Below are 958,256 nucleotides of genomic sequence, written 5' to 3'. Positions count from 1 at the left end.
GGTGCTGGCTGTCCTGCACAGGGCACCTTGCTGGGGGTGCACTGCTGACCCATCGTGGAGCATGTCCCCGGCAGCTCAGCACAGCTGAAATGCCCCCGGCTGTACACAGGACATTGCTAACTGGCCAATTAATTACACTGAGGTGGGGTCTGTTGGAAGGAAAGTAGTAGCAGCACACCAAAATTATCCTCTCTCTACTTTTCACGTATCCCAGTATCTTGGGAAGCAGATGAAACCTGGTCTGCTGCCGCCTCCTTCAACATTGACTGCTGTGGTAACCTATAAATCACCAGGGTTTATTTGCCCTAATTCCCCTGTCTACATGGTGACGTTCTTCAATAAAGACCATCATTTTACACTGTAAATTATTTGCCAGATCTGCTGAACTTTGCCTCCATAATCCCAGTCCAAATTCATATCCGCGGGATTGTAATATATGATGACATATCATCAGCTCATGAGGATAACTCTGGTTTATCCATGCATAATCCCAAATTGCTGTATTTCTTACTAACCCACAATCACCCTATGGCCTTTGGGGAGCAAAGGAGCAAGGGAAAACTAATTTATAGGCAAAGGCTGTTTTTCTCTTTGCCTCTTGGTTACTCTAGCTACTTTCTGCTACCCACAGGGAAAACAGACTCGTACGAGAAGAAATAAATTTGTTTCATTTGCAAAAGGAAATGAAAATACTAAAATAAAAATAAGATTTAAAAAATAAAATAAATTACAAAATGAAGTGGTCTTTAGGTCGGGGAAGTTGGCACCTTGGCTGGATCAGCGCTGAATGAGGTGACTGAAAGCATCTGGAACTTTCTAAAAGCACCTGGGAGTTTCATTCAGCAGCACACGGATCTGTGGGTGCTCTTCCAAAGTTTGGGAGGCCCGTTGCTCAGCAGTTGCATATTCCTTTGCAAGCAGCCCTTAGTTCCGGGTGAAACCTTCTAAGAGAATATCACAGGAATACAAAACTGAGTCTATCACAGAAATAGGTTAAGTGGGGTGGGAAGAGAAATCTCCTCTATTGTTCCACGATTGAAAAATGCATTGAAGAATTTCATATGCTTCAGGATCATCCCGTCTAATACCCCAGATAATCCGCAGATTAAGGATTCCTCTTTGCTTTCTCCTAAATGATTGCCACCGGTTGAGTTGTCTGTGGATGAGGACAGCTGTCCCACACAGCCAGCACAACACCAACATGCCTTTGGCTGCAAAAGGCAAAGCACCAGAATGACGCTGCGCCTCTCGCCGGCTTCCTGTTCCCCCGAGAGAGGTACAAGCCAATGATGAAGAGGTCCCAGACTGGAATAAGCCTTTCTGAGGGCCCACAAGTCTGGAACTTTCTAGAAAAAAAAGGTTTGGGGAAGTGACCTCCCAGGACAAGGCTGGGGGACACGGACAGGGGCGAAGGGGAATTGTGCAGCCACATCATGCAAAGTTTGAGATAAGGTGGTTAATGCAGCTTGGACACAATAAAGACTAAAAAGATAGGCAATGTAAAAGAGTAGGTGCTTTTTCGCATCTTGAAAGGAAATGGAGGAGGCTACAGCGCATTTTGTCATTGGTATGTGACGTTGCAGAATGTAGTTTGCTATTTAATACAACATAATTTACTACTAGCAAATTAATTTCCTCATGACTTTTTTTTACATAGCAGTCAGCATTGGCCAGATGGCAGATGTGTTAGGCCTGCTGCTTGTTATGCTAATTGTCAGCCGTAAAGGCCTCCCGGTTAACATTTCTTGTCCTCTGCCTGTTACAGCCCAGCATTGTGTGCAGCCTGCGTGTTCTTTCAGAAAAGAGGCACCCTGCGAGCGCCTGTTTTGAGCGGTTTTCTTATTACTGCTGGCTTCAGTTTTGGCCCCTCTTGGTACATTCCTGTCTAAAAAAAATATGGGTCAAAGTGGTTTCCAGTCTGGGGATGTGAGCATGCATCCCTGCGTTTCTCGGCCTTCGGTCTTTGCATGCCCCAGATGGCCGAGAGCCTCCCCTAGCCCCAGCCTGGGCACAAAGCCTCCCGCTCCTCCTCCCTCCACCACGTGCACCTCTGGATGATCGCAGGACGGGAGGCTGCTCCTTGCCTGCACAAACCTTTGTCCTTATATTTGTGCTGGTGTTCCAGTCTCACACCAGGGTGAAATGGGATTTGCCTGCAATCTCCCCAAAAGCTGTTTGGCCCCGCCTGGCAGAGCAGGGGCTGCTGCTCTCCTGGAAAGCACATTTCTCACCCTCGGTGAGCGTGCATCTCTTTCTGCCCTCCTGTCCCACTTCCCACTGGAGCTGCCGTGGGGCCCAGACTGGAGTTTCTTCTGGGTGGGATCCCTTGCTCAGGTCAAAAAGTTTCTTCTGCACATCCAAAAGACCATTTGGTTTCACTGAAAACGTTTGTACCCGCCTGCCCTACAGACCTGCCTCTCCTCCTGCACCGCTCGCTGTTGCCTAGTCCAATTACATGCCTTTTTTTTTTCTTTTTTGTTTTGTTGTTTTTTAAGGCCACTGACAGTAGCCTTAAATCTCCAGTGATGTTATGCACATAACACTGTAGCTATCAGGAGGAATCGGGTGCTTAGCAAGCCCTGAAGATCTACGCTTTCGTCTCCACGCTTCTTTTACATCTGCCATCATGTGAAATAGCAAGAGCTTACAAGCTCTGTAAGAAGCAGCTTTCATCACCATATATATTATATAGCTGCAACTAAACTTAGAAACCCCCAACAGACCTCAGCTCTGAAAAGCCACCCTATTCTCCTCTCTACAAGTAGTATTTTAGTATTTTTAGATGGCACTGCGTGCTCTCCAGAGCTGGTTTTACATTAGCTACCTATAACTGGGCGCTCGCTCCCAGCTGGTTTGCCCCTCGCAGTTCCCAGTCCCCCGGCAGACCGAAGGGCTTCAGCCCTGTTTGTTTCGGCTGAAAGGCTGATATCGGAGCTCTTGCAGATGGTAATTAGTACTTGAGGGAGCGCTGCTTCCAGGGAATCCTCTCATCACGCTTATTGGAGGACACTTCACCAGAAACATGTTTTCTGCTACGTTTTGGATCTAAGCTCTCACAAATCAATTGAGTTCATGTATAAATGCAAGAAGGAAGAATGCAGAACACTCTCCTAAGGTCATGGTTGTGAGAAATGTATGCAGAAAGACACCTATTTGCCAATTAAAAACTAGTTTTGTAGAGGTTATACAAAGTCTGCACAGCTCTAGCATTGGTGGTTTGACCAGCAAAGCGATAATCAACAGAAAAGTTGGGGTTACCTGAGGCTGATGGTGTCTGGAAGCAGAAAAATTAAACCGTGTTATGTTTAGTGGGGGATCCATCACTTGATCCAAAGGGAGCAAACCTGGAGGACTAAAACCAAATGAAAACCAGGTCACTGGTTAAGTAGCTATTTGGTGGCCAGCTACTGCTTTCCTTGGGAAGCAATTCGTTATTGCCCTTACGTGTTGCGCTGCTGGGAGCGATACATCTCATCTGCTTGGGTAACGCTGCCGAGTGGCAGGTGGTTTTCCTGCCGCGAGGACGCAGCAGGCTCGCTCCTGCCATGGCTGGGCCATTAGGTACAGCTGAGGTACAGCAGTCAGAAATTTGCCCTAATAGGTCTCTTGAGTTGATAGCAGGATTGCATCTGGTCAACCCTTTAATAAAATGTGATGAATAACCATGGGGTGTTTTCCCTGGCAGCTGAAACCTTTTCCAAGATGGGAATAATGTTCATGTCTTCAGCCACCTAACAGATGAGATAGAAAAGCTAGTGACCTTGTCCAGAAAGCACGAGCCAGCCTAATTCTGGGGTAAGGTTTCGCACCGAGCTGTGCGATAATTCAAAGAGCAAGAAGCCTTGTATCAGGTCCTTCCCCTATCCTTCACTATAGACTGGCTGTATAGTAATAATATTTATTGTCTCACCTCTGAATATAGAACTTGGCTAACACAACTGAAGCCAACACGTTAAAAAAAACCTGAGAAAGGCGAGGCTTGAGTTTTGTCGAGTATCTGCGTCATGCCCTGTTGCCTAGGTATCTACATTTAAAATTCAAGGGCTTGTTTCTAGGAGTTATGAGCTAGAGAAATAAACAAGCTCTTTTAAGGATGCAGAAGAGAAGAGGTCTCAAATTTGGTTTGCTATATTTACTTTGTTGTGCTGATTCGGGCATTCATTGTCTAACGATGGCCTAGAAATGTAGATACCCTGCAGAAGCGTTTCCCTTACTCACTTCAGCCAGCGTTATATGCCTAGCTCTGTATAATCCCTGGCACGGACAGACACACGCACACATACACCGATGAGTTTGTTCTTGTTACATTAAATAAGAAGCGACATTCCAGACTGCACGGGGTGAGTCAGATGTGGTGAGAGGTTGTTCTACCCGGTTTGCATGGATCGGGTAGTTCTCATTTTCACTGTACAAGAGGATGAACAGTCCCTCCCCCAGGCAAAGGTGAGAGCCGTGCTGCCCGTGTCCTCACGCCAGCCCCCAGGGTGGTGCTGGCTGTGCCTTGCCTGGGCTGGTACCCCCTGCAACCCAGGAATTGCCTTCCCTGGGCTCACAGCTCGGGCACCAGCTCTGCTTTTGTGGCACGTTGCAGCTGTGAGATCCCATTGGTGTGAGGGCTATGATTTTACTGCGCAGCGGCCGCCAAACCCTCTGGCCTTGGTTTTGTATCTTCGGAGCGTGCAGCTGCTGCGGTGGAAGTCATGGACCCACCACGCCAACCACAGGCGGGTGTCTCTCCTCCTCCAGAGGTGGGATGCTCCAGACTGAGGAAAAACATGTGAAGAAAGTGTAAAAAGAAGAGGTGTCAGGCGTGCTCACCTGCTAACATGAAGTATCAGTAGACATAACTGGTGGGTTTCAGGCCAATTTACTTTTAAGATGTGAATAGACAGTAGCTGTTTGGAGTATCGGCAAGATGCTCTTGCCCGTTAGCCTCGTCTGACTGAAGTGCAGCTCCCCTCATCAAGAAAGAACTTTTCTTGAAGGGCACAGTAGTAATGAAAATGTTTATTCTTTATGGCCTACGAATACATTTCATTACCATTTAGCAATACGACAGCTGTAACTCCAGAAAAGCCTATTTTCAATATACTGTACATCTACAGAGATATTCAGGCTTGCTGCAGAATTCCTGGGCTGAATTCTGGCAAGTTTAGCCCAACCCAGCACTTCCCTTCATCTAATTTCCCGCAGAGGCATGTGGACATGTCTTTAGCTGCATAAACCTAATTATGCTCCCGCAGCCCCAAAACTGACAGCTAAATTACTGTTCCAGAATACTTGCAGAACAGAGCTTAGCCAGAAGTGTTACAGATTGAAAAGAAAGATTGTTATGTAAATTTAATTTGGAAATTATTAGCAAGAGCGATGCTGTAGAAGAGAATCCTTTTATTTTCTAAAGGGATTCTACCTTATTATAACCACATTCTGTTTCTGGCTACATTAGCATAAATAAATTAGAGGTATATGAAGTGTTTTTGGTAGACTAGACAGGTTTTTGAAGGTGAAGTCTTTCTCATACAATGCAGTACTAAAAGAGGTCTTAAGTATTCTTAAAAATCCAGCATTGTTTGAAAGTGTGATTTCTTTCCCCTGTAAAGCTGCAAAATTTTTGTTCTGGAAGCATTTGTGTTCTGCAGAAAGTTGGCAGTGTTTGTCAATGAAGTCACACTGTGAAAATGAAAGATATCCACCCCGGCCAGTCCTAGTCCCTACCTTGCTGCCTCCAGTGCCTTTCCTTCTATATTTGCTGCCCGAAGTCAAAGTCGGGCAAGATCTGAAATCTCATAAAACCTACAATCCATGCAAATCTGTTGCTAAGTAAGGGTGATACAACATAATCACACAAGAAGTAATCTCTGTCATAGCTGAGACTTCATTTGTGTGCCTATCTTAGTTACAAGAATTGATATATCTTCAAACTATAGAAGGATAGATAAGTGTCTTGGAAACCAGGGCAAGGACCTGTTGGAGATGTAAGTCTTCTTTCCATTAGTTGTTGTATCTATCAACAGGGGTTAAAGTTTCTATATGAGTTGAAATTAACACTATTTATACTCTACTGATATTATTTATACTCGCTTACATGTGACGTATTAAGGCTTGGAAAAATAAATCAAGTCCAGTCCTCATAGAATAATATTGGCCTGATCCATTATCCACTGATCTAAAAGACAAAGCTCTTCCTTTTGGAAGCATGGGATCACGGCCAATACGATAGTCTGTCGAGTCGTAGAAGATGGAGAAATTTTCAGCTTTTCCTTACATTTCTAAAGAATCTAAAAAGTAGCATCCAACAGACATTAAAAGGGAAAAAAACAGTTGATTTTTTTTTAAAAGTGTAAACCTGCAGCCATGGAAGTTAGAGAGAGTGAATGCAAAATCCGTTCAAATAACTACAGAAAACACAGAGACAGAAGCGTGTATGTATTTCTTTACGGTAGTCATCGGCACATCTGTCTTCTGAAAAAGTCTGCTGCGTTTCTACTAACAGCTGTATCCTGGCTTTTTCTTGTAGTAAAGCAGAAATTAAGCAGCAAAGTTGTAAAGCTAGAAGAATTCAAGAAAAATAAACATGCAGTGAAGTAAACTCAAAAGGCTGGTGTTTATTTATTGCAGATAAGGAGTTTCCCGTAGGAAAAAAAAATGTAGGAATGGAAGAGTCATGTCACATTTTCTTCATGACAAACAAAAAAAAGCCAACAAGCATGGATTTTTGGCATGACGTTAGGCTTGAGATTTTGAACAGCCCTTTTCACTGTGTGTAGAGACAATAATCCTGGAGCAATTTGATCCCGGTCACTGGCGTGCAGAACGATTTTCAGACATCCTCTCCTTCCACCCAGCAACCCCAGCTACTGTAGGGCTTGGCGTGCAGTCTTGGTCCCGTGATTTGCCCTGTGTCCCTTCAGGTCTTTGGCGGAAACAGGGGAACTAATGAGCAGTGGCGAATGAGACCAGGAAAGAATAAAAATAACTTTGGAATGATTTTGAAGTATTTCCCTGAGTTTTTGTGGAAAAACAGTAAATTAAGACATAAGGGATATTTAAAACATTGTCCTTAAGCATAAAGTCATACCTAAAACCCCACTGTTGGCTTATATTTTAAATTTATGGCCAAAAAAGTGTCATTCTTGCTGCCATTGCTGCATTTCTCCTCCTCCTTCATTCTGCTAACCTAATGAGTTTTTTCATTTCCAATGACTCCAAGCACGGGTCCATCCCTGCTCCATGGTGTCCTCCTCCAGGCCCCCGTCAATCCACACGACCTGCATTTTGGCCTGGCTCATCTCACCGGTGGGACACGGTAGGGTCGGAGCTAGCCTCCTCACGCCCCGGGGACAGCAACCCTGGTCCTGCATGTCTGGCCCCACTTCCTCCCAGCAGCCAGGAGACTTGGTCTGCTCGTGTCTGTGCGCTGTCTTCAGCTTGAAGCTAAACACCTGCCTGAAGCACAGCCCTATGAGCTCTCCCAGGAGGACATTCTCCACTCCAGCTCTAGGAAACCTGGTCCTGACTCACAACTTTCCTCCCCACAGCAGGGTCTATTGCCTTCTGCGTCCCACAGTTTAACTTAACGCTGACATTCAGCAAGACTCACAAGACATTAACTGTGACCTCCAAAAGAGAAAAGATGAGTTGGTTTTTTCCTGTGCCCTTTGATCTTTGTGTGGTGCAGTGAAGGCCTTGACTTCCATGGCTTAGAAGTTTTTCTCCCTCAAGGGTGTCTTTGTTTTCTGCATAAGACATTTACCTCTTGCCTAGCCTTGAAAATTCAGGTGTCTGGAAAGTTGGAAAAATTACCACCTCAGAGGAGCCTCAAGACTGAGCAACGAAGAAGGTGAGGAGCTTCCGGACAGCCTGTAAATTCTTGGTACTGAGAATGTAAACTTCCCCAAGCTTACAGTCCCTTCCAGCACAAAACTGGTGTAAAAGAGCATAGGTTCAAATGTAAAAAAGCCTTTTGTTCATTTGTTTATTTTCTCAAATCTCTGCTTTAATGCAGTGATGGATTAATATTTTGTGGTGCCTCTGTTCAAGTGTATAGACCACAGCGCTTTCTGGCACTGGTGACAGCTGAGGTTCCCAGCGGGTCAGCACCTGCAAAAGGAGAACAGATCTGGCTTCACCACTGTGCTGAGGTCACAGGGAAGAAAATGTGGAGACCTTTTTTTTCTTTTTCAAAAAATTGCATTTGAGCTTTTAAAATGCACAAGAAAGAATGATTTCAAAGAGCCATAACACCACTGGAAAATATTTGGCATGGATGGTCACCATTAAAATCTCTTTGAATGGCACATATACTAACTCTGTTTGTCCTATTTTGCACAAAGTTTTAGTATGAGAAAGTTAGGAAAATTTTTTGTGTTATTTTATAGATTAAAAATTGATTCAGATTCAGTTGTAAGAGAAGATTTTCTTTTCAGAGAGACATTGGCATCACTAAAAGGGAAAAAAGATCCCCAGGAGCACATACACAATGTTGAAGAAAGCATTAACTCGTTCTAAAGTGAGAACTTTATGATTATATTATGTATTATATTTTTTTTAATAAACTGCATTTGGATAAGTACGATCAGTCCAAAACTGCGCTGACATCAGACTCAGGCAGGGGGACACTCATGTGCCTTCTGCGTTCCTGATTTATTTCGGCTTTAAAGAGAAAATTTTAATTAACAAAATTGAGCTGCTGCCAAGTGTGTTCTTTTCTGTCGGTTGCTATTTATAATTACCACAGGACAAAAATTAAGCAGAAACACAAATTGCAGAATACAAGACTCGGAATACATTAATCTAGCAGCTCTGGCTGCTCCACTGAAGAAGCCGTGTGAGAAGGCAGGGCAGGTGCCTCCTCCCTCTGCACGTACATCCATCCTTCTCCTGGCTTTCGGTTGCTTGGGAAGCAGGGTGTGGAGCTGCACGTGTGCTGTGCACCACAACCCGGAGCGATGCTGTTGCACAGATTTTCTAATTCCTGCAAGACAAGGTCAAGCAAATGCCAAGCTGTTCGGTGGTGTTCTACACATACGCTGCTGCTGAAGAGGGGGATTTCAGGAGATTGAGCAATGCTGGAAGATGTTAACAGACATGAGGTAACATGCTGACAGCATTTTTCCAGTCTGGTAGTAGCTGTACTAGCACTGGTGAAGCCATTGCAGTACACTTGCTAAACCTGCTTATTTTGTTTGTGCATCCGTCAGGACTTTATCCACTGTTTTGGAATAACATACCAATTGGTGAGTAAGCAAGTAAAACTTTAAGTTATGCGTGAGTAAATGGTTTTGTTTCTGCCACGAATCCTCCACGCAGGAGGTAATGTGCTGCCGTCACGCTTTGCAAAGCTCAGCCAAAGATCACAGTGCAGCTCCCTGGCCAGCTATGCCATCCTCTTACTTACTCGGCAAAATTGCTTTTATAGATCTGCTCTGGTCACATTTCTCCTTGCTTAGCTCATAAAGAAACCCCAATAAATCTCTCTTGCATCCAAATTCAGTTCCCAGAAATTGGTTCAGTCAGCAACATGCCCAAATTATCCACGTGCCTCCTGGCTCTGTACAGCCAGAAGCTGGGATACTTCATAGCCCCAACAACTAAATCCCATTGCACTCCTCACTTAGTCCTTTGCCACAGGCATTCCTCATCCCTTCCCCTGTGCAATGTCCTTGCACGGTGCTTCCTGGAAGAAATTGCCATAAAATGTGTTGATGAATTATGCACTGTGGCCCCAATGCTTCCAGGAGGAATAAAGAAGCTTTTTAATAACAACAGTTAATAACAACAAGCAAAACTTGTTTAATGGTATGGGAAGGCGGTATTAAGGAAATTTCTTGTTCATTGGTTGATTGAGAGCTGCAGGAACCATAGATCATACTGCTCTCACTGAGACTTAGCCAAAGGATGAGACAAAGACGGCAAAATCTCTACTACAAATAATTGATTTTGGTAGTAGTTAGATCATGCCTTGTACTACTGATGGAAAATAATTAAAATTGTTTATTAATAGGTGTAAATGCATGGGGTATCTGGTGATACCAAAATTAATAAGTGTTATCACCATATCATGAAACCAGATTCATGCCCCATTTTGCATGGCCCTTTCCTGGTGACATCACGATAGTCTTTCATAATACACAAAACAAAGGAAGTTCATCTTTACTCTTTGTCACAAAGATTAAGAGATTTTTCATTCACCTGTGGAGTCTAACGTCCCTTCCTTAGGGTGCCCGTAGCCAGGCATGCACCAGCCCTGCTGTGAGACCTCTCCCTTTGCCCCCACAGGCTCTCGGTGAATAAGGTGAGCAGAAAAGCCTTCAGGTCTCACATCAAACTGAATTTAGCCAAACAGCCCCAAAGCCTGATGTTTCTGTCCTCTCAACAGTCTCTTGAGACATACTCCCAGTGTATTTTTAGCAAGGCTAATGTGGTTGCCCTGCACCTAGTAATAATTTGTCACCCCATCAGATCCTGATTCCCCAGAATAAGGAGTAACAGGCAAAACCATTGTAGCAAAGGACAGCCGCTCGCTTTTGACTATTTTAAGGGTTAGTCATTTTCTCAGCCAGCCTACAATTTTCACTACCGGAAGCAAAGATTTCCATATTTCTTGTAGAATCACAGTAGAAGTGCTTCAGCCACTTGTATGATTTGAATAGTGATTTTTATCGAACGAGAGCACCATGCCACACCTCGCTGTATCAGCTGCCGTTACGACTGTTTTAAGGCTTCATTCCCCTGAGTGCTCACAAGGGAGCCTAGTTACCACCTGGACCCCATCATTACGGGTCCTAGGAGATGCCCTCAGCCCGAATCCAAGGCTCGGTGTGTATTCCCAGCTTCGCTGTCTTGACACGGCTCCATTTATTTCGCCCTTTGCACTCAGTCGTCTCTGCTGTGGTGACTTGGAGGCAGAAGGGTCAGTTTTGTACAACCAAAAGCTAATTAATTAGATCAATCTCTTGAGGCCTGTTCGTTAGGGAAAAATACCTCCTGGTATTAATTTGCTTCAGTAATGTAAATGATGTATTTCTGGCTCAGCTTCTCAGACACTGTTTCCACTATTTTCACACTTCTAAAAAGCGAGCGTACAGTGCACCAAACAGTCCGGGTTTAGCCTATGAGCTCCTGCTACATCATTAATCTTGCTGCCACAGCTCAAATCTAAACTCTTATCCTTTCCTATCTGCACTAAACACTACTTTTATTTTTTTATAAAAGTCCACTAATGCCAGGTAAAATTCCACATCATGGAGCCATTCAGGCTAATATATCATAAAAATCCTGCCATATCCACACATCTTTTTAAATCCTCCTTCTCTGTGGATCTTCTTTCTATGGCTGCTTGCGTCACAGTGGGATAATCAAGGCAGCGACCGCAGCCCTGTTGCACGTCCTCCCCCAGGACACTCCTTCTGCCCTCAAAGCTATGGAATAGCTCCTGGCCCTGCCCATGCCAGCAGGTTGAGGGAGGTTATCCTCCCCCTCTACTCCGCCCTGGTGAGGCCACATCTGGAATATTGTGTCCAGTTCTGGGCTCCCCAGTTCAAGAAAGACAGGGAACTACTGGAGAGAGTCCAGTGGAGGGCTACGAGGATGATGAGGGGACTGGAGCATCTCTCGTATGGGGAAAGGCTGAGAGAGCTGGGTCTGGTTAGCCTGGAGAAGAGAAGACTGAGAGGGGATCCATCAATGCTTATAAATATCTAAAGGGCGGATGTCAAGAGGATGGGCCCAGACTCTTCTCAATGGTGCCCAGTGACAGGACAAGGGGCAATGGGCACAAACTGGAACACAGGAAGTTCCATCTGAACATGAAGAAAAACTTTTTCGCTTTGAGGGTGACTGATCACTGAACAGGCTGCCCAGAGAGGTTGTGGAGTCTTCTGCTCTGGAGATATTCAAAACCTGCCTGGACACGATCCTGTGCAACCTGCTCTAGGTGATCCTGCTCTAGCAGGGGGGTTGGACTATATGATCTCCAGAGGTCCCTTCCAACCCCTACCGTTCTGCGATGCTGTGACTCTGTGATCCCAGACAGCAAGGGAGCTCCACCATGCCCCCAGCAGCAGGAAGGACCTCCCAGAAGCAGGGAGCACCAGCGGGGAGGTTTGCAGAGGTTCTGGGTGAAGGTGCTTTTGGAGGCGTCACCCAGACACTTGGCCACTGCCCCATGCACGCTGCTGCAGCAAGCGCCTGCCCAACACCTCTCGAGGAGGCACAGCTCCCTGCGACAGCACGTTACCACAGCTCCACTACCTACCAGGCCAACTAAGTTTAAGGCCACAGGTATCTCACCTTGTGCAAACTTACTTCAGGACAAGACTCATAGTAAAACTGAACTGGCAAGGAGGGAAAAAGGGAAGGTATGATTCCTGTTGAGTACAGACCGCATTTCGACATCTGCCAGTTTCTAACATGAAGGAAACGATGTCTTTTACACTCTGGTCATTCCCCTTCTTCTGCTTTCTGTCTTTTGGCCAGCAAATGCACTCAGTTTTGAACAGTCAATTTGCAAACTAAATGTGGTATGGAATAGGGCAAAAGCCAGGAGGTAATTTTTCTAGCTACTGACTTGCACCTAGTACACGCTCTAGGTTGTTTTTAATACCATTAGTACATAAATGTAAAGTCTAATGTAGTTCATAACTATAGGGAATAATGTCACTTAAAGAGAACACTTGGATTCTAGGAAAATGTTGGCTTTTTACTGCTTGTTAGCTGCTCTGATCTATCACATTTCAATGTCTGCTGAGACTATTGAATGCTAAACCCTTCCCTATCATTTGCAGTTCATCAAGTTCAAAGCCCTGCAGAAGGTGTGACGTGCAATAATACACGAGACTTTTGCCATGCAGAGCTTTGCTGTCTGTCAATTACCAATGTGCCAAAAAAAATCAAACGTAGTTTTATATCTAGAAGACAACTGCCAAACAGCTATGCTGCCTCATACACCCTGGTCTCTGGCTGACTGAGCCCCACAGAAAGTCTGTCTCCTGCGTCAATGAGAACGGAAGAGGTCAATATCGGTACCTCAAACAACTGTCAATTTATAGTAGGCAACATCCATCAGATAAAATGATTAAGAGATCAGCTTTCCAAACCATGACTCCAATTGGCCAACAAAGATGCAGAGTGCGAGCACTACGATGACTGCATCTGTCAGGACGTATTAGCTTTGAGAAATCATTACCCACCCTAGGGAGGAAAATTAGCAAAGAAAACCATCCGCCCCCTCCCCCAGCATTAGTCTGAACTGTGTGTAAATGGGACTTTCAACAAGCAGGAGAGGGAAACAGAGCGCAGCTTTTCCTTACTGCTGGGCAGCCATTAACTTTCCGGATCTGTTCCTGGAGAAACAAAAGGCAAATCAGTGAGAATAAAGTTTGGGAATGGTGATTTTTTTTTTGGAAGAGATTTCCTGGCCTCCCTATCCTGCCTTTTGTGAGAAGTGGGTTTGGCAAGACCTGGGAGTTACTGTTTTCTTTTGGTTTTGAGGTCATGTTCCCTGAATGCTGGCAGTTTTACATTCAAATGATGCAACAAAACACTATTAATTCATAAACTAAGAAGGGTTTTCCCTTTTTTGGGGTGTTTGTTGTTGTTGTTGTTTTCATGTAAAAGCACTTCACACACCAGCAGCTGCCCTGGAAAGACTAGCGTGTCCTTAAATGAATGCATAGATCAGTCTCTTAGAATCCATGATATCCGATCTAATCCTCGGCACTTGTTACTGCATGGTGTGCTCTACAGAGGTGAATGAATTGGCAGCGTTGGCTTTGTTCCACAGGTAAAGAAGTAGAGGTGCAAAACTGTCACTAATTCTAGATATCCAGTTCAAGGGAATTGTGGCCCTGGTTTTCAGAGAAGATGTGATCTCACTGAACCTCAACATCTCTTTTTTAGCCATTTCAACTTAAATTAATTTTTGTTCAGATTACCGTACTGCTCCTTAATATACAGTCCTAACTGTTGCGTATGATGCACAGAACGAAGTCAGCTGTGGTGAGGAGGATGGCTTCATTGTGCATTTCTAGGTCTGGTAACATTCTGAGCTTGTAGGAGGTGTAAAGTTTTTGGTAAAAAAGATGGAATTTTTGGCACATGAAGTTGACAGACAAATATATATTTTCTTTTGAAAGATTGTGTTAATGTCATTTTCTTTTTAAAAAGCAGTGTGCTCGTTTTGGAATGCTGCTTCCCCCCCCCCCCCCAAAGTACTACATTAGAATATAAGCAGTAAGGAAAAATGTATCCAGGTCATACAGTACAAAGAAGTATTCCTTCTACCTGGTGACAGAAAGCCACTGGTGATAGAAATAGATAAGAAGAGAAAAGTCTTTGAAGCTCAAACTTTATTTTTCTACCCTAGTTGTGTACCAGACTGCAGGCAGGAGAAATATGTACCTGTGAAAGCAAAGCACTCAAGAAAAATCTTGAGAAAACATCCTGGGAAAAATCTTATCTCTGCTGGATGAGTTTTACTGTCGACTTGGACAAGATGAGGCATTTGCCAGCTTGGCCCAAGCTGCTCTTCTGGTCCTGCAGCTGGTTACAGGGTACCCTGGGACCTAACTGGTCAGGAGTGGTGGCCCAGGGCAGAGCGGGGTCTGCCTTGTCAAATCTCTGCAAGCACATCTAGGCTCAAACGCTTAACACAAAGACTAGCACACCTAGACCTCTTTGCTTACTCTCCTTTCCACTACTAACTTAGCCAAGATCCTCAAAGATATTTACACTTTTTAATAGTTTTCAGAATCTCAGCCATACTGATGGACTCTACAGCCCTGGCAGGGCCGATCCAAACCCCCCGTCATATCCCCAGAGGATTGAAAAGGTGTATTAAGCAAGTTAAAAGCATTTGAACAGTCAAGGTCCTTACAGGCAAGGGTTATTCCAACATTTGCTGCAGGTTACTGGGTGGCTATGGGTATGTCACCAAATCTCCACGTGCACCAACTGCCCATCGCCAGGATGGAGCATTTCACTTTGTTTTCTCTTTTTACAATGTAATTCATGTATAATTAATACAGTGTAATATCTAAAGGCCCTCTGGCATCTTTGTTTTCCTCCTTTGCTCTTTTAATCTCTCAGTCCCTGTCCTTTTGTCAACTGTCCTACGCTTCAGTCTTTACATCATGGTGCTCAAAATAGGTTTTAAAAACAAACTCAAAACATACGTGATTTTTGCACATTACCACTGTGACCTCTGTTTGCGCACTTCTAGAAGTGGTTCTGGGTTCTGCAACAGAAATAAGTCCACCAGGGATTATCAGGGAAGACGTTCAAATCAAAAATGCTGAGTAAACCAGAAAATCCTCACATGCATACTTGCAAGGTACCTGTTAACAGTGGAAATCCAAGCTTGAATGAAAATTGGGGTTAAATCACAACGTGGGATTTTGATGAGAAAGCCAGACTGTGCCCACTTGCCCTCCCCATCCCGTCGGCGGCAAAGGAGAGCTAATCACTTCACTTTGAATATGGCCTTGTGCTAGGATCTAACCTAGAACATCTTTCCTTCAGAAACTGGGGATGGTTCTGCTGCTTTTATTTTTAGTTCATGCAAAATTCCCAGACAACAATAGTTCTGTGAGTGAAAGAGAATCAATGGAAATGCCTTGAATAAACACAAATCAGAAAATAGTCCTGGCATTGCTTCGTTTGGCCTCAGAGTGCTCTTCTAGTCATTCTTCCGAGAATGAGTAATGCTGGGTGTGGAAGCTCCCATTTGTCAGTGAGGCTGTGTTGACTGTGAAAAATCAGAACTGTGGGTTAATCTGAGGCACACAGCAAACTGAATAAACACAGCAGTGGTGGTAGATATCATGAGAATGTAAAGTGAAATTTCAAAGCAAGAGGGAAAAGTTCAGATCAAGGTGACTCAGTTGCTGAGTATTTACCTTGGCCCAACATGCAAGTCTGTAAATAATAGAGTATATTAACATACTGGCATACTTTCAGCCATCACTGTTTCAGCAAGAATTACAACCTGCCCAACATCCATGTGTTTCCAAAGGTGAGATGCCATAAGGTAATCTCAGATCCGGTGTCTCTCCAGGCCTGGTTCATGGATGACTGAAGACAGAGGAGGGTCCTCCACTGACTTCCACAAACATTAGCTCAAGACCTATGGGCATGAGAACAGGAAACAGCAAGCATCTGTCACCTCCAAAGCAGAAGTGTCAACGAGATTTCATTAGCTGTGTACAGGCAGGTGTTGGATTAACACAAGTCTGTGCTTTGGTTTAAAAAATATGCCTTTAGATGCCCCTGCAGCATCCTGGGACTGAAAATGTGCACAATCTTACACCTGTTTTTCAGTGGATCTCTTCCATTGCAGCATTTTTAGCTCTTTACTGTCTCCCACCAAATTGCATATCAAGAGGAACTGTCATCTCACTGCCAAAAAACATAAATCACAGGGCGTCTGGTCTTCTAGCTGCAGAGTGACTGCGAGATCACGCACAGGGCCATCCCAGCACAGGCACAGCTACGGACAAGCCCGCTTGCTGTGTGTCGTTGGCAGACATTTCTGTTCTTTAGAGAGGGAGGGGGAGAAACACAACACGAAAATGAAGGCACTAAGGTTGCTTTGGCTGCTAGCTGATTTTTGTTGGATGGGAACATGAAAACAAAGAGAAGGATCAGCTCAAGGCTGAGATCTTTGGACCAAATTCACCCTGACGCAAAGCGGTAGTGGGTCCCTTCAGGAGCTCTACCTGCTTACTCATCTGGAGCCTGCCCGTCCTGGAGGATTTGTTCACACATTTTCTTGTGTGCTGCTTTTCTGGTCTATTGGCATCACTTTGGGGATCAGGGAACGTGAAATCTTCTGACCTTCAGTACAAAGGAGCAAAATGAGCAAATGTATGCCTGCAAGTCAGAGAAAAGGGGTGAAGATGGTATCGCCTTCCCCGTTGCTGCATCTCCTCTGGCCAGTGCCTCTCATGCTCAGCAGCCTCCAGCGCCGAGGCCGGTGGGGCTGTGCCACAGACAGTGCCACGGAGGAGCAGCCGTGGTGCCGATGCTGCACGGCCCCGGGACGCAGCGGTGCAGGCGTGCGGCCATGCTGCTGAGCTGGCCGTGGCAGAGACACCGCCGGCTGCTTCTCGGCAGCCTTCACTGCTGATTTACGACTGTGCAGGGCACAGGTGGGGCTCAGGGACAGCACAAAAATAGGCTGTGCAGACAGGCTGACTTTCTGCAGCAGCAATAGAGGCTCTGTGGAGACAGGGCTTCCTACAGTTTGTCATGCTGCTTTCAATTAGAAGTCTGTCAGTCATAGAAACCAATCACAGCAAAAATCTGTAAGCATATGGAGGTGCTGACATAGGGGGTGATGTGGAAATGGAAATCCCCAAAGATGGCTTAGCAGTCCCAAAGGGAACAATGAATATTTTTCTTATAAAATAATACATAGGAATACCTTGAGCTATTTACAATGAAAAATTTATTGTAAATGTTTAACCCCTTTTCTCTCCATGATTTCTTTACAACTAGACTCAATTGTTTATGATTTCCCTTCTTAAAGTAGTCCATAAATGTTTTATATGAACACATTTCAGTCTATGCATGCTCTTGAATGATACATGACTTTAGCTTTGAGTGTTTGCTTATCCTGATTTGCTCCAAGTTCTCTCATTGCTCATCTAAACAACAGAAGTTATTTTTCTTCCGTACTATACAAGTGAGCCTGCACAGATGGGAAGATCATTTGTTATTACTTTGCTGAGAACTACAAGTGACCACGTAAGAGATCCATGTTTCAGATAAGAGGGAATACATTTATTTCCCCAACATATTTTTATGCTGTTATAAACCTGTTGCCCAAGGAAATCAAAGCACTCCCTATATTAAATTAATTCTCACAGAATTCTAGTATACTACTACCCACATTTTACAGATAAAAATGTGGAAGAAAGAGGACAACAGCGATGTGCCTTGGCTTGCACAGACAGAAATTGAAGGAAAAACAAAGAGCTGAAGATGTATTTGCAGGAACAAGGTCTTCTTTAGCAATGAAGCCACTCTTGATTTTTCCAAAATGTTGTCTTCTGATAATTAGTGAAAGAGCACAATCATAAATTGTGGATTTTCATTTTTGCTTTTCTATTTCAATAGTTGAATGTCTATAGTGAGATTTAGAAGTAGGTGAAGCAATGAACTCTTTGCTTGGTGAATGCATCCAGTGCTTACCCATCTGCTTTTCTGGAGTAAAAAAATTACACCTACCTGTCTGTCTGTGTGTCTGTCTGCTTGTGCTGGTATATGCTCTTAATTTTCACTTTCTTCAGAAGTAATTTCTTTGCTCATATTTCGCTAATCGAATATGTTCTATAGATCAATTTTCATTACATTGCATTTCTGCCTCACTGGTTATGAGGAATGAGCCATGAACTGTAGCCCATATCTCATCCTGGCCAGGGGAGATAATCAAAGAGATGGTTAAATCTGCTTCCTATATAGTCTGATAATTTTGAGCAATAATCTCTTTTTTTTCCTCTTTCTCCCTTCTGACCCCTGTGAATATGACTTACTAATCAGAGCTTCAAATGAAAGAGGATGGGAAAAATAAAACTACATACAGTACCATACTGTGGCTCAAATTAACAACTTCATTCAGTGATTCTCTCTTGGATTCAGAACTGCAGTAGAACAAATCACATTCTTAATCTTTTAATTAGAATTTTTTAATTTGAGTCATGCGAATTTACACTTGACAATACAAAACCACAAATGTGACACTGAGCAGAGGGAGGTCCTGAACAATTTCTAAAAAAACTGCCAAGGATCTTCAGTTGATTCTTGGTATTTTTGAAGAAAAATATGTGTGGAGAAAGGACTCGTGTTTTATAATGCTGCCAGAGTCTTATCTAAAAACCAGAGACTGCACCAAAACAATGGTGCAATCTATTGTACTTCAAGATTACCAGAAAACAGCTGTGAATATGTTTATTATCTATGCTCTATTTTGGAATCTTTTGGCATATCAAAGTTCTGGTTTACTATGCAATATAGCCCAGGTATTCATAAATCCCAAGTCACTCAAAAATCATTATATTGAGTTGATGTCCATAAGATTTAAGTTCTTTTTACTCATTTCTGGGAACTGAACATAGAGGCTTCAAAGTTTAAAAGTCCTGAGTACTAAAATGTCCCCTCTTTTTTCTCTTACTGAAAATTAATATAAGATCACAAGAACAGATACATTGGATCAGATTCAAGGTCCAGCTGGCTCAGGATCCTGTCTCTGGCAGTAACAAATATTACCTACTTTGGGAAGAACATAAAAATAGGCAGTAATGTAGTGACATTCTCTTAAAATAGTTACCAGCCTTCTGTGACGGCAGCTCAGGGAATGCCTGCACCAGAGATGGCATCTTGGTGTTCAACGGCCCCTGAGGATTTTTCTTCCACTAATGTATTCAATCCATTTTAACGCTTTTAGGCCTTTTAGATCCTTAACGTCCTGTGGCAATGAAATCCATAACTTAGATACCTGTTGTGCGAAGAACAGGTTTGTTCTCGCATCTCTTCTCAATCTGCCATCTAGAACCTGTATGTTTTACCCCAAATTCCTTTGTTCTGGAAAAGAGCAAATGATTACTCCCAAGTGACTTTTTCAGGTCCACTCAGGACTTCATAGAGATCTCTGTCATATCCTCTCACTTGCCCTTTCTCCTGGTTGCATTATTCGTCACTCTTTGAACAGGAGTGGTGCCGCATCTTTGGTCTGGCTGGTTGATTTTCTGCGTAGCTCCTCCTCTGCTGTTACATTTTTTTAGTAGCAAGTGAGAGAGAGAAACCAGATCCAGATGCACCATGGATTTATAGATATTATGGCATAATGATAAATAGCATAATATTGTGAAACACAAGAAAATAGCAAGAGTCAGCGACACATAGTGAAAGCAGCGCTGCTGACCTATTGACAATAGAGAACACAAAAAAAAATCTAGTTTCGATGGTGCTGTACAAGCATTTTAATCACAATTACAACTTCCCTTCCATGAGTTAAAAAAGATGCATCTGTTATCAAATCATTACATCTATTTTAGAAATTTCAAGTCTTATGGAAATGATGAAAATATTATAAACTCCAGTTTGACATGTAAATTTTAGGTCAACCTGTACTCATCATCCAGCGAGGGTTTCAGGGTTTTTGCTTTCAACTCCTCAAACTTTGGTAATATTTTCAAGCTTCTAAGTGAAATATTTCTGGTTTTACCTTGAAGTAGATCGTTTCAATTCAAATGTAAGACATAGGAAAAATGGAAAAATACAGACTTTTTTTTGGTTTGGTTTTTAGTAACTTTTCAGAATATCTCTACAGCTGAAGTTCTTCCATGCCAAAAGCTGCAATTTATCATGGAATAGCTCCAGTTACTGAAAAAGGCTTTCAGTGTTTTGGTAGAACTGATTGTGTGACTGATTTGAATGAACCTAGAGTCCTATCACTGCACAGGAGTGTTCATTCTGTACAGGCGGTGGGAAAGCCCAGGGCTAATTTAGCACCACAGAGAGGAGTGCGTTGAAGGGACACAGGAGAGAGCCTTGCAGAAATCTTTGATTGCGTGTCCACAGGTGCAATGCATGCAGGTGTTATCCAGAGCTGCTTCCTGCTTTGTAACTCACGGCTGATGTAGGACACGCTCCATGAGTTACACTTCGTGTATCCAGGAGCAGCGATCAGTCCTCAGGTCACTATGCCAGAGGTGCTCCCCATGGAAAGCAACCCGCAAACCCCTGAAATTGCACACAGTGTTTCCTTCTTCTTCCTCATCACCTCGTGTTGGCATAGGTGCTAACTTCCCTTCGGCTGGTTTCCAGTTCTCCTGGGTGTTTGTGGGATGGGTGAAGAACAGCTTTGCATGTACCGAAAGAGAGACTCAGAGCTCGGCGTTCGAGAATGTGACGAGCCGCAAGCTCACGTTGCTCCCTTACGTCCACGTTGGACCACAGAGGCAGCGAGCCAGAGTGCTGGCAGGGCTGGCGAGTGGCTGTCCCCGGGACATGGGGCCATCTGAGCTGCAGAGGGGAGGAGCCCAGCGCCGCAATGCAATCCCAGCCTACTCTTGCCTTCAGGGTCTTGCTGCTGTGTCAGCGACACTTCTTAATCACGAGGTGCATTGAGCAGCCTGATGATGATGGACATATATGCAACCCACACTTCTCTCCTGGGTTGTTGTCTATTTGAAACACGCAGAGAGCTGGAGGGCAAAGGGGGCACGACTGTGTGTGTGCAAAGGACAGATAGCCTGCTTCGGCCCAAACGCAGCGACTCGGGCCAGGACAAATCTTATCTTCCTGACAATATTTACTCTGCAACTCATGAAGCTGAAAGAAGCTTACTTTTGTGGACAGCTAATTTTTAAAACATAGTAATGTTGGATGGGGAGGAGTATTTGAGAGCTTTTTATTTTGGGGTTTTTTGTTGTTTGGTTTTGGTTTTTTTTTTTTAACATTTAATCCCCCCAAAGGACATGGAGCAGTAAAAAGCAATAGCTATCCTTATTGTGTATCTTTCCATGAAGCCTCATTAGTATCAGGGCATCTGTGGTGCAAAGAATTGTGAGCACTATTTGTTTAACTAAATCATTACAAGCAGCCACTTTCCGGACAATTTGTAACAAAAATATCTGTGTAGTTCTCTTCTTTCTTCCTCCTACCACTGCTACTCCTGGCGTTGCTCCCAGACAACTCTCCTCTTCAATGCAGAAAATGTCCTTTATTACAAGTCAAAAGCAACACATCCCAATAATTTAAAAAATGGTAATTTTTCTTTCTTCCTGCCTCGTTTGAGTCTACAATGTATATTCTGTGTCTACTACAGCAATGCTTGCTTTCAAATGTCCAGCCCAACAGGCAATACCATGAAAGAGTTATATTCCTTTGCCTGCAAATAAATAATTAAAACCAGAATGATGGTTCTACGAGACAAGACTAATATGACTTTCCTTATTATCATCATCAGAAATTGGAGGCTGTTTGAGAATACAGGCCAGTATACTTATGTGTGCCAAATGCTAACAAAATTCTGGAGTTATTTAGGTGTCTCCCTTGATTTCAGGATGTAAGACAACTAATTATTTTTGAAGTAAGCTTACGCAAGACTTTGGGAATTAAGTTCTTAGTTCTAGGAACTTAGTTCTTGTTGAAACTGCAGCTGCGGGGCACGGTGATTCTCCTTGGCTCATTTGAAAAGCCCTGCTCGTCTTTTGCTCTCAACAGAACTTGGGAACTCCAGCCCCAGTCAGTAAAAGACGTGTTGACGTGAAGGTTTTATTTCACATCAGAAGTGTTTTTTTACAGGGACTCACCTGATTGTCCCCACTGGGCTTTGTTTCACACGGTGCAGCAGGTGTAGAAGCCACAAAATGGATTCATTTTGGAAGAACTCAAACCAGATGATGCAATGCCTTTACAAATACAAACGCATTTAATGAACGTCAGGTGCTAAAGCTCTTCAGTCCACAGGACCAGCCCAGAGCTCATCCAGCGTAACCCCTCCCTAGCAAACATGTAATACAGCCCTCAGGTTCACCAGCATTTCCCTCTGCAAAGCCACTGCCTGCTCCTGTAAGCAGAGCCAAACCCATGCCAAGGATAATGCCCTTTGCTAAACTACTGCCAAAATATCAGGTCACTCCAAAATACGGTCCATGACAATTAAAATATGTTGTTGCTAGAGTTACTGAAGTGCTGTGCTACCCACAGCACCTACTCTTAGTGAAGTGCACATGGTGTGCAGAAGAGAAGGGAGTTAATGGGGCAGGGCAAGGATACAGGACATCTTTTCTTATCGTGACTGGTAGAGGAAGCCGCTCTTTTAGCATCAGCGGGGCACTGCAAAGCCAGATCCGCTGGAATCTGCCCTTTGTAACTCTCCAGACTTGTGCTTTTCTGCGTTTCTGACAGCATTTCAAAAGAACTCCTTTACATCCTGTAGAAACCGAACTGCATTTGCCATCTCGTACTAATCCATTTTTCTTCGGAGATCTCTACTACCTGTTTAAATGTGATCGCTTCCTCCCTGAAATCACTTTAACTGCACTGCTATGTGTGTTGTCAGCACTTCTACACCAGTTTCCATCCTATATAAACAGCATGCCTGGGTTCTCAATCAAACTCTGAAGCTATAACTCTGATCAGCAGTCATGATATGGACCTCTACTTCACTTCTTTCTTGTGCTATTAGGATGGTATGAATATTTATATTTTTATGTAAATGACAACCAGGGATCTTTTTAAATTCGACAACTGTATTTGCTCACGAGTCTGGTATTTCTTCCTTATTTTCTTTTATGAGTGTTCCTCACATATGACATTTAACTTAAAAAATTACTGTCTTTGTGGGGGAGAAAGTGGCTCGTGGAGGTAGGCATTGCTTATGCAAATTGTTCAGTCCTCTGGGAAAAGGTTTAGTCACTTGTCATTAGTTTCCTTATTACCCACTGTAATGGATGAACAGTCACTGGTTTGAATATACATTTTCAAAAGTAATATTTAATAAAAACTCACCTTTTATACAGAAAAATCATTTGTGAACCACTCGTAGAAATCTATGGCCTGACAGGAAAAATGTGTTAATTTTTGTTCTCTTACTGTTAGTCACTACTATGAGACAAAGCCAAATGTGGGTACACGGATAGCGCGCAGAATTAATTTCATCGAGAACAAAGAAACACATGGTGGCGGGGTGAACAATGTTAGGGATTTTCAATGCTCCGCTGGCTGGGATATTCAGTCCCCTGGACTCTTCCACCATTGTTAGTTTTATTCCTACAGATTCAATAAGACTTGATCCAGCTCTGTACACACAGTTCATTTACTTCTTACATGGCTTGTTTCTATGGTAATACTAAACCAGGAGATTTCTAATTACTCATGCTTCCTTATTTAGAAAAAAACAATGTCAGATGCCATAAACTGAATCATTTTAACCCATGATACTAGGTAAGTGCATTACTTTCAACTAGGTATGGCAATGCATCTTGGTGCTATGATTACCCAGACTGACCTCGGCTTTACAGGAAGAAAAAAATGGGGTTTTTTTCAGACGAGATGGTTCCTCACTTTACCCCTCATTTCATTGCTTCCGTTCCTGACAGTCACAGGAAGAATGGCATGGCTGTCTCCAGCATCTGTTACGGTGAGATATGCACAATGTTTTCAAAGAAGAATTACCCTCCAAGTTGCAAAGGACAGCCACTGTAAAAGGAAAGTGTGTTCAACATGAGTTTCAGCTCAGCTTCCTAATTATTCCCTCAGGGAGCAGAATTTCTTCCAGTTGTAATCAGGGTAAGTCTGGCCCTTCAAAGCAGAAGATTTCCTGAATTTTACACGGTTTGGGGGGCCACCTGTAGAGGTTGAGGAGACCTTGTGCAACGGCACATTGCGTCAGCAACCGTTTTGTCAGACCTTTGCTGCTTTCCCTGAGGCTGCTTAGGAACGGCACTTCCCACGGTGCCTCAGGGGTACGGGGACAAGCTTCACACTTGGTTAGGTACTATCCGTCTGCTCTGCTAGGTGCCACAGACGCTGTCTGCTCAGCCATCTGCTTCTGTCCCACAGACATCACTGCGATCCCACGTCCACGTAGGTGAAGTTTCCAAGGAAAGGAGATCTTCGGCCTCACTGCTCCTCACTTTCTCAGTGTATTTCCCCTGCTTATCATCTGGCAGGACCCAGCAGCTGGGGACTGTCCCCATCCTCAGTGGGGCTATAGTATCCTTTCACTAAAAAAAGGAGACCAACTTCCTTTTCACACTATAACTACCTTTTAAACAACAGTCTGTTCCCAGCCTGTTTGGACTGCTGGATAATATTTCTCTGCTGATGATGACAAAGATTAAATTAATCTTGAGGGGTTTGCTTCTTTCCCAACTTGTGCAATGACAATCCAATCCGGAAATCCCCCTGGCATCGGGAAAGCAGCCACCAGCCTCGTAAAGAGCTTTCACACTTCACAGACCCTGAAAGATTTAACATCAGAATTTCAGCAGAAAAGCAACTTAATTAGCCAGGCTCTCACTGATGAAAACTTCTTCCATCTAATGAAAGAGAATATTCCCAAATCCCATAACTTGAAGGTCAAAGGTGAATCAGAAGAGATTGCCTAAGATGGACTTGGGCATCCGATTGGAAATTAGGGACTTGGCATACATTCAAGAAAGCATCCTAGTCAGGAAAGCATTTAGATGTGGGCCCGTTTCGAGGCACATACTTAGGAGCTTTCCTGGAAAGGACCTGGGTTAACAGGTACCGTTGCATAACCCCTGGTAAAGAACTTGTAGGTAGCACCTATTTTTTTTTTTTCAAATGTTGCCAATTCCCTTTAAATGAATAAGTTTTTCACCACTATCTGAACATTTCAGTTAGAAAAAGTCCCCCCTGGAGAGAACCATTTTAAAAGGCCATACTTGGGTCTAACCTCATGATAGTACCCCTTAAATTAAATGCACTCTTAAAACTCATTCATTCATTCCAGTGACAGGGTATAGCAGGGCCACAGCAAGGTTAGATAAGAGGGATTGCTCTCCCGGGGTGCTGGTAGAGTGAGCAAATATGTAAATACAGCTAAGAACCTAATTTTTAATGCTGGGACCGGGCTGAGGCAATTACCACTTAACACTGTCCTTCCCTGAGGCAAGCGAGTTAGGTAAAATGAGCGAGGGGAGGACTGTGCCAAAAAATCTTGCTTTGGTCCTACTAGAAATAATGTATTAGAACAGCAACAGAAGTGAATTATCATATCATATATGAGTCAGGAATTGCTCTATTCAAGCCTGCCTTTGAGTGACAGAATATAGAAGGTGATGCCCTTGAGTAAGACTCTCCAGACTTACCCCCTGATGATTTATACATTTCATTATAAAATATTAAGAATGACAGTTGATATATCAGTTCTGTTCCACACACACCGTGTAAAATGGGCTGCGTGTATCCAACCGAACAATTTAATAACCCACTAATGAATTTGGAGGTTGTTTTCTCAAGGCTTTGGTGGGGAAAAGACCTTCCATAAGAGTACTGTACAACTTAGCTATCATCAGATTACCGTGTTGACAGAACACAAAGTATAGCTTTCTCAGCCTCCTCCCCTCCCCACGCTCACCGCAGCTACTGTAAGAAAGAGGTAGTAGAGGCACTGTGTACAAAAATGAGACCTCATGGTCTTCAATGTACTGTGCCCTATGGGACGCAGCGGCTCGTAAGGCTGCACACTCGTAGCGTGATGGTGGACTCTATGTTAAGCTGGAGTTGGTAATTTACCTTATTATTGGGTTTCAGATTAACCTTTGCAGGTGCTGGGCATAGTCACCTCCAGTTGACTGCATGGTGCCTCCTGGAATGGAAGGGGTATGAGGTCGGAGCTCCAAGCACATTGGGGGCACTCGCATTAAAAGGTAAATAAATAAATACATCAAAAAAGCAAGTAGAGAAATGAATAATAGTAAGAGAGTACAGTTTTCTGGGGATTTCCTCAAATGTTTCTGGATATCACATTGTAAGGTTTAACCAAATGCAATATTTTGTGGGAAACTTGTGGTTTGGGAGGTTGGGAGGACAGCTGGTCAGGGAAGAAAAAAAAAAGACACAAAAGCTTTATTTCAGCTAAGATGGATATTTTACACAAGGGAAAAAAAACCCACTTACTTCCAACAGGTTCTACAGAACAACAGTTTAACCAGTCTAATTGTGACATTTAGGAATTGCCATTACTTATCCTGAGACAAATTTGGTTTTTATGTGTTCTGTAAACAAAGGCTGCTGCTATGCATTATAATAGGGTCTGTTAATTTGAACTCTCTCCGTTTGTTTCAATGGGAAACATATCGCACATTTTTGGCTACTGTAAAAAGAAGTTCCTATTCAGGAATCCCTCTTGTAGTTAATGAAGTAGTAAATGAAGAAACAGAGGAGCATCTGCAAGTGGGAAAGCTAAGTTTTGTATTCAGACAGAGGTATTTATACGGATGCTTTAGTGTATGTCTTTGCTAGAAGACTCAGTCGCACACTTTGCTTTTCCTATGGGTTTGTGTAATGGGTAAGATCCAAATGCTGCCAGAAAAGCATCTAAATCAGTTATGCATTAGAGGGATGGACATCCCTTTTGTTCCTCCTTTCTTTAACTGCACTCACTGATGAAGATGATGCAGATAATTAATTACAGCTATGAAGAATGAAAGTGAAAGGGCCATATTCCCTCCTCAGCCGTGACCCTGCACTGGATTAACATTAAGCAGGTTGCAGGGTCAAAGGAGTTCAGGAAAAAGCCTTCGGTAATAAATTATACTGAGATTATGTCCTGTGACCTAACTGCAACTCTTTGAGCAGCGATTAAAGATCAAGCGTAAAGAGCTCTTAAAAAACCTAAAAGTCATCGTTTCTCCCTGCAAGGAAAGCGTGGCTGAAGATGGATGCGCCTCCCTAAGGCTCTGCAGGACAGATTATTCAGCAGCCTTTTCTGTACCGGGGCAGCCCTGACCGGGTCACAGCTGTGTCCTTAGGTGCTTCTCTTACCGTATTTGGGGGAAAGTTAGGACCCAAGTGTGTTGCTTAGCCCTTTGTCAGCTTTGAGTCATCAGCTGGTTTTTCACTTGCTAAACAGAAATCCCTGCATGAGCTGCAGAGCAAGTTTTGTTAAGAAATAACCAGCAAGCATCCAGTTTTAGAGGTGAGACAAATGTTCATTTTGAAACAGTTTTGGTAAAGTAAAGCCAGTTCACCAGCCCACCCCACCACCAGCTGCTACCTCCAGCATTGTTGGTGGAACATGGCAAATGAGTTATGCAAAACCAAACTGGCCCCAAACCAGTTAACCTGATCCAGGCACCCCATGACACCAGGGAATGTGTGTGACCCAAGTCCTCTCCACTGGGGGAAACAAAATCCACTGCAGAGGGACTATAGCAAAAAAGCGGCTGTTTCTACAACAATGGTCCTTACACTGATGTTGGGTAGAATGGAAACATGGGAAATGTCTGAGGGAGAGAAATGCATGTCAGGATGTCTACAGAGAGGACAGCTTCCATGTTCATGTAGCTGATTGATAAATCCCCAGCCCAGACCTTCCATGGACCTCGGTGTGAGTCTGTCTAGTTTTAAAAGCCCTTGTTTCTGGGCATTCAGTACCTGAAGGCTCTGGGCGATGATGTCCATCAGATTGGGCTGTTTCAGCTTAGGAAATCACAGGTGTGCAGTGCACAGGGTGAGCCACGCTGCCCACCATAACCAGTCGTGATGGACATGGGAGCACCTGGCTGTAGCTGAGACCCAACACAATTCTCACCTACAACACTGGGAGCCTCGAGCAGGAGAGAGGGACCAGCCAGCAGTGAGCTGCAGCTAAATCTCCAGACCACAGGTCTCCTGAGTCAGCAGGTCTCCTCAAGGGCCTTCAGACTGGACGTGCTCAAAAATGCAGGGATGTTTATTAGCTTGGCTCTGTCTCTCTGCTCTGCAGCTTCCCTTCTGTACAACGAAGATAACAATTCCTGCACCACTCAGGCACACGCTGATGACAAAATCATCCACCAGCACCTCAAACACTGCTGTGTGGAGTTCTAGAGAAGACCATACAAAAATAGCATATCTTTTGATCTTCAGACTCAGTTAAATGCAGCCTGCAGATGCAGTAAAATCCTCAAATTGTTCTGTGAGCACAAAAATAGCTTTCTTGTCACTATGACACGAAGCAACTGGGTTAAGAAGAAAATTGGCAGTTTTCAGACACTACCAAAAAAGTCAGAAAATTCCTTTGGTTTTGAGTGGCAGGTTTTTGAGGGGTTGGCCACTCTGCATTACCTGACAATGCTTACATTTGGGATTTTTTTCCCCCCTTGAGAGTTGCCTGTGACCTGTGGAAAGCAGCAAGGCTCACAAGTGTACTTGACCTGCAAGCCCAGTTTCACAGTTCTAGCACCATCTCATTGGCGTGCAGAGGGGTGTCAGAGGCGTGGCACTGTCATCACTCTTCTACCACAAAACATCAGAGCAGATGGCCCCGACCCACTTGGTGGTGGTGAACCCCTCTGCATTTCGGCTTCAGCCCTGACCTGCTCCCAAGGCAGAGGGTGATCTCTCTTCCTAGCAATGGGAAGGGTTGGAGACCCCATGGGTATCTCCCATCGCCATTTTCAGGCTGCCCCTTCCATCAGTTAATTGGGACAACACAGCTGCTGTGCCAGGTCTGTATGGGTTCTGTGCATCCCTAGGGACATGGGATCCCATAATCTACGCAGCAGGAGAGGTCCCATAAACATGGAGAAAAGAAGCTGGGTCTCAGCCCTGCTCCTTCACACAAAGCTGCTCAGAAGGGAACGGGCACTATTTCCTCTAACATGCATCATGCTTTCCCGTGTCTAAAATAATGGGGTTACAGCAAATTCAAGTTATTTATTTCATCGCTTTGGGGCTTTCCTCCTCCTATTTTTAATTTTCTCTTCATTTAAATGTGTCCTAACATAATGCCCGGGGGGAAATATCAGGTTGCATTAAAAAGGAGGGAAAGTTTCGCACCATTTCTCTTTTTCTCCAAGCCCTAGTTGATAGTTACCATTGCAAAAATAGGAAAAAACCATCCTACACAGAGATCACCTCCCCTCAGCATTTAGGGCTACATGACACAGAGCTTAAAAACATAGAACACTAGACTCCACGTGGGCAGGACTTGACTAACAATCCATCTGCGGAGCAAAGAACTAAAGATAGGGCCCTGACAGCTTCCTCAGGCTAGCTCAGTTTTCGTGAGCAGGTGGGATGATTTCGAAAAGGGGGGGGGGGGGGGAAGTGCTTCCGGGGGGGTGTGGTGGAGCAATTTCTGAGAGTCTGTGGAGATCAGTCTCCTTCTGCAGAGTGGGCTCTTGCTCTGTGCCCCTCAAGTGGGACCAACAGGGCTGCGGAGTCGAGGCGTGGGGATTCAGGGAGGAAGGCGGCCAAGAGGGGCGATGCTGGGAGTCGCTTCCCAGCCCCAGCGCCGCCAGACCCCCCTCGGGCGCCCGGGAACCGGCGGCTCCGGGGGAAGCCAGCCTGGGACCTTGCTGAGCCCGGGGCTGCCTGCGCTCCCTCAGAACAAAGAAAATTAAAAAAGGAAAAGGAAAAAAGGGAAAGGGAAAGGAAAAAAAGGAAAGGAAAAAGAAAAAGGGAAAAAGAAAAAGGGAAAAAGGGGAAAGAAAAATTATAAAAATTAAAACTAAAAATAAATAAAACTAATAATAATAATAATGATGATGATCATGATGCAGCCAGGCGTGGGTTGGGGTACTCTCTGCATCGTGCGTGGAAACGCCGCCGGGCGGGATGCTCTCACCGGAGCTGGGAAGGACACTGTCTCGGGGCGCTAGTGCCGTGCCGTGCCGTGCCCGGGGAGGTTCACGTGGCGCCTCCCGCGTGGGGCGGAGCGGAGCGGGGCGGGCGGACAAAGCCGGGCTGTCAGCGGGGCGGGCGGGAGAAAGGAAAAGCGGCGGCAGCGGAGCAGGTGAGGCGAGCAACGGGGGTTGTGCCACGCTGGCACCGGGAGTGGCACACCCGAGGGGAAGCCGTGCCACGCGTGGGCGGCATTGCGGGGCGTGGGCGGCTTTGTGCGCCGTGGGCGAACGGATCGCCCCGTGGACGATCCGTTCACCCGTGGGCAGCTCGGGGGGTTGCAACTAGCGGTGGGGGACGGACGGCGCTGCCTGATGCAGCCATTGCCTCTGGCCGTGGGTCGGAAAGTAGTTTGGGAAGGGAGCGAAGCGGTTATTGCTCACTCTTGGTGAAAAAGGAAGTGAAATTTTAGCGCTGTGACGGTGCTAAAACAATCTCTTGACTCGAAACGTGTCCGCTATCCTGTGGCAATTAAGCTAGAAAAATCTCAGGAGTATTCCGGTGAGCGGCATCGCTAGAGAGTAATGAGTATTTAGGGGGCTTAAGGACTGAGAAGCATGTTTATGTGTTTGTTTTGTTGACACGAATAGTTGAGAAGGAGAAGAGTTGTTGGCTGGCTCTGCAATGCGTTGTGTCAAAAGCAGGAAGGAGGTTACTACCGCATGAATTTAAAATCCTTTGGTACATAACCAGTTTGCACGTTGCTGCTGAGTTGGGAGCGTCCAAAACAGCTTCTGGCAACAGAGGCTTGAAAGGAGCTTTCCTTCTGAGTACTCCATGGTAGGGAAGCTCCGTGAAGAATAAATCCCATTCCAGAGAATGCACCTAAGAGCCTGATGATTCAGCATGCTGCATTCACTGACCAAGCGTGGCAGCTCCTGCGAGGAAGGATGCAGCACTACGGGCAGATATTAACTCTACCTGAAGCTGCAAGCTTCCTATGCAGTAGTGGCACACCTGAGATTGTGGAAAAAAATAAAATTACCATCAGTTTTTCATCTTAAACAGCTGCTTCTGATAATTCAAACAACCAACCCTCTGGTGCTTTCTATGATGAGGGAGTTATAGTCCTTTCTGTACTTTACTTATTTCCCAAAGGGATGTTTGCTTTTTATCTGTGGCCCCAAACTGTGTAGCAAATCAATTGAGGCTAATAATATAAGCTCATACCTTAACATAAAGAGAAATGTAAAGCGGTAAAGAAGGTGAAAAGTTTTTACAAGAAATACTGTAGCAATTTTGCTGTGTTTTAAGAGAAGATAAACATTGAGACAGAGATGACATTTTAGAAGTGGAATAGCAGAACAGTATTTCAAACAAAGCGTCATACAGCTTAAAGGTTATTTTGTAAGATGTGCTTGCTCTTTTAAAAGATACTGTCTTTTAAAGTCAAATGAACTGTTTGAAAACTTCTACAGGAGCACTATTGCAGGGTAAATCTTTTAGTCAGGGTTCTGATTGCTTCAATGAAGAGCTAAGTATTTAGAAGTACCATCTCAAGGGCCTGTTGAGATATTTATTATTCAACAGCTGTATGAGCAACTGTATGCACTGTCATGTCAGGATGCCCAGGTTGTGGGCCGAATGCTCTCCAAATCCTTGGTGTACACACACACACTCTTTTCCCTGAGATACAGGGGCTCCTGCTTTAATCCTTGTTTATGTCTTTACTCACACAACTGGATGTGTAGTGTGGGCCTTCACCCAACGAATGAGAAGATACAAAGTGCACAAAACGTCTTTGTCACACAGGGCTTGTCCGCAACTGTTGCTGAGACTCAATGGCTGCTTGTTAGTAAAGTCCTTGCAGTGAAAATCATCCACAAAGTGGAGGACAGGAGGGTTAAGACCCCTTAACTCACCTACTGCCATATCCCATGGGTGTAGTGTTTGAGTTACAGGAAGCTCTCAGTCTTCCTAAAGCACTCAAGATTTATGGTACTGCTGCTGCAATAGCGAAGTTTCCTAGCAGAGAAAGCTGACTGAGATGCTATATAATCTATTTAAATACAACCAAGGACTTCAGAAATGACTAGCAGTTGATAAATTTGACTTTTCCTGAGGGCAAGTGTGGTTTTCTTCAGTCTGTCTCAGATTCAGCCTACAGAATCCATGAACTACTTCAGCTTCATAAGGAGAGAAAAGAAGCAGCTTAGTAAGAGAGGGAAGGAGTCAGGGACAGCAGCATACGGAGCAGTTAATGTGTTGCGGGCTTGGTGTCTGTGAGATACCTACGCCTTCTGGAGATGTTTCAGAGACTGGAAAATATGGATATTTTTCTATGACCTCACTTTGTGGGGTGTGCCATGGCAGGTTGGTACAACTTGGCCAATTGCCCTATCGGACTGTATCAGAACGCCAGGTGCTGAATAGGGTTTGGTCATTTGGGGTGTCTTCTGCTTGTTTAAAACTTTTGGCAACTGGCCACTTACCAGGTACCTGTTCTTCAAGGTTAAGGCCTCCTGTAGCGTGCCTCTTCATCTGAGAAGCAACAGGGACTCTTATGCCATCACTTTTGCTCCTCAGGCAGGAGGCTCCTCAGGAGGACACAGAGCCTGTCTAAAGTGTGTTGGAAATAACCTCGACATTCATGATGCTGACTGGTAGTCTGGGGCTGGAATAGTTATTTCAGCCCTATGATTTCATTTGTAATGGCCTGATTTAGTTTTAGTCTGATATTCTAAATCTAAGGCTCCTCTCTGACAATAAAACTCTCAAATCAGGTTTCTTTCAGCTCTTACAAGTCCAAGTGTTCTCAACTGTTTATCATTGTTTCTTCTGGCTAGTTGGCATTTTTCTCTGTTATTTTTGATCATTCTTCCAAATGCCAGTGAAATATTTGGAGGCATTAAAAAACAAATGATACCCCCTCCACCCACCCCCCCACCCCCCTACACTCCCAAATAAATAATCACAAGATTTCATCCTTGGTTAATCTTTGAAAAAAAAATTTGGGGACCTTCAAAATTACTAAAATTTCTGTTAAAACGTGTCATTCAAATTTACCTTAAAGTAGCTTTTATCTTGCCCTTCTTCTCTTAAGCCTTGCAACATTGAAACCTTAATACAGTCAAGTTTTTAAAAAAATAGCTTAATTCCAGCAGAGGGACAAACATTAGACTAACACAATTAGGTGAGTGGAATGCGTTTTTTCCCTCAGGCACCTCTGGAGAGTGATACTATGTCATGTTAAAAACTGTAAGCTGATGTCTCAGACAGAGTTGGGCTGGGCTGGTGTTTGCGTGAGACGCGGGAGGGAGAACTGCAGCTGGTGCAGAAAGCCCCGACAGGGAGCGTGTCGATAGCTTTGCTCTGAGTCACTGGCGGCCCAAAGACCAACCATTGCGTGATGGCACACGTGGTGTTGTTGGGTGAGGTTTAAATGAGATCCTGGGCCTTTCAGCACCTTTATATACATTATTTATTTATTTTTATGCACTTATATGTGTGTGTGTATGTATATAAAAGCCAGTGTTTTGGCTTAGCTCCTTTGAGGATAGCTACAACTGCCATTGTGAAGTCCTTGCAGCTTCAGCGGGGCTTGATTTATCACTGTTGAAAAGGTAAGGTGATTTGGGGAAACCCACGTACAGCTTTCGTATCCTTTTTGTCATGGGGTGGCTGCGGATCCTCCCTGCTGACAGTCCCTACGATGCCCATCTCCAGGAGCAGCGAATTTAAAGACTGAACTCTGAGAGAGCAATGGGTGCTCTGAGGGCAGCAAGAGAAACTATGGGGTTTAGTCTGTCTGCAGGAAAGGAGGGTGGGGAAAGAGCTTCAGACAAGGTGTTTTTTTTCAAGGGATTTGAAAAGACACTTCATGAACTGTAAGGAAGCAGCAGTGACTCATCTTCTGCATTTGGCAAAGTCAGGTGAAGGAAAAGGGGACTGGCAGCAGGGCTCAGGAGAGGGGAGAGGAGAATGCAAAACCTGAACTGCAGGGAAAGCATCCCGAAATCAAGAATGCTCTAGGAAAGCTGTCAGGGCAACCATTTATCATACTGTTATCTAATTGGATCTCAGAGCAGTTTCACGTTGCATTTGTCCCCAATGAGCTGAAGTGTAGCCCCGGTGCGCAGTCGCAGGACAGGCAGGATTAAGGCACAGGCCTGTTCTGGGAGCACTGCCCAGAACAGGGCAGCAAGCAGCAGGGCTGCCCTGCGCTATTTTTGTTATGGCTGTGTCCAAAAAGTGTTTTAAAAAGGCTGAAGGAAAGCAACCCTGCTGTCTGACCGAGTCCCTATAGCAAGAACAGGGCTTCAGGAGGAGCAAGTATGCTCAAATCTGGTCAGCAACTGCTGCCGTGAAGAGGGGACAAGTCTTCGCAGTGGTCTGGTGAAGATGTCTGATGGTGGTGAAGAGGAGGAGGGGTGGTAGAGAAGATGAAAACATGACAAAGTTTGTGGGGAGAACCTTGATGATCCTGGTTGAACGCCTCCTCGGTCCCAGAAACTCCTGAATCTTGTGCTGAAGAGTTTTGCATTCATCCAGATTCATTCCACTGAACCTTCAATGACCCCAGATTTCAAATTGTCCTATTTAAAGTTTAGGAACGGTTCTAATGCTTTACAGGAGCCTAATCTTTAACCTGATCTCTTCTGAGAATGGCTCACCATGTTACTTTTCCACTTTCTAGGAAGAAGCCAGTAGTATTTCTTCAGCAAGGCAATTTCAGGTATTGAGTACAACATTTACTCATTTACTCTTTTTTTTTTTTAAGGGATAAAGTTAGTACGGTCCTAACACTGGATAATCTACCATACACATAAATGACAAACTTTCAAGTTGATCTAATTACCCATGCCAAACTACATAAAAACAACAAGTTTCCAGAAAATACAAATCCTGCATAGATTTGACAGGTGAGAAGGGAAGAAGGATGTAACATGCAGGTCTATCAGCTTCAGACACCTAAGTTGTTTTAATAAAGTAAATCTTGATAGAATTGTTAAAGTCTGCAGGGAAAAAATCTGTCTCTCATTTCACCGCATGGTTTAGTTGTGCAACATCTAATGTGAACTGGCCAAATATCTTTTCAGGCTGCTCCTTCCAAAGGAATTTTATTAAAATAGGCTTTGATCTGGTAACTGGTTTATGTCTCAATTAATACTGGGTTGAACGTATAGGAGTAACAATCTCTTCAGACAGTTTCAATCACACTGCAAGCAAAGCACGTCAAGTTTTATCAAAGGAAAACAATATGTTTTGTTTGGCTTTACAGTATTCAGAGTAAGTAGAAACGCTGTGAGTAAACTCGTTCTTGAAGCTTCATTGCAGTATGGCACTTGAAACTAACCTTGGATCTCATGACTCATCTCTGCTGGGAATGCGGCATCCCTTGACGAGCTCATGATTCTGAACCCAAGAATATTTGCAAACCAGGGGCAAAGACCCAGACTAAGAGGCAAAACTGAAGCAATAGATGAATGCCTCTCTTGATTTCCATCAGAGTCTTGAGTTCTTCATGCTTGATACTAGTTCAGAAGACATTGTCTTGCTGGAGTACCTGCAAATGCAAATATTGTTTGGCAAAGTTTAGGTCTCGTGGATTTAATGGCCAAATAAATACGTTTCCAAACACCTGCTTTGTCTGCTTTGCTTTGTAAAATTGGAAATAGCTCATTGGCAGATGGCATGAGCACATCGTTAGTATTAATAGGCCTATACACACAAAATGAGAACAGGTGACTTCTGTTTGTAATTAAGCTAATTACAGAGGCAGTAGAGAGTCTTATCAGGATTACTGCTTGAACTCCAACTACCAGACTGCACCAACAAAGCAAATACTTGCCTTGGCATTCAATACCCCATACGGTGTTGTGTGCTTTGGGGTTTCCCTGGAGCGGTTAGTGGCCAGGGTAGGAGACATCCCACTCAGGCAGCTCTGCTCTGCTCCAACAGGTTAGTCTGCAGGTCTGCCGTAAAGTTAATAATTTAGTTACTAGCAAACAATTGGATATTTAAAAACCCTGACATAAATAAAGTGTGGAACATATACAGACTAAGCCTTAAAACGGTTAATTTATTTTTTTCTACTAACTTTTACATCTCTTTCTTGCAGCTCAAGTCCTCAGCCATTATTAATTGCAGTAACTTTTCATAGTCAGTTCTATTCTACTACTTCTTTTGACTCCATTAACCCTTTAATTCCCTCATGAGCTTTGGCGTCAATCATAATCATGAGAAATATTTACCAAAAAAGCAGGAAGTTTGGAGATATAAGTGACTAGACATTGGCAATTGGTTGTGAAGGTCTTCACTCCTTGTCAGCAAGCCACAGGAAATTTGCTAGGAATATACATTTCTGTAGGGAAAGCAGGGGTTGCAAGGTGCAGCTGAAAACAATCTGGGGAATGTCAGAGGAAAACTGCATTTGCTGAAGGTTTGAACAGCAGCTCCAGGTTGGCGGTCTCTTGGAAGACTTTTGAAGTGCAGATTAAATAATTCCAGATGACAAAAATGATGCTGTTAAGAAAACAAAAGGTCTATGCTTTCAGCCACTTTGGGGTCTTTGTGCTTGGAAAGAACCCCACACACATTCGCCTCTTTGGCTGCTCCTCTGGAGTTGCTCCTGTCTTTCTCATACAGTCCCTCATGAGATTTTTCACATTCTTTATCTGTGTTGTGTCTCTTCCCATTAGCTGCATCCTGACTTCTCTACAAAATTGACAGTAATTCTGCCAATTTGCTTTTTTCCTTCCTCTGCCTTTACTCAGGGGACTGGATAGCCTCCTCCTTTCATGGGAATAGAAATAGAATAGAATCGCATAGCGATTTGGGTTGGAAACTCACTAGCCCTAAGCCCCCTGCCATGGGGGCAGAGAAGGGGGGAAGTCGTCCCTGGGTGGGCTCGAACCACCAACCTTTCGGTTAACAGCCGAACGCGCTAACCGATTGCGCCACAGAGACTCCCTTTTGCGTCTGCTGCGTACCTCGCTGCCGGGGGTTCCTGCCTGTGCTCTGACAGTGACTCTTCAAACCCTTCTTTCACCGGGCACAGTCTTGGCTGCTGTTTGACAACCGGCTCTTGTTTCCCGGTCTGCCTCGGGCTCGGTCGGAGGGGCAAGGCTCCTGGAAAGGGGCACAGCAGGGATTTCCAGGTTAGCCTTACCCCGCCGTGCAGCGGAGCCAGAAAATGCTGTGCCTTACCAACAGCAGGGGTGAACACGCTGCTTTATCAAACCCAGAGCTTTTGATCCCCTGTGAAGAGGGAGGGGACTGTGGAACAAAACGGGACTAAAACTCAGAAGTTTTCCCCTGAACCTGAAGTGTCAGCAGCCAGGCTAGTTCTGTACTTTAAACACTGATGCCTTGCTGAGTGTGAGCAGATTTAGAGGAGCTCTTGCAACCGTCCTTGCTCAGGAAAGCAAATGTGGTTTTAAGGCTTGCCTTTGCACGGTAGCAGCTGGCAAAAGCAAGATGACATCAGTAGAGATGGGTATGACTGAAGTGACTCCTCAGTGAGGACTAACCTACTAGCCCCTTGCTTGCAGCTGTGTACTCACCTCTCCTAGTTTTGGCTGCTAAAATATGATCTGGTCAACTAAGCTTTAGCAATTTCCTCTGGTTCTAATGGCAAAAAGTGTGATTGCTCTTACAGCTGCATAATGCTGTGTTTGCCATTAGGACAGCAGTAAAGTAGTTCTGGCGGGCAGTGCAGGTGTGCCCTCGTAGTTGTAAGAGGTGTTGGTGACATTCAGAAAATAAGATTTTTTTTTTTTCCCATGTGTGGGGTTTATTAGGAGTGAATCCCAGGCACTGAGCATTTTCTCCCTTTATTTTATTTGCTAGCTGCTACAGATGAGACCATACTCAGTTTCACCGTTTCGTATTTTAGTATTGGGGTATAGTTACTACCAGCTAAAACAGCAGATCTTTTAGAAGTTAAAGCATCATCTCTGGTATCTTCCCAGTCCTGAATTTCTAAACAAAGCATAGTTTCAAGCCCCAGCCTGGGAAGTGCATCAGTACAGAGTTGTCTGCAGTGAGCACAACACGCTGGTACTCGTATCCTGATTTCTGGTCTTGCCCATCTCCCACAATATTCCTCCTCCTTTCACCCACACCTGTGGATTCCCCCAGGACGCCTGGGGAACGTCAATTCAGAAGAAGTGGGAACTCAACTAAGGATGTCAGAGCTGACCTATTTTATCAGTCGTCGCTGAAGTGGATAAAGAGGAAGCCTGTCCACAGTGTGTACCTCTGCTAGAGGACCTCACAGTGCTAGGAAAGAAAATGAGCTCATCTCTATTTCTTCCAAGTCTGTATTTAAATAGAACTGCTCTCTTTACTCTTGCGTGCTATGTTTAATTTGTGAACTCGCCAAGATGTTATCTTTTTCCCAGAATCATTGGACTTTCTTTAAAGGGTGAAACGGTTTTATTGTCCTTGGAGAACACTGCAGAATTTTTACATTCATGTACGGTAGAGCATGAGATTACAGACTTTCAGCCACAGAAAGGGACATGGGTGTCTGTCCTTTAAATATGGATTTTAAAGTAAGTGATGCTTTATCTTGCCTGCAGAGGCGCAGAAGCAGTGAAAAGTGAATGCTGTAGTTTATTAAACAAAATTTCTTGTTGCAACGAAGGCAGCTTTTTTCCTCCATCTGACATTAAAGACTAGTTAGCATTTTCAGCAGAAATGGCCTGGCACTGTGCAAGGCGGTTAACGTTCTTCTTGGAATACTTTTTAAAGTTAAGATTTGGCCCAAATCACTAATTTTCAAGAAAATACCTCAGGTCTTCATATCAAGATGGAACAATCATTTCAGCTTAAATCCAGGAAATGTTGGGCATAATAGCCATTACTTGCACAGATCTTGTTAACAAGAACATAATTTCCTAATCACTCCCTTGAAAGCAAACCCAGATGATAGAAGCATAGTTGAGCTCCTGCCAAACACCTCAAGAACTCCGATTTCACACCCAAGCTCCTGCAGGAGTGCCAGGATAACCTCAACTATTCAGTGAAAAAAAACCCTTAAGCACTATGCCTATAGTTCCTTATACTTGTATTTTTAAATACAAAACCTATCAGTTGGGATAGTACAAAAACTTGAGTAAGAAACAAGAGTGCGGACATCTAGATGTGTTTGTATTACACACCAAGGCAATATATAACTCTGCAGGTAATATTGCCTTAGTGGCAACATCCTAGTCCATCTCCCCATCCTCTTGAATTAGGCCTCAAGAAAAGAGAAAGTTGACTTTTTTGTTTTTTTAAGATGTAAAGTAGTTAAGAGGACAAAAAAACAGATTCTGGTTTGTATTTGTGGTGGTCCCTCCACAGCAAAAACATGTGTGTGATTTAATGATGCATGCAAAGGGCTTTGATCTTGCATCATCTTCATGATGTAAGTGATGAAAACGGGAGCCTTCAGTGGTGGTGGAGGCTCTTGATAGGTTGCAGCAACATAGGTGGCAGTTGTTGCAAGTCCATAGATGCATTGGTTTTCAATGTAATACATCTCTAATACAAATACACTAAAAGCTGTTAGACAACCCTCAGGTTGTTACAGCAATGCTTTTAAAAAAGCAAACGACAGAACAAGCTCACCCACTAAATGTTTGTAGGCCATATTGCAGAAACTATAAGTATTAAAGACAAATTCAATTTTGTTCATCTGTATTTTTCCCATTAGCTTATGAAACTATCAACTAGCTATCTACTTCTGTTTAAACAGAGCACATGACAAGTTGACAAAATTACTATCTTGCTCCAGAGAAGGTTTTTATAGGCTCTGTGAGTTTCTGAGTGGGATGAAGGGTGGAGCTAGTCATTTAGCCCCACCTACGTGAGGTTTATTAAAGGAAGTTTTCTAGAGGAAGCTCTTTTCTACCAGACTATGACAACTGGTAGTTTTATTTGACAGAGTTTTATCTTTTAAAAAAAAGTTAAAGTTGCTACTATGTCAAGGCCTCATAAAGGTTCCTATGGTGGGGATGGTCCTCCAAATGTGTCCCTGAAACAGCGAGGTGTGGTAAGTCATGGAGTCTGCTTTACTATTTTAGTTCATTTTTATACTTAATGCTTGTGTGGCAGAGAGCTGAGTATTACTGTAATTTCAAAGGTCTGTGTTTTCTTTGCCTTGTATAATTGGAACTTTGTTCTCTCTAGCTTCGTATTCCTGTAACACTAACTCAAATGGAGAAAACCATCCCCAATCTTATTAGAGTTTGGAGAGATTGCTATTTGTCATAAGGTGGCCAGGCTTTGAAGACTGATGACTTTGAGGGCTAATTTGTACCACCTGTCCACTACACTGAGGTTAATGTGGTGGTTGTAATTGTGCTGCTGTTGGTAAGTCACACCAATATTACTTTCTGAAGCATACGAATAGAAGATATGCTATGCTTTATTGCACAATTGCTGTGACTTAGTCATGACTTTTTGATACACCCAGGAATCCTGCCATAATTTTCGATTTGTACTGTATCACGGTTTCCTTATGTATACGTGCACGTGATTGCTTATAAGTTACTCTGCTCAGCACAGGTCCCGTGAGTTACTGCGGATGTCTCTCAATGAGATTAGACACTATAAAAGTTTGTTTGCTATTGAACACAAGTGTTCATGTTGGCACACTAATTCTGTAGACAGGCTTGTATCGGTTTACAAGATGACTGGGTGAAGGAAATCTTTCATAATCATCAACTGAAGTCAAATGCAAAAAGCGATCACAATGTAAGGGTGTGTAGCATGGATGTGTCAAGAATGCTGGTCAGCATAAAAAAAATACTGATCTCATTACACTGGTTACCTAGCTCTGGGCTTGTTGCTGGTGTGATGGTAAAGCAGACTTGCAAGGAACTGGAGAGAGGGGAATGAACCTTGAAAATACTTTTAGGAGGTCCTTTCAGGCCTCCGGGAAAATGGAAGAAAGTCTGGACTCCTCTGAAAACTTAATAAGCAACTAGAGACAAGTGTCTTGAAAGTTAACTTTTTCCTCCAATTACTTTATCTGCACATAACTAAATTGGAGAAGAATAATAAGTTTTCTCTTGTGAGCCTTCAATTTAGAAGGGGTAGAAGTCACTAATTTTTTTGTTATTCATTGCACTCAAAGCACAGGAAGTATTTGAAGGTCACTATTTGTTGTTCTCTAGAGTATACTAGTATAACTACCACGTGCTACAAAAATAACCAAAGTTTAATGGTTTCCACAAAACTGGTGGCGTTGATGGGTTCCCTTTTTCAAGCTGTAAGCAAAACTTTGAATTAATGTAGCTGGCAAAAAGCTGACTGATGGCCTCTTGGGCAAAATGGTATGATGTAAGTTGGAGAGGCTGTCAGAGCATTTTGTCTTTGTGTCATTAGTAGACATGAGAAAATGCATCTTGCATTTGAATAGACACATTTTCCACCTTGATAATGCTGTGGCTTTTCTTTGGAGCTTTTGCTGTCAATATTAAACTTATAGGATGCTTAACTTGAGCAGTGTGGTCATTTCTGCCTTTTACCATATGTTTTTAGAGATATGTAACAAATTGTGGCTGGGCTGGGCTGTGGGGAGAGGAGTCTTGTTTGACAACATAGCCGTGTCCTGCAAGGGAGTCCCCTTGGCTTTATCTGCTGCCATTCTTCCGGGAGCTTGATGTGCTCCAGTTAGATTGTTCATAGGTATTTTTAAGTGCATGGCATTTATTTTAAATGCCTGATGTAGACCAAACTGTTAAAAAATATTTGCTGTTATCTTTTGTTGCATTAGTACAGTAAATGGGAGAGATGAAGGAACAGCAAAATAGTGTCAATACTGGCAGAGAATCTTAGATGCCTCTGCTCTTGGATACTCTTGGATGGGTTTTCTGAATCAGGGAGAAAGTTTGAGCTTTTTCAAGTGGGTAATGTAGAGTTACTTCTTAACATCACTGCATAGCTTAACATGTGTTTGTAAATTTGGTCACTCTGCTAAGCAGGGATTAAAGTGACTTCTGTCATTTTGTGACTTGAAAAGTATTTATGGAGTAAAATACTTAGGGTAGTTCTGACACTAACCTGCTATTCAACACAAATGAGTCAAGGGACATTGACTATCCTATAGCTGGTTACTGATTATATTTGATAAATTTAGATAAATCTTCAAAAGGCTAATTTTGAGTAGCCAAACTACAAGCCTTAGGGTGCCATCTTCCTCTCCTGATTTGATTTTTTTGGAGCCACATACATACTAAATGCAGAAAGTCCACAAAGATGACTTGGTGGCGAGATGAGTAATTAAGAGGCAGATGGCCAATGACAATCTCTTAGTAACTTATTTCTTTGAGGTGGTGTATGAAGACTGACCCTGACAGCTGGGTTACTCTGACGTGGTATTCTGTTAGTCCCTTCACATTTTGATACTTTTGCTATCAGAAGATTCAAGCACAAAACTTCAGCATATTTGGGTGGATGCTAAAATTAAACCTTGCTCTGGATTCTCCCTCTAATTCATGCATGGCAACACAAGTGTGTTCAGAGCCAAGCTGGGGGAGAGATGTGGGGCGGCTTGCAGGTTTGACTGGGGTGGGTGCAGGCGTGGTCATGGAGAAGGGGCTGGCATGGGTGGCCTGAGAGGGTCCAAGGAGAGGAGGGAGGTTGCCAGGAGGATGGGGAGGGCAGAGTGAAAGGAGGGAGGCTCTGTCACAACAGCAGCTTCTGAGTCTTGGCCGAGCCTTTAAACCTTGCTGGCCCTGCAGTGTCTCTCCTTGTTTCCTATCATCTCTTCTGCTACCACCAAGAAAGTGAGTTTTTTGACTCCTGGATGAGGATAGAAATGCATTTTTCTCTACATTCCAGGGCCAGCCAAAGTCAGTTTTATCTGTACTGCTGAGAAGACCCAAGCTGACCCTGGTTAGCTGGGTGCCTTACTGCTTTATGAATCAGCACACTGCTACGGATTCTCTTGTTCAGCTGTTGTTTATTTAGATTGTGGAATCCTGAAATCAGAAGGGTTTTACAGATCTGAAAATCACTGCAGTTTCTTTAACGTGACAGGATTTCATTGAATAATATTTTTTCTCAGGGCAATGCTGTCAGTCAGCTGGCTTTTGCTGCCCTAGTTTAGGTCAAGTCAAACCAACTTTAAACAATAAGTCTTATAGACTTGAATTTTTTCAGTTTTTGTCCATCTGACAACCACACATATAGGCAACAACTTCCATCACAAGGAAGAATCCTTAAATTCAGCTCCTTTGTGCAAGCTGGAAGGGGAGTTGCAAAGGATGCAGTGTACAATGAAAACTCTCCTTAGATAACGTTGATCTAAATAACAAACTGAGAAAGAAATATAGCTGCCAGTCAGATGTCACTTGGCCTGAGACAAAGTTTTTGAGGTGTGTTTGTAAGATGCTTGAAGGCCAGATTAGGTAAAGGATGTGATTAGCATCCTGCAGATGACTTCAGGATGATGTATCGTCTCTGCTGTAGCAGTGATCCTTCAATGCAACACAGGGGCTATGGGCAACATGTGATCATGTTAGAAAACCAGACAGAGAAATCCTACGATGGGCTTGTCAAATGACAGGGAACTTATTATGTAGCTGTGGAACGGACCAACAAGAAACGTTTGTCTGACTGATGGCAGCGATATCTCTTGTCTTCCTTTGAAAGGAACGCGTAGCTACTGGTACAGTTCTGTCCATTAAAACAATGTGGCACAGAGGAGTTGATGCTGCTTTGTTACAGCATTCACTGTGCACTACTGCAAGAAATTTGAAAGGTTGCCTTCCACTCTTTGACCGTGAAAATCTTATTCCAGGTTTTATTGAATTCAGTGATATGCAAGAAGACAAAAATAAAATGTGTATATTATGCAGTAGCCTAAATGTATCCATTTAAATCCACTAAGATTGGTGGTACAGGCTATAGGGCCTCTGAGTTATTTCCTGTATACGTCCTGCTGCGCAGTATGGTGTTTATCTACGTATTTTTTCATTATGATGTGTTTACATTTGATAACTCACTTCCAAAACTTGAAATTACAGGAAAAGGTTTGCTCAGACCAATGTTTGAGGTAAAACTGGATGGTGTTTCTGCCTTTCTCATAGCCCTACGCGTACAGGCTGGTCCTGGAAGGTGCTGGTGAGCCTGCTCAGAAGTAATCGATGGGAGCTGGGTATCAGCCTGTGTGCTTGCAGGGTGCTGCAGCGGGGCCTGGGGCTGGCCTCAGCTTTATGGGGGAACACCCACTCTTTTCTATTATATGAACATAAGTGAGGTGTTAGAGGCTTCCAGTCCACAAAGCTGGTTTTATTAGAACATAAAAATACATGTTAGCAGAAAAAAGCACTTACCAACAAGGGAGAGATCTAGTAGGTGAGATTAAAGCTCTTTAATAATAACCTTCCGTGCCTGACATATGCTGTGCAGTAGGGTTTTTTCTAGTTCTCTAATTTCCTGGCTTCCGAAGTCAAAGAAATTCTGCGCTGTCCCCAGGAGAGTTTATTTTCACTTCTTGCTGGGCTTGCCTTTTGGTTCAAGTCCCTGGCACGAGCCCAGTACTTTGCCCGGGCATCTCCTGTTGTCCACTTGTGTGTCACGTTGACCACAGAGCGGTTTCACTCCCACCTCACGGCATGCACCCACAGCTAAGCCCCACAACACTCCAACAAATAGTGCTCTGTGTGTCTACAAACATAAAAACTCTGAGTTGGATTCTCTCACCGTGCCACTAGATGCTTGGTATCAAGCAGAGACAGGCCCACCTCTTCTGGGATGTGGACTGCCAAAATGTGTGGCTTTATTCCAAATTAACAAATCGACTGTAAAAGAAGCAGCAACTTGCGTTCTCAAATTTATTGAGTTCTTGGTGTAAGAAAACTGTTACGTTGGCTTGCGCCATCCTATTTTCCTGAGTGGAATAGCAGGGGAAAACACAGCACTTTAAACAAGAAAAATTTGTAAGCATCTGTGCTGACTAAGGAAAGCAGGAGTCTTTCTGGGATTAAAAAATAGTGCACCTCCCAGTGTAACATCGTGTCACTTGGTTAGAGACAGCTTCAACTGTATTATTCTTTACACATCTTGTATGTCAAAATATATTATCTTGGTCATTTTCATATTCTTGAAATTAAACTTCAACATCAATTTGTCATCAAAAAGGAGTAGGAAAGCTGAACCCTGACAGTTTTCCCTGGGATACAGCAGTTTCTCAAAACCAACACATTACACTGAGGGAGAACAGAATAACACTGAGGTAAAATGATGGGCTCATGCTCTCGACAGGCAAAAGGCATTTAGTTTGATAAGCTGCCAAACAGTGTCATTTGAGAGCATTGCAAAGACTTCCAGCTGTCTTGCGTATGCTAACTAAATATCTGGGTGAATTAGAATTTGTCCCTGTGAACATTGCACCAGAAGTGACCTTGCCTGATCTGGTTAATTCAAGCTCAAGTGCAGCTTGTTGCAATCTCCTAATATTTTGACCTTGACTGCATTTCTCTGAGCATCCTACCCAATGCTGAAGTGAAGCGCTGTTTGCAGAAGCGTAGCAGAGCTCTCCTCTCGGCTGCTTCCGAGCTTGCTGCGGGAGATGTTGCCCTGCTCTGTTGACTCATGTGGAAGGTGTGGTGTGTTTTGACCAGGAATGGAAGGGTGTAAGAGAGTCGCAGCAGAGTGTAGCAGAGTCTGAGACAGGCCCTGCAGGGAAATCAATCTTATGGGAAAGCGTAGGTTGAATCTTGCATTTTTGTTACGTGAGTTAACAAGCAAGCTGACTACCAAAAAGGGAACACAATTGGACTTCTACCATGAGCACACGTAAACTGCTCATTGGATTGTGAGAAAGAGACCTGCTTTCAGCTGATGTTGGATGCTTCAGCTGTGGATGCTATCTGGCTGCTCATTTGTTCCACAAGTTACTACCTCGATTCACCTTGGGCATGTTCAGTTCAGTAATGTCTTGTTACAGGGAGTTCCAACAGCTGACTAATCTTACTGGAAAGAGAAGGGCTTTGTTAAACAAGTGCATGCTTGGGAAATAAGGATTTCATTTGCAGAAGTTTTTATTTAGAGCTCCAAAATGCACGTTCACCTTTTGCATGTGCATTTTATATCTAGTACTATTTATTAAAGCAGTTGTGCATGAGCATATCTGATAGTTGCCATCTTGGGAGCCCTGGATACAAAGAAGGTGAGTTTATGTGGGACAGGAGGCGTGCGAAGCACTCTTTCAGCTACTAGGAGGCTGCCACTACAGAAAATGCCACAGTTCAAAGAAAGCTTATCTAGAAACATTAACAGGGGCTAGGTTCTCTAGGGCAGATTGCATGCACCGGAGAAGAAACAGTAAGACTGGTTCTTGTGCACACAATTTGCTGTACTGGCAGGTTTATGAAAGAGGGAAAACAAACCCAAAAAACCACCAAAACTGCCAGATTTTTGCTCCCCAATTTAAGCTAACAGGCTTTGTCTTCTAGATGCGAAAAATTGGCCAGTATAGAAGTTTAGTCACCTATAAGGGAAATAGTGTTCATGTAAATGGCAAATCAATCCAAAGTATCTGTTTCTCCAGTTAAGTGGTGACTTTTCTTAGTTTGGACAGCAAACAGAAAACATAAGTGTCTGGGAAGGGCAGTGAGAGAAGTATCTACACTTAAATTGTGTATACTACTGAAATTAGTTTAGTGCTCCTCCAAATCAGTACTTACAGGCAGTGTGCTGAAGGAAAAACTTTCCAGAGCAGAATGTTGTGGAAGTTTAAATTCAATCTGATACTGTAGAATAACTTGGAAACTTCCCAATTAGCCTTTTTCTAATGAGCAGAAATTATGCGTGTGCCTTCAAGTTAACGGACTGGCCCACTGTGTTCGGTGGCTCTTGTCTGCAGAGCAATGTAAAGAAACAATAGTTCCTATGGGCTTTGCACTGCTGCCTCTTGGAGGAAATACTGCAGCTCAAAAATGCAGCCCAGAAACTTCTGATTTGGTAGACTTCAAATACAAACTGTCCTTTCAGAACAAAGCAATGTTAACTTGAGGGGTTGAAGTTTGACAGCCAACCTTTTCAACCCCTTCCCATATGACTTGCTTTAATTGTGTAGTATCATGGGGTACCTAAGTGAGATAACAGGCTGTCACTCTTATCTCACAGACTGGAATGTTTTCCTTCAACTTGAAGTTCACAAGCTGTGATCAGGTAGCAATGTTATTGTAACTGAAGGAGTAAAAGGTATTTATGCAGCTTTCAAATACAGTCCTGCTCTGAAGAACCCCTCAATGGCACTCTTTGTTTGCCTTGACATAAAGTAGAGACCCATTTCTATTTTCCAGCTCTATAAACACTCAAGATCCAAAAAGCTCCGTTGGCTCTGTGCTCCCTTTGTCAAATATACAGTTTTTGCAATCTTAGCTCTAATTGCTTGTGTGGGTACCACAATGCAAGTGTCCTCAAGCTCTTGCTCCTCCAGAGAGTTTCATGACCACCTGGCTGTGATTATGTCATTGGGACCACCTGACCACTTTTATCCACTGATTAAGTAATGTAAAAGATTAACATAGTCCTTTCAGCAGAGATTGGCACCCAGGGATGATTGTCACACTGTGGATCTATGGAAAAGTAGCTCTTACATGCCACGTAGGAAAACCGGAGGGTTGGGATTGATTAGGTGAAAATGAAAGAGGAAAACACTCAAACTTTTTTGGCTTTTGGTTTATGACTTGGAGCACATGTGGTGATCTGTGCAGTACAAATGAGGTGATGCTACACCCTTGAATGTATCTTCAGCTGTCATGTGAGCACCTTATCTAATCAGAGGTTCACAGGACATTTCCACAAACTATAGCCTTCATAGGTTTGTACCTCTGTAATTGACTGCAAGTAATCCATTCTGCTCACACAAGAGAGGAGTCCAAGAACTCTTCATTTGCTTCACTAGTGTTGTAAAGAGCAAAACTGTTGTTTAGATGTGTATATATTGGATATTATTTATTATAAATACATTTATGTATTGTATATTTAGATTCTTAAGGACTGAAATAAAAATCAAGATACAACACTTTAGCTGTTTTTATCATTGCCACAGATACTGGAATCTATCTTTACATCCTTCAGTTAATCCCATTTTTCTGTTCAGAAACTTGGGGCAGACTAAGACATGCCAGAATTGTTAAAAGGGCTGAGGTGGCAATCCAATACCCTAGCTAGGGCTGTTTCCTGGGTAAAGCAAGCAGGCAATGAGCAGCCTGCAGTTATGATCCTTTTACATGGAATCACTGGGTGATACAGGTTGAAAGAGATCATCTTGTCCAACCCCTGTTCAAAACCATCCCAAACAGATCAGGTTGCTCTGAACTTGTTGAGCTCTGAATATCTTTGAGACATTCAGACTTCCCAGCCTCATTGGACCCAATGTTCAACCATCCTCATGATGAAAACACTCTTCCTAACATATAATCAGGATTTGCCCTGTTGAAACTTGCCTGTTGACTCTTGCAATGTCAATGTGTGCCTTTGAGAAGATGCTGGCTCCATCTTCTCTACACCCTCCCCTTAGGTAGCTGTGGGCTGCAATGATACCTCCCCCCCCCACACACACCCTACATCTTCTCCAGGCAGGACAAACCCAGCTCTCTCTGCCTCTCCTGCATCATATGCTCCTGCTCCTTAACCATCTTGGTATAGTAGACTGGGCTCCAGTACATCTGTCACGGGTTTGTGGCTCCACAGTACACAGGTACTTCACTTTTGCAAGTGCTGAATACAGGGGAATAATTTCTGCCCTGGATCTGCAAACCCAGCCCAGCGTAGGGTGGTCCTTTTCTACTGCAAGGGCATACTGCTGAGTCTTTTCCAACTTCTTGTCCACCAAGACCGCCAGGTCTTTTTTTTTTTTTCCCTAAAGTTGGTCTCCAGCTAGCTGGCACCCAGCAAGGTCATCCCCTCCCAGGGGCAGGAATTTGCATACTTGCTTTGCAGGCCTGTCCTTGCCTCTTTCCTGGTCTGAAATAGGCATAGCTAGTAAATGTTGCACTGTGTAAGAGATTATTTTTACTTTTTAAAGCTACTGAATTCTGTAACTTAACAAAGATCACCCGCTGGCCAGTAAGCTAGACAACTTGCAGGCATGGCCGTGTGCTCATAGAGCATTGTGTTAGAACAGAGGGTTGGTAGGAGCATTTATTCCCTTCCGTGTGACCACCTAACTGATTTTTGCTGAATATTCTCTGATATGCTTAATTTTCTTCATTCACTGTAAAGAGAGATCTGAAAAACTAATCCCACAACAGAGGAGGATTCAGCCTATCTAGCCTCAGGCACCCTAACTGAGCTACCTGCATTTTTCTCAGGCATATCTAGAAGTGTAAGGATTACAGTGAAGGGTGCCACTTAAGTTTAAGTTGCTTCTTGAGTTTAAATGTTTGTCTTTTAAAGCTCTAAAATCAACTCGTTCTTCTAAATATGTTACTAATCCCAAAGCTAGTATGCTTTAGATCCCTGAAGCAGTTCTGAGAATCCTGTGGTTTGCTGCAGATGCCTGCATAACACTTCTATGGAAGTTATCTTTGGGCTCTTCCTACCATGCTTGTTCAGCAGGCTTGTTTTCAAAGAATGTCAGCCTGGGTAATTCAACATATTATTATGCCATCAGGACTCCTTGTGTTAAACTTCAGGTTTTCCTGTCCTAAAAGAACTTGAGAAAATATGTCTTGGGTCAAAACACAAACACAGATTTTGAGGTTTTAACATCTGAATGTATACCTTAATGTGTTTTTTTCTTGAATATTCTTTGTAATTATAAGTTGGTGATTGGCCTATAAAAATTCAGCCACAAAATGAAGCCTAAAGCTGGGCACAGGAAATGATAAATGTGCTGGAAACTTGCTTGACCTGGACCAAAGCAGTTGCTGCTAGCTGGCCTCCATGTGTCTCTTACTCCTTTCATATTAAAGCGGGAAAAGCTAATATGTGTTCTCCCATAGGTCTGCGTACCCACCAACCTCCAGGCCTTATTTGAAGAGGAGTTCATGTCAGCTTTTAAAGCTTAATATTCCAGCCCACTCTGTGGAGTTGTTCTCTGTACCTGTTTCTGGTCAGCAATACCAGCCAGAGTTCCTGCCCTCCCAGTTCACAGAACCACAGAGTGGTAGGGGTTGGAAGGGACCTCTGCAGATCATCTAGTCCAACCACCCTGCTTGAGCAGGTTGCACAGGATGGCGTCCAGGCAGGTTTTGAATATCTCCAGAGCAGGAGACTCCACAACCTCTCTGGGCAGCCTGTGCCAGTGCTATGTCACCCTCAAAGTGAAGAAGTTTTCCCTCATGTTCAGATGGAACTTCCTGTGTTCCAGTTTGTGCCCATTGCCCCTTGTCCTGTCACTGGGCACCACTGAGAAGAGTCTGGGCCCATCCTCTAGACATCCATCCTTTTGATATTTATGAGCATTGATGAGATCCCCTCTCAGTCTTCTCTTCTCCAGGCTAACCAGACCCAGCTCTCTCAGCCTTTCCCCATACAAGAGATGCTCCAGTCCCCTCATCATCCTCGTAGCCCTCCGCTGGACTCTCTCCAGTAGTTCCCTGTCTTTCTTGAACTGGGGAGCCCAGAACTGGACACAATATTCCAGATGTGGCATCGCCAGGGCGGAGTAGAGGGGGAGGATAACCTCCCTCGACCTGCTGGCCACACTCTTCTTAATGCACCCCAGGATGCCAGCTGTTGTGCCATCCCAGCTGCTGACGGGCCATGCTGTGTACTGAAACAGGGAACTGCCTCAGATTTATTTTTTTAAATCTGAAAAAAAAAGGTAACTTTAAAATTAGATCCCTTTCTGTGCCTGCTTCAGAGTGGATTGGATTCAGAGCTGTTCCAGAAAAACTGAGGTGCAGCCCAGAGATATAAATAAGGAGCAAACAGTTAAGGCTGGAATGCCTTAAGGCAATATTATTGCCAAATTCTTCATAATGTGAAACCTTAGTCAGTGCTGGCTTTTCTTACCTCACTATAAAACATATGCATCACCGCAGCATAACTTTATGTTTATCAAGAGGAAAGTATTAAAAAGAAATGTGTTAAGTGATTCTAGTGTTTGAAACAAAGCAGACACCTGATCAACTCTAGTTATTCTTAAACTAAGTGCATTCTGTAAGATGGTATAATGCCTAACAGAAAAACACATCAAAATGCACAACACATTAGTACATACAGAAGTGCATCAGTAGTAAACTGGAGTCAAATGTGCAAACCACAGATGGGTGCCAAACAAAAGTGGTGATTGTATTAGATGTGGAAGCCAACAGATGTAGGCACTGATAATACAAATAGAAGAGACTTTTAGTTAGTGTGATAGGAATTAAATGCGGACATCAGTGACTCTGAACTGAAATTTAAACAAAAGGATGCCTCAAACAATTGAAGGAAGATGGTTTTCCCAAAAAGGAGCAAAGAGAGAAACTTTTTTGGTTGAAATGGAGCAAAGTGTAATGTGGCAGCCTGCTTCTAAATACAAAGAATGATAAATACACATTCTTGTCTGTTCGCCCTATTAGATCTGCCACCTACTTGATGTACTGGTTTGGCATTGCTTGTTATGCCAAAAAAAAGTTTGCCAAATCTGTCACACTAACTAAAATCACATAAACTGTGCTCTGTTACACCCTTTTCAAGTTGGAAGGTAATTACTGCATCTCAGAGTTACTGGGCAGGAAGGCAGGGAAGGTATTCATTAATAGGAGGGCAGGTAGGCTGCTGCAGAAGGGTAGGTGTGACACTGTAGATGGCTGGAGCTTTGAACCCAGCATTGTCTCCAAGGCACTTGCATCTTGGAAACTCCAGTTTACAAAGTGTTGAGGAAGGATGGGAGAGGACAACAGAAGTGACAGAAGTCAATCTAGTGCTCTATGGGGAGAAAAATCTAGTGGCTTCCAAGTAGGGTTAGAAGACTTCCTGACAAAGGATGCAAGTTCTTTCCTACTGAGTTGTTAAGTACCAAGTAGGACGTACTTGGATTTATTTTATATGTAAATGACTAAAAAAAAAATTGATTGCTTTGTAAATGAGAGGGAGGGACAGAGTTTTATAAGAAGTCTCTAGGACCATTTTCATGCCAATAGATGACTTGAAATCAGAGCACTGGCAGAGAAGCAGAACCACTGGGACAAAGCCATGTTTGAAATGGCAAGAGCAAAAGAGGTAGGAAGCTCTGTCATGTTCTAGGTAGCATGATCTCGCACCTTCTGGGACTGCTTTTCTTGTGAAGCACTCCAGGTCAAACTAGGGCATTTCTCATGGTTTTGGAGTCAGAGGTAGTACTAAACTCAGCTCTGTTACTTGATTTCTTTGCCTTGAGTCCTTGTCTTTGTGCCTTCCATGCACTGCTGCAGAGCCCAGTCCTGAGTAGGTGCAGAGGACTTACCTGGGAACACTGAGACAGCATTGGGTTGGGCTGTTAAGTTAACAGTAAGTTGAGAAATCTGCCCAACTGTTAAGTGTATGGGGGTTTTTGTGATTCATGCACAGCTCATAAAAACAGCAGTTCTTTCCTTTGACGCTGGAAGCCTTTAAATTAATGTTTCGGTTCATCTTTTCAACAGGAAAGCATATGTAAATAGTGATATACACTGTTTTCTGATTTATGCTTCGAGTTTGTCCATTTCTGTAATTTGTCAAGCTATTCTCCACTCAGTAAATGCCTGGATAGCAGCCACAATGGGTTTGCTTGAATTCTTTCATTTGCTAAAAATAAGTTTGTTTTGAAGTTGTTTTCTGTAACCGCTGAGGATATGTGAGGCAATAATAGGTGACTGTCAGCCTATATTACAAATTGTTTTTATGCAACATCACGTTCCCAGCCCTTGGTGGGGGGAGGAAAAGATCTGTGCAGTATGGTAGAAAGCATCCAGTCCACTGGGACACAGTAGCAGAAGACAGGGCTCTGTAGCCACATGGGAAATACAGCTCCCTGCAACAAAGTTTTGAAAATATGTTGTCAAATGTACTAGAAGACATTTGATTTAAATCACCTTAATAACATTCTGTCCTAACTTTTCCTCCTTGGTCCACCAAGCTAACAGCTATGGGTACTACTTTGCATAATATGACAATATGGTATGCTTCTAGAAGCTGTTGCACCTTGTTTTCTGCAGATTGCCTTTACTGTTGTCTTTAACTTAGTTGCTTGGCTTTTGGTTTGCTTTCTCATATCCCTCTTGCCCATTCCTTGTTTTGTTTGGATTTTCTTTTTTTTTGGTCAGTATTGATTTAGAATTAAATTAATATTTTACAGCATTTCAAAGGATATTGCTATGGAAGTCCCTTCTATATCAATGGGTTCGATAGGTAGCTATGTTTATGGATGTAGCAATAGCTACCAGAAAACAAGGTCACAGCATGGAAAAGTAGGCACTCAGAGGGCAGGTGAAAACCTCCTGAGACCAGATAACCCCTGGAGAGCTGTGGTCCAATTGAATCTATTGAACTTCCCAAGATCCCGTAAACTCTGAACAGCAAGAGTCTGCCAAACCTGGCCAAGGCCACCACCAGCACACACTAGCATCAACAGCAGGTTGTGTAACTCAGCTGCACCTGAGAAAGCGGCAAGCGAAGGCGACAGGGCTGTATATACACCTGATGAGATGAGGAACCCCCTGAGGGACTTTCTGAATGCCTGCCTGGAAGCCAGTGGCCCACAGTCCAACCCCCCGGGGTTGGGCTTGGTCTCCCGAATGTTGCTTCAGCAGGGTGACGTGAGGGGGTGCGGGAGTGGACCCTGGGAGGGGGATAACTGAAGGCACTGTGGTGTGAATAGTCATTGGCTATTAATAAAATCTGCTAATTCTGTTAATAACATTTTCTAGTAAATATTGATCTGTTTCCCCCAACACAATCCCCCATCAGGGAAACAGATAGTATAACACAGGGAACTTGCAGCTATGTGTAACTTTAAAACATTGAACAAATAGTAAGTTCCTGTTCTGAAAAAATACATAATCCTATTTTCTTATCAGTTTCACTACACAGGATTTTCTGAGATCCCTCTTTACATTGTTAAAGAAATGTATTTTCCTGTTTTAAGATCTTTTCCATTTTCTAGATCCTCTAGGTCTTTATCCTCTTGCTTGTTACCCCTTGACCTTTGTTCCTATGTCCACCAGTGTGGAAGGAGTAATTTCTTTAGATGTCTTGGTAGGTAACTCTAGGAGATGGGAACCTATTTTAAAATCAGTGCAGGCTGTGTGTGTTGGGGAGTTTTGAGGAACTGAATTGTGCTTGCTGGTTTATGTAGAGCAGTGATATGATGCCAGCATCATCCCGTGTGGCATCCTTTCCTCCCCCTTGTTTTCATTGTGTGTCTTTATCCCTCCACCCTTCCAGAGAAGACTTCAGCTCCCCATCGTTACCTTCCTCACACCCATTAACTAGGACCTCTACTGCATTCCTTTGTCCACCTAAATTAAATTCCACCTTAATGATCCGGTGTTTCCTACCACTCCCTTGCCTGGATGCTGCTCTGGCATCTCAAGCCAGAAGTACAGGTCGAGGTGTTGGCATGGCTTACGGAGCAGGTGGAGACCTGGCAGTGCTACTGCACACAGCAGCAAATGCCAATTATCTCATCTGGCCGTAGCCATCGCACTGCTCCCTGTAGCTCAAGTACCTGTATGCAGGCAAAAAGTCAGGAGCTATTGCTGAGATATATGTACGGGTCAAACCAAAGAGGTACATCATCATCAGTTTTCAAGCTTTAAGAACCTCTGCCATGAAGACTTCTCTCTTTTTCCTTAAGACTATATGAATGAAGTTCATTGTGGTGGTGTTACTCAAATCCCTCTCAAACTGAGGTCTACATACTGAAGACAATTAAATAGTTATATCTGTCCTTAATATGCCACAAATATCACTCTCTTCAGAAAGTATAGTGTGGAAAATACTCCATGAGCAAATAGTGTCTCATATTTCTAAGGAAATCACCATGTCTCTCCACTGCTGTTGCCTGTTAGAAGTTCTGGTCAACACCTTCTAATGCAAGATTACTTCTAACCATTGTCTTAAGAATGTCTCATCCTTACAAGTTATTGGGGTAGTGCTGTTAGATCCCAGCTTAAGTTCGGGGGGTCTACTTGAGCAAAAGCCAGCATACCATGATGGATTTGCTGTTCCTTTGTCGATAGGATGCCTGAGGTTTGTCAGCTGTGCTGGGATCACTTTCCACATTAAACAAATGGAGGAAAAGAGTACATTGAAAAGCAAAGCTTAAGAGTCTTGGAGAGATTCAAAGAAATGAAACAATAACATGTTTAATAGCTAATTCCCATTCTGGTTTGGCTTTAAGGTAGTTTCAGCCTTCCAGGCTGCTAGCAGCCTTCCTAAGTTCTCTGCCAGGATGAGTCACAGCTCCTGGAGCTGGGATCCAGTCCTTTAGACAAGCCATCTTTAAAGGTCTGTTTACCTTTCCCAGATGATAATGAATTGGAGTGAGAATTGCTTTATGTTTTCCTTCTCTTAAAACAGGATTTATGATGAATATAAATTCACCTGTGGGAGCTTCTTGCATCCCTCAGTCCTGATGCAATCCGAGCACCCCCGGGATCCTGTTTGGTGTAGTTTCGTGCTGTTATGCAGAGATAGATGCCTTTGGAATACCCCTCCCTGTTGGGCTGTCTCAACTAGTTGACTAGGAATGCAAAACAAGCAATAACCAGAGCCCTGGTCTGACTGTAAACCATTATTTACTTGCTAAGGATGATATTTCCTGCTGACTGAGAAGGCGAATTAAGAAACTTAGCCACGTAACCCTAGTATGTAATTCATGGCACAAATTGAAACCCATATATGGTTGCTCCTGCTTATGTTTCTGTAGCCTGTAATGTAGCACTTGAGAGAATGGATGCGAGGACAAATCTGACAATTGCAGGCAGTCGCATCTAGGAACACAGAAGGGAATGGGCCTTAATGTGGCTGCCACAAGTGAGCAGTGTCATGACTTCATTGCCAAGTGAGACACTTCAAAGGATTGCCGGCGGTTTTGTGTTGTATTGGCAAAAACATAGGCTTTCCTGGCAATCAGTTCATGTGTTTCTCAATGGCAGTTTTTTGTTTTCCTCTGAAAAGCTGTTCAGACAAGTGTAGCAAGGCCCCAGTTGCATGACACAACGGTCATAACTGCTTGCCTGTGCTCAGAAGAAGCCCGGTCAGATGAAGAAACAGCAATGTGCCTGGCAATTATGAATAAACTCTGAATGTAGCACTGCATAAGGGAGCTCATAGATCTGCTACTATATCAGAGGGACATCTGATTGTTGTGCAGATGTGTTAGACACTGAACCATTTGTGAATGCAGCTGAATTAGGGTATTGTAATGAAGGACTTCTCGTTTCATTTTTAGTATACAGCTATTGCATCACTGCCCTACTGATACAAAGACCATTCAGTCTTTTTTTTTTTTTTTCCTGTTTGCTTGTTGAACTAAAGGTTTTCATGTTTTCTTTCCAGTACCAAATCACTGCAAGGAATAGTTCAAGCCTGCAACCAGGGAAAGTGTTTGGATGCTCAAAGTAAGTATGTTTGTGTGTTGTGTGTTTGTTACAGTGCTAGTGGTGGAGAAAGTACCCAAGAACTTGTATTTGATGTCTGTAAGGCAATAGATAGATAAGGCTGGTATCAATAATAAGTGCTATTCCTTTGCAACATTTTTGACTATGTACTTAATAGATTTGAGTCACCAGGAATTATTCATTCATGAAACAGAACCAATGTAAGCTAAACTACATGCCACAGACTTTTTTGGAAATAATTTTTTTTTTTGACAGGAGTAAGAAGGAAATGCAGACAAAAAGGAAAACTAAAGGTGGACAATGAATTTAACTTATCTCTCTCCCCTTCTGTTTGGGAGCTTTGAGAAATTGTATTCTTGCTTTTGTTTTGTTAAATGTTGGTTCTTCTGCACGCTATTAGTGCTGCCTTCGTAATATTAAGTGGAAAAAGAGAAAACTACATGAAACACCACTGTACAGGGTTAGTAATTAATGTCAGATAGAATTTGTAAGGTGCCGTTCCTTCTTTAATCCCCATTATGGGAATTTAAATCGCATCCCACCCGAGTTGGATGTTAATTGAAACTGTCCAGCCTCCAGCTTGGCGTCTGTGACGTCTGCACAGGGAGTCACCTGCGGAGAGCAGGGAGATGAATGATAGCAGGAGAGAGATAGGAGGCCCACAAGGTGGCAATGTTTAGAAAGCCTTCGGAAACCATCAGATCTGGGCTTCCTGCGGTTGCCATCACTTGCTCCCCTTGTGTCATTGCTGCTACATCTGTGCTATTAAGAAATCTTCACTGCTGCCAAAATGGAGCATAGGATACCAGGTAATAAACCTCCTGTTTGAACAGATTCACTATTGACAGTGCTCGCCGTCCTGTGCTGGATACCGTACGTGCCTCTTCCCTTGGCAAGGAATGTGCTGCAGCATTAACGGTTTGCAATACAGTGTGGGATTTCTTTATTCATAGCCAGTGCTGAAAACATGCGTAGCACTGAAACGATGCTAGGGCTGTGTGATGAAGAACTTTCATTTTAAAACACACCACCACATTTCTGCTAATGCTTAAAAATCTGTTACAGTGTTTACATGCTAACTTTGGATGCAGGAGGCATTTCAGTTTGCAATGATACTTTGTGCTTTGTAGCTAAAAGTAAAAAGGTTTGTCTGAGCTATTTTAAAGACTTGTTTAACAGTGAAACTAGGGATTTGCTCCAAGTTTTTTAATGCTCTGGAAAAAAAACCTTAAATATGTTTGCAGAAGGATTTCTCCAGATACATGATAGACATGAGAAATCATTCAGGATAAGTTCTATGGGAAATACAAGAATTGCCCGTGTTCACTGACATGGACACAGGTAAGGAGAAGAGACTGACACTGGGAGAGGGAGAGTTGAATGAGGAGCCACAGAGTTCAGATTCATCAGGTTGCAAGAGAAGAATTATTTTCACAGCAATTAGAAGATATGGAGTGCTGAAGTGTACCTGGAGATTCTCAGGAGAATAGTCTATATTTGAGCGAAAGAGGCTCGTGTGGCTCAAGAATGAAGCAATAACTCTAGACTACAGGAGGCATCTGAGAGCAAAAACTAGAAAATGTAAGGTCCTCCTCCTGTGGACACCTTCCTTCCTGTGAAGATGTGGCAGATGGAAGTGCGGTGGGGCCATGCCCCATGCTGAGCCACGGTGGGTTTCATCTATTGCTTTCTACTCTTGCACGGAGTAGGTGCCGCTGCTTAAAGTCAAGCTTCGCCGCTGTGGTTATATTGGCGTTGTCACAAGTACTTTGAAACAATGGGAAATCTAAAGAAAACTGTGAGTGTTGAGATAGTGCGCAGCCGCTGAACGGACATTTATAAAAGCAGACTGCATCCTACCTGTCTAATAGAAACTTATCTGACACGTGCAGATTTCCTGCAGTGAGTAACTTCCTCTGTGAAGCAACAGACAGCTTCCCAGAGTATTCCCTGTGGACTGCTGCTTACTGTGTAGCCTTTCCTCTCCAAATCCCTTAGTCCTTATGGCCTATTATACATCAAAATAAAGATCTAGCTATCAGCCTTCTAATACCAGAGATTCGTTATATTGCTAGAGAATTAGCTGAGATATTACAATTGCAAAAGCTATGTAACATGCTATTATGTACTAGTCTTTGCTCAGGAAACCTTCCGATTGGGTTTCAGTGCCTTTGAGCCTGACAAATAGGTGTATTTTTTCATGGAGTTAAGTTATACAGGCAACAACATGAGGGATGGGCTGTTGGAACACCAAGGAATTTTACATTTCTCGTATCAGGTGCTGTCGTGTGCAAGTTGCGGATAAGGGAGCTTTTGGCAGTTACAATTCCTTGCTTGATGTACTACCTCCAATACATTTACACCCTAACATTAGAAAGCAATTCTGCTTTCTGTTGGAACATTAGCTCAGGAACTAACTGTTCTATTTCAGTAATTTTGATAGGGGAAGAGAAAGCAAATATATTTAAAATACATATATACACATGTATATAAAGTATGTTTGTATGATGAACTACTAATTCATGAAGTGTTCGGGGGAGGTCTGAACGAAAAGGCCTTTATGAGCTTTTTTTCTTCCCTGTGCAGAAACAAATGTTCTCTGGTCACTCATGCTAAAGGTGCGTATAGTTACTGTGTTGGGTTTGCGTGGCAAGGTTTTGGTAGCGGGGGGGCTACAGGGGTGGCTTCTGTGAGAAGCTGCTAGAAGCTCCCCCTGTGTCTGATAGAGCCAATGCCAGCCGGCTCTAAGACGGGCCCGCCGCTGGCCAAGGCCAAGCCAGTCAGCGCCTCTGTGATAACATATTTAAGAAGAAGAAAAACACTTGGAGAGAGAGCTTTTGCAGCCGGAGAGAGGAGTGAGAAGATGTAAGAAACTCTGCAGACACCAAGGTCAGTGCAGAAGGAGGGGGAGGAGGTGCTCCAGGCGCCGGAGCAGAGATCCCCCTGCAGCCCGTGGTGAAGGCCATGGTGAAGCAGGCTGTCCCCCTGCAGCCCATGGAGGAAGGATGAGGGGGTGTAGCAATTCCACCTGCAGCCTGTGGAAGACCCCATGCCGGAGCAGGTGGAGGCACCTGAAGGAGGCTGTGGCCCGTGGGAAGCCCACGCTGGAGCAAGTTCCAGGCCGGACCGGTGGACCCGTGCAGAGGGGAGCCCACGCCAGGGCAGGTTTGCTGGCAGGACTTGTGACCCCGTGGGGGACCCCACGCTGGAGCAGTTTGCTCCTGAAGGTCTGCACCCCGTGAGAGGGACTCCATGCTGGAGCAGGGGAACGATGAGAGGAGTCCTCCCCCTGAGGATGAAGAAGCAGCAGAAACAACATGTGATGAACTGACCGTAACCCCCATTCCCCGTCCCCCTGTGCCGCTGAGGGGGGGAAGGCTGAAGCTGGGAGTGAAGTTGAGCCCGGGAAGATGGGAGGGGTGGGGGGAAGTGTTTTAAGAGTTGATTTCATTTCTCATTCCTCTACTCTGTTTTGCCTAGTAATAAATTAGATGAATTCCCTCTCTAAGTTTGGTCTGTTTTGCTCGTGACGATAATTAGTGAGTGATCTCTCCCTGTCCTTATCTCGACCCACAAGCGTTTCGTTATGCCTTTTCTCCCCTGTTTAGTGAATGAGGGGAGTGAGAGAGCGGCTCTGGTGGGCACCTGGCCTCCAGCCAGGGTCAACCCACCACAGTTACTTAAACCGGGCAGACTAAAGAAGGGTTGCCTCTCACTTCTTTCTCTCTACTTCCCAGCACCACTGCTGGTGCAGAATAAAATACTACTACTAGATAAGTGGACTTTGTTTCCCTCTCAGTTCCCCACTGCTTCTTTCCCCAAACCGGTCCTCATATGTCCACTGAAGAAGACCTGACTTCCCTAAGGGCTGCTTTGTACCTTCAGCCAAAAGACTGAAGAAGTATGTCTGGGCTGAGCGCAGTGCTTAGAAAGCATTTTCATTCTGTGGAAACACCACAAGGTCCCCCAAAATGTAGTGGAGGACATCTGTTTAGGAGTCAGTCCTGTATAAGACACAGCTGCTTTATAGCTGGTTTTGATCCAACGTGAGAAAACTGGAGAACTAAATCCTGAACCTAAGAGAACAAAGTTAACTGAAGTGGAATGTTTGTCTATGGCTGCGTGCTCACCAGCCCTGTTCCCTTCTTAACTTAGGAATTGGGTAGCTTGGATAGCCTTTTATGGTGCTGTCCGAAAATATTCTGAACTTTGGGGTGATATTTATTTTTTCAGTGCCCAGTACTAAAAATTATCCCACAGGAGCTCAGCAAAGTGGCTGACTCATCAGGACCGTAACTTTGCTTTTCAAAAAGATAACGTGTGGTTTTGTTCAGAGTTAATAATGAGATCCTTTCCAACGCAGAAGCTGTCAACAGCACTGACATACATTCACAGTTACAAAAACACATAGCCTTGTGGTTGGGGGTTTTATTAAATAGAAACCTCATTTTCTACTGTAATGAGGAAAAGACACTGTTTTCATGCCACTAAGTACCTTTTGTGCTCAAAAATGTTACAGAAGCCTTTTTTCATTTTACACACAATATGACTGTTCAGAGGTTACAAAATGTTGCTACTTTGTGCCATGACTGTTGAAGCCATGACAATAGACAGTAATATGAAAAAGGATACCCTTATTTCTAGTTGTCTTTTGTTGCCTTCTGCATTTTGCCTGTCAATGGTGCTTCATTTAGAAGTTGGAGAATGTTTATTAAAGGATGATTCAAGTCATGATTTGAGTTTTACTCCAGCAGCAGCAAAAAAAAAAAATTTTTTTTAGGACTTTAAAAAATATTAATCCTTGTCAGATGCATCAGGTATTTGTGGTGCGTCCAGATGCTATAAAAATAACTGTGTCATTTTTCAAAGCAGTTTCTAGATTTTATAAATATAATCTTGCAAATGTGAGCAGGACCTGATTCCGTGCAGTTGCCCTGAGTCTGCGGTCAGGCAGGATCTGTTAGGAAAACAGAGGATCTTTTTCTAGCAGTCTGTGTCTTGCTGGTCTGTTTGCAATACTGACTGCGAGTGTGATCACTTGCTGATCGTTTTAATGTCCAGAAGGTGCTGACAGCAAAGGGATCAGTAGCTTTAGATTTCATCTAGGGAAGGAAAGGCAAAGGCAGGAGAGATGGAGAAAGGAAGGCAGATGGAGCAGTGTGAAAGGAAGATGGAAGGAGAAGGTTGGGCTGGCACAGTGGTGACGGCACACAGTGGTGACCCTCAAGTGCTGCTGAGGAATATGACAAAGAGCTGCAACCAAAATGCTTTTGCAGGTGTGGTGGGAGGTGTGTGGAGCTCAGTGCCATGGCCGTGTTCCCATCTGTACTTTCTTCTCTGTGAAGAAGAAAGTGTCCCTGTTCTGTGGTGTGGTAGGCGCTACGTGGCTTACCTGGCCTCCTCTCCAATGCTGCTGCTAAAGCAGGTACCTGCGCATCAGGCACTGGGCTGCTCGGGGCCTCCAGCAGCAGGGTAAAATCCAGGGGGTGGACAGGCACCTAGAAACCCACCGTGCCTGCTAGCAACCCAAGAGTAAAGAAAGGCTTGAAAGAGCTAATTCAAATATTGCACTTTATTTTAAGGATGGGAGTTTGGGGTTTTTTTGGTTGTTATTGGCCTTTCTGGTTTTATTATTTGTTTATTTTCTTAATCCAAAAATCAGCATTTTCCAATAGTTCTCTGCAATCACTGGGGATGGAAACTTTGGTTTTCATTAGCTGACTACTGAGATTCTTATACAGTTAAGTTGCTCCATGATCTGCAGCTTCCAGAAAATCACCCTATACACTGAGTCACAGTAAAGCGTGAGTCGCTGGCAGCACACAGCACGCTGGTAAGGTCACGTGGGAGCAACACACATTTAATTTTACAAGTTCTCCTTACAGTAAAAATGTTGCTTATAATAATGGCTTCTTAGAGACTTGTTTAGCCTTAGGTAGAGTGTAGGAAGGCCGTTGTTGTCTGCACTGCTGTTGAGTTATAATGCAAGGTGGCAAAATTAGAGGTTTTCAGTGTCTTGGGACCTAGTAATTTGTTGTCTTTGATACATTTCCTGTGGTTAACTCAGGGCTTGCACTCAAGCCCAAATGTTGTAATCATCTCTATAGTCTTGCAGGTTTATTCCTACCTGAGCTTGGAGTAGGCACAGAAGCCGGGATGTGGTGGGAGGCGCTTACACAGGGGCAAAGTCGGGCTTGAGGCGGCTGCCATCAAAGAGGCTCAGCTGGAGATCCGCCACCAAAGTGTGCACAGCTTGCAGTCCCTGTTAAAAATCCTCTCTGAGTGATTAGATAGGGCCAGGACATGTCATGGGTACCAGGTAGTGTGGGGATCTGCAGTTTTACTTCTCCAGGAACACTCGTTCCTCGCTGAAGGAAGCTGGCAGTGCCCCCATGATAAGGTTTATGCAGTGGCTTCCATTAGAGCTTCATCCTCTTATACGAGGCCTGGATTTGGCTCACCGCTAATGACCTGAGCAGGCTGCATGGGATAAACGCCTTCTGAACAGCACTATAGGAAACACCCCTACATTATATTGTATGTTTTAAAAGTATAACCGGTCCTCATCTTGTGTCTGTATAAAAGAACAATACTGACTGCGCTCAAGTATTTTCAGGCTTGGTCTGATTTCATAGCTAGGATCTTTTTTTGTCTAATATAAGAGGCTTCGTGTAATCACTCTTTTAAATCTACAGCTTATGTTTGACAAGTGGGTCATTGGTTAATGGAAGCAAGTAAATCCAGCTGTTTATCTTTTCAGTAAGATCATGCACTTTCTGTATGCTCTTGTCTGCTCAGAATGGAGATGTGTACGTTTTTAATGGCACTCCCTCTATTTTAGAGTAGGGGTGTGAGCTTTATATTACATTTTGTCTGTTCTCTACGTTTAAATACACAGTAGTACTTCAGCTGGTATCACATCTGATCCACAAATTTATGGCAGCAGTTGTGGTACTATTAATTTAATTACTAGGTGTGATTTCAAAAAGCTGTTAATTTGACTTTTTATAAATAAAATTTACTGTTGCACATTGCTTGCAAGTTTTCTTGCTGCTTCATTTCTCCTCCCCAAGCCCTGGTATTTGTGTGTGTTGGTGTTAGCAGATGTACCTTCCACTAAAGCAGGCCAGCAGGAGCTTTCTCCCAGCTAGCTTTTCCTCTTAACAATGAAGCAAGGACATTTTTTGGCTAATTTGAAATTTCAGGGTTTCAGAAAATGCTTGGTAAGCTTTCTGTAGGGTGCTAGTAGCTAAATAAAGCACTTGCAGCAATAGGTTAATAAAGGGCTCAAAGCATTCATACAAACTTGGTCTAATATGTCAGGTTCCAAAAACCCTCTTAGGGAATACCTGTCAGTAAGAAGTTTCCTGACACAGTTTGCAAATCATTTTTTTATTTTTTTTTAATTCAGAATACTAACATAGATGTAGCATGGTTAAAGCTGTCTGTGAACATTATTTTTACTCTTCATTTGAAACCTATTTTATTAATAAAAGCTTTGGATAAACACTAAGATGATAATGAATATTGACTTGCCATTGGAAAAAAGTCTCTTTTCCATCAATAAGGAAACTAAAACTTTACAATTAGTAATGGTATTGTGTAAAGTAGCAATGAAATTGTACTTAGAAGACCAGTTTCTTGCTCCCAAATGCTCTAGCATTTGCAAACAGTAACTATTACTTACAAGCCTGTAACAGTTCTAAATACTTCACAGCAAGTTAAAAAGCATGTGTGTAAGGAATTATCAGACAGTAAAGAACAGGGTGCCTCAGATGCTTGCTTTTGGCCTGTAATGAGCATGAAATAACTAAGAGCAAGTCTGCTTGAATGGTAAGACCAATTTCTGTTAAAAAAATTGTGTGTAATACATATATTTGTTCTAGCCCAAAGAGGAAGCACTCCTTGATTTCTCTGTGACCTACTGATGGCTAGCAAATCCTTGCAACCTAGTTTTTCAGAGGTGCCGAGCTGCCTCAGGGTTTTCAGCTCTTTTGTATGTCAATGGCAGCAATGTGTCACAGGAGGTGTGCAAATCCTGGGTGTCATGCAGCCCTCAAATACAGGTGTCACTTCTTGGGATGGCTGCGTGTGAATGTGCATGCACCTTAGCAGGCAAGTACTGTACCACACACCTCTCAGTCTGGATAAAATGAGGCGTAATTAGCTAATGGCAGTATGTCAGCTGGACAATAGGCATGCTGGGGGCTTTGTCTGAGGGAAGGAAACAAATTTGACCCAGGTTCTCTGCAGGTGGCTGATGAAGGAAAGTGGAAATTGCCCAAGCCTACAAAGGATTATGCTTGACAAAGGAAGGGTGGGAAAGAATGGAAGAAAGAACAATGGGAAAACCTCAGGTATGGAAGAAATCCTGAGATAAAAGGGAGGAGCTCATCTAGTTGTAGCAATGAAGAAAAGGGATAGGATTTGTGTAACTGCAGAGCTGGAAGTACTGCATGGATCTGGAAGCAAACCGTGGAGGAAAGGATGGGGACCCACCATAGTGGCACTGAGGGTGAAGCAGGGGAAGCTTGCACAGACGTGTAACAGTGTTTTGAGGAAGCTGGTCGTAACAGTAGGGCCTGCTTGTGTGCTTGTAAAATGAGGAAAGCTGACAGAAATTAGATTTTGTAAAATGCTATGAATATCCTAGATAAAAAGCAGCTACCAAGAGAAGGGGCAGGCGGCGTACAAACAAAAAAGCACACCACTTTGTGTAACTTCTTGGCGCTCACCAATTTGATGGGCATGTGAGACACGTTCACTTTGCAAGAGAATAATGTGTAGCACACTGTAATGACGTGAGGAAACTATTTGTAGTGTATTTTGCAGCAAGGCACCGGATACTTGGGCCAGGGTTTGCAATCATGGAAACACTCACACACCACTGAATGACTTGGCAGTGCGATTTTGATCCTGGTCAGGCATGAATGCGTTCTGTATTTCTTTCACATTAGCTAGTATGTAATAATGTTTATGTTGGCTTTTTGCTGGGTGTGGGAGGACAGACATTTAATTAGCAGTTTCCTGGGACAGAGTAACCCATTCAAATCTTGATTTGTAATGATCCAGCCCTTTCTGTCAGCTGGTTGAAACATTTTTGATTCAGTAGTAAGTATCCAAAAACTGAATTTGCCATCTGCTGGAACCATTAGTTTCTTGTGCCAGCCTTCTCCCTTCCTCTTCAGCAGCGGTGAGTGTCTTGGACAGTCTGGTAAATGTTGACAAATGTAATGTTCCTTGTGATGGATTATAAACCCTGTGCAAGCTTCATGTGTTCCGTATCTGTAATGCTGATACTAGACAAGGTGCAATACTATATGCTGAACAGATCTTAGCCAATAATCATTCCAAAGCATTTAAACTTCTCCTTGTGTTATGTGTAGGTATCGGATAGTCATGTGGAGCGTTAAATTACTTGGATAACACATGCAAATCAAATGGCTATCAATCAGCTTCAAAATGCTTGTTGTACAATTTGAACAGAAATTCATCAATCCCAAGAGCCATTATTAACTATTCTTGAATTCTTAGTACGTAATATCAATGTCAAGTCCAGTCTTCAGCAGAGTAATGTGGCAAGTTATGTTGGAAGAAAACATCTGCCAATAAAAGTATTGCCTTAGTGTGGGATACAGCCATATCAGGTTTTCATGTTAGAAACTTCTGCCCTTGACAAATGGTATTGCAAAGCTGTTCACTTGTCCTCTCCCAGGCCCCAATGTTGCTTTTATGAAGTATATCATTAGACTTGAAACGCCTTCAAAGTGTATTGCTGATATTTTCAGTGTAGAACAGTAAGAAGGAACATCAGAGAAGCAGATTGTCCACTCCTCCCTGTCTGTGTCTTCTTTCTTCAGACACCTCTCTTTAGCCCCGAGAAAGCCAGTTTCCTCAACAGCTGAAAATATATAAATAAATATATAAATAGATTTTTCTTCCACTGTCTCACATTTTCAAACCCTTCCAGGTGTTAACCATTCATAACTTGTTTCATGGGTTTTGTTTAGGATATGAGTGTCTGAAGCCCTGACTTTTTCCAATACTAACAGTCATAAGCTGTACTGTAGGGAAACTTCAAAATCCCAAATCCCTCTCTTCTAAAACAGTAAGCTCACCTTTATTTAATTAAGGTTTTGTCATTCTCTGAAAAAAAAGTCTAGGAATCCAGATTACCTGAACATTTTGAATGGGTTTGGTTTGGATCTTCATAGTCTTTACATCTGAACTCTGACAAAACCAAGCCTGGAAAACTAGTTAACACCTTGGTGCAAATGGAAGTGGTGATGGTAAATCTAGAACGGCTCCGGCCAAAGAATTCCATGTAAATGCACGTGAATGAGCTGTGAGTCAGCCTCCTGCCTCGATTCCTTTCAATCAGTATTAAAGGCGAAGTGAGACGGAGTCTCAAGCATTTATTGATCACAGCCTCCGCTTACAGGGTTTCAGATGAAAGCAGCTCCCCAAGGTGTGCCTGAAACTCTGCTATAGCCCAATGGGTATCACTGAACACAAATGTGACAGACACTAAAGAATTCAAAATTTTGGTTTAGTCTGGAGTTAATAGAAGTAAAAACTTCTCTTTGGAACCATCCTTCACTGTTTCCTGCTCTCAGCAGAGCTTTTTGTTATGTAGGAAGTGTTGGATAAAAGTATTTTTGGATATTCGGTGTGAACTTTGTATGTTTTAAGTACAGAATCCTTTGATGTATATTAATGAGTATTCCTTTCTAAATAGGAATTGGGTTTTTTCTTTAAAGCAGCTGGATTTGGCTAAACCCTGGAATGCATAGATTTAATAAATGTTCACTAAACCTATTTATTAATTTTAATCTAACAATTAATATTAAAAGTATATAACTAGTCTTAAAATATCTCCTCTATTCAAGGGTTTCTGATATTTTGTTTCTGTGAACAAAAAAAACCCTGGTTTTGTAGACAGTATTTGAATCTTGAAATAATCCTCTGATTTCTATTTGATTTCCACAGTAACTATAAAAGGTAACTGCTGCCTCTTTGAAGGAAAAAACCCACAGGCTGTGGCTCTTCAAGACCTCTTTCTTTAGTGAGGAATTCATATGCTAGTGGTCAGATTGGATTTGCAGCTCACCAGGCTAAATTTTCAAGAATGCCTAGCTGACAAAGACCCGAACTTTTATTTTACTCTTCCTTACAGACACAGAACACTTCTTGAAATATGAAATGTGACCTCTGAAATATAAATATGTCCATATATTTAAAAATAGACTTGAATTACCTCATAGGGATGTGGTCCATGCACATTGTGTAATTGGGACAGCCCTCTCTTTCTTTCTCTTTCTCTGTCTCTCTCCAGGGAAGGCAAATAATCAAGACTTTGCTTAAAGTGGCAACACTATAATCCCCAAGGGTGGGAAGCTCATTCTTTATCTACAGGATGTCTGGAGTGATAAGTAGGTGTTTTATTAAAACTCATGCAGTGTTTCTTTGTCCTGACAAAATTATCATTTGCTGTTTGGTATGGTGAATTTAAATGCAATGCGCCCTGAAATTTAAGGCACAGAATGAAGTGACGGAATGGAGGTGGATGAATTTATTCAGTGCCATGTAAACAAAAATTCTGTAAAGTTCTAGTTTTGAATTTTCACTTGAAGTGATTTTTATCCCACAGTGGGAGTTTTCCTTTGGGCTGATCTGTGTGGTTGATGGTCTGTCAGTGAAATGGTAAATGTGAGCTGTTCTGCGTAACCCAGATCAGCTTGAAACTTATCATACACCACATCATATCTGATATATGTTCACTGTGTTAACATTGCTGTTGCTAATTTCTTTATGGATGTTTCTGTGTAATACATTATCATTGCAGGTTAGAACTGTGCACTAATTTAGGCTGGCGCAAGCCAGTGCTCTCTAATAGACATGCAGTTGCAGATACCTCATTTGTACTTCCTGAAGATAACATGCAAATCTGGATCTCCTAAGGCTTCTGATTTTAATTTATTAAATGAAACTTTTATTCAAGGTGTATGGTCTAGAAATTAGGATGATTCTGATGAAGCCTAAGTATGCTCCTGGTTATATACATCTTATTGAATCTACTCATGCTGGGAATACAGTGTGTCTATGTACCTTAATGAATTGGGGCTTCCTTGAACAAGCAAGATGGGCCCAAGACTTAACAGAGTAGCTTTTTTTTATCTCTTCCCAAACTTTCTTCCTGCTTTGTGTTGTTCACTTATTTTCAAGTCTAAATGCTGTTGGCCAACTCCTTCAGGGAGATCCCGCTTCTGCACAGGTTTCTGATAAACACACACACTTGAGAGCTAGAAATAACTTTGATTTTGCTCTACAGTGTGCAAATCTGTTGCTTTGCAGAATTTTTTAATCTTCATCCTGCTAAAGGAAGACTATGAGAATAGTTAAATTAGAATAGCAGACTACTTTGACCAGGACTGCTGCTTTACAAAAGGTGTTGCTACCTTACAGCTGTTTGCTTGCTTGCCTGAAATTAGCTTTTCTCATTCTTTCCCAGAGGAAAAACTGCACTTGTGACAGGAATGTTCATGAAACACCTCTGAAAAGTGAAGTACATGGGCCAAAATAATTATACTTGCATGGTGTTGCTACAGTTTGAAGTTGTAGTGGAGGTATATTCTAAGGGCAATGCAAGGAATATCACACCAATTCCTTTACAAACTTGAAAATGAACAGAGATGTCAGAGATGAGGGATGCTCATTGGCCACTATAGGGTTAAATGTGTTTTTCTTTTTCTCTGGTGGGGGAGTAGGAGGTGAGAAGTTATCCAAGCAGTGGGGAACTTCTGCAATCATTAATTATATTTATACTTTGGCTATGTCACATACAAAGCTCCCTAAAACTGTTTTTTATCTTCTGACAAATGTATCAGCAGAAGTCTTCAGCGTGGTCATCACCTCTGTTTTCAGAGGCTGTGCATTGGTCACTTATTATCAGCATTAAAATACTGATAATTTATTTCCGCATCAGCTGCCTAGTATAAAATTTGGGCTTGAGCATGCCTGAGGCCTTTCTAACACTGCATTTTGGGCTTTTAGGGGATTTCACTCTCAGGCATTAGAAATTATGCTGCATGGCCTTTTTACTGCAGTGAGCGAGGTCTAGAGCAAGTAAGGAGAGAGGAACTGAAAACGAAAGCTCTGAGGAGGAAGGAGCAAACAGATTTTGGAGAATCTCATTTAGGTCTGTTGCAGTGCTCACTAGTGCTCGTTCTACCTGGTTCACCAGAGCAGAAATCAAAGTATTGCAGCGCATGTGCTGGGGTAGGGTGGTGCCTTTTTCATCTTCAGCACAGCTGGGACTTGCTGTGTTCTCTGGGAAAGCGTGGGATCATCTTGTAGCCAAAGTCGGGTGGGAAATGGGAACAGCAGGCTAATGTGGCATGGGGGTGGGTTGCCCTGAGAGGATGTGACATCTCCATCCTCGGAGATTTTCAAGATTTGACTAGACTATGATCATGTCACTAAGCATGACCTGATCTCTTGTTGGTGATGATCCTGCAGGAGGCTGGACTGGATGACCTCCATCAGTCCCTTCCAGCCATTGCTTCTGTGGTTCTGAGTGCTTGAAAATCTATTACATCAGGTTTTGTAATTCCACACTTAGGCATTAATTGCTTTCCTGGCTCTTGGCTTTGCTTAGTCTGCATATCACTTGAGTACTAGATTTTGGTACTTTCAACATACCATAGGTGGGTGTTTTATCAACACCATGCTGACCTTTTATTCTTCAAGCTGCTTTTCTATTTGTATGCCTACTGCATGTAAAAGCTATAAAGGCAGCACACATATACAGGCACTCAAGAGCAGCAGGTTCCTCTTCCTTGTTCTGTGTCGCTGGATCCACGCCCGAGACCTCTTTGCTCGAAACGATGAAAGTGGGAAGAAGAGGCTGGTGGCTTCCTGCACATAGTCGTGTCTGCGGGCCATGCAGTGCTCAGAAACAGAGATGTAAGTGGAGCGAGTGCCATGCGTATGGAATCCATATTGCGCCCTGTGCCCCCCAGGCTGTGGCAGATCAACTGAAGAAGCATGCGCTTTCTGAAAACCAGCGCCAAACTTCTTTTGCTGAGGCCTGGGTCAGGCTGTGTAAAGGTAAGGTACTGCGTTGAAGCAGCGTGTGTTTTCTGACCTTAAATCCTAATGCAAAGGCAAGAAAAGGGGTCTGAAGCAAGGCTGCCGTGCTGTCCTCACCTGCACTTCTCTCCTGTAGCTTTGATGGTACATGTTTTAAACAGTTTTGGAGACTTCAATAAAGAAGCTTCTGTTCTTTGCCACTGGTGAAGAAATAAAAATATTTTTACAATTTAGGGTAGCAGAGTGTTTTACTGCTCACTGCCTAGCAGAGCAGGTAGGGTTATGTCTGGCAGCTAGAGACCTGCTATAGATTATTTTTATATTCTGTCACTATGCAGCATTTCTGGCTTCTCCGTGCTCTTGAGTGTTACTAAGACACTTATTGGCCTTTTTAGCAGAATGTATTTTGTTGCTTGTTTTGAAAAAGAGTCAAAGGCAACTTTCTCCAGTGGGTTTACTGTTGCCAGATGAATGGAACATTTTTCAATAAAGTATGTCAACTGTGAACAGCCATAGGTTGGTTACTGAAAGCAAAATTTGAGTATATTTGAAAACTTGGCAGAAACAATAAATAAAACCTCCTGTCTTGGTGTTCAGAGGACCATGGCGAATTGGCAGACTAATTTGAGTTTTGCTGGAGATTGCATTGTGTGTTTGTTAATGTATGCATCTGACTTAAATCCAAGTAGGTTTTCAGTGATCCAAGTGCTGTGCAGTTGATGTTTAGTTATTGATTGTATTCACCTTACAAACTCTCTGTGAATCCAGAGTCTATATCATGAGCATAATCATGTAAACTAAGCTTTCAGCAAAGTGTCATTTCAGTCTGAAAGGTTAGATAAAGACTATTTAAAATTCTGTAAAATCAGTTTCTTCATGCAGAAAAAAAATCTGATGTAAAACCTGATCAAACTCATACTTCAGAACTTTTGAATTTTATTAAAATGTCAGTATGTGCCTCTGAGAACATATTGGAAATACTCATATTGCTTCCATTTGACCTGTCACCTTAAAACTCATTTTAGGAGAGTTGGATTTGGGGGTGCTTTTTTTTTTTTTTTAAGATGTTGGTAGATCAGCCCAAATAATTTTTGCTCTTTTGCATCTAACAGCAGCATTAAGGTCATACAGAGCTGTTTAGAGACTGTGCCCATAGTCACTCTTGCTGGCTTCAGTTTCCTGTAGTCACTATTGTTGGCTTCAGTTTAGAGAAAACAATTTGTAAACAGTTGGATAGTTTGTTTTTCTAATGTGGTAAATGTTTGAGTTTTGATCCACTGTTGGGACATGAGGGTAGGTTTTACCGCAGTGAAGTTCAGATCTGCTTCTGAGGATGACCAGCATTGCTCTGTGGTTAACGTCAAACTTTGAAAGATGTTGCTATTTAGGCAAGGGGAGATATGCAGAAACCAGATATGCAGAGGGAAATGGACTGGGGGGGGGGGGGATAAGAAACCCCTTTAAATGAAGGAAGGAAGAGATGAGCGGTTGTGTGAATGGTGGTGCTAACAGAGCTAGATACAGTGCTACTGCCTTGGCAGGTTTTTTCCCTTTTTGTTTCCGACCCAAGCAAGATTTTAAAGGATGTGCCATCAAATGGTTTCTCTGTGTAAGCCTGAGACCAGGAAAAAGCTGGAAATGTGCAGTGCAGCTTGACAGGTGTTTTCCTGTGCTCTCCAGTGAAGCGGTGAGGGTGGGCAGAGAGCTGGGTAACTCGGACATCCTGGTGCTTGGGCTGGGAGGGGATGGAGGGTGGAAATCCAGGCGGAGCAGCAGATGTGGGAACAGGAGGGGAAAAAAAAATAGCATCAGTGAACTTAGACCTTCTTATGCTTTTTTTTATGGTTAGAACTCCATCCTTGTATTCTCCTACCGTTTAATATTTATGCACATTTTTGTTAATGAAGTGCCTACCGTACTAAACACACAACCTGCGTTTGTGAGCAGGCAGACAAGGGCAAGCTTTGTGCAGAGGAGATGGCCATTACCCCAGGCACGCCAAACCGGAGGGGAGATCCTACCGAGAGCTGGGCGGTGTGTGAATTGTGCTGCTGCCGTCTGGGCATTGTAACAGCAGCGTGTGGCGGGGCTTGGTTCGCGCTAATTGCGAGAGCTTGAGCCCGAGATAGCTCCGTAGTATCGGGGAAAAGGCGGGTGATATTGAGGTATCGGGGAAAGGAGGGTGATGATGGGGTATTGGTTGTTCTCTTAAAACCGAGGCGAAATCGTAGCTGCCGTTGTCACAGGGCAGGGCTCCGCTCCCCGTTCCTGGAGGGGAGAAGGACGCGTTTCTGTGCCGCCCATGAGTGCGGGGACACGCGCGGAGACGGCGGTGCCGCCTGTGCGGCGGGATAACGGTGTGGCCGCCGGGGGGGCTCTGCGTGGGGCCGTCCCTAGCGCTTTGTCCGCCTGCACCGGGAAGGACCACCTAACACCTCGGGCCGTCCCCGCCGAACCCCCCCACACACACACACATACGGGACGAGCGGCTCTTTGTGTGGGGGCGCGGGGCGGGGCGGAGCGGGCCCGGCGCGTCCCGCCCCCCCCCCTTCCCCCGGGCGCAGCGGGGCGGCCGCGGCGCGGAGGGAGGCGAGGCGCGGAGTCGGCCGGTTGCCATGGTGAGGGGCGGTCACGTGGGGCGGCGGCGGGGCTGACGTGCGGGGCGGGGCGGCGCGGCGCGGGCGGCGAGAGTCGGCTGCCGCCACCTTCCGCACACCAGCAGCGCGGGGCTCTGCGGAGCCGCGGGAGCGCCAATGCCCGGACCGACCCAAGCCCTGTCCCCAAATGGCGAGAACAATAACGACATCATCCAGGATAACGGGACCATCATCCCCTTCAGGAAGCACACGGTGCGGGGGGAGCGCTCCTACAGGTACTGCGGCGGCTAGCGGGGCGGCGGCGGCCGGGGGCGGGGGGGCTGCAGCGCGGGGGGCGGTTGCATAAGGCGAGCGGGCTGCAGCGCACACGCACCCCCCCACACACACACGCACCCCCCCACACACACCCCCGGCCCCGCCGGCGCGGGCGGACGGGGGCAGCGGCGGCGCTCGCATTGTCCGGCTGGAAAGCGTTTGGTGAATAGGCGGGATGTCGGCGGGGGCTCGACGCTCCCGGGCGGAAGAAAGGCGGTTAAAAATAATAAAATAAATAATAATAATAATTAAAAAAAAAAAAAACAAAAGAGGAGAGGGGGAAAAAAAAAAGGAAGGAAAGAACGAACCCCGCGCCGGCAGCCAGCTCCCCCTGGAAAGAGCCGCAGCACCTCGCTGCGGATCTCGGAGGCGGCGCCGTGCGGGAGGCGGCGGCCGGGGATGGCGGGGCGCGGGCAGCCCCTGCCCGGCCGGGACACCGCACCGGGCATCGGCACTGCCCTGTGGGGCGGCCGGGGACGGGCCCCCCTCCCCCAGCACACCGCTCCAGGGGTGACAGCGACCCCCCCCCCGCTCATCGGGGCGGGGGGTGACAGCCCCTCCCGGGGCTTGCGCGGAGGAGGGAGGGGGGGCGGCTCCATCCGGCACCCCCGCCCGCCGCGGCGGCCGGAGCCAGCCCCATTTTGTATTTATCGTTTTTCATATTGGGGGGGCACGTCCTTTGTCGCAGTTGTAGGCATTTTTGATGAATCGCTTGGCATGCGCTGCTGGCAGCGCTTCTGCATTAACATCTCTGACAATATGTTCCGGCAGATAAGCTCATTAAAATTGTTTGCATTGTTTGATAAGGGTCGTGGCTCGGCCCGGAACGCAACTGGTTTTATGTGCTCCTTGCTGCTGACTCGAAGGGTGATGATACGGCCAGTAGCTCCCCTTATGTTAATATACAGTTATTTTAAATACTGCCTGGATGACAGCAAGCAATGCCTCTGCAGAGAACACGCCCCTTAAAGCTGATTTTCAAACAGCAGGAAATGATGCTGCTTTCAAATGTCTGACTAAAGTGGCAAGTTGTATGCTCGATTAGATGAAAACAATTGTGGATGACTTGGCTTGTTTGTCTGAAGAAAATCACAGTGATTTTTCTTCTGCTGAGGAATAACAGAGCTGCTACCGGCAGAGCTGACCATTAGTAACCTTAACAGAGAATCTCATTGTTGATCACACACTGACGGGGGATCGTGAAACATGTTGGAGATCCAAGTGTGTCGTTTGTTTGAATACCACAAAATTTAGTCCGTCCTTCTCTTTGAATCCATTGACGCTTTCTGTAATAAAGCCCCGTGCACCCATTTAGCACAAACTAGCAAAATTGCTTTTGTAAAGACCTATTTCTACTCGCAGAACGATTGGAACTCTCACTTCCTATATCTGAATTTCAGCTGAGCAGTACGAGATTCTGCTTTAGAGGAAAGCTATATTTCCGTCATGCACCTAAGCAGAAATATGAAATAGACTTGAAATGAGTTATCATGCATCTATCTTTAGTTATTCTGACATGTCATAGGTGCTACTGACTGCTGTCTCACTGCTTTCCTTCAGAAGGGTTCTTTGGAAAACCTCTGTTGAATGGGGTTCTCCGTGATCCTTTTCTATTATGTTTGTATGTAATTTTCTGCAGCCATCAAGAAGTCAGTTTTCTTGTCCTTCTGCCTGTCATGTCATACATTGAACTATGTCTAGAAAAGACATTTTGCGAGGCTGCTGTGTTAAGCATGTGACAGAAATGATTATATCACTTGCCCAATTTTCCAGAAACTGTGAAGTTATTCTGCATCTGAATAGCTTTTCACCCAGAAGAGTCCTCCTTAGTCTTGTAGAGCTTTGTATCCATTTGTATCCATATCTAGAGCAATATAAAGGAGTGCAGAACTACTAATGCTAACGTTGCATGTTATTTTGGGGCAGTAAATAAATAATCAAGTTCAATATATTTCAGAAATAAACGTTTAATGCACAAATAAAAATTTCCACTGGGGAATCCTATTTAGGCTCTCTTTGCCTTGTGGAAACCTACCCTGATCTAGAGAGTCATGGTATAATCTGTTGATTTCCCCCTTTCTCCAGGGGGGAGGGAGAATGATACTTAATTCGTTTTCATCTGTAGCTCTAAGCACTTTGTGAAGTAAATGTTAACCATAACAAAAAGCAAATCTTAAAGAAAATACATGAAAACTGTGGTGAAACTTCTCCTTGATATTGGAAAACCTCTAGTAGCTAGACTTGTTTGATCCTTGCTAAGTTTGAGTTGCAGCAGCAGATCACTAAATATACCAGATGAATGCCATCAGTACTGTGCCCGTTGCCACGCTGGACTGTTGGTGCCATGCTGACTTTGGAGCAGACTTATGGAGCAGCCTGTACAACTTCACCATATGACACATCAAGTTGCTATGCTTCTGATTGTCGGGCTGGTTCGTTCCATCTGTATCTAGAAATATGGAATAAATATGTCATTAAACGCAGCCTGGAGCATGACATCAGATCAGCAGTTGTACAGTCTAGAAGTATGTACTTTGTTCGCAATACGCTTGTGCCTACTGCAGCTTTGCTTTGAAGTTAAAACTGCATCTGCCATATGTATAGAGGTTCGGTATTTGTCTTTCACTTCTTTCTCCTGTAATATCAGAAATGCTTTATTTTGCTTCTTTTAACATGCTCTGTTTCATAAATATTTTAAAACAGAAGTAGTGTTTGTTGATCAGAATAAATTTGTGTTTACCAGTCTAGATATTCTCAGACCTAAACAAAAAAAAAAAAAGCTTTACTGTTTCAAATACAAGCTCCTACCAAAGAGTTGATATCCAACTCCTGAAGCAGATTTTAAAAGAGCTGTAGTTTATACTGTTTTACAGACTAGGAAGCTGACATGGAAGGAGTTGCCCTAAGTTATCCACTGAGTTGAGGATGCAGCAGGGAATTGAACCTGTACCACATGAGTCCCAACCACGTGCTCCGTATGCAAAGCCACAAATAGTTTTACCAAGTCTTCCAAAGGACATATTATATTTTGCAGACTGCGACATACAGGCCCGAGGTGTTAAGTTTCTCATCCAGTGTCACTTAGCTGGTAAATGGAAACCAGGCACTTTGGCATAAAATGTAGTCATGGGGAGATGTTACCTTTCAGAGTAAATAACTGTAATTAATCTATATTTCTCTGGTGAAATGCTGTTTGAGGCGCCCTGGATCAGGAGACTGACTTTAAGATTTGGTTGGAACTGAGGTGTCGTTTTGTTGGCCCAAAATAGATTTGGGCTGATTTCTGAGAAAGGCATTACATTTAATTATAGTTTTTCTTGTATGTTCAAAGACAACTGAAAAAATTCAATGAGAAACCAAATCAACAGCTGTGTGGAGAATTTTTTTAAACAGGGCATGTCTGCAGTGTTTTTTTGCCAGACTCCAGGCATCTTGTGTGGCTGATAAACTCACTGTATTTTTAAAAGCTAGCTGTAGAAAGAGTTCAAATATTTCCAGGTTTGAATGGCACACCTAGCCTAAACCACTCCGGTCTAAAAGGGACAAACTGTTGTACCCTCCTTTGCAGGATACTATGCCTAACTTTTCGTTTATCTATGTGCTGCTAGAAAAATGATTTTCTGGTCCTTTGAACAGTGGCTATATTTAGTTTTATACCCAGAACTTTCACAAAGTGAGGGGAAAGGGGCTAATTTCCTGATTTCTTTTAGCCTAGTGATTTGAAGAAAAATAATGAAAACAAAAAACCTCTTTCCTATGTATGAGGATGTACCTTTCTAATGGTATCTGTTCTAAAGATTTGGTTTTCTTAAGTGTCACCTTCCTTTTAGAAATCATTAAGCTGCTGATGTGCAGTGCATAATAATGGCAGCGGTGATTTCATCACCTGCTGCTGAAATAAACTGTGGAATTTTAAAGAGCGTACCTGGCCATCTTGGTTTACTGCAGTGGGAGCTGATAACTTCCACACTGAAAGTCAAGATTTATGTTATAGCAAAACTCTGTTTTGCTCTTTGTCTTCCCAACTCCCGATGAATTGCCGGACGCAGGCTGGCCCCGCGTGGCGGAGAGCATCCTTCCCTCTGCGGGACGCGTCCCTGCCGCTGTCTCTGGCGACTCTGTGCCTTCCACACGTGTGCAGCTTTACTCAGGGTACTAAAGGGAGACTTAGGGCTTCGACGTAACTCTGGGCAGAAGGCATTTCTTGCTCTAAAATTAGGTTCTGTTGAATATGGTAAGCGGGTAATTCCACTGAAGTAAAAAAAAAAAAAAAAGACTATTTGTGTTGATAAAATTAGTACATTAAGGCCCAATCTTGCTGAGAACTGGGAAGATGATACAGAGTAAAAGCAGTAAGTTGTCTTCTCGCTTTATAGTACAGACAGGCATGATCGTTTTCATCCTCTGAAACTAAATGCTAGTCAAGGCAAATGCTACTAAATATATTAGTAACTGAAACATTATTTTTGGAGGTGTTTGGTCTTGGTCTAACTGCTCCTATTGCAGATTATGAGAATTTTGCCCAAGATTTCACTGGAAGCAATAATAAATGTTTGTTTAAAAAAAACCCAACATAAATCACACCCCATAAATTTAGCTTGAGCTTTTCTAAGAGTGATATTTGTGATAACCCCCTTGTCTGTCAAGCATCTGGATTGCAACAAGATAGTTACTAGCTATCCAAGAGAAGACCATTCCGGTGACTTAGAGCCAGCAGTTCCTAGCCAGCATAAGAGATACCATGCAAAAATCTTTCCTTGGTTCCTGTGAGCTTAGGTACCCTCTATTTTCTCTTCTTTCACTTTCATAAAGCTGGCTTCCTGCCGCTGCTGCTCTTCTTTAATCTCGTTTTCTGATTAGGGAGTTCTCTGCCTAGGGAGAGCTGTTTTGGTGACTATCTTCTGCTGGGCAGGTCCAGCTCTCAAAAAGTACAGGGTGAAACTGTGTGAAGACAACTGGGGATCACATGTTGAGTGCACGTAAATGTCTCGGAGGGTTACAAGGATGACTCGGCTCAATACCGCATCGGTAGTTTGAAGCCTAGATAGTCTGTGCCTGCATTACTGGGCTGCCTCTCTGGACCTGGATTTAGATCTTCCCTGAAGGAAGTATCTTCGCGATGTTTTGGGAGTTGAGGGTATTTGTTAAAATCAGGGGCTAAGAGAGAAGTAACTTTATGGAGGGGGGAAAAAGAAAGCAACAGTCTACAGGCAGCCCAGTTTGTGTAAGGAACTGAAAGTAACTTTCAGACAGCACCATCTTCTCAGCTTGCACCCAAGCGCCCTCACCAAAAATGTCTGAGTACACCTAATTTGCACCCAGCCTCTCTGTGTTTCGGAAACATCCTGTAGGTGGGAGGCTGCATTCTGGTTTTTGTTGCGTGGTGTGGGTTTTTTTTTAAACTACCTTGTTGAGCTGCATAGCAACAGCAGCGTGTTTCTGGCATACTAACAAAAAGAAAAGGAGGGAGTTTAGGATATGCGAGAACTGAACCTTATGCTGTCACTTTTAGAAATAGACATTTTGGCGTTTGCCTATTTTCTTCAATCTAGCCTCCCTGGAAAACAGGCACTGAAAAATATGCTGCAGTGTGAAAGAAAGGTGATTTGGAGGTGGGGCTGTGGACCCAGGGAGTCTGTTTAAAGCTGTTTCTTTTGAGTTTTTCCATTGCTGCACAAATGTCTAGTTTGAGGGAGATGCAGCTACCTCATCACAGGTAGGCTGGGACCACAGGAATGTTCTCCCAGGCGACGTACCTGGTCTAACCTTTTGAGATATAAAACTTGTTTTGGGAGGCAGTAAGAAAAAGTAAGTGTAGTAGGTCTACATTTCAAGCCTTGGCGTTTGAATGAGCGACTTATTTTTAAAAATATCTTCAGAGGTTTTGGGGCTTGGGGGGGGAGCCTAGTTTAATTTGACAGTCTTTTCTCCTTCCTCATGCCCAGAGCTAATTATAGCAAATGCTTGGTAAGGAAGAAGATAAATCGTGTGCCAGCTTTTCATTTTGGAGATGCAACTTTCAGCCTTTGTTTGATAATTGGAAACGAGTGGTCTCGCCACATCTGTTCTCAATCACGCAAACCACTGAGCGGGATGGCACGAAGGCTGTAGTGTGGAGTAAGTGTGGTGGCGGCGGCAGCGAGACTCATGCCGTACTGGGACAGCGTTGGGATACTTGCATCCTCCTCGCTGAATCCTGGCCTCCAGCTAGCGACACTGATTGCTCGCTTCTACTATCAGTGCTAGGGAACGTAAATGGAAAACATCCGTGTTTCTTCTGTGGATGGTATTAGCTGAGCGCTGCATAGCTGTTTGGATCTTGTGCAGATCTCTGCTGCCTGACTCACCGATGAAGCATCTTCTTCGTATTGTTTCATTATAATTAGGTGGGAGGGGAAGGGCAATATCAGCTATAAAAGTTTACTGAGCATGCATTTAACTGTTGGGGTTTAAAAGCGGTGGCTTTTTTATTTTTAATGCAAATCTGTTGTCTTCATGCTATTGCATATTTAATTTAAAATCTTGCCTCTGATATTTTGGCAGAAGTTTGTCTAGTTTTCTGGTGGTGTACTAAGTTATTAAATATTTGATAAGGCTCTATATACTGAAAGGACACCCATTAAATGGCTCAGCTTAACCATTCTGAAATAATTTCTGTTTCCCATAGAGCCCCATGCTTAATGAAGGGTGCTTTTTGTGTTAAATCTGCTTTTTTGCTATGCTATCCAAACAGGAAATGTAAACATTCATCAGTGAGTCGAGACTTAAGGATGTAGCTTCCGTAGGAAATCCTACAACTGTGCCAAATCATTCTGCCTGGAGAGGAATAGGCATTGCAAGTTGTGGTCTTGATCTTCTGGCCTTGTGTATGGCTGCCTTGCATTGCTTACTGGTGTTGACTGGGGAGGGGAAGGAGTTTGAAATATGCGTTGAGGTGGTGGAAGATGGAGCCTGTGAATCTGGGTCCTGCATGGAACAGAAATGGTGGTGTGAGCTCGTGTGAATTGAAGCAGAAACTTTGAGTGTTCTGGAACAATATTTAAACAAGCTATGCAAACTGAAAACTTCTCCGTTTGGAGTTTGGGATTTCTTCTGTGTAAAATGGGCCTTTCTCCAGTGTGGCAGTTGACAGAGTGAAGGAATAGATTATTTTGCTCTAATGGTATAGTGCAAAACAATGCTGTATGTGCCGTTTTTCCATATGGTCATATGTATTTTTTCAGAGGTTTACTTTTCAATATTATATTTCTTGGCAATTTGGAACCCTGAGAGCTAATTGGCGAGATCCGTGCACTTCAGTTTTATCTTTTAGGAGTAACTCAAGTGACTGTCCCCCCTACAGCAAGGTTCCTTAGTCCGGTACAGATCTCCTACCCAAGCAGCTGTAATTATTCAAAGATGGACATGAATGCAAATTCTTACCTGTCACTCTGGAATGCAGTGTTGATGCTCAGAAGGGCTTGCTCACAATATATATTAAACAGTTTGGGGGGAATGAAAATTCATTTTGGGCAAATTTTATATGGTTGTTATGCTTCGCTTCTTAAGGTTAATCTCTGTGGAGCTAGTCCAGTAATGTCATGAATAGGAAGCACTGAAATATTTGAAGTAGAATATGCATTTGCTTTACTTATGGATTCAGTGTTATACAAATCATAGCTTATTAAAATAACTGTAGAATCTGTGAGTAATTGTTTGTATGGAAGTGGAGTACATAACCCAGTGATATGGAAGTCCCACGGGAGCTTTTGTATACAGCAAGGCTATGGTGTGTAAGAGTGCTGAGAATATGGAGGCAGTGAAATGATAACTGGCTGGATAGGAGGGATACATTTTCCTAAAAGGACAGCATTCACATGAAAACAGCCGTTCTGCTGGAAACTTTGTTATGCAGAATATCGTTAATAATATTTTACTGAATTATTGTTTGGAGTCCATATCACTCATTGCCCATATTAATGTTTCAAAGTTATGCAAGATTATGAATCAGGATCTGAAAACACTGTTTTCAGTCAACACATTCACATTGTGCCAGTTGTCAGACTCAAGGAGGCATAAGGAATATTTTTTTTTTCCTTTAATATATATTTCTGCCTGCAGACATTTGCCTCTCCAATGTACACTTTTAATCTGTGGTCCCCAAGTGTGAAATGAGTGTCACAGCAACAGGGATGCTGTAGAACTGTCCTTGTCTCTTAAGCAGCTGTATTTTTAATATGGTGAGGTGTGGGGGTTTTTTCTACTACCACCTTAAGCACCCCTCCAGTCCCCAGTTGTTCCTGAAGTGCTGCACAATGTGGACCTGGTGGTGCTGGTGAACAAGATGAACGTGAGTCAGCAGCGCGCTCTTACAGGGAAGAAGGCCAAGCCCATGCTGGGCTGCATTAGTAGGCGTGTAGCCAGCAGCTCCGGGGAAGTGATTATTCCCCTCTGGTGCTTCCGAGACCACATCTCGCATACTGCGTCTGAATTTGGCCTCTCCAACTTGAGAAAGACAGTGACATACTGAAGCGAGTGGGGTGGAGGGCCACTGGAATGGTCAGGGGTCTGGAGCATGTGAGCTGGGTTTGGTCAGCTTGGAGAAGAGAGCTCGGGAGGGGGAAGATCTCATTGCAGTCTTTAGCTGTCATATGGGGGGGGGCAGGTAGAGAAGATGGAGCCAGGCTCTTCTCTGAGGTGCAGGGGGAGAGGATGAGGCATGATGGCAGTCAGCAGCTGCAACAGTAGAAATGGCTTTAGATACTGGGAGAAAAGTTTTCACAGTGGGGACGGACCTGGAAGAGGTGACATGGGGAGGCTCTGGAATATCTGTCCTCGGAGGGACTGGAAACTCAGCTAGTTTCAAGCTTCATCGGCAGCCTTCTCTTGCTGGCTCTGCCGTGAACAGGAGGTTGGAGCGGGTATCTCTGGAGTTCACCACCTACCTGGGTGACTTTATTCTGTAACTCTAATAGGCATAAACAGCCCTTGAGTTCAAAATACAGCACACAAAGTTACTAAATCAGGTGCTTTAAAAGTGAAAGGAAGATAATACGGCAACAAGTTTACTACTGCCACCAAGGTGATATCATCTTATCATCAAAGGTTTCAAATGGAAAAGAAAAACGTGTATGCAGTCTCAGTTAGACTTCATCAATTTCAACTGCTTTCTAGCTTAATTCTTGCAAAAGCTGTATTTCTGCTGCTGCAGTGTATTAATTACTTCATATTGCATTCTCTAAATCACTGTGAGCAACTTCTGCAGTTTAGTACCTAGGGATCATGAAAAGTTCGTAGACACACAGTAGAGCAAAGGGATAGTTTTGCTGTGTCATAAAATTAATTATGTACATTGCAATTAAAGATTATGTCTTGAAGTTAAAAGCTGGTAAATTACTCCCTCTGCTTTTAATGAATTGTGTATTTTTTCATGCAGAAAATATTAACATTATTGATAAGTTTAATCTGGAGAAAGTGTTTAATGATAAGCACAGCTCTTAAACTGTGTCAGATGTTGCTTAGTTTGACGTGCTTTTACAGGGAGTGGTGCAGAACTGTCTTGTCGCGTGACCTACAGCCACATTGAGAGGGTTGAAGAAACTAAATATTCACATTGCAGCATAGGTTATTACCTTCTTAACTGCACTTGTATGTGGTCAAAGGTAATTGAAGCAGTAAACTTTTTTTTTTGCCTTGTTTATTGTGGGAGCTGAACTTGGTAATGTCACCGTTTGCCAGCTGGAAGCAATACACTTTAGGAATTGACCTCAAGATATTCCACGAAAGGAGGCCAAATCCTATTAAACAGGACATCTATGGTTCTCTTAGCTTAAGGTACAAGGCTTTACTGGGACGCATAGATGAAAACTGTTGTAACTGCCAGTAATTCTGTACTTACAATCACAGTTGCGTCAAAGGAGTAAGCGCCATTAAGAAAGAACATTATTTGGGAAAACAAAGCTTCGGGGATTTCCCCCTTTAGATAGGCAGGAGATTTTAAAAGCTAAAACCCAAAAGAAGACGCTGACTTCACAGACCTTCAAAGACCAACATGGTTGAAAAAAAATCAGTTTTGGGAAAGCTTTACTTGATACTGGTAGTCTCAGCAATTGCGTTAGTAGTGCAACAATGGTAAAATAAGTTTGTGGTTACTGGCACACAGCAAGAATAATATATTACATAAATCACAGATGGTTGAGTTAGCATGTTCATAAAGGGCAATTTACTCTGTGAAGGATTAGTGAATTTTCGTTTTAGTTGCTCCAAAACTAATTTAGCAGTTAAGCAATTGCACTTAAAAGTTCAGCCCTATTCTAGATAGTCCTTGGTTGGATTAATTCTTAAGTGCAAGTCATTTGCTGGTAATATCTTGAGCACCAGAATAATTTCAGCGTGTCTCCTTGTCTGTTAGAGCATTAACTCATGAGAATGAGGGAAGAGGTCGAGTTACTTTGGTATCCAAACCCAAAATTAAGTGTTGTGGCTGGTAGTGTTAATGCTTGAAATCTTTATAATATTAATAATGATCTGTGGGGAGTTTGTACAAGCTGAAGACAGGAGTATTTATTTGGGCCTATTTCAACAAACTCAGCAACGTCAAAACTCTGAGATTTTGTATTATTGTTTTTGGTCTAGCTTTTACTAGCAGTGGAGGGAGAAGTGGGAGAGAGATTGAATGCAGAGCCTAGTAGAAGGCTATGCGGTGTGTTGGCCCAGCGGTCTGCAGAGGCAGTGCTGGCAGAGGATCTACACGTGGTTCAGGTCACAGAATCACAGGGTCGCAGATGTCTGCTGGAGCTTGGTCCTAGAAACCTGCCCGCCGAGCGCCCTGCATACCCAGCAGAAAGCCTGACGCTTGTCCTTTGAACTCCAAATGGCAGCAGAGCTGCAGTAGCAGCGGGAACCCTGAACAACCATGCTAGAGCTTAATATTTTGCATTACAAAAATACACAGCCATGTTTTAGGGAGTGATGCACCCGTGAAAGCAGCTAGCATGGTTGTCTGTTACTTCATCTTGTCACATGCTTGTTTACAACTGCAGGGTAAAGGTGGCTTAAAATAAATGTCGTCTTATACCCCTGCTCGGTGTCGTCACCTTCCTGCCACGACGGCTCGTTCGGGGACGGAGCGAGGCTGGCTGCCTGCCTGGCAGCTTGGCGGCTCTGTCGTGCAGGCTGTGCTCCTGCACCTTTTCCCATGGGTCCTGGGACGGTTGCACAGGCAGTCGCTGTGCTGTTTCTTGTCCTTTCCCAGGTGTCACTCCAGGCTCCTTCAAAGTGCCTACTTAGAAGGCCACTTTAAGGCCCTTGTTCCCTGCGGTAACAGGGAGTTGGACTCGACAGTCCTTGGTAAGCCTCTTCCAACTCAGGGTATTCGGTGATTCTAACATATGTGTATATTAAGGTTAGAATAAATGTTGCAATGCATAAACTGGTGTGTATCTACATTTGGTTTTAATGTAAAACAGAGAAAAGTTGATGTGTGACAAAGTCCTTGTTCTCTGTGTCATATGACATCATTTGCAAGCAGAAAAGGTGTATTGTAGTCCCTCTAGCTAGTGCAAGACCTTTCCCATGAGAGTGCTCTCCGGGTTAACTTCGCATGCCTTGGACAACCAGGCTTTAAGTGTGCTGCAGTCTCCGGTTAAGACACAGCAGCTACGTGTTAGGAGAAAGGTATTGCGTTTCCCATTGTTTAATCCTCCCGTTTTCCCTTCTTCCCAGGCTTGTCCGCCTCTGAATCCCGTGGATGCTCAGTGCCCGTCTCCTGCTGAGTCACTGCCCCGCTTGCCTGGCTCTGGGTGGGGGTGTGAGGCGCTTGGAGGCTGCTCAGGCCCCCCGTCAGGAGGGCTGTATAGTATTACAAAATCTCATTTGCTATTACGTTATGCTTGGAGTAAATCGGCGTGTTACTTTAGCCTTTCGCCTCCAAATGTACACATGTGAGGGGGGAGGAAGGGGGCGGTAAAACCCCGGATAGGTCAAAACTAAATTCATTTGGTGACTTCATCTGACTCTAGCTAGTTGGATCGCGTCCCTGCTGAACCTCCCAAGCCTGCCCACAGCGTTTTCTGGACTTAAAAGGCGGAAATGGCAGGAGTCGGGAGTAGCGGCTGCCTGCCCTGCCAGAGCTGCTGCCGGGCTGCAGCGTGGCTGCTGCGCCGGTGGGTTATGCCTCTGACATAGTGTCTCGGGTGCCTGGCAGCGTTGTTTTTTCTTAATCAGGGTTTCTGGTTATTTCTATCCCTTCCTAATCCGGGGCCGATGTTTCCCTGGCGTAGATGCAGGCGACTGCTCAGGTGCATAGGTGTAGCCACATCGTTTTGCGTGGGAGTTCATGTGCTGCATTCGGGTAGGGCAGTGGCTTTGGGGACAAGCTCTCCTTCGCCGCTGTCTTCATTTTCCAGTAAATCTGCATTTGCTAAAGCATGTGGAAATCTACCATCTATCATCCATCATCTAGTGGGAGCAAAAAGATAGGAGGTTCCCCTGTTATTTGCAGAATGCAAGGCAGGAACTGAGGCTTGCTAAAATGTTCTGCCTCTCAAGGCATCCTCTCTCCACCATAAGTGTACTCAGCACTGCTGTTACCTCGCTTTACAGCATGTTTTCAACCTCTTAGAAATCCTTTAGCGATGTCTGCATGTATGCTTAGTAATCTGTTATTTTCCATAAGAGAAAAAAATTAATAAAAGGAGAATTAAAGCTCCTATGTTTGTCTTGGTGAATTGAGACTTTGTTTCACAGAAGATTAGATGTTGGTTTATTCATCAGCTTTTTCAAGATTTTCTAGCTAAAAAATTGTCATAGATCCTCTTCTGTTTTCTAAAATGCAGGTGTTTCTAATTGACTTATATAGTAAACTCAAGTCTGAGAATTATTTTTCTCTGAAGCAACCTTTTCTTTTCTTTTTTTTTTTCCACAATCCCCATGTCTGTTGTGAAAGGTAGACTAGTTGCCAGTGTCTATTGTGAAAATTTTACAGGTTGAATGTCTTCCTTCAGGGCATCAGAGCAGCAATTCAAGCTTAAGATCTTGGAATTGAAAGCCTTGAGGGGAGGGTAATAACTGTAAGAAAAAGCAGTTTATTTTTGTAATATTGCAGCCTTGCCACACGTGTTCCTCTTGTTCAGCCCACTTCAAAGTTTTTGTGGTTCTCCATTAATAAAATGCCTTCTTAACTTGTAGTAAAATTCATTTTATACTGAAATTTGTGCATCCTTTCCCCATGTTAACGAGTACCTGTTCAGCACCAAGCACTGCTATTGTTTTGTTCGACTAAGGTGCAGTTTGAGGGTGCTGTGCACTGCTGTGGTTCTCTCCTCACCAGTCAGAGGGAGTATGCCTTTGGAAATGGCAGCGGCCAAAGAGTCTGAATTGCTTCCATGTTGTGTAAGCAGTTGATGTCTGCCTTTCTTGAGCCTCTATCCTTTGTCAAGAATGTATTTTTTTAGTTGAGATTTGTTTACTCATAGAAATTGATAAGGAGCCTTTCAGGATATGCAAATACTTTCAGCCACAATTAAGATATCATGTAGTTAAGTGTTAATATCACATTGTACTTTTGGAGGCAAAGGTGAACCCTGAATAGGAAGGAAAAAAAAAAAAGTGTTAGTATTGCTGTGGAGACATGCCATTCTGTATTACATTGTCATATGTTTCAGTGGCAGCAGGAGGAAAGCAGGAATGAGAAGGTAGTTGGAGAAATAAAAAAAATCTTACTTATGCTATGCAAATATGACTGGCCGATCAAAACAAATCAAATTCAAGCGAGTCAGTGAATGTGGCTTGTGGCTTGTCCTCCTCAGGTGCCCTAAAAATATTCCAAGCACTAAATAATTTTCTTGAAATCTGTAACTGTTCTTCTGATTTCAGAAGATCTACCTTAATTTAATAACTGGTTAGTGAATAAACTTAAAACTATTTTGTAAAAAGTATGCAGTAGACAGTGTAATGCATTGCTAGTTATTGGGCCATCTCAGAGGTTTTGGCTCAAACTGTGTATATTGTTTGAATACTTTTGATTGTGTTTTTCAGATTTGGGGGAACTGAATGTCTGGAAAAGAACCAGTATTTTCTGCCTCACAAATAATACATTTTTGGATTTTTTAATTTTTCTAAAGCTGTATGTACCACAAAACAGAATTACCACCAGTCTTTATAAGACTTACTCAGATTTGGGTCTACACCAGTCCTTGAGACCCATCATAAACATTAATGTAGGTCAGAACATCCCAGCCTTGGCAGGCAGCCTCTAATTTAAAACAACAAAACTTAAAACATGCCCTAATCCAATCAAAGTAAATCTCTCGTACTCTAACCTCACTTGCATTTAAACAGGGAACTGCAATGAGAACAACAGAAAATACGCTGTTTGCTGTGTTAAATGCAATATTCAAGCAATCAAACTGTACATGGATTGCCTCAGTCTTGTCTAGACTCTGTAGCAACTCATTTTAGGTCTTCAAGTCAGATCCATGTTGTGAAGCTAAAATGGCATTCAGAAGCAGATGAGATACATAGATAAAGAAGATTTTTAATATTTCAGGGCCATTTAGTAACATGAGAACAGTGCACAGGAGATTTGACATTCAGCATTTTAAAAGGTATGAATTTCTCCCAACATCACAACCAGAAGATTCTTTTCTCCTTTTCTTCTTTCCATGGCAATACCTCATTGTGATTAATCCTCAACCATTGTGAGGTTCTGACTAGATAGAGCCTTTATATTGCTTGCTGCAAATATTGCTTCAGTTGCAGTGCTCTGAGGGCTGTGGCCATGGAATTTGCTGCAGAAGTACAGCGCAAGTCAAAAGGGAGAGTAAGAGCAGTGTTGTCAGAACTGCGCTGGAGCTTTTTGTCTTATTTTTCTGTCCTTGGGACTGCTTTTGGTAAAGACAGCCTCGAGGATACCGGGCCTCTAATGGCTATGGCTAAGGCTGTATGCAGTGAATGTTAAAGAAGCAGGCAAGGTCCAGCTGCAAATCACCTGCCACTTCAGGATGATATGAAAGGATGAGTTTTCCTCCTACAAGGATGTGGCCACTGAGCCTGGCAGGTTTCTTCCTCCAGGCTTTTTTGTTTGGCAGTAGCTTTCATCTGGAAAGCCTTTCAACGGGAGCTACAGCAGTCTCACTCAGCTGCATCTTAGCCTTTCTGCTGTACCTTCTGCTGCAGTAATTTTTGGTGTGAGATCTTTTGTTTTACTGGCAGTATTTATCCTGATGCTATCAGGTGCCTGCTTCCGGAAGGCTCCTCTTTGTATTGTCACACAGGCTTTCTACTGCGTTTAAAAACTCCCCATCATACCCTCCCTAATTGTACAAAACAGGAAGGCCTTGCAGGTTCAGAGGTGATGGCATGTGTGATGAGTTTTTACACTGCAGATAGATTCATTGCTGTAATCCTCCCAGTCTTGCCGTTATTACTGGTTTGGCGTAATACAGCTTTTACTGTCAACAACTGTTAGTTTTTCCCCAGAAAAATAAATATGCCTCTTGCAAAACTGTCCTTAAACGCAGCTGGATAACACCTTGTAACAGCTGCAGTTATCTGTAGCAAGAGCAGTGGAAAATGCCTAATAGCTGAATGTTCAGTGCTGCATGTAATGCCTTAAAAAATTAACACTCCTTTGGGTGTAATGTTTACCATCGGGCATGCTGAGCCAGTGTATTTCTGATTGGGGAAACTGCTTAAGCACATAGATGATTTTCAGCACCTAAGTAATCCTCTGAACCCAGGTCTGTGGCGTGTAGCTGTGCAAGTGCGAAGTGCTTTTTCTGAAATGGCCTGGACTAATATATGAAGACTCTGCTATGGCTTGTGTATATTTATTGCGGATTCAAATTTCAGTTTCTTATAAGTAGAACAAGGCAGAGACCTTTGTGGTTAGGCAGTACTGTAACAGCCAGAGGTTTTTAATCTCCACCTGTGTGCTTTGAAGTGGGCAATGTGATGTGCTATCTTCAATCTGCTTTTAGTTGCTGCAGAATCACCAGGCATCTCTATGGAAGGTGGAAGCTTAAAGATCTCATTGAGGTAGATGCTGATTTCAGGTCTGTAAAAGCCTCATCGCAGCCTTATGCTTGAGAGCCTTCAGTCTAAACAAGGGAAAGCCTAACAAGTCGAAAATGTAAATAATGTTATTGGGAAGAAGTAGTGTATTAGTACATACAAGTAAGTTGTTAGCTACTTGGCTGTAGAGTACAGAGTACAGCCTGTGAGTCTCCACCTGTCCAGCTGTTCTCTTGTATCACCTTACAGATGTTTATTAATATGTGTTTTGAATCTGGATCACATTTTCCAAAGCAATTCAGCACATGGGGAACTGAATCCTGGAGAAAACCCGGGCCCAGCTGTGGATATTGAGCGCAGGAGTTCTTGTCTGTTCGCGAGCATGGCGGCTCTGCTACCTACGCCTGGTTGTTCTTTTTTCTTCTCTTGCCTTTTTTTTTTTTTTTTTCTTCCCCCCAAGGTCTGTCTGTGTGGCAAACAGGATATGTGTGTGTATCTGAGCACCAAATTAGAATGTGCTTACTGTAAAGGAAACCTTTCCCAGCTGAGTTTATTTCAAACGTAACCATTAGGAGGGTGGGGGACAGAAGAAGCAAAGACATGGTGAACTCTTTTGAGAGAAGAGGCTGTGGAAGATTCAGACATATGTTAACAAGTCACAGAATAAATGGCAATGGCATGTTGTTGTTTGGGTTTTTTTTTTTAACAGAAATTTTGATTCATTTTGCATACATTTGTTTAAAATTGTATCGCTATACCCTTGTGCTTATCTGTGCGTACGAATGTGAAGCTATTGTCTCTAACAAATAGCCTGAACTTTCATTTGACCCGTAGACCGTAACTCATTTGCAGACACAGCGTAAGTTACGTTAGTTACCCTTCAGGGTATCATTGTAAAACTCAAGGTTATTCATTTACTCGCTGTTTCCTGAAGTAGAGTTCTCCATCCCATGCACTGCAGCAAAAGAGGCTTTTGCTCTCCTGTCGCTTGCAGAAGGATAGGTATTTGTCTTTGCAGTTGCTTTTGGAAGAGGATGATGAGGGAATTTCTGCTTCCTTCCTGCGTGTGGATTTTCTTGATCTTTTTAACAGAGTAGACTTGCTGCTTTCACTACTGGTAGCAGATGGTTGTTCCAAGTTCTGCCTGGCCTCGAGAGGACGATTAAAATTTGGATGAAGTAGTGGCAACTGCAAATCAGAGTAGCTTTATTTCAAATGTTAGCACCTAAATAACTTTAGCTTCTTTAGAAATGAGTGGACTGTTCCATATTGATCTCTTGGTTTAATGTTAAACTCACTATTCTGAATCTTAAGTGAACATTAAAGTCACTATTAAGCTGTTACTTGAACTGATCTTACAAACGATACTGAACGTGTTTGTTTAATAGTGACAGTGGTAGTATCTTTCTGTTAGCTTCTTACCTATATAAAAAGACTAGGAATAATAAAGTAAAAACCATGCTAACAGTGACGGTTTAAACTTCAGATGCCATTAGTAACAAAGGTGCTGTTTGCCTTTGTGCTGTGCTCAGTCCTTTCCATCCTGATGTTGAAGCTAAGCTTTCATGGTTAGCCATTATGGTGTGGTTTCAAGAGTAAAAGGGCACTCCCTATTCCTAAAACTTTGTTCCTAGCGCTCGATTCAATCCAAGCACTTAGTGTGCGCCAAGAAAACGACCTTTGCTAACTGTTACAGTGAATACTGGGCTATGTTCGTACAATTAGCTGTGCTGCCTGGGAGCCTGCAGGAGGAACTGAGCAGACTGAGGACAGGCTGATTTCTTCCGTACTTCAGAGGTGCTCGTACAGAAGCGGGTAGAGGGGCAGCCTGGTTCTGAATGAATTGCTGGCAGTAGTAGCCGGACTATCAGAGCATGAATTTCTTGAGCCTACTTTCTCTTATGGGTCTGTCTTTTCTTCTTAATTTTAATTCCTTCCCCCCCCCATCAGGCAAATTTGGGGATTTTATGGTTTGGATCCTAATGTCAGTAGATAGGGACAATTTGAATGATGTTCTGTGTGAAATTTGTTTCATAGAAGGTGACCTATATTATGAACTCTGCCACCTTGTATTCTAAGTACATTCCCTGCTGTATGTACTTACACACTTATATGTTACTGTGTCAAGTTTCATGCTGGTGGTTTTTTTCCACTTTTTATCTGGGTTGCTCCAGCACACCTGAAAAATGGATGAAGTCAACCTGCAGTCTTAGTGTTCTCAGCAGAATTGTCTATCAAGCTTCCAACAGTTACATCTTTGCTAATCGTCAATGGAAATAGTCCATGCAGACCTCAGATCTCACAGAGGAGATCCTGCTCTCTTTCACTGAGGGCGAAGGTTGAGGTCCAAGGGTGAGGTGGCACCAAAGATAGCCAGTTAAGTGTTAGCTACAAGATGTCACTAGAGACAAGGTGTGCAGTCCCCACCAAATCCTTTCTTTCCAAGAATAATGGCACAACTTTGACTATTTGATCATTTCTGAGACATCTCGTGCTTGGATTGTTACTAGTGGACTTCAGGAAGTCCACTAGTCTTGGGAACATTATTTACTCTTTTCATGAATGATCTTGACTCTGCTCTTTGAAACTGTTGATGAGATAAACTTGAATATGCTCCTCTTTTCTCCTGTTGATATCTTGTAACAGAAGGATGTGACTAGTGTAGAATAACAGAGAATAAGAGCAACTAGTATGTGTTTCCAGTCTGTACAGTTGGGGACTGATGAGAAAAGCTACTATAAATTAGACCTACTTGCAGGAAAGGACCTTAGCTAACTAGAAAGGTCTATTTAAGATGATGTGGCTATGAAAATTTTCAGCGCAGTGTCGTTTTCCAAGCTTTTGGTGATTCAGTCTGAAGCTGTTTGTCTGTGTTCAAGGAGGACTTGCTGGCGTGACCAGTAAGTGAAGGTCTGACTTTATAAGAGACTCAGAGGACTGATTTGCTTAATCTAGCCTACCTGGGCACTGGGACAGACTCTTGAGTGCTGTCCCTAACGCATTATGATATCTGCTCTGGGAAAGAAAAAGCCGTTAGAGCTGGAGGATAATGTTGGCAGAAGAATAAATGGGTTTAAGCTGAGAGGAAGTGTTCCTAATGATTTAGAGGAATTGGGCTCTGCAGCAGCTTTCCAACAAGATGGTTGGGAGTGCAAGTCTCAGTAATTTTCATGATAGAGGTTGGTAAATTGCTAAAAAATATTATCTCGTATTCACTCTGTGACTGTTCAGAACTGAATTAGTGATCCAACAGCCCCCTGTCCCAGTAAGAAATCAGTATTTGAGTAAGAACAGCTACATCTTCTAGAAGTTATCTGAAAATTAAATACTGGTTTAGGCAGTAATTTAGGCACTCATCATCCTGCAGTGGCAAAACCCCTGACGGATAGATGTCAGATCACTAGATTTGTGCAGCAGTATGTGATGAAATCCCAGGTCTCTGATCCTGTATGTGTATCTTTAGGCTATGTCTGATTCTCTTTTTCCTACCTTATTAGTATTAAGCAGAATGGTTCAGGTTTGTATGTTCTTTAAGTTCACAATGACAGCCAGAGAAATATGTTCATAGATTCCAAGAGGACATTGAAGAGGTAATGTTTCATCAAAGAATAAAAATTAAGCCTTCTTTCTCATTAAATAAGAGAAGGTTGTGCAGTGATGCAGCTTTTCCTTCTATTTTTCAACAAGAAGTGTGAATTCATTGTATCCAGAAAACAATTATCAAAATGTCAAAAATATTTTTTGTCCTTTTTTTTCCTAGTTGGGGAATGGCGGTCAACGTGTACTCTACCTCTATTACCCAAGAGACTATGAGCAGACATGACATCATCGCATGGGTTAATGATATATTAGCTTTAAACTACACAAAAGTCGAACAACTCTGTTCAGGTAAGAAAGTGTGGTATGCTCTACAAATGTTTATTTTAAAACCACTTTAAAAGTCCAATTTGTTGAAAATAGATAACTCTTAACTTTGACGTAAAACAGTCACTCTGAGAAAAAAGACTAATGTATGTGCAAAGGAAGCATTTTTGTGTTCATGTTAATCATGGAAAGATAAGGTGCCTTGAGAAAGTGTAACAAAGGCAGAGGTGAATGGGACGAATGTAGCAGAAAATAAACAGAAGTAATAAAAAGGTTGACTGAGTAAGAAAAGAATACAGTGATAAGCTTTTGCGTTTTAAAGCTACCGGGGTGGTATCTTTTCAAGTGGAGAGTGGACATAGCTGAAAAAGAGACAAATAGAGAACCGACACCCCGTGTGAACAAAATTCTCCAGCACCTTTTCCTTCCTGGTAAGGGTCCTCAAATCCCTGCTGAGCTTTGCAGGAAAAGAGCGTAAGTGTGACTGTGAAGAAAAAGGAAATGAGGAATGAGCCTTGTAGCTGCTGTGAGGGCTTTAGAAGTTTGTCAAGAAAATCTGCCTGTTTCTCTTTAAATGTAACTGAACTCTTCTTGTAAGTAAATTTGGTAATAAGCCCTGAAAAAAAGGGTAATGGTTTGAATACTTTGGACATTTTGGTTAATCAGAGTGGCAACTACAAGATACTGTTAAACAACAGGGTCTGTAACCAGATGATGACTAGAAATGACACAGACAAAGGCTGATGTTTGAGAATACAGATGCCCCTGGGGAGTGATTCTTTCTGATTTCCTACTGTGATTTTTAAATTTGAAGATGTTTGTGTTGGAAGAGATCTAACTTAGATCGCTACTTCCAGACAACTGACATGCTGGGAATATCTTACTTTAAGAAGACAATGCTCTAAGTACATTGAACTGAAACCACATTACCACATTTCAGCTATTTACTAGCCCAGCTGAAATGCATAAACGGGGTCTTATATTCATATATTTGAATTTACCTACCATTCTGGGTAAATTTTCTGTCTCAGAAATGTTCTCTGAAAGGTACAGAAAATCCTTTGAGGATGATAGCCTCATAGCCTACTCTTCAAAATTTGATACCCAGATCTCAGCTGCAGAAGCAGGCTTGCACAATGGCTATAAAACTGAGGTTGAAAAAGCGCAGGTTAAAGTGCATGGAAGTAACTGATATAAACGACATAATTAAAGACATAGAACATGGGAAACAAACTTCTAACAGTTATTAAACTTGAAATTGAAATGTTATATTTAGCTGTTGTTATACTTGCGTGTCCGGAAGTCAGCCTAAGTATTTTCTTTTGGTGAATTATACATAAAGAAAATAATCACGTGGGCATGTGTGTGTACATGTGTGTAAATATGACTGTAGCTATATATAAATATATATATAGATACACACATGCACACACACTTATAAGGAGATAGAAAGATACAAGAAAATGGACATTTTCATCCCAAAATACCCAACCGTTGCCATTGTTTGAAACAGGAAGCATACTAGACAAGTTATTGACTTGTTCCTGCATAGCTATTTATATGCTCATAAATAGTTGAAAGGAAGCTTTTGAAGTTAATTCTCCATCAAGTTAAATGTGTGTGGGCTTACCAAAAAAAAAAAAAAACCCCAGACAAAAAAAATCCTTTCCCAAAATAGGAGAGAGGTGATCTAAGAAAAACTTTATTATGCAGAATACAATGAGTTAAAGATAGTTAAGAAGATCAGATTGAGAGACTTCAGCTGGGTGAGGCAGGCAGGATAAAAGCATGGAAATTGTCACAAACCCACCGTCCCATTTCATTATACAGCTTCTTATACAATCTTTTCTGTGACCTCCAGTGAGGATTTTGGGACGCACCACGAGGGAAAAACTGAAAAAGGGTCGTCTCATTAGAGCTCTTACTCCATGCTGTATAAAATTAACTCTTTTCTTCTTTTAGAACTTCCTGGATTGTATTGCTTGCTGTTCTTACCTGATGCTTTTACATTCATATCTTAACAGGTCAAAGATGTAAACTGAAATTTCCCCATTTGGTCTAATAGTCAAACTTGATACTTACACATTCTTGTTTTTGCGTTAATGTTCATTACTATCCCAGAAGGGTCTTTAATAGTTCCTTATCTGAAGAAGCATTCTAGCGCAGTCCTTCCCGTGGCCTGGGGGACTTCACTCTCTGAACTGATGAATCTAAACTCTGCTAGTTATTGCAGACACTAGAGCACAGTGGTCACCTTATGGACTAGGTCCTTTCCATTTGAGACCGCATAGTCCGTTTCTCACGTGCAAGACATGCACGTGTAGGGATTGTGGACAGATGGACAAGAAGCTTTGGGAATCTTTCTGTATTTAATATAGTTTACCATGTTAACTCCAAGTAGTTTATTTAATGTACGTATAGTTTATTTAGTGTACTTTTAGTGTAGTTTACAGGATGGAAACTAGGGGAACAGTAGCACAAATGACCAGTTAGCTAACAGTCAGAGCACCAGCAAGCATGGTATGGACTGTAGCTTAAGAACGGCCGATCTAACTCATTCATTCTGGCATTCCTTTGGCTGATGTTCCTTGAAGCATTGGCAGCTTTCACGCAGCTTAACAGTAGTTTCCATAAAATATGAGCATTTCTCCAGGACTTCAAAGAGAAGGAATATGTGGGAAACCCTTTACAACTATGAAGCATTTCACAGCATTAACAAGGAGCTGCAGGGCCACTGTAACTGAATTTTTATAACCTACTGTAAAACTGTATGGACATTTTCTACTTTTTGAGAATAAAGCATTAAGATTTGTCATGCTGTTATATGGCTATTCAGTTCTTGTTCATTTTTGTTAATAAGGAGCAATCGAAAGGCCAGAAAAAGCTAAATACGAGAGAACTGCATTTGGAGGGGAATGCTGAGTGTGAATGAAAAGCTCGAAGGCATTACTTTTAGGAGGTATGAGCTACCTAGATGTGGCATATGCTCCTGTTCAGCACCCGGCTGTGAGACCTCACGGGTGCCCACGATTTGCAGCCAACCTAGCAATAATTTTGGACATTCTGAGCTTAAGGAAGAAGAAATAATGTGATGTTCTGCGTTCAGTAAAGGCTTTATTCAGACTGTACCTCAAGCTTAACGTGACAGTTCGTAATAGAGACAGAACAACCAAACAGCCCTTCTTTTTCTCATTGCTGTGGAGAAGTAGCTCTGATAATACACATGCTGTAGCAATACCAGCCTGTTTCCCAACTGCCACTTACAGGAATGGAGCTGCTAGGATGAGAAGCAGCAAGGGAAGAGGCTGGCTTAGTCATAAAGTATTTGTATTCTTTGGGAGTTTTACATGTGTTTTTGTCTCTGCTAAGTAGGCCGAGCAAAGTGCAGTGTCCCCTGAGCTTTCTGAATGCCTGCTGTAGTAGTGATGTGCCAAAAGGGCCAGGTTATGGATGGATGCAGCCCTGTAGAGTCTAAATTTAGTCTGCAGCTCCTCTGGTAATTTAGTTTTGACAACTCAAGAGAGAAAAATCTCTCCGAGCATCTTAAAGCTATACAATGCTCTTTGCTTTAGGTGAGTGTCATTTTATCAGGTTTTGGGTTCCGTGTTTGACTTCCTGCAAAGTTGTTAACCTGAATATGAAATTTATAATCCATGGTTTTAATTGAAGGCATAGTGCATTGCCTTTAGATGGGCATTAGACTTGACAGCATTTAATTTGATACATGAATGAAAAATAATAGAGAACAACTGAGTGTATTTAATGTAGTAGGATCCCATGTGCAGCACCCATAGGCTTGGCGAATAGGAGTTTTTCAAATGAATTATGATACTAGTTGTTTCTTAGGAGTCATGCTATTTTTGTAATGAATACACAGTGGCTTCTTAAAAAGAATTCTGACTAAACAGCTTATAACTGAATTTTCTTCACTACGGCTGTTTTTCATCTATAGGGAATACCAAGTGAACAGTGTTACAGGGCTTTTCATGAGTGTTTGGCTGCTGCATGAGAGTATATTCAAAATAAGAGTCAGGCAGGAGACTATGGAGGGCTTGCATATGAATTAAAAAAGAAACAACACAAAGCGTACAAGCTATATAAATTATGAGCAAGGAAGCTAGAAATGGTAAATATATATAGAAAGGAAAATGCAGCCTGAAGTGAGGTATAATTTCTGGCTTAGCTATACTTGTGTGATCCTTTGAGGTTAAGGAGATACAGAATCTTCCCCCCCTTCCTGCATTTGAAAATTCTCAATAGAATTATAAACTTGCAAATTGTCTGGCCTCCAGTGCATACAGACCTTCTGTCTTTCGGGATTTGTATGCAAGGATCAAGGATTAAATGCGAGGTGGTTGGGGTTTTTTTCCTTGCTTTTAATAAATGACCGTATTATAAAGAGAGCATGTGGTTTGACATTTTCAAATTTTAGACTGTGATGCTTTCTCTGCTGATGTCCTGGGTGTTGCCACAGAGAATTTTTCATGTGGTGACTACTGTAGCCAGTACTGTATCTCAGTTGGCGTTCCTCCTGTGAAAATACATAGTCCCTTTATACATACATTTTGTTGATACTCCACATGCGCGTGCACACACACACACACACACACCCCCCTGATCTCGCAGGCAGGCAGTGTAAGGGTAGGGCAGATGTCGTTCTTTGTTTGACTTTGTGTTCCCTCTCCGGCTGGGGATTTGCGGGGGGAGCTCCATCACAGCCTCTGCGGCCTGCTGTCCCTTGCGACCGGTGCCGTGCAGGGAGGAGGGACGTTCCTGGCTTGTGGATGGTGTCGGAGGTGTTTGGCTTTCAGGGGGTGCATCGGCGTGGGGCTGTTCGCCAGCCCCTTGCATGGCGGCCATCGTGCTTCCGGTAGCACCCAGCCTCAGGCCCCTGGGCAGCAGCAGGGAGCGGGGTGCCAGGCATGCTGCCTCCCCAGCAGCGCTGCGTGAGAGCCCGCTCTTCTCTGCCGCACGCAGCAAAGATCCTTCTGAGCAGGGCTGAGGTGGCTGGAGAAGAAGGGTACTGGCCAGACAGATAGATGGTGAGAAGGGCTTTTTCTTCTGCGTGTCATTCGTGTGTATATACATGCAAACAGGCTGTATTCTGTGGCTTAACTGCATAGGATTTGTTTTTGCATGTCTCAAAAGGTGTGTTTTGCTCAGTGCCTACATTAACCCATAACTTCACACACATGTATGACTGAAATCTGCATTATAGGGCCCTGTTGGAGCATTTGGTGCCAGCATGATTTCTGTACAACCCGGTGTGCTAGTGCCTGCGAAACCGAAGCATGTTTCAACATCAGTGGTTTTGGGTTTTTTCCAGTTTGCAGCCTTGCAAAGGCTGGGTCTCTAAAGCAACTTGGAAACACGATTAAAACACGGCTTGATCCCATTTGCACTCTGTAACCAAGCCATGTTTCAAGGAACTGGCATGTTGTCCTGAGGTCATGCAACACAGAGGATGCTTAGTGTCAATGACTCTCTAATGTCTTCCATATGATGTTTAGGATTAGAGGGATACAATGGATGTTAATGATTGGATTTAAGATCATTTTTAAAACTTTGAGGAAGCTTGCAAAGCAGTATCGTGAGAGTTTCAGCCAATAATTTATATTTTTTTAATGTCGTTCATTAAGAATTCAGGAGGAATAGAACTAAAACAAGGTTTTTACTCTTTTAAATTATTATTTAATTACTCATAGCACTGACTTGCAGTCAATTGCTTGATCTTCCCCCCTTTTTGAAAGAGCTTGTTAGATTTTGCATGCTACTTTTTTTAGGCATGATGAGTTACACAGCTATTTTAAGTGGGAACTGTGTTTTCTGAAATTGTTCTGATCTTCCCGTTTAAAAATTAATGAATTCCAAAATAAATTATTGCTAAAAATTAAGTATTAAGACCTCTGCTGTGTATAATTTATGAGCAGATTAACAATTTACATATTTACGAAAAAGAGAATACAAGTTAACACAGGGGAAAACCTCCCTCCCACATGCATTATTTAAAACGATCACTGGATATTCTGGATTATGTCATACAAATGCCCCACCTGTGCAGAGTAGGACTTACTGAAGCAGATGTCCATTAGACGCACGTATCTCAAGGACCTTCGTTAAGGTTGTAGGAGGTACAGAGTTCTGTAGGCTGTTTCCTGGGGTGGCAGCGTTGCTTTCAGAAGCTCCCATCTGTATGCAGGTACTCGCTCTGCCCTCATTGAGGCAGCTGTGCTCATACAACTGTGCAGGAGTGCAGGGCTGGACTCTAATCTGCATCAATTTTAGTCATCGTCTGTCTTTTTGAAGTGTTCTCCCAAGACTGTTGCTTGGAAGGATGAAGATGCACAGCCCCACGAACGCTTTCTTCTCTACAGCTAAACAGACAGTAAATTGATGTGGGCTTGAACATTCGTCAGGAAATGGGCTGAAACCTCTTAAATCTTTTTCTTTTCTTTTTTTTTAATTGGAAAAGTAGAGTTGTGTTTACCTATATCTTAGGTCATATAGGTGCTGCTGGAAATGCAAATAGGAATTTGAAGACTGTGGTCTCCAATAGAGTGCTTAACGTGAATTGTGCTATTTCTTAAACGTGCGGCTATATGTAACACAAGTTTATGCTCACAGGCATGCCCAGTTTTAAAAAAGCCTTGAGTGGCATAACAGAACACCCATATTTGAAATAGAAATGAAAATCTATACTATATCTAAGTCAAAACCCCATCTTAACGTCACTCCCACGGAAGCAATTCTAGGCAGCCTGAGGTAAAAGTGCTCTGTACTGTAAACTGTTTACAGTACTGCTGTACTGTAAACAATGATTGCTGGCCTTCGTGGGTTTTTCCCCTTTCTTATCAAAACTATTAGGTCACACACGCTCCTTGCAAGTTACTGCCTTTTCTGTTGTTAGCCCAGCAATAGAAATACCGAGTTTGTGCAGCTTCCCATCAGTATTGGCAACCACTGCTCTAGTGAACTGAAGTGCTGATGACTATTACGCATACAAATCATCCTCTATTTTCCAAATGCGCGGTCAGGTTGTTGCAGCTTTGGAGGGAATGAATCACTTGAAGGAATTTGTATCTGACGTGACTGGATATATGTACTTAGATGATCTGAAAAATATTTCCTCAAAGCAAACAAACAAACAAAAAATTCTAATTACAGAAAAAGGTACGGTCAGCCTTTTTCCCGAAGGGAGTTTTCAAAAATGACTATGTGAAAATAAAACTGGTTAAAAGGTTTAAACTTGAATTGCATGCCATTTTAGAACAAAATTCTTACTAAGCATTTATAGCAAATTTCTAGTGTTGCCCTTAGCTCCTTTTGCTGTGGTTTGGACATCAGGATGAAAACAAAGCGCCCCCCCCCAGACAGGGCCTGTTTTTTCACGGGCCCTTTGCGTTCCCATGTTGGCTGGTGTGGTTCTCTGTGACTTTCTGGGATCTTGCTCCCGCGCACCGCAGGGATGAACTGGGAGGGACAGAGTCTTCTGATGATTGATGTGAAGGATCGACCTGACTCCTCCTATAGGCGAAAAATATTAACTTGGGCATACCTAAGCTTATAGTATAGTATTTCTACTAAATACTTTATTAGTATACTAAGTACTAAATACACTATATTTAAAGAAGTTAGTTTGCAAATAATATTTTCATTTTCCTTTATAAACATATAAACATAAATGCCAAAAATACCAAGGATGTAATCTTATTCTCCAGCTGAAAACTAGGAGGTTTACCAAGCGGTAAATCTTACAGGAAAACAGGATTCTCTTGTTTTCATTATCTCCTTCAATTTCCTTGTGCTTTAAATAGTCAGGAGCAGAAATGCGTTTGATTATCAAGAAAATACTTGTTTGCTTTTTTGGATTCATCAACCTCCAGATGGAAGAGGAGAAAGGAGAGAAACTGAAAATCTGTAATGATGCGGAGTGCATATGCTTCAGAGCAAACTGTAAGTCAGTATGGACAGTCTGGGAAGGAAACGTAGAAGCAGGGACAGTACAGGACAAAAGCTATAATGAGTTCAGCATTGTTGAGCAATGGGGGGACTAGCAAAAGATTATCTACAACTCTGAAAAACATTGTGATTTTCTAGATTGGGTAGAAGCTTCCAGCTTTACCACTGCGTGTGGCAAAACTCTTCACTTTGAATAGCTTTAAGCAACCACCTTTTCAATTCTTGGTTTGTTCTTTTGTGTCTTAATTCTTCCCCAGCATCCCTTCCCCTCCCGGGGCAGCTGCCTGCCTGCCTGGCCCCGTGGCGCAGTCCCCTCGCTGGCGTGTGCTGCCTGCTCTGCCCTGAGCCCGCTGCAGGAAGCCCAGCAAGCGCCTGCAAGCTCTGTAACGCTGCTGGGCTCTTCTCCGCTCGCTATCAGCCCAAAAGTAGCGGCTGGTGGGGGTGTAATCCAGCACAGCCATGCTTGCGGATTGGTTTTGGAGTCCGGCCTGTGAATAGGTTTTATAACTAATGGCTGCATCAATATTCTAGATCAAAACATGAAAGGACTTCTAGCTAGTGATTCTAAAATTGCTTGTTAGCTAATACAGGATAAGAGGTTTTTAATATTGATCCCTCTTCTGCAGTGCTACCAGCTGTAGTTTTCATCTTTTGAGTAGATTTCAAATGATTTCTTTTTTGTGTCTGTATGTGCATGTTTTCATGCATATAAAAGTTTTTTGGTCATAGAGACAGATTTATTGAGAGCCATTCTGGACAGGTAGTATGTTTTCAACTCCTATGTATAGATTTGTTAGATTTGGGGGTGGGGTGTTGGTATTGAGGATTTTTTTTTTTTTTCCAGAAAACGTAAAGAACTTTTAAAATCTTGAATAAAATATAATGGCATAAAAATCCTTTTGTTCATGTAAATTATGCAAGAGGTATGTCACAAGGCATCTTTATGTTCTGTTAAAAATATTCCTTTCCCATGCACCTGCATTGAAGCATCAGTTTTAAAGAGAACAGAATAGGCCTAAAGTGCTATCCAGTATGCTGAGGTGCAGAGAACCATGTGTCCGTATGCTGTCGCTGTGAGGTAAAGGCATTGCAATCTTGCATGACTTAAGTAGGGCTGCTCTTTGTGCTGCTTCCAGGAAATCTCAGCAATGGGCAGCGTAGAAAGTAGCATCCCCTTTCTGCTGCACTGATGTTTAGCACTCGAATGCAATGTGACAGCTACAAGCTTTAGGGGATAAAATTTTATAGTATAAAAAAATACCTGTATAATATTACATATATACATAACCTCGATGTCCATAATCAGGTAGTCCCAGTTGACTGTGATGATATTTTTACTTTCTCCCATTGCTGTGGTAGGCAGGTCTCTGCCTTTTGGGAGTCGAGAAGAGTTCTCTCTCTTTGTAGTTTACCGTGTTTAGTTCAGTCCATGTTTGTATGTTGCCTCTGTACTTCGGGAAGGAGCATTTTAATGAATTGTGTTTGCCAATGTAATAAAATCCTCCTGTTGGGGAAATGGCCTGGCAGCTGGCTTCGGTGGTGTATCAGAGACCAGGTTTGTGCTGTTGTGTGGATATGGTCCAGTGTTTTCTGCCCTCAAGTATCATGCAGACCCAGGACCACCTCCTGGCTGGCAAACTCACAGAAACAACTGCCAGCATGATGGGAAGAAAACACGAGGAAATACCCTAACTAGAGTCTTAAACCTAGTAAGACCCTATCTAAAGGCATGCAGAAGGAATTTGCGTTACCAGCAAAAGGAGAAAATCTCATGTGAACATTTTGGGTTTCTAGTTTTCTAAAAGGATCTAGATGAAAGGTTGCGCAGTGCATTTTCAAGGCCTTCAGGCAATTACTTAGATATCAGAGTAAAGCTTATAATTGGGGTATGGGGAGGATGAAAGGACAGAGTTAGGAACAAATTCAATTTATAACATGAAATGATTGCATAATAATCCTTTTGCATGAAATTAAATAGTAATAAATGTAGTCAAGCCATGCATTATCTGTATATCCATGCTTTTAATTGTAATGTCATTTTTCTGTTGCTACATATTTACCAGTTCCCTTGCTCAGGATGAGTTTTGAATAACTAATTGTGTTTATATAGCTTGCTATAAGAATATGCAAATTTGTCATCTGATGTTTGTAACTTGCCAGAAGGATCCTTTTCCTTTAGGGAATATTTTACTTTGATTCCTAATCATATCAAAACCATTGCAAACAGCTAAGCACAAGGTGTCCTTGGAAAATCAGATTTTTAAATAAGTTTTCCCCCACAAAGCCAGGCAACGTGAAGAGAAGTTTTTTTAAAAAATGGCAGTGGTTTTCAGCACTAAAGCCTGATCTTGGTAAGTCTCTTAGCAAAACTCGTATTGGTATTTTGGGAAACTGTTTGGGACTCCACTCTTAAACTCTGCTTCTCTTTTTGGGAAGTTATGAGCTCTGTAACCCTTCATGTGATGGTTGAGTGGATACAGAGAATGAGAACTATCTCATGCATAAAGTCAGCCCTGTCAAAACACATGCATACCCATGGAGAAAAATGCCTTAAACTTCGAGTTGTTGTTGCCCCTCCTGTAAAACTGGACAAGCCAGGTGTCTGTTAATTGGGTTTCTGTACGAGCATTCAGCAGAATTATTTTTCAATAAAAATAATCGTTGTTGATACTGAGCTGAACTGCTAGGTGAGATCTAGACACTTATTTGTCAAAACTGATCTGCACTAAATGTACAAAATTTTTGTGGAAGTGAAATTGAACTTGTCACGAGTAATCAGGCGATCATTTCCCTGCCCTGTGTGCTCAAGCGGAGGGGCTGCGTGCTCTACAGCCCTCTGCTCCAGAAATGGACTTCACTGTGTCTTTGCTGAGCATAAAGCATTTTGTAGAAGACTCTGTTCTGAAGAAGAACCGAAATTGGTTTTCCTCTGATTTCCTCAAATATTTTCAGCCTTAATTTCCAAACACTTGAGCGTGTCAACAGTAAAAACTTATTTTGCAAATGACCGTGACATGATAATGCTGTAGGAGGAAGCTCCCTGCATACGAGAAAAGGCTATCCCTATTAGCTGTGCTCAGTACAGTCTTTAGAATGTTTTCCACGTACTTGCAGCTCTGTGCTGGATTAGTTACACACACACACCCCTACCTACTAATATGTAAGTTCAGATAGCCCTCAAAGTTGAACTTAGAAACCTTATTGTTTTGAATGAGAACTAAAGCTGGCAGCCCAGCTTCTGAAATCTATAAGTGGACTATGCTAAAGTCTGCTTATTTAAATGCTTTTCTCAGGAGATGAAAATCAGTAAAGATGTTTGGTTTAGAGGGGTGGGAACTGGCTAGTATGTTTTAACAAGCTGGAGCTTTACAATTTATTTTAAGTTGTGGTTTGATATAATCTTAAATGATTGCCTTGGACTTGATCGGCATCGGCTACAAGTGCCAGAAGAAAGAACATGTTGGCATGGTTGTATTCAGGGTGCTGTGAAGATTGAGGGAGCTTATTAAGAGATTTCCATTTTGACTGTGATCTTCTCACTGTATGGACAGTCCTACTGTGTATAGGGACTCCAAGAACATCAGTTTTAAATAGAAGAAAGATTTACTTTGCATTAGTCATGGTGGTTCTTCAGATGCTACACAGCAGTGCATCATGCATCTAGACTGAATGGAAAAAGCCCATGTTAATATGTCACACTGCTCAATGTACATTAGACAAGTAGATCTTGGGTGCATAGCGTTAGGTTGAATTACAGCAGGGACTTATTCAGCACGGTTGCTTTCTGCTCATGCTTTCTGCTAATGACATTAAACGCCATTTGGTCTTAGCTGGGTGCATCTGGATTAATGTCAATACATTCTCTTGTTATAGGAGCAGCTTACTGCCAGTTCATGGACATGTTGTTCCCAGGGTGCATTAGCTTGAAGAAAGTAAAGTTTCAAGCAAAGCTGGAGCATGAGTACATTCACAACTTCAAACTTCTGCAAGCATCATTTAAAAGAATGAATGTGGATAAGGTAGGCATTCTGTATTTGTATTTCAATCACTACCAGTTTCAAAAGTTGTATAAACTGGGTGAAGTCAATGAATAGGGGAAATAAACTTTGGAATACTTAGTCTGCTTTTTCAACTTTAGTGCTGAGAACTGGAGTTACAAGTTGTATGTGAAGGTTCTTCTTGACCTGTTATTATCTGAAAAGGGTATTTAGGTACGAAGGAAGAAATTTGGCATGTTCCATTTAGGTACAAAGTAAAAATTGAGTCCATCTGTCCACTGAGGAATTGTGCAGTTTAACTCATTGTATCTTAATATCAGAGACCCTTTTGATAAAAAAAACATATGTTGGAAATTCCTTACCATCAGTGAACCTTAATTTTAGATATAGTAAAATTACTGGTGACCTGAATTTCCAACCAAATAACTTAGAAATATGCTGTTCTTATAAGTATTCCATGTTTCTTGTCCAAAATGGGGTTTAAGGAATTTAAGCTATTCAAGAGCTGGAATAATTTATCTAATTATTTGATCGGTTGGCCACCACATGTGATCTTGTAAAGTTAAGAATGGAGGGCTCTTAGAAAATGGCTTGTTCAGCCATAAGGTATTGGTTTATGCTTGAATGTGTGAGTTTGATGGACTCACCAATATAAATTACTGTGTTGATAAAAATGAATAATGAAAGTTATGTTGTCATACCTTTCGTTTTACACAGATGTATTACTTATATATCCTTTTAAGGTTCTGCTCTGGCTTTTAGTGTTGCCTTATTCTGAAATTTAAACAGTCTTCTAGAGTGTCCTGTAAGACTTTTTTTTAAAGCAGTGGAAACCCCTTATTATTTCCTGATATGTTCTATTTACAGTGTGAATTGTTGGTGAAACATTGGAAAGCCTAATAAAGTTAACATTGTCAATTTTTCTGCAGGGAGCAAACTTGCTATACTTTCTCAATGCAGAATTAAGATACAAAAGGAACAAGCTGGAAGGACATGCAAAATGCTACATTAATCCTTGTAGGAATATCACAAACTTATAAAATGCTGCACAGTTGGCTTAACCTTGAAGAAGAAGTTAAAATTGCAGTAGTTTTAGGTACCCTATTTCCAACTGAAAATTGAATGCATTCTGGAGGCATTAAGATCCATTTAACTTGGCTCTTTAATCAGCTGCATGAATTAAGCAAAGCAGGGCAGCCCTCCTTCCGCAGCATTCCCTTCGTAGTCCCTGTCTGCCCACAGCATCTGGGAAGCTTGAGCCTCCTGCAGAGTAATGCTGAACCACCTCCTTACACTGTAATATTGGCCCAAGGCACCTTTTGGAGGCTTCATTTCTGTGAAAAAAAATTGCAGGGTGTGGATATGGAGACATTCTCATCGCCTTTCTTTGTTTTACTAAAACTTTATAGGCATTTTAGTCAACTTCTGCATGTCCACAAACTGTTCTATGTATAGCTATATATGGAATGGAAAAAAATGACAAGGTTAAAACCTCAGGGTTAGTTCATGTGATGAACGTGTACTACCAAAATGTAAGTTGGTTTGAACCTCAGTGTGTCTTGGAAAAGCTGCTGCGTTTTTTTGTAGTTCAAACAGTAGGAAAGAGAGCAAGAAACTCCTGTCTGGACCTTTTGAAGAATTGTTCATTTTTAATATGCCTCACTGAGCATGTCCATTAAAAACAGAAATCCCTAGTTAGTTGAACGTAGTGTTACTCCCAGAACAGCTTCATTCATTATGGCTGTCACTGCAGTAAAAAAGGAGTAACTCTGTGGAAGAGCAGTTATAAAGGCTTACATACACCCACTATACAGCCACTTCAAAGGCTGGGTCTTCGTTTTATTTAAGTTTTATTTCTTAAGAGCTCTTCCAAATCTACCATAATTTCCTTTCTTTTAGGAAGAAAACAATGGCAGAGGAATATATGCCAATATAGTTAGTAGATTTTTTTTTTTCAGATAAGCATGTATATGTAATTTTTATATTTAAAAATAACAATTATATATTACTGGAACCTTTATTCTACCTTTCAGGTAATTCCCGTGGAAAAACTGGTCAAAGGGCGCTTCCAAGACAACTTAGATTTCATTCAATGGTTTAAGAAGTTCTTTGATGCTAACTACGATGGGAAGGAGTATGATCCCGTGGAAGCTCGACAAGGCCAAGATGCTCTTCCCCCACCAGATCCTGGTGAACAAATCTTCAACCTGCCCAAAAAGTCTCACCATGCAAACTCTCCGACTGCAGGTATTTTGCTTCTTCAAGAATTCCATTCCTATCTCTGAAGATGATTATGATTATAAACTGTGATCCATTTTACATAAATACCAGTTGAAAATTATTTCCTCGTCTGGGTGGGCCACTCTTTTTGCCTTGTCATAGACTTAGCATCTGAGACGGCAGCAGTTAACTTCTTGTGGTGCGCTCCAGTTTGGCTCAGCCCTATCGGGTGTAGGGTCTCTCCCGCTGAACCCTTGATGTAAATGATGTGGATTCTAGTGATGCCTGATTGTGGAGACGAAGGCATTTAACCTTCTTGTCGATGAATGTGATGTGAGTGTATTCAAGAACACTAAATGAAGTGTGTTTCTCTCTCACACTTCCACCCTTACAGGAAATCGCTAGCGCAGGCTGATTTCTATTTTATTATTTTTTATGGTGAGTGAAATGCTTCTAAATCTTAAGGGCTGGCCAGAAGGACAAAATGAATGGTGGTTTTAGATGTGCTTATTGGTCAGGTCCGCTAGTCCTCTTAAGTGAGCAACATAAAACTATTGCTCTTTCCCAAAGATACCTCTGTCTTCTAACTTTTTATTTTGTGTTTATACTGGGTTTTGCTGGCATAGAGTTAATTTTCTTCATAGGAGATTGTATAGTGCTATGTTTTGGATTTGTGCTGAAAACTGTGTTGACAACACAGGGATGTTTTCGTTGTTGCGGAACAGTGCTTGCACAGCGTCGAAGCCTTTCTTGGTTCTCAGACTGCCTTGCTAGTGAGGTAGGCTGGGGATGGTGGGAGGGGACACAGCTGGGACAGCTGACCCCGAAGGAATATTCCATACCATATGACGTCATGCTCAGCATATAAAGCTGGGGGAAGAAGAAGGAAGGGGGGGACGTTCAGAGTGATGGCATTTGTCTTCCCAAGTAACCGTTACTTGTGATGGAGCCCTGCTTTCTTGGAGATGGCTGAACACCTTGCTTGCCCATGGGAAGTGGTGAATGAATTCCTCGGTTTGCTTTGCTTGCGTGCGCAGCTTTTGCTTTACCTGTTAAACCATCCTATCTAAACCCACGAGTTTCCTCACTTTTGCCCTTCTGATACTCTGCCCCATCCCGCCGGGGAGGAGAGAGCGAAGGGCTGTGTGGGGCTTAGTTGCCGGCTGGGGCTAAACCACAACAGTGTTTCTAGAACAGGCCAAAGGACTAAGTCTGATCTTTGGTGTTTATGTAATATGGGCACGACTTGTCACTAAGCAGATGCCATTTTTTGATAGCTGAGAGTTAAGTGAACAAGAGAGCAGCTAACATTTTTTAAAAAATAATCACTGAAAGACTGTTACAGGGGTTGGTTACCTGTACGTGTATAGGTTTGTGCATACAGAAACACACATGCTCACACACTTAATGCCTTTATTTTTCTGTCCTGGGTTTACTTTATTCACACTAACCCAGTCCTCAAATAATGATTTTCAGTTGGCTTAATTCTGTGACCTGTCTTCTTAGGGGCTCAGATATGCACCGGTGCTGGCAAAGGGAAGGGGCAGGTATGAGGCACCCTCCGTTTTAGGCTGGCATACGCTCTGGATTCATACCCAGATTTCAGCGTTCTGCTCTGATCACTTCTGACGTCAAAGTGGGGCATACTTGGCCAGCTGCCTTCAGCTCATTAGTGCTTCCAGGAAATTGAGCACCTAATAGCAGGCCAGTGCTGCTCTGGACTTTTAAAGCTTGTTTACATCTCTGTTTTACACCATCTTGTGTCTAAACTTTTGAAATTCAGGGCCCTGGTATGCTATAATTTCCCATGTGATGTCTTGCACTTCCTTTGAAAACAAAAAAACCCAAGTGCTAATGTCATGGTGTTATCCAATTGACAAATTGAAAAAGACAATTTTATTAAATACAGACTTTACCCTGCTTGTTAATTCTTCTTGCAGCTGGTCTGTTTATACCAAAGTCACAAACGTGTCATCCAAATTAAAGTTGTGGAGGTGACAATCCTAGAGAAATAGAATAGCTACTGGAGTGGAACCAACCAGCTGATATGGAGGGTAATGGGGTGATTTGGTGTCGTGTTGCTGGTTGTATGACGTGTATGTCCCGTGCCTCCTCAGCCCCATATGGAATAGGATAACTGAGGTATAATATAATGATCTTTGGTAAGATTCTGTGGCTGTGGAAGCTAGCTTTTTCATGGAAAGCTTCCATCATTATTACCTTAAATATTGTCCAGAAGTATGACAGACAGGACACTAGTTTAATTTTTGTTGAGCTGGGGGTTGGTAGGAGGGTGGTGTGTAGACATTACATGATGCTAGGTGAAATGAGAGGTGCAGCTTGTATTGCTGCCTGCATTTTAGAACAGAAGTATTTCATTTAGGTGTCAGTCATTCTTAGGTTTATTCAACTTCTGGGTGAGCACGTTTTTATTTCCCTGATGTATTGTGCCTTTGTGCCTCACCTCCCCACATCGTGTAACCTGATTGCTTGAAGGATGGGAGCCCTTACTGGGTGCCTCTTGTTAGAGGACACCCTGGGAGGAGCACCGTAAGCATCTGCAAGCTTGTGTGTGCCTCATCTCCTGCTGTTTGGGAGTAAATTGGGATGATGTGGAAGCAAGTAGTTGGGAAATAACCGTGAAAGATGGGCTTCTGTACCTCTGTTGTGTGTGTGTCTGTGCATGCTCATGCACACTTAACTGGAAATGGAGGAGTATTCATTACAGTTGTTACAGGAACCATAATGTGAGTAAAACAAGCTTAGCCATTTGTACTAAGAAGGCAAAAAAGATAAGGTCTCATGAGTTTTCCTGCGGCAGATTAAGAATTCCCCACCCCATCTGGACTTTCACCTTCCTTGATGATACAAGCACAAAGAGGGAATACGTGGCCATGAGTAAGTGCAGCATCAGGTGGCATAGTTTAAACTGCAATCTATAAATTTTATGTTGATTATTTTGTTATTTTACGTTCTTGGATCTTCAGTGAAATGGCTGAGGTTTTGGGCACAGTTTTATTTCCACTGACTTTGTTGTGGGAGCAGTAAACATTGTGGGCTGCTTGATGCAATAACCTCTTAGGCCAGTGCAGTAGGCATTTGCCAGCATCTGCAGCAGTTTGCCACAGTAGCTTCTCTCTTTTTTGTACATTTTCTTCTTTTTTTTAATGTCACTTTTAATCTGTGTGATTTGCTCTCCACTGAAGCTTTGAAATTTTAGTATTGTCTTGTTTCAGTTCATTAATGAAACAAAAAGAAGCAACAGTGAGAGAAAATAAAGAACCCAGAAGATCTTTGAACATAATCCAAAAGTTTTTAAACAGCGTGCAGTGGGCATACATAAATGTATGCACTTATTGTTTAGTATCAGGAGCAAGTAGATATATGGGTACTCATTCACTATATTTTTGGTTTTGACAGACCTTTAAATATGCCTGTTCAAATTAATCAAATATATAAATTTCTAAAGGAACAATTTATTTAGCTATTAGTAATTTCATATGTGTTTCAGATGATTCCTGTTTTTCCATGGACTAACTCTTCCAGTGCCTTTTGCCAGAATTTTGTTTTTGAGTGATTTAGGAGGTGCTGATCTCTTTAATTATTCATAACCATTTTATAACACTCTGTTCTCACTCCATATTTACGGAGGCAGTCTAAGATACGTCTTTCAATTAACAAGAAAGGGGTCAAATCCCTAAAGCCTGCTCTGAAAGCTTACCCAAAAAGGTAGCTGCCATGAGTTAGAATTATTTTTGGTATTTTAATCTGATGCTAAAGCTTGACAAGATCTGTAGTCTCGGGTAGTTGCTTTCCGTACCTATACATGGGTATTTACCTATATCTCTGCAAATGCAGAGTGTGGCCTTTATTTCATTTTTTAAAAATGCCTTTAAAACCAACCAAAATGAGAAATCTGAAAATGCACCAGGTTTTGTGTTAATCGTGGAGCAGTCCGACAGCCACGGCCCTACCCCTCCCAAAGGCGATCCAACTGAGGAGTCAGCCAGGTCAAGGATAATGCAGCTCGGAAATGGAAGCATAAATAGGTCCCTACAACTAATCTGCTGTGCCACCCTCGCGTTGCCTCGTCTTCTCCTGGAGAGACAAGAGCCGATTTGTTGCCGAGCTGACGGCGGTACGGAGGATGGGTGGCTTCGGTAGCCCCTGTAAAAGGCTGCTTCTAGAAATAGTAGGAACAGCAAGGATTTGCCAGGTAAATGCAGCTCCCTGCTGGGGGAACAAGTATGTTTTCATCCTTCAAGGAGCGGAGCCAGCAGCGCAGCCCACCGCTGCAGGCTCTCTGCCAACGGCACCACAGCTGCTTTTAGATATAACGCCATCTGCCAGCCCTGAGCCGCCTCTCCATCTCCTGCAGCCTCCGCTCTTCTCTAACGCAGCCGTAAACAGCCTGCAGATGTAGAGTTGAAATTATGGTAAGGGATTAAAATATTAGGGCACTGCTGTTTGTGCCAGTTCTGATGCTCCCTGTGGAAAATAACAGAAAAAGCTTCATCTGATCAAATTGAAAATGGTGATCAGGTTGTCAGGATTTTAGCTTAGTGTCTTACTTACGTAAGTATTCCTGTGTGTCAGAGCAAATCTCCATGGAGCACTGCTTCGTGTACAGCCGTGGGGTGTCAAAAATACACCGGTAAAAGACACCTTAATAAAATTAGTTGTTTACATGTAAGCTGAAAATGCGAGAGATTCTTAGATCCGAAGGCTGTTTCAAATATTCAGTGAGAGCAGGATGACTAAAGCAGAGCTGGAAAATACTGGAGGATCACATGAGGGCTAAAAATACTCACGCTATGACAGGGAAAATAACCAGGGCAGAATAAACTGTTTGTGTGCGAATGCTTTATATATAATGCGTGTGCCGTCGAAGAGCCAATTATGCAAGAAAAATACTGATTTTCTTTAGGGAAATGGTATATCCTACTGTGGCAGATGTGCTATAAATTAATTTTGAGGGATAAAAATACTCAGCAAAACCAGTCTTTGTTTTAGCAGCTAGTGATACAATTAGGGACTCCTGAGGGACTAGAGAACTTCTAATGGTTGTTTGGTTGGGTTTTTTTTTTTCTTTGTTTTCCACCAAAACATGGCACCTTTTTCCCCAGGTTGGCAACCTCTGCTCCCCGTGGTGCGTTGCTCCAGGACAACGTGGCAGAGCTGGAGATAGGAAGAGCCACGGGGCAACAAACTGAAAATGCTTTTGTGCCTAGTTCATACGAGGCCAAGGAATTGTACCAGGCGATGGGAACAGCATGTGCAGTGACAGCGCTGGCCCGGGAGGTGGAGAGGAAAGTGGCTCAGCCTTAATACAGACACACCCCCTCTGCCAGCATGAGAGTTTAATTTTTAAACCCACTGAGCCTGAGAATTTAGACCGCAAAGCAATGGTGCTTGCAGTACAGGAGCCAGGGCCTTTTTTTCTAGAAAAAGACTGTGTTTGAAAAACAGTGGTGAAAATTGCTGTCTTAATTTTCAGTGTGCTATGGGTGTGGTTCAAATGTCTGTGTTGCTCAAATTTTTGCATGATCTTTTGTATTTCAGTATGCATTTCTTTACATATTTTCTTTCAGATTTTCCTTTTGAGACTGCTTTCTCCTTAAAGCTAAGCAGACAGTTGAATTTTAGAAAATGCATGTTTTTAAGAGCATTTCAAATTTTAAATTGTATTCTTCTGTTAAGTCTATGCGCAATAGTTTCATCCATTGAAAATGAATGCTTGCATGCTTGAAGATGTTTCTAGAGAAAATAGAGGTTTCAGTTGAGACCAATTAAGAGTTGCCATTAAAATGTTGGTTATTTTAAATTTAAACAAAAGCCTTCATTTATGATAGTGGAAAGGCTGGGGTTAGTTCACATCTATCAAATCTCCTTCTGTTAAAGATGAACTGAGGGAGTCATGCCATCAACAAAACTTTTTCGTCTGACAAGCAGACTCCATTGTATGTTCTTGCTTGGATTGCTCTGTTGAAATTTGTAAAAGGTGCTTCAGTTTCAAGTATTTGTACACACTTGTGTTTGTTTGCCGGCTGTCTGGCAGTGATGCTCAACATAGGGCTCATCAGGCTGTGCTGTAGCCAGCAGCAGTGGAGGTATGGAGAGCTGAGGGGACAGAGAGCTCCTGCCACCCAGGGGAAGTTAGTACCACAAAATAATTAGCATGTTGGGATGCTGAAAGTCAAGTCAGATTTTGTCTGAGGTCATTTCATTCCTGTTAAGCATCATTTGTCATCACTTATGCCATTAAGCATCCCTAAATTGAGCAGTTTCTTGCATCCCAGTGTAGCCGCAACAATAAGCATGTGTGAATATTAATTCATCTACTCATTTATTAATTCATCACTCATTTGTTTTAAGTGGGTGGAGAGTTTTTCTTTAGCTCCTGGAGAAATTGCTAGCTCTGTGGCCTCTTGGGGGGTTTGTTTTTTTCTTCTGTGGCATGAATCAGGAATATTCAGTTTATGAAATCCTTTAATTTGACTGAAGAGATACTGCGAGTGATTCCCAAATTCCACTGAAGCGGTGGTCGTGTGGGCTCAGCCAGGTCTCGTGCTTGCTCAGGGCTTCCATTGCTTTCTACGCCATCGTCATGCCCATCCACACTGTATTATCTGTTTTCTTGGAATTTTACATAAATATTTAACAGCATACTAATTACTCATGTAGCTTCAAGGAAGATTTCTCTCTAAACATTAAATAGGTCTCTTGCCTACAAGACTGTGCTTGTGATACAGAGTGACCTGGAATTCACAGCCTAGCTTTGCTGTACCCCAAACCTGCACAGTGCCAGCATCCACTGTTTTAAATTGCAGAAGTGTACATCTGTTTGTAAAACTTTTGTCTTTAACAAAAAGAATAGTGAGGCTGAAACTGGGCGGGGGGGGGATATATTTAATTATGATGAACTGACTAGTAATTGTTTCTGGAGCACCACAGATAGAAAACTGTAATGCATTTCAACCCTGGTTCATCTAACTTATTTCAGTACAAGAACAAAATAGTCTTTCAACTGTGAATTTATTTTTCCCATCTCTGCTAGTGTTATATGGGCAGGTACAAAAAGTTATCCAGGTGCTAATTGAAGCAGCTGCGATACTGTTTACAAAAAATTCTAATTGGACCCTGCATTGACCTAAAATCAGAGCATGTTCTCACAGAACAGTGGAGGCAGGAAGGCAGGCGCCTCTGAGGTCATCCAGTCCAACCCCTCTGCTCAAAGCAGGGTCACCTAGAGCCAGTTGCCCGCGACCATATCCAGTCCAGTTTTGAGTATCTCCAAGGGTGGAGACCTCCAGGCCTCTCTGGACAGCTTGTTCCAGTATTTGATCACTCTCAGAGCAAAATAGTTTTTTCTTATGTTTAAATGGAATTTCTTGTATTTCAATGTGTGCCTCTTGTCCTTTGACTGGGGACCACTGAAAAAAGCAGGTCTCCATTGTCTTTGCACCCTCCCTTCAGGTATGGATAAGATCCCTCTGAAGCTCCTCTTCTCCAGCCTGAGCAGTCCCAGCTCTCTCAGCCTTTCCTCATATGCGAGGTGCTCCAGCCCCTTAGTCATCTTCGTGGCTGGACTCTTTCCAGTATGCCCATGTCTCTCTTTACTGGGGAACCCTGAACTGGACCCAGCACTCCAGATATGCCTCATCAGTGCTGAGCAGAGGGGGGAGAATCACCTCCCTCAAGCTGCTGGCAGTGCTTTTCCCAGTGCAGCCCAGGAGGCTGTTGGCCTTCCTTGCTGTGAGGTGAGGGTGCCTTGCTGGCTCATGCTCATCCTGGTGTCCACCAGGACCCCCAAGTCCTTTTCTGCCATGCTGCTTTCCAGACTGTTGGCTGCCAGTACCTCCTGGGGCACGGGGCTGTTCCTCTCCAGGAGCAGGGCTTTGCGCTCCTTTTTGAACATCAGCAGTAAGCTTGAAAAGGAATTGGTAATGGGTAATGTTTATGGTGCAGGTTACAATGCAGTTCTCTCAGTGGCTGGTGAAAAGAGCTGGTTATCAGATATTTTGTATATAAAATATTTGTATAAAATTTTGTGCTTTCTCAGAATATGTAAATATGTTATATAAATATTTTCACAGAAGATATGATGTTGGACAGAATTTAAACTGCTTGGATTATATAGCCCCTCTGAGCAATGCATTAGCAATTCCACAATTGCACTAATTGACTGCAAAGCCATTGCGGTGCTCAATAGCAAAGTCATTAAGCCTACCAAGATCTTGCCGTCTCCATTTAGATATCTGGCTGTCTCAAGTACTTTGCACTACTCCACCAATCAGCGTCCTTTAATTCTTTCATGAAATTAAGCTTCTGTTAGAACTGGGAGGCTTACCTCTGAGCTGATTCCAAAACTGATGTTTCAGAATAAATATGCAGTAAAGCTTTTTTTTTTTTTTTTCCTCCAGGAAGTTTTAAATTAGAAATCCCTAGGCATTCTCTGTTGCAATTAAGTTCTATCCAGCTGTCGCTGATACCATCTGAAATATTCTGGTTATTTAGCTGGTTTTTATCTGCGTTACTGAAATTGGAATATCGTGTTCACTTAAGAGCTGATCCTGAGCAGCGAAGCAAAAGTCGATTTCTTTTGATTTGTCTGGACTTTATAAAGCTTAGTAACACTTTGCTGTAGAAATTCAGAAGGCTTTGTTGTTTTCAAAGGAGGGCAGAATATGATGCGGTGTACTGGTGCTATCCAGCCCTCTCTCTCTGCTGACGGTGGTGATGTGAGCTTGCTCGGCACGCTCTGGGAGGGCGCCTCAGCTGCAAATTAGAGAGAATACCTGGGGATTAAATGCTTGTGCTTGCTCTGCCCTTAACTCTCGCTGCAGGTTAGAAAGAGGTGTGTACTTAATGATTTGGCTTTCTGTGATCAGTACCCCGATCTACAAAGGAGGAGCTCGGTTTGCAGGGCTGTTGAGCGTGAAAGGGAGCAATACGCCGTGGCTGCACAACGTGCCTTGTTTAGGTCTTGCACCGTCACACCCCCCACCCCACCCCCCCCAAGGAGAAACGGTGAAGAGCTGATAGGCAAGGCGATGCTGCCCTAGAAAAGTGGAGCAGCTTCTCCTGTGCTTGTGTGCAGGTGTTTGCTGTCTAGGGAAAGTCCAGTGCTGCCTGCAAGTAGAAGAAGGGTAGTTGGTAGAGAGGGGGAGCCGCATCGACCAGCCGAGGTTTCACATCTGAAGGTCCTTAGCTTATTCTATAGCATTTAATTTTCAGTTGATATCCTGAACTGCTTTTTGCGGGTATAGAATACAGTAAGAAATAAATGTTGATACCTTAGTTTAGTATACATATCTATTATTTTAAGTGTTGTATAGGTAACTGTTGCAGTTGCATGCAATACAACTATTCATTAAATAATTTGAGGCCCAACTAAAATGCTGCAAAGTGATTATTTCCAGTGTGTGTTTATCTTGCATATTTTAACACCAATTTTCTTCTATTTCTCTGCAAATCCAAATGGAAATAAATTTCCTGGCTTTGAGAGCATCTTAATGATCCTGCTCTTAAGCAGGTGATTTTTGGTTAGTCAAAACATGGACTGAACCTGGAAAGCGTGTAATGAAGGCAGGGTGCTAAACTTTATGAAAGTGCCTAGAGAAAGAAATAGCAGCAAAAGATCTTGGCATTTTTAATGCTTTTCCACAAATGATTTATTATTTGCTGATCTAAGTATGGTGTGAAAAGAAGTTTAATTTTAGTATACAACATTGAATTTTCCCGACCTTAGTGAGTCTGTGTACTGTATCTGAAATCTGCTAGAGGTGAGTTTGTGTATGTAATTGTAAGGATTTAGGCATGGAAGTTACTGGACTGGAATCACTGATTTTAAAAAAAAATATTTTTTTTTTTCCTTATCTGTCTCGTTTTAAGGAGCATAGAAAAGAAGGCTGGACATCTTGCACAGAAATGCTTACACAAGTCGACTGAATTATCAAGTTGTTTATTTATGTTCTGTTGGCATTAGGTGACCCAGTTAATACAGAGTTATCCTTAGAGGTGGGAAGAGATGCTTGTTACAGACAGAGGCCTGTGACTAAATCAGAAAAGCCTAAGCTAGCTTGATTAAATAACCCATTGCTGCTCTCCTTTCCCATCGCTTTTCAGCTCCTCCAAGGGACCACTATACCCAGTTCTAGGTCAGTGAGACCTTGTGAGCTCCACGGTTTGATCACACGAGCAGCCTCCCAAGTCGTCTTTCTCCCCCTCCTGCCATTCCCTGCCTCCTTGCGATTTCTTCCTACTGACGCCTTTGTAAAACATTGTTTTTACAATGAATTGCTTTATTAAAGTGTTGTCTGAGACTGGGGATACGTTGTGGGAATGACAACTTAGAACGATTTGCGGTGTGCTGTAAACCAAGTCATCGTATGGGAGGAGCAGGTGTGGGGTGGAAGGTGGCTGCTGAGAAAGCTGGGGCAAATCCCTCCAGAATTGGTGAACTGCAGGCTCAGAGCTCAGCTGGGAGCTGGGTGCTTGCTGGATTTAGGCTTTCTCCTGCACCCTGCGTGGCCCAGGCTTCAGAGACAGCAGCGTTTGACGGTGGAGGATGGCCGTGGAGCCCATCCGCATGTCCAGACAACTGTGTTTTGCTGTTTGTAAGAAACAGTGATAAATGTGGGTGCTGCAGAGCAGGGCTTCTGATTCATGTGCCTGCTTAATAAATCAAATAAAATAGGTCAGAGAGAAGGCTGGGGTTCTGTTCTGTCATCTTAACCTGAGCAATTTTTGTACCAGATGTGCGTTCACTGCACCTGAAATGTATTCCTAGTCGGTGGGAATAAGGAAAAGGCTGAGAGTCAGAGGCCAGCGCTCGTGGGAGCCTAGGCAAGGCGGACTGCCGTGACCAGGCGCTTGTGTACTGGGGCTGAGAGCCTAAATCAAACAGCGACAGGGAGAGGAAAGATGGAGAGGCAGAGCAAGGTGTGAGAAGCTGGCTGTGAGGTTTTGTACGAAGGCACTGCAAACCCTTTCGCGCAAGCGTTCCTCTGCTTGGGCAAAAAAAGTACCTGTGAAAAAGGGTCTCTGTGCGCACTTGGGAGTGGCTGGTTTTGCTGGTAAAGACGTTGCTCTGTATTCTGGCAGATTTGCAGTGCAAGTAATTAAAAACAAATAGCAAAACCTAAACAGATCAAAACTCATCTCTTGGTCACTATGGCAACTGTGAGTTCAGTGATGGATTTAATTCTGCGTGCACTGTCTGAATTTCAATGCCCTTGTCTCAGGGATGGTTTACACTTGAAAATGAGGAAAGCGCAGTTTAGCTGAATTTCTCAAGTCTGTTTTTCTCCAAGGGAATTAAAGATAGATCTGTACACTAAATATTGGGCTGGAGGAGTAGTCTATTAATGGCACATTTTTTAAAGCTGAAAGCTGCTCACAGCTAAGAGAACTTTTTATTCTAGTTTGGTGTTTGTTTATTTTAGTTTCAGAGTTACTTCACTCTCAGTAGCAAACCCAAAGTAAAACTGCTAGGAAATGTGGGGTTTTTTCCTTTTCCAAGGTATAGCAGCACTGGAACTTCCTCCTTCACCTTGAAGTAACAGAGAGAATGGCTGTCTGTGGAACAAGTACTTTTGTTTCTGTACCAGGTTAATAGGAATGTATTTATCATGGGGATAAATCTTGATCATTATTTATTTATTGTACTTTTCAGGTGCTGCTAAATCCAGTCCAGCTTCTAAACCAGGATCAACACCTTCTCGCCCATCTTCAGCAAAAAAAGCTGCACCCAGCAGCTCAGCATCCAAATCAGATAAAGATTTGGAAACTCAAGTCATACAGCTCAGCGAACAGGTAAATTTGCTTTAGGCATAAAATTAGATGCATTCACTGTCACAGGCAGGCATGAAATCTAATATTGCCTTCTGTTGAATGGTGCTCTCCAGAATTATGAGGGGACAAAAGATTGAAATAGCTCAGCTGGGAAGAAAAAAGTGATTTGTTGTTAAAAACAACGTCTGACAGGGATGACTGGTGTTTGCCAGTATTTTTAAAAGGTGATCTTAGGAATGACAGGTGGTAAGACTTGCTGAAGTATGATAATTTTATTAGGTTTTTTTGAAATATATCTTTTATTTCACTTGGATAGGGAAAATCCCAAGAGTGTCTTTGCTCTTGTGTATTACAAATTTGAAATAAATCATTTTAATGTGTCGTTATGGAGAAAACATGCCTGTTTGTAATACCGAGGTGTTAGAGATTTGCAACTGAATGGAGACTAGCTCATTGCACTCTCCTTTCTGGAAGGAAGGTGTTAAGAAGGTAATATGCCTTTTTCATGTAAAAATGTGACCTACCTTCGTGAGAATACTTAGTTGTATTATAAATAATGTTCTGCAATATAATCAATAAAGCTTCAGAATTTCTTCAATGTTAGGAATGTAAGGGCTTAATTTTCATTTGTGCTATGGAGCTTTACATCACTCTGTCATTCCTGGACATGCAAGAGTGTCTGCACTGGGCATGAATAAATATCTGCATCTGGCTCAAGACTGTGCTGTCAGAATGGTGTAAATGCTACTAGTATAGTAGGAGGCCTGATCCCTGTATTTGTCCTGGACAAGGGAAAATGGAAAGGAAAAACCTCATAGAGTCTGAGCTGCCTGGCAGCTGCATTCAGGAGGAAGTCATTATTCTGGATCAAGTATAATTTTCCACAATTAAAGACATTTCAATTTCAGACTTTCATTGACCTGAATAACAAAGATTCCAGTTTGTTGGGGCACTGTTTGCAAATTCTTGGTTACTGTTATGCACTTAAAGGTGGTGAATGGGTAGCCACATCTCAAACATGGCATGCTGTGGATTCAGGGTATAATTCTGAGAAGCGGAGAGCACAACAGGGTCTGCCAGCCTTCCAAACAAGCTTTTGATTGTTACTGTGACAGAAAAGTTCTTAAATGTTGCACAAGGAATGGATATATGTATTTTTCATGGCATTTTTTTTTAATCATTGTAAAAGTGGAGTTCAAACGTCAGCTTAATGCAACTTAAACCATGACATTTGTACTCAGAAGTCAGAACATGTTCACTTCAGTAGGAAGAGTTGGTTAGGGTCTGAGCAACATAAAAATATTTGATCTTGACTAAAATAGGCAGTCACTGCTAATGTATTCCTAGCACGTTCCATGTGTGAAAACTTTTAAGCTTTATATACAAATAACCCTGAGGGGAAACTGATGATTTCCCCTATCACCAAAGAGGAGAAGAAATGTTGAGGATTTGAAAAGTTGGTGTTTTAACAGAGACACATCTTCTAGCTAGAATGGTCTGGAAGGCTTTTTTTTTTAATCCTGGCAGCGCTTGGTATTTTATTTCCCACTAATGGTTACTTGTGCACCCTGGGCATATAACATGAGCCAAAAAAGCTATGCTGGAAGCAGCTCTGAGCCAGGCTTTTCTGACCCCCAGTCTGAACATGCTGGAAGAGCCAAATTGCCTGTTTTTACCACTCTCCAGCAACCAGGGAGATGAGGGCAGCAGCCACTTTTACCCCTTTGTTGTCTTGATCATGAGTAAGAAATGTTGAGTGGTGTCTGTGGATATCAAATTCCTATGTGGCTGTAACAGATACTTTTTTCAGCCCTTTCATGGATGGCAGCTAAGGGAGATTGAAACATCTGAACTTCCATGCAATTTGTAGTGGAAAAAATTAAGTAGTGGGTCTGTCCATGCACTATATTTTACCACAGGGTTGCTTAATGAGCTATTTGCAATAATCATAAGCCATCCGTAATATTTGCTAGTTTGATGGCTCCCAATAATCTTAAAGTTTCTCTTAAAATGATCTTAGCTATTGCCTTGGTCTGTGCTAGTAAATTGAACACTTCCAAGGAATGTCACTGCGTGCTGGAACTCGATTACCCATAACATTAAAATGCTAGAGTGGTCCCTGCTGTGGTTTTGGTCTGTGCCAGCTAGCACTCTCCCAAAGAGCTTCTGAGTGCAGTTAAGGAGACAACACAGACCAGGGACCATTGGATATGGAGAACGGTCCCAGGAACCATTAACTGTATGCTAATATACACATAGTTTCTGCAAACAGCACCATCTTGGCTGCTTGTCTACTGTACATACTTAGTCTCCATCCTGGTTCTGCAGTCCCGTGGGTTTTCATACTACCAGTAAGTGCCATCAGAGAAAAGACCAGTTAGTAAGAACTGTTGCCCCTGCACCCGTTAACTGGATTGCAGAGGGTTACTTCTGGTGCAGGAACAGAGCACGGGAGTTAACATGTACCGTTGCCCATACAGGATCAGCCTTTTGGCGTGTTCGTAGCAGGGAAACTAGCACGTGAATGTGCTGATTACCTGAAGAAAAAACAAATTAATATGTCACAAGTAGCTGATATGTAACTGAAAAAAAGAAAGTATTTGGTTCCGTTATAACAGTGTTTACCGTATATTGTAGTTAATTAACTATGTGCATATATGCATAGTTTAATGATCCCGTTTCTTAAAATGGAGTGAATCTATAGAATGAAACCAGGCAAATGCCTTCATAGTAAATAGGTCAGAAGGGGAGACAGTCTGAGCTACCAGCTGCCAATATTTCAGCTGAAGTTCATTGTTTTTCCAAGCTCTAGCAAGCACGGAGCAAGAGATCTAGAAGCAGTTACGTTCTCGTTGTGTCGGGATGCAGGCGTTCCTCTCAAGGAATATGCTGCTGCAGATCCACAAGACACATCTTAAATATAAGGTCTTCATCTATAGACCAAAACATTGTAAACTCCTGTTCCATTTTGCTTATTCCTACTTTCATGAATAAACAGTTAATTTTACGGTGACCGGTCATTGTATCAATCATAGATTCAAACTGTCAAGGGAAGACTTGGGTGTCAAACTCAGGCTGCTGGTCAGAAACAGGTTAGTACATGAATGAGATGCTCTGAGATCCGGCCCTGGCAACCGGTCAGTTCTGCTGACTGACACCTCTGAGAGTGCAATCAAGGGTCAGAAAAAGGCTTTGCTAGCTCAACAGTTGCGGAAAAATGAGCTGATAGGATTTAGTAGGCTGTCAAAGCATTGTTTGAACTCTGCTGGTATTTTTACTAGTGGAGGGAACAAATAAGCTTGCAGCAGAACTGGCAACACAGAACTTTCTATTAAATTGTATCAGTTCACTGAAATGTAGTCTGATGCGATTTAATTTATTTAGCATGTTTTATTTAGAAAATCATTTGTATAATTGCAGGCCTTAAAATGTGGATGCTAATTTGGCTGTAATTTGGACGTGATTGGGGTCAGTGTGTTTACTGTAGGCTGCTTCATCTATGATTATTTCTGTTGGTTATTACACTGCTGTCTTCCAAATTTGAGAGCCACTTACACATTATCCTGATTGTGTATACCCCATTCGACAGTAGTTTATCTGTTATGCTCCCACAAAATTGTTCTTTTTTAAATATATATGTGTATGTGTGTATAAAAATATGTTGCAACATCTGTCATGATTTATATGAAGCCTAATCATTACCAGCTATGTTGCCCATAAATGATTTGCAGCAGTCCTGGTGGTGAAATTGAGACTGACAGTATAGCTTGAAGACTCTTGTGAACAAGGTTGCAAAGAGAAAGATACTTGGCATTTGAGAGAATTTGTTGATAGAAACAGCACATCAGTCAGAGCAGAAAGTCCGTGGCGCAGCCGGTCATGGTATCAGGGTGTCAAAACGCAGGTCTCTAATTGTATGGCAAGTGGGGAGGCAGAAAAGAGGAGAGGTGAAAAAACAACACAGCAGTCAGTACTCACCTTTGCAACTAGTGGACCTTTTAATTTCCTAACTAGACCGTTTCCCTCTGTGAGCTTTTCTGCTAGATCTACGGATTTTTAGAGCAAGGAGATATTGTAGGTTTCCCAAAAACTGCACATTAATCCAGGCATAATAATGCAAGTACTGAGCTTAAAGTTTTATTAATTACTATTACATGACACTTCTGGCAGCTTTGTTAGAAGCCAAGTCTTAATTAGCCCTGATTCCTGAACTGCTGCTTTGGGTTTCAATACAAAAGAGCACTGAGAAAACTGACCTTTAACGATCAAGGTTAAGATTCATCCAAGAGGTGTAATGGGGGAGCCTGATTTATTACTGTCTATTGTGTAAGATTCAGTCTAGCACGTAAAAAAAAAAAAAAGTGGGCTTCATTTTAAGCTGTAAAATTGAATATATATTTAAGATTGTTTAGCATGCATAATTTTAGACTGAGTTGTTCTGTCTGTAGTGCACCTCACAACTGATGCATCGTATCTTGGTTTATATGCAGGTACATTCATTAAAACTTGCACTTGAAGGCGTGGAGAAGGAAAGAGATTTCTACTTTGGCAAATTAAGGGAGATTGAACTTCTCTGCCAAGAACACGGGAGAGAGAATAATGACCTTGTCAATCGGCTAATGGAAGTCCTTTATGCTTCAGAAGAACACGTAAGTTGAAGCTTAATGTCTTTTATTTAGACAAAACAGCTTAATTTCATAAAAATTTATTGGTACAGTATTGGGTCATGTCCTATATTTAGGTCAGCAAAACTGTTGCAGCTAGGATTTCCATGCCTCCTCCCCCAAAAAGGAAGTTTGCATTTGCAAACAACAGACTTTTCAACTTGGGGAAGGGATTCAGGAGGCCAGTTGCTTTTCGCTGCTTCAGCATAGGTTTTGTAGTCTACGTTTGCTGAAGCTGATCTGAAAGGGGAGGGTGCGTGTCACAATTTTAAATTGATTTCATATGTTTCTGAGCCTTAGTTTTGTTTTTTCCTCTTCCGCCTTTCTGCATAAAGTCTTTTACTTGTGGTCCTTAACATGTTGAAAGTCACAGAAATTGACAGAGGTGCTGTTCAATGTCTACAGCTGTGAACCTTCTCTAGCCCATGTGGCAGCGTTGCAATAGGTACGGTGCAGGTTGCCAAATACATAATTATATCTGCAGAGATAATGCTCTTTAGCATTTTTTTATCCTGTTGCTATAGGCAAAATTCTTCCTTGTGCGAACCCAATAATCCTCTGTTACCAAAATTTCAGCAATGTATTGTCTGCAAGATTAAGCAAGAATCTCATTGCACCTTAGACTTAGCACTGTAGACACTGGACAAAGCAAGAGGTTGCAAAGGGTGCTGGTTAAATTCCTCAGATACATTCAGGGATAATGATTCAGTGGAGATTTAGCTGAACTACTCCCATTCATGTTAACTAAATCCCTGTATGCACTGCACTGATGATTGACCCGTCACTCTCCAGTGGACGACATGTATAAGCATCAACTTAATCTCTCGGCAGCACTGTGGTACCGTAGGCTCTTATATCTGTTCCCAGAAAGCTGTTGCAGCAGTTGTCAGCTGACTTAACATTTCATATCAAAAGTAGTGGCAAAGCAACTCGTAACTCACATGCTTTTCTAAAAAAAGACTAGTAGAGTGTAAATGAAAGTTAGGTGCAAGAGGGGCCTGAGTTTGCCGCTGACAGGGGCCACTGCTCAGATGAGAAGTGACAGGGGAAAGAGGATTTGTTCATCAGTGCGGGGTGAGTGCTAGAGAGGAAAAGGAGGAGGAAACCATTATTTTCACAGGAATAAACAATAAGACAAATTTGTGAGGCATGTGTTAACAGGCTAAAAGAATTACGTATATATGGCGGTCAGAGAAAACAGAACAGTGATTTATTTATAAAGCAAAGCCAGAAAAATCCCTCTTCTCCCCATACCCCCACCACATCTGTCTGTCTGTTGGCTTAACTAGCAAGTGATTCCCCGCCAAGGAATGCATTTGTTGCTTTTCTTCCTGCAGTTTTCCTTAACGGCAGAACACGTTATAAAATGTTATATTTAAGCCCACATCCCAGTGTTTTATCTGCTTCCTCTCTCCAAGCCTTTCTCTGTTGAAAGCATCATCCGTGCCTTGAACTACGTATGATGACCATCCCTTTATCAAAAACGTGTTCGGAATTGGAGGCCAGCTATGTCACTGCAGCAGGAGAGCACTTCTTCTGTACCTTTTAGTGGGAGACTTGATGATCTCATCTTCTGGGGTGCATTTCTTCCTCAGCAGATGGACAGTAATTTGCTGAGGAGAAACCCCAATGCATTAGCATTCAACCAAAGACTGTGGTTCCCTTACTGATTCAGATCCTGCCTACTTTTTGGTTTTGGACTTTGCTGTCTCATTGCCCTGCCTTCAGTTCTCTTTTTTTCTCTCTCTGTAATGAATTTGTCCCAATTTAAATTCTGTATCTTGCAGCTTTTTGCAGGTTAATCCCTCAGAGCAGTTTGGCTTTCCCAATCCCCAGATGGAAAATAGCCTCAATTCCCAAATCACAGGCAACCTCCAGCGTTCCTAGTTTCTTTCTAATGAGTTCATTGTAAATCCAGCTTAGATTTTTTTTTTTTTTTAATCTCTGTTTCAGAGTGTCTTAAGTATACAGAGGCGAAGTGGAAAAAAAAAAAGGGATTACATTAATTTTCAGGATTTAGCACATTTATAAATGATAAAGGCCATGAGGCTTTTCTTCAAGAAGGAGATGTGCAGTGATGCAGCTCACACATACAAGTGATCCCTGACCAAAGCCTTGTGCTTGAATATTGTGACTAACTTAAATTTGTTTTCAGTTCATACTTTCCATAACTGCTTGATAGCAATCTCGAACTCTTCCATCCTAGCTGTAATTTGACAGGCATCTACGGTATTCGACATGGCATAGAGATCATGTCCTATTTTTCATACCAACTGTTCTTATTCAGAAGGGACAAGTCTCCCTTTATACTTAATTTTCTGTTACGCTTAATTTAACCCTCCTAAAAGAAAAAATAAGAAAAGAAAAAAAAGTCTGGACAGCACTTTAAATGGTCACATGTCCCAGTAGCTCATAGGTCCCCCGTGAGCATTGTAGGCTGTCAGGTGAATTCTGTGTAGAACGATTCACAATCCAAGTATACAGTTAAGAAAAGCATTCTCCAGAGGTTTGATTATTGTAGTATTGCATTGAAGAGACTTTTATCGAGTTCATGTTGGGGGTGGTCAGAATTCCAAGTCATAGTGTAGTTTCAACCATGTCACTTCCTAAACTTCTCTTTTGTTTAATTCAATAAAGGCTGAATTTTTAAGGCTGATGATTATTATTATTATTTATTATTATTAATTTTGGTGAGCACAAATATCAATCCATTTGGGTTCCTTGTTTTTAGAGACTCCCTTTTCTCTTCCCTGTTACGGTTCTGTTTTAAACCTCATCATTATGTCTCTGCTTATGCAAGAGGGATGTTGTTTTATCTCTTGGCGTCACTTAATGTTTGGCTGATCAGTCTGTAATCCTTTGTCATTTTTAATTAGAAATTGCTCATTTGTAATCCTACTTCTTCATCAAAAACATCAAAGTTGACAGAGAACAGTGTTAAAAAAGGATACATTTGGGTGGTGGGGAGAAATGGCCCCTAGCACTCATGCTATGACTGCTATAGACACCACTGAGACCTCGGATAGTATGTAAAGCATTTGGCCGTGTGGTCTTACAGTAGGAGAGCTTCAGGCTGATGAACCAGAAGAGGCTATGTGTCTAGTTACGAAACCCGGAGCCGTGTAGGTCTTGGCATAAAGCAAAAATGTAGGAAAGGTTTTGCTTTCCTATGTAGGCTGTTCTGGTTCATGCAGAAGTTGGGTGCATTGCTGCTGTTTGATCTGTCAGTTGCTCAGCTCAAGTTTCCAAAGCAATTGCTTGAAATGCAGCTGGTTTTGTATCTCTCTGCTCTAGCAGCTAGTACGTCTGCTGCTGGTCTTGGAAAAGGCACCCCCAGCTGGTTTTCATAAAGGCTAGCTCTTCAGTCTACAGGCACACCTGAAAGGTTTGAGGCAGATGGATCAAAGGGTCAAAAGAGAGTACCTCTCATTGTGGGAGACAGAGATGATCATGGTTGTGTGATCTGAGCCAGAAATAAATGCTCTAAATAGATCTTCCACTACTTTCCTTATTCGGGGATGCTATTCAAGGAGATTCCACAGTCCCAAGGTAATTGGGCATAGTGACTCTTGTCTTTCCCATTTCACGTATTTATACAAGCTGTACATACTGAGAAGCACGTGTCCAAGTCTCGGAACAATTTCTGAGGTAGTCACATAAGATTTACCATTTCCATCAAAGGTAAGCCTGGCAAGAGAGGAGCCACCACTCTTCTTCAGAGCTGCAGAGTAGGTTCCCAAGCCACTCCCTGTGGTTAGAGGCTTTTCCTATTATATGCATGAAAGGATAGCATGTATGTGACCTATAAATCTGCATGAGTGGGCTTTCTCATAGGTGTATCTCATAAACTCTGCTTACATAGAGCCTATGGAACATGTGCATTCCAGAGCAGGTCACCTCAACACATCAGGAGGGTCAGGATAGATGGGGTTAAGGCAACATAGCTCACTGTGGCTAAAGAAGCTTCAGTTTTCTCACCCTGTAAGGCAGGGTCACATTCTCACAGCTGTCAGCTTCTCTCTGTGAAACTCCAGCTCTCTGCAAGTCTTGCACCCTTGCAGCCCATCGCAGAAGTTGTGATTTTTAAGTACTACGCAAAAAGCTGTTTTGACACCGTGTACCTACCGTGTGTAATAGGGGTGTCATTCCCCCCAGGGGGCCGTAAGGTGCTAAACTGCAGTTGTCCTGACTGACATGTGTGGCTGCTACCTGAAAATCTCACCTGAGTGATAGAAAGCTTGCTTTCCATTGGAATTTGTCTGTTTGTATATGTGGTAAACAGCTGAATATTTCCACTGTATCAGCAATGCTAGGAACCTTATTCTCCTGTTCTTGCCTTTTAGAAATACGGATATTTTATTGCCAGAAGGGAATTTTCTCATTGCATAAGCTACTCTGAACTATGCTGGGAAAACTCCAATGACGGCTTCCCTTTTCTTTTAAATTTTTGCCTCAAATTTGAAAACTTAGCAGTATCAGTTTGTTAAAAGTTCGTTGTTCAAGCCGCTCGCTTCTAACGAAACTTGCCAGGAGCCAGGCGAGTTGTGCGGAGGTACGCATCAGGGATGCTGCGTTTCAAATGGCAGCTCAGTGTCTTGGAAAAGTGTTTTCCTTTGGAGCTGCCTACAGCGGAGCGCTACTAATGCAGGGCAGAGAGTAGATATGTGGGATCTTTTCGGTAAACCGTGCTCCAGAAAGATGGAAGCCACTTGAGAGAGAAGCTGTAAATGCAGCTGCGCGTAATGGGAATACAGAAGTAATGCCCTAAGAGTCAGCCAACCTTCTTGAGCTCTGATAAATCCAGGCCAACACAAGATACCAGGTCTGTTGTCTCTAAATTGGAAATTGTTTAAAACTGGTATCACCTGCAGAGAGGATCCAGCCTTCCTTTCGGTCAGGGATTCTTCTCGCACCGGCAATGTATGTTCGGAGAGACAGCTCTGGAAAATACTGTGCATAATAACCGTTTGCAAAAGGGAAGTGTTTATTGGTAATCAGTGCTTTTAACAGTAGCTCTGTAAATCAATGAATACCGGGCTTAATTTTTTTTTTCCAGGAAAATATGTTTGCAAGTCTTTGGTTATATTTTCTGAATATTGCTAAAAATTGTTTTGGTAACCTATGAACTCTAGTCCAGCATCGGTATATTATTTTGGGAAATGAGTATATCTGACATCAAAAAGGAGGCCGAGTTTAATTTTTAAAGCAGATGATAGCTAAAGTGTCTTGTCCATTTAGTGATATAAACCTAGAGTGAAGATTGTGTGAAAACTGCAGCAGACAGGTTCAGAAATCCTTGGACAAACTGAAAATGCGAGGACATCAGGATGCAATGATACAGCATCTCTCTGTGGAGCATCTCACTGTCTGGCTATTCCAAGTGTTCACTTACTGGAAGAATTAACACTCAGTGATGTTGAAAACTGACACTTGTCCTGGAGAAGTATCAGTACTGCATATACATTGATTAAAAGCAAAGTAAATGCATTTTATTATAATACTACAAGATGCTGCTTTCCTCAGGTTACAGCTCATTTTGTACTTATGTGCATGAAAATTAGCAGTTAAGCTTTAGGCTGCGGCAAGCTGTGGGGCAGCAAGATTACATGAGAAATACTTTCTGCTGAAGAATATTTTGGGGTCTTTTTCTCCCTGCAGGAGAGCCACACAGAAGAGCATGAAGGTGAAGAGCAAGTCCATGAACAGCCCCAGCAGCAGGAGGAGTACTGACTCACCCAGCGTCTCTGACAATTTTCATTTTGTGTGAGAACTTTCTTCTGGAGAACGGAACATGTGTGGCCTCAAACTTGAAATCAGTTCACTCCCAGTCTGCCATTAACATTTATGTACCATAGTGAGTGCCAGCCAACCACTGCATTCTGTACCCATACTTTGCCAAGATGCATTTGCAGACGTCTTCTTTCAGTGTATCTTCCCAAGAGGCTGTAGGGCTACATCACCTACTGTACATCACTGCAACTTCACCACTTGGCTGCTTGAGATTTGTTCTGCTCTTTAAAAAAAAATATATATATTTATTTTTTTCTTTTTCGTCTTAAGTATGATACACTTGTAACTTGTTCTAACATATTTATATTGGCATTTTGTGTGGCAAGAAGTACCGTACCACTAGCTGTGTCTCTCACTTTGTGGTGCTTTCGCGTTTTCTAGTACATCTGCCTTGAGGCATAAATTCGGTCGAACAATTGGAATAAAGGGATACAGTGGAAGTCATACTCAAGCCATAACGATGAGGTGTGTTGTGGAGGAAAATGCTCGTGTTGCTCACGTTTATTCCTTTCCTGCCTTTACAAAATGGAAGGCAGAGCATCTGTTTCACTAGAGACATTTAAACCCCTGTGTTAGAGAGCTTGTTAGAAAGCTGCATGGTATGTTTTTTGGCTTATTTCTGGAGAAACAGACATCCACTTAAGTTTTTTTGAAAACCCTCCCAGTTTCCTGACTAGTCAATAGACATTTCCCAGCTTTTCTTCCTTCCTGAGGAATCCAGTCCCAGCCTCCAGCTTCAGCCCTGCCTCCACAGAGCTCAGTGCTAACGGAGGAGAGAAATCTCCTTGACACCAGTGTAGCTGCAGGACGCAATCTCTGCTGTCATACTTGGCTTCCCACCCCTCAGAAGAGGACAAAGTAGGCCAGCCATTTCTTTTCGCTATCCTTCCCCGCTCTGCTACCCCGGCCATACAAATATGGAAGACAGGAAATTTCCTTGCTAGTGCAAGGTGTGGGGGAAAAAGCAACAGCACTAGCCCTGACCCCCCCCTCAAACTCCCTTTAAGTGGGTGGTGGACACCTCATGGGTGTTGACGCTGCTTCCGAAGCACGGAGAGGCAGTGAGGAGTCCTTCTGGAGACAGAGCACACCTCAGAGAGGGACCGGCTGACCGAGGGGCACAGAGCTGGTTCTGGCTTGGCTGACCTTCCTTCGGCGAGGCCGGCGCGGTGCACGGGTCTGCCCTGGAGATGTCTGCAGTGAGAGCGTTCCCTTCCAGTGCGGTCCCATTGCCCTGCTCTAAGTGATGGCATTTTATAAACAGAAGCATCTTGAAGTGTATAAAGCATTCCTTATTTTTCTCGTAAAACTGCGCGTTGTAGTCTCTCTGAATATTTAATGCTTGGTATTCTTGGTCTCTCACTGGATTTTCTTAATTCTGGATTGTTACGCTGCTTTAGCAGGTACATGGAAGTCCCATCCCAATCAGCAGTCACTGAAAAACTCAAAAGCCTCTTGAACAGCTAAATCATATTAGACCGTGATGGGGTCCTTAAGCATAAGTTCCCAGCTTACGCTTCCATAGAAAGGTTTTCAATTAATCAACCCTCCAGCACACACACATGTATGCACGCGCAGTTTTCTGTTCCTAATCAATCTTTTGCAGCTAAGTGGCTCCTAGTTAAATGTGAGATCCCTGCTGTTGTGTTGCACCACAGACAATATATAAAATAATGTTAAGCGTTAGAACAGGTATTTCCAGTTCTTTGATCGCTTCCCCTGCTCAGCAGAAGAGTTTCTGGACCCTGCGGGCTGAAGGTTTTCCATCCCTGCCTCCAGCATTGACCTCACTTCTTACCTGATGATGAAGTGAAAGTGCTGCAACCTGCAGGCCGGCGTTTTCCTTTCCCATTTCGATTGGTTACAAATAAGGTCTGGTTTCTAAAAACGTGTATATTCCAAAATGAGTATATCTGAGAATCGCCACAAATGGGGGAATTGTCATTTTCGTTGTATTTGTGTTTATTAGAACATATGTACTTATTACAATTGTCATTGTAATAAACGGTAGTTCTTCATAATACTGTTGAACCGAAGAGCAGTTACTAATTTTTTCCAGTCTCCAGAATGTCCTTTAACCTGTACGGGATTTCTGATGGGGCAAGGAGTTTGGGATCAGGCTATAAACTTAATTTCTTTGGCACCAGTCTCTGCTTACTGCAGTTCATCCTTCCGTTAATACTCGAGCAGACGCATGGAGAGCACTTCAAGAGAAAACGTTTTTCCTAAAGGTGCAAACGGTTGGGTTGCTGAGCTCCCCGGAGGGTTTGTAGCCAGGCTGTTGCACCTTTCTCCTTTTCTTTCTTTGAGGCACATTTAAAAAAAAAAAAAAAAAAAAAAAAAGAAGCTGAACTTCATTTCCTGAAAATTCCTTATATCCTATTTCTGGTCGGAGGACCGCAGCCCTCTTGCTGCTTGTATCAAGGGAGAAGTGACTGACATAGGGAGCTGGGGCAGTAAGTACCTCGTGGGCACTGGAAATTTGGCTGTGCTGAGGGGAGAGTGATGCTCTAAAAGGGGAAAGAGTTGTCCTTCTCCCCCACCCCCTGTGAGTAACCCATTCTTCCGTTATGGTTTTAATATGCATTTGTAATTACCTTTACTAAATAGCACACCATAAAGCTTTGGTTATATATTAAATGTAAACTGAAAGGAATGTAAACATATGTATTGTTAATTATAAATAGATAAGTAATGGCATAATAGATACAAAAAGTCTTATTCAGATGTATCAGTCATTTTACATTATCCACAGATTGTCGCATGGTAGAGTAGATTTTTGTCTGAATATGTGAATAACTTGACTTGCGTTTATCTTTTTACATATTTAATAAAAAAATATATGTTAAAATCTGTCTAGCTCTAGAGACTATTCAAAACATTCTAAAATAATACTTTTCTGGTTTAAATACATATTTTTTGTTTCGTTAGTGACTGCATATGGGAGCAGGAAGGAAAAGGCAGCTGCTTTAAAAAAAAAAGTTCACTTATTCTGTGTGAGTAGGTAGAATCTGTTTCCCCAAGAGCTCAGCAATTGTATTGCCTTCTACAAATCACAAAGAAAATGCACGTATGCATGTGCATGTAAGCAGAACATTCTTCTTTATGGTAAATGCTTTCTGATTTCAGCGTACTAAATCTCTTGTTGTATCTCAGTTTTGGTACAGCAAAAGCAAAACTTGCAGGAGCCAGGAGGTGAAGTGAGTGCTATAGCAAAGGCACTGAAGCTCCCAGTTGACTTTTCTTGCAATGTCCAAGCATTCAGGGACGACTCTTCAGTGCAGTACCTAAAAGCCACCTACATTTTAGATTAAAATACTAGGATTTTGGAAGAAACGGGGAAACTTGGTTGTAATTCTCCCAGCTCTGATCTTTTGCAGCATGAGCAATGTTACTGCAGTGGTTCCTGTTAAATCTCCAGGGCTCTAAGCCTTAGGTCAGGACCTCTTTCTGCCATGGGTTGAAGGTACCTGGTTGTGTGCCACCATGCAGGGGTCAGCCCAAGCCCCCCCTGCTGCCTCCGGGTATCCCCGGGGCTGAGGCTGAGCCCAGCCCCGCTTAGGGAAGCTTTCTGGTAGAGGAGGGAGGGTGAAGCCAGGACCAGAGGAGCCCATTTCTGACCCAGGTGATCAAATCTGGGAGAGCTGTGCTAGTTTAGGTGCTTTTCCTAAGACTAGTGAGGAGGCATGTCTTTGGGCTACTGCGAATGCTCAACAGCATAAAAAAGAAGTGATATATTTTCCAGTTCAAATAGTTGAAAACTTTCTGCCATAATGTTGTGACCAAACCCAATTGTTGTTACGCTGTTGGGTCATCTACATACCGTTATCTGACTTTGCAAAATAAATCTATGACCATACTGCCCTATGAACAAAGCATTTTTATTCCCGTTCATTGAACCAGTTAGCATCTAAGATGGCTAACAATTTGATATATACACTGTGCAATACATGATCTGTTTTTATACTTGTCTTTACAAAGATTGTAGTGACAAGTTGCTTTAAAAAGGAAAAAGAAAGTTATTTGCTATGTCTTCATACAGAATGTGAAAAAGCTGGCCAGAACTTAATTTCTTTTAAAAGTGATACTCCATTTTTCTTCAGAAAGGTACAAGTGCAGGCAGGTTGTGGCAGTTCAAATTTAATAATTCCATTTAATGAAATATTTCAAAATACTCCATTACAGTGCATCAAATTGTGCAGCTTCTGTGATCCTTAATTCCAACCGTTTCATAAATAAGTGCAAGAGAGAGGGAAAAGGAAAGCCTGTCCGCAGAGTTCCTCCAGTACAATCACATTCAATCCAGAGGTATTTTTGTTTATTTTATTCTAATTCTTTTCTCGTGGGGACTTCCTCCAGATACTTTTGATGGATGGGTTAAATACAAACTGTTGAAATAGGTCAGACTTTTGTGGCAGTGTATCTGGTATCAGATGTAGTATTTAACTTCATCACACTGAGACTGCTGGGTGCACGCCTGCCTCAAACTCGTCATTCCCCTTCAAACACAGTCAGGATTCATTTTTAGCATCCCTCATTAAATAAACAGCTATCAACCTTACTCTAAGAAAGAGAGTCCTCGGGCAGTTAGGGAGCACCTCGGTGGAGACCCCACGCTCCAGGGCATCGTGCAGGACAGGGGCATGGCCACCCCACCGGCAGGGAGGAAGGCTGGAAGATGCCTCTCCTTGCTCCAGCTGCAGCCCCGGAGCTGGACCGCAGTGGTGCCAGAGGGCACAGGAGCCTCCCTTCCCTGTGAGGCTCTTGGCAAAATCTCCGAACCAGCATTAACATGATGACCTGTGTCCTCTGCCTAACTCACACCTTAAGCTGCTTGAACTGTCACTGTAGTATGATGTTCATTTGGTGGGTGGGACCCTCCACACACTCATTTGGTAGGTGGAACATACATACTTTCACACCGTAAGAAACTTTACAAGTCGGTGTGGTATTTCTGCTTTGTCATAAGGGGAAGCTGATGTGCAGGCTTGTCCCCTGGTACCTACAGTAAGGGCTGCCAGGAGAAATCAGCCCTACTGACGTTTTGGTAGGTCAGCTACTGTTAACAGGCGTTACAATCTTAAATTGAAGCTGTTCATGAAGATATGACTAGTCAGTGCTCAGCTGAAAATATTAACAGGAGCTACTGATGTAAGGGTGTGTTAAGTGGGGAAAAAATGATCAGGCCAGCGATAAAGCCAGAGAAATGGTCTAAGAACTGAAAAAGAAACAAAAACTTAAGGCTCAGCAGCCCAATGACTACACTTCTGCCCTGCTTCTGGCAAGCAAGATAGTTAACTAGTTCATAAACATGCCAGTCAGTCACATCCCTCTGTGCAAGAAGCGCAATATAAAGCTCACCTTGGGGAGAGCGGACAGATTGTTTCATTAGTGCTTCAAGGCCACAAAGTCCCTCTGGCTAGGGCAGCGTATGAAAAGAGATGAAACTCAAATTCTTACTCCTTCCCCCAAGGCATGCAGAAAACCAACATGTATTATAGATGGAGTGGTTTACATCCGCATGCAAACATGTAATGTCTAAAAAAAAAAGCTTTTCTTGTCTCAATTCTTTTTTTTCTTGTCATTATCTAAAACCACAGGAATTTGTTTCAAGCACACAGGCAAATAATTATTTGCTTAGCATTTTGCACTTATAGATGAGGTTTGCCTAACTAGTTTTGCAGTGAAATATGACAATCTTCAAAGGTTTGCTGACCAAATTTCTTCTCAGCTGGTTACCTTTGTAGGGTATATTGCTTGTTGTGACTGAAGTAATCAACAACATGCTTGAAAATTTTCAGCCTAAAAATCAGTATAAAGGCTGCATTTCTGACAGACACAGGTCAGCTGAGACCCATCTTAATGATGGGGGAAAAAAAATCATACATTTCAAAACCACTTTACTGTGCCCATAGTTTTCTGAACTCATTCTCTTTTCTTCACACATTAATTTGAGGTGAGGAAAAGACTGACTGTGCGTAAGCCCTTCAGGAGGTTGTATGGAAGAACTGAGTTGTGAGAAAATAAATATGGAAAATGAAGCAGGTGTGGGAAGGACATAGAAGGAAGGTTTGCATTGCCGGGGTCCCACTGGTGACTAGGCTGGTGGTTATAAACCATCAAGGATCTCATGTAACCTGGTATGGATTTATCCAGGACTTTGGACACAGTGGCAAGGAGGAGGAAGACAAGCTTCAGAGAGGGTGGTAACACGGCGTTAGTGAAGAGAATAAATATTAGCAGCAGAACAACTTCTCTGCTGGACGGGAATCTTCCCCTGAGATGAAGCATCTTGCTGCATAGCTCATTGTCGCAGTGGTTCGGATATCTGGACTGTTCTATTCTTTGGTTATTTTAATCAGATTAATTCCAACTATTTATCACATCGGAAGAGTTGCAAATCTCCATGTCAAGTGTTACAGTCTGATCATAGTGCAGGTGTTCACTCTTGGACACGTTTCTTCAGGGAAAAGATGTAAATGTTCAAGTGTTCACTCAGCTGCCTCCCCTAAGGAGAAATCACGGAGATTAGCACACAGTTTTGTACACGTTTCACAATTCACCGTCTCTCTTCTCCCTGTTAGAGTGGGGAGGACCCAGCCACAGTCCTCAAGTACTTGGGGACCTACGAGTACATGGGGACCTACAAGTACTGAAGCAAGAGAGCTGTGGTCTTTCCATTCCTCTTGCAGCACACTGATGGGAAGTTAAGTCTCTACAGACCTGATTCACAGATGACATAAACTCTGATGGAGCTGGGCCCCCTCGGTCAATAGTGAATTTTGACCAGGTATTTCCATTCTGACCTCCCCCGACTGGCCCTTATCGGTGCTGGGGTAAAAATCTACTACAACACCAATGTCTGCTGGCAAAAAGTCTCTTTCAAAGGCAGGAAGAAACATCCTTACATCCCAACGGTGTACCTTAAATAAATGAATGCGGATCAACTCCCTGTGAAATGAGATCTTTGCCGTGCAAGGTGTTTCATCTGAAAGCAAACCCCCATCAAGGCACTTTCCTAAAGATTATTCGCCAATGCTCTTTAGCAAAGAGTGCATTAACTGAGGAAAATTAATTTAAGCAGTAATTTAGATGACAATAAATGACAAAAATGCACTGGCAAGACTGAATGAACTGGAAAACCATTTGTGTCTCCAGCTTGAGAGACGCTAATAGGGGGCCAAGACAAGATTAGAAATTGTGACAGCTATTTTGCGTGCAGATTCAAAGCAAAGTTAACCTTATTTTATGAATTCTATTCATTTTACTTTGCATTTTACCTTCTTATCTTTTTCAGTCAAGTAACCTCAGGAAGAAGAAAGGGAAAAGGGGTGGGAGAACTCATGCCACATGCATCAACTGCTACCTAAACACAGTCCATACATGTTCTGATTGTGATGGGTGTAAAGCCGATACCAGTCGGCTGCATTGGAACAATTCAAGTCACTGAAGTTGCTGCATGTGCCTGCAGTAAACTTTTTTTCGTTTAAAACTTTAGACTAAACAAAACAATACACAGGAAAGAAAAAAAAACCAAACAAACCAAAACCAGAACACTCAGACTCCTGGACACTGCCCCAACTAGACAGCGCAGAAACCGTTCCCAGAGCCCATCTTCCTCCCCACCCCAGTGCAGCTCTCCCGTGGCCACTTTGGAGGTGCCACTCACCACGCAGACCCCGTAGTGCACATGGGCGGCCGTGACCAGCGCGGTGAACACGGCCAGCACTGCTTCTTCCGTCCAGCCCAGCAGCCCGGAGATGGCTGCGTAGACCACCAGTGCCAGCGGGAAGAGGAACCAGTGGAAAAGCTCCGGCCGGGTGCTGCTCATCTGGCAGATGATCACCTTGCACTGTCGAAGCAAAAGGCACCAGGTGAGAAGTGCTGGGTCAGCCTGGAGGTCCAAGCAAAAGTACGTCTATTTTCTCTGTGCGTTGCTTTTGATGAGGGGAAAACAAGGCTAGAGTTCAAAATGGGGCTTGTTTCTGGTGAGAAGACTACTACAGATACACCTTTCCGCCTCATTGTCTGTGAGTCTTAAAGGACTTTATTACAAGTAATTTAAAATATACACTTCTTTTCTGGAGACAGTGTTTTGACACACTTTATAAGCCAAAGGACATCTTCACAGAAGGGGAGTTTGCCCAACACCTCATGCTTTCACACAGGCTCGCAAAGTTGTGATCCCAAATCAAATGTGCCACCACTTAATCACTGGGAGAGCGTACTGGTATTTAATCACATGGTGTGACAGAAATATATCCTGGCTCATTGTATAGAAGGGAGGGAAGGTAATATATGCCACTTTCAAATCCTGTTTTTCTTTCCTAGCACTCCTTCATGTACTAAAACACCATTTTCTTGGCTTGATCATGGCAGTGGACTCCCCAGAGATGTAGCAGGGGGCCCAGAGAAAGGGATCCTACTCAGGATGGCAGAAAAAAATGAATATATGATGCATGGTTTAACTGAAAGCAGTTAGCTTAGTTTTACTGAGTTCTTGAAACACAGTGAGATGAACTCACTTGAAGTTCTGATTTTTAAAACCAGTTAAGGACACCTAAGTGTTTTACCTGGTTTAGACTCCTTAAGAAATGTGTCTCATATACACCATGCCCTTTAAAAAAAAAAGGTAATATAGGCACATCTGAAATATTTTACTGATTTAAGTTTCACTCAAATTTTAAATGTGGTTAAAAATAGATTTTATGTGTCCTGAAAACAGTAGAAAAATGAAAAATTCATTCCCTGTGCAGTGCTTGAAATCCTATGACAGTGGCAGTACTGGCTTTACTATCTGTGCTGTGGAGGCTGAAGAATGCAAAAACTATGAAAAAATAATTAACTTTCAATAATGCAAGAAGTAAGCATTTGTATCTAATGTAAATATTTTTGCTTACAATGCATTATCACTATTGATTATGAATGTTTTAAATAACACTAGTTTTATGAGTCCTTTGGGACTCATTCCAGTATGTATCAGAAATTGCTAAAGCAATCTATATGCTATAATTTTTCCAGCTGAATAATTGCACCTGTCCGGAGGTTGGATTTCACATTGTTTTAAACCATTATTACACCAGGTTGAAGTACAGCGCTCGATTTTTCGTAAAGATTGCTTATTAATATTTGGAGCAATTCACCTTCAGTGTATCACAGGACTGCAAAATGGACTATGCTCTGCACTCCTCCCTCCATTCCTTATTCCCCCTGGTCCTGAAGCACTGACACACTATGAGTGAGGCAAAACCAGCATTAGGAGAGGAAAACGCTGCAGTCTGGAGAGAAAAGGTGAGGCAATGGGACTACACCCCGTGCTTTTCCATTTCCCTCGCCTATGCCTTGCAATGCTACCCTGGTCCTCCTGAATGTAAACCTCAACAGCTGTAGTTTGTACCCCTGGGTACGTCCTTAGCGTCTTCTCTCTTACCATCTGCCCTGGGAGGTTCCTCACGAAGCATCTCCAAAGTCTGAGCTGCCCCTGCTCGCCAACCAGCCACCACGTCGGCCACTGCACTCCTTGCTTCTCGGCAAGAAGGGTGGTCAACCCATAGGCAGTCCTGCTGCCGGCCGTGGGGACTGGGAAAAGAAGTCCTCCTCTCACGGGTAAGCAGCTTCCTTTTTTAGGCCTCAGAGGCCTTTTTTCCCTAGTTTAGCCAAAAATGCTGGAAATGGCCCATCTTTCTGCCCGCTCCCTGGAGGGTGAGTAGCTTCCCTACTCATCCTGACGTCACTCGGCCACGAGGCCGGGTCTGAGACCAGGCGTTTAGCCCAAGGGATCTGCTGGGCAGCTAAATGTGTTGTCAAAAGCAGGAGAAGTTCAAGACAGTGGCAGGTAGAGAAACACGGGCTGCAGTTTGTGGCCTACAGAACAGCTAATGGAAACCCTGTGTGTCAGACTATCATGGAGAAGACAAGCATTGCCATGACAAGCCTTACGCTGATGCTGGAGGAAACTTGTGTATAAAGGACCAGAGGAGATGAAAGGAAATACAGGCTTGTTTTTCACTTTTAAAATGTTATAAATCCTAACTAACAGCCATACATTTTTAATGCCTGCTTTTAAAATGTTAAAAATTTCAACTAATGTGCATACATTTTTAATTCATGTGGGCCTCTAACAATGCAGTAGAAAAAACAAGTCCTGAAGAAAATGCATTGCACTCGATGTCTAATAAACTGCAGTCTAGAAAGAAACTTCTGGTTTGCCATACTATTTTTCTTCTGCAAGCATCCTACCATAATTGCTTTCGGTTGGTTAAGATGTATGTGCAGCACCCGGCGTCTGCCAAACTCTGAAAGCACTTTCCCTACTGGTATGAAATAATTGTATTTCTCATTTAGGAATCTACACTGTTCTCTTAAGAAAAAGGGGTAGATTAGATAATGAAAAATGCATACAAAAAAAAATCGAATGTCTGAAAATAACCTAACTTTTGTGAGATCAAGTCCTTACAATGGAACTGCGATTTGTGACTCTCAGAAACGTACATTTATAGGATCCATCTAACAAGCATCACAATTATGACTTCTTTTCCTTTCCTGAATACAAATTTCCAGCAGGGTTATGCTTTCTCTTTTAAAATCCTGCAAAGATCTCTCTCATAATGCAAAGCGCTTCGAGACTTTCACTTTTTAAATCGGATATAGCATTGCTCAGTGACATGATCTTAGATGGTGTTGGAGACTATCTTCCTAAAACGACGCTAGTCACTATCCTTCAGGGTACTGCAGCATTAACTGGAGGAACACCTTTCTACTTGGCTGCAGCTCCCTTGCCTTTCTCCTGGCACAAAGAGAGGCGAAGGCCCTTCTCCAGAGAAGCAAGCCCTGGGCTAACTGCAGTGTTCAGCATTACTGTCTGACGGCCCTTGTTATTACTTCACCAAGGTTTATGTTGCCTCACAGGCATTAGAAGGGGGAAATTGGTCACGACGACGTGGTATAGAAGAAACTAACCTGTAGGCAGAGAGCCATTGCAAGGTCCCTGCATGTCTTCACATCTTTCCCTAAAAAATTCTGTCAGGGGTCCGGCCTTATTCCGAACAGTGAAGGGAAAATGTGGGATCAGCTGAACTGCGGGATACAGGAATGCACGCACCACAGTAATGGGCACAACAGCAGGGAAAGGTTACAACCACTCTACTCTTGCTGGTAAACTGGTGCTTGTGTTGAGCGTTCTATTACTTTAGACTAGTCCTCAGTTCTGCCTGTGTGTTGGGGAATATCTGTTCTATTTCTGGAAGTAAGACCTCCCCAGGGCTGTTCACAAAACCCTGAAAAAAAAAGAACGCTCATAAAAACATTATGCTGTGGTAGAGTAGCTATTGCGGTACCATAAGTGTCCCTAGTACTGACAAGTGCTGTGGTGTATTTTTACACGAGAGAAAGTAACACAGAGGTAGACCAGCAGTGTGATTTTGCTGAGTTTTTACTACAGTTTCTGTTCCCTTCTGTTTGTTCACATAGAAATATAAAGCTCTCACTAAATAATACCACCACCACAAACATACTTACAATAACGTTTGAGAAAGTAACCCCAACCATCCATAAAAACAATCTTGGTTGCTTTGCTAATATGTTGCCTGGAGATAAAACCACCCAGACTGTAAGAAGAATGAACAGCAACAGAGGTGACACAAGAGGTAGGAGTCCTTCATACAAAGAATCATTCTTCAGTGTTTTCTTTAAATGTGCTCTGTAAATAAATACAATGATTTCACGGAGTGAGAAAATCTATCCGTTCTGTTTCTGCACAGCGACTTCAAACTCTAGCCTAAACTCCGCCCAAGAGTTCACTGTGCAACACAACTACCTGTGCAAATGTGCCAGATACCCAGACATTTTAATGAGAAATTGTAGGATACCCAAGTAACATTTATTTCTGGGATAAAATTACACTGGTTTGTTCACATAGCTTCTGGTCAGCTTCACCCGCTCATCGTTGCCTGGCAATGGAGCACTAAGCTTACACACAGTGAGCTGCAGTACTCTGTTGTAGTTGTCATCCAAATGCACAGCATGCAGGCTCGCTGTGAATACAAAATATGTATTTTTTAGAAGGTAAAACTTCTGACAGGAGACATGAAGTGACTTCAGCCAATGCGCCCCATATTTTCAGTGGCAACAGAGTCAAGCAGATGGCCGGCAGGCATTGCTGTTGTTTAGGTCTAGAGGTGATGCTGCTAGAAAATCCTGTACCGTTGCCAAAGTACAGCCTAAAGATGAAGCTTTTTTTTTGCTAGAGTAGAGGAAAATTACTGATGTATTGTGTTTGCTTGATATTTTAAACTTTTAAAAGTAGTACTATTAAAGGTAGTAAATGACTGTATTTTCTGTTAGCTAGGAAAAAGGTAACTAACTGTAAGATCAATAGCTTTGGCATCTATCTTGCATCTTTCATCAGGCAGAACTCATTGAGAGGTTATAAAAGAAGTAGGAGGTTTAATTTACTAAAGTTCACTACCATTAAACCATTTCTTTATACCAATAGTTCAGGAGAGCAATTCTATGTTTGAAGTGTACTGGGAAATGTCCTGTTTAAAAATCTCCGAACATTTGTATTTATAGAAACAGTTAGACAAAAATCCAATAAGTATCTTTCTCATTCCAAAAAAGAATATTCTTCTAATAATACAGCAACTGAGAACAGGCAGCAGGATGAAGAAAGAGAGGAGGCGACTGTAAAACTCAAATCCCTCATCACCAAATAGCTTGTGTGTGCATCCTTCAAGCAACCCTGACTGGATGTGTAAAATTACTGTGCTCTTCCGTTCAGAGGAATGATAAACCCACCGGAAGGCCTGAGAGAAACTATGATGTCGAATGATGACTTGAAAAGGAAAAACACTAAACAAAAGCCCTGGCATGAGAGGAAAGGCAGCAAAAACTGCCTTTGCATCAGGGCAAATGGTGCTACGGCCAGGGACTGACATGCCCAAGGTGCTGACCTCCTTCTCCCAGTCTTCCCCGAACGGAAGTCCCTTGCACCACTGGTCCCCAGCCCCCTCCCTGTGCTGCTCCCAGCACCCTGCCCCAAAGCCCAGCCTTTCTGCAGGTCCTCAGCCTTTCCTGCCCCACATCTCCTGACTCTCCACTCTTCCTGCCCCAAACTCGGGGCTAGTCGTGCTTTTATTAACTACACTGAGTACTACGACATGAAGAGGGCTGTGTAGGAGCAATGTGTTATTGTCTTATAGTCTCTCCAAAATTTAAATGTTAATATTAATTTCCACTAATTCCTGAAGACAGGCAGTGACAGTCCCTCCTCCAGGACACTTAGGATCGAGAGACCTGATGTGACAGATGAGTGAAATGAGCTAGCAAATACTGGAGGAAGGCAGGCAGCATTAATAAAAATAGGCCATTGGACTACAAACTAACCGTCTATAAAATTCCTAGGTGCAGCAAGCCAACTCTTAGATGTAATCACAGCTTGCCACCTGCCTAGCCTGTATCTGATGGCAATTATCTGCAGACTTCACACAGAGAAGTTTTACAGAAGGATCTGGAAGACAATGAAGTACTTCATGGAGTGCAGGATGATCAGCTACAGCATTTTACCTAGCACCGGTAGAAGTTACAAATCACATTTGAGTGCAAATAAAATGCAGTGTTTGTAACTACAGAGCTTTTGCTGGTTTACTATGCAAGAGCAGTGTGAGACTGCCTGGAGAACGGCAAGTGAAAGGAAGAGGAGAGGAGTTACAAACATGGAAAAGAAACCAGTCAGATTCTCAAAATTGATCAGAAAAACCTTTTACTACACTATCACGACAGTATCTGGCTGAAAGAAGCTAGGCTACTTCAAGCGTTACATTTATTTCTTAAGTGAAAAAAACATTAAATGTACAGAATTAAATGGGAAAGGATAGAACTTATTTAATGTTAATTAACTTACCTGTGAATGTTGTATAGTGTTTGTGGAAATGAAAGAAATAAACTGAAGCCTGGAAGAGAAAAAGATTCATATGTAATGATTTACAGTCCAGCTACACTGATGAGCTCAGAGCTTTCTCATAACAGACCTAGTGTGCTATTTTAAAAATTACTCGGTATTTCTGTACTCATGACAGGATATGAACTGAGTTTGGAGGCTTTAGGCAATAATAAAACCTCCCTTATTTTTCCAAAACTTAGCTGCTAGAAATAGGTGCTGATACAGATTTTCTTGTGTTAATGAGTGAGAAGGCCAGGAAGATTTTTAAAAAGGATGATGTAGTTAGCAGGTAGGATCAGTTATTTGCCATACAGGTTTCTCTACTGGACCCAAAAAAGATCATGACCCCATTTTTGCATGAGCTGCTTTCTGTTTATGTAGAAAAAAACCCCCAAGTCTGACGCCAAAAGCTTTGCAATGGAATATATAAAGACAATTAACCTCAAACAGTGCTGCCCACATTACTGGGGAAATAACAGGTTTATAGTTCAATATACTAAGGTCCAGCTAATGATCTGCTTTGCTGATAGAATGGCTGGAATTAATTAATTTTCATGCTATGGACATCATTTGAATGAGTGAGATTTTTACTTCTTTTTTTTTTTTAATACAGCTGTGACCTTTCTGACGCTCAGCTTTAACCCACAAAGGACAAGGAATTCGCCTTTGCTAACGCTGTGTCTCTCTGCATTGCTGCTGCTATTACAACACAGCTGCCAGCAGCCCCAGAGCTGCCTGAAGACCCGATTGTACCCCGTCTAACACCCACATCCAAAATACAATGGTCCACCCAGGGGTCAAAGAAGATCTCCAGCAAGAAATGGAAGTTCAAGGTTTAAACAAAACAGCAACAGCCTAACTGGTGAAAATATATATAATCCTTTTTTAATCTGTGACACTCATTTTCTATGTGTTTCCCTGCAGAGTTTGGTTTGGGTTTGGGTTTTTTCCCTGCTCTGTTTGCTGCTTGGAGATTGCTCTGGGTAACCTATTTCTTTGGGTTGTTTACAGCATGTAAATTCATATATAATTCCTATTTTGTTATGGGCAAGAACAGCAGTCTGATGGTGTAAACCTTCTGGTTTTACCTTCAAAAAGAACCTCATTTAAGAAGCACAGTGCACTGTTTGTACAGAAAAGTAGCAAACTTTTATCTCATTATTAGAAATAAGGAAAACTAAGAATGAAAAGAGGAAGGAACTGATTTCAGATTACTTTGTACTGGGGCTAATGTGGCATAGCAAACTCTCAAGAAATGTCAGTGTTTATGGTTCAGTCCTCATCAAAGACATACCCAAGTGTTTAGCACACTCTGGCCAGAGTGACAACTCAAGAGAAGGAAAACTAAAAAAAGCAGGAATAGTGGAGATCAGGATTGTTGGAAAACAGAAGCAGTAAAACAGGATGCAATAGATAATCTATTTCTCCAGTCTTTCTGGTTATCTTCTAAAGAGGAGGAAACAAAGAATTGGAAGAAAAGAATATCCAGCTTGTAAATAATTTCAGGTTTACTTCTTGGTTTTGCTTTTTAAAACAAGTAAGATAAAGAGTTCTGCTTCTTTACCATGGCAGGAACTCTGTATCAAACAGCTGAAGGATATGCAATTGAAGTAATATCCCAAATATTCTGTAAATATATTTCTAAAATTTGCAAGCTTAGTGCCTTCAGAATGATCCGTGTTTAATGTGCACTCCAGTTAGCTATGTTTTCTATTAGGCAGGGAGGGCTAGTTCAATAAAATCTTGAGTTACGTACAGCAGTTCCAACATCTGTATCACATTAGAGCAGACATGAGACAAAACATTGACTCTTGAGGTTAAATCTAAATTTCCTGCTGCAATCCTGAAGTTTGATTTGTTAGGAGAAAAGCAACCGGGAGGAACAGAAATAGAGACTAGAACTAGAAATAGAATTCAAAGAGCAATGGTTGCCAACAATTTGTTATTTTTATGAAGTGCCATTTCAGTTAGAAATAACACACTGACCACAAACAGTCCCCCAGCTAGCTAAAAGCCACTTTCCGAACGGGGCAGTTACACCAGTTACTCCTCTGTATTTGTACACAGCTTCCCTTTTAGCAGAGTGAGAGCTGAGGATGCGGTAGGGAAGACAAAGGGTGTTCCCCTGTTCCTTATGGGATTTTCAAAATTCCATCATTTCCTACAACATGTTGCTTTCCCCATTTTTTTTTTTTTTTTTTTTTTTAGCTAAGGAGGCCTGGCTTGGGGGCTGCTTTTGGTACTCATTAAATCTGCTTTTTAATTGGCATTAAGGATCCCTTTGTGCCCAGGAGCCAAACTGCTGCTTCCGCATTGCTGCCATTCCCTGCTGGGCTGGGGAACAAAAGGTGCAGCCTGGAAAGCAAACCCACTGCTGTCTCTCTGGCACTCAGCCACCCAGGCACTGCCCAAGTGATGATGATGGAGCTTTTTTTTTTTTTTTTAAAATGTCCTAAAAGCACATATTTTACTTTAAAATCATAAAAAAGTTTAGTGTATTAGATGTTTTTAGCACATTACAGAAAATAGAGCTCCTCAAGTGTTTATTGGAAGTATTACTGCTGTTCCAGTGGTTTTAATACTCTCCTTTAATATTTCCCCCCATTTTCCAGCTGATTTAAATTCTGAGACCCAACTCTAAGACCACAGGACTGTATTAAAGGCAGAAATTCTAAAGCACAGATGGGTGGCACAGATACACACAGGGAATTCTTGTATCACGCTAGGCTGAAGGTATCAAGCCCAAATCCTCGGATTTAGGTACAATCCTATGGTCAGTCCTCTGCCTTGCACTATCTTGACTCCCTTTTCAGAGAAATAAGCATTTGCAAAGCTCTTTATCAGGAATTAGTTTGTCCATATTAAAAACCAACCAAACAATAAACAATGCATTCAAGAATTCAGGATTAGAGACACATCAGAAATAATGGTATGTTTTGTTTTCCATATATATATACACACACACGCACATAAATAAACACATAGATACATATACACATGCATATATATATTTATATACACGTCTGTCAAAGAGACCAAAAAGAAATTCCCATGAATTCTAGTGACAACTTTAGATTTCATTTGGTGCTTTCAAATTCAGTTCCAAAACTCTAAGATGTTACTTGTGTGATATTGCTGAGTGAATTTCAAAAAAAAAAAAAAAAAGCTAGCAAGTGATGGATACCATGGTACATTTGTCCTCTATGTTAGTCTAGACCAACAGTAATATGTTTAGATTTATTTATGTGAGGGCATCTTAAACCATGCCTTAAAGACTACTGAAGACCTGCAGACGGCCAGGTTATGTTTCTGTGACACACTGCAGTTACTTAGTGTGGCCACTGTACCTGAGTTAATTTAGGCATTTCTGCAAAATGCAGACTTGCTTGTTGTAGAGAAAGAGAGGGTATGGCCAGAAACAAACTGCTGATGCTACTGTCAGTTCTGGAAAACGCTATTTTGGAAACCAACAGCAGACCCCCACGCTGGCATTCAGACAAAGCTGAAAAGCCTACTGCTGCAGGTAGCCACCAAACTTCACACGCTGTAAACACCTCTAAATAAACGACTCCAAGTAGGTAGCCAAGACACCTAAACCACTATTTTTTAACTAATTATACTGCTTCAAAGGAAGGGCAATGTTTATCTTGGCTGTTTATCTTCTCCTTACCTTTGCTATCATAAATCACATTTATTGGTAAGTTCCCGACAAGTGAACCATCCTAAGAAAAGCATTGAAAAATTATTTGTTAAGAATAGGCTCTTCCTGATAGTTACAAGTTCAAAAAATAAGACGGTGCAACACAGGGATGTAATTTTAGGTGAAGACTGCACTGGAAATTGCGGGAATTTGGTCAGGCAAGTACCCTTCCATCCCCCTGCACTCCTCCCTCACAAAAAAAGGAGCAGTGAAACATCCTCCCATTTGGGAGGCAAGGAAGGGGCCTTCTCCTGGGCATGTTACAGAAGGTGAGCTCAGTAAAAATCAATTCTTTAACATCAGGCAGTTGTAGTTGCCTTTCAGCCTACAAGTGATATATGATCACCCTTCTCTCTTACTCTTCAACCATCCACACATCCACATGTCCTTCAGTGTACTGCTTGGCCTTTCTGTCTCCAGGTTAATAATTCACCACAGTCAATGCTTGCTTTAAAGATGTCAAATACATCATTTATCTTTCTCAGCCACTAGACAAAAACATTAAGATTAAAAATATTTAGGCCTCAGTATTAGCTTGGAAAAAAAATCTTTACGTACTTTTTCCCTGTTTTTTCCAAATTTATTCCACATTTAGAGCAGCTGGACACATGATCTTAACACAGTGAATGCTTAGCACACTGATCAGTGTCTGAAAGCAAGCTTCATCAAAAGGTGAACATTTGGAAGCACTTGTAACTGAAACAGCAGCTTTTTATGGAAGTGTGATTTTCTCAGGCGTGTCTTAAGACAACTCTTTTAATGGGTTGTGCAAACAGATAATTGCATATTGAGCTGTCCATTAACTCTAAAATTACATTTTATTATTATATAAAATGGCAAACTTAGAACCACTTAGTAATGAAAAAAAAAAGCTTAGAAAATGAGTATGTAATTTTTAGACTTAATTAAGCTGGTAAAATCTGAATACATTAAGCAATTTAAGGACAGATGAAAAATACATCCAAACAGATCTACTCAGTATGAAATGATTTTACAGGGATTAAGAGCACAGTGCAAACATGAGCGCTGTCTTCATGCACAAAGTTGATCTGTTTTGGACGTTTAGCATCTAAGATATATCTTGAGTATAAAGATTGTAAAGGGATGCGTATATCATGCTTGTTGATTTTACACCTTATTTTCAGTGTCTAAGGAAGTACACACTGCATTTATCTCTCTCGAACTGAGCTGTAGGCTAACAATTAGCATTTGGAGAGATTTATTATAGACTGAGAAATTAGTTTACAGATGTAGATACTTCTTTGATGTACTCCTGTTCACACAGCATGTCCACATCATTCTCTGTTTCTGGGCACAGCAAGAATCGAGTGCCAGAGAAACGGTTCCTTTATGTGCAAAGCCCAGGCTGGCTTCCAAGAAGGACCCTGCCAGGTGAGGACCCTTGTTTGACTTTCTTCTGGGGCTCCCGCCACCCGTGACGTGACTCCTCAGAGCCAACACCACCGAACCCGCTCCCACTAGTGATTAGCATCCCATGACACTGCTCTGCCTCTGGCCTTCAGCGCTCTGGTTTTTTGGGTTATTGTTCTGACTGGTTCAGAGGAGTTACTCCAAACATGAACTCAGCTGCTTCTTATATATATCTTGAGTGACAGGTGAGTATTTCACACCCTTTACTTCAACAAAGTCTCATACAGTCTGTCACAACAATGCTTTAATAAATGTTAAATTGGTGACAGACATGTAGAAGCCAACTCATGTTAAGCACGCTTTTCAAACAAGGCTAGTCAAGGCCTGTTGGAGTGATAACATTTTGAAAACGTATCACTTAATGTTTCATCATTCAACTGCCCATCAGTCAGGCAGAACCATCAGCCGCTTTGCAATGGGAACTATAGGAAATCGCTACAGAATGACTTATCCATACGAGGCAGAAACTGTTTATAAGTAATATATGTAAAATAAGAAAAAGAAAAATTCCTTCCACTGTCAAAAATGCACTTACATTGACTTTGTGATTGCTGCTTTGCATTGCTGTGAAAAAACCCTTGAGATCTTGCTATGGAGGCTCACAGGATCACAAGTTTCCCAAGACCAGTCTGAGAGAGCAGGATGCCTCACGCAGCAGCTGGTCCCTGGAGCAGAGGTTGAGGACCACGTTCAGATTGCTCCAGCCAAAAGAAACCTGCCCGTCTGCTGTGATACAGATAAGCTGAATGGATTTATAGGACATAAATGTCCTGCTAAGGATTAGGCTTAAGGACTTCCAGAGATATTCAAACACATAAAATTATGGGTTCATTTCTACATTAACACTGATAGGGACAAAAAAAATAATTATTCTTAACCAAAGAAATGTGAATGTCGGAGCATTGCTGTTTGATCATGGCCTTCTAAACATTTTGTGACACTGAAAAAAGGGCAGACCGTTGTACAATTACCCATTGTGTGGACTTCTGTGTCCTCCTTTGATACACAGGATACAGGACACAGTTTAAGGACAAGGCAGTGTTTTAGATGGATAACTGTGCCTTCCCACTATGACAGAATTCAAATGCTTGGCACATTTCAAATGTTGTGGCTTGGTCTCATCATTAGTTTTTTGCTGCTATTATATTTTCATATATGTATTTATTCCCCGTTTTATATACTTTAATAGCTCAGAGAAGGAGTGAACCTCAAGGAACACGCACTCTGAAAAAGCCAACACAGAACTCAATCCAATATACCTCATAGGAAAAAATTCTGCATGCTTTGGCCCCATCTCTGAAAGAAAGTTCAAGTTTCAGATCTCTGACAGATGTTAGTACTCCATTCACATTTCATGTTCAAACCTGTACTTTGAAAATTTCTCTCAGCTTTGCCACAGGCCTCAGTAGCCAGATCTGGGCACTGCTGACCAGATAGAGCGGACTCTAAGTATGCCACCACGTCTGGATTACGGAACTGTCTGCCCCATGTGCCACACACCGATGAAGTACAGCACATCCACTCCATGCTTTAGTGGTCCTCTAACCACAAAGCCTTTTCTTGTGGTTGTAAGTAATACTGAGGAGGAGCAGGAAGCTTTCTGTGCATCCAGGAGTCATTTTTCCAACCTGGCTTCCTAGGGAATGAAGTTGATATGATAACACTTTGCCTGTTTTTGTACATCCCACCGTAACTTCTGAGCCCTCTGGTCAATTCTGAACAAATAGATTGAAAGAGATTTCCTGTAAGTTGCATGGAAATGAATAGTCAGGTAGAGGAAAACAGACATATAAATGTCTCCAGCGAAGAGAGGATTGCAGCCTGAACTCAAATTTTATTAGACATTACAAAATCAATCTGAGAGAGAGCAAGTATGAATGTCCCAAGAACGGGAAATGCTTCATTCAAACCATGAACTTATTAAAGGTCATTTAATTGCAATGTGAGACAGAAACCATCATCAATTAGTAATGGTGCTCCCTGAACCAGTGATGTTTACCTGTCAGTGAAAATCTTCTTATGAAGTCTATAGCATCATTTGTGGTACTAGACTTTATGTGGGGAATTGACTGTTTTAAAATGCTTTTTGTAAATGTTTTATATTGCTCTCGACGTGATAGCACAGTGACAGGGAATGCTAGACGTTTGGGGCATCCTGGAAGGGTGAAAATAAATGATAGCTCTCACTCCCAGAGCTGCCCTTTGAAGGGACCCTAGTTAGGTAGAAAATGCTATGGGACAATTGCGGTTAAATCCCAAGAGAGCTTTTGGAGTGTCACCCACAAGAGCCGGGCTGAGAGCAAAAGTAATTCATTCCAGCTGAGCACATAACTTTAGAAAGGTCTCCTACTTTCATGCTAGGAGTGAAAAGGCACTTCTGTCTAGAAGCCATGATAAGACACTCTGGAAACAGCAGAATGGCCACCTTCGTTTGTTTGGTCTGTGTTTCGGGGCTGCAGGATGGAATTGCATTCACTGCCTGTGAAAATTATGGGTTTCTGTTCGCTAGCTGGCTGAAAAATTCCCATAAAATACTATGCAGAAGTTTCTCTGCTTCATGGGGGAGTCCTCCGAGGTCACTGTTCAGCAGCCCAAGACTTGGCCTTCCTACAGGTGTTCACAGTGTGCTAGACAGTTCCCAGGGACATACGTAAACCTCTGTCTTGGGAGGTTTTCCTAAAACATCTAATCTAAACACCAGTATTGCTGCACTTTTATATATATCTTTGTGTGTTCTGGCACCTGATAAAAATTCCATTATTTTCAGCAAATGAGTGTCACCTGGTGATACCACAACTTCCTCTGAGGAGGTGCTTTTGCAGAGTTCATCCTTAGGTTATACGTGGGCTATTTTTTTTTTTTCCCAGAAACTCCAGGAAAGACATCTGAAAAACTCCACTCTTGTGCATCTCATTTGGATCTCTTCCCACTACAGAAGGTACTAGCTAAAGCCCAGCTGTTCTCAGAGAAGTGACGGCTCAGCAGCTGAACTGTTGTGTACAGAACACTAAAAGCACGAAACGACATGCAAAACCTCTGCCAAATATTGATGGAGCAGCTACACGTTCATTGTTAGAAGGACCACTAGTGACTACTAAATGCCATCAGATGGTTAAGGACAGCCAGTTATGGCTTAATGGCTCCTCTCGGGGTCCTGGGAAACTAACTCGTAAAAAGCATCAGAGGCCCACTACATCCCTTTGGTTTTAACTAGCCACAGAGGCATTTAACTGAGCATGCCAGAGAGTGGGCTCTCCGATACAAATGGATCTGGCTGAGCAAGACACAATTGCTGCAGCCTCTCTAAGGGAGAGAATAATTTAATCTTCCTGGCTGCTCAGCCCGTGGTGTAGGTTAGACTGATACTTTTTCTGCAATCACAGTGGGGTCCTGCAATTCACTGTATGCTTCTAGAAACTTTATATATCCATATTCACTGCACACAGGTTATCTAATGATAACCACCTTAATCACTATTGCTGAGCTGAGATTCAAAGCTGTGGTGAAATGGCAGTGCTTTCTGGATCAGCATGATCCTCAATGGAAGGGTTCTACTTCTTTAATATTTAAATATAGTGTCTGTTTTTAGGAGATTTACTAAGCACTGTGACAATTTTGTAACATAGAGTCAACCAAGATAATTTCCTGCATACTTTAAACCCATATTTAACTATAATTAAGCTGCGAAAGTTGCCCTGTTAATGGCATTGTGGACAGTGTGTGAGAGACGATGTTTTTAAAGAAATCTTTTGGCTCTTACTTATGCCTACTTTGCTTGGGACAATGATGGAAGAACTGCTCAATTCTCTGCTCACGGATCCATTTGTGCAAGTGTACCACATGAGACAGAAGCAATACTTCTTGCTAATGCTAATGGAATCGTCCATCAAACCTTGCTTTGCAGCTGGTTTTGGTAAAGTATGAAAAAGGATGCTTGCTTCTGCAGAGTTGATGACACTGCCATGCTTCCTTACCACAAACCTGCCTACTATGTTGAACAGTTTGAATTAAACCTTCATCCGTGGCTTCTCAAGCACAAGGGAAGCCATCAGTGTACTCACTGAACGGGCTGTTGTGTGCCTTAGCGACAGCGACAAAAGCAACAGCAATGCGCGTAGCACAGAACGAGCGTGTTCAATGGACTAGCCGGTGCTAGCACCTAATGCCAAGGCAGGCCTAACCTGCCGCTTCTGGGAGAGCCAGCGTCCACGTCCCCCGGAGCTGCGGTGCTCCTTCGGGAGCACAAATCGCTCCCTATCCCCCAGTGCCCTGCCAGACACCAGAGGACATTTAATAGCTACACCTCTGCCAAGCTGAATAATTCGCTGTCTGCTGAAAAGGCAACTGCTATTTTTAGGTCTTCCTTCCCTTCTTTTCCTCAGGGTGCCCAAAACAGGCCTGACAAGACAAAAGACCGTACAATCTTGGTCACACACGGTCAGCTTTACACTCTGGGTAAAGCACAAAGGACCGTCACAACCATGTCCTTGTACATGCTGCTCATAGAAAGCACAGCCTGAACGCAGGGTCCTTTCCAGTCCGGGAGTTCTGGGAAGCACGGCAGAGGCTGAAGACGGTACCTGCTCAAGACCTCTCCATGGGAAAGAGCCACGTGTGGTGAGAGCACATGTCAATGCAGTGGATTCAAGAGTCCCCCCTCGTACTGCTCAGCCAGCTCCTAGTTAGAGTCAGCGTTGGGTGAACACCTATATCCAAGCCCTCCATTTGGCACAAGAACCGAAGACGTTTCTTGGGATGTAAGTCTAGACCGTCTGTGTCAAACACTTTTTTTGGTGCCCTCTTCTCATCACTTGTACGCTCATCTAAAAATCCCTACAATCTATATGCTAATTTCTTCACCTTCTAAGCCATTTCACATACATGCGTTTTTAGCTACGACTACCGTGTTTTTAACTCATTAAAATGTAACTGGTCCTGTTCTCAGTCTAGCTATAGCCATTGGAAAATGTTCAGTGCTTATTTCAAGCTACACTGGCAGTATCAAATAGTGAGCAAATAGGCTATTGCTGGGTGTGAAAAATGCATCACTTCTCTTTGGAAAGTAATTCTAAAGAACAGCTTAGAAACCATGTGGCTTTTCAGATTTACAGTTGTGCCTCCTAAGATTATTTAAATAATGCCTTTATTCCTTCTATCCATTATGTTTCAGAGCACAGTGTGCTGCAGGCCAAAACATTAAACTTATAATATATGTAAATGTGAGTGACATTTCACCTGAGTGATATGAGGAGTTCCTCAGATTTTGAGAGCCAGACAGCCAGCATGCAGCACCGAACTGCACGTGCAGATAAGGAACATTTTCTGTATTATTTGTGTGCAATAGATAGTAATTCCCTGAGGAAAATTGTTTCTAAAATTACCTACTTTTTTAAAGGTTTCCGGTATTAGTCCTTTTAATTATTTCTATTCATGTATTTTTGGACTAGCCAACACTTACAAAAGGAAAAAAAATTATTAAGGAAATATAAAAAATATCTAATCAAAAGAATTATAAACCAGTACAGTTTTCCATGGATCTGGACACTTACCTATAAGCAAGATTACTAATGCATCTGTGATGTAATAACCAAACAGGAAAGGCTTCTGCCAGACTTCCACACCAACAGCACCGGTGAGCAGATATGCTGCAATTAATACCTATAGAAAAAGGATAAATTATTTTCAATCCTTTACTTCTAAAGGCACAGAATTTTGCTTATCATCTTAGTACAAATGCAAGAGTAAAAAAATCTGTTATTTTCCTCCCGTCTCCACTTTACAGAACCTTATGCTGCCATCCCAAAATAATTACTTCTAAGTGGTGCAGCAACTTCCAGGGTCACCAACAAAATTATTTAAAACGTATGAAATATAGTAAGCAAGCAACTTCCCTGCTCATGTGTGCATCTGTTTGCATGTGGTAAGTATTACTGACATACCTCTTCAAAACACCCAATTTCTAAATCTCTTCTTAAAGCCAGGTCTCCCCAGTGCAAATGCACTTTCTTGTATTTGCATACAGACTTCAGAATTAGCAATGTGCTTATTTTTGCAGTTCAGCCCCCTGAACTGATCATATCAGAATAACTGAGAGAGGAAAAAAAATCTAAGCTCAGCTGAAATAATAAAAAAATTCAATTGAATGTGAAGAAATAAAAAGAAGGGGAGGGAGCTGAAGTCGTCTGTGATTTTTAAGTTGTTTGTCAGGTAACATCATTACAGGACACAAAAAGGAACAAGTAGTCAAACTTCGTTAGGAGTGAAAGGACTCAAACAAATGACTCACAAGCAAGTTAGCATGCTGAAATGCCACCAGTTTCAGTAGTGTTGTAAATGTAGTTTCTACTTTGTCGTCAGAGTTAATTTTGTGACCCAGCTGAGGTCAGAAATCTTAATGCAATCAAAACCCTATAGCTCCTACAGCTATAACCCTCACACCCATTGCATTGCTCACAGCAGCACTGCCTACTGGCAGTTCATGGCGCAAATTGTTGAAGTTTTCCCATTTTAGGTGTGTAACGTGCAAGTGCAATACTGAACGTGATACAGCAGTTCCCAAGTCCTTGCGCCCTTGATCCCACCTCCTCAAGGGACCCCAGCCTCCCCTTGAAACACATCTCCTGGCTTAGCCCAGGCCACCCACCCCCTGCAGCCCCTTCTGCTGCGACTGCTGCTCCACTCTTTCTCTAGGCTGCTCTGTTTCCAGCTATTTCATTTTGCTGTGGGACTTCTAGTGGAGGGTGTCCCTGCCCACAGCAGGGGGGTTGGAACTAGATGGTCTCTGAGGTCCCTTCCAACCCAAACCATTCTGTGATTCTATAATTCTATGACTCATAAGGAGCTGTGTGCGTTATTTTACATGTCTCAACCTCCTGAACTATTCTAGACTTGAATTAACAACGAACTGCAAACATTTAATTCAGCTCTAAATTATTAACTATGTATGTTAATTATAATGCCATTTAGAAGACTGTATATTCATATATCTATTCCCAGGTAACAGTCAGTAACTTTTTTTTTTTCCGTTCAATACAGTTTCTCACTCTGGGATGACAGATAGTTTTACCCATATGATACATCTTACTAATTTTTGTTTAGGTTTTTTAAATACTCATTTTTTACTATATTCTTCATTCTTCTTCATTTTTAAGTTCAACAAACACATTTCTAGTCCAGTAATTTCTAGTAATTAAATTAATTAATTTAAAGGTACACTGAAGATCTTTTTTCTAGATAGCAGGCTGCTTAAGATCCCAGGTTAGTAGCAGAACACTAATGTCCATTAAACTCCCTATTACACTTAAACATCGCTCTATTTGAGCGATTTGAACTTCACTTAGTTCTCTGTATCTAAATTCAAGATTCTTTCCCTATCAGTACATAACTTTTAAGGGGTTTTGCTTGAATGAGGCATCGCAGAACTGGATGGTTGAATCGCCCCTGCAAGAACAAGCAGCACAACAGAAGGGCAGGCACTAGTATGACAGTTACATCTTGGGCCACTGAAGGCAGCCAGTCAAATTTTGGTCTAAATGAAGGACGTGTATAATGGGTTTTACAACTGACTACAACAGACCTAACATTTGGTTTTCTGAAGAAATTGCATTATGTTATCCATAAGACATGACGGATGGACTCCTGGCCCCCTCAGAGGTGATGGCAAAACTCCAACCGGCTTTGATGGAGCCTGAATTTACCCTCGCACGTTGAATTCTGAACAGACATTTTTGGCAAGTGATAAAAGAGGAACTTCAGTGTTATCTGTTATTACTGACAGTACTTTTGGCAGTGCAGTCATGAGTATCAGTGTCAGATGTCAGCACACCTCTAGGAACAGGAGCATCGGTGCAACGGGCTCTCTCGGGGGAATCCCCTGCCCTGGGATTGGTGATGCAGCACTCACAGGTTGAGATCTCCTCTTATTTAACAGATGTTGTGTATGAAAAAACACTCTGTGGCTTCAAATTTTTGGACTGTTGTTTTTTAAGGACTCGTAACTTCGACTTCACTAACGCAGTCTCAAAGACCTCCTTTAGAAAGTTAGAAGGACGAGAAAATGGCTGTGTCCCTTGAGCTAAGCTATGTTAGAAAAATTGAAAATTGTCAAAATTATTAGACAAAAGCTTAGTATGTTAATCAGCTGTATAAACTGATTTAAAGGCATTGCAGGTAAAAAAAAAGTTCAGAAAAAAAGGAAAAAAAAAGCAGTGTTCCTAAGTGCAACTGAATAGTTCTACTTAAGAAAAGATGGCCAGGTTTTTTACTCATCTCTCTGGCATCAATTGGCTTTAGTACTTTTCCGATATAAATGTCGTCTTTAGCAAGTAAAAATAATTGTAACCTTCTGTAAAATGAGAAGTCCAAATTAAATAACACAAGTAAGGATTGTATAGCAAGTTAGTGTCAGATATATACAATCTTGGATTCCAACTCACTGCAGCATCAGACCAGGCAAATTTTTGGCTTGCCAAGGCCTTATCTATGAGGAGGCAATAGTACTTAATGCAGACAAAAATCTAGAAATATATGGTGTTAATTTGCAGGCCCTTTGAACAGCAGGACAGCTGGCTTCTGAGCAGTGGCTCCCTATCTTGTCACATTTTTGTAAATCACAGCAACGTGGTCACCTTTCTCCACCTGTAAAATCAGAATATTACTTCTTTAATGTGGCATTGGGAGAATTCTATATAACCCTAAGGCAGTGTAACTCCTCAAAATCTCCTAGCTTCTAGTCTTTTAACTGTTCTCTAAAATACCTGATTTTTTAAAATCACCATCTCTTTCATGTCTTTCCACTACTGCAGGTCTAAGTATTGTGACTAAAATGTTCAAGATTGAGTGTGTATGTACATATATTTTTTTCTCCCTAATGATTTACCATTTCTGTTTTACACATAGACTCATTGAGTATGCTGTATGATGTACTACACAGGGAAAAAAATCAAACATTTTCTCATCTTTCTTTCTAAATATACTGGCTATGCTTTTCAATTTGTTAAGATTACACAAAAAATGACATTAATGTTACTGTAATATTCAATTTCACTAGCATATTCCAATAGCATTAATTGTTCATGTGTTGAAATACTTTCCATTAACACCGTGCTCAAACTGAACATCTAGAGAGCAAAGTCATTTAAAATACAAAGTTACTTTTTTTCCTCTGAAAATAAATGTGACACTTGCTTAAAAAAGTAAAAACTGACAATTTCCATAAAGTCCTTTCAATAGGAGCTAGCTTTAGCGTGATGTGTAATTTTTCCATTTTAATTTTTTTCTCAGTATTTTTTCTTTCAATAAATAGCTAAAGGGAAATTTTGCCTATAAATATAATTTTTATATGCCTTAAAAAAGTCATTTTGCATTTAGACATGCAGTATGTGATAGGTAAACAGCTCAAGGCACGTGGAAGATTAATTAACCAAGAAAGGTTTGAGTAGAATGTAGTTGAGTGGTTAAGAACAAAGCCAATCTGATGCAGAAAGAGCCTGTGCACCACAGGTTCCGCTGTTTAAATTTCACATCAATGCACTATGGGATGTCCCTCAAATAAGTGAGAACTGAGTTTCATGTCCAGCTGTTCAGGAGGCAGCTGGAAGGAGGCACCACGGCCTGGCCAGCACTCCTGCACCGCTATCGGTTCTTTTACTTCAATGATTCCAGTGCGCTCCTACCTTTGGAACTAAAGAATAATCAATATTATTTCTTCTCAAGAGAGGCCATGCTTTCCACAGCCATTTCAAATTCTCTCAGAAAAACTCTAAAAGTCATTTATTTTAACTAAAATAAAAAAAAATCTGAATTCTGATAATGTGGCCAAAGAATGACACATTTGAGTCTTCATTTTTCTCCTTAATAGAGACTTTTTTTTGGTTCCCTAGAAGAGACAGAAGTTTTAAAAGGTGTGATGTGCATTTGCATTGCTCGGGATTTCTCTGCCAGATCCTGAAACACTGGCTGCCACTGTACTTCCTGGGAAAAGGCCATATGAGACATATTTCAGCATGAGTTTTGTAAACTGCTTTTCAAAAGAAAACCTGGTATATGGCATCCAAAAAACCCCTTACCTTGTTTTGACTGAAAGGAAGGAGAAAAGTTAAGTTCTACAATGTTTACCTGCATCGTATACTTCATTTATTCAGAGTTTCAAGGCAAGCAGCATGTTCTCCTGAGAGCCTAGGTGGGACCATCCAAAGCCATCGGGCAGAACCAGCTGGGAAGGCATCTTAAACTGAAAACCTGGGGCTCATGGTCCCAGCACACACACCTGCAGGCAGGACTGTACAGAGGATTTCTGGTCATCCCCTCCTTACAGGGCTAGGGCAGGGCCAGAGCGAGCCTTCTGTTGCCTTTCACACTTGCTACTCGTGCTTTTTTCACGCTTGCCCGCTTGGCTGGGGAGAATGAGGGGAAGGAGCGTGGGATTGCCTGGGTCACACCAGCTCTCATGCAGCTCTTATCTTCACTTTTAAACTTTTATGTAAGAATATGAAGTGTACGTGTAAGGCAGCACAGATGTAGGCAGAGGTATCACTACATCATATTAAGGAAAAATGAATATTTTGTTCCCCTATGATGAACTCAACTACAGTGGCTTATGAAAAGCAACAGCAGGATTAGGGAACTACTTCATTAGGGGAATACTAAATTTTCAGGAGGAAAATAGACTTTTTTTAAAAAATCAAGAGGATGTCTATGAAATTTAACATATGGCAGGAAGCTTGAAACTTTAATTTCTCAGGAAAGCCCTGTCTTTTTTTCTCCAAGAAACTTAATTTGCAGGTATTAGCTTTCTTTGGTTGGGCTTGTGACAAAAATAAAAGTGTTTGTTTTCCCAAGATGTATCCAACAGAATTTCTCACAGAACATAGTAAAGGTTTCTTTTTTAGCCTTCTCTTCAGCCCATAACTTTTGGGGTTTCTAATAGGTGCACTCACTCAAAAGTGTATGAAAATTGTCTTAGATGCTATGGTGTAGAGAGGCTTCTCTCCCTGCATCTCTTCCTGCTCGCAGAGGACTCAGCACAAGATAGCTCCTTGTGCTGGAGGTGGGGGAGAGGGGAAGAGTTTTCACTCTGCAGACACCTCCTCCTTGATTCTGGATCCACAAACGTAACAGTCCTCTGACCAAGCATCTCTCAGACACGTTACAGCCATTTTTCAAGTTTACAAACCGCAGCTTCCTATAAATGGCTGTCTGCTGTAATCAAAGCTAATTGGAGTGCCAATTACAGCCCAGCTAGCATAATTAGGTTACCAATTCTGACGAGTCATCAAGTCGCAAAAAAATGTGATCTGCATAAGTCCCACAAATTTCTCTATTTATAATGAGGTATTTTTTCATGAGAAACAGCAATTCTCTTCACAGCACAGCTAAGGCAGAGCCAGCGAGCGGGCTGCCTGTGTTTATATACAGTGGAGCTGACTCAGCAGCAGTGTCCTGGGAGCTACGTGCCAGTTAAGCTTTCATTAAGGCCAACAGTTATCTATTTGCACACTTATACTAATTACTGTATTTCCTGAGCTTTGTGGTGATAATGAAGTCCTAAGTTCCTGGCTACCATCAAATTTAAAAGCAGAAGCAGGGGACTAGACCACCTGAATGTCTGACATGCCAATGCAATAGCATCATGCTGTCGGTGAAATGACTGAAGACAGAGCAGAGAGGCGCATCCGTGCAGCAATCCAGCTAGGAACGCCACATCCGAAAGCAGCCTGCGAGTGTTTCCTCACTCTCTGCCTCTGAATGTGAGAATAGCTGGCAGCAAAGCAGTGGGGAAAAAAACCCAGCAAGGGGAACATTACCTTTCTTATTCATCATCAGCCATTTGCTAATGTCCTCAGTATCTTCTCCTCCAAGTAGCTGGAGATGAAGAGCTAACTTTAATAGTGCACACATCATACAAAATTTGCGGAATGCGTTTACAGAACAAGAGCAAGGCAATGTTTGTAGGGGAATTAAGATGTTTTGCTAGACTAGTTAGTACAGCTTGGAAAAATTATGTTATATACTTTCTGGTGTGTGTGAAATGTAGTTTGGACAAATGGAAAAAATACGACCTTGATCTACAAATCCTGTCTGGTCTTTCTTCATAGGCAATCCCAACTACAAGAGCTAATTTTTATAGATGGGAAAACTGACATACAGACATTTCAATAGTACAATCTTCCACCACTGTTGATGATTGCACTATATAGCATCAAAAAATCCTTACATTTATTTGCTTATCATTTTGACTGTAGGCAAATCATCACAGAAGTTACTAGAAAGCAAGCACACAGGACAGCAATTCAGCATCAGAGGGGAACAGGAAATAGCACTTGTTAGCACCTTGCATCCAAGTTAATCAAAGCAGTTTACAAACTTTACTGAAATTCAGCCTCACCACAAATCTGTTAGGCAGGGAAATGTTATTACCGTTATTTCCCAGATGGGAAAGCAGTGACAGAGGCATAGGTCACTAAAAGGCACTGACAGAGTTAACAGTACTGCTCCGCTAGATGATAGCCACTCTCATATTTAACCACTAATACAGTTTGGATGCTGTAGCAATCCAGAAGAGCTTTCTAAACATTCACATGTATATCTACAGTGATCATCCGAGCAACAAGTGAAATTGGTTTGAACGTAGCTATTCCTCTCCTGCTGGAAGAACTTCACTAAGAAGCCTTACACAGACATGGCTGAAACTTGCAGACCAGCTGGCTGCCTAATGTCTTAGTCCTGAGCCAACTTCTTCTCCCAGAACCTATTTTCTAGGGGATGAAACAGATGCACCACAGCTGGACCACCATCTCTGAGTTGTTCTCAAACCACTGGATTCTGATTATGTTTACAGCAATACATCTGCAGCCATTAATTCAAATACTATATTTCCATTAAAACACATATTTGAATATTTGTCAAACTTCAATTATGTATATTTGGCTGTACCTTTCATCTCATGCCTGTGACAGGAAGCTCAGAAGATTGCTCTTCAGGCTGCAAGAACCTGGTTATCTAAGAAACGGATAAGCCAGCCCAGAGATCCCAGTGCTGGGCTCTTGGCAGCACAATGAGCTTGTTACTGCTCCTACTCATTTGTGCACTGAGGCCACCACTCACCGTGGTGCCCTGGGCATGTTTTGGAGGAGGTCCACCTCAAGGTAGGGCTGTAAGCCAGTCAAGAACTCAACTGGGGAACTAGGGCTGTGGGCTGATGCATAATCCACGTTACCGAATGCCATTCCCAGAGAGGAAACCTCTAATGGCATAACTTTGACTTTTTTTCAGGGGCACAACTTACTTGACAACCATTAATGCTCGCTGTATAGGTACAATGCTATTTCCATTACCACATTTGGTGTAAGAGGTGGTAGGATTGAGAAGCTCTAGCATTGTATAACTGTATAATTACCATCAATAAATACTACTTGGACTGATTTGCATCATGCCTCAGCACCTAGTGTTGGTGGGAAAATTGCTTATGGTTTCAGATAGCATAATAATTTTTGTTAATACCACAAATCAAATGCAGTTAAATGACATTCTCATGGGCACTGTCTGACTGCTAGGCTTGCTGCAAGCCTTTTTTTTTTCCTGCGAGGCAATGAATCTCTGATGCTGACAATTTGCTCTAGAGCATCCCTTCTTTACAAATATTTGCAGGAAATATTTCTGAATTACTTTTTTAGGGTTATGCTATTTCACATTCAAAATCTTGGCCAAATATATTTGCCTTGAGCTCTATTTTTCTATTTCTGTAATATTATGAAAACACTAACATAGTTAAAAAAAATAAAACCAAAACAGGAATGATAAATACTTACCACTTGGCTTATATCGTATCCCCAAGGAAGAAAAAGAACTCCTGTGTTATATTTCTCCCAGTGTGAACACATAAAGTTAAACAAGACAATGCTTAAATATATATACATTGTATATACAGAAACTCCAGTCTTCCCATTGTCACGGGAACAGACAGAAAAAAAAGAAAGCACAAAAATGGAGGTAGCCCAGCTATCCAGCCCATGGTCAAATAATTCTCCTAGAGGAGTACTGGACTGAGTCCTTCGAGCATGTTTCCCATCTATGGAGTCTGGAAAGATTGGGAAAGGAAAAGAAATAAAGAATTAGAGCATAACAAAAGAAGTAACTTTCTTCACATGCACTTCACTATTGCCATGTATAACACAGGAGAAAATACACCGATGACAGCAAACTGAAGCACAACAGTCCCTTCAATGCCAACATGTCAGGATTGCTCATAAAATATTTGCTTCAGTTATCAAGTAATTTTTCTGTCTTTACCTCAGCTCTTAAACTAAATGCCACCTTCCTCACAAGCTTTGGAAAGACATTCATAATTACTTGTCTTAAATACTTTTATGTCAGTCCCTGCAATCAGTTTCTTAAAGAGCTGAAAAGTGTCCATAGGGCTTCTCTGTCCATTGGTGGTGTGGACCCTCTGAGACTTCAGACCACTCGTGGGGTAGATTCACTAAGGCATTTAAGTTGCCTGATGCTAAATGCCTCAGTGACTAACAGTTACATGGCAGCCTCAAGGACAGAATTTCACAAAATTTATTTGTGTATGTGCCTACATAAGATATTTTACAGAGCCTTTTGGTTGGAATCTTAGGATACAAGAGCTGGCAGTGTGCCCAGGTGGCCAAGGGGGCCAACAGCATCCTGGCTTGTGTCAGCACTAGTGTGGCCAGCAGGACTAGGGAAGTGATCGTCCCCCCTGTACTCGGCACTGGTGAAGCTGCACCTCGAGTGCTGGGTTCAGTGTTGGGCCCCTCACTACAAGAAAGACATTGAGGGGCTGGAGCGTGTCCAGAGAAGGGCAATGAAGCTGGGGAAGGGTCTGGAGCACAAGTCTTATGAGGAGCAGCTGAGGGAACTGGGGTGGTTTAGCCTGGAGAAGAGGAGGCTGAGGGGAGAGATCATCGCTCTCTACAACTCCCTGAAAGGAGGTTGTAGCCAGGTGGGTGTTGGTCTCCTCCCAAGTAACAAGCGATAGGGCAAAAGGAAATGGCCTCAAGTTGCACCAGAGGAGGTTTAGATTGGATATTAGGAAAAATTTCTTCACCGAAAGGGTTGCCAATCATTGGAACAGGCTGCCCAGGGAAGTGGTTGAGTCACCACCCCTGGAGGTATTCAAAAGACTTGTAGATGTGGTGCTCAGGGACATGGTTTAGTGGTGGGCTTGGCAGCGCTGGGTTAACAGTTGGACTCACTGATATTAAGGGTCTTTTCCAACCTAAATAATTCTATGATTCTAAGAATACCTTACTGTTAAGGTGCATTACGTGTTGATCACTTTTAATACTTAAGTGCTTGGAAGACGCCCAAACACTGTACTGCGTCTCACTCTGAGGATGCAGTTGAACAATATAGTTTGAGTTGATCTGAGAGTTCACTGCTGTTGGACAGGGGAGGACCCGCAGCCTGCTCAGCTGGTGGAAACTCAGCAAACATGTTTTCTTCTGAACAGAATTGATGCTGTGAATGGTGCAAAAAACAAGGGAGATGGCACAAGGGAGGGACGGTGAATGCAGGGAGGAGGAGGAGGAGGAGGAAGGAGGGTCTAGCGGAGGCTCTAGCAGCTGTAACCTTTCTTAGTTGCATTGTCAAACCATACCCTTAGTCTCTTCTCTGAGACTGTGCTGGTAAGAAATAGAAATATTTTCTTCTTAAAGTTAAGTATAAATATGCAGGATGAACCTCTTAGGAAAAAGTACACAGAACAAACCTTGGAGATTACTTATTGTTATCCTGAATCTCAAAATAACATGGAGAATTTTTTTCTTTCTAATGTTACTTGGAAGTTACAGTTAACAATTATTAGCTATTGATAGCATTAGTAACCCAAAACTTACTAGAGATACAACTCAGCAGAGTGAGACCAAAGACTCCACAGCTGCTATAGATCATATGCTACTTACTTCTCCAGATTATTTGGCAGTGCTCTGAGCTTTGTTTAATGTAAATATACTTTAGGGATCTAAACCGGGAAAACATGAGATTTCATTTTGTACAGATTTTAGACTATCTCCCTATTGTAATACCTAACCAGCTGTGAGATATCCTCTGCACAAATACAAATCTCTTGAGACAGTTCTCACAACTCTAAAAATTAAAGATCTCACAGAGGATTTGAAATATGGCTCGTCCCCTTCTAAAGCCACATTCTCTCTCCATTAACATTACCATTGAGTTGCTGGCATCTTACTGAAATGTGCAGAAAGAAAACTGCATAAGCTTGAGGTTACTTGCTACAAATGTAGAAATTCTTTAGTCTGTTAAGGGATGCTTCTGAAACTTAACTAGCATCCCTAAACAGTTTATGGTCTTTTATATTTCAAGAACATCTATCCCATATCAGAGAGAATTCAGTTATAGGGGTAATACTTATTTTTAAAAATGAGAATGATAGAAAATTTTTCTGTTCATAGCTTGTTCTAGGTTGACAAAAAAGAATATTCACATTAGATACTATAATATGTACATCACAGTGAAAGAGTGGTTTTCATTTTGCAGGAATTTTAGTTTTACTGAAAAGAGGCTTATAATGGTGTCATGAAATACAGCACTTCTAATTAGAACGGGCATGGAGGAAAATACAGGAACTGTATAACACATATGTCAAAGTGGATTTTCACAAATCTTTACCCACATTTTCCATGTGGTTTCACTAGCTTTTTAAGAGACTGAAAATATTTTCTGGTTTAGGTTTCAGTTTGAAATCATTCACGCCAACAATGGTGTATGTTCAATAGTGGACATACACTATCCTACACTTCCATTACTTTAGAATTCTTATGATTTTGTCTCATAAGGGTTCATAAATCTTCAGTTTTATTAAAGTTTATATAACTTTTAAATAGCGGAATTCAAAATAACAGCAAAGAGCACTCCGTTATCTGGAAAGGGAAAAGATACCAAACCACCTTAACAAAGGAGGGAGGGGGGGGGAAGAGCAGCATGCTAGGGAATTTGGAGAGAGTAACTGTGTCATCAAAAAGAAGCTGAGAGAGATTAAAGCTGCATATTTGGTTAGTTATTATGGCTCTTCGCAGTCTTCCAAAGGGAAAGCTTTGGCCATGCAGAATTAAATCTGAGACTAAATATTTCATGAAGTGGCTTGGACAGCAGACATAAAAATCTACATATACATCAGTTCATTATAGCTTTGACTGTCAACATCATATTAGTTGTCTTCCAAGTATTAGGAACTATAGGCCTCACTGGCAAGTAACATCTACGTTAAGAATCTCAGAAGCTGAATTTCCAATGAGCTTTCTGGAGTGTCATCCACTAACAGCTCCAATATGTAATTCCTATTTATGAAACAATAGCCACTTCATTAAATTCCATACAATTACATAAAGAATGGTTTTCACAAAAGAAACTGCTGCTTCTGCTAATGATTATAGAGACCTGTTAGAGAAATCTGACTGGAAGTCAACTTCAAGGGACAGTAGTCCCAGTGATTTTTATGGTACAAATACAAACATACTCTGAACAAAATAATTTTGGCACAAACTCACCACTTGAATAGAAATGCCAAGGCATTTACAATGCAGAGGGAGATGTCTGCACAAGGGGATACCCCCAGGTTAATCAAGATGGCTCTACATGCATGGGTCTGATACCAAAAGTGGCCATCATCTTTACACAACACTGCAGTGTACATCTAGAACACATTTATATCTAGCCTGAGGATCTTAAGTATGGCCTGCAAATGGCTACACTCAGCAATGCAGGGTCTTAGAAGAACCAGTTCCAAAGAGAGGGTACATTTACACAGCACAGTGCAGTCCATGTAAATATACTACCTGGAGTCCCCCCAAAAAATGAACTGTTGCACCACGTTGTGGAATGAGTTAGCTTTGGAAGAGAAAGCCAAACAGTCATGCTAATGTGGATCTCACTCCCAGATCTGCATCCGTTCAGGTCTATGTCTTCACACCACTGCACAGCAAGGTGCAATGTACCTAACAATATAGCCATAGTATGATATAAAAAGTAAAAATGGAATATGAAACTGAAACTGAGGTGTAGGTGTTATGGGAGAAAAACAGCAACAGGACAGAAAAAAAATGATACTTCATCTGCATAAGAAGCTCAGGCCTGTCACCACATTCATACCATCTCTCCTGACACATGCCATAAGCACAGAAGTGCCTAACAGTTAAAAACACCATGTTACACTCATTTTCCTTTTTCTCTGCTTTGCACTTTTCCTCGGACTTTAAAAGCACCCTCTGCTAATGCCGGTGTCAGGGAGCTTCTCAGCATGTCACAACTGGGAGCCAAACATTTTTATGAAACCCAACAGCAATGGCTGCTGCTACGTAATGATTTCCATTGTTTCTCTAAAACAATTTCAACTTTTGAGAGGGATAAGAGCTACAGTCATAGAACCTCTAATATATAATTAAAAATGCTGTTGTTTGCAGGTTTTTTAAGTCTTACGGATGTATTTTGGTGTGGTTTTTTTTAATCTCGGAGAACTGTTTTGGAGAGAGATCAACAATTTATACACTATGTCTCTTCTTCTCAATATCAGCAGATAAAACTCTATGAAAACGTCAGATGTGTAAATTATTTCATTGTACTTTACCTAAAGCATAAGCACAAAAGGTGGTAAAAGCACTGAACAACCACACCCAGGTGGGAACAAGTCCAGGACTGGTACCTGAAATAAATCGGGTAGTGAGTCAGTGTAACAGTGGTTAACATCAAAGAAATCCACTGAGATATGCATATACATATGAACAAGCTGCCACTGATTAGCCCACTACATCAAACAGATTGAAATAGTTGGTTTTGACCTCAAGTCATCAGTGAGTTCTAGCAAAGAAGCAATGAGCAGGCTTGAATGTGTTTACACCATAAAGGAGAGAAGATAAGGTAGAGGCGTTTTGGTCCTGAAATGACTGTAGTATTGCACAAAATAACGATAGTAACTAGGCAAAAATTTTCACAGGTCATGTGAAGATTATCCATCTACAAATTAGTTATGTAATATCTAAAGACAAAAAAATGATGTTTTCAAGCATGATCATTATTATTAGCGCCATTATTGCGTAGCACTTTTACCATACAGACCTGAACAGGAAATTTTTGTCCTTAGGCTACGATAGATATTAGCACCTTTTTTTTTTTTTTTGCCTTGAAAAAAAGGAAGAGAAAGCTGAATTGGACAGAATCCAGGGTTCTGTTATTGCTCTGCTGATAGCAATAACCCAAGGTTATTGTTGCCCTTTAAAAGAAATCAATCTTTTTTCCAAAGAGCGTCCTATTTAACTTAAACCTAATCCAATCTGGCCTACACCAGCACTAAACAACTCTGAGTGCAAAGCCCTCTCAGGTTTCTGGCATTCGGCACCGAACACAGGGAATACTTGCACGCAGAGGTCTGTCCTTGCTGAACGGGGAGATGCCAGTACCTAAAGCAGTGCCCTCACCGCCTTTCTCCCAATGCCTCGTCTTGCCACTCTGAAAGAAAAGATGGCAATTCCTGACTCCTAGCTGCAAATTTTCAAACTGTAGAATGAAAACCAGCTGTCCAGGAAATTAAGTCTTTTATTTCTGATCCTAGGTATGGGATTGATATATGATACTCAAAAGGCTCATTAGGTTGCATGAACGTTTTCAATCAAGTGAGAAATGATGGGCACTGTTCTCGTGTGAAATCGAGGAGAGGTTTGCAAACCACGCATAGAGCTCTCAACTCCAACTGGCTTAATCTCCGTTTCAAATGTCTTCAAGTTCAATATGTATCTACTGGGAATTTGTCAAGATAAAATTATCCCATTAAAAGATCTGTGCTGGATGCTCTTTTATTACAGAACTTAGTAAATATCAGCTGCATTGATAAAAAAATCAAGTCTTTAAGGATGAGGCCAGGTAGCTACATAACATGCTGGTCCTGAAAACTTAATGCTCATACAGGATTATTCTGGAACCAAAACTGCTAACATGTATCCCTGCCTCTAGAATTGTTGTGATAAATGTACAAACAGCTCACGCCAAAGGGTACCTCCTGAACAGGCATAAGAAATGAAAGGCAGCAAAAAAACCCAAACATAATTGTTTCAGGGAAAAAAAGAGTTAAATCTTCTCCAAATTGTCTAGTTTAATGAAAAGCAAAGCTTTTAATATATCAGTCGCCTGGGAGATGCTTACTACTTACTGTAGGCTCCAACAGCTGGTCTGAGAAGTCCAGAACTGAATGTGCCCTACGCTCAGGAGCAATCAGCTCGAAAGCGCTTTTGACTTGGTCTGCCATGAGGAGCAAATATGGACTTGGACTTTGAAAATGATAATTTCAAGAGACATTTGTTTAAAGACTGTTACTTCTTTGTCTAGAATCAGCCTTGAATGGGGGGGTGGGGGTAGTTATGGAGTCATGAAAGGGAAATTAACTCATTCAGGCATCAATTTAGGTATTGGGAAATGTGAAACCAAAGCAAATTTTATGAAGAACATTAGGGTGGGTTTTGACTGTGTATTTAAATCCTGGCATACACTTTGCATAAAATGAGATATTATCATAGACTTCAAGCAGCACATGCTGAAACCGTATTTGGGGATGAAATGAAATACAGTTTTTCAATTAAATGATATAAATTCATAATGCCATGTGTGAGTTCAGATCCTCCTATATGCACATGGACCCTCATTAAGGGAATGAGTAGAAGAGTCAAGTATCTGATACCTCTCTGTATCATTCAGAAGTATGACATAAGCAGGTCACTGATTATGAAAAATTACAGCATGAGGATATTTACCTGAGGCAGTGTAGTCCCAGTCATAAAAAGATATTAGAAAATAATTAAATAAAATCATGACAAATCCAGAGAATGTTAACAGGTTGGGAGCAATCCACAAAGGCACTATCTGTTAAAAAAAAAAGAAAAAAAAATCTAAGAAAAACTATATTTCAAATTGTGAGTCTTATTTTAATTAAATATTTTATATTTTTTATCAGGAAAGGAGAAGGCTGTAAATGACATCAGCAATATTCAGATTTGTGCATATTTTCCCATTTTCAAATTAAAATACAGTTTTCATTTCTGAAATTTATTTTAAAATGTAATCCTTTTGCCTGATCCTTGTGATTGCAGTCAAAAATGTCATTTAAGAATGTTGTATTTCCTACGTTATACATTAGCCTTATTTTCCCAGCCACCAAGGAAAGCTTCTGGCGATTGTGCGTATCACAACTGAAAGAAGACTGCAGCACCCCAGTGTGGTAATGCAGCATCCACGTGGCAGGTTTTTTAAGCTTTCTATTCCCATGCTATAACAAGGAAATTTCCTCTTCTAAAATATGTTGATAATTTCCAACTCAAAACATCAACAAAATCAGACACCGAGTGCATTACTTTTTTAGATCCACAAGGATCTCCCTGTTACAAGCAGCTCCCTACTTCTCTAGGTAGGAACTTTCTGCAGGGTCTCCCTCTTTAGCCATAAATTATAAACGCTCCATTAATTCATTTTACTTTGTAGAGTCCTGAAAAGGACTCTCTGTCTTCACCTAAGCCTCTAATTCTTTGTCCCATTAACCACTCTCAGCTATTCATCCCCCATGGCTTTAAGGTATTCTTACACTGCAACAGGAATCCTTTTTGGTAACATGCTTCCCAAGTAACACAGTTTCTCGAGAAGATTTTCAGAAATAGCATACACAGCTTTCTACATGATTTTTAGACAGAACATATTTGCAGAAATATTAAGCATCAACCACTACTATCACTCAAACACAGAATCAATATATTCAAAATATAAAAATATTGGGAGGTTTATAATAAAATTCTTTCGAGCGTCTAAGGACTGAAAATGTACATAAGGTACTTTGACGCTATAAAATATCACAAAACAATGTTAAAGAAAAAGAAGTTAAATAATTTCAGATACTAATGATAGTTTTGAAATAAAATGTTTTGTTAATTTCTTCGGACTAGCTAGCTAGACAGATGAATACATATTAATTTATATACATCTTTACATTTCCTCTATCCCACTACCACATGAAAAATTTGCATATAAAACTGGAATGCTTTGTACTGATTAATTAGCCTGACAAGATCCTCTTTTTCTTCTATAGAACAATTAATAATATTCAGGAGACACTGTGCAACTGATGTACAGTGTACAGCGCAAAATTTCAAAAATCAGATTAAAATTTCTGAATATTTTTCAGATATATTTCTTAGATGTTTTCTTTAATAACATTGGGAAAAAAATGAATCTGATAGTTGCTTTCCTTATGACCAGGATTTTATCACTGATTTTAATATACTGTGTGTCAGCTCTTATAGTATTTAAAATACATCATGGAATGCATACAGCTACAATCAAAAATTTTAACGCATCTATCATTCTGAGTCCTCAAAAGCTCAGTTCTAATCCCTAGGAACAAGTGACAGCAAGTGTTCCCTGAAGCTCCTTTAGGAGAACACCTAAGGAGGAAGCAACCCTTCAGTGCACGGTCCCCTCTCCTTACACTGACTGCATGCTCAACGTGCAATGACAGCGGCACATTGCCCAGTTTTGCTACCTGGGGATGCAGAAATCTTGTAAGATGGAGGCTTGGTATGAATCGCCTGCTGTGGGATGTCTCTGATGCTTGTGACCTTACTTGAAATAAGGACAGACACTGGAGAAATTCTAGATTCGTCTCTAAAAATCTCAAACATAGATCAAAACAGTGCATGAAGACAACCTGTGGATGACCCATTTACATGGATGTACAGATGCCATCCAATGTATTGTTTTAAAATGACTGATTTCTCCTGTGTGATTCATAATGATTGTTGACTATTAAATAAAGTGGGGCGCCATAAATGTCTGCTTTCTAATTGGGCTCATCATTCTAAATAATCACAATGTCATTATTACATTATTACAGGAAATAATTTATGCTTACCCAGTGCAAACATGAAGACGTTATTTTAACCCACTTTCTTGCTAACATCATGTATTTTAAGAAGGAAGCCATCAAAGGATGTTGTTATACCTGCTGTCCCTTTGGCTAGTAGACATACCATGAAAAACAGTTAGAGGAGATCTATCCTCAGGAAAACAGACTCTCCTGCAGTTACACCCCTAAGCATACTCTTTTGATCCTTACCGAGCCTAATCTGTCTAGGTATTTGGAAAGTATTTCAGTTGCAAAATCCCTTTTGTTATATTTAATGCCCCTTATTCTTTTGCTTGGCATTACACTACCATCAACCTATTTCACAATTCAAAAATTACAGGGTGTTAAAGATTAACTTCTTACACATGTTGGAAAAACACGGCCTGACTTTACTAGTATCCTATAGAAGGGCACCTTACCATCTTTATTATCTAACTAACAGAGAGTATAAGTCTAATACATCAATGCACTACATGACTGATACAACTGGAGGTGCCACCGGGGCACAGGGTCTGCTGTCTGACGAAACCATTGTATGCTTAAACCTTTTAAAAAACTTCTAGTTCCACAGAATACTAACTGATTTCTGTTTTAACGGGTCTACAGCCATTCATGCTAAAAGCCTTAATACAAATAGCAAATCTTTTAATATATCAACTCTCTATTGGGGTAATAAATGGTAAAGTACACATATTTATAGAAAGCTCTGTTCAAACTTGAAATATTCCTTAACTAAGTCACTTGAGACCATGTTGTGGTTTAACCCGGCAGGCAGCTAAAACAAGCACACAGCCGTTCGCTCACTCCCTGCCCCGCAGTGGGATGGGGGAGAGAATTGGGAAAAAAAAGTAAAACTTGTGGGTTGAGATAAAGACAGTTTAATATGACAGAAAAGGATGATGATGATGTTGATGATAAAAAGCCCCAATAATAATAACAATTATTATTATTATAATAAAAGAATATACAAAACAAGTGATGCAAAGCTCACCACTTGCAGACCACAGATGCTCAGCCAGATCCCAAGCCACAGTCTAAACCCCCAGCCAGCTTCCCCCAAGTTATATACTGAGCATGACATCGTATGGTATGGAATATCGCTTCGGCTAGTTTGGGTCAGCTGTCCTGGCCATGTCCCCTCCCCGTTGCTTGTGCACCCCCTGCCTCCTCACTGGAGGGGCAGTATGAGAAGCTGAAAAGTCCTTGACTTGGTGTAAACATTGCCTAGCAACGACAAAAACATCAGTGTGTTATCAACATTATTCTGGTTCTAAATCCAAAACACAGCATTGTACCTGCTACTAGGAAGAAAATTAACTCTATCCCAGCTGAAACCAGGACAGACCACTAACATTCTATTCATGCCCAATTCTAGTGATAAAATCAAAGTTCATAAAGGCAACAGAGGAGCGTTAATTGACTTCAGTGAAGCTGGCACACACCTGTGTATCCCAGCAGGATTTCCTCCTTTTCCTCTCATTGTCCTGCACAAATGCGATTTCTCATGAATACAGAGGAGGAATATCCAGATTGTGTAGTAGCTACGTAATACTATCCATTGTTTGTCAGAGAGCACATGATTGTGCTTTTCAGTTCTTACGTATGTCAACATCCCAGCTCATAAATTCCCACATCTTCTCTAATGTCAGGCTCTTCTTAATTTCTCATAACATAGGAAATACATCTTACAATGAACTATTTGACAGTGTCCCGCACGACATCCTTGTCTCTAAATTGGAGAGACATGGATTTAATGGATGGGCCACTCGGTAGATAAGGAATTGCCTGGATGGTCGCACTCAAAGAGTTGTGGTCAATGGCTCAATGTCCAAGTGGAGAACAGCGACGAGTGGTGTTCCTCAGGGGTCGGTACTGGGACCGGCACTGTTCAACATCTTTGTTGGCAACATGGACAGCGGGATCGAGTGCACCCTCAGCAAGTTTGCCGATGACACCAAGTTGTGTGGTGTGGTCGACGCACTGGAGGGAAGGGATGCCATCCAGAGGGACCTTGACAGGCTGGAGAGGTGGGCCCGTGCGAACCGCATGAAGTTCAATAAGGCCAAGTGCAAGGTCCTGCATATGGGTCGGCGCAATCCCAAGCACGACTACAGGCTGGGCAGGGAATGGATTGAAAGCAGCCCCGAGGAGAAGGACTTGATGAGAAGCTCAACATGAGCCGGCAGTGTGTGCCTGCAGCCCAGAAAGCCAACCATGTCCTGGGCTGCATCAAAAGAGGCGTGACCAGCAGGTCGAGGGAGGTGATCCTGCCCCTCTACTCCGCTCTTGTGAGACCCCACCTGGAGTACTGCGTCCAGCTCTGGGGACCCCAGTACAGGAGAAACATCAAGCTGTTGGAGAGAGTCCAGAGGAGGGCCATGAACATGATCAGAGGGCTGGAGCACCTCTCCTATGAAGACAGGCTGAGAGAGTTGGGGTTGTTCAGCCTGGAGAAAAGAAGGCTCCAGGGAGATCTAATTGCAGCTTACCAGTACCTGAAAGGGCCTACAGGAAAGATGGTGAGGGACTGTTTATCAGGGAGTGTAGTGACAGGACAAGGGGTAATGGGTTTAAGCTGAAGGAGGGTTGATTTAGATTAGATGTTAGAAAGAAATTCTTTACTGTGAGGGTGGTGAGGCACTGGAACAGGTTGCCCAGAGAGGTTGTGGATGCCCCATCCCTGGAAGTGTTCAAGGCCCGGTTGGATGGGGCTTTGGGCAACGTGGTCTAGTGGAGGGTGTCCCTGCCCACAGCAGGGGGGTTGGAACTAGATGATCTTTGAGGTCCCTTCCAACCCAAACCATTCTATGATTCTATGATAACATAGGAAACACACCTTCCAATGAATTCTGTGTTAATGAATACAGAGAAACTTGTGTTGAAATTAGGACTAAATTGACATATGAAAGGCCAGACCCAAATACCAAGCCTCTGTTCTCCTAGATTTTAATTTTTTAAATTTTTTTTGCTTGGCTCTCTGAATTTCGGGTTGATTTTTGTAAGTCTTCTAGAATATGATAAAAATAGTCCCTGTGGAATGTTTATTTTCACCAGATTAGAAACTAAAAGATAATCGATTCATATCTGCAAATGGATGTATTAGGATGTCTGAACTGAGAGAAATTACTTCTCCCAGTCATCAAGAAGCACATTTGTACTGCTCAATTTTGAATGAACATATTAGATGCAATGTTTGTTCTTTAAAAATTATCCCAGCTTTACTATATCTCCCTATTGCAATGCACTGTTCTATTTAAATAGAAAGATGATGATATATTGTAAAATGTAAATTCAATATTATATTCTAGATTACAGAATGTTATAGTCTAGACCACGCTCATAGCCCAGTTGTAATGCTTACAACAGGTACAAGTACCAAAAAAATCAATGACAAGTAAATGCATTCAAAGCTTCTCTTTCTAAAAATAAGACTTGATCACATTTATTATGATACCACTGTTTTACTTACACTTCAAGAGCAAAAAAGTATTTTTTGGTGAATAGATGAGCAAAATTTTCTTGGAGTGCATTTGGGACAACACTTACTGTCACACCTGGTTTCAGTATCTAGCCAGGAACAAAACCATTCTAGGACTTCTGTTGCTACTAATATTTTACAAACAGTTACATTTTGGCCAGTAAGTTCTCATTTTTATCTCTAGGAGCAACCCAGATGACTCTACTGCAATCTGCATACTGCTTTCCCCTCTGCAGCCGTGCATTCCCAGCAACTCTGCAGGACTCTGATTGTACCTGGCAGTATCTTTCAACGTTAGAATGACTACTTCTACAAAAGCTGACAGCAATATAATTTCCCTTTAAATCCTTGTAATACATCACTGAGAATTATCCTGTAATGCTCTTGCACCAGAAGGCAAAGCAGAACATTGACTGCTCTATCTTCAGGGTTCAAACCAAACCAAATCCCAGAGTACAGACGGCACCTACTCTGGTCTTTGGTTGTGTACTCAGATCTCCCAGGTTTTGAAATAGGTCTTCAGTCCTGTGCTCTGGTTTGGGTTCTCATCCAGCAAGTACTGAACAAAATCATGCTCACCTAAAATTTAAGGAGGTTTAAAAAATCTAAAGAGGTCACCTTTTTTATAGGTTCTACCACATTATGCTACATGGGGACAGACAAGAATGTTGCTTCTCCACTGGGAAAACCCTGCAACCATTAGAACTTATCTCCAAAGGAGGTTTTTCGCTGATAATACTCCCCCTTCAATTTGATAGTAGATGAATACCCATGGATCTCCTAAACCAGAGTGCAAATGCACAGTAAAGCCTCTGCTCATCTCCTGTGCCAGACTCCAGAGTGGTGGTGGGGCTTTTCTGCCTCATTGTTTTCCTCAATATTATGATGGGAATGAAAACAGCCTCTGAACTGAATTATTGAATTCAATTTCACATCTTTGAATTGCTTTTCTCTCATACCATGTTTGGATTGGTTTTTAGTTCTTAAGTTAGGTCATATAAACTGTTTCACGCAATTACAAGAGATTATGATTTTCCTGCTATATCAAGCATAAGCGATACCTGAATTACAGAACCCAAAGATGGCAGATCCAACAGCACTCTGACCACATCATCCTTTTTTGTTTGTATAAATGTTTGTTTTCAAGTCTGCTCCAATCTAAAGATTTCCTCTAAAGAAGGAATGCAGAAGTCATTGCGTCCTTAGAAATCAATAAAGTTCATATTTATTTGAGATACAGCCTTTTTTTTTTTTTTTCCCCACAACAGCAAAACTAATTGTGAGCGGGTTTATTTTTAAAAAATGCAGATCATAATGCATTCAAGAGATGCCATCTTCCAATCGTTATGGTGATCATGGTAACCGCTCTCATTTTCAGCTTCTTAGACAAATGCCTAGCTCCCTCGAGCAAGTACCCTTGGGAGAAAATGAGACAGCACTTGCATAAAATCATGTGCACAGCACAGAGATAAAGCCATGCTGTTGTTAGGCAGCATATGCTGCACAAAAATAACTTGTACTAAGTAAACCCTTCCATGTCTGCAAAGCTGTTTAGTGAAAGATGTAATAATGAAAGATGTAAAAAAGAAATGGTGCCTTTTGTATAGCAATCAGAAAAAAATAAACCTTGTTTTTCTAAAAAAACCTCCTCAAAATTCAAACATACTCATCTTAAATATAGCTATATATCCTGCAACATTTGTTTTCTTTTATACAGATGTCTTAATTTCAGCTTTATTAATCAATACATATTTTTAAATGAAAATATATGCCATATTTAAAACAAATCCTTACATTATCATGTGATATTTCTATTCAATAAAATTCTTACCTTAATAATTTTGTTCCAGATGGGCTGCATAATATACACAGATAAAGGATTTGTATCCACAGCACTGTACTGTGAGGAAAAAAGCAAACATGTTAAACAAAGCACTGAACAATGCATATTTTTCCATCACTGTATATCCTTCAGCATCTAAGAGCAATCACTCTGAGTGTGACTGGTGTCAATTTATTTTATTCTGATGACCATTCATACCGTTTTAATTTAATTTAAAAGCACTGGCCTGGTTTACAATTACCTTGTTAGCAACTCGATGTACTAACACAAAGATTTAGGCTGGTGAAATGGCAACCAGTTCTGTAGTCACATTTTACTTTTAAATTCTTAGTCATTTTACAAGTTAGCCTATGAGACTCTGCACTTCTACCGTATTTTGGATTTAATACCTTTATTTGCACTACCAGTAATGCATAGTCTGAGCAGCAGTTCATTGCTAGTATGTAGAATAGATAGTGCATATGGAATACGGTCATAAGTGGAATATTATCTCACAGAGATGTACAGGTTTTGACATAGTAAAACAGTTGCATTTGCACTATGCTAATTAATGTAAGGCAATGTTATTATAAACATAAGCTCTAAAACAGCACAGTTCTTTACCACAATAAATTTTCCCTATTGGACAGACTTGTAAAGATACTATATGTGTTTTATAGATGCCAATAAGTACATACCTGTATCTTTTGCAAACAAAACATTTCAGAAATCTGAGCCTACCCCAAATTGCTGTTGTCCACTTTCTCCTCAGAGGACAGTATCAAGTTTTATCCTGCTTTGAGTTTGCAGAACACAGACTCAGAACAATCTGCAGAAGAACAATCTTAACTGACACCACCACTCACAACTACGTTCATGAGACCTGGCGAGTCCACAGTGGAAGAAGTTAATCATCATTGGGGTGGTACATGTAATTCTTTCAGAAATTCTTTACCCAGAGAAGCTGTGGATGCCCCCTCCCTGGAAGTGTTCAAGGCCAGGTTGGATGGGGCTTTGGGCAACCTGGTCTAGTGGAGGGTGTCCCTGCCTATGGCAGGGGGCTTGGAGCTAGATGATCTTTGAGATCCCTTCCAACCCAAACCATTCTGTGATTCTACGATTCTACGATTCTGTGATTCTAAATCCTTTGACTTTGAAAGTGCGTATATGGCTTATGTTGCTAGCATGATGCATATGACTCACATAAAGATTCACATATATCTACATACAGCATTGTCCAAACATCGTGTGTGGACAACGGGAATAAAATAGGGATGCATTTCAGAATTTGTGAAAGGTGTTCACCTTTGGTGCAGAAGAACTGATGACAGAGAGGCTTCCATTTCACCTAACTTCAGCTAACAGCTAATTCTGTCTAGTTAATTTATTGACCTCTCTTAGCCAACTACACTTTGGACACGATTGCACTCTGGAAGAATGTTTCAAGTCATTAATTATCAAAGGAGTCTAGACACTTGTCTTAAACTTAGGCACGTTCTAGGCAACTGAGGTCTGGTAAGATTAATACCAGTTTCAGTACCCCCATTCTCCAAGCTTTTACACACGCACTTAACTTAATCTGAGCTAAGAGCTTTCAGTGGACAAGTGCAACAGGGCAAAAGATAATGCAGCATGCCTCAGGTTTTGAATACACAGTCTATGACTCTTCATCTACTCTTTCTGAGGATATCAGAACCCATATTATTTAAAACATGAGACAATTCTGTCATCAACAGCTTTTAACGGCTTTTCTGTCAGAATATATATTAAAATTCTTAGAATACATCACCTCAGAAAAAATGAATTTGCAGGTAAAACTAAAGTTTTCACTACTCTATACTTTCACTATACACAAATACACATTTGCAGCCCCAGATACTATATTTTATACTGTATCTTTCAAACACTGATTATTAAAACTGAATGATCTTTCGATGGTCCAGCTTGCATGTAAATAACCCAGTCTGAACTGTCCATGGGCTTTGCTTACATTCATGCCAGAAATAGCAATAATACCAAGCCATACAATACCTATGCCAACAGAACAGTCAGCTAGTACTTAATTCACATGAGAACTATGGAAATCCTCTGAAAATGAAGAAAATTCAAAATATCCATTAGCACTATTGAGATTCCAGGTAATCAGAAATCTGCCCAAAGTTTCTCTGTAGCTATTGCCCATTTCCTTACCTCAACTGGTACTCAAAGACTATGTAAGCTACGTGGTAATTTCCTGACCAGCAAATTCAATGAATTCTGCCAAAGCTGGATAATAATGTGCAAAGGTCAAAATGCATGACCTTCGCTCCTGTTCCTGCTTTGGCTTTCTCCTTCTCCCCTCCACTCCCAGCCTTCAAAGCCATGAATAAAAGCACAAAATCCCAGTTAAATAACAACAGCAAAATGAGGCTTTCTACCCAAAGTACTCACTGGCTGTCCAGAACTATTACTTGCTCCCAGGAGAAAAAAAGGAAAAACAATCTAATTTCTTAAAAATTATTTTCTTATATAGAAAATATAAGAGATTATATAGGGATTATATAATTTCTATATATTCTTAAATGGAAAATATAAGAGATTATGTAGTTTTCCAACATATCTCTATATAAATAGACACAAACATAAGACACAGACAGCTTTTTGTTTGCTTGACAGTTTCCAAAGTCAAGCAGAAAAAATCAAAACACTCCTTATTAAAAAAAAAAAAGTAAAATTACACCCAGCTTCTGCCTTCTAAAGACATTTCAAGACCTGTCACACTTCATTCTGTTCATTCCTATGTCTGTGGCTGAACTGTGGTCCTCTGGGTGGAGAAGGAACATTCAGCAGATGTGCAGAAGAATGGAAATTTGCCCTTCCCTCATCGGTAATCTGTTTTGCCAAACCAAAGGAAACACTCATGGAAAAAACATTCTGCTCGTTTTCCGTCATGGCAAAAATAAAACTTGACAAATAAAATCTGCTATACAGTTTAACACTCTGCTTTGCTCTGTTCCCAAGAAGCTACTAACCTCAAGGCCATGAAATGTTTAATGTTTACTGTTTGTGGCTGCTCAAAAATGCAAATTACTGAGTAACAAGCTCACATCACCATCAGTGAACATGAATGCGAGGCTGCACTGAACCTGATGTAAAGAAAGTACTGCCATTTGCTGTTGCATAATTCTGTCCTTTTCAGGGCACTTTCATTAAAAGACAGAAGTGGAGGACAAGCCTGTTGGAGGTTTGTAAGTGTAAGACTGACACGAGCGCTAAGCACTCCCCAGCAAACACTTTCTGCACTAGAAAAGGGATCTTGATTGTCCTTATACAAAGAAGAAGGCTTGGATTAATCAGAAAGCTTCTGTTAATTATTTTAAAAAGAAGTTGTAATAGTTGGGAGGGAATGGCAGTTGTGAGGGATTAGGAAAAACGGCATTAATCGTCTCCATCTTGACCCCAAGTTCAGAAATGCTTTTGCTGGTTTTTTTAAATAGTTAATATCCCCTTGAAAGTCATCTGCTTTCCTCTCTGCATTAATAATGGCTTCTAGCAGAGCTAGAAATGAGAATACAGAGAGCAGACACACGTGCACACGTACACATTGACTTGGGCGGCACACGTAAGATCTGCTTTTATTCTGTGGTTCCTGTGTCTTAATCTCCACCCGGGGATCCAGCACAGCATCAAGTCTGTACTGGTCAGCTGTGCGAGAGGGCAGAGGAAAGATGAGAAGATTAAGGTGAAGGGGAAAAAAAGATATAAACAGTAAGAAAAGTAAGAGTAAGGAAAGAAAAGTAATTGAGAAAAACAAGAGAAAGAAAAATGAGCCAAAGCAAAGGTTTGGCTACACAGAAGACAGACAACTGCTCTGGAGCGGCAGAGCAGAGCCAACCCACCTGTGGGTCAAAAACACTCGCAGTGACCAAGGTCTGCACTGCTAAATACAAGACGAACGGTACCTTCTGGCTCACATCCACACAGCTTAGAAATACCTCCCCTTACTGCAAACTGGTCACATCCACACCTCACAGCATTTGGTGGAGGGGGTTTGGGCCTCATTATCTGGCCCTGCACACCTAAAACATTGTTAGCATTGAGTATGTTTCAGTTCAAAGTATCTAAACCAATCTGGAGACTACATTGTAACCCAGCAATCCCGCATTTTCAGAGCACGGAAGGGAGAGTTCCGTGCTGTGCATGTTCAAAGATCCAAATGCCCACACTGGGAGAGCGCTGAAGGATGGCGAAAGCCAAAAATTGGTGCGTAATGCCTCCAGAATGGAGCATTCCCAAAACAAAGCCTGGCTGTTGTCTTGGAGAGACCTTCTGGGAAAGAAAAAAGAACCAAGGAGTGAGCTACCCATTAATCAGAGCAGACAGCTGGATCATCACAGGGCTCCCTGGCCCTCTCCAGCCTTGCACTGTGGAGGTATCCCAAGAATAAAATTTTGGAATGAAGAGAGAAATATAAAACATGTCCACACAAACTTCTGAGTCAGGAGGGAAAGCAAGTTGCAAGAAATGTAGTTGTATTAACTGCCGGGAGATAGTTATTTTAACTCAAGCTGGTCCTTATGTTAACAGACTATTCCTTTCCTGTATTTAAATTGTCATATTTCAGGTAGCACCATACTGTGCCATACAGTCATACAGATTCAGAGATGTAGAGTAAAACTGTTGTGAATTGTTTACATTTGAATTGTTGGCATCAAAATTACTCTGTAGATTTTAGTTTCGTATTAGTAGCAACAAATTTGCAGCACTCCACATTCCAGAAATCAGCTAATTCATGTGTTCATTAAAATTTGCTAGAACTTCATGAATCAGCACAGGATTTATTATCCCCATTGTATACGTTGGAAGACTGAGGCACAGATGGGCTGTGACTCACCCTACGAGTATCTAGCAAAGGATACAGCCACAGTGTTCCTAGAAATGTCATATTCATATAGACAATTTAAGTATAAGCAATACCAGTACCACTTTATTCAAATAAAGTCTGCCCATATTAGCTCAACTTTATACTTGAGTTCACTTTTACAAAAGGAAATAGAGAATTCTGTTAAGAATGTAAAGGCTGAAAAACTGCTTTCCCAGACAAAGTAACGTTTAAACCAACTATATATCAGACAGTAATCACGGTTTAGGTTGCAGTATATTGAATATATGGTACTGTGGTCCCTCTAATATTTCATGTGAAGTTAGATGCCTGTTATGGAAGAATACACTAGCTGTTCCCACATGGGAAGGATGAGAACCGTCTAATGATGACGTAAGGACTTAGATGAAGAACATAAATATTGTGATACCTGCCCTTTTCCTGCAAGCAAACTGAGCCAGGTCAGGCACAGGTATGGAAGAGCCCCAGCTGTATGTACGTGCTGATGTTCTAACAACTCAGTGGTCCTGCAGGCTTGGGGAACCTCCTCTTAAGTCAAGCGTTCATCGTGCTTGTGTTACCCATGAAAAAAAAAAATCTCTATTAGTGAGCAATACCTGGCAAAAGAGCAACTGATGGAAAAGGGTGAGAACATGTAAAGAACTTACTACGAGATAACCAAGTGTCTGTCTCGAGATGCACCACAGCAGTTGTACCTGTGCATGTCATTGCCTCATAATGAATATTTGATGAACCTCTGTCTAAATGCAGAAGTATAAGGTACTTCATATTTTCTGTGGTGGAAGCACTAAAACAAGAGTAACTAAAATGCAGTAATTCCCCCCCCCCACCTTATTCCACATAAATTATCTTGTTCTCTCACTCTAAAACTGTTTCAAAGTGTTATCAAACATTTAAAGTGTTATAAAAGTTTTACATGAGTTTTGAAACCGTAGTCATCTACATCCACTCAAAATGAATGAAAAGGGGAGGAACAAATAATTTTCTCCTCCTCCTAAACTAACTTTTCATGAAGATAATAGAAGACAGCCTAAACGAGCTGAGACTCAATCCATCAAATTCAAAATAAGCAAAGTGATGGTCTTTAAACAAGTGATCTGTTGAAAATAATGACTCCGCAGAGTGGTTTTCCACAATATTTGCATGATGGTCTATTTCTACAATGCCACCTGGATGTCGACTGATCACTTGTCCAGCACATATAAATGTGAGCTTGTCATCATTTGGCCTATACTTATACACGGGGACCTACATCTCAGATGGAAAATTTTGAGGGATCTGCTGATTGAAAAGCTTTGAAAAACTGATGTCCCACAGCATATATTTGAAATAAAAATATTTAAGCAAGCGGTGAGATTTTACTGTCTACCGTGTAGGACGCAGCTATCCCTCCCAGGGGCAGTGCAGGGTGGGCAGCCCCTTCCTTGGGTGCCCACAGGCAGCGGCTCTTGGGTGCTGAGGGCAGCAGCTGGGTCCCAGCCCTGGTCCCTGGGAGATTTCGGCTGAGCCTCTGCTGGTGGGACACGCCAGGCCTCTGGGTCCTCACCACCCCCAGCCATCACGACACCCTGACAGCTACCAACACCTTCCTACGGCTTCTTTTATCTGACTATACAATTTCACAATGCCTGTGTTTTGTAACTGACAGGAAAGGGGATAGGAGGAATGACGATAGATCAGGTGAGGAATATTCTCTTTTGTATTAGATGAGTTTTCTGTAGTTTTGAAGGCTGCAAAATGACCCTCCCAATCCAGGGCATGAACCAGTCGCTATTTAAGAGAGCTTGGTAGGATGTCTTCCTTCTGGGGAAGCTATTTCATACTTATGCAACATGAACTTTCCTTCTGGGGTATCTTACACTTCTGGAACTACATAAAAATTAAAGAAAATACTAAAATACTGACACATATGGTAACAGTTTTCCATCCACCTTTCAGATTTCTAGAATACATTAAACATGTGGGTTTTAATTCTACTTTATATACGTTTTTACAGGTTTGTAGATGTCATGAGACACAGTCTTGGGTTTAAACAAAAACTTCACAAAGGGAAAGAAGCACACTATAAACAGCAACGGATCTATACAACATTGTGGATGTCAAATGAATTCCAAATGTTCAGCAGTTTAAAAGTGCTGATGTATTCCAAAACACCCTCCTGTTATTTCTAGAAATAAGATTACATTATATCATCATTTAGTTAATTATTCATAAATAATGGCTTGGATTTTGTATCTCCTATTGCTTAAATAGTTTAGACTATGCTGTCTTTTCCCTCCATCCATATATTTATTTATTTTTATTAGGTCACCGATACCTAAGTCCAGGAGTTAAAAGCCCCTAAGACATCTAGGGCTGAAGCATAAAACACACGAGTAGAAACTAAAGAAGAGGGTTTGTAATTTAGCCTGGAAAAGAGTAGGTGGTAGTGGGCATGTAATTGCATCCTCAGATGCAAATGCTCATCTCTTTGGGGGTCTGAGCTTGCAGACTATTACCTGACAGTTGCGCTGTCTGTAGTAGGGCTGGGTGTAGCTGCACTGTGAGGGAAGAGGCTGCCTAAGTTGGGCTCCTAGGCGGTTTTCTCCCACCCTGACTTTGCCCCCTTCAGTTCCATCAGCCTGCGCATACCTACGACTGGGAATCATGGTTAAACTTTCCTTCCATGTTAAACTATTCCTAGTAAAATACTCAAAATCCAATGTCATGGTTTGGGCAACTCAACAATTCTCGTTATTACTAAGTCATCAGAAAGTGTTATTATGTAATCTGCTGTCCTGGGGATGCTTCTATGTAAACATATTCTTATCATTCAGACCTCCCCATTTTCAGGAATCCTGACACACACATTAGGCCACAAGCCACATCCTGTCACTTACTGGAGGGAGGTATGTATGAGCAATATATACGTACATACAACCTCATGTATGTCCATGAGGTCATGGGGCACGTGCAGTTGTGGGTCAGGATAGGCTGCTCTTAGGGAGTTGTGTCTGGTAGTGGCACGTGCCCTTGCTTGCAAAGCAGTGTCGTCATCTCAAGATCACAGAATCATGAGTTAGGAACACAGGATAAAGCAGGTCAGAAGGGACCTCAGCAGGTCTCTAGTCCTACCTCCTTCTCAAAGTAGGCTCAGCCAGGAGCCCAAACCAGGTGCTTGGTGCTTTATCCAGCTGAGTCTTGAAGAATGCCAAGGATAGGGACTGCACGACCTACCTGGGCAACCTGTACCACTGCCTCACTCTGTTCTTGAGGAAAATTTTCTCCTTATATTCAATGTGAAGATGTCTTGTTTCAGCTTGTGCCTGTTGTCTGTTGTTTTCCCACCATGCACCATTACAAAGAGCCCGGCTCCATTTTCTCAAGGACTTCCCCATAGGTACTGGGGGGCTGCTGCTAGGTGCCCCCTGAAGGTGTCTCATCTCCAGGCCAGACAAGACCCAGTCCCTCAGCCTCTCCTCACAGGACAAGTGCTCCAGCCCCTGCTACCCTAGTGGCCTCTGCTGAACTCGCTCCAGTTCATTGATATCTTTCTTGTATTGGGGACACAAAACCGGACACAGTATTCTAGATGTGCCCTAGTAAGGGGGTATAATTATTTCCCCCTTACTTAATGGGCTGTGCTACTGTTAATACAACCAAGGATGCTGTTGACTTTTGCCGCCAAGGCACACTGAGGGCTCATGTTCAGCTTCCTGCCTACCATAATCCCATTTGCCAGGAGTAAAGGGCTGACGGATCGCAGACCAGCTACGCTTGAAATGTGGGATCTATGAGAGACCTCAGAGCCATACTACAATGGAGAGAGAAGCACATTTTGGGGCAAGAAGTCATAATGTGCTGGCCCCAATGGTGAGGTTCTCGCTCACTATGTAAGACTAGATAGACCTGATTCTTTACTGACAGGACTGTAAGCACTCAGACCAGGGAAAGGTGGAGAGGGGATAACATTGGAAGTCAGCAATTGTTTTTCAATCAACAGTAATTATGTTAAGGATGCTGCTTAATTTGTCTTCAGCAAAAGGCTTTGTTTAGTGGGACACGTTGAAACACTTCACAATGAAGCCAAAATGATGGAAAAGAACACAGAAACACAATTAAATACTGAGCAAGGGATAGCAGAAGGCAGATGCACATTTGTTGCTGTAAAGGGACAAAGTTAGAGGATGGCCCAGACTGGTAAAAGTACAAGTCCTGCTAAGAAGCAAGGCCTGGACACTCTCAAGGAACTGCACAAAAAGATCCATAACCCTCCCTATTCAAAGAAGCTCTAGCGTGGCGAGGAAGTTGATGTCTATGTATTTTTTGTGCTGACTGGTCTTCTACAGTTGGTAAAGGAAAAGACAGTAGGATTCTGCGCCACATGTATTTGTGTGCATGTACAAAAGTGTGTTTTCAGAGGTGCCAGCAACCCTTTAAAGATCAAACAGTAGACCAAATTCCCATGCAGATGGACCTCTGCCAGCATGTGCACCTAAATCTCTGGGAACCCAAGAAACCCCTGTAGGCCAAAAAGGGCAGAGAGATTAAAAGTGGGTTGCAGTTTTCATAAGGGATGCTAAGCGGGGGTTCTGTACCACATATGCTATATGTATCTAATATCCTGACACATAAGAGATATTTCATAGAAAGATGCAAACCCCAAATTCCTCCCTCTACAAAACAACACTTTTAAGAATGGTTCCCCTAGATTTATAACAAATAATCCACATCCAAATCACAGATACATCTTTGCAATTAGGCTTCTATTAAAACAGAGATGCATAAACAAAAGTAAATACATATGAATACATAAATGTGTATATATGCTTATCCTACACATAAAAATCCAGTAAGCATTTCAGAACACGAACATCTCTTGATAAAGCAGTAAAATTGAAATTATGTGGTTGGTATTTGCACTTTTATGAGACTCAACAAGGCATACAACTCTCTATATTCAGTGTATTTGTCCCAAAAGTGATCTAATGAACCTTTGTAAATTCACTGGCATAATGTGGCCCTCAAAAATATGTACAATTACACCATCATTGGGAAGAAAGTCCTGCAGCACATAATATCAAATGCAACATCTCTATGATGTGATTTCATCATGTTGTTGGCACATTAGCATAATACGTATGGAAAGAAAATAACGATTAGAGCTCTTGAAATGCTAGATGACATCAGCTACCATTACAACAGGACGAGGAATAAGAAATGGTGTGCACATGAAGATGGTCTTTCAGCATTATGTAATTCAGTTGGCCCACATCTCTTTACAGTGAACGCAGTGACAGAAAATGTAAGGACAATGAGTGATTTGTTTTATTCAACAACTTTTAATTACACTCCAAGTCTGCCAATCAATCAAAGTGATATGAAGAAGACTGCAAGATTGTATTTGTAGAATAGTCGCTGTTGACTCACCAGTTTTATGGAAACTGGAAAATGTTAGTTTTCACTGCCTCAAATATTCAAGGGCTTTATTAAACTGAAGTGGTTTTAAAAAACTAACTACAGCAGATAAAACTGATGATAATTGTTTTTAAATAATATTTGGAAATAAAATATAGGAAAAAAATGCTATCTGCAAAAACAATATATAAAAACACTGTACTCAACATATACCAGTTTATGGTTGGACTCAATTATCTTAAGGGTTTTTTCCAGCCTGAATGATTCCACAATTCAAATTGCCCATGCACAATCACAGAATAGTTTGGGTTGGAAGAGACCTTTAAAGGTCATCTAGTCCAACCCCCTGCAACGAGCAGGGACATCTTCAACTATATCAGGTTGCTCAAAGCCCCGTCCAACATGTCATTGAATGCTTCCAGGGATGGGGCATCTACCACCTCTCTAGGCAACCTTGCCCAATGTTTCACCACCCTCACTGTAAAAAATTTCTTCCTTATATCTAGTCTGAATCTACCCTCTAGTAGTTTAAAACCGTTATCCCTTGCCCTATTGCTACAGGCTCTACTAAAAGGTCTGTCCCCATCTTTCTTACAAGCCTCCTTTAAGTACTGGAAGGCTGCAATTAGGTCTCCCTGAAGCCTTCTTTTCTCCAGGCTGAACAACCCCAACTCTCTCAGCCTGTCCTCATAGGAGAGGTGCTCCAGCCCTCTGATCATCTTCAGGGCCCTCCTCTGGACTCGCTCCAACAGCTCCATGTCCTTCTTGTACTGGGGCCCCCAGAGCTGGATGCAGTACTCCAGGTGGGGTCTCATGAGATCAGAGTAGAGGGGGAAAATCACCTACAGATAAATATGCAAATGAAAGTGTCCTGACCTGAATTTTCAAAATTTTGTACAATACTTGTGCTACTGCAGTTGAAAGCAAAACTCATATTCAGCTGATGTGAGCAAAATCCACTATGTTTCCAAATCTCATAGTTAGGCAGGTAGCCTTGGAAATGCACGAACACTCAACAGAAATTCAGTCTTCTAGTCTTCCACACTGGAGCGATCCTGAACTTCCAGAAAGTAATTCACTAGATTATGCTCAACACACTTTGCTCTTTTGGTATAAGTCAGTATGAGAGAAACAATCAAGCCTTGAAACGCGATCATCATTATGTCTGATCTTGTTTCTCTAACATACCAAAGTGAGGGCTGGGATGTAACTTGAGAGGTCTTCTAGTCCAGCACGTTCACCTAATGCAGGATCACGATTAGCAGATGTTCAGGCAGCAGATCAAGTTACCATGAGGTAACGAGCCACTGGCTTTCAATTGCTTGTGATAAACGACCATGCCGGCAGATTAAAATAGAACACGTTATCCAAAACTTGCTAAGAAAGGTGTGAGCAACCGTTTATTAACACTCAACACTAGATTTTAGATCCTCTCTGAGAGAAATCGAACCATTTCTCAAGACCGACAAAACAATTGCACAATCCCCCCCCCATACCTGTTCCAGCACTCAGCTACCCTTATCAACGCAAGACTGCCATAGCACCCGCCTTAAATTTCTCTTCGCACAGCCCAAACTTACATATTGTCTTTCTTTAAAAGGGCATGCATGAAGACTAACTGGCTGCTATGCTCTTACTCCCACAGTACTCAGACTGTTTCTCACAGTTCATCTTTTCTAAGCCTCTTAATATTCCTAAGGCCACTTTGTAGACTGTAAACTGTGTGCCAAAGCAAGCAGGACATGTTATTCCAGCTGATACCTGATCAGTACTTCAGCTACAGCAATATATGTAACCCTTTGACATATACATGACACTTCACACTTAAGAACTTTTTTCTGTCTTTATTACAACAGCCACAACACTGCTGACACGCTGATCCCCAGGTACCTTTTCTGCACTCTGTTGTCTCTTATTTTATATTTGAAATGCTGATTTTCTTTCCCCTAAGCATTGTACCTTGTTTACTGAATTTCTTCGTATTGATTTCTGGCCATTATATCCCTTTTTCAAGAACATTTTAAATCATAAGCCTATTCTTCAAAGCGCTTTAGTGTCACATGAAAATTTTAGAAGAGTAATCTGCCTTCCGTTAATTAATGAAAGTATTGAACCGCAATGAAGCCAGGACAGAGGGACAGCTCTGTAGGCAGGATTCCATTTGACAGAAACTGCTACTTTGACAACTTAAAATTACTCTTTAGAGTAATGTGTTTCCATTTTACGCTGATTTCATCTTACTTACCTCTACCTACCTACTTTACTTACGAGAATGTAGGACAGCATCAGAAGTCTTACTGAAATGAAACCACGCATACCTCATTTACTGGCCTGCCCTTCTCCACACAAGATGTTACCCTCTAAAAAACAGCTTCGAGGATAGAAACAGTGTGGACATACCAAGATGAAAATGTGGAATCTTAGTCTTTAATTTTTAATGTTATCTCTGATTTTTTTAAATCTTCTTTTCCAAGGCCTATTCTTTGAATCAAGCCTCTATAGTGTGTTCTCAGATCTCCTTTATTCTGAAAGAGGATAAGGTGTCGAAGTTTTCTGGCTTGGAAAACCTCAGCACGTGGGTGCTGTAGAAAAGCTGATTCAAGGCAGACTTGCAAGGGAAATCCCAAGATCACAGTGATGAAAAGAGGCAATGGCAACAAGAGCTCATCATTACCGTTATTGCATTCTGGCGAGAGGAGGAGGACAAAAATAAAGAACCAAATTCTGCTTTTGTTTGTACTCATCACCTGGCTTCCTCTGAGCTGCATGTTTACAACAGAAACCCAAACAGGTGGAAAAAAGGCAGCTGTGTAATTCCATGGGTGCTCCTCCAGAGCTGCAAAATACTGATAACAGAAACATAAAAGTAGGAACAACATGATTCAAGCCCTAAAACTGCAGTTGGTTGTAGCATTTTGGCTGTGTCACTCCAGATCTTAAGGAACAGCACAAAATCCAAGTATCAGCTGCTTCTGCCCTACAGTTGCAGCAAATCACCTGAGCATGACACCCTCCTGAAACCACTACATGCCCACCTGCCCCACAGGCAAGAAGATGGCAGAAATATCACAGCAGCAATACCCAGGGTTGCGTCTAAAGTGTCTCACTGACACACCCCCACCTGTTCTCAGTGCGCTTTTGATCGGAAAAAGGAAAATTGAATCTCCGAATCTCCATTAACATGCAAAACGAATGGGAATAGATTTGTAAAGTGAAATAGCTAGCCCTAAGGATCCAATGTCCATGCTATAAGGGTGTCAGGAGGTTTTACGCTGAACTGGTTCCAGTATGATACCACAGACTGAATGTTTTGGGTGTACTTGTGCGTTCCTAGTACATCTGGTTCAGGTTCGTTCAAAGGGAATGCGTTTTGTCTGCTCTGGGTTCACTCTGTTATAAACCAAAGCTTAGTAATTGGGGAAAACTTGCTTCAAGAGCATAACATACATGCACCAGAGGATGCTAAAGGGTGCTGAAGTCTTTGCATTCATTAGGTCTGCCATTCCCTCTGCACAGAACTGCACCAGTTTTGTTGCCAAGGCCCTCCTCCAACTGTGAAGAGGAGACAGAAAGTGGCTGAGACATACAATTGCGGCATTCATGGCAGAGAAATGAGTTCAGCTCTGTTAAAATTTTGAAAACTGAGCAGTATTTTTTTTTCCGGCAAAATTTACCTTTATGAAACGGAGTTGATTACACAAATTATTCTTTTAAACTGTGTTATGATCAGCTCCCGGTTTTCTGCAGATAAGTTGTGCAAAGCATGGAGCATATTTAGCTGCTGATACTAGTGCAAATATAATGCTGCAATGTGATGTACAATAGAGAGATGGATGCCCCCACCTAGTTTCCTAGGCACACTTCAGGTCTGGAAGCAATACATTGTTTTAGCACAATATCGAACATGTGCTCATAAATCCTTCCAGAGATTATCTAGGTTTTCACAAGGCCAACTCCTGTATCCCCCCACTGTACACTAGAGCTGGGTCCACCAGGAAACACGCTACAGAGATATCCAGGTGACTGTAGAAAGAGGTGCTTTGTGTCTGCTGGGCACACTAACCTGAGTTTAGCACCAGTCCTGTTGACTAGGCAGCAAAGGCAGCAGCAATCTCCTCAGCAGGGCTGAGAAGCTGGAGGAGCAGGATAAGGTGAGGCCCTAGGCTGAATGGGAGAACAGAGGAGATGGCAGCCACAGGGCAATAGGAGGTTGAAGAGCACGTCTCAGGCCTAGGAGGTGGTGAGAACAAAGCTGTGGTTGTGGTAGCAGCCCTGGGCATGGGAGGGTGAGGCGAGGAGGCGGGGAGGAGATGGTGGCAGTGATTAGCGTCTCCTTGCTGCATTTCCTTTGCATTTTTGGAGGACTTCAACACATTGTGAGCAGCACTTCAGGAATGTGCAGAGCTGCCATCACCTGCCTTGTCCTCCTGCAACCTGGAGCATCATCAGGTAGATGATGCAGATACCCCACCAGCTTGGCAGCACTGACCTCACACAGCTACATTTCTCTGGGTGTAACCTGTGCCAGTTGGATTTATTTATTTATTTCCACGATGTCCCGGTCCCGACTCACCTCAGATAATAGAGAGCTGACTATTTGATTTCACCTTTCTAAAACCTGTACTTACCATAGTTTTCCAGAACATAGTTGAACAGATACTTCTCCAGTGTGTTGGCTGATTTCTATAGTTAAGAAAACTACCCAGCATATTTTCTGGCCTTTGCGATGCTTCCAAGAAACCAAAGTAATTTTAATATACTCAACTGAAGCATTTTGATATGTGATTCTGTCTTTTGGTAATCATTTGCCCTGTAATTCGTAAGTAGGACACAATGCTTACAAGTTTTAAAAAAATCTTATTTTGATTCTTCCCCATCTGCATTTGTTTGCAGCTAGTTTCATTCAAGTGATAAGGAAGAATGTAATACAAGCGCTCCTTGTATTTGTACTACAAACAAATAATTTAGGAAAGTTACTTAGATAATGTCTGATTATGCTAAAAATAGCTTTTTATTTTTCCTCCGGTGATCTCAGTCAAGACTGCGGCTCCACTGTTCAAGCACAGACCTGTGCAACGTACACCCAGTGGCTTGCAGCATGGTTTATCCCACTGACGCTGGAGACACACAAACAGGTTGGTACGTTTTAACAAGCTGCTGTGCATAACAAGTCCCTAGTAAGTGACCTGGAGAAGGCTTTTGTAACCACAGTTACTTCACTGTCAGACACCCTGCAGTGAGCAGGCAGAACTGCCGGCCTGGGAAAGCGAAGGGCTTGGTAGGAGCCAGGAGAAGCCGAGTGCCCTGGTTGGGGGCCAGGTGGTAAAAGCAAGAAGGCAAGAAGTATGGGGAGCACAGGGTAGGGGCTGCTTTGGGAAACTGAACATAAAATAAAAGGTTGGGTGTTGTGCTGGTAGAAGCTGGCATGCCCTCCGTGCTTTTAACAGGGAGCAGGCTGAGGGTGTGTGAACAGGGTGGCACAGCTCATCTCAGACACCCGCACCTCAACTAAAGCAAATTTGGATAATTCCCTGCAACACACCTGCAATGTCCTGGGAACAAACCCCAGGTATCTCATAAGTCTGCAACGTAACGTTGGCAAATCAAAATATCTAATATCCACCCCTTCATTTGAATTCTGCAGGCTTGTTATTTGCAAACACAAGGTTTAGTTCAAATTATTTAAAGTAAGCTTTTTTCCTGACTTTCTTATTTATTTCTCAAAGGCAAAGCATTGCTGCGTACGAAGAATTTGCACAGAGCCAGACAAGCACCACCAATACACGCTTTCTTACCAAAATACAAAATTACTCCTAACCCGTGCTTCTTTAAAACGCGTGGGGCTTTTAAAGACGTTGCTACTCACTCAGAACCCAGTTAACTTTGTTCCCACCGAGACCTGCCACTTCGCAAACACCCAGTCCCTATCCTCACACTCACTCGGTTTGAGCGAGACCCGGGGCCAGGCAAAGGCCGCCCTGCGTGCGGCTGCCCGCTGACCGAGGGGCACAGGTAAGAGCCCGGAGGGATGGCCAAGCCGGCCGGGGCCGCAGGCAGAGCAGGGCCGGGCGCTCAGCTGCCACGGAGCGGAGCGAACAGCGCCCGCAAGCCCGGAGCCCTCAGGAGCCCAGACACGCCAAACCGGGAGGACCGGCCGCTGCAGGGGCCGCCGTGCCCAGGCGGCCGCACGCCACCGCCTCCCCGCCCCGGCAGCGGGGCTGCCCGGCCCTTACCTTGTACTGGCGGAAGCCGTCCAGCTGCCGGCCGCTGACATACCGCCACATCGCCCCGCCGTGCTCCGCGCCGCGCCGGGAGGGGAGGCGAGGGAGGGAGGGAGGGAGGGAGGGAGGCAGGCGGCGGGGCCGGGGCGGGCGGAGGGCGGCTCCCCGGCCGCGCCCCTAGGGCTGGGGCCTGCCCCCACTGCCGGGCATCCGCGGGGGCACTCGCGTCCCGGCGTGGCGGGGTGCGTGGGGCCGGGGGTGCCTCGCGGGGATGGGTGCCCGCCGGCGGTGGCCTCTCGCCGGGCGGCTCACGCCCGCCCACGCCCGTGGGACCAGGCGTTTCCCCGTGCCACAGTGCCAGCCTGCCGTTAGCGTCCTTCATACACCTTTAATTTCCTCATGGTTCTCGGTACTGGGGAGAGTCTGCAGCAGCCTCCCGTGGTCGCAGCGAGCCGTAATCCAAGTAACGTCGCAGTATCAGGCCCCCAAACTATTTTTCTGGTTAAAGGTGTATTAAAGATGCTGTGTTTATGGTTTGTGTGACGACGTGCCTGTGAAGAGAGTATACAAAACAATGTTATTTAAGTAACGTGTTTTAGAAACAAGTGACACTGAGGATTAAAGATTTTATTAGCATTCCCTTCCAGCAATAATCTGCATATTGCATCTCTTTATTAAAACACCTGCACCACAGCCCTTCATAACCACATCAGCCTGAGGTATGTTCTGCTCCTTCCGATGTCCAGGGAAGCAAGGCACTGGTGCAGACAAAAGACCAGAAAACATCAGGAGTACCATTTCAGCTGCAAATGCATTTAAGCATATGGCATTACACCTTGTGTTATCTTTGCTGTACACTATTAGAGGGAGAGTTGAAATCATACACATCAGGGGCTGAGATCTTACTCACCAAATGGAATCTATCCAGAAAGGAAATCAATTAAAATCCATTAATCACACCCCATGAGCTCTTCCAGGCACCTAATGCATTGTGAGAGCCAATGTTATTTTACAAACTGTGCAGGTTTAATAGGAATTATATACAAGTTAAAATCACTAAGTGCAAACTGAATACAATGGTTCTTGTTCTCTATTATTAATTACACATTAATCACTTGAGATGTGCTTACACCTACATTCTGCTTCCAGCAGCAGCATCTGAACTTCTGCTCTGGAAAACAACCCAGAACTGTAGCTCGACTCCAGTTAGGAAAGGTAAAGTAGTTGGAGCTCATATTTTTCAGGAGCCAAGTCTAATTTTAATTAGTGTTCATACCCTAGATTTTGATTTGGGATCCCCTTCACCTCTCATTGTTACTATCGTGTTTTTAAGCCCCATTATGCTATTGAATTAATCTACAAGGGTATCTAAGAAAAGACTCGTGACTTCTACTGTAGTCAGCACAGTTTTTTAATGCAAGTTACTAAAACTGACCAAACCATTTTATAGTTATCACTTTCATTTCTTAACGCCAACACTTACAAGCCTCAAACACAAAAGCAGAAATTTGGCTGAACAATTAGCAGCATGATGGACAGTGGTAGAAAAAGTGCTTGCTTTTCTGAAAGCTAGAAGGTTGCAAAGTATTTTTTCTCTCTGCAGGCCTCTAAATTGATGTTAAAAGAAGATGTGCTGTCATGAAGATATAGAAGATATATAGATATAGCAGATATAGAACATGAATTTTATTTCCTGTTCTTCTCTTGAAACTGTCTTGGTGATAAATGAAACACTTTTTTAAAACAACTGTCATAAATACTCCACTAAACAGAGAATGTAAAAAACTGCATATATGTAAAAATGCAATTTCATGAATTTGTACCTCAGCACATTCTGTGTCTGCTAATGAGCACACAAAAGGAGACACCATTACATGAACTATACTGAAGAGAGGAAAACAGACTGGTGACCGGGTATGGAACATCACAGAGCAAGCTGTGACACAAGTAACGCAATGTCTGAGAATACTGTGGAAATTATACTGACATGTGCTACCCTTTGATTTAAGAAACTTCTTCGATTTAGGCGTCACGATTCATACGAATGGTTGGCCCTTAAGACCAAGCACACAGGCTTGCCAAGCCCAGGTGTGAGCAAAACCCACAGCCACGTGGTTTACTGCTATACCTGGTGTTCTCACTGCTTCCATGCGCACCCGTGTCTATGTTTAGAGATTATCCTATGGTTATGTTTTTCAATCTGAAATGTTTTAGAATTCTTTTCTGGACAATTGTTTGAGCTGTGATCCAAACTGTCTGTCCTACATGCAGGACTGTGGGAAGAGTCGTGAAAGCAGCCTTAGTGCTGTAGCACATTCCCTTGTGTCCTTTCTAGAAAATTAATGAGTTGTAGTCTGAGTAAAGAGGAGCTCTAACTGGCAGGAGCACGTGGGTATTATAATGTGAACAAACTTCCATTTCATGAGCTTGGGTGTGGATGAGATGAGCGTTAAGACAAAAGCCCAAATCAGAGCACGGTTAACTTTCACTATAGAAAAAGCTGTAGTTTTTCAAAAACTGTGGTTGGGACATTTGTGACAGCTCGGACTTTACTAAGTAAATGACCCAGACATGGCTTTCTGCAGCTCAGAGGGGAATAATCCAAGGCCAGATTTGAATCCAGTGAAATCAGTAGGGCAATTCTCAGGTTCTTCAGTGCTGTTGACTAATTATGTGTAGCACTGAGAGGAAAGCAGTGATTTATTATTTCAAAAGAGTGGGCATGTTGTACCACTGGTACATGCAAGAAAAAATTAAAAAGAATAACTGTTCCACAGATATGAATGGTATTAAAAAAAAAAAAAGACCAAAAGAAGGAAAGAAACCAAACATCAAGACAAGTTATATTCTTCATCCAACAAAATGGTAGGAAAAGAGATGAGGGCTCAGGATGGCTTAGAATAAATCCTTGGCTTTAAGTTTTCACTCACTCTGTTACAAGTTATATTAATAAATTAATAACGATGGAGTTTCTTGCATAGGGAAAACTGCCTAGTATGGCAACTTTGGCTTTTAATAATTTATGACAGTGTCTTGCTTATTCCCCAACTTCAAGCTGCCTGCTTTGCAGTAGTCTTGATCTAGAAGGCATCTAATAGTACATTCCTGCCTACTTCAAGAAGATAAAAAAAAGCAGAGAGAAATCATGCAGAGAGCAAACCCCAAATGAGTAGCTGCCAAAGCAGCTGAAGAAGGAGCTAATGTACTGGGAGGAACTGGTAAAGAGGGAGCAGTGTGGGATACCTTAGATTTCCCTGGAATGTGTAACATGTAGGACTCAGGCAGTGCTTCCCTCCCCACCACTGCATGGGCTAGCATAAATCTGTTAATATTCAGGATATCTACGCTGTAAAAGAAGAAAGCTTTTCTAAGGTGGCTAGAATCAGTTTAGAGGCTCAATTTGTTACAGGCTCTCTGTAAGCTTATTGTGGTCTGTTAACCTGGTTTATAAGTCATGGCTGTTTAATGTAACATTGGTACCGAATGCTAGAAAATGATCGCATCTATCCTCAAAAATTGCTGTACCAAAGCCAGTTGTCCATTTGCAGTTTCAGTTTGGCCATGGGCAGATAAGCTCCATGAAGGTAGACTCCTACTGGGAGTTCACTAAAGGACCTTAAATACACCCTCCAATTTTGTTTGAATGAGAGCTACTTTTACTACATCAACAAAAGTATTCAAAAACCAGTCTGAATTTCAGAATATGGCTAGAATATGGCTAATGGTTAGAAAACAAACAAAACAATTTAGGTAGTGTAACCAGATTATGGCTTGTTACCTATAACAGGGCTTGCAACCAATGCAAACCGCAGTCCTCTCTCTGCCGTCATTGAAGAACACGCGTAGTGCGTTGGGCCTCGTGCCGGGGAAATGGCCATCATGTCGATATTGTAGGATACCGGTTGTGTTGGATGTGTCTGGGTGTCATCCTATAGCAAGGACATGGGTGATTCTGGGCAGGTGCAGGCTCGCATGTTCCCAGCAGGTGCAGTTCATATGGGGATTTGCAGGATGCCTATCCAGTTGCTACTTGGAAAGGAAAAGTAATTTCTTCTGAAAAGAATAGGCTTCTAAACAGGGTGAGCAGAAGCTGTTGCCTTGCACAGCAGCAAGTGTTTCTGCACTGATGCATGGTAACTTGCCCCTTTGCAAGGCGGCTCTTCCCAGTTCTGGCACGTTCATAGCACTGAACAGACATACAACCTTACACTCAGAGTAACGCAGGCTCATAAAGTAAGCAACACGTGGTGAAGGGATATGTTTAAAGAAGATGGAAGGAGTAACAGGAAAAAAGTAGGGTCTTGGTTTGGAGAAATGCAGGTAGTGGCAAGGCTGTACCTTTAGGTTCTTAGCTGCTTTACAGCAAATTTTGGAATTTGAAGGAAGCCACTCCCAAGATGAGTCTGTGGGACTGATCATCACAGAGGACCCTTTAAACAGACAGCTTAATCCTTGTTTCCTCTGCTCCAGATCATAGCTTCTTAGAGGTTTCCTCCGTATTGTATTGCTGATGATAGAAAAAGTGTTAAACAAAGTATCACCTAAGTGTCACTAGTCAATATACTATGCTAATAAATAAAACAGGCTTGAGTCCATTCTCAGGCTCTGAGGGCAAGTGGCATGGTCCGTCTTATGACCGTATAATTAAACTCTCTTCATCCAAGACAGGGCAGCCTCATCCATACTGCCTACTGAAAACAAGTTTTGGCTTGTGCCATCTCCTAAATAGTGCCGGAGCACTGCTTGGGAATACGGCAGCTGGCAGGGTCTGATTCAGGCCAGGGACCCTGCTGACAACTAAGCAGCAAGGACAATTAATTACAGGACAGTACTCAAACCTCTGCTCCGGCCCCCTCCAGTTTGCTAGTTGGAAAGCCTGCTGAGCACCGGCCCTAGCTGTCCACGCGGCTTACACATTTGCCTTCTCCCCAGCTCTGCTTTGGATCACTCCAGCTCTCTTCAGGCTGCTGAGGAGCAGCTAGCCTCAAACAGTATGGATGCATGCAAAGCCATGCCACTCGGCCTTCTTTCCCTTAGCAGTATAGATATGCTGGGCTTAAGTGATGCTTGAGATGAACTTCTCAAACGGAAAAGATCTTCTTGACAGTAGACAGCCAGCAGACCCCATACACTTTTCAACATATTCTTCTTTCTTGGGCATGGCATTGTTTAAGGTTTTTCAAGAACAGTTTTTGTAAAGTCTTCAACACAAGGGTACACTGTAGTCATGATAAAACCAATTATGCTAAAGTAGTATTAATACTGGAGCTAAAAGAGGAAATTCAGTTTCTGAAGTTACTACAAAAATGTCAGTTAAATCTTGTTGAATTAAGCTAAGAGGAAAAACTTTAGTGGGAATAAACTGGTCTTATGATTTAAGTTTAAAAAATGTCACTTTTTCCAGCTCTGAATATGTTCCTGCATTTTTTTTCCAGGAGTTAGAGCCAAAAAAGAATACTTTGATGATGGATGTTCAGTTTCAGCTTAGAAAATCTTATTTTATTTGTGTTTATCCCATTAAACTACAGAGACATAACAAGTAGGCAAATATGCTTCCAAAACATTACCTATGTCAGAAAGTTATGTACTTATATTTCTTTTATAGCACTGAACACAAAGAAATAGCAGAAGACATAAAAATGTCAGCCATCGTAAGATGCCACAGGCAGCGCTTGGTGGTGGGACGCCGAGACGCCCGGGCTCGTGCGCAGCCAAGCCACCCCGTGCCGGTCGGCAGCTGGGGAGCCCCCGAGGCTGGAGCCCCACGTGGCTTCACAGCCCAGGGACAAGGGCTGGTAAAAAGATGCTTCCTGGGTATGTTGATTCATGTAAAACCTACTTTTGCTTTTGATTCTTAAATGATCAGCTATTAATTTTTAATTTGCATGAATGTAAGAACTTGACTGCGTTTGCTTCACTAAAATCTGGCATCCCCTGAGGCGTTGGGTTTGGGGTTTTTTTTCCTTTTTTTCCACAAGTCTACGGCTCGCCTCAGCATAACCATGCATCGTACTGTGAAATGGTACAATTTAATTTATAGCAGAACTGACACTGCAGCTTTGGGATTAAAAAGTCTGAAGTGTTTCTTGTTGTTTCCTAGGAAACCTGAGAAAGCCTGGAATCATCAAACTGTGACACAGTCTGCAGAAGAAAATGTTATTTTGGATCTAGACGGGGGATCTGCCGGGATCCAGCCTAGGCCTTGGGATCACCTCTTGCCTGACAGGTCCATAAAGGTCCAGCTGACCCTGAAAAACAGACTCTAAAATAGTTAATGAGTTTTTCCTCATCTATCTCATCCCAATTAAGTGGCTGGGACTTTTCTGACTTTTAAAACTTTACTAAGGAAATTATTCAAACCAAAATCCTTTCTCTACATTTGAACTTGACATTGTCCATACCAGGCTTTATACACTGGAAAGCTTTTAAAGCTGTAACTTAATGCTCCGCAAGAGGAAATGAATCCATAAATCCATGTTAGAATGGAGGACAAGAACATTCAATCAATATAAACAAGTTCTCCAAACTTGGGTAATTTAAGCCTCCTTATCTTTTGATTCATTTGGATAAAATACTTTTTTTTTTTTTTGGGAGAGATTTCTTTCTACACGTGGATTGAGAAAGATTGATGCAATCAACAGCACCACCGACAAATAAATGCTATTTTTTCTGGACTTCACTGAAGAAATTCAGTTTTATTGTTAACAGGAATTTTATATTTTTATAGAATTTTTGTGCATTAAAAATACAAAAAGTATAAAATTTCTTAATGTTCCCTGAACAGCAGCAACTTTGATCTTGAGCACAAACACAGTCAGTCAGCGTATCACATAAAACAGCAGACTCAAACTATTATTTAAGCCTGCGAGGACACAGATATGCTTGCATATGTACATGAAAAAAAGGTTCCTTCAAAAACTATATAGCCAATTATGTTAATTATGACTTCCAAAAGTATAATGCACAGAAATTTTTAACAGTCTTGAAGAAAAAAGTACTGGTGGTATGAAACTTAAGCTTTTGTGAAAAAGCTTGGCATCTATTATTCTTTCTCCACAGAAACATTTTTTTTTAAAAAAAACCAATCACAGCTCTATTTTAATTTCTAATATATAGGGTTGTTTTCTGACCCATTTCCTCTATTTCCATGTCATTTCTGTACTCCTTTGGGAAGAACATTTAAACAAATAAAGGAAATTAATTGATTTGGTCACCTTCTTGGGATTTTATAAATGTTAATAGATGTTCCTCCCAGGTGTGAGCACCTTGGAATCCTTGGAAGTTTATATGCAGAAAAACTTGGACCACTTCTGTGGTCCATGTATTTCTCTGTGATTTAGCTCTAACTTAGCCTATTTAACTGAATAGTGCAATAACGTACTTCACATATCAAAGAAAACCACTTTGATGATATATAATAGAATTCATTTGTCAGTCTGGTGATTCCAGAAGAAATATTGCAAATTTGTGGACGGATGGGAACATAGTGCTTTTAACTCTGTTTTGAACATAACAATCAAAGGCAGTATGGGTTTTGGATGATGATGTTTCTGGCTCTCCTCGCTTTGCAAAATCCACTTTAATTAGTGGCAGTTTTATAAAGGGAATGCGAGATGGGTATTGGCCATAGGGTGCCTTGGAAAAAATACAAACTGCAAGTGCTTTACAAATTCTAATTACGCTATAAGATACAAAGTACAATTATCTTGTTTTACAAAGATTTATTATTCTGTTTCTTAACAGCAGCACTGACAGCCTAAGTGACCTCCTCAAGAACATACAGAAAGCAATAAAAAAAAAACCTAAGCGTCCATTTTCTGCCAGAGTTTCCACTTGTAGCAGAAAAACATTTTCAAAGGTCATCAGCATTTTTTCCTTTAGTTGCAATTGTATGTTTCTGGAAGAGAAGGTCAGTTCAAAGCAGTTTCAATTCCAAGTCCCTACATCTTGGCACTGACATTACCCCTTTTTGCCCATAAATATCTCTTTATTTGTTGTTTGTTTAGGAAGTTAAAAATCTTCAGTGAACGGCTTAAGAGCAAACGTATTTTTCATGAAGTGTCTTGCCTTGTTTTTAGACATTACTTGTTTAGATATCTACCCAGCATTTAGATCCCAGTGCTTTGTTTATTTCCTTGTGGTGTTAAACAGCATTATTGAGATTTACTTCTGAGTGAACTCGGCTCTCATGAAGGATGTGGAGGCTAAACATAGGCTGGAGAACTTCTTCCAAACCAATACAGCTCAGACATAGCTCTTCAGATCGTCCCCTTAGAAACCAGGGCTGCCAACTCAGCCAGTGCCCAGGACGGGAACACACGACCTAGGCCGCAGCGCTCCCCTGGCTCCCAGCACCCCCAGCTCCACCTGAGGCCAGGGGGACAGCTCGGCGGGGGAAGAGGCCGTAGGCCAAACCCGCCCAGCAATGGCGTTTCCCGCCGAGAAACCCCCGACGGCTCCTGGCGTCTCCCCCGCTACTCAGCCGAGCCGAGCGGCGCCCCTCCACCGCCAGGGCCGGTAGGTAGGCGCGCGCGGAGCCCGTTAACGCCTTCTTTACAACCGCCGCGCTCTGAGGGGAGCCTGCCCGGCGCTGGGGCGGGGGTGCAGCACCTCTCGGCCTCGGAGCCCCGCGGCGGAGGAAGAGATGGAGGAAGGGAGCGGCCGAAGCCTCGCACCACCGCGGCAGGGGAACAAGAGAGAAAGGAGCAGCAGCATCCGCGCATCACAACCCCCAACCTCGTCTCACCCCACCGCCAACCACCCTCAGCCCCCACAGAGCGCATGCGCACACCTCATCGTCGGGAACCTCGGCCCTCCCCGTGACGTCACCCGCGCTCCGCCACGCCCGCCCAATCAGGAGCCGCGGCTCTCGCGGCGCCAAAGCTGGAAAGGGAGGGGGTGTGGCCGCCGGCTCGCGGGAGGGGAGTGTTCCGCCTTCCCGCGCGGGGAGCGTACTGGGGGTTCCCTTTTGCCCCGCCCCCTGGGGCTCCCCCGCCACGTGAAAGGGGACGTGGCTGCCTTGTCAGGGGGCGATGCCCAGTAGGAAGGTACCTGCGTGCGCGCGGGACGGGGGGAGCTGCGCCGCGCGGGCAGGAGGGGAGGGGGCTCGGGCTCTGGCGGGGCAGGCGGCCAGCCGACGGACCGGCCGCCGCCCTGGCCTGCCCTCAGGGCCGAGCCGCGGCTCCCGCCGGCGGCGCTCCTTGCGCCCTTCGCGGCGGCCTCGCCGTGCGCCCTCCTAGTCCCAGTGCAGGGGGCGGGTGGTGGTGGCGGAGGAGGAGTGGCAGCCGCCCCGCTGCCCCCTCAGACCCGAGACCGCAGCTTAGGCTGGGGCCTTTCCCCCCCGTCCGAGCCCGGGGAGGCGATTTGAAAAAGCAGCCCAGCCGGCTCCCTGGGGGAGGGCGGTCCCGGCGGCGGGTAATGTTCCGTCCGCCCTGACCAGGCGAACGGCGGCTGGGTCCCGCTGAGCTCAGCCTGCGAATGTCTCCCGGGAAGCGGCCCCGGTGCTGAGCTCTGCCCGCGCCTCGGGCCCCGCGGGCTGCCGGAGAAGGGGGCCCAACTCCGGCCTGGCTATTGGCACCCCGCGGCACTGGAGCGGCGGGCGGGAAAACGGGTCCTTCACCGCATTCGTGATGTTCTCGATTGCGCTGTACTGACCTTTTCTCCATCGTTACGCAATGGAAGCACTGCTGTACCGAGGGGAGTGTGCAACTCAGCCCCCTTATTAGATGACAGTCAAGGGAAAAGTGCGGGGAAAGTAAAACTCTGAGAGGAGAAGAGACTTATCAAAATTGCCAGGCTTAATGTTGTTCTGAGTAGCTCAGCTTCTTTGGGCATGTGTAGGAGTAGAGGGGGGAGAAGCGCCCCGTGCTTTTTTTCGGTCTCCTCACTTCGGTAGTTTGCTTGGGGCATTTGATGATACTGGCAGGATTGCAATTAGGATGCTGTCTCTGATTCGTAGTGCTTATGCTAATATTGAGGTACTGCTGGAAGGCAGACTACAAGTGTCGTCGTTTGCTGTATAAATACAAAGAGTTCAAATGACAGATCTGCATTCTAAAGTATTTTGTTTTCCGTTTAGCATATGGATAAAATGCTGTGAATATTCTGCACCAATTTTTAAATATAATCACATTTAAAAATCAGTCTTTTTGGAAGAAAATGTCAACAACAAGCTTAAAATAACTTACTATATTTCATTTAAATTACCTTGTGATACTGACACTATACATATTTTCTTCTAAAAGTTTTGAAGTTCTTGACTAGTGAAAAACTGCACGCTTCAACTGCCAGGGTTTAACCAGCTCTTGTCGTGATGTGATGACAGTTTTTGATAATAGTAGTTTCTTTGGCAGACAAAAATAATATTCGTCATTGCTATATCAATGAAAACTATACTGGTTGAGTGAAAAGACAGCAGTCCTCTCCACTTGCTGACTACTCTCTTAATGAAACCATTTTAAAAAACCAACCTGATACAGTAACAGTATCATACCTTTTTGTTATGTATCTTAAACATTTTGGATAATTTAATCTTATGACAGCTTTTCTAAAATACTTCTGTTTCAACCATTTTGATAGAGGGCAGATTTCTGTCTAATTAACTGCTTGGCACCAGTTACTAAGACAAAGTACATTTCAACAGTATTTTTATTCCATAAGGGTGGATTTTTTCCTCCTCAATGTAAGCGTATAGTTATTTATACTCTTGCTTAAATAAGTATGTGTAGGTTTAAAAAATCCTGGTGTTCAAATAGTAATATAATATACATATATATATATATATATCAGTCAATGAGAATAGCCTTTCATTAAGAGTAGTAAAACTCATGAACACAAGAAGGGTTTTAAAACTATGTTTTAAAAATACTGGTCTCACACATCAATATCAATATGAAAAGTATTTTGAGATTTTTTTTAAATGCTTTTTTTTCTTTCCTAGACACGTGCTGACAGTGCGGAAGGACGTATGCCAGGTCATTGTGACCGTGGTTATACAGTTTAGATTTTTTTTCAAGAATGATTACAACTTGATGAGGTCCTTTCTCAGGTTCATACATGTTCTGAATCTTCTTTGGAAAATATGCATACTGGTTTTCATAGGAATAAAAAAAAAAGTCTTGGCTTGAAAAAAAATATGGACTATGGTTTTAATTCTGCAACCTTTATTTGAATCCTCACTTGAGACTTTAAAATGCAAGGATGTTTTAATATTAAATTAAAACTTCATTTTCTATCCAAGCACTAAAACCAGTAATTACACTTTCAGGAGCTCAGTAGCATGAATATTGAGTTCTGTTGAAAATTAGATGCCTGTTTGTTTCGTGCTATCTTAAAACTGGGCTTTTGAAGCCCACAACTCCTTTCTTTTAGTTTTTGAATACTCTTATGTGAAGATTCTGAGGACAAAGGTGAAAGATGAGGATGGCCGTTGGTCAGTGTTTGATGTTTCTGTGTACTTTTCTGCAATTGTTCCCTTCAAATTTTTTTTTTAAAACAAAAAAAGTCTCTGGAAACTAGAGATGTGATTTTCAGCACTTTATTTTTTGTTCTGCTCTGTGTTAGGGAAGAATGCCATAATTGATTAGTGATGCTTCTGGATTTGCATGTCAGTAGCAGGAGGAGTTCATGTAATGAAACATTTTATTATTATTTTCGTACTTCAACTTGTGTTGCTTTTTGCCTTAGAGATGGTGAAGTGTCAAATGCTATCTACCCCATATGCAAGTGGAATATCAGGTCATGTTTTCCCGGAATTTCATTCCATGGTTTTTGGAGCTGCCCCAAGAAAATGGGATTATCTAGAGTATAAAGGGCTGTGCAGTGAGTAGTCTTTGAACATACGGTCCCAGTGACTTCATGTAGGGTGCCTCCGGTTAATAAATATTTGGCATAAGTAACAATATAGATTCGTTGAGTGGATATGTTCTAGATAGGACCTTCCATTTAAAAATCAAAACAACTCCCCCGGCCCTATATATTTCATAGTCTGGTCTATAATAGTTATGTATATTTATTGAATTTTCAGAGTCTGTCTCCTTTTCCTCACTGTATACCCGTACCCAGGTAGGCTGACTCATGCTTTACCTCACTAGAAGTAACTAAAGGAGCAATGAGGGAAAGATCTCTTGCTGTGCCTTTTACATGGAGGGCTTGATCCTAATTCCACTGACACCAGCAGGAACAATTTAATTTTTTTCCCTCCTTTAGAAGGGACTGCTCCACAGACAAAATGCAGTGCTTTTGTGAACAGAGGTCAACACTTTCAGCTTGAGGTAGCCATCCTAGCTTCCCCTTCTTTAACTGAAAATTTCAGACGTCATATTTTGTCTTCAAACACTCTATGCAATCCACAAGATTCTTTGCCTGACTTTTTTTTTTTAATAAATCTTGATTTCTATGAGGTACACCACGTCTACATGATCTAGCTCTTTTGAGCCTGATTCAGTGATTTTTTTTTAAATACCAATATCTTGTTTCTAGACACTTCATCCATAATATTAATAAATAAGACAAGATATTTTTTTGTGTGCCCTGTCTTTATGCTAGAGGAAAAAGATGATGACTAACCTTCTGACTTGAGATTAAGAGACCTTGCTGTTGTCGCTGTGTTTCTTTGGGAACAGCATGGCCTTCTGATTAGCTTTGCTATAAATATTTATTCCTGAGAGAAACAAGTTTCTTAAAATATTAGTTTCTCTGTTGCCTTGAAGCAGGTGGGAGCAGAAGCAAAGAGCCTTTAAAACTTTCAATTTCTGATGCCAGCTGATGGTTTCCTGTGGTGGAGGTCCTTTAGTGTGCTTCACATTTATATCTGCATATAAACATTATGCATGTTGAAATGATAGACTTTTTACATTGCATATTCTTCTTTAAAAAAATGTTTGGTGCGTGTATGAATGTGTATACATGCACCCATGTGTATATGCATGTGTGCAGTGATACAGTGACAAAGTCCCCCCTCTGTAACTGTGGATTGAAGCTATAGATCCAATTTCCAGAGTTCACATCAGATATTTCTGTGGAGATATTTAAATTGTCAAGGAGTTTGGGATGATCGGGAGTTTTCTTTAGGGTTTGTTTTTTTCCATTTTTTTAAGGTGGTGTAGGGTGTGGGAAATGGTGGAAAGGTATCTGCATTAAAGGCACGGAGCTGTAAATCACTGCCAATATCTGCAATCATAAGTCCTTCACTTTCTCATCCCTCCAAATGGTGTCTGCCAGAAATTTGCGGTAGCTGAAGAACATCTTATGTAAAGGGTGTATTTCTTTACTTTCTTGTTCTAGGACTTCAGGAACTGGTTTCAGTTTTTCTCAGTGACTATAGTGGCTATAAATTTCTGTGTGGTGGTAGCAGAAACTCAAGTTTTTCTGGTATCTGGGGAGCAGGGCATGTGGTGAGACAAAAAGGTAATTAACCAGAGCTGTCAGCAGTACTGACGGCTCTTCAGGTTGTAATTAAGCTGACATGGTGTCAAGCAGCTGCTGGAGTGGTCCCACTGGTCCTTGTATCCTTTCTTCTGCCACTGTGCCAGCTGTAGATAACTAGTGTTTCTTCCCAAAGCAGTTTTCTGCTGGTTTGGTTCTTTGTCACTATTTCTGCATGGAGTCTGGCAAGCAGTGAAGAAGGGTGAGAGGGGACTCCAGTGGTTTCTGGCTTGTCATGAGATCACCTGTGTTGAGACATCCCTGTAGAGCTGCTCTGAAAACCTGAGCAGCCCTGCCTTTATCCAGGCTAGCGAAGTGGAGGATTAAACAACACGCTTGTGTCGCTAGCAGTCATTAACTATTAAAACTCTCTTTTTGCTTGTCACAGCCATGGTTGTCTAGTGCCTCTGGAGGAATATTCCCAACTGTTTAAAAGTCACTCTCAGTGCCACTTATGTTGCACTCTAAATATAAGCATAACCATCTAAGCATAAATCCAGCTATTTGTTCTACTCATTTTAGCATTTCTTTTATTCTTGTCAACTGTAAGTATACCCTTTCTATGTACACCCTAACCCTTCTTACTTAGGGAGAGGGAGTTAACATGTGGCTTATATCCTGCCATTTTTATATGGTATTCCCTTCCCAAATCTTGACAGTTGTGCACCACTGGCCATACCTCAGTTGCCACATTCTGCTGTTTGTCCCTGCCTCTTATGCCGTGCTCTTTTTTTGCTCCATTGGTATTGCACGGCGTAAAGAAATAGAGGGATTCTGTCTGTCGGGATTTAATTAATTTAAGAATAACACGGATGAGAAACTTAACAGAGTAATTCTCTAATTCTGTATTTTATGTAACTCTTTGTGTATGCATCTGTGTGGCTTTTTCATGTGTCTGCAACTGTTTCTGCTTTAAATTGACCGTCAAAAGCAGCGTATTGTAAACCCATGTGCAAGTGCTGTTATTGGCACAGATACACATTCTTCAAAACTGGAGTGTCCCATTTAAGAAATAAGCTTAGATGAACTGCATTTTACACTGTAAATTTTTGTCTGCAAGATGTATCTTGCAAAATCATCTTGAAGCTATGAAAACATTTGTATAAGCAAGGCTTCCAGCACTGGCTAAGGTTTAAAAAACCCAAACAAACAAACCCAAAGAAAACCCAAAATCCGAAAAGCAAGTTAGAGCCATGGCATGGTTTTGAGCTTTGGTGCACTGCTGGCTGCACTGTTAATTCTGAGCCTGGCAAAAGTCTTCCATTCTGGGGAATCTGAAGGTGAAGTGAATGTCTCCAACTGGAGTGAGGCCTTGCTGTGACATTTTGCTGCAGAACCAAAAAATGGGCCTTGACATGTTTCAGTTATTAGTATTTTCCCCATCCATGCTTTCCTCTGTGCCGGAGGCAGGAGTACTTACCAAGAGGATAGCACAATGTAGGGGTTGGTGTCTAAGCTCTCTGGAAATGGAGGCTTGGGCCAGCATCCTCATGGGGAGGAAAGCTGGGTTTAAATTCTCCTTGTGAAATAATATTAATCCTTTTTGTTTAAACTGTCATAGTCTCCTTACTTAACATCATGTCCTTATTAAAGTGCTTTTGATTCCTTATTTAATTAATACCACATCAGATTCAAGGTTGTACTTCTCATTTATATCTTGGTGGGAGCAGTTATGGGGACAGTTTGACTTTGGTGATGATGACCTCTTTGTGGTGTAAATACCCCCAGCCATCTTGGAAGAGGCTCTTAGCAAGGTCAGCTGCTGTCAGAGGAAAACTGCAAAGCCACTTAGAATCATAGAATCGTTTAGGTTGGAAAACACCTTTAAGATCACCAAGTCCAACTGTTAACCTAGCACTGCCAAGCCCACCACTAAACCATGTCCCTAAGCACCTCATCTACACCTCTTTTAAATACCTCCAGGGATGGTGACTCAATCACTTTCCCGAGCAGCCTGTTCCAATGCTTGACAAACCTTTTGGTGAAGAAATTTTTCCTAAAATCCAATCTAAACCTCTTGAGAGAAGAGACTGACACCCACCTGGCTACAACCTCCTTTCAGAGAGTGATAAGGCCTCCCCTCAGCCTCCTTTTCTCCAGGCTAAACAACCCCAGTTCCCTCAGCCGCTTCTCATAAGACTTTTGGTTTACTCTTTCTTCTTACCATGTGACAATAGGACCCGTTGACTGGAGGGGTGAGGCAAGATGCTGTATGCTTTTGGAAAGTACTTGTTCTATTCTTGCGCGCACTCAAAAGATCTAGAGGAAACAAATAGACGTTATCGGTTACAAAATGGACAAAAGTTGCCAAAGACTTTTTTTTTTGCATATGTTTCTTAGTTTAAAGTGTATGTTGCAGTCCTCATTGACCTGGCTGAAATTATATGTGCTGATTAATGTAACTTTGGAGTAATTCTTAAATATAGGTAGGAACTGTAGTTGCTTGAGAGAAAGTAGATCAAAAGAAGACAGACGTATTCAAGCAGATAGTATAGTCAATGTTTTGTAAGGTAAGTTTTGGTAGCAGGGTGGGCTAAGGTGTTTCTCATGCTTAAGATCAATTTGTCTGTATAAACTGGTGTAGAATCTTAAAGATAACTTTGGATGTGATAACAGGCAATTCTGTCAGCTTCAGCTATTCTGAGATGTTAAAAATTAAATTATCACTGGATGCTAATCAGCATCCTGTTTCATGACTTATCCCATAGTCCAAATGACTTCCAACATCTTGTTTAAGGGGAATGCAGCACTTCCTCTACCATTTTTTTGGGAAATGATTGTGAAAACAAATGTAATTCTTAAAGCTGAAAGAGTCTGGGGTTTTTTGGTTGGTTAGTTTTTAATGAAGAGCTGGATAGTGATTATCTAGTTTGACCTCCTCCGTAACACAGAATTCAATTAGATTAAATGTGAGTTTGAAGGAATTATTTAGTTAAAATGTGTTTTACTGAGCTGTTCTTGTTTAGGATAATACTTTTAGCTTCACTGGGCAGCTAACAGGTACTACAAATATAACTTAGATCAACAGAAGGTAGTATACTTATCAAAAATTAAATTTACCCATGACATTGGGGTTGTTGTTGTTATACGGTATTAAATAAAAAATGGTTGCAAGTGTTCAGTACTCCCCCCCATCTCATTAAAAATTGCAGTTTGTAAATATTCAGAAAAAGGGACTGTCTAGATTAAGTGAAGTTCACCTGAATTTGTGTACACAGTGGTTTTGATAGGTTTGTTTTTCCTCATAGCGGAAGCGATTTTGGAATGCAGAATGCACACCCTTCCCAGATGAGAGACCCCTACAACTGAAAAAATCAAATGTCAGGACATCAGTGGCTGCTACTTCGATTTCCAACGCGTGGCTTAGGTGTGGGGATGGTTTTCAGAGCACTTCAGCGCTGGAGGTAAAATGCTGGCTTAACAGTGTAAGAAAGAGATGCAAACTGACAGTTAAACCAATTTCCATGCTTGACTGAATTATAAGATGTTACCCTTTTTTGTGTTATTTCCCAATTAACAGCATATTGCTCTAACTGTCAAAGTAGACAAAAATGGAAAGCAAGGTTATGTAAGGGCATTGTCTTTACTTGTTACTGTAATTTTCTGAGCGTATGTTAATATGTTATGTTCTAGGTAGCACTTATCACTTGGAAAATTTCAATAATACACTGAAGGATACAAAAGTAATTTGACATTTGGGATGGAGTACTGCATTTCCTAAAAAAACATGGAACAAAAAGACTCTAGTTTGCATCTGAACATTTTTTGCTAGATCTAAAGAGTATGTTTGTAATAATGAATTCACTGTAGAAAATCCTGCTTTTTGATGACCCTGCAGATGTGGGTCTTGGTGCAGATGCTCTTTTTGGATGATATATCAAATTATGCTTATGTGTGTTGGTCTTGTGGGTTGTGAACAGAGATGTTCAGCCAACTCTGATTGAGAAGTGCTTTGTGCTGAAAATTATGTTCAACCAAGATGCTTTTCTGTTTCTTCTTCTGATACTGAGCAGTCACAGTGTTGTGTAGCTTGTGAGATTTAATAAAATCAGAGACAGGCCACCAAGTGCTTCTTTCTGTAACCTTTGAATAGAGCACATGCTTTATCAGGTGTGCTCTTCCTGCCCACTTTTGACTTTTTAATGCTGAAAATACTAGCTGTTGTTCTTTGCAAGGCCAGATGTGATTCCTGTAAGTTTATACTTTCCAAAACAATGAACATTCAGCTTTTATATTACTGTTCTCATGCTTTATTACCTCACTCGTTATATAGCAGTCTAGTAGAAGATAGAAAAACTAATTTGAAATGGTGCTACTACGTTATGGTGGGTGAATAACAACAGTTTTGAGTATATTACTACATGTTAAAATTGTCTTTAATGCCTTGGTGATTAAATCTCTCTCTCTGTCTCTCTTTAATATAGTCCCTGAGACCTACTGGTAAGAAATCCAGGATTAAGAAGCATCTTGGACCACTGTTAGCATCTGTTGAAAGTGCAGCAGGTATAACTATTTCATGTTAGTGATGTCAGAAGATTATCACTTTGTTTTGCCCTTTATCAAGGTAGAAGATGGCTCAAAATACTAGTTGCTTTCTTCTTCTATTATTGTAATCAGACGCTAATTTTGGTACGAGACACAGTTGCAATGTTGTGATTGGGCTCCTCTATTCACCTAGAGTGCCTGAAATACATTCTGTAAAGCTGCAGGCTATTGCTCTTGAACAAATGAAAGAAGCATCACTAATACTGTATATCGTGCATGTTCTAGCAGGGACAGGTTATTTGAATTCTTCACATTTTTAAGAGGAGAGAATGAAAACCAACACTCAGCTGTCTAAATAGAGGGTGAAATAATTCTCTCTTCTGCTAGAAACAGACAAGCAGGCATGAGAGAAAACATTTATTTTCTAAGTATGAGTAGCAGAAAAACAGAATTTTGTCAACCTCCTGCTTTCACAGTCTTCTATGTGTACCTGAGTCTGTTTAATATTGTGATAAAAAAAGAACTCTAGGCATAATAAAGAGGAGGAGGAGGATGACTTATCAAGTCAGTTCCTTCCCTTTTTGAGTCCAGAGGAAAGGAAAGAAAGAGGGGGCAATGGCTTCTTCAGTCTTTGTGTTTCTACTTGCTCCAGCAGCTGTGCTGCCTCTGTTGGAGTTAAGTGACCTACTGGGCACCTTTTGTCTACCTTTTCGGGTTCAAAATGATGTTTTTCCAGATTTCTGAAAAGAACCTCTTTGTGTTGCAGGAGGACAGGTGGTTGTGTTTCTCTCTTCTGGGCCCTCCCACCTTACTCCAAATTCCCAGTAATTGTCTAACTTCCCATCTACCTAAAAAACTTTAGTAGCTGTAGGAAGTGGAAAATTCTGCTTTCCTATGATTGCTAATTCTGCGTGTTCCACTGCTATGCATTAATCTTTTTCTCCTTGCTTTTGTTATTAAAAATGATGGAAAGAGATATTTTGAATTTAAATGTCTCACTTCAAAAACACCACAGCTATTCTTTGTTATTCCTGAAAAGTTTAAAATTTTTTTCTCTCAGGACAAAACTGGAAAGTCATCTCTACTGAAGGCATACTTTTATTAATTTGTTATTCATTGTATAAAGTCAGAAATCCCAAACCCAGAATTCGAAGGACAGTTTTTATTTAAACCACTTACTGTTTTGAAAGGGCACAAGTGGGAGCATTAGGACTGTGTGTAGAGGACTGTATGTTAGAGAGTCATTACTTGTCCTTGCTCTGCTCAAGGACTGATTGATAGCCTCACTGTACAAAATGAAGTGTTAGCATTTACTGTGGAGAACCAGAATGAAAATAATGTGTATATGTGTCAGAAATATGTGTGAGTTAATGCTCCAATATTAATCTCTGATGCCTGGTGACAGAACTGATAATTCTTTTCCAGTTCAAAAATACAGTTTATTTTTTAAGAATTTTTAATTTAACAATATCACATTTGTGTAACAATCTAACACTTTACAATTCTTTCTGATAGGATCTGCTGCTGCTGAAAGCTCTAAGGAGGCTGAGGACATAATATGGACCTCTAGTGGCAGTGATTTTTCAGATGATGAAAATAAAACATCAATTCCAAGGTTACACAGCAAAAAAAGTTACGCTTCCAAAACAGAGAAATCACCTAGCAGCCATGATTTATTGTTAGAGGACAGTAGTAGTGAAGGTAAGTTCAAATGCAAGCAGATTTGTCAAGAAACCTTCTGTCAACTTCAAGTGCTGTAATGAAAATTCTTTGAGGCCATTCTGACAAAACGACATGATCTAATCCTTTTTCGGTTAAATCAGTTGGCTTTTTTTTCATCAATTTAATGGAATGGAATAAGCTCTTAGTATAAATTATGCACAAAAATGTTAAAGCTTGGAGTACAGGAGCATAGTTGGGCAGGTTGTTATACATCGAGTAAATCATGTCAGTTCATTTCAGTGTATTATAGTTTATTTGTACCATTTCCTTCTCTGTGCTGTGGAGTTGTGCACAGTTTTGCCTGCCTGCCCTGTTCTGCTGGTGATACTGCTGTCTGTGGCAGACTTTGCAGCTGTAGATAGCATCATGTTCTGTGGCGTGAGTTTTCATTTCAGTACACAGTATTCCTTGTTTCCCCTCTTAGCTGTATTTTGCGAACAACCATGAGTTTTGTTCTTAGGAGCTTGCTTTCTAATTCATGGAGCAGGGGATGATGGAAGGGAGAGAAATTGATTAAAATTGTGGCTGAAGACAGAAAAATCTTTACTTGTGTGCTCCATTACGTAAGTGTTAATTAGGATAAAGTTTAATTTGCATTAGAACTTGTTAGGAAGTATTTTCAAAGTGAACTACTTTCAGAAAAATAATTCAGGTTAGCTTTGTAATTACTTCGGATCTGGCTGAAGTATTACAGCTAGACTTCACATCATGGATGTCTCACAAAGTGTTCAGACACCACTGTGACTTGATTCTTTCATCCATGTTTTTGTCATTGATCTAACACTGTCATTGACATATCTGATGGTCATCTGTTGTAATTCCTAGTAATTTTCTTTCCTTCTTTTTGAAATGGAGGGACTGTCCATTTTCTAGACTACAATCTAATACTCACCAGGAATCTTTCTAACCTGCCATTAATATCATTTGATTGCACTTGTCTCCTGCAGGTATATCCTGCAGGTTTTAATCTTTAATTCTCTTGGGGTTTTTTTAAGAGACAATGCACAGACTTATTTTTACTCTTGTAAGATAGCAAAATTTGGCATCTCTATGTAAATGAAGAAATCCTGATGCATTATGTATCTTCTTGAAGGTACTAAGGAAATCCAATCATTTCCTGTTTTTATTCTAAAACCAAAACCCTATTGAAAGCAGTTACTGAAAGCAGTGGGGAGTAAAAGAACAGTAATTTCCATGATTTTTCAAGTAACCGGAGAATACACTGATTATAATATTGTACACATGTGTATCTGTGTGTGCATATATAGGTACAGTTGAAAGTATGGGGATAATAGCTGAGAAAGTATTTTTAAAAGTGACATGCCTTTTCACATGAAGTTCACCTTCAGAGACCGAGTGTTAGTACTTGAGTGTCACAAGATAGAACTGATTGTCTCATATTTATAAAGGAATTTATACTGTCATAAGGGGCATGCAGCTTGCCATACAGCTTTGAGACCTCTTTGTGCTACCTAGTTGCCAATGTCTGTGCTTAAAATTTCTGATGAAGCTTTCTGGTAGTTAGAAACAGAAATGCATTCACGCGCCTGAAAAAGCAGGCAACACCAGAGCTGTGTGTTTATTTGTCTGGGTGAGTTTAAAGTTTGGAAGTTCCATGAAGAAACTAGTGATTTAGACTATACTAACACTGCCAACTCTAGAAGGTACTGCCACTACAACAGCAAAAAAGCAAACCCAAAAAACTTTCATCGCTCCTCTGAACATGCTCATTTATACAAAATACAATGAGATTCTTCCTCTCAGTGCCTTGTGGCGCTTGGACCTCAAGGGTGGTGGGGCTGTTACGGCAGCTCAGGCTTCTACTGCCTTCAGGAGATCCTCGGAGGTATGAGTGGGACTTTTGGAGTTGCATTAAACACCACCTGGTCATGAGGATGGTGGAAGGACTGTTCTGCATCTCTATCTTTGTTTATTGCCATTTTGGTGGGTTTTTTGGTGGTGGGTTGTTTTTTTTTTTAAACTCTGTCTTTTCTTGTGCCTGTCTCTATTAATTTATTCTAAACAATCCTCTGATTTGCTTAGAGGTTTGATTTGCTGACCCGTGTATTTAGCCACGGTGTTTTAGGAGGTAACCATTTCAACTAGCTTTTTCATTTCTCTATGGGGGTTACCACTTACAGCAGATGTTAACTTACGCCAAATTTTCAGCTGTTCCAGGTCACTGAAGGATTTGCTTAGAACAGTTAATTCTGAAAAAGAGCACTTGGAAAATCCAATGCAACTGGGCAAAAAAACCCCCAAACTAAAACCTAGGAAAACTAATAATAACTAAACTAAAAAACCCCAACCTACCTAAGCAGTTAAATATACTGCCTTCTTATGGGCAGTACTTTGAAATCTTTTTTTTAATGTAATTTTTATATCTTTCTTCAGAGAAGCTTCTGTTGTCTGCTATTAGGATTTAGCTTTTATGAGAGACAGGATCACAAAATAGTTAAACGTAAAGCTCAGTTGAACATCTGTAAAAAATAACTTTGCACTTTTTCCCAAGTGAGGGATAATTGTAGTACTACTCTGTTTGACTCCATGTTTATGAATAATATATGGTGATTAAGAAAAATTCTTTTTACAAATATTTTTATTTCAGATGAACCAGAGTTCATTGATTGGGAGAAGGATAGTGATTCTACCGATAGGTGTGATGGATCAGAAAAAGATGACAGCTCACTGGAGATATCAGACTCAGACTCCTGCACAAATCTTAATTCTCTGCCTGTCAAAGAGGAGAATGATGAGCTTTCTAAGGTGAGAAACTGTTTCAGGTTTAAAAAAACCCAAAAGCTTCTACTGCAATTATGGAATATATTCATATTTGATTGCATTTAATTTGGAGGAATGTGAGGTTTTTGCTTACTTCATCCCTCCAGAAGGAATTCTGTACACAAGAATTCCAAGGTGTTTTCTCTGACTGCCAAACCTCAAAACCAAACAGTGCCCCACTCCTAGAGCTTGGTGGTGTGGTCACTGAATCACGGGATGATTGAGGTGGGAAGGCACCTCTGGAGATCGTCTAGTCGAACCCCTCTGCTCAAAGCAGGGTCAGCTGGAGCCAGTTGCTCAGGGATGTGTCTGGTTGGGTTTTGAGTATCTCTAAGGATGGAGACTCCACAGCCTCTCTGGGCAACCTGTGCCAGTGCTCGGTCACCCTCGCAGTATGGAAGTTTGTTTTTACATTTAAGCGGAATTTCTTGTATTTCAATGTGTGTGCAAAAAGGTGATCAAGTGGGTAGGTTTCTCACTGGAGATGTGATCATCTGGATTCTTTACAGCCCCTGGCTGCTTGTCACAAATTGATGTCCAAATTTCCTGTGATGTGGTGGGTGAGACTGTTACCTATTTCTTTTCAGTACTTTGAGACCTTGACTATATAAAATCGAGGTATCATGACTAGAGTGCGTTCTGAGAGTGCTGATGAGGTAAGGGACTAACTACAGGACTCCCTACATCACTGAAAAGTGATGAGGATACAAGAGCTCAGGAAAGGGACAGCAGTAAATACTGAATTGTATCAGCTAAGATTTGGTAGTATTTTTTTCTTTTTTTTTCTGCAGAAAATATAACATTATTTATAAAGAAGGCATGTTGTATCAAGTACAGAATAGATGGCAGAAATTTTGATGTTTATTTAGTGTCTTACGGCGAAATGACTTGTATTAAAAGACTTGATATTTGACACTGTCCTAGGCAAAGTTAACATTTAACCTCTGGTGCTGGAGGCTGGCTGCATCCACAAGCGCCTCACCAGCGAACCCCGTGCCTGCAGTGCTCCCCAGGATGCCAGGGAGGGAGAGGCCAGCAGCCAGCTGCCCAGCCGCCTGGGGCTGGCACATGAGCGCAGCTGGGAGGGACTGGTTTTGCCTGGCCTGGAGGAGGCCGAGGAGGGCTCTGGCCCTTCTCAGAGGAGCCCAGCGAGAAGACAAGGGGCAGCGGTCATCTGCCAGCAGGGGAAGCTTCAGCTGGACGAGGAAAGGGTGGCGGAGCGGTGGGAGGGAGCCGGGGAGCCTTGCTCGGGCAGCTCTGGCGCAGCGAAGTTTGGCTGCCGGCGCCTACCGAGGCACTCAAGCCCCTGAAGGCAGCCAGGCTTCCCGCTCCGTCGGGCGGCGCTGGGCTTCCGAGGCCGCGGCGGGGCGGTCCCGGCCGGGCCCCGGCAGAGGGCGCCGCAGGCCCGGGCTGCGCGGGCCCGGCCCCGGCCCGCCTGACGATCCGGCCGCCGCCTCCCGCGGGCGCGGCCCTTCGGCGGCTGCTCTGCCGGCGGCGGGGAGAGCGCCGGGCCGGCCCTGGCACGCAGGCTGAGGCTGTGCCCCCGCCTGTGGACGAGGGAGGGAAACGGGACGGGCTTTGGCCGGCGGTAGAGATGGGGATGGGGAAGGCCGTTACCGAAAAGCATTAAAGCCTTACTAAAACTCATTTAAGTTTATGCATCGGTTCTTTATTAAAATCAGTGGGAGAGAGTATGGATGGAGTATGACAGCGAGTTCTGCTCTCCAGTTTCTCAGTGAATGGGTATCACAGCAGGGTCCTGCCACCTTTCCAAGGACCCTGTCTTGCTGCAGCGGGAGGGTGAATAAAGTAGGTCTGGATGTAGCGTGTGGCAGTGTGCCGGCTGCTGTGGCACACAAGACCCGGCTTTCGGCTTGCTCACATGGCTGTCCGTAGCACTTTAGCATCTGTAGCTCAGAGTTCATCAAGGGTTAGTCAAGTATTTTTCAGGTTTATGAAAAATTGATTTAAAATAGCTCAAGTCCTAGGTGACAGTGTCAAAAGAGACCACACAGTCTGCATAAACCTGGGAAAGTAGACCTGGGATTTTTGCAGGTTGTTCTGCTTTTATTATACCAGCATGACTTACCCCAGTGTCGATGGAGAGTTGGATAAATGTTATGAGACACGTTCATATTAGTAACTGGTGCTCATGAGAGGGCTTTTTCGGATGCAGCCATACTGAAATAGAAAGTTTTTAAACCTAACCAGAATAGTTATGCTACCACAAAAGATGTGGGTATGTTGGGATTCTGAGGATGCCTTTGCAGATTTTGCCTTCCCAGTTGGAGTGCCACGTGGTGGGAATTTTCATGGGTGGTCAGTCTCACCAGTAAACTTTCTTCTGGGAATTTGGTGTATGCAGGAGGGTAAATTCCCAGTGATTGCTGTGCCTGTTGTAGTCTTTGTTTTGCTTTACTTGGGATATGCTGTTTTCCTAGAAAAAATTACAGGCAAGCTGTTTGAGAGGTTTCCAAGAGAGAATAGAAAAGCAGTATTCGCTATAGGAGGTCATTTGCTGTATGAATATTCTTTAAAAAGGCCTGTTAATTTTGTGGCCTAGTTCACGGTGGGGGAAGGAAAAAAAGCCAAATGTTGATATATCATCATTTTTGTGGTATTTACTAAATCTCTGGAACCTAGTGGAGTGCGTGGATAATCAAAAGACCATGAAATTTATTTTACCCCACTTCAAAATATGCCAAATACCAAGAGGTTCTGGAGGTTTAGGATTGCTGCCAGAATATCTTTATGGTAGTATTTACCCTTGGTAGGAGTGTACTAGGTTTCTAATGGGAAGTCTCAAAAGATGAATAACTTTATGGCTTTATTTTCCTCTTACATACCAATAGTTCTAATTTGAAAATTACTTCTATTCAGTGATAATTAACTACGTAGAAAGACTTCATGTATTGTTTTGGTATGAAGGTAAGTCTTGCTTATCTGTACTGTGTAAAGCTACAGTCCCGATTCAGTTATGTTCTAAGTCCCTGTGCTGTGTCTTTCCTATCAACTAGCCACCTCTGACGTGTGAAGTTGCTTGATAGAGGATAATGAGGAAGGCGAGTTGAAGCTGGTCTTGTGGTGAGCAGCTGTTAGCTAATTTTTTGTTTCGGTTCAATTCAGAATTTTTGAAGAAAACATGTACAAGATATGACATGGTCTTGTTTTACTTTCCTTTGTATATTTTTAGGAGATGGGGAGTTATTTTTTAATTGTTAACTTTCCATTGACCTATAACTAGGTGATGCAGGACGAAGATGTGGCAAGGCCTGATCCCAGATAGTTTTATTCTGAGAGTACCTCTGCTTTCAGTTGCCTGTGATAGGTGCCTAGTTGACCTTTTTCTTGGAGACTATGGTGCTAAAATAAAGATTAACCATTAATGTTAATTTTTCAGCGTATGTTTTCCAGAAGAGCACAATGTAATCACCTCAAAATTAATCTGACATTTTTATGCATTGGTAATGACTACTTTTTGCCTGACTTGTGCAGAGACCTTGTCTCATGAGCTGAAGTTCCCTATTTTCTAAGAATCGTTCATCTCTCAATTATTTTCAACTTCTAAATATTTTAACGCTAGGGATTAAATGAAATCTGGTGCTCTTGTATGTGAATTCATGTCTCCTGCCATACTGCCTCCTAAACAGGGAACCTTCTCTGGCCCTGTGCACTGAGTGGCATCATCTTCTGTACTCAGATCCATCCTTAAAACACTTTCTGTAACTTGATCCCTTAAAGTAGGCCAGTGTTTTTATGGCATAGATAATTTGGTACCTTACAGAGTATGGTCTTTTCTTTTCGTCCCCTGTGTTAAATCTACTTATTAGTTTCTGATGGGTAGCCAGATTTGCTTGCTTTATCTACAAGACAAGTGAGATTTATCCCAGAATGGTGTGAGGAGGATTTTTCACTCTTTATATTACTAATATGTAGAAATTAGATAGTCTTCTGTATCTGCTATGCAGCATTAATAAAGCTTAATTGGTTATAGCAGACCCTCTTTATTGTGGAGCACATTAATACATTTGTCTGCTGATTTTGACTTCTAATTTGGCTGAAAATTCACCAAAAAACCACGTGGTTAAGAGCTTATTTCTTTTAAATACATACAGAATGGTAATAGCCCCAAAGTATCTTTCTGTATGATGACAGACAACTGAAAAAGAGAATTGCCATATTTTATATGTTTCAAAACTCTGTTAAATGGATCACCACCCTGTTCTCAGCTCTCTCGTGTGCCAGGGCCTCTGCGTGCTGACAGTGGGCAATCTGATGTGATGTTGTTGAGGCTTGAGCAAAAATCATTGTAATGTTGTGCAAAAGGCTAGTTTTGGGGTTTTCCCTGAGTGAAGAACACATTATTTGAGAAGTCCTTCTTGTGCATGGATGTATGTCAGTGTGTATCTTTTATGTGAGGCCTTCTCATCTGTCAAGGTTCACTCAGTTGCTTAGTTCATGGATTTATTGCTGTCTTAACTTTGCTTTTAAAAAACTCCTCTGTCGTTCTGTGGTATTACATTGCGAGGGATTCAACATACCTAATGAAATTCTGAAGAGATCACTTAAAAGGTGAGTAGGCCAAGATTTTGCTGTTATTTCTGGGCCTGCTTTTATGTCCTTGCTCTCTTGATCCATTATAATGGTAATTATAACTATCATTGGCTTGGTAATTAGAATTGAGTCTAGAACTATTGTTGTGTAACAGAATTTAAAATAGGTTATCTCAAGGTAGGGAATCATTATTATGGCAAATGGAATTTGTGTCATCCTGTCAGACTGATGACTTAACACTGATCGAGGGTGATGATATGACCATGTTATTGCAAGCAATTATTTTTGTCAGTCCATTACCAAAAGAAACGTATTAGAATATATGCAAGAATGACCACAAGCTTACTATTGTTTCTAAATGTGTACTTCATGCGATAATTCAAGTTGGAAGGGACTTCAAAATGTCTCCAGCCTGCACAAAGCAAGGCTCGGGTGCAAGGTCAGACAAGGTTGCTTAGGGCTTTATCCACTTGGATCTTGGAAAACTCTAAGGATGGAGACAGCATAACCAGTCTGGGCAACATTGTTCTTCCTTTCCTGCCTCTTTCTTCCTTGTCTCCCCAAAAACTGGAACCTTACTTTTCTGAGTAGAACTGGCCTCTTCTAGCAGGGCTCTTCAGGTGGGCTTTTTAGGCAAGACCTATTAATCAAAAGACTGCGAGTCAATAGTGGTACAGAACAGATGCCTTTTGCGTTCATGTTGGAAAGGTGGAATGATTTATACCTGAACTATTAGACAAAACTGAACTTGTGCACCAGATGCTGCCTGCTACATCCCATTTGCAGGGATGTCTCTACATCTTTGGATCCAGAAATGAAGCTGTGAAGCTTTTTTCCTTAGTCACAGACAGTAGTTCCCCTCTCAACTTGCTGTTTCCATGACTTGCTCAGATTATCAGAATAGGAAACAGGATGTTTCTGGGTGAGCTGTGGCTATCTGTATTATAACTAACTTAAGTCTCCAGTTAAACAATGACCCCATTAATTTTAAATCAGGATCGAAGATACCAGTTCAGCTAATACCTAACTGGCTCAGATATTCCTTTCTTTGATGGTTTAAAGTATTTCGGGAAGACAAGTTCAAATCTCAGTGTTGCTGATTTGGCTCATTATTGCCCTCAGGAATGATGCAGTCAATTGTATGAGCATCTTGACACTTACTAAGTGTCTTTTTGGTGATGTAAAGATGTTGAAAGTCCATGGTGGCCGTTTTGGAAGGAAGTTTCTTTGATCGCAATTATCATAGTTACAGGTGCTTGCATATATGTGTGTATGCTCTTGTAGGTGATCCAGAGTGTCACTGAGGTAGCTGTACTTCTTCGTGTCTAGTTTGTGAAATTCCCTGTATGTCTTATTAATGAAGTATAACAGAGACTCCTGCGTATTACGTCCTGGGTGTACAAAATCTGATGGATCGCAGGAGCTACCACAGTGACATAAACAGACTTTAGACCTTGCTGCTTTGTGCTGTCATTCCCAGACTGTATTTTTATGTTGTTTGAAGCACCGGGCTGTTTGTACACGCTAATCCAGCCCCTCTGCTTTGTTTAACTTAAGGCTTCAGCTGAGCCCCATATTCTTTCTTGCACAGCTCTGGAGAGCAACAACTTTAAGTGCAGCTGACAGCATGGCTGTCTTGGCATCCACGTATCAAATGCTCCCCTCTTTGCTGTGTTGCCCGCCCCTCCTCCCCATGTTTGCCTGGTGTTTTTAACAAGATTCAAGTGGCCCGTGTTAGTTTTCTTGCGGCTTGCATGCCACGGGAGGCTTCTGTGTTTCCTCAGGCGTAGCACCTCTCAGCAGTGTGGCTCTCTTAACAGCACTGCAGAGGGTCTTCAGGAGTACTAGGGAGAAGCAAAGTGGTATCTGTCTCTCCTGTCAGGGCCCTGGCGTCCATCTCAAGAGGCGAAGCAAAGAAAGAGGGTCTCGTTTGTCTCCTGGTGGTAGCCTGCATGGTGCTACAGTAGGAGAGGCTACAGGAAAGAGCAGAGCACGCACGGCCGAGAGTGCAGCGCTCTCCTCTGAAAGGAAAGCAAGGATCAAGTCAGAGGAGTTAACAACATTAATAGGAAGTTGAAAGCTTTTGTCTTACTTGTTTCCCCGCCTCTGATGAGGCGCTCTGATGGTCGCTATTGTGGATAATTTGCTAATGGTTTTGCACTCTGCAAAGAGCTGTGAGGACCGTGAGAAAGCTGCTGGGTTTTGATTTGTCTGACTTTATCTTCCAAACTGATTGCTGAAGATGTGTCTCAGGACTCCTCAGACCAAAAAGGAGAAGTGATCAGTTTGAATTTGTTTGAAATCGTTTTTGAAGGAAATGGTGGAAGAGAAGTTTTAGTGGAATACATAGGACCAGTCTTAATCATTTCTTGTTCTGATAAATGTGCTTTCTAAATACTGCGGTTCTGGAAGGAGACTGGAACAGAGTAGATTGGCTAATGACTTGAATTCTCTAAAAGCCTTTGGTTCAATCTTTCTTGTGGGTTGTCACTCTGTTTTAAAAATAATTTTATGATCTTTTAGTGGCTGGTTCTGTCATACATCATGCCGGTTCATTGCGTAAGGCAAAGCCCTGAATATATTGGGGAAAGTAAAATGCTCTTTTACTTCCAGGCATGTTTGTTGCATCCAGTGGTAAAGAAAACATTTCTTGTCCTTTTAAGGTACCCAGTGCAGTTGCAGATTGCGTCTTTTCACAAGTGAACCTCACTGGTCTTGGGGTTTGTGGCAGTAATACAAGACAGACATACACACAGCTATCTGTAAAAAATGTGTGTGTAATACTGCTTATAGAATGGCTATTAAGTGAAAATGAAGTATTTAAATATCAAAGGCCATGCAATTCCTGGTAGAACAAGTAAAGCATGAGGTGTACCAAAACCATCCAACTGTCCCCATATTTAGGCTTCATCTTACCAGTTTGTTGTCACTTTTCACCCAAACAGAACTGTTCCTTTGGTGGTAAGGGTTAGTGTATACCAGCTCTTTGTAGAATCTACTGAATTGTGAAGATCTGGAAATAAATTTAGAATACCTTAGAAAAAGCAGGAAGACTAAAGTTTAGAAACTATTCTATACTACCCCAGTGTTATTAAACCCCCCCAAGGTTTTCCCAGTATGTTTCTCCCTTTCTTTAATGGATGAAGCTCTTGTATATCTGTGCTTGTTTTTATCTCGCATGGAAGAGTGGGAGTTTTGTTTTGTGCACTTTTTAAAGTCATGCCACTGTATATTTTGCTTGGAAAGAATGCCGTTTGGTGGTAAGGTATGAGGAACAGGACATTTGTTCCTGGCTCCCATTGCAATGTGGAAGTGTGTTGGATAGGTAAGAGGAGTAAATGTGGGAAGAACAAATGGAATAAAACTGAGAATGTTTATAATAAAACTTAAGAACTTTGAAGGTGGGAACTTTCGTTGGGTGGGGGGGTTGGCTTTTGTGGGGACAATGAGATGGGACTGGGGTGGGGTGAAATCCTAATGTCTCTCATATCCAGTTTGGCAGGGTCTGTGTCATGTTGTGTTGCTCTTGCTTTGTGATAAACAGTTTCTATACAAACGTCTGAATCATCTGTAGATGACAATTCAGATTTACAGTTCTTTTGTTATCAGGACACTCACATTCCAGACTAATAACCCTGGTGACTGATTAACCCTTTCTGTGGAGATGCTCTGTAGTGATGGGCTGTAACTCCATAACTGTAACACGTTGAAGAGGATTTTGCCTGCTCTGCAGGAATCTGTTAGTACACTCTCACGTATAGGCCAGCTGCATACAACCCTGCTCCCATGCTTCCTCCCCCCCCCCCACCCCAGCATATCGCTATTTGCCTTCAGACCAGGTCAGCAGCCTTGACTACTTGGTGGTTTTGTCTTTGTCCTCGGTCTCTCTGGAAATATGCTCATAAACTATTGCTTCATACAATATCTGTCCCACTACTTGTAACTTCAGCCCAGTTGTATTATCCCCACTTCTTGGACACACGAAGAAGGTGCTGCATGTGGCCACTGATTCACTGCTCAGTCCCAGCACAGTGGCATACTTTTTGACTCAGTCCCAGTCATCCTTCTCCCACTCTGTCTCCTCTTCCCAGCACGGTCACTATTGCTCTCACTTGTCCTTGTTCACCCTCACCTGGTCGTTGCTCAGTCTCAGTTCACTGGTTCTGTCTTGCCTAATACAACTATTTAGTTCTGTGCCACTAAATAATGTCATCCGGTTGCAACTCTTCAGAAACGATGACTGCAGCAGCTCCTCCATCAGGTGTCTTGCCAGTGCAGCGCTGTTGTGGCAGCCTCCAGTGCTCCGCACATGACAACTCTTGTTTCCCTATGTGTATTTTTCTTGTTGTTATACCAGTGGAGGAAAGCCCTGTCCTCCCTTTGTAGGAATCCCAGTGGGGCTGTTGGAAGTTTGATGGCTCTCTGAGAGGAAATGACTTGTTGGTGTTTTGCAGACACCTTGACACTTTCCAGTGCATGGGAAAGGGACCACTGAAGCTAAGTGAGAAAAACAGACTGGAGCTATCTTCTTGTGAAGGCAAACATGATGGGCAGAGCAGCTTCATCCTGACATAAATTAGTCATGGATGAGAAGGGTTGAGGTTTGTGTTGGGGTTTAAATACTCTGAAAAACTGCTAAAAACACTGCAGCTTTAAAAAAATCCATTAAGTTTGCGCATCAGTTGTATTTGTGGATAGTAGCTTTGGTCCTCTCATTCACAAAAAAAAGTTGCAGTGAAACTAGGAAAGCTTCAGAGCAAGTTGATGAGACTGGTCCGATATATGGGATGTTTTCTGCCTGAGAAGAAATTCTGTAGACTAGAAACCTTCAGCATCAAAAAGAGATCGCTTTGGAGAGGACATGAAAGAGACCCATGAATGACAAATAGGAAGAAGTAAATGAAATGACTAGGGTACCATGTAGAGCTAAGGATCATCAAGTGAAATGAGCAGGTTGATTCAGCGTTAAAAAAAAGGAGTTTATTCATTCCACCGTATGAGCTGCGAAGCTCCTTGCCACAGGATGATATGGGTGCTGAAAGATCACTTGGGTTCAAAACTAATTGGTCAAACCCATGGAAAAAAATCTGTTAAGGATTAAATACAAAGATTTTGCCTCTAGTTGAAGCCACAAACTGGAATCAGGGAGACTGTTCTGTGGCAGTATTGCCACGTTTGCCCAGTTTTAAACTCTTCCCCTAAACATCTGACGTTAATCATTGTTGGAGACAAAAGTAAGGGGCTAGAACGATCCTCGGTAGATTTCCGTACAGCTATTCCCAGGTTTGTGTGCTGTGGGCTTTTCAGCATGTATGAATGTTGTTCTTTTTCCTTTGCCACCCTCAGTGCTTTATCTGCAGAATAATTGAGAAGTCACATACCAAAAGTTGATGTTGCAAATGGATCTCCACTTGGTGCAATGCAGTGGGTACCCTTTGCAGCTCTAGTTTTCTACCACCTGCTGCTCTGTGTGGCTTCTGCAGCGTGTTTTTTCCCATAGTGTAGTTTATGCTTATGTCATGTTTTTAATAAAGCTTTCTGAACAGACATAGGGATGGAGGGGAGCCTTTGAGACACCATAGATTTTGTAGAGGGTGATGGCTGTAGCCAGACTTGCCTAGAGAAGTGTCTAGCTTCCCTGGAGTGAGCTGGTGACAGGCTTCACAGGCTAAGTTTCTTTAACTTGCTTGATTGGGTGAGGGAGAAATGCAAAGGTAAGTTTGCTGTTTCTATTTTTTTAATTGAAATCTTTCATTTTTATGACTAATTGGAAAAGCAGTATGCATTTGTTGAAGTACATTTAAGCATCATGAAATTTAAAAAAAAAAAAGTTGCTCAGTTTCATTGTGAATCTGGTATGTTCCAGTAATAAAGTGATTTGCCTAGGATGCTGAAGCACTTCAGGATCTTTTGGAATGGGAGAACAATATAACTTGCTGTATAAAAAGAATAAATAGTATAAATCCACAAGACTGAACTTTCTTTCTGGAGTGAGCAGGGTAACTGCAGCTCCCTTTCGGAGCATGTGTGGGAATGCATGAGTGTATGATGGTGTGGGCTAAACTTGGAAACAGGTGCATAACTCTAAAGTAATAAATAACATGTTATTCATAAACTGATGACACAGGATTATTATACTGAAGGTTCACCTGGCTCAGGTCCTGAATTATAATAGTACTGGGAGAAGAGTGTTATGTTAAATATTGTGCAGTGGGAGGAGGATCTCTGTTGCAGTTAGGTGCTCTCTGAGCCAGAAGTTGCATTGAGATTATTAAGTCTGAGAGACGTTGTCAGTATCATCCTTCGGTAGCTAGCTCAGTCTCTTTCTGAACCAATTTAAGGTCATGGTCTCCAGGCATTTGGCGGGGATGAATACCCCAATCTAATAATGTGTCATGTGTTTAAGACAGAATTAGAAAAAGGACCTTTTTGTTGTGGCAATTGTAGATAAAGCATCTTATTTCCTTTCATTCTGTTCTTTGCAGACAACATGTACAGAGAAAAGAATTAACAATATTACAGACAGTAATGTATCAGTATTACAGAGCTGCTTGTAAAACCAGATTATATAGCTCCATACTGGGAGACTTCACCAATGGTGAGCTTTGGCTAATGTGTTCCTCCTTTACGTGACTCAGTGGGATCATTCTTACAATGTAAGATACTTGTGGAGTATTGGAAGGATGTAAGAGCTTTTGTATGGTGTTTACTTACTGGTTTAGAAAGGAACGGTCAAGGCAGCTCTTTGCACTAAGAAACTTTGTCTTCAGCCTCAGCCTGTAGTTATTGGAGGAGGAAGTAAGGAGAGAAAGAGATGTATTGTTCTCTTACATAGTTTGTGGGGGAAGGTTGGATTAAAAAATATCAGGTTATGTAGACTTTTCAAAGGGTTAGAATATTAGTACAAACTTAGGACGAGGAAATAAAATAGGACATAATTGCCACTCTCATATGCCTAAAAAAGCAGTGGGCCAGACAGCAGATTATAAGACTGTCAGCTTAAACAACAACAAACCCAATGTTTTTACAAGAAACAAATCTGAAAAAAATTAAGGAGCGTGATTATTCCCATCTACTTTTTAACCTTTAGCTGTGCTTAAGTCTTGTTTTCCACATTTCTTTTTCCCCATGCAAACATTAGAGCTGGATTTTACATTATTTTTGATTTGTGGCTTACATTACTTAAAAGAAAGGCAATCACAGAATATTTAAATTTTATGTGAGTGCATTTCATTTTTAAAAACATAGCACTAACCACAGGAGTTGTAGAGGGAAATAGTTGTTAAGTGTCTGTTGTAACTGGGCAGATAATTCTTTTCTTACATGGCTTTACAATTTTAGATAAATGGTTCCCATACATATTGATGGCTTCTTAAATCTAATGAGCTCAGAGAAGAAACTGAGGCTGGGAAAGTATCTGTTTTGGTTTCTTCAATGTTTAGAAAAGAATTACCGAAAAAGGTGAATGCATCACTTCTTTTGATAATGAAGATGCTGAGTTAATTCATCACTTTTGTATATGAGTCTAAGTGAAACATATTGCACATATCTCATCAGTTCCCATCATGGATGCTGAGTATAAGTATTTAAGTTAGTTAACGTCGTCATAGTTCATTGTGTTGGGGCATAAGTGGAAGAAATAATTGGGGAAATGATGGCAAGGAGAATTAGAACATGATTTTATACAGTATTGGAAGGCAACATAACTTTGGCACACTTGTGCGGTACAAGTCACTTTTTGAAGACAAGAATGACATTGAGATTTAAGGGGGGGGGGGAGTTGTACTATATTATTACAAAGTACTCCACGTAATTTTTTCTTGTATGCATAACTTCACAACTACCTTGAGCATCCTCAGGTTGGTATTTCTGTATGTTTAATGCAGCAGTTACTTGTGGATCATGACTTCAAAAATTTGATTGTGAAGAAACAAAACTTTTTAAATTCTCTGCATGTGAATTGCATGTTTTTTAATGCTACTCAGCTGTTACTTAATTGCCATCAATTAATTTGTAAGTATTTTGGAAAGTGGTGGTGGAAGTTTTCTATCTGCCTTGCATGCTCCAGACACTCTGAACAGTCAGAAGTAATAATGTAGACAATAATCATTTGACTGTGACACAGTCATGATCCTTGTCGGCATCACAGAGCCGAAAAAGTAAGACTACTGGTGATATAATGTGTGGTGGTTTCTTTTCACATTTTGAGCAAAGAGGGATGATTTAAGAGACCACTGAATGCTAATTTCTGTTGCTTTGTTACCATGCATATTTTAAATGGAAGAACAGCAAATGGATTTAATTTTTATGAGATTTGTAGCCAGTAGATCATAAAAATTCTCCATCTGCTTGTTAGCAGCGCTGTGCTCGGCTTTTAAAAAGAGGAAAAAAGGATGATAATGTAGCTTATGTGTTTTCCTGAACTGGAATGAACTGGAATGGATGAATGAAATGTTCTGAAAGAGATCCCCAAGTGATGGTAGTATCGCAGAGTTTAACTGCAGGAAAAGAATCTTTCAATGTATTTTTTCCTCCAGCACTATGACTTTTTAAAAATGTGCTTCATTGCTCAGGCTCTTTAGCTGGCACAAAGTCATTAAACAGAGGTTGCCATTTCTTTTTGCATTTTTTGGTACAGGTCTCAGCATAACACTCCTTAACTTTTCTGAGGCTTCTTTAGGTGTTGCAGCAAAAATACAGCACAATAACTGGATTGGAAACCTGTGGCTGGTGACCCACCCGTGGTCCCTCCCAATTATTTTGTTTACTGACATTAAAAATGTTAAGAAGTTGTACAATATTACCATGCTTCTGCAGAGTTTGGTTTAAAAGTAATTGGACAGGTTTTTTTCTGGGGAAAAAATCCATTAAGCTACTAAGTCAAATGATGCTCCCTTGGGAATTTCTGGAGTTGCAAATCACTTCCCTGTGGAGGAGTGTATCAGGGAAGAAGTATTCACTTGCTTTGTACTTCTTTGCTTTATGCATCTCATATAGGTCACTGTCCCAGATAGGATGCTGAGTTCAACACGTCTCTGGCCTGACTTGTTCTTGCTGTTCTTACTTTGTTTCCTTGATCTCCACAATTTTTTAATTGCTGCTTTATTGTGCGTTTAAGTCCTCGTCTTCTAGAGTCTGGTTAGCATGTTATCTTATATGGCATTATGCCAATGTTTATAGGATTAAAGCAAAAGGAAGTTCTGGTTTGCTGTTTACATCTAAAATGCAGCACGAATGTGATGGGTTAGTTCTATTTAGTGAAACTGAAACTTTACCTTGTGCCTCAATCTCCCTCGCAGGCATTAGTCCCAGTATGTTCAGTTTCTAAAAAGAATAATGCTTTAATTTTTACTAGATAAAACTAGACTAATTGTATGCATAGAAATATAAACAAACAATGCTGGGAAAAGTTAGAAAGGAATTCTTTTGTTTGGTTTTGTGAGCTTAACTATGTAGTGTTGTAAAGAGAAAAAATTGTACTGCGGAAAATCAATACTTGCTAAAACTCTTAAAAACCACACAGAGGACAAACTAAGGCAAACTAGTGCATAATGAAATGGAAGCATAAAACTAAAGTGAAGAAGGTGATAGTTATGGATATAAAGGAATTAACAAAAAGTGAGAATGAAATTAAGACTGAAGAAACAGACTTGAAATTTTATTTAAATAAGATGTGAGTACAAGTCTTTTTTAACATTGTGAAACTGTAGAATCCAGAAGCCTGATGGGTTGTATGATATTGTTACTGTAGTTAAAATGTGGTCAGTACTACAAGTGTGTGCATTTGTTTTCAGAAAAATATATCAATCAGCACTAGCTTTGGAAAAAGAAAACACACCCCCAACCCTAAGCTGATATTGGTAAAAATAAAAACAAATATCTGGAAATATGTTCCCATACGTAGCTGGCAATGAACATAATCTCCTTCTTTGCAAACAGTAATAACTTATATTTAATAAATTAAAAGGTCTTGAGTTTTGTATGCACAGTCAAATAGGTGCAATTTGTCTGCCTCTGTCTGCATTTATTGTAACCACAGATCACGTAAGTCCTGTTGTGTTGCCTCACAGGTAGCTAGACATATTTTCCTTTCACCTATTTTTCTGTGCTTTTCGTCTCATAGTAAGTAATTTCCAGACCAAACTGTTATGAGGACTGACAGATCAGGTGTTATAAAACAGCAGTAGAATTAAAATGCTTCGACTTTGAATATTCCAGAAGCTCAAATGCAACTATAACCTAATTCTGGCATTATCCTGGTTTTACTCACCTATGGACATGATTATCTCTTGCGCTATTGCACTTCCTGCTCCTCTGAAGTCATGTTTTTACATTGCTTCTGCACTTACAGCTCACTCGTGTTATGGATCTGTCCTAGATTCTTTTCTCTGACCCTCTAGACGGATATTTTAACTATGTTTAAAAATGGGGGAGGAGAGAGTAGGCAAATGTGTTCAGTTGTCAGGTTCTGCAACATTACTGACATGTCCAGTAAATGCTCTTTGCTTTATTAGCAAACGACCCAACTCTCAAATTAATAACTTGGCACGTTAACGGAGCTACAAGGTATTGCTGTTCTTCAGTATCTGAGTCTTGTTTACACTTCAAGGAGGGTGACCCATCTGGTGTAATCTTCCTTCTTTTAAATTGACAAATGGTGTTGTATTTAAGAAAATAAAAGTATTCCTCTCACCTAGGTTGTTTTTCCTACCTGGCAGCTATGTAAGTAACTGTAGTTGTGTGCTGCTGTGGTTGCTTTCATATGTATGCAGTTGAAGATGGTTAGAGATGCATTCATGGCTCAGGATTCAACTGTGCTTTGAAAATGGGCCTTTACCATTAAAATTATTGTTGGATAGGTGGGGTTTTCTTTTGTATGTTAAATAAAAACATAACATGCTGTAATTGAAAGTTTTAATTCAAACAGTATGTCCTAAAGTCAGGGAATGTGTTACTTTGGTTTTGGTCCTGGTGCAGCTAATTGCATCCAACCACTTGAAATTCCCTAAACCACAAATGAAAATATTCCAGGACTTGACAAACTGAAATACTTATGTTACAGAGAGATGAGGTGGTTTAGAGGAAGGGCAATGAAGCACAGTCCTTGCTGGCTTTTGTGTTCAGCTACAAAAAGTGAGGACTCATTGCTTTATCTTTTAAATGTAAGAGATCCCAACTCTTTTTTTTTTTTTTTTAAACATCCCATTCACCGTCTTGAAGGGCCTAAGAACAAATGATCTTATTGAATACATACTTTAACAATACAATAAAAAATTAATCTCACCCTATTTGAGCTACTAGTCCCGTGTGTTTGCTTGGAGGCTGTAAGCCATGCTGCGTGTTAGGAAGACAAGTAGTCTGCATGATTGTGGTAAGTGTGTCACATCCTGCCCTCAACTTTGCCCTCCTTGGAGGCTCTGGCAGTCTCCCTGTGGTTTGCCCACTAGCCAGCTGGGAGCGGCTCGAGAAAACTTCTCTAACCTGTGGATCTGGTTCTCGAGCAAACTTTCAGACTTTAACAGTATCTTGGTGCTCCTTGCCAAGCCCAATTAAGAGAGAGGCGAGGGTACTGGGGCAGGCTTTCAAAGTTTGGTGGTGAACTCATCTGTAATTTTGTGACAAATTTAATTGTGTGTATTCAAAGTATGGTGTATGGGGATCACCGTGGGGTTTTTTTTTCTCCTTGACAACCCAGTAAACTCCTTTGTAAACATGAGACTACTGAAGAGCTTCCATCTTCTGTGAAAATATTCCTCCCATCTCTGCTGCAGGAGTAGTGTTTCTGTCAGTGCTTGGAGGAGAATGGGCAGGTAACTGCTTTGACATTAGATGCATGTGGTGTGAATGCCAGCACAGCTTTGTTAAATAAATATGAACTGCCCCTTCCGTAGGGAATTTTAAAGATAACCTATCAAGTCAAGGCATGTCGTTGGAAATTTACATGTCTTGATATGAATTCCCTGTCATCTGTGTCATCGGCAATCTGTATTTTTTATTTGAATGCCTTTTCTTCCTATAACCTATCTAACTCTTTATCTCTGCTACTTATTTAGGTGCCCTCCTTGATCTGGAGCATGACCATAGAAACGAGATTAGAAATTATCATCTCCACTGTTGTTTCTCTTGCTCTGTGAAAATTTTCACTTATACTTGGTTCTGTCAAATGATCATTAATTGTTTATAGAGAGCTTTTAAATTATGCATTCTTCAAGTAGTCTTATTCTCTACTTTGTCCTGATCAACGTTTGTCAGATTTTTTCCATATGTGAATGTGTCCTTGGTGTATCCCACACAGAGGCAAAAGAAAGCGGTGTAAGAATTTTATTTTTCGTATCTTTCTAGATTTTTTTTTTTACTTTAGGATGCAGTTCCTGAGAAAATGCATTTTGATCATCAAAAAATATATCCGTGAAACATCAAACGTGACTTCTTTCTCTTTTTCTTTTTTTTTTTTTTTTTCATCCTTGGGGTGTTAAAGGAGACTTATTTTCCCTGCTGTTATAGTATTGGAGTTAATACTATTTTAATTTGAAAGGCATAAGCAGGGTTCTGGTTGGAAGAAAAGGGCTTTTGAAAGGATTTTCTGTGATACTAAACAGGGACTACTAAAAGGGCCTAATTGCTTCCCATGCAAGTTTTATTGTCTCTTTGGTTAGCAGATAGTTTATTTCTATAGTCATAATAGTAGCTTGCAGTGTGTAATAGTCAAGGTGAAAAATAATCAGTGCAACTTTCACATATAACACAGGCTCCTGATGTTGGAAGGACTGTCCAGAGACGTGGATCGTCTCCCATATGCATGTGTTGTGTGTCTTGTTAGAGAATCAATAACTAGGCAAAAATGTTGTTGTCTTTCAGCCAATGGATGTAGGGTGGTGGAACGCTGGATCAGCTATTAACTGATGTAGCTTTCCAGGTCTGCACTGAAATGGTGGAAGCAGCTTCAGTGGGCTGTCCAAGGTAGGGAGCACATTTGCCTTACCGTCTCCTGAATGACCCTCTAACCGCATAGCCTGCACGCTTGGCTGAGGATGTGTGTGCAGAAGGTAATGAGGATGAAACTGGATCCATCTTCCTGTCATTGTGGCTGATGGCCTGGCTGGAAGGTGTTGCTGGAGACTTGTGCCGTCAGGACACTGGTGGGGTTGCAGGTGGCAGGTATGGGCCCTGCATAGGTGATTAGGGAAAACCCTCTTGGGTATCTGTGAGCTGGTTTTGATCCTGCACCTGTGGGTGTCAAATGTCTTGATCAGTCTCTGAAGAGGAGGATAGGACATCAGAGAGAGAAGGGGTGACAGACAGGAGGAAAAGGGACTGGAGGCTAGGCTTTGGAGAGAAAGAGGGGCAGTCCCAGAGAGAGGAAATGTGGAAAAGGGAGGTAATAGCCATATGATGTATGGAAGAAGTACATCAAGTTCATGGTTCATTAAGTTCATTTTGCCTGTGCCCCTTCTACTTGTTTGCTTTTCATCTCGTACAGAGCGTTAGCATAATCCGTTTGTGAATGACATAACTATATAATCGATCATCCCCTATAGAAGTATTGCATGAGGCGCCCACCGTGTCGCCTCTGCGTGAGGGCTGGGCGAGGAAGTGAGTCAGGGGCAGCCCCGGTGCAGCAGCCGGTGTCTGCCCTCGCTGCCTGGCTGAGCGCTGCACTGGAATTTTCCAGGTAGGGCATGGGGAGAGGTGAGAGGGAGAGCGCGTGGGATGGGATTTGGACAGGGAAGAGCTCGTCCTGGGGAGAACTGCCACTGTGCCAAGCTTCTGGTACGTGAGGGAACACCAAACGATATGAATAAATTGGGGAAAAAAATGCAGCGGATGCATTTTAAAATATCTAATGCCGCCTCTGCATTTTATTACCTTTTCATTACCATTTTCCTTTATTAATTTGAAACATACACTGACTTTTTTTTCCTCTCTCTCCAGTGTGGATTTCAACACATTTTTGTGCATGTGCCAAGAACACTGTGTTCTGTTAAGTCACGGGGTGACGTAGGGTGCTGGCCAACCGCCAACCTGGGTCAAGTTCATTCAAATAAGTTTCAGTGGTGGCTTTTGCTGCCTGAGCCCCGTCAGTCCTGCTTTCGCATGGTAGGTGGCTCTGTTGCGTTAGTTTTCCTGAAGAACTTGGGGCTTTCAGGGCTTTAAATTTCACAGGGCTTTTGAATTTTCTTTCATGTTTGCAGAAGGATTATTAAAAAAAAAAAAAAAAAAGTCCAACCTCACATGAATCTGTGAGGAGAGAAAAGGAGATGGCCATGGGTTACTGAGCAGAACAAGGTCTGCAAGTTGTAGCATGTGTTTGTTTTCCTTTCTCTGCCCACTGATTTTTTTTTTAATTATTTTTATTCCTGTCCTTGTGATGGCTTTTAATCATGGTATATACTTTGTGTCTTTAAAGCAGGAGCCACTCCTGAGGTTCCAGTGACAAAATATGATGAAATGACAAAAATAGATGAAATGGCACATAGTGTGTGAAAGTGGCAATGGCTGTGCTAGGTTAATCACTTCCCTTTCCTACAGGATTTTGCATTTTGCTCTCTTGGCCTTGGAGCTTTGGACTGCTCTTAGAAATGCATTAAGTAAAGAAATCTCTTCTTCAGGGTGAGCTTCCCGTGTACCGGATTGTCCCATGTCATGGTGTTGAAAAGTCAGACCAGTTTTCTTGGTCTCTTTATTCCAGCTTCCCTTTCAGGGGACTGTGTTGTTGCTACTTTGCATAGTAGCATACTTTTCCTTCCTGTAACCCTACCACAAATCACACTAGATCCCCTCCCCTTCACTTCCAGTAACTGCTCTGTGAGCAATAATTTTGGAACTACTGGCAAAATAAGAGTCTTTGACAAGCTAATAAAATCCTTACAACAGGATAGGAGTTATAACACCAGAGACATCGCTAAGTGGTCTCTAAGACAACTGTTGATATTTTAGTATTTGATGAGAAACCCATTCTTCCCGTTTGCTCCTGGGATATATTATTTTTAATTAGGAATGAGATCTCTGGGAAAACTTGATGTTTCTAGAGAGAGGTGATTAGTTTTAAAGAGAATGGAGAAGTGAAATTACAGGTCATGATTTAGACCTGTTTTAACTGTCTCTTACTTGGACACATTAGCCATTTTAATTTTTTTTCCTTTTTAGTTGTGCACCAACTAGGTCTTGGCTCACTTGATGTTTGGCTTTTAAGGGAGAGAAACATCGTAGTGTCAGGTTCCCATGATTCAACACCCACTCCTGAGTTACCTGTCGGTGCTTGCTGGCTTATCTTCTCCGTGTGGGAGAGTAGAGGATGATCAGATTTGTGTTCATCACTAGGTGTCACTCACTTGCAATTACTTAAAGTATGTTTCAGGGCAAAATTGAAAGAAACAAAAAAACTCTTTCGCTTCCTACCTCACCCAAATTGGGTGTGTGTGTGGGGGGGGAAGGAAGTGGTGTGAAATCTGGAAAAGAATTTTTTCCCATCCTTCTTTCCCATAAAACTATTGTATATGGTGTTTTGTAATTTTATTGCTTTATAGTGTATCTTGATCTGTAATTTTGTTATTCTTGTATAGTTCTGTTGCTACAAGATAAAATTTTCTTGTATATTTTCAACGATGTTTTCTTCCCTCTATTATCAAGTGTGTAACAACCTCAAGAATAGCAGAGTGTTTTAAAAGATACGGAAATATATCTTAAGGGAGGAGCAGCAATGGAACTACGGGATCACTTGAAAGAATGCTTGGAAAAAAATGGAGATGACAGGACTCATAAAATTGTTCTTGGGACTTGACCACTGAGTTATGTTGGGCAAAGGATGGTGATTAAAAACTGTGCACGTACAAAGATGATTTATACTTCTGTTATCTAACAAATGATGTGGAATGTGGTGCCTCGACTGGGTCCTGGTCAGCCTTCTCCCTCATCAAGCGATTAGTATGGGGAATGTATGTTCAGTTGTTGAGCTAGAGAATATTTCAAAATTCTAACACCAATGCTGAAACAAAAACAGGGGGAGAGGAGGAAGGTTAAGCAGTAAAACTCAGTAGTTTTGTTTGGAGCTGTTGAATGCACATCAAATGCTCTAAATATTTTATTGCAGAAGGAGAGTTTCCAGAGAGTGTACAAGTGTCTGTGCAGATAACTGGAAACTTTATCGGCAAGGATGATGATTTTTTTTTTTCTCCTGCATCTCCCACCCTTCCCCTTTCTTTTTCCCTTGAAATGTGACGTGTCCTCTATCCAACCTGGTTCTGACGTTCGGTTTGGGGGCTGGGACTGCTGTGGATCAAGATGTTGCGTAGACCCTGCGTCCCCTCCTTCAGTTTCAAGTGAACTAGGTCTGTGTTGTGTCTGAGTTTGTCTCCTCAGGAAACTGAACCTCCTGGAAGGTCTCCAGGCAGTGCTCGCTGGGGAAGGTTCTCTAAGTGGCTTCAGTGGTGTTCAATGTGGACTTTGAGTGTCAGTAAAAAACTGGTGCAAAACTAAAGCTTGTCTATTGTGTATTTCCTTTTTCACCCTCTCTCCTGTGTAACCAGAAGTGTTAGTTTAAAAGGTATAGCAGGTATAGCTATATATGTAAATTACCTTCCCTCATCTTATAAATCAATAGTAGTGGCTATTTGAGATCAACTACTTTTCTGTGAAAGGTGACCTAAGCCAAGGAAACCCCTCCTAGACAAAAAACATTATACCTGTGGACCTGGAGTGATGATTTGCTGAAAGTAACAATAATGGAGTAAATCTGTTGCAGGGCTGAAAACAGAGTGAGAACAGAAGGAAAAGATTTCTGTTTTGTTTGTGCTGAATAAAATTCTTAGTGCCAGCCTACCCCTCTGTGCAACATATATGTGGATATCCATAGACGTTATGCGCTAACTGTATAAACAAGTAAATCTCTTAAGCTCTGTGTCAGACCTCATGTTTGCAGTGTCCTTGCTCATATTTAGGCCTTAAAACCAGCATGAATTTCTTATGACAGTTGAGAAGAAAACACAGCCTCCACTGATACTTCTGCAGATATGACAGGACTCTTAATCATAAGATTTAGTTTCCCTTTGCGAAGATTATAGGTTAAAAGATTCATCTCCTTGTTCTATCTTGGATTACTAAGTGTTTGTGGCTGTGTGTCACTGTATTTATCTAGTCCACATGTTGTATTTGAATTTAACTGAGAGTGTGTGTGGATGAATAAAGTAGCATAATTTCCTTCCCTTCCCCTGAAGGAGAGGTGGGTTTCTTTTAAAGTATGGCAGCTATTATGACTAACTATATAATTACACCTTTAATCAGAGTAAAATATTTTAGATACACAGTAGCCCTATTTGGCCCCTCACTGTTGAATTGAAAAGCCTCTAAAGATGCATAGTATGGCCTGTAGTCATCATCGTCACCTTTAATCACTCAGCATATTAAAGCCACTGTGCAGGAGTGTACATGGCTGCACGGTTTACTTTTGGGGGTGGTGGTGAGGGCAGAGAAGAGAGGGAGATGTTACTGCAAATTCCTTTTTCTGCCTGTAAATCTGCAGGGACACTGCTGTGTTTCTCTTCTTACTGTCTCTGATCATCATTTTGCCAACATTCAATAGATTTCTTGTTGTCTTGTGTTTGGAGGTGGATGTGGCTCTGAAGATGCAGGGAGAAGTTTTTAGTACAACACAGGGTACTGAAGCTTTCGAGGAGCTTATAGGTGTGGAAAGCAACTTGTTCAATGCATGGTTCAGAGGCATGGCCTCCAGAAAGCCTCTCCTCCTCTAAACAATGAGCTAGGTGAACTTGTCCTCACAGCTCCTCCAAGATCCAGCTCAACTATTGTCTATCCCATTTTATGCAAGCTAAATGTGGGTCTCTAATTTCTGGCATACTGGGTTTCATCTTCAAAATAAGAAAAAATAACAGCTAACTAAAAATAGCAACTAACATAGCAGGTTTGTAATTTACACACTCCACCCCTATGATTTTAATAAAGCCTAATAAGTGCTATTTCTTGAAGACCTTAATTATGCTATCAGCTATTTCTAAAAGAAAACTTTTGCTCTAGTTGAAATAATTACTTCCAATATTTACTTCTGCTTTGCTTCATGTTTTGCCTGATATGTTTATTTTAACATCTTTTTTTGTGCAAAGAGTATGAATAGAGGAGGAAAGGAAAGGGCAGATGTCACACAGTGGAGAAGAAGGGACAACAGAAGAAGGGCAGTTCTGTCAAATGGAGCCAGATGAGTGGATTTCACAAGGTGGCACACAGAGTTCATTTTTGTTGCCATCTCTGAAACTAATGTAGGCTAGTTTTGGGCTAAGAGGTTAAATATTGTTGGGAGAAGAACTGAAAATGTCTGGCAATACTATTTGAGAAGGTTAGAAAGAGCTTAGGGTTGTGCCATAGCAACTGATTACGCACCAAAAGGCCCAGAGATCAGAAGTGAGTAGCTCTGTGGTTCCAAGACACGCGCATCTGACGAGTTTTCAGGCTTAATTATGCATGGTCTATTTTACTCCATCAGGAGTGAAAAATTTTGAGCATCATGTTTGCAAAATGATTGTGACCAGGCTAGATTTTGTTGCCTGTTACTGCATGTTTTGTCACAACTTACTGGGTATACAAACATTGCATAGGGATGTTGGTACAGCACTAAGATAAGGGCAGTAGATTAAAACAAATGTAATAAATGGGACAGCCTTTGTAAAAATGTGCAGACAACTGCATTCAGCACAACTGTTGATGGTTTGGCCTTGAGCACAGTTGGTGGAGCTGCTGCTGCCTGACTGCCAAAATAACATGTATGATGTAATCATGCTAAGCCCACACTATCATGGTATTGCAGCAAAAGCTATGGCTGTGAACTGGGCATATTCTCAGTTACATTCAGGTACAGTAACAAGATAATTGGAAAGGTTTTGTCAATACTGTATATATATATATATATAGTTACAGTCAGTGTTTTGGGGCATGAAAGGCAAAGTCAGTCGCTTTTGCTGGCCAGGTACTAGAGAACATAGTCTTTAGTCAGTACCTTTTTTTATCTAACGCTTGTGTTAAATGACCCTACAAGCATGCACCTCTTCCCCAGCTGCAGAGAAATGTTTTCTGATATGATGTAAGAATGGCTATGTAGGATAGACTGAAGATCTGTCCAGCCTATTACCCTTAGCGTGCTTGTGGCTATGTGAGCACTGGATATAACTGTAGGTTAAGCTAAATGGATTAATTGGCCAAATCACAATACCAGTTGCTTTGCTGCTGGCTGAATGTGCCTTAAAATAATCCCTGATCTTCAGAGAAGGCTAGATATTTGAATGCCAGAAAGTTGAGTGATAGGGAAAACTTCAACAACATAAAGGAAGTGTTCTGTTTTTAAATACATTTGTTGCATGTTCCATAACTGAGAAGATACGTAATATAAATGTCTTTGTATTAGCCAGTTTTAAGCATCTGCATCTAGCCTGTCCAATTGGTCAATAAATAGGTCTGAATGTGACAACTGCAAGGATATCTGTTATGTCCTTTCAGAAATACGTGCAACTTGATGAGAGTTTTTTGTTTGTTGTGTTTTGATTGTGGGGTTTTTTTTATTAATTGGAGACAGGTTCTTTAGCTATTTACATAGTCCTAAACTGAATTTGTTTATGTGGTTGCATGAAGTTTCTTCATGCAACCTTCACAAACCCTTCCTGCTTTCTGAAGTTTTTGGAACAGTTAGTTAATTCTAACTCTCCATCTTCCTCTTTGACTGATATTTGCAATTTCCTTTCGAGAAACAACTTCCTATTGAGTACTAACTTATCTGACCACTTTGATGTATTTGAATTTACTTTTTTTTTTAAGTCCTGAATGCATTGCAAAATCCACTGTTGTCTTCACAGCTTGAATTTCTGCACTGCATGAATTGAGGAAGTATAGAGGTGGATAGGAACTCAACTAGCAAATGTAAATCCAATTAAATTGTGCTTGGTCATGCAGCGTCATTGTAAAATTCCAAACTGCAGTAATTGAAATCTGGTTAGCAGCTAAAGAGAACTGAATTGTGGCACATTTGCTGTGATCAGCACTGACTTTGGGAGATTTGCCTTTTGGGAGTTGTGTGGATTTCCAAAAAATGCTGCAGCATATTTAGAGGCAGATACAGATTTTTGCGGTGCAGCTGATCATCATGCCAGAACTACAAGAACCTAAGTCCTGGCCTGCAAAATAGCCATTAAACTTAGATGTAGATGCCTGTGTTCTGTATACAATGAGCAGAAGAGCTTAAGTGCTAAATACCAGGACTCCCAGCTACTGTCTTCTGACCAAGGAATGCTTAAGCTCCCTGGTGTTCCTGCATTTTATCTAATGCTGGTTTGATGTGGAGCAGGGACTGGAGCTCTTAAAGACCCTTTAACTCTCGTGGTTTTTTCCACAGTGGCCCAGCCTTTGAGGGAGAGATAGAAATGACCTCCTCATTGCTTTGTTTCGTGGGTTGAGTGCTTTCCTGAGAGGGAGGGATTTAAACTCTCTTAAGCTAAAGATTGTCTTGCTACATTTCGGGTTTCTTGCTGCTTAGACTGGAAAGTCTGGATTGTTAGAGAAGAGTGATGTGTTTACTGTTGTGGATGTGCTTTTCAATGCAAGCAATGCATACAGCATGCTGTGAGTGGCAATCTCAGCAGAGCATAAACCCACATCTGCTGAATCAAGCCCATAAACAGGCTTAGGTACAGAAGTACCAGCTTTGTACTCACAGGCTTAAATGTGATATAAACCACAAGCCCACAGAGTTGCATTGCTTCTGGGTATGTCCAGAAGCAGTGCTTAAAGAAACTTTAGGTACTAGGTGCTGAAAAAGCTGGGTTCATCAGGAGACTTTGGGGACAGCAGTGGAAGATTTTGTGACTGACCTCTTGGACTTTAATGTCTAAATGCCATCAAAGTGCCTTTTGGAATCTGAGTCTTAGGTTTTATAGCTGAAGATAACCTTATATATTGACGTGCATAGAACACTTTTAACAGTTTTTTCTTTTGCAGTCTTGCTGAAGTTATCAGAATTATCAGTAGTCTTCTATTTTGAAGAGTTAAACAGTTAAGTGAGGACTTTCAAAAATCTTTTAAATTTGAATGTCTGCTTATGCTAAATTCAGATGCAGATGTTTTGCAGTTCTGCTTCCTTCGCCCCTGGATGCTAAGCCTTAGTGGTGCTCAGTGCTTTTACATAGGAGCTGGTGTCTAGCACCTGTGCAAAATAAGCTTGAGAGCCAAGCTGCCAGATACAGTTGAGAGTCACTTGTGAAAATGTTGTCTTAAATAGCGTCTCCCCAAACCACAGGAACTGATGTTAGATCCAGTCTTAAATGTCAGGCTTTCTGACTCAGTCCTGTGCTTAACACCACTAGATCACATTTTACTGTGAAGGTTCATGTGTTCAGGCAGTGCTTCATAAGCATCATGTGCTTTTTGAAGTAGATCCTTGGTTTCCCATTACAGCTATGGTTTCCTCTTCTGTGTCTGAAACAGGGAATTCCCCAGATTTCTCCCAAGAGCATTTTTTTGGTAAGTTCTGGGTTGTGCTCTCTCCCTAGAAATCTTCTGGTTCAATTTTACTTCATCAGTCATGAGCAAACTCTTTTAGTGGTGATTGCCATCTACAGCAAATAGCATTCCTCTGCTTCCACCAGGGTGGTTTTATATGTTGTCTGTCAAACTGCTTTAGACATCTTGTACTTGTTTCTGCCAGGGTTATATCATAGAGAGGCTGCATTTGTGTACCCAGTTTTTGCTGTGATATGTGATAGTATTATCATATCTAGAAAACCCATGCACATAAATCCAGTGGTGTTGCTTTCATAGAAAACTTGATTTATATTATGCTTTCTGGATCCTCTCCCTACACGGTGCTTTTGAAACGGTTGTCAGATGAAATGGAAGGGCTTTTCTGATCTGCTTTGGTTTTTCCTGGACTTCCATACTTGCTGTTCAGGACATAAATAAGGCATTGGTTTAATGTCATCAAAGTCCTAGTTTATCAGTATAGCATCATTTGAAACTATAGAACTGCTTGGGATATTGGCCTTAAGTTTTGAGGTTTTGAGTATAAGAAAGCATCTCTGCTTTTGCTCCCTATTTTTGTGCGGTATGTTTCTGTAATCCTTCAAATGTGAAGTTAGCTGCCATGAAAGTCCTGCAAATATTTTTTTTTTTATTTGAAACCAAATTCCAGAGTATGTATGCATGTGTAGTGGGTTGTGGAGTGATGTGGAGTTCACTTTTGGGGCAAGGAGGAGTGGATGTGTAGGTACATGCATCTGCTTTCTATGTATGCTGTTCTTCCTTTTCTGCTTAGTAAAATTTATGTTGAAATTTTACAGCCTTACATAGAAGAAGTCAGTGAAGATAACCGAAGTTGCTATTCTGCAAAAGCAGAGTGAATTCAGGAACCCCTTCATAGCCAGAGTCCCCATAGTTTAGGCAGAACAAGCTAGGGGCTTAATTATAGGTGTATAAAAATACACGAAGACAAACCTAAAACTGGGGAGAAAAGTATGTGACATTTCCTAAATGGAAAGCAACAGATTTGTTTAAATCTAAACAAATAAATGTAAATGCTTATGTTTGGGATGTAGTGGGATGTGTGCATATACCCATGCATTTTTTTCAATGCAGTGTTTGAGAGTGTGGGTGACTTGTTCAAGTGAATTTTCGATTTCTTGAGTGCTTTTTCCTTAAGAAGTGGTTGTCTCATTGGGTAGTCTAAATATAATTGTATATTTCTGCTATTTTGCATAGGGTAGACTTTGCATTCTTTCTGTAAGTGCATTCCAGGAATAATAATACTTATATTTTGGCTATAATGATGCAATTTTCCAGGACTTTTGTTAATAGCAGAATGGAAGGGAAAAAAAGCCAAACCCACTTGTTTGGTGCTCTTGCAAATTGACACAAACGGTCAACTTTTGATGTAGAAACTCAGCTCCTCCTCCCTGCTAAGTGATTAGTATATAACGGAATCCGTTTGCTTTTGGCAATTTTGGGGGAAAATGCATTTAAAATGTCTAAGATTTCCAAGTGTAAATTTGGCTGTAGTAGATGTCAATAAACATGTCAAAAGGATTTTTATCCTGAAGTCTTGGTATGTGTTATAGTTATATTAATGCTCTGAATTGCAGTAGCTCCAGCGGAAATCTTAAGTCAGCGTTTTGGAAACCAAGGGTTTAAATGATGCACTTGTAAGTGTATTTTTACATTATTTTGACAGAGGAGTTTAATACTGAGCAACATTCTTTTCTACAAGAAGATTCAAATTCTTGTCTGAATCCTGAAGTTATATTCTCCTCTATGCCTGGACTAAATCATCTTGCACCATTTTATGACACAGCTGCATTTGTTTTTATTCTGAATTTTCTTAACTGACTGAATTTTTTGCTTTATTTTAATAATATTTAAAATTAGTGTGCTTTTAATGAATTAACTCTAGAAAAAGACATGGTACCTGCCATTCTGCTGTTGTCTAAAAACTTGCTTTAGCTTTAGCTCCCCTCATTTGAGGAGAGTTATAACACATTGATAGATCTGTGTAGTTACTGTCCTATGCACTGAAAAGAAAATACTATATGAGTTGGAGTTTAAATCATTCAAACAGCAATATAGATAAACTGATCTCCTTTCTCAGCTCAGCTTTTTCCTTTCCCTCCACCCCAGCTTCTCAGTGCTGAGCACAGCTCCCAGAGCAAGACCTCCAGCTGCTGGTGTTTGAGAATTAACTACTGTTTAATGAAAAATATTTTTCGTCCATTTACTTTGAGAACAAACTTTGGCCCCAAACATTTCAGGAAATTGCAAGTTGCACTGTATTTTCAGTTGCTTCATACCTAACATCTAAGTTTTTGATCAGGATGCTAAGAAGTCACTGACAAGTTCAAGAAGAAAAGATTTGCAACACTTTTTTAAAATCCTGCTAGCTGCAGGGTTCAGTGTGAAGGACAAATATCACATGAGTATTTTTACTTTGGGATGAGGAAAATAAGCAGAGAATGTTTAATAATATCTTGAAGGACATATTTTATTTTTGGATGCTCTTAGAAGCTGAATTAACTTGTATTATTTTAGCATTATCTTGTCAGCTTCTCGTATACTTTTGAAAAAAGAAAAGGGGGACGATGACACCCTGAATCTTGCAGAGGTTGCATTTTCCATGTGTAAATATACATTGACATGTGCTAACCTAATTGAAAAGAAAATGTCAGTTCTACCTGATTTTTCACCCGTTCTTTGTGAAGTAAAGCAAGCATTGATTTAAGAATGGAAGTGAAATTGAGCCATCACAATCTCTTGATCTGGTTTGAGATAGTGGAGGCATGAAGCCAAAAGATATTGGTGACTGTTGTAGAAACCAGTCAACTATTGCTTGTTGAAGTGTGCAGACATGCACTGAGGGTCTTCTTCTCTTTGCCTGTAATTGAGAAGCACTATCTTAATTATTTTTAATCTTCTTACTTTATGCAAGCTTTATAATCCTTATAAGGAATTGCTTAGTACAAATTACTGATGTTTGTATTTCAGGGCTCTTTGCACGGTCTGCATGCCAGTTGCTACCCAGTTCTTGGAGACTTGCAGTCCATTGAGTGTAATTGTTCAAGGATTGTATTTGATTACTGCCTTACTGGGACATTTCAAGTGTGTTTTTCCTGGTATGTTTATGTGGTATGCTTATTTACTAATAAAAGGTTTAAATATCTGTGATTGTCTCAGTGTGTCCTGTAATGTATGTTACAACCATATTATGGCAATCATGCCACTGTAATGTAACATGCATATATTACAGCACACACGTGTTTTTGTTCTAATCGAGATCTCAAAGGAGTTTTAATTGGTCTTCACTTTGAAATCTTCTCATGTGCTGTGAACAATCAGCACAACCAAATGTGTTAAACTTAAAAAGTCAGTATTGCAGCAGTTAGCACCTCTGAATCTCTCTATAAAATGTGTATTTATAACAAAATTACAATTTTCAAGTACAATGCCTTCCTCAATTGGTGGTTACTTTATTTTCCTTCTGCTCCTCCAAAGTTTAGACACATGATCTAAAAGAAAATCTATAAACTTAGCGTTGGGCTCCTTTTTCTTTGTTCTTTCTCCAAGCAGAATTAATTTTAGCAGAGTACATTTAATGTATTTTTTTAACTAGTTTTCTTGTTTGGCATTCTTTGGCTTACTTGGAAAAGCAATTAAATGGGTCTTCTTTTTCTTCAGTCTGTATATAGGTGCTCTCATCATCGCTAAAAATCAGCTTAGGTGAAGGTGGTGCTATTGTATGTGTATGTGTACTGTAGTGATGATCACTAACACAGTATTTCAGACGTGGTAAGACATTTCCTGCCCTAAAATGTTTGCTGTTTAAAACAGATTTAACAGTGCAAAACCATGAAACAACGTTCTAGAAAAGATAGGCTGTGGAAGGACTTCTGGAGAGGAGGGAAAGGGTCGGAAGAAGTTAGAAATGAAGAGGAGGGAAGAAATGAAGCGACTATTTTAGGCTTTGGGGGCAGTACTGCAGGCGCTGTGAAGCAATAAATGGGGCAAAGGGGAGAACAGTCAAGTGAGAAGAATGTGGAGTGAGTGGGAGTAGAAGAAAATGAATGTAATGCGCTGCCCGGCAGCCTGGTATCTCCTTAAGCTGCCAGTGCTGTAGCTCAGAACGCCGGCACTGCTGGAGCTGGAAGCACAGAGTCTGAATTTCAAGAGGTGTGTGTGTACATCTGTGGAAATTATGAACAAAAAAATTTCCACTAAGTGCTGAGCATTGTTGCAGAAATGATGCCTGTATTGCATTTGTGTGTTATACCACACTGTGCCAGTTGTGTTTCCTCTCTCTCTTTCTTTTTTTTTTTTTCCTTTTTTGATAAGTGCTTTTCTAAGGGGTTTCACAGGAAACTGCAGGCAGATCAACCAAAGATGAGAAGTCAGTGTGCATAATTTGTTCTTCACTGAATATCTGTGTGCAATCTCTCATTTAGTTAGTTATTCTGGAATTGCTTCCTTTCATCTCAAAAACAACATGCTTGCAGTTATCACCTACTTTTTGAAAGAGAATCCATAATATGAAAGATGTTTTGAAGTCTTTGACTGTTCCCTGTTCAGTTTAAACAGTGACATTATTGTGAGAGGTATTTTCTCATTGTTTCTTTTTTAGAAAGAATTTTTTAAAAAGCTTGCAGGATTGTTATTCATAACTGTATAGGCTAAAGATATGAGAGAAGCAATTTTATAAGGAAAGATTTACTTTATTTAGACCAAATGATCTATTTGGAGTAAAAAAACTTCACAAACTTTTGGGAGCTATAGAAGTGCTTAGTGCTGAAAACTTGTCATTTTTGCACAGTTTTATCTGTTTGTCTAGTAAAAAGAAACTACCTCTCATTACAAGTATTTGTTCTTTCTGAAGGCTTGGAATAAAACAAAAGAGTTGTTTGAAGATGGAAATGTGTTTCCTACCTTAACAGTTCCTACTGAATCCTGCAGGTGTTCAGTCTAGGTGCTTTAGGATTTAGCTCATAAATAATAATTTGGCTTTTAATCATGCCTTTCAGTTGAGTCCTCTTGTTACATCCAGGCTTTAACCTGGATGATTACCATAGCATCACCTAAAATAGAGACAATAAAACTGAGGTTTCATGGCCTGAATCCACTAACTTTAATAAATGAAACAGAGTGAATAACTATAAACAAAGAATGTGAAAGTGGGTTATCAAACCATGTGATAACATCTGTTCCTTGGAAACATGAAAGTACCTATTTCTGTGTCCAGAACTAAACCCTGTTTAAGTGGTATTATAAGCTGACTACAGTTTTCTTGTGTGCTTAAACTTCAGTGCATAATGTTGAGGCTTCTGTGCGAAATGATGTAATTATCTGTGTGCCCTATCAGAGTCAGGTATTTATATTTGAAAACCTGGGTCTCTGTCATCTGGAGGATCCTTATCAAGATGAGAGCTCAACTGCGTGGGATAATACGCAGTTGCATGAGAGGAGACCTGGTTCTGTCCCTGAATAGTTTGCAAGATGCAACACGTGAAGTGGCGTCTCCCCCCTCCCCTCTTTTTTTAGGGAAGGAATGGAGAGCAAGGGTTACAGTAATTTGCTTGAAAGTAACGTTGGCTAACAGCGTGCATAAATTGGTCCAAATTGTCTTTAACAGCCAGTCATTTTCCCTGGGAGAAACTGAAGATGTTCTTGTATGATGGAAGAAAAAAGATTAGACAAAGCAGAAAAAGCACTTGTAGGTTGTCTGTATTGACATTTTTTAGCATTGTGGATTCTATTAGAAGTTGACTATTACTCTGATCACGGATGGAGAGATCAGTGGTAATGCAAAACATTAGGAAGTGATAGATTGACTTCTTAATATTAAAGCTTCATTAAACTACTAAAATGACGCTTTTAGGAGGTGCAGCATAAACACTCCAGATGCCAAGATTGCAGCAGGGTGTCCTTACAGTCTATATGGTACAAATCAGTATCGCTTAACTGCTGTTGGGTAAACTTCTGTTTCATGTCCATTTTGTACCTTAAAGCTCACTGTCCCCTACTATTCTTTCCTACCCTTGTGCCTGGCAGACAGCCATTTTGTTCCGTCTTACCTTCAGAATTGCTATTTAATTCTACATCTAAAGAGTACTCTTAGAAATATATGCAGCACCTCTTGCTTTACTGACTTATTTTGTATAAAAACGCACTTGGGCAGAGAAGAAAGCCTCACCTGTTTCGGTCGGCCGATCCATGCTTTAGAACAACCTGTTCTGGGAGAGGCAAGCTGGAACAGCTTGTGGATCTGTCTCCAGAGGTATAGCCTGCTAAACCTGTTTGCCTTGTAAAAGCTGAGGTTTCTGCTCAGGATTAGAAGTTACGGCTTTGATTTCATCTTCCTTGCCACTTGTGTATTCTTTACCTAGCTTTAAAAAAAAAAAAGAAGTTGCTAAAATACCATATTTTCATTAGGTCTATAAAATGTCCATTTTGTTGTGATTTAAATCGCTCTGCCTCCAAAGTTTTTCTTTCAAAGATCAGATTCGTGTTGATTTTTTTTATTAGTTTTGCGTGTGTGTGCAAAATCTTATTCTAATACTATTTTTTTCCATCCTTGTTTTCTGAAACAATTAGTGTTGTGTGTAGGATACTGCCTGCCAATGGTCTATGTGTACAGGATTACATGTGAGTGAGCTCAAACCAAACAAAAACATGCACTTGTCCCTCACAAAAAAAGAATGCACGACCAAACATACTGCATGTAATCCTAATCACCACCTCATTTTCCACTTCAAGGCAGTATGATCTACACAAGATACGGGAGCTGATAAATGATGATACAAGTTATTTATTTTGTTAATTGTTATTTCATGTGTGATATAAAACACCATTTTGTGGTCTTGTGTACTGTACTTCAACTTCCTCTTTGAAGTTAGAGAGTGAGTTATCCTGTCTGTGTCACCCTCCTGAAACCAGTAAAAGGTGTGAAATCCTGCAGGAAGCCCAGCATCAGAGGCTAACTGCCTGTCAGACTCAACAGCAGCCATATCGTTCCATTAATTTCTGCAGAGTTACATCAAAGCCCTTTCAACTCCTTCGGTCCATGAAAGCATCTCTGAAACAGCCCCATTTGCTTTTTATTTTGTAACAGCTATTGGTATTTTTACTTTGCATTGAATCATACTTGGAATAACCTTTTAAGACAGTAGTTAATGCAGCTGTAATTTTTGACGGAGTTTGCAGAATAAATGGGGTCAAACATGGATAAGACTTAGAACCACAGAATGGTTTGGGTTGGAAGGGACCTTAAAGATCATCTAGTTCCAACCCCCCTGCCATGGGCAGGGACATCCTCCACTAGACCACGTTGCCCAAAGCCCCATCCAACCTGACCTTGAACACTTCCAGGGATGGGGCCTCCACAACTTCTCTGGGCAAACTTCCGCAGGAGCTACCCAAAGGGAAGCCCAGCAATGTAAGCAGTGGTGCTTAAGGTTTAGTAGCTGGCCTCCTCCCTCCAGAGATAATTGTGAATCAGTTTCCTTTATGATAAGAAACACTGGGCTGCTGGATGCAATGAATCCTGTTTAATTAGTCATAGAAGAGAAGTCCTAACCACTTGTTTAAAGGTCTCAAAACACCATTAAGAGGAGATGAGGGTGCAATCTGTGACCAAATTCTGCTTTGAATAATTACAGTGTCGCTGCCTACACTTCTGCATATTCAAGTAGATACAGCATTCTTCTTTGCTACTTGGCATAAATGATTTTCTGCGTGCTAGTAACTACTGCATTCCAGCCTAGGGGTGGTGGCATCTAGGAGATAGCAAAAATTCGTTCCCATGTCCATATGAAGGGAGATGTTGCTGAAGTTTAGCAGGGAGAAGGAAGCAGACCCTTTGACAGCTCAGTGGTAGCTGCTCTTGCAGAATCCCAGAGAGATGCTCAAGGTGGCCATTCTTGTGCCCTTAAGGAGCGTACGGCTCTGTTTCCTGTAATGGCAGCCACAAAGTGCTAATGTGCGTGGAGCAGGGCATGTCATTTCCTAGTGCGCTGAACCAACAACACTGATAAATATTTAGGACAGATCAGATGGTCTGAGCACATGTACTGAGGAGGAATGCTGTACTTAGCTAAACAACTAGGCCTTATCTGAGATCCATTTCAAATATGTGCTGTCTCTGTAATAACACTGGGTGGTTGTTCCAGGTACAAAATTTCAGTTAATCTGCTGTGTCAGTTTGGGCTTGCAAGTCCAAAAATATCTTATTAGTGATTTATGTCTTTCATTGTTGTTCTTTTTTGTCATACGGTTATCTCTGCCCACGCACTGCTACCTAATCTTGTACGTTTTGCGTGCTGTTCCTGTGGTTATTCTGTGAGAAGAAAGCTTGGTGTCACCCACGGAGCAGCACACGCCTCGCTCTGCACTTGAACATTAAGTTTCTTGTGTGAGGGTATATCTGAATTTTATCTCTCTAGAGTGAAAGTAGCTAGCTTACCAAGAACCAAATTATTTCTCAAGATACTAGGAAAATGTTTGGCATGGACTTCAGTGCTTTGGTTAAAGCTTCAGAAAACACAAAGCTTTGAGGAGAACTTTGAGCTTTAAATCTTTTATATCTTTAATTATCTTTATAGAGCTGAATAATATCCTGTACTATCTGTGCGCACAATGCTTGAATTAATTTTGTGTTGATTAATTAAGGGAAAACTTTTTTATTTTACCTTTACCTTACTCCTTATAATCCTGCAAGCCAGCTTCTGGTGGAGTTAGCTTCAAGCGTTCATTAGCATAGCCTGGGCCTTTGACATACTGCACTGGTGATTTATGTTTGTGAATATTCATTGTAGCAAATCCAGTGGCTTTTCTGCTCGCTCTGTTTTTTGGAGAGTACCATGCAAGATATAAAATCTCCTTGCAACCTGTAACTAACTCCTTGGGGTAGAAGTTTGCTGTGTTTGAATCCCTTTGCAAAGAGTACTAGTAGTGCAAATGCAGCATTGCTTAGCAGAAAGAAAGACTGTATAAAAGGAGAGGTGGCAGGATAGTTGCCTCAGTTCACTGCGTATGTTTGTTAATACCATCAGTTTCCACCCATCTTGAAAGCTGTTATGAGAGGGCAATTAGGAGAAATGCAAATTAATTCTGAAAAGAGTAAGGGAATCACAAAAGAGAAAAAGGTAGTCCATGAGAGAACAGGCAGGGGATAATAGAAAACGCTTCCAGAGTTAGAGGCAAAGATATGTGAAAGAACAAGTAGGAAAGGAAATGCAACAAGATTAATTTTCCTCTGTATATACAGTGATCAAAGTCTGAAACTCTCAAATACTATTTCCATTTCTGACATAACTTGGCTCTGTGACCTTGAGAAAGCCTGGTTCCCTAAGGGTGCCACCTGAGAAACCCTATTAGTTTTTCTGCCATTTGAGCTAAGTTGTAGTAAGATCATATGAGGGAATAAATTTATTATTTTTAGGGGAGGAAATGACATACTAAGAGACCTCCATCTGCAAAAATAGTTATTTCAGAGTCTGTATAGAATTTGATAGCCATTTTTTGTCAGCAAGAGGAGATTTGGACACAGTGCAGCATGCTGAAGCATATTAGTTTCAGCTGATGAACTTGTTCGGAATATCTGTGAGCTTTTATTGAGCATCATATCTGCAATGTATCTCTATACCAACTGGAGAAGATTTACATTTTCTGAATGTACAATGACTGAACAAGTGAAAGTTTTTAACCACTACAAAAGCAGGGTGTATATACTGACATTGCTCCACAGAGAAGTTTCACTGAGTGGTATACCTTGCAAGGAGAGCCAAGGGGGATGAGAAACTCTCCCAATTGCTCATCTCCTTCCCTTTAATTAGCAATCACTGTATGAGAGTGCCTTTTTTAAAAAATAAAGAATTACTATTTTTTTAATAGGATTGATATGTTAGCTTTTGTTTTGTACAGAAAGTTTATACAGTTCCGTTTTCTGTGCTGAAGCTGGAAACTTCAAATGGAAGTTTAAGACTTCTTATATTAACTTACTGCTATTTTATTGACAAGAAGTATTGTGTGCTTATTAATGTGATCAAATACAGACATTTCTTGTTTCCATCATTACTGAAGTGAAAAGGTAATTTTTTCAGACCTTCTAGAGGAAAATGCTGTGCAAATTGCAAAGGTACTCCCAAAGAACTCACAAGGTGTTCAAGGTGAAACAACAGGCAGCTGAAGCAAATCTCTTGAGGGTGAGGGAGGGAGGACTTGTTCACAGAACTAAGAGCATGGTATCTTCTGTGCTGCCTGTGTGCAAAATGTATGTGCTTATAGAATGCTGTCTTCTTTTCACTGAAGTCAAGAGTTTTGTCTTTGAACAATTTGGGCCAGGATTTTACCATGTCTGTGGTTGGTTTTTGGTGATTTTTTTTTTTTTTTAATTAAATTGAATTTAAATTGACGCAGGTAATCATGTATTCTTTAGCAATCTTAACCGTTTAGACAGGGGAGGATATTTGCTATTTCTCATTCTGGTTTCTATTTTTACATTTGTACCACTCTCTATGTTAGCTAGTACTGGTGAGTGCTGTCAAAAGTGCATCGTAAATTAATTCATCATGAGAGCTCTCTTTTGATGCATTTTGATTTAAACGTATTTATCTTTGAAATTTAGGGTCCTAGATGCTCAGCTACAGTACTCTCACTACTTCTTTGTTTTCCTGTAGCCACATCTTATCAGAAAAAATGGCACTATTCTGTAGTTTTATGCTATTGTCATTGTTCCTTAAGAGAGAGCCATAAAGGGGGAGCATTTAGAACCTTTCAGATTAAAGCAGTCACAGAGCAAATTGATTGATTCTAGAAATGAACAAAATGAGCCATGTTTGTTGTTTTAGAGAAAGATTGAGGTCAGCCCCTGCTTTTTTTTTCCCACTTACCCCTTGGACGTGGAAAAGTGGTTAGCATGATATAAAAGAGGGTGTTGTGCAAGACCATTGTTGGAAATGATAGGTAAATCTTAGTGAACGGTCTACTACCAAGGATTTGGAGTGATTGGGATATATGGGAGACAGTCATGGAAACCCCCAGGATGGAGATGATTAGATTGGGTTCAGGGGTTGGAGAAAGGGATTGAGGTGGGGAAACTGGGCCTGTGTGTAGTGGGGAGCATTGTACCTTCAGCCACCATAACAAGAAATGACTGTATTTTGAAATAATAAGTAATGTGGAAAACTGAACTACTTTCAGTTTGACACTGCTCTGTGCTTAGCAATGGCGCTCTTCAGAAACTCATAGTGGTATTACTAGGGATATTATTTAAAAAAAAAACAACCAAACATTTAAAATTAAGCTTCATGATGTTTAAGATACTGCTAATCAAGAAAAAATTTCTTCACAATTTATCAATTATTGTTTTAAAGTAAACCTAAGAAATGAAATTAATTTTTTTCTTGCCAACTGTCCACCACCATAGTGTTGGTAGACATAACAGCTCATTTCCTGGATACTTGAAAAATCATGTTTGTATGTTTTGAAAATATTTTTCTTTTCAGACTGTATTTCTCATGGTGGCTACAGTTAAATAATGCACAGAATTGGAAGGTTGAGTTTTTGTTGTTTTCCTTCTCCATTTTTATAGCTTCCTCTTTTAAGAAAAATTTCCAGCTGACCAATTAAAAAAAAATACAACAAAACCAACAAACTCTAACAAGAAAACAAACCAACAACAAAACCCCCAAAGTGCAGTTTCCTTGGGGAAGTTAAATCTAAACATGTATACAATAATAAATAGTAGGAGAAGAATTAAATGATTTATTAGACAATCTTTACTTGTGAAAGCTTCTTAACTCTTACTACAGTCAGTGGGATTAAAACATGTGCACTTAAAACTTGGAGCACATCCTAAGGGCTTTCCTCATTTGCATTTTACTTGCTCAAAGTAGTTCAGGTTTGCATACTTTTTTTTTAGGTGCAGTGGATATCGTAGCTATTCAAACAAAATTAAAGCATTCCTAAAGCAAAAGAGTGCATTGGAATGGTGTTTTAAGAATGAAGTGCTTGCTTACTGCTTTCATACTGTTTGAAACCTTTTATTTCTGGCTCTTTTCCAAGGAGTTTGTTTTCAGAGAAATATTGTTGCCAAGGGACGAATGTTGACTGTGTTGTGTTTAAAACAGGCTGATATTAATTACATTCTTTTAGCTATTCTCCTTCTCTGGGTAACTTTAAAAGGTCCTTCCAATTTCCAGAATACTTAGGTAAGCCCTCAGAACATGAATGCAGCAGTGTCTCGTCGTTTACGTGAAGAATGTATTAAAGAACTGGCAAGAGCTGAACTCATTTTTGTGCACAGTCAAGAAATGTTGGTTTCAGATGATTACACTAATTAATAACACACAACAGCATTAGTGAATGCAGTAATTTCTCTCCCTTTCCTCTTTTATCTTTAAAGTCTTTATCCGAGCCAGTTGTCATACAACTTGTGTGGAGAGCTGCTTACTGCATTAGACCAGAGGAACAGGCTGATTTTTTTCAGGACCTATTCTGTGATCAGGGCAGCATGATCTGGAGCAAAGTCAGTCTTTGGGGTTTTCCAGTTCCCTGTTGATAGTGTGGGCCTAATGTTTTGCATTAGGTTTTGGTTCTTTCAAGGATCAGACTGAGTTATTTAACTTGCCTCTTCTACAGAACAGTTTTGTGCAAGCCTTCTTCAGCTGCGCTAGTGCTGGTGGTCCCAGTGATGGGACTGTTACTGTACTCATCCTACCAGAACTTGCACAGAGTGGTTGTTTTTTTTTTTTCCAACTAGCTCCTGAATACTGAGCCCAGATTGTGTTTCTTAGTCTTCTGCCTATTTCAGAGTGTTAGATTGTTTTGTTCTGTACTAGGTAAAATGTCACTTTCCAAGTAGTTTTGCTTAATACTCAGTACTTCAAGAAATACTGGGTCAAGAGAGCATAATGTACATAACAGCTGTGCAGAGCTCACCTTAGGGTGCCAACACAGCTGCCTTGCCCTGCTTGTGCGGGAGCCCTAGAGGACAGTCAAACAAGCTGACCCCAAGCAGGTGAATTTTCCCTGCCAGTCCTCTCCTCAGCCTTCCACGTCTCTCTCAGACTTGTTTTTGGGCCTTCTCATCCTCTCCTCTCATCCCTCCTTCAGTGGGATGAGTTCAGTGTGTCCTGTGAGTTTCTGGGAGAAGAGCTCCAACGAGGTTTTACGGGTCTGAACTCCAGCCCTGCTTGCTCGCAGCCCTGGCTGCTGAGCAGCGCTCGATCTTCCCCGGAACTAGCTGGATGTGGCCCAATAGCGTATGCTCAGCTTCTGAAACCTTCATGGGAAGCTACAGGCCTGCTGAACATTGGTGAAGGCCAGCTTTAGTGGTCAAAATCTTGTTTTAACAAAAGGTCACATACTTTTTGCCAGCTACGAGCTCTTAACAGAGGCATGTGTTTCTTCCCTCCATTTGGACTATGGAAGCCAGCCTTCCGACTCACTTGAATCCCAATGTGAAAGCTCCCTTTCTCTCAGCTTTCCTGCCACTCATTAGCCAGTTTGTGCTTCCCTGAAAACCTGCTTTAATACTGACACCTACCTGGAAATTTCTCCTGCTAGAGATAAACATTGGCTTATCATTTTGATAAATTCTCCAGATCTAGTTGTTTGAAAAACAACTAGAGGGCTATGAGGATGATGAGGGGACTGGAGCATCTCTTGTATGAGGAAAGGCTGAGAGACCTGGGTCTGTTTGGCCTGGAGAAGAGAAGACTGAGAGGGGATCTCATTAATGCTCATAAATATCTAAAGGATGGATGTCTAGAGGATGGGCCCAGACTCTTCTCAGTGGTGCCCAGTGACAGGACAAGGGGCAACAGGCACAAACTGGAACATAGGAACTTCCATCTGAACATGAGGAAAAACGTCTTCACCTTGAGGGTGACCGAGCACTGGCACAGGCTGCCCAGAGAGGTTGTGGAGTCTCCTTCTCTGGAGATACTCAAAACCTACCTGGATGCAATCCTGTGCAACCTGTTCTGGGTGATCCTGCTCAAGCAGGGTGGTTGGACTAGATGATCTGCAGAGGTCCCTTCCAACCCCTACTGTTCTGTGATTAATGTGCATTTACAGTGAAGTTGTTCAAGTTACATTAATCAATAAATTGGCATTCAATTTATGGATTACTAGGGAACATAAATAACTGCCTACAAAAACCTGTACTATCTTATTAGCATTCTGTTTAAATAGCTTTATATTTTTATTTGTTTAGACAACTTCGACAGAAATTTCTGAGTATTCATCTGATAATGACAGTGTGGGAGGAGAGACGAGCCTGGCGACCACTGCTCCAGTATCTGCTAAGAGATTATGGTCGAGGTCAGGAGTGGACACGGGGGATGTTACAGCACGACCGGCCAGTGAGTGGCTGAGGTCTGCAGAGGCCCTTCTCCGCACCCCCGGGAAGCAGGTGGGCAAGGCCTCCCGAGCCCCCACCGAGTCCGTGAAGAAGAGGAAGCTAGTGAGGTAAACATGCTGTCCGCCTTAATGAATTTTTCTTTTTTAATCGCGAGTAGAAGAATACTTACAGAAGAGTAGGAACACCTTTCAGGGATAAACATTTGAGATGCAAGTTCCAAAAACTTAAAGAATATCATTTATCTGTGAACAAGCAAACAAGAAAGAATTCAGTTCACTTCTAAAATCTGTGGTGAAAGCTCTCAATCTTGAACTCCTGTGTACAAATGAATATGGTTTTTGCACTTCTAATAATGCTTTACAGTGCATTACAGATGTGTGAGTGGACATACTTCTGTTTTAGCTTGTAATCATTTCATTGCTTTGTGCCTCTCCAGATAGTCTGCAAAAATACTGTACCTCTGGTATTTTTTTTTTTTTGGTCCTCTCCAGATTTGCCAGAGTAAAATTATCAAAAATACTGTAGGAAAGGAGTGGATGAGCAACAGTGCTGAATAGTGCAGGACAGAGTGATTTTTAGGTAAAGGTGGGATGTATTTGTTAATCTGAAATTTAAATCTCTGTGAATAAATTAAATAAATTAAAAATATGTATAACTGCTGAAAGAAAACAGCCTGAGCAGTGGAAGCCTGATGTTGACAATTCACTATTTCTCTAGCTAATTACAGTGCAGAAATGGTCACTTCCTATACCGAATTAATGAAAGTTGCTTTAAGTTAAATGGTATGTGTGAAGGTATGCCTCAAGCTATGGAGACTACAGATGGTGCTGCTATAGATATCGATTGTATTTTTAACAATATGGTTCTTTCTTACTTTTTTTACAGCTGATTCTATGTACAGTAATCAATCAATCAATTACTTAAAGGTAAATCTTCACTTTGGTTAAATAACCATACCTTATTTTCCTCTAAAAATGTTCTTGGCTATTTCAAAATGCTGACTGAGAGAACAGATTTGAAAGTCCTAATTACTGAGAATCTCTATTCTTGAAAGTACTTTGTGCAATCAAGCTTTGTTTCTTGTTACTTTAAAAACATAAAGTCACAACTGTATGAGGTCTGACCAAAGCTGTAACCGCCAAAAATGCTTGTTAGTAGCCAAAAGCATGTATGTGTGAAGGTTATAGGAACAGGACAAGTGTATAGTGGTATTTTGCTCAGATGCACTTCCAGTTTCTAGCAGTTTACCGCTCAGTAAGCGTTTGTTACTCTCAGTGGGTTTGTCCTGTTTGTCTTTTCATGAGTTTGCCTAGTAGTTTTCTGAAGCCATAAAAACTTTTGGCTGCTGCAATAACATCCCAGGGTTAGAAGTTCTGTAGCTTAAACATGACTTGAATCTGCACCTACCAGCTTTATTTGATGACCTCTACTATCAACAATCTTAGTGCAAAAATCAATTTTACAGCAAAGAGTCTCTGAAACAAGTGTATAAGAGAATAAATAGCTTTAAAAACAAACCACAGTGAAAGAGAATGTAATCTGTCCAGAGTGGCCAGAGTGGCCACAGGAGCAGAACTTGCAGGGTTTTTTACTCTTCCATCCTGTGGTTCCACCTTGGGTTCCTTTTGGGAATAGGGAAGTAGGCAGGAAATTCCTCAGTTATGAGTTTTGTTTATCTAGTTATTTTGCTTGTCCAGGTAATTGTCATCTTTTCACTCTTCCTGTTCAGGGCATTAATTCCACATGGGTCTCTCTCTCTCCCATTTTTCCTTTTACTGCTGATGGAGAACACTTTCATTGGTGTGCTAACAATGGATATAAGAGTCTGCATCCTCGATAGGACAGCACAGGTTTTCAGTGCTGTGGATTGAAGGCCAGTTTAAGGAAAGTTTTGTCAACTTCTTGATTGATGAAGTGACAACTCCTTCTTTCTGGTTATACAGCTAACAGTTACACAGCAGTTGTTGGCTTGTCCTTTCTCCTTCCTTCCCACTTCTGCTGCAGATTGAAGCCACAGCAGAAAAAGCAGCGAGCAGGGGAAATTGTCCTGGAAGCTGGATCTGGCCCACAGGCTCCCGCTTGGACCATTTGGAACTGTGCAGTGAGCCAAGAGCCTCTGCTTAGCCAGGTTCTCTTTTTCCGGGCTGGTACCTAGGGAAGCATGAGTTGAGCAGAGATGGTGCAGGTGGTAGAGCTGCTGTCTTCCTCTGTGAATTCCTGTGCGAGAGGTTCTACCCCAAATCCAGACTGTATTTATGATGTTTACTTCATGGAAGAGTCCTGATGTAGGTAGAATAGGCCGCCTATGGTTTCGTTTCCACTTTTAAGAAAATAGAAATTATTTCTATTTTCATATCTCTCTGCTGTTTGAGATGACTAAAGCTATCTTCAAAAGTAGAGAGAATATTTTCAAATAATTTTAGCTTATATTTTCTGAAAAAATCTTATACCATGTGTAACAGTCTCTTCCAAATTACTTAGGCACACTGCAATCTGCATTTATATTTGCATTACCTGATTGCAGCTGTGTTCCTGTTACCTCATTGGCTACATTTTTCTACGAAACCTCAAAGAAAACCCCCTAACATCCCCTTCCCCCCTCCAAACCCCAACCAAAACAAACAAAAAACCAAAAAAAAAACCAAAGAAAAGAGCTGTAACAGTCTGTGGAAAAACTCAAGTTGTTTTCTACTGTCCTCTCCTCCTGGAATCTTCCTGGTGCTAAAGTGGAATTCGGTAGTTGCCTGGATGGGAGGGAAGAGTTTGATCCTATTACAAATGTAATTGTCATAGACTACAAAAACCAAGATGTAACCAAACCAACAGAAATCTTTGAAAGTAAGCTGACTGTGGATGATTAAATTAATTCTGCTGATCCTAGTGTTAGAAATTTGAGTGTAAATTCAACACCTTTGAGTTTAAATAAAATGAGGGACCCGTCTATGTCCCAAAAAGAACATGCACCATATACAATGTTTCTTATAATGAGTGAAATTTGAAGGGGTGTGGCGCAATCCTCCTCTGATAGGAGTTAAATGGAGTTTTGGAAAGTGATTAGCATCTGCAGACAAGAAGGGTGTGACAGAAGCAGTTCCTTCCGCACCATGTCTACCGACTGGTCTATTGTGTGCCCTTTTGCCAAATTCTCGTATGTCTTCGTGTATCCCCTGTAATGTTAGGTTTTGTTTTCAAAATTGTTCTAAGTAAAGATTGTTCTTCTTTCTACTATGGTCCACAGGGAAGAGCAGGTAGTCTGTATGGTGGTGTTTGTCCTTCAGAGGTGTTGGTGGTCCTGGGCAGGTTCTGAAACAACCTGAAGGGCAGTGCTGTAGGAGGTACCAGTCTGTCACGCTAGTAGCAAAGTATCATCTCATTCACAGCCGTCAACACCACTGCTCCTGGACATCCTCACCTTAAACATTAGCTTTATGTGCCATCTTGTGTAACTGCCTTCCTTAATTTAAACAAAATTGGTCATGGATGGAGTGGGAGTGGTATAATTTTCCCAGGTATGCTGAGAAATAAATGTAATTGTACTGCACCCATGAGCTACTAAGAGAGGTGGTAAGGAAGTGCTACTAGTGGTACTTGGTACTGAGGTGAATTGCCTTGGTGATCAGGTCGAGAGGTGCTGGGTTCAGATTTTATTCCACCACAAAGTTTCAGTTTCTAGGCTTGAGTCAACACTGCACGAGAAAATAATGCAAGTGATTTGCAAACCTGAGGGGAGAGAGTATATACTGCAAATAGCAGTTTTCAGGAAGTTCTTTTTAGATTTGGAATTCATGTTAATGCTACAGGGTGAAATGGCTAAACTGTGCTAATTCCAAGTCTCTCAAAATTCCTTCGTGAAAGAAGGGAGAAATTAAAAGTATTGAAAGTATCAGAGTTTGTTACGTAGGTTAAACCAATAACTAGGTTCACTCAGTATTTATAAAACAGAAAACTCAAAATGCGTGCACTCAGCTTTTCTTGTCTACAAGTAAACCTTTCTTAAAGGTTTTATGAATTGTTTGCTTTTTCTAGTAAGATTTTGTTTCCATCAGAAAAAAAACACAAAGTAGTCTGGGTTTCAGTGCAGGAAATAGATATCTTAAGTTATATAATGTTAACCCTACTTCTAAATCTGTCACGTTGCAAGAGCTTTTAGTTGTGAAGAACAGCTGCTTTAGCTTTTTGTTTGTTTTTCTAGTATTTGAGTGGCTGTTTTTATTTTAATAGTAAAATAAAATCTTGGGAAATTCTGTTTAATTACCTTATATCTGCTTGAATGCAGACCACTTACAGATATAGTCTGCTAAAATTAACTTTTGTTATCAAAAGAGAAGAAAACTACAGAATGTCCTGGTATTACATGCAGTAAAACGAAACCCGGTTGTCACATGAGGCCAACTGAGGTCCTGAAAATAAAGGAAATTGCCAAGGGAGGAAGGAGCTGGCACAAATGAAGTGGGCTTTTACTCTAAAATTGGGTCTGTTCTTTGTTATGTCACATACAAGTAGCATGAGGGTGTAACAGCAACAGACTAGCCCTTTTGACTATCATGTTCTTACTCTGATTTTAACTACTGGATTAAGTTTCCCTTGCTCGTGAATTTCTTGTCGGATTAGGAGAATATAACTGAAGAATATCATGGCTGCACCGCAGATGTACCACTTGTAATCACTGGCAATGTACATGGGAAAATTATTTTGCACTTACTGAAAGTTAAAATACCTTCTCTTTTATAGAAAGTGTGGATAGTTTCACTGGGCCAGATGTTTGATGTTAACAGGAAAAAAACCCACATTTAGTAAAAAAAACAAAACAAAACCCACTTCCCTTAAAATGACAGATTTCTCCAATTTCATATGTAATGTATTTTACTGATTGGAATGATTTAGCAGGGTACAGTTGTTCCGCATCAGAGAGAAGTCATTTTGGTGCCTTTGGTTTGTTTAACCATGGACCTTGCTTTTCTATGCAAGATCTCTGCTCAGGCAAGCCAAAACCTTCAGAATTGAAGGGAAGGCTCTTCCCTTATCTCGTGGGGCATGGCTGTTCCCCATCAAAACTGGTTCCTGCTGAGTCTTCCTCTTAACTTTGTTACTCTAGTCTATGAGAAATCGTGCATGTGCGTCTTGCACTTGATTTTTAAATTATTTTTTTTTAATACTGGCCAAAAAAAGAGATCAATTATTTCTGATTTCCTTATTAAATCATCTTACTTCTGCTGAGAGCCTCTGCTGTAAGAGAGGTAGGACAATCTGAAATAATTTTATTCTATTAAGAAGTCTGAAGAGCCAGAGAGCTGTGGTAAAATTTTCAATGGTGAATTGCTGGGGTTTTTTTGGTGGCTGGCAAGAAGGGGTGATCAATGTTTTGAAAACTATGAAATGAGCAGGCCCCTAAAGCTTACCTATTTCCAAAGATGTTCCTGAATTATTGAAAATATTCTCTGTGAGATAACTTGGCTAAGTAGAGGCATGGGAAAATCAACCGCTTATAAAGTTTTAATTAAAATCTTTCACTGGAGGCCATATGCGATGTAGAAAGTGCTCACCCACCCTGTTCTTAGCAGTTACAACTGTAATCACTTTTACATCTCTTCCTCTGCACTGAGGCAACTAGGACCTGGAAAACAAATCTCACAGAATCACAGAGTGGTAGGGGTTGGAAGGGACCTCTGGAGATCATCTAGTCCAACCACCCTGCTAAAGCAGGATCACCTAGAGCAGGTTGCACAGGATCACGTCCAGGTAAGTTTTGAGTATCTCCAGAGAAGGAGACTCCACAACCTCTCTGGGCAGCCTGTGCCAGTGCTCGGTCACCCTCAAAGTGAAGAAATTTTTCCTCTTATTGAGATGGAACTTCCTGTGTTCCAGTTTGTGCCCATTGCCCCTTGTCCTGTCACTGGGCACCACTGAGAAGAGTCTGGCCCCATCCTCTAGATATCCACCCTTTAGATAATTGAAAGTGTTGATCAGATCCCCTCTCAGTCTTCTCCAGGCTCAACAGACCCAGGTCTCTCAGCCTTTCCTCATATGAGAGATGCTCCAGTCCCCTCATCATCCTCATAGCCCTCCGCTGGGGAGCCCAGAACTGGACACACAACTCCAGATGTGGCCTCACCAGGATAGAGTAGAAGGGGAGGATAACTTCCCTTGACCTGCTGGCTGTGTTCTTGTTAATGCACCCCAGGATACCATTGGCCTTCTTGGCCACGAGGGCACATTGCTGGCTCATGGAGAGCTACACAAGAATGTTGAAGCTTTGGTGTCTATGACAAAGAACTATTTTTGATTTGCAGGAGTAATTGTGGTATAGTGTCCAAACACTATCTGCAAAAGTTTAATTGTTAAAGGTGATATTGAGGATGTCTCTAATATACACTGGTTGGAATTTACGGCTGAAGACATTGTAAATTCTCTAGGTGGTCACTTCTGTCTAATGCAGTTGCTGAAAGATACCTCTGGCTCTCACTGTGCTATGAAAATGATATCATTGTTACACATATGTTTTATGGAGGTGACCTCCTTTGTGGAACAATTGAAAAAAGAGTGGTGAGAGACTACACGGGCTCTAAAAGACTTTTGGCTTATTGAACACTTTTAAGAGAGGCTCCAAATCCTTGAATCCGTAAGACTCTAAAAGAGGCTTTCAGTATGTCTGCCTTGTTGATTTGGCTAGTTTTAAAAATCCCTGTCTAGATCGGTACAATGGATCAGAGCATTGAAATGTAACTGCTGTGCAAGAAAATCCAGCATCCAGTGCTGTTTACTAGGTAAAAGTTTATAAATTGAGTTAAGTCAGAGCTTGAGTGGGGCTGATCTGTAAAGCTAAAATTACTCTTGTGTTGTGGAAGTCAGTTACTTCGCCAGTTAACTTGGAAATATGACAGGAGTTCTGTCCTTGCTTTGAAAAGAAAGAAAAAGGGAAATTGCCCAGTCCTGAGTTGAGGACATATATAACACTTACAGTGTTTTGAAATACATAGAGTCCTGAGTATAGTGTATATAAGGAGACACCTCAATAATGAAATGCTTAAGTGTTCACTGTTCTTAAATTCAAATGAAGTCTGGAAAGGAGCAAACTTGGACGAATGTGGGGTTATTTTTGGTAAGTGCCCCGCTGAATGAAAACCTTAATAAATAAACACAGAGAGATCTCCAGCACTTCAGAAAGATTGAAGATGACTTTTCAAAACACAGCCTACTCACTAATGCTCATTTTTTTTCTTTTTTTTTTTTTTTCTTTTTTATTAGCCTCATTGGAGTTGGAAGCTAGGGACCAGCAGCCTAAGAGTTACGGGTCAGGCTCAGTGTTACCTTTTGGTGATACTTCTCACATAGTGGCACAAAACTCATCAGTCTTGCTGTTGAAGTTGGTGGAAAGGGGCAACCACCAGAAACTGAGCTTTTGTACTAGATGCTGAGCTTTCTTATGGTCACCAGAGCTCTCTTTCATGTGGATATTATTGAACATGGACAGTAATGGCAATGTGTTGTTTTAAATACAGTATTTCAACTACAGTATTTCAACAAGCTCAGATTTAGTATGGAAATAGGACATGGATTTCTGCTTGTTAAATCTGTCCGCCTTCAGGGGTTTAAAGGAACAAAATAGTTGTACTGAAAGTTTCATGATTAAAAATAAAAAGGTTGTGGGCAGTGGAGATTGTATCTGAGCAGTTTGGCTTCACTGAACAGCCTTTGCATTAACAACTTGCCAAATGCGTTCCATTTGCTCATACTAAAACATTTTGGGGACAAGTTTGAAGTGCTGGTCAGTAAAGTATGCATCTCAACTTAGTTTTTATTATTAAATACAGTTTTTCAGTTCCCTTGATTACAGAAATTGTACATTAGTGATGAAAATATATTTGCCAATTATATATACACACACACACCCCTCCAGATGTTGGGTTCATCATGGAGGACAATTAAATGCATCATAAGGGCTAGATCTGTGCAAATGAGACAACTGAATATCTTTTTCTCAACTTCTTGAAGCAGCTAGATACATGAATAAATACAGACTGCAGATTAACCAAGACATGGTACTCTAAACTCCAGTCTCCACCCTCGTTGCCAGCAAACCTCTCATATCTCGCAAAATTAAGCCAAACAGTTTCTGCACCCTGAAAAGCCAGGAAAGCTAGGGTATTTTTGAGAGGGATAATGTGTGGACAGTGAAAAGTGAGTATTATTCATCTGTACCTTGTATTACCAAAATATGCAAAAAGTTACTTCCATATGATTTTACTATGCCAAAAGATGACTGTTAGTCCCAGTAAACCCAGTTAACTACGAGACACTGAATATAAAAGCTCATTAGGTATTTAACAATCCGCAGATGTGCAATTGGAAATAAAATAATAGTAATTTTAACCATTTAGCTTTTTTCAAAACATGGAGTTGGTTCTTACACTGAAGCCAGCACCTGCTTAACACCATGCTTTGCTTTGTGTAAGCTCTGTGTAACACTGTCTTATCTCTCATCTGTGCAGCCAGGAGTGACTCTGACTCTATAGTTCACAGTATCTCACAGCACATACACAAGCGTTTTCAACAGTGTGGGCACCTGTACTGTATGAGAAGGAATTAGTTTTCAAATGTCGTTGTCACAAAATCTGTTAGAAAATATAACCGAAAACACCTTTTTGTTTGTTTTATGTGTTTGAGCTAAAAAGGGGGTTGATCCTTCTGGGTTTGGAGTTGTGTTTATGTTTAAATTTCTTTGTTTCTATCTTTTAAAAGAAACAAGCCTTAAACTACCAACTCTCTCTAGCCATAGAAATTCCTTTTGTGCATGGCACGTCCTTGAATTGTATTTTCCAATTTCGCAATGTATGAAACAGACATTATATAAAAAAAAATTTCTAATGACCAGCTGAGAATCTCTCATAAATGCATTCTTGGTTATATTTTATATTCTACAGCCAAGCAAATGCAAAATGCTTTATGATGCTTTCTGTTTAAACTATTTTTAACTCCATTTGGAATGTGAATGGAAGGATGATAATTAATATATCAATGAATTTTATTAGCACAAAGAGTTGCTAAGGAAAGGCACAGTTTTACTTTTCATGAACCTTTGTGATAACAATTATCCTAATACAGACATGGTTAGCAAATTAGTAATGACATTGTGTCAGTTGGACCCTCCCTGGTAGGCATATCAGGCCTGAAACAGGAATGGTGTGTTACTGTTATGTGCAATAGCTGTGAAACCAAGAACTTGCATTCCCTTATGCTACAGGGCATTCCTGCCATGGGCGAAGCAGTGGTGGGCTTACAGAAGAGCAGGGACTGATTAACTGGACACAACCATAGCCCTGTTCAGGGAAAGGGGGGGACGTTAGGCTGTGGGCCAGCGATAGCTGCTCTCTTGTGCAGGTGCCTAAAGGCTCTCTAACATTATTTGAACAAAGAAAATACATTTTTTTGACTGTTGTCTGCGGAGGGAATGGAGTAGGGTTTTAGAACACTCCTGTTGAACAGTTTTCTTTCAGCAAAACAAGTTTTTGAGGTACTAGCTGTATTGTGAATCGCTATAGTCCAACCACAGAGTTCAGTTGCAGACTCATGCACGCAAGACTTAAGCAAGCAAACTCAAAATGCATTTAACTGCTGCATTTCTAAGCCTAGCTGAGCTGGCATCTACCCGTTCCAGCATGGCTTGTGTAGACCATGCAGCCAAGCTGAATTACAACTGCATCTGAGAACCGTTCCCTGGCAAGAAGAGAAACCGGGCAGAAAGTTTTCTGGAGTTTGTAGAACTGTCTTGCACACAAGTGTTGTGGTGCAGTAATGCTTGAGTGCTCAAGTTTTGGGGGAAATGTGGCTGAGCAGAGTGTTATCAGCAGAGTAATTATCCTGTATGAAGTTCTGTGCTCGACTGTGCTGCTCTTGGTACCAAAATTTCCGTTGCACTTCTCCGTATTAGTTGCCCCTGTGTCTTAAAGTCCATGTTAAAAGCAGGATTAAACAAGTTTGTTAAGCTTACCTGGAAGTTCACTGGAGCCCAAGTTTTCCTAAATATTTTTGCTTATTTTTCTCCTTAGTATAGCAAGTTTTATAGCTTGTTATGTGTGGGTTCTTTATTTTGGGAGTTTGGGGATTTTTTCCTCCTCTGAAAGAGTCTGAGTTTCTCTCTTCCCTGCCTGAACCACACCGGCCATAGAAGAGATGCAATAATGTAAACTACAAAACTTTTGTGGATCATTCGGGGTCAAATGTGGCTCTTGTATTTCAGTGTGTTCATTCTGTAATCTTTAATACTAAGAAGTTTAGCTATGCCATCTAATAATTCTTGTGATAGTTATGATTTTGCAAAGTATATAGTTCATTAGAAATTCAGCTGAGACTGCTAACTAGTTTTCATATAACCTGTTGACTTGTCTGCAGGTGAAATTGCTTAGTAATTGCTAACCAAAGAGATATTTTTTTTACAGCCTACTTGAAGTGCTGCTTAGCCTTTTTAGCTCCTTCTTCGTTTCCACAGGTGTGACTCCCCAGTTTCACATTTGCAATGTGAGCTTTACCAAGCTATTTGGCTTTTTCCCCCTAAACTAAAAAATTCTATTCATGTGCACAAATAATCATAAGGTGGTTGTATGTTATCTCAGTTGATTCCTAAAGCAGTTTCACCCAAGGACGCATTTCACCTTAATAGAAATCTTTACTGATATACTGGGTAGTACTTGTTGTGGAAAAACTTGCGCTATAAGGAAAGAATGAAGTAGGTTTTTCTGCAAATAACTTCTTTGAAGCCAAAGAAAAATGCTGAAATACTCCCATAGTAGTCCAAAGCTCTTTGTAGTAGCCCAAAGACAGCTTCCAACACATTCGTCTTTTTGTTCATAAAGTGAGAAATTATGTCTTCTGGCTTTGAATTCAGGGGTAGGAATTGCTTCAGTGTTACCTTAAATATATTTGTGCTAGATGCCACTCCTCTGCTCCTCACCTTGGGAATGCTAAATTAATTTCATCTTGGAGAGTGTTCAGACCACTGAAACTGCACACTTGACCCAGCTTGTGAAATGAATCATAGGGTCAAGTATGGGTAAAAGAATATTTTTGTGATCACTCCTTGCCAACAGACAAACAAATCTGTGAGGAAAAAATCCCCAACCTGTTACAACTGGAGGTTACACTGGTTTGTTTTGAATTCCCAATTGTCTGTAGTATCTATCAGGATATGTGCATAAATGCAAAGAAAAGTTGGGAACCTTTCGTTATAATCCTCATGTTGGAGACAGGACTGAAAATGTGAAGATTTTGGACACCCAGATAGTGAAAATGTTTTACTGTGTGTATTGACCCTAAATGTATGTTTTACTAGGAGTATATCCATTAGAAAATCAAAATTAGGAGAGCTAATCTGCAAAATGTAATTTTACTGTATGTTTCTGTCTCTAAGGGTCAAAGCATACATATTCCATCTGTCCTGTGTGTTGTCACTTGGCAAAACTGAATACTGATTCCTCGCAAAATTGAGCATTCCTTTATTCTCTGCAGGGGCGGGCTAGCTGAGAGGTTATGTCGACTGCAGAACAGAGAAAGAGCTGCCATTAGCTTTTGGAGGCATCAGTGTATTGCAGATGCTAAAATTCCCTCAGGTAAGAAGCATAAGACATACACTGCAGTGTTGAAGTACATACTTATGTCTGTATATATGGCCCGCATAGCGGTACAACTGAAGTTTAGATTCTTTGTATTTTTTGCTTGACTTGGATTTAATGCTCTCTTGATTGCCTTCTGAGCTAATATTGCGTTTCAGCTAAATATGATGGTTTATAATGTCTCAGTCATCAAAGTGTTTGAATGTAAGGGGTAAAGAACTTGTTTTAAACCCCCTCCATCTAGACTCTTCACAACTCCTTGATTTCCAGCATCACCTGGGGAAATGAGATTTCCAGCAGGTTGTAGGACAATTCAAGGTCTAATTTATGGATGTGCAGATGTTTTTTTGGTTTTTGTTGTTTCTTTATAATCACCTTTTCCTCTTTCCTTGGTCATTTTTCTTTGGTTTGAAGTCAGCCGTATTCATGGATAAGTGCTGAAATTGTGAACGACAGCAAATATGGACAAATAGAACACAAGCATGAAATGAGTGTGAAGCATAACTACAGTGGGCACTTCACTTAAAAAGAAATGGTGGGAGTTATGCGAATTAGTCACAAGTGACTGATAGCACTACCTTTCAGTAGTATTTCTTGAGAGGTAATGGATTTGCAGAGTTTAAGTGTAAAGAAGTGGTTAGGGTTTTTTATCAACTTGTTTGTGTGCCTGTAGGCTATGAAATTTCAAGCATTTATTCTGTATTAAGCTGACTGCTTGTTTCTGAGCACATATTAACTTCCATTTATTTTTCAGAAAGTCCTCTGGTCTTAATTTGAAAACATGCAGATGAGGGAATATATCACTTGCCTTGAGAGATTGTCCTTATTTCCACTCCCAAATTTTTAAAAATGGGTTTTCTTCCAAATCTGAGTTTGTCTGGCTTCAGTTCCCCTCTTTTGTTTCTCATAAAGCTTTTCTCCATTAGATTAAAGAGCTCTTTAGTATGTGGCATTTTCCCTCTCTGGCACTTGCATAGCAAAATCATGCTGCCTCACAATTTTCATAAACTAAACAGTCTTGAGTTCTTTAAGGCTTTCTAAAGCATTTTTACCAGTCTTCAAGTGATTTGCGTGGCTTTTTACTGCACCCTCTCAAACTTTCCAGCATGGCCTTAAGAACAAGGACAGCTACCCTGTGTGTATTCTTACAGTTTTAGTCTCATCAAAACCATTGGCCAGGTCCAGTTCGCTACTCAGCCTCCTGTACGTTCAAGGCCTGTAGTAAATGTTTGAGTCTGGTTTGGCTTTGGTCACAGCATGATGCTGGGACTTCATGTTGAATCGTTTGTCAAATATGATTTCATAACTTCTGTAGCTGTTGTTTTCTGAGATCCAGTTTCCCACTCTTCAGCTACTGTTTGTGTTTCTTCTACCTAAACACAGGGAAGTATTTGTGCTGTGTCCAGGTCTGCTTCATATGAGTATGCTCAGCTAACCATGCAGTGCAGATCATTGTGTATGTCAAGCCTGTCCTCTTTTTGTCACAAATTTGCTCAAATTTGTGGTATCTACAGAGTTTCTTATTTTTTTTTTTTTAAATTTGTTTTTATGTCATTGATGAAACCATTTCATAGCATGAGTGTTTACTTTCAAATCCTGCTGGAACTGCTCTTACTCAGTTATGATTCTCCACTGGTCAGAAGGTCTAACTGTAATTCACAAAGTTAGTTCTCTGAATTTTTTTTTTTTTTTTTTGCATTCCACTGAAAGGGTACATTACTGATAGTGAAAATGATTGTTTTTTTCATAAGAAAGTTGTACAATTTTTAAGTCACACCCAAAGTTTTGGCTAAAGCTAGTCTCATAGTTTGTCACTGGAGCTTTAGAGGGCTTACAGCCCATGGCCACTTGCATGCTACGTGTTCAAAATGCCACCTATGTGGAATGGCACATTATATTTCTGACCTTTATTCCTTACTTATTTTTCCAGTCACTTTGCCTAGATCTGATGGCAAGCTAGCTGGTCTCCAGTTACTGTAGGTCACTTTGTTTGCCCTTTCTGAATACTAGCACAATATCATCATCCTTTCAGTCTTCTGGAATTTCCCCAGTATTTGAAGACTCACTAGAAAGTAACATCATGGAACCAGAAATGTCTTTAACCATCTCTTTTCGGAACTGCTATGTTGAAAAGCATACAAGCATGCTGACTTAAACTAATCAAGCCTTCTGCATGTTGTTTATTCTCCACCTGATGGGTAGGAGGTTATTTTATCATTCTTATGTGGTATGAGGACATCCTCTTGCTTCTTCTGAAATATGGAACAGAAATTGATATTGAATAGGTCTGTCTTTTTCATAAAATGAAAGTTTTTAGTGTTCTCTGTAGTAATGGACTTGCAACATTGCTAATATGCTTATATTCTTTTTGTCCTAGCTTCACATGTGTCATTACAAAACCTTGTGTTTCGCTGCTCACCATTTTGTTGGACTTTAACTCCTAGGCTGAAATATTCCATGGTAAACATCTGCCTCTGGCTGAATTCCTTTATTTGATTATTATTCTTTCTTTCAGAAAATGAGTCAGAATTCGTTAGCATTTTATGAGAAAAAGGCTATGGGGAAATACCTTGCTCTATTCTAAAGTACATTAAAAAATTCTGATGAGTGTCTTCAAGATGATTTAGTTTTGGCAGAAGATAAGCCATTTCTGGGATATGCTTTTGTCATTGTGGTGAAAATCTACAAGAACTTGGGCAAGTTAGAAGTCTTTAGGACAAACTACTGTTTCATTTACCCTGTAAGCATTTGCTAAAATTTCTTAAAGATGCTGAACATGCCATAATTTAGGAATATACTTCAACTTCATATCCTAAATTTCACTTCCAATTTGCAATCCTTATTCCAAAGCATGAGGATGATAAAATAAACATCAAAAGAGCTGTGATAATATTTTGGGAACATGTTTTCATCTAGGTCAAAATTTATTTTTGGTAGTTTTGTTCCTAGAATGGCCATACTGTTTCATGTCACCAAAATGTTTGGTGTGGGAAATACATGGAAAAGTGTTTGGTTTGGAAAATATCAGTCATAATGGTTGAAATTTTAGCAATGTAACTAGTAGTGTAGTAGCTTAGTAATGTACCTTCTAATTGCTTCTAGTCTGGAAATGTGAAGTGTCAGCGCAGCAAATGCATACCACTTTCAGCTTTCATCTTTTTAGGTTCATACTAGGGGTGTCTTACTAATCTGAGATTCTTCTTGGATTTTGTTTCTCCTCTGTTTTGCCCAGTAATATTACTAAACTGCACTGTTTCCAGGACTGTTTCTGACTTCGGCAATGGAGGTAAAGGAAAGAACTTCTCAAATGACAAATGAGTTAGCAAAGGAGCCTGAAGATTAGCGCAGAGGATTGAAGTAACTTAGCTGCTGGGAGAGCTGTCATGTCATTTTGGATAACCCATAGACATGCAGACCAGAAGTTCATTGCTAAGGCAAAGGGGAGCAATTTCAAATGAGATCAGTTTGAAGTCCTCCTTCCATTTGAAATTTAAAGAAAAACGTTTCCAGAAGTGTGGGCTGTTCCCCCCATTAGGCATTTCATGTTACAGAATTTTATGCCTTTGTTTTGCTGCTGTTTACTTTTATGTTGTGTCAACGTCCATGTTATCCAAAACCCCCTTGTTTTGGCTTTATTTTTTAAAAATTCCTTTCCGTTTGCTCCCGTGACCCCTTTCTGTAAGTAACCATTGTGGTTTGGCTGCCTGATGGTCCCTGGGATGAATCACTACCCCAGAAAAGAGCGCCTCCTTTCAGCACACACTTTCTGGTTTTTATACAGTGCATGGGGGTCTCACTTTGGGCTGACTCACTCCGCAAGCAGAAGAAATCTTTGTGCTTTCTCCATTTTGACCATTTTGGGTCAAAATTACATTTGGCAGCTTGTCCCTGTGTTGGGATAGGCACTCACTAAGGATGTGCGTTTTTGCAAGGTGATTGGTAATTCCGCTTCTGTCATCAAGCCAACCATATCAGACAGAGGCCCGAAAGGAGAGAAGACCAAAGCTTGCCCACGCTACACAGTGATGGTTGGATGCTTGCTGTGGTTTAGTTCTAATGGAGACGGATGTCAGGCTCTTTGCCACAAATCCAGAATTTTTTTTTCTTCACAAGATGTAAAAGGGAGGCTGAGGTGTGTGCAGTCCCCATAATGTCAAGTCTCTGATCAGTCAAGCTGATGGCTTGAGAGTACTATGTGCAAGGGCTTTTAGAGCATTTGCAAGCTTTTTTTTCTGTATGCAGTGCTGCAACTTCCCTGTGAAGCTTCCTGTTTGGGCAAAGAGGAGATCTGGACAGTTGAGAGAGAGAGAAAAAACAAAACAACAAAAAACCCAAACCAAACAAAAAACCCAACCCTTTTTCCTGTCAGCATCTGCTGGTTATATGGGGATTGCATGATGCAGAAATAAAAATAGTGCTTTTGTGAGTTACATTCAGACAACTTTCCTCGCTATAGGGGAGGACACTAACAATATTTGAAGCAAAATCATGTAGATTCTTTCTGTAAGTTCTGAAATTTTACTTTCTATACATTGTATTTTCTATTGTTTTTCTTTTCCTTGCAGTTATCATCAGAGCAGTTCTTCGCCTAAAATGCAGAAGCATATTATTCTCTAGCGTTTGTAATCCAATGCAAGCTATTTGATATATGTTGGCCTGAGATTAAGATTTGGGATTGGATTGCAATTGAATTTGAGTAATAAACTGATAATAAACCCAAACCATTGATGTTTCCTTCCAAAGTGCTCCTTCTTCTCAGAGGGAAGTGACCTTCAAGGGGCGACAGTTCTTCAGTTTGCTGAGACAAGTGGAACACACACACGAGGGGAGAAGAGTGAAGCCCTGGAGATGAGGACAGGGTTTCACACGTAACAGCACATTTTCAGGGAGTCTGAAAGGCTTACAGTAGAGGCCATAAACAATCACTCCCCTCCCCTTCTAGTTTCAGTGACTAGTTAAGGTGATGGAAAGAAAGGATTTTAGCAGCTTGAATGCCATGAGACTTGCACAAAAATTTATCTCTGTGGATGAAGAAAACAAGGGTAGTCCTTAACAAGGTTTCCTTTTATCATGCAAAATTCTTCCAAAAAAGTCTGAGCTTTGCTAGTTGTTGCTTATTTTCTTAGTTCTTAATAGTTTGTTTTATCACTTAAGAGTTAATACTATAAATTAGATAAATGGCAAGTGGCCAAATTTATGTTTGTCTGGGGTTTTTTTGCTAGCCAACTGTCTGAACTTGTTACAGCATTAGGAAGGAAAAATCAAATGTAAACTTGTCTTTTTCAAGCAAGAATTCTTTGTATTGTTTTTGTTTTCTGATGAGAAACAATAATGGCATGCACAGTCACTTTAAGTAGCTTACATATGTTCTTATAAGAAATGTATAATGTTTAAAGCAGAGCCAAATTCAGCAGCCTTTGTATTTTATGAATATGGATGTGGCAAGAAGCCATCATGCTTGCAAAACTTGGTGTGTTTTTGAGAAAAATCTTTTTGAATGGCTTCAGAAGTTATCATCCCAGGAAGAATAACAACATATACGGATCAGAGTAGCAACCAGATGTTTTTGTACAGGCTGTGAAAGTGTTGGAATCTCCACCTGGTTTTCAACATTGACTTTGGATTGCAAGAGTCTGCTTGGTATCTACCTGCTTGCCGAGTTTGTTATGCCTGCACCTGCAATCTTTTACATGAGGGAGGAGGAAGAACAACAATGGGATACCAAGCAAAAGAATGTTTTTTCTTACGATTTATGCATGTAATTTGACATTTTATACTTTTTACACTTGAGAATGAAAGTAAAACTTTGTGGCCTGAACCAGAAAATGCAGGCTTGGCTTCTTCCACTGCAGATAGTAAGTGCTGTCCCAGGAGGGTGCTAGCAACTGCAGTTTTGGAACCCACATTAGATAATTAGCAGTTAAATGATGTTGGGATGAAATAATGCCTTTGAAAAAAAAATGAGGGAGACAAATTTGGAAGTGTGTTGCTAGTTTGCTTGATTAAACAAGGCATAAAGTGGTGTTTTCTTTGTTTACTTCATACTTCCATAATATGTATCTAGTCCATCCATCAGAACCAAATGAAGAAATTGACTTTTATTCTTAGTGGAATAAGTACTACTCCCAACATTAATTGCACAAGATTCTTTCTACTTTCAATGTGGGAAATGTTATGTTATAAAAGCTTTTAGCTAGGATTAGTAGAAATTTTACCTGAGTTGTAACACCTGTATTTCTTGTAGTTCATATTTCTAAAGAATTTGCCAGTTAAGTAAAAGTATAATTTAACTTTTCAGCCATGTTCTTTAGAAATGTCAACTGTCAGGTACAGTACAAATTTTATTCTAAACTGCAGTTCAAATATATGATTTGTTTGATAGCTCTTTGAGCAAAAATAACAGTAATTTGTTTTTCTTAAAAGCATCTGTCCTTCTCTCATATCATTCAGATATCATTAAGATCAAGAACTGTGCATTGTGACTGTTCAGCTAGTAAGAACAAATACAGGTTGTCCTGACTGCCTTTGCACAAATCAAAAATATTTGTTAGCAGTTTTTCAAAGATTAACATGATTTCAAGGAAATTCATCTTCCTCCCAATCCCTTGGGTTTTCCTATGAGTTTGTCTTGTTTTTTCAGAAAGCTCTACTTGCATGAGTATAATTTTCTTAGTAATTTAAAAGGAAGGTGTTGAAGTACTCTTCACAGAATCACAGAATGGTAGGGGTTGGAAGGGACCTCTGGAGATCTTCTAGTCCAACCCCTCTGTTAGAGCAGGATCACCTAGAGCAGGTTGCACAGGATGGCATCCAGGTAGGTTTTGAGTATCTCCAGAGAAGGAGACTCCACAACCTCCCTGGAGAGCCTGTTCCAGTGCTATGTCACCCTCAAAGTGAAGAAGTTTTCCCTCACATTGAGATGGAAGTTCTTGTGTTCCAATTTGTGCCCATTGCCCCTTGTCCTGTCACTGGGCATCACTGAAAAGAGTCTGGCCCCATCCTCTTGACATCCACCCTTTAGATATTTATAAGCATTGATGAGATCCCCTCTCAGTCTTCTCTTCTCCAGACTAAACAGACCCAGCTCTCTCAGCCTTTCCTCATATGAGAGATGCTCCAGTCCCCTCATCATCCTCGTAGCCCTCCACTGGACTCTCTCCAGTAGTTCCCTGTCTTTCTTGAACTGGAGAGCCCAGAACTGGACACAATATTCCAGATGTGGCCTCGCCAGGGCAGAGTAGAGGGGGAGGATAACCTCCCTTGACCTGCTGGCTGTGTTCTTGTTAATGCACCCCAGGATACCATTGGCCTTCTTGGCCATGAGGGCACATTGCTGGCTCGTGGAGAGCTTGTTGTTCACCAGGACTCCCAGGTCCTTCTCTGCAGAGCTGCTTCCCAGCAGGTCAGCCCCTAACCTGTACTGGTGCCTGGGGTAATTCCTCCCTTGGTGCAGGACCCTACACTTGCCCATGTTGAACTTGATTAGTTTCCTCTCTGCCCAGTTCTGTAGCCTGTCCAGGTCTCGCTGAATGGCAGCGCAGCCTTCTGGAGTGTCGGCCACTCCTCCCACTTCTGTATTGTCAGCAGACTTGCTGAGGGCGTACTCTGTCCTTTCATCCGGGTCACTGATGAGTATATTGAACAAGACCAGACCCAGTACTGATCCCTGGGGCAGACACTAGCTACAGGCCTCCAACTAGAGTCTGTGCCACTTACCACAACCCTTTTGCCTCCTGCCCTGCTTGCTTGGTTTCTTTCATCTATGTGTCTTATGCGATAAGTCTTGTGGCTGAGGAGCTTCTCTGTTATTTTGTCATTCTTGCTTTGCATGATAGCGCACATGTATATTTACTGGTAGGTGTGTGTGTGTTCTTTGTTACTAGAGACTTTTTACTATCACATTAATAATAATTTCCACTTTGTTCTTCATGCTAGCATATGAGGTTTTTGTTTTTTTCCAGAATGTTCAGTGGAGCAGAACTGTACCCTGCTTGGCATTTTACTAAACTCCAGTTTTCTTCTGTGTTTGTAAGATCTGTTCCGTGTGCTTGTAGTTCCCTGTGTTCTGCATTGGTACTGTGGCCTTTACGAAAACTGACTTCTACCTTGTGTCATGTATGATCATTACATTCAGTTATATTCAGATGGGTGTATCATGTCTTTCAGCCCTGTGGGTGAGATGCATTTCCCTCAACATTGCAAGATTTTTAAATTCTCATGGAAGAAAGGAAAACTGAAAAATTCAGGAGTACCCACTGTCATAGAGCCAGCCTGTCTTTGGTTTGCTCTTGTTGATGTGATGGTGGTGGTGTTACTATTGTTACTTCTGCTGAGCTGAACTGCATGGAGGTGCACTGGCTATCTCAGCTAATGCATTCGAATGAATTGCAGAATGTGCTAAAATTATCCTCTGCCCTGGCTTCCTCTTTGGGACCTGGGAGGTGTCGCATTCCCCAGTTTGTTGTCCTGAAGCACTTTTCCTCATCCTTTAGGTCTCACAGGGATTGCTCTGCTGCTGGAGTTCTATTGCCTGACTATAGAGTTTGTTCCCTTTGAGAACTTTCCATTCAAGGCCACAGGTGCTCTTTTGGAATGCTTGAATAGTAACATTTTAGCGAAATTCATTTGAGCGAGGTGAAACTGCCTGTAGTCTTATTGATGTTGACATCTGATGCATTTCCATACATCAAGTCCCATGTATCCTCTCCCTGCAGTGTGTTCAGCTTCCTGTCACTGTGTAGCAACAGAAACAAAAAATACGCAGTCCCCAAGAGACCATAATTTCTGTATTTTTCTCCTCATTTGTCTTCCTTATTGGTAGTTATGGAGTTATTAAAACAAACTTTAGAGTTGTATTTCAGGCACTGAAGCCAGAGTGTCTGAACTTTTTTTTTTTTTTTTAAATTGTGCTCCTCAATGTTTTTCTTCTCTCCAAACTGCTTTTTGGTTGTTAAGTCAAAGCAGACTGGCTTTCTTCTTAGCCTCCCTCCTAGGCTGCCCTTGGCATGGCCAGTACATCATCCATGACCATGTACATTCGATGTTGATGTGGCTTAAATATATGCATCTGCTGTGAAGCCACTTTGTTAGGTCTGGAGATTAAGGGCCTTCACTCTGCCAGAGACTGTAGAGTCACACTGAAGTTTTCAAAAGGATCAAGATCTCAGGGTCCATGATGTCCAAAGGAACAGGGAACTTTTTTTTTTTTTTAACCCTCCTGGAATTCAGAGTAATGCAGAACATCTGCAAAGTACTGTGTCAAAACATGTTTTGATGTCATAGTATATGACATGGTGTAAGACTGAAGGGCAGCATCGTCCTGTGTGCTGAAATAATAAACAGAAATGAAAGGAACTAGCCAGGGAAACTGATGTATTCAGCATGAAATTTGTTTGTTCATCTCCCACACGCTTGAAATACCTTTGTGGATTAATTGAGCTGCTTCATGTCTGGTTGCAAATTGGAGTGAGAGACTGATATCCCAGAGATCACCTGTAATTAAATAATTAACTATGGACATAAGAGCAGATCTGCTACATGGTGAAACCAGAAGTTCCTCTAGCTTAGGATACTGTTTCTGGCAGTGACAAGAGCTACCAAAATGCCTAGGAAAAATTGTAACAGGGCTGACACTTGATGATATTTCCTCAAAGTATTCTCCCAGCGATCTCCCAAAGATCTCCAACTCATGGACTTTCTGAACCAGAATTAGAGTTGGTGTTCTTAGTAGTTCTAAATAATTTTTTTTTCTCCTACGAAGAAGTTACTGGTTGTTTTTCTGAACCCATGCATGCAGTATAGACCTGTTCTGGTCACACAATTGTGAATCATCAGGATTTTTTGGAAATTATGCCTAAGTTCTTTGGCAGATTTGTTCCATTACTACTACTGCCAAAAAAGACCTTTCCCTGTGATTCCAAAAGTTCTGCTAACAGTAGCAGTGAGAGGTTGATGTCCCATTTGCCTACATTTGAATCAGGCTTTTTTCATCTATCTCTGAGGAGCATGAAGATGTGGTTCCTGTGTATGCTGGTGGGGTGGTGCTGAATCTGCCTGTCCAGCCCATCATGGCAGGGATGCTGGATGGCTTTTGTCAGAGCTTCTTGTTTCTTGGATAGGAGGTGATGGAGATTCTTGTGAATCATAGAGAGGCTTCACCTGAGATACTTCCCTGCTTAAATGGCTTGTTCCTCCAACCAGTCAGTCTATTCTGCTGGTTTTGCTCATTCTGGACCACTTGTGAGGTCTGGAGGAATTAATTTGTTCGATCACGGTCCACCTAGCAATGATTTCCGTCTGTTGCCTTCCAGTGGGTGGTACTTAGCACAGCAGTGTTCTGCAAAGGGCTGATGTGACCTTCATGGGTGGAAACTAACCCAGCTCATCACTGGTACCTGATTTTTCTTGTACTCCGGCCCTTCTGTGACCAACATTTTGAATCACTAGTAGCCAGCATGTTGCTGCATGTCCTTCTGAAGGTTTTTCTTCTTATGGAAAATTCTGTTAGAAGTGAGGGAATGTTACAGGCCCTGGTGGCTGATTTCCCCTCCTTTTAAATGGTGCTCTTTAGAGGAGGCACGTTGTACATCTCAAATACCTCTTCAAAATTCACACTCAGCCAAATTTATCAGTGCCTTTCTATCTCTCTTGATGGCACCTCAAGCCTTGTGTATCAGGGATTGAATTTATACTTCATGCCCCTGGGATGAATAAACTCTCTGTTTATATTCATGGGCCCAGATCTTTCAAATGATCCTTGAGCCTGTGTCAGTGGATGTTTTCTCTGACTTTCCAGCTGACTCTGAGTGAAGGCCACAGAGAGGTGCTGGAAGGGGCAGCTGTCTGTGTTTAGGCTGTGTTCCAGGACCGCTGAGCTGCAGCAGATCTCTGTCACCAGGAGCTCAGAGTCCCCAGGGCTTTGCTGAGAATGTACCTATGTCTGACACTGATCAGGCAGCTATCTGGGTTTTCATCTTTATCTCCCTCAAGCATTGCACTCTTGCAGAGGGATCTGGCACCAAAGAAGAACTTTGTTAAGCAGTCCTCAAATTGCTGCTTGAGTGGAAGATTTCTAAATGCATCCAGGCAGCTGTATGCTCACTCTCTGTGAGAGTGCATGTGGACTTGTCTTTCAATGGGAGAAGAAAGGTTACCTTCAAGTAAGTTAACTGAAGTTTTTTTAAATGAGCATTCTGTACGTACCTGCAGTTCTTATTCCTTCTCTCTTTCTCAGGGTCCCTCCTTTATATAGCATTATGCCTGGAGTTGGTGGTTGAAAGATAACACTAGGTATCTTCTGAGCCATGTTTTCATTACCATAGCGCAGTGTCTAGCCATTGTGGACACTGAGGCTCAAAAAAGATGAAAGAGAGTCTGGCCAAGAGTTGTAGAATGTGCGTATGCTTATGGTATCAAATGTGCCTGTGGACCATGCACCTTGAACAGCTGGTATCTCTGTTCAGTGACTTCATCCTGCCTGTCCTTCCTGCATGCTGAAGGAGCTTCATGAGGACAGTCCAGCCTGGGCACCGTAGGGAAAAGCAGTAACTGAGTAGTGTTTGAAACTGGCTTAATCCAGCCTGGTTGGTCCATCACTGAAAAGAACCATCCTCCCTCAGTGCCTTCCTGCCCCACTTCCCCCCTTTCCATCACTACTTCTTCTCCCTTGTATCTGCTGGTATGCTTTGGTGGCTTTGCAATTAGCCGGATTTGCTCACAGATTTTGTTAAAAACTAACCCTGAAGAAAGAAATTCATGAGTGCTCTAGACAGCAGAATGGGAAATGAAGGAATATGCAGTGTAGGAATGGGCAGGATTGCAGCACAGTTATTGCTTGCACCTTTTTTAATACATATTATTGTGAGGTATTCTTCCTTGTTTAAGATCACTAGGTATTGCCATGAAACCTGCACATCTGCAGGTCTGAAGTTCTTGGGCTGTGATTCTGCTTTGCGAGTGAAATTAAGTGAATGAGGACTTCAGCAAGCGAGAACCTCTTGTGAATTATACAAGGGTGAAAGAGAACACTGCAAAACCTTAAAGTAAGCTTTTCACATGGATGAACAAACAAGTAAACTTCTCTGGAAGCTGTAGAAATTGCAGTGATCCAGCCCATCTCCTCACCCACAAATTCTCCTTTCGATGTGCAGCCACATATGTTTGATTTATTTTTGATTGACAACAATACAAGAGCCAAATGAATTAAAAACAAAGCTACATTCTGAACTTTGGTGTTTCATCACGTGCCAGGAATCCAAAGTGCTTTGCCATGTTGTTTGAGAGAGCATTCTATCATCAACAGTAATAATAATTTCTGAGTAATTAAATTAAACTATCTCTGTGCATCTAAATAAACAAATAGATTGTGGTTCTGTAGAATGCGTGTGTGTGCCAAGTGTGAGACTTGGATAGTTGTTGCAATTGTGTTGCTTTTAATGCAGAAGCATTCGGCTTCATTTAGTATCAGCTCCCACTGTTGGCACCAACTTTAAGACTGGCTTGCAAGAGACTGGTACCTTGGTAGGGTTTTTTCCTCCAATGTCTTTTAGAAGCTTTTGTATAGATACAGCTCTTGATTTACCTAGTATTTAAAACTGTTTTATAGTCAGAAGTATTTAGAAGAAAAATGTTATTAGGTTGTCATTCATTGTCTTGAAGCTACTTTATCAGCTGAGTAACATACACACTGCTGACCAGCAGGAATTGTCATAAAATTCTGCATGTAAGAAATGCATAGTTTGGAAGTGATGAACAGTCTCTCTTGCGAGCTTAATACTTTTTTGTTGTTGTTTTAATAAACACTTGGTGTGTTTCAAAATTGAAGTTGATTTTTTTTTTGTGACTTGTTTTTTAAAGTGGATGAAAATGCAAATTGTGCAGTATGTCCAGAGGGGAGAGGTAAATGCCCAGTTACTTTGAAGGCTGAGAATTTTTGTGGTTGGGAGAACTTGTTTATGTGTGCCAGATGACTTGGGGTTGACAGAGGACCACAACTGCAGCTAGTCAGGCAAAACAGAATTCAAGTGTGAACGTTCTAAGTCCTTGCCTTTAGGCATAGAAAACTAGTCCGCGCTCACACTTAGCAGAAGTTTGCGCATAAGCAGACATTAACACAGTGCAGTGAGTACTTGGAGTGGCACTGCAATGTTACAGCTTTCCCTGAGTAGGTGACAGCGGTGGCAACCATCTCTCTTCACCAGCCAGTCTTGAAGGACTTGGCAGAAAGGATTGGTTCTCCTACTCTTGCTTCTCAGATCTGGAAAAGGATGTCGAGCTGTAATGGCTTGGACAAAAATGGCTTATGTACATCGTACGGGGGACTTTCTGGTGGAACCCTTTATCCTGCTGGAAAATAGTGGTTCATGGGAAACAGAACGCTTTGCAGAAGCATGTTGCATGTGATAAAAATTTGGTTCACATAAAAGTGGTTTTGAGAACATTTCAGTTTTCTATTTGAAAATTACTTTATTACATTTTATACTAAACTGAAATAAAGACGGGAGAATACAAAACAGGGACAAAATATTTTCTTTTTTTGTAGAATTTAACTTTATTGAATAAACCTGAAAGGTTTAAGGGCCCAGTTTCTTTGATTTGGGTTTCTTGAGGGTTGGGTTAATTTTTTTTGAAGTTTCTCATAAACTGAAACTGAAATATTTTTATTTATTTTTCCAAAGGAAAGGCATTCACAATTGTGAAATGGGCCTTAAAATAAACAAACAACTAACTAGTACAGCTTTGCCATTAAGCTCCAGTATCACGTTCACAGTTTCTCCCCTGCTTCTTCTTTGCTGTGAGAAGACAATAATTTATATCAGCTGTTTTTCTTGGGATGCTGTGTTTTTTTCCAAAGCAACTTGTGAATCAAAATGGGTGGAACTGGGGCTCTGCTGCCCCTGTCCTCTGGCACTCTGTCTTTCCCCACTAACTGCTTGTACCATTCAGCGGGTAGATAACAACAATTCTCCCCTCAGGGACCAGAGTGCAAATCTGAGCAGGGCTAGGTGAAAAGAGAATAAATCTTACATAATCTTACAGTATGGACCCAGGTCTGTCTGCGAGATGTTGCCCTGTGCAGACTGCAAAGGGAGCTAGAAGTAATTTCATTTCTGTGCAAGGTTGTTTCTTGCTCAGCATAGACAGAAGCGCTTAGAATTGAACTGTGAGGATGCTGGTATCTGTTCATGTTGCTTTAAAACAAGAGAGCCTTCTGTGTCCTGACTGCCTCCTGGTAAAATGGATGATCAGTTTTGCATTTATTATTTATAGGCACTGCATCTATATTACTCCCTCTTTCTCCACATTCATGTCTAAATGTGAATCATCAGCTTTTAGATGCTTTGTATGTAACAGGTACTCTTTTAACTTGGTCCCTGACAACTGTTGTTTTGAGAAACGTCAAGGAGGGCAAACACAGCTTCACTTTTGACACAGTGTGATTATTCTGGTTTCAAATAAATTTATTTTGTGCAGTATCTAATAAAAAAAGACTGAACACAGTGAATGAGTTGCAAGATTAAAAAGTTCAAACATGGTGGGAGAGATCTTCTTGTAAGGAGTTTGTGATTTCATTGGTGTTTGGAACAAGTGCAGGCACGCTTTTGTCTCCACAGTTAATAGTATCTATAAAGAAAAATGACCAGAAAACCTTAACATAAGTCTTGGTGGGGCAACATACTCTACTTATATGTGGATTCTTCTCAGTCAGACAGATTGGCAGAGAGCAGAGGGATGCACGTCTTCAGAGTGCCAGAATTTCTTTCTCCTCATCCAGACTTTGCATTTTTATTTTTCATTTTAATTTACAGATAAATCTGGTGTCTTAATTGTGAAGGTCTTGGAAATGTTTGAGGAGTGTACAATACAAGTTGCCATCTGCCAGCAGCTGGAACAGTCTCCTGCTACGCTTTCATCCAAAGATGCTGTCATCAATGCAGGAGAACCAATACTCAAAGTCCTTTTTGCGAGAGAGACAGCAGCTCACCTGAGGAGCAGGCCACAGGATGTCATCCACATCTACCCTCCGTGGTGAGTAGGGAGAACTGGCCACAATTGCTGTAGTGCTGCAGAGCGAAGCGGGGTTGCTAGAATGCTGGCTGCTTCATCCTAGGAGAGACCTTGGGGGGTTGTGGGGGAGCAGGACGCTCTTGGGTTCATCTGTTTCTGGCAGCTGGAGAAACTTTTGACAGATACCTTAACGATAGCTCAGATAACAACTAAACGTGTATCATAGTGCCTCTAGTGTTGCTCAGGGCTTCAGTTTTGTTTTCACTTAATATTTTCATGTTTAGAGCGATAGAAAGGCCTGAGCAATGTCTTATCAATGATAAGGCCAATAAAGTGCATACTTTCTGATAGCGAAGTAGTTCAGGAATGCTCATCTGTTGCTGTGAGTATGGGTATAGTGTTTCAGTGGAAAAGTCTGTATAGCATTCAGCAAAAACAACACGGAGCTAAAAAAATGGGGGAAAAAAACAAGAAATGAGAGATTCACACTAAGGAATTGGTAGACACCTTTTTGGTAGTTCCACATTGCTGCTGCTGTCACAGTCTTCAGTTCCCCAAATCCCTCTTCAGTGCAACCCTTTCTGGAATTCTTAAAAATGTTTTGTCTACATTTGTGGTTTTTTCTGAATTGGATTACTTTCCTGATTTTAAGGGGTAGCATAAAGTGATGAGATTTCTATTAAAACAGCTGGCTGTTGGTAGATGTAGGTTGGAAGCTCTGGTCTTCATAAAAATTCAAGAGAACTTTGAAGTGGAAATATTACTCCTCTTTTCACTCTTCTCCACCCAAATTATAAAAGAGGAAATATTTTTCCTCTTATGTATTTCAGCATTCACTTACCTGAGTTTTAGCCTCCAACTATGATAGAATCCTGCCTCTAGTGTTTGACCATATCCTTTTGCAAAATACTTTTTCCTGTTCTGCAGAGGTCTGTATCTGGTTTTTATCTTGATTGATAGCTGCAAATCTTTTTTGGTTTCCCCAATTTGTAATCTTCTGCTTCTAAAATGTTTTTTAACTCTTTTTGGAGGCGATTCAAAAATGAAGGAAAGATACTTAATCTGTGGTTTATTATGGCTACAGGTAACACCTATTGATAACTACCGATCTATGTACATCTCTGCTAAGGGAAATACAGTTGAATATTAATGAAGTCCTAGTCTGATGTGAAATAAGTCACTGCTTTTTTTTCTTCCTCTCACCTCTCAAGGTACTGTTTGTTCTTGTTTACCTTCTCTTTCAACAAGCTTCTTTTCGTGCTTTACATTTGCTTTTGTTTCCCCCTGTTTTTTTCTTGTTTCTCTCTCCTGCAAACTTCCATCTTAGTTCCGTTTTTCTCTTCAGGTTTCCTCTCTTGTTTTTAAACCACAAAGCATTGCATTTATGCTGCTGTATCCTTCTGTATCCTTCTGTACAGACCTAAATCTACACAAAGATCTTTGTACCAGCAAAACTGTTTTAGTTAGGGTGTGATTCAACTTTTTTTTTTTCTCCTTTTTACTTTTCCTGAATGGTTACTGTCAGTATGCTTAGCATGTGTAAGTCCCAGACTGCTCCAGCTTGTTCCATGTCTGCTCTGGGAAGATGTGACTCTGCACTGATACGATCCTTTCCAGACTACAAGCATCTGTAACTGTACTAGTATAGTTTTTTGTTTAAATTCTAAGATGTTCTGGACATAAAACTCATGTTTTATGTAAACTGAGATTTCCTGAGAAAACTTCATAGCTGTCTGTCTTCCCAGGAATATCATTTTTTATTTGCTTTTGGTTTTTATTTTAGTAGGATGCACTTTTCATGTAAGAAAAAGGTTATTTCATAAAACCAGAATGTTTGGGCACGGGATATGTCTGTGTTGTCAGAGTTGCTCTCCTTACCTATGTAGCTCTCAAGGCACTTAATAAAGACATTAGTCAAGAGCAGCAAAACTGCATTATAGCTTATCACTAGTCCTACTTTCTATCGTTTTGGAATTATCTTAATGTCAGTCATCTCTTTGTTTACTTAACCAGAAGTCAAAAGAAGTTGGACTGGACACTGTTAAACTAAACCTACTGGAAGCAGGGAGAGAGGAGGATGAGGGATGTTTTTGGTTTAGATTATTATTTGGCACTTTTAGTTTACATTAATTGGAAATTGGACTTAATGGAAGTTGCCTCTATCACATTTCCAAGCTCCTATTCTGTTAAACTGTTACTTGAGAGCTCTGAATGCTGAAATGTAGTTTCTGTTACTCTGCATTGAATTTGTACTTCTGTCGTTAAAAACAAATATTGTTTGTGTTAAAATGCTTTCCTGTCAATTCAAATGTGTAACTAGTGTAAAAACGAATTACCTAAATCTAACCCTGACATGGTGAAATAAGCATATTTACATATTGTATTGATATCATGAGTCAGAAACAAAAGGGAACAAAATAAGAAGTGGATGCAAGGAGAGACAATCCTTGAATGACCTGCATGTACTTGGGACACAGAGCACACTGTGCATCGTCGTCCTGTATTTTGAGATACTTATATGGTAAGGCAGAATAGGATGAGATGGGTGATTTATAAGTGGACTGCTGCTGCTGCTGTAAAGTAACATCCTGAGAGTAGAATTTCCTGATATCTTTAAAATAACACCCCAGAATTACGTTGTGACTCTGCTTTTTGCTTTCTGACCAGGCAGCTGAGTGAGTAGGTAAGATGCAGACACACAAGCTGCTGGCTTCTTTATGTGACTATTTGTGAGCAAAATTTGAATGCATCATTTTGGAGCCTTTGTAAAATTAGACTTTGCTTTTGTAACTGTATTTATCTGTGTTGTGAACTCAGTGCACAGCTTGGTATGCAAAATGTCTCTGGCAGTAGACTTGCATAAATACTTTGGGAAGCAGAGTTTAGAGATTTCTTGATATATTTGTTGGTATTTGTTTGCATACAGAATCCCATGATACTTCAGCACTAGAATACAAGCAATTTGATTTAAAAAATAAAATGTTGACAGGAGGCTGGTTATAAGAATCTTAACAACCTGGACATTGCTGATGAGAGTGGTCCCACTGCCTTTCAGAGGAGCTTTGTGTCAGAGTAAGAATTTGCAGGACTGAGCCCTGAATACTTTATAATGGATATGGATTTCTTTGGGTCCAGTGTCTTAAGGTACACAGTTACAGTCTTGAATGAAAGGGATTTCATGTGAGAATTGTCACTTGCTATACGGAAAGCAACCCCGATTAACATTTTCAAACCAGCGTGTCTGGTGGAGGAAGGAGCTCAGCCGCCTGTCCTCTGAGCCATCTGATGGGAGCCTGCTCTGATCTTGAGGCTATATGGAAGTATTATTGCAGTGTTGTATCTAGATAAAACCTATTAACTTGGACACATCACATGAAAACATGTTTTGGGCTGGAGTTGGTTTGTGTCTGGCCAGCTGGGAACACAACAGGCAAAAGAACTCAGCCCTGCCTGCCCCTGCCTGCCTAGGCTTGCCTTTGGTTGTCTTTGCAGTACCTGAGCAATTTTTTGGATTAAGATTTTAAATGAACACCTCATAATTTTTACAAACTGAATCTGAATCATTAAGCGTTTTTAACAGCTGGACAAGGAAAAGCTTATTACTGAGTGTAATTAAATCGATTGCTAAGTCTTTATTCACTTCGCAGAAATACATATCTAGCAAAAAATGAAGACTGCTTGATACTGCAAAGATGTGAGAGAATGGGAACAAAGGCTTCCCGGTTCCACTGGTGGTGATTTTGTGGCTTCAACTTCCTTGAGGGTTTTTTGTTTGTTTAATTGTAAAATTGATAGAAATAATTCACCATACCTAACAAAGTGGTAAGAGTTGATATTTTTAGAGACGTCAAGATTCATTCTTCTGCTGGCAGCAGGGCTTGAGGACAGACAGGTCCTTCAGATACTCCTGGTTCTTGATCATAGATATGCCTACTGTTGAATATTCAAGACAAATTAACCTGAAGAAAATGGTGCAGATTAGACTTCTTTTCCTTGCCATTAAATTTAACAACTTTGAAATGTTTTTCATGTATTTCTGAAGTTAAACGACGAGAAGTATGTCAATATTAATACAGTTGTTGGCAATTACAATATAAGCCACAGATCACATTTGATTTGGACAGGCTCAGAGATCGATCCATACCTATTGAATGTGATGATCTGGTATGAAACCTCTAGTTCAGGAGGTTCACATGCCACTGACAACTGGAGGGCTGGGATGGTACGAAGGGAACAGAACCACTTTGTGTTCTGTTCTTACGTGGCCTGTAAACACTGGCCATTACACACTGCAGAAGACAGGATCTTTGGCTGGAGAGCTGCTACTCCCTGTGCGACTTCTCTGTGCTTAAAAAAAAAGAGTTTATTTTAGGAACTCAATATGGTAAGTATATAGAACACTTAACTCTGTGACATCAACAAGCAACTTCAAAGTTGTTCTTTAGTTTCTCTTAACCTGTGAAACCACGGGGAGTCATAATTGCTCAGCTTTGAAAGTGTTCCAGTGCCTGGTGAAAGTGTTTAATGTGGACTTCTCATTTCTACTTGCATTACACTAGATTCGGTCTTTCCTCAATGAAAGAGGTTTAGAGGAGTCTGAATTATTTACTGCCAAGAAGACCTCATACAAAACATTGCTGCAGATCAGCTGATGTACAGTGATGAAACCTTGTATCTCAAGTCCTTTGAGGTGGGCCAATGAAGGAAGTTGCTGTAGAAATATGCAAGCAAGCTCTGAACAAGTTTATGTACGGGAAGCAATTTTGCTTTGTGGACTTGTGTATTCTTCTACTTTACAATTATCCTGGATATGCCGTAGGCTGTTTTGTTGGCTCAACAACAGGACTTACGATAAATGGATATGTTACTCTGATTTTTGCATTGTCTTACTTAATACAGTCTTACATCGCATGGTTTTACATAACCTTGGTGAGCAGTAAGAGCTGCCAACACAAGGAGCTAACATGAAATAGGTGTTCTGAACTAGTGCGACTGGCGTTAAAGAGGGTTTGCCTTCCATTTGATGAAGGTAGAGACTTTTTATCACTGTTGCTCTCACCAGTCAAGGGAAGCGTGTAAGAACACTGTTACAGAATACCTCCCTATCACAAGAAAGATCATGTGAAAGTAGGATCTTGGGCTTCATGTATTAATAAAAGGCAGAAATGACTGACTGCTCCTCTGTAAGAAGGAAAGCATCTATATCCTCTAAAATTTTCTCATTCCATAAAGCTAAAATACAAATATGAATTAAATACGTGTGGAACATCTTTGCATTAACTCAGTTTCTCTACTTACTCCACGGAGAGGCAGCTTCTTTGAATGCTTGATTGATCAGCTGGAGAAAACTGATCTATGTTCACCATCTTCCTTTGATGAAATCTAAGCATTTTTATATATATACACATACATACATACACACATAAATATTCAAACTGATGGAAAAGAGGGGGGGAAAAAGATCACCAGTCAGATCCCTCCCATTGGAAAGATGTTAGCTCTGCCTTTACATTCTTTCTTTGAAGATGTTACAATAGCAGAGTGGGAGAACCCTGATAAGAGTGACTGAGGCTCACTCAGAAGATAAAATTCTACAAAACTTCAGAGCTGTAAAGCCAGTGTGGGCACTATTTCTAAAGTACATATAGGAATGGCCTTGGAGCCAAAGATCAGATCATATCATCTGCTTGGAATTGCTTCTCAGACAACATGCAGTTGTGAACATTGAAGCTCCTTTCAGAAGAAGCTGAAGCAGCTGCAGGTTTCTTGCAAGTGTTTATATTTTTTGTTATTAGGATATACCTTTCCTAGTGCAATCATTTCAAAAGCAGTGAGTTGCCTTTTGAGAATAGGAATACATATACTTTTTGTGAACTGGAAGTTGTCTCTAGCAAGCTTTTAATATAATTTCTTCAATACTTCTGTTGCTTTGTCCATTTTGACAGAGTAGTCCTTAGGATTTTACTCATTTTTCTATTTTTAAGAATAAATTTAACTTTTTGTCAATCCCCTCATGTCAAGGGAGAAAGTTGTATCTGTAGAGCTGCTCAGGTATATCCTATTTTATGTCTCTAGAACTAAAGAGATTAAGCCGTTAGTATTATTTGTGTTTGTTCACCTTGCATGTAGAAAATCGAAATAACACCATTTCTTAGTAATCACATCAACGAATAATTATCATAGAATGATTTGGGCTGGAAGGGACCTTAAAGATCATCTAGTGTTATGTTTCTTCATAGGTGGATGACATAATTGGAAAAATACAGAATTACAAAGCTTTGATTCCAAGAGGAGAACAAGTAATTTATGCCATTTCTGTGATTTGTCACAACCACCTGAAGCAACACATACCTCGTATTTCGGATGTGGGCTATGTCTAATAAACATAGTAACATGATCATACTTTTACAGTGAGATAGACTTGTTTATTTTTGTAACTATGGCATAGATAGATGTATTATATGAATGTCACACATAAACTATTAATACTCTGAAAAACAAAGATGAAAGAACTGCTCTCTATGAAAGGGGTTTTCCATGGAGAAAAGAACGGATACACATTTGGGGAAGATGGGAGCCTCAAGATAGTAGATCCAGAGTTCTGCAGAAGATTAAAACTGGATTTTTAAACAGACCGTCTCTGGGTTAATAGCTGATGGTATCTTGACACATTGAAAAAGGGGAATTTCCACTGCTTTGTTCCAATGAAGTGCTGGGGTTTGTTGAATATGTTTGTTTGCATTCAGCCAAACTGGAGGGGTCAGAAGTGAGTGGTGTGTTTGTGAAGCAGCAGCTTGGGTTTTAGATCGAGGTTGAAATGCATTGTTGTCGGTACAAAAACCTCCAGCAGGGGTAGAGTACGTCTGTCTGTCGGGATGGATGTGTGGACTGGGTACATGCATTCAGTTGCGCTCCTGGCTGACGTGAGCAGCGAGGGCTGCCCAGGCAGCCTGCACAGAGCTCGTGTGGAAGGAGCATTGTGTGTTGTTCTGGGGAGGTAATTCTGTGCTCTGGAGGGAGCCTCCACTGGGATGACTTTCTTCAATATGGGCTGTTTCACTTGTAAGAGTAAAGGAAGTGTAGAAAAGAGGCAGTGAATGGAAATAGCCTGGCTTATGCTGGGGGCTGTGTGGTTTTCTACATTTTTGTTAAATGCTAGATACCATCCAACATTGATCCTACTGGAATGATTGTAGTGTCCAGTTAATGGGAAAAATCTTAATCACCTCACTGTGGTGCTTATGTTTTGAGGAATTAGCATACATTTAAGTCCATGGTTTTTAGGAACAGAAGAGGAAAATTATGGTTTTAAACATCCATTTCTTACAGTTCTTACAGTGACGCTGTTTACGTTTGAATTCTTAACTTACTGGAAAAAATATTCAGTGAGAATGAAAATGTCCTATCACAAAATATTCTCATCCTGAAAATCTAATAATGTGTACTTTTTTTTTCTTAATGAAAGATCTGGACTTGAAACTTTCCAGCTTTTATAAGTGAGGAAATTCCAAGCATTTTGCAGTGACAGATACTGTTAGTGGGTAGTTGTCCACTGACGTCAAAACCAGAGGATGGCGGACAGCTTTGTTCAAGTCAACGAAAAATGTACGGTCTTGGATAAACTCTGTGTTAGCAACGGAGCTATCAATGATATATGAGCAGCTTCACATGAGTTCCCATGTGCGTTCAATCCAATGCTAAATTCCAGATCTTGTTTAATGAGCAACTGATGGAGCCAAGACCTGGCACTGCACAAAATCCTGCAGTCTGCTTTATCCAGTCATGAAGGAAAAACAAGCTAAATAAGTTCAGATGAACAAGTTCAGAATTACTGCAGGGTTATTAAAAAGTTGTGATTTGTATTCCTCTGCTAATGTTTATGACTAACACATTTGGGACGTGTAAAACAATACTTAATTTGTGAAAAGACTATGTGCCAGAATTCCTGCAGTAGTTTAACCACTAAAGAGCAAGTTTTGACACTGTGAATGGCTTTGTTTAAATGTTTAAGATTATCAGTAATAAGCTAATCTTTTTTTAAAATTTACATTTTGAAAAATAATGATTTCTTCTTGCTGATTGCTGTTCAGCACATTCACTTTGTGAAATACAATGCATTTCCACAGCTTATCATGAAGAGACAATTTTAAAGCCAAGTGCCATTCCCTTTAGCAGGTGTGATTTGCTGCTGTACTGGTAGTTGTGTAGTTACGGTAAGATTTTTACATGCTGTTCTGTATGCAGCTATGTCAGGCTTTGAATATGCTGGATATTTTATACCACAGTGCGTTTTCACGCTAGACATGGTTGTGTCCTTATGGAATTTTGTATGGGCAAAGAGATGGATAAAGTGTGATTTTACCAAATTGTCTGGTGATTCCCTTCAAGGTGAAGGTGTGCTCTCTCAGACTCCTCCTCCTGAATGTCATATTTAAGTGTAGATAAGCAAAAGTTAATTACTATACTCCTAGCAGAAATAATAATTAAACCCCCAAGTATTTCAAAAGGGGAATGTTGCTTTCAAATATTTGAAAAATTTGGAATGTTGCTACCCAAAATGCAACATTTAAAACATCTCTGCTATCCTGGGGGGCGGGGGGGCAGGGAGGAGGAGGAGAATAATTTTTGCTCTTACTTCTACCAGGCAGATTGCTTTCCTGTCAGTAAAAGCTCATGGAAAAAATGCCCGTGGTTTTATGTATTTTTGGCAGCAAGAACATACTTTGGTATATAAAGCAGTTCAGCTATGAAACATTCAGTGCAGCCTTTTGTGTGTTTGATGAAGCTTCTCTTCCTACCAATCTTCTGAGTCAACATTAACCATGCAGATTGCAATGTACTGCTTCTCCCTGAGTGGTAGGCTCCTTTGACAGCTTCCTGAGATGTCTTGAAAAAGTATTCCTCTTGTTACTGTCCCAGTACAGCCTTCTGGCAGCCAAAGTTTCTCCCAGCAGAAGTATCAGAACAGTATCCGTGACATTAGAAGTGGTGTACAGCCATTAATTTTACCTTTGAGGCATTGACTGTGTATTTTGAAAGCCAAATCGCTGATGTGGCTCCAAAAAAAATCATGCTTGGCAGTATGTGGGAAGGGATTTTTTGGTGTGTGGTTTTTTTGTTTGGGGTTTTTTTCCCTCTCTTTAATCTCTTTGGACTCCTGAAATGATTATCTGTTGTCTCTCTCCTTGATAAAAGAGTGAAGAAGCCTAATGAACTTTTCTGTGGATGTTTCTGGTTTTGATGGTTCTTTATCTTCCCCTTTCTTAAGTCTTGGATTTTTCTTTTTTTATTAAGTGATGTGTGTTTGTTGTAAAGCAGATCATGATGATGGGCTTTGCATAGTCTTCCCAGGAATCATTGTCCGTAATGAGTTGCCATGGTCCTTGGCTGGCATAAAAAAGAGGACTGCATGTCCACTTTGAAGCTGCTGCTGCTGTTCATAGCACATCTGTTAGTGCAAACTCAAGTCTGTCAGCATCTTCAGGTGATACCTTGTAATTTGAACTGAGGCTGCAAATACATACCCCCTTTGGCCATCTCAGAAGTACCGTTGGGACAGACATTGTAGATGATAACTACTCCAAACAAACTGGCAGAATATCTCTAGAATGCTGCATGCCACAACACACTGAAAGCATGGAATTTGAGAACACTTTAGATTCAGTATAAAACCATAAATTGCATTGATTGTATTTGTGTTTTCATTTGTCTTCCCAGCATGGCACAGCATGTCTGCCTTTTGTGTTTCCCGGAAACAAATTACTTGTCCAAGACGAGGTTAATTTTTGAGAAACATGGGCAATGCAACTATGTGAGACTTGTACATTGCATTTGTGCCTTAGCAAGTATTACTTGTCTTCTGGTTCCCTGAGCTTGTCATAAATATTAATTTAATAGGGCTGGTACTATTTTATGCATTGTGAATGTACAGATTGAGGAAGAGATAAATTTTATTGATATAGGCTGTTGCTGGAACTTACAGTGTTTGTAGGCTTAAAGGAACGCAGGTTTACAGTGTACATATATGACAGTTGTTCTTCAAATTATTTTAAAACCTTTTATGTAGAATAGGATAATTCTTTCTTATCTTCCCAAATATTTCTCACCTTCCACCTCTCACACAAAAATAAATAAGCTGCCCAGTATTTTCTTTGTCTTTTTGCAGCCTCCTTTGGCTGAGGCTCATGGCTTGCAGTTTGAGAAGTTGTGCATGAGGTGATTTTTTAATTTTGCTGAGAGATATTTGACTCCAGGAGTTCACTTTCCAGTCTTGCTGTATAGCAGGGAGCTATTTGCTAGCTATACTCAAAACCAAACCCATTTTAAAAACAACCATCAACATGCCACATTATCAACTTCTAGAAGTCCACCTAAGCCTTGAGAATTGCCTTTGGTTGCTGGCCACTTCAGATATGGCTGTAATTTCCTGATTTTTGAGGACTGCTGCTCAGGAAGGAATGGAATCCCGTAAGGTTTACTGGTTACCCTGAAATTGCCCTTGGCACCAGCTCAGCTTAGAGGAGGAAACAAGGGGGGGGGGGGGAATTATTTCCGCAACCTAAATATAAATGACACCTTTTCAGGGAAAAAAACACAACCAACCAACTTTAATATCTATTTATTTTTTAGATTTGACTACATACAAAAGTATTCTCTTCCTATGTCTTCTAGTTTTAATTGGTCAGGATCTTTACCAACACATGACCATGCATCTTGTTCTTAGGCAAACCCCACACATCGAAGATTGCTTTCACGGAAGAGGTCTGAGATTGGGAAATATTTGTAACTCCTACATGTAAAACCCCTCTATGTCTATTTAGATTAAACTCACAACACCCATTTTCTAAATTAATATAGGTATTACTTGGCTGCAGTGTTGATTTTTTGAAGCTTTTCTTGAAAAGTAATTTCCTATCCCACATTATCAGCTGTAATGATGTACTTTGGCTATGTCTACATAGAGCCATTTTCCATCCAGCATGTGGACTAGATGTGTTAGTTATATGTTAAATTTATTACTAATTGTAGTTGGTTTATTTAACTGCTGTCTTCATGGTGCTGCTTCATTAACAATCCACATATTGCAGATAATTTGGAGGAAAATATCCCTGGTAAGGCAGCAGGACAAAAATCCAGCCTTACAGTATAACTTCGTCAGGTGTTAAAACTTACATAAAATGCATATACTGATGTGTAAATTTTACATTACGAAAAGATAGAAGGCAGAGTAGCACACATGGTTCATTATTGCTCTTGACTGAAACCGTATAAAGAGGTCCTCAAGTCTGGGCATTGAGAGAGCGGTACTCTCGTCCCCTTAACTTCTGCTTTGGCTTTCTGCAGCTTCCTAAGCTATTTTGGAAGTGACACGAACAGTCACGTTGGCGATGCATTCAATACTATCTTTATTTTACTATGTGGTGAAGAATGTTCTCCCTTTATTTTATTTCCTTTCTGTGTGCTGCACTCGTTGTCCTTCAGGTATACCAGACCAGTTGTTCTCGGGACTGTGCTGTACACTGAATCAATTCAATCATCTGCTTTGAAAAACAAATATTTTAAGTTAGGGTCGTTGAGCAATATGGTTTACTGTGTGGTCTTGCACTGAAGACCAAACTGAACAGGCATGCAGCTGAGCACCGTCCGGAGCTGAACCTCGCAGGGTAGGAGCGTTTCAGGTAGCATTGTGAACATTGTATAAAGATAACATGCTTCTCTTTGAGAAATCCCTGCCAACAGGAACCATTTTCCACGGCGCAGTGGTGGGAAAACACTTTTCTAACCAGCATTTCCATAGTAATTCCCAGACCCGGTGGAAGGCTGGCCGGGTCCCTCGGCTGCAGGGACCCCCGCCGGGCTGGGTGCCGCCGCCCTGCCCTGCCCTGCCCTGCCCTGCCCTTCCCGCCGGCTGCGGAAGGTGGCAATGTTGTCAGCGCCAGCCCAGGTGAAACTGCTCTCGGGTGACTGATCTCGCTCGGATAGCCTCAGTGCTTATTCGCCCAGAATTTTTTCTTGGCGTCAAGGTTTCATGTCCGTGAAGTAAGAGTCTGCAAAAGGGGCATTTGTTTAGGTTTGTGCGCCATTACTTTTGCACAACTTTTAATAACTCGGTACATTATCTGTGCTGAATGTAGGGATGTACATGAGACAGTCACCGCACTGTTTACACAACTTTCTCCTCCATAAGGCTGAAGAAGGCTGTGTGCCATTTAGTTTAACACTCTCAAAGACTTCTCCGTACTGGTTGTCATTGACCTTGCGTACTGACGAACCATCCCCCACCCGGAGAGCGAAACTCATCTCCTTAACTGAAGTTTCATTTCTGCAAAACACTTGTAAACGTTTCTGAAACCCACTGTAATTTTCTGTCCCACTCCCCCAAGATGTTTACAAACTTTGCTTTGAAGTGAGCTTGCCAGGGGAGAAACTGAGAACTTCCCTACGTGCCACGGGTTTTGTTAAGAGCTCCCTCCTGGCTATGACAGGCTTTTAACCTGTTGAAAGCCTAACAGACATGTTCGTGGGTTTGGTGGGGATGTTTTTCTTTTCTTTTCATATTTCAACTAAGTCCTTGCATCTTTTTAACTGCTTCAAATTATCCTCTCCAAGACTTTTGTGTCTTTTATTCTGTCTAATGCTAATTCTCCACTCTCGAGGGAAACTACACAAGTTCTTGGTTTATGTTATCCCATTCCTTTCTTCTTCACTCTTGTCTCTTGATTCTGCTGTGGTAAATCCATCATTGATTTTAAATTATCATGGAACCTTTCAACATATTTAATTACTGGGTTAACCTCTCACTCTGTGTTCCTTACCAAGCCTCTCTGACAAGATATAATGGATTTCATCCATTTAGGAGGTCAAATGGGGCAAAAATCACAAATTTGTGATGTACTTTACGGTAAGCAGAGAGCAAATAGGATGACATTACCTTGTAATCACCCACCCTCCTACTTAGCTTTATTTGCAACACAGATGGCAATTTTTGTTGGACTTCTTATCTAGTTACTTGTTTTTCATAAGGAAGGCAGGCAGGCAGGGTTTAGGTACCTAATGCCGTACAATTTCTAGTTTAAATAATCAATCTGTAAAGTTGTGTGTGTGTGTCCCTTTCCTGATGGGTGTATTTCTTGGGGATGCTATTCAGTGCATTAAATATACACCGAAGGCTTCTGGTACTGCTTTGGTCTCTCTTAAACAAAGATTCTTTGCTGGGTAGCAAAATCTATTGTTGTATAGATACTTTGCCTACCACGGCTCTTCACTCAGTTGTGCAAATGGTCCAGCAGTTGTCCACGGGAATCCTGGATAATGGCTCCTTAGTATTACAAAAGAGTAAAGAGAAACCAATTGGAGTTTTGAGCAGTTTGTCTGGCAGAATCTGCTATACTCTATCTCGCCAAATCAAATGGCAAGCTAGTGGAAGCTTTCTTTTGAGAAATCTGTTTTGCTGAGCTGTGTGGGAGACTTCTCCTTTTCAAAGCTGAAACTGGAAAGCCAATGATCTCCAACTCCAAAGAGGAAACCATTTAAGATACGATGGGTTATTACCACTGTAACTTTTGTAATTATTTATTTTTGTAGTAATTGCAGTATCAGTCTTCTTATTGCTTTATGAATAAAGTGAATATGAAGAAATACTTCATCTTGGGACTATCCATTGGACTTTTCTTTCTTTAACACTAAGTAATGCAGTCTCATACTGTTGTGATAATAATAATAATATGGCTGTCCAAGCAGTAATTGAGACAAAAGCTTCATGATCAGGAAGCTTTCATACTGAAGTAGATGCTACATGCAAATGTAAAACATGGAAATAAACACATTTGGAATTTTAGTTTTCTCTTTCCAAACCCAAGGGAAAGAAGAGACTTCCCTGTGATTTCAGAGTATTGTTAACAAGCCCTCATAGCTATTAGGAGCCTGAAACAGTAAACAGCTTAGTAATGACATAATTATATCAATAAATGTAACATCAAAATAACTCCTCAAATTTATGTACAGATGGTTCCATTTTATATTACAAAAGAAGTTTTCTGAAGTCTGTTTGCCTAAACCAAAGGTTTTCATGGAACAACTTAATGATTCGACCTCTGTAAATATGAATACCAAGGCAGTTAATTTGGTAATTTACCCAGTGAACAGAGTTGAAGTTCTATAGGTAGGTATTGCTTTAAGCACAGTTGGCATGCTGGCTCCTGTGTGCTGATGGGCTCTTGCTCAAGCGTGCATCGGCCCTCGCAGTGTCTTAGTGCTAGGGATAGTTCACCCTCAGGAAGTTTGGTTTAGATAAGTATCTGAATTTTTTTGGGTACTGAAATCTGGAACACTGCGTCGAAATCTGATTAGCACAGGCTCTCAGATCTGAGTCAGCAAAGGGTTGGACCTGCTCCTGTTGTTCAGCACTTCCACTGTCAGGTCCAGCCAGCAGCAGAAAATGGAGATGCATGAAAAGAGAAAACAGAGGGAAGAGGAGGGTGCATACTTCAAAAACGTACGGACAGACTTCAGAACAGAGTTTGTGTAGGTTGTGCGTGAAGGTGAGGAGCTGTGAAGAAATTGCCACATTCTCCCGGTAACAGTCTTCCAAAACCTCAGTAGGAGTTTTGCTTCTCGGGGATCTCTGCTCCTAGCCCTGTGTGAACAGGGCTGTGCATCCTTAGTAGCTGGCATCTGGGCTGTTTTGCTTACCAGACGTAAAAGCAAATCTATGGAGATAAGAGTTTTTTCCCCTGCTTCTGGTCCTTTGCAGTTAAAAGTAGGTGTTACAGGTGTTACAGGGCACACTGTTGTCAACTGAAATTTTAGTCTTGGCGAAAACCAGTTATCCATTCAAACGGACGGTGTTGTAAGCAAGAAAGGTATGGAAAAGTAACCAGAAGAGAGTCAACATCTTTTCTCGTTGATCTCTGGTTATTATTCAATTTTCTGATCTCTTCCTCTGGACTCATTGTTTTCTAAACCTTGTTACTCATGAATGAATCCCTTTTCTATAACTGCCAGCAAAGAAAGATACTTCTCAAAGATACTTGCCTCAGTCTTTAACAGTTGTTGTCCAGGTACCCAGCCCCCTAAATTGGAAGACAGGGACAGGGAGCAGAATGAAGCCCCCATAATCCAAGGGGAAATGGTTAGCAACCTGCTACACCACTTAGACATGCACAGGTCTATGGGGCCAGATGGGATCCACCCAAGGGTGCTGAGGGAGCTGGCAGAAGTGCTCACCAAGCCACTCTCCACTCTCCACCATTTATCAGCAGCCCTGGCTAACCAGGGAGGTCCCAGTTGACTGGAGGTTAGGCAAGGTGACACCCATCTACAAGAAGGGCTGGAAGGAGGATCTGGGGAACTACAGGCCTGTCAGTCTGACCTCGGTGCCAGGGAAGGTTATGGACCAGATCATCTTGAGTGACATCACACAGCATGTACAGGACAGCCAGGTGATCAGGCCCAGTCAGCACAGGTTTATGAAAGGCAGGTCCTGCTTGGCTGAGCTGATCTCCTTCATGACAAGGTGACTTGCTTAGTGGATGAGGGAAAGGCTGTGGATGTTGTCTACCTTGACTTTAGTAAAGCCTTTTTGGCACTGTTTTTCACAACATTCTCCTGCTGCTCGTGGCTTGGATGGGCGCATGCTTCGCTGGGTCAAAAACTGGCTGGATGGCCAGGCCCAAAGAGTTGTGGTGAATGGAGTTAAATCAAGTTGGTGGCTGGTCACAAGTGGTGTTCCCCAGGGCTCAATATTGGGACCAGTTCTCTTTAATAGCTTCATCAATGATCTGGACGAGGGGATCGAGCACACCCTCAGTCAGTTTGCAGACACCATCAAGTTGTGCAGGAGTGTTGATCTGCTTGAGGGTAGGAAGGCTCTACAGAGGGATCTGGACAGGCTGGATTGATGGGCCAAGGCCATTTGTATGAGGTTCAACAAGGCTCAGTGCCGAGTCCTGCACTTGGATAACAACAACCCATGCAACGCTACAGGCTTGGGGAAGAGTGGCTGGAAAGCTGCCTGGTGGAAAAGGACCTGGGGGTGTTAGTCGACAGCCAGCTGAATATGAGCCAGCAGTGTGCCCAGGTGGCCAAGAAGCCAACAGCTTCCTGGCTTGTATCAGAAACAGTGTGGCCAGCAGGACCAGGGACGTGATCGTCCCCCTGTACTCAGCAGTGGTGAGGCCGCACCTCGAGTCCTGTGTTCAGTGTTGGGCCCCTCACTACAAGAAAGACACTGAGGGGCTGGAGCGTGTCCAGAGAAGGGCAGCAAAGCTGGGGAAAGGTCTAGAGAACAAGTCTTACGAGGAGCAGCTGAGGGAATGCTCTCTACAACTCCCTGAAAGGAGGTTGTAGCCAGGTGGGTGTTGGTCTCTTCTCCCAAGTAGCAAGTGATAGGACAAGAGGAAATGGCCTCAAGTTGTGCCAGGGAAGGTTTAGATTGGATAACAGGAAAAATTTGTTCACCAAAAGGGTTATCAGTCATTGGAACAGGCTGCCTAGGCAAGTGGTTGCATCACCATCCCTGGAGGTATTTGAAAGATGTGTAGATGTGATGCTAAGGGACATGGTTTAGTGGTGGACTTGGCAGTGCTAGGTTAATGGTTGGACTTGATGATCTTAAAGGTCTTTTCCAACCAACACGATTCTATGATTCTATAATTCTCCCTCTAGAAGTCAAGTACACTGATGCAGGTTTGCCAATTGGTTGCAAATACATATCACTCATGACACTGTGTTACTCTGTGTTACTCTTTTGGTGAAAAAAATCTCATTAAAATACTTGTAATCTTCTGAGGCTGAATTTCCAACCTAGTGTCCACTTCATCTGTCACTGGCAGACAGTGATCAAATCTCCAGGTTTTACCAGGAGAAAGTTGGCCATGACTGTACGGCATTGCGTGCTTGGTACAAGGCTCATGAGTCACAGGTTCGTGAGGCGGCCTCCTGAAACACACCTGAAGCTTAATTCTGTATACCATACATAGAAGGAAGTTCTCACTGTGACTTCATTCATGCTTTTGGCATCCCAACATTATTCCTGGTGATAAAAGAATAATAGAATGAATAAGCAGCCAAAACACAGGAGAGGAGAACGAATTTAAGCTTCAGGGAAGCTGAGAACACACCCTGGCTCTCATCACTTGTGTGTGCTGTACCCATTCTAATCTCCCATCCAGCCTTCAATACTAGGGATTAAATAGTCAAACATTTTAAAATGTTCATCTTTCAGAAATCCTAAAGTCTGCTTTTCAGAAGTGACCTAGTATGATTTGCATGTATTTAAATTTTGATAAAGTGAAGTTTATTTAAAAAAAAAATTATTTCTGAAGAAAAAAGAGAGAACTTTTAAATCCCTAATATGTAACTGAAAAAACCCTATGTATATCTATCTCTGCATATGCTATAAAATAAAAAATAGAAAATGGAGAAAAAATGTCAAGAACCAAAGAGGGTATAGTATTCTTCAATGGCTGCAGGCCACCTTAGCTTATGCTTAATTTTAGAAGGTATTGAGGACATATTTCACTTTCTTTGCCTTTTAGCTTAGAAAAATCAACCAGTTCTACTGAGCCACTACTTTATTTTATTTAGGTAATAGAGTATTTTTCTTATATTTCCTCCTATTTCTGTTTTTCAGTGATCAAAACTTCTTGTCCTTTCCTCTTCTCTCATTTTGTTGCAAAATGTGAAAAAAGGTACTATTTTTAATAGTCACGTGTACTGATGGCTGTCTGTTAACATCAGTGAACTTCAGTTAAATTTATATATGTATGTATAAAAGCACAGATCAGCTGGTGTTTTTTTCAGTAGCCACTGGCTGCAATGGCTGCAGGAAGCTGACTAGTGCTTTTCCAGGTGCCCATCAAGGTTTGTAAAATAAAATTAAGGAGTCCTCTTGTCATGTTTTCCAACAATACCAATTTGTTTATATGATACATCATTTGAGTATTAGTGACCTCTGGAGAAGAGTGCAAAAAAGGTGGTTTTGGGTTTTCTTGATGGTCAGATGTGGCCAGCTGGTGTAACCAATGCTTGCAGGCCTCTTACTGGGAAAGCAATGCGTTTGCTTACCACGCGGTTCTTCAGAGAGCAAGTTTCCTTAAAAAAACTCATAGATAGCATGAGGTTGGTCAGAGGGTAGACATATTCGGTTGACCTTTTAGTAACAAGTCCCTACATTAGGAGAAAACCCAAACATTTTTATTTCTTAAATTGCCACAAATGGAGTGAGAAGCTGGGGAACTGGGACTGAGAGATCACCTGTGGGTTTTGGAGCCATCTGGGTCTCGATGCATAGGGCTACAGCTGAACCCAAAGAATAACCGTAACAGCAAATAGCTGATCAATTACAATTAATATTGAAAATGATACAGCTGTCTTGCTTAGTGTTTCCAGAATTTTATTTTTTCATTGTGGTCAGTCAACATTGAGAAATTTATATTTATTATGTAAATATTTGGGGGAAGCGATACATGCAAACACTTTACTAACACCAGTCATACTCCTTAGCTATTCAGGAAATGGAAGAGTGTTTCCTGAAGAACTCTTTCTTCACATCCTCTAGAAATGAAGGCCTTCAATATTCTCTTTTGTTCATATTCCCTAACCCACCTTCCTCCTCCCTCGGTGTGGTGGAATCGCGGAACTGCCTTCAGCTCCATTGCGGATCTGCTAACAACAGCTACTGTTTCTTTTTATTCTTCACTGTCTTTGCTACAGTTTATAAAAATATGCAGAGATTTTTTCCAGGTAGGATGTTTTACAGAGTTTTAAAAATCTGTGTCCCAAAAATATCAGACTAAGTTAACTAAACGTATTGAAAAGAGTAAACTCACTGACTGCAACTCAACCGAGAATCTCTTGTATAATTGTAGCTATGTTAGTTTAAGAGTAGAATAAAATAATGCCACGTATTGTTAATGTGTTCCGATAAGTGAAATTAAAGAGATGTGCAGACCTGAAATCCCATTTTTTTTATGTGTTAGAAGGTAGATATTGTATGAAAAGAGAAAAAGCTAAGAGGATCCATGTTTGATGAAGGCTGCCTGCCTAGGTGTCCTTACACGTCATGATCTCTCAGGAACGTCTTAAAAGTGGAAAAAACAAACCACCCCACCAGTGACAAGTAAAATGAAAGAATCATGATAGTTGGTGTATAAGCTGATTTAAACCTGCCAGGGAGCTGAAGTTTATGCAAAGCAGAAGCTCCTATTTAAGGGCAAGAAGCAGGGGTACGCAGGGCGGCTCCAGAGCGGCTTGCGCCCACGTAAGGACGCCTGGCTGGGGCACCGTCACCCCTTCCTAGGTTTATTTAAGCTCTGTATTTGTGGGGAAAGCAAGTGAACGCCAGCGACGATACGCAATCTCTTAAATAAACACCGTTTTTGCAGGACCGAAAACTCGGTGTCTGCCGTTGTTGCCTCTTAACTTCTAACAGCGAGGAGCTTGGGGGGTGACTCAGGCCAGGCGGCAGCTGCCGGCAGGGCCCCGGCGCTGGGCCGAGGCCTGGACTTTCCGGGCCGGGCGGTGGCGGCGGGCGGTGGCGGCGGGCCGGGGAGGAGGAGGAGGAGGAGGAGGAGGAGGGGGAGGAATGCTGTTGCCCTGACGTCAGGAGCTGCTCCTGGGAATGTTTTGCATTCCTCTTCCTGGCAGTGGTCAGGTGGCTTCCAGCAAAGAAGGAAGGAACAGCCGCTTCCAAAAAGAAAAGAAAAAAAAAAAACCCAAACCAAAAACCCTGAAATGAAAAAAAAAAAGGGGGGGGGAGAGAGAGCACACGAGGAGGAAAAGAACACTTTATAATAAAAGTATTGTGGGGGAGGCACTTTTATTAAAAGCCAGACTGGGAATTGGAACCAGATGTTCTGCATTCGAAAGCTGCACGAATGTTAAATGCGTTTATTAATGACTGTGATGGCTGAGGTATTTGGCTATCTGCCTCACTTTAATCTCATTGCTCTGTATTTAAAAACAGTTGAGAAAAACAGATATTTTTTTTGTACCCAACTTCAGGCAGCTTCCTTTATACAAATGTTAATTTTTTTAAAAAAGATGAGATTTTTCTGGGGGAATGGCCACATATATGAAAGCAAGAAACAAGCAGGAAAACAGTCAACATTTGTCTCGTTCTTCTGTTAGTTTTAACATAGGTTTTGTGCTGAAAATTAATGTCTTTAAATTCCGTTTCCTTCTTGATGTGTGGTTGTTGGATAATGCCTATGATGTAAGCTGGAGAGGTCAGAACATGCAATTACTCTTGTTCGCAAAGTACTTCCTATTCCCTTAACTCTCTCTCCTGAATGTCCCCGTCAAAGTGTATGTTTAAAGCAAAACAAGAGCAGATGCACACACTGTGGTGGGTAATGTAGGAACTGCATTTACCACAGGCAGGACTTGGGAAATAACTGCTTTGTATCTGCAGACAAACCCGAGTGCGTGTTACACCTCGGTTTCAAGATTAGTGTCTCCACCTTGGTGGTTGTACGCATTGGGGAGTATCGAGCACCAAGAGCTTCTGTGGGGACTTCTGTTTTGTGCCTCAGTGAGGACGAGACACCTGATGACACCAGAGCCTGTACAGATGCAGGCAGGTTTAGGGTGTCTCCCAGGCAGGCATGCATCCTTCTCCCATCGTGAGGCTCCGTTGTATGCGGGTTGTAAGATTTTCTGTGTAAAGCAAGGACTGCTGGAGGGAGAGAGGGACCTGTGTTCATGTCTCCGTTCAACTCACAGGCATGGCGATGCCCTAAACCCATGGCTTCTTCATTGTCTTGAGAGGGGAAAGCTATCACCTTCTCTGTACCCCACTGGAGAACCCCCTCTTTACCTGGTGGGGCATGGCTCTGGTTTTTAAGAAGCTCCCTCTGGATTTGGGCTGGCAGAGCCCATATGATTTAAACTGCACCATGGAGACTTGCCAGCATCCTTGTCCCATGTGATTTTTTTTTTTTTTTTTAAATTAATCTTATGTGTTCCTATTCATCGGCACTGCCAGAAGTTGTATTTGTCTGCTCACCGAGGAGTTAGCCAAGCTTATTCCCCAGGTAGTGTCTTCTGGGGGGGATGTGGGAAGCTGGCCAGACAGGGGGTGTTTGGTAGTTTTGGGGAAGTTTTCTTGCGCTGTGTCCCCAGCCCAGGTGAGGCCCGTGACCGTCCGCCCGTTTCCTGGTACCGGCGGCAGTGGACAGGCAGCTTCCTGCTGCAGGGTGGATGCTCTGCTGAGGAATTTCCAGAAATGCTGAGAAGTGCTGACTCACAGCTTACGGCCCGCCTGGGCTGAGGGGAGGTTTTCAAGTCCTTGGCTGAAGCCAGCAAAAAATGTTGCTGTAACGTACTGTTTTATTTTTAGCAAGGGGGGAGGCTGTGTTGCTTAGGATGAAATGCTTGCAAGTGGTTTCAAAATGACAGGCACTTTTAATATATTTTTTTCTTTTCTATTTTTAGAACTTGGAAAACAGGTTGTTTTGCTAAAATACAGACACTTCTCTGTTTCCCCAGTAAATGGGTTGTTGTAAAGGAGCTGTAAGGAGTTCATGCAGGAAGGCTTTTACCACCACTGCAGTTCAAAATGTCCTTCAGGGTAGGAGATACTAAAGTATTTGAGACTGAAACTCAGTTGGCACCTACTTGCATGTATTTCTCACTTCTGCTGAGGTGGGACTGCAGCTCCAATTGTTGGAGCTGAAATGTAGCCAGGTATTTGATTGCTGCTATTACGAGATCATTGTAAAAGCTTGGCACTTAGGTTTCGTCCTCCCTTGTTTTTAGCAGTCACTTCACAAGTAATTGGCTGTGCATTTTCTTTCTTTCTTTCTGGACAGAAAATGTCCTATACTGTTTTCTGCTAATGTTAGCCAGAAACTAGAGTGAGGGAGGAGTAATTTGATCTGTACCACCTCTCAAAATATAATTTTGGTGATTAGATTGCAGGGGCAAAGTTCAATTTTTTTTTGTTTTACATTCAGTACATTTTTTTTAAAACTTATTCTTGTATGTGCGTATTGTTTCTCTGTTGAATGAGCACTGAATACTTTGGGATGATCTCCAATGTATGCACTGTCCCACAGAGTATCATAAATGGAATACAAATTTATAAAAACCTCTCTTATACGTGCTTCTAATTTCTAAAATTTGATATCATCTATTCTTCATTCACAGCCCTGTACCTCTATGTTACAGTTTGAAGCCCCTTTAAACATCTTACTAGTGAGCTATGTAACAATGAATGGATGATCTGCAGACTACTTCTAACCACAATGCCAATAATTTTTGAACCTGTCGCATAAACCAGCACATTTTACACACATTAAAAAAACCCCAAACTGAAACCCACACGTCTTATAGCAACCCAAGCATCTGGTTTGAGAATAACTGATGTGCAGCTTCCCTGAGGAAGTACATTTCTCTCATATCGATGGATCGTGCTTAACTGCTCTCCTCAGTTTTTGCCCTGGGACTGAGGGATGGTACGTGTCCAGCAGGGTCCTCTCACGTGACAACAACAAAGGGAAAAAGGATATTTCTGTGCAGGAAGTACTGGAACTTGGGACAAAGCTGTTTCCATGATGTGCAGTGAGCTCATTTATTAGCTCACCCCTGTGAAAAAGTCCCAGTCTTAGCTATTTTAATGGAAATAGAGTCCTTGCATGTGAGCTGCTGGTGATTTTTGTCGACGGAAATGATTGAAGGCTACACATATATCACCAAATTTCCCAATCAAATCCACTTTATTAATGACTCGAACCTTGCCAGCTACCCATCTCTAAGAGAAAGCTGTTCTCCTACCTGAATCTGCTAGTTCCCCCCAAGATTTTACAGCAGCTGCATAATCTCCTTTAAGAGTTGCATAAGCATCTTTTCTTTGGTTGTGTCCTGGCACCCACCACTACACTGGGAGAAATAACATAGGCCTTACATTATTTCTAGCCACCTGTCAGTGAATTCTGGCCAAGAGCCATGAACTAATAGCCTTGCTTGTGCCCCCTTTAGATAGATGTGTCATCTGACCTAGGTGGACATGCCTCAACTGGATTGCCTGACTCCAGATAACCCCTTCTATAATCCACTGCTGCTTGACCCTTTTCTAGTTTGGATGAGGCACAGAACATACCTTTTTGTGAAGATTCTGTCCCCAAACTTTAAAAAAAAAAAAAAAATATGCTTGAATGTTGTCCAGCTTTCCAGGAAACATATTGGTACGACATGTATCAGTGTAGTAAGAACATCTACTCATTTTACGGTCAGCTTTTTGTAATTGAATCTGCCCTTGTAGAATCCAGGAGTCCTTTCTAGTAATATCATACTTCACAGTCTGGTTCCTGTCTTTAATACAGACATACCCTGTGAAGAGCTTTCTGCTTGTGGCAGTGTAAGCTTGTGCCTTCTCAGATATCTCAGTCTCCTCGTGCTACCTGTTCTTGCATAGCTTTCTGATCTCTCCACTATTTGATATGTTTTGCTGCTAGTTGCACTGCAGTCTTGGTAGCTGTGTGAAATCTCAGCAATTCATGTCTATGCTTCAGCTGTCATACTACTTTTTGTTACTGTGTCATTGTCTTAAATAATTTTTACTTTTGATCTTAAGGAATTTCCTACACCCTTCTTGTACCTTCACTTAGGGTCATCATGGCAACCTATTTGTGATTATAGTGGGTGCCCAAAAAAAGCAAGAAAGTCAGATTAATGGTAAACCTTGAGTAGTCAGCTGTTTTATTATCATCACTTACGTGATAGCATTGTCATTAATTGTCTCTTGCTCTGTCCATCGTAGTCTCTGTTGGTGTTCGGAACAACTCAGTTCAAGAACTGCACTGCATATTACTTTACTGTTTGCAGGGTAGGGTGGATCATACATTGATTTCTATGTAAAGATAAGATTACGGTGATAAAAAAAAAGTAATTTTAAAAATTAACAGTCGAATTTAAGCATCCTAAGTAGTGCAATTAAACCAATCCAATTGTTTTAGTAAAGATTAGAGGAATTTCTTTGTGAGAAATTTTAAAGAATACACACAGTAGACACATGTATGTGTGTGTCCGGATATATGAATGATAAATTTCAAGAATGTAGACTGATACTTACAAGCAGTGAATAGAAATCAGTTACATTTTGTTTGAAGCAATAAATAATGCAGAGGGACTGAGGATAGAAAGATGGAACAGTTAGTTAAGGAAAAAATAACTTACCATTATTTTGTGAGGGTCTCCAGCTCTCTCAGCCTCATCTAAACTCCTAGTAAACCTCTTCAGTCATCTTTTCAGTTCTCCCGGGTTTAAGTCTTCTCTTTGGGTTTTAATCTTTTTCCTTTATTTTGTTTTGCTTACCATCATGATTCCGTGGTGTAATCAAAATTAGAAGCCAGGTCACAAACTATCATTTAAAACTTAAACTAAATCAAGGTTTGCCTCTTCCAAGGTAGTAGTGAGTCAAATGTGATATAAGTCTGCTTCGGGATTCCCATATGTCTATTCAAAAAATGAATTTGTCTGCAGCTGTCGAGAAGACTTGTGCCGACAGCACTGGTTGTAGGCTGGTAAGGACTTCTTTATTAACACATATTCACACTGAGAGTGGAGTATGCAGCTTCAGTGCATACCAAAATCTGATCACCTGTGTGCCTAGCACTGCTGGGTACTGTGAACATCATAGTTTGGTAATTTCCTTCTTGTGCCACTGATTCCAGAGTCCATTTCAAAATGTCTGTGCTGCTGTATAGCTGGGAGAATTTGTCTGTCTTTCTGCATTCCTGGCCTTCCACAGTAATACATCCTTCTGAAATAATGCAGCTATCAAAGGATGCAGGTGGGATCGTGAGTATAGAAGACAAACTTGCCAAGGAACAGGAATATGTTTTTGACACAGACATGTCTGTACTAGCAAGTAAGAGTAATGTGATGTGGTAGGAACAGCTCTGTGGAGTAAAAGTTGGTGTGGGAGATTCAGTCCTGCTATATGCATTGTGGGGTTTTACTCAAGACGGGCTGTAGGCTGGTCATGATGGACCAAATGCCTTTTAGCAGTTGGAGCACCTCTTCAGGTTTAGTTTCATCCAAAAAGAATCCATTTTGTGAGCTCAGAAGGCTGTTCCACAGTTCAAACCAAAGCACAGGGAAGATTGAGAGATTTGCTTCAAAAGCACACCAGTGATCTGAACTGCAGGACTGGTGCGGACACACCCACGGATGACCAGACATCAGACCGATCCATCTTTCGTAGTTTGGCTTGCTCTGAGAATTCCTATTGTCATACATATACACAGATGCACAGTTGTAAACAGATAAACCCCAGACAATAAGCTGCTTCTTTTAGCACTACGAAGGAGGGAAAAAACTCCGTGAATGTTCAGCTTTTAAATACCTGGGCATTGCTCACTGATGGTGATGGTGACTGTGTAGCCATTGCTGCAGCTGACAAAGTTCTGGACCTTGTCCTACTGCATCCTTTCTCTTCTGGAGGCTCTAAAACTGTGCTAAAATACTAACATTGTTCCCTTGTAGCTGGTATGTATTAACTTGAAAGGGGTAGGTTTTCATTCCCATGGCTACTCTGGAAATCTCTGACAACTTGTGCCGTACCATATACTTGATGGTACAGCAAACAGATACTTGGAATGATAAATGGGGAAACCAGTCTTAAACACTGTAACTTTGTACAGAGGAACAAGTTCAGAGCTTACTGCGACATGGACTCCTGGAAGAAACTTGTGTATGTTAGCTAAGGAATGTAAGATGCTGGTCATTTACCTTGTTAATGTAAATAAAGAATTTCTGGTTCTTTCAGGCTTAATTTTGGTGAAGTGATAGAATAGAGGTATCGCCTAGATAGAATAAAGTGCACATACCACAGCAATCGCAGGCTCTCGATCTCCCCAGCATCCAGCTCAGATGCCGAGGTTTCCTTCCAGCTCATGTGGACTTTTACCTTGTTCTTCTACAGGGCCAGGTTAGAGCTGGGGAGTACAAGCAGGGCAGAGCAGTGGGTCAGTCAGACCCAGTCAGGTTTGGGTATCTTTAAGCACATGGTTACAGCTTGCTCTTCTGATTAGAAGCTGCAAATGGCCAACTTGCAAGTAGCAGGTTTTTACAAACATTTCTGGCATACGAGCAAAAAACTGAGCTGTCAATATGTATGTCAATATGTAATTGCCTGGAGACAGGGTTGCAGTAAGCTTAGGTAATAAAAACTGGGCTGAGAAAACAATTGGTGTACCATACGGAACAGATGGTTGCTTTATGAATTTTTCCTTTTCCTGTTTTCCTCTTTCCATAAAGAATACGCATTGCGTTGAGGACAGAGAAACAGAAAGTCTTGGCAACTTCTAGTATGCCAGAGACTTTGTTCTGCTCAGTGAAGAGGGCTGTCGTTCCCAAGAAAGATGTCAAATACAGTAATTAATGTTCTTCCTTCATGTGATGGGTACCGTCTGTATTTAGAAACATCTGAGCTTGCGCTTCAATACAGGTCACGTAGCATTTTTATTGGTATAGGGAAGAACTTGAGTGTTTTTATTCATGATACTTGAGGCTTTGCTCCCAGACATAGTTTAGAAATGCGTGACATTCCTTTTACGTTTCGAAGTGAAAAGTGAGCCAGGGTGAGCAGGAAGGACATTCCGTAGCTCAGTGAATCTTTTAGCAGTTTTTCATTGTGTCACAGTTGTTTTTATAGAAGCAACTTCAAACTAGGGCGATATGAGCAGCAAATTAGTTTTTGCCTCATATAAAACCAAACATGACTGGAATCTGCTCATCTGTAAAGGGTATATGTGGAGTCAATTATTATCAGGGTATACAACTTTCCTCTTTTGACAGCCTTCTCTCAGACTGGTCAAAGTATAGTACCTTCAAAACAAACAGTGTTTCTAGTTTTCCTTCCTTCTCAGCTTCCCCTATTTCCCTAACAGTGAAACGCTAGTAGCCTCATTTGAAATAATCTCTGTGTTTGTATCCATGTCTCTTACAGCTGGGATGTGGCTCTAGTAATTCTGCTATGTAGCAAGTTACTTTCTGTCTTAGTCATGTAATATATCTTCTTGTATTTTTATTTCCCCTTGTTTCAAAATGCAAACATCAGCAAATATTATCTTGATTAATCTGTCTTTCATCTCCTCTTTCCCTCTCCCTGTTTTGAGGAAGAGTAATAAAATGCAAGTTTATTCTTTTCCCACCCAGGATTTCTACTTTCTGTTTCGTTTTGTTTTAACTTGAATGGAAATAATACCTTTTTCGTAAACTCTCTGAACTGGTAAGAAAGATGTAATGGCCTGGAATAAAGATTTTGGGCAATAACCACAAATTTCTTAACAATACAACATTCCAAATGGACAATTCCATGGCCCAGCAAATAAATGTAAAAATATTTAAGATACCGTAAACCCAATTTTGGGGTCGAGAAGGAAGATGTCAGCTAGCCCTGACACCTAACTGTGACAGCATGGGGTCAGAGTTTTCTCTTTAGGCAAACCCAAATTTAAGACAGTGCATGCAACCTGCCAAAGCCCTCCTGGTTTCACAGTTTGTCCAGGGACAGAGGAAGATCATATGCTGTGACCTCGTGCACTACCACTGTGTCATGGTAGTCCGTGTCATACAGCTGGATGTATGCCAGTCACATGGTCAAAATCTCATGCCCTTCTCTGCTGGCTCTTGATCTGACACATACTTGTATGTCTTATAATATAAGGAAGAAGCATAATCAAAGACTGCTAGATGAGGAAAACCAGACTTTGTATTCAAAATACTCTTTACATTCCTGATGTCATTTGGCTTATGCCACGGGCTTCCCATAAATCTCCAGCAAGTTATCTGTTGTGAGCCTTGATTTGGCATATAAAAAATGAAAATAACAGTGCTTCTCAGTCTCACTGAATTATTAGTAAATAAAATTAATGTTAGTGAAACGCTAGCCTACTGGGTTTGAGGGAAGGCCAGAAAGGCGGGGGGGGGGAAGCCTGTTCTCTTAGGGAGTTTGGATGAGCTATGTCAGAGGCTGCTGTAGTTCCCAAGAGTAGCAACACATTGAGAGAGACTTAAAGATGCTTCTGGCTACTTCTTTATGAGCTCTGAATCTTGTGCTGCTTCTCTTTAGAGGCATGTGCAGACTCATCCTTAGGATGTATTTGTGCATATGGAATGTGAGAATATAGAACACGTCTAAATTTATTTACTGCAAACTAGCCAGAGAAATTAGCTTTGGATTTGAGAGGAAAGAGAACTTCAGCTCAGACTAAGTAATTTGTCTGTGTTGTAAGCAGCTAAAGAGAGACAAATTAAGGAAAAAGTAGGTGGAACATAAAGAAAATTGGAATTTAGCATGTACAGTCTGTGTCAAATAGGATACATTTTAAAGCACAAAATTAATACACTGTGAACTGTGAGACATTTTCATGTATAAATACGTATTTTACTGACTAATGCTGCATTCATTTTCTTTATTTTCTGAGTATGTACCATTAAACATGTTTTTACCTAAATCTTCAATGTAAAAGCCAAATATTTAATGTGTAATATTCAGAACATTACTGCATGAAATCATCATAACAAACCAAAACAAATAGCTCTTAAGCAATTTTCGAAGCTTCTCTAACAGGAAAGTCTTTCTTGTGGGAGAATAGCTTTAATTGACAGGTGTGGAAAGTGAATGAGGGGATAGCCCACCCTTGGTTTTGACCTAGCTTTCCTGTTAAAGCGGTGGTGGAAAGTGTTCTTCCCGGAGGAGGATGTATGCCATTCTGCTGTGTTTGCCTGAAAAAGCTGAATCCAGTCATTGTGTCTGTATTTTGGCTTCTATCCCACTGTGAAAGTACAGAGCAAACTCCTGCCTGCTACTCCCTGTGAGCTTGATATCCTCATTGAAGATCAGGGAAAAGAAAGGGGAAAACCCAAGGAGGTGAGTGAGTTCATTTACATACTGTGCCGCGGCCAGCACATGGTTCAACACGTGATGCAATAGTGAACTTTCTTGGTGAACTTGCTAAAGCCGTTGAGAGGCGTTTCGAACTGCAGAGATCCAAGACTGAAATTTCTTATTCACAAGCAAGAGTGAAAGTGCTTTATAACTTAATTACATAACATAAACAACATGTTTTGTATTTAGTAAGACAGAGACCTGAGACAATATTTGATTTTTATTGTTGCGTTCCTGTTCTTGTTATTACTAATAATGCTTGAAGTATTTGGTACTTGCTGTCATTCCTGTCTTAAAGATCTGTGTTCCTGGGAGTCTTACAGTCTAGCTGATGAGTTAGCTAGGAGGAAAGGGCAATGAGAAGCACCTAAAATGAGCTACATCGATGTTCATCTTGTGCTGTGACATCTGCTTGGACACTTTTTTGTTCTTTGAAACTGGATTCTTTTGCAGTGCTGTTTTACTCCATTCCTGAGCAAAGAGCCCTGGCTGCTGCCCCAAGGTGGACCGTGTGCTCTTGCCATTTCACCTGTGCTGTCTCCAACACACATCACGCCCTTCTGGGAGCACTGCCTGTTCACTATCTCTGCACTAGTGTTTTCCTGGGTTAGTGAATTGAACCAGCTCACAGACAAGTGGGGAGCAGGTCTGGGCCCTCCCTCCCCTTTTTAGGGTTAACCAGCCCTTCAGTATGCTCAGCTGAACCATCTAGCCTTATACTTTTGTCTACACTAATAAGTTTTTCTGAATGCAGAAAGGGTTTCAAGAAAACATTTCTATCTTCTTTTCTGAATTTACTTGCATCCCTTTGACTGGAAGTTGACTGTAAGGTGTTACAATTGGGTTACATGCAGGTGAAGTCGTAACCTCTTAATGTGGCTTAACATCAACCAAGCCAAAATAGAAGACCCTGTTATAAAAGATAGTGTTTAGTAGTATAGCAGACTTATGAAGACTGTAGCTTGTAGTACACCCTGTTTAAGAATAAATTGCATTAGAATAATAAGCATACTTGTACGGATATAACTACGTCCATATAGTGAAGTACATCTATAAACGTTCATAACCAAATTGGTAAAGGCAAAGAAGCGCAAGTTCACGTTGACAAATAAGGGGTTGAAAGGGATGCGTGAACACAGGCCCCTGTACAAGTGTATTGAGCGTCAGTACAGATATAGCACTTGTTCATGCACTCAGATCTTAGAAGATCCATAGTGGGTTTGAGGGACTTCCGGAGAAAGAGGTTAGTTTTGTTTGGCCTGAGGGAAGATGGAGCTGAGAGGAGAAAACCAGCGGTATGACACACAATGGGAAAAAGTTTCCATAGTTTGGAAAGTTTGGTGAAGTGAGGTAGTTCCTAACTTTTCTGTCCTCATAATTTCTTATGTTCAGGGATACCATCAGGGGATATACATCACTCAAATGATTGTTTCTGGGTAAGAAATCTCCTTAGTTTCCCAAACAAAAATGAAATTCCAGGTCTTGCATGGCTGCACATAACTATTGTACTGTCTGGTCTACCTTACTCTCAGGTTGTTTTCCATGTTTTTGGTGGTTCTCCATAGGCATGCTTAATTTTTAGTATCAGTTCTTTTATAATTTGGAGTATATATAAGAGAGGAGGAAGAGTGAAAATTCAAAATAAATTAAGTCTGTTCTCTTCTTCACGTGTTTTCAGTTACTTTGACTGCTAATCGGTTTATGCATGCTTTAAGAAACTGCATCTCCTGAGACTTTTCAAAGAGCTGTGCGGCTTCTCTCTGCTTGGACTTCACAAAAAATATGAGACGTGTTTATGATGATCTCAGTTGTTCCTTAAAGGTCAGAGCACCAGTTTAATTTATGACTCAGCACTCTAGTTACTAGAGTCTAGGTAAAATGGAGACTGTAAATAATTTTCACCATTTCTTAATTTAGAAGCAGTGTGTTCCTTTTGCACACAGAAAATGCTTGTTTTCTGCCAAAGTGTTAAAATTTCAGTGAAGAAATGATAAGTTCCTCCACTTTGTAACAACTAAGTAAAGAAGAAAGGAATTCAATCACCACTTGTTTTTCTTTGTGGCCATATACTTTTAAATAAATGATTTAGGAGGTTGTATTCCAACATATGGATTTTGTTTCTGGTTGTTGCAAAGCTGAATTTTTATCTTGTATTTGGGAAACTGTATCTGAGTTTAAGTAGAAATAAAAGTGTATTGCAAAGATCAAGACTTAGAAAGATTTAATCACAAAATAGTAAAATATAGTTAAAAAAAGAGTCTGCGTAGGCTGATCACAGAATCTTGGAATTTTTGTTGGGTTTATGGTTACCATTAAAGCAAAACATCATCGCATTTCTGGGAATCTTGGATGATCAAGGATTATAACAGAGACCATGTTTATATTAATTTTTCATTTGAATTTTTAAAAGCAAATACTTATCTGTTATATGATTAAAATTCCTGTTGCCTGCTACCAACCAAGCACATGCCTAGCAATTTTTGCTCTTGCTGGACTTTTCACCGTTACCGTGAAAAGAGCTCTCTTCCTTAACATATTGTTTTGAACGAAGAAGTTCAGAGCTGGTGGCTGGATGACAGTGAAATGAAGAAACAGCTTTAAACCACTGTAATTGACCCAATTCCAAGTAAAGATAAACCTTTCTGATTTACAAAGTGTTGCATTTAACTTGGTCTGCTCTCTCAGGAGTTTTGTCTGAAAAAATAAAACGTGAAGTATATGCCTAGCTTGGTTTTAAGTAGAAAAGCCCAGAAACGGCAGTTGTCAAAGCTCGCTTTGGCTAGATGTGATTTTGGCCCAGGCAAATAAGCTTTCTGCTGAGGGGAAAAAAAGGAAACTGAAATTCTTACCAGTTTTAGCAAGACCTAATACGGGGCTAATACATGACAACCTCAGCAGCATCGAGGGTGCTTGCTCAGAGAGAGGTGGGGGTTTGCCCGGTCCTGATACTTCTGCTGACGGTTTTGGGAAGCCAGGCTCTTCCTTTCCAGAACAGAAATCCCTCTTGTGACATAGCACTTTCCTACTCTCCCTTGAAAACTTGGGCTCTGTAATAGAGGCATGCTATGTTGCATGCGAGGTATGCAATCCCATGGTTCATTCCTTCACCTCAAAGGTGGCTTGAGAAAAATCTGTCCTTGTATCTTTTCTCCAAGGCTTAAAGTGCCTTTACATTTAGTAAGTCCTTCTGCTGAGAAGCTGATGGAAAGGTTTGTGTAATGAACTGTCAATAGCCCAAACTGAAACATTTGCAATATGTTCAACAATTTCACTGTTCTTTTTTTCCTCATACTAGTGAGGGAGAGAATTTTTTTTTTCCTGACCCAAACTGAGGTCAGGTCCAGGCTGAGAGAGTTGGGCTTGTTCAGCCTGGAGAAAAGAAGGCTCCAGGGGGATCTAATTGCGGCTTACCAGTACCTGAAGGGGGCCTACAGGAAAGCTGGTGAGGGACTGTTTATCAGGGAGTGTAGTGACAGGACTAGGGGTAATGGGTTTAAGCTGAAGGAGGGTTGATTTAGATTAGATGTTAGAAAGAAATTCTTTACTGTGAGGGGGGTGAGGTGCTGAAACAGGTTGCCCAGAGAGGTTGTGGATGCCCTATCCCTGGAAGTCTTTAGGACCAGATTGGATGAGGCTTTGGGCAACGTGGTCTAGTGGAGGGTGTCCCTGCCAATGGCAGGGGGGTTGGAACTAGATGATCTTTAAGGTCCCTTCCAACCCAAACCTTTCTATGATTCTATGATTCTATGAAAAGTTTTGGAGTTTTTTCAGCATTTATTGAGCACTTGGCTCCAACAGGACACCAAACGCTACTAGAGGTGTAAGATCAATTCCAATGATAACTATGTGCTCTCAGACCTTTAAAAAAATAAAAAAAGGCAATTTTTTAATCCAAATATTTCGTAGGCATCTCACTGCTTGATACTGGAGCCTGAGGCATCGTGTTATCATGAATGCATGTGTTAAACCTTTGACTGAAAGCTTAGAAGGATAAATGACCATACCTGTATGTGGGGTAATTATCTTACTGGAAATATATGTGATCACTATATATGGACTTAATGATGATGTAAATTATATTATTGCAACTTTGAATATAAACCAGCAGTATGTGTCTTGCACCCTTTACCCCATCCTCTGTTTCATAGAATCATCATAGAATCATAGAATGGTTTGGATTGGAAGGGACCTTAAAGATCATCTAGTTCGAACCTCCCTGCTGCAGGCAGGGACACCCTCCACTAGACCACGTTGCCCAAAGCCCCATCCACTGGAGTTGACTGATTCATCGCCTTTTGCTTGCCCTGGATGGTTGGTTTGAGGAACAGTCTGAAGCTTGCTTTGTTTTCCTTGCAGCTTCTCCCTTGGGCTGCGGCATCCTTTTGTGCTTTATTTATTGCCAACTTGTTTGATTAGATTAAAGAAGGATTAAGGGATCCAGTACCCTTAACAAAAGGCAACCCATCGTTTATAAATGTGTAAACATAATGTAATTACTTCTTAATTCCTTGTGTTAAATACAAAGGGGGATTCTTCAACAGATAAACCCTGACAGTTTTTTTGAAAATCAAATGAAGGCAATTTGCTGACTCAAAGATGTGTGCGCCAAAGATGAGTGTCCCTCACAAAGCTCAGGTTTTAGCTGATATGAAGAACTTCAGCTACTTTGATCTCCTTGCAATCCAGATAATAAACCTTGTCAGTCCACATTAATTTCTAACCATTTCTGACTTCCCATAATGAAAAGAGGTTTTGTCTGCTGGGACAACTTAGGATTTACCTTTAATTGGTAGTTCAGATCTCTTTATATTAGCTGTGGTAAAGGATAAGCTCATCATGACCCAGTAATGCACACTTGCAGCCCAGAAAGCCAACTGTGTCCTGGGCTGCATCAAAAGAGGTGTGACCAGCAGGTCAAGGGAGGTGATCCTGCCCCTCTACTCCGCTCTCATGAGGCCCCACCTGGAGTACTGCATCAAGCTCTGGGGGCCCCAGTACAAGAAGGACATGGAGCTGTTGGAGTAAGTCCAGAGGAGGGCCATGAAGCAGATCAGAGGGCTGGAGCACCTCTCCTATGAGGACAGGCTGAGACAGTTGGGATTGTTCAGCCCGGAGAAGAGAAGGCTCCAGGGAGATCTAATTGCGGCTTACCAGTACCTGAAGGGGCCTGCAGGAAAGATGGTGAGGGACTGTTTACAAGGGCATGGAGTGATAGGACAAGGGGCAATGGCCTTAAGCTGAAGGAAGGTCGATTTAGATTAGGTATTAGGAAGAAATTCTTTACTGTGAGGGTGGTGAGGCACTGGAGCAGGTTGCCCAGAGAGGTTGTGGATGCCCCCTCCCTGGAAGTGTTCACGGCCAGGTTGGATGAGGCTTTGGGCAACCTGGTCAGGTAGAGGGTGTCCCTGCCCATGGCAGGGGGGTTGGATTCCAACCCAAACCATTCTGTGGTTCTATGATATAGTAAGGAGATGATTCAGCTTTTATTAAAAAAATAATTGCCCTAGCACCCATTTTGCTTCTATCTGAACCATTAGCAGAGCTGTACTAATGGTAATTCTGAGTAAAGGACTGTCATAAAAGCTTAGTACCCCCCCCCAAAAAAGGTAACTTCCTGCCTCTAGGATCAATTGGCCTCTTTGCATTTGTGTTATTGGATTTTTTTGTTTGTTTCACAAATGAAAGTAAAAAACTCTTTAAAATAAAAGAGTAAATGGGATGCTGTTAGGCATTGAGATAACATACTGTGTGCATCTGTGTGCACTCTGTTCTGTAAGTGATTTAAAGGAGCATCTCAATAATGAGCAGAAACATTTATGTGTGAGTCCTGTCAGTTTCAATTTTATAATATTTTACTATTTAAAACTTAGCATCTCGATTTCTAGATTCCTTGTAAGAGGTTTTTCCTGCCTCTCATGTGGAAGAGAAGTCGAGAAGCATTTCTCTGGACGGCACCATCCCCTTACACTTTTGTAACACATTAGCAGTAAAATGTCTCACCTACTTTATTCTTTTGTGGTTTGGCATGCACTATTTTTCTTCATTCTCTGGCTTTGTTGTCTGTACTTCATATTATGATTGGGACTGTTTATTTTTATTATTATACAGACCTCACAGGTCTGTAACTGGCTAATTCTGGGCTGGCTACCTGCAAGAAGCTGTCTGTGATGATCAGAGCAAACAGCAGGGCTTAGCTTATGTGCGTCTGCCAGGCTGGTATCAAAACACTGGTATCAGAAATGATGCGAGTTTTTTTTTGTTTTGTTTTGTTTTAACCAAAGACCCTGAACATGATCTGCTAAGAGGCCATTGAGCCCTTGCCATGATCACTCACATTTTACCACAGAATAAATATCTACCAGCTTCTCTGTTGGCCGCAAGGCACATGAAGGGAGTTGCTGAAAGGTTCAGAGCACTGCCTTGGGTGTAATGACGAAAGCTTCCTTATAAAAAGCTCTATTTTAAAGAAGAGAGAGTGTGAATTCTTGCTGTAACAAGACAGAAATTAACTCTGGTTGAATTGTGAGTGGCTTACGCTGACATGAGATTAGACAGCTTAATTTGAGGAAAGTATTTAGATTGCAGTTTTAGTGCTTGTGCTACCTTACTACTTTCACTTTTGCTAGCATGGGATTGGGACCATTTGGCACTTCAGTTTTGACAGGAGCTAGGTTACATTAGAAGAACAATGATGGAAGCAGCTATTGCACGCACGGGCAGTTCCTGGCTGTCTGCCGCACCTGCAAAGGAACAAGTTGTAATTACCATAAGCATTGAAGAGCATGTTTGCTTTGGAAGTTGGCTTTTGAATGTATTCATTGGCGTGGGGGTTTTTAAGGCAGTAAAGAGTATGAGGTAGAGGATGATCTATTAGAGGATTTCACTGGGAGCCAGACACTCTGACACCCGAGGCCAAGGCCTGTGGTACACCCTTGCCTCGGCTGTTCCGGGCTCCTCCAGCTGTTCCCGCTTGTTCCTGCTCTCGCAATACGGCACACCTTGCTTCTGCCAGCGTAATGATGATGGGGCTCTGCCATGACCTGGATCTGACCAAGGGGACTGATCCAGCTATAAAATTTTCTTTCTTTTCCTTTCTTTTTTTGAAGGCAGACGTTTTCATTTACTTTGTTTTTCAAGTTGGAACCCACAGACACATCAGCCTAAATGAGGGGTGGACCACAGTGTGAGGGTATTGTGGAGGCAGAGCTTCCTTTTCTGTGTTGCTTTAGACAAGTTGCCATCCTCTCTACCTTCATTTCTCATTTCATGATATAAAGGGAGAAATATTTTAATTAAAGCAGGAGTTGTAAGACAACTGTTTATTAAAACTGTTGTGTAAGCTTTTTCATTTTTGTCCAATACTCTAAAATCTTTAAGGAAAAGATATTATTAAAGAATTAGGTATTGCTTTCAGCTGGCTTGCCACCTGCATCTTTAGATGTTGATGCAGTTAGCAGTTTTAATTTTACAAAATGCCTTTTTCAGTAAAGGAGACATCCTGCAGTCTTAGACACAGAGCTACTACCCATGCTGGGTTTCCAGTCATCATGCCAGTAGCTCATTCTTGTCCTGAGGACTCAAGCTACGTGCTTAGAAAAATGCTCAATCGGTTCAGCAAAACTGTTTAGCAGAGGTTCAGAGGAGTCACTGATGTTCTCCTTTCTGTTTTCAATCTACACTAAGCGTGATTGCCCTCTTAAAATCTGCAGAACTAGCTTAAAACCAACCTCTTGTTCCTTGATTTTCTGTGGCATATGAGCTGCAGTGGGGCAATAACACTGGTGAGCAAAAAAAATAAAATGGTTTAATAGCATGAGATACAAGGTTTTGGAGTTAAATTGTTCAATACCTTCTTAAGACATTGTTGCAAAATGAATGGCTGCAATACAAGATTATTTGCACTTTGGAAATGCATTTCCTGAGCTGCGCTGCAGCATTTTTTATTACAGTGAGTTAAGTGAAAGTGTTAGAACTAATAAATGTTTTCAGTCCTAAATGTGAAAGTCTTTATTTCAGTTTAGCTTTACCTCAATTTCCTTGTGCACTTTCTTTGTCTGATAGAGGCCAATACACCCACATACGTCTACAAACAATCAACCGAGCGATGAACTGACGAAGGCGTTTCTCTTGAAAACTGGAAGGGAGGGATAGTGCCCAGACACACCAATACTAACAGGCTCACGGAGTCATACAAATGTGGAATTAGCGAAATGTGAAACTTTATGCTTAACATTTGGCAACTAATATCTCTAGTGTGTGTTTCAGTAGACTTTTGTTGAAAATAGGCGTTTTAGATTTGCGTGGTTGGTTTCAATGAGGAGGAAAGAGTTGGTAGAGTGTCTGGGTGATTAAGACTCTTGCTGTGTGAGTAATACATAGCAGAGGTAATAGTTTGATAAAGGTGGAGTTAAAATTCTCCTTAAGCTGTAGACGGGGCCCTTAAATACTAAAATATGGCTTCTGTGGTACTCACGGTAACTTTCGCTTTGATGTATCTGGCTGAAGACTTAGACTTAACCCTGTCTTTGTGACTTCACTCCTCACTGACTTGAGCGGGCTCAAGAGTGAACACTGCCAAGAGCGCAGGCAGGCCATGGGAAAAGCATTGTGTTTTGGTTTGTGCCTACACATCTTCCTCAACGTTTATTTCTGTGAAATCTGCAATTTCAAAAATAAGATTGTCTGAACAAATACTGCCAATTGCTTTCCTTCGTTCTTGTGTTGTAATGGTATGAACCTAAATAAATCCCCCTCAGTTCAGGAATCAGCCACCCTTGCGTTGAACAGTTAGTGAGAATCTGGAGCCAGCCCTAGGTGAAACAGGTAGCTGTTATTTTCTTCATGACTTTACGTTTCAGTCATGGATCAAAAATGAAGAGAAATTGCAGAACCAGTCATAATGCAAATCCTGAACTTCTGATTTTTGTCAGATGAAAAAGTAAAGAAATCTCTAGTTCATTATATTATTCAGTAGCATTCCTGAAAGCAGACATGGAAAGACCCGGTTCTAGGTAACTAAATGAGGGCAAAAATATAATAAACCAAGCACTCTTCTATTTGCTATCAGCTGGCATGGGATTTACCTGTGTTAAAAATTTAAGTTTCTTTTTTGCATTGGAGCTGCTAAACTCTGATGCAACCTCCCTGTTTGACTCCCCGTGGTTGCAAAAAAGGCAACGCACTGGTGGAACCTGGGGCTGATTTAAGGCAAAGCACCCCAACCTGTATTGTGTATAGCCATACTGGTATAAAAATCCCTAGGGATAGCTATGCCTCAAAGACTTAGATTTTATTGCATGATATTAATTTTGTTCTGTAAAGCAGTAATTTCGTGGCTGATTTCCGTTTTGTTTATAAAGTAAAAATAAATTATTTTGATTTTGTTTCTTAGGCACCAAGTAACTCAAACCTAAATCTTGACAGCATAACTGATTAACCTTGTAATAGCATCTTTGAGATATTAATGTACGCACTACCTTATCTTCTACTTTATCTGACCTTTATCTGTTGATTTTAATATCCTTTGTGGTTGCTAGTGACGTGTTTTTCTTGTAGACAGTGAGGGATTTTGGCTCCTGTTTATTTCTCTGGTTTATTCCCATTCAGTCTGTTCTGTCCTCTCAAAGAAATAACTGCATCAAGCAGAAGAAACCAAGATGATAAACCGTAGCCCAGAAGCATGATAGGAATCATGCTTGAAGTGTTTGGAAAGCATGCTGATGGCATGTATCCTCTTGTAAGGCTTGGGTGCTTGTGATTCATCTCACTAAACCAGTAGAAAACTAATCAGAAAACAAATTTAAAAAAAAAAAGATAGGAAGGGGGGAAGACTATGACTTTTTGTTGTTCTTCTGCATTAAACTGACTCAGCGGGATCGAGCATATCCTAGAGTGGCAGAGAGGCAAAAGGCAGAAGGGGAGCAAGGCAATGGGTTTCAGCTGCAGCGAGTCTGCCCGTGCTATGAATTGTCACTCGCTGCTGCCTGCTCTGCGGGTGGCAGGCGCCCGCTCACGCCTGCCGTCTTGCTGGAGATCATTGCCCCATGCCAGCAGATAGTGGAGATGAATGTGTGAAAGTCCTTGGTGTACATTAGCCTGAAATCGGAGAGCTGAGTGGAAACTCATTTAGGGCGGTTTGTGCTAACCTGGCTGGCTTTGCAATGAAGGGATTAGAGCTCTGCGATAGGGCTTGTAAAGTCCTGGCGGTACCCGGTGCTGAACAGCTGTGAGGGTTAGGTGTCCTGTTCAGCCCCTGCAGCTGGGTCTGGGAGAGAATGACCTGGTTACGGCACACCGTATGCTCGTGGATGCATTAGAGGTCTTGGCTGTATGGCCATGACTATAACCTCGCTATATCTGCGGTGCTGTTCACCTCTTCAGAGTCACTCGTGATTTTTGTGCGTGGGACTGTGCTGTGCACCAGTGTTATTCCCGTTTGTGCAACTGTTTGTCAGTTTAGCTCCCACAGTTTGGAGATACGTAGGAGAATGTGGAGTGTAATTCTTCTGCGTGATACCATGCTAGTTTCTCAGTGGGTGTTTTCCTTCATGCGTGACAGGATTTTGGCTTTCAGGGACATGAAAAAACCTGTGTGGTTTCTCCGTGAGCAATTTAGTTCAATTTTCATGCAATTCTACTACAGTGTTCTCATGGTTGAAAAATAAAAGAAAGCAGAAATAGGATTGGAGATCTCTTCTCTCAGCTGTATCTCTCTATCCACAAAAGTAGATGGATGAGAAGACCTCCCTCTTGCCAGCATCAAGCAGACAAAGATGCAGGAAGGTCTCCGTCTTGGGCAATTTAATGACGAGAGGCAGGGAGCAGTTTGTAGTAAGGTTTCATTATGATTTTTCACAACCGGTGATGTGATGATGGAGTTTGCGATACTGAGAGCAGCTGATGCCGTGAGAACCTCTGCAGAACTCATCTCTCCTGCTTTGGCAAGGTGATTGCCGGTTTACAGATTTTCTCTACACTGCGCTGGCCCTGCCTGAGCAGCGTGGCAGGCAGCATACAACTTCAGGCACCTGTGGTGTGGCTGTGCAAGTATGGGCCCCTAATCCTTCTGTAGGAAACAGAGAGAAGGAAATTGGCATTTTTGGAGTGTATCTCCTCTCCTCTTAAGGACGTCAAATGAACCTCATTCTGAAGGTGTTAGTTTCTGCTCATCAACTGTAAAGAGAGTCTAGGGGACCGGTTGATAAAGTTAGCTAGATAAATCCCAGTCTTAAATGTCTGATAAATGTTTTAGGCTTGGAACGTCTCCAGCTTTTTACTGATATTTTAGTGTCTAATGTAATATTTTACATTTCCCTGAAGACCATGCCGCTGTACCCATCCATGTGACATAGTATATTTTAAATGTTTAATTTTATGAGCATACTATAGCTGAAGTGAGCAGCAAACATTTTTACCATATACCTAGTACATGTGCTGTATTTTATTTTAGATATACAAATAATTTACTATTTTTGTAAGCAACCATTTTCTTTCTTGGCACAAATTACTTGGGTGAGCAAGGCTTCTAAGGTTGCATTTGAAAAGCCTGCTGCTTTATTTATATTACCTCTTTCTGTTTACAGATGTGCCCAGATTTAAGGTATTATAGCTGTAGAGAATGAAAGGGCTAATTGTCCTGATAGGCCAACTGTCAGATTGTACAGCTGACAAGTAGTAGATGTGCTGCAGATCACTTTATGATGTGAGATTCCTGTTAGCAAATTCTTAGCACCCAGCCTGAAGAGTTGGCAAACTGTAGACTAAACTTATTAACGTAAGCATTTTTTGTTTGGATGCAATGATTATAATTTGTTCTCTTGAAGAATTACATTCATGTTACATCCTGCTCTTAGCAGAGCCCATGGCAGTTGCAATTTGTCAAAATTTGCCTTCTTTATGAACTTTGGTTTTGCTGACAAATTAAATTCAAAATTAAAACAAGAAATTGAGTTTACACTCTTTTGCTGCCAGGATCCTTCCCCAAAGTTGGTTAGCCTAAGCATAAAGTTCTCAGGAGAGACTCATATCCTCTTCTTTTATAGAAGGTGTTTTAATGAGCCACCTGAAGGCAGACAGTAAGCAAAATTACTTCCTTTTTTCCATCAGGATTATCACTTCGGGCAAGTGTTTTCAAACAAACATTAGAAGTCTCTTGCTATGTTTACGGTTTGGGAGGAGGGCATCTGCAGGTACTGTTTTTTCCGTGCATAACTTTTATATCCAGTTTCTGTGAAAAGCATAGAGATATTTCCGTGGCATAAAACAAACATACATGTATATGCCAGTAGATAGAATTGCTTTTATCAAATAATGTGTGCCCTGTAGCAACCTTAATCTGGCAGCAAGGAGCACTCAAAGTAAAACTAACTGAATTGATTTTCAAGGTAAATAGGTGAGGTTAAGGGAGACAGCAAGGGAATTTATTTATTTTATTTATTTACATATTGTAAATTATACTGATCTAAATGGTAATAATTATTTCAAAAAACTATTTGAAGAATGTGCTGGCCTCTGGAATATTTTCCGTATTGAGCATGAGATACCATGGTTACTGCGGTCCTTGTCCTGCAGCTCTCTGTCTGACCTGACTTCTCGTGCGCAGGTTTCCTGCGCGTGCATCGGGAGAGAGCTGAATTACAGCCTTTCACTGGGGAACCGGGCAGTGCTCATAGATCTCAAAGTCAAAACCCTTTTTGTCATTAACGGGTGACTCTGTGTTCTGTTCTTTCTGGAAGGGCCATGCCTTTCCCTGGCTCAGAGGGGAAGACTGTGAAGATTTCAGCGCTCAGGGGGATCCCGAGTGGGACCATGAGCTCTCAGCTGCAGAGTCTGGTTTTGTGGCTGCGCCTGTTCAGCTGGCGCTTAATCATAACACTGTTAATCATAACTCTGCCTTGGAGATCCGGCACCACGGGTGATGTTCGCTCGTTGCTGGAATGCCGAGAAACAGCAAAACAGCTGGCAAATATCTTTCTGGGAAAGGGGGGGGGGGGAAAGCAAGAATGAGACAAAAAAAGAGGGCAGCATTCAATACTGAGTCTGTGTTTAAATGGATTATTTTTTTTTTGCCTGCTCACCGACAGTGCTCTCTGTATGTCTGTTATGGTAGCAAAAAGATATTATTACCCTTTCCGAAAGTGTAGCGTGCTTGACACAGCCCAAGCCTAGGTGAGTTTGAAGCATGGTGAAGGCTCAGCCTCAGAGAAGATGATACAAGCGAGCACAAGGGCAAAGTATTTGTTTAAAATTGTACTAGCCATTCATTCTGCTGCATGGATTACTAATTTTCAATACTCTTTTGCTATATTTTCTGGTCTAGCATAGCCTTTTTTCCTGTCTGTGCCTACTCAGAAAGTTGCAACTATTTTTGCTCTTCATATGGACCTCTTCACCATTACAACGTTATTAAAATGTGATTAAAGTGATCTCTGCGAGGCTACATTATCTAAATAGAAGTAGGCAAGCCTTGCACATATGCACATATTCTGTAATGGACATGTAATTTTACCACATTTTAAAAATTGTTTGATGGCTGATAGGCCTGTTTTTTGGTGATTTAAGAACCTGAAAAAGGCAGCTTGGAAGAATCTGTACAAATGACTGCTAAGCCACCACAGTTGTGTTTAGTGTGCGTCCTTAAGCCAAATACCCTCTCTGACAGCACAGAAGAGAAGCTCCCTGGATGACTTCAAGAGGCTTTCTAAACTAGCCTATGTTCTCCTGATGAGAAGCAGCTAGGGTGCCCTGTAAGGGCCACCTGCCTTCTGAGGTGAAAGTGGAAGGGTTTGGGTCAGGAGGGTTTACATTTATGGGGACCTACTTTTATCGTATGTATTTTGGTGCTCTCCATTGGGCAGAAACTCTTGGGTTTATTAGGGTCTTGAATTTTTACAAAACTTTTTTTTTTTTAGCCTTTACAGAGTAGACTTAAATAAAAATGGCAGTCCCAGAACAAGTTTAGAATAAAATAAAGTGAAATCTGCTTGCATCTCAAGCCTTTCATGCATTCTGTGACAAGTTTATAAAATTAGGGATTTGTATACTCATATACATAGCCATGCAGACATACGTTTATTACTGTTGTTAAGTGGTCAGTTGTGGTCATGGTCTGTGGCAGCAGGTGATACTATACTGAACAGTGTCCTGATGGGATGAGCTTGGACATACTAAAAATGCACATAATGCTTAACTGCTTTTCACGATCTGCTTTTCTGTTAGGCTGTGCCTTTATTGGCACGGAGGCAAAATGCTGTGGGTGCGATGAACAGACCAGCCCTATCAGATGAGATAGTAGTTCTGCCTATCTGGGTACCCTATCTCCAGGAGTGGGAGAATAAAAGGACTGGGCAAACACAGAGGGATTCTTCCCCAGATTAACCTGCCAGCCTTCAGCAAACTTCAGTTCAAGGACTTCCAAGGCCAGAGGTTGCATTTCTGCACTTGGCAACATTTCTTTTAAAATGCACTTGGGCAAATTTTCGTGGGAAGGATGGTAAGCTAGATTCACGTTAAAACAAGTGCTCCCGTAGGTGAATTAGGCTTTGAAATGTGATTCTGTAATGCTGTTTGGCTCTGTATAACTGGTTGCCCAAACAATATCAGAACGATGAAGCTGTGTTTAAAGAAGATTCTTTAAATGATTTTCAGCCCACATGTACATGTAACCACAATGTAGAAAACAGATGTGAGTGTTTTGGCATATACTTAAAGAGGGGGTGTGTGTGTAGGAATTCAGAGGACAGCAATGATAAAGAAGAAATGGAAAGACAAGTGATCTGAGGGTAAGGTTCTCTAAAGAAAAAAATGATTGCCTTCATTCTCTCCCCAAATTCAGGACACCGGTGATTTTGCTGAGTACGTCAGTCTCACAGGTGTAAGGCTGTGGAAGACAAGTCTCCTGCACATGCCGTGCACCTTCTCAGCAGTGAGCCAGAGGGACTGCTAACAGCATGAGCCGAAGGCCGAGGGATCTGACCCTCTCCTCTGAGACGGCAGCACTGTTCTCTGGCAGGCGTCCCAGGGGTGCTGGAAAGCAACGCGGTCTGCACAATCTCTCTGCCTCTTGACCAGAGACAGTCAGGGTCATAGACGTGAATATTATCTTTATGACGCTTCGAGCAAGCAAACAGATAATTTTTTTTTTTTTTTCCAAAAGGAATGTTGCATGCAGTCAGTTGAATGTAAAAATGCCGTATCAGATCTTTCAAGAGCTGGTCCCTTGAGGGGATGTTGTGCCGGCTCACCCGCCCCGCTGGGGCAGGGGCAGGGCAGGGAAGGGAGCGCACACGCATGTGCATGCACTTTTGTGTGTATGTGCACGCACATGCTAGAGTCACGGAACAGCCTCTTTTCCCTTGATGAGTCCCTTGTGTCTTCCTTCTGATGTTCCTAAGCCAGGGAACTCCTCTTTTTTCCTGTGTCATAGTCCGGGAATCGTGCCCTGGACATTTTTTCAACTGAGCATATTTACATACAGGAAATCATCCTGAAGACTCCTCTTTGGACAGCAGTTGTACTAGATAGTTATGCACTGGTTTCAGGTATGCTTTTTTTTTTTTTAAGCAACTGATAAAGAGGAAAATACAGAACACATGTAGCTCTGCTTTCAAAACAGGTGTATAAATATGTCTTAAAATATAATTTCCTAAATATATTTACTCGCATAACTTACAGCAAGAATTTGCTAGTGTTACTGCATTTATATGTAATGTTTTTTCTGTGTCCTGATGCAGTTGAGTAAGAGAGTAGTTTTTATTGGGGTCCAGCTTCAATTGCACACGAATATGAATGGGAAGCTCTGTCCTGCCTTGCAGAGTGCCCATACCCGGAGGAGCCGTGCAGGAAGTGCCTAGCAGGGTGGCTGCAGACCAGGGCGCGCTCTTTTGGAAAGGAGACTAAGAGAAGCCGGCCCTTGGCCTGGCTGAACGAGAGGGGGACACCCTTCTAAATAAAAAAAATAAATAAGCAAGCAGGGAGGGTCTTGCCACCAGAGTGGGAAAAAATGAAGAATTTCGGCTTATAGGGATGAGTATCAGCTAGCACAAACATATTTCTGTTGGAGCTAGAAGATGGTTTCTTACCAATAGTACTTCGGTCGTACTGGGAGTAGTCAGGAGGAAAGGCAGGTAGTTTTGCTGGAGCCTGATCATTTTGTCAAAGATTTTTTTTTTTCTGCTGGTGTTGCCTGTGATAGCATGGGACTCCAGACTCAAGAACAGGGAGTGGTTTGATCCTGTGTATGTCAATGTAAAGCTTGGCACATTGTACATGAAAATTGTATTTGATGTTATTTTAGTGAAGGTATATAAAGAGTGAAAAGTATAGAAAAGAAAATCAAAATGCATGATGATCCCTTTGTAAGAGGTCAGTCAGCAGTCCTTCTTTAGGTTCATATTTCTCAGGCTTTCAAATTTGGCTGCAAAATCTCTGCTTCTTAAACTTGGTATGCAACTTCCAGGCCTGAGAATTGGGATGCCATCCTTTGTTAAAGCATATGGGTTATATTTAAGCCCCAGATTATCTTACAGTTGTTTGCTTGGGAAATGTGTGTGTAGGGGACAAGTGGTTTCACTCTTTATTGTATAAATGTTTCTCTGTACTGGCTAATTTCACTATTGTTCTTGGATTTTCATTCTCACTTTAAACTTCAGGGGTTTTTGCCTTGCCAGGGCCATTTCCATGATGGCACACCTTCTCCCTTCTGTCTGTCTCACCGGTTTTCTTCAAAATCTGTATGTTTTCACAGGTGTTTTCCCATAACTTCAAAGGCTTTGTTTCTGCTCTTTTTGGCAGGGGAGGTCTGGGTGCAATAGTGAGAGATACCCGTACTCCAAAATGCTCCTTTCCCTCGGGAATGCATTGCTTGTGCAGAGCTCTTTAGCTGATGTGGGGTATCCAAGAACCGGACCTTCATGCATGACCGTATGGCACAACCTCATTGCTGCCAGGACTCTTCCCAGTTTTTAAAGGTTATTGATGGCCCCCTGTTTTGGTGGGAGCATATCAGGCTTGTAGAAGTCTTACTATGTTTATGATAGTGCTTCAAGCAATGAATCAGGTTGCAATTCTCTTTTCTTAGATCCTCTAGGAAAATACAAATCTCGTTCTTGTTCTGAAAAAGTTGTTCTTAGGTTTTATTTCTATAGTGATTTGTCTGGTATTTCCCCCCTTCTTTCAACTTGGCTTAAAATTAGTTTCAAGGAACTGCATTCATATGACTGTGCAACACAGAGGGTTGTGGTAGGTAAACTTGGTTTATTTGGTTGGTAGATGTTGAAGAATTGTAAAGAAAGATAGAAGCAGAGCTGTATGTATTTTTTTTCTAATAGTAAGGGCTTTCATCTTTCCACTATACCTCTGTAATTTTCTTCTATCATCTGAAGTAGAAAAGACTGTTTGCTTCTAGAAATAAATATTCTTTGAAACAGAAGAGTAAACCTAGAACATGCTGAAGCTGTAGCCTCTGAAGGCTAATGGGATCACAAAAAAAAAAGCAATTCAGGGGTTCATCCACCTCATTGCATTACTGAGTCTGCTCTGCCAAGTCACCAGCCCGCTTACATGAATCCAAAAAAGAAATTCTGGCATGTAAGAATAGTGTGATACCATGTGAAAATTCTCCGGGACATGATCTGGTGGCTAATTGTCATTGCAACTGTTCAGTGAAATAAAACAAACCAAAAGTTAAGCAATGACCTGGAAATCACCAGTATAAGATTTCAATATCAGAATTAGAAGTTTTTGCTTGTTCTGTACAGTTATGTCTTTAAAGTAATGCAGGAATATTAAGATTGCTCTTGATTCAAAAAAGAAAAAAAAAGACAAAGTTAAGGAGGATGTCGAATTTAAATGTTATTTCTCACAGGGTTTTTCCTTGTTTCGACTGAGAGAGAGCAATGCCATAGAATCCATCAGCTGTGATTTAGTGCAGAATATATGTCCTATTGCATAGGAATGAAATGAAGCTCTGAAAGTAATTCTTGTGAGTGATAACTCTGAAGTACATATACTATTGAAGGCTGTTTTCCAGCCTGAAAAGAAGAACGGTATTTTGTTTATCACAGAAGAGCAGTGTTTCAGTGGCAGGCTGAGCTGCTGGGCTTCCCTTGCACAGAAAGTTTCATTCACTCGGGCTGTGTCTACACCAGGATGTTTCAGTAAAAAAGTTCCCACTCTGGCCACTGGCATTGCTGTCTTTTCACTGGTGACTGTGGTGGGTGGATTACTGTAGGCAGGATTCCAGTTTTAGCATCGTTATTCTTACTTTGCCTAAAACAGATTTCTGTGGTACTTGGCTTATCCACATCGCCTTTACCTTTGTTACACATTTATCAATGGTAGCAGCAAATACAGTGAAAAAAATGATTTTTCTCAGCTCAGTAAAGCTGCAGTGGACCACAGTGCAGGTAAACTTTGTCTACAACCTGCCGAAGGACCTCTGGAGCTCTGGACGGCAGCTCGTTCTGCCCAGGATCTGGCCACTTCCCTTCGCCTGCACTGTTCATTGACATGTCCAGGTTGCTGCCCACCTTCTTGCTGAAGCGGTGTTTGACCAGCTCAGAGTCTTCTCTTCTGCCTTGCTATTGTGCTCTGTGGTGCTGAGCAAGCTCTCGCTACCTTTTGTGAGCCCGCTTGTGTTACCAAAGATCCCACAACTACTGCTACTTTCAGTTACTCTTCCCATACTAATGTGCTGATAGCACTGGATTTGTCCATATAAGAAATTACCTCACCAGGTCAGACCAGAATTTGATCCTGGCTAAGAAACAATAGGAAATGCCCAGAGATGAGTACCAGAACAAGAGAGAAGACCAAGAACAAGTCTGATGGGGGTTGGTTGGTTGGTTTTAGTATTAGGTTGAATAATCAAATAAAATCAAGCATATGCATATATTGAGCTGTTTTTCTGAATGCTAGATTTTTCTCAGGGATAGATACTTGTTCTTGCTACTGTGCATGTGAAGACACTTGTGAGCATGTATGCGAGCACAGACTCATGAAGAGTCCTTGCCAATAGCAAATGCGAAACCTCTGTGGAGGAAAAGGCTGGTGTGCTTAATAATCTCTATGAAAGGTTGAACAATGTATTTTAAAATTGAATTTATTTGTCAAAATTTCTCCCATAATCCTCCAAACTTGAACCAATCAACAAAGTATCCTGACTGTCCATACCTTTGTCAGAAACCCTGAGCTCTTCTTCACTCTAACACATTGCCCTCAGCTGCTTGGGTGGATATTGCAGAGCTCTTCTGACCTGAGAAGCAGCTCCTCCTTGTACCTCAGGAATGATGATGCTGTGTCCACACTCCTTACCTTTCCACCACAGGCAGAGGAGTTGTTGGTGGAATCTGTTGCCTCAAGTCTCCATTGTGTCATGATGCCTAGGAAGGAAATAAAGAACTGGACACCTTCTGTACAACAGGATACTATGCAGGTTTCCTTCCTCTTCAATGCAAATTGTGGTCCTCACAATCCTATGAACAGAGGAACATGTTCATCCTCCTATAGAGTGCTCTAGAACTGGGGCTAGAGGAAGGATTTGACCTTTCTTACTAGGAAATTGTAGGTAAATGCAAAGTGCACGTATAAAATGATGGACTCTGGATTGTTAGTATCCAGGAATGTGTTTTTAGTGTTCTGATAGCTTCATTAATGTGTTGGCTTAGTTTTCATCTAATGATTAGAAAAGTATATAGAATGGTAAGACATACTAGAAATGGAGTCGGAAACATCATGATGTCACTGTAGAAATTCATGGTGCATTTTTAGGTTGGAATTTCAGTCCCCCAAATCAAAAATACATAGCAGAAGTGGAAAACTATCAGAGAAGAGTGACAAGGAGAGGTATGGAGCAGCTTCCCTATGAGAAATGACTAAGATGACTTGGGCTCTTCACCTTGAAAAAGCACCGGCTGGGAGAGGATGTGATAAAGGTCTGTATTAGGAAGTGCATCAAGAAGGATGATTGTTCGCTGCCTCTTAAAAGCAAGAAGTGGGGGGCAGGAGTGTAACCACTAGGTGAAAGATCAAAATAAATAAAAGGAAGTGGTTTCTCACATGCATGTAATTAGACTCTAGAGCACTGTGGATGCTGCAGGATGTTGTGGATGCTGTAAATATACAAACGGTCAAAAAGCAGGCACCTAAGTTCCTGGAAGAAATGTCTGCCAAGGACTGTTAACTATGAAGACACTACTTCTGCCTTAGAAAGTCCCTAAGCTGAAAGTTTTTAGAAGTTATTAGAGGAGAATGTTCTGGAGAACTTTCACTAGATGCTTGCTTTTTTGTTCTTCATACTCTTCCTCAAACATCTGTTGTTTGCTGCTGTAAGCTAGAGCAAGGGGTAGGTGGGCCTCTGATCTCACACCAGTGCAGCCGTTTTTGTTATCTCTGACATTCACCACAAGTTCTAATACGATGTCACTTTGCAATTTGCTTGCTTCCCTTTTTTTGCCTTTCAGAATCCTTCTGATATATCCCTGGGCTTTCTGGTGGCTCCAGCTATCCTCCCTCAGCCACCTCATACCCTACGTGCAGTTTAGCACTGGGAGCAGAGAGAAGAAGTCATCTGAGTAATGAGCTCATGGCTAGTCAGACACAAGTTGATATATGGGCTAAACACACAGATTGGAATTCTTTCATAACATCTTGATTATGAAAAGATAACCACAATATTTATATCTCCCCAGTTACTTGTAACACCCTCATAGTGTGTGGGGGACTGTTTTTGTTTTGTTATTAAAGCAACTTTCTCATTCAGTGCTTTATTGCATGCAGGGTTTTTACCAATAGAACTTTAAAAAAATTGCTTTGTGCCCCACTTACACGCTAGGTAGTAAAAAAGTCCCAGCATCACAGTCGGCGTAGATTTTTAGCAAATTCTCTCAAAAGTATTCGCTCAATGAGCTCAAGATATTGTTTTCATGACAGCTGGTGCATAAGCGCAGCCTGTAAGGGGAATTTTATGTGTGGTGGTGCCAAAGGTTAAGCTTTGTCCTGATAAATTGTGGTCCTGAATGCTAGAAATGCCAGGTGCTTTATTTGTCACTGAAGCAAGTGGCTGGAGAGCTTTGAGAAACTTCCCTGCTTTCCAGTCCTGGCAAAGCCTGGTATTACAGTAATTTCCTGGAGGTGGATGAGATTTGCTTTGATATCCATCTGTGCTTTCCTACATCAGAAGACCTGTACATCCTCTTCAGTTAGCACACGGTGCACCTCCCTGCAGAGGTGAGAGCACTGGGTGTGTGATATAATAGCGCATAATGTTAACCACAAGCTTTTTATAGCAGAGCTCTTCTTAAATGTGAAAATTTCCATACAACTTTTTTTTCATGCTACAGGGTGTCACATTTCAAAAGGCAGTACTATGGCAAGCCAGTGGTTAGTGTATATGATTATTCTGAAATTAGTAAAATGATATAGTGATAAAAATGTTGGCTTTGTGTGCATTAATTTCTTGCTGGAGTGATTTCTTAGGTTTACAAGTAATTTTGTTGAAAAGTACACTATTATTTTGCAGAAAGAACTTAGGCTACAATAGAGAAGATTTTTTTTTTTAATTACTTGTGTTGTATTACTAATTTCCTTAGAGTTTGCTTTTCACTTAAGGTTGAGTGACAAATGGTAACAGATTAGGTTATAACAATATATACATTTAAGAGCTATATATTCTTTTCTCCGTCTGTTGTATTCATAGAATGAGTCCTCAAACAAAATATTTTTCCAATAGGGACACAAAACAAATGTCTACCTGTTCACAAATAAAATGCATCAGATTCTAGAAGCAGACATTTTAGACATAGCTTGAGTAGCTTTTTATTGTTGTATCTTCTGCAGAGCTGCTATTCTGAGGTGCTGAAGTGACCTTTGGAAACCTGACACAGTTGAGAATTGTCTATTTGACATATATGACTCTGGACATTGGTGTAGATGGTTAATACTATTTCTTCACGGAGAAAAGAGTACAATCAGCCTAGAGAACTTGTCCCACAATAATGTGTTGCTTTGAATGAGATAATTTCAAAGAAAGAGATATCAGCTGATTTTTGTTTTCTGTCTTTGAGGTTGGGATGGTGGAAGAAATTTTGCATGAAGTGTGAGCTTGCAAACACAGTATTCATACAGATCATTCAAGTGATGGTAAATGATGCTGATGGAGGCTCATATGCGAGTGGTGAGATTACTCACTCATGGAGGAAAATTCTGTGTTTGGGAAATCTTGAGGCATGGCAGAAGGTAGATCTGTTCCAAATGGCTTTTCAATTTGGGCTACATATTGAGAAAACAGTTATTGTCCTTGGGTGGTACATGGGCAGAGATCTCTCTGGACTTGGGAATTTGGGATTTTTTAATTTTTTGAATTATTATCGTTATTGTGGTGCTGAGGCATTTCTTGGACACATTAGAATTTTTCGCAGGTAAAACACTGCAAATGGCACTCAACCCCAAGCGAGATGCAGCATAAGCAACTTCCACCATGTTGGACAAAATAACCAATTCCTAGGAAGTTAAGTATGGGCCCTGTATGATGTTCCTATGGGGAATGATTCCTCCTGCTTCTGGGCAGCAGCATAAGGCTCTGGCATGCTCTTATCCTGCATGTACTACTGCTGTCCCACTTGGTGGGCGTTAAACCTTCTTTATGCAGAAATCATTGTTCTGAGACTTGAAATTAGCCTGTTTCATAATTACAGTGCATGTTGTAGGTTGTTGAAATGTTAAGAGTGTTCAGTTAATGCAATGTACTCTTCCAAAAAATGCTCTGGGCATTTTACACTTGGTAAAAGAAAAGGAAAAAAAGCCCAATAAAATACCCAGGGAGAGCAAACAAAAAAAAATGTTCTCTGATTTAAAATGATCCAGAGTCATCTTGAGTTCATGAACCAGCACCACCGTTTGATGTCAGCAGAACTCAGCGGAAGTGTGTGGTTTGTGAGCTAGCTGCTGCCATAGAGTCACAACTTCTCGCTGGCTGAGCCCGTGGATGGGCTGCATGGGGCAGACTGCAGTGCAAACCTGCCGACTATTCAGCAGCAGGATTAAGACCCTACCTCAAGTTGAAACTTCAGCTACTTTGTAGTGTGCCGTGCTGTAAGGGTCTGCAGTGTTTTGCATCTTGAATGGTGATAGACCACAGTTAACGGAGAAGTAGGCGAGGACATCTCCTGCTTCCACTCTGCCAGATAGCCATTTCATCATAGGAGGGAGGAAGAGAAAAAGAAAGCTACATCCTTTGAGAGAGAAGCAAGCTGCTGCTGGAAAAGTGAAAAAATAACATTATTGCCTCATGTTCCTTTAGCATGTGACCAGTTACGGCAATTGCTGATTGTCTACATACCAGAAAAAAAAATGCCCTGCAGTATAAAAAGTTCACAGTCTCTACTTCAAATGACCTTTCCTCTAAAGGCAGTTATTAAGGAAGTCGACTACTAATACAACATTTAAATATACTTTGCTGAGCAAGAAGAAAATCAGGGAGTACAAGAGAGTTGTTTGTTTTTATTAAAGCCCGTAGTGAACTTCGTTTTCTTTCCATTGTCTCTGTGTGACTAGCTGAATGAGTTAATGTCTCTCATTCTTTGAAAATAAGCTTTTAAATATAATGAAGCAGATAGAAGAGAAGAAATTTAGTAGAGGTCACAGAACATTTGAAATGCCCGTTGAACACGCCCCCTCCCTGGAAGTGTTTAAGACCAGGTTGGATGGGGCTTTGGGCAACGTGGTCTAGTGGAGGGTGTCCCTGCCCATGGAAGGGGGGTTGGAACTAGATGATCTTTGAGATCCCTTCCAACCCAAACCATTCTATGGTTCTATGATTCTATGAACACTTTGTCTGTTAGAAGGATGCTACAGAGTGTCCTCTATATCCTACAGAGCAGGGCAACTTCTGGTTGTAGAGAATGTGCAGCTGGAACAGATACAGAAAATTGAAGTCATCAGTTGTGGTATCTCAGGCACAGGGGCAACACAGGCAGCTCAGGACCACAGGGATAGCTTGGGGGAGTGATTTTTTTTTTCTCCCAGCTGTTCCAGCTTGATAGACTTTCTTTGCTGTAGTCTGTATCTTTCAAGCAGATAAAAAGAATTAAGGCGTGTATGTGTGTTTCTAACATGGTTGCCTATGTTGCAAAGAGAACAGTATGAGTAATACACCGTGGCAATGCAGAGTTGTCTGCCATGATGGTGACTGAAATTCCCATCCTGCAGAGCTTGTTCGAGCTGAGCAATACTATGAAGAATTTCTGGAAAAGGACACAGTTTTCATTCCATTAATTCATATTATATTAATAATTATATTCTTCATATTGAAAAAATATATAACTTGGGAATAATATATATAATATATCTTTATTATAGAGAGAATATACATTATTTTATATATGCATATATAAATATAAAATATTTCCACTTAGCCATCCACCTGTACACAAAATAGTGAGCTTATTACAAATTTCTTTTTCCTTATTTCTTTCATTTCAATTAGTTATTATTTCTATTTATTGCTGGTCTTTTTAATTTTCTATTGGGAGGAATCCATCCAGTGAGAAATAGGGAAGATTTAAGTAGAGTGCTGTGAGTATTCCTCTAACTGCAGAGTTACTGCTAAGTCTGTGGACACCTGTGCAGGTCTGAAACAAATGATTCCTTAAGGAGAGTGTTTTTAGTGAACTAATTGCAGGTAAGAAATGGGGTCTTCGCCTGAAAGTGCATATATGTCCTTTTTTTGCTTTGTGAAAATGCTGAGTAGCCATTAATTTATGCGTTACCCATGTAAAGAGATGATGAAAACTGAGCTGAGAAAGCTCTTGGTGGTTATAAAAGTACTCGAGTTATGGAATACATAGGCATAGCAAAACCATGGTACACGTAATTCGGGTATCAGTAAAACCTACCTGCCTTAAATAAAAAAAAAAGCTGATCACATATCTGCACAGGAAAATAAAAATAAAACCATAAACCTCAGAGTTCCTGTGAATGATTTGCTACTAACGTCAGTATTTTTTTAGAGAATGAGATGATTTAGATCAAGCAAACATTCTTCTGACATTAGTGACGTAACAGCCCGGTGTTCAGAGAGATTTCCTGTTTACTTTGGGTCTGAACACGGACATCTACAGAAAGCAGGTGCTAAAATTTTCATTCCACATCTGCGTATAAAGACAGGCCAAACTGTTCTGAGATCTGTAGCAAACTTTATATACATTTTTGTTCTTTAGAAAAACGGGGGTAGTGACAGTTTAAAAATCTCTTCAGATCAGAGATGTCTCAGTTTGCTGACCAAGCTAATTCCTCAGTTTTAATCCTGTAATGCAGAAAATGATCAGGCAATGTCAATTTGGCAGCCTTGTGAGCTACTGTCATGCTTTTCCTAACTGGGAGCTTTGTTAGCAAATTCACCTGGAGTCAAGGGACCGAGTGTCCCTTAGGGATGAACTGCTGCTCACTCACATCTGAAGAGTTCACAGATGGCAGCAGGGCATCGTGGTGAAATTCAGCACTTACTTTTATGCTGTAAATTTTCACGCATTTTTTATTTCAAATCATAACTTCTGTGAGTGTTCACAGGTAGAAGCAAGATGTCTTTTTATAATTTGTGCATGTGATTCATGGTTTTAAGTTGCAAGCCTAGTTTTAAATGTATACTTTTTTCTAAAAGGCAGAGATAATCTTCCTGTTGCATTATTTTCCTAATTATAAAAAAAAAAAAAAGGATTACATTTAATAACTTGCTGCAACTCTTCCTATGCCTTTGAAAATATGAGTGTATTGATTTCCATTTAGCTGTCCAGTCTGTAGCGAATGGAGGAGTCTCTTATAAAACAGACCACAGTCAAGATCTTGTACGGACTGAGATCAGAAATAAGTATTTTTGAGTGTTTTGGTTTGCTTTTTAACTTCATATGGTTGCATTTTGACAAACAGTGTCAGAGATGTGAAAACTTGCTTCATCTCCGTAATACAACTGTTGTGCAGTCTGGAGTCTGAAGTCCTGAGGTTACTTCTGAACTCAGGTCAGCTCAGCTTTGCTGCCAAGGCAGGAGGCCTTGTTTAACTCCCAAGTGATACAAATCTAATAGTAGAAAAACACAGCTTGCAATAAAGTCCCTAAGTAAATTTTGTTTCCGTTTTGATGGTCTCTAGAAAATGAGATTACTGATTGTTTTTGTTAGCTGACTTCGTTAGATTTGTATCCTGTGAGTATAAAAAATGTATTTCTAAATGCAGGATTGTGATACCAGCATCTGAAAAAATCCCGACACTGAGATGTGCTTTGGCATTAAATTATTGTGTGTTTAGAGATTCTGCAACCATTACCTTGATCTGTTAGGTGAGAAATTGCTGTATGTGAAGCTGTTTAGGAATTTACATTGTCACTAGAACCAAAACTGGGTCTTGGAGAGCACGTTTATGACAGCAGCAAACATATAGACAAAGTAATATATGGCATATCGTAGGAAAAGTGTAAGATTTTGCTTGTAGAAAAAGAGAGGAGAAAGTGGAAGGAACAGATTGCGGCCAGCTGCAGTAAGAATGAATTTGGGTCGGTGGGAAGCACTGATCAGAGAGGCAAGTCCTGCTCTGCAAGGGCCGGGCTGGGTTCAGCAGAGCCAGCACACTGAATTAACACGGGACGGGATTAATAATCTTTCATTCATGGCTTTTACCTCAGTAACAACAGTAAGGTGTCCCTGGAAAGCTCCACTTGCCCACGGCTATGCCTGAGCTAATAGGGCTGATCTGAGCTGAAAGCATCTGTGGGGTGGTTTATTTGCAATTTGGATAACACACCATTGAGTGTTTTAGTGGTAACTATAGAAAAAATGGGAAAGAAATACAACACAACACACCTTTTAAAATAGTGCTTATCAGCAGTTTAACTTGTAATGAATTTGATGCCACTTAAATTATTTTTTTCCAGGCAAAAACTGCTTCTCAAAAATGCAGATGTTCCTGTTATCATGAATACATATTTTAGTCAGAAGGTGCTACTCAGTGAACATTCAGAAACAAGAGAGAAGACACATGGTCTTACGAAGATGCCTATTAGGAAGAATATTCTGTCTTTGGCACAGACATTCAGACTAGATGACGCTGATGATGAGTTACACCAGGAATCTTCAGATAATCAGGTAAGGTCCATTTGGTTCACAGTTTAGCACTTGTTAAGAAGTTGGTGAGCAGATGTTTGGAAATCATAACAAAAACAAAAATTCTAAACTACTGACCTATTCAGTTTCTTCTTTCATTTACACAAGGCTGAATAATATGCAGTGTTTATTTTAATAATATTTTCTTAGTGGAGGCTTTTGGCCCATCCAGATGCTGAACTGCTGTGAGGTTATTTTGCTGAAGTCTCACTACTGTGCTAAATAGTAATTGTAGCTTGTTTTTTCATTGATTTTTCTCTTATTCTTTATAGCTGAATAGCCAGGCTTTATTTGAAATAAAATCTTTTTTTCTGCTAACTCACTCAAGATAGTATTGTAAACAAACATTCCCTTTTCCCACGCCTACTTCTTAACTCATTTCCTAATTGATCCTGTCCTTTCTTTAGAGCATCTATTGGTAACACACACACCCCCCCTTTCCCGCCCCTTCAATTTGTTTTCTTTCCTATTTTGACTTTGTTTATATTAAAATGACTACTGACTGTGCATGTCTCTAGCTGTGGTTGTACAAGCTGAGGTATTTTAAGGGATCTGGTTTTCTGATAGTCTGTGCCAGCACTTTCTGAAAGTAAGGCTTTTGTAAAGGCTTTATATTGGCTACCCAAAGTCATTCTTAATACTTGACAATACTTAATATTTGACAATTTTGGCCCTACGAGTTTGATGAACAGCACTGAGTGTCAACATTTTGTATTTGCTTTATATGTAATTCCCATTATAGGCCTGGGAATGAAAAAGTTACATAAATCAAATCCTAATCTCTTTACTTGCTTCAACTCTATCTTGTAAAAAGCTTCTACTGTGGTATTCAAAAACCAGAACAATTTACTTGTTCCCCTCTTGGTTCCTAACGAACAAAACCACTTCATATAAAACTCAGTAGACAAGTTTTATTGCAACCGCTTCGTAGAAAAGGGGTAGTGTTGTACCACGATTTTCTTTTAAATACTGCAAATTCTCCTTCTCTACTGGTGGATGATACTTATGGCACAGTCTGTAATACTCTGAAAGCCTTTCTTGGCACCCAGCTTTTTATAAAAACAGGTTTCATTATGAAAATAGAAGTTTGGCTCGTGCTGGCAAGGAGCCTATATATATAGACCATGTTAGTCTATACTTGCATACAATTTTTACTAAAAGATATTTATTTTAAAATTAAAATTAATGAAATTACTTATTTATATTAAGGCAAAATGTAGCTTTATTCATGAAATTTATTTTGAAAGTTTGGAAGTTTTTATTCATAAACCATGTTTTGGAAGTAGTGAAATAATAAATTAAAGTTTGTACTTATCAAGTTTTATATGTTTCATTAATCATCTAATTCTTTTACATTGAAATGTGTAAGTCTGAGGACTAACTTACTGTTCTATAAAACTAGACACCTGCTCATTTTCAATTTAATCTGAAAGTCTGGAAGCATTCAAGATGGATTTTACCCCTTTTTTAGAAGAGGAAGGAAAAGGGGAAAGAAAGAACATCAAAGAAGTAAAAATGAAACTCTAATGAAGGAGAAGAATCATAAACACTAATATAAATTGTTTTCCTGTTGGCGTCACCCTCATCTCTCATGGATTGAGTTAGCTCAGTCCAGAGCACCAGTTAAATACAGGAGAGCACTGTTTGCTCAACTCTCCTGAGTGGTCATTACAAATCCACAATAAATACTGGCCATTAGTCTGTAAGTTAGTTTAGGGGCAGTAAGTATTTTGAAACTGATTTTGCCCTTCTTGCCGTGATTTTTCATGCTGAAGTTTTACTCTTTAGCACTGCATTGCTTCAAGGTCCCGTGGAATGCTTCTGTTAATGTGTTTTCCTTCACTAGGTTTCTTGTGCTCCACAAATCCACAACTGTGATTCAAAACAGCATCCCTTAGCACAGACTGGTGCTGTTAATGATTCTCTGCTTGAAATGGTGGAAAGCCAGGGAGCAGTGGGATGGAGAGAAGCGCAGGTACAAGTCGTTATCCAAAGGGTGTACTGTTTGCCTGCAAGAGAAGGTTACAGAAGCCACGTTCAAGGAAACAAGCCTCTTTGTGCAACACCCGTCATAAATTCAGATCCGCCAAATGTTAGGTGAGTATTAAGATGCATGAGAATTTTCCTGTTGAGGCTGTGATATATGAGAAACCGAAGAGGAGGGAGTTCAGAAATGTCATTCTTAAGTGTCAGCTCATAGGGAATAAGCATGCTCAGCAATGTGCAGGGCTTTTGATGGAAGCGGTGTAGTTTTTTAATAGGTATAGTGTGACACAGAAGTAGTCCTGCCCAGAAGAGGGAAGGATCTGTCTATAGTTCATGTAATCAACAGATGACAGGAAGATTGAAAATGAATTAATGGAAAGTTGATTTAAAAACAGTGATGATCATCAACATCTTATATTGTTCCTTGAGTTTCACAGAGTAACTGTTACTTCCCATTTACCTATTTTAGTCTCCAGTATGCTCTGCTAGTAAGTTATGCTCATCGAGTTGTCTTTTGAAACAAAAGAGAAATACATAGAGAGATGGAGAAATGAAAGGCTTTTCTGAAATGGGGATTTTGCACCAATACCATTAGAGAAATGTAGGTATACACATGTAAACTTTCATTATGAAGCCACTGGAAAAAGCTCCTGTTGACTTCTGGAAATCTGGAGGTCACAGCAGTTCAGCTCCTCTGTAGTAAAAAGTGATCTGGTATCAAAACATTAATGCCAATACAGAAATCTTAGACATAAATCCCATGGAGCATACAGCTTTAGACCAGTGGTTTTAGCCTCTTCTGTTTTAGTCTTTGCACCCTAACACTGGTCTGTTTTCGGTGCATGGAATCAAAAATGGGACCTTGTTTTCATAAGTACAAAAGATATGTCAGACAGAGTTTTCCTTCTGACTAGTACTGAACTGTTGAATCCTCCTCTTCTCCTTTTATGATCCTCAAGGTTTGAAACCAAAGACTGATTTCAAAGCCTTTCTCAGCAACTCTGGGTCTGAGATCACTGTGTCTATTACTGAATTTCCTTCCTTTGGTTTTGCACTAACTTTTGGTTCATGCTGGCTTAAAATTTTAAAAGGTATGATACATTAGATTTTGTTTTCACTCAGGAATCTTATTAAAGTGAGTTACAGTGGCAGAGCTTATATAAAGCTTCGAAGTTCAACCTTTCAGGACATTAGGAGATTTATCTTTCTGCAGAGTTTAGAACCTGAATGGAGATTTGCAATTAGTTTAAAAGGTCCCATTGAGAACTCTCCAGATGTAATTTGCGATAGACTTTGAAGGGATTCTTCAAAGGTTTGAAGAATTCGAGTTCCTCTAAGCCACCCTGCTGGTGGATAGTGGCATGCTCGCAGGTCCTTCTTCCTGAGCTTTTGAAATACTGGAGTTCTCCCAATTCTTGCTACTTTGTAAGCCACTAGATAATTTACAGCACTTATTGATCAATAATATTCCTCCAGGAGGAATTTAGGAAGATTGTTCTTTCCTAAAATACAAGCACAGAAAAGTAATTATCAACAGCTTTGTCCTCAGTTTTCTTAAAAGCTCCTTTACATATAATAGTTATATTGACCTTAACTTGCATCATTTTTTAAAAAGTAATTGGTACATCTTGTTGTGTCAACTCATTGCTTTATATTTAATCCATTCTTGCTATAATATATATTTTTTTAAAAAGTGAGAAGAAAAGTATTTAATAGCCCCACATCAATATGTGATTTTGAGAACAGTATTCCTCCGTATAGATTGTGAGACCCCACCTGGAGTACTGCGTCCAGCTCCAGGGGCCCCAGTACAGGAGAAACATCAAGCTGTTGGAGAGAGTCCAGAGGAGGGCCATGAAGCTGATCAGAGGGCTAGAGCACCTCTCCTGTGAGGACAGGCTGAGAGAGTTGGGGTTGTTCAGCCTGGAGAAGAGAAGGCTCCAGGGAGATCTAATTGCAGCCTTCCAGTACCTGAAGGGGCCTACAGGAAAGATGGAGAGGGACTGTTTATCAGGGAATGTAGTGACAGGACAAGGGGTAATGGCTTTAAACTGAAAGAGGGTAGATTTAGATTAGGTATTAGGAAGAAATTCTTTACTGTGAGAGTGGTGAGGCACTGGAACAGGTTGCCCAGAGAGGTTGTGGATGCCCCATCCCTGGAAGTGTTTAAGACCAGGTTAGATGGGGCTTTGGGCAATGTGGTCTAATGGAGGGTGTCCCTGCCCACAGCAGGGGGGTTGGAACTAGATGATGTTTAAGGTCCCTTCCAACCCAAACCATTCTACGATTCTATGATTTTCTTCCAGAGGGCTACATTTGATCAAAAGTCAGGGCAGCTGACAGTCTGTTATTCAAACTGATTTTTAACAACATCAATTCTAGCAGAGTTCAAATGATAATACCGCCTCCATATCTCCTTTCCAACTTTTAACCAAAAGTATACTTAACTTGCAATCACACACTTTGAGGTAGTTAACCTGCCTGTGCCCACACCCTTCACAGGAATGCGGTGAAAGAAACCATAAATCTCAGCTTGCACTTCATATGTCAAGCTTAAAATACAAATAAAATAAAAAATGAGAGTCCATTGCACATGAGTACATGCTGTAGCTGGGTATTCTCACGTGTGGTTGTTAAACTGGCCTCTTGGAAGTTCCTCAAATTTTAGAGACGTCCCAGCTCAGAAAAGAGCTGGGTGGTTGTCCTTCACAGCTATCAGACTGCTTTTTGGATCCTGAAGAGAAAAATCAACCCACTTTCTCTTTTGCAAAGAAGAGAAAGAACACTTCTTTTAAAGACTGAGGAATGGAAACCACCTCATACTGCTTTATCAGCTGCTGTTTCCATGGCTGACAAGCATACACATGAGACTTTTCTCCTCTATCAAAAATGTCTGTGTCTGTCGCCTGATAGTGAGCAAAAGGGTCCAACACCCTCTGGCAGTCCTTTGAACCAACTGATGGCTCATTCTTTTGTAATTAAAAAACACTCTTTTCTTTGTAAACTTCTTTTTGTAAAGTAAAACTGCAATGAAAGCAACATTTGTATTTTATGAGGCAGTTGCATTAGATAGTTCATTGTTTCATAAACAAAAGTTTCTAATTAGATATTAAGGTAGATGAATAGTTAATTGATTTGTATTTTAGGCTGTTTTATTGTATAACTTCTTTTGTAGCACTCCACAATAACCTAGATGTTGTTGCCACAGGGAAGCATAAAAAACACGGTAAGCTGAAGAGAGGCATGAAATTAAATGGGGAGCAGGGGAAGTGAGGCATTTTGTGCAAGGCATCCAGTTTCTAGAAAGAGACGCAAATTGTGGGAGAAACCTCTCTTTTCGTTGTAAGGAAATGGATTCATTTAATTGGTTAAAACTAACACTGGTAAAGCGTAGAGATTATGGTAATGCCTATATGCATCTAGCTTTTATTGTTCATAAATACACACGTATAGAATGCTGATAGATAAATGGATACATCTGATGGGTTTAAGTCTGTTTAGCTGAACTATCTAAAACATTTTTCAAGGACACTGAGAAATCATTACAGAGACCGAGAAATTTTCCGATTTCTGACGTACGTAAATCGGTCCCACGTTCCCTGCAGTACTGTCGAATCATTGGCCTTTCCCCCTGTAATTAACTGCTCTCGCAAGTGGACTTTTCATGCTGAAGGAGTTTCATGGGGGAAAAAAAAGAACAAAATATGACTCGCCGTGACTGTCTGCCCATTTCCAGCATTCCTGGCATACTTTTTGCTGCCTTTTCCCCTCTGACGAGAGAGATACTTTTGCTAATGACACAACACGTGTTTGTCTAAACCCGATGATTTTTACTCTTTCTGAAAAAGGCCTGGCTTACACATAGGAGGATCCCAAAGAGACTCCTGTCAACCTGAGGAGCTCACTGGCGCTGAGGTGTCTGACTCACTGCGTCGGCCTTGTACTTTGTGTTCCTGGGATAAAGCAGTGTATAATTTGGATTTTGCTCTTGCCAGTATCTGTTTGTTTTGAGTGGGCCACGTGAGTTCAGTAAAAAATAGAGCTGGTCAGTTTTATGCCTTAAAGGACAGGGCTGGTCGTGCGGAGTTGGTAAACTAAAATAGACGCATTTTTAGGACACTTAGGCAGTTAAACTGGTCAGAGCGCTCCAACAGTTTGGGTGAGGAGGCTGAACAGAAAAGGGTGTTGTCTATTAAGAAGGAAAAGCTAACCACTGCTAATATAAAACAATGCTAGCTATAGTGGTGAATCCACATTTTAAAATCTTTGTGGGTGACTAGAGAAATTTTCCATTCGCTTCTCTTGGCATATGTTTTGACCTACTTCCTACCTGAACGTTAGCACTCTAGCCTGCTATAACTTTCTATTCCAAGAAGAAACGAAAGACATTTACTTTAAAAAATAATGTGATCTGCCTCTACGCACTAGTCATCAATAGTTCTTTCGGGTTTGCTCTTTATTTCGTTTTCCATTTGCCAGATCTTAGAACAGTGGAAAGGCCTGCTACCATGCAAGCAGGACCCTTGGGGAGCAAAATATTTAGAAGTGCCGAGGATTTGTATGAGCGGCTGGAAGAAATAGAAGTGTGGGGAAAGTCACATTTCTCTTTCTGAGCAGTCCTCCAGAAACATGATAGTCAGTTGCTGGGATTCATTATGCTCTAGCAAGTTGTTGCAAGTTTCTGAGTAGTCTGTTCCTACGTAATTCTGTGTAAAGCAATTCTATTGGCAAGTGGTAATCCTATAAAATTAATTCATTTCAAAGTTGGATTTCCTTTTTTCCTCTTTTTCTTCATCTCATGATCTTTGCTGTTTATCTTAACACAAATCTAGTCAATGGGTTAACCTGTCTGGCAGCATGCACAACTAAAAGTTGAGTGTCAGGTGCTGCAACTAGCATTCCAAGTAGGTGGACTGATATATTGAAAAGTCACCCTTCTGGTATGGAAAACCTAGCTTAAATTTTATAAAGCATATTGAAATAAACAACAACAACAAAAAACCCTGGAGGTCTTATTTGAAAAGAGCCCAGATTGGAAAGGACTGTCGTGAAAGATCCATGTTCACAGATGCTAACATCTGTCAGAATGTTTTTTGTGGCTGACTTAAATCTGTTTACAGCATTCCATTTGTTTTCTGTGTTTTTTCAACCAAACATTTTAAATGGAATGGTCATAAATGCAAGTTTTTAAAAATTACATTATGTTTCTGGGATGTGATTTTTCAAGTGGGAAATAAACAGGAAATAGGTAACTGAAGTGCAGTAGAGAGTACTCCATAAGCTAGAAGTTTTCTCTGACTTCCCCTTTTCAGATCCTTCTCAGAAGTGAAGATGCGTGCTTTCAATATTCTTGCAAAGTAGTCTAATTGCTTCTTGACAGACTTGTAACAGTTCTCCTAGCAGCTGTGGTTCAAGGTCTAGTAACCTGCTTCTGCTTTGAAGTATCTCCTTTATTTATTTATTTTATACACAGTTAAGACTCCCTGACACTTGGATTATTCCCTTTTGCCTCCACCCTGCTCTATTTGTAATTCTCAAACTGGAGCCACCAAAACAGAGAGTAAGGCAAAAGACTATTGGAAAAACAGCTTTGGTGTCACATTTTCCAGCTGAGACATTAAATTGTATTATATATTTAACACTGTAGCTTCCCTGTGCTGTTGCCCAGATAGCCCTGAAAGTCTGTTTTCCCTGCTGCTGATGCTGCAGACGGATAGATGGAACTTGGGCTTCTTCCAGTGCCACTGTAGTACAACAATTTGTTAATTTGACATTACCATTTATTTTTCAGTGCTAAATATTTACATAGTCTTATTCTGTCCAAGGGCAAGGTGAAAGCACTGTTATCTGATATACTCTGTACAAAGGAAAAAAAGGACCCCTCAACATACACCACCATTTTTCAGCCCTGTACCAGGAATAGGCAATTAAACAATTTGCCATTGTTCTAAAATATGTCAGGGCACTGGTAAAAGCTGCTGATATAGAAGAGGTTCTCAAGATGACAGTAGCCAGCATAGACCACAAGTGTGACAGGGATTCAGTCTCTTTGGAAAGCAAACGGTCAGGAACAGAAACCTACTGTCAGATGGCCAACAAGGGGTGCGCAGGCTCCTGTATGTGTCTAGCAAAACGGAGACACTAGTTGCTAGCTTGTATTTCCTCCATACTCAGCTACCTAAGACTGATCAGTAAAGTGCTCATATATTCACAGAAGATAGTCACACGCTCCCCGAAGCCTTTTGTTGGTCAAGAAGGAGGAGTAGCTCTACTTACGATGTATTCCCCATGATAGAGAAATTACAGAGATATGGAAATAACATAGAGAGACAGATAAATGGTACAGAAGCATCATTATGGAGCGTTGTGTATTCACCACCAATTACCTTGTAACCATACCGTTTCACACCTCCCACATCTGACGATTGCATACTGGGCTTTAGAAAGCTGGGGAAGCTTTATTGCACCCAAACACCTCATTTCCCACTGCTGGCTGTTTTGTATCCACCCAGCTGATTGTTTTCAAGGGAATATGTAAATGGGTGCAATGGGAAGAGTGACATGGTCCCCCATCTATTCTCCTATAGTGGAGACCAGTCTAGAGAGTAGAAAGCAAAGAATTTGAAAAGGTAATTTTCCAGTCCTAGAGCCACAATCAAGGTATGTGCTGTTGTATGATGTCTGGTTTAAACCAGGAATAGCAATTTTCCAGCACCTGTTATTTGTCAAGAATTATTCTAAGATGGCCTACATAAAAGGTATGGAATCTTCCCCTTGGTTTTGAACTTCCTTCCCCTTGAATTTTTGTATCTCTGAAAGTTACATGGTTGACAGAACTGAGAGCAGAAATCCTCCATGTGTTTTACGCCTCCACCTTTCGCTGACTACATGAATTCAGTCCTGACCTGGAGGAAGTGTTAAAGTCGTGCTGGAGCTCTCCAAAACTTTTGTAAAAGCCGGATTGTGTCTCTGGGATTTGTTTTCCTGCTACCATGGTACAGAAGACAAGGACCATGAGCAGTGATAAATGTTATAAATGCCTAGATGGACACACACTGAGCTAACAGTTGGGAGAGAAATTTAAGTACCCAAATATTGCATGTAATTTCTGTGCAACTTGGGCAGGTAAACACTTTGTATGCATAGCCTTAAGTATCTGCATAGAGCAGCAGATGCGCAAAGAAACATCAGTGTAGATTTAATACAATAGCAAGTTTCCGAAAAGGAGGATTCTTAGAAATAACTTTTTGTCATAAGCTTTGTAAAAGCTTCTGCTCGGATATAACAAATCAGTACTCCTTGGAAAGGTGTTACAAAGATACTCTTAATCTTTTGGGAAGAAAGAGGTCTTTTGTCCTGAAGAGTATAGAGTCAGGAATACACTGTCCTATGTGGTTTTAAAATTATGGGCACACTCTAGTAATTAAGACAAGACAGACTTTGAAAGGGACAGTATTGCTGCGACGTAGGCCTGTACATCTGTATCTTAAGTTTTTATACACTTTCTTTTATAGAATACAAAAGATTAAGATACAGCAAACAATACGAATGAAATAAAGCTCCTCAGAGAAGACAATCTTAATTAGTTCTTTCAGTAAGCATTGTGGTTGGTTTACAATTGGTACATAACTTATAAATGCACTTAACGAAGTCATCTTATGCTCACGTGCCAGTCCTGACCAGCTGCAGTGCCTGCTGGTTTTGTTCCATTTCTCACAGCCAAAGGCAGTCAGCAACATCAGACTGGGTAGGGATCTGCTATGGGCTGTGCTGAGATCCTCAAACTCATTTCGGTTAATGCCTCGACCCCCTCTTTGGCTAAAGGGGGCTTCACAGGGTTTGGAGAACATACTCCTCAAAGGAGAAAAGTGATGAGCAAAGGCCTGGGAAGAGCTTACTGTGTATCACAGTGTAAGGACTCGACTGGAATGGTAGTTAAGAGATTTAGTTATTTTTATAATTTTAGTCCTACAGTAAGAAAAAAGGAAATGATTCATCTGATACATACTGCCTGATACATGTTCAAAATGATTTTGTAACTCACTGAATTTAGATACTTGATTTGAGGCCTGTGTTTGGCTGCAGCATGAGCACCTCTGGACAGCCTGCTTTAGAAGTGCTTAAGGCTAGGACTGAATGCAAAATATATTTCTGAGAGGTTTCACATTTAAACGGACCAAGAATGATGTCATGAAGTTGCAGAGTGTAATTTTTGGTCATGTTTGTGTTGTGGGCTGTGTTTCATTCAGTATCACATGATAACAGGATTTTATATCCATATTTTAAAAATTATTTCTCTGTATCAGTGGTTTCTGAACTCTGGCGCTCTTACTTTTGGTGGTATGCTAGTCATTGAGACGGATCTCACGGAAGCAGCTCCAGATCTGCCCTTCTGGAGGTGCTAATCTGAGCCATCAGGCAGTTGCCACCAGCCAACTGCACAATCTTTGTGCAGCTCAGAGGCACTTACTGATCTGTGCAACCAGAGGTGCAAGGGCTGCATCTGAAAGCTGACTTCGTATGGCCACCTGAGAGTGGGGTGAGAGTATTGATTGCTCCCAGTAGTCTTCCTTGTGTCTGCAGCAGTGGAAGGAAGGAGGCAAAGATGGAAGTGAAAGCAGCAGGCAGGCTCTCCCTGGCTTTGTGCTGGGTCCTCTGCCCGGGAAGTTGTTGTCCGCTGGCTTTCACATACACACGAATGCAGGTAGCAGGTAGGAGTGAAATTCCACTGCAGTGAAGTCGCTAGAGTGTTTCCACTTTCCATGCATTTGTGCTGCAGTTTGACATTTGGAACTTGTGCTGTCACTGCATGATCTCGTCTTGTCTTATCCTGTAAAGCGGCATCATCCTTACCTAGGAAGATGGCTTTAAGGCAATTGTTATAGAAGTATAAAATTATTCCATGTTTCTCAGTAATTTCCCAACTATTCTAGACCAAAGACAGCCACGTACTTACGAGTGCCTGCCTGGCAGGTCGGGTACGACCCCTTCCACAGCTGTGCAATCGTGGTCCCAATTCAGCACGTGCTGCAGGAACTCCACCAGCAAGGAGACCTTCACTTCTGTTTCTGAGTGAGTGAACAGGGGAACTGCAAGGAATGCACCATTAGTGAGGTGGGATAAAAGATTGCACTGGAGTCCCAGCTTCACAGAGGTGGGAAGTGAGGTTGGGATCATGGAAATAGAGTCCCAAGCAAGTGAGTGCGTGGTAGGTCACGGGAGAAGGAAGTAATGTGTGGAGCTGAGGTCCTCGTTTGAGGAGTATGAGAGTGGTCATAAGGTATTAAAATAATCATTTTGTGCAAGTTACCTTTCTGTCTGCCCATTAATTTCTCTTCAGCCTATATAGTTCTGCTATGGATTTCCTCTCTGAGGCAGCAACGTTCCCCACTGTTGAACTCAAATGTGATCTAGTCATGACAGCTACAGATGTTCTTGTCTTTGTCCTGTAACAACAGGATTATGCATTTTCCCCTGCCTCTGAACAAATGCCAAAATTTGTAAATTCTGTTTGACATGAGGAAAAATGTGCAAGAAAATTAATTTGATTGGAACAAGAAGTTATGTCAAATCTTCAATATAGAACTATAAATTAGCTGACCGTAGTAACATAATGTAAATGGGAAGTGGAAGAGCTTGTTAGCAAAAACATTCAGTGCCTAATCTTTGCAAAAGTGTTTTTAATTTCTTTACTTCTATTTATTTGTAAGTGCGTATTTCCTTTGCAAGGGAGCTGAAAACTGCCAAAACTTTCTTGCTGCAGCCTGGGCTGTTTAGTCATGATTAAAAGTATCTGTGATAGGAGCTCATCTCTTCTACCTTGGTGCTTCTGTGTGTCTGACTCCTCATCTGTATTTGGACTGCCAGGGTATAGGGGAGAATTGTAGCAATAAGATCCTCAGAAAACAGGGTTTTGAAGTCAATGTCTCAACAGTGAGGAAAATCTGTGGCGCTCGGGCTGTTTTCCCTTCAACAGTGTAAGTGGGGAGGGAGTCTGCTAACGCCATGGATTTGTAAGAAATGAGTTGCAAATCAGGTTATAGGGACCAAGTAGAAGGGGGAGAACTCAAAGCAAGAAGAGGTGCCACCTCTAATTTGGAGGTTGTCACTTCAGCAAATCAACAAACTGCAAACAGCTAATTGATTTTTAAATGCTTGCAAAGGGTTGCACCATGTTGGATAACACCTGCGTGTTAGATTTAGGAAACTGCTGTGTAGCCAAATAGATTATATTCTAACCTTCGTCTGATTCCCGTTAAATATGTAGCAGCTGGATTTGGGGGTGACTGACATGGCTGCAGTTGCTGTTTGGGTAGTGCAAATCAGAGGAAGTTAAAAAAATAATGCATTGGACCCAATCATGAGAATGAAGAATCATGATCCTTTGAAACAGAATTTTTTAAAAAAATATACTTTTGAGTAATTCTAAGCTTTTTGGGTGAAGAACCCAAAATTTCATCAGCCTCATGTAAAGGATTTCCTCTATAAAAATGAAAAAGAAAAAAAGCTGGGTATGATTTTTACTTACTGGTGAGACTTCAGAAGCTGAGGTCTTAAGATACACCTCCAGTATTTTGAAATGGAAAATAAATCTGAAAACAGGCAGTAAGTACTGTTACATGCTTTACGTGCTTCTAAAAGAAGACTCCCCTTTTTCCTGTAGGGTGGCCTAATGTTCCGACAACGCTGGCTTGTGACAATTGTTAGGAACCAGCAAATACAGGACTGGAAGGAATTGTGCAAAGACCTGAAGGGTTTGTCTCTGCCTGAGGTCACCTGCTGAAGAAATGCTTACAAACAGACAGTGACAAAGTAACTGTTTTCAAGACAAGACTAACTATTTTAAAATAGGAGATAAACAGTCCAATAGTCAAAGAATAATGAAGAATGTGTGTGTGTGCGTGTGTGTGTGTGCGCGCGCACGCAGCACGGCTGAATAAAATATCTGAGTGTTGTAGCACTTCAGTATCCTCATGTTTCTGTCTGCATTTGTAGCCCTGGAGTTGCATGCATCCTCTTTTCCATTAAATAGATATTTTTTTCCTTTTCTGTATGCGTACTGGATAAATCTGAGTCTCTTTCTTTTTTCTGCAATTTTGTTTTGGCACAATGAAAATATAAATCCCATAGTAAGTTTTGAGAGCAGGCATAACTCTGAAGGATGAAGTGTCTTTTCTCTGCTCCGTGTATGTCACTGTATGCATTATTTATTATAACCAAATTTATAACAGCAGTACAGCAAAGCAAAGTAATATTACAGCAAAACACAGCAATATATTGTAAGAATCAGGCTGTGTTCAGCTTCAGTGCAGACTGACATTTTTATGCCCGTAGGTCAGTCCCTTGGTTACTAGATACTTCCTTTATCCCGAGCCGTCGCTAAAAGCCCAGGGCTCCGGGTTGCGGGAGGATTTGCTGGGCGAGCCGGACGGCCACGTGGTTCGTCTCTCCCCTGCGTCCCCCCATGCTCAGTGTGTCTCTGCACACGCTGTTCGGTAAACAAACTTTGGAGAAACCAGAGCGAGCTGGTTCAGAGCAGCCAGTTCATTCACACAGACCACTTGGAAAGTGATGCCTTTGCGCAGCCTTGACGTACGGGCTGGGGGAAGTGGAGAAGTTAGTATTTATGTTTTCATTAATGCTTTTTATAGCTGCGCGCCAGCTGTAGCTAGTTAACATTAGCCTAGGACATCTATTAGCGTGCAGACCTCTTACGCAGGATAAAGGGCTTCTGATGGAAACAGAGTTGTTACTCATGGTACTCATGGCTGTGTGTTTACATGAAGGCTGTTTGTGCTGACATAGGATATATATTAGAACAGCATGCACCTTTTTAATGAACAGATTTTCCAGCATCCAAGGGGATTTTGTGTAAAAACCTTTAGTGTAGCAAATCGTAAGATTTGCATCTTTAAATGGCTTGTTGCTTGTTTAAAAGCTATTCTTTTTAAATGATGCTTTGCAGCTACGCAGATACAAAAAGTATTTTCTGTTTGGCTTTTAGGATGAGTCGGGAATAAGCAGTATTCCTGCAAGTCTTGAACACACCAGTTTGGACTGCTAATTTTTTTGCTATGAATGATGTAAGTGGCTGGCAGTAGCACAGGATGAATTGGACCTAAGGGTTTGGCCCAGAGGAATTGATGGCTCAGCTATCCTTCTCTGGTTTCTCCCAGTTCTTGCTTTTTCTTTTTTTTCCCCTCTTCTTCTGGAAGATAGTCAGAAGGGTATTTAAAAATAAATAACAAAAGCAACTGCAAAACAGAGAATGAGGAAGGCAGAAGTGGTGCTGTTTTCAGAGCTCCAGTATGACAAGCACCATGGTCTCTGGTATTTGCGTCAATATGACACTTTCCTTTCCCGGTCAGTCAGTGTTCCCCAAACAATTCTGACAGCTCCACTCATCCAGGCAACTGGCAGAGGCACCTAAAGAAGTAGGACATTTTGTCTATCCTCTGCTTTGCATTTCTGTAGAAGGTGTAGAATGAGCTTATTGCTTTCTCACAGCTAATTTAGTAATTTCAATAGTTAAAGCTTTGGAATGGAAAGTTTTGGGACTGGCTTCCCTCTCAAGTTTTCTTCTCCTGAGGAAGGTAGATTGCACTGAAGACCATCATTGCTATTCCTCTTCTTCCCAGGTCTTTTGCCTCTACTTGCAGTGTGTTTTACAGAAACTAGAGAAGATTCCTGAGCCATTGTAAAACAGTCTCAGCGTGAATTTCCATTCCTCTTATCTTTGTCACAGTCCCATCAGTTGTCAGTGATGAACTCTTCAAGTTGAAGGGAATTGGAAAAGTTCATTGTAAAAAGCTTTAGTTTGCCCTGTTAAGCCTAGCCTGCTCATGAAAATGTTGATTACATCAGCCATCATCATGTCAGAATTATACCTTTATGGTTCACAAAGAGAAGCTTTACAATGTGTCGTGGTTTAGCCCCAGCCGGCAGCTAAGGACCATGCGGCCACTTGCTTACTCCTCCACCCCCGGTGGGATGGGGAGGACAATTGGAAGAACAAGGTAAAACTCGTGGGTTGGGATAAGGACAGTTTACTAGGACAGCAAAGGAAGAGGAAAACAACAACAACAATACTTAGAATATACAAAGAAGGTGATACACAATGCAATTTGCTCACCCCTGGAGCCCAATGCCCGAGCAATGACTCCTCCTCCCCCGCCAGCCCCCTTTATATACTGAGCATGATGTCTCATGGTATAAAATATCCCTTTGACTCATTTGGGTCAGTTGTCCTGGCTCTGTCCCCTTCCAGCTTCTTGTGAAAAACCAGGACATAAAACTATTCTTTGTCATCTGCATAACAGTATCTATATGTGAAACTGCTGAGTAGCCCCAGATGCCAATGTCAACTCACATGTCTTACCAAGACAAAAAGTTCAGGTTATCACCCAAAATTGAATCACTTCTAATCTCCTGTTCAGACAAATGTCCTCCACCCATCCATTTAGGTACACCACCCTTAATGATCCACTTGAAAAGAATGTGACAAGCTCTTAAGAGCCCTGTGAGACTGTGGAAGCACAGCTCATGAATTATGCGTGTTCGGTGCCTACAGCTGTACCCTCGAAATACAAGTGGGAAAACTTCTATCAGCAGTATCTAGACTTCCCTACAGAGTGTGTTCTGTGATTTGGCTCCGTATTACCTTTACACATGTGGGTCAAGGCTCAGTTCATTCCAATTTCAAAGTCAGCTAGTTTTTTGAGAGCCAGAAGAGTAATTTCTTACTCAGGCAAAGTCAAGCTTTGATGTGCTCATGTTCTTCCTTTTAATGCAAACCAGCAAAGTTGTGCTGGAATGTTTTGCACCATTTGGTGAATCTGCTGGAGACATTGTGATCTGATAGAAAACATTTTTGTTCATATTTACTATTCTCCTAAATGCTTCATAAGCGGTTTTTATTATGTACGTGGAAATGACCTATGCGGTGTCATCACGTGCTGGCCCTTTGCCTTGTTTTGAATTGGCTGTCCTGCCATTCAGGGTCCTTTTTCATTTGTGTCTGAAACTAAAACCTCTGTGCAAGAACTTAGCTGGACGAATGTGGAGAATTGGGAAAAGCAGTTTTGTCCAACAGAGTTTTTCCAACAAAGACGCATGGGACAATCAGCATCGTGCTGCTAGGTTTGGATATTGTGGACATAGATCGGTGTATCAGATACTGTATTACAGGACCGTGTAGCCTAAAAATCAATGTCTTTCTCCTCTAAACATTTTGCAAAGGCCTTTTTAGTGTTTTCTCAAAGTCCATGCTTCTGTGACATCTAATTTAATACGGCCAGATTTAACATAGCCAGCTCTTGACTGATCAATCCCTTCCCTGAGTCAGTTGTCCTCTTTAATTTATGAGTCTTGCTAGTTTTTCCAACACACAAAGAACATATGTTTGGAGGTAAGGAGCCATTTTTGACCCTTTGCAGCATGGATTTTCCTATTCCTCAAATGCTGTGATAGTGTAGGATAGTACATAAATATGCCCTGCAACCAAGCAAATCTTTTTGGTCAAATCTGGCAGGAGTTTTTCTCTGATTTTTTGGATGGCTTTTTCTGATGGCTTGAGGATGGTCTTTTTCTTGTGTGTTCTGTCCACAGCATCCTAATGAGGCACATGATATGTGGGAGGCATGGATAGGAGAGAGATAAAGCTGCAATTTCTGTCATCAGGCAGTACTGGGTTGACAACTACTAATTTTATCTAATCTATTCACCATATACCTTACTCTTTATGCTGAGTGATTGCCAGAAAACTCCCTTGGCCCCTTTGCAAAATAGCTTAATGCATCTTTTCTTTCTCTCTCTATATATATGTATTATGTTAGTGTATTTCAGATTTTGGAAATAATTGTGTTGCCTGCTTAAAAAAAAGGAGACAGGAAACATCTGTCTTGGGGTGTGCAAATGAAATGGATGCTGAAGAAGAGGGACCTTTAAGGAGATATTGGAATCACAGACCTTGTTGGTGTGGTTGGGAAAGCCATTCATACACACTACAACATTAATAAAGATAAGAGACAGCAGAAAAATTAATACTATTTTCTGTAGATTAGTTAGGTGGCTTATTGTTCTCCCCCCCCCCCCCCGCCACATTTGTTTCATTCACCTGTTAAAATTTGCTGAAGTATGTGAGCAGTCCAAGCAAACTGCTGCATATGTCATATGCCTAGTCTGATGGGGCATGAACTTGATTAAGGTTTCTAGACATTTTTGTGATAATTAGCATGTGTACCTTATGGCAGAAGAGTGAAAAAAACCCCTCTATTATTATTATTCATATGGTGCCATTTACCAATAACAGTTTTTCATTTCTATTTCTATTTGGAAATGCTGAGCTGATTTAAGCTTCCAGACTAAACCGAATCGATGGTCTCTGCTAAAATCTAAGTTACAGTGTCTATAAACCAATTGTCACTTCATGTTGAGCACTGGAAACTATCAAATGGAAACACTCTTTATATACCAGTGACTTTGACAATATCTTAATTACTCTTTTTTTCCCCCAGTTATCAGTGACCTTTAACTACCAGTTTCCTCCACCAGTCTAAGTCCCATTTTCTCAGTCCCCCACATCTAACATCTAAAACCTCAGATGTTTTGTTCCTAGCAGTACCTCTTCTAGTGTATTTGAGTGTGTTCTTGCAATTAGTCAAACTCACAGGTTTCCTTCATCCTGTTGTGAAGAAAGTGTTGGCTGACCAGGCTTTTCAAAGTGGGGAAGAAGGCGGCAAGGTAAGATTGGAGGAGTGTTCCCACACTGGGCACTTTAGGCCAAGGATGAATGTACAGAAGGGTGTTGAAATCTTGGGAGAAGCTGCCGGCAGTGAGTGAGAGTAATGGTCTTGTTGGGCAGCTTCCCATGGGAGCTGGCAGGATGGTGATACGTGAAAGATGTGGTAGGGTTAATTCTTTTAATGAGCAAATGCTCAGCTACGCTTCCAGTCACCAGCTTTTCTGGCTTGTGTCTACTAAACTATCCAGTAGGGGAGTGGGAAAATAAAAAAGAAGTCCAAAGCAAGCTCTTTTTATTATGAAATTATGACAATTTTGGTTTTTCAACATAATGAGTTGCCCTGAAAATTCAGAGCCTTCAACCCATTCCCCTCACTCCCTTTCCTCACTGCCCCAGCAATGTAGAAAAATGCAGATAAACATAGTTTCCCTCTTTGCTGAAGGCTTACCTATGCACAGAATTCACAGTCTAGGGTGCACATTTAAACTCTATTAATTTCCCACAGCAAAATTATTTTGTTATGCACATCTGAAGGGATTTTGTCTAGTTAAGGGTTAGTGTCAGAAAGTTGTTCAGCAACAGCTTGTCCAGTATTTTTCCCACTAAATGCTTCTTCAGTCACCTTCCATCTTCTGCTCTTGATCTAGGCACTAAGAGTTCTCTATTCATCTTTATAGCAGCAGCACTCAAACTGGGTATCACAGACTTCCTGCCAACCCCTCCACTTTGGAGAGGCAGGAGAGAGGGAGGGAGGACAACCGGAATGTGCTTGTGGAGGAGGCAGGGATGCCGATGCCCTAGGGGAGTGCAATGGAGGGGGCATTTCGGCAGCGGGGGCCAGGGCGGCCACGGGGGAACGTGACCCCGTGGGAGACTGCTGTGCTCGCAGGGCTGGATGTACGCACAGGCAGAGAGCAGGAGCCCAGAAAACATGTGGCTCCTGCTGTTGCTGAATCCCATCCTGCCAGTTCTCCATGGAGGCCTCTAGTATGGGTTCAGTAGCTCCTGGCAGCCACGGGCTCTCTGTATTGCTCATTTGTCCTTTGGCTAGAGCTTGCGAAGCACAGCTCCATCAACAGCTTATCACATGCTCTCCTCTTCTCCCTGGAGCTCTCCAGTAGCACATGCCTTTTCTCCTTTCCCCTACTTTGTGCACTGCTTAATTTGTTAACTGCTATTTCAGAACACCCTATGGTTTGCTTGGCTTCTTACCATGTGTAAGTGCATTCCCTACCCAAAGAACTAAAAATCTGTTATTTTTAAGACCTGACAATTAAGGTGATTATAAAATAGCTAGAGGGAGAATGAATTCAAGTTACATCACTGGGACCATGCAATATCTCAGCAAAGACTAGTTCAGCTCAAAATGAAGTCTATTTGCAAGCATGTGTAGCGTTTGTGAGCTGGAAGCAACCCCTGCCTGTAGGTACTCTGATATTTTCCATTATGAAAAATTCTTGTGACCTTTTATTTGCAAAGCTGTTTCAAGTCCATTGTTTGCTATAGACTTTTGATGTTCAAAGGGGAATGCCCTCAAGGTAGGAAAATGCCTTGTTTTCTTTGGCAGCAGCTGCAGCTGGCTCTACCATGGAAACGGTTGGGGTTGGAAAGGGAGAAGGGGAGAGAGATAAGAGGTAGACTTTCCTCCTCCAGCCCAAGAGGTTCAAGCCACCCAAGGCAGAAGTATTTCAAGATGAGACAGAGACCTGAAGTAAAGCTTTTCTCAAACCATCCTCCAAATTAGGGTGTAGACTGCTCTGTAGGGGCATCACTTGATACTTCCCAAAGGTGTGAAGCAGCAGTTTGGGTGGTACTTACCTATAGTCAGACCCAAGGCCGATAGCTTTCTACTCTTACCCAGGAGTGGGACTTGAATGTCCCCTAATTCAAATGGTAACAGACTGTTCAAGCTATAGACCCTGATAATACAAATAGATATTCTTTAACCATACGTTGAGAAGCACAGGTGCAAAATACTCAAAAAAGATGTAACACCAAATTTCCTACAGTTCAGAATATATATACTGACATCTGACTGTCATCTGTTGATTTCGGAGTGCTTAACCTCACCACCTTCAGATTCCCAAGGCAGGAAGGTTTAGTAAGTTTTATTTATATTTGCCTTATGGATAAAAAAAAAAAAGCCACAACTTAGAAGGCATGGGGTTTATATGTATATCTATAGGTATGAATGATACATGTAAACTGTGTGTTTATTCTTTCTAGACCCATGTTTTCTCCCAGAGCAGTGCAGCCTGTTGCAGTTCTGATTTTTGGATCAGGCTGCTCTTTCCACTTTCTGCTGTTTTGTCAGCCATAGATTTCTGTTCTCACAGCACAAACTTGACATTCATGTACTAGTTAGCTTGCAGTCAGTATACTATTTATCCATAGTTTAAAGTCTTATCTTTCTCTCCCCAGTTCAGTATTATACAATAGAAAGAGATGAATATTGCTAAATAGCTACTATTTGTTTGCAGAACTGATGTGGCATGTAAAGCAAATAATTGCACATACAAATAGTACTGGTGCTCACAGCTATTTCTCTTGCATACGCAAATAAGGGATTTACACACTTGTAAGGTCATATTTTGCTTACATAAATGATCTTATCTTCTTGCACCCTGTGTAGTGTGGTATTCCAAACATTGTGGGGAACATAAAAAATGTCAGCACTATATACAAATAATTTTGGCACATGGCATACAATATATACACCACTTACAGAGCATGTGGAATAGGGCAGTACAGTGATTAGGATTTTATTCAGTAATTTATATTTCTTTTGACTGTTTCATATTTAAACCAGTTTGTTCATTCAGGGTGAATAAAAGTTTTCTCTGAACAAATAAACTGAGGTGGGCTAAGGAACTACTTCTCTGGAAGGAGCTGAGAGATTAAAAAGAACCCAAAAAGCAGCATTGCAGGAGTAAGGAGAGTCAAGGGATGTTGGGCAACGTGAGACCACTTTTTCAGGAGTTCTGCTAGAACTGAAATATTGCAGCAGTCACTGACACTTGTCCTAAAGGTGAGAGTAGAATAATCCATGCAGAGGGTAGCCTGCGGAACCAGCATCTCCTGTTCAGCCTGTATCAAAAAGGTTTAGATAACTCTCTAGTTCTTGGGTCTGATACAGGAAAATAAATCCCAGAATGTGTTAATCTGAGGGGAGTGGAAAAGGGAGGAGGGAAAGGAGAATGTGGGAAAAGAAGAGGAGGAGATGAACATTCTTTTTTATTGTGGTTTGACAGGTGTGCCTAGGATTAATTGATGGGGATTGGGTTAAGTGGTAATTGAGTAACAGTTTATTCATCAGATAATCATTAATTCTGACCAGATAATGAGGGAAGGTAGGAGAAACTGTGTGTTTAAACAAGCATGGTTTTGTTTGAGAGCGACTATCTGTTACTTAGGAGGGAGTGAGCGAGCTACTGGACATTGCAGTTTTGCTTTGTTTGTCAAGGAATTGTTCAAACCCTGATGTAGCCATTTTTCACAGTGGATTGACCCAAGATTTGACCTTGCTTCCTTTTTGTCCTCTCATTTACTCTCTCAGAGGTTGTGTGCACCTTCGTTGCTCATGTCTGTGGGTTGCTGGGATTTCCCCACTTTAAAGACACGTCTCCATGTTATTCTTTTAAGTTGATACAAGCAACTGGCCAAGTGTGAGTAATGCTTTATGAGTGACTGAAGAAACCCTCTTTTGAATAAAAGGACATTTTTAAGTTTATATACGTGTGTTATGAGAGGTGAAGTGATCCCTATGTGAAGATACTTTCCTCTTATTAAAAAAAACCCCAACAAACTCTTCATCGTGTAGGGCTTTTTAAGTCTTGATTACGTTATCAGGGTCTTTTTACTTTCTTCATCTTTCCACTTCTTGTAATTCTGCTAACAATTCTTGATGTTACTGATAGAGTGACAAAATACAAGAACTGAGGTAATTGTATTAAGGGAATACTAAACAAAAATAAATCCTTATAATTCAGTTTTTCCTTCCATAAAGACTTACAGCTGCCTTCTTGCTTTAAACTAGCATAATAATAGTAATAATAAGCATTTCTGAGGGTATTTAAAACTGTCTAGTGAATGTTTTAAAGAGGCTATGAAAAATTTCAGCTTGCCATTAGCTTGTTGGTATAGTCTTAGGTTGGCTATTTAAAAGAGAGGTTAGGTAAGAAAGTGAGGAAAGATGTTGCTATTCGAATATTTGAAGTAATGATTCATTTCACGCTTGAAATAAGGAATTTTTAACCAGCGTATGTTTATTTAGGTCCAGATTATCATTTATGAGTTGCTTGACATTCCGAAAACCACAGAACAAAAGACTCCTACGTAATTTTAAAAGGTGTGGCAATCGGGCAGGATTATCTGTTTCACCATGTCATAATATCTTGATGTTTTGTTAGGGCATTTGACACTTTTAATGTTTCCTAGAAGAAATATAGTAAGCCACATGCAAATAAACTTTTCATTTTTTAAAAGATTACTTCATTTTGGCTATATTTTAGAGATATTAGGCAACAGTTAACTGAGTTCTGAAATCTCCAATAAACCGAAGTGGAATCCAGCATTTTATCATTCATCAGAAAGAAGCTGCCATTATTGTGCCAACTGTTCTGAACAAATATGATTCATGTTTGAAGTCACGTGACTAATAACACCAGCTAATAAATACCCTCAGTTTCCCTGAGAAACAGGCAACAGTTTGACTAGTGGAACAGAGTGCAGGTTTAATCGTGGAATAATAATGTGAAAGCCGATAATTTAGTGATAATGCAATCCATCTGCCTGCCCAGGAAAGCAGGACATGGCACTTGGACTCTCTTAGCTCAAGGAGCCATTTGGCGTGCATAATTTTGTAGATATAAGGCAGAGGAGGAGGCCATCTTCTATTTTTTTAATAGTTAAAAATCACATAAGGTTTAAAGTGCAGCAGGGATGGTGTGCGGCGCGTTTGAATTTTCCACAGAGAAAGTTTGTATCTTACTTTGGTCAGAGGAGGAGGAGAGCTTTGGTATCCCTGATCCACGTACAGTCAGGCCAACGTGTTCCAGCTCGTTGAGTTAGAGTAAGGTTCTGCTGTCTGTACACACTGATCAAAACACATCTGATATATGTTCTTAGGTGTTCCTGTAGATTTCTCAAACTTAATTTAGACAAATGAGCTGTAGTGCCGAGGCTCAAAGCCAGGAGAAAAACCTGTATTCTGACTTTCGTTACAACTGTGCACATTGTCCTCTCGAGCCTCAGACCTGTCTGCAGGATGACTTCTTTCACTGGGGTGAATAAACTGTGTTTCGTATTTGTTTAAAACTCTGAAATCTTCTGCATGCAGAACATGTTTCATATTTAGAGGGAAAATCTTCAGATGGGCTTCATCTTTCAAGAGTTTTTTGGAATAGGAACATTTAAAACATTGTGTCATAAACTGAATTGCAACAAACAGCTCTCAAAGGCTACTGGAGTTCAGTGAGAGGTTTGGGAAGTGACCAGTAGTTATGTATTACATCAGGTGTTGTAATAAGTATTTTCACTTCCTCTGTAATGTTAAATCTAAGTGGAAGTGAACATAGGACCCAAATGATTACTATTTTCTCCACATGTTTGAGTAGCCTACTTGGTATGCGTGTTCACATATGGATAATGCTGTCCCTATCTGAAAATAAACATAGTGTGAGTTCGTGAAGGATGAACGGTGGAGGGAAGATTAGCTTCCCAATAATAAAGTATCCAAGTGCTTGTCAGAAAGGAGCATAGATGCCTCATTTGCCTTGCTGAATTTTGATAGTTAAAGACCACCTTTAGCGTTGTGTGAAGGGGTTGTTTTTATTTTTATTTTGCCTGCTACCTTTGTGAAAGGAAATATTTAATAATTTTTTCCCATAAATGTTTACCCGTAGCTCTCCCGAATTAAGAATGTCTCACTCTACAGGAATGTGAACTAAAAACCAAATAAAGCTTGTAGGCTTCACAACACAGTCATTCGTGCCAATGCTCTGGCCTATGCTTAGTGATGACCCAGAGTCTGACAATTTATATCCATTTAGTTCTTTAAAAAACAGCAAACATGATTTATTTTCTTTTTTCCCCCCCCCTTTAAATCAGCACAAAAGATGTTGCTGGGTTTGTCACTACCTTCTGATGAAAAATGTTCAAATAAGTAGTATTTTGCTTATTAAGAAAAAATAAAATAAAAATTTAACTGTCTGTAATTATTGCAAGTACAAAGTGATAAACTGAAGGAAATGGTGTTTGCAATAGTCCAGTTACCAGCTGATCTGCCTCAGTCTGAGAAAAGGAAATGCTGAAGTTAAAATGTTCATTCGAACACACTGATTTTTCACTCTAGTGTATTTCAACAGTTGCAGATATCACTAGAGGATTTTTTAAATTTTTTTTATAAAATTGATTTATAAATAAAATAGGAAGTCAGTAAAGCAGACCATTAAATAGCTTCCACATTTGAAGTTTTAGATAAGTTGAACAAATTCCCTAAACTATACAGAAGATACATCAGAACAAATATGAGTCGGAAGTATAGAAGCTGGCACTTGGACACAAATTGAAATTTCAGTTTGAAAGCCTGGTCTTCACTTTTGAAGACTTTGTTTTAAATATTCAATGTTAGTGAACTAATTCTACTAGGGGAAATCAGGTTGTTTGTGTGTTTTTGTAGTATACAGCTGTAAACGCACATTGGCACACTGAAAAGACTAAATGAACGTTAAAACATGCATAAAAGTAAACTTGTTGTAGGGTTTTTAACATGTTTTCCATTAGACTGGCTTTCAGTATTTTTGAAGTGTTTCTGCTGTTCCTTTTAGGTAGCTTACATTTTTAAATTGGACTGTCTATTCTGTGGTTATAAAATTAAAATGTGATACTGTTTCTAGTGTTACATTGTATGTTGTCATCTATGTAAATATTTTGTGTAAAAATTATTCTTACAAGAGTTATTCTTACAAGGTGGGGGGATTCAGACCAGTGTTTCCATCAAAACCAAGCCAAAGGACAAACACTTGAGGCAGAAGGGTAGTGATGGACCTTCAACCAGTGGCAGAAGGCCCATTTATTTTTCTGCTTCATCCTGGGTATGACCAAAGCTGTGATTGAGGAGGCCTGTGATATATTATTCTCTCTCTTTCTAAACTGGCTTAAAATTAGTCTCATTCCACGTCCATCTCCCCACCTCTCCTTACCCTGGTGAGCTGTCTTGTCACCACTACATGCCAGGGTGCCCATTCAGTTGAGCTGGAACACCTGTTTGTGATGCTAAGTCAGCATAATAACTAAAATATAAATATAAATACAATCATAGAATAATAGAATCAAAGAATCATAGAATCATAGAATAGTTTGGGTTGGAAGGGACCCTTAAAGGTCATCTAGTCTGGCCCCCTGCAATGAGCAGGAACATCTTCAACTAGACCAGGTTCCTCAAAGCCCCATCCAACCTGGCCTTGAATGTTTCCAGGGAGGGGGCATCTACCACTTCTCTGAGCAACCTGTTCCAGTGCCTCACCACCCTCACAGTAAAGAATTTCTTCCTAATACCTAATCTAAATCTACCCTCCTTCAGCTTAAGGCCATTGCCCCTTGTCCTATCACTCCATGCCCTTGTAAACAGTCCCTCTCCAGCTTTCCTGTAGGCCCCTTCAGGTACTGGAAGGCTGCAATTAGATCTCCCTGGAGCCTTCTCTTCTCCAGGCTGAACAACCCCAACTCTCTCAGCCTGTCCTCATAGGAGAGGTGCTCCAGCCCTCCAATCAGCTTGGTGGCCCTCCTCTGGACTTACTCCAACAGCTCCATGTCCTTCTTATGTTGGGGGCGCCAGAGCTGGATGTAATGCTCCAGGTAAATAACTTTATTTTTGCGTCTGAGATTTATTTGTTAAAGCCAGATCAATTCCCTGATCTGATTTCTCATGCTGCCTCAACCCGTTTTGCCATCAGTTATGAGGGGGGCTTGTGTGCTACAGCTTGGGAGTGGGGAATGAAATTTTAGGGCAGAAATCCCTTAATCTGGTATCTCCACTGAAATCTTCCTGATATGAAACTGGTTTTTTAGTTTGTGGATGCTAAATCTGTGGATTTTTTAGTTTGTGGATGCTAAATGTTGATACTGCCTCGCAAATAGTATTTTTAGTCTGCAGGTTTGATATGGAGAGATATATATGTGTGTATATATATATACACACAAATTCACATATAGAAAAAAATGTGTAGTTTAAAATTTTGCTGTTCTTGCAGAGCTTGAAAAATACAGAATTATATGATTTGACAGAAAAATCCTTCAGTGGATATGATTTCAAGTCATAGTTAGGAAGACATGCTACAGAAAACACAAATGATCTTGAAATCTACAGAGCAGTCGCATGCATGTCAGGAGAAGCAGAACATCTTCCTAGCTGAATGTGGTCATTAAAAGGTTTAGTTTGTGGGGAAGTGTAGGTGGAGATGTTAATACTTCTTTCATTACTCAACTAGAAATTTGAAAACAACATAAAAAGTTTTCTGTGTCCTGAGATTGCCTATGTTAAATTTCAGTCCAGAACCCCTTTTAATATCACAAATTGTATACAAAGCAAGTTGAACACAGAAGGCAAATTTCTGTATTTCTAGGCAGACCACGTATTCTGACCCTCAGCATTGCAAATTCTGATTTCTGTTTTCTTTGGGCAGTTTTACTTCGATTAGTACAGCCTTATGTCATCAGAGATAGTAGATGTCTATATTTCTTTTCACATGGCATCCTTCTGTGTCTTACCCACATACTGCAAACTGGCCTCGTTGTATTTTGATTTGATTATACAGAGGTGTTGGAAAGGACTTGAAAAGACAATGGGAAGGCATTCCTTGCCTTCTCCTGCTGGCATGGTTGTCTCTCAGAACTTCTGACTAAAACCTGTTGAAGTGCAAAGCTTGTGTGGAAGTTTCTTAGTGTACATTAAAATGCTGCTGCAGTGCTGAAAGATAACATTCTTACTTTCTGGGACCATCACTTTGTGAGCAGCCATGATAAGATTCTAAGTCATTTTTGTGTGATGTGTAAATATGTGGTACTTTATCTCTGGCCAGTGTAGGCTTCAGATCAATTATTTTGAAATCTCCATTTACATGATGTAAGTTACACGAGAGTTGGAACTGTAGGAGGTATTTCTGTAGTGGAACCATCTGTTTACCTGTATACCAACAAACAAAGCAAGGAAAGCACAGAGCTTGTTGGGATGAACTCTGGAAATGATGGTCTACTGGCAATGCACAGTTTTGTTGGCTACTAAATCATTCTTCTATAATTTTTATAAACCACAATTTACCATTTCTAATTCTTCCAGCTAGGCCACACATAGGTAAAACTATGTAATGAAATACTTTTAAATATATGCTAAATGATTTCTAGCAGATTTTATTTGGGGTTTTTAAAGTATCAAAGGTAACCTTTAATGTCTTTGGAGAATTTATGGTCACTGAAGAAGAAGTAAATAGATAAAGAACATCTCTTAAGATTCTGATGTAAATACAGTCTATTTTAATATTAATTATTCCTCCCAAATTGTGCAGTCTGGTCCCTTTCTGCACAGCAGACAGGACAAATGAGAGATAGTCCATTGACCCTTTAATTGTTTTCCAACTTAATGTTAGATCAACCTGCAGGTGAAAAAAATAGAAAGGGTGTAAAATCCAGAGGATCCATTCCCCCTTACTCCATTTCACCCACTGTAATGCTGAAATCATGCAAACCATTCCACAGCTGCAAATACCCGAAGTTTGAACCACTCCATAACTCTTAACGCAGTGGTCAGGGTTAGGCAATTTTCTCTGGCAACTTCAATAAACTGAGTCAGTAGAACGAGATCAATGTGGTAATTATCATAATTCAACAGTTATAACAGTAGCTTCCATTTGTGTGTTTCTAAACCGGAATAAACACCACCTTGTAAACCCTGTTGAGTAGATGAATTGTCACTGTTGTTCTTCACGTAGGCAAGAACAGAGATGGTGAGGACAGTGCTTTTCCCAAGTGTGTGTCCTTCCAGGCCAGCATCAGCACCCTCTATCTAGGTGCTGAAGTCATTTTTCAGAAAGGATAAACTGTTCCTACGACCTCATTTTAGGATAACTGCAGACAGCACTTCTCTTTGGTGCCCGACGGCTGCTTGCTTTGTTAGCAAGGCTTATAAGCGCTGATGCTAGAGGAGTTAACCAGAGTCGCAAGACAAATCTGTATGCATTCTTTAAGATTTCTGTTACTCAGTTGCTGACTTGCACGTGTACAACAGAAATAACTTCTTGTTCACTTTCAGGTTCTTCTCCTCCCCTGCCCACCATAATCTGTTGTTAACTGATGTATTTCAGCTAGAAAACAGAATTACCCAGTAGGGAAATGTAACTGACTTCTCCAAAACATTCTTGCCACTTCATCAATTAGATGTTGTTAGTATAGCTGTATGTACAATGTTGATTTGCCCCAGCTCCCTGTCACTTAATAATAATAACAACGTAACAATAATTAAAAATTGTAATATAAAACATACAAAGAATACACTTTTGTGTAAGTGCTGTAAAACATTAACATCCCAACTGTAGGGTTGAAACTAGTGTCCACACTGTGGAATTCAAAAAAAAGAATAATACTGGGAATCTTTCATTGATAGCGAATATTGAAATTTGAGGTAAGTATGTATACGGAGGTCAGTATATGCAGCACTGAAAAACACGTGTAGTATGGCAGATTGGGGAGAAATGGGAAATGGATGGAAGAAGACAGGGAGAGTTATGAATTAAACAACTGTAGGATGAAATTAAATGTTCTCTTGGTGTCTCATCCCAAATCATATGATACCACATTTGTTTGCCCTACAAGAACATAAATCTTTTTCTATGCTGTAGCTAACTAACTTTTTGGAGTATAAAAATGTAATTCTTCAAAAGACATGGAATAGGCTGTAATATGAATTTCAGCACTGATTTGGCTGGCAACTGGGAAAGCATTAGCCTTTTTAAAGAAAGTCAGTTCTTCCTACTGCCTTGTTCTGCTACCTTTCAATGTTTTCTCAACCTTCAAGGGTTTTCTTGGGCATCCTGTCCTGTCATATCAGGTCAAGCTAAGCTGGGAACATACCCCTGAAGCAGAATGTTTTTTTATGCCTTTGTAATTACATATTTGGTTTAACACTATATGAAAAAAATATATATTTTTATACATGTATATTTGTTTACAACTAACTGTGTTTACAGAGATGTCTTTTGGTCAGGAAAGGAAAGTTTGTGGTGAATTAGACATCCGTACAAATTTAAAAAAATCCAAAATCTAGTTCTATGTGGGGAACATTTTTATCATATTTTGTGGGACTGCCATTAAAAGAACCTATTTAGGTAACCAGCTTAAAAAGAGCAGTGAAATACGGTTCATGCCAGTTGCAATTTTGGAATTAAAATTAGTGATAATGACACATCCAAATGGGGTTAGGTACAGGTTATAGTTACCACATTTCTTGAAAAAAATTCTCATGGGTGTTTCTCACCCTTTTCTCTGGAAATGCACATAAACCAGTTACATTGTAAAATCCAGATCAGGTCCTGCAGTTGTGGTTGGGAGTCAGCACTTTTCCTAAGCTTTAATAGGCTATTTTTAACAACCAAGAAGAGATGTAAGCACAGAAATTCACTTTTATTTTGTGTAAGTTCTGTAACTTAAAATTTGCATGCAAGAGTGGTTTTCTTATAGCTTTCCCTACAGTTTTGAATCTGCTTAAAAAGAAGTTATATGTTCAAATATATTTCTACCACAATTGTGAGAGAAGGAGAGGGAGAAAAATATCTATATTGCATTTCCATTTCTCACCATTCAGCATTGCTTCTATTTACAGGCATACTGGATAATTATTCTTTGGTATGCTGGATAATTATGTTTTGTCAAAACAAAGCCTTGAAAATTAATGAATAGTTACTGCATTGCAGTTTTGAAAAATATTTCTAGGAAAAATGGTTGGGAATTTTTCAAAGAAATCATTTTCTGTCAGATCATCTTGTAAAAAAAAAATGAAAACTTCTTATGAAAGTCTTGTACAAGCAATTGAAAAATTGTGAAATTGCTGAAATGCTATGTTTTGAAACAATGCCATTTTCCTACTCTGGAATCACTTGTTTAGAAATTCCATTTCAGCTAATATTTTTTAACTTAGTTTTTTTAAATTGGTTAAACAAAATGCTTAGATTGATCTAAGTGATTAACTTACTGTGTTTTCATTTATCATCTTTTTGTCTTGTTTGTATTTTCTCACTTCTTGCAGTGGTGGAAGTTAGGAAACGTGTTTGAAAAATGGCTGATCAGAAAGCACATTTATTAAAAATGTAGGCATTTTGTCTCCTATTCTTGAGAAGATCATTTGGGGGCCTTGTCTGTATTTGTTTTAGCATATTCCTGTGTTTTAAATTTAGGCTTTTTTTTATGCTTCACCTTAGGAGTGCGTGAGTTCCATAGTGTCACATAAGCCAAAATCAAGGGTGTCTGACATTACCTGGCAGTGGAGATAATGCCACGAACAGTGTGTCCCATGACAACAGGCAATGCATGAAAACGTGGCCTATATTTCTGTAAAATATCATCTTTGTTATATGCTCGTGGTTCTCTGTGTGTTATATTATACATCCAGTAGGAAGGAACCCCCTTGAAGCAACCTTCAAGCCTCCTTCTGATGGTTCCTGAATGCTTTGTTCTGGGGACGGCCCAGCAGCCTGGTCTGAGACCCTTTGACGCAAAGAGAACCTACTCAGTGGAGAGTCCGAGAGGGAAAAATGCAACTGCTAAGATCCTGATGGTACTCTGGAGATACACGTACTAGCCCTGTTGCCTGTGGTTAAGAAGGATAAGCAGCAGTGACTGATGTTTAAATGGCTACGCCAAAGCTTTGATCTGGTTTTGTGACACAGATGCTCCTGTGAGGATCAGGGCTTGTACCCTCTATCAGATGCTCTACAGGCATGTAGAAGAAGTCATCCCTCTCCTAATGCTTCCTCAGTGCAGTACCGTGATGACTGAATTAGAGAAGGAATGTGTGACAGGAAAAAGAGGACGAGACAACAAGTGTGACAATACAGAACACTATCAACAGGAAACTGCATGTTTTAAAGACAAAAGGTATCTTGTTATCTTGGCTGTGATATTCTATCTCCTACTGGCCTGTAATGGGCGGCAGCTCAGGAAAATCCAAACATTTAGCTCTGCCTCCCTTCAAGTCTGTGCTGAATCACATCAGAGGCTGTAACACCAGCATGGTGGTAGGAGAACAATGTGCTATTGTTGATATTCTTTTGGGTAAGACACAAGACCAGAATTTTAACCACAGAATATTAAATCACCTCTTTTGGCATGAATAGATAGGTTTACTAAGGGCCCTAATCCGGTTCTAATTTACATGATTATCTTTTGTCTCTCTAAACTCTTCCTGTAGTTTTGATTAGATTTGGTCCTCTTTTCTTCTTTCCCTTGGAATATAAATAATGAGAACAAAGTATGCTGTACTGGTATTTGAACAGATTCTTACTTTCATGACTGTTTTCTTTTCATAGGGAGAGGGAAAATCAGAATCAAGTATACCACGCAAGTAGTTTCTCAGTATTTGACCAGGGTTATTAAATCCAGCGTAATGACTGATTATGTCATTACAATAAGATAGTATTCCACATGCATGAGATATATAATAAAGACTATCATCTGTATAGGACAATTGTGATTAAGATGCTGTAGTAGAGATTTTTTCCTTTTAGGACACTTCACACTAGCACACATAATTTTTGAAATCTCCATATGCATCTGAAGATAACCAAAGTGATGAAAGAAGTGAGAGATCCTCTATGCGTGTCTTAAGATTACTCAATTAAATGAAAAAAAAAATCAGAATATGACAGATTTAAGATTCTTTTTTATGTACTGTGTGCTGTGCTCCAAGTTCTGATCCTGCTAAAAATGATTCCTTGAAATTATAGGACATTTTAGATGTAATGTTTATAAGATTACTCCAGATTATGATCCTTGATTGGTGTTCAGTTTAGATAGTTTTAAAAAAGAAACACAGTATTTGCATGAATGATTGAATGCAACGAAGGTGGAGGAATGTTACTGGTGCTGCCCAGGTGTTTTCTCTGCCAGCTATACAGCATGAAATGAAGCTCACTGGAATCAGTGGAAAGATGTTAATTTGAGTGAGGTTTGGTTAATGGCTCAAACCTGCTGCTTATTTAAAAGTAATTTATAAAGCTTTGCTTGTCCTGTAACAGAAAATGGGATTTCTTATTTTGAAAAGTTCAAATGGAAGCTTAAAAGGGTAACAAAACTTTATTTTTTATTTTCAAATCGGAAAACTGCTGCCATCTGCCCTTCCTTTTTAGCAGCGCTTGTTGTGTCCATAATTTCTGATATAAAACATCCAGATGTGTTTCAGGAAAGTACTCCATCAGTAACACTTGCAGGTCATCCGCAGGATTACACTAGTGTTGCCACAGACCGGCATTTCTTCCCCTAATCTCTAACAACCAGAGACATGGAGAACAGCAAAGTGTAAGAAAGGAAGTGAAAAAGAGGTAATATCAGAGAACATTCCCCCTGATATTTATTTTCTTCACCTTCCACGTTTTCCTTCTGCTGTTCCTTCATCTTCTAACAATCTCCAATCAATTCACCTCTCGTCTGCATTCCTCTCAGCTGATACATTCCCTCCTGAAGCAGGGCATGATGGTGGCCAGCCAAAACTTGAGGTGGGGTCAAAGCTTGAGGAGCCAAAGGGAGTTCTCTTTTGTACACAGATTATAACTGCACCCTAAACAATTTAGGTTTCTTGCTTTCTTGTCCTGTGCCCAGGAGTTTCTCCAACAAGCCGAGACCCAGGCACTGCCACATTCTCCTCTGGCTTCCTGAGAGAGGCGTTTTACCAAAGTATAGTGCTGCAGTCCTGCAGCTAATAACAGCTTTGCTCAGAGCTGCAGCATCTTGGTGTAAGTTGTGTCCTTAATAGATAGTGCTGTGAACCGTCCATCAATCTGGGGAGAAATTTGGCCAGCCAAACCGACGATCATAAGCAAGCCAGCATGCTTGTATTGTGCAGGTGCAGCACTGGGAGAGAGGGGGTTAAATCACAGGGTGCAAAATGAAGTGTTCAGCGGGGCAGTCCTGTCCTACCAATACTGGCTCTTCCAGTCTTGGCTGGAGGCATACTTGCTCTTCCAGTCTTTGCTGGAGGCCATGGTGGGCCAGTGGTGGACTGGGGGGGTGGTGGTGGGTGAGTCCTGAGGCTGCTCCTCTGGGCTGCTGGCCCTTGCCCGCTGATAGCTGCCTCCCCAGCCCGGTTTCTGTCATGGGAAATAGCACTGCTTTGTCCTGCTCTGTTGCAAAAGATTTAAAAATAAATGCAAAATAAATTAAGATCTCAAGGCAGAAAAAAGCATTAAAAAGATAAAAGTTTTACATGTAAATAAAATCTGAAAATCAGAATTTCATTGCCAGACCCGAATTTACATTTTTGCACTTGATGACATCGGTTGCACAGAAAACCCAGAATCTTAGAGCTTGCAAGATGAGTAAAAATAAAACAGGGAGATATTTTCCTTCTCTCAGTTTTGCCAATCATGTATTTTTATGATTATAAATAGCTAAATCAACAAACTTTTACTGACTGGGGATATTAAGCACACTTTCATTGTTGACTCTCAGAACTATTTAAACTCCTGAGTGCTAAATATTAGAATTCCCTTTGGAAAAGCTTATAGCTTTCAGTGGACTCAGTTGGAGTCCCCAGGAAGAAGTAGTTAATAGGTAGACTGCGGTGACTCCAGCAAAACAAAATAATCAATTCCATCTGCTTTTCTAATTAATCACCCTTAATATTGAAAGTCGGGGGGGGGGGGACAGGACCATCGTGAATTTGCACAGTAAGCAGAGATTTTGAAAAAGAGGATAACTGTTACCTCAGTTGCTGTCGATTAGTCTGACTCCTCTCTCTTCACCTCCCAGAGAAAACCTGGGAAGAGGCACCCCCCTGCTCCGCAGCTAATCTGAACTCCCCAGGCACCCTGCGCTCTAGCTGCAAGGACACCCCGCATCCTGATTTCTTTTTTTGTTTGTTTGTTTGTTTGTTTGTTTGTTTGAACCAGTTTTGCTTGTTCTTGTCAGAAAAGGAATAGTTAAAAGGGATGAACAGAACGCTCTGTTTGGGACTTCAGTTTTCCAAAATAAAATATGTAAGTGAGGGAAAGGTTTCATTCAGTTTTGGCATCGCTTTGTTAAGTCAGTTTAAGCCAAGAAAGATTGTTATTCCACACTGATTGCCGATAGTAGAAAGTTTACATACTGAATTGATTTTTTATTTTTTTTCTTGAAGGAAGAGAAAATCAGTACGAATTTAAGGGACAGAGCTCTTTCTTGCTTTGCAGAAGAGATTGTTCTGTTAACAACTTATCAAGAAAGGGGGGGGGGGGGAAAAAAAGATAAACAGGATTAACTGTTTACTTTAAGTGAGCCGAAGTCTGGTTGTTTTTCCGAAGAAGAACACAATGTACTGTTGTATCTGGTTTCCAGAGTGGTGTTTATCATAATTCCTCGTGCGGTGGTTGGTAGAGTGCTGCAAAGGCTCTCCGCCCACTCGCAGCTCGCTCCCTTTCCCTCTCCCATTGAGGCCTCCGGCCAGGACTGCGAGATGGAGCGAGCTGTCCTGTGTGATCTTTACTGCCTGACATGAGCTGACATTGACCCAGAATAAAATAACAGGGGCCGTTTCCTAGAACTCTCGGTGGACTGCTGAGAACTGCTACCATAACTCTTGTAAACACGCCACACGCACACACAAACACGCTCCCTCTCCCTCATTTAGAAACACACCTAGGAGAGGCAGCCACTAAAGCACAGTAAGGAAAAACAGCGTGAGTGAAAAACAGAAACGGCGGACCCTGTGAGGAAGAGCGGAAAATTGCCTTTCTGCTGGGGAAGGAGCCCCAACAAGATTTCACTTCTGCTTTTTTTCTTTGCTCTGCCTTTATTTTGATGGATATTATATTATTCTGCTAGTTTGGTGAGATGATGTGGCATTGAAACAGTAGAATGTCTTATTGAATACAGACGCAGGTCTGTAAGAAATCCCACGGTGTTACTATATTTCATTTACCTTTCACATACACTGGGGAAGCACATGTGCTATGCTATCCTACCAAGAATGTATTTTCAGATGTTCTGTGCCTGCTGAAATGGGCAGTCATTTTTTTTAATATTCGCTTCATGTTGTTTGTTTGTTTGTTGTTTGTTTGTTTTCTTTTAAATAAAAACTTCTAGGATCCCATTGATGGTCTGTGTGGTCCAGAATTAAATCTGGTGAATCCACAAATAATAGGTCTTGAAAGATAAGGGACCCCAGTATTGCTGCTCTAGCGTTCTTGCTTCATTCCAGATGCTGTAATTCTGTAAAGCCCTCGCTGTGGGTTTTGCAGGGGGAGTTGAGAGTTCTCTAAGTCCTGTAGTGCGGGTTGATACTGCAAAGAAGTATCTCCATAGTTCTCTCTCTCTATATATATACATACATATATATAGCTTCCTCCCTCAACTTAAATGGGATCTAGTGCAGGCTTTGTGGACCTGCCCTCCTACATATCACCGTATTATTCAGCTACTGCTTTCAGATCACCTTTTGAAGACAGGACTTTTATTCTGATTTTTACTTCTAAGGAACTGAGGCGTGGAGAAAACATAGTGTGGCAAAGATGATGTGAAATGTTGGCAGAACCAGCAACTGAATGCTGATTTCCTTGGAAAGGAGGGTGCTGAGCACCTTGCAAGAGAAGATCTTTTGGCAGCACCTCGATGACTGTTGGAATTCTTGGATGCCAAAACAATAATTACAAAGTCTTAAGATTAAAAAAAATAAACAAAGAACCCCTCCTCAGATTCATAGATAAGTGCTTTAAATGGCTGGGTGGTAATTACACGTTATATTTGGAACATGATTTTTCTATTGGACATCATCCATAAGAGAGACTTGCAGTTTTCAGCTGAGCCTGTAAGTTTCTTAAATGTACATTTTTACTCTTGATTAGTAAATCATGACATACAGGAAAATAATATTTTGTCTGAATTGTATACTGAAATAACCAAGGGATTGTAATGGGATTCCGTGCCGGAGTTACGGCACACTGAGGAACCTGAGGATTGTGCGCATCGTTATTTTTTTTACCAACTACAATTAACGGCACAGTGAGTCCAAAACAAGCTGGGATGATCTGATGTGCTTGCTTTTTTATTACCAACCAAAATTGGTTTTACGTACGTATCAAGCTGTATGGAATGGATCTTAGCAGAAGGAGCATAAATTACGTGCAGTGTAGTGTTGTACGGGGGAGACGTGGGGGGGATCGGGAGGGAGGAAGGCCTCGCTGGTCTGTTGCAGCTCCACTTTTAGGCAGTACTGAGGAAGTTGTTTTTCCTTAACTTTCTGTGTCTTTCAAACCAGCCATCGCTATAAATTTTTGCTTACATGGCATAATTATTTTGGATTTAAACTATTAATATAGAACAACTTCATTATTCATTTATGAATCTGAGATAAGGGAAGCTCTGGGACAATACTGAAAATTTTCCTCAAATGCAACTCTGTAATTGTTTGAAATTATAACCTAGGTTCCCCATTGAGTCTGAGTGGATGGCAGGAATGTCTTTTTATGGTTTTAAATGTTTTGTTTACTTTTGAGTAAAGTTCTGTGTACAAATAAAACACACACATCAGCAGTGTAATTTGAAAGTGCACATAGAGACACTGTCAGATGGGGAGTTTAAAAAGTTCATTTGGTGCTGCATGAAAACTTCATAGAAGAAATGGTTTATGCTGAAAAAATTGTCACATGTGAAGCCATGGTTGTCATGGCAAGTATGAAAAGCTGTCTGTTTTTTGTGCTGCGCCCGTTCCTGAGATGTTGTACGTAGTTCCCAGCAGGCAGGTGGTGGTCCACGTTTTGAGTGGGAACATTTACAGTGCCGTGGAGCTCCACTCTCTCCGTGCATGTTCTGCATTAAAAAGGTAGCCCTGCTGATACGTTTGGCTCGTGCGGGTCTGTTCCTACGCACAAAAGCCGCTTCCCACAGAAGTGCTGCTTCTTCAGGTCAGAGACAGAAAATAGTAGGTGGAAGGATTAACCTGAATGAAGAAATGGAAAACGCAATCAGCAGGCAGAGATTCATGAAAGACCTTGTCAAGTTTCATTTCATTTTCCAGTTTGTATTGAACTAAGTGGCTACTCAAGGAAGTGAATAAAAATAAGCAGCAGTTATTTTATAACCTCTCTCAGTTTTTTTCCTTTTTTTTTTTTTTAACATATGCATAAAAATGATAGGAAAACCAAGGAAAATCCAAAATGATGGGCTTGGTATAGTTACTGTAGTAAGTTATTTGCAAAGTGTATTATATAAATACTCTGTTACACACATGCGAAGAAGTGCCTGTGAAGAAAAGATTCCTTTTCTGAGACTGGGGAGGCCTCTGCTACATATTTTCTATTTGAGATGCTGAGATAAGGCTTGGTCATTGCCCTGGTGATACTTCTGTCACATGTGCAGCTTCCACCAGTACTTCTGCAAGGACGGCGTGTCTCTCGCTGGAGGGAACTGGAGTGTCTGGTGCTAACTGCGTGTGCTGTTCCTGCTCTGCCAGCTTCAGCACTCCTGAGCTGCCTTCTCTTTTCTTTCCTTCTGCGTCCTTCCACAATTACCAAATAAAACCATACATGGTCACAAACTCCGCTTTTCAGTAATTTTAAACCTTCAGTTTTCAAAGCAAATGATTGCTGGTTTGGTGCCTCAGTGCTTCAAACCAGAGCACCAGCCTAGGTGCTAGAAATGTCTGTACTTGGAGGGAGTTATGACCAGGATTCTTCTTTGAGCTTGACATTCCCCTTATAAACTGGAAGCAGCCGTGCTTGTGTTTTCCTCTGTACCTGTGTACCTCTGCAACGTATGCATAGAGGGGCCTAGTCGTCACCATCATTAATTTTTGTTTCGTTCAATCCTTAGTTATGCTCTGTAGAACTGCACTCCCTATTTAGTGACAGCAAATGGCATGGGTTTTAAGCAGAAAACTCTGAACCTTGCGTCTCCCTGCAGAAGGCTACAGCGGGTACGTGCTTTTTCAAAAGGAAACGTGAAGCAGTTTGTGATCTGGTGAATACAGTGCTTATAATAGGAAAATCGTGCTAGTGTTACGAGGGGGTGGAGGAGATGGATGGTTGTCCCTGTGTGTTTAGACCTGTGCCCTGAGCTTTGATTTTTCAGAGATAATACGGGTATGGTGAATGCAAGGAGTGTGGAAGGTAGGGATAAATTAAATCCCGGTAGGGTGGTGTCCTGCAGGTTACAATTTGAATCTGAGCCATATTAGCAGGAGTTAATCAGCTCCACCTTGAGACTTGACCAGACAAGTTGCTGAATTGGGGTTGTGTAGGTAGTGTTGTGCCTCTGGTGATTAAGGGAGAGGGGGGTTTTGTTTATGTGTGTTTATGTACATGTGCTTTATGCCTCTGCTAGGACCGCACCTCAAAGAGATAAGTCCTTCTGACAAACAGAGCAGCAGCAGCTGTCTCTTGGATGGTTAAGATAAAGAAGGAGCAAATATCAGAGCTAATACAATTCAATTAGTTTCCAGGCATTTCCCCCCTTTCCCTCCCTTCCAAGGAAAGAGTTACTAATGAAGTCCCCGCTGAGCGCTGCGAAGGTGGTGGCATTTGCCTGGCTGTCTCGCTCCTCACGTACTGCACAGCTTAGCTATGCATGGAGAAGAGCTGCTGTGGGCCACATGGTTGTCCTTCTACCCAAGGGTAAAACATTTACTTGTTAGTTAAGATCTGTTCATGACAAATTTCTGCTGCTTGTTTTCACAAGACTAGGTAAAGGCAATCCCTGTGTCATCAGTCAGTTCTGGCCTCCATGCGCTCTCATCTCCTCCGCAGGCAGGTCTTCTTTTTCTTACTCTTTTCCACTAGCCGCTGAGGAGGCCGGAGGTGGCCAAAGCCAGAGAAGGTTGTTGTCATCTTTACCCTTCCAGAAAGTCAGCTGCCCGATACGAGGCAGCAGTATGGAGAGATACAATTTTTCATGCATTAAAAAGTAATAGTAAAAGAAGGCTTTACCCTTTACCCATGAGGAGTGACTAATTAGGAGAAGGGCATGGCAGAGTAATCCTGTAATCCTCTCCAGATTTCTACTGGGAGACATTTTGTCCTAAAGATCAGCACAGTCATAGAAATAATGCAGAGTAATCAGTCTCATCTTCCCCCAGCCCCCATCCTTGCTCCTGGCTATTAGCAAATTAACAAAATCTTCCCAAGCTTTTGCATGAGACCTACTGTGTCATTACTTTAAAAAAAAAAAAAAAAGAAGAAAAAAAATAGGCTAATCTCTGCCTCACTTCTTATCATTCCCTATCTTCGCCCCCTTTGTTATTACCAATGAGTCATACTTCACCTTTTCCTTAGTCTGCATCTCCCACGTTCACTCCTCTACCGGCTTTCCTGCCACCCCTCGCTCCTGCAGTGAATTCTCTGCTCCTTTGCATGAGAAATTTCAGTTTCCAAAACCATATTTTAAATTCAGGTCTTATGCAGGGTTGCATACTGTTGTCCCAAAAAGAAAGATGGCCCTTATTTCCTCCCTACATGAGCACTGCTGATAAAAATGGAGATGTTGCCCTTCTTTTTTTTTTAACAGTTCATTACTATGCATACTGACGAGGCATTGGTAAAGGTATTTTTAAGCTGATTAACTGATTCAGTAAAAACACCACATTTTATGGAAAAAAGAAGTATTTGTGATAGATATGCCCATGGTAGGGGGGGGTCGAACTAGATGATCTTTAAGATCCCTTCCAACTCAAACCATTCTGCGATTCTATGAAAACATAAATGCTGAATTCCTGGGGGCAGATACTAATTTTGAATTTGCAGCTTGCCTCATAATTTAGATGTGGGTTTTCATCCTGGTAGTGAGCTTCAAAGGGGGGAAAAATCATGGGACAAGCTGTTGCTTTAATCACAGTTAGACTTGCTGCTAAAACTTAATTTGCAAGAACATTTGCTGCAATATGAGAGGAACAGTGTAACATGGGAAAATAATACGAATGCACTTTTCTGGGAATAAAGTGAAATCAAGGAAAAAAACCCCAGTGCTGGTGAGGAATCAACAGCCTCTGAAAGCAGCTGAACTACTGTTAGTGATGCTAACAGCGTCTGCAAAATCCATAAGAACAGAACTGGTTTCAAAGAACATGAGAATAGTTCTCCAAATGCATTGCTGAGTGTGTTGTGGGATTCAGCTGATTTTGTGATTGTCATCAAGTAAGAAAATCAGTTATCACTCATCATTAAATACCTATAGCATTACCGACTAAATTAGTGTGAGACAGATCAAATTTTGTTGAGAATATTTCAAGGTTTTGTCATCATACCTTCGTATTGTTTTAAAAGTGTGCTGAAGCAGGGTGTTTGTGAAGTTCTCTTCACAGTGTTAGTTTGGGATATTCCTCATCTTTTAGTCTGAAATTGGGCATCTGAAGGATATTTGTGAAATTCTGTCTTCCAAATGAGTGAATATATACATTTCCTTTTAAATGCATGTTGCAGAGAAATCGTGACTACCTTTTGGATACTGGTAGAACAAGTGTAGTATAGTGGATATCTGCTCACGTGCATGGTCCTAATAGAGCAAAAGTACTTGGAGTCTGATGCAATAGGTTCTGCTGCTCTATGTTTCTTCATGATGCAAATAATCATCAACACGTTACTAGTGTGAATGGGAGCATTATAAGCCTCAAGTTACACAGTTCTTCCTTTACTTCTGTATATTGAGCTTGGTCATAAGGTGGCCATTCTCCCACCGTATGACCTAGGATGTTGTGCTACATACAGCAGCTGGAGCCTCCTACTCCTGCCTGGAACGTACATCCTTGTCTAGAAGTAGTACTCCATGCAAATAGACGTTTACTTCTACAGAGTTAATTTTCAAGGAGCTGGTCTGATGAAGATGACGATGATGATGATTTGGCTACAGTATTTTTTTGGTCAGAACAGTTTTCTATCCTAGCCATTTATGCTGCCACCACAAAGGCATTGAAATACGCGGCCAGGGATGCGGGGAGTTGAGAGTCCCACGTCTGACAGCAGCCATCTCTTTACTTGGCTTAAAAGGACTGGGAAAATGCACTTTTAGTGACTGATGCCTTCGGCACCAACCAAGCTAATTTTATTTGGGCAATTAACGTGTCCCAGAGGACTTAATATGAGCCTGGTGCCAGCTAGTCTGAGACTTACTTGTGTTCAGTTATGTCTCACTAAAGATATGAGAAATTCCGGTGATCAGTTAAGAGACTGCTGAACTGATCAGATCTGAGACGCTAGCTCAGTTGGCCCTCGCCTGCTCCAAGATACGGAGTCCTAATTTTCCACAATTAACAGTCACTGAATGTTTTGTTAACATAGGCAAAACTGTTTGCTTTGTTTTTTACTGCTCCCCTCAATCTGATTTTCAGAAATGTCCAGAGCATATTAGCTCTGTTTTTTCCAAACAAAACAATAGAATGAGGCATTTCAGTCAAATCAGTTAAAATTCAGGAAAGTTTTTAACGGACTGCAAGGTCCTAATGTGGAAAGTGGCAGGCAACCCTAGTTTTTCTGCTTCTAGGCTGTCATGTTTAGCACATCAGTCTTTGTTCTGTGGAGGTGGAAATGATCTTGTGGTACGAATCCAGAGGGCATCTCACTGATTGTTTTACACAGAAGATGAAAAGAGTGATAGAGCTGTTGAAGACACAGATTTGTATTGTTAGGACAACCACCTGCTTTCTAGGCTGGGAACACCACTCATTCCAGAGATGAAGGTATGTATCCTTCCAGCCTACACATCACAACAGTGTTTGGGTTCCTCCTGTTTCTTGTTGCTCAGGGTAGAAGCAGCGTTTCATGGCTCTAAAGGACTTTTTAACCTTGGCAGGCTGTGAAGAAATTGTGCCTCAGTTTTCTTTGCCTGGTGAATACTCTGTTTGTGTGGGACCCTTGTATCTAGAGATATGGGGAAAATACGGGAGCTTTCATTTGTGTTCAGTCCTACCACTCCCTGCTCCTCAAAACCGGTGCCAGAATTTGGAAGTTGAGGGCTCTCAGCTAGTACTTGCACAGCTGCTGATGTCTGAAAAGTTTTGGAATTGTATCCTATGTCAAATACAGCCTTTTTAAGGGTGTAAGCCAAAGTTAGACAGTTCATAATGAACAAGGAAACTGTGATTAATGGTCTTCCTTGTGCCTAAGCTTCCCTGCAAAGAAAATGCATGGATTTCTTCCTGATAAATGTAGGAGCTCATTTAATTTAAAAATGTGTTTTATAAAGATATAATGACTACTGTTGAATGCTTTCAGGATGCATATATGTTATATGATGTTCTCCAAAAGCAGTTGGAGTTGGCTTGCTGTGAACATGGTGCTGCTCTGGAGAAGGTAGTTTTGGCACGTACCTTTGAAATGAACTGAATTCTGCTGCCTGGTGCACCGCTGAGTTTTATTTAGAAATAAAGATGCATGTGCTACCCTCAAAGGTAGTTTTTTATCCCTTTGAAAAGTTTCCATGCTTAACTGTCTCTTTCTGGGGCAATGAAACCAATCTTGTAGACAGCAGCCTCCTTCTTCCAGCCCTGCGTGACTCATGTTATCGTGGCTGCTCATCTCAGGTGCAGAATCTTGTGAAATGCATTTTTGACTATCTAAATGTATGCCATCCACTGATTTTGCCTTATCTGCTATGACAGTAATATCTTCTCAAAATGCCAGCAAGTTGGTTAAGCAATACTTCCAAGCCCTACAGCCCCTACTTCCATAGATTACTTTAATCAGATTGTTTGTTTAGCAGTTCTTTAATTACCTCCTTAAAATAGTTCCTCTGGGTTCTTCATACCCAATATTGGGTATACTAATCTGCAGTTTCATGTGGGTTTTTTGTTGGGTTTGTTTGTGTATTTGTTTGTTTGTTTAAAGAAAAATTGACATTTCACTCTTTTTTGCATCCTCAGGACTCTTTTAAAAAAAAGTTACAGAAAATGTAATGCTTGCTTTGCCAGTCACAGTGTTGGTGATTATTACTTGTGAAATATGTTTCTTTGTGTACTTCTAAGCAGAATTTTTATATTTATACACACACTTACATGTTTGCATCATTGCTCTGTCTGCACTGCAGAATTCACCTGAGTTAAGACAAAACCTCAACCTTCTTTCTTTATAAGTACACAGACCACATAGCAGTTAATTTATTGAATGCCCAGTGCAAGCCCTTTACGCTATTTTTCAGTCATTCTCTATTTCACGGCCCTATTACCTCCTGAAAATATATATGAGAAAATCTTTAATGATGTTGAGTTTGTTTGTTGATACATTATTTGGTAGGAATTCTCCAGATATTGTAGAGGATAAGCCCTGTCCTGAAACTTGTAATTTAATTTTCAGAAATTTGCTAACTAGTTTGTTATGAGCAGAAGCCAATGAGTAACGGAGGAATGTTTTGCAGGTTATGCCTCCTTGTCCAGGATGCCTATGGTATGTTCAGCGAAGTGCAGTTGCAATCCCTGAGTTCTGCAGATGACATCGAGGAGTATTGCAGGAGGTGGGAAGGAAAATTCTGCTGCTTATCCAGAATGAAAATTTTACAAAGAACTACAAGAGGAAGGTGAGAACAATTTGTGGGAGAATGTATTGCATGCTGTGGCAGGCAGAGGTGTTCCCCTTTTTTAGTTATTTCTGTGATCAATATTATTTGGAAGAACTGAATCTGGCTTTGTTCAATTAAATATCCTCATTGCTGGTTTTGGGGCATCCAATAGTACTTGAGCCAACCACACTCCAAAATAAGCATAAACAAGCTAACACACAAATACACACTTAGCAGAGAAAGGAATAAAGAAGAATTACCATATGCAATATTTCATAAAATATGAGCGTTTTTTTCCTCTTCAGTAGATTCAAAGACTTAAAAACTTTAGTTTACCTCCCTTTCATTACAGAACTGTTTACTACAGTATGTTTTTCTAGAGTGCTGCCCAGTACGTGTTGAAGTTTCAAGCACAGGACTTCCCTTTAGTATATGAGAGCTTAATTCAGTGAAGTCTATATGGTTTTGGAAGCACAGCTTAAGTTTCTTAAAAAAAAATTTAAAAAATCTTGCAAATCGTAAAGCTGTTCTTATTTTGGAATAACAATGTCCACAGGTTTATAGAAAAATCCCACCAGATAAGTAACAAATTGACTTATGGTACCTCTAAGGTTTTGCTCATTCTGTGGTTCCTTTTACATTCTTTGAATAATAAAAAAAAAATCTTTAATCAGGAAAAAAACATATAATAGATCAAGTATCTTACGGAGTATCTTTCTAAGGAAAGTGATAAAGTGTTCACATGGGGACCTATATAAATATAATTAGATTGGTTCAATTCTCAACATAATTTATTCATACAAGCATCCGATCTAGATAAGCCTTTGCTATTGCAATGGCTATGATATTTCTGCTGACACTTTTTTTTCCTGTTGAAAAATGCTGTTTCATCAAAACCAGAGTGTTTCATGGAAACATTATCTATTTTGGAGACAATTTTGTTGGGAAGATTTTTTCGGGTCCAGAGGGAGTGAATATTCTCTCTCTCATGCTCATTTCATGAAAACTTTCAGAAAGTCTCATTTTTGTTTCATATTGGAACAAAAACAAATTTCAAAGCCTTGAAATGTTTAGCAAAATGGAATTGTTGTTTTCCAGCCAGCCCTATTCAGTATGTTTTTCTTTTTATGTACTTGCAGTGTTAATTTTCAGATCCTTTGGATTTCAAGCCTACTTGCATTTTTATGGATCTTTAATAACAAACACGTCTTCTTATTTAATTATTTTGTTGGCTTTTTTGTCAAGTTACATTTTTTCCAAACAAATTAAATAATGGCTTTGGAATTCTGGATACAAATGAAGTTTTACAACTGGCTGCTGGTGTTTCCAGTACTCTGCCTAGCTAATAAGAGACAGACTTTTTCTAATGTAAATTCTGTTTCAAAGCAGCAGTAACTTACTGCTGGCTATTCTGACGACGATTAGAAGACACACTGCCGAAAATGCTGGTGGCTCAGCTGGAGCTGTGCTGGTGGTAACCCTGCTAGGAAACATTAAAAGAAAAAGGCTAGTGTAGCTTCAGGGACAGTGCAGCGGTTAAAACGTGATTTCAATGTACAAGATGGGTGGGTGGGGGAATTGTTCAGGGTTTTTTTTTTTTCTTAATTGTTTTAGCCTAAGTTCTGCTTTATAACTTGTTATTACTTTTAAGTGTTGGGACACGTTTTGTGTCATTCTAGGTGTGATGGAAACCACAGTAAAGCCATAGCTGAAATGAATACAAGGGAGTACTTATTCACACAGAGCGTAATTAGGCTGTAGAACTCATTGCTACTGGCTAAAAAGGGTTTCCAGAGCCAGTGGTATATCTGAACACATGATGGGATATGCCTGTGAGTGCCCAACCTTGGCTTGCAGCACATGAGTGAATAAGAACTATGTGGTCTGCCCTGCAAGACACACTGCTGCTTTTTTTTTTTTTTTTTGAGAACGCCAATTACTTTTTGGAAGGAGATGGCTTTTAAACTGTTTGTTTCCTGGAATCTGACAGTGGCTTTTTAAAATGGATAAAAGGGAATAAGTGTAGGAAATAGAAGGGAAAAGTCATGACTTTTTTTTTTTGTGCCTTTGAAGCACATGATCTGGAGAAAGCCAGGAATGGCTAGTAAGATCCCATATGTGCTTGTTGTCCCACAGTCACATGGATTGTAATCTCTCTTATAGAGACAGAGTGCTTCCTCAGTCCCTCCGTGAGACAGAGGAGGTTTTCATTTAACAGATACAATACGTTCTCAAGCTTTTTGCATCCATGGACCGCTGTTATTGTTAAAAAAATTTTCTAGGCCATCATCTGCCCTCATCATCAAGTATTTAAAGTACTATTTAACATCATTCCAGTAAATGCAATTTTAAAATCACTGTTGTAAGCTGACGTTGCATTTCAAGGACTAAGAACTTATAATAAAGGATATTTTCCATCCAGGCGGAAAGCTGGCTGTAAACCTGACTTGATCTTTGGAATGGACCTATACTGTAAGATGTGCTAAAAAAACTAAACCCATTTCTTCTCCCAATAAGAAAACACTTTTGTCCCAAAAGAAAACTGGGATAAAAACTTACACAACTGTGTCCTGTCTTGACCAAGATCAACCCCGTGAAAAATTAGAATTATAGTAATCTTACATTGAGAGAAACAGTATTGGTTTTGAATACCCATATGCTTTAACAAGTACTAGGGTCTGAAGGTCTTTCATTGATTTAGGTGGTTTTCAGAACAAGTCCCATATCCCATGTAAAACATACTCCCCCAAAACCATCCCTGCCAGAAATCCTTCCCTTTGTAGCCCAGTAGAGGAAGTGGTGATTCCCTTTACGGTCCAGTTTCTGGCAATCCTGTAAGACAGATGGGCACGGCTGAGTCATGGCAAAACTGCCATGGAGTGTTCAGAGTCTTATTTCAGGCAGTTCTTGTAGTCCGTTCATGATGCTGTTGAATGAGGTAGGAACCAGTATTGTAGCAGCTCAATTAACAGCATGTACGTGGTTCAGTATCTGCTTCTTCACACCTTTGCTCTTCACCCTCTCGTTCATACTTGTCTCCTAGCCTTTCCCATGGCTGTTCCCTGAACTGCGTGCTTAGTATCAGGAGACAAGAAAGATATGGTGGTTTAAAGAGAGAAGACTGAAAAATGTTCATTGATCTGCCGCTGGTGGTGTTGGCTCCTTAAAGGTGTACGTTCTCTCTCTTGTCCTCCCGCTGCCTCATACATCAGTCTTACAAATTCTGCCCCTTGAGAAAGAGGAAGTGAGATTTTGATGGTGTACTGCTAGAGGCGGGAATTTTTGTTAAGAATCTGTATGCAATGCAACTAACATGTAACCCCATCTATTTTAATAGATCCCAGGCGTGTTTCGGGTATGTCTGGTATAACCAGTAACTAAATGGATGCAATTAGACGCAGGGACTGAGCACTCACTAAAATGCCTCAGGAGTAAATAACCTACAAATTGTCATAGTCTGCTGCTTCCTACCAGAAATTAATTTCAATGAACTGGGATAAACTTTGTAGCTAGATATCTGTCTTTATCAACAAAAATACTAATTTTATGTTTTTAGCCCTGGCAGGAGTTCCACACAGGATAATAATTTGGATTTTGACAAATTGTGTCTTTTCACCTGATTTGCCAAGCACTGAGTTGTTTTACTGCTGAGTATAGCAGACCTACCTGCTTTTTCTCTTTATGCTTTCTTATAAGGTAGAAATACGAAGAATTGCTATTCAGCAGAGCAGAAAGATGACACCGAATTAAAAATGGAGGGGGGAGGAAGAAATGCTTTAATGTAATACATAATTAATGCAGGGTGTCAGTATGAATTTTGTCCCTAAATTGAAAAAATGCTTAACAAGTTTCAAAAGAAGATGCAACTGTTGCATGGATAGTGCTAAAATCCACACTTATGTTGGCTAGGGTAAAACACTTTGAAGGATACATCAACTCATAGGCTTTGGTGCTTGACCCAACCTTTAATTCATGGCAGGTTGTACTATCGTTTGCGTTTTCCTCTAAAGTAAATAGAGTCTGAATATTGAGTTCATCAACCAGTGTTACATTTCTCTGAGAAATTTCTGTGTTTTCAAATAGAGTTGGCTTCTGTTGTTTGTTATTTTAAAATTTCAAATGTTAGAAATGAGAAATCTTGTATTTTTCTGTAGTGTTGGTCACTGTTCTGCCTGAGGTTTTTCTTCTTCTTTTTTTTTTTTTTTTCTTTTTATTCAATTCCTATACTCCTCTGGCCTATATCTCTCTCCTTTTTTCTCTACTCTTCACTGTATACTTTCTCTTCTTTTTGCTTTACACTCAGAAGAGAGGACCACTGCTAACTGCTATACAAGAAAGTGTTTCAACTGCTAGACGTTGACAGGAAATGTAATAGTAAGAACTCTCCTCAGAGCAAGGAAGTCACAACTTCCTTCCTTTGGTTTTCCCTCCTCCAAAAAGACTGCCATCTAAAAGAGCCACCCATGTCTCTGAGGCTTTGAGGTCCTGAAACACTTTGGTAGTTGCTGTGGTTAAGAGTTGAGTTCCATTTAAAGCATCATTTCAGTAATCGCATTGAAGTTTTGAATATTTGCATTATTTTTTGTTATTTTTGATGACTGCCTATGTATCAGAAATTAACTTTTTTCCCTGAGTTTTTTTCTCTTTAACAAGCACGTGCTGCTTGTATCTTCAGTGCTTCTGCCATGAATCCGTTTAGTAAAAAGCATTGGACAATAACATAGGCATATCCATATTGAATCAGAAGTACTTTTATATTATCATTTCAGTGTTTTAATGTAGTATGTGTAATTTCTAATGTATTATAGAAAATTGAGTTATTAAAGTATGTAAATAAATTATTCAACAAAATAATTTCATATATCTAAACAAAACTTAGGGGAAAAAAGCCAGCAACTGTTTCTCCCTGTTTGTATGTTGACTGACATGCGGGTTTAGTAAGCTCAGATTTTTACTTTATGATTTTGTTACTTTTATTACTCAAGTCTGAGAAAATACAGTGTTGCATAGCTCGTGCACTGCAAGATCTTAATAGGTCAATTAAAGGAAGAGCTAGCCTGCAGTGTCAGCCTTCTATTTGGTTGCTTGTCTTTTGATAGTTGAAGCTTATGCAGTCTAGGTGATTATTACTGAATTTCTTTTTAGTTTTGAGCAAGGAGATGTTTCACAGAGGGCTAGGAATTGCTTTATTTTTGAGTTCTTAATAATTGAAACTGATACTGCCAAAAGAAAACTATTTTGTTTTAGAATAAAATTGGAAAAGTATGACAGGAGGAATCGGAGAAGTGCCAAGTCTTGAGTCCCCAGAGCAAAGTTGTGGAAGACATTGGAGGAGAATCGTAGCATCGTAGCATCTTTCTTCCTGTCCCCTACTGTAAACCTTACGTAGTCTTTCTTATTTTCCTAGTTATGGGCATTGTTTCCCTTCTACTTTCTTTGATATTGCTGATATTTTCTCCCTGTAGTCCTCTTCCCCTGAACATGTGGTATGATTATTAAAATTGAGAAATTCCCCAAACTATAAGCTGTAAAGTTAAAAGTTGAATCAGGCATGTCACACACAAAGTCCTTGGACCAGAACTATAGATGAAACTTCATGCTTGTGAGAGAAATAAACAAAATCTTCTTGCTAAGTTATGAAATAAATTGTCAGATCAGAGTCAGTGAAATATAGTTTTGAAAAATCAAAATTTGAAGTTTTGTTTTATTTTTGTAGTATGAAATGAATGACATTTCCACAGGATCAGAGTAGATGCGCTGACACTGTAGATACTGGTTTATCACTTTACTGGGTGTCTAAATAAAATTACAACAGCTTTTCTCTTTTATTTGTATGCTCTTATCAAAAATCATAGAGCAAACATGTATACGCATGTGTGCACATACGACCATATGCCATTTAACTTTGCAGTGAAGGGCTAAACAAGGCAGGAGGGTTAGAAGCAGAAGGTGACTTCTGTCTCCTGCCGAGTTGTGGAACTGAGGAGGTGGTGGTTAGGTGAGCAAATGAAAGCAGCTGCTTCTGCACAGGGCAGCAGAGTCATCATCTGTGGCAAGAATTGTGGGGGGGGAGAAGTAAATGCTGTTTTATTGGTATCACTCGCTATCTTCCAGTAATTTTTCTATGGAGTAGTTCAAGATGATTTGTTAAATAGGTCAGGATTAATTTCTGCACATGCTGCACATACATTTTGCATTTTTCCAGCCATGTATTTAGCCTGTTCAACAGTATGAAATCTTTAAAATTCTCCAGCTGCTGTCTGGGTACAAAGCAGGCAGTTTGTGTTTATGGATACACAGAAAAGATGTACCAAAGTTCAGCAAGCAAAGTTTTAAGTTGAGAGGGATGCCTTTTGACCATATTGGATAATAAAAATAATTAAGCATACTAAAAAGAATTATTTTGCATATTATGCAACCATGTGTCTCTGTGAGTGTATATACACACACACATATATATAAAGGTATCATTATATGTAAGCAAAACTTGAAGGTGTGGGTTTACAGAAGAGAAGAGTACCTGTGTGTAGACAACTGCCTGTCATAAGTCCATACTTCTATGAAAGTCTATACTATAACGCTCCATTAGAGTTACTGGTGGTCCTGCTGTGTTGGTGATGAACAGTGGACATCTGCGTATTTAGTATGGAACAAAAAGATTTTTACCAACATAGATTTCAGTCTGGCATGGAAAATAGGGTGTTGAGTCTGTCATTTAGAATCTGATAGATTATTTCTGTCCTTCTCCTGGTATGGATTCAGTCTTTTTTTTCTTTTTTTCAAAGAAAAGTTATAGAATATTACAATAGAGTCCTTGTCTCTGAAGTAAAAAAAATGTTACTCAAAATACTTTACATGTTCTTTTTTTTCATCCTTGAGCCTGTTTCTTCTCACTTCTTACTCTACTTATCCTTTTTTAGAAGTCTGTCATCAAAATCAGTTGTTTGTTTTGTTTTTTTTTTTTTAATAGTGACTAGTAATTACACTCACAGACCAAAATTTTAAAGTTTTTATTTTGTCTTCTGTGGCCAGAAAGGCTCTTTGAGCACATGGAGGCTAACCATGTCCCTTCACTGTAGCACAGAGCCAGCTGTTCATCTCTTGTCCTGACTCTATAGCTGAAGAAGGATACACATATTGGATAAAATACACCCATTGTTCAAGTCAGATTGAAGTGGGATTTGAGTGTTGCTTGGCCAATAAAGAGAATGAATTTTATTCTTTCTGTGAGGATAATGATTTTCTACAGAGGAGGACACAATGTCTTCCCATTTCTCCACTGTCATTGCCCTCACCTCATTCCCCCTTCTGCTAAGTCAAAGTCCATAAGCGTAAAGAGAGTTAACTTTCTTGGAGGCAAATAAACAGGTGGAGCAAGAGGGGAGCTCCTCCCCAGGGACACTGACTGATATAGTCCCTGGCACATCAGTGACAGCTCCAGGAGGGAACATCTCCTTTGGTAGAGAAGGATCCCAGCACGATGTGATTTGGAACTTGCAAATCGTGCGGGTGGCAAATGTCCCTGCCGTTTGCCTGGCTGGTGTCAGGGAAAAGGATGGGGCTAAGATGGTGAGGAGACACTCTCTACACAATGCTGCTCCTCCGCCTGTTTGTAAACAAGTACTGTCATCTACTAATAATTAAGTGCTCCTAGTTCAAGCAGTAGAGTACCTTCTTCAAAAGGACACAAGTAATTGAAGAAAATGTACTGTATGTCTTAGATATTCTGATACGGGGTAGCAAGCTGGAAAAGAGCTAAAGAGTAAGGGACAGTTCATGTCCCCTCTGCCAACTTAAAAATACAGATGAGGGATCAGGGCGCAGTCTGTGTGGAGATGTGATTATACCTGCACTACAGCAACATAGCTTATTTGCTACAAGTTGATAAATACGTGATCTCTGTATGCTGACGTACAGTTTGTGGTAGGTTCATACCTGTGCTCTGCCCTTGCCCTCATGCTGCACGTCATGTGAGGAAGGCCACTTGTGTAACTGCCTGACTTGTACGGAAGGCTATGCTCTCTTTTTATAACTCTCCTTTCTCATGTCCCAGTTAGCAAGACCAGTTTGTTCCACTGGGCATTGGCCCTCCTGTGACTGTAGAGAGGATATCGTTCTGTACGATACAGGACAGAAAATGTCACCCTGATCCAGGATTCAAGAAGTGGTCAGTTTGCTGTAAAGTCTCTTTAATACCCAGGAAGTGTTGCTTTGTATGTTGTAATGTTCTCACTGCTAAAAACAAAACACAAACAAAAAAACCCCCACCAGCCTCTGAGCTCAGCCTTCTCCTTTTACAGACTCTGCGATGATGCCCTGTAAGTCAGGAAGTTTATTTCTGTAAAAGAGCAGCACACTTGTGTTTCTGGTCTGTTCATTAGTGTGGAGAACACAACTATGGGTAGCAACATCATCTCGTTAATCTGCCAGCTTGTTACCTGAATCATGAACCACACGCTTTATTCCACAAGATCCAGTCTGAGATTTACATTCATAAAACTTCTTACAGTGCTGGTCCAAAGGCATGGCTGTGAACACCGAATCATAGCTGATACCTGGCGCTTTGCAAAAAAAAAACATGGGAAGAAGTTCAATGCCTGTAGACGCCAAAGTCCAAGCACTTAAGGATCCAGAGAAGGGCTAGGGAAATACAAAAATAAATAAGTTTAAGCAGAAGTGAGCTAAAAGCAGAACTTTAAAGGAGAGTTTCTGTGACCGCTTGAAGAGAAGCAGCATATTGCAACATGCTTCAGCCATGTACCAGAGTATGCCTTTTCCTTCTTCTAAACAGTTGCATTTAGAAGCAAATATTACTTTTAGCAAGTTTTGGACTTCATTTTTTTAGCACTGTTTCAGAAATTGTGGCTTTCTTAATTGGAGGAACAGACAGCTCGTTCTTGGAGGCAGCGTGGGGTTAAAATCCAGATCCCTGTGCTTCGACTACACACAACAGAGGACTGGGACAAGATAACTGAGAGCTTTAACTCAAAAAAGCATGCCTCTTCAAGTTGGTTATCTGTAGCTATTTCCCCTCCTTCAGCTGTTTTCTTGGCTTCTTCCTCAGATGTTCCTGCCTGTCCTGCAAGGATGCCGTGTCAGCCGACAAGGCAGCCACTGTGCAGCTTTGCACGCTAAAGCTAAAGAGTCTGCAGCGTTTTACCTTAATATGCTGGGCTGCTAATTCTGTGTTTGTTTCTAAATTAAAAGTGGGAAACTTGCAAAATACTTAAAAACCGTAAGTAAATGAGCAGCTGTGTAGGAAGGAGACTGTCCTCTGTACTTAGGATAACAAAATCTTGCCTCTTTCTCTATATCTGATAATTGCTGACTTTCCTGAAAGCAGTTACACTCAGCTGTTAAAGAAAAGCAAGAAGTGAAAATGCTAGAAGCAAAACTTTCAAAACTTTTTTTTTAAATCAGTTAAAATAATTAAAAGCTGTTTTTTTAAAATAAGTTGTACTGTTATCTGTGTCCTTCCCAGGCTAACATTTACCCCAGTTCCCCTGAATTTTATCATGTAACAGGCTGTTTGTGGCAAAGGATTAAATATGACTTGCTTGTCGCTGAATGTGATACATCCCTTCCCTCCCTCTCCACCCTGCAGCAGAAATGATGGAGATTAAATTAGACCAAGTCAAAACCGGCTTCCAGAAAACAAATATGATTTTAAATTGTTTTCATAATCATGCAATGGTTTAAATTATATTTCTTAATGAATCTTTTTAATATAACATATAGCACTGGAAAACATTTTAAACCTGATTTTATTGGTCTTTTTGAAGGGCGTTAGGACTTTTTAGTCTGATAGACAGTCTGTGGCCTCCAGTAGTGCCTGTAAAAGTTCCTGGACAAAGTCAAGACTCTGAAATGGTAAGTCTTGTTATTATGGAAATGTATTATTTCACTCACAGCTACTATTTTTGTTGATAATGTAATCATGTTTACTTTGGGAATCAGATTCTCTCCCTCTCTTTAGCTACTGAGTTTTGTTTTACTGGTTCTGGCAACCTCCTAGGCTAACCTGAAGCCCTCTGGATCAGCGGCATCTTTCCAAAATGATACAATTAGCCTGTTATTAATCCTCTAGAGCTGGAATGGTAGGATGTCCAGACAAATTATTCCTCTCCTTGCAGGAGGAAGGAGACACTAGATAGCATGGAGCCAGCTGAGAAGTCTATGTACAAGGATATTAATTCATTCTTTGAAGCACTTTTCAGCCTTAGATTTGAAAGCGCTTTTCTGAAGATTAACTTATATGAGGACAGACTGACAGCTGGAATCAGGTCTCTTACTAGTTAGGATGATTTTGACTGATACTTGTCTCATGTGAAGACAGTCAAAGGATAAACACAAAAATAATCTATTAAAAAGTAATGAATGTTTCTGTGATTTTAGGGGGTGGGGAGGTACTAAAATGGATTTAAAGTATGTTACTATACATTTGCAAATCTAAAATTGCATCTTTAATTTTCCTTTAATTAACTTTCATATTTGAAAAGGAGTTCTGTCGTATCACGTGTCATTTTAGTAATAAGAGATCATTTGAGAAGCTTCTGGGTAACCAAGAGCTTGTGCTGTCCTGCTGTTCTTGTATAGCTGTTCTTTGGGGAAGAAGTTTGTGGTATTAAAAATTTGTGTTAGAGTCTAGGGGAGTCAATCAGGATGCAAATTGTAGAAAAGAAGAAAAAGCTGGAAATAAACAAGTTTTAAAACCAGGGGACATTAAAGGTGGATATTACTAGTTATTTCTAAAGTCTGAGAATCTTTTCTCTGCAATGTAGAGTGTTCTTTGCATTGTGCAGGGGTTTATGGTGAAGAATAAAAAGTTCAGACCTTGGTTATATATAAAACCAAGACTGAAACTGAGCGAAAGGGCTGTTCTCTCCTTGATTTGCCCTTTCATCTAGACATTTTGGAAGTCTCAGAGGAATGGATCGTTTTGTGCATTTAAAATACTGTGGACAACAGAATGGGAATAGCCACGGATGGAGCAAAGCTCTTAGATGTTGTTTAGTGTTGTTATGACTCTCGTTTGTTCTTCATTTTCTCTGTTTTATTAGCAATCTAAAAATGGAGGAAATGTTCCATAATCATGTAATTTACACTTCTGTCATGGGTTTGAAATACTAATTCATTCCACAGAGGATCAAGATTTGCATTCTACTGCTGCAGGTTTTTGGCTGTTTTCAGCTGAGATACATTTTTCTTGATACAAACAGTACAGTTTCATGCACAGGTTAATGGAAGTGGTTTTATACATAGGTACACAAATAATATTGCCATCACGCTGATAATATTGTTAGGAAGAGATCTGTGGAACTGATTTCTTTTAAAGCCATATGTACATTCAGATAACTACTTTAGTCTGCCAGAGGCAAACAGAATTTGAGTTGATGTCTTTTGCTTTTTTTTTCTCCTTATGCAGATTTTTTTTTAATGGGTGGGCAGCTGTCTTTAATAGATTGATATTTATTTTATTAAATGAAATGCTTTATTAGCAACAAGCATCACTAGAAGAATCTTTTACCATATCCACAACAGAAAATATTTTCTAGCATTGTCTTCTTTTTCCTGAGAAGCCTTTCTAGTTTGGGACCTCTTTAAGTGATGATTGATAAAGTTGTTACGTCATGGTACTTTTTAAGGGGGAAAGAAAAATCTAGCATAACACAAAGAGAGCAGTTCTTGTAGCTGTTGCGTTCCTGTTCTTCATTATCTCCTTGTGCTGTCCTGGATTTAATTTAGCAGTTTTAAAACTTCGTCAGCTGTTTACTATCACAAAAACCCACCCACATGCAAAAGTCCCCAAATCTCAGAAAAGTTACGAATGTTAAAAAAAAAAAAAATAATCAGGGCACTCCCACCACGTAATAAAAAACTGCAAAACCAACAACAAGCACCTTGAAATAGTCGCAGTGTTTGCCAAGTGTGCCAAATCATGAGATGTTTTTGTGATGAGGATCAATGTCAGATTATGGAAAGAATGATACATACAAGCTGATTTCACTTATAACACGTGAATGTCGGTTTATTAACTCAACTTCTACTTCAGAGAGTCGTTGTTATTAACCGTAGAATTTTGTGTTGCCATCCGTCTTAAAATGTAAATTCTGTGGTTCGTTTTGGCTATTATTGTAAAACCCTGCTGGCAAAATTAAAGTGCCTTTTTTAAGGTCACATTTCTTTTCCTTACTTTTTAATAGATGACAACTAATCTGCCTCCTCCCAGCTTCTGTTATATTCTTACTGTTCAGTCTGGTGAAATACATGTGGAAGTGGATGAGGAAGAACAGATTTCTAATTTGTACCAGCCACCAGCTGTTCATGGTCTAAAGGAAATTCTTCAGGTAATCTGCTTTACAAGTCAGATAACAAATGCTTTGTTCCACTGGATTTCTGGTATCGTGTTTGTCTCATTCTGTGTTTTTTGCTATTTTCAGATCAATGGCTGTAATGAACGTTGTAGCTTTTGGGCGCAAGTGCTATATCTAAGACTGCAGGTAATCTTTTCACTTAGCAATGAATTCAACATAAAATCAACATAATGTTTTTGTGAAGGAGCCAGCATTTATCTTGTTTATTATCACCAGGTCTGGAATGCTTGTGAATGGGTAAAATGAACTGCATCTCCAGTTTCAATACCATCCAGTCTAGAAAGTGAATTATTTCTGAATAAATTGCTATCTATTACCAGAGGTAATATTTCGCCGTGGTAAAGGAGTTTGCAGGAAGTTTGTTGAGACTCAATTTATAGCTAAATGCTGTCCTTAGATACATAGCGAAAAGTTCCCAGTCAGTTGAGTGTCTGGGGATAGCATTTAACAGATGATGGTTACATAAAAATACAGTTTTGCTCTTTGCATGCAAGTGTGTGGACTATTCTTGTTGACTTCAATAGAAGCCCCTCAGGCAAATTTGTCTTTTATGGTTCAGTTAGTAGAAAGGAGGAACTCTTAGGTAAATACATCTGCCATCCATACTATGTTGGAAAGCTTATAATTATGTTCTATTGATTCATTTCTGAATGACGCTACAATTTTCTCTCAAAATGTTGCTAACTCCCTCAGTAGTTAAAGGAATTTTTTGTTGCTGATTTATTTATTTTTTCCTGGCGACTCGATCCTCAGTACAGCCAGCACTGGATTCTGGTGGAGAATAATTTGCAATTGTCCATCAGCTCCACAAGAAACAAAGTGTGAATCAAAGCATATGAACCAAAGACAAAGAAATTCCAGAACGGCCAGCAAAATAGCTGGAGATGCTTCCCGCCAGTGTGAGACATAAATTTAATTTAGGTCTTGCCCCTTTGCTTCAAAAGCCAATGAGTTATGATTTGATTTTTAAGCAAGGAGTACATTTAACTCCTGAGATGAGGGGTATCTCTTGTGTTTTCTCCATGCTGAGAATTTAACAGAGCATTTGCATGAAATGTGAAATCAGGGCTAGCTTGATGGGATCTTTAGGGTGCTAAAAGAAAGATGGACACATACATGCATAAACTTAGATTTCCAAGAAACCTGTTCTATTAAAAAAAAAAAAAAAATTACAGACTAGTGGTATCCTAGCCAAACATTTTTGTATTCAGGAATAAACGTCTACATCTGAGATGCTGTGGGTTATCAAGTATTCTTGTGTAGAAGCACTTCATCGCTAAATTAGAGAAAAGATGAAGTGTGCAGGAACAGATAAAAGGTCTATGATTTCTTCTTGCTACTAGGAGGTTTATTAACTATTTTTTTAATGGCTATTCACTAACAGAACTGTAAGCACTAAATTAGGTGCTCATAAATTTTTTGAAAGCAGTGTTGGAAAAGCAATAGAAAATATTCTTCTTCTGTATAACTTCTGGATAACTGCTTGATTATGCTTCTGGATAACAGCTCTAGGAATGTAAAGGTGTTTATCTGCTCTTAGTGTGTTGTTTGCCTAATCCTCCCAGAAGAAGGTCATGAACAGCAGCTTGTTTACTACAGTTGCCTTTGCCAAGAGGACATATCCTTCACGTGCAAAATCATCAAGTCGTAATAAGTGAGGAAGGGACTGTGATTTGGTTTATTTTGCAAATTTATTGTTGTTAGATAATCTGCTACATGAGCTAATTCAAATGTACTTTAAAAATAGTATTCATTCTATGTAGCTACAGTATTCTGAGATACTTCATTTGTGTGAAGGAGGAATGGAAATATGCTTTTATTATTACTCAGAATCTGTACTGTGGTACAGAAGGAATATGAGGAAATATATTCCATCTGTGGTTAAGGAGCTGTCCTTCTTTATAACTCAATCCTGCTGCTATTTGTCTGTTGTGTCCTCTCTGTTCAGAACAAATTGTCACACATAGCAAGATGATGATTTTATACTAGCTTGTGATTTTTGCTGTTATTATTATTTACTTTTTGGATGATTCTTCTGAAAGCCAGCTTTTAATGTGTTAGTAATTCTTATGGGACAGCAGTAAAAATTCTCTCTTTGAAGCTGTCCTAATGCTATCTATGCAGAGGAGGTACTCAAATGAATGTAGTTACTAGGCAAAGAAACAACATCAATGCAATAGGCAGCATATATTGTATTAAGGCGTAACTGTAATATCCGAGTTATTTTTTCCAGTCATTATTTATAATTAATGCATTTGTTCTAAGAGCTGCTAGCATGAAGAAAAAGCTAATTTTAGTGTGGTTAACGGTTTCAAGGTTTGAATTCAACTGAAGACAAAAAGTTGGGGTCTCGTTGCATTACCTTGTGCTAGAGGCGTGCAACTTTGAGAATAAAATACTTACGTGATATGTGTCTCTCCAATCATTGTAGTATTTCATTTTCATTTAAATGTTTTATGTATGAATTTTTAATCAGTGGGCTAATTAAAAATAGTAACAAAACCTTTTTAAATTAATAAAGTAATTTAATCTTAGTTAAATATTTTAAAATATTAGAATCTTAAAATGTACAAGTTGCTTGGACAGGTAAATGTGAAATATGCTTTGTAATTAAACCCATTTTTTTCTAAAGCATGGGAAAATTTACATACACACAGATATTATAAAAGCTGTGTTAAAAAAAAAAAAGAAGAGCATGAATCATCAAATTGTAACCCATCTGATTTTGTTAGAGACCCTGGAATAAGCACTGATGAGTATGGAATGTCTGTCTCATCTGTCTTGTTCATCATCCCAGTGTGAAAAATTTAAAAAACACTACTGATTTTGTGATAATTATTTTCAGATGTGAAGGCTGAGATGAAATGTAGGTATTTGGTTGTGACATCAGTAGTTTTGATATACCTTAATTTAGTCACACTATAGTATTTTTATACCTCTCTTAGGCAGAAAACTTACATTGTCGTTGTGGATTCCCATGTCTCTTAGGAGTTACCTACTTTCCTATTTCTGTGCCTCATTCAAATATTTAGAGATGTTTGTTCAACAGAAGAAAAAAAACTCCAGCTTTGTAACTTGCAGTAGCTGTTAGCCAAGGACCGAACAGTAGCAATTAGCCGAGGACTGGTGCTCTTGGGAATCAGATAACAGTACATGGAAAATTTGCTTACACAGGAATAATAGTAGTAGTAGCATTAGCGTTTTTTTTTTTTTTTAAGGCAAAAATTGTATTAGTCTTTCTTCATAAAAACAGCTAATAATTAACTTCTTATATTTATATCTCATATATATAAGTATGTAATATAGTGTATATATAGCATATAATATATTTTTAATAAAATATATTTTCAAATCCTTAGTAAAGTCCAAGTGTGATAGTTGATAGAGGTAAAGCCAAGATTCCAGTGGGTCAACCTCGGAAAGTTAATTTAAGTTAGAAATGTTGGTATCTGCAGTAAGGAAAAATGAGAAATTCCAATAAAGCTTTGATTCATTATCCTGTACAAGCCCTAAATGTAATCATTTTGGTCAGTTTTATTAGCTATTTAAATATGAGAATGTTATAATAGTCTTTCCTCCTACCAAAAATTAACATTACAATTTTCTATCTTTTTTTTTTTTTAAATCATAGACAAAACACAATGTTCCTATAAATCAAAGAGAGATTTGGTTGTTTGTGACTGACTCCACATTGCAAAATGTGGTTCATATCACTCCAAAAGTTGTTGCTGTGTCAGTCACTGCATCGTGTGTTCTCAGTACAGAAATCACAGAAGCCCTCGGTGTTGCCTCACAACTCATCTTCTTCAAGGATGCACTGTGGGGAAATGGTAAGCTTTACGCGTGGTTCTGAAGCAGTTGGAATCAAACTGAAATAGCATCCTAATGTCTGACACTGTACTACATGACCTACAGAGACAGAGACTTTCATTCTCAGATGAAGATGAGACTTTGCAAGTTTGGGAAGAAATTTGAAAGGTGTTGTAATTAGAGTTTTCCCATAAGGTTTCTTTTTTACATTTTTGGCTTGATCTCCAAAGTAAAGAAGAAATTCAGTGATCTTGCTGTATGTCCACCAATATTTCTGTCAGTCTTCCCTGATGGCTGTTGACTCTAATGACCAGTGTCAATCAAATTTGCTAGCTGACAGAAGATCCAAAAACTTGCAGTTGGACTAGATGATCGTTGTAGGTCCCTTCCAGCTGAAATAGTCTATTAAGAAACTTGGTTTCATTTGTTTTGATATTCTTGCAGAAACTTGTTTTATTGAATTTACTACCTCTAAAATGAGTAAGAGGGTGAATCTAGAGACTTGCATGTCCCTAGATACAGAACTTTTACAAACTGTCCTATACCATCGTAGTGGTGAGCCTTCACCACCATACAGATCATGTAAGGATGGTAGTTAACTTTACATTCATTTTTAATGGCTCTTTTTTGAGGTCCAGGTATGGTTCTGTATGGTGCCTGCATATGTAGTTCATGTTTCACGCATTCAGTCATTTCCAAAATGTAAGACTGGAAGCACCAACCTGTGCAAATGGCTGTGTGTCCTGAAGCAAAAATCTCTGCTTTGGAGAATAAAGCATGCATTAAACCTACTCTTTGTGACCTTTGAAACAAAGTGAGACCACCTGAAGAGGTACCCAAGCTTACTACCAGGGAAGAGATGGTAATGTTGTGTTTGCAGGGAGCGTGGTGTGATGCAGTCAAAGTGGAATCAGACTCTTCTGCCATATTCAAATTTTTAAAACGTCTTTTTTCCCCAGGAGTTGCAAAGTGTAACGAGAGCATGATGCACATATCGTTGAAAGCAAAATATTTTGTCATTGAGAAAACCTGATGGAGTCTATCCATCCGTTTAGTAGCTGGCAGAGATTGTTGTCTTTATTGGCCATGACAATTAACATGGTCACCTTTTTCCTTGTTACTGTACTGAGTTGAAATGTCTTTGTTGGCAGGTAGGATTATTTGTGTTGAACGTACTGTTCTCTTATTACAAAAGCCTCTTTTGTGCTCGGCTGCCGGTGCTGACCTCAGTGAGCTGACTGGCCCTGTCAGACTCGATGAGCTGGATTCTACGACACAGGCCAACTCCATTTGTGCTGTAAGAGGTTTGTATGGCCTTTCCTGAAATGAATGTGGTTAATTATTTGTGCTCACTTTAATCTTTGAGGTCTTCGTATTGATTTCTTGCACAAACAGATGGAGGGATAAAAAAGCACAGTATTGTCATTAGGGTATTTAATTTTTTATACTTCTTTGTGGGCTCCGTTTGCCTTTTGCTGGCCAAGCTCTGCTCCCACTCACTCATACCCCAAAATAAATGATGCACAATCTGGTTTATTATATTCCTCCCTTCGCTGTCTTCTTTCAGAAGCCTTCTGTTCACACCAGCCTTGTTGATGTTGGCAACAGTAAGGTATACTAATATTTTTCAGGCAGATGGATAAGTTACGTTAGCCAGATCCTGAATGGTAGGGGTTAGTGTCTGATTTCCCTGGAGCTTTGCTGCAATGGGGCAATTTAATATTTCACCATAGTCATCTAGCATAACTTGGCCAATATTTGCTCACTAGCCACTTTGGATCATTGCTTTGTCTAATATTTCAGTCCTACCACTAACCATGCAGAAAAATTTCTTACAATGTATTTTCTAACATTTCCTAATCATGCAGAAACATTTCCTACTGTGTATTTTCTAATGCTTTGTCCAGTCATCTTCTTAAACCTCCAAGTTGTAGAGTGCCTATAGGGAAAAGTCCTTAAAAGCCCAACAACTCTTGGCTTTTCAAGACAATTTCCTTTCTTAATTTAACTCTTACAATTCTGGTAGCCCTTGTAGAAAATTCTTGATACTGTTTTACATTTACACCTTCAAGTATTCACGGGAACATTTTAAATGAGCTTTAAAAAAATAGCAAATAATGGCTACAAGTGAATCCTTCCAGCTATAATGTGATGCACTGAAAAGACAGTTTGAAACCACACTGTTACTAAACATACCTTCTCTTATGGGAAAGCCACAAGTTAGCAGTGCCTCTGTGATTAATATATGAGCACCTTACAGTGACAAATCCTGAACTCTTAATGCTGCATGATGAAACCCAAGCACAACTAGAGGCACTGCACTCAAAGCCTTGGTTGTTATGTACATCTTGCATTGATATTGTGAGTTACTTGAAAGATATTTCTGTCACTGGGTGTGAAATACTTTTTGGCCTTTTTTTTTTTTCCTCTCCAATAGTTACGCTAAGAATCATCACTTCTCCACTCTTAATTTTGTAACTAAGCATTAGAAGTGCCTGTCTTCTTTTGTCCCACTGGCAGTGTATGTAGTAGGATAAAGCAAACGTTTCTCTGTCCTTTCTTTTTTCCAGCAGAGCAAAGAAAATACACCTTTGTGATCTAGTGTGTAAACAAGTACTTACTTTACACACATGGGAGGTGTCATGCTTTCCCTGTTCTATATTACAGGTGGTAGAATGACAAAAGGAGAAATTAATCCTACAACCTTGTCTTGCTTCATCTGAAATTTGTCCAGGGTAGCTGCTATCAGTATGTTCCCACACATTTGTACCAATGTAGAATATAAAATGTCTTCTTTATACCTATGCTAATGCTATATATAGATGATAACTCTCACTTTTATGTGTAACTAAAAGTATTTAATAGCATTTAAGATACATATCCAGTGTTTTGGAATTTGGTTAGTTATTGCCTACATCTTTCTACTGAAGAAGTGAAACTAATAGCATTAACCCTACTTTGTTGGTGGGAGCATATGTATTTGATGGAGTAACCCATGAAGGAAAATTTATCATCTCTAAAACTCGCTCACTGTCTCTGTCTCTTAACTCAGAGTTGTTAGTGTGGCTTTTGGTGAGAAGCGGTATTACCTCGTTCATTCTTTTTCTTCGCGCCCTCCTTTCACTTCCTGTACTTCTGGTCACCTACGTATGCTGTACGTGCGCCTCCTCTCACCTAACACTTAAAGAGGCTGCAAAGGCTTTACTCTACCCTTTCTTGAAGTAGTGCTCCTTCCTGCTCCTTTGCAGTCACGGCTGCTCCTCCTGGCTCTCAGCAGGCTTAACCTTCCCTAGAAAAACTGCTTTTTTAACCAGTGAAAAATGCAGGTGGTCATTCAAGTCCCCATCTGCAGGTACAGTGGTCACGGCGTCAGAGCCTCCAGGAGCACTGGGACTGGGGAGGGGCACAGGTCATGCTGCCTGCTGGGTTTTAGGTAGATTGGTCATTTTTTGGAAGGTGGATAAATAGGATAAGTAAGGTTGGAAGGAACCTCTGAAGTTCCTCCAGTCCTAACTCCTGCTCAAAGCTGGGCCCTGAGCAACCTGGTACAACTCTGCAGCTGGCCCAGCTTTAAAAGGACAACGTTGCGATCCAAGCAGATCTGCTGAGTGTGTCAGATGATACCCTTGTTTCGGAGAGGTCCAGCCCTATCAGCTCTGAAATGGAATGTGTTGCTCTTCAACAGATGAGTGAAAACCGGTGGCTGCTTTCTACTGGAAAGTTTATTCTTTTAAAGATGAGTCTGTGGTTCTCACCTGTGAACTCAGGGTTAATAGATTTGTTTTCGTATCACTGTACATTGCAAAGTGATTTCTAACCTCTTTTCGCTGTATAGTAGCAGTCAGGATGATTTAAATGTTGGCAGTTCATACTGCATAGAACTGTTTTTCCTCTTAACCATGCTTATGGACAAATTCTAGTTAGTCCATATCACCTGTGTTATGTGGGAATATTACTTGATTAATATTTGCCTAGTATATGACTCACCACCAGTGATTGAATTTTGACATTGGATATTTTCATATTTAAACCCTTACTCAGGGCTGGGTTTTTTTTCAATTTCCCTTTTAACAGTGTGAACAAAATGGGGTCAATCAGCTTACCTAGGCTTCTCTTTTTGACTGAACTTTTCCCCTTCCTGTCCATTAATCAGGGTGACTGATTGGAAAGAAAAATACACACATTCAGTTTTTGAACATTTCAACCAGAGTGTTACCTTTAATCCTCAGCCCTTCTTCGCGTTCCTCGCCAGAGACCTGTTTTTCCAGGCGTTGTCCTGTTATCAGTCTCTTCTTAATGATGTCAACCACAACACATAAAAATAGACTAGAGGTAAAAAATCAAATTTTGACTATGTGCATTTCCGTTTAAAAGAAGGATCTCGGGAAAATATCCAAAGGTTTTGTGAACCTCAAGCAAAATCTAGAGTCTTGACAAAAATGTGCAGCAGTTCAGCAGCTGGAACTTAAGAAATCACTTTGCAGGCAGGATGCACAAGGATGTCACTAGATTATTAGATCTGTTGCCACCTTCAGTTGTGTTTGTTCTGACTTCAGTGATCTCTGGTGGTTTTCTCGAGGGAACTCTATGTCGTCACCAAAATAAACCTCTTCACTAGACATAATCTCATCAGTATGATCCTGATTCATTTTCTTCACATGTACTTGCATTACTTGCGCACTGGAATCCTGCAGTTGCAACATGGCACACAAGTGGATGAAAGTTAAAAGGCTTAGAGAGAAACAGATCTGTCAGAAAAGGTGATTTGGTTTGGTTTGGTTTTTAAGTGATTTCTTAATGCAAAAGGAAACATATTCAGCAAACTAATTGGCGGCTTTTCTTTTCCCTGAACAAGGGAAACATGCCCATGCTGTGGCAGGAAGCATCCTGCCTTGTAGTATCAAGTGCTGATGGAAACACCCAGTTTATCACAGAAAAAGAAGAATCAAAATTATTCCTGTAACAGTCCAAGGGGTTAAATGCACAAATTGCTTATTCTGTCAGTGAAATCCAAGTTGTTTTGTTACATGCATAGAAATTGGGTCATAAATGTTGTATTTGAGAAGCTTTCCTGATCGTCAGACTTGCCGTCCTTTGACTTCCCAAAAAATTATGGTTTTGTTGTTTATGTGTTGCTCCCTCCTTCCTGTCAGTCCTTGTCCCAGGAGAACCAGGAAAGCAAGGGATTAATGCCCTCTCTTACAGACCAGACAGTATAAATGCTCCCTAGTCTGCAAGGATTTCTTTTATTGCATGCGGTATAAAACTGTGCGATTCTTGCTCAATAGGAGCTGGAATTTTTAGTCTATACTTCTGTTGTACCAGTGAGGGTTTATTTCAGTGTAATTTCATTCTTACAGGTGATCTACTTTGTATGCTTCAAAATACTTAGAAGTATTTTCTCCATAAATAATGCTCATAATTTCAGCATATCGTTACCATAAAACATAATACACTCTTTATTAGCTTCTCATAAAACTCTGAATGTATTTTTTCTTGCCAAAACTAGCAAGGCCCTTTATATTAGTCCAAAGTATCTTTGGCATTCCCTTCTTAGGCACACACTTAAATCTGTGGGCCAGATCTAATCTCTGTTAAATCAGTATAAATGAAGAATAACTCCATTGTTAATGGAATTTAACTGGCACTGTTGTTTTTGAAATGGATTGGGTCTTCTCATTGGTTTGTCTCCTAAACGTCGATATCAAGCTATCTGACCTGATGATTTTTATAGCTATTTATTGCTAAGGAAACATCAGAGGACCAGAAAGAGAACAAAAAAACCAAAAACAAATCAGAAAAAAAATACACCCAAACCAAAAGAACTGAACCTGTTTGGAAAGTTAATTATCAGTTATCTACTTTCTGGTATTTTTAGAATGTAACACACTCTGTTGGACTGTCATCCCTTGTTGGAGGGATGAAGGAGAGAGGGAGTGAGGTTGTTGGAAGAGCTAATGCTCGCTCTGACAAGTCTTATTCTTAAGATGAGGGTCAGAAAGGACCAAGCCTGCTGTGAAGCCGGGAATGACTGTGTTTGCCAGCTCACCATTAGTATTTTGTAAGAATTTCATCTTCTGCAGGTACTGTTGTTGGAGTTAATGAGAGCACTGCTTTCTCCTGGCCTACATGTGACAGATGTGGCAATGGAAAGTTGGAACTGTGTCCCCAGGACAGGTGAGAGTCAGCATGCTCCGGAGCACTCCAGGTGTTTTGCAGATGTAGCCATCACAGCAGTAGGTGATGCAATGATTCCTGCAGGCACAGGCTGCACTTTGTTCCTTCCTCGAACTAAGACGTAGTATTTTTATTGCTGATGAACTGATAAAACCTGCAAGGTTAGATTAATTTATTAAGAAAGATACAAGTAGATATGAAATGGTTTGAATCTGCAGTTATCACATTTTTTTCAAGCTAATCTTAAAGTATTGCTTACAAAGATTTCATAGCCTACTGCATTACAATATTAGTTTTAATAAACATCCACATAAATCCCAGGTCTGATTTTAAGCTTCTTTAAAAGTAGCTTTGTGTGCTTGTCTACCCTACCTTGTTACCCTGTGTACCACCAGTTCACCTTATTTTTATATTGAACTGTGATCTTTGCTGTAATTTACCTAAGTGTGAAAGAGTTGCATTTCGGACCTATTAAATTTATTATTAAATTTATAACCTCTCTAAAAAGGATAAGAGAGTAGTCAGAGTGTAAAAAGAAGGAAAGGGGGGTTCTTTCTACTGGAAAAGCTTGAAAAAGCATGAGGAGAAGTTGGGTGGGTTTGATCCCATTGAAATAGATAAAATTTTCCAAAATATGAGAAGCTTTACCGCTTATGCTTTGTTATGTATAGCCTCCAGGGAAAAAAGGCTGAAAATTAAAAAAAAAAAAAAGTTGTCCTATATTATACTATCATGCAAAAAATAAGGACGTCTGTATGTTGACATAGTAGTGTAATTGAATTAAAAAAAATCTCTACTGTGAAGGTCACTTTTGCTTCATTTGGAGAACAATGTAGCATCAATATTTGTTTAAGACATTATTCCAACACATATGACTTATGTGTGTGCTGAAAATGTTGAGCGTTTGCTGAACGAGAGCCTAAATCAATAAGTCACTTGGGCCAAATCTATACTACAAATTTTCTTTCGCCATAACTTTTAGAAGGTTATGAGATTAATATTTGCTTTAAGTGAGGTGACTATAAATAGCAACCTCCCCCCATGTTGGCAAAACTTATAAAAGGAAGATCCTTTTGCTAAAAGAGTTTAGGTCTTTCAAGAGCGTTACTTAGCTCTACCAACAGAAGAGCACTATTTGCTGTTGTCAACTGAATCTCTACCAGGGCTTTCCTACTAAAAGTCTGCCAGCAAAGTATTTCAGAGAATAAGCTAGCTGGTTTTTTGTGTGTTTTAATTTACAACTCATAGCTTTTCCATTTCTCTATGTCTTTCCATCATTATTTGTGTATTTCAGAGGATTGCTATATTGCAATCAGTGCTCTGAAGTTGTCGTTTCACCGGTTTTGAAAATGCAGCTGGAAGTCTTCTTGAGTTGTCCATCCCGATCTCAAAGTACAGTAAAAGTAAAGGTATGGCACAAAATGAGCTTTGGTGTATTGAGTATAGTGAAGCTAGGTATGTAGACACAGAGGTACTCTAAGCCACACTTTTATAAACAGCTCTGTCAGAAGAAAAATTAAAAGATGTAAGAGTATCCCATAATTTAAGCTGATACTAAACTTGTGTTTCATTGGACTAAGAACCCAGTTCCCAGATCTTACTCAAATAATACAGTCATTGAGTTCACCCTGAGGTTTGCAAACTGTTTTATGGTCCAGCTGAAGGGCTTTGTTGGGTGGGCCTCAGGAAACCTCAGTCTCCACAGGCGAAAAGGAACATTTATTTTTAGACTCCCATTCTGAACATCTTTTGTGTCACCTCTCCTCTGCTTTGTTGGCCAGAGAAACAAAACCATTCTATATTAAAACGATAAATCTTTGTTCAACGTGACTGTTTTAACTTGTGAACAGAACGCCTTTGCGTAGGTAAGATTTTTGTCATGAACAAAACCTGTTAATGTTCTCATTCCAGCTGTTACAAAGGACAATCTCCTCTCTCCTGGTGTCCTCCGCCAATGAGGATGGGGTAGGTATAATGAATGTTGACAAAAGAAAGTTAAACTACATAACTTAGTGTAGAGGCAGAGTACAGGAGACGTGAATCGGGAGGGAAGATATTTGAATCATAGAAATGGAAGGGACTCCTGGAGGTCATCATCCGACCTACCACTCACACTGGGCTATCACCAATACATGGGCAGGTCAGCTGTGACTTTGGCTGGCAGGGTCTTGAAATCTTTCAGGGATGGAGGTTCTGCCTTTCCAGGCAGCTCGTTTCAGAATTGCACTAGGAGGTAGGAGATTTCACTAGAAATAATGATTTTTTTTCTCGTGTCCAGCCTGGGATTTGAGATTTCTTTGGCAATCCCACCTTCCACCTGCTGATGCCCTGCTATTGCGTGACTATCATCAGGCTGACACCCTCCTTTTTAGAAGAGGGTTGCCGCAGATGGGATGTGCGGAGAGCTTTAGCTCAGCTGTGGATCCTCAGCGCTATCTGCAAATAGCACTGTGCCCAGACATTCAGAGCTGCCACGAGCAGTCCTGGGCTTTACTCCATTTTCTGACTGAGGATCCAAGGACAGCAAATATACAGCCCAAGCATCCCACCTTTTCAGGCTGGTCTTCTAAACCCTATAAACCACAACTACTTTCTAATAGCACAACCGTGAAAGTACTGACAGGTGGTAATAGTAGAGAAATTTGCAAAATGCGTGCAAGTTAATACTTTGTAATCGTATGAATGAAACATGGGTAAGCCACGGGGATCCACGGGCTAAAGTACAGTTTATGTAATCGTGAAGTAGTTATTCCTTTAATCTGACATATCAGAAGAACCCTGACATTTGGCACAGTGACCCAGATTTATCGCAGGTGAGGGAGGCACCCAGGTAGGTGCCTGGCTGGCATTGGCTGCCGGATGGTCAGCAGCGAAGGAGCGGCACCTTCAGAGGGTGATTAAGTCCAATTAGCATCCTGAGGTCCCCCTGCTGCTCCATTGCACGTGGAAGGGAGCAAAGGTCAGCTCGTTCTCTTGTGTAATCATCTCGGTTAAGTATCCCCAGCTAGGTGACACGTATTGGGGTCATTTTGCTTTCCCTATCTTGTACGGTCTTGTAGCACTTTACTCTTACCTGCGCCATGGTTTTAATGGGATTTATGGATCATTTTTAAAGTGGAACATTTCTCTGAAATTGTAAATTATTTTTCTTATGCTATTTCATTTAAGCAAAGAGATACAAGAGATTTCCAAAATACATTTGCTCTTTTAATAGCAGTTAAGTCTTGCTAAATTTTACAGAATGTGTCTGGTTTGGTTACAGACTGACAAAACGTAGTTCTTTTTCAAGTTATTAGAATTCAAACAACCTCTTTTTCATGTTTCGATTTTTATAATGCTAGTATTTAGAAGTCTGGCAACTTAGAAACATTTTTTTTTCCCTAGGTGAAATTCAGGGATATTTTATTTCCTTTTTTTTCATAAGCATTTCTATCTCTGAACCGCTGCATTTTGAAAAGCAGCACATCTCAACAAAGATTAATCACATGAAATAATACCACTTGAGGTGGCATTTTTTTGCCAGTGCTGCTAAAGTTGCTAAGGGTGTAGCTTTGCAATCACTTCTTTTGGCAGGGAAGTTGGTTTTAGCTGCCACTGCCCCTGGGCACTTGTTCCTTACCTTGTGACAACCCTTCTGTTGCACTGGTATAGCTGTTTGTGCAGCACGGACTGAAGAACCGTTCTGGGGTAAAAATAATCTAAGGGGGGAAAAAAAAAAGGGTTGTTTATACCTTGAATCAGGCAAGAGACATGGGTATCACGTACCTGTAGGGATGCACAGCCCGGATGAAAGCAGGGGGCATGGTCAGAGGCTGGTCGTGGGCAAGTCCCATTGAGGAGAGGAATGGATGTAAACCTGCCATCTGAGATGATAGATATCCTCGGGCGAGGTATCAGCTATCAGAGTTACCAGTTCTTCTGGTAACATGCTGTCTCATCTTGGAGAAATCATCGCAGCCTCCATCCCTCTCCTCCACGCAGAATACAGTCTTTGCAAATTCGCTCAGGCAGAACTCATGTGGGTAAACTGCCCGTCGGATCATTAAACAGAAGGGACTGCGTAGTGCCAGTGAGCATGAACGATGCGTGGTACAACACAAAGTTAAAAGGGAGAGGGGGGAGTAAAAAGTTACAAAATATTTTTTTCCTTTAGTGGATCTGTTAGCTAAGAAAATCGATATATAGTATGTATATACACATTGCTAGCACATGTGAAATCCGACGAGTGTCACAAAGCTAGATAAAGGGAGCACACGTAGCTTATGCTTCAGCAAAATTGAGTTCAAAGTAACAGTAGGTTTTTTCCAAAATTTTTTTAAACAGCTTATTTTTAAAAGCCTGCTAGGGAAGCAGCACTTTAAGCAGGAGTGAGATCTAATTATTGAAAACCTAATGTATTCATTCTTTCCATCAGTTCTAATGCACCTTAAATCCTTAAAAAAAATTGTCTGTTGGAAGAGGACCTTACACCCTGCATCTTCCGAGCCAAATGCTGCTTAGAACAGAATGTCCAGGACTGTTTGTTTTAATCAACATGCTTTTATCACTGCAGAGTTATGAGGTGCAGAGCGTGCTGGGAAAGGAGGTGGGGTTATTGAACTGCTACGTCCAGTCCGTAACTAGCCACCCCAACTGCGTTGGACTGGAGGAAATTGTTCTTCTGGAAGCAGCAGCAGGAAGACACTGAGCTGAACTCTAGTCAGTGGACTTTGTAATGTGGTTATCTGTTAACTAGTGCCACAGATAATGTATAATGCGAGCATGATAAGTATTAAGATAGTTTATTAAAACTGTGATTTACAGAGCAGATTGTGCTAATGCTGAAAAAATATCTATATGAAAAAAATCAGTTTAACTTTCTGAACTCTTTCTGATCAGTTCAGAATTCACAGTTCTGTGGCATGTTTGCTGTTTATGTAAAACATCTTGTTCTGGAGTTTTGAATGGTTGTGAATTTTTTTTTTATAATACTATATTTATTTTATGTCAATGGAAAATATTTTACTGAACTTTTTGAAATAAATAGCTTGCTATAGACAGTGAACATTGGTCTAAGCTGAATTTTATCAGCGGATTCCAGCTGCAGAACACCGCGTTGTGCGTGAATTCTGACTTGTAACATTTGTTATCATCTTGCAATAGATGTTATAAAGATGGAGATTTGAACACAGCTTGTATTTTGAAGTGTCAAGCATATATAAAGTTAATGTTTTACAGCTAATCGGTCTCTAAGCATAGAAGTACTGTGTTATCTGTAGCTTCCCACAAAGCGGGTGTTTCTTTATACAGTTTCTGTTATGTATAACGAGTAAACTGCTTTGTAGGCCATGGAACTATCCTCACCCTGACTGTACAGAGACATGGATTACAGATCAGATAAGTAATATCAAAATCTTCCTATGCGTGCATTGTTTGAGATATAGAAGAATTAATGTAAGAGTTCAGTCAGAGATTAGATTTTTTTTTCCCCCCTTCCCCTTTCATGGTATTTAAAAACCCCTTACAGATCAGAGGAAGAATGGTTTTGCGCAGGTCCAGTATGTGATTACCCAGCAGAAAAGGAACAGCAAACTTGTTGCTACAGAAATCGTTTCTGCAGCCAAGGCCGATAGTGGAAAGTCTTCAGTACGTCACGATTACTACAGGGATGACCCAGGTTTTGAATCCCCCTTTTTTTTGCCCTCCTCCAAGTCTTTCAGTCTCTCACCTGCTTCCCTGTGAGGAAGAAGAGGATGTCAGCCCATTCCTGTGCACACGATACCGCCCTGTATGTGACAAGGGTGGCCCCTTCGAAACCAGCGAGATTTCAGTCTCCTGGAAAGCACTGCCAGCTGGAGATGCTTGTCCTGTCAGGTCGTTTTTCTGCCGGCGCCCTACAGATGCCATCATCTTTGCACGTGCACTATCAAACTTCAGACAAGTAGCCCAACCTTTCATAATGGCACCTCAGCAAGAGGTGGGCGTTGTTGCCTGCTCTCACTTTCACTGGCAGTCATCAAAGTGCAGCGCAGTGATAGCCTACAGAGGCCTGCAGTGCATGGGTGCAACAACATCTGCTTTGGGACCACAGCTGGATCAGACTTAGGAGCGCCTTGGCGTAGGTGCAGCTTTACATTGTCTGGAGTGGAAACTGCTTCGAGGTTCTTTTAGCAGAAATGTTAAATAACGGTGTTCTTGTGTACATGTATACTTTTAATACAATGTTCCTGGAAGCATCCTGGCCAAACGCAGCCCCTCTTGCTGTGCGACCGCTGCTCCCCACAGCCAGCTCAGCGGCAACAACTGACTCAGCGTTTCTGCACAGCGATGCAACTCCCGGGGCAAAGCCGACTTTGAAACGACCACGTGCAAGACTCCCAGTTATCCCCACCATCGCATCCCCCCTCCTTCAGCTGCTTTAAAGCAGTAACACCGTGCACCTCTCCCTCCCTTCTCCTCCCCTCCCACCTCAGCCGCTTGACCCCCCAGACCCCCCCCAGCGCTGCCAGTTGGCAGCAGCTCTTGAGCAGCGCAATTTCCCCCGCCGAGCCGCTGCTTTCAAGACACAGAGCAAACGAGAGCAGGGTTGATTTAAAATGCTTTTTTTTTTATTCTTAGAAATGCTGTAAAAATTGATATAAAAGGTCGAGCATGCTTAGTCTTTTTTTTTTTTTTTTCATCCTACTGTCTAAAATACATGGGGTTTTGAATCATGTTAACAGATGTACCATAGCTGCATCGGTATGAGTAAAATGTAGAAAAGACGAAAACTACCATTACAAAAATAATTTAAGGGGAGAGGAAAAAAAAAAAAAAGATTTAGCTTTTTTCTTTTTTTTTTTTCCTTTTTTTTTTTTCCGCAAGTTTCGTGGTGAAAGACCCAGGCATCGCCCCACGTCGCTACAACATTCAGAAAGCGGCCGCAAGCCGGCAGGTCCCACCGCGGCTTCGTGCCTCCTCCCCCGCGCCCGGCCCGTCCCGGGGCGCCACGGCCCGGCACGGCACGGCCCGGTAAAGGCCCGGCCCGGCCCTCTGAGGTATTTATCCACGGTCTGGCGGAGTCCTTCTCTCCGTCCCGCTCCCCCCCGGTTACCGACAGTCAGTGCCCGAGCCGGGCTGCAGGAAGGAGGCGCTGGGCAGCTGCTTGAAGAAGTGCCGGAGGCTGGTCAAGTCCCGGGTGAGCTGCTCGATCTTCTTGTGTAGCTTCTCGTTCTCGGCCGAGAGCTCCAGCAGCTTCTGCTGCATCTCCTGGTTGCGCCGCTTCGCCTTGTCGCGGCTCTTGCGCACGGCGATGTTGTTGCGCTCCCGGCGCTGCCGGTACTCGGGGCTAAACCTGTCCACGCACTTCTTCCCGCCGCGCTCCTTCCCGCCGGGGGCCGGCGGCGGCGGGACGCCCTGAGCCGACCCGGACACGGCGGCCCCAGCGGCGGGGCCCGGGGAGCGGGTGCTGCAGCTGGAGGGGGAGCTGCTGCCCGGCGGCTCGGGGGAGGTGGGCGGCGTGGGCTGCCCGCTCAGGTTCATGATGGTCTGGGCGCAGGTGGCGATCTGCGAGGGCAGCAGCGAGGAGGAGAGGTCGCTGTCGCTCCAGTCCGGCTCCTGCTTCAGGGCGCCGCGGGAGGAGGAGGAGGAAGAGGAGGAGGAGGAGGAGGCGGAGGAGGCGGTGCGGGGCTCGGCGCCCAGCAGGGTGGTCATGGCAGCGCCGAGGTCCTTGGCGGGGTCGCGGCCGGCGCCGCCGCCCGGCGGCAGGTACTCGCCGTAGTCCCCGCCCCGCTCGGGCTTGTGGTTGCTGTTGAAGAGGTCGGCGAAGAGCTCGTCGTTGCACAGCTCCAGGTTGGGCACGGCCGACATGGAGTCAATGTAGGAGCTGAAGTCGATGGCGCTCTCGTCCTCGTACATGGCCGGGGCGGCGGCGCTCAGCTCCGCCAGGTTGGTGCCGCTGCCCCCCAGGCCGCCTCCCGTCTCCTCGCCGTTCATCCCGCAGCCGCCGCGGCCCCCCGGCTTGCAGGCGGGACCCGGCCCGCCGCCGCTGCCCACCTTGGCGTCGTAGAAGTTGGCGGGCTCCAGGCACCAGCTCTTATAACATGCCGGGGAGTCCAGGCTGTAGAGAGCGGCGGCGCTCATCGGCGAGCGGGACGCGGCGCCGCACGGCCGCGGCGCAGGGGCTCCGGGCCGCGGGCACCAACCGCCGCTCCGCGACGATCGAAGCTCCAGTGTCCGCCACGGGCAGGTGGGGAGCGGGGCTGCTGCTGCCGCTGCTATCGCCGCTGCTGCCGGTGCTGCTACTGCTGGTACTGCTGGTGGTACCGGTGCTCCTGCTGCCGTCCCGCCGTCGCCTCGCCTCCCCGAGGGGGCCGATCCGGGCTCTGGTCACGCCGTGCTCGGCGATAGGAGGCGGGGAAGGAACAAGGCGTCTCCGGACCTGGGAGCGAAACGCCCGCTCGGTCCCTTCTTATACCGCGCCGGCCCCGCCTCCTGCCCCAATGACGGGGAACGAGTGTTCCCGGCACCCCCGGGGACCCGGGGGCGGGAGCGGGTGGTGTGCGCGGCGGCGGAGGCAGGGCTCCTGCCGCGGAGAGCTGCCACCTCCCGGTGGAGGGTGGCCGCGGTCGGGGGCGGCTCCCCCCCGGGGGAACGGGACGGGTGCGGACAGGGGGCAGGCGCTTCTCCCCTTCCCGCACCGTCCCGGCCCCGGCGAGGGCTGCCCCGACCCCGGTACCGGCCCCCCATTCCCCCTGCAATACTCCGGTTGAGCGTTAATTTTCCTTTTTCCTGGCTTATTTCCACACGGGCCAATGGAAAAGCTGGCCGTAAAGGCTCATTTTAACGCCCCCCACCACGCCGCATCTCCCCCCCCCCAACTCTTCCCCAGCGGAGCGTTGGATGAAGCGATACGGGAAGGATGCTGCCTGCCCCACGCGTGTCTCTGCGTATCACCGTAGCGCCCTCCCGAGGCTCCGCTCCTTCCGTTGGAGCACGGGCGGCTTCACCCGAGAGCGCTGTAAATCCGCCCCCCTCCCCGTGACGGGGGGTCCGCTGGGACTTCTTGCAGGACGCTCCGGTGGGAAAGGGGTCTCAAGGCATCTTTGGCTGCTTCACGGTCTCTGCGTGAAGTTAAGCCTCTCTCAAAAACTTGTGGTAAGTAATTATTCATTCCCCCCCCCCCAGCATCCAATAAACTACTACTATTAAATTGGCAAATACCAGAAAAATGAAAATATTTTCATTTCAAATATGTGAAATGCTATGTTTTCTAGTTACATCAAAAGGTTTTAAAAACCCTGGCTTCACCCTCAGGTGCTCCATCGAGTGAATTACAGAAGAAACACACAAAACCCCCCCAACCTTTAGAAAAAATCTATTTTAAGATTTCTTTTTTTTTTCTTTCCAGAAGACCCAAGTAGATTTATGACTCCTCAGTAGGACTTGCCCAGCCGCTGACTTTTCAGCCCAGCGTTCAGATGACACCGCTGGCGTGTAGCTGTGCCCTGGGAGCGCTGTGCTTGGAGGTGGCTTTCTGGGGACCGTGGGTACATGCTGGCCATGCCGGGCCTGCCGCCTCGCTCCGGGCAGGGCTCCATCTGCCACTACCGCAGCTGTTGCAGTAACGCAGCTGTTTATCAAACGGGTGTGTATTTTAACATAAATAGTTGGGACAGGACTGGTACACAACTCTCCTTTTGGCCATAAACTCCTCGTGGGAAGGCTTGTGGGATCAGGATAAGTGTGTGCTGCCTGGCAGGTAAGGTTTTGCATCTGGCAGGTGAGGTTTTGCGTGGAGGGGGCTTTGCTTTGCTTTTGGTTCTCATGTTGCAGTTAACCCCACAGACATGTTGTGTTTAAATAAATGTGATTTGCTTTGCTCATCAGGAGTTTGATCATGCAACTTCTATTGACATGAGCATTAGGCACTGAACTTGACAGCGACACAAGAAATGGTTGGGAGTTTTTTTGGTGCAAAAAATTTTCCTTTTCCACATTGTCAAAAAAATAACACGCCCCAAGCCACTTCTGCATATTGTTACTCTCTGCCCTCCAGCACTGGGGTACGTTCACGTTACACAACTCTACGCCACCCGGCCTCGGCCTGGCTGTCCGGCAGGGAACTGCAACCATCGCCTCGTGCTCCTGGACCTTTTTTTCCTCTGCAGGAAACATGAAGAGGTGGGTGCATGAAGCATGGGAAGGCAGTTGAGAAATGCAAGGCAGTGACACCCGCTGCCTCTCCCCCTTGCTCTGCGACAGGATCTGTTGATTGGTGGAAGGTGATACATCTCACCTGTTGTAGCCATAAAATTATAATTTGTCTTGGAAAGCATCTCATTTAACTGCTTGTATGTGGAACTGTGTTACACTTTCAGATCACTGAAGTCCTTAGCCCCAAAGGGCAGCTGGCCATCAGACAGTGTCAGTGTGCAACTGCGCCAGCCCCAACAGCCTCATTTAATGCCCATCACGTCTTACCCCAGAAAAAGAGACGTGATGCACAGACAGGTCACCCAGCCACCACCGGCCACCCTGCGGTACGGAAATTAGATCCCTCAGTAAACAGCAGCCTGCTGGGCATGGCAGCCCTGTGTAAGCCCCAATACCTGCCCCTCCGTGTGGCACCTAAGCCCCGTGGTGGAGGGTGCAGCTGTGCTTAGGGTGTCATCAGGTCCTGGAGGCGTGCTCAGAGCTCATGGTCAGACTTCTCACCACATGTCCCCCAATACCAAGTGGTGCGAGCTGTCCCCTGGAAGGCGAGTTGATTGCAGTTGTTGCTGAGCCTAACTGTGATATGTGATTTCAGAAGCGCGTTTTGGGGGGGTCCCCCACGTGCCATGCAGGGTGTGAAGCCCTGGGGTGGTCCTACACCTGCAGCGAAGCATCCAGGAGCAGGTGGGTGAGTGATTACTTGTTGCTTACCAAAGCGCAGGGCCGAAGGCAGAACTATATCCACACCGTGCTGTTTCCTGGAGTGGATTTGTCTGGCAGCTCAGCAGCTGAATCTGTTCCTGTTTGCATAAATAATTTCATGGAGAGTGAAGCAGAGACAAGCCCTTGATTCCCTCACTCGTCCTGCTGAGTACCTGACCCACCAAATCGTGGCTTCTCTCTGGGCTCCAGTAGGTTTTAAACAGCAGTAAGAAATATTTGAGGGCCTGAATTTCAGAATATTTTCTCTAAAACCTGCTTGAAGTTCCTGCTCCGAATAAAGCAAAAAGGAGCATTTACACCTGGAGAGAAAGAACAAGAAACTTTTCTCTAAGAAACCTTTGCAGAGAAAAGACAAAACTTTAAATTACTCTGGAGCGCTGGCTGTGGGTCCCAGAGAAGTACCAGGACCCTCTAGGGAGAGGAATTAAATCACACTGTATTTCTGCCTAGTTTTTCCTGATAAATGGGGGCCAGGCTACCCAGGGAAGGCGAGGAAACAGGGCAATGCCTGAGCCTGGCTTTAATCCTCCCCATCCTCACCTCTGCTGCAACCCAGCCAGAAGTGCAAGACTTTTTGGGGCAGCAGGGCTGGGAGCCCAGCGAGGCTGGGCTGGTGCTGTGGAGCCCATGGAGCCCTTCTCTGCTCTTGGGGTGCTACAGGGCTGAGGCAGCGCCAGCAGGACGCCGGCTCCTGGGGGATTTCGTGGGCTGCAGTAAGGCAGCTGTGGAGCAGGAGTGCGGGAGGGACACCTGGTCCGGGGGAAGCACCTCCCGGCACCAGGTTTCACAGGGAAAGGCTGGCTGGTGACAGAGAGTCAGCTGACAAGGGGGGAAAAGATGGAGAGGTGATTTGCCTGGTTTTCTCCTCCCCCCAACAAGAAGCAGGAGTGCAATGATCATTTTATTCAACATCTAGAAGCCAGGAATAGCACTTGGGGGCTGACCAGGGAGTGGGACACACGGACGAGGATGTGCAAGCTGTTTGGGGAGAGTTAAAAACCTGCCGACACACTCCTAGGGAGGGACGCCTGGCTGAGTCAGCGCAGTGACTGCTGGACAGGCCCTCCCTCCCCTCATCCCACCCCTGCCAGGGCTCATGCCTCTCCCTTGAATCTCCGACGGGTATTTACCCTGTCACTTGTACTCACTTGGGTCAGTTCACCGCACCGATCCAGGCCACGGCCACCCCGCTGTCAGCAGCTGAAGAACTTGCTGGTAAATGAAAGGATTTTTCTTTTTAGCTCTTTTAAACTCTGCTCTCTGACTCCCTGCGGGCGTTTGAGCGCCGGTGGTGCCAGCCCAGGCCGGGTTTGTCCGGCTGCACCTCTGGCTGCCAAACTGCTGAATTAAATCTTCCACCTACCCGGGCTCCGGAAAGGCCACGTGCTGCAGCAGCGAAATGCCTTGGACCCTGTGCTCCTCGTTTTCTCACCCTCTTCGGTGGATGCTCTGAACCTTTTCCTGATACAGGTTTTGCGTGAGTTTCCAGCAGGGACAAGATTCGTGAGATCAAATTCACAGCTACATCTTCTGCCTCACCAAATGGAATCTTGCACACTGCAACTTACTGGGAGGTTAATGGGCAGGTAGAGCGAGCACTACCCTCTCCTGGCCCATCAAAAAGGAAAAAAACCCAAACAAACGAAAAAGCAAACCAAAACCCCCTGTAAATAATGTGGAAACTGTAACCAAATCCTTTCCAGTCCCTTACGGCTACTCCGCCCCAAAACTTTTTGCAACCAAAAACCCCTAAACGCCCTATTCTGGACACCGTTGGTTTAACGTAAGATGTGACTATGTGGTAGCTTTTCTACGAGACTAGTGACACCATTCGGTGCTGTGGGAGGCTGCCAGGGTGCGACCTTTCTGCGTAGGTGCTGTTTCTTACTGGCAACATAGCTTAAAAATGAAATGTTTAACCCCCAGGTCATTTCCAAATGAGGCACACACTGTTAATGAAGTGACTCGGCAGATCCTCATCCTCAGTACTTGTGAGGGAAAAAAAGAAAAAAGACGATTTAAAGGAGTGGGAATAAATCCTTATTTTAACACTCTGATTTTGAAAAATGTGAAGTTTGGGGAGAAGCATCTCTAAATGGAGACGCTTACCTGGCATCAGGAAGCGGCTGGCAGAACCCTTCAGCGTGAGGCCAGAGGAGCTGTAGGAAACTCTTTTCCATGGCTGAAGAAGAGCCTCAGTCATTGTTCTTGTGGAGAGTTTGTGGGCTCCTTGGCGTGCCCAGACGCGTGGGGTGCTGTACCGCATCTCACCCACGGGCACCTCAAGGTGACATTTAAATTGGGGGGGTGGTGGTGGGGACTAAGAAAAACCCTGAGCATGACAAGCACCACGCGGGAACCTCTTCATCAGCTGGGAAAGGAGACAACTGCAGGCGGCAACTGCAGAGCTTTCCTCTCTCTTTAGCAGTATTACTATTCATAGTTAGAGGGAAATTATAAGATGACAGGTATGGTGATGACTAGCTTGAACACAAATATTACTCTACACGCTAAGAAAAACCCACTTGAGAATATATGCTAATGGTTTACATAGCTTTTTAGGTGCAACTAATGAATTTGCAGATATAGCGCACATCTGGCTATTTAATTTGAGAAGGAAATATTCTGCTGTACTTGTGGATAGTTACTAAGTTTTGTTTTTCATCCTGAAACCTGAAGCAGTCTCCGACTCGGAGCCGCACATCATCATCTTCTTTTCTGGAAGCCGAACAAACCCACCTCATAAAGCACTGAGCCCAGCGACTTGAGGTTTTCGTTGCGTCAGTACTTTCCTTGCTGCTTCACGGGCTGGCTTCAGCATTTCCACTGAACTGCCGTGCTTTATTGAGAGCAGCACTCTTCGGTCAGGATTGGGGACAGCGGCCGCGATTTACATCTGCTGGTTATTTTCAGGCTCACTCAGCTGGGCAGGGAAAGCTCCGTTAGAGCGATGACTCTTGCTTCGCATAGGATGCGTTTTTGCTCATGAAACCCAGCAGCTTTGTGCTTTGCTCCTCAGCTGACACCTGAGCTTGAGAAATACATCACTAGCAGGACTGATGTAGCTGAGGCTTCCAATTATAACACCTATTTTAGGGCCAAAACCGAGCTTTTAATTATTTTAAGTATCATGGAGGCGCCCTATGCTCTTTTGCGCTGTCAGGGCTACTTTCCCCCGTCTCAACAGCTTTCACTCCTGGCCCATGGGCCTTTTGCCATGGCCTGAAGGGAGAGGAGGGCAGGGTTCACCCCAGTCCCCTTTCCCGGGAAGGGCCGGGCTATACCCCTGCTCCGGCCCCTTCCGAAAGGCCAGGGGAACCCTGGTTGGGGCTGGAGAAAGGCCTGCTGCCCAGCACTGGCTCACAAAGCGCAAACATCTATTGCTGCTGAGGGTATCAAAAGTCCTACGAGAAGAGCCTCGTTAAACTATAAACTTAAACTTTGTCCTCCGTGGTACAGGTCAAAGTACCTAGTAAATATCTGAGGTATGTGCCAAAAGTGCAATTAGACACCTCATACAAGCAGCCACTTGATTGCCAAATGTCCCCTCGCCTTTTCATGTAGCCTTTTATTGTGCTTTAACTTTCTTGTATTTGTAGAGTGACAAGGTGAAAACCGGGTGCCTCACCTAAGCAATCTTAAGTCACAGAGCCGCCGTCTTTACTGATACCAGAGAATAAAAGAACAAAATACACCAAGACATCTTACATAGTGTATATAGACTATATCATACACTCTAATGAAAAAAAACCACTGTCCATTTACACCTGTATAAATGGGTAAATGTGGATGTTTTCTGTATTGAAGTGCCCTGAATTAACTTTGAAATGAGCTATACAGCTGAAGGTTTATTTTTATTTTTAAATAGACCCTTCTTCTACAAAAATACAGCCAATGCTTTTAATTAATAAAATGTGATAAAAAGATTCTGAATTTCTTGATTTGTGATACTACTGACATAAAGAATTGAGCATATTTCTTAAGAAGGAAGGTAACGATTGCTGCTGGAAAGTATTTGAAACAAAAAAGCTCCCTCCGTATTCACTAGGCCTCAGTAAGCAATCTTGCCCATCCTGAGTTTTTTGTGGAGTTGTATCCAGGAGGCAGATCCCTCTGCTTTCCAGCTGAAAGATTCATTTGAGACTGGTGCCAGCAGCAGCCCTCAGCGAGACTGGAACTGCCCCATTGCCACGGAGGCAGGAGGGAAAGCTTGTAGGCAGTACAAGGGCAAAGACTCATTTTTATTTCACCTTTTATGATAATTATTAAAAGCCTCAATGGAAACTATCTCCTACAACGAATTCTGGGTAATAAACAACCATAATACTTCCCCCTCGCTGTCTGTGCTGCACTTGCCACCAAGGTTACCTGAAAGAGGAAGAGCCAGATCTGGCACAACGTCCCCACGTTGGCACAAGCAAATCCCAAAGCGCGGCCGTCACTACTGTGGTTACGGCAAGAAGCTTACAGTGCTCTGCTGTGCTGGCAGTGGCCACTTTTGGCTTTGGCCAAACAAATTAATACAATGTGAGGAGTACAGACTTTTAAAGGACAGAGATAACAGAGTACAACCTCTAATCGTTAAAAAACAATCTGCTGGAACAAACTGGCACACAGTCTCATCATTGCTTTCTCATTATCCAGTAATGAAATAACCATCCAGATACTTTAGGTGTTATCTAGAGCTAAAAGCCATTTACTGCTTAAATTTTAACAGCTTCACTGTTTCTATTGATATGAAAATCTTCTAGCTTTAATTACAAATAACATGCTGCAGAATGGTTTCAGCTGATTGTCATCAAGGTCTCTGTAAAAGACAGACTTTCACTACAAGGACGCCTACAAATTCGCAGGGTGTGAATCTGTGCTTTCCTCTGAGTGATCTCAGCGCCTTTCAAATAAGTGTTTAAGCTTTATAGCCTCTCCAGTTCTTTCTACGTTGGACAATAAAGCTGCTTTGTTGCAGAACCACATATAAGAAAAATAATTTTAAAAATAATCACTGTTTGAATACAGTTTTAACACAGAAAAATATTTTCTAAATTGGTCAAGTTAACTGATGATGATAAAAGCAGTTAAGAGTTTTTTCCCTTTTTGGCCTTAAAATTCCAATCTGATTGCAGCTGCGTGTTAGGGCCTGGGTCCCTTGGCGGGCTGGGTTTTAGAGAGCTGTCCCTCACATCCAGGGTTCCCATCCTTCCCAGACTCTGCCAAGAACGTTGGGGTCTGTCGCTTGATCGATCAGGCACCTCACTTGGGTCTCTTCTGAAAGTCCGTCCTCTGGCTCTTTGGCTCTGATATTATGATCAGCATTACCACGAGCCACAGCTGCAAAATCATTATAAGAAAGCGACTTCTCGTGGCCCAGGCGTAGTTCATCACTAAAATTGAGAACACAAAAATAAGGTCTTACTAAAAGAAACAAGCGAAAAATCTGAGATGGATTTTTAAATATGAAACAGTACTTGAAGATGATTCATACAGCATTATTTCCCAGGATGTGGAGACTGTTCAATAGCTGTAGAAGGTTTGGCCAGTGAAGACTGGTGATTTCTGGTGTCCTTTACTAGTGAATATTTACCATGAATATTTCAATCTTGTCAAAGGTCTCTAAGTGAAAGAAGGATGCAGCAGTTCACATCCAAGCTGTTACCTCCTTACCTGCCCTGCTGATTTGTGTCTGCAAGAAGTATTTTGCTGCCTTTTCCAGTTCAGCCTTGACTGCAAAAGGGACTCCTCCCAAGTCCTGCACTTTTCAGTATTTGTATGGTTTTAAACCAGGCATGCTTTCTTTGCCTTTTATTTTTTCCTTCATTAATCCAGAATGTCTTTTTAAAAAAGGATGGAAGGGATTAATTGTACTTTAACTGAACTTTAAAGAGATTCTGGCTTGAGCCAGACTTGACTAGACTGACATAAATAACCTAAGAATGCCATCAGATTTGAACTTGATGTTTTTGGGAAGCAGCTTACCTCCATCCCTCCCATACAGCTGGTTGAGGTTCCATTTCAAGGAACCGTCCAGCAAAAGCTTATCGATTTAAATACAACCCCAGCCTAAAAGCTGTGGAGACGAACATAAAGAACAGCAGTATGAAGAGTGAGAAGTTAAACAGGCTTAGAGGGTGGGGATGTGCGTGTTGCCAGGAACAGTAAAACTGCTCAGGAGACCTGAGCTGGAGCAAGAACACTCACGAGGAGATATCTGGTGTTATGGCTGGCAGGGTGATTCAGAGAGCTTGTACACGAATCAAAATGATTCTGACAGGAGGTCTGTTGAAATTTTGCCCTGTCTGCCTCTTCTCTTTTCCTAGCTGCCATTCTATCTGAAGGGAGCAAAACCTCGACACAGGAGACTGCCAAAGCTCTTAGTGGAGCAGTTTAAAGCAAAAGGAGAGCATCTTACCAAGTGATTGTTGCTGGATTGGCACCTGTAAGCTTTCTTTTGACGTAGCTGACTTTTTGCAAAGGGTACCAGTTTACTTCAGATGTGTTTATTTCCTTAATCCATGTGCCTCCTTTTTTCAGCTGTCTTTGTTCAAAGTTCTAAAGGGAAAACAAATTTGCCCTATTTATCATAAATCATATACTTTAAAAGACCTTTAAGCTGCCAGATCATAGCAAGTCAAGCCAGTAACTCTTAACTGCAGATGCAATGGAGGGCAAAGTAGTGAGTTGATATCTAGCCTGCCTATGACTTAAAATTTAATTTACAACTGGAGTTACCGAAGAGCAACTAGTTTCAGATTTTTGTCTGTAATTATTACTTTGATATATATACAGTGTTGTTATGTAAATTTAAGAGGGTCAATGCAAACAGCTGGAAATATTTATGCTGCTGCCATACGTGACATAACGTGATCGAGAGATACCCACATTTTTAGGATTATCATGTACACTGAAAACACAGACATGTGCTACTATTCTTTGTCCATCAATATAGTATTCTGTCATTTTAAATCCTTTAAGTTCAGTTTCTCTGAGAACTCAATAAAACAAAGAAAGATAAAAGGAGCACTGAGAGTGAGCATCAAGAAATACTTCCGTTGTGATCAGTTTTATCTTTATTACAGTTTAAGAATTTTCACATGAAGAAAAAGGAAAGAGGAAAAGTCCCACCTTCCAGTCCAAAGAAGGCTCTTTTACAAATACATCCATTGTGCTGATGAGGAGATCTGGATCCTGACGATAAGCCCTCAGGGCATGCACCATCACACTGTAAATGAGACCCCACTCTTTCACTGGCATCATCAGATTAACAAATTGGCGAGTCAGGCGAAAAGGCATCAACTCTGGCACGCCCAAAAACTAGCCAAGGGGAAGGACAGTCAAAAGAAAACAAGAATTAAGAAGCCTTGGAACAGATAGATTAGAAATAAATATTTTGCTCTTTTTAAGTTTTGAAATCCTCTTTGCCACTTAACTGAAAATAACGTGCAACACAACAGAACAGGACCAAGTTGTGACATCAAAGTCTAGTCATGAATATAGTGGCTGAAAGCATGGCTGAACTATACAAAACACCACCATACAAACTCTGTGAAACTCTATAGCTTCCTGCTTGGCTGAGAATGTCTGGAAACAGAGATTTTATTCTATTAACTAGAAATAACTTGTAAAGACTATTTTGCATCAGAAAGATAGCAAATGAAGAGCAACAGTATCAGGAGTACTGAGAATACATGTATAATTGCACATAATAAATTAATTAGAAAACAAATACCTGTGTAGCTGAGCCAAACGCATATCCAAAGTCTATTCCCACCATGCCACCTGTCTCCTTGTTAATCATGAAGTTGGACAGATGTCTGTCTCCAATACCAAGTATCCAGTGGCTGATGCACATCAGTGCATGAGAGCTGGCAAAATGGGACCGCAGAGACAGGAAGGCTTCAGGAGATGTACTCATTTTCACAAAGGCTCGCCTTAACAAAACAGAAGTCACTTGTTGCATACAGATAAAACACCGACATTCGTTTCACAATGTGCAGTCATTAACAGCCCACTTACCGCAGCAGGTCTTCTGGAACACTGCTTTCCCTGCTTTTGAAAGACCTAACTGCTTCTGTACGGCTAGCATTTCTGCAAATTAATGAAGGAATAATGTTAACTATTGAAATAACAGCCCACTGGACGTTTAAAATGAAGATGTGTACATAACTGCAGATTTTGCTTACCCCAGTAAATAGTACAGCAAGCCACACAGAGAGTTTGCCCAAAATTTTTTATCTGATATTAAAAATACCCCTCCTCTCTTTTTCTCCCAACAGTTATTTCCAAGACTGACATTTCTTAATACAAAACAGTATGTAGTTTTGTCTAGTCTCCCCCAAATTAAACAGATGGGTTAAGTTTTAATACAGCAACACCATTGTGCTCTTTCTGGCTGGATAGTTTGTTCCAAGCAGAGAAATTAAGGCCCAAATGAAATCTCTCAGCAGCATGCAGAGGCTACACTGGTGCTACAAAGTAGTGCAGCACAAGGGGAGGAATCAGAACTCAAGAGCTGGTGCGGAGGACATCCATGCCGTACACATTTGGGGAGGGAGGGTGACTGCTCTGGCCTAGCCTGTGTCTGGTCCTGGGAACTGAACGCTCCCAAGCAGCTGGAATGCACTGGGTGCTCTCCTTCCGGTCTAGTTTTGTCTGAAAGGAGATGAGTTGTGTACTAGGGAACAGCTCTGCGATGCGAGAAAATGCGAGGTGAGTGGGGGTGACTGGGAATTTACATTCCGGATCTGAATACAAGCATTAATGTGGACGCACTCAGTTAATCGAGTCAAAGTTTTCCTTTGAAAAACAAGATGCTTGCTTAAGCAGGTTATGAGGTCATCACAAATGCTCCACTGGAAATGTCGCTCCCCCCTCCCCTGGTACCATGTTAGATCTAAGCAGGTGTGGAAATTCCTCTGAGAGGATGCTCAAGTTGGGACCCAAACCATCAAATGTTCTTAAATTCTCAGTGAATCGCAGTGATTTTCTCTGTCCAACTTCAGCAGGCTCTGAGGCAGCTTACCTAATTCCTACCTAATTGCATAGGGAGGAAACAGTAGAAAATAAAGAGGAGCATCTGCTTCTAGACACCTTCTTAAGGAAGCAAGCAAGCTTCTGGAAGCCTTCCTGTGCTCTCACAAGATTTTGGCAGTACTAATCTCCTCCTGCAGAGCATCTCCAGTAAGACAAAGCAGTAAAACAGGCAAAAATCAGATCTAGTCAGCATATTATAATGCAGATCATATTTTTCCTGGAATTTCTACAACTCTGTGTGTGTGTACGCTCTACTTTCTATATTTTACATGCAGTTCTCTTAAAACCTACCTGTACATAACATGGTATCGAGAGATGCCTTGCGCTTTCCCACCCATCTTGGACAGCCACTCAGAATAGGTAGCACGAGGTCCTTTTTCGCTAGGGACAAAAAAAAGCGCTGATGATTTCCCTACATTATCTTACCACTCTGTACTCAAATATCTGCAGGCTGTGTGCTGCTATGACCCATGAGATTTTTATGCACAGGAGGAGTCAGGAAGCTACAGCCTACATTAATTTTAGCCTTGCTATGGAAATGAAGTTTATGCAGTCAGTACATATGCTGATCCATCCATCTCCTTCCCCCCAGATTTGAATGCACTTCACCCATATTTGACAGATTAGACATCTCAAAGGTGTTCATTTGTCAATAGGTACTGTGAAAATTAGATGCTGCCTTGAGAAGAAAGACCCAAAATAATTTCTCCAGGGAGGGAAAGATATTTTTAACACAGTCTCATATCCATTCAAGAGGCATTACGTATCCTACCACTATGTGCTGCCATTTGTCCATCCCAACAGGTAGGGAATGCAGAAGGCAGTCCATTATCTCCTCAGTGTGTGCAAAAGGGGAGGAATGGGGGCTTGGACTTAAGGTATCAATTCATAAGAAGCTAGTCTTCATTAGTTGCACTGCTTATAGAATAATTTGCTATTTTTCTCCCATCTTAACTAAACACACTAGACATTAAACTTCTATTCCAGAGAGGCAGCAACTTAGCAAAGCACTCGCCTTCTCTCTTCCTCTAAAGCACATTCTGAGATCTAGAGATCCTTTCCATTTAAGAAGTATTTATCATTTATAGACCGCATAGCCCATCACTTTGGGATAAAGAAAAGGATTTCACAACTTCAGAAAGTTATTCCCCCCAGCCCAAGCAAAATATTGCCAGCAAGGATTTCATCAGAGTTTTCCTTTGATAGTGCTGTCATTCAACCATAGCTCAATATGAAGTGTCTTAACTGACTTGACTGAAGAACATACAGGAAAATATTTAAAGTCTTACAACAGTAAAATAAAGCTATTTTTTGGGATCAATCTTTAACTTTTAGAAAGACACTGATCTTCTACATTTAGTGTATTAGAAATTTTCTCCCCTCAGGAGGTAGTTCCATGCGATTCCTCATCCACTTTCCCAGTCAATGAACTGAGACCAACATAATACCGCTGCTGTTCACAAAAGTGAACCAGACAGCAGTAACGCAGGAACTGCAGCAGTTCCTAAACTGCTCACAAATCAGGTAACTGCAGAAATTAAGACTCTTTGGAAACCAACCTCCATGCTGGAGGTTCTGCCAACCTGTCCCATAAACAAGAGGACCAGTAAAAATAAATGGTGGTGACAACACTTTGACAAACCCAAACAGAGATTATGTACTAAGAACAATGTTGGTAAATAAAACCACATTTCTAAATTCCAGGACAGAAACATGCTGAAATGCTAGAATTAAATATATTTTACAACTATTCATCCTCCAATTACAAGCAAGAGAAAGCAAGCTAATTTATTCAAACCCAGCATTTGTATAAAGTCAGAGACTGCTCTTTTACAGTTACAGTCTTTGTGCATCTACTGCTAATTCCATACATGCCCCCCACCCCGTCACTGACTCACTGCTGAACCCAGGTCCTGAATAGCTCTGTCTCTGCTCCCCTCCCCTCTGCTGACCTAGGTCCATTTCCTGCCTGATCAAATCAAGAGATCAAAATCCTTAGCTTGTAAAATCAATCGACTGATAAGGAAATGGTGATGTTAATGACGTCACACATGATTATAAGCCTCTTGTTTAAACAAACTGGGTGGAGGATATTCCAGGTACAATGGTACTCATTAAACAAACAGTTGCCAATTACTAATTTGGGTCAGGAAGTACCAACTGCCTCCTTGCTTATAGGTGCTTTTATTTCATTCTGTTAAGAAAAAGAAAATGCTGCAATAAGATTGTCAGTATCAAAAAACGTATTAGTAGTGGTCCCTATTAGAGCAGACAGCTAAACTAAGCATCACCTGTTATAGTTGATGTCTTCCTTTTCAGACATGCTATTCTTAAGGAATTCTTTTAAAGTACAAGTATTTTCCAGCCACTTGATGAGTCCCAGTCTGGAAGAAAAGAAGTCAGAGATGTGAACAAGTAGCTCAGAGTTGAACTTTAGAGGAACACCACAAATAGGAAGCATCACATTCTAGTGCCTGCTAAAAGGAGGGTGAAAGCTACCAATTTAAATATCCTCTGAAAACCAGTTTTCAGACAAAGCAATTTCAATGTTGCTTAAAAGGAAAAGAAAAAAAAAAAGCCAAGACACAAAACACTCTGAACCAGAACGTGGCACACAAAAATCTCACCTTCCAATGTCCCAACAGCAATAGATGGTAACATAAGGATTTCTGTCCCTTTAAGATAAATGCCTACCTTGTTGTCATGGGGATGACCTGGTAAGTTTTTAACTGCATACTCCTTTGGCTACATGTAGCATCTTGCGAAAGGATAATGTTCATTACATCAAACAGCTGCTCAATACGTTGGTCTTGTCGCAGGTCTTCACCACCTTTGACAAGAAAAGGATACTCCTGTTCATCACTGCCTCGGATTGTTATACGTTTTGGCTTCCTCAAGGATTCCATTACACGTATCTTGGAAAAAGACAGGAAAAAGGAAAATATTTTGACAGAAGACTTGGCTTTATAGAATCATCACTGAAATTAAGCATATCTGTCATTCCTACATGGCATAATCAAGTTGCTCAATTTTTACTAGAATACCAAATGCCTAATTGCAGACCTTTATGTGCTGCAAGATGTGTACACGAGCAACAATCTTGCCATTGTCAAATTCTTCAAATGGAATATGGACACAAATTTATACCACACAGGATTTTGACTCAAACTTGTAAACATACCCGTTCATCAAATCCAGAGATTTTTGCGTGGTACTCTGGCAGTGGTTTCCCTTTTCCATCATACTGACCTGAAGTGGTAGTGGAGAGAAAAAAAGAAAAAAAAAAAAAAGTAAAAAAAGTTACATACACTGATTTGATTTTTTTTAAAGTGTGTTGAAGAATAGAACACACTTCCAAATATTTTGTCAAATTGGTAGAATGATAGCTATGAAGAAAATATTTTAAAATGCATAAAAATCCTTCATACACATTCTATGATTTTATCTGTAAATTACTAATATTAATTCCTTGTTAAACTGTTAGAATTGCAGCTCAATGGTTTCAGAGGACACATTCTTTTTGAACTAAATTTAAACATATATTAGATTTATAAATCACATTTCCTGGAGTCAGGCCTTTAAAAAAATACTAAGTTCTTAGGTAAGAGATACAATTTTAGATACAATTTTAAAAATCAGGACTACAGCTTAGGAACAGATTTAAGAGATGATGAATGAACAGTTATTTCAGATGAAAGCTACCTCTGCATAAGGCCAGAAAGGAGGGCCATATAGCCAAGTGTCGTGGCTAAGCCCCAGCCGGCAGCTGAGCATCACGCAACCACTCCACCCCACAGTGGGATGGGGAGGAGAATCAGAAGAAAAAGGTAAAACCCATCAGTGAACAGGGTATACTGCTTCTCATTTTCTGGTAGTTTATTATATGCTGGGGCTTCTTCAGCACGTGTCACCTCCCCTTCTGGTGATATTCCAAAATTTTTGCCTTCTGGCCAGTCCATGATCACTTCCAAGATTCCTGGGCAACTGGGGTTTCCTATTGGAGCCCGCTGTGTGATCAGTGCGACCCACTGACTCCACGTAGCATCAGTTGCATGGTGTGGAGAGGGGACCCTCCCTTTGAACATCCAGCAGCACTGGCAGTCAGGGTGCCAGGAGGAGCTGTGCTTCAGTACCCATCACTTCTGAAGCCGCTCAAACCCCTTCATACGCTGCCAATATCTCTTTGTCAGTTGGAGTGTAGCAGGCCTCAGATCCTTGGTATCCCCGACTCCAAAACCCCAGGGGTCGACCTCGAGTCTCCCCTGGTGCTTTCTACTCCAGGTAGGACCGTTCTCCCCGGCTGCGGTGTAGAGCACATTTTTTACACCTGGTCCTGCCCAGACTGGCCCAAGGGCTACTGCGTGAACTATTTCCCGTTTAATTTGTTCAAAGGCTTGCTGCTGCTCAGGGTCCCATTTGAAATCCTTCTTTTTCCGGGTCACCTGATAGAGAAGGTTTACAAGCAGACTGTAATTTAGAACGTGCATTCGCCAGAAACCCACAACGCCTAAGAAAGCCTGTGTTTCCTTTTTGCTGGCTAGTGCAGACATGGCTGCTATTTTATTGATCACATCCATTAGGATCTGACGACGCCCATCTTGCCATTTTATTCCTAAAAAACTGGATCTCCTGTGCAGGTCCCTTGATCTTACTTCGTTTTATGGCAAAAACAGCTTCCAGAAGGATTTGGACTATTTTCTTGCCTTTCTCAGAGACAACTTCTGCTGTATTGCCCCATATGATGATGTCATCAATGTATGGCAGGTGCTCTGGAGCTTTACCTTGTTCCAGTGCAGTCTGGATCGGTCCATGGCAAATGGTGGGGCTGTGTTTCCACCTCTGAGGCAGTCAATTCCAGGTGTACTGGACATCCCTCCAAGTGAAAGCAAACGGTGGCCTGCACTCTGCTGCCAGAGGGATCGAGAAAAACACATTTGCAGTATCAACTGTGGTGTACCACTTAGCTGCCTTTGACTCCAGTTCATATTGAAGTTCCAGCATGTCTGGCACAGCAGCACTCATCAGCAGCGTCACTTCATTCAGGCCATGATAGTCTACTGTCAGTCTCCACTCTCCATTAGAGTTTCACACTGGCCGTATGGCATTGTTAAAGGGTGAGCGAGTTCTGCAGATCACTCCTTGGCTCTCCAGCTGACAAATCAGCTTATGGTTGGGAACCAGGGAATCTCGGTTGGTGTGGTATCGCCACCAGTGCACCATTGTGGTAGCAATTGGCACCTGTTGTTCTTCAACCCTGAGCAACCCCACAACAGAAGGGTCCTCCGAGAGACTGGGCAAAGTAGACAACTGTTCAATTTCCTCCGTCTCTAAGGCAGCTATACCAAAAGCCCACCAGTACCCTTTTGGGTCCTTGAAATATCCTCTCCTGAAGCAGTCTATGCCAAAGATGCATGGAGGCTCTGGGCCAGTCACAATGGTGTGCTCTTCCCACTCATTCCCAGTTAGGCTCACTTTGGATTCAGTACAGTTAGCTGTTGGGATCCCTCTGTCACTCCAGAAATACAGATGGGTTCTGCCCCTTCATGACTTGATAGCATTAGAGTACACTGTGCACTGGTGTCCATGACAGCCTTGTACTCTTGTGGGTCTGATGTGCCAGGCCATCGGATCCATACAGTCCAATACACCTGGTTGTCCCTTTCCTCCACCCGGCTGGAGGCAGGGCCCCTCTAACCCTGCTCATTGTATTCATTACTCACTTGTGATTGTTTTTCCTCACAACTCACATACTCGTGATTCTAGGGTCAAGCTAGGTTTTCCATCCCACTTCCTGATGTCCTCTCTGTGGTCACGCAGGTAAAACCACAGGGTGCCTCATGGTGTGTATCATTTATATCCTCTCTCTTGAGCAAAGGAACACTTGCTCTGAATAGCTGAGATACTGGTCTGTACAGGTGGGGAATAGGACATAATCTCTTTGAGTTGCTGGATCTTCCAGGACAGTTTCTCCACAGCTGAGATGAGGGAGGAAGAGAGACTTTCTTTGTATTGCTGGAGCTGGCCAGCCACTTCATCCACTGTTGGTGCCTCTTCACCTTTCCAGTCCATTACTGCCAATGAGCTGGCATATGACGATGGTGCGCTCCACACAAACTTCTGCCACATGGGTCAGGTGCATTGGACTTCATCAGGATCTGGGGGTAACTGTGTGCTGTCTGCGTCATAATAAACCATTTCCCACATGGCTAATTCCCTCAGGTATTGGATACCTCTCTCCATGGTGGTCCACTTGCCTGGATGACATACAGCATCTTCACCAATGGGATACCTTTCCCTCATGCCTGACAGAAGTTGCCTCCAGAGGCTGAGGGCTTGTGTCTTTTTCCCCATCACCTTGTCAATGCCCTCTTCCCTAGACAGGGATCCCAGCTGCCTGGCTTCCCTACCCTCTAATTCCAGGCTACTGGCCCCGTTATCCCAGCATCGGAGCAGCCAGGTAATAATGCGCTCGCCTGGATGGCAGCTGAAATCTTTTTGCATGTCTCACAGCTCACTCAGGGACAGGGATTGGGTGATACCTCTGGTTCTGCCTCTTCCTCCTGTTCTCCTGATGATCCTGGTTCATTGTCATCCCTTACTAAACGAACTGATTTTTTGGTGTATTTCTTCTTGTGTATAGGGGTGACTAATACCAGCATGGGTTGTTTTATTGTTTATTTAGCTGCAGTGCCTGTCACCGGTGTTGGAGTAGCCACAGTGCCGGTTGCTCTGTTTTCCCTCTCCTCCCACTGAGGCTGCTGCCTAATATCGAGCAGTGTTTGGTAGACACTGGCCAGGGCCCAGCACAGCGCAGTGCATTGTGCCTCTCTGGAACAGCCACAGCATTTTCCTTTCAAATATTCTATAACTTCATCAGGGTCCTGTGGTTGCTCAGCAGTGAAGTTCCAAACTACTGGAGGTGAGAAAGTCTCTAGATACGTGCCCATATTCTCCCACATGCTGTGCCACCCATGACTCTGCAGCCACAAGGCGGATCTCTGGGTGGTATTCTTAAAATAATTTTTTGTAACCCTAAACAAGATCTGAAACACATTCAGGAGACCCAGCAATAGGAGCACGCTGGCTTGAACATTCTACAGATATTAAAAATTCTCAAAAGCTGTTGTAACCAGCCTGAAGGTAAAAAGGGAGGTGAAAGAGTGGGAGAAAGTATCCCCCTCATCTTCCCCATAAATTGGATGTGATTATTAATCAATTCCGAGAGATGTCATCTGAGGTACAGGCATGACAGCAAGGCTACACAAAGCTACCAGCTTAACCTCACGACTAGTGATGTTATTATATCATAAGTCAATATCACACAGTACAGCAAATGAGAATCCTGATCCCTCTCCCAGAGGTGATAAACAGTGCCACAGGGAATACATACAGCAAGTAAGGGTTTACATAGCACAGCCACGTGAACAAACAAAACACCATTGCGACCAGCAACTATTTAGCTAACATAATAAATGCGTATAACAAATTTGTTTTAACATGCTCTGGTCAGATCTGTTGTTATCTCAACCCTTTGTGCTCCATGTTGGGTGCAAACAGGACTGCTGCGGTTTAGCCCCACACAGCTGCTCACCCACCCCTCCACCCCACAGTGGGATGGGGAGGAGAATCGGAAGAAAAAGGTAAAACTCGTCGGTTGGGATAAGGACAGTTTACTGGGACAGCAAAGGAAGAGGAAAATAACAACAATACTAGTAACAGAATATACAAAGCAGGTGATACACAATACATTTTGCTCACCCCTGGAGCCCGATGCCCAGCCTGTCCCTGGTCTTTGCTCCCAGCAGCAGCTCCTCCTCCCTGGCCAGCCCCCTTTACATACTGAGCATGACATCATATGGTATGGAATATCCCTTTGGCTAGTTTGGGTCAGCTGTCCTGGCTGTGTCCCCTCCCATCTTATTGTGAAAATGAACTCTATCCCAGCCAAAAACCAGGACACCAATGTAAGTAGTAGAGCTCAGGAGTAGCAACTTTCTTGTAAGGGACAGTTCACCATCATCACTGAAAGGGAACTTACCAGGAACCTCTAGTTCATTCCTCAAGAACTCAGCTTTGAATTCACTCATCCATGGTGAACATTCTTTCAAATTTCCAGGTTCTTTATGGTTTTTGTTCATTTTTGAGAGGAGAGAAGTTGCGATTGCATCAAAGCCACTGGCCTCCATATCCAACAGTTTTAAACCGCCTTTTCCAAAACGATTGTCGAATTCCTTTCCAAAATCCTGAGGTTCATTAATAGAAATGAATCCTGTTAACACAGTGCTAGGAACTCCCCAAGAACACCAAAATGGTACCTTCCTATCTACACACATAGCTTCATCTGAGCTCCTAAATATATCAATTGTCCTTTCACTCCAGTTCTTTTTTTCTCTCCATTATTTCTAGTCTGTCAGAACCTTTTCACTGCCTGTTTTGTAGTCACACCAGCTATTATCAGCAGAAATATCTACATTTTACCAACTCAGTGATATCAGAGAGCTGTAGAAATAGATCATAAACCTTTTTGCTATGTCAAAACCAGAAGCTTATCCCTTTTTAAGTCCTGCAGCTGGATTCTAGGTGAGCACATCAATAATGCTGCTCATTAAACTTAATACACATACCTAATCTGCTTACAAAAATTTAAGATCACCTAGTGAAATATTAATATATATAAATTAATATAAAATACAAATATTTAAATGTGTACATCTTAAATACAAATTCCATTACGAAGCTAAATAGAGATTATCAGAACATTTAATTTAAGCCTCACTGTGTAGATGTTATCACACTTTGAAACTGCTGCAACAAAAACCAAAAAACCCCAAACAGATGGATTAGTTAGCTAATCTCTTTACCCACTTGAATATGAATGTTCTGTGCTTTATGGAAGGTGTGGGGTTTTTGTTGGATTTTGGGTTTGATTTTTCCTGTTTTATTTTGTTTTTTAAACTAGCAGCAACCATACTACATAGCAAGCAAATACAGCCTAGCTGATTTCATATATACCTTTTCTGCTAACCGAAAGATACTATATGTATACGTAATGCATGTCAAAGAGTTTCATGTATTAAGAGAATTTTTTAGAAAATATCAATTTAAATGTTTTATTTACTACCACATTTATTATTTGGGATTTGCTTTGAGATAATTTTGGATGTAAAACGTATAAAACCATATTTTTAAAGTATTTTAAATATCCTGATAAAGGAAAAATGCAAAGACATTTCATACTGATCCATTTAATAAACAAAGTAAGTATTATCTGCAAGTAGTTAACTGAGTTGACTTCTTGTGTTCATAATTCAAGGTTCTAGAAAAACCAGATGTCCTCTCTTGGACCTCACTGGTATTAATGGCCTGGAAAGATATGTAAGCTCACTTGTTTTTTCAATGCCTGATCATTTTCCTCCCAAGCTATGAAGGACACAGCGATTTCACTGAAGTAAATGAAAATACAGAAAATATTATCCTTCTGAAGAAGACACTGCTACAGTCAACATCTTTATCACTTTAAATCTATTTCCAGATGACCACCCGATTGCTTTCTCTGTTCTGTACTTCAATGGCTTTTAAAATTCAAGGTAGTAAATATTTGATAGGCTTAACAGTGTATTTTAATTAATACAGTCCATCAATGGTGTTTAATTTATGCATTATTGGAATTTCATGTTAAAAAGAAATGCAAGACTCTTATTGTTTGTTACAATTGAAATTGTACATAAATCATACACATGAAGATTACAAGCCTTAAGTACTGCATGTATTAAAGCAATTTTATGTGTCAGTCAAGAGATACAACTTTTTTTTTCTTTTTTTCCCCCCAGCAAGGACACCAGAAACTATAGTTATCCTCACAGCACACTTTGTTTCTTCATGAATACTGCATCACAAAGGCAAAGAATTCAGAGTCTGTGCACCATCACCCTGACCCTCTTCTCCTGCAGCCACTAGCGTGTGAAAGGAATGCTGCTCTCTCTCTTCCCTTCAACAGAGGGGAACGACCCTGCTATCCCTCTTCCAGCATCTCCCTTGCTCTTCTCTCCCTGTTCAGTTAATTCAATAACAGTTAAAAAAAATCCATAGGCACTACTTGCAATATCCTCTACTACTGCACAGGTTTCAGCTTTTTAAAGAGCCACGGATTTTTTTTGTTTAAGCAGGCCAAAGCACACGCAAATCATCCCAATAATCAAATGCAGACTGCCTTTGTCCTCACGCCTGCTAGGTCCCTTGCTGTGCTTGTACCCTGTATGGCTCAACCTACAGCTGCTCCCCTCCCTCTACCCTCACCCCGACAGCAGCACATCACTCCTAATGGCCCTTTCCACTGCTGTACCACCTCACCTCACTCCAATCCTCCACCTTCCCTGCTCTTGGGGAAAGAATCTCCCTAGAGACGCTCAGGTAAGGAGAGGCCACAGGGCTATGCACACAGTACAAGAATACAGCCGTGCTTCTACAGGAATATCACTCTCCTGGCTTCCAGCAATTTGTACCTCAGGGATTTCTGGACCCAGAAGTGTGCATTTGTACGTAAAAGCTCTCAATGCATTTTCCCCCTCCCCATGCTATTGCCTACTTGCTATTCGAACTCATGAAAGCATCCATAATACCCTGCAGCGGGAGTTCAGCTCTTAAGTGTGTACTGAATGAGGAAACACTTCTCCTTGTTTGTTTTGAACCTGCCACTTCCATAGAATATATACTTCATGCTTGGCACTCCTGAAGTTAAGAGCTTTATTCTATCTGGCCTCGTGTCTTTTCCAACTGGAGGAATGCTAAAGTTGCTTCTTGTGCAGAGAAGCCGCTTTGAACCTCGTCCAGTTTAATTATATCTATGTTGAGAACTGTGGACGAGGACTACAGTGTTCAAGAAGCAAGAGTCACAGAAGGCTGCTATGTCAATGTATAAATCCATGTTTTGTTCTCTATTAATAATGACTAACAGCCGCTTTCCTTTCTTGACTGCTCTTGAGTATTCGCAGCTGATGTTTTCACAGAACTATCACAAATCAAGATTTTGTTCTTGAATTGCAATAATCAGCTCAAACTCAAAGAATTTCTATATGAAACTAGGGTGGGTTTTTTTCCCCCACATGCACCACTTCAGTTTTCTACAGATTTTCACTCTTTCAGATCTCAGTCAGTTTTGTAAAGTCCTTTCTGTAATTCTTCATAGTTGTAACTCTTCTGAATAATTTACCCTAAATAACTTAGTATGAGCAGCAAATTTAAATAGCATAATATAGCAAAACACCCTAAATTGCTCCTACATCCTTGGCAGCAGGGAAAAAAAACCAAGGCCAGATTCTTGTGCAGGTTCATGGATGGTCAGAGAGGCCCAGGCCCTGAGAACCTGGCAGCATGTGCAAAACAGGGCAGGCAGAAGCTGAGTAAGAGGGAACATTTAGTCCTGCAGGGCAGTCAGAAGTGAAAGTTGAACTACATATTAAGTCCATAGCTTCTAGCAAAGAAATCCCTGTCCTGTACTCCTGACTTGATCTCATCTCATCAAGTCCTGCAGCACCTGTAAAAGCTGTGATCTGGTCCCTTTTGACTTTCTAGTGCCTTTTAGAAAAGCACACCGATGCCAACACTACTCAGTAATCACACATACCTGAATAAACCTTTTCCTCAGCAATCCAAGGCCAGGAGCCTCTAAATTTCCCAAATTCTTGTACATTCCTTGGTACATTTCCTTAAGCTTATTTTTATTTCTCTGAGCTTTCACCAACTCATTTCTGACATCCTCAACCCAATCCTGCAAAGAGAAGGAAACAGATGACTACTGAGAAAAAGTTTAGTGACTCTTGCTCTTTGGTAATCTGCTCAGATTGCATTTGGGTTACTGTTATTTACTAACGGTCAATTAATGTGCCTTTTGACAACCAAAAGGCTATGGAAATATTTTGCTTTCATTCTGTCCCTTGATAAAATGTTTCTACTTTATTAAGATAATTATGCTGACTACCATAGTGTCTAGTGCAAACCAAGAAAGCCTCTGTGGGGCTAGGACTGGTACCAAACACGAGACCAGAATCCCTTGGGCAACAGGGTTAGAACACAGACAGGGAAACCCAGCAGAGAGCAGGGAAAGAGTGTAAGAACACAAGTAGTCAGAAATCATAGAGATGGTCACAAATGATAATTCTGTAACAGTTTCAGAATGATTAAGGAAGATTGACCACAGGACAGGGCAGAGCTGAAAAGGGCTAGTACAAAACAGCCAGCTGGCACAAGGGAGGAAGATCATCGCCAGTGAAAGCTGCTGACAGCACCCCGACATCATCACCAGTTGATTCTGGGTTGAACCACTTCCTGTGGCTGTGGTGTCAAACGAACTGCAGCAGGCTCCGCCCACCACTCTCTTTCCTAAACAGAGGGTGAGGAATGAAGTGGAAGGGGGGGAGGGAAATAAAACATATACACTTTACCTTAAAAAGCATTATGGGATTAGAGAGCTGTTCCAGGGAGTGAACAAAATCTTGAACTACTCCTCCTCTGTCCAACTTATTCTTGATCCTTTAAAAGAAAAAAAAGTGCATCACAATGCAACAGGAACTACCATCACCCCCTAGACTACAGATAAGCAATGATCTAGATTGTCTGCTATATTCAAGAATCTGGTAAAATAATCTAGGGGTAGGTAGATAGGACTCCCTCAGAATTCTCTCTTGGGCTGCATGACTCTTAATATATTGACTGCCCTTGCCATACAGCTCCCAGTTTTTTAATTAAGCGTCCCACTATGAAAATAGGAGCTTGGTGGGGGAGCAGAAAACATACTTGCAACAGAAATGGGCATTAACCAGACTATACATCCTGTCACAACAGTTACTCAAGGGCGATACAGTTTGTGAAGCAAAGAAATTCAGCAAATGTATCAGGGATTTGAAAAAAAAAAAAAAAGGTAAAAAGATACCTAAAATTGTATTAGTGCTTCTACAGCACTGTGTGATAAAAGCTGACTTTTGCCTGGGGATGAACTCAGGTTTTACTGCATGGCAAAAGGGGCAAGGGAAGGCTTGTAGAGGAAGGTGCATGCTGCTCGCTGAGTAAGAAGAGAACACAACCAAGAGCCGTCATTCCCCAAGATACCATGCATCCATTTCACTGGCCCTCTCTGAAGTCTGGAAGGAGCATCTATTCTATTTAAACATATCTGCTTTCACTTGGTATTACAAAGATTGTAAATGTCCAAGCAAGCTTCATCTTCATCTCTGATGGGTACTGACTCTTACTGCTGTGAAGTTTACTACAAGAGCCTAATCATGCACCAGCTTTCCCTTCTACCTCAGCAGAGCAGGAGAAGGAAGAAGAAACTGTGACTACCACAGAATTACAAGGAGAAAGGGGTTGCCTTTCTGTGGTCTTTTTGTTTTATCTTGGAAAAATTCTAACTTCCTACAGCCTGGGGACTATATATACTCAACACTTCAGAGAGTATTCAGGCCACCAACCTGAGTATGTCTAATACTAAGAGAGCTTATGTATCAGTTTTCCCTGTGCTTTTAAATGAAAACACAGTGTGCATGGGACTGCCCTCTAATGTTTCTCAGGCCCCCTAAAGAAAAGAGTTCGTTTAGGAAAAATAAATAAATTTCTCCACTCCTGAATAAGAAACATACAAAAGAGCTACTCTGATTGCAAATTCACCTTTCTACAAACTCCTTGTTCTTACAACCAGTTGCAGTATCTTTGAAACAGTAACTTTCACTGCTGATCATGAAAGGGTAGATGATTGCCTGGGGATAAGTATTTGCAATCTCTTCAACAGTATGTTGCACGGCTACTGCTTCATCCTTGTCAAGTAGTGCCATCATCTGGCTAATCCAACCAATGAACTGCCAACAGGGAACCGAAGAAAGCTGCAAAAACACAGACACTGCTTTCAACTTTGGTCCTCCTTGAAAATATCAAACATAGCAAACAAACAAAACTGCTCTGTGGCCCAAGCCTGACAGATAGAAACACATGAAAAGGAAACAGAGAATGTCAACTAGGTTGCACAAAACATCCCCCAATGAAGAAGAGATTTAATTATTATTATTACTACTACTACTACCACCACCACCGCTGCTGCTTAATTGGTTTTCCATTACAAAGATTAGCAGTTTGTTGATCTAGATATACTTTATACTCAAACTTGTGGCTTTTCTGCCTGGATGCAATATAATAATCCTTGGTCACCACATACAAACAACAACAATCTGAAGGGATAGTTCATACCTCATTCGGTTGAAGTCTTGATTTGAGTAAAAAAAAACCAGTAAGGGAACACTGAAACTCCTACCAGAGTTTTGTCCTTCCTTGCTGACAGATACTAATTTCAGTACAGTGATATACTTCACGCTCACTTCCCACCAAAAAACATATCACTTTTGCAAAGAGTACTACAGTGTATTTTCTTGTGATAGCCAGAGGCCAGATTCAGACTCCTTTCCTCCTGTCTCATACCTTTCTACCTCTCTAATAGAGTTTAAGATCAGATTGCCAGTATTTGTCTCACAGAAAGACAGAGGAGAGGACAAAGAACTGCCTGGTGAACTCCTTTTCTGGGTGAGATTTGTCAACTGGACCAGGTGTCAGGTTCCGTTTGAACCATCAGAGTTTCACTGTGGCCACACCTTGCGCACCTCAGCCGTTTTGACTACTTTCTCAGTTTCTCAGGATAACTAAGCCGTGTTTCTGTCTCTCTCGAGTTCTTCCTCAGACAGGGCCGGGCGCTCTGTGAGCACCAGCACAATGACACGGGCTTGAAAAGGCGGGCAGGCCAAGGCAGGAACAGGCATGAGTCACAGAGGAGCCCTCAGCTTATCTGTCCTACGGTATCCTGCCCTGGAACAGCAATGGAGGGACAGGTCATGGAAGGGAGGAAGTGGGAAATACAAAGGAGGAAGAAGCTGTAGAAACCTCTGAAGTGAAGCAGTACAGGGATAGGTGGGAGATGTGGACAACGAGTCTGGAAAAGCTCTTGGCTTCCTGCATACAGGAAACTCGGCACACAGAAATAAGATACGTTCCTCACCCTAATGCTAACCACCTTTATCAGCCCACCTGGATTGTTCTGAAGGAAAAAAGGACCCCACAACACAGATTTTCTCCAGCAGCTCTCAAACTAATATTTGGAATCAGAATAATGATAAAAAGTTAAACTTTGAAGAAAAAGGTTTCTGTCCATGTGAATTAGACTCAGCAAGTTAGAGAAAAGAGAAGGAACAACGATGGGATAAAATTTATCTGATTTACCTGAAGCAAAACTTACCAGTCTAACCTCTTTATTCATCCAACCTCCACCCCCACCTTTTAAATTCGATTTATAGCAACATTGGCTGCCAGGAAAATGGAAGCAACTAACCTCTCGTGTCACTAGACCCAATGTCTCCGCTGGGTATCTTTCAATTATTTGCAGCAGTCTAGGAAATCTCAACCTGGCTTCTCTGGAGTTCAGTTTTAAAGCTTTTATCATTTTCTCCACCACAATAGCTGGGAATAGCTGCAGATCTGCAGTGTTAATTTCTGCCACGAGACATTAAACAAGAATTATCAGAAACACCATCACTTGTTCCATGTCTTTGATCATCTGCAACATTCATCTTTACAATTCAGTATTTTTTTTTCCAGTGTATTTTATATTTTTACTTTGTTCTCCTTCCCATCTGTTTGAACTGCAGACATCAGCAACACACGTACTTGGGGACTGTAAGGATTAGCTTTATCAGAAAGCTGCATCGCTGCTGGTATCTTGCCTGCTTTAAATACAGCACTGCTGTGGTCTGGGAAGGAACAAGGGAAGCATCTGCTGGATATGATATATTTCTCACAAGAGATAGGGAGACTATGAGTGAATCACTAGTACCAAAGCTAGCAGTAACAGCAGAGGGGAAAAAAGGGAACATAAATACTATTGAACAGGGGGACAAACTGTTCCATTTAAATTCAAGCTGTGCTGCTCAGGGAGATCTCCGGGGTATCACAAAAGCTCATGTATCACAGATAAATCCACCTCATGCGGTTAGGAGAAATCCTGACTAACCAAGCAAACCTTCTTCTTCCCTACGCAGATGCTGGTCACAGAAAACAACCAAAGTCATATAAGCATTGATAACTCCCATCACATCTACATGTTCCATGGGGTGGGACTGCACCTCCTCTTCAGACTTCCTTGCGGCACTGCTGAAACACTGAAAAGCCTTCTTGTTCAGACTTGCCAATACCTGAAATTCAAACATGAGAGGAAAAAAAAAGACATGTTAGCAAGTAGCATTCAACAATTCTTTCTGAAACTGGAGCTTGGTTGCTAGTCTTGAGTACATAAAACTTTAACTGTATCAGATGTTTTGAGCAGCTGATACAAAGAAAAATAATTGGGATGTTATTTCTAGCAGTAATTTCCAGAATTTTCTTTTCCACAATTTTCAATGGAAAAATATAAACCACATTTTTAACTTAAATTAGTCTTTGGACATGCTATGTGGAATGTTTATAACTGAAAAAAAGTTAATGTTACTAGAGGTTTTGCAAAGAGTTAACAGAAAACAATAAAAAACGCTATTTTTTTTCCTATTAAGGCATATCTGCAACATCTGCTTAACAGCTATACTTAGAAATTGTATTTAAAAAAGCATGCATCAAACTATTTCACATCTGATGTCTTTTTCCCTATTACAAATATAGTCATATTGACCATACGTTTCTAACACAGCTCATGCAATAAAGGACTTGACAAGATCCTTTACAACTGATTGTTTATAAATCAACTACATAATGTTCTCATATTGCCAACAAGCGTACCAACCTCAGACATTGTAGCTATTGTAGTTATTAAACAATATACAAAATTGCTGCAGAACAAGTTGGAACAACTGAAAAATGCTGTAACTGTAATTAAATAGCTTAAATTTCAGGTAGGTAGAGAGAAGCTAATAGGGTCAGAGTACTGCTTAATACCAAGCTAAAATAAGGCTAAGCTCCTTAATCTTATAGTAATATCTGGTATCCCAGTCTGACTCATCTGACACAGAAGAGCTTTTATGCTCATGTTTTAGATTTCCTTAAGAAGAATGCTCTTAATAATTAGTTATTAAATTAAGCTTAAGCTTTTACTAAAATTTCTACACACCTGAAAATGTAAAATCTGTTTTGCAGGAATCTATCTGCTTTTCTTTAACAACCATAAAAACACAAATAAAGAACATTTTTTTTGCTGATATGGTTCATATCTAAAGTGTCTTCATGGTGGCTGTAGGAATTAATAGAAATAAGTCAGCAGTGGTACTTCAAATTCTTACCCAATCAATTGACAGAAAAGAAGTCAGTGCCACAGCATCTGGGACAACTGACAACAACATACACGATTTCAGCTGCAGCACAGTCTGTAACTGTATTCTTCAAATGCATACTTTTCCAAAATTGGCAAAGATTACCTTCATATGCTCTGTCTTAAAAACACCTCTTCTATCACTAAACTTATTTACATAAAATAAGTGTACCAGTATCATTATCAGTATTGTAAAGATTTCTTTATGAAATGAGATAGTCTGACAGCATGAAGCAGCTCAGAAATGCCCAGCTGAAATAAAGGCAGTCTTTGAGGATCATGTTCCCAAGCCTTGTCTTGCCACCCTGCATGCAGGTGCTTTGACTATGTATTTCGCCTCCACGCAAAATGCAGGAACAAAGAAACACAAGAACACTCTCCTAGTTAAAAAGGCTACAGTGGTGCAGAACTCCACGAGAGCAAAAACCAGACAAAACAGCAACCACAGGTTTTTCGTGGGTTTTTGGTTTTTTTTGGTTTGTTTGGGTTTTCTTTTCCTTCCCCTAGCTGGTATTCCTGGACAAATCACTGCTGGGTTTCACATTCTCTGTATGTATCCACATCCATCACTACCTATTGATGTAGTGATTACAATACTGAAACACCTAAAAAGCTTTTCCACTTTCATTTACCTTTTTAGGACTCTCAAGACTTTCTCCTGATAGTACTGATATTTTTCCAGCCTCTTCTTCCTCTATTTGCTCAAGGCATCTTGGATCCTGACTAAGAGCACTGGCCATGATCTGGTACGTAGTACCCAGCAGAAGATTCTGGTTTCGGAAGGCCATTATGTTCTTGCTAAGATAGTCAGATTTGGTATCTTCTGTTGGAATTTAAAAACAAAGTTGGTAATTTGACAACAAAGCAGCTTTGTATAATAAACAATGTGAAGCAAAGAGAAGGCTGTTACCAAGGAGGGAGATGGTTTTTAACACTGAGAGCAGGCGTTCAGGACAACTCTGGGTCCGGCTGCAACTATGTATAAAGCCGCAGTAGGCGTAATTCCACCTCACCAGCCAGTCTTCCCTCATTTTGGCTTCTTTGCGTAGGTCTTTCAGAAGCTTCTTGGCAACTGAGAAGCTGTTCTGTATTCAGATTAAGACAGAATTTTCAGATAATATATTTGAAGAGAAAATAAAACCTTTCTGCAACCAAATTAAGGGATAAGATTCAGGTAACACAAGTAAAGCTAAAATAAGATGAAGAGAGGTCCACTGCTTGTCAGGTCTCTTATTCAAAAACAGATTTGTGCTAATGGAGAAATTTGAAAAGAAAGAGAGAAGAACAGAGGTTTGACAGACTGAGGAAATGAAAATAATCCTATCTGTATGATTAAACAGGCATTAACTGTTCTGCAGTACAAACACATTTGGGGAATGTAACTTGGTTTATAATATCATTAAGCAAATCACTTATGTCTGTGTTTTGATGAAAAGTTTCATATAAGTAACATTAAAGGAAATCTCATTTTGCATTTACTCCTTTAAGAGTGTACAGTCAACACAGCACTAATGTTGTATTTGGTTACTACAGTGCTTAAAATAACTCTTATCACTGATTAGAGATTTCTGCAGCATTTCAGAAGATGAGGGAGACCTCAACCTAAATATTATTCATCTTGTCTCAAGCTTGAAACACCAAAGGCTCATAATCAAAGAAGGCTACGTTTCAGTGATTTTAACAGCCAGAGCCAACCCAAAATTTCTAAGTCACTTAGCTTTAGTTCTTCATGTAAGTGTTAACCTAATAGCATTAATAAAAACTATAATAAAAAAAAATCATAAAATGTTTCACCATTGCTGATTGAAGTAAATTATATTGATTCAATTTGAATTTGATTTGTTTTCTTATACAGAAGAGATTATTTATAAATGAGAAAGCATAATGTTTGGTTGCAAGCATCCTTTCCGTTAAAGACTGAAGCATTTCAGATACTTTATTTATCTGCCCTTCAGAGTGTCAGAAACCATCTGTGGATCAAAGGGGCCTTCAGGCACATTTCCAGTAATGACAAATTATCATTAAGTTTGTAATTAACATTTATCCATTTGTTTTCTTGTGCTGTGGAACTGACTCTCTTGAGCTTTCAAAATGTCCTGGACAGCAGGGTCAAAAAGAGACAAGGTCTGCCCTGGCAAAAAGGTGTCCAAGACCAACTAAGAGGCTTTCCAAGCTGTATTTTCTATGTACTTTCTCACCAAATTGGAAGCTATCAGACAGCACAATCACCTGTTTCCTGGCACTTTCTATCATCTTCATTTTCATGATAAATTTGCAGTTTTTAATCATTGAATACATGTCTTCACCCTGTTGATCCACTTCCATTTGGTCCCCAGCACCGTATTCTTCATCCACCTCCATACTATCATTGGCCTGATCACAGAGAAGTTTCTCCTGCAGTTTGTCAAGAAAGAAACACCTGCACAATGACAACAGGAGTACAAATCACTCCAGTATGCATCCGAGGGAATGAACACTCAAAAGCCTTGATCAGCCTGACAGTAAACAAAGCTAAGAAAAAATGGCAAGCTACAGCAGTCACCTTTAGCAAGGACTAAACATAGTCCTCAGAGTCTGGAAATTCATAACTGGGGACAGGTTGACCCTAGGAGCATTCTAGGATCTTGAATGGATGAGAATAAGTATTAGAAAATGTCCACAACAGAGTGGGAATTTTTGTAATTTCTTCTTTTAAAATCATAGCTACAACCTCTAAGTTCACCAAGCCATAACTTGCATTCCAACCTGACAGAAGTGCAAAGAAACAGAAGTCTTATTTATATAGTGTAAGGGCTAGACTGTATTTTATGTCAACCTGCGATTCAAATGTATATCACACAAACACATGTACACATTGAAATCTGTGTTGCAGAAAAGACCAGAGACCATACTCAACTTTTGAAAAGGAATTGCCATGAATTAATGTTAAATCCCCTTTTCATTCTACAACTAGTCCTATCTAATTTAATAGCATCTCTCATTATGTACTGCTATTCAATACAGAGGATAGCACTGCAGCCTGGAGTGGGGCTTGGCACATACTTTGTCACTAATTGAATACGAAACAAAAATTTTCTAAAAGCACATAAAAGTGTTTAAGACACTGACAACCCTTCAAGTTGTAAATGTTTTGAGACTTTATAAAGAGTAAGCCATACTGTGTAAGCCATAATATTTAATTGCAATAAGCTCTTCTGTAGCCATGCTTTCCTGACACCAAGAGATAATAAATTACAGAGTACAGTGGGTATCAGCAGAGCTGTTGAAGAAGTTTTCCCCCAGGAAAGAAGGAATCTAGATTTGCACTGGAAGAATGGACTGGGCTGAAGATAGATACCATGGGAAGGATAAAAAACTTTCAAATTTGAAAAAGCATTCCAGCTTCTCCAGAGCTAATCCTAAGGAGTCTCTGGAAAGCCTTTGTTTTTTATAGCAACAGTCGCACAGCAGAAGTGTCTAATTACAGCACTGGTCATTAGCTTTCCTATAAACACATAAAGCACTGATAGTGACAGGGCTGGGCTTACTTTGAACACTCCCTGACTTCCGAACTGCGTATGAAGTAGGTAAGTATTTTTATTCGTAACAGACTGGCCTTTTGGGTGGTGTTTCATTGAGCTAAATGCAGCTAATCTCATTTACAAGTGGATGGGTTTAAGGGCTGCTGCAGCAGGCTAGCTTGCACAGTGCACGTAGTCACTGATGCAAGAAAATGCCTAAACTAACAGTTATGTTTCCCTATCAAAATACGGTTTATTCCCTGGCTATTTCTCAATGTCCTTTTGCTTCTCACCACAAGTTAGTCACACAAAAAACAGTTATACTGATAAAGCTATTACAACAGTTAAAAAAAAGTCATACACTGGATCGACAACCCCCCCATATGAAAACAAGCAGCATTAGAAAAAGCACCTCTTAGAACTCAACAGGCAGCCAGAACTAAAGCTAACCCAAGAATTTAATTTTACCGATTTGTAATGATATCATCCCAGATGTTCATAGGATCCATTTTAGCATCTGGATATCTGCTTGTCCAAATTCTGAGAAGTCTCTTAAGGGAAGCCTGTGAAGCTAAGTTACCTAGAAATCAATTAAGAATACTTTAAATGCTTCTAAATTCAAACAGAGTGAAAAAGGCCTGAACCAAACACAGTCTAACATTCAAACCAGAAAACTGCAATAAAAAACCCCACTTGAATGTCTGAGCTTCCGTTAAATACACTACTTGGTGATCATATTGCTTTTGTTTATTGCTGAAGCACAAGAGATTCAATGAAGACATCAGTGTCAACTGTCACTGGGAATCACCACTGAGTAGGTACCTTTCCATACAGGAATATGCTGGAATACAGCTGAACTGTCAAATAAATTTAATATATAATTTGGATTATGCACATAAATTTGAATTTCATGCCTACCTCAGTAGCTACAAATTATATACCACATCCATCTTTTATGTCTGCTAAGAACTACTTTCTACCCCAACAAAAATCTCGGTTTAAAAGTATTACTTACACTTTTAAAAGAGATACTTAACACTTACCACAATAGCTAGGCTAATAAAGCTTTGCAATAGAACACAGAATTATCTTTGAGCCTATCTTATACAACCGCAGTAGTTCTTACTGTCTTCTTGACAGTAAGAAGTAATTCCAGACCTATGCTCCTTTGAACAGGATTTCAGTTCTCAAAGTGTGGAAACAGAAATTCAAAGTTCAGGAAAGCATGATTATTTGACACGATGAAAGGAAAATCACTTAAGAAAAAAAATCTTTACTTCTCTTGGTCATAAAATTGATGAAATCCTGTATTTCTGTCAAAGCTTGTACAGACTGCAGTTTGGTCATTCGACTTTGATATAACAAAGTATCAATACTGGAATAGCTCTGAAAAGAAAGGGAGAGAATGGAAGATTTCATATACAGGATTTACAATATGGTTCTATTCAATGCTCTACAAACTATTTATCTGATGTTGCTATATATTATGCTCTATAACCTGATCTTTTACAAGTAATTTAATAGCCTGTAATCTGAGAGCAACTCTGCTTTGGACAAGCATAGAGGTATGTTCTAGCTACAATTCCTATCCTAGGTTTTAGGACAGTCCTACAGCCTAATCAAAACTTGGTAACAGATGGAACTTGTAACCTCTCAATGTAATACTCTCTTTTCAAGTTTCTGGGGACAGGAGGCTTCTGAAAAGCTGAATGCAATAAAACTGCTATTAATCTGAACAAAGAATTACTCTGAAAAATATCTAACAGATGAAATCAGCAAAATAAATTAAAATGGGAGGATGTACTCCACCGGCTGGCTTGCCCCTCATCATTGCAAGCAGTGAATTCAAAGGAAGTTTTGTCATGTGACTGGAAAGCACCTAGATTTCATTGTATTTGGGCAAGTGTTTCTCTCAAGAGTAACTGCTCTCTGGCAGCTGTAATAGTTTTGTTGTTCCATGAGTTTATATAGAAAAATCTTATCAGAGATAGCAGATTGTTACCTGCATGAAGATCTGCATGCCATTGCTAATGTAATACTTGGCTCCGTCAAAATCATCTTGCAGGATGTAAAGGAGACTAAGCTCTTGGTTGTAATGCATTTCTATAACAGCTTTCTTCTGTTCTGTCTTCATTGCTTCATCAATAAAAGTTAGCAAAGACTGGTCATTTTCCCCGCTGAGCAGTAACTTCAACTTACTGCGTATTATATAGGGCAGATATGTCTCCTACAAGGTGAAAATACAGTCTTTATTTCTAGGAATGGAATATTAGATGATCAATTTTTTGTTATCAGTGGCAAATCAAATAAATATAAAAATATTCTGAATGGTTTTCTTAAAGGTTTTCCCTTTAGACAAATTCCAATTTGCTAACAAATCACAGCAGCCTTTTCTCATAGCCTCAAGAGGTTGCCAGCAAATTCTACCAGTTTCAAAAACCAGGGGGTTGGTAAATCTTAAAACATGAAAGAAATAAAAGTGATAAAAGCAACAAAAACACTGCAAGAAGAAGATGATGATGATAAAGCTGGTCCTATATGATCAGCCATAGACTCAAGGTAAAAATCAAACATTGTAAAAACAGCGGAAGTAATTGCTTCAATTATTTCATATACCAGACTCTGCTAATTTCCATAATAAAAGTAACCCAAATAATGCAATTGATTTCCCCCCACAATCACATCACTGTAGGACATCCCTACAGAGATAAAAACAGTGCAGTATCAACGAAGTGATTTCTAAAAACCTGAAAAAATGGATCATTCCACGTTTTGCTTAGGTCTGGAGGTTTTCCACTATCGATATTAACAGTAGCACAATACTCAAGAGACTTCCACTCTGTGAGGTGGTCGTAGCATTCCAGAGATGCAAGTTCCCAGAAGTCCTTCTCCGCCTCTGTTGGCTCTCCATCTTGCCAGTCTTCTTTAGAGAGTGCCTAGGGAATGAATTTGAGGGGGTGGAAGGTTCTCAGCTGGAATCTGACACTAGTTTCAATTCTAAGTCACCAGGAACTTAGTAATAATTTATTGTCTCATAAAAGTATCTATCCATTTACCAGAATCTAACAGCAACATTAAATGCAGAAAATTCAAGCTTGTCATTATTTATATTTAAATTCATTTCAGGTAGCCATCTTTAGTAAACCTGCATCTTTAAAGAGCAAAGACTTTAAAAGAAGGTTGAAGAGATCCTTTTTCCTTTTTACCCACTATAACCCAGATTTTCTTTGCCACGAACACATGCAGTTTGCTCTCTTGGGGTGGTAGTATGCCCATGGTGTTTTAATTGTCTACCTAGGTGACTGCACACATGGAGCTTTGTAACAAACAGTCAAAAGTATCACGCTTACTGCTCTGTTGTGACTGCTCATCTGTTCCCATGTCTTTACAGACTGAACCATCAAACAAAACACAAGGACGCTTTAAACAATATGCTGCTTCTCAAAATGTTTAATTTTGGCTTATTGGTTTTAAGTCACCAGAGATTTATGAAACAAAAAAATCTTGTCATTTTACCTCATCATAATATTTAGCTGCTTCAGCATAATCACTCCTTGCTTCTGCCAACAACGCTTTCTGTGTAATTTCCTTAGTCCCAATCTTACCACTGAAAATGCCACGAAGGACATCATAATCCCCAAGAGATCGGTAGAGCCTTGTAAAATTTGAAAGGGAAACCTTTTAAGTAGTTGAACCGAGGTTTATCAATGCAAACATAAGTTATTTAAAAAAATAATAATTCAATAAGCAGTAGTACTACTGGCTTGTAATAGTAAAAATTTTTTTTATATTTTTAATATACGATTATAAATATGTATTTAACTAGATAAACTTCATCTTGTAGGGTAACACCTGAACTGTGGAAACTCCTGCAGCTGAAAAGCTATGAACAAGATGTTTTTCAGCAGTCTGATAGCATCATCAGGACGCACAGCTGCTAAGTCTAACTGCTCTAACTGAAAGACAGTAATTAACTGACAAGAAATTAAAAGCGTATCTAATTCTAAAAGAGGAAAAGACTAAAAAAGAAATCCCATAAGCCATAAAGGCAGAGCTCTTCACAAGGTAAATCTAAATGGGAGTAAATTGTCTCAAACAAGAATTTACTTAGCAAGTTCAATCCATCTGATCACATCTGGGGGAAGCTCTGTCCTCCCACGCATCCGCTTGGATGGGGGCTCCTCCGCAGGGGACAGAGCCATCAGGGCGTGCTCCAGAAGAAGGATGCCCACTGGCTGCTGTAAACTTGCAAGGCAGCTCGTGCTCACATTAGCTGAATCCAATTCGAGTAGCTCTCTGTGCCGGTAACTCATTTCCTATAAAATAAAATAAAACAAAACAACAGGTGTCTACTTGGTCTAAAACTATACTGATGGTTACCTTTTACAGATCACCTATTTGGTACCCCTTTTCTTACAGTGCAAGCTTTGGAAACAAGCTGTTACATCTCCAGAAGTTCCCAACTCTGGGATACCTGGAATTTTTTCCTTCTGTGCTGTTGCTCTCCGGACACAGAACAGTAGAGAATAATCCCCCTACTCCGTCTGTCTCCATGGCACAGGACAACTCTCTCGACAGAAACACACGGGAAGTGGGGGAGAGGTAAATGGACACATCCACAGCCTCAATCTTTCCTGCTGTTTGTCAGCAGCATGGTGCCTGCTACACAACAGCTGCATTTCACTTAGCCTATTGAGTGCTGCATTCCTGCCACAAGCCAAAGGCACAGTTAACCACGATGTCTTCTCTGAGCTGGAGGCTTTCTATCCACACACGTACCCAGTTTTAGCATACCACAGCTTCCTGTTAGACTCATCTAGTCCTGTACTCATCTAGTCCTGCCTGATTTAAAGACATGATAATATTTCTAGCAGGTCTTTATCCTATTTAACATCAATCCAACTACAGAATAACCTCTTTTTCAGGGATAAACATTCTTGTTTACCTGAAGGTTTTTTAAATACGTAAATGATTATCCCAAATATAGGTAAATACATGAAAAAAATAGCAGACTTTCTTCAAGTTTATTCAAGTCAGGTTTGTCTTTTTTTTTTACCTATAGATGAAAACAGCTCTTTTTATTGCCAAGTTACTCTCCTGATGGGACTTGAATCTGTAGAAGACTAAAAAGTCAAACAACCAGAAGGAAATGGCAGTGAGGTAGGAAGCCTTTCTGAAACAATCACAGAATGGTTTGGGTTGGAAGGGACCTCAAAGATCATCTAGTTCCAACCCCCCTGCTGCAGGCAGGGACACCCTCCACTAGACCAGGTTGCCCAAAGCCCCATCCAACCGGGCCTTGAACACTTCCAGGGATGGGGCCTCTACAACCTCTCTGGGCAACCTGTTCCAGTACCTCACCACTCTAACAGTAAAGAATTTCTTCCTAATACCTAATCTCAATCTACCCTCTTTCAGTTTAAAGCCATTACCCCTTGTCCTATCACTATACTCCCTGATAACAGTCCCTCTCCAGATTTCCTGTAGGTCCCTTTAGGTACTGGAAGGCTGCTATAAGGTCTCCCCGGAGCCTTCTTTTCTCCAGGCTGAACAACCCCAACTCTCTCAGCCTGCCCTCATAGGAGAGGTGCTCCAGCCTGTTGATCACATTTATATGATCAAAACCAATATATAAAGTAATATTTATTATACTGTTGGTGTATAGGAAACAGAAACTGTATTTCCAAATGGCCAAGCCATTAGGACAGCCTCTGTGAGCCAAATGACAGCCTTGGCACTGTGTGCTCTCACTCTCCCAGCTCTCTCTCCTGATCAATACGAACTCTCTTCCCTGCTGGCGAGAAGACTTCCTCTCACTGTTATGCAGGATGCTCAAATACACAGGCTGAGGCACGCCTTTGTGCTGCTGTCCTTTTGTTATTGAACAGGGAGGGCAATGAGATGCTCTTATCATTCTTACAAAGTCCATATTTTTGACTAATTTGAACTTACCTATTTTTTGAGTCTTCATTTTACGTCTATTCAGAAAAAAAGTAGTCTAACAACAGTGTTATTAAGAGAGTCTAACAGACAGCAGAATTCAACACAAATAGTATCAAGACAGAGAATCAACAAATGCAATGTCAAGAGGGAATATCAACAGATAGCTATTGTGAGATGCTGGCTTGAAAAATACCAAGACAGCCCAGAAAAATCCCCATAGCATTTGACCTTTTATGCAGCTGCACAGAAAAAAGTAAACAAGAAATTGCATTTTTTCAGATGTGTAAATACAAGTACTAAGAAGCAAAGTTTGTCACTGTTTAAAAAACTTGTCCAAACTAGACATTTCTCCTGGATTACGAATGACATCTACTGTCACAGAGTATTTAAATTTCCATAACAGAAAGAACAAACCATTACCTGCCACTCAAAAAAAGATTGAGAGCTACAAATCAGACGCAACATTAAGATCAACACAGTTGACAAGAAACATTAAATACAGTGACAATGAGTATGAGACAGATGCTTGGACAAGTTTTTTTTTTTTTCCCTCTCTCTGAAAATTGGGGTAAAGGATGAAGTTTGCAATCTATTCCAGGTCAGTATATTCTCATAACAGAAAGGTCTGTGTTTCCTTTCCCTTGAAACAGCTGTGGTGCACCTACTCACCCTTTGGTGGAAGGGAGTCCTTCCCTCATTACTGGAAGTCCTCAGACAACTACTTCAGGGGACTAATTTGAAAAAGTAAACAAAGAGTTGCTAACAACAAACAGTCTGACAGCTACTGATATCCTCAAGACATGAAAGTACTCCTCAGTAAGCACTTCCCAGAAACAGGAAGATAAGCACGACACCCACGTAACCCTTTCAACTGTTCTTGTGGCTTTCATTTGAAATCAAGTCTCTTCTTATTACTGATGCAATTAAAGCATTAAAAGGTGACTCAAACTCTACAGATTAGAAATTGCAGAAATCTTGAAAAATCAGTTCAGAGGCATGAATTACCTTCTTCACCTTAAGAGTCACTTGAAACATCCATTTGGTTAACAATTCTCTTTCCATCTCTGTCTAAATTTCAGTAACAGTATTTAACCTTCACTACCACATTCAAAGACGTTATATTCAGTTATTTTCATGCCATATAGAAGGATTTACCTGGATGCATGCAATGAATGGCGGGAAGTAAGACACGCTCATACTCAGGAAATTATTAAAGTTGCTCAGCAGCTTCTGGATGATCGTTTTTTTCTCAGAAGGAGTTTTAGATTTTTCTACCTCATGAAAAATTCCACCAAACAAACTGCTGAAAAGCTGCTTGGCAAACGTTGGATCTTTCTGTAAATTACAACAAAAGCAATAAGGCCATTGAATTTTGGTGTGACACCATAAACTAATAAATAAAATTAAGAGACATGACCCACCCTGTACCTAATCCCTATGCGGACATTCTTTGGGAGTGGAATAATTACTCTGTGAATTACATCTATGCTGGTAATAGGTGTACTATGCATTCAAACCCCATCTTAATGCTTCTTCATAAGGAATGTCCAAGACAATGGAGGTTTCAGGCCAGAGTATTGGTGGAGAGGATGGAATTTACAGTTTTCACATATTCACAATTCCCACTACAGGAATCAGACACCCAATATTATCTTACGGACACCACTGCCAGTGAGGAGGGTTTCAGAAAAAAACAGAAGACATCAGTGTGTGAGGAGACCCAGACCTAACACTGAGGGAGCCAACACAGAGAGACAGACTGTCTGTACAGACAGACAGTTCCACCTCAGATTTAAAGGCATTTTTTCAACCCAGAAACACATTTATATGTGTAACAAAGTCCTATGCATCCTGGTCTATCACAGGACTGGAGTTTGGTCTAACTTTTAATCTAATGCTATTCAGATAACTCATGATTGTGCTATTTCCTCCCTTTACACAGAGATAAGGGACCATCAAAAGAAATTAAATACAAAGGTAATCAGGAACAATGCGAGTTCCCAAACACTGTAAAATGGGATAGGTTCAGCCTACAGTTTCTACCACTCTCAGGTAGGAAAAGGAACATTGGATCAGCTTTACTGAGTTGTCCGAGTCCAGCCTTAGACATGGTAACTTCATCTGCATTTTTACAACTCCACCATAGCCATATAAAAGAATAAAAGTGGCTGTTTTGTTGCTGTACAGCAATAGGTCCTTTGCAATAATGTCTGTAAAGACCACCACCATCTGTTTCTCAGGCAGAGGAACCCAGAGGCAATGGACAACAGTTGGTGTTTCTAGTCCCCAGTGTTCAACTCAATTGCTCAGGTGAGGCAAGCTACAAGGCATCTTCTCTCATCACTGCACCAGCCAAGGGGCAGGAGAAACACTCCCTCAAAACAGACTCTTTAAATGCACGTCACAGTGGCTGACTACAAAAATACAAATAAATTTTGAAAGCAGTTGCCCCACTACACATCATTTTGCTTACAACAACAGAAAACCTCACAAACGACCTTTGGAAAGCAGACAGACCTGGGCAAGGCCCTGCAGAGGGGCAATGAGACTGCAGTATTCAATCTGGATGTCAGGAAGGTCTCCTACTCTGTAACTTCTGTACAAAATAACCTGGGCATCATGCTTCATCTTCAGCTCAGATTTCATCTCCTGAAATGCATTGCTCATGTTAAAAAAAATCATAACCATATTACTTAGAGCTGTAGCTAGATAAGACAAAATAAGCGAGAGCATTCCTGATGTGTTTTATAATTTTTTGCCATGCTTATTAAACAAACACATTTTCTATAAAGCTGTAATATGGTTAAACCCAAAATTATCTTAGTAAATTAAAAGCTCCAAAGTCTTGTTCATAGACTTACTTCAGCCATTAACTTCTAATATTAATGCTTCATAGTTCCTGCTTTCATACAGGTAGTATTTAAGTCACTTTTAAAGAGAATGATTATGACTGACAGGTAGTGAGCTGCTATGGTTTAATAAGTTGCTGCCTGCCAGCTGAGCCACAATAGTCCATTACACAATGGTTTGCAGCCTGACCCAGGTGCAAAGTAAAATGAGGTTACTAAAGCTAGAGTGGTTTTTTTCACACAGTGGGATAGGGAGGGGAAGGAAGAAGGATGAACCTGATAGAACTGATTCCTAGTAAAACTTAAACCAAACCATAATAAAACTGTTGTAAACGGCAATTGTTAAATAGCTGCCCTTCCTTTTGCTGAGGTTTAAGGAATACATTTAAATTGAACAAGAGTTACTACCACATATAGACAAAACCTATCTCTTCCTCTGCCTTTCTTCCTTTTCATAGAACTGATACACTATGAGGAAATCAGCAGTAAGTTTAGAGCCTGGGATTTTAATTGCTGCCATTATCAGTTAAACCAGCAGACAATGGGTGGATATCTAGATTGGTAGAATGGAAGAGGGAAACAGAAGAAAGCTTGAAGATTTTTTTCTCTTCTTTTAAACCCTTTATAATTTTGCTGTTTGAGCCCATTTTTCTTCAACTTGAAAGGGATGATTTTCAAAAAACTTTCAAGAGAAATATGCGGGGAGAAATTAGGACTTTGCTAAAACTATTTCCAAATACTTTCTTGCTCAGGACCTACTTTTTCCTGTTTTGCCCCAGTAGGTATGGTATTAGCACAAGCTGCCAAGTTCTGTGTGTGTTTATGTACAACAAATCTCTTGAGAAGTTTAAGGGGTCCTGACACCATTCATAGCCTCCTCCGGTCTTTTATTGTGGAATATCACAGGGGTTTTTGTTGGTTGTATTTTGGACTGTCATACAGAATGCATTTACAGGTTCTCTCTTGCAGGGTGGGAGGAAATGGTAGCTTTAGTCTGCAAGTAAATATAAATTAGCTAAAATAGGTGTTTGTGTGGTTCTTACAGACATAAGTTCTGTTTACACAGTTGTCTGCAGCTGCAAATAATTCTAAAAGTGAATTGCTCTCAATCCTGTGTTCCTCTGCTCTTGGTCTAACTGCTATCATTTTTGGACAATAATGTGTTATTTTTAGTAACATGAACCTCTGAAAAACTGTTACAGAGCTTAAAAATACTTAAACTTATTGTAAGTACATAACACAACCAGGAAACCCACACAGTACTAAGTTTCTGGCCTTGATAAACACTCAGCAAATGATTATTACTGACATTCCTTCAGGTTAACAGTACACAACAGTTCTGGTTAGTCCATTGGCTGTATCACATTTTTGAATTCACCTTTAGACACTGGATAAGGTTCTCCAACTATTTCTGCACAGTACTGTAGCTTCAAGGCTTCTTGTTTCCAGGATGACAATCATAAAGAGCTTCCCATAGCTATTAGGGACTCCATCACATAAGATCACTTTGTACACAGTAAGTGGTAGACTGGAAGTGTTATTATCCAGCACTTTTCTCACTCATGCTAAGTAACATCATTTAGCTTTAAGCACATAAATAGCATGATTTCCAAATAAAAACCTTCTAAAGTTCTTAAAGTAACAACTAGTATCTTACACCTACCCTTTCTTCACAAAGTCACTTCTAGAGATGAAGTACAAGACTGCAAATGGCATTGGAACTTAAGGTTTTAAGCTTATTTGGATTGACAAACCTTTTCTCTTTTCCATTCAGCCACACCTTTTCTAGCATAAATTAGACTGAGTTTCTCTTGGTCCTTCAAGAAACGCCTCCGCAGTCTTAGAATTTCTGCTCGTTCTTCTATACCTAGGGAACACATGGTCATGACTACAGCTTTTTGTTTCTCAAGCAAACCTCAGATTTCAGGCAAGAGCATCACATAATAAGAAACATCATCTTTGTATTTACTAGCTTACCAGCTCGTCTCCTAAGTTTCATATCCAGTAACTCAATGCAAGGCCTTTCAACAAGATAGCAAATTAAAACAAATTAAGTTGTTCTTAGGAGAAGAGGTAATAAGCTTTTATATAAAAACGTTAAGGATATGGATGAGGAATAAAGGTCAAACTATTGTACTGGGAAAGGCACTAAAATTCATGAACAAATTTGTCCATATGACAGATTTATTTTAAACTCTCACAGGCAAGTATGGCATTTGCACTATATTCCATGAAGTATAAGGCTCCCTACATAAAAGAGGTGCTAAATATATTCAAAGATTGGGCAATAATAATATAGTACTATTTTTTTTAAGTTACTGTTACAGAACTGTCACTGGATCAATTCCTGCTCAGGACAGTCATGGAGAAAAGCCACTTCACAGACTATTCACTTCAGTCCATTTCCTAGGAAAGAAGAGTGAGCAAACAAAACCATTCCGCTATAACTTGTATTTTCCTGGTAGAAGACTGGAAGGTAGACTGAACCTTCTCCTTCTGTAGTTCAGCACGGTCCCTTCAAAACCGCCCTGCAATACCTCTCAGGTATTGAAAAGGTCAATCCTTATATCTCTCTGCCTGAACAACTACCCTCATCCTTCCAGTCAAAATTTCAATGACAAGGGAGGCAAGGATGAAATGGGGAGGAAGTTAGGAGAAGGAGCTTAAGCCATTCCAGAACTAATATTTTTCAGTTATCGACTGGGTGGATGAAGGAGTATTCTCAGAAAGTAGCAGAGTAGTTCTAATGCCAGATTGCAATCTGTTGCAGATCCTGTCATGAAATGTTTTGGAAAAAATATGTTTAGAGAGATGTCTTCTTTAAAGAGATAAGCAGTCAAATTTAATATAGAAGGGACAGAACTGTCTGATATTCATGCTACGATCTTCTTGGGGAGAAGTAGGAATGCAAAGATCGCAGTGGTTGGCTTCTTATCCAGTCAGTTCTTTTGTCTAGCAACACGGTTTTGCAATTCCTAGCACAATTCTAGCTTTTTTTGATACACATTATGTACCACCAGACATTCCTGGAAAAGAAATCTCTCAAATTCAGAGATTAGAATTAGAATGTCTCAAAGATGACAGACTGCCAGCCAAATAACTGACAAAGATGGTCTATAAAAATGTAATATTTATATAGAAATTGCATTGCAAGGCTTACAAACCTTTAGTTTTGCTGTCCACCTCATCTCCAGGCAAACCCAACTTTTTTTTCCCGAAATCTGGCCCCACTGGTTTAAAGGTTGCTTGTTTAATTTTTTCACTCCGTTTGTTAACCAACAGCATGGATGAAGACAAGGATTCAGAGGATGAAGGAAGTGTATACTCTGCCAATGTGTCAATGCTACTTCCAGTTAGCCAATTAAAAGAACTTCTACCACCTGTAAAAAAAGATTGTAAAAAAGCTGTAACATATCCAACATATAAATCAAGTGAAAGCATCTGTGAAGGAGGTCATTTTCCTCCCCCCAAAAATATAATTTCCAGTGTTTATGGGCAGAACAGATTTCAAGCTGTCAGGTAAGAAACAAACTTCTTTTACATAAAATACATGTGAGACTAATAAAAATGTGATTGGATGTTTTTTCTCATAACACAAAAAAAAAAAGCCCTTGAAAACAAAATATTAAATGCATTTACGCTTTTACATTAAAAATTCATATGCAATAGGAATGAAAAGAATGAAATCATTCCTATAGCAAACAAGAAAATTTCAGAAGACTCTGGTCTGGACTTACTGACATGCTGTGTAGGTGTAAATTCATATTGCTGTTGGGTAGCCCTCACTCGACCACTGACTGACCCAGAAGCAGAAAGGGATCTTTCTTGTGATAAATTCCTGTGGATGCTCTGAGAAGCTTGAGTCTCCACAAACATTGGTGTAAGCATGGTACTTCGGTAACGCCAGCTGGAATCAATTACAAAGTCCTAGGAACACAAAAAAGATTTTCATGAGAACAATAAGAATGGGGGCTTTTTGCCTTCCTTCCTTGAGAGAGGATAGCAGAAATTAAAGTACAGAATTTAAAACACCATCCTAGGTACAGAGACAGAAGTTGACTATAAAGGAAACACCCAAACACATCTAAGTTCCTCATAGCTCAGCAAAAAAGCTCACTAATTTGGACTGATTAGCTGAGGACTGGTTTACAGCTCTTGTAGCAGTATTCCTGTTTCTTCACAATTCTTCTGCAGCTTATGGTGCTTCTCTCCACCAACATCTTTTTTGGGTATTTCAGTACTGTACATATTAGCTATACTTGGTATATATAATTATTTTAATTAAATATTTCTTTTCTGAAAAGAAAGCGAAATTATTGCCCCCACAAAAATCACCAAACTTCTGATACTGTGCAATAACCCATGGCTGTTGCAGCTGATAACAATGGAGTACAAAACACACTTTCAAAAATCCCCTTCCCTATGTCATTCTTGTCCAAGTGGTAACTACATTAAGGAACGGAATTTGTCACATGGTTGCACACAGGATAACATATTACAATTCACCTGAAATTTGCATTCAGACAGTGGATGTTCAAATATTTTTCTGGAATAATCTGGGCTCTTGCTGGTCATTTCAAGCAGAAAATTTGTGATTAGACTTAAGTACTGTGTTTCAATCTTGGGGGAATATAAAGAATTTAACAGTGACAGCATGCGATCAAGAATGTTTGTAGGTAACCTTGTCTCATCACTCCAAAAATTCCTAACAATTAACCTGTAAAGGCAAGGAATAAAGTTATTCTTGGCTATCTGCAAACAGAAAACACAACACTATCAAAAGAATCAAGTTAAAAAAAAAAATCACAGTAAGATTATAAAGCCTTCAACTACCCCTTTCATACCATGGATCTTCCACTGAATTACACCAAATTACTCATTCATCTACCATACTCTGTAACATTCGACTGATATTAAAGGTTTACTCTGAAAAAAAAAATTTCTGCTGAGTTGTTTTCCTCTTGAGAAGTGCTAGGGGTAATAAGCACAGAGGTCTCCTATTCTACCTTTTGCTTCAGAAAAGAATTTTAAAAATCCAACATTCTCCAACATTTAATCTATTTTTGTTTATGTATAGTGAGGGCCTTTTTGTTGTTCAAAACCTCTAGAATATTAATGCAAAATTAGGTCTAACATACTGAAACAACTTCTCCATGGCTTAGAAGTTTGTTCAAAAGCTCTGTGCTTCACTTAAATTTGGTGTAACACTATGGGACACAATTTTATAAATTAACTTATTGGAAGAGAAGGAAGTAACGTTATCTCACTGTTACTCTTTTATATTAAAATACTTTAAAAACTTCTAAGGATCAAGTCTTCTGTTATAAACAAAGAGCAATTTAGGGATTCGTTACTTCAGACAGTCATCACAACACTCTTACTCACTGCAGTTCAGCATTCTCATCAATTAGTCCTTGAAGCAGCATTTCTTTTGCCAGTTTGAGTATTTCCTGAGAATCACCATCTGCTTGACTTTCTGGATCACTGACGATAGGAGGAAAATGTCTCTTAATGACTTATCTCAAACAATCCATAGTAAAATAAGAGGATGAGGATGGTGGGAGAAAAGGAGGAACATGCCCTTCTCAAAAACCTCAACGTGGCATGACAACACTGCATTTTTTTCATAACATAAGGTCTTCATTGCCAAAAATGTTTTGTTTCTCCACTACTTAGAAAAGAAAAAAAATCAGAAAGCTAAGTAATACATGTTAGGTATTTATTATAAAGGACAAACAGAAGTAATTCTGAGTTTGCAAGGTTAAAACTGAGAAAAAGGCAGAGAATTAGCTTTTCCCAATTAGCACTGGAGTAAAAATTGCCTGTACATTTTCTTCACAATAATTATCCATTGAATAGTTAAGGTACCTTGGGGAAAAAGCATATAACAGAACCCAACTAAGTTAGATGATTCAATAGCAACCCACTTGTCAAACTGAGTACATGCCTGTTCCCTACCCTAAGGGGTGAAACAGAAAGAACATCTTTATACGACCAAATTGAAGGGATTTAGATTGTGTCAAAGTGCCTTAATACACCTTCTACCTACAAGCAAATTTTTTTTAGTGTACAATTCTTACTAGTTACAAATTCTGGCAACAAGAAAAAAAGTGATAGCATCAGAGCTAAGACCTCTTACCCCATTATGCTGTGGTTATGCAGCATCCTAGTTCTGGGCTAAAGTTCAGGGCTAAGTCTTTGGCCACTAGTGGAAGTGATAAAATTGCCATCAAAGGCCAGAGTTACTTAGGCAAACCACAGGCTGTATTCTTCTGAAAACTGGAAAAACCCCGCACTGAGGGACATGAAGTTGGAAGACAGTGTTACAAGCACTTTCACTCTGCCTGTGACAAACCACTGAAAGACATCATCTGAGGTGAATACATACCTGTAATTATCATAAATCCACATCAGAATATCATACATGCGCTGTCGACATATTACAGAAGGGTGAGAAATGAACCCTGTCACTCCAGGAAGAAGTTCTTTAAGTTCTAGTGGTTTTAGTTTAGATAGCATCTTGTACACTATATCCAAACAAACCCTTTGCCTTTCATCATCCCTAAAAGAAAGAGGAAAAAAAGAGAATAGTTACATTGCTTTCCTCTTCACTGCTACACACAGAACCAGAAGATCAGTTTAGGTTTTGGCAGTAATACTTGGGTTTGCATAAAGGGCTTTAGGTAAATACTTTTGAGTTCAACCTAAGAGTAATAATATAACTAAACTAATACATACTACAGAAATTCACATTCTGTGGTGTTTTACCTTAACGCTATTTAGGGTGGTTTTGTTTGTTTTTCACAGTGAGCTAACCATCTTAATACTTTATTCCATTAGCTCAAATTAGGAGAGCAGTGACCAAAAAATGAACATGAATTAGAAACACTTCTGAACGTAAAAATGTCATGGCCAGCACAGAAAATGTTATCAAGACATTTAGACTATTCATCCACATTTGTAACCACGTGACCACTCACCTGTGATTCATGATCTGGATAAAGTCTTTACTCTTTAAATGCAAGTGGAGATCAGGTATTTCTTCCGCCCGGCACATTATTACTTCCAGACAGTAGGTTTTCATCACACCATGAAGTTTGGGTATCAAAAAGAATACTGCATTCATAAACCTTGATATAACCAAAACCCATGAAGAAAAGCAAGTTATTTTCTATTATTCCTCTAGATCTACAATGAACATATCATGTAAATCATGACATACCTGTCAGCAAGAGGTGGAAAATTCTTAACAACTTTATTCAAGCATTGAATAAACTTATCCTGTTGGGTGTTCTGATGATGTTTTAATTGTCTTACGACACAATCATAAACTGGATCTTCAAGTACCTGAAAATGAGAAAGACAGTAAGACAAGCATAGCCATGAAACTGCTAAGCACCTTAATGACACATAGTTCTGCTGCTGTACTGTTTGATTCCAGTGCATTTCGTTAGGTAAGATTCATCTGCCTCACCTTGACATTTATGGTGCTTCATGGCTGCTGTACAGCTATGCCTGGCTGAAACACATGGTTGCCTGCTCAAACAATACATTTATGTTCTTTTGACTGGTTTGGAACCAATGCCTTAATTTTGAAACACAAGTTGCTTAGTATGCTTATATAAATAGGTAGCAGCTTCTCATTCGGTATGGCAGATTTCCAAGTAATGAATGTAGAAAAATAAGACATTTTCAGTGAAAAGGTGAAAAATAATCACCAATCTTCACTTAATGTCAAAGAAATAAGCCTCGTATAAGATAAAATATTTGCACCATCTTTGCTCATTTATTCAAAATACTGCTTCATAACGGAACTTGGAAGACCGGGAAAGACAAGAATTCAGGAATTCAGTTTATGAAATATGCTCTACAAACTGGAAAGAACAACCAGAATGCAATTAAGTGGGGAAAGAAGTAAGAATAGTAGGGCAAGAAATAAGAATAACTTACAAGGTCAGACTAATAATCAACCTAGCCAGTATCTTGGTATTTTTGTCTCCAATAGCAGCTGTAGGGGGATACTTAGGGGGAGCACATGAGTATGGCTGCATTTTGTCCTCCTTCTCTCTCATACAACTCAACGTGCATCCATCATTAGATTAGGGATCTTAGAGTGTACATTGTTGTCTATTGTTTTTAGAACCTGTTCATGCCTAATTTTTCTTTCAACCTGCTGATGATACTTATCTCTACAATCGCTTCTGGCAACAAATTCCAGAAGTTTACTAACCATTGTGTAAAGAAGTACTTCCAGCATCTGTCTCAGACTGATTTCTGTGATCAGCAAGTACCATCCCCTAATTCTAGTACTGTAGGATTTGGTGAGTAACAGTTTTGCATTCACCTTATCCACTACCTAGAAAATAACTGGATTCAAAATTAAATACAATACCTTTAAATTTTACGTCAAAACTTGCAAGTTATTAAACATCCTGAGATACAGATATCCAAAGGTAGTCCCAAATCTCCCCCTCAGTTCTAAGTGTACCGTGCCAGCATTGATGGTTGGCAAAAGCTGAACAAAGCCTCAGAAAGAGACCATTCTCTTTCCATCCAAAAGAGCAGGGCAAAAACTCTGCACTTAGTCTGCTCTCAAATTCTTTTCCTCCTGAGTTAATTGCCTAAACATTGAACTCGATCTGTTGGACAAAGACTGTTCAGTTTTAAAGACATTCATTTTTGGAGCTGAATTGAGTAGTCATATAAAAGATCTACATAGAATTAAGACAGGAATGATCAAACACACAGTACAGTTCACTTACATTTTCTCTCTCAGCAATGTACCGAAGAGCAAGTCCCAACACTTCTGCTGCAGCTGCATAAACTTCTTTATACTTTAATAAGCTCATGTTGATGGTCAAAGCCTGAAAATACCTAACACAAAAGGTAGATCTGGTGTAAGCCACTACTCCAGCATCCAATTTTAAACTGAAACAAAAAACTCACCTGAGCTGCCTAGGGGAACAGTGAGATTGCTTTTAGAAGAGTCGGATACACAGCACAACATGGATTTTCCACCTGCAGTGTCTCGAATCCCTGCTTTGGCAATTCCTGACTCTGCTAATTCCCATGAAACTGCAACCCTGGGGCCCACTGTAAAGAAGCTTACATCCTTCTATATGTTTTCCAAAACAAATGTGGTCTGCAGTTTGCAGCTAGAAAAGCATTACATCTGACAGACAATAGCAAAGGGTTGATGGGACAAACGATTCCAATAAATGAGCAATCCAGCTCCCATCCTTCATGCTGACAAGTTAGACTTGCTCTCTTTTTAAGCTTTTACCAAAATCATTCACCACAAAGCTGCATTTCTCACCTGACACGATCTATTTCACACTTTGAATCAAAGGGAGGTAAATTGTTAGCAAGAACAATTCCCAGCAGCTGAATTCCCACTGAATTGTCCTTTGTATCAGGGTCTCCACTAGAAAACTTCTCAAATATTAAACTGTTGGATAAAAACATAAAAGTAATGATATACATGAAAACCCCAAAATATACACACCATAAATCACTCTCTGCATATATACAGATATATATATACATACAACCCCACAAAAACCAACAGAAAGTATGTATACACACATATACACTCCTACCAAAACCAGTAGAAAGGATATATTCTGAAAGAAGTAAAGAAGTACTTAACTCCAATGAAGAAATCTTTGGAGGGAGGTGGGGAAGTCTAAAAAGAGATTACAAGCCCACACAAATTCTCTGCAACAAGTTCAGATCACAGAAGTCTTACTAAGAGCACACCAATATTCAGTGATAATACCCAAAATTTCAAATAAAACATAAGTCTTTGCAGAGATTACTCCTGCTTTTCTTGTTGCTGTCATAATCCTCTACATGTTTTCCCTCTGTCTCTCCTTGTTTTGCAAATTAAGTTACAACCTTTGGAGAGTTCAGTTCTGAAGTTCTACTGTCAGCTCCAGGGATAAAAACTTTACTATTGCAGCTGAATTTACCTTTTCGTCTCCTTTGACAGTGTTCACTTATATTCTTGAAATATTCTTAAAAGAAAGCAACTGTCTAAATGTTTACCTGTAAGGTATGGAGAGACAGTTCTTCCAACACTCTATAACTGTCTTTATGATTTCCAGATTGTGTCTGAACACAGCTCTTTTTTGGTGAAAGGCATTCTTCATCAAGAATTCAAGCAATCTGTTAGCTAAAATCTCATCCTTAATATTCCCCTACAATGAACAGGAGCAAAAATAAACATAGTGACTCCAACATGAAAACAGATATTGTTTTATGAAAGCAAGCAAATAAGCTATTTTTGAAGTTAGTTACTAAAAGAAACAGTGGACTGATGTAGAAAATTATTATAAGTGCATAATAACAAACTCACTCATTCCTTACTAAATAGTTGCAATAATAATAAAAATGAATTTGACATTTTCTTACTTTGGGAGTGGTTACACTTGTCCATGAAAGGATAGTAACTACTATTTCCACTACCATGTAATGAATCCCTTCACCTCCATTATTCCCAGAAACAACAAGCTGCAGCAATGGACCAAGCCACTGCTTTGCGTAAGGTCGAAAAACCTACGGAAAACGGGAGAATCAGTGATCAAGTACAAATTATCCAACTAATCAATAACCTGTTGTTCAATAATCATTACAGGTAAGACTGCTAATCAACCTCCTATCACTCTGCTTAACCTCTAAAGCAACAACCACATAATTTTTAAAACAACTTTAAAATAAAAAGTACCCATAACTACATTCCTCACTTCTGCTTAGAAACGTTTAACCAAACATTCACATAAAGGTAATTATTTCACTAGGGTCCACATAATGTGGCTCTCATGCAGAAAACCTGTTCCTAAAGGATTTGAAAGAACATGCCATTCATCTGCCCTTCCACTTCAGGCAGCTTTGCTAAGAAAGTAGCATTAAGCGTGTATAAAGCTTCTTGAATTAATTCAGAAATTCAGCATTTTTGTATTTTGCATTTGGAATATTTCAGACAGAGACATTATACTTTACAATGACTGTATGAAATAGGACGAGAATGTTTTACCCAAGAATGAGACTTAGAAAACGTTTCTTCTCAGGCAAAGACACAGTATGTTATCTTAGTATCTCTGTGCAACATGAACATCATTAAGCTCAAAAGGTTTCCGTAAGACTCATCCGTGACCATTAAAAAACCCATTATATTCGCTCCTACAAAGATGGCAATCAATCAGCCATACCTCTCGCCTAGTATCAATGAATCAATTACTTACAGTTTACAGAAGACACATATTGTGGACATCCTCTACTTATAGAAGTAGAGTTTGGGAGAAAAAGTATTTATATCACATTCAAAATACTGGCAGTATCTGGAATTTTGACCTATGAACACACTCCCTTTTATCACAGCAAACGACTCGATTTGAATCCCCCAAAAGTCCCAGCTGATGAAATATTTTACCCCACAAGAACTACCCAGTTGATATTATAATATAACCTGTTACGTTAACAGAAAAAAAATGACAAAAAATTACTCACATCCTCAGTATTAACAATAAGTTTTGCTATGAAGAGGCGAATATTTAGTGGTACTGATGTGTTTCCTAATTTGCCATGCAGAAATTTCATCCAAAGAGGAAGATCTACTGGAACTGTCCCCTGAAATTTAAAAAAGGTGAGCAAAAATCAACTCACTTCTTGGACCAAACAGGCTTACCAAGGCAAAAAGCCCCCAGCTTGAGCCACACAGTTCTCAATATATTTCAACCAAGAAAAGCAGTAAATGAAGGAATTAAATCCTGACTCCCTTTTCCTGGTATAGTTAGTGAAAAAATGCCAACTTTTTGGTTAATACTGGCCTCCTCCACTTTGGGTGTGATCCCGTTCCTCTGCATATGTTTAATCACAGTGGTCATAGAAACCATACATTCATGTTGGTTGAGTTCGTCCATCTCCAGTTCCATTTCATCATTTAAAACCACGTATTCTGTGGGCTCCTGAAAAAAAGTGTTACTATGATTAATACCTGTACTGTATTTTCTTTTAAATCATGATAATGGCATGAGTCATTCTGATCTTATCTGTGTTTACAGATTTGACTATACACTCACTGTATAACAGCGAATACATCAAATGCGTTGTTCAAACAGACACCTCCCAAATATATGTACCAGCTGTGTACATCTTTTACTTTCTGTACCAACAGACATCAACTTCATGTTACTCTGACTTTACTATCTGCCAGGATAGGTGTGGCAACTGCTGGAAGCAGGAAGAGTTAGCTGAACCTCAGAGAAATTATTTCATTTCATAGCTGAAAGAATGTGTTAACATCTTCCACAAGGGGAAAGCCCTATTTTTATGGATGTGTTGTTTCACACTGACGAGCAACCACAGCAGCTTTCTCTTGGTACACAGAGTAAATCACAAAAGAAAATTGTTTACCGTTAGAAATTACAACTTTACTACACAAAACAGATAGAAAGTACATTTCTGGCTACCTTCACTGCAGCTAAAACACTTCCTTGCTCCAAAACATGGAAACAGTTTATCCTTACCAATGTTAACAGTTATTTTGACAAGCTTTTTTTGTTTTATAGCAAAATCCTATCAGTATTACTGTTGATGAGACATCTCTTGACTGCAGAAGGAACACAACTTCAAGTCTTGGAAGATATTAAATGCTGTTCTTCCAAGACCAACAGTTAAATACAAGGTGCCACAACAGATATACAGAAATAATAAAGTGTTCAATCATTTATTCCATGCATTTGATACAACCAGGTTGGTCAAGTGCCTTCAAAGACCAAGAAGAGGGAAATGAGGAAACCACGTGCCTAACAGCAAAAGACAACCATCACAGAATCCTTCTGAGTGCACACAAAGTTACAAGCCACCTTTTTACAACTCAGGCTGGACTTCACTCACATTACTCAACTTTATAAACCCAAAGTAGGGCATTGCTTTTCTCCAGCTGTAGGCAGTAGAGAGAGGGAAGAAGAAAAATGACCAACAGAACACTGCTCAGGTCCCCTCCCTCATCTTCTGGGGGAACCCATTCTCAGTCACATAGAACAAATATAGGAGACTAGAAATTTCTCAGCCCTGATAAATGTATACAATTGCTAGAAAGCATAAAAGTTTTCTTTCTCACAGCACGTCAGTCAGTAAATTACCTTTCTTCTGAAACGAGTGCTGCTAGCTGTAACATCTTGGGAGCTATAAGAAAAACCTTGGACTCCAGTAGAAAAATCAAACTGACTCATTTCCTCACTCAAACTGCTATCCATCATGTATGATGCAGAAGCTAAATACTTGGGTTCACCTAAATAGGAAAAAGAATAGACCATTAATCAAGGTAATTACAAGAAATAAGACTTTATTGGCCACTAACCTTGAGTGTGGGTGGGAATTGGTCATTAGATGAAGTACATTGAATGCTTTTATTTGTTCCTGCTACTGTAGAAGTCAATTAGCAAGACATCAATGAACACTGTATGAAAGGTAACAAGGCACTTTTTTCAGTCATAAATGACTTTCATACCCTGATCGCTATTCCCTGCATCCCTGGCCTCCTTTCTAATAGCAATGTACCGCTTCTTCCTTTCCAGAGGCACCTAAACAGCAAGAAATAAAGTTTGAAAAGTAATTATTTTTAATTTATAGTTTATTTACAATTATTTATTTACGGAGCTGCCAAAAATTATCAAAACCATTTAACATGAATGGAAATCCCATTTTGTAAATGATTATAATTAATGCTACAGAACAACAGCTAAATTACTCTTACAGCCATTCATTACCAGAGTAAGTGTGCTAAAACGTATATGAAAGTTATGTGCACTGCAGGTGTGTTCTAAATTTCAAATATGGATTTCTCTCAGAAAAATGTATTTTAAAGCATTAGAGGAGTACTCAATTTTTTATGCACTACAGATTCCTCTTTCTCTGTATGTGAGCACTGACCTGGTCTACAGTGACTACACCGTGTTAAAGCGATACTCATTTTTCACTTAGCAACACTAAAGCCCAGAAATTCCACTCACCTCAATTTCTACAGGAAATGTATACTGACGCTTCAGGTCTATCAAATTTTCAAAAATCAGCAAGTTCTGCAAACCGAAGCATGTTTGGAAATACAAATTTATAATGCTGCACACAATAACAATTGCTCTGAACATATTTTATCATGGAATAATTTCATTTGAAGGGACCTTAAAGATTCTCTAGTTCCACCCCCCCTGCCATGGGCAGGGACACCCTCCACTAGACCAGGTTGCCCAAAGCCCCATCCAACCTGGCCTTGAACACTTCCAGGGAGGGGGCATCCATAACTTCTCTGCGTAACCTGTTCCAGTGCCTCACCACCCTCACAGTGAAGAATTTTTTCCTTATATCTAATCTAAATCTACCCTCTTTCAGTTTAAAGCCATTACCCCTTGTCCTATCACCACATGCCCTGTAAAAAGTCCCTCTCCTACAAGCCACAAGCTTTCTTGTAGGCTCCTTTTTTCTCTTAAAAAACAACAGATCAATGTTTAAGATTTCTTCTTAGAAAACAACAGATCAACGTACAATATGGAAAATATGGCATGTTTTCTCTTCTAGACCAATACTTTTAAGAAAATTTTGCTATTCAACTACTCAAGTATTCACAGCACAGACAATGTGCACTGTAAAGATGGCATCTCTTATTCAAATATATTCCAAGCACTGGAGAACTTAAACAATAGGTTTTATTCTTATATTTTAGAAAATTGATTGAGTGTAGAGGGAAAAACAGGGTAAGTGTATCACTACTTTACCCATTCCCAAACAGACGGTAAAACCTTCTTCAGCAATTCAAATTGCAGGAAGGATGCAAGAAAGTCAGCTATGACTCCTACTGCCTCACTGGGTAGTTTGTTAATATACCTGCATATCATTCGGGTTCAATTCTTTGATTTACTGCAATTAGGTAAAATCACTCTGTGTCTCATGCTCTGGAAGCCTTCTAACAGCAACAACAGCTTCTCACCTTTTCTGATTTTTCTGTAAAAAGAAAGCCTTGATAAAATTTACTTTCAGTGAAGACACAACTGATAACAGCAATAGCACAATTATATGCTGCACAGTGATACTGTCTCCTCTTCTCCAACAGCTGAGTCTCTCCTGCCATGTTTTCTGTAAATGCATCATAGCACGACCTTAAAATACAAAAAGGCAAGAAAACACCATCAAAAGTCTTTCTTTAAGAAGCACAGGAAAGGTCCCAATCAGAGACCAGTCAATCATCAGAATTTCAAGCAGTCTTTATTATTATAGCAGTATAAGCATTAAATCAGACTTATTCAAGTTCTCTGCAGGTACACTGTGCTAAAATGGAACCATTCAGCAATGACAAAGCCAACTTCCCCAAGTATTTACACAGCAGTCCTTAATGTCAACAGTATGATGATAGGCCATTTTCAGATAAGATGGCGATATGTTTCAAAGCATGCATAAATCTCTCTCATGGTCCTTTCCCAAGAAATTCTGAATGGACAGGCACGCTAAGCTATCCTACAGATTAGCCAGAGAAAACCAATTTAGATGCAATTTTTATAAGTCTTCTGCCCATAGCCATTTATAGATCTTCTGCAAATCATAGTCAAGAAATTCTTTAAAGTCATCATAGAACATAGTATTGTAAAATAAAACAAAACAAAAAATGAACAGCAATTCAGGCATATTTTTTTTCAGAATATCAAACAAACTAAATAATATGAATTAGCATATATATTCAGTGTTTGTCTTTTGTGCCCCTCTGCAGTAGTGATTAAACCAAATTATACTTACTGAGTGTGCTGCTGTATTATGAAATGTAAATGAAAATCCATCCCATCTTCTCATTAATCATATAAATACCTATCTTACAACACAGAACCATATTCTACATAAAAGCATAAGTATACTGAAATGATGAAAACCCAAATTAAAGGCCAAGAATCACACTGAAAAGCAAATATAAAAGCACAAGCTTAACAAATAGGAAAAAAAATGGCAAAAACAGGAGGCAAAAGTTATCCTGACATAGGATTGTAGTCTACGCTAGAGATCATTCTATCAATGCAAATTCAATATTGTGTATTCTATTTAAAAATCAAAAGCTACATCACAGATTACATTTACCCTTGAACAAATCAATCTTCTGCTTTATACGGCATACTTAAAAAGTGTATCTGCCCAAAACCTAATTAAAAATTACAAGGAAATAAAAGAAATAATAAGTCTTACTTTATTAGTGTCTTGGTAAGTTCATTTCCTTCTACACTCATGGAGCCACGGTAAGCTTGGTTAATTTTAGAGTCCTTGGAGTAAACATCCTCTTTTGAAAGACGCACATACATCACTTCTAGCAGCTTGTAATACCCCATTTTTTTGGTAACTTGTGTATCAAAAGTGTATTCATTGGACTGGAAACAAACAAGCAAAACCTCAGAAAGAGATTTCCTGGATCCTGCCCTTCGTAACTAGCTCCACAGTTACTCTACTTTCTACTAAACAGCCTTCAGCTTACTTCTGCCTTCTAGAAGAAAAGAGCTGCTGATAATAAAAGACTGGAAGATCCCAAGTTCCTGTGTAATACAGTTATTAAAACCATGTTGACGTGCTCTTTATCAGGTGAGCTGTCTTAAGTACAATTGGCCTAAATCATTATAGTGATATTGGAGTTAAATAAGCAGAATACCAAGTAACGGCTCAGACTCTTGACATTTGTAAGGAAAACATACATACCTGTCACCATACTGGGTATCATTCACAAGATTCTTTATGCACCTCACTTTCGTGCCAACATTTACAACAACAGAAACATGGTGGGGGTGACACTACATAAGTCTTGGGTTTAGCATTTTGTTTTTAATAACTATTACTAAATTTGGATCATTTCAGCATCTTGTTTGTCCTGCTGCCTTGGAACAGCTGCATCTGCAAAACCATGGGAGCGAAGAACTACAGCAAGAGGAGAGACCTCCACTGACAACAAAATCATTGCATGTAACTATACTCTAAATTGGAGGATTGGCTGTAAATAGAGAAAGGAAGATTTGTGCTCCCAATTCATTGCTGAAGGATCTTTGCAATGATTAGAAGGTGTATTTCTTTCTCTAGAAATAAGGCACCTAATTTAAGAGCTTTCATTACAAAGGTTGACTACCTGTCTCCTACAATGTAGTAACAGGCTACCGTTTTATACAACTTCTATATTTCAAAGTTAGAATGGGTTTTTGCTTTTGACAGAACTTCGGGCCCCTTCTAGATATATATTGATAACATTCCAACTTCAATTTTTACACACAGTAGATATGCAAACATACATTAACTTCAAAGGAACAGTGTTTTGGGGAATAAATAAAAGTTTCTTGGTAATAATTAGACTATGTAATTGGCATAAACTTCTGCTCCGAGATACAGAAAACTGCAAAGCAAATGGTTTCAATTAGTGTTTCACTCAAAGTTAAGCAAAATGTACATACCAACACCAACATTTTATTAGACATTCCCCATCCTAAAAAAAGTAATTCATACCTTTGTAAACCTGGAGTTAAGTGTATCCATAGCCTGTACTATAATCTTGCCAAAGAATTCTCTCAGTGCATCCAAGCTGCAGTGCCACAAGAGGGTCAGGAGGGAGCGATCCATAAATGCTTGACGAGTAGCATTTGAAAGGAGGACTTCACTCTGGAACATTTTGTGAACAGTGTCCAACAGTATCACTTGTTTGTCAGTGGTGCTCCTAAACAAGATGGAAATCTCAAGATGAAAACTTTGCCCAGACTCCATTTATGTCTCAAACTCCTGTGACATTTAAAATTTTTATTGTCTGCATTCATACCCTCTTGGGTTATCATCCTACAAGACATGCAAGATCAGGTTGAATTGCCACTTATTGTGGAGCTCTCCAAAGAAAGTCTCAGCTTCTTACTCGGCAATAGATGGTAAACTAGTCTGTATATCTTTGTTAGATTAATCCAAAAGCAATCATTAACTTTCTTAGTTCCTTTTCGGTGAACAACCTAAAAAAAAATTTATCTCGTACATGTCAAGAATGGATGCAAACAAGAAGGAAAAAAAGGAGACAACACTGTTATGAGGTCCTTCTGTGGCCTATCAAGTGTTTGACTGCCAGATGAACTGTTGTTCTGAATACTTTTATAAAAGCCAAAATTTTTAAAAATGGGATTTGGACATAAGGTGAATTACTTTGTCCAGGAAACTACATGCTCCAAAACAGTCACTACTTAATAGCCCATCATGAATTGGAATATTTGGTTTGGAAGAGACCAAAGATAATTTCTGTGCAATCAGAGCATGACTGTGTTCACAATTTACCACCCTGGAAACATTCAATTAAATAAATGTGCTGTTGTATTTTCAAAGGGGTTGAACAAAGTAATTCACTATCAGTTTAAGAGCTATTTACTTAAGTGATCGTGTGGTTATACAGGAATAGCAAATATAGGTATCACAAACAATTACTATCTTCAACTGAATTCTGCCAGAACAAGCTAATTTACAGCAGGATTTACAAAATTTGCTCAGGCATTGGAACTGTCATCTGGAAGTTGGTGCCACTTGTTCGCACTTCAGAAATATTTTGGGAACGTGAAGACAAAAGCAGAATCTGAATTAAAAATATTATATAAAACTTTATGGTGTAAATCATCACTATTACAAGGACAACATAATAGAGAAGCACATTTGCTTCGCCAAAATTCAATGAGAACAAGAGCAAAATCCAATAGACTAAACTCACCTTCTCGAAATTCTTTTGAAGCTGGCTTGAAATAAGTCCTCCATGAAATGTCTGTGGTCCCTACAGAGAACTTCTGTCATCAACTGCAACAACATTGGACTCTGAGACAATTCTAATGCATCTAAAAACTGAAAAGAAGTACTGCATAACATAAGGAGCCACACTGGATCAAATTCAATCTAATTATGTAATTATTTTTCAGTACTGATCAGAAGCAGATGCATGAAAGGATATATTTATTTAATGTGTATCTGTACATTAGACTTCTGGATAAAGACATAACTCAGAAACAGAAAAGCTGATTTCCTTATGTGAACTGAGAGTCTCTCTTTAATTCCAGATCCCGTGAAACATTGTTTCTAGACACAGTTCACTTAGGATTCCAATTCCATATTTGTTAAAAACACTGACCTTCTTAGTGCAGTCTACATAGTTATTGTGCTTCAAAGTTCCTTTAGGAAACTCATCAGACCTCATGGGAAAATTGAAAGCTACCAGTTCATCAAGAGCATTCTTAAGGTCATTAAGTTTTTCTCCAGTCAAATTAGTGAAGAAGGGTAGAATTATCACTGCTTGGCCCTGAAGGAAAAAGCACAATGCAGTTTCATCCTAAAAAGCTGAACAGGACCACAAAATAGCTGCAGTGGCTGTGCTTACTGCTTCAATGGCTCGGCATACTGATAAAGATACGTTATGTAGCTGCTCATCTTCCAGGTGCTAGTTCAGAAAACAACTTTGGTCACTGCTGAGTGAGAGTTAAAAGCTAATTAATATCTCATGGCTGACATGGCTATGAATAAGACTTCACTGGCCTTTTAAGCAAGCATCCATTGTCACACGTGTCATTGATTTAATGCACCACCTGCCAGCTAAAGGAAGATGCCAAACTTTATTTACTTTGCATGCACAGGCAAGTACAAAACTCCATCTAGCTAAAGGTAGGCTGGCAGAGCAGCAACTACGCAAAGATATTTCGTAAGTACAACATTTTTAATCTTCTAGTCCAAACCTTATGCTCCAGAATCTTTTCTAACTTCCACTTTCAGAATGCAGTACTTTATCTCCCCCTCTTGACCAAGCCACATATAGCAGTTAATACATTAGTACCAGTCTCATACTTGCAGACATGGACATTAAAATCATGGCAGACGTTTGTAATTTAACCTGCAGGAAATGCCACTCCTTGCTAAAAGCCTGATTAGCTGTCATTTCTCAAATGAACACTTCAGAGTTCTAAACAATTTGCAACTGACAGTAAATTTTTTCCTTGCCTTTCATCTGGGCAAGGAAAAGGAAGAAAAAAAAAAAAGAGCACTGAGCACCTACCTAAAAACAAAATATGACACCTGTGATATTGCCTTCTATCTGAAGAACAAAAAGAATGATTTACAATTTTTAGGATGTTGAACAGGAGGATAAAAACCAGAAGTGGTGTCCATGTTACTGTGCAAACTAAGGCAAAATTTAAGCCCAGTAACAGGGAATTTCATGAATGACTAACATTCTAATCTGGGGAGGGCAGGGAAGCCACTGAAGTGAGGAATTTACCTTAAGATTTAAGCCTAAATTCTGATCAATGAGTAGACTGGTATAGGTATTAAAAACAGCTGTAAAGGCTTCATGACTGGTATTGAAAGAAACTGAAGAGTCTATCTGGAATGACAGAAGAAATAAAAAAAATTAGGGTTTTTTTTTTAAATGAGTCAAAGATATCATTGTATTAATGAACAATAAAAACCCCATGAGCTATAGAATTGTTTATTTCCAAAAATACACTGAATTAACAGAAAGCACATACAGAGTGATTTTGGTTTTAAAAGGACTATCAAAAAGAATTCTAAAAGCTCCTACACAGTACAAACAAAATCAAAATGTTGGATATTTTCCAGTTCAAAAAAATATTAAGCTCCCTCTCAAAGCCAGATTTCCTACTGGTCACCTCACTGCCAGCTAATACAGCAATACAGCTCACATTCTGTGTCCTAACACATACCTTTAAAACAATTCAAGTTTTAAGTAATTAATTATAAAAAAGAAAAAAATTCTCAATAAGTGATCTTTATGTATATTTGCGTACAGCTACTTTTACAAGTTCCTAAAAATACCCAGTAGGATAAGTAGATACATTATGTTTTCAAAATAGAGAAAAAAAGAAGAAAAAAAAAAAAAAGACTGGAGCCCCAAAGTAACAGAAATTAAAGGTCTTTGAAATAAAGATCTTTCTGCAGTCTGTTGATACAGGTAGAACTCCTCTATTGTGACTTTCTGGATTCCAGCATGATCAAGAACGTTATGAGAGGCTGCTGAGTTTCAAAATTTAATCTCTGCACTTGTAGCTATTCTCCAGACAGAAAAGAGGCAGCTAAACCAGGACAGTATTTAAAAACAAAAAAAAAGGTGGGGGGGAGCAGGGAGGCAGGCAGGGAGCAGAAGAGCAAAATCTAGTAATTTCTGCCTGTCTAAATATTTTTGTACTTTGCAAATAAAAATAAAATAATCAGATTCTGATATTCCCCAACTTTTTTTTTTCCAAACATAAAACATCAGAATAAAATAGCATTTCTTTAAAACAAGATACAATTCCAACAGAATTAGAAAAGTTACCTGGATTTTATAAAGCAACACATACCTGCAGAACTTTTGCCAGCAAGGTCAAGACTGCCATTTTGCTCTCGGGAGCTGAACCTTTGGCCCACCAGCTGTTCAGTTTCTCCCAGTTTCTTAGTACAGCTGTAACGAGTTTCACTCCTTGCTGCTTGCGTACAGTACGCTCCCTAAAGCTCTGATCTAACATGCCGTTCAAAATGCTACCAACCTGGAAGGAAAAGCAACAGGTAGATTCTTGCATCCCAAATGAAAGGATGACAGGATCACTTCACTGGATTCACATAGCAATGCTAGATTTAAATCTCAAAAGGATACAGGAGGAGTCTCTCTGCAGGAAATTAAAAGCACACACTTTTCAAAAAAAAGACTTCTATCCAATTTACTCCTGTTTCATTCAGAGTACAATGTAGCAATTCCTTCCCACACCTTTTGTGTGAATACGGAGAAATAAATGATAATCCTGAACAACTCTAAAGATCAATACTTGAAAATTTTAGTTAGTGTGAAGCTGAGAAATTGGAGAAATAGCACATATGCTAACTTATTTGCATACATTTTGAAAAGAAAAATAAACCATGGCATACCAGATAGGAACTAAGTATATGCCAATCTCTTTTCTTCAAAAACCAATGGTCACTGACTTCCAAACCTGAACTCTGCATTCTCCTCTTGAATAGTTGGCAACCACATAATAAACTGGATTAATGTTATCTACCTTGTGATTTCACCAGATTTGGATGGGTACAGTAAAATAAACCTTATTTTTTCTTCCTGTAGATCACAAATGCATAAAACTAAAGAACAGATATCTTACAAACTGTAATCCGTAATATATGTTTTAAGTCAGGCAAAGAACAACAGCAGACAACAGAAAAGTGTTTGTTTGACCCAATTACGCTATTTACCTTAATTACGTTAATGAAGTAAAGACTTTTAACACTATTGCCACATGTAGACAGTGTAAATTAGTAGCCTATCATTTATCAGAGATACTTGTAAAAGCAAATCTATTGTGACATGCTCTGCACAGGGAACACTATGAAGCCATCACAAGAACCAGCCTTTTAAAACATGTATGCATCTCTCTACAATCAAATTAAACGATTTCTGGTATCACAAAAATTTATGCTCCCAGTGTTTTAAAACGTTACTTGGAAGTAACGCCTTTAAGCATAACATCTTGGATTAAAAAAAGATCCAATTATTTTTGACAGGATTATCTATTTTCCTAAGCATCTTTTTAAGCAAAAGGTAAAGTGGCCTTTTGATCTTTCTTTTTGATCCTTCTGTTTGTCAGAAGCAATAAAAGAAGGCTTCTTAATTCTAACACGCTTCCTTCGTGGACCTGAAGGTGAGATCTACGTTACTAATTAGTGTGGACCAAAAGGAGAAAATCTGTTGAGCAAAACAAGTGGTGCTGAGACTGAGTACATGGCATCTACCCTGTATTTATTTCGGATCACAGGGGAGTTGTGTATGTGTTTGTCTCTCTTTTTAATACTTCGATCTAGCTCTACTCTAGTCCTGTGGACTAAAAGCCCATTAGTGGTTGGAGTTAATTTTCCAGGTCAGTTTTATCCAAAACAAATCCAGACCACATGTTCTGGGACCACTCACTCTACAATGAAAATCAAAGCACAATAAATGGGAACAATCAGACTTGCTTTGAAAGGATATTCTTGATTTAAAGTACTATGCAAAAAAAAAATCCTGACATTCATAGATTTCAGGATAGGTAACAGGTAAGCACTTTCCAGTCAGTTTGACATGACATGACAGACACCCTAAGTTATGTCAGGTTGCCAGACATCACGAAGGTAGCGCCCATAGGCACCAGTAGGCCATGACAACAAAAAAAACCAAACAAAAAACCAACAAACTATCAGTGTAATGTTGTCTGAAGTGCAACCAAATGCACTTTTTCCCCACTACACACTCAGTTACATCCACCTATAACAACAAAAAAAGTGTTCCTTCTAACGTTCCCATTTGACTTTGTCCTTTTAAAGAAGTCATGTCATACCATTTGGGGATTGCTGACAGATGATTCCATAAGCTGGACTATGATCACATCCAGGTTTTTCAGCAGCTGTTGATTGATTGTTTCTGAGAACAGGCTGTAGAAATACTGTCCATGACAGAAGTTGATCAGGTTCTTCTGTGATGCTCCTGATATTGGCACAGATAACACCACTGTGTTCAACAGCAGACTTACTAGCTCCTCACACTGTGAAAATTAAGGTATAGAGACAGTCATCTCAAGCACATTAAGTTTCACTCATTTCTTACAGAAGCATATGAATTTTTTTAAAACTTCCATCCCAAACTCTTTTATGTTACCAGAAAGCACAAAAACAAAGCACAAACAGAATACTGAAATGCTTGGTATCTACAACTGTCACTCAATTAAGCCAAAGAATCCTTACAGTTCCTCTGTAGGATTATGAATAAAACATCAGCCTCATCTACGCAAAATATGGGTAGAAGACTATTGATGATGAGTATTAAATGATGATTCATTATTAAAACTGCAGAACTGTATCCTACCTGGTCATCAATAGCAAATGCTAGCTGCAGAAGTCTATCAGCTAATCGCTTACTGCTGATGTCCAACGATGGAAGAGATATCCTTTCACCCCCAGGTGCAATACCTTTATAAACAACTGAAAGGAGCTTAGAGCCAACTGAGAAATGAGGCCTTTCATCCTACAGGAATAAACAAACAAGTGACAATTAATATAAGCTGAAAAAATAACACAAAGGCCTTCCAATCCATCTGTATAGCTGATGAAAACACTTGAACTCCAGTTCATTTTCTTATAAAGCGATGCAAATATACCATGACAAGATACCTTTCTAACTGAGGAACAAGAATTTTAAGCAGACAACCCTGTTGTGTACAAAGTTCAGAACAAACTAATAGTCATTTGAAAATCTTCAGAAGATTCTGATCCTCCTCCTTATTTTTTTCGGATAACAACACTACTACAGAAATAAACATAACAGCTTAGTCAGAATGGGTGGGCCATGAAAGGTAAACCATGCAGCTCCTTGAATATCACCATCCTACAATCACAGCTCTAGCTTTTGTTTAGATGTAGAGGATATATTGCAAACACCCCACAGAAATTAAATAATTTGTTACTTGCTAAATATAGCCTTGCTCACCAGTAGACAAATTCTCTCAGTCCTTGTGGCTGTTGCATAGCCTGTTTTCCTTCAATTGCCGAAAGTAAAATAGATTGACTACAATCAGAAGCTTAACAGAAAGAATTCTTTTGCGTAATATATCCTAGATCCCCACCCCCCAACTGCTCTCCATCCTGTTTTCCTGCAACTCAGACCCACTATATTGCTTCTGGCCAGCCAGAATGTAATCCTTTTCTGATTTCCCTCATCACTTAGAATATTCTGTTTAAAAACTATAGAAAAATGCCTCCTTTATAGGATAGTAAATCCTGAGTTTTTGAGCTTTCAGTCTTGAGAAGCTCACTAAAAGGAAGTTTTAGGTAGATTCTGGTTGCCTCCAGGCCCTGGAAATTGGAGACAGACAGACATAATTATGAAGATCATTCAAACCTCAGTATTGCGCTACTCAGACTTGTAGAATAAATATAAAAAAATTATTTCTGATCCTATTCACACCAGCTTTTCACTGTTGGTCTCATTTTACACAACTTCATCTGATCTGTTCTGTTTTCATACTGGCCTTTAACAGAGCAAAAGCTCTGTATAAAAAATATTCACTGCTATTTTCTAGATAAACAATTACCTGATTGTGAAGAACAGAATGAAGCAGGCCAGATTTCTGGAGTTGCTTGCAGGCAGAAAGGACAGCACTAAGCCTAACTTGATCAAAACGTGCATCTGAATTAAACAGATCAACAGAACAAAGGTCCTCAAGGCTAATGAGAAAAGAGAAGCAATATCATTACATTGGTGGGAAGCTCCACATGCAACTGTACACAACGTTATTTACTTTCCATTTCTCATGGTGAGTAGTGGCTTTTGTTCTGGATTCATGCTTACCAGAAAGCCTCTACTTACCTCTGTGGCGTGATTCTCTTTTTTATGCACAGTGTCAAAGATTCTTTATAGGGAGACTTCATCAAAGCTTTCATGAGTCTTACTGAGATATCTGGCAGATTTTTCATGACTTGCACGTCAGCAGTGTTAAAGCCTACGTGTGATGGATCACACACTGTCATCACCAGAAGCTCTATAAAGCTTGCATTAAGCAATTCCTTCTCAAGTAGCTAGAAAGAATAAAACATTAAATAAAAGCTTTATTTAAAAATCCACTTAGATTTCCCTATTTTATTCTTCATAACTTATCATTAGTCCTTGTATCTAAAATGAAACAAAACATGGAACAGTAACTATTCTCACTGACATTCTCTTTCTCTATGAAATGTCTGGCTGTCAATCAATTGTGCTATTACACAGAAATTAAGTCTATAAAAATATATATAAGATAGATACTATGTCATCAAACCACACATAAGATCTTTTATGTCCACATGGGCCTGTGTCAGTCTTGATTATACACCTGTAATCACCTTGAAATCCAGATGTACACCTCTGTGCACACTATTAGAAATTAACTTGAAACAAGAGACAGTGACAGTCTCAGAACTAAACCTGGTGGTGTAAGTTTCGTAACAGACTCATAGGTACTATATAGAATTAAATACAGTTTATAATGCACCAAAGCTAGGCAAATGGAGAGACTTGAATATTTATACTTAATTCAAGAAACAATTGCCACAATCTGCCTTCCTGTATTTTAAGCAGCTGTCACCTCCACACATTTAAGGCCATAAGGAGTCATGCAGGAAACAGCCATTGCAAGTACTCCATATAGAATAACAATCTCATAGTCAATATACAAGTGGAATATACAAGAAATATTAATTCCTCTAATCAAAATGACATCAACTACTAAAATTCAACTGTGCAATATAATTCTTTTCAGTTACATGTGAAGACCATAACAGTTTATGACACTTAGTCATCAATTTCAATTAAAGCACCACTAAAGATGATATTCTCCAGCAAACTAACCTCACAATGAAAACACAAACCTTTAACTACATATAAAGTTAGTGTCTTTTATCCACTACAGATTTCAGTGCTTACCTTCCAGAAATCCTGCTGGCACGTTTCCAGGATCATGGTGACAAACTCCATGATTCGGACTATAATTGTACACTTGCTGTAATTATACAGATCTCTCTCTTGTGGACTGAACATGCTGCCTTTTGAACTGCAATCAAAGCATTGCTCTGCTGCGTGGATATCACGTAAAGCAATAGTTTCAAGGAAGAACTGCACAGCTTCCAAGAACGAGGATCTTTCATTTACACCTGAGAAGAACCAAACTAAGTTGAAATGATACAGCAGCTCTCAACTTTTAAATATATTATTTTGTGTTTGGAAGAAAACAGTCGAACTTAGAAAGTCACCACATCTCACACCGGTATTTTCTGGAAGTCCTATGCCAGTTCCAAATATTAACATTCCGGGCAGTGGAGGGTAGCTTTCTATTTACTAAACATTACAAGCACTTATTAATAATGATGATTTAGGCATGTGTAATAAAAAGGATAAAAAATTTAAATCCCTAGTTCTGAATAATGTAGCCCTATGCTAACTGCATCCAACAATGATCTCACAGTATTGTTTTAAACCAAGACAGAGATGACACTGACAGACAGACTACCTAGAACTTGTACAAGACTGAAGTAACTACATATGAAATACTATCAGTGAGAAAAAGCATTTTGTTTAGACCTGCATGAATAATTAAAAGAAAAACTTTCTGAGAGACCCAATGGCTACATAAGGTATTACTATGCACCTGATCAAAATTCAAATACAAGGCCTTGGGACCTGATGAAATTGAATCATCAGGAACTGAAGAAAGTAACATGTTGTTGTGGTTTAACCTGGCTGGCAGCTAAAACTACCACACAGATGTTCGCTCACAGTCCTCCCCCACCAAAGTGGGATGGAACTGGGGGCAGTCCAGGACACATGTACAGGGCTTGATGGGAAAAGGGGACTTCTTTCATTGCTTTCTGATAGCTCTCTCCAGACATTAATAAAAAGCAGGTAAACGGCTTTGAAGGATTAAAAAAAAATAATTAAAAAAAAAAAAATCTATCGCTCTCCTCACCAGAGGGAAATTAGCTATACAGAATAATTTCTGAAGTGACATAGAGTAAAAGAAGTTGCTGGTGAGTGGATGACAGACACAGAAATGCAAAGGTATATTTCTAGGACTAAAAGGAAACATATCAAGATACACTATTAACAAAGTAGTACTTCATGGAAAAACATCCAGTACAACTGTCACTGCAACCTTTGGGAGAGTTTGTAAAATTCATCAATTCTACATTTAAGAAAAAAGCTTAAAGTCCAAGTCAGGAACTCATCTCGGATGGGCTTTGCATAACAGACGTGAATGAACCTAATGCAACAGTTAATCACTCACCTAGTATTTCATGAGGTTTGATCATTCGCAGCTCAAAGAATGTATTGTAGCAGTCCAGTGCCGCTAAGAACATATCCATCCACCGCATGACAGTCTGTAAACTGAAGGGCTCCTGCATACCATGGAGAGTTGGCTGAGAAAGGATCCCAGATGGACTTTTGGCATCGCTGCCACCTCCTTCAAATTTGTTAATGAGGAAAGAAATATCTCGGTTTTTCAGAACATCAGCCAGCCAAGAAGATGGAGACTTGTTTCCTGATAGAAATAAAACCAGAAATATAAATTCTCTAGGAAAAACACATTTCAAACTAGCAAGGAATTAGAGGCCAATGGACTGACATGCCCAAACTTTGTGTTTTAAACTGGATCTTCTAGCAGAGAAGGTATTGGTTCTGGTCTAGCCTTGGTCATACTACTTAAATTACCCACAAGGAAGAGGCCAATTTGTGAGACACTCCCACTAGTTACCAGTCAGCAAATACTGCCTTCATAGCTGTTCTAGGCCTGTAAGTTCTCCTTCCTGGCTGGAAGGAAGTTCACAATAAACCCCTCTTCTATGCCCACAAACCCTGAGTTTCTCATAATACTTAATTTCCAATACGAGCAACTACTCAGTTTCTCTTTAACAGCACTGAGTGAACAGACATTTACTTCAAAAATAAATTTTCTTGCAATTAATACTTTGCATAGAAAACATAGAGGGAAGGTGTGCACAGTATTTAGAAAGCAAATATAATAGTGCATTGTGACTTAAAATACCTGGTAATAAAGGAACAAATTCATAGAAGAGCTCCATGGCTTTGTGTCGGCACTCTGTCTGAGGTCGTCCACATTGCGCTAACAGCCACATGACAAGGTCCAGAAGACACATTGACTTAGTAGCTGGAAATCCTCTGTGCAAAAATATTAAGGATTAACAGTCCTTGTGACATCTACCAAGAAGCCATAGTCTTCCAGTTGAAAAAACCAAAATGTTCCATGAGCATTAAGAATGTACTTTTATTCATCTAACCGCAACCCATCTGCACTACAAGGAAGAGCTCTTCTACAAGCATGTCTTGCACTGCATTCCCTTCTCCTCACTCTACTTTGGATCTCCAGAGCATAGTCTTTGTGGCCACAATTTAAAAAGTAGAATTAGGTCTCTTCTCAAACACTCAAAGAGACAAAAATGGAGATTAAAGCTTAAATAAGCCAACACAGTTTTTCCCCATCCCTAATTATCTAGTCTCCTAACTTCCCAAATGCCATACCAGTGAGTTAACTCTCAGACTCCACTTGCCTGTTTCTTTAGGATCACATTATAATTCAGGTAAAAACGGACCTCAGGAGGTCTCTAGTCCAATCTCCTGCTCCAAGCAGGGTCAGCTATGCAATCAGACCAGGTGACTCAGAGCTTCATCCAGACTGATGAACCCAGTCTTTGCTCTTCCACCTTTTTCACTACCCTTCTTTAACTGCTGATCATCCTGTTGAAGCTCGTCCTACTTCTGCTAATGCTTAACAGCAATAAGAAAGACTTTGGAGGAGTTTCCTCCAAGTGCTTTGTAGCACCAGTGCTAATGTTGTTACAAACACTGCTGTGAGGGAAATAAACTTCGCTTTTCTGCCTATCCCGGCCAAATTGAAGCAAGCTCACCATGCTGGAATAAAGAATGATCATCATGATCCTCTAGTATCACATCCAGCATTTCCCACCAGTGGTTCAACAGACATATCAGGAGAACTGCATCAGCAACAATCGCAAGATGAATTCCTCGTTCAGAATCCCAAGTGTTTAATGGAACTACATATGTCGTTAATTAAAATGCAGTATTAAAAAAGCAAAAAAAAAAAAAAAAAGGCAAATTGCTGACCGTGGTATTCGTCGTTTTCCTTCCTTGTTCAGAGAAGGTGCTTTATGCTTGATTATGCGCTTCAGGTGATTAATAGTATCACAACATTGTTGAGTGGTACCTGTCAGAAAGAGACAACTGACATCTATAAATAAATGCTAGTAACTTGGTTAAATCAATCGAGGTATTAGCACTATAGAAATGGTGCAAGAGACTTACACACAGGATAATGTCTACCAGCTCCACTAATGTGTGCTTCTACAATAAATTTTTCAAGGAAGGAGAACAAAATCATAAAAAAGCGGACAGGTCAACATGGCCTTAGCCAACCATGAGGCCTCTGTTATAAAACTGTGTGTTCTACTTTCTGCGATCATGCTTAAAGAAACTAACATTTTCCCATATGAGTATTTCTTCTGAGGCCACTTCTATCATATCCTGAACTGTTTCTCTGAAAGAAATAAAGCTTTGTAACATCAGTTTTTGGTTTTATGTTCTAACTACTATTAATTGATGAAAGTCAGAGCATTAAAAAAACAGAGGGAGAAAAGCAGGTTTAGTGAAGAATCATCAGTACTGTGAAAGAGGTCCTAGATTCTTCACACAGCTACTTACTGTTGTAGAGAAGAATGACAAGGCAACCAGGAAAGGGTACTACAAAATGGTGGAAATCTTCCATAGAATATATAGAAATGTCAATTTTTGGACCATTTGATTTGTTATAGAAGAGCAGACTTTAAGATTCCTATCAAGCTACATTTTTACACTGTAACTGCAAAACCAGGACTCAAATCAGAAGCACCACTAGCATTTCTAGCGTTACTACGAAACTGTAAATCACTGTAAATGTGAAAAGGTTCTTTCTCCTGGGCTCAAAATGTACCACCTTTGTATGTTGCAAGGAGATGATTCGAAGAGTTCCTAACTAGATATCAAATGATCTCTCTACCACTAATGAAAAATAATCCTTCCTCTGTTGCAAAAGTAAGCACATTTATTTTTCCTACAGTTATAGTAGTTTTTCTTTTTTAATCCAAGATTCAACAGGATGGCTTTTTTCTTTATTCCATAGTTAATTAATTATAACTCACCTAATGATTTCTCATCTGTATGGGTTAAGGCCAGACTTTCCAGAAATACAACCAATGCTTCAAAAACAAACTGCTCCACCAGAGAATCTTCTTCCCTTTAAAAATCAGGAATAAATTTGATGAGAAACATAAGTAGAAGAAGCACTAAGTGTGAAATTCCAATTAAAAACCAAATTAAAATACTGTAGAGATAAACTGCATAACAAGTTAGCACAAAAATACATCTAAACTGCTCTAAAAAAATAGCAGTGTAACTTGCTGACCACCTTTAAAAGGCATAAATAACTTCCCACAAACTTGTGATAGAAGTTTCAATTTATACACTCCCCACTTGCAGAAAGCCCAAACTACAAAATCATTAAATTAAAAATGAATAAGCAGAGTAACTCCATTTTACAGCTATCATCTACATTAATAGAACGAGTATCAGTGGTGACTGAGTTCCACACTTAAATTCTTTATATTTCCTTGAACCTTCAGTCCAAAGCTAGTTACTGTTTGCTCACCTAAATTCTCTGTAGATGCTGTTAAAGGCAAGTGCTGCACCCAGTCTCTTGAAAGCACTGGGATGAAGAGCAAGACTATACAACCGTTTAAACACCGACTTGGTGTTTGCTGGGCTTTTCTCCTGCTGTCTCGGTGTTGTCTGCTTAATAGACCATTTCAAAAATTCTCGTATGCACTGACCACAGAAATCTCTCAAAGTGCTGTCCACTGGATCCACTATGCCACTCTGAAATTACACAAGATTATTTTGTTACAAGAATGAAAAAACCCCCCACCGTTGTCTCATACAGTATTAGGGCAGCTTATTTACACAATTTTATTTGTAAGTTAAAAAACTGTACTCACAGTTTCCCAGAAATAACAAAGCTTCAAAATTACTACTCTCCAAGGGAAGGGCAGCATTTCCAGCCCTCACAGCACTGCATTAGGCCTCAAAGATCCAGATTTCTATTCCTGTCTCAGCTACCAGTTTAGGAGTCTTGTCCAAGTCACTTCATTTTCTAATGGACCACTTTCTCTGCTTTAGAAGTGGTGTGACAACACTGACTTTCATTTACAAAAAGTACTGCAAAACCTCCTGACCTACCTTGCCTCCGACCACTTCTGCTCAGTGCAAAAGTCAGTTTTAAATTAAAAGCTTTTGCACTTGGTGAAAGAAAAGAAACTTAAGAGAAAAATTAAGCACACATCAAAAGCAACTTTCATTTGGGGGCGTGAATGTATTTCAGTAGTTCCTTGTATACACTGATGATAAAATGAGTGTTGCATTAATCTTATAAAGACTCTAAGGGTGCTACACCTGCATTTTGAGAATGTCAAAGAGATAGAGAAATCCATCATCAAAATCTCTGTTAGAAACAATAAACGGTCATTAAAAAACCAAAATAAATTGATAAATTGTTTTCCTTCTTTCAGACAAATAAAGAGCCATTATATCTGTTGGCATGTTCCTGGTTCTTTCAGTAGTAAAATGATCCTAGTTAAAAATAAAGTCACATGGCACAGAAAAAAGAGAAGAAACGCTTATGAACCTACCAAGATAGCTTCCAGGAACGCCACTGTATCTTGACTCTCAAATTTTTTGTTGTTGGTAAACCAGTGAATGAGTTGCATGACTAAAGGCTCGTACAACTGTCTTGTTACCTAAAAAGAGTAAATGTCAACTGTATTTCTAGGATTAATATATTTCTATGCTCTTCTGCTATTCAAAATACTTAAGAACAGAAAACAGTACTACTTTGAAAAACGGTCTATAAAATGAATAATCAGCTTCATACAACATTGCCATATCAAGGATTAAAAAAAATAACAAAAAACTGGTTAGCTGCTTTCTATTCAACTAGCCTCAAAAGATCTCCAAGCTTACTTTCAGTAAGATCCTCTGAGACAAAGAACACTGCATGCCACGGACTGATATGCCCATGTACAGCCAGAGAAACAGGGAAGTTTGTTTTCAAGCTGTACTTTGATCTAAACTCTCTCTTAATCTTTACCATATTCTATCTTTCTGGATTTCAACAATTCTACCTGTAAGTCAACCTGACTGAATACTGTCATACTACAACATGAAGGGAAGAACCATTTAATATACTTATTTATGCATACATACATGCTTATAATACAGTGTGTATGCCTGTGTGCATTGGTTTGGACGAATCCAGATGTTATTTACCTATGGTTTATGTTCAGCCATATGCCAGCAAAAGGGGTTTCACCTAAATTGGTAAGAGTTTCCTGGATGTTTTAATGGAACACAAGTCCCTTTGGTCTAAAAATAGAATGTGGATGCCAGGTTCCAAACAGCAGTCTGAATAGGCACAAGACCTGTAATTTCAGTGGAGCTGAACCTATGTGTCTATTCTGTTTTGTGTAAAGGAGGAGAAATACCAAGTTCAGATGTTTGAATTAAATATATCATCCTTAGCTATCAACGATGCAGCTACAGATTCTCTCCCAAATGCTTTTCTTGTGGACTGTAGCTTTGCACTCATTCAATACTGAAATAATCAACTTCACCTCGAATTAACTTATTACAGAAAAAGAAAAATATAGAAACTAAATACACCAATAAAAAGCAGCCACTACCACAAATTCTTTGAATGAGCCTTGAAACTCTTATGTATTTGTACACTCCTCTGAGTTATTCTGAATTATACTCCATTATTTAAGTCTTAAAAAAAAAAGGCAATGTGTCTGCATAACTTCTAACAGGACAACTTCTAAATAAAATTAATTTCCATATTTAGAGCTATTTTAAACAAGATAAAATACTTATAAATGAATCTGTTTACCTGGTCTACGTCACAAGCAAGACGAAGTAGTACTGGAAATACTCGCTTTTGTAGCTGATACATGGGTGGGGGACCCTGACGTCCTTCTGGCATCTGAGATGCTTTCCCCAACATGTATGTGACTATGCTATGTAGCAGCTCACAAGCTGCAACCTGAAATTTAAAAATCCTTTTGGTTATGCATCCGTTATTTTGACAGAGAAGACAAAATTGTGAGCAGGAGAGAATGAGTCACAAGAATGGATGTTCTCAAGAAATCACTCCAATCTATGCTAAATCACCATTCCAGGAACAGATCAAGTTCATGGAACTAATTTACACACATTCTAACTGGCCTTTCTCCTGATGTTTTAGTCTCTATTATGGGCAGTTGCTTTTCAGCTGGAGAAAATTCATCACTGGGTAAGTCACCTATCATTGTGTTTTCAGGCATACCTCCGTTCTGGACTCTCTTTGGATATCAACATCCCAAACCAGCAAAGCAGCAAAATATTTGCTTAAGTGCTCTGCTGGATGTGGCCCACAAGTTCATAGGCTAGGCATGAGAAGGAGGCCAAACAACACTGAAGATCAACTAGTTTAACATTTTCATTTTTATGTTAAGTCTAACTCTCAAAGCACAATGCTGTCTGGTAGACCTTATAGCAACTACTGCTCTTTAAACACTTGGAATAAAGCCATCATGAAAGAGCATCAAAGCAGCACACTGCTACCTATGAATGAATTAAACCAGGTCTTTTTTATGCAGTATTTATCAGCTAGCATAAAAAAAGATGCAGAAAAAACAATACTTTTGTTTGCCTGTCACTTGCAGAAAGAGCCAGTTCAGTCACACGAGGCAAGAATAAATCCAAGTAGATGACAGGCTTCATATCTGCAAATGGTACAGCAAAGCTCAGACGCTTCTCAGTGTCCCAGGATACGCATTTCTTCATCATCTCTTCTGCAGAGGTAGCTAACGCATTTGAAAAAGATCAAAACAAAAAATAAGCTTTATATAATATACATAGAGCAAGTATTTCCGTAGTTCAGACAAAAAATCTGTAACCTTCCAACTTCAGTTAGATTGCCATACGATGTTAATGCTTTATAAATTACTGGATGTTACAAGCACCAGAAGTACGTTAGAACGTCAGTTTTATTTGCACATCAAAAAGATGTTTAGCGACCACATGGAAAAATTAATTGCAGCCAACACTTCAGGAGACAGTTGCAGCAGCCTCCAGTTTCAATACAGGTAAGTTTGGAGACAATTATAAACCCAGAAGATGTTGAACCACACTTGATTTAAAATACTTCTTCAAGACATCCAATATGCTACTTTTGTTTTCTACTGTTATAAAAATTCTCGAAGATCAGATCAGACAAGAAGATCCAACATACATCCTCCTGCAGTTGCACAAAAAACCAACTACATTTATGGCTATGTCCTCCAAAGAAAACTACCATACTTACTCCCTTCTCTCCCTATATTCCTATAGGTTTGTTAACTTGGTTAACAAAGTCTGACCACACTTTGTATTTAATTTCCAGGGAATAATGGTACTTTCCCCCAGTATTTCTGAATAAGCAACAGAGAAGTACTTGGCAGAAAGAAAATTGATTGTAAAGGCAGAAAAAACAAACGTAAGCATGAAAAGAAAGGAATAGAACTTCTATACAACTACATTAGTTTTCAGACTGACTAAATTTTGCACTGAATTTATCCCTTAAATCTCATGATCAGGTACTTACACTATACTTTTCCATTTTTGTTTTAATTAGATTTTATGATATTTAATAATTAAATTATAAAGCTTATTCACAGGCTGAACAGAAAAGAGCAGAGAACACTCAAATGGAGCTCTACTACCTGGACATACTTAAAGGCATGGTGCAGCTTAAACTCAAAAGTGAAAAAGTAAGCTTGCTGAGACTTACACAATTCACAGGCTGCAGTTCTGAAAAACTGTATTAAGTGAGAATTGTAGTAAAAATGTGGAAACAAGTACTAAAGAGTTACAAACTGGGGCAAAGCTTTAAAATGGCTTTGCAGCCAGAGGGTGAAAGGGATGGGGGGGGAACAAATAAAAGCATATATTCAGATACATATAATTTTTTGCCCTTAACTGAAGTTTTGTTTTTTGCTTTTGTTTTTTTACACACTTTCTGCATTCCATAGTAAGCTAGTGAATACTTTGCCCTCCTAAACTCCAGAACTGAATAAAAGCAATGTTGTTGAAACAAGAGCAACAAAAAATAGCTTTCCTTGAAAAGCTCATGCATTCTCATAAAGTGATGTTGAGACTTGACTGAAATCTACTTCCAAGTAAGACAGCAGAGGCATGTAAATATTATTATTTACACTGACAGTACACTCACCTGTAATTAAGTTGTGGTTGACCTGTCCTCCCAAAGATCCAAGAAGGCGTGCCACTCTAGTCCTTACTGCTTCCAAGGAGGGACTGTCATCCTAAATAATTCAACAGATTCATATTAGTGAAGGAAAAGTTACTTCTACATAGAAGTACCTTTGTTTACATAGTAAATGAAGGTTTTATGGCTCTTACTAACATGGATGAAGAAGGCAGAATGAAGAACCTATGGGGAAAACCACTGCATCAAACAAGAGAACAGTTTTGGTTCTATAAGCAAAAGAGTGCAAGACTGGAAAGCATTTCCATCACATTTTGTGGGCTTTCAATTGCCATTTCTCAAATAAAGTTAAAATTTTATCATCACAGATAACACATAACCTACAGAATGACATAATAGTCTAAAAAATGGAAAAAAATCTGAAGTAAAAATTACTCTCTTCATCTGCTTTAATCCCAGAACTTAAAGTTTAGATCCTGTATCTCTGTGTAAGCAGCCTATGTGAGATGTAAAAATTTACTCATTTTGTTTAAAGATCACTAGGTTGGGAACAGTTTTTTATATATATATAAAAAAGTAACTATTAGTTTTACACCTAAAAAGGTTTATTCCTAGTTAGTTTGTCCACTGGAATATACAAATAAACCTATACTTACTTTTAGCTACTTGAGAAGTCACTTGCACACTGCAACACTAAGCTGGGACCTGGTTTCAAGTGTAGGAGTTAAATTTTTGTTTCCATAATATATCAGTCTAGCAGTGATGCTGACTTACAGGATTTCTTCAGTTCCCTTTCCCTGCTTTATTCCCATTCTCACCCTAGAATATGACACCTTTCCAGCTGTGTTGATGTAATAGCTTTTTGAACCCCAGTGTAGAATGGGATTCATTGAACTGATCCAAGGTAGAAATAATAATAATAATAATAATAATAATAATAATAACAACAACAACAACAACAACAACAACAACAACAACAACAGCAACAAAGTATGCTTGCAAGAAAGGAAGAAAAACAGTGGGAAGTGATTAACTCACATTTAACTCTAAAAAGAAACAGTGCTCTTACCAATGAAAAAGTCTTTGCTTTTCTTAAACGCTGTATCACAACTTTATTAAATCCCTTCTGGGCTGCTCGAGAAAGTTTCCTTACTTCCCAGTTATTCTGGGATTCAACTGATGAACAAAAAACCAGCACGTTAGTATTAGTTTATTGTACCATGCACCTGCTCATAGTTTATTTAGAAAAACCCACCCTGGTTTTGCGCATTTTTATTTTTAAGATGCGAAAATTATTCTTTCATTTAAAACCTTTATTAAGGAAAACAAGCCTCTATGAGTGAAAACTAAGCTGATTTAAGGATACAAAGTACAAATCGCAGAGAAGTAGCACATAAAATGGCTACAATTAATGATTGTTCGGCAGTAGCAAATAAATCCTAGTTAAAGAAAAAGGAGTTATATCGTTCCAATCACAGGAAGTGCACAATATAGGCAAAAAGTATGTCACACCCCTATCTTTAGGCCTAACTATGAAAAAATTATTTTCCTCTCCCCCAAGACTAACAATTCTTTGCCTGTACGTACCTGTAGATGTAGAGTTTTTCAAATAACCATCAAGAAGAGGCAGAATATCCTTGTAGTAAGGTTGCATTATATGCCTGGGGATGTGAGCTGACCAGTCTTCCAAAGCATCCAGTCCCAGATCAGCCATTGGAGTACAGCTAAGGCCCAGCTTAAATGCATTCTACATGTCAAATGTAAAAACTATCACTCTTTCCTTGTTATTGACTACTACTATTTAAACATTAATAAAATCTACCATATTTGAAAGCATTTAGCATACAATGCATCTTCCTTCTTAATAACTTTTGTCTGCTTAACATCTCACTCAAGACAAGCACAAAAGGTCTGTACTATATTGCAACACAGCCACTAACAGTGTCAGCTTAGTGCAAAAGCAAATTCTGGCAATTTGTTTATCCAAAAAGTGAAGTCATTTGTATTCTATCTCACTGAAGACAGTACAAAGCTTTATAGTTAACTGCTCAACAGCATAGTAACTCTGCTCCAGAATTTCTGTATGTGTTGGGAAAAGAAAAAAATAGTGTTAGCTGTACATTGCTCTAACCCACCTGCAGTGCAGGAATATATGCTTTGATATCAAGCATGATGATGTCATGTGGTAAAGACAGCAAAAAATTCAGACAGGATGCCAACAATTCATCCTTATACTGTTTCATTTTTGCTGCAACCTAAAATTCAGATAAATAGAACAAGAACAATCATAAACCTTTTTAAGCTCTTGATTTAGCTCTATCAATATCCACGTAAAATAAACAACTCAAAAATAATACTGAAATCTCATTCACCTGCAGTTAACAAAACGTATGTAATGTAGAATTATACAGTTATTTCTCAACTGTACATGAATAGGTGATCAATACACCTCTTCTAACATTGAGTAAAAAAAAGACAGAAAAATATCTTAAACCCCCACTATGTTGCATAATTCAAAGAGCTGGAATACTTCTATCACATATGCAAGGTTTTTCAGAGGATATAATTTTGATTGAGTCATGTACATTTATATTCAGATTAAGAAAGTTAGCCAGCAAAATCACTTACCTCTTTTCCAAACTTTACAAACAGTGCAAAGCAAGACCTCTTTTCTGGGTCTTCAGGGCATTTTCTGAGACTACTTGGACTGACGCCCTGCCAAACAGAAACCACAAGTCAACAGTATTAAAAAATATAGTACACAGTACAAACATGAAGCACAAGTTCCACTCAGAATACATACATCACTGTCCAACATTAAACTGGCATCAGTGAAAACTTAAAATGTATGTTTGTTCTCTCAAAGCTTGTAAGCTAACATTAATACGGTGCACTGAGGGTCAACTTTTTGGAACACATTTAAAATTATCCAAATAAGCAAGATACATATGACTAAAAAATAACTTTTCAATGGCTTAATTTTCTCCTTGTCTGCCCATCTAACAAACCACAAAAGAAAAACACATCCCTAACAGTGGATGTCCAGGTGGCAAGAATGCTGGTGAGAGAAGAAAAGGGCAATTCACAACAACATCTACAGTACAAGCATCTACACCAATGAGTTTCCAAATTTGCTTCACCTGGTGCCATCACCAGCAGTGGCAAGGACAGTTCTGGACTCTGTGGTGGGCTACATGCATAATGGGATGAAGCACCATCATTCTACAATAGCTTCCATACCATAAACGGTGCATCCACCAATAGAGCATCATATTTCCTGTGGAAATGAGTGAGTGTAATACAAGTATACCCCAGAAGGTGAGTAATTAACCCATACATGTCTCTGCTGTTCTGGCTAGATTGTTTCTGATATCCAAGGTATCTTCCAGACCACTTGCACTGCAAGGATATTTCCCATCCCTCTGTTCAACCAGCTAGGATTTCAGAAAAGCATTACACAAGGATGGTGTCTCTTCAGAAACTGGGCTTGTAGTCTAAATTTTTATTTTCTATGTGCTTGTAACTACAGAGGATGCTACAAACATTTGAAACAACTGGGTAACAGTTTCAATGAACTATTTTCCATAGCGCATAAAAGACTATATATAAAGGAACAGCATCATCATTAGTACAACATGTTACCCCTCCGCTGGGAAAAGAGATCTCACCTCAAAGTATTTTATTTTCTTGGCAATTTTCATTGTAACAGAAAGCAGCTTGTAGAATCCACTAATAAGAGGTAGTCTCGTTGAATATATAATAAGCTCATAACCAAAGGAATATACCCAAGGGTTAAAGTATTCAACATGCTTCTCTGGAAGTATCTCTCTAAAACAGATGCACAGAAAACAAAGGAAAAATAAAGAAAAAAGAAACTGAATAAAATATTTGCTTCTCTTTTTTCAAACTTTCAAGTCAGTACAAGAAAGAGAAGTATTGCTAAAACAGAGCAGCTCCAAAGAGGGAATAATTACATGCCGCCTTCTAGGGAAAGCATAGGAAGATTTTTATCTTGCTTTAAAGTGCAAAGCTGTTTCTTCCTCATTATATCTTATTATTGAATTTATACAAACACACATACTCACGTATCACATTTCATTACCAATACTGCAGTATTGCTAAGGGAAATCAACTGGACCTCCACAGGCAAACAATGCTGTACCTTTCACTTAATGCCCAATTATGAAGACTGCCTTTCTGGTCTCTGAAGTATTTAGGATATATGGTCAGTATAATACTAAAAAGTTACAACATATACCGAAAGACAATTAAACCCAAATAATCAAAGTGAATGACTTGTCTCCTGTAGTCTTTAAAAAAACCTGAGCTGATGAGCTAGCATGTTTTTGTCTATGACCCAGCTGTCAGAAACACTCCAACGGTCTCCCTGCTAATCATCTTGTACATTTTGAAATACGGTATACCATCCTAAGTCAGAAACAGGCATCTTCAATAAATGTCACTTCAAATTTCTTCCAAATTACATAAAAACATATTAATACCTGCAGAATTCCACTAGATTTATAAAGGCAATAAAGTCTGTTGGCTTTGTTGGCTGAAGGTTTGAAGCAGGGTCAGAAGAAGGCCCAAGCAAAACACTGTCAGGTTCATTTTCATCCTGAAAATAAATATTGAAGCAAGAACACTGGATCTGTGACAACACAGAAAGCATTTACACCTTTTTTCCAGATAAACAGTCTGTCTCTTCTTCTTTTCCTAGCTGCTACTAGCTAGTCTGACACTGACAAAGGACTAATAATTGACACATTAATAATTCAAAGAAATAATAAGGGATGCTTGCTTCTAAGGAGAAAGCAAGTAGAAAATGAAAACCACTAGAAGCCAGAGTAGGGAGTCTAAAATCACAGATTCTGTGAACTTCTACTGATTCCAATGTTTCCATCTCCTTAGATTGCAATGTAATATTCAGAAATATGAAGTAAAAACATGTTGTCTAGTATGAATGCTACTTCAAGGACATTACAAGGAGCTATCTAAGCATAATGAAAACAAAACAAAGAACGTGATCTTGGTTCCCTTACAACAGCAGGAATTTATAATAGACAAGTCAACAGGTCTCACCTGTTCATTAACATCCAGTTTCTGAACAGTCAGGTCCAATTTCTCAATAATCTTCAAAATAGATTTTATAAGTTCATCATATAGCAAGCGATTCAGGGACTGCAGTGATGAATTTGCAGTAAGAAAGTTTTCATCTTCAAAAACACATTCCTTTATAGGAGGAAAAAAGTTCACGTTTCAAAATGCCAATAAAAATTATTCCTTGAATTTACAAACCAAGATTTGAATGATACAGAGAATCCTGGTTTAGATGTTTCTCAGCTATGGAAGCCTAAATTCATCCCTATCTAGTTTATCTATCGGCCACAAAATCCAACTAAAACCAGGAAACAGTTCTTCTACAGCATGACATTTGGAAAAAGTCTAGGGTTAGAAAAGCAGCAATAAGACTTTGGATTATGCTTCCTTTTGTATTTCCATGTTAACTATGCTTTTACCTTCATTGTGTCACAGTTCAGTAGATTTCTGAAGAGATACAGATAGTCCTTACAGGTTGGTACTTTCCATCTCCCTGTCCCAACCTCTTCAGCTTCACTGGATTCTTCTGATCCAGAAGTTTCTTTTCCAAAAAAAGCCTGAAAGGACACAATATTTTTCAGGAACACTGCTGAGGTGGGTTGACCCTGGCTGGATGCCAGGTGCCCACCAAGCTGCTCAATCACTCCCCTCCTCAGCAAGACAGGGAGGGGAGAAAATAAGATGGAAAACACTCATGGGTCAAGACAAAGGCAGTTTAATAAAGCAAAAGCAAAGGTTGTGCATGGAAGCAAAGGAAAACCAAAAGATTTATTCTCTACTTCCCATCAGCAGGTGATGTCCAGCCACTTCCCAGGAAGCAGGGCTTCAGTATGCATAGAGGTTGCTCCAGAAGACAAACATAAATAATGAATGCCTCCCCTTCCTTCTCCTCCTTTCTCTTAGCTTTTATTGCCATATGGTATGGAATATCCCTTTGGTGAGTTGGGGTCAGCTGTCCCGGCTGTGTCCCCTCCCAAGATCTTGCCCAGGCCCCGCCTGCTGCTGAGGGGGAATGTTGGAGAGAGACAGCCTGGGTGCTGTGCCAGCACTGCTCAGCAGCAGCCACAACACCGGGGTGTTACCAACTCCTGGCTGGTACCGATACACAGCACAGCTCTGTGAGGGCTGCTCTGGGGAGAATTAACTCCGTCCCAGCCAGACACAATACAACTGAATATGTAACTACCTGACCAAGCTACAACACAATGTAAAATGACTTCTGCAGGTAGAAACATGAAATGTTTAGCTTTCTCACTTAACCAATCTGAAAAGAGCACAAAACAAGCAACTCTCTTCAAAAATCTCTAAAGCTCTTCCACTTCTAGTGGTCAGTTGAGAAACTCTACAGTTATCCTGCTGCACAGAACTAAAAGGTTTTAAAATTGTCCCTTAACAAAAACATTCAGTAAAACTTTTAAAGCGCCCAAAATTTGTTAACCTGGAAGAAAGCTGAATCACCTCAATTACAACCTATTTTGTTATAGACAACCTGAGCAAACGTCTATTTCCTGTCATTTTTTTTTCATTCAGTACAAGAGGCACATCCTTATTATGCTGAGCAGCCGTAGGAACCAGAGACTAGTAACAACTGAGCCACAATTCAAAATGGACAGTAGTATTTTTGCTTCTTTGGGTCTTTCCCTGTTTACTGGGCTAGATCTTCAAGAATTGGGATGTGTACTCTACGAATCTAGATGAAATAAATATGTTTAAACGGTTACTTTACCTTTGAAAATGTGATCGGCTTGGAGAAGATTCTGATTAATCCCTGATGCACTGAAACAAAAAAAAAATTTGTCTGAACAGACTTTAAAAGGCACAGCATCCATATCACTCATTACATTAGCAATCAATTAAATCAGTCTTCTGTTTTCTACATTCTGTCAGGATGAGGGAGAGGCAAAAGAACACAGATTTTTCTTTAAGGACAAATACAGCCAAAACCAGAGCCATAACTTAGGATATTTCACAGGGAACCAATTTTGAACTTGCTTCTTACTACTTTTTCTTAGTACTGCTTTGACTTTTTCCTGACTGAATGCAGTGATGACTGAGGCATTGCCCATAATGCCCATACTGAAAAAGGCAGCAACTCCCAATGACTCTCACAGATGCGGACTTAGGATCTGCATTCCCACATGCTGTTTAGGTGCTCAAATCAAGAATGTGGCAAACAGTGAAAATGCCACAGCAATAGAGAAAAAAACACCGTAAATAATTGAAAGAAATTAAAAAATAATTTCTGAAAATCACTATAATGAAATGTCAGCATGCTGGAGGCTACTAGAATTGTCAGCCACCAATGCTGACACATTCATTATTACATTTGCAGGACTATCTGACTAACCGCATATTTGGAATTTTCATTTTTCCTATGTACAAGTTCCAGAGCATAAAAAGATTGCATTCCTAATAGATATGACACTCACCCTACTTTCTGTGATATTTTGTAGGGGTAACTGAAAGGGTATTGAACAGATTTTTGTACATTTTTCTGGAAAATCCCTTTCTCCCCACAATCCTTCAGAGCAGGAACGGTAAGTCTTATGTTACAACAGATTATCACAAAAATATATTCTCTTGCCCTTGATGATAGCCACTCTGTCATCCCAGTTGTTAAATGTATTCCTTAAGCGATTTAACAATGGTTATTCTAAAATAACACAATGAGAACCCTAAACCTCTATTATTAGAGGATGGAAAAGCTTAAGTTTTGACCCCAAATAGCTATTCCACCTATCTCCTTAGAACCAGTTAATCAATTTAGGGGAAAAAAAATTTCAAACGAAAAAACCACAACAAACTTAATATCACAGACTCACCCACAGTGCTAATAAAATTCCAGAGAACTGGACCTTTTCCTGAGAGGGCTAGAAATACCTTTATTATAGATCTGCAACAGACTAACTGCATTTTTTCACTGTATTGTGGAAAGCTATTGATCTGCAGCACAACTAGATGTTCAAGAACTGGAGTGTATACTTCAGGAATCTAGAAGAAATAAACACAGAATGCCCATCATGCAAAGACATAATTATTAACTCAGTATCAATGTGAAGAACTATGCTAAATTATTTCAGCAAGACAGTTTGTTACAAGACTTTACATCATGACCTGCTCTGAGAACAATAAAAGACTTAGCAAATGGACTCACCTTAGATATAAAAACCAAAAAACAAACAAAAGAAACAGAGTAAGAAAGTTTCCTGGAGCACATTATGCAAAGTAGCTCCTCAATAGATTAGTGCTTTGATGGAACCCGTCTTAAGCTTATTAGAAAAGAACTAATTTAATTAAACAATAACAACACAGCAGTATAATCTGTTCATCCTTAACAATCTGAATACAGAATGCAAATGAAAGCTTTCTTCTCTGCCCCAACCTTACTTCCCAGCTCTAGCTAGGATCCAGAAAGCCCTCATTAGAACACAGACAGCACAGCATCACAGGAAAATCAAAATATCTGCCTCAGAGAACATGCTAAGTATCAGTACCAAAAGAAAAAGCAGCAATAGAGTGGTATAAACACAGAAAGAGAAGGGTAAGGCTAGGTCCAAATAAATATCTTCACCTAAAATAAATAAAAACCTATTCACATTTGGCTATCATGGTTTTCATTACAATGCACTGTAGCATTTTATTTGGTATATTCTGTGCATTTTCTTTATTGAAATAAAATCTAATAAAGTATTCTCCTGATATTCATCCCATCCCCTAGGAACTAAACATCATTCTATTTCAGATAAAGAAATACCTTCTAACATAGGTTAAGTTCACAGCTGAACATTCATAGCTGCATAAAAAACCCAACTGACTGGTACTTTAAATACTCCACTTACTGTATCTATATGGAATATCACACTTGCAATGGACTGGAGGAAACTTGGTAGCTGATACAGATGGTCATCTATTGTTTCTGCTTCTGTGAGGTACATTTGCTTACAACGCTGAAGGAGCCCAACATACATGTCGTCAACATCCTTAGAATGTATAGCTTTACAGGGCTTACAGAGAGAAAATAAAATACTGATTTAGCAACTTTGTACAGCCAAGCAAAGGTATGCTGTAGCACTAAAACCCAGCCAAGTCTTCACCGAGCCTTAATAAGAATACTATTTTCAATTTTTCCAGGAACTCAATACATCTGAATAAACTAAGTATTCTACTTGCTACATGTATGAGAAATTTGGTACCTGCAATGAACTAAAATAATAGTTCACTGATGCAGCATAATTTACTATAGAAGTACTTGAACTTGGAGTGACACAATTTCAAATCCAGTCTGAAAAGCACGGAGTTTGGCTTTAAATATCTTAAATACGGCATGAGGGATGCTAATATTCACTTATATTTTGACTTAGCTGCATTAAAGTGTAAATGGCTTACCTAATGTGGCTTAGGCAATTATCATTCACAGGCTACTACTATTTAACATTTAACTCAGCAGCCCAAAGTCTGAACTTTTATTGTGCTGGGATCTGTACAGAGGATAAAGACTACTCCTAAACTAACAAACAAGTGGAAAGCATCCCAACAGTACTAGAGGGTACATAATAATGCTTACAGATTTCTATAGAACAATCTGTAAATCACAGTATTTAGCATGAGCTAGGTCAAAAAGCAGTCTTTGTGAAAAGGGAGGCAGGAACCAGGTCACCGGCAAAAACCGTAGTAGGGAACTGACCATGGAAAAAGAATGGACTGATTTAGGTAATGACAGAATATGAGTTAGGCTAAAGGCTGAATCTAGTCTGTCTAAAAACATGCTGACAAAATTAAGACTATCCATTTATCATTTGCAGAACTGGAAGTATTACTTTAAAATCATTTTAGTGATTAGACAGTAAAAGAAATATTCTGCCTTGAAACTGAATCAATCACAGAACTTGTGTTCAGGCTGAGGTCACTACGTGCAGTAGTAGTAAGACTGCTTCCTTGCAATGTAGCGTCTGATGCTTGGCCAAGATTTAGACTAAACACGCTAACAACCATTAGTGTGTCTTAACATATTAAAGATTTATAAGTACGGGAGCATTACGATCCCTTTTTTCTATTAAAATTTGTAGCATTATCCTGTGTCTGTATTTACATTATGTAATTTTAATTAACTTCTTGTGTTCCATAATACATTATTTTTAATCAGGTTCTTTCAATTCAGTAATTTGAAATACTTCATTTTTTTCTGGAAACAATACCTTTAACTCAATTCCTTTCTAGCTCATATCATAGAAGAGGAAGACTAGGCTTCAACAAAGCACATTGAAAATTCTACAAAACAAATGCACTCCGCTCAAAAGATAGCAAAATGGAAAGGATTCAGCTAGTAATCAGCTATTCTGTCACATTTCCTAACCTTCTCTAAAGAATCTTTGAGATTATTTAACCTAATCTTTGCTTTGAGAGAGAGAGGGGAAAAAAAAAAGGAATGTCTAGAATTCTGCTATATAGAAGGTGTGGTACCACCATCAAGTGCATAGGTTGCAGATACATAAACACTGCCCTTTCTTTACAGAACCTTAACTTTATTATACTGCCATTTTAATTGACTGCTGACAAAAATTGGAAGCTGGTTCTTAATGGTGCTTCCTGACAAACATACCTATCCTCCACATAAATATATAAGTATGGGTGGGGTTTTTTTTGGGTGGGGGTTTTTTAGTTTGGTGGTGGTTTGTTGTTTTTTTTTTTTTTGTTTACAGTTGTTTCACAAATTACCTCCTGGTGTCCTGCAGTCAGCAGTACCTTTTGGCTGTTCCGACTGAGATTCCTGCTCTGCAGGAAACATATCTGAACTGCTTCCAGAGCAGAGCTAACCTAGATTCTACCATCTAAATGCAGACAGAGCTAATGAGGTATTGCCTGTACGTAAGCAATTAAGCACATCCTTAAGTTTTGTGAAAGCTGTATACAAAACTCCTCTTTTTCCACTTCAGAACTAGTGCACAAGCCGAAGTAACTACAACCCTCACTGCTGCAAGTGCTCCCACTAAATTCAGTATGTGTTTCAATAATTTTCAACCACAGCATATTTTACAATGTAGCTAATTAAGTTCAACAATTAATCCAGAAACAGGAGCTCTGCCTACATAACAAGCTGTATAAAATCATAAAATGAATGGTATGTGAATCCTAGCTTTAAATCCATTCAGTACGCTTCTTTATCAGAACAAGTTTCCTGCACATACTGCTGCAAAAAGCCCATATCCACGAATGGCAATGGACAACTCTTTGTTGCTCGAATCCATTCTTCTGATGATTCCATAGAACTGCTCCATGAAGAACTGCAACTTGCTCTTGTGTAGCTCTGCATCCTTAGCTACCATTAAAGAAATCTGTAAAGCAGATAGAAAAATTTCAGCATTTAGAGAAACATGAAAAAGACACAAAAAAAATTAAAGTTGTCTTAAAAGATACCTAGCTTGTAATACGAAACACTTCAATACAAATAATTATTTATTAAACAGATTCACTGAACTGCCAAGCACCAAATATTCCCACCATTTCAAGAAATTTGACTTATCTTTAGTCTTAGAGGTCCCAGTGAAGTTACAATACCTGCTTGAGGAATGAATCCAGTGCAGAATGACTGGCTTTCTTCAGCTCCTGATTTGTGTGGCCACACCATTTACACATTGCTTCAAAGAGGGAGATGTAGTTGTCCAGGAGCAAGGCACCAAACTGAGCAGCATGCCATGTGAACAACTGTAAACCAGCTGCAATGTAAAAACACTTCTCATTAAACCCCAGACTTATATTCCACTTTCAAAACCAGACCAGACAATAAAAGTCCACATTAGGACTTTAGGTAGGTGTATCTACCATGACTGGAGGGTATAAAATGTATTCGTCTAGCCATTACAGTATCAGTATCCAAACATTAAGAACTTAAGCATAGAAACAACTCTCCAGAATCTTCTTTTTTAATGTACACCATTATGAAAAGCACAGTTGTGTTCTGAAGTAATTTACACTAACTGTAAAAAAAGAAAGGGACTCTCCTGGTTACAAATAATAATACTGCACCACACAATTCACAAGGATTTGGTTTCTGTGGTCAGGACATATGCTCAAGTCCCCTCCTCCAACCAACTGTGATGCAGACAAATAAAGAATTCAGAATTTTTATTTTTTTTGGGGGGAGCAGACTATCTTTAAAGAGGATTTTAGCCTTCACAGTTGCCATGGGCCTAGTACCCAAACCTTGCATTTTGGCAATTTCTGCAGAAGCCACTCACATTTCACAGGCCAGTTTCTGATTTTCTTCATGTACTTCATTTGTTCCCCGTTTCCTTCTCCTGCTTCCAGTGAAATTCCTCTTCTCTTCCTATTTCTTTTCTTATAACCCAATCCACCATCTTCTCTCTTCTCCTAATTTGCTATGTTCCTCTGATTTCTACTCCTACCATGATTCCCTTCTCATACCAGGGTTTTGTACTACTCCGGCGGGGCAAAAGGCATCGAGTGTAATGCTGCTGTTCATAAGCTGATTAGACCTTGCCTACTTTAACCAAACACATGTTTAACTCTTTAGATTCCAACTTAAAGTACACCAGCTTTGCTCCCCGATCATCTTAGAAGACTGAAGAATAGAGCCATCTGAAGACAGCCAGTAGAGAATAAACAACTCTAGACAGAAGACACCATTGTATGTATGGTATCTACCTCAGCACGAATTGAAATAATTTACAATCTTACCTAGCTGTACTGCGTATCGCTTCTGATCAACCTGTAATATCAGAAAAGGTTTGTCATACATCATTTATTCTTCATCAGGGCTAATTCATTTATGTGGAACAATTAACATGGGGCAGATTTACCTGTGGGTTGATTGCCTTCATTGCAAAATCAAAAATCTCCTTTGCAGTCTGAGGATCTATGAAACAATCCAATAATGAGCATTTCACTATCAACACACAAGAGGTAGAATGAAGACAAAGATATTTTTATCCAAAACTTGGTATGAAGAAGCAATATTGGAAAGCCTTACATATCTCATTTTAAGGGGCAGAGATGCTTTTTCCTGAAATACTCTTAAATTTGAAAAAAATTGTATGTCTATATTCATTGATTTTTCTCAATACCCATGTTTTAACAGATATGATTCTTCTAAGGGAAACAAATCCCTGTATAAACCACATTCCAGCTTCAGTGTGGCTCTCATAGCTGCCCAATCTCTGGTTAGAAAATAGCACTTCAAACATTTATGTACAGAAACACACTGATGAAGCCATTCCACACAAAGACAGACTACAAGGACCAGATAGCTGGACAGGCTTTGTTTTTGCATAAACCATTTACCAGTAGGGAAATTTTAATTCTGAGTTCATAGTGAGAAATGGTGCTGCTTGCTGGCTGTATAATGATTAAAATATATCAAATTGTATCACGGAATCACAGAATGGCAGGGGTTGGAAGGGACCTCTGGAGATGATCTAGTCCAACCCCCCTGCTAGAGCAGGATCACTTAATGCAGGTTGCACAGGATGGCGTCCAGGCAGGTTTTGAATATCTCCAGAGCAGAAGACCCCACAACCTCTCCGGGCAGCCTGTGCCAGTGATCAGTCACCCTCAAAGCGAAAAAGTTTTTCCTCATGTTCAGATGGAACTTCCAGTGTTCCAGTTTGTGCCCATTGCCCCTTGTCCTGTCACTGGGCATCACTGAAAAGAGTCTGGTCCCATCCTCTTGACATCCGCCCTTTAGATATTTATAAGCATTGATGGATCCCCTCTCAGTCTTCTCCAGACTAAACAGACCCAGCTCTCTCAGCCTTTCCTCATATGAGAGATGCTCCAGTCCCCTCATCATCCTCGTAGCCCTCCGCTGGACTCTCTCCAGTAGTTCCCTGTTGTTCTTAAACTGGGGAGTCCAGAACTGGACACAATATTCCAGATGTGGCCTCACCAGGGCAGAGTAGAGGGGGAGGATAACCTCCCTCGACCTGCTGGCCACACTCTTCTTAATGCACCCCAGGATACCATTGGCCTTCTTGGCCACAAGGGCACATTGCTGGCTCGTGGAGAGCTTGTTGTTCACCAGGACTCCCAGGTCCTTCTGTGCAGAGCTGCTTCCCAGCAGGTCAACCCCTAACCTGTACTGGTGCATGGGGTTGTTCTTCCCTAGGGGCAGGAACCTACACTTGCTGTTGTTAAACTTCATTTGGTTCTTCTCTGCCCAGTTCTGTAGCCTGTCCAGGTCTCACTGAATGGCAGCGCAGCCTTCTGGTGTGTTGGCCACTCCTCCCACTTCTGTATCGACTCGCTGAGGGCATACTCTGTCCTTTCATCCAGGTCACTGATGAGTATATTGAACAAGACCAGAGCCAGTACTGATCCCTGGGGCACACCACTAGCTACAGGCCTCCAACTAGACTCTGTGCCACTTATCGCAACCCTCTGAGTCCTGCCATTCAGCCAGTTCTCTATCTACCTCATGTATAACTACCTTTCACATAGAAAAAGAACATACCTTCGTCCATGGATTTGGTAAAGTTGTACATGAGTGCCGCCAGTCCCCTCAGACATCCTGCTACGACAGGTAGCTTGGGTCCCCTTGTAGCTGATGTCATCTAAAAAAAGTAGGAATTGAAAATAGTATTATCCTCAAGCTAAGATAAATTTACACCACAGGTTCCCAGTTACTAAAAGTGTAGATAAAATAACATATTCCAACTTTACAATTATGTCAGCACCTCTACGAGCACAAGTCCACAGAAACATCTCCTACTCAGAAGTTTCATGTCATTTGGGAGAGAGTTTAGCTCCAAAAGCACAACAAATTATTTGAAAAGCACAAAATATGTTCCACCAAGACCAACCATAGCAAAACTTAGATAGGACACACTGAAGTCTTAGAAGTGCAGAATATAGGAAAGTAAAGTTCAATTTACTTGAAGGGCAAGGATTTTGCAGCTAGTAAAGACCAAATCAGAAACTACAAGTGCATAGCAATATAACTTTTCTTGGGTTCTACTGCAGTGATCACCACATGCCATCTTTTCTCACAGTAAATTGGTTAATTCACTTCGCTGATGGCCTTGAATTTTTACTTTGAAAACATCTCAGAACCAGAGAACACAAACTTTAATGGTCCTTAAGGAAGCATTTATGATTGTCCGGCTAGATCCCTGCAAACTGTACTAGTTACAATAGTATTCCAACACACAGCGCTACACACATCAAAGGAAAAAATGCAAAGCAATGCAAGAGTCTGAAAAGAAATTCCAATCATACCTGTGTTTTAAGCTCTCCCAAATAAGCTCGGAATAGTTTTTCTGAGTTGTTAATCATGTCACTAGGCTGCACCTCTCCCAAAACTCCCAAAAGCTCATAAATCTTCTCCAGTACTGGAAAATAATTTAGTATTATTAAATATTAATTACTGAAAACATTACTTTGACATTTCCATTGCAATTCTATGTAACTTGCAACCATAAGAAAACCAACCCTGGTTTAAATTTCATTGGTGATTAGCACGTGGGAAAGATGGCTCTTTATGAGGTACATACATATATATATCTACACACTACAATGTGAGATGCATCGTTCTCCCACATTAGTAAGTTAAACACATCTATTCTTTTCAAACATGGCTTAGAAAACTGATTAATAAAGGCCATATCCACTGAGGAAGCATTTATCACTAATCCAAGTTTGCCGCTGGCCTTGAGGTTATGCTGGGACTTTCAAGTACCATCAGGGTTAAGGCCAACAGCTAGCAGAAGTTTCTAGGCTTGAGTTCAGACTAAAGGGTTCTATGCAGGCACAGAAAGTTTTGTGAGGGCTAGACCTGTCAAGCCAAGATTTCAGCTGTAACTAGCCAAGACAATCAAAGTAGAGCTCATATTAGTATGCTTAACATCATAATATAATTAGCTAAGACAGGAACTGAAGAGCTCATATTAGAGGTAACCAATGGAGGAACTATCACACTAAAACTGCAGCTCTGAGGACAAAACTGGCCGGGGTTAGAATCAGGTTGCAAAGAGCTTTAGCAACCAAGCTGGGGCTTACACAAACTTTGACAGGGACGGGCAGCAGTTTTGATAACAGCACCCACTGGCGGGACCAGACTCCTCTTAAGGCTTGAAGTTATAGGGGTATGTGTGTGTATAGTTATGAAACAAATATAAGAGTAACTTCAAGAGTTCAGCTACACCAGGTTAGCACTGAACCTGAGAAGAACAAATAAATCTAAGACCCTAGCAAAGTTAAGTTGGTTAATGACAAGCTATAATTACTTTCAGGATTTAGGTATTCAGGGACTAATAATAACAGATTAGACATACAAATACTTTTTTATGTCGGGAATCCTAAACCAGACCTATGCTTCAATTCAGTATGAATTGCCACCACTAAATGCAATTATATGATTTCTCCCACGTGTTAGCTCATACATATATACAGGTCTGCTAAGAAGCCCAGCTCACTGCATGATCGTGATCAGAAGACTTGAACAAATTTTACTAGCTTTAAAACATGACAGCTACCATTTTTAAACCCACTCGCCATGGAAATAACAATTATATATTTCCATAGGGTATAATCCAACAAAAACTGAGTATAAATAAAACAAAGGACATTGATAGAAAAACTAAAGCCTACCCGTATCAGGAACTTTACTTTTTGTGGCAAGTTCCCCATAAAATTTATTAAATATCTCCCCAACTTTCATTTCTTCCATCAGACAGGAACGTCGTAAACTTTGGAGCAACTAAAAAAAATAGATTAAAAAAAAAAAAAAGGAAAATTTAGGAAAACCATTAATATCACTACCACAATCCTACTTGGTCTAAATAAAAACAGAGTTCATATATGTAACTTCAGCTTAAGTCTGCTATTCAATGACAGAGATCCAGGAAAGAGTATTGGCACGAAATCTACTTTAACAACAAACTACCATCCTATATATGTATAAATGTAAAATGTATAATTTTTAATTTATATTATACATATTATATACAGATCATCTACACGAAAATTATACACAGTATATTTTTTTATATAGCGTCATAGAATCATTTAGGTTGGAAAAGACCTTTAAGATCATTAAGTCCAACCGTTAACCTAACTTTGCCAAGTCCACCACTAAACCATGTCCCTAAGTGCTACATCTATACGTCTTTTAAATACCTCCAGGGATGGTGACTCAACTGCTTCCCTGGGCAGCCTGTTCCAGGGCTTGATAACCCTTTCAGTGAAGAAATTTTTCCTAATATCTCAAGATAAATATACATAAACCCACAAAAGCACAGGCTTGGCAAGCCTGCAGTAGCCTTTATCATATTGTATTTCTCTCCCTGCCGCTATAAAGCCAAACCAATTCACAGAAGAAGTGATTCATAATAACTCAGATGGCATTTTGTTTCTCATAAACAAAACTAAGTAGGTGTAAAAGCATTTGCAAAACAAGAGTCTAATGCATTCTAAAGAAGCACCTTATGAAATTACTGTCACACAGTAGTAAGACTTCTGAAAAAAATCCCCTTCTCCACACCTTTCACATACTGTGTCTAATATATTATTATATATTAATACATAATATTTTAAAGTAAGAATACAACTGAACTGCAAAATTTCTCCTTAAAGAGCCATAATAAACTGGGAGAGAGATTATCTGCAGTTGCCCCCCCCAAACAATCATGATGAAGGAATGACATGCTGACACCTAAGCAACCTACTGGAGGATTATCAAAGACAATCTGTTGTTAAGACATATCTCTTACTAATATTTAAATATTACACTATCACTATTGTCTTGCTACTGCAGACTACAGATTTCCTGCATGATATAGCACAACTATAGTAATACAACAGATTTTCTACTTTTTCTAGAAACAAGAGATTTATAAAATGCATTTTACCTTAATCAGAAGTTCCAGAGCTGGGATTTTACATTTTGCTGCTCTCTCTTTTGTATAAACACTAATACAAGTTTGCTAGATAGGAACAAAAATGGAGATTATAATACTTGTAAGTAGAGAAGGGAATTCGAAGATAACAATGTATTCATCTGCCTCTTTAATGTATCTGTTCCTAACAAGTTTAGGATTTTTAAAAAAGACTAAAACAATAAAAATATTCAGTCCTGAAAGTGGCTTCACTGACAACACTGCAGCACTGTCTGACATTGTAACAAATCCCAGCTCAAGCAAGGAAAGTGCAGTTTCTGGAACAAAAGGCACACTTAGCAAATTTTCTGCCTCTGTACTATCATCCCTTACAATACGTAACTACTAATTTGAGATCAGAAAGTGCAGTGGTGCAGTCAAGCACTTCTATGCAAAGCAGTACTGTTCAGCAATCTAGACTCAAGGAACCTCATTTTAGGAGGTATTGTAGTTTCCACCATTTTCTGTATTTATTGCAAAACTTTGTGAGAGACGTTTTTAAAAATGAGTATTTAAAATCAACCATCGCCCATAGAAACATTTAAAATATTACACTTAAACCATGAACTTAGTCTGTGCAAATAAAAATTCGTAACTGTTATTTTCAAACCCAATACCTTACTTTCAAACCCAATACCTATTATATTCTATGAAGAGAAGCTAATAAAATTAAGTCTGTAGGTAAAGAAACAATTCCACGTTTCTCTGTTGTATGAATTACACTTTATGTCAATCAAGTTATTTCAGCTCTAATAAAAACACTAGAGATGGGTAAGGCAGACCGGGAGGGGTGAAGGACAGTTATGAATCTGTTATGGTGTAAGACCCACCAGAACTGTTTCAACCATTCGGCAAAGACCTTTAGGAAATAATTTTCCTTTACCCACCTTAATATTACAGGCGTAAGGATGAACTTTGTCACCAACTTTTTCCATAAAGACACAAAGAAACTTCAGTGCTTCTTCCCTGCAATCTCGAAACTGAAAGGTTAAAAAAAAAAATTTAGCTCCAATGTGTATACTAAAACATGCTGTTCATATAGCACTACCTCAGCATTTCTTTAAAAATTAAAGTTTACCAACTCACCTCCTCGATGCTGAGGGATCTGTGGATAAAGACGAGCAAGCCATGCTCTTGGGAGAACACCAGGGACAGGTGCAGCGCTGGGTTGGGGGGAAGCAAACAAACCATCAGGCGGTTGGTTTCCTTTCTACAGCAGGCAGGGCTGGACACTGCTCAGCCCGGCGCCTTGTGCCTCAGAGCACGCCTTAACGTCTTGCACGGCGCTGATACTCCTCACCAGAAAAAAACCCCGCAACTTAACGCGGGTGTTTCTGACCTCCCGTGGGCTGGGGCCCAGGCCCCGTGCCTCTGACCTCTCGCAGCGGCCTGCCCCTGCCGCGGGAAAGCTAACCTGAGGGCAGGTCGGCAGACAGGGGGCACGCACCCAAGTATTTTTTACCAAGGGAAGTGGTTATCTGAGGCAAGAGACCATCCCTCCCCCGAAATCAGCCTCTTATGTCACGCCAGCAGCCCTCAGGTGTCGTGTTGAGTGAAGAACACGGGGGGGGGGGGGGGAAGGGAAGGGGGCTAGAGCCGCCCCGCGACTTGGTGCGTGTCCCCCTAACATTAACGAGCCCTGCCCAAGCTGAGCAGTTGCTGTTTTAAAGCCACCAGCGAGGCAACGGCCGCCTCAGGCTTCGCCCAGAGGCGCTGAGGGCCCCCCCAGCCCCTGCCGCCACCCCCCGCGACCAGGCCGGGCCGGAGGGCGCACCCTGCATGCCGCCCGCCGGGCTGGTGAGGCACGTCTCCCCCAGGCTGCGGAGCAGGCTGTAGCCGTGCAGGGCGGCGCTGGCAGCATCGCTGGGCTGCAGGCAGCGGTGCAGCTGGTGCAGATACTCCTGGGCGCCGGCCATGCCGCCCCAGTCCGGCAGCGCAGGCAGCGGCACGGAGGGGGAGGCGGAAGGGGGGCGCGAAGAGCCCGCCTCCGGCCGGATCCAACACAACCAGCTGAGGGGAGAGACACGCCGTGGCATCAGGACTGGCGCACTCCGAGGCAGAAGAAACGCCTCGGCCAGACCATTCCGAGCAGAGGGGGGCGGCGGCAGGGAAGAGGGTTTTCGGGGCTCCTTTATGTCTCTGGCCGCAGGATTGGCTCAGTACACGCACATACAGCAGCCTATACGCGCTGTTTCCCCTGCCCCACGGTGAATGGACTGCTCCAACCTCCCCACACCTCCCTGCCGCGCCGCGGGACTAGTTTTGCCGCGAAATTCAGTCAGGTCCGGGCGGTTCCACTCTGGGCTGCGGGGGGGGGCGATGTCCCGTGGCTGAGGACAGCCTCCGTCTTGTAGCACAAGGAGTACCCTGCAGTATACTTCTGTCCCTACTGTAGGAGCTCGAGCTGTACGCGACCCTCACCTCGGGGATCCGGAGGGTTCACCTCCTTCCTCCATTCCTTCTCCGTTCCCCACCCCCACCTTTGTGTCTCCGTTGGGCGCTCCCGTTGCGATCGCGCCTATCCATTGGCCAGAGAGCCCGCGAGAGCGCGCGCACGGGATTCGCTTGGCGCGGAGTTTCTTGGGGTCGCTGAGGTGTGTGCGGGCGCGGGGGAGGGTAAGCTCGCCGGTCTCAGCTCCGGGCTCGGCTGGTGGCGGAGTGCCCGCAGCCCGCGTTTCTCTCGTCGAACCCCGCAGGTAGGACCGCCGCGGGAGCCGGAGCAGCACCATGTCGTCGCCCGCCTCCACCCCCAGCCGCCGCCGCGGCAAGCGTGGCCGAGGCAGCAATCCCCCGACTCGTAAGTGCTTTGGTGGGAAGGGGCCGGCCTGGGGACGGGCGGAAGGCGGCCGGGGCCGGAGCTAGAGCCAGCCGGTGGCAGCGGGCGGGTTTTGGCTGCTTGGCGGGCTCTCGCTCCGCTGTACGCTTGGCGCCGGGGCCTGGCGCCGCCTGCCTGCCCGCCCGCCCCACCCCGGGGTGTGCTCCCGGCCGCCGTGCCTATACCGCGCTCCGCCTCGGGCGCTGGCGCGGCGATTTAAACGCCGTTCCCGGGTCTGCTTGTGTCTTGCAGCACAAGATGCTCGGTCTCCTCCTTCGCAGAAGCGTCGGACAGACGACTCCACCTCCACCGGAGACCTGCAGCCCATGCCCACCTCTCCGCCCGCCGAAGTGCAGAGCCCCAGCGCCCCCGATGCTCTCTTCTCCAGCCCTCCGCAGTTCCGCCACTCCGGTACGCCGGGGCTGGGGCACGCCGTGCCGCCGTGCTTCACGGCTGTGCTGGCTGCCGGGGGGCTGCCTGGGCCGCTGTGTAGCGAGCAGCCTGGAGAATGGATCTGGCTGGAAAATAGGAAAAAACGAGGGGTTTTTTATCTGAAGTTTCTCATTTGAGTTTAGCGTAGCAATGGTACAGGAATACGGTCGGTGTCAGGGGTGCAGATCTGATGATGTAGCTTCAAAGTATCGTGGGAGTATGTATTGGGGATTATACTTTATTCTTTTATCTATTTCTAGAACTAATGATGTAATAAAATTATTAATGCAGAAAGAATTAGGTTGACATAAAAAGCCTTCCTTTTATAAATAGGATTGGTTTTAGTTGCAGTAATCAGTAATTGTCATCACTTGTTTTACAGCCCCAAATATGCTGAAAAGCATGTTTCATCTAAAGTGCTAGATTCTGACTTATGCTTGAACACCAAAGTAGTTTTATAACGCAGTACTGCTTTAAAGCTTTCTAGCAAAGCTTTACTAGAACTTGGGATCTTTCAGAAGAGATGTTAATGCAAAGAAAAGGTCCAGGTAGACTTGCGACATCTTTATTGTTTCTGTTTTAACAAAACACTGGAATTGAATGATGCTACTCATGACAGTAGAGTTAAAAGAATGACGAGACAAATGCAGAGGCTGAATTTCAATCTGCTCTAAACTTAAAATGTCTTGATAATCATAACGAAATATATTTTTTCTTTATAGCTATTCCTCTTGACTTCGATATCAGTTCACCTCTGACTTACGGCACACCCAGCTCCAGGGTAGAAGGTACTCCACGAAGTGGTGTACGCGGAACTCCGGTCAGGCAGAGGCCGGATCTCGGGTCTGTCCGTAAAGCCAGACAAGTCGATTTACACTCGGATGGGGTAGGTAGATGTCTTTGATTTTGTATTTGACAACTTCTTTTTTAAACAACTATGCATATTTACGTATGCTTATTTTGTTTCCACGTAGCCGGCTGAGGATGTAGTAGCAACCGAGCAATCTCTTGGACAAAAGCTTGTTATTTGGGGAACAGATGTTAACGTAGCCTCATGCAAAGAAAAATTCCAGGTAGGTTAACAACTTCTTCTTTGTTGTTTTTTAAATGAAAAGCTAGTTTGATTAAACAAATATTAGTTGAATCTGATACAAAGTAGGTGTATGTACGACTAAATTCTGTTCATCTTTCCCTTCTGTCTTCCTCTTACCTCTGATGTTCAGAGGTTTCTTCAGCGTTTCATTGATCCGCTAGCTAAAGAGGATGAAGACATTGGCTTGGATCTTAATGAGCCACGCTATATGCAACGGCTTGAAGAGGTACTTGTAACACAGCGAAACTTAACGTTTCTTTTTTAATCTTGCATGCCCTCGAGCTAAAGATTTCTTTTCAAATATCTTGCAGATTAATATGATTGGGGAACCATTCCTGAATGTAAATTGTGACCATCTAAGATCATTTGATGAAAATCTTTACAGGCAACTGATCTGCTATCCTCAGGTGAGGTAGTGCACTTGTTTTCTGGCTTTCAAGTGGCCCTTTCATATTTCTGGCTTTTAATATGTTTGTTTAAATGCAATGTGTACTTTGTATGTTCAGTGTAATCTCTGCGGCTTCCTTGTTTTATTTACCATGAAAGAAGACATTTTATATTAGTTAAAATTTGATTATAGATACTATAGTGCATACCTCATAAATGCAAAATGAGCTGGTAAACTGCAATGTCCTGAGTCTTGAACTTCTTTTTTATTTTTTTCTCCCTTTGCAACATTTCAATGAATAAACCTGATCTAAACAGCAAGTTTTCTGTTATGTAGGAAATTGCTCAGCTGGCATAACTTTCAGTCATTCCTGGCTGATGAGCAGCACGTAAAATGCTTCATGCAAAAATATTTTGTTGTATGATTTGTTGGGTTTTTTTGCTTTTCGTTTTTTAAACTTTGTAAGCTTAACTGTTTCTAAAAAATTTTATACAGGAAGTTATCCCAACATTTGACATGGCTGCCAATGAGATCTTCTTTGATCGTTACCCTGATTCAATATTAGAACATCAGATTCAAGTAAGGCCGTATAATGCACTGAAGACTAGGAATATGAGAAGTTTAAACCCTGAAGGTAAACTTTAGATTACCATGTTAGAAAAGAATCTTAAGGATTTATGTGAACTTATTCAGTGTTAACATAGAATTACATGAAGACTGTATACAACTGTACTTGTGGTCTATCCAGACCATTGTCTTTCGTTTTTAAGTCTGTTTCAGAAGCAAATGCTTTACAGCCCAAAGTTTAGAGCAGAATAATTATCCGTAAAGGAAATCTTTCCTGGCATTAGCTACTGATATTCATAGTTCTGCAAGCACAAAGGATTCTTTTTGTATAAATACTGTAAATTAGAATATTTGTACTACACATTTATGATTCTTTTTGCTTTGTCTTAAACAAAATACTAGCACCTAACCAAATGTCTACCTCCCACCTAAAAACTAAGATAACATGAACTTTGAAGGTTATTTTAAATTTTAAGAGTACGAAGTGATGACACGAGTCTCTATATTTTGTAGATATCGACCAACTTATCACCATCAGCGGTATGGTCATCAGAAGCTCCCAGTTAATTCCTGAGATGCAAGAAGCATTCTTTAAATGCCAGGTTTGCGCATTCACCACCAGAGTAGAAATTGATCGTGGCAGGATTGCTGAGCCATCAGTATGCAAGAACTGTAACACAACACACAGTATGGCGCTGATTCACAATCGATCCATGTTCTCTGACAAACAGATGGTACGTTGTGCTGAGTTGGTGGCTGAAATGAAACAGTTTCTAGTTTTTGCTCCCCCACCTCCTCCCCAATATCGTCAACAGCATTAAAGTATCTTTAGACTGAATGTTTGGAAAGGGGAAAAGTGTTTTGGAACATGAAAATGCGTGAAACAACTTAGCGAAAGGGTAAATCCATACTTTAGAGAAGAAATGCATTAAAAGGATAAAATACGTATGCATTTTAATGTTTCCATATGGAAGCACCTTTATATAGTGTGTCCACTTGTATCTGGACTATATGGGCCTTGTCTGTAACAGCATTTTAGCCATACCATTAGCAACCAGCAGAATTCTCATTTTCACCATATCTTTTTATTAGCAATCAGTTTTGCTGTTCGGGTGGAGGTATTTTGTTCTTGAGCAGTGTTCTCAATTCAAAATGATGCTGAAGACTGTGCTAACACAAGATACTGTTGTACGCTCTGTGGAAAAGCTTTGCTTTTTTTGAAACTAAAACTTAAGGTGTTTTTTGCTAGATCAAACTGCAGGAGTCTCCTGAAGATATGCCAGCTGGACAGACCCCTCATACGGTTGCACTGTTTGCTCACAATGACCTTGTTGATAAAGTTCAGCCAGGTGACAGAGTTAATGTCACAGGTAAAATTTGGTTTGAGTATTTGCGTTCTTCTTTTTCACTGATCTTAACCATCTATAAAGGGACCTGTTGGGATGCACCGACAAGTGCTGAGGGAGCTGGCTGCTGCCTTTGCAAGGCCGCTCAGTTATCTTTGAAAAATCATGGTGACTGGCTAAGGTTCTGGAAGAAAGTCAGTGTCACTCCTAGGGCGAGGAGGAGACCTGGAGGACTACAGGCCAGTCAGCCTCATCTTGACCCCTGGGAAGGTGATAGAGCCAATAATCCTGTAAATGTTTTCTAACTGTATGAAGGACAAGAAGGTGATTTGGCATAGCCAGCATGGTTTTACAGTGGATAACAACCTTCTACAATGAGATAACTGGAGTAGTGGATGTTGTTTATCTTGACTTTAGCAAGGCTTTCATCCCTGTCTCCCATAACATCGTCCTAGGCAAACTGGTGGGGTATGGGTTAGATAAGTGGACAGTGAGATGGATTCAAAACTGGCAGAACAGCTGGTCTCAAAGCATTATGATCAGTGGCCCAAAGTCCAGCTGGAGGTTGGTCACCACAGGTGTACCCCAGGGGTCAATACTGGGGCCACAGCCTGTTTGATATCTTCACTAATGACCTGGATGATGGGACGGAGTGCACCCTCAGGAAACTTGCAGACAAAACCAAAACTGTAAGGAAGCGGTGCTTGATACAACCAGATGATTGTGCAGCTCTTTGGCCAACAGCCTCCTGGGCTTCATTAGAAGGGGTGTTGCCAGCAGGTTGATGGAGGTGATCCTTCCCCTCTGTTCAGCATTGGTGAGACCACATCTGGAGGAGTACTGTGTCTGCTTCTGGGCTCCCCAGTTCAAGGGAGATATGAACGTACTAGAGTGAATTCAGTAAAGGGCCATGATGATAACTGGATACTGTGTCATATACGGAAAGGCCGAGAAAGCTGGGACTGCTCAGCCTGGAGAAGAGAAGGCTCAGGGAGATGTTACCAGTGTGTTTATAAATACCTGATTCGGGAGGGTGGAGTGGTGCCCAGTGACAGGTCATGAGGCAGTGGGCACAAGTTGAAATACAGGAAATTCCAGTTAAACAGAACTTTTTTACTGTTTGGGTGGTCAAACCCCAGCACAGGTTGCCCGGAGAGGCTGTGTGGAGTCTCCATCTTTAGACATATTCCAAAACAGACTGGACGTGGCCTTTAGCAACCTGTTCTTGGTGACTCCAGTTTGAGCTCATGATTGGACTAGATAATCTCCAGAGGTCCCTTCTGACCTTGACAATTGAGTCATTCTGATAATGTAGGTAAGGAAGAGACAATTCCTTAAACGGTGTGTGATGTCAGTGGTAACGTAGAGTAAGGCTTAGGATACTACAACCATGTTTTATAAACCACTTTGCTTTAAAACAACTGCTGTACTGCTAGCAATCTATTATTAAACTTGGCACTTACAAAAAGGGGGGAAATGCTGACTTTAGGCATAAAAGCAGGACTTTGAAAAGCACCAAGCCTTAATTTTTTATTTTTTTTTCCTTTCCAAAATGCTTAAGCATTTTCCTTGTTGAGAACAGTTCTGATGCGAACGTTAAACATGTATGTACCTGCAAAAATGGTCTAGATGACTTAAATATGTTCCACTGACTTCTACATGACACTGGTACTGGGAAATAAACTGACTAAAATATTTAGGCTGTTTGGAAAAGCTTTACTTTTCAAGAGAAAATGTAAAATTTTCATGTTTTGGAATTATGTTTCTTTTAGGTATCTACAGGGCAGTCCCAATTCGAGTTAATCCAAGGGTCAGCAACGTAAAATCTGTCTATAAGACCCACATTGATGTCATACACTATCGCAAGACAGATTCAAAACGTCTGCATGGTGTTGATGAGGAAACAGAGCAAAAAATGTTTACAGAGGAACGTGTGGAAATTCTAAAAGAGCTTTCTAAAAAAAGAGACATATATGAGAGACTTTCTTCAGCATTGGCCCCAAGTATCTATGAGCATGAAGATATCAAAAAGGTAAATCAAATTCTATATTTCTCTTGTAAGGCATGTGTTTATATGCTTGTACATTTGTAATTATTGTTTGCTATAAAAATGACTTGAGGCTTCAAAATTCAAAACTGTCTTGAGCAGTCTTAAAACTCCATGGTCTTGTTAGGATGGAGTTGTTTATAGGTGTATCATAATTCTTTTCATGCTATTAAGGAGTGTCAATTAGGTGGAAGATACTGAAATGGTAGGAAGGCAGCAGAACTGGGAAAACTTAATTGCAGTGTGCATCTTGGATATTTCTTGGAGTGTTCAGATTATTGGTGATCAAAGAAAAATAAGTAGCTAAAACATGGTAAGCGCTGAAAAGAGGCATCCATAAGAGAACAGTAGCTTTAAAATGACTTGTGGTTGGCCCTGACTTACGGGATGTCAAAACAATTACTTGGATGTATCCAAGAAGGGACTGTTCCAATAATACGTTCAACTGAGGTACTACAACTTTATCACTGCAAAACCTACAGTGAGTAGTGGGTGTCAAGGTAATGTCAGACACCAAACAATCCTCTCAAGTATATTCTTCTGTTTTTTCTTTACAGATTTATACGTTATCATAGTTCATAGGTTTCTGAAATGGCTAGAAGTTGAATTCAAAACCATACAACAATTTCCTGCTGAAATGGAAATACAGTAACAACAATTCCATTTCTGGTTACCTCCTCGCCATGCTAATAAGGCACATCAGGTGTAGCGGGTGGAGTTGAGGAAAGCTAGGGACCCTTTGTCAAGGGACATTCTTCAAGTTCTGACCAAAATCTGTTCACAACAGCATACAAAACTTTGATCTTTGGTACTTGGAAGTGCTTGAAACCCACACGTTTGGGAGCATGAGTACTCAGGGACCTCAAGGAAAATAAAACAGGCAGGTCGTGTTTCTTGTAACTACTGAACAGGTTTTACTGACATCCGCAAGTTGTTCTAAGTGAATGAGAACAGGACTAATACAAACAGCTTGCTCCATGCCTCTGCAAGGTTTCTGTGCTGTAAGAAATTGCGCAGAGGCTTTACGTGAAGTAGTGTACAGTTTTCCTTGCTCTTTTCCTTGCTGTTCCAGCTGTCATTGTCACTATCACTTTTATGGACTATCTAGCATGCATATGTTACTAGAGGAGAAAAAGAATTAATACTGGGAAATGGTGAATTTTTAAACCAGTAAATTTGAAAAGGAAAAAAAATCCTCCCTGATAATTCTAGCTGATAAAATAACAAGCTGTATGTTTATACTAATAATTCCAGTACTTTCAAAATACTGGTAGTTATTTTTATTTCTTTACTAATGCTGCAAGCACACTTTTTTTTAGGAAGTATAGAGGTGGAAGCATTGGTAAATTCCAATGAAATAAAGACCTTAAACACTTTTCATTTTTATGGGCAAGTAAAGAATTTTATTGAAGTAATGTTCTAACATAGTAAAGCAGTTTTCCTAAAAAGACAATGATGCTTGATTAGTCTTGACCAAAAAGCTGATAAAAATGGCACTTTTTTAATGATACAAAAGAGGTAATAGTACTTTGCTCCTAGATTAAACATAGCCTTATAGGCAATAGTATATTCTGGCTTCCCTGTTGTCAGCAGAATTTGTTGGTAAAATTTCGATTATAGAAGTTTGCCAATAGATTTGAAACAAATCTAATTCAAAACTAATTATAAGCTGAGTTTGTAGGACCTAGAAGTTTAACTATATGTTTGTAATTAACTAGAACTGAGGATGTCCATAAAACATAAATCCTTTTCAAGACTTCTAAAAACCGTTTCAAGTGTTTTCTTCCATGTCTGAGTTAATTTTAGCAGTGTTTCAGTTCATTAGATGTTTTAGTTCAACAGTTGGATTTGCTCTGTTAACTATACAAGAGGTGATGTTTTGATTTTTAAAGAGAATATTTTTGTAGGGTATTCTGCTGCAGCTTTTTGGAGGATCAAGAAAGGATTTTACTCACACAGGAAGAGGCAATTTTCGTGCTGAGATCAACATTCTTCTCTGTGGTGATCCTGGTACTAGTAAATCACAGCTGCTCCAGTACGTGTATAACCTGGTTCCTCGAGGCCAGTATACATCTGGCAAAGGCTCAAGTGCAGTTGGTCTTACTGCGTACGTGATGAAGGATCCAGAAACGCGGCAGCTGGTTCTTCAGACGGGTGCTCTAGTACTTAGTGACAATGGCATTTGCTGCATTGATGAGTTTGACAAAATGAATGAAAGCACAAGATCAGTGCTACATGAAGTAATGGAACAACAGACTCTCTCCATTGCAAAGGTAAGTCTCTGTTTAATTCCAGGTTCTCTGCACTGAGCATGGTATCTGCTAGGCTGCTGAAACCAAAATGTAATCAGAAGAACAAAGGATTACATTTTTCTGTTGTTGTCAGTGGACCAAGCCTAGATTATGTAACAACTCATTTACAAAAGAATACGGCTTTCGTAGCAAACTAGTATTTCCGGATATTTTTGGTCTTGCTTTACTCTAAAAGGTTTTCGCAATGCAGGGTTTTTTTACTGCAGAACCCATTTAGTAACACTGGTGGTCTCATGAAGTTGGGGGGAAAGAAGTTTTGGTGGCACATAGTTGCAGCTGGTTTCAGAAATATGTTTTGTTTTGACAGGCTGGAATTATTTGCCAACTGAATGCTCGTACATCGATCCTAGCAGCAGCTAACCCTATAGAATCACAGTGGAATCCAAAAAAGACTACTATTGAAAATATCCAGCTTCCTCATACACTGTTGTCAAGGTACTCAGCTCCCACTTGCATGTCTCATTTTTATGAGATGTTATACTACTTCTTGTGAAAATGATTAAATATAGTACAACAGAACAATTGTGTTCTTTATAGTGGAGCATAAAACTTACGTAGTGTTTTTTTTTTTAAATGCTGTTCTTACAACTTCTATGTGAGCAGAGAACTGCCTTTTAGTATTTACATATTGACCCCGAACATAAGATCTGATGAGATCTGTAGGGTCTCTTTATTTAATTCTATATTGGGTTTTTGTCTGTTGTTTCATGATCATCTCGAAAAGAGTGATAACGTCAACAGAAACTCAGGATGTTTTTCTTAGCTCCATAAAACTTTGAAAGTGAAACTGATGATTAGGGAACTTGCAGCAGAGGTGGTAGAATCTGAAGATCTGCTTCATGTTGCTCTGTAAAATCCAGTCAGGGAGGTGGCAGTGCTAGCCTTTTGGGCCATAGCTGTTAGAGCAACATCTAGTGTCTGCTGATCTAAAATTTAACTATCATCTGCTGCAGTTGCATCTTGTGAGGAATTCCCACACTAGCCGGAAAGTTGAAGTACACTGGTATATTGGATATTCTGAGGACACCTACAGCTTAGATTCCAATTAAGAGCCGCTTGATTTAGCCATTTAGTGACAAATGGTACCTTAGTATGGGGTGTACTAAATGAAACTAGGCTTGAGCAGCATCTCAGTTCCATCATTTCTTGGATTTAAGCTTATATACAATGGGCTGCCTAAAAATGTCTGCCTACAGTTGAATATATTGTTTGTAAAATTATAAACCTTTTTTTTTTTCAGGATTAAACCACAAGTGCTTCTTTATTTATACATACATTTATTTACTTAAGGTTTTTATATGCATAAAATAACTATATAGGTATATGCCCTGTTGCCTTCTAGGGCAGTTTCTTTAGCAGCAAGTTTGTTCTGTGTATTTGATGTATGTGTGGAAGTTTTGTGTGGTTTATGTTCCTTTGGGTTTTTTGTTTGGTTTTTTTTAAGAAAACAAAAACTGTCAGCCTTGAACATGGGATCTGAATTTTGCAGAATGTATCAGACTTACAAGTCCACAGGATGAAAGCAAATCCACTGTGCTGTTCTGTACTTTCAGACTTCTAGAAAATTTATCTTTTCAGGTTAATAAAGCAAATCCTACTTAGAGTAGAACGTAACAGTCAAATAACTCCTACCTCTACTTGTTAAGTCAAAAACCCTAAACCAAACTACTTTAAATAGCAGGAAAGTATAACACTAATACTGGATTCTTATCCTGTTCAGATTTGACTTGATCTTTTTAATGTTGGATCCACGCGATGAAGCTTATGACAGACGTCTTGCTCGCCATTTGGTTTCATTGTACTACCAAAGTGAAGAAAAGATGGAGGAGGAGTACATGGACATGGCAGTATTGAGGGATTACATTGCATATGCTCGTAGTTATATAAATCCTAGGTTAAGTGAAGAAGCAAGCCAAGCCCTTATTGAGGTAAAGGAGTTGCTGTTAATAGTGTTCTGAGTCCTTACTGACTTGTCAAAAATGGCAAAATCCCCTTGTATGTATGCTTCCTATGTATATATGGTTCTTCTGTAAGACTTCAAACATCTCTAAAAATCATCATTTTATAAAGGTTTATATATAAAGTGTTTATAAAGGAAAGAGGGATCAGTATAAAAGTCATTCTGCACTCTTATCATTAACTTTCAAATGTATTGGTTTTGGCTCTATCACATTAATAAAAGCATAAAATTCTACTGAAATGAAATGTGTCAGTACAGACACAAGCACTTAAGACTAGTCCTTATTTTTTTTTAAGAAGTGATTCAAAACTTGACTCATTATCATGGCTTAATTGCTTTATAAGGGAAATACATATATGTAGTGTGGTTATCCTTCATTGCAGAAGAATCGTGAAGGTATATGAGCAGAAATAGTGTTTGGAACAGCTTGCCAGAATCGCTTGTATTCTGAAATAAGAGATGGGGTACGAAGGGGATGCTGAAAATAACAGAGGTAACAGAATTTCCTGAAATATTTAATGACTCTCTTCTCAGGCATATGTGGACATGAGGAAGATCGGTAGTGGCAGGGGAATGGTTTCTGCATATCCTCGACAACTTGAGTCTCTGATCCGACTGGCAGAAGCGCATGCTAAAGTACGCTTTTCTGAGAAAGTTGAAACAATTGATGTAGAAGAAGCAAAACGCCTCCATCGGGAAGCCCTGAAACAGTCTGCTACTGATCCAAGGACCGGAATTGTGGACATATCCATTCTTACTACAGGTTTGTGTTTTCATAATGATAAGGCTGGGATACTATCGGGCTTTTGTAATTTTGAAATGTAACTTAACCTGTCCTCCTTAGAAAATACCCTTTAGAAATAAACTTTCTTTTCATAAGGAATGAGCGCAACAGCTCGTAAGCGGAAAGAAGAGTTGGCTCAAGCCTTAAGGAAGCTTATCCAGTCAAAGGGTAAAACGCCGGCTTTGAAGTACCAACAGCTTTTTGATGATCTCCGAGCACAGTCTGATACAGTAAGTTTCCTGCATTGTTTTAAAATATTAATTAATTTTGAAAGCATGGTGGTTTTCCAAATCAACATTATTTTATTCTGAAATCCCATTATGGAAGGAAAGGGAGACACTAACTTTTTCAGCTGACATGACCAGAAAGCCAATTCTACAGATAAATGAGCTGAATCTTTGCTGTCTCTGATGATTATTCTGGCTTCTGAAGTAGCAAACTCAGCTTCAGGGTCCCAGGCCAGATTTCAAATTGCAAAAAGAACATACTACAGCTTAAAAAAAAAGAATAAAATTGGTAAGAAGTAATGCATTTTTACAGTTTTTTAAGTATTCCCCTCCCATCTTTACTTGATTTATTTCTTTTCTTTAAGGCTGTCACTAAGGAAATGTTTGAAGAAGCGCTTCGTGCCTTGGCTGATGATGACTTCTTGACTGTGACTGGAAAGACTGTTAGACTGCTGTAAGTTAGCCATTCCTTGCAAGCCAGCTGTCACAGCTTCACTTCGCCTTACTTAAGATAGTGTCAGTCTGCAAGATCTTTGAGATTTGGGACTATCATTTTTCATGACAAGCATAGCTTTTCCTTGTAAACCAACCGTCATGGCTTTACTTCACCTTACTATATCGCCAGTCTGCAAGATTTTCAGGATTTGGGGCTATCATTTGCTATGACAAGTGTAGTGACAATTAAGTGGCACTTCTGTCAGCACAAGAGATTACAAAGGACATAAAAAATCCTTAGCTGAATAATGCTATTTACATTTTAGCTAAATGTAATTACTAGTATGTCAAGTGCCATATATTTTTATGAGGTTTTGTAGAACACGCTAACAATGTTGTATGTATTTCAAGTTGAATTGTAAAAATTCATCTTAAGTGACTTTTTAGTAAACACAATTTGACTCCTAGTATTTCTGTAATCTGAAATAAAGTTATTTGACTTAAAAGGGCTCTTTAGCATTCATTTCAAGTGAAAATGAGCATATCCTGTGCTGAACACTTTTCAATCTAGAGTTCTGCAATTTTTAGGAAGCTGTCTGTGAGAGCATGAAGAGAGCTTTGCTTGTGTTGTATATCAAAAAAGGTGGATACAAAATTTGTTTTCAAGTACAATCTTACTACGCATTTAGGCATGACTGGATAAATTGTTACCCTTTGGTGTAATCTCATATAATTGGTCCTCAAAGAACAAGGTCCAGTAGCACGTGAGTGGGGAATCTTCCCTCTTTCTAGGCAGGGTAGATGCTCTCAGCCATTGCATGTTAATAGCTGCTATTGTTTTCACAGTTGAGCTAGCAGGAAAGTTCCCCAATTCACTTCAGTGCAGACAGCACCAGGTTGAGCTCAACTGCTCACTTAGCCCTTTTAAGCTGAAATAGGTACTCCTCTATTCTGTGCCGCCTCTTTCAAAAGAAGGGAAGCAAATTTTCCCCATACAAAAAGGGAGCACCTTAAAACCTGATTTTTCAATGTATGCCAGAAACATCAGGTTAAGCCACAGCCATCTCCCCAGTCTTGTTTATTAGTAAATCAGTCACTATCACCTCATCTTCTTAGCTTTTATGGACTGGAAGGATGCGATTCATGTTGAGGAAGTCTAGGTTCCCTGACTCAAGGCTTAAAAGTTAGATATGAGTAAGCTGAGACCCTAGGAGCTTGACACTTGTCTTCAAAAGAAGAGTCTGTAAAATAAAATGTCAAACTCCCTTAAATGGTTGGTGGCAGCCAACACGGCTTCACTAAGGGCAAATCATGCCTGACAAATTTGCTGGCCTTCTATGATGGGGTTACAGTGTCTGTGGACAAGAGAAGAGCAACTGCCATCATCTACCTAGACTTGTGCAAGGCATTTGAGACTGTCCTGCACGACATCCTTGTCTCTAAATTGGAGAGACATGGATTCGATGGTGGATAAGGAATTGGCTGGATGGCTGCACTCAAAGAGTTGTGATCAACGGCTCAGCGCCCAAGTGGAGAACAGTGATGAGTGACGTTCCTCAGGGGTTGGTATTGGGACTGGCACTGTTCAACATCTTTGTCGGTGACACAGACAGCGGGACTGAGTGCACCCTCAGCCAGTTCGCCAACCACACCAAGCTGTGTGGTGTGGTCGACGCGCTGGAGGGAAGGGATGCCATCCAGAGGGACCTTGACAGGCTGGAGAGGTGGGCCCGTGCAAACCACATGAAGTTCAACAAGGCCAAGTGCAAGGTCCTGCACATGGGTCGGTGCAATCCCAAGCACAGCTATAGGCTGGGCGAGGAATGGATTGAGAGCAGCCCTGAGGAGGACTTGGGGGTATTGATTGATGAGAAGCTCAACATGAGCCAGCAGTGTGCGCTTGCAGCCCAGAAAGCCAACCATGTCCTGGGCTGCATCACAAGAAGCATGACCAGCAGGTCAAGGGAGGTGATCCTGCCCCTCTGCTCCACTCTTGTGAGACCCCACCTGGAGTACTGCGTCCAGCTCTGGGGGCCCCAGTACAGGAGAGACATGGAGCTGTTGGAGTGAGTCCAGGAGGGCCCTGAAGCTGATCAGAGGGCTGGAGCACCTCTCCTATGAGGACAGGCTGAGAGAGTTGGGATTGTCCAGCCTGGAGAAAAGAAGGCTCCAGGGAGATCTAATTGCAGCCTTCCAGTACCTGAAGGGGCCTACAGGAAAGCTGGAGAGGGACTGTTTATCAGGGAGTGTAGTAGCAGGACAAGGAGTAATGGGTTTAAACTAAAAGAAGGTAGATTTAGATTAGATATAAGGAAAAAATTCTTTACTGTGAGAGTGGTGTGAGGTACTGGAACAGGTTGCCTATAGAGGTTGTGGATGCCCCATCCCTGGAAGTGTTCAAGGCCAGGTTGGATGGGGCTTTGGGCAACCTGGTCTAGTGGAGGGTGACACTGCCCATGACAGGGGGGTTGGAACTAGATGATCTTTGAGGTCCCTTCCAACCCAAACCATTCTATGATTCTAAATACCAGAATCATAGGTTCACTAGTTGCACTTGTCTTAGAGGATCTTACTTTTTTCTTTGCTATGTTATTAGTTATGTATTTTGCTTAGAAAACAACCATTTCCTGACCTCCTCTTTCCATCCCACTGTAACATCCCTTTATTTCACAGTTACTCTTTGCCTTTTATGCGAGACCGATACAGTTTTTAGCTTTTTACTTTTTGAAAGCATCACTTGCATAGTTTTTGTATTTACACTGCTTGGTCCTTAAGGTTACCTTAGTTCACAAACTTTTCTCTCCACTGTTTTTCCACTTTCATAGCTTTAACAAAACTACTCTTCCTAACTATTTGGTACCTCCTCTTGTCAGACAAAACAGCACCAAGAGTTTCTTAAATATGTTTTCAAGTTTAAGAAATTTGATTTAATGTCTTAAAAAAAACATTCAAATAGTGATGCATCTGGCATCAGCAGCAAAATTCCTCAAATTAAAATTGCCTGTCAGTATGGAAACTATTACTGTAAAACAGAAATCGGGCTGTTCATCTACTTGCAAATTCTAAATGCATATTGAATCGTGTAGCCACAAAATCAAGCTTTCAAGGAAATGGAAGAAAGTTTTGTGTGTAAAACAGATTTCAGCTCCACTTTGATTTAAGATGACTCTTAATTCACTGTCTTCTAGTTTTTTGGTTATTTTTTGTTTTTTAAAGTAAAATGCTTATTAGTAATTACTTGTTTTCAGGGTTACTTGCAGAATAATCCCACCAGATGGCTCTTAAAGCGTGTATGTAGTAGTTGGTAGAGATGATTTGTTTTCAGTGGTGTTTGTTTTTGGCAAGTGCCATTCTGTAATTGGGTAGATAGAATAGAAATGCTTGTAAAACAGTCTTTTGGTTAAGAAAAAATCTGATTAAAAGATCTTAACCATCCATATGCTAATTTGAAGCAAAGGGAAGATTGAAGTGATTTACTTAAACTGAGAATGGTTTCCTTACTCTATGCAATAGTCTCAAACTCTGTAACATAATTTACTGCTGTATTTACCCTATGCTGTTAGTAGTTAAAATTAAGCTCATTTAAAAAACTCAAGTCATTTAAAGACTGGAATATGCAATGAGGGCAAAGCACTCCTGCCAGAAACTGGATATTCTTAACATCAGAAATGACATAGAAAAAAGGCATTACAGTCTTCTATACATTCCACAAAAGGCATTAAAAAAAAAAAAGCCTATTGACAGGAATTATTTATAATATATCATATTGAGAGACCACAGTTGAAGTGATCTGCTATCATGTCTAACACTATAAAGAAGCTACTGGTGAAGTGAAGTAGAATGGTACTCTTCTGTTTCCTAGCACAGAATGCAATCACCAGTTACTTGAGGTGGGCAGGGAACCACGATAAACCAAAAAATGTTATTTGCTACCACTGTTACTGGTTTCAAAGCTTGTACTTAATTTCTCTGCAAGCATGGATTTGATTGGAAAGTGACTTGATCCCAGTCATCCCCAGTTTTGGTAGGTGCTTCAGTAGGAACAGATGTAAACGCCAAAGTGAGAAACATCTCAAGATTACCCCATGTCCATCATAACTGAGGTAATGTACCCCTTAAGACTATGTTCTAGTCAGCCTCATCAAACTTCAGTCTTATTTTCGGCAGTCACTCTGGTGTTTTATCTTCCTAGGACTAGGCCCTAGGACTTCCAGGATTATCTCAGGAAAAGAAGAAAGTGCACTGAAGACTGCACATCAAATAGCCGGTCAGGGAAGTGATTCCATCCCATTTTTGGAGTGTATTTCTCTAGTTTGATAATCTTAGAACTATGTAGCTTGCTGCCTGGGTACAGCAATATGCACTGAAGAAAAGAAGCACTTTGCATTTTTTTCTGACCCTGCAAGACCACACATAGTCTTTTAAAAATACACGTGTACTTTACTTAAAAAAGCATGGGATTCACCATCTGTGACATAAACTGACAGTCAGTATGGAGGCTGTCATGCAATTCTCAGTTTGCATGGCCACCTTACAATAATGTTTACAGACAGCCTGGCACCAGCTTGAATTAGTTAATGCTCAAACCCAAAAAGCTAGTAAATTCTGGGTTGTAAGGTCTCGAGAGTAGAGTTTGTCTATACAATAAGCACAACCAGACTCCCTTTGTGACTGGCCACTTTGGACTCCAAATGATAGGGTAAACAAGATTGTTGTATTTGCTACTATGAAAGGTATTTTAGAAGTCTCAAAATCTGAGCAGAAGACCTACTAATTATATTTATATAATTACTGTATAATCACGTTGTAGATCCCTAAAGCGTTCTTTCTCGGTGCCCTATATTTTGATTGCAGAGAAAACATTCACTTGGTTTGTTCAGTGACTCCTGATCACATCCCACCTCTCAACTGGGTAGGGTAGGAGTAGGTTTGGATTGCTTTTGCCTAAATTTGAGCTCCTTTTCTAATGGAGCATAGAGTTTGCAATTACTGTATTTTGTGAGTAGGAATCTTATCAGGAAACCACTGTAATGCCTACATAATCTGCTTGGAAGATCTTGTTACATCTTCAGGTTAAATTCTTCTTTTATACGTGTGATTAAAAACACCATATATTTTTTATGTGGTTCTGTGGCCCAACTATCTTAACCGTTATCACACAAATTGTTTTTTCCAGTATGAAGCAAGCTTTTACTACTGCAACTTACTGACCAACTTGGATCAGATTTGCATCTAATTAAGACTCCTTTGTTAGTCTTGACCATCAAAAGCTTCAAACAATACCAGAAAAAAATCATAAAGTTTCCTTTAGCAAATAAAACCTTTCCTAGCTCTGAAGCAAGAGCGATATAATCTGTCCTAGCCTTGTGTATTGAAAACTACTAGGTGCAGTAATATCTAGACTCTTAAAAATATAGATAACTAGGTGTAGGAAAGCTACTAAACTTCCTTATGTTGGAGATCTATCAGAGAGTATCTCTGTTGGCCACTAAAAGAAATGTTAGGAAGTAGAGGAGCTTTTCATCCTTCCTCCATTTTAAGAGGTTAACTTTATGTTGTGGTTTAACCCTAGCCAGCAACTAAGCACCACACAGCCATTCATTTACTCCCCCTCAGTGGGATGAGGGAGAGAATTGGAAGAGCGAAAGTGAGAAAACTCATGGGTTGAGATAAAGACAGTTTAACAGGTAAACCAAAAGCCATGCATGCAAGCAAAGCAAACCAAGGAATTCATTCACCACTTCCCATGGGCAGGCAAGGTGCCAGGGCACCTGGCGATGGGCAGCCATCTCCAGGAAAGCAGGAGTAGATCATGTGTAATAGTTACTTGGGAAGACAAACGCCATCACTGCGAACATCCTCCTCTTCTTTCTCCCACCCCCCCCCCCCAGCTTTATATTGCTGAGCATGACATCACATGGTATGGAATATCCCTTTGGTCAGTTAGGGTCAGCTGTCCTGGCTGTGTCCCTTCCCAACTTCTTCTGCACCCCCAGCCTGTTTGCTGGTGGGGTGGGGTGAGAAGCCGAAAAGTCCTTGACTTAATGTAAGCACTACTTAGCAACAGCTAAAATCATCAGTATGGTATCAACATTTTTCTCCTGCTAAATCCACAACACAGCACTGCACCAGCTACTAGGACCAAAATCAACTACCCCAGCTGACACCAGGACACTTTGTTACAGTTCTGGTGCAAGTGTTTCTGTGACTTGTGAGCTGTTACCTGTCTGATTCCTAAAGGTACAAAAAGCTTAAAACATTCACCATCAATAGTTCTGAATGCCTCTAACAAAGAAAAAGAGAAAGAGAAAAAAAGAAAGAAAAAGAGAGAGAAAAAGAAAAAAAGAACAATACTGTTCGTATAATTATTTTTTTCTTGTCATAGTATTTCAGGTTGGAACCAGATGATCCTTAAGGTCCCTTCTAACCCAAACCATTCTATGATTCTATGTCCCAGACTGTTGTCAGAAGGATGGCATTTAGTATGACCATTCTAGGCATCTTCTGTCTACTAATCCCATTGGAAGTAGTCACTAAGACTGGTACAAACATTTTTAGGTATGCCCAGGAGTTCAAGGACAGGTTAAGTTTTCAGCCTCCAAAGTATAAGGAGACACACCAAGAACTGGAATAATACCAGTGTTTTGCTAGTTCCATGTACATTTTCTTCCTCAGCCATGAACAGACAGAACAGGTAAGGAAATCAGCAGACCTTTTTGCACACTGTAAGGTGCTTAGTTAACACTCAAGACACAGATTTAGCAGCGCTGGTCACCAAGATCTAAAAAGCTGCACTTGCTGTGCAGCTGCTTCTGCAATGGCCAGGAGGAGGCCTACCATAAAGAAACACACAGCATCTGGAGAAGGATCAGAAGAAACTAATAAAGTGTTAGGGGAAGTCAGTGAATCAATTAGGTGGTTGAGGTGATCTCTGAAGCTCTAACACAAGTGTGGTAGGCATTCGCCTCTTAAAAGCAGCTCTGTGAAAACAGAAGTAGGAGAGAAGGCTAAGGAGCTCAATTATAACCTGCACACTGACCATAGCTAAAGACACAGCAGCTGTAGCATGCTTTCTGGGATACAGACTTGGGAGGACAGAGATGGCAACTTTTACCCTTAAACTTGAATTAACCAATCCAGCTCATACAATAGCTTCACAAAGATTGTAAATAAAAAGAAGATCCTGCATTTCTGGACAGGGACCAGAATGGACAGTTGGGGAAGAACAAACCAGTCTGATCAAACTGTATCCTAGTTGGACAAGTGGAGAAGACATGCTGATTCAGGTCTCTAACCATCACTCATCCATTGGTTTTCACACAGCCTGGAAAAACTTGCAGAATTCTCTTTTCGCCAAGCTTGACTGAAACTGGCTAGGAAGAGTCAACATTTAGGACAGAGGATTGCCATACACAGTTATAGAGGAGGGAAGGAGGGAAGGAGGGAAGGAGGGAAGGAGGGAAGGAGGGAAGGAGGGAAGGAGGGAAGGAGGGAAGGAGGGAAGGAGGGAAGGAGGGAAGGAGGGAAGGAGGGAAGGAGGGAAGGAAGGAAGGAGGGAAGGAGGGAAGGAGGGAAGGAGGGAAGGAGGGAAGGAGGGAAGGAGGGAAGGAGGGAAGGAGGGAAGGAGGGAAGGAGGGAAGGAGGGAAGGAGGGAAGGAGGGAAGGAGGGAAGGAGGGAAGGAGGGAAGGAGGGAAATAATTTTTCCCCCAATTAAATCAAAATTAACATTTTACCACAATAGTTATATTTTTTGTTTTGGTAGTTTCTACTTCTAGGTATAACAATTTGTTTAAGAAAACACTGGAGAATGCGGGCATCGATCCCGCTACCTCTCGCATGCTAAGCGAGCGCTCTACCATTTGAGCTAATTCCCCCTCCTCTTATTGATAATAGGGATCACAAAACTGATCTTCAAGACAGATTTAAAATATGCAGTTCCACACATGTACTACAGTTTTCTCTCTTGAACTGGTCTCTCTATTCACAAATGAAAACACATTCAACTGATTCCAAAACAGGTGTGAAATAATAAATTTGTAGTTTTTCACTTAGCATTTCCAAATTAAGTAGTAAGAAACAAGACAAAAAAAGACATGTTTTCTAGGTGTATAAAATTAAAAAAAAAATGTTTATTACTTGCAATTCATGAGAGGAAGTACTTTCCAGTATTTGGTTTTCTCCCCATAAAAGTCAGTTTCTTTTTTTTTTTTAAATACAAGTAATTATTTTAATTTATGCTAGTCAAACATATGGCAGCATTGAAGAAATGAACTATGTACATCTAAAAAATAAGAGCTTATTTCACTTCAAAATTCCAGTTCAATAGAGGAAAATATCTTCTGTAGTTAACTGTTTTTTCTCCCACCACAAACAAAACATGACAGTGGAGAATGCGGGCATCGATCCCGCTACCTCTCGCATGCTAAGCGAGCGCTCTACCATTTGAGCTAATTCCCCCCACAACACTCTCATTTATCCTGTAACCATAGATTTTAAAAACCACAAATGGAAACTGCCTTATCTTTACTGACTCTGCTCCTTTATCCCGGGTAGTAACCCCAGGGCAGCTGTTCAGAACACTTACTACCATTTGACCTTCAGCTTGTCTATTTTTTTGTCCAATAGGACAAACTCCCCAAGTAACATGATAAGGCACTTCATGCTAACTTGCATGACAAATTCACGTCTTGCAGCCTTTCAGTGCCACCCAACTCACACTAGATTTATCCTTCTTTGAAGAGGGCAGCTCCTGCTTCTATGCTGAGGGAAGTCACATCACAGGTAACAAGGTGGAGCAGCTTGAAGACAATAGAAAGCTCTCATTTTCCCTGATGTCCCATAAGACCACCATCTTAGAAAGCAAAAGTAAAACCTGATTAAGTTAGCTTATATCAGTTTACATTAGTGTTGCCAAAGAGATGCATCAAATTGATCTGTGTTAAATGAAAGTATGTGGACACAAAGCCTTCACAGCTGACATACCCTAGAGAAATGAAAAAACAGAATTAAGAAGGTCAGGTTATTTTCAGCCATGTAGGTAAGGCAGTTCTCCCAATCAAGTGAAGAAATTTGAAAGTTTTACTCACCATCTTACATGAAAACTTAGCAATCACAACAAATTCCAGATCACAAAACAATAGACTATCAATTATATGAAATACACATTTTAATTGCTGAAAATAGTACTATTGCAGAGGTCTTTCCTCACCCTTATCTGACTTTAGCATCAAATAAACTGTTTTTCTGTGAGCTGAACTGTCCAAGCTTTAGGCCTTTTCAGTGGCAGCAGAGTGAGATTTGGAGGTGAAAAACAGGGAGAGGTAATCTGCTATTTTTAACTGACTCAGACTGCACAGGGTAGATAAAGAAAACTGTACATAGAGCTGCACCCTGTGAAATACGATATGGGAAAGAACACTGAGCCTAAGATGTGTGCCTGTGAGGACTGAAACTGTTTTTGCATATTTGTTTTCCCCCTCCAGTTTACTCCGGCAACATAAAGTCAGTTACAATATATTGCAAGAAATGGCAAGAACAAATCTTTATTTCCTGTTGTGCAGAGATTTAGGTAAGGCAGGAGAATATTTAAATTCTAGAGAATACTTGCAGTGATACTGCAGTTTTGGTTTCACATCTTAGCCTAAATCTGGATTGTGCTAGATTTGAAGTACTACCTTACTTTAGACAAGTTGTAACTAGCTGATGCTTAATTCCGTAATTTATTTTCTTTTGACTAGATACTGTCATCCAGTAAGTTAAATCCATTAGAGAAAAATCACCATCACATGCATTGTTGGATTACTGCATTGTTTTACTTTACTAGCAGAACTCACTTTTCTGCATTTAAACAGCAAGTGAGAAATCTTTCATTATATCATTTTCATTGCCTTTGTTTAATAGTGTATCAGTGCAACCACTCACTGTAAACTACATTTTCATACTTTAAATCCAGAAAACATTCCTTGATTTAATAAGCTGTGAATAAAGCTTTGTCAATGTGCTTCCTACTACAAAGTCAGTTAGTATGACTACATTTGAACTTTTATATTTCTGAAGTGTTTTTAGTAACCCCATATATTTAACATTCAATACTATTTTAACTGAATCAAAGTCAATACAAAAAGGTAGACCTACCTAGAATATAATTTAGGAACATACAAATGAATACTTTCTCTCCACAAACTATGATAAACATGAACTTTTAAACCGATATATTTATCATTTACATATAGCTAATTAGAAAATAGAGTTGGAAAAGAAAATAAAAAGACTTGAGAAACAAGGCAAAGAAAAATCTCATTGCCCTTCCGTGACTTCTAACAGTATACTTTCTAGATTTACAAGTCTTTTGGTATCTGCATTATAAGAGATGTAAAAAAATACTTCTCTTTCCTTCCTGAATAAACCCCAGAGGAAGCTTTGTTCAGGAAAGTAAGTACTGTTTTATCAAAGTAACATAGCAGAAAATACATCTGTACTACTGCTTCTCATATGTCGTGAGTATTCTGACTTCTACACTAACAGGCTTTCCACAAAACACAGTGATGATTCAGTGTTATTAAATAAGCAGACTGACTCAACAAAATAATTGTATCTAAAGCAGGCAAGCTATGATTCAGCAGAAGTAAATCCACCCTTCAGCTCATCAAGCAAGGGGAATTAGCTCAAATGGTAGAGCGCTCGCTTAGCATGCGAGAGGTAGCGGGATCGATGCCCGCATTCTCCAGTGTTTTGAGAGACTGAATATCTATGGTAGCTTAAGATTTTCTTCCATAAATTGTTCTGGTTTGTGAAAGAAAATATATAGCTAGTAATATATACCATTTAATGCAGCAAATAAAACAGGAACAAAAATCTCAGTTAGCAGACTACACTTGTGAACTCTCTGAAAAACAATTTCTTCACAAAGGCATCTAATACCAATGTTGTTATTCTGTAATACAGGAAATAAAATTCACTTCTGTCCCTTACAAGTACATTGAACTTTAATGTAAGCATTTCTTTTTAAATTATTTTTTAATTATATGGAAAGGTAGCAAAATTATCTATAGGAAGATGTAAAAGTAAGTAGTTGTCTACATAATCATCAGCTCACCATAGAATTACTGCCTCTCTAGCTACCTTGCACCTGTTGTAGCTAGGATGCGCTTGACACACATGTTCTAACCCGAGTTTCAGGTGACATCAAATCTCTGACAATTTCACTCAATTTATTCTTCAACCCATTGTAAAAAAAATAATTTGCTCATAAAAATGCTCATCTTTGATCAACATTACAACTTAAATCATTCAGATTGTGCATGTGCTTCTTAATTTTAATCCTTACAAAACTACTACAGAAAAATGCATCTAAATTTGAAATATCCCCACAATATAAAATAGTATAAACAAGTAACTAAAATTATATCACAGCCAAAAATTAGAAGAAACAGCAGTATCTGTCAGTGTGCTTTTGTTTCATTCTTTAAAGCCCATTAACAGGAATTTACTTCTTTTTTGTGCAGGGAGTTACTCTAATTTTAGACAAAATAGAGGTTTAGAAGCCTCTTTTTTTCCAAAACAGCAAAAAATTTACAACTGGTAACTGAAAAAATGAAGTATTGTTCACAGTAGTGATAAAAAGTAACACTTCTCAGTAGCAAATGGAGAATGCGGGCATCGATCCCGCTACCTCTCGCATGCTAAGCGAGCGCTCTACCATTTGAGCTAATTCCCCCTATGAAAAGCAAGTCCTATTTACTGTCTCTTCCTACTTTCGTGTTTCTCACTGACAGAGTATCTTTCTACAAACTATACTGCAATTCAATCTGCTGCCTCACGTACAAACAAAACTTCCTCCCCTAAATCACATTGATTTTCTACCCAAATAATCACATTGGTAGCCGGACAGTCAGAGCCCACTGCCTGAGTCCTAATCCTCTACCAAAGTTACTGGTAGGCAGTAACAGAACACAACTTTCCAGTGAAATGCAGAAACAATTAGGTCTTTCCTAAAGCACGCTGTTTTTGACAGCCTCAGTGGGAATTTTGCCTAACGTAAAATCTGGACTCCTTGATATAACAGCACGTGTTTTATTCAGCTGAGCTGCATCTGGGTAACAGAAGGTCTGTGTTTCAAAGCAATTGCAGATATATGTTCACACCAAACAATTATGACTGTTTAGAGAAATCTGGATATATTTAAAGATTATTTTTTTAAAAAATAGTTTTTTCCTATTTTTAACCCCTGGGTGAAAGAGAATCAGCTAAATGACTTTACTATTTCCACATTTCACAATATAATAGATTCTTAAAGTGTGACTGTATCACCAGATAAACATGCACACTCACACATACATATAAAAATCAAGAATACATAATTAAAATATAAAAAATAATCATGGCTATAATGAAACAGCAGTGAAAATTCTGTTCAGTGGTTTGGTTTCAGCTCTGCAAGATTAGAGTCAGAAAACACAAAAAAGTAGGGTCTCCAATGTTTCCTGTTATTTGAAGCTATGTACCAGAGTTTTCTCCCTTTGAAAGTGGCATTTGGAGGAAAAAAACAACAAAGTAACTGTTTATGATTTCACACTATCATAAAATAGAAATAAAGCAAGCAAGAGATCTACTTTGCTAGAAGGGGAACAGGCAGATTTGTTGACCTAATGTGACTGACATATCACGACAAACATGTATCAACACACTTCACATGTTTCAGCTTCTTACATCCTCAATCTCTATATATTGTCATTTAACTTGGAGGATCGAAGCCATATCCAGCATATTTAGATTTGCGCCAATAGCTGCTGATTCAGAGTGCTGAAAATGATCATAATTTATGTTACTAATCAGTGATCAACTGCTCATTAGTCAGAAAATAACACTGAAATAGATAAAAGAAGAAACAGCAGACAGTAATGGAAAGACACACGATTCATTTTGCTAAAACCTTATGAAAAGAAAATTGGGGAAACATGGTCTTTTTCCCTGTAAAAAGAGGAAGGAGAATTTGAGTGAACCTTTCAGAAATCCTGTAATAGTCTGGGACTTTCTTTTGCTTTGATTCTAAAAAAAAAAAGTAACTCTAGAAATAACTCTCTTGCAGTTTCTTTTCTGATTTGCCCAAGATCCTTTAAGACACATGAATCACACTGACATATAAAGATCTTTCAATTCTCTCCTCTCCAAGGACTCAATGATCTCAGAAAGTACAATAACCAAATTCCAGTCTTTGCAGGACATCTAGGTTAATACCTGATTAATATACATTTGATTTTTTTATAACTGGGATTATATGTGTGTCATGAAATAAACCAGAGTATCAAATTTTAGAAAATGTTGCTGAGCCAAACATTTGAAGAACACGTCCTAAGTCATCCTCTGCATACACAGTTCTTGCTGTGCCATATATAATTCAACAAGAATGTCTTCTGAAGTTCTCTGCAGTCAACAACTCAGTACTTAGCCATAACCAAAAGTTACAGATTCAGAGACAGCGGAGGTTTATTAGACAGTATCAAATCTCTCAAAGTCAACCTATATGTAATCATGCTTTAAAAATAGTTGACCATCCTAACTTTAACATAGAAACAACTATTTGTATGGCATTTCCTCCAGACTCCCTCACCTGGTCAACCCCGAGAATTAAGCTCCTTCCCCTTGTGCTCCTCCAACTTAGATCTGACTTTCAAATGCATTACCCAAATTTGTTTTCCTCCAGAAGATCCCAGAGAACATGGTATTGTGGAACTATACCATAGACTAGCAGAATCTCAAAAAGGAGGAAAAAAAGGTGTTCGGAGAAAAACATTTAAAGCAGAACATCTCAAGTTTACATTCGTACATGTATGAATGGTTTTCTTACTGTAGAAAGTTCTAACTGTAGAAAGGATGGGGATACTCTGTGAAGATACATCTGGCTAACGCAATACCACTCCCTTGTTACTTTTTCTGAAAGTTCCATTCACAGTGTAAGACAATTTCTGAATGACTGTGCTTTTTTCTGAACCTTTGGCTTTCTTGTCTGAGCAACCTACATCATCCTTTAGCAGTGCAAGTCACTTCCTTCTTCTTTTTCCTTTGCCCATCATGGTATCTGTAATTTCTGAACACTGTGTACATAGAACCCAAATGTTGACAACACATTTTAGGAACCTCACAGCACGACATGGCTCAGAATTTGCAGTGCTTCAAAAGACAGCACAGAAAACCTCTAAACAGCTTAACTAAGGGAAACCCAAGTAGGCCTGCAGTTGCAAATTCACTTTTAAGATAAAACAGCAGCAGCAGTTTAAGACAAATCCAGTGAGTTTTTTTAATTCAAAGGTACTCTGGGAATATTATTATTTTAGGAATAGTAAACCAATTACCATAACAAAAGGAATGAAAAACCAGACTCTTCTAGAGAATGCTGGAGAACCAAAGAGGTGAAGGAGAAGCAAGACTAATTACCATTGACCAGAGAAAGAGAGAGAATTCACAGACTAGCACTCCCATTAGTTATAAATCACTAATGCTAACCTCACTTTCTGAAATTGTCAAATGCTGGTGCAGCATCCAAGATGCCAATTCCCTCACTACCTGACGAGGACTGGTCTAACCCCAAATCCCCTTATCAAAAGTCCTGTACACACTCTCCCATTAACAAACTCCAGTATCTTGTAACCTGCTCCCTCACTCTGATTGAAACAGCTGGCTTTGATTATTTTTAATATGAGAGTGAGAAACATTTTTTTCCCAATGTGCAAAGAAGCATCTGAAATTAATTTGTAGAAGATAATTAAGTTCTTACAGCTGGAATTATTCTGCAGATACCATAGACACTTCAGCAACTGAAAGCCCCACTAGTCAGTATGTCTGGCAAAGTAAGCAAGATTTCTGCTACTTCTACTCTGTGATGTCTTCACATGACCAGTTGGATTTTTCCACCAAGACCTCTGAAACATCCAGAAGTTCCTTTGCTTAGTCATACAGTAACAAGAAACACAGCACTTAGTTACGATGAAAACATTCCAGAGCACCAGAGTGACTAAATCCTACTTTTAGAAGTGACTCAGAGTTATGCCACAGTTATGGCACTACAGATTTCAGTACACTACACTACACAAACTAGCTTTAAAACAAGTTGGCTTGATTACTAAAAGTCCCACTCAATATTTTACCTTGTTTTAGCCAGAATGCCTTCTGGTCTCTGTATGACTGACAAATGATCTAAAATCACTCACAGACAAAAAGCATGATTTTCATCCAAAGAGGAATACATAACTCTAAGCTTAGTATTTCAAAGCAATTAAAAAACAAAACCAACTGTAACTCTTACGGATTTTCATTTGTGTTTGGTTGGTTGATCGATTTTTTTTCCTTAGTATTCTTTCAGAATAAAAATCACCTAAGTCTTAAAACCACCCAGAAATAACTAAATCAATCAGTGACAAAATAACCTAAGGGCAGCTACAGTATGTTCAATTCATTCTTTTAAATAGACTAGCCTTCAAGTTGATAGATTTATCATTAAAATGAACCAATTATGTCTCCAGTTCTGTATCCAAATCTGTATTTAAAACACTGAAAGAAATGTGTTCTGGACCTCAGAAATAATTTTACTGAAACCAGTATCAAAATATAGATTTGAGCAACAAAATCAACACTCTCCCTTGGGAAAAATAAACCAAACCAAAATAAACAACTCATACTGTAAATCACACAAAAAGCCACACAGTAGATCTGTCATGAGTCAGAAGAAACGTCCTCTCAGAATACCAGAACTATTTGTGTTCTTAACATCCACAATAAGAATAAAATGTGATTTGTTGAAGATTTTACTGATTGCTGACAAAATTTTGCCTCCATTTTACCATCATTCACTATTTTGTACCCAAGTCACAAGACAAAAACGTGCTAAAAAACCCCAGAACAACTAACCAATGAAAAAAACCAAGCAATAAAACCCTAGGAAGATTTGCTACTTTTAGAAATATTTGCCACTGCTATTACCTTGTTTGAGGAAAATCAGCACAGTCCATCTGGGACATAATATATTAGTACAAAATGCTATAATATGGATCAAAGGATCAATGTTGGAAACAGCTTAGCCAGGCAACCTAAGTAACTTTGGTTAGCAGCAGCAGCCACAACAGAAGCTTGCAAGGGCCCAAATAATTCATATTAAATATGCTGCTTTTGTAAGAAGTACAAAACCATAATGTTCTTTGTGCGTATTTACCAGATTGGCATTTAAGTTAGACTAGTGCTAAAATGGCAGTGAGCTCAGATGTCAGCTCGGAGGGAGATCAGACTACCCTTTTATGCTACTCTTCAGGATCTCTATCTGGACCACACAAAAGTCACCATCATGATTGCCACCCATAACACCCCAAAACTTGACAGGAAAGTTGAAGTACTGAACAAGACATCTGAGTTACCATTCTCCTTCTTTAAAAGCATCAATGGGTTTTAAATTTCTGTCTAGATAATCACAAGGCTTCCAGATCAACAAAGATTTCATTCTGTTTCCAGATGGGGAAACTGTAAGTCATATATTAATATGATTATGCATTTAGGTTTCTTTTTTAGGAAAATGGCTACATTCACATCACAACTTCATCCTCTGATTTTTTTTTTTAATACTTGACATCTCTACTAACATCATGAGGGTTTAAAAAAGGTTGCAACATCATAATGCTTGTGCACAATACCCTCCTTGAAATAAGATGGAAACATAGAAAAAAATGTATTATTCATTTTACATACCATCCAGCTTCAGAAACCCCTTCCAAACAAACTGTTTAATAATAATAAAGATAATAAAAAATAAGGTTGCTACAAAAGCAGTGAGATTGACTATGCCTGAATCCAAATGGATCTGCAACCTTTGTCTTCTAAATCACCACTGTAACAATCCCAATTTTGTCCGCATTCCCTACAACTCCAGAAAGGAGAGAATGTGCATTGGTTACGCCTAGAGCTCTGTGCAGGACACCTGGCTAATCAGCTATCACTAAACAGCACATACAGTATCTTTCCCATATTTTTTTAGAGGCTATGCAGAGCCATCAATTTCCAGAAAACACTGAACAACATATTTATCTTTCAGATTTTTATCCATCTTTCATTGCTGGTGCAAGTTAACAGGGGTGGGAGTGACACAGACTTCCCTAGTTTAGAAGATTAAGATTCCTACATCCTGTGGATTTTACTAACAGAACTATCTACTCACTAAATAAGAATTTCTCCACAATAATAGAGTAGTCTTAAGAACAGAAACCTCATCTAAACAAACAAAACAGAAAAAATCCCAAGGAACTCGTTATGTAGAATGATCTGAAAAACATGTTCAAAGTGCAATGTTCAAAGATTACAGGTTAAAGGTACACTGAACTCACTGAAAAGCAGTGTGTGTTTAACATCTGATTATTTGGGTCTATATGAAAATCTGAGAGCTTGTCTTTTTTTTAATTTATACACCACCACACTATATAGTCATTTTAGAACTAGAACAGGGAAACCAGACCTATCAGTAGAAGAGCCACATTCACTGATAAAGCTACATGCTTACAGTGTACTCAAAACAGAGATATAGTGCAAAACCATCACAACCAAGCTGAATTAAAACCACAGAAAGTTTGTTAGCACCCACTTCAACAAGTTCTTCAACCCATGTTATCCTCTGATTTGATTCTTCCACTTCTTTCTTCGCCTCAATGAAGCACTCCAAATAAACTCTGGCTGAATAGCATGAGAAGAAAAGAAAACAACAGCTATTAAATTTTTACTAACATAATGTAAGACTGGTGGTGTAGCAGGTGCTAAGAGCTATCAAAGGAGAGCTGGAGCCTGAGTCATGGCAGCACAACACAGTAGCTAGAAGTGCCCCAGAAGAACCCGCACACCCACCCCCCTCCTCTGAGGAGCAGCACCACCCACAGCACCTCCTCCTTCAAGCAAGCCCCCCCATGACCTCAAAACTAGATTTCATGAGACCCACTAAGACGACCACCACAACCAGAAAACCCCTGAATAAAAGGCTGCAAACAAACCTCCTCCACCAGCTTTGTCTTTTGATGGCCTCAGCCGGAACTGGCTCAGGCTGACAACAAGCTCCACACAACTCCCCGAAGCCGCAAATTCCCACCTTCCCGCCCCCTCAGGGCCTGCCCTTCACACAGCGCTTCCCGACACCGAGCACCGCCCCGCCCAGTGCTAGAACCTTCTGAGGCGGTGCGTGCGTCCCCCCGCCCCCCACCTGCCCCGAACAGCCACAGGCGGCTGCTGGGCACCTGCCTCCCTTCCCCCTTTTTTTTCTTTCTTTTTTAAACATAGATGGCGGCACAGAGAGGCTGTGCTGGGAGACTTGCCATCGTGTGAACGGGAAAATGCTGTAACTTGGTCTCTTCTTAGTCCTTGAGGCTATTGTTAGGACGGTGGGTAAGTCTTCAAAAGAAAAACCTCACCTGTGTGGTGAGCCTTCCTGGCGGCCAGCTCTAGTGTTCCCCTCAGAGCTTCCTGGTGCTAAAATTATCACTGGGGGAGAAGGCAGTGTTGGAAAGAGTGGATTTTGTCCTGGATTTCCCAAGTGCAATGGCTGTAACAGGAATAACAGATTAGTCTGTATACCTTTAAATAAATCTACTTTAATTTTCAGACTAAATCCATAATTAAGCTTATGCTCATGCATTTTCCTAGGCATGGCTTTGAGGGTGGAGGTTGGAAAAAGTAATTAAAAATGTGTATATTGATCTTTTTTTAAGGAAGGTAAAATTCTTGTCTTAAAACCACACTCCTGGTGGTGTCTAGCATTTGAGAGCATGACTCTTAAATAACTTGGATATACAATATATCTTTCTCTGTCACTTTCCTTTTTTCTTAGAAATTATAAAACTTAAGGCTTGTTTGCAACTGTAAAAGCTTCTCCTGTCTTACGAAAAACTCTTATCCTCTGAAGCTTTGACACCAGACATCAAGTTAACTGAGCAAGAAAAGGCAATTGTATTAGAAGATGGAAAAACCCACCTTTGATTTATCCTGCTAGCAGGCTTGGTGAAATTGTGTAGGGTAAGCTGCTGCACTTTGTACCCTTCTTCCTCAGTTCCGTGGAGTCTCTGAAGTTTTGGCAATAAGTATCTCCTGTGCATTTGTAACCTTGTTATCTTTGCACATTGCTAGATATGCAAACAGGCTGCCCAGGGAAGTGGTTGAGTCACCATCCTTGGAGGTCTTTGAAAGACTTGTAGATATGGTGCTTAGGGACATGGTTTAGTGGTGGAGTTGGCAATGTTAGGTTTACGGTTGGACTCAATCTTACAGGTCTTTTCAACCCTAAAAGATGCTATGATTCTATATTTTTCTGAAAAAAAGTAAAAGAAGGAAGAACAGGAATTCAAAAATTTCTTTCAGCAAGAGCTGAGCTATTTTTGGATGGCAGAAGCCTTTCTGTAGCTCATGAGTACTCTTTTTGCTAAATGTTGTTAGTAAAATTGCAGCTACTTCAGCACTTCTCAAATGAATAAAAGGTTATGCAAAAAAGTTAATGGTATTAGACAACTTGAAACAAGATCAATGCAGACTTTGAATTTTTTACTAGTCAATTAAGATTATAGCAACATTTGAATTGATAGTAGCCATCCCTATATTTTCTGTGAGGAAAGCTTTATCTTTTCTGAAGATAAAGACAAAAATAAGGTGACTTTGTTTAAACCCCTTTAGAATAACAATGTGCATCCAGGAAGTTATTCAGGAATGCCTGGTCTAAATATGCGCTTTGTCATAACTGCTAAAAATTATTGAGCTTTACCATAGAATAAGTAGTGTTGGTTAGCTACCTCATTCTAAAATTCCTACAGATGATCAAGCAAGCAGGTGCTATTAGGCCCAGATGAGAGCCCAAAGGTGGTTGATTATGCCTAAATAAGAGCCCATGAAAAACATGTGCCTTACAAAATCCAACTGAAGTATCACAGTTTCTACTACAGGTTAAATACTTGCGATAAGAAGGCTTCCCCAAGTGAGAAATACGGTTGCAGTTTTTGTAGCTTTCCTTGTAACCATCCAAAGACTTTATTTCTGGGTTGAATTTTTTTTCATTTAAGTCTGATTTGAGAGTTATGTGCAGCTGATGATACCTTTCAAGGGTCTCCTTAAGCTTTGTGTTACAGGAGTTGATCAATTGTTTTAATTAACTTTCAGAAAGAACAAGGAGTTTTTGAGACAGAAAGCTATAATGTTTTTCCACCTAGTGTTTTCAACACAGAAAATGTGCTGAAGCTTCTCTGCATTTCTAGCAGCTGCCATAGAAAAATGAATTATTTATATGGCAAAGATCTCTCCTTACTTCACAAATGTTACAAATACATCAATTTCATGCTATTGTTAATCTTGAAAACATTCTACAAATGTTAAAAAACCTATACACAATCATTCACTACCCGCCCCCCCCCCCCCCCCCCCCCAAAAAAATTTCTTGTTTTTAACTCTGGTGGGACTAGCGTTATTACTAAAAAAGCATCTATCATAACTTAAACTTACAGATGGCCATAAATCTACATCAGCTTTTTCTGATTATTACTTTCACTTGCACCATTCATGCTCTTAGAGCTGACAACTAACTATGTTTTTTTCTGAATAGCATTATTCTTTCTTCCCCTTCCTATCTTCTTGTGGCTGGCACTGTCAGGAGATCTGTAGCAAATCAGTGCTAAAGCATGTCAAGCGCCGAGTGGATGCTGCCACACAGAGTAAAGCCAGTGGGTTACTTTCAGGCATTCCTACTTTGTGGAGCCATCTGCCAAAGAATCCAGCTCCAGGAACAACTGAATGCAAAGGGACAGTAGCTCCAAGCTACGTGTCAGGGCTAATGTACATAAACCAGCAGATTCAGTATCACCAGAAGCCGGTAAGACAATGTGAGAACAAGCCAGACCAGTTGGAAACCAGTCAGGTGGCGATCTTTTCCTTCATGCTCACAGTGGTTTGATTTCCCTTTAGCCTGACTTAGACTTGATGGATGAATAACACCTCCCATTCTGCAGTCATACTCCTCTGGAGTGAGAAATTAGCTTAACTTAGTGAAGACTCAATGTCTGGTGTAGTGTTGACACAGCACAAGAACAGTCTACCTTGTAAGTGAAGAAGTTTAAGCAACAGTCAGAATGTCACCATGTGGTAGATTATAGGCTATATAGTTTGGCTTTGTGTGCAAGAGTCCATAGAGCCTATGGAGAAGAGCACGAGTGCGCAGTGCATGTGGAATCAGGCAGAGTTCATAAACTCTTCTTACCCCGTAGGAAACTAGAGTCCCAGTTCTTGTGCTCATTTTATATGCTGTAGCAAGCTTATGTTTTCAAAGAGATACCTGAGGAGAGACTACTGTGGTTAAAATAGTAAGTAGGGGGAAGATGTAAAGTGCAACTGAGCCTGGGTTTGGTTGAGCTCAAAACACCTGGGTTGATCAACTCTGTGCATGTGCAAGTTGTTACAGATTCCTTCACATTGTAGTTGAGCTCAAGTTCGAGGCTGTCTGCTGAGAGCTTTCCAGCACATCTCCCTGATCACACTCCTCCTTACATCTGTGTTTCAGGTTGTGCGCTGGGTTCAGGGAAGGAAGCAGCAGCCAGGAGCCCGGGGGAAGGAGGGGATGGAAGAGGGGGGCGGATGAATGGCAGGGGGATTCGGGAATACCGAGGACAAGGGTTTCTGGAAGGGGAGAAGGCTGTTGAGAACCTGGGGAAGCAAATGCAGGCGCAGAGCGGTAAAAGGCGAGGCCCGGGCAGGCCCGCGAGATAGTACAGCTGCCGGCCGGGGCCCCTCCGCTCCCCGGAACGGCAGGAAGCGGGACGGCTTCGCCCTCGCTACCCCCTGGCGGCGGCCGGCCTGGCCGCCTGGGGCCGAGGCCCTGCTCCCGTGGGGGAGGGGGGGCAGCGCCGCTTCCCCGGGGCGAGCGCGTTGCGCATGCGCCAGCCCTCCTGCTCTTAGCGGCTGCAGACAGCTGGTGTGGCGGGTCGGGGGCGAAGGTTTATGGTTAAGCTGGTGTAATTCTTCCAATTTTCTGACAAATATCGGAAGGAGGACTTAAGCAGTCAGAAGCTTTTTCCAAACATACGAATTGGGCTAGTAGTAGTAATAGATAACTATCTCTCTCTAGATCTGCATTTTGAGTTAAATGCTTGCTGTAAGCAAGTCAAGGTGAACATTAAAATGGTAAAGATAGCTTATTAGTGTACATCATTATGTTCCTTGATGCCTATGATGTAGGCTTTATGCTCTATGTCAAGCCCTGCTTGGGTGTGTTCATTTTTTAAAAAGCCAGTGTTTTAAGGCTGTTAAGAGTAGTGTATTAATTATAGGGAAGTGCGTTTGGTGAGGTAATAAATAAGAAAAATACAGATACGTTTTAATTTCGCTTGACTTTGTCACCCTAGAGAAGCCAGATACTTTCCAAAAAGATGTGTGTGTACACACACACACGTGTTCAGGTTTTGACTATAAAACTCTGTTTTAATCAAGCATACAATATTTTTTACTCATTAAACATTTCCTGAACCAGGTTTTTCATGTGTATGCCTTGAGAATTGGAGAGAACATGGGTTTCCTTGTTTAATTTGGAACAATTGTTCAATAAAAGTTGGGGTTGTTTTTTCAATAACTCATTTGGTTTCTTGTATACAACTCAAATCTTTTTGAGAGTTTCTTGTATGAAAACAGGTAAATAACAAAGACTTGTGTTAGAAAAGAGATGAATAAGATTATTCTGGTAGTGTATACACTGAAAGATTTATCATGATTCCAGCTGTGAGTTGCAATCAACTTGTTAAGTAGAAGGAATGACTCAGCAAGAAACAATGAATTTATAATCGAAAGTGTTTGCATTGTAGTTCTTGGTAAGCCTAGAGTGTGTAACTGTAAGTTTCAAAGTGTCTTTTTTCAGGTGGGGAATTAGCTCAAATGGTAGAGCGCTCGCTTAGCATGCGAGAGGTAGCGGGATCGATGCCCGCATTCTCCAGCATATGTTTTCAACATTTACTTAATTATAAACTAAACAGCAGCATTAAAAATATTTCTTATTTACACTAAATTTTTCTTGTATAATGGTATAAAGAAAAACCTGAAACAATTGTAATCTAAAAAAAGTTAACACATTGTTTCAATGTTTCATTTTTTCTTTTCAAAATCATGTTTGTTCTTTTGCATACAGGAAGAAAAAAATATAATCATTGCATGAAATACCAAAACTTACTGACATTTAATACAATAATAAACAAAGTGAACAAATTATAGAGAAAAATAAATGAGGGTTTTTTAATGTGCCCTTAAGTACTTGGTTTATGATTTCATTCATTAGTTACATTTATATTTGTTGTTACAGTTTAGTGTATAATGAAAAAAATTCTATTTCTGCTGTGAGCAATACTCATTATTTTTGTTCTGGTTTGGTCGTGTGGGCTATTTATAGAATATTCTACCCCAGTTTTTAATAACTGTTACCCCCGGTAGCAAGATTGTGTCCTTTGCTTGTGAGTTTTCACATCCGTGAAGTAGCATGGAATTTTCTCTGTAAAACTACGCTTGCACATTTTAAGTCTTCGTGATACTTTTTTTTATTCTGATTTGATTTTCTTACTTGCTCATTCAGGTCTTTAACTGTTTGTAACTCCAGGTTGAGGCAGCATGAGGAAAAGAGCAAAATGTGCTTCCTATAGATACATTAAATTTGTGCACTCATGATCTTGGGAGCACACATATTAAAACAAATGGAAATCAGGAAACAAAAATTACAAACTGAGTTTCAAGTTAAGGAGCGAGGAGATACTGTGCTGCATGGCTGTGCAGGTAGCACCTGTGGAGAATGTAAGGGAGCTTGGAAATCTTCCCATGACATTACAAGAAAGGAGTTAACCTCTGGATGGATGGGATAGAAATTGAATTTGCTTATTTTTTTTTGTATTCTCCATGTACTGGAGAGAGAAGAGGTATTGTAACTTTAAGACTGCTGGACACTTGTCATTAAAATGAAGCCTATTGGAGAGAAGAGTGTTTATGGTCTTCAGGAGTCCTCTCTGGGCTCAGGTAATGATTTAAATATCCATTTGCTTGCAATGAGACTATAGTAGTTTTCTATGTGATTACTATTGATTCTGTGTTTCTGTTACTGCTTAATAGCTGCCACTTTCTATGCTTTTATAGAGGATGAGTAATGTTGCTCTTCTCAGCTAATCAGACACAAGTTCTGCACAGATGGAATGAGAGAATTTAGTGGGGCTCTGTACAGGTACAGTCTGCAATCACTCGCAGAACTATGGCTTCTGACTGTAAGCTCTCTAGACTAATGACTGACTGTTACATTTATGCCCAGATTCCTGTAATGGGGCTCTTTTGTCTGTTAGGGCTTGTAAATGCACCATGATAGGAATAGAAGAGCTTTTTCTCATCCCATGTGGTGTTTGATGTCCTTACTTTTTAGGTAAACTCTCTTGTGAAGAATTCACTGGATTGAGAGAGGCAAGGGTCCTAGCTCCCAAAAGCACTACCTCTTGTGGGAGGAAATTACCTGATGATGGGTAAGTAGTTTCCGGAGCCCCGTATCAAAGGAGTGACTACTCTGGGTCTGTCTGTGCTTTCTGAGTCAGAAGTTGCACAGAGATACTCTATGTAAAGAACTATGAGGGAATTCAACTTTTTTGATTTTTTTTTATTATTATTGCCATTCACACAGACCTATGTCCTCTGTAATATTTGTGCTTAAATGAGTTACACTAGTTAGTTATTCATTCTTTGAAAAATAATTTGTACTAAACTTGCTGGAAGTTAATATTTTCATATGCCAGTGTTTGCTATAATCTGAGAAAGGGGAATAATTATTCCTTACTTGTCTTTTCTCAATACTTTGCTCCAAATATTACTTAGAAAATCTTTCTGGGGTGGGATGGAGCTTGGGGACCGTCATTCTGGCAACTCTGGAGACTGTTTTATCAAGAGGGCTGTCTGTAGAATCTGCACTCAGAAACCTCAACTCTGCGAAACACTTCTTTTAAATAAATCTTTTCCACAACATGATTGTAATACATTGATTTTCTGCACTGAGCACGCTGCAGTTCTAAGTTTTCTTACAAGGGATGCTGTGTGATATTTGACAATAAAGTTTACAAAAGGTTTTTGCTGTAATGATTACCATTACCCTATTTTGACCAAGTTGTAAGCCGAGGTTGCATTTCAAAGACCTCTTTTTTTGAAGAGAGAGAGATGACTTCATTACCACGTGTAAACACTTGATAGCTTAGAAGAGAGGGACCTTACATCTTTGAATGTGTTCAGCTTCTAGTTGTCAGGTATTTTTCCTCTCAAGTTCAGTGTTGCAAAAAAATACATTTTATCCCAGTAAACTTCCCACAATGTCAGAAAAGTGAAACGAAAGAGCTGTTAGTCATTCAGCACAGGGTTCCTCACCTAGGCCAGCGACCTTATGCTTCTTTCCCTTTTGGCCCGTGTTTTATCTTTATTTCCTGTGGTTGCAATTAGCATTGAAATAATTTGTTGCAAATAACCATAAGATGGGACCCACATCTAGTGGATGGGTGTAGTCATAGTTGGACTGTGGAGGCTGCTGTGTGCTTTCAGAGGCTCCTGGAATACAGGCCTACAGCCCTATGTGTATCATGTCTCAGAAGATATGCAGGTGTACTATTCGTTGTTAGCATAGGATCACTGAAAAAAGGAGGACGAATCCTGAAAAAACAAGGGCACAGGCATTGGGCGGCCATAGTGTGGCTTTCCAGCCTTGGAGACGAGCAGGTTCTAGTTCTACTGCAAGTAGAAGTACAGGCTGGGGAAATGCATTTTGCTCCTCCCGGCTACATTCAGGATAACTGTGGTGGGTAAGGTTTGTGTAGTGGTCTCCCATATCCCTTTTGCACTTGCTCTTGATCACAAAGAACAGGAAAAGAAGGACAGCTCACGTGGTGTTTCCTTTGGTTCAAGGCCACGCTGTTTTCTCCAGTGATGTTATAATAGAGGAGAAAAATCTTTAAATATTGTGACTTTTTTTTTCAGTATCCTTCTTGTTTCCACTAAAAGAAATATTGAAAAAGGCTACAGAAGAGAATCCCTACAATCAACCTGTTGTGACAACATAAAGTTCCACAGATCATTAAAATGCAACTTAAGAAATAGTTTCACTGTACTTGGAAAGCTTACTTCTAATTCTGTTGATGTGAACATTGAAACTACTGCTTATTCCTGTTATAGAAATCTGGGCAAAACTAGTAACTTTATAAAAGGAAATAGAAATCAGTGGAAGAACTAAAAGCTATGGTAGATTTTTCATTTTTTATGTATGCACAGGTACCAACTGCAGTGTTGGATCTATAATGAGCCAACAAAGGAAAAATGGAAGGAGGCAGACTGGTATATGTGCAAGGATGGTAGCAACTTCGTTGGGGAAGGCATTTCAGGTTAGCTGGAGGAAAAATGTTTTGCATCCTTGCTTTTTGATCTCCACCCGAAGGATCTGTAAATGAGTGTAATCCTCCTTGTAAACTGTAAAGCAAAGAATGAAGCGTTTTTCTAAGATAGGATGTTAAGAACAGCATTTGGTCACTTGTTAGCGATGTATGTGGGGGACAGTCATTTTTGTGAGAAAGTCACAGGGACCCTGCGCTCGGGCTGCACCGGGTCCTGTGTGTGCCCTTGCTGAAGCAATCTCACCAAACCCGCAGCAGTGGTCTCTGACTCCTCCTGCTGTAACCATCTGCACAGGATACAAAACGTGCCCTATTTCAGGTCCGCTCGCCCTCTGTGTGTCTTCGGGGAGCTTTGGTGAGCGTTTCCTTCACATCCGCGTGGACACTGACAGGGCGCGCTCAGATGCCGCTGTTACCGAGGCTGCTGCCCTTCGCGGGCCTCGCTCCACTGGCTCTCTGCAAGGGAAGCTGCTTTTTCGTATCCGCCAAGAAGATCCAGGCGCGCTGCCGGGTAGGAGGCGCCGGGCGCTACCGGCAACGGACGCCTTGGGCAGAGCTCGGCGTTAGTTCCAGGGGACGGGCGGCCGGCGGCGGGGCCAGCCCGGGAGGTGCGCGGCGCCGGGGAAGGGGGCGGCATGCCGTGTGGGCGCGCGTCGGGCCCCGCCCCCTTTTGCCCTTCCCCCTTCGTTCGCGCGCTCCCCTGCCCCGTGTCTTCCCGCGCGCGCCTCCGTGCTCCGGAGTTGCAGTTGCCCTGTGGGAAGTGACGGGCTGCGTCAAGCGGAAGTGACGCGCATCGCGTGCAGGCCCGGACCGGTGGGGGGGGGTTTGGACAAGATGGCTGGATCCACAGGTCTGTGAGGGGGGGGTCGGTGGGCCTGGGGCTGGTGCGGGAAAGCGGGGCGTCGGGCTCGCGCTCGGGGGGCGCCCCCCGCAAGGGCTGGAGAAGTCTTATTTCTCGGGGAGGGGGGCGAGCCGCCTCTGACGGGAGCGACCGGAGTGGGGAGGAGGTGTCTTCTGACAGGGGGAAAAGAGAAGGTACAGAGGCGCCGGGCCGGGTAATGCTCCAGGCACGATCCCTCCCGCCTGTAGGTCAGCGACGCCCCTGTGAGAGCCTAGCCTAAGGGGTGAATGGTGGGAGAAAGGTCTCCGGTGTCTGTAATGAACGTATGGGGTGCTGGAAAAGACTTATTTACTGAGAGGAATGGGTAGATGCATTTGCGCACAGGGAAGGGGGGAGATGTCACTAGCCTGGTAGAAATGCTGGAGGCAAAATATTTGTACTAAAGACTTGTACCAGTGTACCATCTGGTGATTATAGGTATCACGGGATAGCAGTATCTAAAATTGAGGATTGTCTCTTTCCCCTCTTGATGCAGCGGAAAAGGGGTCAGGCCTGTGATGTGTTTTGGGGCAAAGGTACTTCAGTTGGGTGGTGACTGCAGCATGGTGGCGGAGTGAAGCATCTTGCTCTCTTTCACTAGCTAGCCATTGGAGCCAGAGGGTCTCCCTTATAGGCAAATGGAGGGGCAAAGAGCTGCAAGTCATCACGGGAATCCCATATGAGTAACCAGTATAGCATGTGTTGAGCATTTGCATGGCAGAATATTGTGGAAGGTGATGGCAAAGAAAAGGACGAGAATATTGCTTCAAGTACTAAATGCAGAAGTTTAAGCAGCACAATTCTACTGTCTTAGTTTCATTTCATGAGAGGTTTGAAATAGAAAAAGACCTTTCTCAGGTACAAAAAGCTGAAGTCTTCAGGGCCTCATTTCCCCTTCTCTCACCCCTGAGACTATAAGTGGGATTGACAGCTCAGGACAGAGGAATGAATTGACCTCAGTTGTCAGTCTAGGGTGAACATTGGCCACTATTTCATTTCTGCTCCTAATCCACTGGATCATTGAGGGTTTGAGACTATAACAAAACAGAAGAAACTTCTGAGTATTGAAACTGATCTTGATAACTTACTGTTGATTCTGTGGGGAGAACTTGGCCAGATTTTTTGGGGTAGGAGAGTCCTCTCCACTTGGTAATGTGACTCTGGGGATGTGGGATTGACATAGTGGAATTTGGTAAGGTTACAACAAACTGGGGCATATAGCAGCTCTTGAACCCTGTGAAAGAGCAGTCCAAAAAGATACAATATTGCCTATGATAAACTGAGCTAGAATGGGTATATCAGAGAAACTTAAGTATTTACTTGGCTGTGGATTACTGTATTTTATTTTGATAAAATTTATTGACTTCCTGGTATCTAAGTTTAAAAGGCTTTTATTATTAGTTTTATTATGCAACAACTCCCAAAGACTTCAGCTGGGCTCTGGCCTGGGATTTCCTGTAATGCACAGGAAATAAAGTTGGTTTAGGCATTTGGCATCACAATCTATTCAGTCTGGCTAGTGTAGAATATTGGTTACTAAAAATTTGTATAGTAAAAAAAGCTATTTTCTTTTTACAGAACATTCAACTCTAGAAGAAGAAATATTTTTGACTAAACTTTCTTAGTTTTATTGCTATAAACGCTCTTTACAGTCTTACATATGATATTTTAAAATCTCCTGTATACACTTACTCAGTACAGTTGTCTTTGTCTGAGTACAGCCACACCTAAAGTTCAAAAAAAGTGGGAGATGTAGAAAACTATGTATTTATCTGCTCCGAACAATGTAAGGTGCTAGTACCGCATGTATGAATTGTTCGAGAAACGAAATTGTTTTAGTAAAATGAAGTGAGCAGACAGAATCATCAACAGAACTGCTAGGAAAATTAGTCAGGGCTTCTAAAGCAAAATACTTATTCCTGTGGAGAAAATAAAATACTGTTAGCTTTTTATTGGTATATGCATAGATTGGTGGGGGGAGAGGAGTATGTGTTTGTTCTTTCCATGTAGTATGCAGAGATTTAGATTTTTAAGTCTTTACCCAGAAAAACTGTTTTGCCAGGAAGCTGTGTTACACTCATTTGTGGAGGAGGGAAGGGAATGATTTGCTATACACATAAGATTTAACTCTACCTAGCTCTGTGAATTTAATCTGCTCTTGCTGTAAAGTTATTTATTTCAGGAAAAAATGAATATTTTGGTTGCATGAAGTCCAGGAATGAAATTCTAGCCCCAAGGAAGTCAACAGTAAAACTTTTACTCAGGTCAACTATCTTAGGTTTATCCCAGAAATTCCTTTCCTGGGATCACTAGTTCTTTGAACAATCACATGCCTTTAACAACAGACAATTTAGTTTGAAAATAGGTGTTCTTTAATGTGTGCTAAAGAAACTGTGTATGTCAGCATTGTATTGTTACTGAATAAGTATTTTACCTGCTTTCTAAAATCACTTATGTTGACTAATTTTATATGTAGATATTGCATGTCCTAGAAATGGACGTTTGTAAGCTGCAGTTTGATTAATCTTCTGATACTGCAGCTCCTTCTGTTTGAAGCTGGACCTAGGTTGTTTGTGTGAGTAGTGCTGGAGGTCTGGGGAAAAACAAGTCAATTTTTTAAAGAAGAGAACAGGTATTGTTGATATAATCAGCCAATTTCATATTGGTTAGCAGGAGATTCATTCTGTTAATCTCTTTGAAAATACAGAGCAGAAGATGTAATTAAGCATAGTTTAATAGGTTAAAAGAAATAATTTACTAAAGCATACCATTTAAAATCTCTTATGTAACTTGAGAAAAAGAAACCAATCAGTAACATCATTAAAAAGAGTTAATTCAGGAGTTAATTTCTGCATTTCCATAATTTGGGTTTTACTTAAGATTAGCTTATGTGTACAGGATATAGATATATCTATCTAAAATGTGAATGTTTCCTAAAAGCAGTGATCATGTCATCATGTGGTTAGAACTTACATGTGAAAAGATGAGAATTAAGGCAGCAGTGTCTAATACTGTGCTCTAACTATGGGCTGCTAAAGCTTTTGTCTCCTTTCTCTTCAACCGAGGGCTTCAGTAGCTTGGGGGAGGGTGAATAGGGCTAAGTTAATGAAAATTCCCCTTGGTTTGCTGAAACTCTGCACTCGGGGAAAAAAAAATCAACTGATCTACAGTCAGCAGTTGCGTGTGAGATTACAGATTTACTTCTAGTATGTAGTCACAAGCAACCTTTTTTGAAAGTGTGCTGTATGTCTTTGAAGGAGTGCAAATAGATACCAAACAAGTATTTTTTCTGTAAACCCCATACTTCTAATTTCCAGATATTCTAATCTTTAGGGATGAATTGGCTTCTTTGTGTGACTCAGGTTGCCCATGCAAAAATACCTTTCCCTTTGAATTTATATATGATTGATAATTTGAATAGAAATGGCACAATGCTCAATGTCAGTGCCTTGTTTTCTTAACTTTGATTTTTACTTCTATTTGCAAACATTTAGCAGTGGTGAAAGCAGTTCTGAAGTGTGCATGACTGCAGCTGTAAGGAAGCTGATATAAAAAATGAAGGGCTGGAAGTGGTCTTGAGTGCATTCAGTCTAAGTCCCTGAGTTGTGAAGCAAGGACTGACTGTATCTTTCCAGGTGATTGGGGTGGTTTTTGTGTCTTGTTTTTAAAGCTTTTTTTCCCTAAAATCCTCCCTTGAAAAAGATTCCATAATGTGAGATAAGGTTTTGTAACACTTTCCCTTAAATCCTTTGCAACTCTTCTCCATCACAAATCAAGCTGATGTGTCTCTGTTCTGTGCTTAGTGGGATAGAGATTGATGGATCACTGTACCCTGTGTGGAGACTTCTGGATATTGAGAGCCATTCAAAGGAGTAATAAATGAATTTATTCATAAATGGGATGTGGAAGTAATGTTTTAAAGACTATTTTTTCCATATAGGAGATGGTATAATTTAAGCTTTGTATCTAGAAAACTTGTGTGTTAAACTCTGCATAGGTAGGCTTCTCTTTTCCTCTGACCTGTTGGATGCCCATTTTCTGCTGCTTTTTTTTTTTTTCCCTTGTGGAGGAAATAGTTGTCTATGTTTATCTAGTATATTTTACTTTCAAGGATGTATTACTCTATCCCCTTTTCTCTATTATGACTCCATCACATTTTTCACTTATCTAGAACCTGTCCAAGAAGTCAATTTAAAAGCTGTTTAGGATTTTACAGTCCTCAAAGTTTGTTCTGTGTATTTATAATGTTGGCTCTGTAAGCACAGACTTCTTGAAGCTGCAAGTAATCAGACAAAACAAAAGAAGTAAAATAATCTATTCTGTGAGGCAGCAAGCACTCTGCGTGGGGCATTTTTCCATCCTGTCCTATGCGCAAGGAATTGCAACTGTGATTGTTCTGCTTGCTTAAAAACCTCTTGGCAAGCCAGAAATAATTTAGATGTGCTTCAGCTGGGTTGAGAACAATCTAGCTTACAAATGACTTTTAAACTATATATAGACCATCAGTTCTTTCCAACTTTGTGGCATATATAGGCAAGATACTTTATTTGTTCTTAGAGCTTTGCCCATACCATTTTCCTGTCTTTGTTGCTGGTATTTTACAAGTCTGTCTTTAAATGCAAGCCCCAACTTACATCTTTCTGCCACAATAGCTGTGTAAGAGTATGCTTACAGGCTAAGCGCCTTACTTCTGAGATAAAAAAGTGGCCTACTTTGTAGTCTTCTATTTGTTTAAGAGTTTGTTTGAAATTCAAGGATGTTATCAGGCATAGTATTAAAGCCCACTGTCTAAACGATTCTGAAAATTTTATCCTGGATGAAGATACAACACACATAGTTTCAGGAAGATATGCCTTTCAGCAGTTGGAGGCAGATGGTCCATACTATAAATCTAAGCATGGATGAGAAGGCTTCTCGTGTGAGAATTAGATTTCCAAGTCTTATGAGCAGTTGATGGAGTTGAATTACATGCGTATTTGTTAGTGATTGTGTTTTGCCTTATGGAAGATTTTTCCAAGGGCAGTGTTAAGTACATGCTGTGAAACTGTTCAGCCTTGTTTTGTTGATGGACCTTCCTCCTCCCTCTCCCTACTTTTATGTTTTTTCTTAGACTGTAGCTCGTACTCCATTCTGACCAAAACTTTACATAAAAGTACTAGATCAGCTTCAGCTACTCGTGTCATTTGGGTTTTGTTACCTTGCTGTTTCAGTTAGCCTGTGGGAGCCTCAGCAGCAATTCTGGAAAGACAAGAAGGTGCTATGGGGAAAGTGTTCAAAATAGTCTTGATTTAAGCTGTACTCAGAAGGGTTTTGCTATATGCTATCCTGCCTAAAAGAGTGTTTTTCTTCGTATTTGTCATTTGCAAGACACTAATGAGATGTAATTCAAACAATATTTTGAATAAAATCAGTACATCAGTGCAAAAACTTATGACTCTGAAGCTGTCAGACTGGTTTTGAATAACATGAGCTTCTGTTTTACAGCCTTTTCAAAAATGTGTGGTGCTTTAAGTACGTGACTCTAAATCATTTCTCGTTAGCATTTTGGAACAAACAGAACCTTCAACACTTAGAACTCCAGAGCTCTAAATTCTTTATTCAGAAAGATGAGAAGCTCCAACTAGATTTAAAAAAATTGTCAGAAAAATGACATCTAACATCTGGATAGGCTCAATATCCCCTTTTAAATTTTTTTTTTGCATTGGACATATTTAAACTACACAAAGAAAAAATATCACCTCCTTTGCATTTGTGACTATTCAAAACTGGACAGCTAAGTGTGTTTGCAATTTGCTTAAGTAAATGTATGTACATGTAAAAATACATGTACATACAATACATGTAAAAATAATGTCATTTACTCAGGATATCAATATAGTCTTAGTAAAATGTCTGATTTTATTCATATAACTTAAAACTCTTTCAAGGAAGAAATCGTAAGCTTTCTTTCTTTTCACTGTAGTGGAATATGTGATTGTGTAAATATTAAATAATTTGAACTTTTGAGTACCATAGCATATAGAAAATAGCAGGTTGAAATATGACTGTCACAAAAATAATGTAGAAAAATAATTTAACGGCAGTTCATGTTACTAAATATGTGGTGACCAATACATTTGCTGATTATATCCATAAATGTATGCTCACGTGTACAACTGGAAGAATAACAATGGATCACGTTATTTGTTTTATATAGATAAAGGATCTTTATGTTTTGGACTGTAGATGGGTGCTGAGTCATGTTGGAAAGCACCTTCATGCAAGTCTTAGAACAACTGTTTGCTAATCAATGACTTGTAACCTGTTTTAGACAGCTTTACAGCTTTGCTAAACTAAATCCTTGATGCTACTCCTGTTATCTGTGTCACACATTGTAGTCTTACTATTAAAGCAGACCCTGTGAAAGCTGTTTCCTGACAAGGACATACTGGTCTCTGCTGAGTACCCTAGTCTCCCACTCCTCCTGTCCTGTTATCAGAATCTTTTTTTTTTTTTTACGTCATCATACTTTAAAAGATAACTTAAAAAGTATGTGTTTGAAATCCTTTTTCCTCTCTACCAACACAATCTCAGGTTTAAAATGAAACTTTCAAAACTTGAGCTTACCTGCCATTATACCTTTCCTTTAGCCTTTTCTGCCTTTATATAACTTTATGGTTTTAATAGTGGGATTAATTTGTGCTAAACAAGTTTGGGTGGGTTTTGGTTTGGGGTTTTTTTTTTTTTTCCTTAGCTTCTGAGGAGAGAAATTGGAAAGATTTCTTTTTCTGATAAAATCCTGATTCCTTAGACTATTAAATCACAACTAATATTGCTGGTGGTTTTTGAAGTGACGGATATCTTTTCTAAACCCTCTTTACTGGCTCTCTGCCTTACATTGTTTTGTACAAAATTGAAATAGTAATAAAATTCTCAATTTGCTAAGCATCACAATGTGTCATTTTTCATAATCTATCGCTTCATATACTAAAGCATGTGGGAAGACAGTTGAACCATTTAATCTGTCATCTGTGTTTCATTCAGTGGTTGCCTATAGAGTTAAATTTTAAACCGTAGTCAGCCTATGCATTTCCACCCTTCACCAAAACAGCTTGGATGTCAACTGATGAGCTATTTAGTGACTTAACTGTTTAATTCCTGTATGGTTTTTCTTATGGTTAGGCACAACTGGACATGCAGTGTCTAACATAAGTAAAATCTGAGTTAACAGTGGTCTTGTTTATAACAACAAAAAACTTGCACTTAAATATAATATAGACTGATAAATTTGTGCCATTAATATTGGTGTAAATTTGTAAAATTAGTTTTAAGCAATTTACACCAATTTTCTTTTAGGACTGCAATCTAGTGGTTTTACACTATAGTTTTCTATTGGTGTGATAACTATTTTTTGAGGGGTTTTTGGATGAGGTATTTTAATTATTTAAAACTTGTTTGGGTTTTGGTTTTTTTTATACTGAGAGCTTGCTTATGCCTTCACTGTTTTGTAGTCTAGCAAAATTTGTTAGTGAAGCGAGTGTCTTCGTTAGTGCAATTTATATGAGCACCATTAGTAATTCTGTGCCAGCAGCTGTACTCAATATGATTCTGTTTGCATGAAAATACTGTAACTGTTGCATCCTTGCTAACAAAGTTGAGTCCAGCTGGAGTTTCTCTCAGATCTGGACTATATTCTGTGTGTGCACATATCCAATCTTAACTACTCTGTGTGCTTCTGCTCACTGACGTACATATGACGGCTCTTATGCTTCTTTACTGTTGAACCTTGTACGACTTTAGGATGTTTAGGGTATCGTTGCTACATAAAAAATCAGGAGGGTGAAGAGGGCGTTTGGAAGTTGGACTGCAGGAGATGGGGAATGGAGGTTTTCAGTGAGACATGAACTTTGGTAAGGAGAGATGGTGCAGAATGGGAAAAACTTGCTGGGATTTGTGAGAAATGGCTTTTCTGTGCATGCTGATCAGAGTGGAGCAGCTCTGAATCAGATAGTTAATGGCAGCTGAATCTCCCTCTGTCTGCTGCTCTTCTGGGAAAGGTGAGTTAAGGGGAAAGGAGTGACTGACAGTGGGGAGCAGGGAAGGAGGAGACAGAGGAGTGGCCATGAGCACGGTTAGAAGTGAATAAAAGCTAAACATTTTCGTGGAGGAAGTTGACCATCACAGGAGAAGTCCTGTCCACAAGGCTGCCTTCAGTAAATAATCTCATGACTTATGGAACAGAATTGGTAGAGCTCAGAATTACTAGGATCAGTTAGATCACTTCCTTCTGGTTATCTAAGAGGCAGGATAAGAGAAAAGAAGGGAGGACTTCTTAGGTGAAGATGCCTTGATAGTGGAGCTATTTGTTCTGCTAGTAATTTCTCACACTTAAAAACATAGCTAAAAAACCCTAAAATTGCACATATTTTTTCCTATGAAGTTATACATTTGAAATGCTGGAGAAGTCAAGTTTGAGGTCTCATCATTCTTTCTATGAAACCAACAGCAACTGAAACACATTGAATAAACTGATGTCGCTTTTGCAGTTTTGATATGCTGAGAATTCTTACTCCAGCATCAAGATTTGTGGTTTAAGCCATTTTTACGTGTGTTTGTAAATCAGATATGTGTTTATGACATCTCAACTACTAATGCCTGGATCTATAGAAATTAATTTCTTTCTTTCCCACCCCCCCAAATTAAATAAACTTTAATATTGTTCATATATTGAAAGCTTTATTATGGTTTTCTGGTGTCTAAATACACTTTTTTTTTTCAATTCAATGTAAGCTGGGGCCTTGTAAGACAAACTGGTATTACCACCTCTGCTTTCTTGTGAGGCTGTCCATCACTATATACTACGTTCTCTATTTTGTGAGTGCAGCTGTTAAGATGTATGTGAAAGGTAAATGACAGAATTGGATACCACCAGATGCATCTGAGATGGGCTCACCCTTGAAAGTAGGAGCTGACAGGTAGTGGACAATACTTCTGCTTACGGCCTTTCCTTTTTAAGTTAGTCTGCCTGTCCTTAAACATGCAAGTATAAAGTAAGTTCTGTTTTCCTTTGAAGACCTCTTGTACTGTATTTGGCAGCTGAACCCAAAGTATGAGATGGACCAGCTTAAGTTGTATTAAATGCAAATTTTAACACAGTGCAACTACAACTACTACTGAAAAAAACAGTAAACATGCCAATATCGTTCTATTTAGAATTTATCTTTCTCAGTTATTATTGCTAGTAGATAACTGGCAGTGTATTAATGTTATGAATATGCATAATGAAATTGAAAGTAAAGGGGGAAAAAAAATCTGCTTCTGTAAACCTGTGTTCTGTCTTCAATGAAATTACTGTTTGTTTTGTTTTTTTTAAACACTAGTGTTTGTGCCCTCTCCTAAAGGTATAAATACCCCTACACCCCTCCAGACCTTTTCCCCTCAGCCAAAATGTGCATGCTGGATTGCAATAAATGACTGAGGCTTCTGTTGTATTAAGAGTTTCTCATTAGGTGCCTTCTTAATATAAGCTATATATAGGATATTTATGGCAGTGGCTAGATTCAAATATAAAGGAAATTCCTAAGGAAGTTGTTTTCATACAGCCGAACTTTAGTTCTGAACTATGTCTGTTAAGATACCAACAAATGTAAGATTTCACTTAAGTGAATTAAATAGAAGTGATCACCAATGTAATTCTGAAAAGGAATATTACTTTAGTTAGCTTTAACCAAAAGGTAAGTTTTAAGATGAAAGTTTATACCTTTCACACTGCTGTGACTATAAATATATATATATATATATATATATATATAAAACTTTAGTCCTGCAAAGAAGTGGAATAGCCCATTCAGTTCTTACCAGCTCTGAGTACAGGTGATTTCTTTAATTCTTGTGAGGTGGCAGTTTTCTGATGTTTAGGACTGTAGCAAAACTGGCTCTAAATGGTGATAAACATGGAACACATTGAATAAATGGCCATTTGCTCTATACGTGTTCACTGATGTACATTTACTTGAGCTGTGAAAACTTACCTGCTACTCATCTCTTTTCTTACTAATTCTTAAAGTTAGTCATCTTGTTTTGTCTGTTTCTTTTGGAATGAATATAATTTCATTTTACATGGAAATGGATTTTTACCTGATTATGTCAGACTGATTTTTCTTCTTGAACTTCTATTCCTAGAAACTTTCCACAGGTAAGCTTAGTTAGGTTAGTCTTCATGAGTCCGCAGATGTAAACTGCTGTTGCTTACAGCTTAGCCAGTTGTGGACAATAATGACAAGACGCAATTCAATTGATCTGACACAATGCACACTTTAGACACTAGCAAAATAGAGAAGAAAGCATTCAAGATCACTGTTGGTTTTGAGGGCTTGCCCATGATTAATTTTGGAAGCAAATTTTGGAGTGTTCTGGGGGTTTTTTTATGTCATCTATCTGCACCGAGTGGCTTTATTAAAGTCCTTCTGTATTGTGTTTTTGATTTTATGTGCTGAAATCAGTGATGATTGGAATGTTCCTGTGGAAAACATTATACTTGCATTATATGGATGTTTCATCAATACATGCTAGAATTGCTCAGTACCTTATTCACCGTCCTGGTCAATGTGTACAGGCCGCATATTGTTGCTAAATACCTTCATTTCACCATTGAAGATAACATAGTATTTTCCTAATTTAAACTCAAAACTGTTAATGCAGAATATTCTGTTGCCCAAAAATTTATTGCTTTGGGACATACTTACTGAAGGAAAGTAGAGAAAAATAGTGTATAGTAAACGTAGCTTGATGAATACTACTGATAAACAGAATCAAGAATTTGAATTTTACTGAAGTATATCAAAACTTGATTGGAAAGCAGTTCAGAGAAGGGGGATGTACCCATAACTCTAAGACAGCAGTAGTTTCAATTAACAGAAATATCCAGGTGTATCAAACCAACGTAACGAAGGTCCAGTTTTCTCAGCACAGGCTCACCATACATTTGGTAGCGCATGTTTGGGTTGATTCACAGATTGAGTTCCACAGCAGCAACTGGATGATTTCGTAGTTGCTAGAAAAAAAATTATTGCTTTTCACTGAAAATGTCTATTTGCCTTGAACAAGAGTCGTGTTGTTTTCATGGTTATTGGAAACAGTGCTTTTACTATGTGCATGGTAACATTATTGATTTAAAACAACAGAAAAAGTTCACTCTTGAATTACTGCATTCCATTACTAATGTTAGTGGTGGAGGTCTTTTGTAGACAAAACTCCCATGTCTAACTTTGTTAATAGGCAAGTTCCTAGAAATACTTAATGGTTTTTGGAGCCAAGTTACCATGATCAACCTCAGATAATTACAATGTAATTACAGTAAACCTGGTAATACGTCTTGACAGTAGGTTCCTGATAGTAAGTCAGCCATTTTTTTTTAGTGTATTCACAGAATATTTTACTAGGCAAAAGAGTATGTGATGTCATGTTTAAAAAAAACCCAGCATTTTTTTCAGAGAAGAATATCTTCCAAAAATTTAATTCCACAGGAATATTTTTTGCAGCCAGAATAGTGTATGTTTCACATGATGCAGCCCTCTTTCCTCTCTTTTTTGTGTATTGTCCATTTCAGGACCTATTTAAGGCTTTGGTTGTTTTATGTTCTTTTTGTGGGTGTGTGGTGTATTGTTGTTGTTAGTTTAGTATTTCAGTTTCTTGCTTTATTTTGTCCAGAGCAAGATGACTTCTGAATTGTTCAGACTGAAAGGAACCTGTTATTTTCTATGTGTTTCTCTTTGGAATTTTTTATTCCTTCCCCTCCCAGCCCCAGGAGAAATTGTATTATGGCTTAGAATTTGCAAGGCTGACATCCCTCCCTCCTTCCCTGTCATTAAAAAATACTTACTTTTATGACAGCCTGAAGCTGTTAAATGGGGTTTGAGAGTTTTTGGTTTTGTTACCAAGCTATACATTTTTTTTCAGTTTCCGTTAGCTGGAAGTCAATGGGCAAAAGAAAACTCATACATTCAAAATTGTTTATACTACAGACTTTTCCTGACAGAGCTGTCTCAATCAGGAAGAATAGCATCCCTGACAGTATCCTGGCTGTGTTAATGTGTAATTTACTGATATTAACTTGTTCTTGGGTCCATATTAAGATTTGTTTTTATAGCTGTGTTGGAGAGTGCGCTGGCAGTATGGGGTGTGCTGGTATAACTATGGTAAAAGGCTCCTGGTATGGATGTAACTTTCAGGAGTGATTGAAGCCAAGAGCTAAGGAAGGTTTTAAGAGAATCTGAATGTTGGTATGGATGTTGTAACAGACAAGTATTATAAAAAATAGTTTTGGATATAACAGAAAACCTCATACTGTAGGTTCCGAGTCAATCATCTGTGAAAAATTAGAGTTATGGCTCCCTTTTATATGCGTCAGGGAGGAGTACAGTGTAGGTTATCCCACTCTTGACTGTCACATGGCAAAGAATCATTTGATGTGCAGAGACCTGGGACTCCCAACTGTATTAGAAGGTGTGTGTCCATGTGATTTGTTTAAAAATGTGATTTAGTATAGCCAGTGGGCTCTGTCAAATTTGACATGCATGCAATTGTGTGTTCTGTCTTCATGATGATTAAATCTCTGTACTACTGGGTGATCTGGCATTACCAACTGTGGAACTGTGTCTTGACATACTAGCAAGAGCAGGTCCATCCAGGCAATTCCGTTTTATTGCTTCAGTGAAAGTTGTTGATTCTACTAAAGGATACTGAAGATTCCTTTCACCCTGCCCTGCTCCTTGCCTGCCCCCCCCCCCGATGTTTTTTTAGGTTATGCAGCTTCTGGATAAAAGCATAGCTCTAACTTCTTTTCTAACTTGTCCTGTGGGATAGTGTACTACTAGCTTCTATTAATTTGATGGTTTAGAATGTGATGTCTGAAGTAGCTCCATATGTATGAAAGTAGGCCCTCCTGCTTAATTTAAGTCTTTATTTACTGATTCTGCTTTTATTCTTCTCTCATTGTTCCAAGGTATTAAATTCACCGTTAATTTCATGGATTTCTAATAGGGACCAGTTACTGTAGTCCAGTTTCACGATTAAACTTCTAAATTAAAAACTATTGGTATATGTAAGCATGAGTGGATGTTGTTTTGTTTGTTTGTTTAAGTGAAATATGTTCAATTCTTTGTGAAAACTTGGTAAATACTGTTTGACAGTTCCTGTGTATGGTTTTGGGGGTATCATGGTTTAACCCCAGCTGACAACTAAGCACCACACAGCCACTCATTCACTCCCCTCATGGTGGGGTGAATCAGAGGACTAAAGTGAGAAAACTCATAGGTTGAGGAAAATACGGTTTAATAAGTAAAGCAAAAGCCATGCATGCAAGCAAAGCAAACCAAGGAATTAATTCACCACTTCCCATGGGCAGGCAGGTGTTCAGCCATCTCCAGGAAAGGCAGGGCTCCATCACACATAACGGTTACTTGGGAAGACAAATGCCATCACTCCAAACTTCCCCTCCTTCCTTCTTCTTCCCCCCCCAGCTTTATGTGCTGAGCGTGATGCCACATGGTATGGAGTATCCCTTTGGTCTTGACTGTGTGTAACCACTGCTCAACAATAATGAAAACATCTCTATATTATCAACACTGTTTTCAGCACAAACCCAAAACACAGCCCCATACTAGCTGCTATGAAGACAATTAACTCTATCCCAGACAAAACCAGCACGGGGTGTAGGAGGTATTTGTCAGTAAAATCCACAGTGAGGTAAGCTTTGCAGATAAACAAAAAAGAGGTTGAGCAGGGGAGGTTCCTTTTGTTTTGTTTAATCTTGATGAACCCAGCTATGTTTTCACATGGAGAGCCATAGTCCATCATTGCAAATAGCGGTGCTGAATGCAGTGCTGTACCTAGCCGTTAGTCACAGCCTATTGAGTGGAGTTTACCATTCATATAGCTCTGCCAGTGATAAAATCGCATGACTGCTTTAATCCCCTTCACTTGGAAGTGAGAGGTTTTAGCTGGGGGATGCATGTTACAGGGAGTAAAAACAACCTGTCTGCACTTGTTTGAAGCTGGTGAGTGGTACCATCAGCAAGTGGAATTGGGGAGAACAGTATTTGGCAGGCCCATGGTGGTGAAAGGCTAGAGGCATTTCTCTCTTCAATTGCCACCACTTGTTCCAGGAGGTACACCTGAGGTCTGGTAGTTGGCTGAAGAGTGGGGGTGGTTTCTGTAATTTCCTGGTGCTGATGAGCTGCAAACTAGAACAGAAGAATGTTGTTTTGTTGTCCAAATTCTGTAAATGAAATACTGATTCCTACTCAGATTTCTGTCAAGAACTATTTCAAAGTCTTTAGCAGATATTTGATGAATTGTATTGTCTGGATTAGAGACAAAGCTGCAAGTTGTGTATGCACCATTAACATACAATTCAGGTTCTGCCTTCTGGAATACATGAAATAGTGAGAAGAACAAGAATTTTTTACTTTATAGTAGGAGCAAACTTAATTTCCAAAAGATCCAGACCATCATTACTTGATCTAGATAGAAATTCTTGCTGTTGTTTCACTGGAAAGAAGGTGCAGTCTTGTACGCATATTCTGTTCTTCAAGCTAGCTAGATTTGGATTGTGTAAAGGTTATAACATGACCAAAGCAAACATGTAGAGTGCAATAGTGTGTACAAGTGCAATGAGTGGATGTTCAGGACAGCACTACCATTGAATTCAGTTAATTTTGCTGGTAGTTTCTAAGACTAATTATAAAGGTAAGGTGTTGTTTGGTTTTTTTTATTCAGTGTGTTAATTTTGAAAGCATTCCGTGTTGCTTGTCAGAAATCTGTCAACAGTGGTTTTCTAGTAAAGCATTCAGTAGTGACTTCAATTGAAGTTTGAAGTATTGAGTATAAAACATTAATCATATGTGCCAGGGACATAGAAGAAGTTTAATGGAGGGTTTTGGGGGTGGGGTGTGGGGGGGTGGTGGTCTTTGTTTTGTTTTTGTTGTGTTGGGCTTTTTTGGGGTTTTTTGCAAGCTAGGAAATAGTTGACCTGGTAATCCTTTGTTGCAGAAAGCTCTTGTAAATACTCATAATTAAAATGTGCATGGCTTGTTGCTCTGCGCCTCTGATGTCAGCTGACAAATCAGGGTATCTCTTTGGAAATAGAGTGGGAGAGGTTGTTGTCCAAGTCTTAAATGTAGGGTTTCATAAAAAGAAAGATCTTGTGCATCTCCTGTGAACTCATAGATAAAAGAGTAGAATACGGTCGTGTAAGTGAACTCAGTACCTTAAATATAGAAGTACTCTTATGAAATAGTGGTTTTATCTTAATTTATACAATCATTTCTGGTGACCCCAGCGCAAATGTAGGATGTGTAACTTTCTGAAAGAGAACCTGTTTGTGCATATCTTTGGTCCAGTTTTAGTTGAGAACTAACATCTTTTTTCTGAGAATTTTTTAACGGGTTGGAATCTCAGTAGGGTGGTGTGGTTTTTTGTTTGTTCTGTTGTTGGATTTTTTGGTAGTTTTCGTGGGGTTTTTTTCTCTTTTTTTTTTTTTATACTAGGTGTTTTGACTCTTACTTTTAACTTCAGAGCAGTGTTTTGTTATCTAGTTCTAGGACTGATAGGAATGTTAGTGTGTGGGGAGCCTGGCACTTGCTGTCACATGTTTTGGCTCTTTTCAGAGGAGATCTAAATTATTTTCTGGACATGTTCTGGAGGTTTCCCAAGTCCTTCACTGCTCCCCTTGGGCAGTTAGGGGAACTAGTGAGCACAGAACACATACTGGAAAAAATGTGATGAACACAGGACAGTTGGTCATAAGGGGATGTTATTTTCTAGTAACTGTCACCTCCTACAGTTTTGTGTGTTGAATACAATTTTATGATACAAGTGAGCCAGTCCAATGGCTTTTTGCCACAAAAAGCTTCCTCATCCCCACACCCATGGTTTTGCAAAGGAAGGCACTGAAAGACACAGCAGTCATCTCCGGCATTTGTTGATCTTTATTCCTGAGTCAAATCACTTGATTAACTGGTTTGATTTGATTTTTTTGCCTAAAGGATTTTTTTGCTAAATTAGTGTGCCAGTTTGGCGAATAGAGGAGGCTGGTTAGTGCAGGAACAACAGAGTTTTGGGAGAAGAAGGCATGGAACCTCTTCTCCTGGCAATGAGCAGTTAGATCATCTCAGCTGCACTGAAAGGTGACAGCAGGTGGTCAGAAATAAACTTTGCTTCCATCCTTTATGTGCTTCTTAAAGAGGTAAACTATAAATCAGAATTTCTTCAGTCAGAGCAAGAATTCTGAGAAATGGTGGATTGAAGCCACTGGAGAAGTCTAAGATAACGGTTGGATACTAAAGTACATGGATTTTGGGGGGTGGGGGTTGTTTGTAGGGGTTTTTTGTTTGAGGCTCCACATACCAATCAGAAGCTATTCAGTCATGTGATGCAAAGCAGGAAGTTTAGTAGAAATTTTTCCTGCTGGTTTATTATTTTTTTTTCCCAGTTTAGCATTAGCCTTTTACTGGCAGACTCCATTCCAGAGCACATATGAATCTGGAGCAAAACTAAAAACCTTGTGCTCTATAATGTGACAGAAGCATGATTGTCAGTTCTCATCGCTAGTCTGAATTAGATATGTAAATATACAGATCTAATGTTAATAACAAGTCAGGATGGGACCAAAGGAATGGACAAATGAATTTCAGTGAAGCTTTTTAAAAGGTTCTATGCTAAAGTATTGAGAAATGATCTGCTCCTTGATGTACTATGCTAGTACTTTCAGGTAATCATATGTGAACTCTTTATCTGTGAAAATAAGCTTCCAGAGTAGTTTAACTCCATTAAACCACATTTTTACATCAAGATTATCTGAGTTTTTGCTGCCATGGCTGCACTTTCATGCTAGGATTTGTCAGATCTCTCTGTGAGCTGGGCTGGTTTGTTAAGCTGTCAGGAGACTAAGCAAAATGTATAATTTTCTACTCAGTTAGCAAGCTGAAGTAGCTCATTATGGGCTCAGATGAGTGGCAGTACCAAACCAGGAAGGAAGGTGAGGCCATACATGAGTGATTTCATTTCCTTGCACTGTCCTGATACTATACTCTTAATGCTCTTCCCTGGGAATTTCGAGAACTTGGAGACAATCGTTTCTGCAACTTTTAGCAGCCTCTCCCTAGTTATTTTAAAAAAAATGAATGTTTTAAACACAGTTTAAGAGAAACCATAGTTACGCAAGGTAAGCTATTTGAATAGTTGCTGAAGGGTGTCTTTATAGTGGTCCATATGCATACGTATTGACTGAAGAATTGTATATTACTGGTTTTAATTTTTTGCATAGAGGTGGCTTGGAATACAGACTAGGTGTATTGTAAAACCTGAAATCCCAGTAACTAAATAACTGATATGAAAAACAGTTTTCTTTGCCCCCCCATCTTTTTCAAACTTGCATAGTATGTATTCCTTGCTAACAACATTGTATGTACCCAGTCTTAGAGTTTTAGTTTTATAGAGTACCTGGATTCTTCCAGTACAAGAATCTCTAGTAAAAATCATGGAAAACACTATAGCTATAAGTAGCTGTAAGAAAAAAAAAAATAGCTATAAGCAACTATAAGAAAATTGAAGTTTTATTGTATTGTAATATTGCTGCTACATCATTGTGCATATTTTATTTGAAAATAAAAGCATACCGTAATTACATGCATAACTGTTAATTAGCTTTGTTCCCTACATCAGTGCTGAAATACCATTTTAGCTTCTGTGATGTAAGGCAATTAAGCATTCACTTGTTTAATACCTATCAATATCTGTCTGTTTTCATGTATAATAATCAAAATCCAGTAATTATAGTTCAGCAAGTGAATATTACTTGGCTCTCTTTACAGGCAGTACATCTTTATATTCTGTTGTGAATATGTCATTATCTCTCTCTAACAACTTAATCAGTGTTTCTGTGCTTCTTATTTTTTTTCTCTGTTAAGTGGGAATAATAATCAGTGGATTAAAAAGGACTTGATTTTTAATTTGTTTTCAGATATTAAGGTGTTTTGGTTTTAAATCAAATGAAATCAAGTGAAAATGTTTCAGTATTTCTCTTCCAGTTTAAATTTATTAAGGTCATGTTAAATGTTGCATTCTTTAATTATTTTTGAGGGAAATTGCCATATCAATTTTATTTGGATTCTAGTTGACTAGAACTTGACAGACAGTAAATTGATTTTTAAAACGTACTGGCTCCCAACAGTACTGTTCTTGGGAAAGAGAATCTGAATTAAGCCATGTCTAACTAAAAAGAGCTCTCTTATTATCTCTTTTACAGTTTGTATTGCTATCACTTGGTAGTAACTAGCTTCCATTGAAGTGGTTAGTTACTTCAAAACAATTTGAGTGCTAAATCATGCAAGAAATACTTGTTTGGCTTTGAAAGTATATTCAGCAGTTGCTAGTGCATTACATATAAAAGCAATGAAATTGTTTACCTTTTCCTTAATGTGGGCAGTATTAATTACATTCTTCCCTTTTCTTTAGTTAAAGTACCTCGTAATTTTCGCTTGTTGGAAGAACTTGAAGAAGGGCAGAAAGGAGTAGGTGATGGTACAGTAAGCTGGGGCCTCGAAGATGATGAAGATATGACACTCACCAGATGGACAGGAATGATTATTGGGCCACCGAGGGTAAGTGTGATGAATTTAAAAGAGTTAAGTTTGTAGGCAATACAAAATGCAAAAAAAAAAAACCCAAAACTTTGCTACGGTGTAAAGGAATTGATTAAAATTCAATGTATGAAGTTGTAGAAACACTGTATATTCATGTTAGAATCCATCACTGCTTGGCATGTTAGTCAGTGTTTTCAGTCTAGCATCTCCTAGTACATTTCTGCAGCTGTCCATGTAAGCCAGTTGGGATTTGAGACTTATTTCTGAGTTAGGAATATATTCAGTCTGTATTTCCACCATTACTGCACATAAGTGTACAGTGATAGTGCAGTAAACAGGGTAACTGTCTTTCCACCGTTGATCATCTGTGCCTAGTAATTTCAATTCTGCAGCAAATTGGCAGTATATTTTCAACTTTCACAAGTGTTGTTGAATAGTCTTTCAGTATGGCAGTTCATGCATTTCAGTTGAATCATGCCTAAAGACCAAGCAGTTTTTAATTACCTCTAATAAGATTAAATATATACACAAAGTTCAAATCCTTCTGACCTTTTAAGTTCTGTAGAATGTCATCTAGACTGATAAAACCTGCAGGAGAAGTAATCATCTCTTGTGTCTGAGTATCAGCCTCATGAAATACGAATGGGACACATCTTTACTTGACTTTTGTGCGCACTTTCTCATGAGTTGCAATATGATACAAAAGGTCACTGTGTAAATGAGAACTTTAAATGAGTATACTTCAACTAGCTCTAAGTTAGCATCTGTCTTGCACCGCTAACATGAGGTTACTCTCTAGTGTGTCCTTCAGTGCTGCAGGGCTTATTGGAAGAACAAGACAAGAACTGAGATCAGAAATTGGCCTCAGTGAAGATAATGTTTTCCAGAGTAACACTTCCAGAGTTAGATTTAGTGTAATTCAAGCTCATTTTGCAAGTCAGAGTTATTTGCAACTTGCAGCAGACTGTTTGAACAGTCTGCATAATTTTGCTGAGCTCCTAAGATTTGGTTGCATTTGAGAGAGAACAAATTTAAAATATAAGCGTAATGACGGTATGCTTTGGATACTAGCTTCTGTGGAATCACAGTGTTTGAATACATTTTGAAGAAAGTTTGTAGTCTCACGGGTTTTGAAAAGAACTTGCAAATGTGAGCTGACAAAAGTAGTGTCTCCCTGACTCTCCTAAACAGCCTCCAGAACTGACTGGTTTCTGGTTCAACCTAAGGTACACTCCTAACACGTCTTTGAAGGGAGTGATTATTATGTAGGAGCCCATATGTTTTAAAAAATAAAACAAAAAACCACCAAACACAAACAACCTGGGATGCACTTTTAATTCTGGTCAATTTATAATGCTGTCATTTTATTTTCTTTATAAAAGAGTGCATTTTGGGCCATTGTAGGGACATGCGACCTTGCTCATAGAATGACTTGCAGTATGTGGTGATTGTAGAAAGTGAAAGCCACCAGCTTCCAAGCCAGTGGTGGCACTTTGATGAGAAGAATTGCATATACAGTTTCAGGGTTTGTAGAAGATGAGTGGTTTTGGAATTGGTTGTTACATATATAGTGTACAGTTAGGCAGAACACAGAGAAAGTTGCTATTACTATCCACAGCATGTATTTCTTCACGTACGTGGCTTCTCTAGAGCTGTGCAAAAATTGCTTACCAGATTTTTTCTTGCTTCATTTGAAGGGTGAACCAACATGGAGGGGGGAGGGGAAGATTTGTTTTGGATTAAAGGAAACATTTTTCTGACCCTGAAAAAATGGGGTTTTAAGGCTTTTTGTGGTGCTGGCCAGGGATGCTTGGCTTGCAGTGAAACAGTAAGCAAAACTGAGAAGCCACCTGGATAGGAATAAGGGAATGAGAGCTGTTGTCAGGATTTTTCATTTGTGAGCAGTGTATATACATTTTGGCCTATTTCCATTATAACTGACAGCATCCGTCTCTGGGGAAGTAATTTTTTTTTTTTATCCGAGTGAACAATGAGAATTTTTGTTACTGTATTTTCTTGCTGTGGTAGCAGCTATGTTACCTGTAGCAGGTCAAGATTACTTTTACTGGGACTTTAACTTTTAATGAGAAAGATTAATAGAAAACCTTTTTCTTAACAGTGGATGTCCTGCTTCACGTTGTTTCTTTCTGACCCACTTGCTGCTCAGTCTCTGTGGCTTCTCAAAATTATAGGACACAGTTAGGGTGCTTCAGTAGTCTGATTTCTGCTGTGCCTTTTAATTGACCACAGAGTGGACTGTCGCTTGATAACTTGACTGCATGGTTGATACTTCTACTTGGAGAGAGTGACAGCTGGCTGATGCAGAACAGCTTAAAGATGGTACTTCTGGAAAGTTCAGAGGAATGTTACTGCTGTGGGTTCATGTTAGCTGTATCTGTTGTGCCAATGGAAATAGAGGTGTAGAAACGGGGTTTATCTTCCATTTGGAGCACAGAGGCATATGCATCGGTGACCAGCAGTGCCACTGATACTTTTGATTGTGCATGGCCTACTTGACAAGATTAAAAAAAAAAGATAGAATTGTATTCATTTCTGGTTGGACTTTCTCAAAATATATTTGCACTTAGAATGATCTGTCTCATGGTCACTTTGAAGTGATGTCTTCAGCAAGCTAGCTGTCACTTTACTGTCCAAAGTTTGTAAATCCTCTAGTAAACTAAGCAATCCTCAGCTATGGAAGTCTTGGATATCTTCTGGAGTGTTAATTACTTCTGCAGTATGTTTTTTGCAAGTACTATTTTCATCTTATTTTTGGTCGTGTCTTAACTGTTAGGTTAGTGGCATCTTCGTCTTTCCCCATCTCCAATTTTTTTTCAGTGTTAGATTTTTTTTTTTATAGGGGAAAGCAGTAATTTTCCTAAAGATTGTTGATTTTCCGTCAGCCCATTACTGTGCCAAAGTTGTTTTGGGAATGCAGGTGGGTAGGAAGGATAAGAATAAATATGAATTAAAAAAAGAATTGCATTCTGTTAAAACTTTAGTATGGTGCAGTCAATAAGTAGTGTAATTTATACATATTCATCAAGTAATCAATATAACCAAAGCAGTGGAATATCAATCAGTAATTCAAGACCATCAACTGGTACATAATACTGTCAGATTTATAATTTTTTCATATTTCTTAATCTTTATTCCTCTTGCCTTTGTTTTTGTATTTTATTTTAATATTCAGCTTTCAGTAAGATGCATTAGTCTGTCTTTTTGCTTTCTAGACAAACTATGAAAACAGAATATACAGTCTGAAAGTAGAGTGTGGACCTAAATATCCAGAAGCACCTCCTACAGTTAGATTTGTAACTAAAATTAATATGAATGGAATAAATAATTCCAATGGAATGGTAAGTTGAAATGGTAAGATCAACCATGTTGTTAATCTGTACTATAAATTATTTCTGTGAAGAACCTGGGTGAGGAATATGCATGTTGGACAGAGCTTTCATATTTAAACTTTACAATATAAGTACTTAGTAGGCAACCAAAATTTGATTTAAACAACTTCAAATCTTCAGGTATTTACAATATGTTAGTGGTTCTTAGTGGCTTATCAATGAGACGAGCATTATTTATAGCATTGAAACAGTTGTTTCTTTTAAATGAAGCTGAAGATTTTAGTTTTGAACAAGAAAAAAAAAGTGTTTAAGCCACATGTAGGTATTTCCCTTGTAATACTTTATAAGAGGAGATTAGACTCATATTGTAGCAGGAGTACTACAAACTTGTTTCTGATGTTTCCATTAATTAAAAATTGAGGTTATTCCTGATGAGTCTCACTCTGGGTTTAGTAACTCACCTGTAATGAACGGATGTATTTAAACCCTTATTTTCTTTATACTGGGTTTATTCAAATCCAAGGTGATTCTGAGCTTCAGTCTTAATGTCTCTTGATGTAGATAGTAATCACTTTCATTTTAAAGATCAATTTGCAATAAGTTACTTTCACTGATCCTCTACTTAGGGTGGGATGAGTTCACATACATGATCAATGGCAGCACTTCAACCATGTTTGTTACTCCATTATTCACTAGGTACTTTTATCCTGTGAATAACTCTGAGGTACTTCATTATTGCTCAGTGAAAAGAGGTGTGAGCTGTCTTGCTGTTTACAGTGGTATATGTGTATATCAGCAGGAAATACAATATTATATCACACTTGTCTGTGTGTACATTTGTCTCTAGTGAATGCCAAGTATTTGGGTTAAGGTAATACTTAGAGGTGAGTCAGAGAGCATCTTTGGGTTTTAAATAATTTGCAAGATTTAAAAGAAAGATGGACTTGCATTTGTGTAATTAACAGTACTGAAATGTGAAGCTCAAGTATCCCAATGACTGTAGCGGAGGGAGAGATTCTTAGGGGTTTGTTTGAGCGATTGTGGGTGGTAGGGTAGTGGTTGTCCAAAGCAAATGCACTAACACTTCAGAAATAATCTAAAATTAATTTGAAAGTACTTCTTGTGTAGCCAACTTTACCTGAAGATCTTATTAAAATTGCTATCTACAAACCAGCTGTTGCCCTTCATCACAACTGTGGCTTGTTGCCTAGGTATATATGTTTATTAAAATAGATGTGTGACTAGTAAAAGCTGCCAATCTGGAATGCAGCAGAGTTTTTAGTGTGTTTGTAATATTATTTTCATATCTCTCCCTGGGAACATGTTTTATTCTGAATCAGTAAAGAAGAATGCTCTCGTTGCTTCATCTGTGCATGCCTGAGAGTAGGTGTTGGTTTCCGGAAGCAGAATCTCAGACCTGCAGAGCCTGAAGGCTCGTGTTTATCAAGTTGGTTGGCTTTTGTTGAAGAAGTCTACGCTCTGCTTGCTGAGGAGCAGGGTGAACACTGTGACAGGAAATCCACCTGGTGATTTTAAAAGCACTGTTGAAATCTAGGAATTGCTACACAAAAGTTTGATTTTAATAAGTTTATATGCTTATACAAAGCCTTCATTCAATTTTACTTCAACTTATAAACTAGGATTTGCTATGCAAATGCATAATTATTTTTTTAATGAATTTAAATAGGACTAGATAGTTTTTAATGAAAATGCTTTTCATAACTGATGAATTTAAAATGCATTTATTATGTAATTTTTAATGTGCCCATTGTCCTGGTGACTTGCATTTTAGCTTATTTCACCATTGTGCTCACTAGAATCTGTCAGGTAAACGGGGGGGCATGTTCAGCATCCTGGAACAGTTCACGTTGCTGCTTCCTGGTTTAGTTCCTTTTCGTTTCTTGCAAGCTGGTCTCCCACTTTCTGATTGTCTTTCATTTAATAGATCATAAGCGGTTTGCTGCATTCTTTGAATGAGTCACAGTTTCATCTTTAGACAAGCTCTACTATCTATGCTTTTGCATACACCCTGTTTTTTGACATGGGGCCAGCTTTTGATCACATTGCTTATAGATGTTGTGAAAAAGTTGGTGACTTCCAGAAGAGAGACTGGAGATAAACAGCAACCAAAATTGTAGGTCCTAGCAGTATTATCATGCTACTCAAAATGTTTGTAACATTGTTAAGGTACACTTTACAGGAGATGTGTGCCAGTTAACACCTGAGGAAAAGTAGGGCCCCCAGTGTGGGTTTAGAGCGTGATTTCTGTTGAGTTGGAGTGGGAATGGTGGAGGGGGAGATGGGTATGTGCTAGAGTTACTGGGGGTCTAAGGAAGCTAGTCTCATACTGCCTTGTTGGCGGTGGTTCTCCACCTTCTTGACTTATGTCTTTTTACACTTTGCATGAAATGTGTATGTGTGTAATGAATTTATTGATACTGACAGTTACAAGTTTACCGATTTTTTGTTTGATTATTCTGAGAGAGGAGTTTTACTTGTAAGTAACTTTTCCATCAGCAGCATATCTTCAGGGATCACAGAGATCGCTGTTTGATAAATTTAGTGCAGGTAAGGAGAGGCCTACTTCAGGAGTATTTTATCTCAAAAGACTAAACTTAGGTGCTTTGACTCACCCTGTTAAATCGCTGCCTTTTTCTTATCTGCAAGTTAGGTTTTGTGGTTTTCTGCTTTTCAATTTGCCTGTGGAGCTACTGCATTTGTATACAGAATTAGGGTACTAAGTTCAGAAAATCTAGTCTGAGTACTTATGTAGGGCTGGACAAAATGCCTGTATGTGCTAATGGCATTACTGTTCTAAAACTGTATTTAAATTAGCATTCTTAACGCTGCAGTGTCTTTTCTCTTGGAAACTTGTGTATCCTGTATTGATAAAACACAGGTTGCATTCTGACATGCTACTTATTTTCCCATGGTCTTTTGAGGATGTCTGATTTTTGCATCAGAGTGCTCTTCAGCAGTCTGTCTTGCAGGATTTGCAGTCACTTCTGTTCATTTAGATACCATTTACAGCTGGAAATACTTGTTTCCTTTAAACTCACTTGGGACTCTGTCAGCTGTAAATCTGTAAACTGTTGTCCAGTTATTGCTTTGAGTATGCTTATTGTAGACTAAGCAGTTTGCTACTTCTTAAAGTTAAGATCTTGGGAACATTATAAACACTGAATACTTTGCAACATTGTGTAAAATTATTTGTTTTAATTCCAGTTGTTTAGAAAAAATGATGCATTATGCATATTGATTCTCTTGCTATTGTTCAAGGATTTACAGTGGTATACTCGCAGAATAAAATAGCCTTCAGGTTGCAGTTCTCATTAGCTTTTATGTGACCTTGAAGTTTTCCCCTCTGTGTCTCAGGATGTGTATTTGAACATTACATAACGCTTTGTGTGATTTGAACATAGTTTGTGTCATTCTTCCAAATATCTTATCATTGTTCTTCATAAATTTATGAAGAACAAGTTTATTTTGCACTAACTTGGAAATAAATGCTGCAACCCAGAAAACAGAACCTGAGCCGAAATCTTTACTTCTACAGGATGTCATGAAAAAAGTTGGTGACTTGCAGAAAAGAGACTTGAGATAAACAGCAACGAAAATGTCATGTTGCAGCAGTCTACTCAGAGAACATTCATAACATCGTTAAAGCAGAGTTTACTGTCTATGAATTTGTTGTTATAAATTCCCAGCCAAGAAAGAAAAGCTGGAGGAGCTTACTTTGAAGTGATCAGGTCTCACATTCCAGTATAGCCAGTGTATGTAGAATTGCATTGTTTGAACAGCACTCGTGACTGACTGCTATGTGCTGTAATTGTGGCAGATCTCCAGACTTGAGAGAGTCTACAAAGGCAAAGTTGAGGAGAAGTGAGGAGAAGCAAGATGGTATGAAAGTGCAATTGCCAGGCTGAAGATAGATGTTCATTTGGGGAGTCCCAGAGCAACTGCCTTTCCAGCCATTTTTTGCTAACCCAGTCTTTATCTGAACAGATAATTATATTAGTTTTCTTTCTCAAACCTACCAAAATCGAAACCTACCTTTCTCTTCTTAGCCGTGTTGGTTTACCAGTGGTCTTCTAAAAGAGTTTAATGGGCTTCCACCTCCAAATGCATGTCTTTCCTTGTTGGGAATCTTCTGTTGCAACCATTACCTGGTCCTTGACAGTAGTTTACTGTGGCTTCTTTCTCCCCTATTTTACTCAGGGAGATTATTGATTTTACTTTTTTTTTGGCAGGTCATTGACTTGCCAGTGTGATCTTTCCTCAGCTACTTTAGTAGAAGATACTGTGATTCAGACTAACATTGACATTTTTTAAACTACTGGTCTGCCAAAGGACCTATACCAAAGCATTCAGGTGCTACTCTCATGTTTTGTTCCATTTTGCTAAATTGAAGAGGATGTCAGGTTAGCTGTAGAGAACAAATGTTAGTAAGTGTGTCTCTGTGTGAGAAAGGGGAAGTAAGCTCTTAAACATCTGCAGGTATATGCTAAGTGAACATGTAAGATCAGAGCCCTTGTATCTTCTGTTACCATGACACTTAACCAGCGTGAAGTTGTTCTTCTTTCTGTAGGACCCCACGAGGAAAATGGTGGTCTCACACATTTCTTGTGGCATTTTCTTTGTGGAGAACAATTTTGAGTAGTGTGATATTTACTATTCTAATTTTTGAAATGAATTCATGTTGTTCCTAGTTTGCTGGGTCCAACTCGTTGGATAGAAACTCTGGAGCGTCCTTTAATTCTATCTAGAAGGATCAGAGAGGAAGAGATCTCTTAAGAGCTTGGTACCTCAGAACAAAGATTCAGGCTAACTAATGCCTTACTTAAGCTGCTACTTGATAACACAGGTGATCTCTCAGCAGAATTTCCCTTTTACTCACTGGTGGTTTTGTCTAATAGTCTGTTTTTTAAGAAAAGACAACCTGTTTTCCAGTTGCAAAGATTATTCTGCTCTGATATTGCCTCTTATCTACCACATTAAATCAAATAACCCTTTAAAAAAGAAGTAGAGGAAGTCCCAGAATTACAGTAATGGTCTGATCAGGTTAGTTTCAAAACCTTTCTGTATTAGCTCATACACTTGTGCATTTTAAACTGGCATGATCTTGCTGCATAATGGAGCTTTCCTTTTGATGCTCTTTCTCTTCCTAGTTTATTAATGTTTGCAATAATTATTAAGTAATCTGACTGCCTCTTGTACTGTGGCTTGATGATATGCTGTCTTTGGCTGACAAGGGTTTTAAACTGACTTTAAGGGGTTTTTGACTCTGAGCAGAACATTATTTGTGTGAAGAGAAATGCTTATAGCGCTGAGTTGTGAACTGGATCAAGGATCCTGGCATAGGCACTTCTTTCCAAGGTGTTTTTTTAAACCAGGTGGGTTCTATGAGTTCAGGTCAGCAAATAGCTCCACATACATTTCATGGTTCACCCGAGCTGATAGGCAGCAGCACTGTGAGAGGAATAACTGCCTAGTGAGAGGGAGCAGAAGTTTCTTGGGTTAGTATTGCTGTGCAAGCTAGCAAGTTGTTAGACCTTGGCCTTGGTTTCCTCCTACAAAAAGGCTTAGTCTCATCCAGTGTTCTGAAAATAGACAGCCTCACTTCGAACAATCTAGAACAAAACGTCTATTTAACGTTCTTATTTCTGATTCCAGTGTTGTTTTTTCTTTCAGTTTGCCCTAATTAAGGTGGGATAAGAAACTTCTTGATGTTTTATGCTGCCTAAATCATAAAGCAATGGTTTCCAGCACTTTTATAGCCATGTGGGCTGCCCGTGCTACTCTGCCAATGGAATTCAGTAGAGTGCAATAGCCCTGTTCCTGCCCGTGGGCCTGCTTTGCAGTTGCAGAGCTGTAGACCCCTCTGTCATCTTAAGTTCCTCCCTGCAGGGGCTGGGTGGCCAGGGCTTAACTGCTGCCAAAACAGTTCCCAAGCTGACTTTCAATTGCTGACTTTCCTATGGAAACCTCTCTGGTATAATATAATTGTGTAAATTGTCCCACAGGTTTTATAAACGCATAGGAGAAGTCCCATGTCCTTTCCTTTCAGTTCATATTCAAATTGGTAAGTGATGTACAGTAATCTTCACGGCTCCATAAGATGACTTACTGTAAGAAGGATGCAAAGAACTAAGAAATGTCCAAACATTATGAATCACTTATTTCAATATTTCAAGCCATTTCTTAATATATGTAGTGACTCTTAATGTATCAGAAACATCATGTAATATCAATGTGAAATAAATCACTAACGATACTTATGGCAAGGGAAAAACAAGGGAAATGTTCCTTTAGAAAGGTATTCTATGGACTTTTGTGTGGCAGGTTCTTTTAAAGAACTGAGGAAAACCCAGGTGTATATATTGGCATAATGAAGGTGATTACTTTTTTCTTTTTGGAGGGTAATTTGAAACAAATGAATAAATTTTGTAAGATACGGCTCCAGTTTTGCAGTGAACGCTTTGCTGATCTCCTCCTCCTCCCCCCCCACCCCTTTCCTTCTCACTAATATTAGTATCAGCACAGATGGAAGGGTCCACCTGCATGGATTTATTGCAGAATCTGTATCTGTGTGTAAGTATATGATTGTTTTCCTTAAAATATTTTATGAACACAGGGACTCTGTGCCACAGAGAAAGTGTCAGGGAGTGTTTAGACCCTTTCTTAAAACAGCTAGGTCAATAGCAGTTATTTATGTAGAGATTTTGTATTTCATCATAATTTATAACTCCTCCTTCTTTTTCCAGGTGGACGCACGGAGCATACCAGTGTTAGCAAAATGGCAAAATTCTTATAGCATTAAAGTTGTACTTCAAGAGCTAAGACGTCTAATGATGTCCAAAGAAAATATGAAGCTTCCACAACCTCCAGAGGGACAAACTTACAACAATTAATTTTAGCTGATTCTCAAACTTCGGTCTTAAAACAACAACCTTCTACTCATGTTAATGTCTTGATTAAATCTCACAATGCAAACACCCACACATTAGAAGAATTTCAGCTGGTATACATGACCTGGACATTTGTAAGAATATATATAATATATGTATGCCCAATATGTTTTCAGGCACTATGGGAGAAAAAGGCAGCACAATTTTTTTTTTTCTCTTATCGAGGCACTGTCATTTAAGCATAAGCCTGAAATAGCCTAAAATTGGAATTCAGGTTTTACAAGATGAAAGCATGACAGAAAGTGTCAGATTGCAGTGGAATAATATATGTTTCTGAAAATAATCTCTTGAGAAGGCAAAATATAAATGGCATGCTTTATCCATCTTGCTTAGTAAAAGAGCTGCAGTTAAATTTGTTTTAAAGTAGCAGGTACAGTGAATACCGTTGCTCATCTTGTTTAATTTTGCAAGGGTGTGGGTGCCGACTACTAGTAGTGTCACAAAGTATGTTCAGGATTGTTTTGATACCTGTATTTATAAAATGGGGGGATTAATTTCTGTTAAGCAGCTCCTGTGTGTTACATGTATTGGACATGGCAAATATTTGTTTACAGTCTTTGTTCTAATAAACCATGCATTTAAGTTTTAGTGAAACAAAGGAAATGTATGGATATGTGATTGAGATTAAAGTTAGTCTTAAAATGTAAATAAAATGTGGAAAGTGTCTGAGGCTGTGCCATTTCTATAATAGTGATGTAATATATGTACAGTAACTTGCAGAAGTAGTGGAAAGCCAAACATAATACTGCTGCTGGTTTTACATGCACCTTTTATTCTTACCACTTTTGTATGCTTAGTTTACTTGAGAGGTCAAGGTATTCAGTTTGTTGCAGCAGAGTAAGTTCTGTCATCTGTAGTACCACTTCTTTAGACAAGCTTGCACTGTGTGTGTACATATATATATATTTAAAAAAACCCAAACAAACCCCTAAACCAACTCCAAAATACCGACCTCTGCTTCACCTCCCCTCCGGATTCTTTTGAGAAATGAGCATAACTTTGCTGATGTGACCTCAGCAGTTTTCAGACCCCATTGCTGAAGTCTGTCCTACTTAGTCCTTTGTCTTCCTTTGGCAGTTGCTGCCTTGATTCTTGCTTTCTTGCATCTTTTCGTCTTTTATGTTTCTTGCCTTTTTTTCTTGTCTGTTCCACTTTTGCCTTTGAAACACAAAAAAGAAACTTCAAGAAGCTTTAATAAAAATTACACCTGTGGTACAGATCATCATATTTCCATCTCCATTCCATGTATCATATGCCATGATACCACTGTCTTCATAGCTAGAGTGCTTTCTGTCTCTCCTGCAATTGTTGGTCTGTTTTTTCAGTGCATTCTGTCTGGTGGGAACACTGATTTTAGTTCTACTGATTTCTCATAAGAAAGTAGTTAATGTTATCCTTTTGGAAATTATACCGTCTTTCCCCGCCCTCCTTCTTGGAAATTGCAAGCCTTTGCTCATTTTGGTGAGAACATGTAACATTGGGAGTGAGTCAACTGTTTGCATTCAAAATTTTATTTAGTGGTTCTTTTGAAAAAGCAAATATAATCAAAAGCCATCAACAGCCAGGTAACTTTCTTTGATATGCCTTTGCCTGTTTCTGATGTAAAGAATCTTTAAAAGCAATAAACTAGGTGTTCTCTTTTTCTAATTGAAAGGTTTAATTAGCATTTGTCAGTTTTTGCTTTTTAGACAAATTGGACACTTCCAGAATTGGTGGATTTGTAGCTGCCAGCTACCTCCTGTCTGTATTTATAAACATATCATTTGTGACTGTTTGGCTGAAGTGCATTGCAACATTTTCTTACTTGATTTAATTTGAATGATTTTGATGCCGTTAAATCTTTTTTCTTATGCTAACACTGCTAATCTATATTTAATCAATTAAAATAAGGGAACTGTACAGTTCTGAGATGTGAATTTTTTTGGAAAATTTCAGCATAAACTATTGAGGATGAGAAGTACTTGTAGACTATTATATGGTCAGTAACATAATTTCAGTGACTTATTCACAGAGCATGAAAAAGGGCTGGTTGTTTGCTAGGTTGGTTGTGGTGCAAGTTGATCCAGCAACAGTTACTCCTCCTTGTCTGTACTCTGACCGTTTGTATCTGTGAAAATCTGCGTATCCAGCTGTAAGCAGGTACATTTTGCAGAAGAAAAAAAAAGTTGTGGAGGGAGTTGACCCGATCACTGACACCAGGGTGTGTAATATAAAGGATGACTGTAAAAATATTCTGCAGTGATTTTAAGTGTGTTGGTTTTCCATTTTGCTGACACTGGAAGAAGTCTAAGTGTAATTAATTGTGAAATTTTCAAATGTCTTTGACTACTGCATAAAATTGAGAGCCTCCTTGAAACTCTTGTATTACCTGAAGAAGATTGTGAAGCACTGCTGCTTACTCTCCTCCAGAAAGGTTACGTTGTTTTACAGGTATCCGTGTCTGATCAGTGTTTACTTAGTAATTTTTTTTCTCATGTTCTGTGGTTTCTCTTAGGTAACCTACTTAGATGCTAGAATTTTAATTTTTCAAGTATTTAATTTGTGTTGTGTTCTTTTGGCAAGATTTGAATTTGCTATTGTTAGCAAATGTGGGGTTTTGGGTTTTGGTTTGGTTTTTTTTTTTTTCCCCCCTCAAATCTGTATTTGTACATCTTGCAAAGTAGAGCACCATTTTAAGCCAGTTGTATGAGGGGCAAAGTGCGAAAGTTCTAAATAGAATGTTTATTTCAAATTGCATTTGAAAATTCATATTGCATTGGTGGTCATCGACTGGGATTTGAACTAGCTTTGTGCTCTGAAGGATTGCCAAAGTTCTTGTGGTTTGGTTGCTCGAGGGAGGGATAAGTTTACTATGAAGCAAAGAAAAAAAAAACCCCAAAAGTGGTATGATTCATGCTTCATAAACCTGAAGATATAATGAGCAAGCCTATGGAAATATCCACGTTAGAAATAATGTGCCTTACTCGTTCATAATAAAGTACATAAAATGTCACAAGGTGTGCACCTACCAACTCCCTTGCTCATCTTCCTGAAAGCAAGTTGAGACTACTCGACACCCAGCAAGACGGAGTCAGAAACGAATCCCTCAACTATTCTGAAATAAATGTGTCATCCACACTCCTCCTAAATGTTTGTTACTGTATAGGGGGTACCTAAAGGAAAATTTTAGTGCATCCTATGACAGTTGATCAACAATAATAATAATAATAAAAAACTAATTTAGACAAGTATTTGTGTCTTACATGGTTACTTACATGGTCAGTTTGTGGAAATGTATTTCCTCTAGTAGGTTTCGGGACAATAGTTCAGGGCCTAAAAATATTTATGACACTTCTCTTACACCACCTTTTGATGCAGAAGGCTCACGCAGCAGGTCACCTGGTAATCATCCTGTGACAGAGGCGGGATGTCTGACTGCTGTTTTTATTCTGACCTCTGGTTTTTGAAAATCGAGCCAGATTGCCCCTGGTGTGGCTGGTCTCAACTGCTAGAGAAGGAGGAATAAACTGGTATTAAGCAAATCTGAATATGTGTTCCTGTAACAAAAAAAAGGTGACTTAAAACTACTGTTGATCTTTGATGCAAGTAAAATTCCAGATAGAAGTGAAGCGGTGGGACAAAATGTGTTTCTCATAAATTTTTGTAAATAATGTGTTCAGCACTCTTTTGTGAAGCTTAGGAAGATTTCTCAGGTGGGGAGGTATTTCACATTAGAAGAACATGATGAATGCCCATGGTCTTTCTTTAATAATAATTAAAAAACAACCCCACCAAAACAAAACCCAACACAAAAACGTTAAAACTTGTTAATGCATCTGTGTTAACTCTGCATAAAGAAACAATTGTGGGAGAGGGTTTTCTTCTTTTACCTGTTCTGGTGATTGTGTTACTCCCTGAGGTGGTGTATTACAACTTTTCTGTGGCAGAGTCAACTGATCATGGGCTAAAATGATACGAAGGATATATTGCCTCTAATGTTGGAAGTATGCAAATAACCTACTTATGCTGCTTTAAAAAAATATAAAAGAACACATCTCGCTGGCTGATCTCAACCTCCATAGGAACGAGTACTCCATTCAGTAGTTAAAATACCAGTTTTCTACATGACCTTAGTGTTAATGCATTAATAAAATGTTTGGGGTTTTTTTTTTTTTCATTTTACTAGATGGATCTGTACCTTCAGCTCAATTGATAAACAGTTGTAAATGAATGTACAGTAAATTCTGTTCTATAAAATGTGTTACATACCAGCTCTCGAGTAGCATATTCAAACAATTCCATGAAGTTTTTCAGTCTTTACCATTTTAAAATAGCGATAAATTTAAAAAGCCTTTTATTATTTATACTAGTGCCAAACTGTATAAATGGATAACTTAATGGATTATGTTAAGATAATGCACAAATAACCAGCGCTTGGGCTCTCTTGGTATAATGCATATTTTCTATGTTAATTTATGACTTTTCACCATTTCTTAACGGCAGCATCCCAACCTTCTGCTTTTAATATATGCAGTATGGATAAAATGTAAACATGGTTTTATAATGTATAAACTGTGTGGTTTGGGTTTAAAAAAAGAGTATACTGTATATTTGTTAACTCAGAAATACTGAAGGAATGGCTATGCAGACATAAACAAGGAAGGTTTTCATCAGCCGCTTTGTGCTCGTTCCCACTCTGCTCCCTGGTGATTATTATAGATGTGTAGGTATGCTGATTTAACACAGTGGCTGGTTTGGTTTTGTATTATTATTATTCATTACTATTATATTTTTAAGCATGCAGGAATGAGAAAGGGAGGGGGGAAGGGTTTGATTTCCCTCTGTAATTTCTATTAGTTAAAAATTATCAAGAAAAGAAGAAACCTGGTAGAGGTAAACACATCTGCTACTGACTTCACCTGAGAACAAACCATGAAAATTTGGCTATTTTTTTCCAGTTGTCACAGGAATAAAAGCTGTTACAATTAGGATGAGAGCAGCCCAAACAGCAGAGCTGTGAAATTATCACAAAGATGTGGAAGAGAGTGTTTCTAGCAGATCTTTCCAGTGTCATGAAAATTGGGTTAATATGGGAGAGATGGTTGAGCCTTGCAGAATGACTTTAGGAGATGAATGAGCACTTGTAACTCCTTAAATTCGGCCTCACAGGACTTAACCTAGTTCTATTAATCTCTCTCACTTTTTTGAGATAGAATATTCCTGCATTTAAAATGGTTAAACATTGTGGTGAAGTGCAGCAGGTCGAGAGGACTGTTTCTTTCAGGTTTTGATATGCAGAACTTACCGCCGTGAGGAGCTGTGTAAACCAACACCATGGAAGTGCGTGATGCTGGCGGCTGGCTCTTCAATTACCAGGTCAATTCAAGAGATTGGTGATCAGCGGTTACAAGTTTCAATGTATATGTGTAGTTAATTGAGTCAATGCTATTAATGAGAAGAGTCTACGCTAAAAGCTCTTTGCTTTTGTCACAGTATAGGCGAGCTGTCAGCAACCCCAACGCCTGCCTTGTCTGGCCGATGCTCTTTGTTATTTGCTGGATTGGAGTTTCAGGAGAGAGCGTCATCCCTGGGTGGTGTGTTGCACTTTGAACTATAGGCCACCCGCTTCTGAGACATCTCTAAAATAACTCCTTGCCACAGCATCACAGTGTCAGGGTTCATGGAGACAGTCATAGTTGTCTTGGTTGGTGTTTTCTGAAACCGTTTCCTGTTGTATGTACGTTTTTTTTCTGTATGAGGATTCACAAGTTAAATTTATGGTCTCGGATTGTACTACTAGTCTGTAACAATATCTTAGATTTCGTACAGCCTTATCAGAAAATGTTTCAAACATCTGTGCCCTTACAGTCAGCATCAAACGTATGAGTCGTTGCATTTATAGCAAAATTCTCATGCTAAGTTAGTACTCCACTTCCATTCCTTAAATGCTGTAACTTTGAATACTGAAATAATGTGAAATGAAAGTTTATAGCCATGATGTTTCTAGTTAGCGATGTTTTTATGTCACTATTCAATCACTATGATAATTATTTGCTTCCTTGAGCTGTCATTTGAATTGCACATTAAACACTCATTTAAAATCTTCGAGTGTCACCTCAATTAGTAGTGTAATGGTGATGATCTTCAGAGTGGGATGCTGTGAATAGAGTGCTGCTTTAGAAGCTCTTCTACCGCCCTACTTTCATTCTGTTAAAAAAAAAAAAAAATAGTAATTCTGAACTGCTGATGTTCCTTAGTGCAGTAACTATTTCTTCTGGCATTTCAAATACTCTTCACTTTCACCTTCAGATTTGTTTGGAATTGTGTTATTCAGTGTAACAACGTTAACTCTCAATCTCTAATGCTTGACTATTTTTGTGATTTTACAGTTCTGTAATATCTGTATGATAATTAGTATTAAAACAGAAGCCAACAACAATGGTGCCCTGCTTTACTTGACAGATGCACAAATCGCATACGCTGCACTAACAAACCTGTAGCTGGAGACGAGAGGGCAGTGGGGAGGGAAGGAATTCATATAATTTGAGTATATACAACAACTGACGCCATTCAAAAAATACCCTGTTCTCTGTCTACATAAAACTGGGGTGCTAACTAAGTATTTGCCTGGTTTTTACATGCCTGCTACTACTAAAACTGAAATTACATTGTATAGCCATCCAGCTATACGGGTGACTGGTAATTTGTGCCCAGGTTTAGTACGATCATAGCAAGAATTAGAGTTCTGTTGTAGGTGCTTTTAGGTGTAATAGCTGGAATCTGATTTATGTCTGTATTATTTAAAGACAAGGGGCAAAATGTTTTGGTATTAAATTCACGCTGTATCACTAATGCTGTTTGGAAGGCAGTTTTTATTTGCTGGGCCTTGTAATGTAGCAATACTTCTTTTGTATTTTCACAGTATTGGTTGGGATTATTCCACCTTGGTCTTCTAAAGGATAAAGAACATATACATGTGCGTGCATGCACATACTCTCACACTTACAAAAGATTTAGGCAAATAAAATTGTGTAGCTCTCCAGTTATTTGGAAGAGGAGTTAGATGGGGTAGCTCAAAACTTTGTGTTGGAATGGCCAGCTCGTGACAACCGTGTGGTAGCTGCATTTCTTCTGTTCAGCACACCTCACCTGTAATCCAGATCACCAAGTATCAGTGGTCCCATCCTTTGCTGATCTTTCTAATTTCAAGAGAGCTACTTTCCAGGTCCTAAGTGGAGGCAGCCAAGCTCAGCCTGCTGATGCGTACCCAGGAGGAGGGAGCGGTGCTGGTGTCTGCCCTTGTGCGAGGAGTGTCATGGTCTGCATGGAAGCTGCCTGGGAGGGCAACAAGGAGCTCTGTGGCTCCCAAACGGGGTCTTGGCAGCTTGAAGGCACGCTTTTTCCCCCACAGTGATATTTCACAACTCTACCGCAACTAAGTAAAATTCAATTTATAGCTTGAGTCCTCAAAGCATTTACTGAAAGAAGTGTGTAGCTTCTTGTAGTGACGAACACAGAATATAGATGACTCCTTTCCTTCCTTGTCCCCAAAGCAGCAGCTCCAAATTAGGCTGTGATCTCTCCGAGGTAAAAGCTCTTTTAAGTAAGGTAGCAAGCCCTGCAGAAGCGAGCATCAAAGTCAGCAATGAGTTGAAAACCTGGGAACTGGTCACAGCCTGGATTCTCTGCTCTCCTCAGGGTTGAGGGGGAGTGGGTGGAATTTTATCTTTCAGTATTGAAAAGGTATTCTTTCATCATTGCCTGTGCTTGCCTTTGAGCCAGAGAGATCCTTGTGTCATGTTTGGAGATGAAAACTTATTGCAGAAAGCACGACAGGACTGAGAATACACCCGCCAAATTACTTTGTGGAAGAAAAATGAAAACTCATGTTCAGCACTGTGAGGTGTGTGTGTGAGCGTATTTTACAATGTGTCATGGTTTAACCCCAGCCGGCAGCTGAGCACCTTGCAGCCACTCGCTCACTCCCCCCCCAGCAGGGTGGGGGAGAGAACTGGAAGATAGAGAGTGAGAAAACTTGTGGATTGAGATAAAAACAGTTTAACAGGTAAAGTAAAAGCCGTGTGCACAAGCAAAGCAAACCAAGGAATTCATTCACCACTTCCCATGGGCAGGCAGGGGTTCAGCCATCTCCAGGAGAGCAGGGCTCCATCACGTGTAATGGTTACTTGGGAAGACGAACTCCATACACCACCCCACCACCACCTCCCTTCCTTCTTCTCCCTCCATCTTTACATGCTGAGCATGACATCATATGGTATGGAATGTCCCTTTGGTCAGTTTGGGTCAGCTGTCCCGGCTGTGTCCCCTCCCAGCTCCTTGTGCACCCCCAGCCTGCTCGCTGGTGGGGTGGGGTGAGGAGCAGAGAAGGCCTTGGCTCTGTGTGAGCACTGCTCAGCAGTAACGAAACCATCCCTGTGTTATCAACACTGTTGTCAGCACAAACCCAAAGCACAGCCCTGCACGAGCTACTATGAAGAAAATCAACCCTGTCTCAGCTGAAACCAGGACACAATGAAAGCCAAAATGCATAGGTCTGGGGTCAAATTCTGACAGGGCAATTAGGCAGTACGTATTTCTAGCAGAGGAATTTCTAGTACAGAATGCTTTTACACCCCCAATCTTCATTTGCCTTCTTCATCTAAGTATTTTGAAAATATTTTTCTGTTAAGGAGGGAAAAACTTCTTCAGGTTTCATTGTAAAATAATGAACAGAAGTCCTGCGCGTGCATGTATTTTGTAAGGCCTCGTTTGTCCTCCCTAGAGTCGTCTCAACTCCTGCATCTCTTGGATGCAGCCATGCACCCCTGCAGTCTCAAATATCTCTCTGCTTTCTGCCTTCTAGCTTTTGGACCCTGGCCACTTGTGCATCCTCTGCTCCTCAGAGGTTCATGAAATGTATTTCAGATAAGCGAGCATACTGGTTAACGATAGACAAAAAAATGTGGGAAAAAAATAATTAGGGGTCAAAGTTTGAAACCCCATTCTTACTCCATTTTGGTTTTTAAAATTCGAATGCACGACTGGGTGCCTGTGTATGTTTGCAATACAGCTGAGCTGCTGCTGCAGAGACCGGGTTGGATTCATGTCTGATGGAAGAGGAGCTGTCAGCTTCGGTCTTCTGGCAGCTGGGGACAGGAAAGGCTCAGGTATGCTCTTACGGATGGTAATGGTATTCCTGTTTGAGGAATAAACAGCCGTCCTGTTTACATAACAAATCATCGTGACATGGAACGAGGTATATCTGTGTTGCCTGTGAGCAGTGTGACTTAGCCTCGTCCCTTTCCCCTAGAAAGGTAGCTTTCGTTTCAAGGGTTTGTTGGTTTGGCTGGTTTGGTTTTTTTTTTTTTTCCTTTCTGTATTGTTCAGTGGATTTTGTATTTCTTTTTATGCTGCAATCTCTATAATACCCAGATCTATTCACATATACCAGTACGATCTAACACAACTAGAAAATGACATCATACAAACTCCCATGTTCCAGAAATAAATAAATGGGCTAAATGGAGACCTTGCAGTAGCCAGACAGGGCACCCCTGAACAAAGCAGTGCTGGGGTCCCAGCCAGAAGCCCTGCTCAGGTCTCTGCTTTTCTCATCTGGGCTCTGCTTTCCTTTGCTCCACTTTAAACTTGGAATAGGACTAGTTAAACCCAACGTTTGTACACGCACAAACTAGCAGTCTAATCACAAAGCATTTTTTGTGCTTAAACCCAAAGCTAAGGTCTGAGCTACTGCATTTAATAAAGCACTTACCACTTTTTGGAGAGGAACAGGTCAAAATCAGAGTTGGCTATTCCTCCTCAATTATCCTTTGACTGGAGTGATTCATTGATCACATAACATGTCTGTGTGTGTTTTCAGACAACTTCTCTATGGCTGTATTGGTGGCAAACACACAGCTTGTTACCAATTTTTCTTTACAGTAAATATTTGACGTGTATCAAGTCCTTTTCTGCTTTGATTGAACTGCCAACTTGCAAACTACCTTGAGTAAAGTATCGAAGCTGTAGTGAGTTTGGTAGTCTAGCAAATGTTTTTTTATCTACCTAAAAAGAAATTTGACATGTAAATTCAAAGGGAATTGTGTTAGAGAATAAGATTTTTTAGGGTGCCTATGTAATATTGAGAATTCAGGGTTTAACTGAATGTCACAGCAACCTAGATTTTGTTTTATTTAATTAAAGTGTGTGTTTCTATTAGTGGATCAAGATCTTTGGACAGCCCAAAGCACAGCAAGTGATCATCTCTTTAAAACAGACAAAGCCGCTATGACTTAAACATCCCTGTCCTCTGAACAGTCGGCAAGGAGCCGGTGCGATAATCTTCCTACAGTGGTCGGTTTGTTCTTGGAGTGACTTCTTCACCAGAGGGCTCCGGCTCAGACAAGTTTTTGTTGCTTTGACTGTGCTGGGTCTATGCATAGCCACAGCAAACCGAGCCCAAACACAAAGCAGTCTCTGCACCACAGCTACTCCATCCTTGTGTGGTTTTCCATTTCTTCCTCTTGCAGTCTCAAGGAGACCGATCTTGGGCTCACATTGCTCTTGTTGGCATCCCAAAGATTCTTGGAGGCCACTGTAATGTCATCGCTTTTTTCCCATAGGACACATGTGGAAAATGGTGAAGAGGAGATGTTAATGGCAGAAGATCATGGGCCTGATGTGATTCATTCTCAGAATTTTAGGAGGCAATGTAGCATCAGCAGAAGCAGTTTAGCGTATTATCACTGCAAGGAGGAGGAGAGAGAACATCTGATAACCCATGAGAGTTTGGATTATTTGCCTTCACACAGCAAAGTTTATAAGAAGTGGCTACAAGAGAAAACATACAGGTAAACTTACCTTAAATACTGTTAAGTTACCTCTAAGCTATGGGTAATTTGGACAATCCAGGGAGATGTCTGATAGCAGAAGGAATTAAGAAAACGTTATTGATAATTTCTGAACATAGGAAAATAAGAGAATGTAGAAGAGGGCCAAGTGGCAAGCAACTTTCATCAAAAGCATTTTTTGAAAGTGCTTATACCTTTGCTCTTGACAAATTACTGGACATGCAAAAAAAATGTTATTAACTACTCAATGTATACAACTTAAAACAAAGAGACTTTGCAGAGATTTGGGTGAATGTTCTCTTCCTGAGACTTTTACTGAAATTCACTGTCTCTTAGTGTAATCTGCAGGAAATGTGGCATTTGAATCTCAGTAGGGGTGCTCTAGTCCTAGATGGTACTAAAAATAAATCAGAAATTATTAGTGTACATTTATTATTAGAAGTATAAGTTTGTGAAAGACAGAAACTAGAGGTAAAGGTTTACACACTTATATGACAGGTGCTCAGTGCATTAGTTGCAGTAGAAAAAAACAGGAGTTACTTTGAAATGAGTTTGGAGTGCTCTACTGAATGCTTAATTACTGAATCACATAATTGAATTTTGAGATGGCATCAAACAATCAGCATCTGAAAGCAGATTGCAGTGCTACTTAGACATGAAAAAAAACAAAACTGAAACAAAAAAATCCAACCATGTTCCTTACCCAAATGGAAGTGGCTTTCACCTGAAGGTAGAGTTTTGTTGAATGTGCATTTTTTATAGAGATATTGGCAAAAACAGCCTCTTGCTCATGCAGTCATGGTTAATAATGAAAATGCTCTAAAAATGGAACTTGTGTGTTTGTGAGAGGAAGCACGGAAAATAGTCCTGTGCTTTAGGCTGAGAAGTAACTGTGTTTTCCTGTTTCTAGAACAGAGTGGGATCGATGGCTGCTGATGGGGCTAATTGGCACAGCAGTTGGGATGCTGGGGTTTTTGACTCATCAGATAATTGACTGTCTCATCAAATTGAAATGGGACCTAGTGGAAAATTACCTGCAGGTGAGCAAGAGAAAGTCAGAGTGACCTCTTCTGTGTTTGTTTATTAGAAAATCCACATTGTAAAGTTTTAACTGACTAGAGGTGCTGCCTGTCTAGGTGGGTGTGGACATCAGATATCATGCGGTGCTTTGCGTAGGCATGCTTTGGTGTCCTTTGCGACAACATAGCCTATAATACAGTATAATATCTGATGGAGTTCTTGTCATGAGATTGATGAAGGTAGTCTTTAAAATATTGTGGCCTTCCTCTTCCTCCTTGTACATAAGGTGCACATGCCGCTTTAGGTATTGTTGACGTCCAAGGGAAGAGATTAGGTTTCTCTTAAGGTACTTAGTGAATGTGGACCTGGTATCAGATACGTTATTTCCTTCTATGTCTGGGGGCAGCTATCTTTTGCTAATGCCATAATAAATTATTGTGGAATGATTAATTTGTCCTTGATGGGTATCATCATCTCTGTGATAATGGGGATGGTAGTGGTAAAAATCACTGAATGGCTAAAACCAATGTAAATGTTACAGCATCTCTACCCCTGACTGCTTGTTTTTCTCTCCTGTAGAGAGAAGCAGGTGGTAAAATTTTCACCTGGTTTGTGATATCTATGGTAGGTAGTTTGAATACTGAAGAGCTTCTTGTGAGAAAGGGGCTTTGAGTTTTTGTTCCAGCTGAATCCTGACCAGGGAGGGTCAGGCATCCTGTCAGCCAGTGCTGCAGGGAGCCTGTTTAACCATCAAGCAAGCATGGCGTGCAGCCAGCAGACACAGCAATTTGTGCAGAAGGGGTCCAGGATCTGGGCTGACAGTGCTTTTGTGCTCAGCAACGTTGGCAAGGAGCTGCTGGACATGGTTCACAGCACCCGGAGGAGAAATTACCCCTAAGCTGAGGCCACAACCCAGAGCGAGCTCCTGAGGGACAGTGCAGCTCTGCAGATTTGGGGCTGCAGGCAGTGCCTGGGGCCTCTCGCTGAGGAGAGCAGGGCAGATGAGCTCCTTGTCTGCACAGATATGGTGGGATAGCTGACACTGCTGGAGCGCTGCAGTGGCTGGATACAGGCTCTTTAGGAAGGACACACCGGGATGGCGAAGAGGGGGAGTTGCCCCTTTTGTGAGAAAGCAGAGGGAATGGATGGAGCTCTGCTTTGGGACAGATGAGAGTCAGCTGAGAGCTTGTGGATCAAGGTTAGAGGGCACACCAACATGTGTGATGTGGTTGTAGGTGTCCGCTATAGACTGCCAGCTCATGAAGAATTAGACAAAGCTGTCTTCAGGCAATTGGAAAAAGTCTCATGTTCACTGGCTTAGGTCCTCATGGGAGTCTTTAGCCAACCACCCCAGCATCTGCTGGAAGGACAACACAGCAGGACACGAGCAATCCATGAAGCTTCTGGAGTGCGTAGAGAACAACTTCCTGATAGACGATCAAGAAGCCAAAAATAGGACATGCTCTGCTCGACCTCAGACTTACAGACAAGGAAAGACTGGTCAGGGATGTGAAGGTTTGGGGCAGCCTTGGCTGCAGTGACCATGAGATGGTGGCATGCAGGATCCTGAGATGAGGTGGGGGGAAAACAAAAAGCAGGATCACATTCCTGGACTTCAGGAGAGCATTTTGGTTTGTTCAGAGATCTGCTGGGAAGAATCCCAAGGGAGACCATCCTGGAGAGAATAGGGATCCAAGATAGCTGTTTTTCAGGGATTATCTCCTCCATGGTGAAGAACAGTCCATTTCAATGAGCAGGACATCAAGCGAAAGGTGGCAGGAAGCTCATGACAAAACTCAAACATAAAAAGGAAGCATACAAGAGGTGGAATCAAGGACAGATGACCCAGGAGGAATACAGAGACACTGTGTGAGTGTGCAGGCATGGGGGTTAGGAAAGCCAAAGTGCACCTGGAATTGAATCTGGTAAGGGATGTTGAAGGTCACCAAGAAAGGAAGGAGGTGTCTGCCTTCAGGTATATCAGCAGCAAAAGGAACACTAGCACAAATGTGGACTTGTTGTTGAACTAGGCAGGGGACTTGGTGACAAAGGACTTGGAAAAGGCCAAGGTACTTGATGCTGCCTTTGCTTTGGTCTTTACTGATAAGACCTGCCTTTAGGAATCCCAGGTCCCTGAGACCAGAGGCAAAGTATTGGATGAGAATAATGTTAGAGAACATTTAAATAAAATAGACATGCACAAGACCATGAGCCCTTATGGGATTCACCTGCAAGTGCTGAGGGAGCTGGCTGATGTCATTGTAAGGCCACTCTCAATTATCTTTGAAAGGTCATGGCAATTGAGGAGAGGTTCCTGAGGACTGGAGGAAGCCAGTGTCACTCCTGTCTTCAAGAAGGACAAGAAGAAGGATCCAGGGAACGACAGGCCAGTCAACCTAATCTTGACCCCTGGCAAGGTATACAGCAAATAATCCTGTAAATGTTTTCTAACTGTATGAAGGACAAGAAGGTGATTTGGCATAGCCAGCATGGTTTTACAGTGGATAACAACCTTCTACAATGAGATAACTGGAGCAGTGGATGTTGTTTATCTTGACTTTAGCAAGGCTTTCATCCCTGTCTCCCATAACATCGTCCTAGGCAAACTGGTGGGGCATGGTTTAGATAAGTGGACGGTGAGATGGATTCAAAACTGGCAGAACAGCTGGTCTCAAAGCATTGTGATCAGTGGCCCAAAGTCCAGCTGGAGGTTGGTCACCACAGGTGTACCCCAGGGGTCAATACTGGGGCCACAGCCTGTTTGATATCTTCACTAATGACCTGGATGATGGGACAGAGTGCACCCTCAGGAAACTTGCAGACAAAACCAAAACCGTAAGGAAGCGGTGCTTGATACAACCAGATGATTGTGCAGCTCTTTGGCCAACAGCCTCCTGGGCTTCATTAGAAGGGGTGTTGCCAGCAGGTTGATGGAGGTGATCCTTCCCCTCTGTTCAGCATTGGTGAGACCACATCTGGAGGAGTACTGTGTCTGCTTCTGGGCTCCCCAGTTCAAGGGAGATATGGACGTGTCTTACACTCTTCTGTGGAATCAAGATAATGGAATAACGCTGCCAACTGCTGAAGGACAGATCTCAATCACTTCACTGAGATGCTAGGGAAGACTTATTCTGTGGAACAGTTGGAAGCTGAATACATCAGAGGGAATGTCCAAGAAATGAATATGTTTAGGTTTTCCATGAGGAAAGCACATATCATGCTCTTGGAATATTATTTCCCTGGGGTTTCTTATGTGCAAACTATGTGTATGTTTATCAAATACAGAAACAGTGGACAAATACACATGCATACATGTATATATGCATTTGTATGTATATAGATGCGCATGTGTATATATACACACTAACGTATAAATAAAGAATATATAGAAAGAAACCACAGTGTGACTTCAGGGCACCACAACAACCATTCCACACGCTGTTGGTCCTGTTGTTTTATAAAATCTGTCATATTGTATTAAACTAATATAGGGGGACAGGAGGTAAGCTCTCACAGGCTCTGACATCAGTACAAACATGTAATTCCTGCACTGGAAGACCGACCTATCTAAATACCTCCTTCAGCTGCAGATGAGCAAAACTAATTTTTGTGCACTTTGCTTTGCTGTTTGGCTATGCTGCACAATGCACTTACAAAAACCTTGATGGGACATGCTGCCGGGAAGGCTGCGGTGGCCGACTGTAACGCTGTGACCTCAGAAATGCAAGGGATGTGTTTGACCTGTGCGCACAATGAATCACAGCTGAGCGCTGTGGAAAGCGGCAAAGTATGTGGGAGCTGAGGAGTTCTGGAGACAGCATGGCTGTGGTCAGCCCAAGCACAAACAAACAAACTGAAAACCCAGGGAGACTGAAATGTGTTTTTTAAATGTGAGAAGGACTAGTATGAGAGATGTCCTTTTGGTTAGAATAAAGCAGGAAGGAGCTTGCTCACAGATATTCTATAATAGCTGCAAATTCATAAAGGTAATTAGTGATGTAAGACTTTGAAGCCTCCATCCAGGCAAAATGTCACCTGAAGATACCATTTAGTGTTTTCTCGTGCATGTTCTTAAGGTCCTTCAACTGTGCTTCTAACCTAAAAAGGGCCTTGATGAGTAGCAAGGTATCCTTTATAGAGATAGGCAAGAAGTCCTGGAAAAAAACCCATGACTTCACTCTGAAAGTCATCGTTCACCTTACCGTTACCCATTCCCGTCCTTCTAAAGAGCCTGCACGGCTTGGTTTGTTTTTTTCCTATGGTACACCTTCTGTCCACAGAAATCTGTGGGGCAAAAGATCGTTAAAACGCAGGACCTGCTATATGGGTGCTGATGTACTAATCTATTTGTCACCCGGACAGGATGGCAACATCCACATGACCTGGCTGTGTGTGCTTGGGTCTGGGCTGGCCATGGTGGTTCTCTCTTCAGGCTCAGTACTGGTAAGTGTTACATCTCCTGCGAAACAAGCCTGTAACACTGTGATAAACCAAATCTCTTGCTCTTCAAATACTGGTTAATTCAGTATTTTATCTAAAAAACCCCCTCTATTATACAACCCAATTGGAGCGGTCTTTCTTGGCCTTCAGCCTAAAGCTGGATTCCACCGCTCGTAACTCTTATAAAAGTGTTTGGGGTGAAATCAGTGGTGGTGGCGATGCAATTTACACTTAGCATGTGGTGTTTATAAAATAAATACAAGTGGCAGCTGGTGTAACTTGTGAATACTGGGTGTTTGGAAGGGGCCTAAGCCAAAGACCATCAGTTCGTATAAAAGTCACTGTTGGTTTTAGATTGATCTTTTAGCTGTGCTATGTGAGTATCGCTTGCAGCCCAGATCAGTGCTTTTATGAGGCAGCAAGGCTAAAACATTGAGCCTTTCTGTCATTTACTGTCCTGCTGTGTTCAATTTAATTATAGGCAGGCAATTAACAGCATAGGTGAGAGAAAAAGTGAATGTTTTACTGAACGTCCCCCAAAATCCAGCAACGGTAGAAAAAGGGAGTTTGCTGTTATATGGGTAATAACTGACCAGTTTTAAGCTATCCGAAGTGAACTGCCTGGACAAATCATGCAGGTTCACACGTACACCCTGCCCCACAGCCGGCCTGTGCAAAGACAAGAGGCTGGCCGGCTTCAGGCATCGGGTGGGATGGCAGGGCGCTGGGGCAGGGCTCTCGTCAGTCGTTTTCTTCTCCCAGTACACTTACAGCAACACTGTTGGGAGCTTGAATTTTTGTGCGTAGCCAGAAGTTATATGCGTATCTATGTCATCTGTTAATTCTGGAAAAGTTTGTTCATGAACATAGCAAGGTGAGGGCTGGACTTAAAAACAGTGTCCATAGATGTCTGTAACACATCAACATAATGATTGTTGACTCTGTTTTGGGTTTTTTCTCTCTTTTGCAGTTCTTCTGCCCAGCTGGTTCACCGCTTGGCTTGCCAGAAATCATTGGGTATTTGAATGGCACTTCTATCCAACATCTTTTTAACATCAAGACCTTTTTGGGGACATTCGTCTCATGCGTGCTGGCTGTAGCCTCCGGGCTTTTCTGTGGGCCAGAAGGTCCCATGATCCATTTGGGGTAAGAAATAGCAGAGAAAAGTTAAAGCTGTGAGGCTAAGGGTATGGGTTTGCAATGTCTGTCTTGGTGGTGGCGCTGGCTTAAAAAAATATCCTACACTGGGAGCTCTTTTCACCTTTACTGTCCCCTCCTTCACATTAGCACAACTGTTCATGCCGTGCAGTGAAGAAAAACATTTTTTCATCGTGTGTTTTAAATACTGGCTTGGTTCCCTAGTATGATTCCCCGTGAGGCTCGGCAAGCAGTTATCTAGACAACTGCAGTCAGTTTTGTTTCTGAAAGCAGCCTGTCCTGCAGCTATGACCTGCCGGCTGCTTTGCATCTCATAAAACTGCTTTTACCTGTGCAAAGTCAGTATAAAAATAAAGCCAGTCTCAAGTGGCTGTGCACAAAAGGGGCGACATTTCTAGACCCACCCACACAAGTGCTGTAGGTGACTGTACAAGGTGAGTGGTGCCGGATGGCCAGGCCCTTGGGGTCCGTGTTTCCAGCTTACAAACACGGCAGCGGTTGGTGCCAGCTAAGGGCGACCACAGAAACCAGGCGCCGCTTTGCAAGCTCTGCAGGTGGCAGATTGCAAGTCAGGTTGGAGCCACTTGTTGTTCATGCGGTAGTGTAGTATTTTCTTTCTAGGTAGGGAAAAGTAGACTTTATAGTCTTTTTAAAGGATAATGTTTTTTTCACCCCTTGCTATATAGAAAGAAAGAGAATCCCCATCACCCTATCACAGTGCAGGGCCTTTTGAGAAGGGGAGAGGAGGGTTGCCCAGTTCTGCGCTCTACGTCAGAGTGGTTCTTAAAATTTACTGTCTTGCAATACAGCCAAACTTAGTAAGGACTGCAGGCCAGATTTGGGACTTTTCCCTTTGGTAAGTGACATCATTTCCTTCATTCATCATTTAGAGGAGAATCCTGCTGCACTTTATTACCATTACTAAACCATATCTTGAGTAGAAATGGTAAAATTGGTCTCTGTTAATATGATATAGATCGTCTATTGGCCGATTTGCTGGTCTATTTCTGATCCTTTTTGGTTTTGGAAAGTATTACTCCTTGAGGTTTGTTCTCTACCTCTTCGCCACCCTGACCAAACCTCTCCTCCTCCCCACCACCCTTTCACATTTTCTGTTACTCCATGGGGGTTTTTTTATTTATTTATTTGCACGGAGGTGCAGCACACTAAGGGATGATGCAGATGTTCAAAAATAGGAGCACATGGTTAGTCAGAGGCAGCCACAAACCTTCCAGACAATGATTACCAAGGTTTAGCTCTCCCTTTAGGTTTCTTTTGTTTTCTTTGCTTTCAGACATTTGTCTCCAGGAGCTCAGAGACTGCAGCTGTGATTTTTTTTTTTTCTTTGTGCTGGGTTGGTAACAGTGATGCGTGAGCCAAAGAATTGACTCATAATTCCATGAAGAAAGTCAGTGCAGTATTAACATGATGCCTTTTCAAAACACAGGAATTAAGAGCTAGTTTAATTTAATTTGTCTGGAACCTTCCACCATTTTTATTAAACATAAACACACATAAGTTGCTAAAAGCCTCTGAGAGATTCGTTAAGACCCCTAATTTAAGTCTTGTAAAAAAGTCTTCCAAAATTGTACAATGAATAGATTTTTCATTTCACTGAGGGTTTGGATATTTCCCCCCCCCCCCATTTCAATGTAGTTTGAAGTGCTGCCTGGGAACACACTGTAATAATTTAAATCATTACACATCTTCTGTTAGAAGTAGAGCTGTTCTGGCTGCCGTGGTCATTAACCTGGGAACAGATGATTGAAATGATGGGCTATAGCCTGATGTGTCACCACACTTGGGCAGACATTAACAAGCAGTTCTTCAGAAGGCATTTCATGGTCTGTCATCGCAACACTCCTTGCAAAAGACACATTTAAGTCTCTGAGTCAAGAATCTGAAAGTCTTTAATAGCCTCCTGCTTTATGTCAACAGGACTTTGCGTATTTAAAAGACACGTTCAACATTTTCCATGTTTAAATCTGTTGAAACCAATCTAGCTTTGCTGCTGCATGCCGGCTAATGCTCTGTCCTCCCCTGCCTTTAAACTGTGGCTGATTTATGAATAATTTACCAAAAGAGTGCTCTCAATTATACAACATCACTTTTAGTGCTCTCCTGGGTTGTGGCCTGAGCCAGCTGCAGTCGGACACCCTTGGCGTCCACCTCCCGATCTTCACCAGGTTTCGGAATTCAGCTGATAAGTAAGTGATGGCCAGAGCTGTGGGGCTCGGGGAGGGGGGGCTGCCCCACCACCCACCCTCAGCACCCTGGGGGCGTGCGGCAAGTCACCAGCGAGCCCATTGCATCTGGAAGGGGAGAGGAGATGGTTCTGCAGCAATCTTTCAGCCCTCCTGCTGTTTGTCGCTTTGGAATAGGGAAAAAGCCACCCGCTTTAATTAAAAGAAAGTAATTTAATTAAATGACTTTAAAGTTCTGTAATTAAAAGAAAGTTCACAAGTTGTTTCACTGAACGCTTGTGAAATAATACATTCATACTGAAGACCTTTTCCCATTGCCTTCTGGGTTGTATAAGGAGGGAGAAAAATGCAGGATTTTTAGACATAGGCTTTATCTGCAAATTCACGATGCTGGCCCAGGAAAAAAAGAGGTGATGAGGATTGCACAATGTGCACAGAGGGGCCTTGCTTTATTTGTCTAGTTTTGAAAAAGTAAATTGTTCGTGACACTTTTTAAATCTGGTTCTTCTCTGCTCATGCCTGTCTGCGAGATAACTCCGGTAAGCTCTCTCTTGTGAACAGTTCTACTGAAATTAATGAGATTAGTTTCCAGAAAAAGAAATTACAAACCAGTTTATGTTGTCTGGATGGTATTTATTGTCATGTTGGCATACAAAACCCTATACAATACTGCTTTTTTTCTAAAGCAAGGAAAAAAAGAAAGACCCCCATGTGTTAATTTCCTAAAGAAAGAATACAAAGAATTCAAATGAACAGTCACTGTGAACTATCTGTAGCTTAAAAGAAAATTGAAAAGCACTGAAGGGAAGATATGGGATCCCCTTTGCCTTTCACCTTTTAAGACCAGTCATTTAAATAAGTCTGAGATGTGCTAGTTAAACAAAATGTTAGTAGTGAAGAAACCAGCAATTGCCGTAAGAGAAGCAGCAAGAACTTTTGTTTTTCTCTGCAGAACCAAGTTATAGTATAATTAGAAAGAAGCATTAGCTTGCAGTGAGGAACCATCCTGGGAGAGACAGGTTGTGTGGAAGTCCTCTTTACAGAGAGGGTTGTTGTTGAGCAGCAGAGACAAATTTCAGTTTAACTGAGACCTCACTTCTTTACAAAGACCAGGACGAATGACTCCCACTCCCCTGGTATTTTTTGGAGTTATTAAATAGGCTCAAGAGATGTACCATCTCCAAGTACAGGCACAGGCAGAGCAGTAACTCAGCAAGCGTTAGGATGTTGAAGAATCTTAAGATGTCCCTCCATCGGGCAGCTGTAATGGATGTGTAAGAGGGGTCCAATTTCATTGTTGTTACTACTGGTGGGACACGTAACACGTACAACTGGCTGGAGCAAGAAGTTGGAGATGTCCAAGCAAAGCTCACCCAGCTTTTACTGTGGTGTGCAGTACCTTTTGAGTTCCCTGCTGCTGGAAACAATGTCACTGTGAAGATACAACGTGTAAGTAAAAATCTGTGCCCAAGAGTGTCTAACTCGGCATTTGTGAGTTGGGAAATATCCGCCATAAAGTTCCCTGTGTAGCTTTACTGGTGGGCTTTGTCAAGGGCCTTGACACATGAACTCTCTAATCTTTTCCCTTATTTTCTGTCCATTATCCTCATTGCTGCCCATCTTTGAACTGATAAAATTTGTGGACACCACACAGAAGTCAAAAGGGCCCTCTAACGTTTGGAGATGACGCTGATCTTTTGGGGTTTTTCCTGAGAATGTGCCATTTGTTAATATTAAAAATACTCAAGTGTTTTGTATACTTGTTGACTTCAGCTAGTACAGAATGCTCAATATTTCTACAAATTATCCCTGGGGCTGCAGGTAGCACAGCCAGAGGATGCAAATTTTATAAACTGGTGAGCACTAGTGATTAGTGCATTATAGGTACAGCATCACCCCGGTATCCCCTGCAACGGCTGGACTTGAATCCAGTTTTCCAAGGCAGAACTCAAATCATAATTTTAATTCCTCTTTCTATATCCTTCCCTCTGTTTTGCACACCATGGCCTTCCTTAAAAATGCATCGTTTGATGCAGGATGCTGTTTTCAGATAATGAAATTGATGCTTTGGAAAGAAAGTTACATTGTGTGTGGGAAAATTAATAATAATAAATGTATAAAGGAATACTGCCCATTAATGCCTTTCTTTACAATACTATAATTGTTTTTATTTTATTTTTCTTTTGTTTTTCTTTTTGCTTTTGCTTTTTCTTTACTGGAACTGGCTCACAGCACAGATCTCTGCCATTTGAGCTCCTAGTGCAGCTTACAGCAACAGAAGTTTGTTGCTCTTTGGGGTGTTTGTGAGCTCCACGCCTTTATGGGGAAGAAGACAAGGCACGTACGTTCCCCGTGGGTTTCTCAGACATTTACAGACAGTGGTGTGTTGAGCCTACAGGCTCTGGGTCTGTACTCTCATTATCTAGTGAATCCCAAACTTTTTTCCCTGCAGTATTTCACCCCTGTGACTGCACCGCTTCCAGGGTGTGAAGTGGTGGGTCTTCCTGGCGTTAGGTTGGTCCGCACTAGTTCAGCAGCTCACTGGCACGGCGTGGTGGTCCCTGTGTGATGTTACAGCATTGACAGGTTTTTTGTCAAGGCCAGAGGTCAAGGTGGACAGATCTGAACTCAAATCCTGGAGATGAAAGGTGCTATCACAACCCCAAAATAAACCATGAGCTCTCTAAGTTCATCCCCATAATCCCAGCTTTGACAGGAAACAATGTTTCTGGAGAGTTTTTGTTTCTGTTTTTTTTTTCCCCTCCCTGTTACCTGAATTTTGACTCCACTACCTGTTGCAGGCGCAGTTTCATCACGGCTGGTGCAGGAGCAGGGATTGCTTCGGTATTTCGTGCCCCCATCGGTGGGCTCTTGTTCACACTGGAGGAAGTGTCTTCGTTCTGGGACATCAGGCTGGCCTGGCAAACCTTCTTCTGCTGCCTGATGGCTACCTTCACTACAGACTTACTGTCCTCCTCTTTCTATGGGTTTGTTTACAGAGGTCATTTTGGATTTTTTGAAGCAGAGAAAAGAATTATATTTTGGGTACGTACTGTGTGGGTGTGGGTGGGAATAGATGCTGGGTTTTAGGCTTCTCTCTTTCAGCATTGTTGCTGGAGGGGTAGGGGGGAAGGGGGACTGAGGAAGGGAAAGGATGCTATATGTACCATTATCAGATCAGTGGTTATGGAAGCCTTCACACTTTACATCTGGTAATCCCTTAGATCCAACGCAGAGCTGTTGTGTGTTACCTGCTTAAGTAGAGAAGTTATAGTGCAAGATGTGCCACAGCAGTCATTGCCTACTAAATGTTATACCTGAACCTGACACTTGCCTGCATAGATTAGAGTTCTTAAAGAAACACTGAAGAAGTTTAAATTTTAGTCATAGTTATTTCATTCCTAATGAAAGAGAACAAATAGACAAAGCGTCTACTGTTTACTTATTAGCTAATCGTACAAGTTAGTGAGATAACCGAGATAACTGCATTGATGCTGTAGAGGAGAGGGATACTTTGAAGTAAAGGAAAAAGCAGAGAAGCTCTTCAATAGGGTGTCCTCTCCTTCTGTGGTTGGCTTGAGCTCTCCGTTGTTGCTGCAGCCACTGCTGTACTGTGCCTCTGTTCCTTGGCGCTTACAGATTAAGCATTTGTAAACATATAATCACTGTTTGTTCCTAGTTACACAACAGAGGTGACCTTGAGCCTTGGCTACCTTTATTTTATTCCTTCCAGCACGACAGACCTTTGATCTTTGAATTTCACCTTATGCCTACCTAAAAGTAGTTGCTTTTATTATCATGTCTTTCACTCATTTTTATTGCAAGATGATTCAATAGCGATGTGCAAATATAATGATCTTAATTTCTTCTTGCCTAAATACCGTCCTTTGGTTTTGACTTGAAAATTAAGTAGAGAGCTAGAAATCAACCCCTGGTCTTCTGAATCCCAGTCCACTTTCTGCTACTAAGTAAATTTTTCCTAAGGTAATTCCCTGATCACTTTCATTGATCTCTGAATTTATTCTGGCTTGTATCTCTCTAGCAATGCAGAAACCAGAGATGATATTTTCCATAGGTAGTCATACCTTGGTTGGGAAAATGGGCAACATTGTTTTGTGTGCATGCTACCTGATATAATGATTTTGCATGTGCTATGCAAAAGTATTTGAGATATATTTGCCTCACCACAAGTTTAGCTGGGGCAAGCGGAGAAGACATTGGTTGTCAACCCAAATTTTTTTGTGGACCAGCTCACAGTGCAGTCCCCAAAACAGTTGCAGTAACACAACCAAGAAGACAAAAATAGTTGCAGTGACACAACCAACAAGGTAAAAATTTGTGGTAGAAAGGTGGGACTATGTGGACAGGGAAGAGGTCAGGAAGCCAGCTTTATTGCTGAAGCCAAAGTATTGTGTAATGGACAGCTGCATGCACAGGGGAGAGTGGATTCACTTCAACTGCTATTTTGCAATAACCATTGCTCTTTTAAAACTCCTTTCAGGATGTTTTTCTGAAAAAAACCCAGTGGATTCTGTGTCCTTCTATCTTCTCTTAGTGTCATTAGCGGGAAAAGCTAGCTAAAATTATTATCAGTGTGACTTTTGGCAGGGTTCAATAGGTTTTGGCCCTCAATGTGGTATAGATAACCAGAAACATTTTCATTTCACTGAACACTGGGCTCAGGGGAAATTTTGCTTCTTTCATGTTTTGTGGCATTAACCAACACAGTTTACAGTGGATAAACTATGAGTTGAAAGCTTGTGGGTTATGTTTCTCAAGAAAACTATTTGTTTTCTTTAGTTTCACTGTACCCAGCATAAGGTTACAAGGGGAATTTATTGTATTCCAGAACATGAGGTTTTCAGGAAGCTTCACTTTATTTTCACGTAGACCATTGGATTATTTGTAAAGGTGAAACTTGCTCTGTAGTTAACAGATTTTTCTTGATGACTAGCCAAAGCCTGTGGCTGATACTATGACAAAACCAAACAAAACCCTGTGCCATCTTTCATTCCCAGCGCATGGAGCAGTCACTTGACTTTATCTTTATTGCCACACACATGCAGTGTAATGTGCATATATTGCTTTAAAATGATCATTGCAGTTTTCCCTTAGGAAAAACGGAGGCAGGGAGAGAAAGCAATAAAATCATGTATGCCCATTTTTAGTTTTAATGCAGGATTGGAATTAAGTAGAATATAATGCAAGATATTTCGATCCTGCAGTAAATAAAACAGAATTTTTCTACTTCAGATTAAGCTACTTGTCTCTGAATTTCAGCATCTTAAACATTAGATCTCTTTAAATCCTTTGGAAAAGGATGGATTTTGTTGCAGCTATTAGTAAAAGTAGCATTATTAAAGTTTTGCTTAGTACCTAGAGTATCTACGTATGTGATGGTTGTAGACCTGATTATAAGTCGTGTTACACCTTAAGCGTCTCCCTGTTCCCTGCAAGTGTACCTCCAGGTGTTGGGCTGCTTGTCCTGGGAATGGCTGCTGGGATTCTTCCTCTTCCAGACCCAGTTTCTCAGTCTGCAGCACCCTGTGGACCAACTCTTCAAGCCTGGCTGGATTTTGACCCTGGCACTGCTCCTCTTGGGAAATACCACCAGTGTTTAGTACAGCCACCTGGTGGGTTTGTTAAAGTCTAGGCTGGCTCTAGCAAGAATAAGATTAAGGGTCAAGAAGAAGAGGAGGAGGGAGAAAAAAAGAGTTTGAACAGTAAGAGCGCCTGTGCACTTGCTCAAGCAATTTAAGGAAGGCTGACATTTTCTCCTCTCTGCTACCCCAAGATTATACCAGTTTAGGGTTTGTGGGTTTTTTTGCAGGCAAGCCTTGATATGTGCCCTTATAGCTTTTTGCCAGCTAGCTTTTTGAGCGTTTTGTGATCTCTTACTCTGTCCAGATCCTACTTTGTCCAGACAAAAAGCTGTGTAACTCTGAGCCTGGGCTAGGGAAATAATATCCTCACAGTTTTTAATACATTGCCACCGATCTGTTGACCCCTTTTTGTTGGCTGGAAGATAAAATTAAAATATGATATTGCTGTCATCATCGCTGCCTGTTGAGGAATCAAGCCGAAACTTCAATTACTACTCTAGCTGCCAGATTATATTCTGCATTTGTGTTTTTTTGTTCTGCAAGTTGTTCCAGATCAGCATCAATTTTCAGTTTTACTTAAATAAATTTACGTGTAAATGATCTCAATGCACATGGATGTAGGTTGACAATAAATGAACTTTCCCAAATTATGATGTAGACATAGACACAGTGAACAAAGCTGTAGTTTAGCAGCCTTTTGAAGTATTCTTTAAGGCCAATATGTCATGTTATTTGGATGTAACCTGAAGTGCTGAGTGCTTGCAGTAACTGCAGTGCATCATAGAGGTTTTTGTTATGTGTGCCAACACCAGGGTCTACCTGCTGGTTCCAATCCTGTGAGGTGTGTGCAAGGAGAGTGCACCATCTCTCATGAGATCAGCTTTAGATTAATTAGCTGAGCTCCCTAAACCACAAGGAAAGATTTATTTCCTGTATGGAAATTACTTTGTGGTATCAGGTTTTGTAAGAGAGGGTGCAATATTTCATGCCATTGGCAGGATGCTCAGAACATTTTTTTTCTCCTTTCTTCAACTCAGGTTAAGAACTTGCTGGACATGAATGTCTTGGCCTTCGTTCCAACCATCCTACTTGGACTGCTTGGAGGTCTTCTGGGAGCTCTCTTTGTTTCCCTAAATATAAAGATTAATAAATTACGTATGCAGTTCTTTAATTCAATTCCAAAATCATCCCTTAGAAAAACAAGCAAGCTGTTGGAAACCGTGCTCATCCTTGTAAGTAAATAATATGGTTCTCTTGATTATATAATGTTTACAGTGGCTAATGAGGGCAGGTCATAAATTGGTTGGATGGAAAAGTTAATCTGACCTGCTAGCACTTGATCTAATGTACAACAGAGTACAACAAACATGGATTTCCAAAGTACATACAGGAATTTAATGTTGGTGGGTAGACAAGAGACATGTTTTGGTTTGGTTTAGTTTTTTGTTTTGTTTTGTTTTTTTAATGCTTGAAGTATTTTACCTGTAGAGTTGCTCTCCCACTGCTCCTCTACTCCGATGATACTACATCAACATAGTGACATATACCAGTTACGTTGGGGTGCTTTTGCATTTGTTTGCAATCCATGGAGGGCTGTCACAAGTAGGCTTCATCCATTTTTCTCCATTTTTCCTAGCTAGTGATTGACCCTCTCATTACCCCACACAGCTTGCTCCCTTGCTCTGCAGCAGAACCAGGTGGACATCATCCTCCACACCTCTGCAACTGGACAGTTTTTCAGCCGTTGCACTGGAAAGAACAATAAGGAGACTATTACCATAACCATATGTATTTTTGCCTCAAGACAACAAAGGAGATCTCTGCCTGTTGTAAGAAGAATAGATACATGAAGAATAAATATTACAGAGGATTTAAAAGTTATGGATAGGTACAGAAAACTTTGTGGACCTAACTGTGTATCTGGAGTCATTTACCCCTAGTTGTTACTGATGGAGGTCAGCCTGGAGCCTCAGAAGTCCTAATAAGACACAATGGGCCATTTTACCTCTAGGCTTTGGAGTTTCCATTTGGCATTGTATGGCTTTGGGGAGGGTCATGCCATTGGAACAAAAAGGGTATAGACAAAGGTTTCCATGTTTTCAAACAAAGGTTTTCATAATTTTCAATTTTATGCTTTGGTTATAACTTAAGAATGTTGTTAAATGTGAGGGAAGGAAACCTTCAGAACTTTACTTTTAGTAAATTGTGCAAATTTGGGTTTCTCTGCAAGTTTCTCTAGTGAATATCTGCTTGTCATAATTTTCCCTTTTTTCCTCCATTTTTGAGGAAGTCTTTTTGAGGCTTTTCCAGACCCTTTTAAGTGTTGAAATGACCTTTCTTTAGGGAAATAGGTGTACACTGAAGCCCTTGTCTTCTGCCTTCTCTTAGGCAGGCTTACCAGTATGTTTTATGTACGCTATATAAGTTTTTATATATACCATTGTATACTTTCTCTTCCCTCCCTCCTGGAGAGAAGGTTGCTCAATTGTAGACCAATGGGTCGGCCATATAGATGTTCTCCTCCCATCAGCCCAGACATGCCTTCAGCAGCCTCTACTCTGAGCCAACAAAAGGAAATAAGCTTCAGGGAAAAGCAATCACCTTGTCTTGCATCAGCCACCTGGATGATACTGGGAGGAAAACAATTAGTATTTTAGATACGAAAAGGGAAACTTTTGGAGCTAAAAATGTGAATAACCATAGGTTGAGGCACATGGTCAAGTCTCTGCATAGTCTCCGCAGTTTGGGACAGAGATGTGCATGTTTCCCGTAGATTGCACTGTTTTTCCTCTCCATAGGATCAGAAAGAGTGCATTTCATTTAGTCCTTGAAAGCTGTGCATGCTATGGCGGTCCGGCTCCTCCTCCTCTGCCTAGTCCTGCTCCTCGCTCGGAGCAGCGTCCTGCCTGTTGGGTTCTCTGTTGGCACATCAGAGGTGAAATCTGACCTCCGGCAGGAGGAAGAGGAGGAGGAGGAGGAAGGATCCCCATGAACGGACTGTGCTGGAGCAGGTCCGTGCCATCGATGACGACTGGATTTTAGCTCCTCTTAGCGGCAGGATGTCGGCTTTTCAGTTTCCAGCCGTGTTTGTTCAGCATCTCGCTGAGGTGAGACACCTTGAAGAAGCTCGCTTGAACCTTTTTGCTGCTACCTTTGAAGGAATGGGTGAAGTAGGTAGGGAAAACAAGTCTTCTTTGCTTCAAGCAGGATCTTTCTGCTGCCAGCTTTTTTTCGTTGTGCTACAAATTTGCTCCCAGGTCTTGCAAGGGATTCAGGACTTTGTGCTGTTGAGCACTGCGATGAGACATTCTAACAAAAATCCAGTTTTCAAGCCAGCATAATGAGGACTAGAGTCCCACGTGTGACTCCTGTTAGTCCTGTGTAAACTGCACGGTTTCCAAAGGACCTCTGTTTGTGAAAGGTCAGGTTTATAGCAATTATTATATTAACAATTTGGAGCCAGAGCTCTGTGTTTGACAGCCACTTCCCCTACTATTGAGAAAGGTTTGGCTTTCTCATAGTACATTACAAAAACCTTGCATAAACTACTTTAAACATATAAACCCCACACAGTTCCTTATTACTTTTTGGGAAAAAAAACAAAGCAAGCCAAGCCACAACATAAGACAGCAAGACCCAGTATACTAGAAGATACTATAGGATTAAACTTAAGATCAGCTAGCAAAGATTTAGTGTCAGACATAAAGAAAATGCCTCCTAAGAGTTATTTTACGTTGTTTAGGAGTGGTACCTTACTGACTCCAAAAGTTCATGGAGTGGTTAGCACTTTTCCACATCATACCTGAAACTGGGAGAACAGCATGTGTTTTGTAGGGCTGTAGTACTTACAACAACTTTTCTGTTTATATATTTTTGTCTTCATCCTTTTACTTTTTTTTTAAAATACTGTTTTTATACATTAACTTTGTAGCATGAACTCTTATTCAGACTGGTTTTTTTCTTTTTATTAGCTCTAGGACCTAGGAGATCCTGCTCAGGTCACAGTCCTTATTTTATTATAACTTGGCAAAAAATTGGCAGGAAAGAAACTGTTTGATCTGAGAGCGAGCCATACATTTAAAAAAATGTTTGGGTTTTTTTTTTTTTTTTAATAAACTCACATAATCAGGCAACTGAAAGAAACTATGTCACAGCGACTTTAACCAAAAATAATCTTGTATAAACCAGTCTGCATTTAAACTTGGAAGGAACCCATGATGGTATCTTCCACACCCACAACATAACCCGGAGTACCATTCCTTTGACTGGAATTGAATATCTAATCTGCAGCCCATAGATTAGGTAAAGCCGTCTTCCTAAGTGCCCTTCTGCCCCTTGGCCTGCGTTTCCTTCTCCTTAATTCATCACCTTTCTCTCTGTAAGGAAATCACAATGTAGATAATATTTTGCCAAGAATCTGGCAGAGCTATCTTTCTTTTTGTAATTTTTTTAATCAAGTTGACTAATGCTTCTGTTCCAAAAGCTCACTGTTTCCATGGGCAGGGTGGACAATTTAAGGATATATGCATATATGCTTATATATTACACTGTCAAAACTTGAAAAGGTTACTTGAGAGGATTTTTTTTTTCCTACCTAGCTGTGAAGATGGGCTACTGCTTTAAATATGTAGCCACTGGCTCCAGGCTAGCTGTCCTTCTAGCTCCCTTTGGACTTTGGGACTTTGGCAAAAACTTGACCTGGGTTTGAACTGTCCTAAAGTCAAATTTTCAGAAACAAAACCTGACCTAAGCTTTGTGAAGACCGAACTACTCCTAGTTTCTTCTATCTCTTGTAGATGCGCTCTGCCCATAAGCTTATAATCTTTGAGATACAGGGAAACAAAGGCTTGAGATATGATTGTCTGACAAATCATCACAAGTGCACGCAGCTGAATCTCAGCTTGAGGGTTTCCATAAATGTGCTACCTGAGCATTTTATAACAACCCACAGAGTGCATGAAAATGTGTGCTTGGAAAATATATTACTATTATGGTGGTGTGTCCCAGTAATTTCTCTCCAGATGTCTACTGAAATCTTTCCTAAATATTTTTTTTTTTGGGGGGGGGGGATGTATCTTCATTTATTTATAAATGTAAATTGATCTCAACTATGATAAAAACAAATAATATTAGTTTTGAATGAAATATAACTATGTTATACTGAAGTATTTTATGTTGAAAAATACACATAACTGAGCTACAGTCATCTCATGTAAAAACTTCCTTTGCTTTTGGTGAATGCAAAGCAGCCAGTGAAAACACTTTCTGCTGTGGTCTATTTTAATAATTTTTTGTTTCATTCATGTTTACTTCAAAATGGGTATATGAAAAACTAGTAGAAGGACCTGAAAAAGTCTCTTCATCCATTTGGATTGCAATGTCTGTATCTCTACTGTATAATATGTAACCTGCTTTAGGCATTATGGAAGTCTAGCATTTCTAGGATGTCTAGGTTCTTGTGGTAACTGCTGGCAGTAGTGATTTTAGACACTTTTCTTTCTGGTTTTGTCTGTTTCTACATCTCACAATAGTCTTTTACTTATTTTAATGCCTACAGGTATGTACGACGACTGTTACAGTATATTTACCATATTTCTTTCCTTGCACTCCAGTCATGAGCATGAGAAACTACCAGCTGAGAAACAACTCAGAAATGTAAGTGGCGAGAGTCACCAGGAGCATATCTATACAATAAATACAATTATTAACTGTTTCTCCCAGAAAGTTGTTACAAGGATTTGGGATGGAAAAATTTAAAGGTGCGTCAGAGCTGGATGTTTAAAATTAGTTCATGTAGAGACAAGAATCACACTTAATCTTTTAATCACTGAAATTTAATGACACTTAAACTTCTCCAGTGAAAAACATTTGCCATCATGTCAAATTAAAGAAATAAAAAGGAGAAAGAAAGAAAGAAACAAAAGGAAGTTAAAAAATGAAAAGAGCCTGAAACAATTTAGAATCCTAATTTTGCTTTAAAAGGTGTATAGGCCTTATAGATGATAGGTATATAAGCCTATAGGAGACAGGCTGTGCTTTAACTGGAAAGCTGGAGCTGGAAACTGATGAAATACCTTTGCTGTTCTCAGCTTCAGTCTGAGGGACATGATGTGATCAGACCTCTATATAAGAACACCAATAAGTAACACGTCAGAGGTGCATTCCACTACAGCACAAGCTGTAATCCGGGGACCTAAAATGACAAATATCGTGTTAATAATCTGGCAGGGAATATGTGGCTGAATGGGTGATACAGTTGAAAAGATCGTTGAATCTGATACAGGTTTAGCAGTCCAAGTATCTTTCTTGAGAAATACCCATGAGGAATCCAGAGGAAGTAGAAAAAGAATTGCTAAGATTGAGGTTAAATGACAGCTTGATTTCACAGTCATTGCAAATGGTCACTACCATCTTGTAGTTTTACAAATTCATAAATCTGTAAAATTCATGAATTCCTCCTTCCAAGTGGGCAGTGTCATATATATTTCGTAATACGAACTGTAAATACTGAATAACTTGCAATTGGTGACTGGACTCTGAACAGCTTATTTAAGTGTATAGAAAACAGACATACTTTCCCATTCTTGCCACCAATTCTAGACTGTCATTTGACTTGCAATACCTGGTTCAGTATTGTTTGCTATACTATGTATTTACCTATTCTTTATAAAAGCAAACTTTGTCACTTAGTACCAGGACTTGGGGGCTACAGCTATTTGGATTGTTAAAGGAAAAGCCTTTTTCCTCACCCCGACATCCTTTTTTATTTTAAGGACTAGATGCTTGCAAAATGTTATTTTTCAAAACAAAACTATTTTTGCTCTAAAGGAAAAACATCTGAAACCACGATAATTTCATGGCTTTTTTTGTCTGTCTCTGAATCAAAAATAGTCAGACTGATCCAACCCTAGCGGCTAAACGGTCTTAGTGCCAATTTTTCATTTGGTGTGGCTACAAGCTATAAAGAGTACATCCTGTTGAAAATGGATAGATTTGAAGGGAATTAAGCACCAAATTGTCCTGGACTTTGCAAGGCTGTGCATATGCTGAAGGTAGTGATGATGTCTCTAGTAAGCTGGTAATAAGGTACAAACCTAAACATGGAAAAGAACCTTGTTCACTGTTCTCCCGTTCTTAGAAATTTTAAAAGGGAATTATGATTGCAGTTTTGAGACTTCAGTTAGGATCATTTACATTTGTCTCATCTCAGTATAATCTGAGATTCTTAGTGCTCTAGAGGCAGGTAAATATCATTAACCTTTGGAGATCTGACAGGTTAGTAATAGGCATCCTTGCCACTTTAAGATATCCAATAAGAACTGCATAACAAAAACATCGAAACATGCTTAATTTTGTCTTTTGTACTGATCCAACTCGGTGAAGTGTATGTTTTCTTCTTTTAAACCATGACAGTACGAGAGCTGCAGCTCCAGGTGGGGCTGTATGTGGCTATGCCGGTATGACGGCGCTTCCTTCTAGCATAGTTTATCCTCGTAAGTTTATACCGGAACAGTGGTTTCAGTAGCATTTTGTAGGACTTCCAGCAGGCCTTGGTATTCCTAGGAGAAGGGAGAATAGGAGGTCATGGGGATGCAGGAGAAGGAGGTAAAGAAGCGATGGGCTTTTTCCATTAGCAGGTCTCCGTACAGCACATGTACCCCCGCAGCACGCAGTGTGGCAGTGCAGTCCTCCATTCGGCACCAGGGAGAAATCTGTCTCTACTAAATATACTGATTTCAAATGGAAAGAGTTAGTGGTACAAAACCATGTACGTAAACAAGTTCTACATCTTCATTCTCTGTGATTTGTTCTTCTTGCCTGACCATGTATTTTAATTGTAAAAAAACTTTCTTCTGTTGTTTCTCTCTCTGTTATTTTGGCATTGCCGCAAGCTTCAAATTGCTTCTCAGATGTGCTGGTTTTTGTGTGTGCACTCCTTTACTGATAGTAAAGACATTTGTATAGAACTTGAGGCTTTGCTGTAAGTGGGTTACACAATCACATGATTTCTAAAGCAGGATGGAGTAAATAAGTTTTTGGGTTTTATTGACCATTATGAATTTGGAATATATTCTTGTTTGAGTGGTTGGATTAACGTAAAAAGCAAATACAAGATTGGGAAGTATCCTGTGTTCCTTTGGTTGCCAATCTGGGGTCTGGAAAAAATTTTCTTGTACGAGATGTTGGCTGCATTTTAAGTTTTCCTTGTAGTTCTGAGCAGGGATCAGGTGGGTCAAATACCACAGATCTCCTGATCTTTGTTCCAGAAACAGAGTTCACGTTGTTACTGTTTCGGTTGTGGTGATGTCCGAAACATGCTGGATGCTTTCCAAACTGGAAGAAGGAAGTCGTACCTGCTTGGAGAGTGCAATTATGACAGACAACAGAGATTGAGAAAGTGCCCAGGAACAGTAGTGCTGTACAGAAAGGCTGGTCGTGGTCAGCGTGATAACCGTCAGTCTAAGTTGCAAGCCCTTGAAATAACTGGTACTAGTATTTGCAGAAGGAGAGCTTTAGGAACGTGTTGGACAAACATCTTTTAGGTGTGGTTTGGGTATAGCTTGTGCTGCTGTGGAAGAGGAAACTTGTAAGTCCTTCCAACTCTCCATGGCGTGCTCCTGTGCAAAACTTTCTGACTGCAAATGCATCTGTCAGCCTGGGATGCAGTGCTTACCCACTAAAGTGTTCGTCAGAAATGATACATTTTTGGTCTGCTAATCCTGTTTTATAGAGTTACAATGATATGTGTGGACAAGGAGATCAAGGCCAGGCTGGGCATTTTAATCAGATTTTTTTCCCTGTTTTTTTTTTGTTTTAGGCAGTGTAATGGGATTCCTGGTTTTGGAAATTTTGGGCTTTAGCACCAGGAGATTTATGCAGAGGAATATGAGCATTAATAAACCAGATTTATTAGTTTAGTAGAATAATTAATAAACTGATCTAGTAAACTAGATTTATTAGTTAATAAAAAAACTTAATTGGGAGATGTAAGGGAAAGTAGGATTTTTGTGTAAAATTTATATCTAATAGACACATTCTGTACAGACACTAAGGTAAGTTATATTAATCCATTTAATAATTTGTTTTGTTTTGTTTTTAATATTTAAGCATAAATCAATTCAAGAGGGAAATTTCAGAATATAGCTGTTCATCAAGCACATGGATGGGTCCAGATGGAGTCAGATATTCTAATCAAACCTTCAATCAAGGTAAGGGGATCTAAGTAATTGATACCTGGGAACAAATTGAATTTATGTAACTTGTGGTGATATCCGAGTATATTTACTCATAAGGTAGGTTTTCTTCAAAGTAATGTAGTGCTCCCTTTTGAGGGATCTATCAGAACTAAATTCCATATTTGAGTCAAATATGCTGGGAAATTCCTGAGTTATTACCTCTGAAAGGAATGGGGAAAGAGCCCTGCTGAAGTAGTACGGTTGCCTTTCTTTGGCTTTAATGGCTGCAGTTTCTCCTTGTTTAGATCAAGATTAGCATCACACAGATCAGACTGGAAAGAACAAATGTTCCTTGTTTTCCCGGAAGTGCCCCAGGTGCTGAAGCTGTCATGTAAACTCCAATTAACTGATCCATGTACTTTGCTGATTTTTTCATCAGGTTTAGGCAAATGAGAACTACTACAAACTGTATTTTTTGTAAAGGAACCTTTTAACGTTTTGTATCTCTCCACATCTTTTCCTCTGTGTTGCAGCTGCTGCGCTTCTAGTAGAAAATGGGAAGCAAGGGATCACATATCTTTTTAAACGTGGGACTCATGAAGAATTTGGATACACATCCCTGTGCACTGCTTTGGCATTTTATTTCATCCTCAGCTGTTGGACGGCAGGTTCTGCTGTTGCCAGTGGCCTGGTTATTCCTATGCTGTAAGCTTCACCCGTCTTGGTTTGAGCTTCCTGTACAAAAGGCCTGTGTTGAGTAGCAACAATCTGAATTGTAAGCTGAAAGCCTGGCAAGAGCAAAGCTATAATTGCTTGGAGGAGGTTGTATAGGTGGAACAGGATGGAAAGAGATGCTAAAATTGTGGAAAAGAATGAAGAAAAATCATCTGAGAATAGCTGTGGAAGGACCATAGCCAAAACTGTGTACTTTCCAAGTATAGATCATTTGAATCCTTCGGGGACCCAGAGAGAGTCTCGGCTGCTGGCTCCATCTCTGTAACTGTAGAAATATGGGTTCAGATCCAGACTTTTCATCTGTTTCTTATGCACATAATAGCCTGAATCTTAATCTTGGACATCAACACCCTAGACTTTGGAGAAAACTGCAGTTAGGTCTTTTATTGTACTTTTTAGAAAGCTGTGGTAGACTAGAGCAAAGTTCTTACAGTAATGTTGAGAGGTTTAATGTTCAGCAAGCAAGGAGTCATGGCTGGAGAGTGGGTATCCAACATCATGCAATTCAAATACTGAAAAAATTCTAAAAGGAAATAGTTGTGTGTACAATCTTCTGCCTTTGCCCTACCCCTGAGTATTCACCTCCTACCTTCCCCAAACTGTTGTCTAAATCAATTTTTAATATGCAGTGTTTGCTGAAACATGGCATTTTTGGTTGAATGGATACAAATAGTCAAGTCTGTCAGCCAGCACCCATGTTTCTGACCCAACAACCTATTTTTCATAACCATTCTGGAACTACTAGAACTGCATCCATCAATAAAGTGAATCAATTGCATGAATAAATGGGAAGAAGTTGTATAATGGTACAAGATGATGCTCCCCAAATCAGATAGTATATATCATATATATGGCTATTATATAAATAATAATAATTCACCATTTCTGGAAGGTGAATGTCTGTACAAATCCAGTTCATTGGCTGGCACTTGAATCTGTATATTTAATTCCTTGCATATGGAATGAAATGCTGTGTATCATGCCAGCACTTACATGCCCAACTGTGCTAAACTTTGGTTTTGCTCTTCAGTGTAGAATAGGGTTGGTTTGAGGACTCCTGGGTTCTCTTCAAGCTTCATTCTTGGTTAGCTTTGGGCAGGTCATTAGTTCCTATTACTTAATTTTGCCTATTTGTTATATGGCTGTAATATTTTACTTGCCAGGTTTATGGGGCACAGGTAGACTTAATTTTAAGAAATTATATAAGGCTGGAGCTCTAGACGTCTGAAATATCCCAGTGTATATATCTATGACCGATACTTTTGACTGTATTCCTGTAAGGTTCATTCTCATGTGGCTTTGAAGGACATAAAGAAATGCTGATAACTCTTTTTTCTTCCAAGTATGGTAAATCTGGCTGTTCCATGCTAGTGATTGGCACTAAGTAAATGCTCATACTAAAGAAGGATGCTAGAGCCTGTCTTGGGAAGGGAGTAGCTACAGAAGTTGACTCTGGGATCAGCAGAAAATTAGAAGTATTTCTAGAAAACACGAGAATTGGCAAGAGGATTGCTCTTTTTCTTCTTGCATACAGGTACACAGGAGCTTTGTACGGCAGGATAATCGGTTTGACCCTTGTTTCCATTTTTGGTGTTCAAACTAATGAATACGGAGCATGGATTGATCCAGGTCTCTTTGCTGCCATTGGAGCTGCCTCCTTTTTCAGTGGTGTGTCAAGACTAACCATCTCCCTCACTGTGATAATGGTAAGTATGTTAAGTTTTCAGGTATTTTTGTGGCCAAGGTTGAATTGAGCTTTTGCTGCTGCAGCTAAATGAACCACAGGTGGTGTCCCATGTACATTGAACCACAGAGAAATAAATTATTGACCTGGCTATTTCTAGCTTGCCTGAAGAGGTTGTGTGTGGGTGGTGGGGTTTTTTTGTTTGTTTGTTTGGTTGGTTGGTTTTTTTATTTTCCTGGGACCTTTTATTTGTGAAGTATCAGTTTGGAAATAACACTTTGACTGAGAAATGTGATTGGTTTCCTATTCTTTAATTTTTTGGGGTTACAGAAATGATAATGGCATTAGTTTTTTACACACAAGAAGAAAATTGAATATATTAACTTTTGTTTCTTCTGGATTACAAAAAAATAGTAGATCACACTGCTTGGCTTGTGAATTGACTTCTGTGGGGGCTGAGGGTCTTGTGCGATGCAGCTTTTTATGTTGGTGCTGAATATGGCCTTCTGGATGGAGTAAGTGAAGGATTTGCAGTGGTAATGGCAGTGGTATGATGCAATGGGAAGCCTCCCTAGTTCCTGTGGTAAATCTTTGCCTTACAGATTTCAAAATTTTGCGATTCACTTGGAACACAGTTTGTATTTCTGTTTCCTGCCCCCCCTCCTTTAATAACAGAACATTTTGAGTCTGCATTACAATATTTTCCAGGCAAACCTTTGAAAGCTAAAGGATTTGCAAATAATACTTTTATAATTAGAGAGGGTGTTCTTTGCTGTCCCCAGTTACAACACCTGGGTATGGTTAGTCGTAAGGTGCAGCTGAAATTCAGCTTAGTCAACAGAGAAGTGATGTTGAGGTCACAAGGGAGAAGCTTTCACCCTTCCACGGCAGGACATTCAAGTCCTATGAGTGTTACCGTGTGTGGAAATTTCACCTATGACTAAACCCATTCTTGGCTGCCTAGATGGCTTTGCCCAAAAGGATCTCATTGAAATCTTTGCAGATGTCAGAATTCACCCAGAATGACCAAGCCAGGATTTTCCCTCCTAGTGTGCTGTTGCGCAGTGTTTGATAAAGTAAATGTTTATTGGCACTCACGCTGAGTTGGGTTCATTTTAGTGATAGGTTGTGTAAATTGTGTAGGAAACATTTTTTCCTGTTTTAGCTTGAAAGGTGTTGTACGTGCATAAAAATCTCTCTATTGTGAAATAATAATCAGATTGGTTATGGAAACATTCCTCTTTCGGTGTCCTCTTGGTACTTTAGCACTTACTTATCCATTAAGTAGAAATGCACTCCAGTGTTTTTGCTTCTATTATTGTTATTATGCATCTTTTGGAAGTTACTGTATGATTTGTTGGCTGGCTACTAAGTCTGTAAGACCTGAAGAGGGGAAAAGTTGGTGCCTGAACCCACAGTTTGTTGAGAGCCCCACTTATCAGTAAATGTAATGTCTTTTCCAAAGTAGGTCTGAATTTTCTTGCAATGGCTCAATCAGTACATTTTAATTTAAGTATCATTTGTAAACCATTGCTTTATGGTGTTGCTGCAGATAGAAGTCCTTAGTGGCAAAAGCAGTTGATTGACATCTTCCTTAGCTTTGTGCTCATGAGGCTGTGCTTCATCGCAGGGAAGTGAGAGGTGATTATGTGCCAGAACACTTGCTGGTCTTGGATGACAGCACTGCGTTTCATTTGGCTCCCGTAGAGAGAAAAAGCCTGCATTTCATTTGCTTCAATTTCTCCCTGCCTTGCCCATTACCTGCACTGGTTTGTTTTTTTTTTTTTTTTTTCCCAAGTGCCTCTGTGAGCATGCATGTACGGCATAGGCAAAACAATAGCTGGAAACTGTTAAGAGAACTGTAGGAAACTCAGTTGAAAAGGCACTAGAAAAATGAGGATTGCATTGCAATGTGTTCTGAATTCCCCTAGGTGTCATGCTATAACTCTTCTGCCCCTCTGTCTGCAGAGGCAGATTGTGTTTCAATTCATGTTCATCCAAGATAAATAGCTGCATTGCTTGAGGAAATATTAATTTTTGAGGAGAAAAAAGGTCTTGGACATGACAATGCAAAAACATAATTAAAAGGTTGTGCCCTCAAACCATAAAATGCACATATTTTTCCTATATTGTCTGATGGGTTCAAAAAGAATTGAGAATGTTTGCTTTGGCTTTTCACACAGCCTTCCATTTGGAAACAGTTATGAATGTGGGACTTGTAGCGAACAGGTTTGTAAGATGCTTTTCTTTTTTTCTTTTTTTTTTCTCATGGCAGACCCCACAGGCATCTGCCCACCTCTTCTTTCTTGGCTGCCTCTTTCTACCCCCCATGCTGACACTTGACCCTCATCCTCAGCTCTTTGCAGCAAACGGTAGATGTGGTGACATTTTCCTTGGCAAGTACAAGGACCATCCTTATGACTTGCCTTCCCACAGCCCTCTGTCTCCCATGTCTTTTTAAGTGTCATGTGTCCTGACCTTGCTGGCCTCAGGGTGCTCTAGACGTGGGAAGAGGAATAGCATCTTCCTACAGTGTGTTTTGTCTCTGGGTCATTCTGTATTTTTATCATTCCTTTTGCATTTTTACCCCTCAATAACACTGCCTTGCAAGGGTTAAAGAGGAAAGATGGCACTGGGCTAGCCTAGGATTAGTGGTGTTGTCCAGTAGTGGTGATGCCCCTGTGTGCAAGCTGAGAGAAGCCTGATTTACACTGATTTGGATCCTTTGTCCCCTAAATTGTCTTTCTTTTTATTACACATGATGGAAAATAGCCCTGACTCTCTTCCCTCTCTTGCCTGTTCTGTTCAAACAGAATTAAAGCAGTATATCAGTTTATTGGCCCCATTTGTTTCTCCAAGAAATCTCTTCTGACGGATATGAGGAATGCAATTAATTCTGAAAAGATTAAGACTCAAAACCTCCTCTGAGTGTGAAACACTGAAATATCAGGCTTCTGACAGATGTAGACTAAAGGAGAAAACAGAGTATTCCTTAGGATTTGGAAGGGGAAATGCAATGTTGTTACAGAAGCCAAAGGGAAATCTCCACAGAGGATTAAATCACCTGAGGTCTGTCCTTGAGTCTCTTGCCGATGTGGGGAGCGGCTGCTGGGAACGAGTGGCTTGTGCTAATGGGCGCGCTGTTGGGACTGAAATAAAATGGACGTCTGATGGGGGCTCAGAGCATTATGAAAAGTTGCTTGTTGATGTCTGTCTGAGTCTGCAATACAGCAGAAATAACAAGCTGTATGTAACATCATCTGGCTCGTAAGACAGTATTGAAGGCTCACAGATGAGGTGTGTTTGTGCTTTCTGCTCTCTGATGCCTACATGAAGACAATCACACTGGCAGAGCACTGTATATAATAAACTGCACTGCTATAAGTGACCACTGTCCTATAGTTAGGAAATTTGGCATATTTGTTATACACATTTCATTAAGAAATGACAATGAACATTTAGTTTTTGCATACTTTGGATACCTCAGTTGAAATGTATACTTCTGACACGCTTCACAGCAGCATTACAGGTCATCTTGAATAAGTGAAATAAAATAACTATATTGTTATTTATCGTAGTAACGATTAAACCCTAACCTCTCCCCTCTCTCTGTATTTCTTCAGTACGTCTGATTTAGGCAAAACGTGCTTGCTTCAAATTATAGGCAGACTGTATTGTTGTAAATTCTGTAGCTACACTTCTCGCTTCCTCTGAGAGAAAAACTCTCAAGAAGCTTAAGGCCTTTCACAAGAAATTTCAGTAGAGCATCAGCTGTGGGCACTTACAGTGGATATGACAGACACATCTTGTTTTACAGATGTGATGTGAGAATATAACATAGGCAACCACCCAATCCAAATAACTAGAGGGAAGTTATAAGAAGAGCAGAATGCTGGTATAAGATGTTAGAAAAGTAAGCATAAGAATTCTAAAATATGTGTAAATCTATCTGGTATCCAGTGCAAGGTTTTCACAAGAGAGCTGTGCTGGTTAGTGGTCGTAGGATACAAGATGCTGCATTTTGAATCATTTCCAGTAGTGATGATGCAAGCAGGAAGGATGGTTTTGAAAATGCTAAAACAAGTACAAATTTTGAATCTTTCCTTGTTGAGTGGAGGTGTCAGATAATATCGCATAGCTGGTGCTTGAAGACCAAACAGTGAAACCAATCCTGGCTGCTCATAGCATTGCTTGTCTGTATTGTTGCTAAAGACACCATTGGGGGCCAGGAATTCTCATTGATTTACGTCAAATTTCTCCTGAGCGAGGCCTGGTCTACTGGATGACAGCTCTATTCTACAGGCAAAGATAGATAAACTGTACATTAACTGGGCAAGACAATTGTGATATGTGTCACGCTTGGATTAAATGTAAATGTTAATGCGTGTAAATTCTAGGATTAAGTGTTTCAAACTTATCTAATGGGATCCCAGAAAAAGTCAGTATAGCTGTGCCTTTCAACATGCTGGGAGTAGTTGGATTGTGTTATTTTCCGCTTCAGCTTCCTCCTCTGTGGTGCTGGAGAGCCACGGACTGGATTGCCAGCAGCCGTGTTTGGGGCTTGGTTGGTACCTGGTTATACCTTGTAGCATTTCTGTGAATTTCCCTGGCTTGCCTCTGCAAATTATTGATACTGTGCTCCTTTGGGGGCATATAATTAACTTACATGCCCCTTCCCCAGCTCTTACAAAGTTTGGAAGCAGAGAGTTTTATTAGAAATGCTGGGTTGCCGGGTGGACTGCTTTTGCTGTGATGTTTTGCACATCTGTCAGAACACGAATGGCATTTCCTCAGTTTTCAGTTCCAGCCTGCCTGCTGCCCCCCCATTACCTGTCGCTGCTTTAATTGGCTGCTAACAGGGCAAGGTCTCCCTGAGAAGTGAGGGAGGATGGCTCTGGTGATGCATATGTTGCTTGTCATGCGAAACAGCAGCGTCCGTTTGCTTTGGACAGCTTCCACCTCCTTTTGGGTGGGGGCTGTTTCTGCCACCTGGACCTCCTGCTTTTCCCTTTTCCCTTCTGCTCCTTGAGCTGGAAAGCAAGGACGGAAGCAGCTCACTGTACAAAATGGTTGTCTTGTTTCACCATTCTCCAGGGTTTGTCCCCCTCTGGTTTGAGTGCCCAGGACTGTTGTGTAGGCAATGAGGAGAGCCTGCAAAGGGAGCTGGGTGTCAGTCAAGGAGGTGCTCCTGCAGACCTGGCAGGTCTTAGACGTGCGAAGGGTCTTCAGTGCAAACTGCACCTTATGTGAGACTTGTTCATGGACTTGCAGTCTTCTTGGATCTTGCTCTAGTAAGAGAAGGGAACAATAAAAATACCCTTTAAAATACTAGCTACAGTGCAGATGCCCTTCTGTAATGCATATTTTCCACCTAGTTTGTCTTACTCTTTTTGGTAAATTATTAAATGCACAAAATCAGTGCTGGCACAAGCTGGGCTTGTGTACCGGTGCCCTTACATTCTTCCTGAACGGAGGAGCAGCTGACCCTGAAGCGTCAGGGCTCAAGAATTGTGGCACTGTCATGCTGTGGGCTTCAGAAAATGGAGGCTATTGGATTTTTGTCCATGACAGCTCTTCAGGGCAGGTCTTACAGCGTGAGTAACTACAGGAAGCAGGATATTTTGCAAGATGTCAAATTAAATTATTTAATCGGTCCTTCTGGTCTTAAAAGAAACCAGTCTTGTTTTTGGCACATAAAATGTGGTGTAACATCTGACTAGTTGAAGAGAAGGGAGTTCCTTCCAAACTTGTAATGCCATCCAAAGTGTGATCCTTTCCTTGATAAGGATCATAGTTTGCTGAGGTGTGAGGATAAAACTTCTCTGAGTGCTGAGTACGCTTTTGGTGCACGAGCAAGCAGGAAAACAGGCTGATTTGAAATACATGAATTTCTTGTTCATGTGAAAAATCTTATGGTCAGATAACATCAATATGATCTTATGGGCAAATATAGCAAAATGTTCTTCAGTGCCTAGCTTTGTGGTGGGAATGACTATAAACATGGAAGTCTGCAATAGCTTGTTTCTTCAGCACCACCCTGGTTAGAATGATTTCAAAAAATTCCCTTCTACTCTATTTTTGACTGAAAATGAGGCCTTCAGATATGTTTTTACAGATACCTTGGACATTTCATCGAAAGGCTGAACATCTGAAAAACAGAAGTGAAGAAAAAAATATTTTAAATGTCTTGCTATAAGCTTTGTTGTTTCATGTTAGTGTTTTTCTGTAAGGAATGAAATATTTCCTGTGAAACACCGAAGAGACTTTCTCGGTCTGTTTGAGGAAGGAGGAGGCAATACACGGTGCATCGTGGGAGACGTAGTTTAATCTGAGAGGCCAAGCTGAATCCGAGCTTAAAATTCTTGGGAGATGCCAAAATAGCATTCCAAATGAAAGCTTTTTGGGTTTTAAGCTAAAAAATACTGCTCTATAGGGATGATAAACAATTTGTCAAGTCACTGGAACATTCCATAAAAAATTTATGCTTGCAGGGAAAAATGAAAGAAACCCCTTTTTCTTTCTGGATGGTAGCCTTGTGAACCCAGCCCAAGAAAAGAAAGTCAGAACAAGTCCCCTCTGATTCATTCATTCATCATCGGTAAAGAAGAACTGCAACTATGGGACAGTTGGTTAGTCTGTAGGTAATTCTCAAATTAGAAGAGAATCCAGCTTTATCTCTAATATAGCTGTTTCAGCTTTGGCACCAGGGTTTTATCAGTAAAATAAACAGCCATGACTGAATTGTACATGGATTCAATTGGCATTGAACTTTTAGAAAGTTCAGTTGTGCATCTGAAATATTGAAATTGAGACTGCTTCTCTGTTTTAAATACACACATTGGAAATGAAGTTGTAATGCGAGAAGATAACATTTTTATATAGTCATTTTTCTGGCTCTAGCTTTCAGTAGCTTTAAAGGTATTTTATAAATAAAGAGATCTAGTGTATTACAACATGCAATTGTACATTTGGGACATGTAATACAAACCTTAATGAAAGTTCATGAGAATTTAATGTGCAGAAGTTATTTTTAATTCACAGTATCTTATCTGGTTTTAATTTTTTTCAAATTACAAAATGCAATCGGGCTGTCTTATGTACTAATTCTTTGCCAAATTTAATTTGTTTCCAAATTAAAGACATTTTTCAGCTACATTGTCACGAAAAGCATCTGAAACCATTAAGTTTTGTTATATTTTTAACTTTAAAACCTTCAGAATGTTGCCAATACTGTTTTTTCCAAATTTTGAGAAAATGATTTATCTCTGGGACAGAAGCTACCACAATAAGCCTATCTCTCTCTCTTTTTTTTTTTTCCCCCCAGCCTGAGGGGTTTATTATCATCTTGAATTAAAACCCCCATGTAACCGGGTGCTCTAATGAATGGGGGCTCGGGGCCAGAAACCCCTGTTTGATTATTGGATCCAGCTGAAACAGGAGCAAGTGGTTACACAACCCAGCAGCTGCTGGGCTGAACACGGTCTGTTGGTGGGAAGGAGGTTCCTACTGTAGGTCCTGAGAGAGACAAATCCCTAAGGAGGAGCACGGCCTCCCCTCTGCTCAAGATGGGCAGAACAACGCGTTTCATTGCAGTTTCAAAGTTTTCCCTGTTTTTTTTGGAAGAGGGATAAGATGGGGTCCAGGACACAGATGGTGGTGGTGAGCGCTGGTGAAAGGTGTGCTGCTGTTGTGAGCAAAACTGATTGGAGGTGGGCATGTGAAAAAGTAGAAGCATTGCAGAAAAGAGAAGCATAAATGGTAGCTTGTGGGACCTCTCCTAATGACGACCCTCCTCTCGTTTTGAAATATGAAAGAGTGATGACCAAAAAACTCTTTGAGTGCCTGATGGCTGTGTCTCAGGCAACCTTGCAGAGCCAGACCTGAGCTGCTTTCTTCCATCTCTAAAAAACCCCCAAGAAACCAACACCCCAGACTGGCAGTGACCACCAGGGTTGTTGTCCACTGGTAAGTTGCACAGCAGCAGGTGACTTCTGCAGTTGCTGGTGGAACTCGTGAAACAGCAGTGCCTGGCTTTAGAAAGGATGAAGCTGCACAGCTGTGGAGTTAGCTGGAGTGGAGTTGTCTGGTGCTTCAGATGACACAGCACAAAGACTGACCTCAGGTTACTCTGGTTATACTGCTCCCATCTCACACTCTTCCTCAGCCTGACCCTTGTTCAAAGACAAGAGAATTTATTTGGAAGGCTCGAATCAGACTTTTCCCTTTCTCCTTCTTTTTTAGCAGAGTGTATGCAATACTTGGGAGGGAACAGACAGAGACAAGGGAAAGAACTGTAAAAAACGAATCCATCCTCACAGTGCACATTGGCACCATGGACCTTGGGAGAGCTCTGATCGTGCCTTCCTCTGCCTTGGTCAACATGGAAGGGTGTGAAAGGGACATTGGGCTCCTGGGGCAAACATAGCCCGGTGCTCTGGAGAGAAAATGATCAGGAGCACACAGCTGCCTGTTGGGGAGCCATTCCTGTGTGAGAAAGTAGATGGTCATGACAGGTCACATCAGCATCTTCATGCTGCGTTGGTGTAGATGAGAGAAGATTTTGACCCTCGCTTTAGGATGAACGCACATGTACATGCTCTGGATCAGGGAGCATGTTTTGCACTGCTGGTTAATAAGACACGTACTATGGAGTCCTTACCAGAAGGGCAGAAAGGCATATGTGCCCGCTCAACAGTCAGGTTCAAATTCTTCTCTCCTTAGATGCTTAAAAATAGTTCAGTACAGTTACTCCAGCAGGGCTACTCAATACTGAATTTAGCTTTGGTCAGGATTCTCCGCACAGCCACAGTCTTCATTTTAACTCCCGAGGAGAGAATGCCACGTGGTTGATTTTTCACCTGATTTTGGTGGGGAAAGGAAAATATTTTGTAGAAGCTGGGACAAATGTGTAGTATTCAAGATTTTTCATGTCATGTTTCCTTCAAAGCAGGCAGAGGAAGTGCTTAATTATTTGGAAACTCATGTGGCAGGTTCTTCCCAGTGCTAGACTGTTTAATCCATCAGCCTGTCACACTTAAATACTTTAGGGTTCACTTAACGTTTTTGTTTACACCTGAGATGGTTCACAGAAGTTGTTTTGACAGGGCCTAATTTTCTGTTATTAAGCTGCCTGATTTTTTTTCTAATGAAGAGTTTAAACCCTAGTCAAAACAATTTTTCAAAATCTCCAACCCTACCGTTATTCCTAACAGGGTAAGCATTCGCTCTGCTTGCACCGCCTGTCAGGAGGAGCCCGGTGTGCTGGAATGGTATAGTTAATGCTATTTCGGAACCTGATCACAAGTGACATCACCTTTTTACAAAGATGGGGAGATTTGTAGTAGTGTTGTATGGATCCTAGTCTTATTAAAATTAATCCCAAAATAATTGGAGTAACAATGCATAATCAGCAAACTGTTAAATACATTAAGTCCTACTATTTTTCTGTTGAATTTTCTCCAACTTGGGGAAGAGCACCGTGTGTTTTTTGGCAGTAGCTTGTCTGGAAAATGAAATAAGTGAAACTGTACTCTCATGGAGGAGAGGATGGGGAACGGTTTCAGGACCTCAGGTTTCACAATGCACTTTAAGAAACTGGAGGCTCAGTGAATGAATACCTACGCTCGTTTTGAGAACAACAAGCTTTTGTAAATTTTCTGTTCTGATATTTAATCTCCTACTGAAGTTAAAACTGAAATGAAGTTTGTAGCCTGTGGTGTAGAGCATTTCTCAAATAGCCATGGTAAATCCACTGTCCAGCCTGCAGCTGTCTGTAGTCGCAGGGCTCTTCCTTCTCCAGCCTTCTCCAGCCTTTTCTAGACCTCAGGAGCTGGGGCCATAAGAAGTGTGGGATTCTGGAGATGTTGGTTTTAGCATTGCTTAAATATGACAGAGATTCATTGCAGTTGTCTATCTTATCTAAGTGAATGCTCATGAATCATAATTTAAAGAATTCTGGCATACTGTGGGTTAAAAAGGTACAAGGTTGCTGAGCTGGGTTATTATACAGTACAGTACTTGTTTTGAAAAGATTTAATACGTACGCCTGCTGAATGTTTAGCATATTCAGCAATGCACATACACAATGCTGCTATTATTATTAATAGAAGGTTCACTTGATACAACATGCAGCAGTGTTACTTTCCTGAGACACAGATTTAGATGGCTTTGAAACCTCCTTTCAGGGTTTGGTGTCTGCTATGTACGTAAAATAAAGAGCCAGATTACAAAAAAAAATCACTGGTAGATATCTTTCCAGGGGATCTTGGCAAGAGTTGCTGCTATCACCTAAACTGTTTCCGCTATCACTTGCATCCATTGCCACAACCTGTCAAAACAGGTGTATTTATAGGCCTTGAGGGACTGAAACAAGAAATCAAACATTTGCATAGCATCTCCCATCCAAGTTCCCAAGGACTGAAGCTCGAAGGATTTTGATCTGTTTCCAGGGATTACTTAGCTGTGCTGGGTATTTCTGTGTTCTCTTTAGCAATCTCCTGCTGCTGTACTAGGTCTTGGAATTAGAAAAAAATGTTCTCTCTTTTAACAAGGAAATCATCAGCAAAATGCTGGTTGGCTTCAGGAAAATGCACACAAATATTTAAATCCATATCAGAGAAAACTGGGATGAGATCTCACTGAACATTATGAATTAAGCTAAATTAAGAAGTAGTGCACGAGTGTGATTAATTAGAACTACTTTGCTTAAAGAGGAAAAGTATGTGCCCTGTGCTAAGATTTTTTTTTTTGTGTGCTCTGTCTTGGCAGTAATTAAGCTCTAGGGTGCTAGAGGCTGCCTGCTCCTCGTAATGGCCTGGAATAGTTAATGGGCTGGAGCTCTGGAAGAGAAAGAATCCCACTAATTGTGCAATCCTCCTGGCACGGGGGTTTGGCAGGATGTCCTCACAGTGAACCTACACCGGGTGTGCCGCCCTTTGTAGAGTGTGATGCACAGCTTCGTGTGCCTGAGGCTGCAAGAAATAATAATTTTCAGCAGTGTGAGGGAACTTGAATGCATAACTTTTCAGGGCTAGCATGACAATTGTGTCTTTTTAGGAGATTTATGTTTACTGTATTGCAGCATCCTCCTTTTCCAAAAATTTCCAGCAGTGATGGTGATGAGTGATAAGGAGATACAGTAAAGTGAGTTGAGTTAATGGATGTAGTCCTAGGACTATAAAGGATTTCTTTAAAGGTGAAGTGCACAGGAAAGGAATATTTTTCACTTAGTTTTAAAAAGAGAGATTAATGGAAGTTCAGGGAGGGAGTATTCAGCTGGATCGATATGTGAAAATGGTGCCTCTTTTGGCATAATTCCAGATGAAAATAGCGGACCATGATAACGGCATTTCAAGTCATAGTTTGTCAGGACATTATTAAGTGGGAGGCAAAGTGACTCAAGTGTTCAACACACAGGTTGCTAAGGGCAAGCAGATCCAGACATTAAAGAAATTGAAATGCAGATCTGCATTGTTTATTGAATGACTGTGACAATACAAATAACTTAATCCTGGGAGACATTATTTCCATAAACTCCTATTCTCAAGAAAGCTGCATGAACAGCACTTCTACCGCTGTGAATAGGGAATTGTTCTCTCCTTCGCTTCTTTATGTCAAGCGATCAGCTTGCAACCTTGTTGGCATTTGGTCCAAGAAAAAAATGATCAAAAGTTTTCTGCTGGCTCCAAGCTCTCCACCCTTTGGAAATGTTCTGTTGAGCATGAATGATTTTTTCCTGGTGTCTTTAATCAACAGTAGCGAAAATTTCAAATGAGAGAAGTTCTCATTACATGTGAGAGAAACGAAAGGTGCTTTCCTGGGGGAGTGTGAACTCTTCCACAAAATCTGGTGGCACGGAGACTGGGAAACCGTGCCCAGAGCTGGTCTTTTGTGCCAGCTGCAGCCTCAACTCCAAAACTATTGGGTTTGGCTGGTAGTACCAAGACTTCAAGTCCCTTCCCATCCACCCCCTTTTTAAACTCGCTCTCAGTCATATGTACCTTTGTCCAGCAGCTGCTTGTTTTTCCTCAAATATTTTCCAAATTCCAGGCCTTTCAGTTAAGCGTGCGTAACCTTGTGAAGAACGACAAAAATATTTCATTTGGAGAGTTTGCTTCTACGAAGGATGATGGCCTTTATATCACAGGAGGGAAGGAGATTTTGTCTTTTGTTTGTTCAGTTTGCCAGGCAGCTCTTCCATTTGAACAAATCTTGAAAAATGAATTTGACTACAAAATATTTTTTTTCTTTTTGATAGGCCTTCTCTTCTGCATTTGTCATTGTAGGCTGCAAGTAGCAAGAGAGCTCTTTTGCTAAATGGGTATTCAGTAGAAGAAAGAAAACTGATTTGCACTATGTAGCTGGCTGGAGATCTTTTCTTTTACATTATTGGAAATATCAAGGGTTCAGGGAATATTCACTGTATCAGCAGCCTTGTGTCTAATGAGCTTGTTTGGACTCTGTTCTCTGAGCTGGAGTAAAACCTTTGAAACATGTTAACCACAATTTGATTGAAAAGTGGAGGGGGGTTTTTAACAATGAGCTTTAAGTAAACTGCATCTTTTTGAATTTCCTGGGCAGCTGCCTTTCTCCCTTTGATGTACCGTGCCTGGTGATGCTGTTAATGAAATGCATAATTATGTGTTATATAATAAAACAGAGCTAACATGAAGGTGCCTAATAGATTATAATGATGTGGAGGCCTGAGAAACTCAGGACCATGGGGGTTGTTGAAAAGTACCTCCGGTGACAAAGAAGATATTTAAAGAGGTTCGAATAACTGTGCTAATAAATTAATTGTGGCCTCTGTGTGTGTAAATGACATTTTTCAAGATTTTGTATATAGACAGAATATTGAAAAAAAATAGGTGCAATTTACTAGGCTGCTGATGTATGAAGTGTCAGCGCCGAGTGCTTCCAGCGCCCATTAGCGCTGCTGGCTTTGCATAGACGGGTGCCCTAGGCAAAGACATTTTTGGCACAGCCTGCTGCACCCGTAGGATCAAAAGGAAAAAAAAAAATATACTCTGGCAATATGCACAGAGAGTAAATTGCATCCTAAAGAAAGAGCAGCCCCTAAAATGCAGCCTTGGAATGAATATCAATAAATGAAACATCATGTTTAATGGCTGAAGAGTTGTAGGTGTTTGGTGGCTGCCCCCCATTTCCCCCCTTCCTTTCTCTGCTTTTGTCGCCTTTATTTTATCTCTCCCTCTGTAATACTCCATGTAATTTGTTCCTTTCTTAGATTCTTTAGGAACTGGTTTGAACAGATATTTTTAAAGGAGAGGCTGCATAACCTTCCAGCCCTGCACCTCATGGGCTCCTAGCCGTGCTGGGCTGTGGCTGGGCTTGCTTGGCTGCTGTTCTGGGCTTACAAGGACCCGTCTGCTGGGAGAATTAGCATGCAGGGAACTCCAGCGTGAATTTACAGTCTGCCAGTTACTTGGCACTAATTCCCTGGGTGCATGCTTCTAGTACCTACTAAGAGTGCTTTTGTGCAGGCTAGCTGTAAGAGTGCTTTCGTGTAAGTTAGGCGGGCTCCTTTTTGAAGGTGCAGTATGTTGTTTTTCACTTCCCAAGCACCAAGGGTACCCAAACGGGCAGTTAGTGCAGAGTAGCTAATACGCAGTAAATTCACACCCAAGCTCACCGAGCGCTAACTTCCTCATGCAGCCGAGTCCCGAGGCTCTGCACTTTGTCTCTCTCAGCGGGGAGCAGATGGCCCTTCTCTAAACAGGGAATACTAATAAAGCCTTATGAAGAGCACATATATATGTGTGTGTAGGTTTGTGTGTGTCCATATGTTTATATAGGATGACTTGAATCTATCACAGTTCTTGGATTAACTTGTGCTTCCTTGATTTTTATCAAGATACCCCAAGGAGAACTTGGCTGCTGCATTGCCATCATGCTCGTCATTAATGGACTTAGGTTTTAGCTACAAGTTTTGATGAATTCTTCCTTTTTCTTCTGCATTAAGAGTGGCATACTTTTTCTTTTTCTTATATGAGTGACTGTATCTTTTGTGTGAGAATCTTTCTTTGTTATGATTCCCTTACCCCACCACTTCTTTGATCTCTGGAGCTTATTCTTGTAAGCATTTGATATGCTTTTATAGCTAATAATGTTCTCCCACAACTTAAGAAACCCCAATAAGAAGGAAATAAGGTTTTCTCCAGCTCTCCAAATACTTGGATTTGAAATCAAGTCAATTTTTTAATAAAACTTTTGCTTTAGTCTAGGCTTCATAAATAACTTGATCTACAGTTAGTGTACAGCTTCACCTTATCTTAAGGTCACATAATGGGTTAAATTTTCATGCAAATTTTTCTTGAAATTTTATAAATTATTTTATCTGTTTTTCATGCTCATGCTTCAAATATATCATCAATTTCTAAGTCATCTGCAGATTTGCTGTATGGTCTTGCTCTAGTATTGCCTATTTCCAAGAAAATTTCATATCACAAAAATTGCCTCTCCAGTTTCCATCTGTAGTGAGAGTTCAGGATAACTCAATATCAGCTCTATTTTGGCCAAAGTTTACATTTACTTACATACAAAAGATATTGCTCAAAATGCTTTTAACATGTCTTTCTTTAATGACCTCAGCCATACTAGCCTGCCAAAGATAAACAGCATTTCTGCTCGGCGGGCGTTAACTCTTGGAGGAAGTGAAGTCCGACGCTGAACCTAGAGGCACTTGCTCCGAGCGTTCAACGTGCTGTTGTAGAGAGAAGCCACCTCCCCATCCCCAGATCCCGGCATGAAGGAGGACTGCAAGGCTGGGGAAAATCAGCACAAGCCTCAGAGTTTCTCAATAGCAGATGTAAAACACTGCTGTATGTTTGCGACAATAAAGGATGAGGGCCCGGGCCAGGCCAGCTTGACTGTTCCCGCTAGAGGATGGGAGGGTAGCAGGAAGGGATAAAATGGGATGAATAACAAGGAGGGGAGCCTGGAAAGCCAGGCTCTGGTTCTTGCTGCTTCTTGCTGTTATGGAGATATTCTGTACAGGTTAAAACAATCACTTGAGAGTGGTTTTTTAGAGTTTGAGTTTCGAGAGTTTTTAAATTCAGAGTTTTAGAGTGTCTTTATAGCTTTTTAGAGTGTTCTTATATTAATTTTTAATGCTGTTTTTATTCCAGAAGAGTTCCCCATAGCAAGATACTTTAAAAAAAAAACCCACCTTAAAAGGCATCCACAATAAAGGAGTCTCCATCTGTGTGAATGAGTTGCGGCAGATATGATGAAGCAATTCTCAAAATCCCACAGTTGCTGTTTTCCTTTCAACTGACATGTTCCTGGTGTTTTTACATAAAACAGTTGAATACCAGGTTTAAAGAGACATTCAAAGAATGCTGTGGTGTTATAAGAAATCCCTGGCTATGTCCAAGCAGAAAGGACAGTTGCATGACCCTGTTGTACATGGCTGGCCATGCCACATGAGTCCCTTGTTGGGGTATACTGTAAATCATCCTGGATGTTATCTTTCCAAAGCCAGAACAGGGACAGAAGGAGGGTGAAAGTATAAGCCTGGATAAATTTGCTACAGCTTATCAAGCAGAAATGTGTTTATTGGCATTCTTTGAATGTAGATTCTTGGAGTACTTAACAATCTCTAGTTAATGAGGTCTATTAAACAGCAATGTGCTGCAATTCACTTTGTCTGAATTAGAGAGAAGTTTCTGGGCAAAAGCTCCTTAGTGTTATGAGGCAAGTTTGCATATTTAATCCCAGGATAATTGCTAATGAATATCCTTTTTTCATAGGATGCAGTAGAAGGGAAATAGTGGGAAGTGAAAGGAGATAGCAGTTTTTACTAAAAAGTCTTATTAAGGCAGCATAAACAGAATATTTCCATGCAGTCATTTTCACCAAAAAAAAATGTTTGACGTTATTGTGAGTTGGGCATAAAGAGTATTAAGTGCATTCACGTTACTCTTTCCTTTGTGTATGAGGATTCACTCTGAATCCTTTTTTCAAAGGCCGTCGTATTGATGTGCTTTGTTAAGTCACTGCCACCGCAGCTGTTAGACATTTGCAGTAGTAGGTCAAGCGAACTCGTCTGCAGTGAGCTAACAGTACTGTTACCATGGCTGTGTCCAACCGTGAAGGCAAAAACAAGTAGCTGAAGGGGGATAAAGTATTAAAATATGCTACATACTTTGTCACTCATCTGACTGTACCCTCACTACATAGAGAGAAAGAGCGAGTGTACTTAGGAGAGATGTTTTAGGTGAGATACCATAACTTGTGCATAGGTTTCTCTAAACCAGCGCTGCAGTGCCACATTCATAGGTTTGTCATCATGGGGACAGGGATGCCTGCACCATGCTTTGTACTGCCGAACGTTGTTCAGCATGGTAACTGTGCGGTGTTCCTGCTGCTTGATCTCCTGCGCTGGACTTGCGTTGAAAGCTTCTTGTTCCCTTTCCTGGCATCCTTCAGGACAATGTTTATACAAGGAGCTTGCTCTGTCAGGAAGCGGCAGTACAGGAAAACAATTTTATATCTCCTGAGCTCAGCAAGAAAGAAAAAATATTTGGATTTGTTTGCATTTTTTAATATTTGTCACAATGCCAAGCTATTTTAAGCAATCTGGCTACTCCATCTCTACTTACCCTCCTCTGATACATCAAAATTATCACAAGCCACCTGAAATATGGGAATCAGATGTGAGTTTTAATGTAAAAGTGCAGTGCTTCAAGCTGATAGGAACGGGAGGGGGAGCTGTCACTGCATCGGCCAAGACTCTCTGGTGGAAGTGTTGATTGATGACCTATCCCTGGGAAAGGAGGGGGAGCACCCTTCTGCTCTTAGCAGACTGAATTGCTTCCCGTTCCCTCGTGAAAGAAGTAGGTAGTCCTGTGCAACCATTGTCATTGTCTCCAGGTATATGAAAAAGATGGAAAGTCCTTTATTCTGTTTTCTCCTTAGGTAGAGATCACAAATGATGTCCAGTCCTTGCTACTGATAATGCTGGCTGTCATGGTGGCCAAGATGGTTGGTGACTTGTTCAGTGCATCCCTGTACAGTTCTCTCCTGAAGTTGAAATGCATTCCCTACTTGGATGTGGAACCTTTTGTTCATCACAGGAGAAAATGGTGAGGTCTTATGTTGCTGATCTGTAAGTTTTCTGTGTCATGTTCTGCACAGAGACTGTGTGGGTTCTCTGAGACCTGGAGCCTGGAGGGACAAAGGAGTAAAAGGAAACCCTGATCCTGAACAATGCCCCCACAGTGCAATGTGCTGTACAAATAGAACAAAAGCCTCCTTTTCTCTTCAAGTTTATGGTAGGATCTGAATTACCACTGTCACCAGAGTCCTGAGAGCAGTAAGTGCTCTGTAATGCCCAGTTAGATGCTGTTTATTAGAGGTTCAATTGGTCCACTGGGGAATCTAGTAGAGGTTTTCACAGACAGTTGTGACTCTGTTTCTTTTGAGCAGATACCGTAGAGAAGAGGAACACCACCACAGTATGTAGAGTCCCTTATGGTGGAGTTTGCCTTACCTGACTTCTGGATGACTAGTCTGGGCTTCCTGTGTGTTTGGTACCATAAGATGTACATTTTCAGGCAGCGATTCCTGCCATCCAAGGATAGCAATTTAAGGCAGGTAGGATGAATTCTCTTCTGGAAGTGCCTCCACTGACTATAGATTAAATGAATAGCTTGGAAAAAAGTTATGTTTTTTATTTTTTAACTTAGGTTAATCCAACCTGCCTTGTGTATCTTCCAGTGTGTGAACCAGTATCCAGAACTTCAGTCTGTTCATGGACATTTATAACCAGCAATAAGAATCATTTTCTCTCCTAAGTATAGGTGCTAGGTTTACATTTATTTGTAGGTAGTGAGAGCTCTGTCCTATTGTCTTCTGTAAAATAATAGCAGAAATGCTGATTCTTTAAGATATTCTTTAGGAATGAATTAGGTAATGTGAAGAAATAGAAGGAAAAATGAATTCATTTATTTACCATAGAAAGACTTTTTGTTTTCTTTTAGACATATTTGGGTAGTACATATCCACAACTAAAACTATTTGCAGGATACTTCAGCTGTCATTTCTCCCAGTATTGAGGTCTACTGGACAATCTCTTAGTTTTGAATGACCCTGTAGAAGAATAAAATATTGGTCACTCATTCTGTCCTCACTTTATAACTTTCTTCCAAATGTAGCCATATCTGAAAGTTTTTAGCAGGCACATTGAATGCTGGGTATAATCTAACTGTACTTGACATGAGAGGAAAAAGAGCCAGCAATGTGGTAGGAGGAAATAAAAACAATCTGTGACATTATGGATGACTTCTATATGTACCATGGCAGATAAAACAGAGGGGAAGAAGTCATAAAGTTTCCCATGGTATTCCAGTTAGATGACAAGCCCATGGAAAGAATTATAGCTGCTTTCCTGGTTCAGAGTGAGGTCCTATTCACTTGAAGGACAAATATATATATATTTATATGTATATATAAAATTTCATTTCTGTCCCACTCCTTTCCCTTTCCTCTCCAGGAACATTAAAGAAAGTTTCTGGATAACTTGGTCACAGAATATACTGATACATAGTATCACAACTTGGTAAAAATTTTATAGCTGGACACTTTATAGGCTGCCAAGTTTTCATCTAAATCCTCTTAGACATGGTCTGAATAGGCTGATACACATCTGAACTGGCAGATGCAGTTGCTAAGTTGCTCTCCATCATATCTGAAAAGTCTTGGCAGCTGGTAGAAGTCCTCAGTGACTGGGAAAAGGGAAATATCACACCCATTTTTAAAAAGGATAAAAAGGAGGACCCCAGGAACTACCAACCAGTCAGCCTCACCTTTGTGCCTGGTAAGATCATGGAACAGATCCTGCTGGAAGCTATGTCAAGGCATTTGGAAGACAGGGAGGTGGTTCGAGACATCCAATATGGCTTCACAAAGGGCAAATCGTGCCTGACTAATCTAGTGGCCTTCTACGATAGAGTGACTGCATCAGTGGACAAGGGAAGAGCTATGGATGCCATCTACTTGGACTTCTGTAAGGCCTTTGATACAGTACTGTACAGCATCCTTGTAGCTCAGTTGGAGAGATATGGGTTTGACGGATGGAATATCCAATGGATAAGGAATTAGCTGGGTGGCTGCATCCAAAGAGTTGTAGTCAATGGCTTGGTTTCCAAATGGAGATCAGTAACAAGTGGTGTCTCTTAGGAGTCCATATTGGGACCAATACTGTTCAATATCTTTATTAATGACATAGACAGTGGGATTGTATCCTCAGAGAGTTTGTGGATGGCACAAAGCTGATGGTGCAGTTGATACACTTGAGGGAAAGGATGCAATCCAGAGGGACCTTGACAGGCTTGAAGAGTGGGCCATTGTGAACCTCATGAAGTTCAACAAAGTCCTGCATCTGTGTCGGGGCAATCACCAGTATCAGTACAGACAGGGTAATCAATGGATTGAGACCAGCCCTGCGGACCTAGGGATACTGGTAGATGAAAAATTAGATATGAGCTGGCAATGTGTAATTGCAGCCCAGAAAGCCAATTGTGTCCTGGTCTGCACAAAAAACCAGTATGGCCAGCAGGTCGAGGAAGGTGATTCTCTCCCTTTACTCTGCTCTTGTAAGACCCCACCCAGAGTACTACATCTACCTCTGGAGTCCTCAGTACGAGAAAGACATGGACCTTTTAGAGCGGATCCAGAGAAGGGCCATGAAAATGATCAGAGGGCTGGAGGACCTCCCATATGAAGACAGGCTGAGGGAGTTGGGGTTGTTCAGAATGGAGAAGAGAAGGCTCTGGGGAGTCCTTATTGCAGCTTTTCAATACTTAAAGGGGGCTTATAGCTAAGGAGAGAGACTTTTAACCAGTGCCTGTAGTGATAGGACCAAGGGCAACAGTTTTAAACTAAAAGAGGATAGGGTTAGATTGGACATAAGGAAGATATTTATTATGATGAGGGTGGTGAGACACTGGAACAGGTTGCCCTGAGAAGTTGTGGATGCCTCCTCCCTGGAAGTGTTCAAGGCCAAGCTGGATGGAGCTTTGACCAACCTGATCTTGTGAAAGATGTCTCTGCCCATGGCAGGGGGATTGGAACAAGAGGATCGTCAAAGGTTCCTTGCAACCCAAACTGTTCTGTGATTCTATGGCACTGGCCCATTTCTTGGTCTCTCCAGCATATTTCTTGGATAGTCTGTTACTTTGTTATCCCCTCAAACAAATGAAGCTTCACTATTCAGCCACCTTAGACCTTCAGGATTTGGACTGATCCCTAGATCTGTCTTATAGCTTAGGCATCCCAAACCCTAAATATTGACTCATGGGAATTCTGGATTTATAATCTGCCTCTTAAAGTAAAAAATGTCATAACTGAAACAAATTATGAAGCCTAACATGCAGTCTTTGTAAGAATTCCAAACCAAGGTCCTATTACTTTACCTAGCATGAGAAATACACAGACAAGACAGTTGAAAAAAATTAGTCTCTGTACATGTTTCCTTATCTCTGTTTCCTCATCACTTCTGAGCATCCTAGAAATTTGAGTCAAAATTCTACAGAAAGGTGCCTGGCCATGACTTTTCTTGCCACGTGTTTTCCCTGTAGACTAAGATATCTCATTTGTTTTCTCTCTGACTGGTTCTGCAACTAACAAGATGCTGTGGGAGGCTGCCTATCTGCTTCTCTAGTCTTTCTGTTATCTCAGAGTGACCACCCAGAGTATGCGAGGCTCTGTTGTTTTTAATTTCCACTTATTTGCTATGCTTTGGGAGTACTTTTATCTTCAAATGTCTACACCCAGATGTCATTTTGCACAGGCTATTCTCTTTCTCTGGTTGTATCAGCTTGGCTGAGGGTTTGCAACCACGTTATTGCTGCTATGGGAAAGTGTATGTGACACAGTTACGTGTGTGGCAGGTTCTACATCCTCTTTGTTCAATATTAATTATTCTGTAAGATCACAAAATGTATAAACTGTGCATTGCTGGATTCCCCAAGTCATAACAAGGACAGGGGTCAGCTGTGTAGGAACTGGTAGCTAGCATGTGTTTATAAACAGGTGATAAATTGTATTTGTGTATGCAGAGTGAAGGGTTTGGATAACGAATAGCTTGCTTAAATGCCATAGAAATGCCACATAAATTGGGATCCTTCTTCAACCGAAACTGAAAAGACTTTGGAAAACAGTGCCTGGTTGGGAGCAGGGAGGAAAAATGAGAAACTCAAGAGAACGCATGTTTGCAGGTCCTCAGCACTCATACTGTTAGAGAGAAAGTGCGGATCTCCTCTTTCCCAGTTCTTCACTGGTGTTAAGGATGAAAAGACCTGTATCTGATCATTTGTTGATTCCTCTTACAGGGCTGGATAATATCCCCAGGCAGAAGATGTGCTAGACACTGGACTGACAAGAGAAAATAGCTTTTACATGAACAAGGTGGAGGGTGGTGTTAAGGTCCAGATCCACAAAAGTATTTAACTCCTAACTGCTGTGGGAATTAGTGGGTACATTAAGAAGATAAATTATGCACATGCTCACTATGAAGACATCTCCATAAATTGCGTCATCTGTGAAACTGGTGGAAGGGAGACCTAGATCCTCAGTGGTATTTCACTGCCTAGTTTGTATTTAGGCACTGGCATCTCTGGATGCTTTTCTTTCTATAGAGCAGAGAGGCTTGAGATTTGTTTTCTTAATAGTCATTATTTTTTTGGAACCTCAGTGGTCACCTTGCCTGTTGTATTCTGTGCCCTGGGTGATAAGGCTCCAAAACCAGCTGTATCTAGTACAGGGCTGCTACAGTGCACCGTGATTTCCAGCTACATCGCACACCACTGTAAACACCCCCCTTATGAAATCTGGTTCACTGGAACACTCAAAGCTGCTGGCTGCCAGGGAATGTTCTTTAATGAGGGTAAGGAGTACTTGAACACATCTATGACTTGGCAACCCTTCCTGCTTTTTATAAGCTACTATACACTTCAGAGAGAAAATATCTTAGAGGCTACTTTTTAATGGGACAAGTTTACTTAAGAGCTGAGTGGAGCTGGTGCCAGTAGTTCTGTTTTGTTCTAGCTTAATATTAGCCTTGTCAAAGTTCTTATAGCGTCTCCTGGGTGTTTCTGTATTGCATACCATATAAAGCTGTTTTTGGGAGCCAAGAATTTTGGCTGGAATATATATTATAGTGGTCTCATTATATTTTTTTAAAGTGTATATCAGAGGTGGCCCTATATTAAAGATCGATGGAGCAAGGCTGATTTTTTTTTTCTTTCTCCCTTCTAGTTTTGCCCTAGCCCACACCGCAGACATTGGATCCAGAATTTGAGCCAACCCATGTTTGAGGGTTATTTGGGATCCAAGGTCCTGGTTTGGCCTGTTATAAAATTTGGGGTAATAATTAGTGAACTTTTTAGATGAGGCTTTGGATTTTGAAAATCATCAGACTTTTTTTGGGGGGGGTGGTGTGTGGTGTGGGTGGGTGCTTTTGGTTTGGGCCTAGACTAGCAACTACTACACTAAAAGACTCCTTACCCATCTTGCTGACACAAGTGTTCATTCAAAGACAACTTACCAAGATGCACGTGGTGGATTCCGTCTCGCCTCTTTGAGAAGCCGGTGTGTCTCATGGCTGCTTGGCGCTTTCATCCTGAGAGGCGTTATTAGTGGGTGGACTTGGCAATGTTTTCGCATCAGAGGGCATCCAGCCCATCTTTTTTAAAGTGTTTGCAGTGGAAGCTGGATCCTGTTCTGGCTGCACAAAGGGAAAAGGGAGCTGCTGTAACAAGGCCACACTTTGTCTGGGGAGAACCCTGGCCGCTACGGAAAAGATGGAGGAAAGGTGTTGAGATGTGGGTGAGATTTATTAAAATTACATTTGGGCTTTAAGTTGCCTCTACGTCAGGCTTAAGCAAACATGGCAAAGAAGCGTTTTTAGTGCTGTTTTTGCCTATTCTCCTGTGCTGAGTTTTAAGAAGTTTAGTGTGGTCCCATTACCTGAGAAGCAACTGTACGAGCCATAAACGGCAGCATTGTCCCCCTGACAGAAACGCTACGGCAGAGCCAGATGCGTGGAAGAACAGCAGCACGGCCTTGCTTTGTTCTCAACGTGGGGTGGGTGGTGCCCATGTGGGATGGGGGAAAGGACCTATTGCTCCCTCCTGCCCCTGCACCAGCTCCCGCAGATCTCTGTGGGAAAGTCCAGCCTGTCTCCTTTTGCAATCCTTTCACCCTGGCAAGAGGCTGATATGAACTTGCTTCGCTATGCTTGAGCCTTCAGAGTGTGCTTGGCTCCAAATTATCCAGAACTGCTCCTAAAAAAAAAACAAACCAAAGATTAAGACTTGGTGCACGTTAATCTGTGTGAAGAAGGTTGTCTTAATCTGAACATGAATGGAAGGTGAACTTCCAGCTGGGCAGAGTTATTGCTGTATATTAACTCCAATACTTATATTATTGATGAATTTTTTGCTTTATGGCAGGTGGTGATAAACAAAGCTACTTAGCTTTGTAGTTTTCAGGAGGTCTAATTATCTCCATAGATTTTGGGGAGAAACAAGACTCAGTGACACTGAGTGATCTACAAAAATGACCTAATGGGCCTTTTCAGTCTTAATTTTCAGTGACCAGAGACACTGTTTTCTCAGAATTTTTTACCCTTAAATTTCACTGAAAATTTGAAATTTAGCATGAAGTGATTTCAGTGTCCAAATGTGGATACTGTCTCATAGGAAAAAAGTAATGTGCAAACAGTGTAATTTTATTAATATGAATACTCAGATGAGACAGGAAGAGGATGGCTATATGGAGGAAAGCAGGAGACCGAGGAGGAGTGACTGTTCTGTTTTCAGGTTTGCTCCATTTCCTTATGTTGCTTTGGCTAAACCAATCTATTTTTCAATCTTCTCAGTTACGGAAGGGAAAATAGTGCCTATATACCTCATGTGGCTTTCAACATCTGTTGTCTTTGCCAAGTTTTGTCAAGTTCTTAAACGAAAGGCCTTACATAAAGACAAAATTTCATGTGAACTCTTGATGGTGATTTTTGACCCACTCTAATTTTGACTATTTAATGTAGCTACTACCTAAAGGTGCTGCATGAATCAAAATGATTTTATTTATTTAGACTGGTAAAACCATATAAAGATGCCCAAGATTCTGGTTGCATTACTGTTTATTTTTAGAGCATAGTCCGAACAAATAAAACAAATTACTCTTCCCATGCTACAATAAATACCAGCAGATGTAACCCTTCCTCCATCCTACAATAAACCTTTCCCACCCTTAGCTGTTCCCTTTCCTAAAATGTCCAGGATGAAAGCTGGAGCTGGTGCTGTGCCCTCAAGGTTAGGAGCTGCAGGCTTACACAGAGCAGTGGATGAGGAGCAAGCGTGGAGCTGGCCGAGAGGAGGGCTCGCAGAGACCCGGCCAGCAGCACCCTCCTCTGATAGGAAGGGCTGGAGGCTGAGTAATAGCTCATTGCTGACCTCCTGCACTTGGAAGTGTATTGGTAGTTACTGCAGTCCTCATAACCAAGTATATACAATAGAAGCATGAATACAGAAGAATATAATGACAAGGATAGTGAAGACAAGCCAACAAGCTGTCTGACTGAAATCCTTGGAGGACCTTGTAAATACTTTAATGTTTACACAGGGCCTGTATATTTGCACAATTGCCTTTCCATGAGCCCAAAATGTTTTACACTGGAATGTTTTCAGGCTCTAAGAAATTATATTTTCTGATATGTCTGAAAACTGCAGGCTCAGCTTCTCTATCGCCCCATTTTTTCATGAATAATCAAAGCTGGATTTCCCCCTGCCCCCGAATATGCAAGATGTAAATGGCAAGTTCCAGCAAGATTATACACTGGTTGTGATCACAGTGTGCTAAGAAGAAAATGTTTTGAATTTACAAGTGAATGTTATACTGTAATTTGTCAGATAGATGCAGCTACACGATCTGCTTTTATTGTAATTCAGAAGTGGTGAGAAAAATGGCTTTCCTGTAGTGAGATTTTTAAGAGAAACAAACTTATAATAAGTTTGAAAGACTGGTTTGGTGCGCTTGGTCAAAACCTTAGGGAGAAATTTTGGAGGCATGAACAGGCAGATGAAATATAGTGAGTTTTGAAGCAGCTATCATGTTCCTTTGGTTTCTGTCACAAGGCACTTCTTTTACCTGTCCAAAGCAAGGTCTCTGTTCAAGTGTGAATGGGGCTGTCATGGGGTTGGCAAACCTGCTGCAAGTATTGGGCATGCTGTGACAACGGATGGGAAATTAACATGAGGTTCTGGTTCTTGCTGTAAGGTCCATCGTGAATCAGCTGTAAGGTCCATAGCGAGTGTAATACAGATCCCTTCAGTTCGTGGAGAAGTCTTTCCACAGACGTCTTAGTTGCCGCTGCAGCCTGCCTGATGTAACAGGGAAGGGATAACAAATCCACACCAACTTCTGGTGTGTTTTCCATTTCTGGGGAGTCCTGTGAAACCACAGAAGGAAAGGCGCTGAAGCGGCATCTGGAACTAATCACCTGTGTTTCACGGCTCACTGGTGGGCAGCAAGCGAGCCGCTCCGGCTCCTACGGGCCCTTACATAAAACATGCACACAGCGACTTTCAGCTGCGGGAAACTTGAAACGGCTTCTGCTCCAGCGAGGAGGTGACTGACTCCTTTTGGCTCACCTGGGAGGACAGGCTGCCTGTACGGGTACCACCGCAGCCTTCAGATGTGGTAGCACGCAGGTGGAGCGTGCACACACACACACACAGGGAAATCGCATCCAGCCATCGGATGGGGTATTCCACTAATTGGTTAAGTCTGCTCTGGTGTCTGGCCACCGTTTGGCAGATACTGACAGTTTCCGCTTAAAGCCAGCCAATCCCACCGGAAAGCCAGCTGTGCCAGCAGAGCGGCTGATCTCATGAAGATGTCATTGAACAACAGTTTGAACTCATTCAAGAAATGGTGGGTCTGACTCAAAGCGGGCTGAAATCCCCTGGGGGTCTTTGCTGGATATGGGAATACAGACATACAATTATGTAAGAGTTATACCTCAATGTTCCCGAGTTACATGTAAGGATATCATCTTCATTCTGGCTCTGGGGACAGCTTCCAAGTTCACCTTAAGCTGAAACGGATTCTCTTTGCTGTGCACATACATGTCACTTTTTCTGTTCCTGTGAGTGTTGCTACATCCTCATAAATACTAGTAGCTTGTCATAGTGGTTGCCATGATGGAAAGAGTTATTTATTTACAAAAAGGAAACAGATGGCACAAAATACTTTAATGAATTTCAGCATGTTTGAGAAGTGAAATACCCTTTTTAGAAATAATATCAGTTTTGCAAAGCCGTTAAATGCTATTTCACACAATCACAAGGGAGGCTTGTTCTTTGGGACACTGAGTGTACACAGAGCCACAGCAGAAGTAAGGCAAAAAAAAGGCACAGAACGGAGTAGTTTTATGAAAAGCCATAAAACCATGAGCATAGATTATTAGCTGCTGCCATTCAGACTTGTGACAGTAGGTAAGTGGGAAATGAAAGTGACAGCAGATGGAAAAAGCCTGAGGAAGCTCAGTCCTGGTGTTGGGGATAAGGAAGGAGAGAGAGAAAGCAAGTCAAACACACAAAAATCTGTTCCCATGATTTCGGGTGCATTTATTGACTGTGTTTCATTATAAAAACACTGTCAGGTACAGAGAGAGATCACCACTCATTTTCTGGAAGAGCAGATAAGTAATACCAGCATTCATGATCTTATTTTTTAACTGGGATGCAAGTACACACATTCTCCACTTGTAGTGGTGGGTCCTTGCTATAAAGTCATAACCTAGGAAAAAAACATGCCGCACGTGAATGGTACTTGGAGAGCAGGGGGATTCATAGACTCATAGAACCATAGAATGGTTTGGGTTGGAAGGGACCTCAAAGATCATCTAGTTCCAACCCCCCTGCCATGGGCAGGGACACCCTCCACTAGACCACGTTGCCCAAAGCCCCATCCAACCTGGCCTTGAACACTTCCAGGGATGGGGCATCCACAACCTCTCTGGGCAACCTGTTCCAGTGCCTCCAGTGTTAGTTAAAGAAATATATTTTTTTTAAAATGGTAAATATATGTAGAAAGTTGTAGCTTACAGTGTTTTTATGAAAAGTAAATTATGGTTCCCAGTGTATTTGTGGTGTAAGAAATGGTCTAGCTTTGTTTTAGAAATGGGAACACTGAAGTTCAAGGGGTTAAATGTCTTTCCCAAGGAAGTTGATTGTACAGCTGTAGGGAGAAGTGCCTTTGTTTGAAATCCTGGTTGAAAGTGCGAAAAACTTCTATTTACTGGACTGGGAACGGGTTATCTCCAGATGATACCCAATGCTGTGTTTTAATAACCTGACTACACTTTTCCACTAGAAAGTGCCCAATTCTCAGAGGGACTGAGCAATTTGAAATTTTTACATATTTTTTCCCCATCCATATTACTTTAGTTTACTCATTTTGTAATCTGTTACACCTAAATCTCTGTGCCTCATTTTGACTTAAGGGTCATCTGATAATCTGTGTCTGGTTATTAAAACTTATATTGCTGTCACTGTCCGTTCCCAAATATTTTAAAGCCAGCATTTCTAATACACTAGTCACTGCTTTCTTGGACCACGCAGAGTGGAAAAGCTAAGGTGGCTGGTACAGTACATGAGGGTGGAGGCCCTGAATGAAGCTTTTATAAAAACTTTCTCATAGGAGCTTTCCTCTCTTCTTTCCAGTTTGGATTAGGTTTTTTGGCATACATTTGCAAGAAACTCATCATGTCATTGCATTTGAACTGGAAGCGCCAGCTTAGTATTTTGCGTATTTCCCTTGGAAATTGCTCTGCAATGATCTATCCAGAGAACATGCATTTCCCTGTTTGTTTGGTTATAAGCAAGATCATGAGGTATTTATTTTAGTGCTAAATTTACTCGCTTCTCTCACTTAATTCCTATGGAAATTTATTTGAAACATTTCTTTGAATTTAAATAGCTTGTACTGGTGTCATTTTGAGAAATTACTTTCTTTGCCTCTGGTTGGTTATAATGCCAAGGGCAGATGGATTTAACACAAGCTTAACACTTTTTTTTTTTTTTTTTTTTTAAGGAAAAGATTCCTACAGACTCAGATAATAATTTGGAAAATACAAGGATAGCTGAATCATTCCTGTCCTGAATAAGTAATAATAAGCAGTATGTTCACCAAGGTTAACCCATTAGACATCAAGACAGCTAATCTGCCTTTGGATCTTTCTCTCTGTGTACATTTACACATGTTCATATATGTTCTTTCTAGAGCTGGCTGGGTGTTGCTTGCTGGGGTCCTCCTTTCCTGGCCATTCAGCTGAGCACCCTTGGTGGGTGGGAGTTTGCTTCTGGCCCCCTCAGAGCCCGGGTGCTGCAGCATCCCTTATGTCTTGGAGATCCCAGGTGAGTGTTTGGATCTCCCATGGCTGAGGTGAGAACCCATTTTGGATCTCTCACGTTTCCACCAATTGTAGTCTTCTTCAGGTCATGTCTGTTGGATGCCACTCTTCAATGGCCATGGTGCAGTTCCTTGTGTTGGACTTACGGTGCTGTTGATATATGTGTATGGGCTGGGAGCATGTGTGTGCCAGACAGCTGCTTGTTTGGACTGAGACATTTCCACACATACACCTAACTAATCACGTAGGGAAACACACGGTTCTGAATAGAAACACCAAGTGAGTTTAGATGCCTTCAGGTTTGGGTGGAAGTAGTGAGCAGGCACTGTCAATAGCTCTGAAAAACAGCTAAATGCCTGTACTCCTCTTAATATTGACATGGCTAAAGTAGGCTGCTAGTTATGATTTGTAAATTTGTTTTTGGACTTGCATTATGAAATCTAAGTCAATAACCTGCATGTTTTTACCTACGGTTCTGCATGTGGTGCTCTGAGGCTGTAGTTTCTAAGCTGCTGTTTGAGTAATTCCAGCATATGGATCCACTCACATGATCCTTTACCTGTTTATCCCAAGGTCTCATGCACAACCTAATTTTTTTTTTTTAAAGATAAATGCCCTTGTATAAATAGCTACATCTATGCTAAGAGGGTAGGAGCTGCTAATTTTCTAATTTGGTAGTATTTTTTACTGACAGTGCTGGTGGGAAAAACTTCATAAGGGATAAAGGAACAGAGAAGCAAGCTCTTGGCAGTAAACCCCCAAACATTCAACATATCCCCCCACCCCGCTCCAAACCCATCTCTTTTCCAAAACGCAAAGGCTTTCTTATCTGTTTCCTTTGTTTCTTTTTTGTTCTGCAATTTTTCAAGCATTAGAGAGGGACAGTTTCCCAGCAGATTATGAGACCGTGTGGAAATCCATTTGTCTTTAGCATACAGTAGTTGCTAAACATATATAACTTTCAAATCCTCTCTGGGAAATAAGTGACAGAGACATTCAGCTAACCCAAACAACACATTTCACAGTAAGTGCTGTGCTATCAAAAAGCCTTTAGACTCAATAGCTAAATGTCCCCTCATTTAAGGATACTGAGGGAGCCAGGACCAGGGGATGCTGGGAAGCTTGTCATCTTACAGTCAATATAAATATTTGTAGATACACTGAACAGAGACTGAACTCTGCCAAACTTTTGGCTCCTGATTTAACTAGAAGAATTTCTCACTCAGTTTAGTGTTCAACTAAAACAGAGACAGCAAGACATGCAGAGTTCCACTGAAAACTGATTTTAAATAGATCTAATTAAATGAAAGCACATCACTAGCATGCATGCACTTACATCAATGCACACAGTGATTTTATTGGTCTAATTTAACTTTAAATCAGTTTAAATGTGTCTATTTCAGGGGTTAGCACTGAGAGAAGCAAATCAATGTTAAAATTAATTTAAGTGGTGTCCTTTTCCAGCGTAAGGAGGTTTTATAGAGTTTTTTGTTTCCATTTATTGATCTCAGTGGTATTCTGTGAGCATACTTAAAGAACCATTTTTTTCACAGAATTCACTTTCAAAACTACTGAATTCAGTCATCTGCACATGATTAACATTTCTGTAGTACGTATATACTATTCTATTATATAGTGAGATCAATATTGGCATGCAGCTTTTGGATAAGCTTTTTCATAGTTGGCTTTTACCAAATGTCTTGTTGAAAAGAAAATTGGTGGGCCTGTGACAAGTATGTAGAACCCTTTTTTTATAACTTTTTAAGAAAAACAGAAATTTGGATTTAAATGTAAGCAATTTCCTGCAATGTTGTGAGTTTATTCACAATGGGGTTTCTTTAAAGATGACAGAGTGCAAGAAAGCTAATATATATAAACTGTATTTATAAGGTAGTAGCAGCTACAGGGCTTCATAGCGGTGTGGCTGGTTCTGTACTAGAATGAAAATTATGAAATAAATCTGTTCAGTTTTTCTGGCCAAATGAAGTGTATTTAAAAAAAATCCAAAATGCCCCCATCTCAGAAAATGTATGAATAGTAGAAACTAGAACTGAACAGCTCTAATAGTTGGGGATGTTTATAACACAGGTAAGTAATTTTGATGACCTCCAACCTGGTAATGTTCCCTTTAAGCTAACCAGCCCACCCTCTCAATTGTTCAGAGTCCTGACTATGCTCAGACTAAAAATCACCACAAGCATTAAGCAAACCCCAAAGCAACCTCCTGAGAACTATTTATACAAGATGCGGTTGCCAGCCAGGGCAATAAAACAATGGTTTACAAGAAGCCCAAATAAAACCTAGAGCTGTCCTGAGCAGGGCGGCCTGTGGCGAGTCAATGGGTAAACAGTCTCAGTGCAGAAAGAGGAGGACGGGACTGACAGCTAAAAAAAGCCGAGGTCAAAATCTGTGAATAAATCCAAGCACGCAGCACTGCCTGTGTACTCATGCACCTTGGTCCTTGGAGTGTGTTTGAGTTAGGATTATGCTTCTCTCCCACTTGCCTTTAAGTCCTTTTAATCATTTGAAACTTGCATAAAATATAGAGTAAATCCTATTTGAAGAAAAGTTCTCTTGTACTGCATGTTGTGTAAGGAAACCTCCATGTTATGATTAGATCTGTTATGGTTAGATCCTTAACAATTTATTTCAGTGGGAAAACTTCCACTGGATTTAATAGCAATGGAGCCTGAACTACATTTCCATGAATCATTTCAAGACAGTTTACCATTCAGGGATATTGGCTTCTTACCAAACGACTGTCTTATTTAGGTCATAAGGCAGATTGTCTTCGTTCCATGTTATATCCAGTCTCATGGATGTGCTCTTGAAAGGAACCCGAAACTTGGATATCATAACTTTGGTGAAATAGCCTTAATACTTTAACATGTTACACTACTATAGTGAATTACATTTTGGGAGAAAATGTTCTCACATATCATGTAAAAGAAAAATTTACAGTAGATCTATTTTAGTAGTATGACTACAGCTCTGTGTCTCTCCTTGAGATAAATCTAATTATGTAAGAAAGATCTACTTGATAAAATCCAAATGCAAGTACCTCTCATTATTCCGTATAAAAAGGCATTTTCAAAATGGTAAATTAAATGTCCTTGCTTGAAATTGCATTGTGAAACCAAGGGCTTTGTTGCATGAACACGAGCGTGCAGCAGCAGTGGCACTCACCAGCTAAGCAAAGCGTCCTTGGGAAGCATTTGGGCAGGAGAAGGGACCCACCAACGCTGGGGACCCTGCCTGCAGGGGGCTGATGCCTGGACACAGCATACATTTGCTGTCTAACGGGCCCATGGGCAGCACTACTGCCTGGTGGGCTGTGAGCACAGCCTGGAGAGCTGGCATGGCCATTGGTGGGCTAGTGTGCATGTAGGTGCCTGGGATGGTTTTTAGGCTCCTGTTCACTGTACTTCCTCTTATGAGGAGCGGCTGAGGGAACTGGGGTTGTTTAGCCTGGAGAACAGGAGGCTGAGGAGAGACCTTATCGCTCTCTACAACTCCCTGAAAGGAGGTTGTAGCCAGGTGGGTGTTGGTCTCTTCTCCCAAGTAACTAGCGAAAGGACAAGAGGAAATGGTCTCAAGTTGCATCAGGGGAGGTTTAGATTGGATATTAGGAAAAATTTCTTCACTGAAAGACTGGTCAGGCATTGGAACAGGCTGCCCAGAGAGGTGCTGGAGTTACCATCCCTGGACGTGTTCAAAAAACGTGTAAATGTGGCACTTTGGGACTGGTTTAGTAGACATGGTGGTGTTGGGTTGACGGTTGCACTTGATGATCTTAGAGGTCTTTTCCAACCTTAAAGACTCTATGATTCTATACTCTCCTTCTGGCTCTTCTGTAAGTTTCCTTTGCCATCTTTGGATCTTGGGTGCTGCTGGGAAGGCTGGTCCTGGTAAAGGTGTATTAAGCACCCATTTAACAACAGCCTGAACCCCCAGCTAAACAGAAGGAGGGGTCCCAGGAGACCATGGCAGGTTGTGGGTGGAAAATGGGGACTGCCATGATGGGGAAGGCTGGAGACCTGTGACTCCTGGCAGTTAGAAAACGGTTCCTTCTCCACTTTCAGGTCTGCAACTGCAGAATAGGTTTACTGCTCTGGAAGAAGATGGAGGAGGACACATGATTTAGTGACAGCATCCATAGATAAGAGACTCAATGTCTTGTTTGCTTCACTGTCTACCAACAAGGAGTCCCAGGTCTCTGAATTTAGTGTAAGGATTCAAGGACAACTACCAGCAGTAGCTAAGGACCGAGTGAGGGATTACTTGTGAAAACCTGAACCATAGAAATCTATGAGACCAGATAGGCTGCATCTAAGGATGCTGAGAGAGCGGACTGATGTCTTTGCAAGGCTGCTGTCTTTCATCTTTGAAAGGCTGTGGATACTGGGGGAGATCCTCAATGATGGCAGAATGGCAAGTGTTGTGCCTGTGTTCATAAAAGACCAAAAGTTCAGCCTAGAAAACTATAGCTCAGTCAGCCTCACTTCAGTCACTGGGAAAATCCTGAAGTGAGTCCTCTTGGAACAGATTTCTGGGCACATAAAGGAGAAAGTGGTTATCATGAACACTCAGCATAGATTGACCAAAGGGAAACCATGCCTGACGGACCTGATAGGCTTCTGTGCAGAAATGAGTGGGTTTATGGATGAGGGGAGAGTGGTGGATGTCATGTACCTTGACTTTAGCAAGGCTTTTGACACTGTTTTGCATCATGTTCTTGTATTCAAGATGTTACAGTTCAGAGGCTGAACAATGGGATGGTAAAATAACTGGTTGGGTGGTTGGCCTTAGGGTGGGGTTGTCAATGGGTCATACACTGCCTGGAGGCCTAACAAGTGGAGCACTGCAGGGTTGATTCCCAGACCTGGCCTGTTTAACTTTTTTCATAAATGACATGGAGGAGAGAACAAAGTGCACTTTCAATAGAATTGCAGATGTTGCCAAATTGGGATGATCAGGGCTGGACCACTTGTGCTGTGAGGCTGCAGGACTGGGGCTTGTTCAGCTTGGAGATGAGGAGGCTTTTGAGGCACCTAACAGGGTGTCCACCCCTTTCTTCCCCCCTGTAACTATTAGAGATCACTGAGAAGATGGAGCCATGGTCTTCGCAATGGTGCATAGTGGGAGGACAAGAAACAACAGGCACAAGCTGTAACAAGAGGTGTTCATAGTGGACAGGAGGAAATAACTTTTCACCATGAGGACAGTGGTGTAGTGGCACAGGCTGCCCAGAGTGGTTGTGCAGCCTCCATCCTTGGAGGTTTTTAAGACCTGACTGGAGAAAGGCCAAGCACATGCTGAGTCTACCTTCAGCAGGAGGTTGGACTATAGAACTGCTGAGATCCCTTCTGACTCGAATGGTCCTTGATTCTTATGATCCTATAGATACAATTACAGTTTGGCTTGGTGTTTTCTGCGAAGCAATATATTGGTAAAGGCTTTCTTTAGCCAATTATTTAAAGATGCCTTGGCATTATAACAGTCTTTCATAAAACAACTCTTTTGCCTGCTTTTCTCCTCCACCCCCAAAGCAAGGTTATTCTTTACAGCAACAGACAGAAGACTAATTGAAAGAAATGTCACTGACAATGAACAGTGAATCAGCTCCAGTCCTTAGTGTGTTCTTACATCTGCAAAAGCTGACTGATGATAATGCAAGGTCTATAGTTACTGTAGACAATACAGACACTTTATAATCCCAGACAAAGCCAAGATCACAGAACCGTGTGATGAGCTATCCCTTGCTTTTATACAAATGACTGATTTGATAAAACCTAAGGATATTTCATGGACTTCTGCAATAATTTGGAACATTTGCTTTCTGTGCAACAGAGCAAAACTGTAAAGTTGTGAAGATGGAAAACGTATGTACTGCTAAGAAATACACTCTAGAAACTGCTGGAATGTAACAGTAGTCACATTGCACTTATTTAAAAATCATTCAGGGTTTGCACATATTTCATGTAATTCAGGAAGTAGTTATTATCATCAATCATATTTTCACATAGTGCCCACTGTGCTAGGTACAGTACTTTTAATAGTAATACAGTGTATAGTATTTCTAGACAAAGCTTAAGGCAGGCAAATCCAGATTTTTATCTGGCCTATGGAGATGCAAAAAGAGGCAGAGGATGAACAGGAATCTACTCATTTAGGAAAAACAAAATTCCTCTGGTGGAGTGTTTTACCCAACAACCAGCCACAGTGGCACAGTTCTGACAGCAACTCATCCTGAGCAGCATCTGTTGTTCCCACTAAGTTCCATCACTTGTACTGCATCAACCTGTAGCACTTAGTGAGATTAAGAATGAAGAAATCAATCTCTTTTGGATTTTTAGGCTTTGTTTTCAATAGTTGATACTAAATTCTGCACTCAGCCATCAATTTGCAAGGTAAACTGCTGCTCATTTTAACTCAGAAGCAAAATGAGGTTCAGAGAGGTTCATTTTTCCATAAGCTGGTGTTGTGGTCCCTTGAAATGTGGATCTGTAATAAGATGGTGTTCCAAATTTTCATTGCTTGCAGTCTGTTTCATATAACTGGGGATGGGTATGACGTGATTTGATGCATATAAGACTGCTCTTTTTCAGGATTCATTTAAATCCATCCCAGTTTAGAAGAAGAAACTTGTTTCACAGCTGTGTAGGTGCCATGTATGAAGTGCATTGTCTTCTCAGTTCAGTTACTCTTAGGCAGGTGGTCACATCACAAACCATCAGAGTAACTGGCTTGAAAAAATAACCTTGTGTCTCTCAGGAGGGAGGACAATAATTAACAGCATATGGAAAAAGTTGCTTTTACCACAGGGATGAAAGGTACATTGGTAAAACAGGATGTGGGCAAATTTATGCTCCAGTTGTGTCTGTCTGTGGTTTGTGTCAGCCTGTGTCTGAACAGGAGATTCTGGCTTATGGTGTGTCCAGATGATAGTCAAAATAATTAATGTATTTTTTTTTTAAATAGAAAATATAAAACAAGCTTAAAACTAGAGCAGCTCATTGACTTCAGTTGTAAGAATCTGGCCTACTGTAATTCCATAGAAATTACTCCTGAATTTTGCAGAAAGTATCTTTATTTTTCATTTCACCCTACTGTCAGAAATAGAGAGTACAGATGTTTTTTTCAGTTTTGTATGCTCGTATTTCCTGAAACTTTGCCTAGAACCTGAAAAGTGTTAGAGAATACCAGAAAATCCGTATAAGATTTGTAAGTTATCTTTGAAGGGGCTATCTTTCTAACTGCTACCACCACAAAAAACCCCTATTGCAATGATAACCATAAGCCTGAAAGTGCTTAACTTTAAACTATTTGATATCAGCCAGAATTCCAGAGGATTTCAGCTCAGATTAAAAACCTTTTTTTAATGTGAAAAGTCATGCAAATTGATAAATGAGTCTTACGATATCCTGTCTAGGATGACCATGTCATCCATATGGTTGAATTTATCATATATCTCACACAAAGAAAGGCAATGTTTGATAAGCTGTTTTATTGAGTAATTACATTTTGTTTTTACATTTGCAAATAAAGCAGATTGATTTCCATCTTGAAGTAATTTACTAACACATTATAAAATCGTCAAATGTTAACGTGGTACAGTACGCCTCATTTCCCGTTTACTAAATAATCCTTTGGCTGTCTGCTTTGTGTCTTTCAGGTTGAACCTGGAATTGTTCTCTGCCAGGGACGTCATGGAGCCTGGCGTCAGAGTCCTTCACCTGAAGGAAAACATTGCCTCCTTGGCTCGGCTTCTTGCAAGTACAAGCCATGGTGGATTCCCAGTGGTTTGCAGGCCCAAGCCAGACCATGCAGAGGTGTTCCAGGGAACTATTAAAAGGTAAAAATGCTATCAAATTGATGTCATGTGATGTTTCTGGCCATTTATCAGTTTGGTTTTTTTTTCTTTAAGCATCTGTTTGTGAAGATTATTTGGGATGGATATGAAATTGGTTCCTACTTTCTTTAGCATGAACAGCAGGTGTCCTTTAAAGAAAGGACCTAGGACCTTTCTAGTATGAGGTTATCTATTGCATCAGGGATTTATTGAAACAGCACCAACGAAATGATCTTACAGGAATTGCAGAAAAAGTGAAAATCGCCCTTCAGAGCCTTAAAGGGTCACCGAAACAGTAATTTAAAAGGGTTTCAATCTAGTTACTCATGCAATGTCCCATGCCAATTCAAAACTGGCCTGCTCTTTCTTCATGATCTTTTTCATTTTATTAGTGTATGCTTTTACAGGAAATGAATTAACATAAATCATATCACAGACAAGATAAGCAACAAAGTCACTGGAAATAACATGCTAGGGTAAACAAGAATTAGACTAAAGGAATCCTTGCCATACGGGGTACTCTCAAAAGGCATATAAAATCTCCTGATAAATGAAGTATTTATGGTACTGTCTGTCATATGACTACAAGAGTGAATTCATCCTTTCAGGAAGGTATCTTAAGACAGTCCTTTGAGTGCTGGGTCCTGAGTGGGAGAGGCAGTGACTTGATTTCCACCTTGAGTATCCTAGGGGAAAGGAGATGCGTACGCAACTCCTACTGCAGAGGAGTTCACACAGCAGAGCCCTATGAATTATTCTTCCAATAACTGTAATGCAAACACATGGCCAGTTTTGTATTGTAATATCATAATCTTTCATAATTCGCATGGTGTCTTTTGTCCTGAATAACTGTAGTATTCCACATCTTTTCTTATAGAGAATTTTTTTTATCCACTTCTGGTTTAATGCCTTAACTGGGTGGCAGTTGGGAGTTAACTGTGAGCAAACAGGGATAAAAGTATTTTCTTCTGTTGATAGGGAAAAACGTTATCCCTGTGTCATCAGTGGAAATTTGGTTAGGACTTGTCTGCTTGTCTGCTTTATAACAAATTTTCAAGGATGAACTGCTGGCAGCTGGATCACACAAACTTACCTCATAGCAATGTGGTCAGCTGCCCTTTTGGAACATGAAGATGGGAAGGGAGTGAATATTTAATAAAAATTGTGAACTTGCTTCATTGACAAGTGAAACACTTTGTATGAACCTTTTAGGAAGAGAAATATCTGCTCGGACTGAGAATTGTACAGTGGAGATCGTTTGGGTTGCAGTGGCCTGCAGGAGTAATGACATCAATAAGTGCAGTATCATATACTTGTATATGATATGTACACTTGTTCCCTCACAGTGATGCTAACATAAACATTATTATTAAGAAATGTGCTAAGGCACTAAAACCTAAATTTCTGAGTGATAGTCTGCAGTGTGCACCAATCTGAAGATATTGTACAGCATAAAGTAGTGTGCTTTTTTAGTGCTCAGCTGTCTGCAGCAATAAAACTAGAAAGCACACTAACAACTGATACAGCCAAAGTTCCTTTTAAATTCAATTTATAGACTCATCTTTTCCTTATTAATTCACCAAATCACCTTGCAGTGAGTGTCCCAGGCTGCTGAGGGGTATGCTGAGTTTGTGCAAATACTGTTATGCTTTGAAATACAGAGCAAAGTGGTGTGGGAGCAAGCAAAAAGGGGGGACGGAAGGCTGATCACTAGCACATCCCAAAGAGAGGCGCCTTTAGAGAAAAGCTGATGTTACCTGACAGTTCTGATAGGCTTGCGGTTTGCTTAATCCCCAGAGCTCTTTTATGATACATTCTGTTAGAGCCTTTTTAAAAGGGATGAATGAAAAAGTTTGTTTCCCTGTCACCTGCAGCATAAATGAGCTGTTAGACTGTTTTGAGTAAAACCAAAATAATGTTTTAAATGGTTGACAAAGCAGCAGCAAATGGCATTTTTGGATAGTTGGTTGCTCACTCCAGTGAAACCCATACAGAGACGTTGTCTGGGAACAAGCAGCGTGTTCTGGGGTGCTCTGACAACACCCCTGCTTGCCCCAGTGCGTGCCCAGTGGCCTGAGTACTTGCATGATGAGTTCTGGGTGCCTTGTCCCCAGAGGGGACCACGGGTGACTTTGGTGTTCTGCTGTTCTCACCAACACCAGGAAGGGAGTGCTCTGCAGCCATCCTCTGAAACAAGGCTCCAAAAATGTGATGTGTCATGGAATTATTGTATTCATAACCATAAGCAGTTAGGATTTGGGTTTTCCATCTTACTCATAAAATTACAGCTCTTGCAGCACGTAGCTGTTAAGACCAAGATGAGAAAAGCTGTGAACTCCTTAAAGGAGAAGGGTGCTGTTCAACCTCTTACCCTATGAGATCCAATGCAATCCCATGTGGAGGTGACGTGACCACAGGCAGAAAAATGATAAGCTATTTTTCTGTCTTGTACAGCAATAATGTTAATGTGGAGGAAATATGACTTGCCTGGCATATTTAAAAAAAAAAATGGCTTGGGAAAGGTGCAAAATATAATTGCCATGATGTTTTTCTTAAGAGTTGCCTTGGGCATTATTATTGATTCTCAAATGTATTTTTTTTTCTAGTACAAAAATGTTGTTACTAGGTTAAAAAGAAGGAGGAGACAAGCTAATGAAGGGAAAGAAACAAACAATATGCTAAGCTTGCAGGAGAGCAGCAGCAGCTCATAATTTTTAATACTGTTTCTCTGTACCATTTCTTCTCATGAAATAAGCACGGATGAAACACTGTAAATTTGGACCAAATGTAAAAGTTATTCAGTACCTGCCCACCCTTGGAAACTGTAGTGATGAGAGTTGCTGTACAAGGACAAAGTGTTGTTATGTTTTGTAATACATAGGAATGATTCTGACCCTTTGAAGAGAAAAGGTCAATGTCAGTTCTTACAAAAGCAAAGACTGTGGCCAAGCAATGTTGGCTGGAACTTGCATGGGCCTACAAATACACCTCAGTGCTGGCCTGTAGCAAACACGCAGATGCTCCAATTTTATTAAAACCCCAGACATAACCCCCCAAATCTTCCAGATCTGCTTAGTGGGACCAGATTTTTCTCCTACTTTTTGAGATCTGGATGGTTACCCACTGGGTAACCATCGAGATGAGATCACCAAACACTTTTTTACATGGGTGACCTAAATCTGAAGCTGTTATCTTTCCCAGTTGAGTAAGCAGTAGAGACTAAACCCAAAAGCAACTACTAAAGAAAACTCCTTGGCTTTAAAATTGTTAAAGAGGAAGCAAACTGTAGCTGAGAAGCAAGTTTCCAAAACAAGGATCTCCTTAGAGTAATACTTTTGACACTTTGCCATAGGCAGAGCTCTGTGCATGCCTGGGAAACCCTCGCAGAATTCGGTTTGAGGAACGTGTGGCTGGTGAACTTGATGCACGGCATCGATGGGGGTGCAATGCAGAGGGTTGAGGGACTGGCTTCACCCCTTCATTTCTCCCGCAGTAATGATGATAGTTGCACATCAGAATAAAACAAGCTATTCTTTTGTGCTCCAGCTGAAATGCCTCCCCTGTCTCCCCCCAGCAACTGCGGGAAGGGATCCGGGCTGTTACGAATGTGCTAGCCCAGAGTCTGCTGAGAGCTATAAATGTCATGCCCTAAATGGCATGCCCTCTTGGCTAGGTGGAATTCATTCTTCTGAAAGACCTAAGGATAGGACCACTGCCTCCCTTCCCAGGAAGTTTCTGCCAGAGACACTGCGTGAGGCTGTAAATGCATATTGAGGAGTTGTTGGGAGGTCCCCTGGCTCTCTCTTGCCTTGGCTGCTCTAGTCTGTGGCTCCAGATCCTCCTCCAGTGGGAAAAGATAGAATTATGCTTCTGCCTAATTTCTGTGAGACCAAAACTGAACAAAGAGCTATTTTTTCATTTCCACATATGTTACAATGTATTGGTGTAGGGCCATTGTGGGGCAATGAAGTGGTTCTTTGACATGATGAAGAGATTAGACACATCATCACTTGTGTTTTGCTGCTCCATCTTCTTTGCCAGAGGTTACTTTATAATGTAAACCACAGTAAAAACAGAAGACTTGGAGGATTTGAGGAAGAAAGCTGTAGGTAACGAATTTCTTTTCCCTGGCTGTGGACACGGCTGGGATATAACATGGAGTGTGATGGTACCTCACAGTCATCATCAAGGTGTTTGCTGCCATGCTGCGCATCCTCCCGGGTATGATCACTTCCCCCCACATGCATGTGTGACACTCACGTACTCTCTGATTTCTTCCACCAAAATGGATGACAACGTGCTCTCTACCTAGGTGCTTTTTTTCCTGAGATGCTGTTTATCCCTTATTATATGTAGGTTTCCTGCATATTTGTGACTGATGAATACCATGCTTCTCCCAGGGACTGTTCTGATGCTGGTGGCTTTTCTTGCCTTCACTTTTGCCGAGAAAAATAAAGGAGCAGGGTTTCCATACTGCAGTTAAATCCTCCTGGTACTCACCGAAGAAAAGCAGGTGGATGCTGGTGTCTTGTTAGGTCAGGATCCATCCCCTCCATTTCCTTTGAGGAGAAGTGGTGCAGAGAGGCAGAAGCTGGGGTGCTCTCCGGCAATCTCAAATTCTGCCTTGAACACAGCTATGAGACAATGTTCCTGGAGAAACTACTGGGCTGACAAATACCACTAAGTAGCCTGTTTGGGATTTTTACCATAACAAATAAGCTGTTTTGCTCATGCCTGAACCTCTCAGATTTGTACCATACAGAGATCTGTTTGCAAGGCTGACGGCTGGATGCCCTGTTTAAGTCTTTGCACTGTTACCTACGAAGCTGTTAGCCATTGCTCTGCATTTTGTTTGTCTATCTTTTAGCTGAAGAAAAAAAATTTGCTTGATTTAATTTGATTGGGAGAAAGCAATTATGCAGAAACCACAATATCTCTGACTGTAAGCAGACTGTACAGAATCCATCTGTCTAAGCAGAAATGGGTAAAACTTGGTTTTCTGCTACTTCTGTACAGGATGTGACATTTCTGGCATTGTGCCTACATTTTTCTGTGGGTTTTTTCACCTAGGAAACCCCTTCTCTTCCCACCCATCAAGTTTACTGAAACTTCAGCATTTGTGGTCAATGGAAATCGTTATTTTTGGGGCCAAAAATAAACTTAAATTAAAATATTGTAGGTAAAGTTGTCAAAAATCCTTGTAGTTTACCATGTTTGTTTGAACTGTTCTTTTACACATTTTGATATGTTATACGGGAGTGTATTGACCGTGTAATTCCCTTACTCAAACTAAGTTTGTTTGATACAAGTGAAGCGTTCAGAGTGCCTAATTCCCATTTTTGGAACAAAGTTGGGAATCTAAGATCCTTTCCAAAAGTAGAACATTGTGCTCTAGATCAGAAAAGAAATATATTCAAAAGCTGTGGGCTTTGTGTAGTTGAAAAGTTACCAAAGCTTGGACTTTCAGCAATGCCTACTGACTGAAAGCATGGCTTCCCATCAGAAGACATTTCAAAAGGTCTAATACTCCTGAAAAGAGATTTTATCTGTCTTAAAACAAAGCCTAAGTACTTCCGAAGATCTTGTTCTGAAAGGTGAGTTAGAGCCTGCTCCTCTGCGTAATCACACAAATAGCTCTAAGTTCTGTGAGCTTTCCTGAAAAACGTCCAGCTGGCCTGAGCCAAGCTGCCGGGGCCTGCAGAGCAGAGCATCGCCGCTGCGACACTCCTGGGGGAACCCAGCCGGGCTCTGTCGCTCACATGGAGCTGGATGTGGAAACTTACTTCGGTGAGGCTGGCGAGAAGGCTGAGGGTTACATCTTTCCACTTCAGAACCTCAGGGGAGATATTAAACATCCGCTTGGTCAGCAGCAAACTCCCTGCTCTAATTCTCGCTCAAAGGATGTCACGTCTGACGGAGCCCAACTGTCCCAGAGCGGCACCTGAGAGGAGGATTTCTGCCTCAGGTTAGTCCCCGGTCCGGAGTCAGAAGAACTGCCAGTGGAGGGAGCCAAACGACATTTCTATTGGCAATATTCATTTTGCTGCTGCTCTTGCTGCCCTGCACTTTCTGCTTCCTTCGTGGTAGGAGGAAGCCAGGTACAGAGTGGTGTGTACTCATAAACCTCCTACTCGATGGCCCTGCTTTAATTTCCCTGCTTGTAAACTGGTATGGGAAGGGAGATACGCTGTTTTCCACAATCAGAAGACATGGTAGAGCAGCTGTTCCCAGTAACAATAATGACACTATTGCTGAGACAAACATTTTCACGATGATGCATGGGAACACTAAATCCAAACCACATTGTTTAGCTAATGCATGCTTTCACTCCGCTAAAGGGGAATGTCACATAACTGAAAGTAAATTGAAAAAATCAGAGTTTAGAAAATATGACAAAGTTGAAAACTTAAAGCTGTATTACACAGTAACATCCTTTAGGAGGGAAATCATTGATCCAAAGTGGTGTGTGTATGTGTATTTTATGGCAGTTTATTAGGTATGACTCGCCTCTGGTCAGTCCAGTGAACAGAAACACTTGTGAGTCAGGAATGCTTTCTGCGGAGCACTTCAGTAGAACTGAGCTTAGCATATCGATATGTGCTGTGGGAAAGGAGATCTAGCATTGCAACATATCATAGATGTGTCAGGCTGTAGGTATGGTTTCTGCTATTTTTCTTTAATCTGCCCTCCCTGTTGGGACTCATGAAACACTACTCTCAAGGCGTGTGCGGGCGCACACGTGCAGAGAGTCCACACACACTTGTTTAATAAGGCAATACCTTTATTTTTCTTAGCAAGAGGAGAAGTACTTGCCTTCAGTAAGCAATGCGGCGCAACAGCTTAGGGACAAATCGAAAGTTAAAGATGAATTGAGACTCAAAACATTTAATTCATAAATTAATTACTGAGCTTAGCGATATCTACCTTAATGTTGCGACAGCCTTGCTGCTGGCACTCTTGTAATAACTGATATGGATTTGAAAGCTTCTTGGACAGCCTTTTCCTTCTGGCACTGTTGTGGAGAGGTTGCTAAGTTTAGATCACAGGAATGCAAAGTTACTCAATCAAACACAGAAGTCTGCAAAGTTCATACAATAAATGGAGATAAAAATGAAGTTTTGTTTCTTACTAGGGGATCATAGACAGCTTTCCTCCTTCCTCCTCCCTGTGGCTTTGCTGTAAGTTCTGCGCAATGGTGATTCTACCAGGTCTGATCAAAGCTAGAAACACTGATGGCAGTGGTTTGAAGGCTGCGTCTAAACTCAGCCAGCAAAGAAGAAAAGAAGGGGAGGGGGAGCACGTTAGGAACTTGAAAACTATTTTTAGGTGTGCAGAATAGGGAGCTGATGGCAATATCAAAGTGTTTTTGTGATTACTTGGTTTTCATGTCAGAGGGTAGAGTCTGTCAGCACATTGTTTGTTTTTACTGTCTGGACTCCTGCTTTTGAAAAGCTGATCCAGTTAATTTCAATGAAACACTATACAGTAATCTTGCCCATTAAAATAAATGGAATCCAGCACTGTCAATAAAAGCCCTTGACGTTATGATTCTCCCATGCATTGTCAGGGTCCTGGGGCACTTCAGCTCACAAATAACACAGATGGAGGAAGGTTTATAGAGTCTGTGGCAGTGGTTTTATTTCGTATCTGAAGTGCGAAAATTTTCTCTCAAAGAACAACATTATATGATACTTTTAAAATTAGTAGGTCTGTTTGGCCATACAAATAATCATGCAGGTGCTGCAAGACTTTGTGATGGAGTCCTTTGGAGGGAAAACTGGAGTGTTGCAGAGGCTGTGTGCTAACTCAAAAAGCCAAATTAAAAACGTATGCAGCCTCGCTGCAGCATGTGGGTGGCTTTTAGGCAAGTGCAGAGTGTTGTTAAATGTCGAAATCAAATATAGGCATGGGGAAAACCAGTGTGTGAATGGAAAGACTGATCACATACTTGTCCTGTCATTTAAATGCGTGGTAGGTTCCTCTGGAATTGAAAATCTGCCTGGTAACAAGCCAGCTTGTAGAGAAATACAAATCTGATCCTAAGTCTTCACCCTTTCCTAAAATCTAGCCTTTCCGTAGTTTTGAAATACTAAGTTTGCCTTTACAATTTAATAACAGCTGCCTTTGCATTTTCATGCTGAGACTGCGGACTTACTGTCTGCTCATTCACCCTGATGATGGTGTCCATAAAACCAGACAGCTGGCAACTTAAGTAATGAATATTAACCTCAAAACACAGCTTTGAGGGGGAAGAAATCTCTGTTTTGTAGATCTGAAAACTGAGGTACAGAGATTAAATATTTATTCAGTATCCTTTGAAAGGCTGTGGCATGGACAGGTTTTGATCTTTGCTCTGGAAAACCTCAGTCCAGCACTTGAAAATGACCTTTTTATCATCTTGCAGGTAAAATGCCAAAAATTCATGCAAAGCTCCTTCTTGGTTTGAAGAATGAAATATTAAGTAAACAGTGATGATTTAGGCTGCCTAACCTGAAACAACCCTGTAACCCTGAGATTTTGCTGTGTAAGACAAAGATTTGGTGGATTTTAAAACCTTTCCCAGTATGTGATGATCTAGTCCTTATCTACTGCTTAGCACACCATACACAGAATACTCTTTTTTACCAGTTAAAAAAAGACACAATGCTATTTGAAGTCAGAAAAAAATGCATTTAGTATACTAGTGGCTATCTTACCAAGAACATAGCAACTGTTCTTAAATAGAATTTACATTTTATAGTCCATATAAAATTTTCTCTCATTGCGCCCCTCTGGAAGAGTTGCATGCTTACCCTAGAACTTGTGTTGAGAGCAGAGCAGTGATCAAATCCTGCAAAATCCTCTAAGTGCTCCTTTCTTTTCAACTGCTGTGAAAGTTGAAGGTGCAAGACACTAAGTCTTAGCTGCAGCAAGTTTTCAGAGACTCGTTGATATTGTAAAATAATTTACACCGGCCAGGTATTAGGATGAGGAAGGACCATGAAGAGTTTCAGGATGCCGTGTTCGGTTATTTTAGCGTGCAATTTCTTGTTGTTACTGTTCTTTTGTCATTGTTTTTTCAAACTGACTGACATAAATCAAAATTTAGTAATTGACGTCACTGGGTTTTAAACATGTCTGAGAGAAGCCCTGAGACAGTAGATTTTTAATACAGGGGAGGAACATTTGTTTTATTCTGGTCAAAATATGTTAATCACTGGTCCTCACTGAGTTGGATATTGGCCAAAACATCAGATATAATCAGCTCAAGAATAAAAACAGTGTAGGTGCTTTTTGTGGATTAATGCAGGAGAAATAAGCCTAAAGCTTTCTGAAGCAAGCTAAAAATGATGCTTCAGGTCCTCTAATCCTCCCTCCTCCCCCTGCCCCACTGTGTAGCTATTTTATCCATATCCAGTTTGGGAGTCTTGCCCTGAATACTTTTGCCAGTGACATCACCTTTTAATCTTCCTTCTGTTCATTTGCAGCTACTTTGGAGCTGCAGTTCCTTTTATGTCACTCCCCCAATATTTAGAATTTGCAGTTTCCTCAGATAATTGGCCATCTTGACAAGAAGAGTGACACAATCAGCTGTCAGATACTTTTCATTCCTGACTTCCATGCCAAATCTGACATGTGGATATTGGGATAATAACGTGTTATCTTAATTAGGTGTATCCTCATGATGCATGCTTTATAACAGATAGAGCATATGAAACTACTGCAATGCCTTGCCAGGGTATCTTTGAAATGAGATTCCCTACTTAAGGGTTTTCTTCCTTCTTAAATAAATAAAGAGTAAACGCACAATTGTGGAGTCCAAGTCTGAATCCTAGCACTTCCTGTTAAACCTCACAAAATAGTGCAAGAAACATGTTTGGTCTGCTTTCTAAGGCTTGATGATGTGATAGGAAGGATGTTGTATGTAACATCAAAGAGTGATGTTGTTATACCTCTGAAGCATGACTTCTGGAAGTCCAAGTGAAATAATGTATGTTCATTTTTCTCCTGAATATGGCAGTTTTTAATAGGCTTGGATTCTTATCAGAAATGTTCCAACGATTTCCTTCATTGTGTTTGCATGTGAGTTTTGTTTTTTTTTTTTCTTTTCTTTTGACTAGCCAAATTTCTCTCACACTTCCCAAAGCCCTGTTAAGTGACTCCCTGCTGGGTTTAGTTAAGAGCGAGGCCGAGCAAATTGCAAGCTGCCAAAACTGGCCAGCAAACCACTGGTGATGAGCAAATGTTTCTGCTCTTTCAGCTCATGGTGAATGTTGTGGTTTCTTTAATTCCAGCCCATGATGTTCAAGTGGAAAATGGTGAAGTTTGGACTACGGACAGGCCTGAACAGTATTTTGGACCTGAGCATAAAGTCTGGCAAAGGATCAGGGTGGATCATAACTTTTGCACTTGATGTCTATATATTCATGTTAGGATTAAAGTCTTGAGAGTATTCCTGGCCCATCCTTGAAATCAACTTCTTGGAACTGTACTTGATGATCACGGTGCAGAATTTAGATCTGTGTATTTATATCTCACTTAGAATGATTACAGACCTGTTTGTGAAAGACCATAAAATGCAAACGGTTAGAGAGTCCTGCAGAATAAAGTGTGTAATGCACCAAAGGTAATTCATAGGGCATGACTGGATTAATTTCGTCTGCATGTCCTCTGCTGTAGTGAATATATTATGAGTATATTGTGTTTTCTTCCCTTTCCTCCTCCAAATATAGCCTGAGGGGAATAGATCTTGCCTGTTGTAGCATGCCTATACTGTTCTCATGATTGTCCTCAAACCCAAGTCCATTAATTGTCTATGTGACATGTCCATACGCTGGTATGCAGATGGAAACTAGTTTAATGTTACCTCTTCGTATGTCACAGCTCAATGGTATTTCATAATAAGTTTATTAATTTTTGCACTTTTTACAGTTTTGATCCAGCTTCATCAAATGCAGGATAAAGAACTATAGAATAGTGAAAGGGAGACTGTTTGGAAAGAAAATAATACAACGGCAAATAGCCTGCTGGTCAGGGCAGCCAGGGGGAACAGGGAGGAATTGGTTGTACAGATCCCTGTTTATTCAGCATGGAACCCCTCCAACAGGACAAATTAAGACATGCCATACATAGCCACTAATGAGCTTGTTATGAAGGAGAGTGTGGAGAAAGGGCTTGAACCTAGTTCTTCCATATCCTGTCCCTAGGGAGGGCACTAACCACCAGCTTTTGGATTTGGCAGGCACGTCATCTTAGTGTAAGTCCTGTGGAGTGCTAATCCCACCTTGAAGCAGACTAATCTTTCCCAGGAGACATTATGTTAAAACTGGTAAATTCCTGTAACAAGTTTTGGTTTGAACAAATCAATATTTTCGGATATAGAAATATTTATTGGAAAGATTCCTAGCTTATATATAGTTCCAGTTGCAAAAGCCACTTTGTACCTCATTTGTATTTCTCTGATGCCCTAACGAAGATTGTATGTCTGCTCTCCTCTGGGTCCCTCAAGCATATTATTTAGCTGTGTGTTGCACATCTTCGTACTACTGTAGTAGCTCCTAGTTGTAATCACAGACCAGGGCAAACATGATGTTAAGTATGTTGCAAACACAAAAACTTTGTGGTGGTCCCCAAGGTGTTTGTTATCTAAATATAAGTTAAAAGGCTGAAAGTGGATAGTGCGGATGGAGATTGTGTGGGTGTGTGGGTGTATGGGTGTGTGGGTGTATGGGAGGGGGCAAAGAAACACTAAGATATAAATAATAATTTGAAATACATTGCTTGTCAAGGTTTTTATGTGTAGTGCAGAAGGGCAGAAGTCTAAAGAAAGGTTTGAAATGATATAATTGATAAAGTTATCCATTTTCACATAACTAAGTAAGAATATTAAATATCTTAATGAACTCTAGAGTGCAGTACTGTGAGAGAAGGTTTCACTGATGAGTTAAAATATGACATGAATTTTTTGCAGATCTTGTGTTTTAATGTAGATGTTACTTAAGAAAGACGTATGAAGGAACAACAGTCTATCTACTTATAGTCAGATAATTGTATTTGCTTATTATTAGTATTGTCTTGTTGGGTGCAAGCTAGACAGTGCATGAGCTGGTCCTGCCAAGCAGGTTGATCCAGGTCAAGAAGAACATGCAGAATAGGTGATGTCCTTTATTCTAATTAGCCAAACCTGAACCAGAAAACACCTGTGTGATGCTGTTATTGCTGATGGAAATTTAGGAAGGTGAAATATGTGCTGAAATTAGTGGGTCAGTGTGGTGGATTGACCCTGGTGCCCACCAGAGCCGCTCTCTCACTCCCCTCATTCACTAAACAGGGGAGAAAAGGCATAACGAAATGCTTATGGGTCGAGATAAGGACAGGGAGAGATCACTCACTAATTATCGTCACGAGCAAAACAGACTGAACTTAGAGACGGAATTCATCTGATTTATTACTAGGCAAAACAGAGTAGAGGAATGAGAAAATAAAACCAACTCTTAAAACACCTCCCCCCACCCCTCCCATCTTCCCGGGCTCGACTTCACTCCCGGCCTCAACCTTCCCCCCCTCAGCGGCACAGGGGGACGGGGAATGGGGGTTACGGTCAGTTCATCTCACGGTGTTTCTGCTGCTTCTTCATCCTCAGGGGGAGGACTCCTCTCATCGTTCCCCTGCTCCAGCATGGAGTCCCTCTCACGGGGTGCAGACCTTCAGGAGCAAACTGCTCCAGCGTGGGTCCCCCATGGGGTCACAAGTCCTGCCAGCAAACCTGCCCTGGCGTGGGCTCCCCTCTTCACGGGTCCACCAGTCCGGCCAGGAACTTGCTCCAGCGTGGGCTTCCCACGGGCCACAGCCTCCTTCAGGTGCCTCCACCTGCTCCGGCGTGGGGTCCTCCACGGGCTGCAGGTGGAATCTCTACACCCCCTCATCCTTCCTCCATGGGCTGCAGGGGGACAGCCTGCTTCACCATGGCCTTCACCACGGGCTGCAGGGGGATCTCTGCTCCGGCACCTGGAGCTCCTCCTCTCCCTCCATCTGCACTGACCTTGGTGTCTGCAGAGTTTCTTACATCTTCTCACTCCTCTCTCCGGCTGCAAAAGCTCTCTCCAACTGGTTTTCTTCTTCTTAAATATGTTATCACAGAGGCGCTGATTGGCTTGGCCTTGGCCAGCGGCGGGTCCGTCTTGGAGCCGGCTGGCATTGGCTCTGTCAGACACAGGGGGAGCTTCTAGCAGCTTCTCACAGAAGCCACCCCTGTAGCCCCCCCGCTACCAAAACCTTGCCACGTAAACCCAACACAGTCAGCTCACTAATACTCTAGAATCATAGAATATCTCAAGTTTGAAGGGATCCATGAGGATCATTGAGTCCAACTTCCTGCTCCTTGCAAGAGTATCTAAAACTAAACCATATGACCAAGAGCATCATTGAGATGCTCCTTGAACTCTGACAGCATTGGTGCCATGACCACTTCCCCGGGGACCCTGTTCCAGTGACCAACCACCTTCTCAGTGAAGAACCTTTTCCCAATGTCCAATCCGAACTTCCCCTGATGCAGCTTCATCCCATTTCCTCGTGTCATATTGCTGGTCACCAGAGAGAGGAGATCAGCACCTCCTCCTCCACTGCCCCCTTTGGGGAAGCTGTAGACTGCAATGAGGTCACCGCTCAGCCTTCTCAGCTGAACAAACCAAGTGACCTCAGCCACTCCTCATAAGTCTTGTTCTCAAGACCTTTTACCATCTTGGATGCCCTCCTCTGGACACGCTCTAATATTTTGATGTCCTCCTTATACTGAGGTGCCCAAAACTGCACACAGTACTTGAGGTACCATCATATATCTAATGCTAAAGCATTGTGTGCTTGCTTTTTAAAATTTGCCCCTTATAATGAATGTAGTCCTCTTCTCTAACCTTAGGTTAGAGCTGTGCATGCTGCTGGAGAATGAGCACATCTTTGAACCAGAGACAAATGACGAGTCTTTCTCCTCCTCTCCTCCTCTCTCCTATAAGAAGGTAACCTCTTTTCTTTCAGTTCTTTCCTTGTTTAATCAGCATGTATATTGGGTGATTTAGGATGAGCTCTCCATGAACGAAGAAATTATGTAATATATGTGGTTGAGGTGAAGAAGCGGTCGGGTACAATTTAAATTAAAGGATGACCAGAGACCTTTCAGGGACAGCTGTCATATAAACTATTATGCCACTCAGAGTCTGGAAGTTGTGCAAGACTGCTGGCAAAGAATTTCATTGCTCAGATAGGCTGTTCCAATCTTCTGTCTCTCAATTTCTCTATGGATAGCATGATTATTATAATATTTAATTCTGTATGGGATAGCACCTCTCTGAATGATGAGTGTTTATATAAGCGTTCAAACTTGAAAAGCATGTAGCATTCTTCCCTTTGATAGATGACTAAAGGATTTTTAGGAATAGTAAACATTAAGCGTGGTAGAAGAAAATCATGTGTTACCAAGGCAGGACTGGTAATGTAGTTTTGAGCAATTTATACAGGCACAACTGGAAAGTCATCACATATTACTGAAGCTTGGTCTGCACATGGGAATCTGACTGGCAAAACAATGTTGAGAAGGAGCAGGGCAATTATGTATGGGATGAGATGCCAGGGTACAAATAGGTACTCCTATGGAAGAGGGCTGAAGCTCAGCTGATGGCTGATACCAGTTTTGTTGCATTTTTCTGCACTATGCTATCACGTAATTACCACTTAGTGTGTGAATTTTCACAGTGTGAAAAGCCTCACCCCCAAGCCAATATAATTTCCATTATCTTAATAGAGATACAGTTATACTAAAGGAAAAAATAATCTTGTAAATAAAGTGTATTTTATTTTAAATTGCTAATTTAAGCCTTATTGGCAAAAGAACTTCTAAAGTTTGGACAAGCTCAGCCAGTAGCTCTGCTAGAAAACTTTTTCTTAAGAGTCAAACTGGAAAGCTTTTGAATCTTAGGTTCTAACGTGCAGTGCAGAAGGAAAGAGAAATGGATTCTTGCCTATTCCAGATAACAGTGGAGAAGCTGCCCAATCTGTCGCGCCTAACCATGCTGCTGAATCGCTACACTACAGATCCCCGGTATCAGCAACTCTTCATCAATCTGGTAAGACTGAAGCCAACTCTAAAAACAAACATTTCCTCCATGAACAATGTGTTTGTTATATTTTCTCATTTGTTTATGATGGCTGTGTCAGCCGCACTGATTTACATAAACACTGCCAATCCTGGGACGTTACATTCTCAACAAAAGTAGCCGAGTACAAACAGCATTCCGAAGTTTTAATTCATATTGTATAAACATAACAGATGTTGATAAAATGAGCCAAAAAGAAAATACAACAAAGGAGACCATTTCAAGGGGGCTTTTGATTAAAATACATTCCAGATTGACAAAATGATACAATGTTAATGGAATAGATCATTTAAATGTCATTATTTGGCTCTTATAGTCCTATAAAGCAAATACAAAGCAACGCTTTTGAGATTTTAGGCTCCATTACGGTACAGTGCCTATACATCAACTTATAAATAAAGCTATATTTCTTTCCTCTTTCCTTTTTTTTTTTTTTTTAATCCCTGCTATGACATTGCCACATTTATTTCCTAAATACTATACTAAAATACTGGGTCCAAAAGCAATAGTGTGTTTGCTATACTGAATAAGGCCTAAAATAAATATGTTATAAACAAAATAAATGTAGTTTCTGCCTTGGTGAATTACCAGTCTACAGCACTGAAACTGAGGTGAGGGGACACTGGGAAATCCAGGCCAGAGAGTCTAATTCAGATGGGTTTTATTTAAAAAGATATAAGATATGCTCTTGTTTACTCATGTGTAAAGAAGATGGGACTGAGTTTGAGATCCATCTAGTCTGAATTCCTTGCTTTGAGAATAGCTAGAAAGAGAGAAAAGTTATAAACCCTACAATGCTCCTATTATCTATTGTCTAGTTTGCTTTAACAGTTTCCTTTTAATAGGATGAGGAAACTGAGGTGGAGAGAGGACACATGGTTTTCCAAAGTTCAAGAGGAGGTCATACATGGGAGTAGAAGCCAGCTCAGCTGAGATGCAGCCCAGTGTTTGCACCATTGGGCCACACAACTTTTTTGTTATGGAAAACCTATTGCACTCAATTAGGTTTCACATTGATACCTAACTTTTTAGTACCTGATGTGATCTCTGAAGCACAAAGTTTGGGATCCCTTCCAACAACTTGTTATCACTCGTGAAAGCTCTGTTTCTGATATCTACAGAAATATCCATTGTCAAGTTCTTGGGTGTAATGATTTCCTGCGGCAGTGAGTTCCACAGCAAAATTACATGTGGTATAGAAAGAGGAAAACTTTTTACCTTTAATTTTTTTTCTCCTGATGTCTTTGAATGTCTCATCAGTCCTGTAAATGAAAGATGGAGAAGAGATGTGTCTCTCTATACTGTGCATTTATTTATATTATTTCATCATGTCTTTTTCCTCTGTCTGGGGAAGCATACACTTGGGAAACATAGTGCACCTTCTTTGACAGAACTGGCCAAGTCATAAGAAGGATACTATAGAATTATGTGAAAAGTAAAAACTTAGTGAACACCTATATAAGCTATGAAGACCAGCTTGGTTAACAATGAAATGGTCTTCAGCTCTATTCCTATCAAGAAACAGTTCTAGCCCGCATAGTTTTCAGTGACCAGAGTTTAGTACTTGCAGGCCCTCTTCTCCTCAGAGCCATAGGATTGTTTTCTTTGTCCTCTTCCTCACAGTCTATGTTTCTGTGTGAATTGACTTTTATAAGCATTTACTGCAAAATATTACAGGATGTCATAAAGGGTTGTGTAATGAGATAGCAGCTATAAAAAATCTTAAGACTTAATAAATATTGGGGTCACTGACTATATCCAAGTAAAAACTCAGACCATATCAATGGAGCTCAACTTTGCTTTTCTAGCCTGTGAGATTTGGGTACATTCCAGTCATAATAGTTTATTTAGAGTGAACCTGATGGTTTACCAAAAAAGAAAGTGGTTTTTTACTATGGTATTTCCTGATGTTTTAGGTATAATTGGGGATGGGGAGAGAAGAACTAATGTTCTTATTGGCTCCTGTCCCTCAAGCCTGCTACCTCTCTCTCCCTAGCCTCCTTCCTCTGCCCTTCCTTACCACCCCTGTGGCAGGGGTGCACTCATGCTTTTGTATTTTCCCTGTGTCTTCTCTCTTTGCCTTACAGGAGCCATACATAAACACATCTGCAATGTCAGTCCAAGCTCATTTCTCACTGCAACGCACCTACATCATCTTTCGCACCCTGGGGCTGCGCCACCTCACTGTTGTTGACCCGCAGAATCGAGTGGTTGGGGTGATCACCAGGAAGGATCTCATGCCTTTCCCACTGGAGGAGAGGCTCAGGCTCCAGCTGGCACCACAGAGCGCTGATGCGGGTGAGCAGCCCCTGGATTCAAGGTCATGGATGTGTTCTTAAGCTTTGTCGCTTCTTTTTGAGCCCATGTTCTTCTTCAGGAAAAAATAATCAGAGCTTTTCCACTTGATCCCTTCTGGAGAAGAGATGCTTAAAAGCTGTTGTATCTAGACATGTGGGATTGTAGCCCAGAGCTATGTCTGTTCAGCTGTTTTGTGATTGCGAAATTCATTAATTTAAATGCTTGCGAGACAAAATAAGAATTCCTGTGTTTATGGAAGATGTACATAAAATCAGATGTGAAGGATGTCAAGAATGCTTTTGTCACACTGTGTCTATGCTTCCCAATGAAAACATGTCATAACCATTAGCAGCAGTTACGTTGGCAAAGCCTTCCAGTGAAGACTAAATCCTCAACCTCTGAGTATCTGCCTGTTAAAAAGGAGAATGTTTCCATATCAGTGCTTTTATGTTGAAATATGTATGTTTAACTGAGAGGAAATACTGCCTTGAGAGAGGTGGGCAGCTGAAAGGAACAAGGGATTGTCCTTTCTTATTGACCTCCGTGTATTAGAAATTGAAAGGAAGAATTGTATGTAAGAAAAAGATGTCAACCGTGGGACTCCTGCCAAATTCCCATCACAATTCTCAGTGAGAGAAACTTGACATGCTTTTCTCTTGCCTCAATTTCTGCAACTCCTAGAATAGGCTCTCTTTCTCTTCTTCCACCTGATACGATGACATTTTTAGTTAAGTTCATGTGCAGTGAGGAATGGGGCAAATTCTAATAATGGGGAAGCAACATGATAAATTGTGGGTGTAGTTTTGTGTATATAGCAGTGTATTTACAAACTGAGCACAAATTAAATAATTCTTCATGATTTTGGAATCATACAATGTTTGAAACTTTGGAAAGTGTTGTTTGTTAATAAATCAATGTGAACATTTTTTTGGATAAAGACACTTTTAGATTTCCTTCTGTGACTTTGTAATTGATGTTTGATTTTGTTCTGTTAAATACCAGAGGGATTCCCACAGATTTGGATATTAAAATCAAACATGTATGAAGGAATCCACCACTATTAATTTTGTTATAATGAATACCAAGGAAAACTAGTAATAATTTACTGGTTATTAAAACTTGCCAAAATTCACGAAAGTGAATTTCTGGAATTTGAATCATGCAGCTTTGAGTCTTCTGTGAATCAAAGATTTGTTGGATCTTCTCCTGTATTCCCTGCTGGATGTTGTCTTTATTATCAGTAATGCTGCTTTTCTAGCACCACAGAGAATGCACAAGACTTTTTGAAACATAAATGTCCAGTCAATGCAAATAGCTGGCAGCCCCGAAACTTATGAAGGTACATGAGAAAGACTCTTTAAATGGTCAGTTAAAATATGTGATATGCAGAGTGAGAAATGCTTTGCAAATCACCCATCCAAGAGATGTTAATTTAGATCCTGTTGCAGTTAGTAATCTTCTTTTGTTCATTGGTACACTAGTAGGATCATTGCCACTATTGATCTATGCCTCATATACCTGAAAAATGCAAATTTATTCTTGAAGGAATTAGGGTTTGTGTGCTAGCAGAACAAGAGATCTAATCTAGAAGCCCGTAGTAATTTCCCCCTAAGGCAGTGAGAATCTCTTCTCTTGATAACCAAAGCTGAATAACCTTGCCATGAATTTGCATTTTTGGTTCAAAGCCCATTGCTGATTTCCTTTTCCTTGATTTATTGAGTACACAAAGTATCACCCTTCTAAGACCTGAGTAATGTAATTTGGTTTTGCTTACAGTATCTGTGGCTAAGTGGCTCAGTGCAAACCGTAGCTGGGGTGCACTTCGCGAAGTATGAGGGCTGGAGACAGCCAGGATATCTGGAACTTGTTACACCACTTTGAACAGGTCACTCAAATGCCTGGCACCATTTACTCCCCCTTTAAAGTTGGAACAGTGATATGGATCCACCATAGTAACTGTGAAGAGTACATGTGTGAAAGATACTATAGGAATATAAACTATTTATAATAATATTTTGTGCAGGGCAGTAGTAAAAAGTAGTGTGGGATATTTCCGCTGCCCGCCCCCCCCCCAGTAACAAGTGTAATTTCTAAGGAAAAGTTCACACAGTTTACATGGAACTTCTTGTAACTGTGTTATGAGCTGGGTGGGGGACAGCATGCTGCATTTTTCCAAATGTTATTATCTAGTTTCATTGCTAGATGAGGTCTTGTAATATATGTGCATTTGTAAAGACTCATGAAACAGAACTCCTCCCAAGACTTCCTGAAACAAGTGGCTCCCTTATATTGTGGACTGCAGTGACAGATCCGTCTCATCACAAACCTTAATAGCATAATACATACAGAAAAGTGAAAACAGATGAAATTTATAGGATCTTCTCATTAATATGTGATTCTCATGATCCTTATATAGAACAGGTCTCTAAGGAAAGGCAGTAACAAGTTGTCATATCGTTTGACTCTTTGGCACAAGATGCTTGTGTTTTTCTTCTTGTCTGATTATAGTGCATGGTAAATGTTCTGCTATTTCTTCATACGATTTGAACTAAAGACGAGATAGATAGAGCAAAGATGTTATTTTTATATGAAATACAGTTTGCTTATGAATTTTCACAATTTCTGAACACAAATCTCTGTGACAGAGATAAAGGGCTTCAGAACAAAATTCAAGTCATTGGCATTATTTTTGGTTTGTGCTATGCATCTATACCTCTTTCATCTCACCCTTCTTTATGATGGTGTTTTCCTAACACTTCTTTCTCTCTTCAACTTAAATATGGCTTAAAACACAGGCAGACTGAACTTTAGATCTAGGTTTGAAGTACAGCCATGCAAAATTCCCCCATTCAATTAGAAAAAAAATGTTTTTACATCAGAAACATTAAACCATCTATGCATTACATATCCCTATGAATAAGCATAAAGTATTTTGAGAAGGTTTTTGTGGTATTCAGCTTTAATGTATGGTTTTACAGGTATCCTGTAACGTCTATGTGCTTATGCTAAGGTATGTAACATTGGTGGTGTTTTTCATGTCAAGTGATACTTACGTACTTTAGCGTTAATTGCCTAGTGTTTTTAAACTGCCTGGTTTATCATGCTGTAGCACCTTTTAACATTTTCTTGTTTTCCAATTGATTCTCGCTTACCTTTTTAAATGAGATGCTGTCCTTTAATCACATTTATTTGCTGACCGTGAACAGAAAAGCCTAAAGGAGGGAAGACAGATGAAGAAATCCTTAGTATTTACTTTATATAAAAATGATGACGTCAAGAATGCAGGGACCAACATTGCTAAAGGTACTAGTAATAGGATATGATCTATCTTACCTCAAGGCTGAGACAGCCTTGAGCCAAAAAGCTAAACGGGAATAGAAATGTAACTAGCTGTACTCTGCAAGAGTAGCGCCTGGAAAATCACTGATGAGGAAGTGCTGCAAAATGTTACTGTTGTCTCTGCTGCCCCTTTTCACAGAGCTCCAGCTAACAGAGCTGTCAGTGTACCTCTGGTGATCATGAAATCACTTAATGAAATGAAGTGTAACCAGCTCTCTACTAAACTAGTGGTTAATTAAGTGTGACCATCAAGTGATGGGACCCATAGTAGTATACAAGGGAATGCTTGTTCATTCCTGAAAGGCCTATTAAAGTAAGAGGAAATACGTGATCAGCACAGTTGTCTGAATGTCTAACATGGTATGGCGTGGGAATGCCAGCATCAGAGTTCAAACACATGAGGAGTTACTGCTGCTTATTTGCGGTACTGAGCAAACCAGAATAACTTACGCTATGTGACTGTAATCAATGCCTAGCACACTTCTGAGGGGCCAAAGCAATGAAATGGTTGACTAACTTGCAGTATCTCATTAAACTGGCGAATCTTGCTTGTCTGAGATCATAGATTGTGTGCAAAGACTCAACGTTCTGCCGCTGAGGCCACTCCTTACTCCATGCCAGCAGAGAAACTATGAGGAACTACCAGTTCCTACATATTTTATTTCGAAGGGGTTGGTTACAGAAAAGAATTTATACTTTTGTGCAGTTTATATTTGCAAAGAGCTCTGCAGACGTGAAGTCCCACAGCTTCTGCTGTGATGTTGCTATAATCACCCCTCTTGTATATGGTGGAGCTGAGAGGGGGATATAAAGTAGCCTACTTAGGATCGAAAAGTAAGTCTGTGGCAAATCTAAAAGGAGAACATCAGACTCCTGACTTCTTTTCTTCTCCGTATTAATGTCCTACTTGTAGACACAAAAGCTAGCACTAAGGGAAGGCATGGCAAGTTGTGTGACTCACATGTCCTCTCACATTTTGTCAGCTTTGATACGCAGGAGAGAAGTGTTTCTAGTGTGACAGGGCTGTCCCTGGTAAGCAGAGCAAAGCCACCCATGCAACAGGGATGGCTGTGGAGACTGCACCTGTGTGACTGCACTGTAGTCCTGTGTAAGTGCTCTCCATGGGAATGCAGCCCAGAAGCTTCCCTGAGTTACGCTGGGTACAGCTGGTCAGCGTAGCAAAGGATGGGACCACTGCTGAGTCACTGCATTGCAAATGCAGAAGGTCTGGGTTTCTGTGAAAACATGAGGTGGAAAACAATAAATGCACAAGACTTGATATGTCTGATATGTGTGTATATTTATAGACGTGAACATGTGTGTGTGTGTGCATGTGTGCATATGCAGGTAAGGAACCTAATTGTTTTGTGACTATCATTTGTAATTTAGAAGACAGGCTAAGCACTGGATGAGGATATACATTTCCTTTTAGAGAAAAAAAAAAAAAGGAGAAACAAACTATGTGTACAATCATGCAGACTACTATCTGTAGAAACCTTTTTAATCTTCAAGATGTAAGCAATAGGATAGGGATTAGTGTTGATGCAAGTTATGGGTTGAGAGCAGGGCACAGAGGCAAAACAGACAGAAGGGATTTAAAATAGCTTGGTGAATCAAGTGCCCAAGATAACAGTGTCTTGCAGGACATACAAATAATAAGAAGTAATATTTATCTGAAATGCCAACACCAGTATAAAACATTAACATTATTCACAAAAATGCCGTGACATTTCTTTAATCCGCTGGGGTGGGTTGCACCTCTGACAGAGATCTTTCTTGCACCTTGTCTTTAGGGTGAAGAACATCTAAAAACATCAACTCTTTGAACCTAGAAAGCCAAGTTTCACAGAATCACTGAAGAATTCAGGTTGCAAGGGTCCTCTGGAGGTCATCTAGTCCAACCCTCTGCTCAGAGGAGGTCTAACTAGATCAGGTAGCTCAGAGTCATGCCCAGTCAAGCCCTTGACACCTCCAAAGATGGAGACCCCACATCCTCTATTCCGGTATTTGACCACCTTCATGGTAAAATATTTTTCTTATATTTAATGAGAATTTCTCATGCTCCAACTTGTGTCCATTACCTATCATTGTGCACCTACAAGAAGAATCTGTGTCTTCTCTGTACCCTGCGGTCAGGTAGTTTCAGCAGTCAGGTCTCCTCTGAGCTTCCACTTGTCCAAGTGGAATGGACTCATCTCTCTCAGCCTCTCATATGCCTGTGCTCCAGCCCCCTGACCAGTCCGCTGTCCCGCTGCTGGACTTGCTCCAGTATGTCAGTATTTTTCCCATACTGTGGAGCCTTCCCACCATCCCCAAACCAACTTCTGCAGGTTCCATGCTAATCTTCCCTGTATCATTCAAATTTTAGTATATATGCTGCCAAAGAGAACACGATTTCATCAGAAGATAAGCTAGAACAATGGATTCTTTAAAAAAGAAGAAACTTGCAGACAATGGAAATGAAAGGCTTTTAACCCATTTCTGCCTTCTCTCCCGTCACCCAATGCATCCTTATGTTCTGGTCTTTTTCTCAGCCCACAATTTTCAGTGGCTGTAAGGAAGTCTTCACAATCTCCTCTCAGCATCCTGGGAGAATTATTTACATCAGCTTGGGTCCTTGGTTTTGTACGTCTCCTCTGCCTCTCTCGGAGGTCTCCTGCCTCTGCTTGTGCTGCAGGCTCCTCCTCCTTGTGCATTTCTCCACTCTGTCTGACTTGCTCTACACTCCAGAAACTTTTTCCCCGAAAAGTTCCTCAACTGCTCTTGGAAAAGCACAATTTCCTCCTCCCAGAAGATGCCCCCTGACTGAGTGCAGCCGCATTGTTCTCTGCTGTCTCTTGAAAGGAACGCAATGCCTGTTAGCACAGAGTAACTCTGAATGAAGAAATTAAAATTATACACTCAACATGCTAACAGCAACATCCACAACATTGTTTTGAAAAAATTATTCATTAGAGTCTGGCCAGGATTTTGGAAATTACTCAGGGTGGTTTTATAACAGTCAAAAAACGTAAGGTGCTGTCTGTGAGGCTTTGGGGTTTGGACATATTTTTCCACAACTCTTTACATTTGTCAGTGAGAACATACAGCTCTTTTGACAGTGGGACTTGGGTGGGCTGATGGTTGCTGGATGCTGTAACAGGAGGTTGGCGGGACGCAGAATGATAAACTTACTTGTCAACAGCCTCTCTGGCTTTCTCAGGACAGGCTGAGCTTTGTACCTCTGCATCTTGTTTCTCATGCAGTCCTCGGTAATTTCTCTGGTATGGGTTAATTGATTTTGTATTTGTTTGCTGTTGTTTTTACGTCTGCCCAACATGGAACCCTTTTCAGCCACAGACGCTCATTTTGTATCTATTATTCCCTGCTTCTTTATGTTGCTTCCCTCAGCCAGAAAGAATTCTCCTTAAATTGTTTGCATGTTGGTGGCAACGAAGATGGAAGACCAAAGAAAATAAAGAAGAGATCCACAGTAAATGTTGAAAATGGGGTCCTTCCAGTGTGTGGGATGGAAAATAAGGCTGCAAGCACCACCAGGGAGATCTCCAGTGGGGTGACCTCAGCAATGAGAGCCAGAAGGAGAGTTTAGAGAGCACCTCAAGAGGAAGCAGACCTATGGCTGCATCTGCATCCAGTAAGGCACTTTCCCTGAAAAGCAAGCTAGTGCCATAGACGGAGGCCAGGTCAAAGGGCTCTGTAGGGCCCATTTGGCCTCTGTGCCTGCATTTCCTTCCCGTGAGACCAAATTATTGTGTAGGGTTGGTGCTTACTAAGGTTTCCCACAGCATGGAGTTGGGATATTGTTAAGATAGGTGCATGGACCAGGGAGCTATAGCTATGCTTGGGTTGGATGCCTTAGTGCCCCATCAGTTCACAGTTCATTTGCAGCCATTTTTTCTTTGATGTTGTGAGCATTTGCTGTTTCTCTCTCATGCAGCATCTTTTTATTTCACTGTGGTATTTTCTCTTCATGTTTTCTGCTCCTTCCCCTTCCCTTCCCTTCCCTTTCTCCTTCCCTTCCCTTTCTCCTTCCCTTCCCTTTCCCCTTTCCTCTTTCCTCTTTCCTCTTTCCTCTTTCCTCTTTCCTCTTTCCCCTTTCCCCTTTCTCCTTTCCCCTTTCTCCTTTCCCCTTTCCTTTCCTTTCCTTTCCTTTCCTTTCCTTTCCTTTCCTTTCCTTTCCTTTCCTTTCCTTTCCTTTCCTTTCCTTTCCTTTCCTTTCCTTTCCTTCCCTTCCCTTCCCTTTCCCTTTCCCTTTCCCTTTCCTCTCCTCTCCTCTCCTCTCCTCTCCCTTTTTCTTTTCTTTTCTTTTCTTTTCTTTTCTTTTCTTTTCTTTTCTTTTCTTTTCTTTTCTTTTCTTTTCTTTTCTTTTCTTTTCTTTTCTTTTCTTTTCTTTTCTTTTCTTTTCTTTTCTTTTCTTCTTTTCTTTTCTTTTCTTTTCTTTTCTTTTCTTTTCTTTTCTTTTCTTTTCTTTTCTTTTCTTTTCTTTTCTTTTCTTTTCTTTTCTTTTCTTTTCTTTTCTTTTCTTTTTTCTTTTCTTTTCTTTTCTTTTTTCTTCTCTTTTCTTCTCTTTTCTCTTTTCTTCTCTTTTCTTCTCTTTTCTTCTCTTTTTTCTTTTCAGCACTATTTCTTCATCCTTGCTACTGATTGCCTCTTCCTCATTGCTTTGCATGAGAATTCTTTTGTTGCAAAAATTCAGGACATTTTGCTTGCTTTACTTCAAAGCCTGGATATTGACATAGAAAATGAATCACTTTTGAGGTCTCTTTCTTTTTCCTTGTTACAAAGTATTTTTCCAGACTTGTGCCAGGCTTTGAGCACTCCTCTTTTTACTTTTAAAATAGAGGGCTCTGAATTTCCACTGCCTGGCACTGCAGGTGTGGTCAGAATGGCTGCCTTCCCTGCCCATTCGCTTGCTAACAACTACACAGTTCCAGCGCAAGCGGGCTCAGAATAAACCTCCTGAAGGCTACCCAAGGCAAGCTCACAGCCCCAATGGGGTGAGATGTTACCTAAGTGATTTTCACCTATTTCATTAGAATTTTGTACACTCAAGTGAACTTGAGTAGAGCTGCGTGAAAGGTCTCTGCAGAAATAAACATAGCAGATCAGGGGCTATGTGCAGTTTTCCCTAGTGATTTATATATTTTAAGATTAGAGCTAACATTTTGCGAAATGCTGTTTGAAGTTGTTAATCAGGTTTCCCTGAAGAGACTAAAACAGACAGAGCTAATTGGTTAAGATTATAGCTAAAAGATCATGACCTCTCACTGTGAAATGTCTCGGTGTATGTTCTTGTTCAGGTCTGTTCTTCTGTTGTTCTTTTCTTTTGAGGAGGCAGATAAAGCATGAACTGAGATAGTGAGGAATAGTTTTTTATCATTGGGGAGTAGCATCTCTATAGCAAATCTGCTGTTGTTAATGGGAGGGTTTTTTTACTAAATACTTCTGTGTTCATTCGACTTGCATTTTTGACAGGACGAGCACTATCAAGTGAGTTTTCAACTTTTTATGAATAAAACCTAATAGAAAGCCTTTTCACAGCATCAGAGCATCCGTAGGTACAACATAACTTAATGAACTCTCACGATCCACGCAGTTACTGGCAAGTCTGAATCATTTTATGAATAATTTTACTTGGATCTTAGTGAGAAAAATGTTCATATGAACAGTATGAGCAACAAATTTCCAGACAAAAACATGGAGGAGGAAGAGTATGTATAGACATAGTCTGTGGGGGCCTGTGACTTCATTGCACTTCACACGATAAGAGGGTTCACTTCAGGAGCTGGTAACTGGACGGAGACTTGAAAGGCCAGGCTACAGGAAGCGGGGATGGTGAGTCAGGAAATGGCAGCCTTCCCTCCGAGTCATCCTTGAACCACTGCCGTGGTGTGCTCATAGTGGGAAATGGATTAGTAGAGATGCTGTTCCTTCAGAAGAGATTTCAAACTTGGGTCGTGACCATTTGATGTCATTAAGCATTACGTGCTGTTTCTTCTTGAGAGCGTGGATTTCAGATGCTGCATCTGGTCTGATCTCCAGCGTGGCTGCCTGTGTTTTGCAACCGCCCCTCTCTGCAACGTGCAGGGATGCACCATGTCTCCTTTCTGGCCCGGCTTTCCATCCCGGTGCCGCCAACCCTGCTACGCACCCGCCTCCCTTTTTGACCAGGCCACTGCATAGCTGTTGACCCAGAAGTTTCTTGCACGGTTGCTCAATAGCTGTAATTTCCTGTTACACGCACATTATTTTCTATAACATTTGATAGGCTTACCGGGAAAAGAAGAGAACTCTGTTAGGGGGTTAATAGCATTATCTGGTGATTGCAGGGGTGCTTATGAGGAGGGTACGTGGAGTGACAGGTCAGGCAGGCAGCAGGAAGCCGTAGGCCGCAGTTCAGATCACAGCTTGGAAAAGTCACCTTATGGAGCGCCGCATTTGTTCCTGTGTCGCTTTTAATTAAAAGGATGAAGTTACACGTTGTGGTGAATGATGACCCGAAAGGAGACAGATCGCACCCGGGGCTGAAGCGCCGCCCGCGCCAGGCGGGAGACCACCGAGCGACACCAGCCGACGGGGCAGAAAGGCGCCACCTGCTCCCCCCACCTCGCCCGCCCGCCCGCCCGCCGCGCCGGCCGCTTCCCGGCGCCTCGGCCCCGTCCCCCCGCCGCGGCCCGGAGCTGCCGCCGGGCCGCCCGCGGCGGCGCCGGGCGGGCTCTCTGCCTGCGGGAGCGGCGGCACCAGCAGCGGCCGCTAGATGCCGCCCTGCCCAACGGCTTGGCGGCGGCAGCGGCGGGCGCGGCGGCCGGGCGGCGGCGTGACGGTGGCGGCGGCTCGGCGGGACCGCGGCTGCCCCCTCGGCCCCTGCCTGCCCGGCCGGGAGCGCCCTCCCCGCCGCTTGTGCCGAGTCTGGCTCTGGCGGTGCCTCCTTTCCGCCCCGGGGAACAGCGCGGGGGGCTGCGTTGCCTCGCGGTGTTTTCCGGAGGAGGCAACTTGTCAAGTTTCACTCCTCCGGAGTGGGTGAGGGCCGGCGGCCGAGCCGTGGGGACGGGGCCAGCCCGCGGGTGGGGTCAGGATCGAGCCGGCGAGGGGAGCCAGGGTCAGACACAGCCCCGGAATGGCCGGGCAGGGCCGAGGCCAGGCTGGGCCGCCAGCCTCATGGGTTGGCAGGGCCCACGGGCGGGCAAGGCAGGGCTGTGGCAGGGCTGGAGACTGTGACAGAGCCTAATGGCCTCGAGCTGTGGTGAAATGGGGCTCCTGGGCCACCGGTAGGGTTGGGAGTGGCCCCTGGTGAGGCCGGGCAAGGCAACGAAATTCAAGCACTCGGGGCCCTGGCACTGGCTGGGATTCATCAGCCTTCTGCAGGGAGTACAGAGCTGCCAGCACAGGAGTCATCCATCTCATGCGGATAGACGGGTAGGTGCCAGTGACTGAAACCAAGTGCTCTGTTCATTAGAGGGGCTCTCATTAGAGGGGTTCTCCAGTGATCTTCCTTGAAGACAAATCGACAAGAAGCAACCCTCAAATGGGTTAGAGCAAGTAGTTTGGATGTTGCATTTCAGTAGCAATTGGCTGTGTTGCCCTTTTGAACTTCGCGTGTTTCAGTTTTCCCTCATCGAGTATTTTCCTTAAAAGAATGGATGCATTGACCGCATGCATGGTTTTTGGGAGCAAAATCATCTGAAGAACACAGCACCATGCTGTAACAGCCAGTGTGTGTGCATTCATTGGGGAAAAAGTCAAGAGCAGTTAGTTCACACTTCAAGGCTGGTTCTCATGGAGGCCAAGGCCACTGAGATTTTGGGATTATTCATATTTCAAAGCCAGTTGGCATCATAGAATTGTTTAGGAGCTGAAGGAATATAAGCAATTGTCACATTTAGTTGTTTGGTTTATTTGAGAGAGGTTTGTATTATTTAAAAATTGCTTACAATTGCTAAGTTAGCGTTTGTGTGAAATATTGTATTGTCTGGACTCCTGTATTTGCAAACAGAGCAGATAGCAGAAGTGCAAGCACTTCCTGCACAGCTTCTTGGCTGCGACCTGGACTGACCCCATGAACAGCAAGAGGGGGTGAGCAGTATTGGACTTGGATGCTTTCTTTTGTTATCACTGATGTGTTAGCCTAGCAAAACTGCTTGGCTTCTCTGCTGAGCTTGCCACGTAGTTCCATCTATAACGTAAACAACCAACCGCACTGAAACCACCGTTGCATTTTGTGTAGGCTACTGAACAGCTGTCAGATGGGAATAACTTTGGTTTATCGCATGTCTTAACCAATGTCCTAGATGCTAGAGGTTCTGAATACCTTTATCCTTGCTTGACTTTCCTGGTTTTGGACTGAATCCTTCTCAGCTATATGTTTTCAGTCTCTTGTTAGGCTTTTAAATAACCCCCAAGATTGTGCTGGATGTTATCCTACAGAGCTCAAGTATATTAGGCAGGACCATTGAGTTCATGGGATCGCTATGGATCGGTTCAGTTCTTCTATGCATCTCCTATCCATTAGTGCCCTATCTCTAAGAGACTTTGTTATATTAGTTTTGACAGGATCCATTATGCTGTACAAGGTTATGTCTTAAAATCATAAAACTATGAAGAGAGGATTCTCAGAACAGCATTACAAACAACTGTAATGGCAGATGAGCTGAGATCACTGAGAATTTTTTTCTGTCAGCATGGGCATGCGTGTTGCTTTCAAGGTGACAGTAGGCTATGAGTGAGCATACCTGTGCAGCAAAACATACCATAGACTTGGAAATGTTGGTTTGCAAAAAGAATGCTCTTCACATGTGATAGTATGCATTTAGCAAACAAAAGCTTTGTTGAGCACTCACCAGACTTTTTGAAGTCAAATGGGAATTTCAAACCACTTGATCCTGCAGAGCAGGCTGTTCGTATATAAAGGAGCCTTGTAACGTTCATTCCGAAGTTAGAGAAACAGCCTCATTGAAGAGGTGCTCATGTAGATGGTTAGGCTTCAAGACTTTTGAAATTTGGGATTTATTTGGTTGAATACCCCCGAAGTCATCTTTAAGTTCTCTGTGACTCGTCCAGGCTGTCTGAACTTCTGAGGCTGAAGAGAGGAAGCGATGAGCAGGTTCATTTATGACAGAGCTTCCTGTTTTGCCTCAAACAGAAGGTGTTTAGAAAGACCTTTTTCATGATGTTCTGCTGATCCAAGTTGAGTTCAGTGACTGGGCAAAAACAGGAGAGAAAATGCTGGTTGTGGGATGCCGTTCTTGCTAAACATTTTCAGCCTCCAAGAAAGGCTTATTTTGGCTGAATGTTAAGCAGTGCTTTTTGGGTTGCTTTTCTTTTGGGGACGCTGATGGGAAAGATGCTTCTCCCCGAGCACTGAACTATAAATATTTGACTTTTATGCAACCAAAATGCCTCTGAATAGACACGGAATAAGTGACGAAAAATGAGCTTTTACCAAAGCTGTGGAATTCATTTGAACTTTGCCAGGTGTTTGGCTGTAAGACTGTGAGGTCCTGTATTTAACAGCTCATATACTTGGTCAATAATATGTGAAGTGTTTCATTATCTTATATGCTGCAGTTGGCACACATCAGTTTACAGACAAAGAGCAATGGTTTATGATATTTGTGGATTCCATGTGCTGTTGTAGCCATGAAATTATGTGTGGTGTATGATAAGACAAATATATAAGAATGAAAGAGCTCATATAGGAAATATAAGATACTTTCAAGTCTATGATAAGTAAACTCATAAATTGTTACGTAACATCAGTATTTTGATTTTTGTTACCTCTTATAAATGCCAGGAGTAAAAAACAAATAAGAGGCTTGCCTTCAGCTTACCCAAAATGTTCAAGAAGTGCATGGGACAGATGAAGAGCTAATTTATTTTGAGGCTGCAAAATAACCAGGGTTTTTTAGGGTATTCATCCTAAAGGCCAAATTTTTCACAAATTAAAGCTTAGTTTAGGTGGACAACCTTGCTGGACCAACTGTGTACTCATACCAGTTCCCAATATCCAGTGAAGTATTTCAGTACTGATAGAAATGATTACTGCAAGATTCTGGTTGGATGAAAAGGTCTTTGTGTGTATTTTTATGGTTTTTGTTTTGTTTTTTTCTTTCCCTGTGGTGTTTTCTCTGTTTTCTGAATTTTAATCTTTCCAGAAAAAAAAAACAAAACCCCAAACTTGAAACTTTAACCTACTTCTAAGTAAGTCTGTGATTGAACAAGTCTTTAATGTGTTGCTTTGCAGCATAGCAATGTGTGGAAGCTTGCACTTCTTCATGTATAAATGTTTTGTTGAGGTAGGGTCTAAGGATGAAAAGCAACTGACTACACCAGCAACTCCCCAGGCATGGGAATCTAGTGTGTTGCAAGAGTGGCGACGTTTGCTGTGGCAGTGCTTGCAGCAGCCTGTGTGGTCTGCCCTCCTGGCCTTAGCAGCCCATCTGGAGAACTAGCGGGAGCGAGCTGCCCAAAAGCTTCTTGCTTTCCTGTCTTCTGCAAGGACTTTGACAGACTGGTGTGTTTGTGGTGGTTCTGCTGGTGCTTAGGACCTCTGTCAGATGCATTTTCTTTAGAGAGCTAGTGAACCTTTGCATGTGAACAAGAAAGCATGTCGTTTGTCTGATGCTGAATTTCAGTATTTGTAGTATTTTTCCCCTTGAGTTGGTTTAGGAGTATAGAACATGATTTTAATGAAATTTTTATTATTTTTTCTAGTGCATTTTCTGTGCTGTAAACACTGAATGAAAAGGCGGTCCCACCCCCTGTGGGACTGGAGTCTAGTCTTAGCCATCTGACCAAGCATGTGGAGGAGAAGGAGGTTATTGGGAGTGGTCAGCTTGAATTCACCAAGGGGAAATCATGCCTGACCAATCTGATAGCCTTCTGTGATGGCATGACCAGCTGAGTGGATGAAGGGATGTTGCATACCTTGACTTCAGCAAGGCTTTTGATCTCTCATAACATCCTCGTTAGCAAGCTTAGGAAGTGTGGGTTGGATGAGTGGTCAGTGAGGTGGGTAGAGAACTGGCTGAATGGCAGAGCCCAGAGGGTTGTGATAAACAGCGCAGAGTCCAGTTGGAGGCCGGTATTTAGTGGTGTGCCTGCAGGGTCAGTGCTTGGTCCAGTCCTATTCAACATATTCATCAATGACCTGGATGAGGGGACAGGGTGTACCCTCAGCAAACTCACTGATGATACTAAGCTGGGAGGAGTGGCCAACACACCAGAAGGCTGGACTGCCATTCAGTGAGACCTGGGCAGCCTAGAGAACTGGGCAAAGAGGAACCAAATGAAGTTTAACAACGGCAAGTGTAGGGTCCTGCCCCTAGGGAAGAACAACCCCATGCACCAGTACAGGTTAGGGGTTGACCTGCTGGGAAGCAGCACTGCAGAGAAGGACCTGGGAGTCCTGGTGAACAACAAGCTCTCCACGAGCCAGCAATGTGCCCTTGTGGCCAAGAAGGCCAATGGTATCCTGGGGTGCATTAAGAAGAGCATGGCCAGCAGGTCAAGGGAGGTTATCCTCCCCCTCTACTCTGCCCTGGTGAGGCCACATCTGGAATATTGTGTCCAGTTCTGGGCTCTCCAGTTCAAGAAAGACAGGGAACTACTGGAGAGAGTCCAGCGGAGGGCTACGAGGATGATGAGGGGACTGGAGCATCTCTCATATGAGGAAAGGCTGAGAGAGCTGGGTCTGTTTAGTCTGGAGAAGAGAAGACTGAGAGGGGATCTCATCAATGCTTATAAATATCTAAAGGACAGATGTCAAGAGGAAGGGGCCAGACTCTTCTCAATGGTGCCCAGTGACAGGACAAGGGGCAATGGGCACAAACTGGAACACAGGAAGTTCCATCTGAACATGAAGAAAAACTTCTTCACTGTGAGGGTGACTGATCACTGAACAGGCTGCCCAGAGAGGTTGTGGAGTCTCCCTCACTGGAGATATTCAAAACCTACCTGGATGCAATCCTGTGCAACCTGCACTAAGTGATCCTGCTCTAGCGGGGGGGGTTGACCAGATGTTCTCTAGAGGTCCCTTCCAAGCCCTACCAATCTGTGATTCTATGAATCTATGAAGACATGACTAGAAGGCAAGGTGGTGGGAGGACATGGTAAGAGTAACATTGTGTATATGTATCTAAATTAGTAGATTGTAATACCTGCTTAGATGCAGGTGGTCACTAGAATAGCGTATTTGAACTTGTCTGAATTCAGTGGTTTCTTATTATCAGAGAAACAGGCAGTTCTAAGAGATGCATGTTTTTCTTTGTGTTTAAAGGAAGCAAAATCCAAGAAACTTCCAAAGACCCCAATTTTTTTCAGGAAAGTGACGAAAATAAAGCTTTCCACTGAATCTGTCTTATTAAGCTGACACTTTTGTGGTTAGTCTCACTTCTAGTGACTGCACAGATAGCATTCATTCATATTCTTGACATGACAGTTGTGAAGCTGTTTCTCTGGCACTGATGATGTAGTTGTAAGACCAGAGGATACCTGTATCAACTTTCTGCATTTGCTATTTAACCTCCCTTTTGAAGAAACTACCTTATTTGGTGCAAGTAGCATACACAGGTCCAGATTCAGCAATGTTTTTCATCCAATAGCAATTCGATACGGCATTATGCAATTTTTATTCTCCCAGCTTCCACTGTGGAGTTCACAATTTTCTATTTGATGCTGGTTGTCTGGATTCTCCATACACTGGGTGGACAAAAATTTTCCACAGACATCAAAAATGATCTGTGGAAATCTGTGTTTCAAACAGGTATAGATTTAGAGAGGACTTAAGAGTGTCCTAACTATTAGTCTGTCATCTGTTTTCCCTTGTTGGGCAGAAAATAATTCAGTATTGTCTAGCTTTTAGTGATAATATATCATGATTAGGATGTTTATGTAGGATAAGGAAAGCAGAAAAATTCTGAGAAGGCTCGCTGGTACATTCTTGAGTGATCTAACCCCAAATCTGGATCAATTACTGATGCCCTCTGAACAAGGTGGAAAAAGCAAACATATCTGTTTGGGCCATATGAAATGTCCTCTAAATAGCCTTTGAAAACACCAGCATGAGGTAAATTTTGGCTATTATTAATGAACTGGTGTTTGATTTTGAACTACTGCTTAAATGAGAGATACATCAGAATATTAGATTCTGTCAGTAATCACCTAAATGAAATTTCATTAAAATACATGTGAATATTTGATAAATTAAATCACTGCCATGTTATCAAATCTTTGTCTAATACCTTAAGATAAATCTTGTGAAAATATGCACTTTGCGTGAATTGAAATAGAAAAGACAGAATCCCATCTGCCAAAAACATAAACCTGTACAATGCAGAGAAGGAAGTTACAGTTTAGAATACCAGGAATTTGAGATACAATTTCAATATTCTTTCATCTTTGTTCTAAGACATCAGTGCATGTAGAAGTAATAAGGCATGTCTGTATTTCAGTGCACATCATTTTAGGTCTAGGAGTGCCGAGTGTGAAAATAAATTTTTCTTATGTTGCATTTTAATCAGGATAAAATGACAGTTTTAGAGTCACACAGTGCACATAACAAGATAAGCAATGCTGCTTCAGCACAAATTGCATGTACTGTTAGGAAGAGGTATATACTTAGAAAGCAAACGACAGCCCTGAAGTCATGGTGATATTGTAAGGCATTGGTATACAATGGCTATCTTTTATATCATTCTTACAACCTTGGCACACAGTCTATGCTTAAGAATTTAATTTCCTTAGTTTTATATTTTTACAGTCCTTAAAATCTGCCATATATCCAAGAATGAATATAGGCAATTAAAGAATTTCATAAAACTTAGTATCTTGAGGGGGAAAATTATTAGGAAGCTGAACATTTGTATCAACATTTTATTTACAGTATTGTCTGTTCTCTCAATATATGCTCACAGCTGTCCATTGTTGTTGGTGGGAATTGCATATGCTGAAGTCAAGCAGAATTAAGCTTTCCTAAGCAGATAATTAACAGATAAATGTAGTATCTCTGTGCTCTGCAAGTTAGATGTTGGTCTTAAAGAGGGTTTTCGGAAGTCCTGGTTATGTTTTTTTGCCTAGCTAAATTTCATGTTCTTCCATGATATTTTTTTATCCAGTCTATAGTTTTTGAAAACAACAATATACATTATAGTGACTGATGATTTTTGTTTAAACTGATACTACACATTGCCATGAAATATTATTGTATTTCAGTGTAACTTGGAAATATGATCCATTTCTTTAGGTGTAGCTAATAATGCTCTGGACTCTTACTATTGTAATGGTGTTAATTCTTCCCAGTCTCTGTTATGCTGGTCTGGCTTGCGCAAAGAGTTTAAAAAGACCAGGAACCTAAGACCACCGGCATTGCCGGGAAATAACATCTGAAAAGCTCCCAATCTTACAGTCTGCCCTCCTGCTGATGAAGAGCAATAGCAGACTTGATTTGGGTTTATTTGTGGATGGCTATTTTCTAAAAAATAACAAATCAAAGAAATAAATCAATGCAGATCTTATATGACATTTTATCTGTTTTGATTTGTTGGTTGCTGTAGCATGACTGATAGAAAAGGAAGTACACTTTCTATTTTGCTACTGGGAACATGCGTAAAGCTTATTTCCTTTATTGTGGTACATTTCTGTCATTTTGCTTATAATTCCAAACACATTCTACCACTTTTTTTTTTAAACTTTTTTTCCCAAATCCACATATTTTATAGTCATCTGTTCCTACTTTGTTTAAGTTCATCTATTTTTCCACCTTGGGTCCATCTTGCAGTTCCTATTTAGTCCTTACTTAGGAGAAAAGCCTTAGTGACTTCAACAGGTGGTCTTCTGGAATAAGCTCTTGGTTATGCCCTATTGAGTGCATGATGTCTGTTAGAGAAATGCAGCTGAAATCACTGTGCTTGTTTGTAAGGCAAAGCTTGAAATTGTAAGCCAAAGCCTTTATCACCAGTCAGGCTTTCCAGAACTGCTCCTTGAATTTGCTTTGTTACTGAAGTCCTATCGAGCTACTTACATGATGATCAGAGCAGTAAAGAGAGACTGCAAAGTCAGTGCCCTTCTTTCAGAGCCCAAAAAGAGGAGGCATAGGAGTGTATTTGTGACTCTCTTGACAGACAGGTCCAAAAAAGTCTACTATTGATTGGCTTGTGTGCTGCTTCAGCAGCTGAAAGGTGCCTTCTTTATTTAAGTGATGGACTGTGGAGTGGAGATGTCTTGTTCACATGTATGCATAATGCATGTGCTGTGGGATTGGGGAAATGAGATCCTGCATTTGTTTTTATATCCAGAATCTGCTCTGTTAAGTTGCCAGGTTCCTTACTAGTTTCCTTAAATGCAGAAGCATGTCTGTTTTGCAAGTGTTTTGCTAAAATTATGTTTTATTGTAAAGAACAGGTCTTATCCTGGTGTGGTTGGTTTTTTTTTTTTTTTTTAAATAAATGCTACATTCACTTGCGGAATCATATAAGCAATTACTAATAGCCAAACAGTTAACAATAAAAGAAAGATGTCCATGTCTTTGATTTGGATTTAAGTCTTCAAATAATCTTTTGCTGAGCCATGCAAAACGCTTCTATTGTGTGATTGTTTGAATCATCGCTAATGAAGTTGACACACCCATGATGTTGTTTTTGGCTTTGATACCTGGAGGACTTACTGAAGTGGCTGGAGGGTTTGGTTGTGTTCCACATCTCACAGCATCATGGGACACTGGGACAGTAGTTGCCTCAGGGAAGCAACAGAAAATCAACACTATCATCATCACCGTTGATCTTCACTCCCGCTTTGATTCTGCTCTAGTTCCTTTTAGCTTCTCACTTCTTTTCCTCAATGCAACAGCAGGAGAGCATCATAAGTTGGTCTGTGCAAAAAAAAAAACCCAGCAAAAAACCCAAAGATGGCTCGATCTCCATTTTATAGGTACGTATCTGAGCAAAAGTAGGTGATAATTCAGGGTTCTTTGCCAAAGAGAGTTTACAAAATCTAAATACTGGACATTCAAAGCTAATCAGATTTAACCTGGGAATAAATTGAAAAATCAGTTAAGCAAGGGTAAGTAATTACTGGAAAATTGCCAAAGTAAATAGTGGACTATCTATAATGAAGATTTTAAACCAAGGTGTCTTTGTAAAAGATATGCGCTGTAAATCAACCAGAAGTTATAGCCTGTGTGATCAAGAGGCTGGTCCAAATGGAGATGGTGGTTTCTGTTGAATTTCTAGATTGTACCACAGAAAAGCAGTAGGGAAGAAGGGACTTTTTGCATCTTTTTAGGTTATCAGTATCTCTTGGCTTTTCTGTCAAACAGTCCTTACTAAAAATGGGTTGTATCTTGATGAGAATGATAAATGTTTAAACTCTATGGGTATTTCTTTCTTAAATGAAAACATAGGCTCTCCTCAGGAAAAACAGCCATGTTAATAACTTCTAATTGTTAAAAATTGTTAAAATGTGCTAGTTTACAGTGTTGAGAGACTTTGCTTAGGTTGTAGGGTAGGAGAGGAAAGCTCTCTCCCTCTGTTTTCATTAAACCGTCTAGATCCTGACCTTGGATTCGGGGGCATGCCTTGCTGTGCAGAAACCAAAGACTTCATCCTTTCTCCTTGAGCACTGTCGGTGCAGGAAGCAGGATCTCCTGAATGATGGCAGTGATGTTAGTATGGGATTGTGCTTGTGAAATTAAATCTTCTCTTCCAGATGGCGAGGACCTAGCATCATCCTAGCTGGTGCCACTGTGACGGCTGCAGGACTAGACCTGGCTTCTCCCACTTCTATGGAATGTAGGCAGAGCTGGCGCACCGGCCCTCATAAGCCACAAAGAAGTGCCCTAAATTTATTCAGCCCTCTGAATGCATCCTGTTTGTGTTGGGCATACTTAAAAGCTCAGAAATGATAATGTAAGTATGCCAATAGGTAGAAGGAATGAAAGCAGCTATAATATTAGAACAGAAAACATACAGGAATAACAGAATAGCTTTGCTGGTGGAGAAGTGGCACGATATATTAAAATTCAAGTTCAAACAAGCTAAATAAATTAACTATATCACAGTTTGCCTGTGGATTCCAATTAGAAGGAATATTACAACGTTGTGGTTACAATGTTGATCCCTTGCTTGGGCAACTAACAATGAACGTGACATGCTAAGAGAGACTGAAAAATCACAATAATAATGAAAAACTTTGTTTCTGTATAGACAGTGTAAACATCATATGGGTGTAGAAGACAGAGCCTCTTTTTTTTTTTTTTTTGACACCATGAATGACATTTTTTAATAAATGGCCAAAGAACAAACAAGAGGAGAAACAGCTTGTGATTTAGGCCTGAGTTACTGTGCCGTACATGGCCCAAAAGATAACTATCAAAGAGTCAGTGCAGTAGTGATTGCCATGTACTGAAGCTCAACATTCTTGTGGGAGTGCAAGAGCCACAGAGGTATTAGATAAAACTGAGGAAACCTCTCTGAAAGGAAATTAAAACAGCCAAAATATTAAATTTCTTGAAGTGTCATGAAGTATAAGGGGTAGTTTGGGGGTCTTTTTGATAGGTAGTGTGCATTTTCTCTCTGAAAATTACTTTCTAAACAGACTAAAAAAGAAGAAATGAAATAAAAAGACATAATTGAATGTGCGGAAGTCATTCCAAATAATACAAAATACAAAAGAAAATAAACTTTCACAAGATGCATGTCAAACCATAGTAAGGTGTGCCAAAAAGATTTTGAAGAAAATTGCGAAAGATGTAAAAATAAATAAATTAATTCTTCTATTTCAAACACACTAGAAGTTGAAACTCCATTGATATGTCTGTAGAATCAGTATATGAAAGAAAAATGATAGCATTGTACTGATTTTCAGTATGGAGGAGCTTACAGCTGCTACAACATTTTTTTGCAGGAGGTGAGGCAAGGAATTAAATTGAGGCAGAATAGTATTAGGCTGAGTATAACATAATTTTTACGGAATTCTCTGGGCAGATGCTGCTTACCCAGGAGTTTAAATGACACAAATATGAAATCGCCAAATTGTTAACTGGAGTATGCGTCCTAGCTGTTACTAGTAGAGGGATGGAAAGTGGCTGTGTCTGTTGCCAGTGTGGAGCGTCTGACTTTGTGTCAGGCGGACTTAGAAGCTAATTAATGAAGATTAGGTGAGGAGGCACAGGGATATGTATCATGAAAGATTGCCATTATTGTTTTGTAGCTCTGCTTTACTGTTCTACTGGTTTTTCTGAAGGTGTCAACATAGGGTGGTTGGATGCTGTGTGCTGCCTCTCCAAGAAACATGATCCACCACCATCACCACTCCTCTTATAAAATTATGGCATTGTTCAATAAGTGGGAAAGTTCCCTTCTGAGGAGGATGTAAGAAGTAAAAATTTAAATTTGCAGAGTAAAGGGATTTTTCCACTAGGGTCTTACTAGGTTAGTCGGGGTACATGGGCCTATGGGTGTGTTTATGAGAGGATGAAGGACAAGATTTGCTTATTCAAGCAGGAAAGTCCTTTGCAGGACAGTAGAAAAAGATCATAACACTCAATGACTGAAAAAGTGGCAGATTAAATTCTGTTAATAAATGCAAAATAATCCATTAAGGGAGGAAAACCAGCCATGACAGTATGTTATTCAATGCTAGACTTGACATTAGCTGTTACACTTGAAATAGTTGCAGGCAGGTCTATGCAAACTTTGGCTCCCAGATAGTCAAAAAGATAAATACATTTTAAGAATGAATAAGAAGGGGACAGACAACTAAACAGTAACCATCCCTGACTTTGCAGGATAGATTTCTTGTTATTTGTTACAGGCCAAGTAAATACATGATAATTTACTTAACTATTGACTAATTTCATTGGAAGCCATCCAATTTTTAAAAACACAAACTCAAAGGGTGATAAAAGCATCAAAATGCCTAACTGAAACTTTTCTTCTCAAAAATGTAGTTTTTAGAAGTCACTTTGCAAATTGCTTCTCCAAGCCCTTGCAGTTGTGGGATTCACAGACTCTGTAGGTTGGCTGTAGTTAAAAAGTGTTGTGATCGATGTGTCATACCATAAGCACCAAGAAACATCAAGCTATTTAGGAAAACAATCTAGTGAGCAGCCCACAATACTTACGGAGCCATTTCAATTTCTCTTAGCATGTAAAGTTGTCTGTGATCATTGAATGGGCAAACATCCTTAGGTTTTTTGACATCTAATGGTATGGGATGATGTTTAATAATGTTTTATTTTAGAGGTTACAAGCTAAGTAAAAATTTGTGGCAAATGATGCTTCATGTGCAAATCATTAGTTTAAAGACAGAGTATTTTAATGTTAATTTTTATTAGGGATGAAAGGGAAAGAAGATGCAAGGTGAAAAGCAGAGGTAATGTTTTCTTGTGAGGGGAACAGATGTATATAGTCATGCAAATGACATGCATATTAGCCAGAATTTTATTAACAGTTGCCTTAGCTTTCTTTTCTCATTCCCATGCTTTCTGGGATTTGAAGAGAGAGGGTCATGTCTCCCTCTCTTTCCTGTGCAATAAATAGTTAACTGCATGGGCATTTTCAATGTCCTGGGGCAGTCCTTTGAGTTAACAATTAACATAGGAGAGACACCATGTCAGTTATTGTTTTAGCCTCTCTTTCTGCAGACTCACAAAAGTATTCTGGTTCATGGTTGGCAATTTCACTCAGAAGGATTTCTGTTAGCCGAAAGGACTAGGTTATTATTATTTCCTTAATGTCAGCATAGATTCTATAGGCTCTGGCAGAAATGATGAGGACAATTGGCCTTCCCTGTGCTTGAGTTCTGACTGTTGCACAAATTTAATAGGTTCCATCAGTTAAACTAAATAAATATGTATAATATATCAATATAGGCATATAGATGTAATGAAATCTGTATCATTTGTTTGCTATCCTCTGGACTACCAGAAGTTTTGGAAACACATACTGATGTCCGTTGCCTTAGCAGAAGTTGCAGCAACTCTATTTGCTTAGTGTTATTTTTTTGTATGGGCATATTGACTGCTGTAAGTGAGATCAAACTCAGGCTGAAAGTTTCCAAACTGAGACAAGCTCTGCCAAAACAGAAAGAATTCTGTTATTGTTGAACTCTAGATGCCTAACATGCAACTCTCAAACAGCAGTGCCGTGTTTTGGGAAATGCTGATCAACTGGGACCCAGAGGCAGGCAACAAAAAGACATTGCTGGCTCCAAATGGCAAATTCACTTCTTTACAGAGAGAGCTTGTTTCTCCTCCTTCCTTACGCACTTCTAAATATGCATTTCCTATCTGAAAGGTGTTCTCAGCTAGGTAAGATTTCTATTTCTTGCAAGTGATCAAACTAGAGCAAAATAAAGAGAGGAGTAAGATCAGCATGGCTAGTAAGAATGAGAGTAATTCTAGAGCGTACCATCCAACTTTGATTATATTTTGCAATTTTCTGTAAATACCCTTATGATACTTTCATATTTTTTGGGGAATTCTTTGAACTTTTGCTCAGCTAACTTCCATGGGAATTTATATGAGTAATGATCTCAGGACTTTTGAGGAGGAAATAATTATCCTCCTACTGGATGTTACCTTGTCAGCCTGTCTAGCACTACCACAGATTTCTGTGTGTGCTCAGCTAGGCCAAACCTTGAGAAATGAAGAAGCACCAGACTGCTTTGCTTGTCCTCCATCCTAAGAGCTGTATAGGTCTAGAAAGTGCGAACTTTATTCCTGGACCTGGGAATGACTGATCAATGCTCACTTCTGTTTATTTAAAGGAGTGACCAAGATGTTGTAAAGCGTAACTCATAATTGAGGGTCTGGGGGTGTACAATGTGACACAATGACATTATCCACTCTGAGACAGACTTTGTTGCTGGCACTGTGCTAATTGGTAGGGCGCACAAGCAAGGCAAGGCAAATAGAAGGGGACAGGTGCTGAGCATCACAGTCCTGGTAACAGCAGTGGTTGCAGGGCATCTGTGCTCCCAGTCTTTCCTTCAGGGGCTTAAAACCCCACATGTAGCTAGTCAAGAAACAGACATGTATCAATAAAAAAAGCCAGAGTGTAATTAAACAATAAAACATGACAAACAGTGTGCATTTCTAGGGAATTACAACATGCCTTGGGTGGAGTTATAAGGCATGAGGCCAAAGGTTGGATGGCTTTAATCACCCAAGACACACAGAAAACCCTGAACGCCGACAGTGCTAAAGAAAGGAAGAGTGGGATGGTGTGGGCAGTCTTTCTGCATGCAGTTTAGAAACCAAGTTTTGATTTTATCCTATTTGGGTACAGAACTGTTTACATCTCCTGCATGCCTTTTGCCCTGTATGGCCTCAACTGGTTAACCTACTAAGACTGCAGAATGACGCGGGCATGTCCAACCAGCTAGTCACTGGTTCGGCACTCAAGTAGATCTAATGTGTGGAGCAGAAAGTTTTACCCTGGACTAAGGCAGTTTTTTCCAGCCTCTGTGCCTGGGCTGGGATTTCCATGAGTAGAGCTCAAGAGCAATGAGAGCAGCTGCTAACTCTGGTGTGGGGAACAAGGAACCAGGAGAATGAGAGGACCCCATGGATGCTGTAAGCTGGACTGCTGAGGAGTCTGTGCAGAGGCTAAGGCTGGGGAGCCTTGAGGTGACGTGTCTGGGGTAACAGACATGCTGTAACCATGGACTTGGCCAGAGAGGCCCAGAGGATGAGCTGGAAGCCAGAGTTACATTGTCCAGTGAGGTGGGATGAATGATGGGTGGGACCATTTCAATGCTTTTCAATATGGATAATTAAAATATAATTGTGATACCACCAGGTGTCCTGATGGCTACCATTGTATTTCTGTACAGGGGGGCTCTGAGATTTCATGGAGCTGTGGCTGGGATGGCTAACTTCTTACTCTTCATGTTGATCTTCTCTAAGTGACCTTTCTAAGGATCTGAAGCTTTACCCAAGAGGTAGGTATGAGGCGATGCTTGCAGCGTTTCTCTTACCCTGTGTTCTTCCTCTCTGTTATCTTCTGGCATTCGGCTGGAGAGATAGACTTCTGCAGAGACAGAAGATTTCTGCTGAGAACCGGACCTGGCAGGAGGATGTCATCTCTCAGTGAGGGGAGGAAGCTCTACCCAGCTCGCTCACAGCAGTGGCAGCTCCCAGGAGGGTGCGAGAGTAACAGGTGCTTGGAGAAGAGGTCTTGTGAGGTGGGAGCCTTTGTGTCAGGCTGGTAATAAAATGTGTTCAAAGACAGATTCACAGAAATTGAGACTGTTTGTGGGAAAGCGTTGACTTTCACAAATATCTTGACTTGAAAACTATTGTGGAAATAAAGTTTTGGAACTGTCAGAATGTTTTGGTAGTTTCTAACTGAATGGCTTTCTCATTCAAAATTACTTTTTGTTTTGAAAATTAAACTTAATAGCATATATAAGAAGTTGCATTGAAAAGATTGTTTTGAAATTGTGAAAGCAAAATGTTGGCCTTGAACTCCAGGGGTTTTTTTTTTCTCTGCTCTAGGTCTTTAGCTTTGAAAATGTTAATAATTTAAACATTTCCTCCCACTTTGAAGTGTGGAAAAAAATATCAATATCTAGACAACCGTTTACAGGGAAACCATTTCTCTTTCAGTTTAACAAAATGGACTGTGCCACTTTAACATGGAGTAGCCCCATTTAAAAACAAGAAGTTTCTAACAAATTCACTTAAAAAAATAAATAAAACAATTCTATTGCTACATAAGCCACCTTTTACTGCTGCAATTAGTCTCCCACAAGTACAACCAGGTTTTCTGATTTTAGGCTTAAAATGATTACTGATGATTGTAATGCACTCAAAAGAAACCAAATACAGATGGTTAAGTTTGAACAATGTTTTTCTCACACAGTATTTAACGTTCAAGAAAGTCATAAAACAAAGAAGTCCCAATTCAGTACTGTGCAGCATGTCCTGCTGATGTGTTTATTTCTGTTGCCTGGATTTTAATCACTGGGATGTGCTCACTTCAAATGTGATGCTAAACATTGCCCGTTATTATAATGCATTTCCCAGGAAAGTGCATTCTGACTAGCGTGCAAAGCGCAGGAGAAAAACATAGGGGGATTATTTTTTTTTTCCCCAAATGTGGCCTTAAGAAAAACAATGGTTCATTCTTTCATTTCTCTGGATCCTGAGTCCTATTTATACTGTTACCAGTTCGGCGAAGGGAAAGGGCCTTCCAAGTGAGCGTGAATTACAGCTGTACCTATGGCAGCTCCTCACAACTCGCTGTCATACTTTCTGCCCCCACCGTGCCAGGAAGCTTCATGGCGTGGCTCACAGCCTTACCAATCTGCTTAGTCAAGCTTGCAGGGCCGGACTCCCAGTCCCCATCTGCTCTGTGAGGACATAAAAGACACCGCTATGCTTTTTCCTAAGAGTAGTGGTTTGTTGCAGAATTCTTGACTATAATTATGTCCCACAGTAACCGTTGTGCAGCACGACATGAGTCAGTTGACTACTTCCAGTCCAGCAGTGGTTGCTTTTTGGTGGTGATACAGATTTCTGGAGCAGTGAATTATATAGTGAAGCCTCGTTACTGATGTTAGTTTAGCTGGGCTTGCCTGTTCAGCTTGTGTGATAGAAGTGCTTCTCATCACGGTGATGTTGGGGTGCTGCGGTGACATAAGATATATAGGACAGATATGATTGCTTTTTTCTTTATTTGTACCATTGTTGGCACCTTATAGTACTATATATAGGTTCGATCTATTGCGTTAAAAAGATGGCGAAAGGTGAAGGTGGGTGGAAGGTAAAGCAGAATAGCTACAGGGGAAAGGGCAGCTTTCCAATTTACCCATATTATTGAAACTAAGACAAAATATTTTTTTTTCGCTAGGACTGGCTAGAACCTCAGCATCAGCTCTGACTTAGTCAAGCATAAAAAGTGTTCATTCTGTGACTCTTCCCTCTTTTAGTGCCTTTCAAGTATTTTTTTACCTGGGAAACTTTATGACAGTAATATCTTGCAATGTAAAACATGATTGTCCTACACCGTGTGCTTGGGACTTTATCATTATAGCAGAACACCAAAAGCAGCAGGTTAGCAGATTTGCTGCTGAGCTGGTTGGGAGCCTCCATGTCATTAGTCCATGTTACATGTGTTCCTGAAGCCCAGCGCTCGCTGCTCAGCGTGGAGGTAGAGAGAAAGAAAAGAAGCGCTGTTGGCAGACATCATCAGCTAGTTGTTCTTGTCTGCGATTTCACGATGTTTAAGACACAGCGGAGCTTTTTTCTCATTAGTAAGAGTCAGTATGCAGAAAACAGATCTCATGAAGTGCTGGTGTACTGTGTCACCCTGTTCCATCTTCATTTCAGCATCACCCACTCCTGCCTTGCCTGAAAAGTTACACGCTCTGCAGGATGCCTTGGGAAGACGGATTGTTTTCATTTGCAGAGAGGTTTGCAGCAGAGCACTTTTAAAATGACATTGTAAGAAATTGCTACAGTGCAAGACCTGCTCTGACTTTTATTTATATAAAAAGAGATCAGGGTTAGGATTTCTAGTTGGAAGAAACCCATGATTTTACTAGGACAGGGGGGCTCATTCTTCTCTCTTGGCATGCCATGCTCTCTGCAATCTATTTGAGAAGCAATAAAGGCGGTAATAAAGTGGCAATCAAAAACAACGCTTCAGTAGTCCTGAGCCACAGTTTGTGGGATTTCATTTGGAACTTATTTACCTAACCCCCTCCCACACAGCTATCTGTCTCAGGCACCTACACGAGTCTCCTCTTTGGAGTACTTGAGGCAGACAGAATTTTAAATTTTGTTCTTTCTCACAGCAGGCCAGAAAGCTTTATTGTTGGGAAGCGGAAGCGCCGAGAGGTAAGGGTATATGGGCACTATGGCTGTGGAGTACAGGGATGGCAGTAAGGACTCTGGAGGCAGGAGCAATACGTTTGCATCAGTGCCACATTATACCAGGTTAACTGACCCTCCTAAGAAGAAACCTGTTTCACAGGGATGTGCTGGGGCTGGGAGGCTGTCCTGCCTCCAGATCTGAGTGAGAACTTCTCCGTGTCTCTGCACCACACTGCACTGCACTGCAGCTGAACGGTGCCCAGAGGGGTCAGAGCTATCAGTGTTTGGGCGCTCTGACGTACAAAGTGGATATGCCTGAGTGACTTACCTCACAGCAGCTGAACGTACCTCCCGAGGTCCCTTACAACCGATCCCATGATCCTGTGTTTGACAAGTCCTGGGCTATTGCTGCAGCACTAGGCAATCCTTTCCTTCACCCCACAGCTGTGGTTAGTTAGCTACACCAACAGTAGGATAGTGGTGCTTCTCACCTGGTAGTACTGCTGAGCAAATAGTTCAGAATGAAGTTGATGTATTATCCTTTATTGGCAGGCATATAATGAAAACAAAATATGTATAGGCTGGTCATAATTTTCTCAACATTCATTATTTTACATATTTTAGAAAGCTGTCTTTCACAGATCTTTTCTCTATATGTTGGTTATGAACCATTCTGTGAGCATCACCAGGCTTCTTGATAGCTACTTTGCAATTAGGTACCAGGACTTTCAAGATCTTGTTTCTGACCAAGCTAGTACAAGTTCACAGCATTGCTGGATTTCATAATCCTGAGTGAGTAAGTTGGATGCTTTCTCTTATTCCTCAGGATGGCAAGATTGACATATACTTTCTGCAGGTTTTCATGGCAGGAGATACTGACCTGGATGTGGCGAGGAAAGGCTGAAGAGAGGACTGAATGATCTTAACATTCAAAATTATATGCGCAGAAGAGGCTTGTTTCTCAGTTTCCTCTGTTTTACATCACTGCTCTGGAAGTCCTTTTCCTTTTCCCTCTCTGTATATTTGCATGTATCTTCTGTTGGGCAGGAAGATGTTTAAAGGGTAGAGCTGAACAACTGGTGATAGAAATACTGTATGGTTTTTCTATGCATAGGTAGTCTTCTGTCTCTGGAGATTAATAGATTTAAGGTCCTAGGCTAATTGTTATATACACAACTGATGGAAAATTGGGACACGGTTGACCATGATCATGAACTTATGCAGAGCATTTCCTTCAGTTTTTCACTCTTCCAGTATAAGGGTGGGATTCTGTGTTCCTTGCTCAAGCAAAGTCCTGCTGTGCAGCTGAGTCAAGGTAATGTACTGCTGCCTGAATGAAGACTGCAGCATTTAGAAATATAGGGCCAAGCAGATTTTCTACTCTTTATTAACTTTCTTCTTTGCTGTGGGATTTGAGCACATCCCAATCTTTAACACATTTCTCTTTGTAACATACTTTGGAATGGAGGACAATGTTATCTTCCCAAATCTGCCTATAGGGAATTGACATGGGGAGAGGTGAAAAACTTCAAAACATTCAGGTTTCCAGCGGTACAGATGGGACCTTACTCAGGTGCCTCACTCACAGCTGGTAGCTAGGCATTTTTAAAAATGTTCCTAGAGATGTCTTTCTGAAAATCAGTGACGTGGCAGAGCAGGGACGTGAACCCACCCTGGTGCCCCAGGTGCTTAGCTAGTGCTGCAAATGCTGGTTTATCCTTCCTGTCCTAACACTGTACTTAGCCCTGTCACTGCTGCCTTTGATTTAGAAGGGCCACTCTGAATAGAAAGACTGTACTCAGGGTGAGTAATGGTGGTGAAATTAGTCTGTCTTTTTAGTAGCTGATTTTTAAGCCTGAAAAATCTGGCATCTTCACAAATTGAGAATCAGTGCATCCAGCTACAGATGTTATCCTCTGCAAATTGAGGAGCCCGTACCCAGCCGTACTCCTATTGAACTACGGAAATGCTATCTGAACGGGATTCCTACTTCTATAACATCCAGAAGATACTTGCTTTCTCTTTGTAGAAGGAAAAGATCAGAGAAGGTAAAAAGCAAACTAGAGTAACACAAAGGAAGGGGAAAAAAATGTGTTCAAAAGATCTCTGTCTCTCCCCGGCTTCCTGCTCCCTCCCCCTGCCCCCCGCCTCCTCTTCCTTCTGTCTCTAAGGGTTAAATATGCAGAGGGAAAAAATTGCTAGACTTTATGTCTGTGCTTGGTGGGAACTATTAAATTACGGCTGGATGTTTTTAATTATGCCACACATAAATGCCTGAGCACAACAGTGTTTTAATCCAAATGTGAGCCTCATTTATGTGTGTTCTGTGTTTGCTCTGAAATGCACTGGCTGGCACTTGTTTGTGGTGGCCCCTTTGTGGCATTGTAACAGTGTGGGGTTTTTTTTCCCCCCTTTTTTTTTCCCAAGTGCGAGGATGGGAGCTAGTGCTGGCGAGGGGGAAAGGAAATGGGTAATAAAACAGAGAGCTAAGCGGCTCACTGGAGCCAGCGATGCTGGGATCTGGTTAATTGCTCCGAAATGAAAAAGATTCGGGGGTTTTCATGAAATCCCATAGGTGCATTTGCCAAGCCTCAAATATTAGATTGAATTACAGTTTCTAATTCCTCCCCCCTTTTACCCACAGCCATGTGTCTTATTTCTTCCTAAGGCTTGTCCACTTTTCAGAGCAATGAATATAAGAGGGAAGCTGAGTAAGGACTGCCTGCCTGCTTGTTTTACACCTTCCCCACCTATGTCTTTTCCTAATCCCACCTTTTATTAAAAAACAAGAAATCCATCTCTCTCTCCTCCAGTGTATCCCGATCTGTTTGTGGATTTGAGGTTGAAATGTTGCCTATATATTCTGCCTCGCAAGGGGCTGCGGGGAGGGCGGACCGAGGAAGACTGTCTCTGTCCCTTGTTCTCTACACCCACGCACTAGCTAAGCATAATATAATCTTTTTCTGTGTAGCCACCAAGACTTGTTTTTTTAAAGGGGCTTTGACCTGTCCCTCTCATTTTCAGGAATAATTTTACATTGGCAGTTAGTTGTGCCAGCATTTTTACTATCCCACAAAGGGATTTCAGCACCTGATTTGTGGGTGTAAGGGGACTTCACCGGGAAATTACGTCAGTGACGTGGCTCAGAGGAGTAGCTGTCTCCGAGACCAAATCCTTAAATGGTAGGATTGGCACCCACAAAACTGAAGCTGGAGCTGAGACTCTCCTGCATATAAATTATATCCACAAATCAAGATGCGAGCCCCTTTTCTGACAGTTATTGTGTTTTGTTAACCAGTGAACAATGTATATTTTCTCAGTCTGGACATTTCAAGATTACAAAAAGTGCACCTTGGTTATTAGGCTGGTATCTGATCCAAGTGTTGTTTCTCTTCTTTCCTCTTTCTTCCACCCCGGAGCTGGGAAGGCCCTCTGAGTCACCCAGGTCTGTCCCAGCCTTGGAACAGACCTTTCTGCTGGAAGTTTCTCTGGCATGTGTTTCTGAGCTGATCGCTCTGGTGCTCTCAGCATCCTCCCCCAGGCAGATAATTCTGATGCACTTCTTCAGGGACTTTTTTTTTTTTCTTTTGCTTTTGTTTCGACCTTCTTTTTGTGTTTTGGGTAAAGGTGTTCCTGCATGCCAGCCTTAGCCTGCTGGCTTAGTCCCTCCATCCTCCTGGAAGCTGTTGTTTCCTACATTCCTGTGTTATTTCTCACCTTCCTCATACCATTTATCGGTGGAAGCTCCCCTGGAAATGAGTGTGTGAGATGTTCCTTCAAAATTTGCATGCACATTAGCAATTAAATGGAAGTTCCTACTTTCAGTCTGCCGTGATTATTTTAAATAATTAAAATTTAAAAGCCCCGTTTCCCACTCGAAGGCAAGAAAGATTTGAGCCACCGTTTAGCTGGCAATGTCTACCCAGCTCCTCATAGAGCCTCTGCCGTTAGGCGCTAGTCTCGGCTGCCTAGCTTAAGAGAGCAGAGCAGCTAAGGGCATGCTCTAGTAAAGCATGCTTTGATACTTGTGCTGTTTCCTTGTACGTGATCTCATGATGCATTGCTGTGGGGAGATCTAACTGTTCTGCCAACTCGTTTTCAAGAACTGTTTTCAAAGAGAATAGTTTTAAATTGCTCACTTGGGGGGTCATTTATTGTCTATTTTTTTAGTGCTGGGTCCTCAGGCATTCGAGGGCAAAATCTCTATTGTTTACCCCACCTCCAAAATGATCAGAAATCACGGATTTTTATTTAGCCACCCACTGTCTTTTGACCTGAATACTTCAATTTTTATTTCCCACCCAGTCCCTTCCTAATGTTAGCCACAGTCTTCCCATCTCGCTCTCACCCTGTAGGGTAAGGAAATGTGGTTTCATCCATGAATGACATTAATGCCATTGTGTGAATCATTAGTGGATCCAGCATCACAAGCCCTAGGGGATCAAATGCTTGCAAACCACTAGAGAGAGATTCTAATATCAAATACGTGGCAGGAATCATCCTAGCTCGAAGAAAACAAAACAACCCTATTTACCCAGAGAAGGTCATGGTGCTTAGAGAGAGCAGGAGAGCTTGTGTAATGGCCTCGAGGGGCCCAGTGGCAACCATCCTGCTTCTCCCTCCTGTCCGCAGCCCCTCTCGTCTCCCCTCCTCCCCGAGCAGCTCTGTTTCCAACCAGCTAACCAGTTCCTTCCCACTTGTGGCATGTAATGGCAGCATTTGAAGCCCTTATGAGGCTGTTGCCTTGTTCTTCTTCAAAACAAACAAACAAAAAGTCAAGATGAAGCACGACTAACTCAGAAAAAAAATTAATAAAGACAGAAACTGAGCTTTTGTGGTGGGGTAGGAGAGGAAGAGCTGAACACCTGCTGCTGTGCCGCAGTGCCATCGCCATTGCCCCGGAGGCTGCTGTTAATTCTGCCTTCGCTGGCCTTTTGCGCGAGTATTTCTGCTTTGCCTTAGCCCTGGGTAGAAGAGAGCACAGCGTTGTCTTGCCGCCCAAGGGAAGAGTGTAAGATGTAACCTTGTGATTGCTTGCTGGCACCTCTGATGATCCCAGCACTTAAGTAGGTGTTCAAAAATTGTTTTGTTTTCTTTTGTTTTGTGTCTGATGGCAGGTGCTCACATTTGAAATTTTGGCCAAACATCTGCTGGGATGTAAACACATAAGGCATATTTGGCTGTCGGCTCCTGCAGTCTGCATTACCTGTGTAAGAGCAGGAATACTGTGCAAAAGCAGAGAAAGCAGATGGGAGTGCTCTGCTGTGCATAACAGGACACAGACTTCCCTTAATGACCTCATCCTGCTAACCTTGAAAAGAAGGTTCAAAGGTACTGCAAACCCTTCTCTGTGGAAACAATTATTCCCAAATATCAGGCATCAATACTTGACATTCACTGCAAAAATTAAGTGGTTAATAAACGTGGACAGTCTATCCAAGTAATTAACTGGCCTAGCTAGATCCTGTTCTGGTGCAAGTGGCAAACCCAGAGATGTGTAAAACATCTTAAAATAGCTGTTGAAATATTTGTGTAAAATATTGTGTAAAATTATATTTTTTTCAAGAACCTACATTTCATTTCTCTTCCCTTGTGCACTATGAATTAAAGTATTGGAATATGGGAATCTCCAGTCCCAGAGGGAGGTCGAGGTGGCAGAACTGAAGGGAGGTTAGTTAATTTTATCAAGTATACAGATAGAGCTTGAGAGAATTTGAAATCAGCTAGGCTGGTTTTAACTGAATTCAGGGCTGAAACTCTTTGCAAAGTAAACCTGGTTGGTTGTATTGGAGTTCTTACACTCCCTCTGCAAAGCTAACAGAAATGGCAAAGCAATGGGGAAAAGTTAAAGTCAGTATTCTGAGAAATGTCAGGTAACACTCTGAATTTTCGAACTCTTCGATGCTGAGATCTGTAAACAGAGATTCTGTAAGTTTACTTTTTGAAGCTCATTACGGTAGCGAACTTGTTAGTTCTCTGGTAACTATGAAGGTTTTGCCAGCAATGATGTCAGACTCAGAATTAAAAGTATGCATGGAACAGATAAGATAAAAGGTGCCTTTTTTCTTCTTTGAACATTGAGAGTTTTCTGGTTGTAGTTTCTTGAACTTGTTGAAGTTAATACATGATAACACAAACTATTTTGGGATGGGGAAAAAATAATCCTTCAGGCACAACAACAAAAAACCAAAATAAAGAGAAAGCACCTCCTACCCAGACCATAAGCATATAGAAGACTGTGTGCATGATTTAAATTACTCATTTATTAAGCAAAGACTTACTGAAAAAAGAAAAATGATAAAAATTATGTTTAATCCATGCATATGGCTACTACTTTTGAATAATGACCCTTTTTCTGCACATCAGTGTTATTACAAAACTGGAAAAGCATCAAAGGAATCTTTTGCTTGCTGTATGAGCCTTGGGAAGTTAAGTACTGAGATGAGGCTAAGTTACGTTTCTCCAAACTGTGAAACAGATAAAAATGGGGCTGAAAATGGCTGTATAAGGTAATATATAGGTACAAGCCCCCACTGGTGAAATTTCTGATCAGGATCAGCAATGTTCCATTATTTATCAAGAATCTGGAAACACTATGATGTTTTAAAAATTTAACTAGATACTGTCCCTAACTGGATGCCTCTTCTAAATATTATACCTTTTGCTATTTCTACAGTAACTTGTATGAACTATAGTGTAAGTAGTGAAAATATAAGCAGTGGCCAAGACATTTTAAAGTGATAACTTCTATTAACAAGGAACAACAAAGAGACTTTGAGGTCTATGAGCATTCCTTATCAAGCAGAAGCTTATATGATGACTGAATAGTTTCACGGTTTCTAAAAAACTGTTTAAATCAGTGGACTTAAAGCAACTCCTGTCAAAGTCAGATGGAATTTTACCAGTGGAAACAGAATTAAGCCCAAAAGAAATCATTTTTTCAGCACCTTTGCAACTTTTCATCTGGCACCATTGGAGGCAATGGAAAGGGTTTCGTTGACTTTGATGCATAAAGGGATGTTAGCTGTGTAACCCAAGATCTCTCGTGTGTGCCAAAGAATAAACGAAATTTAGAATGAGACCAGCTTTGCTGTAATGGTGATGATATAATACTCAAGAGCAAACAACTAATAACCTCTTCTTAAAACAAGAATCCATCATGAATGCTCTAAGACCAAAGGGAAAATTTGCCTCTGGCCTCTGGGATTCCCTGCTGGGCAATGAAAAGAGGAGCTATATCATGCAGAAAATGATGAGGGAAGAGGAAGAGCCCTCAGGAGTAAAAAGCCTCTTTCCTTCCCTCCCCTCCCTCCCCCCCCGCCCCTCTCCTGGCATAGCTATCTTTACTGCTTGCACTCAATTCCATTGAGAAAAAACAGTTCATGATAGAACAAACTGAGAAAGTGCTAGTTCAGGCGGCCTCTTCTTTCCTTTCATGGATTAATGGCAACTGAAAATGAAAGGATTATTTAAGACCACTTGGGCAATATTAAGTACTGCCTATTGTGTGAGTCTAGGATCACATGTAGCCTGGAAACGAAAGGCAGCAAACCACATTAGGTTAGTGTAGGTGGACACCTAGGTTATGAAACAGGGAGTTCTTGGGTTTGCTTGTCAGTAGTTTGAGAATTGCCTGTTTTGAAGATGGAAATGAAATAAATGGTGGTTTGCAGGCAGCCTTTCTGAAATCCTATAGGAAAAGCCATGTTACCCAATCCTCCAGAAAATATTGTCTTAGTGACCATTCTCAGTGACCATTTTTTTCTTGGACTTCTCTTGAAGATACAAGAAGTCAAAGTTAAATCAAGTTCACTTTTCATTGTGTGTACTGATATGGGGCTGAACTGGGAATTGTAAATTCTTTGAAAGTTGTACCCTGTGTTTGTTAACCCATTTCAGAACAACAGGAAAGCTTTCTTCACCAAATCCATTCTGCTCTTTTCCTGCATGTTCTTTAAAGGCTGTGGGTCAAATACAAACAGTTTTCAAGCCTTTGGTGGGAAATGCATTTCACAGCCTGGCAGGAGCTGGGGGAAATAAGAACTTAAGTGAGTGTACCCTGGGGTGTATCCCTGTCTGCTGGGACAGGAGCTGCCTTTCGAGTATCTCACTTTGGCTTTTGCCTCTCTCTGTATCAGCTAAAGGTTCTAACTGCTCTGTGTCTCCAGTTCTGGACCGGTACAGGTGTGCTAGTGTCACTTCATCTTTGCTGTGAGGAAACTAAATTGGAGAAATGAGCTTTATATTAATTTGCTGAAATGACATACATGCTTATTCTGTTACCACATGGATGGGAGTTGCATAGATGGAGGCTTGCTGTCAGACCTCTTGACGTTCTTAGTTTTATTGTCTGACAATTTGATTATGCCCAAGTAAGTTTACATCTATGGGCAGTCATGGCTGTAAGAAAAGGCAGGGGTATGAAAGTGCGTATCTCTACTGTAAAGCAGTGTAGACATCCCTGAACGACCATCAGGTGAGCTAGCTTGGGATCTGAAAGATTTAGTATAGCTCTACAGGGGATAGGGGGAACGACGCAGGGCTAGTTTGTTTTGGTGCCATACAGTACTAGCATGACCACTGCTTGTAGGGTCTGAGCTAGTGATGGTGTGTGATGCTGTGTCTGAATTAGGATGGCAAAAATTTGCTTGGAACCAGATCTGGAAATCTCTTTGCACTAGGTGGTGTGTTGTATGAACTGACATTTGTTTGGATGAGTTGAGTGAAAGGATTTAATATAAGTCTGAGCACTTCCAATTTTAACATACATGGGTTCAGGGAGGCCACTGGTCTTGTAGTACCCTGTAGAGGAAGAAGCTCCACTGATACTGTCTGGAAAATGACTGAAGGAAATTAAACACAGAAATAAGCAGCAGAAAACCGCTGCATTGTGTTTATACTTGAGAGTGTGTTGGTACATGTTTTCCATCCCAAATTGTGCTAATCAGTTCTGCAGTCCGTGCACCCCTGTGCTTCAGTAACCTGGTTGCCAGTGATCATATGTAAGAGCTTTTATTAGGGATGAACATTACATAATGTTGGTGTCATATGGGACTTGTGACTCTCTTCTTGCACAGAGTAGGTATTCCTTACTTGTGTAGAAGATAAAAGCCAAATCACAGATCGTTCCCAAATGTACTGGCCACATGTTGTGGTTTAACCCCAGCTGGCAATTAAGCATCACGCAGCCTCTTGCTCACTCCTCCCCGGTGGGATGGGGGAGAGAATCAGAAGAGTAAAAGTGAGAAAACTCATGGGTGGAGATAAAGACAGTTTAATAGGTAAAGCAAAAGCCGCACATGCAAGCAAAGCAAAGCAAGGAATTCATTCACCACTTCCCATGGGCAGGCAGGGGTTCAGCCATCTCCAGGAAAGCAGGACTCCGTCACGCGTAACGGTTACTTGGGAAGGCAAACGTCATCACTTCAAATGTCCCCCCCTTCCTTCTTCTTCCCCCAGCTTTATATGCTGAGCATGATGTCACATGGTATGGAATATCCCTTTGATCAGTTGGGGTCAGCTGTCCCAGCTGTGTCCCCTCCCAGCTCCTTGTGCACCCCCAGCCTGCTCGCTGGTGGGGTGGGGTGAGGGGCAGAGAAGGCCTTGGCTCTGTGTGAGCACTGCTCAGCAGTAACGAAACCATCCCTGTGTTATCAACACTGTTGTCAGCACAAATCCAAAACATAGCCCCATAGCAGCTACTATGAAGAAAATTAACTCTACCCCAGCCAAAACCAGCACACCACATTACACTGCACGTTCTCCAGTTACAGCTTGGGTTTCTTGAAAGTTTAGAACTGAGTTTGCAAAAGGTACACAGAAATGATTTAAAAAAACAACAGGGAGTGGGAAGAACGTACCTCTGCACAGAATAGTTTGTCTGTGTCTTCCCACCCACTTTGTCTCTAAGTAAAGCCTTACTGCTTCTTTCTTCATTGTTTGCTGCAGTTTTGGATATCTTGCTGCATTGATATTTCTTATTCTCCGTGTTTTGAGTCTTACTAGGAACAGAAAAAACGAGTGGAATTTCTATGATTTTCATGTACATATGTTGGTGGAGGGTTCGGGATGTTTAGATATTAGTTAATAAAAAAGCCTCTGCACCCCAGGCTAAGGCTTTTCAAATGGGCCCAGGCTCACTTTCCCCTTTTATCTGACCTTTATTCTTTCAGGCTAGGAGACATTCTTTCCTATGTGTTAAGGAGTGATTGGTTTCCTTCCCGGTCTGGATCTACAGCAGTCTCCTGAATTATTTTGTCTAAGGTCCTTGTAAAGAGAAGCAGGAATTTTTGTTTCCCCTCTCTCACACAGAAGTGAGGGTCTTGTTCTTGTTGACCTAGCTTTGAGCAGTGGGGAAGAGAAATCCCTCCCTGACAGTTGAAAGGACAGACAATTCAGAAATATAAATACGTAAAGTAGGGTGGGGGCATCATTCTTATATCACACCGGTGTAAATCAGCAGTGGGATCAGAGTAATACACGTTGCATCACTTAGTGGGAAATCTACTTGTGCCCATGCCCATCTTTTCTCACAGGAGTTCAGCTCAGTTACGTCCCAAATTCCTGTTGGACTGCTCTTCTCATGCCAGAGTATTCTTTGGAAGGAAACCCAGGCCAAAATGAAGCAGTGGCATGCTTCAGCAGGTCCCACAAGCAGCAGGAGGCACAGAACGGAGACAAGTGTTGTGGAGAGGTTTGGGCACAGGGAACCCCAGACCCAAGGCTGTGGTGTCCTCACAAATGGGCATATTGGCAAAGAGGTAGCCATTTAACTGGCTATGCTAAACATTACACAGCTAGTGCTAACTATAATATACTCTGAAAACTCTAATAACAAATTTTGGCTGGATTTATGAGTTGTAGGACAGGAGCCAAGTTAGGTCTTACTCAATCTTGATGTGTTTGGAGCGATTTCATCTTTATATGTCTGGAACTTTGTTTTTTCTGACTTGGTTTCTTTGTATCTTCAATAGTTTTTATCAAACTGTAACAATGACATTCTTTCTCTAACTTGGCTTAGGGTCAGAAAAGGGGCTCTTAATCATACACTTTTTAAAAATGAGCTTCTCTTTTAATTTTCTTATTCAATTAACAAAGATTCTCCAGTCTTTAAAATTTGCAATTACCCTTTTCCTGCCTAGGCAGGAAGTACTTGGGTTCCATTTTTCAGAGTAATTATAACGTTTCCATTAATTTGGTAGCCGTGATAGCACTTGCCGTCTCTGACACATGCATGCACTCGCCCGCCCACCCAGTCACATACAATGGCATCTGTGGGGGGCCCGTAATGTGTCCATAGAGGTAAACCCGATAGTGACACGTACAACAGGGACTACCTAACCGCTGGTGTAAGTCACAGCTCTCAGTTTTTTGTAACTTTGCCTATTCCCCTTATAGAAAACTTCTGTCTGTGTCAGCTTGACTTTTACACATGGAAGGTTTCAGAGAAGTTGGTTTAACCCTTATCAAGAAGGGGGCAAAGGGTAATAATAAGTAATTTTGGCCTATGACAGTATTATTTTTCTCTCTCTTTGTTTCTTTCTCTGTCTCTGTTTTTGTCTCTTCTCTCTCTCCCCATTTCTTTTCCAGAGAGATCTTACATTTTCCTACCCTGTAAGAGTCTACACAAATCTAACTGACTTATGAGCAAATTATCTTTATACCTGCTCCTTGGATCACATCAGATGTCTTCTGCTAAAGTTCCTGAATGTTCTTTGTACATATCACAGAGCTGGCCACGGTTCAGCTAAAGTTTACAAAGTTAGCTAAGGATGGTCTCCTATATTAAAGGCGCCGGTCTGAAATGCTGCTACAACTGTGACACATCTTTGGATCTACTACAGACTTTGTATCTGATAGATGTCAAAGTGACCCTATGGAACATAGGGGAGATTGCATATAATTTCTATAAAGTTAAACCCCACTAAAACATTGTTTCTAGGAGATGTGTGAATATTACTGCCACACTTGATGATGATTTTGTTTGTAATTTTAGTTATTAGTAACTTTTTTCACTAAAAGCAGTGACTATGCCCTATGATAAGATGATATGCCCACCACCTCCATATTTTTATTGGGCATTTTGCTATCTGTTGGCTGAGATAAATTTAATGAGAATTTTTAAAAGATACATGAGATTTTTATACTTTCAGTTATGAATTAAAGGCATAATTAAGGTTTAGATGCTCTAAAAATATGTATCCGGACTGAAATGATACCTTTTTGTATCATATTACTCATTATATATTATAAATAATTATAATTGTAAGTAATTTGATTCAGGACGAGTGCTCATTTCTGGGTTTTGTTTTCTGGAGCATATTTTATTCTAAGCAGTGATCCATGTTCTCTGTTGTAACACCTTATGCCTGCAAGTGGGTTTTTTTGGTGAATCTATGCACCCGCAGCGGTATATGTAGAGTACACACGTATATCCAACAAAAGCCAAAGCGAACCAAAGTATGTGATATAAATACGTAGGTACATAGCACATATATATGATATACATGTGATGCATTATAGCATCTAGCTGTATGTATTGTACCTGGGCAAGGTGGTGAAAGATCCTGGTAATTCCCGGGCCTGATTCACCATTGCACTGTGATTGCTTTGCAGGGCTTTGGTCATGCAAAGTCATTGTAAACCTGGCTTTACTGAGCAGTTAAAGTGGGATTACAGCTGTCTTGTGTCGGGAAACTGAGCGAAGGAGGCACTGCATCCTGCGCAGGGCTCCTGCCATTTCGGTGCTCCGAAATGGGGAGCATTTGCCTGTTCCCCAGGCAGCCTTTCCACGGAGCTACCTCACCAAGAGCGGAGCAGGGTGATAGTTGGAGGAATTTCTCTTTCCACAGTACAATACAATGAGATCATTTGAGACTTTCGGTGAACCTCAGCATGTCCAAATTTGATTGTAGGAGCAGTCCCGCTTGCTTACAAGTCTGATCCTACTCAGCGGGAGTGAGTACCACCACCCTGTCTGCCTCCCCTCTGCGCAGAGCAGCGCGGGCTGCGGTGGGTTCCTGGGCTCCACTGCTGGGGTGGCTGCTCTGCCACAATGCCTACCGAAGTATCGGCACTGTGTTTGCAGTACAGAATGGGGCTGTGGACTCTCCAAAAGAGAGAGAGAACAAAGCAAGTAGAAATTTCCCTGCCATATTGCTTTTCAGCATCTATTTCTGAAGAGCGGTGCTTTTTCTTCCGAAGGGTAGCGCTGGAGTGCAATCGGTGCTTTCGCGCCTGATAACTCTTCCTTTGTGCTGCTCAGCTGTTCCTCCATCACTGCTGCCAAATAAAGGCTGAGCTGTACTACAACTCACCCTGGGGTGTCCAACCTCTCAACTGCAGTGACTGGCTGAAAAAAAGTTTAAAAAAAAAAAAAATTACATAAAATATAATAAATAAATGCAAAATAAAAATACACACACAAAACGCTCTGCACACAATAGCTGGAAAGCAGGAGTGCAGCGGTGTTTTCCTCTGTCAGTGGGTCAGTGTGTTCTGTAAGCACTTCCATCCTGTCGAGTCCCTGGTTGGTCTCCACCTGCTAGCCGGCTCACTCGAGAGGCAGCGCTGACCTGGCCGCTCCCTCATTTTGCTGGCGCCAGCGGCTTGATGGGCCTTGCACTTTGATTATTTGTGTTAACAGTTAATTTAGCACCATGGACACGTGTGCCAAAGCTGCCTCCACTTCCTGCAGCCTTCCAACAAATGGGACTTTTATGAGATGCCTTTCACAGCTCTCCCGCCTCCTCCAGCCCAACTCCTTTGCCTCTCGTCCCCCCACCCCCTCCCGCCTTCCCTCCCCACCCCGCCGTCTCAATCTCAGCTGTAATCTTTTCTACATCTTGCAGGAAAAGAGCTATTTCTGGCAGCTCTGTCTCTAACACTTGCCCCACTCAAACTGATTTAATGGAGATTTATAGATGCGAGGCTATGCAGCTCTGAGGCGCTTTCCTGAAAAGTTTTTTTGTGCCTGTGTTACGTATGGAATTTATTTATTTAATGTTTGGTGTTGCAGCTACACTGTCAACTGTTAGTGTGACATATTCCACATACTTTTTTTTTTTTTTTTTTTTTTTGCACAAGGATTCCAGTGAAATCCTGTTACACAGCACATTTCTGGTCCAATTCATCCCAGCTGCTAACTTCACCAAGCTAAAATCTGACACCCAGATCCAATTTCATTAAACCCCAGTCGGCATGGTTCTTTGTGATAATACTGACTCTCGTCTAAGGCAATATGTATTTTGGCTCACAGCTACAAATAAATCCTATCGTAAGTACCTTCTTCCTAGTATGCAGCACACTGCAATGGTCCAAAAAAAAGCAGCTTCTGTAAGAAGTCGTGGAGAAGAGAGACTATTATAATTTATCATGATTTTCCAAGTAAGCTCTTTGCTATCTTAAGAAATTATGTTCTCTAAAAATAAATGAGAACTGTAGTTGTATATAACACCAAAACTGCTGTTTCTGCTGTTATTCCAGTTTTGACTGATGCGGAGAAACCGAAGCTGGTATGTAGGGGGCTAGATATTTACAGCCCAATACACACAACATGTTTATTCTGTTTTACCCCTTCCCAACTGCCCAAGTACTCTATTTAGCATTAAATATTCAGAACAGAGCCAGATAAACAAAAGGAAAGGTATTGTTAACACTCCCATTTCATCTCCATTATTGGGGGGTGCTTTGTGTAAGTGCTGCAGAGGATATATGCTAGCGGTGGGATTCCTCCAGCCGGCCAGCGTCCCCGCCAGTCCCACTTAACCCCCACGTGAGACCTGGCTTTCGAGTGGACTCTCAGCCTGAGGGTTTGTTTTACTGGATCTCTTTCCCCGTCCCTGAGTGGTGACACACGTGGACAGTCCCCTGTCTGCTCACAGGGGCAGGAACCCGGATGTCCCCGTCCTGCCAAGCGCTCCAGGTGGCTGCATCTCTGGTGGCTTCAGGTGTAGGAGTCTGCTGATCTGAGCTGCTTACAGGAGCCGGGGCATAAAGCTGTTTCTCAGAAGCTCCCCTGAGTGAAAACTCGTTTCTTTTGTAAATGAAACCGAATGAGCTAAGTGTAACCTGTGAAGAGGTCGAGCACAAATCCTGTACTCTCCTCATCTTCAAAACAAACACCATGCAAGCCGTGATCCTGCCTGCTCTGCTGCCTCCTGCTTGTATAACAAATGGTATTTTGAAATAATGCCATGGTGTATTTTTAAATATCAAATTTTGCTGTGTTTTAAAATTGCAGCTTCCCTTTGGTCGAGAAGGTTTTATCCCTGTGTTTAACGTTTTGTTATTATGGTCTCTGCTAAGATCCAGGACAGCACATTTTAAAGTTTGCTAATGAATATCCTTTGCTTAGGCTGAGGCAGGTACTTTCCTGTTGCATTTTTTTTGTGACACCAAGGAGAAAGTTAACAAGTTAGAAGACTACAGATGTTGCCATACCAGATCAGACCAGTCATGCCTTGAGACCAGTGTCTTGCTGTAAGAGTAGCTAATCCTGGATGACAGTTTATTTTATAAATGAAACATACTTTGAGAATGATTATCCTGTGTAAGGGTAACAGCACTGGAAATTAAATGGGTTTTCCATTCTGTGCTATCGTACAGCACATTGCTTTAGACTTTTTGGGAATTTACATTTGTTCTGGTCAGTTATGGGGTTTTACAAAAGACCTAGGAAGTGTTGAAATTGCAAGTTCGTGTTGGACCAAGTGTTGCAGTAACATGGTGTTTCAACACTGTGTACGTCATGAACCTGTAATTTCAACACTTTCTAAGAGTCACCAGAGTGTCTCAGGCTGAAATATAACATAACTAAGTGTTCCCCTCTGAATGCTCAACTGTCTTCCCCCCCCCCCCCCCGGAAAATATAATTTGAAACACCATTTGGCTGACATTAAAGAGTTTAAAATTGTTTTAATAATAATGAAAGAAAGACAAAGTAAAGGATTACTGTAAATAGAGAAACTTGCTGACTCAAGTGGTAGCGGGAGTGAGTCCTCCTGCTGGATAAGTACAATGGACTATAGTTGCAGTTTTAATTATGGATTTACTTGCAAGGGACAAAGCTGAATTTTTACAAGCCGTCAGTGGTTATGATTCTGCCTTATGTCATTGCACACTGGTTCTGATATCAAGTGTTAAACTCTTGCAAATGAATCTGCTATTTCTTCTGCCTCTGGGCTGGATCTCCTGCAGGCTCAGCCAGAGTCGGGGAGAGATGCGGCACGGCTTTGAACACGGTTTCAAGCAACCTGGTTGTCCTGCAAAGTCCACAGCACCGGTCCTGAGACTTACATGCTGCAGCGTGGGCTCTCTCCTTCACCAGTTTCCCCCCTCAAATCCTCCAGAACAATCACCTAGGATGCAACCTCCCTTTTAAAGGCATCTACCAGGAGACACCAGGGATGCCACAGCCAAATGGTTACAGCTGCAATAGTGAGAATGGGCAAGACCGCGTTGCCTTGTAGACATAGTGGCTTGGTTTTCCCCAACTGGCAGCCTGTGCGTTGAGTGACTTGATATTCCCATTCAGTGAGAAAAATCCCTTGGTCCTAACACAGCACTTTTTGTGCACTGAGTCAAAGTATTGCAAAAGTTGAGCAACGTCCCTTTATTAGATTAAGAAAATGAGGTATAGACAGACCAAAGTGATTGCTGGAAGTCCCTGATAAGGGCGGCAGAGTACCGAGCCCCAGTAGCCAAGTTCTTATTCAGCAGCCAATTCACTTGGAGACACTGTCTCCATGGCATTCGGCTTCCCACCATCCTGTGATGCAGGGCAAGCAGGCGTAAGGTGAGGTGTTGATGCAAAAGCTAGGCTTTGTTTTGCATTTTTCCTTATGTGTTTGACCAACTTACTTCTACCTTACTTCAGTAACTGTTCAGAAGCATCCTCCTCCCTCTCATATCCCTTGATATTTCCCTCAAGATCTAAATGACCAACACTTTCTCTGCCTATAACATTTTTCTCTTTTTGCATTTATGAAATGAATTGGGAAAATTCCTGTACCATCCCTGGCAAACTGGCCAAGCAGGACAGGAACTCCTGCATTAATATAGGTTGTATTAAACATGCACTGATGTGATCGGATCTGAGGGTGGGAGAGAGAGAACTACTGGGAATGGCCAGGATTGCTCCCTGTTGCAGGCGATGCTGCTGAGAAAGCACAAACCAGCCACAGTGGTGAAGTCATGCAAATGCAATGCTCCCAAAGGCCACAGGAATTGTGGAAAGATTTGTGTAAATATCTCATGCATTCTTGTGCTCTAAGGTTTATGGAAACAAAAACCACAGTCACAGAGTCAATGCCACATTTGCTGGTCCCTTCCCCCTTCTGTTTCTTCTCTACAGAAAGGTTGTAGAAGAGTTTATGAGCAGCCGAGAAACTGAATTTTTTTGCTGTTTTTTAACTAGTAATTTTAAAAAAGTGGAAAGGATGGTAAGCATAAATGAGGTTAAGCAGGGTACAAGGGAAAGGACGGCTGATTTGTGAGTACCATGTGAACCTCTTTGCTGTAGGCATGCCTGGAAAAATACATGCCACACACACGTTCCCCAAGTCATTTCAGACTGCGCAATGTCTCTGTTGCCCACCAACTGGACCCTCTCCTTTCCCTGCACCAGTTTATTCTGTAGATTGTCCATGTGATTTGCTTACTCTCCCAGGGAAAATACTGTATGCTTACTCTTCGGCTTCATTTTTGAGGTTTTTTCATGCTCTCTCTAAAGGCTTACAGTACCTGAGCCTAGACAAAACCAGCCCTGTTTATTCACGTCCCGGCGTCATTCCTCTCTGTTATTGAATGCACCAGGGACACTCTCCCCTTCTTCGGATGCTTTGTATCATTCCAGATAGTGGTATCATACTAGAGAGGGACAGTCTACATGGGAGCTGTTACGATGGAGATAGCTCGGGGGAATAACGCACCTGCTGTTGGGGAATATGTGGGGCTGTCCTACTGCTGTTACTGGATGTGAGCTCCTAGGAGCTGGTGTCTGACTACACAACACTGTCAGGAGGGAGGAACTCTCTGTCAGATGCTCTTTTTTTTCAAGTCTTAGCTATTTGCAGTCCCATACTGACAAGGGAGAGGATGGGAAAAAGGCAAAAGGAGCTGGTTAAAAGATGTGCCCTTAGTCTGTTGCAATTAACCGCCCCCTTTTAAGTATGAAGGAGCTTTACCAGCATCTTTTTTCAATGGATCCACAGACTTGAGCGTGGGGAGGAGGGGAGCGAAGGACTCCAGCAGGGGCTGGAAGCTGTGAAATTACTGAGAAGGAAGAAGAACAAGTTGTATTGTCTCAGGGTAATAACCAGCCTGGCTGCTGGCACAGAGACTGCTGTGACCCAAAGCTTTGCTGAAAGGCGAGCATCTTTCTCATGTCACAAAACCCGATCCCTTGCTGCCTTCCCACAGTGCCACAGCACCCTGCGCCTCCTCCCCCATCTGTCGAGGTATTTTTTTTTTTTTTTTCTAAGGGGAGATTTTTACACATAGAAAATTGGGCAGGACAAGCCGGTGCTACCATGGAGCCAGGCCTTCCCTGGCCTCTCGGAGGGATGTCGGCTGCCGCCCTGAGCAGCCCTGGTGCTTCAGCAGGTGGCACTGTGAGTCCTGCTCACCCGCTGCGGGGCTTTTCTGCTCCAAAAGGTTTGTTTTTTTTTTGGATAAGGAATAAAGCTGAGGTTCTGGCCACTTGCGGTCATTCAAAACACCACGGTATTTTTCAAAATACAGGGGTGCTGGCCCAGGAATCCCAGCCAAATTGCAGCCTGGGTAGCGTCCCACCAGTGCAGAGCTCCACTGGCGATTCCGCTGGGATGTGATTTATTTCTTCACTTCCTGTCCTAAAGGAACACCCGCAAAGTTGTGAAAGTTGTGCACACAGAGTACACTGGGATCTCTGGTGCAAAAGAGACTGCACTGATTACTAGGTGTGGGTTAGCAATTGCTGGTATTGCCAGAGTGGATCTTCAGATCAGAAGCGAGCAGGAAAGAAATAGCTAAGCAGCTCCTAGTCAAGGCCACTTTTCTGGGTGTTGCTGATATAAACGCAAATAAAAAAAGGGGACAAAATACTCCAACAAGTCAGCTGTGAAACATTTATAAAGTTAACAAATGTACATGGACCAATAACACCATCCTCAGTGTCTGTTCCTGCAGCCACTTATGGGTGGCTTTAACTGAAGTGTAAGCAAATCGGTGCTAGTTATCCTGCGCTGGGCTTTTCCGATCGCCCCACCGGCACAGCTCAGTAGCAGTGATTCATTTGCTTCTATCAGTTGCCTCAGCTATGGGCTCAAAGAACAATTATTTGGTTGTATTACATCATCAGGGTTTTGTTTGGATAGATGATTTTATGTTTTAGATTCTAGTAGAGAGCGTCATCGTCCTTTTTTTTTCGTGAGGGAGTCCCTTGCCCACAGTGCGAGATTTGGAAAGCTACAGAGCACTTTCCTACCTGCTTCCAGATTCACTCCAGCTTTTCTGCCCTCCTCCCTGCCGTGAGTGCTGCATGCAGGGCGCAGCGCTCCTGACCCTAGCAGAGTGCTATTTGCTTATTTTATCTCTGAAAACAAAACAAATTTCTCTGCGTTTTGTTCTATTTCCTACATGATAGAATCTTTTGTTTTCACTTGCAACCTTTGCAGCTTCCAAGAATTTTTACTCCTTGTGGTTTGTCGAGACGCGCAGGGTTCAATAGTCTGCCACCAGGCCCTGGCCCAAGGTCGAGGATTCCCTCCTTTTCCTTCCCAGTATTGTCCTGCATCCTGCAAAGCCCTTCTCCTTACATTGCTGCGGCTGTCGTGACAAAGGGGACTGGCACCAGGCACACTCCTGCTGCCACGGTGACAGCTGCTGAGCACTCGCCAAGCTCTAATGACAATAGCATGACCTCAGATACTTTATTAAGAAAGAAAAACTTGAAAGGGAGGGTACACTTAAAAGCAGACAATAACACCTCGTCTCAGCGCAATGCATTGTTTTTGCAAGCCCGGGGATGGAAATGGTTTAGTACAATCTTGGCCCATTCTCTCCTAGCCTCCCTCCCCATTTTACGCACCCACATCTATGCTGGACTCAAGTTCACCACAGTAGCTGCGAATCTAAATGTGTGAATCGATGTTACTGACTGTTGGGCTCCATATGGGGCCAGGCATCAGCCGTGGGAGTCTACTTTTAATGCTGCTGTGACACTCCCCCACTGGTTATTTCTCTATGCTTCAGTTTCTCTGGCTGTAAAATGGGGGTAATGGTACGTCAGTCCCTGTGACAAAGCCTCCTGAGCTACACGGGTCTGGATGGAGCTGTGCTATGGGCGGAGAGGGAGCCGTGCTGCTCTCCGGTGGGGACGTGGGAGGAGAGGACCCCAGTGGGGGAGTGCTGGTGTTCAGCTGTGCCCACAGACCCCTGAGCGCAGTGGTCTGCAGCTGTGATGGTCCCGGCAGAAAACCTTCGCCTGGAGCCACACAGAAAGTTTGAGAATTAGTAAATAGACTTGGCAGAAGGAGGAAGTAGAGCTGGTCAGAAAAATTCTGACTAAACAAGTTTTCGCTGGAATTTACCGATTCATCAACATCAAAGCACTTTGTGGAGAGGGTCCAATTTTGACAAAGTTGCTTCCAAAACCAGGCAGTGCTTGAAAACTGCCTGCCAGGCACATTTTAGAAACCTTGCTAGTTTTCTGCTGATTTACACCATTGGTTCCTTAGCAGTTCACCAACTGGCTGCTAAGAAGTGTATATTTCCAGGTGTAATGATTCTGAGGTAAATGTCTATCTCCAAGTGAGGAACCCCATGGTGGTCGGTGTCTGTGACCCTGGCTTGGTCCACCAGGCAGAGTCCTGCAAGGGTTTGTGCAGCTCATCAAACCCAGGGCTCGGGGTGATTGGCTCTGCACAGTGCTATCAACTTTTATCAGAGGCTCTTTCTTAAATAACATAGAAATCGGCTGACCTAAGTATCGCTGCTTTTAATTCTGGGACCTTTTACTTTGAATCTGGAAGCAAAATTAATTTTCTGTCTTTTATACACATGCTCAAATGACTCCATTGATTTAAATGGAATTACTACTCAGCTGAATTTGTGTAAATCGGAGAAGCTCAATGAATTGCTACATAACCTTTGAAACATAATGAAACCCACAAAAATACCTAGTTATTTCTCCTCTCTGGTTGCAGTAAACAATTCTTCTTTTGTTTCTTATGGATGATACTGGTGATAAACCTTAAAAACAAAGGGAGAGGAAGAAGAGGAAGAAAAAACCATACGTGCTGGACCTGGTTCTTCTCAATGTGCAATTCTTCTGTTTTTATCCTTTGCAGCTGGGTTTGTGTGTGTGTGTGAGCGTGTGTATGTGTGAGCGTGTGTGAGCGTGTGTGTGTGAGAGAGGGAGAGAGAGAGGAAGGGCTATTTCACATTTCCCATGATATGTTTTGTTTAGCGTCGTGATAGCTTGATTCATTGTGCATAATCTGCAAACCTTTACAGGGCTTTTCTGGAGCTTCTCTTCACGGGGAGGAAAAATAGCTGTTTTTTTTTCACAGAGGACTTTTCCAGTGTCTAGTGTGAACATACAGTACTGGAGAAGCACAGAAATATGCCATTGCTTTCAGGCTTGCCCATGTCCAGATGTGCATCCCAAGATGTGCTAGCTTTGGGGAACATAAAGCAAACTGAAAGGAACAGGATTTTACTGAAACAAACAGGATTCCACAAAAAGAAGCAGACCAGTAAAAGCTGTACAGAGAACATTTGCTTTCATAGTACCTACTATTATGCAATTGTGCTAATGTACTGCATTTCACAGTATGTCTGTCTTTTACAGCAGACTCTTTTCCTTTTAAATACATGCTAGTATTTTTTTCCAATTAGACACAAGATAATCTTTTAAGTAATGTGTTTATTTTAGCTTTGTTTTTCCCACTCCCCTAGGTCTGCTAGGATTTGTCTCCTATCTTTTTTATGTGCCAATGACATCGGTTGTTATAAGGTCAGGATCAGAATTCATTGTGGGGGGCAATAGTGCTGTAAGGGCTTGACATGAGATCAGAAGTAATGCTGCAGTGAATTTAAAAAAAAGAGAGAGAGAAAAAAAAAAAGTAGCAAGACTTATGGTGCCGAAAGCTCTGGGTTTCCCATCCAGACACCATCTGTGAAGCACTTGGGGACAGTGCCTAATGTCTGAGTCATCATGTTTGGCAGTCATTTACCCAGTGGTCTGTTTCCCTGGGGGGAGTATTCATTGGGGGAGAAAAGGAATGGTAGAAAGAAGGAAGATAAACTGCCCTTTAGCCCCATGATTTATATTTGGTCAGAGTACCCCTGTTCTATTTTCTTTTACTTGGAATGTATCTCGGACATGTTGTTTCAATATGAGACAATCAGCTGGGCTCTCAAAGGAATGTCCCTGGAGACTCGAAACAGCCTCCCAGTAGGGTAATATGTTCAGCAGAATTCTAAGATGTATTCTCCAACATCTGCAGTCTATTTGTGCCTCCAGAATATTTCCCATCAGCATTTGGGGAATCAAAAGGCGCTTTGAGAGATGGTCACCAATTCTCCACACTGCATGATAACTTGTAAAATGTTTACTTCTTTAAACTTCTACTGAGCTGGTGGTTTCTTTCTTTTCTTTCTTTCTTTCTTTCTTTCTTTCTTTCTTTCTTTCTTTCTTTCTTTCTTTCTTTCTCTTTCTTTCTTTCTTTCTTTCTTTCTTTCTTTCTTTCTTTCTTTCAGAAACTAACAACAGAATGACATGGAAATACATTTTAAATTATTCTTTCATATGAATGAGTTCTGAATGTAGTAGCAACCTCCTGGGAAACAAGATGACCTAGGAGTCATTGTGGACAACACAGTGAATGTCTCCTCTGGGTGTGTGACAGAAAATATGACTTATTAGACTGCACATTAGAAGTGGGTAGACAATCACATGGAGAGTATTACATGTTGCATCTAAGATGCCATGTCCTCATTTTGATTACTGCATTTGGTTTTAGTAACCCCATCTTTAAAAAAGACAGGCACAGAACTAGAAACAAACTCCAGGCAGGTAGTCAAAATATGAGAGAACTACAGAGAACATATTGCTTGTAGGAAGAGATTGAAAAGATTAGGATTATTTACTCAGGAAACTAAAAAGAAAAACTGAACATACAGCATGTGTCACACAACAAATAATAGATAGTAGGCAGACAGCCAACTTAAAACTCCTTTTCAACCTTCCTAGTGATGTAGGAATTAGGAACATTCAGATACAAAAGGAAATAATAATTGACACAATGTGTAATCCATCTGTGGGCATCGATTTTGCAGGATATCATTTGTACAAATAACAGAAAGGTAGCTGAAAGAATGAGAAAAATATCGGGCACAAATATTAAATGAAAATGTCATCCAAGTAAGATGAAAATAAATCAATCTAGATTTATACAGTAGGGCATATAAAGGTAATAAGAAAGATGAGCATATTATCATGGTGATGAGAGTACAGGGTGTTCTTATGTGTGTTCTTATGGCAGAGGGTCTCTTGGTCACCTGTCGGTATTCATGGGAAGCCGTCAGTCTGTATGACACTGATTTCTACTTGATTTCAGTGATTGGGAGCACTTAATAATTAAGAAATGGATTACATTTTTTTCCTACTGTTACTCTTCCTCACAAACAATTTCATAGCTGGTAATTGTACGATTTCATATGGATGAGAGGAGGCGTTTGTCTGTGAAACAGTGACAGTGAGAAATTACAGGCAGCTCTGCTCTAACACTACTCTTATCTGCTGTGTGTGGAGACAGACTAGCAAACTCGGTGGACCAGAAATAGGTATATTATGGCTTTCTTCTATTGCAAGGCAAAAGAAGCAAGCTGTGGCGCTGCATACAAAGCACATGAACTCACACCAAACAATAAAGAAAACATCTAAGGTTTTGATTTCATTCATCTTTTTTTTATGAGATCCTTTTTCTGTGTCTGTTCTGTGAAAGCCAAATAAAAGCAACAAATAACAAAAAAATCCCTAAATAAACAGTTGGGACTTTGACTTGCGAAACTGTATTTGCATGTTTGTTCTGAAGAGGTTCCCATAGCCGGGCTCTGACTTTTATCTATCCCCACAGGATGTACTCCTACACTTTTTCTTCCAGGGTCCCATGCTTCCTGTGGGTGTTCCCACAGCTGCCAATTCAGACAGCTCGAGTCTGGAATAGGCTTTGCACAATCCTGAAGATGTTATTCTCTCACTAAGTCAAGTGATTCCACACAAAAATATGGCAGATGTTTAGCATCAGGAATCAAAACAGCATTTTCGCACCACACAGCACATTCTTCTCTTCCTGATACCTTTCATTTCCTCTCTACAGGATATGGAGCAATTTTCCTCTTTTGCTGCTGTTCATGTGAACTCAGGAATCTGTGAATTATACCAGGACATTTGAATTCCCATGTAATCTGCTCTGAGAGGTAAAGCGGCTTGGATCACTGATGTCTCATCCTTCATTTTTTCCTGCCTAAAAGATAAATAAGGTGTTTGAAGAAAAGTATTAACACTAGATTACTTCTTGTCCTTGATATCCAACTTCTTCTGTGATTTTCAACACCTGAAAAACAAGAGCTTCTGAATACAATCTGTGCTTCAGAATAAGAATAACCATGGGCCAGAAATGTCTAAATGGCTATTAAATGTTTCTGCAGAGCGGTCTGCAGGTCTTGGAGTTAAAGAAAGCCAGATTCACTGATGCTGGAGATGAATATTCCTAATGACGTCAATGGGTAGATTCAAACTGAGATTCCAGCCACCTGTGGCCTTTGATGATCTTGTGGCATTTTCTTAAGGTGATCTAGCATCCTTTCAGGTGGTCTGATTGAGCTCTGCGTGGGGCCCTTTTCACCAGAATTTTGATTGCCTAGAGAAAGGCATGTCAGTGTTGTGCTGAGCCCAGCTCAAACCAGTCCCCACCTTGTCTCTGGAGTCCTTCAGTACCGTCCCGTGCAAGGGTTGCTGCAATACTGGACTGCCCACCGGAAAATGTCTAGGTACACTTGTGTAGTTCAGGGTGAAAAAAACCTTGGAAAAGCTGTGCCTACCAGTCCCGATTCCAAGCAGCAAAGGAGGAATTCATTCATTTGCAGTCTGAATCTCACTCACAGAGACCCTGGGTCTTCTGCACATCGTGGGTTTAGCAATGTGACACATTGTGTTAAGCCATTAGACATTAAAAAAAAAAAAAAAAAAAAGAGAACACATTGTCTAACAGAGGATAAAAGAACTGCATGGCCATCACATAAATTCTTTAAGCTAGTGATTAAATAACTTTCTTTGCCCCCATTCACTAAATTACTTCATTGGGAAATCACAAACTTTTTCACTTCTCATGATGGATCTGAGACCAAAATAAATATGAGGTACATTACAAACTCATCAATGTGTGCAATGTTGTTACTAATCCTCATTTCTGCTAAGAATTTGCACTATAGTGCCTGTGTTAGGCAAATCTTTAAAGGAACCTATACCCATTTGGAAGCTGCAGAATTCATGCAGAATTGTCCTCCTGAGTTTTTAGTATAGTTTAATGATAAGTATTATCTGAAAGATTTTAAACTTAGCATTTTTAACAATACAACATTTTCCCAGAAGAAAAAATCCCTGCTTTCTCTGAAAATGTTCAATTTTGGTTTAGAAGATTTAACATCTTCTGTAGACTATAGGATTTTAAAAGCTTTACAGAAATACTTGGTCTTTTGCCCATTTTTGAAAAGGGAGTGGGGGGACATTTTCAGACAGCTATACAAAATAAGCCCCGTTTACACCAAACCCTTAACATAAACATATCAAGCACAAGCTTAGCAGCTGCATAAAAGTCAGCACAGTGGGTAGAAAGGCTTTTGAACTCGCATTTCCAAACTGGACATATCTGCAGTGTTAGTATTGGAGGTGGATGCGGGATAGACAAGACAAAGCATAGTAAAGAGGTTTGTAACGCTGTCTTGTATGGTTTTCCCTCCAACTTCTGGAGCTGGGGGAGAGGTGCTACACAAACCTGTATGGCCAATCCGTACATGATGGCCCCAAGGCTTCCCATAGATGATGGGCAGCCTAAATGGCCTTTATGTTGCTTTAACCCTCCGGAGGAGAACAGCTACAGTTCTTATCAAGCAAACTAACAAAAGGGCAGCAATGTTGCAGGAAGAAAAGGTTCTGTGCTTGGCTTGGATCTCGCAGAGATCCTTGCATATTTTAGCAGGCACTTGTTGTATTCCTTCAGGCTTCTCAGGAATGTCTCTAGCAGCAGTGCTGCGAGCAGTGTGTCATATAGCATGAGCATCCTGGAGGAGAACGCACGTCCTGTTCCCTACCGCTGCCTCCCCACAGCTCTTGTCTTCTCTTCCCACTTCCCAGGAAAGAAGTCTGTGAAAACAGGGCCAAATTTTAAAAGATGAACTGCTAACCTCAAATCCCAACAGCAGCACCAGCACCCTGACTGAAAATTACATTTTTAACACCAGAGATTTCATACAGGCAAGGAAGTATATGGGTTAAATTCTGTATAATTAGTCTGTGCTCCTCCTGGCATCTGGCTACTTCTGATATTCTCTACAGTGTTTCCACATGTACACATGATCTCAAACGTGGCATTTCTTCATTTATTGTTTTCGTACTCCTTCATTCACCTGAAAATTGTTTCATTTGCATTGATTTCACCACATAATCAGTGACTATCCAATGATCACTTTGCTATGATAGGACTGACCTCTAATAAAGAAGACACTCATCACCAAGAGAAGGTTACCAAGGAGTGCAGAAATTCCGTAAAGTCCAGACTCTTTAGAAACATTTTAGAAATGCATTTCTTCCTGTAAGTTTTCCCAAGCTGATCATTTCTTTACTTTTTCTTTTCAAGGTTAAAAGAAGGAGTAAGGATCAATATTACACTTCATTCAATAGATTTTTTTATTCTGTAAGATTTCTAAGAAAGTTTTCACACTTTTGAAAATCCAGTGCACTGGAAGTAATAGCAGTTTTACTCTGGTTTAGTCTATTCACACACTATGCTTCTGTATTTCAGATCCCTTATATGAATTTGCTAGAGGCAGTAGGAGCCAGAAAGGACCTTTCTCAGAGGCAGAGATTGCAGATGACCCCATGCTGAGGAGAGAGGATGCAAAGCACAAAGCTTCTGAGGTACCCATATGGCACCATGTGAAGCCTTGGCAGGTTTGTGAAACTTCTCTTCTGATGGGCAATATGGAAGGCGTATATTCCTGGACTTTCCTGGCAAAATAAACATTGTATAGCATGTACTATTACAGACATAGTTCTGGACTCAGGAAAACTTAGGTGTGCATATTTGAAATGTTTTTCTTTCAGTATGGACTTTTCAGGATGCGAAGAAATACAAACTATATTCTTAAATTGTCATTATTCTCTACAAGATGATTTCTCAACAGTCAGTAGGCAATATAGTTTTATCTTACTGAAAGTGTAGCCACTTAAGTTGATTAATTGATACAAGTCTTCTGGACAGTCATCCATTTTTATATATATGGTGAAAAAATCATTCACATGCCATTCTACATTGGGGATTAGGATAAAAGTACCTTCAGTCTTCTTTCTGATATAAATACTGCAGCTGGATCTTTTTTGCTGTTCTCTAAAGAAAGTCTTTAACTTGATGAATATTGGCACTTTAGCTAGTGTTCATGATTCCTGTGAGTGGGCACAAGGAAGAGAATAGACCTTCATCTGGCCTAGACCATATAGCAGTTACAATAACGTCTAGTTTTAGTAGAGAGTAATATTGTGAATAGGTCCTTAGCAATAAACTTAGCTGGTTATTTGGTCAACAGAAGTGCTATACTGGCTGTTAATTACAACCCTATGTTGGATATAGCGCCAAGGACATGTTCTCAGTATTAGCCCAGAAGGCACTGGTTTTCAAAAGAGAAAAGCTCTTCCAGAAAATTCAGTTGTGAGACTGGTGTCTGAGACTAAAGGCACCAGAAAACAGCTTTGAAAAGCTGTGGTACCTCCTCTTCCTTCCTAATCACTTGAATGTCTTTTTCCTTAGGGAGCATTAGTGGGTATTGACTAACATACTTGGAAGAAAGTATGTTAGAGAATGCAGACTCTGTGAACTACTCTTTGGGTTTGAGCTGATCTGCGTGGGGATCAGCCATGAACTAGCAAGGCAATGGGGTCACACATTTTACAAGATGGGAAAAAAAATAAATATTACTAAACAGCTATGATGCCATGGAAAGGGCAAGAGGTTATGAAAATGATTAGCTTGAGGGAAGAGTCATGTATACAGAGGGATGGAAACACTTGGCTAGTAAGTGTGTGGCATTCCATGGCTGTGATATCAGAATTCCCAGTACCAGCCGGCTTCCCTTTTCTGAACTCTTCAGAAGATGCCTAAATTTCCCACAAATAAAAAAGAAAATCAAAAGGAAAAGATAATACCCTAGGAAATTGTAAAAGGTTTTGTTCTAGAAAACAGCACCACTATTCAGTTGCATGGACACAGCCTGATCAGTGCAGGTTAATATTTAAAGGCCCCAAAGAAGATCCCTGCTTTTTCTTTGAATGTTTGAATACATTTTTTCTGGTATTTTGGCTGACCAAATAAGAAGGCCTATGCTGCTTTAAGATAAAGGAATGCAACCTCAATGACTTCATTTCTGTCCTGTTTACTGCCAGCTATGAGTTTTATTGTGTATTTTTAATCACCAAATTCCTTAATACTCTCTATTTTAGGGAAAAGATCTTCTGGCTTTGTTTAGTAGATCTGCTCTGGCTCGTATGTGTCTGCTTGGATTAGTTGTGAGGCCTATTTCATACAGTGTATACCGTAAAATATGCTGCTGTCTCTATCTGGCTGCTTTGAATCTTGATGTGCAACCCAAAGAGGAGACCTTGGACGTTGCAGTTCCCTTTGTGTCTCTTGTCTCTTCTGAACTTCAGTCCTCTTGTCGGAGCCTTGTGGAGAACTGCCCTACTTACTAGATAGCAAAGAGGGATTTTGCAAATTATCTTTTTTGGTTATATTATGTTTGTTTGAATGAATTTGCCTTTGGATAGCATTATCAGCTAGAGAAGAGTCTACAGAAAGCGCTCTACTTACCAAAAGTCTTCTGTATAATTAAGTGTTCAAGGCCAGGTTGGATGGGGCTTTGGGCAACGTGGTCTAGTGGAGGGTGTCCCTGCCCATGGCAGGGGGGTTGGATTTAGATGATCTTTGAGGTCCCTTCCAACCCAAACCATTCTATGGTTCTATGATTCTATGATTCTATGATGTGAAAAGGCCATAGGTAGAATGGCTTTAAAGAGGTAGCCTTTGATGTCCCAACTGTCATCACGTAAATTCATGCCTGTCCCCATTTAAGCTTGTACAGAAAGAAGCATCCAAAAAGGTTAAAATTGTGTTTGAATTTAGTGCATTTATATGGATTGGAAATGATGTTCCATTAGCATGGATGGGCATGCTGTGGCTCTGTTTACTGTCTAAGAAGAAGATGCTTCACCTTACAGTCATTTATCCTGTTAACTATTGCCACTTCTCCATATCCCACTCATTTTGGAATTCCTTAGGCATTGACCACCATTCCACTGCAATGCCAGCGAGCCTTGGCAAAAGAAAAACCAACCAACCAAACTGGTACCAGTTTTACAAAGCTTTATATCTGAAAGTCATCAGTGGCAGTTACCCGCTGCCTGGTGTGGCCCTGAGAACAGCTATCTAACCCCCCAGCCCCTGTGGCTCGTTGGGTCAGACAGCTGCAGCGAGAATTCCTCTCCAGGCAGCCCAGCATTGCAGACTGCCAAGGTTAATCTCCTGTGTGCTAACCTACAGGGCCTCTGCGTGTGAGAAACATGAAAGTGTGACCACTTTCCAATGAATGATCTAAGGAAAATGACATAAATGAAAATACAGCAGAATTCGTTCATCTGTAGTTATAAATAACTTCTGTTGTTTGGTCAGCTGGAATCACACAAACATGCTATTGTTAGGACCCGCAAATGTATACATACAGATTTTGAAATGGGAATAACGTAGAAAATGAAAGGAATAATTAACCAAATAAATGCTTGGCTCGTATCTTATTCTGGCAGTCTAATAGATAGGTGTATAAAGACCTACAGTGCTATCAATACCTTGACCCTAGGCCTTCATGACACTCCCAGCTTTGCCAGTGGGAAGTGCTGCTTCGATCGACTGACTTCCTACAGAAAGGCATCAAACCACGACTTCTGCAAAAGGCAAGCACAGTTCTTCCCCTTCCTTTAGGGGTAGGAGTCTGATTACAGTAGGGGCAGTGGGGTCGAGAAGAGTGGGAACAACTGAAATCATCCTCACAGGAAAAGGGGAAACTAAAAGAGCTTTGCAGCTCAGGTCAGCTTTTCTCTATGCTTCCCCCACCCTTCTTCTGAACAATAAGTCAGCTTGCTATCTCCTTTTCCTTCCTTCCCTTTCCCTCCCTGCAATCCTTGGCCTGGGAACAGGGTGAAGGGGGTTGTTTGTAGTAATACCCACAGCATGCAAGAGGGTGGAGGTCCTTTGTAGCCTTGGCCAGGGAAGGGCTTGGAGGAGACTGTCTATGGCCACCAGCTTTCTAGTCTGGAAGGTATGGAGTGAGGAGTATCTCTGAGACACTGCAGAATGGAAGAGTAGTTAAGCAAGCATTGGAAAGCCAAGGGAGTGAGTTAGGGCTGTGTAGTTGGGCCAAGCTGGTAACTGGGTGAGGGAATTGCTGGACTGGGTGATGGACAGGCCTGAGGTGAAGGCTCTACAGTAATCGCTTATCTAGATTGGCATCAACTTTTGATCTGGGGGGATGTCACCTAATGTAATAATTTCAAACATTGCAATAGTATGTTCAAGACTTCTCAGATGTGCTGCACCGTGTTATGCCATATGCTCTAATAAACCTGCTGCCTGTACCTCACCTTGATGAAGCCTTATGTGCCTAGAGGCAAAGACGACACTCCTCCTCTCTTCGTAAGAACTGAGAGACACAGAGCTGGATGCTGAATAAAAGATAGCTGGGAAATTTAACAAGAACCTGAGGAGACATGAAGGCTGCCTTTTCAGAGAGAGGGGCAAGACAGAGAGAATAAGCAGATCTGACTCCAGGCAATTTCTATTTGTTCCTCTTCCCTTCTGCCTTGTGCAAATATCACTCTGCTCTCTTAATTTTTGGTCTTTCTGCCCTTGCCTTGCAGGCCTGTGGAGTGGGAAGTCGAGCAGGCAGCCCAGAGGCACCGCGGCCAGAAGAGAAACAGGAGGAGGATGTGGAAATAATTGGAAATCCCTGGGTTCCAGAAAGTCAGCAGAGAACATGCCAGCACCCTTAAGCTAAGGAGGGACCTGGGAGAGGGTGCAGTTTGCATATTTGGAGGGAGAGAGGGAAGTGCGCGTTAATAAGACAGTGTGAAGGTCTGTGAACTGCAGCAGAGGCATTCTAGGTGGGAACCACACCCTGTCTCTAATTCCCTCATCTAATCTGGCTGCAGCAGAAGCCCACACAGAAACTCTTTTTCAATCCCCCTTACTGTCAGCCGGCTCCATGCTGCTTTTGGGCTCTACAAATGGCCAAAATGCAAAGCACGGGTGGTTTGTGCATGCTGTGTTTCGTGTCAGGTTATAAAGCTTTGAAGTCAAAAACCTGTTTTTAAAATGAAATTTCCTCATGTTGTGAACAACAAAGCGGTGAATTTGCTACCTGAAACAGTATCACTTAAATTATCAAATGCAAACAGCTTATTGGAGTAATTCAGAAAAAAACCTCCACAACTTCTTAAGAAACAGGCTATGCATTTGAAAGATTTATATTCTGCTCCCTGGAGAGCAGTGCACAAGAAATACGGATGCTCCCAGCTCTGCTGGCTGCCATGCAGCCTGATGGCTTCTGTCACACTCTGGCAGTGGTGGAGTGATATGCTCTAGGCTGAGCAGAAGAGTTTAGCATGCTTTGCAGGGCACTTGGTTGGAGCAGGGAAGCTTCTTATCAGCCCAAGACTTCGACAGGTTATTTCATATGTCAGTCCAGCCAGTCCAGAGGGAGTGGAAATCACCCCCAAATGCCCCTTCCTGGAAAGGCCTCTGAAAGGGGAGGGGAATTCCCAACTTTACAGTACTGCCAAAACATCCTACTTCTGCAAACCGTTGCCGAAGAAATACATTGCAGGACTGTACACAGTTCCTTGGGATACTCCTCTGGGAAAAAATAGTATAATTTCTTTAATCAGGCATTGTGGCTGGGGCAGGGAGAATCAGGGAACCACAGGACTCCTTTTTCACATATTTGTCTGCCTGTCCTTCGTGGCTGTGTAGGATGGGGGAATCCATCCTCCATTAATGTGCCACCGTAGGCTTAGACAGAGCCCAATGAACCATTCTGTTTGCCCTCAGGCTCCTTCAACTCACTTGAAAGCAAGCAACAGAGCCACTCTTCGTCTCCAGTGTGGAAGCTGCTCAGCAGGAGAAACAGGGAAGAGGTAGCAGCTGCTTAGAGCTCTCCCCATTTGCATCGGAGCTGCTTGCTGGCTGTGAGGTGCAGGGAGGGGGAAAAGCTGATGGGAGGCAGCTGGGGAATGTGATGCCCTCTACATCCTTCCTGTAGTGACAAGCCTTATTCAAACACTTCAGTTTAAAAAGCTCAGAGTGCAGCTTCAGGAGAATGCTTTCAATTCATAATCAAATATGGGGCAATAACAGATGGATAAAGCAAACAAATGTGGGGGAGGGTGAGGTACGTACTCAAACATTCTGGAGTGTATTCTGGGAAGAAGACACCCTCTTTCTATGTGTTATTTCTGATTCAAGGAAGTCTATGGGCAGGTGAACTTTGGGACCTTCTTCACTGTGCTCAGAAAAGGCATTGCAGGAAGGAGCACCTCTTTTTTTTTTTCTTTTTTTTCCTTTTTTTCCCCCTTCCTTCCCCCCAGTATGGAAAGAGTTCTCATGTCCTTGCTTGCTTTGAAGCTCTTCCTATCCCTGCTGTATTACTTCTCTCCTTACATGAGGAAACCGAGCAAGTAGCTTGGCTTTCTGACCAGCACTAATACTACTCTGTCACTTTGCCAGGAGATGCAGCCTGTTGAGTGGAGCACTGGCACAGCAACCCCAACGTGCATTAGCGCTCTGCAGGCCTCATTGTATTACACTCCTCACGGTCACTGCTCTGCAAGCTCTGCATGGGGCGATTCTCTCTGCTTGTGCAGTGTTACCACCGTGCCTGCAGCCAACTCCATTGTTTTGCTGGTGATGATAATACATAGGTTTTTCCAGCAAAGAAAGTCTCCAGGCAATCTGGGAGGCTTCTTAAAGCACATTGGGTTGGTTGCCAGACAAAGACCAGAGCGCTTGAGGAGTCTGTAATGATTTATCGTCTTAATGTGCCTTGGTTTCTATTGCTCAGGGCTGCATGCGAGATTTAAAACCTGCAGCAGACTCAAGGACATTGATAATGCAGTAGCACTGAATGGAGGATCTGAGGAAAGCTTTTAAAGTGAACTTTCTCAGTTCAATCTTGTTAATTAGTACGAGGTTATTGAACAAAGTGGAAGGATCTTTGCAGTCAGTAGACCTATGCAATAGTTGTGATCAGTAAAGAACAGCGTCGTCTTAAAAATGGTGTTTTAACACTTCACAGGGAAATGGCCCATATATTTTAATAGAGGAATTCCCCTTCTACTGCCTGTGCAATCAGAGATCTCTGACCTTTAATTTGTCTTCAAATGTGATCAGTGTCTGCCACCTGCCAGCCAGTCACAGATGCAGTATCATGCCAGCAGTGAGGTAAAGGACAGAACAAAGTGTAGTCAGTTTGAGGAAATGGTAGTATAGATTTCAAATCAACAGCAGTAGTTTAATTCTAGAAACCATGACAAAACGCTTTTTATTTTTTCCCTTGAGTTCAGTCTTGGAGCCTTGTTTTGAAAGCAGAACATTTTCTTGGCATGCCTCTGCTGATTTCTTAAATGTGCCAGTGGAGGAAACATCATGCTTCTGTGTCTTCAGCTTCTTTGTAATAAGATCCAGTTAAACAACTTAAAGACATTAAAAATTCATTAGAGCATTTCAATGTTGCAGTCAATGAGACCTGTTGTTTATCAAAGCATTTCCAGCCAAATAAAATGTGGGTTTTTTTAAAGCATATAGTAGAAGACATTCGTTCAGAGTGCTTTGTATAAAACTGACTTTATATTTATATGTAAATCATTTTTACACTTCTCTAATGCAGCAGTAGGCAATGTTAGGTAACAGGGCAGATTTGTGAGAATACATCTCAGCTTCAACTGCCGAAGTTACCTTTAGGTCAAACAGCACAGGTGAATTACATCACAGTACTGGGGTGGTGCTCAGCAATAAAATAAGTTAATTACAAACGCTTCATTATTATCTTCATTGTGAAGCATTTTTAGAGTATCTAGACATCTTCAAATGAAAAGACAGTGAGCCAAATTGTGCTCTGATTTTCTGCTGGTGTCTCAAAAAGAAGAACTTGGGTGATCCATATAAACTACTATAGCAATAATTATTCTGATACTTACTTCTGACACTACTAGAAACGTTGGAAACTTTGGATAAATTGAGATTGTATTGTCAAGGCAAATGTGCCACCAGAAAATAACGTAACTCTCATTGTGAGTACACTGAATTGTGTTCTATATAGGTTTCTGGAGCAGTAGCAGGTTAACTGATATTTAATTCCTGTTCAGTCAAATGGAATTTGACCAATACAAGTGCTGAAATAGCTGATGCAGTTTCTTATCATCCAGAAACTTGCACAAGTTTAACTTCAAAAGCTACTATCATGGAAACAGCTCTGTAGCTGTTCAGGGTGATGTCGGTTCTACGTTTCAGTGTAGTTACTGAAAATGCTAGCTGGGAATCTGAAGTTAACTGTGTTGTCCTGTTACAATGAAAATTGAGCCTCTGCATTAGATTTGTATGACCTTTCACAGGAATCTGGATTGGAGGTGACAGAAAACCTGACAATTGGGTTAAGACTCATGCTGGTGAGGAAAAATCACATGAGGCTTGCTGTGATTCCCATCAATCTAAATACAGTGGGCTCTGATATTCTTGTTTGAAGGATTATGTTATTTTTCTAAACCTATTTGAAAGGGAAATGGACATTTATACTTGGATGACTGGGGACCCATTTGAATTTATGAGATTTCAGTATTTTAAGATTTAAATGAGGATTTAAAATGTATGCTTATCTTCTGATATAAAATCTGTGGTTAAACACAGAACATAATGTTTCTCCAGATGTTTACATACATGAGCCAAACTGAGAAGATGACTGTCAAATAATTTGATACCAAGCTTGGGAGAAAACCTTTGTTGAAATCTTTCCTGAGCTGTGAATCTTTAAAAAGAGTGATCTTAAGTGTACCTTATTTTTCAAGGAAAGTCTGAAAAGACTTTGTAGTCTTACAAGGACATACTTTATATACACATATTAAATATGTCCTCTTAAACTTTCTAAGAAAGATGCATAAATACAGAGTACAACTTTCAATAGTGTGATTTATCTCCAGTAGAACATGCTCAGTTCTCTACAATTTTTTTGTGCATTCAGAGTTATTCTTGTCAAAAGTACTGAAGCTTCCAAAGCTTCCTTTTCTTGTAAAGATGTGCCTGACCTTATCTTCTATAATGGGCTCTATTTTGGCTAACGCTCTATTTACATAGGAATGCAAGCATAATTAAATGCTGACAGCAAGAGGTCTATTTGGGTGGAATTTGAATGAATATCTTATAGCAATGTGGTTAACAAACCTTATAAAAATAAAAAAGAGAAGCTGCACGCTCACACACTGGGCAGTGTTAGTAGAGGAGGGTTATAATGTCCTGGAGTGGAGGTATGTAAACAAAGAGGTGGCAGTGTTAGGTCTGTGGTGAGCTAGACTTGACAGCAACATAAACAGCATAAAGAAGCCTTCTAAACAAAATTTCCAGCTGATCAGTGGAGCCGACCCACCACAGGCCTTCAGAGCTGCTGAGAAGGCGAGATGCATTTCTGGAGGATGCCTGTGTGTTCCCAGCAGTAGGGCAGGCAGGGGAGACGTGTTGAGAGGTAATGTTCAGTCATGGGGGCTGCGAACAGGTGTGACCCCCAAAGGCAGGATGGACCTGGAAGCTGTAGAGGGCTGGCATATCAAAGGGCTCTTAGCAGCACTAGGTCTTTGGCTGCCCCAAATGTCAGAAAAGGGAGAAGTGGCCCCATTAAGAAGTTAAATTAGCAAATGATTAGGCTTCCTGTCAGGCAAAAAGAAAGCAAGTGAAATCCTGACCCCACTAAAATCTGTAAGGGTGATACAGTTGATTTCAGAGAATGGTAAAATACTGGCTTATTGACTGCAAACTACCCATCCTTTTGGCTAAGTCTCTCTAGCCCAAGCAGTTTGTGTGGCTTGTGAGGCCACAGAGAGGGATGGATACCTCTCTGTCTGGCTTTCTCCTTTTCTAATTTCTCCCCTTGCCTGTTCTGTTGGAGTAAAAAACCTATTTGTGTTCTTGAAGTCACACACAGATGCTTAAGAACAGTGCTGTGTGAAGGAAGTACTGGTTTGTGCAGTATTGTGTCTCTTCCTAAGGAAGGAGAGTGGGCCCACTTCTTTTTTATGTCACTGGCCATGAAAAGTAGCGCTAAGAACTAAGTGTGATACGAACTGTCCTGAACACATGCAGCTGTTGTGTTTGATTGTGATGAGTGGTGGAAAAGCATGTCATATCTTCCCTTAAGAATGTGTTTATTGGCTGAAATGCTACATCTGAACTTAGCGCTTTATACTAGTAAGCTTAAATAGGGAATATATGTATTTCTATAGCAAATACTTAAATAAGTGGTTATTTTTGCTTTCGCTCTTGTTAGTATACTTAGTCACCGTTGCCAATGTTTTAAAGTCTATCTGTATAAAGTTGGGCATGTACATCCATATTTCAACTTACGAAGAAGTGGTCTCATTTTCCTAAGCACTGGGAGACTAAGAGACTTCTTGAAAAATGATTGTATGAGCATCAGGTGAGGTGTTGACATGATTGAATGCCGATAGATGTGATCTCCTCTGCCGCAAAAGGAATTGCCCATATAGAAACCAGCTCCGTTCCAGGCTCCGTTCCAGGAACTGTATAGGTGCATTGATGCAGTGCTGAGTTGAAGCTATTAAGACATGATTTTTGTCTACGCAGATATGTCTTTATAGAAGTGTCTTCACATAACAGTGAGGCCTACCTACATTGAGGTATCTGCACTGGAGAATCTAGCTTTGTCTTACATATTTAAAATAGGAATCTCAGTCCTGAATTAAGTGGTGCCCAGAGAAGTAAAATGCAGGCAAGTTCCTGAAACCTGATGTGCTGTGGTTCAGCAGCAATAGCTTCTTACTGAGTGACACTTGGGTCGAGAACAGAAGATGTAGAAGCTGTTTTCAGAAAATTGTTAGCTTAGGGTATTTAATGTTTCTTTCTAGCTACAATTATACCTACTATATATTTAATGAAGTATTTAATAGCATATTTTCTATCACTGCTTTTATTTGGATTATAGTGCCATGGATTAAATTCAGGAGATGATACAAGCTTGTCCTTTCTTTGTAGTTGACTGATAGCAGTAATTTGTCACTGTTTCCATCACAGGCCACGTGATTAAGATCAGAGTCAAGAACTCGGCTGTGCAGATCTCAGCCACTGGGACCACTGCTGTGCACGGAGATAACCAAAAAAGGTAGGGACTGAAAGAAGACAGTGCAATTTGAAATTAATCAAGATGTAACAACTCCCTTTTGTAGGCTGTGGTTGGGAATTCTCAGCTGAGCTGAGTGTGCCAATGGCTGAATCACAGTTGCTGGCCTGTTCGCTCTCTGACCTAACGCTGTGCTATTCTCACAGCTGCTGAGTTGCTGATAAATCCTCGGCAGCCTAAAACCTTGGGTTGCCTGAGGTTAACGGAGCACTGACAGTTTGCACCAGTTGAAGATCTGTCCCTGGGTGTCTGAACCCTACAGGGAGCGTTCTTTCCTAATGAGCAAGATGTTTGGGGGAACTGCAGGGACTGTGATCTGAGGATACTGGGGTGAGATCTCTGCCACAGCCTGACAGAAAACGACAGCCAAGGCCCAAATGCTAGTTCCTTTGGTAGCAGCTAGCACATTTCCTGACTGCTGTGTTGTCCATGTAACTTGAAAAGAATTTTGAATGAATCTGTGGCAGAATAAGCTAGTAAATGAGATCATGGGAGAGGCTTTTTTTCCTTGATGATCAACCGTTGTCTTGTCTGGTGGTAATACATACACAACAGCCACAAGTAGTGGTATAGCTTATTGTTGCCAACGTTTGCTGGATCCCAGGCTCTCATTTCCATGGGGCAATGAAGTGCAAAGGCCACACTGGTGTTCAGAGGAAGAATAGACAGGCTGAAAGGAAACCAGTGTTTCTCCCTTCCCGCTTGGGCTTTTGCAGTGGTTCTGAAAATATTTTAAGCTCTCTGTAGAGTATTTCAGTTAATCCTTAGAGAGCAATAATAAACGTCTAGGAAAAGTATGTGAAGGAAAAGATAGGACGTTTTCAGTCAGGATGGCTGTACGTGGTAGGAAGATCTGCTTCTGATTAACATGCCAAGAAAGTACTTAGGTTGAAAGAGAATTTTACTAGACACTTTTAAAGGAAACTGTTTAGAAAAATGTCATGTACTGACCTCTGAGAAAGATCTGCAGAATCAGTATTTCCTTCCAGTTCACTCTGAGGTTTCTACCTTTCTTCTCTGTCATGCACTCAATAGCAATAATAATAATAGCAATACTTTCAGTGCTGCAACACTCTCTACTTCAAAGCACTTCACAAACACTGGACTAGATTCAGTCTGGTCTTCTATGGATATAAACTTTGTGTGAAATCCTGGCTCCGTTATAGTGAATGGCAAATTTCCCACTGACTTCAGTGGGGCTGCGATTTCACTCACTCCTTGTTGAAGAATTTGGGCAAAGCAAACCTTCTGAAAGAGGTGAATGTGACAGCTGAAGGGACGCAAAACCTCTCTTCGTTGCAGCGGAACACATAAATTCTCAAAATGGAGGACAGGCACATCCAGACTGTAGGGGAATGACAGAGGGAAGAAAGCCTAACCATTCATCTCCCAGTGTGCTTCCCTTTCCTGTTTCTTTTCTCCTAGGTCAAGTGTTAGGTCGATTCTCTGCTTTTGGTGTGCCTTCAAGTTTATAAGTCTCTCACATTTATGTGACTATGGAGAAATAGCTGCTTGAATCACTAGCTTGGTTGATAACCTTAGTTTTCCAGTACTTTTGCTTCACATTGCTATTTGCAGTTGTTCACATCAGAACGGTAAGGGTTTATGCCCCTTTACAAGGACAAATCAGTCAGGAGTCAGACCCCTGCTCATTTGCAGGATCAAATGTGTTTTATTTTTTAACACTTAAAATGCTGCAAGTGTCTTGAATATTTTTAGTGGTTTTCTACCATCGCTGAATGAAGACAGCCTTTAAGGTCTTTTTGGGCCAAAACCGCTGTTTTATATTGCACTGAAGTATATTTAGAGATTGCAAAATGTTAAGTGCTTATTTTGTATGAATAAACACTGCTTTTAATGATTCATGATCCCAAAGAAATTACTAACCATATACAAAGCTGAAGAGAAGGCATAGCACTGAATATCCAAACTGAACAACGAGGAAGATATTAAGAAATACAAATTGCTTTAAGAATGAGTTGAAACATTGAGTGATGTCAGCCTGAAACCTCAGGCCCTGTACCTGAAATCCTTATTCAGGGTAGAACTTATATCATGTTGCCATCTGCCTTTGCTTTTGACTGATCCAACTGAGCCTTTCTACCCTCCTGGGTATATAAACCCCATCTGTCCAACAGTGTCGGTTACCTGAGCTGCTCTCTTTTTCAGCTTCCAGTTGGTATCTCCTGTACATGCCAAAGAGCACTCTTGACATCTTGGGCTTGTTTTTGTTTCTGCTCTTCCATGTGTGTATCTTATTACATGGAAGTATGCTGAGAGGTAGTTTGCTGGGTAAAAATGTGATGAAAACTGAAGGAGGACTTCAGGTTTTGACCACAGTTCTCCTATCTTTTTGCTACATATAAGGCTTTACGGCACAGCCAGAAAGGAATGTGGAAACAAGCTGAAAAGTAAGCTGCTCTTCTCCTCCTTAGGTCTAAATTCATAATTTCTCTGTGTATTTTGGAAAACCTGCTTTCCAAATTTAAGCTTCACAGACGTAACTGTGGCCTTGTATTTGCCTTCTGTGCCTCATCACTAGGAGCAGCTGAACTAGTTTAAATTCTCAACAGCAATGAGAAATTCACCAGAGACGATAAATCATAGACATCATGAACTTCTGACTAGTGTGAAGTCATTCAGAAATATATTTCCCAGCAGATCTCTGCAGTCCGTGGTATTCCCATCAGGTGATTAATCCTCTGTCAGGGTGCAAAATGTATTGTAATACAGAAAGAAAAGGAAATACAGCAGATAAGGAATACAACATTGCTTATGTTTCTAAAGTTTTTGGGTGACAGAAATAGACTGCAATCAGTTGCAATATCTTGCATTGCATGCCTTTTAAAAACTCTAAATGATGACTGAGGTGATAAAATACTCTGAAGTATAGATGTGTGAACACATGTAGGTGTCTGTAGATGTAAAGAATAAAAATGAAAATCACTGCATAGCTTTCCTGACTGGCTTAAAATACATATTTTTAGATAGGTCTAAGCTTTTTCATTTTTTTTTTTTTAGGCTGGGAAAATTGTCCCTGTTGTGTAAGAGGGAGGTATAATATTTGAAATTACAGTGATTACTGTCACTGTTGCACTCATAGGAAAACTTGGCAGCATTGGACAGTACCAGATGCCCAAAGGTTATGAGTTTATGGCTAGAAGTGGAGAGGAGCACAGGTGTATAAACCCAGGAGTAAAGAACAACTCAACTAACGGGAATTATGAATAAATACAAGAAAGAAGAGTGGTTTGGTGGTGTTGGGGTTAAAGTTGTGGTTTTTCCGTTGCAGAGCTTGAATACATTTTGACTGAAATCAGGAATCTAAAAGAAAAGTGTGGATCCCCTTAAATATGTTTCCCCTGAGCAACTCCAAATGTTGCATTAAATGCCATTTGACCTGACTGGCACTGTCTGAATGGGCAGGGGGGTGGGGGGAATGATGTTCAGAGCTGCTGGTCCGTTTGAGAAGGATGCTGATCTCTCTACCTCAAAGAAGCAACAAATGGAAGGTGACCAGCTTTTGGCTTCAGTCCTTATCACTTCTTGAATGCTTAAAAGGAAGAGAGTGCCATGCAATCAGAGCTGAAATTTCATTAAAGGCATTGAACAGATTGGGTGGCTCTCATTGACACCTGTGCAAATTTGGATTTGGTCCATGAAGACTAACTGTGCACTGGTGGAACTGAGCTTGGTGTCTTATGTGTGGCCAGAGTCTGGCAGCAGTGGCGGGTGAGCTGCTCTCAGGAAATGGGGCATGTGTTTCTCTCCTCAGATCTGCATGCTAAGTGCTAGGCCTGGCCTGACAGATGTTAGAGTGCCTCTGAGTAAGCAGGGAAATTATATACAAAAGTTTCCTATTACGGCTGGAATAAACAATTTCTTAACTTTTGTGTATGCTTGTCTTTCAGGGAGGCACAGTGCTCTCGCTCTGTAATACTGCTGATTGATTGCCACAGTGTTATGGATCCCAGCTCGTCTGGAACGCACAAGAAACTCCTTTTCATACTACTACACGAAGTTTTAAGTGCTTCATAAGCATAAATTAATTCAGCCAAATAGCATTTCTGTGATGTGGGAAAATCTGTGATACCTAGCTGACACCCCTTACTTGACTTGCTTCATATTACAAACTGGATCAGTGATGCAGATAAGAACCAAACTCAGGATCCCTGTTTCTGTTCCCCTTGCTTTGTACAGTAAATGCAGACAAGGCAAACTCCCAGTGCTCAACAGAACAAGTGGCTGGATTGTGGCTAGTGCTCCTTTGCATAATAGTACAAAAGTGATTCCTTTTTTGAATTCCCTTCAAAAACTAGCTTTAATGAGGGAAAAATGCTCTAAAAACTCACTCTCATAAATGTAGCACAGATCCTTTTCTGCTCTGTTTTGTTTGGTTGGTTGGTTTTGTTGTTCCTATAACAGTGAGTGGCTTTAACATTTAGAATATGGATTCCGACTTAGGTGACTAGGTTAGCTGGCTAGTCTTTAGATTTGGTTCCCTCTGGAGTCAACAGACAGGTGTGTATCTAGGAGGTTCTTCCAGAGGATGATTCAGAGCAGAAGTCAGGTGCTCAGATTAGAGCTGACTGAGTGCCTGAAGCCTTGACACTCTTGTTCCCTGATTGCAGTAGGTGGAGCTGGGATTCGTCTGACACTACAGTATAAAAGAAGTGAAATACCATATGATAGAGGAAAGACCAATAGGGGATTATCCCTATGATATGCCTGTACATCTATGAGGGCTCTAAGCAGTAGGGAAAAATGTGTAGTGGAGACAGCTATGTTACAGGCAACCTTCTGGTTCAATTCCCTGCACTGAGCACAATTCAGAAAGTATACATTAGTTTTTGAGGGCTGATTACAATTGTCAGTTTTGCATTAATAATGGGGCAACCAGTTGTCATTCCCCTCCCCTTATGTAAAACCTGCTGCCAGACAGTAAATTTGCCAGTCAGGGAGGCTAAATGCGTGTGAACGTTATCTGAGGTATCTTGAATATCTTTTCTAAAGACAAGACAATGACATTTCTCCATACAAGTTCCAACATGACTCTTTCCCATGTTGCAAAGAACTGTCAAATTGAATAACAGGTACAGTGAAAGCACTTCTTTCCCAAACTATTCAAATGAGCATCACCTTAAATAAACAGAACCTGGCTAAGGGTTACATGAAAGATTTGTCATAGCAAGAAGTAATATTTGAATGATAATATCTCTTAATTTATTCATTATTTAAAGTTACTCTTTTAAATAGACCTAGAGGAGTCTTTCCCAGGTAACCCCTGAGATAAAGTTATCGGACTCCGGCTCTCATCTACACTGCATCCTACTGTAAATAATGCTTTTGCACATGGTATCTCCTACCAGCGCTGATTGCAGTAACTCTTTGGCTCCCAGCAGAAGTAGTTGGGGGTGTGGTAAAGCCAGGATGCAGCGAACATGATTCATACAAAAAGCCTCAGACCTTGGACTGGTTGTAAGGGATTCCCACGTTTATTATGTGGGAAAGTGTTGAACATATTGTATAAATTATACAATGGAGCTGAAAGATTGGGATTTCCCTGAGTTACTCAATTGGTTACTACATGGGATTTAGACCATAGTTAGAAGAAAATAAAAATCTTTCTTATTATAGACAGCAAGACAACATTCAGAATACCTTTTAATTAAGAGAATCCCATAGAAATGAGAAAGTGATGCAGAAATTGGTGCAACAATTGATTCACTTTTGCAAATAACTACAACTTCTATAAGGAAATGGCTTGATACTTTTTTTTTTTTTTTTGCTTGAAAGCAGGGTCTCTCTAGCTATTCAGTTACATTGACAGAAGATGTGACCTTTTTTTGTGGTATTCAGGGCACTTATGTTGCCTGGCTGAGACTACTTTAGTCATCTGTTAAGGTGCAGTTTGGAGGAACCCAGATTCCTCATACTGCCGATGCAGAGAAGTCAGGCATGATTCAGAGAAGCCAAGCTAAATGCCTAAAGGAGTTTGAAGGAGATGGTGTGAATACCACCTGTGTTTCTACTCTGAACCTCATTTTTCAGTAATTTGTAGTTTTACTGTAAAATTTCTCTTGGAGCTCAAACTTTGCACACATGAAGTCAAAGAGACTTGTAACAGCCACCAATTTGTAACAGCTGAGGATCTGGCCCAGGATCTGTAATTTTGTTTTTAATAGCTATTTGGAAGAGATTATTTTACAACTTGTTCTAATATGTACATTCCCAGTAGACTGCTCAGGTAATTACTTGGGCTGCAGTTCAAATATTCCACAGTTTGAAATATACTTGCAGAAAAATCTATTTTTCTGTGTACAGAGAGTATAGAACAGTCACTTCTTTGGCATGTGTAGCTATTCCTTTGCAAACAAATCCAAGGTCTTAGGTGTACAAATGAGTGAACATGCAAATATTTTCCGGGTGTATTTAGGGATATATTTGGAAATTCGTACCTTTACACAGCAAAAAGTTGGTACATGGCAACACACTAGATTATACAGAATAAAAAATGAAGAAGTGATCATGAAAAAGAAGTATAACATTGGAGAAAGGTCTTAGATGCCACCTTGAGTGCTGCTGACTTTCTCATTGGCATATATAGAAGATACTACTTTTCTACCTGTGACTTTCTCTTATGCTCACAGGTCAGTAGAGGTTAGTTTAAATTCCTATGTTATATTTATCTATATATTTATATTATGTATCTCTATGATTAATAAAAAATTAAAGATCTCTGAGCCACAACAAATTAAAGTGATATTTTAAACAAGGTGCTCAAGGCTGATAATTTGGTGCTTTAAAGATCCTCCGTGCATAAATGTGAAATTACTCTGAACTGCGCACAGTGGATGCATAGGACAGCTTCATAAGTTAATTTTCCCAGGTTACAGTCTTGACAAACTGCCTCTGTTTGTATTGTGAAATGTATTTGCTGGGTGTATTTCTCAGCCCTGCTCCTGATTTCCCATGGAACCCTGCCCTTTCTATTAGAGGTGAATAATTAGATTACTGGGTTTAATGTTATTATGCAGCTTGCCAAGGTTTGGTACGCTATCACTTGCTAGAAGGTGTTCTTGGTCACCCTAACGATTCTAAGGCAGGATGGAGTCTTTATTTTCCCTTGGGAATCAACCTCAGGGTGGCGTCACTCAGTCAATGCATGACTTTTCTTTCAGGGTTTAACAAGCCTCACCAAAGACTAAATGGTGTATTGTAAAACCAGACCTGCAAAGTCTCACACACCTAACAAATGAGTCCCACTCCTTTTTGCTTAAGGAAAAATTAAAACAAAGAAAAAAAAAAAGTTCTCGCCTAAAGGGATTTCTCAGTGCTATGAGGAAAAAATCAAGTCAAACAAATCATCTTTCTCATACCTAGAGACTCAGTGACATTATCTTTTGCATGACACTGTGCTTTGGTGGTAGTGATTAAATGGGGTTCAGCAGGCTAAGCCCTGTCTGAGAAGGTCTGTGTTTCAGAGGAAGGACTTTTTGTGAAGGATGGGTTATTTGGCTTGCTAGCGGTTTCAAAAAACTGAATGAAAAGGGGTTGGACAAGATTTTGAGGAAGATTTTTTTTACCATTATTTGATAAATAACTTCAAAAGAATTTCAGAATAAATTTTTCTTTATAAATGTTTCTTTTGAAACATTGTTAAGGTGCTTAAATAGTTAAACAGTATTGATACTTCAAATGCTTTAAAATTACCTTATTTTCCCTCTACACAAAATAATTGGGTAAAATGGCTGCACATTACGTAGCATATTTCAACACCTCTATCCAAAAAGGGACTGTAGCTGCAAATTTTGTCTAGCTCCAGTTAGAATGACCTGAATTTAATACTGTCTCAGAGGGCCAGTTGGAAATAGGGGTTTTTTGTACATTTTGTGCTTTTACATGCTACAGAGCACATATGAGTGCTCTAGAGAGAAGATTAAACTGGCACTAAAGAAATTCACTGTGAAATCAGGAGCATCTTTGAAGTGAATGGCTGCTGCAAGTTACAATATCAGTGCTTTGTCTTTATTCCACATTCATTTAATCTAAATATACTATAATGAGCATCCTCCTAACCTGAAATATTTAACCTCTAAGAACCCTTTGTAGATACAGCATTACCATTTCATATACATAAACTTTTTCTCTCTAATTGGGTCACCCCCTCTCCTCCCACACACCCCCCACAACCTGCATGGGGGCATCCACTTTTAAATAATAAGACACATAATTAGCCATTAATACATGGAGGGTTAATGAGTAGGTATAATCTTATTAACCTAATGGAAGTTACAGGTGTAACTTGTAAGCAGCCCTAGGCTGCCAAAGAGTGCAAAGGAGTTATTGCTATCTTTAAATAAAAGTTAAATAAACATGATTCATATCTCATTTTTCTTCATGTAACTTGGCATTCCAGAAAGTTTTATGATTTTGGCTGAGATGATTAGTTGCTGCAAGCACAAGGCTAGGAGGTTTGTCCTATCTGAAATTTCTAGCAAAACTGATGCTGTTGATAGACTTTTCCTATGATACCCATCGACAGTACGTTTTCCTTCAGATATTGTAACTTTTGGTTGTTGTTTTCTAATAATTTGAATGGAAAAATAAAATTTGGAAAAATATCTATAAATTTCTAATTCAAGATCCTGGGGAAAATTCTTGCTGTATTTTAGTGCACTAGCAAATTTAGGTGAATGTGACTTTCTGTGAAATGTTGTGTACGGTTGTTGCTATCATCATATATATTGTCTATAGTATTGTACTTAGTTGCTATGATCTCAGGAACCACTTGTCTGTACCCCGGTTTGGTTTGGAGCCAGCACTTTCTCTGGCTTTACAATGCAAGTATTTACATCCACAAATATGAGTGTTAATGAAAAGCTGTTCATTTGTAATTGCAATTAACTAGCGAGCTTCTAAATGAAAGTGACCTCAGACACAAACACTACACATACAAGGTACTTATTCTTCATATTTGAGGCACATTTTTTTTTATAGATAACTTTTCATGCTTGCTTTAAAAAAAAAAAAATATTTGCAGTTCCTTAAGTAATTTGATTGCATTTATTGACCAGAATATCTCCCTGTGATAGCCAAAGGCACAGTATGTTTAAATGTTCATTAACTCCATTAATTAATTAAATACATTTCATTAACATATTATTGAGCGAGGGGTTTGCATTATATTACAAAAGGATTCTTAGTCCTATATTTCTTTTCTTAGAATGCCTCAGAGCTTTTTTTTATTATTATTATTAAATGCTACTTCATTGGCAATTATAATTTTTATCACAAAAATGCTGTGCATTTACCAGATTTTTCAATAGCATCTCGCTTTTTTGAAGAAGCAGTGCATAATGTAGCAATGCTAGACCTTTGATGTTCTCTGGAAAATGAACAGTGACTGGAGGGCAACTCCATCTAGCTCTGGGTTACTCAAGTCTCGTGGGAGAAAAGTTAAGTCCTATTCTGTCTGCTACCAGCTGGGAACCTGCTGCTTCCCTCCCTCTGCCTTCTCAGCGTGCTTCACCTGCCCGCTTGCCAATCCCTGTCTCTTCAGAGAGGCCGTGGAGCAGCAGATAGGAGGTGGAGCAGCCCAGCAGCGAGCGGAGCTGGAAGTTTGCTGGCAGGGCTCTCTGAATTGCTCTAAGCACTGAAGCTGGCAAGGGCTGAGGGTGAAGCAGGTGAAAGGGTGTAGTCACTTAAAAAGAAGGGACGGGTGGAGAACAGGAGTGGGAAAAGGGGTGAAGACAGTTAATTTATCAGGGGTGGTTAAGAGATGGTATTCACGAGTATATTCTTCTGCCTTCGAGCTTAATTGCTCAATGATCCTTGATTTCCTTAGAGCTGTCTGACAATCCCAGCGAAAGATTGCCAGAGATTTCTGTTCAGACTGCTACGACTGGCGCCTCTTTCTCAAACCTCCTTTGCTATGTACTTTGTTTTGTATTCAGATATCGCTGTGTCTAGGCACAGCAAAGTTACATAGCATTTATCTGTCCCTATCACTGATTTGTTTGCAAATATACATATAAATTTATCGCCTAGTGTAGTACATAACTGGTGTACCTATTTCATGACTAAAGAAGCAGAAGAGTTAAAAGGTGTATTTTCAAATGTGACTTCAGTATCCGAAGAGCTAGATTTCCAGTCCAATTCAGGACACATGGAGAGCTCTTGGGTACAATGATGTCAATGGGTGTTTTCCAATGAATACAGAAATACAAGACTGGAGGAGACCTCTATGGCAACAGCCCTCTGCTGTCACAGGCAACCACTCCACAGAGCATTTTCATGAACCAATCTAGCTCCATCTAAAAGTTATGTTAAAATTTTTGCTTTTCCTATCAAAAGATTGTATCAGAACTTTCCTCCTGTAATGTTTAGAAGCCTTCCTACAATTCTCACATCATATTGACTTCACGGGGATTATGAAGGTTATCATCTTCAGAGGGGTTGTGCACCTGCAGCTTTCATTGATGACATTTCCAATGGGCTTGTTCCAAAGCTGATAAAATCAAAAGCAAATCCCCTCATGTTCACTATTGATAGTTTGAACTAAAAAGTGTTCAGATCAGGAATGAGCCCTTGTTAGAAATTTTGTCATGTTACTGATGTCTCCTATGCCTTGATACAGATTCAGAACCCTTACAATTATAGTCTTAAAATCAAGAGGCATCATGCATATGTAATTTTGACCAGTAAGAACCTATGCTGTTGACATTATCATTCAATAAAATGTGCTGAGTTGAGGGAGATGAATGCATTGTGCAATGCATGAGAATTATCTCTTTCTAATTAATCCCTCTTTGTTTGTAATCTCATGAGAAATATTTTTTCAAGTATGGCTGGAAGGAGCATGCGGGTGCATCCTTAAGGCTGCCTTAATATTTTATCTAGTATTTTATTTTATTTAGTTTAAGGCCTTAAACCAAATTTTTCAGGTACATATTTTTTGTGTCTGTAATCTTAAATCATTGTAACCTAAAACCTGGGTGAATATTAAACAGAAATCCCCTTCTAGCTAAAAATAGGGCTAATTAACTTCTAAAGTTAGAAGCTTAGTTTGCCTCCTTTGGCTTTCTTCCTCCATGGATGCAGACAATGCTGGTTTTGCAGTCTCAGCAGATTTATGTACTGCCCCAGGTTCAGCTTAGACTTTTTCTAACTTCATTTTTTATTGAGTTTGTTGTTTAATACTAACAGCTGTACAAATGAGCCATTATTGGGTTCTGATCATGAAAATAACTTGATACAGGTAAGTAATTTCTATGCATTAGTGTTTGCAGAGTCAGATCTCTGCAACCATTAAACTCAGCTAGAACCATCAGGACAGAGAATACCCATTAATTTCTCTCAATTAAAAGGCTTGATTCTCATTTTCCTTGAGGCTCATTTGCATATTCTTAGACAAGGTATAAAGGAAAATAAAATCTTTAGTGCATCTTACTACTGCTTTATTACTGCTATTGTAATAAAGATTAACTTTAAAATTTAATCTTATCTGCAAGTTTCAGTGAAAAGCAACTTGATCAACACTTCTTTTCTACAAGTTTTCTTAACCATCATCTTCTTTTCTTTTCTTTTCTTTTTTTTCTCTTTTTCTTTTTTTTTTTTTTTAACCTAGCTATTTCTTTCATAAATGATATGGACAGGACTGTCTCAAAAGCCATCTAACTGTATTTCCTGCTCAGAGGATTTTCCCTGAAAAGTTTCCTCAAAGTTAAGATTCAGCATAGCAATCTCCTTCTTATCTGATGGGAGCTGAGCATTCTCAGTCCTTTCCTGGAGACAGACAGCCCTTCAAGAAGCTGGTCCACAAGCAGAATAGTTGTCTCAGGACCTGGTATGTGAGCATTGCTTAGTTTTATTTTCTTGTCAAACGACCCAGTGAAAGTTAGCCGCAGTTTTCCTACAAGAAAATTACTGGTTTTCTCCTCAGTCTTTTTTAGATTTCATTATAAATGCAAAAGAGTATAGTGTCAAACAGCTGTCTTTTTTAATTAGCAAAACTCACAGTGGTTGGGTGGGATGGAAGTGATCAATAAAAAGAACCCTGGAAGAGATAATTTACTTAAGAGCAAAATGCAAAACAATAAAAAAAGTATTAAAACATGTTTTCAGTGGTTATAGATCTGCTTTTCTGTGAGACCGTCAAAGTTGTTCAGTGGAGTGTCTTTCAGCATCTCTATGAGACACAAATTCATTTTTACTGTCATGACTACTGAAAGAGAAGCCAAGGTACAGGGAAGCTCAGCCTCCTATTTTCAAAAATGCCTCTAATTTTGCCTCACACAATTTCACTAGCTTCAGACATATAAGGCTTGATTATCAGTACTACCGAATAAAGCCTGCCTAAAATATGGGAAACAGGAAGGGAAATTACAGAACTTTGAAACACATTTTTACTGTCCCTCACTCCAAAACATAAATCATTAAAATTGCCATGTGAAGCCCCATTTCTATTCTTTCCTTCTTTCCAACAATATGAAAGCAGAATTTTAATGTATTAAGATTAGTATAGTATGTTCAGTCACTCTAATTTTAAAATTTGTCAGGTGGATATTTCTTACATTGATTTTGGGAAACTTGGCTATGGAATCTTTTTCCATCCAAAGTAATAGTTTGCAACAAACCTTTCTTCTAGTGTTATATGTATAGTATTTTTGGGAACGTTAGCAGTTTCTCTCTGAACAATAGGAAGACTGTGTCTTAGAAAGCTCTGGAAAGGATTTAGAGGTCAAAGAAGACAAGTCACTCAACATGAGTTCCCAGTGAGATGTTCTGGGAAAAGACTGATGTGGTCCTTTGATATATAAGAAGGGGAGTTGTGAGTAGCATAAGGAGGTGTTTTTACCTCTATCTGACACTGGGGAGATTAACACTGAAAATACTGCATACTGTTCCTGTCTCTTAGCAATGTTGTTGTAACTATGGTGGTCTAAGGATACAAGGAAGATTTGTAGGAAAGGATACGTTTTGGTTTTGGTTTTTTTTTATTGCATCAGCTAACATACGTGGAAAAATATGGCAAAACTGTTGGGCATATGGGCCTTTCTTCACATCATGATATCTGTGTTAGGAAAAATTGGCAATAGTACAGAAAAGAGAACTAAAATTTATTCCAACCTTGGAAAAAATACAATAGGGTAAGAAAGAGCAGTAACTCAAGGTGTTTGTCATATTAAAAAGGATACTGATTGCATTATTGTCTTCAGTACAGAGCAAATTCTGGGTGCTAGTGGGCACTCTGATTCGGAGACAAAAGTCATACTGAAGAGGAAAAGAAAGACATCACAAGGAAGAGAGCAACAAATGCAAATAAGTAAGAAATAAGGCACAATTGTTTAGAAAAAAAAGATGGAAGTAACCATGCTGTGTGTATGCGTGCATGCACGTACATGCACAGGTGCCTCCAATAACTTTTGAACTTGTTTCTCTGCAGCCACTCTTGGCAGGGGGCTGGGGGGAAGGTCTGAAAAACAGTGATGTTTCTACAGGTTTCATGAAAGTATGTGGGCAGGAATAGGTGAAACCTCTCTTAGAAGAATCCTGACAGAGACCTATAATGAACTGAGGTACCGTCAGGGCTATAATCTGAGTTGTCACATTAGTAAGACACAGAGGATCCACAAGGAGTTGGGGAAAAGACCTTAAAAATGTTCTGTATATGGGAAGAAACTTTAATCAGAGCTCACAGCTTGTTAGGCATCGGAGTCAATGAACCATGAAACACGAATCCATAGGGGACTAAGCTTTATTAGTCCCAAGCCTACATTAGTTGTGTAATACTTAGGGTGATTAGCTGTTGGGATAAACTTCCAAGGGAGAAGTGGGTTTGCCATCTTTTGAAGTCTTTGGATGTCTTTTTTGGAAGACAGTGAAACACAAGTAATTGGGTTAACAACAGGAGTAAGTGAATGCAATTGCAGGGCCTTTATAATAGAGAAGCGGAGGCCAGATGATCTAATGATTTCTTCTGGCCATAAAAATCTACGAATCCATGAATTATAAATGCAAAGCACCTCAGACGAGCCTTGTAAGGAATTGGCACGATGCGATCCAGCTAATTAACTATATAGCTACTGCCAAACGTTTGTGTACGTACAGGTGAAAGCACCCCAGCTTGGCTACTGCGTTAACGTGCTCTGCTCTAACATCTTTCATTGTTGTCAGTGGAATGTTAATAGATGGCGGCAGCACAACAGGGGTGAGGACGGACAACTGGGAAAAGTTTAAGATAATGTCATCAGAACTGAGTGCTGTCACAGTATAATGGTCTCCTGCTGGTACCTAAATGCAGAGGAACTCACGGAAAATTAAACATCAAGGCATGTTCATTTGCAAAGCTGGAGATACAGATCCTATGGCAATCTCTTGTTACAATGGGCTTATTTCTGCTTTACTAAATGGATGTGGAAGCGGCGGACCAGTATTTGCAATTTTTTTTCCTACGTGGCCAGAAGCCAGGTGTACTTTGCTGTGTACTTCATTTAGACGGAGGAGAATTTATCTACTAAATTAAAGATTAAAAAGCATAGATTCAGAATGGATTCTGATTCTGCTGTTAATTCTGCTCCTGCTTATGATCTCCTCTAGCTCCTGGGTCAGGGGCACTTTCGATGTCAGCTGCAGAATAGGCATTTTAATTTGAAAGTACCCAGCCAGCTACTACTACTTACTTGATAGATAATAGCTTATTAAAATGCAGTATCTCAGCAGCTTGGGTCGTGTGTCCTTACATAAGACATACTGCATTGCAGGCCCAGGTATTGTGCCAAAAGTTTAATGAAAATAAACCTGGAGTTTCTCTGTAGACTTTAGAGGAAGTAGGACAAGGCCCTGAATTTCCCTCTCTGTATAGGAAAGACGTAGTACTTTATTGTGAGAATTCGTTAGGACATGCTGAAAGAATATATAGAGAAAGGTGATATTTGTATATATTCATATGACTCCAGCAACCAGTACTTCAAGAAAAATACTAATTATTATAAGAGCCAAGCACAGGACGACCATGAGATTTGGCAAGGCTGCTTCACAATTAATAATGTATGACAGGTTCAGTAACTAGCAGCAGCTACTTGTTATTCTTTTGTTAGCAATGAAACCATGTTACATTTGGATTTGGTTTTCATAAATATCTAAGCTTGTGAGTATCTGGATCTAGGATTTTGGCTTGGATTCAATTATAATTTGGATGTTATCTGACTAGCTGAAGCCTTTTTAATCTGTATCATTTAATACAGGGCAGCCACCTAGCATAAATACTCCTGTGTGACTGCTGGCATTTCGGTAAAGCGTTTTTAATCCCTACATATTTTTCAAGACTTGCCTATACTCATCCTTTAATAAGTTCACATTAAGCCAGCAATTTCACCAAACTTTTTGAAGAGGTTTTCTGAGGAAAACATGTTTCTCTTTTAATAGGTTTTTGAATTCCTTTTAATCAACAATGAATGATTTAACAAAGTTGTCACACACAGATCACCTCTGAGAGGTAATGCAGGATTAATTTCTCTGATGAATATTTCCTCAGTCTTTCCATAAATTTTAGCAGGCTTGCTGCATTGGTCAGAATACAGCTTTACACTTTCACATTTTCTAGGTGGCTTTTTTTTTCCCCACTGGGTTTTCTGATATTATGTAGTGCTGGAAGTGGAAAAGTTTGATGGAACAGTAGTCTTTCAGTGTGACACATCATATGTAATCTTTCACTATTGTCCTTTGTCCTGCAACAGCTGACAGAGAGAGTACCTGCACAGCAGATGACGTTTTCCAGACACCGGCGAAAGCCTGATGTTATTTCTCAAGAATGCAGCCGCTACACTACAAACTGGAACACCACCACTCTAAATCTTAATTCTTCCATTGGTTTCCCACCAGCCCCACTGCAGAAACAGTTGTCCTTGCTGACTGCATTGAAGATACCTTTTAAATTGGCTACTGATGGCTGTAGCTTCTCTGCTTGTATGAATGCTGAGAACAGAAAATGCAGTCCTCAGAATGCAGAGAGATGATTTAGGATAATGCGAGGTTGATAGTGCTAATTACATGTGCAGAAAGATCGGAGTGCTGGACGTGAGCCTGACTCTGTAGAGATGTGCTCATTCATAAACATGAGAGCCACTTTTTGCATTGTGCATATAGTATTTCATATTGGAGGCAATGGGAATCATTCTGTTGTGTTATCCTGTCAGATCTAGCACACTGAACAGGACAGGACTGGCTTGGTATCAGAGGATGAGGGTTGCTGGAAAACACTTAAAATATTTCAAGAAGTGCTTTCACTACAAATCTCTCAGGTTTGAGAGGTGAATTTATCAGATTTCCTGTAGTTCCTCCTTTTCTCCTACCCTAGCAACACATATTACTGTCATGCTGTCAAGATACAGACATCATGATTTCATCATGATGTCTGTACCAGCCCTCCTGAGCTGGTATTGCATGGATGACAGAGCTTAAAATGGTACCCTTAGAGCTTCCGGATTCTGGATTAATATTGTGCTGTGCTCTTCACTATGTATTTCTTTAAGTATAGGGATATTAATCCTTTTTTCTTGGCATAACTCTTCTTTGAATAATTGTATTTGCCCATCTAAAATCCCCCTTGTCATTTCATTTGAAAACAATCCCATTTAACTTTCTCCCGATACACTAGATACTTCTTTGTTCCAATCCAGAAAAAAATAAATAAATTACATTTTGGTGGTGGTGGAATAATTCTAAGACAGAAATATCCTTCAAGCGACAGTTGCAGGAAAACACTTTGGGCATTTTGAGGTTTATTCTTATAAAAGCTCCCCTCTCCTATTTTGATTGTGTGCTTAAGTACCTTTGACTTCAGGAGGATGTGGGCACATACCTAAAGCTAAAATGTGTTAACTGCTCTCCTGAGTATTGATGTGTTCCTAGTGCAGGACCTAAGCTTATAAATTGCATCAGGATTCTTAGAGATGAAAGAACTGTTGTTCCTGTTTCATTGTATCTTCTCCTTTTAGGATAACAGCCACACTACTGAATAATAAGTAATAATATAGAAATCCATTAATTTATGTGGGCATGTTAGAACACATGAGCTCCAACAAAGCAAAAAGATCAATGAAAATTCAGAAATTATGTGGAAAACATATCAGAGATGGGTTTGCATCATATATAGCTGGTCTTCCATGTTGGGAAAATTGCATACATGTAGGGAGTGCTATTACATGTATTTTCAAAATGCCTATTTAAATTACAGCCTCTTAAAAAATGATTAAAAAAACCTGAAATCCTTCAAGCAAAAGCTTTGAAATTGGACAAATCATTCTCACCGCCCCCATCAATAAAGCAGTGTTCTGGCTCTGCTTTAAGGAGACAAAGTGCAGGAAGTTTAGAGCGCGAGCTGTGAGCTAATGCCCTGTGACATGGGGAGGTGTTGCAGCTGATGCATATCAGGCACCACAGCAAAGCCAGTGCCTTCATGTCCTGCGCCAGTGTCTCATTAGGTAGGTAGGATGTAGGGAGGCAAGCTGCAAATGGAGATTCGTCCTGCAAATGCAGGCATTTTGGCTTTCTGTGGCTTTTAAGGCCATGGCCTTACCGGGGAACAGAAAGGGCAGTGCCCCAGAGCGGAGGAGCAGGCAGCGGCCGTGGGAGGGCTGCAGCTGAAGCTCTGCTGCACCGTGCCACGGCAGCAGCGGCACTTCTGCCAAGCAAGTCATTGATAGAGAGCTGAAAGCATTTAATAGCCCTGTGCTAGAGAGCAACATTGTTACAGCAGGGTTGCAAAAATAAATATGAGAACTTAACCCAAATTACCTCATAAAATGGAAGAAAACAGAGCACTTGGTTTGCCCTGTTTGAAGTAGTGAAGGAAGCCTGAGGGCCTGGCTCTTCCCTCACACACTTGGGGGCTGCTGGAGCCGGTGGTGTTAGGCCGATTTAAAGGTGATGTGAGACCAAACAGAGCTTTTAATGCGAGTGGACATGACTGGGTTAAATTAATCTTGGGTGCAACTGCAGGGACTGAAAGGGGATTAGGCTCCAGATCACTTAGGCTATGTGAGAGCCAGGACGCTGGGGTGGGGGGGTACTGAGCCCTGCAGGCAGCCCAGGGTGCATGGCTGGCCACAGCCGAGCTTGCCGGGCAGCTGGGCGGGCTGCGATGGCTTGCGCTGACCGGAGCTCGCCTGGCCAGGCCACGCTGCCTCGGCGCAGTTGAGCTGGATCACGCCTGACACAGGGAGAGAGGGAGCAGCCGCGGCTCCAGCCTGTCGGGCCGCTCGGCAGGTTGATGGATGTGCTGGCCTGCGAGCGCTCGCCACCCCGGCCAGTCCAGCCCATCCACAATGAGTTACAGTTTCCCCGTCTCCCTCCCAGCACCTCCTCCCCCTCTTCCTCCCTGCTGCTGCCTGCCGCTCGGCCTGCAAAGCCCTGTCCTTGCACAGCGGTGCCCGCTGGGGCGGGCTACCATTGCCGTGCTGCAGAGCCCCACCGAGGCCCTGGGCGAGGGAACAGCACTGTCCTTCTGCTTTCCGACCAGGAGACATTTTCCCCCCTGGCTGGAAGGGGCTGACGTTTAACTAGAGAGGGGACAATGCACTGGCATCTCCAGGGGCCTGGCTGGGGAGCAGGGCCTGTTCCCAGCCTGCCTCTCGCCCCTCCGGCCTGTGGCGGCCTCCCACCTCCTCCCAGGAAGCTGTCCGCAGGGGAGCCGTCTGCCTGCGGGGTGTCCCGAGGAAGTGAGCGGTGCGGCTGTCTCCCAGGGAAAATGTGCTCCAGCCCTGCCGTGTTCCCACCAGCTTCTCTTTTCCTCTCCACGCATCTGTTTTTGTTTTCTTCACGTTTATACTTTAAAGATGATGTTCGCCCCTCCACATCCCTTCCCTCTCCACTCCTCCCCCCCATGAAGATGAATTTCATCTGCGCCTTGAAACAGGGCAAGAAACAATAAATATTTATGGGTATCAGGGGAAGGTTGAACTGTAAACCACCACTTATCCCTATGTCTCTTATGAAAGGAATTAGCATTGCAAAATTTACATTAGGGGGAAAAAAAAAAGACGACGAGAGAGAAGCATTTCTATGATGTGAAAATGCTATGCCTCATACCCATTTAAACTGGAGCAAACTACCTCTTCACAGGGCCAAATCTGGGGCACAGCCCTTTAACTATGATGGCCAAATTAAAACAAATGGCCCTCGCTGAATGTGAAAGTTCAAGTGATGAGGAAATACGCGTGCAGCAGATCACTTTTCCTACAGTTTTATTTGAATGAAGTCTTGGGGTGTTTTTTTGAAACAATTTTAAGTGTATTCAGAGATACTGTACAGATAAAGACACGTAAGAACATAAAAATACCAATGTATGCAGCCAAGCACAAACAGCTTATATGCCTCTAAATCCAGAAGGGGCCATAATAACAGAGTGTTCGGTATGGGTTGTTAGAACAACCAGGCAAAGATAAAACTCCAATAAAAAGTACATTCTTTTATGTTCAGTGTTAAAGGAAAGGCAATGTAAAATGAGGATTTATTTTTGTGGGGGCAGGCAGAGGAATACAGGCCCTTTAATAACCTGGTGCTGCAGGAGAGGGAGCAAGCTCCAGCGAGGTTTCAAGAGCTCTCTCTGGCAGCGGAAAGGGCCTGAGGGAACCTGGCTCTTTCAGAGAGGGGCTGGAGGCTTGGAGCCGGGCAAGGAGTACAGGGATGTTCAGCAGATTGCCTGCTTCCTGGTAAATCTTGGTAGAGCACCTAGGCTTAAAGACCTAATTTTTTCATTATTCATCATTGCTGTCGAAGTCAGTTTTGGAGTATGCTTCTGGTGACATTTAACCTCTGGCTTTTCTTTGAGCAAGGGTGATCCCCAAAGGACCTTTACACCAAAATCAGGTTACTGTTAACTTCAGTACAAGCAAGATCATGTTCTAAAATTGCCCATTCTGGTATTACTGTAGACCTGCAATAGCTGGTTCAAGTGGTTGGGAGCACTTAGCTGGTGTAAGGAGAGTAAAAAAGACTTTGTCTTTTCCATGTTGATATCCCCAGTGGAGTAATACATAGCTGCTGGGGATGGAGGATTTCGTATTCTAGTGAACTTGGGCTGGTGGATCCTAACAGGTAACTGAGACTGAATCTTGTATTTTCTCTGACTGAGGCTGAGAAGTCTCTTTCTCTGCTGCTTCCTTGGAAGAGGTAGAAATGGAAGAATGCTCAGTTACTGGGTAACTTTTGTCCTCTGTTTATTCATCATAATTATCCATAATAAATTCTCCCCAAACCTTCTTCCTATGTTACTGGGTTTTTTTAAAATTCATCTAGATACGGTTTTCTGGCTTCTGTGAAAGGCCAGCTGAGCAGAAACAGACACTGAATAAGTCAAATTTCATTGTCTCAATATGAGATTGATAACAGCATTTTCAGAGGAGAATGAGTCACAAGGAATTGCTGGCAAGGGTGTGGGGCTTGAATAACATCATCCAAAAAACCATGGTGTGACAAGGTTTCTTTGTTCCTTCACTTCTCTCCCAGAGACAATCAGACTTGTCATTTGTTCAATGGGATTACTAAATTAATTTTCCTCCTGAGTAAGAAAACCTCTGGTAAAATATGCTCTTACATGGAGTCTCTGTAAAACTGTTGGAGGTTGGAAGAGGAGAGGAGGTTTTTTGTCTTCTGTCTTGCCTCCAGCATTTTTATCCAGGTCATTTCTTGTGTACTATAGGCTTCAGCGAGACTTATGAAGTGCAGCTTCTGGAAATTCAGTCCATGACAGGGAGATGAACCTGATATGGATGTTAATAAAAGTCATGAATGACAAGAAAATCTCAGAATAGCTGTCCTAAAAAATAGATTTTTAGAGTATTGTGAAGGCTGTACTCAAGTTGCAGTAAAGGTTTGTTCCCAGAGCTCTTAGAAAATTCCTGATTATCTACTGACACATTTACTTGCAATTTTCCTAAATTAAGAGCTGATAGGTGTTGGACAACCCTCACACATGTTGGGTTTCTTTTTTTCCTCAATAGTGTTCATCTGCATTTTCAAGGGCTTCAAGGGAGCTTAGGAGACAATATACAAGACCATTGTGTGAGGACATTAATTTTAGAGGTGACATTTCTAAATTCAGCAGCAGAGGGAGGAGATGGTCTGACGAAAGAGGCACAGGTATGGTCTACCAACATCCATCTGCCTAGTGATTTTATTTAAAACCCTAGGTGTCATAAGAGAGGTTTTCAGTGATTTTTGTGAGTGATGATAATCCATGAAGTGATGTATCTTGAAGTTTAAATGACTCCATTGAACTCAGTCTACCACTAGCATCAGTTGGTAGCTTGCAAATTAAATGGGGTGGGTGCTTTGACCAGGATTTTCGCACTGTGCCTGCTGCCCACTTGAAACACAGGACATCTCCTGTACTGCGTTTCTGTACAGAAAATGCTGGTAGGATGTCCACAAAATGAAACAGATTATGTACGGCACATGGAGACTCTTCCCAATAGTCTTTTCTTTGGGGTAAAATGATCTGGAGAAAGGGTGTATAAGGAACTGCCAACTTTTTCCTGCTATATGGAACCAATTCTTTGGGTAATTTTTGGGCTGTCATTCCCAAGCCCAGATTTTTCCAGACTTTGGGGGTTAGCTGTGTGTAAAAATTCAGCTTTAACTATCTCTAAATATTCTGATGCTACCTTTAAGAGCATAGAACAGAAGCAATAAAATCAATGAATTGACTCTCTGGGTTCAAAGAGCTTTGACTTAACTGACGGACTTAACTTGAAGTATCTAAGTAGTCTTGAGTTTGGGGGTGGTTGACATTTTAGTGCCAGGGCACATTTGTGTAGATATATTCATGTGATGTGTTATATGCTTAATAAAAATAATGAAATGGCAGTTTTTCATTTATTTCTGATAAATAATATGTAGGAGTTTTAACTGGCGTGTTTAGTATAAAACCAAGTAATTTCTGGTGCACAACTATATTTTAGAAAATTTAAAAAAAAAATAAAGGAAAAGGAGTTTAAGATGTAATTTACAATTTCTGCAAAAACATTAATCTCGTTGCGTTAATGAGAAATGCTGGAAAATAAAATGGATTTAAAGGTTCAAACACTTTTATCAAGATTAGGGAAGGGCATGGAGATTAAGGGAAAATAATTGGTGAAAATCAAATGTAGTTTACTTATGGAAGGTACAAAATACAATAGCAGCTTACAGTTATGGATATAAGAGGAATGGAGCCTGTTTGCAATTAAATTCCTATGCTTAAGTTTAGAGATATGTGGAACTACGGGAGAAAAAGGTGCTGGGCAGCTGGATATTGAGGAGACAGAGGATCCTGTGAAGTGCCTTGTGCAAGAGGCTCTCGCTGCCTGGCGCCGCTCTGACGTCTTGGCGGGGCTGGGGTAGTTCTCGCAGCCCTTGAGTGCTGCCGTCAGCAGTACCCGGTTCCTCTGTAGGTGGCACATCCTCACCTGAGTCAGTACTTGTGTCTCAATAGGACCTAGGGAACACTGCTGAGGCGGGTAGTATTTTCCAGCAAAGATATTAAAAAGCTTCTTCACAATTGCTGGTCTTAAGTGTTCTGTAATCGTTTCTCTGGCAGTAGACTTAAATTACTTCAGGTGCCCTAATCCCAGTTCCACCTGGGATCCTTCTGTTCACCTAATTCCCTCTGAACTTGCAGGTTGGATGTGGTATTTTCCTTGCTTTCCTGTTCTAATCTGTTGGGTCATGTTGCAGCACACCATTACACATATATTGCTATTCACTGCAAAGAGGTTGTGTTTCATGAGTTGAGTCTTAATTAGAGTTTACCAGAATGATTTTCAGTCTTGGAAAGAGAAGTGCTAAGTTATTACTATAATAATATTTACTATTTAATTACATTTCAGTAATGCCTATAATGTTTTGGGTATGTTTTAGGTGCTCACCTTCTTGGGAATGAAATCCCTGTAGCTTTTCATGTGATTTAGATCCTCGGTAGGTTAATAGTTCTAGATGCAAGTCCCAGTCCTTTCCACCTTGTTACACATTGATCCAGCCCACCCTGTAAGTGCTTATTAAGCCACACAATACCCTAGAGAAGTGGGGAACTCCTCTGTATACATTAGATGAAAGGCTGAAATGTAGGCACAAGTTATGTGATTTGTTCAAATTTGTCCAGCAATTCAGTGTCAGAGGTGGAACCAGAACCCAGGTGCTCCAGCCTGGCTCGTACTGCATGTCTGCACAGAGAGGGCTGGAGTGTCCTTGAGCATCGCAGAGGTTTTCAGCCTGGCGTTCATGGGTGACTTCTAAGAGATTCACCATTGGTAACTAAAAAAAAGCCAGTGTGGGCACACAAATGCAACAGGGAATGCGTGCCTGCCCTGACAATGGTTAACGTTCACAAGGTTGGAAACTATTGGGAATAAATGAGTTGTTAAACTAGCTAGCTTGGGTACCGGTAGCGCTGTATTCGTAGTGGTATGGGGCTTAGTACAAGAAACTAACTGTGGCGTACCTACGCTAGCCTGCTTCACTCCTGTGCCACCAGGGCAGGCATGGCTCAGGATTGCTGCTAGACCTTGGGCATGAAGTGCATGGCAAATACTAGGCAAAATTGTCACCAAGCCATGCTGTGGCTTTCAGTGAAGCAAGTTTTGAAAGCTGATTCCATGGATAACGGAAAAATCTTTACAAGTGTTTTTGATAAGAACCACAACATGAAATCTGGGTGGAAGTTAGTCACATCCTCACCTGATAAGGAAGTTTTCTTCGGTAAATGAGTTGTGAAAGCCTGCTTGCAATTAGATGGAATGACTCCAGGTTCTACAAATACATTTTCTGGGTCCTGATTTGTTGTTACCAGATTTGATCAACGCCCCTCTGAGCACAGCAGCCAGGTAGGGATTGGATCCAAAGCACATGCCAAGGGCTTTTAGCTCTGGATAGCATCAAGAGGATTGGACTAAGATACTTCTGAAAAAGGGCTTGATATCCAGATAGCAGAGGTCATAAAAGCTATATGAAGGAAAAAAAACCCCAGAGGACTGAGCTGGCTTGCCAGTGAGTTTCCAGGGTCAGGGCATTTTATTTAAAAAGCAATTACAAAACTTGTTATAAATGCTGAGGGACCTAGGAAGGGCTTAAGCAATCTTGTTAGTTGTACAAACCCTCTTATGACAGCAAATCTACCCATAAGCTAATACGGCCTGTGTGACCGTAATATCTGAGCAGAGTGCAGAGTGACTCTTCCCCTGCAAACAATGATAGGAAAAATGTTGCTTGTCTTTGAAGAGAGGCCCATTGTGTTCAGTCAGATGCAAAGGCATCTTGTTTAGATTCACGAAGGAAGAGTCTCAGGCTGGGAGGCTGGCCGGGAGTCTGGGCAAAAAACAGTGGGGGAGGAGGCTGAGGATGCAGACTGGGGCAAAACATCATTAATGGTGAAAGCAGTAAAAGGAAGGTGGCAAGGGAAGGAAGGGACCTAAAGATAGTTGTATTTTCAGGAATATATTCATGTGTGTATGCCATGTGCATGCATGTGCTGTACTGAGCCAGAAAGTAGTGTATTGCTGTTGAATTATTCAAAGTAGGTATCTACATCTCCTTAGTTTCAAAAATCACAGCTACACATACGTATCTCGTATGCTTGTATGCATGATTAAATTTGTCTTTCCTCCCCTGTGTACATGGTTTTCCTTGGTAGTAGGCCATGACACTACCATAATTTTTACTAAATCTCCCTTTTACAGTGGCTCATCATTTTCCAAAATACTGTATTTGTTTTTCCTTTTCCCACAATTGATCTTGGCTAAAAAGAGAGTATTTTAACAACTTGCAAAGTACACCACAGGACAGTATGCGTATTTTGATGTGTATTTTGATCTTTACATACATCTTTTCATCGATCTACATGTTTATATTTCTTTCTTTATGGGGACGGAGAGCAGAATGGAGACAAATAAATAAAAAGAAACATGACATTGCTAATATAAATGGCCAGGCCATTGCTTCAGTGTCAGAATGCAATTAGATCTGACCTGGGACTGGAATTCACTTCTCAGCAGGCCTGCTTAATGATTACTTTTATTGTTTCTTCATCACCCCTACTGGGGGGTTCATTTTTACTGGTAATGGAAAAAGACTGTTGCCCCTGGATAAAAAGCTGGTCATGAAAGACAAAGGGCTGATTGAGGACTGCTAGGCTTTTCAGCCCGCATACCACCTCTTCTTTTGCTGTCCTGGCTGACAGCAGGAAAACCAGTGAAAGGGGTCAAATCTTAAAGGGCCTTCAGGGTAAGGAGCATTGCGCTGCATGCCAAAATTAGCTGGAGAGGCTTTTCTAGCTTAGAGCGGTTCTGATCACTGTTGTAAAACAAATTGAATGAGAATCTTTGCAGCAAGATATTGCAGGTACCAGACATCGCTGGTATGATTAGTACTGAGTCTGAGACAGTAAGCACGGGTAGCAATATAACTGTGGTTTGCAAACACCTGCTCACACTCCCAATCCCAGCATGCAGGTACAAGTACACTTCTAGCAACAGCTAGAAATTTCCCAACAGCTGCAACAGGTAAAGACTAGTTTAAATCCTTGGCAAAACTTGTGTGCCGGCTGCTACCTGTTCGGAAGTGTTTCCAAAGGGGTTTATTATAAGCCCTGGCATAAATAAGAAGAATACAAATAGTTCCTGTTTGTTTGCTTTAGTTCACTGGGTACATGAAACATGTAGTGTGACTCACAAAGTTGTAGGATGAGTCTGAGGTAGAATTACAGACATTGTGCTATCTGATATTATGAGATGTAACAGGTGTCTGTGAAGGCAGTTTCCCCATCTGCAAACAGCGCTTCGGGGAATTTAGGCTGCTGGTGGAGGAAAGGCTGGTTGGTTTACACTAGTGATGATAGGTGAGCTACCAGAGGACTGGAATTGGTGGTTTCTTCAGCTGAGCATCTATAGGCTGAGATGCATATTGAAACCACAGTAACTAAATGTTTGAGTTTGCAAAAACTTCACTGGAAGCCTCATGAGAACAGATACGAAGCAGAGGGAGTCTTGCCAAAGAGCAATGACACTGCTCCCTCCCCACATCAGGTCAGCCAGACAGAAATAAAAACAACATAAAGCTTTCTTAAAGTCTTGATACTATAAGTACAAGGCTACCCACTGGTGTAAATTAGCGATCGTTCAAGGACTTCAGTGCAGCTACACTGATCACATCAATTGTGGAACTGGTCTTTAATGTTTAATATTGTAATAAATCACTTAATAATGAACATTCATTTTTTATAATAGAATCTACAACAGGGCAAGTCAAGAGGGAGTTAAAATTACACAGTATGCATGGAAAGAAAATGTGGTCAGCTGTGAACCTCAGACTTGCTCTCTCAAATTAACTGGAAATAACAATGGCCTTTAAATTTGACTGAATTCTAAAATGAATTGGAAGCATAGGACCTGAAATCCAAACAAACCAGGGACATACCAGTGTCTGCAGTGTGTGCATTCACCTGAGAGTTGGGCCCTCAGAAAAACATGCTCTCATGATCTCTTCTAAGTGGGTAATTATGCCCCAAATGTTCCTAATTTGTACAGATAGTTTTTCAGCTCTTATAGATAATTATCATGGTGTCAGTTAGGGCCCAAACTATGCACGCACTGGCACATCCACATCACTTCGTTTCCCTAGGCTGTGTGAAATTCACCTCTTCAGCCTGCCGACAAGTTTCAAACAATCAGATGTGGAGTGAAACAGCTGAGAGGGCTGGCAGGAGTTGGAGATCAGTGTCAAGCCTTGTGGCAAATCCCCGACAGCTCTCCTGCGGTTTCTTCTGTGTCTTGCAGGCAGCACCACAGTGGCTCCTCTGCACAAGGTGTTGGAGCAAACGAGTCCCCACAAGGCAGGACAGAGTAGGGCATCCCTTTTTCCTTCCTCTTCTGTCAGGGGGTGGCCTTTAGGAGGATCTCTGCACTATTCCCTCCAGATCATCTGCCCAAGAGCCTGGACGGTCACTTCTTGCTTTTGATTTGGAGGTTGCCCAGGAAGAACGGAGAGCACGTGTCCTTCTTGAGTGGATTGCGGAAGACTTAGAGCCAAATGCTGTTGGCACAGAGATTTGACAAGACATCTGTGCAGAGCCATGGGCAAAGAGACTTCTCTTGATGTTTCCTATCTTTTGCAAAGCTGACATATGAAGATTTTGGTAGCGTAAGCTAGACTCCTTGTGAGCTGCCTGGCTGCAAAGCAGGTCAGGGTGGGCCGGAAGGCTGTTCCTTGTCCAGTGCTTTGTGTGACTTTCAGAGGCAAGGTCTTCAACTGCCAATTCCCCGTGCATATACACACATAATACTCTGAGGAAGTTCTCCGTTGCTCCTCCTCTTCATCTAGGCTTTGCTATGTGCATGGGCATTGGTGAGTCATCCTGATCCTGTCTAGCTCTTTAGGCTCCCTACAGGGAGAGGACATCCAAGCCTTTGAGAATTCATTAAGAAAACAAGGTAAATACCTATAGGCCCTGCTTGTGTAACCCAGTAGAATCTTTGGGAAAGGACAGCCCTTTTCCATGCAGACATTAAAGCACATGAAGCCTATGGAGACACGTATTGCCTCCTCTCTCCTACATGAGCTGCCTGGTAGGGGTATCCAGTACCGAGGCTGCAGTGGGAGTCTGGAAGGTGACTGAGCCACACTTTGCCTTGGGTCACATTTTCCCTTCATGCTCCTTGGTTCCCCTGTGCTACAGGGCTAGCAAATAGTGGCGTGAGTCAGGTAGTGCCATGTGGGTTGGAGCAATCCCAAGCACAACTACAGGCTGGGCAGGGAATGGATTGAAAGCAGCCCTGAGGAGAAGGACTTGGGTGTATTGATTGATGAAAAACTCGACATGAGCCGGCAGTGTGCACTTGCAGCCCAGAAAGCCAACCATGTGCTGGGCTGCATCAAAAGAGGTGTGACCAGCAGGTCGAGGGAGGTGATCCTGCCCCTCTACTCCGCTCTTGTGAGACCCCACCTGGAGTACTGCGTCCAGCTCTGGGAGACATGTAGCTGTTGGACAGAGTCCAGAGGAGGGCCACGAAGCTGATGGGAGGGCTGGAGCACCTCTCCTATGAGGACAGGCTGAGAGAGTTGGGATTGTTCAGCCTGGAGAAGAGAAGGCTCTGGGGAGACCTTATAGCAGCCTTCCTGTACCTGAAGGGGCCTACAGGAAAGATGGTGAGGGACTGTTTATCAGGGAGTGTAGGGACAGGACAAGGGGTAATGGGTTTAAGCTGAAGGAGGGTTGATTTAGATTAGATGTTAGAAAGAAATTCTTTACTGTGAGGGTGGTGAGGCACTGGCACAGGTTGCCCAGAAAAGCTGTGGCTGCCCCTGGATCCGTGGAAGTGTTCAAGGCCAGGTTGGATGAGGCTTTGGGCAACGTGGTCTAGTGGAGGATGTCCCTGCCCATGGCAGGGGGCTCGGAACTAGATGATCTTTGAGGTCCCTTCCAACCCAAACCATTCTATGATTCTATGATTCTATGTGTTGGGGTTGTGAGGTAGGCATGGTGCATATGGGATAGGTATGGTGCAAAGCACTAGAAATGGGTTACTGGGGATGTCACTGGGTTTTGTGGGACTGATGTCATGGCTACGGGTGCTGTTGGTGATTGCTGGAGTGATCTAACAGGGCATGTTTTATATAGCTGAAGAAAGTAAGGATGGTCTCCAACGGTATTTATACTTTGAACTCAAATAGAGTTTGGTGTATGCCTAGGAAAGAGTGCTAAATATTTTTTTTGGCCAACCTCCCAGAAAAAAAAAATCTGTGGAATAACTGGAGGTTAAACTCTAGTCTTCAGCATCTTGAATGACTGAAGTCTCATCTTTCCTCTGACTGCAACAGTTCATTTCCTGGGGTCCTGGTTTCCTGGGGATGAAGAGAGGTAGTAGCAGAAGGAGAGCTATGGATGCCGCCAGAGTGGAAGGAAAGAACTGTTGTTGTTTTGCAGATCTCTAGGCTGGTGAATACAGCTAGTCCTGGCCTTACACAAAAGGATGGAGACTGTGTATAAGTGGTGCCTGTCTTCTCATTTGGCTGAATTACACACTAAAGTAATTTATAACAAAGGGGAAAAGGTGTATTGTTAGTAATTGTTATGTTAAGGAGTGAACCCAACTTGCTGATTTAGCATCCATTTCCTCTTATAAAAGAGAGGAGAAAATGACAGCGGAGGGTGGGGAGACTTGGCAGGGAGCAGTGTAGACGGTAGGAGCATTTCAGAATCATTTCAGCCAGATTTCTGCTAGGTTTGGTGCCTGCATTATCTCATCTCCTTTTTTCTTAATTGGAGTGGCAGGCCCAGCACGCCCAGCAGGGACACCACATTAATTCACCATGGAACACAGTGTCAACCTCAGGGATTGAGAACAGTGAGGCCTCTATGGAGCATTTGCTGAAAAGCGTGATGGGAGCTGAAGCAGAACTATAGAGGCCGTTAGGAAATATTCAAATACAAGATCAAAGTGGGTGACCTTTATTTCCTAAACTTGGTTAAATTAGTTGCTGCTTGGTCACTTAATCTTGCATTTTATGATTATTGATGACTTGCCCTCTAGGTTCCCTTCCGCTGCTTCGTGGACAGGCAGAATTTTTGAGCCTGGTCTGATGAAAATTACGTTCAGCTCTGCAACCCTGAAGATCACATGAAGGTAACTTTGCCCGAGTGGCAACTTCCTCCATGGCGCTGATGGCATTTCTGAGTTTATGGGCACACATGCTGGTTTTATGAGACCCTGCAAAAACCAGATGGGGTTGCTGGCGATTCAGAATGTCAGTCTCATGCTGGCCTGTCATGTAAATCTCTTGTTGATGTACATGAGGACCGTCATACTAATAAAACAGAGGATGCTAATAACGTGCCGTTCCAGTGCCTTTTCATCAGGAAAAGAGTCAGAAAGAAGGCAAATGTGAAGGGACACTTATTGCTCCAGAACAGGCTGTAACTGTCACAGTGTTAATTAATGCTATGTCTGATGAGCTCAGCAATCTTCTCATCAGATGGGAAACCATCAGTCTAAGTACACTAGACTGTACACCAAAAAGCGGTGATTCATAAGGATGAGTCGGAAAACCCTCACACTGAATAGCCGGCGGTCTAGAGCGAGCCAGGAGGGAGCACTGAGCTTTAGCTAGGATGTGCCTGAAGTGATAGTCATCGCCAAGCCTCAGCAGGGTTTGCGGGAAGATTCCTCTATCTAGCTGTGATCCAGAGCCCAGCGTCCTCTTTGAAGTGTGCAAAAGCAAGCAGTCAACTGCTCTTCCACACTGTAACCAGAGGGAAAGCTTGCAGGTTAGAGTGCTTGTCTGGATGGGAAGACATGGGCTCTGTCTTCTCCCTACCCTGTATGGAGGGGGAAGGAGGAATTAAATCCTCTTCTTAGCCCCCTAAAAGAGTCTCCTTCTACCAGGTGCAAGACAGGATGACCTGGAGTAGTTTCTTGTTTGTGCCACTGTCAGCTGCTTGCAAGGACCATGAGATTCATTGAACCAGAGTGTGCAAAGAGCGGAATGCCTCTGTTGCTTAGTGCTTAGGGCGCTCTGTTGGGAGGGAGAAATCCTGCTTCCAGGCCCATGTCTGTATATTATTAACCCGCACAAAGATGTCAATAACACAAACTCCTCTTCCTGCTCCATTTAAACATGGTATTCACAACTGGCTTTTTGTGGAGAGCTCAGTTTATCAGTGTATGCTGCACTTGTTCTGAAAGCACCTGTTGAATTTCTTTCCTTGCAGAATGCAAACTGGGAAACACCTTGTTTCTAAATTATGACTGTATTCAGGAATAAAGGTGTTTATCAACCCAAATGTTGGCAATCTTGTGCTTTTGTAGAAGTAATCTCCTGCAACCTGGTGTACTTCATGTCAAGTAAGAAGAGTTCCAGTGACTTTAGCCATCCTCAAGTTCAGGCAGGGTATTTTGTCACCGTTTTGGATTTAGTTGCCTCATATTCACCTACCTCTGACTGCAGGAACCTGTGTCCTCAGGCATATTTGTACAGCCTTTTGCATAAATTGATTGCAGTTTAGTAGTTCTTTGGCCGATGAGAATTTTGTTGCTACTTGATATTTTTAGTGGTATTTTTTATATCCTATTATGAATCTTTAACTTCTTGGCTGTTTCTATTTGACCGAAAGGATCAAACTGAAAGACTTGTCCAAAGTGTATTTATTTCCTAAAAAAATTTCCATGGAATTGAGGCTGTGAAGCGTATGGATGTTTGAATTAGCTACAAACCCAGAAATACTACAGAAACAGTGCTCTCAATTGTTACCTGAACTTCTAACATCAGCTAAAATAATCCTGTATTTTGAATTTTAAGAAAAGTATGCTGTCACTTTTGTGTTGTGTAGTTAAGCCTACATTTTCCCAAAAGTCAAAAAAGCTTCCTGCCCTTACTTAGAACATGGACATAAACCTGTAAAAAATGGTCTTTTAATTTGTCTTGATACGGCTAAGAACTTTTGTGTTCTTATTCCTTTTATATGCTTAGTTAAAATAAAATAAAATAAAAATTAAGAAAAACAACAAACCCACCCACGAGCTTAAGTGATCCGTACACAGAAATGTGAATAAAATGTTCTAAATGACTCCTATTTTCCAAAAATCATGTAATTCATTGACTGACTCATGTTTTATAGCAGCTTAGGCACTGCAGGCTGATGGCTGTCAGGTGTCAGTAAGCTGGCAGCTTAAAAGTTGCCTCTTTAAGCAGTCCCAATCAAATGAATTGCTCACTGTGAGCAAGGGTGGATTCTGGCCCTGTGTTTGCTGAGACACACTTGGTTGAGGCTCTTACGATACTGCTGGTGTCTGGCTCTGCCTCCTGTGGTACATTTTTCCCTGCCATGGGCTGGAAAAAGTGGTTAGAGGTAAGACTAAGAGGGGGTTCCAGAGAGTCAGTGAGTCTGAGGCCTTATCTAAACAAAAATTGTACCAATTTAACTAAACCTATTTAGAAATGGAGGTTGCTGAATTAATGCCCCCCCTTTTTTTAACGAAGTCTGGGGAGAAACATTATTCATGCCAGTACAATTTATACTGTTTCTAATGGCTTTATTTTCCCCTTTGTACTGTCAACAGCACTTGTTTTGTAACTCTTCTGTGCATATTCCAACATATTCCTGGACGGTAAAACAGAAACTGGGTCCCTTGCTGCTTTTGCTTCTTCATTTCTTCCTTCATACGTTATTTCCTAACACTTCTAGTGATAGTCTGAATATTTAGCACGCCTCTGTTAGTGTTCACTTGTAAGGACTGGTTTGCATATTCTCCGATAGGCTTGTTTAGAGAGACTTTTCAAATAATTTCTCTTAATTTGTTGTGCAGTGTGGTGTATTAAGTGGGGAAAGGGAGAGACTTTGCAGCTGTAAAAAGATCCTACTAAACTTAAAATTTGCCACATCAAATGGCAAAATAGCTGGTTTTCACACAGAATTTTCCCTTATATCTAGATATTGGCTCATGACTGACAGTAGGAAAAAGCTTGTCATATACTGCAGACAATTTGTCATAATATATTCCACATAAGTCAAAAGAGATAGAAGGAGGGACCCAAGTAGAAAAACACATCTTTAAGTCCTTTTTTTTTTTTTTCTTTTTTTTTGTTGCCAGAAGCATTCCTGGCACCTCCAGAAAGACTTGGTGATAAGTGCTGGTAGAGATGTACCCCAAGAAGCATCCCTTGTGAGCAGGCTTGCATGTTAAACCACATGACTTCCAGGTCTCAAAGAAGGTGTGGCTTCAAAATAGAGAAATCACGGCAGTGAGCTGGAAGAATTACTTTTTCCCCCTTTGTAATAATAATGTCAGAGCTGTTATTACATTTGGCCTGGGGAGCAGATTGGAAGTGTTTCTCAGAAGGGAAGTGCTTCCAGCTCCATGTCTCTTTCAAGAGCTCCATTCCCATGTACTTGCTGGAAACCTTTCAGGAAACCACATTCCCTTTCCCGTCCCTGTTCAGCAATGCGATCCTTCCCAGCCAGCGCGGCTCGCAGACTGCCCCATCGGCCGGGCCTGGGAAAGGAATGTGACGACAAGGGGGCAAATGTGCTGGCACTTCCAATGCCGTCCTGTGCTGCCTTTCAGAAGAAACCTCTCCCCCCTCCTTTCCCCACCCCCGGTCTTTTGAAAGGGTTTTCTACATCCATAAGCATATTTAGAAAGATCTGCAGTCTCTAATTTTCCAGTGTGTGGTGGCAGAAGAATGTGATTTTAGCTGGAAACAGTCACATGGCCAGATCCTCAGCCTTTTGCAAATCTGCCCGATGCTCCTGAGGTCACACTGTGCTGTGTTCGTTTACGCTGGAGGAGAAGCTGGTCCCATAATTTGCTCCCCGAGTTGCCCCCAATGGCCCTAAATGATAGCTGGTGTCTGACAGTACCCACATGCAACCAAAACGCCATTGCTAGGCAGAGGGAATGCCCTGAAACCTTGCGCTAGTGCTATTTTCCAGGCAAACAACAATTCAGAAAGACAGTAGGTGAAGAAATGCTGTTTATATTACAAGTTTCAATAAATAAGATAAAGGGGGCAGGAATAAAAGAAGGGATCAAGGAACTGTTAATGACTTAGAGGACAGAATCATATTAGAGACAGAAATGTAAACTTGTTTTGCTATTGCTAAAAGCCCAGGAGATACACATTTCATTTGGCAGAGAAATATTCTGATCAGTACTTTTTTCTGTCATAGCAGCAGGCAATTGAGCTTGGATTCCAGCCAGCCTTTTTTATTCTCTCTTTAAACTAAACAATTAATTAAAAGAGAACACAAGGCAGGATAATTTAGCCAGCTCTGTTAGTTTAGACAGAATGGGTTATTGGGCAACGCCATCACGGCACAGAACAATCACTCCTAGCTTCTGTGCCACAGGAACAGTTAAGCCTTCCAAGATGAATTTCAAGCCATTGCTGTTAGGATGATTGTACTGTTTTCTTTTTTTTTTTTTTTTTTTTAATGCTGTTTTATTTGCTCATCAGTTTTACTGTTTTTATTGTGTGGTGCATGGGTGGTAATGATTAGATAGTGATTCTCAACCAAACAGTTTCTCCTCCAGTAGACATTTACCCACCCTGGGACAATTGCTCTCCAAAACTGAAGCAAAAGAATGTGTGAGGGAAGTCTTACAGCTGCTGAAGTCAAAGAAAAGTCTCTCATTGACCTCAGTGGGCAGGAAGACTGGGAGATGGATAGCTATTCTTTCCATGCTTTGAAAGCCTAAGAAGCTGAGGCTTGGAAAAATTAGGATAGGCAGGTGACCTTTGGAAACTATTTGGAAGCTGCAGGTGCACAGTAGCTCTAAAAATTACAGTGCTTACTTAGGCATCAGAAATGGCTTCAGGGGACATGGGTTCAGTGACGGAGCTTCATTTTTTTATTTTTTTTCTCATCTAAGTGGTTTAGACTGTGGACATTATGGTTGAGTGGGCAAGGATTGGGAAACTGAATTTTATTCCAGCTCCTGATGCTCATTTAATGTGTCCCCTTGCAGTAGCTGTTAACCCTGTTGCACTTATAACTCATCTGTAAACTGGGAATAATGCTGTTGCCTATTTAAGGTTTGAAGCCTAACTAAATAATGTCGGAAAGAAACTATGTGAGGCCAAAGTCATTCTGGGGCTAATCAGTTGCAGAGATGGAGCTAACACACAGGACTGTCTATAACTTGACACCGTATACATTTCCTTTACAGAAGTGGTTCCCAACCTTCACTGGCCCATGGGAAGCCCAGTGAGCAAGTAACATGCTGCATGTAACATATGCTTTACTCTTTTTCAGTGGTCTCCATTTTAACTCTTTAATTTCTAGCAGCCACCAGCAACAGAGAGGATTTTAGCAGCTTTGGAGGACTGCTACTTCACCTGGATTTTAGAAACATAAATGTTATCCCACTTTGTGTGAATTCATGAAGTCATTAAATAGAGGTTAGGATTTTTTTTTTGGTGTGTTTGTGCTCCAGTGGGAATGAATTTTGTACCAGAGACTATACAGAAAAAATTTTTTGTGTTTGTGTAAAACATATTGTTTAAAATATCTCATGACTTTCTGTGTAAAAAGTAAGTGTCATCACCTTCACTTCATTCCATTAACTCAACTTCTTTTCAGCTTCAGCTGTGCAATATTTATCATCCTCTATTGCCATATATTACACAGCTGCATAATGGCAAGTTTTTTTTAAAAAACAAAACAATAAAAGCCAAACCCAGTCCAGAATTGAAGCTCCTGGTAGGTGGGAACAGTGTAATGAGTAAAATGTCATTAAGAAGAAGGGGTTTGCTGAAGGATTGTAATGTCAAAGTTACAAGTTTATTTACGAGATTTCAAAGATTAAAATCAGAGGAAAAGTTTGAAATGTTCAAGGTCTGAAGCTTCAGTAATATTTATCTCCCACTAGCAGTCATGAGGCTAAATTATGTGGTTGGTTTGTATTAAAGCAATGAATTCAGAAGGCTTAAAGTGAATTGAAGAGCAGGGATTTTCTGCCCCTGAATCACGGCATGGTCCATCTGAAAGGTTGCCGAACTGTAAGACATGAATCCTATAATCTTTTTGCTGCTCTGCCATTCACACACTGCCTTCACTTAAGGTAACGTTAAATATTTACAATGTCCTTCAATTTAAATCACGTGAAATTAGCAACCATCTCAGATAGTCTTGGCCATAACTGCTACCTTCCTTTTCACAAAACCATCACAATAATAATGTGTAGAAGTCAGCTTGGTAAAGTGATTTGAAACCTTCTGGAACAAATGCGCCGCACAGGTAGTCACAAGTAAGTAAGCATGGCTGTCAGCCACACTGAGGGCGGTGGGTCTGCTCCGAAGCAGTGCCAGCACTGCAGCCACTGCTCCTCTCCCAGTACCAGGGGGCTCCTTCCAGGGGCATGACCTGCTGGCCAAAGGAAAGGGAACCCCGCCTGGGACTGGCATGTGTTTGGGCAATTCTTCAACTATGAGCATCTTGGCAACCTGAAATATTCTGGGTCTGTGGGCCAAAACTGTTCACCAAGACAGTCAGAAGTTGGTGTCTTTTAGTCCTGCCCCATCCCTTGTGTTCTTCTGAGGATGCAGAACCTCCTAGGATGGGAGGCTAATAACAAATCATGTCCAGCAGCGACCCCAGGGAGAGGGAATTGTCAAACAGTATGTGCTGTGAAAATGGATTCATATTCATCATTTTAAATGATTAAAATATCCTTGTAGGAATAAACTGAAAAGTCAGTGCATCTGTCTCAGAAGTAAAGTGATATGCCACCCATACAGCAGTGGGACATAAATAATCATGCTGCCAGTCATGTCTTCTATTAAAGAGCCTGATATCGCCCTTGTGAAGCTGAAGTTATCTGTAAAAACCAGGATTGGTAGGCATCTGATGTAAAGTAAGACCCCTGCCTTGTATTCCTTTTACATTAACCAACTAGTTGATTCAATCACTTTAGCAGAAACAGTGTTTAAATCACATTTGATTATGATTTGCAAACTTGCCTCCTGACTCAGTGTGTACAGAATCTGCATTGCTATGTGTTTATTTTTAAAATAAATTGAATTATTTTTTTTCTCCTTGTGATCCTTCCTGATTCTCTGACTCTTCCCTTAATAATCTTCATATGAGCAAAGACATGTTCATATTTTAGCGTCAGCAGTTGCGCATTGGATGTAACAGTCAAACAAGCCTGGCATTCCTTTACTTTAGAGGTGAGCCTCCAGATCTCTCCATCTCCCATTCTCATTAAACAAAATCCCTGAAATTTGTGCTCTGTTGCTGCCTTCTAGTATGAGGAAGTGGTGCGGTGGATGACGCACAGACCGGCCTCCGGGGGAGCTGAGTACTATTCCCAGCTCTGCCATTTGCTGGGTAATATCCTGCAACTCATTTAACATTTTTGTGTCTCAGTTTCTCCAACTGTGAAAATGAGGCTAGTGGGCCAGCATTTCTTACTGAAATCAATAATAGATTCCTATTGAGTTCAGTGGCACTTCAGTGCTTTGAGATCTGTGGGAAAAAAAAAAAAGCTGATTGTGGCTTTTAATACATTTTCCTTGGTTGTCATTCACCAGTTCTACCTCACAGGAGCATGATTCAGATTTATTCTTAGCCTCCTCCTTTATCGGTATGAAACAATCTCTTATACAAAGGTTTATCGGCATTTTTATAATATTCAGTTCTGCTCAATTCTTTTGTAATGTTTTGTAAATGTATTTCCCCTTAAATTTCTAAAGTATAATGAAAACATACTTCCTTACTCCCATGTAATGTAATACGAATGGAAGAGACAAGACAGTATTATTCAAAAATTCTCAGCTTATGAAATAATATGTATTAGTTGACATGTCCCAGAGAGATACAACTGACCAGCTGCTCTGGGTGAAACAAATAAATAGAAAAATCCTTTATTAATGATGTACTCTGCAGTAGATTGTATCTGGGGAATTCTGAAATTGACTCTTTCTCATCCCTTCCCTATAAATGAAATAAGGAGCAGACTGAGTTCCTAGAGGTTTGGTAGGCCCATATACGGTGCACAAATACATAAGGAATGGTCATATTTAGGGAGGATTTCAGCTTTGGTAACCACTGCATCTTGCATTTTCTTTGGCTTCCTTTAGTCAGCTAAAGACTGTGGGTGAGACTTTCCAAATATAGACAACCAAAATTCTAACCAAAAAAATACACACATTCTCAGGAGGGGATTAAGGCAGGATTCATGGATCTGGGCCTTGGGCTTGGAGGGGGACTGTACAACCACAATGTTTGGATTGAAGTATCCGGCAGTTTGGGCTCTAGTGTTAGATAGGGCTGTGGAGGTGGGAGGTAAAGCCCACAGGCTATGGAGGTGGTTGAGTCATGGGAATTTTTTTCTGTATGTTTGGATGGATTTGGTTAGTTTCTTGCACTGCTCTGGCTCGCTTGAGGCATGCTGGTTGGCTTGAGTCCAGGTCTTCTTCAGTCTTAGTTTGCCCCAGCAGCGGGTCATTTTGTCCCACAAATTGTAAACTCGCAGAGAATGCACTTACTCCCTTTCTGATAGGAGACGGAACACAGGTTAGCCGTGAAAATAGATAAACTTTTGTGTACTAATATAAACTCATTGAATAATTTAGGTTAAAGGCGACCTTTGGAGCTCCTCTAGTGCAATCGCCTGCACAAAGCATTATGAAAAAGTTGGAGCAAGTTGCTCAGGACCTTTCCCATCAAGTACTGAATGCCACTAAGGATGGAGATTCCACAGCCTCTCTGGGCAGTGTTTTCCAGTTTTTGGCCAATCTCATTGTGAAGACTTTTTTCCTTGTATGTACTTATAGTTTCTCTTGCTATGACATACATCCATAGCCACTTAACCTTTTGATGTGCACTTCCAAAACCAGTCTCTTTGTGACCACCCATTAGGTAGATGACAATGGTGGTGACACCCTGTCCTTCAGCTCTCCCTTTTCCAGGCCAAACCAACCCAGCTCGCTCAGCTGTCCTCTCAAGTCACGTACTCCAACCCTTTGTCCGCCTTGGTGGCCCTCAGTTTTACTTGCTCCAGTTTGTCAATGTCCCAGAATTGGATGCAGTACTCCAGATGTGGTCTCACAAGTGCTGAATAGAGGGGAATAATCACTTCCTTGACTTGCTGGCTATTTTCTTAATAAAACAGCCCAGTATGAGGTTGGCTTTTAATGCTGCAAAGGCACACTGCTGACTCATGTGCAGTTTGTCCTCCAGCAGCCTCAGGTCCTTTTTACAAAGCTGCTTTCTAATCAGTTGGCCTCTAGATTATCCCAGATGCAGGACTTAGTATTTGCCTTTGTTGAACGTCTTGAACTCATGTATAACTTTAGGTACAGATGCTCATTTTGCACACACAAAATGCATAACTGCAAATATAATTACCTGTTTGTATATGTATCGACCAGGTTTATAGACATATTTTACTATTTTTATGTTGACAGTCTCATTGTTTCCAGAGAACAATAAACCAGTAAAATTCCTAAACTTCATATATATCTATGCAGGGAGATTTCTCTGGATGCATTTAGAACACTTCACATGATAAACTCCTCCGTTAGGTAGGGTTCTGTTTTGTTTTTCACTTGCTCTCCTTGACTTTTGCCGTTCTTAGATAAGGGCAGTGAGAACTGCATGAGGTATATTGGCATAATCAGTAACACAGGCTTGTCTGGACCTCAGGAGATAAGTCTGCACTGTATCAGCAGTCGGCACCTACGAATGCTTTTCAAAGAAAAAAAGTTTCCTCTATCTTTCAAAGGGAGCTTCCTTCTGTTGTCTTTATTGGAGGTCAGATTGCTGATCGGCCTCCTCCAGAGTTGGAGAAATTCCTCTGAAGACTCCTTAAATTGCATTTCAATTATACAGGAGGCTGCACTGGCAGGACCATTTTATTTCCAAGCCGCCCCGTGGCTTCTCGGAGGTGATGTGGTTTAGGAATTCCCATTGCAGGTAAAAAAGAAAACCCTCTTCTGGCAGTCTCCAACAGAAAAATGTGCCTGAAAAGGCATATCTAATTGATTTAGAGAGAATCAAGTGCTCTCTGTAAATAATGTTTGCACAGTGTAAATCTCTCACAAATTAGGCATCCAGAGGAATGTGTTAATCAGCAAGGAGTTACAGGGCAACATCAATCTTTAGTGGCCAGTAACTCCAAAAGACAAAACATTCAGAATAGTTTGATTTTACAGACTTAAAATGTTAAAAATTTTATTTCACAATTTCCAGCACAAAATATTCTTTCAGGAGTGCTGGTGGATGCTAAGAATTGAAAAATCAGCTGACATAACAGTGGCCTAAGTAAGATCTTTTGAGCTTCAGCCCACTTAAAAAAATGAAACAGTTACTAAGATAAAATGAGATGGATTGAAAATACTCCAGGATTATTCAAATGCCAGACCCCAGTCTGGGTTCAGGCCATGTGTAAATTTTGTTTGGTCTTTCCCAGGTCCATGAGAGACGAAGTCCCTAGCATTCTTGTGGGAGACCCTGTATTTCATACTGTTTTGTCATTCTTTCAGAGATCTGGAGTTTGTCCACTATTTCCTGCAGAGAAAACCTTGGTAAAATTTGCCCAGAGAATCCCAGTAAAGGGACCTGGATTTTGGTAAAAATTAATTGAGAAGTCTTGTTCCAGTGATTTAATAAAGGCAACAGGTTATATCTTTATTGATTCTGGCTTATTTCCGCTACATAAAATAAGACTTTTTGCTGACTCTGATAATAAAACATTTACCAGACTCTTACTGTTGTTATTGGTAGATGCCCTGGCAGTGTATAATTTAGTGTAAGAATGAAAAGTTCTGGGCAGAAAATTGAGGCAAAGATATGAGTGGAAGTTAACCTTTGTTAAGTGTAATTAATATATATGAAAACACAAAATGTTTGTTTTTCAGTTTCCTATCACATTTTCCATCTGGTCTCTGCAAAGCTTTTAAACTTCCACTTCCTCTGTGCAGGTCTGCAATATTCCTGTTCACGGGAAGTAAGAGGAAGAGCTTTATGAGGGATACATTACAAACAGACTGCATGTAGATGTTTGGACAAAATAGCTGGGCTCAAATCTGATCTGGTATAAACTCAAGACTCTTCAATGGAAGTGTGAAATTCAGCTTGTTTGCGGTCTGTTGCTTCACTCTGCAGCACTGGTTATTTTTGGTACAAATTACTGTTATTTTTTCCTGGTGCTTTTCATCTGTGATCTCAAAGCACCTTATTAAACAATAATAAAGGTCTTTACAGATTTTGGACTTGATAACTGTAAATATAATCTGTGTCTAAGAAATGCTTTTATGACAAAGGCCAGGAATTGGTAGCAGACTTCACTGATGTGCTGAGCCACATCCCTTTATTCCCAGTCCAACACACTATCAATATGTTGCTTCCCAGTGAAAATGAACATTTCATAAAGGGAATGAATAACAGCAAAGTTCTCAACAGCTTGTGAAAATAAGAATAAAATGATCAATTATAGCTTTGGGTCTTGATTGCAAAGAGATTAGTCATAGGACTCATGAACGTGAGAAGAACATAGAGGCACTGGTGGGTTGCATTGTTCTGCTCAGATTTCCCTCAACAACAACAGGAACCCCAGATCCCAGTAAGGAGAGAGCCTATTACTCACATAGTTTTGTAACAGCAACACTGAGGTTATTACAATGTACATGTTAGAAGCCTGCATAGAAACATTTTTTCTTTTCTTTTTTTTTTCTTTCTTTTTTTCTTCTTTTCTTTTTTTTTTTTCTTTCAGCACTGAAGCCAGCTAGAGCCTTCTAGTGTGAAATTTGAGAGGAGAGCCAAGCTTCCCCTCCTCTAAACATTCCAAAAGATTGATGAGCTCAAAATCTGCATCAGGATCAACATCCAAGTTTTGCAAATGGCATCTGTCTTACTAATTAACTGATCCAAGCCTCCAGCTCTCAAACTACAAATATAAATATTCCATGACTATAATCTATTTCCAGTCCAGCTACAGGATGCTTATTCTGTTACTCACTTCTTACAAATTTTGCTTATTAATTTTACTTTTCAGAAAAGTAAATTAATTGTCATAAGAGCAGAGTGGCTGAAGTTATTTCATTTTTTCTGAAAGCTTGAAGCCATCCATTCACAAAGCTTTCCTCCCTCTTGTGCTGTCTCCTGCCTCCCCTTTCCCAGCCCACAGGTAAAACAAAACAACCTTGCAAGATGAGCCTTACAAAGTCTATGAACACAAGCTTGTAAATCTGGCGCTTGAGCAAGCTCTATTATTTTTAACTGCTTTTGTGTAAGACAAGAGGCTATGTAAAGAACAGGATGTTTTGAACATTGAACTCTGGTGCATTACCTAATACTGCTGCTACAGATTTGATGTCATTTCTCTGCAGGTGTCAAAGGCATCATAAAGAGCATACTACTGTGATGTTAAACATTTGGCATATATAAGCCCAGTGGACTTACTTACTGATAGTTCTTTTATGAACAGAAATGCCAAGTTTGCAGTTTATGTTATAGACAATTTCAATTACAACACAGCCTATTCTTGCAGTCCCTTTAGATTTTATTTTATTTTTAAATGACTGTAGACAGGATACTTAACAAACTTTCTGTTAATCTCCACTTTTTTAGGAGATGCATGGAGCGAGCCACCTTTGTCTTCTCTGGAACATGGGACTGCTGCATCTTCCTTAAGTAGGGAAGGATAATTGCATCCCTATCTATTCTGCAGGATTGCTCTGCAGCTGGGTGCCTTCCTTAAGGAGGGAAGGATAATTGCATCCCTCTGTACTCTGCAGGATTGCTCTGCAGCCAGGTTCTTGATTGCTCATCTTGTCTCAGTCCCTGCGGGAAGTTCACTGGTATAGAAAGTAATGCTTCCAAATAATGCAGGTGTCAGAGGTCTGTGCAAGGGGGAGGCTTGGCAGAATCTTTTGTGGAAATTTACACAACATCTGCCCACAGAATGGCTGGACAGTACTGTCCTTCCTTCAGTTGTCAGGTGCATTGGAATGTGTATAGAGGAAAAAAAAAACAAAGAAAAAAGTAGATCCAAGATTCTAATGCACGCTTAAAAGGTGGTTATAGTTGGAAAAACCAAGCATCATTTCTTTCGCAGGCAATTTTTCTTGAGTTGTTTGTACCTGCTGTCTTGCAAGAGGGCACATAGTGTTAGTTGAGCCATCAAAGAAGAAAGATACTATCATATTTTCGTGAGATTATCAGTTGATTTTGTCTTTTTTTGAACTTTTGTCAGGGCAATTGTCCTTTCTGACCATACGCACGATAAACCTGAGGTTAAGTGGATGCACTTATGATACACATGTAAACAAGGACTTGACTTTGCATTGTAAAATCATGGCTAAAACTAAAGTGGAAGAGCACCGTTGCTGTGAGTTAGGAGCATGATATCGAGAGGGACTTCTCTGAAGAGGGACTGCACTCTTTGCTCTGCTGTCCCTGTCTCCCTCAGTGATTCATTTTCAACACCCTCCTCACGCTTCACTCATTTTGTGTCCTGGCTTCTAGATACATTCCTCCATGGTCACTTAGCATTGTCTGATATCATCTTACCATCATACATGGTTCTTTGCAGACAACCATTATCAGCTTTATGCTCACTTATTCTCAAATTAGTGCCATTATTGTGGTGGATGAGCTGTGCTGCTCTTGGTGTCCTCTAAGTATCGCGTTTCCCCTGGGCCACTCATTCAATGTTGGGTGGGAAAAGTCACATTCCTCGCTAAACTCAGCTACTGTCTAATGACACCCGTCTGTGTTGCCTTTCTGCATGGAAATGCTGGCTGTTGAAAACACCTGTTCGATCACCCAGTTCGTATTTCTGTCAGTGTAAAAGGGAAGTTCCTGTTGTACATTTACCAGTGCTTTGGCCAGCCTGATTTTAAACAGTCAGTTTTTGAGGTCATTTTGATCCTAATCTTGCAATCCTGATTTGATACACTCGCTTTATGTCCGTTTTGTCCAGCTGTAAATGACTGTACAAGGCATAAAGCAAGGGCGAGAACTCTCTGTGGGGGCTAGCAGGGGCACGGGCTGGACACTGAGATGAGATGAAGAAGTGGGAGGCAGCATGCCTCATTCCGGTTGACACAGAAAAGCTGGTAATGTGACACATTTTCTTTGTGCACGAACTTGTCCTTTTTGGCAGGCGCATGCCTGCTTGCTTGCTGGGGGCTTGTTCTGATTCTCTGTTTCCCTGCATATAAGGTAATGATCTCAGTGCCTCCAGTACTGAAAACCCAGTATGAAATTTATGCGTGAGAATAATCACATTTACTTTGTTTAATCATATATGATTACATATGTTCTTCGCAGTCAGAATCGGAGCACCTTGTACCTTGCAGGATTGATTTAACCTAGAGGGAAGAGAGCTTAGTGTCCTGTCAATGCGGTGCTAAGGAAAATCAAGGCTCATGTGCAACTGTTTGTTGTATTGCCAAGTCTTACAGCTTTATTTCAAAACTAATGATATTTGATGCTTTTAAGCCTTCTTTCCTTGAATCAAGGGATACTGCAAGAATCTGATTTTTTTTTTTATTTTTTTTTTTAAAAGTAGCTTTCATACTCTTACAGTGTGTTGGGAAGGTTTGAAAACTCACAAATTAGGAGACAAGAAAGGATGCTGCATATACCCTTTGGAAAAATCTCACCACTTTTTCCCTGCAGCCTCAGGATTTTTTTCAACTTTGATTCACAATTTTTGAAAATTTCAAACAGCTGACAATATTTCTGTCCATTTAAGGTGCTGTGGTGTAACCCAGATGGTACCCAGAGGATAGCCTCTCTGGCAAAGGAGAGTCTTTAAAATGCGTAGCTCATCTTTTAGAGTGCACGGCACAATGGGACCGGGAACCTTTGTTGAGAATTTCAGGCGCAACCACAATAAAAATAATAAATAAATGAGGCATCTCATTCTACCCAGAGATGCTGTATAGAGCTGCTGTTAAAGTGCACATTTGCAAATAAAAGCAGCCTAAATTTAACTATGACTCAATTACACTAAATCTGACCCATTTTTGTTCTGTGTTTCAATTTAACACTTATTTACATTCTTAGACTTGGCGCTGTTGGAAGAGAAGGGAGGGGGAGCAGGCATTTTCGTCCTCAGAATTGCTATAAAAAAATGGTGATTAGGAAAACACAGCTATAGTCAGCTCGAAGCTGGGTAGCTCATTTGAATGCACTATAAAAGAAAAGATCATTTTCTCATCCTATTAAAACTCCGTTAGCAACGACTGTGTAGGCGGCAGGAGATCAGAAATGAACGTCCAACTTGGAGTTTGTACAACTGGGGTCAGGTCCAAAGCAAACTGCCTGATTAGCGAAACAATTTGTATTTTACAATGACAGCAAATAGGTAAATCTTGTGAGCATCAGGAAATCCTGGAGGATTTTGAATGGGAGCACTGACGGGTTTGCAGGTTGGAGTTTGATTAGAAGGAGTCATTGCCTCTGCTTTTTTGCACTCACGTCGCAGGGATGTAAACAAGAGGGACCCAATTTGCTAAGGGTATTTATTTCTCTCTCTGTTTCTCTCTCTCTGGTTTTTACAATCTACATGTAATGACTAATTGGCTGTGTTTTCCCAGCTATTTTATGTTTCTCTTGCCCTGGTTACAAGTCGTACTAGACCAGTATATCCACAGGGACCTATAGACAGCCAACGTTGCCAAATGATACGCAGCATTCCCCTTTCTCTCTAAGTGTAAAACATTTACAAGTAAATTTACAAATGCATTAAGAACATTTCCCCCGTTGGCTGTTAGTGTTTATTTCTTCCCCTTCTCCTCCCGGGAGCGGACACCTTCCAGCCCCTCACCTTTCACACACTGCTCTCCCGTTATTTGCCTCCTTCCCTCCCCGTCGCCCCTTTCCCTCCTCTCCCTCCTCCTCCTCCTCCTCCTCCTCCTCCTCCTCCTTTTCCAGTTCAGCGGCGCAAATTTCTGTTTGTGCCAGTGGGGCGGCCTGGCGAGACCGCAATTGCTCTACCCCACAGATTGACGAGCCCTCAGATGCCGATTTACTGTACATGGCAGCCACGCTGGAGCCGAGGCACATCTGGAGTGGAGTAAGCTTACTCAGAAACAGGGGCCAGCTCCAGCCGGAGCCAGCGGAGCTGAGCGCGGCGCTGAAAGGCAGCCCTCCTGCCTCCCCTTCCCTCCTCCCTGGGTACATTTCCTAATGTAAACAGAGGCCAGGGGGGGAAGGACACAGTAACTCTTTGCTGCGTGTTTGTCATTTCATGTTCTTTATCTGCTTGAGGTCAAACCGGAGCTCTGGAAAAACAGAAGCTTTGCTTTTATTCTAAATAGCTGAAAGCCAGCGCTGCTGAAAGGGGGGCGGGGGGGAAGAAAGAGTTTGCTTTTGTGTTTATTTGTTCCACTTTATGGTAATTTGGGGGATAATTTCATTATCTGCAGCCAAATTGAAAACAAGCTGTTGTCTATGCTAATGATACCAGCATATTATTTTATGTACAGTAGGCGTGGAGCTCTTTAAACCACAAAGTGGACTGGATTTCTGCTTACAGCTGTACTGCTTTAACTTTTTTTTTTATAGTCGCAAAATGAGACTTTCCTTTTATTATCTGGAAACGAAAAAGATTATGGATGGCTGCTTTGTTTTACAAAATGGCGAATACCTTTTCACGGCCCAGTGCCAGCCTCCTGTCCGGCAAATGCTTTTTAGCTACGTTACTGCAAAGAAAAAGCGTGCTCGTTTTGGGGCAGATACGCTGATTTTATAGTCCAGTTCACTGGACTGCTGAATTTTAGTCTCTGTAAAGAAGTGGGAGAGATTTTTAAGGCATTTACTGACTGTCAGCAATCTGGACGAATACTCTACAATTCTTTACAAGTTTTATATAGCTTTTATTTCTTCTTTCTAATAGCAAACTGGTAAAGCTTGTAGGTTAGTTGTTCAAATGACATTAACATGATAAACATGCAATTTAAAATGGGGTTTCCCGCTCAGTATTCCTCACAACTCAATAGATTTTGCGGTGAATAAAGGAGAGAAAACAAACCTCTGAAGACTGCTGCTGCTAACATATTGGCGCGCGTGCGCGCGCGCGCACGCTATGTTGATTGAGCTGTCTTTAAAGATTCTAGTAAAATTCTCATTCAGATGAAGGCAATGGTTTACCCGATGTGGAGACTGTTGAACAATCTTGCTCAGTGAATCTATGAAGAAATCATTGCGGGTCAGCCCCCAAAACATTTTTGTCTATAGGAGTAGAAAATCTTTCATCACCATATGGTTTTCTAGGGATGTTGGTTCATTGTCTCCCTGCAGTTCACAAGCCACACTCGGTATTTTAGCCTTTCCGTGGATTAAATTATGACCTTCCAGCTGAGCAGGTAGCTCCCATGACTCTCGATGGAGGCTGGCCTATCTATTGGGTAGCAGGATTTGGCCTGGGCAGTGAGCGTGGCTGGGCCTGGGCATATTGTACCCCAGCAGTGCAAAGTTTCAGCAGTGCATCGCCCCATGGGGATCTGTTTTACAATCTGTGTTGCTATGCCCTAATACTGATACAAGATATAGCAACATAGGTTGCATACTTCTGTATTACTGTTTATAATGAATACTGGTTTAGTTGATGTTAGTAATTTCTTCACAATTATGTTTTCTCTTAATTTCCTGGCAATTCAGATCCCAGGGCCAAAATTCCTCATGAACCGCCTTGGACAGGTCTCAGTCTTCTCACCCAGGGATGCACTGGGCATTACCTCCCTATGGCTGCTTAAAACCAGTCGAGGTGAAATTCGGTAAGGAAGGGACTGACAGCGTGGCAGAGGTGTTGGTCAGCTTGGAAAGACTGAACTGCACATCTCCAAGGTCTGTAACAACCTTTCTGTGCCTGAAACCTGAAGCAGCATCATGGGTCCAGGGACAAATCCAGGGGCGGTACACCATTTTGCATTATCTAGGTGATTACTGAGACAGATAAAATGGTTTGTTTGGGGAGAAATGATTTATTTGGAAAAAAACAACATTTCTATGCAGAAAAGCTTATGGAACCAGTCTCAAAAGTAAAGCTGTTTGGCAAACTTCAGAGAGACCTTGGCAGTTGACTGAAATCTAAACTTTTCACAGGGACAGTTGGATTTTGGCTAAGTTCTTCTGGAAGCCTGCAGGGCTCTGGAGGAGTCCTGCCAGGCTGGCAGACCATTGCTCAACCCTCAGACTGCCAGGATAGAGGATTGATGGCCTGTCATTGCAGAATGGCCCACCAAGTAGAGTACCTTTGAACTAGAGACCTCAGGGCTTCCAGGTTTCGAAACTGGGACAACACTTGTTTTGAAACTTTGTTGATATGTTTTGATATGCATTGGAAATATTTTGATTTCAATGAATTACCAAATCCTGACCCCAAAATATGTTCCATAGGAGTTTTTTGAACAGCTTTATTCCAGTCTAAGTTTAATGACTCTGAGGGGGAAAAAAAAAAAGGTTTCTCCAAAAATAAAGTAGAAATAAAACAGAATCCAATGAATGACTCTGAAGCAGGGTTCATCTGACCCTATTTACTGGGTATCCCTGTAATTCCGCTGTTGTCCTTGGATCTCCAGTAGACTGGTCTGGGCTCAGTTAAACAATTCTTGTCTTAATTTTGAACATGATATCCTGATAGTAATTGTTTAACTGTTTTTTTTTTTCTCCCTTTCCATTTAGCGGACATTTGAAATTGATTCAACTTCTTGTTTTGCACTAGTGCCAAAAGTGTCCATGAAGCCTCGAAATGAAATCTTCTTGGTAGATGACTACGCATCCTGCTGGTTATGCTATTGTGATTATATTAATAGCATGTTCCCCAACTTAAGCAATGTGCAGGTGCAAAACTCTCATTCAGCAGTACATAACTCTTTCATCTGCCGTTTCTTGCCAGTAGATTTCCTGCCCATATGAATGTTTCTTGTGAAATTTTTGGAGAATAGCTGCTGGGGTTTTGCCAGTTGTAAGAAAACAAACACACAAACAACCCCCTTCCAGTACTCAGCAAACTCCCCCTTCCCCAGTCTTCTCTTTTGGAAACTACGACTTCGTAGTAGATGTTCTAGATCTAACAAAAAAAGACTAGTTGTGAAAAAATAAACTTTGTGGATTAATGTACCAAAAGTAAAAAATCTGCTAGAGCTGAGTGGTGCCAATAATGTCACCAGAGCCTGCCTGTGTATGGGTATGTCCCTTTGGCTCACGTGGGTGCCTCACTTTAAATATGTGCCCATGCCTATCCTTACTCACTCACTCACTCTGTAAAGGTTTATTTGAATCCTATCCAGTTATATTAGACTTAAAAGAGAATTGGCCGTGGCAAATAATAATCAATTTTTAAAGAGGCCTTAACACAGTGGCTTGGTTTTTTTTTTGAAGCAAACGCAACTTCGGGACTTACGTGCATGCTCAAGCAGCAGTGAAACCTGTGGAACTTGCATTCACAAACTGTGTTTATTCCAGTGGGCTTCGTGCTCTGTGAACATCATGCAGAAATGAAGACAGAAGAGCAATTCGAGAATCGGAAGAGATTTAAGGGTTTGAAAAGTGTATCAGTAGGTGTTAGTATGCAAAAATATATGTGTGTGGGAAAAGGGCAGTTAAACTAACCTAGCTAGTAATACTGTACTTTAAAGGGCAATAGATCTCTTTAACATCTAAATAAATGGAGAAATCTGCCTAGAAGTAAAAAAAAGAATTTCCAGTTTCAAGTGTGTTATTTCCTCTCAATGTGATCATTTACAGTATATCTGTTCCATGTTTTCTGCAAAATGTTATTGACATTTGAATGGTATTTCAGCATAAGATTATGACAGATGCAAAACCGTCAAACACCAACATTTGCAATATTTTTGACCCTGGGATAAACTGTTGTACTTCTTTAAAAAATTATCCTATTGTACTTCCTTTGCCTGCTTTCAGTGTTTTGCTTTGTTAAAGCAGTAGAGGATTCATTGAACTGAAGCCTGCCATTTGTTATTGGCATTTCTCAGAAGAATAAGAACAGTTGTCAATTATATATTTCTCCAACAAAAACATATATTCAGTATATAAATGTTCAGATTATAATTCCACCCCAAATATACATGTATCCTAAAAATAAACCACAATAAATGTTAGACTAAGCAAAAATGAAGAACAGCAAAAGAATGAAGTAAAGGAAAAAAGGGGGAAAAAAGTAGAAAGAAAACCACAAGAATAAAAATGCCAGCATTAAGTAATGTAATGGATGTGAAAAAAGAGCTTAAAGATGAAGTTAAGAGAAAGGAACTATCCACAAAATTGTTGCAAAAGCACAATTTATTGTTACCAGGCAGGTGAAATTCTGATCACGGTCATTGCAGCCAAGTTAGGTGTCCTGAAACACAACAAATAAACCCCAAAAGCTTTTAAATGCCCAAGCTTAAATAAAAATTCCAACGAATTTCAGTGATCATCAAATGATTTAATAATTGCATCAGGCCAGACTTTTTTCTCTATAAAGCTTAAATCGAGTTATACAAATAAGAATTGCAATTTTCTAAAGTATTATCCTCTTCTTAGATATTTCTGGAGGAAGAAATGAGACTTGGAAGCTCTGTTCTGTGAGGGTGAATGTAATTCAGAATCAGGTTTGTGTTTTGAACCTCTATAAAATGAAGATGCATTTTGGTTGGGGCTCCAAGCCAGACCCATCTCTAATTCTGTTGTTCACCAACTAAGAAAATATAATGGACCTCTTATGCAAAGCATGACTGAAATGTGTGATTCTAAATTATTCCTGTAAGTGAATTTGAACAAACTTGGTGCTTTTTAGTAGAGTCAAGGACTCGGCTGTATCTTTAGGTTAGCATGTACAGCTCTTGTTAATTGCAAAGGATTGTACAAGTGCAACAGTGGGCAGAGCTGTACTTGCTATTTTTCATTAATTTTTTAAAGTAAAGCCCAGTTGTAGTATGAGTATGTTCCTTGTTAGTAATGGCATTACTATATTACTTTTCCAACAAAACTTGCAAAATATTACATTACTTTTTGGTCCACTGAACTACTGAACTGCCAGTTTCTAACAGAAAAGAGCTGTAACTGAATCGCTAGTAAAAGGGGCAGGAAATTAGATAAAAGGGTAACACTAGTTTTACATGCCTACATGAAAAGGTGTTAGTTTTAAATATATAGCCTTTCAATATATTTTCCAAATCTTCAAAAGTCCCTGACTTTCATTATTTAAATGCTGTACTAAATTAACTGACAGTGCTGCACCACTCTTATGTGTTGCAACGGCTTAGTGCATGCGATCAAAAAATAAGGTGAAAATTCCTTATATCCTGATAGGCACCATGGTGTCTTTGAAAAATAAAAAAAAAACTTGCATGATTGCAGCATCATTATTGGATAGACAAGATTTCTTTTCTGATAACTATGTAACAAGACATTATTTGGAGGAAGCTAGCATTGTGACTAGACAAGCTGCCTGGAAAACTCTGGTAGGAACAGCTTTTGAAACCCACATAACAAATGTGGAGAGAAGGACCTTTTGAACCTTCACTTCTGGTAGGGAGGAGGAGTTGTAAAAGCACGAAAGCATGCAAAGTTGGATGGGAATCATCCCACCTAACTTTAGCCACTTGTGTTAAAAGTGTACCTATTTTAAGTTTCCTTTACGATCAGCAGAGGATGAGAGCTCTCCGGAAGGTAAGCCATATTTTGGTTCTTTGACTGTAAAGGACATTTAGGGGTCCTACAGCCCATGGGCAGCCACCTCCATTCAGTGCCCATATTTAAGTGGGATGAAACTGCAACTTCCAGTATACACTGTAAATGTAGGATGTGGAATTACAGAGCTACGTAACAAGTGGAGTTCTTAGTCCAGTCTAGGAAACCCAAGTTAAACTTCTGTAGGTTAACACCAAGTCAAACTCCACTGTGAGGAGGGGAGGAGAAAGAGGAAAGAGAATGCATCCTGGGTGAAGAAATAAAATATTTTCTCAGATGCTTACTCAATAGTATTGTGCTTCAGGCTCAGGATGTTGCTTCATTGTCAAATGGCTGATCTTTCCTTGTCATGTTTTCCTATTGTTCTCCATTCCTTAAATAATCCTGGCTTTCAGCTGCATTTTTAATCCATTTAATTCATTTTCAAACCCCCTAAAAAAGAGAGATTAGTTTAGCAGATCAGGAATGAATTAGAAAAAAATGTTACATAATGGACCTATTTGAATTACACAGTTGCTACTTGCCTTTGCATAGTAATAAAGATGCAGTTAATAGCTTCCACTTTATTTAGCTGCTAAATTCTGCTTTGTTTCAGAGTTCAACTCCACTGCAACAACTACATTGTTCTTTGCTCATTACTCGCTATTATTTGCTCTCCTTTGAATTGTTGTGAAGTTTCAGAACATGGGCAGTCCTCTGGCAGACAGTTGAACATGTTGATCTATTAGACCTTTTAGGCTCTACAATGTTGAAGATGTATTACTATTATAATGGTTTACAGACATTAGTGGCTCATCTTAGGGCTTCACTGTGCAGCCCGTGATGTCACAGCAGCTCTTAGGTAGAACTCCATTGATGTCAATTTACTCTATGCAAAAGCTACAAGAACAGCATAATGCTAGTTCTTATGCACTCAGTATTTCTCAGTAGTTTCCAGACCACTATACTTGCAGTTAAATCAGAAAGTAAGTAGCGAATTACAATTAACATCTGAGGTTAATTTTAAATTTTTTTTTTAAAAATTTGCATCCATACCATATATGTCCTTATGACACTATATACTGGAGAATGTTGCGACAAACTTACTCCTTGAACTGCAGTCTTGTATCATATATGCAAATGACTGTGTAGACATACTGTAGTGTTCTTCAGCAAAAGAGCGGTCAGCAGTGCAACAGTTACACTAATACAGATGGAAGTGTTGAAGCACATTATTCTATCATGTTAATATTTATATAGGTATTACAATTTAGAGTGAACAAAGTACCGCTTTCTTTTTCTTCTTCGCATATTTTTAACAAAATCTTGCAGTTCGTATCTCATTAAACATGCAGGAAAAAATCTCCCAGGCAATTCCTTTGGCTCAGACCTCATAATCAATAAAATCCCATGGAGCAAAAGCTGTACCTAAATTTCACCAGTTAGGTTCCCTGCAATCCACAGTTCACTATCACCTTTTTTTTACTACGTGGACTTGCTGCCTCTGATGTTCAGTGGTCATAGTTATCTCTTGCCCTGCACTTCCTATGACGGAGCAGCTCCCGCCATTACATGCTTTTCATTTAAGATGCTCTCTGTTTTGGTCATGTGTATTTGCTGTGTTTGCTCTCCTATCTTTAGGGCGGCAAAGAACAGAAAAGAAAAACAGCCTGAGCTGTTGATTGAGCTCCTACATAGAAAACATAGCAGAAGAATGTCTGTTATTAATTAGTGCTGTATTCATTAGCAGGACTCCTCGCAATGAAATTGCTTATAGCATTTACGCACCTTTCAAAACATACAAATTGGGGTAGGTGCCACGCTTATCTCCAGGACCTGCAACACCTACTGAGTAGTTCTCAGACCACCTGGGATGGACTGTGGTGTCCTGCTGAGGCTGTGTTTTGCCTCTTTGCCCAGGGAATTTGGACTCTGGCTGGCAGAAGTCCAGAAATCCAATAGCTTAGTGCCCAAAGTTGTAGTCTGCTCTTCAGAGTAATGGCCGCTGGGCACCATCAAGTGAAGCTAACTTAGTCACCCAGTCTGGTTATCTCATCCTCTGTGTGTTTATTTGAATTTGTAAGGTGCTTCCTGAAAAAAAGCTTTTATGAGGGGTCTGTATATGTTGAACTGTTCAGATGCCTTGCAATACTCCTCTCACAGGGTCATACTTTGCTGTCTCTGAACGCTCAGGAGAGTGCACCCAACTACTTGAATATTTGTGAGTGGACTCTGTAACTGCACAAACATGAGTTCCAATTTAATTAAAAAAAATTAGGGGAGAATTTATGAACAATATTTGCGTGTTCTCCCATCTTCAGTCACAGCTCTGCCTGTATCATTGGTTTAGAGTAGCAGTTTAGCCTAGCATAATAAATAATCCACAGTCACTGAATATGGGTTGTCACTACGGACAGTTTACTTGGTTTTCTCAGCAGTTAGAAACGGTATTTCTCACCTTCTCCACACAAGTCTTTTCACTACCATGCCAACTTCTTGAAGGGAAAAAATAACTTCATTCTCATTTGAGTTGTTTCAAAAGTTATGTGAGGAGAAGCTTAGCTGGTTGTTTGGGTTTTTTTGGGTTTTTTTTTGCAGGAACATTAGCTCAGGTATGTGCCTCACTTCTAAATAAGCTACATTTCAGGAAGCATTTATGTAATCTCTCTATGGCGGGAATGTTCAGAAACATTCACATTTGAAAATGCTGTTGCACCAGTAGGTCTCAATAGCTATGTCTGTGTGAAGAGCTTAATCTTTGGCAAAGTCCAAAAAGCTGTTCCCATGCTTGAAGCAGAATTTATTTTAGCATCTAAAAGAAGTTATGTGTCTAGCTATCTTAGTTTTCTAAAGTTCTTCTACAGTCAACAGTGTGCAAGTGAGAGATCCTTCCACCAAAGATGCCTGTGGAGATGTCTGTCTCTGCTGATTACGGAAGAAGCACCTGTAATCTAAGCATCTTCCAGCAGATGCTTAACTTTAAGACTTAGGAAGTTAGGTGAGATGAATCCTTCTGCTTACATTTACATATAAAACTTCTGAAATGTGGATTCCCAGAACTTGACCTTTCAAGCTTAACTTGATATCTGAGCCAGTGACTGAAGCCAGACTCCTTGGCATTTCCCACTGTGCTGCCTGGGTGTGAAAAGGCATGAGGAGTCACATCCAGAACAAGAACATCTACTTACCATACTGTGTTCATGTGGACATTAACTCTTCTCCTTAAAAGAATCACTTACGCTAGTAATTCTTAGGCCTGCCTATCTTCAGTTTCCCACCTATTAAAAGCTGTTCTTTGTTGGTTTAAAATACAAATGTCATTTGCCTTCTCTCCTTAGAGAGGTCCCCAAGTGACTTGAGTCATCACAGTCAATGATCGGCTGCTGAAAGAGAAACCAAGATTGCAGATAAGTATCCATAGCTCAGCATTGGATCAATACCTTCACTATGGAAATTTAGAGTCTGGTACACAGTCAACTCTTGAGTTTACTTATCCTGGATTTGATACATCAGAGCTGGATAATTCTGTTCAGAAGAAACACAGATATTGCAAAACATCTATGAACCAAGCAATGAACTGAATTACTTTTTGAAAAATCTGGTACACGGATTTCTGTAGAACACAGGAGCAGCGACAGGAAAGGCATGGCCTAATGTTTTCGAGTTACACAAACCATACTGCTGGGCCAAAAGCAGTAGTGTTTGTTAGTGGCACATGAGAAATGATCAGTCTACAGTCCAATAATGCTCCACAAATAATTGGAAACTTTGTGCATGAGTAGAATTTTGGAAGTCACATGAACATAAGAATTACCATAGTTGATCAGACCCAAATCCTGCTTCAGTAAACATCTTGTCTTTGACACGTCCTGTCCTAGTTCTTTATTATTCTACTTCCATCTCAGTTATGTCCAGAATTCCCAGTAAAATCAAGACTCTACTGCCTGAGCATATGGTCAAAGCCATTCTCTGCCCCAAGGAATTTACAATCTGAAACTGGGAGAACCTCCAAAATGTTGGAGCTTGCCCTATTGCCATAAAATGATCTATCTTAAAAGTTCGCTCTGGCAAAATATCCCAAGCATCTACTTAAGAGGTGCTGAGTGCCCTCATTTAAACCAATCCTTAGGATTAGGCACAATGTTTGTTTAAAGTATTTTGAGATCCTGAGATATAAGGAGCTTTGCAAGTGCAAAGATTTTTTAACTGGCTTAATATGTTTTTGTGTTTATTTGTAGATGTAGAACTAACGCAGTATAAAATTTGACAGCTAAGACTAGTCATGAAATTTCTCCAGGAAAATAAAAACCTGTTAACAATTTGCTGACATTCATGAAAACCTCTAAATGCTTCCAAATCTGCTTCCAGGTATTCATATGCAAGAATTTGAAGTCTTTTGCATTGCAAATATTAGCAAATGCTTTTTAAATGATGCTCGCTTTTCACACACCGTTTATATAAGAGCTTTTGGAGTAGCAGCAAATTATGGTCCTATTAAATTTCAGTTCACCTTCACACTGGCACTTGTTCCAAAAATGGTTTTTGGGGGGTATTTTATAGACAATCCAAGACTACATGTCAGCCATTAAGGACCTGAATATAAGGTTACAAATAAGAAAATATGCTATTAATAATGAACGGGGCAAATCCTGTCTGCTTTACCCATGTGAGCAATTCAGACAGTTTACTAATCACTTTATTTGAACAGAGGAGACTGTGTATGCCATTTCACTGCCTTTTGAATTTCTCTATTTATGTGTGAGGAGTGCAGCAAATAGAAAGAAAATAAACAATTCACTTTGCAGTCTTGGGTTAATTATCAACTTTGGATAACATTCTGCTTAAGGCAGCCATTGAATTTTTAAGGAATTTTTTTTTTAAGACAGCAGCTTTTAATTTTGCAAACCTAATACTTCTCTATGGGTTTATTTCTAGGGTATTCATCTCAGTTTAAATTTAGGCATCTGTTGAGTGTAAGCACAAGTGGGAAATGGAGAGAAAATTTTACCCTTTTTTCTTTCTCTTGTGTATAGCAAGTTTGTAGAGCCTATCCTGGTGAGTCGTGTCCAGCAGTTTCAATAATTTAGTCTCATTATTCATTAATTCACTTGAGATTATAATGCTTTTTTATCATTTACAGTTTTGCTTCTTAACGGTTCTGCTGTCTTACCCTAAGGGGCGCATAACTGGGCCAGGCAGGGAAATAGGAACATTTGCAGTTTGGTAATATAAAATGAATTCATCTGGAAGGCTGACTGTTTCTCCTTATTTCCCCTCATTAGCACCCCTTTCACTCCCTTTCCCCCATCTCCTCCTCCTGAAGTTGAGCTCCCAGTCATACAGCTTTCTGAAATCCGTGCACCCCTGGGAGATGCAGTGAGGAGGAGGAGCAGCCCCGGCACCCCAGCGTACAGCTGGCACTGGCTGCAGCTCTGGCATCCCGGAGCTCTCTTTGGGGACAGAGGAGGTGGCAGTCACAGCCACCAGAACCAAAATGCGTGGTTGCAAATGCCTCCTGATGGGTTATTGTTCACGCCTTCCTAGAAGTTTTACCACAGCGTGAAGCAGCCTGGGCGTATAAAGTTTAGCTTCGCTCCTCTGACCCTGGCTCGTTCTCTGCCATCTGCTCCCAGGATCTGCCTTCCTTGTGGGAATTTCCAGGAGGAATACGATAGTAGAGGTTGCCTATATGCCTATACTCCGTGTATGCACACAAAGTGTGCCATCATGTTACTGTAGGCCCAAAATCAAGGCTGTTGTCTGCTTTAATTTATACCACTTTATCCTTCAGCTAGAGAGAGGCTTCTCCTGAGTGTGAACCTACTGCAGTTTTGTGTCGTCTGTGGCCCCCTTTTGATCTGCTCTATACCCAGTCATTCGGAGCAATGCAGTTGTGCCAAACAACTCCCCCAAGCGTACTGGGAAGAGCAAGGAAATGGAAAGAAAAGCACCTCTGCTACTGCCTTGCAGAACCTCTTTTCCCTGCCCCCGTCATTTCTATAAACAACTTTTGATGAGGAAAGTGGGAACTTGGTGTGGAGAGCGGGAAGAAAACATCAGCTCGGAGGAGGCTGGGGAGACTGGGAAGGGCAGGAGCCTGGGAGGGGGGGTTAGCAAACTGGAGCCTGGGGGAGAACAGCTCTGTCTGGAAAAATAGAGTACGGAGCTCCCCGTGACTGAAGATGTGTCGTCGCTGCCAGTGGGCTTGGTGGCCCAGGCTGCCTTGCCAAAACCTGAGAGCGTACAATTGCCTGAGGAGCATTGTTAAATCAATCTTATAATTTTCTCTATTTGTCCAAGGTATCTTGTTTATTCTCTGTATTTCATCTCCGAGGGTCTCTTCCACGAGGGGTTGAAGGACACCTTAATTAACAGCAGCAGTAATGGATGGCAGGGAGGTAGCAGCACGTCTAGCCTTTCCTGCCCTGCCGTTTCTCTGGTCAAGGAAGTCACTTGCGCTTTCTTTCATCATTCCTCCTCCTCCTCTTTCCCTCCCCCGTGTCCCGACTCCCTTCCCTGATTCAAGAGCTTGAAGGTCTGCTGGTGGTAGCCGTGGTGGCTGCAGGGAGGAGGGAATGGGGGAAAAAGCAGAGGGAGTAAAATAAGTGTCAAGGAATTCATTGTCTGTTCTCCACCTGTTGTTATTCTGGTCCCAATCAACCTGCTAGCCAGGCTGGAGCCAGTGGCCATCTGGAAACACTGCTCTGTTTATAAACTTGGCATGAAGCAGCACTCCCGGGCCCTGACCTCCCACACAAATCTGGAAACAATTAGAGCAAGATGATAGGCAGGCAGGGAGAGGAGGGGAGAGAAAAAGAGCGCGTGAGAGAGGAGGCTGCAGAGAAGGGAAAAAACAGACAGAGAGAAGGGGAGCGTGGAGAAGGTGGCAAATGTTTCTGAGATGCAAATATTTATGCCCACCTTAAATGACCGCTGGCTCATTAATTATTGCCCTTGCCAAACAGCTTTTTTCCATGAAGGCTAAGGCATGCCTCTTTGCCTCCCCCAGCAACACAGGTTTTCCAAATTATATTTTATGTTTTACGCTGCTAAAAGCTTGCCTTTACGACTCTTAGGGAATTAAGATGGGTCTGTTAGGTCCACACGCTCAGACCCAGACACGTTCTGTACTTGGTGGTATTGAAAACTGGAGTCCAAATATTGCAGCTCCCGCCCATCTCTATTAGGAGTAATGTCTTTCTCTGCTACTCACACACCCCGGCACGCTGCTTTCCAGAAAGGACGGCTCCCAGTCTCCAGCTCTCCGGAGTGTGGGAGTCATTTGGGCTCAATTCTCTCAAGCCTTGTCTCGCCCCACCCTACCCACCCACTCTTATTGCAACTCATCATCGTCTTTACTGGGAAGGCTGCACTTTTCCTGGTCAAACCAGACCTTCAGTCACAGGGTTACTCCCTAGCTCCTCTTCGGATTTTGGACCCTTTCCCAGCCCTGCTCTTGCCGTGCAGGTAGGCAGCCTGCCCATCGCCAGCCTGCTCCAGTGGAACCTTGAGGAGAGCAAGGAAGAGCCACAGCTCATCATGAAACAAAACCATGTGTTTCCCTTTCTGAATATGCGGTATGGGCAATCCTGTCCATGCTCCGGGTGGTTTTAACATAGCTAATACAGATGCCAGTGTGTTAATTCACTTCTCACAATGTGTCCTTTCAGTGTAAGAGCTGCAAGAGTGAGTCCTGGACGAGACAAGCCTGACATTCATTTCTGCTGGCCTGCCTGAGGGCAGGATCCCTTTTGGCTCACCTGACAAATGTGTTGCTTACACATCCTGAGAAGCCAAGCGTTGTGTTTCAGGTGCAATAAAACACGGCTCCTTCCTGGTGTGCAGAGCTGCCAGTGGTGACGTTGATTTTCTCTCAGAGTGCATCTGAACGAATCCCTGTACTGGACCAGGTATGGCCCTGGACGGCCATGTTCAGAGATGCTGCTGGGGCAGCGGGACCAGAGCCGGAGTAGCTGAGCGTGCGGTATAAGCCACAGATTTTCACTGCCTCGATTTGTTTTCATCCACCAGCCATAGGCCTGGACTAGTGTGCCTTGCTCAGGAGGTACATTAAAGGTTTATCTGCCGTGTAATTCGGCCATAAAAAACTATAGCTCAAAATGCCCAAGGTAATTTTTTTTCCTCGACATAGGCTTCAACAGACTTGCCTCTGGCATGTATGTCAGGGCAGCCTTTGGCTCATCGGCTCTCCCCAGAGCGAGTGGCTTGCCTCCGCTATTTTGTGCTGGCCACGATACAGGCATGGCCCCAGTGAGACCAGGACAACTGATAATGCTTGTAATACCAGCAGCTGTGCAGAAGAGGAATGATCCGCTGCAAGATGAGGGCTGTTTGAATTTTACGGCTCCTAACGAACGGTGTGTGATGCAGAGGTAGTTGTGGTTTGATGGGGGAACCGCTCTGCATGCTACGGGAGGCACACAGGATCCACTCTGTTTGTGCCATGCTGTATAACAGTATCTCCATTATCTAATGCTTATTTTCCCTCAAATGGCGAGCTATCACCATTGGATACATGCTTATAGTATCTGTGGTCTAGTTCTTTGGGGTGCTGGAAATCTTCTGAAAAGTGCTTAAAAGGACTTTTCCTCTCCAAGGGAGTTCAGTGGTTCAGACTTGTTAATCTGAATGAAATATTGCTATCATAATTAGTGCTAATTGGCAGCTTTGTTTGCAGCCTCATCAGAGCCAGTGATTAGCTAAACAGAATGAGGAGGCTATAAATGCGTGTCTCTTCTGCAGATAAATAAAGGACCTTCAGGTCAATTACTGCTAACCCAGCACTTTTCTGAGCACTGTGTTCGTGTACTGCCTCCTTCTCTTACCAGAAATTTGTGTTTCACAACAGCTGGTTACTTTTCTCAGATTAGCAGTAAGCATCGAGTTATTACCTTCAGGTCTGGTGTGGCTATTCCTATGCTGACCGACTCAGGAATGCATTTTGTTTTGACATGACCTTGGAAACTTAAAGGAATACAAAACGCACAACATGTAGGCGTGTAAAAATAAATACAGGGAACCCACCAGACATGAATAGCAAAGAGGCTAGAAGCAATTCAGCCATAGGGCTAAGAAACAAATGGTTTCTTTATGTGACTCTGGCTGTTCGGTAGCTGTACTTCAGAGCAATGTAATGGGTTTTAATGTTCATAAAAATGTTCAATCTGGTAAACCAATTTTTAGACTCTTACACAGTCTTGTTGAAATTGGATTCATTTGAACTGTAATATAAAATATTATATTTACTTAACCCTTGTAAACTGATCTCCTTTGTCTTCACGAACTTGCTGGGCAGTTAAGGACCTAACATTCTTTCCACAGTTAATAAAATTTTGCATTTTTCTCTCTATTCATAAACTTAATTACAGTCAGACCTGGTTAATCAACATCAAACTCTCTTAACGCTCATTCTTTTAGATGGCTTTTGGTTGAAAAATAAATATGAAGGTCATGCATTGAGGCTTTGTATATTATTAAGGTTCCTAAAGTCTGCTTAGTTTTTTTTCTGTGTGCAGCCCCGTAGATAGTGCAGCATGCATTGACCGAGGTCTGATTGTACCTATGATGCAAGCTTTAAATCATGTCAGAGACTTTGCTCTTTATAAAAGGCGATAATCCATTTCTGTTCTCATTTTTGACTCAAAGTCCCATGGATGTGAATGGCAGTTCAACATTCAAAGCTGCTCCTCTGTTCCCCTCTCTACCCGTTTCCTGAATTTTCATCTGTCTCGCGCCAGGCCCCCGGAGACATTTCATACAGGCATTTCTATGTTACTTGCAAGTGGGCAAGAATAAACTACGTTCCATATGGCTATTAGGTAGCCTTTTTGCTACATGTACATTGCATTTCCCAAGGCACTCAGGATTTACAAAAATCCTTGAATGGTACAATTGATGTTGATCAAAGAGTCCGTGATTCAAGAATTTATGAAGAAGGATTTTGAGGTTTTCTGTCTGAAATTTTGCAGGGAATACAGTGGCTGGAATAGTGTTTATAAATCCTAAAGCTTTTTCTGGAGGTAGCTGGTAGGTAGGAGTGAAATCCCTTTACAGCCTTAAAAGATGATATAATTTGGTGTGCACTTTTGTTAATTAATTTAACAATGAATGCCTGGCACTTGGTTTGCTACGTGTGGATTGTCGAGTGCCTGGGGACCATTTCACCCCACTCTCAGTGTGGAATATTAAACAAAGATTAGAGTTTTAACTAAAAATGAATAGTGAAAGGACATAGCATGTTGTAACTTCAGCTTTCACCTCAGAACTGATTAATGACCACAGAAGATAAATGTAAAAGGTCAAACCTATCAATTTTAAAACAAGGAGCAATAACGGAGCTGCCATTTCTTAAGTTCAAGCTTCCTGCTACTTTAAGTCCTGCTTGCAATGGCTTACGCTGAGTGCTCAGTAAGGCTTATGATGGCACTTTGCATAAAAGTGAATTTTATCAAGGCTGCTTTTCAGCTGTGAATCAGATATGCCTTTGTGTATAAGTTCAGTATTCTGATACTACTAGGACAGATGTGAAGCTGTGCAGAATTTTAGCAAAGCAGCTAGCAAAACAAGGCAAGAAAGTATGAGACCCTTTTGTGTGTATGCCTCTACGTGTGTTATTTAAGGAAGGCAGCTTCGTCTCTGACAAAGCGTCTGTAGTTCATTGGGGTGCTGCTTTTTACCCAGTTTTATGACATGACTAATCAAAGCACTGGGAGATCAAGTACCTCGCTCGGTGGCTCTGTCTCAAACCTAGATTTCAGCACGGCTCCGACTTTGTGATAACACAGCTACTGTGAACTCTGAAACTCAAGGCAATACAAATGACTGCATATAGTATAGCCAGTACAAAGATTGGGGGGTTTTTTTGTTGTTGTTTGACGTTCTCTTTTAAGACAATATGTGGAGAAAGAGTACATGAAGAGGGACTAGGAAGGGAGTAAGTAAAAGAAATCACTGCCTTCTGTGTTCACAAAACAGTAACAAGGAGTTGTACAAACTGCATTCATGCCCAGACCGTGAATACACAGCTTGCCTGTTTCAAAGTCTTTTCTACAGAGTGCCTTGTAATCACTATCCTCAGCATCCTGTTTAAGAGAAGCTATTAACTACTTGCAGTACTTTCCTTCTATTTTTCGGTAAGATAATATGAGGCAAAGGCCAAGAGCTAACGTCAGGATCTGTCCAAAGCACTTTTTTTTTTTTTTTTTTTTTAAGGAGGTCTGTTAGTCGATATTTTTGAAGTGGCAGAAAGGAAGCACCGGGGCAGTGTCCTTCCTGGCTCTGCACAGCTTCCTGCACGCTTCCCTGCCGGAGCGTTAGTCAGAGCCCTGCAACAATTCATGCTCAGCCTCCCACGCCATCGTCTGCCTGGCTTTGATTTTCTGAACTTGTACGATCGGCCGGCTGGTCTGTTCTCTGACTTAACGATGAGTGTACAGGTGGCAGAGCAAAGAGCCAGCAGAAACATCTCCGTGATTCAGAGATTGCGAATGATCTCTGCGTGCGCGTCTCTGAATACACCTGCCTTTTAATGCTGTAGTAGACAGGGTTGCGTAATGTACCCGGATTAAAGTCTGCAGGGCTCTTGGATAAACCCGTTGTGGTTAAAAAAAAAATAAATTAGAGGTGACTGCTGACTAAAGTGTTTTCACGCACACATTTCTCATATCCGTGGTGATGAACTCTCTCCAAACTTCTTCCCACCTGTTTATGGCTTGGCTCTCTGGGCCAGGTACTGTTCCCATTGGCACAAGTGCAAATCCAGTTACCTGATGTAAATTAAAACCAGTTGGGCTACTCGGGCTTCACATCATTGTAGTCATTGTGGAGCCATGATTTGTGAATGGAGTGATGTCTAGCACCGTAATTTCCTGCAAATGGTGAAGACGACGCTGATTTTGCCTGTAGCAACAGCTGCTGAGAAAGGGCAGAGAAATACCGTGCAAGAGCAGGAGGAGATAACAAAGGCAGTGTGCAGGGAAGAGTCAGTCAAAGGACTGTGATTATCTTTGGCTAAGTGTTTGTTTACTGAAAGAAACAAGGATTTGGAGGCTTTTTGGTTTTCAGCCTTTTGTGGGTGTGCCTTTTATCAGTTTTCCTTTTTTTAAAAAAAACATAACCAGCTTTTTTCTTCTAATAGTACAACTACTAGTAGCTTCACCTTGAGAGCCGGTGTAGTAATGCAGTCCAATCTTTGTTCTGTCTCTTCGCCTTTTAAAAGTCTTTGAGGTAATTTTGTGTAAAAACAAGCTGTCTCCTCAAAGAGAGCACTGCTGTTCTGATTCCTCTTGTCACTGCAGTGAGAAACTTGTTTTTACTTCCCCATGGCCTAATGCAGCAAGGAAAGCTCATGGAGAGCCTCTCAAGAAACCAGCAGGCTTTGGTTGTTCTTTGAGAGGACGGAGGAGAGCAGAGTTTGGGAAAGTTGTACCCTGCGGTAATAGAGCTAACCCTCCGCACGCTACCTTACAGCTGCTGTCAGGAGGGATCACACCGCTCTGCACCCTTGAGACAGATTTCAAGGCAAATGTGTAGCGAGAAACCAGATATTGAAGCAAGAGAGATGAAATGTTATGAGGACAAAAGGATTCTGCTGTTATCAGAAACACCTGGGTCCTCGGATCAGCCAGGGTCGAAGAAACCACCTCCATTCTTCCTGCCACATATATATGAAATATAATTTGAATAAAAAGACTCAGCAGCTCAGAAGAGATCAGAGCTTTTTGCACCTTCTCTATTACCCTGTTATTAGCTTCCCTTGCTGTTTGCAGGTCGCGCTGTATTTGTGCACTTCAGTGGGAATGGCTTTGTAACAGAGTTTTGTAGATGACTCTTGCAGTTTTGTGAGAATTAACCATTATGTGACAGGAAATCATTAGGAGAGGAGTGGATGGGTTGATGCACTCAGTGATTTTACATTATTAACATATTTGCCGTGCAGCAGTTAAACCAGATTTGTTGTTGCTTTTTTTTTTGTTCAATTCCATATTTTCTTATTAGTTTTGATTCAGCCAAAAAACTGCCCACACTGGTTTTCTTCTTCGAATAGTTTATTGTGTGTTTGGTGTATTCCCAATGCAGCCTAAATGTTTGTATTATTATAGTAGCTCTGACATGTTCCCAAATAATATTAGCTGGGATTTGATGAGTGACTACTGTTGATGTAATGCAAATGTGACCTATATTAAAAAATGTTTCTTCCAGCCCTCTCTGACACTAAGGCTTGTCTGGTACATCAGCTTACTTTTCTACTCAGCAGCTGCTTTAATAGCATTTGTACTAAGCCATGAAATGGAATATATCTCAATAAAGTGAAGTGACTGTCCATTCTGGTCTTCTTGAACTGGGCCTGAAGTTTCACATTATGTCCCCCAAATTTTTGCCAGGAGACCTCAGCCGCTCTATTTCTACTTTATCTATGAAAGTGCTTTGGTTTTTACAGAATGACGGAGACATATGACTATCAAGTTAGATTTGCTGTTAGTTTAGAAGAAATCTGTGAACTTTCTGAAAAACAATGAAGAGAAAACTTGTGGTGCATGGTATGTTTCACTGCTTTGTTCACGATTGTGCTGCGTACCTTTACATGGTGGATAATAACTGTAAAGAAATCAAAGCTTTTTTTTTTTTTATCATCATATATGTTCAGTTTTCATTATTTCATGATAAAATTGTTCCATACCCCAGGGTACTGACAGCATATATAACTTTTAAGGTATACATTTGTCTTTAATATTACTATTTCATGATCCTAAAGATGTTAACACAAGGTTTCTTGGAATATTTATTAAAAATGTAGCCACTCTGCAGTACATACATGACTGCATTTAGTGCTGGTAAAGAATTTCGCTGTATCTTAGTGAAGAAAAATGGCAGAAAAATAGAACTAGGAGGGAATTCAACCGCTTCAGCCCTCTGACCCAAGTCTTCTCATCTTGAGTATTTCTGACAGATGCCTGTGCAAGTCCCTGAGCTGTTTGGTTCCTCACAGTAGGACTTCCCAAGTTTTGCAGTTTGCATTAGGGAGACATCCCTGCTACCTTTTTGATTAAGCTGCCCTCTGCTTGTGAAAGCCCCGGTGCAAAGGCTTGTTCTCAAGATTTCTCACTGTTGCGAGCTGCGGCTCAGCTGCAGTGAGCTGCTGTCTGCCATTGCTGTTTTAAGCACCATGTTGATTAAAACTTCTTTGAGGCATTCCCTGTTTTAGTGGCAGGACCTGTTAGTTTGTGTTGTGCCACACAACAGCATCTGTTCTAGAGGAGCATCTGTTCTAGAGGAGCATCTGTTCTAGAGGTTGGCCATGGTAAGAAGTTCACTTGGACATAATGTGAGCACAGCACCTTCCTACAGCTCTTCAGAAACAGAAATGGGTATATAGGGCCTTTTTTTTTCAACCCACTTTTTAATTTACTTTGCTGTTGCAAGATAGAAAAACTTTGCTTTTTGTTCTTTGGTGTTTATAGGTTTCTGCAATGATGTAAAAGTGGTGGTTTTTTACAAAAGGTAACAGTTGTCATGCTTGTAAATCAGAATAATAAATCATCAAGCTTTTTTTTTTTTTTGGTGGGCTATTTCTGCCTGAGAGTTGCATTCCCTATGCACTAGAAAGAACATGTTTCCTGACCACTAAACACCTTTTCCGCTTCATGTAAGTTGACACTTGTGTTTGCAGCCCCAGAAAAAGTGAAATCAACCAAAAGAAGTCAGGTTTTGTTTTTTAAATGGTCTGTAGGGCACAGATAATTTATGCATCATCATCATCATCAGGTTACATAGGAGTTTTGTTTCTTTTAGCGCAAACCAATTTCTTGAATGCTGAAATAAAATCCCTATTTCCAGCAATACCCAGGTCTTTCCATTTTGCATGTGCTGCCTCAGGAGATCCTCCTTCATGGAAAACTGATTGCAGGAGACACACATTTTCCGTAAGTTTTCTGCTGCCTTTTACTGTTTTCATCCATGCTTCTTAAATATACAGTCATTTATGGATGGTTTGTTATTTATTTCTCAGGCCATAAAAGACTTTACCATAGGTGAGGTTCTGCAGTAGGAATCTCAGATATATAGAGGGTTGTATTTTATGCCATTCTTTCACTCATTAAAATGAAAAGATTACTGTGCAGTTGTGTGAAGACTGAGAGTAAAAGTTATCCCCCAACTGCTACCTGTTTTGCAGTCCCCAGGGCGATTCACCCTCAGCCCCCTCTTCCCAATGCGGGAGACTAAAGGCACAAAAGACGGGGCCCCGGGCTGTAATACTGGCAGTGGGCTGGAAGAGGAGAGAAGGAGCATTTCAGGAAAAAGAAATTACTTCACCAAAACTGTATTTGTGAGCTCTTAAACTATTTGTGTTCCGGTCAGAGCTTGCTCCTTCACAATCCAGATTCTCCCCTGGCTTAGTGCTGCAGTGAAATCATAGTTCTGTGCTTCTGACATTGCAGGCTGTTGCCAGCATAGCAATGATTGTGATAGCACAAATCCACCAGGGATGGGCAAACTACTTCAATAAAAATAGCAACTGCCATGAACCTCAGCCCAAATTTTGAACTCGCTCCCCCGCCTCTTTTTTTTTTTTAAGCTAACATGATTTCAATAAGTACCTCCCCGAAATTAATCATGTGGACTCTACAATCTTGGCCGTCTTCGCTGATCCAGCTGCTGTCCTCGAATCTGACAATTTCCAATGCTTCCCTTGGGTTAGAGGGAGTGAGTACATTTTGGGGTATACCTTTGACCTGCGGAATGCATGGGATGGGAAGACATCAGCCAGCTGAGCCCAGAATAAAACATGCCAAAACTGAGACTCCCTTGATAAAATATAGCTTGGATAAGGGAGCTCTTGGAAGCCAGAGGGAAGGGACCGCTTTAGGTGCAGGGGGGGATGAGGGGAGGATAGAAAGACTCTGATTATCTTGGGGAGAATAAATTCAGAATAGAAGAAAGAGATTTCAGATTTCCATAAGCCCTGGAGCATCCAGGCCACACTGCCAGATTGTCTCAGCCTGAAGTGTGGGTCCTTAGGGTGAGAGCAAACAGAGCGTTTCCCCATCCCCTTGGACACTTTATGCAAAAGTGAAAGAAAACAGCATTGTGGGTTGCAGAGGTAATATATCTTTTGTGTACCCCCATGGCGGGAAGTTGTCCTAGAGCGTATAGGAACGTGTGAATGAATACGACACGACCGATCCCTCGTGGGCTCTGGTGCAGGGGACAGGCTGAGCGCTCCCGGGGGGAAAGGACTTCAACACGCCAACGGAGCAAGCAGCTGAAGTGCCCCTTGTAGGTAGGGACCTTGAGAAATCCCTTCTGCTTCTTCTCAGGCCATATGTTAGGCACGAGAGATGTGGGCTTGCTTTGCTGGACCCCGGGCTGGTCAGGTACTGCAGTGGTCGGATGGCAGACTCGTCCTGGCACAATCCCGGCCTTGCAGAGGCGTACGAGTTTGGGGATGCAGCTGGCTCCTGCCCAGCTCGGTGGAGTAAGGGCAGAGAAGCAAGCGTCTGTCTCACTACGTAAATGTACCCCATGGGTGAAATGCAGCCCCTGTTCCTGCAGTTGTCTGTGAACACTCAGCTCAGGGGAGAAAATGGGCTTGCAAGAGAAAGCAGCTTGGTTTTGGACACAACTAGTGCGGGTAATTAGCACCTCTGAGGAGACTGATGAAGAGATGCATGGGGAAGGAAATTTGCAGTTAATGCCGGTGCGCTGCTGAGCTTTCCAGAGCGTGGAAGTTTCTCTTTAAACCACGTACATGCTGCAGAGCAGGCGTGTGGGAAAGGTTACAGTGAATTTGCCCTCACATAAGAATCACTTCAGAGCAAATAACAGTCCCAACATGAGAAAATGATTTCAAGCCATGAGAAGCTGAAACATTGTTCAAGGACTTGTCAGATCTGTTTTCTGCATTTCTTTTTTCATATGTTTAGCTTAGGTAATATTTACAGTTTTAGGTATTTGGTTTATTGGCCATGGTGTTGACTTTAATCAAACTATCACATGCCGTATGTGCCCTGCTGTGGTGTGTATCGTATGTAATTAGGGGGTAGCTGTACGGTGCTCTCCCAGCATGAAATGTGCTGGCCTTTACAAATTGTGCTTCTTCATGATTCTGGTGTTTAATTGCATGCCAAATGTGAAAATGAATCTGTTCCGTATAAAAAATAATGGTATATATACAGTGCCGTTGATCTCTCATTTCAAAATACGGTTGCAAGCTATACCGAATAAATCCATAGCAAGTACTTCTGAATGTTTTTGCTCTGACTAATGGAGGGTTTGCTTGTGCCTGACAGCACAGAGGGGCTGCCAAGATGGTGGGGGAGGAAGGAGGCAGGAGCCCAGGGCAGTTCCCGTGGGTCTGGCGATAAAAGGAGCCTAAACCTCATTTTTTTGCCCTGGCAGCCTCCTGCTCAGTGCCAGCATCCTCTGTGCTGCCCAGGGAAACTTTGCCCCATCCCTTTCAGCTCTCCCTGACTTTTTGCAGCCGTCACAGCTTGCAGGGGGGTTTCACCATGACTGACGAGAGCGAGGAAGGGGCAGTGAAGGAAAGCATCGGTGAGGACAGGAGCATGGATATTTTGTTAGCTGTGGAGCCACCGTCCCGCAGGGACTTTCTGGGCTGCCTGCAGCCAGTGCATCTGCTGGTGCCAGCCACGTCTCTAGGGGTGCCGTGTCTCTCCCAGGTCCCTGAAGCAGCCCCGTCTCTGCAGTCACTGCGTGCTGGGACTGCGGCTGTGTGAAAAGCTGGGAGTAATGGCTCTTCCCTTCTCCTCCCTCCTTACCGGCCACTGCCAAGATCAGCCATGGGGAGACGGTCGCTGGACGCAGGCAATTTTCAGAGAGCCTGGGCAGGTCTCACAGGCAGACGTGATGAGGACTTGTTCATGCATCTATTTTTCCATTCTGAGGGGTGTCTTTCTCTTAAATAGGTGTGTGCTCACAGGGCGCTGTCAAGGCTCCCTGAACACCGAAAAAAAGAATTCATTTCCCACTGTGAAACTAAAGCCTCGCCTAGTTTTATCCACGTTTCTCTTTCTTCCTTCATGCCGGAATGCTCTAAGTAAGGTTCAGGTGCTCAGTAACCATTTTTCAAGGGGTGGAGAGAGGCCAGCACTTTTCAGCACTCTTAACTGTTCGTGTGAAATTTGTGGATGCTAAACTGTTAGAAGTATGCTGTGAGGCCAGTCGTTTGTACCTGCAGAAGAGGAGTTTGGTGTTTTAACCATAATTTAGCCATTACGTCAGGACCTTGGACGTTAGACTGTTATTCTGCTTGGGGTAATTTCAGAATTAGGTCATGGCAGGATCAATTCTGGACCTCCTTCCCACAAGCTGCTCTCTTCCATGTTCAAATACCATCTCAGTAAACCCATGTAGATGTTAATTGTGGTTGCACAAGTATGCTGCTATTGCAGATGTGTAAATCGGGGAAGCTAAAGCTCAGGCACACGTTTTCCCCCAGCAGCAGGAAACTCTGCAGGAGTACCGTGACCAGAGGGGCGGTGGAGGCAGCCAAAGCTGTAACACCGTTAGCCTCTTTGTGAGACCTGTCAAGGACCTGGTAGAGTAAATTCTTGCCACTTTTTGATCTCCGCTGCCTGGAGCATTTACCCAGGCACCCCGTATACTTTGACTAGAGCTGTCCTGAATTCAGCATATTCTCCACAAGACATCACATGCATTTATATATGAAGGTTGAAACTGAGCATCATGAATTATGATGTATACATAGCACGTGATTTTTAACACAGTATTGTGACAGAGAAATTAGGGGTAATATACTAGGTTGATAAACTAGATCTCTCCCCATAAAACATTAATTTGGTCGTAAAGTCTGTATGCCTTTTTAACTAAAAATCACACAAAATTCTCATTCTCCTTAATGTTTACAAATCTTTACTGATGCCTGCACTCATGCATGATCTGTAGGTGACGGACATTTCCAGTCCTGGGTGTGGAGCTCGACTCTTCTGGGATGTCTGTATGACTACATCTCTCTCTTTTTTTCCAAAGGTCTGTAATTCATCTGAAAGGAGTTCAGCGCTCCATTACTTACTCTGTTCCTCATATTGCTTTTGCTTTTTTTTTTCTACTAGACTTTATCTGTTGGTTTTTTATTTATTTCAGAGACTAAGGGTGCAGATTTTGAAACCATACTTTTTTCTGTATTTCTTTTAGTGATGTTGAGAGCTTGAGTGCATCAGCAAGATGACCAACTTACTGAGTGGCTTTGGCACCTGAATCTCTTAATAAATCCTGTTAACTAAGATATTTCTCAGGGGCAGGGTGGAGGGACTTGGGAAGTAAGAGATACAGAGGAGACTGAATAAATGTGCACACAATGTCAGCTCCCAGGATCTGGCTGATCTGCTCGTCATGCAGTTTGAAGGGGAGAGGGAAGAGTCACCTCTGAACTCTTCCAGGCTGATACTTTGTGCTGGGCTGGTCCCTTAGAGTATGGCTGCTGAACCTGTGCTGGTTACCACTTGAGTAGCAAGGACGGTGGCCAGCTATGTAGGACACATTGCTACTCCTTGATTCCTTGCACAAATGATACTTCTTGCTGTGATGGTGAGGAATGCAACGTCCCACCTCCTAACAGTTTGGTCCTACACTACTGTGGCATTGTGGCCAAATCTTTCTCAAATAGTGTAACAACATCTGCTGGGAAAACAGCCATGCTGCAAAGATGCAATGCAGAAGCTGCCACTGAATAGGCTTCCTCCCTGATTTCAGTAGAAGCCCTTATACAGTTTGGATCAACGATATTGTGATACATGGAAAAGTGGGTAAGTTTGTTTACTGATAGGGTTTTCCAAGCTGGATTGTATTATTCTCTGTTGTCCAAATGAGAAGTAGGTAAACTGCATTTTTCCATGTTTCTTTCATTACCCAGCTCACTGGACCCAACTGTTCTACTACAGAAGTATTATTCCATGAAGTGGAACTGTCTGAAGAGTAAATCACTATGGCACTACATCGATAAATTTGGCAAAACTCAGTGCATAGTGAGACAAAATATAGTGTGAACACTGTCAATAGAGTCTGACTATAAATCCAACCCATGGTGACAATCTCCATTTTGAGCCTTCTCTATCTTTTCTCTCATTTACAAATTAGCCACCATTTCCAGCAATACTATAAAAAAATTTAATTGGTACAATTATTTTACCTGTTTGTTATATCATTTCTATAAAATTACATTAGGCTTCTTCAACCTTACCAACCATCCACTGGAAGTTTGAAAAATTGCTTAATATGAAAACATTTGATAATATGGTTGAAAATTAATAAAGTGGTAGGATGGACATTGAATGGTAGAGATTTCCCTTTCTTGGTCAAAGCAAATGACTCCAGCCTGACAGCCAAAGTCTAAGTTCAAAAGTTGACCTGAAACTTGGACTTGGATGCCAACATGGCAGACTAAGGTTTCCCTGGGATGGAAAGTAGATGTCAGCCTATGGGTCTTTGTGAAACTCTTTCTCGCTAGTAAATATAATTCAGTCTGCCTATAACTTTTTTTTCTTCAACTCAGTAAAGGTTAGTGGAATGAATAAATGTTAATGGAATATAGCTGGACTTGTATAAGCCATGTGACATGGGATCACGTGGTATTGTGATTATTAATAAGACAGACTGATTCAAAGCTAGTGTGTCATAATGTGTGAAATAGATGAAGCCTTCATCAAGTCATAGTGCTCAGATATAACTTGAAATGGGAAATCATCACTGCGTGACACTGCGTGGAAATTCATTAACGTTAACAATTTTGTCAATGGTTTGCAAAGAGCCCTATGAATTTGGTGCTAATAATAACCATTGGTGACAAAAAAATGAGAATCATGAATTATAAAGATAGGTCATATTTTTTTAGTGCAACTATATTTACAGTTATATATAAAGAAACATATGTGCCTCTTGCAGAAAGGCACTGAGGCTGAGTGGTCTATCTTGGGAAGAAAGAAAATTGTAAAAGAAATTGTTTTTTTGTGGCCATGGCTTCTCATTTTAATGTTTGGCTACAAGAGACAAAATAAAGTATGTGAATGATGGTATATGACTGGGAACTGAGAGGCTGCATTACCTCTGTTTTTGGTGGAGGAGCATAGCTACAACAATACTGCATCCAGTTCTAGTATTCACAACTCAAGAAGGCCAAAGATGGAACTGACAGTTTCAGATGCAAACAACATTACAGAAGCAGTTTTATAAAAAAGGAGGTGCAGGGATTAATTTATTTCCAAAACAAATGTTAGAGGGTCACTTGACAATACTCTGAAATATCTACATAAGCAACGGGAATTGTCAACAGCGGACTCTTCAGTCTTGCAGAGAAAGGTATAGCAATAACAAACAGCTTGAAATTAAAGTCAAACACATATCAAGTAGAAATAAGGCCTGTGTTTTAACTGTGGACATCTGGTATTGGGGATGAATTATAATTTTGCATTCTCTATCAGTAGACTATTGACTTGATTGACATGATAAAGATCATGACTATGTTTTCTGCAGGTACACTCTAGTCAAACAGCTGTTGGTCTTGAAGCAGGAGCTTACATTGCAAAAACTTGCGCCCAGGGTTAGGGAAGATATCACACTTGAAGATATCTTTTCTCATCTTAAAACAGTATATTTTCATTCTTGCATGTTTTCTATCCTTGGAAGTTAAGAATGGGTAAAAGTACAAACCAATGTGAACCATTGCTTGTAACTATGCTGGAGATAGTTCAGAGAATCACAAAATCATAGCATGGTTTGGGTTGGAAGGGGCCTTAAAGATCATCTAGTTCCAACGCCTCTGCCATGGGCAGGGACACCCTCCACTAGACCACGTTGCCCAAAGCCTCATCCAACCTGGCCTTGAACACTTCCAGGGACCCAGGGGCAGCCACAACCTCTCTGGGCAACCTGTGCCAGTGCCTCCCCACCCTCACAGTAAAGAATTTCTTTCTAACATCTAATCTAAATCTACTCTCCTTCAGCTTAAACCCATTACCCCTTGTCCCATCACTACATGCCCTTGTAACCAGTCCCTGTCCAGCTGTCTTGTAGGCCACCTTCAGGTACTGGAAGGCTGCTATAAGGTCTCCCCGGCGCCTTCTCTTCTCCAGGCTGAATAGGCCCAACTCGATCAGCCTGTCCTCATAGGAGAGGTGCTCCAGCCCTCTGATCATGTTCATGGCCCTCCTCTGGACTCTGTCCAACAGCTCCATGTCTCTCCTGTACTGGGGCCCCCAGAGCTGGACGCAGTACTCCAGGTGGGGTCTCACAAGAGCGGAGTAGAGGGGCAGGATCACCTCCCTCGACCTGCTGGTCACACCTCTTTTGATGCAGCCCAGGATACGGTTGGCTTTCTGGGCTGCAAGCGCACACTGCCGGCTCATGTTGAGCTTCTCATCCATCAACATCGCCAAGTCCTTCTCCTCAGGGCTGCTTTCAATCCATTCCCTGCCCAGCCTGTAGTCGTGCTTGGGATTGCGCCGACCCATGTGCAGGACCTTGCACTTGGCCTTGTTGAACTTCATGGGGTTCGCACGGGCCCACCTCTCCAGCCTGTCAAGGTCCCTCTGGATGGCATCCCTTCCCTCCAGCGTGTCGACCACACCACACAGCTTGGTGTCATCAGCAAACTTGCTGAGGGTGCACTCGATCCCACAGTCCATGTTGCCGACAAAGATGTTAAACAGTGCCGGTCCCAGTACTGACCCTTGAGGAACGCCACTTGTTATTGACAGTCTTTCAGATTTTACTTGTTTGCACCTGCTTGTCAGACAGATGAAGCAGGGCTGCAACAAAGTACCACTATATATTTGAAATCAACTCAAGATAAAGAAAGTTTTGCCACTGGAGATATAAAACAGATCTTGTGAAGTAGTTGGTGTGATTTTTGGTACAATGAAGTTCAGAGAAGTTTGGCTAAGACTTTTTTTAAGTATCTTTTGTAAACTGTGCCTTAGGAAACAAATCTTTTCAATGAAATTGCAACCTAAAAATGACGAAATGTACTTTAAAAAAAAAAAAGCACTTGCACTTACGTTTACTCAGCCGACCTTACCGTAACGAGGGTATATATATTGTCACTGTATATGTTATTAAAAAGTTTAACAGCAATGAATAGCAGAAAACATAGCAATAGGTTTATTTTTCACACTTTTCAGAAGAGTAATAGCAAAAGTTAGAAGATTAAGTGACTTTCTGACAACAAGGTTTACTATACATACAACTTCTTTTATGAAAGATATCTACTGAGTATTTAAATTTCTCCTTTGTCCTAAAAATGTTATTTTCAGAGAAGTATAGGAATCTGACCATATGATCATGACTTTCTATTTCATGTTAAGCAGACTGTGGAAGTGTCTATGCTATTGTCTTCCATTTATCCTTTCTAATATTCCATGGCAATGATTGTTACAGAATATCGACGCTTATAAATATCTAAAGGATGGATGTCTAGAGGTAGGGGCCACACTCTTTTCTATGGTGCCCAGTGACAGGACAAGGGGGAATGGGCACAAGCCACAAATCCACCCGGTGGATAAGGAATTGGCTGGATGGTTGCACTCAAGGAGTTGTGGTCAACGGCTCAATGTCCAAGTGGAGAACAGTGACGAGTGACGTTCCTCAGGGGTCGGTACTGGGACCGGCACTGTTCAAGATCTTTGTTGGCAACATGGACAATGGGATTGAGTGCACCCTCAGCAAGTTTGCTGATGACACCAAGCTGTGTGGTATGGTCGACACGCTGGAGGGAAGGGATGCCATCCAGAGGGACCTTGACAGGCTGGAGAGGTGGGCCTGTGCGAACCGCATGAAGTTCAACAAGGCCAGGTGCAAGGTCCTGCACGTGGGTCGGCGCAATCCCAAGTACAGCTATAGGCTGGGCGAGGAATGAATTGAAAGCAGCCCTGAGGAGAAGGACTTGGGGGTGTTGACGGATGAGAAGCTCAACATGAGCCGGCAGTGTGCACCTGCAGCCCAGAAAGCCAACCGTATCCTGGGCTGCATCAAAAGAGGTGTGACCAGCAGGTCGAGGGAGGTGATCCTGCCCCTCTATTCTGCTCTTGTGAGACCCCACCTGGAGTACTGCGTCCAGCTCTGGGGGCCCCAGTACAGGAGAGACATGGAGCTGTTGGACAGAGTCCAGAGGAGGGCCATGAACATGATCAGAGGGCTGGAGCACCTCTCCTATGAGGACAGGCTGATCGAGTTGGGCTTATTCAGCCTGGAGAAGAGAAGGCTCGGGGGAGATCTAATTGTGGCTTACCAGTACCTGAAGGGGGCCTACAGGAAAGCTGGTGAGGGACTGGTTACAAGGGCATGTAGTGATGGGACAAGGGGTAATGGGTTTAAGCTGAAGGAGGGTAGATTTAGATTAGATGTTAGAAAGAAATTCTTTACTGTGAGGGTGGGGAGGCACTGGCACAGGTTGCCCAGAGAGGTTGTGGCTGCCCCTGGATCCCTGGAAGTGTTCAAGGCCAGGTTGGATGAGGCTTTGGGCAACGTGGTCTAGTGGAGGATGTCCCTGCCAATGGCAGGGGGCTTGGAACTAGATGATCTTTAAGGTCCCTTCCAACCCAAACCATTCTATGATTCTATGATTCTATGAAACTGGAACACAGGAAGTTCCATCTGAACATGAGGAAAAACTTCTTCACTTTGAGGGTGACAGAGCACTGGCACAGGCTGCCCAGAGAGGTTGTGGGTCTCCTTGACTGGAGACACCTGGATGCGATCCTGTGCAACCTGCTTTAGGTGATCCTTCTTTAGCAGTGGGGGAGGACTAGATGATATCCAGAGGTCCCTTCCAACCTCTACCATTCTGTGATTCTGTAACATATATATAAGGTAAAAATATTTTTATATATTATGAAACTTAAAATATCCTCATCGCTCTCTGTGGTTTTTAGCATCCAAAAAGTTGCGCAGTGTTTCAGTGTCAGAAGATGACCTGGTTCTGGCAGGTTGAGGATGTGAACCACTACATGCATTTACTTTAAATTAAATATACATTTTCTTCTACAAACACAGGATATACCAGCTTGTGTGTAAAATATTTATATTATCCTGGGCCTTCCCACTGGCATCAATAGAAGTTCTGTGTATGAATGTACAGGATCTTATTCTTCAGCCACCCTCCAGACTCATAGAAAATGCTGTGTTTTGAATCAGATTCCTAGTGGGTGCAAATCTTCATTGAGTTCCTTGATGTTTTGCTGATGTACAGCAGGAGAAAATTTGGTCTCCTTGTTATTAAGTTCTGTTATTTAGAAGGTTGTAGCAATGTTCAGCATATGGATCTGACCAAACAAGTGGTTCGATGAACACACAAATTAATCAAGTCTGCTTTTTAAGGCATTTGTACCCTGCTGTTGACTTCAACGGAAGTATCCTAAGGCTGAAGCATAAATTTCTCCCTTATTAGAGACCACAGAAACAAGACAGGAAAGAGACATATGAATTCTTTCAGCATGTGAAAATCTTGACCTAGAATCTGTGATGAAGCTCAATTGACCTAGATAGTGTGCTTAGCAATTTAAAAAAGGCCATTAGCTACTTCCTTATTTTATAAATTGCAGGGGATTTTGCTGTTTAAGTTATTAAAGTAGAAGGCTTGTGTCAGCGTTGTGCCCAAGATAGTCATCACGATATCATCACGGTACCAAAGGTAGTGGTCCCATAGATAATGGAAGGAGATGGAGAGAGAGAATCAGACAGGTTCTGCTGGGACCTGGGCAAGGTGAATGTCGATAGCTTGCCCAGGTCATGCAGAGGACTTTTAGTAGAGCAGGGAGTCCAACAAAGTCTTCTGATGCCAGAATGCCAGGTGAGCCTTTCTTCCTGAGGTTATACCTGCTTGGTGAGATGACAGCGTACACTCACCATCATTACAAGCATGCAAAATTCTTGCTAGTGTCCAGTGGATTGTGCCTGCTGAATCCTCCCATGCAGTTGTGTTAAGGGATCTCCCTTGGCTGTTATTGAAAGGTAGTAACTTCTTGAATTGTCTCCCATTTGTAACTTGCCATGTGAGTGCTCCTGCACTGCCTTAGGACAAAGGCAAAGAGGAAAGCATAAATTCCTGCTAGAAATGACCACGTGATGTGGTGAATCCCTGCGTGAGCTTCTATAGCCTCTTTTCTTGTGCTTGATGTCAGGATCAGGATGTAGGTTTAATACAAGTTGGGGCTGGAGAACAGTCCTGGCTCCTTATGTAGATCTTCTGTGAATAAACAGCTTCAGTTTGTTCTCTAAAATAATTTGTAAATGTGTAAATTGTTTTACCATCTCAAAAAGTTTCAGTAGCTGTTGCTACAGTTTAGAGTTGCTGTGCTGTCGACAAGAACTATATCTGGATCCTGGATCTGTTGCTTGTCAAGGGAAGAAATTAAAGGATATATCAAAGCAAAGCAACATTTCATTTATAATGATTAGAATTAGTCAGGTTGGAGTTTAAACCTGCATACTGTGCTATTACAACTGGAACTCAGTTGAAATGGGCCTGGGATCATTTATTTACTAATTAACCGTTGTCATGGAGTATACCTTGCCAACTATACATTGCCACATCACCATTCTTGAAAGTCACACAGAAGGGAGCATGTGAAAGTGCTCTGTATTAAGAAACACAACAACATTATTTCCAAACCTGCTAAACTGGCATTATATTCCCTACATTATTATATTTGGCTACTGTTTAGGGATGGAAGAATCACGAACCTATAATTTAAAACCTTGTAGAATACCATGGTATAAAAACTTTTAGCGCATTTAAAGGTTTTATTCCATTTTGGAAAGTGTTAGACAAAGAGAGAATGTTTTTTTCCTATGAGAACTATTTTTGGCTAAAAAGATATTCGAAGTAAAAATTTTTTATAGCTTCTGGGAACCCCCAAATTTCTTCTGTCTTCCCTTCCACCTTATAAAGTCATCTGGTTTTCTACATAGCAGAAACTAATCCCATTGCAGAGGGCCCTCCTTAATACTATGCATAAATATGGCTTAGGTGGTGTACACAGTCTTTTGCAGGATCAAGATTGAAATTCATCCTCTAACTAAAAATTATAGGAGCACATCCAATGATTAGTAGTATCAGATGTAAGAGCTGACATCAGCCTTTGGTCATCTCTGACTCAGGGATATTCATTGCAAATGACAGTTTGATTCTACGTAATGCTGCTAAAATGCATTGAAAGCTCTGATTTTCAAAAAGTACCAGAACTTCTACCATTGTTGTAAAAAAACAGGAGTTAAGAAAATACTAAGAACTTTTGAAAATCCTACTGTGATTCTGCCAGCCTCACTCACCAAGACCCACACTTCACTGTGAAATGAGTTAAATTCATGTTGGTGGGCCTATTTGAAATAATTCTTCTGCTCCATCTTTCCTCTCTCAAGGCCTCAGCTGAAGACTTGTGACCATTTTGGGTACTGTATGCCAAGAAAGACATAAAACAGTTGAGAAGGATCCAGACTAGGCTAGGAAATCTGAGATATGGGAAAGACTGGAAAAACTGACTTTGTTTATCTGGAAAATGAGACTGAGACACACAATAACAGTATTTAGACACATAAAATGTATCTAGAAAGGGAAAAGAATAAACTGTACTCCAGAGTGATTTAAGTAATACATTCAGAATAACTTCCCAGTTGTAAAGATAACCAAGGTCTTAAATACAATATTGATGAAGTCTGCAGAATTGCAATACTGGAGATGTTTAAGGATAGGTTGCACACACATCCTATCAGGATTAGCTCAGATGAAATTGATTCCAGCTTGTGTCGAGGAGAAAAGTTTTGGGATTGTTTGATATCTCTTCAAATAATCTTTTGACATCTCTTCCAACCTATTTCCTATTGTGCTATAATTTTCTCTGTTGAAAGAAGAAAGCATGGCAGAACACGGTCTTTAGTTTCACTTGAAGAATGATTTCCAGGAACAGTGTTGCTGAATGTGGTATTCAGATAACTTTGCCCCTAACAGCAAAGGAATTCAATATACACTGTACTTTGTAATAGCTCACAGTTGGTCTGTAGTTGCATGCTACAGTGTTCTGCAGAGAGTTGGGCTGGGGAGTGACTGAGCTGAATGCTCCATTTCAAGCAAGGAGGCCATGTGAGACAAACAAAGAAGGGGACAACCTGGCGTGAGTGACTTGTCTGTCTCATTCAAACAGCAACAATGATGAGAGAGAGAGGGAGCTAAGTCCAGAGAGACTGAGGGAAGGTTACCAAAAGCACGAGATATCAGAGGGCAAAAAACTCCCCAGAATTCATGGAGAATGAATAGAGTTGAGAAGGGCCTCCAAGAGGAGAGGTGAAGGTCAATAAAAGGTAGGTATGTATTGTTGTCTGTGTGTGGACCTAATAGGATAGAAGTTGGCATTGCATAAGCTTGTCTGGCCATCATCCACAACTTTCCTCTCCCAGCAAGACTGCCCTTGCTGTTAGGTCACAAGTAATGCGTTGTCTTGCTTTTATTTCTCAGCAGCCCTAGTGTATTTTCTATGCTGGACTGTCCAGTGTCCTAGCTTTAAGAGGTGTGAAGAACATCAGGCTCCAAATTAGGATGTATCTTAGCTCCCAGGAAGAGGGCCTGCTGCTCAGGTTCTTCTATATAAGATGACCTGTGCTGGTGCTTCTTCCAGCTGTGATTCAAGAGAAACCATAAGCCTGTTGTGCATACACACGCAGAAACCATGGGTGCCTAGTGCAAGAAATTGAACACCAATTTCGTGCTTTTAAGTTGAGGAGAGAGGCAGGAAGGCAGACATGATCCCTCCTTCCTTAACCTGAGTTATCTCCATGAGTGCCCCTATGGCTCCATGCTGTCCATTTCCCTGCTCACGGTGGGAGGGATGTAAGGCAGCTCACTCAGACTTGTCAATACAGTGGATTCAGCACTGGCCAAAAAGTTAGCTGTGGCGAAAGGAAGAGTTGCCTTACCTACACCCATTTGTGGATTTAGCCCCAGATACCTAATAGTAAATAGCCAGCTGACTCACTGCTCTGCTTATGCATGGGATACTTTTTGCTGAGTTAGTATATCAACTATATGATATGGACATATTGGCCTTTGCTTCCATTACATTATTGTTCCTATTTGTGATTACTCATATTCAAAATTTATTTTCTATCTTTTATTGTTTTGAACTTTAATTGAATTTTAATAAATATATTCAGCTTTTTGAAAGTGCAAACTAAGCAACTAACTAGCTCAGCATTTTGATTCATGTAATTGTTCTTCATCTCAAATTCAGCAAAGTGCCCTAAATATTAATAGATAATTAAAATGAACATGGCTGAATTACTCCTTCTCCATTTTCTCATCCCAGGGATGTATTCTACATCCTACTCTATTCTTTGACTCCCAAAGTAACAAATGACTAACTTGAAAGTAATATTACATTTTCATGGTAAAAGGAATTATTTTGGGTGGTCCAAGAGAGTATAAGTACTGCACTGGGGCAGAAACATTTCCTAACTGTGAGGTTTATTATTAGAATAATTAAACTTACTAACTGACTCTGTAGAGGTAGATCAAACAAAACCCAGTGTGTGTCATTGTGTGCCCTGAAATACACATCTAATAAGAGAATAAAGCACTCTAGAAATCAAATTGGGAACAATGATCATTTGACAATTTCAGTGAAAACTAACCCAAAAGTTAATGACTGATTTACTGAGAACCAGACGCATTGTGAAACCTTCTCAACCCACATCCTGTTCAAGGTACTGTGAGAGATGAAACTTGGAATACACCAAAGCTATGTGCCTTTAAGAGGTCCCTGGTGTAGCAATATTAATAGGCTTTTTGTTGTGCTACTTCTGGTTTAATTTGTTCTGGACTTTATTAAACTCCTTTAAAACATAAGCTTTATTAATCTCCATTTATAACAGACACCCGAGCATATGCCAGGCTATTCCTGGAAGACTGAAAGGCAGGGTAATAGAAAAAGTAATTTATTAAACAAGAGGTAATCATGATTTTTTTTTTTTGTATGGATAGCTCTGAAGAAATATCAGAATGAATTTTATTTTAGAAATATATATGTTAATGTCATTATTTGTTAGGATTTTATGGTAATATACTCTTAGTTATATGGTCTCGCTTCTAAAACACTGGTTAAAAAACCAGAAAAATTTTCCTCTTTACAATTTTTTTGTATTTTTAAACAAGGGATTTAAGCCTGCCAAACCTTTCAGGACTCTGTGTAGAAGCTGTTTAAGGAGGTAAATCGGGGGACTTGGGACTAATCCTGCTGTCTTTTGCACCTGAGGTCCTGCATCCGAGGCCTCCAGTTGCGGAGTAGCATCATTGCATTGATACATCAAAAGGTCTTTCATCACCCTGACAATGACAAGGTTTCTGAGGTATTGAAAACAAACTCTTTATGGATTTTCGAGTCTCACTATGCCTATCACTTGCGGCATGTGGCAAAGCATCTTTAATGGAAATTAAATCATGCTTTAATGAAATTACATTCTACCTCACCACTAATAATCTCACTGGGAAAGCCAAGAGTGGGCCTAGTTGCTGTAAATTGAGAATTTTCTGCCTTTTTTAAAAAATTGCTTTTTCTGAAAAACAGTCAGCATTAATATCCTAAGAGCCCACATAATGAAACCGTGCATAGTTTGGTTGCATTTTTATCTCCATCTGATTTAGACTGCGTACCATATGTGAGATTCAGAAAGAAAAATTCCCCTTTCTCCATGAGAAGCCCTGACATGTGGCACTCATTTAGACAAAGAATTCATCCGGAGACATGGAGAAGTCTTTTTGATTTTTCATTTCTGTTATGAAATATGCCATTTTTGTTAAGCAATTTCATGCTCAGAGAATCTCCTTCTTATTTGTCTAACTTAGTCTTTTCCAAAGTGAAGACATCTTTCTCCAGCATACATGAAGAAAGAAGACATTCATGTCTAAATGAGGTGTAAGGAACATGGGACAAATGTATTTTATTCAGTAAAGAAATAAAAAAAAAAAAATCATATTTCATTCCACAAAAATGACCCACCCTATCAGGTATTAAGTGTGAAATTATTTTTCCTCTCTCCCATTTTCTTCACCTCCACCCCCTGAAACTTCTAGTTCCAGACCATTAAAAGAACAGTTCGTGCTTCGCGGAAATCCAGAGGAAAAAAAGAAAAGGCAAAAAAGGAAATGTTAAGGACCTCACCAACATAACCCTCTTATCCACACAAATGTGAACACAAAAAGAAAGTTCTGCTCTGTAACCAGGTCTTTTATGTCACTCCTTCTTCAGAATGAATTGTGATTTTTTTAGAACTACTTTTTCTAAATTAAAGAAAGACTTTAAAGCAAATGCTTGTTAGACTGGCATGGTTGCTCAGCTCATTAAGAGCTATACCAAAAATAACAGAGGACAACCTCATCACAGAGTAATGAAATCCAATTGAAACTGTTACTTTTGGCATTTCGCTTAATCTCTTATGCATACATGTGATGTCAAAGTTTCTGGATTTGAGAAAAAATAGCATTTTTTTTACCTTTTTGGGAACAGCGTCTATGTTCTAACATGCGTGTTTATGCATCATGTCCTTAAGTCTTTCCGATGTAATTTTAGGAACAAGCACTGCATGTGGGTTTACTAATCGCAAAAGCATGAAACTGGATTTCGCAACATTATGTATTGAGGAAAAGACTATCCTGTGGATTAAAAACCTTTTGCCAGTATTTTTTTTTCCCCAGCTCAGAGTCTATGGTTTGGAGCCTCCCTTGCTGGGTACCAACGGGTCTCCTGATGTGGGAGGAGAGTTGGGGCCAGCATGGGTGCTGGGGGGCAGCTGGGGCTGGGGGTGCACAGGCTTCACTGCTAATCTATCAGTGCAGGTGGTTTGAATTCAACTGACAGGTGTTATCTGCTTCCTGGCTGATGGCTTCACTGCCCTTACAGGTGCTCGAACCCAATATGGCTTTTTAAGGCAGCGTTTCAAGGCAATAGGGCTTGCTCCTGCCACAGTCTGCCTGCTTGTTCCTGCTGTGTTTGAGCAAGGGGCTGCTGTTGTGTGATGCGGGAAGTGCTCGTACAGCACCATGCACTGCCCCGGTGGAAAAATGAGGTGGGCTTTGGCTTTTTGTTCCTCTGCTTGCTCCGTCTTTGGGACCTTTGTGTGAGGAAAGGAGTTCAGTGTGCTGCTTGATTCTGTATATAGTTATATATTCATGCTGTGAAAGTAATCCTGGAAACTAATGGGATGACAACCTTGCCCCTTTTTAATTGCTTATAAAAAAGAAAAGAACATAGCAGAATAAAAGACTGTATACAATTGTGCTTGAGCACTAACAGAGATGTGAACTTGATAATGATATTAAATCCTATATTAACCATCCTGGAGAAGAGGCCATGCCCACAGAGGAAATCAGATGCCTGCTTCCTCACCAAATAGATGGTAGTTAGGCACTGAGTAATCCCTGGCTTGGTCCAGAGTGAATAAAGTCTCGAGATCTTACAAAAATGTGCTGCGTGCATGGTTCTGGCTATGGCTGCTCATTCCCTCAAACTTCTGACAGTTGTCAGCAGTGTCGGGCCAGCTCTGCGCTGCACATTTCTGGCGCTGGGGAAACAAGTGTGGCTGCAAACCCCAGGGACAGCTCTAGTCCCAGCAGCCTTGCACACCTCTCTTGCGCCAAAACAGCTGAAATGCAGTGTTTTGCCTCTCTGCCTTCTGGATCATGTTAATAAACCTATGGATGTCCATATCGGGATGTGTTGTAGACATGCCTAAGTCCAAGTGCATGCTGTCCTTAGTCTGGGGTGTGTTTTCTCCTTTGGGCTTTTTTTTTTTTTTTTTGTCTCTTTGTATAAGGCAGAATGTGATCCTAAACTGAGAATAGACCTTTCCATGATCAGGCCTAAGGATGTGTTAGTTTAGCTTTCTGCTGTAATAATGAGTTGTCACAGACAAACTTTATAAGAAGGTGCATTGTCTCAAGATTACTAAATGATGAGGTTTCATGAAGCTGGTTGTTTATGCGTACCCAGCAAACACCGCATAATCTACAGATCCTTCTTAAAAGAAGATTATGTTTTTGAATACCACTTTGATCTCAACTTTGCAGCCTCACTATCAAGCCTTAAATGAGAAACAGTATATGGTGATCTTATATGTAAAATATGTGATAAGGACTTGTCTTATTTTCTATCTTGAAGAGGATTATATGAACTGGACCCTCTCCTGTAGTTTCTCATACAGACTTTAGAAATTGCGTAAGTGATACAAATAGTCTTTATCTAGTATTTTGTTTTAAAAAAACAGGCTATGTCTGAGACAAATAAAGATATAATCTTCCCAGTCTTCTACCACTGAGTTACTTTCTAGAACCGTGTTTTTGAGACGCTGGGAATTAGGCAACGAGAAAAATTCTGATAAACTGAAATAACATCTAAAAATTTCAATTTACCATCTCAGAGCAATGAGAACTTTAACTTAGACACGGCCTTAATATAGAGAGAAATCAGCCCTGGTGTCTGTCAGTAATGATAGAGTATGAGCAAACGTGGTAAAGAATTGCCATGAGGAAGTGTTAATTGTGTCAGTTTGTACAAATAGAATCTATGCGAGTGCAGCCTCTACATATGCTTGTTGAAGGTAGTACAAGGGCCCAAACTCTGCCCATGCTTATGTTTGGGTAAGACTGCTCATGTGTAATTCCTTGGGAATTCTCATGTGAATAAAGTTATGGGCTTAGATACTCATAGGTTACAGGGCTAATATGAAATTCAGCATAATTTGAAAAGAACAGTTTTCCTCTGCATTTACACCACAGCATTAGTGGAAGATGACTTAGACCTGGATGATCCAAACCTGGAAGGATGGACTGAAGATTTAGGATCTCTCTTCTGCATCTCCATCCCTTGCAACAACAGTCATAAAGCCCATGTGTGCCATAGAAAGCTGCACTGGGATGGGAGAGGATTGGGGTGCAGGGAAGGAGGGATGCTGCCCACCCCAGGGCGGCCACCAGCATAGGAGGGGATTCGTACGCTGCTCTGAGCTCTTCCTTCATCCCCTCCAGCTCTCTGGGCCAGACTATTGGCTGGCACAGTGAGAGGAGGTTGTGTGCTGGGTCAGTGTCTGGTGAAGGAGAAGCTGGTCCCTGAGTCTCCTGGGCTGTGGGCCAGATCTGGGCTCAGTGAAGCTGTGAGTAGCAAAGCCCTGTTGATGTCTTCAGTCCTGTACAGGTGCAGCTGAGTGGTCCCAGCACCCATGTAGTTTTAATTGGTAGAATATAGACCAAATGTCTAAATTAGGGGGTTTGGCATGAGGGAACTTTAAGGAGAAGGCATTATAGATTTATTGGTGGTATGTCATAGGGCTGGTGAATGGATGGTTTCTATCTGTCACACTCATGATCCAGATTTGGCTCTGCAAGACCAAACAGCCAACCTGTGGCCAGATCACCCATCACCACCTTTCCCTGGGCCTGCAGAGGTGGGACTGGAGGACTGATTTCACTCCTGAGGCAGTAAGGTCTTTCCTGGTGTCATCCTTGCCCTCCTTCAGCCCATCTCCATCAGGCACATGTGACAGTGTGCAGGCGTGACCGTGCACGTTGAGTCCTGATCTCTTAAGATAGGTCTGCTGGTGTTGAACTGTTTGTGTGCCCAGCATATCACTTGGGCACATGCCAGGTGTACGTGATGCCATGTATCTGGACACGTGGCTATCACGTAGCAGGGAGAGCGTGGCATGCTGACAGTAATATGCATGTGTTCATCCTCCATACTAATTACTTCAGAGCTCATATTGACTATACATCTCCCTTTTGTGTGCACCAGGAACTGTAACTACCGGGCTGGTTCTCCATGGTCAGTAATTCAGTACACTGGTGGAAGCCCTGGCAGCCCTTCCAGGGGTTTTATCTCATAAACAGCATTTGTTCAGATAAATAACTGTGACTGAACTGTCTGCACTTCCTGCCTTTGCAAAAGTGGAGCAAGGCGATGCGAGAAGACCCTTTGTTTTTTAATTTCTCCTTCCAGTCCTGGACGGAGACAAAAAAAAATTTTTTTTCTTTGCTTTTTAAGGAAACCCACAGCCCATCTTTTTTTCTTCTTCATAAAGGCAGAAAATTTAGGACAGGGTTTGGTTAGACTTTTGGATCAAGATTTGTATTGTTTCTTAGTTTATTTGCCAGATCTTACTTTAGAAGCAGCAAAACGACACTGCAATTCTGGTGACTTATTCAGTAGATATTTGCAGGAAAAATTCTGTATTTAAATAAAGTGGAGGTTGTGACACAGGCTGAAAAAGTCAGGAAATCCACACTTAAGACTGACACTAATGCTCATGTGGAAAATAAAAGGCACAGTGACTCGAGTTCAGCAGGCAATGCCAACCATAACTCTGAATTTCCAGGCTTTGTGTCAGGTTCTGTCAATATAATGTTATTTAAATGGAGTTTTATGCCTGTGAATTCACTTGTGTTTTAATGGCAGGATAATTTTAAGAGGAATAATAATAGAAAAAAAAAATCTTGTTAGGAAAAGTTGCTTGTAAAATGTCTGTTCTTATACATGACAGGCCAGAATGGATAATCTTGTACCGAAGCCATACGTGGGCACCAGGCTAGAATTGCCTTCAATTCCTGGCCTTGCCAGACATTTCCTGGGTGATCTTAGTAATTTCATTCACCTGCATCCCAGTTTCCCAGTCTGCAAAATATAAGGAATAGCATTGACCTCCTTCCTAAGGTGCTTCATAAACCTGCTGAAGAAAAGTGCCATATCCGACCCAGGTTTTAACAGAGCGGCAGGGTCTGTGCATGGGAATACCGCATACCTCACACCGCCGGCGAGATACATTTCATCCATCTTTTGCCACGCACATCTGCACTGCACTTGCGCAGCCGCTGAAGGACCCCTGACTCGGCCAGGGCTCCCACCTGGAGGTCACCGGCCGGCGGCGGCTGCAGCAGCATGTCATTCATCACTCGTGCCATCAGCCCGCAGGGCACAGCCGACTCGGCACCTGCGTGGACTCTGATGAGCACAGCCGCCCTGACGCAGTTGGAGGGTTTCTCTTTCTCCAGCTACTCGTACAGAGGGCCTCCTCCCCTCCTTTCCTTTTCCTTGCTGTTTCATGGTCTCCTCTGTTACACTTCTGCCAAGTCTTGTGCCTTTCAGAAGCCATCTATGAGGCCTGGAGAAATTTGTAATATTTCTGCCTGTTTCAGACGGAATGACAGAGATCAAAGTTTTCTCAGTTTGCAGCAGAAATCCCTGTGTATCCTGGTGAGTTCAACTTCCAAAAGAATTTAGTTTGGGGGAACCAACTTATACGATGATACCAGCTAAGAAATTGCCCAAGTACTTTTTGCTCGTGTTGGAGCTCCATCGCTCTTTTCTAATGCCAAGGAAATTTGTTAGGGCAAAAAGGTCATAATGTGTCGATCTAAACATAGTGATTTCTAGGAAGATCCATCGAAACGAGCAAGAGGAAATTAGCCACCTTTGAAAAGAAATTCCTCTACAATACATTAGGAATTGAATGGAATGACTTTTGTTACTAGTGAAAGAGAGATCAGAGAAGGCGCCAGGCAAGGAAGGCAAAATAATCTTGACATCACAGTGCAAGCAAAAGGAAACCGAAAATGATGCAGTGGAGCTGCTGATCCCCACTTTGTGTACCATGGCTGCTATAAGGAAAACACCTGTAAGGGTAATGTAATGATGATTCCCATAGGAAAAGAAGGATGGTAAATACCATGTGTTAAGCTGTTTCTTTGGAGGTTTTCACAAGCATTTACAGAATAGTTATGAAAAAACCCAGCCAAAAATCAAATATTCAGCAAAACTGACTTTTGTATCAGTGTGAAGCAGCTGTCCGTAATCAAGTAGTAACACTCCTGCTCTTTATAGCTTGGCAAAGTTTCTACTCGTCAATAAGCTGAGCAAACAAGCTCCTCTTTATGTACTACATAGCTGCGTAAGGACTTCCCCTAGGAATTTCTTTGGGGTGATTTGCTTCTCCTAAGCATGCTAAAATTAAGAGGGAAGAGGATATAGGAAGGCAGAGGCCAACTGTGAAAAACAAGAGGAATTGGAGGAATTGGTGATACAGCCTATGAAGGGAATTAGACTTGGGAATAAGTAAACAATGGGAAAGGTAAATCTGGTTCCTTCATGCTGCTTGTCTGTTGCCTCAGTGTGCATTCACCTGCAAGATATTTTTGCCTAAGCAACCATTTGCTTTCTCCCTTATGAAATGCACCTGGGAAACTCATGGTTCCTGGGGAGGGAGTATAAAAATGAGTCATGGGCTCCTACTGAGACTTGAAATGGGCGGTGGGGTGGGAGGGGGAGGTTGCTGTGTTTAAGGACAATATAGGATAGGATATTGAGTAATGAGGTAGGGAAAGCTCTGTAATGAGAAAGAGCTGTCAAGGAAGCACAGAACTCAGGGAAATCATTACGTGAAGATGGAGCAATCAGAAAGCTGTTGGACTGAGAGGCTGTTACAGCTCTCACTAGAATTTCAAGCTTTGGGGAAATTAGAATATGTTAGGAGGGAGTGGTACTACATCAAGTCAATAAGAATTATAGGGAGAGAAGTGTAAGTTATAGATTCCATCCTTTCAGCTATTATATTCACATGAATGTGATACTGAATCCTCTAAGCTCAATGAAATATAGGATGATTTGGTTTATGTTGAAGACCTAAGTTGGCTTTTGTTGACATAAATCTTTGCTGGAGTAGCAAACATCTTGTTGAACCCTGTTCTACATAAAAGTCTTTAATAAAACCTCACAAAGCTTTTCTGTTGCTTTTTTATTTTTTTTTAATTAATTGCTTTACCTGAACTACTGAATGGGAGGCAGAGGCACCCCAAGAGACTAGTGACACAATAAATTCTCTGTAATGTCCATGGCTAAAGTGCTTTGAGTCAGAGGTCTGTGCCCATTTTGTGAAGCCAAACTCCCGCTGACTTTGAGAATTTTACATATATGTATATACACACACACACGCACTCTCTCTCAGTGCATCTGGCTTCTGTGGTCTAGATATGAAAAAATACTTTGGTTGTATTGCTTTGATAATATAGAAGTTTGAACTGATTAAAGCTGTGGACAGTAATTTTCCTGTTCCCTTCCTCTGGTACATTGCAATAGCGATTCTTAGTTTTTTTGTTGGATTGAAAGTTTTCTAAAGTGTCAGAGATGTTTTCTGGATTAACCCTATTACTAACTGTCTAAGACTGTAAGGGACCTCTGTGTCCTTTCAAGTCCTCCTTATGTGTTCCTCTATAGGTCTATCAATACCTATATAAGTGTATCGGATAGCTTCTCTAACACTGATGCCATTGAGTTCCACATGACCTAAACCAGTCTTTGCCTTTATATGTGACAGTTTGGTTTAAGCATCCAAAACCTACCAGGTGGTTTTGCACTCGGAAGTCTGCAGTCTTCAGCCTTTTCCTTGCTCTCTGGCCCCAGATGGGCTTAGCTCCTGGAGTATGCCAGAGAAAACTTAGTAACACATAAAGTGATGTGCCTCGCGAGCCTCACTTAATTACATCAAAATGAAGTTTGCATGGAGTGTGCTGTATATCCTGTCTACTGAGACTTTTTTTGTAGTCTGTAGGAAGGCATTTTCTCTCCCAGGGGACAAACGTCCCCTGCCAGACAATGCAAAGCAGCCTCTCACCTTCCCCTTTAGTTGGAGAAAGGAAGCAGGAGGATTGCCAGCTAGAGTAGGGGAGGATAAACATACCATATTATTTTGACCTTAATGATTAAAAAAAAAAAACAAACCCCAAAAGATTGTTGCAGTATAGTTTGGGTTTAATTCCATGTTTTTACCAGAAAGAGTTGATTTCATTGTCATCGTATTGAATTTTAAATGCCCGTTCAGTCTAAATGTCAGATATTATTTCAAATCAACTGAAGTCCTAAATGAAAAATAAAAAGAATGAGAGACCAGCAGCACAAATGCTTTTGTGATAACAAATCTCCTTACCCACTTTTAATCAAGATGGAAGGGTTTTGAAAGGCTGGTACTCAATCTTTATTCTGTATGTCTTGTTGCTACAGGACTGTGGTATTGGTGAGCATTACTCTTTCATTTGAGAGCAGTAGGGACGTGAAGTTAGTGTTGTCAAAAGAAACAGAACATGGGTGAAGAAAGTTAAATTTCATATGCTTGTGTTTGCATCCCCTTTGTGCCATGTTGACTACAAGGATGGGCTATGTTTCACTGAAGAAGAAAAAGGGTTTATATTAATCCTTGAAATATTCTGTATTCTTGGATCTGGAGTTTGGCTTTTCCCATTCCATCATGTTATAGAGATAGAAGCAAGATGGAATATGAATATGAAACTGGATCCAGACATTTTTCACATTTGGTTTGGGCCAACAGTTAGATCAAAACTTCCTCCAGGTGCATCCTATCCCAAATTAATTTACTTCTTATTTTCCTGAAATAAATAAATTTTTGCCCCAGGCTTTTGGAGTTAACAGGATTTTGTGACTATTTATTAGCTACAATTAGAGCATGCTTGTTTGATAGTTCATTATTTTGTCCCAGTAAAAGTCTTTGTTCCCCACAATAGTATATAAACCAGGCAATCTGTCCCTCTTAAAGTTCATACTGAGAGGCATTAAAAATATCAGTGTAGCAGCAGAACGTGGTAGTGGTATCCAAAAATGGAAGTTTATAGCTCAATAATGCACATGTATTGGGTGACCAGGTGATTTCTGGTGTTTCTTCATTTCCTCTCCAAACACAGTTGTTTTATTGTCATAATTAGTAGTACAAGGAAATGCTATTGTATGTTTTGGAAGAGTATTAAATCCATATTAGGAGTTAATCCATTTCTGCTCAGAATCACAGAGAATGTTCAGTGGGTTATGTTTACTTTAATTGTCCTCAGACAGTCCAATTCAGTCTCTTGCACTGCTGTTAATGGGCTTTTTTCTTTTGTCCTCAATAGCAGGTCCTTAAATTGAACTCTTCAAAGGGAAGCCCTGACAAAGAAAAGGTCAAGGAAAGTTAAAGGAAACCTCTGTGGCTAACCTTTAATAAAACTAGGATACTGAAAGGGTTAAAATAAGAGTATGTGAACATGGTACCTTGATCCAAGCAATGAGGTATTTTATGTGGAATTTCTTGCAACTAATTGTAAGCAGGTGCATTTGAACCGCCGGATGCCAACCTGCCAAAATGTGTCATGGCTCTAAAACTTAGCCAGATCCTAATGCGTGGTGAGGTCTGTCTGGTGCTGGTGAGATGGAGTCTTTCTAAGATATTACTCAGAGTGTCTCCGTCAGACTGGGGTAGGTATTACACAGAAACCCGCAACCACTGCCCGCCTGTTGGGGCTTGCTGTGGTTGGGGCTGCAGCAGCAATACCCAGGAGTTCTTTCCTCCTCTTTGAGTACAGCTGCAGTTTGGTATCCATAAATGCCAAAACAGCGTGAGGATTCATTCTCCATCAGCAGAAATGATTGTTTGCAGTGGTTTTATTTTGCGTGTGACCTTCTGCTTCTGCAACACTGCTGTAAAGCAGCTCCTGAAATGCAGAACCAAAGCTGTGTAAGAAAACGCCTTGTCTTCAATTTCTCTGAGTTAGCCTCACCGTGCCACACAGACCTCTTCAGCATACCAAAGACTGGCTGACAAATCAACTGTACTACCTAAAAATACACAGTCATAACATTTGTTTTATTGGTAATAAGTACTTAGAAGCTTGAAATGGTTTGTGAGTGCTGAGCTCGCTTGGAGCTTTTGGATTGGCTGTCCTTGATGTCATAGCCCTGCCGATAATGTCCAGTAAATCTGTGGGGCTAACTGTTTCCTTACTGTGTATAAATTCCATTTCATGACAGCAATAATATGTTCCAGGCAGTGCATTTCAGGGTGATAATTATACATCTTGGGTGGTTAAAGTTACTCCACCTTAGTTGTGTGAAAAAAAAAAAAAAGTGTACTGCTGTACTGCTGGCAAAAATGGGAGAATTTCCTGGTTTCCATGAGTTTAAAAAAAGAAAAAGAGGGGGAGGGGAGGGTTCTTTTGCCATATTTGAGATTCTGGCTGAATAAAGGTGGGATGTAAAATGAGTTTAGACTTCAAGGTAGGGCCTGTGCCAGTGTGTTCAAGCTTTTTCAGCTAACCAGCCACTGCCAAACCTCAATTTTTTGTGGACCACTGTCTGCCCTTACCGTTAAGCTTTTATTTGAGAACTGTGCTACAGAGATGCACAGTTTCATAGGGGTCTAGAGACCATCACCTCAGAGCCAATAAGTTTTCTGTGGGCTGTGGTTTCATAGGATCACAGGAATAAAGAGGACTTCAAAATTATGGACAAGGAAAGACAGTATCAACCATATTCCTATCATGTCTTACACATGTTTGATCACTTTTTAAAAATGTTTCATGATGAAGAGTCAACAGTCTCCTCATGTGTTTACTCCAGAGCTTCACTGTTCATACTTTGCTAATGTCTAATCTAAATTTTTCCATTAATCTAGTCCTATACACCCAGCGCATAGAAAACATGCTCTTTGCAGCTTTCTTTTGTGTATTTTAGGAAAATGACCATGTTACCTCCATCCTCTTTTCAGTAACCAAGCAACCTCGAATCTTTCAAACTTTCCTCTAAGGCATATTTTCTAGACTTTTAATCTGTAGTTCTGTTGAGTCATCAATGCTCAACATTTTTACTCAGATGCGGTATCTGAGGCATCACAATCTCTGAAAGGGGAAGGAGGAGAATCTTGTTTCTTGCAGATTGTGTATCTTCTTTTGCAGGCTACTCCTGCATCTCATTTGAACAATGGCATCATTCACCCTGTGATCCACTACATAACCCCTTCATTCTTTCCTACCTAAATGCTTCTTAGGTACCCATTCTCTATCTGTTGTTCATGCAGCAGTTTATTCCTGTACAAAGGTGATAAATAGTTCTCTCCCCTGTGGGTAGTGTCCTATGGCTTTCTGACTGTTAACATCAGTGTAGGAGGATTATGGTGTCTTTTCTGTCCTCTAGTGCATTAAGAGTTTGTCTTACTTGGTGTAATCTTCAAATTTGATGAATAAGTTATTTTTGATATGTTAAATGCTTTTTTTTCCTTTTTTTTGATTCATTAGTGAAAATACTGACTAATACTTGATGTAGGAAGGACCCTTTAACCATTGATTGGTCCCTCCTGGAAACAGAACTGTATTTTCCTTTCACCTAGTCCACACTTCCATAAATTTTCCTGGAGCACATCATGTCATACTGTCTGGTACATTTCTTAAGATGAGCTATAAAACAACTATGACTTCTTTATCCGCAAGTTCTGTTATGTGGTTGTAGGAAATTGTGTTTGCACAGTTTGTTCTGGCAAATGTAAACTGGCTCATGCTTATCGCGTTGTTTATTTTCTAGGTATTTACAGATGGTTTGTTGATTATTTGTTCTAGCATTTCTCCAGCAACCTGGAGCTGTAGTGTAAAAATTGCCCTTTTTCTCTTCTGCCTCTTTTTTAAAGATGGACACTGTCATTGTCCTTTCCTGGTCGTCTTTTGTCCTCAGCTCAGAGACATCTTTCCAATGATATCTGTCAGTGGCTCCAAGACTTAATTAGTCAATTCGTGATGTATTTTTAAAGTTTTATGCATCTTACACTCAGATGCTAGACCATGTAAGATTGTATTAGACCCAAGCATTTTAACATGGAAATTATCCAAACCTTTGCTAACATCTTATTGTCTTATTTGAAACTCATGCCCCATGTCTTTGTAGCAATCAGTAGTCTGATTTTTCTGGGGGGGTGGGGGGGGAAGTTTGCCTATGGCAATCTAGGTAGAATATTTGTGGATTTATAAGAAAATAGGTATTGTCATGTAACCATATTTCTATTAGATCTGACCTAGGAGAGAGAGTGTACTACAAAGAAAGAATCTGGGTGAGAAGTGAAACTTAATACAAATTGGTCTCTCAGCATTTTTTGCAAGATCTGACAGAACTAAAGTAAGAATCATATGTATCGGCTGTATTTAGATTTTATTTACTGTATGCCTTAAACATTGTTTGGAAGATGAGGAAGCTAGGATGTGAAACATTCACTTTCCAAAGGTTTTAACAGAATAGCTCATAATCAGAGATCTGTTTATCACTGCTATGCTTCCAAGAAATCCTCTGAGAACTTTTTAATTGATTAAAAAGCACTCCTTTCTTGGATTACAGCAAAATTCAGAATATGCAATGGCCTTTGCAAATCTATGAAATGAAGAAACGGCTGATCTTGAGTCCACTTAGGCCTTGTGGGATTTTGCTGTGTACATAAGCCAAGGGAGATGTATGCTGGCAGATCCAGGGCATGCCCATTGCTACTTCTTCCTTTCATTTTGCAGAATGGTCTTATCCGTACATTCAGGAACATCAGAGGAAATTCTATTTGATGTGATACTTCTTTAAAAAACAATTATGTTATAAATAAAAGCAAAAAAACCCCAACACTTCTAGCCGAAAATAATACCAAACAGATGAAATTTCTGGTGCAACCAGAAACCATGGAGTAGTGTTCCAATACCATATATTTTCCTATTCCCCAAATTATTAGGACCTTATAACAAAAAATACTGTAATTAAAATCTTATATCTTCTAGTTCCAGAGGCTGCATACCTGCATATTGCAGACTCTGAAGAGATCTACTTTATATGATTCCTTAGGCTTAAAATACTACGTTTTAGAATTCTCTCCAAGTTAGTGGTATCTGAGAAATTATTTGGTGGCACTGTTACTTCCAAGTCTCCTCTTATTGTAGTTTCAGTTGTGAAAGGGCACAACTCTCTGATTCAAATTCGGGAGCTCTGTTTCAACTTGGGCCTCATGTCTAATCTTGCCAGGGGTCACACAGTCCCACAGGGTGGTAGTCTTTTTGGTGACAACAGTACTAATAAATCATTTCCAGCAAAGCGTGTATATCTTTTACCTCATAACAGCTTACTTCCAACATCAGTGCTTAAATGCAGTAAGAGATCATAGTGGCTATAGTTAGAAAACATTTCTCCTGAAGATCTTTATTAGAATTCGGCATCTTCCCAAAAGCAAGTTTTCTTTGCTAGGAATCTCAGAAAGCCATTGCCAAAAATGTATTTTGTAATCTTTTAGAGCCAAACTGGGATTAAATAGCAGTCAGGGAATCGTGCATCAAAACAGGAAGCTGGGTACAAGTTGACAAGGAGAGCGCTGCTCTGCTGATCTTAGACAGGCACATCCGATGAAGATGTTTTCTCTGCTGCCTTCCCCTTCACGTAGCGCTGCTGAATGAAAGCGTGTCAGAAGGAGGAGCATGACACTGTGGTGCTACCGACTGCTAACCGGCCAGAGGCAATCCTACCTTTCCTCCAAGGACTGCCCCAGAGGCAGGGTTCTGTCTGCAACCAGTTGGCTTCCTTCACCTGTGTTCCTGCTGCAGCCACACTTAGGTCCCTGTGGTGCAGGGACTTCTAAGAAGAAAAAATAAATGATGAAGGGAGGTGGAAATCTGTCCTGAAACAAAATTCAAGGCAGGCAAGAGAAGTTGAAGAAAGGAAATGGGACAGTGTGTAAAGAGGAAAGCAACGTGAGCAGGAGCCAACAGCACATCATTCAACTCAAGGTTTAATCATGCTTTGGTGGCATCATGGGACGTAATGTTAAGGATGGTGAGGCAAGGGCTGTCACCTTCCTGGCTTTTGTAACTTCCTCAGTAAGCATGTGTTGTTTGTGAAAGCAAGCAAACAAGTCAATCCTCACATACAAGCAGTAGAACAAGCTCCATCGGCAGCACTAAATTAATGGAGTCCATAGTCTCATACTGGGATCCACGGCTGACTTACAGCAGCTGGGAATCAGGCCCATCTGCTGAGGCTGTGGAACTCTGGCAATTCTGTTTACAGGAGACTAAAGATTTTCAGAACCTATTTCTGTCCAGGCTGAGGCTATAATGAGGGACAGGGCTGGTCCCACACTACACGTCAGCTAATCTCTCTATCTAGAAGCCGTTTGATTCTTAAATCAGTTCAATGTGCAAACCTGGTTGCATAGCTTTTTCTGTCACTCAGGGTCATAATCTGCCTTAAAATTCAAATTTTCCCTCATAAAAGAAGAATGAGTGGGGCAGGTTGTTTAAATTATAGTTTTCCTGTTCCTGGGAAAATGAAGGTTCAGAAGTTATAGTGTGCAGGTGGAGCCTTTTTTTTTTTACCTACAAGCCAGTAATTAGCACCTTTGCTTCATGTTAGCCTTCAGCATGTGGACCTTATTGCTTCATCAAGTGTCTGAGGGCCCAGCTGGTTTTCATCAGCTGAGCAGCACTATTTGACAATGAGGGGGGAAAAAAGCAAGCTTTACTAGCAGCAATAATCAGTTTTCCTTGCCCGTACCTCTTTCCCCACCCGATGTCTCCAGCAGCCATCTTCTCTTCCTCACTCTTCCCAAAGAAAATAATGTGGTTGACTCCAATAACTTGTATATAAATCAAGAACGTTCTGGTGTCATAGGAGAATAAGGAGAATAATATATATTGACAACAGAGATTACCTCAGCTTCTCCAACTGGATTTGTGACTGTAGGTGAGACTCATTTTAAGAGAAGTAAGGGTACTGCTTGAAAGAGTAGTTTGTGAGCTCTTTATTTGATTTCTCTTCAAGGATTCTGAAGTGATCCTATTCCCTAAGCATCTTCTTAATGCAGAAAATGTCTGTCTTAGGAGTTGAATTGTGTTTTTATCATTTGTTAAACAGAAACAGACTCTGAGCGGCTAATATACAGCCACAGACACTGTGCTGGTCTGTGGAGTCTTCTTGTAAGGGACTCTGGGGCTTTTAGCAATTACCTACGAATGTCCTCCATGTTTCTGTGGTAAGACTCATGCCAAAGATATCAGGTCTGTCTCCTCACAAGATCAGTGCTCCCCAGCAGCTGGGTCAGGCCCATCTATATTCCACATTTAAGAAAATGGTTCTCAGCTGGTTTGAACAGAGGGTTATGACTTTTTTTCTATCCTCCTCCCCTGCTCCCCCATGTGTCTGCCCCCCCCGCCCCCATTTAGGCTGCTAAATCAAACACTGTGTGTGATTAATGATGACAGAGATTATTGTGAGCATAAAGTTCAAGAGCTGAGCTGTTTATTTGTTTAAGAAAGTTGTTTTCTGAGTGTTTCTCTATATATCTAGCCACATGCTTAGACTGAAATACCCCAGCACAGTCACTGGTTTGTATGAATATTGTTTTGACAGCAAAGAATGCTTGTAAACATCCAGGATGGGGAGGGGAAATAGTGTCTTAGGATTCGCTCCATTTTCATGTGGTCTGTTCTCATATCAGTGGCATGGGAGGAAACGCCTGTCGAATAATACTGAGGAGACACTGCGTGTGAAAGTACACCAGCTCAGGTGAGTAGTGCCAGAACACAGGCAGGAGTTTGGAGGCAGCTTCTGTCCATCATATTCAGCAAACAAGCATTGAAGACAAACTCAAATTCAAAACTTTCAGTTATCGGAGTAAAATTATGTTCTTCAAGTCCAAAGCATAAGACAGGGGATGGCTGTATCCCTACATTGCCTGGGAACTCTGCCTAATGTCACTGTTGACAAGCCGAGTCATGGATTTACATAGCTGGCTGCATGTATCTGTCATCCCGTTTCTCAAAAAATTGGGGTTCAGATTTTCAGGAGTGAGATTTGCCTGAATTTTGCATCATTTTCTAAGACCCAGGACCAAAGTTATTCGTTTAGCTATGCACCTAGAGTTCTGACTGATCTTTCAATTACAGGTGCATCTGAGGTCAAGATATGACTCATGGACTTCAGAAGCAGAGCTTTTGATTATCACCTGGACACTGGGAAGGCAAAGTGAGCCTTCCTTCTAATTCAGCATTCCCCCTGGCTGGCCACTCTCGTTTACTAAGTTTGACTTAACAACTTAGATCTGCTTATAACTGAAATACATTTTAGCTGTTAATCAAAATAAATCATCAAAAGAAGGGAAAACAAAACCTACCCAAATCCCTTTCAGGTGAATTTAACTGCTCTTCTAAACACTTCTGCACTTGATTATTCTGTTACAAATTTGCAGCAAAGGTTCTGGGAAAGGGAATGGTGTTTAAATTATTGCTTCCTTTTTAAAGTTATCCCCATGATACATGCGTCAATTTTTTATGAGAGCAGTTCCTTTGAAAATTATCTTCTTGTGTTTTCTTTCTTTCAAAATTTATTCTAACTGAGAATAAACTGATTTTTCATCATGACACTCTTTTCTCCAGAGAATAGCATTGTTTTTCTTTTATTATTTTCTGGTTCAGTCCATTTAAGTCATGCTCCTCCTCCACTTCCTTACTGCCCTAAGCAGAGTCAGGGGTTAGTTAAGGAAAGTTGTGTCTGAGTTGTGTCCAATTTTAAGCTTCTCACTCAAAAACAAAAACCACCGTCAAAAACTCACCCTTGATTTCTTGTTCTTAATGGGTTGATTGCCAGATTATTTCTTTAAAATTATAGCACTTGTTTCCTGTTTTCAAAGGCTAAAATCAGCCACTTAAGCATGACTAAAAAAAACACCAGCGTGCCTAAATTAGTTTGCCTAGTTAGAGCAATAACAGCTCTATCAGACTGCAGGTGTCACAATACCCACACACACGTAGAGAAAACTTAAAAACAGGAGGCAGTCTTACTGAACCCAAAGGAATCTTTTTTAGCAGAGTTCATGCTTCTTAGCTCATGAGGTCAGGCTATAGAAAAGCAGCTGACACTATGATATTGAAGGCTCCAGTGGTTTTCCTGCAGGAATAGATGGATGACCTGGTTGTTTTATATTGCTGACTTTGTCCATTAAAACAGCAAAGTAAAAACTGGTTTTCCTCATGTGGGTTTCTTCTTAATGAAATTTGTTCCTTGTCATCAAACCTATTTGTATGTTTTTTTCCCCCCGGTCTCCTTTTTCTTAATAGTCTCTGAATTTCCTGACTTCCCGATTTTGGTTGTCAGGATACAGTTCATCCAAGGCTAAAGTGCTCTGACACAATCCATGCCAAAAATAAGGGGGGGGAAATAAAACAATTTATGAGACTTTATATCCATGCCTTATCATTTCAGTGCAGTGTTCAACTCCTATTTGAGTTCCCCAAATTCAGAAGAATCAGGAATGATCAGAACAATTTTCAGATAATAAAATTCAGGCCTATGATCGATGCCAGGTTTCACCTGCAGTGGCTGAGTACTGAGGTGTTTTGTGGGAGGTTCCACTTAGGTCAGTCCCCAGAGTATAATGTAAATATTTAGAGAGAGGAATCACATCTCATATACATTTCCAGAACATTCTTAATACAATTCCTCCCACATATGGGTTATACTTGCGCTTCAATAATGTTTTTTTTTTTCTGCAGGTAACTTTGTCTTCATGTCCTCAGAATTATCAGGATTAGAAACCTAGACATTCATCAGACTTCCTATCATTTTCTCACTGTTATGATCAGATCAGTCATTCAAAGAATTCCTCGTATAATTTGATAGCTTGAGTCTACTATTTCCCCACTCTTTCTGCAGCCGTATCACATACGTCATATATGTGTAGACAGAAGAGCTTACTTGTCAAAAACTAAATCCCATATTTGAGAAAACGAAAGCTCAGAAAGAATAAAGTGCAACAGGAAAGAATATTTTCAGAGCTTTAGTTTTACGATAGTAGCTTCTTTGAAAAAGTTGTTTTACTTTTTATGACCTCTTTATGACTGCAGAAGAACTGTAGAAGAAAAATGCTGACCAGTACACTTTTCTCCTGATCTGTCTCCTGATAAGAGAGACCACATCAGCATCAGACAGAGCAGAGAAGCTGTTTTCTACAAAGTCCCATGCAGGAGTCATTTACTTGACTTATACAATTCCTGTATATGTTATGCTCATAACTTTCTCACTTAAAAGTCTTTTTTTCCCCAAACACCTCCTTTTTTACAGTCTATATACATACCATAATTCCAAGTGGTTTAATTTCTGAATTATCTAAGCATTCAAATAAATACAACAACCCAACATAGCAAAGCAAGGAAAACGGAAATATTTCTTAGCCAGGGTAAAAAGGTAGCCGAAGTGAAAAACTTACCTGGCACTCCTGAGTAGAATCAGGCTACATATTCACATCTTTACATATTTGATTTCCTATTGTTTTAGAGCCGGAAGAAACCTATCTTAAGTGCTGTTTGAAACATGGCTAAAATCTCACAAGAAAGATGATTTCAGTAAAATTCTACTATTTCTGACTGGAATCCTATTTCATTTTGCTTTAAGCTCACTTGAAGCCCCTCTCAGACTGTTCCTCAGTTTGTCTTTGATTTCCAAACCTGAACCCCTGATGCAAACCCAACCCAAAAGCAGCTAAGAATATCCTGGTCTGTGTTCACTAAAAGCTCTGGTGAACCTTGAATCCAGCCAGCAACCTGTGCAGGAGAACCTATGCTTCTTTGGATTAGGTACTTTCGAGCGGTTTCTCACCTGCAGGCCACACATGTCTAACTCATCAGCAGAAACGGGCATATCTGCACCCAGGACCAAACTGCTTTGAGATGTTCATGGAAAAACTAGGAAATCCCTGTCACTCCCTATTACTATTAGGCAATCACTTTCCCTGGGAACCTGTTTTTGCTGGAGCAGACAAGCTGTCAGCCCTGCAAGTGGTCTTTTTGTTTATGTATCTTTTCTGTTCCTCTGTTTACTTAAAGGGACAGAATTGTCAGCTCTTGTAAGGTTGGGCTGTGTAACTGATGGCCTATGCACCTCAGACTTGCATTTTTTATTTTTACTTTTTTTAAAAAAAGAAGAATCTTGTCCAAACATGAGTGAAATGGGCAGATTTATGAAAGCAAAGAAGAGCAAAGTGGAAAAGGAAGTTTATGTTTTTTTTGTAGAGACTCGCTGCCGTGTAAATGCACTGAAAGAATCTCTTGGCTGTTTGGGCTTTTGCATAACAGCTAGAGACGCAGAGCAATTAGATTTTCTAAGTATAAGCAAGAGAATCTGTTTTGTTTATACAGAAAAGTCCCCTAGAAGAGAGGCAGGAGCGGAGACATAAGTAATAAGCGCATATGTTTGGAAAGAGTATAATGTACTTATAAATATTATAGTGGCGTCGCTATAGTTAAGGGTCTGGCAAGATTTCTGTTGTAAACCCTTCTTGTCAGAGGTTCAGGACGGAGCTGTAAAAATTCCAGGCTGCAGCTTGGCATGTGAGGGCTCAAGGCAGGAGCACAGGTTTCCCTTCTGCCCCTTCAATAAATTGGCACGAACCTGACTGTCTGTAGGGAAGTGATGTTAGGCAGAGCCCTTGCCTTTCTCTCTGAAAAGCAGATGGTTTGTATTCCTGACTTGTCTGAAAATGCACTGGGACATCAGTTTGTACTGCAGAAAGGAACGCCAGTGTGTTGAGGTATGGTAGAGAGAAACAAACTGTGCAAATGACTGAATCCTTTCATGTTTGGATCCAATCTGCACATCTCTAGACGTTTGGTTTCCCAAGGAGATGATCATGCAACATTTTAGGAAGTTGCCTCCATAGGCAAATGTTGCAAAGGGAATGAAAACCAATTAATGATTTTAGAACTGAACATTTCGTGAATCTATTTGTGGTTTACTGGTTGTATTTTGTTAGTAGTTGAACTTAATGATAAAAGGAAGCACCAGGATCTGTTCTTGATCCACAGAGTGTAAGGCTGTGATGTTTTTGTGTATTAACTGGCAAATCTGGCACTAGTAACAAAGGCAAGCTTAACTAGGAATAAAAAGGAATTCATCTGCAATAAATTTAGGCTATCCAAATAACCAGTGAGAAGAAGAATATTTTACATTTGGGTGGTGTATATGCTCTTTAAATTAAACAAAAAAAATCATCAGAAAAAGTCCACTGCGTTCTGCTCAGCCAAATATCTTAGGATTCCTGCTGTATCTGAACTTGGTCTTTACCAAACAGGAGCTGCAAATCCTCGTGCAAAGGATCGAACTGAACACTGAAAGTTTTATATAGGAGATGGTGGATACATATGCGCTAAACATATTGATAGCTGTAATTACACAGGGATTTAGGGACCTAGTTTTGGGGCTAACATTTCATGTGAATGTCACCTGATCTGGTCTGTGTGGCTTACATATATATTACTAACCATTAAATTATCATTGATATTGTTACCTTTTGGTAGTGGCTACAGAGGAATGAATTCTATTCAGGTGTCAGGTTGACAAGAGCAATGCCACAAGAGACATCTTGAACTGCTGAGGCAAAAGAAAAGATCATCAAGACAATAAATCAGTAAGCTACGCAAAATGTTTCAGCTGTGCTAAAGAAGATTGTAGACTACAAAACACGTGTTTTTACCATGATGGTTGCAAAGAGAATTTAAGCTGAAAAATGGAATGCCATTCATTAATTTTACTATAAATTGTTAGTCAGGCAAAAATCTAATTTGCTAAAAATGCTGTCCCTTCTGCTTCCTTGCCCACTGTGTACGTTCAGTGCCTGGAGGCCAAGTTTTGTGCTGATGAACATCCTGTGCAACCTCACCCAACTGAGTGATATAGGGTACAAGGCAGCGCTGGAATTGTCCCCTAGGATTCAGTCTGGCTTCAAGGAAATGTCACCTGGGGAAGCTGTGTTGTCTAGTGAGGTAGTTTCTCTCATTTTGAAGCAAGGAAGTCAAGATAAGTTGCTGTTGGCCTAAATATCCCATCAAAGGGATATTGGGAGTCTGACTTAAATGCAGAAAATTTAGAGCCAAGACTGACTGTCCAATATACACCAAATCTATTTTGCTAAACAGTGGGACATGTGGAAATAAAATGCAAAGTAGGGCATCATAAAGCTGTTGATTTTAATATAGATCCTTATGGATTAGATGCCTTGTTTCTGCCGGTACAAATAAAATTAGTTGAGAGAAAGGTCTGATCTTTTCTGCTTCACAGTAATTCCACTCAGTATTTACTCCTTCCTTATACTGGAAAAGGAAAGCCTTTGAGTCTAAGGTAAGACTGATCCTCTATTTTTTGGCCTTTTTAAGTAAAGACTTAATCACTATCTGTAATTACCTACATAGATCAGTGTTTTTCAATTCTGAAAGATAAAGGGGAAAAAAAGAGATCTAGTGGCTGGAAGTTGAAACTATATTAATACAGAGAGGAAATAAGGAACATATTTTTAAAGGTGAGGGTAATTATCCATTGGAACAAATTACCATGAGGATTTGGTGGATTCTCCGTCCCTTGAAGTTTTTAAATAAAAAATGAACATCTTTCTAAAACTATGATCGAAGTCAACTTGGAGTTATGGGTTTGCAAGAATCCCTGGCTGAAATTCAAAGACTGGTGTTATGCAGGAGGTCAAACTAAAGGCTCATAACTGTCTGTCTTCTGGCCTTAATAATTCCTATTGCTAGAGGGAGAAGAGGTATTCATGTTCTTGATTTTGTACCAATAGCCAGAAGCGGCTACAGTCCCAAGTCTGAATTTCAAAAATAGGTGAACTTTTGGAATAGTAGCTGAGTTGACTTTGAAATGCTTTTATGTAGCTCCGCATACATCTTCATTTACATCACTGGAAAAAAAGTGAGTGGCCTTCAGCACATGTTTTCCAGGCGATAACAAAGAAAGATAAATAGGTAGAATGATTTTTTTTTTTAAATTTATTTATTTTAAATCAAAGAATCTCCTTGGAACTGCCTGGCTTGGCTCTGTGCTTTAGTGACAATTATAATTCCAGTGGTAACTACTCATTCCTTTCACGTAGTTTGCTTTGGAGGGGACATTGACCATATGTAATATTTAAGTTGCAAATAGCTATAGCTATATAGCTAAAACAGAAATTACATTCTCAAGAACATATATGAAGTTGTGGAAATTCACTTTTCCCTCTGTAACTAAACTGCAGCCAGGTTATGTCTAACATTATCCTTATTGCTATGTAGGAGCACTTTGTGTGTGTGCACGTACATTTGTATGCGTGCACGGATGCATGCATGTGACTGATGTGTAATTTCAGTAAATTAAAGAGAGAGAGAGAAACCATGGAAAATCCGATCCAGTACTACTGAATTCCTGGACAGGTAGTCCATGCATCAATCTCTCCTCACTTCACATTCTCAGGACAGTTCAATGTGCCTGAGGCCTCAGAGGAATTTTTCTCATATGCCTCCAATGTTTTTATAAGACTGCCTTGGCAGGAAATACATGTGCTCTTAATAATGATTAAAAAGAATAAATTCACCTTTCAGAATCAAAGTGCAAATGGCATAGCAGGTGTAATTGAGGCAAATGATTATGGTACTTATCTGTCTTTACAGAAAAAGCTCAAGGGAATTTACTATCTCCACAAGGATAGAATATTTTTTGTAGACCTTGAGTATATGGTTTGCTAAGAATTCAAGGCTGAGTATAAAGCATGCCATTCAAACAATGAATATGAGCATTCAACTGGGGCGAAGAACAAGTTTTTAAAAAGAAAAACAATAAACAGAGTTTGAAATAACTCAGGTATAAACTCCACGTGCGAAATCTGAAATGAAAAGGAATGTTCAGCACAGGATCTCTGTAGTGCAAATACAGGAAGAAAATGGATTTTATGATCAGATGGCTAGCCTAAGATCCACCTGATGACATACATTTTCACGTGATTAAATAAGGAAGATAAGGAATACACACTTTACATGCAAGTCTAAGTATCTTTAGGTAGCACATAGGTAGCTCGTAGTGTAGTTCTTTGGGATAAGGAACTGTGTATCTGTAAGCCTCATGCATATTTCTTCGATGTTGTGAGAAATCCTGGCTCCTAGCATTCTCCAAAAGTAGTTTTGAGATCAGACTCTCACCTTGCATCACCTCATCCCTTCCAGCTGGCAGTATACATCAGAACAGTTATGAAGAAAACAAAAAAGGAACAGACAAGTTTAGGCTCAAAGCAGTACATTTGACAAGCTCTTTCCTCCAAACTGGAGTAAAGAGAATGGAAGGAGAAAATAACATGTTGTTCACAGATTTCACAACTCCAATTCATGGAATATTTGTTACAATTATTTATTTTATTTGCCTATCACCATGGCAGCTGAGTCCATGTATAAAAAAAAAAATTAGAAACACATTTGGGCCACATTTCATGAGCTTTCAAATGTTACTTTCTGGTGTGTAATTGTTTCTCCTTCATTGACTAGTAATTAAGCTGCAGTATGCCTAGGCTTGCAAATCCAGCAAACTTGGAAAATTCCTTTAATTTTTAAAGTTTGTTTGTTTGCCAGGTGGTTTTTTTCCTCCAAGCTTGTCCAACTTTGAAAATTACAACTTAAGTAAAACCAAAAACATAAGTGTCATGGATCGCTGAGGGATTACCTTACCACATTAATATTCAATAATGCCAGCTGCCCTTGTTCAGCACACGAGGGCCTTGATTCAGCGGGGTGCTGAAATGGGGCCCAAAAGTTTGGTGGAGAGAGAGCAGGCTCTTTCTCATGGAGCTGGTCAAAGTTTTCAAAGATGATAGATTTTATTTTTTTTCCAAGTACGCACAGGCTGCTTACAACAGTTTCTGGTAAGAAAAAGACTTTGGTAATCTTCCCCCAAATGTTATGATTTTAAGAGTTGGAAAAAACCCCCACCAACCTCCGTAATTTTCAACCCTGTCCAATGGAAACGCTTCCAAAATTTTCTAACTTCTTTATTTTTGCCTCTTTTCTAGCTTCTACCGACCAAACTCTGCCTTTCTGTATGTATATTGTATAAACTACTGAGGATATACAATGCATATGAAGGGGAGAGATAAGATTGTAAAGTGGGACACCTTCCTATTATGTAAAAGCTTTTTTAGGTCAGGCAGTATTTTGCAACATATGCATTTGCCAAACCATGGTCTGGTGATAAACCCTTGGCGTGTGATGTTTTGCCTAGCCAAGAAGTTAAGGATGATGAAGATGAAAACAAGTTTTGCTGGAGCTAGCACAAGAACTACCACAAGCCAAGCAGACCAGTGACACAGGTAGTTTCCTATTTAGTCATTGGTGAGGAAAATGAACTTCAGCTCAGAATTTCTATGTCGCTTTAGGCCTAAAACTGTAGGGTAATGCTTTTAACACAGCAAAGTGCAAAAAGGGCGGTCGACTGCGGGGGGAGGCAATGGAATGCTGCCGAGTTTTTCTCTCCTGAAGCCTTCACTTGCTTTCCAGGCTGATTGCTTGTGATTTCGTTAGACTCACTTGACCGGAGGGATGGTGCCCTGTGCGACTCTTGGTAGAAGGAGCAGCGGGACTCAGGGTGAGGGCTGCCTTCAGGCAGACAGTTTTTCCAATCTTCAGGAAATGAGGATTTAGCACCCTGGAACTGCGGGCAGGAGGAATGATCTGTTTTGCCAGGAGTGATGGGAGCCGGGATGCCATCCTATCGGGCTTCGGGGCCAGGGAGCAGGCGGGCTGCGGGGAGGGAGCCACACCATCGGCCGAGCCCTTGCCCCGCTGCTTCTCGCCCTCGGTACCTCGGTGCTCCCACGATGCAAAAGTGTTTCCAGATGAATGGATCGTGTCCAAGTGTTTGCCTTGTGGCTATTAGTGCTGGAAAGCAAACAAGTTTTCTCATGGCTAACTAACTTCCTTCGATTCCTTCCCCCCCTCAGAAAGTCGCTTCTTGTTTTGTAGTGCCATGACAACATCGCTGCGCTGTCCAGAGCGAGTGTGTTAATCCAGGAAGGGACAAATCTGAGAGGCTTGACTGGCAATTTTTAAACTCCAGATGGCCATTCTCCAACTACCTGTCGGCTTGAATAGGAAATAAGTCTCCTGACAGGCTCACTTCCTTCCGTTTGCATTGTTTTCAGCAAAAATAGATTTTTAATAACTCCCATAATAACGTTCCTGCAAGGTGCGGCCTGCAAACGTTAGTCTGAAACAGGACAAACATATTGCAATGTCTGTTGACTTTTCACCTATCGGTGGCCTGTAGCCAGTGGACTGTGGCTGATTATTAACAATAAAATAGGAAGTAACCTTAGATTAAAAATTGCTAAGAAGTGCCCAATAGCCAAAATTAGGGAGCAGAACCTCAGCTGCTGCAAATTAGCTGAGGATCTGCTCAGAGTGTTTAGGGATGCTGGTGAAATTAATAAAATGATTTTTGTCACTGATCTCTTCTAATTCATCAAATCCTTTTTATATTGTGTTTCTTCTTGGACATTTCATACCTATTTGCTGTGCATTAATGTATCACAGCTGAGAATGTGTGGAGAAGTAGTTGGCTTTTTTCAGTTTGCTTTTAAGCTGACTGTAACTTTTCTTCAATGATTGCTCTGTTGTTCAGCACTTATATTTTCTTCCAGTATGCACATACTGTCTTACCTTATGCCAAACTTCAGCAGCATTTCTGAAGTTTCCAATATATGTGGCAGTAGTACTGCAATTCAAAATCTGCACTTCAAAAGGCACCTCAAAGCTCTTCTGATTTTTCATACTGTCTGTCATACTTCCATCATTTATGTCAAGACTTTGATTAGAGCCAGTAAGCATAGCCACCCACCCTACAGCATCTGGGACTTGAGATTATTCTCTTCTGTTCTGTTCCAGACTACCCTTCCTTTCCCTTTTCCCTTTTCCCTTTTACCCTTTCCCCTTTCTTTCCCTTTCCCTTTCCCCTTCCCCTTCCCCTTCCCTATGCTACCCTTCCCTATGCTACCCTACCCTACCCTACCTTTCAGTCATTGTTTTGCACCATGACCAATAAAGCATATTTTCAATGGCAATGATGTGACTGTATGTATTTAGTAAACTTTTTGGTTGCAATAGGAATGATTTTTAAGCAATTATTTCATATAGAGACAAAACAAGTCAGATCTGATTCAGTACAGAAATTCTGTTTCTAAATCACCAGTCTCAATATTCCTACACTTTGAATTTTGGTAAACTTGACTTGCTAATTTAAACAGAAACATTACCAAAACCGTGGTATTCCCCTCTCCTCCCCAAGGTTCATCCACAACCATGGATCAAATCCAGCACCTTTAACATTTTTGTCTTCTATGCCTTATATCTATGTGTGTGTATATATATGTTAAAGTTTCCAAAAGTTTCAAAAGTTCCTTACATCAGAGTATAGTTTTCCATAAGGCCAAATCAGATCCAGTAGCAGAATATGGTAGAAATTGTTCCTTCACGTTACAGTAGCCTTCCTATAAGTTAATTACAGTTTTCCACAGCTAGTTGTTTCTTTCTAAAGTCTGTGAGGCATTCCATATGTTCTCACTAGCTCACACTGTAGCTGGGGATTTTATTTTGGTCTATATATAGTAAGTAAATAGTCCAGATATGCTCAGATTTGTTTTGAAAACTTTAGTCTGGCTAAAATGAAGGATGTGACATTTAGAAGTGAATTTATGAAGCTAGGAACAACAGCAAGGAGCAGCTGGGAAGAGATTCAGGGACAAGTATTATCTTTTAACAGTCTCCACTTGTACAGAGTGCTGATTACTTCAGAAAAAATCCATGCGCAACTATCACTTGAACTTGGAGCAAGAAGGATTGAAAGAAAGAGGCAATGTTAAGCCAGGAACATTGGTTCAAGTGCTAACTGTGGAGCACATTGCTGGGGATCATTTTTATGAAACCATACCTTTCATTTACAAAATCACCAACACAGCTACATGTCTGCAAGCACCCGCATGCAACCCACCCTGGGATTATATATGGTGTGCAACTACACACAGCTGCTGTGTAGGGGAAAGCTTGTGGGACAGCTGGACAGAGGGCAGAGGGGACAATCCCAGGAGGGACACCAGCAGAGAAGTAGGCAGCAGGAGAAAGATAAGAGAAAAAGCAGCTGTGCATAGCAGGACCATAGAAGTGGGGTAGGAAACCATACTGGGTCAGGCTGTGTCACTAGGAGAAAGAGTGAGGACACAAGAGGGTGAATAGAGTGATTTCTTACACATTTAATAAAACTGGTGAGGAGTGAGCAAGAGGGGAACCAAAAAGGGAAGCCCTATGAGCAGGTGATGTGACAGGAGGGGAAGTCCCATTTAGAGGCAGACAAACAAAGTTACAGAAGACAGGAAAGCAGTGATGAGTTTGTTTAGGGGAAGGTATGGCATTACCCGATGGGAAAGCCAGGACATGTGAGATCATGTCATTACTCCCCATTCTGCTGTACGTCATCTTCTCTGTGGGTGCCTGCACACCTCTGTGTGTTTGTGTCCTTGTGTTAGGTAAAAGAGTTGGGAAAAAGGCTTAGCATATAGCCCGGTTGTGTTGTTGTATGAAGACAGGAAACCCATGAAGAACCAGCTGTCCCTTCCATGTTCCTCTTTTGGAGGAGCCCCCCTTTATCCCCCTCTCTCTAACTGACAAGGCCCTCTGAGATTTTCAGATTTATCTCTGGAGAAATAAAAGCCCCAAATCAAATCAATCAATAAATATCATACCAGTAGGAAGGATATGATGGGAAGAAGTTAATTAGAGAAACTTTAGCTGCCGTTTTGTGTCGTAACTGGTAGCTCCAAAGTGCTTTTTGCTTGGTGAGGAAGGCTCAACTACACCTAGCGCAAACTGAGTTTATAAAACTTGGTGGTGACTACTGAAGTTTTCTCTTGCAGTTGTACTGAGTCTAAGGCAAGTTCTATATGGTGCGGGATGAGTTTGAAAAAAATGCATTGCAATTGGCATAGGTTTTATTCTTTAAAGCCACCCCAGCTATGTACAAAGAGAGCCCACACTGCTATGATAGCATATGGTTACTACCGCGTACACCAAACTCATACCCTAGCTCCAGACCTGGACTTTCCTGCCTACGCGAGCCCTGAAGCTCAGTGCTATCTTCTCGTATCTACCTTGTATAGACATTAACTATAAATCTGGTTTTACACTAATCTAACTCCATCAACTTGTATGGAGTTGCTTCTGATGCCTTTCAAAGTTGCAGCTAGCCTTAAGTGTTGTTGTCTGTCTCCGGAGTCTTAAAAAAATATAAATGTTCAATAGGTGGACCTGGAGCTTTTGTAAAAGCATTTTAGTTCTTGTTTTGTGATACTTCTAAAACATAAAGGATTGATATTGCAAAGTGTTACGATGATATTTTAAATTTTGTTTGGTAGAGTTGGTAGTAATATTAAAAAAAATGAATTTGTCATGTAATACAAACAGTGTTTTTAATTAGGGTTTTAATTTTGAACCTTCTATTTCAACTGATATCAAGTCCTTTGCTTTTTCCCTCCCCATGACTTTTGCACAAGCTTTTGTAGCATTTTTGGTGAGGGCAAAGACTGTGTTTCCAATAATGCACAACTGGATGGTGTCAGTCCAGAACCTGATCATCTCTACGCTTTTAAGTCCCCACAAAAATCTGAAAGTTTGCAGTAATTATAAATGCTCATATGGACAGAAGACTAATTTGAATTTTTGTAGCACTCTCAGTGTGTCAGTGGCACTTTGATCTGGATTTAGTTGAATATAGCAACCAAGAAAAAAGGATTGTACTGAAGTTATTATGTAACATTCACAACATTAGGTATAGTAAAGAAATGTAAGCAGACAGCCAAAAACCTCAATTAAAAGCAACTTAATGTGGCTGTCAAAACACTCCACCCTTGTGAGCTCAAATAGGTAAACCTTTTGGGCTATAGGCACAATGGGAAAAGGCTAATTAAGGAAATGAGGTAAGATTTCTTAATATTATACTAGTGACAAAAACTTGTTCCATGCCATCCCTTCCATATGAAACACTTTGTCTTCCTGGAGCTCCAAATGAGTGTTACTTCACTTACTTCACTTTCAACCTGTGCAAGCGTTCAACTTGGCTCTGGTAAACTGACTGCACAATGTTTATGTGTGGATATATATATATATATGCATACATTAAGTGTCCATATGTGTGCATATGTATGCATCTATGCAGGGAGAGAGGCTGAAGCAGTAGAATCTTTTGGACTGGAAGGGCAGCAGAGGGCCATGCAGCGGTGACCGCAACACATGATGCACAGTGAGACTGAAGTGACCAGTGCTAAGGGGGAAGCCAAAGCCTTTGATAAATGTCCACACGCTTAAATGCATGCACACACTTCTTTTGTATGACATGTTTCACTTGATAAGTACTCAATGTTAGGCAAAGTAAATAACTGGGTGAATGGAACCGTAGCAGAAGAGATTTCTGTGCTCTGAGTAAGCCTAAAATACTGTATGAAAATGAAAATATATTGTAGAATGCCACCTTAAATTTTGCTTTCATAGTTCTTATGGACAGAGGGAAAGAATATGCTCTTGTCTTTTCACTCTCTACGTGGCACATTCCATTGATTTTCACCTACTACTCGCTATGTTCTGCAACATAAATTGCAGCGTCTGTCTTTGGGGTTTAGTGGAGGTGGTTAAGAGGGTTTTCTTTGTGATTATTACTTTTGGTGTTGTCTTTGTCCTTTGTTACTAAGTCTTATTTGTATTTTATTTCCTAGATAACAAAGACTACCATATAATTAAGGTCATTTGACTATAACCAAGAATTCAAAAAAGGTGAGTGATAAGGAATGTATGATTAATGTACAAATGAAAAAGCAGTCCTGCTCTTTCCCTCTCTTATCAGCTTTTAATCCCTCTGACGTACTTAACTGGCTCCAGTTGATGTCACTGGTAGTTTTATGTGGCCTATGAATTTTTCAAGGAGCAGCTTCAAATTTCCTTGAGTTAGAGGGAGGGGAAAGAACAGAACTGCACTGCAATAAAAGTGCTATCACGAGAATACTAACCATAAAGAGTGTATAAAGCTAATGTTCTCAACAGTAGTATTTTATTCAGGCGTAAGATCTGAGAGCAATGAGATGTGGAACAGATTTTCTTAAGAGGATAGCAGCAGATAAACCCATGGCAGGATGCAACTAATTATGATTGTATGAAGCATAAATGGCTAACGTACTAAGACTTAGTGGAAGTTAACAAAAGAGCTGGAGAGAGAACTAGTGAAAAAAAAGATGACATCTCTCACCTGATGTATAGGCAATATAGTATCATCACTTCATACCTCCCTCCAAAGAATGAGTGGGAAAAAATGATCTCATAAGGTCTGTATTATCCTTCTGAGGGATTTTCATGCATCTTGGGGAAAGTGCCAAGTACACTGGAAATGGGGGAGTGTTAGTCATCTCCAAAGCACCAAAAGCAAATGGAGAAAAGGGATAAACTGGCCCAAACAAGCAGAAAAAAATACAATTTTGTGGCAGGTTGCTCTAGGTCTCATTGACCTTGGCAGTAACGCAAGGGTCATTTTTTATATGAGTGAACTGTCCTTGAATAATTTCTCCAACATCGACAAACAAGCTTTTCTTCCACATCAAACATGCTTGTCATGTTCTCCTTTCCAAAAAATGACAAATAAAAAGGATTTTTGTTTTCTTTTGTATTCTGGGAAAATCCAGCTTTTATCTATCATTCTTTCACTTAGCCCTTCTTAAAAAAATTATCTAGGCACTAGCACATTAAGTATGTGCTTCTATTTTCTCTCTTGTGGAAAAAGATTACAGTTGTGGAGCAACAGACTCTTTGAACACTTTGTAAGAGAAGTTTAGCTTCATAAGCAAGAGAGGAGTATGACATTTGAGACCAGAGTGAAGTAGGAATACTGCACATTTGGTACAAATACTGGATTTGGCCTTTCAAAAACCATGATAGTCACCCCTTCTTGTCCCTGCTTGCTTTCCACCCCAACTCCCAGCTTTTTCAGAGTAGAGACCTGTCTTTTAGGAACTCTGAATTGCCTTCTGGAAGCCTCTCTGCCCTTTGACTGCACAGGAAACTAATCTTCTAAATTAAACACCTACATTAGTGGCTGAAAATGACAGTACCTACTGATTTTCAAAGGGGGAAGTGGCAGCCTAATTTCCTTTATTCCTTTGGAAATTTTCCTTTGAATAGATGCATACATTTGGTAATGTGTGGAACGTGAGAGTTGTGTGACCTGTCCTGCTTCACCTAACATTTATTACCTTATTTTAGGGATTTCATAGAAAATGGCTACTGGCTGTTACACTCTAAGCAGTATCCAGGGCTAAAAGACCATCACCATGATGATTTTAATCTCCAAACTTACAAGGACTCAGATGTCATGTAAGGATTGATGTGTGTGCTGAGTGGCAACACCACACCATATAAACAATTGTTAAGTTCCCAGACTTGATGGCATGGGAAATGCTGAAGTGCTGAACACATTCGTTGCCTCATCCTTCAAAGACAGAGCCCTCTACCAGACCTCTATGCATACTGGTATAAATTGAAGTGGGAGGGGCAGCCAACAGCAGGGGAGCAAAAAGTTAGGGAGAAGCTGGTGGGATGCACCTTAAGGTGTTGAGGGTGCAGACACGATTGCAAGATTGCTGTCTGTGCCCAGTGAAAAATCATGGTGGCTGAGGAAGATCACTGCTAACTGGAAAAAGATTCACATAATAATAAGCCCATCTTTACAAAGAGGAGAGGAGCATCTGGGGAACTACTGGTCAGCTGTACTTCAGTGTCTGGAAAAATCATGGAGTACATCCACCTAGACTCCATTTCCAAACACATGAAGGACAAGAATGTAATCACGAGCAGCAGACATAGAAATACCAAGGGCATCGTGCTTCACCAACCTGATTGCCTTCCATGATGAAATGACTGTGGATGAAGGAAGAGTAGTGAATGCAATACATCTTGGAAGGCTTTTGAGACCATCTCCCACAGCATTTTCAATACTAGTTTGAGGCAATATGGGATGGATGAATTATAATAAGAGTTGAAAATTAGCAGGATTGGCAGGCTCCAAGGTGGTAATTGATGGCTTGAGGTCAGCTTGGTGGCCAGCAACAAGTACAGTACCCAAAGGGTTGATACTAGGACTACTTGTTTAACATCTTCATCAGTGACCTGGATGATTTGACAAAATGCACCCTCTGGAAATTTGTGGTTCAGGAGGAGTGGTTGACACGCAGTGTGGCTGAACTGCAAAGGTCGAGACAAACTTTAGATCTGGGCCAACAAAAACTGCACAAAGTGCAAAGTTGTGCACCTGGGGGGGTGTAACCCTCTGGATCAGTGCTGGCTGGGAACGGGCTGGCTGAGAAACAGCTCTGTGGAAAAGGACCTGGGGGTTATGATAGGCGCCAAATTGCATATAACCCAGCAATGTGCTCTCAGTGTAAATAAAGGAAACCGCATACTACATTAGGAGGAGCTTGGACAGCAGATTGAGGGAACTATCTCTACTTGGCATTGGTGAGGCTGCACCTGAAATACTGTGCCAAATTTGGTTTCTCCAGTTAAAGAGAGATACTGAGAAACTGGATAAGGTCCAGTGGCAGGCTACAAAGATAGTTAAGGATGTGGAGCACATGGCCTATTAGAGAAGGCTGAGGGACATGGGCTTGTTTCATTTGATAGAGAAGAAAAAGGGATGATCAAATATAGCTTACAATTTCTGAAAAGAAAATTATAAAGATAAAAGAGCCAAACTCTTTTCAGACAACTAGTTGTTAGTCACTAGATAACTAGGCTAGTTACACAAGCAAATAGTTAGACTTTCAAGGGGAGATAATTGCAAGTTGTGACTAGGGAGGTTCAGACCAAAATTTTTGAACAGTTTATTTGTCAGCAGGTAGTGTGGGTCTGGAACATATCTGAAGATGTGGTGGAATCGTCATCTGTGGAGGTTTTCAAGACTCATATAGCAAAGCGACAGCTGACCTGACCTAGTGTTAGCCACAGTCTCTGGCTGACCTAGACAACCTCCAGAGGTTTTCCCTCCAGCAAACATTTCTAAGATACTATGACAACACTCTCCCCCAGCATATAAAGGAAGGAATGGTGGCTGGCATTTAATGGTTCCTGTTTGCAATCATATAAAGTCAGTGTTGCTCAAGAATATTTTGAATCTTCTCTGATTAAGGGCAAGGCAGGGCAGGTTTTCTCAAAAATGTGCAGGTAGCATAGCAGCAGATAAAACATCATGGACACTTTTGATAAAGAAATGAAAAACATCTGGATGGGGCTGAGAAATAGAAACCATGACCTCTCTTTTCCTGGGAGGCCCAAAATTGTTTTTGGGGGACTTTTTATCATCATGCTAGAAAGCACTTCTATGAAGTAGACCTGGTACAGCAGGTAGATGGCTTACAGAGATATCTTGCCTCCTGTGCCTTCTACTTCATACACTGTAAAATATTATTTGCATTTTTACCTGTTCATCAAAACACATCATATATCATTGTATTTGCTTATGCTGCTATGTATTGCCCTATCAATATCTGCATCATGCTCAAAATCCTTCAAGATTTATTTTCTTCTTTCTTTCTTGCACATCTAATTGAATAATTACACTTTCCCCCACCCCTCCAAAAATCCCCAGTCCAACAACCTGGACCCACAGTATTTGAGTGTGTCACTCTTCTCTATGGTTCTTCAAACGACTCTAACCATCAGGAAGGCAGAAAGATGGTTCATATGTTTTCCTGGGACTTGGCAAAACCTTGTTCAGTTCTCTGGGCAAGCTGCTTATACTCAGATCTGAAAGGACACTCAGACCTCTGATTTTTACAGAAATTTATAGGGATAGCACTTTAAATGGGTCAGGACATATTTATTTTTACAGGAAGACATATTGTTTGTTTGTTTGTAATCTTCTTTGTCATATAAGACAGCTTTTGGCTAAAACCATTAAACTGTGAAATGGTCTGATATTATAATTTTAGTATATGTAAGAACAAATGATGTAAAAACAGAGGTAAGGATGTCTGCCATGCTGGGGTCCTAAATGAGAAGAAATGTAGTTCTCTTCTCTCCTCTCCTCTTTCCCAAAACGTATTTTTCCTGAATTCCTTAGCTGGAGAATATCACTTTGTACTCAGTTGCAAATTTTAACTCCTCAATTTTTAGCTGCTTTGATTCTTTCTTCTCTTTGAAATACCAAAAGAGATTAAAGCATAAACTGGATTAACTATTCGTCAAATGCAATTTTGTTAAGTGAAACTGCGTTTATGGGGATGGGATGGCTCAGTGGATTGATGATGAGATACCATTCTAGGTCACTTGTTCAAGGTGATGTTAGTCTGGTAATGACTGAAAATACATCACTTGCCATCTGGGAGCTTTCTAGCAATGAAGCCAGTAAGGAACTAGTTGCAGCCAGGTCCTGAGGGAATCTCCATATCCTAATATATGCACCAAAATAGCCAGTAACTGCCTCTCCCTTTCACAGGCCTAATGGAAAGATAAAGTGCTAAGAAGGGGTAGAGCGAGATCTGACACAATAGACAATAGTTTTAAAGCAACCTCTACAAATCATACTTGAGATACTTTGGCAAGGCAATGTCAGGAAACTTGTTCTGTGGAGTTCATAATCCAGACTTATTGGTCTAGTATTTGCCTCAAATGCTGAGATGCTTCTCACAAAGGCTAAGAAGAGAGAATGAAATGTCTTTTGAATTGAAAAGAGAGCAAGCTTTTTAAGTCATCTGATTGTCAAGAAAAACATTTGAAAAGCAAGGCTATTAGGCTGAGTAATTTCCAGAGAAAGGTAGTGGACATGCCCTTACTTGAATCATGTAAAAGAAAGATGAACTCCTCCCATGACTGTTATCTAATTACAAGGATGAGTAAATAGGTATGGGCAACATTTTCAAACATGGGTTCTGAAAGTTTGACACAATATCCAAAGGTAGATATGAAAAAGGCGGGGTGGTTTTCACACAACTGTCATTAAGAGTAGTGAAAGCTCAAGGTCTCAGCCCTGATTCTCAGAGAATAATTGCGATTAAAAATTAAAATTAAATTGCTGAAAAGTCTAGGCTAAAAAAACCCCTATTCTTTACTGCATTGTACTACATGTAAAAAACCTGCCCAAATTATTATCAAAGCAAGAGAAAACAGAGTTATTACATGGTTGACTGAGAACATCCAACCTATTTGTTGGAATTCCTGACTGGAGACATGGATTGAAGGACTGTTGGTAGCAAAGAAAAGGTCAGCAGTTGAACAAGGGACATTAGGAACATTATCATCAAGAGGTCCCAGGAAAGGGAACAGAAGCGACTGTTCCTCTGCAGCTTCCTAAGATGTGAACCAGAACCTAGAGCCACCCTCAGCACAAGTGGGTAGAAAGATCAGGAAGGGAATGTGTTGATCCAGACTTGAGGAATTTTGCTTTTCTGAAAGAAGGGGAACTGAGTACCTTGGTTTCCAAAGTAGGTGACAGAAGTCAAGATGAAAGGTGACAGCCAGGCCTTTGCAAGGGTTCAAGCTTCCTCCCTTCCTGCTCCAGTCAGCCTCAGGGGAAGGACCCTGGTGGGGTTTTGCCTGCAGGCTAAAGCAGCCTTCCATGGGGGAAGGCCATGCTGTGGCTCCCCACCATACTGGGGAAAGACCATGCTGTGGCTCCCCACCATACTGGGGAAAGGAAAGCAGTGTCCAAGAACATAGTCTGATTCTCCACTGTTTCACCACAGCTTGCTTCTGCTGCCATTACATTCAGTTAGAGAAACAGCTACAAGATTGTCTAAGCTTAATTCAGGGTATCACAGTCAGCTGAGGAATTTTGATGCCCCCCCTTGCTTAGAAGCTGTTTTCACATTTGGGCTCCCTTTCCCTGTCATCCAGTGTCAAAGAGCACAGCTTTGCTGAAATCAGAAGTGAATGGTGGTGGTGACTCTCACTCAGGTGCTGCCATTCACACACTAAGCTCCTCCGCCTCAAAGGCCTGGCCAGGCAATGCTAACAATAAACAAACCATAATAACTCACAACTGTGGCTGAACCCAGCCCTTAATGACATTGTTCAATACAGCTTCAACACTGTGAAGAGCTTCATCGCTTCGTTCCCATGCCCCTAGGAGCATTTCCAGATTGGCTTTACCAAGGGTGATTCCAACAGCTTATTCTAATTGTTTTGCTCGTACAGTACAGGGAAGCTAACCTGCCGTGAAACCTGATGCTCGCTGCAGAAACAGGTTATTGCAGGGTAACAAGTGGCTTTTCTTTCCTAAGCCTCAACTGACAGTACGGTACCACAGGGGGGCACTCACATTAACATGTACACCTCCCCGAGCTGCACACCACCTTGCAGGTGTGCACAGCTGCGCAACAGAGCTCAGAGAGGGCTTGCAGGGAGCCACAGGCTTGGAAACGTGGATGAAGCCACCTTCATCATCTGTGTCGCCATGCAGCAAAATGTTGGTTTGTATTTTGCTTTACCTTTTGGGTAAAAACAAAACAAAAACTGAAAAAAAAGCAAAACTCTGAAAAAAAAACCCAGTGTCTGCTAGCTCTGTTTGGTTTTTGTGTGTGTGCTAAAGAGTTTTCACCCTGGGAAAAAGGTGTCAAGAAAGTCTTAGAGAGGAGTGGTGAAGGCATCATTTCTGATTTCTATCAATAAGAAAACGACTTATGGAAACTCCTCTCTGATCACACGGTGCGGCAAAGGAAAGTGTGCTGCAGACAGATATTGCTGGCAAGGCTTGAATAATCACTGTTTGAAAGGGTTTATCTGCCAGTGACTCCCAAAGTGTCTGAGAACACTGTGGCTGATTCAAAAGACTGCTTTCTGGCAAATCTTTGGCTATTTCAAAGAAAAGTCTGAACTTACAATCAAGTTGTTTCTCATTGTTGCTGCAGATGGTTTGATCAACTGGAAGCACACACTGCAATGCATACATCAGAGCTAGAGGAGTCAGAACTTTGATGCTTGCCTCAATATTTGAATTCTGTTTGAGGTGCTTTTGGATTATTAAGTGATGCAGAGAAAAGAAGTGCAAAATGCAGAATATTTATTTCCCAAAGTTTTGTGTTTCTCTGAACCTCAAAGTCGATATCACAAGGGGTTGAGGGAACATCACAGGGAGATGTTACCAGCTTCTCAGATGCGCATGGTCGAAGGACGATAACATAAGCAACTGAAACTCTGACAGAGATCACCAGGCAAAATTTCTTCATTTGGTTTTTTTTCAGCCATCCCCTTATAGACACACCACCAGCCTTGGTCTCTTTCCTGAAAGTCCACCTTTTCCCTGGAAGTCCACTTTTCCTCTGGGCGCATCATGTTCTGTCAGAAACAGCCCAGTGCATACGGTAACTTGGGAATGAATAGACTTTGTCAAGATTTTGTAAACTACTTAGCTTCAGCTTTACACTGGTCCCACTGTGTAAGCAGTTTAGTCTATTATTAGTCTCTTCTGAAAATTTCACCTCCGGAGCCAAGCAGCACTAGATGGATAAATGAAAGGGGAATGCGACAGTGATCAAAATCTGTCTGGTCCAGACAGATAAATATCAGGCTAGCTTGAAGGTTTTCACATCTTTGCTGCCGGGAGTTATGTTTTTTTCATGGCAGAGCACTGTGGGCTAATTTCATAGCTGGTGTAAATCAACGTTACACAATATACTTCGGTGTAATGATGCTGATTTATGCCAGCTAAGAATCTGGCTGCTTGTACTCCTACCAGTGCTGCGTTGACTTATAAATCTTCCCTTTAAAAACCTGTGGATGAACCAGAGAAACTGTTGCTGAGAGCTGCATGTTTCAAAATTGGCCTCAAGAAAATAGGAGAGCCCCAGCTTCAAACCAGGGTACAAAAATGTAGACATTGAAGTGGGCTTTTTCCTGGACGTGCTAGTTTTACTTCTGTGGAGACCAGAATCCCCCCCAACACCTGTGAAAATTGGGTTTGGAGTCAGGAATTCAGCTGTTCAAATGTGCTCATCTTGTATTCCTTTTGAGTTTTGAAGTGATTCACCTTCTTCCCCATTAAACATATACTTTTAAAATTTGTCCTATTGCTTAATCACTGCTCCTTCCTTTACTTTTTTTCTTCGCTTTTTTATGTATGTATGTATACCTGACTCCTTGGAGATCACTTTGTCTGTCTCTGTGATTGCTGGAGTCAGCCAGCAACACGACAGGACTTGCTTGTTTACATAGCTCTGAGGGTTATGACAACACATCAGAATGTACAGGTGCCATGTAGAGATGCAGCTTGCAATTAAGATCAGTAAAGCTGACTATTTAATAAAGAATTTCTACATTTTATAACAACCTGATCTCATTATTATACACACAACAAATCAACTCCATAAAGCTCTTTAAAAAATTAGTTCTCTTTTGGTATTAAATATTTGAGCTAAAGTTAAGAATTAACAATTGCAAAACAATTGCATTAATTGAACAGAAAATTAAACCCATAAAACGTGGTTAAATGCAATTTCCTCGTAATTGCAGTAAATGTGCTGCCAAGACAATTACAAAACAATTTTTAATATTTTTTTTAGTCCATTTGGTGGCATTTCACCCCTGCAATATATCAGTCAGAGATGAGCAAATCAGGGTAGCACTCTTCAGATGCCAGTTTGATTTGGGCCTTTAGTTAAAGTGTGGCTTCAAGGCCAAACCAGTGCTAAGACTGCTCACTCAGCAGAGTGGGGAAGACTTCTTGCAAAAACCTTTCCTCAGATTTGAGCACCAAGCAGGGGAAATTTCAGGAGTAACCTGCCACTTTCAGTAGTAAAAAGCTTGTCAGAGCTACTCTTCAGAAAAAAAAAAAAAAAAAAAAAAAAGTCCTCTCAGGTTGCTTTTGAACAATAGCTTGAGAAAGTCTAGTTTTCCTTTTAAATACAGCTCAGAATACCCACCACTTCCTACTAGCCCAGGATCTGGATGCTCCGATGGCTATCTGTAAATTAAAATGGGAAAAATTTTCTTCGTTTTTGTCCTAGAATTTCCTTCTCACCACGTAATAGGCACAAGTGGCTGCTGCCTTTTTTAAAAAATCCCAAACATAAAGCAGTTCTTCAAGAATCACATTTTCTGCTAAAAAATGCAATCAGATATGCTGTTTTTTACCTATGGTCAGGTGGAATGTGTGGTGTCTGCAGATGTCAGTCCTTTGCTAGAGGATGGGACATTCCTGACGTGTGGTATGCCCTTTATATCCTAGAGGAAGGCAACAACACGTTAACATTTCACATCTTTATCCCTCCATCTTAGAGAAGTGCAAAGTACACCGATGACACATTAGATACACACTCCTCTTTTGGGTTTATTTTTTTGGAATAAGCTTTTCCTTTTCCCTTGAGTTTTTACTTTCTACTGTTTGCCTGCATTGCCTCTGCTACGGTGTAATTAGAACAATTTTCCTCTGGAGCTGTTCCTTTCATATATCAGCCAATTCATTCACAATGGATGAATTTCCTATTCCTTGGAAAAGGGCTGATTTTATTGACATAAAATAATCCTTGGCCCAAGTGACTGAGCGTGGACAGGCAGGCTGGGAATCTGGACGGAGATCCTGCTCTGAGAAGATCTTGGATCACAGTGTAATTCTGAGTCCAGTATTTTCTCGCATCTCCCCTGCCAAGCTATCCTCCTCTGTGCTGGAAAAATCCCCATGCTATCAGTGAGGGTTCACATCTTCCTTACTTGGAGCAGGCCTCACTGATGTATCATCTTATTTACGCTGTAGAGAGTTCTGTACAAAAGTGATAGGAGACCTTCAGAGTTACAGACACATTTGTCTCTCATGAGCAAACATGGCTTTCACTGATGTCCTGTTCTCAGTCAGTCTGTTTACATAATCTCTAAGCTCTTGTGTCATTCCCACTAGTTTTCTTCCATGTCTTTATTTATTATGTATCTTTTTTGGTGGTTTATTAACACTTTTTTCATACTGCTGATCAACTTCTATGAAGATAGTAACGAACACAACTTTTTAAGGCATTTTATTGTTTCGTGTGCTTATCCCAATAAGGTTGGCCAAATAAAGGTGTATTCCCCTGGATTTGTGACTCTGAATTAGCATCTGAAAGTGTTGGAGTTTGAAACCCCACATAGACTGTAAGTTATATCTCCATGTCTTTAAAAGCACCGAGTCTTACATGGAGTAGACCTACAGCAGTGTGGCGGCTCCATTACCTCAAATAGACATGACTGTAGGCTGTACACCTTTATTCTCATTTTACTTGCCCGAGCTCTTTCCATCCACCGGCTGCTCCTTGCACTACGCTGAAGCTCTGTTCTCAGCTACAGCCCTTGGCTTATGACAGACGGCCCAAGTCCAAGCAGTCACCACAATTGCTTTCTAGCCGGCTGGTAGCTACAAGCTTGCAGGCTGTAGAGCTTTGCCAAAAGAAAAGTGGTATTTTTGATCTCTTTCTCCCTTGGCACTATGGCTTATCTGGCTCGCAGAGGGAGACTCTGATCGGTGAATTGTTTCAAAACACACACCTGGAGCGGAGAGGAACTCGGGATGGGAAATGAGGGGAAAAGGATGGCAGGGAGGTAAAAGTCAAGAAGCGTTTGGGTTTGATGTGGAAAGATCAAGTGTGCTGTGGCCTACCTTGCGAGGAAAGGCGCGTGCCTGGGAGGCTGGCGAACGGCAGGCTAACAGGAAACCACTGCAATAACCGTGCCTCTCCCCTGCACACTGTCTACCTGTAGGCACCAGAATTCCTCTCTCCGGGGAAGCGCTCGGTGATCCGTTTGCTTTGGTGGCTGCCAGGGAGAGCGAGGAGCTGCTGGGACAGGAGGAGCTGCGTTACCGAAGGGCTCTCCTACACAAATCTGCTCCTGGCTGTGTGTGTGAGGGAGGAAGGGAGAGAGACAGGTGTGGGTTTGCCTCTGTGGGGATCAATCACACAAACAAACAAACAAACAGACAAACAAGACTACGTCCAGGAGGGAATTTTCTTCCTGCCTGAAGCGCCTCTGCCATCTGCTTTGCGAGGAAGTTTGCTAGATTGCATGGTCCTCAGTGCGCGGCAGATGAAAACAACTCACTCAAGCACTTCTATCCTTTGAGCCTGTGTTTTTCAAAGCTTCCTCTGTTTTCCTGTCTCTTACTCATATCATCAAGGGCTGGGACTGGAAAAATGCATGCAGGTCAGTGCCTGCTTCTGAGTCTTCCAGGTACTGCTGAGCTTGAGCAATAAGGTATAACATAAATTTGTCTGCTTCCATTTTTTTCCCCAACGATAGTGAGAAGTTGAACTTGTTTTTAAGTACCTCCAATTTCCAGTCCAAATTAGTAATCTCCTTTAAACTTGATCCCCACCGCTTCTTGCTTTCAGTGGGAGTCTAAGCATTTCAAAAGAAGGCAGCTAGCAAAACAGATATCAATGTGCTATCACACAGTGATGGGTTTGGCCGAACAAACTGGCATCTCTCGACTACTCTGATATCAGAGGAGTTCCTTTGTCTGTTTCTGTGTTTTCTGGCAGCTTGGAGAGGTTCTTCACTTGATGATTCATCAAATCTTAAGGATTTTGCTTTGCAAGAGCTTCCACCGCTTCCCATGTGTCCGTTCGCCCTTGCTTTATAGGCACTGAACACAAAATGCCCTCCTGGTGTTGGCTGTGGACTCTGCTGAGCGCACGTGAGAGCTGGGCTGAGGGGATGGGTGAACAGCATGTCACCTGGAGACAGCTGGGCCCAAACTTTGTGCCCTTTCTTTGGAATGCCAAGGACATGACAGGGTCCTGCTGGATGTGGCAGTCCCTTCGGTTCCCATGGGAGCTGTGTGGTACCGAGCCGTCGGCATGGTTCTGCTGTAGGGGCCCGACTCACGCCACAGGGACCATGGTGCCTCCCAGGTCACACCTATACCAAAGGTAAGGTGGCTCCATGCTCTGACTTCCCCAAGCAAGGGGGTTTACTTACCCCCTGGAAGGTGAAGGGGCCAGGAAGCTAGTGCAAACCAGGGCATGCTGTGAGATGACATTATGGATACATGCTGAGAGCAAGGGGGCAAGTGTGTCCCAAAAGCAGGAGAGAGGACCTGAACACCTAACAGCAAGGGGAAACCAAGGAAACCAAACACTGAGAGTTTTCAAGTGGCAGCTGAGGTAAGGTTGACATTTTTGCTTCAACCCATGAACAGAGTCAGACAGACGTGAGTCAGCCTCAAATATTGTCCTTTCTCTGGTTTACAGCAGACACATACTTTAAAGCTGTGCCATATCATCTTCGTCATGAAAAGAAATCTCCTGATTCAGAGACTTCTCTAAACCACTCAAGATTTTTGTGTGTGCTCTCCCTCCCCAATTGCTTGGAGCCCTGAAAACCACAGCCTTTGCTGGCAGACAATAAAGATACGACCTAAAGTATTCAACAAGGAAAAAAAAAAAAGAAAGAAAGGGGAAAAAAAAAAAGGAGAACGGCTGTTGAGGAGGCTTAGAACATGTCCCAGCATTTTCTGCAGGTTTTTTCCTTTCTCGAGGCAATCAGAGCACTGCCTAAGTTTTGCACCTGCCATGGGCAAGTGCCTCTGTCTTTTAGTGAAATAACTTTATGCATTTTTAGTGCAAGCCCTGGCCTGCTTCGTATCCTGCTTTACCTGAATGATTATATCTTCTTTACTTCGTTAACTTTTCAATAGGCTATGAAAACAAAAGCTGTCACTCTGATACCTGCCATTTGATATTCAGCAATGCCTTCGGTACAAAAAGAGCCCCTCCGTCTCCCAGCCCCCACCTCCAAGCATCACTTGGCATGATCCTGCTTGTAGCTGTTCGCTATATCAATATGTAAAACCTTTCCCTGTCAATGTTTCTTTCAGCAACAACCTGATCCTACATCTGCAAGTATAAGCTTTGCAAGACTGATATGAGTGAGTTTGATAGAGGAATCAAGACCCACCGTCCAATGAAATATCAGTTTGCTATGATCATTAGGGCATCTCAGGGAAGTACTCATTTGGACAGACACAGCCACAAGGCGCAGGACACCTTCTCACACACAAACTAAAATGTTGTAATTTGGTATGGTTGGACTTAGGGACTTCGAGGATTTGCAGAACTATATCTTGGATTTGCAGAGATCATAAAACTTGGTTCTGGGGTTAGCTCATGTTCTGTGACAAGAAGTCTTCAAAAGTCTATTTTTTCCAAGATATCTGGGCTTTATTTGCCTGTATATCTAAATTATTAATTTGCAAGCCTCTACAGCTAGTCATGTTAGTAAAGGAATCCCTTTAGACTTTTCCAGTCCAAAGACAAGCTCTTGGCTCTTAGTAAAGGCCAGCTCTCAGAAGACAGATAGAGGATTTAGGGTGAGTGGGCTACATCATCCTCATTTATTCAAATAGCCTTCACTTGAGAGATCCCTTAGATGAGAAAAATCTGCCTGGAAAACACAGATATGACATAATAGCGCAGTGTATAGCTAAACAGGCAGGAGGGTAGGTAAAAATAAACAAAAGGATGTGTGTTTTGGGAGAGGAATATTTTTTTGCATGGATCCAAGCTGGAGGTGTAACACTACACAGAAAGCCGCAAATTGCTGAGGACAGAGCAGTTTGCAGATCAAACGAAGCTAATGTTGCTTTGGGATGTAATGGTCCTGATGAAGTGATTTTCCAGCACCTTCTCCTGAGAACAGATGGGAGAACGACTCTGAATGTGTTTCTGGTGGCCTCACCTCTGGCGATTCAGGGAGCAGCTTCTCCAGTCACTGACTTGTCTTCTACTCTAGGTTCACACTGGGGTGCAGAGACTAGGGAACTGAAAGTCTGGGTTTTCCAATGAAATGAATGCTTCTGGGGGTCCCAGTTTAGGGTGAGCAGCAATAACTCCAGACATTAAGGGAGCTGGGGTCTGGGGGAGCGTTGAGCCTTTATCCTCTGAACATGAGTCTTTTTATGTCCTCTCAGGCTGGGCATGACAACAGAAGAACAGAAGGTTTTGATAACCTGTATTCTGGTGCCAAGGTAAGACAGTTATGAAAATGTAAATTCAAATGTTTTTAGTGTATCAAATTTCTGGTGATGTGAATGGGAACTAATAGGATGCTAAGTTCTCAGCACTTTTCAGTAATGGGCCATTTCTACTTACCAGTTTAACCATGGATCTAACTTTCAGCATTCCTGCTTCTCTGTTTCACATGCTTCTCTCTAAAATCCATTTTTCTTGCATCTGTCGAAGAAGGTTGCAGACATAGTAACAGCAAACCTCACATTAAAACAGAGGACAACCAAACTCATTATTGTAATGAAAAAAATTTCCTATATTTTAGTTCCTTTTTGGGGGAGTTGGAGGGTCTCTCTGGAGAAATTTGACTTTTCTTGTGTGATTCTGCCCAACCCAGCACCCCTTGAGGACCTTCTGGATAAGCATCAGTGCACCTCTGTACAAATCAAGCACTATCATAAGACTAGGAACGGTGATTTCTTTTGTTTTAGGAAGTAGCCTTTACAGCTGCATGCTCTGGGAGGGCTGAACTCTGAAACTGGACTTTGCAAAGCTTGTATTTGTTCCTCGCAAAAATACCTCTTAAAATATTAAAATTCTTGTCCATCTTATTTCACTGGAGTTAGCACATTGTAAATGGTTCAGACATGAATCAAGCATCTCCCTTTCCCCTTGGCTTTGAAACTCTCTTCCTGAAATTTGACTGGGTCTGTATAACCTGTGCCATTAATTCCCAGTATAATTTTATGCAGTGCATTTTGTGCGAAGAACCTGGCAGTTTGACAGTGAATAATAATTCCAGGTCAAGAAATATGCTCTTAATTATTTCATGATCTCAGTGTCTTTAGGGAGGGCATTGAACAGGCCCTGGAGCAAGGAAATAAAATGTTTGTTTAATTCAAAAAAAACCCTGAATTAATTTCTGGGTTTTTGATAGATAACAGCTATTCTGTTCTTCAAGGTGTCAAACTTGTGTTTCTTCGGCCAACTCTGAGCCAAAGCACAAAAAGTAATCCAAGGAAATGCTTAATTTTCTGGAATAGTGTGGGCATCTAATAAGTCTTAAAATGGGGAAAATAGGCATATGTCAGGTGCTTCCAGTTGAGTTTGGAGGACCAGCTTATGGCACATGTTTTTGAAAGCGTGACTCTAGCATTTCAGGGGAATGTGATCCCAGGTTTCAAGATCCACTGTTAGAACCTGTTGCAAGCTGGTGGTAAAACTCCTCTTTTGGCCTCCCAAATAGTGGCCCTACCTACAGTACAAAACATTCCTAGTTCTATCATCTTGGCATTAATTATCCTAATCTCTTTTCTAATGTTCAAGCTGTTAATTTAACCACGTTGTCTAAACTTGCATTGGAAGTGGGGCTGGATTTATTTCCTTGCATGTGCAGACAGAAAAGCTGAAGGTAACGTATCAAAATAAGTATAAGATAACAGAACTCTGGGTTGGAGGAAAAAAAAGAAAAAGGAAAAGAAAGAAGATATTTGTAAGCTGTTTTCTCAAATTGCAGAATTCTGTGTTTATCCCAAGGTGGATTTAAAAACAGGTGGAGCTGCAAGAAATCTGCCTTCCTGAATATTTTCTCTGATGAATGTGAGGGTAATTTCTTAGCTCCATCTGTGGGGACTTAAACACAGGGCACTGAACTATCAGCAGGAGTCATGAATGTCAGCTTTGCGCATCTTACTCTGCCTTTTATGGACTATGAAAAATTGTTCCTGTTCAAACTGAATTTTCATACAAAGCTCAGTTTGCTCACATTTTGTAAGCATCAGTGAGATGATAATTAAATCTCCCAATTGGCTGGATAAGGGCTCCAATGCAATGCAGGCAGAGTAACTTAATCTACAAGGAATTGGTAAAATTCCACAAAAATCCTGGTGAACAGGTGGTTGTCACAAGACCCATTACATCTTGTGGGCCACCTTAGCAGAGGTGGCAGTGACTATGTGGGGTGTAGAGTGATCTGTCCTCTCCCTTCAGCAGGTGACATGTTACCTCTGATACAGTTGTCCTCCAGCTACATAAGTGACTTCAGTTTTTAGTATTGACAATTCCATACCTTGCCCAAGCATTAATCTGGAAGACTGTTGGGTTTTGGGGACTGGGAATTCAGAGTTATGATGGGTGCAGCTGAGGAAATTAGTATGTGAGAGTTCAGACTGGATGGGTACAGTGGTCCATTCTGGCCTGAGATGGTGTAAACTGGGAGGAGAATGTGGTCTCCCCCCTGCTTGTTTGACAACAGAACAGTATATACATCTGTAGTGCCATATAAATAATGGCTGTTTCTAATAATTATGCATAAAATATATGTAACATACACCTATGCTACCACATAAATAATGGCTTGTATCAATAATTACACATAAAATATACATTCGCACGGAACTGCCTGTTGTTGTATGTTACACAGAATATATTTTTTGCCAGCAATATTGACCGAAAATGCATGAGGATAGGAAGCAGCTTTTAAAATTTAAAACCCACATGTAATTCCCTTCTTTTCCCTTTCTTCTTCCTCTGGCTGAGAGCAAGGGCACAGGGTCTGCCGTAACGGTCCGTGTCCTATCAGGGCTTTTCGAACGCAGGTTTTCGCTCCTTCTGTGCACTCCTCACTTGGCTGCCGTTCCATCTGACTCCGAAAGAAGCGAGTACAAATTAAAGAAAGAATGCAGCCTTAACGCCTACACCCAGAAGCTTTCAAAACAGAAGGCTGCTACACCTGTGGGGATAGAACAAGTGTATCAGTGTCCCAGGCTCTGCCCCGGCTCGTCCGCCTTTGTTAGCTGGAATGTGCCGATGAAACAATCAGGTGCAGTAGGCGCGTGGCAGCCTGCTTAAAAACCGATTCTTTGGAGACTGGGAGTGGGCTGTGAATCATGCATCCACATAATCTGATGATAACAATTTTAAATGTGGTGATTAGTGTATAATGGAAAGTATTGTGCTATTTGGTATGATTTGTCTGCCACTGCACTACCCAGTATTTAAAAGGTCCCATCTTCTATGCAAATCCTGATTCATTCTAGTAGAAAATACATAAGGTAACTTTAGGAGTGTTTAGGTACTTCTGTCTTTCTCATTCACACAGCACACGCATGCATGTACATATACACACTATTCGCTTTTGGATCACTGTACCAGCCTAAAATCATGGACGTGCTGCTGGGCAGGACACAAAGCAGTATCCCTCGCTGTGGAGCTTACAGGCTCAGTTGTGAACTCTAAGTATGGGGAAAAAATGGCCTCCTGGCAGTACAAGTGCATCTAGCAGTGAGTAAGTGCTGTTGAGAATATCAGCCTAGAAATTAAGATGCATCTAGCTGTTCAGCTTAATGAATATGGCCAGCAAGATGCAACTTCGTAACTGGTCCTTTCCTTCAGGCACCTCCGCCAGACTATATCTGCTCCCTGTGAATGCCAGGAGAACACCAGTAACCATTGGTGCAGCTGAGGGACTCAGTGTTAAAAACATAAAAAGTAGAGTGGGTGTCTCTACGGTTTCATGGGAAAAGTATGAGGCAGCAGGGTTGTAGTTTAAGCGTGACAATTATTAAAAAGCACAATAAAATAGTCTCACTTTGCGACTAGAGATGTGTCGTGCTTGCTTTTGGTGAGATTCATTTTGGTGGTATCTGGTAGCATCAACTTTCCATTTCAGGTCTTAGCTCACTGGGCATTTATAATCCAAATAGACTCAGGGCAAATATCTGTTGACAGGGAAGAAAAACAAAGGAAGCAAACAAAAATAGAGAAGAAAAGCCATGGCAAAGCCAGGTGCCCTCATAGAGAAGTCCTGTGACAAGATGAATCATGACCTGAGAGAATTAATAACTGTAGACAGCATTGGATTGGTAAGTTTTTCCTTTTCTTAATTACTGAACCTCCACATGTCCTTGCCATGAACACATAACAAATAGGATCAGGAAGTGAATTAATAGATCATTGGCTTCTATTTACTCACATCAAGGAATCCAAAAAGAATAGCTATTTTTCACATAGCTTTAGTGCCAGACCTAGTTCTTGCTTTGGCCAAATTATCCATCATGCATGACATTCATAGGAAACCTGAAAGTTAAATTATTTTTGTTATAATGAAAAGATAAATATAATATATGAATGCAATTTATGCTTATAAATGTCATCTCAATTTTAATTCTGAACAATGCAAGCTCAAGTGGAAGACCTCCATCCAGCACTGGCATTCTGCTTCTTTTTGACTGATTCATGCGACTAAAAAAATGTCTCCATAACGAGGCTTTAGATAGCCCACTGAACTTGCTGGCTGGGTGCTCATATGAATCTAATTAAAACTGTAATCAGGTTTGAAATGCCAATCGCCGACTCTTATACAAGTCACTTGGATTGTAGACAGAAGTGTTACTTTCCTGGAAGCATTTGCAATGAAGCAAATCTTCAGTGTACACACATACACAGAAAAAAGAAAAAGAAAAAAAAAGAGAAAAAAGGGAGAGACTATGTAAAAAGGGCAGCTGTTGTTGGCAATGAAAAAGCCTCCCAGGCTCCACCTGCCTTGCTCGTGCCAGTATCTTTAAGTACCACCTCCCCTGACATGCTGAATACACATTACTGTCAAACCTGAGTATTAGGTGGATAGATATGCAAGCCCACACTAGCAGCCAGCACATTTAGGGGAAGTGTCAACAATTTTCTGCAAACATTGTACGTGGTATCTTGCTGGGAGTTTGCTCAGGAGCACATGCACAGTGTGAAGTAATGTGCTCTTATTTTACAAGCTGCAAGTTGAGCGCCAATCAAGTGCACTGCCCAGCAATGGAAAAAGTGATATAGATGGGGGATCTCTGACAGCTAAGGATCAGGCTGCTGAGTCTGGTGCCAAACAATAATAAATGTACATGTTGAGAAATCTCCCTGGATAACCGAGGTTACACTCTGACCTAAATGATAGAAAAGTAAGAGAATAAATTCTTCCGCACACTAATCTCTAAATCCCCAGACCTCATTGCACTGTAATAAACCTGACTTGATAATACCAACATTGCTTGAGATCCTGTTACCTATTGAACGTGAGGCTGCAGTTGCACAAGCATTTCAAGCGAGCGGAAGTCAGCTCTGCTGCTGGAAGCAGCGATCCTGCAACCCCTTGGCAGCACCCCACAGCAGGGTCCAGCGCAGGGCACCCCTGTTTTGAAGGAGCCCCGCAACCACTCGCCAGGACCATTAAACACGTCTCGGTCGTACTTTGTTCATTGGGTTGTGAGCTGCTGGCCCGGGAGGGTGAAGGTTATGTGTCAGGAGGTGCATTTGACTCGAAACTTTGCTGGTGAGGGCTTGTGAGTGGGACAGAGCACAAAGCGTAGCGTTGTGAAGCGAGGTGGGAGTTAACCTCAGTTCGGGACCCAGCGGGAGAGGTAGGGTGGGGCGAAATTGTGATGGGCTTTGAAGATAAGGCCAAGAAATTTGTGCTGGATACGGTGAAAAAGGGGAAGGGCTTACACCGAAGGTAGCACATAGCCACAAGTAGGAAAGAAGAGGTTAGCAGCAGTGTTTTGAATTAACTCGAAGGGGACCTTTTTATGGCTGTTGATAACAGAGCAGAGCAGATTACAAAAATCTGACGTAAGTTGTCCAAGACTTGGACAAGAGCTCTGCCTTTAGAGTTGGGCCTGGAAATCCTTGTCAGTTATGCTTAGCAGGCATTGTAAACATGCAAGGATAGACTTGTTTCTTAGCCTGAGGAGCTTAAACAGATACACAAAAACACTAACAGCTTTTAAGTGTGGCTCTCCTGTTTGTACTAATCACTGCAGCCCACTCTCACTGTTTCAAACCTAATAAAATGAGGAAATGAAAATGAAAACTAGCTCTGGTCTATGACTATCTTATCTCCTTGTCGACTACAAGGGTAATCTGGCATTTTAAAACAATAGCTACTTGCTTATAAAGCCCCTTTTAATTAATGGAACTGGAGAATCTCTCTCAGAGCAATGATGTTAACTGCTTCGAAGTAATGTGAGTAAATTCGGCTGCTCATGATGATGCACAGCTCTTCCAGTTGGACAGAACCATACACACTAAATACCAGGGTTCAGTTAAGCCCAAAGTACGGAAATAAATCCACATCTGTTTCAAACTCCTCTCTGACCACTCTGCTCCTTTGTTGTCCTCTGAGGCAGAAAATCATCCATAGAACAGAGGCAATTTTTTTCATTTAATAACAGTGGTACTACTAATAATACTTCCCTTCTATTATATAAAATAACTATCACAAGGGAAATCAGGATGATATCGTTTTTCCATTTGGAAGCAATGGTTTTTAGTTCCATTAAAAGAACTGAGACAATCACAGTTTTCTCCCTACAGATATTCCAGTGAAAATGAGGTGGGATACATTATGTTTCAGTCTTAATGCATTATTTTGATGAAGCCACAGAAATGCCACTAGCAACCTATGCAAAAACTTACATATTTTTGCATAAATTTTTCTCAGAGATAAGAGTTATTTAGTATTTGTAGCAGTATACAGGGAATGTAATAAGTTGACAGTCTCAATAATGCTAGAGAGCAATATATTTCTATTGAGGTAACTTATTTTTGTGTTAAACTCTGTGTTAAATTTTGTACTACTACCAAACTGTGCCAACTAACACCAACGGGTATGTAAGCTAAGGTGGGAAAATGAATTCTTTGTTTGTGCTGGGGTAACTGGAATGGAGAGATCATATTGAGAAACCTTGTAATATACAAGCTTGAATAGAGGCGATGCAGTTGAGACGTACAGCAAGAAAATTCTCAGTAAAGTCAGACCTTAGGGAAAAGTTTGAATAATAAGCCAAACTTTGCTAGCTCTGTGGGAGATGGGATGAGGAGAACAAAAGTGTCTACACTTTATACAGTGTAATGCCTAATTTGTACAGGCCTGGCCCCTAGAGTGAAACCTAGACCCCTAAGTTAGTTGGTGAGGCTTCAGAAGGGACATCAAAATTCCCAGTGCTGGACAGGGTGCAGCTCTTTCACGGTGTCCCAATAGGGAATACTGAAACCACAATCTTTCTGCCTGGAGATTAAATGCTCAAGTCAACGCATCTCCATCACCTTGAACCCATCAGCTTCTTGAATGCTTACTGTTCCATCGCAGAGGGTTTTTTCACATGGACACTGATACATCGTACCCTTCCCAAAGAACTGTGCAGGGCTTACCCTTTCCATATCAAATGTGGTTGGTCCCCTCTTCTGCATTTTTACATGTTTTATATTAAACAGTCATTTAATAAAAAAAAATAAAAAGAAATAACTCTAGAAGAGACTGTGAGCTAGGAAGGATTTCTAGATAGCATCAAGGTGCCTTCATTAATAGCTTTATAGGCTTATTTTTCAACTTGCTGCTTTGTCTTACTGTCTTATGTTGTTTTATATATAGCGGATCATCTTCAACATGGGAAAATAAGACACTGCTTAGCAGAGCTTGAGTTAACAGGACTTCATCTTGTGAAGTCTGGGTAAGGGAGCTCCTCTGAACTGTGTGAATTCAAGCCTCCTCAGGATGACTGCGAGGGTGAGTGCTCAGATGGCAAATCTATATGAGTGCTGTCAGTTCCCACATCACGGTGCATGCTTAATGCCCCTCAGAGGCTCTCAGGCTCTCGGGATGTTGAGGTTGCTGTTATTCCTGGAGGCATGGGGGACCCCAGCAAGCCTCAGGCCCCAGCGCTGAACCCAACAGAGCCAAGGAGCTGCCAGGCAGCTCCAGGTGCTGGTCCTGGCACAGACCTGTGTGTGGTGTCCGCCTCAGCCCCGGCTGCGCTGCCTGCATATTCGTAAAGAATATGAAATGAATTTCCAAAGAAAAACAGATACTCGGTGGGCAGATCAATGTTGTCCATGACAGGATAAAAGACATAACCTGGGTGAACAGGTACTGATTAGATTCCCCGTTTTCCAGGTTCAGGCAATGGTAGCACATTAGGGCGGATCAACCTTTCTGGAGATGGCCACAGTTCTGACATAGTCTTCCTGCCCCGACCTCCCTCTCCCGCACTGCGTCAGGTCCATAGCGAGGTGGTGGCTGGGGTGCACTCGGAGGCAGCTGCAGACCCACAGTCCCGGCCCTTTTCCCTCTCTGGAGGAGGCAGAGCTGCTCCTCTGGAGGAAAAGTGGCAGCTCAGAAGGAAGGGACCAAAGGCTGGGGACCTCAGGGTGCCACTTGAACCACCTGCTGGCAAACACCCTTCCTTACATCAGAAATGAAATAAATTCAATTGCTTTGCTGCCTCTTGACTCCAAGCCTGTTGTTTTGAACAATAAAATGTAAGAAAACTACTTGTGCTGTTCTTTTTTAACGGTTTAGCTACCTCAACAGGAATATTATTTACAGGTGGCTACACAACCCAAGGCCCCATGGAGGAACTGCAGCATTGCACATGTGTAACTGGAAACAGACTTATAGCCCACTGAAAAGGAACAGAAAATTAAAATATATTCTCCTCTCTCCTCATGCCAACCCATTGTTACAGCAGAGTGACAGTAACAGTCAGGAGGGGCACTCTTGAATCACTTAATGCTGGTATATGACTACACTGTATGGTATTTCTTTTGTTGGGCATGCTATGTTTGAGTGCCATATTTTCCTCTTCAAATGCTTTTATGATTTTTTTTTCTCTTTTCTTTCTGTTTTGGTTATTTTCCTCTGGGCTTTTATAATACCCCCCCACCCAAAAAAAAAAAAAAAAAAAAAAAAGAAAGAATTAAAACCCCAAACCTGAGCAGGTTGCAAACACCGCAAACACTAAATGTAAAATTTCATTACGCAGGGTCACAAGCAGAGCTCTGTGTTTTGCTTATCTTTATATTCATTCCACATATGCATTATCCTAAGTTTTGATTTCCTTCACACAAAACCAGTTGCTCAAAGAAACAAGCTGTTCAATGTATTGTGTTCTAATGAGAGCTGTCTAATTTTGGGTTTGCCGTTTTGCCGATTTAGTGCCCTTAGGAAGTATGATACATATCCATTAATGCATCATCTGTAAAAACTTGTGGATGTACATCCTAGCCTTTCATTAAAGTTAATGGTGCCCAACCCCTGAATGTACACTGTGTCTCAGCACTCCACAAGTTAACTGAGTTCATGCCATAAACATCTTGTTCTCATTTCTGTAGCATTCTTGGTGGGCAGAAGCTGAGCACGGAAGTGCAGCTCTCCAATCTCACTGTGCACCTGAGAAGTTATTTCCAGCTCTTAAGCTGAAAAGCTTTCAGTGGAAGAAGGCATCTGCTGTTCTGTGAAGAAAAATGCAATATTGTTTGCTCCCTTTCCAAGCATCTCCTTGCAATCTTGTTAATTTAGCTGGTAGCTAGCATATTAGGCATGTTATTTTATTTACAATGCTACAGTAATGATATGAATGTTTAGCATCCTCTGCAGAGTGCTGCTTGTACAAGGGCAGGATGACATTCTCAACTGAAATAGAAACAGTCTATTTAAATTATATGTGGAGATTGCAGTATGAAATACCTGGAGCTGATGAAACCTTGAGAGGTTTTGAGTCACACGATACATTGAGGCAGTCGAAATCTGTAGATGTCTTGTTTTTTTTTTTTTTTTTTTTTCCCAAATGAAATGTTTGTTATCAGGCTTGTAGAATCTCCCCTGGGATTCAGCCAAAAATCAACTACGGTGGCAGTTCAGTGCAGACGTAACCAGCTGCAGTATCCCCTAGTATAGCAGGGAAGAATCTGATGTGACCATGCCACTGAGAGCTTATTTGGCACAATGTTAGGTTGCGTAATTCAGAACTTCAGCACAGGGTGTCTTTCATAAAATATTGATTCTACAAGGGCAAGATAACTTCTTCAGCTTGGTTAATATTGGCCTGATGAGAAACTGGAATACATTTTTCCTAATCCTCCTTCATCTCTGCAGAAATCACTTTTTGATTGAGGTCAAACTTTTTCTTTGGCAAGTCACACAGGCTCTCATTAGGCTCCGATTGCATGCATATGATTGTCCAAAATGCACAGTAGGCGAAGGGTCAAGGATACAAAGGCTGCTCTTGTTTTTTCTTCTTTTCCCCAATGCACCCAGCATGTGGAAAATATTTATCAACCTTTGGTCTGTGTCCCTGAAGCTTGACTCTTGATGAGCCTTTTTAGTGTCCCCCAAAGAATCCTGTTAAACTTGGATCTACGCATCCATGAAATGATGTGCGACTAAGATTATTTTTTAAATGAAACGGGTGGCAAGGTGACAGTGGCTCAGAAAAGTTAAACCTCTTCATACTGCAATACGTTTATGTTATGGGGTAACCACAGCACATGTGAATATCTGAAACACATTTAATTGCTGCAAATAGGGATACTCTTTAGACACAGGCTCTTGTTACTGAGGAGCAAAGGTGCTGACAGTTCCAGTAGGACTGAAACCTCTGTAGCTGAGGATAAGGAAAGAAAATAAGAGTGTGTGTTAGTATGTGGGTCCATGGCATCCACTTTGTTACACGAACATCAACAGTTGTGACTCACTGAATCTATGACAAAGCCGCAGATGACACCGTACAAGCCAACTGAGCGTGTTTGACTTGGCTTGGCCTGGTCCCACGAGCTAATGGGAGGAGAAGAAGCTTCCATATGGGAGCACATGGATATATTTCTCTGTCTGAGAAATTTTAAACTGTGCAGCACACTGTAGAAGGTGTTCACGTCAAATACATTAAGAAATACAATCCTCACCTTTCTCTAACGAGGGCTGACAAAGGAGCTACATTTTAACTTATTCCATGTAAGTGTAATTGTTACCAGATAAGCTTTATCTGTTTAAATGAGATCTGTTCATTCTCCAAATGGCAACTGTTCTTTTTATACCATTTTTAGCTTCTATTTTTTGAGGAGAGGAAATAATGCCCTTTGGAGCAGTGTTCTAGAAAACTGACAATACAGCGTATAGCTGGTGGGGGAAAAAAAGCCCTACTAGGTGCCAGCGAAATAAAATAAATTACAGTAATGCTGCTTTCTTTTTGGGGGGGGGGCTGTTTTGGGCATTGTATCAAAAAGGGAGGAGAACTTTTTGTAATCATAAATATGTATATTTCAGATTGAACAGAAATACTTTCAAAGCATGTTTTTTTGGGTCTGTGTTCTCTTAACGGTTCCTGAAAATTGTCATTTAAGAAGAGGACTCCAAAGGGAAATTTAAACCACAGTTTTTCCATAAAGGAAATATCTATTCCAGTTGGCTATTCTATGACTGCTGCCATTTTTCTTTTTTTTTTTTTTCTCCTTTCTTTTCCTCCTTTCTTTATATTTTTAATGGAATTTAATAGGTTTTTATTTTATCTTAAAAACTCAAGATATTTGCAACAATAATCATTATGCTTTTTTTGATTATTCTTTTTTAATTCCTGTTTGTTGTATGAATTCCTCTCCTGTTTTTCTCTACAGATCTTATACTTGTGTGTACCATGGATGTGCTCACACTTTTGAAAGTAATGCAGCTTCTCTGTTCCTCTATTCAAGACGAAAACTCCAGCAGCAACTTGCTGATAGAATAATCCAAGTGTTGCTATACTGGTAGCCAAGACATTCTATAATTTCAAGTGGAAATACTGTCCTGCTGATTTTCTCTGCAATTTCTTTCCACGAAATGATTTTGAGGCAAATTATAGTAATAAAAAAGCACACGTTGTCAGTGAGTTGGTCCTGACTTAGCACGTGGAATACATGTTGTCATACATGTGTGGTATAAAGAAACCTTGGTAGCATGAGACTAATGGGTGTACAGTTCTGCAATTTGTAATGATTCACTCAGTCTTGCTCTAATGTGCAGGTTTGCATCAAATAAATAAATAGGTTCCAATTTTTTCACTAATTTAAGCTAATTTGAAATACATTGCTTTCTTCCAAAATAAGAAGATCTGCTGCCCAAATTTTACTCCCAGAAGGAAAATGCATGTTGCTTCAACGAAGTTCTGTTTGTTAAAGCATCACTTTGATTTGCGGCTAGGAATCCTTGAGTGCCTTTAACTTTGACAGCTATTGACAGGAGTGGAGAGCACTCAAGGTGACAGCCTCCTTTAGATTGACATGAAGGGTTTGAAAGCAGCTACAAAGCATAAGCTGCCGTAAAACTGAAGCCAAAAACTCTTTAGCTGGCTGTTTTAAAATCCCGTAACCTCTGTGGATCAGGCTCTTGAGTCTGGGAGGGTTTGTAATGCACACTGACTAGAGGGTTGCATGCTCCAAGGTGGCTCATCCAAGTATGTGGGACCACAGCAGCCTGAGTTTGGAATCGGTCCCGGTTTATGTGTCAGCTGCCCTCTTAGTTGATATATCAGGGACTCAGAGTGAACAGCACAAGTTTTAGCGCCTGAGTTAAGAGCCAACGTGCTGCAGCTGGGGGCTTTAGCAACATATATCCAGGGTGGATTGACAAAAGCAGAGGATTTGTAACATGCTTATTAGTGGTTACCCTGAGAACCTTGCAAAAGTCCACCTTTAGAAAAAAGAGTGTAAATATTCATGTAGAGGATTTTAAGGTGATTAATATTTTCATACAAAATGATTTCTTAATAGGATATCCCTCTTTTTTTTCTTCACAATTCAGAGTCACCAAAACAGTTATGCTCATACTTAGCACTAAGTATAGTGTTACTTGATGGACAAAGTGAATGGGCTTGAATACGCCTTTCAGTGGTCATTAAAGGATTTCATTTAATCAGAGGTTTTACTGAGTGAGATTATTAAAATGGATTATGTTAGACATCTTTCTCTCATACAATCCATAAGAGTTTTCATGCTATAACTTCACTAGATAGTGACCATGCTTTTGAATGCTGTAGGAAAAATGTGTATATAAAAAAATCATGAGTACCTGACACAAACAGCTAAATCCATGCTTATGTATGTTTGACCCCTCCCTCCCTTTTTTAAAATCATGAACAAGAGCCTATAATACTGAAATGGATAAGCAATGTTCTGTATTTCTATTTGGTAGAATAGAAAATAAAATCCATGGTGTGTTTAACTAATATAGGCAATTATGTCATTTTTTGATGGAATATCTGCTTTTTAAATTTAATTTCTCAATCTACATATATGTAAATGCCAGTGTACAGGTATTTTAGCCATGATTCATTTTTACAGACCTACTTTTTGAATCAAACCTGAATATTTGGTGAAGTTATTTGTTTTCTGCTGGATGTCATATTATGATTTATGAGATTGATTCTACTCAAATGGGATCTTGCACCTTCTTTTGGGAGACCAGTAGGCTCCACTTCAGAGAAATCTTAGCAATTCAAGCCAAATATCCATTGCTTAGTATGCATTGCTTTTATATTCTCTTGGGTCACCTGGAACAATCCTGGACTAAAGGAGGTAAATTCTTAAAAACATTGTCCATCCAAGAAGATGGCTTCTCTTGAGGAAACATTTGTGGACTTGTCTGAATTGTATCAATGTCATGTATTGTTTCTGTGGAGGCATTACCTAAAATAGGTGGACAGAGAGATGCTATCCGCTTACCTATTCCAGAATACATGCCTAGAAACAGGAAGGGAGCCTCAGCTTTTCTGTGTATGACCACAGTTTGTTGTTCTTTTCCTGCTATACTCATTTTACTATCTACTATGGAGCTGATTTATCTGTAAACAAGGTGGAACCAGAGCAAATAGGTTTCTGAGTATTTTGTTGATCAGCTGCTTCTGAGAGTGGTCTCTCATGTTCCCTTTCTAGATGCTGTGGTGATGGATTTGAGAAAAGTAGCTCTCCATCTGGATATTTCTCCTTGGCTGATCCTTCTCTGGGATCCTTGAATACAGACTTTGTTTTAGATCTGAATATTTCTTTCAGTGCCAAGTACCTTCTGTTGTAATGATTAAACCAACTGAAATCAGAAATTATGGCACTATCTACAGCAAATTAACCTTTCTTGAAGTTAATGAAAGATGTATTACTTTCCACGCTGCAACTCTTTCTCTCTGTGTGCATCTCTTCCTTTCTGGGTTATATTTGAGTGTGGTTTTTTTGAAACACTGCCACAGTTCTGGACTACACCATCCCCAACTGGAAAACTTTTCTTGGTTTCAAACTTAACATACAATGTAAACACAGTCTGCATCTACATCGTGATGCAAGTCTTGAACAACTGATCTGTTCTCACGTGAATAACACCTTTCGAAGCTGTGAAAAACTTTTGGAGAAGAGCAGAGGAAATAATAGAAGAAAATCGAGTTTCTGCTCTATATAGTTGTCTAGCTTGAAGAAGAATTCAATAAGTGTCCTAAGGAACAACAGCATTGTTAAATGCAATGAATCAGTTTTATTCAACTGACATAACTGACATAACTGTTCATTTGTTCAGGGTGAACAAATTTTGTTTTATGTATAATTAGAGAACCATCAGTAATTTTGGCACTACAAATATTTCAGGTTTTCATAGAATATAAATATATTTCCCAAGTATATTGGTATTTTTTCACAATAATCTTAGGCAATGAAGACTTCTGTGTTTGGTGAGCAGTCCACTGAAGTCATTTCCATAAGATCCAAGGATGGAGATGCACAGCTAAGGATGGCATTTTTCTAGGAGTGAATAGCAAGCACGTTGTTTCTTTGTCTCAGAATTAATTTATTATCTATGCCAGCCAGCAGAGTGACTTCTTCTCCAGACAAGACTACATTTGGTCTATGCTGTCATTCTGCCACTGTTTTCTGGTTGTGGTGGGTTTTGGTGGGGTTTTTTTGTTGTTGTTTTGTTTTGTTTGTTTGTTTGTTTTCCTTTTCAATTTTTCTTTCTATTTGTCTGAGGAGATACTTATCTCCCTAAAGAGGCACTCTGCACAAGGTGAATACCTGCATTTTGGGTGAAAGATAATGTTTTGTTTCAATGCACCGCAGCTACTACATGTTTTTAGTGCACAATATACCTATTTTCCTGTGTGTGCATGCATACGTGTCAGAGTGTGTACACACACACATGCACATGCACACATCCACAAAGTACTCTGTAACCTGAGTATCCTGGTTTGAGTCTCAGTCCCACTTACTGTTTGGGGAAATTTTTTTTTTGTTTGTTTTACTTTTTTGGCAAAGACATAACATTTAGCTCTGGGATGACTGAAGCAGAGTTCAGACTGTAAGAAATTAGTCTTTCTGTGAGAATCTACAGGAAATGTGTCACCTATAGTCACCTAGGAATCTGGTAACTGCCATAGCTATACCTAGGCTAAACCTCACCTCTGTGGGGCTTCTCTGACCCTTTCAGTGGTAGTGCTAAAAATAATTCCTCAGATTTTTTTCAAACTATGTGTTTGAGAAACCTCGGGCTTGATTTAAAGAGTGAGTTTGGAATTTCTGAGCAGCGAGCACAGTGTGACAGAAAAATTATGTCCCAAATATAAAGGTATCCAGACTTCTCCAGCAGGCAGCAGACCACCTATGTGGCAGACTTGAGATTTCTCCAGAGCCACTAGTTGAATTTTCTGTATGTGTGCCAAGGGAAAAACACTGAAAGGGTATTTTCTGTAACTGCACATTAGGGTCTTCTGCTTGCTGCCCAAACTGAAGGAATGATGCCCAGCAAACAAGATTAATTACATATCCTAACGATGTTCAGGAAAATGCTATTTAGCAGCAGTTTGTCACCAGAAATGCTACTCTGTGAATGATTGTGAAGTTGTGCAGAATGTAACACCATATGATACTCTCCCAGCATTTGTACTTGTAATGCACTTCATCCAGGTCTCTGAAATAGCAGGTGATTTTTTTCCCCACTTCTCTGCGTTTTTCTAGTCATGATCCCACTGCATTATTGATGCACACAAAAGGCATCTACAAAGGCAAAACAGTAGGCTGTGATCTCCAAGTACCTGGTACACTTGTGGAATTTGAAACGCATGTTTTGAGCTTTGGCATTAACAGAAATGAAAGCACGACTTTTTATGTATATGAAACATTCCCCCAGACTCCAAAATATGTATTACAATCTATGCCAACTCACCTGAGGGCAAAGGGTTCCACAGATCTTTGGAACTTGCCTAGTTTTGATAAAAAGCTGCGTGTGCCCCTTCACTATTCAATGTGTGGATGTTACAACACTATCTTGACCATCATGATATAATTTATGTTAGGATGAAGCATCTGTAATATTTTGTAATGATAGTAATCAACAAAAGAAAGACAATTTTATGTATACATCTGAAATGCAGACTATATGCAACAGCCAATAAACTTGGCTTATATTATTAAAAAGCAAAAAATATGCAGTATGCTAGATTTCATCTTATTTGATATTTACAAATCACATACCTTCAAATTATTGTAATTATAAACATGTGAAATGATCCAATTAAAATAGGAACCAACTTGGAATCGAAGCCTTTTCATTGAACCAAAATTAATATTTCTTAGGTTCAAACAAAGTTTGAACCACACAATCTGTTTCCTCAAGCCTTTGACTTGGTATTCCTGACCCCAGGCATCCACTTTGCCACTGCCTTTCAACAGTGCACTGACTTCTTCCTCCCTTGTGTGATGTCCAATGGGTTTTCCTCAGTTTCCTATTCACTGAAAACTTCTGTAGGTTTTTCCAGCAGACTGGAAAGTTTCTGCAGTTCTCCTCTCATCACCCTCTTCAGCAACTCCCTTGCCTTTGGAGGAGAACCTCATAGCTGATAGATCCATCAAGATAACTGCTGAACATGTGCTCTTCCCTTACCCCCATCTACAGCTAATGGGGTCTTTGCTTTCTCTGATCAACCACATATGATAATGCACTGTATACATTAATTAGGAAATCCCTGACTATCCATGAAAGCAACTTTGAGGGACAGACTGAGATGGGGGGAGCGGTGGGCAGGAGGAAGAAAGTCAAGTTTTTAAAACCCTACTGAAATCCCCAGATAGATGACAGGAAAGACAAGGGTAAAATGACTCAAGGACTATCATAGTAACACTTCTTAGAAGCTAAGAGGTCTGAGAGATACATGGTTGAATTTTTCTAGTATGGAGGATGCAACTCTATGTTGTGCAGTTATTTATATTACCATTGGTGGAGAGATGTAATGTTCCCAGTATGATGGGACACAATAGGAATGGCAAGATACCTGTAACCAAAGCAAAGTGCATCCTCAACACAACAATCTTCATAAGATTGTAGGATTTTTGTCTCCTATCAGCATATATTTTCTTTGACTAGCATATAGTCACAGATTTTTAAAATGTACTGTACAGGATTTCGCATGATTTTTTTTTTGTTTTTTTCTTCTTTTCAGCAAAGTTGTCATTGATAGAGTTAAATCAGAACTGAGTAAAGATGAAACCATGATCCTATGTACAGTATACAGAGTCTCTGTGTATGTGCATATACATGTATACACAGTGTTGCAGCGGTTCTCAGAAACTAACTTTTAGTGGTAACCACTGGGTAATGTATCCATGTACCCTACCGACCACAGCTGAAGTTCTCACCAAGAAGCTCCTGACTTGGTCTAGGAGGTGAGGCTTGGAAAGGTGATATAAAGCTGACTTTGTTTCCTGTGGTGACTATTTGCTAGGACAGTTCCCCAATTTAAGTTAGAAGACCACGAGTAAACAGTGGCGTAGTGTATTTGGCAGAGACTTGGTGCTAGGAATGAAATAGGAATACCTGTCTAGAGTCCCCATCAGAGCTCTCTCCAGCAGTCCTCCATTTCCACGGCCTGGTGTGCTGGGCCCCTCCAGCCTGTGGGCCTCAGGGCATTTGCACGGCCTCCATATGCAGACATACGTCCTTGTGAACAAGGTTGTGTTTTGCTGCTGTTTAGAGCTGTAACCTTGACTCCATGGAAAATAACATTAGGATGTGCACAGTTGCCAATACACCATCTAAGCTCTCCTTATGTCTCTTCTTAATAGAAAAGCAACCCATAATCTTTAATGAATGTTTTCTCATATGACCCCTGTGAGATAGGGAAATATGGACTAGGAAGAGAGAGAGATCAGTTAACATTAGCCATCTAAGAGTTAGTTATCAAGTTCAAACTATCCATCTGGGCTCACTCTTTAGGCAGGACAAAGGGAGGAAGATATACGGAGTAACTCTGAACACAGAGTAACTCTGAAGATAAGGTGGACCACCACCCAGTTGCATCTATAGGAAGCCTGGCACCTATCTAGTGTGGCACCTACCTTTTAGATGGTTAAAGCAAGAGAAATTCCCTTTCAAACAGGTTAATAAGGTACCTTAGGAAGCATGTGAAATTAGGCTAGGCTTCCCAATACACAGGCTAGAGTCTTAACTCTCCTTATCTATATTCACATGGGCATGCTCAGGCCATTTTAAGGGTTGCTCTGTACTAGTGGTGCAGCACAGAACAGCTGCACAACAGCACTATCTGGTATCAATATCTGCCTCAGATTTTGCACATAGAAATGACGTACACACAAAAACACAGATGCATGTATACTTGGGGGGCACAAAGGGAAAAGGATTTTAACCCTTTGCAGTTTCTGAGAAGTGATGAATTGACAAAAAAAAATATTAAAAGAGGGGACTTCGAAACCCCATCTCTGCTAGACATGATCAGTGGGCATTTCATTTGTCAGTAATTCATTCTGAATTGTTGATCTATTCAGACCTTGCTCTGGTGCCCTGCTCTCTGTAATTACAGCATGCAGGATTAATATCCTTACTAACTTTTGTGCATTTGGCAATATGCTCTTGCCCAATTTTTACTGCCCCCCTAAGGAAATAAGAGCACTGTGTATTCTAGGAAATAAACCACACTTTTAAAATATTCATATTTCCATGGTTGTGTGTGTCTGTTGTGTAAGTTTTCCTTGGTGGCAGTGAACAAAGTGCTCTTCTGTGGAGCAGGCTCTCCTGTCTCCTCCAGCAGACTCAGTGTCTGTACAGGGAATTCCTGTTCCTGGCCCAAACCCACAGGCCCTCGGCACTGGAGGACAAGGTCGGCCATCTCACACTCTCTCTTTCTCTCGGCCTGATAGCTGATCTGCGTGCTGGAGAAATGGGCTCTGAAAGACAAAAAGAGGGGGGCTGAGGAGAAGGAAACAGACAGCACATGTATGCACTTCCAACTCATTCTGGGAACTTCAGCAAACATTTCCTCCCTAAAACAAGTTTGTTCAACTTTTGCAGAAGTCCTGATAGTCTCTGACTTACTCTACTCTTGATCTAAATGAATTAGTGGTACCTAGCTGTGTTGTTTTACCAGCACTGTGACAGCATCGTCCAAGCCTCATTTCACACCTTCCATCATCCATTCTGCCCATGAAGGCTTTTTTTTTTTTTTCTTGCAGTGGCAGTGATTGAGCAACAGCATCCACAGCTAAGCAAAAGGCTGCCTACAGAGAGCTTCCTCTGTTTAGACTTCAGTCAAAGGACCCACGGAGCATACTTCGTGGCTACTTATGGTCAGGGAGGTATGCATATTTTTTAAAAGTTTTGCACTTTCAAGACAGGTAATTGTGTAACCTTAGCTGCACTCTTTTTTTTTTTCCCCCTAAGGCTGGAGTGGCACCTTGCATTCCAGCTGGTGCTGAGAGCATGGCGTAGCTGCACTGCTGTACAATCGGCTGCAGTCTAGCTCATGTTCTCCTATCCTTCACTGAGGATATTATCCTCTGCAACTATGCTTTTCCATTGAGAGCAAGGGTAATTATTCTATTTCTGTTTCAGTGTTAGGTACCACATGGTTTATGCATTTGTCTCTTCGAAAACATGTTTTGCTTTGATGTTTGCTTTTCTAATGGGACTAGTTTGCATAATACCTTCTGCTGCAAAAGAATGCTGAATCTACAGATGAGCTATCACTTCTCAAAATACTGATTGCTATCAGATGGCTTGCCGAAGGCCTTGGCTGTGGCTGTGCATGCGTGTGTCTGTGCGTGTGTGCACAGTCGGGGGAGGGAGAGAGGTTAATTTCCTGTCTTTGACCAGTTTTGACATAATGCATGAGCTGGATCCATCAGAACAAAGCAGCGTAGGAAGCTCTGTACCTGCTAGGGAGTGGTTACATGTGGGGAAGGAGTGAGGGAAAAGGGAAATGCAGTATTTGTGACACCAGTTTCTACAGCACAGTGTTCCTGACAGCATCTGTCACAGTCTCTTTAGATGACTTTTACAGCTGTGGAGTTTCTCCAGTGTTCACCTTTAGTAGTGAGGATGGCTAAAGTCAGATAGATAAAGTATACAAGTCTATATAGATCCAAAAGTCGTGTCAGGGGATGTGAAATAGAGAATAGCTGTAGGGCATGTTAGTGAATACATACACACACACACACAGAGACACACACACAGATAGGAGTGAGTATGTGTGTATGAGAGATTTGGAGCGTGTTTCTTCCTTTTCCCAAATAATATGTTACCACTGGCTCATGGTGACCTCCTGCCAGTGAAATCCCTTATCTGCTGCCTACTCACCTGACCTGGTTGCTTTTCCGTGCCTGGACCTGATGCCTGACTAACTCCTAGCAGGCAATAGGGGTGTGGGGAGGGAAAGGACTCCTCCTTGCCTTCTGTCGACAAGGAACCTGAGACAGAGCCCATCTTTCCTCTGACATACCACTGAGCAGAGCTTAAAGAATTCACGCTGGCAACAAGCTTTGAGAGTCAAATTTGAACATTTTTGCCTCAGCATTTGTCTTGCTAGACTACTGGTTCTAGGGGCTTTTAATACAACTCAGGGACTATCCTTTCTATAGCATTGCACACTTCTCTGCTTCCAGGATTCATGCAAAAACCCCCAAAGATTCAGAGGCTTATTTCAGTAAACATTCCCGCATTCCAGTGCCATCTGAATGTATCTGTTTCCACGTATCTTTGGGCCAGAAATGGGGTCCGATCTCCAGAGAAGAAACTTTCTCACAAGATTTTTGGAACTTCTTGGCTTTAGTGAGCAGACACAATTGGAAATACCATGAGAATGATAATAACTAAGAATAATTTGTGCTGACATAATGCCTTCCATCTGTAGATCTGAAAAAGCTTTATGAACATTAATGAATTAGTCCCCTTACTACCCTGTGAGAGAAGGATATTGTTATCCCAGTTTTGTGGGGGGGTGGTGGTAATGAGGGGACTGTTAGGCATCTAAGGGCCTGATCCAGCATTCGCTGGCGTCTATGGGAAAACTCCCAGTGACTTTACCAGGAGCTGAATCGGCCTTTTAGCAGATTGCTCAAGGCCACACAGCGAGTGAGCGATAACTTTGGGAACTGGACCCAGAGCCACCGACTCCTCGTCCTGTGCTGTGGCCACAGGACTGCTTTGTTCCTTTCCAACCCTCGACTTTTTTCAGGGCTTTCATTACTTTTCTGTCTGGATGAGGTGCCTGAAGTTGAAAGCATAAGGCAACAATATAGAAGGTTCATTTATAGCGTTTCAAACCTCAGCAGAAAGCTTGGCTCTGGTCTGGTCTGAGGGAGGAATTTTAGTAAGACCCAACTTTTAAAGAGGTATCTAAGCGCTCAGTTCCCATTTTCATAGGAAGGAGAGGCCTAAAAACCTTTAAAAATCAATCTGTAACTAACAACATTACTCCAACTAGGTAAAGTATCTCTCTCGCAAGGTCCCCGAGAAGCCAAGGAGAGCTAAAGCCTGGCTGAACCAAACCCTGCGAACAGGTCAGCTCCCCAAAGAGCATCCCCACCCCACGAAGACCTCTCCCCACCCGGGTATGCCCACAGATCAAAGCCACATCTGCTGCTGCCAGGAGACACCTGCCTCGCTCAAGGCAACAGCCTGTCGGCTCCCCCGCCCCGGGGTGGCCCTGGCAGCCTCCCCTCAAGGCTCATACCCTCCTCTCCTCTCCTGGCCTGCCTGCTGGCCTTTTTCCTTTTCAGGGAGGCTGGCTTCTTCTACCACTTTTTTAATCTTTTTGCAGCTGGGTTGCTTTCCACCTGCTCCCTGGGTTAACCCCTTCCTTGTCATTATAAACCTCATTGCAGATGCATGTGGATGCATGCAGATGAAACGCAGATGTACAGAAGCTGAAGTCAGCACTGAGCAATGCAATGCGACCTTACTAAGCACTCTGGTGCCAATGAGAACAGAATAACAAGTGGAATTTCTGATTTGTGGGAAACAACTTTTTTTTTCTTTTTTTTCTTTTTTTCATAATTTGGGACAGTTTTGGGTTTCTGAGCTCACTAGGAGAGACCCTGCAAGGCAGGAGAAGGGCTGGTCCTCCTGGGGCTGGTGCTCACAGAGCAACCCAGGGACGGTGATGTGGCATCAGCCCCGACCCGCTCCAGTGCAGAGCCCGTCAGGCACCGTCCTTCTGCTCAGTGCTTGCCAAGACCCTGGGCATCCAGCACACATCAGGGCAGGGCTGTGGGAAACCTACCCTGCATTTAGCAAAAGTTTGTAAAGGTAGAGACTTTCCTAATGCAGTCCTATTCAGTTGAAACGGCAGAAGAGTTTTTGAGCCATTTCCATGTTCAAAGTTCGTATCATGGGTTTTTTTAATGAATGAAATTAAAAAAGAATAGCTTAAGTTTTGATTTGAGACTGTGAGCCAAACGCAGAGGTAATGGAATAACCCTGGAGACTCCTTATAATTGAATTCAGTAACAGTCTGTGTAGCTGTTTTTTTGAAGGATTGTAACAAAATCGCAGTACCCATAGGGCAAGTACTTACACAGACTCCACAGTAGTCCCTTTCTGAAGCACTTCATACAAGGGAAAGTTGTTTAAGAGTGAGCTATGTTGCTCAGCAACACTATGTATTTAATTTTTTTTTCTTTTTTAACATTTCATAGCTCATGGGATTTTAGGCACTAGAGCTAATTTATAAGAAGGCTCCACTGTAGTTTTCTGAAGTTTATTTAACTGTATGAAAACATTTCCAAACAAATTATGTAATCTACAAGATATGTATGTTATTTGTGTGCTGCTCTGCTGGTATTTCTACTAAAGTACCGTTGGATAGGGCTTGAAGCTGAATTGAGATATCATCTGTTCATTCACTGATGGAAATTATTATTTGGGTCATTTTACCTCTCCCCATGCTGCCCACTAAGAGATAAGGAGAACCCTTTTACAATTTAGCCTATTAATTATCTTTATATGTTTTATACAGAACAAATAACAAACGGGTTGAAAAGCACACAGGTGAAGGAGCTCTTTGTGGCTCTATGAGAAGATTACAGTTACAAGTATTCAACCTGATTATGAAGACACAGTTCATCCTCCCCCCCCATTTTAATAAATAAGAGAGCAATCCCAAACCATTTCCCACTCTTACGTACCATGTTTATGGAATTATGAGAGTTATATGGAAGTGTATGTGCCTGTGTTCACTTTTGAGCCACAGGAAAATTAATTGTCAAGGGATTGAGCCATGGTAAATACTTTTTTCTGGAGAGTGACCATTAAGAAGTACAAATAAAGTCTGAGAAAGGTTCGTGGCTATATATTGGTAAGGCAAGTTTTTCTCCACCCAACTCCCCCTGCTCCTGGAAAGCTTCCACACCTTCTGGCCTCATTACCCATGTTCCTAGTTTCCTCATTACTTGTTCTCATCTACTGCTGGGCAAATCCTGCAAAACAGTATTCATAACATCTGTTCAAAGACAGCCCACACCATAACTGACATGCCTCTTTAATGCTCTTTCTGTGAACAGGGGGACAAGCAAATATTTGTTCACAAAAATACTGCTGAAAGAGAAACTTTCATGGGTAACCACTGACATCTGTAATTGCAGAAGGATTGGGGCTTGGGGAGGGGAGAGGTGGGGAAGGGAAGGTGTGTTGGTATGGTCACTTTGAAAGCACTTCGTGGGTTTGATGTTTAGGATGCAAGTCCATTGTTATGTGATATCTTCTGCTGTTCATGCTGCTTGGTCAAATCCCCAAATCCTCCCTTCAGGAAGCAAATCCCATCCCAGGGAGAAGCATGAGAGCAATTTGTGGGTGGAAATAAATAGCAATCAACTACCTGATGAATAGTCAAGAGTAACAAATGGTTCTGTACCAACCTAGGTCTTTCCATGGATAAGCTACAAGTGGAGTTGGAGGCTTGATGAGACACTGTCAGACACAGAAAATACATTCACTTCTGTTCCTATCAGTTAGAGGAGCTGCAGCATAAAGTCAGCTGTAAGCTAGCTGGTACCTCAGTCAAACAATCTCATAGCCCTCATTGGGGCTATCACTGGTGATAAATTAAAGGAAGCTGTGACAGCGGCAGAGAGAATAATTTGGAGCAGGTGACAGCCATTGCAATGTGGGGAGAGCTTAAAATGTGCTGTTTTCCAGAGAGCTTAGGATATGGTTAGCATTTATAAAAAAAGGAGTGTTAGCTGCTTGAAAATGAGAAGGGTTATCCTTAGTAACTGTGTATTTGCATTTCAAAGTGGTAATTATAGGTATGTGTACACACAATTAAATAGGCTGCACAGAGTGAAAATAAACAAATAATCAGTGCTATTAGCCAAGCCCTAATGAACATTTTTTGTTATAACACAAATTAATGTGTGTTCTTTGAAAGAACAACAAAATGAAATATTCCTGTTTGAGATTCTCAAGGGTTATACGAACAACAAATGAGTTAAAAAAATTAAAGCCGTGAAACCCTTTGACACCGGCACGTCCTTTTAAACATCCAGCAATTGGACCTGGCCAGCTACCCTGATGCAAGCTTTTTCATTCCCTTTGGTAATACATTCAGCAAGTTCCTCTGAACTCCAGGCAATCAGACACATAGATGGCATACCTAAGGCTTGCTCCAGCAGGCTCCATTGACGTTTGCACTGTTGGAAGCCATTCTAACACAGCTATTTATGAATATGTAACATGCAGACTGGATCTTGCCCAAGAGCTGCTCCGGTTTTAATGACTCTGCTCCCGTTTGCACACACTCACTACAAACTCTTTCTCTGTAGGTGAGCTAAGCAGATCCAGGAAATGTTAGCCATTTCGACTTTGGGGTTTGGTGACAGGAATTGTACGCAAGCTGCTGTTTCTTGCAAACATTCCTCACATTTCTGACACACAGTAGGGTGGATACATATTGTGTAACAGCGTTTTAACCTTAGCATTAAACTGGTCAAGTGACAAAATGCTGAAAGAAAACTGGTGTGTTCAAATGATATTGACCAATACTTATCGCACATACCAAATAACCACTCTATTTACTGTGGCTAGTCCCGAAAAAAACCAACTCTTTTTTTTTAAAAAAAAAGGGCTTTGTAAAGTCCTGTCTCCACTGTGTCATACTGCCTGAGGACAGCAGCAACAGCACAGTGACCTGCTCCTGCCACATGCCTTAAAGGATTGTCTCAAGAAAATTAGAGTGTAGCTGAGTCTCTGTGCCCATTCAGTCAGTGCCTTCAGGACTGAGAAGAATCTTCTGTGCAGAATGTGCTCTCTTGATTAGCTCTGTCCTGATTTTAAATTAAAACCTAGTAACTAGACAATTTTACCCTGTCTCATAAAATATTTTTCAAGGCGGTTTCCTACCGCCTCAATTCTCTCCTAATATTCCCATGCCTTAGTTTGGGGTTCGATGTTGAGTTCAAATATGTTCCAAGCTTGTTTGCTAAACCTCATCATCCTCTTGCATTCTCAGCATGCTATTGTACTACCTAATCCTTGGTGGTAATCTGCCTTTTCAGATCAGTGCTTGCCTGGTATTATCAGAGAGATCAAAAAGAGTTTTCAGCTGGCTGAAGGCATCACTTAATGCACTAGGGATATCTGGACCTGCATCTACCTATGTGTCTGCAGTTTAAAAAATGTGAAAATCCCTTTGGAACAAACCAATAAAAATATATCAGAGTGGTAGCTAAGCTGAGTTCTTAGTAAATGCAAAACAAAATAGAAGATGCGGAAAATAATTTCTCTGTTATTATTTCACTTTCTAGACAGCACTATATTCCAGTCTGCCAGTTAGTATTTCCATTTCCAATTCCAGGTCTCTGCAGAATCTCAGGAGATGGGACCTTCACCAGATGGTTTAATGGGAAAGGTATGACTTTTCTTTTGCCTTTGAAAAAAAAAGATGATGAAAACATGTTGCCAGTCCTCATCAAAATACTGTTTAATTTGGTGTGTCCCCCCCTGCCTTAATACATCTTTTACATATAAGTCTGAAAAATTTCCCAAGAAACTTTTGGGTTTCCCTTTCCTTTGGGGAAAAAAAAAGAACAATTTTTACAAAACATACAGTTTCTTCCTTTGTTAAAAGGCAGTTTCTGGGAAAAAAAAAATTCTTCCAGAACTTCTTTGACCAACGCTACCTGTTGTGAATGTTTTTTCTGTATGTTGATGTTCTTATCATCTCTACTCTTAACACAGCCTTGAGTACATGAACTATCAAAAACTGATAGTAGCTGCTCACTGGGATAGAAATCAACCTCTTCAGAAACCAGCTGTGGGATCTTAGAAATCTTGCATGGGTTTTAATGTCTTTTAGGATACCTTCCAAAATGGTATTTTCCTATCCCTAAACTTAAGGTTGGCTGTGCAGATGATCTGATTTTGCATACTATTATGTCAGGTGGCATCAACCCCACTACCAGATAAATCTTGAAGCTCTGTTGTGCAGGGAATAATACTTCATGCGCATGTGAGGACATAACTGACTTGTACCTTTTGGACCACAAGTGGTTCCTGAGGAAGTCAGCTGCAGCTTCTGTAATAGCAGTGAGGGAAGGGGGTGTTGGCTACGTATGCTGTCAGGAGAGGCAAAGTGGTGGGTGCATCTCATACTAGTAATGCTGGGGTCCCTGGTGCCACTGGCATGCTTGACCTGTCTGGTATGATAGTGAGCAGGGAAACGCCTGTGAAAGTACTGGCAGGTCACCCCTGCTGCTGCTTCTAGAGCTGTCCTTCCTTTTGGTGCTCTGAGAGCTGTGTCGTCTCTCCCTTGCACTTATAGGCTGTGTAATGCTCTTGGTAGGTAGGTCATACAGTTGAGAAGTGTTGCCATGACTAACATAGGAGGACAGCCCTTGCCTTAAAGGTTTTGTAGTCCAAAATTCCTGATAAAGTGGTGCTATATAAAAATGGGACATATTGGGAGATAAAAACTGTTCACTAAACTTTCCCAGACTGGGATGAGTTTGGCACTATCAGCTTATATTATGGCCCAAGCTCCTGCAATCAGGTCATCACAGTAGAAGTTCAGCCTGGCCTAACAGAAACAAAGTTTATGTTTAAATAGCACAGAAAATCTGGAGAAGAAAGGGCAAGCAGAATGTAGCCAAAGTCTGATGTTAGAGCCTGATTATCTCTAAGATCACCACACTCCCCACGACCCCCGATGGCTGCTCTGGAAGGACAGAGCAAACAAAAGCCAGCAAAACCAGTGTAGAATAGAGAGATGGATGCAAGATGCGGCCTATCCATGAGCGAGGTCCCGTTGTCTTCAGGGGTCTGTCAGGATGATATACTTTGGAGTAAGCACTTGCTGCTCCTCGTGGTGCAGTACAACTTGTTTGTGAGTTACATGTATATTCTTGTACAAAGTCTGTGAATGTGCATTGAACTCCTCTGCCTTTTCATCTCCTGTGCAGGATACTTGCAATGTTGTTCACATTTTCTAATCAATTGCACTTGCTGCTTGGAGGCCTTTACCTTCTTGTTGCTACACTATACTGGCTGTCACGTCTATTTCTAGACACCCAGCATTATCACTGGGAGAAGATACATTTCAGAAGTTCTTTCCCTTCCCTTCTCAAAGGCTATTTTGTTGCTTGAGAGTGAGCTGTCCTAGCATTCCTTCTTACTGCAATAATGATCAACTGCTAGAATGCTGCAATGTATATATCTACACAAGTATTTGTGAATTTCTTATATACATTAAAATTACCTAGTAATTAATATAATTTGAATTGAAATATCACTCTGTTTTCCAGTTCTTTCCAATGTCTCCTTTTGACGTAACAAGTTCAAGTTAAAAACAGGACAAATCAAAATGAAATCTCCCCATAATGGTGATATCACAGCAACAAATGGAAAAAAAAAAAAGGAATTTGCCACTATTGTTGAGACTGTTAGAAAAGAGAGAGAGGATTCCTTGCCTGAAGAAGCTAATTGTGAGATCTCTTTCAAAGTAAAGTATCTCTAGCCAAAAATTGCCCATGACTCTGTGGATAGAAGCATGAGAGTCCATTTCTTTCTCAGCAGAGCTAGTCTGATCTTTTTTTCCATATGTGAAGTTAAACTTGACTGTTCCAGACAAAGATATGAAAGTGACAGTTAAATAAGATGTTTCTTTCAAGCACTGTACTTGCTGTGTTAAATGAATTTCTCTATGTTAATAATTTTTTTTGTGGCAAGAGGATTACATCACAATTACAGGATACAGTTACCAGAATATTTCCTCAGTACCTCTGAGAAGAACAAAACTGTTATTTGTTTTGGCCACTGGCTGGTTCTAAATGTTCTTCTGAGCCCTTTAATAGACCTGCCCATCCATAGCTCTAAGATCCCTACAAAGAGATGGGCAAGGAAAATTTATTTCTGTAGTTTGTAGAACAAAAGGAGGCAGAAATAGGGTGTAGTAGTAGGAAGATGTGCCCAACTGATGTTGCCTCTGTGTGTGTTAGGCATAATTTGGCTGAGAAGCAGACACTCTTGTAGATTTGTGCTACTGCCATGGTAGTTACCCAGGAGAAAGTTGGCTTGGATTCCTTTTGCATCTCCTATTTCAGCAGTATTCTGTGTATTTGGTAAAGGTAAACCAAAAACGGTACTGAATGCATCCAGGCAGCACATAGTGATGCTGGGAACGAGGACCTATTTATTGAATTGAACAGCTGTGTTCAAAAGTCTTCCACAACCAAGCTAATTTCTTACCTGAAGTATCCTGAATCTATCCATTAGACCTTACATTCCTGAAGTAAAACTAGATGGGTGGTGGTTCTATTATTCCCTTAAGAATGTTTGCAACATGTCTGCATGAACATGAAACCCAGTCCTTAAAATTTTTGTATGCTACAGAGTCTTCCTCCAGGCTAGTTAAGAGTCCAAAGACACTGATGTAGGAGACTCAGCTTCAAGCCTCTATTCTGATGAAATCTGACTTTGTAGACAGAACAAAACTCCTACTAGTACTCCAGAGAGTGCTCCTGTAGCATAGTTCACGCTTACCTGAGATGTAAGAAAAGTAAGTCCAAGTCCTTGTTCTGAAACAGGTAGAACTGAAACATGAACTCAAGTTTTCCCACACTCTTATAGGTGACCTAAGCAAAAGGACAGCCTGGAATCGAGTTTCCACAGTAGCTCCCAGCTATTAGTCTCTCTTTCTCCGTCTCTGCCAACTCCCCACTTATATTTTGACCAAAAATTGATCATCACCCTGGGAAACTTTTCCTAAAACAAGTTTAGTGAAAACTCACACAAATAGTTTTGGTTTCAAGGAATCTCTGGGTTTTTTTAAAGAAAAAAACAAACATACCCCCAAACATTGAATGGAAAGATTTCCAACAGGCTCCGCCTTGGTGTTCTGTGACTGGACTATTCAGAGGTAACATGAAATTGGAAAATTAGTCTGTGTGAGTCCCATACATGCATAACTTCCACTTCACTAAGTAATGCACAGTGTTTTGTATGTCTGGAGACACACTAGGACTCACTAAACTGCTACGAAATCTTCTGTATAATGAAGCAGAATTCTGCCCTCATTTGGCTTTTATTTTAGGAAGCTGAGGGAGAAAGAGAAGCTGATAAAATGACAAGAAAGTTTTCAAAGATGGATCTATTTTCAAGTAGATTAAACAAGTATGAAAACAAAATCAGTAACATGTTTGTAAACCATTTCATTATTCTCATTGTGCTCCCAGAATGAGGTATTTTAACATTTATGGACATGGTGGCCTTTGAGATAAGAAAATTTCTAAGAAATACTGATGGGTTTCTAAGCTACAAACTCAGCTAGCTAAAGAAACTGTGGAAAATGAAGTGAAAAAAAGAACTCTGAGCTCTTTTAACAATGTTGCATATAAGCACTATTAAATTATACCTTTGACTTTATTAAGGTGTGTTAACAGACTCTGAAAGAGTCATGAAACAAGCCATTTTCCATGTTTTGTGGTGCCAAGGAACAGGAGCTTGCTTCCCTGAAAACTTGAAGTAAAAATCAGATGAATGCCCATGAAGAGGAGATGCTGGAAGCACTCACGTTCTGGGAGCCATGCAAGGTCCCATGTGATGTTCCTGCAGCTCTGCAGAGTGGGCAACAGCCGCCCCGGCAAAAGCTATTGGATTGAAATCTAAAGAAATACTCTTCCTGCTTGTGTACTGTTATTGCTAACAGTCATGAGAACCAGAAGCCAGTCATGGGATTTCTGGTAGGCTTAGTGGAGAGAGGACGAAAAGGTATCCCATTCATTGCTGCCAGATGTGTGCTGCTCCTGGTTAGAAGTGATTTCAGTGCATGACTCATGAGGTGCCATTTCATTCCGTACTCGGTGGAAGGTTCCCTGAGCCTGCCAGCTTTCCCTGTGACCAAAGTACAAGCGTGATTCCCACCTAAATTTTTCCCTAATTAGTGGTTTTAATAGAGTGTCAGCAGTTCCACCCATTTGTGAGTGTCAGAGCAAATATCTTGACCCTCAGTCATTGTTAGCATTTAAACTAAATATAGAATGGGGAAAAAAATGAAGGGGCTCAGAAAATTTCACTGTGCTCAGATCTTGTAGGAGAGATTCAGCTTTACATCTAAACAATCTACACAAGAAAAATAAATGAAACACGCTAATAGCATCTGGCAGTACTGTTAAGACTGTCATATGCCTCCAGTAATGGTGGTCATATGAGAAGACGGAATGAATATTGTCTTGTCAAAGAGGGAGTGTTTGCATAAAATTAATTAAATAATGGACATAAATGTGTTATTCAACTATTCCAGCTAATTTTGAGCTCAGAGATTGAAAAAAGTGAAACACAGGTGTAAAAAATCATGCCCTAGATGGATAGTTATTAAAGACGAGTGGCCAGGGTTCAGTCATGCGTATCTAACTTTGAAAATATCAGTCTGTTTCTAGGTTGGGGCAAAATCTACAGCTAATTGTGTTTCATTATATTGATTATTCCCCAGAGAATAGTTCAAAATTTAATGACAATCTAAACAACTGAAAATTTTAGACTGAGAAATAGAGAATTAATTTAGAAATAGAGAATGAATTTTAAGTGATGCATCACCATATTCGTAGTTAGGTTGTTTTATGCCTGAGTTTTTCACTATCCAACAGATTTCTTCGCTAGTGTGCATCCCAGGAGTGGAATCATAGAATCTCTTCCTTCTTGCCCCCTCTCTTACTATACAACAAAAGTATGTTGTATGAATCCCTGGCTGGGAGGCCTTGCAGCTGAAAACTGAAAATTATTCCAGGTTAATTTTGTTGCTGAATGGTTCTTCTGTCTGGTCACTTGAAAGCTGAGGTTTTCTGAAGACAGGAGAAACTTCAGATGTAAAAATCTTGCTTAATCAAGAACTCTAGTTATCTGCCAGAATGCATTTTAGATGGAAAATTTTCAACTAGCTTTAGCTAAATTCTATTTCTGTGCTGGCAAAACTCTTCATAAGAATGAAGAGAGTGTACATAAAGCAACAAGCCCAACCATTAGATAAAAGGGTCTTGTAATGGGTTAAATTAACTTTAAAGTTTGCTTGCCAATTGGAAGGTATAATAAAACATATCCCCAAACCAAGAGAGAGCTGGCAGGTCTAATTTTAGGGTTACCAGCTGTTTATATTTGGTGATGCCTGTCATTACAGAACAATTTCTGTGTCTGTGGCTAGAGACTGTAGTGCCAGACTGAAGAGTAATAGAGAGAGAGGAGCAGTGTAGATTGGTTAACCGTTTTTTTGTGGCAATTAGATTATCTGCTCATTGGCATTACACTGTTAATGGGTATTGGCCTTCATCATAGCTAGTTGGCTAAAACTGATCCCCAAATCAAGTTTTCTGCATGTGTGAACAAGACTGGCCCTGCGCATAGCCCTGTGAGATCAAAAAGGGAGACAGGCAGAAAGAACAGAGGGGAAAAAATGAAATTTGGGTGAAGCAGATATATAATTGAGTAAGTCAGTATGTGAGTTGCTTTATGATTTTCATTGGCCTTTTTAATGCCTAAGTGAGCCATATATTTTGCCAGATATCATGTCAATTGGTACTTTTGTGGTATTCCAACAAGCTGGGAAACAAAGTCTCATGCAAAAGCCAAATGTTGTATTTTGTTAGTGCTATAAAACACCAGAATGCTGCAAAACTATGAAGAAAACATAAAATCATAAGCTCTCCTGCCTTTTCATGGTTATTGTCCTCTTTGACAGGGCACATTTCTGAGACGCTTTTGGTATAAGCCTTTCATGAGACATTTACAAGAGCCCTGATATCAGTTCCCTCTGCCACAGTTTATACTAGGACTTTGCTAAGAAAGCATGTTGCTTCACAGCCTCCTAATGATTTTTCAGAGATACTAAGATTTCACAAAGTCCTTATCCCCCAGCAAAATCCTTGTGAGATGTCTCCTGCTTGTGCAAAGAACTGGTTCATCCTAAACCTAGCTGAGTGAGAAGTCTCACTCAGAGCCAGTAGGGCAGTTCCAGGGTAGACATTTACCATTTTTTGTAGAGCAAAAAATAGCAGCCTCTGCTTTAGTTAAAAGTGTATCTCTAAGGCTCTTTAAAAACACTTGAGGACTCGTTCTTGTTGCTTCATGGGAGCATGTGGATCTGTCACTCAATGTGAGTCCTAACATGCTAACCAGTAGGGAGTTTAAACAGACAAACCATGCACAAAATGAAGGAGCAAAGGAGGTCCCTATTTCACAGCCAGGGACCTGAGGTAGAAAGAGACTGAATAATTTTCCTCAAACCTTTCAGAATAAGTTACCAGTGGTCTAAGAAAAATCCTGATGTGCATCATGAGAAGTAGCTTTGTGGAGATTTATGGGAATTTGGAAATGGGGATTTATCTTTAATTAACATTTTAAGTATTCCTTTACCTATCCCAGAAATCAATATTAAGCCTTGCTGAGTATGTATTGAAGGTCTGATTAAGCCAAGTCAGTGAAGCAAAATTCACCGTGCTTGCAAAGAATCTGGTTATAATGAATTTTCTTTTTGTAATGAGAAGAAGGGGAATAGGAAACTTGCAAGTGTGGTTTTCATTGTTAGTTTTTTAAGATATTTGAGCAGGGCAATCTCAGGCTTCTTTGAATGCAGCAAAATGTCAGTGCTTCATCGATGTCCCCACAAACATGCAAAGATAAATATTGCTACCCTATTCTCAGAAAACATAGCTGAAGTCTGTATTCTCTATGTTGTGCAGAGCAGCTAGCATTGGAGAACCAGAGTCCTACTCAGCAGTCAGCAACTTTTCCTCAACTGCAGTTGTATGTTTGTAAAAGACTAACTCAGCCCTTTTAGGGCTCTGTGTTGCGTGGGTGGATTGACGCAGAAGCTCACTCGTTCTGTGCTAATTTAACATTGATTTCTACCCATTTGCACAGTGAACAAGGTAGAGGGTTTCTTTTAAAAGCAAAGAAAGGAAAGCAATTTATGCAAGTTGATGTGGAAAGTCTATAGCAGATGACTAGGAATAGTTAATTACAAAATCATGTTGTTTCATGTTGAAGGGTTAGAGTAGAACAGGAGTCCATACTCTGATGTGAAAATCTCCTGCCGCAGCCAGTAGTTTTTAAGAACTGTTTCTAGCAAAAGATGCATTACTATTCTATTTGGTGGGAATTGTGAACGTAGAAAAGTAAATAATTCACACTAGGCACAGTTGGGTTTTTTTTTTTCCTTTTCATAGTCCCTTTCTGTTTTCTGCTAATTTTTATGTGCATTTTATATTAGTTTCTCACACCCTTTCTTACTCACTTGAACTTACCTTAGGTGTCTCCAGTGACACTATATTGGCTCATTGTGGCAGCAAGACTTTGGGAGTTGTCAGCTGCATGAAGAATGGCAGACAAATAGGAAGCTCACTGCCTTTGTAGTGGTTTATACCTGAAGTGTGCCTGGCATGTCTGTCTAATTTCCACGGGAAAGGCAGAGTATGGTATGGCAGGCGGGCATCGTCACAACAGGTTACAGTGAGGTATGTCATTTCAGAGCATGCAATTTCCTCTTTGAGTCATTTTTCAAGAAAGAATGAGTCACTACATCCTCTTCTCTAACTGTGGTTCTGCCTCTGCCCATCAATGCTGTGACTGGATCTGAGGTGGATGCACCGTTTTAATGCTAACAGGAGGTGAATGTCACACATTACAGCAGAATGCCTGGCCCCTATGCAAAGTTTGGGGAAGAAGGCAAAAGGGCAGGTAAAGTACATTTGCAACTTCCACAGCTGATCAGGCATGGAAGCTGCTAGGCAAAGAATACGGGATCTTAGTAATGAATCAAGAAATGAAAATAAAATTACTAACCTGCTTTGTTTTGCTTTAAATTTGACATGCAAAGAGCTGAAGAATTCTTTCTCACACCACTGTTCAGGGAACCACATTCAGACCGTGCCAACCTGCTCTATCAAAGGACAGATTCCCAAATATTAGCAGCATGATTTGCTGTTTTCAAGTATCCTTATTCCCCAGGAAAAGCCCAAATAGTTAGCTCTTTCACTTGGTGGGATTCTTTCTTTTTTAGATTTTTAAGTTTTCTGTGTCACTAAAACTCTCTGTGGGGCTGGCAGCTTTGACATCTGACATCCGTTTTTTTGCAGCATTTCCACAGAAAGGTAGCAGCAATTCCCAGTGGCAGCTTCCCAGAGCAGAGGGAATACCTCAGTGGATAGTTCATTTGTTATGCAGCATCTGCGATTCTTTTCAGCGTCTCCAATTACTGGTCTGATCCAATTCCCATTAACATCAAGTAAAAGATTCCCATGACTTCAGTGGGGACCAGAACTAGATCCCAAACTTCTGTTGACATCAAACATTGGAAAAGAAAGTGGGCAATGTTGCTGAGTTTTGTATAGAACAAAAGAACAGAAAATCCATGTTTATATACTATAAAGAGTACATGGAATGCAAATGCCTTGTGTCACTGAGGGTTTTTTGCTTTGTTTTGTCTATTTTTTACCATGTTTGATGTCTAATAGAGTAAAAAAAAGAAAGTTTAACTGTCTTAGGATCATGAAGTCTGCATTTTCATACTGTCTTCCTGCACGTGAGGCAGGACTGTATATGTTAATATTCTGATGCCTGTATGGTAAATCAGTGCCAGCAGGAAAAGACAGCTCCATTAGAAACAAATGGTTGTAACGCAATATCTAATGACAGGTATTTGCAGTGCTTTGAAGGCACCATTTTAATCCAAACTGTGATTATACATGATATTTAGTAATGGTGACTTGTCACTTGCAAATGAAGATACTGGTATTGAGTAAAAATTGGCATAAAAGGCATTTAGTTTAAGGGCAATCTCAAAGTTGAGGCTGGCTTTTATTAAGTACTGTCTTCTTAATGTATACAGCTACAGCCCTGCTCATTATGCAGCTAAAATCCTGTTGCTTATTGGCAATGTACAGAATCATAATGAGTGGCAGAAATACCCCTTTTATAACGTCCTTGGGACACAAGCAATGTGATCATTATAAAATGGTGCACCTACAAGCTTAACACATACAGTATAATTTTGGTTTGATGTACACTGTGTAGGAAAAGATTATGTGCATAATGAGAGTGAAGTCATCTACTACTTGAACAGAGAGTGCCTCGCCAAGTGAGCTTGCACCCTCCCACAGGGATCCTCCAGAATACAGCCGGGTGAAATAGTTTGCCCAGAGTCTGTTCTTGAGAAAGGCAGAGGATTTTTGCTCATGTAGATATTCAGGTTAATTTCAATGCATCATTTTCTGCTAAGAAAAAAAAAGGGAAAAGAACCTTTCTGGTAAAGGCTTCTTCTTTTATTTATTTAAAAAAAAAAAATCAGTGTTTTGGAACCTTGAGAAATGTAATACTCATAACAAATATGTGGACTTCAAAGTACTAGCCAGCGCCTTGGAAATGGAATGCGAATGGGAGGTGATCAGGATCTGGTTGTTCTAAATGAAATCCTGATCTTGCCTGCTTAGAAGATAAATCATGAATTGGGTTGACCCAAAAAATGTTGTGCTTTTTTTTAGCTGTTAGGGTTCACTCATGAACAGAGAACATAATTTTGTGGCCCAGTTCAGACCGGGCGGCTTTTTATTCCAGCTAGCCTCTAAAAAAGTCCTGCTTTACACCATCCTCTGCACTGTGGCTTAGCTCCACGAGCCAGCAAACAGAATAAGTCTCTTTTTGTGCCCTTTAGGGCACCTCAGGAGCATCCTGGTTGCAAGAGCCCCTTTTTCTCCTGAGCAGGCAATGTGCACTTATGTGGGTCCTTTTGCAGGCTGCGCAGCATGGGCGTAGGTTAGTGTGCTTTTGCTTCCACATTATGTACTCACAAGTGCAATTAAAGGCTTACATTATTGTATGGAATTCTGTTGGGAAGGTTGTAAGGATAGGGGCCATCTGCAAAATTCAGGTCCAGGTCTGGCTTCATATTTCAAACATATGCTAAGACCACGGCTGTTTGGAGCAAAAATCTTTGCTCTGCTCTCTCACTGCTCTTTGCCTCTCTCTCTGTATGCGTGCGTGTGTGGATACACCTGACAGTCCATACGGTGTGCGGGTACGTGTGTGCTTATTTACACAACATAAGCCCCTCTGCATGTGTGGGTGAATACCTTAAACGCAGAGACACAGAAGCATTTTTTCTTCCTATTATAGAAGCAATTGAATTGTCTTTGCTCTATATGCTGCGTAGTAGAGGACAGCAGATGTATGGGATGTCATGCAACAGCAAGGCCTGATCCTCAGGCCTTCTTTCAAGCAAATTGTTCTTGGGGCAAAACCAACAGGTAGAAAGTTCGTTCAGACAAAAGGGCTCTTCAGAGGCAGGCCTAATGAGTGCCTGTGAAGTGGAAGAGGCGGCAACACGGCAGGGGGCTGAACCAGGCCCCTCGTGGGCTCCTCTGCGGAGGACCATGCCGGGTGGCATGGCACGGCACGGCACGGCATGGCTGGCTGGTGTTTGTTGAAAGGGCAGGGTGGCTGCTGTTTGTCCCTTCGGTGTCTGTAGCTCACCTCAGTGGCTGAGACGAAAGCAGGAGGGGACATGGTGCAGCTGCCTCCCCAAGTATCACCACTTTCAAATTCCACTTCTTATCTCAGCCCTTCTTCCTTGTTGCTAATTACCACCTACTCCAAGATGTCAAGAACATACTCCCAGGAATAAACTGCTAGATAAACAAACCCCAGACAAACATCAAAGCTTAAAACAAACTGATAAGTCCCTTTGATTGATTTTAAGGGTCGGTAGGGAGAGGTGTGTTTGGATTGGAAGGTGCAAATGTTGAGCGGAGCAGCACCTGCTGTCTTGTGATCTGACCAAACCATTTGGCTTGAAAAGGCCAAGAGATAGGGAATCAGAAATCCATTTGGAGTTACAAAAGCAGCAGGGGAGGCTTAGATGAACAAAGGGGCTCTCCAGGCAGGGCTGTGTGCTGCTTTTTGTCAGCTTGGTATCACATTCCCTGCCCCAGCGTGACAGACAAATGCCAGGCCAGATGATGTGATACGATCGGCCCTGTTTGGATGAGGTCTGTACCTGTATTATATGATGGCAGCAGATGCTGATTCAATATGGGGGCAAGCACAGAGTAAACCAGAACCCAAATGGCTCAGTGAAAATTATTTAAAGGTACCAGTGTCAGCGGGCGGGAAGGGTGTTGTTCAGAGGCAGAACGGGCTTGGGACCTGTCGGTGTGTGGGTTGAGCACTTGTGAAAGATGCTCAGTTGGAGAATAAAACATGTATACAACAGCAGAGCTCCCAACGCCTTCCTGGGATCTCACGGGCTTGCTCTCAGTCCCACTCTATGGAGACTGCTGATGTAGGACCAGGAATCCGGCTCATACCTATTAAACTGGAGATTAGCCGAGAAAGCCTACAAAGGCCTAAAGATGCCTAAGATCAAAGTGATATAATTTACTGTGATAAAGTAGGATATCTTTTCCTCTCCTAAGTCCAATGCTGCAAACATACTTCCATACTCCTAACTACACACATACAGTAATGCCACCTTTACTGACGGGCTCTCCATGTGCTCAGTTAAGCAAGTAAGATCCAAGGACTCATACTCCTATCAGCTAATTTATAGTGCTTATATCTGTGCCTGAGGGTGCCTAAGGGTGTTTCAAATGCTGCAGTGATGGGCTGAGGTGGCTCCGTACCATTTGCGCTTCAATGTTTCCTCTAACAGTGACTCTCCATTGAGGAGAGCAATTGCAGTGGAAAGGAAGATAGCATGGCTGGGAATTCTTCTGTTTCGATTGCACTCTGCAGTGTTTGAAGTGAAAAAAATGGAGCCTACGAACAGTTATTTTACTTACTTGCTTTTATGAGTAAAGTAACTTTCTGATTTCATATTAGGGATTGCTAGTTTTGTCCTAGTGTTTTTGGTTTTGGGTTTTGGGGTTTTTTTCATGCAATGAGAAAAAAAAAGGAGGAGAGAAGGCTCTCTCTTTTTGCTTATGAATTTGCTGTAACTGATGGAAATTCTAACATAAAGCTCATGTTTACCAATCTCAGAAGCTCTGAGAAAGCCTTTACATTTTCCTGCCTGGTTCTTGAAGTGAAAGCAGAGGAAATGAAGCTAAGAAATGATGGGTGGGTGAAAAAGACACAGTTCGTATTACTGAAAAATGGAAGTGGGTGGATGTTTCAGAAATGCTTGATCAATGTTTGCAAAAACCAGGAGCAATTTCTAGGAAAGGAGTTTACCCTTAGGAATAATAGCAGGAAAAAAAATTTAATATACTACTGAAATTCTCAACTTGAATTTTCATGGTACAAATCCAGTTCTTGGATTATCACTTATCCAGTTATAGATTGGGTGATTCTATGCTCCGTGAAAAAAAGCAATGGAGGTTGAATTTCTGCAAATGAGTTTTCAAAACCATATACATTTCAGGACAGAGTGACTGGTCCAGTCCTATTACTGGCATTTCCTACAGTGTTTAAATGGTGTTTCAAGATGCGTCTCTCCACATAAGATGATGTTAGCTAAAATTCACAGGCATGCTTCATTTCCCAGTGACTTTCCTTGAAACCACTTGGAGCATGTGCAATGACTTTAAAGTGGCTGAAGAAATATTGATGTACATTGAAAAGATCAAGGAAGGACATGTTTTTCTGACTCTGTACTTAAAAAAAAAGCAACATCACCTCTCTGTACATTAGACTTTCTGTCTACTGAAATGGCACAGGAAGAAGACCTCTGAGGGCTTTCTAGTGCCAATAGGGATGATTTATAGCTTCAACACTATTTGTTTTAATCTTGAAGGGAGGGGAGGAGGAGGGAATGGGTATGATGATACATAAAGAAACATTATTTCCCAAAGGCAGATTCTATTTCTTTAACAATTTATAAAGCTCCAGAAGTGAAATATCACTATTTTGGGACTGGTGTTATATATCAATGAGTTTAGCAGCTGCCAGGCTTATGCATGTATTTTGTACTGTATATACAGTGCAAAACCTGTTGATTCAACAGTGGTAACAGGGTCTTTATTGTCATTGTTGCAGTAGATCACCAAATTTGATCTTAAAAGACAGACTGTGCACCGAGGAATGTCAAAACCAAACTTGTATAATAAGCAAACCCAACTTTACCTCCACTATTTACCTAATTAACTACCTCAGCTACTGTATTTGACTTATTCTGCTCTTTTTTAATAGCAGATATTACTACCACAGTTCTGCTCATTCTACTAGCACCATTAACTATGTAGACATATAAATGTGACCAATGAATATATTGATTAAAATTTTCTTGAAGTCTAGTGAGGGAAGGGGAATGTGTACATTGGGAAAGGTAGAAAAACCAAATCTTGTGATTCTTACTGTAGTTGTACTAGCTCTATAGCCCCTTATAGACTACTTATAGTGGTACCTGGATTTACAGGAGAGATATAGACAGGCTAATTTTACATAGAAAATTCAGAGACCAGCAGTGATAGCTGTTTTAGTAGAAGATGGGTTCTTGAAGCCAAAGTCCAATTATTGAGTGGTCTCAAAATGGTAAAAATGATTGCATACAAATCACAGATCACTCCATAACCTCAGATGGATACCGTGGGCTCTTTCTGTCCTAATGCTACTAAATCTGAAAATTAAGAGAAGGAGAAAACAGAAAGTTTCCTCCTGAGATTTGAGGGAACCTGAGGTAATAAGGTAGATAAGACTTCATTTCTCTTCTGGAAAGTAGAGATACATGTTTCATTTTGGGGTTTACATATAAAGCAGGAAAGAAACTTCAGAGGGGGTCTGTAGCGCCCTTTTTAAAAGGGGCTATGCAGTAATTGCCTGTGTTACCTCTGTTTTCATCTCTCAGAGCACAGTTGAGGTGAGAAAGGATATAGCTCTACTGAGATACACACACAGTTCCCATGTGTGTTTTCTCTCCCTTTTAACTTAGTTTTGTTTGAGTTGGAGAAAAATCTAGTTTTCAGCTCTGCAGCTACAGAGCCTTCACTGTCAGCAGAATCAGTGTATTTTCCTTAGGCAAAGACAAAAGAGACAATAGAAGGGCAGTATATACAGTGTGCATTGTTACAGGCTCAGTGGGGACTTCTGGTATGGGATTGATTATAGGGTTACAGAGTGAGGCAGGGCCATATCCTTCCCTGAGAATGTGTTGGGACTCCAGAAAGCTATTTCAGACACTGATGCCTTTTCATTGCTTTTATTGGGTGCTAGGTCTCTGGATTTAGCTTGTTATTATAGGATGTTTGTGTATTTCTTTGCTTAGAAATAATTTAGTCCAGAGTTTGCTGAAGATTCTGTATATTCACTTGAGATGCAGCAAAATTCAAAAGATAATCAAAAGTTTGCTTGATATTGATATCACTGTTGCTCCAGGGCTTTGAAAATTGCTAGTTGTGGCAGTAAAATGGGGAGCAGCTCTACTCATTTCTGCTAGGAGCTGGGAAAGCAGAAGTCTGCTGATTTTTAGGTTCTTAAGAATGTCCGCATAGTTTGCTAATCCCTGGAAGTGGGGAGCCAGCTTTTAACAACAGCAGGAGGGACTGGACCTTTGGTGTTCACTAGCTCTGAAACTGGGATTTAGCCAGATTATTCTTCATTTCTCACAAAAGGGGAGTCATAGTGCTTGCTGGAGCCAAATGACAGTTGTGGGAGCTGGGACTTCCATTTACTACATACAACAGCAAAGCTAAGAGGAAGCCATGGTTGCCAGATGTTTGTTTTACATAATCCAGAGGATGCAGATGTCTTTCTTCAACAACGGATGTTCTGTGATATTCTTTAAAGGCTGGTACCTAAGGAACTTTCCCTAGGTTGTGATCCGGACTACGCATGTCTGAGAGGAATAGAGCAAGGATCCCTTTCCTCTTTGCTGGTTACCTGAGGCAGCTTGGGTCCTGGGGTGAAAGAATAGCTAGGACTTTGTGCCTGCTTACTCCTACTACAGAGGAAAGTGGGTGGGAGAATAGCTGAAGTGATGACTTCCTTCCTGCAACAACCTACACTGAACCTGAAGAAAGGAATAGAATAGAATAGAATAGAATAGAATAGAATAGAATAGAATAGAATAGGAATAGGAATAGAATGGAACGGAACAGAACGGAACAGAATGGAATGGAATGGAATGGAATATTTCAGTTGGAAGGGACCTACACTAATCATCTAGTTCAAGTGCCTGACCACTTCAGGGCTGACCAAAAGTTAAAGCATATTATTAAGGGCATTGTCCAAATGCCTCTTAAACACTGACAGGCTTGGGGCATCGACCACCTCTCTAGGAAGCCTGTTCCAGCGTTTAATGACTCTCTCTGCAAAGAAATGCTTCCTGATGTCAAGTCTAAGGAGTACAGGTTGCGAGGAGGAAGAGCTTGAAAGGAGCATGAGGAAGTCAGCCTTTGCACAGCTGGTGGGCTACAAGTGCAGCATCTCTGAAACTTAAATCTCTTTATAAAAAGAGCCACTTAAAGAAATGGGCTTTTTTTTTATAATTACCTACTGTGGTGTCCTGAGGTTGGTAAGAAAGAAGTCACTAGATCTTGAAGTCAAACAAAGCAGCACCTACTTACAGAAAAAATGTGAGACACACACATATTGGGACTGATGGGTTTCCAAATAAAACTGTCCTTTGCATCAGTGGAAGAGTTCATAGTCTCTATAAGGAGTCAAAGAGAGGAGTTAGAAATGAAACAGTGGAATAAAACAAGTCACACACAGATGCCATAACAGATACCCAGAATTCAGAGCCACCTTACGGTGATGACTGACAAGCACTGTGTCCTCAAACTAGATGAAGTGGAGAGAGTCCTAGCTGCAACCTGAAAAAAAAAAATGAAAAAAAAAATGAATGCTGAAAAAGACAAATGCTTATTCTGCTGACAACAGGGCTACATTGATGACAAAGTGAATGGATTTCTCTGAGTGCTGTAGGCTACATCTATACCAGTAAACAAAACAAGGTCAAGCCTTGAGCAGTGGCTGATGATTGTTCAAACAGGTCAGTTGTTTGCATGGTCTCTGCTATTGCTCTAGCAATATCAACAAATGTTTTCCAGAAAATCTCTGCGTGTGAGGTAGGAGATAGCACAAAGCAGGGATGTTTCTGAATAAGCAGTCTGGATGCAGCTACCCTGCTTTGTGGGAAAATGAGTCTTGCGACCATGCTGTTAGACCACAGCCTGGGATCCCCTGATACTGCTGGCAGCTACACGTGATCCTGCTCATAAATTCATTGGTGCCTGCTCTAAAACTGTTTAGGTTCTCCTCTCTTTCCTTTGGTGGATAGAAATCGTTTTGATTCCAGCTATATTATATAGCCAGGCCCAATATAATCCAAATGGCTATGGTAAATGGCAGTATTGGACTGGGGAAATGTGACCAAGTGCAAGTGACATAGAATAAAAATATCCTGAGTCCATAGGCGAGCATAGACCATCAATAAGAAACTCACGAAACAAGAGACTGGAGCTGTTAGGAGCACTGAGCTGGAGCAGGGACTCTATGCTAGTAGAAATGATGGAACCCAGCTGAGAATATATTCTCCAGCACTTGCTTGATAATAACAATTGGAAAAATGTCCTCTCACTCCTACCTTTCCACTTGGGAAATTACTGTTAGGCTGGGTCCTCTCCTCACTGCTGGCCATGTCACAAAGGAAAAAAAGATGCAAAAAATGTCACCAAATGATGGCAGCTGGATGAACTTTTGCCTGGCTTCAGCTCTATGCAGAGAGGCTGTTGGGTCAAAAATTTCCTCTTCTCTTTTCTCCAGTTTCTTCATCTGAGCTTCTCAAGGATGGCCTTGCTCTGTCCTTCTCACTCACTCACCCCTTGTCTTTTCAGCTAGCATATCCCCACTGAACGGGATTGTGAAAGACCACTGTCAGGTGGTAAAGATGTAACCAAGTGGTGTGGATTTGTGTTCTGAAAAAAATAATGATACTGAAACTGCTGGTACTTCCTATACTCTCTGCTGTTGTACTGAATGCCTTTGTCTTACCTCTTTCTCTAAGAAATAGGATTCTTGGGGCATGATCGTCCAGCACTGTGTATGTGTGAATGCTTGTGGCTTTATCTTAGGCAATAATCATAATTAGAAAAATAGTTTCAATTAGCTGGCACATAAGAATGACATGTGTGACTTCCAGTGTAGAAAGCTAGGCAACTGCAAATATTTGTGCACTTTGTTGGACTGTGTTCTAGTCCAACACCAAAATATCCTCAATGTGAAAAAGGAAGGACAACAGTCACCCTGGCTTTCACCCAACATACAAAGCCAAAGAAAGCATATATTAGAGGAGGTGGAGGAGGATGCTTCATGGTGAGCTGAAGATAGAAACACATTGGACATGTAGACAACGAGAATACAAAGAGTTTAATTAGCTCCAGTAAAGACTGGGCAGAAGGAACTGTCAATCCTGCAAAGAAGAGGTAACAATACACCTGTTGAAACAAGCAGAGAGAACTGGTGAGAAAACTCGTGCTTCTTACGCTAGACATCTGTTGACTTTTGAGAGACTCCAGCTGCACTCTGAAAAATGTAGAGTGTTTAGGAACTAAAGGGTGGGAAGAAGTTCAGTGATTTATAGGGATGCCTAACTTATCTTTCTAGATTCTGCACATGCTTATCAGAAGCCTGTGAACTCTTGAGACAGTTAGCACATAGTGGGCGTATGGTGAGATACCAAGAAACAGGCATTTGAAGGAGTAAAGAAAAATGTAAATGATATATCAGGCTTTAAGTACTATCAAGCAGAGCAGCCCTGGAACTATGGTGGCTATGTCTACATAGACACACCTTTAAACAACTGAGATTGTTCCTCGGGACCAAGCACCACAAATTTATGCCCAATGCAAAACCTATCCAAGTGATACTCTAGTGTCAACAGTCTACTTCCTCTCCCTTAAATGTCTGTGATAAATTGCTACAAGTCTTCTGTTTTTGAAATTTAGGGAAGATCAAATATATCATAAGTCTATAAAAGTAACAAGTCTTTAGAAAAGAAAAATAGAGTCAAGAAGATTGTTTCAGCTAATATGAAGCTGTTTTTTTTTTTTTTTTTTTTGTTTATTTTCTGTGCCAACCCAGACTGGGGATAAGGTGGACTGTGCAGGTGTAAGTGAAAAATAGATGTGTCTATCTGACAGGCTCTCACATGAAAAAAGCGTGGTGATGCCCTTTGTCAGGATTTGTATCTTGATTAATTTTTAAGCGCATCTGGCACTAGGAGGAGGGAAGGCTTGGACTCTGGCATTGAAGGATGCCCAGTATTCCCGGAGAGCTAGACTTTCAAATGCTTATTTCTAGCATTGCAGAAACAAGGGTCTTTGTGCATGTGGGCACAAGATGAATTTATGCACATTTTAGAATTGAAGAGCAAGGTAAGATGTTGTGTGGACACAGATCATGTGGAGTCTTAGGTGGGCTATGAGAGGAGTTAAAGGAAGCAGGCCACAGCAATTGTCACTCAAGCTCTGATACACGGAGAAAGAGGTATGTTCACGCTGGAAAGGATGAAATGGCTGAGCTTTTGGAATACAGAAATCCAATTACTTCACCTTTGGGTGCAACATGAACATGTGATCTCACCACAGTCCATTAGCAATATGAATAAGCTGGTACTAAACACATCAAAACAACTATCCTATATTGTTGAAACTGCATTGATCATGACAATGCTTATGACCATTTCTAGGGTTGACATACACATATGCAGTGTATCCTATTGTGAATATAAAGCAGCTGGGACCCTGGAACAGGAGATAGAATCCCTGAGTATGTTACAGTACCTTTCCATCCATCATGAGACACTTCAGGCAGCTGAAATAAATGTGCTAGAAACAGAGAAATGACTCATACTCCAGTATTAATCGCTTCATAATAAAAGACCACAGGATGTTGCTTCTTACTGGTGGTGAGTAGTAACTTTGGTGTGCAACGCAGGTTCTTGAGTGCAGGGGGCCAAGCAATCACACTGCTGGATTTAGGATAGGCATGAAGGCTTAAATGGAAATGTAGGTCTTCCAGAGATGAGCCAGGAACCATACTCGATGGTCAGGCATGAAAGGCATATGTAGAACAGTAGACATAATGTGAAGTGCTGGCAGCAGCAGGAGACTACTGTCTAATGACATCCCAGGTGAACACTGTGAAGTGCTCTGCTCATACTGAAGAGCAGGAATTGCATTGTTAGAATAAATTATAATCCAAGTTCTAAAAGCTGGATTCTCTTTTTAGATGAAATCTTTGTCTTAAAGGACTACTTTTCCCACTATTTATAATGCAGTACTTTAAACAGCCAGGAGCCGATGACTGCTGGAAAGAGTATAAGCCAGATGAGTACTGACTTTCAGCACAGGGAAAGCTGGGCAGAAATGTTGACTCACAGGTGTGTCACTAAATCACTCTGCCAGCCTGAATTGTTCCTCAGGTGATGCAGTCTGAGCACCACACCTGTCTAAGGGCTGTGCCTGCACAGATGAAGAAATATGAATCCAGTTAGTTCCTAAAGAGGAAAAGATTGAGAGGGGAGATGAGTGGATTTTTCTCAGTATACATACACATGAAGGGAGGAAGCCTCAGGAAGACAGAAGAGCTGGTTAAGGTAAAGGACAATAGTGACACAAGAGTAATTGTTCGTAAGCTGGACATGAATACATTCAGACTGGAAATTAGAATGAGTTTCTTATTGACAAGGAATACCAAGCGTAAAAAAAGAGTCCTAGTGCAGTTCAGTAAGAAGCTCAATCAGCTCAAGAAGGGACTACATTGTCTGAGATTGCAGGAGATAGACTCACAGCTCCAGGAGTTCCCTTCTCGTCCTACATTCCTGTATTTTCAAAAAAGGAAGACTAAGGTCTGCATTCAAATATACTAACTGTAACTGTTCACAGCTGTAGGTATTCCTGCCAAGACTGGTCTGTAATTGGGATATTTATATGTACAAATGACCACTTGCCCAGCTATCTTCTGTTTTGTGCAACCACGTGGCTTGCACGTACAGAAGTGGTTGTGCACTCAAATAGACATGCACAGTGCTGCGTGTATGGAGTCTATGCAAGTTGTTAGCTACTTAAAAATACTGGAGTGAATAGATTAAAAAGCTGTGTCTGCTATAGCTGTTCGCTTCATTGCTGAGTCCAGCATCTCTATGCATTAGTCTGTGAGATATGGGCATTAATAAACCTATCTGTAACATATTGGCACCACAGAAATAAATCTTTTAGTGCTTTTGGGGAAGTTCTCTCCTAAAACTGGCCGCATGAATTTCTAAAAGAAAACATTTTCTAAGATATCAGGGGGTTTTCTACCAAAACAGCAGGAGAAAATCTTGATGCTATCCTTTGGGGAAATACAGACTTAACATGCTACTTTAGCTAACCCCAAAGCCATTGGGAGTGAAGACCTCAGAAAACTCATGGGCTCCAGTTCAGCAAAAGACTTTAGCACATCCTTAACATTAAACATGTGCTGTGCCTTTGAAGTCAGTAAGTGTACTCACATGCTTTCGTCTGCTGCTGGATTGGGCTTTGGCCACCTGTTTTTTATCTCAGCAGGATAGAGCATCCCGTCATTCCTGATATCCCTTTACTCATGCTATTGGTTCCTGAGCAGTCAATAGGACCACTGTGCATATAAGGCTTGCCCAATTCAGACCATGTTAAGCTCACCAGTAACACTGGAAGTTTCGTACTGTTAGCATTCTGCTTGGACTTTTTTTTTTTCCCCCCTTTTTTTTTTTTCCTTTTTGACTGATAATTCTATTTGAATTGGGTTGCTCCAGGGATTCCCGCACTCTTTCCCTCCAAAAGCCAGACAGACTAGTTAATAGACATTCATAATTGCAGGCAGTCCAAGACACAAATTAGATTATCCCTTGTAAATTCATTTATTCACTTGCTCGAGTCAAGCTTCCATTATTTTGATTTTCTTCTATCTACAGAAGGGAACAGGAATCAAACCCCTGAGCCCCTCCAGGCTGCATATTCACTACTTTTTCTTCTAAAGTGCCAAAATATTCAATTTGTATTTTCTTCCTCAGCCTGCAAGGAAAATAAGGTAATGGAAAATTAACTCTAGTGAAAAATCAAGCAATCTAATGAAGAAGATTTATTTTGAGTGTCCAGAGATATGACTGCTAATTTCCTCTTCTGGAGCCCAGACTCTGAAAGTACCTTTCTTTTGGGGAATGGCTGTATGCCACTGGCTGGTATCACTGGCTGGTTGTGCCCAGCTTATGGCTTGCCAGCTCTAACGTTTTCCTGTATTTACAGAGTCCTTGACCTACTTTTGGAGACTAAGGTCTGATTCTCTTCTCAGACTGATTTTGAGACCAATATTGTTTTATTGCATTTGTTGGAGTAACTTCTGCTTCGAAGTGACATGTAAGCAGAAAGGAGAGAAGACAAGATGACTAATGGAGGCAACAACTGGGATTTCGCTAATAGTGTTTTTGGGTCTGGACACAGTTCTTGGTTCTCTGTTGTGCCACTGCTATCAAGTTCCACACTCTTTTCTGCTGACCTTTCTGGATATTCACATTGCCTTATAATGCCATTGACAGATGCAATGATACATCCTGACATTGGCAGAGTTAGGTCTAATTTTAGTACCTAGAAAACATCAGTGAAAAAAAGAGTGAATTTTCACAGAAGAACACGTTCAGGATAATGCCATTTCTTCTATGTTTATGAGAGGAAATGACCATTTTGCCCTGGATCAAATTTGCAGATGCTCCCTGGAACATTGTTCTTGATAAATTTGTAATGACAATGTCTCATTTTCCAAGCCTACATTTTCTTGGAAGAAGTAATGTCATTCTGGGCCATGGAAAGTAATCTGCCTGGGTGGGAAAAGTTAAAATTGTGCTAAGAGAATAAGAGAATAAAGAGAATAAGGATGTTTACAGAGAGAATCCACTTATGAAAAAAGAGTAGGACCTGTGGGTTTTCTCATTTCAAAGTTCTGCTCTGTGAGATTTTGTTGTTTCTTGTGGGTAAAATATTAGCCATCAGACACCGTCTTCTCATAAACAAATCACAACATAAAGATTAAACCTTAGACTATTTTTAGGATTACTGGGTTAAGAAAAACAACTATAATGGAAAAACAGTAGTGAAAAAAAATCAGACTCTTGGAGCTCCTCTGGCTTTTCTTCCATTTTAAAACATTTTAAAGCTCTTGTTAGGGAATGTACCTTTGGAGAACCTCAGAAGTCAATATATCCAGGATTTTATAAATTAAATCTGAGCATAAAATTTTATGTATTTTTAGAAACTAATGCCAGCACGTTGTATTGATTTAAACAACACACTCACCCATAATCCACTGTGCTGACTGTGTAAGCAAACTTCATCATTGTATCTCAAAACTAGCTCAAAACTAGCAACCATCTCATCTCTTCACCCCTCTGTCAACTGCAGTCCTGCTGATTTACATCATCGATACATGAAATACTCCCATCTCATGACAGTCATCTTAATTGAGAAAGCAGAAGCACAGGAATGATATTGGCTCAGGAAAATGGAGACAGACAAGTATGAACTTTCCATTATTCTGGATGTTTGTTATAAATGTTTTTCCTCTTATGAACTTTGACTTGTCATAGTTGGAAAATCATTACAGCAAGTAGCTGCAGATGCCATTCGGTGCATATTACATGACTGTTGGGCTCCTTTTCTATATCCTTCATTAGAATTTCAGCCAGTCTGTGTAATCATTTCTAGTCAGTCTCACAATGTTTGTCTGCAAAAGATGGACTTCAGCGTCCATCCACTACAGTGTTCCTACAGTGTAATGGTGATGTGCCAAACCAAAGTATAGTGTTAGATTGCTTCTAATTTTCCTGCCACTTTATAGAAAGTATATTTGCTCTCAAAGTAGTTTACTGTTTCTGAAAAGTGCCGGAGCAACAGACCTGATTCAAGTCTTCAACCACATAACAGAAAGAGCATGATTAGCAGCAACACAGCTACACCACAACTTCCCTCCATCCTGACCTGTCTGTAATAAGCTTCTTCTAGGAATGAGAGGGAATTTAGTTTCCATGCCCACTTAATTTTCACCTTCTCTGTTAGGACAGACAAGAAGGATGCTACTTTTGAACTTTCCAGCCTCTCTTTGAACCTGACCTGTGAAGTCTCATGACCTTAGGCTTATTAAATGAACCTGAGAATGAACGACATGGAAAGGCTTAGGGTAGAACTGCAGTACATTTGATTCAGTGGAAATTCATAGAAGTCAAAGGAGACTACAGGCTTGTTATGAGAAAAAAATATGCTACATTTAATTTTGCTCACTAACATCCTTCATTTGACCAGGCCCATCCATACATTTGTAGATGGTTTGGCAGGGCTGGCAGAGGTCTATAAAACCTGGACTTTTGCTTTGACACTTCTTTTTCTTAGCTCCTCCAAAATATTTCTCTTCCAATTGCTTTAATCCTTCTATATGCTACTTCTTTCCATGGCTGGCCATTTGACCAGAGTTACAAATATTTTAAAAAAAGTCTCCAAATTATTACTTTTTTTTTTTTTTAATTTATTTCAGTCTCCTTGGATCACATGGGCAAGGCAGAAAGTGAAGGCAATGATGAGAGAAAGAAACGATTCTCTGATCAGAGATCCCCTTCTAGCCACACACTTTTAGTGGGGAGAGAGGACAGGAGAGACTGACAAAGGACTGCGGAATCAAAAATGCTCAACTGGTTTGTCAACATAAGAAGCTGCACAATGGAAGGAAGTTATATCCTTATCTGACATCAGATGGAGATCTGTGAAAAATGGTCTCTGCTTGGTCATACTGCATGTATCCAGTTTCCCTCTAGGAAACTGGCATAGTTACCAAGAGTAAGACAGATGCATGACCCAAAGGACACAAAATACTGTGTGATGGTGCTATTTGATTCTTTTCTAGTCTGCTTTCACTGATTGGCCAAATTAGGTCACTTCTGCAATGGAGAATAAGAGACAATTGATAGGCTGTTCTTCTTTCGAAACATGATAAATCAGAATGAACACCTGGAAGATCCCAGAGCTAACACAGACCACAAACATTCTCCATACAAAGTGAGGTAGAGGCAAAGTGGAAGCTAGTGGAGCAGCTCACACATGGGGGCAAAAGCTTGGACACTCAAGGAGATGGTGGTTAAAATACAAGTTCATTTGCTTCATGAATGGGACATCACCTGAACTGTGTCTTCAGCTTGAGTTTGACAATATTTCATGTGAGACCTAATCTGACACTTTTTTATTATGCTTTGATTTTTACCTTTTCCCCAATGCTCTGTTATGCTGGTAGATATTGGTACAGTTAAAAGCACTAATATGAGATCACGGTACTCATGTGGAAATGGAATAAAAATAGATTTTTGTTCAAGTCACATGATTTGGTTTTGTAGTATTTATTTACTGAAGGTTGTTTCAGTTACTGAAGTTCATCAGGAAAAAGGGATTATTTCCCAAGTGATCTAAGGCCAAAAAATTGGAAATCTTACAAGTGTCAGAGCTGACAATCAGAAAAAAGTTTTTCATAAAATAAGTACTTAATGTTAGTATTTAAAATCTTTTAAAACAACAATTCATTTTAATTTCAAAATTTTCCAACTAAAGTTTTAATTGCAAAAAAAAAAAAAAAATCACCCTAAAATTCCTTTTTCTAAGAACAGCTTCACTATCAAGTTATTTTAATTTTCCTTGTCACATTTCTTTCCATAGTTGAACTGCAGTGATTCTTTACTGTTTACCACTATATCTTTCCGTATCATCAATGCTTTTCTATCACAAGTCTCCCCTAGAACTGACAGTAGAGGTTAGTGAAATATTCTCTTGCAGGGTAATTCTTAGTTTTGCAAGTTGTCATATCTTATACAATGTCTATTCCTACATTTCTAGAATTTCTGATTACTTTCTCTGTTTTATAAATAGGTCAAAATACTCATGCCAAGTCTGTACAATACATTTCAAAAGGATCAGTCAATATCTGTTAAAATAAATGGAAGTGAAATTGTATTAAAACTCTTAGAAGGAAAAGATGTCTAATGCGCATGATGTTTTTATGTGGGGAATAGAAACTATGAAGATTGTAAAAATGAGTGAAGCTAAAGACAAAACATATCCAGAAACAGCATCCTGAAGAATCTGAAATATCTGTTTGGAAAATTACATGCAATCTTGCGTTCGGATTTAGTTGGCCAAAGTTGCCTGGCTGCTTCCTGGGGATTATTGACTGCAAGTCTCCAGTGTCTCACAGTGACATGATTGCCACTTCTCTGTTTAGTTAATTGAAGATTTGAGTAACTTATGGTAAAGAGAGGCAAACACAAAGAGCAATTGTCTTGTGGTTGTTTTGCGGTGTGGACTTGAAGGGCCATACCCTTCGAATGAGTTAACACCTTGTCCCTAGAGTAAAGAAGGATAAAAATAAAGATCTGAACAGTATTGTTCCAGTTGAGTAAAATTAGAAGCCGTTTTTAACAGCTCTTGCTCTGCAGTGCTATTGTTAGAACTTGTTCACTCACTGAAGTGTGCTGCATAACGCTACAGTATGTGCTCCCTCCTCAGTGTAAGAGCTCTTTTCTGATAGCTTTCTGGAGCCAAGAATGTGCCATATAAAATGAAGCAGCTATTAAAATGTGCATGAAAAAACAATTTGCTTTGTGCCTAGTTATACCTTCAAGGGTGATAGTTATCAATGTATTTAATCTGAGAGTCTGTGTCTAATCAAGCACTAGAACACAAAATGGTTGTAAGCATAACAAAACTGTGGCAGTAGGAAAGCCAGTGGAGACAATTCAGTGATTTGCTGAAAAGTGTATGGGGATTGGAAGAAGGGAGGAGAGGAAGGGAGAAGGAGGAGTGGGAAAAAAAAAAAAGGGAAACAGGGTTATCCTGCTATTCATTCAGCTTTTGCACGATTTATGTTAGCCAGTTGGGTGATCGTCCCAAACTCTTTACAAGGAGGCAGGATTTTTGTACGAAATTTGCATGAACTGTAACAGAGACACTGTACTGACAGCAAACAGCCAGGACCCTGAAACAAGAACTCAACAAAGACCCTACCTCCTGTAAATGGTTGGTGGAATGGAGAGATTTCTTCTTCCACCAATTTTTATTGAAACCATCATTTATATGTTTTAATAGATTATTCATGGTAGAATGAGTCCAAACCCAGAAATTTCATCCCTACTCTTCTGGACCTCAGTTCAACAATTACTAGCATATCTTTGTTATTGGCAGACATACATTTCTTGTCAATAGCAGTACTGCGTATACTATTGTTTCCCTCTTCCTTGCAACAGGGCAGACTGTACCATGTGTTAGGAAGCTGCAAAGTGTAAGGGAAAGAGTTAGGAAGGTAAAAGAGATCATACACACTTGGAAACAGAGACAAAAATTCTAGGCATGGAAAAAATGTACATCCTCACAGGAATTTATTCTCATTTCAGCATGAGTGGGATTTTCATGTCAGTAATTCTGTATTGCTGCATGCGTTGAGAGAAACTTGTGGATTTAAATAGGCCTCTAGAATTTTGAGACAAGAAAGAGCAAATATTTGGTAGACTCCTAGGGAGATAAACTTCACAGTGACATCTGAAAGGAGAAGAAAAACATCCAAACGCCAGTCCTTCCTTTCTCTGATCCTTTCCCTTTTTTTGACCACTCCAAGTGATAGTCTGTGGCAGTATAAGGAACTACCAGGAACACAAACTACCTGCAAACTCCACAGAGAGTCAAAACTGCAGACTTCAGAGATGTATTTGGACCTACTAACATGCCTAAATGGACTTAAATGTCCATTCTGGCATCTGGTTTCAAGACCATGATCAGTCTTATAGAGAACCCATTACTCAGAATCCCTGTCCAAAAGTGGGATAGATTGGTGCACTAACAAAATTATATTCCTCTGCAACATAGCCTGAATACAACCTTCCCTTCAGGAATTGCACAGGGATCAAGGATCTGGAAGCCCAAGTAGATGGCCTGAATCACTGTTTGCTTTCTGAAATCCAGGCACACGAGTCTACCGAAGAGGCCCCTATGTGATGGTGTTGCCTCAAAAGTCAAGCCAGGCCTTGATTTTCTGGGCTGTTGAAAAGTCAGTGGAGAGGATGCAGGTAGACAGTCATTCCCACATAGCTCATTGATTCACACAGTTCTCACTGAAGGACCAGGATCTAATCATATGTGTTTCTTACATCAGTAATATATCTCCTTCTGTCCCGTAAGACCCTTTAGTTTACTTTGAACTTTCATTATATCAGGATTTTTTTGCAAGTGATAATTGAAACAGTAAGTACCTGTGTCTGGATTTAACTTTAGTAGAATTATTTTCAGAGAGATACAAATTACATTCCCCTTTTCTAAAAATAGCATTGGTGGAAGGAGACTTGATATAGCCTCTGTCTAGTATTATAAGATCTATCCAACAAGCTTTGATTTCCTCTACGTAAAGGAATAACCTGGCAAAATTCAAGGGAAATGCAGCCACTGACTGGAGGAATTTCTAAGGCATTTGCCTCTCACTTACTGAAATGTGTTAGTCCTTGAACATGGTTTCTTCTTTGAATGTGGTAATACTTAGAGCCTTGTGTTGCCTTTGATCACATACTTTAATCATAGAAATTAGAGATGGAACAGGCATATTCATTCATCTAATCCATTTCCTGCCGCTGCAGGATTGGTCTGCAGTTTATTTCTGAGGGCTTTCGAGTGCTCACATTTCTCACATTTCTCCCCAAGATCAATGGGAGTTCCTCACCCAGATCAAGGGCAGTGAATGGCTCATAATTTGTGAAACTCATACTGAATTGTATTTTGCATGATGTTGGGTTGTATAAGTGGTGGAAATAACAGAGTATTCTTCTCATACAGCTTGGAGCAAAGTATCTGCTAAGCATGGTTCATTTGTGCAGGTATTGGTTGAGTAGAAAGGAAAGGATGTCTTGATTATTTTTCTGTGCATTCAGCTTTCTAAACACAAGTGGCTTCCTATGTGTATCATCTGTCTTCTCTGTGCAACATTTTCAGTCAGTTATTCATTCTTCCTCGATGTTTTTCTCTGCACAGAGCTGATCAAGTTTTTCCTCACTGATTTTTTAATATAAAAATACTAGATTAGTGTTTTGGTAAGTGAAAAAAGTGTCGATTTTTAACCAGACAGACTGGTTGCATTGTATTCCTGACATGTTAACATTTAAGAAAGGACAGGCATAAAGTTTTGCATCACCTATGGTGAATTTTTAAGATTTGGTCTTTGAAGAAATTCCTAATAATTTGCCTACCATCTATATTAGGGAAATTAACACAGAAGTTTTGCCTTTGGGTTTCTGGTAAAACAATATTGTCTAAGACAACGATCATGCAGTAGGGGCTGTTTACACTTTTTTTTATTACTGAATTTGTTATAATCCCTGAATCTTTCCTCCACCCAACATTCCCCGCATTAATTGTTGTTTCACCTCAGAAGGTTCTGATGATTTGCAATATTCCCCTGGCTTCCATGATACAGTCTATCTGGCATTTCCTTTTTAGTACAGTACTCTTCAAAGTAATTAAAATATAAGCCACAACATGAAAAAGCCTGAATTCAGCTGTCAGGCATGTCTGCATATCATGGCACTGGTCCGACCGTAAGCTTCTTAAACGACGCCCTGCCACAGAGTTCCACAAAATGGAAGATTGCCAAACAGTTTTTAATTCATATAATTTAAACTCGGTGGCATGAATGACTAACTGCGAAATGCAGAAAACTGTCGAAAGAAGTCCAAATACTTGCTGAACTACAAAATCAAATGTGACTTTTCAGCTTCCTCTGTGGTTTGTAGTTAGTGTTCATTATCGTGTAACAAAACATTGCATCTCTAGTACCTGCTGCTTATTTAATACAGGTAGAAATTAAGCCCTTGCTCTGATCCAGAGCAGTGCCACCACTGCATTTTCTCTAACAGCCAAAGAAAAAACATAGTATGTAGTAGCAAACATGGAACTGCCCTTGCCCTAAATATATTTTAAGTGGGCATCTAATGAGCAGGACCAAAGGAATTCCATGGAGGAGGAAGTCTTAAAATAGTATGGTTGTGAGCTGAGCTGTACGAGGTATTTGGCTGTCTCTCAACCCACAGAAGGCAAAGTGTCACACAACAGCCTAGTGTTGCTGGGCACAGGTCATTGTTAGTCCCCGCAGGAAAGGGATTAACTAGACAATTGCCTTTCTGCAGAGCAGAAACAAACTTCCCCATTAATTGCTACCAGCCTCTTCCTGCTCCAGTAGGTAACTCTGGCTTCTTTCATTGCAAAGCCTTTGCCATCAGAGCAGACAGTACCTATGGGCACAGGAGGTGCTTCCCAATTAACTCTTTCTGTCTTTGCTCTTCCGTATTGCAGCCTGGTGTAACTGCACTTGCCTTTTAGAGATAACAAAAGTATCTTAAGATTTACCAAGGAAAATCAGTTATTACTATCATGCACAGTACATTCCTATTATTGCTGTAATACAGCATAAACTTCTGTTCAGCTACAGTGTAAGGAAATACCTGTGTTTTATCATGCCTTTTTCAAGAAAAAAAATTTTGCATGATATTTAGTTTATTTTTTTCCACCTTAGCTTGACTTGGAATTGCAAGAATTGCCATCCTGGAGCAGACCGGTAAACTAGCTGAAGTGTATTATCCTCCCTCCCTCCAGCTATAGTCCAGGCTAGATGCTTCTCAGGACAGTGAGGCTGCATGCCTGCAGAAATGCATATTTTCTACCTCTTAGCTCATTGACTACTTACAGACAGAAGCCTGTGTTTTACCTATGTGCCAAGGCACAAGAATCTTGTAGTTTAGGTTAATACTACATTATTGCTGCTGAATTGCTGGCATCAAGGCACAGAGAGTTTTACTCTTGGTTCTGTGTTAAGCAAAATAATGTGGTGTTTTTATCTCCATCTGAGATTAGGAGAGGGACATAGTCCAGTCTAATCTTGTTTAATTTCTTGATTTTTCTTTGTATTCACTGTGGTATGGCCGAGTATGTCTGAAACCAATCTTATTATTGACATCTTTTCTCTTGCTATAAACTTCTAACAAGACTTCTAGTTACTCATAGTGGTACCTGGAGTTTACCTTTTCTGTCTACTGTCCTGTGTCCTTCGTATACACTTATAGCTGTTTTGCAAATATTAAGATTTCTGCTAGTATAGATATGTTAAAATATTCTATTTCCCCATCAACCTGCTACTAAAATTTACCACTTTGTGGATCCAGGGTTTTCCTGCATTTTCTGGATTCTCGCTGTTACTCCAAGCAGGTTTTTGCTGTCAGTATGACTCTCTTCTCTTGCAATGCTACACTTCTTGAATCTCTCCCGTCGTACCTTCAGAGATTCTCATAGCCTTTTTCATCCTTCAGTCTTTTTCACTAATGTTTGTGCTGTTTTACTAATGTTTATGCGCCTTCCTCAGTCTGCGTCAGACCTCACTCCTTACTTTCATACTGCTCTCTATGTCATCTGTGCTTATTCACAGCCTGGGGAAATGGGTCTTCTTATTTCCAAGGGCTTAAATGATGTGACCACAATTAGAAATTGGGGGAAACTTTCCTGGTTTTATGTGCTGGGCACCTTTCCTCCCTTCTCTCAGAAACATGCGACCCACCCAAACTCTCAGTTCCCCTCCTACTGAGCTTATTACTGGGAAGGGCAACAAGAAACATGAAAAACTGAAAGCCCATAGAAAGCTCCTCACTGAAACTCATACACCACACTCAGGCACTGTAAAGTATGAACTTTTTACCTGAAATTCTATTAATAGATTCAGTAAAGAGCACAAAACCTTGATTGTCTCCCAAAAGTGTTTGCATGTGTTGCCTGAAATGTGTATGCTGAACCTGATACTTCAGAGGAGGAAAAATATCCCCCTTGGGCACATGATCAGCTAGACAGTGCTGTAAACATTAGGATGTATTTCTTGTTACTCTATTATCATAGAATCGTAGAATCATAGAGTATCCTGAATTGGAAGGGACCCATAAGGATCATCGAGTCCATCTCTTGGCTCCACACAGGACCAGCCAAATCAGAGCATATGACTGAGAGTGTTGTTCAGCTGCTTATAATAAAAAAATTATTGATTAATACATTGCAGTTCTCACTGGTAGTTGTATATAACCCATTTTTAAACCAGTTAGTTAGAAAATATATGGTAATCACAGTTTAGAAAATGGAATTAATGACTGAAAATATGAATGTCTGGATGTCTGATAAAGCTTTGATTCCTCTGTGATTTTTTTTGCTCTGAAACTGAAGCCTGCAGAAATTCCTAGGGTTTTTTTTCCTTTCCTACAGAACCATCTAGCATTTTTAGCTCTTTAATTACTTGTGACCACATGATCTTCTGAATGCTCTATTTTCTAAGCACAAAATTGATTTTCTACATGTATGCTAGCAAGAAACATGAGTTCCTATGCAGAGGGAGTCTAAACCAATGACTTAAGAAATAATTCATGAGTTCAGTTTCTGTATCATAACAGCTTTGTCAGTTTAGGGAATAATCAAAGAGCCCCAATAATTTATTTCCAGTGATATTTTTTCTTGAAAAATGGGACTCTTCCAGGACTACCTCTAAACAACAATATGTTATTTAATTAAAATATTCGTTGGCTGCTGCTTTGATTTCCCCCCAAGCTATGAATTCATTGATTTATTGATTTTAGACATTATATTTATGAAGAAAAAGAACATGAATACAGCACTGCAGTTTCTCAGTGCTGTATTCTCACTGCAGGTTCTTCAGTGCCAGACTCAGCTACAAATCTTTCCGTTCTTTGCTCAAAGTTCAAGCACATGATGATAATGTAGGTGTGTCAAGGGGCTGCCAGTTGCCCCAGGTGGAGACTTGGCCTATCCTGAGGAACTATCAGTCTCATTCCTGTTGCTATGGGCAAAACTCTGTGATGTCATTTTGTTTATTGAGTAGGATATCCTAATGTTGAAGTCTACATAGGTATATGTGCATAAGTATATATACATAGATACATACATTTGTATACATATACGTACATGTGTATATATATTACTGTTGCTGCTGGAGCAGTAGAAACATGAAATAGCATGTACTCCTGAAATGCTCCTTAGACAATGGCTTTGGATGAACAATTTCAAGGAGCCAAACACCTTGTGTAGTTGAAAAGGAGCAGAAAAAAGAATATATGGCAAAAGTGAATGTATTAGGCTCTTCTTCCCCAGAGCACCAGCTGTAATCAGCAAGACTGTGGGAGAGAAAAAGACCGTGTTTTTTTAGTGCCTGATTTTCAGGGCAGAATTAGTCTTCAGACACACACACAACTGTAGAGAAGCCAGTATCTCCTCAGCACTCTGTCTTGCCCATTCTAGATGCTATACAATATGAGAGATATATTTTTCTTTTTCTTTTTTTCCCCTTGGATCTCAAGAAACCCCTGTGGTCAGGTCTCTGTAACCTTCAACTTGACCACGGCCACCAAATGAATGCCTTCCAGTGAAGGGAAGTCTGCAGCAGAACCCAATTGCCTGGCCTTTCCTTCTAAGTTCTTACAAGAGAGAACTGATCTGTGTGTAAGTGAATGAAAAGACCATAGGAGTTATAAGTGAACTTTTGTTAAAGCATTTGATACGCTAGGTCATGAGCCTTTTCTATAAAGATTAATTCATGCTAGCTTGTATAAGAAAAAAAATCACATGGATAACAAACCAGTGGAAACCAAGATGTAACAAAGTTTCCAATTCTCGTACAGAATGGTTTAAAGTCTGGTTTTCATTTTCAGCTTTATTAATGGATCAGTAGAGAGGCCAGAGAGACCCATTAAAATGAATGCGTTAGACAGAACTATGTGAATGCTATTGAGGAAAGAGATAGAAAAAAACCCACAAACAAGCAATGTTAAAAACCTTGCTTGAAAGATAATTGATTATTGGGCTATTTAAATTGATTGCTAGAATCAAGTCAAGAAGGTGGATATTATTAATTATTATTATTATTATTATTATTCAGATTAAGGGAAAGTTGTGGGAGTAAACTTCTGTTTTTTCTTTTTGCTTTCCTCTGAACGGTGGGTGTGGTCATCAGCTCCTGAGCTTTCTCTACAAAATTCACTGCTCTTGCAGGGGTCCTGGACAGCAGGAAACATTCTAGAAATTGTTTTTTCATCTTTACAATTGGTTTTAAGTTTGTTAGAGGGCAATGTAGTTATTTTATGGCATGTAGAGGAAGGGAATGGGTTATAATATCATCATTCTGTGGACTTTCCTAAATGAAACACCTTGGACTACAGAGGACAGAATTCAGTGCCCCTTATGACCTTCATGAGCCCTATGTTCTCATTGCCAACGCAAGGATTATCAGTAAGAAGGTCTATTTGCACTGAGTTAAAATGAAAGTGAGACTCCTCTACTGAAGGAAGCCTTTCCAGCATTAATTAGTCTAGCAAATTGATTCTATGTTTTGTTAAACTTTGAAACATGTCACAATCTCCTGATTATCTAAGCCACCAGTTTCAAAATGAAATAATAGACTTTTGTTCTCATCAGGTCTTATGGATAATATTGCATGACCAGCAGGCAGACATGATGTGTCTTGTTGCAGATGTGAGAGACATCAGAAAACACCAGAACCGAGCCTGTCTTACCACAATCCTAGAACCAAAACATACCACATGTTACCTCCAATGTCACAGGGCAGAGTGGGGAAGGAGGAGGCAGGGAGCTGGCAGAAAGAGTGTGTGGGCACCAGCTGCTCAGTGCCCAGATCTGTTGCTGTTTTGGGAGCTGAAAGGGAGAAATTCTCATCTGAATCTACATTTTTTCCCAGATATATGACACCAAGAAATCACTAACTTGAGAGAAGATGTTGTCAGCTCCTACCTACGTCTTTTATTTGGCCCAGAAGGCTGCTAACAAGAGCACTCTCCTGGACTCTGAGTCCCACTGGATAGCATGGGAATCAGTAGATATCTGGTACTTATTGCTGACCATCATTTGTACAACCATAGTGATCTGTTACCTCCGCGTACTTCATGCTTTTTGATATTCTGGTTTCTGAGAGCTTGTCTAATCAGTGTCAGTAATCATGGCCATTCCACTGATGACAAACTTCAATTAAATGGAGTGTGGTTGCAGTCTGTTACACCTGGGTAAATATTACAAATATTTAATAGAATGAAAATGTCCTTTTTTTGTAATGATATCTGAGTTCAAACTAATCTACTCTAGATATTGCTGAGATTTCTCCATGTAGGTTGCACAGATTGCTACTTAATAATCTAATGCCTAGACATTAGATGTTGGAACAAAATGACTACTTTTGCTGAGGTCCTGACCGTTACAGAGCCTATAATGGGAACTGTCTTAGCACAATTTGTGCTGAGGTACTGAATTTAACGACTTGACATCAAAATATTAGCTTTGAGTACACTTCAGTGTTATGCTCAAGGCTAACAAAAGTTGATTGCTTAATATAGGTCCTTTATTCATGTCTGTGTAAGGAGAAAAGCTTTGGGATCTTATATAATTTAAAATGCCTAAAGGCATTTAAAATTATAATAAATAAACCATATTATATATATGTTAGTATTTTGACAGGACTGATCTTCTAAAGAAACAATAAAAGGATTTGATACAGTAATTTGAAATTATTAATTGTGTGTTGAAAACTGCTGCCTTTGCTAAGATGCACTGATTTTTTTCTCTCCCCTTTTTTTTTATAGATAATAGTAAAAATCTACCTAGACTTTTCTCCCAGCACAGTCTCCTAAAACTTACCCTTCAATTTTTTTACCTCAGAAGTCCTGACAGATCTCTTAAAGCCTACGTGAAAGGCTAGATTATGATGTCCTTACTCATAATGAGTGATTCACAATTTGTTACTTTCAAATTCTAGCCTGAATCTACATCCTGTAGGTGTGTGTAGAAGGGAGCTATTAAGTATGAATTAGGAATTTCCAAAGTGACTAGGGTTTTACAGTAAATATGCCAATTTGGGTTATCGAAATTCATTGGTTTGGAACACTAACACTTCCAATTGTAGTAAAGAACACTAACAATAAATAGCAAGACACAACAGCATGCAAATTACTATTCAATACTTCAAAGGTAGTAAGCTGTGAGGCACCGTGCCAAAGATCAAGGAAGAGTGGGTTTTCTGAGTGTGAATTATTGCACCATAATTCATGCTCTGGTATACAATGCAGAACTTGTAAGATCATTAGGCAAATGAGCTTTTAAATATTGCTAAATCAAATGCTAGGTTGATAATGTAGTATGGTAGATTTGAGTTCCTCCTCCCTTTCAATTTATAGCAAAAATAGAGGACAAATTAGCTTTACCAACAGTACAGCATGATCCTTTTGTGTCTGGACTTGCATGGTTTAACAGGAGATGAGTTTAGGTGAAACCCTCAGGCTGTAGACATTGCTGGAGGACAGAAACTTTGGAAGTCGAATCTGAATTCAGTAATTTGACATTGTTAACATACAAATCCTATAGGCTTTCAGTGTTACATGTAAACAAAAAACTTTGACAGTGGACAGCTGTCACAGAAGCTTTATAATTTAGCCAAATGCAGTGGTATCTGGCCTATCTTTAAACAATCCTTTTGGTCTTAGGCTCAAAAATTTTGAAGCCTTCTTGAGTTTTGTGGCTTTTATGAATGGAAACATAAGTAAGTGTTACCAAACCCATGACTGCAGTCACATCTTCTTTTTACTCTGATGAAGCAAATTCAGACTATTGTCCCACATGCTTCCAACTGGAAGAGAGAAAGTCAGCCAAGATATCCCAGCTAAACAGACAAAACCTTCACTTATTACACATTAAGTCTGTTTAGACTGCATATTTTATCCACGTTTGGACATAAAGGCCTAGACCTTTAAAGGTGTTTATGAGCTTAATTTCTGCACAAGTACCTAATTTCTCATAAAATTAGGCACTGGTATTCTAGAGCTTATGGTGTTCATCATTTAAGTGCTAAAAAGTGCTGAACCAGTAGCAACGTAAAGCTCTGTCTTAGCAGTTTGCTTCTCTGTAACTGAGCTGGTCTTTAACTGCAGCCTTTCTACTGTGAAAATCATTTCGGAACTATGTTAAAGAAGAACTTCCTTTGAAAGCATGGTTCTTAGAGACACAGTTATGCAAAAAAGTAATTTTTGACTGAAAAGATCCTTGTTCTCTGGCTGATCATGCTGACAAGATTTTGTCTACGTTTCTTTGTGTTAACTTTTTTTCATTAAAGCATCCTGCAAGAGATTTCTACAATGCAATTGGTAACAAATTGACCATACTATTTGAAAGGCAGTTTGTAGGATCACTGATGGAGACTGATGTTTCTCAGGTCTCTGAATGGCGTGGACCAGAGTTTTGCATGCTTGCAGAGCAAGGAGACAGTTCTCAGAGCTGAGGTGCCTCTGCTTGGTTGAATTTAAACTTTTGCATGTGGAGAATAAATGAGAACATGAAGCAATGTTTTTAATTGTCTCATTCACCTTCCAATTATCTTCTTTCAGAGTTTAAGAGACTGGCAGAAACATTCCTTTTCCTCTTCTTTTCAAAGAGTTTGCATTTGCCAGAAAAAACAGAATTTGACATTTTACCAATGTAACTGAGGAAGAAAATGGCAAAATTAAAACAAGGCTAGGTTCACTCAGAGGCTACACTGATACTCGAGGGCACAGAAAAAAGTTATTCAACAGAAACTTGAAGTACATAAAACAATAAGCCTGAGGTCCATAACAAAGTCTTCTGGCACCGACAGAGTGTAAATAGTAAAGATTAATAAATGTGATTAATTAAATCAGAAGAGATTTTGCTATAGGACACTCTGAAGTGTTCAGAAACTTTCCACTGTCCCCTTTTACAAACTTTAATTGTGGAAACTGAAACAGCTGTATTATTTCAGTAACTAGAATATGAATATAGTCAAGACGAATAATCCACTAATTAAGGGGTCCTTTGGGAAACAGGGAGAGACTGGACATTTAGACCTCATAGTCCAACTGTTAGTGAGAAGAAAGTGATAACAAAAATGTAGGAGTGATTTAAATCACTAAGTCATAGTTTTCTTATGAAAATGGTGACCTATAGAGACTGTTGCTCACAGTTCTGAGAGAAGATCTGTGTTTTGTCTTCTCAACAGGATGTTTTTTCTCTGTTATACTTGGTATTATTATTCATAAAAGGATTAAAAGTGGTATACCTACATCTTATTTGTTGAAAGCATAATTTGAAACACCTTCCTATTATATCTGTGTTCCTTTTTCCTCACCAATAAGGAACAGGTAACTGAACAAGCAAAGCAGCCACTATAACATTACTGAGTATCTTTTGGGGATACGAAGAGATGAGTGATGCCCTGGAGGAGCAGAGGAGAAAGAAGTATAATGTCTGTCTTTAAGCGGAGTGAGAAAGAAGACTTGAAAAATTAAGTCCAGCTGGCCTCATATCAATACTGGGAAAGATACTGAAACAATTTACTAAGCAGTCAATTTATAAGTGCTTAGGGATGATAAGAAAAAGCCAATATGGATTTATCAGGAAAAAGAATGTCAAGTCATTCTAATTACTTTCTTTGACAAGGTAACTGTCCTTGTGAGTAAACGGGTGCAGTAGATACCATGTATATTATTCTTGCATTTTGACCCATCCTTAGACAACTTTCTCACAAGCAAATTAAAGAAAAATGACCTAAATGAAACTACTACAAAGTGGCTGAAAATCAGTGTTTGGGAACAGGTGTGAGTAGCTCACAGTTAAAATAGGAAGTAGGTAAATCCATTCTGATTAGTGTTTTGGATGACTGTATAGACTGTCATTACAAAATCTCGTATGTCCTGAGAGTGAGGGAGTTTGTAAGTGTTTTCTAAGGCATAACTGAATTTAAAAATTATTGTGAAAAATTGGAAGAATGATCTTCAATAAAGATTAGCGTGAAGCGCTGTTTCCAGGGAAGGACAATCACACACACACAGAGATACAGAGCAGGGAGTAACTGGCCAGACAGCAGTGCTCCAGAGAAGGAGTCAAGGATGATAGTGGAATACAGACCAAGTATGACTCAAGAACATAATGTCTTTTTTGGAACAGCAACATTATTCTGTGGTGAATTAAAAGAAATGCCATGTGTCAGGTGGAGGTAGGAATTCCATTGGCACTTTGAGATTTCAGCTGGGGAACTCGACCCAAAGTTGGGCACCACTCTTTCAGAGAGATGTAGACAAATTGGCAAGGGTCCAGAAGAGAGCAACAAGAATGATAAGCGGTTTAGAAAACATGACCTATGAGGAAAGATTGAAGGAATTGGGTTTGTTTAGTCTACAACAGAAGAGCCTGAGAGGGACATGATAACAGTCTTCAAGTATGTAGAAGGTTGTTGTAAAGAAGACAGTGATCAATTATACTCCAAGTCCACTGACAAAGCACAGAAAAAATGATTGCTTTAATTTGAAATAAAGAAGGTTTAGGTTAAATATTGAAAAAAACCCCAAACACAAAAATAAAAATCCTTTTACCACTCCCAGGATAATTAAGCACTTGAACAAGGTACCTAGGAAGTTTCAAGAATTTTTAAAGAACTGATGAATAAATATGGGTCAGAGAAAATGCAGGTATTTTCAAAACAAGGGATGAACTAAGTAAAGTATTTGGTCTCCTTTTATGTCCTATATTCTCTGATTCTATGAAATATGAACTAATCTGCTCTGCAAAAGAGTTACCTGACCCTGAGCTTCAGCAATGTCAGAAGTAGTGAGTTTCCTAATTTATACTAGTGTCTACTTTACTTGTATGTCTGAATTTGTCTTCTGGTTTTGTTTCTGAAAAAGGGAGTACAGTGGTTTAAAAGAATTGCAAGTACTTATTTGAAAAAAACCGACTGTGTGTGTAGTAAGCCATTACTACCATTGCTATAAAAAGGTTTTATAAAGTTAAGTAAAGGAGACATTTAAAGTCTTAGTTCATCTTTTCAAGCACAAAGAGTGTCAGTGACCTAATGGGTGTATTTATTTCCCGGAGAGCGTTAACTTATTTTTCTGTTTCTGATATACTTGTAACTATGGAATTGTCCCTATAGAATAGCAGATATGAAAAAAATCATTATTACCATCTGATCTTCCCAGCACCTTAACAAGGAAGATACCAGTGAAGGTGAGCTAAACCTAGACTGTATATTGTGGGGACTGATAGGCAGGTATTCCCTTCTGCTGAATCTGCTTTGAGAGTGCTAAGTTCCAGCACAGCAGGACAGGTGAGAAAAGATAGCATCTGAAACCACCACAGGAAGATCTGCCAGGGCTAAGCTGCCAAAAGCTTATGGCTGAGTTCTTGCCATAGGTACAGGCAGTATAAAAACATGTCTAATTCTCTTCTGTTGCTAGTTTTACACCATTCAGTATAGTTGTTTGTGATTTATAATACTGAGCTTAATTTCAACTCAGGTTAGCTAAGGGAAACCTTAATTTGTTATAGGGTTATATCTACAGATGGGACGGAAATGGACCTCCTTGCTGCAAATTATCAGGTCTTATAGTCCATCTATTTAATGAGAACCGTCTTAAAACTCACTATGAACAGCAGTAAGAAGCTGAGCCAAGTGCATGTCCCAACTGGGACTGCTGGTCAAAAGCAGGAAAGGAAGCGATAGACACTTAAATGAATGTTTCTCATTTCTAGGTTGTTGCATTAAACTGACGAAATGATCTGAGGGAGCCAAGATAAAGGGGTTAGGAAAGCATCTCAATAAACAACAAATAAGGGGCATGAGAAGAAAAGTTTTGTTTATAGCTAAGAGGTGGCTGACATCATTTGGTATCAGCAGTCCATTTACATTTGTGATTGTATGTATGTGCATGAAACTACAATTAGAGTGGGTAAAATTTTGGTTAAAAAATGATTTTCACATTTTTTCTTGGTGGCCTCCCTACAGTGTAGTTTATTCTCCCTCCCAGTTTAGCTGGCTATTCCTTCTCTCCACATGGACTGCAAAACATCTCTCCTTTGTATCCCATAGCCAGATCTCCTGGACCTCATCAAGTTACATGGTAAAGGTATAGACATCACTGTTACTCATGACATTTTCCTTTTACATGCTGTTTGGCATAATCTCCTTCTCTCCAAGGAGTCACACCCAGAAGGTCTTCAAGTATCCAAGATATTATAGCTATGTTTACGCTGATAAATATGTCATGGACAGCGACTGTTCTCTTGTCCCTGTCATACAGCATGTGGTGCTATGTCCCCTCTGAGCACATGGATTCTCAGTGGATCTAAGATATATTACTTTAAGTGTATTCTTTTCAGGTACGTCCAGTAAGGTGAGGGCTATGTTTCTGCCCTTCAGAATCAGGGTTTTATAGTGTGAAATTTGTGGGCTTGTGTTGCATGTCTTGTTGCAAAGGTGTGTAAAGATCTTTGAATGCATAAAGCCTGTGCAGATAGTATTATCGGACAGTACAGACTCTAATCTGTTGTAGTCTCACCCACATTACCTGCTGGGAGCGCTCCGTGCCGCATGTGCTCTCCCATCGGTCATGCCTGGGCATTATTATTGAAAACTGGTAGTTGGCACAGGCCAAAACTGCGCCAGAAGAGGCACAATAAATAAGCAAAATGAATGATCATAGTCTAGTAATCAAGTTCACTCCCTGGCTCTGGTTTATTTAGCGGTATAGATATAGTCTGTGTTTTGGACATGCTGTACAAAGCATTATCTGTTTTATTTTTGCTGTAATGTACTAAGGCAATGTGTAACATATCAGACACTAACATTTTTAAGATATTTTCAGCCACCAGATTTTTTTTATGACAATAATAACAATAATTAAGAAATGAGTGCCAAAATGTAGCTCATGTTTTGCATGTTATAGCTATTCTCCAAATCAGGCAAATGTCCTGTGCTAGGAAATAAGAACCAAAGGGTGGCAGGGTTCACGGACAGTAACTCTTGCTTTGAGCTGGAGACCTCTCTAGACATGTTTATTATCATTTTTTACTGATTCAACTGCAGGTTTAGCAGCAAAATAAAAAGCTGTCTAGTTTAAAGGAAGATGTAACTCATTTTATGAACAAGAACCGCAAACAGCTGCTTCCATATGTTGCTACTATCAGGACAAATTCTTTGTTAAATGGCATCTTTAAGATTAAACTGTGTGCTGAAAATAAACACAACAAAAGCGTGAGATGATTGAGGAGAACAGTGACCCACTCCAGGAGAAAATACACTTTGTTTCAGCTGGTGATGAATCTGTATGACCCAGACAGAGTGTTCTAACATTGACTATCGCTGCATTCTGCACTATTTTGACATATAATATAAATGTCTGTGATAAGGGGTAAAAGGCACATTGGCCCATCTGTGCTAGTTTTAAACCTGTTTGTCCAACTTTGGGATGTTCTAGCCTCTTTTTTTTTTAAGTGAATTTTTAACATAGTTTGGACCTACTTCTCCTTTCTGTAGTATCTCTATTAGAAAATGTTTTAAGTGCAACCCTCTGTTAGCCAGACTGAAGCGTAGTTTGCGAACGTGTCATCATACTCTTTTTGAAGGGAGATGCGTCTGCCTTGAATGAGAGCAGGATCAAATCACCTAAACAAATGGTTGACTATTCAGGTAGTCGCAAGGAAGCTAAGTACAGTCTGAGACCTTCTGTAAAGGAGACAGAGCTCTGGCTTCAATTTTAGTGATAAAGTGTTTTCCCTTCATAACAGCTAGAGAGTGAATCTCCTGCCATCGTTCTCATGCCCCCAGTTTTAGTCTTATAGATCTTTCTTCTCTAACAAATCCGTGGAGAAAAGTTAGATTTGCAAGCCCAGTTAGGGCTGTCTAGTCCTCAAAGTCTACTCCTAGTAACCTCTGATCACCTGCTCCTTGCTATACTTTCATACTATTGTCTCTGTATGAGTTTCTATGCCTTGCTTCAAAGGGCTTTGTAACACAGCCTAAGGAACCATATATGTTTGGCATGTAATGTGCTATCACTTATCAATCATTAAATGCCTTTTATATGCACATCTTTTACATTGGGAAAATTTTGTTTCAAAACTGCTGCTTGAAAATGAATTAAAGAGGGCGTGGTAAGGCTAGTGTATGATTATGGATGCTTGTCCAAAACCATACACATGCCAGTTAAATAAGTTCCATGATGTTTTTTTCCAGGCCTTTTCAAAAGGGAATTAAATTTGCTTTTGCATTATTGGTTTGCAATATTTTCATGATATACGGAACTTTTTTTTTACTTTGGCAGGCATATATTTACTTTTTGTTATGGATGGATGGATGGATGGGAAATCTTGAAAAGATGAGCCACCTACTGACAGTGCAGAGAGCCTGAAATAATAGCTCTCATGGGTTTGAGTTCCCATTTCAGCATGACACTGCTTCCTACTGCGGTGCCCATCTCAGCACAGCACACTGGACGGTTTCTTCAGGTCCCTCCCAACCCTGCATTTCTACAGATCTGGGATTTCAGAAATGACTATTCACAGTATGTCGCTGGGTTATAGGAACTCCCTCCTTGGGTGTGTTAAAAGCACTACGCTGCAGCCATTTAGCCTTAGCCACAGTATTCAATCGTTTTTAAGACGATCACAAGTGGCATATTTATTACTGTGGGTTATATCATCTGCCTTCTTCTGTTTTGCCAGATTTTTGTCCTTAATCATGTCGGTCTTTCTGTGTGTCGTATCTGTGCAATCAAATGCATGTCATTTGCACTCCTCCTATCTGAATTGAGAACATACGTTTCAGGCTTGTATGTATCCAAGCGAAGTGAGCAAAGGAGAAACCAAATGTTAGTAACTACTGCTTTCTGTGTCTCATACGCAAGATTTATCTTGATATACAGTTTTGTGCTGGTTTAAACAGGGAAGTGACATTTTAAAAAAAAAAAATCCACTTTGGGGGATGTTATTGAAAGAACTTAAATGCATGTTATGATTAACTTGCCAAAGCTACTAGGAGTAAACACATCCTTAATGTAGACTAGTACGTCTTCACATAAAACTCTTTCCCACATCCCCCTCCCTCCCCTTCACCTCCCAAGTTTCATCCTAGCCTAAGGCAGTAAAATCCGTAGGGTGGGGGTTTCCTTAAACACATTGTATATGAGAGTATGTGACTTATCATCTCTGTGCCTCATTTACAGTGAGACTTAGCAGCTGCTTCGCAACCATGTGATACATTGAGCTTTGTATAATAGTTCACTTGAAGGTCTTTGCACAGTTCAGGCATGTCAGCTGAGTACCTTCAAGCAGTGCAGGGACTTGTAATTAGAGTGGCCCGAGGCTGCTCGCCTTTCTGAGGGGCTTTGTCTTCCCCGCGGATCCCAGTGGCATCCTGTTTCCAGAGGCTCGCCATCCAAGCACTCCAGTGAGCGCTCGGCGGGCGGTGGGGGGATCCGAGGTATGTCAGGAACTGAAAACAGGTATGAGAGTTCAAGCCTAGACAAAGGACTTGTTAGTCATTTGAACACAAAGCATGCAGCACCTTGCCTCTCTGCTGGATCCCGCAGCAGGTAAAGAAAGAACCGCCCTGTGCTTTACCTCAGAGGAGCTATGCCCCAGTCCCTTTCCAAAATAAACAATCCACTGTGTTTATCTGTAATGACTTTTGTCACTTTAAGCAAGTTGGCTGATGCAGACATTCTTGGGAGGATGTCAAAGGAAGAAACATACTATTTTCTAAGTCGGCCTTTTAAATGACTGCATCACTTCTGCAACACTCTGAGCGCTTTATACCCTGTCTGCAAGTTCCCATCCCTTTTTCCCTGAGCGTTTTTGGAAGCACAGATTGAGCAATTTGGAAGGGATCGGCCTGAACTTCCTATTTCTACCTTTCCATTTCTGTCATTCCCTGAAACAGAGGGAGAAAAAAAAAAAAAGGTAAAGAATGAACCTGAGATTTTTATACAGAATACTACACTTTTGGCCACTCAAATTTGCAAAGGCATGTTGAAGCCCAGAGGATTTGAAATAGCAAATCAACGAGACTTGCTAAAACAGCTGCTCTAGGAAACAGAAAATTTGGGTTTACCTCATAAAAGGGCTACTTTTGATGGCTCGGGTAGGAGGAAAGGCTCCTCACAAGTATAAGCTGGCACACTGTTTGCATCTGTTACTCTCCTGCACTAGCTCTGTAGAAAATATAAATCAATGTATAAGAAATGACAGGTCTGACTGTCAGGAAGCATGTTTACCTGCTCTTGTACCTCTCTGTCATGGCTCACTGAGGAAGAAATATGTCTAGTGCCCACACTCACTGCTACATGAGAAAAAAGGATTTTTCCAGAGGGGTGCAGAGAGTCACCATCGTGTTAGGCTGGCCCTCACAAGGCACAACAGCCGTCCCTTCCCACCACTTCCTACACCCACTGCCTCCTGCGCCTGGCTGTGCCATCCCATCACCTTCGGAGGGGTGGGAGTGTGGTGCGTGCTCCCCAAAGTTACTGAGAGTGGCACACAGGTGACCCCTTTTTTAAATAAATCTGAAGAACTGTCATTTTTTCTGAATGAAGAAACAGGTCCCCTGTCAGTGCTGCCAGGAGGCACAATGCTCTCTTTCTTCTGCCTCCCTGGAAGAGCAGGGCTGAGGACACCACATGCTCATATCCACCACAGCATATAGCCCCTGTGGCTATATTTATCCCTCTAAAAAAAAAGAGAGCCATGGACCACCCTCTGACCCCAAGCCTGCACAGCCTCAGCTGTCCTCAGAGCAAGAGGCTCTGGTGGGCTGCAGCTCTACTAGTAAATGAGATGGTTGGATTAAAGAGAAACTGGATTGGCTTCACAGCTGCATCATGAGGCTGGTCCTTGGCTCTGAGCAGTGCCCACCAGCACTGTCAGACAATTGCCAGAGATGGTCCAGAGGTCATCGTGGCCCTGAGACTGTTCCCAGTAGGCCAGCTGGACACAGTCCCCTTCTTCTGGTAGAAGTGTGAAGGGGGTGCTCTTCCCTGGTAGTTGGCCTCAGAGCCAGAAAGTGGTCCCAGGCACACTTAATTACCAGTATGCGTAGCTGGAGTTTGCACCCCTGCAACTCAGAGAGCAGGGTTGGGTTTCTTCTGGGCCATGGGGTGTCCCTGTGACCCTAAGGCTTAATTATCATGTCACCCTCAGTTATTCAGTTCAAAGTATCTGAAATAGTTGAGGGCTATGTTGCATGCAAAAAAGCAGTGGGTTTATAGCACAGATTGAACATATGCACTGCATGCGCAGAGGTGTGCCAGGAGGGCGCGGGAGCACTTCAAAGTGCAGTGTCTGCCAGGATAGCATTGGAGGCATGGAGAAGGTGGAGGGAGACAAACACGGTGCCATCTTAGCAACACTGCTCTTTGGAAGTGTTCCCTGGGGGGAACTATCCCCTTACTTTCTCCAACACATGTGCTATCATCTGCTGCTGCCTTTGCTGCACCAGCTCGCTGTTCTTGTTGCTTTTCCTGACGTTGCCTCTGCCACCGCTGCCCTGGCTCTGCCGCAGCCTCCAGCGAGCCGGGCAGCAGCAGGCACACCAATGCTCTGCAGACATGCAGGGCTCCCTTCAGTTTTCCTTGCAGTTGCATGAGCTCAGCCCATGAGCTGGGCTTGCTGGGCAACACAAACCTGACGTCGGGTTTATGTCTCTGGCACTCTGAATAACGGCTGGGTTTGCTTCCAGCCCTAAGCTCCTTGCAGCCGTGAGTGAATTGCTTGCTAGAATAAAGTTGGCTAATTTAGTACTAATTTCTGTGTGTCTACATTGTGTTTTTGTCATGGCAGTCTAAACAGACATGAGAAACATTCAGCAAGCTTGCTTGGGCTTCTGCCTCTAGAAACAGCAGACTAGAAACAGCCCAAACCACTGGGACTGTTTAGCTAGATCTGGGGTTTGGATACTGTAATTCACTCATGCTAATATTGTTATTTATGTCCGCCAATAATGCTCAGTAATGTTGAATAGATTTTGGCCCGGTAGATCTCTTGTATATTAAAAAATAGAGAAGCCTGATGAAAAGATTTCCCTGCCTGTCCCTCTGGGTTTGCAACTAAAAATTTTGACTTCAGGCTTTGCATTCTCTCTAGTATTTTGAAATCAGTATCTCCTTTTATTAACCTGAATGTTCTGGAGCTTACCTAATTACCTATGACATAAGAATATTGTCACTTGGCCAGTTTTCCTCTTAGAGATAATATTTTATGAAGTTCTATATATGCATCGCTGAATTGTTTCTTGTGTTTCAGTGCTCTTGGAAATAAGCATTGTACCAAACTCATCACAGAATTAAACTTGCAGGTTCTCAGGCACAGGCTCATCCAACAAACTTGTGTCCCGCTCATGTTATTTTAACACTGAACATGTCTGTGATTGTGCTCTGGCTGGTGTCAGTGACAAAATCCCATTGATTTAAAGGAAAGTAGGATGGGGCCCAAAATGCTAATTCTGTTGACTTTCTTAATGGGCTTCAGTTTAACCCTACAGCACTGAAGACTGTTTTGTTTCCTATGGCCCAACTTTATCTCTTCAACTCAATACTCCAAGTTTACATGACTCCCTTTTTCATCCCATCAACAAAGAATTATGCTGAATTACGGCTTTGTTACTAAAGGGGAATTGTGTGTTTGAGGTATATTTTTCACGAGGCATTTTGGCCAAGTAGATGAGGTATTAATATGAGAAACTATAAACAAATCTTGGTTTTCTAAACTGCGGATAGAGTGATTGGCTTAATTTGTTTCTATACACTGCCATCTTGAAAACTAAACTGAGGCATCCAAATTAAACAGGAGATGTAAATATTAGCCAGATGTTCCCTGGTGTCAGAACTCTTTTTTGTTTCTTTTTTTCCTATTAAATGGGTACACTTTTTTACATCTAACATAATGACCTATGTTTTAGATTTTGGTCCTGGCCTAATGGCTTTTTATCATATGATTATGATATCATCCAATCATGTAAGCGTCATGAGATGCTGTTCAGCTTTGCTGAAGCACATGAGTGTCAAACTGCTTAGTTTAGGCTGAACCATTTGTCTGACTGTCTTAATGTGGGGAGTGAATGTGCTGTTAATTTAGGAAATGCCAGCTGAGGCTGAGGGTTTAGCGAGCCAAGCAAAACAGAGCACTGACCACAGATTGAAACATTACAGAGTTCCTTAATGGTTCTGTCAAAAAGAAATATAACACTTTTTTCTCCCCCTACAGAAGTTGCAATAGTCTTCTGGTGCAAGTAGCAACCAGCAGGGTTTTAGCATTGATAAACACGGATGGAAAAGACAGGCACTTGACTTAGCTTTTGGTTAATGCTTTTTCCTGAAGACATTTGTTTGAGTTTGATGATAGTGAAGCTTTTGGTTCCATTCCTCACATTTAATATTACTGGGCAAATGACTGCAGCTACCAGTAAATCAGGATTTAGCAGATACAGGTGGAAGATTTTCAATATAATTAAAATTGTAACACGGACTTTATGGGTTTAAGGCAAATGAGCAAAGCAAAATGACATCTCTTTATTTTTTCCTGTTACCTTAACAGCCTTGCTCAGAAATATGATCTTTTAAAATTTCCCTTGGTGTAGGTCTGGATTTGCGAGATACTGAGAACGCTTGAAAAGCCTTGAATTTCCTGCTAAGCACTGACAATTAAACCTCCATGAATTTGGCCCTAGAGCTTAAACAGTTATAGGTTCTGCTGAGAGGGTTTGCTCCAAGAATCCTCACTGTAAGACCCCCTTTGTTCCCGAGCTGCACATCTGCTAGGGCCCTTGTCCTCCCCTGTCTTTTGCTTTAGTGTTGGTTTTTCTTTACTGATCTCTTCAAAACATTGCTGAGCTTGGCTGGGACAAGAAATTGTTTTATGATGTCTGATTAACACTCTAAGGACTGTGGTGGGTGAAAGAGAGAAAGCTTAATAAATAAAATTATTATTCTTTATCTATCCAAAGCTTTGTTGCAGGAAAGAGGCTTGCCTGTGAACTCTCCTCTGCAGAAATTCTCATCGCGTAGGCCATTTAAAAATAGACTGGACAAAGCACTAGGGAACACGCTGCAGAAAGCATGTCTGCACTGTTAGCGAGAGGGACTAGATGACTTTCCCATATCTATGTTTTTTATTGTAGCAAGGTAGTATGCTAGCACTTTGTCCTCTAAGGCAACAAAATAGAAGAAATTAACCTCTAATGCACATCTGCCCTGAGATTTCCACCACAGTCAAACAACTACACTGAAAATTTCACCTGGAAATGACCAACTAAGAATATTGCTATTAGTGAATTGCAAGATATCCTTCACAGTAAAGGAACACCAGTGCTTGAAAGTAAAGCTTTGAAGGTCCGTCCAACTTATGGGAAAGCATTTTCCAAATCGTCCTTGTGAAAATAATGTGAATGGTCTCTTTTCTCCTTCTCTGACAAAAGGTGTGAATTGCCTCCAGTGACATTGTCTCCATCCGTCTTGCTGCTATATGAAGTACCCAGCCCTGTAAGACAAAGGAGGTGGAGGCCACTTCCACTCCCAGAAGGCTCTCATCACATTGCAGTATCAGGCTTTATTTAGGTTTATTACTTTATTGTCTGGAGAAAGTGAAAGAGAGCAGGCTGTATTTCTCATAGAGGAAAGGATGTCTCTGCTGAAACAAGTGCACCAGAATGAATGGATCAAAATCACGAGAAGCCTTTCATTTCAGTTACTGAAGCCACTTTATATTCTGTGAAGCATGTTTTATAGCAGCTAAAATAAGCAGAGTGAGCCTTTAAAATCTTCATGTTGGTTTGGCCTCATACGTTAGGCAAAAGGCCATCAGTGGGCCTGCATTTTGAGAGGCCCCTAGTACAGCTGACTGAAAATACAGGACATCATTTCATACCGATGAATTAACCATTCTGAACAGTCCTAAACATGCAAACCACTGTATCTGAATTAGCAAGATGTACAGGTGCTGCAGAGGAGTAACTGGTCAGACTTTTTGCCACCTACCTCTCTCCTTTCTCATAATCTCTCTTTATTTTACATCTAAATGATGTTTCAAAATATTAATGGCTTGTCTGACCTCTTTATACACCCAGCAAGATTTGTACTCCATTACTGGAAACTGTTAAGCCGTAGTTCCCAGTTCTTCAGTAGTTTTAAGGAAAAGGGCTGTCACTCGGCTGACCAGAATTGTGTTTAATTCATATTTAATATTTGTTTATGGTATCTACAGAATGTTTTCTGAGATATCATGTTGCATCTTCTAGACCTGGAGTCCCCAAAACCCCAAAATATAGCCTCCAGTCAAAATGTGTTTTGTCCTAGTCTTGTTAAAAATTACACAGGGACGGAAATACTTTATTTCACCCTGTGTATAGAGACAGAATATTTGTTTTCCATTTCACATTTTGAAATGTCTATGCAATATAATTCTTTTTTTTAAATATTTTATAGTTGTTTAGTCATTCAGAAATACTGCAAGAATCTCATTGTGATTAAAGTGTGATGAGACTGTCCCTTTAACAACCTCTCCATTCTACCATTATTTCTGCAATGATAATTTTTAAAATGATAGCACTTCTATTATCCTAGGTTTGCAATCACAGCAGCTGTATATCAGTGTTTCACTTAAGTGTTATTAGTCAAGAATTGCTGCTATCACCAAAAGCCTGTGATAACAGAAACTCTGTTACAGTATCACTAGTTCCACATTAAAGCATTTACAAGTCAAAGATAAATCACTGGGTAGAAAAAAAAAACCCCAAACACAAATCCAAAACAAAAACCCAGAAAAGCAAACAAAAAAACAAGTACATGAGGAATTAAGGTCCTGTGAGAAAAATTGCATAGTTATGAGATGGACGTAACACTTACCCTCAAAACAATGACATAACACTTGTGCATATCACCTTGGGTGGCTTTACAACCGCCCATAGTGGAAGATGTAAAGCAGTCTCACTTACATATCTCCCAAAAGTGCACCGAAGCTGAACTGAGTAATGTCTGGACTATTTTCTGAACCTATCCAAGATAGGAGTTGAAATTCATCCAGGTCCAAAAGGCTGATTGAAGTAACCACTTCAATCACGGTTTTTGCGTTCCCCTGGCAGCACCTTTCCCATGCACTCAGAGCGGTTCTGGGGATGAATGATGCAAAGGAGCCAAAGGCCATGGGGAGAACTGCGATCTCTTACCTACATCTTCTAGTTTCAACATGCTGGACAAATGGTATGTATTATCTACAGGCTTTATTCTAGGCGTAAGCTGCATTCAGCCCAATGCCGCAGCCATAGCTTGGAGACTGGATTTCAGAGGTTTCTAAGTATTTTGGGGGCAATATCCTGGAATGACCTTCCAAACAGGTGGTGAATAGAAAAGACTACAGCATTGCTAAGAGATGAGTTTTTCATGTTTAGAGAAAAGACAATTCAGGATTTAAAAGTAAAAGCATGTAAGTGATTTATTGGTATTCCCAAGGGAATGTGTGATTTCAGATTGTTGATAATTTGTTTTATACCATATTTATACTGGCCAGGAAAGAATTCCCACTTCCTTTTCTCCCTTGAAGTATACCTTGGCCTCTAGGTTATTTATTTGTTTGCATTTCTTTGAAGCAGTTAGAGACTGGCCATGGCTAGAGACAGGTGAATGGGTGCGCTAATAGCAGCTTCCAGGTGTTTGCATGGCTTGTGGTCCTCACACAGCATCAAACCCACGTGCTGATTTGGCATCAAAATCCACTGCCCTTTTCCCCCGGGTTGCACTGGCAGGGAATTTTCAATGTTTATATTTTGCTTTCCTCTACAGTGGATTTAACCCCACAAATCACCTGCTGTGACAAGGACTATGGACAATGGCAATGCTTTTAGTTGACCTCCTGGTACTCTTGTCACATTAATCTTCATGACTTTTAGTCCCTTTCTGTTGGTCTTAAGTTTGCTATAGAACTATTCAGAGTGGATCAAAATATAGAAAGGCCTTTTGTTTGGCTTCAGTTTCTGAAACCACTTTATGTTTTATGACAATGAAATTGGTACAGAAACCCCTATCATTTGACAGCTTCACTCTGTTAGAATCTGCATCACGGTATCCTCAAAGAAAGTATAAACCTCTTCCATTTTTAATAAAGGAAACTTAACCATGTTTGAAAAAAAAAAATTCTCTGAGAATCTGGACTAGTCAAATAAGGCAGAATTAATGTATTTGTTATTACTACTGCTTTGGCTGTCTTACAAAAATCTAACAAACACCACTGACCTTAACAAAGCCAACAGGACTTCAGTATGAGATACAGAAAATGATGAAAAATGGGAAATGTTTTGTTACAATTTTGCAATGTAAAATATCATTAGAAGCTTGTCCCTGCTGTATGATATTGATCGTGGTCTCCTAATATCTTCTACCTGGAACTGCAATAAACTCTGCCCATCTTCATGACTGGAGACTACAAATTCCTCTTTAGAAAAGGTAGGGGGTAGTATAAATACTGTCATCATCACACAGAAAGGGATACAGAGGCTCAGAAAGTTTACATTTACATTTGCCAAATTCACAAAGACCCCTGTAGCAAGGCTACAAAAAGATCCTCAGAGCTTCCAGATGCCATTTGACTGCTACAGGCACAAAACTACACTTCCTATGACTTAAGCCAATAATTACATCAAGGTTATGTTTATCAGCAAGAGTTAGTCAAGGCTTTTGGGAGTTTATGTCTCTGTAGCTACTAACTAACATTTAGAGAATTTCTGTGGTCAGTTACCATTAGGATTTCACTGAAAAACACAACAAAGACTTTAAAAAGCATGTACAAATAGGCACATGTATGCACATTAAAGTAAAACAAAAAATACTGTTACAAGAGAGAAGTGAGGAGTTTTAATTTATGATAACTGAAGGAATTTGAGATTACTACTGACAGGATTTCCTTCTTTAATAAGATCACAGTAGTATAAATAGAGGTGATAGAGGTGACATATTGCTTCACTGAGAAGTATAAAGTCCAGGTCTGTCTTATGCAGTCGTTTGCGGCAGTTGTTTGCAGATGGGAACCTGTAGGAGTAAAGCGAGGAGCTGCAGGCAGATCTTAATGTCTGCACAAGGTTCCAGGCCTTAAGGTTTAGGAAGTCTATTTTTAAACTTAGTTTCTTTGAAAAACTGAGACCTGCGACTAATGCTTGTCATTATGGTATAATGATCTATCTTCTTGCCAGAGTATTTGGGGATTATGTTTCGCAGAGAAGTAAAGTTATCTGCCAGAGATTATTCTTCATGTTTGTGATCTGTTTTCTCTCTCTTCCTAGTAAAGCCTACAGCCTTCCACAGTTCCTAAGGCATTAAAACCTTATGCAAATGTCTTCTCTCGCAGATTTCAACAAACCTGCCTCCGTCCAAGCTGACTGCTCCTGGCAGACCTTCTTCTGTTGCCGCTCAAGCATGTCCTTGCTGGGCAGCTTACTTAAGACTGGCCAGATGATCTTGGGAGCAGCAGAGCTCATTGAAAGACTGAACTAATACAACCAACTTCAAGAGAAAACTATAGGAAAAAAGGAAAAATGCCCCCTGTTCAAGGATACTTAACTAGGTACCATTCCCCAAACACTGCCAACACCAAAGGCCTCTGAGCAAAGGAGATGGATCTTCTCTGCTCTGGTTTCATGATCCGCTTCCAGTTTCACCCAGAGCTGGGTGGGGAGGAGCTGTTAGTGCATTCGTGTGCATTATATTTGTATATGCAATTGTATGCTATGCTATCAGAAGAATGTGTGCTTTCTGGGATAGGTGACAGCCCTTCAAACCCTGTGGAGCAGAGAGCTAAAGAAGCTCTGTGAATGACAAAAGACCTGTGTGCGTAGCATGTGACCTACATATACCGTGTGTGTTATGGCAAATGCATGATCTGCCTACAGGCTATGAAAATTTTTGGAAAATTTTTCACATATGGGAGCTTAGGCTGATAGATTGCACCATAATATGTTAAGTTACAAATGCCTGGGCACTGAACAATTTTGGTTGTGATACGCAGGTGGATACTAGCCCTGAGGTCTCAAATCCTTTCCATAAGGCGATATATCCCTCAAACCCCAAAGAGCCCTCCACTGTGAACCAAATGACTCACAGTGATGAAGACTAATTTTCTGTGGGTTTATTTATAAAAATAAATTCCTGTATCCCATGATTTATTTATCTGTTATACAGGCTGACTGAGAAGGATGCCTCATGTATAAGACAAGGAGATCCACCAGTCAATGCTTGTCATTCCCTTACAGTACAGATGTAGAGAAATGTGCTTTATAGCTGTGACTGTAAACCACTTGAGGAGGATCTGGAACAGCCAGGAGAAGTAATGTAACAAAATATAAATGAGAGAAGCAGATTGGTTAAAAGCACAACTGTTATGTCCTTCCCATATTGATAGTGTTAGGGTCCCAAATACAAGTTTCTCTGTTCTTATTCTGTCTCTTGCTTGACATACAAAGGTTTGCAGCAGTGAAAGGGGAGCTAGGGAGAAAGAAGCCATATGTAGACAAGGAGAAGACTTGTGTATTATAGAAGTATTGAAGGTTTGATCTACCCCTTATCTGCTGGGAAATAAAATGAACAGAAGGATGTATGGTAAATTTGAAACAGGGGTCAGACTCCTCCTAATTTACAAGAACTGCTCCAGATTAAATGGTCTGTTCAAGGTGAGAGATTACTTTGGGTGGAAAGAACCAGATAAGCACTCTTGGTGTTTCTTTAAGTACTCTTACTGCGTTGGTTTCAAAGCTCGGAAAGAAAACTGAAAATGTGTGTAAAATATCCCTCAAAATACCTTAACAAGCTAAGTTAAGTAGATCTACCAGTGATATAAAGTAATCACACATAGAAACTGAAAAAAAGTCTGGGGAAAAGAAACTATTAGTTTTCCCTGTCTTTTCAAGACCTTGTTTTAACAATGTGCTTAATACTCTGCCTACATTTAAGCATGTGATTTAGGTGAATTGGGTCTAAATGAAATAGCTGGCAACAAACAGCAACCTGTGTTTTCAGAAATACATCAACAGTTGTTTAAAATGGTTATTGTTAGTCACGGCAAGGTAGCTGCTCACTGTACTTCTCAGTCTTGTCAATTTATTCTTTATCGTGATTTGATTCTACGAAAGTCATTGGACTCCTCTACCTACTTTCCTAAAAACCAGCTCACATACATCTTCATCCTCCAAGTTTTGCTCTTGTTCAAATGAAGGCTGAAAACTCCAAGCAACTGCAATTTCAGACAGTGTTAGTACAAAACTTTATGGGCCTGGGACTAAATCTGCACTTCTGCAGTCAACTGTGGCCACATTAGGGCCATTATCAGCTCAGGCAGTTACTGAAAACACTAAAATAAAGTTTCACACTACTTGTCCTGCTGATGTGTTTACCAGGCCATATTATCTCCTCTGCATGAATCCAGATATTGGGGGTGCTGTTATCTGGTCATAAAGAGGGAAAACCAAGAGAACAAGAACTTCCTCCTTCCCCTCTACCCCACCCTCCCCCTACCTCTCCTCTTCTGATCTTTAGTGAGCTTCTTTTAGACAGGGTTGGAAAGCCAAACTTAGTTCTCCGTTACCCTGGTGTGTATCTGAATAAACCCACTGCCATCATGGGAGATATTCTGGTTTTACACTGTTATAGGAGATAGTAAGTTTTGGCAACGACCTTTATATAGCCATGTCCCATAGTGTAAACAGCTTGCTTTTATGCAAACAAATTACAAAATTGTGTATAGAGTAAGAGAATCCCTGCTTTTAAACTGTCTTGCTCAGGAAAAGGAATTAAGTCATCCAACTTGGATATGTGTAATCCTCTTGAATTCTTTAAATTTATAACTTTCTATTGCTGTGTAAACTTGAGTTTCCTTGTAGAGATGCTGTTCTCTAATTGTTTGCTTCTTGAGGATATAATTTTTAGAGATCATACTGTATCTAGTCATCTGCACCATCTGATGCAATTTAAGGAGAAAAGAAGAAAAAAGACCACTAAATATAGTTAACACAGCTTGGTTCTGTCTTCTCGTATCTCCCCTACAGGCAATGGAAAAGGAGCCCAGAAAACAATTTGTTTATTATAAGCAGGTCAGTCCTCCGGGGGATTAATGGAATCACGCAGTGGGAGAGGACAATCACGGCACTGAAATGGTGGGTAATTTTATTTGTTCCACTTGATGGTCACAGTGGCATCATGCTGGCCAATTACTCTTGAGTCAGCAGGTTTCAGAGGTTAAGACCCCCTTGTGGGTTGCAGCACTGCAGGCAAAGTATTCAGGCCAGATTGAAACCGTTTCAACAGCAGAGACGCCAGCCGCGTTCTCCCTTGGAGATCTCCTTTTTCAACTGTGTACGAGACATACATGTGATAAAATAGGCATGTCTCTAACATCGAGACAGCTTAATTATTGAGAGTGGAAAAAATGCCAACTTCAGATAAAGAAAGGAAGAAAATCAGCCAGAGAGACAGGCTACGCCGAGGAGGCATGAAGCGAACAAATATTGCAAACTTTGACTGCAGTTTCCAAAGGAAAGATCATGTCTGGGAATAATCCTTATGCCAATAGCCTGCTAGTGTTTCAAGGCTGCTGAACCTTTAACAATTTCATCACATTTTTCTCCAGTGGAAATGCTTTAAGCTACTTCTTCAGTGATCTGTAATTCTAAGGGGGAAAACCAGCAGCAAAGCATTTGCTTTACCACTAGGCCCTGCCACAAGCGATTGGGCAGAGGCGGATATGAAATCCAAGCTAGCAGAAATAACGGGTGTGAGCGTGTGTGTGAGGGAATTGGGCAGGACGGTTGTTCAGGACGGGCTGAAATTGTTCCATTAGGCTTTGCCATAGATGAAATTCATGAAGTGACTCACATTTCATTTGGAGAGAGGTATGGGAAGCGAGGAAGTGGCATTTTATCCTCTTAATTATAATACTAGTGTTATGATCTCGGAAACAGGGGAGGCTATTCTCAGGCTTAAGCTCCGTTGTGTATGTGACATTTCAGGCTTAAAACATCTCAAGTGTATATTTCCTGTCAGAAATATTATGCTGTGAGAGCTATTCAGTTTCTGAAGGATTCACTGGAGAGTTAAGATCTACGCTTTAATGTTTTTTTGGCTAGTATCATGCCAGTTTGCAGTTTCTGGAAAACATCTCCAGAATCTCAGAACCAAGACATAGATGTATGATTATGATTGATAGTGGTGCTAATTCATCCAGAGCCTGTTCTTGAGAGACAGAAATGATCACTGGGACTCTAAACTCTGGTGTCTTGCTCTGCAGACCTGGATCCAATGAACTCTTAAGTTTAATAGAAATGTCAGGCTATTTGAATTTGCAAAACATATTGGGATGAATTGGAATGAAAGAAAATGTATATATCAGGGTTTTAAAAATAATTTTATTATTTGGAGTAATTTTTCTTTCTTTAAATATGAAAAACCCTGCAACTGACTTTTTCAGATGTAAAAGCATTTTGATCTGAAAAATGCTGGAGCATTGCTTTTTTCGAAGTGATATCCCAGGGAAAGGAGGAATCCAAGGCAGGGGGGGGGAGCAGGGGGAGTTTTCCTCATCCTCCTTATTCATCTAGCACCACTTTATATGACATGAAAACTTGAAAAGCGTCTCAGAGGAAAGTTCTTACTATGGTCAGCATCGACTGTTGACATTGTGACTGTATCTAGCCCTATGCCTGGGCATCAAAAGTGGAGCAAAGCCCAACTCACAACCTATTTTTAATCAGGTACATTTTACATTGCACTGAGTTCAACATCAGCAGAAAGTTAAACACATACTTGCTTAACCAGCTTTGCTAAGCTGTGGCCACTGTGAATATGCACGCATTGTTACAGATGTCTAATGAATAAAGGGCATGCAAGACTTCATTTGAAAACAAATAAAATAATAATTTTAGGAGCTTAGTAATGATCTTTTTAAGACCCTGGAAATCTTTTTATTTGGAAGTTCAGAATATGAAACAGAGCTTAGGAGAAAGATGAGAACCAGTCTGTCAGTTAGGTTTAACAGCTTGAACTAAACATTTGGTTCTCCTGCACACAGTTGACAATTAACCCCTGCATGACATACGCAGAGGCAATAAATATATACTGTCCACAGGTAGCCCTACACCAAGCTGCATCTAAATCACTACATCGTCCAGGTTTTGCTGCAGCCTATTTACCAACTTTGGAGTTCATACCAGGAAAGTTGGTAGGCAAAAATGAACTGGGCTGTGGAAAGAGCTCCAGGAGGAGGGAAAGCTGTGAGGAAACATACAGTTTCTCTTCCCACTGCCATCAAAAAAATACCACGTAGGAATATGTACTTTTCATTCTGCAGACTAGTAGAATAAGTGATATTGATGTAATTTTGTTGGTTTAACTGAATACACTGTCTAATTAAATATGTATGGTTGACATCTCATGTTTTAGAGATGATCGGCAATGACAGTAACAGAGCTAGCTGTGCTTTGGATGTCCTGGGAAAAATAAGGTATAATTAATTGTAAACACTCAAATTCATTTTCATGGCCAATAATTTCCACTTTGGTTCATGAAGCTCTCTTTATGAAACAAAAGACCTGATGCAACAAATGATATATGCAGCAAATTTGTAAATTAGTAAATGAAGGAACTGGGATTTCTTGCTGCTTGGAAACATACATGCTGCTCCACTGCAACAGGTTTAAATAGATTGTGTACCATATTAAAAGAGAAAATGAATGGTGAATTTGGCTAATTTATCCCAATCGGGATAAGAAACTTCACTCACCACTTTTAAAGGTTTATGCCATAAATAAATCATAATCCTAAAGAAATAAGACCTGGGAATATATTTTCAATGACAGGAGCTGTTAGTTCAACATCCAACTTGCTGTCTATTCCCGATGCTTATTTAGTAATTTTACCTAATATTATGATTTTTTCCAGGATCTGAGGGCTCTGGTGTTAAGAAACATGGCAATGATCAATAGAAGATGCAATAGTTTGTGGGATTTCCAGTCTTCTCATAGATACTTCTCAGGAAAGATTCTCTACGATTTTATCATTTGCTTCACCAAAATAAAATAGCATCTGTTGTAACTAAGTGAACCAAGAACACTTCACAGAACCATGAAAGTATGTTTTAGAAATGTCTGTCCAAAAGTTGTTACTTTTTTGGAATGATATACTCTACAAATTATTAGGGCAAAATCTGTCATGCAGAAAAGATAGTTCAGCCCTTAGGTGTACTCATGAATATGCAGAAACAACCTCAGATGTGGAGAGTCTCAGCAATTTGTTGTAAACATGTGTCCTTGCAAATGGATCTTCATGTATTTACAGGCATAGATTGATAAAGATCTACTGAACTAAATGCTTCAAGGGAAAGTAATTCAGGACTTCAAGAAACGTCAATAAATCTCAGTTGGAAGAATTTTATTTCTGAGATTTCTTGAAGGCAGGTTGATAATACATGAAATTAACCCATCTCCTACACATCTCAGACGAATCTGCACCTAGCTCCCTCAGTAAATGTCAATTAGGGACTTTACCGTGATGACAATACAAAGAAAAACAAATTGTGCATCGCAAATGAAAACCTCTGTGACTAACTGCCAAAGGAGAAAATACATGATTAATCATTGATGAAATGCCTCTTCATGTGAGGGGAAAGCACATGATTTCACATCCCAGTCACAGTGGTGCCACACACATCCATCAATGCAGTTGTACCTCAACAGAGTGAAAGCGAGGCCAGAATTTAGGAGGGTTCAGTAACTGGAATTAAGACCATAACTGAATTTTAAGTTCCATAGCTAAAACAATAAAAAAATTTCATCAATCTGATCCAAAATAATTTCATTTTTCTCTAGGGCTTTTTGCTCACATGAAAAAATATCAAAAATTTACTTTCTTTTTTTATACTTTTTTTTTTTTTAACCATAGATTGCAGAATTCTTGTGGTTGGAAGGCATATCTGGAGATTGTCTCATTCAACCCCCCTGCTCAAGCATGATCAGCTAGAGTAGGCTTCCTGGGACTGTATCCAGTCAGATTTTGAATATCTCCAAGGATGGAGACTCCTCAGCCTCTCTGAGCAATCTGTTCCAGTGCCAGTGTTTGGCCACTCTCACAGGTTTATGTTTAAAATATATGTATAATATAATCGGTTTAATGCATTTAAAGCATATATTTAGAGCTGTCTGCAATAAAAGGTAAGAAGGTATAAGACAACATTCACAGGGCTTTAGAAAAACGTCATCCTCTTGTACTGATTCATGCACTGCTGTGAGCGTATGTGTCTGGTTAGTCCTGGCAACTTCCTGGTTTAGGCATCACCCCACCCGGTAGGATTTGAACCAGTTTTCCTCCTCCAAGTGGTCTAACCACCAGTCTGCAAGGTATCCAGGTGTAAAAAGGAAAGAGCAGGACGGACTATGACTCATAGCACAGCAGTTCAGGCTCAGTCCAGGGAGACAGATTTAACCCCTATTCTACCAGATAGGGGTTTAAACCTGAATTTATAGCACAACCTCCTCGACGGCACTTTCCAAACTTGCTACTCGAGTCAGCACACACAAGGGCAGATTTTAAATAGGGCAGCATCTAATCGTGGTTTTTTTTCCTAAAAGCTTCTGAAACCCTGTCCCTTTTCAAATAGCAGTGCAGGGGTGGAAAGCTTTTGCCACTGAGCCATCGGCTGCAATTCCATTCCACTCTGCTGTCCTCTGAGTTTTCCACATAAGCTTTGCAGCGTGACAGCTACCTGTGGAACGGGGCAGCCTGGAGGGCAAGCAACAAGGACACGCGCAGATCTCCTGAGGTCTTTTCCTTTCTCTGACACACATACGACGCATTGCAAACCGCACCGTTTCCACGCTACCTTTGGAAAACGCTTTCTTGACAGAAATGTTTTTGAACCTTTGGCCTATGGAAAATAGATATAATGTTAACAAAATCTGGGATATAACGGCTCCGACTAGACTCTGGAGCAAATTCACACATTACAGTGTTGGTTGTCCTCTACGGTAGGATAGAGGATCTACTGAAATGTACCTTGCCTGTATGCCCGAGCTGCCCTCCATAGGAAAGTGAAGTTGCTCATCGGTGTCTTGCCCTGACATGCAGTGAGAATGTAACCAGATGTGCACCAAAAGACCAGGACTGTGGGACACACTGGGAAATGGATCCACCTTGTCCTGTGGATAGAGCCATGAGAACCAGCTTTCCTGTTAGCCCTTGCCCCCTGACCTTTCCAGCATTTGTCTGACATGTTCTGCAGGCATTACTTAGTGGGGAGCCAAAAAAGAGAAGACTGTGTCTATTCACTGGAACCAGGCACCTTGAAAACTCCAGCATAAAACTAGCTCTGCGCTTGGGAGCTGAACACTGACTGTGCGCAGTACAGGGTGAAGGGTTACAATCCGTAGCTCCTAGACTGAGGCGTGGACGAAGGAGGATTGGATTTGTGCTGTATATCCGTTGCACATGGAGGCAGAGTCTTATCTCTCACCCTCATCTCTTAAAAGGTGAAATTCTCCACTGCGCTGCCTGGCAGAAACAGATTCGCCTACACAGGAGTAGGATTGTTGTATTCTCCTTGATATTCCACAAGGTTTATGAATGTATAGAAAATGTGAAATTTTGGAGATGCATGGGACTTCTCACTTAGGCATAGATCAAGATTTACACGATAGGTCTGATGTGACGCTGGGAGTGCTCTGCACAGCTGTATTGCTCACATCTGGTAAGACCAGTGTTTCCTGAATGCATCAGATTTCCTGAACACACATAAACGATATATTCATGTGCAAAGGAAGATACCTGGCTCTTTATTTTGCAAATGATGAGATTGCTGAATGTACAGGAGAAATCCAAACCCTAAACCTCAGTTGTGTCCCAGTATAATTTCTGCTGGAGAAAAAGGATAACACAGGGGCATGGTAAACCTACACAGGAACGTTATACTCAAGTGCTGCCATTAAAGAATCAGGGAAAAGTTTGAATAAAGAACACAAACTGCCTGTATTCCATAAGCATAAGGAAGATTTCTTGACTAGTATGGGAACTATGCTTGAGTCTCCTTTACAGATGGTGCAAACTGTAGGAAAACATGTTGTCTGAGTAAATTAATACAGTGCATTGCCTTTAGGGCTGTTAGCCAGCCTGCAGCATATTGACTACTTGGCTCTGGAAGCCACTCCCATGGTCTGGTTCATTGTGCCATGCATTTTATGTGGCTCAAAAGCAGGAATTGAATGGAAAGGGAGGGCAGAAACAATAATATTTTTCCAGTATTGAGAATCTCAGGAATCTTCCTAGGAGATGCCACTCCCAGTGGATTTTTTCTGTATTTTTACAAATGTAATCCAGTAGGATCCAAGAGGTTCCATGTATTTATGGGTTTCAGGTGTACCTGTTAGCTTTGAAAGGCCCCTGGGATGCAGTGGAACTCCTGCACTCTATTTTTACCAGCTAAGCAATCTGTTTTGTCTTCTTTCTGCTTTGACTTTTGCTGCTTGCAACACCAAAGAAAAATGCCACTCAATAAATAGTGAGGATCTTCACTATGGTTTTCTCCCACGCTTTCCGTCCATGCTTTGGTCAGAGAGAGAACTGGTTCCTCTGCTAGCATTTTTCATCTCCTTGAGGACTGTCCACATTGAAACCTTTCTGAGTGAAGCTGTGCCAATACACTGCCTTGAGCTGCGTATCTCTTTGAGACTCGTCTGTCTGTCTTTGCAGTGTGTTGTTTGACTGTTTGGAGGTGACTACAAGCGTATTGGTTACACTTGATTATGGTCAAAAGTCTGTTTTTTCTGGGTAACTATAGTAACAAGAGACTCACTGTAGTTTTTTTAATGAAAATTGAGATTTTAGAATAGAGAGGAGAATGGGAATGTGCCACATTCTAATAATACTGCTCAAAAATTAAAGTATTATTTAGAGTGTCATTTTTCTCTAATTCTATCTCTAGCTAAGTGCAGAAAATGTTTTCATCTAAACATTTGTATATACATACCCACATTTGTATGTATACATACATATATATGTTTAGAAGGACCTGTTTTAATTAAGAAAATGGGAAATGTAACATAGCTGGAACAGATTAAAACAGAAGAGTTTTAGTGGACCAGAAAACATATTGCACTGATAAGGATTTTTTTTGTTTTAAATTCAATCCTACCATAAAGTCATTTATTACCCATTGTTTGTTTTTCTAGAAAGGCCAGTGCAGCACCATTTGCTGGCTGATTGACAATGCAACTCTCTTTTTACAACATGGAATTTAAAACAGGAAGGCTGCCATTCACATCAGTTAAGGAGTCTACATTTGAGATCACCTGGAAAGGTTCATCTTTGGCATAAGCAGATGTGAAGTTCAAACAGCTAAAACCAAAATGCAACCCCCTCAGCTCAGCATAGTCTATGCATGTATAGCTCTTTGCAAAAACTAAATCAGGAGTAATTAAGTAAATGCGTTTGACTTACTTACTTAAATTCTCCATTTCCACCAACTTATTAGTTTCCCCCTCAAAGAGCAAGAGAAATGATCATTTTACATTCCTTAACAGAAACTGCAACCGTACAGACTCTGCAAGCCTGGCTTGTCAGCTGAGTTTCATACTTCGAAATCTGCAGCTAATCAGTCCTGGTCCAACCCGGAAAGGTCACAGCAATCCTGCTGAACTATTACCGAGGTGTTACAAGACATGGACATTATTCATCCTCACTAAAAACAGGCAAGGAGAAAATAAAATGAAAGCAAATGGATTAACTCTAGCATATTTGCTGTAGTCGCACTGTGAGAAGGACTGTTTCCGGCTCTTCTTCTGCCACCAAGAATATATTTTCCCACTCCTAACTCCCATCACAAGCCACCTCAAAATCCTGTCATTTAAGCATTAAAGTCTGTGCTATACTTTGTGCACAATCCTGGGAGCAAAAAGGTGTGTAAGCTGCACTGTCCTGAGACTCAGATCAGGTCTGTGTCAGGAACTTTTGCCAAGAGCGTAGGACTATTTTTTTTTTCTAATTTTTTTCTTCTTTTTTCCTTGCAGCACTTCTGTACTGACAAAAGCCAAAGTCTAGTTGGGGTTATATTGGCTTGCAAGTTGCTCTTATGCTTGGGCAACCAGGAGAAGCAGTGCTAGCAAAGCACATTTTGTCAATATGAATTGCGTATATGCTGCACAGTTGCTGCACAGCTACATCGGCAAAATCTCCTGGAGGGAAGGCTCATCCTTGGACACCTGAGTGAAATACTGGCCTGCTTTCTTCCCAGCTGCACCAGGTCAGAGCGTGGTGGCTCCTGGCAGCGTGTTATCACCATTAACAGGGCATTAAAGAACATGAGAATAAAGGCTAAAGGACAACCCCCTTCAACATAGTGAACATTAACATTCACAAGAGCAGCTCTGTTTCAAGGCAGAAGACAGTCCTGCTCTTAGACAGTTTGCCTTGGTCAGAATCTATCAGTGAAGGAGCAATACAAACGGACGGTTTTACTTTACATGGCACCTCTTCAAAATATTACTTCCTCCTTTCAAAATGAAGGATTGCATGGATACTGAGCTACAGCGCTCATCTGTGTAAGTAATACATGTCACAATTTTAGTAATGGGCCCCTAAAAAAAGTACTATGCCAGATTCTAAGATCTTTTTCAGAAAACAACTTCCTTTATGTTTAGGAACAAAGTAATGTGAGTAAGAGAAGATTATCTGGACTAAAAGACCTAAAAGCTATTTCCTGTTTAAAGTGGGAGACCAAAATCACACACGTGATGCCAACATATTTTTGTTTTTGCGAATGCCACGTAACAGATCCTTCCTCTCCATTAGTGACCTAAGTTGCAAACAGGCATTTATTCTCTTTAAGAACTGTGACACTTCTTCTTCTCACAGTGTCAACATGCAGCAGCAAGCATTGTATGTGCAGCATTTCCCCTCTTGAGCACACCGTCTAAAACTGAAAAGAGAAGATCCGTAATTTCAGGTTGTGTCCAAGAGACCTCTTGTGAAATTTTTACCTTTTGTTTTGAACAGGGAGATGTAAACAAGACAGAAAGGCATTTACCAGAGATGCGTAGAAGAAGCTTCTCCAATATACGAGAGCTCAGATTTAATATCATGTCTACAGTTATCAGAAAATCTGTGAGGAATTTTCAAAAATCACTTGAACTTTGCCTAAATAATGTCAATTTCGTGCATTCTTTTCAACAGTACATAACAAAAAGCATGGAGAATGATATTAAAAACCCTATGCACTTACCACAGAAACTCGTAATTACAACCTCATCATTCTTGCACAGCAATCTGACATACGAACTGTAGCAATGGAGGAAAAGGAAAGAGATCATCACAGAAAATTCTGATTCCTCTCCAGCTTGCGTGATTATACAGATAGAAAAAATGTTTACTACAAGAAAGGACCCACAGAGCTCCAAATAGGTCAGTGTTTTAGGAAGAACAAAATGCCTGGGCTTACAGAGTTCTGGATCTATTTCCTTCTTAACACTACAAACCTAAACAAATCATACATGTGATGCGGTATATGGGATCGCATTGCAGCAAAGGGTTATTGAAAATTGCCATTTCTGTTAGCAGATGTCCATATAGATTTGAAATACTGCTTCTGACTGGCAAATGCAAAGTTCAATGGGAGAAAATCACTGAGACAGTTCCAGGATACCCTATTCATAGGAGAATTTTCACCACCGGAATGCCAGACAGACATAAAAACAGTAGGAGCATACTATCATGATTTTCAGAATAACTCAGTTCCCTGAAATGCCTTCTGGGATCTACGTAAGTTTGGTAGAAAGGAAGAATATTCTTTTTTTTTTTTTTTCTTTTTGCAAAACTGGGAAACAATGCTTTATCAGAGAGAAAATACAAATATTCCTGTTTTTAAAAGCTGACAAACAATGGAAATATATTTTTAGTTAAAAGTTTTAAATAAAAGTTAATCAGCATTGAAGCAGAGCTGTTTCTTAAAATATTTTCCTAATTTTAATTCTGTATACTAAATTTTATAATGATTTTGGATGTTCCTGTTATTAATAGTTTATATATGTGTAATTAAAAAAAAAAATCTACTACGTCCTTAGTTCCTACTGTATTTTGTAGCAATAAGAACAGAAATCAGACATACCTGATTTATCAGCTCCAGTCTTGGCTGGAGTTAAAATTTCTTCTCAAAGCTAAACAGTGCTGAACTTCTGAGTTTCTCCTGTTACAGAAGCCTGACATGGAAGGTAATTTGTAATTGATATTTACTGCTTGTAAATATCTATTAACTACCATGCCCTCCTATGAAGGCTGACATTTCAACAGTCCTTGAGACTTCTCTTTTTCTTCTCTTTGTTCCCAGAACCCATGTTGTCCTGCCAGTGTGACATACTGACATGCTATGTGGACAGACAGAGCATTTGGGTTCAAATATTCGGAAGCAGCCCTCAGTCATAGCTCTCTGCTGTGACCACCAAACCAGAACCTGCGGTGATGATTTTGTAACCTGTGAGGAGAGGTCACTGAGAAATAAAAGTATCAGTAATAGCAACTTTTTTTTTTTCCTGCCAAGAGTGGGAAAAGTGGGGACAGATAAAAGCAGTGGAGCAATTTCTTGAAACTACCTAGAAGCTGAAAGCCATTTTCCAAAAAAAGTGATTTTCTGTCAGTAAGTCAGGGATGTCAAAAAATCCTGACTGTTTTTGAGTGTAGGCCTTGTCCAGTCAGAACTAGTTAGGATCTGGGCTGAGATGCCAAGTTGTTTCACAAACACCACCAAAATGTCCATCACAAGTCACAAGATTCTTTTTTTAATTTCCCCGGGACATAGCAACCTGGCCTGGTTTCATGTATTACGGATGAATAGTGAGTACTTTGCTATAAATCTTGGTGAACTGTCTTCCAAAATATCTTCTTATAACAGTTAAAAATGTAAAAACATAATGATTTAATGCTAAGTATAATGCAGCTTTTAGAGAGATGAGGGGATATTTATTAGTCTTTTATGCATAATAATATTAAGTTGTTGATTGTTATTAATTCAATTTTTGCTGGAGTTACTTAATAACTGTCAGTTTTCATTCTTCTAACTCTTTATTCATTGTCAGCAGTGGATGATCTGCCAGCCCACATGAGAGGGCAGGTTACATTCAAAGGAATTTTCTTTGGTTTAGGGACATGTGCAAAATCTGAGCTAATTGCAGTGCAACTTTATACTTTAACTGCTTCTTATTAGCGACTTAGCAGATGTCTGTGACTTCGTACTCTGATGTTCAGTGCTTGTATCGGGAACCCACAGGATTCAGCGAGATGTAGGCACTTCTCTGGGAGGGATTTGCTAGACCAAGCTCCTGCGTTCCCAGGTCATGCCTTTGAAGAAGATATGAAAAAGTGATAGTCGGGAGCTGCTGCCATTTGATGGCCCAGCATGTAACATGTATTTGTTGCTTGGACTGATGTCTAGGGCAATGCCCACATCTATTTAGTATTGAAAGATCCATGATCCCCCGACTCTGATCCCCTGTCAGTCACATCTGGGAAGGAGATGATTCCTATGTAAAGGCAGAGAAAGCAGCAACAGAAGGGGCTAAAACATGAGAAGTAAGGAGAATGTAGAGGCTTAGCAAGGTGAGGAATGGCTCTATGTAGTCTTCTTCAGTTAGGCAAAAAGCTCTGTTTTATAGTACAAGTAACATAAAGCTAAACTTCTAGGAAACTATTCTGATCCAGAATGTATAGCGTTCTCAGTCCTTCCCGTGTTGAATGGATGGGCAAAGAACTTGAAGATCACCCTCCTTTGACTTTGTCCTGCTAGAAAGCACCCTTGTGCTTGCATTTAAACCCACCTTTTTTAAATTGAGGGATGGCTCTAGCAAGAAAATGAGGGGTCTCTCTGTGTTTTTTGTTTCTGAAGCAGATCCCCCCCAATTAGGGTTGCAGTGAAAGGATTTGCAAGTTTGAATGTGTAGGCTGGTCAACTGTATGTCTCCCTGTGTGAAGAGACGATGTGAATGTCTTCATGTACCTCAGTTGCTCTTCCAAGCTTACAGGGAGAAGGCTACTAAGAATGTTGGAGGCCATATGAATTTGACCTGGCATTCATGTGATTGCTGTTTTCTGTGTCTTCTTTTGACAAAATTATGTAAAAACATGTTTGGATAGATGGCAGATAAAAAAGGGCATTTATTCCCCCTTGGCAAGGGCTGCCAAACTGTGATCATCCACCTCGCAGCTACTTAGCGTACACACTGGATAAGTGTCTGGTGGTGCATAAAAAGCAGAGAGAAACAAAGACAAGAGATGGGTATATTCAATACCCAGGAGAGAGATGTAACAGAAAGCAGCTGTTGCATTGCAATAACTTTTGTCTTACAGAGATGTGGGGAAAACAAAAGAAGGAGGACCATGAAGGAGCACTTACTTATGTTTTTGTACCCAAAATGGTGGGTGAACCAGAAAGGAAAAAAAAAAAAAAAAAAGTATTGGTTTGTACGGCATTCCTGAAGTATTGAAAAGGTAAGTGAAGAGGAACAAGGTGACCAAACTGTCAAACAAGTCAAACCACCACTAGTGCATTTTCTAATTTTTTTCTTTTTTAATCTCTAGCCTGGTTTGTCTATGTGTCCCTCAGAATAGACAGCAATGCAAGAATGCAATCAGGCTGCACCACAGCCTCAAAGACTTTGATAAGCCATGTTTCAAAAAGAATATACCTCTGCAGCAAGATGTGCACCTCTTTAAGAAACCCATGTCAGATAGTCACCTGAGGCACCCTAATGCTGCACTCTGCAACAGCACAGGGAAACTCTGGCTCTCCCAGGAAAGCACAGTCCCATACTCCACACTCTTCAAAGTTCCTGATGTCTTTGTATAGGTTTGGAATGAATTAAATTTTTGGGGAAGAAGGAACAGAACACTCAAGCATCATTTTTGTTTGTACTCCACTGTTATGGCTCATATGGTTTCCACAACATTTATACATCCTATCAGCATCCCATCAGAAACTGAGTGGTATTTCCCCCTCTACCCACAATGGCAAAGCCTATCTGCAGTGCTGGGTCCAGTTCAGGGCTCACCAGTACAAGGTGGACATGAGAATACTGGAGTCCAATGAAGGACCACAAAGATAATTAAGAGATTGGAACATCGGTCATATGGGAGGGACTGAGACAGCTCAAGAAGAAAAAACTCAAGGTAGATCTTATCAACGTGTATAACTACCTGATGAGAGGGAGTAAAGAAGACAGCCAGACTCTTAGTGTTGCCCAGTGACAGGACAAGAGGCCTTGCATACCATCTGAAATACAGAAAATTCCATTTAAACGTAAGAAAAGAACTTTTTTACTGCAAGGGTGACTCAGCATTGGCACAGGTTGCCCAGAGAGATTGTGAAGTCTTTGTTCTTGGAGACATTCAAAACCCAGCTGGACACAGTCTTGGGTAAACTACTCTACTGACCCTGCTTTGAGCGGAGGGGTTGGACTAGGCTATCTCCAGAGGTGCCTTCCCACCTCAACCATTCTGTGACTTTGTGATTTCACTTGCGCTGTCTGTTCTTATTTCGTGCAGCCTTCATCTGATACTATATTATATACAGGTTGGAGTGTGCTTCTCACATTCCACTCTTTATATTTCTGTGAACCAGAATTATAATTTATTTATTTTAACTGTTAAAACACCTACCTTAAAGAGACAAAACCAAACATCCAGGAAAGCTAGTAAAACCCATTATTTCTAAGGCTGTAATGTTCATCATTGAAAATGTCTTATTCGAAAATAAAAATATATTTTAAGATGATTTGTTTTTGTGGCAGGGGAAATCAGCTGTAGCACAAGACATCAGAATTAAATTACTAGGTTTCCCATTGTTCTTCCTCTTTTATTTGAAATTACAGGATCTTTAGGGTGCTTCTTTTAGATATGATTTTATGGAGCTTAGAGTAACAGGCCCTAAGCTTGCTTAATGATAACAGGAACTATAATAATCCAAATAATAGAGTAAAATACAGAAGATAGATTTCATGGGGCCTTAATCTGAGAGGCACGCATTTTAACCCTTTGGTGAGTGCAAAAAATGTTTTTCTAAACCACACATTAGATGGTAGGATGACTGCAGTGCTTTGAGCATAAATGTGTACCCTATTCTGTCTTCATTGCATGCACATCTTATTCCATTCTGCAGCCTTTGAGGTGAAAAGCACACCCAAACGGAAGCAAGGGAAGAGAAAAGAGGAAACCAAAGTGAATCAATTATTGCCTTCAACCTTGAGAAACTCATACATGTGACTGCACCTCTGCTGTGGCAGTTCAGCTCTTCGCACACTGAAAGTGCACTCAGGAGGTGAAAGTAAATTGCCAGAACATCCTAAAGGAAGGATCAAGCCCTCATTCCCTATAATGGGCAATCATATAACCAAACAGGTATGCATTTAGAAATTTGGAGTAACCTTTGGGCAAAAGCCCCTTCCCCAGATCTACTGATTTTAAACAACGCATTAGTGAGCAGTTAAAAAACCCTATGAATCATGTTGCATATAGGTTGCTATCATTTAGGTACCTTTAGAGGAGAGACTGGGCTTTTGGAAGCTTAACTTTTCACTTAAAAGAATTACATTTAGCACTGGTGTCAAAAATTAAAAGTAAAAAAAAAAAGTGTCTGATTTCAGAAAAGAGCAATGAAGATACTAGGAGTGTGGGGAGCACGTTTTTCCAAGAAAGATTTTAACTGTTGATTATTTGCATGTGGAATTGAGAGATGTCTTGTCAGAAATATAGCAGTGGCCAAAGAGATTCAATGGGTAGACTCACCATGGAGGGAGATTTTCCATCACATTTTGTGAAAGTCAAACAACCAGCAGCTCAGAACAGAATTCAATTTACATTGATAAATAGCTTGTGCAGGTACAGAAGGGCATTTCTAGGGTAATGAGCTAAAACTATTAATGGAAAACATTTTGGAGAAATGTCCTGACAGCAAATAGAAAGCAGTCTCACAGGAAAAGCAGAGAAATTCATCTACCTGGGAAGTTTATGCTGCAACTGGACAGAGCGCTAGGGATCTGTGATAGAGCCCTCTGTTTCAATTAAAGAGATGAGCCAGAAGAGCTTCTAGCCTTTCCCATCTTTGTGTTTT

General features: G+C 40.8%; 8 protein-coding genes, 3 long non-coding RNA genes and 7 other non-coding genes across 34 annotated transcripts; 9 read left to right on the top strand and 9 right to left on the bottom strand.

Moving 5' to 3' along the window:
- The first annotated feature begins 30,448 nt into the window (after window positions 1–30,448).
- MAPRE2 (microtubule associated protein RP/EB family member 2) lies at window positions 30,449–132,149 on the top strand. Of its 5 annotated transcripts, none has more exons than XM_054815160.1 (8): window positions 30,449–30,478; window positions 56,773–56,834; window positions 93,591–93,718; window positions 105,527–105,672; window positions 107,685–107,898; window positions 119,549–119,688; window positions 124,158–124,316; window positions 129,990–132,149. In XM_054815160.1, the coding sequence occupies exons 3-8, from the start codon at window positions 93,598–93,600 to the stop codon at window positions 130,059–130,061; spliced, it is 852 nt and encodes a 283-aa protein (XP_054671135.1). In that variant the 5' UTR covers window positions 30,449–30,478; window positions 56,773–56,834; window positions 93,591–93,597; the 3' UTR covers window positions 130,062–132,149. The 5 variants fall into 5 exon arrangements, with proteins under 5 accessions (XP_054671135.1, XP_054671133.1, XP_054671136.1 ...); XM_054815158.1 differs by lacking the exon at window positions 30,449–30,478 and adding an exon at window positions 40,216–40,348; XM_054815161.1 differs by lacking the exons at window positions 30,449–30,478; window positions 56,773–56,834 and adding an exon at window positions 70,803–70,943.
- Window positions 37,202–37,275, bottom strand: TRNAN-GUU (transfer RNA asparagine (anticodon GUU)). Its single transcript has one exon. It is a non-coding gene; the product is annotated as a tRNA-Asn (tRNA).
- Window positions 132,150–132,788: 639 nt separating the features above from the next.
- On the bottom strand, window positions 132,789–202,731 carry LOC129202447 (ethanolaminephosphotransferase 1-like). The gene is made up of 11 exons (XM_054815156.1): window positions 202,704–202,731; window positions 193,925–194,463; window positions 177,422–177,490; window positions 169,975–170,083; window positions 167,802–167,876; window positions 163,000–163,268; window positions 154,741–154,849; window positions 144,022–144,070; window positions 141,639–141,819; window positions 137,791–137,973; window positions 132,789–136,629 (listed from the first exon to the last, which is right to left on the bottom strand). Exons 2-11 carry the CDS (start codon window positions 193,973–193,975, stop codon window positions 136,564–136,566), a joined length of 1,161 nt encoding a protein of 386 aa, XP_054671131.1. The 5' UTR covers window positions 193,976–194,463; window positions 202,704–202,731; the 3' UTR covers window positions 132,789–136,563.
- An 87-nt stretch (window positions 202,732–202,818) lies between these two features.
- Window positions 202,819–412,079, top strand: SPIDR (scaffold protein involved in DNA repair). 4 transcript variants are annotated; one of them, XR_008575700.1, is made up of 22 exons: window positions 202,819–202,959; window positions 210,586–210,741; window positions 211,762–211,840; window positions 213,338–213,523; window positions 216,153–216,310; window positions 256,620–256,873; window positions 268,269–268,369; window positions 283,180–283,399; window positions 339,193–339,403; window positions 341,268–341,518; window positions 382,722–382,880; window positions 392,645–392,732; window positions 395,066–395,209; window positions 395,303–395,362; window positions 398,868–399,066; window positions 400,198–400,350; window positions 405,130–405,223; window positions 406,518–406,632; window positions 407,135–407,188; window positions 409,776–409,921; window positions 410,548–410,603; window positions 410,730–411,386. XR_008575700.1 is itself a non-coding variant. In XM_054815154.1 (21 exons), exons 1-20 carry the CDS (start codon window positions 202,945–202,947, stop codon window positions 409,908–409,910), a joined length of 2,832 nt encoding a protein of 943 aa, XP_054671129.1. In that variant the 5' UTR covers window positions 202,819–202,944; the 3' UTR covers window positions 409,911–409,921; window positions 410,548–412,079. The 4 variants fall into 4 exon arrangements, 3 of the variants coding, with proteins under 3 accessions (XP_054671129.1, XP_054671128.1, XP_054671130.1); XM_054815154.1 differs by having other exon boundaries at window positions 410,548–412,079; XM_054815153.1 differs by lacking the exons at window positions 410,548–410,603; window positions 410,730–411,386 and having other exon boundaries at window positions 409,776–410,267.
- On the top strand, window positions 233,846–236,713 carry LOC129202452 (uncharacterized). The gene is made up of 2 exons (XR_008575703.1): window positions 233,846–234,976; window positions 236,510–236,713. It is a non-coding gene; the product is annotated as an uncharacterized LOC129202452 (long non-coding RNA).
- Window positions 371,476–373,252, bottom strand: LOC129202451 (uncharacterized). The gene is made up of 2 exons (XR_008575702.1): window positions 373,115–373,252; window positions 371,476–372,532 (listed from the first exon to the last, which is right to left on the bottom strand). It is a non-coding gene; the product is annotated as an uncharacterized LOC129202451 (long non-coding RNA).
- CEBPD (CCAAT enhancer binding protein delta) lies at window positions 411,789–413,765 on the bottom strand. The gene has a single exon (XM_054815157.1). The coding sequence runs from the start codon at window positions 413,321–413,323 to the stop codon at window positions 412,292–412,294; it is 1,032 nt and encodes a 343-aa protein (XP_054671132.1). The 5' UTR covers window positions 413,324–413,765; the 3' UTR covers window positions 411,789–412,291.
- A 7,353-nt stretch (window positions 413,766–421,118) lies between these two features.
- PRKDC (protein kinase, DNA-activated, catalytic subunit) lies at window positions 421,119–510,617 on the bottom strand. Of its 5 annotated transcripts, none has more exons than XM_054815147.1 (86): window positions 510,453–510,617; window positions 509,765–509,841; window positions 509,566–509,658; window positions 508,652–508,726; window positions 507,393–507,501; window positions 506,022–506,134; window positions 505,258–505,357; window positions 503,609–503,664; window positions 503,487–503,517; window positions 502,347–502,504; window positions 501,977–502,123; window positions 499,631–499,795; window positions 498,614–498,782; window positions 497,518–497,567; window positions 496,211–496,348; window positions 495,774–495,923; window positions 495,194–495,309; window positions 494,360–494,519; window positions 493,320–493,406; window positions 492,827–492,946; window positions 492,279–492,438; window positions 491,761–491,867; window positions 490,698–490,788; window positions 489,128–489,291; window positions 488,337–488,489; window positions 487,081–487,188; window positions 486,045–486,271; window positions 485,539–485,633; window positions 484,469–484,568; window positions 483,372–483,505; window positions 482,613–482,867; window positions 481,256–481,482; window positions 480,164–480,372; window positions 479,889–480,021; window positions 478,664–478,822; window positions 478,140–478,343; window positions 476,139–476,324; window positions 475,058–475,162; window positions 473,921–474,088; window positions 473,510–473,637; window positions 472,282–472,489; window positions 470,989–471,167; window positions 469,751–469,919; window positions 468,780–468,845; window positions 468,278–468,350; window positions 467,910–468,058; window positions 466,593–466,730; window positions 466,273–466,392; window positions 465,178–465,321; window positions 464,812–464,963; window positions 464,081–464,212; window positions 463,527–463,638; window positions 461,987–462,111; window positions 461,745–461,894; window positions 461,153–461,326; window positions 460,150–460,248; window positions 459,271–459,481; window positions 458,502–458,691; window positions 457,929–458,144; window positions 456,519–456,631; window positions 454,433–454,564; window positions 453,071–453,250; window positions 450,080–450,288; window positions 449,489–449,627; window positions 448,720–448,908; window positions 447,975–448,199; window positions 447,250–447,358; window positions 446,441–446,552; window positions 444,702–444,891; window positions 443,383–443,557; window positions 443,105–443,295; window positions 441,189–441,369; window positions 440,511–440,671; window positions 438,809–439,020; window positions 437,587–437,674; window positions 436,770–436,913; window positions 433,185–433,389; window positions 428,328–428,395; window positions 427,841–428,061; window positions 427,438–427,530; window positions 425,438–425,527; window positions 424,130–424,201; window positions 423,843–424,044; window positions 423,239–423,427; window positions 422,526–422,665; window positions 421,119–421,500 (listed from the first exon to the last, which is right to left on the bottom strand). In XM_054815147.1, exons 1-86 carry the CDS (start codon window positions 510,592–510,594, stop codon window positions 421,296–421,298), a joined length of 12,411 nt encoding a protein of 4,136 aa, XP_054671122.1. In that variant the 5' UTR covers window positions 510,595–510,617; the 3' UTR covers window positions 421,119–421,295. The 5 variants fall into 5 exon arrangements, with proteins under 5 accessions (XP_054671122.1, XP_054671123.1, XP_054671126.1 ...); XM_054815148.1 differs by having other exon boundaries at window positions 473,510–473,592; XM_054815149.1 differs by lacking the exon at window positions 421,119–421,500 and having other exon boundaries at window positions 422,533–422,665; window positions 423,239–423,335.
- A 592-nt stretch (window positions 510,618–511,209) lies between these two features.
- Window positions 511,210–523,590, top strand: MCM4 (minichromosome maintenance complex component 4). Of its 2 annotated transcripts, none has more exons than XM_054818007.1 (17): window positions 511,210–511,272; window positions 511,375–511,475; window positions 511,746–511,904; window positions 512,648–512,811; window positions 512,900–512,998; window positions 513,149–513,244; window positions 513,330–513,425; window positions 513,902–514,040; window positions 514,487–514,707; window positions 515,223–515,343; window positions 517,092–517,351; window positions 519,274–519,639; window positions 519,986–520,113; window positions 521,399–521,606; window positions 522,173–522,401; window positions 522,519–522,652; window positions 523,015–523,590. In XM_054818007.1, exons 2-17 carry the CDS (start codon window positions 511,406–511,408, stop codon window positions 523,105–523,107), a joined length of 2,583 nt encoding a protein of 860 aa, XP_054673982.1. In that variant the 5' UTR covers window positions 511,210–511,272; window positions 511,375–511,405; the 3' UTR covers window positions 523,108–523,590. The 2 variants fall into 2 exon arrangements, with proteins under 2 accessions (XP_054673982.1, XP_054673983.1); XM_054818008.1 differs by lacking the exon at window positions 511,210–511,272 and adding an exon at window positions 511,282–511,294.
- Window positions 523,591–530,886: 7,296 nt separating this feature from the next.
- TRNAA-AGC (transfer RNA alanine (anticodon AGC)) lies at window positions 530,887–530,959 on the bottom strand. The gene has a single exon. It is a non-coding gene; the product is annotated as a tRNA-Ala (tRNA).
- Window positions 530,960–531,469: 510 nt separating this feature from the next.
- On the bottom strand, window positions 531,470–531,542 carry TRNAA-AGC (transfer RNA alanine (anticodon AGC)). The gene has a single exon. It is a non-coding gene; the product is annotated as a tRNA-Ala (tRNA).
- A 2,196-nt stretch (window positions 531,543–533,738) lies between these two features.
- TRNAA-AGC (transfer RNA alanine (anticodon AGC)) lies at window positions 533,739–533,811 on the top strand. The gene has a single exon. It is a non-coding gene; the product is annotated as a tRNA-Ala (tRNA).
- Window positions 533,812–534,728: 917 nt separating this feature from the next.
- TRNAA-AGC (transfer RNA alanine (anticodon AGC)) lies at window positions 534,729–534,801 on the bottom strand. The gene has a single exon. It is a non-coding gene; the product is annotated as a tRNA-Ala (tRNA).
- An 11,186-nt stretch (window positions 534,802–545,987) lies between these two features.
- Window positions 545,988–546,060, top strand: TRNAA-AGC (transfer RNA alanine (anticodon AGC)). Its single transcript has one exon. It is a non-coding gene; the product is annotated as a tRNA-Ala (tRNA).
- Window positions 546,061–550,213: 4,153 nt separating this feature from the next.
- Window positions 550,214–580,001, top strand: UBE2V2 (ubiquitin conjugating enzyme E2 V2). Of its 3 annotated transcripts, XM_054814756.1 has the most exons (5): window positions 550,214–550,364; window positions 568,890–569,035; window positions 572,251–572,376; window positions 578,900–578,958; window positions 579,132–580,001. In XM_054814756.1, exons 1-5 carry the CDS (start codon window positions 550,349–550,351, stop codon window positions 579,157–579,159), a joined length of 375 nt encoding a protein of 124 aa, XP_054670731.1. In that variant the 5' UTR covers window positions 550,214–550,348; the 3' UTR covers window positions 579,160–580,001. The 3 variants fall into 3 exon arrangements, with proteins under 3 accessions (XP_054670731.1, XP_054670732.1, XP_054670730.1); XM_054814757.1 differs by lacking the exon at window positions 578,900–578,958 and having other exon boundaries at window positions 572,251–572,389; window positions 579,132–579,268; XM_054814755.1 differs by lacking the exon at window positions 578,900–578,958 and having other exon boundaries at window positions 550,215–550,364.
- Window positions 580,002–589,913: 9,912 nt separating this feature from the next.
- Window positions 589,914–670,958, top strand: LOC129202279 (chloride channel protein D-like). Its single transcript, XM_054814754.1, has 17 exons — window positions 589,914–590,164; window positions 591,075–591,204; window positions 595,547–595,627; window positions 596,595–596,770; window positions 598,897–598,989; window positions 601,788–602,031; window positions 605,627–605,821; window positions 610,147–610,244; window positions 613,698–613,798; window positions 614,299–614,470; window positions 616,035–616,206; window positions 633,123–633,289; window positions 652,301–652,480; window positions 666,372–666,468; window positions 667,477–667,572; window positions 669,690–669,900; window positions 669,980–670,958. Exons 1-17 carry the CDS (start codon window positions 589,914–589,916, stop codon window positions 670,006–670,008), a joined length of 2,493 nt encoding a protein of 830 aa, XP_054670729.1. The 3' UTR covers window positions 670,009–670,958.
- A 4,566-nt stretch (window positions 670,959–675,524) lies between these two features.
- LOC129203827 (U6 spliceosomal RNA) lies at window positions 675,525–675,631 on the bottom strand. Its single transcript, XR_008576181.1, has one exon. It is a non-coding gene; the product is annotated as a U6 spliceosomal RNA (small nuclear RNA).
- Window positions 675,632–780,597: 104,966 nt separating this feature from the next.
- Window positions 780,598–785,001, top strand: LOC129203513 (uncharacterized). Of its 3 annotated transcripts, XR_008576054.1 has the most exons (3): window positions 780,598–780,819; window positions 781,306–781,478; window positions 782,964–785,001. It is a non-coding gene; the product is annotated as an uncharacterized LOC129203513 (long non-coding RNA). The 3 variants fall into 3 exon arrangements; XR_008576052.1 differs by lacking the exon at window positions 780,598–780,819 and having other exon boundaries at window positions 781,205–781,377; XR_008576053.1 differs by lacking the exon at window positions 780,598–780,819 and having other exon boundaries at window positions 781,205–781,478.
- Window positions 785,002–958,256: the final 173,255 nt, after the last annotated feature.

The sequence above is a fragment of the Grus americana genome, chromosome 2 (genome assembly GCF_028858705.1).
Source record: "Grus americana isolate bGruAme1 chromosome 2, bGruAme1.mat, whole genome shotgun sequence".
Classification (NCBI taxonomy): domain Eukaryota; kingdom Metazoa; phylum Chordata; class Aves; order Gruiformes; family Gruidae; genus Grus; species Grus americana.
This window is presented reverse-complemented; position numbering and strand designations above follow the sequence as displayed.

Bases quoted from the DNA above. Each gene is read 5' to 3' on its own strand.
- MAPRE2 (XM_054815158.1), top strand. From the start codon at position 40,277: ATGTCAAGGCCTCATAAAGGTTCCTATGGTGGGGATGGTCCTCCAAAT. The intron at 105,673-107,684 runs GTAGGCATTCTG...TCTACCTTTCAG, and splicing joins AAAGAATGAATGTGGATAAG to GTAATTCCCGTGGAAAAACT. The intron at 107,899-119,548 runs GTATTTTGCTTC...TGTACTTTTCAG, and splicing joins TGCAAACTCTCCGACTGCAG to GTGCTGCTAAATCCAGTCCA.
- LOC129202447 (XM_054815156.1), bottom strand. From the start codon at position 193,975: ATGTGGCGGTATGTCAGCGGCCGGCAGCTGGACGGCTTCCGCCAGTAC. The intron at 177,491-193,924 runs GTAAGGGCCGGG...TTTTCCTCACAG, and splicing joins ACGGCTTCCGCCAGTACAAG to TACAGTGCTGTGGATACAAA. The intron at 170,084-177,421 runs GTAAGAATTTTA...TTTTTTTAACAG, and splicing joins TCTGGAACAAAATTATTAAG to ATAGTGCCTTTGTGGATTGC.
- SPIDR (XM_054815154.1), top strand. The intron at 339,404-341,267 runs GTAAGGTCCATT...TTCCTTCACTAG, and splicing joins AGGAATCTTCAGATAATCAG to GTTTCTTGTGCTCCACAAAT. The intron at 407,189-409,775 runs GTAGGTATAATG...TTATCACTGCAG, and splicing joins CCTCCGCCAATGAGGATGGG to AGTTATGAGGTGCAGAGCGT.
- CEBPD (XM_054815157.1), bottom strand. From the start codon at position 413,323: ATGAGCGCCGCCGCTCTCTACAGCCTGGACTCCCCGGCATGTTATAAG.
- PRKDC (XM_054815147.1), bottom strand. From the start codon at position 510,594: ATGGCCGGCGCCCAGGAGTATCTGCACCAGCTGCACCGCTGCCTGCAG. The intron at 480,373-481,255 runs GTAAGCACTGAA...TATTCTTTCTAG, and splicing joins GCCAGCAGGATTTCTGGAAG to CTACTTGAGAAGGAATTGCT. The intron at 454,565-456,518 runs GTTTGTCAATCC...AATGCATTTCAG, and splicing joins CTGAATGGAAAAGAGAAAAG to GAGATGAAATCTGAGCTGAA.
- MCM4 (XM_054818007.1), top strand. From the start codon at position 511,406: ATGTCGTCGCCCGCCTCCACCCCCAGCCGCCGCCGCGGCAAGCGTGGC. The intron at 522,402-522,518 runs GTTTGTGTTTTC...TCTTTTCATAAG, and splicing joins CATATCCATTCTTACTACAG to GAATGAGCGCAACAGCTCGT. The intron at 522,653-523,014 runs GTAAGTTTCCTG...CTTTTCTTTAAG, and splicing joins TCCGAGCACAGTCTGATACA to GCTGTCACTAAGGAAATGTT.
- UBE2V2 (XM_054814755.1), top strand. The intron at 569,036-572,250 runs GTAAGTGTGATG...TTTGCTTTCTAG, and splicing joins TGATTATTGGGCCACCGAGG to ACAAACTATGAAAACAGAAT. The intron at 572,377-579,131 runs GTAAGTTGAAAT...TTCTTTTTCCAG, and splicing joins TAAATAATTCCAATGGAATG to GTGGACGCACGGAGCATACC.
- LOC129202279 (XM_054814754.1), top strand. From the start codon at position 589,914: ATGTCATCGCTTTTTTCCCATAGGACACATGTGGAAAATGGTGAAGAG. The intron at 595,628-596,594 runs GTAAGTGTTACA...TCTCTTTTGCAG, and splicing joins TCTCTTCAGGCTCAGTACTG to TTCTTCTGCCCAGCTGGTTC. The intron at 605,822-610,146 runs GTAAGTAAATAA...TAATGCCTACAG, and splicing joins TGGAAACCGTGCTCATCCTT to GTATGTACGACGACTGTTAC.